General features: G+C 38.9%; 20 protein-coding genes and 2 long non-coding RNA genes across 68 annotated transcripts; 12 read left to right on the forward strand and 10 right to left on the reverse strand.

The window, feature by feature from the left end:
* Positions 1-6,550: 6,550 nt before the first annotated feature.
* TRIP12 (thyroid hormone receptor interactor 12) lies at positions 6,551-86,151 on the reverse strand. Of its 14 annotated transcripts, none has more exons than XM_037407009.1 (43): positions 86,024-86,132; positions 59,544-59,690; positions 50,738-50,863; positions 49,128-49,789; positions 48,990-49,049; positions 41,368-41,473; positions 39,953-40,089; positions 38,959-39,042; positions 37,487-37,582; positions 36,349-36,497; positions 35,975-36,010; positions 35,786-35,881; positions 35,268-35,360; positions 34,971-35,132; positions 33,819-33,887; positions 33,522-33,687; positions 32,719-32,836; positions 32,427-32,583; positions 31,959-32,112; positions 31,201-31,429; positions 30,346-30,464; positions 29,564-29,771; positions 28,347-28,447; positions 28,052-28,226; positions 27,505-27,646; positions 26,371-26,562; positions 25,541-25,692; positions 23,523-23,695; positions 23,016-23,089; positions 22,709-22,908; positions 21,725-21,852; positions 21,278-21,429; positions 20,701-20,843; positions 19,276-19,432; positions 18,034-18,132; positions 17,368-17,482; positions 16,936-17,090; positions 16,271-16,435; positions 14,911-15,075; positions 11,226-11,339; positions 9,349-9,443; positions 9,023-9,126; positions 6,551-7,968 (listed from the first exon to the last, which is right to left on the reverse strand). In XM_037407009.1, exons 2-43 carry the CDS (start codon positions 59,639-59,641, stop codon positions 7,772-7,774), a joined length of 6,123 nt encoding a protein of 2,040 aa, XP_037262906.1. In that variant the 5' UTR covers positions 59,642-59,690; positions 86,024-86,132; the 3' UTR covers positions 6,551-7,771. The 14 variants fall into 14 exon arrangements, with proteins under 14 accessions (XP_037262906.1, XP_037262900.1, XP_037262905.1 ...); XM_037407003.1 differs by adding an exon at positions 62,644-62,702 and having other exon boundaries at positions 48,990-49,789; positions 86,024-86,088; XM_037407008.1 differs by having other exon boundaries at positions 23,523-23,680; positions 48,990-49,789.
* Positions 86,152-86,314: 163 nt separating this feature from the next.
* Positions 86,315-101,792, forward strand: LOC119156742. The gene is made up of 3 exons (XR_005107272.1): positions 86,315-87,017; positions 94,729-94,795; positions 101,686-101,792. It is a non-coding gene; the product is annotated as an uncharacterized LOC119156742 (long non-coding RNA).
* Positions 101,793-102,465: 673 nt separating this feature from the next.
* Positions 102,466-113,662, forward strand: FBXO36 (F-box protein 36). Its single transcript, XM_037407266.1, has 4 exons — positions 102,466-102,513; positions 102,661-102,750; positions 107,651-107,881; positions 111,744-113,662. The coding sequence occupies exons 1-4, from the start codon at positions 102,466-102,468 to the stop codon at positions 111,900-111,902; spliced, it is 528 nt and encodes a 175-aa protein (XP_037263163.1). The 3' UTR covers positions 111,903-113,662.
* A 580-nt stretch (positions 113,663-114,242) lies between these two features.
* Positions 114,243-126,855, reverse strand: SLC16A14 (solute carrier family 16 member 14). The gene is given in 6 exon segments (XM_037407016.1): positions 114,243-115,713; positions 116,899-116,930; positions 116,932-117,892; positions 121,955-122,098; positions 122,950-123,226; positions 123,517-126,855. Coding segments are annotated over 5 exon segments (1,548 nt in total). The 5' UTR covers positions 123,212-123,226; positions 123,517-126,855; the 3' UTR covers positions 114,243-115,564.
* Positions 126,856-161,880: 35,025 nt separating this feature from the next.
* Positions 161,881-186,298, forward strand: ZBTB38 (zinc finger and BTB domain containing 38). 8 transcript variants are annotated; one of them, XM_037406492.1, is made up of 4 exons: positions 161,881-161,991; positions 166,444-166,553; positions 176,380-176,436; positions 180,395-186,294. In XM_037406492.1, the coding sequence occupies exon 4, from the start codon at positions 180,395-180,397 to the stop codon at positions 183,971-183,973; it is 3,579 nt and encodes a 1,192-aa protein (XP_037262389.1). In that variant the 5' UTR covers positions 161,881-161,991; positions 166,444-166,553; positions 176,380-176,436; the 3' UTR covers positions 183,974-186,294. The 8 variants fall into 8 exon arrangements, with proteins under 8 accessions (XP_037262389.1, XP_037262388.1, XP_037262392.1 ...); XM_037406489.1 differs by lacking the exons at positions 161,881-161,991; positions 166,444-166,553 and adding exons at positions 174,170-174,204; positions 179,928-180,174; XM_037406491.1 differs by lacking the exon at positions 176,380-176,436.
* Positions 186,299-189,102: 2,804 nt separating this feature from the next.
* Positions 189,103-240,364, forward strand: RASA2 (RAS p21 protein activator 2). Of its 3 annotated transcripts, none has more exons than XM_037406837.1 (24): positions 189,103-189,235; positions 195,774-195,879; positions 201,343-201,446; positions 202,470-202,564; positions 209,019-209,095; positions 217,665-217,748; positions 219,590-219,662; positions 220,892-220,968; positions 221,981-222,079; positions 224,243-224,399; positions 225,567-225,715; positions 227,034-227,148; positions 227,586-227,675; positions 228,279-228,402; positions 229,794-229,900; positions 231,185-231,271; positions 231,353-231,430; positions 231,878-231,951; positions 233,103-233,209; positions 233,475-233,557; positions 234,440-234,648; positions 235,853-235,956; positions 236,553-236,742; positions 237,916-239,094. In XM_037406837.1, exons 1-24 carry the CDS (start codon positions 189,175-189,177, stop codon positions 237,944-237,946), a joined length of 2,481 nt encoding a protein of 826 aa, XP_037262734.1. In that variant the 5' UTR covers positions 189,103-189,174; the 3' UTR covers positions 237,947-239,094. The 3 variants fall into 3 exon arrangements, with proteins under 3 accessions (XP_037262734.1, XP_037262735.1, XP_037262736.1); XM_037406838.1 differs by having other exon boundaries at positions 227,601-227,675; XM_037406839.1 differs by lacking the exon at positions 236,553-236,742 and having other exon boundaries at positions 237,916-240,364.
* LOC119156681 lies at positions 238,464-243,104 on the reverse strand. Its single transcript, XR_005107262.1, has 2 exons — positions 242,723-243,104; positions 238,464-242,029 (listed from the first exon to the last, which is right to left on the reverse strand). It is a non-coding gene; the product is annotated as an uncharacterized LOC119156681 (long non-coding RNA).
* Positions 243,105-252,105: 9,001 nt separating this feature from the next.
* Positions 252,106-258,383, forward strand: RNF7 (ring finger protein 7). 2 transcript variants are annotated; one of them, XM_037406783.1, is made up of 3 exons: positions 252,106-252,344; positions 255,573-255,620; positions 257,089-257,145. In XM_037406783.1, the coding sequence occupies exons 1-3, from the start codon at positions 252,174-252,176 to the stop codon at positions 257,143-257,145; spliced, it is 276 nt and encodes a 91-aa protein (XP_037262680.1). In that variant the 5' UTR covers positions 252,106-252,173. The 2 variants fall into 2 exon arrangements, with proteins under 2 accessions (XP_037262680.1, XP_037262679.1); XM_037406782.1 differs by having other exon boundaries at positions 252,134-252,351; positions 257,089-258,383.
* Positions 258,384-258,506: 123 nt separating this feature from the next.
* Positions 258,507-291,786, forward strand: GRK7 (G protein-coupled receptor kinase 7). Its single transcript, XM_037406781.1, has 4 exons — positions 258,507-262,375; positions 263,135-263,572; positions 277,309-277,580; positions 281,848-291,786. The coding sequence occupies exons 1-4, from the start codon at positions 261,773-261,775 to the stop codon at positions 282,188-282,190; spliced, it is 1,656 nt and encodes a 551-aa protein (XP_037262678.1). The 5' UTR covers positions 258,507-261,772; the 3' UTR covers positions 282,191-291,786.
* A 12,175-nt stretch (positions 291,787-303,961) lies between these two features.
* Positions 303,962-331,276, forward strand: ATP1B3 (ATPase Na+/K+ transporting subunit beta 3). Of its 2 annotated transcripts, XM_037406727.1 has the most exons (8): positions 303,962-304,264; positions 312,972-313,100; positions 317,657-317,764; positions 319,320-319,507; positions 320,222-320,272; positions 320,857-320,883; positions 325,545-325,631; positions 328,948-331,276. In XM_037406727.1, exons 1-8 carry the CDS (start codon positions 304,156-304,158, stop codon positions 329,116-329,118), a joined length of 870 nt encoding a protein of 289 aa, XP_037262624.1. In that variant the 5' UTR covers positions 303,962-304,155; the 3' UTR covers positions 329,119-331,276. The 2 variants fall into 2 exon arrangements, with proteins under 2 accessions (XP_037262624.1, XP_037262625.1); XM_037406728.1 differs by lacking the exon at positions 320,857-320,883 and having other exon boundaries at positions 303,963-304,264.
* Positions 331,277-343,765: 12,489 nt separating this feature from the next.
* TFDP2 (transcription factor Dp-2) lies at positions 343,766-406,945 on the reverse strand. 4 transcript variants are annotated; one of them, XM_037406574.1, is made up of 13 exons: positions 406,874-406,945; positions 394,450-394,543; positions 387,873-387,939; positions 373,119-373,222; positions 369,340-369,461; positions 366,416-366,463; positions 364,934-365,096; positions 364,256-364,402; positions 361,790-361,858; positions 360,020-360,171; positions 355,503-355,669; positions 351,513-351,618; positions 343,766-350,589 (listed from the first exon to the last, which is right to left on the reverse strand). In XM_037406574.1, exons 2-13 carry the CDS (start codon positions 394,462-394,464, stop codon positions 350,406-350,408), a joined length of 1,344 nt encoding a protein of 447 aa, XP_037262471.1. In that variant the 5' UTR covers positions 394,465-394,543; positions 406,874-406,945; the 3' UTR covers positions 343,766-350,405. The 4 variants fall into 4 exon arrangements, with proteins under 4 accessions (XP_037262471.1, XP_037262470.1, XP_037262472.1 ...); XM_037406573.1 differs by lacking the exon at positions 406,874-406,945 and adding an exon at positions 406,536-406,803; XM_037406575.1 differs by lacking the exon at positions 406,874-406,945 and adding an exon at positions 406,536-406,802 and having other exon boundaries at positions 364,256-364,399.
* A 1,441-nt stretch (positions 406,946-408,386) lies between these two features.
* On the reverse strand, positions 408,387-436,357 carry GK5 (glycerol kinase 5). Of its 2 annotated transcripts, XM_037406092.1 has the most exons (17): positions 436,157-436,357; positions 435,069-435,162; positions 431,958-432,033; positions 431,437-431,530; positions 430,639-430,770; positions 428,992-429,067; positions 428,258-428,319; positions 428,093-428,166; positions 427,701-427,761; positions 426,455-426,581; positions 423,388-423,492; positions 420,780-420,865; positions 418,601-418,704; positions 417,191-417,250; positions 414,281-414,414; positions 412,852-412,984; positions 408,387-411,859 (listed from the first exon to the last, which is right to left on the reverse strand). In XM_037406092.1, coding segments are annotated over exons 1-17 (1,551 nt in total). In that variant the 5' UTR covers positions 436,289-436,357; the 3' UTR covers positions 408,387-411,858. The 2 variants fall into 2 exon arrangements, with proteins under 2 accessions (XP_037261989.1, XP_037261988.1); XM_037406091.1 differs by lacking the exon at positions 408,387-411,859 and having other exon boundaries at positions 412,245-412,984.
* A 6,345-nt stretch (positions 436,358-442,702) lies between these two features.
* On the reverse strand, positions 442,703-478,295 carry XRN1 (5'-3' exoribonuclease 1). 4 transcript variants are annotated; one of them, XM_037406089.1, is made up of 43 exons: positions 478,150-478,293; positions 474,944-475,176; positions 473,508-473,605; positions 473,031-473,140; positions 472,826-472,936; positions 472,501-472,583; positions 470,171-470,258; positions 469,900-470,068; positions 469,617-469,684; positions 468,510-468,644; positions 467,091-467,154; positions 466,195-466,300; positions 465,737-465,826; positions 465,430-465,586; positions 464,963-465,082; positions 463,773-463,942; positions 462,847-462,967; positions 462,650-462,748; positions 461,262-461,365; positions 460,614-460,745; positions 459,720-459,882; positions 459,147-459,260; positions 458,558-458,656; positions 458,279-458,394; positions 457,851-457,997; positions 457,398-457,487; positions 456,295-456,430; positions 455,502-455,555; positions 454,703-454,835; positions 453,498-453,567; positions 452,149-452,374; positions 451,399-451,500; positions 450,600-450,695; positions 450,248-450,362; positions 449,648-449,712; positions 449,136-449,246; positions 448,647-448,772; positions 448,170-448,326; positions 447,674-447,852; positions 447,343-447,456; positions 447,141-447,264; positions 445,983-446,134; positions 442,703-445,782 (listed from the first exon to the last, which is right to left on the reverse strand). In XM_037406089.1, exons 1-43 carry the CDS (start codon positions 478,222-478,224, stop codon positions 445,492-445,494), a joined length of 5,313 nt encoding a protein of 1,770 aa, XP_037261986.1. In that variant the 5' UTR covers positions 478,225-478,293; the 3' UTR covers positions 442,703-445,491. The 4 variants fall into 4 exon arrangements, with proteins under 4 accessions (XP_037261986.1, XP_037261985.1, XP_037261984.1 ...); XM_037406088.1 differs by having other exon boundaries at positions 448,647-448,769; positions 455,502-455,558; XM_037406087.1 differs by having other exon boundaries at positions 455,502-455,558.
* Positions 478,296-479,431: 1,136 nt separating this feature from the next.
* ATR (ATR serine/threonine kinase) lies at positions 479,432-522,111 on the reverse strand. 2 transcript variants are annotated; one of them, XM_037406599.1, is made up of 47 exons: positions 522,004-522,111; positions 520,989-521,080; positions 519,884-520,027; positions 518,426-519,315; positions 517,229-517,416; positions 515,796-515,990; positions 515,349-515,575; positions 514,370-514,522; positions 514,031-514,229; positions 513,178-513,437; positions 512,597-512,787; positions 512,390-512,490; positions 511,906-512,077; positions 511,098-511,265; positions 510,020-510,214; positions 509,480-509,665; positions 508,925-509,017; positions 506,752-506,882; positions 506,412-506,555; positions 505,105-505,198; positions 503,960-504,085; positions 502,236-502,442; positions 501,913-502,026; positions 500,877-500,992; positions 499,846-499,966; positions 498,791-498,928; positions 497,466-497,673; positions 496,818-496,996; positions 495,742-495,906; positions 494,501-494,592; positions 493,822-493,913; positions 493,241-493,418; positions 491,823-491,999; positions 491,288-491,447; positions 490,577-490,756; positions 489,054-489,196; positions 488,553-488,650; positions 487,200-487,432; positions 486,294-486,428; positions 485,515-485,715; positions 485,061-485,204; positions 484,201-484,351; positions 483,154-483,310; positions 482,865-483,018; positions 481,757-481,908; positions 481,397-481,502; positions 479,432-480,043 (listed from the first exon to the last, which is right to left on the reverse strand). In XM_037406599.1, exons 1-47 carry the CDS (start codon positions 522,060-522,062, stop codon positions 479,870-479,872), a joined length of 7,983 nt encoding a protein of 2,660 aa, XP_037262496.1. In that variant the 5' UTR covers positions 522,063-522,111; the 3' UTR covers positions 479,432-479,869. The 2 variants fall into 2 exon arrangements, with proteins under 2 accessions (XP_037262496.1, XP_037262497.1); XM_037406600.1 differs by lacking the exons at positions 518,426-519,315; positions 519,884-520,027; positions 520,989-521,080; positions 522,004-522,111 and having other exon boundaries at positions 517,219-517,309.
* A 62-nt stretch (positions 522,112-522,173) lies between these two features.
* PLS1 (plastin 1) lies at positions 522,174-570,683 on the forward strand. 7 transcript variants are annotated; one of them, XM_037406601.1, is made up of 18 exons: positions 530,264-530,411; positions 543,312-543,371; positions 546,116-546,221; positions 549,556-549,719; positions 550,970-551,099; positions 552,798-552,930; positions 553,846-553,927; positions 555,253-555,418; positions 555,514-555,656; positions 557,063-557,158; positions 558,668-558,863; positions 560,567-560,587; positions 563,941-564,019; positions 565,186-565,300; positions 566,055-566,188; positions 566,971-567,094; positions 569,160-569,284; positions 569,737-570,683. In XM_037406601.1, exons 3-18 carry the CDS (start codon positions 546,152-546,154, stop codon positions 569,870-569,872), a joined length of 1,914 nt encoding a protein of 637 aa, XP_037262498.1. In that variant the 5' UTR covers positions 530,264-530,411; positions 543,312-543,371; positions 546,116-546,151; the 3' UTR covers positions 569,873-570,683. The 7 variants fall into 7 exon arrangements, with proteins under 7 accessions (XP_037262500.1, XP_037262504.1, XP_037262503.1 ...); XM_037406603.1 differs by lacking the exons at positions 530,264-530,411; positions 543,312-543,371 and adding an exon at positions 522,174-522,308; XM_037406607.1 differs by lacking the exons at positions 530,264-530,411; positions 543,312-543,371 and adding an exon at positions 522,942-522,964.
* A 478-nt stretch (positions 570,684-571,161) lies between these two features.
* TRPC1 (transient receptor potential cation channel subfamily C member 1) lies at positions 571,162-594,962 on the forward strand. 3 transcript variants are annotated; one of them, XM_037407057.1, is made up of 14 exons: positions 571,163-571,494; positions 573,181-573,335; positions 574,516-574,617; positions 575,472-575,674; positions 577,053-577,184; positions 578,452-578,647; positions 580,300-580,636; positions 584,499-584,638; positions 586,707-586,850; positions 590,938-591,113; positions 591,272-591,473; positions 592,007-592,201; positions 593,032-593,300; positions 594,033-594,962. In XM_037407057.1, the coding sequence occupies exons 1-13, from the start codon at positions 571,359-571,361 to the stop codon at positions 593,257-593,259; spliced, it is 2,346 nt and encodes a 781-aa protein (XP_037262954.1). In that variant the 5' UTR covers positions 571,163-571,358; the 3' UTR covers positions 593,260-593,300; positions 594,033-594,962. The 3 variants fall into 3 exon arrangements, 2 of the variants coding, with proteins under 2 accessions (XP_037262954.1, XP_037262953.1); XR_005107281.1 differs by lacking the exon at positions 594,033-594,962 and having other exon boundaries at positions 571,162-571,494; positions 592,138-592,201; positions 593,032-593,065; XM_037407056.1 differs by having other exon boundaries at positions 593,032-594,962.
* A 2,814-nt stretch (positions 594,963-597,776) lies between these two features.
* PCOLCE2 (procollagen C-endopeptidase enhancer 2) lies at positions 597,777-624,075 on the reverse strand. Its single transcript, XM_037407307.1, has 9 exons — positions 623,852-624,075; positions 622,883-622,991; positions 614,997-615,252; positions 613,278-613,402; positions 610,034-610,170; positions 605,081-605,235; positions 602,214-602,297; positions 600,015-600,182; positions 597,777-598,395 (listed from the first exon to the last, which is right to left on the reverse strand). The coding sequence occupies exons 1-9, from the start codon at positions 623,935-623,937 to the stop codon at positions 598,259-598,261; spliced, it is 1,257 nt and encodes a 418-aa protein (XP_037263204.1). The 5' UTR covers positions 623,938-624,075; the 3' UTR covers positions 597,777-598,258.
* A 23,028-nt stretch (positions 624,076-647,103) lies between these two features.
* PAQR9 (progestin and adipoQ receptor family member 9) lies at positions 647,104-656,265 on the reverse strand. Its single transcript, XM_037407329.1, has one exon. It carries the CDS (start codon positions 654,722-654,724, stop codon positions 653,483-653,485), a length of 1,242 nt encoding a protein of 413 aa, XP_037263226.1. The 5' UTR covers positions 654,725-656,265; the 3' UTR covers positions 647,104-653,482.
* A 9,604-nt stretch (positions 656,266-665,869) lies between these two features.
* Positions 665,870-711,932, forward strand: LOC119156531 (U2 snRNP associated SURP domain containing). 5 transcript variants are annotated; one of them, XM_037406342.1, is made up of 28 exons: positions 665,870-665,983; positions 673,759-673,806; positions 676,688-676,786; positions 677,893-678,007; positions 678,309-678,442; positions 679,571-679,612; positions 680,391-680,458; positions 682,380-682,474; positions 682,559-682,594; positions 682,702-682,784; positions 683,227-683,392; positions 684,305-684,516; positions 685,456-685,499; positions 688,563-688,667; positions 689,896-689,962; positions 690,051-690,214; positions 691,306-691,468; positions 691,952-692,031; positions 693,085-693,172; positions 694,467-694,589; positions 696,020-696,176; positions 696,559-696,654; positions 697,241-697,307; positions 698,299-698,461; positions 706,549-706,659; positions 709,081-709,199; positions 709,989-710,165; positions 711,413-711,932. In XM_037406342.1, exons 1-28 carry the CDS (start codon positions 665,939-665,941, stop codon positions 711,549-711,551), a joined length of 3,006 nt encoding a protein of 1,001 aa, XP_037262239.1. In that variant the 5' UTR covers positions 665,870-665,938; the 3' UTR covers positions 711,552-711,932. The 5 variants fall into 5 exon arrangements, with proteins under 5 accessions (XP_037262239.1, XP_037262235.1, XP_037262236.1 ...); XM_037406338.1 differs by lacking the exon at positions 679,571-679,612; XM_037406339.1 differs by lacking the exon at positions 679,571-679,612 and having other exon boundaries at positions 682,559-682,591.
* A 13,463-nt stretch (positions 711,933-725,395) lies between these two features.
* Positions 725,396-728,123, forward strand: CHST2 (carbohydrate sulfotransferase 2). The gene has a single exon (XM_037407405.1). The coding sequence runs from the start codon at positions 725,522-725,524 to the stop codon at positions 726,812-726,814; it is 1,293 nt and encodes a 430-aa protein (XP_037263302.1). The 5' UTR covers positions 725,396-725,521; the 3' UTR covers positions 726,815-728,123.
* Positions 728,124-778,497: 50,374 nt separating this feature from the next.
* Positions 778,498-989,923, reverse strand: SLC9A9 (solute carrier family 9 member A9). 3 transcript variants are annotated; one of them, XM_037406813.1, is made up of 16 exons: positions 989,812-989,923; positions 981,102-981,304; positions 977,058-977,135; positions 976,368-976,444; positions 942,495-942,610; positions 934,185-934,290; positions 907,301-907,439; positions 906,381-906,486; positions 896,082-896,170; positions 875,969-876,082; positions 874,062-874,173; positions 868,170-868,323; positions 839,219-839,267; positions 833,707-833,786; positions 781,805-781,910; positions 778,498-781,292 (listed from the first exon to the last, which is right to left on the reverse strand). In XM_037406813.1, exons 2-16 carry the CDS (start codon positions 981,294-981,296, stop codon positions 781,089-781,091), a joined length of 1,725 nt encoding a protein of 574 aa, XP_037262710.1. In that variant the 5' UTR covers positions 981,297-981,304; positions 989,812-989,923; the 3' UTR covers positions 778,498-781,088. The 3 variants fall into 3 exon arrangements, with proteins under 3 accessions (XP_037262710.1, XP_037262709.1, XP_037262711.1); XM_037406812.1 differs by having other exon boundaries at positions 989,556-989,923; XM_037406814.1 differs by lacking the exon at positions 989,812-989,923 and adding an exon at positions 982,241-982,340.
* Positions 989,924-1,021,428: 31,505 nt separating this feature from the next.
* DIPK2A (divergent protein kinase domain 2A) lies at positions 1,021,429-1,044,697 on the forward strand. The gene is made up of 3 exons (XM_037407388.1): positions 1,021,429-1,022,283; positions 1,037,491-1,037,794; positions 1,040,488-1,044,697. Exons 1-3 carry the CDS (start codon positions 1,021,630-1,021,632, stop codon positions 1,040,817-1,040,819), a joined length of 1,290 nt encoding a protein of 429 aa, XP_037263285.1. The 5' UTR covers positions 1,021,429-1,021,629; the 3' UTR covers positions 1,040,820-1,044,697.
* The last annotated feature ends 108,736 nt before the right edge of the window (positions 1,044,698-1,153,433 follow it).

Consider the following 1,153,433-nt stretch of genomic DNA (forward strand, 5'->3'; position numbering starts at 1 on the left):
CCAGCACAGAAGAATAACACCTTTAAATCATTACTATGAAGGTAGCAGCTGAACACATTTGAGTGCAAGATTACTGAAAAATAAGCTGCAAAAGGAGAAAGACAGGAAAACAAGAATGAGGGACAGTAATTGTAACATATAACATATGTAGCAACAAGGATAACAAGATGAGAGTAATGTATAACTACATAAAGTTGGCACTGTACAGTCTCCCCCTATTTTATTAGTAATACTGCTTCCACATTCAAGCTGAAGGATTAGTTGTAAAGCTGTCCACTCTGCCTGCCTAATGCAACTGCTCTCATCCATCACTTACACCCTTACTTTTGAAAGGGGTATCACATCTATGAGATCAGCGCTGCTAGAGAAAAGGCAGGTAGCTGCTGAGTTAGTGTCAGCTTTGTTAGGTCAGGAAGTACGTATGTTCCTCCTATAACGTGCTGCCTATCCAGCTCTACCTCCCATCATTCTTTTTCCACTGGCATTCCTCAGACAAGTGTTTTTCTATGAAACTACATTAACAAATATTGCTTGGTTAATCAATAAATACCTGTAACCAACTAATAGATGCATAAACTGAAATCTTCCTAGATCTCAACTAGTTAATAACTTCTCGCTACACTTTTTTCTGTTTATGCTGTTATGGACATACAGGATCTAGACCAGCTCAAAACCAGGCATCCCACAGCTCTCAAAAACAACACCAAATTTCACTGGCAGCTGGAATGTACAATGGTCTCAGAAAAATGGGCATCCGATATTAAATGGCATCTTATCCTCTGTTCCCCTGTCTGTATTCCCTTGCCCATATGTTTCACGGGATCAAGTCCAAATTAATCTGTTCATAAACTGCACAGTGAGCTTTTGGTAGAAAATGTACTTTGTAGGTACATATTACTAAAAATTTGCAAGAACACAGTACAGCAGAAGGTTAGTTACATAACACGATCATAAATATCTTGAGCATCATCGTGGACATGACCATGACCGCTGCTGTGGTCGCTCACCTCTCTGTACTCATTTTTCAAATTCCACATATGGGAAGGGAGTAGAACTTTTTCCTGTCTTTCACATTTCACATTCCTGATTCTACCTAATTTTCTCATTTTTAGAGCACTTTCAGGATGTTATTTTTGACTAATACCTGTAAGAACTGCTCTTTCTAGAAAATCCTGTACATTGAATTTTGGCATCTCTCCACAACTCCTGTCAAAACATGTTAGCTACTTACTCTGGAAGAAATTGGATATGACCAGCTACATGCTAGGACACAGAAATATAACAGCTTCTGAACCCAGGTAAATGCCACTTGAGCCAACATTAAAAACAGAAATAAGATGCCAGAAAGACTTTTTAATGTTGAAATCCTTTTAAGAAAAGTAGAATTAATTTAGGCTTATAATTTTCAGTCCTCTGGAGATTACTCATAATCTGCAGCTGCAAAGACCCATGTCATTTCCATTAATTTTATAGGAAAATTTAGAAAACCTTTCTCTCTACATATGAATTTCTCCCATTGAACTTAATTAAATTGATAGGACTGATGTAGCACAAAACAGCACAAGAATATTTAAGATTGGTACCAACTTTTTTGGTTCTCTATTATCAGAAGATGCCTGCACGCAGTTTTCATTTTAAATTCTAAAGATGCCTAATTTTAGAATTGCAACATGTTTTAGTACAACAAACAGATTTAATACAGTTGGGTCTTGAAAAACCCAGGGAGACTGCACAATCTGTCCTCTGGGATCCGAGGCAAAGGGAAATAACCCCTTCTCCCGACCTGCCAGCTGCGCTCCCGTCGATGCAGCACGCGCCGGCCGGGCACAGCGCAGACCCTGCCCAGCACAGCTGCGCTCCGGCCACCTGCTCCCTGTACCTCTGCCTTGGGGTCCAGCAGCAGCAGCTGATACCACCAGCTGTAAGCTGGGCATTACCCATCTTAGAACTCAGTGTTCATAAAGGTGGAATAATTTGGTGTTTGATAAACGTTTTAAAGAGGCTTTTCCCCCCTATTTTGAATAGCATTTATGCTTTTAGTGCCCCACAACAAGGCTTGCTCTTTTGCATACCAAAGAAATATCAAACAACTGTAGGAAACCTTTCTGAATTATTAGTAACATCAATACTTTCAGTAAATTCAGCATGCCAAGCTACAGACTGAAGACATAAAGATTAAATACAGCCACTTGCTTGAGAAGCATAGCACAGACTATGGGAAACACTGGCTTCAGGAAGAAAATAAGTCAGGTAAGAAATTGTCATTGTTTAGCCAGTGTCTTACCAGTTTCAATACGTAGAAGTAATAACATGTGAAAAAAAGGTTGGAAGAGGCTGGGAAATGAAGTGCCACCTCCTAGACTGTCTATTCCTGGGTCTCTGGAGGAGGAACAGCAGACCTGCAGCCAGGCCAGGTCTGTGTTTAGCCTAGAATATCTTGGAGAGCAGCTAAAGGAAGAGTAAAGCCACGTACATGGTGTTTGCCCTGAATACTCCATTTCCCATCATTTGTAACTCAGGGGCCTCTGAAAACAGACTGAGTTCCACTAAATTCTGTTTTTACTCCTATAACCCATTTCATCAACGCACTACTAAGCACCAGTCAAGGTTGCCGTCTTCCCTGAAAGCACAGGTTTTACTTTACCAAGGATCTATGAAACAGACCCTGCTCCCACCAGAAACAATTATCCTAAGCACTGTCAACATTAACCTCATCCACCACATGAAACAGCCACCAAGAGGCCATGGGAATAAAAGGGAACCAAAGAATGGGAGGACAGGCAGAGCAATGAAGCAGGAGTCCGTGTGTAGCTCCCAAGTTAAATCCACAAAAACACTGTTGAATTTGCCACAATTTCTACTGCCAATTTGTTGTAGTTTTCCACACTAGGACAGAAGTCTTAAAATTCCCATGTTCCCTTCCTGTAGGATCCCACCACCCAGGGTGTTAAAAGCAGGCAGCAGCCAAGAGCACTCCAAGGACAGTTCATGAAATCTCACCATCTTTCCTCTCTACCTTTCTCTCAGTTGTGTATTTGGGGAAATAGTTTGAGGAATAGCTGTTGAGATGGGATAAATGCATTTTTTTTTTAAGCATCAACCTACCTTGGCTTTCAGTATACATGTATTGCATTTAAGCTTACCTTTACAAAGGAAAGCTGCTCCTTCCACCTCTTCCTGCTGTCAGACAACAGGGCAAGGCGGCTGCCGTCCCACAATTTTTCCCCCCCGAGCTTATTTACCACTGTCTTTAATGGGGTCTCAGCAAAAGCCACAGCCCAGCAGTACAGAGGGGCAAAACAGGACAGGGACAGACAAGGCTAAAGAAAGAAAAAAAACCCCAAACACAAACCCACAAAAAAACCACCACCTAAAAAAAACCCACAACACACATTACCTTACCCCAACACACTGCTTACAACTTGACCTGGAGCTGTCCCCTTAACTACAGGACGGTGTCCTAGAGTCTGGAATTCCACGCACACCCCTTATTTGCGTGTGTGGCAGGGGGAGTGCGTGTGGTGTGGGTCCCTTTTCCCTCCTTGAACCAGGTTTCCAGAAGCCGCTGCCACACCAGATCTAGAGCTATCAGGAACTTCAGCGCCTTGAAAATACTGGCCGCATCTTCACCGTTTCCCCTCCCTTCATGTTCCCCTGTTTACGGTTCAGGATTTCATGCCTCCCCAGACACATGCAGCAAAGGAAGAGACCCCAGACCTGTCCCTCCTCCAGCTCCAAAGCAGGTTGATGTCCCAGCAATACATGCACACTCCAGCCCCAGGAGACAAGGACACAGCATTCCTCCAAAGGCATCTTCTACCCCAGTGCACTGAAGCAGTTATTCCTGGAACCATTCGCTATTAGTCACTGGCAGTACAACGATGAAATTTCTTTCCTATCTCCTGTGTAAACATGCATTAATGTCCTGGTAAAGTGTGTGTGACTGTGGAGCTTACGCTGGGGCACTGGGGTGGGGTAATAACTACTCCTCATAGGGCAACCAGCTGTACTAATCTGAGAAAAGCTACTACAAACATGATGCCTTGTGAGAGACAGAGCAAGCTGGGAGTACACAGCTGTGAAATTCCTGCCAGATCACAAGAAGAGATCATTCAGCACCGAGGTTATCCAGTTCAAGCTGTCAAGAAACTAGGAAAGTAAAGTATCAGACGGGACAAGCCCTGAAAAGGCTCAGCTACCGCTAGGATTTTGCCCCCCTTCCAAACTTTTCATTCCAATCCATCTCAGAATCTTTTTCTCTGTTCTGCGAACAGCTTTACCTATAGAAAAGCATTTTAGCTTGGGGGAGGCACGTTCACGTTACAAACGAGGCATTTCTATCCCCAAAGTCAGGCAGACTTCCAAGCTCCTGTTAGAAAGCCCTCTGCGGAGGTACAGCTTCCCAGGTGATGGGAGCTGGCACTGCTCGTTGGAAGCCAGGCTGCCGAACGCAGGTGGGGAGGGCCCAGACACCCCGCCGGTGGCACAGCAACCTCCAGCAGTGGCCAGAAAAAGGGCACAAGTGATGCAGGCACCTGGAACGGCATCAGTGCCCGCCCTCTGCTGAGGAGGTGGGTGCCAGAGGTCAGCGCAGTTAGGGAAAGGAGAGAGAGAGAAAAAAACCAAAAATAAAACACACGGCGGGGGTGGAGGGGCAAGGAAGAATCTAGGCGAGTCAATGATGCAAGCACTCAGCATGTGAAAATTTGAATATCATGAGTTTGGCAACGGGCACGAGGATTTTACACATACTTGGAATTCATTCTTGTACATCTTCCTACGGAATACAAAGTAAAGCAGCACTACAACTGACTGATTCGTGTCAAATGTGATACTGCTTAAGTGTTCCCCTACACAAGTCTTCTGTGTAACACAAACACCTACACAAAATAATAATAATAATAATAATAAAAAAATCACTGCAACAAGTTCAGTAGCAGCTATCAGTGCTCAAATAGCACTTTTTTCCATGAATGATTTTTTGCTGCTCTCATTAATCTAGGACACGAAACTCATCCAACAGAGTAAGTAAAGGCTGGTGTTCCCTAAAATCAGTTGATTGTACCATGTTAAAAAAAAAGCGCCTCTATTTTCAGAAATAGGACTTATTGTACCTTTTATTATACCTTCTAAGGGCATACAAAACAGTTCAGTACTAAGATGACTACACGTTCTTATGAGGGCTCAACAGGCACCTGCACACACCCATGATTGATTTTAGCAAGCTTTTTCCCTTAAACCAAAATTCCTGAAAAGAAGGAATTCTTATCTTACCCCACCCTTCCACTTGTTCTCAACTACTCTTAGATACTACATCTTCGTTTGTAGGGAAGTATTGCAGTCACGCAAACTGTGACTCTTCAATTTATTCTTACAGTTTGCTATCTTAACTTATTAAGCCAGACTAGCTCTTCTAGGACACTAAAAGCTGCCCTTGATAGGAAAGAAGAAGAAGAAGAAAAAAAAAAAAAAAAAGCGCATCACCTGAAAGGGTTTCATTCACTTTAAGCCAACTGCATCCTCAGTCTGTGCTGAAAATGACAGACAGCACAACAAAAATCATCACCACAGGTACCTGGTTTTTCCTTCCTTTTTAAATAGTCAACCAACAACTTATTTTCCCACTGAAACAGTTACACAATGGCTATACATCAAATTTGAAAGCTCCTCAAAATTTCAAAGTTGATGAAAGCCAGATTCTAGAGGGAGACAACATGGGTAAAAAAATATCAATACACGTGATATTTTAATACAAAATATTAGCTTTTTTCTTTTTTTTTTACACAAGTCAGTTTTTTTTAAAATATAGAACCTTAAAAAATGAACAAATTGCTATCCACACACTATAAACACTTTGTTGTGCTCAGTTTGATCAAGTTATCAGAACAATTTAAACACCAGTCCATAGTTTAAACACTGCCTTGAAGTTTTATGAAAACTATGCCGCACTGTGCACTACCTTTATTATATGTACAGTGTGAAGCACCTTCTTTCAGTTTTAATACGACAGTAGAAACTGTTCAGTTATCAGGTTCTTTGTGCAAGGATTTCACATTCTACTCATGCTCATCGACAGATTTGCATTACATTTCAGTGGCACTGGTATGAGCAACCACATGTAATTCTGTTAATGTTCACTGGAAGAATGTCCATTACAAATTCTGGAAGTACAAGTTCTTCAGCTAGATAAAAGAAAATTTGTTAGTTAGGGGAAATACTAGCCTGATTAGCCAGAATTTAACAATGTCTAAGCACTGAAATGAATTTTGATTTCTCAAAGTTGAATAAAAGTAATTAACTATCACATTTTCATAGAGATTAACTATGTAGCAGGTACATCTGAGGAATATTTGTAATTGCCCATTTTTTGAACCCATAGAAAGGAAAAAATTTCCCTCTGAGTTGGAGGTCTTAAAAGGTCTTGTTTTAGTAGTAAATCATCCACAAGTTGCAGGCTGTTAGCCAAGTAGATTTAGGACGATTTACTTGCATTAGAATAATTTACACAATTGAACTTTATGCATACAGTACAAAACTATGAACAAAAAGGTGAAGCAAACTTTTTTATTTATATTCAGGTAAAAACATTAACCTGATGAAGTAAATTATTGCAGATTTGAGAAATCAGCACATAAAACAGTTGGACAGAGCATTGCTTACAGGTGCTTTATCTGTGTCGAAAGACAAAGGCTGAACTGTTTGTTCCAAGCTAGTGCTGGGGAGAAAAAAAAAAAAAAAAAAAGAAAAAAAAAGAAAAAAACAAAGAAAAAGCTACAAAAGTAACCAGGAACTTAGATCAGGAACAAGAAAACTGTTTACTCAAACAGGGAATGAAACAACTAATTTTCCTTTTAAAAAACTTTACATCAATTCAAAATGCTCTGGCCTTACCACAATACACACTGGCCAGCCCAAGCTGTGGACTTCAACTACGTAAAAGAAATAATTCTTTCTAGCCTCTAGTAAGAGGCTTTTGCTGCCTGAATCACTGTGTAAACAGCTCTAGAGCGTTGACTGGTAAAGACTGTCGCCATTATATCCTACCACTACAGTAAAACTATGCTATAAGAAAGGTTCTACCTAGTTACAAAGGCTGAATTATATTGACAATATATATTTGATTTCAGTAAAATTTAAATTATCTTAATCAGAGAAAGAGGCACGGAGCAGATAAATGCCCGTGCTAACCAAAACATAACAATTGTTGAATGTTGCACACAAAAAGAACCAAGTGAATTGCACATCAGACGATACATGAGGATGGGTAAAATTAGAGGCAGGTGAGGGTACACAGAACTAGTCTACTAAACTAGATTCATCAAATACATGGTGTAATTTAATTTCTGTACTTTAATTTCTGTACTTATGTACAAAAGTTGTCTTTGGAGGAAAAACTTCAGACTTAGCTAGATGGATACACACAGCCCAGTATTAAACTGCACAGCGACATTTATTGTTCCAGCCTGGAAAAACATCCCTTTTTAAATTTCACACAGCAAAGCAAGTTAAAAACTTCACTCATCAAATAAATGATAATTTAAACAAGAACTTGCTAAAGAAACCTTGTCACAACAACTTTTAGGGCCTGATCACTTTAAGTCCATAGGGGCCTTTAATGAATATCAACCAAGTGTCTTTGTTTATAATCTGCAAGCCGTTATTCTACAACAAGAAGGCGTAACACGTTTCCTTGACTCAGGTGATATATTTAGAAAAGAATCAAGAGTTTCTCTTTTGCTGTAACAGGCAGACATTGCATTTTTCATTGTGATCAGGAAAGATGGAATGACTGCTGCCCTTCTCTCGCAGCTATCAAGAGTTTTTCACGCATTATCTCAATAGTTGAATAGTCCGGCAATTTGAGATAGTTCACACAAGTCATTACTGAGGGTAAGAAATCATCTGGATTCTCTGTCGACTCAAATGTCTTGCGTACAATTGTCAAGGGAGGATTCAAACTTCGAAAGCCTGTAAATGAGAAACAGCATTCAGAATCAGGTTGTTCGCCCTGAAAACCCACAGTTAATACTGTAGACATCCAACAGTGACAGAATCGTGTATCTCGCAACTTTTAAAAATGGAGATTAAGAAGTCTGTTTAGAATATGGCTTAATAAGGCCATGTAGCAAGGTAAAAACTACTTAAAATCCTGTCTGTAGATTAGTTTTCCAAGATGAGTTAGAAAAAAAAAGAAATAAGCTAGACACATCTACTTCTAATTCTGTTCTCTGCATGTATAAAAAGCATTATGGTTGTAATAGTTTTGGTTTGGTTTTTTTTTAAGAGTTTGTTTGTTACATGCACATTTTCTAAGATTCTCAGAAATAATCTATGACCGTGGTACCTAGTTTTTTTACTTCAGCTAAGGTTTTTACACTCCTAACCCTAATCCTGTCTGCATCACCTCTCCACAAAAAAACTCTAAGTTTTTTAAATTTTTTTTTAATCAACTCTTTCCCCCAAACCCCAAAGAACAGAAGTAACAGAACAGATGCATAAATTCTGGTTTTACTAGCAAAGCATTCAGCTGAGAACACAGGAAAATGTTTATCGCTATGCTAGTATTGTCTCCTTTCCAGACAGGAGATTATTGTTTTCAGGTAGCAATGTATCATGCTGTTGTTGTCATAACTTAATGCACTTCTAGCCAAGGAATAATAACTTAATGCACTTCTAGCCAAGGAATAAAGTATTACAGGTTTTCAGGGTGATTCCCGCCCCCCCCCCCCCTTTTTTTTTTTTTTTTAAAGTTTTGAACTACTTTTCGCCTTCCAATAGGTTATCTGGTAACATAAATTAAACCTGAAAAGAAAAGAGTCAACTGAATGAAGCATCATGAGATCAACACAAAACTTACGAGAATTCTACTTGAAGACTACCCCACCACTTCTGAAACTAATAACATCAAACAACCTCTAAAATACAAAGTATTTTTTTCCTATACTGAAATAATCCACTTATTCTGAAAAAGCAGAAATAACACTGACTTCATATACAGCAATATGTAATGAACAAAACCTACCTCCTACAGGCAGTCTGGGGCTACCCGTCACAAACTGAAGAAACAGTCTTTGCTGCTCACTATCAAAGCTACTGAGAATTTCAAAGAGATACTTCACTGCTCGACTAAGGAGGGAAAAAAGCAAACTTTCATTTTGTTTATAGTTAAAATAATTGCATCAGTTTCACATTCAGTGCAGTATGAATATTTTCAAATTAGTTTCATATACTGTTATTCAAGCTACAGTTACATTCATTATATATATCAAAAAATAAAATTACATTCAAGATTAAATACATATTTTTCTAGTGCTAGTATTTATTTCTTAAACACCACCACCGTATTACCTGTCATGTGTATAACCGTGATCTGGCCTGCAACATTCCATTAAAGTCTTTGCATCCCAAGTGTCTGTTTTACTGCCGCACAACAGCTGCTCCAACTATAAAGTTAAAAAATAAGGAAGTAAGTTTTCCCCTTTGTAACCTGAGGCAGAACAAGTACTGTCCATCCTGACTACTGTTACAGCGTTCTACTTTCTGGAAAGGTTTGCTGCAAAACAGTCTCAGTCACCCCAAATAATCCTCCCAAATTCTTTGACTGCAATAGCTTCATCGCAGTGACAGCCTCATCTGCTGAATCTCCTTTGCACACAATTCACTACCACATGAGAAGCTGAACACAGCTCTAGAGACAGTCCTAACAAGCAATTTACACTGGAGAACCAAAAGTGCCTTAACTTTTTGGAAATCTCAGCATTTTAAAGAAATCTAGGGAAATGGGAAGAATAAAGTGTTTACACTTGCTTTTTAGAGTTCTGAGCTCTTCTTATAAAGGGAGAAAAAATAATCATTAGACAAAGATGGATCTGTCAAATAGCAGTTTTGTACTTAAATTCTTTTGCCTGTTACTTCTATGCATTCGGGCAAGCAGAGATGACAGGCTACAGCCAAAACACTGAGCACTTCTAAGGGCATCCTTCTATGCTACAGAAGAAGCTGTAAAGCCCCATTTCAATAAAACTGTAATTTTGACACACCTAGCTGTTCTGTTCATGAGCAAAAGAATTTTACCAGCTCTTTATAATAGTTTACAAAAGGTTTGTAAAAAGGTTCAAATGGCTGGATAGCTATCAGCAATGGAACATGAGATCACACACATGTATTCCACCACGGGAAAGGTATAGGATCTCTCTCACTACCTCTATGATTTAATTTTGATCAAGTGTATTAATAGATTAGCAATAGACTAGTGTCTGTATTTTCAAGTTCCCAAGCAGAAGTAGGCATCAAACCATGCCAAACAACAACAGGACAGAAGAACAGCATCACGTATGCCACAAAACAGAGAAGAATGGGTAAAACACCAGAGAAACTAGAATAATCTGCCATTTTTACTAGCCTTAAATTCATTGCCAAAAAAAAAGGTAGTGATACTTTTAAAAAGCAGCACCAACAGAGGCACAAAGAAGAATCACTATGAGCAGTTACAGATCTCAGCTTTAAGAGACTCATATCACAAAGCGTCAAGAACAAGGGAGTGACACAATGGCTTGGCTAACATACTCCTTCAGAGCATGCTTAACATTTTTTCATGAAGTTAAAGGTATAAGTTTATGAAGGTAAACAAATCCCTTCAAGGTACAGTCTTCAAATAAACTTCCTAAAGGTAGAGTAATAAAACGTTCTCTCTTCTAGTCCAGACAACCATAATTGTGTCTCAATTCAGCCCACTTAAAAATGTAAGAATTTTACAAGGAAATTGATATAGTGGGTGGCGAGAACAAGACCAACTATCCTTATTCTTCACCCCTCTACCTGAATTTCCTCTTACTGTCTAAAGCTTCATTAAAGAACTAAAATGTTTTTTTAATAGACTGTCCAGGTAGCATCCATGTCTGTGTCTATAGCTACTATGAGGTACTGCAATACAAGGAATTAAAGTATCCATACCAATAGAGAGCCTACATATATAAATTTAAGGACTACCCAGAAAAGCTGGATACACTGAGTCTTAAAGAAAACTGAGCTGTTCATGATAAAAGCATCAAATAACCACCGAACACAGAAAACTAAGTATGCAATTTAAAGGACATCAAGTTTTACTAACATGCATCAGACACGTAATGTAATCAGACCGTCACAAATGCACTGCACCCAGTTCAGACTATCCACACATACAGATACAAGGTTATAAAAGAATCGGCAAAAACACGTTTACCAACCTCCTCAGGATAGAAGTACTGAAGATGACTGAGGGGGAAGACTGATTCAAATCCATCTCTGAATGAGTCAAACTGTCTGGCAACACCTTCATTTAGTGCCCAGAATATAACCAACTGCAGGGAGGGAGGAGGAGAAAAAAAAAAAAAAAAGTCATTTGAACAAAAGAAGCATGGAATGATCGCTACTGTACAAAAGCCTACAGCTGCAGAAAAAACCTGCAGAAGCCTAGCCCTATGGTCACTGTAGTTGTGGCAGTGTTTGAACTTTGATTCATGGAGCTGCTCCATCCACAGCCTTGCCTCACCCTGCCTTAATTCATAAGCTCATACTGCTGCATGTGTGTAAAGTGCAGTCCTGCTGCAATGCAACAGACAGCATTTGTTGGGGTTCCTTTACAATTCTGTCACGTAGCCTGTCATTGCAAATTGAACCCCAAATGACTTTTGCCAAACAACCCCATATTTAGACCACTAAGCATGCAACTCATGCAGAATTTAAACATAATGGCCTTTATTTTTGATATAACAAGGTTAATATGTGCAATTCAGAATAGCTGGTTAAACTGAATCTATTTAACAAAATATTTTAAAACAAATTAAACATTTATTAGGTGTTTTTAGAAGCCTAACACAGGTGTTCTCTGTGTATATGGATATCCATTTAAAATTCAGCAACTGAAACAGAAATCCTTAGGGCATCACAGGCAGTATTATATTACTTTCCCCATGGAAATATATAGGTCCTTTTTCTAATACATTGTTACAAAAAGTAACTTTAGTGGTTTTGCTATATTTAAAAGCTTATTAGAAGGATATATGGGAAAGAGAAATGGCATCATTTCATGTTACTGGGATTTGGTTAGGAATCATAAGGCAAACAACAGTAAGACAGTAAGCCTTTAGTGTCTGGTGGGTTTTTTTGTTTTGATTTTGTATCTGCAGTTACTCCCTCAGGACTAAACTCACCTTTCAAAGTGGGCAGCACATACTGGAAGAACGATCACCAGGGGGAAGGAAAAGGACATGACACAAGCAAGACCAAGTTTCTTTTAAATCTCCTGCAGCCAGTATTTCTCCACTAAATTAAAAAATATATTATACATGGCATATTGCATGCCAAGTTCAGATTCTTTTGTCAGTTAGTGCCACTGATGATTACACTTGCCTTGGATATCCCTCAGCTCTAGCAGGAAATGAAGGCTGGCTGTAGAAGATACATTGTCAACACACAGCTACTAGCTTTTAGATGTGTTAAAAGCTCTGACCTGGAATGCTGAGAAAAGCTTAGAGACATCTATGGATGCATCTGAAAATGATTAAAAACCTCATCGATACTGCTGGACTCCTGAACTAAATATTTAACCCTTTCCCAATAATTGAAGAGTTACTTGTTCCAGAAAGCTCTCAGATATGAAAGTCTATTAGGATCTGTTGATAAGCTTTCCGATAAAGGAGTTAGGCATTGAATTTAAGGTAAGATACCCCTACCTTCACACATCAGGCTGTAATACTGAAGAGGAAGCTAGTGAACATCAGCAGCACAGAAGGCTGTTCTGTAACGCAGAATACTCTATGGCTATCCTAGCAGCAGCGTTGCTTATTTAGAATTGTGATTACTTTTTACGACCAGGAGTGTGTGGCAAAATAAGCTGCACTGTATTCCTGTGGATTCAAAAAGGAGATCAAATTGCTAGGCAAAAAAACGGAATTTTTTGTCCACAGATTTAGAACAAGCAAGCTGGCCTCCTTTTTCACAGTACAGGGGAGAAGGGGGCAGGGAGAAAGAATGAAGTCTTTCACTATACTGGTAGCTGAAATGGTTCTACTTTCTGATAAAGATAGCTCCTGTGGGAACCATCCGTGGCAGGGGCGGGGGGTGTGGGGTGAGTGGAATGACTGCAGTAGAGGCATGAATAGTAACAGCAGGATATTCAAGCTTTATAAACTACTCTTAATGGTAATCCACACACAACATTTTAATGAAAATGACATTTTCAAAAGCAGAGCAGCCGACCCACAGGGAACTGTACAGGCTAGCTGATAAATACACTGTTTCTAAAGTGCAATTCATCATACTTGTGATACAGAGGACACTAATTTTCTTTCTGGAATCTCTTCTATTTCCTTGACATCAAGTTTGTAATGCTAATCACTGAGATATAGTTTAAAGTCTCCTCTATAAGGCAGGAATATAAAGACAAGGATAGAAAAATTGCATCGTTGCCCTTTCAAGAAAATAGTCCCAAAAGTTGTTTAGAAAGACGCAGAGAGCAAGCTTTCTGTAGTGATCTGCTGCTCCTTTACCATGCCAGAGGCTTGCAACAGGACAACTAGAGGACATTTGAGATGCCCATAAGCCTTTCTCAGTGTATCAGATACCCGATACGTTACCCACATGAAAAAAAATGTGACTGCAAGCTGTATGAAAATCAGACTTGAAAGCAACCTTGCTCAGCTTCCCTCAATAAACAGAGGCTGCAAATACTGTTTCTGATGAATGATGGTTGTTGGCACAGCCCTTCTGTAAGTCTGCAAACATCTTTATATCCAAATACCTTCAACTGTGCAAGTGATATTTACTAGCAGAATTTGCTTTCAACAAAGATACAAGAACTAAATATGTGCACAAGAACCGATTGGAAGATGATTCTGGAAGATGAACAGCAACTGCTCAATATTCGGTTGTAACGATTAGAGTTACTTGCAAAGTTCTCAGTTGATATCCAAGAGCTTATATGCCCCTTACTGAATCATTCCTACCAAAACATCAGATATATTTCTCATCAGCATTTGAAAATCTTAACAGTCCTCACAGTGTCATTGGCAGCAGACTAGCCTGTCAGAAAATTTATTATTCAGGAGCTGGAATAATGACTTCTTCCATGATGCAATCAGTCATTCTTACCTCCATCCTACTCGTGAGTTTATGGGATAATATTGCATTCTTCCTGCCTTTCCTTATGTCTTCCAGACTGTTTTTAACAATTTCGCCTTAACACTTCCTTATACAGAAACAGTTTCCTACCTTTGCTCAGCAGTATTAACCTTCTGTTTTGCTAGGTTTTATGTCCCTTCTGACATAGGAATAAATCAATATGCAGTTGTACTTTCAACTTATTATTGCACTTGTTTTGTTTTCTGTTCCTTACCTTATTTTGTAATGGTTGAGGTGGGTTGCTTGTGTGTCTTTGTGTGATCAGTTGCTTTTTGGTTTTGAGAAACACTACTGTTCTAATCTTAACTCACAACTGAACTGATGTTTTCTTAATTCTGACTGAAAAAAATTTCACTATTACTATAACAGTTCACAGGCCACTGAAGTGTGGATAGCAGGTGCTAAATCAGTGTTGCAAACAAATTAATTATCATACCTCAATGTGGAAACTTGTTAAAAGGATTCTAAAAGTCCACAGCTCAAATTACTGCACTTACTACATATTTATCCAAAAAACCCCATACTTCTGATGACTTTATCAACTATAAACCAGACTTCTTTACTGTAAAATTTTCAAGTCAGGTGTGCTGACTAGATTGTCTTTCTGTAGTGATAAACTAGTGCAGAAGAGAAGCAATCAGTAGGAAAATTACTACTGTGCCCAGTTGACTAGAATGAACTGAAATACAGATGGAAACAAGCTCCTTGGGAGCAAGAATAGAGAAAGTTTTAGTCTTTGCTTTTACGTACTCTGAGATACTCCTCTAAGTTGTGGATGGTGACCGGTATATCTTTTCCACCTTTTTTCAGTTCTATATTAGGAAACCCAGGAAGTGTGAAGTCCAGCCCTAGGTCTTCCACTGAGCAGCCATTCATAGTCAGAGCCTCCAATGCATACTGTAGACTTTCTTTGGTCTAAAAAAATTTTAAGTAAAAACCAGTGAGAACAATTCGTTCACATTAACTTATCCAAAAGTCATGACTTCTAAAGTAGTTTTGACTAAGTAAACATTTCTATAATAATATTACTATTAATACTGTTACAGTACTCCTTGCTTTCTTTCTGTATTTTTCATACATAACAGTAAACCAAGCAAACCAAATAAACTATCTTAATGATAAACTTGACAGATCATAACACTACACTTTTTTTCTAGTCATTTCAGAATTGCTTTAACTTCTTGCACAATATTTGTTTAGGAAAATACTACTGCAAGAGAAGGGTATGTGTAATATGCTAAGGCTCTTAGGCTATGTTTTTTCCTTAGAATAGTTAATGGCATACATATTTGGCATGCATACTGACATTTTTCAGCTTTCATCCACCAGGTTTCAGGTTTTTCAAACTCTTGTTGGGAAATTAAAAGCGGTGATCAAGGAGAGAGAGTGAGACAGTGAGGTGAAGAGGAACAAAGGCCCACAGGCTTGCAATAATTTCACTAGTAACAAAGCAGATGTATTAAGAGTATAAATTAGGTTATTACCACCTACCATCTATTAACATTGGATGCTAGAAAGAGCATGCATGCCAGAGACCTTTTATCACTACTCTGCAAGTGAATAACCTTGAAAAATTAAGACTCTTCTGTATCTATACAAGAACCTGTATGCTCACATATGAAGCCAGTTTACACCAGTTCAGCATAAAGCTCTTCAGTGTCAGAGGAAAAAAACGTACAAAAAGGCACTTCTAAGAAAACCTGAAGATTTGACTAAACCAACTAATAAAACAACCTAAACTTTTTGAATGCTCAAAAATCAAGGATAGAATTTTTTTCTCCAATAGTAAAGTTGGTTAGGTTTTTTTTTTCCAAAGCGAACCAAAACCAGAAGTTACCTTAGGCAAACACCTGGCAGTTTTAGCCATTTCTAGCCCGTGTTTAATCCCACAGAAGAATCCCATAATAAATTTCTACTGTTACGAGTCTCATCACAAATACCATGTTACAATTGCCACTGATTTTAAAACTACCCCTTTTATTAGAAAGAAGTAATCACCACTATTACCATCAGTATTAAGCACTACCATACACTCTCAAATTATGGCTAGTTCATAAAATCCAAACGTGTGTGAAGATGCACTCTTCCATTCTTAGGGTTACTTTCCCACCTGTGTTTTGTCCTGTTCAAGTCTTTTCTTTTGTCTTACAATATCTTCAAGATGATATATTGATTTGGCTACTACTGGATCAATACTGAACAAATCATGTGATGTTAAGGAAGTTTCCTGTCGTAGCATCCACTTATAAAAAGGAAGTCCAAGAGGAAGGTCCACCTGGAAATCAAGATATTTAGTACTCAACTATCTTCCAAAACTTTTGTACCTTTCACTGTTTTCTCTCTTACATTAGATCTAGAATATTATTTACTAAATCATAGCTCTGGCACATGCCAAAATACCATGTCTTGAGTGGTTTTACCCGAGAAAACACAACTGACTGCCTAGTGCACATACATTAGAGCAATCAGCAACTTCGCAACTGGAATAAGCAGCCCACAATGATCTTGAAAAAAGATCAGAGAGATTGCAACACATGGCAGGCAATAGCTTTTCCCTTCTTCACTATGGTCACAAAAGCCATTGTAAAGATCTTTAACATACACTGCCCTCTTCCCCCCCTCAAAAGTTCAGCTGCATCCCTCTCCCCCCTCCCCCCGAATTGCTAGAATAGAAACTAATTCCATGCAACTCTTGATGCTATTTTTTTTCCCTCAGAGTCAGAGCCAGAAGTTAAATTTAACCCTTCAGATTCACATTATCCATTTCATTCTCACCAGTCTAAAATCCATGATTGCCTTGGCCATTAGTTTTCCCAGAAAGCGGAACTTCATTTTAACTTTTGCAATGTGAGCTGGCTTGGCTGTTCTACCAAAAGGAAGTGCAAAAAGGCCTTGAAGGTTATGGATGTACTTGGTACCTTCCTGGCTTCCTGTTGAGGAAGAAAGAAAAAAACCCGCGTTTGTTCAATACATGCACTGCTTAGTTGCTTTCAAACTTGCATCTGGAATGACACTATCAGATAACCATAACATAAAGCTTCTTACAGAATTAAAGAAACCCACAAAGACAACCACACACTATCACAAGGCATGTATCACTAACCACAAACCGTGGTGCTCCTTCAAAGCCATTCACGTAATTAAAGTCAACTTAAAATCGATTCAATATTAGAACAATATTGATAGTTTAGGTAGCAAAACGTTTACCTTTTGGATTGGCTAAAGTCACTTCTTCTCCCCTCCAAAGGCCTAAGTCTGCTCTCTGTAGTTCCTGAGATACAAGTGCATAGAACTCTAGCGTGGGGCCTAGACCTGTGCCAACCTTCAGGGGGAGGGAGGGCGTGGGGAGAAGAGGGGGAACGAGATAAATGAATGAATAAATAAATAAATAGTCGATTAGGTCAGTTCAAATATCAAAATCTTTACTTAACCTGAGAAATATAATGCAACATTGGGTATAAAGACAACTTGCAAAAAAGAAAGCATCCAGAGAACCTAACTATGCCAACATTTACAACACAACTGAGACAGCTTGGAAAGACCACATATCAGAGGGAATAATAGCAGAATGAAAGTATTAGCCACCTAATGATTATATTATAGAGGAAATACACACAGCTGTTTGTTTAGAGTTAGAAAAAGTGTGCTGTGCAGAATAAGACTGATTATGAAATTTAGTAGGTCAGAAAAGTTTTTCCTAGCAACCAGAAATCACAACCAAGTTGATTAGGGATAATTAATAGATAAAATTTGTGGCTCCAGCAATGGGAAGGACCAAGAATCTGACCGAGTCACTCGAGAAAAGCTGTAGATTTTTTTTGTATTAATCTTCAGTAAAAAGGGGTTAAATTAGACTGCATTGATATTACTTACTTCATTCTCATACTGGATTTCCAACATGGCTCTTGAACTGCCTAGATCCTGCATCACAGATTCTGCCTGTTTCAACAGCTCATCTCTGTTCACAGTGCGCTACACATTAGAGAAGTTTTAAGTAGTGAAATTATGTCTGTAAGTCACAGCTCCCAAGGCAGTTACAACAGGAAAAATATTAGTTATGCAATTTTTTCCACCCCATGCTAATAGTTCCACAGTTCAACAACTTGTAAGCTTATACTTTGATAAAATAATTCTTGCTTCTATATGAAAACTGACTAGAATTAAAGTGTTTGATATAAAATGAAAAACCAATGCCTTACATTTCTATAACTACTAGGTACTACTCTTGCCAAGAAACTGGCAGTAGGACTATAACATAGCAGAGAAGTGTTGTCATGTGGCATTACATACCTTGACCTAATATGTGGAGAAGAAAAACACAGAAGAAAGATGCCAAAAATCCACCAACCTAAAGGAGTAATCTTATACCCTGCCTCTGGGGATTCTCTAGCAGGGAAAGTGGAAGGTTTCAAAAAACAAAAGAAACATACAACCAAAAAAACCCAAACCACACCAAAAAAACTACAACAGCACTGGGATCTCTACATGCTAGAAGCTATATTCTAGTTAAACTAGATTCTCATGTGTCATCTTTTTTGCCCCCAGAGGTATTCAAGACCATATAGCAGATCTACACTATACAGTTAAGAAAACATCTCTGTAGACTCAATGCAGACACCCAAGACTCTCTCAATTTAAAGCAGTCACAGCTTAGTTTTATCATGTTGTGGTAGGAGGTTTAACAGCCTCCCAGAACACAAGGCAATTTTTTTGTTTACTCGGGTAACACTTACAAGTCTAAATCCTATTGCTTGAAATCTTTTTAAATTCTACATAAAACAGAACAGATGCCTACAAGCTAATATATTGAGAGTATCACTAATGCAACCATTCTTGAAGTATAGTTGCACAAACTGGGTAAAGACTTCCAACTCAAAATTAAGCAGGATGTGAGAAAGCAGCGTGGCATGCTCTAGCCCCTGGTGCCACCTCCTGGCACACACTGTGCTTGCTACTCAGCAGCTTTTAAATGAGTCACAACAAACCTCCCCTTACATCAGTATATACTATCAAAACCTGAAGTTTTACAAGCAAGTCTTGCTCACAATGATATTCTTAAAAACAATCTAAAACCAAACAGATCACTCATTCTGTTTTGAAACAAGATATACCTACTTTTTTCCTGTCCAGTCGTGGTGCCACTCTGCTATCCTGAGAATCCGATTGATTGATTTCTGGATTGGTATCCAGTAGTCTTTGCATGGCTCGATCACGATCAAAAGCAGTTACATAAAACAGCATTTGACGGGTATCAAATGGAAAGAAAAATGGGCTGTAAAGAGTATTGGATTAGTTAGATGGGTTCCAACTAGCATCTATGACTATAGTTCAGTTATCCTTTGTTGTGTTTTAATATGCCTGAAATCAATGCTTTATTAAAACGCTGTGGTGAAAGCAGCCTCCAAAGGAAGCCTTCCAGAACACACTTTAGTCACAATGCTTACGAGCAAGAGTTTAGAGCTAGAATATAAGAAGGAACCACGCAAAAATTTCAGAAACTTCTAACTCTTCCAGAAAAACAACTCAAAATACTTAAATGCCTTGGCTAATCAAAGTTTATATCAGAAGATCAATATTCTTTTACTTGCTCACACTTGTTTCACAATTACTAAATCCAACTCGCATCAAAGATTTTTAAGAAGGTGGTACAAGATCCCATACAGGGGGAGATGAGAACCTGCCTACAGCAGCATCAGCATTCTACATTCCACTATTTTCAAAAAACACTTTAAATATCTATGAAGGCTACCAGAGAAACTTCTTATTGTAATTTATCAGTTCTACTATTCTTAAAGGCATGTGTACATTAACAGTGTAGTCCTCCACTGACATTTAAGTGAAAAGTCAGTTTTACGGAACAAACTGCTACACGTTTGTATTAAGAATACACATTCATGCTCATCATTTGTTATTGGGAACATTTATACAGAAATTTAGAGATCTTATTTTAAAAACAGTTTCTCTAGAGTACACATTTCCAGTCAATTGTCACCAATATTGCTTCAGTCAACATGCTTCAAAAACTCAAGAATGCCAACTCTCATTTCTCACCTTTCAAATGCAAGAATTCTACAGTTTATACACTGCAGTCAGATACTACAAAGTACCATGAATATAGCTATATAAAAATTTATAATATTTTATCACAACGATAAAAAAATATTTTCCTTTATACCACATTGCTTAATGGCATTTTTGTCATACCACTACATTTATCTTGGCATGTTCAGTTTAACAGCAGAAAAAAATATGACCTGAATAATCAAGTACTACTACTTCAATGAGAAAACTTCAAATTGTTCAGAAACTCCTGTGATAACTGGTCCAAACTTTGCAGCTAGTCTATCCCTCCATGTTTGGTTTAAACTGTGCAATACAGGTGTAAGCATTCATCCAAGTCTACTATGTAACTCCAGAAGATTTTGGACTGAATTTTACTCTCCCCCAGCACTTTCAAAAGCCTTGTAACATATGATGCACCTGGGCTGCCCAGTCCAAGGCCTACTGAACTCAAAAGACTATGTTGAATGTCATTCATACCATGTTTTTCCAAGTTCTGTCAGCCAAGTTGGTATGTTTCCCGTCATAATTACCAAAGGATCCTGAAGCTGCCTGTTTGCTTTTGCTGTCAGTTTACTGTTGATAAACTCTGAGGTTGGAATTATCTCCTTGCAGATTGCATTCTGTAATGAATGAAAACAATGTACTTTTAGTTAAAGAAATGCTGGAAGAAATACTAAAGCCCTTTGTGCTTACAATTTACTTATCATAAAAGAAAAAAAACTTTTCATTGCCACTTTGATCATACAGAGTCTAAGCTGTGAAAGACCAAGTAGATTCTTACTACAGGACTAATGTTGCTCTTTGAACTTGAGGAAGGAAAAAGCACGGAAAAAATGTTTAACACACTAGGGAGAAAACATGATTGACTAAGAATTTATAGCCTTCATCTTACCAGAAGTTAGATTAATAGATAGGGAAAGATGAAAGATTATAGTATTTCATTATTCTGTCTTGGTGAGGGGTGGCCAGCTGAGGAAGGAGGCTGTTCTAAGGTGTTTCAGGACAGAGTTGTCTGTCTTTAGTACAAAAGTGACTTTAAAAGTGCTCTACTCACGTCATATAAGTAATACCAGTATCGACTGATAGCATGTAAAACTCTCAAAAGAAGAATAACATCTAATGAGGGATCTTCAAATGTTATGTTCTCAGGTGGAGTAGATATGAGGTAAACTTCTAGAGGATTTAATACCGAAGGGCATACACCATCTAGCAGAAAAAAAGAGTACTTTATCAAAACAAATCAATCTGAAGTCTTCCCGAAATTTAATTATTAGGAGCCTAAGTAACATTAATCACAGCGTTCACTTAACCACAACAGTTCAGTTAGACAATGCATTAAATACCTGATTTTTAGTTTAAATGTCCTACACCCAAATGTATGCTTACTTTTCTTATACAATGCTTGCTTTAAAAGAAACACTATGGTGTCTCTAAACACTTTTCCTCCCCAACCTTTCAGAAATTTCACAGATCTAGCACATTAGCAAGGAAACACACTCACCGTGCCACAATTCATCATGCTTTTTAGAATTTCTAGGGGAAGTTTTCGTGGGAGCAGTTTGTGCTCTTCCTCTTTTACCACCAACACAGTCCTTATTACCATCTTCATCCTCCCGCACAGGTTTGTACCTAAAAAGCAATTAAAAATTAGAAACATGTTTGTGAAATACTAACTTACATGAAAACAAAAGCAGTTATGTAAAGTGTTAGTTCCTTGATTACCAGAATGTTACTTGAATGACAGTTAAAAGCAGAAACACAATACATTTGGATATGATCCAGCCTTTGAAGCTAGGCCCTCAGAAGCAAAGTATGTCATGGAGAAGAAAAAATGGGGACCCTCCAGCTCCACGAACTGGAAGAAGAGAAGCAGCAAGTATAGAAACACAAAAACACCCCAAAAAGCACAGACTTGATTTGATTGGTTTGGGTTTGTGGTTTTGGGGGGTTGTTGGCTTTTTTTTGCTTTTCAATAACATGTTGAAATATTTTAGAAAAAAAATCCACTGCTGAAAGTTAAAATTTTTGGCACAATCATAGGTCAATACTGCTCCTTGCGAAGTATGGCCAGAGAATATATGTACCTGCACAGCAACCAGCTATGAAAACCAGTGTGAAGTTGACCGTTATTTGTAGATTGTAGACATGTTCTCTATTATTCACGGTTAGTTACCTAACACTAAGCACGTTTTCTCTCCAGCTAGCAGGTATCATTTAAGATTCCACATTTCCTGTTCATCAGCTTTGCTCATAAGCTAGAAAGAACAACAGTAGCTAACACATAAATCTTAGTTAAGAATTAATTATCTCAAGCACATCAGAAAGTTTAAAGCTTCACAGATTTTGGGGGGGGATGACACACAACAATGCCCCACACCTATAATCAGATTTTCTTTATGTATATACACCTAGGAAGCTGGAGAAGTTATCCCCAACTTCTCTAGGAAGCTGGAGAAGTTATCCCCAACTTCTCTAGCCAACTTACCAAATGGTATGCGTTTTTGTCCAAATCCCAGCTCTTCCTAATGGGTTGCTTTCGTCATCTGTAGACTCCCTCTCCTCCTCAGCTTGCAAACTGTACTGCCTAACTGCCTGATACACAGTCATATTGTATGGCAGCAAGTGATCACCAATGTAAAATTGCAGTCTGTGTCTCACATTCCCTGAATTTAAGAATTGAGCAGCCTGAACAAAACACACACACATACACACATTAGGAAACTTGTTGCTAGCTTTTCTTTAAGCCTCCCCCCACACTGTTCCCTCCCCTTCCCCCCAGAACAACAGCTTACCAAAGATTCATCTATTTCTTCATCTGACCCATCATCGTCACTATCCTCATCATCTTCTCTAACTCTTCCATAGCCTGATGCAAGAGAGGAGAAACACATCCTCATTTGTCTTTACATGAAAAGTAGCAATGCTTTTGTACTCTGAATTTTATCAATTCCACTGTTCAAAACAGTTCCAAAATATATCAGTTAAATAAATGTAAGGTTCAGACATGTTAGAACAGGATTTCAGTATCACCATCTGGCATCAAAAATGCCAAGTTACAGCCAATCTAACAGTCAACTAGATTATACTTCTGTTAGTATTTAGATTGCACTGTTTACAACAGGATAAAGTTTGTCCCAGAAATGGACAGATTGTCTGCAGCCTTAGTCTCCTCCCCTGGGAGCAAGATACATTTATAAATACCTCCGGTTGTCTTCAGTGTAATTCTCACAGGTTTTTACTGACAGTAGTGGCTATCCCAAGCAGCAAAACACACGTGACTGTACAATATATATACATACCTCTAACTACAAGGTATCTTTCAATGGCTTGTACCAAAGCCAGAGGATCAATCTTCACAGGTCCACCTTTCCACTGTTTCACATTAGCACAGTCTGGATGTCTTTGTAGTTGGCATTTTAACTGATGCGTATTGAAGAATTTTAAAGCTTGGGATCCTCTGTTAAGAGAAAAACTCAAAATAATTTGTGAAAAAAGTTGCTACACAAAGAATCTAATAACTATAACTGCATTTTAAAAATGCATTTAAATAGACTTATACATGCATTTACAAATTCACTTGTCCAAAATATTATTTCTTAGTCTATTTCTCTAAAAATAAGCTATTAAGGCTTGGATGAACAGATTAAACATTTTATTCTACAAGAACACCAGAACCCAACTTAAGACAAAATCTGATTTCCAATGGAAGCCATGTGGATTAGTTGGTCTGACTACAACATGGCCTATACCGACCACCTTTGAGATCTGAATTTGTTCAGTGGTCAGCTAATACCACATGAGATTCAGAGCTGTGTTTACATGCAGTGCAATAAGAATCAAAATAAGGACTGGAAAATGCAAGTATTGATTCATATGTTTAATAAGGACCTAAAGAGAGAACCTGAAAGCACCCTTGTTTTTTCTTGTCAGGTATAGTTTATATACATATTCCATTTCACCCAAACTACCAATACTCAAGCTAGCTGTTCTTATACACAAACGTGTTATCTTGGGCTACTGTTTCCAGGTGCTAGTGAAAGACTACCAAATCTTAATGCCTAAAAATCCTCATTGACATAATCCACAGTAAGACTAGCAGTCAAACAATGCTACAATAGTCCAACTTCCCATGTTTAACTTCATCAAAAATAGCAGTTTTTCTTCTATGATTAACAGCTTTATAACTTTTGCAGTTATCTCACTTTTTACAGAAATAGTGCATGTTCAGAAACGTTGTAAGATTACAGAGCACATACCATTTGCAAAAACCAGTATCAAGAGAATTAATTCATTCGAGTACACATAGCTGTGTATTGCATTCATTCCCATGAATTCTACCAGTTTCACAATAAAACAAGTACTGAATTTTAATGTAAATTAGATGAATGCTATAGTCTGAGGCTCTGATACATCTACTGTAATGGATTTTGTCACAATTAGGAACAACAACAAAAAAAAATCCATGCCACCTTAGTACCCAATAGACAAAAGACTTGGCATTTCAAACTTTAAATAATAGTTTTCAAAAATTAATTTTCAATGCTCCTCCCCTCCCGATTTCTACATAGTCACAAGAATATGTCTGTAATCAAACTGAGCTTTTAGCCAGCACCAAAAAACACTTTCAAAATTTACACACAACTTAAGCCTGAAATAAACTTACTAAATGCTATATAATGAATGAAAAACAGTGTTGACTTATTAAAGTACAGAAAAGAAATTGTAGAAATAGGTCTTGAATCACTCAAATTTGTTACTCAAAATGCAAAAAACAAGTTGGATTCCATATTTAATCTATCTTAAGATGCAAGGCAGGCCAACAGTTATTTGTTGATAGCCATGGAACTATGTTGATAGCCAACAGTCATCACTCAATCCATCACCATCCTAAAGACCAGAACATATCTGAGTAACAGAGTTTAGCGCTGCGATACAGACTCTCAGCAGTTTAGTTACTTCACTGGAAAGGTATCAGTGTCTCAGCAATTAATATGTAATTTCTTTCCACTGTTTGTTACATAGGGACGAGGAAGACATCAGAATTTTCAAAGCTTAAGTTTAGAGATATTATTTAAAATTACACATCCACCTCCAATCTAAGTGAGAGAAGTTTCCTAAGTAAGAAAAGTTTCAAGATGGTAAGCAAACATTTAGTTAAATATTCAATCTTGCACTGAATAAAAAAGCCAACTGTGTAACTGTTTTCTTCTTTAACAGGGTCAGAAGTTTCTATTACCTCTTGGAACTTCTAGCATTGAAACAAGTTTTGGAAAACAAAAGCTTCCAACAAAACTGTTACCTGAGCATTAATCCTTACCTGCTCCCTGTTCCATTTCCACTTGGGAAGTCATGCACTTTAACAGGGAATTGTTCCATCTGACTGAGGCAATTGTTCATTTTATGGACCAATGCCAACAAAGGTGCATTTTCTAATGGCTCTAATCTTCCAAGGGGTTCTTCTCCAGGAAGCTGAAACATATTCCAATCTTTTAGTTATGTGTTTGGATGAATCCATCTTTAACAATTTATACCACGAGTTGTTAAACAAACAAAACAAAAAAAGGAAATTAAAGTAGCATCAGTATCAAGATGACTAAATGACACATAACAAGTTTATGAAAGACCTGTTTCAAAGAATGCAAATTTCTCTCATGGTTTCACATGAATAGCATTACAGATTTTCAGCATTCACCCTTAACAAAGCTTCCATGAGGCTTATTGCTATCTACCTTCTTCTCTTCCACTTTGAATTTCTTCTTTTAAATGCAAGACGATCTAGTTTCTTGCCGTATTTAGGATTAAAGAGAGCAAAAGGAGCAAGTGATAGGCTTACTATACAAACTCTTTCCATATCAACTTTGTAAAAACCAGGAACAACTTTTAAGTTGTTCAAGACTGACAGCTGGCTATTTTGAATTCTTTTCCACTGTTCTGTGGAATTTTCTGTAATTACAAGGTATTCTAAAACGTGTGACCTGTAAAGACATAGAACCATGTGAAAGTTAGCGTTACAGCTTAGGCATAAACAAAACATTCCTTTCATACTCCATCTTTAAGTCAAGGTCATTCCTGAACATCTCAGTCAGGTAAGTACAGTTTGAGAGAAAGACAGCTAAGAATGACAAAACAGTAAAAAAGAAAACTTACTGGAGAAGAAAAAAATACATGAAGAAATCTTTTCAATCTGATATCCCTGCTTACAGCATCTTTCTCACTTTTAGATGTCAAATAAAGCAGCAGTTGTTTAACAAACCCACTATGCTGGATTTCAAATGAGGAGACGTCAGATTCCGAGACAATGCTACGGATTTCTACAAGGCACTCTGTTCCACCATCCACCTGAAAAAAATGTAGGTAGTGTTTTACCACCCAGGTATTAAGGGCTTAAGAAATACTATTTTTCCTCCTACTGTGTGGAACAGCTCTAAACAGAGAGGAAAAGAGCGTGGAGTGTATATTAATTCAATACAAGCAGTGACAGGGCAAATAACGTGAGGGTAAGCAATTTCTCTATGCAAGAGGAGCCATTATGGGCAACATCTATATTTTCCCCATTTTAAGAGAAAAGCAAGATCCCATTTCTACCCCATGCAATGTAAAGATGAGCTCCAAACAGAAGTTTTTAATTAGAAAAACCCAAACCCAAAACAATCACACCACAATTCAGCTTGGCATACATTTTACACATCATCTGTGTGGGAGAGAGGAGGAAGGAAAGTTTCATATTTTAATGATTGCTTAGATCAAAGCACAGAATGTAACTTGGCTGTTTAGCTACTTTAGAAGTTACAGGTTTAGACTACCTATCAAGGATCACAACTGAGATGGAAGGCTCCAGTTCTTGAGATACTAGTAGGTACGGCCCAACCTGCATTTCTTCTATCTCCCTTGCCCTCCCCTTCACGCCCCAAGTTCTTATCACAAGCTGTGTTCCTCTTGAGGTATTAAGTCAGCCCCTAACACTTCACCACAGAATTTTTAAATTTGAAATAAAATGCTGTGTAAGTGACATATTGCTAGGAATCAAGAATACCATTCTTAAAACTAGTCATTTATCATAAGCGATGAGTATCAGAACTTATACGCTATTACTAAAAAAACAAAGTCCTTAGCAAACCATTCCAAGTTAAGAAACATCGTATCATCATTTAAGTTAACAAAAACTATACTTAAAATATTGGCCATACTGTCTAAACCAGTCAGCTTTCCTCTAGCTCCCTCCTAAATAATTCTACTGCTTCCGTTCCCACACCCACTCCAAGGAAGTCTGCCACGTCTAACCTGGAGGTTGAGTTGTTCAGTTGCAGTGCAAAGTCTCTGTAATACGTTTAGTGCAGGATTGCTTCCATCCATGTTTTCAGAACTAAAATAACGTTCTACAAATTTATGGGCTTGCTCCTTAATCCAGCCCTTAATTTTTTCTCTGTAAGGAAGCACGCAAAAGTCATTCAGCCACACTTAGCAAACACATACTCCAATATTACAAGTAAACACAGAGTACCTTTTTCCCCACGTTTAACAGCAGTCACAGACAAAAACCCTTCCCCTCTTACTCCAGCACAGTAAAGGTCTTATTCTCTACAGATCACTTCTTGCACCATTTTTCTAAATTCTCGTATTTTTCCCCGGTATGCTACTTTTAAACTATTAAGAGGTTACTTTCTCTACCTTAATTTCTTGATTCATCTCCCAGAGTTATTTTAATAGTGGTTAAACTCAAACTTCTTTGATAGCAGTTACTTAATCACCTGATGGCTGCTTATAAGAAAGTAGCTGCACCTCAAAGCCAACACCGTGTTACAAGTATTTTCATTTTGCATGTGTGTACCTGTTATTGGAAATGGTATCCTTGGAAGCAGCCCTTGCAAGACCACTGACTCCTGCTGTTCGTGCTGGTTCAATATTATTACTGTTGGACTGTGTGCTTAATCTTCCCCACGTTTTAGGATTTAAACTTGCCAAGAAAGAAGATTTAGGAGATTGAGTAGTTGTAGGGCTTTTAGCTGCAGGAAGCAAAGAAAAAATAATCAACAAGCTTATTACAGCTAGTACTTTTGACGGCTTATAAGCTTACTTTTACATTTAAAAGGAGATAAGAATATCATATTTTAATACTTATTTACCTTGATTGTCTACTTTGTCATCATCTCTTGGAGGAGAGTATTTTGGTCTCCTTGGCCCTCGTTTTGGCAGTCTTTTCCTCTTTAGAACATCACTCAGTCGCCTGTCCAAATTTAAAAATAAAACAACATGTTTCCATCCGCTATATTCACACGCATTCCCATCCCTCAGTTCAAGATGCATCTGCTAGCTATATGCACAAGGATTAGAAAAAGGTTCGCTCCCACAACAAGGAGGGCACAAGGGAAGAACGAGGTCTGGGAGAAGCGGTGTCAACTCTGTTTTAATTGGGAGGACAAAGTGACAAAAGGGCATCCAGCAGGAAGAGGTTTTGCTTGCTGTCACCTTTCTACTATGGGCTGCCAAATACAGCCAGAAGTGGCACTAAAGAAGAGTTTCACAATTTTCATGTTTTTATTTGTGTAACCATCTGGTTATTCATTTATTTGAATACACTTAAAAGGAAAACTACACAATTTTCCACTGAACACCACATATAATTCTCTAACACACACCACAAGATACTAGACATCTGACTTGCCTCCCCTACTAAAGCCTAGAAAACACTTTTTAAACAATTCATGGAGTTTCTACTCATCAAGCCCTACAATTCCCAAGTTCACATATTTCAGTTCTGGTTCAAAGTGAGTTTCCTCACTATGCCGATATATCAAGTTAAACTTTTCAGCTGTATTTTTAAGGTACACTGTACAACACTAAAATAATTCATTCCTACAAGAAATTAATTCCACAAGTGTTCAAAATGGTTGCATTTCATAACTTAAGGTTGACTTTTTTTCCTCCAGTCTCCAGCATAAAGGAACCATGCACCACAGCTATCATTTCTCTGAAAGAATTACTCTGTCCTCAAGAGTTACATGAGACTACATCTGTTGCTCCTGACATTCTCCAGTATCTTCCCAAGCAGCACATTGTTCCATATCATTACATCATAACCATCAGGTCACTAGTATTATTGTTGGGTTTGGGGTTTTTTTTAAACATTTCATATAAACGAATCAAAACTACCCATCAATAGCTTCAACACAGCTCCATTTTAGTTCCTTAAAAGAAAACACGACAGCAAAAACATAGATGATACTGTAGCAGCCCATATCAGTCAAACCTTGAAGAGGAAAAGGAAGAAAACAATATTGAACACAAACAAAAACAAGGCAACTCCAACAGACTGTTTCTTCACAACAAAAAGTGCACTTACCCCTGTGGGCTCAAATCCAAAGAATCCTCCCGGCTGTGCTGTAAGCTGGGAGAGCCCAAATCCGCAGCTGCATTACTAGCAGCAGTGGCTGTTCCAGTACTTATTGTCGTAGTGGTACCCAGCGTTCCTGACCCATTAGTGCATACTTTTGGCGGGCTTGTTAACAAAGCTTCAGACTCTGCTAAGTTTTTTACCTGGTGCATCACCCCTTTGCAAAAGAAGAAATCTTTATTTAGCAGGTTGGTTTGGTTTTGGCAGGCAGCAGGGACAAAGGTGCTCAAAAAGGTACAAGTCACCTACTCAAACCTCTGTTTTGATTATGGCAGCATTGACTCACCCCACCCACCAAAACAAAGTTTTAAAAGCAGTTTAATCCTTTCTTCAAAAAGTTAACCTACGTAGTTTAAAAATCCCCAGTGGATTAGAACAAAGTCTTCCTGCCAAAATCAGTTTTGTCCAGTAAGACTACTCATGTAATTTCAGCAAACCACCTTCAACCTAAACATAAGTTCCCTAACATCTAGTAAGTCTGTACAAATTTGTTTTGGATTCAGAAAAAAAACAGCTTGTATCCTCCAGAGTTTTGGTCATCTCCTCCCTAGTCGTATGAGGATAGTGTTCATATGGATTTGCCTTTCTTATTCAACAACAGTATTAACCTTTTAGGGCTTGAGGGGAATGAAGCAGGGGGCAAAGGATATAGATTCTACACTCACACACTTATAAAATAGCTAATAAAGAGGTGAAGGGGGGGGGGGGGGGAAGAACAATGCAAGATTTACCTTCTCTTCTGAAGTAAACACTAAAAATGTCAGGTAACTTTTGCATTAAAATCTCTGCCATCTGCAGGGCTCCAACCACTATCTTAAGGTCTTGACTTGACAGCATGGAGGCAATATGACTAAAACAAATAATTTATTAGAATTAGGTTAGGTTTGTCTTCTCATTTTTCACTTCTTAAAAGAAAAAAAATCAAGCCAGATCATCTTGCATACATAGTGCTGGAGACCGAAAGCAAACAAATTTCATTGTGCTTTTGTAAATGCTATAAATAAAAGGACTGAAAAAGTCCTCTTCCCACCTGAATAACTTCTATCACGTTTTAACACTCAGCATAAATGCAAAAAGAGAGTTTTCTTCCTTTAAAGAACATGGTGTTGTGGACCTTGGTACTGCCTTTAAAAAAACTAGTCAATTTATTTTCTAATTGCATTCTTTCCTCTAGATCCCTTTAGGTTTATGGCATAATATATAAGAAAGGTTTCACGAACAGAACTACGAATAGAACTTACCAGTTGAATGCCATGAGTGTCTGTTATCGTTCACATTGTATTACCTCAGAAGTCATCTTGCCCTCAGAAAATTTTATAGGCAAGTTTTAGAAATCAGGATAACAGTAAGCATTGATATTAGACATCACTAGTACACACAGCCATATCCATAATCTAAGTTTCTAACAAGAATGCCTAGAATTGGGGCCTACGGCATAATGTAAGATGTAAAAAATTCCTGAAGAACTGGAAAATAAATAAGAATTTAAAAGTACAATTTCCCCCAAAAAAGAAGATTAAAAAATATTCACAAGCTTGAGTTGTAAGCTCAATATCAGTTTCATTCACAACAGTCAAACAACCCACCTTGAAACAGCATGGTTTTTCAGCACATCCTTCAGAAGTTCAGCATCAGCAAAATAAATTATCCTAAGAATTGCTCTAAGGCACTTGTGTCTAACAGCAGGTCCAGCTGAAGAACTATATACTTCATAAAGAACACCAAACAATGTTTTGATAAAGGATTTTGCCAGTTCTGGGTCCTCTTTCATCAGTTGTGCTCGAGCATCATCCTTCTTCAATTCTGAATGTCCACCTGTGAAAAATTGTGCAACAAATCACTGCATAGTTCTCCACCTCCCTGCTCTGATTTATTTCAGCTTTAACAAAAGAAAGTAATTATCTCTCTTCAAGAGCTAAACTAAGAACCAGAAGTCAAACTGATGGCAAGAATGTAGGTACAAATCCTGCTCTTTCAAGAAGTCAAATCTTTTCTTCAGTTTCCTTATATACTTCTGTATGATAGTAAGAAGTCCTGACAGTCTTCATTAAATAGAAGAGCTGTATTAACAAAACCATTTCAGCAAGTCCCAATTCAGAAACAACCCCAGCTCCTCCCCGATTTTATGCGTTTTCAGTTCCCAGAAGAGAGTTTACATATAAAGAAGAATACATTTCAACAGTTTGAGTTTTGCTGTAAAGCTGTCTTCATTCACATCAGTCAGGGTAGTTTGATGTTCCACAAAAGCCATAAGAAATATATTAGCCAAGTAGCAAACTGCTGCATAACCTAGCGCAAGCTGGCTATAGCTAGACACACCAAGTGTCTCCTAAGCTGTACTTACTAGTGTTTGTATTGGCTAAAGGGTTTGGTTTTCGCTGAATGGCACGTGCTGTTCCAGTATCCTCATTTATTTGCTGCATAGAGTTAAAATCAATAGTATAGACACGCCCAAGTGTAGACAGGCTGATCTCATCCTCACCAACCTGATGAGCTGCCTAAAAGCAAGGAAGAGATTAAGGTGAGGGAATCCCTAAAACACAGGAAGCTATATGAAAGGTGACGAGACTGGTAAAACAGCAGGAAGAATAATGACTGACAGAAATACAGTAAGAACAGAGATTAAGCAGGTCACCCATTACTGAACACCAAACCAGTGCAATATCACAGCAGGAGGTTTGAAGAAACTCATGTGTTTCTTACTCAGAAAGAACAAGGCTGATATTTTCAAAGCCAAAAAGAAAGCACACAATTCCCCATACAACCATGCATATTTAAAAAACATCACCACAGAGATGTGTGTAATTACTACCTCTATGATTCGACTATCAATCCTGTTATAGGGATGCCAGAGACCCCTGTCATCCCGCCACTGCCATATTGCACCATCTGTATTTTGCGCATTTCCTTTCTTTAGCATAGTGTCAACAGCAAAGATTCCCTCTTTTGGCAGGCAAGGCATCAGTTCACTGTAAAAAACATCAAAACAGTATTTCACTTAAGTATACAATAAAGTCCATCAAGCTGAAAACTGCCTTCGTTTCACAGAAGGTAGGGATTTTAACCTACCAGCCAGACTCACAACCTCCGGCTGCATAACGTACCAGATAAGAGAAGTAAGCTCATAAAGTTCTTGAGGACTTCGCGGAACTAGGTCAATTTGTTCTTGACAACTCCCATTTGAGGCTCCACAAAGGAGGAAGTGAAGTGTTTCTGCAATATCTATAGAAATTATTATTCATGAGATTGCCTATATCAGAATATGGACTCCATTTTGTATTGGACACTACGTAGTAGAGCCACTGCCCAAAGCGACTGCCCAACAGACAGTACACAGTAAGACAGAAGACATCTCTTTGAAAGTTCTAAGAAATGTTTCCGCTGTCAGGTCTGGGGTTTAAGGGACATCTAGAGGGGAAATTTCACTCAATATACAGGCCACAGAAGAAAATGGTAAAATTGACAAGTCAAAAATGACAAAATGAGAAAAAGAAAACTAGCAAGGACTAAGACAGCTACACAGCAGTTACTTTTCTTAATGTCTTCCCTTAGAAGTACTTAAATCACATTTCCCCCACCTGGTAAATGCTACAAAAAGAATTCTTCAACTTGTGTTCGAATGAGAGTAACTTGTGCAGCTAATACAGACTCAAAATTAGGCAAGCACTCCAGTGACAACAGCTAGAGATAGGAAAAGGGAGAAACAACCCTCAGGGGAAAAAAAAACCAAAACAAAACCACCTTTCAAAAAAAGATTGACTAAGCTTTGTAACCCAGGGGAAGCATAGTAACAGAGAGAAAAATAAGACCACCACAATATTTGTATAATCAAGGGCACAGAGTTCCATATTGACTGTAGGCATTAACTTAAATAGGACCCCCAGAATACGAAAATGTAAGAACTCACTTTGCTTCATAAGCTGGACTGCAAGTGTAGGGCAATTGGAGCACATTAAGGAAAACATGCGCACCACCATGATGAACATTCCTGAGCTCAGGATAGGAGGCGTCACTACCAACAGTTGCTGGATATTTGTTAACAAGTCCTTGGAAGCAACCTGCTGGAGCAAGTTCTTCAGGAGAGAACAGCAAAATTGAAAGTGTTAGTCTTTGAAAGATCAGCCATAAGCAGAAACTGAGGGAGGGAAGAAGGAAACAAAAATCCAGCCCCCAAAAGGAATGAAACAAAACACCACACCCTTACCTCCTCATGCTGGAAGTTGTCCACTAACCGTGCGAAACAGAGACAAGTGCTTTCAACAGACTTTTTGTCCTATAATAAAAAAAGTATTTATTTGAATTAAAATATTTTAACTTGCATTAGGTTATTCTGTCATTTTGAGACACTCAATTTCTCCAAAAAGGCCAGATGAATCATATTTCACGGAATATTACAAGTCTGAATTTTAAATTTGTTTATACAGTCTAAACTGACCTCCTGATAAGGCTGTGCTCCTGCATATTCCCTGAGAAACATCCCACACTTACAATACAAATAACTTGAGGGACCTTTAGAGACAAATAAACAGATTTATAATATCCTTTTTGGAATCTACAAGGAGGAAACAAAAGGCAAGAGAGCCACAAATGCCAAAGCAACAGGAGATACAGATAATACGCAGGAGCGAAGGTTACCATTCTACAGACTACAAGCAGCCTGATTTTTTCATGCAGTGCAGGTAAGACAGTAAATCCCAAAACACCAAGACAGTAAAGACGTCCCTAAAAATAGCTCTAGTTAAAAGTTCATTGAAACACTCAAAAAAAGTTCAACTGAACATAATAAAACACTTTTACTGTAAGGGTGGTTGAACACTAAGCGGTTGCCTGAAAAGCTTAGAGTCTCCATCCTTAGAGATATTTTAGGGGCAAGGAAGTACATACAGCAGGAATCAGCTGGACATGATCCTGGGCAATCTGCTCTAGTAGACCTTGCTTAAGCAAGGTATTAGGGCTAGACAACTGAGGTCTCTTCCAACCTCAACTGTTCTAATTAAGAGCTAACTCAAGTTTGGGGTTTTTTTGCCAGAAAAATTCCACTTCAAGATTTCTTGAAATCTTACTTTTGTGGGCCATAGCTTCTCTTCAGAGAGCAGGAGTCAGTACTTGTCCCTACTACAACTAAGAATGGTGCTTCCTATTTCCAAATCATCATCTAAAGCTGACATTTGACTTCTGTAAAGCTGCCTCCAAGATTCAAGTAGTCTCTCAGCAAAAAGATGTAGGTGAAATGAAGAATAGCACAAGAATACAGAAAAACATTACCTGGAACCTTCCATTTAGTTGCATTTGTTAAGGAACAAAATAATGTCTCCAGGTCAAAATGAAAACTTTCCATTTTATAATAGCTTCTTACCTGATGGGTTAACCTTTGTGTAAGCAGTGGCAAAGAGTCTGCCACAAAGTGAAACTCATCAGGTGTTATACTCTGGCAGCAGTTGGCAGCAATAGCTAGGGCATTCCTCTGTGCATTTATACTGAAGAATTCCAGATACAGCAAACAGTCTGCCAACCCACCCTATAATAAAATGAACAAACATTTTCACTCTCAGTACTGCCAAAACCATAGGAACTTGCTTTCTTATTTCATCTTCATAGAAGAGCACCAAGGTGTAGAACTAGTAGAGGTAAAACTGCTTTCTTTTTTACTTACTGCCTGCAGAATAGCTTTACTATGCCTGCGTGATAACATCTCCAAGGCTGTAAGCGCTTGCTCTGCCACATCGATGCACTGAATCACTTGCAGCTACAAGAAGACAAGAAAGCTTGTAAATCAATTTCTAAACCAGTTTGTAAAAATAATCATCCTCATTAACACTTGGACAGTTAACCTGTACCGAGATACATATGCTAATGCATCTATACCGCTCGCTGTAATCAAGCTAGCCAGTTTAGAGGCTAGATCAGCTTATAGCTACTCCAAGAGTTAACGGTTTGTATAATTACACAGTATCCTTGCAACACCGATCAGACAAAAAGTTCTCAGTGAATCAGATAGTGCTTTTCAGTAAGGGGTAAACAGAGTGAACACGTCTTTAAAAGCTTATCAAGCATTATGTATTACCTTGTAAGCTATGAAAAGAAGCCATTATCTTAATGGTATATCCTGAAGTTAAAACAAAAGATAAAATCCCCTCAGATTAGTTGAACACTGTTTTTATTTCATTTTACCTTTTCCAAGAAGACAGGAATTGCATCTACCACTACAGCAGATGATCTGGGAAGTGCTTCCATCATATATGTTAAGGCCCGACACGCATGGTTCATCTATTAAATATACAGATATTTGGTTTTAAGTTCAGATGATACATTTTATTATTTAAAAAAAAAAAAAATCTTAAAACATTACAAATCACTTACAATGTCAAAGTTGTGCTCCATCTGCAGCAGCGTTATCTGTTTTTTTAAAAAGAGTATTGTTAGTTCAGTAAAAATTATCTAGATATCAGCATAAAAAGGGGCACAAATCAGTATGGTAGCTTTTGACTCAGGACTTTGAATTTTAGTAAAAGTTTCAAAAAAGCCACTACCTATTCTTGAGCTATTCATTAATAGGACTATCAAAATTTAGCAAAACATGCCCTCAAAACCAAATAATGAGATGTATAGATAAATTCACATACACACATATGTATCACTAAGAACATATAATATAAATAAAGAATATGTAATTTGAACAAGATATTGAGAGAAATATTATATCCTCCAATAGAAATACGAGATTTAATCTTTACCAAAGCTGGTACAACACTCTTGACCGGAAATCCTCCTAATGTTTCTTCATTTCCCATGACCAACAGCTGGCACATCTCAATCACCGCCTGTAGTTGCTGACTTTCATCAGTGGCTTGGAGACCTTGCAAAAGCTGTTGGGCTTTAGAACCTAGATATCCAGAAAAAAAGATTAGGAAAAATAATGTTAGAAAACTTAAGTGTTCAAGGGAACTGTTATGCTATACTTCTGCCAGAGTGGAAGACCAGAGATAGTTTGTTTTCCTCTGTAATTGTAGTTTCACTTCCTTTCCCTGTCACAAAAAGGGGGCAGGGGGAATAGAAAAGGGAGTCCAAATCTCACTCATCTGTCTTTCCAGTGCAGACTGGTCAGCACAGGGAGTCCACCACACTGCTCACCATAGCCATCATGCCAACCTGCAGCAGGTGTCAAGAACCCACACCACTCCACCTTTACAAAGCAAAGGACTTTTCAACACACCCCCTGGATAACATAGCACATGGGTGTATCCGTAAGACCCATCCTCTTCTTGGCAGGCAGTGTAACAGGCTGCCTCTGGCTTTCCTGGGAAGCCAAACAGACTTGGACTAGAAGGTATGCATCTTATCCAGCTGCTTAACGCAGACATGGTGGAGTAAGACTAAGGACCCATGTTCTCACTGACACACTGTCTGAAGGAAATTACTTCTTTCTGAAACCTAAGACGCTTTTGAAACTATAAACAACATACTTAGAACTGACATCTACTGACAGTTTTAAAGCTACCTTAAGCATTTGTTTAAAGCTAGCAAAAAAACCCAAGGGGATTGAAGAGGCCTTTTGTTAAGCAGCCCATCATGCAAAAGAAAAAGATAAGGAAGGGGTAAAAAGGCAAGAACCCTCCCTTCCCCACCTAGACAGGAATGCCCCAAAAAAGGAAAAAGAAAAGAAATATGGCTAAAGCAAATTTCTCTTCCTTACAGGAAGACAAGCAAATCAATATCGTTGACCAGTGGTCTAGCACTATCATGACATACAAGTCTCCAACATGTAAAATATTAAACTATGAAGCTAATACAAATATTAGAATTCACTAGTGGCTGAATTCTGCTAGTCTGGAAGTGGAAAGAATTAAGTCAAATTAGACAAACTTTGCTTACTAGCTCCACTTCCAATTGTCCTGTGGAAGAGCTGCGACATCCGAGGACCAAGAGGGCCAAACAGGTGAGGAGGAAGACCCCTAGCCTCTAATAGAGCTAAAAGCAAACAGAGGATAACAGCCATTGTCAAAGCTTCTACGTATATTTTTAAAAGCTTAAATTCCATGATGCTATAAGACTACTAGAATTTTGATACTTTAAGAAAGAAGGGTTAGGATTAGATGACTGCAGCTACCTCAGTTTCTAAAAAAACACCAAAAAGATGACCTTTAGGGAACAAATAACTCATTTTTGTATGCATTAGAGCATTAAGGTCCTTTAAGAAGTCACCCACTGAGTTTCCAGAGATATACTTCACAGAAGAAATCTGGTCTACTAAATTGTTATAATTCTAGATTTAGAGTAGCTGATATACCAGCCCATAATTTCAAACCTGAACTCAAACTACATAGAACAGGTTAAGCTTATCTTCACATTTTATGGGAACTGAATGGCAGTATTAATCTAAAAAAAACACACTAAAAAAAAGGTTCACAGCTTTATTTGCTGATGAGCATGAAAGGGAAGAACGCTGCTAGATATTAGGGTGGGATTTTAGCTTTGTTTTTAAATACTTCTCAGTTACTTAATCTAGCTTAAGTGGGTGATTCTGAGCTTTACTGTAGCAACCATGACTACTGCAGATTAATAGTTATAGTTAATCGTAAAAATCAGTTTAGCTCAATATTCCTAATGCATACCTATGCTTACTGAGGACTATAAACAAGTGAACCGGTAGTGACACAGCACTCATTTCCACATTAAATATCCAGATTAAATGAAACCTGTCATTTGCAAAAGAGATCTTTATCTCAGAATTCCTTGCGACATAGTGGCAGAATCATTAAAACAGTTGCAGGGCATGCAAACTGAGTTTATACCCGCCTGTACTCTCAGGTTTTTTAAAACCTGAATCCTTTAGCCCAAGCACAAAAGCAAGCATTTTAAGAACATTTAGATTTTTTCTTTGGTCAAAGCTTAGAGCAAACATGGGTATCAGTGACAAGCACAAAAAAAAAAATGTTATCCAGAAGCAGGCAGAGTAACAGTAGTGCTAACCTGGCCTGTCAACTGAAAACATTCTTGCAGAGATTTATTTTCATATTTGAGCTTACACATTTAATAGGACTGACTTCTCTGTTCTGTCCCCCCAACTCCTCCTGAAAAATCATCAACAGTAGTGTATTATACACCATGTAAATGAGTAAGGACACTACGCCAGCCACTCCAGACACTACTTCCAAATTCTTGCATCTTTAGGGAATTAAGGCTTGTAACTCTGTACTTCAGAACTACTGTAAGCAAAGCAACACGTTCACATAGAGAGAAACAAAAATACAGCCTTCCCACTGCACATAATACAGAATTTGGGTAGATATGGCTATTTATAGGCTGCAAACAAAAAAAGGTAAATTAATAAAAAACTTTTATACCTTGTAGTCTTCCCATCTCAGAATCATCTGACTCACTTTCTCCAGAGGTTGTCATACCTACAGCCCCAGCAACAGAACTAGAAGCTAAAGAAATAAGGTAGAGATTAAAGCAAGTTACAGTGCCTTAAAGCTACAAAATTTGCACTAATTCTATCATTAAGGCGAAAGCATCCACCATCAGAAGAGTGCCCTGCATTTAACACTACCACCATCATACTACTGTACAATTGTAATTTTAAATATACCAGCCTACGGGGGGGGGCGTGGTGGGGAATACAGCTAGATGAGCTAATTATCTTTCAGAAAAGTTTACCTGTATCCTTAGGTAAATTTATATTTCTCTTAATTGAGTGTCATGCTGCATTTAGTTTCTCTAAATTTTGACTTTTTGTACTAGCTAGCTTTAAGGAGAGAACTTCTGACTTTTTCTACAATCCAGCATAATAGCTGGAAAGCTCCTCTGAACTCACTCCTGATTATGACCAGATGTAAAATGAAGTACCATTTAACAGAATTGTGCAAGTAAGAATATTTGTTACAAATTTCTCCAGTACAGACATGCTTGCAATTTCAAGAAAACTTGTATAATATTTATGAGTAGCTACAAAAAAGAGCTTTTACAGGTAAATGCATGGTTCTGTATTCTGAACAGTTTGGTGTCTCTTCAGTTGGCAGTACAGTAATTTACGTAGCATCAGATATAGCTGCTTTAAAAAAAGAAAGAGGTAGATGCCCGAAAACTAAAGTCTGGTTTATTGGACATGGTTTGGAGACTACAAAAAAAAAAAAAAAGCGTAACTGAAGCATGTACCAGATATCCAGAAGACCAGATTCAAGAGTAAATGTCCCTCTCAAAAGTCTTCCAGAATTATTTACCAGCTGTACCAGCTTCAACAATTTCTCCCCAGAACTCATCTATTTAATTATTTTTAAATGCAGAGAAGTTTATATCAGCAACTACACTAAAAATGCTTCAGCTGGATTTTCTTCTTACCTGCAGCTCCCTGGGGTGCCTCATCTGTACGTGCAGCTGAAGAATTAACTCCATCCTGGTTGTTGTCAGGATCAGCCATCTTCTCCTGTCGGCGAGCTTCAGCTGCTCCTCTTTTACCCAGGCCAGAGCCTCGCCGACTAAAGATTCAAAAAACAAAGTTTCAGATCTCAGGAACTAAGACAGGAGATCTATGGATGTGAGACTACCTAAAACCACATAGCATTTATGTGGATCATGACCATAAAATTGTGCCATCTAACAGATGTGTGTGAGAATCCACCTTCACAAAATTATCCAACTCCTCTTTACCCTTCAGGCCCTGCACTATGGTAGCCATTTGTTTATACTAATGCATTACACAGTTAGGTTCTTACATTATACCCTTCAAGACAAAGCAGTCTACTAAAATATAACAGTAAAAATGAGCACAATTAAAGTAACTGTTAGTTACAAGTCACATACACATTGGAGAATTCAATGGCAGAGTAACTATCTAGTAAGTTCTAAACTACTGGAAGCAAAGAGAACTCTGATGTTCAACTTGGGTTTCAGTGCCGGAACAAGTCTGAGAGCACAAATTGCTTTGAATTTGCTTTTTTAAACACTACTGTCATCACCACTACAAACACATATGCTTACAATGTAAACAGTCAAATTCAAATGCACACTTGACGACAGAATAGAATAGACTTCAGAAGCTTTTTTTTTTTTTCCCCCTCATGGAAGAGGGTACAGTTGTACTGGAACTACTAAAGTAGTTTAGGCATAAGAAAAAAAATAAAGCTTGTTAAGGTGTCACAAGTCTAGCTTCAGAATATACGCAACTACAAAAATATACAAAAATTTTTTGCATCACAAGACATTTACTCTCCTCTCCCACTTAATCTACCAGCTGTTTAGAATTATTAATTCAGGACTAGTTCTCCCCTGCATTAGAACATAAATTAACTTCTTCAATATTTGCAGTATTGTTCAGATGCAGCTGCTGACCAGCTGAGTCAGCTTAACAATGTACACTATTAAAACAGACTCCTGTGTGGTACTTAATTTTCAAAACAGTAATCTATTTTATTTTTCATGATGACAGTAGTTCAGCACATGCTCTCGTTGTGTTTAGTGGTTGTTTTTTAAAATCACCACCTCCCTAAGGAAAGAATTACTTAAACTTGTGATATAGGCTTTGTATGCATCTTCCCCTTCACCCCCACAGCTGAGGGACTTATTGAAGGTCTGACAGTGACACATTCTATGCGCTGTCCATAACAGTGGTGTGTAGAGTAACCCAGCAGGCCTGAAAAGCTGCAGCTAATTCTACAATAGCTAAGTAAGAGACAGACAAGCTCAGGTTTTATGTATGGAAGCAACATTCATGTCAACCACAGCAGTAATCTCGTTTCATTATCTTAATGTTTTACCTGGTGCTAGCACAGGAGCCCGTGGTCTTTTGCCGTGTGCTCCGCCGCAAACTGGGGAGCTCAGCAGGTGGTGATTCACTGCGCTTCTTCGTAGATTTTCTTAGACCTACATAATATTTTAAGAATCGTGAGGAAATCAGTTTTTAAATACACAGCAGTTCTACAAAGAAATGAAACTTCTACATACAGGAAACTTCTGTGTAGAAGAACATAAGAACCACAATAAGCCCACATTAGCTTCTAGTTACCTTAGACTAATTGCTATACTACTAAGAGAAATGCTCAGGTATTTACTTTTACTCATTATTTTGAAACAAGTAATATTAAACTTGAAGTTGTTACCTAGACACCTTTTCCTAACCTACACACTACAGTTACAGAAAAGCTTCCAAGTCTCTCACGCTAAACAGATAACACCTTACAGGATACAAGTTTATTATTTCCACTTATTTATGTTCAAACCACTTTTTTTAAAAAAAAAAAAAAAAAGATGACACTTCAGCTTTAGACAAAGAGAAAAGGAGAAATTACATTGTGGGGAGAGCAGTGGTGGTGGCATCTGTTCCCCCCCAGTAAATCTGTGCAGCATAAACTTAATCTTTTTCACTAGCTAAATCATAATTTTCAGTCAGTTTTATTCACATTAGTGTGGCTTAAGAATAACTACCTTAAATCAAAACCATGCGCCCCTCCAGGAATCAAACACTGCCAGTGTTGAGATCTGTGATGTGTATTATTTGTGCTCCTATTTCAACTACAGCTCTTCAACCCCTCTCACTGTCAAAAGGGCTTTCTTGAGGCAAGGAACCAAGCATATCTTCACAGCTTTGGAAAAGGAGTTCACATTTTTAATTTAGAAGCATTTGCACTGTTGGGAGGCTGACCCAACTGATATTAACTTGCTCTAGGCCACGAAGCCATTGTTCTGATAACACATCTCACTGCAGAACCAGGTAAACCTTAAACACACAAAACCCCCATGCAATACAACATACTCTGATAATAAGCACGGTTATTATCAAGCTGAAATATCCTATAATAACAGCTTCCAAACCAGAAGGCTGATAGTTAAGGTCAAAAATTAAAAATCCTCATCAGACCCAGCTCAACATTTCAGTCCCCCCATCTCTATAATAAATAAAGGAGAACCCCATAACATTCATTTTAGAGATACTATTACTAGAACAGATGTAAATAAATTTGAAAAGATGGTAATATTGGACCACTGCTCCCCCTTCTGGCAACAAAGCAGAAATAAAAAGATAGCAAAGTGCTATGTTTTTTGAGCACACTACCTATCAAACTGGCTCCTGTCTATTTCCTTAATCCTAAAACGTTTCAGGAATGCTGCCTTGTGGTACTGAGGGATGACATGTTCACTACGGAGCTTCTGACTGCGTATTTAACAGGAAAGGAAAAGTGATCTGAAAAACTATTACTGACCTGGTCTATAGTCCTTTCAAACACTATGCTAGACACAACACCACAATGCTGTGTGCAGTTGAATTCCCTGGAGATAAAGGTTAACCTGATATTTAGGTATTAGCACACACCTGATTTACTAACTCAAGAAATCTGGCAACCTTGGGAAAACAACAAGGTTTTGTACTTAATAGGCACCAAGCACTAAACCAAAGCCGGCCAGTCACCTGAAGCTTCAGATGGTCTGTATATACAGAACAAAATATGTAACTTTCTCAAATATTAAAAAAAAATATAATATTTTTACTACACACGCTTTCAAACCCAAAATTTAAGTTGCTATGACAAAAATACATGATGACTCGAATCCTATTTATATCCATAAGACATGGGGTGGGGGGAGTATGTTATAGATATGTAAGAGAAAACCAGTTTGAAACAGTTGTAGCAGGACCCCATGCCATAGCTACGTAAGCCTTTAAGCTGTAGAAGCGCACAGATACAAAACTACCCCTCGTAGCTGGTTATATTTTACAACAGAAAATGCATGCTTTAACTAGCACTAGGTATAGCACTGCATTACTCCACGAGTAAAACACGATTACCACTCTGAGTTCATATTATGTATACTGAAAAGCACGCTACTCAGTACGGTACCTGTAACAGTATGGTGAAGTTCTAAATGAGATGTGCTTTTGCTTTACCTTTACATCAGGGGTCCTCAAACTACGGCCCGTGGGCCGGATACGGCCTCCCAGGGTCCTCAATCCAGCCCCCGGTATTTACAGACACCCCCCGCTGGGGGTTTGGGGGGGGGGGGGGGGGGGGGGGGGGGGGGGGAGGGGAACCAAACAGCCGCAGATGACTGCCTGCCACTTCATCCGCGCGCCGGCCCCCTGGTTAAACAGTTTGAGGACCCCTGCTTTAGATAAATAAGTTAGTCACCCTGTTACAGTAGTAATTCAGTGGAAAAATTTAAAAATACATTTTAATTCTTTATGTCAGCATGCCACTTACTACTTCAAATCTGTGGGTACTGATTTTCAAGTAGTCAGACCTAAATATTAAGTAACTTGTTATCAGCTTAATAACAGACTATCAATGACACACCACACATCCACTCTAAGTGAAGTAAGGTTGACTGGATTTATATCAAAAAAGGATTTCTTCTAAGGGCAAAGGTTTCACAAAACAGCAGAGCTAGCTTAACAGCTTACTCTTGTTTAACAGTTTGGTACACTCATCTCTCATTGCTCCCAAACCGATTCCTAGATGCACAGAGCGCACACCACATATACACCTTCTCGTTCCATTTGTATTCTGCCAGTTCGGTGAGCTGAGCTTGCTTAACAAGGGTCAGATGAGCAGAGACACCAGGAAGCAGTAGGGCAATGAAGCTGTGAAATAGGTTGTCCTTTTCCGTAAGAGTCATTAAATTAGCCAACCACCTCTTTAAACTGAATTACCTCAATAAGAGGGTTTTAGAAAATAGGAAGAGTTACCCAGTTACTGCTTGGTGGATGAGTTGTACGTTACATCACAGCCTGAGCACCCAGAAGAGTTGAGCTCATTTTCTCCCGCTGCTCAGGAATAATGTTCTCCTTGTCAGCTCTTACTGCATGTTTCTCTTCCCGAGTCTTTACTTCTCTACCTCTGATGTATCTACAAGGGCACATACATGAACCTAAAACCTCAGGACTGCCAATTTCTTCAGCGTTGGACTGAACTTTCATCCTTTCATTCACATTGTCACCAAAATTTCATCCTCCATTAACACATTGCCAACGTGCACTCCTGCCTGAGTCAGTCCTGTATCTATAGGGGTTGCAGGAGGCTAACAGCCCCCAGCCTTCGCTGGCAAAGAGGGCAAAACCCACATTCAGAGAGATGCCCTGTGACTGCCTGACGAAGGACAACACCAGTCACACTGCCATAGATAGCAAGGGCTTTCAGAATTGGTTTGACATTCATCTCCAGAAGCTGTTTATTCAACATTATTTCTGTAATACACAGAACTATCAAGAGATCTGTTTCAAAGAGCTAGTAAGACTTATGAACAGAGATGGACTTTTAATAAACCAGAAGAAAGTTATCTTTAAGCAGTTCATATTCAGTAACTGCATAAGCTTCAGAATTAGAGCACAGGCATAGGTTTCCTTATGGCAAACTGATCTGTTGCTGATGCCATGACATCATCCTATTTGCATGCCAAACACTCATGTTAATGACTCAGAAGGAAAACAGACCCAAACAGGCTAAACCTGAAACAGCATAGCCTAACAGAAATCAAACAAAACAAACAAAAAAATCTTAAGAACATCTTCACATTTAAGTGTGTTTTCTGGTCAGCATTTTTTTAAAAAAGCATTTTTTGTTGCATGAAAGAAACAAGTCCTGAATGCAGCTGTACTGCATTCACTTGAAGTCTGAGTGTATTCCCCAAGCCAAAACAAAATCAGTCAAACTTTTACAGTCCGTAACCTGAAAAGCCCTTATTTTGCAGTTCAGAAAGATAATCAGTAGAGATTTACTTGTTCAAACTGCAAGTTTAGACTCCAGATTGGCTCCTGTGTTGGGCTGCTCTCCTCCTCATGCAATAAAGATGGGGTGAAAATAGTTGTGGCAAGGGAAAACTAGACAGCCTCCTGTTGCTCTAATACTCCACTATTCCCCTCCCTCAGTACCAACCCAGATGTTCCCAGCTCTATTATAGCCCCACAGAGCCCATCACTGCAATTAAACCTTCTCCAAACCAGTCACCTTATTGCCTCAATCCTAAACCCACAATTCTTAAGGCTCTAACAACCATCACAGAGACAGTACTGTCACCCACAACCCCAAATAAACTGTTCCAGAGCTATTTTCAGATTCTTTTCTTCCTCACTTCTGCCAAATCCCTTGAAGCCAAGAGTCATACATCATTCAGGCTCTTGTGTTCACCTTCATGTGGCTTTCTAGTATATCCCAATAACCTCTCCAGCTCTGCCCACTGCCACCCCCAGGGTCTTAAACTATTAGGTAGAGACTTCTCAGTCAGGGACAGCTGTGCTAAGTTACCCTGCCTTCATCGCTGTCCTAGTCATCACTGCCAGCTTCTTCCTACTTAAGGGCCACAAGACACCACACACAAAGGACAGTAAAGATCTCCATAACAACAGAGACACAATTAAGCTTGGTTTTATACTGTTACATAATCAGTGAGATGACCCAATTTGCAACATTGTAAAAAAGCCCCTACAAAATATAGGGCTTGAAAGGGATGTCAAAATAGTCAAATCAAGAGAGCAAAACATGGAACTTGCTTTTTTTCCCCTGTCAAAAAATATTCAGCTACAAAAAGAGAGATGAAAAACTTTAGTCTAGCCTGTTTTTGCTCTTCCAACAAGTTCTACGGCTGTTACTCAGTGATATCACTGCTCAATTACAGATTGCTGTACAGCTGAAAACCTTGGAAGTCACCTCGGCTGCATTTAACACCTATTAATTATCCAGTGAGGACCAGACAAGAAACCTCAGGGTTTTGCCCTCCAATAGGTGAAAGTTTTCTGCAATGATGGCAACCACTTCTCTCCTCATTCTCTTCAGTAGACTAAGACAGCTCAGCTCTTCTGGCTTTTCTTTAAAGACCACAACTACTAATAATTCTTTTGTACTTCCTGAAATGCAATACCCCACAGTGAACAGCACTGCATTTATACAGACATGACTGACCATGTACTAGCAAGAATAATCTCCCCTCTCTTCCCACTTTTCTTCCTAGAACCACTCACACACATCATCTTTCCTGCAATTTTTGCAGCTCCTTGAAGAGCTATGCTTGCAGCTTTGTTTTTGGTTTATCTGCCTCTACTTCTATAAGCCCCATTTCAAACATCTGTTTGATATTATGCTCCTATGCAAGCCTACCAAGTTTTAGCTTTCACTTTCTACACAGGATTACTATGACTTCTAAGGACACGTTTCCAGGCAGAGAGCTATACACCTCTCAATAATTTAGATCACTTTGCCTTACTGCTTTAGAAAGCTCTAGGATGTTAGTATCCATGTGAAAAAATCATCTATTCCTGCTTCCTTATCCTCTAAGGGTACTAGCGTGCTACAGAAAATTAATTTGAACTTAACCATTCTTCCTTAAAAACCTACACTGGAGGTTTATTTTCTTACTGCTTTCTTGACACCTCTCAACATTATCCAAAATGTGTATTTTGTTAAAGTATTTGTCCCAACATTTGAGTTACTGAAGCTGTATGACAGACTTTTCCTCTAAGAGCTCTACACTAATAGTTACCGTTGATTCCAAGATCACTTCAATCTGTTGTCAAAGAGCTCTAATGCACTATTTTTCAAACAGTGAGACTATTTGAAAATAACACAGTTTAACACTTCTATTCTAGGTTGAGTTCTTACTTTAAGTGGTATTCAGTATAGCAATGATATTCAATATAATAACCATTGGAATAAGTTTTGATGCAATCTACAGTAAAATGAAGAGGAATCAGATGTTTCAGACTTCTAGCATCACCTGTTACTACTTTTCTTTCCCCCTCAAACTGGGACACCATCTAGAGAAAGTAACTTCTGAGTCTAGAAGCATTCCTCACCATGCTTTGTGTCCCCTACTGGTGACATTTTATACATATACACACAAGCCTTATAGTCCATACCAACTTGGTTTTGTGACATACACTTGAATGTCTTAGTTCAACTTCAGTTTATCTTTTTGCAAGAGATCACTTTCAAGTCATGACAGAGCTAAAGCCAGTCAAGCTAGCTTTCTCAGGACATTCTTTGTGGAGACAGTTTAGGCTCATCTTCTCAATGCTGTTTTTCAAGTCATTCTCCACACACTCCCTTTACATTGTGCTATCCCACCCTTTCCCTTCTCAGTACTTGCTGAAATTTTGTCACTTGCCAGTAACTTGCTGCCTTCACTCTCTTGATAGAGTTAATTCTTTCTCCTCCCTGTTGATTGTCCTCATTGCTGAAAAGTTGCCTGTGACAGACTTAGCTAAGAACTTGTGGGTGGGTCAGTCCCATTCTTGCCCGATTCCTATGCACTTCCCTCTCATTCCACTCTGTGGATTCAGAGTTTTGACTCTGGAATTCATCACCCATGAAGTCTTGAACCATGGAGCAGGTAGAGAAAAGCTTGCTACAAAAATGTAACTCCTCTCCCCTTCCCCAATGCTACTCTTCCTCAATTAGGTTAGGGCATTCCAGAATCAGTACTCCAGACACACAAGTTATCCAAAACAAGCCTGTTAGGTCAATTAAATCTACACATAAATTGCTTATACAGGAAGACAACCAGTTGCTCTTGTTTATTTCACATATTTCCTGCATTAGTATGAGCTATAGACATGCCCCATTTGGGACAGGCTACTTGCGACCATACACAGAGAAAGGAACAACAGTAAGCAAGCTTAAGAATCCAACTTCTTAAATCAAGTTTTAAAGAATACATGTTATAAGCATGTTATATAGTACACAAAGGCAGCATAACACATTTAAAAAAAAAAAACCACTTTGTTCAAAGCAACAGAGCCACAAAGGTATCTGCACACTGGCAAGCAGGTGCTCTGCTTGGAGACAGCCTGTATTTCTTAGTGACAATTTCCAAGAACAGAGCCTGCTATTCAAATTCAGTGGCAGAGAGGACATGTTTTGTAAGAACAAAAAGATAAAGTGACTAACATCTGAGGCACTAGGTACACTAGGTTTAAAAGATTACTGGTTTTGAAGTAGTATCAGAGAAGATATTCTCACAGTAAGGAAAAATGAGGTAAGCGGGCTTGAAACGAGAAATCACATTATCTACTTGTTTTCAATCATTTAACATCCCCACTTCAGGACAGATAGCTTAAGTAAAAGAGGAAAAACAGAAATCTGACAGGAAGAACAATCAAGAGTTTTATAGCATACATGTTCCCATCACAACACTCAACTATTTTGCATATTTTTTTAATATTGATTTACAAGACAGAAGCAAATTAAACTTATAGAACACTGACTGTATTGAAGTAATTTGCTTTAGCTGTAAATAATTTCAGTCACTCCTTTACTTAAAAGCTCAGCAGAACACACTAAAAGTAAATTTCTTTAGGAAGATCACAAGAAGATCACTAAAAACGATAGAAATTTTTGTTTAGAAGACTATTTTAAAACATACATGCTTATTCTTCCACAAAAATAGGACTTACTTGCTAGCTTAGCCTGTAGTCCTGAAGGTCCAGGTTTTGATGTCTCCGACTTGGAAGAGCCTGGTAGAGACAGTTTTGTTTTAGGGAGACTGACTTTTGGGCTGAATCGAGCAGCCCAATCAAACTTTGAAGAGCCACCTGTTTTACTCTGTTCTTTGTCCCTGCTGCTCCTTCTTGGGCTGGGGCTGGATGCAGAACGGGAACGTCTAGCCTTATTCTGGTCCTTTCCTTGTTTCACTCTGGCACCCTGAGGAACAGCAGAAGCAGCAGAGGCAACAGCAGAAGAGGAGGAAGATGTGGAAGCTGAAGAAGAAGAATCAGTGATGGTGCTACACCCAGCTTTGGCTGAGGTCACTGATTTTGAAGCCAGCTTGGAGAGTTTTGCTGACTTCTCCTCAGCGCCAGTTGATTCAACTGCTGAACCACTCTTTATACAAGACAGATTTTCTGTCCTTTTCCTTTTCAGACTTCGGGAGCTACCAGCAGCTCCACCCTTTCTGGTGTGAGCCTTGCTTGTTGATGGCAATTGTGTGGACTTCTGCTGTTCTTGGTCTAAATGTCTTCTTTTAGATTTAGTATGTGGCTTCTTAGTTTCCAAGGAACTTTCAGTGTGTTGAAGTGCTTTGGGTCTTTTAGCAGAGCTAGGAGAATCGGTCCTCCTGTAATCTGAACTAGCACTGCGTTTAACTCCTCGAGAATTGTCTTTCTTAGGCACTTGCCCCGTTTTTTCCTTTTCTGAAGTATTGACTGTCTCTGGATCTTCTTGTTGTGGTATTAAAACAGTAGATGAACTACAGCCTCTGTAGAAGTAAGCAAGAACAGTGTTAATGTTGAACTCTAGAAACCTCACAGTTGCAATAGTTTTGCAAAATAAATGTCAGCGTTCTCTAATAATAAAGGAAACATCAGGTAAGATTATTATTGTTGATTATTAAGTTTACATTGAAACAAGAAAAAAATGCCTGTATGAGAACAGTCATGGCAAATCTTCGCTAGCATGAAAATTAGAACAAATTGCACAGTGCTCTGCTTTTTTTAATGAGGAAGATATGAGGTAACTTGGGTAGATTTTACTATCTGATTTTTTTTAATAGGTACGTCGAACTGATAAAAAAAAGGAAAAAACTCCAAGCCTTGAAGCTATCATCTGAATGTTTGAGAATCTAAGTCCCACAAGAGCGTAAAGAGTGTTCAGTCATGCATAACTAGTCATAACTGGATTCTAGTTAAGGAAGACTCTTAATGAAAAGGTAGTTTCACCATCTTGAAATCGATGGCAATTAATCACACACAAAAATGGCAAAATCCCCTTCTACATGATAGAAAACTGTTCCAGTGCATGTATAGCAGAAGTACACAAAAGGCAGTCAAAGCGCGACCAAGATTACTACCCTGAACACAGGCATACTTTAGATTATTAAATGTTTCAATTCATACTGGACATTGCTCAGAACTCCTTGGGCAATCTTCCCCCCACATGAAGTAGGAAGAGGAGAAAGACTGTGCAAGTTTTCCAGTACTAGTTACGCAGAAATCATTTCCTCCCCATCACTGATGTAATGCTCTTAGTTGGTAAATTATAAAAAGAAACAAAAATAGAACGTGAAACACTGAAACCTATCCACTGAATGCAATACCTGGATTAGTTAAAAATCTATCAGTCATACATTTCATAAGCACTCTGTATAACTATACACAGTTGTGAAGCTCATAACACTGGTTAACATATGAATATGAAGTGCAATTACCTTTTAGAAAAGTGTCCCTTGGACTGTTCAGAAGTAGTATTAGACTGCACTTTGGGTGTCTTTGAAATGGATTTTCTACTCTCAGGAGGGCTATGTGCCTTATGTTTTGCCTGCCCAAAATGTGACCTGTCAGCAGAAAGTCAAAACAGAAAGCTATCAGGATTCCAAGACACATACAAACCCGCAGGTGGAACTATTATTTGCTTTTTGGACCATTTATAAATAGTAGTTTATAGCTTCAGATTTTTACATATCAACACCTAACATCAAAGCGACATTTCAAAAGAATCACCTGGTACAGTTACAAATCACTACCATTTTAACTGCGTTGTAAAGCACATGATTATTTAGTAGTTTTAGATGTATACAACATTCTCACATCTGAGCTGTGCAGATAAAATTCAATTTTTTCTGTTGTGCAGTTACAGAATTATTCACTTAAACATTAAGGTAGCACAGTAAGGCACAAGATTAGAGCACCTGTCAAAGATGTCTTCTCATAAACAGATACATACTCATCAACCTCAAGATTTCATGTGTTAAGACTTTATCCAGCTACAAGTTTTTAAAAGTTTGTCTCTTGGCTCTTGAGTTTAACAAAATCAATTGCTCAGAATAGGAATGCAACCAGCTCGACTCAGTAGGAAAACTCAACCCCGCCAGTTATTTTCTGACTGCAGATCCACCAATTCAAAGGACTGGGAGCCGTTTGGTAACAGCTGAAGTAAGAGGAATGAAGAAATGCACGCTAGCAAGGAAGGCAGCCAGATGAGACAGAAAACCTGTGATGTCAGAAAAAGACACACAGAGAAAGAGTTTCACATCAAGAAGCCACAACAGATCTTCCAAGCAGCTTTCAGCTACATGCAAAAAAATTGTATTGTATGCAAAGAACTGTATTGTATTAACTCTGACTTTAGGGCAAAGATCATACTATACCATAGATAAAATTTAAGTCTTAAGTTATATCTTTATATATTCCACACCTATCTTCAAAACCAATCAGAATTATCATCTGCAAGACTCAGGGACAGCTCATCAGCAGTTAAAACAGCATAGTATAAATAACTGCCGAGGCAAGAGACATCTTATTTGTACTTCCCTGGATAAAACACAGTTTTGACTCAGCTGCCACCAGGAAAACTCTACTGCTCATATACTTCCTACACTGAAACCCCAAGCACCGCTAACTTTAATGAGGCTTCAAACTAGCCTAGTATCAGTGCTGGAAGAAGCAACGTTTCAGAGTTAAACAACTGCTGAGTACATGCTTATACTATTAACCTAGGCTATCTAGTTCTTTGAGTTGAGCTATGCAAACATCTTTGAATCATATAGGGGAAGGGGAGAAATGTAACTTCAGATTTCAGTGTCCTGATCCAACCCATGACCCAAAACACCAAAATGTTTAGGCCAAAAGAGTAAGTGGAAGAGGAAGAAGAGTTCCACAAGCTTTCAAACAGCTTCTTCCAATCAAATGCCAGAAATCCAGTACCAAAGGCAGACCTAAGCCTGCTATTGACCAGGGAGTTTCACCATCCTCTTAATGATTTCAACATGAACTTTAACATAACCCTTAGTACCAAAAAAAAAAAAAAAAACCACCACCAAAAAAACCCACACCTAACCACCTAAGTGACAACCACATGATTATCTGCCTACAGAGGCTAAGTGGTAAAACTTCTGTAACATGACTGTTTTTCTTGAAAACTTTCCTTCCTCTGTTTATTCCCCGCCCCCCCCCCCCCAAGTATTCTCATTTAATCAGTTTTTCAAACTGATGAATGGACCTAGACAGCACAGATGCAAAACTTCCTGTGACTCACCTAAGAGCATAATAGTCTGAAAATATCAGATTAACAGCATCTTCTCCATACTCCAGTAATCTGTTTTTATTTCTCATACTAGAAGAAATCATTTTTGCTATCAAAAGCAAGTGAAATAAAATAGTTAGATCTTTAGCTCACAATAGCAGATCCATCAAGGTAAACTTGGGAATAGTTTCACCTAATCTTGAGTGTTTAGATTTTCCTTCTCCCAACAAAAGATTAAGGCGTGTAATTTAATTTTCCCCTTGAAATGTTTTTATTATGGGAGGAACAGGAGTTATTACATAATTTACACTTGGCATGAATCTCATTTTTTATGTAAGCTAACTGATCAGGGTTCATTTATTCTAAATATATTTTAAAAGGCTATTTTACCTTAAAATTTTTGGTTTGCTTCAATCAGAACTGGATTTAACCTAGTGCTTTAAGTATTCACAGAACACAAACCATTGGAGATCTTTTCAACTAAAATATAACTAAAGCAATATATCAAAACATCAAGTACTTAAATCTTCCACTGAAGAGTTTCCACCTGTTCCAGGCGTCTCCACTTTCACCTTTAAACCCTTCAGGTTCTTAGAAATTTTACAAACATGATTTCATACCAACAGCCGATTTATATGGACCAATAGAGCTACAATCATAGCCTGGGGATCGTGAATACTGTATCGTGCAGACTATTTGCACTTGCTTTATTTTCTTTATCCATCTAACTATCAGTAGAAATAACACTCATAGCCAGAGCAGAAAGGTTACACTAGAAACATGAGGAGTTCAAATGACAAAGATTTTTTTTATTGTTCTAAAGACCTACACTGTGCTCTCACTTTTCATTGAGTTTAATCATTCACCTTGTATGCGTTGCAAAGAAGAGGTACACAATAGCAACTGTACATGTAGTAGCATGTCAGTTAAAAACATGACATTAAATCCCTTTCTCTAAGGTCTGTATGATAGCAAGCAGATTGACAATTTGGAGAGACTGCAGGATTGAGTTAAGACAACTTTAGCCATACACCAACTAACAAGTATCATTGTCCCAATTTATGTTAAGGTTGTCACAGCTTGTTTAAGGTCTCGTTAAAAGTTAACTTACATACAAAGGTAGTTAGAATAGTCTGAGCTAGAAACAAAAGCGCAATGCTTGCAGAAGTGCGTGCTATGAAAGGTACATAGGCAGCTGGAAGATTAACTTTTGTTAAAGGTTGTAAGGTACCAGTACTTTTGACCATAATTCAAGGCCTTTAATTCATAACTTACCCAGTTACATGCTCTTTATTCTTTTCCATTAATGTATCCTTCATTCAGAAGCCTCATTTAAACAAATATTCCAGCAACAAGTATTTTGAGAGGCTAAGCTCCTCATTAATGATGAAAAATAAGTTAATTTTTTATGAGCTTCTGTTCATCCATTTCCATTCACAAGGGCAAATCAAGGAAGACTGAGCCTTGCTGCACCTGCAAGTGTTTTGGCGTTTTTGTTTGGGTTTTGGGGTTTGTTTTTTTTTTTTTTTTTGCTTGTTTCTGGTCCATCCGCACCCCCAACTTAAAGACAGTTTCATGACTTGCTCCAAAGCTTCACTCAACTGGACAAAACTGTCTGCTGATATGCATTTCAATTCACAAGCAGACACTCAATTCAGAGTAACACAGAGAAGTTGACAAGTGACCCACCATTTAGTTTGCAGTGTTTATATAAAAACAATCTCATGGAAACTGCCAGCCCTTAGCCTTCCTTAGCAAAACCGTAATAAAAAAACAACTTGAACCTGTCCTCAAAGAGTTACTCTGTACATATTAAAAAAAAATACCTTTTGAAGTTAGTTAATAGACAAAATTTCACCTACAGTCATGTCCATCAGCAGCTAAAAGTGAGGTGTTAAATGCTTCCAAAGATGAAGTCTACAAAACTAAACAAACACCCTTTTACTTCTGTCAAAAGTGAGATAAATAAAAGCAAAAGCACAGATTAAATAAACCATGTAAGGAAAACCTACTGTCTCTCCTCAGAAATACTCCATCTTCTCCACAGATTCAAACATTAAGTGTAGTTTTTACACAAGTCTCAGGTAAGATATTAACAGTTACTATATCAAGACTGGTCCAAAACCAAACGTTTTTGGCCTACTTCTTGTTCAGGAGTAAGGTAACTGACAAAAGCATTCTTCTTGCTTTAGTATTTGAAAAAGGTCAGTCCAAAGTGTTTTGCAGATTCTGTTTATACCAATGCCCTCTATATAGGCAGCTAACAAGGATCTATTATTTCTCATTTAGCCTTCCACCTCAAATGCAAAAGAACACATACATATTATATTCTGAAAACTTCACAATTTTTATGAAGTATCATACTTTCACATAGAACTGCAACACCACAGCATTTATGTCAAATTGATATCCTGCTTAAATACTGCTGTTTCTAAAGATTTCAGAAGAGTGACAATCAGCAGATTGAAGTGGTCCCATGTACTAGAATACTTACTTGTTTTAACTCTTTTTTTAATGGCATGAGATAATAGAGGTGCTTATTTTTCAATTACTCCATACCAACATTCTGAAACTGCCCATAACTGAAAGGAACAGTCAACTGCACCACTTTCAGAAAAGATCTTGTTGTGTGTCTCTCAATATCACTTCCAAATTGCTCCCATTCAAAGTAAATACTATGGCATCACTGGGAACTTAAGCCACAAGGGCACAATTCTTCAATACACAATGGTTACAATATAGATACAGTCAAGAAAGTGACAGTAAATACCTTCTACCCCCCACCCCTCCTGCCCCCCAACTCAGATTAATGCATCTGCTTCCCACTCATCTTTGGTTTACTGCTACAAAAGGAAGCTTTAGTACCATAATTGCTTCCTACAAACCTACAAAGAGTCACCCTTTAGTGGAAAGTGCTGCAAGAGATAGTTCAGAGAAGGTTCATGCTGTACACTTAGGAAGGTGCCATCCTATCAGTAACTCTAAATTAGGAGGATAACACTGAATACTTTTCAATTTGGTAGTAAAACCAGTAAGAATGATAATATCCACAAGAGCAGAGTCATCCAAAGCACAGAGTTCTTTCAACATCACTACTGATGATAGAAAATGGACATATTAGTCCAACTTCACCAAGGCCAGTTTGGTTATGTGCATACATGGAGAGCAAAAACAGTTCACCAGTTTACAAATCTGTTTTCAAACACACACCTCACTTCTTTTAAAGAAAGCCACATATCATAGATGCTAAGTTTACTTCCAATTTGTGCTACAACAATCTTTCTACACTGCCTGTGAGCCTAGCATCAGTTTGCTTTTTAAAAAAAGGCAACTGTAAAAATCAAACACTCAAATGTCCTATGAGGTTACTGTGTTGAGTGTAAAATTGCTAGTAAAACTCCAGCAGAAAACACTCTCTCATTTCAACTCATTTCCCCCACTCATTTCAACTACAAGTACAGATGTTATTAGATTGGTATCAAATAAGCCCAGTCTAGAGGAAAACAGGTTTGCATTGCTTCCAGGTTAATTTCCAAAGTCTTCATGCAAGTGACTGGTAGCCACTGAGCAAGCTAACTTGATAAGTTAACAAAAGGCCTTTAAGCTGCAAAGAGGTCAAAGACTATAGAAGGACATGCATTAGCATTTCAGCTTAGAAGTGATGTCACTCTCCAGCCTCTCTCCTTTTTAACGCCTTCCTCAGCTGAAGTCTATTGCAGTGTTCACTCCAGTCAGAGGGTAAGAGACAAAGTTAAGGCTGTTACCATTTGGCTATACAACCACTCACATTAGATTTGTGGACTTCACATTAAAGCCTAAAATCATGGTACGAGTGACAATCTGCACAAACTGCAAACTTTTGTTGCTTAACTTGTATTTTGAAAATGCATGCACCTTAGCCACAAGACAGCTTTAAGAAAAAAGCTGTTGCATTTCCACCATTTAGAAAGCTATTTATATAAAGCAGAAATATAACCAAGTACACAAGTTCAGACAGCATCAAAACTTGTCCTTGCTCGAAGGGTTATGATTGCGTATCTATGACCAAAGTGAAGTAACCTTCCCCAACACTTTAGTAGGTGTGGCCCTTAAGTTTGCTTATAAACTTTGTGGCTTATTTTAGGCATGAGGCAACAACCCTTTACAGACTCACATTACTGCTTAACTCCCTCTACAATACTAGTTTTTTGGAGCAAGGGGGGCAGAGGGGAAATTTTCCTCTGTGTGTATGTGTATTTTTGGGGGTTGTTTTTTAATTAAAAAGTGGATTTAGAAGCAGGTGAATAACATCTCATTGTCTGCACAATGACATCAACAAGTAGTACAAATCAACAAAAGAAAATCTGTAAAGCAAGCTAGTTGCCATTACCATCTCTATACACTTCTATGATTTCTACCCCAAAGCAGGCCAGATTAAAACCACAAGTGACCAGGATGCATGAACTGCTCTCCTAGAGCACAACTTCCAGTTTAGTTTCATCCAAAACAATTCCAATTTAATCACTCCAAGATTATTCCATGATGTTAGCCAAAGCACAGCAGGTGAGGATAACAGGCTTGCTTCAAAAGAACATTCCAAACAAACTAAAATACTAACATAGATGCATCTTAAGTTCACAGTTATTTGCACAACATGAGCATATCATTGAAACGGGTCTTTCTACAGTTAGTTCATTCTACTTAAATGATTTCACAGCTGAAATGGAAGCGTTTCACTTTACAGATGACAAATGCAAGAAAAAATGACTGAAAATGTTCGTGTCTCAGGTGCCCCCAAGAAAACTTATGTAGGAAGAGGTGTGTTGGGGTAGGGGAAGAAGTTGTTCACTGGTTTGGGGTTGGTTGGCTGTTTTTAGATACAGCAGCTAAAGCAGCATGTATCACCAGAGTACAGCAAGGCATAATGAAGAGGGTATATCAAGCTGTGATCTCTAGATATGTCTATGTGCTGTTCAGCAGCAGAATTATAACACAATATCCCCCTGCATACTAGACGCATAGAAGGATGTGACCTGATGCTTATGTCTAAAGACAGGCAACCAGAGAGTAAGTGACTGTTACCTGAGTGCCTGTCTACCTCCATTTAATTTAGAAAAAATTTCAAGGACTCTATAGATGTCTTATATCATTCCTTGTACAATAGCCATTTCTGCTCAGCAGCTTACTGAAGAGGAGATACAGAAGACAGCAGAAGAAACTGAAATCATTATAAATTTTATATTAACCACCATGCTTTATCCAGGTCTTTTTATACACTTTGCCAACCAAACATGCTTCTTCAAAGATGGAAAGGTAGGGGAGACCACATTTTCAAGGAAGACTTTAAGCTTCCATCCTCGTTACTAAGCAAAGAGCTTTGGCTCCAATAAAGGTCTAACATAGCTCAAGAGTGCAGTACAGTCTTGCTCCTGAAAGTCTGATGGACACAGATTTGGTGAGGAGTGGAAGAGGTGCAGACATCTTAAGACAAGTTGCATCTTAAATCACTGTGTGATAGCATAAGTAGCAGATCACAATACACCAAAACACCAGATGAGTAACTTTCTCACAAGAGAACAGTGCTACCCCTAAAATTCTTCAATTTGTCTGACTTGCTGTAGAGGTTCTGTCTTGCATTCTGCTATAAAATCTGAATAAACAGTAGATATCTGAAGAAGAACCCCCCACACCATGCCCAAATAACTTGCTTCTAATTATTTATTCTAGGCAGAGGGTTATTCACCCCAGGCCAAATTCAGTGTAAAGAAAAGAGTTGGTAGGGCAATATCTAACCTCAACATCCATTCAGATATAGAGGTAACATGGAACAGACAGAATGGAATGAAAGGTTCACTGTGCCTCAGTTAAACAGGTATTCTCCAAAGCAATTCTAGCTTGCAAAATAATCAGCTACATAACACAGCAACTTTCCTCTCTCTATGCTACAGCAGAAGCCCAGGACAGAAACCTTGTGTTTATCATCTGGTTTTCCATTTGTACAGTAGACCAGTTCAGAAAAAAGTGAAGCTGTGTTTTGCAGACTGAATTATTCCCCACAAGGTTCCTTAGAAGAACAGCTGTTCTCCTTCATCTATTCAACAGTGATCTTGTTCTCAGTCAGACTTTGTACTAGTAAGAAATACACCTTGTCTTCATTATATGTTATGGCCTGATTTCTTCACAGTAACAAACTTTTTTGTTTTAAAATATTGCAGGTCAGTGGCACAATACTCTTATACCAAAAAACCCAAGGCCAAGATACATACATTAAAATGACTGCACCAGAAACACCTGAAGAAGTAGAATACAGACAGATGCTGCCTACTATAATACTATAACCTTTCTTCACTAGACTAATATTTTAACAAAATTCAAGGGAGACTTATCCATACAGGCTACACTCAGATGAAGACTCTTAATTCCTTAAAGGACATTGCATTAATTATACAGTCAGCATCCAGATATAAGTTTCAAGGATCTTCTTTGTTCTGCATTGTAGAGCCAACCACTTACAGAACAAATACAACCTGGCCCACTTGTTCACTCAAAGTACAAGTATATTAAAGGATGGCAAGCCTTTTTTTCTTAAATTATTCAAATGTGCACAGGATTAATATGCAGCACCAGGCAACACAGAGGTGCCAGTTACTCAGACTTCTGTGACAGGGCACAGATACTCCCAAATTTCACATACCAGAGTGTCCCTGTCCCATTCCCCCACATAGTTTTGTTACCCAGAAAGGAAGAGGGGGAATGAATTCGAAACTACCTGTTACTTGTGAAATACAGCTCAGTTATGCTTTTTCCCCATAAAGCTACTACTGCTATGCTGAACATGCATGATAGCCAGTTATCCATGTTTTCATCCCATGCAATAACAGTACAGATAGCATTTCAGGGGCAAAAACATTTCACTAAGTTTCAGTGCTTGGACTGCAGGGTGGAAGACTTCAATTAAATCACATCCATTTTGCTTTTATATATTAGAACACAGTCATAAATAACAGTCATACCTTCCTCCTACTGCGTCGTCTTGTGGCTGGGCCCCAGCAGTGTTCCTCTGTGAACGTCGCAGTGACCCCCCTGGATTGTTATTAGGCCGGTTGGACATTGGCACCTCTCTCCTGAAGGGACATACCCTTTCTAGACACTATCATTCACTGAAAGAAAAGAGAGATACAGTTGTAGGACACGTGACATGAAGACTCACAGCCATGCCTGAAGAGGCATGTGCAAAACACAAAAAACTTAAGACAAAAACCTTTAGGCAATTTTTAGTTACGACATACAGGCCAAGATTCTTCTCAAGAGCATTTAGATCCTTGATACAGAGCAACCACTTTTCTGTATATATAGCATACAGATGACCTATTGAACTAGATGACCTTTAAAAGGTCTGTTCCAACCCAAATTATTCTATGATGACATGCTTCTTTTCTGGCACGTGTCTATTTTAAGGAGACAAAGACAAATGCGGTTTAGGAGAACCTGTATTTGTCAACATTAAGACAAAGCACACTGACTAGGAAAACTCAATGCTTGACAGAGCAATAGTATTCCAGTATTTTAACTCATTGTGGGAGATGACAATGACAGTTTCAGGAATAATCAGCAGTATCCACAAGATTACAGACGTAAACTACCGTGCTTGTAAAACAGCTGCTTTGTCTAGTCAGATTTATGCAACTGTCATTTGTGTAAAGAAAGACACACAGTAATTCCGGAAAAGAGATCTAGCTATAATGAGCAAGACCTTCTTACTCATGAGAGCTTAATTAGCAGGAAAAGGTATCTGAGACAGAAGAATTAATGAGTGTACAGAATTATTTTAAAAAATAATCAATTATGACTTTGTATTACTACTTTTGGAATTGCTTTGTGACTGCTACAGGTCTATATGTATTATTTTGGTAGTTATTTATGGAAGACTACCATAACACCCAGCTGCAGTCCCCAGAAACAGAGATATTTCAAGAACAAGCCTCACTTCACTGAGAAGCTAAGGTAACTTTCATATCCTGTGCTAAATTGGTATTTCTATATAGACAGCATAGCAACAGGACCACAACTAGCAAATCCAGTTTTACTGTTTCTGATTGTGTGGAATCTGGTAAAAAAGGTATTTGCAGGTGAAAAGAGTCATAAGAAGGAAAAAAAAAAACCAGGTTTAAGAACACAATAGTCTATATGCTGACTCAGTACCTATTATATCTATAGCACAGTAAGCAAGAAGTCTGCCAGGGAAAAGTTTAAAACGTTTCAGCTACAGATAACTGGAGGCATTTGAATTTGAACTGAGCCTTAGTTAAATAACTCTCAAGATCTGGCATTGTCAGTAAAGCCAGACAACACTTGACTATGATAGACTATTCCTCTGAAAGAGCCTATAGAAGTGAACAGAAGTGAATAGGAAAAAAATAATCCTAAATTATTCCATTTTACTGTCAGGCCATAAGAAACCAGGCACATAAATCTGTATTACGCAAACATTACTTCACATACCTAGTACAATACCAAAAGGAACACATATAAATGATCAAGACACCTGCACAGCGCAAGAAATAAGTGATCAGGACTTTGCTAGCTCAGACTCAATCTCGTTATACTGTAATGATACAACCTAGTACTAAAAGCTCCTGGTTAGCATGCCAGAAATATTTAAGATAAGCTGTGGATGCCCCATCCCTGGAAGTGTTCAAGGCCAGGTTGGATAGGGCTTTGAGCAACCTGGTCTAGTGGAAGGTGTCCCTGCCCATGGAAGGCTGATTGGCGCTAGATGATCTTTAAGGTCCTTTCCAACCACTGCAGGATAAGCTTCAGGAATCAAACAAGAATACAAGTCAGGCAGAAGAATTGCTCCTCAAGCTAATTCCCCATATCACAAGAGCCAAAAAGCATCTTTCTAAAGTTCTTTGTGTTCTTTCCACTAAGAGGTTCAACACAGCCGCAGACAGAAAAAGCGGAAAGTCAGATAAATTAGCAAACCATTAAGAATTTGAAAGAATGTAAGAGTATAAAATACACCATCCCACAAACTACAGTTCTTTAATGAACCTCATAGCTAGAAGCCTTGATGACTGGGAAGTTGAGATACCTGTAAACCCTACTTCTCAGAAACTGAGAAACTCCTTCTCTTACCTTAACTCCTTAATCATAGCAAATATTCCCACTAACAGGAAGGTTTAAAGCTTTTAAATAATACAGAACACCTCCAGTCTACAATTTCATATACTAATACTTTATAACAATCTACATACTTTACAGTGGAACAAAAAAAGCCTGCTATAGCTGGAAATTATGCCAGCTTGCTGTACAGCCAGATTAGTCAGGTTTAGGAGAGCATAAGTGCTAGCATTCTCTTCAGAGTACACCGCAGATACGAGACAACAAGCCTAGCATTAACCAGGCTGAAAGCTGGCCAGGGCTCCAGCGCTACCTAGAGGGTCTTGCTGAAGTTAATCACAGGCACTGTCAAATGCCATCATGCATTCTCTCTTCATCTCTTTGTATTCAAACACAAAATGAAAAAACCACCTCTTCATAAACATCAGCAAGGAGGCACCTTTTGTGCCTTTTCTTAAAGGAGGGAGCAGTGTTACCTCCTGTACAAAGGTCTGCTGAGGCTGAAATTGGGTATCAACATCAAACTGTCATTCATACCACGAAATGGTTGCCATAGATCTATTACATCGCCTTGCACTGGCTGCAAGAAGAACACACACTCACCCCAGAGTTCTGCTAGGTCAGCTGAAGAAAACTTCATGCAGGCAGTCCTGGTGCTGTCTAGGGAAACTTTAATGTTCATCTGTCTGGGTCAGCCAGCCACTTTAAGTAGGCTATGCTTAGAAGCTATGCAGATAGTGTGTTGTCATACACATGACATTTTCAGCTGCATAGAAGTATGAAATGGCAGCTGTTTTATTCTGCAAGGCATCTGCCAAGTCAAGATGATGTCCAGAGCTAACATAACTGCATTTCTTATTGTGTAGTGTGTTACCATATGATTTCCAGTTTGCCTTTAAATATAATGCTGCTTCATGATTCAGCTACAGCCTTTAACGTCAAAACATTAAGTCTCACTGCAAGCATATGAAGCCACAGAATACCACGTACCCAGTTAGTCCAGTAGGGAAGGGAACTTTTCAGTGGGTCACAATGGTGTCTTCCACATGCTAGAACAAGAAGAGACTCCCGAGGTTCCCAGGTCTGAACTGTTCTCATTCAGACTTGTCACTCCATCTGTAAGACTCACTCCCAGCACCTAGCTTATTCATCTCCCTCTTTACATACCTACCTTCAAAGGAGATATGCAACCTGATAGATCGACTGAATACACCAGTGCAGTCCTGTTACAATTGAGGAAGTTGTCTTAAAATATATCAAGCATTCTCCACACACACAATAAGAAAAAGCTACAACTATACATCAGACCTCCACGCTGCAGTTGACAGGATTTGCAATTTGTGAACTTCTAGCATAAAATTTTCTGTAAACAAACCATTTTAATTAGTGTTTCACAATTCCATATTCCTACCTGTAACGATGTCAAAGCACTGGCCTGCAGATGCTTCCCTCATAAGCAGACTCTTTAGATTGAGGATGAATTCTAAAAATCGGTATTTCAAATAAACCCACAAGGTATCTTCTGAGAAGATCTAGCAGCACTGGCATCTAATGGTTATTATCTAGCATAGTATTCTTGAGTTGTAGTAAATGCCGTTTGATTACCATTAACAGCCATCTTTGTTACAGTATAGGAAGGCAACTAGAATTTCAGTAGACCTAACATACCTATTAGAAAACTACAGCTAACGTATAGCCAGCATATTACTTGGAGAGGTTCCACAGGAACACAAGATAAAAAAGCCACCTGTTAACACGCAGTGAAGCCTTTACCTTTCTTCTCATAGAGAAGCCAACAGGAAGTAACTGACACTTCTCCACGTCTTTGAAGCAGAGGACACGGACAGCTATAGAACAAGCCTGTGCTGTCTTTTAACTTAACACCCAAAACCACTCCCTGAAGGATATTGGGAACGGTGACGTAGCCTATTGCGATGTAGGCCACAGAGAGGAAAGAGAATGAGTAAAATGAAGCACTTAAACAGGCTCTAGGGCCACTAACAGCATAACAAGGCAAACTGGTAACAACCCCTGTAAAAAATGGAATTTAACCCCTTTCCTTCCACAAGAAATAGGCTTTGTCTACTTAGATGAGCTCTAGAACTTGTTTAAGGTGTTTGTTTTGGTTCCTGGGGTTTTTGTTCGGGGTTTTTTTGGTGTTTTAGGTTTTATGCAATAGTATTGCTAGTGCAAGATTTTTTCAGGCTCTTTAAGTCCTAACTCCTAAATATTTAAGGATATGACTAGCACTTCTGTCTATAATACTCCATTAAAATACCTGTTATCTGCTGGTCAGCATACTTTCTTCTTTTGTACCTTGGCCACAAAAAACCCCCAGTGCCTTACTTGATGCTGCTGCACCAAATCTCAAAATCGCAAAGACTTACTGCCCTGAAGTCAGTATTAGGCGAAAGGGGGGCACAAAGTAAAAGACAGGAGGATGTTTATATGCCTTCTAAGTTCAGAACATTTTCTTCTAGCAAGCTGCCCATCCTGCCATCCAGAATCCAGTGTTCAGCATACTTCTCAGATAATGTTACGTCTAATATTCCAGATTTTTATTCCTTCAACATAGATAACATTAATTTACTTCATCAGCTGTATCTAACAAGTCTAGCCAGTTAAGGTAGTAGCAACATTCTAAATATATAAGCATACAATGCATTTAAGAGTTGAGACTAACTGCAATTCAACTGAAGAACTTAATGCAAATGGTTTAACAGCAGAATTGGTTTGGACCTCTTTCCTTCATTTTAAACTGATCTCATAGCTGCACCTCATTTTTGCTTGCTGCTCAAAAGGTTCTCATCATTTACCCACAAACATGCACGCCTGTTTTCTTCCCTTGCAAGCACTCATTCAATTACTTGTACTACTTCACCAGTTGACTCAGAAATTAGTTAAGATAACTTTTTAGTCTTTCTTTAGTCTTGACTTGCTTTCAACAGTCTTGTGCAGCAGATTTTAACACAATATTCTTCCTCACTGTACTCAAAATTCAATGGTTATCCACTCTGCTCAGTTCTTTTTCCACTGCAGTCCTCACCTCCAAACATAAATTTCACGTCAAAGCTCCATGCAGGCAGAAGGTTGTATTCTCAGTTTAGCAGCATCTTGTGCCTTCTGCTTGTAGAAGTAGTTCATAGAATAATTCAGGGAGTGGGTACAACAACATCCTGAAGATTTCCTAGAAAATTTTTCAGTGACATCTCAATAGTCTCATCATCCCTCCCTTCCTCCTGACAGGGAATTTCTATACACAAACAGGGGAAAAAAAAGATATTGTCCCTTGAACTGCAAGGTGCTGTAAGATACAAAAAGGTGTATCAATTGCAGCTGCATTCACGCAAATCCTGGGTTATTCAGCTGCATGAAAGCATTGAGCCTTAAGGAACAACAAAGCTTGCTCTTCCTATGTTGGAAGAATAAAAGCAACACTGCTTATCTGCTTCCATTTCTACCTTCTCCCCGTAAACAGCCATAAGATGTCTACATGGTTTAAAGATGCTAGAGTACACTAAAGCTTACCTGCTGCACTGCATCTGATGATGTAAGAGTCACGTGATTACTTTTATCAGATTAACTTCCTTTGATGCAAAAAAGCACACAAAATCAGTGAATTATACATTAGGCCGGACTGTATTATTTTTTATTCTCCCTTTCCAATACTAAAGAAAAAACCTACACACAGAAATACATGCACAGACATACAAACTAGAACAAATTCAGTACACAGGAAGAAAATCTTCACGACAAACAATATTATACAGCCTTCTAGTACTGTAATATTACCTGAATGCTGGGAAGACAGACAAGTAGGTATCAAGGCAGTTTCTTTGTAAAACAAGCATGTTGGGTGTTAAGGAAACAGTTTTCTGCACCTCTTCTAGTACAAAATTGCTACAAAGTGAAAGAGCTGCATCACTTTAATCAGTTCTCTTGGAAGCAATTAAAACATACTGACAGCAAGACAAGCAAAGTTTAACAGCATATAGAGCAAACTCCTCTTCAAACCACAGGGCTCAGCTGGAGTACAAGAGTTAAGTTTGAAACATTCTAAAAGTCCTGGCTGGAAAGGATCTCTCAAGATACCTGGTCCAACCTCCTGTTTAAAGTAGGACCTTAGATTATACTAGAGATCTCTCATTCTGCTGAGAAGTGACAGTTTCCAACCATGATGATAAAATATATTCCAAGCTCTGAGCAAAAGCAGAAAGGCAAAAGGTGAATCACGAGATTTCCCCTGAAGACAGCGGGGGGGGGGGGAGGGGAAGACAGACATAATCACAAATTAAGATATCAAACCATCATGACAAATACAGAAGCATGGAGATATCACTAACAGACTATATATATATATATATATGAAAAACAGTATTTTCAGCAGAAGCATTTGATAAGAACCCATGCAACAGATGTCAGTTTAAGTAACACAAGATCTCAGATCTGTGTAGATGCACAGGTGTGCAAAGACACACTTCCCATCCCCCCAAGGACAACCTCTCAGCCTGTTGCTCACTGCAATCGCATATAGCTCAGAAAACATTCCCTCCCCTTCAGTTCCTCAAAAACATAATCCAGTAACCCAGACTATGAGGAGGAAGTAAAATGGGCATGTAAACTACAAATATCACAGCAGTCCAGTCACCAAAGACATTATAGACTTAGGACTAACTCATGTCTGTTTTTACACTGGGTAACTTTATACAATACATAAGCTGTTAGCCAGCAACAGATCTTTTCAAACTGCTGACAAAAAAAAAAAAGAAGCTTCAGCACAATATTCTTCCTAGATTCACTTATAATGGACTAGTTCTTTTTAATTCAGCTACTCTGTAATCATTAGCGGAAGGACTTCTTAACCATTCCTAAAAATACCCCATATATTAAAAGAGGTATGGCTACAGCAGAAAACTTCTCAAACACCAGTAGGCCATAAATATACTCAAGCTATGGAATCCACTGGGGGGGGGGGGGAGTAAAGGAGCCAGAGCTACACCTTATTCCACTGACTTTACAACAAACAGCCATCAGAAGACTTTCCCTTAAACAGTCTTTCAAGAGCCTAGACCTTGCCTAGCCTTCTAGCCGATAGTGGCAATGAAGCTCACCTTCACAGAATCAGCAAAATAAGTGGCTAGGAACTGGAAAGGATATACCACCAGGTTAGAATTCTCTAGGCTGCATCTATGCATACATGCCGTAATGACCTACAAGGACTGGGAAAAGTCTTGGCACGGAAGAGGAAGGGAGAGGAGATAAGAATACCTTCATTTGTGATCTCATGGTTCAGAATTACACAGAACTACACTGCTAACTGGCAGTTACAATATTCATTGCCTCAGACTGAAGATTTACAGGTTCCCACAGGAGGTAAGAACACTGAAAATTACTCTCAAAAGGTGCACAACACTTCTCACTAGAGGAATGCTCAGGCTGTTAGGGCTGTGTGATCCAACAGGTTACATATGCCATGTACCCAAGCCAACAGAGTAGCACTGTATCTACTGGCTACTGTCTGGTGAAAGTACTGGAAGGTATCTGTGCAAAAGATACCATAGCTTGATAATACATAGTCTGGGGAACTCAGAAGTATTGTCGAAGAGGAAAAAAAAAAAAAATTCTATATACATGCTATCACATGCTCCAGTGTTAAGAATAGTTTTGTGACACAGGGAAGATCTTCCGAGTTGCAGAAGCTGAATGGCCTCTCATGCTTCAAAGCAGGTCAGTTGAATTTGAAGTCTGAGACTGTAGAGACCTTTCACTGGGCCTGATACAAGAAAGCAAACTGAAGATATATTCAGTGACCTGGAAGAAGCTTAAAACCTTGTTCCATAAAGATTACTGAGACCCAGCACCCATCACATCACTGGTTTAGGAGAGCAGTGGATTTGCCTATACACCACAGCCAGAACTCTAGTGAGTCCTTTTGGGCTGTGGAAAAGTAAAACAAATAGCAAACAGAGCACTACCCAAAACTGTAGCACAGGTACTGTTAGCAGATGGCTTTACAACTGATGAATAGTCAGTTGTAACTGTGCCTCACAAGAATTTAAATAGCTCAAGAACCAAGAGAAACCTATGGATGGAGGGAAGGGCCACAAGTTAACTAAAAAAAAAAAAAAAGCACCTGCAGAAGTTAACAGAACATTCTTGTTCAGCTGGACAATTTAAAGGAACAAAAAAAATGCTGCTCATGTTCTATTCTGTATATGGTTGTACGGGATACAAAGGTAAGTTCAGGTGTATCAGATTATTTGTACAACTAGTCTACCTAGCTCATGGCACCTTTCCATGTCACCACTTTTAACACGTCTAAACTAGCTCAGTAAGTTTTCCATCAGTGTACGGTTTGACTTGAATTCATTAACAAAGGGAATGCTCTCTCAGTGGCAGAATGCCAGGACTCAACACTTCAAGAAAATATTTTCATGTTTACAACACCTGTAATTTCTCTGTTCTTAGTGTTCTATTTTAAGTTCTGTTGCTTAAGTCGGTCAATTTTGCAGTAGTTAATTTTTTTCTGAAAAAAATATGAAGATTACCAAAAAGCATAAGAACCCAGAAACTTCTGACTCTACCTGTATTCAGTAAAAGATTAGTCTTATCTGGATAGGTACAAGTCAGCCAGCAACAGCTCAGCTTAAGAAGCCTAGAGATATTTAAGCCATCTCAATAACATGAAACATTTGTTATAACACACAGGGAACAGGCACATATAAACATAGCAAACATTAGCTGCAAAGCACCGAAGCAGTTTTTGTCTCTGTTGACAGATCTCTTTCCCTTTCAGCACAGCAATGGGGAAAAAAGGGAAGAAGTGAGCAATAGGTACGTTCAAAGTTTTTTCTTCTGTACACTTGTGTCACAGAGCAAAATGTCTCTGCCAAATTGGATCCTATAGCAAGAGACTGACTTTACTTCTACGGGAACTTTAAAATTACTGCTACTTACTGACAAGCTGCTAGACAGAGAAGTTTATACACTATGAGACTCTCAGTATGCAATTCTGCTACCTGGTGCTAATACAACCGTGGTTCCAACTCGTTAGCAGCCATGGAAATACTACTCAATTTTCTTTTTTTTTTTTAAATTAAACAAAAGCAACCAGTATCTCTTCAAGGGAAAAGAAGAATTCCAGCTGCCAAATTCTGACCAAAGCTCTGCTATTTGTACCCAGAGTGAATTGATGTCAATTCTTTGTTTCCAACAGACTTACAACAACAAAAAAAATAAATCACATGCAACAGAAGCAAAACCTCATCTGTCCTTCATTTTCAGCTTCCCTAGAAACCCTTACTTAGTAGGAGCCAAAATTCACTATCTGTGCAGTGACTTAAGCTTTCACTAACATTTTTTTTTTAAAAAAAGCCACATGCTGCCTGGCAAGCATGAGGGAGAACATTCTCTTCAGAAGAGGAGAATGAATTTGAATTAGGAGTTTTTACCTTCTGTGAGACCACACGAACAAAGGCACAGAATCCTTCATGAAGTACAAATCTGTGACACTGCCAAAAATGAAGACAAGCTAGCAGATAGGTGGTCAAGTTAAGACCAAGTAAACAGGTGCAGCAAAGTTGGGGCAGGGGGCATTTATTACCAGTGAAGAAAAAAGTCAATTGAGAGATTAGTGCAAATTTCAGTTTAGAAGCCTGATTTTATTGTCATGAAAGTGAACCAAAAAGTACCCAAAATCATGACCCACTCCTAAGTCTGTCCTGCCCAGTGCTTAACATTCAGCTGCCTTCGAGCTGCATAGCTCCATTTACTTCAACATTATGAGTCTGAATGCAGAACCTACTGCTACAACACCAAGCCTCTTCCCGATTCTAACCTTACGGACCAGACTGTACTTTATTTGTAGTCTGCCATTCACCTGCATCTGGCACGTGCAGCCCTTAAGTAAAATCAAGAGCAATAGCACAAGACAAATACTGATACGGTACATACCCATGTCCTACCTGCAGAGCCTGTTAGACAATACATGCCCCAAGCTGCAGCATGGCAGGTTGCCTAAGCCCTGCCAAGTTCCTAATCAACTTTTACAAAGGTGTCTTAAATTACAGAGACCTGGTAAGCTCAACAGCTAGCAAAACATGATTTGACCACCCAAAGTCTAAATTAGCATAAGATGATCTCTGCAGTCTTCTAGACAACTAGGAGGGAGGCAGAAAGAAAAAAAAAAAAAACCAACAAAAAAAAAGGCCTTTAATTAGCCAGTAGAATGAAGAAATTCAGAAACTGGATCTTACAGAAGTTACTGCTAGAAGAACCACAAAAAACAGTTGACTTGTACCTGCAGACCAGACAAGTGCCACAGATAAACCCAAGATTATAGGCTTAAGTGCAGATCTACCTTGAAAACAAGGTAAAGAGGGAGGAGACTGGATCTTCATTTTGTTAATATTCAGCCTGAAACTAGGTTACATACAGAAATGCCAAAAGTTGAGAAGCCTGTTCATTCATACTAGTATGTCTTAAAGAGAAACACTTCAAAGATAAAACCAAAAATTAAAAAAAAGTTTCCAGGGGAAGGGGAGTACTCACCTGTTTTCTATTTAACTAGAATGGGTCTCAAGTCTTTGTATCTTCAAAATATCTTTTTGAGTTTTGGATAAATCAGGAGGATCTTGGGAGTTTTCCTTTTGTTTTTCTAATAACTGGATTTTAGCACTGACTCAAGCTGATGTCTGTTGAGACATCTCAAGCAGATGATGGTACCCTCCTGAACCAAGACTTCTAAAAAAAATGCTGCACCAAAAAGGTCATAGGCCTGATGTATAGCAAGATTCCTATGCCACATGATATAATCTAGGAAGTGGTTTAATTGTAGTTGTTGAGGAAGAAATCCAATTAAAACAGGTTAAGTTTCCGGCTTCCTCAGCACTGGAACTGCATATGGATCCTTAGCTATCACAAGGATACTGCAATGACAAATGCATTAAAACACATGTAAAGTTTCTAAACTAGGTAGGGCTCGAACCAATGACATCTTGGAATGATATGTCACACATGCATATTCTCGACCAAAACAAAATAATTTATACATCAACATACTTTGCAGTGATGTAATTAAAAGTAAACTCAATATACATACCAGATCACTGACACAGGCACAAAGACATTTACCTTGTATGAGAATCATGACCATGACAGAAACAGAAGAGAAGTTCTGTTCTGTGTAAAGCTGAACAAAAGGAAGTCACTCCCAAAGAAACACCTGTTAAACACTAAGGATTAAGCTGTCTTTAAGCTGATCCTATCACTGATAGGATCAGGACTTTACAGTGCTCAGAGCTATTCTTTCATGGTAAAGAACATAAAATATTAGCTTCCACAACTGCATTTTTGGAAGGTTCCAACCTTTACAGTCATAGAACAAGTTGTCAAAAGCCAGAGTACCAAGCTTTATTAAAGAATTACTCAGCTTTATGGCACACTTCCTTGATGAGACTGTCTATTCCACTCTGCACATACGCACTTTTTTAGTGTTATTAGTTATTAGACGAACAAAACAAGTTTGTGGAATGAAGCATCATACATGGGCATCACAGAGTATGGGAAGAGCAAATGAGCGTCCCAAGAACCTGAATACAGAGGGTTAAGATGCTGAACTTGAGCAAATCTAAATATTGATCAAATGTAAATATTAGAGCTCCTTCAAATACTTTTTAGCAGGATGTCAAACTCAGCCTTAAAATTAAGCTAGACAACAACTCACCATCATCAAACCTTAATACCAACCAAAAAAGCCTACTACAAAGTTCCTCTCTTCCTTCCCATATGTGCAAGTACCACCAGCCCATTTTTTCTGCTTTACCTCACCAATAACTTTTACCTCCTCTCTCCTAGGCTACCCACACACTTTCCATGCAGAAGCAACAATGATGCCTGTATTTCATAGTTCACTAAACTAACAAGCTGACACTAATAAGTTATTTTTCCTCAGGGTCATAGCATAGTCAGGTGGTTCATGCCAAAGACTGAATTCCTTGCCGATAGTCAATTGCTTCAGAGTCAGAAGAAAGACTACTTCCTAGAAACGAGATTTTCCAATAGATGCTACCTAAATCTGTTCAATGCTTTTTGTTACCTCCCAGCTAAACTGCTGCTCTCTGATGTACTGAAAGGATTCACAACCTAAGAATAATACAGAACACGTGTCAGAAGAATACAAATCTTCTCTACAGCTCTGATATAATAAGCAGAGCTGTAAGCCTTCCACAGGTTGACTTTAGCACCAAAACTATCATTTAAGAAGTAGATATTACAATAGCTGATTTGATAAGTCTTTGCTCTTGCAATTTGCTCTGTGACCCAGTCAGACCACTCAAGAGTTGCCTCCCATACACGTGACCTTTAATCCTACACTAACACTTAACTATGCCTTATGAGCAAAACTACAACTTACCACCCCTGAACACCACGTATTGATCCTGGCCTTGCTTAGGACTGGAAGATAACATGGTGAGGAAGAGAAAAAAGGAAAACAGTGTTTCTTTTAAGTATTTTGTGTGTACATCAACAATAGAATACTTTGGAGCAAACCTATGCATCCATCTTGCCATGCTCCTGAGAGACATTTTTGCAAACATGAAAATAATCCCATTCCATGAAGATGATACTGAATTGGAAGCAGACTTTACTTAACTCCTACGCAAGATGTATTGCCTTTTTGTTTTGGGTTTGGGTTTTTTTTTATCTTTAAAAAAGTATCCATGAGACACTCATATAGCTTCAGAACTATTCCGCATGTCATCCTCTTTACTATTTATTTTAAGTCATTTAGTAAAACACACTAGTAAGGGAGACAAGACAAACTGAGATTTCACTGGAGAGGGCAGCTTCATCACAACGCAAGACAGAATAACTCTCTTTGGAGCACTTGAATAAAAAGCACACAGGGAATGGAGTGGCTTCAGATTAAAGAAGGAATATGAAATAGGCAGGCTTATGAAGGAAGAAGGAAAATACCTGTAGGCCCAGAAGTGAGCACAGTTTCTTCCTTTCCTCCCCTCTACACATTATCTTATCAAATGCAAAATTTAGTTATTTCATAAAGGCTGCAGCCTTTCTTAATCCTACATCTGTTTTGCTAATCAAAGATACTCAGCTAGGAGCATGCACATCCCCATGCCAAATATAATTAATGAGCAATGAAGTGTTCTAGTAATCACAGTATCTTTACTACGTCTACTTTCCCACTTCAGATCTTTGAAGCAAATCTTTTCTCCCAAAAATTATTTCCTAGCACCTCCAATCCCCATTAGCTACCATGCCAAATTACTACTACTAACTTTGGGTCCTTCTTCTATGCCTTTCAAACTTCGCTTGTATGTTTCTTTGTACTTAAAGGCTCCCCTGGCAGAACAGTTTTGGGACACAGATACTGTATACTGCAGTTTGAAGACAGCTTGATCTGTCATCCAGCACAAACTTCTCCCACAGAACTGAAAGTTAATGAAGACACTGCTCACCAAACTTGCGGTATCTATTAATAAACACTTTCAGCTATTTCCTATTAAATACCTATTTTGACTAATTACAGAGTGGAGGGTATAAAGCTTCTAACACTGAATATTCAAAACAGCGGTCTGGTGTTGTCATTTCAAATATCAATAACAGCATATGCTATTAGCATATACTAGTATGACTATTTATTACATTAAATAGCTAAATGATAAGAACCTGACAGTTTCAGGGGTGCTTTTTTTATTTTCTGGAAAAACATTTCAGATGTGGTATAGTAGTGTGTGTTTTATAATGGATACTTCTCTAATTAATTAAAATGACAGCATAAACATTCTGTACATATTCAAGTATGACAGACATTCTGGGCTCACCACTTTTTTTTTTTTAGTAACTCCATTAACTAAGCTTAATGGTGATTACACTTCCTTACACTCTTCATAAAAGATTTAACTTGCTACCAAAATGACAGTACAGTCTAAGGAGAAAAAAATCTAAACAAGCCAGACTTTAGGGCATTAACGCTACCGGCTTTTCAGCTGACCTCCACTATATCTTACAAAGAGTACAACAGTACTGAAGGAAGTAAAAACCCAACTACGTTTCCCAGGAGATGACCGTACTCAGTAGGATGTCTAAGTAAATTAGAAAGGAAAGTCAGTTCCTCCGATACAAAACCTAAGTGAAAGTCATGTGTACTTCATAGGAATTATTTTCCAACTGCTACATATTTATCCAAAGTTCCTACCTTAGAGTACATTATTTCAAACCCCTTTGTTTACACAATTACCTCAGAAAGTACAGGGATAGAGTACCACTATTAGTTTCGGTCTAATGCCTGTGCAGACCAGTTCTGTATTTGAATTCAGCACAAACTTCAGAAACTGATAAAAAAATAATCTGTAAAGTTTATATAGATTATTTAAAACTTGACACTTCCAACTATCACCATCACCAGTAAAAGTTTTTGAATTCTGCTGAAGCAACCTGAAATTACATCAGCTTCTCCTTTACTCTCCCACCACAAACACTACTCCAGTCTATGCAGGTATAAAAAACAAAGCAGCTTAGACTACATCCAACCACAAATGTGTATTTTAAAATTAGTTGATAACTGGGCCACCAACCTTCCCAGCAATGCAGCAAAAACCCCCAAGAGTAGGTGCAAATTTAGTTTGTTGCCATAACCTCGAATACTATTACATAGTAACAAACTACCTTGATTTAAGTAAACTTCAGACTTTGTCACAGGTCTGGACTTGCCTTAGTCACTTTCCACTTCTGATATCGTCAACAGAAAGACCAAATCCTTCTGAAGTAGGTTTTTTTAATGAGTTGGATAATATAAAGCAAAGATATGCTCACTTATGTCTCATAGAAGCTATTGAGAACCAGAAGTACAGTAGTTTGCATCTTCTCTATTTGTCTCACACTGTGATCTCTGAGGAGCATTCATGAGTCGATGGGTACAAAACTCTGGGTCCTTTATTTCATTGCCTCAGCTGTTCAAAGCTTAAGTATTGCAAGTTAACATCTTTAGACCACCTTCCCTTAAGGTAACTAAACTCAGCAGTACCTGTGGGAGCAACTGCCTTTCACGGTATACCTATAACATTGATGACAATTCAGCTAGATTTAATGGTATAAAAGCTGAACACTTAGACACAATTCTGCATATTGGGTTTTTTCTTCCTGTTAGCCTTTAGCTGCCAACTAGATATTTTAGGGTAAAAGTCAGCCATTTAAAGTACTTCAATCTGAAGTGATCCAAAAAAAACACAGTAAGGAAGAATTGTCACTTCGCTTAAAAAAACCCACAACTAAACACTAAAATGCTATTTAAAAAGAGATCCCATTAGCATTCACAGTATTTCCAGGAACAGGCCCTTCTCCCTTCCTGAGAAACTAAGATTTAAGACTGGTTCTTCCAAATACTTTTCACGACAGCCTACCTTCCTCCACTGTGTCAGTAGTGCCATGAAGTTATATTTGTTTACTCTATGAACATATATAGATAGATCGATACCCGCACTGAATCAGAGTTTAGCAAAAGAGTACAAGTACTCTTTGATGAGGACTATTAAACTAGAGCTTTCCACCCCTGTCAGTTTCAAACACACACAGAAGAGCAAGAATATTTTGGATTAAGTACTTTATCTTTTAGATATAGCTGGATTCAAGATATTCATGGTTTTGTTAATGTGCAGTCAGAGGCCCACACTGGAAAACAAAAAAGTTTAAAGTGACAGCTTCTGTAAGCTATGGGTGCTTAAACACTTATACGACTTGAAAACAGGCAATAACCTTAAACTTGTGATGGAATTAAATCTTGAAACCCTGATTTCAGTAATGACAGGACACCAGTAAATTCCAGAAGTGAAAGATCTTTTGATGGCAGAACTCAGGACTCTTGCTACTATTTCCAGGCTTACAGAAGAGAGGTCCTTCATTATTATATTTCTGTTTTCTTAAATCCCTAACCATTTAAACAACCAATTGCTGTTAAGTAGCATCCAAATAGAACACATCATCATATGACTTCAGCAGAAAGCATTTGTAATGATGAGCAGACTATTACCCATAAAAGGAAACTATGAAATAAGATGAAAGCTGTATTATTGTTACAGCCTTGCTTATTTCAGCATAACTACCCAGGTGATATGATTATCTAAAGCCAGAGCTGTTCTCCAAACTATCAAGACTTAAAAGCTCCATTTCATCTCCTCCTCCCCTCCCTCAAAATAGTAAGTATGTGTCAAAAGTACAAAACAGTAAAATATTCTAATGAGAAATTCTGCAATGATACGAATATGAAGTACAAAACCACCAAGCAGCACAGAGATCCTGTATCTCAGTACTAAAAACAAGAACTTTTGCTATAAGCCAAGCCCTTGTCAGTTGACATGAGCATTAGTGACTATATGTTACAGTTACTTACATAGCGATAACTGGAAAAGAATGGAGAGGAGGGGGGGTATGAAAGATGAACCAATGCTTAAGTATATATACTATTACAGAGTAACTGAGAATTCTCCAGTGCTTTTGTACAAAAGAAGTATTTATCTGGAATACTCTATCCCATCACAGCTGGCCTTGGTCAAGAGAGATGAATTCCAGTTGAAAGAAAAGTACTCTTACAGAAGGCGACTAATAAAGCCAGTATTATTTAGCCTGGCAACAGAAAGGTTATAAATGCTTTCTGTAAGTGCAAAGGGTAAAACACCAGGAGAAAAAAATTATTTAAGATGAGAAGACAGCACTGATGCAGTTAGCAGGCAAAACTGTTATGAGAAACTTGCAGGTTGGAAATTAGATGATCCTACATTTCAAGAAATGACATTCTGAAAGGATCTCCTAGGAGGGCTGAAGAATTAAAAAAGCAAGTATGAAAAAAAACCAAAACAAAACACACAGACACACCTGCTTTTTAGATGGCTGCAAATTAAGAGATTTAAGTGATATACCAACAATATTAGCAGATTACACTTCTAGCATTATGAGGTCTCTTACTAAGATTATTCCTAGACATTAGTACTTCATTCTCCTTACCAAAAACTGACAAATAACAAGTTCTGTTGTTCTACTAGGCCAACCAACAGAGACAAGATGCTCATGTTGCTCAGGACTGAGACACTCTGCTACAAAAAGTATTTTAAAGGCTCAGTTCCTAGCAAAGGCCACCCCCACTTTGACTTTGTTGCTAAGGCCATAACTAGAACACCATTCTTGCTATCCTAACACCCACACCTCAGAACGCAGAAGTCAGAGAAGACACTGCAAAGAAGCAAACCTATATTATCTACAGTTTGTGACGTTTTTCTTGTCCTGTCCAATGGTACCTACCACTGAAACTCTGGAAAGAAAACTTGTCCCCACACCTTCAGCTGGAAAGGGTTTGGGGGGGGAAGGCAGAAGATAGCTCTCCAAAGCAAGTTCTTGCAGTAAGCAGCAAGTCCTAGGATTTAAAAATAAAAAACCACAAACCAAACACCACACTTTTGGATAGGGTTATTCTATGCAGAGGTTGTTTACCCAATTTGATCCTTCTACTGCTGTGTCACTCTGTGCCCATATGTTCATGTTTGATATCTCCCAATGTGTGTGCAGGGAGGTAGGGGTGTTGGAAATATGCCAGAGTTATCACAATCAGAAAACCAAATGAGCTACTCAATTTTTTTAGAAAGATCTCCACCCAGAACTAGCAGGCAAAAACCCAGGAACACTATGCAAGTACAACATAGATATTTTGTAACTGAGTTGTTAACAACATTCAAGACAACTTCAATCTCAGAAGGGGTTACAGAACAGAGAAAGTTCTGTACTGATTTAACTCTGTTGCTAGATCCATTACCCATATCACCTGCTATATAGCTTGATTTGCCATCTTACTGAGCTGTCTTTCCAAATAGCCTAACATAATTTTGTTTAAGCAAAACAATATTGCAAATCTAAAAATCTGCAAGGAAGAAACAATTTCTTAGTTGAAGGGGAACAGCTTTTAGATAAAAATATATTAAGCAATTTTGTTATGCACAGCAACCTACTTGGCTTACTTTTGATTAAGTTTTTAGAATGCTCTACCACCACTAAAACAAGATCAGAATTACTTGCATTAATAGTACAGGTGAGATCTAATAGGGTTTCCAGTAACTTCAAGTGGCCACAAAACTGCAACAATACAGCAGATACCACAACAGAAACAATGCTAGTTTAGAACAGTCAGACCGCTAAGAACAAGTTGAGGGAGTTGACCAGGTGTTTCTGGTGACAATACAGCTGTTGCCAGCAGGAAACATAGCTAGAATTCAAGTGTAAGATCTCAGTCTAATAGAAACTCAGGCTTCATCTGAACAAAATACATGAAATAAAGACGTTTGAAAAATAGGTGATACAACTACAATGATTTTACGCATTGACTTAAGTTACCCAATACCAGTCTACTTTATTTAGAACTACAAGAATTTTAACAGCCTGTGGCTAAGTCTGCGACAGAGGAAAAAGCCTAATACACCAAGAGAATACACTTTACTCCAGACAGCTTCTGGAAGCAATAAAGTACAGCAACAAGTGTGTTCATTGCATTGTTTTGAAAATGACAGATTGAGATTACTTTGCCTGTCACTTCAGTGGAGCATCACAGGCAACTTTACATTTATTTTAAGTGTGCTCTCAAAATTAACTGATTACTACATTTGCACTTAACTTTCCAAATATACAGTAGTTCTCAGGTTCTAGCTTACTTGACTTCATCTGCATACAGCACAGTTAAATCAAAATCTTCAGTGCCCATTCTGTTCCAACTCCACTTTGGTTTTGGCAGTATGTCAAGAACCCCTAAGCTATTAAAAAAAAAAAAAAGAAAAAACTCCCATCCTTACTACTGTGACTATAGTGCTCAAGTATTTAAACATTAATGGAAGGCATTTAAGCAGTACCATTCCTTCACACACTAAATTCCACAAAAATCATCTTTCCTCTTCACAGTTAACCTGAAGAGAGCCACTCTCTCCACAAAGTATTTAAATGTATTTTTTTAAAAAAAGAGCATTTCTCTTAACAGTGCTTCTTCCAATTCTAGTTACAAAGGGATGATAATAGTTTTCAGCTGGACTCCCTCTGTCAAGGCTCTAGTATGAAACATGGCTACATTCAGTTGCAAGTCTACAAACACTTGAGGTAAATGAGAAATAGGGAATATGCAACAGAACTATATCAACTTCAAATTTATTCTATGACAACTTTTAAGAAAGGATCTTTGCCATCTTATTTTTGGCAAAGAAATACATTTGTTCTTCTGTCCAGCTTTTCATAACTGAGTAACAGAATGAAACTAACTTATTTAATCCATAATCTTAGGGTATAATGCAGGTCTTCATTGTTACTACCAGTGTTTTACTGTAGAAAGCTATCTGCTAAATAAATCAGGCAGAATGCTACCAGAGTTAGGATATGGCAGCACACACAGTCATTACATAAACATGAAAAACATTGTGGAATACAATGTAGCAGATCTTCAAAGCACAACTTTTAACACTTGGAATCCTGGCTTAAAGTTTGCCAAAGTTATGTAGCTTCTATCACTTGCTTTAAATGAGATTCAATTGAAATGCGGTTTTCTCCAGAAATTTTCTGATTAACTTCAAATCAAATTGCATTTTTACGTACACCAATGGTATTCCTGCCCCTTCAATTACATCCATTCATTTATTTTGATTACTGGTATTACTTAAAGATCTGAAACCTAGCTATGCAGCTTCTTCTCAGGTACTATCATATCATGCTTATACACGCAGACTATGACTGCGTGTCCTTGTTCAAGTTAGCTGTTTCCCACCTTCCCCTCATCCCTTTACCATGGATGAGTTCATCAAGCTATTATACCTGAAACAAGTTTTAAAGAGCAATTACAGTTCCCAGTCAGTAATTTGATTGTAACAGAGTATATCCTCAAAATAGAGAGGAAGAGAACATTTGCTCTCTAAGGAAGGCAGAGTTCCAAGTTTGTATTTCAGTATACAGCCTATTAATATGCACCTTAAGTTACTTTGTTCATTAGTTCCCTTTAAATGCATAGCCACATCTCACCTGTGATCAGAAGGTTCAGTTACATTGCACACACCTTCCAGGAAGGGACACTCTCTATACTGAATAGGATAATTACATAAGGGATTTGACATTGGAAGACACAGAACATTATTAACATGGATAAGATGCCATCTTCCAGCCCTGATGCTAACCATGTCTTACAATATTATCTTGTCCAAAAATAGGCATCTACCACAGGTTCATACTCCACAAAGATACATGATGTAAAGACAGCTTCTCCTCATTAACTCCAGGAGTTAAATAAGCACCTAATCATTATACCAGCATCAAAGACATTTAATGCAAGTGCCTTGATTGTTGCGGGGGGGGGGGGGGGGGGGGGGGGGGGGAGGGTATATGTGTGCATGTGTTTTCCCTTGTGTTTGGGGTGTGGGGGGAGGCAGGCATGGGGGATGTTGAATTCCATCACTAGCGTTACTATGCCTTGTTTACATCTTCCCTTTTTTGATGCCTCAACTCATTTATATTGCTCCTGAAAACTTCCTGGTTTCAACTTAGAAGATAGTACCTAAATATATTTTTGATGTCCACATTTATTTACCTGTACTTCTGCTTTTACATCTAAGCAGTCTTGGACCAAGAGAGGAGGTACAGAACAGGCTTAAAGCACATAAAATCCCACAGTACAGAAAAAGAGATCATTTCTCCTACTCGTAATAGATCAGATAAACCATAACAAGCTGATCACAAAGCAAGTAAGACAGAAGTTAGACATGGAGAAAGATTAGGGAGAAAATGGCACACACATTTCCTAAAAGCAAAGACAGCATGAGACTAGACCTAGTTACCTTGGAGCATAGATCTGTACTAGGTGACCTATGAAGGCTTGTCCCAGGCCTGTTTTTCCTAATGGTTTTACCTTTAGGAACTACCTCTAAAAATCCAATTAAAAATTCTTCATTATAGTTACTGCTCTGCATTAATAACAATTGATACTAACCATGCTTTAAACACACAATAATAGTCAGCCACAGATCTGAAGGAGATGCATATCACTGGTATTGACTCTAATGCCCGTCTCATTACATCACACAGACTTCTGAAAGTTTAATACCTTTGTCCCCAAATAACACATGTACATGAGAAAAAAAATGTTTGTGTTCTTTCATTTCCACCTTTACAGAAGTCTAGCAAGTAGATGCCCTTTACACTAAGTTTGCTTATTTGAATGTTATGGAACAAATAAAAAAAAAGTTGTCAGTAACAAGTTACTTTGCAAGCAGAATAAACGTGAAATATACTTCACCTTTCACATCTTAAAAAAGCAGTCACCATCTTCAAGAAGTACCAGGGACCTCAGCTTCCATTTTGAAATACCAAATTGCTCCCTATAACTCCAGGTTCACATTCCAGGAGATGACTCAGACCCTTCCATACCTTTTCAGAAGGTCAAATCTTTGCAGTTCAGCATGCACACTTCATTGTGGACACCATCACAAAGCAGACCAATCCATTCAGAAAACACGGAGAAACTGTGTTTTCCCCCCTTCTCTATGAGACAGCATTGTACTGTTACACATAGAATCCTTCTGGTTTCCTCTCTACATATACCTCTGTAGGTTGTTTGGGGTTTTTTTTCCCCTTTCTTACTACTCAAGAAGATGGAGTTACTTCATCAGTACAGTTTATTTATACAAGAGTAGATAAAGTCAAGTGGTGAGAAGGGCCAAGTGACCTCCACAGGTCCTCTCCAAACTGGCTTACTATGAATCATGACAAGAGAGGCTTTTTCGGAGCAACTGAAGGCAACTATGGCTTGAACAGCATTGCTAGTACTTCTCATGCATCTTTAATATTGAAGTTCAGTATTAGATCACCATGATTAACTTTGATATAGGCCTAACCTTTCCAATGTTTCCTATATAAAAGTCTTCACTTCAAAAGCTGACTATCTATTGCTCTTATACCTGGCAGTTTTCTGCCATATTTCTACTGAGCATGTTCATGAGTCAAGGAAGACTGACAACAGTCAGTACATTGCAAGACAAGCCTTATTATAGACAGTGAGCGTAAACAGATTGGTTATATGTGCTCGAACCCTGGCTGCCAGACAGAATTGAAGAAGAATATGACTGCATATTTACACAGTTAGATTCTACCAACTTGATGAGAAAAATTTTATCACGTGGTAGGATTAGGAGAACAATTGCTCCTCAAAACTAATCTTTGCACTAAAGTAACCATCACTGCTATCTGAAATTTCGCATGCAGTGAAGAAGTTAGTTGATTTAGCACCATCTTTCACACTGACTGTACACTTGATACCATGTGTAGCTAGGAATTTTACTTACAGAAGATGGCAGAATTCATGTTTTCAAGTTAATCACTTTGTTTAAAAAAAGACATCCTGAAACAAGCAGCTACATACAAGCATTTTTGTCATGATCACCAGTGACAAGTCTGAAAACAATTCTGCTCCTTGAGAAACAAGTTATTTCGTGCAAATTGAAAAATTATCAGGAGAAAAAAAGAAACAGTTAATGATACTTTGTTTTGCAGTTACCAACCTCATGTCCTGAATAACTTAGCTACAAAAATGTTCAACAAGAAGTTGCTTCATATACCGCCATAAATCTATGGTACTATGTATAGATTAAAATATTAAGAGCAAAGTAAAAGTATTACTTTTTCAGAAAAATAAACCCACTGACCCAAAGGTAATCTGTTACCCTACAAAAAAAATTCAGATGTACTACTGCCTTCAGAAGGAGCACTGAATAGGGCAGCAACAGCTTGGTGAAAAGTTTCCACTATTAAGAGTGTCACAGAGTCCACGAAGTGCTTTAAAGACAACGTTACTATTTGACAGGTAATGGACAGGACAGAGATCATCCAACAGGCCAGTGGGAGATCCCACAAACTTTCAAGGTTCAGTTTTTCATAATGTGATAGTACACCATGTTGTGCAACTTTAGGATTTGATTATTCTTTGTCACAATAATTTAGTCTGTGTGACAGAGGACAAACCCGTGATCAGAAGTGTTCTACATGATGCTTACTAATTAGCTTGTTGGAAAATACAGCATGGCCTATAAATCTAAGATTAACACAGATAGTTCTGAGATGCACTTACACTGCAAATTAAGTACAAACACATAGGTTAGTAAAACAATAACCTTTCTACTCGTGCTTTAGCTTCACTGCTTAGAAACAAAAGTAATTTAGTCAGGTTGTCTTCCTGGATTGTCTCAAAGTAAATAACTGTACTTATCAGTGATGTAATGACCCACACAGAAATAATGTCATGAATGAAGACTTGACAAAAAGTCAGCTGCATTACATTTTGCTAAACTGCTGCAGAAGGAATACAGTGTCTTTGTTGCCTATAGGTTTGAGCCTCAAATTTAGGAATTATTTTATGAACACAAGTTTTCATTACAATTTTTTTTCCTGTAATACTTACTTTCCAGGTTTGAGGACAAACAGTCAAAATGTAATATAAAAAGAATAATTAAAAAAAATGAATTTGTGCATGATTCCCCATTGAGAATGGTAATTCTGAATACTCGTTTACAGGGAAGATACAGGTTGTTTCCCTAATGGTCACTTTAGCCTAAAGAACTTTTGCAAGACATCAAAAGAAGCCATTTTCATAAGCCTCTTACTCAACAGGTCAGCACTCCTATTGAGGTAGATCTGCTATATTAATAAGTAGTAATGTCACACTGTGGATGACCTACAATTTTTCTACTAACAGCTGAGACCTGTTTAGGCTGCTACCTTTGTAACTATCTGGAGATTGAAGAAACATTCAGACTTAAAAATTGTCAATTCAAGCTTACTACTCTCAATTTTTCAGAAAGACCCTAGGAGTGAGGGGCAGGGGGGGAAGAAATCAGGTTACCCATATTTCTAACACAACAACAGGATACACCAAACAATAAAAACTAAAAATACCCTTCCATTTTAAGATCAAAAACAGTGTATATACAGATCCAAGCCATTCACCATCAGCTACATTTTACAACTATTGCACATTAAAAACATGTAAGTTACTGAAAACTTGAAGTATTATTTACAGTATTTACTCACCAGAACACTGCTTTTAAACTTCTTAGTTCAAATCTAATATTAATTGTTAAAATATTAGCTGCAAAAACTGAAACACTATTTTTTTCATAAATACATTTTATCCCTATCAATATTTAATAAACAGGTTACCAAACAATAGAACACTACACAGGTATTTTTCAAGTATTGCTTTTATGTTCATTATGCAACTTTTTATATATGTAAAAAATATTTTAAAAAACTTTAAGCTAAATGAAAAACTTAAAAACCTCACAATTCTGTTTCAGCAGAAATCAAATACCAAAAAACACTGATATACAATTAAAAAGTCTAGTCTTGGGGGTGGGAGAGAAGAGAGAGAGAAGTGGGGAGAAAATAATAAACTGGAGATAAACGGAAGTAATCACAGCAATGCTTACCAGCTTTTAAAGTCCTACAATGAAAGTATATCCACAACAAGAGTTCCCATCATAAAAACCTGTAAAATTAACTTAAGCGCTTGGAATTCCTCTTCTTTCTCTTTATGAAAAATGTACTTCATATTTGTCAGGCAGCAACTACTCAACCCCTCTTTCTGACAGCCTTTAAAGCACCAGGAAAAGCTCAATATTCATAATACACATAACACAAACTGTGGAAGTTTTCCTGTTTGAGTAAAGTTTTGTGTTACAGTGTGGATCAATATTATTTCTGCTGAACAAGGCAGGAAAAAAAAAAACTTGAACAGCCTTTTGAAAAAAAACTATTTCAAATTAAAATTATTATTAGATTGCTACACATAATAAAACCACCCTGAAAACAAACTGCACACACTCTAAAAACGTTCCCAAGTTGCATGCCAGACTTACAGAATAAATTTAGGCCAGTACCAAGCACTCATTTCTTCCCCGTGTGTAAATGCGACACAATCGGGCCTCACATGCAGGCCTCTCTCTCCAATACAGGCAGGACCTTTGTTCAATACGTCGATGTTTTTCCCCCAAAGCCCTTGACATAACTTTCCATTCTTTCCCCTATTATTTTCCGGTTCACAGTCTAGACTTTCGGACTCCCGTTCTGTGAAAACCCCTGGCTGTCGAGAAAGCCAGTGCACTAGGAAGGCCGGGGGGGGGGGGGGGGGGGGGGGGGGGGGGGGGGAAGGGGGAACAATAAAAAAGTTGAACAGCAGGAAGATGGGCCTACAGGTCTGGCGAAAGCCCCGGTATCAGTTTGTTTCCCAGCCCCAGATAAGCGGAGCAGGACCCAGGAGGTGGCTGGCGTCAGTGCTACCAGCACCTCAAAACTTCTCCCACTCCCCAGCCCCCCCAGCCCGCTGGGGAAGGAGGAAGCGCCAGGCAGGAAAGGCAGAACCCAGCGTTTGATCAGCCTCCAAGTACGACGCATTATGCAAGCAAACGCGAGGACCAGGCAACTTGCTTCTTGACTGAAAGCAACAAAAACATCAGCTCTAAAACATTAACTGCGAAAATAACCCCTTCTTGTGGCTAGCCAGCACTGAAACTCCGACCCTACAGGCGCCTCCATTCTCTTGCCACCTTCTTCCTCCCCCCCAAAGGCTTGTGAAAGATGGACGTCGGCCGATTATTTAGCATTTTTATCGAGCCGGGCAGGGGGGAAGGCAAGAGGAATTGCTATTTTTTCCTTTAAGATATTCGATAGCTCCTTCAAGGGAAGAAAAAAAGAAAAGAAAAAAAAAAAAAAAAGCAGAGCCATTGGGGAAAAGAGGGCCAGCCGGAGCGGGGGAGGGAGAAGACGGGGAAGGGCATACAAATCGGTACGGCAGTGTCAACACTGACACTGCCCTTTTGTATCAGCAGCTCCACAGGGCCCGGAGCGGGGAGGCCGCGCTCCCCCCACACGCCGGGCGGCCCGGGCGAGGCGAAGCCGCGGGCAGCAGCTCTGCTCGACGCCGGGGGGAGAGGGGATGTCCCTAGAGCGGGCTCCAGTGACTGCCTGGCCATTTTGTCAGCTCCGTTTCCACCCCTTCCCTTCCTCAACGAAGAACCCCCTCCTCTCGCCCCATTACACACCTCCGGCCCCCCGCCACACACACACTCACCAGCGCGGCGTCGTGTCGTCCCCACCTCCCCAATCCGCAACAATGCTCCGGGATGGCGCTGCTCCCCTCCCCCGGGCCGCCGGGAAGGGCAGCTCGGCTAATGCCGGGGATGACACAACAGGCCCGGCCACCCGACCCGGAGGCTACCGAGGGGCCCAACGCTACAGCGCCCCGCGCCCGCCTCCTCGGCGCCCCCTAAAAGAGCGGAGAGGCCCCGAGTACCTAGTTTGTCCCGATGCGGCCTCCGCAGACGCTCCGTGCCTCCCCTCCTCCCGGCAGCAGCCGCCTCTCTTCCCTTCAATTATCAGCTGAAGCCGCAGCACCGAGCAGCGCCTCGTCCGCCGCCTCCGCCGCCGAACCCTTTCCAGCGGCGTGAGGGGGAGGCTGTGGGACTACTTTCTCCCGTCTCCGGGGCTCTGCCGGGGCCTGCGCGACCCCTGGGCCGACGGGCGGCCCCTGTCTCGGCTGCCGCCCCCCACGCAGACCCCGCTGCGTTGCTATGCTCGCCCCGCTCCTTGCATTCGGCGGGGTCGTCGCTGGGCGGTCAGTATCCCTCCGCCGGGGTCGTCACCCCTGGGTCCGCACGACTGTCTCCCCTCGGGTGAGGGCGGGGGGCGCGGGAGGGGGGCGGATCCGGCGGGGGAGCGGGGCTTTGCCGGCGGCGGGGGCGAGGACCCTGCCCGGCCACCGCGTTACTACCGGCCCTGCTCCTTTAAGAGAGGGCTGGGCTCCCGGTGACCCCGCGTGATGTCCGCCTCTTCCTGGTTGCCATGGATGCCGCCTTCCAGCGTCCCAAAATGGCGTCACCGCTGCGGGCGAACGCGTTCGAGACGCGCGGGCAGGCCCCGGCCGCCAGCCAGGCCCTCCGCCGCTGCCCGGCGGGAGCTGGGTGCCGGGCCGCCCGCCGGCGGGGAGCGGCCTCTGCCCTGCCGTTCCCCTCCCCTCGCTTCACGGCCGTCGCTCCTCCTTCTGCCCAGAAGGGAAGGTGGCTGCGGCCTGCGCCCGGCTCCTGAAGCGGCAGTGGCTTCAGCGAGGGCCCGTTTGCGGGCAGGAGCTGGTGAGGAACGGAGGGGCTTGCAGCGCCGGGCTGGGGAAGAGCGAGGGTCTCCTGCTAACGCCGCCGGGTAGCGACCCGGGGGGCGCCGCCGGCAAGTGCTGCTGGCATGGCCTCCTGAGGGCTGGGAGCGCCTTGCTGCCGCCGTGAGACGTGGTGGCGGTAAGTAGCTGGCAGCAGGTAAGGGTTTGCCGCCGGAAAGGATGATTTCCTAGGGAAGGCGTGCAGGACGAGGAGCCCTGTAGGTGGGAGGTTCCCTCTGCCTGGAGTAGCCCAGGCCTGTGGGAAGGGGCTCTGGGTGAGGGCCAGAGGAAGCGGGGAAAAGCAGATCCTGCAAAATAGGGAGTTAGTAGCCTTGCGCAGAAGTATGTACCCACCTGTGGCTTCGTAACCTTAAAACAATCTTAAGTGTACTCTTAGAAACGCCTCACAAATAAATGAGACACTAACATGTAGAGTAAATAACAAATCTTTAAGTAACATCGCAATATTTCCCCTAAGGAAAGATAAGTTTAGCTGCACTCTCAGAGTAACTAGACCTGGGAGGGCAGGGAGGAGCAATAGTCTTGCGTCTCATTCCAGGAAAATAGTACACTTACCCATCTGGGAATGGGAAGACTGTGTATATTTTCCATATGGTACCTGAAGATGTTTAGGTCTCCTTGCCTTATGGCTGTGTATGTAACTGGTTTTCTGATCACAGAAATAAGCAATGCTAAATATCCTGGCAGATATTTTTTGGATTTTTTTTAAAATATGCTGCAAAATGTGCTATATGAATGTGTTTCAGAATAATCTAATAGTAATCGTTGATGAGGAATATTTGATAGTAAACAAATGCAATCCAGCAAACTTCATTATGAGTCTGTAAGGTTATGAAATAAAAATGCAAGTCTTCTATAATTGTTGTTTCATTTTGACCAGGTTGACTTTGTATGTACAAGAGATGAATATAAATGCTTGTCTCAGGCAGGACATAGTGATTTAGAACTTGTGAAGCTTCAAAAAATTTTCTGAGGAAGTTTTTTTAATGTCTCACTGAATCAAAAAACAACGTATTTTGAAACTAGGAGGAAGGTTTTGTTTTATTTTCCCAAAGTAAACCAAAATAGTGAATATGTATTCTTCCAGGTATGAGGGAATTGTCACCTTTGTAACTGAGAAATTACTGGGAAGGGGAGGCGACAAACTGCAGTTCAGCTGCAATTCCAAATTATCTGTATTCTGTATGTTATATGCTGCTTGTTTTGGTGTCTCAGCTGCCTAGATTTTCTTCTTAAGTTACCATTGTCTTTAGCTGTTTCAGAAGGGGGTCTTGTTTCACTTTCCTAAAGAAAAATTAAAATAAGGTACAACTGACAAGGCAACTTCAGGGAGCTTTGCCACTGAAATTGAGGGTAATTACAGTGCTGCACAATAGCTGGGAAATACGTGTTTTCTGTAGCTTGTAATGGGCCTGTCCCATTGACCTCATGAGAACCGTTATCAGTGGTGTGTCTGTTCATAGAATATGTAATTGAATGTTATGGATTTTTTAACCATTCTTTTTTGCACTCATAATAAATATAAGATGTTCCTAATTATTATTATCTTCAGTTTTTTGGTTCTCAGATTGGTTTTCTGTCAAACACTTCAGATACCTATTTTCGGTTTTGTTTTCAGCTGCCCAAATATATCCTTAAAACAAACTAAAGTCAGTTAACATAAACTGTGCAAAAAGCTATGTAACTGTCAGTGGAAGTAAGTTGAAATCATTTTGTAAATGTTTATTTTACAAAAGCATTACCAGCAACTTAGTGTTATTGAAAAAGAATGGGTTTGGATTATTTGAAAAAATTTGGTTTGGTTTTATGGCAGTAATATCAATTGAGTATAATGCAATGAACATATGTATTTGAATATATCACTATATCCTCTGAGGCTGGTGAGGGCATCCAGCAAAACTTCCCAATTCAATCACATTTGAATTCACTATTGCTGAAAACAAGTAACCTCACATCAGTAATCTCTGTGTTTTTAACTGCTGTACACATAAAACTTCTGGATGCTACTTAGCCTTTCTGCAGGCTATGAAGTCTCCCAAAGAGATCTGTGTCAGAAACAGTAATTGAAGGTATATGCATCACCGGTGTGCCATGTTATGTATCGTGTAAGCCATACTGTGTTAACATCTAGGAAGCCTAATTGGTTGGGTTTTTTTTGGTTTTTTGCATTCCAAGTATGCTATTTTGCAGTCTCGTAATAAATAATAATAGTTTCCTGAAAGACCTTACAGTCTAAGCCCCCAACCTTGCACAGTTACATGAATGCTGACATTTGGTACTTTGAATAGTCCCATTCTTTGAAGTCAGTGGTTTTGAAACAGTTCATTGTTTTTCTTTAAAAACAAAAAGGGAGTTTGTGGCTGCATGGTGGATTGGTATGAAGGTTTCCATATTTCTGTGAGTGTTGTCCTACTTTGAATGATCTCTGTGGGCTTTACATGAGCAGTAAATTAAACTCCTTCAGGATTAAGTTATTGATTTATCAGGCATGTTTTGCACAGCTCCAGAGCATGTGGTCATGGCCAGGATTTCCAGGTATCAGCTGACTATCAAGTCAAAAAATACAGGTGGTCTTCAGAATGTGTTAGGGCAAAAAATTTACTTGGACAAGAAGGCCATATCTGGGGGAAAAAGCAAGTCTGTGGCAGCAGGCCTTGTGTTCATGTGAAGTGTCTGTGATGCTTGTTTAGACTTTTCCCCTCATTCTAGGGAACTGACATTTTTCTTCCATCACACAATCTGATATGTTAGGGATGTTCTCCAGAAGGATTTTTTGAATTCTGCTCCTGCCTCAAGGTCAGTACAGGAAGCCCAAACTATTGTATATTGTACAACTAAAAATAAATGAACTGGAATTGCTGTAAATTAAAAGAAAGGACTTCTCTGAGGGCGAAGTTAACCATACGCGAAGAAGTTTGCTGAAGCTAAGTGTAGGACAATAGTCAAATAAAGAGGACAAGACAGACAAAAAGAGTACCTAGAGTGTGATACCGCAAGGGCATACACCCTCAGCTGTAAGCATGTGAATTATTTTATTACTGCAAAAATGAATTGGAAAACATTTATTTATTACTTTCAATATTGTCAGTTGTAATAATAGCAAGGTGTACTTCAGCATGCTTGTTTATATTTAACTAAAATCTAGAGAAGCTAGGACACCTGTAAAAATGAAAGGAGGGCCTGCTGGCAGCAAACAGATATTAGAAGCAGAGGCTGCTTTGAACTTTTCTAACTGATCAAATGCAACAGTAGTTGGGGGGAAAAAAAATGGCTAGAAATGCACCCACTTACAGATGTATTTGTGTCCGAAATGTGACAAGGAGACCCTGATAGTAACTCTCCATTTTGCAGCAAACAACAGCTTCCGTCCCAGGTTCAATTTCAATTACATTTCAAAATTAAAGCCATTACTCAGGACTTTATAAACAAAGGTATTGACTATCCAATAGCAAGCATGTGCTTTTATTGAGAAGTTAGGAAGGGAAGATTACTAATTAGTTTCTGCATAAGCTACTTCAAGGAGAAAGCCTGAGATGAAGGGGAGAGGCTTGTGACTCACTGCAAATCTAAAAGTAAACTGTATAGGAGTACCGATGCATAAGTGAGTATTCACAGAATACGGTACAACCAGTTGGATTGTGTAGAAGCAGAGATCATTTTAACCATCAATGAAAAGAAATTTTTTTTCAAGTAGCTATTTTAAGGCTGCAATCATAAATTTACAAATACAGGGAAACTATCCCACATTTCCCCTGTGTGGGCATCTACCAGTCTCACTGCAGAAATACAAGGCTGAAAGAGATGACTTCAGGTCATCAAGTCCTAGTCCCTGCTGTTTCATCCAGCCACATAATAGATCTTCATGGCATAAATGGGACTTGATGTGTTTCAAAGTGGTGAGGCTTCTTTTGCCCTGCTACTTCCACACAAAATAACTGCTCCAGATTGTCATTTCTCTGAAGGTTAGAAATATAGTTATACAGAATAATTTACAGCTTACTTTGTGTGTGGATATCTTGTAGCTTCAATACTGCCCTCATGTGTAGGTAACAATGTTAAATATGTGTGTATATAAATTGCTATATGTATTTAATGAACACGCCCTCTTTATGGGGTTTGTTTTGGTTTTGTTAGTCTCCACTTCTGAAACAGACTCTCTACTTCCAGGTCACTTCAGCATCTTTTTGCTGCATTTTTTCCAATTAAAACTTTTTTTTTTTCATAGTAAGTCTTACAAGTGCTATGTGCAAAGGCATTTTTACTTCCCTGTGTCATATGGAAAATTCTGTGTGATTTAGATTTTAGGATTGTATTTAACTTTCTCTACCAAAATCACATTGGTGACTCTTGATCATCCTTTAATCAGTTGTTATTCCAACGTCTTTCTCCTCTGCCAACTTTCAGTTTATAACCTTTTTGTTTATGGCAGAAATTATTTCTAAATAAATGACTTTGCCATTTGTACTTTTCAATTTCTTCCTCCCCCAGCCTCCAGGAATGCTTTGACTTGTTATGAAGGAGAAGTTGGTGTACATGTCAGGATAAACATGCTAAATAGTACACATTTTATGGCCAAGTATGTTTTTCTAGGATCCTAGAATTGATGGGAACAGTGGATAGGTTTTGTTTTCTGTAAGTGCATGTAATATTACATACAATGGGCATCTTTTGTGTCTCTGGACTGACATCATGGATGGCAACTTGTTTAACCTATGCCTCTCCACCTACCTTTCACTGTATGTGTTTTTCAATCACTCTTTAAATGCCAAATTACTGTTTGACATGACAGTTATAATTTGGTAATGTTTGTCACAAACAACAATAGGCGTTATCTGTTTGTACAAACAATAAATCATTTGGCTTTCCACATTAAACATAAGATGACTTGAGATAGCCACACAAATAACCTTTCAAAATAAAATTTCTTATGAATTGTCTAACAGATGATAAGTACAGGTTCTGAAAAGTGCAAGACGAGAATCCAGATGGTGGGGTAGTGTGGAAAAGGTCAGTTGCTCATTTTGGTCAAACAAGGAATATAGACCCCACCACCACCACCACCTCCCCACAAAACAGGCTGATACTTAATCTGCTTATAGGACAGGCTGATGGCTAGAAAGATGAGGCTGGTAACAAAAGAAACATAATGTGAAAATGATCCATTCAACATGTAATTAATACTAGCATCTGTCACCATTTAATGAATGCTGCACTAATCAGAGGATTTTGTCATGTTAGTAAAATGTTTTGCTACTTACCCATAAAAGATAGGCATCATATGTATATAAAACTAAGATCGTTCTGTGCAGTATTCCACTGGATGTATAACAGTCAGGATAACCAAATTTTATCGGGCATGTAACTGCAGAATAGCATGTTTGGTCAGATATCAGCAACTGGATTCTCTAACATTTATACAGGACATCTAGGTGAGCAAATAGTGTACGTAATTAGGCAAACAGTTCTGATGACTGTTCTTGTTCTTTAACCGTCATTGCTCCTATTTTTTAGTGTCCACTTGTACATCTTCAATCAGTTTCTGATTAAATCAATATATTCAGAGCACAGTATGTTATTTTGGATACTGAGAACTACAGTATTTTCTTGAAAGATCCTGTAACTAATTTATTTTCATTTAAAAGGTAAAGTTGTGTTCTGGCTTTTTTTAGTTGTAAGTAAAAATTCTGAAGCTACAGCACTCAAATCTTTAAAAACATTTTTTTAAAAAATCCCTTTGCAATAAACAACTTGATTCCATGTCAGATCTCTATATAAACCCTAAATTTAAAAAAAAATAATCCTTAGCATTTTCAATATAATTTCAATTTTAGGAGACGTTAACAAGTGATTGTTTTAATGGTTGTGGGCTGGTTGGTTTTCAGTTTTGAGTGCCTTTCAGACTCTATTGACACCTGCAAGGATTGTTCCTCCATTTTAAAAAAACGGTATTATAAAGTTAACCAAGTGTTGCCTTTGTATCTCGGGCTTGTTTTTAAGTCTTAATGACGACACTTGATATATAACCTATTTGATTGACAGAAGATGCCATTTGAAGTGCTTAAGCCAGATGGAGGGGGGAAATTAACAGATGTTATTATAGTAATTAAGCTGAAATTATTTTCATGTTATACAGATTTTTTTGCAAGGTAAGTCTGATTTTAAGTAAAGATTTGTGGGAGATGAGCCTTTTCAAAGTCGTACGATCTCTTTTGCGTTTGAAACTTGAAGAGTGATATACCAGTTACTGCGTAGCTGGACCAATTCTATTCAAGTCTCTGTGACATTTCAAATGGAGAATTAAATTCTTAACAAAAATAGTGCAGAAATTTCTCTAAAGGGGGGTTGAAAAAATGATAGTTTTGTTATGACCTATTTGTGTAGAGGACTGTAATTGCATAAAACTAGCAAATTTCTGTTTTTGTCTTAAATTACTATAATTTCAAGCATAGTTTGATGACTTCAAGAGAAGGAAGCCATTTTGTTCCAGCTCAGGAAGTACTCTGTTATGCTGAAAAAGTGTCTTTCCAAAATAATTGAAGGCTTCCATGGTAATGGTATCAAGCAGTATTAAGCAATTATTATCAGGAGAATATTTTTTAAGCCTAAAATACATAGAGAAATCTCCTTTGCTTTTTTGCTGTCTCTAATCCAGATACCTCAGTAAGGGGTAGAGCTGCTTGGAAAATGGAAAGAGTTTCTCTGGGGAAATAATGCTGTATTGGAAATCATGGATATTGTTGTCAGGTGTTTCTGTCCAAGGCTAAAATATGTTGGTTTGGTAATGTCACGATGTTGTGTTATTGCTTGGGTGCCTGATAGTATCTCACTTCCATAATGCACCACCTCTGCATTTATGCAGTTGCTAGATCTTATCTGTAAGTGTTGGGGAAAGATTCGGGAATTCTTTGGTCATGCTGCAATATTGAACATGTAATCCAGCACAAGAACCAAACTGACCGGAAAATGTGGACTTTTAACAACTGAAATGCAATTTGTGATGTGTCATTAGTAGCAATGTTGGCGTTTCAGGACTTTATTGGTGGGTCGAGGTTTCTTTGCAGAAGGCATCACGTACAGCAATATAAGTGGTGAGGGTTTTTCTTCCCAAAATACGCAATTCTCTTGTTTTTTGGGTGGTTGGATTTTTTTTTTTCCCCCACGAACATTACTAAATGCTTAACCCTGTGAAACATTCATTTGTAAATTGGAAATTAGAGATATAACTGATACTGGGTTCTTAAGTGGTTATTACTTGTGAAGTTCAGTTGTTTGTGAGCCTACAATAATTCAATGCTGTCATGTAGGCTTATAAAATTCCTATCTCAATAGTGGTTGAGCTGTTATCTGAAGATGCATTGGAATATTCTTATATCAATTACAATTAAGATATGTTGAAGATAATAATTTTGGTTAGTTCTCTGTTACGATTATTTGCTGGTTTGGTTTTCTGTATCACTGGTAGCCTAGAGAGGAATTTTTTTCTTTTGTCTAGGCTGTTTTATGTCCACTTAAAATTAGTCTTTAATGTACAGACAGCAGCATTACACTGAATTGCAAAGTTTATTTTATTTTAAGGTTTTTTATTATTAGTTTTATGCATGGCTTTAATATTTGTGGCTTTCTTCAAAGGTATCACACTCAGTCTAGTTCTACCTGCCAAGAATGATTTTCAGGTCATGAAAGTGTAATAGTTTCTCAATGTAAGCAATCACCACTACCTTCTGCTTAATTAAGTAAATGTTTCCTGCTTTTGCTGACTGTTGTTTACATGTTCAATGCTTATCTTTCAGAGAAAGATTTAGTTATATTCTCAATTTGCCTTACTTTAGGTAGTACATCCCTTATCCTGTGGCTTTGTGTCTTGGGAAACCTCAGGAGTAACTCTACTTACCAAAGGTAAGTTTGTATTCTTACCTGTTGTCTTGTTTCCATTCTTCCTGCTTCAAGTTAGGAAAATAATTATTTCTTCTTTTCTATTGCCTTTATTAACCAAAAGCAACTTTCCTTATTTCATTTTCCACATACACAGCAGCGTTCTTCGTGAAGATAGGACAGGTTTAGGTGTACCATATATTTATACTTTGTTCATTTATCAAAAATCAATTAAATGTACTCAGTAATGTGTTGAAGGAACATCAAGAAGAGTAGAAGGCAAAGCTAGAAAAGAATCGGAATTTTTATCTTAAGCTGTGCTATATAAGACTATGAAACGTCTTATCTAAAGATGCACTGGTGTAATTCAAAATTTGTTTTTAAACAAACTTGCTAAAGCCAGTCTAAACTGCTCTATGGATATCGTAAAGATTTACTTTGGTTTGATTGGGTATCAACTAAATAGATCTGTGTTAAACTGAAATAAGTCTAAATTGAACCGAAGTAAAAGTGCCTACAGGTTTTGGATGGGCTTCACTAAATTAGATTAAAATCGTGCACTGGATGCAAGCAGTGTATATGTCATTTGTTGGATGAAATCTGAATTAGACAAATTATCTGGAGAGGTGTAGTAACTAGGAGAAAGAACAGTAGTGCACAGTAAAATGATCAAAATAATTTGTCAAAAAAGGCAAAATGATATTGCAGATGCAGAAACCTGGGAGAGTGTCTGAAGCTAGAGTTCAAAACACAGTAAGATGATAGTGAACAATAGAGTCAAAGGAATGACAACAGATGGGGATTGCAGGCAAGAGAAGCATAGCTGGAAAGCATTGAAGAGCATGTAGATACTTGTGACAGAAAATGCAGTGTATGTTTTTAATATACATGCACATCAAACTAACATGACAACTGATAATGACAGGATAGATTTCAGCATTCGCTAAATTGGTGCTACAGCTGGATTGTGCCGTTGTTCCCTCCTATGCAGTTTATAATGAGACTGAAATCTACAGATAACAAGTGTTAAGTTTAGTGTAAAACAAGTAATTAAAATTGGACTGGACAAAACTAGTGTTTGAAGAAACAAAAAGAAAAAAATAACTTTTTTAGAGAGCATGTTACCTGTAGTACTGAGCTGATAACTGATAGGGAAAAAGGGCATACTTGTTAGAACCGCTTTTTCTAAAAACTGGAGACATGGGTAGGAATCAAATACACCAGAATGCCTGCACAATGTGATGGATTCTTCAGTTTTCCAGTCATTTGAGCAAGTAGAATTAAAGCTGTAAATAGACAGTCAGGGAATTCTGAAAAACATTGAGAATGTTAGTCTGTTCTTAAAAAGTGTGATGAGATTTTAGAGGCTAGCACAAGAGATGTTTCTCAGAATTTAGAGTAAGAGATGTCAGTGCTGAAAGTGAGCTGACCACATACGAATATAGGGAAACAGTTTTAACAGATATTAAACTGGTTGCAGGTATATGCAAATCAGGATCATAAGTATCCAAGAAAGGAGCAGCAGGGTGATTGAACTAAGACTTCTTATGTAATAAAAAGGATTGCCAGCTATATGTGCATACCCTGCTAAAGGAGATGATTACCTAGAAAAGGTTTTTCCTTTTCTACTGTACTTCAGAACTTCTTATACACATAGCAGGAAGTCTGTTCTGTTGTTTGGGGTTTTTTTTTACTCTAACGAAGGAAAACAAACAACTAAAACAAAATAAAAAACCCAAACAAACCAACAAACAGAAGAAATTGAAATCATAAACTAGACCTGAAATTGTAACAAGGAGACCTTGAAACTGAAGTAAGGAAGACAAAACAAAAAGAAATGGTTTCAAATGAAACCTGTCAGTATCTTGCCCATCTAGAAAGGAATGTTATGCCTTGCACTTCTAGCATCCTTTGTTCTGTTAAATAGTGGGATAATCTCTTTGTGGTGGTCTTATCTAAGTCTGCTTGTTTAATCGCATTAATAAATGACAAGTATCATGCTCATAATTGAAGACTCTGATCCTCAAGAGTAATTTTTTATTCCCTCTGATAGCGTTGCTTTGCCCTCAGCACATACCCCTGCTCCCTTCTGCTTTTTCTCTCTTCTGCTCTTGTATTGTTTCCTCTGAGCTGTGTGCACAAGCCTGTATAAAGGTAGTTGTTAGCCTCCAAAGCACCTGTGCTGTATGCATCTGTGATAAAGATCTTTAGCTTTGGGGGTTTTTTGCTTATTTTCTTGCCTTTTTTTATTTATGTTCCCCCACACCGCCCCTGCCCCACAAGCTCTGGAAAAAACAATTAGGAAAGATACTAGTATAGGAATAAACTAAGTATGTAAATGAGAGGAAGAAAGAGACTGTGGCAAGGCAGCAGATTGCTTGCTCGAACATAACTACTGCATTCCCCAAAGGAAAAGAAAATTATTTTTTCCAATCTTTTTATTCCATCTTCCTTCTGTATTTTACTAAAGTGTTTTTCAGTTACTTTAAGTGGAAGCCTTTGGTAGTTGTGCACACAGAGCTAATACATTAGCTTAAGTGTGTTGATGTTTCTGAGTATGAGTGAAGTGAGGGAAAAATTAACAGCTTCATAGTTGCTACATATGAAATTTTGGAATTGTGACTTTTTTTTTTCTCTTTGTCCATGCACTTCAAATACTTGTAAATAGCAGCCCACAAAACAGTTCGCATTGACACCAAGTCATCTTTCTTTCCATACACCATTGTCTTTACAGTTGTACCCTACTGCAGTCACAGTTTTGGTTTTGTTTGCTCACTAAACTGTTTTCTTTTCTTGCTCTTAATAGTAAAAAGTTTTTTCTCCAAAAAAACCTGAAGCAGATGTAGGGCAGGGAAGTATGTGGGATTGCATGATGACTGTTGTGATCCTGAGAGCAGTCTTTATGACCTTTACACGCTATTGTCCAAAATCTCAACCTGATGGTTTGAGGGAACATTGGTGGTTTTGCTTGTAGAACAGTTTCTTTAGCACAGCATATTAGGTTTTGCACTTGAGACTTTTTGGTACGTCTGAACTGGACATCCCCTAGAAAGACTGAAAAATGGACTTTGTCTAATAAACACCAGCAACCTTAATTTTTTTTTTCTCATGAATGCACATGAGAAGGAAACTACTGTCCTGTGCAGATGTCATTATATCAGTGTTGACAAAATAGTCATTTGTAGAACTCCCTGTACTATAGCAAACGCAAACATAGAATTTTGTAGCAATTGCCAAATGAAGCATGGGTGTTGTAAGCCCTACTTGAAATTAAAAAAAAAAAAAAAAAAAAGGTAATAATTTGTCAGAAGAGCAAAAGGCATCTAATTTCACAGACATAACAGGCAGCAACTAGTACCTATTTGATGTCATACCATGCATGCCTGAAAAGTGGAATGGCATCAGTGGATGGGTTTAGTTTAATTTCAGTTTGGTGAACTCTTGGATTGTTGCACCCAGGTGTGGGTTTTTTTGTTCCTACTCCTAGGAAGTTTTCCTTCAAAGACTTCCAGAAACCCTAAATAAATGAAGACTTGATTAACTGCAGCCTGTGTACAGGCTATTTTGCCTTCTTATCCGATGGAGCAGGTCAAAACCTGCCAGCAACTTTGAGGTACACAAGTATTATTTCTCATATACCCCGACCCCCCTGAAACCAGTGGAGTTCATTCTGCCTGGCTGCTTTTGCTAGTGAACACTGTTCACATTCTTGCATATTAGCCAAATCGAGACTCTCAAAATAACCTCCTTTGGCCAATCATAGCAAAGTAACAGCTTTAATTGCAAATGTTAAAAATCAAGCAGAAAAATAAAGGCTTTATTTAACAAAAAAAAAAAAGGTAATGTAATCACAACAATCAACTTTCTCCAAGACTGTAGGAAATGTATTATATATTGTAGTAGTTACAAAATAGTTTGTGAAGTTTATAGTTAAGACCACTGGATATTTGTTAAAGAAACCAGTTGCAATGGAAGTAACACAGTTGGTTTGTTATGTTCTGCAAGCTGTAAAGGCTAGAGAGGCACTATTATTTTCTAGATCTTTCCAGATAAACATGCAGCTCTGCAGTTTGTACATGTTGTACCTTAACAGCATTATGTGACTATTCCTCACTGCCTTGAGATTTACTCTAAAAGTGATTTAAGTGAAATAATGGTGAACTGTGAAGATGGTCGTTTTACCAGATAAACTAGTCTTCTCTTTAAATTGCTGCTAACTTAGAACTACTTTTCTTGTGCAAATGTTAACATATATGCTTACATACACTTGCATCTATTTGATTACTATCTAAAACTTTAGAGTGCTGATTTTTTTTTTTTTTTAATAGAAACCTGTTATAAAAGGCAGGAGGCACAAGTATATACAAGTAACGGTACTGGTACTCCCTAATTAGTCATAGGACAGGTGGGACATTGGCCCTGAGTAGCTGGTCAGAAAGTAAAAGAATATTTAAGAAGTGACTGTATAGCAGCAATAAAAGCTTGCCTGCTCACTTAGCCTAGCACAGTTGGAGACTTATTTTATTTGGTGAACGTATTATGCCTTTCAATTGATGTAGCATAATTAAAAGGGAAAGTGGTCTGGCTGGTTAGGTTGTTTAACTTACTGTATTTTATGACTTCGGTTACAACTGTTTTCACAGAAATATCCATTGGGAAAAGCAGAGTTAAATATTTCTGTATTGATTTACTCTTCTTAATAGTGTCCTTCTACCTGTCTCGCACAGTATTGTTTTTTGTCTGAACATCTTACAAGACTCACCAGTATGTCCTTTAAAACGTAATTCATTTTTTTAAACTCTGTAATACCAGAATGTCAGGTGTAAGGTAAGGAGATGGACCTAAAGCCACAATGTGTTATAAAAAGTCTTCTATTTTGTTTTACATTTTTCAAAGGAACTAAATATTTACCAGATATGAGTCTTAGTTGCTTTCGGGATAGTACCGGTGAAGTTGTGTGTTGTGGAGCTAATAATTTAGTACAAACAGTATTTTTTTTTTATTTTAGATAAAGTGTTTTGATAAATATTTTAACAGTAGTTGTGGAGCATTTTGTCTTCTATTAAGCTATTCATATTTATGATCTTAAAGCCTATTATAAAATTAAGCTGTCTTTCTGTTGTTGCTTGAAGATGTGCCTATTCAATAGCAGTAAATGACTACAACTGCTTTTCAGCTCTGACGTTTATTACAGCAACCCAAAAATCTCCAAAGTAAGGCATACTTAAAAACATACATTACGGAGTTCGTTTGGGTTTTGTTTTTTAAATCTCACTCTTGCTTGGCAAAGGGAAGCTGGAAATAACTTCTACTTGATGGATGGTGAATTCTTTTTACACTCTAGGTCAAGCTAAATGCTGTGAGGTAATGATGGTGTACAGTAGGCCACCCGTTCTCATCCTCTGCTGGCTCTTTTCCATGTTCTTATGTTTACAAAGGGCTGAAATAGCTAGCTGAGCATTTACCTTATATCCATACATATTACAGAAGTATGATTGGGCAAATGTTTGGATTTTCAGGTAAGTGTCCTCACGTGACTATACTTGACAAAAAGCTCCATATGACATGATAATGAGGCTCTGAAAAATCAAGTAGTAGGCCACAAAAGAGAAAACTCAGTGTTCGCAGACCAAGATGCTGATGGAATTTCATAAAACTGGCAAAAGATGCCTCTCTGATTGGGGCTTGGGTCCTGCTACAAAAATCTTACTGCAAGTAATGGATATGAAAGAGCTTCTTAATTTTTGCAAGATTTTTGTGTAGCCATCATGAAGTAACTTAAATGTGAGAGTGACTGCCACTTCCCTTTGTGCAGAGGCAGTGGGGAAATTATTAGGAAAAATGTTACTATGTAACTGTGCCAAGATCATGGTATGAATATTGGGTAATATTTGTTATATGTCGTATCTGGAACTACTGATTTTTGTTAACTGTTTCACATCATGTTGTGAAATACCTGTATGTTGTTTGTTATGCTGTATGAAGGCACAGTGGGAATATTTATTTAAACAAAGGATATCTTTTCATTGCCAGGAATCTAACTGGTTTTGGAGGCAGTAGGGACAAAAGGAGACTTAACATGTTCTTCAGTTCCACAAGATCTGCATTCTTGCTTTTAAGTTAATCATAACATGCCATTAGTAGCCTTACATGAAACAATTGCCCATGTGTGGTGTTTTTGGGGGTTTTTTTCAGTTCTTTTGCAAATACCTGTGCATTGTTGGTGCTACTTGGTTCCATAGTTTAGATATAATGCATGGTTGCCTCTTCATGGTGAAAAGTGAGTAAAATTTTAAAGTACCTATTTTGCATTTTTTTTTTTGAAGTGACCTAGAAGCCTAAACTTCATCCACTTGCAAAGTGATCATAGCTCTGTCTAAGTCTAAAGATTTCTATTGTCCTATTCAAAATTTCCTTTATTACTTATGCAGTCAAAGCTGTAGTGTGGATGGATGTAGCTGCAACTGCATGAAAAACTTTACTATAGTATCAGCTTCTCAATTATATGTGGCTATGTTAGAATAAGAGTAGAAAAAGCTATGACTGAAGGAGTGCTTTTTAATAAGTAAAATTACGTCTACACCAACAGGGACTTGGAACAGCAAGGAAGCAGGTAAGCTGGCAGTTTTCATGGCTTGGAAATTGAAGTTAAGTTTACAAACTCTTAGGAAACATTAGCTGATGCTGCTTCAAGCTGATAGCTTCAAGCGATCAGTTAAGGATATTTAGGTATACAGATCATAGCTTTAAAAACATCTTCATTATCTCCTTGAAGATTTTGCAGTAATGCTGGTATTTATTCCAGTTTTATTTTGTAAAGGTTTATTTGAGGGTGTATGTTTTGTATACACGTGTGTGTGTGCTTATAAATGTACACCTCGCTAATATTGTCATTTGTCTGTTTTATCGCTCAGGAATCCACCCATACTGTAACAACGTAAAATCCTCACTGTTCTCAGTGAAATGGAAGGAAGTAAACCGGATTAATATTAGTAAGATTACAAGATATTTTTTTTTAACCTTGCCTACAACAGCAACCGAATCCTGCTTTTGGCGCGGAGTGTGATCTTTGCTAACAGCTTGTGTGAAAGAAGAGACATGATCACGACTTTCCTCTGCTGTAGACCCAGCTGTGACAGCAACAAAACAAAAGATAAGCTGACACACTGTTCAAGAATATATGTAAGGTTTTAAGAGAACTCTGGGAAAATTACTGATAGCCAGGGCCACTTGTTTTCCATCATTTCGTAGCTACATCATTTACTATTCGTATTAATCTTTTGTCTCAGTTGTGTGCTTTGTAACGCAGGCTTTCTTTTCTTTTTCTAACTCTAAAAATGTGAATAGAATGTGTACTTCTGGAGAGCTTTTTCCAGAGTTTTCAGACAGCCTAAATGCTGAGCTTTGAACTGTCCTATTTTGATTTTAACAAAATGTTAAAATGACAGTTTAACTTCTAATACTGACCCTTTTGAATGCCTGAGTAGTTAAATGGGTATTTCTACCTAACCAGGTAATTTAATGCCTGATGAATTGTGTTTCTGCAAGTAAATGAAAAACAAAAAGAGCATGTTTATAGTTTTGCAAGTTGAGATGTCATTAAATATGTTTTAATTTTTACGAACAATTTGCACGCATGGGTTGGGAGCAATTTCTTTGTATGTAGAAACATTTCACACTTGTCTAGGTGCATTATGGGACGTTTATTGTCCTTTGAAGCATGTTGTAGGGCTGCTGGTAAGGTAACTGTGGTTTATCTCTTACGATAACTTTGTTTTGGGAATGTAGCAATATTTACACAACTGGAGTCCTGAATCTTAGCAATGTATTTATCTCATGGTACTTGATATTAATTTCTTCTTCCTTTTTTTCTTCTTCTTCAACAGTAGGTAATTTTCAGGTGGTGGAAAATCTCACTCAGGAATGAATTTCATGAATTGAGACCTGGAAAAATTAAAGAATCCCAGGAGGATTTTTTTGGATGATTAATCTCTTCATAGTAAGTTTGACAATAATAATAGCAAATTTGCTGTGGATATAATGGAATAATCTAGAAATATTGATCTGCAATAACTTCCATGAAGGATGTGATTGCTTTGGCTAACAGGCTTTTTCATATTAATTTATTAATATAAAATAATGTATGGATACTGGAAAAACAAAAGAGACATGACAGTAAAGATAAATACAGGATAAATCCCAGCAACATTGATAGTTTCATTATGAGACAATGACAGAGGTATTGGCAACAAAAATTGGCCAGAAAGCAACAGTTTCATTGCTAATAACTCAGTCCTTATAATGCTCTGTGCCAGCACATTTGTTTTTCCAGCCATGTCATGAGCCACCTGGATTCCTAATCTGATTTAACATAAGTGACACGAAGTGCAACAGGTACTCAGGATTATACAAGTGCAACATGACTTTAGGAGCACACCGCCAGAGAAAGAAAGGCAGTCCAACCTGTTCCTGATAGAGAGGCCACTGAGAACATCTGAAATAATTACGCTTTTTGCCAAAGTTCCATGGGACTACGTGTCCCATGTAGTTATTGCTCTGCATCTACTTGGTTCTCAGTAATGGATTAATTTTAAGAGATGTCATGGCTCACAGAGGAAACAGTCTCCTAAAATACTAAGCCCAAGACACATTAATTCAGCAACTGCAGCAAATAGCTGAAGCCTGAGCTATGACCTGGTCTGAAAATGGAGAACTTTGTAACTACACCTTCAGGGACTGGATTGAGATCTGAGGCTTTTGTAGCCCAAGAGACTAAGTAGCACTCAAACACCTTATGTTGGTGAGATTTATTTTTTTTAATAAGCTGCTCTTGTGTTCTGATAATGTACGGACATAAAAAAAAATCAGTTACAGATGTGACTTCATCTTTATCCTATTTTTATGTTGAGTTTGAAAGATATAATTTCCAAATGACGTTCTGCTTTCCTTATCAACACCGTTTAGTAGAAATCATCTTATTTTACATCTAGGCTGAGGATGACTGCTTTCCCAAGAAGTATATGAATCTCTGGTGCTAGGGGAGACGGTAAAACCTTGCTCAAGAGAATATACCTGTTTTCAAGAGTAAATTTTAGTGTATCTTCATTTAGGGTCTGAAATAAGACCAACATGCATTTCCTGTGCTTTGCTTTTTAAAATCCAACATTTCCTACAGCGCAATGAAGAAATTTGTAGCACTCGTGAGTTAATGGGGTCTGCATTTCTATGTTTAGGTTTGTGTTTCTGATCCACCTTGTAACTTTTGCAAGTGACCCATTTCAAGTGAGTTTGATTGAAATTAGGCAGCTGGGTAGGGAGACTGCAAGTGGCTGCTCTTAGTCCTCCATTGATGGAAAGACTGCACACTGAGCTCAAATGACTGGATATATGCACAAACCATGGAAAAACGTTAAATTGGCACTCAAATTGGTAACAAAACAAATCTTGAATTCCAACTTGCTTTGACTAGAAAGGGAATGAATGTATCATGAACCAATAGAAAATGGACTGCCTGTTTGATTTGGCTCTAGTGCTCAAGGAGTCTTTAAATGTGCTTTTTTTGCAATAGGTGTTTTATAATTGCTCCATTAGTTGAGGCAAAGAGTTGCACCACGCTTCAATTTGACAAAATTAGTTATCAATTTTTATAAACGTTAGCTTTCAAAGAATTAGTCTGCTATACTTTTTTTGCCAAGAATTACATAGAATTTATAGCTGAATTTTAGCAGTAGGTTTTAGTGGGTTTATTTTCAAATTTTAATTTTTTTAATTTACCTCCTAAATGTGGATTTCATATGTGAATATATTTTGGTGAGGATTTCAGCTTGGTTTTTTTCTTCATTGCTTATACTGTAAGATTTTCCTGTGACATTTGGTATTAATATCATGTCACAATAAAACATCCATTTTATATTAGTTGGGTAGATTCATATAGTTAAATTATTGTTAATGTGCAGTTTTCTACTGTAATCCTGGGTGTTTTCAGTAATTTACAGGTAAGATATGACTGACTTTTCTTGAAAAGTGTTATTGGTGGTTCGGAGGTTTCCTATCCCATAGGAAGTATTGAAAGCCACAGTTGCCGTTCTTTCCTAACATTTAGTAATTTCATCCTTCTTTAAAATGATCTTTAAAATCTTACATGGGTTTTTCCCTCTGTGTTTTAGTAAAATTTTAATACAAAATTATTTTATTTTCAGAAAAAACGCTAAGTATTATGAATATAATTTACTATGTTTGTGAGAAATTGTATTGTAATATTGATGATATTTCTGTCTAGAGCTCTTGCTGTTCCACACAATCAGATGTTTTTAGACCTCCTTCTCACCTCCTGTTAAGGGGAGCTTTGCTGCTGTTCTCCTAAGTATTCACAGATTATTTGTTTGTTCCATAATTCTCCATAGATATATATACTGGAACAATATTGTAGCTATCCTTACTGATTTTTTTGCCAAATGAGGGTTCAAGTAAAACACTCCTCACTAGACCCATGGTTTTCTGCTAAATATTTGGTACACTCCTACCAGCAAAATGTTTATCTGTTGTGAAGTGTTCCTGTTGTTATCTCCTATTTCTCATTCCTAAGATTTTGCATGTTTTCACATGGTTGGAGATTTTTGGAGAAAAATTGTTAAAAAAAAAAAAAAAGTGCTTATATTATTTCTGATGGGCATAGGAAGAATAGTCCCCCTGTAAATGAAACTTTTTATCAATATCCCACACAGGCATTTGGCTCATCCAATAGAAAACTGAAGAAGTAAACACTTTATAATAAACATTAACATTTTAGTAAATTTATATTAACTACTGTACAGCTGTAAGCATCTGCGTTTGTTCTGAAATCTTTTCTCTTTGGACAGTCTTTTCATAATCTCAGTAGAGCCAAGAGGGAGGAGTAAGATTTTTGTCTATGGCTAGATTTTCATTATGGTTTTGCAAAGATGGAAAATTAATTGATGATAGCATAGGGCAAGAGAAGAGAGTTCCACTTACATTTTTGGATGAGTGAACAAATAGAACAAGGCATCAAGCAGTATCCAGCACTCATAGGATGAAAATTTCACAGAAAATCTGAAGTTCCATGTACTTTCACAATTTCAATAGCTGCAGACACATTTATAAAGCAAGATAAATACAGCCAAGTTTGTTTGTTTGTTGGTTTTGTTGTTGTTTTTTTTTAACTAGCCAAACCAGGTCACATGCTTTCTAGAAATAAATAATTTTCATGAAAAACTGAGTGAGCAGCAGATACTCATGTGGTAGCCTGCTTAATCATTCAACATGTAATAGATACACACTATAAACATTGTCATTCCTAGTATCCAAAGATTTGGATCATTCTTATGTATCAGCTTGAATTAGATCAACTGGACAATTTTTAGTTGAGTGTGTAGATCATTTTTGTACTTGCATAAGGAGTTTGAGGAAAATTGCTGACTATATAGGACTGCTTGGAAAGCAAAAAAGCAGATGAGAACCAACAGCCAACTGTGCTTGCAATACAACATAGCAACAGAAAAGAAAGCTTGAACAGTATTGGGCCATCTACTGAAAGACATGAAGGAAGTTAAGGTGATAGCTTCCTTCTACATAACTACCTTAGGAATATATATTGAACAAAAAGAGAACAAAAAAAGTCTTAACATCTTAACAGTGAAATCTTGTAACTTGGAAAGCTTTTTCAAATGTATTCACATAAGCTTGAAATAATACAAAATATTTTGGGAGGGAAATTGCTGCATCAAAATTGGATGCACTTACTGTCTATAGTCAGTATAGTTTCAACTTCCATCATTCTGTTTCCCTCTCCTTTTATGACTTGAACATACATGAGAAGATAGACTTCAGTTGGTTAAAAAAAAACAAACCAAAACATCCCCGAAACAACAACAAAAACTACTGTGGATGCATTAGAATAATTTAATAATGCGAAAAAATAGTAATTGAGCTTTAAATTTAAATTTTGATCCCTGTGTCTCTGTATGAAAAGAAAAAAAAAAGTCATCCTTTACAAATCTGGATGACTGCATTCATGTCATCAGATCTTAAGAAACAACATGCAGCTCCAAAATTTATCACTAATTCATTGGAAGTCTAGCAAATTGAATCCAGGATCCTGTTTTATAATGAACTAGTACTTGAATAAAAGCAATTTGATAAAGTAGATAAATGATCTGAAGAAACAGTGTTAAATTCAAAAGGCAAACAAGTTTGATACTGAAGCAGAAATAACTGACTCTGTGAATGCAAGATGGGGAGTAGCTCACTAAGCAGCAGATCTATAGAAAAAGAATTTGGCGTTGGATCACAGAGTGAGTCAAAAATGTCCTGTCACTCTAGAAGGTAACTGTCTTCAGTTTCATTTTAGTTGTTTAGGTGTAACCTACCTAAGATACCAAGCAGAACTGCAAGGACTCTTAATGTGAGAGCCATCATTATTTCCCCCAAATGATACAACTGAAGTACTTTTTTCGGTTGTTTTACTAACCTTCTCCTGAGTAAATAGCACAGTCTTTATGTGAACAAAAACATGTATGGAGAAAAGCAGACAAAACGGATCTGGACAAGTTTCAGTTTAGCGGTGCAGCTGTTTTAATGTTCCTCAGCCAAGACAGGAGTATTCTGTATACTAGACAATTTATACTTTTTTTTAACTAAAGCCTTGTTTTACTGCACAGGCTTCCTTGATGTCACTAGCAACATTAAAGATTATTTGAAATACTACATCTTACTAATGTTTAATATAAGTTAGATGTTATTTTCTCTAGAAAATACTAAAAGAACACAACTGATGTTTCTGATATTTTTTTAAGATGTATCTGAATAACATGAGATTATTGGGAAGAAATTTCAGGCTTTTAAAATCTGTTGTCCCTTGGGTTTGGTTGTTGGGTGGTTGGTTTTTTTTTTGTTGTTGGTTTGGTCTTTTTTATCACAGTTCAGATTGCTATAGTGTTTGGTGCCAAAGTTCTGGAACATGTCCTCAATCTGTGCCGAGGTAACTATGACTTCCTGAAACAGCTTCCTGTCCCATTGCTCCTGTACATCATTTCCTTTCTGGAGCTTGAAGATACTGCCAGGCTTTCTCAAGTTTCACGCAGGTTTGAAACGGTAATAATAATTTAAAAAAAAAAAAAAATTTGTAAATTATTTTTAAATTGTTAGCTTTGCTGTGCATCATGTTGGGTTTCAGTCAACTCAACATAATCATCAATCTGTCTGCTTTTCTTAAAGTTTGAGACAATAAATTAATAATCTATATACAATCTGAATGGCTGGAATAAAAACTAAATCTTAGAAAGGCTGTTAAGCTGTACTTATCGTGCAAACTTTTGTTTCATATAATAAACACAATGATGCAGATAATTCCATTGTAATCCATGGTTGGGTGCTATGCACTACTGCCAGGGTTAAGTATTTGAAATGTAAAGCCTATGCTCTGCATTATGATTTATATTATTGCAGTGTCTAGAAACTTCAACGGCGGACAAGGATGCCCTTATGCTAGGCTCATTAACAAACAAAAAATCATTGCCATTCCTAGGAGGCTTACTTTTCAAGTCTTCAACAAAAGACAGGAGTGCAAGGAAAGAGATTTTTTTCTTCAAGATTTTTGTAGGCCTTGCAGCAAGGAACTTTAAGAAACACAGAAGAAGAAAGAGATGACATTATTCTTGCTTGCTTGGAAGCTCTTTCCAGCTGTCAGGAAAGTATGGGAAATAGTATGAATGTGTTGAATTTAAAGACTGAAAAACGGAAGTTGCCACTGTTGCCTGGTGTCAGCTAAGGGTAGCCTCACATGCTGAGTGAGGGGTAACAAATAGGGAAGGAGACCTGGAAGTCCCAGGAGAATGAGGGCCAATCTGTTGGTACAGAAAGAGTAGTCACAGGGTAACGTAGGCTGTGTTGGAAAAGCCTTTGAGAGGTCATCTTCCAACTTCCTGGTCTGTGCAGGGTCAGTTAATTGGAGGGATGGGAAGATAATAGGTTCAGAGTTGTAATCTAGGAAGCTTATTTTTGTGGGTCTGAATACCTCAAAATTACATTTTCTGTTTGAGTCACAGCCTGAGAAAAGGCTGCTGCAGTAACTTGGGTGGCAGGGGGAAAAGGGGTTTAGCTCACGAAAAATAGGAAGAGAAGCATATTAAAGAGAAAGTAACTTGATTCTTATCCTTAGGGGTGCTGTAGGAGCCTAGAATGAAGCCTGTCAAGTTATGGCTTGTAAGATTACTGAAAATATAAGCAGTGGTGAGACCTTAGGAGGAAGATAAAAACAGCTTTAGTCATCTTGAGCCTGATGTGACAGCTAGATACCCTCAGACAGACTTCGGAGAGATAGATTAACCTTTCAGTTTGGAGAACAGGACATGTCTCTGGTACAGAGTACATCTCCAGATTGTGTAAGGAAGAGATTACTCACAGGGTTTCTATTATTTTGAGGCTATATGGCCCAAGATTTCAAGGAAAGTTCTGTGGAAGACTGCTGACCGTGCAAGAGGACATGGCTATACTGCTGTTCCTGTGGTGTGCCTACAAAGACATTATAGATGCTTTACCAAGAGTGAGTTCAAGAGAGCCCAAGAAATAGGAGAATTGCAAAGAAAGCACAGGAGAATATGGTGAGATAGGAAAATAAAGCATGTCATGAATTTAGAGATGAAGGGCAGATGGAAGTAGATAAGCTTGCCGAGTTCTGGGCTTTATTTCAGTCTGAAGATAAAACAGTTGCTATTGTGACTGGGAAACAACAGTAGAAGATGAGAGAATAAAAGCAACTAAAGGAGGGGAAGAGAACTGGTAGAAGCAAGGTCAGGAAATTATTTATTAGTATATTTGGAATCTATCTGTCACTTGCAGAATGTGAGTGGAGTAGGATGAGCTACTGAGGAGGGCAGTAAACTTTTCATTAGTTTAACACAAAGCCTTGGATATTCTTGGATTTAAGGAAATTCTAGAAAGAATTGAGTTGCATAATAATAAAGGTAAGATTCTGGCACAACCTGTTACAACTAGTAATGCTGTGATCTCTTTCTGTCATTTCAGCAGTACTTTTAAGGAATTAGAAATTTCCCCAAACACTACGGATTTTCATTTCCAGACTAATTTATGTTTAGGCTGGAATGCTGCTGTCTGTGGAATTTTAAAATAGCATATTCAGATTTCCAAATAGGGAGAAATAGAACAGGCTCTGCACTCAGGACTGAAAAGTAGAGTGTGAAAGGCTCTGTATGTCCGATGCAATGCATCCTCGCAGGCTGAACTAGGCAAGTATCTTCATTTTGTACCCAAAGCGTGGCATTTCTCTGTAGTTCTGAGCATAAATCCTGCTCTCCAGAACATGCAGATGCTTCCAATATGAGTTTCAAAGTATTTTAGATTTTCACTAGGTGCTATTTTGAAGTATTGTAAAGAAGCTCCACTGGGGACACCACCTTTCGAGCACAGCGTGAGTTTCCCCAATACTTTTTCAGCAAACTGCTGGATTGCGATGTCTCCCAGCACCAGCTCAGGCTAGGGTGCGTGTAGTTTACTTTGCACACGTAGGTTTTGCACAAACGGGCGCAGCTGGAGCCGCCGAAGCGCCGCTGGCGGGGCCGCTGCCGGCAGGGGGAGGCAGGAGCCCGGCTGCCGGCCCCGCTCCCGGCCGCGATTCGGAAGCCATTGGCACGGAAAGAAACCGAATAGTGACAGTTACTATCTGTCTTCTTTCTGGGTTTTGGATTTTTTTATGGAACACTGTCTCCGGAAATGCAAACGTATGATGCGAAAAACCAGTCTCCACCATTTTTAACTTAATGGTGTCCATTTTTCATAGGAACCGAATGGTGAGAGGCAGAGCACAAGCAGAATACTAAAGAAAACTAAAAATGCATATTTTCATTTCAGGATTTCTACAGCAATTTTGTCCCAATAATCCCTGCTTTTTTTTTTTTTCTTTTCTAAAATATGCTAGCATGTTGTGTGTGCCTGCAGTATTTACTCTCACAATTCAAGAACAACAAAAATAGGACTGCACATGCCCTCATACAGCTTTGCTGCACTCGGTGTATTAAATACTTTAAGGTATCCAGCTATATCAGCAGTGTGTGACAGGAGTTACACCAGGACTTTTGCTTTTCTATTTCTGTTACTACTGTGACAAATGTACCAGCCACTTGCACTGGAATAATCTAGTACAACTCCACTTAGGTCCCTGCAATTACAAACCTAGAAAAGCGGAACCTTTGGGGGGAAGAATCAGTGTTACTGCACTCTGGTGTAACTTGCAGTGAATGGCCAGATAATATACAATGACACCAAGTATGTTCTTAACTGATTTCTTTTCTTGTGGTGGTTCTGTCATTAATAAATAATTTTTTTTCTTCCTGTTTATAATGCAGTATTTGCACCTGATTCTGTTTATGGAGTCTTTCTGAAAGAGAAGCATCTCCTGAGAAATGGGCTTAATCCTTACAGTGCTTCTGAAACCTTCCTAAAATTGTATTTCTGATGTAAGTCCAAAGGCAATTTTCTGCTTTTACTTACCTTAAAAACAGATTTGTATTTGTGATGCATTTTCTACATCCTGACAAGTTCTTTGGCGTAATCTTACACAGTGTCATTGATTTCAGTGGGGCTGTATGAGTCGCATAGCAAGAGAGTATGTGGCATTACAGCTGCTTTTAGTGCAGCAGAAAGGCATTTGATATCATACCAAAAGAAGCTTCTCCAATTTTTCACAGAACATGTGATACCTTGCAGTGGCAACACTGGGCAAAACTTCTGTTTATGTCGTTGTGAGTTTTAACTAATATTGCATTTTTCGAGATAGGTGGGCAGCTTGCGCTGCAAGTGACCTTCATTCAAGGCGTCTGTGTTGTCTAAATACATTTTGTGTAGTAAAATAATCAGCAATGAGTAAGCCAAATTATGATTTTAAGCCTCTAGTTTCTTTTACAACTAGATATGTGACAGTCATGTCCTATGACAAAATATTGTGGAGAACTTGTGTGACACAACTACACCTGAAATGAAAGAACTTGCACAGGAAATGGGCTGGAAACAATTTTTTTTTTTTTTTCACAAACAGACTAGGTACAGCTGCAGCTCCAAAGGAGGACACAGAAACGAGATCCTCAGAACAAAAAACTAACTGAATAAAGATGCATTTTTCATTGAAGCGGTTGTTGTAGTTTTCAGGTCAGACATAGGGACTTTTCTTCTTTTCTTCTTTACTACGGAAAGCAAATTATTTTAAGGATTGAAAGAGGAAAAACAAAGTGTGTCTTACTAGGAGCAGCATGTAAATAACACAATGTTAATATATTGGGCATCCTGAAATTCTCTTATATTCAGCATAGTTACTAGCAATAGAAGAGGTTGTGGCTTCTTTGTACGTCTTCGTTCTGACTTTGCTTTGTATACATGCTATACATGCTCCATGTCTTATATCTGATGCTGTGGCGTTGTCATTTTTACCTATATAGAAAACCATCTATTATTTCTTACTACAAAATTTGCTGATGAATGCTGAGGTTCTTGCTGTCCACCACGGTAAACTTGCAGTGTTTATGTAGCTGGTTCCAGAGTTTGATGTGTGTTACAATATTTAAAATAATCTAAACTTCAAGCAAATAATAATGTTGTCACCAGGAAGAAACTTCTTTGGTGACTGAGGGTGTGGATCAAATGATCATCCTTGTCTTCAACAATCCATCAAAATCATGTTTGAGGCAGAATGGTATATGGGCACAATTTCTCCTTGATGTTGCTGATGTTTTGAAACAAACCGATTTCCATTGTTTGAGTTGTATATTTGACTATCTTATGAGACTGTAACAATGGTTACTGAAGTGTTGTAAGATGAAGGCAGTTCTTACTGACATGACTGAGTTGCTCCAACAATAAACTTCAGTGATTAAGAGGCCAAATATTATTACTCTGAAAGTACCAGTTGATTAATACATCATATGCCATTGACTAGCCTTAAGACCCGAGTATTAAAAGCAGTGATTGCAGTTTGGATATAATAGTGTATTATTTGAAAAGTGTGTTAGGTTTGCAATTTTTTTAACGTGCCAAGTGTTAAACTTGAATTTTATAAACTGAGTAAAAACTATTAATACAGGGTTCTTATATCATTCTGTTTTAAGAATTAAAATACTGCCTTATAAAGAAAATGTTTGCTAATTGAGATCAAGAATATTTTGTTCTACAACTATATACTAATATTCTTGAAGCATTTGGTGATTGTAGATCTTTAGATAGAATAAACACTTAAGTATATTCTGCCCTCTTTGTAACTTTCCTTTTAGGACCTTTTAGGACAAATACAGATTTCATGATGTGCATAAAATACTGTATTCATAATATTTCTGTTCTGTGTAGTTAAACACTATAAAATGTAATTTTGCTTTAGAGACATGATTTTAAGAACTACAGTATGTGAGCAGAGCTAGTAACAGACCCTCTTTTCTCATATCTGTCAGTCTACCACCAATTAATTTTTTTCTTAGCTTGTGCTCTCAGAATAGATTTAGGCAGTTTCAGATTAGGAAACTAGAACCCATGCTAGCCAATATGGACTCAGTGAATATTAATTTAAAATCATAATTCAACTCAATTTTGTCAGCCCACCATTCCTTCTCCTCGATCAACCATGTACCTGTCCCTTCTGTTACAAGAAGTAAGCACAATCGTTTTGAAGGAGAACCTTCATTTTTAAGCTTGAAAAAAATGAACTTAATTTGTAAATGAACAGAAAGTGAAATGTTGGGTAATGTACGTTTATTCCCATCATATGGCCCAGTAAGGACTTCTATAGAAAGACATATTGCAGATAAGTGAACAACATATTATTCATTAATGTACAAATAAAGTTGATTTTAAAAAAAAGAACAAGTAAAGGATATATATCTTTCAAAAAGAAAAAAAGGAAATTGAGGGAAATCATCCTTTCAAGATATATATATATATGTTTCACCAATAAAAGACAGCTCAGTTAAAATAAGCTAGCAGCAGCACTCACACTAAAAAGACGTTAAACCTGTAACAAAAGAACTGATGTGAAAGTGTAGTTTACATGAACGTTTTCTCCAAAACAAAAGCTGATTTTAAGAAATTACTGACTGCATGTTCACACCGTGTGTTGCAGTTCCCTGCCACCTCAGTTGTTTTAATATGAATTTTAAAAGCCATACATAACTATCCTATATGAATGAAATAATCTAAATCTTAAAGTAGTTTGGGGTTTTCTTAAGGTTTTCTTTTTTAACTTGGCTTATTTCAGTGATCTATTTTAAAGTATGTTGCTGCCAACAGTTGTAGAAGTGCGAAACTAAGAAGCTGGTGAATTGCATTATAGAACACTAAGAGTTGCAGTTCAGAACTTTTTTTTAACCAACCCTGCGGCTATAAAAAATATCTGTATAATGATATCATTGCATGCTGAACTGTTTCCCAGTATTTACTCAATATAACTGAATAGTATTAATTTTTTTTAAAGAATTTCAGCAGCCTGTATCAGTATTAAACTAAGAACCTGATCCGTCATGACAAAACTTTCATAAAGCTAGCAGGAAAAAACCTATAGTGACTTTTATTTGATAGGAAAATTACCATCAGACTTGCCTTTCAAGGCTGAAAAAGTTATGTCTTGTATACCATACAAAACATTCTGCATTGATTACCAGGCACTTAGCATTGTTTAAGAAAATTTATTTGAATATTTTGAATGGTCTTTAGTTCTTCCATGCTCTGAATTATCTAATTCTCTAGTGAATAAGTATCTCAAATGTGACCAGTCTTAAATAGTCCATGGCGTACATTATAAGCAGCAACACGACTGCTCATTATGTGACAGTTTTTATTACTAAATTAAGTGTAACAAGATGTACTGTGCTGTAGTCCAGTTCTTTCTAAAACTCTATTTGGCCAATTTTCTAATTGGCCAACTCATTTCTTTAGTACTGTTTACTTGACAAACAAGTCCTATGCAGGGAGTCAATGGCAATGTTACAAAGTTCTACAATACCTCTAATCAGGTGAAGCAGCCAGAAGCTTCAGACCATTTCTGGAAACATTTTCCAGCCTGTGAATAACAGTATTATTTTCCGTATGTTGCCTGTTTCTGGTTTTATGTTAGTCTTACTTCAGGTGCATTCAGTGTCACAGCATTTGTAATGTTAGCCTATGTATTGAGGATGGCTGCCTTATGCAGTTGATACTTTTAAAAAATAAACTAAAAAAATCCTTTATGTAGAGAGTAGTTTCAGAAAAATCTTAGAACTTTTCTTTAGTTTTGCATCACAGAAATAGTTATTTTAATACACTGAATTAATCAAATTATTGTACTAGCATCTCAACAGTACAATCATTTTAGCATACTCAGTAACTAACCTTTTTTCAGACCAAATACATAGTAGGAAGGCCTTTTATAAATCATTCGTATACTGATCAAATTCTCTTGTAGAACTAGTATAAATCTGGAACAACTGCACTGCAGTCAATGGAGTTTCACCAATGGGTAGTGGTGACAAGTTAGAAGAGAAGCAAGGATAAAGGCTCCTAGCATTATTCCAATTCTAAAAGACTAGCAGGGTGCTTTTAATTGCTGCATTTGTTAGTTCTAAAGTAAAAGATCTTCACTCATTTTAAAAGCGTATTTCTAATAATTTATTAGCATTTTGGAGCATAATTGCTTTTCACTTAAGTACAGCTCAGTGTGGTTGGTTCCATAAGAAAAACAGCTTCATACTGTCATACAATAGAAACATGAAAAAAAAAAAATCTGTAAAAAAATTTCTGGAATTTGTTCTATCCTTGTGCTTCTTCCGTAGATTTTTCACTTGGTTGTTTCTTTTGAATACAAGGTTGTATAAGTAAAAATAATATTCCCACCATGTACAGTAAGCCAGATATGTAAAAAGAAAAATCGTATTTCTGTGTGATGTCATAGATCCAACCTGCAAAATAAGGACAAAACATGTTTGTTACAAAGGTTGACAACAAGGTGCATTGCATGGGAAAATATGAAAAATGCTGCACATTTCTCCCGTGACATTTCAGTCAAATCCATAGATGTTTTGTGGAAAAAAAAAAAAAAAAAAAAGGTGGTGACTGTCTCCTCCTCTGGATGCTACAAATGGAAATTTATTAACAAAATCTCTTGTTCATTCACCAAAACCAGTGCAAAACCTGTCCCCTCATTTAAGTATTATGGAAGTCTTAAAATGGGACTCTAGCTATGTGCCATCCTCAGAAGCCAAGCAACTTTCTCTCTAAAACTGTACATTTTTCAAACAAGTTATCATAGGTCTGGCTTTAAAACAGACATTTTGAAATCCCAAACCAATTAGTTCTTCCACCCTACTATTTGTAAAATGCCCGATACTGCAGGCTAGTTCAAATGCTGTGTCTTTTGCAAGCAAACACATTCTCAGTAGCTTTCTCGAAGAGCCTCATATTGATAAAAGCCTTTCCAAGAGATATAATCTCAGTTCTGCAGTGACTCTCATTCCAACCTTAATTCCTTTGCAAAAATACATTAAAGTTACTCCAGAAAGGTTTGAGAACGCAAAATAGCAAAATTCCCTCATGGTATGCTGGTTGCATTGCAATGTAACCTCAAGATCTGTACCCTTTTTTACATCAACTAATTGCATCCTGTTTGCTTTGTTACTAATGACCCAAATACAAAGACATATTCAGCACCGACTGAGAGGTGCTAAAAGAATATATGGTGCTGCTTTTCAAAGGGTACTGAATAAGCTTTCTTATAAATCCTGTTGGCTCACTCAATAGTGTGCATATACTACACAAAACACATAAAAATAGGTTAAACCCTTCTCATTTTAAAAAAGCGTATGATTGTATTTTAAGGAAACATACCATTCGAAAGATAGATTGTAATAGCTTTGGCATTCTTTGCAAGGATTGTAATTTGTAGTGTGTGAATAGTGAGCTGGTACCCAGTGGATGTGATCTATAAATTGTAAATCGATTAATGTGAAGCTGGATGTTATGGTCCATTCTGGAGCAGCTGTAATTTTGTTACTTACACATGCTTATAACGTAAGAAAGCATAATAATATAACAAGTCACACAGTTTTTATACAAACATCTGTTGGTTAGCAATTTGAACTTTTTACCTGCAAAGGGTGGTCCAAACAATGCAGATATCCGTGGCACAAATGATGATGCCATAGGCATTTGCAAGGTGTTTAGTTCCAACCAAATCTTCAGTCACAACAGGCATTAGAGAAAAATAGCCACTAGAAAATCCTATTAGAGCACAAACCACAGCCAGGCTAATGTATGTTTGCATTAGTGGCAAAGTAAGAATGCAGGTGACCAGCGTAAAGTTAGCCATGAGGAAGACATTCCACGTGCTGATGCACGGGAGATCAGAAATGATTCCAAGGATCACTTTACCAAAAATATGAACAATGGCTATAATGGATGTCAAAGGAAATACATTGTTCTGACTAGATAAGTTATACTGCTTGACTATTTCTGGAAGATGAATAAAGGGAATGACAAAGCTGCTATAGGCAAACAAAGCCCAAATTATAAAGGCCACAAATACTCTATTGGTAAACAGTGATGCAGCTCCAAAGTAGCTGGAGTACCATATTGCAAAGCCCTTCCTGACTGTAACCGTCAGCTGGCTCACTGTCTTAAGAATGCGCAGTCCATACATACTCCTTCCACTTCCAGATTTACCTCCAATTTCTATGTGCTGAACACTGTCAAGCACTTCTTCATTTGTTGCCTCTTCTTTTTTTTCTGGTTCTTCACTGAGGACTCCATTGGATTTTATAGTCTCTGCAGAACGGGACAGAGCTTTTGCCTGATTATCTTCACTGTTACTTCTCACACCATATTTTTCGCTAACCATGTCTTTGGGAGAGAGTGGTCTCATAAGCGCCCCACAGACACAAAGGTTCAGAGAGATGGCACCCTGGATGAACATGGCATTCCTCCACCCAAATTCGATGCAGAGGTACTTCAGTAAGGCAGTCATTAGGAAGGCTCCAAACCCTGTTCCCGTGGTACTGAGTCCTTGCGCAAGTGCTCTTCTCTTCTGAAAATACTGCCCTACCATGACCACCGCAGGCAGATAAACCATGCCACTTCCAGCGCCTATGAAAACAAAAACCGAAATCAATCTGCACATTTGCCAACAACATAAAAAGTGTGAAAAACATATCAGTTTTATCCCTAACTTTTGCATGAGCATAATGGTAAAACTGAGAATAAATATTTAATTCTCATGTTAGGTTTCATTTCTGTCTTGCAGTATTTTCCAAAATTTGCAATCCTCATTCCTGTGAGAATACAATACTGCTGTTTAACTGCTGGGAAAACTGAAATACATGGAAGATAAAACCTTTATCTCAGTTTAGCATGGTACTGCTGGAAAGTCCCAAACATCCCATGATAAATCAGTGACAGCTAATATGAGGACAAACATAAAACAAACTCTGTTTTGAAATATCTGCATTTATAATACTTGCATCTGATTGTATCAGTGACCAGAAATTGCTTAGTGGGCATATCTTATTGCTTTTGGCTGAGTTCACCAGCAACACGTTTCAGGAGTCAGCACAGGGTAGGTTAGCTGGGTGGTGGGACCTTGGGTGGCTTCCAGGTTTCTCTTTGGGCACTCCAGGGAAGTCCAGGGAGGGCCACACAGTAGCTGCACAGGCATATTCTTAAAGAGGAACATCTCTATAGTTCTGTAGAAAATCCCTCAGCTGTAGTTAAACCCCAGGGTATTAATGGTACCTGTTTCAAGCAGAAAGCGTTAAGACTTGTGCAAACACACCATTAAAGGTAACAGTTGCCCATTTTTTCTCACAACGAATTCCTGACAGAGGGGATTTGGACTGGAAGAGGTGTATCCAGAAGATGCTTCAAAATTCACTGTGATTGTACTTTAGAAAAGCGTTTGGGGCTTAAGTTTTCCTAAATAGCTGATAACACAGCCGTATGCAGGTGCAGCACGATCTAGCTACAGCTAGACCAGAGAAAGAGTAGTTCTTCCAGCAAAGCCTGAAAAAAGCACCTCAGCACCACGGCAGTGTAGTGGTCAGAACCGACCTGTTTTGTCTGTTAGAAATATTTATTTCTTTGCTACACAAATACCTGACCAGGTTTTTATTTTGCACAAGGTCTCCCTCCCCAGCGGCAGCCACAAACACCAAGGCCATCTCTCGGCCCCCCAGCCGACCGCCTGCCTCAGCCCAGCCTGCCTCGCCGCTGTGAGGGAGCAGCCCACGCTCCCGCTTGCATGAAGTGCTCACGGCCCCCGCCTGCGCATCCCAAGAAATAAAGAAGTTTTCTGTATTTTAGCTTATCTTCTCATTCTGCGGAATTAACACAGAAGGTAGTTAACTCGTGAAAGGCACAGCACCTTCACAGGCACGTCAGGGCCACAGGCCTCTCCACTCCTTTCCCTCACAGAGCCGTCACCCCCGCAGCCAGGCCCGCAGGGACTCCAGCAGCTACAGGCGCCCACCCCAGGGCTCCCCTGGCCAGGTGAGTGGGGAGAAGGGTCCCCTGCCTTGCCATGGCTGCTGCAGGGTGCAGAGCTTGCACAGCTGGGCCTGAGCTGTCCCCCAGGAGGTGAGGGGACAAGGCTGCAGGGAGCTGGGGCAGGGGAACCATGCTGAGGCGGGGCGCACGTTGGGGATGGGAGCTGAGGCGGCGGGGTGGCCACGGCCAGGGGCAAGGTGGGGATCCTGGGGACATCCCATGTGAGGGCATCTGACACGGCAGTCACTCACGGGGAGCCCCGGAGCCATATGTGAGCCCACAAGCACTGTGTGCAGGCTCACAGGTGGTCACAGCAGGAGGTGGCCGCTGTTAAGTGAACATCTAGCAGCCATGAGAACATGAAAACAACTTCCCTGAGGTGATGGTGAGTGAGGTGACCATGAGCGAGGGGATGGGAGTGGACAGGGACTGAAATGATGGGTGAGTGAGAAGATCAGGAGTGTGGGGTTGGCGAGCAAGGGGATGGCGGGCAAGGGGATGGGGAATGGAGTCTCATGGAGATGGAAAAAACATCTCAGGCATCGCTACACTGGTTTTCTGACCAGAATTACTCTGGCAACATCTCACTTCTCCACCTCATGCAGAAATCTGCCTCAGATTTTTTTCTGAAAATGTGGTTTTCACCCCTCTTTAAATTCTCTGTATAATCTCTGCCTTTTTGTCTGGTATTTTGTGTATGTTCTTTTCTGAAAAGCAGCAAGGGCTGAGAGAGTGTGGGGATTCCTGTCTGCTTGATTATATTTAATATATATATATGGAACAGAAATTCCAAAAAAGACAGAACCCTGCCTGTAATTATTGTTTTTGTTCAGGAATTTACAACATTACTGAAATCTGTGGTATGGTGGTACAAAGAGCCATCACAGTGATCCTTGCTTTTCAGTGATCAATGTTTTTCCACACAGAGAGCTAGAAAAAAACATCATGTACAGAAATTCTGCAGATTTCTATGAAACTCTGTGAAAGAATAGTTTGAGGGAATGGAGGGTACTGAAGCTATTATTAGTATTGCAAACAATTCATTTTTTTCGTAATGCTTCTGTCACCTATAACAGATACCATGCTTCATTTGCAAACATAACTGGCCTTGTTATCCGTGGACTGAATAATATTTCAAAGCCCCTTGAATTGCTCAGTGTTGCTCATAATAATTAAAGGCCAAATTTCGTATTTCTTACTTGGATCGCTTGAACATTTGTTTCATATCTATTAACAGTATCTCTTTCCAGAAACGAACAGTGAATAAATTGAAGTAGTGCTTTAAGTAGAGAATACTGGGTTCTTCTACATAACTTTCTTGAAGTAACTAATTTTTTTCACAAAGAAGCCACATTTTGCTAGAAACTGAGCATTCAGGCACAAGGGATCTGTTGGTTTTCAAGAAAGATGCCTGAACACCCATGCCTTTTCATATTTTGATCGGGCCCTTACACATGTCAAAATGCTTTCTAGAGACCTAATTCCAATAAAAATGAGAATATATTACTTCTTTCAGTGATTTTGATTGTAAAAAAATGTGGCAAAAATAGTTGCTATTTATTAGTGGTTGTTGCTGTAATCTGAATATCCTTCATTAGAAACTGAAATATATATGAAATACAGCTACGTGCATGGTCCTAACTGAGGCTAGGATCGAGTTAATTTTCTTCATAGTAGCTCATGTGTGCTGTGTTTTAGACCTGTGACCCGAACACCGCTGATAACACAGGCATGTTTTAGCTGCTTCTAGACAGTGCTTGCACAGCATCAAGGCCTCTTCTGTTTCTCACATGGCCCAGCCAGTGAGTTGGCTGGGGGTGCAGAAGAAGCTGAGAGGGGATACAGTGTGACAGGTGACCCCAACTGACCAAAGGGACATCCCATACCGTATGATGTCATGCTCAGCAATAAAACTGGGGGAAAGAAGGAGGAAGGGAAGACATTCAGAGCTGTGGCATTTGTCTTCTCAAGTAACGGTTACACATGATGAAGCCCTGCTTTACTGAAAATGGCTAAACATCTGCCTGCCCATGGGAAATAGCAAATTAATTCCTTATTTTGCTTTGCTTGTGCATGCAGCTTTTGCTTTACCTATTTAACTGTTTTTATCTCACTTTTACCTTTCTGATTCTCTCCCCCATGACACTGCAGGACAGTAAGAAAGCAGCTGTGTGTGGCTTAGCTACCTACCACTAGCAACTCCCAACACCCTTTAAAATGGGTTTTGAAGCAGTACATAGTTATCATAATCTGGTATTTTATTAATATGGAGCAACTCCTGTAGAGAACACTTACTGTTTCTTCCTGCGTTAGAGAGGAGTTAGCTAGATATATAATTCAACAGTGTTTCGACGTCTTTAAATTCCACTGTTAAAGTTTGGATTACACTAATTCTTCCAATTAAAAATGTCCTCTAATACATTCACCTGGGAGAAACTGATAAAAATACCATCTTCAACATGGCAGATTTACATGACAACAGAAGTTATTGGGCCCAATCCACTGAGTAAATAAATAAGTATTCTCAAAAGGTAACAGGCTGCAAAGAGTGTGTAAGAGAAGCTGGAATAACTTTACAGTCTAACTTCCCTCTTTACTCACCCAGATAACCTTCAAAGCAATCAAAAGTAACTGAAAAAAACTTTCAAACCTTAGTACAGCTCTTACCAGCTGTCACTCCAAATGTAAGGAAGAGGTAGTGCACATTGGAGGCATAGGCACTCAGTATCCAACCTAGGGCATTCATTATCCCTCCAATCATAGCTGTCTTGCGGCACCCACACATGCTGATGAATAAACCAATGAAAGGACCTGTTAAAATATATGAAAAAAATGATGAAATTATTCATTTAATTCTCTGTACTCTTTAATAGTTATTCACATGAAGAGTCTTAACATTTTAAACAAAACGTTAAACGTCAGGCTACTCATGCTATTCAGTTTATTTTCCCTATTACTGCTCAAAATTGTGGAAAGAAAAATTCAACCAGCTGACCAAATACCAGCAGAACCTAAAATCAAGGTTTCCCCACAAAGAAGGGATAGTTTAAAAAAAGAAACTGAAACCGTTATTCCCAATATCAATGATGTGTGTGGGCAAGCCTTTTTCACAAGTAACGAGAAAGCAAACATTTTATTTTGTTTTCAGTGGAGTATTTTAGGCAGACCTAAACACAACTTCTTCAATCTTAATTTAGGGAGAGATACATACACATATACACATATACACACAAACATACCCCTCCAGATATTATTTTGGGTTGATCCAAACACAACTTAAAAAATAATTTTTTGTTCAGCTGCCAAACTGAAATATAAACTGTCTAAATTCAACATTTTCTCCTCCCAGATAGAGTACGGGGAGGACCACAAGCTTCACAGATCATGTGTTTTCTTAATTCTAGTGAGACCTTGAAGTCACAGTCATCCTTTCCTGCTCATGCTGTCTCCTGGAGTAATTGTCTTCTCTATCATCTTCCCTGTTGTTCCCTCTCTCCCTCTAACTTGTAAAATATGTCCTTGTGACCTTAAAAAGGCAACTCAGGAGAACTTGGGCAGCCCTGCTAATAAAATGGAAAACTGTAAGAAAATACTTGAGGGATGAATGGCAAACATATTCTAAAAATCTATGTAGTTTTGAAATAAATTATGCTGGAACATACCAACAATAAGTGTAATGCCCATGCTGAGGGAGCTAACCCATGCTGTTAAGCCACGACTTTGATTAAACTCTTCAAGCCATTCCATGTTGAGTATTCCAAGGGCCATCTGGGACCCCATGATAAGTATGTGCACAAGGAAAGAGGAAAGTACAATCATCCAAGCCCATCCTCCATCGATGTTTGGATTAGGCTTAATTGGCTTACTTCCAACTTTTGAGTCATCTCCAAAATCATATCCAATATCTTCTCGACTAGCATACATTTTCTCCACAGTATTCTGAAACAAATGCAGTAAATACCTTCAAAATACATAAAGAATGATCAGATTTTGTAGTTTGGTTATAGTGAACAGCATAAATCACTACCATATTTCACCACTGTGGTTTAGTGCAGTTGTAAAGTGCATACTGGGGTTTCATTGTGCAAATGTAAAATGCTTAGAAAAATTTCTTTGTGTACCTTAATATCATGGCTGTCTGTGCAGGGGTATTTACAGGTTGACAGTAGGCTGCATTATTTCCATTACTGTACACTTTAACTTACTTTTAGGTGGCTGAGAGCACTTACTCTTCATGGGTTCACTGTGGTCACAAAAAAAAGACTGGTCTCTCTCTGTATATTCCTTGTCTGTATCACCTTCTGCTGTCCCAGTAAGATTACGTGCCTTTGTTTTCAAGTTGATAAAGCTTGGAATAAAAAAAGGAAATCCTGAAGAGGCAGGTAGATGAAGTTACCATATCCTTTCAGAGGAAACCAGTTTTGGATATATTTTTTCCTTAGCAGTGGAAGAAAAAGAGTGAAGACAGAGAAAGATAAAGATTTAAGGTTCTTGGTTTTCAAAATGCTTTGCTTACACAAATTACAACAAGGGGATTGTTACTACCTCTCTGGCAAGCTTTTTATTACAGTGAACTTGACAAACAGTTTGCTATTATGTTTTCAGTCTCCATACTATTAATCTATACAATCCTACTAAAACCAAAGAATTCTTCCAAACTAATGTCAATGCCTATCAGAATCAAACCGAGTGGCAGAGTTACGTGCATAGGTATACGCAGGATCAGGACATAATAGCTTAATTTGATTGCTGCGATTTTTTCTATTGTTACTCTAAGTGAAGATTGCAACACAATGTGAAAATAACTTTAAAGCCATTTTTAATTGATTAACAGGCAAGGTGCAGAACCCAGTCTTCCCTCCATCTGATTTCTGCTGCAACATATTGAAATGTTACCCAACGGTGGAGCACCACATAGGTTTCCATGGAGACTAGAAATGTAATGATACAAATTACCAGAGATGGTAATTTTTTGTCTTCTTTTCTTCTCCAGAAAATAAAAAGAGCCATCAGCTTCACAACAATCAAAGGAAAGAAGAATTTTATCAAAAATTGTTTTAAAAAGCTCCTTATGTATTCTGTGAGCCCTCAGAAGGTGTGCCTCAGGGCTAGCTCCTCACTACTGAAAACTGGCAGTGAATGCAGAATATAGTATCAAGTTTGTCATAGATGGATACCCTTTATGGACCCAGTTGTCATAGCCCTAACTTGGCCATTGAAGGCACTGGTGACACAGTGAGGAAGAACAAGAACTGCGCACTAATACTTGCCACACAAGCAGGTAAACTGGGACCAGCTGATGAGTCCACACCTGGGTGCCAGTGGGAACATATACTGAAATGACTTACTGGCTTTTTCTTTGCCAGTCAAGAGGCAGAGAGAAAAGGGGATTATGCTTAGAGGTCTTTCTAGAGGTCCTGCAGGGTGTTTGAGGCAGGAGGGGTAGCAGGGGAACAAGTCAGAGCCAGGCGGTGGTGCAGACTTTTTTTCTGAACTTAAGAGGACAGCCTGGGACAGCCTTAGTTAAAATTACACTTTGCTCTTGCTCTGCAGAAGGTAGGTCTTAAAGATGGCATCTCAGCTCTTTCCTATTAATGTACCTGGAGCTAGATCCCCCACTGATGTAGTTTATGTGACTACTGAGGATTCAGCCCACTCACAAGCGAGAAAAATACTAAATGCATGAATGTAATAAAGATAATGAATAATCATGCTAATGGGAAATAATGAGAAGCAGCAGAATGAAGAAAAATTGCAAGCTGCTAAACATGCTCTGTATAAGATTAGTGAAAATGTATGATGGCTATTACAGTACATCTTAGATAATGGAATAAAAAATTATGTAACTGAAGATTCAGAGTCAGGATTAAATGTGGAGCCTCACCTTTCTCTTTCATGCTCTTGACTGGCTTTGTGTCCACCTGAATACTGATACTGGATGCAACACTTTTCTTTGGACAGGAAATAGATACGTCTTTTATATATTTAAAATTATTTAAAGCAAAAATAGTTGACATTGAGAAGCAAAGGTATGATGCTCATCTTTGCAATCTTACTGACAGAATGGGCTTAGACTTGAATAGGTACAAGTTAGTGTCGTGCTGGCATCAACCCCCACAAATCTTCAGAAAATGTATATATTTTCCCTTTGAACTGGATTCTTGCACATTATTACTTTTATACCATTAACTTTCCACTAACGTCACAAGTTCAGAGTGAACACACTCAAAAGCAGGGAAGGTAATCTCCAATGACTGCACAAACTCTCAGGCTCCAGATAGAGCAAGGGCCTTGCTGTCTGGATCCTCTCCCCGCTATTGCCTCATCACCCCGTGGCGTATCGCACCCATATCGCACCCAGGAGAAATGCACTTACCTGCCCTCAGCCTTCTTCCCACCCCACAGCACTGCCCAGAACACTATCGCGGACAGCAGAGAAGCCCAAGGGGCTAGAGAAACTGCAATGACAATGATGGCAGCTCATTTGTGAAGCCAGCCGTGTTTCCCCAACGAGCAAGGTAGTGAAAACCCACTCAGTGCCGGCGTTTGAATAAAGCCCCTCACAAGGGAATGCATTTAAAAGCAGGAGAATCTGGATTCTTGTTTGGCCAGCTGGAGAAGGACTAGATTTTTTTCAGAAAATCTTTTAATATTGCATGCACACACAGTATGCAGAGCTCTTAGAAAACTGGCCCAGACGTTAGTGCCCACAAAGGTGCTGAGCTTTTCTGAAAACCTGACTCATGAGCTATTTTAGGGACAAATGCAGGTGCTGTAGTAAGACCAAAGCTAGCAGCCAAACACCCAAGTTCCCTGTGCCATCAGTGGAGATATGGCTCTCTAGCTTGCAGTTGAACTGGATCATCAAAAAACATCTGATCTTAATATAAAAAATTCATATCATTAATAATTTACAGACACTTGGGTAAATCAGGTACTGTAGATCAGTACCTGACTGCCTCAGTGTTAACAAGTATAGAGCAAAATCATACTTTAAAGGCACTTCCAATCAGTAACGCGTAAATGCATTATAAATAGTAATAAGTTTTGCTTCACAGTATTCCCAGTAGACGTGCCACATATAATTGTCTTTTGAAGACATACAGAAATGAAAAATATTGTTAAAAGCATAGTTTATTTGGGGTCTCTTAAGTTTTGGTAGTCTTAAGCCGCTCAGCACTTCAGTTGTCAGTGACTTCACTGGAGATGTGGGTACCAGCCCCTCCTGCAGCCCAGAGCCACAGCGCCTAACTGTGCATCCCCAGCAAGGAAAAGAAAACCAGGGAAATTCAACTTTTACAGCGCAACTCCAAGGGTCACAAGCCTGCCTGCAGCCGGCGGCAGTTCCACCGCCAGGCTCCGGGTGCTGCCCTTGGGCCCCGCGGGAGCCCCGCTCCGACCCCCGCCCGAGCCGGCCGGCAGCAGGCGCGGGGGTGAGCGTTCCCCTCCCCTCGGTGCCGAGCCGCTTGCACCGGGCGCCGTGCCTACAACCTGCCGTAGGTTGCAGGCTGCTACAGGAGCCGCCCGAAGGCAGGGGATGCACTCCCGCCGCACCACCACCAACAAATTTGGGAGCTTTGCGCGTTGCGCCTCCCCCAGCACCGAGGTTAAGCGCACCTATGCGACGCGCCGCTGGGGCGGGGACGGCTGCCACCCCCCGCGCCCCGGACCGCCGCCGGGGCAGCGCTCGCCGCGGCGCAGGGCCGGGGGCCGGGGCTCGGGGCTCCGGCCCCGGGGCTCTGGCGCAGCCGCCCCCTGCCCGCAGGGGCTGCGGCGGCGGCGGGGCCGGGCGGCGGGGCGGCGTTGGGGGCCGGCGCGGCTGCAGGCGCCGCCCGCCCGGCGGAGCACAAAGGATGACCGCTAGTTACCCCGCCGCTGCGGCGGCGCCCCCCGCCCGCAGCCGCACGGAGAGGCCCGGCCGCCCACGGGCAGCCCCGCCACCCCCGGGCAGCCCCGCGGCCGCGCCGCACGGCACCGGCCCGGGCCGCCTCTGCTGCAGGCGGGCGGCTGCTGCGCGCTGCCCTGCCCTGCCCTGCCCGCACCGCTGCCGCTGCCGCTGCCGGTGCCGTGCGGCGGCTCCCGGCTCCTCCGAGCTACTCACCGCAGCGGGCGCCGCCGCTCATGCCCGCCGCGGCACCGAGCCCCCGCCGTCAGCCCAGCCCGCGGCGTCGCTCCGCGCCCCGAGAGCTGCCGCAGGCTCCGGTGCCCACCTGCGCCCGGCCCCGCTCAGCCTCGCCCCGGCTCGCCGCCCCGGGGCTTATTTTCTGCAGGAGTGCGGCAGCGGTGTCGGGCCCCTGGCCCCCCAGGCAGCTCGTCTTCTGCACCGCCTTGTCGCCATTCCCTGCGATTTCAAATCTCCACGCTCTTTCATTCCTGCGATACCGGCTGATTCTGGTTTGGCGGAGGAGATTGGCAATCCTCTCACATGCACACTCTTGTGGCTGAATGAAGTTTATTGCTGCACAGGTTATCGCCGGAAATTCACATCTGGGAGAGCTGGAGGATATAATCCAATAAAACCAGCCGGCATCAAGATTTTAATGGTCGTTGCATTATGTTTACTTCAGGGGGGCTGGCTGAGTTCACGTAGCCAAGCCACCCTGAGAATGAAGTTTGAAAGCTTCATTGTGTAGTAACTTACTGGTGCAATAAATGAGCTTCAAAAACATGCCTCCCTTAGCAGAAGAAATGAGTTGCAGAAATACACTTTTTCAAAGCAGTATCCAGACCTGGGTTGCATCTTTATGAATAATCTGACATTAATGAGATGCATTCTGCACCGCATCGCTTTGACTATTTGCAGTGGATTTACTTACCCAGGCTAAAGTGATGGCACGCCACTGTACACTTTGATCATCCGAGAATGCTGGTGTCCTACAGCAGCGCACCGAGTCGCGTAAATACAGGCCGTTCAAGAAGATGTAAGAAGTAGACTGAAAGAAAATGAAATGAGAGACCAACAGGAATGTTTTAATGGTGTTATATACACTGCCTGTGTGCATAACATGGTGGTTCAGAATCTGTTGAAGGGGAATTGGTTTGGGGGTTTTAGAAACACATATTTGGGGGGTTTAATATTTTTTAATACATTTTATTTGACCATACTTTCAGGCTTATGTGCTGTTTACACATGCAGATCTCATATATTTTTTCATAGAAGTTTAATGTTCTGTTCCTTTATATATCTAGCACATCAAATATATTGATATGAAACACTTTTATCTGGTTTTGGTGCAAGAGTGTGGGAGACTGGGCTATTGCTATGGCTTCAGCCTTTACATAAATCTTTGCCATGGTTTAACCCCAGCTAGCAACTAAGTACCATGCAGCCACTGGGATGGGGAGAATTGGGGAAAACAGCAGGCTGAGATAAGAACAGTTTAATAACTGAACTACTAATACTAATACTAATACCAATGATGATGATGTAATGTAAAGGGAGACAATAAAAAAGCAAGAGAGAAAATGAACCCAAGAAAGACAGGTGATGCACAATACAATCACTCACCACCTGCTGGCCGATGTCCAGTCAGTCCCTGGCAGCGATCGGTGGCCTCAGCCAACGCCCCCCCCCTCCAGTTTGTATACTGGGCATGGCATTCTATGGTATGGAATATCCTTTTGGCTAGTTTGAGCCAGCTGTCCTGGTTATGCTCTGTCCTGGCTTCTTGTGCACTTCCTTGTTGGCAGAGCATGGGAAACTGCGAAGTCCTTGACTTAGGGTAAGCACTACTTGGCAACAACTAAAACATCAGTGTGTTATCAACATTATTCTCATACTAAATCCAAAACCACAGCACTGTACCAGCTACTAGGAAGAAAATTAGCTGTATCCCAGCCAAAACCAGGACAATCTTGTAATTGCATTGTAGTCTCAAGATTGGATTCATTTACTTCTTCATAAAACCAGATCTCCGGTTTTAAGAGATCATGGTTTTGCACTGCAGATGTGTGTCATTCTGAAGTACACGTGTTCCCCGATTACTTTGTGTTTTACAATACCTTGCTCAACATTGTGTGGGCATTCATATCCCAGATTTTAACTTCAGCGTTAGCTTTTTGGCTGGAGTCTGGTTTCTTAAAAGGCTTAATGCTAGGGACTTGACACTTGAAATCTGGTGATTATTGGCTAGTGTTATTACCCAAGTTTGAGACACGTACATTTTGATTTGTGAATCATCTAACATGCTAGCGTACTTTCATACTTTATTACACCTACCGCAGAAGCAGATCTACTGGGATTGTGGGGTGACCAGTCACAAAAATATTTGTTTGACTGGCTGTTAACCCATGCTCCCTCTAGCATCGAGACGCCAACTGTGTGCTTAAATCCTTGTGCTAACAGAGATTCTGTTTTTACAGTCTGATGTGATGGAGAGTTCACTTAGCTGTGTCATACTGCTTCAGCAGTTCTGGTTCATATGTCATTGTGGTTCTGGACTGAAATCTTGGATTTATGCTGTCTTTGGGAAGATGAGTATGCATGGGTCTAATTGAATTTTAATCATTAAATTGTGCAGGTCTAGCAGCAAGGGTATAAGTGGTGTCCAGTAAGGAAAAAAGTCCATTTTTTTAGAATGGGAAGGACAATTCAGTGGTATCAGAAAAAGTTGGATGCTTTTACCAAAGATGCCTAAGGTGCTTGATCCAGTAAAATAAAGTGTAAACAAAGTCTGACAGACCCTGGTCCCTTAGAAATCATAACTGTATAAAATGGTTGGATGGCAAGCAGTCCATTTAGTTGTCCGTTAACCATGATGGCAATTATTAGTCGTAATATAACTGAAAGGGAAAGAGGAACAGAGGGAGGGAGAGAGGGAGGAAAACTGGAGTAGAAGGAATTGGTAATTCAATTTTGTTTACTATCTGGGGACCGCTAGGTTGCCCTAGACTTATACAGTCATAGAAGTGGTGGTTGGAAGGGATCTCTGGAGTCCACCCAGTCCAGCCTTCCACTGGAAGCAGGACTGTGACCTGTGGTATTTCAGGTCAGCCACGACTTTGCCTAACCTGCCCTTGAAAGCCTTCAAGGATAAAGACTCGATAGCCTTTCTGGGCAGTACGCTCCCGTGCAGCACCACCCATGCACAATCACAGCAAACCAAAACAGGACACGTTACCCCAGGTGCGGACTCACTAGTACTGAACAAGGACGGATAATAATTTCTGTTCATCATGTGTCGGTGCTGCCTTCCTAATGTAGCTCAGTCTGTGGTTCACTTTATTCACCATGAAAACACCCTGTTGGTTCATATTCAGCTTAGTGTCCACTGTGACAGCCACATGCTTTTCAGCTGGGCTGCTGCTCCAGCAGCCTGCACTGGTGCCTGGCACTGTCCAACCCCATGTGCATGACTTTGTACTCCTTGTTAAACTTCATGAGGTTTCTGTTGAGCCAATTTTTAAGTTTCTCAAAGTCCTCTCAACTGTGGCTCCACTATTGAGTTTGAGAACCACCCCTTCTAAGTTATTGTTGTCTGAAAATCTTCTGCAGGTGCATCCTGTGTCATCATCCAAGTTACAATGAAAGTAATGAACAATACTAGCCCCAGTATTGACCCCAGAGTGTTCTGATTGCACTGGCCACCAACTAAACATTGACCTATTGATTATTACCCTTCAAGCCCAGCAATCCATCCAGTTTCAATGCATCTAGCAGTTCATTCATGAAGACCATACTCCTCAGATTTTTCCTCCGCTTGGCTTTAGCCACTTGCTTAATGCCCATCACTCAAAATGGCAGCTGTGCTGGAGAGCTTACAGACTGCTCAGCCTCCTGAAAATGTGTATCGATGAAAATATGAAGTGCTGATTTAGCTTCCCAGCACTTTTCCTCTACTATTGCTGCAGTGCTGATTACTGCCCTCCCTAAAGCTCTCATTAAGTCGCCACTCTACTTCCCATGAACTGGTAGTACTGCAGTGATTGATAAGGAAATAAAGATTTGAAGCAACAGCTTGGTTGCTGCCACGTCAAGATACAGAACAGAAAAAGCATCTTGCTCCCGGTTTTGTTTGATCCCTGAACTATTAATCGGTGCAAAGTATCACCAAATAACCTGGTCAATTCTTGCTACACAGGTATTGCTAAAAAGAAAGATAATTTATGGTATTTAAAGGTTTCTCCTCCTCTTTCTTTCAGTAAACTCTTCGGGTTACTGAAGAATTCTCTATATTTAGAAGGGCATGTTACATTGGTTCTGAGTTAAAAAAAGGAAAAAAGGAAAACAAGCCAAACTTAATATTTTAATTTGGCATAAAGATTGTACAGTAGTACAGCTTTCGTATGGCACCATAAAAGCTTGTGGTTCCTCTTCATTCTGGCAACTCCAGACTGCCAAACAGAAATAATGCCTATTTTTCAGGTTTTTCCCACTGCCTTTCTGAAGAGAATCCTTGGTATCTTTGGTGGATTTACCACAAAACGACATCCTCACAGAATACTCCAAGCAAGTACGAACATTTTCAGCAATTCCCCCACCTCCTCCCCTGGTAGTCTTATCCAAATGGGAAAGAATGAATGAACTTGCTGTTTTCCAATTTCACCCAATTGGAATTGGGTGTCCACATGTGACTGAGGACAGTCCATGGGAATGGAATTCGAAAGTGGAAGAAAAAGCAACATGTTTGTCATTGCTGACATGGACTTTTCCATTTGGACAATAACTACTTGTCTTTTCTCTTTCTTCCCTCTCCAAGAGCTGATGCATTGTCACAGCTACAGATATGGGAGGGATTGGGAAGTCCTTTCCACATTTTGTAGATCCTTCAGGGACATCATGTCCAAAAACCTATTATGCTGTGTATCCTGTGAGAGTTGTGAAGGTTTCCTGGAGGCTAAAAGGACAAAAGAATGGTCCTCAGCAGATGGGGATGCTGAAGAGTTTAACAATCCTGCCTCAGAGTGCTGTGGCACCGTGCCTTGTCAAGATTCACGTTAGAGATTCCTCCAGCAAACCTGAATATCTGCACGAGGGGCTGGGGCCAGGTTCTTCCTGCGACTTCCAGGGGGAAGATGAGTGGGAAAAGGCCATTGAGCTGGAGCAGAAACCTAGAGAGCTGCCAGGTACATTGGATAGGCAGGGGTATGTACAGAGCTTCTGCTTCGGAACTGAACGGCTGCCACCCACATACTTTTAAGTCTTTCAGGGTCAGCAGCAGCAGCAAACCTGGGGTTCCAGGTTGTAGATGAAGAAGCCAATGGGAAAATGGACAATCTGCGACTCCTTATAGTTACTTCCTTGCTTCAGAAAGTCACAGCACAGGAGAAATGGCACTTGCTCACAAAACAAAGGAAGATGTGACAAACCAGTCCCTTTTGGCAGCATTATTTAATTTCAGCCTTGTACATTAGCAATCCGAGTTGCATATTGAGAGGGTAAACTACCTTATCAAAAAAAGGGCCATTGTAACACTAAGGTGTTTTGCCCATGGTGGTAGCTTGCTTTTCTGGTTTAAAACGTGTGAGCGTAAGGGTGTGGTTGCAGCTGGTTAAACACCAGAAGTACCGTACTAGGAGAAAGAACCGAGGGGCCTTCTGACGGGACTCACGGTTGTGCTAAAGTCACTTCCTCAGGGTCAGACCTGTGCGGGTAAGGAATCTCGGAGCATTCCGTGAGAAGTGTGTTACTTGCTCATGGGTTGCATCTGTTGCAAATATACCAAGTTACCTGCAAATGCCAGTAAGGTCAAATTAGCACTCAACTAGTTAATATAAATCACAACTATTGATTTCAGTGGCACCAGGGTTTAGTCCTTCGGTCTGTGACATTCAAATCACGGTATTAATCTGTGTGTAGTATCATTTTAAATTTTCACCCTTGAAATATTTTACCCCCGGTGGGTACGAAGTAAATGTTTTCCCAATGTCTTGTCTAAACCAATACATTTGTTTTTACAGCAGATTAAGCTTAGTGTTTTAAATATATTGGTAGCTTTACTCTGTAATTTGCTTTATGCTTGTCTTGACAGGCACTTAGGTTAAAAAATCTGATCTGGAAACATTTTGAAAATATTATATAAAACAATATTTGTGCTTGTAAACTTTTGAGTTTGTCTGAGATGGATTTGAACTGTGTGAGTTTCTTTTCCATTTCTCTTTCCATTCTCTGTAGCACCACTGCCAAAATATTGCATTTTTTAATAAACAGTTCATGAAATATCATAGCTTTTATGAAATACTAACATTAAAATGTTAATAACTTGATGTGTATAAAATTCCAAAGCAGTATGTTTTCAGAAAAGGTATTTTTTTAAACACGACAACTGCAATAATATGATTCCTGAGAACAGAGCAAGTAAACAATGATTAGAGACGGGAGAAGAGACATACGCTGTCCTCCACTGGAATGAGAGCTGTAAATATTTTAGCCGAGTTACAGCAGATAAGTTATTCAGTTCACAGCTAAATTACATTGTGCAATTAGTGGGTCAAATCTCCTAAAGTCATCCACATCAGTACTCAACCCAGGTATTACCAGACTGCAGGCAGCTGCCAGGGTATTTGCACTGTGCCTGGACTTGGCTGCTGCCGCTCTCCCCGAAGCTGCACGGGCCATTTTGGAGAGCCAGAGTGTGGCTGATCTGCACTAAGCCAACAAAACCCAGAGATCCTGCGACAGAGATCACTGTGAGAGTTCAGCCAGAACTGTTTGTACAAAAGCTGACATTGCGTGTCCAAGATGCGGTCCACCTGTCCTTCCTTCCTTCTCAGTAGCTGTTCTGATGTCACTTGGTGGTTTTGTTGACATTTTTTTCAGTCTCTATGTAGCACTCATAGTTTCAGTGACCACAGTTTTCCCTAAACAGAGATAGGGGAAAGGAATGTAATCCTTAAACTACCATTTTTCAGTCTTTATTAAACTGCCCCAGCTTCTTCAGAATATTTAAATAAGTATAAAAAGCAGTGCAGAAGAGAAATATATTTATGTTTCTTCTATTTGTGAGCATTTTGCAACCTTCAAAATGAAATTAAAAACTTATATTAAGGCCTGGGTTATGTTTCCTTGTGAAATTTTCATTCTTGAGCAGCAAACAGGGCTTCCTTGGACAGCAGTAAGAGCACTAAACAACTGTTACCTTGTGCTCAGTTTGTCCATATTAGTATATAGAGAAATATTTGCAGCTTTTCAAGGTCAGTTACACTTTCAGTGCTACATTATCGCTATGCTCATCTACATACGAACCCCTCCCACAACGTTTCTTCTTGCCCTTTCTGCAGTGCATTTCTCCAGTGAGCTCTAGATGAAGCCAGCATTTCAACCTTTGATTACATGCCATCCATGGTAGCCCTACAGGTAGTGGGCATCCTGTGCCCACTTTCCAAAAGACATTACATGCATCAGAAACTTGGTCTTGTTCAGTAGTGTCTAAAGCCAGACCAAGTGATTCAGGCTTTGGTGGGCCCGAGCAGGTCCCACGTGCCATGTGGGGCGCAGAGATCAGTAGTGGTGCTTGTTTTCTTACCATATGACAAACTGTAAACCAGCAGGACGGAGAGCCTGTAGTACTAAAAGTGCTCGATCATTTGTGTGGGTATGGTGGTCTAGATCACGAGGGGGTTTAGATGGAAAGGAAACATCCACAAATTCCGAGCAGCTCCTGTCAAATGGTCTTTGGGGCGGTAAGGCTTCTCTGAGCTTCTGAGATAGAGGGTGCCCTGTTATGTGGAAGGAATTACGATATGATTTCTACGCAAGGGTGAAAACCATGCAGCACCTGTAAGAACGCTTCCCATTCAATACAGGATAGAAAGTACAATATAAGTAATTTTGTTTCATTGTCACATTTGTAACTGTTTTTCAGTATTCCTATTTCTGCTACTTTTGTTGTTTATTTTAGGGGTATTTTTTTAATATGTTAACATCCATGTTTAAAAAAAATCAATGTTGTGTAGTAAATAGAAGTAAAAATAAAATTAATTGAACCGTGGTTGCCCATTCATATGAAATTAAATTATTTGTGTTCATTGTGCAGTCCTAATGAGTGTAGAAAGTAACCTAGCAGCAATGAAATTTTAGATTTCAGGGCTTTAGTATTTTGGAAATTACTTCGTGTTTGGCAATATAATGGACTAAATTGTTCTTTTTTTTTTCTTCCAAATGTGACATTATTGCTTTAAATGATGTAGCATGAAATTGTTTTCAGAATCTGCCTAGCAACAAAAGATGCTCTCTCTCCCTCTAGTGGAGGATAATAAAATAGTTTTCTTTCCATTTTTGCGTGCGTAAACCATCAAATAACAGTGTCAGAGGTTGAGACCGTTACTGAACAAGTAATACATCATAATTTCTGTTTAATGTCTGACGTAAATTTTATATGACTAGGAGTTTAATAAGATACATTTTCATATTAATATTTTACTGCAATTGTACCGTTTTTAAAGTGACCCTTGATGATACAAATTGTAAAATATTTATGTGTGTAAATACTGACAGATATACAGACATGTTTTAAAATAACAATAAGGACCCAGCAGCTAAGATTAAAAATAACTTCAATCTCAAAAGGAAAATACAGCGTGCTTAATGTTGAGCATAGGAGCAGCTTGCATGTTGGCATTTGCCATATTGGTCCTCAGTTTAGAAAGCGTGTGCCTAAATGTTAAACTTTTTATTTTAATCCAAATGTTGTAAGCATTTGTGGTGTTCACCTGAAGAGAAGGAGGAGGCTGCTACAATACTCAGATGCAGCGTGTGTCCATCTCTTTTTCAAAATTAGATGTTACAATCTACTGGTTTAGTTGGATCTCCTAATAAACAAATTTTTAAAGAACAGCATAAACATCTTTCAAGCACATAGTATTCATCGTAAGTGCAAACTGCTTCTGTAGGTAATGATTTACAGGACTAAATCCATAATTAGGGTAGTAGAAAATACTTCTTATGTATTACTGATTAAACAAGATGTGTGTATAAATACTCCACTTCTAATTCCCAAAATAAAACAAGACAATTGTTTCTTGGCTAGATTCCTGTAAGTGGTTTCAGTGGAGAGTTTGTTTTCTTATTCAGCTGCTGAGATTCTTTTTAGCATATTTTCCTATTTTGTGTTTTTATTATCTCACTTTCTCTGTTAGAACTTTTCTTTCCCTTCCTTGTTGCCACACAAAACTTCATACAGGTGGGTGGAGAAGCTGTCGGTCCAAGGGAATCTGGAAGAGGATGTGCATGTAGGTAACTTCAGCCTTCAGCTTTTAGGGAGACGGGCTTTCTCCACCTGCAAGTCACTACCTTGCACTGAGGGTTTCACTGTGAGCATTTTGGTTCAAACTAAATTTTGAGTTTGTGTATTTGTTGTTCTCACCAAGTCACCAAAGGGTAGCAGAGCTACTTAAGATGAAGTGTTCGGTGACAGTTCTGGTTTGCCACTGTCTCACTCAAGCACCAGCAGAAGCTGGACCTCTTAGCAAGGAGGGAAGGCTTTCATTTTCTTGTGCAGGGGAGTGACCCCAAGGGCTGCGGTGCGGTGAGTCACTTGAGTTGTAATTGCTTTAAGTAGCCCAGAAACCGAAGGAGTGGGGTGAAACAGGGCACTAAGACATGACACAGAAGAGACGGTGGAATGCTTTTCAGAAATGCCAGTATGGCCTCCTGGCTATCTGTGCTTGAAAATCTCCTCCAGCGTGAAGAAGAGAGCTAACGGGGGGACAGAGGGATGCAAGAGACAGTTCTTCTGTGGCTGCGGCAGCAGCTCTGCAATTCCATTGCCGACAGAGAGAGGCTGGTGCCAACGCATCCCAGGCTCTAGGATTTGACAAACTATTTACGGCTTGGTTAGTTTGTGCAGTGTTTTAGGGAGGGTGACAGAGAACAAAAAACAGAGGAGCTAAGTGTGAAAGGGACATCTGTGTGCTCACTGTCCGTATTATCAAACGGGGGGAGAGAAGGAACAGATTGCTGGCCAGGAGAACGTAGCATGTCGTCACACGCACCAGCCTGGATTTGTTGGTTATGCTTTCCCAGATGCTGTATTCCTTTCCCTTTAGTGCTAATAAAGATAATTATTTGAGGGGTGGGGGAGACAGCATGTCGGCACGTGGGGCATTCAGAGTTAGTTGTTAACTTGTCCCTGGTTTCAAAGCGGAGCCTGGGGCTGCGGTGGTCGGCAGGTGCCGAAGGCCCTGGCAGATGTTTGGAGATGCCCTTTCTGCTGCTGCAACAGCTACAGCTGAAGTGGCAGCAAACACAAAACATGAAAAAGAAAGAAAAGAAAAACTATTAAATGTTGTCTAATTTACATCAGTTGGTCACCTGAGGAGTTGCATTAATAAGGAGTGCAAATACGGTTTTAATGCAACATTATTTTTTATGTATTAAGAAAGGAAATGACTGTTTATTAATTTTATATTAATTATTAATTATAAAAATTTAAATAACCTTTATAAGCTTCATTTTGGACGCATTTTTTGTTCATGGTCGAAATGGTTTTCCATGCAGTTAATGCATTCCTAACTCTGAGGTGATGCTGATTTCATCCGGTTAGTCTTTCCAGGTGCACTGTCTTTATCGCAGCCCCCTTCTCAGGACTGCCTTCCAAAAGGCACGCGCTGCGTTCAGCCCATTGCATCGCTGAATACCCCGCATACCCTGGCAGCTCCCCGCGCAACAAAAAAAAAGAAGGTTTTAAATTCATTTCTGAACAGAAATGCGATGAGACTGTAACGAGGAGCTGTCATTAGTATGAACGAGGCTTCCTGGAATGAACAGGCCCCACAGCAGCGCCCCGTCCCTGAGAAGCACACGGCTCCTGCCCCGCTTCCTCTGCCCCCGCGCCGCTGCCCCGCGGGTGGGCGCCCCCCGCCGCTCCCCGCCGCCGCCAGGGGGCGCTGTGCCCGTCCCGCTGCGGCACTGCGGGGCGGGCGGTGCCGCACGGCCGGGTCGCTGCGGGGCTTCCCGTGGCGCTGCCATCTTCCGTGGCGGTAGAACCGGCGCATCTTCAGCCTGGTGTTGCCAGGGCTCGGGGCAGCAGCTCGCTGGGGGGGTGACAGGCGGCTGTGGCGTACCAGGCGCTTCGGGGGGGGTCGGGAATAATGGCACTTACATCCGCGCAGGGACCGCGGGTCACGCTGCAGGCAGGCACCTTACGGTTTCTGAACGCGCTGAACTCTTCGGTAACGGCATGCTGGTTTTTATTGCTAGCCAAAATCCATCTGAAAACATTGCCACTTCAAATGTAGCACATCAGACCAACAATATATTTTAATTCCTACATTGATTTACTTATGCTGTTGCCAATTCATTGCAGCGTTGGTAGGCGATGTAAGGCCGTTGTAGGAGGAGGGTTATGTTTCAACAAATAATTAGTCTATATTCTTGGAATTTTAGAAAAGTTTGTTGCACTCAATAACAGCTGCTTGGTGAGTATCTTCAGTATGCACAGTTTAATGTGCTGTGCAGATCGTTATAAACATCGTATTGTTTCACAAACAATGCATTGATGTCACAGAGTGGCCGAGAGACACACTCAGCAGACTGCTAAGAAGACTGGAATAATGATCTCGTCCTCTGATCCCATTTTGATGACTCTTTGACCCAAAAAGCGGGTAGTGCTTCATAGATGGGTACAGCCGATTGTCCTGGGCCTCCAAGGGCATCACAAATGGTGTGCAGTCAATTTCAGAATCCCTGGTGTTCACATCAGGCTCAGAAAGCTATCCATGGTTTCAGTGTTTATTGAAATAACATCTGATGTCCGTTAGAAAAGGAGGGTTCCTTGCTGCCAGATGCAGCATCCTGAGAGTATATAGTACAGAAAGTATACGGCTGACCTTTGTGTCAAAGTTAAATTACCCTGGTCTTTCTCCTTGCAGTTCTTCTGGGGACACAGAGAAGCTTCTGGGCCTCACCACTGATCTCACCCTTACTTTTTGAGAAAAAAATGCTGTGGACTAACTAGTAAGACTACTAAATGATGTCTTCCTTTTCCATGGTTACAGAAGTCTTACAAAACTGAATCTAATCTTCCTCGGTCAGCAGCCAACTGCAAACCTTCCTTGCCTTCTGCAGAGTTAGCATCGAGTCCCTTGGCCTGATTCTGCCAGAGCGCGCCAGGCAGTTTTAGGTGACTGTTCTCACAGTATCATTTGTCAGAGCCAGGTGTGGACTTACACAGGATCAGAAGGGGGAACAGCCATCGCCCGATGGCCAAGTCATGGTTTCACTCCCAGGGAAAGAAAACGGTTACTAAATCTTCCAAATGTTAAATTATTTTAACTAATTCCACCCTCAGTTTCATTCACCATTTATTTAAGTCCATTTATAAACAGAGGGGGGAAAAAAGGCCTACCCATTGATAAAAAATGTTTTCTGAAATATTTTATTTATAGTAAATAATGGAATAAATTGGAAAGAAGCCTGAGTTCTGTAAATGTGTATACTGACTATGAAAATTGCTGGGAAGTCTTTAGCTGGAGTCGCGTGAAAGACACAGGTTTCATCCCTGCCTGTTACACAGGACCAAGTCCGTGACAAGCTAACCCGTACGGCACTCATCCTGCAATGCACACATCTGGTGCCTAAATGATACAGAGTATTTATATGCTTTTTTTTTTCTTTATGTTTAGAGAGCTAGATTTGCATTTCAAGTTTTAGGTCTCTTGTTTTGGGGGGTTATTAGTTTTTTAGCATTTTAGAAGTCTTACCATACACCTGCTTAGTTCCTTCTGAACTTCAGGCCTCTTTAAGACGTTTCAAGTGTGACACCTGAAAACTGACATGCCTTGATAGCAGAGCAGTGTGTTGTGTTGTTAAATGTGTCTTGGTTTATGCGTTTCTCCATGCAGTTAATAACAACTTCACTTACAGTTTGCCGGAGTGGCCTGCAGCTGCGCCACTGAAATCCGTGGGTGTTTTTTAGCTTTGACACCAGCATGAGCCTGGCTGTGCTCTAACCTAGAGGCTATGCAGCTGGTTTTTACCGTACTTGGCTGGCTATGATAACATCGCATGAGTCAGAACAATGAGGAGGCAGAAGCAAAGCTAAAATTGAAGCTTTGAGGATCTGACTCATTCAGTTTCTGGCACAAGGAGGTGCAAACTGCACTTGCTGAGCTCGCAGTGCACCTAGCAAACCTCAGCCGCAGCGCACCCCAAACGCACTGTGCTGTGGAAAGGCCTGCTCGCTGCCTCGGCGTATACCCATCGCACGTGCGCCTTGTTGCTTCTCATTGCTAATTTAATGTTGCTAGCGGCTTCTTGTAGGATGTTAGCTGAAAGAAGGCTTTGTGTTGTTGCAGTTCTCTTTACGGTTTTGCAGTCTTTGCTCACTGTTGCCCAGAGGACAGCTTGGAGTAACAGTATCCCGATAATCTTCAGCTGGACGATAACTTGACAGATGTAGGGCCCCCATCCTCTCTGCCCTTACCTTTTGATATTGATAGGTGGAATACTCATAATGGCTGTACTACTCGTTGTGGTAATAAGCAGCATATTGCCTAGCAGGTTTTTTTCCTCAGAAATAGCAATCAACCTGCTTCTCAGATGTGCTCCGTCTGTTCCATCAACCAGAATAATGTTATGACCCCAATTCCATATAATTATATCCAAAAAGAGCCCAAAGCTGGCAAGTGCACTGGCATCTTGCTGAAAGCGTGCTGCAGCCCCTTTCAAGTCACAAGCCCTGTCTGAGAAATACCAACAAAACATAGTGCGTTGTAGTAATGTAAGTCAGAGTCAGCATATACTTACGTGCATGGAGGTAGCCACAAGGTAAGCTCAGCGTGAGGAACCAGCAAAAGGAAATCCTGTCTGCAAATCTGTGGCGGCTAGGGCAAAGGAGGAGCTTTCAAGGGCAAGTCAGAGAAGACGGCAGACATGTTTTACTCAGTGCCCTTGTCATTACGCAAAATATTCTGGTGCAGATACCGCTGCTTGCTGCTGTTTTCTACATTGGACACTTGCAGCTGGTAGAGAACATGAACAAAGCAAGGCATGCTCCAGCTAACTTTTCAGGACTTTCGTAGACGTGCACTTTGGGGGAAAGGCTATTGTCATTCCAAAGCTTGGAACCAAAATTTGGATCAAAACTATGGAGGGTTTGTTGTTATTTCCAGTGCCTTTTAAAACACCCTGAGTTGCCTAACACATCTCTATGGGCCTGTCAGATATGATGGGGCTGTCAGGATGAGGAGTGGTTGAAAGGTGAGACACCCTGTAGCTGCCTGTTTTTGTGTAGGCGAAGTCCCCTCTGGACTGCCAGCAGGCAGTGTGGGGTCAGGGCTGTCACAGCTGCTGCCCCTGCTGAAAGGGGACCTCCTCATCACGTAGCAGCGCCACTGCCTGCAGGAAGGATCGCTTGGTGTCCTCAGGTGTGGACACTTCGCCATGAGAACCGGCTAAGCAGTTAGTGAATACTGTTTCCTGCACGTCAGATAGGCCTGCCCTTCTTGAGAGGGTGGAGTGCCCTTCTGTTGAGAGCATATTCTTTTTGATTTGCTTTACCAGACCACTTCAGCAGCTAAATATATAGGTGTTAGAAATCTTTTTATTTCTACAGCGACCAAACATCACTTTCAGATTTTCAGTTATTCAGATTATGAAAAATTTGCAAGCACGTTTAGTCAAAATTAGTATGGAGTTTTGAAAGTCAATAGACATAGCGATTATAAAAGATAGTATAAAATAGGTTAGAGGGGTAATCTCATTTTAATTTCCTTTAAAACTTTCCTAACATATTTATCAGTGTAATGCCCATTAGTGGTGCCTGGAATAATACAACTAACATGTATCATGGTTTTATTATTTTGCTTAAGTCCCAAAAATGGAAGAGCTTTACTTCTATAGATAATCTAATTAAAAACTCCAAATGAAATCTGTGATGCTTTTAAAATGAAGCTTTAGCTTCATGTATAAACATTGCTGATGCACAAACATGTTTCATTTCCTATCAAATTCAGTGTTAATGCTTTTTAAGCTTTTGTAATATTGGAAAATCTGCAAGATGAAGACTTTTATTCTATACCAGGAAACTCCTTCAACTATGGCAGAGGGCTACAGAAAATTTCCTAGAAAAAGAGAAATATTCCTAGAATATCTTAGAAAGGTATCGGTGTGGCGTTGAGTGATATGCTACCTAGACCTTACAAGATGTTCCGGAACTGTTGTGGTGAAGCCTGTGAAATGTTAGAGAAACTGCTAAATTAATCTGTTTCTCAGTGTCTGCCAGGATGATCCTAATGCTGCTCTTGGGTTAGTTTTGGTAGTTGAATAGTCTACTAAATGAGGACAGTTCAAACGTGGCTTAAAACTTCAGCATCTCAAAAATCCTCTTTCCTCAGTGGGACAAGTGAAACCTGTGGAGCTTTGTTTCAGTATTTCTTTACCCTCACGTAATTATGATTAAGCTAATATAGTCCCACTAGTGTAAAGCCAGTCCGATCTAAATAAGAGCCATAGACAGTGATTTCCTTTGTGACAGATGCAAACAAAATCTTCTTTCCATCCCAGTGCCTCAACTCTCCAGTTTCCAGTTAAAATCCCAGGGAAACTCTGATATGCTGTGTCAAAGGCTCTGCCATCCCAGATCGTGCATTTAATCTTGCATTTTTTAAACAACAAAAAAAAAAACACCCCGCTTTTGCAAAGAGTGACATATTTATGATAGGTGAAAATACTCTATGGCCATATGGGTAGTATAAGAACATGTAGCATGTGGAAGTTTTCTCCCTTTTACCCTTCTGATTCTCTCCCCCATCCCACTGGGGGGAAGCGAGGAAGTGGCTGTGTGGGGCTTAGTTGCTGGCTGGGGCTGAACCACGACAGTTATTTATGCACATATAAAGTTGACTTTCTAGGGCCCCTGGCAACCACAGGAGATGGTGGTTTAATTTTAGTGTGTCTATTCTGCATATTCTAGCAAAAACAATAGCAGTTTTCTGCTTATGTAATGCATACTTTCAATGAGTTCATCCTTCTATGCAATAAATGGAAGACAGAGTGCCTACTGTGTGTATAGATGTATTTATATATAGTTACGGCTGAAGTAGCTAAACGCTCCACTTGCTAAACAGATTATACTAGGAGCCCAGAAGGCTGATTTGTGACAATGCAGGGCATTTTAAAAATAGCTCCAGATGCCAGTATTGACACTGTTGAACTGAAGCCGTACAACTGCCCAGAGCCCCAGCAAGAACAGGAGGTGGCCGGTGTGGAGTCGTTTGAAGCTTTGGAGCCATAACTCTGAAGTGATGCATTGGTCTTAACAGGCTAACAGGAAGGCATGGCTCTGCTCCCTCTGAGGGAAGCAGGAATCACTGGCCACTGCTTTCCCTTTTGCTTAATAAAAGAAAAAATGTTAATGTTTTCTCTTTTTGTAAAAAGCAAGTACACATGCAAAGTCTGTCTGATACGTTCCTCAAAATAAACTTCCTACACTCTGTGTTTTCCTAAAAAGTTTTTGCAGCACGTGTAGATTGTTTTAAAGCATGTTTGTCCCTTCTCCCCGTGCTCAAATGCTGCATCTATCTGTGGAGACTGTGTCACTTCCTTGAACCAAGCAGACTCGGTAAGGAGATGCTGGCTATGCCCCATCCATACGCTGTCTGTATGCAGAAGTATTCTTGAAGAAGGTAATTGTAGGTGAATTACGTAAAATCTAGCTATACAGTTTGGTCAAGTCAGAGACTGTAGGGCTTACTGTTACCTAACAGCCAACCACAGCCTGGTCTTTGTTGTAGTAAAAATTAGGCCGCTGTGATCTCAGAAGCAGCCGTATTGGCGTGGAAACCTGCTGGTCTGTAGCAAGCCTGTGGCTAGCAGTTGAGCAACAACTAGCCATGAAAAAAATGAAAGACTGCATCAAAGTCATTGCATGGCTTTTGAAAACAGGACTTACGCTCTGAAATTACCTAACTGCTTTGGAAATGCTTAAACTGTAGTCTTTGTGTACGCACATACTTTCTTAACTGATGGTCACACGGAAAAAGCTGAGACTACTTAGATAATTTACAGTATCCTCCTTCCATCTGAACTATCTTTTTTTGAGATTGTCACTGTTTTCAAGTACTCAGCCTTTCAGTAATGCATACTTTGGTTAAATGTATGGAGCACCTATTAAAGATGCTTGAAAAAGCCACAAAATAAAGTCCAAGTTATCTCAAGGAAACCCAGCATTTAAGATTGCATTTAAAAGAGACTGCATTTAAATAAAATTAATTAAGAAAATATTAGAGGTTGGGGAGGCACTGAAATATCAGAAATAGAGGACACTGAGACAGCTAAACTTCAGTGGAGGATGCACGCTTACAACAGAATAGTTTCAAAGACTTTGTGCATGTAACATTTATATTTATGTATTTGTAATATGTGGGGCTTTTTTCACTTGGTAAGTAAAGCCAATTGCTAGTGACAATTGGCAAAGCCAACTTGTCTTTAAATGGAAAATAATATCCTGCTGACTAAAGTTTTATCTCAAATACTGTTCAGAACTGTCATCTATTTGGATATTTGAAAGCAAATACTCAGAGCAGATTATGTCATTCTAAGTGCCAGATAGGTACTATCATGAATGTACCTTATTTTTCTAGTAAATCTTGTACTGGTGAAACATTCTAGAGTCATGGTTTTGGTGGCTGAAATACTTTAGCCATTTTGGTTATTGTGTTGCAAGTTTATTTCCCTTCACTACCCATCTGCCAATTGAGGGACCATCAAAAAAGCTCAGTGAGGAGCTTATTCTCTTTGTTCCTTGCTTTGCCTTGTGAAATAGCGTCAAATGAACCAATTTAGCTATCAAAAATGGTGCTTTTTATGATTAGGGTACTTTTAATTTCCATACTCTCTATATTCATCTTTCTGCTAAATGGCCATCAAAAGGAGACAGTTAAGGATGTGCTTTACAGGTCCTGGTGTGATATTCTTCCAACCATGAAAACCAATATATTACGTGTAAAGCTTACAGTAAAATCCGCTAACAAATGTGTGCAGAAAAGCTCTCTTACTGTGAATAGCTGTTAATTGTGACTGTGGTTGTGGGGAATCAAGCTCACTGTACAAATTATGATACCTTTGGGGTTTTTGTTGTGTGGGTTTTTTGTTTTTTTTTACAGGACCTGGGAGATGGCTTTAAAGATCATGAACCATGCTCAGTAATTCATCAAAAGGAAAATGCTCAGTACCACTACATATTGAAAAAATAGTAAAAAACACCCCTCCATACAGTTGATTTCATTTTTGTTACTAGGTTCCTAATACCAAAGATAGTTTCAAAATGCTTTCAAAGGAAGAAAGAAATTCAGTATTTCCTCCTACACTATCATCTCCTGGGTTGTTCCCTCTTCTGTGCTCTTGGTGCTGTTATACAGCTCAAGTACTTGATGTGAGAACTCCATAATTTGCAATCAGGATAATCTTTGGAGTACAAGGAGCAAGTGGTAGAAGAACTGTAGAAGAATGAAGGCAGTGGGTTAATTAACATTGATAATATGCAGTTGTGGGCTTGCTTCAGGGCCGGTGGGTTGATTGATGTGAACGATGTGCAGCTGTAGCTTGTTCCCCCTAAGTAGTTAAATAGCACTGACGGTGGGAGAGGTGGTTGGTTGGGGAGCAGTGTGCATTGGCCTGGTGAGGATAAAGAAATGGCACAGACAGTGCTAACCTGGTATGGGGTGGTAAAAGCCTTGTTGCAGCCAGCTAGATTTAACAGTGCTGCAGCAAAGAGCTTTTACTTTGATGGCACTTAACTAGTGGCTTACTGTGTGTGCTGGCCTTTGTGATGTTGGCCGCTGGTGCACAGCAAGTCATCATTTGTGCTTGGATTGTAACAAATGTTAAAGCTATTTCCCTGTTACTAATAGAAGGCATAAAAGAAAGACCAGAAGATATTTTCAAACAGAACCTCCTTGGCCAACTGTGCTTGGAGCTACTTCTGTCAGAACAGCTGGAATTATTTCAATTGTAGTTCTTGTAATCATTGTTGTAATTAGCTGTTGCCTCTTCTGCAGAGAAGGTAAACAGGCTGGCCATTTAAATAGCTCAAACAAAAAGGCCAGAAAAACTATCATTATTCATGGACTGCAAATGAGTTTACATCTTTTGCTACTTCTGATAACAGCTGTTGGAAGACACCTTGATAATACTATTCTACATTTATCAGACTTTCCTGTTTTGCTGTTTGCACTATGCCTTCAACCCGTGGTTTATGGTTAGTGAGAGAAAAAGCTGCAAACCGAGCTATTCAACAGGCAAGGGCTTGGTGCACTTAGCACATGGCTAACAGTAATCACATAGTAGCTATTTACTGAGTTAGGTGACTGATCCTAGGTGTAAAACTGTAGCTCTTCTACCTTCTAAGAAAGTACAATCATCAGCACTGTAAAACAAAGAAAGACTTGGATACTCCTGCACAAAGTATTTTTATGGCACTGGCTGGAACTTAAAGGAAGTCACAAAATGTTTGACTAGAACAATTTGAATATCCTCAATATTATGGCCACACTATATGAAGCTTACTGTGAAACAAGATCAAGCAGAAGACCGAGTATCAGTTGGCGTGTGAAAATACTACAGGTTTGCTAAAGGAGATCTAAACCCGGGATTATTTTGAAAGAACTAAAAGCCTGCTTTCACTGGGCTATAGTGAGAGTGATGATTATAGAGAATACAGTGGAATCCAGCTGCTGGTAACTATTGTTAGACAGGAAAATAAAAGCAATTAAGAAAGCTGGGATCGCAGCCTTTCCAAATGCAAAATCAACTTCCAGAATCAAATATCAGAATTGTTTTTAATATTTGACAATATGTACACTATTTTGTCTTTAGTCATTATATTTAGAAGAATTAAATATTTTAAGATTTTAATCAACTATCTTTTTTGTGAATTTGTCCCGTTTACTGTTGAATTCTGAAATATTTAACAATAAGGAATATGCATCCTTTTTATTTATTTACTGTTTTAAAGCAATTAGTTGATTTAACAAGTCTGATACATTGTTCTTGCAGGACCTCTGAAGCTGCTGTACTTGAGGGAAGGACATGCCTATTTTTTACCTCTTGCTTCTGCACATTGACTGTATCCCCTGAAAAGTATAGAGATTGCCTTGTGGAGTAAGGTAAAGCTAGTAAAATTTTGGGGGTTTTATTGTTAGAGATGCTATCTAGACATAGAAATTTGAAAAACTAGACTTATTTTTTGTTGAAAATTTTTCTGGCATTGCCAACCACTAGAGACCCATTTATGAGCACGTACACCTGAAAATGAATTGTCAGCTTTCAAATGACTATAAAGCTAAAAGAAAGTGGATCTGGTGTTCACTTGCCTTTTAACGTTTAACCTTTTAGGGTATGCTTGCTTTTACCTTTGATATACACCTGTGAAACTAAAATTACTTAAACAAATTTTAAAATAAAAGCTAATATTCCTCCTAAAAATAGGATTCCAGAATCCTATCCCATTATGCTGGGAAGAGGAAAAAAAAGTTATGCTGTACTTCAGGCTAAAATTTCAGTAACTGCTGCATTACTGCATGATTCACTACATATTTATAAGCTTAACTTGTGACATTTAAATCTGAAAGCAGTGGCCTTGTGTATGTGATCTTTCTTTTGCAGATCTAACAAGCAGATGAAAAAGAGAAGACGACAGCTGCTTATTTAGCAGTGAGTTTAGATGAACCAATGAGGTTCTCCACAGAAACCTAAAGTACAAAAAAAAAAAAAAAAAAAGGAAGTAGGAGCCCAACCTCTTGCCAATTTCTTCCGTGATCAGGCAGCAGATAAACTGTTTTCAGCTTGGCATTTATTTCAGCTTAATATCATCATAAGTACGGCACAATTTGCGTAAGAACTGAAAACTAAAGCCAGCTGATAATGAGCTCTACTTGGCCACTTGGGACGAGCCCTGAATTTAAGGTATGATGAGGAAACAAGTTTCCTGCCTCAGTGTAGCGTAAAAAGAGAAAATGCTATCCAGATAATGACTTGGGGGGGGGGGGGGGGGGGGCGGGGAAATGGCCTGAGATGAGTGTGTAAGCTGAGCCCTGCTTGGAGGCTAGTGCAGCCTGGTGCCGCTCACTAGTGCTCTGGCACAGCCACCCCACGGGGCCATGGGCTGCGCTGCTCTGTGGAGCCTTCAGACTCCCGTGGGTCTGCACTTTCCCCAGTGCTTGTTTAAACCTGGAGTTCAGTGAAGGAAACGTCACAGGATGTCAGAAACAACATGGGAACTCTGAAGCATACATTCATACCTATTAACCGTGTCTTCCAGAGAGGTACACATTTCAGCATCACTGGAATGCTATGGGAAAAGATGAAAACAAACTATATTATGATACCATAGGTCTATATTAGCAATGGAAGTTAAAAATCTTGTCGGATAAATACTAGAAAATAAAACAACAAAGATGTGGGGTTTAATTACTTGTGTTCTTTTTTACCGTGAGTAAACTGAAATCCTGCTGGTTTTATTGTTTCATCCTGTTATGCACAGTGTTAAGACAGGAGAGGAAAGAGAAGGTGAGAAGAGTCCTGCTACAGGGAGGTGGGGAAAGTCCAAGCCGATAGATGGAAAAAAGTGCTGTCTGAAGACTGGAGTAATACAGTATGAAGCACTCTGTTCTGAGTATCACTTAACTGCATTGCAAATAAAGTACCAGATTTAGTATAACCGCAGATTGAAACCTGAATAGTGGTGGAAACTCTCATCTCTACAGAATTTTGGTAACACAAGTAGAGTAATGGAGGGGGTCTCTCTTCAGAGTGTCACGTTCACAAGCGCTTGTTGCCCTGGCAAAGAGTCTTTTATGTCCTAAATACCATGAAGCAGTTCTCAGTTTTCCCTTTCTATGGTTTCTTTGGGGTTATAGCCATAGGGACAGATGGTCTTAAGATCAGTCACCAGTGCAGATTTATGGTGGCTGTTATAACCGTAGTAATTTCAGTATCTTTTAAAGGCAGAGTTTACAGTTAAATTAAATCCCAGTTGATAAATGTTTAGGTAATGTCAGATTTTTTGCCTATTTAATCATTAGTAAGGTGATTATAGACCACAATCTAAGGCAGCCACAGACCCTTTCAAAAAATATGCTTGGCAAGTTAAATTTAACAAGATGCTAAACATTCCAGGAGCATCAAATCCTTTTTTCCGATAGAGCTTCTCCTAATGAAAGTAAGGGGTAATGCCAGTGGAATTTTTGTCAAGCAGGCGAAAGCTAATGAGGGATGTAACTAATTTCTGACTTTCCCTTTATCCCATATGAGAGCTCTGAAATTTCTGCTTTTGCTTTGTGGTGGTTTTATGCTTCTGCTATTTTATCCCTGCTCTTCCCCTGCATCTGTCTGGACGTCTGTCCATTTTATAGCAGCAGAGAAGCTCAGAGAGCGGAAGCAGCCATCCCGCTTTCCCGCGGTGAGCGACTGCAGGCTCGACATGGCTGACAGCTATAGACCACGTAGGAAGAACAGGCTGTGACCGATTGTCCTCGTTCTGATCCTTTTCCCTTCAGCGGGTTATGGTAGTTATTGCTGCCTATGATATTCACATCTTCTCCATTGTAATGGAGAGGATATCTTCTGCTGATTTATACAGAAGATGTCAGAGTGATCCAGAACCCAGTCTGTCGATGGGTTACCCTTTTGGAGAATGTAGCTGGAAACACCTTGGAGTGCACCTTTGAGCTTGCCTTCACTACAAATACTCTACTGTCCTGTAGAGGTTTTTAACAGTAGTGCCAGGAAGTGCGCTCAGAGTGGTTTTGCCCACATGCAGAGCTAACTTAGGAGATTTAGATGCTGATTGAAAACAGTCCTTGGGTCTAAATAGGGTGGAGGCTAGACAGCAGTTTAATAGACCAGCAAATATGTTTTCCGCAGGAGCTGACATTTGCTGGCAGTAACTGCAGTCATGGAATTGGTCTTCCAAATTATAGATATTTCAGGGAAAAGCATGTTTTTATATATATATTTACTTTTTAGTGTTTCAACTCTGAAACAAAGCTGGCATCATGTATATCATGAGTATTCTTTCTGTGTCTTCAAATCAAAAGGTGATAGGTTTTGGTGATACATCTCATGCTCTGCATTCACAAGCACAGTGAGCAGTGAGGTCTTTGACAGCAAAGCAGTGTGTTTTTTCAGTGCATTTTTCATTGATAACAGAGATCCTGGCAATCAAGTTACGCCCATACAGGTATATGTTCAGCCTGGCTTCCTAGACCTAGAGCTTCAGTAGCACTTATAGTAGGACCATATTGACTTCACTGAATTTGCAGTGATGTAACAGATTGAAATTCAGCTTGAGAAAGAAGGAAATAGATTCTCACTGAGTAAAGAGAAGTTGAACTTAAATGATTTTACAAAACAGATTCACTCGCAGCGTTAGATGTTTCCAACCAAACTGGTTAGCACATTGTTGGCAAAAGATTTTGTGAGCATGTTTTGCTTGGATTGTTCTGCTTTGTCAGTGTGGTTTGGAACACAAAGGCTATTGTGTAAAAAAACATGAATGTTAATTTGCATTCCATTGCTGGATTATTACACAGGGTGTGGAAAGAAAAACCAAGCTCTGATTTAAAAAAAAAACCGAAACATTGTTTCCTTTTCCCTTTCTTCTTCCTCGTGCCTGGTTCTCCTTTAATGTTTCTTCTCCAGACTATGCTCTTTGAGACAATGAGTGTCCTCTAGCATTTTTAGGCAAATGTAAGTACATCTGCAGCTGTGTCTGTACAATAGCATAGCATGTTCCAGTTGGAAGGGACCTACAACAGTCATCTAGTCCAGCTGCCTGTAGATCATCCAGCAGACTACATAAATTGAAACATAAACTTAATTTATAGAATCTATTCTATAATGATGCCTGTGAGCAGTGACACTTGCAATATACCTGCTCTGAAATTAGGAGGTAATTGCAGTATGAAAATCCATATCCGAGCTATTCCAGAAAACTCTGGGTGTAGTTTCAGAAGTGGCATAGACCCTGCTCTGACCACATAGCCACCACATCTGCCACCATCCACTGCTTCTCAATGCCAAGCCACATGCTCCAGCTGCCTCCATAGCCCTGGTTCTAGTGTCCATACAGCAGTGTGGTGAGATGGATAAGCTCACTAATATAACCAGAAATAACCTCAGCAAAAGAAGGTGAGTTTTTGGTTGAAGCAAGCTGGTCTGACTCAACATGTGGCTTCACAAGCACTAAAGCTAGCATAAGGAGGGTGGGAGGCACAGGACACGGGAAAGAGTAAGGACTGCAAGGACCCAGGAGGCACTAATAAGCCTTTACTGGTCTCACCTACGGCCTTCCCCCGCCCTCTGACCATGGGCCCAGGAGCTGTATTTAGGCTCAGGTGTACATACTCCTGCTACAGCTATACCTGTGCCTGCCTATAAGACCTGGGTGGTTGTGAACTGTCAGACCTGTGGACTGACCTCCCAGCCTGAACTGGCTCTCCTGTTGCTATGGTTCTGCCCGGTGATCGTAAGGCTGGGCCTCATCCTGGCTGGTAGACTGGCCTCCTAGCTGGATCCCAGCCCTGCTTGGGCACCACAGACCTGCCTGGCAGTGACAGGGCTGTGCCTGACCCTGACCTGCAGACTGACTTCTCAGCCTGACCTTGGATCTGCCTCATTGCTGTGAACTGGCCTGATGACCTGCTTTGACCCTGGCTGCTACCCCGAGCCTGCGCTGCTCCCTTATTTTAGGCCAATAGGTGCCTGGCGAGACTTCTTCTCTGCATGTTGTGACAGATCTCCCTGTCCCCTGTGGAGCAGCCAGCCCTGGCTGCCTGTGGTGATGCATCACCACCTCCCCTGGGCCACTCCACCACCTCAGGAATCCCCGCTGGGCCTTGGCCTCTGTGCAATGAGCTGGGCAGCTGAGCATCCCTTGACTGTACCAGCAGCTCCTGCGTGGCTGAGGTGGGGAACGGCACCGACGGTACCAGAAACATCCCTTATCTGAATCATAACATCCCCTGACAGCCTTGGAACACTCCTTATCTGAACCTGAGTGGTATGGTACCACTGGCACTGGAATTCTGAAAATTCCAGTAATTACTGACTGGGATTGTGGCCAGGATGGAAATTCACTGTTGACTAAAGCCAGTCATCCCCGATCCTATAAACAACAGTCCTAAGTGAAGCCCTTGTGAGCTCTGCTGTGAGCAGCATCTCCCTCGGAGCAGGATGCCTCCCACAGCTCGCAGCCTCCCCAGGTTGCCAAGTTTGGAGGAGCATCACTCCTGGAAAGCTGGCACCGGAGCCTGGACTGACACCCACACTCCTCGAGGCTCAGCCCGTTGCCCATTGAGAAATGCCAAGGCATCAGATGTGAATGTTTCACTGAACACAAGGGAGGCTCTTTTAACAGGTATGCTTTTATATGTCTATATGCATATATAGATCTGTGTCTTTGTGCATGTGTGTGGGAATTGATTTAGGTACCACATAACAAGTGTAGAATGAATGTGACCATCTCAGGTCCGTAATTCAGTTACTGTTGTGATTGTATTAAGTCCTATTGATCCATTTGTACAGGATAAATTAGTCATCGACTAATTTTTGCTGCTAAAATCCCATGATCAGCCTTAAACTGTGGATAAACTGTAGACATCCTTCAGATCTAAAGTGTTGGCCAAGTCTGAGAGTAGGACTGGATTTGGCTGCACCTAAACTCTACGCAGCGTTTAGCAAGCAAGGGGCTCCACTCTGAGCCTCGTGACTTGACGGAAGGGTCTCTCTTACCCTGTTATGCCTTTAGTCTCTGTGCAAATCATTGCAGCTTAATTTTGATTCTTCTTTGTGTGATTAATCTATGTAGTAAGTAATAGAGTGAACCTTGGCATCAGAGTTTGTGAAGTCATACTCCCACAAATTCATATTGAAGCTATTTTGCTAATACTGTTGATGGTGATTCTTTAAGTGGCGTAAACCACTCACTTGTGACACTTCTCCCTGACAAGGACCTGGCACTGGTAGCAGTGTGGTCTCTGACTGGCTCCTACCAGTCTAAACTAATTACAAGACTGTGTTAAGAGGTGGAAGTAACAATGAAGATGATGTTAGTTCTTCCAGGAGCTGCTTCCCAAAAGAAGCATTCCTGCTTCTTGCCCAACCACAGGTACTTGTTCCCACCCCTCTTCCTTGTGCCAGCAGTTGTGTGTGCAGCAAGGCAGTGAACCAGAACAAACCAAAGTAATGAAGGTGGCTTTTGAAGAAAACAAGGCATGGATTTTACTTGGGGCAGGAACAAGTACCCTATATCAAGAAGAGTGACTGACACAGCTTCAGCCACAAGTGTTTGTGGAAGTCTGGCTGAAAGATCGCCAAGGTAGGGGGTTTACTGTGATCACACCAGGTCTGTCTGGGATCCGGGGAATCTGCTTGGATGCAGCCACGATGTCTGCTTCTTTAATGTCATAAATAACACGATTAAGACAGATGATTGATTCAGGCCTAATGACCATGATTTAAAATACCCTCCACTTTTAGACTGGCACCTGAGTAAAGCAACACAACCAGTAAGAAGTTCTTGGTGCTTACAACCCATCCTGCAAAGGTCCAGTGAGAACTACAAAAAAGAACAAATGAAAGAAACTTAGCCTGCTGTTAGTCCACAGCAATGCTATTTCCTTATCTGGTGAGCATTTCCTCAGAGTAGTTATATCATGGTTTTGGAAGCCTTTCATAATGTTCATATCTGACATCCCACTTCCACTTGTCTAACAACAATTCTTCTTCGTTTGGATAACCCACTTGTGCACATGGTTCTGAGTTCTGTTCCTGAACAGAACTGTTCACTTAACCTCTCTCTGTCTTTTTCTCTTTCCATCCATAAAATTAACATAATAATGCTAATTTGTCACAGGCTATAGTTAGGCTCAATTAATGTTTGTAATGATCTCTGAGATTGTTGGATAAAACATGCTGTAAAAGTGTATTATTATTGTTAATAGAGCCTTTTGTACAACTGTACAACTCTTAAAGCACTACCATTGCTCACTAGCTTTAGTCCTAAAAATTCCCTGACATTAAGGACTTAATGGGATATAACTTTCTGTTAGTGTGTCCATTTCTTTTCTTGACTCGTTCATACCATCAGAACAGTTTCAGTTCTGAAACGTGGAAGAGCTGCAGGGTTTGTGCGAAGAGAAATGATGTGATTTCAAAAGTGATCTAGAACTGAAAGCTCTTTAAAGAGGGCCTCATTTACATTGACCTCAGTCCTGGCTGAACGGGTTCAGACTTTAGAGAGCTGCGATCTGTAGAACAGCTTTCTTAATATGAGGTACCTCTCTCTTTGGGAATATAAATAGTCCTTAACCGTGGAAATGACGGCAGTGTAAGAGAGTGGTAGTAGACAAATCTCAATCTATACCATTGAAGGAAAAGATCAGTGGTCTGGGGTTCATAGTTAATGGGTTTTGGTTACATATGCCAGGTTAACAGTCGGAAGACGAAGGCTTAGAACTCCCCTCCTACTTGTCAGGAGCAGAAGAACAGCAAAGGAACAAGCGTCACAGCTGGACTGGTTGGGAGAAATGGTTTGAGCAGATCTGCTGGCCTCAAAGAGCAGCCTACACTCAAGCTGAGCTTGAGCAAGCAAGCTTGAAAGGGAATTTTTGTTGCTTTGGTTTTACATTTGTTAGACTGTTTGGAGCTGTGAGACAGTCATCTATACACATGGCTTTTAGGAAGTGAGATTTCCCTGTCCTAGTATGTAACATTTGATTTTATCAAATGCTAAACAGTTTTCTTGGAACTTCCAAAATATTACCTCTTCTGCTGACATACTTCAGCTTCCCACCCCTGCTTGTTCTGGTACTTTTATTATTCAAAATAAATTCCTTACTATTTTAAGTAACAAGAAATGTGTGTTATTTTCACTCTGTCTGTTCTTCAAAATAGCTGAACAGTCCCTACTCAAACTTTGTGGAAAAAAAATCAATAATTGAGAGCGGCCATGTCCACAAAACTGAACCTGCTTAAAGTCATAGGTTTCAAAAGTTATTTTAATCAGGAGTTTATAAAAGGAAATTTTCTGCTGATTTGAAGATGTAAAATGGCTGAAATTGCTTTTGCAATGAATAGATTTTATGTTGACTGTTCTGAGAAACTTCCTTTTTTTCAATCTAATTCTTATTGCCCTCCTGTCTACTGTCGACTGTCTAGTATTAATGAGAATGATTTGGCTAAAACGTCTGTACCTCTCGCCAGGGTTTTATAAGACTAAGCGAAGCCTCTTTCCATATCTAATCTTTGGGTCTGTTACTCTCTAAATAAAAAGTCTGCCCCTTAAAACGGGAGGAAAAGAAACAGGTGATGTGAACATGGAAGTGCTGATCAACACAAGGGAAGCACAGGAAAAATGTAGATATGGGTGTCAAGGAAATTGTGCCATTTAGCACAGAGAAAACTAAAATGGGTAAGGGAGTAAAAATACAATACCTAAATTCACTAATCACATAAATTAGCCAGGAGTGATAGGATACAGAAACTTGAAACCTTTAGCATAGTGTCTGGCAGCAGTTAGAAAGCAAATAGGGCCTTAGGAGGTACAATTAGAGGGAGAGACCATGCTCATCAGTAATTAAAGCACTATTCAGAGAAAAAGCAAGACAAAGCCACTTGCTATTGCTAACTAATTTGAGTGTCATGTTACACAGAAAATACGGAAATACAACCTGTAAAGGTGAGTGCAAATATCTATAAAGGCATCAGTGTCTTCAGATTCTATGGATAGATTTACAGTTCTTAAAGAAATTCTCTTTGCCATTTGTTTACAGTGAATCCCAGGTGTTCTAATCGTTAAAGATTTTATAGTTTATAGAATACTAGACTGTAAGTGGCTGTTAGAAGTATTTCACAGAAAAAAGCACGTACAGCACCTCAATATATCTTAATACATGACTTGTCTGTGATCAGTTTAGGTAAGCCCATGCTTTTCCATAATGCTGATTCATAACGCTGATACAATGCTGTGTATTTTGTAGAATACTGGTATTTGCCTTTTATTACAGGAATGGCCTTTAAAAGCTGCTCCGCTTTTAATTCAGTAGCGCTGAAAAGCATCCCCATCTAGCAGGAACAGCAGGAGTTTGAACTTGCATCTCAGGCCACTTAAATATGATTTTTGATGGCCTGTTTATGTGAGTGTGGCAATTAAGAATGAAGGCGTGTAAATCATGTATAGGAATAACTAAGAACAATGGTTTTATGTCTCAGCAAATAATGGAAGAATTTGTTTAGCCACACAGAGACACAGAAGGAATTGTGGCAAAGCTTAGGGAAACTATCAGCCCTCAGCTGATTTAGTCTGTCTCCTTGGGGCAACTTGAGCTACATGTGTACACAAATGGAAGTCCAGGGCATGTTAGCTGGGTTAGGTATGAAAGTACTTTGGGTCTAGAAAGGCAAGCTGTTTAGGTTCTATCATCAGTCCATTTCCTCCTTTCCCTCCACCTTGTTTTCTACAGCCCAACAACAACTTGTTGAGGCTTCCATACTGCAAAAAGTATCTTCTAAGTCTTTTAGTAAGCAGTAGGATTTTGGATAGAAGGCGTCTGACAGGCAAATTCATTGCTAGCCTGAATGTCTGGGTATTCAGATGCTTTCCTGTATGTGAGTGTTAAGTCAGAGAATTTAGTTCATGATCAAGGGTGTGTTCTTTCTTTTCCAAAAAACCTAATTTTAAACTGAATATTCATCAACAATATGTTTTTTTTGCAATGGCACATGTGGAATGAACAGACAAATATAATTGATGCAGCTAAATTCAGAGGCTGAAACAGTCATTCCAAGAGCAGGTTTGTTGAAAGGCTGTAGCCGATTCTGGTATGCACTTTTGGAAACACCCACCCTGGATTCCCAGCTGTGCTTCATGTCCCCTTGTCATTGCTTTGCAGGGGTGGTATCACAGAACAGTTGACTACAGTTTCTTGAGGGCTGGGATTGATTCTATCCTTTGTTTTCTGTACGTTGCTTGTTTATTTGACAAACAATTAAAAAACCTCAAACCACTACGTACCGAGGTGGGAATGAACCCAAGTGTACGTATGTCTGTTCATTCATTTACATATTATTAAGCATATCTCCCACATCCAGTGTGTCCTCTATAGCTAGAGGGTCAATTTATTCACTTGGTCTAGCTTGGGCCTGCGCTGAATAAAGACGGAAGTGAGCTGATGCATATAAAACTGAAAGTGTTTGCACTTTGTTCTCAAAGTCTGCTAGTCCTCTTCCAGATATTTACTGCTACAAGGCCAGTCGTTGGCAGAGTTCCCAGTCTACCAGACTGCCCCCGTGTATTTCCTTCTTAGGATGACATGGCAATATTTTCAGCAGTACAGTTTTAGGGCCTTTATGTGAATCTTTCTTTCCACACCCTATCACCCTTTGCTTCTGCTCTTCAAATGATCCGTTTGGAGGACTAGGACTTTGCCTCTAAAGAAACCATATACCACAAGGTGGAGGCTGCAATACAAAGTGACGCCGGGATTCCTCATTCCTCACCAGTTTTGATAAGCTATAGTATGTGGAGGAGAGATTAGATGTTGCCCTCGAGTGGTGATAAATAGAGGAAGAGGAAGCATGTTTACAAGTAGGAAGCTTGAAAGTGGGAAAGGTTAGAGCACAAATGGCCTGTGAGATCCAGAGAGGATACCTGAAATAGCCTCACTTTAAGCTGATTGAATAAAGAACTGACACAAGCTCATGGGCTGAGATAGTCCTGACCCAGCAGGGGCAGGAATTCTGAAGTCAAGAATCAAGAGAGCCACTGCCTGGGGCCTACAACAGTTTTGGTTCAAATCAGATTACAGCTTAAACCCCAAGTTTCTGACTGAGAAATAACATATGATAGGAATACATCTCTACCATGAAAATTTGGGCCTACTTTGTGCAACCTACAAGGGCATTTTTAAAAAATTTTCTTACCGTGCCACGTGTCGTGCAGCTGTAGAAGGGCTTAGAATCTGTTTTCTGAACTGAAATTACGTCGAGTCTGAAGTAAAATCCTCGCAACTCTATGCCTGGAAAATTATAACTAAGCACTGAAAATGGCCCATTAAAGCAGGAGGTATGCATGAAGATTTAGGCAAGCTTACTCCCCTGTTCACTGCGAGGTGTTTATTCCTCTACTGTGTTCACTGCCAGCAGGCTTTTAGTATTTCCTAAACCCCAAACACCTTGCTGTGTCTCTCCCAGAATAGTACTTCCCTTGGAAAATGAGAATGCTGACCTCAAGAATGCAGGAACAGATACATTTGTTGCGAGCCTCCGCTGAAATCTGTCTTTTGCTGAAAATCATTGTCTTTAAAGAAACCTTTGGCTCTGAAATTGTAGTATCATGCTTCCTCATAAACCTAACAGACTGCTATTTCTTGAAATCTGTAGGAGCTTTGCCATGGTTTTAAACAGGGCATTAGTATCTTGATATATACATTTGCCTAAGAGATGAATGTTAAAAATCCCTCCCAATTAATCTGCATTTAACATTCTTGATGTAAAGTTGATATACGGTGGCGTGTTTATAATCAGACAGCTCTTAGTTTTAAAAGCTCAAAACAAACCAAAAAAATCCAAATACAGCGTTGCTAAAATTCTAACTTATTTTGTAATCGTGTATTGCAGTAGCAGTTGTTTTTGCTGGTCTGGTCTGCCTTTCTGCTGGCTGGGATCCCTTTCTGTGTGACAGATGTGCTATTTATGGAAGGGGATTCTGAATATTTTAAAGCACTGACTTGTTAGGATCATCTCATTCCCAGCCTTTAAGAACGAAAGGGAACAAAATGCCAAATAACTTCCCAAATAAAAACCTCAATTTTTACAAAAAATAGATACCTATTTAATCATTAAAAAAGGAAGAAGAGGCAAAAAAGCAAAATTTGATTGGTCTGTTTTTCAGATTAAGTGAATACGTACATACAGCAGTCTAGCTGTTGCTGTGCAACATTTTCTGATTTAACACAATACTTGGCATTAGTTTTCACTTTTAAAAACAGGTGCTCTTTTAGAAAAAAAATCATAGGGTACACAGGTTCCTGGAGAAAGAATATGTGGCTGAAAATTTGGCTGCTTTCTTTCTCAGTTGTATTGACAGGTTGAATGAAAGATAGCGCTTCTCTGTACAAATCTGGCCTCACAAGGATCTATTTATTTCAGCAGTTGACCAGAAACCTATTCACTTATAGATATGGTAAACAGTATTTACCTAAAGAAATCTTTCATTGAAATATTTTCAGAGCTAACAGGTTAATTTTCTGAATTCTATTCATGAGTTGGGTATCAGCTTGCGGTATTTTCAGGTAGAGAGATAGGAAGCTGTGAGAAGTGACTGAAAGAGCGTGTGGGATCCTGCTCTCTAAACAGGTAGATCTTACGGTTTGTTTTACCTCACCTGATGTTTTAGCCTTCTGGGAAGGTAATTCAGGTTATACTAAACTGTGGCATAGTTCTTTCATTCTCCCTTTGGAGACACAGTGACAACGAAAATAAAATCAGTTTTGCTTATTAGGCATTTTTAAAAAGATCAGATTAGCAGTTTTTAATGCTTTTTTCTCTGTATATTTTTCATTATATATGCAAAATATTTTATTGCCTTTTGAAGTTTTCCAGAAAATAAGCCTTTTTTACCATTTATAAAAATTTAATTCCCCCAATTACTCTTGCAGTCTCAGCAGAGGGTGATACCAATTTAATGTATGCGGCTGAACAATGTGCATGCTATTAATCTCAGAAGGTAACAGAAAGATGTTAAGTAGGTGATGTGAAATTTTTAATTATTATTATTATTTTTGCAGCTGTGGTTTAATATTTCAAAATGATTTTTTTCTTAACGATGACAGCACTTTAGTATCTGCATTGACCTCCATGATGTCAGAATGTCATTGTGCAACCGTAGCTAAGAAAAGCCTCCGAGAAAAAAAAACAAAGGAGCTTTGCATCTTCCAATAACATGAGATGTGCATATACAGTACGTAGCATTTTGGAATTCATACTGTGGTAGTGAGTTGTTGCTTTCAGTTTGATTAGACAATCATTGTTTCGTTTTCCTTGCTTTGACAGTGAGTATGCTTGTACGCTGCTTAAGTCTTCTTAGTGCTATCTAGGTCAGTATACTTAGGATAGCTTTTATGTTCTGTAAGTCTGACAGATACTGTGCTCGACAGAGATCAGCACCAAATTTTCTTCTATTTATTATATCTGAGGATAGAAAAGTATCTTATAATTAATCAGAATTGTATACCACATAGCACCTACTGTTTCTGCATTGCAGATATATTTAGCTCTAACACTGCTTGTGGTTAACAGGGTGTAGCGTAGACACAGACAGCTGATCATGCAGTCAGACCCTGTGCTCGTGTGGTTTGTCAATACTGCTCAGGATTTTGATGGACTGTAAAAGAGAGAAACCAGAAAGGAAAGAAAAAGAAATGTTTTCTTTGTATGAACATTAGACCTTTAGTTATGCTATTTTTGATATCATTTTCTTTTTATTTTGTTTTTTGATTCTGAGACTTAAAAATTAGGGAAGCACAGCAAATGCATCCAGGATTTAATACGTGCGACGTGAAATCTTTCTGCATCAAGAGGATGTTACTGTAGTCAACCCAGCGTTTCTCCAATAAGCAAGAAGATTGTTTTGTTTCCTCGGCAGGCGGACTCAGCCATTGCACAGGCAGATTTTGATAAGAGTTTGAAATGCTACTACTGTATCATTGTAGAATTTGGAGTTTGCTAACAGTGTTAGTGACGGGAGCTCATCTTGCATCACCAGTTGATGACAATTTTCTTTGTTCCCTCCCACCCAGTTGAACCAAGACTCTGTAGCTGATACGCAATGTCACTTACAACATTAATCAGATACTGCATTTAAGGTGAGCTGTCCCTTGCCTCCTCCCTTACCAGAGCTGTGCTGCAGTATGTATCTTACTCCTGCAAGCTTAAAATGGCAGGCAGGATTAACGTTGCTTGTGCTGTGTGCATGCTGTGTATTGAATTCATTATACTGTGCCTAGTATCTCAAATGTGAGTATGTAAATGGTCTGTGTGCCATGTCATGCAGTAGTGAAGACTGGTTTGTGCTTCATTACAGGCTTAGATATTTGAGCATCACCTTAAGAATTCTTTTTTCATTTGCAATGTGGTGAGCTGTTAGCTTGTCATCACATTCAAACTACATTATTAGCCCTTGGAAAGGGGGGGGAAAAAAAAAAGCAAACTGTGCTTCCAGATGGTGTCACCCTTTTTCTTCTTGCGTTTACTGTAGTTTAAATAATGTATATTGTATTGTTAATTAATGTGAATATCGAATTAAAGCACTTGAAACTTACATATTTATTATGCAGGTAGGAGGCACGTCGAATCTATTTTTAACTCTTACGCAGTCCACGTTGTGCAATGGGCTTTGGTTGTCGAGTTTATATTTTCAGCTGTGATATCAATAGGCTGATTTTCAGTAAATGTGACAAGTGGCCTTTGCAGTGGTCAGCTTCAAGCTTTGAACCCTCTGAGGAGGAGAAAAAAAAAACAACTACCTTGTGTTGCAGTTTCGGAAAACCTTGGATGAGGACGTTTTTTTTTTCCCCACTCCTGCTTTCCCTATTGATAAACTCGGTTCTCCTGATCACGGTCTATTCAAGCTGCTTCCCATCTGATTTTTGACAACTGCTTCTAAAATATTATCAAGAAGACCAAGAATAGAACTTATCTCCATCGCTTTACATAAAAATGGCTGGGTGCATTGCCATGCTAACACTGCTCTAAGTGGTACATGCAGGTAGGTTGAGATTTGCATGTTTTACTGATTTCTTGGTCAGTGTTGCAAGAACATGAAATGGGCTTTGGAATGTAGCATTCAGTTTAAAAAATGTATTCAACTGTTCATGGAAGCAACCTAATATTAAGTTGTCGGTTTCACATATTGGCAAGACAATTTTTCTTATCTGTTTTTTAAAAATCTGATGTGAAAGTAGAGCAATCATGTCTGTTAAAATAATCATATGTACTAAGGGCGTGGCAACGCTTATGCAACAAAAGAATTTTTGAAAACCCTATTGATTCAATTACATTTTAAAGCTGACTACAAGCATTACTAAGCTTGCAGTTAAAATGCAAAAATAAAAATTGAGGTAGATAAGAAAAATGAAAAATACTTAAATTCTGTAGTAAGCGGGTTTGCGTTTTGTGCGAAATCTTAAATAAAGATTAATATGCTTTAAGGCTTGTATTTTCAGTATTAGCTACAAACATAAACCTGCAGTATTTCTTTTTATTTTGAGGTAGAAGGACTTTAAAGAGAGAGATTGCTATAGATGGCCCTACCAGCTTAAATTGAGTATCATTTCACTGGAGTGTGTTTTACTTCACACAAAAAAGGTTATGAAATAAAAACTTAACAGCATTAGGTACAAAACCCTGAATTTGAGTATTAAGAATGAAAAGAATTATGAGTATTGTATTACTTACACCAACTTTTGTAATATATTTGTTTCAGATTAATACTGGGCCAGAACCAGTTTCCTTGGCAACCAAATCCTTTTAAAAGGTGCACTGGTAGAGATGTAGAAAGATGTTATTCTCTTTAATAGCAATATCACAGTGCAAATGGAAATTCTGCAGTTGTTTCCTTTCAGTTCTAAACTAGAATCTGATCTCATTTTATGTTTCCATGCGGCTATCATTTCTTAAACGATGCCATGTTTACAAAGCTGTACACAACAAAAAACTGTTTTATCCCTGTTTAGCACTGGTTGTTTCCAGAAACATACCCCGGGTTCTTTTTTTAATTTAGCCTAGTCTTGCACGTAGGTCAAGGTTTGTACTGTGTGTATATAAAGTGGTAGTTACATTATCACAGTATAAAAGTATCACTGAAATATTTAGCAGCTGAGAAATGCAGAGAATCAGAAGTATTTTTAAACCTTCTTTCACCTTTGCTGAATTCAGCCACAGTAATGCTAATAAACCTTTCTTTAAATAGCGGACCCATGCTGAAGGTCAGGTAAGGAACTGTGTTTAAGCATACTGGAAAAGAACTTCTGTCAGATCTTAAACAAGCCTTTACAAAAGAAGCTCACTTGTGGTCTGCGGCAATTTGCAAACCTTACAGATTCTATAAAATTTAAGTACTCTAATTCCTTATTTCTCTCTTTAGCTAACATTTTTAACAGCATCAATAAAGTCAAATCTTACGTGTACCACAAGTAACTGCTTACACAGAGTCAGATATTACTAAATGTCTCCACTGAGCTTATAACGTAGTGTATCTCCTTCTGAAACTCCTTTGTACACGACTCGAGAAATTCTCACTACTGCAATGAGACTTTTGCAGCAGGGTAGCCATTTTCCTTTCATGTCCTTGAATTTAAAATGACTAAGTATATTTCGTGTGGATGAGGATCCAGCACTGAAAATTAATGCAGAGGAGGTATTTAGAAGCACAGCCAATTATCAATAATAGCCTTGACACTGTCAGTAACATCAAACTAATTCTCATTTATTTCTAAATATGTCAGTTCAGTGCATACCAAATAAACAGAGTATAACTGTTCAGGAATATGACGTGTCATCTGTCTTGATAGGCCTATGCTTAATAATGATAATACAACCATTTGATTCATAATTATGAGATTAATTTGATGCAGTGCAGTATTCCCCTGTTCCACCTAAAGAAGCAGAACTGAAAACGTAATAAACAGCATCTCTCAAGTGACATATTAATGTTTGCATTTTTTTCTAATTTGATTTATCTCCAGTAGCTTGCTTCTGATTATTTTCCTGTCTGAAATGTTAATATGGAGTGCGCCATTACATGCAGCTATCGAAATTGCATTTCTTTGTTTATTTCTTCTGTGGTTATTTTTAAAGGAAGTTGCTGAGCAAACACTATGTAGAAGCAATCTATTTATTGCTGCTGCTATTTATCTTTAGAAAAAATGGGGCACTTAGCGATAAACTGTTTTTATTACGCCTTTGTGTTCAAATGTACCCACTCAAGGCATTAAAAAAAAAAAAGAGTGGAGCTGCGTTACATGAGCATGCTTTGCTATGGTTGTTTTAAATCCATTTGCAAATTTTCTCTTTTGTTAGGGGGTGCAAGTCCTCTTGTAATTAATATGACTGAACTCAAGTGCTTTCATGAGTCTGGAAAAACTGACTGGCAGCCTGTGAACAGTAATTTCTTCTAGCTAAAGAAACTGATTTATTTATTAAGGAGGAGTCGAGTAATTAGCAAACTGTTTCCAGTTTTACTATGATACGTGGGTTTTAATGTGTTTTAACGGTAGTTCTATGTAGCTAATGCAGAGTGTCAGAATGTCATAGCCAGAGGTACCACAAGAAATCTCGTGTAAACTTCATCCGTTTTATTCCCCTTGGCTAAGGGGGCTAATGGGGGCACACAGGAGCAGGTGCAGTTTTTCACACCTCCAGCACAGCCTGCAAATGTTATTGTTAGGGGAGCTTGGGGGTTTGTTTTTTTTTTTTAATCAGTTTTATAACAGAAGTCTGATTTTTGATACCGAGTCCTCCCTTTTATAACAGAAATGTGTTCTTTCATACATGCAAATTCCATTTTTACCTAACAGAAGATCCACACAAAGCATCAGTAAAAGTGAAATCAAACTAAAAATCATTCATTCAGACAGCATCCTACTTTTCCATGACCTTTCTGAATATGGTTTCTTCTGCCTCTAAATTTCATTTTGATTTGAAACTGCAGCTCTCTCAGTGTGAAACTACCTGTGTTCAGATAACATTTGTCAGACCATTAGACAGACTCTGGTAGTAGAGACCTTTTGGGGCATCTAGTGCCTATTGTACTTTCTCACGTGAATTGCTTTATTATGTTTTAAAAGGGCTTTATTATGTATAATATTACATTTGAATTCTAGTATTAACAAATGTGGGAGTTCTTTAGCTTTGATACGATCTTTTTACCACCGGATTCCTTTAAATGTGATGTTTAAGCTTCCCATTCACCATAGTATTTCACAATCATTTGTGAATACAACTTTATTGGTATTTTAAGTAACACCAATTTTATTTCATTTTGGCCTTTTTTATGCACAGATGTGAGCTATAGAATACTTATTCAAATCAATATATACTAAAAAAATACTCAGTTAAAACAAAAAAAAATAGCTCACTTTCTTACCTTTTAAAGCCAAAGAAATGGATCCTGTATACTGGTATTTATAAAAGTATATAGTGTATTTGCAAATGGAAGATGGATCTATGTATTCTTAATTGCTGCTATATAAATGCCAATCAGCTGAGTCATAAGGCTTTATCCATAAGATTTTGCAGTTGGTCTATGGAACAATTTAATTTTGTTTAATATCTTTAAAACAAAGGCCTATTCTGAATATTTTTTACACTATTACATGATAACCTTATTAGGATGTTTGATACATAATAACATAAAATCAGGATGTTTGACAACGATGAATATCATTTAAGCAGAGAGATACAGGAAATGTATTCCAGAGAACAAGAGTCACTATCACTGATACTGTGATAATATTTGTGACAAAAGAAACCAAAAGAAAAGTGGCAAAATGAAAAAAGGAAAAAGAAAAGGCCTTTTGAAAGACTACAAAAACACATGGAGGCTTTTAAGATAAAGAATAACTTGTAATTGGTTTCAGCAGTTTAGGTGGAGTCAAGGGAGTTGACTAGTAATGATGATTGTTTCTCCCTGTACCATATTTGTTTTCTAAACTGGCAAACTGTGAAGCTAATCTTAAAATACACTTGTTTTCCACTGAGTTTACCTTGTGAAACTCAGGACGAGACTGAAGAAGCTGTGAAGGTTCTGCTATCTGATGTCTTATTAGGTAAATATTTGAGGAATAATTTGGATATAGTTGAGATGAGGGAAGGGAAGTAGAGCCAAGGGTTGTTTTTAGTTTAATTTTTCCAGTGACCCCAATGAAAAATTATTTTAAACCTGAAAACATCCTTACATTTCTGTCTAGGATGTATTATGAAATATCATGTCCAGTTTGCACTACACAGGCTAAACCATAATAAAACAATGCAGGCAGAAGCAGTATTCAACAGTTCGGTTAACCATACTGGTTTATTGCTGGTGTGTTGTAAGCCTCCCAGAAGTAGATTTGGAGTCCTATAGCAGTCTGGGAAAAAATCTGATGAATTATACGATGTGTATGGAAAACAGTACTTGTCTAATAATTTAGTCATTAAATTTGGATTTTCCCCTTTGCAGGCTGATACACAGTAGCCACAGAGTTCACAAAATTACTGAGATGGTTTTGCCGAAAATACCTGTCGATACCACTTTTAAAAGGCTCTAACAGAAGGACAACCTGATTTTAGGTGGGTAAGTTTATGGGGTGATTATAGCAAGCTGAAATCTCTTTAAAACTCACATAGAAACAGTGCTAAAATATTTAACACTTTAAAGCCACTGCACTACTTTTCAGTTAACCTTTTTTTTAGTTCTACCTTTTTAATAGTAATTTAAGAGTTGTTCTTGTTATGGTGCTGCATTGCTCTATTCTCATGTCAATATTGTTGGATTTTTCCAGCTCCCACTGGGTTTTTATTGCCATAGAGGTTGGACAAACAAAATCAGGCAGAATAGGTCTTTGAAACAGGTTGTTATAGCCTTCAGTGATCTGTACAAACCGTACATATTGGCAGGCAAGCAAACCCCCCTGAGCTTGCCAGAATGTTAACTCTGGATCCCAGTCACTAGTGTTCGTTACAAATCTGTGCCATACAGTAAAGGTAAAGGAACTCCCTTAGTGCCAATGCCCATTTCTAACATTGTTGTTTTGATTAAGCATAGTTCATCCAATCTCTGCCTTTATCTATGATTGTAATCAGGGGTAGCAAAAAACCTCTTGCATTGCGAACGGCAAAAAAGCAGTCTGTAAATTCAAGTATAGTACTGTGATAAATAATCAGGATATTTCAAAATAAAAGTTTCACGTTTTGCATTGCTTTTTTCAAATATTACCAATTTCCTTTTTTCTTACTGTGAATGTGCAATAATCATCATGGCTAAAAATGTCTGGTATCTGTGCTTTAGATTTGAGATATGTATGTTATTGAAGGAAAGAATCAGTGAAAACCTGATTAATTAATTTTGAACGTGGTTGTATCATAGCGTATAATTTGCATTATAAAAAGGGAGTACTTGCATTGATTTCAGTGGCACTATTCGCACAAATTTCTGTAGGAAACAGTTTGTTGCATCACAGTCACTAATGCTGTGGTATCTCTAAGTCGAAATAAGTAATTAAGGCTACCAGGCAGAATGTAAGATAAGGAATCAAATGTAAAAAACAAAACAAAACTGAAACTAAAAATCCCTCTTCAATTCCTAGAATATCTCAAAATGTTTTCTGTACTTAAGTTTACTTTTAACACACTATGTTGCGTGATGTAGGAAAAGGTAATAGATTTTCAGAGACAATAAGATGCCATTGGTAGATTAAAGTATTCAGCGGAATGTTAAAATTAAATTCAGGTTACCTGGACTTAAGAAGCAATGCACTACAAAACCTAAGTTGTCCCTATTTCAAGTAAATTGTCATAGAACGTTTACTCGGTGTATTTTAGGTAGAATACTGGGCCATAACCTGTTTCCTTGGTAACCACATACGAATAAAAGGTACATTAGCAAAGCTGCAGATGTGTGTCAGTGAATGCTTATTAAGCCGCCCAATGCATTTACATATCATGTGCTCACAATAATGCATGCATCTTAAAAATCACCATATAAAAAGATTTCTCGGCATAGCCCAATGTGGATTCTTAATACTCCAAGGTTTTAACCTAAGAACCTCATGTTTTCAATGGAAATATCTCTTGTGGTTTGGGTTTTTTTCTTTTTTTTTACTGCGCTTTAAATTGCACTTGCAGTAACTGGACAAAATTGGCATGGTAGGCTTGGTCTGCAATATTGAAACCTTTTTCCAGGATTCTGAATACTTAATAGCACTGCCTTAAGACAGCAAAATATGGGTGGAATGTTTACGGTGTCTTTTGGAAATGCTCAGGTGTTCTAAATTTGAATCTTGTACTAGTATTCAGAAGCAAGTATGATTATGCTGTTTTACACAGCGACAAACTAAAGCCACTAAATAAAAATGAAACTGGTGTTGCTTGTAGCACTCTCATTCTATCCAGTGTATCCAGGCAAGGAGGTACGACCAAGTGTCATCTTCTAACAGTCAACAACAGGAAAAGGGGTGTGTGCGTGGGAGCTGTAGAAGTAGTCAAAATGGCAGTTGTTCATGACTTTGAGAATATGATGTGGATGTAGCATTTAGGCACTACTCACGCTTCCTGTGTAAATATCTGTATAGTACTATTTTGGCTTATAATCTGTATTTAAAAGAAGCTCAAGTATATAAGATCAGTTTTAACAAATCTGTTTACTGTCTTCAGCAAGTTTACATACAGGATATTTTTGGCCTTTCTTCTTAAAGTATTCCTTTCTACATCAAATGAAAAGTGTATACAACCCTTCAGGTTAACTGTTGTACCAAGATGATATGTCTTTAAGAATAAGTCTAAAATGCTGGTCATTAAAAGACAGGAGAAATGGAAATCTGCAATTTCTGATCTTAAATTTAGTTGGGGTAATCTGAGAAGTTGTTTATGTGACCAGTAGCCTAATTAAAAATCCCTTGAAATCAATGAAAAGATTCCCATTGACTTTTTTGGAGTGTGCAATAAGAGAGAAGGCTTCATACATTAATAATGAGGTTTAGCAAGTAATGATTATCTTGCCAATGTTAAACATTTCCATAACTCTCAAGAGTCAAGTGTACCAGAATCTAGTATTAATTCCAGATAGTTTGAACACTATCACATGAATCTTTTCATGATCCTGAACCATAAACAATGCTGCTGTATACCATCATCTGCTACAATACTATTAAGACTTTTGAGGAGATAAGGGTTTGAGAAACTGGGGAGATGCAAGTCAACCATTATTATTACTGTTATTATTATTTCATTATTATTTTTTGCTCCCCATCTAAGCTGAACTCACTGTCAGGCTAGGATTTGCGCCTGGGGCAATTCACATTGGTAGCAGAGCATGCAGCACAAACCAGAGCTGGAGCCATCAAGATTTTCTTTTTACTGCCAGCTGATACCTGCTTCTGCCAGAGTCCTCCTCCTCCTCCATTGCATAAGCAGAGGCCCTGCTATAGCTTTTAAGTTGGAAATGTGCAGCAGGATGGAAGAGGAGGAGTAGGGCTTGGGCTGGGACACTTACATCAGCACAAAATAAAGCGTAAGAATATTTAAGAGCATACAGCCAAAGTTACTGAGTGTCTAATAAGTTATTGTAATAAATGGCCACACTAAAGTGATGGTTCACAGTAATAGCTATCACTTGCGCATTGGTTTTGGCATGCTAAAGTTGACCAATATAACAGCAAAACCATAAATATATATTGCAATATTTTAAGGAATATTGGAGATCAGTGGTGGCCAGCTAACAGCTTGAAGACCAATTTTAGCTTTCAAAATGGCTATGCCCAGCCATAGAGCAGACCAACTACGTCAGGTGTTTCCAGGCGAAGGGGTTTACCTCTAACTTTTTTTTTATTTGCTACATCAGCTGTAGTAAAGGACAAGAATGGCTGCATTGACCGGGCCCCCAGCATGCCTGACTGAGAATAACAGTGGCCCCTGAGCACGCAGCTTGGCTGCTCCTCTTGTGCATGTTGGTTCAGATATTTAAAGGATGTTTCCTCTGAAAACTGGAAAATGAAAGGCTGAGTTTGACTCCTTTTATTTTGTCTTTTTCATAACTAAATGGGCAACAGACTACCACACAGTAATTGTCCAAAATGAACAAAAATTGTTTAACTTGCTACTTCTCAAATATATAAATTACTACATTTGACAAGTCAACAACAGAAAAAATGTCTGTTGTTGTCACTCTGTCTGTAAACACAGCTTCATGATTGCAATTGATCTGTGCTAGCTAAGGACTGTGCTATGTCCCAGAAGTGTAGGAGGCTAGAAAGTGGCTTGTCAGCAGCACATTAAAAAAATGAAAGACTTAAATGGAAAATAATACTGAGATTGTTCAGAGGTAGCAAGATGTAAAGTCAGCTGATTCTTTGTAGCAGTACAATAGGCGTTTACATTTTGTGCGAAAGAAGAATTTAGATTTATGTCAAGTTATTGTTGCTTCATTTTCTTTTTTAGACTGGTGGAGAGACAAAGGTATAGTTATACCTTTAAAAATTGGTTGTATATGTTCTGTTAGTGTTAATGGAACTCAGACTAGGCCACGCCTAAACTGGAGGAAGGCAGTATCTTACAGAAAGAGTTTCTTTGGTGCACATGCACCACTCGCACAGTTTGAGAGCCAGATTTGAGTTCTGCCAGGCTCCTCTCCTCTCAGCCAGACTTGCAGGTGCAGGCAGCTGCAGGTCTCCATAACTGTGCTCCTCCCTTCCTCTCCCTCCATTTGATGCTCAAGCCAGGTTGCACAAAGGAATTCTTTCCCTTGCTCACGTAAGAGAGAAGAGAGTGAAGCCTCTTTGGGCTTCTGGGTCCTTCTTGTACCCACTTCTGAGTGCAGTGCTGGTCTGCCTTAGGGGTGAAGAGGAGCTGTGTTTTCCACCTCAGCAGCATCACTGTCTGCTTTGACCTCGGCAGTGAGAGCAATGAAGAAGAAAGGCCATCCAAGTGTTTTTGTCATGGATAGGCTGGCAGGCTCTAGGCACTGAGAAGGAAACCAGTCAAGCCCTGGCCAAAATGCTGTCACTCATGAGGAATTTGCAAGAGCTGGTAATGCTATATATGTTGTTTCCTGCTGTTGTTTAAAAACTGAAACTGCTTGACTAGAGAGGAACATTGGAACATTTTTTTTTCCCTAGGCAGTTTGAAATACCCTTAAGGAAAGAAAACCACATGCCATGAGTTGCAGAAGTGAGATTATCAGACTTCAGCAAAGCAACTAAACACTACCATTTCAGTAACCTCAGAACTGTTTTATACATTTTAAAAAAGTAAAAGTTTGCTGACAAATTTATCTATATTTGCAATTTTACCATGTAAGAAATATAAACGACTTGGACTTCTATTTAAAAATTACATAATATTTGTGTGATGTTACATGCAATCATTTATATATTTAATGGGAATTGATACACATACACTAGCTACACAGAAGATTGCTGTTTTTAATGTATGTAATTTGTATTGTGGCTTATACCCTGAAATCAGGACTGCAGATGCAGATAACACTTGTCCGACTGCCCACAAATATCAGCGTAGTCTGTTCACATAGGTGGGACTGCAGCACCAGATCCTCCATTTTCTTTGCATGCAGTCAGTTTTACACAGAACGTTATAATAAGAATGTACAATCTTGGGTGCAGCCAAGGTGGCCTTATGAAGAATTTCTTACTCTGAAGAATATTTTTAATACACAAGGAGCTGATGGGACTCTGTGTGTGTGTGTGTGTGTGTGTGTGTATATATATATATATGGAAATTAGTACCTTCAATTACAGTACTAGTCACAGAAAAGGTGATTCTTTTTTCAGTGGATGAGCTGAAGTTGCTTTAGAAAACACCCTATCAATTAAAAAAAAAAAAAAAAGAGGAAGAAAGAAAGAGTCCATTTTCTCCAAATTGTAATATCTATAGACAATGTAGTAGACTGCCAGAGCCTCAAATGGCCAAGTACAAATAAATAAATGTCTCTAAATTGGGGGTATCCTCTATACAAATGATGGTTATGCCTCTGATTTTCAAAACAATTTAAAATAATCAGTTTTAATTAAGATTTAGGGGGAATTCATAACCTACTGTTCTTTAAATTTTTTTCACATTATCTAAAAATAGGCTTTATTTATTGTTCAGTAGCGCGTTTCTTTCTTTTAAAGGATTACAACAGGTTTAATTTAATTCCTACTACTGTATTGTTACTGACAACACATTTGTCACAAATATTTCCTATGGCACCTGTGTCAGACATCTTCATTAATACATATTAATAAGTATATATGCACCTAAAATAGTAATAAAGAAACAAAAGTAAATCAGCAATAGACAAAGTCCAAGATTAAAAGTAACCTACATGTGAGTATGAAACTTTGCTTCTCAGTTATGTAGGCTGAGATAAAAAAGAAGGTTGTGAAAACTTTGGCATGCGCTTTGCTTTTGCAATCAATACTGCTGTGTTCTTCAACTGTTTGCTCCATCTCCCATAGCTGTTGGTAAACAGCTACTGATAAGAACAGCTCAGTTTGCCATGAGATGAAAGAAACCATGTTTTGGTAGCAGGGAGCCCTAAGCTAAAAAGATAATAATTGCTTGAGTATGTGAACTTAATTTATAATTCCAGTGATATAGAAGCAGTAATTAAGCTCTCCACTGAGCTGTTCAGTATTTCCAAGATGATCTTTTTATACGGATTGTGTAAAATGGTGAAAGAAGAGGGATGTATAGATCAGCCACTGAAATGATGACAATTACCTGACAAGAACAGATTTCTTCCTGTATCTTTTAAACGACCAAGAAAGCATACGACAGTTCCAAGACAGAATGTTGGAAAATAAGACCTGCCCTCCTTGTAACAGGTTGTCTATCTTATATTGAAATCAAACCGTTCCCTCAGAGGATAAGCATTATTTATCATGAAGGGGCTCCAGCAAAGTTCTAACTTCCAGGCCCATACAGGGGTGACCATGATGAAATAGTTCATTTCTGGATTTTTTTATTTTTGTCTAAAATGAATCAGTCCCTGCTACTCAGTGGTTCTAATGCATAGGCTTAAGATTTGAAAACATAGTTAACGGCCCAGTAAAATGTTATACACAATAGCTTGTTAAACATAAACACAGGTTAGCCTCGGGCAAAATTATTATTTTCAAGCAAGCTTTATGAGAAAAGCAAATTGTCCATTTTTCTAACAATGTTTTCTACCTGTCTCAAAGATCAGGTTTTCTCTAAGCTTCATGATTCCAAGTACTGGGAAAACAGGTTTTGCTGACTACTTAGTAAGAGGCAGAGGGAGGGAGGGAGAGAATATGTAGGAAGACTACCAAATATATTGGAGCGTCTGGCTACATGAAATCGAGCTACTTCTTTATCTAGGTAAGCATTTGTTAGTGCTTCATAAGCACTAATGGTATTGCTGCACTTGTTTCCTGAGGCAGTGAATAATCTGAAGAAATCAAAATTCGAGACTAAGACTAGTGCTTAAAACAAATATCCTCACAATTGTGTTTCTATATATGCTTAAAAAAAAAAGATAACTAATCTAATTAGATAAGGAAAGTAAGGTAAATGTGGGTATACTTCAGCAACCAAATTAATTTAGTTTGGACTTCCCCCCCCCCCCAAGGAAGTATAATCTCTCCCTTTTATTGGGAAGTTGCAGAAGTTATGCAGAGCTATTTCTAAATGCTTTCCCTTTCTTCTGGTGAGAAGGGCTTTGAAGGAGAGAGTAAGGCAGTCAGAATCCTTTGTTAGGCTTAAGAGGAATTCTAAACGGTTTGGCCAAAACGGCATCGATGGCCATGGAGCAAGGGGCTGGATATAGGGGAACGCGGGATTTCCTCATCTTCCTAAATTTACAGTCCTTGCATGTAAACAGCTTGGCCGATACGCTAAATATCCCAGCTGGCTGGGTTAATTAAGCGCAAAGCATTTGCTATAAAATAAACACACGGAGAATAACGTAGCACTTCGTAAACGAAGCAGGGAAGCCGGGGCGCCGGAATCGGCCTGCCCCTGACAAGCCACGGGCAAATCCGGCTGCGAGGGATTATCGAGGCAAAATGGCGGCCGCGCCGTCCGCCCGCCGTCAGCGGGCCGCGCGCTGCCGCGGGGCTGCCGGGTCCCGCGGGCCGCGCGCCGCCGGGAAGATGGCACCTGTCACGTCCGCCCGCGTCCCCAGCGCGCCGTCCCGCTGAACTGCTGCCGCCGGCCGCCTCCCTGCTAGCGAGAACGCCACAGGCATGGTTTAAACCGCCAGGTAGCTCAAGACCAGTGAGTTGTTCTACGTGCGAGCGTAACGTTGCGTAAGCGTTTGTGTTACTGCCGAGAAGTCATTTTGCAGGGTGGCGGGCATGGCTGCCTCGGTTGCAGGCTCGCTCTCGCCCAGCGCACGGGTTTCACCCATAAACAGGAAGCGTCTTCGAGGGGTTATCGGCAGCTGACGGGGTGCCATGCCTTTGATGTCTGGCGCAGCCCCGTGCTCAGACAGACGGGCGTGCTGTCGCTAACGTGCCGCATGGGGAGCTTAGATTTTATGCGGGATTACGGGGCGCTCGCGTTGGGGCTCTGCGGCAGCCGCCGCCCGCCTTGCCTGCAGCCGCAACAGCTGCGTGCCGCCCGGGGCTGCGGGGAGGGGACGGGGCTGCCAGCGCGCGCGTCCAGCCCCCCCGTGTGGGCGAAGGGCGGCGGCGCCCTCCCGCTCCCGCGGCCCTCCCGCTCCCGCGGCCCGGCGGCTGCCGTCCCGCTGCCGCGGCCCTCCCGCTCCTGCTGCCGCTGCCCTCCCGTTCCCGCTGCCCTCCCGCGCCTCTCCCGCTCCTGCGGCCCGGCAGCAGTACCCACAGCCGGCGCTCCCACAGCGGGTGGAGGCCAAAGGCTGAAATTTGGGGTATCAGAATCGGACATCCAGCGAGGAATGGGCATTTGGGTGGGTGGGTTGGTTGGTTGGTTTGTTGGGGGGGATTAGAATTATTTTTAGGGCCAGACCAGCTAGAGTGCCCTGTGACAGAGAGACAGGACTCGCTCTGGTTTTCCAGACGAGAAACACAGCTTAATAAAAAGCATAAGCCTACTCTGAGCGCTGCTACGGTTTTAAAGTTGTTTTCCATGCGATGGGAAAGGATCGTAGGAGGCGTAAGGTAGGAAGGGAGAGGAAGAGTTAGGGATGCTAACGGAGGGGGGGGGGGGGAAGTATTACAAGGCTGACAGGCAGCTTCGTCCGCCGCCCTCAGAGACCTGCTAATGCAAACATCCCATCCTTGCGCCAAATCCCGGCCCCCTCCAGCTGTCCAGATGAAAAGTTAGAGGAAACGGTGTGAGGCTGAAAGTATTTGAAGTCTTAAACACCTATGAAGGCTATAACAAATCTGCATTAACAGGGAAGGACACAAGCAGCAGGAGTCTAAAAGAGAAAAAAATACAAATGTGCTTGTAGAAATAACGTGTAGTTATGTAGACTGGAGCACTAACCTACATGCTACTGCAAGCTACTAAACATCATTAGACATCATTAAAACTTCCCTGTGTGCCTGAGGTTGCAAGGAGACTGAAGGGGGACCCTGGTCGAGGCAGCTGCGCGTGGCCATACTGCACAGGTGGGACTGGTGAAGTGATTCCGTGAAAAACTGAGCCACTATCATAAAGGTGATGATCAGGCAGTAGGCTTCCAGGTGGCCAAGGATCAGGATAGTAGAGCTGGAGGCAGCAAGGTATGCGTGTTCTTGGTTTTGTTTGGGTTTTGTTTTGTGTGTTTGCGACGCCTAGCTCTGTTTCTGCTTTAGAACAGATCAGTGTCCTTCAGGGGAGTTAGATACAGATGAATGTTCCTTCTCAGTCACGGAAACAGGCCAAAACCAAAACAGGGGTAGCCTTCAAAGTATGTTAACGGACCAGAATGAAACAATATAAGAAAATTATGGAGTGAAACATGTTTCCATAGTGTCATGTTGGTAAGTACCAGGAAACATACGCATCTTTAAAATTGCGGTAGAAATGCGTGGAATAAGAAAACAGAGGGAGAACTGTTCTACAGTTTATCAAGTATCTAGCTGTTTTTTATTTTGCCTGGCGACTAGCAATTGTCCCTGATGTGTGTGGGTTTGGGGTTTTTTTTTGTTTATGCCACTAGCTTGTCTTTCAAATTTAGGCAACCCAAGTGGAATGAAAGAGTCTGTTCTCATGTGTAATGGGGAACACTTGTCTGACAGTGGATTTCAAAATTTTAGCAAAAGTTAAAAACGGTATTCCTAGGTTGCAACAGTTCTTTCTGGTAGTAAAAAAAAAGTTGTGTTTATTATATTTGGTATTCATCGGCCAGTAAAACTTGTTGTGATCTCTTTGCTTACTTCAAAGTAATATTAACATTAAAATGTGATCTCTTTGCTTACTTCAAAGTAATATTAATGTAAAAATTAACAGTAGCTTCTTCCCTCTGCAGTGTCCACGTAGAGCTGATTGCTATAATACTTATCATTAGCAGTGTCACCTGTGAGGCGTAAGTAGTCAAACTTGTGTTAGGATGTATCGATCTCTGATCTTTCCATTAACTTTTAATATTACTTTTTTTCACTTGCAACTGTTGAGGCGCTATTCTGTTGATGTCAGAAAAGGTAACATTATAGTTTAATTAACCTACACTTAAGTTTCAGATGAATATTTAAATCTTATTTCTCAAAGTGATTTAACAACTTTTAGTAGCTGGTTAAGTCTGTTACAGTTTTTGCAGGAAATCTGCAAATAGTAACTCCCAATCAGAAATTCTGCTGTTCAGAAGTTATATTTATCTATGGGGGCAACAAAGACTGTTAAGACTATTAAGTTATACTACCTACTCATATTCCTAAGAAATTATTTATGTATGGATAGAGATCAATATAGTCAAATTAGTACACGTATTTGTGTCAAAAAGGATGGTTTAGTAGGCTGAAGAGTTTTGTTGACCTTCAGTAGGTCAAATGGTATTTACATATGTTTTGGGCAACATTTATAAATAATACTAGAATTTCTTCCATAATTCTATAATGAAAATCATACAGAAAAATAGTAACATTCCAAATGGACTTTCCAGTGTTTTTAATTGAAAATTTTTAATAATGCTACTAATACATTAATACATCAAAGTTTGATCTCTGTGTATCGGTCTCAGTAGAGCTCCCTTGGAAGAGCAGGTTTTCCTTTTGCAAATGGACAGTAAATGAAACTGCAAATGGAATGTAAAATATTCCTAAAATATTCCATGTAGGTATGTGCTAGGTAGAGCATTCTGATAAGCCATGTATGTATGTGCTAGGTAGAGCATTCTGATTTTATAGCATTCAAGACATGTTTTTCACAAATGCAAGAAGCAAGACAGCTAAAATAAAAGGCAGTAGAGAATTGATTACACACATGAGTAAATGGACTATTTGAGGAATGCATAGGCTGAGACAAAGAAGCAAAGTGTGTTAACTCTGAAAATCAATTTGTTCGGGAATTTTTCTGTATAACTTTCCAATGAGATATATAGCAGAGGGTTTAGCTGACAGGAAAAAAAAAAAAGTCCAAATAGCAAATTATAGTTTCCTCTGTCTTTACACAAGGAACCAATTTAGTGTTCTGCTAACATACCAAAATACCCAGGACTACAAAAACTGGCAGTCTACATACATGCAAGTAGAAATTGAAAATACTCACTTTTCTCCTTAGGAGGATAAATTTTGAAATAACTAGTTAAATAAAAAGACTACTACTAAAAACACTTGGGTTTGTGGGCCTTGCTTATAAATGCCTCTTAGTGTAGAAGTAGCAGTCTGATACATTTAGCAAACAGTATGTCAGATGATGGGCCTGTGAACTAAAACCAGCTGTCTCCAATAAACAGAACAAAACCAAACAGAAAAAACACAGGCAAGTTCCTATGGGGCAGTTCACTGGGAGGTAGTTGACATAATTTATTTCCTATACTCGGGAAATAACTCCATCAATAGCTCCTGTTGTGAAATGTTTTTGATGTCTAACAGTTGGTTTCTAATACCGTATCACATGAGCAAGTCAGATGCAATCTCAGACATTGTCAATGAGAAAAAAGAATCAATTATGGGCTAGTGGCTGCTTGCTTGAAGAAAAGTGTTCTTGTCAGTTTGTAGCATATCAAGTCTTCTAATGAAAGAATACTATCTACAATTATATATGGGGTTTCAGATACCGAACCAGAGCAGATAACCATACCTTACTATTGTGAATTTCAGGTTATCATTCTAAATGAATAAGTATCTCTTATTTTAAGCTGAATAAGTGTAATAAATAACCACATGATTAAACTATGATTTTAAGATTTAAAGGCACAAAACAATGCATCCAAATTTACAGCTGCAGTGAGTGACCAGATAATAAAAAATTAAATACATGCCTACATTTCTGTCACAGTTATACTGATGAATTAATTTCTTGACATCTGTGGCATATATAAGCATCAGAGGTATTTTTTGTGAATCACAATTTTGTGTTTTCTGAATTCTGTGCATTGAAAATGCTCAGCCATTAAACTGTATTAGTATTAGAGGCTTTGGCCTTTTGCATAGACAATACCTTCCTCATAGAAACAGTGGCCATGCTGCAAGGTACAAATTTTATTTCCAAATTTCATCTATAATGTACCAGATTTATGATCTTTTTCATAGTACTTTGTGTTTATCTTCACAGTAACGTTATTTTTATTTTTATAAATTGATTTGCAGTGAAGTAGCTGCTGGATTTTTGATGAAGCATCCAAAGTGTAACTAGATAAGCTAGAGCAAGGGTGTATGTCCCATATTACTTAGGTTGTGATAAAGACCCCGTTTTCAAGAAAGGATTCTGAATAGCTCAGGTGAGAAAGCCACTGTGTTCTAAACAGCTATTTCTGTTTGCTGAATATGGGTCAAACCTTTATTTCACCATTTGGATCAAACCCCTCTTAATAAATATATTGGCATTTTTAATGTAAACTATTTGAGGGTAAAGGTCATTATAAAAATTTTCAACATTAATGTTTGTTTGGAGCAGTAGATGGAATGTTTAGGAGGTATCACTAACTTGTAGTGCTACAGTGTGGTACTATTTTAATCTATCTTACAAAATATCTGTGGCTGGTAATTTTCTTTAATAAGCATTTTGATTCCACAAGTTGAAAGAAAAAGGTCTTTAATAAATATGCAGGTTTTTCTTTTACAGTGGTGTGATTGGTAAGTGCCAGTAGGACAACTATTTCTTCATGACTTGAAATCAGAAATGGGCAGTAGTAGTTGAAAACACTGCTCAGAGATGGAAAAAAAAAAAAAGAAACAGACGTCATTATATGGTACAGATAGGAATTTGAACAAAAAGAAAAAAATCACCTGGTTAAGTTGGAGATTTTCTCCAGGTACATACTGTCGAATTAATCCATTTTTTCAATCCACTTTCATATTTTGCATCTTTTAATGCAATTAAATAAAACCAATATATTAATACAGTAACAGCCTGTCTCATCTAAACATTTTTGTTAGCATTAAACCTCATTATTATAAATTGGCAGTTATTTAATGTTACTTACTATTGCAATTATGTCTTATTATTTGGTAGAAATTAAGAACACACTATCATATTACAAACTGCAAACATGTTAAATCTAAACCATAGCTGAAGAAAAACCATTCTATTACTCGTTTTATGCATTGAATTTTTAAATTCAGTTACAAATTTTCAGTCATTTTAAAGTGTAAACTCTTAAATAAAATGTAATCACTACTTAAAAAGTAACATTCTGTTAACGTAAACCGTGTTAGATGTACTATGCTATTGTTTACAAATTTGCGTTTATTTTGCATTAATTTGTTTATAATGCCTTATCCTGTAACTGGAAGTTTATTGCATGGGATCTCTGATCCTGTTTTAGCTATCAGCTTAATAAGGGGATCAAATGCAGTTGTGTTGTGAAGTCGTTGTCTGACAAACTGCCCCTGAAAACAAAGTCCTCAATATCCACAGAACCACAGCAATTCAGCCTTCCCCATCTTGTCTACCAAATACCTCAACCACAGGCTGGGGGAATTCCCTCAAGGGTTCTGTGAATCATTCAGTGTGAACCTGAGCAGATGCACCCACTGGCACAACAGAAAGCTGGCGGCTGCGATCCCCAAGGAAAGACACAGGGTGGGTGACAGACCCACGTGGGGACAGAGAAGATCCTCTGCCTCCTGCTGAGGAGCTACAGGTGTTCCTGCATCCTTGATTTGTACGTACATAGATTACCTTCAGCATTGTTGGCACAACTTAACCCAAGATGACTTCAATTGAAATACTAGGACAAAATTGTACTCATTCTTAAAAATTGAAAGTTAATAAATTAAGGATATATATAAAATAAATATAGAACTAAAACTGATCTGTTACTGAACTGGGTGAAAAATGCCTTCTAAATATATTTACATTCCTTTTCTTTTTTCTTCTTATAGATGACAGTCATGTCCCATTCAAAGGATCTCAAAGACGACTTCCACAGTGACACTGTACTTTCCATTTTAAATGAACAGCGCATTCGGGGTATTTTATGTGATGTCACCATAATTGTGGAAGATACCAAATTTAAAGCCCACAGTAATGTGCTGGCAGCTTCAAGTCTTTACTTCAAAAACATTTTTTGGAGTCGTACTATTTGTATTTCAGGCCATGTACTGGAGTTAGATGATCTCAAAGCTGAAGTGTTTACAGAAATACTGAATTACATCTACAGTTCCACAGTAGTTGTTAAGAGGCAGGAGACTGTAACGGACCTTGCAGCAGCAGGGAAAAAACTGGGAATATCATTTCTAGAAGATCTTACAGATATTAATTTTTCAAGTTCCCCCTGCCCCTATGCATACTGTATTAATGAAAAAGGGACTGTCAAAGAGGAAAAACATGAAAAGAGACATGAAGACTCCGCTGTGACAAATGGACCACGAATTACAAATGCATTCTCGATTTTTGAAACTGAAAACAGTTTATTTTCTCCACTTGATTTGAGGGCGAGCTTTAAAAAGGTGTCTGAGACAATACAAGCTCCCAGCATCAGCCTTGACAGAAGTGAGGTTTGCAAAGATGCTGAGCCAGCCAGTACGCTGGCTGAACACTCCTATGCTGTTTCTTCTGGGGGAGATACTTTCCAAGGAACACCTTTTCTTGAACAGGACAGCAGCCCTTCATACAAGATGGCTGAAGACCACTATGAAAATCTTCAAGCCACACCACTCATTCACCCAGGAAAACAAGTAAGTAATACTCCTAAAACAGCCTTTAAGCCCCAGAGTACTGGTTTGGCTATAGCAAAAGTACCAGCCTCTACAGCGACCACTACAGAAGCCCCACATGAAGCAGTTACTGATCAGGCAAATACTTCTTTTCCAAAACCTCAAAATAAAGCAGGAGACTTGCATTTATCCAGAGAAGAGGACAACAGTTCTGCTAATGCCTCTGGATCTGTGGCAACTGTTGTTCCACCTGTTTACAACTGTAACTGTTGTGCAAAATCATTCAGTGACAGGGCGTTACTTAGTACTCATCTCCAGCTCCATTCAGAGCGTCAGGAAACTTTCATATGTAAATACTGCAGCAAACAATTTGCAAATCTAAATATACTGGAAAGTCATGAACAGGTCTGTGTGAGACCAAGTAGCTTATCGGTTCACAATGGAAATGAACAAAATTTTGCAGATAACTATACTGCTACAGAAGGAAGGAATGGAAGTTCATACACAAACGCAGAGCCTCTGTTGTCTGAAAACAGCATCACTGATTATTCTAATGCAAACTGCACTTTACCAGAAACAGATCATTTGGTTAAAGTCGTTGATGGGCAGATACTATACACTTGCATCGTTTGCAAGCGTAGTTATGTAACATTATCTAGCCTTCGAAGACATGCAAATGTGCATTCATGGAGAAGAACGTATCCTTGTCACTACTGCAATAAAGTATTTGCATTAGCTGAGTATCGCACCAGACATGAGATCTGGCACACTGGAGAAAGACGGTATCAGTGCATTTTCTGTCTGGAGACTTTTATGACTTACTATATACTAAAAAATCATCAGAAGTCTTTCCATGCAATTGACCATCGTCTCTCAGTAAATAAAAAAACAGCCAATGGAGGCTTAAAACCAAGTATGTACCCATACAAACTTTATCGACTTTTACCTATGAAATGCAGGCGACTACCTTATAAGTCCTACCGAAATTCTTCATACGAAAGTGTTCAAACAGGTAGCCAGGTTAATGAAACTGCTTCTACTAACTGTTTCGTTCAGAGTTCTCTTAGCTCTGAGCTACCACCACTGAATTTTCAACGTAATATAATAGCAAATGACAGAACTCTAGCCTTGGATACATCTGCATGTAACGATACAGCATCTTCCACAAATACTCAGAATTCTTCCTCTTGGGGAGTAGGTATCTTAAATTCTGACCTGCAAAGAGACTTTTTTACAGCTGAAAAAAGAGTTTCTACTGCTGCAAATGACTCTGGTTCTCAGGAGTGTGATTCCTCAGTTGCGTCTTTATCGAATGTGAATGAAAATTCAACCTCTGTCATCAGTTACAGCAGTTCTGCACCCTCTGTTATAATGCACAGTAGCAGAGTTTCATCGGTAATAATGCACGGTAAAACAGTCACTTCTGTAGAAAACAATAAGACAGAATCTTCAAATAATCTACCTAGTCAGTCTGTAAGTGATGATTGTAAATACGGGTCAGATAATAACGGAAAGTGCATTACAAAGTCAAAACCTGTTAAAGAGAAAAAGAAAACACTGCTGTACAACAGAGCAGAAGCAACTGAGGATATGCAGCATGTCACAGGATCTGGAGGTTCATCTAGCAAAACAACAAATACCGTCCAAGAATCGAGTAAAACTGAAACATACATTGCAAAGCCTGCCTTACCTGGAACATCTACTGATAGCAATGTTGCACCTCTTTGTCAAATAACTGTAAAAATTGGTAATGAGGCTATTGTAAAAAGACACATATTGGGATCTAAGCTGTTTTGTAAAAGGGGGCGAAAATCTAAACATGAGTCCAAACAGGACAATCTAATTGAGGAATCAGAAATGGAGGTAAAAGAAAGAAGCCCATCTAGGCTCTATAGTTCAGAATGCCTGGAACTGACAGAAATGTGCGATGATGTAAGTGACCAGGACTCCAGTGATAAACCCTGGAGACCCTATTATAATTACAAACCAAAAAAGAAATCCAAACAGCTAAGAAAAATGAAAAAGACCAAATGGAGGAAAAAGCATGGAAGCAAGAACACCATTATGGAAAGCCACAACACATGCAGTCGAGAATATGCGCTCAGAAATACCCCTGAGGAAAAAGTGATTGGTCAAGAAGAGAATGCAGAAATGCCCAGTCTTCATTGTGAGCTCTGTGAAAGAGATCAGTCTTCCACTGCAGAAATTCAAGAACATGTACACTGGCATGTAGCAACTTCAAAGCCTTACATTTGTGAATTATGCCAAAAACAATTTCAAAGTCCATCCACTTTAAAAATGCATATGAGGTGTCACACTGGGGAAAAGCCCTACACTTGCAAAACCTGTGGTAAATGTTTTTCAGTTCCTGGAAATCTACAGAAACATGAACGTATTCACCTGGGTGTTAAAGACTTTGTCTGCCAGTACTGTAATAAGGCATTCACTTTAAATGAAACGCTCAAAATACATGAAAGAATTCATACTGGAGAAAAACGCTACCACTGTCAGTTCTGCTTTCAGAGCTTCTTGTATCTTTCTACCAAAAGGAACCACGAGCAAAGGCATGTACGTGAGCACAATGGAAAAGGATACGCTTGCTTTCAATGCCCCAAAATTTGCAAGACAGCAGCAGCTCTGGGAATGCACCAGAAGAAACATCTATTCAAAAGTCCTGGTTCACAAGACAGAAAAGAACAGTTTTGCAGTGAAAGCACTAAACTTTTGGAAAATCCACATTTCCTTGGCTCAGAAGGAAGTGAAGTAAAAAATATACAAAATGTAACTCCAGAAGTTATACTGTGAGTGACAGTTGTGTAAAAGAAGAAAAATCCAAAACTATATGTTGGAGAAAATACAGATGCATTGAATGGGGAAATGTCTCCACTGAAATTAGTATCATTTGCTGAGATCAACTGTCTTCACCTAAACATGTGTCAATATATGCAAAACAAAACAAAAAAAAAAAAAAAAAAGGAAAAATAACAAGAAAACTAGTATTTGCAATAATACAAACTTTATTGAAAGACCCAAAATACTTTTGCCACAATAGACTTCTAACATACTGAGAGGGAGAAAGAAAAAAAATAATATGACCAACCCAAACCCTTCTACTTAGCATTACAGGAAACTAGTCACTGAACTATTTTATAGTGCTGTTTTTGAGTCAGAATTGTTCTAGGCAAAATAAATATGTAGGTTCGCAGTGTACTCTGTAGAAGGAATATTTGCTGCAGAAACCATATATTGCATTCTTTCACAAAAAATAATGTGTTTATAAACAAAGTGTAATCTAGTGTATTCAAAAGTGAAGATGGGAAATGTTTCATGAACTTGGGTATGCTGAAGTACAGTTGAGTTCTGGTGTGCTTTTCTGTAACTCAACATTTACAAAACATATTCAGGAGTTTAAACCCCTCTTTCCTTTCCATGTTCAGTTTTGTAGTTACCATAATAACCGTTAAGTCTGAGTGCTTGTGTGGAAAGTATTCCAGATTTATGGTATCTCTGAGACATTTAATAAAGATTCAGTGGAACTCACAGTAGCCAGTCTTCCAAACTGCATAAATCCCAATGTCAATGGCCTGGTAGAGCTATTCAGGTGCATTTGTCTAAAAAAAAATGTTTCTCAGCAAACATCCTAGCTTAAAGAAATCCTGTATATAAATGTCCACTTCCTGCTGGGTCTGCAAATCCTGTCTTTTAGAAATACAATTCTTCTTAGAAGAAGAAGAGGAGATTATTAGGTAGTCTTCCTCCTCATCCTGGAATAATCCCTGGACAGCAAATGACAGAGCAACTCCCCATAAATACTTTGATTTTGGGGAGTAAGTAAATACTCCGATTGTTGCTTCTGTATGTATCCCTGAGGCAATCCCTATGTATAAACAGGGGTAGGGCCGGTTTTGGGGGTTCCCCGTCATTCCCATGCCTTAAACACATCTAACCTTCATATGGCCCTTCATGAGTGATCCCCCTAACCATGCCAGCGTCTGGACCCAGGCAAGCTGTGTCGCAGCGTAGTGCGTATGTGCCCAGCATAGTGGGCCCATAGCAGAGAGGTGCCTGGAACAGGTTGCTGGAGGAAGGAGTGTTGGCCTTTCTGCCTCCCTCATCCTGCCACGCTGAAGGGTTACGGTGAGCCTTATGGCTTCACAGTTAGCTAAGATTTGGGAGAATAGGCTTCTGAAAGACATCGCCAAAATACTACACTTATTTTGTGAGAATATGATTAATTTTAACTGAGATTCAGCGATCTTTAAAAAGTCAAAAGAGGTGGTATGTCTACAAGTTGAAATTTGTATCATAGGGCTCTGTTGTACTGTCTCTGCATTTCCAATTAGTCATGTTTGTTCATCTCTGTGAAGCGTTAAAAAAATCAAGTCAGGACAAAGGTCAGTGATCCTCAACTTCATTCTATGGGCATATATGGTACACAGTTTGTTTACTTACTTCGTCTTGAATATTTTAAAAGAAACTATAGCTTGGGTACAATAAAAATACAATTGAAATGTTAATGCAGTATTGATTGAAGTAATAATATAGTCCACTTACTTATTCTATCATTGGTGAATGCTATGAACCCCTTGAGAAATTTTGGTTTCATGGCAGCTTTGGTTCCATTTAAGTAAGGTTAACAGAGGAATAAGCAGGAAAGTACAATGATGTTTCAAAGAAAGTACACAAAGATATCTTATAAGTGGACTTGTATGATGATAATTATAGACCAAAGCAAATAAGGTAGAATATTTATAAATATAAAGATAATTTTACAAGTATTTTATATAACTGTATAGTTCATAAGAAAAATATTGATAGCTTGTGTTAGGTTTGGGGGGGTTTGTATATTTTGATAAAAACACAATGACTTTGTAACTCTGTATATTCTTTACAGTTTATAGCAAAGCAGTTTTAAGATGGCAATGTCATGTTTATAGTTCAATTGTGGCACTTTTACTACAAGTAACACGTTGCAGTAATGAGTCAAGTATTAATGACCAAATTAGAATTAAAGTAAGTGTAAGAGAAGGTAAATACTATACGTTGTCAAAGACTGTAATTTGCTACATAATCGCATCTGTATTTTTGTTCAGAAAAAAATATTAAATGCAGATGTTAAGGATTGATAAAGAGTCTAATTTTATTTTTAGAAAGAGTGATTATAACTCTGTTTTTGCTTAATTAAAATAACATCTTCCTATTTTTCTGTAAGTCTCTCCATTTTTTAAGTTACATTAATACTTACATAATCTGTAAGATCCACAGATACGTATCTTCTAATAATTACTTCGTTAGAAGATTAAGCAACACTGTTACCAAACGTTCCCTTCGTTAAGGTCAAAACAGTGAATCAAGAACACGCCACAGCTCAAGGGAAGTGATGGTATCTCCTGGCATTGTACTATCAAGGGTGAATGCAATGCTGAGGTGAACAGACTCTGCCTGCTCAGTATTTTAAAGGACTTGGAAAGCAGGTGAACTGCATTTAATAACTTCAAACATCTTAAACGTGTTTTCATGAGGACTTGAAACTTTAAAAATTCTTTTATTTTCCATTCTGCTAGTAACCTTGCAGTATAGATAGCGTATTTTACACACCGTACTTCAAATTTTTTGGGACTACTGTCAAGAAACATACTTAAGAATGCAAACATTTAATTGCATAAGGAAATAGCAAGATACATACAAAATAGAAGATTACACATATTCAGAGTACTTCCCCCTTCAGCTAGGTGTCACTAGTCTGTAACTCGCATTAAAAATTAAATTTAGGCTAAATTGTGCAGGTCATTTTGGGATGGGCCTAAAGTAAGATGTTTAACTAAGCAAAAAAATCTAAATGTTTACTACACATAACAAATAGATCTGTCTATATTTCAGATGCTAATTAAAATATCATCCCAGAGTTTATCATCTTCACTTCTATTTGTTCTGAAATTCCTTAATATAGCAATTATCACTGACAATTCCACACCTTGGCTGACATAAAAGGTTATCTCACAAGAGCAAAGATCCTCTCACATCCTCATTGTAAAACGAAGAAATCTTTCCCCTAAGTTTGTAATTTAGCACATTAGTGTTGTCTTAATTGTGCCCTTTGCTGAACAGACCTACTTGTCACACGGGTGCTCCTAAAATGTAACTTTAAGAGAGGCGAAAAATTAATATTATGCAATTGTTCTGAATATAGTATGTTAGATTAAAATAAGGAAGTTGTTTTAAAAAAATGGAGTGTTAGGAATCGGACAACAGTAAAACTCAAAAGTTGCCTTGATGTCAATGGGAGGTCTATGCTTCGAAGGAAGTTGATGCTAAGTTAAACAGTAAACTCCAACTATAATCATAACTTTTGAGAGTATGGAAGAACTAGTCACATGATCTAACTTTTACAGTGTTGCAACCCATGATTTAAGCACACATCTCTGCCTGGGTTAGCCTTGGTTCACCAGCCACTACTGGTCAGACAGGGCAGCCAACCTAGACAGCCAACTGCAGATAATCAAATCCTCAATTCGTACTGTAGAGGAATCTCTCATTCCTAACAGGTTAAAATTCATCTTATGCAAACACGTGTCTTTGTGCAGATTTGGGGTTTGCATGCATACAAACGCACCCGTTACTGTGTGATGAAGCAGCTTACTCCGCACCACCCCCTTTAAACACGTATACCTGTCCTCCCCCAACCACGATGTGGAGCATGGGGATGAGGAAGGAGCCTCACGCTGTCGAAGGAGCAGCAGGGGAGAAGCTGGATGCAGGGAGAGCCACCAAGGAATGAGGCACAGCGGTGTCTGTCTGTCAGATTGTATGGCTTGATGCCGTATTATAATAATAATGGCAAGATTTGTGCAGAAATAAAAAATGGTCAGAGTACCACAGGGGAGGACTTCAGTTACAAGACAGATGACAGATGCTGGCCTGAATCTTTCCAAGCTTCCCTTCGCTTTATCAGAAGAAGAGGGCTTTCTAGGCATAAAGTGAAGAATTCTAGTCCTTTACTGCCTTCTACAACTGCTCTAGCCCGCTGAACCACCTCAGTTTTAGGATATGTCAGTCGCTGAAGGCTTCCACCAGACTGTCTGGAGGCCGGGGCGCCCGGAGCAGGCGGTGGGCACGCCACATGGCAGGGTACATTCCGCAGGCCTAAGACAGACACCCACCACCCATGCAGGGCTGGGGTGACCTCTGGGTGTAAGCACGACCCCAGAGAGTTTCGCGTTAGGATGTGTATCTTCAAGAAGTACTGGTGTGAACCATGTGAACCAAGCAAAGGTGCTTGGATTCGTGCTGCAGGCGGGCAGGGCTGCTGCTGCGCCAGCACCTTCTCTGCAGCGAGGCGGGCATGGCTCCCTGGGGCTGGCAGGCAGCACTACACCTGCTGCTTCAGGCCGCGCCGGGAACTCGGCCATCTCCTGGCCATCTCCTGCTCGTTTTATGGCACCTCTTATGTGGCCCCACAGGCAAACGGCAACAAGCGACAGCAGAGAGCATTCACCAGAAGCCATCGCGTGCTTTTCACAGGGACGGGGTTCGGCACACCGGGGATCAAAGCAACCGGCCTCGTCACTCGCTTCAGCCCTGTAACGCGAGGAGTCTGAACGTGGCCAACAGCGGCGTTTAACGCGCCTGGCAGCCAGAGCCCCGCGGCCCCCGTAAGAGGCACACAGATGCACAGCGCACTCAGGGCGGGCTGCGGCCGAGGCCACCGGGCACCCGCGGGGCGCAGGCGGAACTCCGCGACCCCCTGGCCCCGGGCCCGCCGGGCCTGGCCTGCCGCTGCCGGCCGCCGCACAGGGGCGGGCCCGCCGTGCAAGGGCCTGCTGGGAGGCGGCCCCAGCGCGCATGCGCCCCGCCGCCCCCCGCCCCGCTTTGGTCTGTGGTGCCCCCCGAGGGCGGCGGCCAGCGAGGGCGGAGCGGTGGCGCGGGGTGGCTGGCGGGCGTGTGGCGGGGCCGGGCCGCGCCGCTCCCTTCCCCCCGCGGCGCGCTGCACTGCGCAGGCGGCGGCGATGGCGGCCGGGGACGGCGGCGACGAGGTGCGGGTGCTGCAGAACCTCCGAGGGAAGATCTGTAAGTGCGGCGCAGCGGGCCGCGGTGGGGGCTGGGCCGAACTGGGCGACCGGGCCGGGTCCGCCGCGCTCAGGTGCCCGCTCCTGTCCCGGCTCCGCGGCACGGGCCGCCGCCGCTCCCTTTCCTTCCCCGGGGCGGGCGGGCGCTGGCGCGGCGGCCGCTGAGGCGGAGCGGCGGGGCTGAGGCGGCAGCAGCAGCTTCTCACGGCGGTGCCCCGCGGGCCGGGCCGGCAGAGCCCCGTGGGGGCGCGGGCCGCGCTGCGGCGGCGCCGGGAAGGGGCTTTGTGGCGGGCGCGGGCAGCACGTGTTGGCGGGGCCGGGGGCTGCGCGGGGCCGCCGGGCAGCGGCCGTTGCTCCGAGGGTTTCCTTGAGTCAGCGGGCGAGCAGAAATGCGTGTGTGTCCCGTTCCCCCCCCCGGCCCTCGGGCATCGCAGTCTGTTTGTCAGGCAGCAATTGCGAAATTATTGGTGTGCAGGAAGTCGGTGGTAGAGGGCCGTTCTGGAAACGGTCATTAATGTTCTGTTTCTTTGTGTGTAGCGTGTGTGCGAGTGAGGGGGAGGCAGGGAGTGAGGCCGGTGACTTTATTTTGGTCGTTAGGAAGTGCTGACTAAAAATACCTCTGTATTCGGTAACGTGGGAAACCAGAGGATGAGCTGGGGAGGAGGGGCCGGGAAGGAAGGCAGAGTGCGGTGGGGCTCGGGAGGGCTTCAAAGCGAGTGGGAGAAACAGGATGCGCGGCGGCTTCCTGGAGGGGTATCAAAACACATTCATACAATTCAGATGCAACCCGTTTATTTCCTTTCTCACGCAGTTGATCGGCTTCTTTGAGAATGGAGGGAGAGAAGTTGAGTTGCACGTGGTGGCGGGATGGAGAAACGGTTGTGAAAATCTTTTGAGGGCTTAGGTTTGGTGGAGGGATGGAGTCGTGTTTACTTAAATATGATCATGCAGCGTAGACCTGGATACGTCTTGAGTAAATAGAAGACTAGGTCACCAAAATAGGAAACTGCATGAAGTGTAGCTGGAGGTACTGTCGCTCCAGTGTGTTAGCGATAGTGATTGCCTGTTGGGTAGACGAGGCTGAACACGCACTTACGTTGTTAGCAATTATCACAGGAATAACACGTCAGCTTGTCTTTAAAAAAGAATACCGTTAGTTTTAGAGCTAAGACATTAGTTACTGAAGCTGACTTATTGACACCATTCTGCTTCCTCTACTTTGTTCATAAGGTTTTTCTCAACACTGGACAACCACAGCATTCAAGGAGTTTTATGGTTTTTAATACTTGAACCTGACAAATGTTTTCCATTAGGCATTAAATAAAAAAATCAAAATGTCTTGAGACTTATGTTGAAACTAGTTTTATCGTCCTATTTAGATGTTCTGGATTGAGCCTGCAGTTGTATCCTATCTTTGAATGTTCAATTACTTGGCAAAAGTGATAGTAAGCTGATGACTATGACCTGCTTCCTAGGGAATACATAAAAAGCTGATTGTCAAAGGTGGACCTGTAAGAACTGTAGGAGACCATTTGGAAAATTAGTGGAAGTAATAGCTGTAATAAAGGATGTGTCTTGAAACCTGCTTGTTTCTTCAAATAAAACAGGGGTGTAAAACAAACAAACAAAACCACTGTGTAAAACAAACAAAACCAAAACAAACAAAAAACCCCAGGTATGAGTTACATGCGCTGTGGGAGTTAGCGAACCCTCTAATCCCTAGATGCTCTTTTGGCTTCTTTGCACAGCAAATATTGTTTTATTTTTGCTTGCTAGTATGTTACTGATGGGTTTTCGGGGAAACCCCTCTGAAGGAACAATAATAAACAAATGTAATAATGTAATTCCTCTTGATCTGGAGGGATTAGCAGTAGCAGACCTCATTTTGGAAAGTTCATGTTCTGTAACAAGGCCTTGTATTCCACGCCTAAGAAACACGTTACATTTCTTCTGTGCCTAAGCTTTGTTGGCATTTAAACTACTACAAGACTTGACACTGACTCATTTTGTGTTGCGTGAGGGAGCATGGTAGTTGTAATGAGGTAATGTCAGTTCTGTGTCATTCTTCATGTCTAGAAAACACCATCTGCACTGTTAGTTGTATTGTTTTACAATACACAAGTAGATGGTAAAATCTAAAGTTAGTGATGTTATACAAATCATCACGACAGACTTAGAATTGAGGCACATACTTAAAGGTGGCTTAAGTAACTATTACATACTAGCAGTGAAAAAACAGAGTAGGACCACATTTGCAGTTCCTGGTATTCTCTGTTTTGTTAGTATACCAACGTTTTCAGTTTCCTGCCTCCGGTTTTCAAGTTAAGAGGCAAGATGAACTGGTCTTACCAGTTCAAGACCCTGTAATGGTGTTTGAAAATGTGGTATTACACTTCAGCAGGTTTCCATCAGAAATCCGCTGAATATCTTTTAAGCTTTGTGACAACTCTTTTATATTGGTGGCTCTTTCATGTGTCATAGTGATGACAAAAGCACTTTACAAAGGTGCATGGATATCATGTCATTTTAGGCATATCATAGCGTAGTGTTTTAAGCTGTATAACTAGCTTCTGTTTTCATTTTATGACATATAGTAGTACCTTTTTAGGTCATAAGTGATTTTAGTTGCTTTGATTTTGGTGTGTTTACTGAAATCTGTCTTAGTGGAGCACTTGGAAAATGTCTCTGTCGTCTCCCAGAGCTTATTTGACAAAATTCAGGATGCATTATTTTTCAAACTTCTTGCACTTAGTTGTTAACACTGTGTGGTTGTCTTGGATTCTGCTGCACTCCTGGAGTGTATTTAATTGTTGCTATATAATATGTTTAGTTCTATGAAGCGCATACTTTGCAGTTGTGTGCATAAGCGTCTTCTAAAAATTTCTTTGTTCCAGGTCCCTGTCAGAGGATGTATGCTAATTGCACACTTTAACTAGACAGAGGATGGTGTGAATAGCATTTATCTATCCCACCTCCTGCTTTTGCTTAGTTTCTGATGCACTGTTAACAGTGAACGAGCTGTAACTTGATGTTTGCAGGTAGTGTCTAAATTTAACAAATGATGTGCAGGCAAGGGAGTTTGACAGAACTTTTGAATTCGGTAGGTTGCTCCATTGCTCATAACATTAATGTGAAGAGTGAATTTTTAAGTGTTGTACACCTGATTTCCTGTTGCTTTGAGTCTTTATTAGCATTGCAGCTTTTCGCTTTTGTTTAGGTTTGAGCTAATCATACTTTGAAGTGAGGTTTTACTAGGTATTTATATAGAGATCCTAAATAATATTTTCTAAATATTTTAAAATTCAAAGTGTTTTTTTTTTAAAAAAACAAAATAGTATTACTTCTTGCTGTTTTCCCAAAGTAGCTAAGTGGCAATAAAGTCAGTTAATTTAAAAGTCAAGTAACTAATAGCAATTGTGAACTTTCATCTTTTCAAGATAAAAAGGCTGATGTTTATTATTTTAGTGATGCATTTCATGGCTTCCGTATTGAATTAGGCTACAAAAATGTGTCTTGTGAAAATAATTTCTGGTTCATGTTAGTCCATTGACTAAAACTGGTATATTCATATGGTCAATACAAAATAAAAAAGTGTGTTATTGCTGCTGTTTAATCACATGCACGCTTCACCATTTGAACTGCAAGTTTAAGTATTGTACTGTGTAGTTTTAATGACAGCCTCTGTGAAGAGGCTTGAAAGGCAGTTCCCCAGTTAAATCTAGAATTGGTTTAATTTCTCTCTTCTCCCCAGAATGATTTTTCTTGATGTTTCTGACTAACCATTCGTGCTACCTACACTTTCTCAACAAATCCTTGGAGGACACTGGTGTACATTTCTTCAGTATGCTTCTGTGACTTCTTAAGTTTTTTCCTATGCGTCCTTTGAACAGTGAAAGATGTGCAGTCTTCAGAACTCAGAGCTGCGCACTTGATGAATGCACTTAAAATCTTAACATTGAAGCAGATACCCGGTGGTGTTGTTCATACCTGAGTTTTATGTAATCGTTATAGCCTTCGGTTTTTGAGGAAAAAAGTAAGACTTAATGGAATCAATCAAAGACTTGTGCTCTCACTGCCCTACCCCACCACACACACCACCCCTCCCCCTTAAAGAAAATAAGCTTCTTGGAGGAGCTGGACCACTATATGGCCAAAAAATCTCCCACAATCACACATATAAAGAGGTGTTTGAAAAGATGTGAAATCTCACGCTCTGTACTTCACCTGACAAGTACTCCGAGGTTATTTTTAACTCGGAACTGAGAATCATCCCCCTTGCCTCCAAAAAACCCTCAATATACTTGCCTGTGCCTTAAAGCTAAACTTGGGCTACAAAATAAAGGTTATCTCACTCAAAATTTCTATTTCTTACATTCCCTTGGATAGAAAGTTAGTATTTAATGAAAGGCTGCAGTACAGTAGACATAACAGTTGTGAATTACGTAGAAATACTTAAATTTTACTTTTAAGAAAACATGAAATTATAATAAATGTAACTTCTTTTAAAAGTCCACTGTACGTTACATTTACAGTGCTGATTAAGTATTTTTTATGCAAAAATAGCATGGTGAAGCTAGAGTATTAACAAAAAAAATCTTATCAGGTCAATTGACACAAAGTTCATGCTTATTAATTACAAAATATGGTATCAGAAGCTCTGGATATTGCTAGCCTCATGAATTTATTTTAGTATTTTCTTTCATATGTTTTAATAAAATAGTTGCTTTTTTCTTTAAGGTTCAGTCATTGATGTTTTCCTTAGTTGTTCTTAAGGATGATTTTGAGTTTAGTCTCTTTTTGGAGTCTAGTGGCATTAAAAACTGGTTCTGTTCATGTCTCTCAATCAGTCAACATTAACTGTGGTGTTTAAAAATAATATGTGTACTTCCTCCTCTCCCACACCCAAGTTGATGAAAAGCTCATTGATGCTTCTGAGAGCACAAGCTGTAACTGCGGAAGTTAGTTAAGTGTCTGTTCACGCTTTCTATCAGTATACATATCCCTGACTTGGAAAACATCACACACGAAGTTCAGTCTCTGTTAAAATGGCATGTTTGCTGCTCAGATACAGTTGTGGTAGCCTTTCCAATGCTGGGCCTGAATTCTTTTAACTTCCAAGACTGTTATAGTCTATTTAACGCACGCACACACACACACACACAAAAGTGCAGGGAGAGAAAAAAAAAAAATTCTGATTTTAAGTCTTTAACAGTATAGACCATAAAGGTTACTCCACCGTGCTTCATATCTGCAGTTTTAAAAAATAAATATATGTATGACACTTCAAATCTGATTTCAAGCTGTGGTCTTCGCAAGTGGAGGTGATATGTTATTCAGACGTGATAAATAATTAAAACTCAATACTTTCATGTAGTTTTCATCCTATTACTTTTTAAAATTTTTTATATGAAGTCTAGATAATGTTGATTCCACATTTTATTGGGAGAGGTATTTCTGGTAGCAGGTGAGGATGAAGGCTGCTGTAAAAGGTCCTGGGTAAGACCTAATGCAGAATACAATTCTGGTTGCCTGTGTTGAAGATAATTAAATTGGAACAGGGACAGAAGCTACTTGCTGATTCAGAGCCTCTCACACTAGAGTAAAGCTTGTCTTGTTTCTTTCAGCAGAATAAAAGGTGAAAAGGGTCTGTTTGTTGTCTTCAAAGACATTCAGAGGGGAAGGAAACATCCAGGAGGAAATAACTGTTAAAGCTAAAGGATAGTGTTGCTATAAATAAATACAGGTCTGTTGCACTCAGGTTTTGGAAGAGTTTTCCAATTTGAGCATTGGGAACTGATTTTAGCTGTAGCTACTTAAAAGTACCCATTTCCAAAAAGGGCTGCCTGATGTCCAGTGTGTGTTACTGCAGTAGCCTAGACAGAATACCCAGCAAATCTTGGTATTCCTGTGGTGTCAATCATCCTGTCTCATCAGAAACTTCCTTTTCTACTTGTTCTTAGCCATGTTGCGTTTAGTCAGTAGGTTTTTTTCCCCTTTCTACTAGACCAGACAGTTAGGAAAAAATGAACAGTACTCACAGCTGAACCTTTGAAAATACATCAGTCAAAATCAGCTGTTCATAGTGGAAAATTAAATAAAGATTTGATGGGTAAGTTCATACTGATCAGTTTCATTTAGCCATAATATTTGTGGAGAAAATACCAAATGAGCTCAACCAGATCGTGTCTTGATCTTATGACCTAATGCTGTATCAACTCAGGCTGTAAGCTGCTCAGATTTAGCAGGCTGCCCAGGGTCAAGCCCGAGGTGAGACCTCTCAAGGGAAAGTGCAGGTGCTGCAGGAAGTGGTGTGGTGAGTCAGGGTGCTGTCCTCTTCCCATCGACTCGCATTCTGGGTGAAGCTGGATGTGGCAATTCCTGTACACTGTTGGATCTTAGGAATTGAAAATGAGTATGTAAATGCATGCAAACTGAATGGAAAAGTAAATTTTGGACGCAGATTAAAATGTAAAATTCTTGTGCCTAATGTTTTGTGGGTTTTTCAACCTTAGTATTTACAGTCATTTTTTTGTTCACAGATGATGCCAAACACTTAGTACCCAACAAAATGAGAGACTTTTTCTGTACCATAAACTTGGACCAAGAAGAAGTTTTTCGTACACAGGTAGTTGAAAAATCTTTAAGGTAAGCTTAATTTTTAAATAGAGATGATAAGCAAGACTGCCTCAGTTCAGAAGAAAAACAAGATATGTATCAATGTGCACGTGCTTTTGCTTGTACCTCTTTAAAATGAGAGCTGGCTTGTGGCAACTGCTCAGAAGCATTACAGCAATGTGTAAATTGTGAGAGTAGTTGAAAGAAGACAACATTGAGTCTTGTGAGTAATACGGTGCTTTTAAAACAGAGCATGCTAAAACATATTTCACTATTACTTTATTCTGTTCCATTGGGCAGCATAACATTCTTTTCCTTGCCAGGTTGTTATCAAGGGAAAGAAATCTGCTTGATGCTTGCTCTCCATGTCATTTTCTACTTCTGACATGCAATTGGTCTGTACTGGTAGAATTCTGCTTTGAGTGTTTTGCAAAACCTGTATCCAGAATGAGAGAACCGGAACTTTTCCATGTGTAAGAGCTTTGTGTGCTGTGGGTTGTCCCCCTGAATAGGCCTCATTCTCTTCTGAAATTCTTGTTTTGGGAACTAGAACCAGTACTCACAGAGAATGGCTTGCAGCCATCCTGGAGTGACACTTAGCTGTAGATTCTGCTACTGTGTCAGAGCATTAAAAACAATCAAAAAAGTCATGATAACATAGCTGCAGGAGTCTTAGGTGCTTTGATGTCTCAAAACTCTTATAGAGTTCACTTGATAACCCATACTGAGGCATCCTTGCAGCTGCATTGTTCAGAATATCAGTGACAGTTTCAGTTAGCTGGAGGAGATGTTAAACATTTCTCTGAAAACTCAGAAAGCTTGTTCAAGCTCCTGAAAGTTTTCTTAAATCTTGTTGTTTCCAGTTTTATTGCTAGTATGTGTTTTTTGAGCTGTCTCTTTAGATGTATCCAGGTGAGGAACAGTATGCTGCTCATATGGCAGATATAAACAGGGAATTTAACTTTCTCAAAACCTTGTTTTAAAGCTCTCTTATGCTTCTGCATGAAAAGCAAATACTGCATACATGCAATCAGGAACAAATATTTTGCCCATACTCCTGATCTGTAACTGCTGTAGTCAGAGCCAGGAATTTTTCAGAATTTAACTGACTGCAGTTGAGATGCATTACCGAAACAGACTCAACTCAGTAATCCTTCAGGGAAGAATATTATGATAAAGCAGAAACTTAAAATTTCCCCTTCAAATAGACAGTAATTTGATGGGTATAAGGGAACGCAGCATATATTTTAAAAGGAAAGATTTTACTGTCTGTTTTTGGACATGTTAATAACTGAAACCCTAAAAGTTCCTACTATGCTTAGAAACAAGACCTGTTACATTTAATCTTTATGCAGACATTATGACTATGTTCTGTTTAAGAATAGTTAAATTTTTATACTTAATTCACCTGATAATAAAAGAAATATTAATTGAATAGTAGAATGTTTGATAAAATGAATTTCCTGAAGTCCATCAACATTTTTTCAAATGGTACTGAAGTTTTACCTGAAACTTGATTAAATGAAAACAATGCCACTAGTACTTTACAGAGAAAAGGAAGAAAAATCGTGCTATAACAAAACTGATATTGGGGTGGGGCGTGTCCTTGAGTAACACAAACCTCCCCTTGAATTGAGAATTTTTCAGGTGATAGGAAATAAATCTTTCTAAGTTGAAAACATTTTATTAGGCGTTAAAAATCAGTGTTCTGAATCACTCTTTGCCCATAGGTGCCTTTATGTCTCCGACTGTATAGGAAACTCTTAATCTTCTGAATTACGGCTGTGTGAAGTCAGATTCACAGCATGAGTAGGATTCCATACAAACTGATGAAATGTAATAAGTCGTCCTCTATTAGCAGCAACCAGAATTGGATGCTTACACTTGATTACTAGTGTGTATGCAGTTACAAATGCTGACACTTGTTCCGGAAACTTAATTATACCATCTTGCTGCTTATTACTGTGTTACACTAGAATACTGTGCTAACCTAGAGGACTGGAAGGGAAGATGAAAGCTCTGATCTCTTGTTAGTCTGGAAGCTTTATAAATTGCTTTCCAGTAAGGTGTAGTACAGTATAATTCTAACATAAATACAACTTCAAATTTAATTGTTTTTTTTTTTTTAAATTATTTGCTTGCTGTTTCTTACAAATGTAATTCACAGTCTGATTTTGTCATTGTATTCTGGGTTGCAAACATACACTAGCTGTAATGTAAATAGTATTTTACATTTACAAGTATCCACTCGTTAAAGGAAGTAATTATCACTAGAATTAAAATGATCTTTGACTACAGTGACTGAAAACTAATGAAGAAATGTATTTCTAAAATGTGGCAATAGATTTGGGCTTCCACTAGCACTGGGACTGTTGTTTGAGTGCAGATGTAAAGCAAATGATTCTCAAAGTTAGTAAAACATGAATTAATGCTGAAGTGAAAGAAGGGTATTTTGACTAATGACTCAGGAAATAGTTCCTGACATGGTGTGGGATTTCTGTGGGTTCTGAAGAAAGAAATTTTTTTTCCCTTGGAAAGTTTAAAGAACATCTATCAGCTTCCTCAAGTATCTATGGTCAAATATGAGGAATTGGGGAAGGGAGGGGTTGTGGCATGTGTATGCTGCATTTTTTTAAATTTAAATGAAGTTTCTTTTTTCAAATAGAACTTTTTTTGAATGTAAGGTTATAGCAAAAAATAATACTTTTGTTGATGTAACTGTTGCTTTTATCAAATGACAGATCTAGGGGCATTGGTCAGTTTCCATCATAGAACTGCCAGTTTAATGTAACAAAGAAGGGAAGAGCAAAGGAGTATGTCACATACTTAAATTACATCTTCTGTATTACTGTAATCCAGTTCTTCCTGTATGGCAGTCTGGTCTTCCCTTGAATTAGCACGATCTTCTAATTTTGTATCCATCACAGTCTTTAAAGTTCTTGCATCAAAGTCACAAATGAAAGTACTAAACTGACTGAATCCTTGAAGAACAGGTTGAGTAAGTTCTCAATTTTAATTATTCCTCTTTGCTATAACATATTATACCCCTTCAGCCAGTTCTGTGTCCACCTAAGAATTTAAGAATTTTGTTAATAATCCTTTGTATTTGCCTTAGATTTTCTCTGTGCCTCATAATTTGCTAAAGAATAAGCATTTATTAATTCATAAGGCAGTGGTGTTAACCTAGGTGAGGAAAAATGTATCAACAGGAATAAAACAGCACCTTCTATTTATGCTCATACTATTGACCTGCTCGCTCTTGCCAAATCTGAGACTTCAGTAATGTTGAGGTCTAAATAATGACTGTTGGTGGCTGATTATTCTTTTGAGGTAGTGGGATATACCTGTGAAGTTTCCTTTCTTTAGCTGTAGGATATGGCTGCCAAATAGGTTTTTGGAAGTCTATGCTAATAGATTCCATCCCAGGCTAATTGTCTGATTATGACTGGATGCATGGAGTACTATAGATTCAGCAAGAACAGGGACTTGACACTTAGTGGCACGCAGTGGTTGATGTATGTTGTAGTCTAGTGCTCCTCTTAAGATGTCCAACTGAAGCTGAGTTAACAGACTTTGCCTCGATACCAGTGCCAGCTTGTTCGCCCACTGTTAGCTCTTTCTGCTGTAATATCTCTTTTGTACTGGTGCAACTATTGTATGTATAGCTGTCACGGGAACCATATCACTGAATTGACCTAAGTTTAAAATAAGCCTGTGTTTCATCTTTTTTTGGTCTGAGTTACTGTGTCAGTCCAATTAAAATGAGCAGCACCTACGGTAGTAAGGACATTTAGGCAGCTTAGGGCTGCATTGCTGCTAAAGGTAGTTCTCATGAATTTATACCTTTAGCAGTGGTGCTGACAAGAAGGACCTAGCCCTCAAAATCAAAGCCAGATTTGTTGGCTTTGAAATTAGGGAAAAAAAAAAAAAATTAAAAAGTGGGGAGCTGAAAACCCACAAGCAAATTTTTCAAATGAGAATTCTTGTATTATTTCTCGGTGTCGTGCAGAGGCTAATACTGATTTGTCTACTTTGAAGCCTGTGGTACAAGGTCTGTGTTTGAACGAAAGGAACATTTTCACTGGTGAAGTTACTCAATGGGTTCCTGCAGTTAAAGCTCTTGTTTTTAAAAATCAATTCTAGAAATTTGGAACACCAGATTTTTCACCTCTGTTCTTTCCCACTTTTTAAGTTAGCCATCAGATCTTTCACTTTTTAGCTTATTTAAAGAGCTATTGATCCTTCAGCATTTGGTGGTTTTTTTGTAATTATTTTGGAGGGAAGAGGGTAGGGGATGACACCCTATTCTTCCTGGTATCTTTTTAGGTAGGTAGTGGTATGAACTGATTGTTCCAAATATAAGCATATTTGTGTTAGTTTGATAAAGTATTGTGACCATAGAGTGTCAGGTACTTAACTGGGATGCACACAGGCACCTCTCAGAAACACCCCCTGCTTTGTTTCTGAGTTTGGTAGTTTGTCTGTAGAAAGAAGTAGAGGCTAGAATCAGTTTCATGAAGCTAAACACTTTTCCCTGGTGATGTTAATACATTGTAATTGAAAGTATTTTAAGTCTTTAAGAATCCAGTAGTTACAAAATAGCATGGAGGTTTTCTTGGTGGATACGCTTGATTTTCAGAATTTACAACTTGCAGCGACACACATAATGCTGTGGTTTTGTTCCGTCTTTTGAAATCCAGCCTTCTGACTACCGGCTATGATTGCATCAGTAAGTACTCATTAAGTTTAATGAAAGTATAAAGTTCCTTGAGTGAAGATACCAACCAACACATTGTGTGAACCATGTCTAACACAGAGGAGCCCGGAGTCTTTTTTTACATGGTGGGCTGTGCCAATGGCGGTTAAGTAGGGTGAACTGTAAACATTATATTGGACTTGATGAGATGGAGAAATGTGGAGGCCATTTCAGTATGTGGGATAATGTGCATATTTGACGTTAACATTTCTCTCACTGTTCTGTTTTATAGTTGCTAATACTTACGGTTTCTTTCTACAGGTCTGAATCTTTGAGCATCAAATTTGACATGGAAGTTAGCTAAACAAATATCAGTTAGTGAAGTAATTAATAAATTGTATTTTAATATAATTTAATCTTGTACTGAATGAAAAAAGAAAACCATAAAACTTGTGTCTCAGGAAGTCATATGGGGTGGTTAGAGAATCAGCTAGGAAAATTTCAAAACAGAAAAATAGAGTTGAAATTGTAGAGGAGACAGCACTTCCTGTGTGTGTACTCTGATATTTTTTTTTCCTTTTTTTGAACATATGCAAGGCATTCTCATGAAGTTTTAACTTGCAGTGTTGTTGTATGTTCCTGTAATGAAATGGTTGTGGATGGCTTTGATGATAGACAAGTGTAATGCTAAAGGCCACGACCTGGGACTGCAGTAAAAATGTAGTATTTCAATGTTTGTCTTACATAAAAATTACATAAAGCATTTTTCTGTCTTAACTGTCAGTCTTTCTTTTCAGCCCTTATTTTGGGGAAGAGTTTTACTTTGAGATTCCCAGAACATTCCAGTGGCTGTCCTTCTACATTTATGATAAAAGTGTGTTACAAAAAGATCTGCGTATAGGTAAGTTCTGGGTTACTGTCTACATCTGGCATAACATTTGGTTATTTCCAGTATCCTTCTCTGTAATATTGAGGATACAGTTATTACAGTGATGCGTTTTTCAAAATGCAGTATACAGTGCACTTAAACTAAATGTTCCTTTAAATTCTGAGAAGCAGGATTTTGTTTCCTTGCTTTATTCTATTATACTAAAATGTGTTTATTTTTTAGACTAATAGGACATTTTATAGTCTTATAATTATAATCTTCGTACATTTTTTTAATTTCTGTTTGATTTTTCTCTGCTTCTGTTCTACTGGAATATTTGAATAATTGTTACTACCTGTAGGTCTGTCAAGAATTTTGTGGAATAATTCCACAGTAACTGCAACGGTGGAATAATTCTTGACAGTATAGATTACATTTTTGTCTCGGTGCAACCTGTTACTTGTAAAGCATTTTGTAGCAATTTATGTAGCTTAGGTGAAAAATTACAGGAAGTGGATTTCCCGTGCACCCCCCCCCACCCCCCATTAATAATGGCTCTATTGTAGCTGCTACTTGGATATAGTTGTTGTAAAGCTCTAACAGTCAGCCTGCTGTGGAAGAAGCCTTCACATGACTAGAATTGAGGAAGGAAATAATTTGCACCAGGATGCCAGATAATTTGGTATAACAGCAACTTTCCAAACAGCAGTGAGACGAGTAAAAGGCACCTACCTTCAGTTCCCTATTTAAACCTTCTTCAACACCATCACTGTTCTCTCAAATCTTTATTATGTTATTTCCAACCACAAGTGTGTTCTTTATTTTACCTAATCTTGTTTTTAGGATATCCAAGTTAACACATTGTCATTAACTTAATTTGGCTTTATATGAACTATTTTTCTGCTTTACTCATGCTTAATGTGCTTTGTTTCCATAAGCTTTTCATATAGCATCATAAAAGTTTAAACAAAAATCAAACTTCAAATCTATTTAAATATTTGTCCTATTCAGATGAAAGTTATATTTATGCTTATTTCTCCCTGCCCCCTCCCCCAGGAAAGGTGTCAATCAAAAAAGAAGATTTATGCAACTACACAGGAAAAGAGAACTGGTTTATGCTTCAACCTGTCGATTCTAATTCAGAGGTTCAGGTAACTATTAAATAGCAAATTTGCATTTTTAAATTAAATATAGATAAGTGTGTGTAATAGTAGAAGTTTACACTGAACTGTAGCAGATGGAGGTTAGCGTTGTCTAAGTCTTGTGAGACAGCTGAGTCTTTCAGCTTGATTAGAGAATAATGCATATTCTATGCCTCTAAACTAGCTGTATTGTTTCTGATGATACTTAAAACTAGCAGAAGACTTAAAGCAACTGTTACAGAAATACCTTAACGGTGGTTTAGTGTCTAAAATCTTTGCAAGGGGAGCTATGTACTTGAGAGGTGAACGATTTAGGAAACTACTGAATAATTTTTATTTTTTTGAGTCGGTTTTGGTATATCTGAGAGAACTGATTATATGGCATGAAATGGTTCAAGTCTCCAAAACTAGAGGTACTTGTGCTGTGCTCATTTATCTTATTTTGAAATACTTTCTGCATTCAGTATCAAAGAACTTGCACTTCAGAGTTGTATTTTGGACTGTGGTTCAAGTTCTTCTGACAGGATTGTTATAGTAATACATAAAGATGAGGTGGCTGTAGAAGTTCTAGCAAATCTTTTTTTGGTTTGAGAAAAAACAGAACAGTCTTCTTGAGAATCTCTTAGCCTTGTTACTGTGATAAACAATTTATTAGGTTTTAATAGTTTTTTTCAGATTTGCCTGAGGGCAAAATTCTTGGACTTGGCAGTGTTTGTGTTTTTCTAGTAACCTGGAAATCCCTCTGGGTAGGGAGAATCCTGTATATTTTTACAAGAGGTGAATGTGCACAGAATTCCCAAAAAAAGTCACAGTATGTTCCAGGATTAATCATCTATGAGCTGTAAGTTTAGCCTGCAGCTGTTGGTTATATAGGAGGACCTGTGGTTGCTTTACATGAAGACAGATTTTCAAAACATCTGAATACCACTTTCTCTGTACCTGTTGGAAATTGGTCCTCATTCAGTTAGGATGGAATATAATAGAATAGTTCAGTTGCAAAGGACCCACAGATCATCTCTAGTCTATCTGCAAGTTGTCTCATTCTTCTGATTCTTTCATCTAATCACTCTAAATATTCTGGAAAGTCCTTTCCAGATAGAAACTGAAATGCAGTTTCTGCTTTGACTTAAATACTGTCATGCTTGCTACATATTTTTTTTCTCCGTCATAAAAATGTATTGAATAAAAGATTAATTTTTGTCATGATACTACCCGAGTAAGTATGAAAACTCAATTAAAATGTTCCATTAATAGCATTAAACAATTCCTTACATATTGGTAATGAACCCTTACTGATACTTTTCCATGGCTGGGACATCTATAAAACACTCTGTTGCATGATGCTTCTTTTAAAGGATGACCTTTTCTGCTAAGGTGTGTGCTCCTCATGTTAATCTTTGCTTGAGTTAGGGCGTTTGGGTAGGTTTCTCCTCTGTCCTGTGTCCTTTTTCCATGAAACTTGCAGAGCAGAACTGAGACCAGTTCCCCTCTGCCAGATTTGGCTGTAATCTTGTTGGTTTGGATGTGGCATACCATACTGAAATGTATTCCTAGGAGATTCCAAAGGTTCTTGTTGGGACATGGCTGAAAATAGCAGGCTTTCACATGGTATATGTGCAGAAAAAGTGCACAAAGGTTTATAAAGCTGGGTAATGGTTTTTTGGGGAAAAAATTGCTCTCGGATATGCTCTTCTGTGTGACACTGTACATGTGGTTGACATTTTTTTTCCTCTAGTTCCCTCAGTGTGAGTGGTTTCTAGAACTTACAATGGATACAAGGCAATAAAATGGCTTAGAAGTATTTTGCAATCCTTGGCTATATGTGGGACATGTTGCAGTTTGCATGGTTGGGGTTTTTTCGAGGTGGATTTTTTTTTTTTCTTAAATCTTCATTTGTTTCAAGAAAATGGTAGTTTCTTTGTACTAGTCATCTATTTTTCATACAGGCTAACTTTGGTATAATGAGCAACCTGTATATCCAGGTACATTAGCGGTGGAGGTGCATATTGTGTATTGTGGTATACAGCTTGTAGATGTACAAAATCCATACAAAGTCATAAGTGCTTTGGCACTAACTGTCATTGTCTTTACTAATAAGCATTTTTTTCTTTACAATTCATCAGTTCTTATAGCCTGTAGGGGAAATTCTCAGCTCTACCTTTGTAGGACAAATTAAAGTATTACTGGAAGACATTTGAGTTCATCAGTAAATTTGGTAGTTCCTAGAGGGCCTTAAAAGTCCATTAAATGTAACATTTTTGTCTTTTGTGGAATTACCAAGAATTATACTTGCCAGTTCCTACAAACCAAAACTGAACTGGGGCAGTGGGGAAATAAACAGAAAAGTCATTTTTTTAAAACCACCTTACTTTAATAAATTTAGGACTTCTCTAGGGTCACAATCCACTGCTCATACAGAAGCTGTAGACCAGTCATTTTTGGTTCTGATTCTATGGCTCTCTACAAACAGGTAACCTGAAGTGGAGGTGATTAAAAGTTAGGCAGAGTAAAAGCAGCATGTGCTTGAGTTAATGTGAATGAAAGAAGGGTGATGGATATTTTCTTTCAAGTGTATATGGGAGGAGAGTGGCCTCTCCCCAGCCACTGACAGTGTGTTTAAAAAAAACAAAACAAACAAACAACAAAACAACAACAACCAAAAAAACCAAACCAAACCCCAAAACTTTGGTTTTTGGAAAGCATTTGCTTTATGTTTAGATCTTAGCTGGGTTTTTTGTTTTGCTGCTGGTTACAATATTATGAATGGATAATAATTTTGTTTCTTAAAACTTTTCCCTTTCTCCTGTAGTTCTTGAAAAGCGTACAGGAATGTGGGAATACTAAGCAAATATATATGAAGTAGCATTTGAAGAGTTGAGTGGAACAGACCATGTTTAACTGCAGCTGGTGCGAGCTTGTTACATTTATGTAGAAAAATCTTCACATTTTCTAGAATACAGATAGCCTCAGCATGCTAGTAAAATTGTTAGGATTGCTTGCCTCCCCCCTTTTTCTTTCTTCTTAAATCTTCACTTACGTGGTTTGAAACAAGGTCATAATTGTTAAATGTGTCCTTGATCTTTGTTATTTGTAGCAAGAAACATTTTGTAGTGTCCTGATCTATGCTTGTGAAATACATTGATAAAGTCAAAAACTTTTACACACAAGGTTTTTGACAGTAACTTTAACACTCACTGTTCCCTTCCTTAAAATTGATAGGATTTATCATTGAAATAATGTACTCCTAATAGATTTTCCAGATATTCATGTAGAGTGTACAAATTCAGAAAAAAATGGAGATGGAGCCTCAAGCCACCTTGTAGATTCTTAGTGGCTCAGATCTCCAACCCTAGGAAAGAAGAAAGGTCTAGGTAAAGTAAACCTCACAGCATTATTGGAATTGAATGCATATACCATGGAACTGTTGGCCATCCCATAGTGATATGAGCTCAGTCTGGTAGGCAGTAAGACGTAGTACGCTTCAGAAATATGATGCATGTTTGCTCTAATGTAGAATGGGAAAGCTGGAAAAAAGCTGATGGATGCTGATAGAACCTGTATCTGTTATGTAGAGACTTTCTTTGTAGTAAGCACGCAATTAACAATTCAGGTGGTGGGAATATTTTGTAAATTTGGGGAGTATTGCAGAGTTTTACTTTCCATATGCTGCAAGGACTTCAGTTTACCAAAGATGGTTCTGAGTGGATAACCTGGGTTATTTTGGTGTTTTGGTTAAAGTTCTCTAACTTTGGCTTAGGTTTTTTTTCCTTCTACTTAGATGTTAACATAGTGTGTATTGCATAAAGATGATTCTTACAAATCCAATAGTTCAGTTGCAACATTTGTTGCAATGAGTTAGGGGAAGTGGAAGGAAGAGGGCAGAGTTCAAGAGAAATACTTTAATCTAGAGTTTCTGATGTTGGGAGAGGAGCTGGAAAATAGCTGTTAGCATTTCTAGCTCTGTTTAAACCCCACCACCACCCTCAATACCTTCCTCAAGTGTAGGCTATGCTTCAGATGAAAGAATACTCGAATTTAAAGGAGAGAAGTTTTTATGAAGAAAACTGTCAAAAGTAACTTTGTGGTACAATTAGTAGTGTGATTCTGGTGAGCACAGTATATGAGCACCTGTTGGCATAAGTATTTATAAGACAGTTGCAAGCCCAGTTTCCACTTAAGAGCTTTACTAAACTAGAAAACTTGCATTTATTATAAGTACTTGTAACATTTCATTGTGTAGAAAAGATTAAAATATTGGAGCTGTGAGTTATACAGTGTTAAAATGCAGACCAGTTCTTAAAAACAAAACTAACTAAATTGTTTCTGTAGTTCAGAAGTTTAGGTTGGCGATTTGGATGCTCTTGTTTTGGCTCCTCTGTTACTATGTGAATCTTCACCATGTGATCAACCGCTCCATCTTCCTCTATTCAGTTACCTGAAAATTGTTAATCCATTTGTAAATTGGTTAAAATGGTACCTACCTGCCTTTGAACAAACCTGAGATCTACAGATGAAAAGTCTGTTCATATGAAGTGTGTTGCTTGCTTATTCTATAAGAATGGCTGATTTCTCTTCATGTTTTGAACTAAAACCAATCTCTAAAACCGCATTTAAAACCTGGTTGCACATAATGTCAAAAGCTCTGATATAGATCTGTGGATCAGCCACTTCAGGCAACCATTGCACTGCTCTCAACAAACAAAACAACAAAAATGTACCCAAAACTCTCCATACATGCCAGGGAAGTACTTTCTTAGAGTCATGTTACTGTAGCCATCATGATGCTGAGTTTTGAACAAACTACATCTACAGATACTTCCCAGGAGCAGTAGATTTGTTGTTTTACTCCTACTGATCAGTGTTGAACACATGATGTATGTTTGGTTTTGGGATTTTTTTTTAAAGCAAAAGGAAGATGTTTAGGCCATTCACAAGATCTGCCTCCTACAACTAGTTAAGTGAGCTATTACAAATAGATATTACTAAGATGGTTGTTTCATTTGTCACTCAAAAACTGCCTTGTAAGGCTCTGGGCTTGCTTCTCAGTATTCTGTTTTTATCCTGTAAATCTATTTATGTAATTGAGTTTCTCTGCTTGACAAATATTTTCTTAATGTACCTGCGTTTCAATCCATGTGGTAAGTTAGCAAAACACTTGGCAGGCATCCCGAAGTAGTTACATTTAAAACTTCCTTATAGAAGAACTTCATTTCTCCTCCCATGTGACGTACAGAGAGAGAAACACAGCCCTTGCCCCAGGGGATTTACAATAAAAACATTTCAGTTTTATGTCAAAACATAAGTGCTGTAGAAATGTGTGCAAGGTCAGCTAAGGGTTTAACTTCCATTTTAGTATTGTACAGCAAAACTGCAGTTCAGATTGCAGCTTGCTTTCTTTGCCACACTTAAAAATTCTCTTCCAGGTCCCTTCCCAAAGAATCATAACTGTGGACAAACCAGTGTCATCTGATGTTCCATTTTTCAAATGGACAGATTCCAAGAATACTAAGAACGTGGTTTAGAGGCAAGACACTGTCAGTGCGTGGATATCTTAGAGGCGAAAGCCAGCATGAATAGTCAGGCATTGAAAGGAGTAGCAGTGTTGTTTAGGCACTAGATGTTTGGAGTGAGGTGGTTGTACCAAATTTTGGTCCTCCCAAGAAAGTTGCATGTCATGGTTTGGAGCTTCTGGAGCCTTTTATTGTGAGAGTTAAGTAGGTTGGCTCTTGCTGAGTTCTGAAGTTAATCCACACTTTGCCATCATTTATGGATTTTTTTTCTTAACACATCTTACCATGTCAGAAAAAGACAAGGAGGAAGCCCGGTTTGGCAGATATTGCCACCTTTTCAGGTTGTGTTTACTGTTCCAACAGTATACGGGCAGACACTCGTGAGGTAGTTGGAAGCTGTACTGGGATGCATAATATATTGCTAAGTCATCTTCAGTGTGGTGTGATGGACAGGATTTCACAGTGGGATATTAAATGTTGCTGGTTAGGCTACTGCATACTATTCTACTTCTCTAAATATGCCAAACTGCCTTCAGAGTCCCAGGTAATTTTAGAACTTTCTCCTGAAATGCTCATAAATTCATTGTCTGTTTCTTCAAGGTTTTGTCCCATGCTTAGGACAAAAATGCTGAGAGGGACTTTTGCTCTTGGTACTTCCTCATTCTGAAAAGAATATTTTTTATGTGTGTGTTAAATCTGTGGAGACTTAACCAATTCATGTGCTGTCTGCAGTTGAGGATCATGGTTCTCTCTTAACATTTTTTCTGGAAGTTCAAATGCATTCATCCTACTGTAATTGCAAGATACGTGCTTTAGATATTTGGTTGAAGTGGATATATTGGAATTACCTTAAATAGCTTCTAATTTTAAACTATATTGTTGTTCTAATTGCTACTTCTAAAGTAAAGGCTTTTAAAAATGTTTTTTTCTCTTTTTTTTTTTCTTTTTTCCAGGGAAAAGTTCACCTTGAATTAAAACTGAACGAACTGATAACAGATAATGGGTCTGTGTGCCAGCAACTAGTAGTACAGTAAGAAATTACATTAATCCTTGAATCCTTGAATACTTAGTTGTTTGTTAGACCATTAAGTAATTTGTCTCTCAATACGAAATGTCTGCACATCCTGGTACCAATAATATTTTTTGGTTTTATATGACTTTCCTTGGGGCCTGCCTTGCTGAGGGTATGGCTTGGGGAACTCTGCAGAAGTTTTTCACAACTGCTTATCTCTGCTCCCAAAGCAGTCACTTTTATTAGGACTCAGCATGGCTATCTGGTATCATTAGTTCAGTGTCTTGTAATTCCATTTGAGTTGGGTCTGGTGAGGAACCTAGGAAAGCTCACTGCAGCCTGACAGCCACAAACTTGCAGTACTGCTGAGACTGACAGAATTGAGTTGCTGGTGGGTGTTGGAAATGGTGTGAAACTTTTTCAGTAATAATATTTTGGTTTGGTATATGAAAATCCACTTCTAGTTTTGCTTCAGAATTACTTTCTCATGGTTAACCATGATAAGGACTGTTTATAGAAAAACAAAGTTCAGGGGTTGCTGTTCTGAAGCAGCATAACTGCCACATTTCAGTAAAACTTCTTAGCAGCAACTTAATGAATTTTTATTACCGAGACAGTTTTGACTCCAAAGTATAAAGACATTACAGTATGTCAAATAGCCTCATAGAAAGAGTAAGTGTTTACTATATGTTAATTAAAACCCAACAAATTTCACCAATGTTAAAGAAAAAGCACAGCATGAGGCATGTTGGAAGATACTAACCAGTTTGTACCGTTGTGTTGTTGCTCTTAGAGCTGTGTTTAATAATATCCCTATGTGATGGCTTTGGGAGTCTGAGCGTACAGGTTACATGCATTAGTCACAGAAGACCAAAGTTCAATATGTATTGGTAGTTATGTTTCTTTTTATTCCTTACTAAGCAATGCATTTAAGGCCAGAAATTGAGAAGAAGCTAATGCAAAAAGAGATACACAAAAATGTTTTGACTCTCTCAAAAAGTTTGTCTGATAAGGACATACTAGAAGATATGGGTCTTCCTAGAAACTAATCCTATCCTTTGGAAGAAGCCCAACAGCCTTTCATGTTACCTGTCTCTGGGAGACTGTTTGCTTTCATTGAAGAGACCAGTAGAAACCAGTGACTTACAGAGACTCACTCAGTGAGATTGATGGCATTCTCTTGTGACTTCTTTACATTCTCAACATGAGTAAGTTTCAGGAGAACAAGCCAGCCTTACTGCAGTTTTTTAATTGTAGTGCTTCAGAAAGAAGTAAAGATTTTTCTGCGCTTGTCTCTTAATGGGTTATGGGATAGGAAACGTGAAGAAAAGGGTACAGACAAGGGGGTTATAAAGACTAAGAGAAAATTAAGATTAAAACCTCAAAGGGTAGTAAGTCTTTGTTTTGCTTTTCAGCATTGTTCATGAACATATTTGAGTGAGGGTTTTTTGTGCTGTTTGGGTTGATTTTTAACTTCTCTGAGAATTTAGCATGAAAGAATGGGTTGTATTGTGAAACTGAGGGGAGGAAATGGTGTGTGGTCTTCCGTTTGTCTTGGCGACTTCATGTTCAGCTCAGCCTCAGGGAGGAGGGGGAGACCATTACAATCTGTCGATTTTGCTAATGTGATTTTCATTATGAAGTTTATAATACATTCTTAGTCGGCTATCTAACCACGGTGAGTAGTTTAGTTGGAACAAGACCTGGTAAAATAATCTCTTTGCTTTTTTGTTACTTGATATGAAAAGGGAAGCTAGTTCTGTGATAGAACTAAGCCAGTGAAACCGGTAATGGTTTAGTGGCTATTGTAGGTTGATAGTTCAGGTAAGATAGGAAAACTTGCTGTACATCAATGTATATTTATAACTTAAAGATAATTCTGAATGTGTTGCTGTTGGTATAGTGGATGGCAGCTTGGTTAATTGGGGGTCTGGCTGCTCTTACTTTTCCATTCCTCCTGCAGTGCAAGGCAGAACTAGAATAGCTTTTTCCCTGTGGACTATTCACCGCCAAAAGCTGGCTGGAACTTTATGACTTTGTTTTTTATTTCCACCTTAACTTTCTGATACATGTCATTTTTTAAAATACTTTATATATCCATGCACTTTAGTGTGAGTTAATTTTTTTTTATTTTTAAAACGTGTTCGGATTTTTCATATGATGAAGAAAGGTTGCTTTAGAAAGTTAACTGTTGCAGATGGCAGTTTTGAGTAGGAAGTGGTTTACTCACTGTGCGCTCTCTTAGGATCTCTGTGACGGAGATAAATGATCAAAAGGAAGCCAGGGTTCTCGCGTGGTTGCTGTACTTACCCACTCACTGACATGTGGGCGAGCTTTGTGTGTTAAACACTGCCGTATTACATCAATGCTTTGGTCTTCATCTGAGATTATGAAATGCACTGGAGTTCCTTAAACTAAAAATGTTTAGTAGTATTTTATCACACATGCTGATAGACCTATATTAATTGGTTAAATATATTTCTGGATGTACATGTGAGTATAAGAACTGGGAAATCTCACTGGATAATTACAGAAATGGATGTAAGGGCATTTTTGAGACCCCTTTGATCTTAAATCATGAGGAACTTATAGAAAATTTATGTGAGGTCCTTTAATAGAAAATGTAAACTCTTTGAAAGTCTTTTTTTGTAAATTTCTAAGGACGATTAGCAAGTGATGCACTTACTGCTGTGTTTTATCAGTCGCCAGGCCCTGAGCAGTCATCGTATTATTAGTAACTCCTCTAACAAAGCTGAAAAATAGGAAGTAGCAGAGCTGTGATTGAGTAAAAAAAGACAAAGAGTGGGCATATATGTACATTTCTGTCCCTGCCTCTTGAACCAAAACTGAAAGTGCTGGCTAAAGGAAAAAAGTGTGGAAAAATTAATTCTTAAAATACAGGCTACGATAACGAGCTGTAGTTTGCTTCATGCCCAAATTAATGGTGTCTCAAAGTAACGAGACAGGGAAGCTTCTAAACTTTTGCCAGTTAAATTTTTTGTAGAGTAAGAGAATTCTAGATCCTTGTGTTGCATTCTGTGCATAAGTTCTACAAAGATGAAAAATAATAGCTATAATGTCCACAACACAAGATTAAAAATAATGTTAGGCACACAACAGCAAGTAGTTCAAGGGCTGTGATTCTGAGCATTATCTGGAGTCCCCCGTTACCTTTTTGTTTGTGGCTGAACCAAAGCAATAGGATTAGACTTGACTAGGGGATGGATTCATATTATTTTGGTTTTGTAGACATGGTTGTAGAAGCATTTTTTTTGCTAGTCTTCTAAATAGGTTTTATGATGAGGATTGATTTGAAAACTGAAGGCAAATCCAATAGGAAGCAATTTTTGTAAGTTAAGGGTTGGGACGATAGAGAGCTGATGATGGTGTTAGCCTCTTACAGCTGATGTGGGAGAGAGGAAGGCGTCATTTCTCATGCGGGTACACATAGTAAAACCAACTTTTCCAAACAAGAAGTTGTTGGGAAAAGAACACAGGATTTTTTTTAATTATTTTTTTTTTTAGAAGGAGAAGTGTTGTTGCATGTGACAACAGGACAGTCAGTTGTTGTATAATGAAACCAGGAGTGTTTCTTTTTGTCCTCTATTCCCCTGCTCGTCCCCTTCTGGATTTGTTTTTAATAATTTTTATTTATTTCAATGTTATTAGGGCTGTGTTCCCCAAGTTTATGCAAGGGAAGTGAGCTTGGTGAAGGATAAATAGTAATATATTGCAAACTTTGTATCAGCAAAGCTTTGGACAACAGTAAAAAAAAAAAACAACAAAAAAAACCCCCAAAAACCCCAAACCAACCCTCACTTTTTAAAAACTGGAGGTTTCCTTCTTTTGCTCAAGTCAACAAAACATGGTCATGTACAAGATACACCACAACTGACTGATCTGGTGTTATTTGATGGGGGGGGGGGTGGTGGGGGGGGGTGGTGGCTAATTGTCTTAAGGTGGGACTTTCTGAAGCCAGCTAGGGCTTTCAGTTTTTATAGAGTTGTAAAAACATGATACTAAATTTTTTTTTTCCCTGGAGAAAGTAAAATTAAGGCTTGTAATTGCTTCTCTTATATCAATGAAGCCCTTACACCTTTTTTGAAATACAAGCGTAAAGTTAAGCTTCCTTTGGTGAAGGGCTATCTTGGAGATCACTTACAGTGGGCTAAGCCCTGATTTTTGCATTAATTAGAAACGTGCTGTTACATTTCATGCAGATATGCTCACAGACCATTTCTGAATTAAAATTTTGTTTTGTCTTCAGTACTAGCTGTTTCCTGTTCTGAAATGAACATGTGTGAATGAGGAGGGGAAAAAGATAATGCAATAGATTAACTGCTGACTCAATGTGGGCTCTTTTTTTTTGTTTGTTTTTGTTTTTTTTTTTAAAAAAACCCACAATGGCATGTATAATAGCACATTTCAAAAATACATGGTTGCAGTTCTTTTTTCTGGGAGTCTGTAAAAACAAGTTTGCGTGACCGTTGTTTGCATGTTTGCTGCTGATGAAACAGATACTTGAATGGTTTCTTGCCAAATTAGGCTACTGGGTGGTAGTACTTGCCTTCTCTGTATTTAACATGACTTCATCTCTGAAGTAAACACTTTTACGTATTTAGAATGTGAATACTTGAAAGTACAGAAGTGGCTTATTACAGCTAGATTTTGCTTTTTTCCCCTCTTTTCTATATAAATTATACACTGTACTGTCTTAGATTGACCTGACAGTTTGTTACTGTCCTGTTGATACTTTATCTGCTTGTATGAAGTAGTTCCAAAGAACGTAATTTTTATGAAGTGTACCAATCCTGATGGCTGCGGCTGTTTATTTAGTTTCTGCACTTGGAGGACATTCAGTTGATTTGAATTGTGGCGGTAGAGTCCCTCAGTCATTGAGGGGGTTTATTGTGGGCTATATCTTTTTAAGGATTTATTCCCATCTTATTAACTGAATATGTGCCAGTTGTATCTGAAAGGCTCATATTTCCTGTGTGAAACTCCTCTTGCAGAACAAACTACAGATGTGAAACAAGAGTTAATGTAAACTGAAAGATCTCTTACACTGTACATCTACTGCTTAGACTTTATGTAAAGATGTAGTAGTTTAAAATGTGAAATAAAAGGCTTTTAAGTTCCCGCCAGCTTCAAACTCTATTTATTTATGCCTTTTTAATGAAAATTACTCGTGCTAGCCTAGAGAGGTGAAACCAGATGTCAAAGTTGAAATGTTTACCATATGGTGGAAATCTATTTTGACAACCCAAATTAATATGAATATATGCTTAGTGTTGTTTTCTGGGTTTTTTGACTGGTCAAAGTGTTGGTGGCCAGTGTTTGTTTTTTCCTGTTGTAGAAGGTTGCAGTCCTAGCACTTTGCCTGATCCTTAGGGAAAGGGAAGTATTCCTGTGAGACTTGCTAGCAGGTAAACTTGTTGGGGTTGTGCTTTTCCACTTCCGTGAAGTCAACTCTAATGGAGCCAATTCAAACATCTTCAAAAAATTTTGAATGTGTTTACTAGAGACTATTTGTTTAGTACCTTAAAACTGCCTGCAGTAATTCAGTCTTGGGTATTCAGTCCCTGGGGAGTAACAATCCAGTTTGATAGCACTGAGTTGATTTAATGGCTTCCTGCCCTTAATGGCTACTTGCCTTGCATGGCCTTTGGAGCTTGTGAGGTGATCTGCCTGACTAGGCTAGTGCAGGTTGCCAAACTGACTGAAAACTGGCTCAAAACCTAAATAGTTTTCTGTAAGGTTACAAATAGAATCACCATAGGTGATAGATGCAAGGCAGGAGCGTAAGAGGAGGAGGAGGATCCACCATTTTGGTGCAGTTCAGTTGATTCATCTGTGCTGCCAAATAATGTCTAAAGCAGACTCCAGGCAGTAACTGGAGAGTTAAGGAATAGTTATGACTGGCAAGCTTAGAGTGAGAGATGGAAAGGGAGGAGGTGAGATAAATTTGGAACAAATTCTTGAGTCGTCTGGGTCTGAAAAGGAAAGATTTGGGACTTTCAGGAGTTGATGGTCAGGGGCACTCTGGTGTATTGTTTGCTTTTTTGAGATGTTGGAACAGGGTAGGCTGGCTGAGCTAGGTACACCTTACGTGCTGACAACAGGACGGGGACTTGGGCAGGAGATGAAAAGGGAATTCTGGAGCTGCCTACACAGGGAGGCCGAGTGGTGCATGAAATAAGCTTGAAGTGACAGATATGTCTGATGAATCCAGAGATTCTAGTGCTCCTGCAGGGCTGTTTAGTTGTCAGTAAAATGTTTTTCAACTTTAAGGAAATCACAAACAAGCCTTCCTTTTGGTTTGTGTACCTTTTGGTCAAGCTGGGAAAAGATGGGGGAGGCCAGAACAAGCTGTTTCTGTAACCAGAACTAGGGCATTGTGATGAGTTTTTGTTGTGGTGGTAATATACATTTTCCTGAAGGATCGTTATGTCAAGTATGCAGGTTATTCATACAGTGATCAGGAAAGGGGTGAGAAACTTTGTATATATGGAGAGGAACTACTTTCTGTAGGACTTGGATCTGTTTGCTGGAGAAATCCAGGAGCTTGGTGAGCTTGATACAGGCTGTAGGAAGAGGAATTGTGTTGTTCTTTGCAGAATAGTTGAATTATATGCAGATAAGTTTAACTGGATCCATGTGCTACAAATTTTCTATGAGATTCAAGCTGAGGCTAACCTACAGGTACACTCAAGTCACACCTGACACCAAAAACCTCGGAGCTGCAAAGACACTGTTAAGTGCTACAAAATGCCTGATACTCTGACAGAATCAGATTCTAGCTGTCTCAAGTCAGATACCCCAGAATGACTGAAAAGTCTAGACAGTTTAATTTTGTCACCACTCTGTCACGTGTGTGTTGGAGGAGGAATCAATTAATGCTTATGAAACAACTGAATGTTTCAAGGACCCATTTAAAGGGTGGGTTTGAAATCACTGTAAAGCTCATTGTGATTCAAAAATTATTGAAATGCTGAAGGCCACGTGTTTGAAAACGGGAAGAAAAATAACAAATGATTGTGCAGTGGTTCAGCACTAAATGTTCCCTGAACTGGCTAAGACAAAGGGACTTTTCGGGGGGGAAATACCATCTGGTTTATAATTGAGCATACTCCAAGGAGGGTGGAGTTCTGAGCAGCACAGGAGTGTTACTGTCTGTTGTTTTCCTGCTTGTGTTTGAGTTTGCAACTCCTGTTATTCTTTAACATTTTTTTTCTACTGTACAGAAAGCATTTGCTTAACAACAATGTGTAGCTACTGTTGCTGCTATGTGACACAATCTGTGCAACCTAATATTCCACATTATAGTATTAGAACATTTACTTGATTATTTATGTGAACTTAGAGCAGAAAAGTGTATTTTCTCCTTAAGTTATGGAGGTTTTGGATTTTATTCAAACTGCCTAATTATAGCAACGAAAACTTACGTGCATTAATTTAGTTAAATTCCTGTGATAGGTTATTTAAAAGTAGATTATTTTAAAGAACGGGAATATAAGATTTGAATCTCATTTGTGTCTTATGAAAATTTGTAATCTGCTGAATGTTTCTGGAATTAATAAATACTACAGTGTGCATAGCCACATCAGAGCATAATTTTGCTAGAAAGTTTAGTTCGTGCTGTAAATTTACAAACTGTTTTGCTTTACTTTTATGTATTTCTAGTTAATGCTCATATGTGGGCAGCGTCTGAAGGTTAGTCAGCTTGCTGAGCCAGCTCTGTTCCTAGTAGTGTTGCTGCAGCAGTGATTCAGAAAGATTCGGAAAAGGTCCAGAAAACGTGCCTGCCCCCATGATCATTATTTCCTAACCAGCCTGTCCCTTTTGCATCAGGATTGGTGAACAGTGTGCCTATATACCTGTTAAACACCACCTTACAACTTACTGTAGGAATTATGGAAGAAAACAGTATTTTTAAAAGGGCTGTTTAACCCTGATTGTGCACTGTTGTGAAAAAAGAAGTTTGAAAATAAACTTTAAACACAACTTCCAAGGTAAACTGATGCTAGGACTATATGCTAAGAGGTTTGGATGCTTATTTTAAATAATATTTCAGGATATGACTTTGCTTTTCTCAGCCTACTCAACTCAGAATGTAGTTTAGCCAAAACAAAATATTTGAGCCCATTTTAACGCCTTCCAAATGTAGTTGCTGCCATGTGGATGAGGCCAAATAGCTTTTTGTGGGCCTTGAGAAATCAAATTTATAAGTTAATGAAGTCTGCAGTTTATCGTAACATGGCAGGTCATTCTGCTCTTACAAAATAAGATTTTACTGTGTGTGTGTGATACTGGAATATCTTTTATTGAAGCACTTCCAAGAATTTTGTTCTCGCTGAGCCCCCCAGGTCTGGCTGTATGCTTGACTACTACCTTGTATACCATCCAGAGATCTGTAGTTATGATCTAGTTCATGTACATATACTATGTTGGATCAATATATATATCAGTGTGTAATACAGCAGGACTTAAAGAAACTTTTAAAAAAGAAAGGATGGTTTGGGGGTTATTTTTTTTTAAAGCCAAAGATAATTGCTTCACTGATCTACTGATTGTCTTTTCTTCGTAGCATAAAGGAATGCCATGGGTTGCCTCTTATAAATGGACAGAATTGTGATCCTTATGCAACAGTGTCTCTTGTGGGGCCTTCCAGGTAACATTTTAGTATGAAATTAATTAATTCAAAATACTGTGATCTTAAACTGGAAAAGTCAGTCATAGGTTTTAAGCAAAATCTTTAGAATAATCTTAAAATGCTTTCTGTGCACATCGTATCTTTCATTGTTCCTGTACTCTCCCCTTCCTTAACATACTTTCAAGATTGTGAAGGTGTTTGGTCTGTCTGAACGACCTGCACTAGTCAAGAACCACTTGTCACTCAGTTCTTTCTTTGTTCTCAGGTTTTGTGCTGGACTCTTGATACCTGCACTGCACTTCCTGTTCATTTTTGTAAAATTCCCACATGGGATGATACAGTCAATTGCTCACTCGCCTTCCTCTGTTCCATGTTTTTATTAATGCATAAGCTTCATTACACTAAATATTCAGCAGTTGGGAGGAAGCAAGAGGGTAGAGGCTCTGGTGAAACCATTCTAGTGCCAGCACCTTCAGGATGCTACATTCAAAGTCCACACAGTTTAAATACCTCATTTTTTGGATCAGTAATCCCGAGTAAATGTTGGGATTTTTCATTTAGGAAAAACTCTATATGCCACACATTCACTGTCTGCAGGGTCCTGCCCAACAGCGTCTAAAGCAAGCTAGGTTTCAGTTGTTTATTTTTTGCAACAACAAACCGAAGCCCGTCTGCTTTCTCTGGTACTGAAGAATTGTCACTGTGAGCATAGTACCAGAATGTCTTCTAGCAAACTTGCATGTTTTAAAGACCTCAGAATTATTGTCCCTGAGTAAGCTCTGAGTGAATGGGGCATTTTTTCATTCTTGGTAATACATGATCACATTTTTTTAGGTTTGTGTTGCACTTTCTGGTGGGTGTTTTTTGTTTTGTTTTGATGGGTTGGAATTTTTGAAGAGGACTAGGGGGATTTGGCCATTATATCTAGAAGTCATGGTGCTGATTGCCAAAGAAGGTAAATTGAGATATAATTTCTGTTTCAGATCTGTAATACAGATGGAACTGGGTGAATGTTGGTCTGACAAAATATCAGCCCTGTTATTATGGGAATATATGTGCAAATCTGACCGAAGTTCCTGGTTAAGACTTTCCGATCTTATGCGTGTGGCTCATGTGCCATGACTGGAATATTTATATGGCCAGTGCCTGAAAAACAGTTAGTTGATGTCTAGGACACTTTTTCTTCTCCCTCATCTCTTTTCCCCCCATGTCTTATGTTTGTTTCTTTTAGAAAGTGTTTCTATAGCCCGTAATTAACTAAATAAGACTGTATTCTTTTATAAAATGGGAAAAATTTATAAAAATAAAAACAAATTATCTATATAAAACACAAGGGAGTGGGGAGCAATTGTTTTGTTTGACCCTATGCTGTTTAGCATCTAGTAGTAGCAGCGATTGTTTCCAAAGAAAATATTCAGTGGCTTGGTGTAAGCCTCTGTCTATAACAAAGTAGTGGGTACTTGCCCAACAAAAGAGGGTGGGAAAAGTTGAACAAGGTGAGGAAAACTCTGCTTGTAAATTGCAAGCAGTGGTAAAGAAATTGTCACAGACTTACTTTTGAAATGCTTTAGAAATTGTTGATAAGTTTTACTTGATATGAGTAAGTTATACTCGTTTGTGAAATGAAGTAGAAACTTTGAGCTGGACAGATGCGTGACTACCTTGGAATTTTAACTCGTCAAACCATTTTGTGAAGATGAACTTATTTTATTTGAAAATTTTCTTCATTGCTCAAATTGGTCTCTAAAATGACAAAAAATGTTTTAACTTAAATGCATGGGTCCTTCTTGACAATAGAATGTCTTTATAATTGTGTGTTTTAAGTTGTCTATGGTAAAAATTTTACCACATTGGAACAGGAATGACCAAAAGAAGACCAAAGTAAAGAAGAAAACAAGCAATCCGCAGTTTAACGAAAAATTTTATTTTGAGGTAACTTTTTGTGTAGTATTCTGCCTGTTAATCTATTTTATGCAACCCTTCAAATATTTTTAAGCAAGCTGCATAGCAGTACCTAACATAGAAAGCTCTTTTCAAGCAAATTGAAGAGCTTTTACTAGCCTCTCAAATGTAAGTGAATGATGTACTTAGATTAATGGGGGCGGCCAGACAATAGCATTCTCCTTCACAAGCATGTATGTGAAGGTAATTTGTTATCTTAAATCATTTTATATAGCATCTGTTGCCATCAGGAGTTCTGAGGGAATTGTAACATACCCTATGGAATTAGATTTAAATATTTTCCTGAACATTGAGCTAACAGCCACCCACCCCACCCCCCAGCTTATTTCTTTAATAAAACAATGTAGTGATAATACCCAGTAAAGGCTAATATTATTATTTTAAAAAGTTAACTTCTTTCGTTATTTAGGATTTTATTTCAGTTCTGCATGAGTTACCCTACAATAACCATATTACAAGTTTGAATTTTCATCTGTTATTTGCAAGTAAGCATACTATACTGTTCAGCTGAGAGCTGGAATTAGTCTATTACATGTGTCTCAAGTGTATTATAATTTTCTGTGTTTATACAGACCCTGGTCCTGTTGCGGGACTTCAGTGAGAAACTGTTCTATACTTAACGTTTAGAGTATCAACATATGGCATGAGTTTCAGTTGACCTGCTCAAGATACTGAGTGTAGTTTCTTAGGAAATAAAGATACTAGGATAAAAAATGTGATCCAAACTGCTCTGGTAACTTTGAGTTATGATTTATTGGAGTTAAACTGAGAATGCAGTCAGTCAAGAAATGAGGAAAATTTAAATAAGAGGTTATAATTGTGGTATAATTAGCGAAAGAAGAGTGGACTTCTTGTTTCCTTAAATATCTCAGAACTAACTTTAATGTTTTCTTGGGGCTCATGCTGAAACCAAATAAATTCTTGTCACTTTCATGTCATACTTCTTGTTTTTTGGTGTTTTTTTTGTAATAGATCTACACTGTAATTCCCTTAGATACTAGCTAGCCCTCATCGGGCTCCACCACGAACCCTTCTTGACCCATTTTTCACCTGCTTTCTGTCAAAGGGCAGTTTGGTGATCTGAACATTTTCCCTTTTAAAAGGAATAGTAATTATTTATCAGTACTAAAGAGGCAGGGTTTTCTTTGTCTTTTGACATCCATAATACAGCAGTAAAAAGTGTGTTAATTTATTTGCAGGTAACCAGGTCCAGCAGTTATACCAAGAAGTCCCAGTTTCAGGTGGAAGAAGAAGATATTGAGAAACTGGAAGTCAGGTAAGTGATGTAGGCTAGAATGTAATTTTATTTTATCATTAATAAACCATAACAGTTTATGATCAAGGCAATAAAAAAAGTTTTATTTTAGTGTAACTCTAGAGAACTACTGATAAGACTCGTAGAAAAGATCCTTCTAACATATAAAATGACTCAAATCTTTAGTGTGTTTCTTACTGAAGATGAGACTTTTTCTTTTAAGTAAATAGTGGTAGAGTGTATCTAGCAGCTTAAACTTGTTTCCTGTGCCTGTGAATGAAGAGATAAGAGGACCTCACATCAATATATATTAGTTTGGGCACAATATTAATAATAGAAAGACAAAAACTCTTGAAGGCTAGCGTGTGTTTCTTAATAGGCATAAGAAAAAGAATGTAGTGGTAAGTTTAAATAACTGTTATAGGAATATCTAAATTAGAATTGTGTATATATTTAGGAAAATAGTCATGCCCCAACAAATCTAGTATTTTATTTTTTTTTGTTCTTCTTAACAACTGCTGTCTGTCAGAAATGTCAGAGGTAAGAAGTAAGAGAAAAAAACCAAGGTGCATGTCTAGAGTCTGTGATCCCTTCTGAGGTTGTAAGCATATGAGCTGCTGTTTTGAAAAACAAGCGCATGTGTTGGTGTGACATTGCAGTGTGTGCCAAATTCTAGCAATTAGATAGGTATATGTAAATATATTGGTTTAAAAGGTCAGTTGAATTACCTGAGAGGAAATGTGCACAGTTCTGTGGGTGGAGACTGCTCAGAATACATATGTTGCCAATAGCACTTTTATTTACTGATGCAAGGTCTGCAAGTCTAACTTTCACTGTTCGTTTCTTTATCTGTTCTTTATGGGTTAATAAGCCACTTGTTTTATTCTTCTTGATTTAATTAGAATGGAGTGAGATTTCTAACATTTTCTGCCTGCATGCATGTGGATTAGTGCTGTAAGGCAGTTATTGTTAACTTGAAGATTTTTATTTCTCTCTGGGAGGAAAGAAAAATAAGCAATTCTCTTATTTTCAGGGTTGACCTATGGAATAATGGAAACCTGGTACAAGACATCTTTCTAGGAGAAATTAAAGTTCCTGTGAAGGTGTTAAGAAATGAATCATTTCAAGCATGGTGAGAATGGTGGCTCAGTGAATTTGCTTCTATCTTGCAGATCTTCTCTTGCAAAAGATATGTTTTAGTCTATCTGTTAAAATATGTCTTCCTGTTCTAGTCTAGGTAAAATGTCTTTCTATAAAGTTTCCCTGCTCAATAAATTAACCTTGCCAGAGGGTACGTTTAGCTCTTTTCTTCCCCCAGTCTGCCCACTCACACGGAATAGTTCATGTGTGCAAGGGGGAAGCGCAGGGAGTGAAGGAAGACTGACTGTGACTCTTAAAGCCAGCTTGCTGGGTTATAGTGATCTGTGTATGCTTTTCAGCCTAACAGGTAAACCTGGAACTCCTCAGAATTGCACCACTTGTAATTAAATTCCTAAGTCAGACTTCCAGAATGACTGGTGAAGAGTTTATTTAAAAGTAATCATTAAATACGGCCTGCCCCCCCCCCCGCCCCAGGGAGTTTCAGAAAGTATCCTCTGAAACCAGCCCAATGTTATTTCAGGAGAGCAGGCACAGAAGTTTAGAAGTCCCTTCATACCTTACTCTTCCAACTTCAGGAAAGACTGACCTCTGCTTGAAGTGTAACAGCAACCTCCATTCTGAAGTTCTTGCAAGCAGGAGCCAGTCCCTAGCTCCTTTTCTGTCCCAGATGCTTAGCGGCAGAAAGTGATGAGTACAACAGATTCGAATGCCTCAAAGTGTGTAGAATGTTCTGCTTTTAGTGAACCTTTCAGTACAGAGAAAAGAATGAACAAATATTTCACATACCCATGTAGAAAACACACAGGAAGGAAGTGGGTAAATAGGAACTAAATGGAACACAGGTCTTGGCCAGGAGCCATTATGGCTGCGTGCCACATACTCACTACCTCAGGCTCCAGGTGCTTGGAAGTGTTTTAAGCTGAACTCTGATTCTTAGTCTTAGTGTTTGAATGTGATCCTAAACATAAGAAATGTTTATGTCAGTTTTCTTTTACATGGTGCATTGCAGGCACAGGCTTGCTCTGCCAGTGCTGTGAACTGATCAAAAGCTATATGACCATGTCAATATAACAACATGCCTCTGTTAACAGCTTCAAAGAGAAAGGGTAGATTAACATGGACTCATTACCAGTGTATTGTGTTCATAGAGCTTTTTGAATTGACCTGACTCCTGTCTAGTTCACTTGAAGCACCGATAGACAGATTTGTGTCTGCTAATACACTTCGTAGGCATACCTTGTATTGAACATCTTCATATCCAATTATGATCTGCTTATCAAAGACAGTTCTGTGATAAGAAATAACTAATTTTTTTTATACCGTTACTAATTTACAGAAAATGTTTTTGAATACAGCTGAAGTACAGCAGGTAAAAGAGTATCACTAGTATTAAATATTGGGAAAATAAACAGAAGAGTCATGCTGTTAAGCAGAGGGTCTTGTAAATCAGTTTTACTATATATTAGCACGCCAGCCTGGGCAATGCATCTGATAATTAAAAAAAAAAGTCTGATCTTCCGATTGTAGAAGTAAAAATATATATGCGTGTAAAAGAATATTTGAAAATATGATTTCATTTGTTGGGCAAATGTTGAAACTATGCTGTGACACTACTTAAAAGCTTCTAAAATTTTTGTAGGGCTGCGCCTCCTGTTGGAATACAGTTGAACTACAGCAAAAGCCATTGAATTGTTTAATCTATTTTGTATTGAGAGTAGGAAAAAAGCACATTTTTTTTTTCTCACTTAATCTTTTTTTGTTTTTTCCTCATGAATGCAGCCTGTTAAGATTATATAGTTTTACTGGCTTCAGACTAGACCATTTGAATTGATAATGCTAGCTGTTCCATCTGCAACGTCCAACACCCTAAATATAACTTCGGTGAAAAATGAGAAGGTTGAACATAATTTCTAACTTTCCGCTCTCCCAGTTGAGATACAAGAAGTATATCCTATTTCACTGTTCAGAAAGATATGAGGAAATAAATACATGTTTCATTATGTGCTGAAGATGCATCAAATGCTGCTCCTTTTTTTACTTTACTCTCAAGTTTTTTAATATGACTTTTATTGTCAGTTTTCAGACTCGGTTTCTGAATACTGAAGTAATTAAATGCCATACTTTACTTTATTGTAGAATTAGTCAAGTTAAAGAAATGTCATTTAAAACTTTTTAATTGCCCTGTTGCTTTCAGGTACTTACTTCAACCAAGAGAAAATGGAAACAAATCTTCTAAAAGTGATGATTTGGGATCACTTAGATTAAATATCTGTTATACTGAAGACTGTGTGCTTCCATCTGAATACTACACTTCCCTAAGAAACTTGCTGCTAAAATCATCAGATGTTCAGGTACTTCAGTTGAAAATATCTTTTAAAATTAAAACTTAGTGAATTATGCAATTATGTATAAAACAGTATGAATTATGCATAATTCAGAGAATTTTTGTTGTTCCATTGTGCAAATTACTTCTGTCACAGCCAGATGAGCAGCCTGTAGAAAGCATTTACTTCTGCTCCAAACTACCAAGATTTTCTTCTTACTTTAGAAAAACCAGCAGAGATAGTGTGCTGTGTGACTGGAAGAGATAAACTTTCTTCTCGTTGGTTGCCCCAGCTGCTATTGGCCCCCTGAGTATAGTGGTTTTCAGGGGACATTGATCCATTATTGGCCATGAAGGGGCAGATAATCACCTTTACCAAAAATAGTTGCTTCAGAATTGATTTCTAATTCAGCTTCTTCTGAATTGCTTCTGTCTTCCCCAGTGTGTTAATCAACGTGTCTGGATTTCTCACCTGGACATGGTGACAAAGAGGGAAGTGTTGTAGATGGCTACTGTAACCTTGAGATGGGAATCAGATTCTAGTAACCAGGTTTTGTATTCCTAGGTCTTTTATAGCCTTTCTTCGGTGTTGGTGAAGTACCGGCACAGGAGAAGAAGAGTGAAGAGGAAGCAGATTGTGACTAAAATTTTTCCTAGCCCATATTCAGATACTACTTCACTGGAAGTCGGGAAGACCTGACTGTGTAGCTAGTGGCAGTCAGCGGCTGTCTTTGTCACTTAAATGAAATAATATTGTCAGTTGTTTTTTTTTTTAATTGGAATTTCCAGCTGTAGAATGGCAACCAACAGAAGTGTGAGAACTGTGTTTTAATGTGCTCTGATTAAATTTCTGAAGTCCTATAAAGATATACGACACTATAGTACAGCAATTGCTTTACTGCCTCTTCCTGGGATATGTGACGAAGCCATAGTGTAGCCCTTTAGGGAGAATGAGAAGCGTGAGTAGATGCTGAGTTTGATTCTCAAATGTCAAGTACAGAGTAGATAGTAGCAATTTTCAGTTAAGTATTTCTGTAGAACAGAAACTTTCAGTTGCCATATTATACAGCAGATATTGAAACTTTCTTCTAAGAAGCTGTATCTGTAGTCTTGTTAGATTTGATCTGTCCTTTACCAAATACATGTAGAACATTTAACTGCTTCGCTGATGATTTCATGTTCTGCTTTCTTACAGCCGATTTCTGCATCTGCTGCCTACATACTGAGTGAAGTTTGTCGAGACAAGTATGATGCTGTTCTGCCTCTTGTACGATTGTTGCTACACCACCATAAGCTAGTTCCATTTGTTGCTGCAGTGGCAGAACTAGATCTGAAGGACACACAGTATGTATTTCATGTTTAGTGATGTCATGCCTTTTAAAATTACTCTAAGAGTTTCGAAGGGCTTCATGATACAATATTAATAAGTGAACATGTTGATTTCTTTCATTATGTAAAACTGACTAAATACATTAATCTTTTAATGCTAGTTCATAAAAACATTCATTAAAATCATATTGAAGCTGGGAGTCAGAGTTAGTGATTGTGTGCTATTTGATAAATTTTCTTATAGCTAGTATACAGCTAAACATAAGAAGCTAGCAGTCTAGAGTTGTGTCTAAGAACATAGTTTTTGTTTCAAAATGTCATAATTTGGCCACGCTTAAAATTTTACTGGTCATTAGATGGGTACTTAATGTTTTTAAAATTCTTGAGAATCTTAGCCTGTTTACTTTAGTATGTGACTTAAATGAGGGGTACTCTTTTCCTGCAAAGATGCCTTGTAAGTATGTGTCCTCCTGCATGCCTTGAAAGTAGCAAGCACAGGAGCTTTTCCAAGTAGCAGCTTATGGCCTGTGAATTTGTAGCCCTGTGGTTAGGAGAAAAATGAAGTAGACCTGAGTAGTGGCCACTGAGGTGCCGAGTCATGTCCTGTGGAGATGTGGAAGGGATTTTGTCACCACAGAGTAGTTCATTTCAAAGCTGACCTACTCGAGATTTAAATAAGTTGAGACAGTTTAATTGTGTAGAAAGAGGTGACGCATGGAAAATAATTCTCTAAACTGTGTTTTAGTACACACATTCCTTTCCATTATAATTGAACTGTAACAAAGAAAGATTAAACTAAATCTCTTTGATTAGAAAGGTTTACTTTGCATAGCTGGCTCTCAGTTTTCTTCAACAGCTATAATGAATTAAAAGCATAACCCTAGATTAAATATGTTTTGGTCAAACTGAGTTTATCAATATAGTGTAGCAGCATGCTATTTATTGTAGCTCTAAGATATTTTTTTTCACCCAGACTGCTGGAGGAAGAATTGTATATTGGTGAGTTACAAGGTTTCATTATTTTGGAATTTCCCAAATTGTTGTTTCTCACATTCAGCACTGGATTATAACTTCCTTTGTCTAAAATTTCTTAGGCTTTTCCGTATGGTTTTATGTTCCTCGTTTTGGTAATAGCTGTAATAATATTCTTGTTTATTCTCTTTCTGTTCCTGAGTAGTGCTTTTGTAAGCTGGGTATCTAGGTTCTGGAATTCCTCACTGAAACATGTGAAAAAAATAGTTATTTAAAGACAAGATAAAGTATTAATCGGGTTCTGTAACTGAGCTTCTTTTTTTTTCCCCCTGTTCAAATAAAATAAATTGTTTTATTACAGAGAAGCAAACACAGTCTTCAGAGGCAACTCGTTAGCAACTCGCTGTGTAGATGAAATGATGAAAATAGTGGGGAAGCACTACCTAAAGGTTACTTTGAAACCGGTTATTGATGAGGTAGGATATCCTACTTGAAACTCTTTCAGGGCAGTTAGCCGCTGGAGCATCCAGTCTCTTTGATAGCCATTCTTCTTAAAGCTTCTTTTGTGGTAGTGATCGGTCGGGTGGGGGAATTCTAGAGGAAAGTTAAACTGAGCAATAATTCATGAAGTTCAGTGGAAGGAGCTGCTTTTTGTTATTTTTGTTTCAGATGCTTGAAAATAAGCAGTCAATGATAGTTGCTCCAGCCTGTAACACATCGCAGAATTTATCAGCATGATGCTTGAAGTAATTGCTGCATATAAAAAGTCACACACAAAAGTGACTATGACTACTGCGTGCTGTTATGGATAGTTAGAACCTATTTTGAGTTTTTACTGCTATATCTAGGACAGAATCTGGTTTTAAATAGGTGCATTTCCATGATTTCTGTCCGAAAAATTGAACTCCTGTAGTTTTGTTTGTTTCAGATATGCGAGTCTCCTAAACCCTGTGAAATAGATCCCATTAAATTACGAGAAGGGGATAACGTAGACATTAATATGGTGAGTTTCCTAATTTGTTTTTCCTAATTTAAACTTTAACAATCTGATACAAAAACATTTTAAAAAGCAACTCTGTATAGTGGAAAATAAGTGGTAGCAGTATAATCGTCTGATTCTTGAGTAAGCACAGAACTTGCATTTTCTTATCCCTGGTTATGAACGCATCAAAGGAAAAGTCCAGTGGAAAGTGTGACAGGGAGGACAAGCTGAACAGGATTAGTCTTCCTTACCAATTTGTTGGGTGTTGTGATTCCTGATGTTTTGTACTTCGCATCTAATGAAGGACGTAATTAGGACTGCTTTAACACTTTTGATTGAAGTTTTGCTTGCTGCCTGCCTGTTAAGAGGATGACATTTAAGGCAATAGTTGCGGCAACAAACTGAATTAACATTCACTAGGTGTGCATGGGAAGTGCTCCTTACTTATAACATGTTGTTGTCAAATATTATTAGGCTTTTCAAATATGCACTGTACTAAAATATATAATTGAATAGTCAGGCAATGTTCTGATAAAAGCAATTGTACTGTTACGTTTATGTTCAGAAAAAAACATAAATGCAAATGTTAATGGTCTGAAAAAATACCTTTTTTCATAATTGCAGGAAAATCTACGCTATTATGTAGACAAAGTATTCCGTGAAATTGTGCGGTCAAGTATAAGTTGCCCTACCCTAATGTGTGATGTTTTTTATTCTTTGAGGCATCTGGCTGCCAAACGATTTCCACGTAAGTGTTCTCTAAAATCTTCTGAAAATGGTGTTCAGAGTGGTACTTGCCTTCTACAGTTAACTTATGGGGATTGTTAAAATTCTTGCCTTGTCCAAAGCTGTGCCCTGAACCTTCTCACCTTGACAATCGGGTATTTGTTTTTTCTGCCAGTCTGTAAGCCAGAGTAAAGCCCTATGGTCAATCAGCAGGAGCTATGTGTTTTCTGATAAAAAAATGTAGCAGGTCAGAAACACTGCAAGATAGCAGCAAATAAGAAGTTGCTAATAAAAGTATGAGACAACAAAAGAAAAGCACAAGTAATACAGAAGAGATTTAGTTGATATACATGTAAAATTTGGAAGAGCTTATCTGTTGATTGCTTCTAAAGGAGCAAGATGTAGTCTTGAAAATAAATTCAGTACTTATATCTTAACTACAGGAACTGCAACTGTTGACTATTACCAGCACATTCATAACATATGTGAAGTTAGCTTTACTACTATAACTTTACTACTTATGGATAGTTTTGAGGAGGGTGGATAATGTAAAATATTTAGTACATTTGTAATATGACCAATATTAGAACAATTTAATTGTTTCAGAATGGTTTGAATATAGGAATAATGTGGTAGATCGGAAATACTCTTATACAACAGTCAGTTAAAATCTGAAATGTTGTGTTAATAGGCTATAAATGAAGAATATCCTTCTCATAATCTGGAGCCTTTCTCTGATCCATGTTTGTCACTGGAACTGATGCCATAAAGTCATCTAATTTAGACAGTCCTTTCAGAATAGCTAACTTCCCAGACAGGTCAGATTGAAGTAGTCAGTCAGAATAAGAATGTGATCGCATTATATTTCCCAGTATAAAGTTGTAAATATCTGCAAAATAGTAAATGAGAAAGTCCTCATGACAATTATGTATCAACATGGGTTTATGATGCAACTCAGAATTGGAGTTGGTTGTTCATATGTATTGACTAAGTTTGTTGTGCAGCATTAATGTATTTGAGTTGATCGGTGTTTAGCTTTATGGGTAAATAAACCAAATAGCCCTAGTGTTTCAAGGCAACTGCTAGAGTATTTTCTCTTTTGGGTCAATGTATATACAGCTGTACCTAATCAACACTCTGTATGTAAATGTATGCAATATTCTCATCATTCCTAATAGTGGAGCTGATGAGCCAGTTTTACAAGAACAACTTATTTTCAGAGGAAGAAACCCTCCATTATAAGTAGAACACTTCTTACTGCGGTCACCTTGCTCATTTCATGCACTTCATTGGTTTCTCTATTCTGTTTTAAAATACATGTCTCCTTAAGAAGATAACATCAGAGGATTTTTATGTCTTCATTGTTTCCTGTTAAGTTCAGTGCATGTTACATTTCATGGTTTCTCTCTGCAGATGACCCTCATGTGCAGTATTCTGCAGTGAGCAGCTTTGTGTTTCTTCGTTTCTTTGCTGTAGCCGTAGTCTCACCTCATACTTTTCATTTACGACCTCACCATCCAGTAAGTTTCGTGAAGCTTTGTTCTGGTTTATTCATGACAGTCAGATCTGTTTATCTGGGAAGGTGTAAATTACTTTCAGTGGGTCTGTCACTGGGAAATAAGATTACTAAATGTCTCTTAAGTCGAGTTTTCAATTTTATACCTCACCAGAGGAACTAAGGCATTTGCAGTTCTTTAAGCATCAGATTTTTCAGTCTCTAGGAGGGTGAGGTGTTCTCAGATGATGTAAAAGAGCTATTGATATTAAAGACACTCTGCCTTTTTTTTTTTTTTTGGAATGTGCTGCTTGCTTTGGACAGTGACATGGGGTTCTTGGGAAGGCGTATGCCTGAACTGCGTTTGTTTTTTACACCGTGGAAGTTAAATATCCAGATGTCACTTTTACTACTTAAAAAGTATTTTGATTTGTGTCTTAAATGAGGGATGTAGAGTTATCCAGTACTTGGTCTGTGTATTTCTGGACTCAGCTAGTTGCAGCGGGTTGCCTAATGTTCTGTTCTCAAATTGCCAAGTAGATATTCATTACAAAACCCAAACTTTAAAGACAGGGATATGAAGAAAAAAACCCTGTAATATTTTCATGTAACATTTGTATGAAATCTTCTGCTCCAGAAGTGTATCTTTGTTAGCTTATTTAATCTACTTAATATTTGTTGTGCTTTCAAAAGAAACAAATGTACTTACTCAGATTAATTCCTTTTACCTTATCCAGTTTGTCCAGTGAAAAGATTGCAGGATTTTATCACTTGAGGGTTAAACGTTTCAACGGGAACAGCAAGGCCCCTTTCTGTGGCTGTATTTATAACTGTGTACAATGCAACCAGTGACGTAGCAAACAAATCAAGAAAAAACCTTAAAGACCAAGTTTTAAGTTCAGTTTGTATTATGAAAATGTCTACCGTTTGTCCAGCAGTAGTACATAGTGGTAAGCGTTAAGTTTTGAATAGTGCAAAAGCATTAGATGTGTAGTAATAATTTCAGGATTTGAGGAGTTTGAGATGTTTTACAGGTAAAGTATTTTTCTAAGTACTAGTACGAAATTCGAGTGGTAGTGAGTAAAATACTAAACACTGTGCAATAGCTTATAAAATATATTTACAAAGCACAAGTAAAGATAGAGGACAAAACTGCATATACATCTCTTCACATGAAGAAAAGGAATGAAAATGTCAGATTTATTGCTACATTGTGATTTTTGTGACACTTTAATTTTTAAATCAAAGTTTTACTTAAAAATGTGTGTGCGTGGAGAAAGTAACCTCTGAATTTTTTTCTTTATTTTAGGATGCACAGACTTCTAGAACATTAACTCTTATATCAAAAGCCATCCAGACTTTGGGGAGTTGGGGAAGTTTGACCAAAAGCAAACTTGTAAGGCTACTAAAATTCTTACTCATTTCATAGATAACATTCTTTGAAAGTTTATTTATTTTAATATACCTTTTCTTGCAGTCAAGTTTCAAGGAGACGTTTATGTGTGAGTTTTTCAAAACATTTCAAGAAGAAAAATTTACTGAATCTGTTAAAAAGGTACGTTTCAACTAGATTATTTTTTCTTTTATGGTTGGTGTATTTGATAAGTCTTAATTATTAGAAGGTTGTGTTGTTGCTCAGTTTTCTACTAGAGAGAAAAACAAAAATGGTAGTCCACTTGAGGTGTTTTTAAAAAAATATTCACAAAAAATCTACACAAGTTATACATAGTGGACTAAGCTAATCTGTATTTTTTTAAAATGTAATTTTTTTGAAACAGACTACATTAAATCTGCAATTTCAGAACTAATTAAAGAAATCTTCTGTGGCTTATGGATATACCTTGCTACAGTGTTCCGAGTCCTTCCAATATATTTTAATTTCATCTGTTGCATAAAGTAACTGTTCTGTTCCAGGAAAAACTATACATGTATATTTTCAAAATAGCTTTTGGTTGTTCCGTGTTTCTGAATGGTATATATTCCCTGTGTATTTTTCCCTAAGTTCCTAGATGATGTTTCATCTACTGAAAGCAAAGAGCCCAGTGGTCTGAGTGAGCCAGTACATCTGAAAGAAGGGTAAATACATCTTGAATCTGTGTTGTCCAAAACGGAACAGTCTTCACTGTTTTCTCGTTAATGCTCAGTAAAATGTTAGTCATACTGTAGAAATTACGGTATCTGTAACTTGTGATAAAGCTTTCTTAGTTTGCAGAATTAGTTTAAACCCGCAGCTGTAAAGTTTTGTAACTCGTTGAAGTACTTCGGAAAAGATACTTAAAAGCAGCTTAAAACTTATTAAAGCCTGCCTCCATTTCTGTTACAATTCAGTGTGTGCTCTGTGATGGTTTATTCAGAATTCTGAAAGTGTGTTTAAAAAAGAATGTATTAATTCAATCTAGAATTCCCTTGCATGCTGTTGAAGCCCAGCCAGCTAAATCTTCTGCCTTTGAACTAGAAGCAAATTACCCTGGAGTTGGAATACTTAACAGTAAATAATAAAATGCTTTTACAAAAATAGAGGTGAAAATCACTTTAAGAAATGAACTGTTGTTTTATGTTGATCAAGGGTACCTGATGAATTAATTCAAACAATATGTATGGGGGGAAAAATACTTGTGTTTATCTGAGCAGGTTCATAGCAAATAAAGATAATTCTGTGAAACAAGCATCCAATTTCAAACAAGGAAGAAATGTACCTCTTGTTAAAATACTGAACAGAACAGAAATGGAGGAGGCAACTGTAGTGGATCAACACTTAAAAGTGTACTGAATACAGTTTCTATCTACCCTTGTATTGAGTCATGTTCAACATGATTTCATTTATGTTCAGTTTATGATCCAGATGAGGCCAAGTACATTCACATATAGAAAGTAGCAGGGAGGAGAGAATCTTGTAGTTGGATGCACCTTACTCCCTTTAGGGAAACTTTGGAGTTGTAGGTCTGAGTACGTATGTACTCACTCCAAATTTACTGCCACAAACAAGAGTCTAGATTGTATATTTTTCAAACTCCTTTCCTGTTTATGGAACGCTGTACATGATCAGCATATTGGGAGGAAATCCTGAGGATCTATTTTGAACAACTAGTAGATTATTTTTTTTGTAATCTACAACGAAGTAGGTTTTTATGCTGCTGCATGATGAATAATGTGCTATCTCAATAAACGGGTTTGGAAGCTCTTCAGAAAACTAATGGTTGTACTGTTATTTGATTTTGTCTTTACAGAGAAATGTATAAAAGAGCTCAGGGAAGGACTCGGATTGGTAAAAAGAATTTCAAGAAGCGGTGGTTCTGTTTAACAACTAGAGAATTCACCTACCACAAACAGCAAGGTAGAGTTTATTTATTTTACAGTTAATTTTATTTTCTCAGTATTTTCTAAGTATTTGCATCTGATTTGCACTTTTTAAAATGCATATATACTGAAGTATATATGTTACAGTTACCTTTGCCCTGATTACAAAACACTTCTGATTCATGTATTTTCTCAATTAAAAAAATGCACATTTTGAGAACTTAACCTACAGTACCAGTGCAATGAGGTGATAAAACAATTTCTTAAAAATCAATTCACGCATCTGTTGACAATTTTTTTAGATAAAGAACCAATTTTCACTATTCCAATCAAAAACATCCTTGCAGTTGAGAAACTTGATGAGAGCTCCTTCAACAAGAAAAATGTGAGTCAAATGATAGTTTATATGTAATTCTTGATGTGTTATTTAAATAAAGGATTATAATTAGCTTATAGAGTTACTGTAACCCTATTACTAAACACTTCAGCAAAAAATCTTCTTTGGATCAGGAATAAAAAGCTGTATACAGTATTTTCAAGTAGTCTGAACATGGAACTTAACCTGGAGATTTTGATGCCTGCACCAACTTTTCTGACTGAGGATATGACTTCTGCCCCGACCCCATTTCCAAATTACTACTGTGACCTTATTACAAAGCACTTTTATGTAAGGTATTGGAAGTATGTATTATATTATACTCTACTAAAAATGTAATATTATCAAACTTAGATTTAATCCTCTTGATGAGAACTTCCTACAATACCTTAATCAGCTGAGACAGTTGTCTGCTTACAGCCTCATTCTGGACTGGTAGCACATCAGTGTTTCTGTTGTTTTTTAATGCAGAATTCTGAGGCAGTGATAAAAATACAGCTGTTACTTAGGCTGACGATGGCTAAAGGGAGTCTTCTGGGAATCTTCTGTTACTTTCAGGGTATGAAGGATAAAGTCTGAGGTCAACAGTTAAAGATATGTGAATGAAGAGAACAGAAAATGCATCATGTTCTATTTCTTAAAGGATTCTATTTTGGACGAGGAAATGGTGTAGGTGGAACAAGGGAGTTGTTTTTGTTTTCTGGGATTTTTTTCCTCCTAAATAGGGCTGTCTAGTAAAATGAAAGAGGTGAATAGTCTTCAGAAGTCTTCCTTTCTCCTAATTTGGCTTTTCAAAGTCCAGGCGATTCAACAATCTATTTTGACATATTCAAAGTTGCTCAATAACTGGAATTTTTAACTAAACAGAATAATGTTGTGTTCCTTCTACAGATGTTTCAAGTACTACATGGAGAAAAACCGCTCTACATCCAAGCAAATAACTGTGTAGAAGCTAGTGAGTGGATAGAAGCTCTTTGCCGGGTAACAAGATGCAACCAGAAGAGGCTTAGTTTTTACCATCCTTCTGCTTTTCTGAATGGAAACTGGCTTTGCTGCAAGGCTACAACAGAGAACACTGTGGGCTGTGCTCGTTGCACCGCGTAAGTTGCTTCTCAAATGAAAATAGATATGTTTTGTAGGACAAATAATGTATGATTCCCTATAGAACTTGAAAATCAAAGGCAAGGCTTTTCTTGTCTTTTAACATTAGCAAGTTAAGCTACTAAAAACAGGACTTATTAATAAGGCCCAAAGTACTGGATTTTACTAAATCTGTTTGTCAGGCAGAAGGTAACAGATTCAGCATGTAAACTGGAAATACTGAATGGTTGATTTCTTTCCAGGCAGAACAATAGATTTAATAGCTTAAGTTTATTCATTTGCTGTGCTGAATGGAGAAATATGACATGCCTAGGTCATCTATATGAAATAATTGAAATACCTTGCTGCAGAGGGCTCAGCCTGGAAGTTGGTCTCTTTCCTTAATTACACTGCTTTGTTTTATACAGTTGCTGTTTTTATTTTAGCCTCACATCTTTTAAAAGTGTACTAAGAAAATTAGCTAAATAATCTTGGATGTAGATTATGACAAATCATTTGAGTTTTATACATATGTCAGGAAAATTAGTAACTTCTTGTAATGCATTAATGCCTTTCTTTAAGCTGCTGATTTCTGAAAACAAGTGCTCTGATATTTTTAAAAATAAATTAAACCTGTTCTAGATAGGCTGTGTAAATTACAGCCTAAAGATCTCACTCCTCTAAAGTTCATTATAAGTCCTACAAGATAACTTTCTGAAAATACATATACTTCTTCCATGTTCCTCAGTTTATTCTTATGTTAGGTTTCTCAACAGTTCAAAAGATTCCCATCACTAAATAACTTTTGGTTTTGTTTTTCTGATTTTTTTTAACTGTTCTGGTTTAGGAATATATCTTCTCCTTCTATTCTGGTTACCTTTCAAATATAGCAGATTTTAAAATAAGTATTTAACTGTCATTTAATAAAAATTCCCAATGGAATTTATTATTCAGTATGTCCAGAGAAGAAATATTTCAAAAATATCAAAGTAAGGTTAAAAGCGCTATTTAGTATTGCTGTGCTCGCTGCCCTCAAAGCTGTATATACCTGTTTCTTTAGAACATTTGTCATGGATGCTGTTTTGTGTAGCAATTGTGAAGCTGTCTGTGAATGATAGACATTAAAAAGCTGCTAAGTACACTGCAACAGAATCAGTTTTTACTTGTTTTCAAACCTTTCAGGAATGACTCCCATTGACTACCATCTCTTTTTTCACCTTCTAGAGACGTTCCTGCTGATACTCAAATTGAGATAGATGGAGACAGAGAGACAGAAAGAATTTACTCACTTTTCACTATCAACATGTCTAAACTACAGAAGTTGGAAGGTACTCAATATAATTCTTCTGCATTATTATTTGATACTCTTCAGCTTTAATCCTTTAGGCCCATAACATCAGTTTGGTGTCTTAGCAAGTAATCTGAAAATAATAGAGAATAGAGACACAGAATATATTTTTGTCATTCTGGTGCTCTGGTATCAAACATTCTTCACTTATTTTTTTACAGCAGACATCAGGCATGCACATTTTTCTAATTGAATTTGCATATATGATTTATCTTTAGTAGTCTACACCAAGACAGTAACTGTAGCCAGTTGCTCTTCTGTCGTTGTCCTTTTCCTGAGTATGGATGGAGTGGATTCTGTTTAATATGGTTGAGTTGCAAGAAAGCACTGATCTTCTGTTCATGTGAACTGGAGAGGGCTGGATGCTCAAGATGCTGAACACAGCCTCCAGAGAATAAGTCACAGAACTGTAAATACACGTAGCTGATAGTGTCTCCTGCTTTTGTGTTAACCCATGTTATGATAACCTAGAGTAACTTCACATTCCAGAATTTCAGAATCATCATTTACCTAAGAGTTAGATCTGTTTGTTAATTACTGAAATTCTAATTGGGATAATTGTGATAATTTTTGTAGAGGCTTGCGGAAGTATAGCAGTGTATCAAGGTCCACGGAAAGAACCAGATGATTATTCTAACTTCACAATTGAAGATTCTGTAGCAACTTTTCATACACTGAAACAGATAATAGATATAGTAGAAAAGCTGAATGAATCGCATGAAAAGTACCGAAAGAAGAGATCATCTAGTGCTAAATATGGTAGTGAGTAAGTATCCTACGTACTTTTGTCATACATAAATGTGTATTTTTAAAAAATAAATCACAGAAAAAGGCCAGGCTTGTTGAGGTGAAGATCATTAAGCTAAAGGTGGATTTAGACAACAGAAAGACATGGAGAACACAACGTACATCGTTTGTAACAATGAAGCCTTTTACCAGTAGTTAGAAGATACAAGTTCCTCTGGTGCGGGATTCATCTGTGTTCCTGTTGAGATTCCCATAAGTGGGTGCAATGACTGTCGTTTCCTTGCAACTTAACTTCTGATGTGCACACAAAATTTATCCCTGCCTGTCTGCCTTCTAATTTTTTTCAAAATCTCAAATTTCAGTTGAGAAGTAATTCAAATATCATGCGGGATAAAACACCGCAGAAACATCTTTCATGCAGTGTATTTACTGTTTGTAATTCACTTGCGTACTCAATGATAAATACTTTTCCGGTGAAGTTAAAGCCTGTTCCTTGGAGTACGTTGTTGTTCCAGAGCAGATTCTTAGTTCTTTTCAATACTGGCTGATACCTATGGAACACCACTAGCAAGTTTTCTGATTTCTTAGCATAAATAAGGCTTGATAGATCAGGGAAAAAAAAAAATTCTCAAACCCTGATTTGGTTTGCCTAGTTTAGTGTTTAACTCAAATTGGCAAATGGCAAGATTTATGCAGGAGAAATTAAATGGGTGATCTTCTAGTTAGCATTTGAAATATAGACAAATCTATTTGTTACATGTAGTAAACATTTAGATTTTTTTGCTTAGTTAAACATCTTACTTTAGGCCCATCACAAAATGACCTGCACAATTTAGCCTAAATTTAATTTTTAATGCGAGTTACAGACTAGTGACACCTAGCTGAAGGGGGAAGTACTCTGAATATGTGTAATCTTCTATTTTGTATGTATCTTGCTATTTCCTTATGCAATTAAATGTTTGCGTTCTTAAGTATGTTTCTTGACAGTAGTCCCAAAAAATTTGAAGTACGGTGTGTAAGATACGCTATCTATACTGCAAGGTTACTAGCAGAATGGAAAATAAAAGAATTTTTAAAGTTTTGGGTCCTTATGCAAAAAATAGTTTTGCATAGTAAATTAAAATTGTGTGATGAGAACTAGAAAGCAAATGTGAACCTTAAATATTTACATACAATATTTTATTTTTTCCAGAGAAAATCCAATTGTTGGAAAAGTTTCCTAACCCAAACAAACTGGCACACTTGGATGAAAAAAGAAACTGGAAATGTTCTGGATGTTTTGGGTTTCTATGTTGTTTCTGGATGTTTATTGTTTTTTTGAAAATTAGTTATATGCATTTTTACAAAGTATTTAAGAATGAACATAAATGCTAGTTGTGTTGACAATCTATTTAATATTTAATAGAAAAATACAGACTTGGAAATCTGGTCTTAAGGTTTATTCTCGTTTTGCTAAAGAACTTGGAAGTACAAGGTTCTTGAAGTAGCAGGTGTGAATAAATCTAAATGTTGTTTTGCCATTGTTGTCTTATTGGAAAGAACTTTGTAAACAAATAAGCTTTTTAATGGAAGAAAATCCACACAGCATTTGTTGGTTGGATTACATCTCTCAGTACATACACTGCAAACTTGCATGAGTTTACTATGAGTGCCTGCCCTGCTGATACAGATCTTGAAATAGCAATCCCAAGATACTATGACATGGAAAAGATCTGAAGCTTCACACTCAATTAATTTGACTTTTTTTTTTCCTTGTGTTAGGTGTTGTCAGGACTTGATTTATCTACAGCTGAAGTCTTATGAAATCATGCAGTATGCTGCAATTAATTTGGACAGGAGATATCAGTTTTAGTTATGTTTTTAAGTACTAAAGAAGAGATCAGGGAACTTATGTTGTACCTCTTGTTTACATTTGGGGTGAGTAATATATGGAGTGACATTAGACCACTATCTATTTTCTTTAGGATTTTTTAAGGTACATATTTTTTCTTAATCTAAAAAGAAATGCAGGGTAGCAACATTCTTTTTAAATAAGTTTGCCTACAGATAGAAAAATTTAAATGTGAACAGATTGTGGTTAAGTACTGATTAATATACATCATCCCATGTATGATTTTTTTCTTTTTTTATAAAAAAAAAAAAGAAACCTAGGTCCAGCTCACCTTTTGACTACAAATCTAATAAATAATCTCTATTATAATCACTCAAAGCACTTTAGATATCTGGACTATCCCAGATTATTTTTAGATACTTTGTAGTATCTGCTTGTTATGATCAGTTGAATGATCAACATTGTTTTGTCTTTAAGCAATGCTTCAGTGAATATTTTTATATGTTTAGTTATATGGATTCGTATTTGCCACTTAACACAATTTTAAACTGGCATTCTTGACTTCAGTAAGATTAATTTTTGCTCACTTCATCTGAGAAGTTAAGTTTATGCTGAAAGAACATAATGTATATAACCAGGAAGAAGCAAAGGTATTACTGTGGCAACTTTGCTTCATCAGTATTAAATACAATGGTACTCCTTGGAATACTATTTTTAATAATAACTTTATGTGGTACTTTTATTTTTGAAGCATTTGCTATGAGGTCTTCGTTGTTTTGTTGGATGCTTTTTGTGGGTGCGGGGTTTTTTTGGTTCTGGTGGGTTTTGTTTGTTTTGGTTTTTTACAATCATGATTTGGCCAAACTAATTAGGAATGTAACTTACAAATTGAATAGAAATCCATAATGCTTGAAGCTGTAAGCTGTTTAAATTACTATATACTTACTATACTGTTGTAGGGAGGCTTTTTGTAACAGAAGCAAGTTGGCAAGACAGGACTGAAATCTCTATTGGAGTGAATGTAACGTCTTAGAATAATTATTTGGTTTTAATAGCAGACAAACAATTTCAGAATATTTGTGATTCCATACTAGTATCTGCGATGTCACAATCATTGAATCACCTCAACCATTTTTGCCTTTTCCTTTTTTACACATTTGATGTATTCTGAGGGACTTCTGTTTGCCAACAGTTGAAGTTGGGGGTGGGGGAGGGACTATGGTAATGCCAAAAAATATGTTTTGCCAAGGTAAACTGGGTCTGATTAATAGCCATTAATAAAAAGTTGCCATTAAACCAAGTTGAATGTGGTTGAGTGTCAAAGTTAGGTTTTGCTGTATATGGATTAACCTTGTGGCGAAGTGTCTGTTCCTTGGAGCCATTTTTCTGTTGTTTTCAAAGTCAAATTTATAAAAAATGTATACTCTTGCAACATTTTTTTTAAAAAATATGCACTTTTTTGCTTTGGTACTGGAATATCTAGGAAAAAAACAAAGGCCATTGAATATCTGTGACCATTATGATTTGATTTTTCATTTTATAATGTTTTAAAATGCAGTAGATGTTCTAGAATTTAATTAGGTACAAGTAGGATAATTAATAAATTTGCCTTCATTTTGATTAGTCTAGAAAGATGATGTTATTCAGTAATAGTTCTGTTAGGATTGTAAATTATCATTAGTTTTGATTTGTATTATGATGATGTATTGTTGAATGTATTTTTATTTAAATTTTATTTTCTTATCAAGACATTAAAATGTTTTGTAACATTGCTTGAGAATAACTCACAAATAAATTACAACAAACTTGAGATTTGCTGTGTTGTGAGGCCTGGCTTTTTTTAAATGGTAGCATTTATCTGAAGACTGAATGTAGGGGTTGACGTACAGGAGTTGGGTATAAAGAGATTAATCTAGTTGACAGGAGAAAACCCCAAAATTAAGTTAAGTGATCTCGTGTGGCCACCTACAGCATTGTTGCATTCTAACTAAGATTGGTGTTTGGAGAGAGAAGTGATAGTTAATCATCTAGCAAAACAGTGTGCATAGAAGCTTTAGTAATTTGACTTTTTTTTTAAATGTTTGCAACGACTAGTCTGATGTATTGAAGCATATCTAATACTATGTTAGTGTTGTGTGACTAATCTTTTTCTTGCTTAGTGATTTGTCTTTCATTACCTATCCTGTGTACCAGTATCAGCTATGTGATTTGTCAGATCTATTTAAAATATATTACCTTAAAAAAAAAAAAAAAATTGTCTTTACTTTTCTCAATCTTGCTTTTTATGTAACCTGGTCACTTTTTTTGCTACTTGCTCTCCTTGATTTAGTGGGAGAGCTTATGGGCCAGTGCTTATGGGCCTTTTTTGTAAGATACTTTTTTACAAATGTGTTTTTAATCTCTTGAGATTTTTGTTTCCTTGTACAGAGAGCTGTCCTGTTGTCCTTAATTGCTGGTATGGAAGCTCCTGTTAGGAGTTCCAGTGCAGCCTTACATCCATTATGGAATTAATTCTGATTAATTCAGAGGTAAGCTGTATTAAGGCCCAGTCTGAGTGGTCACTACATACATTTGCAGAAAGCAGAGGAAGTTCAAGATGAAATGCGAAGTATAGGAGGAATTTTTTCTGTGGACATGAAATATTTTCTTTAACAATTCTGTGATGATTATAGCGGAGTGATTATTCTTTTCACTGCTAATATGCTACTTTCTCTAACTGTTCCATTAAGATGAGTTTTCTCTAAACCATGAAAAGGGCATTCCCATTTAAGATCTGTATCTTCTGTGCTGATGACACTTTCAGGTTCTGGACTAGGCTAGCAATCATAGGTGCATAAGGCCTCGGTAGCTAGAAGGTTCTTCCTAGGACTCTGGATTCCTTGAAAATCAGTGAGATGTAGAGAAACTGCTGGTTTCTCACACAGTTCCCTACATCATTGTCCCCCATCATACAGGCAGGTAACTGGCAAGGAAATGCATACTTCCAGCATGTATATATAGGTGAGCATATATACTTATTTTCATATTGTCTTAACTATAGACTATATATACAATAAACATAATGAATAATATATGGGAAACTAAGTGTTTACAAGGCATTATCTTTAATTTCTGTTCATTTGTATGTATTTCAAAGTACAAAGTTTGCCACATTTACTCAGATGTGGCAAGGACAGTTTCAGTATTGTTTTTAAAAGAGCGTGCACGTGGAATAAAAATGAGGCCAATAAGCAACAGCTCACACTAACAAATAAGAGCAACATTCAGTAGAATAGACAAATACATGCAATTTAATTTTGGTTCTTACAAGTAGTTACAGAAGCATGTGTAACCAAGGTTTGTATCATTTATGCAGTTTAAATAAACTAGAAATCCTTTTAACAGCGGTAAGGATACTATATCAGTGTTACAGTGTTCAGTTGTGACGAGACTGCTGCTGGAATACTTTGCTGAATCTCAGGAGCAACATAGGCAGCTGTTTGGAAAAGAAAAAAATGCAGAGTTTGAGAGTAGAGCTATACAGATCAGGAATATGACTGTAATTTAGCTAAATTACTTAAAATATTGAAGTTGTAAAAGTCACTAAATCAGGGACAAAAATTTGATAATCAGTTGCTCTACAATCAGAATAAGGTTTTAAAAAATACAGTGGCTGCAGTGTTCGGGAAATGCATACGCTTTGTAAGAATTTTTTTTAAATAAAAGTGATTAGACAACCTTTAGAAGCTGAGTTGCTTCTAAAATATTCTTTACATTAATAAATGTTTATGGAAAATAACAAAACTGATGCATATATAAATCTTATTTAATACAATGTTCCATAAAGTTGTATGACCAAGCCTTTTTAACTGAGGTCATAATTTTTTTGGTATAACTGCTTTTGCCAATGCTGTGGCAGTTTTATATAAAGTCTAGTTAACAGTTTAACAAAAAAAAGATATAATATTTATTCTCATTTTAGAAACATCTGTTGTGTGATTGTTTTTTTAAAAAAATCCAATCAGACAACTTAGTTTGCTTTAAGGGGTTGTGATGTTGTTCCCCATTTTTATCCTGTATTTTTGGTCATTCTTCCTACACAGGGAAAAAAGCTGAAAGAATCATAGAACAGCTAAAGTAAACCTACTGTATGGCTTGCATTCAAGACTTATAGATAAAAATCTCTTACCTGGTGCCTCTGAAATAATGATTCCAGAAGATTTCGGCTCTGGTTTCTCAGAAAATGCAAGATAGCCCAGGCTGTACTCCAGGTTGGTGTTTCAGTGACAAACTCCACTGTGTCAGGGAGCAGAAAGAGAAGATGATGTCTTGAGGGATGAGTGTGTGTGTGTATGTATGTGTGTATATATATATATATATATATATAAAACAACAGAAGGCTTCAAAGCCAGCCAGGCTTGTGTTCGCACAGTGTTTTCCTCCTCAATCAGCATGCAGGAACTGTGCCTCCTGAAGGGTTACTTTGGTAGCCGGCTAAGAAGCTTAGGGGTGGGAGCTCCACAGGGTTTAACACCGCCTGCTCAGCCTAGTCTGCTCAGCCTTTGCTTTTCCTGGACATCATGACATTGTTACTAGGTGATATAGAAACAAGCCTTCATCAGATGGCAAAAAGGAGGTGACAGAGATAGAAATAGTAAGAGGGAAACTACCCCCCCCCCCCCCCCAAAAAAAAAAAAAAAAGTTATCTACAGTAATGCTTAGACCTGAAATTTATCTTGCATCTTTCATCCATAGACCTTTAAAGTACTTAATGAAAAAAGGGCAAGTATATACAATTCAGACTTTTTTTTTTTTCCATGCTGGGGGATGTCAAGGTGCTATGTATTGTATAGCAATGCAAATTTTAAGAAGTCCAAGAGAAAGGAGCACTCCCCCTGTAGTTTCTGTAACTAAAAAGTATTTAAGTGGTGCCAGATGCAGGCAAAATGCATTGTCTAATATTTGGTCATTTTAATCATGTAGAATCATGCTCCAGAGGGTGACAGTGTGAGCTGAGAGGATCGTGCAAGCCTTTTCTCAATCTGATAATGATGCAGTATAGCTTATAACTTACCTCACAAATTGTATTTAGTCCTGTACCTTTCCATCTCTCACCTTTTCTCCTAATCTTGCTAATTTACCCTAGTATAAATTAGACCAAACGTGTTACAGATTACCTGATTGATTTTACAAGTATCTTAAAATTGAAACAGAAATAATCCTAGTCCTAGATGTGAGATTTTAAATAAAGTATCAAGCTGTACAAATGAAAAAAATCGAGGATGAGTTCCAGTACTGCTGGAAGAGTTCCATAAAAGATCTAATTTTTTTAAACACAAAACATACAATGACTTCTGTAACAGCCAAAATAATTCTCCTAGCTTCTTCCTGAGCAGTTGATTCAGATTCCTGTCAAGAATATTCCCCTGTCACACCATTCTGTTATGGTACGACATTCACGTGGCTTTGGTTTTTGGCTTTTTTAATTATTTGTGTATGTATTCAAATCATATATGTGTATATTCTGGTACTGCCTTAGCCAAAATCTAAAAGTAGGAAGGTGGGTCAAAGTCAAAAAATGTGTTGAGTGATATGGTACACAGGATATAATGTCTGCAAGTGTGAATGATGAGAGGATAAATTTCACACATGCAATACCTTCCAGTGATTTAGACATGTGATAAAGGGAGTTTCCATAAGACAAGTTTCTGTGTGGCATCTTTTGCTGGTGTTTTTGGGGGAGGGTGTGTGGGGACGTTTGGGGTTTTTGTGGGGATTGTTGTGGGGGTCTTTTTTGGATTGGAGGGCAGAATTTGCTAACAGTGGCTTATGGGGTCTATCATGATACTAGGCAGAATCCAGGTATTTATTGGTGGGATGTCAAAAATATTAAGGCAAACTGCACTACCTCATGGATCTATAGGAAGTGTCAATATTTCAAAAGGGGGGGGTATGCTGCCTCATAACAACAAAACAATGTAACTTGGTTTTCAGTTTTCAGTTCAGAATGCAGTTTCATTCTTAAACAGCTAATCTCAGTTAAAATACGCGTAATTTTGTCTTCACAGTTAATTTTTAAAAAATTAATAAATGGAATATGAGACAAGCTTCTGACTTGAAAATCCACACTGTCCAGGGACAATGGTAATAGCTGAGATTTACTCCAGAGTAGAACAACTGGCAAGCAAGAACCTAGTATAGAATTTGATAAAGTAGTCTGGGGTTTTTGTGTCACTGGCTTTAAATCTGTGCTTCAGAAGGAATGGTGTGTAAGCTGGGGTGTTGTATGAGGAATGAAGAAGTCCCAAGGGTTTAGACTTGTAGCATCTCGGCAGAGTCAGGACCTACTTAGTCTCTTGTGAGACAGGGCTTGCCCATTAAAGCAGAGAGGTTTCCATGCAAAAGTGATCAATAGTGGGGTTTTTTTCTAAAGCCTCTTTAAGGATTTCCCTTCTATATATTAGGTGTCATGAGGTCCATTTGTTTTGCTTAATGCACGATGCATTTAAGAATCTGAATTACTGGTACTTTTCTGACTTTGAACTCACTTCTGGAGTTTCAAGTTCATGCCAAATCACATATCGATGTGGCAACATAGGGAATATGGTAGGGATGTACATTTAGTTAAACTGCATTTGCTACTCTGGGTAGCAATACATTTATGTGATTCCCCACCTCCCCTTCCAGTCTCCCTTCCAGTGGCATCCTCTCAGTGTAAAAGTGGTATGCAATTTATTCCACAAATGCAGTTGTTTCCCAAATTCATATTTTGGTTTCTCTTTTGGTTTCTGGATGCCTGCTTCATGCTTTTCTTTCACAGAAACTGTATATAGTAACACTGAAGTCTATTTTCTGTTTTGGCAATTGCATCAGGCAGCTTCAGTAAAACCTTAAGAACTACTAGAGTAGTTTTGTCACGGGGGATAGCTAGTGTGCTGATACAGTGCTAATTTCCTGGGCTGTCTTCCGTTATTGCAGCTCCACTGTCTGCCCTTGTCAAGGTCTCTGCTATAACCACGATGGTATTAGTAGCCCTGGCCATTAATATCCCTGTTTCGCATATTCATGCTGGTAAAACAGCAGAGAGGTATACGTAGAGTTTAAGGTATAGTTTTGGCACAGAACTATACTTTAATTCTTTTCTTTGGCAGATGAATTGACACAGTACTTAAGACTCAAGTCTATTGACAGAACAAACAGTTAAGTGTGGTAATACAATCCTGCACGTGCATTAGCTGGCCAAGATACACACGTACTTACATAACTGTTCTTTGCATTATCATAAAATTGACGTTTCCATAACAGTTCTGTTATTAGTAAAAATAATATTCTATTCTGTTTCAGAGTAAGCAAGCTGTGGAAAAAACAACAAAAATCTCTTAAATTGTAAGAGGAAGGAAGAAAGGAAAAAAAGAACAAAAGTCAGGTCATTTCCAGATACCTCCATTTTCAAAAGATTTGTGGAAATCTATGAAAGGCATTGCACATGCTTCCAAACTACTGTCTGTGCAATATTCAGAGTTTGAAAAGGTACATAGAGAATGAAGATGTTTTTATAAGGTGAAGATGAATCTGTATATTTATTTGAAATGGGATTAGGAGTGTGAAAAGAAAACTCTGATGGCAATGGTGTAAGTTGGGTGTCAAATACTTGAAGCTTTGAATGCATATTATTTGACATGAAGGCAATCAGAATCCAGAGTCAGTCCTTGATGAATTACACTACATCCTTACTATGAAACTATTGCAGAAATTTAATTTATTATAAATTGTGTAATATAAAAAAATATTCCAAATTTGGATACCTACTATTATATACATCCCTATTTGCAGTTGCCAAACAAGTTTGATTTTTTCCCATTCCATAGCACGCAGTTGGCTGAGAAGCTATAATCCTAGCTGAGCAATCACTTGATGGGCTGAAAGGAGCTTGGTTCAAGTTCCTATATTTAGATACTCAAATTGGAACATTTTCGGTAAAGTCTGAATGAGATAAGCAAATGCAGTCTTCCCCTGCCCATTCGGAAATAATTAGGTTTTTATTTACAGTTAAAAAGTGTCAAAGTACATAGGGAAAGCTCACTGAAAGAGCTGTAATACTTTATGCCACTCTCCCACATGTGACCTCCTTAATGTCATTGTGTGGCTGTAGGGGACACGTGTTCTAGAGTGCCAGGACAATACTTCTCGAAAACAGCTTGAAATTTTTTATACAGCTCTTTAGGTGATAAAATAGTCATTCGTTTGGAAACTGTGATTTGATTTTCTATAAAGCAATATGGACAGACTTAAAGGTACCTGTATCATCTTTGCTCTACAACTTACACTGCTAATGTAAGTTCTGGCATTGCACTGTAAAAATGCAGGTTTTATTTTTAGGAGTAGAAAGACAAAGCAAGCCAAGGGTATACCAAATCAAAAGTTACCTTCTTTCTTTTTTGAAAAACCTAGTTTTCAAAACGCCTCTTTCATCCAAATACTGAAAACAGTGTTTGACATAAGCATTCTCTCTTCTGTCAAAGAATACCCCAGTCTTTTGGAATAAATTCAGAACTGCATCTCATTTGAACTGACATGCTTTGCAAAGGAGCTGGTTATGCCTGATGGCCTCTTTCATGAGGAGAGGAGGAGGGGAGGCTAAAAGAAGGGATTGTAATTTTTTTAATGACCATGTTTGATATTTTACTGACTTATTTCAATCCACAGGCATCCAGAGCAGTTCCTATATACTTGAGCCCCTTGTTTTGCTGCCCATCTCCCAGCTGTGCAGGAAAAACTGCTTTACAGCATCATGAAGCAAATAAGTTCAAGTAACAGTTACAGGTTAAAATTATCATTGCTAAATTATTGAAATGTGTGTTTTATAATTTGCATTTGCAAAGTGTACAGCAAATGTGTGACATCACCCAAACTTTTGACAAAGTTTTGACCAAACAAAATTTTGACATCACCCAAACTTAATTATAGTAATAGTTTGCTCTTATGAGCTCTTAGAACTGAAAAGGAGAATTGCATCGTTTCCATCTAATCCCTGCTAAGAAAAATTGGAGGTAACAAGGCAAATTGTGTAAATGTTTTTTTTAGTTACTACAACAGGCTTTTTTTTAATCTCTGGAGGCATAAATTAAATGTGCTTGAATTTCAGAATTTTTTTACTTCAGGAACAGATATATTCAAAATTTAAACATCCATGCAAAAGGTATAAGAATACAGTGTATTATCAAAGGAAAATTATGCATACATTTTCTTTTCAAGTTTTATGAAAACAGTTTTAATTTTAAACTGTTGTGGATTATACCTAGTCCCAGTAATTTAGATTCAGATGTGCCATGACGGCTTAAAAAAAAAAAAAGAGAGAGAGAGAAAAGACTATGATGAGTTACGAATAACTGAATTTTCAAGGTTAATGACAAATTTATGCCTAGAAAGTAGTTACTTCAACTTTGTATCACTGATCTTTTCAAATTTTCTCTGACAGCTGTTGAGAACCTGTTGAGAGGGGCCCATTGGTAAGATACATACTTAGGTAAAACAAGCAATTTTGCATCTAAATCTTTTAATTTCAGTTTTGTTTTATTGTAATGTGTCTGACTGGGAGACAGAGTAATCAGGGGGTTTTAGTGTGTGTGCTGTAGTCCATGTTACCATCACACGCTGCTATATTACCATAATGATTGCAGTAGCTTGAGTATCAGACCAGCTACATATGGTAGGTTTTCTGAGTTTATACATCTCTTGCTTCTGGCTAAACCAGAGATTCAGCGACATGAAAATAGCAGTTGTTCTTTCCATGGTGGGCTTGTGCCAGTTTCGGAATTGGACAGTGTGGATTGAGAGAAGTGTGTATCAGCTTGAGGTAAGCACAGAAGGTTTTATTCACATGTTGTTTAATAGTGTTACCAAGTAAATGATAGGTCCTTCTGAACAGATAGTTGATTAATGTAGAAACAGAAGATCTTTAGTATTGATATGATTGAACTATTTTTACTTCAGTATCAAAGGCCAAATTTTTGTGGCCAAGGTGCACAGCATGTAAGCCATTGCCACAATGTGTGATTTACTCTGTCAGCAGTCCTGGGAAATGTGGAGAGTTGGAATTCCAGGAGGATTTAGTCATCCTCTCCCCTTAGTGAGGGCAGTCTAGTCCATTCAGGTGAAGCTGTGATTCGCAGCTGGAGAAATTTGCACTGAACTGCTCGTTAATACTCTGTATTTAGAGAACATCCTTCATGAGTTTAACCACAGATGGCAACGAAGTTCTGTGCAGCTGCTTACTCCCCCTGCCCAGGTGGGATGGGGAGGAGAATCAGGAAAAGATAAAACTCATGGGTTGAGCTAAAAATAATGTAATAAATGAAATAAAGTAAAATAGAATAAAAATAACAATTCTAAGGAAAAAGGAAGAGAAAGGGTATTAAAACTCGGGGGGGTGGGGGGGTGGGCACACGCAGGGGGGATGGGACCTAACAAAAAACAAGTGATGCATGATACAATTGCTTGCCATCTGCTGACCAGTACCCAGCCAGTCCCTGAGCAGCAATCAGTGGCCCCCAGCCAACTCCCCCCTTTTTATGTACAGAGCCTGACATGCTATGGTACAGAATATCCCTTTGGCTACTTTGGGTCAGCTGTCCTGGCTGTGCTCCCTCCCAGATTCTTGTGTGCCTCCTCACTGGTAGAGCATGGGAAATTGAAAAGTCCTTGATTTTAGAGTAAGCATTACTTAGCAACAACTAAAACATCAGTGTGTTATCAACATTGTTCTCATACTAAATCCAAAACACAGCACTGTACCAGCTACTAAGAAAATTAACTCTATCCCAGCTGAAAGTAGGACAATAAGGAATGTCAATTTGGCACCAACTAGGTGTCCTGTTTAAACATAAAAAATGCTTTAAAAATACATAAATGCACTCTTAATCTTGCACAAAATCTTCCCTGGTTTTAAAAGTGCGATTACATATGAAAAGTTTTTATTTGTCTTCACACTTTGTATTACTCCATAGCACTTTCAAAGCTGGATGGTGGCACTGTGTACTCGTTTGCTATGCTAACAATAATTGGTTCAGAGATGATACACAGTCCACAGGATGACTTGGAGCTGCTTTCCTTCTCAGCAACTTGAATTCTGTTGCCTGCTATACTAGGCAAGCAGAAAATAAGTTTGTTTGGAGCATCAAACCAGCGTGAGTTTTAACATTGTTTATAATCAGCGTAACTGAAGGTAAGGAACTTTATTTAGAGTGCTACAAATAAAGATTCTCTAGTTCTCCAATAAGAAAATCTTGGATTGATCAGGGATCACAACATTCAAGTTATCCAAAAATGCTTTTTCCCCAATTAATTTTAAAATTCACATTATTTTTGTGCATATTCCTTTCTTGTTGTTAGCATCTAAGAGCTAAATTACACAGAGATAAATTATAGTTCTTTCTTTTATAAGAAAAACTACATTTCTGGATGGAATGGTATTTTGAATGGCAAAAGGGGATTAAGAAATGAAATTTCTGTCTCTGCCTGTCATTTCCTTTAAAATACCTCTTTTTTTTTTTTTACTCTGTACTCTTATTTATGATATTCTTACACATCACTGTTCCTGTGCCTTTATAATCATATGTAACCCAGCTGTGACAACCAGCAGCAACTGTTACTGCAGGAGAGTTGGCAAAACAAGTTAATATTTTGAGACCTCAAGTCAGCAGCATTTCTGCTGAGCACAGATACTATCTTTTTAAAATGGTAGTGGGAGAAACAATTTTTCAAGTGAGTAAGCAGTGACTCAGTCTAGTTTTTAAAGCTTAGCATCACAGTCTGACGTAGATCCAGAACTGGACCGGTACTAGTATAGAACAGTGAAAATAAGTACTCTGGTTCTAATAGTGGGTTAATAAATAGAGAATCCACTGATTTTTCTACAGTACAGGTGGGAGCTGGCTCACACTTCAGATCTTGCCTCAACCAGCAATATAAATGTGATTGGCGTCATCTGGCTTTGCAAGCTAATGGTGTAAGTTCAGCCCAACCACCAAAACCCAATCTGGACATACTGAGACTTTTGCAGTGTGGTCAGAGACTTGATAAATCACAAAGAACTAATCAAAAACTAAAAGGTTGTGTGTATGCATGCACAAGGGTCAGATTCAGGGCTAGAGGAGACTTTTGCCTTCAGCTTTTTGCTTTGTGGATAAGCTAAGGTGAGCCAGTATGGTCCCTGCATGTCTGTAACGTCTTTTTGTTGATCCTTCCTGTTCGAGGTATTTGATGGGATATGTTCATGTTTTGGGGTATACCTCCGTAGAAATGTCCTAGGCTATGTACAAAAAAAAGTGATGTTTATGTATCTAAAGCTGGCAGGAAAATGGTTTGTTGGGCCCGATCGGGTGCTCTGAATGTAGTTGATGAATTAGGCAGTGTGATAGGAGAGCTTTTGTGTAGCTGAAATACTGGTAAGTCATGAGAAAAGGAAAAGAAAGGTGGACTCTTTCTAACTTGCGTTCTTACTACTTCAGTTAATTTGTTTGTCCTAACTTTAAATAGAACATTGTCTCTTTGAAGTTTAATTTGTACATGAACATCAACATAATTTAAAGTTTTTACACATTTACAAATAAAATATATTTCTAAATAAAAATTTTTAAAAAAATAAAATTAAAAATAATTTACCTTAAATTAGGCTTAAAGAGACGGCACTGTCTTGGAAAAGTCAATTTTGCATACTTTTTGGGGGGTAAAGATAAGAAAAGAAAAGCAAGTTTCTATTATTTTTTAATATAATGATGTACATTAATTAGCTTTGTTCTTATCCACACATTGAAGCTCCATTTTTTTAAGATGTATGTAGTTGTATAGGTAAATATTTTAATACAGCCACTTCACAAATTGCCGTTTAGCAAATTTTTAGTTCCCTAGTGCTTCACAACATCTATTTTCTGCTGACTTTTTTTTTTTTGTCTCCTTGCAAATTCAAGCTGATAGTCTCCATTTATTTGGCAATTTATCCCACTCAGACAAAGCTGCCCTATTTAACTGACCATTTCCATGAAGGATGACTGCTCTCTTAACAGGACTTGGCTTTCAGATACTGGAGACTGAGAACTTTGACTGCAAGGTATTTGTGGTATTTTCAGAAGGAGGAATTCAAGAGGCATTTTTCTGGTGTGTACACAGTGAAATACAGGAACAATGAAAAACAAAAATAACAGGGATTGAACGCTGAGGAATGTCCCAAGTTCATGTCGGTGGATAACGCTGCTGCTGGCGGCCCGGGGGGCGGGGGGCGGCCGGGGGAGCGGCTCAGCGGGTGGCGCAGCGGCGGGGCCCGGCCCGGCTGCCGCCGCCGGCTGACCCGGTGGCCCGGGTCTCGGGGCCCCGGGCAGAGCTGCTGGTGTGCCGCCGTGCGCGGGGCCGCTGCTCCCCCAGTGGCAGCTGGGGGGCAGGGGCTGGCTGCCGCCCTCTGCGGCCCCTTCCCCGGGGCGTGTGTGCCGCCTCACTGCCGAAGCGATGAGGTACCGCGACGGCGGGCGGGCCCCACCGCCGGCTCCCCGCGCCCCCTGCGGCCTGCCGCGGGGCCGGGCCAGGCCTACTGCCGGCGCCGGGTGGCGCTGCCGCCCCGCCAGGCGCCGCCTCCCCGCCCCTCCGCCATGGCCGATGTGGAGGACGGGGACGAGCCGGGCGCCCCCCACTCGCACACGGGCTCCGCGGGCTCCAAGGCGGGCGCCCCCGACAAGATGTTCTCGCTGAAGAAGTGGAACGCGGTGGCCATGTGGAGCTGGGATGTGGAGTGCGACACCTGCGCCATTTGCCGTGTGCAGGTCATGGGTAAGCGCCGGCCGCCAGGCCCCGGCCGCCACCGGCCGCCATGGCCGCCGCCCGCGCCGCAGGGCAGGGGGCGCCGGCGCTGCAGCGACTCGCGGGCCGGAGGTGGCCGCCGCGCCCTCCCCTCGCACGGCGGGCGGGGAGGGAGACGCGGTTTCCGGCGGGAGGGGGCTGCCCCCGCCGCGCCGCCTCTTCCTTCTCCGCGCCTTCTCCTCAGGAGCAGGAGGAGGGGGGCCCTGCGGCCCTGGGCGAGCCTGGGCCTGGGCCGTGGGGCTGCACGCACCTGCCGGGGGAGCGGCTCCCCTGGCCGGCCCCGGGCAGCCCCCCTGCGCCACCCCCGCCGGGGCCAGGGCCGCGGCGCTCGTCGGGCGGCCGGGCCTGTGGCAGGGCCCGGAGGCGGGCAGCGGGCCCCGCGGCCCCGGTAACGGCGGCGGCTGCTTGGTGGAGCCCGTTTCTCGGCGGCTGGCAGGCTCCGCAAGCAGGGCCTTGCTGCTGAACCGGCCCGAGTGCTAGATGTGTTGCAGCTGTTGTGGGGGTCAGGGGTTCTCTTGATTTTGTTTTTTAGTTTTTTATTTGTGTTTTTGGTTTTTTGTGTTGTTTTTTTATAGCAGTTGGGGACGTATATAAAAATTCTTTTTCCAAATCGGTTAATCCAGAGTGTCTTTAACACTTGTCCAAGCCTTCTAATTACTGTTGCAGTTTAACACACATGAACGTACTTAAAAATCTATGGAAAAGGGGTTAGTTTACCTGGGTTTTAACTCTGGAGATTGAAAGCAGCCTCAGCGTGTACTGTGATTACTGTTTTCTGATATCTTTTACAAATGTGATATTTGTTTTGGGTCTTTGAAAATTCCTTAAACTCTACTGTGTACCTATACCCAATTTTTACTATTGTGCTGAGTCACCCTAGGCATTAGACCTCTCAGTTGGGCTTGGTACAGTCTGGCAGCACAAATGACCCAAGATTCCTGCCGCAGCACCTTGCTTGTGTAGGTCCAGGCACCGTGATACTGCAAATCCAGTCGGGTTTTGGCTTAACAGAAAGGAGACACAATGCTGTCATCTCTGGCGTGTTTTTACTGAGAATGTTCTGTGGAACAGAAAAGGTAAAGGGATGTACTAGAAGAAAAAGACGTGCAGCCCAGACTGAAGCAGTGGGAGATTCACCATTTGCATAAGCATGTTTTGAGGATTGTCTGCTTTTATATGGTGAATGGACACCACCCTAGAAGTATGAAATTGGCTTTATCTACCATGTAAGCCATAATTTTAAGAATATATTTCCCTGTTCACAGGCTAGCCTGTTAACAGGGCACTATAAAAAAAAAAAACCAACAACCAGTCTTAAATGAACAAAATCTTACCCAGAGCTTTTACAAAAGTATATAAAAGAAAGAAGTTAACTTCTCATTTTTCATAACTAGACCCAGGGAGTACTTTTCATCTAAAACTAGCAGAAGAATCTGGTAACTGTTTTTTGAGAGCAAACCACGTTGTTAGAATGTGAAACTTGATCATTACTGACTTGAGTTTAGCAATTTCTTGTTGACCCTGCCAAGACCTGCTCTGGCTCCTGTAGAGCCACTGCGTCGGCAGTAACCTTTGGTGGGAGGCTGTGCCAGACTTAAACTGGCACTTGTTGAAAGTTTGCTTGATTTTTGCAAGGGAGGGAAGCGTTACCTGGCTTAATTTTCTACTGGTTTAACTCCTTGAACCAATGTGGTCTTCAAGGATCACAGAGGTACAAGGGAAAGAAGCAGAAATGCAGACGTTGGCTGGGAAGGGCAGGACTGCAGCCATACTGACTTAATTTGCTTAACATCCCGGACTGACATCTTTAGGGTTATGATGCAGGAGTGGGGATCGCTTACCTTGGTATGGCCGCAGTGATTTCTATCCTTGGCACTTTGTGTTGTTTCTCTGTAACTGCAAATCTAGGGCTGGGGTAGGAAAGCTGCCTTAAGAGTGGCTGCTGGTCTGCCCCAGCTTACTGCCCTGCCTGTTGAGTGATCCTGGATCAGTTTACTTTGATGTACCATGATACAAGCTGAAGAGTTTGCCTGAATCTTCCCTGCAGCTTGGCCCTTAAGTGGTGCGGAGATAGAAATTATAGGAACAGACAACAGGAAACTTCATTGACGTGTCTTACTTCAATCTCAGTGAGGAAGATACTGTTTCAGTTTCTGTCCTCTTTTGGCTTTTATTACCTGAGAAAATGAGGAATGTCTGGGCAGATGAATCCAAGTACTGGCCGTATCCGGCAAAGAAGGCAAAAATAATCAAATCTAAATTCCTGTAGCATACTATGTTTCTGTTTTCTAGAAAATAATTGTCCAACTAGTGACATGTAGGCCAGGTCCTACCCGTGGGTCACTTTTGTTTAAACTATTACCTTTTCTTTGGAGGAGATAAAGATGTGTTTGCTTCCATAATAGTTGAACACTGTTGTGCATGCTATTTGCACATACGTCTACGGCAGCCCATGTGGGGGCAAAGAAAAAAAGGCATTTTTCCACTGTACGTGTGTGGCGTGGTACTAAGCCAGGAAGTTGTCACTTCTCTTTGGAAGTCCTGAACCTGCCATCCAGTCCTATAGCCACAGACTGGAGTGCATACAGATGATAAATATGTTTATTAATTTACATTATCAAATTGACCAATATGTTTACATCTGTATGTGACACATGAAAATTACATGCAGGTACTTAGTAAGGAAAACTACTATATAAAAAAGTAGAAGGGGCTGGGTGTTGTGGCGAGAGATGTACAGCCTAAAAAAATCAAAGTTGTGAATGATTTCCTTAAAAGGAGATGCTGACATCTGAAAAACAAAGTCCTGTAATTAGGGTTTGGCGTTGTGCTGGCTCTGGTCTTAATATGCCTGAGTGCCTTGGCACAAATCTGCTGGTTGTAATATCTACAAAATAGAGAAGGCTTTTTTTCAGGAGAAGTTATGAAAATACCAAAGCAATGGAAAGTAAACAACACTTGTAGGACAGTTTATAGTCCTTCTGATCTCTTTCAGATATATATTTTATTATCATGTGCACGGTGTTAAAATTTAGATGATGTTATTTCATGTTAAGGGCTGAACTAGACATCAAAACTTGGTATTTCTACCTTTGCAAATTGGTTTTAGAGTTTATATTTTCCTCTGACAAACCTGTTCTTAAGATGGAATCCTGAGAATCAAATTGGGTCTTGTTCTTGTTTACTTTTAGATGCCTGTCTTAGATGTCAAGCTGAAAACAAACAAGAAGATTGTGTTGGTATGTAGTGATTTCATTCGCTTGTTTTTCAGTTGAAACTTCTCTCAGTAGGGTGCATTTTAAAGCTTAAGGGAACACTGATTTTTATTAATGTTCGAAAGTCAACTGGTGTTTCATTCTACATTGGGTCATCTTTTTACATTAGTAATAATTTATGCTTTATTTTTGAGTACTAATAAAATTAGTTTCCCCTTCAGACATCCTGTAGAACAAAACGGTTTCAAATTTGCAGTTAAAACATATGCAGCTAAGAGGTTTAAGTTTCTCTCACTCTGAGCATAGTTGAGGAGAACATGATGTACACTTTTGAAGTGGGTAGGAAAAGGCTGCCTTTTTTTTTTTCCCCCCCCTTCCAAGATGCATGCCAGATGACACAATGGTAATACCGATAAAAATCCTCTGTTCTGAAATAAATGTATCTGGGTTAGACAGTGGTATTTTTCCCACTCTTAATTCAGACATAATGGAAGCAATTGCTTGTTTATTAACTTTTCATTTGAAAAAGTGGAATCACTTGAGTTTGCAATAATGCTGTTTAAACATAAACATATTTTCAGTTGCCTACTAATGTACGTAAAAGCAAATCTTAACTTAATTCTGATATATTTAAATTTGAAATAGTAAAAATTGACTGAAAGATTTTGCTTTAAACCTTTAACAACTTTTAAACCAGCTTTTCCATGCCCTTGTTCTTTTTGTTTTGAAGTTTGTCTCAAACTTAATCCACTCTTGGTTTTGATGATTGTTTTAATTGGAACAGGAATTTCTTGTTCCAGGTGTCTTAAGTGGCTTGTTAAGTGTCCTGTTTTAAGATAATGAGAGAAAAAAAACCACATTAATTTACATCACCCTTGTATTCCAAAAAGGAAAGTGTGCACTAGTAAGGGAATGAAAGCAAAGTAAATAACACTGTTCAGGAGTAGATGGGTAACAGCTAGCGCTTTTTGTTGTGTTGAAAAAAGCATAGCCTATGAATAACTTGTGGTCTAAGATCATGTTTTGAAGCTATATACTGTGTCAAATGTGCCTCCTTGATACCATATATTTAGGTTTAAACATTGTATTTCAGATGGTAATTTGGTGATGTGCCTTTTGTGTGATAGTAGTACATTGGTTGTATTTTGGGACTGGGGAAGGTGAAGTGAAGAACTTAAATAGTTGCACTTACTTCCTGGACAGAAATGATAAATGTGTTTGTACATTCACAAAACTGTGTCACTTTATACAAGAAGGTGTGAATATATGCTTTTCTGTTTCTGTAATGGGAAGTATGTACAAGGATTAATGATAGGACTGTCATCAGAATGACCATAATAATCCAATCTCAGTGGATAAATCAACGATGACCCACTTTTGTCTCTAAAGCTTGCAGTGGTTATAAACATCTGAGAATGATAGTTTGGACCTTGCTGTAGGTGTTGGTTGGGCAGCTGAGTGTGACTGGAACATGTTCTTTCTTCTCTTTCAGTGGTTTGGGGAGAATGCAATCATTCGTTCCACAATTGCTGCATGTCCTTGTGGGTGAAACAGAATAATCGCTGTCCCCTCTGCCAGCAGGACTGGGTAGTCCAGAGAATAGGCAAATAAAAACACTGGAAGATAATTTTTAAATTTTTTTTCTGTTGAACTTGTTGAAATAGTGTGTGTCTTACGACATTTGCTCATACAGAAGAATGGAATGTCAATCACGGCATGATTTACTTAGCTTATCTTCTACAAGATCAGTGTGGTTTTGTTGTATGCTCTTTGCTGTAGGAGAAGGCAATGGTCCGTCTTATTGTAGATTATTTCCACAACTGAAAAAAGAGACTAACTACACTAACAAATTTATCTGTTACGATTTGAGTGTTAACTGTATCAGAGCATAGAAATGTGATGGTGCAGATTAAACCCTAAATATAGTTTATTTAATTTGAAAGGGCAGCCTTACCTGTAAGTCTGATACCCTGAATAGGTTACTGTCAGGATAAAGAAATTGTTCATTTTAAGTAACATTGTATGCAAAAACACAGTTGGTGAGTTTCTTAGTAAGTGTTCTGTTTTTTGATCTAAAATGAGTAGTGTGTAAAGCATATGCCATGTGCTTTTTCCATCACACTCTACTAAACATTTCTGTTAGGTTTTCTTTATGACAGTAGAAAATTTTGTTTTGTTGTATCTCTGTCTGTTGCTGTATTATATCCTATGCATTATTTCTGCAACCATAGTATTAAAATTTAACCACATTAATATCTTTTTTATTTATATTTTTCTTGAAGACCGGGAAAACGTGTATTTTTAATCAAGAGACTTTTTGTACAAAGACACGTGTTTGGTATTAGTTAACTAGAGACATAAACAATCTCATTGGTTAGCTGACAAATATAGAAAGCAAACAAAACTGATAATTTAAATATCCTGAGGAAAGTTGGTACTGATTAGCTCTAGGGAAAACTGTTAAATTGTGATTTAATGAAAAATCACTTAATAGAAATTTCTTTACCATCATTTTATTGGTTAGAATGTTTTGGAAGTGAAAGAAAGCATTGTTTTATTTTTGTGGAAAACGGTGATATATAATTTTTTTTATATGAATCATGATTTTTTTCTTATGAATATTTAAGTGCTTGTCTCTGACACTGTCTTTTCCCTAAATATCCATAGTAATTACTGTTAATCTGAACATATGCTGTGGTTTTTTTTTAATATATGTAATAGGTTGAATTACTGCTTTGTAACAAATTCAGGCTTAATAAAATGGTTAATAAACCTGGGTGAAATTGAGGCAATGTTATGTGCATATCATTGTTTACTTCAAAGTTACCTTGAATTTTTAAGACTAATGTGTTTCTCAGCAGATGTATTTCTATCCTGTTTAAGTATATTTTAAAAGGTTTATCTTCACTGTATAAAGTAGTTCCAATGGCAGTCTTAGTGTCATCAAGCATACATGCAGAGTTTACTGTGTGTTTGGTTTGTTTTTTTTTTTTAATACTTGTAATCTTGTTTTTAAAATGTTTTGGGCTTTTTAAATATAGCTTTTGTCTCATTATACAGCGAGATAAAAAAAAATCCTCTGTGTCATTGTTATGGTTTATCACATCAGTTGTTGTTATCCCAGATGATGTCTGTCTTAACCAGTTCTATATTTGTTTTCAATTTTAATGGTAGTAATGGAGTGCCCATTGCGTGTTGTGGAGTAGTTCTGTTTGTGTAAAGGGATTCTTTCTAAAATGATTGCAAAAGAAAATGTGGTTGGATGTGGAAACAATTTTTAGCTGTCAAAGTTAAACTATATCTTATCCACAGTCTATTTTCTCTGCCAGAATTTGGTCCCAGGTTCCACTTTCTAACCTAATTCCATCTAGTCCCATCAGAGCACTTCTCTCTTCATTTTGCTTTTGCTTTGTAGGTGAATATGGAATGTACTAAAGTGATTTGCACCCTGCTTTCAGTTCATGTCACATGCATGACAAGTGTAGCTGAGAATCACATTTGTGCAAGTTTTCCAAAGTGTTGACTCAAACAGGTGTTAACATAGATGAGGTATTAGGAAGGTTAATGTTGAAATTGAAGTAGCTGATATCTGCATATATCTATTTGTGTAAGTATCTTGTTGACCAGTAATTAGAGGTTTGCCTAGAATAGAAGGTAATGAATTTTAAGTCCCGCATATTTTCTCTGTGATTTAGAAGATATAAGCCTAAGTCCCAGTATTTCTATGAGCTCTACACCAGAGGATTTTCTTCTGTTCCAAATCATACCCAGATACTCCATTAGCATAATTCTTAATAAGTACCCATTTTTAGTCCTCCATTTGTTCACCTCTTGTACATGCAAAATAAATCAGTTTTGTTTCTCACCCAAACGTACTGTTTTATGAGGAGGTAACACTAACTTAAATAGCCATTATCGACTAATAGTCGATAATGCCGATCTGCTTTTCTCCACTGTTAAATAAATGATGGGTAGATGTGGATAATTCAGCAAATCTAGCTAGAGTCTTCCCTCAGAAGACTGGGGTAATGAGTATGTGTCCAAAGATCATATTGTTTCACTTTGCTTTTTATGAAGTTATATTCCTTTAGAGAAAGTTTATGTTCCGTAGAAATCGGGAAGGATTCTAATTAACAGAGCAGAATGATTTCTTTGGAGCTGTGGATGTGTCTTTCTTAAGCAGATACCATAAACATCAGGTGTTTTCTTGATTTGCTTAGACGTTAATAGATCAATAGCTGGTGTAAGTTTGAGTTCGCGCTTAGGTCCCAACTCACAGCTGTTCATATTGCAGTTGTTTTGAGCTGTGGTGGCATTCTTGCTAAATGTAAGAAAGACCCTGCTGAATTTTAGGATGTGAAATCAAAGATTTTATTACCTGCTTTTTTGCCTTTCTATACCCAGGATGATATAGGAAAATGTTGCTGTGGGCACCGTTTTCAGGAAAGCCACCGGCAGGATTCCACTCTTCTTCCTTAGACTTTTTTCAGTTTTGCTTGCTGTGCTGACTGCGTTATTTAGCAGTTTATGTAACCTTCTCCTGCCCCACGCTTGCATTCCCCTGGCAGAATTAGCAAACGTACCAAGTAAGACTTTGAGATACTCCGCTTTAGCATACACTGCGTTCTCATGTACGTGTAGTAATTTGCAATGGATGACCCTCTCAATCACAGCTAGAAAAACATTCATGTCTTAGTGTGATTTTGTAGAGTATAAGCATGAGTTATATGTCAAACGGGTTCAGTGCAGACAGGATTATGCATGTAAAAACAAAATGCAACATAGTAGTAGAGTGACAAAAAGCAGCCAAGAAGGGCTTAGCGCTTAATTGTAGGAAGTCTGAGGTACCTGTTGTTACTCCTGTTGTTTGTGATTCAGCTCTTCAGCTTGCTTTAAGAGTGAAAAAAGACAAAAGGAAACTTGACCTTGACCTTAGAGTACAGCTTGACCCCATTGCTACTGGAAGAATTGTGGAACCACTTTTCCCATTCCCGTAATACCTTCCTTATATTGAAAGAAAGTTTTAGCGGCCAAATCACATGACACCTCAACAGAAGGGAGCTTAGCCTAGTAAGTGCCACACATGATTTTTATTCTTTTGTGGAAAACATGAGGCACAGGCTTCCTGGTAGGCAGCCAGGGAGTCAAGTCAGGTGGAATTTGCCTTCACTTAATTATAATCGGCTTTGTCCCTTTGTTGATGACACCTGAGCCATACGCTGTGCCCACCTTTTCATCCTGCCACTTACTGTTATAAAGCTCAGTAGGAAAAATAAACTGAGGCCACAATAACATATGGAAGTGTCTTGGCAGGATTTAGCCGGTCACTTGAAGTGGTTTTCCTTTATCTCTGGGTAGGAGATGAAGTCAGAACTACATGTTGTTTCGTATATAGGGATCATTATTTTTAGCCCAGCAGCAGGTCTTAGCCTCTGCATGTAATCTGCTCAGACAGAGCCACATAAGGCATCAAAGTTTGCATGGGGTGTCTGTGGAGCTCAGATACATTGATGCTGAGTATAACTTGAGTTTTAGAAGGATGGATGCTCAACATAATGAATTGTGTGGTAATTTAAAGCTCAATGTCTCATGTTTGTCGCTGTCAACTTCTGTTTCAGGTGCGGCAGATTTGTGATAGCATCTGGTTTTATAAAGAGCTTCTAACTTAATTAATTCTTACTACCTTGGTGTTCTCTGTGTTAAGTGAGGGAGAATCAAAGCTGTTGTAGTAACTGTGGCCAGAGTGCCACTGAGTTTAGAGTGTGCATGTATTGCAGACAGGAATCTCTGCGTGTTCTCAGCAGCTGGGGACAGTGCATATGGAGGCAATCTCGGCGCATTTAAAGTTTACCAGGGCCCATTCTGAAACACCAGCTGAACTGCATGCATTTGGTGCTGCCGGTGAGAAGGGCTGCCTAGCATGTCATCCCTCAGCTATACATAGCAAACTCAAAGCTCCTTACAGAGAAACCTCTTACCAGTCACTTTCCACAAATGGTGCATATACCTAAAGGTACTTAGTGAAAATCCTTGAGAGGTATTTAATGCAAAAGCAGTTAGTCTCTCTGGTGTTTTGCAGAAGCCTACACACACACCACTAGCACCTACACCATAGCACTTGGACCAGTTACTCCCTTTTCCTCAACCAGGCTCTGCCACCCCAAGAGCTTGCCAAGATGTGTGACATGGGGGGCCTTGACAACCTCATTGCCAACACAGCCTATCTGCAGGCAAGGAAGAGTGGAGATGGAGACACCAAGGAGATGCAAAAGAGACGTAAAAGCCTCTCGCTGCCCAAGATTGAACAATGCAGTGAGGTTAGACAGTCCCTTGTTGTTGATTATGATAGCATCTGTGAGCAGCAGCCCATTGGCAAGAAATTCTTCAGAGACTTCTTAGAGACAGTGCCAGAACATTTGGTAGCTAGGGACTTCCTGGATGAGGTGTCAAACTGGGAATTGGCAGAGGACAATGTCAAGAGCAGTACCATGGAGAATATAGTCACCAATTTTCTTAAGGCAGGTTCCAAAAACTACCTGGCTTTCATGAGCTCTGACTTGGCCAACAAATGCCAGGCAGCTACTGCAAACGACTACGAGAATGTCATGCAGCTGGCCAAGGAGGAAACCAAACTCTTCCTTAAAGGCAAGCCCTTCCAAGACTTCCAGACCAGCCCCTTCTATGACAAATTCCTCCAATGGAAAGTTTTTGAGAAGCAGCCGGTAACTGAGAAATACTTCTATGAGTTCCGAGTGCTGGGCAAAGGCGGCTTTGGAGAGGTAAGAGCTGTACGTTTAAGGGTGTGGGTTGTTCCTTCCCTTTCAAGACCAGCAGGTGGATTTGTAAAGAGGAACCTGGCAATGGCTTTAGAAAAGTTTTGCAAGACTTGGTCCTTCAGATTGTACATTTGCCAGAAATGTGGCTGGGTTTCTTACCCATACTGTGAAACAGGCTCCAGATGCCTGTTGGTGAAGAGCTACTCAGAATTTTTATGTTCTGTATCTATGCCATTAAAAATGCAGGCTGCTTTACAAAAGCTTGCATAACTGTCCATGTAGTTAATTATTAGTCTGCTCCTTGGCACCATCTTAGCCTGTGTTAGCTCACACACTCCCAGATAATTCTTAGGTGCAGTTTAGGGAATAGCACAGATAAGGATTTGTTCCCAAAAGATGAGTAAGGCTTCCTTTTTTTGAGATGGAAGAGAGTTTAGCTATACAGATGAAAGCTGCGTATGCCGCTTACTGTCATGGTCAGGAAGTGGGTCCTTGTAAATTTTTTTTGCTAATGCATGTCTACTAATGGTATCCTCAAGAACTTTGCGTAAGGCCCACCGTATTCTGGTCCAGAGCAGAACAGATCATACGCTTGTTTTTTCCTTATTTTTTCTGCTAATATTCTCTGCTACGAAATTTGCAGCAGTGGCTACTAACAGGCATCTGTGATTCCCCAGTTTCTGCCTATTACTGCCCTTGGTATTCCAGTCTGTATGTGTAAAATTCCTTCATTACCTTTCCTCATGCATCTTGCTTCCCTAGGTTTGTGCCATCCAGGTGAAAAATACTGGCAAGATGTATGCCTGCAAGAAACTGGATAAGAAAAGGTTGAAAAAGAAAGGTGGAGAGAAGATGGCACTACTGGAGAAAGAGATCCTGGAGAAGGTCAACAGCCCTTTCATAGTTACACTAGCTTATGCCTATGAGAGCAAAAGCCATCTGTGTCTTGTCATGAGCCTCATGAATGGAGGGGATCTGAAGTATCACATCTACAATGTGGGAGAAAGAGGTTTGGAAATTAACAGGGTCATCTATTACTCAGCTCAGATCACCTGTGGGATTCTGCACCTCCATTCCATCAAGATTGTGTACCGGGACATGAAACCCGAAAATGTCCTCCTGGATGATAACGGTAATTGCAGACTGTCTGATCTTGGACTGGCAGTGGAAGTCAAAGAAGGGAAAAGCATCACTCAGCGGGTGAGTACAAATTCATTGAACATGGGCAGTGGGAAGGGAAGCTGTTCTATTTCTAATGCATGATGAGTCCAAGACTTAATTCCCGGGGATTTGCTCTTTGCTAAAGACCTTATGTGGTCACTTCATTTTAAGAGACAGGTGGTAAGAAGATTTGGTTAATGAACTCTAGATGCTATATGTCATAAAATAACTTCTCTTACACAGAAACAGTAGAATCGACTTGACCAGTTGTTTTGCTTTAAGATAAACTCATGAACAATTATTTTAGAGAGGTTAACAGAGATGCCTTGTGCCTAGGAGTAATAGTGCATAGTCAGGGGGTTTAAACAATTACTTGGTTTTTTTAATGAGCAGCAGTCAACTGTATGACTCGTTTTGTATTCTGGTTTTGCTCCTGGAAGACTACAAATTTCTTCCAGATCACTCTTTAAGTGATGTTACTGATTTTACTGCAGGTGTTTGTTGTACTGCATAATAAACGGTTGCCCACATTCCTGTCCCCACAAATTAATTCCTGAAAAAAGTAGCAGACTTGATGTCAGCTTGCAAATGTACATGCCTGTGTGCATGTGTAGGAAGAAAGAGATGGATTACCAACTGTTTTTTTACTGTGTGAAATAGACTGCAGCACTTCAGCTGTGCTTGTGGTCATCACAAACTAATGCAAATTTGTAATAACGTCATGAGGTTTACACAAGAAAGATGTATTCAGGTAGCTTAACTATGGAAAAAGTGTGGTTTTCCCAAGGTGTCTGGAGCTTAAAGATGTATATAGAGAGTGAATTTGTCTGAAATACACTAAGAGTATGGAGAAAAGGAAGCAACGTTATAAACAGCTCTAACTGCCTTATGTTAAACTTCCCAAGTCTTTCAAATTACTTTGTAGAAATGCAGTACAGTAGAGGGGACCTGCTAGTAACCTTTTGTGTCATGCTTGAAGTACATGTCTTTTGATGTTATTTAATACAGTAATTTGTAGTTTGAAGGTTACGTTTTTTCCTGGCCATCTAAAACATTTCTATTGTGAGTGGGTTTAGTTCTCAGCGAAAGAAAATATGGAAAGTGTTGTATTTTTAGATAGGAAATAACTTTAAAATGAGACTGCAGTGTGTTTTAGATGTGAAAATACAGTTTCTTGGAAAGCTAAGGCAGATATTTAAATAGAACTTTATATGAAATGGGAATGTTGTTTTGTTTGTGAAGATGACATTTTGATCAGTGAATCCAAAGCTATAAACCTTATTGTGCTTTTGAGAGTTATAGGTGCATACAGTTACTATGATCAGAAAAAATAATTTTGTCCAAGGGCGGTTTTTCCTACTTGTAATATGTGGGGTTTGGCAGAAGGAAAAAAAAACCACCCCGAAATGGAAGAGTGTATTTAGAAATGTGTAACCACTTCTGTTGGTATTAGGGTAGAAACTCAAAGCAGCAGAGGGCAAGGCGGTTGTTCCTCACTCGCTGTAACAGTCATCAAGTTATTATAATGATTTTTCTTCTGTTGTTCTCTGTTTTTAGAAGCACTATTTGCCATTGTATGAGTGCTTTGATTAGAGCAAAAACTGCAATGAATAATATACAACGTGATTGTAGTGTTAGAAGGAATTTCTGTTAGAGGCAGTTTTATTCATACAGGAAATGGAAATAGGAGAAGGAAGAAAAATTATTTTTTCTTTTTAATTTTCTGTATTGTAACTATGAGGGAGGTAAATGAAGAGTAATTCCCGGTATTATTTTGCGTTTTTATAAACTAACCCTATTTGAGTCATTTGACGGCTACTACTAAAAAACATGTAAGAGCTAGATATTACTGTTACTTACAGTAATGTCATACACAGGAAGACCTAAAAACACCTTTACAAAATGTGTTTAATTAAGTTTCAGCATGGATTCCTGTAATAAAATAAAAATGGTGCTGTTAAATTAATTTTTGTTTACTAATTAAAGTAACATTGTGACTTCAAATTAGCAGAATTTTTATATCACAGCATGCATTTTGAGTATGACTAGCAAACTGCTACCGCTTTAAATAAAAAAAACAAAAAACCAACCTTGAGAAAACATATTCTTACAGGTTTGAGGTTTATTCACCCCAAAAAGATGTATGGCTCCAAGACAGATCTATTAAATAAAATTTAATCAGTTGCAGCATTTTGTGGACACAGTTTTATAAGGGCAATTTCATAAGCTAAAGCAGAAAATATATTCCTTGAGGCCAAATCTCTATTGTACCGTGCATCTGAGTGAAGTGCCTAACATCATAAAGCTGTTTCTAGATTTTGGATGATGGTCTGAACTGACAATTTAAGGCTTACGATCTTCAGGCACTAATTATAGGGAGAATATAAAAGCTTTCCATTTCAATTTATTTATCCATTTGCAAAGAATCCTTCTGTTTTGGTGGGTGTTGTGGTATGTTCAACTTTGTATCTCCAGTAGTTCTGACTTTAAAGCCTTTGTAACCTCGTAATCCTCTTTTATGACCTGGCTCTTCTATATCGTACTTAAAATATTGTTCTATTGCACTATCAGAATAATGCCTAATTTTGCTTTAATCATATTCATAAGTCATTCTGCTGCCTGAAAGTAATTAACCAATATCTGTAGTACCAGATGAAACCATGGTTTAGCTGTCTGGTACACTTAATGGTCACCTATTTCATCTGGTCTTACATGTATTATGAAGAATTAAGATAGTTAATTTGTTAAATGTAAGGCAGAGAAATAATTTTTTAAATTGCATCTATTATGGTCTTTCTGTAAGTTGATATATTAAAAAAGGTGGATTTTTTCTGCTGTCAAATGAAAGTTTGTGGGCTTGAGTTGTTTGATCTTCCATTTTATTCCTTGTTTTTCAGTTTAGATATATCAGTAGCAGCAACTGTTGAAATTTCTTTTTTTCTGAAATACTGTTTCAGAGGGAAAAAGTAATACGGTGTTCTGGGTTGTGTTTTAACAGTTTACTCACACTGAACAGATTTCTACAGTGAAAGCTATTCTTATAGTCAGTAAAACTGCTTTTATTATGAGATTGTTCATCCTGAGTATGGAGATACTGGTTTAGTCTCATACTCTTAAATGAAGAAGCGGAATGGTGCTTTTTTTAAAATACAGTGCTTTCTTTCAAATTGTTTTCTGCAGGTGTGAAATAAATAGATGCTAAAGGTAAAGTAAAATAATTAAAGATTTTTTTCAACAACTGTCTAAAAATCTTTCTCAATGATTTCGGTTTTTCTTCCTGAGTGCTGATCTTTTCATGATCAATCTAGTTCTTCAGGTGTTAAGTGGATCTTCCTTGTGAATAAGCAAAATAAAACAGAAAACTCTTCCTTTATATATCAGGAGGAGCCAAGAAAACAACTGTGGAGTAGACATCTGATCTTAGCTGCTTAAAAAATGTTTGTCTCCATGTGTTTGACTGTAGCTGTGCTGCTATGAAAATGCCTCTTAATACATCATAGACAGTCAAAAAAAAGCTGCAGTTTTCTGCCTTGTATTTGTGTCTTTTTTTTGCTATATATTATGAAGTAGAAACAGCGTGTGATGACTTCCATTGTTATTTATACAGAGTTGAACAGCATATAATATATGGATTTATCTGTGGATTTATTTCGTCAAAGATTGCTAAAAATACAGTCTTGAGATGCATTCTGAAAGTTTTGTAAACTCCTCCTAGTGTCCAAGCTATTAAAGATAAATCTGTTCTGCTTTCGAAGCACCAAAAAAATCCTAAACTCTCATGTATGAATAAATGCACATCACCCATACATCAGCTGGACGATCCATAAATCCGTTTTGTAAATCTTGTTAGGTGATGAGGTTATCACAGGGCAGAAATGATAAGCTAGTTAATGAGTTCCTGTTTTAGACATCTTCCAAGTTTTCACTGAAGATTTCTATGAAACTGTTTCTGTACTGTTTACCAGCCAAAGATTATTTTCATTGTGGATGGAAAGATTTTTTGAATTTTAGATGGGTGACTTTAATGTTGCCTTCTTATAGAATAATGTGTTTATGCTGCAGAAAAAGCATGCTGCAGCTGATTACTTAATACATAAAGTAATTGAAGAAGTAGTTGTGGTATCCTTTAGGTATTATCATTACATGTGCTGCTTTTGAGAAATATTTGTGTGCTTTATACCAATTGTTTGTAACTATTATAAATAAAAATACCCTACTCTCAGAAACAGTGTTCTTTATAAAGATCTAGAAAGAGTTGGATACTCAGCCTTAGTTTTCTCCCTTTCTTTTTAATTGCTGAAGCAGTGAGTAGAAACACCTGGCTTTCAGTGTGAATGTTATTTTGAACACATATAGGCAGTTGTAAGTAATTGGTACAGTAATAATTATGGAGTTTAGAAAACTTGTAATTTCACTAAGGTGTGCTGATTTGTCTTTGTGAAGTGCTAGCTAGCTTTAGAATAGAGAAATCACCCCAAAAAATGTTAAATGCACAAGTCTGAATAATAACAGTCTTGGAAACAAAAGTAGATGGCAATTGAAACGTCCTTAGAGTGTATTTTTTCTCCATGAAACAAACATGGGTGATATGGGGTCGTCTTATGATACATACATGCACCTGTGCAATCTACCTAGAAATGTGTGTAGGCACACTTACCCGGGCAGAGTTCTTACTGACGGCACTGGAAACAAATCAAGTCCTTTCCAGTGATAATTACTCAGGACTTCAGGAAACAGCATTATGACTTTTTGTACAAACGTGCTTGTAGCATCTGTTCTGATGTGTTGATCATACCACGCATAAACTAGATCGTATCTTAAAATTATGCCCTTTTAAATGTTGATAGTCCCTTTATCTTGTAGAGTTAAATAGGCAACAAGGAGAAAGTAAGAGCCTGCAAAGACAGCTTTTGCATAGGCAAAATGTTTCGTCTAGTTACGTACCCACTTGATTGATTCTGGAGCTAGTTCTTTTTACGTGTGACAGGAATGAGGAGCCTCCATCCCAAGTTTCTCCACTTGGAGATCATAATTTTTCTTGATGCCTCTGCAACTTTTTCTCTTACAGCTTCTATGTGAGTCAAATGTTCCTGCCCTCATCCAAAAGAGTAATACTACTTAATTTCCTGAGAATGGTTGTGAGAAAAGTGAGCATGTTCTTCTGCTTAGTACGCTCATATCCTCTACATATCAACATACAGGGAACTTAATTCTCTTTTTCCACAAGTCAGTATGTATTGGCTATTTATTTTGGGAAGAACTTTCTGCCCTTGCAGGGTATGGCTTTTGTGCAAAGCAACTAAACAGTCAATTGCTTTTGTGCAGATGCATGCGAGCCAGAGAGCTTAAATATTGACATAATAACTGTGAAAATGAAGACAAACATATTTTTGTAGTATTTATAAAAATGCATTCATATCTTCAGAGGTTTCAAGCTTCTTCACAGTCTTCCTGTGCTATGTTTTATATATTTGAAGGACATCATAATATTTTGATAAGAAAAACATGTTTTGGTTAAAATCTTACTCAAAATGTCCTTTTGCCCTCCTGTATGTTTGTTTATTGTAAGATTCTATTTCTTAGGAAAACAGAAGGAAACCTATTTAGATGTTCCTGAAACTTGCAGTTAAATTTCAAGGCGGTTGAGAAGCTGGAGGAGGGTTTAGACTTGTGAAATAAAAAATAACTCAGCAAGCTATTCTGCAGTTGACCTTTGGTCATTATCACATGGCATTCTTATTGGATAATATTCTGTAAAAATGTGTTCTTCCTTTGCACTTTGAAAAATGACAGCCCTTCATTTGCTCAGGATTAGAGTGACTTGCTGCTATTTTACAGTTTCAAAACCACCGTTCTGCTTATGCATTATGGTATGTAAAACAGATTATATTTTACTACTAGACCTCTGTTCTTAAAAATTTTGATAATCATAGTTGTTATGAAGTGTGTTATCATGACAGGTATTTAAGATTTTTTTAATCTCTGAAACATACTTTACAGAATCCAATTTACCCACTGTGAATGCCATGATCATGAGAGTGAAGGGAGCAAAAAGTATTTTTGTGGGATCATTTTGCCTCCTGCAGTTTTGGAGATGGCAGAAAGGATACTGTAGTCATCTAAAATTATGAGAATGCAATGTGTCCCATGACATACTTTTCCTACACAGGGCATGCCACCCAGGAAATACATTTTTCTGTCTGGGAAAAGACATTGGAGCTCTTTGAGCATCAGGTCTCTTTGCATGACTTTTAACTTTGTTCTTTATTCAATTTAATCTGACGATTAATAAACACTATAGCATGCTGTATAAAAAAAGCAAGAGGTAGGATTCCTTATCAAGCTCCTAGAGCTGGTAGAAAGCTTACTTAAGCTGTTCGAACAAAAAAAATTGCTAAGTGCTAAATACTACTGTTTAGTCCCTTCGTCTTTTGAGGCTTGTTATTTATCATACAAAATAACATACATTTTGGAATTACCTATTTGGTAAATCATCTAATAAGGTACTTGTTGGTTCAGCACTGTCAAAGATGTTTTTATTTTATTAAGTAAGAAATGCAGCATTTGGCTGACAATGTAATTCTTTGAATTGTTGATTTCACAGCTTTGAAGTGGTATTGCAGGAACTGTAAACTGTGGGATGGTAAGGAATGCAGTACTTCTGTTCTTATGAGACCACATGGGACAATCTACTTACTGTGATGAGTAGTTTCAGTTAAAATATGTGGAATTGGATCTTAATACAACGTGTAGTTAAGCTGCAGGAACCTTTTGAAAAAGATCTTGTAGGGCCTAAAAACTTCTCTAGGTTTGGGGGAGAGCAGACAGTTGATGGAAGACAACTTTGTTCAGAGAAACCATTTCTGTCTCTGGAAGCTCTTGAACTGCAAACAGTTGGAGTCTAGGAAGGTATTAGAGAAGTATCAATGTACGCGCCGGCTTCTTACAGTTTTTGCTATGCATCCATTTTTTGGCCAATTTACAGACAGTAAACTGGCCATAATGGGCCCTTGGTCTGATGCAGCCAGTACCCATCTCCCTGGATTTACATGTAAAAACTGTAGCTCCAACCTTAGTCACAATCCTGAAATCACGTGGATTTCAGTGACAGACAGTAACCATCCAGGCCTTGTTATTCACACTGCTTAACCTACAGGGCAGCACCTACACCGGAGGGCCCGTACCTTTCTCAGGGCACCTTGCAGTCCTGTTCCTTCGGTTGCACTGGCACTGAACATCGGATTTCTCGTTGAAGTCCCCTTTGTGAGAAAGCCACCTGCACATGGTGCTATGACACTGTGTTTGCATTCATTATAAAGAGCTTCGTAAAATATATACACAGCTAAGTAGATGGAGGATTTTCTCCCTTGGTGTAATGTTCATAGAATGTTCTGTGATCATTAAATAATATAACCATAAACATCTCCGAAGTATTATTATTCCCACATTATAGATGGGAAACGGTCAGGAGAAATTTAAAGGGGAATTAAAGGGAAATTCATACTACAGGAAGACCGGAGAACCCCGATAATCCCTGATTTCTAGTTGTGTGGTTATGAGTCTGTACCAAGAGTTCTGCTCGTCCTGTATGCTCCATTCCTATGATGTCTGATTGCTTCATTGTCTATGGACGCATACTTCTTCTGATGACACTTTACCAAGGTGGGGATGTTGGCAAGTTCTATTTCCAGTAGGGATCTGAGGTAAAGATAGTGATTTTATGCATGGTTACACAGGAGGAAAGCGGGGAGATGCTTCAGAGTCCAAAGTTAAAATTGGTACCTGGTTACTGGACTGTCTGTCCTTCCTCAAACCATTTGTCCCTTGGATTTTTATATAGTGTGAATCTAAACTGAAAAACATGCTGTAACTGTGTCAATTTCTCTTCCTAAGTGTGAGCACAGAGGCGGCCTGCCCTTACTGTCACAGAAATGGCTTTCTGTTCAATTTTTGCAACTTCCTTGATTTCAGTGAATACTGATGGCCAAGCTTAAAGGAGTAAAAACTGATGGTAGATGTTTTTACTATTCCAGTTAGTGACTTTGAAACCAGAGGCAATTTTGTTTCTTTTTTTCTAATATAGCTGAAATTTGTGTTTTCCCTTTTGTGGTTTTATTTGTGTTGGTGGTTTTATGGGCTTCTTTCAGGCAGAAAGCTTTTCCTGTTACAATTATGTCCCTATGTGAAAATGAAAAAAACTTTGGTCTTGAATTTTGTGTAAGCATGTGGGATTCAGTAGCTCGTAAGCTCCTGTACAGTCTTTCTGATTATCTTTTACTGGTACTTTGAACAGTCCTTTTTGTGTTCTTCTGAATCAGTAGCCCATCAGTACATGACGGGCCATCCCATCATAAGGTCCTTCCCTTTGCGAAGCATTAACAGTATGCCAAAAGTCTTTGTTCTGTGGAGCCTTATCAAGAGCGCCTTTTGTCCTAATTAGATTTGATTTTGTCTTTGAAAAGAGAGTCGCTTGTTCGTATGATTCACTGGCTTCTTGTTACAGTATGAACGTGTGGTGAGAAAGTGTGGAGGAACTGCAATTCTGTGAGACTCATTTAAATTACGCTCCACAGTGGCTCTTGGGAGAAAAATGAAGATTGTAAAGTGAGTGACAGAGGCAGATCAGTTGTTCTTCTCTACATCTAGGGCCCGTTAGCTCGTGTGCAGAGAAGAGTTTTCTGTGGTCTGTTCCTGCATTCCTGCAGGGTCTATTAAGGCCATTGCTGAAGGATCGGAGGAACAGCTGGACGAGAGAACAAAGCAAGCAGTGGCACCCCTTGGAGGAAGGAAGAACCGAGCCCCAGGAAACAGCTGATGGAGCTAAACTCAGCTTGTTTTTTTTCCTCTGTTCAACAGTTCTTGTGCCATGGCAAACAAAAGATAGACATTCTGATTTGCTTTACTGTTTAGTTTGTGATATCAATTGAGTTTGTTTTGCAGAGATCTGTGGGAAAAGGTAGAGAGATCTAAATCCTGTTTCTCCTCATTTGTCTGTTTCTGTGCTGATGAAAGCTCCAGAGTTTTCTGTTTCTTTCTCCCCTGCATCTGCTAGAAGCTGGGATAATGGCAGTGTTCAAGGGACTTCCCCCTCCTCGGGACAGCCATCTGAATAGGATGTATGGGTGTAACACTGTGGGCCTCACTCTGCTTGCAGCTGTGGTGTGCCAAGTACCCGTTGACTGTACTGGGAACTGAGCGCACTTAGTGCTTCTCAGGATCACATCTTGTATTATTGAAAGATTATAATTGTATGACCTTTTAAAAATTTATGCAGGATCACATTTCACAAAAGAAATGCTTGTATCCTTCCAGATGAGTCAGTTCTACTATGTCCTGTCAAACCACACTCAAACCAACAATTCCACTTTACGGAACTTCTTCCCTAATGCATCCAAGGACAACATTTGGTCATTACATTTTAGAGCATTATTGAAAAATTGTGGTTTGGGTTGTTCTCAAAATAGAGACATTAAGGGACAAGTAGATCTGTTGCCCCTTTTCAAAAGCAAGTAAATTAAAATTTAACTGACTGAAATTTAATGACTTTGTATATTTCAAACAGCATATTGAAGTAAGGCATCCTGCACATCATTGCAAAACTCAGTATTAGATGGAGAGCAGGCAAAAGATTGCTAGTGTTGCACTTAACTACACTTCAAAAAATTGTGTCCCTCTGCAGTGGCATATGATTTCTGCCTTCTGTGAAGAGGAATGTTAACATTATTTGGCTCCTTTGTGATGTCCCATTAGACGCTTCCAGGTCAGTGAAGGAGTAATTCCATGTCTTTATCTGTATCTATAATATCACTTGAGCAGTCAATACATGTTCAAATGGTTCTTGGTCCTATCAGGAACCCTACAGAAAAAAAGAAAATCATGTGCTTGGTCTTAGTCTCAGTCAAAACCCAATGCATGTCCTAGTAGTGTAGACTTGACAACAATGGAATTAAACTTCGTGAGTGTGTGTGGTTTTCTATTTGCCCTGTTTCCATTAAAAGAGTGAAATTTATTAATGTAAAATAAGATCTAGTAAGCAGAAGTGATTTTCAGTTAATACAGAACTTCTGAATTTACTTGTGTTGAATGAAAACAGCTACAAAATCATACAAACTTAATTATTATTTTTTTTTGTGATAGACATACTAGTAACCCATACTTGGAGGTATCCATTCTGAGGCATGGTTGGATAATTCTAACAATTAAATATTCAATACTAGCCCATGGAAAACAGACCCCATCTCAAAAATAATGCATTTATCTTTTTTTGTGGTATCTTAATTCCTTTGCTTTCTATCTTTTATTTTTCCTTTTCATATTTTACGGTGTATTTACTCACTCCTTGGCCTGCTGAGAGTAACTTAACTCATTATTCTGATTCACTTCTGCTGTGGGACTCACTGGATACATTTCCCACCTAATACGCTATTTTTTTGGCAGCTCAAATCTCACTACGGCTAGTGAGAGTTGTACAGTTTAAAAATCCCTTCACTAACCTTCTGTTTTACCTGCTTAAATAAACCTCTCCTGAGTCATTGAGGCTGCCTTTCATGTTGCCACAGGGTCTCTTTTCCTTGCAAGATGATCTGATATTTGACGTCTTGTTCCCCATAATGATTACTGCAGGGATGATGGGTTTTAGCTTTGCTGTAATGCCATCTACTCCCCAAAGACAGAATTAAATCTTCATTTGAAAGATGTATGTTCTTCTAGTACCAGAGGCTGAATAATTCCTTTTTTTGTGTTCCCTAATACAGCAAACACTTATGGCTTGACGTCTTCCTTCCAAATGAGTTTGCCAAAGCTGCACATACGTAGAAATAGGCTGAAGAGACTAGAATTTAAACTCTTTTCTCCCTTTCTTCAAATTCCTGTTTTATTAAAGGTTGCAGAGATTTATGTGTTTCTTCCCTGTGCTCATTCGTGTTTCTTCACCCTTAAACATCACTGCTGACTACTTGTGAATTGTGTTTATTTCTGATATGAAATGGTCAAGTTTAAGTCTTGTTTTGAGTCTTGGGTGTTTTTACATTTCTGCTTCTCAGCCTGTTGTTCATTATGAACCGTAGGAAATCTTCAGTATTGGGAGAGATTTATTTTAAGATCAGATTCATGTTTTGATGAAATTCCATGAGAAAAGTGTCTGTCATGAAATTCTGAATTGGAATGGTTTGGCCTATCAGAAGAACAATATATGTTTCTAGACTTCTCTCAGATTGAGCTGGAACAGCTTGATAACAGCTCAAAAGATTTCAGTGCTGCTGATTTAGAATTTTGAAGTTAAGTTCTTATTTGCATTAACTCCATCCAGAGTCTTTCACTTCAGTCTGAAGGGAAGCTGTTGTCAGTCCTCCTCTATTTTCTGTTAAGTTGTGGTCCTGCAGTCTTTTTGGTCTGCGATTATGGTCTTGCTTTCTCTGTTCTTGAGAAACATGGGTACCAGGTGTGACTTACTGAAGGTTATGTGGAAGATGCACATGGAAGAGGCTGAAGTTACTTGGCAACTATTTCTTTTGAAAAAACAGTTATGGAAGAAAGAACACAGGTGGAAGGAAAGTCATGCAGTCTGAAAGAAGCTGCTTTGGAACACATTTATGATCACAGAATTCTGACTTTTCCATGTCAGATTTATTAAGTTCCTGTATGATGATGCTAAGTTGCAGCAAAGTAATTCTTATCAGAAGGACTGTACTCTGCTGTCAGGGTACATTTTGATGATGATATGACTCATCAGTTCTTCAAGGCATTAGTGCCCCAGCCTTATCTCACTAAAAATAAGAATGTTTATTGCTTCCCAGAAGGAAGAAAGAAAGAAAAAGACAAAAAATATTCCAAAAGCCTGTTTAGTGTCTGTGATCACTAACCTGCAGTGAGCTCTGTGTGCTGCCTTTTGTACCAGACTTGCTTTACTGCTCTCAACTCTCACTCTCCCTTCCAGGTTTTATATCTTCTGAGGCCAGATGGATCTGGGTTCTATGGTCTGTATTTGTGCACTTGTCCCTCTTTCTGAATAGAGCAGTAATTGTGTATAAAAATGTAATACTGTCAGGGTATCTGTCAACATTAACTTTTACTTAGAGAAATTCAATGCAAACAGTACAAATTACCTGTGGAGTGATGTCAGCTGCTTCATTTATGTTTTTCAACCAAGTGGAGGATTTTGCCTAAAAGTAAAAAAACAAACAAACAAAAAAAAAAAAACCAAACAAAAAACCAACAAAACCACCAAAAAAAAAAAACAAACCCCAAACAAAAAACTACAAAGAGAGAAAATAAACGGGATTTCTTTCTCTGTCTATTAGGCTTATGTTGTAATGGATGCTAAGATATTCCCTCTTGCACACGTTGTTTACAGTAGTGTATGTAGTGGCATGAGTTTATAAGGAGAGCTGACTCAGAAAAAGATGTGCCTAAAGTTGCAAAAATTTGAGGGGTTATCCAAACCCCATAAAGTAAAATTCATCTGTTGAGCGGTGGTTCTTACAAATATAATTTGCCCAAATGAGCTTTAGCTTTAGTTACCTTTTTCTAACCGTTTTGCTTTGGAGTGAATCTCTGTCCCGACTTGTGTTCCAGTAGCAGTCGTAATGACCATCTTGAATAACCTTTAGTGGGATTTTGTACAAACATGCTTTTTCTTTTTACATTGTAATACTACTAATACATCAGTCCCAGCATTTTGAGACTATATAAAAGAGGTTCAAGGAACTTCTGACGTAGTTAGCACTTAGCTGAATCTGGTAAATATATAAAAGATACAGCATGAGATGCAGCAGGCAATGTTGGGTCAGCTGAGGGAATGCTGCTTCAGTTGACATCTCGCATCCTCAGGCGTGCGGCAGTGCAGCAGAAAGCGCAGGGAGAGGCTGCCCTCCCAGGTGAACCGGCTCCTGAGAGAGCGAGAGGCAGCAGGAGCTAATCTGAACGCTGAGCAGTCGGTCCCCCAAGGGGAACGGGCCAGGCCTGGCCTGGGAAGGAAGCAGGCGGATTCCTCTCTCTGAGTGGTCCCTTCTTCTCTTGGAGAAGCGTCCATTAGCGCCGTATACTGTACGATGCTATGCTGTCTATTGTAGTAGTCTTTATTCAGAGAGCTTTTTTCAGTTAGGAAGTAAGAACTCGTTCTTTCACCTGAATGCGTGGAATTTACTAATTATAATTTTTGTGAGTTTACTTTCTTAAAATGGTTTTAAGAGTTTTTCTTGGCGCTTGATGGTAGTACTTCCTTCCAGAAACCAACAGGGACTGTGGGCAAGACCCTTCTCTTGTGGCTCAGCTCCCAGCTTGCTGAGTTTTCTCGTTGACAGCAGACCCCTGTGTTGAACCAGTTATAACCACTGAACAGGGAGGGAATTGGTGATTGTTTGTCTGATTTTTGTCTTTTTTAAAAAATCTTTTCAAAATGATTGCTAGTTGTGTTTCCAGGACAAAGCTAACACTATCTTCAACAGGGGAAAAAAAATGGGAAAATATGGAAGAAGAGAGCAAGCTAAACATTAATTGAAAAAGAAACCACTTTTAGGTAGAAATTGCACAGAAATTTCAACTTTGAAAAGCATATTTAAGACACTTTTCCCTTATGCTGTTTAAAGACAGATACAGTCCATGTGCTAAACCCAAGTTTTACCTCAGTTTCTAGATAAAATACCAATTGTATGGAGTTTCACAGAATATATCAATTGTATTACTAATATTTTGGAAGAATTATAGACAAGCCTGTTAAATTGTATGCATTTCATTTCTGACGTTCTGTAGTAAATCTGTCTGTATGTTTGCAATAGGCTGGGACAAATGGTTACATGGCTCCGGAAATCCTGAAGGATGAAGAGTACGGCTATCCTGTGGACTGGTTTGCAATGGGGTGTAGTATTTATGAGATGATTGCTGGGCGAACGCCATTCAAGGATTTCAAAGAAAAGGTCGGTAAAGATGAGGTTAAAAGAAGAACTCTGGAAGACGAGGTGAAATTTGAACATGCCAACTTTACAGAGGAAACGAAAGATATTTGCCGACTGTTTTTGGCTAAGAAACCAGAGAATCGTTTAGGAAGCAGGTATGTCTTATTTCTCAAATGCAGCAAAAGCCAGGTTAAAGCTGCAAACAATATCATTATTTTAAATATTACACAAAATGAGGTTAGATCTTCACTTTCCACAGAGTACTGAATTTTCCCTTTCACTTCTAGGAAGAGAGAGGTGGAAAGTTTTGAAGATAATGTAGAAATAAGGAATTTTGTTGCAGTACTGTGATTGTCCATCCTCACCCCAGACTACTCACAGGAGTTCCCTTCTTGGCGTTGTGTGAGGTTAGACTCCATATAGTTTTGGGAGAAAGGAGCAGCCCATTTCTCATGCATTTTCTTTCCTAAAGGTAAAGGATGTTCAAGCAGATACCTGTGTCTATGCTAATGCAGACTGAATGCAGAATCTTAGGCTGTATCACTTACTGGAATGATGTGGGCAAAAATCCAGATCTGCAATGTGGCTTCTCTTCCCTGCAGATATCTAACTTGCAAGGCTGCGTCATTGGCTTCTTCCTGAAGAGACCTTAACCCCTCTGTTTTACTCAAGTGCTTTAACAAAATGTTGTAGAGGTTCTGGTCTTCCAGGGGGAGAAAAGGGAAGAAAAGAATACTGGGCACAAATTCTTATGAAGCAAAACATTTTGTGGTACTTACGAGGTGGCTTTGGGTTGACGAAGACTGACGGATGTGTCCCTGACTTAGCAATTTCAAGTAGCTGTTCAATAAGAAGAAAAATGGAAAGCTAGATATTGTAATATTTAACTTGTGATATCTCTGATATGTGTGTGTATATATAAAATCATTTAGTGCGTTTCTAATGAGGCAGATTGGGGATATACATATGTAATATAGACAAAATAAAAGAAACAGAATTAAAATGTAAAAAATGAATAGGAAACACATAGTACCTGTCTTTAGAATACACTATGATTTGAATCACCAATGAATACAATCATATTGATGTATCATATATCATATGAGGTGCTTTTCCAATCTAAAGGTGGAATAGACACAGGGATTAAATGAAAATGCACAGATAGTCTTCTAAAATTGTATTTCATAACAACACGGAACAGTTTTGCAAAATATTAGTCACACATTTGCCTGAAAGAATTAACCTCAGTGAAAGGTAATACATCATTAATATACATATTCTTATTATTCCAGTGCTAAATGAAGACAACTAGTCTTTGTGCTTGATGAGTTTTCCCAACAACTGTGCAAGGCTGCAGGAAAAAAAAAATGGTATTTTCAACAGTGCATAGAGTATGTTTGATACAAAATCTGTATTATTTTTAATACATTTAAAAAGCTTATTTTAAAAACAAATTTAATAACAAACATTTAGAGCATTCTAATCTACAAGACATCATGCTTTGCAGATGTTTAGTCTTCCAGCATTTTGTGAAATAAACAAAATTCAGAGTAGGGGAAAATGAAATTTAAATATTCTGAGTGGTCAGGTTCATTCAGCAAGTATGAAGCAAAACCAGCAACAGACTTGACTTTACTGTAACCACATTCCCTTTGCCAAGGGAATAATTTACAATCATTCTGTCTGCTTACTGTTACATTATTTCTTAGCAATGGGAGAGATGTACACAGAAAGGTAATTGCACAGATTATTTTTCATTTTCTGCTATTTAAGATATTCTTTCTCTTTACATGCCATACTTAGAAGAGGAGAATGATAGGATGTGTACCTTGCCTGGGCACAATACAAAATAAAAGCCTACATGTACGTCTTAAACAGGGCGATACTATTCAGGACAGCTCATCCTTACGTAAAGATTAGCGCTGTAATTCTACAAAGGACAACAAGACCTTGGGTTATCTATATAAGTGCCTGTTGCATAAGTTAAAGCTGCTCAAGGACACCTTTACTTTGTACACCTGCCCTTTTAAAATGCTCTTTTGTTGAAGACTCAATGTCACTGGCTAACTCAGGAAGGATGTAACCCTTGTTTTCAACTCAAGCTTTTTGGGATTGACATCTGAAATCCCAAATCTGTAAAGTGATATTTTTTTTTTTTTTAATTTTTTAAATGGAGAAATACAAAATTGACAGAGTTCAGATGACTTCTTTTGCTCTTTCTATTTAGGTTATGTAAATGTGCAGTTCACACAGGAGGAGCTCAAGTTCATCTCCAGCTAGTTGGAAGATGCCTCAGTTGGTTCCAGTAGATGGCGTTCCTGTAGCTTTATGTCTTTAAACTTTTTATGGTTTTGGTGATGTCAGAAAATACATGAGGAGAAGAAACACTGCAGCAATCCATTCTGGACCTTCACCAGCTTCTAGTGTTTTTTGGTTTATATTACAAAAAGGAAAAGCAAAATGAAGTGAAATTTTTGTGAGTGCAGTAGGACTGTTGGCATCCTGGAACACAAGTTAATTTGAACAGCAACTCAAATGTACTTCAAACTAGCAGTGAATGTAAATGAATCACATCAGGCTCAAGGGCTGCTCAAGTACTTGGTTATCACTAACTAGTTAAGTTAGGAGATGATTTTGCAAGATTATGTATATGCAGAGGTCATGATCCCTGTTGGCTTAATCTGTGCACTCATAATTGTATTCATATGGCTTTTTTCAATTGGAAATGTATTTTTTTCATTGCCCATGCCCAAATGGCAGCATCTATCATTATTCAGGATGTGATTTAGCACCCTGGTCACGGTGATGTACAGTGGTTAGTGGCTGGTGGCGACCTGCTCAGAAGAACAGGCAGCAGAGATGCAAAATGAAGATTTTTCTAACAAGGGAGCTGAAAAGGGCAGCTGGTAGTTTCATCTTGGGTGTGCCAGATAGCACCATGGCAGGCTGGAAGCATGGCAGGACAGTGTTGGAGGAACTGTCAGTAGGGGCGAGCTGGAAGAGCCTGTTCCACATAGATGGTTTAAGGTCTTAAAAAATGAAGATTTTTCTATAGTCACACAAATCTGCTTCTATATGGTACTTCTACAGATTGGCAAAGATAAAAGAGACTCGTCAAAGGTTTGCATTACATTTGGTTCGTAGAATATGGTTTAGAAATACGTAAGGACTTGCCCTTTGCCCAGTATATGATGTAAGAAAGTTGGAAAAGAAAAAAAGAACATGTTAGCAAGTACTGTTTTCTGAGGCCAAGAAACAGACAAATTTGGTTTTCCTGTGTTACCATTTTCAAAACCAGTGCATCCAAAAATATATCTAAAAAACAAAACAACCCTCACCAAAGTGTAGAAAACACAGTAATCCTCCCTGTTCCTCCTTTCACTAGAATTCGGAACCCAAACTTGGCATGCCTTGATGCTAGGGGTGCAGTTCAAAAGCAGTGGTCCTTGGTTGTGCTTTAACAAGCATGTGTTTGAGGCTTGGACTATTCTGATCATTAGAATATCCTAGGAGGCTCTCTATGGGTCTGCAATGAAACAATTCACTGTTTCTTTTACAGCAAAAGTTCTCCCTGAGGTCTGCAGTTGGTTTTGATAATGTGTACTTAAAATACGTAGTTACAATTATTTTAGACCTTTCTGGATTTTATTATTGGGTTTTAATATTAGTAAAGGATTGTGTTTGTGACAGTGGCACACATACTTTTACTAATGTCATAATCTGTGCATCTCTTGCTTAAAATCTTTGTTCATTTATAAGAGGAGTTAATTTGAACAGACTCACTAAAACTGGGAGTGTTTATTAGAGTGACATAACTGAGTTTTATGAAGTAAATGCATAACTGCTTTGAATTAAGATAAACCCAAGAAGAAATGTCATGTCACCGGTTTCCCGTTCAGACTCTTGTTCCTCAGTCAGTCCCTAGGTGTATTAACCCAGTGTACCGCAATCTAGAGTTTAATAAACTCGAGACTTTCTTAGAACTTTAGACATTCTTACCCTCTTTAATATAGAGCCAACCACTGGACTTTCATTGTCGGAGAGTAAGTCTGATACTCCCCGTCCCCATCCTGCTGTGTCTTCTGTTCTGGTTAAGGTGTATCTTTGGCTATGGTATCTCAGCCCGCTGCCAGAAGCGGCACTGCAGCTCTTGCATGGCACCTTGCCCGGATTGATTTACCCTGAGAGGCAGCGTAATGAATAATGGGATCAGGATGTTTTCTGTTTCTCAGCTTCTATTGTGCAATGCAGCATTCTTTGATTATGGGGGGGAAAAAAAAAAAAAAGGAGTTATGTTGCATGAGATCTAGCTATCTGTCATCTCCTTACTTTAAAATACGGTCACGTACACAACACAGACACACCTGTATCAATCTGAGAGCAAAACATTGTACTGACAAACAAACCTTTGCTTTATTGCAGAAATGCAGATGATGACCCAAGAAAACATAATTTCTTCAAAACAATCAATTTCCACAGGCTAGAGGCAAACCTTATTGACCCTCCATTTGTGCCAGATCCGTCAGTTGTCTATGCCAAAGATGTTGCAGACATTGCTGACTTCTCTGAAGTACGAGGAATTGAGTTTGACGACAAAGATAAGAAGTTCTTCAAAAAGTTTGCGACGGGTGCTGTCCCTATAGCCTGGCAGGAAGAAATTATTGAAACAGGACTGTTTGAAGAACTGAATGATCCTAACAGAGTAGAGTCCAGGGGTTATGCAAATGGAGGTGAAGCTAAGTCAGGAGTTTGTTTGTTGTTGTAAATACCACATCATTAACAAAAGGAGTAGAAAGCACTCAGAACTTTCCATATTCTGACACTTTCAGAAACTCAGTGCATCTCTTTAAGGAGAACCAATCAGTGTAATATGACGTTGACAGGCTATGTAGGACCACCAGCTGTATAGACTATGTTATTTTCCTTTGCTCTGACAAAGGAAACGATTTTTTTGTTTTATTTGAGATATATCAAGATGAAGAACCATATATCTCTAACAAACTTAGAATGATAGAAATGCTGTAATACCAAAAGCAGTAATAGAGTGAAGAGGCAACACCTTTTGAAAATGACTGACTACCATTTTGAATACAATGATTTGTTGGTTTTCTTCCTATTTGCTTGTTGTTTCTACTAACATTTCCTCTTTGTTCTACAGTTTTCAGGAAAGATTTTTAATTTTCAAGTAATATTCTCAATTAGGCAGTGCAGATCATATACCATGTCAAACTTGGAATCTTACCAGTTAGCCAGTCTGTTGTTCTCTTAATTTCTGTTAGTTTCTGGATGGTATGATTGTCATCTGTTCAAATTGTCATAAAATGTAAAAGAAGGCTCTGCATATCGCTAGGAAATAGGACTGACAGGTTCAAACTGTTTTTAAAGTTAATTTTAACTGAGTGAAGAATTGCACCAATTTAACTGAATAAAGCATTTATTTATTAAGTGTATACTTTTAAGTGGTATTACCATATGCAAAGAAAATGTGTTTATAATTAAATACAGGTTCTTTATTACAATCAATTATAAATTTTTATCGGGTTTCCTGATAATTTTTCTGTATTTTGGTGATAAATTAAGCTGCAAATAGACCAATTTGTAACTGACTTTTTACAAGACATTTATTTCAGTGCAACATAGATTTTAATTCAGTAGTTGCAAAAATGCATTATACTACTAAGTGCTGCAATGATGGAAAGGTAATATGTGCACGTTGGCACTGTCTTCAAACGTTCATTGGTTATCATGTAAATTTTTGTGTTTTATTTTTCAATTTTATGAAAACCTAAATTGAATTATTTGGAAACATTTCTGCAAGTACTTGCTACTGCTTAAATATGTTACTGATGAGATGCACTGTGCTGATTTTCTATGTAAGAAAATAGGTGGTAGTTGTTGGCTACAACTTTCAAAACTGATTCTGCCTGCTGTTTACTGTCATCTGTCTGTCCATAATTTCCATTGACTCAAGTGGAAATTGAAACTGCTCTATTGCTTGGAGTCCTGGAGGCTGCTAATACTTCATTTCCTATTTTTCGTAGAGCAAACCTTCTACTGAACTGAAAGACTTCTTTTATCTAGACACTGGGATTGAATTTGCACATCTGTTTTAAAAGAGGAAAACGAATAGATACGATGTCTTCTATAGTCAGGTCTGTCATGCAACACATAGCTTTAGTATTTATTTATAATCTTAATACCTTGTCCCAAAATTAAAAATCTGTAGTTTGAAATACTCTTAAGTGATTTAGTCACAGCTAAGTAATACATTGGTAGTACATTGTGTTGTTCTACATAGAAAAATAATTGTTCCTTTTTTTCCTTTTAAATTTGCTTTTCCAGTGCTTTATATACTTAATTTTCAAGTGAAAATTTTGAAGAACAGCGTTAGTTAGGATTAGTGGATAATTCTGTTCATGAATTATGAGCATATAATTGGCTGCCTTTTGAGGCGAGACTTTCTGTCTCTGGTTCAAAACATTATAAGCTGAATTCTGACTTGGGCTTTTATTGAGAAGGATGATCCTGAAAGACTGGGAAAAGCAGAGGAGGTTGAGAGGAGAGTCGTGTGGTTCTGGCACAGATTTAGGAGAATGCTTCTACTGCTGACATCCAGTGATTGTATTTCTCATTGCTCCCATCTGTATAAAGCTCTCACAGAGTGGTCTAATATATTTGTAATATATTTAGAATATATTAGGCTAATAGATTTAAGAAACTCAGACAGAAAACTTTACTATGTATGTGCTAAAACAACAACAAACACAGAAAACCACCGTCCCCCACCTCTCTTACTACAGCTGTGAGAAACCTGTTGGTGCTAGTGGCGTCAAACTTTTATCCTGAATTGGTACACCTCAAATTCATAGAAATGCCATTTCACAAATCCTCCTCCAAGGCATAAAGCAGTACTCTGAAATGATTGTAGGTTTTCTTGTGCATAACTCATTTTTCAGGATATCCATGTTCCCATATGGAAAGAGGTTATGTATAGGAAGGACCAGGATTTAATGTCGTGTTAGAATTGTATATCCCCTGTGATACCAGGTGTTACAAATCTGGGTCTTTCAACATGTATTACAATACTGAGATCTGTGAATTCATGACTTGACGCATGCATAACATCAGGTTATATAGTTTTAGAAATGTTACAATGTCAATAAATCCCAGCAGGATGTGTATCAGCGAGATACTGTAATGTTAAGTGGTCCATGAATCATTCAAAGAAGCACATCACGAAGTCTGATAATGCACAGTTTGGCACAGTGTATGACAGAGAAGAATGTGTTTGAAATGATTCTTTCTAATTTTCTAAAATTCTCTATTTCAGAATGTGGACAACTGTTTGCACTATGGTAAAGCAGAGCAAAGATTATTTCTGTTAGCATTTTCAGTGTGTATTTTAAAAATTTCATTTTCTTTTAAGGATTCCGGGAAATGCTTCATTCTTTTCTTCCTGTCACTGTAAAGTTCCTTGTTACACTTTCAGGAACAAAGTTATTTTAACATCCTGCTTCACCTTAACAAAACAGAGCCAGTGATCCTAAAAGATTTACGTGTTTGATGGATTATTTTACTGCAGACAGTGGTGCTTCTTATGTGAGTAAACTTGAATGTATATGCAAGTGTGCAAGATCAGGTCCCGGGGCAAGTGTATTGACCAAGTCATTGTGTGTTTAGGATAGAAAATGAGGGGTGAAGTTGTAGGAGGAAAATAACCTTGTGGTTGTGGGACACTTAAGTTCTTGTGGCAAAAGAAAATTACGTAATATGAGACTGCTGTTTTTTTCTTCTAGCTGTCTCTCTTTTTCCTCCTTTGCCAGCTTTGTGGCGTCTCACTTGCCTGCCTCTTTTTCAGGCAGATAAGGTGCATGCAAGTTTTAATCTAATCTATAAAAGTAAATTGTGAACTCTGTTGCATTAAATGCCATCTGTGAAAGGGTACTGAGTGCCCTGGCCACTCTGCAGTGATTGTACTTACAGCCCTGTCTTTCCTGTCCTCTTTGACTTAGTACTGCTGTTAGAACTACTTGATAATTTTAATGGAAGAAGGCTGAAATCTGAGTATTTGTAATGGCTTGAAATCTGTTCTTATAAGAGCATCATTTAAAGTATCCTGGACAACACTGAAGAAAGGCTGCTGGCACTGAGGAGGGTATAAAAGGAAAAGCTTTCAGTTGTATCTCAAGACCAAATTTTCTTTGACACCGTCCCTTTTACCCTTACCCCACCAATTTCACTGAGCACAAAGAGACAAAAGGTTTAGTTTTAATCGAATGAAATCATTGTTCACAGAGATTATTTATCAGTGGCAATAAAACTCTAGCTGTGTACCTCCAGCTGCATCATGGCAAAGGTTCATTTAGTCAACAAGCACCTTGTGTGGCAGCAAGTAGTTATCTCTATTCCAGAATGTAATAGATTTAGTAATTGGAACCTGTGTGCAACTTCCAGGCTATCCAAGTAGCATCTGTATTAGGGAAGGCAACTTTACGTGAAGTTAAGAGCCTCTTAGCAAACAGAATACTCGAGACAGTCATTTCTTCAACTATAACAAATGTCAATACAGAAAGCAAAATGGAACTAAAGTGAGATCTCTAGTTAGACCAGATGGCCTGTAATTGTGCGATGTAGCTATAAAGTGATGCATGGTTTTATATACTTTTAATATCAGCGTTGTTTGTTGGAAAGAAAGTGCCCGTAATACTGTATTTAAAATATTGTTGCTTTTACAGCTTTTAATGATATATATGTAACATTTTTCCAATCTGAATATTCACATCTATGATTAAGATAAGTATGCTCGTGTCACTTACCTTAGAAAGTATAAATTGCTACTTTTACACCAGGGACAGAAGCCTTCAGCTTAGGTGGACCTCCAGCCAGATTCAAGGAAGGGAACAGGCTTCCTAGAGAGGTGGTCGATGCCCCAAGCCTGTCAAGTGTTGAAGAGGCATTTGGACAGTGCCCTTAATAATTGCCTTTAACTTCTGGTCAGCCCTGAAATGGTCAGGCAGTTGGACTAGGTAACCGTAATAGGTCCCTTCCAACTGAAATATGCTATCACTTGATTTCTAATACCAAAATATTTAAATTCCTTTAACCTATTTAGGCAGTAATGAATTGTAAAAAAATATTTTAATTATGCACAGTGTTTTTTCTCTGTAACAGCATTTAAATTAAGATCTTAGCAACTATGGCTCATAGCACTACAGAAGCGCTGAAAATCTTACCAGTTCTGGGACTTCTGCTAAAAGCAAAGCATACGTTTTTCCCAAGTGATAAACACATGAGTTTTGAAATCTATGGATAGCAGAAATTGCTGGCTTCTTTTATAGTATGAAACCTGTCACTTGGAATGTTATGGGTAAAGGTCAGCTGTGGTCACTGTGGCCCAGGGAAGCATTGCAGTATGATAGCCTTAGGGAGCTTTGTAGACACACTAGGGGATGCATGGACAGAAAGTGAAAACAAACTCAATTAAGCATATAACTATATAACTAGGCATTGCATTATTACAGCAAGTAATTCTAAGTAGAGTAGTTAATTTTAAAATTAAAACTAGACCGAAAGTTTAATGTTTATTAGGAAATTATTGTTTGGTTTTGTGGATTTTTTATTTTCATTTATATAAGTCTGAACCTAAGCAGAGCTAGTATAAAATTCCTACCAGGAAGCCCTCTGCATCTGCAAAAGCGTGAATAAGTACTCAGTGTTCATAAGGGAGTAGAAGTCTTTCAGGCATCTCTTGCCTGGAAAAGAGGAAGAGCAAGAACTTAGGGGCTGTCACTGTGTCTCTTACAATGTAGTAACTACATCCATGGGAAAATAGATCTTGGTGACATCTGTAGCTGGTGACGCCATTCACACCAATCTCTCGAGTTAATTTCTTTGTGTTACATAGTGTATTGTTCTTACATTTATCCCACATCTGTACCTTCTCCTGGCACCTCCAGAAGGCTGGCACAGTTCTGGATGAAGCCGCTTAAACTTTCAGGGAAACTTAATTCTGTAGCTTGGACAGACGAAAGGTGCCGTACAGAATAGCTGTCGACACCATTTCAGTCAAGTGTTACTCCAAGTGGTGAAAGACTTTGAGGGGGAGAAACATGGGAAAAAACTGTGAGTTTGTTAGAAAGGGCTTCTGGCTATATTCTATTCCTTTTCCTTTGACAACTTTGGGGCAGCTGCAGTGGCTTATTCCTCCCTTTCCTGTTGACAAGTGCAAGTACAATCTGTTTAGCAGTTATTTTATCCTGTTTATGCTCTTTATCCATGCTTTTCAGTGTCTGAGCTTTGTTAGTATGCCAGTTGCTTCCTAGTGTTTTGTTCTCTGATTAAGGTACACCGATGTGGTGTTACTGCAATATTTGGTAGAATGACTAATGAAGAAAAAATGTTCGCTTTTTTCCTGTATGCAAGCATCACTTGAAGCTAAACATAACTAATTAATTTTGGCATGTGTTTTATCAGAGTCCTTTACCAAACCTACATGTTGGCCTCTGTGATTCAACCAAGTTGTTCTGACAGTTACATTTTACAGAGTGGAAAGATACAGCAAGGCTGAATGACACACCATATACATGTCCTTGTGATGGGAGTTCCTCATCATGAATGTTTCTGTGATTCATGTTTTTATAAAGAATGCCAAAGGGATGACTATGGATGTATCAGTTGTCATAACTTGTAGTTCAGTTAACAATAGTGGGGTAAGTGTTTAAGAAAACAGCTATTGTAGAGGAATGTTCGGTCCTGTTTGCTTTGCAAGACTTCGTGCAAGCATGACATGGGATGTGCTAGACAGGTCTCGTGACTTTTCAGTCACTGGGGTAAAAGGTCTATTGCAAGTAAGAAGAGATTAGTTAATCCTGTCTGCAAACGTTCCTCCTGTAATACATACTGTTGTGACTGAACACCTTTTCAACAGGGGTGAAAGCTTCCTTTTAACTGCTAGTCTGCAGTGCTTCGTTACGTGTCGGTCCACAGAAATACATTGGTGGAACTACAAAGAGATAAATTGTTCTGATATCCTGGACTTCTTGGGAGGGTGTAGAGCGCTCCTGCCTTAGTGGTTGCTTCTGAGAGCTTGAGCCTGCTTCTGACGACACCAGTGTACAAGTCAGAAGTGACTTTAGTCATATGAAAGCGGAGAAAAAGGCACGTTGCATGATTCACTGAGTCAGTTCAGTCAAACTGTTAGGAACTGCTTCTCTAGATCAAACGACAGTGAAGCTGTTTCTTGATAGAAAGGGATGATCGGAGTGTGGAACCAGTGAGATAATGTCTGCCAAACAGGGAGACCCCTAAAGCATTCCTGCCTGTGCACTTCCTTGTGTGAGGGAATTAAATTAATAGTAAGAAGTACGGATAATTTTTGTAATTAGCAGTAAGAATAACATCATGTTCATAAAGAAAAACAGCTAGTACCAATTACCAATTTAGCCTGTTCCTCTGTAGTTTACGAGAGAGAGATGCCTGATTTACAAACAAGCCCAAGAAAATTGTGATCCTATTCCCAAAACATAACACCAACAGGATATCACGAACAACAGGAGGAAACTCTCTGTTGAACTTGTGCAGAAGGACAGTTGACAGAATAGTAATCTCAAATGTGGTATCTGTCTTGTAAATCTGTTTTATTCTACTCTAATTATGCAGGAACTATGAAGCTGATTTGAAAACATTAGGCAAAGAAATTTGATGAATACAGACAGGAAATTTTTCTTTTTGTTCTTTTCAAGGTATCTGTTTCCTCCCTTCCTCCACACTGACTTCTATGCCATCCCCCATGAAGACCTGATATATCAATGCATTTCGGCAAACAGATAAAAAGACTATTTTTGACCACAAAACTACGATGAAGTTGGTAAAAACAGAGCTACCTTGAAATGTAATGAGATGTCAGCAATTAACTGGTGTCCAAAAAGATGAAAAATATGAAATCAACATATATTGAAAATTAGGCTGTAGTTTAAGGAATATTTTTTAAAGGGAAGATATAATTACTGTACATGTCTGTAAATAAACTGGTGCAAGCTATTTTAATCAGCATCCACACAGAAATAAGTATTCATCCTAATACTAAGCAAGATTTAAGGAGACCAGTTTAAATATCTTGTTGCCCAGAGTGAAGGCAAAGACTTAATTCTGGATATTTTATTAAGATGGCTAAGCTGTGCTGCCAGCACTATGTTGTGCAAGTATGTAAACTTTTGCTTTCCCACGCTAACGTACTGAAAGTGAGAAATAATAGTGCTGAAATCTGGAACCTGGCATCAAACTAATGAGCTGTCAGAGCATGCTTGCGTAAAAACATTAAAGTTTAAGATATTGCATTAGAAAGGATGAACTCTCTGAGAGGCTGTGAAAAGGTTGTGTAATGATGAGATATTTATACATCTATTGGTGCTCACATCTGGTTTTATTTAATAGTAAAAGCAGCAGTATTCTCAGTGCTTTTTTAAGCAATATGGGCAGCTGTTTTCTATATCTGTATTGCACAACTGCGTCTTTTCATCCTATGTGGAGGAAGAAATGAGAAAATGTGCTGTCTACTAAACGGCAAGGGTACTTTGTATGCTGCTTAAAGTAATTAAAAATGATACCTTGTCTGATACAACCTAAGAATCACTAGTTTCTTGTGCTTTCATCTTGGTATACTACATTGCATGATGAGACTTCCTCTCTGTGAAAACAAGCAGTGGGTAGATGTTCAAATACTGGTTTTCCTGAATTCCCCCCGAAGGTGATTTTTCTCATTTCTGCAGCTCACATTTTTTGCTTTGTTTGCCATCTTTCAGTGTGTCTCAATGCTAAATCAAAATGTTATATTCTTTTTGATGTGAACGAAAACGTGGTGACAGTTGCCGGATGAAAAGTTCTGTAATTCATTAATTCACGATCCTAATCCAAGATCTGCTACCCATGAGAACTAAAACTGAGTATGTACTGTGATCCTCGGTCCTTCTAAAGACTGTTACGTTACACTGGTTCCAGGCAGGGGAAGGAATAAAGAAATGGATAATCTCCTCAGAACTTTCCGTATGCCTTGTACAGAGAATAGTGGATCAAGTGTTTTAAACAAAGGAAGGAAGGAAACTTTGATTTCTTGCCAAGAGATTGAAACCTCCCGATCTCTTACCAAGCTGGTTTGTTTTGCTGCCAACACTTTCCTCACCTTAAATAGCTCCTTTTCATCTGCAGAGCTAACAGCAGTGAGGGGAACAGGCTCCACAGATGGCCATGCTGTAAGAATCTGCTCTAGGTAATGTAAGGACTGATTCGCATGGAGATCCAGATATGGACCGGAAAACATACGCGGTTCCAGGTGTGTGGTGTCCTCAGATGACAGATTCCTAACCAAATCTTACTTATTTTCTCAAAGTACATGAAAGTTGCTGGCTTTGGGAATGTTGATTTCCTGCTGCACATAAGTTATTTAACTGCCTTTGCTATCGATTAAAGTGTGACCCTGATTTTCAGGATTCCATATATTACGGGGGCTTTTTAAATGTTGAGATTTACCAAATTTAAGAAATTGAACTCCTTTTGAAGTGAACCAAATGCATCAGTTCTGAAACTTGGCCTTCCTCAAAACTGGTGAGTTATGATGCAGTTTACACCATATCCTTAATATTTATAGTAGTGATTTCAGAGCACTCCCTAAGCAGATGTAGAGCACAAGTTCTCAGGTATTTTACATAATCTTTTGCATAATCTTTTTTTCGGTGAGAAGGAAAAGATGAAGATTATTTTTTGAAGTCTGAAGTCAAAGGCTGGCCATGGGTACCATACAACAAGGTCTTTAGTTTTATTATGCTAATAAACCCAAGAGCAGGCGTGTGATGACATTATCTTCTGTGTAACAATAGAGCATAAATCCGGTGCATCCCTTCAGCTTTTTGTCCCAATCATATTTATGCAGGGCTAATTAGTTGAGGGATTAATCAGCTACAGGTATCTTTTTAGTCCTTAGTTTAGAATTAAAATAGAAGGGAAGTTTTTAATTTGAGAAAATGAGAAGTTAAAACAATAATGGCAATTACTGCTTTTGCAGGAAGGAAGTTGTAATTAGCGAGCTGTATTAGCAAGTATCTTCCAGGTTTTGTCTGCATATATACAGGGATAATTTGTTATTCTGAAAGCCATGGAACAGCCACTGCGCCAGACTGTAAACCGTTGTTCTGAAATGACTGTGCTCTTGACAATATCTGAAAAATAAACATTTTAAAATCAGTTTAAGACAGGATATACAGGGCTTTAAATCTTCATTTTAATCAGGAATGGCAGCAAATGCATTAATTGTGTTTTGTTCCTGCAATCTTCCGGTAAGGTAAAAAAATAGACTCATTCTGTAAAAGCTATTATTTTAAATGAACAATGATGATTTTTTCTTTTTTTACAATAGCGAGAAAGGAAATGCTGTCTGAATCTTTTTTTTTTTTTTTTTTCCTTGCAAATACCTTCTGATTTATAGTAAACCAAGTGAACAATCCTCTGTTCATTTGTTTTCTCCTTTATCTAGCTAGGAGACTCCAATTAATGCTTCTACCAGCAGAACTGATAAATAAGAGCATGCAGCAGTCGGGTTTCAGATTTTGATATGTATCTTTAGGTCACCTAGATGATAAAATATTTAGACTCTTTTGAAGAAATTAATTTATTTTCCAACAGCCTACAACCATCAAGTTAGAACTACACTGTCTAACTTACCCATGCATATTAAGCTAACTGCAGTGAAGTTCAGTGTATTCATCTCCAGAGGGATGGTATACCTACCAATTTCTCAGTTGCTCAATGTATAATTTAAAGATTACCGCATAGCCCTCAGTATAGTTTTCTGCTTCTACTGAAAACAGAAATGGTTTTGTCAATTTAAAGGCCTTTTTATTTCATTAAATCAGCAAAGCAATGAGGAGGGAGACACAGAAGGAGACACTTGAACAGCTTGAGAGCATAGTAAATGTGCTCAGTGGAACTCAATTAAGAAATCTTTATTACAAGAGACTCTTTGGTCACAGATGCTTATTTAAATCTAAGTGATACCCTAAGGATTTTTTAAGGCTATTCTGCTGCCTCACTTTCAGACAGAAATTTATTTTATGCTTAATGTCAACCCTTTTTGGAGCAGGGAAGAGTTTTAACAAAAGAGAAGTTAGAAAAAAATATTTTTAACTATATGGTAGGAAATGTCTTCAGGATTGTGCATACCCTTATGAAGAAACACAATTCCTCTTTTCTTTTTCATGGCAACAGCCATGAGCCCTAGTGAAAGAGTACTTCAGATTTCCAGATGCCAGAAGGATTTACTCTGAGAGATGTTCAAAACAAGAAGTGCACTGACTTGACTTAAACTGCACACAAACTTAGAAAAGTGAATAATATGAATGAAGGAATTTTTAATTAATAGGAACCTTAATCAGCTAATTGTCTCTAGAAACTGATTTACTATGTATGATTTGATCCGAAAGAAGTAGAAATATTTGGTGAAAAGCAGAGTATGTGTGTCACAATGGGATTTTGTCTTTGCTGAGATTACAGAAACCAAGTTAGAAAGTAAGAGACACTAATATTTTTTTTTCAGAGTTTACAAATCTAGCAGTAAAACCAGGGAAAGTTTCTGTATGATTAACAACGGAGATCCCATTTGACTATTCAAGACATCCGTTGTTGGGAATTTATCTCCTGGGTTTAGGTTTTAAATGAGCCTTGCTGCATTTCTCCTGCTGCTAAACTGTTGAAGAGCAACTCAAATAACAGGACGTGCTAAAACAGAAAAGAAGAAACTGCAGCTTAAGAATTATGGCTACATTAATTCCAGGAATTAAATTTACTCTTGTCAGGAATGTATATCATAATACATCTTGTGTGTGTTGTTTTTAGCTGAATGTTGCATTTACATATTCATATAGGTAATTTTCATACAATGTATCATATATGGTTATTTATCACTTTTAACTGACAGACCTCTGAGTCACCAAAGGCTTTAAAGTAGACTGAGTCTTTTTCTAAAGTGAACATGCTGAAAGAAACCAAAAGCCTCCTGTCTCTAAAGTGAGATGGTGTTAGCACACCAAACTGCAAACGAGAGATCTTCACAGAGACAGCTGAGGCTTGGTAATGGAGTCTGATTCAAAAGCTTGCCAATAACCTCCTGCCCAGCACCTCACAGGATCAATCCCTCTGCTCGAGTTTTGCCTTCCATTGGGCAACTTTCAGCAGCCTCCCTATCTGTACATAATGTACACAGCTCCCCATTGGGTTCCTGTAGAAACACCCTTATTTCTGGGTCTGGTTCAGAGCCCTTTCCTTGCTGCAGGCAAACCCTTCTGTTAGTTCGGGCTTTCCTGCCTGCTGTTCCCGGCTTGCTGTGCCTGTGGCTGCCCTGCTTGCCCTCTGCTCCAGAGATGCTCGTCCAGGCAGCTCCCCTCTCAGAAGGCTGCAGCCAGAATAAGGGAAAGGGGAGCCTACCGCTCTGCTCTCTATACCATCTAGAAAATATATACCTGTAGAATCTCAGCATAAGCCAGAACCAAGTTAGTAAAAGAAATCCGATCTTTGTCCCATCACTAACTCTTCAGTGTTGTTTTTTCACCTGCATATTAATCACAGGATAAGAAATCTGCCCCAAATGTAATTAAAATGGAAAGGCAATGACGGTAACAATGGAATGCTCACAGCTTTGTAAATAAATGCAGTGCAGGAAATTCAAATTGATTTTTTTTTTAAAGATACAAGCCATTTCAAAGTTAACAGCTGAGGAGTGCAAATGAGGTTTTGTGTTTCCACTATAGAAATGGCACTAATGGCAAAACACCGATTCCCCTAAGTCCAGAATTTCTTAGTCTGTGTTCAAGAACAATGTTTAACAGTAATTACTGACAGTTCCTTATGCCGCATGAACAATTCCTCCTCCCATCTAAATAGAGTTTCCAATATGTGGCTTATTTGTCTCCCAGTTTACTTAAGGGTATGTATATAAGATGAACTGGATTTGTATCTTGGTAATTTAAATTCTTAGTCATTAAGTGAAGAGGCCTAATTTAATATAACAATATGAAATTAAGCTTCCTTCTAAGGTTTTAGAATACTGAACGCATATTTACAAGGCACATATTACGGCTGCCCTGCCTAGACTTCACTGAGGGTACTGATGTAATGACTTAGGATACTAATAAATAATCTGCTCTTGTTGAGATCATCTCAACCACTTGACAACTATGGACAGGGAGGGAACAGATATAGTTGTGTTTCATGGGTAAACTTAAGGCAGATGTTTAACTACTACACCAGGAAGCACTAATTTGAACACTGTTTTGGGCAATATAGAATGGATTTGAGAAATCTGCCATATAGAATACATTGTGTTAAGAATATGAATTCATTACGTGCTGTCCTGCAAAACAACCTGTGCAAGTAACCATTTCTCTCCAGTCACTTCAGTGTTTTAAATGTGATTAACTCTCTGTGTTTCTGCTATAGTTACACAGGGCAACACCAGTCATTCCTCTCAAGTATCGGTTAATAACCTTTAAGAACCTTGTTAAGAACCTTCTTCTATGTGCCAAATTTCAGTGCTCCAACTTGACATGCAGCGCAAGGATAGTAACTTTATAGTGGCCTTAACGCTATAGGTGTGTTCAATGCAGTGACCAACTATGTATGCTCAGTATTTGTTTAAAAGCTAAGAAAGCAGCACTAGTCTTCGTAGCACATATGAAGTAGGATTCCATCATGAGCTTCATAAATCATCTTCCACACAGGGAAACTGCACTGTGACTGCTACTGCCAGAAATCACAGTGTATTTGCTCTTTAGGATGACTGTAAGTACTTTTTTTTTATTCGTATTATGGACTTATTAAAAAAAAATCAATTTCTGTAGTTCCAAATTTGTTAACAAGTAGATCTCTTAGATATAATCAATATGTCTTCGGACTGAATGTTAGAATGTGCAATTATGTTTGCACAAATCTACACAGATAGGCTTTTATTATAAATGATTTCCTCCTCCTTCTCTTAGCAAATGATTTCTCATCAGTCTTCATTTTTTATTTATTTGCTATTATAACAACAAAGTACTCACAATTACAACAGCAGAGAACTGTGATAAAAAGGATATAGAACACCAGTCTATTTTTTAATACTCAGGGTTTTTTGTAGTTTTAAGATTTTATTTTCTGATAGGCTCTGTGATTTTGACAGGGCAGATTGCATTTTGACAGGGTTTTCTTTTGGTTTTTTGTGGACTAAATCTTGCTTCTCCTATTCAAGTGCTTCCATTCCTGTATGGGAATTATCCCATTCCTGTACAGGTATTATCCCCCCTGTGCAGGGGAACAGCTTGGGGAGAAGACACAGCGGTTTTACTTAGTACATGAGCACTTCAGTGTGGATATTTGTTGTTTTTATCTGCAGTATGAATCAGAAAAAAACTTCCTCTGAGCTGCTATGTATTTAAAAATGTGTATTTTACCATCATCTGGTAGTAAGCACTTTTTGTTGCCCTTGAAGTGTAGAGAGGTCGGTTAAATGTACTGGTTTAAGAACGGTTTTCCTTCAAAGGATTGCATCCGGCAGTAGGAGGTAAAATGAACATTTTTAGATTGTATTATGATGAGGGAGCAATGGAAAGGGAGGCGTGTTGAATGTGCTTGTTCACATGTGAGAAAAATTTAGAAAATACAATTTAAAAATAATTAAAACCCTTTATAGGTGGCACTTAAGGGAAAATCCAGTAGCATTTACTGGGAATTAAACCTGCAGGAGTCTGCAGAATCAGAAGAAATGGGCATATGGGCCCTATGTAGCTCTGATCCTCTTTAATATTATTCCTATATTATTAACTTATAAGGCTGTGTTATAGACTACAAGTGTATCTACTGCTCTTTCAAATCCTCAGATAGTTAAAAATCAACAAAAATCAGTTGCAAAGAGGTTATAATTTTGTTTAAAAGTATTCAATAATTTGAGGTAAGGGTAATCTAATCTTACAAAAAATGCTGTGAAAACGTCAGACCAAAAATAAAGTAACAGTGGAATTACCACACTTTCAGACTAGAAAAAAATGCTGACTGTCATTTTCCATTTTATTCTACATTTTCAAAAGTTCTTTTTTACCAACTTCCTCTTTCAAAGTCGTATAAATAAACAGATTGACTGCATAACATAAAAAGTTGACGCTATTCAGTTGTAGGCCTTGTGACTTTGTGTGGGCATTCCACAATCATACTTACTAGAGGGATACTCCCTACGAATGAATTGATCAAGAACAGACGGATGTAAGACTTCACTGAAAAAATGCTGAGCATCTTCAGTATCATTCGTGGTTGGAGATGAAGGTGTTTATCCTTTTAGATCTGGCTCTCCCAGAGTGGCAGAAATATTCACAAAGAGTTAGTAGAGCCTCAGATGAATGTAATAGTCGAGCTGTTCCTGCACCAGCTGATTAAATATTTTTACAGCTTCAGTTTGGTGTCACCATCACTAAGGTGTATGTAACACACAATTTGAATTAGGAAGTAAAATGAAACATACCCAGAACAAGTAGGTTATGATCTATTTATTAACGGTTAAAGGAGAACTACATGGCAATGGTTTATATAATACAGTGAACTTTCTGCTAAACAGTCCATAAAAGCAAGCTTGCTGTATTTTTTCTTTTTTTTAGCTAATGTATGCTCAGAAGGACTAATAATAGGCCTTCTGAGTCACAAGCATTCATTAAGCAAGCCACCAGAGTTTTAAAAACATAACAGTTCAGATCTAGTCTGTTTGAAGTGAACAGTAAATTAATGCTTTAGAAAACAGTATCTCTTTTAAAAACACCATGATAATATGCTTCTAAATATTTAAGATCCTTTATTCTATGCAAAAACAACATGTTAATTTCTGGATTAGCAAAAATGTCTTTCAAGACCGAATTCGAACCCATCTTCTAGGTTTTGAAAGACATTTGGAATGCTTGACTCCCTCACAACGGTCCCAAGGGAAAATGTGTTAATCTCACCCGTGTTTGTTTACTGAAGAAGGCACAGTTCAGGCACAGCATTTGGTTTTCAACGAAGAGCTGCTTTTTACTTTAGTTATCCAGCTGGCTTGAGATGGGTACAATTAAATCAAATGATTTGTTTAAAATCACTAAGGGAATCAGTGACTTGACCGGGAGAAGTTGGACTGGGAAAACTGAAAATACTAGTTCCCATCACGGAACAATTTCTCAGTAGCATTTAAGTAAATTAGAGGGGCAACCTATTGTATTTCACAGTTGTCTGCACAAGCTACCAGCACTGTATGGACTAAATTTACATCAGTGGGGAAACGTCGATGCAGAGGAAAACTGAATGGAAAAAAAATGAACACTTTCATGTGAGAGAGATCGAAACAGACATGCCAGGCAAAGAACAGGAAAATCTAAATGAAAATTTGTCTTCCAAAACTTTATGGTTTTGTAGGTATCACTTTTAGGGGAAGAATTTGGCTGTATCATGAGTCTTTCTTGCTTCTCTTTAGTCATTTATTAGCCAACATACATGAACTTTAATTCTATGATTTTTCTAATTTCCACGTGTTCAAATTCCTTTCTCTCCCTTTTTTTTTTAATTATCTTTTCCTTCCCTCCTTTTTTAACAGCCTAGAGACGTGTCAGTAAGATCATAAGACAGTCATGTTGGTATGATACCACTGCTTTTATTAAAAAGATTAGATTACTAGAAGAGCCTTTTGCCTGTTGCATGCACTGATTACTGGTAAGAGTAAGAAGTTATCATCTTCTGTGATAACAGAAGGCAGTGACATATGCACATTGGCTCATAATTGGCATCACAAAATTTGATGGTAAAGGAACAGTGAAATTTTGCATTTTCTAATGTAGTAGCAGGGGCAGGACATGGTGCTCCAGCAACAGCAGAGACTCCTGCAATTTCTTTCTACCCTGTTCTTCCTTCCAAACCCCACCTCACTTCTCCAGGCCTTACATTCCCTCCAACATCAATTTTTCAACCGTTTTCTGTCTCCATAGACTCTTCATTTCAGCCTCAGTCTCCTGGCTTAGCCAGCGCTGGCTTTCTCCTTGGCTTGCTGCCCAGGTCCCCTGCTGAACTCAGGATGTGGTTCTGCCAATCTAATTGCTGCTACTGAAAGAGGTAGTCCCATTCCTCCTGCTGCCTGCCCTGGTCTCCCTTGTGAGCCGAGTCAGGAAACTAAACTGGTATGATCCATTTTCTTTCAGTTCAGCTCTCTGAATCAGGTCATCATGGGGTAAAATGAACACCAATGCTAAAAGTCCCAACGAGGCTTGGAAGGGACAGTGGAACAGGGAGAGGAGGGACCATCTCTTTCAGTAGCATTTCACAATTAAGTGTGAGTTTCATCATTAAACTTCATCTTCCTTTTTTAGTTCCTCTTCCTAATGGCTTCCCACGTGCCCCTGCCCCAGAGTTACCCACCAGCTAATGCCAGGTGTCTTGCCTGGATCCTTTTTCCGTCTCAGTCCTTGTACTTCACTAGTCTCTTGCAGACAGACTTTGTCAGTAACAGTGCCAGTGGTTCCTCGCTCAGCTACTGTTTACAAAGTGTTAGCTCAAAATGGGAGAAAAGCATTTCAGCAATTAAGGCAGATACCTTATTTTTATAAAGTCTTCTAAAACAAGCTTTAATTAAGAAGCTCTTTCACTTGTCTATGAAAATGATCTGAAACTTAACTCTGACTGCATGTGTTATAAAATGGATAAAACCCCTGATAGCTGTGAAGTTGAAATTCCTACAAATTGAGCTTTCCTCACTTCAAGCCCTTTGTATGAAAAATAAGCAGGGAAATAGTTTTCAGCAATTAGTTAGAGGCTCTTTTTCCTACTGTAAACAAATGCTGAATATCTGCACAAAAGTCTCCTCTGCGTAATGCAAGTCAACTCCCATTGACTTAACAGGAGTTGTCGTGCTATATATGAGAGCAGAATCTTGTCTCTGTGAATAAAGGAGTTTTTTCAGGAGTGAGGGGGCTCTGCACAATGAATGCATTTTTACCAGCCCTTTCTGATTCATTGGCAAACTACCAAACACAAGAACTGTTTCTGTAGTCTTTCTACTCTCACAATGACAGACATTTTCTTTTTCATTTTTAGTGGGAAGTCTTTTGTATTTTATTTTTTTTCTCATGAAAATGTGTGTCTTATGTTTCTTGGTATTTTGTACAATGAAGTAGAAAGTTTTTCTCAGTCATAATATTTTTGAAGTTGGTCCTTCCTGAGTTTATCAGGCATGTTCTAATTCCAGTTTAAAACTTAGCTCAGGATAAAGAAGCAGATTGAGTCTAACTTACGCATACATCTCTTGCCATTCAAAAGCTGCTTTGAAACTAGCCTGGGCAGAGCCCTGCGGAAGCTGCAGCACCCCAGGGAGCTACCCAAGTGGTGCCTAAGTTGTGTCTTGCTGTGGTCCACCCTAACCCAAACTAGAACAGAAGGGGGTGGCTTTCTGGTTTTCAGGAATCCTCCAGTGGGCCCAAGTGAAATTCCCTTTAGGAACTGAAAAGAAATTTAGCTTGTGCTAAGGAACTGCTCTCTGTAGAGTTTCCGTACTGTAAATTACAGCAATCTTGCTTCCTATCCTATTGTACTTTTTTCCCCAGGGTTCGGCATGACAGTTATAAAAAAGAACTTAGCAGGTGTCTTTATACAACTAATATTTTAAAGTGTGGCATTTTTTGTGTTGTATGGTTTACGTTTTTATCACCGTAATACGTTATTTTATTGGTAATGCGTCAAGGTGGTTTTCTCCCTGTTGTGCTTTGGAAAACATGTATCACCAATTACACCATTACAAAGCTCAGCCATGCAGATAAAACCGCCTTTCCAGAGAAACAGGACGTTGTGAACTGAGGACCATTGCTAGTGCTGGATGGTCTGTGAGGTGGTAAGCCCAAACCTGACAGTCGTCTGACATCCATATTCAAAACTGCCAGTGTCACTCGTCCATGTCTCTCTGTGGAACCGACTCAATTATTTCAGTAACCATCTGACCGAACATGGCCAAAATCCCTGTGGACAGCAGAGACAATTGGTCTGGCTTTCTGGATGGTGTCTGCAAGCAGAGAATACTGCTTCTGACCTAGAATGTTGCATTGCAATGTTATTTGACGGGAAGTGAAGTCCTGCTGCCTATCTGCACACAACCGGATTTCTTCCAAAACTGAATTAAAACCTGTCTTTAAAAAGCATATCTAATCTCATGTTTAAAACCCAAGGAAAGGTGCACCTGCTATCTCTCCCAATATAAACTACGTAAATATTTAATTGCCCTCACAGTCAGGAAATGTCAACACTAGGTTTGTCTAGCTACAGTTCCCAGCAAATGAATACCATTGCCTTTGTCAGCAAGGCTGAAAAGGTCATACTATCAAGATCTCTTTTCTGTATTTAAGTACCTATTCAAAGTAATCCAGCTTTCTTGTCATTTTTTTTTTCTTTCTTTCAGAAGCTCAATAAGCTGAAATGTGGAAGCTTCGTATTGTAAGTTAGCTTGTCCTTCAGCTCCCTGGATCGTTTTCCAGTACTCTTTGAACTATCACTAATATTTCCATTTTCCTGTTAATGTAAATGTCAGAAGCAGGTGCAGGGTAGGGGTTTTTTTGTAGCATTTTGTCGCCACTGTGTGCACAGAGATCTTTCTAGAAGACAAGTTTTTATGGCCTCTAGGTTACATTGGTTCTTTTTGCCAGTCTTACTTGTGCTTTGCTGAACAAATGAACATACTGATCTTTCTGTCTTTTCTAAACATTGTCACCAAAGTCTTTATACAACCACCTAGACTGCAAATGCAGAATACTTTCAGCTTAGGAATCGGCATCACATCAACTCATTGACATCTTGCCACTGACAATTACATTTTGAAATGTCAGCAAGCCAGTTTTTAGTCCAGTTATTTCTGTGCAAATCAGGTATTTTGAATCAAAATATCTTGTGGCACTGAATCAATAGCTTGGAGAAATCCAAGTTTAAAATGAAATTGCAATGAGTTTTATCAGCTGAATGTTTAATTACTTAAAAAAACGAAGATGTTTGCTCCTACTCATCAGGCCCCTGAGTGCACTAATAGGCCTTAATTACCCTGACCAGTTTGAGTTCACCATCACCCGCCGTGGTCGTGGAGCCCTGTTTCACGTGGCCCGGCATGGCCGGAGGTGTGCTGCTCTGCAGCCCCGGCTGTGCCTGCCCCTGGCCATGGGCCCTGCCAGTCTGGACCCTGGCTCCAGGGCTGGTGTCCAGGCCTGGGCACGTCTGCCCTCTGCTGCTGCCGTGTCCTGCCCTGTTCCCCATCCCTGCGGGGTGCCCCATATCCCCGGCCCCCAGGGAGCCACTGGCCTGCACCCCGATGCAGTAACGTGGGTGAGGAAGGGATGCAGGCTGTTGCAGCTAATCGTATGGCTGGTCATGCTGTCACCATTCATTACTTTTCATTAACTGCAATATTGATGGACCTTTCCATTATCTTACCTGGGATTGGTGTCTAGCTAATGGGCTTGTATGTCCATGAGTCAAAATATTTACCCTCCTGCAGCTCAGAAACAGTTTGAGTTTTCAGTGGGGATGAGGATCCACTGCTCCATCCAAGTCAGGCTGGGCTGCATGAGACTGCTGATTTTAAAAATGAGTGTAATAGTTATCTTAGTCAAACTGCACCTCTGAACTCACTGGAGCAGGGCACAAAGATTCCTATGTTTTATGATGAGCAGGCTGAAGAGTTTCAGTGCTTGCTGGATAATACTAGTTCCTCATAGACTTTGGTTTACATTTCTTGAATATATTTTTTAATGAATATATTTAAACATTGACATTTCATTGAATAATGTAGGACACGGCCATTCTGTGGAAGCAAGAAGCAATCTTTTTTTTAAATCTGTATTAACTCCCCCAGTCTTTGCATCTAGTCAACTTTAATGTTATTGGATCAATACGGTGCCCCATCCAAAAAGATGGCTATGGGCACATTTTGCTGACATGTTATTCCTTAAGAGTGTGTGGTACCTGCTTGTATAAACTGGGAAAAATAATTCGGCAAAGCAGTTGTCAGAATGGAATGACATTCAGTCTTTTGCTTGGTGACATTTAGAAGAAAAAAGAAAAATGGAGACGGCTTATTTTTGGCCTGAAATGGAATATATTAGCTGATCAATGTGACACAGAGATTTAGTGAGTGATGTTATTTTCTGCTGTTGTTTTACAGCAAATACAGTGATTTAGATGATGTACTGTAACAGAAGAAGAGAGACTAATGGAATCAGACATTCAGGAGGCAAATAGGTTTATTCTATTTTATACTTCATATTTACTGCTTTCTGGCATCGATAATACTGATAAAAAAAGATTTAAATTAACCATGCTGATAAATACTTAATTCCTCTTCTAAGACATCTTTTACATTAAGACACAGCCTGTCTTAGCTTTTTCACTTGGGTTTGACATCTGGCTTATTATTTTAAGAACTGCTCCGCTGTAGTAACTTTCCTGTTATACTGGCGTTTTGCAAAGTGCCCAATGAAGGGATCATTATTGACACTAGCTGAGCAATACAAAGCCATGAGAATGGTAGAGCCGCCCCACCGGCCTGAGCACCGTGGCTGGTGGCGTGCCGGGGTGCTGCTGCTCCGCTTGGTGTCGGGGGAAGAGGGAATGAAGGGGTAAGCTCCTGATCCACGCCGGCGAGTAAATGGAGCCTGTTCCTCTGCTGTCAGCCGAGAGATGGAGAATGAGAATTTTTTTTTTTTCTTTTCTTTTTTGGTGCTCTTGTTATTTTGACCTTTAGGAGCGTGATGGCAAATGAGTCTTTGAGGTCTTACGTTCTTAGAAGTCATGTTATTAATACAGCCCGTCCGTAGGTCTGTAACGTACACGTGCGTTCAGCAGGACTGCAGGGTGCTGGCACGGTTAGGTGCGGGGTGCTCCGAGCGGCAGTCACACTTGCCCACCGTTCTCTCTTCCCCCGTTTCTCCAATGCGGTTGCGCTGCAGTAGCGGGTCCCGCGGCGCGGCCCCTCCCGTTTCCCCCCCCCCCCCCCCCCCCCCCCCCCTCCAGCGATGTCAAACCCCCGCCGGCGCCGCCAACTAATGGGTTGCGGAGCCGGGGCGGGGGGAGCGGGGTCGTTTCGGCGCCGGGAGGCTGCCCCGGGGCTGGGCGCGCAGCTACGCCCCGGCGGGCGGCTGAGGGGAGACCCCGGCGGGAGGCGGGCGGCGGGGCCGCAGGTAGCCGCGCTCAGCGCCGCGGCACAGCTCAGCGTGTATGTGTGTGTGTCTCTCCGGTGACGGCGATACCGGCGGCAGCCGCCCCGGTGCGCCTCAGTAACGGCGCCGAGGCGCCAGAGCCAACCCCACCCCCCCCCGCCCGCGGCGGGGAGCGGGACCGGCCCCAACCGCCGCAGCGGGCGCGAGGCCGGGCCGCGTGCCGCCGCGCCCCCGGACCTCCGCGTCGCAGGCGCGGTGCCGCTGGCCGCCAGGGGGCGTGCGCGCGGCGGGCCGCGATTGGCTGGCGCGGGCGGAACGGTGCCGCGGCGAGTCCCGCCTCGGCGCGGAGGTGGGGAGGGAGAGGGAAGGTCCCTGCGTGACTGGGCCCCCGCCCGCTCTCCCGCCGGGCGCCGCGGCGGCAGTTACTTAGCGCTTGGGAGCGGGCGCTCGCTGCGGCTTTCTCTGCCTGGGAGGCTCGGCCGCCGGGGTGCGCGACGCAGCCGCTTCTCGCTTCGCCATGACCAAGGAAACGAAGAAGCCCTTCCGCCAGAGCATGGCCGAGTGGCGGCAGTTCGTCTACAACCCCAACAGCGGCGAGTTCCTGGGGCGCACGGCGAAGAGCTGGGGTAAGGGCTGCCGCGGGCCTGGGCTGGGGGGGGGGGGGGGGGGGCCGGTGAGGCGCCCCGGGAGCGGCGGGGGGGGGCCCTGGCGGGGGCGCGGGACCGCGGCTGCCAGGTGAGGCGGCCCGCGAGGCCGCGGCGCGCGCGCCCCGGTAACCGTTACAACCGCCGCCGGGCTAAAAATAGCGCCGGCCGTGACGGCGGGGCGTGGGGGCGCCTCCCGGGGCAGGTGGGGGTCGGGGGAGGAAGAGGAGTTTCTGGGAGCGCGTCCCGAGCTGACTCACTCTCCCGCCTCAGTACGCAAATGCAGCAGAGCGGGCCCGCAGGCTCCTCCTCCGCCCGGTCCGCGGGGGGGCGGCGGGGGGGCTCCGGGGGCCGCCGCCGTGCGGCTCTGACGGGCCGCCGAGGTGTGGGGCCGCCCCCGCACCCCGCGCCCATCGCCCCCCGTCGGTGGCAGCCTCGTGCGTATCGGTGCAGCTCTGTATCCCGTCCGCTTCGTGCCCCCCCCCCCGCTCCCCAGCACCGCAGGAAACCCAGAATGAATGAGCGCCCGTTGCCTTTGTACTTCTAGACGGTAGCTGCGGATCAGAGGGGGAAAGCAAAAAAACCAACCCAAAACCCACCAAAAAAACAAGCCAAACCAAAAGTTTACGAGCCCCGGTTCCAGATGGCCCACAAAAGAACGATTGCTGTGTGCCGTTGTGCGTCATTGTGCTAAATTTATTCCAGCGTAAGGCTTCCGGGCCCTTTATTTTTCTTACGCGAAGCTTTTAAATGAGAGCTCTCAAGTCAAGCTTGTGAAGGCAGTGTTTGTTTTCCTGTTTTCAGGTAGTCTTCCCATTGCTTTCCTCTGAGCTGGAAACCATGCTATCATAATCTCGTTGCTTCCAATAAAAATATTTGGATTTTCTCAGTATGTTTTCTCATATTAAACAGTTGTATAAATGCTTAATATTAGGATGTTTCTTCAGTCCTCACGGGACATATTTATTGACTTCAGAAAACGCCGTGTCTCCTCCCAAAACTTGGATGTAGTTGGGATACTTAATAGTTGTGCTTACAAAACCAACAAGAATCTCAGCATGGCGTGAAGGAACAGGCCAATACATCCTTGGCCTTGACACAATCTCAATGAATACTAATGTTGAAATACTGAGGAGGAGCCTTAAGCAGACCATGCATGGGGTGCACTTTCTTCGCGGTGCCAATGTCTCCTGTCTATCAAGAGAGGGCCCTAGCACTGACATGAGTTCTCCTCCATTCAGATGGAAATAAGAGCTTGCGAGCTGCTCTGCCAGTTGAATAGCAAAGGAGAGGAAATTTCCACTATGCTGTCGTCTAGTGATCTTTTCTGTACGGGCAGGTTTCCTCAAGTGTGTGGGCTGGGTGGATGGGTGTGTGGATTGCAGAAATCTGTGTCGTGAATCTGACGAGCGCAAGGACTGTGGGCACGTTAGAAATAGCTTGTAACTTTTTTTAAAAAGTGAAGTTGAAACAACCTTCTGGGTTTAAAGCTATCTAGTAGAAGTCACAATGTTACTAGTCTGTGCTAGTCCAAGGCCAATAGATAACACTCGAAATTGATAGGACTTAAGTTGGTAATAGAGTTTCCACGGCCAGCTCCCTTGATAAAAGATGTTTTTCCATATTGAGAAGGTATGTGTAGGCTTAGATAGTAGTTTGAGTAATTTTACTTACTGTAATAAGTTTTCTTAAATGGTTTGGGTGATTGGTATCTGGTTAATGCTATGTACCTTTTCCTTAGCCTGGACATTAAAGAAGTGACTTGTTCAGCAACACTATAAATTGTCAGTGTATTATTGTCCCCACATTTATTTGTCCTGGTATTTTGTGATTAACATATTGTGCTTATTATATGTATAAAGTAAACGATAGTCTTTGACTATTCTGGGAGGTGATGTGTGGCTTTCTGTTTGGTTTTTATTTTTTAATTGCAGAACACTAATTGAGTGGCTCTGTTGGCATAGAAGAATATGCGAGGTTTGGTCCCACTTCTGCCCTGGCCAAACTGATGCGAGCTTAGAGCAGTCTCACTGACTGTTGTTCCTTTTCTATTGCCAGCCTACCCTCTGAAAGGCAGGGAGGTAGGAGAGGAGGGCTCTGGTTGCCAGTCGGCTGGGCTGTGGTGTCTCCAGGGGCAGCATTATAAGAATTCAGTTGGCTCTGATTCTTCTGTGCATATTTCTCTTGTCTCAAAACAATTTCCTCACAGAAATAAGACAGAAGCAATGGAGAAACTGTTAAATAATTTTCACAGTATTTTGCCCTAGCATTTTGCCCTAGTCTAACACAGTCCTGGGGGCTCATGAAAATTAACCGCAAGGCAGTGATTCTCTGTGAATCTGAGTGCTATGGCACTGGAGTACTCATCTTTCTCTGCCATTTCTACACCAGGATTTGTTGAAAATATCAAACACATGCAGCTCCTATACTAATTTGTCATGTAACAGAGGTATGTTGCCTTTTAGAGTTTGGTAAAGAGTTTGCCTTTTACAGTTTGGTAAAAAACCTGTTTCTTGCTGTTAAAAATGAGAGATTTTTACTGTACTTTTTACAGACTTGAGGGATGATTCAGTTTGAATCTTTCACAAAGCAGTATCCAAATCTAACCAAAAAAACGCCTACCAAAACGCTCATATTTTTATTATCTGCTATAATCATTTGTCATATTGAAGAGACAGAAAATACTGGTAAGAACTGTTGATGACATGAGTGGGTGGTGTTCTCAGCAACAAAGTATAGAGGGTGCTGAGAGTCCTTGTGGAGATGATGGGAAGGGGAGGATTGGTGCTGGGGTTCCACATGGGGTTTAGTCAGGTAGGGCAAAGAAAGGAGAACTTGGAAAACTGCCATGTGGGGCCTTCCTTGTAAGTAAAATGAAGATTAGCATCTGGCTCTGCCTGTAATGGCAAGGTGCTGTGCCTGCCTAGAGTCATAGCAAGAACAGAGTGAGGTCATCATGAAAGTATTGTAATGGGACGCTAACTGCACGATCAAATGTGCATGTAATCTGACAACATGGACGGTAAACTCTTTTTACGTGAGGTGACAGAAAAATTGGGGGGGGGGAAGGCAATACAGAGTCTAGCAATAGTTGGTTTATGGTCACACTAGGTGCCATGTTAAGCCTGTTTAAGCCTTGCTGTAAAGTTAGTTGTGTCAAGGAGTTCAGGGTAGAGGTGGCATTGTCTTGAAGTACATAGAAATTCAGAGATACTGAATATTCTTTTGAATGCTTAGCTGTATCCTTCAGTGCACAAATATGTGCTTGAAAATAAAATAAAACAACACATCAAACAAAACCCCACAAAAGACCCCACCAGCAAAACTAAACACCTTCTTTTTAGGAAAGCTTACCACCACGACAGTGGATGTACAGTCTTGTCAGTCACTGTAACAGAAGGTCCAGTTTTGCTTCTGTTTTGTCTTCACTGAGTTCTTGCTGGGACATAAGGTGCTGTCAAAGTTTTAACTGTTTTTCTGACTTGGTTCTTCTGTGTTGTTTATAAGTTAAGTTTATTGAGCAGTGTTTTGTTGTGATATAGATTTCTTCACAGGTAGTGTACTATTAGTTACATTCTGGCATCGCTGTCTGCCACTGCAGTAGGAGCGCTTACGCGTCCAGGTTGTGAATTGGAGAGAGACACAGTGCTCTCTCTTTCTGTTGTGACAGATGGACAGTTCATGGAAAAATTCCTGCACAGCCAGGAATATGACTGCAGTCAAAATCTTACTAAACTTTTCCATGATACTGCCTATCATAAGAAATTAATATTTGAGAAATCAGGAGAATATTTTATTTTCCATGACACCAATTGCTCTGAAGAATGAAGGCTTGCCTTCTCTTGTTGCACATGTCAGTAAGCTGTGGTGGTACAGTGAGGGTATTGTGGGAGCTTGGGGGATTTTTGTGTTGTAAATGCTTAATCATGACATCAAGCACTGGCTTTTGTGATTTCTTTGCAAGTGTTGCACTTGACAGTTTTTATTCTCCTGAAGTGTTTAGCCATGTTGTATGTGGAGCCCTGTCTTACTGTGAAATAAAGTCTTAACACAGGACCAAAGTTTTATTTCTTCCTGAAGTCTTCCTTGCCTCTTTCCTCCTCTCACTCCTCCCACCAGCCTCAAAATTTGGAAAACAGTAATTCTCAGGTGTGTAGGGAATAAAGTTGAAACATGATTAGTGACTATCTAATATGTATAGTTGCATTAGTTTAAGGCAAGGAAATCCACCATCTGCAGGTGGACCAAAAGCCCTTCTTAATGTTGCTGGCATTGGTGGTAGCTACTAGTAACATAACTTTGGGTATTTAAATCCCACTAGTTAAAAGATACTGAAGCATGATCATGCATGTGGTAGGATTAATGCAGCATGGGATCCATCAAACCATGAAGGCAGCATTTCATTTTCATTCTTGCAAGTAGCGTTGAATAGTTTCTTCCATGTCAGTTGCGAGTGCGAGAGTGTTTATATTGGTATCTGTATATACCTACCTATGTATTACATATAGGTAGATCTGCCAGTCTGGTTTATGCCAGATTGACATGCTTTTTGTCACTTTTACCATGTAAAGTTTGTATTCATCAAGGAAATGATGGCCAGGTATGTGATATCTTGCATTTACTGGAATAAGAAATTCTAATTTTCATAGTGGAGAAGTGTTTTGATCCCTGCAAATGAACTCCAACTAGCGATGGCTCCAACATGTTGGTTCCAAAGTAGCAGTTTTCCAGATTTGACTGTTGCCTATCCATGTGGTTAGGGTATGAAGGGTTTTTGTTACTGTGATGCCTGAAAAAAAAGAAAAAGAAAAAAACCCACCAGAACAACCACCACCACCACCACAAAAAAACCCAAACCCAAACAGAAACAAACCAAAAAAACCCACCAAAAAAAATCCAACAAACCAACTAGGTAAATTGTAATGCAGAATTTTGGTTATGACAGTTTTTCGTGTGTGATTGTTTTAGTATCAAAGACTGAGAGACTCGAAGGGTTTGGTGTAGCAAGATGTTCTGCAACAATTAAATTGAGTTGTATGTTAGATGTGGTAGCTGTACTTTCCTTGGAGTAAATGTGGAGGATAGCTTGCTTCTGTTACTTGGGTACATCTTGTTTCCTGACAAGAAATCCGGTGTTATGTGAAGTTATTTTGGCAGAGCTTCTTGACAGGTTATGGCTTGTTCAATGTGATTAGCTTAGGATAATTAATGCTAATAGGCTCACAAAGAGAAGCTTACTCAGTTTGGAGCTGTTGGAAGTTGCAGAGGGGTTTTTTGTTCTTTGGTTTTTTTTCCTTTTTAATGTGGCAAAGTAGCATAAATGGGGCAGTTCAGTGGTCAGTGTTCTGCAATGCATTTACATGCTATATTAAAATAAAGATTTAGAGGAATCTGTGTGTGTGTGTGCACATGCTTTCCTGGACTGGGGGAGGTTAGTGGGATTTTAGGGCTTCTGAATAGAAACTGTCTGGCCTTGTTACTGCTGCAGCCCTGGTAGTTATGACGTTCCTGGGGGGGACAAGGACTCTGTGAACAGTGACTGTTCACACTGCAGTCTTACCACGGAGTCAATCAGTGTTGTAGACATTGGGATCCTTCTCATTTTCCCCAGTATTGATGTTCCCTCTGTGGGCACGAGGGCTACCCAGTAGCAGTTCTACTCCGCTGCAGCTCTTGGCAGGGGAGGAGGACCCCAGCAGCCCCCTTCCCTGCTGGAGTAGAGAGGCTGGGTGGGTGGCTAGGTACCATTGCCTCAAGGGAGCCTGAGGTAGCAAAGAGAGCTGCAGCAGGCTTGGGTCCGTTCTTCAGGGTGCTTCAAAATGAGGTCCAAGACCAGTATTCAGGTGTCACGGTATTGGCCCAAAGCGGTGCTATGGGCCGTGTCTCCTTAGAAGTGCATGCCCATCAGCAGTAAACAAGTGGGCAGGGATTTTTTTAAAATTTGTATTTTACCTGGTGAAGTTAGACATCATCTATTGGAAATAAAAATACATGTACGTTCTGAAATAGCTCTGTGAAAAAGATTTCCCTGCCTTCCTTGCTTTTGTGCTAATTGCCACAGAAGGTGCTTGTCTTGTCTTACACGTCAAACTTTTTTTCTGTTGCATTGGAACTGGTTGATGAATGTCTTGGTCAGTTGATGGAAAGTATACTTAGAGTTTAGAATTGTCTGATGAGAGTGTATTCAATAATTTATTAACTTGTAGGGATCAAAATGAGAGCTGACCAAAGGTTTTGTAAGGCTGTTTGTTTTTGTGCGTGATACCCAAAATACATAGGCTGTTAATCAGAAGATCATTGTTCTGTTTTGGATCCAGTTAAAGCAGTTGTAAGCTTATAGATAAAGCAGATTGCTGGTATGCCAAATACAGATGCAACTTCTGTAATAGCTTTTGTTGATTAGGACTTTTACTGTTTGTTTTTATTACTACTGTTTGCTTTTCAGCTTCTAAATAGCCTTAGAAATAGTTTATAATAGCTGTCTAGCTGTCTTGTTTGTTACAGAGTTTGTTCTTGTGTTCACGTATTTTGCTACTTCTATATATTGCATTGTATTTTACATCTCAGTGGTTCCCACATGTATTTTAAACAACTGGTCACTTCAGATTATTGCAGATTAAGAAGTAACTTTCTCAACATGTGAAATTGAAAACTAAAACCAAACCAAAATCCACTAACATTCAGCTGGTTGCTTTAGAGAGCTTGTGTTATGGTAAAGATAATTTGGGAACCACCTCATTATTTTAATATATGTACACTGAGTTCTTTCAGGAGAATTAAATAGAATATTTGCATCTTCAGCAGTCATGGATTACTGGGGGCTGTAGCACACTAGGAAATATTTCAGTGCAAAATGCAGGCATAGTTTTCTGGGACAGGAGCCAGGGGTTAGGCTTCCTTCTGTCATCTTCCAGCACATATCCCTGGAGTACAGTCATTTTTGCTTTTAATTTTTTCTTTTCTGTGGAAGGGTGAAAAATACAGCACTTGATTCTCTCGTATAAGCGAGTGTCAGTGGTAGAATATTGCATAACTGTTTTGATGTGATTTTCTTGACCTGAGTTATACCTCTTTGGCTTCCTGATGGCAGCCTTATAGGTAGAATATTTTATAAAAATTGAATCTGTGTTATCCTTTGGTTGTGTTTTTGAATTAGTATGGTTTTGGTACCTGTGCAAGCATTTGTATTCTTCAATATATGTATAACTCCCATTGTTTTTGACAGTTGTCTGTGCACATGTCCTTCAGTCTTAAGTGTTCAGTTTAAAAACAGGATAACATGCTCTTTTTATAGGTTAGTTTTGTATACTCAATTAATTTAAAAAAAAATCTGTTTAATCTAAATGTCTTTTAGTAAGTCTTCCATCCATGTAGTTTATATGTTTCATCTTTAGTTGGGAACTGTCTTAGGTAAACAAGATTTTAAAAAATAATCTAATGGTAATCATGAGTACATGTTCTCAGAACTTCTGGAAACAAACCCAAGGAAATGTAGCAAACAGTATGCTGTTTTTTTTTTTTTTCTTTAATGAGAGACATTAACATGGGTCCATCAGGGTCAAAAACCAAATAATGCAAGAATACAAAATGTTGTTTGAAAACTTAGTTACTAAAATAATCGAGCTGCCCCACATTTTAAAAGGCTTTGATATTGGGTTTATGCATGTGAGAAAAAGGGCAGAAGGTTCTTTGAAAATCTCTGCAGCTGATCTGAGTCCTTATCTCTAAAGTAAGATAGTAACTTTGGTCTGGCTGTTACCTTGTCTTTGCAGTAAAGGACTGATCTGTGTATCCAGAGTGGACGTCTATGCATGCACAAGGAAAAAAAGAGGGGGGGGGGGAATACAAACACTTAATCATAGCAAGTTTTCAAGCTCTTTCCCTAAGTAGTGTTCTCACTCAGAGACTTGTTGCAGCTAAGTGATGGAGAGGTGCCGTGGTGCTGTTTCGTCAGGTTTTGAGGAGCTCTTCGTTAAGCAACTGTCAAGTTGAAGCTAGTAATGTCTGTGTAATTGGTGAATTCCAGGAACGTTGTGGAGTCCCAGAGGTAGATTGATAAAGCAGGTGGATGTGTTGGGTGAAGGCTTGTGATAAGTTTGAATAGAAGGCTTGGGTTTTTTTCAAAAATATGCAGCAGAAAGCATTTTCACCTGAAGTCTCTTGTAACAGGACGTATGTGTGAATGAATGCTCTGTGTGGAGCTCTCTCAAATATCAACTACGTTATTAAAGCACCAATCCCTACCTGTTCTGGATCCAGTGTAACAATTTTATCTTTTCACTCAGTTCTTTCATCTTCCCTACAACCCCTTTCCAGATAGAGAAATATGATTCCCTTAAACTATTTTTTTTCTAATGGACTGCTTCATCAGCTTTATCAGCTTTCCTGTGTAGCTCAAGAGTGGTTTTTAATGCTTTTCTCTTAAAAATGAAGACGCTAAGAAACCCTGTAAACTTTAAGAGCCAGAAAGTATAAAGAAAATAGTTTTGCACGCATTATTCTTCACTATGCAATACATATGTATTCTAGAGGCATATTGATTTATAACTACAATTGGGAGTGGCAAGGGACTGGGGACACACGCGTGACCAAAACCCGATGTTGTATTGCTTATTTCCCATTTTGATTTTCAAAATAGGTAATGGAATTAGCTGAAATGAAAATAGTAATTTTAGTTTTTTCTTTACAGGTTTGATCTTACTATTCTATCTGGTATTTTATGGCTTCCTAGCAGCACTCTTCACATTCACAATGTGGGTTATGCTTCAGACACTGAGCAGTGATATACCAAAATATCGTGACCGGATTTCTAGTCCAGGTAAGTGTATTTATTTTTTCATAAGCCTTTGTCTGGTTTAACAGCTAAGTTTCATTTGAGAGTTTGTTTGAAGTCTGAACTGCCTATGGGAAACTGTGATTATTATTAAATTACTTACAGATTTCAAAGATAAAACTTGCTGTGAGGCAAATTATATATGTTTATAACATAAATTCAGTCAGTAGCTTTTTGTGTGTATGTGCTAACTTTTGCTGGTTTTTTTCTCTAAGCTCTTCTCAGTTGAATTTGTTACATATGTAGACTGCCATTTTACCTGCACATCCACACAGTGTGCAGTTGTAAAGCGGGATTTTAATTTAATCAAATTGCTTTAAAGATACTATAAACCAGTTCTCTTGGATAAGATGGAAGGCCAGCTGTGATTACTATTTGATATGTTGAAGAAAGTACAGGAAGGCTGTACTATGGGGGTGATCTGCTCGAGAGTGTGTAAGGGCTGTGATAGGAAGGCATCTCCAGAGTTTTCATTATAGAATTAGATAGCTTTCAACTGACATGGAGTGTCTGTGGATTTCGGGGGTTGTTGACCTATTATTTAGGGATCTGCTGAAGAGAGTGTGTCCTGTTTTATGGTGAAGCTAAGTGCACACTACGTGTAGCTGCCACGTAAGCTGAAAGCGGTGTCCTGTTTCCTGGGACTACTGCTTCCTTTGTGTACATGCCCATCCAGCCCCACTTCGGGGTTCATGGAGCTATAAGTGACAGAAAAAAACCCCTGAAAACCCTGGTACAAATAAAGTCAATAATAAGATGGTTGTCTTTTTTTTTCTCCAGCCCCCACCCCTTTTTTTTTCCTCTACTTTTTTTACTTTTTTTTTTTATTTATTTTATAAGTTAGTTTTTGCTATTTACTCTTTCTGGAGAACGTGTATTTGATTTGTATATGCATGTATATAAATTATTGGGCCACCTGAAAATTTGATATCTCCAATTTTATAATTTTGCTTAGAAACAAAATTTATGTCTAAAACACAACAAAACTAAACGTCTATGCAATATGAATAGTTTGGTAGAAGGTAGATGACATAATTTTTTAAAATACCTTTTCCTTTTTTTGGACTCTAAACTCTTAAAATTAACCAGCATCTTGCAGCTTCTTCAACACTTGTGATGATACAGTAACCTTTGTGAGAGCAAGTTGCAGTTGGGCCGGTGTGATAAATGTGTCTGGATTCTGAACAGAATTAGTTTTGATGTGGTGTTCAGGCCTTCTCCAACAAGCGTCCTCTTCTTATAAGGGATTATTGAGGTTTTGTACTGTTTTTTCAAGCTAAGAATGGGCTAAATGCTGGAAATAATAATAATAATCATTAAAAAAGACCTCCTTAGTTTAAAAAAGAAAAAAGGGGGGAAAAAAAGATTAAAAAAAAGAGAAGGTGGACTAGTTGACTATTTTTCCCCATCTCCTTTGTGGTAGTCAGAACCTTGGTAGTGGACGGAGGCTGTGGGGAGCTGTGATTGGACTTGAGTGACTTTTTTTTCTCATGCCTCTTGCAGTTTAGGGTATTAATTTTCCTTTGTTTTGAAATAAGTCATAAGGGACGTTTGTTTGAAAAAGTATGTATGCCACAATTAGTTTTTAATTTAAGAATTTCTTTAACATTTCTGAATTAATTTTTTTATTAATGATGTTTTAATTACTCATAAGTTAATAAAATTGCTTATTTCTGTTTTAATATTTCTCTTTAACTCTGTCATTTTTCACTTGCAGTGAAACATGTCATGTTCCTGGCTGTAAAACTTTAAATTATAAAAAAAAATTCTACACACAAAACCTGGATGGCGTAGGTCAAAGGTTTTACTCTTGTGTTTAACATACTTGGAAATCTCACAGTTGATTTATTTTGTAATTGATATTTGACTTGCATTGTACACTGGGATATAATAGTATCAATCAAATCCAGATGATTTAAAAAACTTTTTTTTTAAATCCCTCTTGGAATTGTAGGATAATGTAATCTCTGTTACAGTCCTAGATGTGATCCTGTGTGGAGGCTGCTAATTCTGTTCTAGAAGAGCCCAAATCCTGCATCTCTCTCAGTCCTTGCATCAGTCCTTCAAATAGCTTTTTCTGTAGAGCTTACACCAGTAGTCTCAAGGCAGACTGTGATCTGCTGGAATTGGAGCAGTCCTTTCCTCTTAGGGTTGTTTTTTTTTAATTTCCCCTGAAGCCGTGAATCTCTTTAAATTACTGTTTCATTCATTGGTGAGCAGTTTTGTTACATTGTCGTATTCACTTTGAAAAACAGCATCCAAGTCCTTCATTTACAGTATAATTCTATAGAGAATTACAATCTCTTGTCCCCCCAAACCCCTTAGTGTGTAAAACCCCTTTGGTGATATTTCAGCCCTGTTACTAATTATCTTGTGTTTTGTTGAATCCCAGTTCAATGTGGAGGCCAGAAGATGACTGTAATGGTGCACAGTAATTTGCAGTCAAAAATGGTATTTGTAGTTTTATATGGATTGTCAGTCATTAAGGCATTTTGCTGTGGCTTGTCTGGAAATAATTTAACTGCTGCTAATGCAGAAAGGAGGATTTATGATTTATTGGAAATTCTACAAAAAGGGTAGAGTAAAAAACCATTAAATAATATTTGGGTTTTTTTAGAATCTAAAAGGTGTTTGTGATAAATCTCTAGTATCTATCTTTATTATTTCCCAATTTAAAGTATTTCTAATAATTTCTGCCTCCAGCTGAAAAGCTTGGTCATTTCTATAAGTGAAACCTTATAGACCTGGGCTGCTTAATTGCACTTTATAAATGCTTTCCAAAAGCTTACTGTGATTGATTAACTACAGTAATGTATTTAGAATCCAACATTAAGACAGCTTATCTGACTTGATCTTCTCACTGTAGTCTTATGTTATTAAATGTTTATTTTATATAAAGAAGATCTGTTTGGTTGTTTGTTTTTTTTTTTTTAGGAGAATGAGTTTTGTTTTCTGGCTTAAATTTTATTCATTTGGAAATGTAGTTTTAATTGGTTTTGCCGAAGGATAGGAAACTACATGCTATCCTAAGCTGATACAATTAGTTGCTGCTGTAATTGCAACTTCTTCCCTGATGCCAAATTTGACATTGATAGAACCATTTTAATAGTCTGACTTAGAAGAAAACTGATCTGATAAAAAATAGGTGGTTGTTTTTTTGTCGTTGTTTGAGGTTTTTTTTCTTTTGTGGAACTGCAATGTCAGTTCTCAGCTATACTTGAAGAGACAGATGCATGGACACTCGTCTGTTAATCACGACGGCAGGGTTTTTATCCGTTCAGATTATTTACATTAAATAAGAGTTACTGTAAGGTAGTGTGAGGTCAATAAATATTGAATAAAGCAGTCAATTGTACACCCCTTTTTGAACAGATTTAATCTCTTCTGCTGTGTCTGGTGGTGTAGTGCTATTTCATCTGCTACTGAAGCTGTGATGAATAATATTAGCGTTAGGTATGCGTGTTAGTGACAGCTCCTGGTGGTAAGGAGCTGTATGTATTGGCAGAGAGTGTGCCTTTTGCTTTCACCTGCTGCAAAAAAACCCTTAAGATTTAACCCTGTACCTCTCTTTGCCCGTATCCTGGGAAGAAGGACTCTTCACCTCTCTCAAGGGCCCAAACTCCATGTCACTGTCTGCCTTTTTCATCCTTCAACACAAAGCTGGACTTCAGCATTCGGTAATCTGTGTCCTTGTGTCTCCTGCCGATCCTGGCTCCCTGGCTGTAGACTGTTCCCGTTCCGCTGTCCTCAGCCAGCAGCTGCACGGAGAAGCCCACCGTAGGCCCCCACTGCAGTGGTGGGGGAGCCCCGGGTGCCACTGTCCCCTGCTAGCAGCCTGGGAGGCAGCGCGAGAGCGTTGGTAGTGACCACAGCCTGACTAAGGCATGCCCCCTTCGAGTGGCGCGTGTGCAGTGATTTCATAAAGCGTCTTGTATTCTCCGTGAAACAGACGACATCTAAACTTTCTGTTTGAGGAGAAAGGGGAAGGGACTAACAACTAACTTGGCTTGTCTGTTTCGATTGGGAAATCTTTCAAGCCATCTTTGTGCATTATAAAGTTTTTAAAAATACTTTGTTTCTTGTGGGTTTCTATGAGATTAATATAATCATAGCTTCACTCTGTATTGCCTAAAGCTCTGAAGCATCGCTTTAACTGGAGGTTTTCTGGGTGTGGTTTTGGGTATCCTTTCAATTTTTTTTAAGTTTAATTTGCTGAATATGGGAAGTGGGAAGTGAATCAGTAAAACTCTTTGATTGAAAGTGATTAAGTTGCTGATTTTGCTACTTCTAATCACTTGGGTTTGGTTTGTGAATTGCTGTTGTACATTGGACTGAATTTAAGTATAAATTCATGTAATGTTGATTTTGATAACTGGCTTTAAACACAAACTACCTTGCAGTACTGTGGAATATTAGGGGTAACATCGATGTTTCTTTACAGATAGGTATTTTCCAATTTATGGATGTGATTTTTGAGTAGGTTAGAGTGGTGTAGGGAAGAGAAATTGTTTAGTTCTTTACTTGCGCTTTTTCTTTTTAAGGACTTATGATTTCACCAAAGCCAGACACTGCACTGGAATTTTACTTTAACAAGAGTGACGGCCAGTCATATTCAGAGTATGTTTCTACGCTTAGAAAATTCCTTGAATGTACGTAAGTTATTTACAACTGCCCAAGTAATTCAGGAGTCTTACTGTTGAGTACATTAGTTTCCTTTTTCGCTTGTAGTTACCAACTGCTAATGAAGACTGATTCAAGTTCAGGCTTACTCTAAACATGTGTTGTTAAAGTATATAATTTACAGAAGAAGTTAGATATCAGTACCTATATTTGACAGGGAGCCTGAGCAAGAGGAATAGTGGAGTACATAAAGGAGAGTTTTGGATCCTAGTCCGGTATTTTGGTGACATGGTTGTTTAAATACTACCAGATGCAGAAATGACATTGCCAAAAGAATTTAGTGTGAAATTACATAGGTCATGTGTTTGGAGGCAAAGTTTATCAAGGCTTAACTGATCTGACTTCATCTAAATGGCTTGGTAATTGAGTGAGAATCCTTTAGAACTTGAGTGTTTGTCTGCTTAGAAAATGAGGCACACAAAGATTAAATTAACTGCAGTTTATTCATTTTCACCCTGATACGCAGTATTTACAGGCAGAAATATGAAAGCATTGAATTTAGAACATGGAGAAAAGGTAACAGGACAAGACTGAAGGATGGCAAAATCACTAGTTTAAGTCACACATTGTTGTATATACGTGCCTGTATGTACACTTAAACTAGTAATACAGAAATCAATGTTGAGTATCGCTAAGTTTAACCCCCAGAAAGCGGTAAGTCAGAATCAAGGACGTGCTGTAAGATCTCACTTGTGTCCATGAGTTGCTTTGTTAGCTAACACAAGCTATACTTGAATCTATCTGGATTCGTAGTTTTGGTGCCTACCAAAAGCTTCTATAGGTAGGTTTTTCTTTCAGAGCTCTGCCAAGGGTTCCCGGGAGGAATGCTGCATTCCATGATTAGCTGCCTCTCCTGCAGTTCAGTGGGTTTTGGACTCTAGCATTGAGGATGAACTTTCCCTTTTTCCATTTTACTTTGTTTATGCTTAGCTGGGGACAGGGTGTAAGGGAGGGGAACAAAGCCACAAGACATGTTAAATGTGAATAGGTGAGTGTTTGTGACAATGTGAACTGTGTACTTGTGAAGCAACTTGGCATGTTAGTGTAACATCAGCTACGCTACCTCATGTAAATGTAGAGGCAATTTAATATTAGTCACTGAAATACTGGAGGTTTTCCTGTGCATTTATAAAAGAAACATGTGCAGAGGGAAAACTAGTTCAGTTGCCACGTAAAAATTTGGTTGTTTATCTATTAATTCATTATTAGTTTAGAATCCATGCTTGGTTTAGAATTAGTTTATGTACAGAAATTAATGAATTTGTGATTATTGATACGATTTGAAAAGCAGGATAGCATTGTTTGTTTTGTAATACTCTTTATTCTGTCAGGTACAGTGCCACTTCTTGGTAGGCTTTGAAAGTGTTTGTTAAGATGGATATAAGAGACATAGGGCTCTGCAAATAGTCTTTTGAGAAAACTCCTAGACAAGTAACAACTATAAAATGTTTATATAGGCTTCTGCAGTTTTTGGCTACTTGCATGCTTTATACCATTGATTTACAAGCTATTTCTGTTTTATAGCTTATGATGATTCAAAGCAATCCCAAAACATAAACTGTACGCCAGGAAGGATTTTTGATCAGAATGATGTTGCTGTTAAAAAGGCATGTCGATTTAACCTCTCTGAGCTTGGACAATGCTCTGGAAAGGAAGATAAGACTTTTGGCTATTCTAAAGGAACTCCCTGTGTGCTTGTGAAAATGAACAGAGTAAGTGTCTACTTGTTTTTTAGTTCTTCATGTAAGTGCTCCAACTACCACTGTTCAAAAAATGATTGTAGAAAAGGACTAAAATACATGTTCAGCTTGTTTCTCAAGATGTTAGCATTTCTGGAATAGCGTAACTTGCTGAAACATCTAGCAATTCATGTGTTTCAGAGAGTACAATGAAGTGAGCTTTTTGAGCATTCTAATACTTACAAGTATTGGCTTTGATTACTTGCATCAAAATATCTTAAACCCCTTGGTTTTGTGCTTCCTGCTCTCTGTAATGTATTCTAAACCACTGTGCAGGTAAAGTGTGTTCTACCTCATGTCTGTGCTCTGGAAATGTAATTAGACTGTAATGCATTCTGTAACTCCTGAACTGTATAAGGTGATGAAAACTTTACTGAGTAAGTATTTGACTTTTCAGTGACGTTATACTTTACCTGAACTGCTAGCTGGTTTGAGCCATTCATGTTACATGCTGAATGTAAAATAAGGAAATAGTCCTTTCTGTGGCCGCTGTAACTTGGAGCTTTAACTGAACCATGCTTTAAATCTTAGTCCTAGTCTAAAATTTTGCTTCATATGAAATGACACTAGATGGATTTGGTCCTTGTATGAACCCTGTCATGTTAAGTGGGGGAAAAGTTCAAATTCAGTCTGTAAAACAGGAGAGGGGGAGAAAGTCTATAAATATTTTAACTTTCTCTCCTTTAGATAATTGGATTAAAGCCTGAAGGAGAACCACGTATACACTGTACATCTAAGGTCAGTTCTGAATGTAAGAAATAAGTGTGGTTAATTTTTCTTGTGATTAGGATGAGAAGTGAAGTAATATACTGTGTCAAAACATTTATTTCACTCTTCCTTTCTTGTTAGACTTTGTACTTTTTTCTTGTTTTCATCTTACTCTATGTCTAGTTTAGTTTCAGTGTCTTTAATTTCTTCAGTGTACTTAGAGAAACACTTTTTTTTAATGTTCTTTCATCCTTAGATCTATTTGAGCTACCTGACATGCTTTAGAGTTGAGGGAAATGCATACATGTTAGTTGTGGTCTTATTTATTTTACTTATTTATTGTGAGTTGTGTTTTTGTTTTCCCATTTCATAACCTATATTTTCATTTTTTTTTCTCCATGCTGCAAGTGCACCTTTAGGCAATTTTATAAATGATGGGTAAGACACAGTGTGGAAACTAATACTGCTGTTCAAGTAAAAGTTGCCTTTAAATCAAGTATAAACTACTTAAAATAGTGGCTAATCTATGCATATTTGTTGTGTAACAGTGGATTTACACACAATGTTTTGTAGCAATTGTAATAATTTTCTTGGCTTCTGCATATTTTTCCTAGACTGCTTGGGGAGCAGTGAAAGCCTTGGTAAGTTAGTAGCTTGAGCAAGGGAGTCATGGCTTTTAGCTTGAGGTGCCTGATAAAAATGTAGGCTGGGAAATTTCAGCAATTAATGAGACAAGTATTCCTGCCTTCATCCTAGATACCTGTGATAGGCATACATTTTAATACTTGTTTTTTGTGGAGTCTTTGAAAGTTTTATCTTTCCATGATAGTCTGTTGCAAGTAAAGGTGATTCCTTCTCTTATTTGAGACTCATTCTTTGTGTCCGTTCTTAAAAAACATTGTTCTTTTGGAGGAATTATTTGTTTATTTAGAAGAAAGCAATTAAATTCCTTCTACTTTTACTAGTACTTTTCTTTGACTTCTCTACTTTATCGTTTTTTGTAATGTGGTATCCCAAACTGGACAGAAGTTTGCCTCTAGCTGAGGTATTGTTAATGACAGAATTTTTCCCTCTGTCATCACACTGGAAGTAATAATGTCTCTCAGGGTGAATTTGCCATTTGTAGTACACTGAGTCTTTACTTTAATCATTCTACTATTTAGATCTTTCTTTTGGTTATTTCCCAGTCTGTATTTGTAGATGTGCTTTCTTGAAGTTCAGTGCTTTGAATTTCATGTTGCTGTTTTTGGGCTTCTCTCTGTAATTTTTCTTGGTCATTTTAATGCGATCCAGTTCTCTGAAGTATTTTGAACTACTTACAGCTTGGTGCCATCAACGAATGCACTTTTACATCTCACAAGTCTTTCTTGAAAACACTAAATAAAGTCCAGGACAGTCCATTTCCACCTGAAGTTCCTTGTGATGTGTCAAGAACTAATGTTCAAATGATTTATAAAATATTGATGGTAGCCCTGTTTTATGATTATTATATTTCTTCAGCTTTCTTATGTGGATGCTGCATGAGACGATGATAAAAACGATGCTAAGCAAATCATAGATGATGCTTTTTCTTACTCTCTTAGCTGATTTCATTAGCGAAAGAGCAAGTTTAATAACAACTTGTTAATCATGGTACACTTCTTTTTTTTGCTATATTTTTTACCCTTTGAGATACTTGCAAATAAATTGTATTGTGTGCTATGGTACGTATTTTCTTGTGTTCGCTTTCTTTAATTATGAAGTAATGCTTTTACCGTATCCAGTTAGAATGTCTCTGATCTATGCAAGTGTGGTGTTTTTAAATTCTAAGATTATTAATCTTATTAGTTCTTTAGTGACTACCAGGGAAGATACTTCTCAGGCTTTTTCAATTTGCATCTGTTTTATCTTATTCTCACTTTAACTCATCGCAATTTACCTGCTTATGAAAGCTTAAGTATTGGTTACAATTCAGCCTTCTCTGTAGACCACATAGAAAGCTGCATCAACAACTTTCATTTTCTCCTTTGCCTATGCTTCATTTTTACAGAGGTCCTTCTTTCTGCCATGCCCCTTGCTTATTGAAACCCTAAGCTTCAGGGATTACGCTGTTCTTCACATCAGCTTATGAGGCCTTGTTTCCAGTTCCAGTTTTATTTCTGTGAGTCTTTAGGGTAGGAGTGCTGTGTGATGGTCTCTTCCTCTTATGTAGTGGGTAAGGTGAATGCTTACCTCAAAATAATACCTTGTGGCTCGTCTGGATCTTATTGGTGCAAGAATGTGAATTGTGACCCTCTTGATTGATGGTCAGTGAGATGAGTCTCATCAATGAGATGGAGTTTCATTGACTCCATCCTGCAGAGATGGAAAAGGATAGCCAATAGGGTTTTGTGCATTTTTGAAAATGAATTTATAATTGCATTCTGTATGCCACTGTATCTGAATGTTCCCTAAATGCTGGCTCATAACAGAAGCTGAAGTGCAGTGGTCATCTGTACTTCTCTATTGTTTCTCTTATTCAGGATGTTCACCTAGTCCTTAAGTAACCGATGCACTCTGTTGCGGTGTGTTGGGGTAACCGATGCACTCTGTTGCGGTGTGTTGGGTGTTGGGTTTTTATTTCCTTCCTTGTTGCTGTCAGCAAATGTGGATTAAAAGAATTTCAGGGTGTACTCCCAAGTTTAATCCAGATGACACGCATTTCTGAAAATAAACCCCGTTCTGGGTATTAGCTTAATAGAAACATATTTGTGCAGTTCATAGCGCAAATGCAATTTACTAGTGATTTTAAATTTATTTTAATATCTGAGTGACAAAGATGGATTAATTGAGCAGACTGGAAATCCTACTATCACGTTCTTTTTGAGAAGACTTTTTTTCAACCTGTAGATTTGTTGTTTATGAATTTTTCTTTCCCCTTCATCTGTGTTTTTAAGTATTTCTTGTTCTTTATAGTTAGTTTTACATATATTGAGAGCAGTTTGTCCAAGTGTCTGCCCAGACTTAACACAATCTGACTTTTGAATGGATTATTTTTTTTTTTTTAATGAAGGGGCCAGATCTCTCAAATACAAAATAAGGTTAACAGCTTCTGTCAGCGCATCCTGCCAGTCTTTGCCACCTGAAACATCATTTGTGTTCTTCAAGCATTCTCCTGTGAGACAGTTCTTCTTTTTCTCCCTGCATTTTTCCTATGGTATCTTGACTTTGCATTCAGTATCACTTTCTAGTTTACAAGACTGAAGAATGGCAGAATGAATGACACTGTGCCTTGCTGTTGTCAGCATACTCAGCATCTGAGTTACCTTGCTTTTTTTTTGACAGAAATCTTAGATATTTTACAGTTTCTACTAATGGATATTGCTCTTTATCTTGTGCAATGATACCCTTTGTTCTTCTCAAATGGTTACAGACCATTCTTGCCCAAGTTCTTTCCTTGGGTCATTGTACATTATTTTAACATCTGCAAAACTATTCTTTCTAAGACGCAGTCTTAATAAACACCCAGTAAGTGAGGTGGAAGTCTATCCGTACAGGTAACTGGTCTGACTCTTAGATTTGCTGACTGCCTGCAGTTCTTTTGTGGAAATTGTAAATGGTAAGCAGAAAAAGTGACATTCATTAATGGACTGTTTCTTGAAGCTTTTCAGCAAATGCAGCTTGTTTAGCAGTTGGTTTTGTTTTTTTAAAATTGTGTAGAGGTATTAATTAGGATTAAATGATTAAGAGAACCCCAAACCCCACAGCAGTTGCATGAGACACGCAGTTGCATGTCCCAGAACCTCTTGCTATTGCATAGATAGCCTAACGCATATATATTTATGACTGCATGCGTGCCTTATGTTGAGCTGCTCCAGAAAGCTCTACTCCTATTTATCTTTCTTATGTTACTCTGTATTCTGACTTTTTTAACCATTATTTCAGGAATGTATTTGAAAAGTGGGTATTTTCAGCTGCATGAGCTTTAAATAAAATAATGGTGAAAAGCAACACATTTCTACTTAGTAATTATATTTCCTAGCTTAAGGTCCAAAATACTTGATAAATATGTATTGAGGAATTGCAAAGGGACGAGAATGTGGCCATATCCTAAACAACATGCTGTATGTTCTTTTGAGGAGGTGAGGAGAAGGTATTCTTAAGCTGTAGTTTTACTCTCTACTGTTTTTTGATCTTTTTGTTCCTCTTTTGCTTAGTTCTATTACTGCACTCCTCTTCTGAACTGTGTAGTGTATCCTTTTAAAATTGCAGCTGTTGTATATGGTAGTGTAGAAAAAAACAATGAAAGTTACTAACACACTTTGAACTTGTGAATTACACGGAACAAGCAGCGATGTTCCCAAGATACATTTAGCAGTGGGGTTGGGTGTGTGTTTTAGTGGCATTTCCCTTTATCACGGAAATGTGCTTACCTTATTATAGAAAGTCGCATTAGATGTGGGCATTTCCTAGTGGTTTGAACTTGCGGTAGTTTGACATCCTGCCAGCACACACAGTCCTGAGGAATATTGTATACAGGGAGTTGTGTCTGTGTACGGCTGTGCTGATAGCCTGTCTGGGACAGCTCAATCATATATTCCTATTTTGTATATCTTACAGATTGGGTGGCTCCTAGTCAGAAATTAGGCAGCAACTTTGTAGGTAGCTGCTTCTTATTACAAGATTTCGGATTATGAGGGACAGTCTAGTGATAAGGCATGTTTGTTCCTCTAAGGTGGTGCTGACACACAGAAACTCTAGTAACCACCATTTTAAACCTGGGTTTCCTTTTAGGTCGCCTGTATTCCAAGGCCGGCTGAACAAATGTTAGGAATAGTACACCACTGCAGGGAGTGGGCTGTGGTTCTTTGTGAAGGGTTGTAGTGTTCCAGATTTGATAGGCTTAAAAGCCTGGCTTTAAACAGAAATTCATCTTTAACTTAAATATGGATGTGCTCTTGCTTCACCAAAATATACAGGCTTGCTTGTAAACACGTGGGATTTTACCATATATATGGTGGGCTTTTTGATTGTTGTTAAATTATTCATTGCAGTGAATATCCTCTTCTCCCCTTCCCTTTTCATAAGGGAAACATGAAGGCAAGCTGTCTTGACTTGATTACTAATTTAAATACTACTGTTAATAATCCTTACTGTAGCAGATGTGTGCAGCATGTAACTGCCAAAAAAAAAATCTATTTTGGAAGTTATTCTAAGAGTTTGTGGCTCAGTTGCCTTTTTTTAGGGAGCTTGCACTTTATCATTGGGTTGTAATTCTAATTTTCTATTCATTTTTATGTAAGCAGATGCTAACTTTTAATTCTGTTGCTATCTCCAATCACAGGAGGAAGGCATGGTTGAGATAAATTATTTTCCTCCTGAAGGCTTGATTGACTTAATGTACTTTCCATACTATGGGAAAAGCTTACATGTAAGTATGCCTTAATGATGGTCTTAATTTTGTAAATGTCTTGTTTGTGTTTACATTTACTACTACTAATATCAGATTGATTCTGAGGTTTGAACTTTGTAATGAGGTACTCGTAAGGAATATTAGATAGGCAGAAATTGTACAGTGCTTGATGGGGTTACAGAGATGCTTTAGCAGACATAAGGAAATAAACTGGGCATTGTCCTAATGAGGAAGAGGCTGTATGCTGGCAGTGTTAAAGGCATCTGATGCTTTTTGGTCACTGATATCTTTTGGAATCTTTTTGAATTAAGAGAAAGGCAGGAGAAGTAGACTGGTTCTTTCGATTGCAATACAGTTTCTGATAGTTGATCCCTGGGGTTTCTGTATAGGATATTAAGTTTATAATTCAGTGTGGTATTGCTGATTATATTTCTTTGTGGCTCTGTGCACATGTTTTCTATTTGCTCTGTTCTATGAAGAAGCACTTCAAGGTAGCAGATAGATTGATTTTATTTTTTTTAAATTTTCTTATCTGTTTTTCTATGCTTGCTCCATTTATCCTCATTATATTGTGACATAAATGTTATTTACTTAATTGAAGAATGTTTATGTTTTAAAACATCCTGAAAGCTCACTACTTTATGGACACAGAATACATAGAGTTAAAATTCCAATTTATTTTCAAACTTGAATTTAGTTATTTTTTATTTTCTTGCACCAACTTGTGATAACAACATATAGAAAACCCATACCTTCTATCTAATACGAAATTATATTGCCTCTAATTGACAGTTATTTAGTCTAATAAACATCTTCACTGTTCACCATTTAAGATAAAAGTACTTTTTAAACATAAATCTATTAGATCCATAATATACCACAGTAGTGTTTGAATTTTCCTGAAGTTATTTTTGTACTAAATTATTCCTTTATCAATTATTTTTCCAGCATACTCTATATTTACTTGCAGCAGTTCACATAACCTTTTTTTATCCTCACATGGCTTTTCCTAATGAGGAAGGACTTAGTTTTTCTTCAGCATTTGCTTTCATGTTACAGCATCAATAGACCTTGAATTGTCAGGAGGTAGTTTGTACCAAAGATGGGATGAAGAATTTTCCTAACAAAATCCCTGTCTTGCCACTGTAATGATGCACAAGGAAAGATCATGAGAGTAATGAAATCAGGCAAAACTCAATGCTATTCCTTGTTTGACTTAGGTGCTTAAGAAAAACCTTTAATTTTTGAAAAATATTTATTTTTTTATTTTAGTTTTTGGTTCAATGTCCTATCATGTTCACTTTATCATGTGGGATAGGGGCTGTGGTTTGAGGGATTCTTGCTTATGTGAGGCTCATTTCTCATAAGATGAGTGTATCTGAAAAAGGCAGTAAGAAGAATTGTAAAGAGGTTGGGGTATTTGACTAGGACTCAAGACTGGATTGATTTCTTGGCTATACAACAGAATTTTTATATTATATCAGTGTGGAATTGTTGAATTACTTTATTCTGTAAAGGAGTTAAGAGGATTCAACTAATCTTGTTGCTCTTGTGCTAAGGTAGGAGCTATAAATACTAACATTTACAGTTTTGTGCTCCAAGATAGTTATTTGCCTTTTGCTACTCAGCCCAAATCACCTTAGGGGATGTTGTACCTTTTTCAGATGATCTGTAGTGTTTAATGAGGATGCTGGTTCTCTTCTCTCCTCCCCCCAAATTTTACGTTGAGTAAAAGTCCATTCCAGAATTGTCTGTCTTCAGAATAATTTGTGTACCTATTTGAAAAATCTTGGCAATGAGAAGTCTTCTGTGAGGAAACACAGGAATTTTATTTCCAATTTTTAGAAAACTCGGCTAGCATTTAAAGTGTGGTATCACCTTTAGAACCAGAGAATTTTTCAGGGTGCCTTGCCTAGCTGCATTTTCCCCTCGCAGTTTGAGGTTTATAGGAGCACAGGAGAATTTCTGATCTAGTAAAATCGCCATCCAAGGAAAGCAGTTACTTCAATCTACTTCTTACTGGTACTTCATAATTAAAATTTTAGCACATCAGTTTCCATGCCATCCTTCTTAGTAATTGAGAGTTTAAGTATTCTGTAGTGCTTTCTTGGGTAGAGAAGTAGAGAAGATAGCTTAAAGATAACAAAAATGTGTCAGGGAGTCTCAAGTTAATGGAGGGGGGGAATCTAACACAAAATTAAACTTGTGTAATACTGTAGTGTTGTATTTAGTCCACTGGCTTATATGAATTTTTATTGAGAAAATAAATAATTTTGCTTAGCAGTCAGCATTGTTGACTGAAAAATATAAATAAATTATGGAATTTAATTTATGAATATTGGATGAAATGCTGCTTTAACAGTGTGTGATGAAAAAAGTTTGTACTTAATTCACAGTCACTTTACAAGAGAATTCAAGTTGTCCTAATTGAATTGAACTTGAGAAACAATATTGGGTTGACAAAAAATATAAATGAATTCTGCATTCAATCTTAAATTTTTATTTTAATTATAGGGAATGGAGTCAAGGATTGTAATTGTTCCACCAAATATGATTGACCAGGATACTATGAGAATGTGCAAGGAAAGATTTCTGTGTAAAGCTATCAAACAGATAACACATTTTAGAATGGATTGTTGCCAAACAAGTAAATGAGATAGATAGTTTGGAAGGGAAGCTAGTTTACCAGTTTTTGTAAAGTCAGGCTTTTGGCGAAAAAACACAACTGTGCTAAAATAGTTCTATAGCAGATTAAAAAAATAAACCCAAACCCAAAACCAGTAGAGGAGACAATGGAATGGATAGGAAGGCAGACTATAATTTCAGAGGCTGTTTCAGGTAGAGGTTTGTAGAAAAATTGGACCCAGGTGTAATACTGTAGTGTCACATTTAGTCCACTGGCTTACATGAATTTTTACCAAGAAAATTAATAATTTTGCTTAATCGGCAGTCAGCAGTGTTGACCAAAAAATATAAATAAATTATAGAAATTACTTTATGAATATTGGATGAAATGCTGCTTTAACAGTGTGTGATGAAAAAGTTTCTACTTAATTCACAGGCGCTTTACAAGAGAATTCAAGTTGTCATAATTGAATTGGATTGAAGATACTGTCTGTGATATAAATTGTTGAATGTATTAGTTAAGAAATAGTATGAAGAGTGTATACCAGACTATCAAACTTGGGAAAAAAAAGTCTTGAGTCAGATTGGGCTTTGAAAAGCTGGGTTCTTAATTAGCTTTTTACTTAACTGTTCTGACAGATTAAATGTTAATTTAAATGCTAACTTACTCTGGTCTCTCAAATATTTTCCCCATCTTTCTGTTTACTAGGCTCACTATTTACAGCCTCTAGTGGCTGTTCAACTAGCAATTAACTCCAACAGTACCAAAGAAGAAATAGCAATTGAGTGTAAGATCCTGGGCTCACCTAATTTAAAAAATGAAGATGACCGTGACAAGTTTCTGGGACGAATTGCCTTCAAAGTTCAGATGACTGAATAGCTGGAGTAAAAAATTCTCCACAAAGTAAACGTTGTGTTGTCTGTTTTGTATCAGCTGGACATGCCATTCTAGGATATCAGACCACCTTGGAGAATGTTAAAGGTGGTTTATGGCGTTCAGGGTAGCATAATAATATGCTTCCAAAATCCTATGTTTAAAATCCCTCAAAATAAATGCCTATCCTGCTTCTGCCTGCCCCATTGGAACAGTGTACAGACTATAGTTATGTCATAGGGACCTGTAAATAGCTGTTTTCAAACACGTAATAATGGTGACCTTTGTCCTGTTCTAAAATGTGGTTTTATCCCCCAAGTGAGTGTCTCAAGCTTAATGTGCTGTGCTATGTAAATATTGTATTGATTTAACACTGGTTTAACTGTCATATCTCAATGCTGACACAGTTATAGGGATAAATAATAAATGGTACCTGATTGACATAGTGACTTTTTTGTAAGAGTAAACACCTCCAACGTAAATTGTGTGTATGGGAGCGGGTGGGTGGATGGCTGGTTGTGTGAAGATGCCTGAAATTGTAGACTGGGTGGCATGGGAGAATTGAAATGGATTTTAAGAGTCGGTATGGATTTCTGAAAGTAAGTGCTCAACTAGTACTTTCTTGTGCTTGTCACTGTGCAAGTATTGTGTACATGTAATACTTGGTATAGAGTTTGGTATTCTAGCTGAGGAATTGAATCTGTGTTGTTAATCGCTTGCGATATGTGGAGCACAAATAAAATCTATACAATATTTTAAAACTTTTTAGTTCAGAAATATCAATATAGAACAATTTAAATTGTTTAGGGTCCTGGTAACAGTTGTACGACAGAGCTGCTTGAAAAAATGGCCTCACTGTTGTGGGAATAGACTTTCATTTTCCAATTAAAAAAATCCCTGAAGAACCTCTGTTTAAAAAAAAAGAAAAACCAGAAAGGATTGTCTGGATTAAACATTCCTGTTTAATTTATACACTCTGTTTCGTTGCATCATTTTAACATGTTTCATCTCTTCGTCTTCTCTTTCATCTTGGATTTTCTTTGTATTTCCTCATCATCCGTTTAGAAAACTGGTGTCATCAACTGCTTTATAGAAGTATCCTAATGACTTGGAGTGGATTACTTGCAGCTGAACTTAAAATCCATTTTGAGTTAAGTTCCTCAAATGACTGCAAGCAGACTGGTTTATTTGAGACTGCTCCTCACATTAAACCAAGTTGACCCATTATATTGGGTCATAAGTTCTGCAGTTGTGCTGACATGGGGTTTATATTACTCATCCCCAGGGTATTTGTTTGTTTTGGTCGTGGTGGTTTTTGAGCACATGGGCCACATTCTGATGTCTTCTCAATATTGAAGACCACAGCAAATCAAGATTTGTGTAAATACCCATGTGTTCTGCTAATTAGGTCTAAATTTGTTACATAACATGTTTTTACACCCAATTCTTACAGTGGTTTTTAATATTTTGTTTAAATAAATCAGATGAATGATTACTAAAACTCAAGATTCAGTCTTAATGCCCTGCTTTGAAAATGTTTGAGGCCAGTCTAAGCCACATCAGTGCAAAACCTTTTTAACTAACACCTGTGCAAGGTTACACTGGTGCACAGTTGGAGGAAGCTGCTCTTAATGGGAGTTGAACCGTGTCTTGAACCTCATTAAAAATAGATTTATACTGATCTGATAGAATTCAGCATGCTTTTTTGTTGTCTCCAAAAGAAAAATTGTTGTTCCTACAATATGCAGTGGGTACTTCTGTAATAATAGCATGCATTAATACCGAATAAGAATGTTCTTTCAAAGTATTTAATTACTAATATTTTAAATCATGCACTTTTAGAGTTGGGATACCTGAGTTCTTGAAGATATGACTAATTGCTTCTCTGTATATTAATACTGCCTGAAAGTATTTTAATGGTCATGAGGGAACTTAAAAGTGTAGATGTTGCATCTGAAAATGAAAAGGACTAGCTTAATGTAAAAAAAATTCATATTTGTGTTCACTTAGGAATGGTAAGAAGTTCTGGAGAAACAGTTTTCAAATGAGCTGATTTTTGCAACAATTTATCTTTCGACTTATCTATATAGACAAAGCATGAAATGGCAACTCCTCACCAGCACTTTTCAGACAGGTAGAACTCAATAAACTCCTGTTCTCCTTAGAGTTTGTAGAAGTGTTTTGTTTTGTTTTTAATTAATGACATAATGACATAAAGATTATCAGTTTGGGGGTGGGGGAGAAAGAAATAACTTTTGAAAGGGTTCAGCTATCAAAAGTAGCATGTATTGTGTATGTAGGTAATGAGTCTAGTGTTAAACTATTTAATTACACTGAACTATTTCCTAATTTTTATTTCTGTATTGTAACAATTTGAGTAAGTAAATGAATCAGCAGTTTTTTATAAGCAGGTGTATTGACTGTTAGGACATGATAAAATTTTCTTAATGTGGAATTTACAATAAAGGTTCCCTGGACTTAATTTTAAATTATGCTTAAAGATTTAAATTTATGACCTTGTTACCAGAAACCTAGAATGTTTAACTTTTATATATTTTTTTGTATATATAATTATTGTAAGTAAATAGTTATGTCTTCAAGTCTGGAACCAAGGACTTTTAAACATTGTGGAATTGCCAGTTGCAGGTGCTGTTCCATACCGCTGTGAAAACCTACTTATGTCTAGTTCTGTTGAGGTACCTTCTCTTTGCCATGCGCCACTCCTCCTGCCACCCAACAAATTACACACACACACAGGGTTAGAGGGGAAGCTGAAGAGAAGATTGTTAAGAGACGAAATTAGCTGAAGGTTTTATTTACATTGATCATGCAGTAGCTAAGATGGTTCCTTGAAGACAGATCACTGACCTGCACTTTCTTCCTGCTGGGGATGATGCTGCTTCTAGGACACTAGTATTGAACACAAAGACAGTCTTTCCTTTTGTACAGATATGTCTTCTGTAGTAGTTCCCAAACAGTAGAGAGAAAAAGAAAAAATCTCAATGCAAATGAAGAGTAGAAGGAAGTGTTGTAGACTAGAGGAGCTGTGAATCAGTATAGAAATACAAACAAGAGTTGGGGTATGTGTGGGTTTTTTAATCACCTGCACCCTGCCTCTCGGGGGGAGATTTGGAAAGGAAAAATACATTTCTCTGCGCCAAGCCCTGCTAACTGATTTCCTACAACATTTTAAGTGCGGTCTTTTTGGGAACCTGGTGCTGAACCTGGATTTCCCCTATTTCAGGACTTTTTCTACCTCTCTCTGAAGCTTATTCATCATCACTTTTGAATGACATGAGCTTTAAGCTGAATGTGAAGTTTTGCATACTTAAACGTTCAGAGAGTACACTTTGGTCATCTTACAAAATGAAATGTCTCATGATGGAGAAAAACATCTTAATTGTTTTAAGGTTTAACTGGAAAATGCTAGATTTAGATACTAAGGGTATGTTGGCAGCTCCAAGTATGAATTTCCGAGCCTCAGAATGCTTGAAGCTTCAATTTTAAGTTTATTTTTTGCAATTATTTAGAGCTTTGACTTCCCTGCTATTGAAACATTCATCTTCTTGCTAGCTAGGCAACTTGTTAAATCACATCAGCATTCATGCTAAATCTAGTGTCAAATTATTGAAGCCTTTTAATGAGTTTGTGTTAATGCTTGTAGTCAGTATGCCTGAAAACTAGTACTTTTTATAGAAGAAATTTCGTTAAAAGATCTTTCATGATAGATGGTATTAATTTAGACAGATGATCTTTTTTGGCATTGTATTAATAGGTTATTCAAGGCATAAATGTGTTCAGAAGCTGCGGTTCAGTTTTGTCCATAGGTCAGATCTAGCTCTGTACCTGTTGACAGTAGAAGAAACTTCACCCACAGCAGGCAGAACTCTGGCTTCCCTTTGCTGCAAGCTGTTTGCAAATTTGGAAATGGTCAAAGGCCATTGTACTTGCTCATGTTCATTGTGCTGAACACTGGGGGAATATAATAATTTTATTTAGTTCAGGCCACTTTGTGCATCAGTTCTGAGTTGTTTTTCTGGTTTGGTACTTATTTTTTTCCTTTTCTTTTAGGGAAGAATAAATAATGCCTGTGGGGGTTTCCTGCCGGTTCGTTTTGGAAGAATACCCCTTCTGCATTGGAAGCTTTGCTTGTATTAGCTATGCTGGGGGTATAAATACTTGAAGTAACGTTTAACCTCAGCTGTTTCACATCATGAATCTTTGTCCTGATGCTTGTTTGGTTACAGGTGTTGGGCTACACACCAAAAATGTGACTCCTTTTACGAAGTTACCTGACTATGAAGTCAGTGGTGCTGTAGGGAGAGATTCCATCATAGAGATCTGCCTTTACAGTAGTCTTAGTTGCTCTTCAATTAAAATACATATAGTAACTGCCATTGTCTTGTTAGAAGAAGCATTTTAATACAAAAGATCAGAATAAGTTCCTCTGTGGGGTACTTTCTACAGTTTTTCTTCCTGTCTAAATGGGAGGGAAGAAAATCAGAGAAAGGCTGAGCTAAAAATTCAGGTTATTGCAGTTTGAAGCCCGTTAATTTGGTGACTGTTTCTTAACATAAAATCGGTGCAACATGAGGGTTATCGGAAGCTTGCATGTCACTGTGTAGTTTGTTTAGCTCAAATAGCTCTCATAATTCATGACTAAAAGTAAGACTCTTTTTGTCTCTTTAAATCTCAGGCAAGCACCTAAAGAAGCCAATAAAGGAAATTTCAAAGTTATGTTCACTAGCATGTACTTAAATCTTTTTGTGCGGTGCAGCTCTGAACAGTGAGTATTGCATGGAGCTGTGGAAGCCGTGCTTCATTTTGATTTTTCGTTAACTGAAGGGAATTGCTAACAGTTTAATCTGGATTTGGCAACAATTCCTTAAAAGGGCTGATAGGTATCAATGTATTTGAAAAAAAGTTACAATCCCGTATTTTATTTTAGAAAGTATACTTAGCTGTGTATATTATGTGTTAGGATTACAACCTTTTGAATTTGCTTTAGAGTTGTATGGAATAAAAATGTGTCCTTCCAGTACCCAAATGTCACATGACTTGTGAGCATATTAATGCTGTTTCTTACTTTTCTAACCGAAGAGAGCCCCTACAGTGATAACTCTTCCAGGGTTTATTTTCCCTAACAAGGTGCCTCAAACCTGCTGTGGCTGTAGATCCTAACTTCAGAAACTGCCACTTCACTCCTAATTACTGGTGGGACAGATGCACACTTAACACTTTAAATATTTTAATGGCTACTAGGACCACGTTGTCTGAACATTTTAAGTGCTCTTGTGAATGAGAAGAAGCATAATGCATCAGGGCTTGGGTGAGTTTTAGTGTAACGAATAGTTTTTGGTTAACTCCTGACTTGGTTTTGCCTTTTAAGTTTAGGGAGAGATTAGCATAGAATTAGCACAGCATCTGTAATTCTGTAAGTTCCTCTCTAAATTTGTTTGGGTTTAGAAATGGCTTCATTTAAACGCTACTTAGAAGTGGTAGTAGATCTCAGCCCGATTTGTTTAAATGTTAGTTTAAAACAAACCCAGAGGTAAGGTTACAAATCTTGATCTACTCATAAGAAAAGTTGCATGAGTGGCTCTGCCTTTTTTGGAGGTGGCAGGTGTAGTAGCAGCTCATTATTTTGTCCTGTTGTTCCCCTACCAAATCCCTAAGCAGACTGACTGCTCAGTAGTTGATTGAACTGTTCACTTAAGGCCACCTGTAGCCACAGGTGTAAAGTTGGGAGGGTTCTGAGACTTCTTCCCTGGTCCCCTGCTCTGAGCAGTTCAAGTGACTAAAGCCCAGCGCAGTGAGCCATAGAGTACAGGGAAGTTCAGCTGCTAAAGAAAGTGAAATGGGATTCTTGATCTGAATCCGATTCTAGACTTTGTAAGAGAACAAAAGAAAAATAAATCAACCTCTGAAAAAGTAAAGCTGAATTCAGATAAATTTCTCCAGGTGGTTGGGAGTGTCTTAAGTTACTTCACTTGATGTTTTATATATATATATGTCTTTTCAGCAGATGGTGCATGGATATGCATTGTGTGCCACGAGCAAGTACTGTCTCCAAGGCCAGCTCTACGGCTGGGACTGGAGGAGTTTGCACTCATGTTGACAAGACTTGCCTGTTCGTTGTAGTGCAGTTCTGTCTTCAGGCTTACAACCCTTGTGCTACGGAAGAGAAAGGAAGTTGTCTTGGCAGGAGGATGTATGTTCCGAAAGAGGGGAAACGTGCCTGTAGGTAGTTCCCTCGGTCTAGACTGATAGCTCTGTACGCTTGCGGATTAAGGAGACATTTTTTCCCAAAGGTAACACAATAGCTGTTAAGAAAAGGGAGGATGTCATGTGGACTGGTTGGAAGTTGGGGGCATGTCAGCCGTGGGACGGGGAAGGTTTGTAATGTTTCTGTGGATCGTATTGTAATTTCCTGGTTGGATATAAGGAAGCTTCTTTGAAGCTGTTAAGAGGTTGTTGGGAAGGTCTCAAGTGAATTATATGCAAACCAACAGCGTTACGGCTAGGAGAAAAATCTGAGGTAAAATATAATCTTTTCATTTGTTGGTTTGTTTGTTTTCTTTTTTAGAGAGCTATATGATTACATATTAGGCCTTTTAGTAGCCTTTTTGTGTAATGTACCACGCAGTTTGGAAAATGATAGAGAAAAAAAAAGAGATTAAATTTAGAAAAACTGGTGACACTTACAGGATGAAAGGAATATATTTTCCCAGTGTAAATTCCAGCTAGGAGAGAATATATCTAGACTTCTATCACTTAAATTTCACATGAAAGATGAGAGTGAAGCTGGTAGGCGTAGAAAGGTTTGCATTGAGGTTCAAGGTGATGCATTAACTTACAAGTAAATTCTGAAACACCTCATGATTTTATTATCTTAAAGGATACAAACCCAGAACACAGTAAAGAAAAACCTTCACTACATAAAACTCCTTAAATGTGACAGAGAAGTAGCATCCTCACTTAAAGCCAGGGCATTTCAGACAAGAAGTACAAGATCGCTCATTAGGGGCACTGTAGTAGTGAGGTACAAATTGTACTGGAATGGCAGGGCAAGAGTGGTAACTGTGTTAAAGAAACAATGTAAAATTGTTGTCGGTGAATAATACTGGATGTAGTTAGGACTTAATTATTTTGTAGGCATGGGAAAAGTGCTATAGGGTTAAATTAATAATCACTTACCAAGATTTTACAGTATCATGCACATGATATTTTAATGTCAAAATCACATCTGAGTATAGATTTTCAAGGTGAGAGAGCGTTATTCCATTAATGCAGGATATGGAATGACCAAAGAAGATACAGGACGCGATAAAACCACTAGGTCAGAATAGGGAGTTGCTCTGAGCACTGACGTGTACTGGTACACAAGTCAGATGATGGTGTGTATTGCGTTTGCTTCAGTCATGCTTAAAACTTTCCTGATGTCTTAATCACAGAATCAGGGGAGGACAAGAAAAACCCAACAAAGACTTTCCAGGATTGTTCTGCAAAAAGAGTGCTTTGTAGATCTTGAACTCTTAATACAGTTTGTGGTGACAAGTGGCTGCGGGTGCACTCAAATAACTGTGGTCAGTGACCTTAAACAGATTACAAAATCAAAATACACACACTGTAGAATGTGTCTTGTAACTTTTAAAATCACTACACCAGAGTCCTGTTTCTCATGTGGGAGAAGGAAGATGAAGGGATAAGTCATCCCAGTTTTTTCTTGCTGCTTCCCCTCCTGTTCAAAGATAAGTTATGATTAACGGTGGGAATGCTGATATTGGCTGCCTTTCCTTCAGTAGCTGTGTTGAGCTCCCCAGCTTTTCACATTTGGTAGTGGAACAGCAGGTGATAGAAGAGTATCAAAGATCCTCTTCTGTAAGACCTTTAGTTCCTCAGAGACCTTCTGTTTATTGCTAGAGTTTGGGAGGATGTTTGGCAGACAGCTTTCTTTTCCAACGTAGCCATCTGGTGGGGCAAAAGGAAAGACCTATGTATCGCTAACCCTGTAGTATTATTATAACACACACAAGCCCCGATTCGAGGTGTTCTGCAGGAAACTGCAGCCTAGAAAGGTTGAGAAAGAGCACACAGGTCAGTGTATGTGTACCGGTTTACTGATTTTTGACCGTTTGACCTCTTTGAAATAATGTGTACAGTCTGCAGCTGAAAATAGTAGGTATGATGATTGATCTGAATGCTCCTAATGGTTTGAAAAATACGTTGAAAATTAAAGTCTGATTTTCTTTGTCACCTGTATTTTAGGGGATCAATGTAGTTGTCTAAAGACTTGCTTCCTGCTGCAGTGTAACACAGTCAAGCAGAAAGCTGCTGCAGTGGATCTCGTGTTTCCAAGTGCCTCAGTGCGTTAAAGTAGGTCAGAAATTGCATAAGATGCCATTACTGGAAACTGCTGTAGGCTGACTTGCATATGAAAACTCAGCAGTGCAACTAGCAAATGCACTCTGACAAACAGAAATGCAGCCATGACTTAAAACATGACAAGAGGGCTCTCTGAAATCTCCCTAGGACATGAATAGCTGTTGGAATCGTGAGATGTCTTTGCCCCTTGAGTCCATGTTCCTGGTATCTGCTGAGCCAGAGTCGACTGCCTGGCTTGTCAGAGGTTTCACATTGTTCTTGTCTGCAGGGAGCTCAGGCACAAGGCTTCTTAACTCGTTCTGGATCGCTAAAGATTTATTCCGTATTTTCCTGCTTACCAAGCTCCTTTTAAGAACAAGCATATGTAGCACAGTGAAAACAGTTCTTAAGAATCTTTAATAGCTTTTCCACTGACTGAACAGTTGCTGGTGATTAATAATGACCAGTGGGAGTTTATGGAGGTAGGTGCAAAAGTCTTTGGAGTTTCTGCATGCAGGAGCAGCCACAGCAGTTCGGTTGAACACTAACGTGCCCTGTGGAGGCTTGTGTTTTCTCTCTTCTGAAGCACTTTTCATAGCTTCAGCACAGAGGGGGAATATATGCCTAGGTAGCCAATTTATGTAGTATTTTTACTTCTTTGTAGAGTTACAAAAGCATGTAAATGGAGAAGGAAAAAAATAATTCTGGAAATGTGTAGTGTTGTCTTTGAAAGCTTGTAGGTGTGCGTTCTTTTTCTGGCATGTGTGAATCCAGTACCCATGAAACAAGACTCACTTGGTTAGCAATGCCTGTTTGCCCACTCCGTTTCTGTGCTCTTGTACTTCTTCACTGCATTGGGCAGCATTGAGAACAACGTATGGGCCACTTACCTTCTGATTTCGTATCTTTTAAAAGAGTGTGGCCGCTGGTAAGGGCAGTCTTCTGTATTTTTTTTTTTTTGTCTTCTTGCTTACTGGTATTGTCTTATAATCTTTTTCTAATGCAAGTTTAACTAGTTGAATACAAACAAGAAAAACCCTCCCAGTTTGAGGGGTTATATCCGTTAGCAATCAGAATGGGATGTATCTGGATACAGTTATCTTTTAGTGCAGTGTATTTGTTTTAACTGTGAATAGTTTATTAGTCATAAAATACACCAGCTGATGGATGCATTTTTCCGAAGGTGAAACTGGGCGGTACTCTATGGAATGAATTAGTGAGACCTGTGTCTGAGTCTGGCAAGAATTCTTCGGACTCTGCAGTTACTGTTACCATGCCAATCGCACATCTGTATTTAAATGGGTAGATGGCCCAATACCAGCACCTCAGGAACACACAATCGTACAGTTACATGGGCTGGAAGAGTCCTCAGTTAATGTCCAAACTTAATCAGGTCTCTGCCAGTGCGAAAGCTCCTGCCCCTCCTGTGCTGTTCAAGGGCCAACGGGTACTGACTGGTCTGATGAACGCTCTGACACAGTTGACTCGGTCATTGGCGGTGGACCCCAGACAGGATTCAGCCTTAATGTCAGTCTTCATATATTGCCCGGTGTCGGAAATCTGTAGGTGGGAGCTTGGCAGAGCGCCAATGCAGTCTGTAAGCCTAGAATGTTTCCAAGTCGGCTTTAGTCATGATAATGAGATGATGAGAAGATATCGAAGGAGACGGTGGTTTGAAAGTAGTGACAGCCGTAAAAATCCTGGGCTTTCCCTGGGCTTGGGTCGGAGCGGCTGGCCAGGCCGCCGCCAGCCAGGAGCTCTTGTCTCCATCTCACACAGAATGACCGTGTTAGCAGTGGGCATAGCGGCTGCTTGTACGATTTGGGTGACAATAATAATTACTGTGTAATGGTAATGTGAAAATGTTATCTTAGTGTTATGATGATGATAATTTTAAAAAGATAAGGTCTTCCTCAAAGGGTGTTTTAACAACCCCTGGATCTTTTTCCCCTCTTGGAGATTTTGTCTGCAGATTCCGCAGGGCTGTTTGTACATATATTTTTTTAACTTTCCACATACTTAAAATAGTTTTCACCTTCAGAGATTTGCCGCCCGTTAGATCTAAGTGTTTAGCTGTATCACCCCCCCAGTTAATCCCACGCAGATGTCACGGGCCCCCTGTGCGCTCCCCGGCGGGGTTGTGCCCGTGTCGGTGCCTGCGCTGGGGCGCGGACCTTCCTTCCCCGCGGAGAGGCCGCTTTTGTGGGAGCAGCTCCCCGCGTTCCGCACGTCCCGCCTGGCGCGGCGTGACCCCCGGGGCAGCCCCCGGCCCTGCTGCGGGGCTCTCCGAGGGAGGGGGCGTCATTAAAGCACCTCTCAGAAGCGGCGGGGGCTCGGCCGCTGTTTCCGCGCTATTTAATAGAGACAGAACCCTCCGGTTCGCAGCCGTGCGCTGCCGGCCGCGGCCTGCGCGATTTTCCTCCCGCGGAAGCCCGGGACCAGCGCGGGGGAGGGCGCCCTGCGGCGGTCCGTGCTTGCGCGCGGGGGGCTCCGGCGGGCGGGGCCCCTCCGGTTTGCCCGGGCCGAGCTCACGTTTGCAGCCCCCGGCCGGCTGCGGGGGGCCGCGCTCCTGGGGCCCGGGGGCACGCGGCAGCCCCCGCCCGCGCGCGTCGAGGCCAGCCAAACCGGACGGACGGCGGCGGCCGCGGAGCTGCGAGGGGCCGGGCCCGCGGGGGGGGCGGGGCGGTGCTCCGCGCGCAGCGGCCGTTATCCCCCGGGGCGGGGGCGAGGGGCCGCCCGAGCTGCTGCTGGCGCCTCCCCGCGGGATGGGCGGCGGCCCCGCAGGTACCGGGGGCGGCCGGTGGAGGGAGCGGGGCCGGGCGGCGCGGCCCGACAGGCCGGAGCCCGCGTGTCGCTGGGGGGGCCGGGGGGCGGCCGGGCCGTGTCCTGCGCCCTGCGGCGGCCGGCGGTGCGAAGCCGCGCCTGGGCCCGCGGGGAGGCGGCGTGAGGCGGCGGCGCGCGCGGGCTCCCTCAGCACGGGGGGCTTCGCGCCGGGGCTGTGAGGGGGCGGCCGCGGCGCTGGGCCCCGGCCCCGCAGTTCCCAGCTCCCCGCGACTCCTGCTCCCGTGCTGCCGGTGCTGGCACGGGAACGGAGCGGGGAGAGGCACGTAGGGGAACGTGGCAAATGCAGGATGTGTCCTGAGCGGAGCGAGGGGAGTAACAGCTGCTCTGGTCGCCAGCTGCCGTTCCGCAGCAGTAGACTAGAGCACGAGAACTGCCTCTTAGCGAAATACAGGAATGTGCAAGCACCGCTTTTCCTAACGCTTAACTGAGGTGCGGCCTTATGCTGGCAACTGTGGAAGCTCCACTTCCCCCCTCCCCATCCCCCCTTATAAATAAATCCCCCCTTTGGCACAGAGCAGTCTGGGGGTGCAGCCCGTGAGCCGTCTGTGGCGGGTCCGCACCCCACGCACCTTGCAGGAACTTGCTCTGGCCCGTGCCCTCAACCTGGCCCTATTACTGAGCGCTCGGAACGTTGTTCTGCTTCATTCTGGAAAGCCAGAGGCTTAAATTGTACACAGGTGAATGCTGGGATGTTTTCCCATTGTCCGTGTAGTTTACTCGTTTTATATGATGTCTTTTAACTCCCAAGTGTGCCCAGAAATTTATGCCCTTGTGGCACTTATTAAAAATAACCATCTTGTTTATATCAGCAGCTGCTGAAAAAATGTAGTCTGCTGCTTTTCATGTAATATGGTGTTAAACAGGATTTTTGTTATTTAGTATTTGAAAAATAAGTTAAAATGAAAAACAATTTGAAAAATTGTGATAGATTATTTAAATGTAATATTTGTGTATCGTCATTGCTGCGTAACATGGACTTTAATGCCCAGAGGATGAAAACTTGAGTTTGCACAGGTCACTTGAACCAAAGAAGTGTTGGTTTCATGCATTGTAAAACAATGGTGCTGAGGTAATTTTGCCATTTTGAAACTATGCCGAAAGAACTGGAACCCTTCTGCTTGCCAGTACTTCTTCCTTTTGATGCCGTCCTGTTGCTGCAGGCCTGTGCCTCGCCTCCTGCCCAGCTAAGCCTGGGACGGTGGTTTTCAGGTACAGTTGGTGGATCTGTGGGTTCTCTGAGGGACTGGTGAGGGATTCTCGAAACGTAACAGCATCAAGCCTGCACTCGGTTGTCTAGGTGGCAGCTGTAAGACCCAGCAGGCAGGAATGCAAATCCTTCAACAACTAGTGCTTTTTTTCAGTATCTGAGACTTGTTTTAACTGTTGTGACGGATGAAAAGTGCTGTTTATCCTGTGAAATATGTAGGAACTGTTTCTTGTGTTTTGTTACCCTTTAACAGTGGTTTCAGCAAGGAGACGATCCCAATGACACAGGTTTTTGAGCCTTTTAAATGATTGCAGTAGGAGCAATGGGATAGAAATTCGGTATTAAGTAGGACCCCAAGAGCAAAGATGTGTTGTTCTTCAGGCAGGCTGAGGCACGGGCGTGCTGCAGTGAAGCTGAACCGTGTTCAGGAACAACCTACACGAATCACACGCAGTCAGTGACATTACTCGTGACAGTGGGCTTCCACAATGAAGTATTGTTCACGTTTATCTCCTATCCTACACTTGGGGTCAAGACAGAGTTTGATGAATAATAAACCTACACAAATTTGGTGGTTTTCTTTTTCTGGTTTCCCTGAATGTTTTGAGGTCTTTTTACTTTCTGACAGAATGTGTGTAATTCAGCAAAATACAATTTTAAAGACTATTTTTGTTAACCATGGAAAAGATTTGTTGTTTTCTTAATGTTTCTGTTGTTATTGTAACTTCAGTGCTGCAGCAGTTACCATTGCTTGATTCCTCCTCCTAAAAAAACCTACAGATTTCTGTGAAGAAAACCATAAAACAGTTTGTATGGTGCTACCTTATTGGACAGTGAAAGAAATTCTAACCAAAAGCATTTTTGAAAGAGCTATTTGCAGACTTCTTCATTCTTAGGGAACCATGCCGAGTGCTTCTTTCTTAGAAGAAAAAGCATGAAAGGGCTTTTATGCTCTAACATTTTCTCAATCTTTACATTGGGCTCGGGGGGGGGGGGGGGGGAAGGATCCCCAGGTGAAAATGCAGCACAAAAAAATAAAGTACCTTACAACAAACACCTGCCCTTTTAGATTCTTTAGAGGAGAGTATTCCAGCCAGCTTCATCATTAGTTTAATGTTCCACATTCCTTCTGGTAGCAACTTATGTAGCACTGATACAAAAGGAGATACAGATATTTTTTTATTATTTTTTGATATAAGTGATATCTTTATTAGCAAGATAGACTGTACCCTTTCTTCAGTTGTTTCTTGCCCATAAAAACCACGTAAGAAGGGGTTTCAGCTAGTTATTTGGGGTGAACTGGAGTCTGCCAAACTTAATTCATAAAAATGCCTTCCCAAATATGTCAATGCATTTTAAGTGAAAGGGGTCTGTGCCAGAGTTTCTAGTTACTGCACACAAATGAATTTACAGTTTTGAAAGTCTTTTCCTGTTGTCTTTTAACCTTTTTTCAGCTGGTTTGAGATGAAAGATACAGTCTCATGTCTTCTGTGCAGGCTGGAAAAAACAAGCACTGTGAAATTACTTGGTGTTTTTGTATTTGGTGGAGTTGGAAAACCAACACCGATGATGAAGAGGCACTGTATTTAATGCTCCTCAAATTATTATTTGGATTCTTGCTGACAAAATACAGGGAACGGGGCTGGAAGGATGTATGTTCAGAGCTTATGGATGCTTGAAGGGTGTCCCAGGATTAGAGGATGAGACAATGAGGGTAGCACAGAGAGTACTGGAGTGCAGGATGCTGAGGGGAGCACTGTGAGTTCCTTCCTCACAGAGCTGATGTTGGATAGAAAGACCTGACGCATTTGAGAAGACAATGAGAAAGCCGGTGTGAAAGATGTTCAATTTCATGTGGAAATTGATTAACTGTTTCTGAGGGCTCCTCTTAGGTATAGATTGGGGTTGTGTCTTGAGGAGATACCAACGACGATATTCCTAAACCTTTTGTGAGTTACTTTGTCAAAATGTAACAATTTCAGGAATCCAGCATCTTTCCCTGGGCAATGACAAAGTTTCTCTGAATGGTAAACTAACCAATGAGACCACAATTGCTAGATGTTTATATGTATTTTGAAAACACCAAAGGATGCAATATTTCCTGGACGTGAAATTGTAAAGTAGGGCAGTTCCTTTTTTTTTTTTTTTTTTTTGTTCTTAAATGAGGTACACATACTGCCAACATTAACCTTGAGCAACATTTTTCCACAATGTTTTTCTCAAAAACAAGCCCAATCCTGTTGACTTGAAATTCTTTTATTGAGTTTGTCTACAGATAAGCTTTACGTTCCTGTTCACAGACAACTAGGTATTTTTCTCTGAAGCATACAGACAGTTTTCACTTCAGTCAGACTTGCCTGCTGCCCACCCCCATTTTGCAATGTACAATTCCCACTTGCAGCATTTTCAGTAAACATGAGATCGAGTATACAGAAATAGCTTCTTCTATAAAATTTCCATTACAAAAATAACAAGTTTTTATTTACAAAGTGTTTGCTACTAAAAGTAATATTTCCTATTGGTTCAAATATACTATTTGCTAATGCCAGTGTTCCTATTAGGAAAGTAAAACTTTGTATATGCATTTTTCTTTATATCTTTGTCAGTGTTTAAAGCACATATACTACTGCCACATTCTTTTTTACACTACTCCTAGCCACGTACAATGTGGTAGTAGAAATTAACACTATTTGACAACAAAAAAATCAGCTTAATAGCAGTCTTTCTGCAAAAATAAAACTTTAGTTTATAATTTAAAGGTATTTGGAAAAAAAAGTATGGAGCATTCAAAAATACGCAGCAAATTGTTTAAAAGATGAATGGGCAGCTTGGACTTTCTTGAAGATGCAGGAGTTTAGCACAAGAAATGGGAGAAAAAATTCTGCTAGAGTGTGGCAAAAAATGTCACACGCGATCTACTGTATGTTGGGGGGGGGGGGAAGAGTGAAACAAGTGGATTAATTAATTAAAACTTCAAATCCTATATAGCCAGCATCCTCATAAATTGGATTTGTCAGTGCCCTCCTTTCAGTTCAGCATTGAAAGAGGTCATAAAATAGCTTTTGTCCATGACTGGCCTCATTCTTAATTTAAGAAAAACAAAAAAAGAAAAGTCCTATTTAATTGAAAAATTGATGGTCTTTCAAGTGCTTTCTGCACTTTAAACAAAAAGGAAGTGTCTCTGCAACTTCCTTCCATGCAGAATCTAGTGGATACTGAGAAGTGCTCCTGTAGCAGGGGGACAGATGGACCTGCCTTTTTTATCGTACACGGCATGTTGCGGTGACCGCGTGCCACTGGCCAATGCGTGCATCGGCATCACCCACTTGCCCAGGGACTGATCTATTGCCAGATCGTCTGGGCAGCGCCAACAGACGTGTACTGCTGTACAAACTCTGCCTGTACTTGCTGGCTAGTTACTTCTCATGTGATGTCGGCTATGCAAACACAAAGGTTGGTGCCTTGCTCCTGGGGCATGATTTGCAGCCAAGGACCCGAGGAACGAGCTAGTTCTTACAGGTTTGTCCAAAGTAGGATTAATTTTTTCATAGTAGGTGCTTGTCAGATACAGTGTCATAACATATGCATGTACTTCTCTGAAGTATTTTTCATATATACAGCCTGGCTTTAAAGACAAGGGAATGTGCCCGAAATTTGTGTGATGGGTTGTGATTCAGCTGGTGTTTTCCTAGGAAAATTCAGGGAGATCCACTTAATTCCTGCGTTAGTGCAACCAAATCTACTAAAGAGGTTTAGTGCTTGAACGAGCCGCTACAGTGACTTGGAAGGATGGTAATAGTTAGCAGAGGGAATGAACTGTGAGTAATGTTTGTTGTGGGGATTTTTTTGGCAATATACCTGGGTCTAGGGGAGAGCAGTTGCTTACACAGCCTCTTAAAAAAACTCACCAGACTAAATTCTGACAGCTAAACATGAAAGAGAGAATCTGATTTGGGAACCTGGTTAAGTCTAAGGAATGAGTGTTTCAGGAAGTCTCATGGTATCAGGATTTGGTTATGTGGATACTTGTCAGCAGAAAATTAAGTATTTAGAGCTGTTAACATGCTTGCAAGGGTAGGTGTAATAATCAGAAATTACGAGTGATTTATATGAGTATTACTTCCTGAATTCTGACCTATTTCTAGAAGTGATATATTTTAAAAAACAAAACCTCAATAAACAGAGCAAGAGTCCTTAGCATCTTCCTTGTTCTTCTATAGTGCTGCACGAGGCACCGTTCCCAGGGCTGAGATGCCTTCAGCTGTAAAAGTAACCGAGGCCTTGGAGTAAGTGAACGGCAGCATTTCTGTAATTAAGCTTGTAGTAAGCAGAAGGATGTCACCTCAAAGTATGACTGTTATTACTGATTTTTTTTAAATCAAAAAATGTGAAAAGCTCATATAGTCTTTCCCCAGCTTCATTATACCTGGTTATTTAAATTAGTTATTCATGAGTAACTGAGAGACTCTTGTAATGAAAAGATACAAATTTAGGTGGGTCATAACTTGTTTTGGTTTGTTTACTATATACTATACCCTGTGGTTACTAGGGTTTTTTTTTAAATGAATCCAAAATCCAAACATCTTTAACTTACTAAAAGAAAAGTCTTCTCAATAAACTGTGTGGATTATTTTCAGCTGAAAATAGCTTATTAATGATAAAAATTAGTATTGCCCAGTGTTCAAATGTGATTAAGTTTCAGTCATACTCTTGAATAAAAATGGTGACTGTGGTCAGAATAAAGAGCACTTGACATTTAAAACCTTAACTACTGAATTCTAAATTTAAGCATCATTTTATGTATGAACTTGAGGGTTTTGTTTTTCTTAAACAAATTTTAATAGTTTCTTTTTTTATTAGGCCTTTTTATATAATGTCACTGCAGGTTGACTTAGTTGACCAGCACAAGTCCTTCTGTGGGTATCCTGTATACTCAGCAATTTCCAGCTGCTCAAAAGGATTAGGAGTTATTTGCAAGCCGTAGTTCAAAAAACTAAACAAAAGCCTTAAACAAAATGGAAGTTATCTACAGCTGTGGCTTGTACAAGGTTTAATGAAGTTAGTTAAAATCACACCTTCGGTTAAACTGGTATTATTTACTTTAGTCTACTTAAGTATACACACCTTCTTAGATTAGGTGCATTGTTGCCATTAGTTCCAGTGTTGAAATGAGGAGACTGGCACGCTTTAATACAGTTTTAAAAACCCAAGTCCACAAACATTAGGACAGATTTCTACGCAATAGAAAAATGCTGTCTCCCACTCATATTTGTCTATCTAGTCTGCGATGCTGACAAATTTTTCTAAGTCAAATTTAGATTTCTGAAGCACCATAAAGTAAGTCCAGAAATAAAGCTGTTTACTGCAGTATATATAAAGGCATTTACACACAGCACTATATTGCTTGCAGCCAAGTGCCTTCTGAATGTATAACCAAGAAACAGTGTTCCAAGACACATCACTTATCTTAAATAGACTTTGTGTGAAAGTTCAAACATTAACTTTGTCTTACAAGAGATCCCATCTAGTACCAGTTGCTACTTGTTTCGTATCGACGAATGTCAAGGGTATTGCACGAGACAGGAGAGGATGATGGTAACTGAATGGAAAATGGGAAAACCAGTCTTGCTAACGACCATTTTATTTTGGAAAATAATCTGCTGCTGGCTTTCAGAGGGAGGGAAGGCCAGGCCTGCATGTTGGAGCAACTGAGCGCAAGTACTGCCATTAGCTTACTGGGAGCTGTGCGGTTGCTTAATATTCCTAAACTTATTACTCAGAATTGCTCAGAGCTCAGTTCAGATGCAACAGCTGCATTTTGTGAGGTCATGCATTTACCTGTTTTGTTGCAGGGGAGTGTGGGAGTCTGGTTTTTTTAAATGTCAGCTAAGATCAACAAAAATGATTGAAGGGCTTGCCTGAGACCATACATGGGTGACTATGGCTGGAGAAGGCCCAAACTTCTCCTGGTTCCCAGACATTACTGTAACCGCAAGACCGCAGTGCTGTAGTTGAACTTCATCCTCAACTGGAACTGGGCACAAAGAATCCTAAGGAAAGAATTTCCTTTTGAAGTCTCTTCTAAATGTTCTAACTTGTTTTGTATTCAACTAGTTTGGGAAAATTAACTTTTAAAGTCTCGGTTCAACTGTCCAAATAAATGTTATGTGCTTCTAGGGCTGGGGTTTGGTTTTTGTTTTTTTTTTTTTTTTTAAAGTCTGTATCTTGAAGTTTGCCAGGAAGCAAGTAGCTGTGCAGTCTGCTGCTTTGAAGGGTACGGACATCAACGGAAGGAAGATATCACTGAAGATCTTCCTCCTGTAAAGCAGAAAGCACAGTGACTGCTAATAAAATACATTCCATTTCTAGGCAGGAAGCCTTTTTTTGCCAGGTTCTTATATTTCAAAGTGCTCCTCCTTAGGAACTGTTTCGCGTTCTCCTGGTTTTTCTTTTTATGCATGTCTTGAGTGGGAAATGTGAAGAAAGTGCAAAGTTAAATGTGCTCCTAATGTATTGGGGGGGAAGGGAATAACTACTTCAGGAAACGTTTCCATCTTTAATAAGACTTCCTTAGGATCCTGCATAGAAGATTAGGTATCTTTGATCTGTCCTCTCCAGAGAAAGCAGACTGACAGGACAGTTTCTGAAAAAAAACAATGGGTTTTTAAGAATAAAAGCAATCATCTGTTTATTTGAAATGTCATTCACGAAGCTGACAATTCCATAGTAATAAGCCTGGACTAGCTGTTACCTTATTTCAAAAGTGAGCATCTGCAATCAAGTGCATTGATTCTCTCAGTGAGAATATTATGTGTATGTGTAAAGCTTTTCTTCATATAGAGGTAGTGTTACAGATTTGGTTGAAGTGAGGTGGTGTAAATCCCTCAAGTTTGCTGTTGCCTGTGAGCCATGAGCACAGGACAGCCTTAACAGTCTTGCCAGAGGGTGAGTGACATGGTAGGCATGTAAGAATTACTTTCATTTCTGCATTTGCAGCTCATTTGTTGCCAGACAGCTCAACTTGCTCAGTCAAGAGCTATATATAAATAACAGTGCTGCCCTAACTGTACCTCAAATGCAGGACTTCAAACTGTACCTATGAGAAGCTTCTTATCTAGATGCTTTAATTTTTAATGCAAACATGCAGGTGTGCTTGTATGCTCCTCGCAGTTTTACCTGTCCTGGGCGTAGCTAGTCACGTGCTAACCAACTAACTCCTGTACAACAGCCAGGCAGCTTTTCAGCTGGAGCCTCAGTTTATCTCACTGGCTCAGGCTTGGCGATTTTGGATGTTGTTGGCTTGACAGCAGGTTTGGCTGTAAAAGATCATGTGGACATGCCCCACGCTGTGCTAGGGTAATGGTCACAGAGTCAAGGGACACAGTCTGCTGCCACCGCTCAAGCGAGTAACAGTACGACAAGCTGCCTAACCTCGTAACTAAATAACAGAGCCAACGTCACTGAGCTCTGACAGCTAATACACTGGTACTTAGAAAGAGGTCAACTATTTACATACAGTATAAAAACTAAAAAGAAGTAACACTATTTAAAACTGGATTTATCTAATTAAAAATAGTTGACTTCAAAACTAGTTGAAATACTGGATGTTAGGACACCATGGGGAGCATGTCTACAGTGTTTTTTGCTCTGTTACGCAGGTTTTTTTTAAAAAGGTCTTTGTGATTGAGTGTGATGTTAAGTACAGAACACGGAGCCTCCTGTTGCAAGTCAGATTTAACAGTTCAAATGGGATCCATGTCGAGTAACTTCAGCTAAAAATTAAGTGGTTTGACACTACTGTTTTCAAAGGTGCATTAAGGTGAGTGCAACAGAAGTAAGTTAGCCTGTCATAATCCAAGCTGACTAGAATGCAAAACACGAAGTGATGTATTGTTGAAATTTAATTTCTTTTCCTAAGAACCTCAACGTACGACTTTAAAAGTTACGTGACCTGCCCACCCTGAATTTGAAAACACTGCCTTGAAAACATGCTGCCTGAGATCTTCAACACAGAGGCCTTTTTTAAAAAAACACAGCAGATGCTGTAAAATCAAAGGGATTATAAAGTAATGGAGAAGCTATACTGGATACACTGTAATCTAGAAATACTATTTTAAAATTTTTTTTCCTTGAAAAAAGCTGGTGCAGAGAATACTGCTGTTTTTATCCTGACTGTTTAATAATGGCTAAGAATAATCACTTATTTATAATAAATTAGGTCTGCAGTATAAATGAACATATGAACCTTTCAAAAGAGACATACTAATGTTACTTTTAGAGTATCTAAAGTGGATTTAAACTGTTTCAAGATTCATTTAATCACTTGCAATTTATATTAACTTTAAGAATCTTCTATACAGCAAGTTGAACAGAAAAAAGAAAACATTCTAACAGCCCCTTTTCCCCAGAACAATTTTCATATAAGATAGTTTTAAATAGCTATTTTAGCGCATTTGCATGTGCTCTCTTTCCCCCTTTTTGTAAAGGTAGCACAGCCAAAAGACAATGCAAGAAGTGGCATTTGTTGACTGACTGTTTTCTTCTCCATCTGGTAAAGATAAGGGGAAGACAGAGACTTGAGACAGAATGTCCCAAGATAGAAGATGTGAACTTGATGTTTACTTTGCCAAATCTCCAGGGACTTTGTTCTTTTCCTTGGTTATAGCTGATAAAACCCACTTCACTGTGTGTCTGCATGACACTCTGTGTTCAGTTACAAAACATTTTCAATTTCAGCTGTGGATGAATTTGTTTTGGAGCATTCATTCTGCTTCACTGAACACAGTGCAAACCAAGGCAAGAAACTTCGTAAAATTCAAACAGGAGCTCCCATTAAGAATATCTGAGCAGCATTTGTATACTCTGTTTTCTACTGTCCTTATTCTGGGGAGGAAGAATCCTCGTCTTCATCCTCTTCATCTTCATCATTGAATGAGCATGGAGTTTCTCCTCGTGATTCAGAGTAGCGTGATGTTGCACTGCTGGACTCCTGACTGCTAGGGGCAAGAAACTGCCCGGTTGCTAAGGCCACTTCAGCATCCAAACACAACCCTGGATTCTCACTATCAAAACAACAGAAATGTTCAAGTTTAGAGGATTTTTCATAAAGTTTTAAGCTTTTTTTTTTGCTTCAGCTTTTCTTTTAGTTAAAGAAATGCTACCGACAAGGAAAAAACCAAAAGCTTTAAATTAAATACAGCTAATAATTACGAAAACTGCTAAAATACTGGGAAGTCACATAGAAAACACTATTGGGTGGCTTTTTTTTTTTTTTCATAACCAACTAGCAGAATTGTTCAAACCGAAGAAAGCTTAAACAAGAATAAATCCATCACAGTTTTGTCAATATACAGACATGTTTGCAATATGAAATTAGGCTATTAAATGCCATGAGGAAGAACCTGTTCCAGAATAATCCCTCTGTCCATTTTTTAAGGTACAGGTAACCTGCAAGGAAAGTATGGTTGTTGAGGTGGTTTTTTGGGTTGGGCTTTTGTTGTGGTGGTTGAGGTTTTTTGGGTTTTGTTTGTTTGGGTTTTAATTCAAAATTGTCTTAGACTGTATGGACTAAACTTTCATGAGAGCTTAAGCAGTAGCACATTCAGACCAAACATTCTTTTGCGTTCTTCAGAAGTATTATCAGGCTTTTTTTCACATGTAATTACCTCCTTAAATTCCTGCCTGGGCATGGACTGTAAGGTTAATCAGGAAAACTCTGTTCTTATAATAAGGGCTTGAAAGTGATTCTATCATTTTGAAACATAGATACAAAATAGCTAGTATGCTCAAAATTCAAAGCATGTTGATTTGACCTTTCAAGTATAATCATCAAGGAAGACAGAGTAAAGAGATTTTTTCACAATCAAAAATCAACCGTAACAGAAAACATCTCATTTCCTGCATGTAAACGATATGAAAGTGAGGTTACTGAAAGTACCACAAGCATATATTGCTTGTCTCTGAATAAAAAAAGTATTTTATTTACCTTGATTTAGCATCAGAAGTGCCTCCTGCTACTTCTAAATGTGAAACTGCTTGTGCTGAACTTGAAAGTAACCCTTGGTTTATCCATGAAAATCCTGCAGACATATCTAGAAGAAAGCATAATTGTATTTATGATGGTTATGTGAATTTCTTCTTCCTTTTGCAATCTTAAAACTTTGCATTCTCTTTGCAGTTAGGATCCCTTGGTTTAGTTTAGAAGAGAAGGTAACAGTAGCTTAAGTTGATTTTATACTGTAGATGTGTCCTGTTCAGTCAAGATGAAATTTTATATATATACACACACACATATATAACCCAGTGTTTGTGGATGCCCTCAAACCTTGCACTCCCTCACACTCGGAACTGTGGTTATTTCTATGAAACTTTTCCCTCTGAAGAGATTTCACACTGCAGATTATTTTCTGTGTCTAACCAAACCTCTGCTCTGCACAGCACAATGGCAGTAAAACGGGATTGTACTGTTCATATTTTATCTAGCATTGTTCTCTAGCAGCAGGTAAAAGGAATAACCAGGCGCGTGTGTTACATATGCTTTCTCATTTGTCCTTCTGTATTCTTGTTAAGCTTTGGCTCCTGGAGATGTGGCAGTACTGCGTAGCACAGGGACTGTTTTAAGCAGGCTGTCACAGCCACCACAGACATAGGCTCACCATCCGCTGGGATCCACAAGCTACCTTTTGTGCTGTGGAGATCTGTTAGCAGCAAGGTATATAAATGGCATGTTGCAAAGCAAGGCTGGCAAGGTTGACGTTCCTGCCAGCAGTCTTTGGAACATGACAGAAAACATGAATAAATGGCAGCTTCGGGGTGATCTATGAGGATAGAATAGGCGAGAATAGCTACGTATGGACATAGCTGGACGGCTTTCATTAAGATTGCCCTAAATGCAGGCTTCTTTCTGCAGAGAACGTGTTCTGACAGTCCCTTCTTGTCTTTGCACAAGGAGGCCAAACATTTGGAATGACTGCATCGTATTTAGGCTAATAAAGTGGATTAGGGATGTATCACAGTGTTGTTTCCTGGTCCTTTGAAAGGGTATACCTGTATGTACATGCTTAATATTCCAGAAGAATAACAAGTGACTGCTAGTAGTCTGGTGTTCTATTAACATTTTGGGATAACATGTTGCTAGTTAGCTTTTCTTCTTGAAGAGCAATGGGAGGTAAAGTACAGCGTTTACACATGAGGCAGAAGGAAGGTTCACAGATGCATATCCCTGCCTTGTACTTTCATTGCCTTAGATTTCAAAATTCTCTTCTCCAGTTGGGCTCTGAGGAGCAAGGAAAAAGAGGAAGTTAGTGAAAGATGAGTTTAAGAAGCCATTTCCTATCTGGAAAGGACTATCAAAATAGAAGTCTGCCTACAGTTAAAAAAGACTTACTACTGCTAGCAGAGTAGATAAATTACTAATAGCTACGCTTACGAACCAGGGAAAGCATCTTGGAAAAACCTTCCCGAGGTGGTACAGCTCAGCATAAGCGTGGCATCCTTACTCTGAACTAGGCATATCGTGCAGCAGATAAACTTGGTAGAATCTGTAATTTACCTGAGAAGGCTGTAAGGGGAATACCCTCAATAACCTTCAGTAGTTAATGCAAATTAAAAGTGCTGCCTAGGATTACTGTTGCTAGCTGAACAAGCTCATTCATTCAGTGGGTATTTGTGTATCTCCGGTTCCAATTCCAGCCCGGGCTTGTCATACAGGTAGATAGCAGAGCACTTCTTCATGCAGGGAAGAAAAAAGTGTAATCTAGAGGTCCTAAACCACACCATTTTCTCTGCCCAGTGTTTCACTGGGGTGCATACAGGTGGGATGTTGTTAGAACAACTATTAGTGCCTCAGAACTTCTGTTGCCTTCTTTTTTTATCTGTAGTCTTATTTCTAGGAGTCAGGATGCCACTGACGAAGGCAGGACTTGGTTTTTTGTTAATGGCCTGTAGTATGTGCATGGTTTAAAAGGCACAGGATATTACTTTGGATGTGGTTCTACAAAGGTTCACGCTTGTCTCGGTCTGGGGTTTTTTTGCGTTTTTGTCAGTTCTAGATTTCTTCCAGTGAACTGGTTTAGACTTGGATTCTTCCAACTGCTCCTCCAGTTCTATTAGCAAGCATTACAGTACAAGCTATTGTTAGCATTTGGAAGTCAGTAAGCATCTGAAAAAAAATAAGATGAGCAGGCTAAGGTCAAACTAACATTGTGTGGGAAATGACTGACTTAAGACATATGAGAACAGGACTGGTTTCTACAGCAGTTGAGTCCGTGGAGTCAGCTAGTGTGGGAAAACTTTAATCTTGATGGTAATAAACTTACTCGGTGAATAAGTAAGAGACCTTGATTTGCTTTTCTTGTATAGTGGTAATTGAAGCCAATGTATTTAAAAGTGCCATCACAAGGGGTATGGCAGTAACCATGAATTCTAGAAACCAGTGATGAGCCTTCCATTTCACTACTCTTGCAGCGCAAGAAATAATGTCTAAAGCCTGCCAAGGTTAAAATGGGAAGTTATGCTTCACCAAAAACACATCATCAGACAAATGCTGGCTTCTCAAGTACTGTGCAAAACATTTAAATCTGTTTCCCTTATTTGTCAGTTACTGCTATTAGAAACCCCTACTATGCAATTCATACTCTTAATTACACGACAGAAATACAGTTTAAGTAGCAAGCAGATAAAAGAAACCTTTAAAATGAATGTACATACTCCAGTAAAAACACTTCTGGATTCTTTTTTTTCAGAGGCTGAAACAGCTGAACATAACCCATGTCTGAAGAGTACATTACTTCAGTGCAAATTCTAGACAGGTTTCTGGCTGCTGGTCTGCTCCTAGGGCAGTAACCTTAATCACAACATTCTTTAAGAATATGCTATCTCAGAATCTGTTGTTTCCCGTTTCATTTCTTTGAAACAGAGTACTGCTTGTTTCTCACTTGTGGAGGAACATCACAGTGGTTTTGCCTTTAATGTTTCAAACCCCCCCCCCCCACCAGCAGTACACTGGCATGACTGATTTTTTCAAAACTAAAATGAACTACTAATCACTAGTCTAAACATGTAGTTTTATTGCTTAATCATTAAAAGCTGGTGTTAAATAGCGTAATGACACAGGGGTTTTTGCAAATGTAAAGCAACCCTATTCTCTGAAGATAAATTAATGCAGGTTTAAAATGAAATAAAAATTTTAGTTTGCTCCTCGATACATAGGAGCAGTTAAGCTGAGCACTGCAACATTATTAAAGGATGCAGGTTCTGTTCCTTTGCCCACTTTACATTGGTGGTAAATCATGTGATAAATAATTTTTAGTTGAATACCTGCAAGGAACAAATCAAGTCCCTCAAGCAACTTGAAAAAATGCTGGGCTAAGTTTAAGCTTTAGGTAGAGCAAGAAGAATGCAGTCTGACAAGAACTAGAAGGAAGTGACTACAAATTTTAGCAGCTCCTAGTCCAGTGATGCAACACTGAAGGAGTTCTTGGTTTGAGCCTATTTAAGTGTGACCTGTCCAAACAGTCTGACTAGGGGAGGAAAACTCTTGGAAGCCTCTTGCATTAGAGAACCTCAGTTCTCAGACGGCGCTTGCTGGCCTGCGGGTCACATACACATTACACTCAAACAGTTCAAGATGCTCTTTCTTTCCTTTTTCTCATCAATCTGAGGACTGCTGCCTTCTTCCAGTTTGCTCCTCCATATATCCACAGTTCTTGGTGTCAATTTAGTTATTTAAGGAATAATTTCTTTGTAACGCAGCTCGCTTGAAGTTTGTTGTTATGAATGTGTGAATTAAGTTTACAGGACAGCTATGATAAACCTTCCAAATTTAACTGTAAAACAACTGGTTTATGTACCAAAATAACTAGCTACCATAAAACTTCAAATGTTACATACCTGTGTAGGTTAATATCATTACATTTGCTTCAGTTAACTAATGTTACGAATTTGATCGGAAACAGTATTTAAACATCTAACTTACCTGTAATGTAGCTTTCTAAAGCTTTTGGCACCAGTGATTTTGCAGTTCTTAGGTCCTCAGCTGAGCATTTGCCTGCCTCAAGCCCAAACGACATTCCCATTCTCCTCAGCACCTCACTGTCATCATGAATCTCAAAAGTGTTATCAAAATTAAAGAGGTATTCAAATCTGCATGTAAAAAAAAGAGAGATGGTTTTGAAAAGTGCACAGCTATGCTTTTTTTGCCTATTCTCCCTTGGGTGTTTTTTTTGGTGGGCACTAAGGTGGGTGTCTAGATTCTTAATTATCTGTAAGGGTCCTTAAGGGGAAAAAAGTGCAACAAATTCTTTTTCGCTTTTGTTTAAAATGGCACTTTCTCAATTAAAGTAGCTTTACCACTACAGGGAGAAAGCCTAAAATTTTCTCTTCATTAAACAGATTCAAAGGGGAAGAGGGAGGCCTTATGAAACATCAACCTTCCCTTGTACTAAATCCAATACTTTTAAAGGTCACCTGCAGCCCTGTCACCAAAACTATTTTGGTTTTGCTTCTTTTACATTTCACTTTCTATTCTAATGTGCAACACTCCTCCTGTGAACTGACCTATTTACCTTGGTATAATTTTGCTTTTTTGGATGCATTTGGATGCAGCTAGCAAAGCAGTCTGTTCAGTCCTGTATATTCACAACCTGCCATTTCTGCTGCAGGACTCTCAAAATGTTTTTCATTGCATATAGAAATAGCGATATAAGCTTAAGATAACTTTTAGAAAAGCCTGGGCATCTAGACTAGCCTTATGCTATGACCGCAGGCTATTAAAAGCCTGGACAGCACTGACAAGGCTAGTTCCCAGTACCTCATTTTCTGCAGACAAAACCTTTATCCATGGAAAAACAACCCATCCAGGAGAGAGGATCTTTAAAAGATAACTCAGTGGTGGGTCTTCCGTTAGCTCTCCAAGCTCCTGTCACATGTGGATTTTCTTGACAGTTTTTTCTTTTTAACATTCATTTTCTTATACCTGGATCCAGTGAGTTTGGAGAAGTCACGTCTTTTGTGCCTGTACACAAGATTTTAATCTAGTAATCTTACATGCTTTGTACTAGGTGTAACTGTCAGTTCCAGGCATAATTTCTTTTGTGACTCATACGGTATTACTTGTAAACCCTACTGTTTATGCACCGATATTTATTTAAGCATAACTGCATTAAAAGGCAAAAAACCCAGATGTGCTGCTATACCTTTAATTGGTACAATTACGTTCCTGCTACCTAGACTGGTGCAGCTAAAGTCACACAAACAGGGGATGGGAGACCAGTGTCATACCAAGTTACTACAAGCAAGCTGTGTAGTAACTAAGTAATAACTGAATTCAGTTTTTATGATACAGGATTAAAGGCTGTGTTTATTGATAGCTCTGTATTTCTCCTCCCATGTGTTGTGGTCAGATACTGGAAGTTAGAAAGGAGGGTAACTCCTTTCCCCCCCCAGCAAGTTTCCAAACAAAGAAACTTACGGTAGTATTTCTCCAGTGTAGCTTCTAGCAACCTGCAGCCTCTGACATAGGAAGTCCTTCTGCCTTTGCTGTTAGTATCCATTTGAGGATTTTTTTTTTCAGGGACTTGGCATGACCCTTTTGAACTTAGGTGAACTTTGGGCATGAATAACATCAAACACTTAAGATTTGTGCAGACTAACTTGTTAGAAAAACACATTCTTTTAGTCTAAAACCTGTCACTTGGTACCTTCTCTTAATGTCTCCTAATTTTAACTTTAATAAGCAACCGTGTACAGCTGTTCTCTACACACACTCCACATCATCCATAATTTTACAGACACCTGTGAATCCAGTGTCCCCTTTTCTAGGGCGAAGAGTGTCTGTTCCTTCGGCGAAAGCCTTTTCATAGCTTCATTTGTTCTGGCTGCCCTCCTGTCTCTCCTGGTTATGCTACACTTCTTCCAAGAACAAGAGATACAAAAGCACTATGCACATCTAGGTTTACATTCTATTCCTTACTGTTTTCCTAAATAATTCTCAGCATGCTTCTGGCTGTTACTGAGAAGTCAACTTTTGTTCTCACAGAAGGATCTACTGGGCTGCCACCTCATATTCAGTGCTAAAAGCTCGGTCCAGAACCCAATACCGTGTGTGCAGAGTTTAGGTACAGTTCCTGGTCCTTTCCCATGGTAGGTGCAAATCTGATCAACAATGAATTTAACCTGGATTTCCTACTCTTGCAGGCAATTCTTTTTCTAAGGGTACAAGAGCCTACCTCCTACACATTTTCTCTATTTCACATTTTGCTGTCTCCAATGGCGGCAAAATCTTCTGCATCTCCTACTAGAACAGAGATGTTCTAAATTTCCAAGTTTCTGATACATCTGTTGTGTCTGAATGCTTGTTGAAAACTAGGTATTCTGGTTCCTTTTTTTCTTTTTCCTAAGACCTACGGCATTTCTATAGAAGCAGCATATACACAAAATACATTTTTCCTGTCCATTTAAACAGTGGGCCTTACTTGTCCAGGTGCCTGATCTTTTCAACATAATTTTTAACTTCGTCCTTTTTATCTGAAGACTGTGCTTTTCTCTACTGCAGCTTCAGAAATGTCATTCCCAATGTGCTGCTTGGCACCCACCTGTCTTCTCAAACTCTAAACAAAACTTCCCAATAACCTTTGTTTTATGTGTCAGAAATTTCATTCTGTTTTGGCTAGATGAAGCCTGGTTTTGCATAGGAGAAAATTTAGAAGACACAAACTTATGTTGCTCATGATGCTAAAACCCCCCTATATGTATCATTTTTCCAAGCAATTATTTTCTTTTAGAAAATCCTGTGTAAATACAGTTTTGAGTAGCTAATGCTGCAAGCTTATCTGTTCACTGGACTTTCTAACATCGCCTGCTGTTTCATCATAAATACCAACCAACCAATGCTTTATATAAATGTTATTTGGGAAAAGAAAGAAAAATGGAAGCCTTTAAACAGGGGGTTGTAACTGAGGTTGAAGCCCAGTGAAGGGCAGGCACTCAGTGACCAGTACCGTCATTCTGGGTTCGGCAGCACAGATACTCTCGAATAAACTACAGAATCTGGATTCTCCAAACTGAGTGACCACTTTCGCCAACTGCCTTATTTAGCAGATCCATGTAGCAGTGGTTTAAACACTGGCAGCTTCTGGCACTGTTTATCTACATACTGCTGTTGCCATTAATCAGTCGAACAAATAATAACCCCAGTGGAAAGCCTGTTTAATTTGGGTTGTCACTTAATCATCTCCAGATGACAGTAATATTGAAGCTGGGGTAAATAAACTTGAGAGTCAACAGCTTGAATAATTCTGGTGTGCTCATTTTTAGTAGTAGCGTTTTCTTACAGTTTGGGATTGTAGAAGTGTGTTATACTTCTCCAGCTCCCAAATGCCAGATTAATCTGACAACTTCAAAGCGACAATTCTAAAGTTTCAGTATGAAATCGTTCAACTTTTTAATGACGTCAAACCTAAATACAGAGCGCTGCTTAGAAGTGCAGTAAGAACTGTATAGTATGCCTATAAAATAAGGGTGTAGTTAAGCTAAATTAATATTGATCCTCAAATTCCCAACTTGCTAAACTACAGTGCTGAGGGGAGTATTCAAAAAGTTTTGTCACAGAATGTACTGGACTTCAGTCCAATTTTCCACAAAAATTCTACTTTTCATAGTATTGGGTTTTTGCATGTTGGTGCTTAGGTTGCTAGAGACTGTCTATTTTTGCTGCACTTTATCTGACTTTAAGTTCAATACAGGATTTGCATACCACAGAGTGAGATCTGTAATACACAGTATTAAAGCAAAGCCAGCTATTTTCAGCTAATAAACTAGTTGTGATCTGAGTAACAGTTACCATAACAGTACCTCATACCTTCAGCCATACTTTCACAAGATGAAGAGCATAAGCACCCAGAAGTACGCAAGTGGAAGATTTTCAGATTAATGTAAGATTGCAACTGTAGCAGTCTGCTTACAAACACAGTATTTCAAATCTCTATATAATTTCAGGTTTTTCCTTTAGATCTAGGTGCAACCTTTTTGCTATTAAAAGACACTTTCAAAGTTGTTGTTATCACCTTTAGGCTGTTATCTCCATGTTACATGGATCACCTTGTGTTTCTAACTAAATACATTTACGGCATACTAGGAATAACAATTCAGCAGCACTGCCACATGGCTTCATTAACAGCTAGCACGTAGTTTCATTCATACAGTTATTTCTCCTGTGCAGTGAATGCGCTTTGAAATGTCAGTCTGAAGTGCCGTTTACAACAGTGAAAGTCAGCCTGTTTTAACTAGCGGTTGTAAAGCAATACTGAAAAATTTATTCCTATTACTACTGCGGTTGCATTAAACATTAAAAATAACCCCAAAACACCCCCCTGAAATGACAGTAGCAAACTTAAACACACAATTACTTTTAGTAAACTAGAAAAACTTCTCTCATTTGTTCAAAGAAAAATTCCAGTCCACAAATACAACAGAATTCTAAAAATTGACACTCACTTATCACTTGATATGCTGCAGTCTATAACTGTTCTTTTGCTAGTGTTGACTATTAAGAAAGGCAGCTGTATTGTTGAGTTCAAAGCTGGAGGGCCTTGATTTTGTTGTTCATTTTGCTGATTTCTTTGTACCAAGTTTTTGAACGCTATTTGCTGTAGAAAGAAAGAAAAAATGGTCACTGCTGATAGAAGAGCAGGCATCAGTGTTTCCTGGAAGTGGAACTTCATAGCTCTTTTTTACCAACTCTCAATACCTCCAGTAATTTTCTGTCAAAAGGTAAGTTGTGGCTCAGCTTCCTCTTTGCACTAGTGAAGTTTACCAGGAATGGAAGTTACACAAATATCCCAATGGCTACGCGCACCCCCCCGGCCCAATCCCTGGAGGAGAAACAAGGAGCCATAAGGCTTGGTGGAGAATGGTTCCCTGTTCCTTTTGAAAAGACAATGCAGTAAGAGGTCTCCTCTATTATTTTATATGCATAATTACCTCAGACTAGGAGCTAGTTACACTGAAACAAAAGTTAACATGATCTATATTTCTATGATCTATATTCTCTTCCACTTCTCATCCATCACCCTCCTCTTTCTCTCAAAACAGTCAGTTTTGAAATTCTCCTCTACAAGTTTTTTAACAGGTGCCATTTGTGACACCACTCGCTCTCTACTGAATTCTTACCTCTGACCGCATATGTATGAAAATACGTGCTTTTAGGAAATGTTATTTGAGGGACTGGAAGTCAGTGTACTTACCCACTTTGAGGCACTACTTATTCTACTTAAGGGGGAGACAGACAGACAGAATCCCAAAGGACTGGTAAACCATTTGACAATGAACATAATCAAGAAAATAATGGCAGTTGTAGATAGTAAGGGAGTGCAACTGTGTCATTTTCAGTTAGGAGAGCCTGAGTTGCCTCATTGTCACCAGGATAATTTCATGTTACTTTTAGAGGAGCTGCTAGTTTATTAGGTTAGACAGATAGAATCAAAATTGTGCCCTCAGTAGGGGAACAGGTTTTGCTGATAAAAAAGGAGAAGCATCAGATTTACAAGTTTCAGTGCATAACTAATTACAAGAAAACTGTATCAAAATAGCTGCACTGAGAAAAAACCACAGCCTTTTATTGCCTAAAACCTTGCAAAAAAGATTGATTGCATTTAAATTGCTGAAAGTCTGCAGAGACCAAAACACTTAAAAGTGCTTCTAACTGTATTTAAAAAATGTTACTTTGCAGAAATACATTTCAAATGCATCTTTGCTTATAATCAAAGCCAAAACTCAAGGCATCTCCAAGATGCATGTCAGAATGCAAAAGTGTTGGATTTGCCAGCCTTCCACTCTTAAGATCCAGAAATGTCTGTCTCCCCCAAAACAATTCTGTACACATTGATCAGTGGTAAATTCCATAGCTTAGAATCAAAGAGAAATTTTCTGTTAAGAACTACTCAGAGAAGGCAACTCTGGGGGACTTAAGAGTCAACAGGGGGGACTAGGGAGTTGTTCAAATTCCTACTAACGTTACACAAAGCTTCAGCAGAATGCTTACAAAAGCTTGTGGCACACAGGTGCAGCACCACGCTGTTTTACAGTAGGTAAAAATGAACCACAAAGTGAGGGTAAGAGGTCTCCCTACTAGAATGCTGAAAGGTCACAAGCATGAAGCTTTTCTCCCTAGTGTATCAGAGCTGCTAAATCAATCTAGAAAGGACTTCAGAAGTTCCAACATGTTAGATTTGCACTTGATAATATAGCAAAAAAAATTAAATATACCTGCAGCAGCAGTTCTTGTAGTTGGGCTCGCTTCTGTTTTATCCTTTCAATCCGCCTTTGTTTTTCTATCTAAAAATATAAATGTAAATGCATTTACTTAGTTACCTTGTCTGTTCCACTGTACCAAACCAAACAGGTTTTAGAGCTACATCAGTGTGCTAGCACCGCGCCAAAAATCCATGCTATCTTTGTAAATGGTGGCAAAACTATGGCATGCTAAGTAAATTGCAAAAGTCTTTTCAGCCCTACCCATCTGCTGTTTATTTTTTTCTTTTTCAAAGAGACTAATCGCATAGTCCCAAGAGTTTCTCCGTAAAACAGGTCTGACAAACTGTAATTTCTTTCTTTGTCAACAACTTTAACTCCAGTAAAGAATCAATTATTACAAGGGACCACATATTTCCCCACCTATTCCTCCTCTTTTGTACTGTGCACTGAGTGTCGATCAGCACCAAACAAAACACTTGAGGGGGCGCTTTGGGTTTCAGGGCTTTTTTTCCCCTCCCACCCTCCACTCTTTTGGAATTGTGCATGTCCCTTCCACTGTTCTCCCAGCTGCAAGCTACTAGATGTAAATGTGCAGAGACTGAGCTCAGGATCATCACCTGCATCTTTCCAGTGACCTTCACTTTTTGTTTGGGCTGCTCATTTGAGACTTGATCAAGATTTCATCAATAAAGGTAACATTTTCTGCGTGAGCACAGAATCCATTTCTCGCAACAGTTCTGTTAATGCCAGTGTATGGGACAAAGCTATCTTCAACCTAAATACGCAGTGTTTCGGACAGCAGTAGTACTGGATGTCCACTGATGCTGCAGATACAACCAGTGGTATCTTAAATAGTGCTCTGGGGCAAAAGACTGAAGAATGGATGAAAAAAAGAGAATGAAGAATTGGACAGTAGTCATCATGTTTAAAGGGTGGTTTTCCTCATCATCTTACTGGTGCCAGCACTGTATCACTGCTCCCAAAAATCTTAAACTCTTAATTCACTTTTTCTAACTATTGAAACTAAATGATGCAGTCTTTTAAAACTTAGCTGGCCTGATCCCCCTCAATTTTATTTACAATGTTGCTTTGTGGTGGTTCCCAGCTGCCACTTTTAATGTTTACAGTTCTTCCTTCAGACCACCATAGATGACTTTCTTTGCTGGGACAAATACATAACTCTTAAACCAAAGAAACAGTACAGATACAATTTAGAGATGGTTTCTATATAATAAGCTTTTTTGTACTGGTAATCTTATTACAGATCTACACTGTAAAAAGGGTTGGCACTTTATACAGCTTTAAAAGCAAAATTAATTCTGATTTTCTCACCATGAAAATGCAGCTTTATTTTCTATTATGTCATAGGAAGCAACATTTTAAGAAAATATGCCTGGCTTCCATTTTGCACATATGTAATGAGAGACTGAAACAGTGAATAGCACATTGTCATTGTAGATGACACAATGAGATTCAAGTTCTATACTAGCAATTCCTACAGTAACCTATACTGAAGATAATGCATTCATATTAACACATGTAAAATGTAGATTTATCCTTTTTTGTTTTTTTTTTAGAAAGAATCCTGAGGTATAATGATTGAGTATATGCATACTCCTAGGGTGGATGTACTTTCCAAGCTGCTGTAACAGACAAGGACAGTAAAAGCTTTTTTCTTACCACATCTAGAAAGACAACTGATATAAATGAACTTGCACAAAAAAAAAAAAAAAAAAAATCTTTCTCTGCTGGAGAGGCACCTCACCCACCTTTTAAGATATTTAATGTCACAAGTATCACAAATGTAATACCTATTAAGATGGATTTACAGAAAGTCATTACAGCACTCTGCAGCAAATACAGTAACTTGTGCTTTTTATTTATAGAGCATTTGGCCTGAAGGACAAGCAACATTTTGTGCATATGAATTTCAGCATCCCAGCAAGAACATGGTAACTCTTAGCCTGCTGGAAAAATAATGGAAATAACCAATAAGTAAAACTTCGGGTTTTTTTCCCCTGTCAGTTCATAGCTAGTATTTGATATCCTAGCAGGAATCATTTTTCAATTTAATTTCCTCTGAATGGCATTTCCAAGTACAGACATGAATAGAAAATTGGGTCTCCTTTTAAATGTACAGCATTTTATAAGCCTAACTGCACTATAAATACTTTTGACTTTCTTCTAGTTAATTCAGGCTACTACAGACTTTAATCTTACAACTAATCCCCGATTTGATTAATGTCCATTTTTGCAAGGTAAACAGGTTTTTTTTATACTTCATGTAATGTATACTAAATAAGCATACATAAACATATCCCTTCAGTTTATTCAAGCAGAAAAATTTGTATTGTCATAGTGTGCACAAATGAAAACCAATCAGGTTCAAACTGAGGAAAAAAAACCCTTTTGTAAAGTATACAGCTCCATCATCACAACCTGTGAACTAGAGAGAATTTCCCATCTACCTCACCTTACCTCTAGATTCTGACATTCCTGAGCTGAGTTTGTAGGAAGGCCGATCCATCTGATTTCCTTCTTCTCCTTTGAAATTATGTTCATTGCCATCAGGACATTAAGGGCATCATAAACTCTCCGTCTAATATTTTTCTGATCATAAGCCTGCTAAGAAAACAATGCAGCATTAATAGTAACAAAAGAATAAAAAAAGGAAAAAAAGACTGACACATCCTTCATAGATACACAGAAGATAAGAAGCCGACACGGCGGTTTGGGTCAGGGTGATAGTAAAACCTGATGCCTTCAGCTGTGCTACTGCTCAGATACCACAGGAGCGTGTTTGGTTACAAACAGAAGCTTCGGGGCCGCTTGAAGTTTTTGTGCAGCAAATTCCCATCACAAGTCTGTTACAGTTGAAAAGCCTGACAAGACCACAAGATCTACATACAAGAGTAGCCTTTTTTAAAGGTAATTCTTTTGGCAGACTTCTCTATTTTGTTTGTAATTTAAATGGGAGTTCAATTTTTCATTTTCATTCTCTATTTTTAAATTTCAGAGGGTGTCTTTATAGTTGGGAAGTAGTTAAGTAAGTGAGAAGTACAGAGTGTGGCAGGACAGTGCAGAAACAGAAGGGACAGAATTCCACGATTGACAATTTTGTAATGGTATAACAAATTTCAACACATATTTGCTTACCGAGTCTGTAGCTAGGTGGCTGTTAGAATTTGTGAATTCTGACACCAGCTCATCAGCGACTTCGTTGTATGAAGTTGTTCCTTTACGCTGAACTTTCTCACATACTTTCATTGAAAAATGCCTCAGACCCTTCCCATTTTTATCTCCTTTTTTGCTTCTCTTACTGGAAAAAGAAAAGTAATTATTTGAATACATTGAATGTTAATGAGCTACTTTGTTACACAGCAAAAGGTCTACCTTTACGCAACAGGAATCAGGATTCATGACATTATGTGCTATCTGAATGAAAAATAAGAACTGTTCTGCTTTTTCGAATCATTTTGTTTCTTAGAAGTTAGCTACTAAGTACAGTGGAGCCCTTTCCCCTTTTCTCAGCCATTTCAACACTGATAGTATTTGAACACATGCTGCTGTGCAGATGCTTAAAAAACTCGATTTGTAATTCCTCTCTAGGTAGTTTCACAAAAGAGCAACAGAAAAAAGGGAGAAAACCTCACAGGGTGTTGGTGTGCCCAAAAGCCACATTTACAGAACTTTCACGTTTGTGCTTAAAAGAGAAAGGCTCAGACATCCCTATTTACAATACAGCAGAAGATACCTTGATTCTCCTAACGACCAAGTTTAATATCTGTGCCATCATTGTTAAGATTGAGATACAAGAATCTCTTTTGTAGCGAGTAAGTACACATTCATTAGTTTTTATGGTGTCAAATTAATAACTGGCAACTATCAGGGTTATTTTCTACTCACTGTCTTCCTCCAGAAAAGGAAGAGCTTAAGTAATGGTAATGGAAAAAACAGGAGCGATTGGTTTTATGACACAAGCTAGATTTGGATACCTATTTCAACAGAAGCCTTTAAAAAGCTCACCTGTGTTGCTTTTTTTTTTAATTACAGTTTTACAAGTTGGTTTGATAATACGTTTCAGGGAGATCTACTATTTTACAGACAAAGGCCTAGTTCTGTCAACAGTAGCAAGCTAAGAAAAACATTAAAATACAAATTTTGATTTTCAAATTCAAAATTTTGAATGTATTTAAAGAAAACAGAAGGACAGAAGAAAAGAAGGAATGGAAAGAAACACACCAGAAGATTTTAAAACGCTCCATAACACTCCTAATCCATACACAGATATTCAATTTGAGTAACTCCCGAGAGGTAAACAAATAAAACCACCTTGAGTGCATTCAAAGAAGTTTCTGAGGCACAGGAAAAGATCAAATGTTTACAAGTATTTGTTACATTGAAAACTAGAACAATCCTACTTCTGAAATGTGTCTGTTTTTCACAACTCAGTGTATCATCTGTAACAGCAAATGTATTTATCAGGAAGCAATAAAGGAGAGTGTAAAGGGATAAAATATGTGGAGGAATGAAAACTGCTGAAAGCGGGAACTGGACACCCATCTCTCTAAAGGGCAGATCTGAAGTAGAAGAACAGGTATAACTGTATACATAAAATGTATGTTCATTAATACTTACCTTTCTGAAAAATCCGATTCTATGAATTCTCGAGTCCGCTTCCTGTCCCTGAGAAAAGATAATTCAGTCTTAAGATGAAAATAACACTATATTTAGACGGATTAAATCCATGTATTTGGGGCCTACCTGGGTACTCATGTTTGGTGTTACGTGTTTACTGAAAGGGGAAAACAGCACACTCAGAGCCTGACAAAACTTGAGAGAAGGTGGTTAGGATTTTGCAGGTTGTCTGAGCTCACTGCCAGACACATTCTATTCCCAATTTTACCCACGCTTTGCCCGTATGATTTTAAGGAAGTCACTTCATCTGGATCTATAGGAAGTGCTGATGTGACTAGATAACCAACTCCATCAAGAAGGAAGAAGCTGGGCTCCTTTGAAAATTCCTATTTAAAATTCCTCCATGTGGAAGAAAAATGCCTTTGAACAGTGCATGAGCTATATCCTGTATTTTCAGGACACTGTTGTGGTATCTCTAAACACAAACCAAGGTAAAAACCTGAACACGCTCACATTGGAGCTGCTGCATACAGAGCTAAGAGAGATACTCTGAAGCAGCCGATGTGAATTTTGCACAGGAGTATCAGTTACCTTCCCTGTCGGCTTCCTTACCGTTCTGTTTTATCAGCTACAGCGAGCTGACTGCAGAAGTTGCATTGCAAACTTGTCTTTTATTCCTGCGGCTGAATCAATGCACACTGCTTGAGAACTATCGGTAGATTACTTCACGTTGTTACCCTGCAGTTGCAAAACCAGGGCTCACAGCAGCTACTTACGCAGCCAAAAACCGGACAGTGTTATGAAGAGAGCTGAACAAAGATGATGGATTTGAAGATCCGTGCCCTGACGGCCTGCATAATTTGGTTATGTGATCCAGAACCCACCAGCAGAGATCTTCCGCGGCAGCAACAGTGGGACAGTTCTCTTTGACAATCCCTGTCCGTGGTCCTCAACCACTCACACTGAGTGACAGGGTCTGAGCGCAGCTGGGGTGGGGGCTGCGGCTCTCCTGGGACAACGGGGACCTGGAACGGCAGTGGAGAGCCGTCCCCTGGTCCGTAAGCCAAGCTGCTGGAGGTTGGATAGAGCCCTGAGAATGAAAGTGCTCATCTCATTGGATTTTGGAAGCAATGTGGAATCTGAAGAGGAGTAAACAATGCGTAAAGCAAGGAGTCTGGACTCGCAGGCCTCTGGAACTGCCTTCAGCCAGAGCTCGCCACTTCGGTTCGGCAATACCACAGACTTCCTCACCTCTGTTCTTCAGATGAAAATATGACCTACGGTATGGAATTCTGCAGGGATCAAAACTGATCGGCTGGTATGGAGAACATCTTGCTGCTTTTTATGGGTGAAACAATATTGGGCCCATTGGAAACAGTGTGTCTAGATTTTGACAGTATACAAACAAGGATGGCGCTTCTCCTTGGTGGTGCTGGTTGCACTGCTAGTAGGCGTCTCTGGGGATCTTCATCGCTGGGTTTGGATGAAGCTTAGGAAAGCTAACAGGAATTGATTTTCTAGTTTAGCAAGCTGTGAGGAGACATTATAGCTTTTCCCTTCTCTGAGTACTGAAAGAATTTCTGACTGACCTCCACATTTCATAAAATTTGCAGAAACAGATTAATCTTTGACAACTCCTTTTCCACATAAAATCAGAACTAGGTGGATCCAAAAGGTATTTTAGGAAATAAACACATGCAACAAAATCAAGTTTAAAAACTGCTCAGCTGGGCATGCAGTTTATAAGATTCTGTGGTGGGAATATGGTGACTGGGAAGTGCAAGCCTATGGTGGTCTTTGCTTACAGCACAGAATGTAGAAAGTCAAGGTACAAACATTATACTGGAGCATCTCCTTTATGAGGAAAGGCTGAGAGAGCTGTGCCTGTTTAGCCTGGAGAAGAGAAGACTGAGAGGCGATCTTACAAATACCTTCAGGGCCAGTGTCAAGAGGCTGGGGCCGGGCTCTTTTCATTGGTGCCCAGCAACAAGACAAGGGGCAACGGGCACAAACTGCCACACAGGAAGTGCCACCTGAATCTGAGGCAGAACTTCATTACCTTGAGGGTGACAGAGCACTGGAACAGGCTGCCCAGAGAGGCTGTGGGGTCTCCTTCTCTGGAGACATTCAAAACCTGCCTGGACATGATGCTGTGCAACCTGCTGTAGGGGAACCTGCTCTAGCAGGGGGCTGGACTATATCATCTCCAAAGGTCCCTTCCAACCCTGACCATTCCATGATCCCTGCTAGTTCCTAGATGCTCCACTTTCCCATATCTATATCTGAAAAGGTACTATTGACATTCATCACTGATTAGAAAAATTAACCTAGATGCAGAAATAAATTACTTTTTAACTTTCAGAGGCAAAGCACTACATCTGTCTCGAGACAGATAAGCTCAGCAGTACTGATATTTTTTAAAAATACCATGAAATACCATAAAGGTCAGCTCTCCTTATAAGACAGAAAGATATTCATGTTACTGTGGAGTACCTCAGAACCCCATGAAAACTTGTTGCTGATGTAAAATTGTAATAAAAATACATTTGTTCTTAAATACTTCTTGTCTCTCCCCCTGTTGGTACCCCACTGATATGCTCAATAGCAAAGCTACTTGGATATTCCATGATTTATGAAAAAAATAAAGACTTGTTTTAACAGGACTCATGAACTTGTGACTCTCCATTTTCACAAAGAAACAGAAACTGCAATAAAATAAAATTTAAGCAGTGAAGTGACGAGTATTTGTACTTCCATGTTCACACACTCCAGACATGAAAAGTGCACAACAGGCTGAAGAGCATACTGCTTTTAGTTGTGCAAGAACTAGAAGCCATAAGCCAACACAGAGATACAACAGCATAAATAAAGGAAAAGATCAGAACAGATCATCAAACACCTCTAAAATAAAACAAGTATCTTACCCTGGGACCCAGCCAGAAGCTTCTGTTATGTGTGTCTGCGTGACCATTGTTGGAGCTGGGTTATACGGACTCCCAATCAGAACACTCCCTGAATTGGTCAGTCTTTGCGATGTGCTTATGATCTATGCAATTTAGAAATAAACCACACATCTCTCTTAGGAAAACAGAGGTTACCACAGCCCCAAATTCATACTAAGCACGGTGCTAAGAACCCCCCCCCAATAATTCTGTACCAGATGCAAGCTGCAGTCAGAAAAGAGAGACATCATCAGAAGATCCTCATACATGAATTATTACAATGCTGTTAAGGTTTTTACTAATTGTAATGTATTACCATATTATTCATATGGAAAAGAACCAGACAAATGGAAATAATTACTAGGCAGGGCAGACAGGATCTGTACCTATATATCTCTAATCGTTTCTTCAAGCGTACATCTAGGCAATTTCTTGATCACTGCGATCCATAAAGCCTCCTTTCCAATGGATCTGTCTCTTGTAATTGTCTGTCTTTGGTACCAAAGACAATATGAGCTGCAGGCAAAGTATTCCCTGGAGTTTCTAGCATTTACAAGATCTCAAGGAATTGCATTCTGGCAAGCTAACAATACAACACTGTACCTGTGGAATTAAATGTAAAGTCTGTACAGTACAGACAGAATTTACATTTATTCAGACCTGATGGAATTGTGTGTACAATGGTTGTTAGTGTAACACTAAGACACTTGGTCTCAACTTTCAAATCACATCTAAGTTCATTCGTTAAAGCAGGTCACCAGAAGAATTTAGATAGTATTTAAAAATGAAACAGTATTAATTAGATAATCTTTAAAATAAAACACATGTTAAATTATTTTTATACCACTATGGTAAAGTTCATATCAAAGCTGCTTGGACAATGATTTTTACTCATATACCTTACTTTTTTAAACTTAATTTCACTTTACTCCATTTCTTAGTGACATTTTGAGAACCAGCTGTACTGAACTTTGTAGTTTCCTTTATGACTTAGCTTATGCAACATGAAAGTATATGGCAGACACTTTGGTATCCATCAATGTTATTTGAACAAGTTGAAAAAAAATGGGTATCTGAAGAATTTCCCATTTCCTTAGCTCACTGAGCACTACTTCACCTCCCTCCTGACACCACATTATGATTACATATATGTATGTTTTGTCTTACAGAAATAAATTTATCTTACTTGGTTTTTTAAGTGGATAGCTTGACAGACACATGTGAAAACAGAAATTTAGGGAAACCAAAACTCAGGAACAAGTTAAACAACTACTGGTTGGTACTGGAGAACAAAAGATCCCCAGCTGGCTGCTTTACAGGCTGCATGCAGACACAGGAAAGGGACCAACTTTTATCACCTTCCTACTACCTCAGATTACAGTCAGAAACGTTTTGTGATAGAACGATCAATTTTTAAAAGCTTGCTTAAGTTCAGCACCGGTGTAACACCAGTATGTAAGTCAGAATCAGTAATGCAGCATTTCAATTAAACATCGATCCCACCCAGTAACTTTTTTTAACAATTTCTTGCAACACTATAAATAACGTCTATTCACAGTAAGCATATGGTTCTGCCAGCACACGGCAGACATGTGCCAGAGAGACAAGATTTTAACTCTTTTGCATAGGAGACGTGTTTCACCCTCTCCGACGTTCCACACTGCTCTACTGACGTCTTGTAAACCACAGACCAAACACGTCATAAAGAGTGGGTTACGCCCAATCTCCTCCTAACCTGCTTTTGACAACCGCTGTACTAAACCGAGGTGGCAAAATCCCTTTGTGTGCGTCCCGCCCTGCCACGGGCCAGCAGCAGGCAGCTCTCCCAGTTTGAGGGGCATTTCCAGGCAGTAGCTGCACAAGCACAACCCCCCACCACCTACAGCCTGTCTTTAAAGCTGAAAGTTCTTGGATACAATGCACAGATGTCAGGAGTGTACAAAGCACTGTTATCTCTGTGTCGGTTTCAAATGTACTGTTGCTTTCACCAAAAGTATGACAGTGTATTTTCAGAGGACTAATTCCATCTAAGCAGCAAACATTTTTCCAGTCTGCCTGAAGCAATCACATAAATTCACTGCATAGCATAAAACAGAAGAAGAAAGTATCATCCTACTTTAGCAAATAGAGCGCCTTGTTAAATGAACGTGTTAAATCCACGTAACATCAATAATACTTATGCCATTAAATTTACACCTATGAACTGAATCTAAAGAAGCCATAACAAACACCAGTACGCAAGAATCCAGCCCGCAACCTAACTGCACTGTCTGCACAGCTGCACCCCAAGGCATGCAGACCCATGGTCACCATTCAGCCAACAGCCCGCTCCAGTGGTCCCAGGGCTGTGTGCCGGCTGGAAGGGCCTGGAGCAGCCACGGGGGACAGGGGTTAGATAAAGCCAACACCCCCTCACAGCAGCAGGATCTTGCTAACGCAGGTGAGATGCCAAACGCTAACATTCCCACCGTCACCAACTTGGGAACACTCTCTTTTATACAGTCTGGCACACAACACAGCCATACACTGGATGTCTTAGGAGGCCTGTTTTAATGGCTGTTTAATAAGAAAATGTTTTCTGAATATAGACCTGTCCTTGCAAAGCAGCCAAATAAAATAATTAAAAATAATTAAATAATTTAAAAATGAAGACCCCCCAAAAAAGTGTCTCACACCACCCTGTAAGCTTTTGTAACTTCTACGTGCTGTAGAACCTAAACCATGACTAGAGTTCATTTAAACCAAAAGCAGGGCCTTGAGAAGTCACTTGTAAGAATAGGAACTGCATTACCTGACTGCTTACTGCTTTCCCCTGTTCTTGGCTATTATTTATTGCACTAAAAATACATCTTTTGTAGTAGAACTATTCCAGTGAAATGCTACAGGGCACATGCTCTAGCCACACCTGCATCAGCACCGGTGCACTGAGGAGGACCATTCCCCCGTGGGCAGCCCACAGCTAATACTTCAGACCAAGAGCTCGACAGTGGGGAGTGCAGCTCGGGGGGCCTGGCTGCAACGCTTGTGCCTACCGGCCCAACTGGGATAAAAGCCACTGAAGAACGGTAGTAACTGCTGATGTGAAAAAGACCCAGCACAACTATTTATGAAACACATCACAAGGTTCTCAAACTCAGCCTAAGTGCTTGGCAAGTAGGCATCACATCACTAGAAACAGTTCACAGCTTTGCATTTAGTTTGGCCACCAGAAAACTGAGAATTTTTCTCAAAACCAGATCGAAATCCCTGGAACAGCAATATACGCTCACATACAGTTATCACTGACAGGAAGCATTTTTTTTTTAAAGAAGCATAGTTTCAACGACTTACTTCTCTAGCCACACATCTGAGACATTTACTGTTCGGCAATGCTGGAGATGTACTGGTGAGAACGACTCAAATTATTCAAAGAGTATCGATAACATCCTTAATGAATTTTCTTTCTTAATACACTTTTTGAGTAATAGTTAAAATATCAGCTGGTAAAGCTGTTTCCATTCAAAGCCAGGAAGATGGGTATCCCCTAAGGTCACATACAAGATGGTCGTTAAGAGTGGCAGTTCTGGCACGCCAAGCCTGCTGTACACACACCATCCCCTTTCCATCCAGGTGGGGCATTTCAGCAGCCTTCACAGCTGAGGCAGGAAGCAGCAAGTTCCTAGTACTGTTCACATCTTTGTTTTTCACTTTTCTGTATTACAGCAACAGGAAGTCACCCAGCCAGTTACACAAGTTAGCATTGCTGGAGTTGCAAAACTTACCATTTGGGGTCCAACATTCACATTGATTGGTCCTAAGGTTTTTGGCAAAATCTTGGTTGGGGAGTTGGTGCTGGAAACTGGTAATGTGATTATTGAAATATTACCTAAAATGAGAGATAAAAAGACATTTATAAAGTTTTAGATTACTTCTTTACTAACCTATGAACAACATTTCAGTAAATTTTCACATAATTTTAACATTTTGGAATCAGGTTAGCTTTTTTGCCTCATATACTACAAACACACCCTCACATAACAGCCTCCAAACCTTTTAGCAGATGTCACAAGGACACCTCACAAAACTACCCCTTCACCACCTTACCTTTAAAATTATGTGCTAGTATTTTATGTCCAGAAACAGTTTCTTCTTGCGTAAGACAAAGAGCACACAGCCTGCGTTACCTCAGCATTAAAAGTTAGTGAGTATACTTCTAGAAAGAAGGCAGCATACAAATCCTATTTATCATCATAAGCACACATACAAAATACGTATCCATATATCTTCATAGCCATTCCTCATCTGAATATATTCTACAAAGTATATTCATCTGCAGTATTCTATACACATCAGTGAAGTAAGCCTATCACAGGCCATCACTGTGCAGATGGAGTAAATAACACCTTTACAACTTACCTGAAGTAACAGTGCAGGCAGCTGGACGTCAAGATAAAGCCAACCATGCCATCTCTAACCCGGTGTGTTCTTATCCCAAGATATTTATCATCTTTGTGATCCTGGACTGCCTACAGGTCTAACTCATCCGGGCTTCACACAGAGGAACACAGCTCTGTGCTGAGAGCCTTGCACATACTGCTGTTCCTCCTTTATTCTAAATCGTATCTTGTAATCTCAATTATTCAGACTTAATGTCTTAATCAAAACTGTCATGCAGCACTAGCATTAGCCCATGAGTGTTCGAACTGTTGTGCACAAGCCACTCAAAGCAGTGATCACATTTATCTATGGACACTGGCAGCAGCAGCTCTTGTCTCTATGACAGTCTCAAGGCAAGAGAGCTGGCACTTGGTCAAACACCTCCCCCCATTCTCATGCACAGCCTTACTCAACATGGGCAATGACAGCGGTGGGTCTGGAGGCAGAATGAAATACAAGAAAGAGCTGCCACTGCCTTGTGAGCAAGAGTCAGCTTGGGTCTAGCTGGGGTCACGAGCTGTAAGGACAAAGATCGGCTCCTGAAAAGCTACTTAACGCTCTCTGGCACTAGCAGACAAACTGAAGGCATCTGAGGTGACAGGTTCCTTCAGAACAGTGCAGACACCAGCACTCACCGCTACCCTGCCCTGCCCTCCTTCCATGGGAGCTGGCTAACATTCAGCTCAGCCCACACGGTCCCAGGGTGACTCAGTGGCGTTGCGGATACCTCTGTTCCCTGGTCTTTTCTCATATAACCTGTTCTCCTCCACTGCCCACTCTTCTTGCTTGGTCCTGAACCATGTTTCTGGTTTGGGGTTTTTTTCTTAATTTTAGTATACCTCTGATCTGCCATGAGGCAACTGGAAAATTATAAACTCAACAGTGTAACTTCTCTGTATTATGAAGCAGAGGCAACACATTCGAGATAAAAAGGATCTTCTGTACCTACAGCACAGAAGTAGAAAAAGATGTAGACATGCACAAAGTCTTACCTTTATAAAAAAATGAACAGAGATATGAGAAATATTTACAATTTGAGACAAGGATGTTCTAATGTTCTGTGTAAATTCCTTTGGCATCAGGAGCAACTTACTATTAATTTTACAAAAGGCAAATCTGTACATGAGAACATCTTCAAAAGTATCTTGCTTCTCTATTCAGTAGAGTAATTCACTAATGACTAGTCATCAGTCACCTAACTAATCTAGAAAAACCACCCAACAAACCACTTATAAACCCCACACACTCACAGGCCCATCCCCACAGTAAATCCTTACTGTTACAAAACACTTTCTGTGAGGTAAGAGCCAGAGTGCACAAGACAACAGTAATTCATGGTTTACGTACACTGTGTTCCCATTCTGAGCTCAAAATAGTTCTCTGAACGGGCCAGTTACTTGTCAATTTTACTTCTGCTACAGGATTTTGCCCAGGATTTGCTAAACTGTGCTAGCATATTCCATGAAAACCTAGCCTGCCCTCTCACTGCAGGCTGTGGTCATCAGTGACATGCCTGTCACTTCCCAGTACTGCCGCAGAAATTTTCCTCTTTGCTGCTGCAGCTGAAACTTTTGACCCCTTTTTCTCCAAGACCAGCTCTCATGCTATTTCTCCTTGTCCTTTTTCTTACCAGCAAAAAGAGATAAATTACTTCTCTGGCGTCGACAATGTACAGTCCCATGGCAAAGTGCAGTAGAAGTCTGAAATGCCAGCATTTGGTTTACAGTTCTCTTTCCGTAGGGCTACACCACAGAGCGTCTCCAGCAACACTTCCTGGCCTGCAAGAGGCACTGTAACATCATGTTCCACAATGTAAGACTGACGCGTGTCAGACTTACTGTGCCCTTACAAGCAGCACTGCTGGTGTACAGTCAAATGTACGCGTCCCACAGCAACTGCTGCGCACACTGTAATCGATGTGCACTGGCAACAGTTTTTAACATATGCATGTGTGTACCTCCCCCTGCACACGCATGCAGACTCTTGAAAACTGTAGCTTAAAAATACACTACCCATGGCCAAAGCCACACACAACCACCAGATTTACTTTAGCATTCCTGGAAAAAACACTAAGTAAGAGCTACTGCTGCACCATGTCTTCATTTACAAGACTACCTAGATAAATGTATACAGTCACCATTAGGACAACTTCAGTAAATACAAGAATTGTTCAGATTACTTGACTCGGTTGTAAAAAAAAAGTCACCTACATATGACATATATTTAAGTCTTTTTGGTTAGAGTTACTGTCAGTAAGGAAGATCCTCGTGTTCTAATCCCTACACAAATCCCCCATTTGGCAGCAGCAGTGTCAAAATGATCTTAAGAGCTAATCAAGTTTTCCAAGAGATGTTTCTCTGCCCTTGTCCTTTCTCTTGAATTTCTTTATGGGTAATAAATGTGTAAATGCATAGACTCTTAAACACAGATAGGATAGAAAGGGACCAGTTTCTTTTTATGAGTGAGGTCTCTCTCATCCACCACAGACAGAAGGAAAAAGCAACTACATTTTTCACAGTAAGAGGTCATTCTGTGTGTTTAACAACAGCTGAAAAAATGGTAAACAAAGTTTTTTTCACTTCTGAATAGAACACTCCCTTCCTCCTCTTCTTTTTTTTTTTTTTATTTCAAAAATAGTGTCATAGTCCAGACACTCATGTGACCTCAACTGCTCCAAATATTTAATGGTGAAAACACCACCTTCCCATCTCTCTTCACAGCAAACACGATAGTTGGTTCAATTAACTGCTCCAAAAAACTAATGCATTTGCATTGCAAGTAAGTTCACATCAGCACCCAACCTGAAGAGACAGATTTTGCAGTCAGTACCGCCAGCATCACTACTCTTCTCTAAACAAAAAGAAATCCCAATTCCAAGAGCATCCTGCCCTGCCCGCAGCCCTCACAAGGCAGCAGGCCAGGGTTTTGGCATACAGCTGCCACTGGAAGACCTGGAGCTGGCCAGGACCTGTCCCAGCACAGTAAAAACATCACTATGAAATGGAAATTGCCCACCCAAGTACAACCAGCTCAGAAAGCAGGCACCTGCTTGCTAAGATGACTACCTGTATCTTACACCAAATTTTTGAGATTAGTGCACCTTTGTTTGCTGAAGAACTGGTGATTTCTAAAGTTTTGAAGGCAAGGTACTATTACAAAACAGCAAGCATCAACAGGAACAATCTCTTCAAGTCTTATTTATAGAACAGCATAGAAAAAGTAGGAGGAAGTACATGTCACAGTATGTAGATCATTTAAAAATACTCATCAGACAAAAAAATATTGAACGATTTTTGTATTCAACTTGAAGCAGAAATATAACCAAACTAATCGTATACACTTTATCACATAGCAATTATAAAGATTTTAAACATGATCAAAATCCAAATAAATGCCAAGTCTTAATAATGTCCACCATTTGGGGACAAAAAAGATTACACTGATTTATGTTCCACTGAAAACAGCAGTGCATACAGCGGTAAGCTGAACACAGTAAGACCCATCAGCCTCCTAGTCACGGTAACCCTACTGCATGGATCAAAAAGGTCAGCAACGATGGATCAAACTAGAATGATTTGTATAATAATACTAAATTCTTACATACTGTTTCTCAGCAGTACTTTCAAAGCACAAAGGAGGTCAGCGTCATTATTCCCATTTTACCTATGGAAAATTGAGCACATGGGAAAGAAATCCACTTAAAACTCTCATAGAGAGGCTTTAACTGCAATATAACACCACTACAAACCGGGCATGCTTGTCACCGATGCAAATTCAAAGTAAAAATCTGCCAATGGGCATAGACGTTTCTCTTAGAACAAAAGCACTTCTACATAAACTATTTTTCCATCCTTCAGTCACCACTACTCTTGTTTCTCATGGAAAAAAACCAGTGTTGCTGTTCTTTTATATTTAGAAAAACATGATCATTACATAACTATTACTCTTCCCAGTGTTTGCAAAATAGTTTTACTTGCACACATAAACAAAAATTCAGTTTAAATGATCTTCAGCTTCAAGCAGTCACAGAACAGTTACTCATGTTTATGTACATGTATGCTCACAGGCACACACTAACTAACCATCTCACAAGACTAACTTTAAACCGTTATGTGGCATCCTAAATAGCTTAACTTCACACAAACGTGGAACTCCTATACAAATACGAAGCTAAAAAGGTTTTAGCGATTTTTTCCCTGTATAACTAAATCTGTTAAGTCTGCAGCTTAGTTGCAAAGATAATCAGAAACAACATCGTCCAGAGAATCCACAGAATCTACCACAGCCAGTTTGAAGGAAAGCATAGCTGATGGGGAGCACAGACCAATGCACTAGGGTCACACACAATGCATGTATCAACAACAACAACAACAAATCATCTTTGGATTTTTAGGCAAAACACCAGGGCAATGTTGGTGATTTGGATTTCATATTCAGAGCTCTGAAACGGCACAAAAACCCAGTTCAGATTTGTGAAATACTGGAAGTCCATTAGGATATTTTGCAATAACATGTGTGAAGTTTCTTTAGGGTCCTCTATTACACTAAAACATAAATTGATCTTCAGGATCAGGACACAGTATTACAAAAGCATATAGAAAAACTGAATTATTAACACGCTATTAGTATAAGCATGTTTTCTTGGTACACTTCATTTAATTGCACAAACTTACTATATTATAAACCTAACTTTTAAAACTTCCATAGCCTGTAGAAGCACATACATATCTAGAAATACATGAAATCAAAGAGATCTGTGGGAAAAAAGAAAACCAAAATGGGGCAGACTATGTTTCAGTGTACGTCAGGCTTACACTGACCAATATATTTTCAGACTTCTGTCCATTTGGGACAACTTTAGAGCAGTTACGTGAATCTCAAAGTACCAAGCGCAGGCCCACTGATAAGCCATTCTGTTGTCTTGGTCATTTTAGCAGATCTCTTCAAGCACACAATGAACTCCCAATGCTCTTCAGGCACACCACCCCCTGGTCAGATATTCAGCACACTGCCACTAGCATTTGTTTATGCAAACCTCATCCCAAGTGCTGACTCCTGCCTGCAAGCGAGCACAGCCATGGCCATGGCTATGGCTATGCGGTGAACTTGCCTTCTTTTCCTTTGGCAAGGGGGAACAACGGGTGGGTTTTGGCTGAATCTGTTCCCGAGTCCATTGAACTGCTCAGACACCTACGCAGCGACACTAGCACAAAGAAAAGGAAAATGTTTAAAAGCAGCTGTGAGGTGACCACATCTGACTCAACTGGCATTGTTGCCAGAGATGTCTGTTAAAGCAAGCAAAAGATTATATCACAAGGAAAGGCAGAAAATGGTAAATACGTTAATTAGAAGAAAAAAGAAAGAAAAAATAGAGACAGACGCCTGCCTTACTGCTTCCATTACAGTAACGTAGGCATATGGCAGTCCTGTGCATTGAAAAGTTTCTGAAACGTCAGCCATATAAAGACTTAGTAATAAGTTAGGTGCTGCATAAAAAAAATATGTATTGGAACAAAGTTCATTGTGAAGTTGTATTAAAAGTTAAGATTCCCACCCAAAGCAATCTGGATTGCAATTTGGTCTGAGTAAGGGAGCCTCCCTCACAGAGCCTGTCGCAAGACTGGTGGTCTAGAGCTGGACTCCCACTTCCCTCCACAGCAATAGAGAGACCACCACGAAAATTCATAGTTTTAAGAATATAGTAACAAAAAAGTTTTAACCGAGGACAGTAAAATTCACCAAAACTACTGTGTTAGTCCACATTACACATCTTAAGATGAGAATCAAGTATGTCACCCATAGTCAATCAACTGGTAACTGTTGCTTCCTTCTTCGACACCTGATTAACTAGTAACTGTCAACTCACTGTTAATAGACAAAGGTGGATCAGTACCCAGTGTCTTCACTGAGATACAGACACACTATCTTGTTTAGGAGGCAAACAGAATGGTTAACCTGTGAAATATATTAATTTTTTATGTGCAAGAATATTCCCCATGAAAGAGAACAAAATATAGTTTCAGTAACTTTTGTAATTTTTTTTTTTTTTTACAGGCACTTACAAATTCTGAGTTCTTTGAATTTTCAGGTCATTATCTACTGAAAATTAAGCTTGTGCTGCCAGGTGACTTCTCTCTGTATTTAATTGACCTGATTTACTTTTGGGAATATCTCTTACTTGCAGATCATGTATGCAAAGTACTTTTAAAATAAGCTAGAAGCATGCCTAAACAAGACTTTGGAAACTGTATAACTGAAAATGCAACCTATCAAATGCAAGTTAGTCCTTCCTAGACTTTCTTCCTTTTATATCAAATGTATCACCTCTTAATTCCTATCAGCAGCTGTGAGTTTTGAACAAAACTACCTTGTTGCAGGAGGCATTTTTTTTCAGAAATAAATTGTCATTGGGAGTTTTGCGGCTCAGAGTCTGGTAAGAACTTTTTTTTTCCCAAAACCAAGCCTCCCTGGTAATTTCTACCGATTTTGCCGTTGGTTTTATTTTAACTGTAGTAACTCTAACCAATGCTCAACTTCTGAAGTTTATGAAAAACATGAACTCATATCCAACACCACCCCTTCCCAACCTAAACCACTCTTGGCAAAACATGTACTTAACAAGCGAAGTTCCAAGAATCCGCAGACAGAATCACAGAATGGTTGGGAGGGACCTCCAGATGCCATCTTGTCCAAACCTCTGCTCAAGCAGGGTCAGCCAGAGCAGCCTGCCCAGGACCATGTCCAGACAGCTTCTGAGGATCTCCATGGCTGGAGACTTGACCCGCTCTCTGGGCAACCTGTGCCAGTGGCCTGTCACCCTCACAATAAAAAAAGCGTTTCCTGAAGTTCAGAGAAAACCTCCTGTGTTTCCATTTGTGCCCATGTCTGGTCCTGTCACTAGGCACCACTGAACAGACCCTGGCTCCAGCCTCTATGTACCCTCCCTTCAGGTATTTACGTACACTGCCAAGTTCCTCCCTGAGCCTTCTCTTCTCCAGCATACAGTCCCAGCTCTCTCAGCCTTTCCTCATATGAGGGATGTTCCAGTCCCTTCATGATATTAATGGCCCTTGGCTGGACTCTAGTATGTCTGCATCTCCCTTTCACTGGGGAGCCCCATAACTGGACCCAGTACTCCAGGAGTGACCTCACCAGGGCTCATGGAAGGGAAGGGTCATCTCCCTTGACCTGCTATCAACACTCACAGAATGGTCAGGGTTGGAAGGAACCTCTAGAGATCATCCAAGTCCAACCTCCTGCTACAGTAGGCTGCACAGCATCACATCCACGTAGGTTTTGACTGTCTCCAGAGGAGACGCCACAACCTCTCTGGGCAGCCTGTCCCAGTGCTCCATCACCCTCGAAGAAGTTATTCCTCATATTCAGAAGGAACTTCCTGTGTGGCAGTTTGTGCCTGTTGCCCCTTGTTTTATCACTGGCCACTACTGAAAAGAGCCTGGCCCCATCCTCTTGACATTTAGTCTTTCAGATATTTATACGTATTGATATATATGTATATATCATTATGTGTAGATACATACGCTCTCAGTCTTCCCCAGGCTATACATTCCCAGCTCTCTCAGCCTCTCCTCACACGGGAGATGCTCCAGTCCCCTCACCATCTTCGTAGCCCTCTGCCAGACCCTCTCCAGTAGCTCCCTGTCTCCCCTGACCTGGGCAGCCCAGCACTGGGCGCAGCACTCCAGATGTGCCTCACCAGGGCAGAGCAGAGGGGGGATCACCTCCCTCCACCTGCTGGCCATGGCCCTCCCAGCGCACCCCAGGGTCCTACTGGCCACCTTGGCCACACGGGCACGCTGCTGGCCCATGGGCACCTTGCTGCCCACCAGCACTCCCAGGTCCTTCCCCGCAGAGCTGCCCCCCAGCAGGTCAGCCCCAGTGCTGGTGCGTGGGGCTGCTCCTCCCCAGGGGCAGGACCCTACACTTGCCTTTGCTGAACTTCGCCAGGTTCCTCTCCGCCCAACCCTCTGGCCTGCCCAGGTCTGGCTGAATGGCAGCGCGGCCTCCCGGTGCACCAGCCACTCCTCCCAGTTCCGCACCACCCCCAGACTGGCTGAGGGTGCCCCTGCCCCTCCACCCAGGCCGCTGATGGATGAGCTGCACAGGGCTGGACCCAGCACTGACCCTGGGGAACACCGTGAGCTACAGGCCTCCAGCTGGCCCCTGCGCCGCTGGTCACAGCCCTCTGAGCTCCGCCATCCCGCCCGTTCTCAGCCCACCTCGCTGCCCGCTCGCCTGACCCACACCGCCTGCGCTCACCTGGGAGGGTGTTACGGGAGACAGCGGCAAAAGCCTGGCTGAGAGGTCAGGGTAGGCACCATCCACTGCCCTCCCCTCATCTACCCAGCCAGTCATTCCATCCTAGAAGGCCACTGGACTGGGCAGGCGTGGTTTCCCCTTGGTGAATCCATGTTGACTACTCCCGATAACCTTCTTTTCTTCTACATGCTTCAAGATGACCTCCAGAATGAGCTGTTCCATCACCTTCCCAGGGATGGAAGTGAGACTGACCGGCCTCTAGTTTTCTGGGTCTTCTTTCCTGCCCTTTGTGAACACTAGAGTGACACTGGCTATCCTCCAGTCCCCAGGCACCTCTCCTGTCCTCCATGACCTTCCAAAGATGATGGAGAGTGGCCTAGCGATAACGCCTACCAGCTCTCTCAGCACTCAAGGGTGCATCCCATCGCGGCCCACTCCTCCCCACGCAGCCAGGACACAGTTAGCCTTGCCCCCTGGCCAGGGCTCGTCGCTGGCTCACCATCGGTTTGCTCCCCACCAGCACCCCGGTCCCTTCCCACACAACTGCCGTCCAGCCGGTCGGCCCCAGCCTGCGCTGGTGCAGGGGCCGTTCCCTGCCGCGATGAATGTCTCTCTCCAGCCTGTCGAGGTTCCACGGAGGGCAGCGCACGCCTCTGCTGCGCCACACACCCGGCACCTCAGGAGCGCGCTTCCCCGTAACAACGCCCAGTGCAGGCCGCGGCTCGGCTTCTGCGCGCCCCTCCCGGCCTCAGGCGGCGGGGACCCCCGCGGCAGCGCCTCTTCAGAGCGAGGACACCGCCGCCCGCCGCGAGGGGCCACCGCGTCGCGTTTACAGCCGGCAAGCCAGCGAGCGGGCACGGGCAGCGCGGGGGCCGGCCGGGCCGCCTCTGCCGCCGCGCGGGCGATGGCGGCCCGACCAGGCGGGAGCAATGGCGCGCCCAGCCCGCCCCGCGGAGCCCCCGGGCCGCCCCTCTCCCTCGCGCGGGCGCGGCCATTCCCGCGGCGTTCCCCAATTCCGCCGGGAGGGGTTGGAAATGCACTTCCCCAGGCGGCGTCTCGGGCCCGGAACGCCCCTGTCCCGAGGGGGCAAAGCGAAGCCCAGCGCCCGCAGCAGCCAGCGCGGCCCCTGCTCGGGCCGGGGGGGCGCGGTGCTGGGCCGCCGGGGCAGCAGCTGCAGCGGGGGGCTGCCCCCCGCCCCGCCGTGCCCCCCGCCCCGCCGTGCCCCCCGCCCCGCCGTGCCCCCCGCCCCGCCGTGCCCCCCGCCCCGCCGTGCCCCCCGCCCCGCCGTGCCCCCCGCCCCGGGCGGCCGGCAGGGTGGGCAGCCCCGCCTCTGCCCCAGCCCAGCACACTTCACCTTCTTCGGCGCGACCGCACAGGTAGAGCAGGTTTTTTAAATCTGCAGTTGCTTTCACATTTGGAGTTCTGGTGTTTCGTTCAAAGGCATGTCCAGGACAGGCTGTCCCTTTACCTGTCCCTGCAGAACGTAACTAATTAACTCATTTCAGGTGTGTGGAATTAAGAGCGCTCACCTGATGGTACCACATCTCAACTGGATTTACAGCAGCTTCTTTGACTGCTAAAATGATTTTGCAAGAAATATCCGAGGCAAACCTTGACGTTGTTACAGGGCTTCATACCTGCAGCTCCAACACTCAGCAGATCAGGTAGCCCTGGGACTACTCTTTAAACCAGGATGGAGCCCTCAAAGCCATGGGCATCCATGTGCACGCACAGAGGGCAGGTGAGGTGGCTTTATGGGACAAGTGACCAAGTGGTAACACAGATATGCCCTCTGCTTGGAATCAGTGGGAAAAGATTTGCTTTTCTATTTTTATATTATGTACCAACAGGATTACAAAACTGCGTTTAACTTACTGACTAGGAATGTCTCCCAAACAGATTAAATTTTAAATTCTTCTGGTTACACATGCAACTTTTCAACATAAACTCTACAGTATGTCTGAATTAATTCACTCACAGCTTGAAACAATGATCCCAAACCCACAAATGAACTGTCACTATCCAGCTCATTCATAAACCTAATTATACCTGTTTAAGAACTAACTTGAACTATTATACTTAATAATTTTTAATAGAATGGGCCAACTCCACAAAGACATCTAGGATTTTGCCTAAATAACGGAGTATCTTAGTTGTTGTCAATTAACTGTATTAGACACCAAAGTTCTGCCTACACCCCGGAGCATGTCAATCTTGTTAGCATGAAGCATACCAGCAGTTTCTCCCAACAGGCACAATCCATGATAAAACACTAGATAAAACACTAGAAGAACACCTAACACGAATGCACAGATCTCTCCCCAAGGCTAAGAAGAGCAACAATCATCTCTGTGCTCCAGAACACGAGACGAAGCACGCCTTCTGCACTCAGTAACCCAAGTGCGTTCGTTCACTAAAGAGTGAGAACCAGGGCCATTTTTTTTTCTGTCTGGGAGAACTAAAAGGCAGGTCTCCTACAGGAATAGTTTTAAATCACTAGTCTGCCAGGTACTTTCAGATATGGAAAGCACAGTCAACCCAGTTTGCCACAGCTGAACAATTTTGCCTGTAACAAGAAGAATCTACTATGTCAAAGACTGAGTGAAAATGACTTTTTCTGAAAGGAGACATCCAGACTGTGCTGTGTGAACTACTTAAAATACTTTACCCCATGACTGTCCTTGCAACAAGTGGTCCCTGGCATTAGGGGAGTACCCTGGCCATCAGTCAAAAGCCATCCGCATGTGGCATTGCCTCTCAGATCCAATGAATATTCGTTTCAAGCAGAGCGAAAAAGCTCCAATTGGAGATCCTTGAGCCAAAAGAGCCTGTTGCCTATGAGTTAAAGGCAACAAATGTAGGTAAGTAAACTGTTGAACAGGAATTGCTGACTAACCAAAGTGAACAACCTTCTGAGTTAATGCTCTGCTGAACACTGTGGTATTTCTTCTAGGCACACCCAGAAAGAAATATTTAGTTCCCTTCAGAATTAAGCAGTAAGTCTTTTTATGAGGGTTAAAAATTTGGATGTATGTGCTTTGATTCTGCAGTCATCACATCTAAAACATCCAATTCCTTAGTAAATCTGTATTGCATTTAGATATGCTGGGTACCAGAAATGCTTCTTTTCCCCAGACATCTATACAAGGAAAAAAAAATAATACTGAAAGTACTCCAAAGAGCCTGAATCAAAAAAAGCTACAGCAAGAAGACCAAAAGACCACAGTATTCACTAATAGGCACAGGAAACAAGCAAGTAGTAAGAAAACTGAATCCCCAAATAAACCAAACAAACTGTCAACCTATTTAGGAACAGTAATTCAGGATTTAAAAATCAGCAGAAGTGAGACAACAGTACTTAGAAGACTTAGAAATTAGACTGAGATACCTAAGCAGTCTGTGAGCATTAACTTCTCCTGTAGCAAAGTAAATCTGGAAAAATATCCAGGAGATTGTGCATGGATACTACAGGTCATGGTTGGAAAGATAAATGAAGCCTGATCAAACACACACTGGAACAGCAGCAACACAGTAACTGCTTCAGATGGTTCAGGGGAAAAACTCAGGGAGAAAAGAGATTTTGAAAGTTAAGCCTGTGAACAAAAAAAAGCAGAGAAAGCAATTTTAGAGCACAAGGGTCAAGTGATTAGCTGTTTTGATGACACATTTTTAATGTGAAAAAGCCAGGAGATTTCCCCTACATAACTATCTAGTGGTGCTAATACTACAGAATGAGATGCAGCTGTACATACGAGTACAGAAACAGCAACAGCTGATTTGCTAGGTGTTTCAAGACATTCTCCTGCAGTTTGAAACAGCATCCTCAAAGACCCAGGCTGCAGCGCTACTGTTACTAGGCAAAGTGGCAAAGCGGCAAAGCAATGGGTTTATCAAGAACAGTCCACCATTTTTCAGATTTAAACCCAGTAAAACCAGGATTACACAATAGATTTCACAGTATAAGGAAAAATCAAAGTTCATTAAAAAAAAGTAGACAAAATTTTCAAGGCATTTGCTGTGTGCTCATGGCTCAGCGCTGGAATCCAAAGTGTTCCTTCAATGCAATACTGGTACTAGATTAGTATGTTTGTGCTACAGGCAAATAACAAATAAACACACACCATAAATAATCTTTTTAGAAAAAACTCCAAATGCTGCAATGTTTCTAAACAAAATTTTCTAGTACTTGAAATCTGATACTTTCAAAAAGATTCTTATTTGAGCAAATGGCCTCTCTCTTTTGCTCTTGAACGTACCATAAATCCATCATACTTCATTCTAAGAACGCTGCAAAGACACATTATGAGCACACCTGGACATATAGCAATAAATTTAATTTAGTTTTACTCTAGCAAATGAGTTAACTTAAATAATGGATAAAACAATAAAACCTGTATTCATTAGGAAGCTCACAAAGCCCTGTTAGGAGATGGTGGGTCTGAATGCCTGTCTGGAGTTTCCTTCCCCTTCCTTAGCTTCATGGGTTCAACAGTGGACATGCCAGAAGTAATACTTCAGATTGAAAGTAAGGGACAGCTTAGATACTGGCATGCAAGTTTTTCCAGCTTTTACGGAATATTTGATTCTCCAAGAAGAAAAAGCCAGCACAAAAAAGATGTTATATCTGAACAGATGTCAGTGATTTTTAAGTACACCTCAAGGTTAAAAAAATATAAATCATTAGAGCATAACATTTAAAAAATATAGAAGAATGGAGGTAAATAATACATCCATCATCCCAGAAGCAAACTCTACTAACAACTGGGATAAGGATCATGTGATATTACTACTAACAGCAGTGTCCTATAGTTTATACAGTTACTCAATTTAGTTATTCTCTGAAGAATCAATTGCTTTCTCACAGAATGATTTTCAAATGTTGTACTTACTTTAGTCTTTTTCCATAGTATCATGACAATAATTACAAAATAAAGGCATACAACACAAAGGGCAATTATCTCAGCAGTGCACCACAAATTAATTCTCAAAGACCTAAACCCAGTCTGTAAAGTTCTGCATAGTTTAGAAAACTAGAAAGATACTGTAGCTCTAGCCTTTTCCTGTTTAGACTTTTATTTTTTCAGACTCTTAAGTCTGATGCACCTAAAATGCTGTGATGAGTCAAAAATCATTCTTGCAGCTTCTATATGCATTTGTTTATTGCAGTCGATAACAGCAAGCCAGTATTTACTTAGAAAGCTTGATTGAAGCATTTCCTGACTTGAAAATTCTCAAAGTTTCTAACATTGGTAAGGGGTTGCTGTTTTGTTTTATTGGAATCCTATAGCTGGTTCTGACTGCCAACACACTGTTTTAGAGTCAGAAGTGATTAATCTAGAAATGCTTAAGATGCAACAGGATAGGGCAAAATATAATTACTACTGTAAATTGTACAGAATGCTCATAAAAGTACCACAAGATACCACCAACCCTGAAGTCATGCTTAACCTTCTCTCCCATTTGGACTACAACAGAGTCTGAGAACTTCATGGGGGAGGTAGAAATCAGAAAATTCACCACATCATTCACCATCAAGGAAAGAAAAAAAAAGGGCTTATTTTATCCTCTAATATTTTTACTACACCCTCTGAAAACCTGAAGATCTTCCAATCTTTGTTACTGACACTTGCATGCCAATAATAAAATTACCACCAGTGTGGATGTATGAAACACATTTCAGACATTTAAATTCTGAGTCTCCCAAAACTGAACAGACCATATGCAGTGAAATCAGCAATACTACTAATTTAGTAAACGTAAGAGAGAAATAAGTCTTAATGTACGCTTCTTTTCTATGTATACAAATAGAATTCTCTTACCTTTTGTTGGACTCTGGTTCTGATCTATAAATCCTTTCAAGTCTCCATTTGTGGAAGTCACACCAACCTGAACAAAACATTTTTGCAGTCTTAAAATACGAGAAACCTTTCTATGTTTTTTAGCATGCAACTAACAGTATTACAAAATTAATGTGTTCTACATTTCTGAAACATCATAATCCTACAGACAGTAGTCTAACAAGAGCATGAGATAGAAAGCAGAGGATCCAAGACATTTACTATGTATATATGAAGACAAACTGCAATTTTACCTAAGTTCTTACCTAAAAAAGCCCCTAAATATTCTGATACTGTACTATACATGACTCAAGCAGCACATTCTGATTATTATGGTGTAGGTCACTGTCCCCTCCAAGTCAAACAGGGCAACTGCCACCAACAACACAGCAGAAATCTGCCTGATTTCCAGTATTCTCAGTACAAAGCTGCAGTCTACAGGTCTGAGGAGATGTGACTATTGATGCATTATAAATACATTCCCTAGTCTTCAGAGATGAACTGATTTACCCTGAGGGTAAGTTACCAGAGGCATGGAGAATGGTGCATCTCAGAGTTTGGCATGTACACAAAGCATAGAAAGGTGGAGTTTGTATAGAAAAATGCAAGATCGCTGTTCTTGGATGAGAGAGGAAAGAGATGGAAAGTCCCTCAAATCCCAGCTAATAAGGGATGGGCCCAGCAACAACAAGTATTGGTAAGGCACTCTGCAGTTTCAGAGCGTTATGCTTGCACCACCTTAGTAACCTCTGTTGAACAAAGCATTTTGTTTTGCTTCCAAGACAGAAGCTGTGATAAGCACCGAAGGATTGAGCTCTGTTTGGAACAGTAGGCAATTAAACTAAATACCTCAAAATCTCTTTCTGAAATATTATAAAATTTGAGTACTTCTGTAAATAATTGGGACAAAGGGCTCAGGTATTCAAGTTAAGAAAAAACAATCATACAGTCAAAGATCAAATATTTGCTGTATTTTACAGATGTATGTAGTAATAATAGAACATACGCTAGGGCCACCTGTATCATTTTAATCATATCACATTAGAAAATAATTTAATTGCAGGCAAATTAAACAGTAGTAACATAACACTAAAATAAACTACACAAGAGCAACAAATACCTACTACAAGCATTCAATTGCACAGTCCCACTAGATAACTTGTATTTGGTAAGTAATTTTGAAGAGGAAAATCTGCATACAGCACTGTGATACACACCTTTGAAACTACTTCTGTTAAGACTTTTTTCACCATCAGGAACAACATACAAACATTAACTGTTGTTGTATTACATAAAATACTGCCTAAATGAGCTAAGTCCTGCTTCTGTAAACAAGCTCTTAGGGATGCTCATAGGTCATCAATTAATCTCAAATGTTGCCTATATCAGACTTGCTCTTTCCTGTCACATGCAACTACAGGGTCACATACTATTTCTAATGGGCAATCAAGTGCTTTGGTTGTTGCAGACTATGGTATCACCAGAAGCTGCTTTTAAAACGGCAAGGATCTCATTTTTTCCTCTCCATTTTCCCTCTTGTCTCCCACCAGGTAGCAGCGGTGCAGAGGCAATGAAGCAGGGCTGGTAAGGACATGGCCTGGATGTGAGTACAGGGAAGAGGAGGAAGACATGAGAACAAACACAAAACGTTTCCTATCACTATGGAAAACAGCAGCATTCTAGTGTGCTTTCTCCCGGTGCTTGGCCAGCCAGGAGAGCTCTTGTGGGAAGAGGTCACTGTGCTTCCTTCTGCAGAAAACGCATTCTTAAGATCTTTAAAACAGAGGTTTGGAAAGGTTACTAATTTGCATAGCATATAGCACCTGAAAGGGCCTTACGACTGCCAAGCCAAGATGAAAAGCCTTTTTGCATCATACTACTGCTGCCTTTGCACAGTAACAGTATCAGCTTCTCCCTAGGACCCCTGTTTTTGCAAGAAATAGAACACCATAAATAGGAGAAAATTTTAATTCAGAGAAGGAACAGGGGAGCCACAGGGGTAAATATCAAGTGTAAGATACAAGGGCCTTAACTCATTCCAAGAGAAAAGATAAGAATTAAAATTCCTATGAACATCTTCAAAGAGAGCACTGCAGTTTGTTCACAACTGAACTTTCAGCTCTGGATTTACAACTGTATGTTTCCCTATTGATTCATATCGGTGCTTCAGTTAAAACACTGAAGATGATACACATGCATTGTCAGACCAAGACGACTCTCCACCTATTATGAAAATTCAAACACTTACATTTAATTCTCTGGAAGATGTAGATAATTTAACTGGTTCAATACCTAAGAAAATGCAACTAAGTACTTGAGATGTTTTTTGTTGCATCTTGCACTTCAGCGATCCAAATGATAAAAAAATTACAGCAGAACTTTAGTTTGCACAGAAATACATATTTTCATTATGATGGTCCTAGTAACACATTTATAAAGACCATCCAATGAACAGGAGCCCTTCTCTCAGTTTTATAATCTTTGTATCTAAGTTTAGAAGAGCTTGAAAACAAACTTTAATTTCATGAGACCTGAAATGAGAAGTGTGGCAGATCTAAAGGAATTTCTCTTATGAAAGAATTATCTACCTAAGCCCTCAGACAAAACAAAGCGTGATGCAATATTATAATACTGCAGCAGAACAAGAACTTTATAGCATTCCACTTCAACGTCAGACAGGTCCCAGGCCAGGTGTTATCTGTATGTCACATAGTCACAGAGCAACTGTACCACCTACTGCTTTTGGGAATCTTGTCATTTCACTACTCCTAAGCTGAAACCAGCAAACAATCCCATGCATACACAGGTATCATTTATTACTTTTTGTACAGCTCATGTGGTATTTCTGCTTTACAACACTGCCCCTGAGTGTTTGGATTACCGGGCAGAGCAGGAGCAGAACTCCTGCTTCTGTCCATCTGCAGCAAGACGAATCCAGCCATGAAGCAAGCACTTGACAGGCATCCGCATTGTTAAATACTTCCATCAAGTCCTAGTAGGTGAAGGGGTTTCCAAATGGGGCAAGGGGAAAGAAAAAAAGATTCACAACCAGGCTCTTGGATGGGGCAGACTGTCACGAGCTGCCCTTGTAGATTTATCAGCCTTCTTCACTGCTTGACATACTGTTCAAGTAGCAGAACTCTGCCTGCAATCCTTTTCTTCCCTTACAGAAACCAACTTTCCCATTAACCTGAAAAGTTTTTATTCTCTCTGCCCTAGAATTAATCCAGATTATAGCATGCAGAAGTTGTAAATAGGTAGTGAATCCATTAACTGGCTGTTTTCTTATACCTGTAAGCCCTAACAGACTCATTTGTAGACATACTGTAGTAGTATCACTTACAGAAGGAACTCATATAGGACCTAAAAAGGGCTTGCATCACAAACTACAAGAAACCTGCATGGGCTGTCAGTGCAGAACAGCTAATGTCCTTTACATTGTTTTTGAAGCATGTCCTGTATAAGACAGGTTTTGAGGCTTGTTTAAGACCCTCTTGACCAACTTCAGCAGTTAAACTCATTCATTTTCTTCCACAGTGACATGTGAAAGAAGAACTAGTATAGCCATTTAACTAACCTTACCTATGATAAGGCAACCACCCTCTGAGAGGCAGCAACAAGTAACTTTACAAGCACATGTATATAAATTCAGATCAGACAACCAACCTAACAGTCTCCAAATAATCTGCTGCAGTCATATTATTTATTTTATCCTAAAAATAAAACTCTGAATATTTGCTGATCCCCCCCCCCCCCCCTTCTCAATACTGTCTTGGTGTCTTGCCTTCTTACCTGAAGGATGGATAGGAATGGAAGTACAAAACAGGCAAGAAAAACACATGATATAAGGAAAGAATGAAATAACCCATTATTACAGGGTGATTTAAATTACATCTAGGTACAATGTATATGGTAAGCACATAAATATCTCATCTCAAAGAGAATCCGTAACTTTTATTTAACATTTTATTATTCACAGCTGCTTTCATTGGTTTTCTAAGCAAGGTCAAATTTCCCATAATCAGTGTTCCACAAACAGATACCAGAAGCGTCCTACGTTTAGAGCAGGTCAGCAGTGAGCCCAGCCCTGGTAATTCTCCCATCATGTACTCAAAAAGTTAGCAAGGAAAAACAATGATGGGGAATGTTACTCATCTCACATACACATTCAGTCTAGGGAAACATTTTGCTATGTGCTTGAACCGCAAGCTTCCTTGGAGACAAGGTTGCTCATCATAGCTTATGCATGTGAGATGCAAAGACATTTTAGCCTAAGCTCACTGCACTTTGTTCTTGCGATGCATTAGGAGCACAAACATCCCCAGACTACTGTGTCCCAGTTGAGGGATAGTGATTTCAGAACATGGAGGTGATAGCTTCCTGATGGGTACAAGTTTGATGAAAGGTAAGTGCCCTTTAAGAGTTTTCCAGATGTCTAAATTCCAGTACTTTAAAGTTCCCTTTCCTTGATGCCTCAATGGAAAGAAAAAAAAAGTGAAGTAGAGAAACTCACTCCCTCAACTCACTCCGCAGACCATCGAAATATTTCAGACAGTGTAACAGACAAACACTAACCTTACACGTGAAACAGGTTTCAGGCTACAGAAACCCACAGATGTACTTTAAACTCTAGAACTCTCCAAATTCAGCAGCATTCTTAGGCCTTCTAACAGCAACTGCAAACACTAGGGCTGACACTACTGGTCTGAGTGTGCAATTCTGAGTAACTAAGATTGGGAAATCCTGAAGAAGTGCTACAAATTAGTACAGAAAGTATATGACCATCCTTGTTTTTACAAGGGTTAATATTGTTTATTTGTATAAACAAATAAAGATTTGTTATTTATTTTGCAAATCTGCTGAAAAGGTATACTTAAACATGAAAACTGAGTTCTACTTCCATCTGTACCACAGTAACTGATTTTCTGTAAATAAACCCAGAAACATTAACTAAGTAACTAAGTTTGCATAGTTTAATATGCAAAATTTCAAAGCATACATACCAATAAAATATTTACTCTATAAAATAACTACAGCGTTGCATTAAAGCCAACAACAAAAACATATTTTTGTATTCAGCACAAGAGCATGTTGCTCAGACAACGTCCTGTATCTGTCCTCAAAGGTTTTCAAACCCCAAAGCCCTGAGCAGCCCTAACAAAGCAGGGAGCAACTGGGCTCTGAATCCAAGTGTCAAAAAGCCTTATGCAAAGCACCAGAGTAGATGGCCTCTTGAGATGCCTTCCAACGTATGTCACTCTATGACCTTATCACATAACACTCCATGGATTTTACTGGCATTGGTATTTATCTTTTGACTGCATTGAACAAAAGGTCAAAACCACAAATGATTTGGATTTCTGCAGCTATTCCACATACATCAGTAGAATTACTTATTTATACTACAGTTGAATACGGCCTATGAAATAAGTAAGTCAAGGGCTTTGCATACACACATCAATTTATTTTCTGGTGTGGTCAGCTTGAATCAAACAGATCTAAGACATCTGAAAGCCTTACCTGGAACTACACACCAAATAAAACTATTAATAAAGCCCACAAAAAAGACCATTCTGAGACTTGAGAATTAATTTAACCGAACTATGCCCTTGGCATGAATCTAACCAAAAATGCACAAAAGCTTTTGCAGTTACTTAACAGAGAGCCACCCTAGGGCTATCTGCACTTTTCCTGTGGGGTACTTCCTGAGCTGTGTTGGTTCCTAAACCTGTCCAGATTTAATTAGACTGCAGGATGCCCTATCAAAGGCAGTCAACAAGTAAACTGCCTGGGGCCTGAAGTCATATTCACCTCACTGACCACCAAGCTTAATCAGAACTGTTCTCCACACAAATTGTGTACCTCAGGAAGCACAGATATTTAGGCAGAAAAGTAAGGTCAGAACGTTAGACATTTCATAAGCTTCCTCAGAAATCACAATAGGGGAGTCAAATATAGAGCCTCTAGACACCACATTAGAGGCTTGTTAACGCGGCAAAGAAACAGGAAGGCCCTCAGTCTTCCAGAAACTGAAAGTGCACCAACATTAGTAAAAAAATATGCCACCTTTACATTCTTTCTTGAGTTTTGAGACTTAGACTCAGTAGAAGGATTTTCCCCCGGTCAAAGGTGAGATGCTTCAAAAAAATGAGAAGCTCTCTGATAAATTTGGAGTAATGTTATAGGAATCATAGAATATGTCAAAGACTATCTCAAGTTGGAAGGGACCCATAAGGATCAGTAACAAAACAGCATAAAGCATTTCCCCAGTTATCAACCTGATCTACAGCTGAGGAAACTCCACATCCTTAAAGAGCTTCTAACCAGTTTACATTTATCAAAATACTGCAGAAGATTATGGGGTATGCATTTGTGGTATACAAAAATAAGACAAGATTTTTTGAATTTGAAAGTCTGTGTGTTTGATTTCTTGTACAGACAAATACAAGAAATCAAACACAAAGACCTTCAAATTCTGAAAGCTAGAAGTGACTGGCAGCACGCCAATATATATACATATATGTAAAAAAAGTAATACATGTTGTAGAACTGTACTTACATTTTTTGCCGTCATGTCAGACAGTATTGCTTTATATTCCGTAAAACCATAAGATATGCCTTTTCATCTTCACAGAATCTTTAAAATGAACATCCTGTAAGAAAATTAATAAAATATCTTAGTATAAATACATTTTCAGTTACCTCTCAAGCTGAAGCTCTGCATCTCCAGAGGACAGGTTTTTTCTTTTACACTTTTTGATAAAATCAATCAGCACAGTAGTCAGGTCCTGCACAGATACTAGAAATGTACACTGCCTGTAACAGGCAGAGTAATCTTATAGATAAAGGCCCAATTTACACAGAGGCCTAACTACATTAACGTGCTAGCAAAGTACGTCATACCATTACTAAAATCTTGTAATTAAAACCATGCAATCATTTGCATCTAATGCAGACTGACTCTGAAAACTGGAAGTGAATTAATTCTCTCCATCGTGTCTCTTTAGGCTCCAACAACAGAGAAAGCTTCTAATTGCATCACTGCAGACATCCAAAGATTCTGATAAAAAGTAGGAAATACTATGAAATATATATACACAGCAAATATTAAGTACTTCTAGGAAACATCCAAGAAAAAACATTCCCGTTCAAACTCATCTTTTTAGTATTTTCAGGCTTTTTTATTAAACCTATGTAATTAGAATTATCATATTAGAATTCCAGGAAGAGACAAACATTTTGGTATACTGAAAGTACTTGAAGTGACTTGTTCTTTCAATCAAAGCTTCCAAAAGTCTTACAGAAAACGGAACAAAACAAGTTACAATGTTAACAAAAAAACCCCCGAAACCGAAACAAGTCAATGCTGGGAGCACAAACCAATTTAAAGATAGAATTAACTTGACAAAGGGTTTAAGTACTTCAAAAGTACTTTGTAAGTACTACTTGCTGTTAAAAAAATGGGACTACAAAAGACATCTGAATTGCACTTGGATGTATAAGAAAGGAAGACCTGTTCGCACTTTCAAGTGTGGAATCAATTCAGTCAGATCTTTTGAAAGATCTTTTGAAAGATGCCTAAACTAGTTACCAAATATAAGTCATGACCACTTACAGCAGAACTCACTAGCTAAAAACGCAGGGTGCAATTTATGCTCTTTCCTCTGGTTTTTAACCTACAGAAGGTCTAAGAAATGCCAGTGTCTCCACCTCCCTCCTAGAAAAGCGCCAGAAACCGTTTCAGTAGTGTGCATAGCTAACGGGGAACTCTACCATCACTGCATTAGTGATTTTGGACAATCCAGAAGAATTTTAAATTCTAGGATGTTTCTGTAGATTTCTGGGTTTATTCAGTCATCATATCAATTAAACTGTTATTAGAGTTAGTGGTAAACATTTTGTTCAACTTAGAGGTGTTCTCCATTTCCTGTTGAATGAGTTGTATTTCTCTTCCTTAATGCCCCTATTTATTGCAACCATAATTAAGCAGTTACTCCAGCATATGAACACCACACAATTCTGTCTACTAAGACACTCTCCCACGAAAACTCTAAGTTTTAGTTTCACAATAAAACATCCAAGAAAATAATAAACTTTTTCCTCTGCTTTCTGAGAGCGCATTACAGAGATATATGTATTCACACCCTGGGGAAAGGGACTACTGGCTCTGCGTAGCAATCCTGAAACTTGAAGAGCCACAGAAAAGCCATAAACCTACAGTGGTCACAGCAAAGACCAAATACTGAATCCTTGCATTGCATCTGAAAATTCTGATTTATGTGCCTTATCTTTTTCTACCTTCCTCCTCTTTCCACACAAGCTCTTCAAATACATCATCTGGAGCTCTGGCCAAAATTCATTATGCAGTTTGACCTCCCCCTCTTGCTTTAAGAGGCTTTACAAGTAATTTACTCAAATAAAACACAGTTAAGAATACATTTGCTAACCAGTTTTAACCTGTTTACAGATAAGCAAACTAGTTTCATCTTCAACAAGTTATTTGCTGTCAAGCTTAGTGATCCAGAAGGTATTGTCCATAAACTATTACAGTCCTTTGCCACAATGCTCTTCAGCCAGTAGGAACAGTTGGTTTTCTTCCAGCTTTATGAACACATTTTGTCAAGCTCAAGAAGCCAGACTTTGTGACCCCACCATCTGCCACGACCTCTTGTCAGGTTCAGACAAAAGAACCTACACAGATGGCCTCAAAATGGAGGTTCTCTTCATTCCTAATTGCTGTTTGACAGCTTGCACCACACAGATAGAGAAACGTAACACTCAACCTTTTTGTTCTTTAGCTGGTTTCTACTGAAATGAGGCTGCATAAAGACAGGTTCAGAGCCCAAAGTACATAAAACACAGAGATTGCTTTATTTGAACTAAGGTTGTCCCTTCATAACCTAAGCCTTGGTTTATAAACCACTCCCATAATTTTGCTTTTTGGTCAGATACTGCACAGTACAGTGAATCAACTGAACTGTCCAACTTTGTAAACGTTTGAGTTAAAAGTTTCTAGAACATATGTTGTCTAATCACTTATACCAATAACATTAAAAATCCAGTCTGGCATTAAATGGCATTAAATTTACAAAAGCCCAGATAATAAAGCTCTAGTTACAACAAAACAGTACAAGAGTGTTTACATGTACCTATTCCTGTTGCAAGTTAAAAGCCAGATCTATTCTGAATTTCAGTGATACTGAAGCTGAATCCCAGCACAAGAAACAATGCAAAACAGTAAGCAGTTATCTGCAGAAAAATATCATATTCTTTCCTAGGTTTATTTTCCATGGTACAAAATCTTATTTTTAAATTATCCCTTTTAAGATATACATACTGGCTAAAACCTAACAGCAGAAAAGCCCTGTACCATAACTGTCAATTTTCTGTCCCTGAAAATTAAGTTTTACCAAACTTATCCTGGTTTTCTTTAGCTTTCTCCAGTTCTTATCAGTACTTCACACAGACCAGCATCACACAAAGATTCTCTCCAGTCCCAGAGGCCACTTCCACTTCTCAACAGAAAGTGCCATTTGTGTAAGTATTACATCAGTGTTAAACAACTACAAATTAAGACAACTATTGGACAGTTACCTAAATTGTTATGATGAAAAGTCTTCATGGAACACAGAAGATGATGTAGGTGTTTTAGTATACCAGAATGATCTTTGTCATCACCAAGGAGTTTTTTCAGTTACTTGATCAAGAGTATTGCAAAGTGAAAATTATTCAGAGTAACTGGGTCAGTTAAGAGGAAAGAAAGTGTCACCAGTTTCAAAAAAAAAAAAAGTAATGCCAGCCTTTCTACTAGAAATTAGTTTATATTCTTCACACCCCTCTCTATATTACTAACCTTCAAGCTATGGTACTGCAAGGCTCATTTCAGAAGACAGCAGTAACAAAATGATTCCTTATTAATCAGTACAAGCTCAGTTTTAAACCACTAATTTATGCACAGCACCTACATGGATCAGACCATGTGTTACACATATGTTGCTTCACTCTGTCTCAGTTTTCAGACCAGGAAAATTTCAAAATTACAAAGTACTTATCAGAAATCCACCTGCTCCCAGGAAGTGTCTCCCCATCTTATTCCTACAAAACATTTCAATATCCAACTCCCTTTTGAAGCGACTGAGATTAAAAACGGTCAAATTTAGTGAAAATATCTGTGTGTACTAGCCAAATTAATGTATTGGCACCCCGAGAAACAAAAATACAACTTTGTTACCAGATTTCTGCAATTTAAATTACAGATTTTGCATCTCTATAAGAAGATGCCATTGATTTGTCAACTTTTTTCCCGAGTCTTCTTCAGATGACTTAAGTCCCAGTTTTATCCTTTATTTACGTACACAACAAATAAACTTGGCCTACAAACTGCAAAAGGCAGGAATATCCATGTCCATATAACATCCAGCTTGTCATTTAATGTAGAACTTCAAAAAGCCAACCAAGGGGTGTATTCAACAAGCTGCATACACAGAATGGGAAATAAGTCACCATCTTCAGTTATCACACAGATAATTTTTATTATTACAAGACCAGATTATCAAATATCAAATTTTTATTTTGAAAATAGTATTAGAAAGTAGCTCTTAGGAAAATCGGAAAGGAACTCCCACCATGATGTGTTTGATGAAGGTCTTGTAGGTACTAAACTTATTTTTCCAGTTTTTACTGTAAGCCACTGGATGCCTTCAACAAAGCCCTTGTATATAACAGACAAGGTAATTAGAGAGACTGACCAAAGGAAATCTAAGTGACTTGACTGCTAAATTATATGAGGAGTTTTTAACAAAATAAAATAACTTAAGAGTAGTGAGTTTAAAAGCTTCATTGTTTAATCATTTTTATGTGACTTAAGAGACTGCAACCTACGAATCCAAAATACAGAAGTTTTCACTACTACCTGACACGAAAACAAAGTAAGCATGACCACTTTAAACCAAGATGCAAATGGAAGATACAACAACTGAAACCTAATTTGAAAGTGAGGTTCTCATCTTGTAGTTTGGGGAAACCAGGTGACAGAAGAAATCTGAAGGAACAGAACCAAGTAAGTACCTGCAATTGACCAGGTTCTCCCAAGTTATGTGACTGAGCAAAATGCCAATGTGTGATCAGAACAAATTAACCGACACCTCCTGACAACAGCAGTTATCATGACTCAGATTTACACAGCACAAAAAACCTGGAAGACTAGACAAGGCCTACATGTAAGTTCAATTGGTATAAACTGTAGCACTTAACTAATAACTCACATGTACTGTGGTTTGATAAAAGCATGTAAGGGGAAATGCCCCTTTAAGAACCTCTTGCTGTATATATTGAGGCAACAAACTAATAAGATCCCCTACAATACTCTCAGACTTGATCCCAAATGCTACATCCCCGTTAATCCCACTGCCTGTGATATTTATTCTCACTGTTGTAGATATTATAACATGACTAGCAAAAGCACTGTTGATGGAGGCTACTGAATATCTTGAACCCCAGGGATGAAAACAGGTCTGAGTGGATGTACAAGTGACAAGAACACACAACACAAGAACAAAATCCAAAGCTGTAATCAAACTCTCCCCTAGATGAAAATGCCTGAAGTCTCCATGCACTTAACAGCACCGTTGAGCCTCAAGTTCTGCTGCTTGTGCAGTCCTGACAGTGCCGAGACCCAAATCCCATCAATCCGGAACTAGGTATTCCTTCCCTCAAGGGACTCAGTTTGTTAGGCATGCTCTTAGGCATGCCCGATGTCATGTAAATACTAGTGGTAAACCATGTGTGTAAGAATAGAAGCAGCACTCATGGCTTATTTCACAACCAACAAGGTGAAGCATGTCCCTTACTGCTCAAATAAGGAGGATGTTACATTAAACATGTGGAATAATCTCAGGTAGCTGAACCTCTGAAAGCTCATTTTAATTCCCCAAACTAGTCTACTGTCATTCAAGATAAAAGTTCATACGGCTTAACATCAGAACAGCGGATAACATCCATGCAGCCCTTAAAGTAAGATGATCTAAAATTTTTGAGTTTTATAGACATTTTTATCAGCACAGATATGCACAGATACATTTGGAATTAACAGAAATTTAGCTGCCATTCTTTTAAGTAGACAACCTATTGTGTAAGCTCACCTTTTGCTCTCTAACTAGGTTTCTAGCCCAGGGTTTTTTCCATAGCCAACTACTACACAGGGCACAACATTTGGGAATCTACTGCTTCCATGGGAAAAGGCACGTACAACTTCTTTTCAGAGTAAAGAGCACGCTGTGTTTTTACAAACATATTTTTTGCCTGAAGAAGTTTCCTGTTAGTAATGGATTGACATTTGAAAAAAATTTAGTGATCCATATGAATGACTACAATATCTTGCTAAGACAGTCTTTGTGCATTGCCAATAATAGATTAGCTCCTCTTTCAATTACGCTCAGTTGAAAAAATCTTTTTTGACTACTGAGACGTCAAACAAGCTTCTTGCTATCACCAGCTTGCATACTGCATGATGTATCAGAGAATGCTCTAGATATTAATCTGGTCTTGTAATGAGTTTTAATTTTGAGATTTTAAAATTTCCGGAGTTATCAGTACTTTGATAAACACATGGAACAGTTCAACCACCCTGCTGAGATACACTTTTGTCTACACCCTGCAGCTGAAAGCATCTTAACATCCAGTGAACTGAAGATAATTTTACATTTGCATTTAATTAAAAATCACCAAGTTATATAGGGATAAAGAACTTGATGATGGAGACTTAGTTACTATTTCGTACATTCTCCTTGTAATTTGCTAGAAGCTTTGTTCTAGTTTAAAGCCATAATTAACTCTACTTTTGCATGGATTGAAGATTATGACACTGTTCACTGAAGGGTAAAGGTTACAAAAAATTTAATGCTTTTTTAGTTATAATTAAATTCAAAGGCAAAAGGGAATTTTTCTAGTGATGCACAAGCTCTCAAATACTGATTATAGCACGCAAAATTATCTAAAGGATACAGTTCCATGAAACAAATTGCACTGATGCAAGATCCTATCCCTGCTATCATTACTAAAAGGGTTTTCTCACTTTGCCCTACTTGTTCTGCTTCACATTCCTTCCCCATGCTATGTGCTTTCAACAGCTCCCATTTCTACCTGACTACCTCAATGAACCAATTTAGTTCTAAAATTGTCAGAATAGCAACAATGGGGCTGAAAGGGGGAAGAAGAAAGTTTTCCATATGCTGCAACCCACTGGAAGTTCAGATGACCATCTAGGCCTGTGCACAGGACAGGACTAACCCTTTGCACTTAGCAAACTGCTCAGCTCAGTCTGGTTTGCAGAACCATCATGACTCTTTCCAAAAAAAAAGCATTTATGATCTCCTGAAAATTTACTTAAGGATTGAAATGTGACAATAGATTGGATATGGTTTGTTTGTATGAAGACTACTCCATGCTTTTTAAGAGTTCACTGGAGTCTGTGCATGCTTCAAAAACCCATTAGGAAGAAGAGGGATGTTATGTCTTCAGATCATAGTTTTTCCAATTTCTTATACAGCAAGAAGCAGGATGAATAACTTGCTTTTGACGGACAGAAGATGCCTGCTGTTACATAGAATCAATACACAGCTTGAAATTTTACCAGTTGTATATACAAAGTTATTAAATTTTTTAAAAAAAATCTAAATGTATTTACAATTATGTTATATTTTAAATAAACTGAAGCTTACGACAATCAGATTGCACATTTAAGAGAACAGAAATATATTTTTTAAGCTGCTCAAGTCTCAAGGTCAAGTCTATAATGAAAGGAAAAGTTACCTCTTTCCTTACAATAAATGGAGAGCCCATGTACACAAAGGGTTTTTATTTCACTCTGGGGACATAAACTCACTTTCACTTTCAGTTCCTAATCTCATTCATAATTATTGGTTATTTTACCACCATAATTTCTATTAAAGGTCAATTACTGTTATTCTGGTAATTACAGCTATTGGTCAGATAGGAAAGGTTTAATACTTGGATGACCATTATGACTCACAAGTGACTTTTAATATATTAATGGCCTGGAATTCACAAGCTTTAATGAACAAATACTGATACATTTGCTTTAAGACTTTAATTCCCACAAATATCATTATAATAGCTGCTACCAAGTTGAAGAATTCATCTATGCAACTTCACTAAAAGTTCATAGCCTGAAAAACAGGGCATACTTGTAGCAACCTGCCAGCTTCATTCTGAACATATGACTTTATTCTTGTGACTTTTTTTACACTTACATCTTGGGCTGAAATTCCCAGTAACAAAACAGTGAACAAAAATGGTCATTTACTCATGCAGAACACATCTAACATACCATGAAGAAACAAACTATGAGTTCCTACCAAAGCAACCTTTTCATGCACCTTCCCAGATGATATAGTCACCCAAACAGAGGTTAGTAGTAAGGGCCTCTGTGGAACAAAAGAACTAAAGAGATCGTAAGACAGAATTCAATCATTTGCTATTCCCACCCAAACTGAGGCAAATCTGGCAGCAACAGGAACCTGATGAAACAGGAGAAACCTGACTTACCAAACAGCAGAACATGCCCTAACTTTAACAGGGAAAAAAAATAATCAAGCTGCAAGACCAGAATTACATTCACAAATGGACTTCAGTCTACAGAAGTTAACAAAAACGTTTGGGACACAGGCACCCCGTTCACTGTTAGGACAACAGCTATCTAGGAACAGGAGAAGCAGCATAATCTCAACTACCATCACTGCTTCCTCTTACCACTGTTCTGTAAAATTTCACTGACTGCAATGATGTAAAACCAGTCAAAAGAAAAGGAACATCATCTTTATAAAATGGATTATTTCTAGAAGCTGTTAAGCAACAGCACGTTTAGAAGCTTTGTGAAAAACTTGCCTGTTAGTGTCTATCAAATATCCTAAAGACTGTAAACCAGGAAGATCACAGTGCCATGGGGACCCTGGATATTGCCTTCAAAGATACCTCTAAAGGAGCCCCCTCTGCAATTCATGCTTAACTGATCTGTGAAGTTAACAGTATCAAGTTGTCTTCTACCTCTCTTTTAAACATTATCACGAAGTCAGAAATAATGAAATTGCATCAACACCTGAATTGCTGCAGCTCACAACCAAGGGTACTAACAAAACCAATGCTTATCTTTTTCCAGCTTAGTTTCAGTCTCTATTGTGACAGCCAATACTAATGTGAGCTATCTAAAGCATTATTTTATCACCAAGTTAGTGCTGCAAAAACCTAAAAATTTCTATAGGTTTCAGTAACAACAAGTATTATCAAAATGCTACTATTCAGTAGGCTTTGGATTCTGCAGGCTGTGTTCTGAAAGGCAAAGAACTTCAACAGTAGTATGTAAATAGTCAGATCTAGCAGTTATTTCAAATAACATCCCTTTTCATTTAATTACTATTCTGTATTTCACTAGAAATATGACATTCTAGAAAGCTATGTTTTTGTTACAGATCCTACTAACACATATATTAGTACACACATTATTAGCTTATATTACAATATATAGTAGTCTTCCAAACTGAATTATCATAGGCATACAGTTTGATTTGCTTAGACTGGTTTTTTAAATGCTATTAATATTGGAAAGTATGAAACTTGAACAGTCTGTAAAGACCTTTATTGGAAACTGTGCTCAGGAAATCAGACAAAGTAGCAAAAAAGTTCCGTTAATGAAACTGTAACAGTAAGATCACTTACTACTGTGTCACCTTTTTGCGAAAGAGCTATAGTCTACAAATCAAGTGACAAGGAGGGGAAAAGAATTGGTATCAGTTCAACACTGGATGCTACAAACACCACATAAACAATCAGACCAGGAAGTTGTTAAAAAACTGTCACTCCCTACCACACCTGCACCTTTTTACATATTTCCTAGCCTATGCTTAGTTTTTCAGATCCTTCGACAGGCGTTTATACTATCAGCTCTGAGCCAGTATACATACTGTTACCACACCAAGATATCTCGACTTTTTCCAATGAATACCTAAAATTTTGTGATAAACCTGTCTGACTCCAGTGGCTTCTTGGCTTTGCATGCGAGAAATCCACAAGTGTATTTCCTTGCACGAGACTAGACAGTTTATTTTCCCTGTTTCAAGATTCACTGTTGATTCATTATTAGTCATGCCCTGTGAATGTGATTGGGAAGATAGAAGAGAAATTCTTAATCATTTCACCAAGAAGTATGTAGAAAGAGAGAACAATTTAAGAAATTGTCGTTTAATAAAGACAACCCTAAGAACCCTATTTTTAGGTAGTACATCAGAAAAAATGCAATTCCAAGAACTGACTTAGACTAGCTCTAACTAAAGAACTCATTCTACTCCACATTAGGATGCACAAGTTTAAAATATTACTGTCTATATAGTATAGGCTGTAGCTTCCGCCTCCTAACCGTATCAGGTCACTATTCTATTGCTTTTAGAGATTTGCACTAAACTTGCCTGTAGGCAGTGAAGAGTTCTGCACACTTAAACCAAATAACACCATAAATTCTTGAAGGGGATGGAAAGATGGAATTTTGCTTCCTCTTTTTTTGCGCTGTGAGGGTGCTCACAACTGTCCAGGAAGCATGTGCAGATGCACTAGAGGCCCCTACAATAGCGCAGAGCATATATGAGAGCAGACAAAGATAAAAAAAAAAGTCTTCTATAGTATTGACATCCCTTGCAAAACACCACTGTGCCCTTTGCCCATCTGATTTCTTTGGCCTATCCCCTTTACACTGGATAGCTGCTGTCAAGATGCTGTATTGAAAACTGCACCTTATCACTTTGTAAAGTGAGGTTGCCAGCCAGAACCCTCTGCAGCAATAAAGAGCACTCCTATCAGGAGTGTATGTTTTCTGTGAAGTTAATTACATCAATATAGCTCAAGTCAAATGGCTTGGTTTTGTTGTGTTATAAAAGTGATTTCTGTACAAACGGGAAGTGGTTATAGGAAAGTCCAGTAATTTCACAGTGAAATAAGATCACTCTTAAATTCATCCATGACACAAACTTGCTAATATTTAATAATTTTCAGTTTTTTCCTAGTATACGACTACATCATTTGACCTATTACTCCTTCCTCTTCTACAGGCATGAGACTCACTTCACAAGAAAGTTTTCAAAGGATAATAATTTATCCTTTTTTACTTTTATGACCACCCCACCTGCCAAGCCTTGTCTTATCTATAATGCAAATTTTTCCTTACTTTTTCATGTTTCTTCAAAGTGCTGTTTGTAGCACCCTATATGCTATTTTGCACAGAAGTTCCTGAAATTCAGTACTTCACTATGTACAAAACATCTCTGCATACACATAGCATTGGCACAAATAAGGGCTGTTAAGTACCATGCTGCATTTGTTCTGTAACACTGATCATCTGTCAAAGAGCCTTTGCCCCATGGGTACAAGTCATACATTTTTTTGTATGAGGATATAATACAATCAAATGAAGTAAAGTTAATTCGGGAAGGGTAAAGAAATGGAGAAAAATTTATTCACTTATCTTTCAGTTTATACTAGAACAACATTATTTTTTAACCAAATGTTATATCAGGTTACAAGTATTTACATCACACAACCTCCAAAGTTTTGCTTTGTCTTCTTGTCAGCCTAATTAAACTACATCAGTGACAGCAGTTGAAAAGAAAATAATCTATCAGCTGCTGGAAGTATTAGTGAAGAGTCACGAAAATAATTGACTTCCAAATTATGAAAACTGACCAAGTAAAAAACTTTAATTTTTAGACCGTATGTTAAATCAGATCAATTTAAACTATTCACTTTCTCTGCCAATTCAAAAATTTACAGAGAAAATAAACATAAAGTCCTTTCTACAGAGGACAACAGCATAAGCTCTCTGCTAGACAGCTCAGCATCACCCCTTCACTCGGGGAGGGAGCACGCTCTCTGATGTGGTTTTCCTCCACATTTCAAGGAAGTTTGCTTATTCCGTATTTTCCTCCTATTGTTTGTACTCCGACTCCCAAAGCCGGTATTTGTATTTGGCCGTCAGGCCCTTTGCGGCTGAGACTCGAGGCAGGCCTGGAACTCAAAGGGCGCAGGAAGAGGCGTTAAGTTTTGCTGTTGCTGCCGCCGGAGCAGCCCTCTCGGGGCGACAGCCGCCAGGCACAACCACCACGCTGCGGAGTTCAGGCCGTACCCCGCGCGGCCGCGGCCCCGGCCGGCCCCTCCTCGACCCGCCCCGCGCCCGGCGGGGGCCGCCCAGGCCGCCAGCCCCCTGCCCCACCGCGGCAGCCGGCCGGGGCCGCCCCGCCGCCGGGCCGGGCCCGCCGCCCTCAGTGCGCTCCCCACAATGGAGGCGCGGGCGGCCCGGCAGCGCCGCTGTCACCCGCCGGCCGGGCCCGCCGCCGCCCGCAGGTGTCAGGCACCGGCTCGCGCCCCTCCCGGGACGCAGCCGCCGCCCGCCGCCACCTCCCCCGCGTGCGGCACGGCCAGGGCGGGGGGCGGCCGCGGGACCGAGCCGCCAGCCGGAGGGGAGAGGGGGTGGGGGGCGGCCGTTAGGCGTCGCGGGAAGCGGCGTCCCCCCCCGCCGGGAAGAAAGACGCTGCCCTCCCTCACAGCCTGCGTCGTCCCCCCCCCCCGCCCCGGCTCCCCGCTTACCCGCAGGCCCGGCAGCGGCGAGGGAGGAGGCGGAGGGAAGGCGGTGGCGCGGGCCGGGCCTAGGCAGCGGCGCTGAGGCGACGAAACGGCGGCGGCCCCTCACCGGCGGCCGCGGCAGGGAGCCAGCCGCTCCGCCCGGCCCCGCGCGCCGACGACGCCTCTCGGGCGGGCCGGCGCCGCGCACCCACCGCTCGCGAGGAGGCCCCGGGGACGGGAGCCCACCAGGGCCAGGCCGCGAGCCCCGGCGCGTGGCAGCGCGAGCGCTCGCAGCGCCTCCAGCCCGGCCGCCGCGCGCTCCCCCCCCCCCCGACCCCCCCCCCGCGCCCGGCCCCACTCGCCGCCTCGCTCCGCCGCCGCGCCGCGCGCTGCCCCGGTCCTTCTCCCCCGCACAAGCTTGGCGGCGTCTGGCAACCGGGTGCGCCCATTGGCCGCCGCACCGCGTGAGGTCAGGCGGCCTCCCCGCGCTATTGGCTCGATCCCGTGTGTGTACACACGCCGCCCGCCAATCCGCGGGGCGACGGGCAGGGGGCGGGGCGGAAGGGCGTGGCCGGCCGGGACCGACGGCCACCGCCTCCCCAGGCAGCCCCCGGTCGGGCCGCTCTGGGGCGGGGGCCGCCGACAGCCCCAGCCGCCCTCCGCTACCGGCGCGGCCCGCCGGGGGCACCTAGCGACGCCCGTATTGTGTTCACACAGACGGAACGGCGTGGCGCGAGGTGCAGGCCCGGTCGAGCCCTCCCGCGGGGAGCTGGCGCTACCGTGCTCGGGGCCGCGGGGTCCGCCCGCCTCAGGTGACGGAGCGCGGTCGCGCCGCTGGCGGGGGCGGCGCTCGGGGAGCCTGGGGCACGGTGGGCGTTCGGTAACGGGCCGTGCGGCGGCTCCGCAGTTTCTTCGCTGGGAAACAAAGGCGCTCTGGCTAACAAAGGGACAGGGTACCGGCGCGCTGGCCCCCCGCCTCTGCCCCCGCCGGGAGGGTCGGGCCCCGGGGAACCGAGCCCAAGCTCTGCGCGTAGCGCCCACGATCAGAGCTGGAGGAAGTATTTGCTTTCAGCGTTTCCTTTTGTAAAAATTGATTTCAACAAGGCAGGATGAAGTATTCTTACAGAGAGAGCACGAACAGAAAACACGCCAGGGAGTTAAAACCCAAAAAAGATCGGCACTAGTTCCATTCAAAGCAAGCTTTCTTACAGTCTTCCTCCTACAGAGCCAGGCACACGGCCAAGGCACACAGCAACCCCTTTTTCAGATTTCTGTAACACAAATTCACCTTAACGCTGCTGAGCAAGAGGAGCAAAGCGAGGTTCATGTGGATGCAGGAACAGACGCTGGTGTGGAAACCTCTAGACCGTGCACAGAGCAGACCAAACATATGAAACTTGTGTTTTTCTTGCTTAAAAAAACATTAATTGCTGTAGAAAGACATATTTGATCCTATCCCCTTTACTAAAAAGGGAAGAAACGTCAAACAGCTGTTCAGCCTGTAAAAGAGAATTCTGAAACGAAGGAGCAAGGAGAACACTGGCAAGCAAGAACTGTTTACTTCAGAGGGATAGTTCATGAACTGAAAATCCAGCATGTGCACAGGAATCTGCTGACTTTGTGCTTTTAGTTTCTTTTCATCCTCTATAAAATACCTTCATCACATGCAACAAGACCTTTATCAACATTCGCAGTGTTGTGCAAGATAACTTCATGGAAGCATTAAAAAAAATGCAACCTGTTGTGTATTTCTCTTGGAGACCCCTGTAACAGGTACAACCACAACAGCTAACATGAAGGAGACCGAAGCATGCCCTGACACAAGCGCAGAAGGCACGCGCTGCCTTAGAAAAGGAAGCAAAACGGAAGCAAACCAGGTTGGCTGGTTTATTGCACTATTCAGTAAGTTACCAGAGCTACACAAATACCTGAACTCAAATCCAGCTGTGATAAAGACACTTACACTTCAAATACCTCTTTGTAGTTCATTGGTTTGTTTACTTTTCTGTAAGAAAATACTGATGGACTGAAGTCAGATACTGTAACTGATGAGGAACATGAAAAATAGGCATTTTAACCATTAAGGAGAGAAACAGGAGCTAGATCATTGCTGTAGTTTGTTTGCTTTCAACAGCCAACTGCAGAAAGACATGACTATACATTTACACTAGTGAGTCTGAAGCTGCTGAAATAACGATCAGTTTGCATGAAGAGCAAGTATGCTACTGTTGTAACATTCTAAACCAAAACACAGTCTTTCAGAACACAAATCCCAAACTTTCTCCCAGAATGAGGGCTGCATTGAAACACATGTTGGAATAGTTTGTTTTAGGCACGCTAAGGCATGGGTTTAAGGCTACTTACAGTAAAACCTGCACTGTGGGAAATTCTCCTGTCTCCAGAAACGGCCAGTGGTCTCCTACCATGCTCCCCCTGGCTGGCCAGATCCCTTTCAGATGCCCCACCTTCCCCTTTCACAATGCAGTAGTTCTCAACACTTGCTAGTTTCATTGCTTTCTTGCCAGCCTGCAACCCTTGCTGTGACAACGTATACAAACACCCACCCAAAACAGCTCCCCCTGCTTCTTTTCTCCCGCTGAACTTGCCCTCCCTATAAAAACTGCTGCCCAACTTCAGGGCCAGAGCACTACTGTCTTTCCTTACTCAGCCTGCCATACTGAGATACCTGTTTGAAGAGGGGATCACTGTTGTACTTGTTGGCTTGGCATTAAGAGCACAAAACCCCCTCAATTCTGTGGCCCACTGACTGGCACAAAATGGTTCTTACCTTTTCTCCCAAGGCTGCTGTTCAACTGGTAAGCCTCACTACTGTGCCCTGATCAAGAAAACAGTGGCGCTAGTTGAAGGATCTTGCTACAGAGATTATGCCAAAAAGAAGCTAACAGGCTGGAACAGGAACTCAGTACTTGCCTTTTTTTACTTTCTTCCAACAGGAAAGTAAGTATAAATGTGCTTGCAAAAAACCAGATAAGAGCAACAGAATTAATTTTACATAACATTAGCTGTTACACAAGAGAAGAAAACACCACTTAAAAGAAAATGGTACTCAAAAATCTTGGCAAAGTTCATTACTGTAAGATTTTAAACAGAGCCAACACGACTCTCTTCTTAGTTATGTAAGAAAACTCCTACGACGTCTGCTCAGCATTTTTCAGCTATCTGGTAACTATTTTACCTGCCCTTTCTCTTAACACACAGTAATTAATCCAATAGTAGTGCGATCCCTCCAACATTAGAGGGATTTTTTTATGCCATGTAGTCCCCCTCATATATAATAGGACTGTATGTTGTTATGTATGATCAAACTGCCAAACTGGGATGAAATTATCTGCCATCAGCACCATGTGTACCTGTGAAAACAGGATGCCCAAGGATAATCAACTCATCTCAACTGAATTTCCAATCTTCACATGCCTGATGAGGTGCATTACTACCCAATCCTAAGTAAAACATTCACAGTATCAACATGGTGTCTCTCTTAAAAGATAAAACTACAAGCTAGTTATTATTTACAATGTTTGTATGATCTTTACTATCAAACTCAGCTGATAGCAAAGGTAAAATTCATATGTACTTTTCAAACTGATGAAAACAACTCCTGAGGTAAAAATCTAAATATTTTAAATAAAAGTTAGTATGACTGAGTTTCTATAATGGTCTTAATGCCCTTCTGTACAGCAAAAACTGAGACAGCAAAGTAGCTGTAAAAGCGTAACTAATTGCTTAAAACTCATTTCAAATCCATTATCAATTAACAGGTACCACTTAAAGATAATCAGCATATTAAAAATTTCCTGTGAAGATAAAAATCAATTTTTGTTGTAACAGACAAGCAAAAGAGGCTTAATGATCAGTAACCAAATTTCTTCAAGCTGTCTATTAGTCTGTTCCGTCTTTGGGCAACTAAACATCACAAGCTGTGGCAGATGCTGTAACCTCTGAGGGCTGCACCATCTTGGTAGGGTTAGACACCCCGTTTGCTGCAGAGCCTTCCTCACTACTTCGAACCTCTCCACGGAGAACTCACAACTCTGCAGATCATTTGAAAGGCTCAGGTGGTCAATATAGTAAGGCCTTGTTGGCGTTCTTAATTTGCAGTGAGGTTTGTCTCCTGTAGATTTGAGGCTAGTGACAGTAAAACGGGTGAATTTTCTGCTTACAATTAAACAGTAACAACAGTAAACAGTTATGTAGAATAGGTCCTCCAGGACACTAGAGCAAGAGGACTATGTAATGTCTTGTGTATCTTCTATCTTTCTAGCTGTGCTACGGCTGGGATGAAGACCACCGCCACGCACAGGTGCCGTGCAAGGTGCGTGGCTAGCTGAGATACCTTCAGTGAAGGGATCCGAGCAGAATCAGATTCAGTTGCCATTAAAGCTCCATCTAGGTACACTGTGGGAGCCCTAATCAAACCCAACAAAATCACAAAACTATTAAGTGAATGTAAGTCAAGAAGCCTTCATAAAGAGGGTAATAGGTGGACATTATCCCTAGGCAGACCCTGATGAAACTAAACTCCTTCAGTGAGAACAAAGTGTAGAATACCAGTGACCGAGTCACAAACTTCTGCCCAAAATGCCAGGCTGGAACCCTGTTTGGCCGGGCTAGGAGAACCTTCTTGCCAATGAGCACTTTCTTTGGTTGCGAGGTTGGGATGACAAGAGAAAATCACAATCTGAACACAGATGTTGATGCAAAGCAAGGGTTCCAGATATCCTGTAAATACATGTTCTTACCTTACAGCAGGAGGAGGAGTGGAGGGAATTTCATCAATAAACTTTTAAGAGTCTTAGCACCTGGACAGCCATATATTATGGTCCAAAACAAACCAGCCAAACCAAAGTATCTATAAAGCTGTCAACCATATAGGTCATGTAGTCTGCTGTTATTACTAGAAATCAGCACACAGAACTGTTTCTGGACTTCAGGATTCCTGTCAAGGTAGGTTCAGGAGAGAACGGTCTCTGCAACTTGAAGGATACCCAGAGGGAAAAAACAAAAGAAAGTGCCAAGATGTAGCACATGTTGAAGGTCAGAAAGTAACAGAAGAACAAGAAAAATGGTATGACAAGCTAAGGCTGACAGGCAAATCAGATCTAGTCTGAATACCACCACTAGTGTAGATGCTCCAACTCATGGCTGAGTTCACAGATGACTGTGAAAGGAACTAAGGCAATGCTGTATGATTTGAACTTCCATGTTTCAGCACAAGAAGTGGTGAATGATAGTTCCTTGGTCCTCTTCAATAATGTTAAATATAAAAATTTCTTGTCTCCAGTGTGTGTGTGTAACACAATCACTCACAGCTTGAATTTGTCATTACTCTGAAATGAAAATATTTAATCGTTTCACATTTTTGAAACTGATTTACACGTACTCCTGAGAAAATCATTATAATTTAACATTAGTGATAAACAAATACATAAAAATTATAATTAAATGTGTTTTAAAAATATCAAGTAATTCATAGCTTCAAAAATAGCTTTTTGACCCCTTTCAGCTCATAATAATTGGATTTAACAATGGGCTTGAAATACTAATGTTAAGGATTTTTACAAGTTAGGCAGCATACCTGTAACTACTTCTAATGTATTTGTATTAGCCATGCCAGATAATACAGCTTTTGGTCTTTATAAAATTTTAAAAAAATTGAGTTACAAGCTAGATAGGAATCATCAGCTGCAAAAATCCAGGATTTTTTTTTTTTTAAATGGAATACTGAAAGCCTATTTGCTTTTGTATTTCATTATAATTTAGTGCACAAAAACATTATTACAGAGCTGGGTCAAATGCTTCCTTAAAAAGTCAATCAAAAGGCAGTAAGAGGCTACTAATAAGAAAGTATCTTTGTACACAATCAAGTTCATCACAACCCATCTCTGAACAATCATTTTATGTTTCTTAGAAATGCCTAGGGAAGTATATGTGCCTTTTACCCTTTCTTAATGATTAACATACCAAAGATTGTAAAGATCCAAAGGGAGACAAGTTCCTCAGTAGAAAACCCATCAGAGGAAAAAACTCTCCATCTCTATCTAGTACAGGGTAGGATTCAAGCAGCTGGGCCACCCAAAGGAGGTCACTGAAGGGACACAAATGCTGCAGCTGGACTACAGCTGTCATAGGGATGATAGGAAGGTTCGTTATGGTGCAGCAAATAATCTAGCAGCAGGGGGGTAACTGAAGTACCGTATAACTTCACATATATTCCATCACAAATTTCATTTACTGTTTTTACTGTCCTGTTAATGTCAAGATCTTATAAATATGAATTAAAACATTTTAATTCTTCTGTAATTAAAATGCCAATTTCTACCAGTGTAGGGAGCGTTTCATTGCTTGTAGCCAGGTATCCATAGCAGGTCTGTATTCCTCAGAGTCCTTCTGGGGCTCAAAAACTGCTTCTATTTGCCTTAGCTTCTTTAGTTGTTCTTTGTCAGTCCAAAATCCTACAAACAGAAAGTTCATTCTCAAGCTGAACTGCAAATATGTTATTTTTGGGTTTTTTTAATCTATTTCCAAGAGATCCAAAACAGAAACACAGTAAGAAATCATGACAGCTTTTCTTTACTCAACCAACAACTTTCTCAGAGGGAAGCATATTTTTAACATTGTGAAAATCCTTTCCAACAGCATCCACTTGCTTGGAATCCTGACAACAGCACATCTGCTTAACTGGGACGATTTCCAAGGAACAGATCTGCTACACTGAAGTTCCCTTAGGTTTCATCCACACTGTGCTTTCGGCTGCAGGTCCCTCTCAGTGAAGAAGGGCCACAGAAACCAACACTTACCACTTATTTCTTTCTTAGTCTTAAAAATCGCATAAACAGCAGAAAACACCTCGTGTTACACACTCAGATTGATTCAGTAACATAAATTATTCTTGTCTGTCAAGGGCTGCAGCTTTCTTACAGTTTTAATTGCCGAATGAGTCTTACCTGAGCATATAGTTTTTATCTTTCAGTTGTGTTATTTACATATCAAAGCAGTTAACGGAAATACATTTTGTAGGTGCATATTAAGCAAAACCATTGACAGTTTGTTGCTTTAAGTCTGGTTAATTATATAAAACAGTTCTGTGTGAGAGCTGGATTATTTTTTTTCCTGATAATAATTTATTTTGTACTTCCATTGTGTTTATTTCTGTGAAAACCTTAAAGACTCGGTTCACAGATGACAGGACACAGCTTCAGTAGGAATGACAGGGCTGCACGTAAGCACAGCAGCTTCCTTGTCAGGTGATCCATCCCCACCAAGCACCACTCCTGCCAGCTGGAATAAGGGACTGGACGCAGAGTGTTCAGGTCAAGAAAGAGGGAGGCAGCAATGATGGGGTCCACCCTCTTTTTCTCCAGTAGTATATCCTTCTAAATATAAATGAACCTTACAAACGTATATGCAGATATTTTTCACATTAAACTCATTGTCACTATTCATTTATGTAAAACTTAACAACCATACAAATACTCGGTAAACTGGGACATGGTGTTAGAAATACACATTAGGTCCATGATTTGGCTTCTTTGGTCCACCAAATACAAACACATGGGTACAAAGCACTACACAGAGAAACACAAACACTACTCACCCTGGATTCCCACAAAAATGGCTAAAGTAATCCTTTGAGGATTTTTTACAATTATTTGAAGTTATGCCCTTTTTTGTCTGATTTTCTTACCCCTCTGTATTTACAAACGTGCATTAGGAAGGAAAAATCAAAACCCTTTTAAATGTATACATACCTGAAGCAAGACCTGCTAGAAAAGCTGCACCAAGACTAGACATGTCTGCATTTGCAGGTTTTTCTATTTTCTTATTAATTAAATCTGAAGTCATCTGCATGACAAAACTATTATTACTGACACCTCCATCAGCTCTACAGGGAGAGGGGAAGAAGTAAAAAAAAAAAAAACAAACATGTTTAGTTCAAATGCTTATTGCCAACATTTCAGATAACTTCTGGGGTTTCACACCTATGCATAAATCTTCCTATCACTCATGCACAAATGCAAAAAAAACCCCAAAACCCAACAGTACCTATAAACCAGGGAGGAATGCTAGACAGGAACACAGGAAAGACACATTATCAAAAGCTTTGCAAGCTCTGTCTTCTAAAACTATCCATAATCCTGGTTGAAACGTTAGGGTTCATAACAGAACCTTTACATAGTTATCACCACAACATAACAACAGTCAAAATCATTACATTAAACCCTTTCAAGTGTTCTCAGATCTGGAAAGGTACTTTTTTCATTACTACCAAATCTTTGTAGTAGTCAGCTAAAATGCCTTCACAGTTGCTTCTTTTTATGAGAAGAGAATGAGGCTTCCATCTATTTTCCCAATTGCATCATGTCAAAGACCCTTTTAATGAAGAAACTAGAACTTATTGATGCTACTCTCTAATCATCTGAGAGCAATTACTAGTGGTACAAAGTAATCACTCTTGCAAATAAAAGATAGCTATAACAAAAAGTAATCTTTGCATTCCCATAGATTGGTTCGTTATGCTGTTGGACTCCAATACCAGCCAGGTAGGGAGCTGTTCTATCAAATGTGGTGCAGTTAAGACATCTACTGTTTATTACTATAGAAAGTGTTTGGCAATAGAACTTAACAGTTGCTTAGAAATCTTCAAATATGCCAGCTGAAATCTGTTACATGTGATACCTCAGAAAACTTTTACATAAATGTTTTGGCTGTTTCTGAGACTACAACCAGGAGACACTGCCTGACTAGTGATGTTACAGGGCTTTGCTTGTTTGCACATACAGTTAAGCTGGGTTACCACCTCTACACTATGGCATAAAAACCTTTAACTGGCACCGTCACTTTCTTAATGCTGGTGACATGCATTTTCCTTCTTCTATAAAAATAAGACATCCATTTGATTCAAGTTATAAAGAGAAAACTTCCAAATAGCTTTACATTTAGCTAAATCTTGCTGCTAGATACTTTGAAGATTCAATCTGTACAGTACACCTTCTAGCTCAAAAGTTCCGACGTGCCGTTTGACTGGGGATGTGCTATTTCACAGAACAAGTAGATAGGTGAGATTCCAGGACTCCAGGGACCACCAGCATCATCCTCATAAAGGCTGCCACAGACTTCTACAACATAGGACGTGAGGACTAAAACTGAGGACCCCTTCTCTGTGCTTTCCTTGATAGCGTTGAGACAAGCAAAGATAAGTAATAGGAATGTAGAGGACTAATGAAAAGGATGACTTTGCAAGAGCTTGTAGGAGTCAGACTGGGAAGAAACAAGGGATACAGGACAACAGCTAAAAAGGGAATGAACACATTTACGGGACAAAAGAAACAACAAAAAAAATCAAAAAGGTAATGGATAGGTGTTAATGATGTGGGGACAAAAGGATGGGAGAACAGTTTATAACCCTACTGAAAAACCTGTTCAGTGTTATCTCATTATCTTCTAATGCTTAATCCACAAGTTGAATTGCTGCTGATTGTAGTTAATGGCTACAGTCAGTATCTGAAACAGCACATTTATGCTACTGAATAAAACAGAACATGATCATACAATTTAAAGTTTACATTACAGTGTAAATGGGATCAGCGCGCCCTATGTAGTACTTCCACACCTCCCATTTTTCAGTTCACATTCTTAATATTCTCAAATTTTGGATGCAATTTTCTACCTAAAAAAGCTTCCCAAGGAATAAAAAGTTGCAGTACTTTTCATCAATTCGTTCTCATTAACACCCCAAGCCTGGCTGTTCCTTCATCTTTGCCTGCTCTGTCCCAGTACGATGGAGACAGAAACTTTTACCTCCCCCACTTTGTACTTCCACTACTCAAAGGTCTGATTTCTCAGCTGTCTGTACGCCTGCCAGTCTATGCTCCCTTTGCATGTGCATCAGGAAAAAAGCCGCAAGGGGACAGGAACGCTCGCCTCTCTGTTCTTGACCGTGGTATCACGATGACCCCTGGCTGCCAGAAGGAGAAATTTTGGAGAGCTTCCTCAGCGTGAGGGCTGCAGGCTCCAAGACAACTGACTGGGGTGTGCCCACCGACCTGTGCCATGTCGTTTTCCAGCAATGCATAATTCAGGTCAATTTTTCCAAGACGTTGTGAAAAGCATATTCTACGGATCACTGTTACCTGGCTACATCTGATTTGCTTCTTCAAAGATTGAAGCAAACCCAATGTCTTAACAATTGATGTCTAAAAATATTCTCCCTCTTTCCCTCATGAATAGATCTCATGAACTGATGTCCTCAAAAAGCATTCAGACTGTGGGAGGCTGAGCACCGAAAATTTCAGCATGAAAGAATGGTATTAAAGGGTAAACGGACCTTTGCTATTTTCTTGCAGAAACAGAATGTATTGCTACATGCACTTTAGTGCTACTTGAAATCATGAATTTGCCTTGTTATTTTTTTTAACTTCAAATTATTAGAGCAATTCATTACTCACCTACTGATCACCAATGTCAATAGCTCCATTAAGAACCAGCCTTTGTAGGGGAAGACTCTACTGCCACTTAAGTTACATTCAACGTTTGACTTGTTAATCATCTATTTCTCAGCAGCAGAATTTTTACAGTAAGATAGAATACATAATACAAGTTCACACCTGTTTAAAATCAAACTACCCATAGATGAAATTTGAAAGTCACACAGAACTTACCGAATAGTTTGAAGAGGAATGCGTACCTTCTTCACAATGATATCATAAAGCTGTTTGTTTCTTTAAAAAAATATTTAGTTGAATTAAGCATTATATATTCCATAAAGTGTTTCCAGTATCTACATAGTCAGAAAATAAAATACAAGGCAAAAAGTGCCTCAGTTGTGTCAGAACTGCTGCAATAGCCAACAAGTTTCCAGAATGCATAGATTAAAAAAAAAAAAAAAAGGGGGGGGGGGGGGGGCGAAGACTGACACCATCATTGTTATACATCATTACAAAGGCACAAGTATGGCTAATTCACAGCCCATTCCACAGCAAGTCACTGTAGAAGGCATATTTTTCCCACCTGAAATTGCTGATAGGTTTCTACAAACAAGATGCAATTGTTGATGTAACAAGTGGTTTAGAGTGAGGAAAGTAGGTCTCCAGTGTTAATACGTGTTTATCTAACTGTTCTTTAAAGCGAACATCTGAAGGCTGTGGGTTTGACATGGGAGAAAATCTAAACACAAAGGATCTCTACCCTTTTCTAGTTAGGTATTTTGAAGAGATGAGATTCTTAACATCCCTGTTTCCAAGAGACCTGTGCATCAGTTCAGGAATTACTGCATGTCACATTCCTCTTACAGTGCAGAAAAAAACCCCCCACATTAGAAACAGCTGCAGCAATGCAGAATGTTAACCTTCCTCCAGACATCCTTTCGGCTGCTTTGCTGGAGGTTATTACGCCCAAAGCAAAGGTGGTGCCTTGCTAGAAAGGATCGTACCCGTGCTCCCTAACCGGCCACAGTGCAGGTGAGCCAGGCTCAAGCCATATTCAAGTTCAGTTCAAGGCACGCTATTGGGTTTGCAAGGCAGAACCCATGTGTTCTGCAACGAGCTTCTGACGTGCTATCATCAGTCACTAGAAGGTATCTTTACCCTTGACAGATCTGCAAGCTGTTGTCCATTCAAATCTTTAAAGATGCTGAAGATGCCTATTACTGCATTTTATTAAACACCAAAATTTCGAACTTTAGCCAAAAACCTAATATAAATCTTCCAGCTTCAGGAATATTTTAAACACAACTGGAATGAGCTATAACTGACAAAACACTGTCAGGAGAATAAGGACAAACTTTAAACAGAAAATATTTTTAGAACAAGCAGAACACAATATAATTTAAGAATCTCTCTATGGTTACTTAACGACATAAACTCTGAACTAATAAATATACAGGGATTTATTTCTAAAGCGTTAAAGAAAAAAAAAAGGAAGCAGCTAAAATTCCTTTTCAGTGTATGAGTAATGGATTACTATGATTAATATTTTACAAACTGCAGAAGTTCACATATCCATTTAACACTGCTGATCAAAATAAAAGCAAGCATAAGAAAATATAAACAAGATAATAAAGCAAACAGTACCTGAAAGCTACAGATTCCAATATAGCTCGTACAAGATGGTTTCTGGTAGTAGAAGGTTTCAGCCCCATGAAAGAGGCACATAAATATGGGTCATTCACAGAAACCTGCAGGAAGGATTTCACCATGAGTTCAGTGAATTGTATTTGAAGGCTTTTGAGAAAGAAGTCAAATAGTAAGAAAAAAAAAATAACTTACGAAAATTACAGGCAGCATAGTGAAAGAAGAAAATTGAAAACAACACGTAAGAGGTATATAGTGTTATTTTAGCTAACTCAGTGAACAGTTTAAATAGTTTCTTTCAACAGAAAAAGGTTTAAAGTGACTTCTTCCAAATTTGATATGGTAAACAGCACTAATCTGTACGACCTCTTTAAAATACTTATAGTGTCCAGGACAGGGCACACTGATACTGCTGTTCCCTAGCAAGATTTCACATATACACTATTTTTTTTTTAAAAAAAACCACCACACTCCTCAACTGCTAAAAGATGAACTGACTTTTTAAAGTAACACTGAAAAAGATGGTAACACTTTTTCTTAGTTTATACTACAGCTTGTTACCAGCGGCACTGATAAGAATCCAACTAAAATTCTAATGATCACCAAGTTGTTTTTTGTTTGGGGTTTTTTGGGTTTGGTTTTTTTTTTTTTTTTTTTTTCTTCATGAGAACTAAAGGACTGATCTTCTCTCCACCCCTCTGATGAACTTTACACCACAAAGTATTAGTTTGCTGGGCTGTACCTGGTTTGGGACAATACTAAATCTTATTTTCACTGTAGATGGTACTTTTTAAATTGAAACAATCCTTTCCAGTTGTTTCATGCTAAATATCAGTTATGACAACACTTACCAGAAGTTTGAATTTCACGCTAATAAAATATATACATACATATTTATAAAGTAAGTTAAGAAAATGCTATAATATATTAAGAAAAAAAATATGTATGGACAGGTATACATAGCCAAAAGGAAAACTAGCATTTTGCGTAAGCTCCTAACTAGAAGAAACTTCTGCATTAAAGTAAAAGAAAAGAAAAAGAGACAGAATGGGTGTTTACCAAGAAGCTAGCTGGGATTCATTCCTTCTGGAGACAGTGTCAAGAAAGCAAGGGGGGGAAAACCCGCAAAGCAAACCAAAAAAGATCAAATAAAAAAAAAGTTCTACCAACATCTCTAGAACTTGAATATTAATTAAACTGAAGGTTCAAAAAAGATTCAGACTAACGTTTGCCTACCTCAGGATTCCTGTCTGCAAATACTGGAATTTGGCATGACTCAATGCTTGCTTATTCATAGCACAATTACTCACAGTAAATGCTAAATGGAAGCATCTTAGCGTAATCAAGCTCTATATCCCTAAAACCAACTCTAATGATTAGGGTGGCTGTTTGAGAGAAGGTACTAGGCTACCTGTCGAAGAAATAAATTTTTACTTTGCGTTGTTACATTAACATACAGGACTTAAAGGTAAGGTTAAAGATGTTAAGTTTCTTTAGAAAAACACACTAGTCTTAGGAATGATCACACTGAGTATGGTAGACCAATGAAGATCCAGAAAATAAGAACTTTTAGAAACACACAGAGAGATGGGCTGGTATACATTCAAACCAATGAATTAGTAAAACTTTCAAGAGAAAAGCGTACCACACTCAGTTTGATCTTTCCCAGAAGTGTTTATATATCTTTGCTTTTCCTAAGCTGGAACTTGCTATCTTGCTCATATTTAAGTACGTTCAAATATTCTGGTGAATTGCAACCTACATCTTTAAAAGAGGCAGAATAAAATTAATTACCTTAGAACGCTGCTTAGAAATACTGTCTCACTGAAGGCTCTGTGTAAGGCAGAAAAGCTATGTGATTGATTTCTGTCTCTGCAGGCACTGAGGTACTATTAGCAAGTCATTTAGCTTATCTGACCCCCAGGTCTCCACTTGCAAAATGGAAGTAATTTCCCTGTTTTGTAGGGGTTTTTGCCATGGGGGGGTGGTGTTTAAACACTCTGATATGACAATGATCTTCATACCTTGTGGTGAGGGACAGATAGTGAGAACCTGAGTAGTACAGAATAAATACTGTGATAAAATGTAAATTCCTACATTTTAACATGTAAAAGTTGAATTTTTAACCGGGTTATTAAACCCCACATATTTTTAATTATATAATGAATAGTAATTTTACCTGAAAACCTGGAACAAAACAAACGCCTTGGGAATCAACAATACTCTGTGCCATTTTTGCTGTTTCATCTACATTGGTGAAAAGACCTGTAAAGACGCACAAGTCATACGCTTTTATTATTTACTTCAATTTCTTCATATATTACTAAGATAGAAAAAAACAGAGTGAAGACTATTTCCTTTTGTAGTATTCTCAAACAACATGTTCTAAGGGAAATGATCACGTGCATCAGTCATATTTAAAAAACCAAGCCCTACTCAGATGAAGATTAAACTCAAAAGGATCCTCTCATAGCTGTTACGCTATAGCCTTTTCACCTTCACATCTGTAAGAGGTCATTAGTTTTCCAAATAGACATAAATGGGAATTGAGAATGCTAACAAGGGCACCCTAAGTATGCTAAAACCCTAGATTTGCAAAAATAAACCATGGGTTTTTTCCCAAAAAAGATGTCACTATCAGCCCAAGCACTGAAGCACTAGACAAAGTCCTTAATATCCATCATATTTTATCTGCACCCTTAATATTTTTAGAAGTGACCAACTCAGAAATAAGGTAGGTCCGAATATTGCCTCCTTGATAGACACTACTTTTATTCTCTGTTTAGCCAGATGTCTCCTTTCACAACTTACACACATCCCTCCTTAGCTTGTTCTTCACCCACACATACTAACACCTATCTTCTGTAGTTTTAACTAATAATGTCCTTATGTGGCCACATAACATGGTTTTCTCCTGTAAACGAGCACTAAAGGTTTTTCTTGTCTAAAAAGTAAATTCCCCTATCAAAGATAAATTAGGTTAAACTCAATTTATCTTTGAAAAACCCATCTTGGTAACTCACCAGGAGTTTCAGTTTACCTTTGTAACCTTCATAAATTTGTTTGAAAGCTTTAGATTCTACCGTGCCCAGACTAACAAGTTGAAATCACGTCTTTTCCTCTTTGTTGTATTTGCTATTATTGAACTATATATGGTACCTCTGTGCCACAACATAAAATGAAAAAATTAAGATTGACTTCACCTTGAAATTCCACATACTACTTTTTCAGAGTTCTTAGAAGTGATCTGATCCCACTAAACTAAGTTTGGCTTGCTGCAGAAATCCCTATTTACAAACCTTTACCACTATTATATGTCTCATCATCATCCATGTTGAGCCACACCACCCTGAGGCCATTAACTTGCCCTGTGTTTTGGCCCCATTCCTTCTGTAGAGCAAAAGTTTTACCCTTCTCTTTATTCATAAAGCTGATAACAGTTCCTGAAATCTGCTTCCCTGCAATCGTATTTCCAGAAAATAAAGGTCCTACTTGGAGAGTTCAAAGCAGCGTGCCTATTTTTTTATCTCCCTTTTGCCTGTGGTAATCACTGTATGTCACATCCATTTCACTACTGGCTAGCTAAAATTCCTTTATACTCTTGCTCTGCATATACCAATAATACCTATTTTAACTATGGATATGTTCCATATGGATAAGTATCCATTTTAAGTATGGAATTTGAAGCAGCAAGCTTATATATGTACCACCGATACGTTCATCTGCAGCACTGAACTGTGTGTTGAATTGAGTAATTTCCTCAAGAGAGGCTCAGTCAAATGTTGAATGATGAAGACCTGAGGACCAGTCTGAGTCATTCCTTAAGGGCACACACCTGAGCACATGCGCGCCAGAAGTTGACAGCTTTAAAAAAATGTAGGATTTTGCGGAGAGCTACGCTTCAGGAAAACCTTTCCCAGTTAACCCAAAGTCTGAGACACTAATTCCTTTTTTGCATCCTAGTAAAGGTGTACTAATTTTCTAAGTAAACCAAGTAAATAATTAGAACACTCAGAACAGTTGTCCTGTAAACATCCTGTAAACAATCCTGTAAAAATCCTGTAAACAAGTGGTTTTGAACATCAACTACTATAGAGCTAGCATTCTTCTTAGTCTTTTATTAAACTAGAAAGCAAATCTTTTCATTACATCGTAGTCACACCCCAAAGACATTACTTTGTGTGAAGCAACATACACAATACTGTTTATTTTTAAAAATGAAGTCCTTCACCTGTTACTAATTCTGAGATGCACAGCTGGAGGTCTTTCAAAAGCATTACAGTTTGGGGAATACTGCATTCACAGTCATGCTACCTAGACATAACAGGTAGCCAATTTCTGTGCTTCCCCTCAACTAAAAATTCAAGTCCAAACACCCTAAACCAGCACACATAGGACTTTTAGCCAGGTCTCCTTTATACCATTTCTACCCAAGTCTGGATAGCAGCTTGAAGAAACAAAGGAAGGCATCAGGAAGTTCATCATGCCCAAGGGAAACCAAGCAAGCAGCAGAACGTTTCAGGAAAATAAAAGCCTACACAGGCAGGAGGATCTCCAAGGCAGAGTCTGAAGATGAGATGATTTGCACAAACCAAACTCCCTGCAGTAAACAAACGCAGCAGAGAAGCTACTAATGAGACCATACATTTTCCACCGTCCTAAAGATACAGGCTAGTTTTTCAATTATGGATAATAAACGTAAGCCCAGTAACATAATTATAACCCCATAAACCAGTTTCTTAAGTAGTAGTATATTTTACTTTCTATAAAATTAAAGAACTACTTACTTATATCCTGAGCCCATTTTATGGCAGTGCCAATGTCTGACATACAGCCTTCAGTTAAGTAAACAACTTCTTCCCCAATCTTCCAACCAATCAGTGGATACAGACCTTAATTATTTTCCAGGAAACAAAACAGAACACCTAGTTAAATTGAATGTTTCCAGAAAAACACGTGCAAGCATTCCACACGATAAACCCAACTAAAAAAATGTAAATAGTTTTTATGCAATTCCTTTGAAGATTTCAAGTTAAAAAAAATATCACTGATAGAGGTTAAATGTATTGTTTAAAAATTAGCGATGGGATTACAAGACTCGAACTGTTTGTTAAACCAAAATGTTAACACACACACACAAAAAATCACTATCAAATGACAAAAAAAGTTAAAGAGCTATCTGCACTTTTTTTATATATAAGAGATTGTATATACTTAAAAATGTATCAATGTTTTCCTATTTGTTTTAAATCCACGTTATTTTCTTCAATGGTTTCTAAAAGTCAGAATTTACTTCTGCAAAACATAAAACATGAAGACCAGGCTTTCAGATGGGAAGCACAAACACTGAACCACACATAATACACCAAAAAACCAAAGCAACACAAACTTGTAAGGTAGAGCTTATTCTAAAGTGATAGACTTCTTTTATTCCTTTTTCAGTCTGCATTGCTTCCTCACGTAGAAAGCAAAAAAGACAAGTTCCACAATTTGCCCATCCTTGTCCCCAACAAAGGCTACTGCCAGTTAACTATAGCATTTTAGCTGTATGTTTGCCTAATATAAACAACAAAAGAAACACCCAAAGTCATTAAAAATACCTGGTGTCATACTTTGTCTATAACTACAGAGGATTAGCACTTCTATGGTCTATGTGGTGGGATCTGCAGGAAGTCATGATTTCCACCAAATAGCTTCAGCTTTGCAGTGACTTGAAAAAAAAATTCAATTACTTCGAATTATTTTTTTCCTTTTCTCTCAGAAGGCAGACAGAAATACATAAGGCAAACACTGTTAGTTTATTTGAAAACACAGCACAACACACTTTCAAAGAGCTGTCTGCTTGAAGGTACTATTACATTAGAAGCAAACAGCCAATAATGAGGATAAACCTGACAATTTGTTCTCCCCTTTGCTCCCCCACGGATATGTTGAAACCTTAACAAAAAAGAGAGAGACATACTACTTAAAACTGTCAGGGTAAACAGAAAGACCTTCTCGTTTGGTATCTGAGTAAGAACACAGCACAAAAGTCCTGCAGAGTACTGCCTTTAATGCTAAAGCAAGAAGTTATCTAGCTTAAAACTTAAGTTATCTAGCTGAACGGTAAATGTTCTCCAGGACTGCAGGTGGACAAATGTTTTTTCAGGTCACCTGATATGAACCTAAGCATTCAGCAGCCGCTGCAATAACAACTTCACCCAACCCAAGCATGGTAAGCATTGAAGAAAGCACCCAGACTTCACGGGACTCTGTTCAGGACTCAGAGATCATGAGTAATAAATGCAACAAAGATAAACGAGTCCCAATAATTAAAGGGCCAGAAAAGCATCAGAAGGATCTAGGGATTCTCTCTGCTTTCTCAAGGTGACTTTGCTGATATACAAGCGCGCCTCGCAGAATCATTTCCAGTTTGCTTGCCTGTGGTCCCAAAGAGTGTCACGGTAGTACCAGTGCAATCACCGAGACTTGGTTAGTGTTGGAGGCACGCTGGTGCTTACAATGGAAAACACTCAGCAGCACCTCTTAAGATGGAAATTTGTATATGTCTCTTGAAAGGAAGAAGTGATATGTGTATCTCTAGATCATTAGTGCAGGTCTCCCTCACAGTCTTTATTTTCTAGCAAGGGTGAAGCTGCAAAGAAGTAAGACCAAACAATTCCTTGAGCCAAAACTCCTAACGAAGAACAGCTAATTAGGGACAGAGAAGCCCATCAGCTGGCCTTCTTAAAGATGCTCACACCAGACTCTCTAGTAGTATAAGATAATCTACCTCTAGGGAATGGATCAACATGACATTTGGCACGACCAGTTACTATGAACTACCAGACTGCTAGAGAGACAGATTTTCAATCTGTATGACATGCTTCCATCGTTGAATTGTCGTAAGTGCTGTTCTTGAAGGAAATATTTTTTTTTCAACTGTCATATATAGCAACTAAATGTAGACCAGAAAATAGAACAGCAGCTAAAGAACAGCTTGCACAAGGATGGTGTAGGGATTCATCTTGCAGTCTTAAATACGTATGTGAACTTTAGACATTGAACATGTTACATTTCATGCCCAGGGCACTGAGAAAGCTAGGTACCTAACTTGTCCTACTAACCATATCACATGACAGCCAAAGAACATAGGGAAAATCATAAAAATATATAAAATAATAAAAGTTTCACAGCCCTGCTTTAAGATTTCAACTCCCATCATATCACAATAGCCAAATACTTTCTTAAAAGAAAACAAAATGGAAGAACCTTATAGCATGTTTTTGCTATTACATTTCTACAGACTACATTCAACGATTTCCTAAGTAGAGGTATCATCACAGCGACATCATTAATTAGCTTAAAAAGCATTTGCATTCACAGGGAATTCAATGTCTATGCTATTCAGTTCTGACACATCTCATGTATTTGCCAAGGTCCTTCCAGGCTTTAGCTTGTAAAAAAAAAAAAAAAAGCTGCTGTCCTCCTCCCCAGCACCACCCCTCCCATTTGGAATTGTAGGCTTCCCGAAATTAGAAACTTTTTAAAAAGATGACAGACAGACCGACAGAGAGAGACTGCGCAGGCAAATTTACTTCAGTATTATCTGTTGCTTCCTTGACAAACAGCCATTTAAGGCAAACTACCAAGCTTGAGAGCCCAAAAATGGTCAGAACGACAATGTTTTAAACCCTAGAAGCATTTCTTAATAAAAATTTCCACAGTATTCTGTTCTGAAAATGCTTTCAAGCTTTTTTTCTACAGCTCAAAACAGAAAGAAAAACATAGCCCTGTTTTATTCCTTTTTGTACCCTCATCATTAACAGCCATCAAGTAATGTGAAAGTTTAAAATGAAAATTTCACTGTCTTACCCCTCCGTGACGCACAGAGATGCTCTCCAGTATTCACATTCCAGAAACCACCTGTTCCCATGGTCAGTTTAACATCTCCAGGGTGAAAGCAGCATTCCCCAAACATAGCTGACTGCTGATCAGCTACCTGCCATACCAACAAAAACAATACAAGTTAGCTACAAACTACCAACCTATGCTGCTGAATTTTAAAATATCACTGCAAACACTTCAGCATACTGAATACATATTATCACTCAAAAGAACTGAGCATTAAGAGAGGACACTCATACAATTTTCCTAGAGTATTTGCAGTCCATTCCAACAGTCAGATTTATTGCTAGAATCCAGTTGCACCAGATTCGGACACAACATGAACACCTGTAGTATTGCTTGAGACACGGAAAAATATGTTATGGAAACAAATGAAATATTTTAGTTTGTTATTTGATAAGGATAAATGGGGCATTTGCAATCCCGGGGAGCAGAACAGAGCAGCTTGGCTTGAATTCCTCTTCCCCCATACAGAAAGTTGAAGTTTTGAGGTCTCACCTTCCTTTTTCCCTGCTATACCTCCTGTACCAAATTGTTCCATGCTCAATTTTTCAACAACGACTAAAAATAAATGGCAAATAACACATTCTTGCCTCAGGAGTTAGGATTTGGGTAAGAAAACCCCACTATTTTTGTAAAGTGATGACTTGTAGAAAAATTTGCTTGAATTAAGCTAAACGGAAAAAATGTTGCCCAGCTAACATGAATTTTTCCTGCTATTTTTGAAAAATTGTAGACTCAATTTATCTGAAAATTTACTGAGGTGAGAACATTTTATTTGCCATTTATTTTTAGTGGAAAAAAAAAAGAAATAAAAGGTACTCAAGTGGATCTATTAACAAATACTCTTACATTTGTGTAGGGTCTTACTGAAGTCAAACCAGAAGGGACCCCATTGCACAACGTCATACAGAACAACTGATTTTAAGCCAGCCATATACAAATTACCAGAGCATAACCCAGCTCAGTTAAGTCCTATACTCAGTGCTTAATCTTTTGGTCATCTAACCTTAATGAATCTCAACCTCCAGAAATCCCTTCCCATTCCTTTCTCCTCCTTTCCCCATAAGGTTATAAACCGAGTTGTTCCGAGAAAAATTCAACAAGCAATTATTTCAACCAGCAAAAATTCAGCAAAAAATTAAATCAAAGCTAGATATAAAGAATATAGGTACAAATACACAGATTTAAGTATGAAAACATTTTTACTCACCACTGCCATTATTGGAATAGGTACCCCAAAAATTTCAGAGTCAGTTGATCCGAAGTTGAAGCTTAAAACACACGTTATGGAGAAACGTCACAACACTAAACTGACCTTTTGTTAAAATGAAATTTACATATATAAGGCCTGGGTGCGCATCAGATATGAAAGCTAATGCTACCAGTTTATTTTAAAGAAATCATTAAAACTACCACTTTAAGAAATATTCATAGTAAAAATAAAGTTTTTCATGTAGTGTTAAAAAAAGTACATCTGCATATAAAAATACTTCCTTTTTTTTGTATATCCATATATTACTTTGACCATGCAGATAATACGGTATTTTTCTAAAGGCAATTAATTTAACAGTTATAATCTTTTGAATATGCCTTCCTACTTACCTTGTGTCTTTCACTGGTGGAAAAACAGACATTGGAATGGAAAGTAAATTACACAAAGCTGGGTTCCAGCATTTCTGAAATAATATGAAAAAAAAGAGTAAAAATGTCAGCAACTCTCTCAGAAGCACGATGAATAGCAACAACATTTTTTGGAACAGCACATACCGTAAAGGGTTCAAAAATGCCTGTAGCGCTGGCATTTGAGTAATCCGTAGCATATACAGAACCTGCCATTAAAAAACAGTAACAACAGAGTAAGATTTAGGTATCTGTTTAAGAGTAATTTTAAACATACTTTTTCATTAAACATTTCAGTGGCTCCCATGAAATATAAACCGAGTGTCTATAGGCAAAGTCATAATGATACAATAAGCACACAAACTTTACCTGCTGCTCACTATAACACATATACACTCATTGCCTTATTTTACCCTCATGAAACTGGCCAGAAGAGAGCTGGGACTTTTGACAACACATACCACACCGACTGCATCACTGTCTATAATCTATCCACCTGCTCCGGCATTAGCCCTCAGGGCAGAAGCTTTTCATTCTTGCACGTTTGTAACAATTCTTTGGGTTTTTTGCTTCCATAGTACTTCAATCAAGGCCAACTAGTTCCGGTAGTCCTCTTCAGATCTTAAATGCTGAAAAGGTTGATTACACTGAATAATTATTTCCTTTTCTGGCTATCCTTCCAGACAGGCCCAAAGGAAAATTAATTCAGAATTTATTTTTTTAAAACGGTAAATATATTACAATATTCATCAATTACAAAAAAAAGCACAAATTGTCAAAAAAGTATTTGAATTCTAGGATATATCAATGAGAGTTATGGACATCATTACTTAGATGCCAGTATGCTTTATTAATATTTAAGAGGAAATGTTAACATTCACCTTTAGTTAATCTATACAGTAACCACGTGTCAACTGTTCCAAAGCAGCAGTTATTTTTTTTGGCAGCTTCTTCAGCCTGGGAACAAATAGACATACAAAAAATGGTATTTACAACTGGCTACAATAAAGACAAACATACTTCCTGATTCCTTTTCTCATTTTCTTCATGGTTAATGAAAAAGTCCCCAGGAATTAAATCTCTGATTGCAAATTTTTCTTCTGAAAAGGGCAAGTTGATTACGTAAGTGATATTACCCTACAGTTCATGCTCCTAACAGAGAATAAGCGCCATTTCTTACAGTTGCTGCTAAGGAAAGTAAAGCAATCAGTCTTCTACTGCAGCAGCAGCAGCACCTTAAGATGAGAAACTATGGCCACAACTATAACAGTGATGAAGGAGCGGTAAATAAAGAAAATAAGGTCGTGCATAAAACATGAAAATAAAAAATTAACAGAAATAGAAGAAATAAGTGTATTTTAGAGTATGTCCCTGACAACAATAGAAACAGAGCCATTGTTTTCTGGTTTATGATGTCTGTAAAGAATTCAAAATGTTATTTTCCTTGGGATCTTTTTCCCCTTTAAAATGGGGTTTTTAAAATTAGGTTTCATCTAATTTCTAACTGACAATGTGTACAACTACAGAACTCATTAAAAGAACATACAAACTAACTCAATCAAAACTTGACTGAATGCATTTTGCTCTGTAATTAAGAATTAATTGCATTAATGAATTTTTGACCTTGGTTTGGCAGTCACACATCTTAAGTATCTGCCTGACAAAACACAGGAGAACATTCGTCTCACACTGAAAACGCAGCAGCTGCATAACTTTCAGTTCTATAATCCTCCAAATTCACACCTCACGTTTTCAACAGGTCCAACCAAATCATGCCAGCAAAAAAATTATACTTGACCTTCTCAACAGTTAGTTTGGTGACAGAAAATACCAGACCAAACTCAAAAGATTTCAGGGTTTCTTTACAGAGTAGAAAATGGATGATAACCATTTTCTTCACAAATAAGTTGAAAATTCAACACAGGAAGTAAGATGACTGAAGTTATAAATACTATAGGAAGAATCAAGGAAAACGTTTAGGATTAGAGCAAAGAATACAGCAACAAATAGCTCTGGGCTCGTAAATCCATTAGATTATTCCAGCACAATTTATTTTATGTGTATTTTCCAATTTACACTACAACAAAAAGCAAAATAAACTGCAGTGTCTACAGTTTTACAAATAACATCATACTGACAGTCAGACACTGGAAAAATGCAGACTGAAAAGGTAAGAGTGCCAGCTGAAAATTAATACAATCATAATGCAAAACTAGCATGCAAACAACTTCAAAACAAAGTACAATTGTTAATTGTCTAATTATATCAAGCAAAATAAGGCAATTTGACTATGTTTCTCAAGCACAAAGAAAACTTTTTACTACTACACACTCCCAGAATCAGAGGAAAAACTTGCATAAACATGAATAGATATTTAGGTAGACAGGCTTTGAACATCAACACAGATAAAAGTCTGAGGAAAAGAATAAGCAAGACAAAACTGAAGAGGTAACAACCAACCTATGTCACCAGCCATTACTATATTACTACGACTTAAGCAAGCTATTATGTTTGCCTGTCTGGCTTACCTCATGTATGTTTTTAAAAACCCATGACAACTTCATAGAAGTTTGTTGTGTTGAAAAAGTAAGAAAACTTGGTGCCAAATATCGATCATTCCCAGTCAAGAAATGAAGCACTGTAAAAATAACATGGATTACCTGTTTCAAAAGAAAACAATTACTTAATTTTTAATCTCTCCCTTTAAAGGTTTCTGATCAATTACCTTTGCAGATGAAAGATGCCGACATGAGATTAGATTCAGAAAGCTAAAATTCTGTTAGCGAATCCTTACATAGGATTTCAACAGATCGCTTTCCCATGACAAATACCACAGGAAAGAGCAGCTGCACTAAGCAAGTCTTGACTGACTTCTGCTGCCACACTGCTCTGTATTACAGAGACAGGTCACCTAAGTGAGCACAATGCATCACGTGGGTGACAGCACTACATACTGTTATTTCAGTGAAAGATCTCCTACAGTAGACAGGCTCAATCATGTTTTAACAGATAAACCAAAATTTAATCATTAATAATGTTTTCATTCACAAAAGAAATCAGTGGAAACCCCAAGAATTCAACTTCATTTTGTGAGCATGCTAGTTAGTTTCCACTTACAGGAAAATTCATTTCAATTTTTCCACTTAGAGCAAATCCTTCTCTTCTAAAGGTATGAAGCACAAGCCATGAGCAGCATAAAATGTACCTTCTACAGATAATCTAAGCAAAGAGTACATTAAAAACCCACAACAAACAAAAACCCCAAAACACTGCCAACCAAGAACTACCTACTTCCAAAAGCAGTATCTGGCTTAGCACAGTTTTACCTTCAGCAGAAGGGACTTGTTCCAGGAATTCACAAGTTCAGCACTTCTTAAGTCTTGCCAACTTATGAAATTATGGAAAGGTTTCCCTGTCCTCCTGAAAAAAACAGGATTTGAACATTCCTATTTAAAACTACAGAACATACACTACTCAAAAAATTCAACGTCATGCACCATTTCCAGTCAGGACACTTAGGACTAGGTTTATTCCTAAAATAAGTGCATATCTTCCTGGTGGATTTCAGGAATTCATCATAGGCACACAGATATTTTGAGTGTGAGGCTTCTCATCAGAACTAAAAATACGTATGTATTCATCCCTTCTATTAAGAAACAAACAAAAAGGACACACACTTACAAACCATTCTGAATGGTAAGGTGTGGCTGTGCAAACACAAGAGAACATGAGTGACCGACATTTGCTGCTTTCAGGTTGTGACTTGACTGGGTTCAACATTTCTACAGTTTCCTTCTATCCAGCCTATGAACACAAATTCATTTTAAACAATACACAATATACATACTTGTGCCATGTAATGAAAGTTGCTCTCTGCGTTGAGATGCCAAGACCAGCAATTTGCCTCATGTGAGCTCCCGCATCTAAAACCCAAAAACAAATCATACAAAATAAAAAGCATTTATCTGAAGAAACAAACAAAAACACTTCTCCAATGTAACTATAAAACCTATGGAATACTCCGGAAATTAATAGTTTAAAAGAAAATAAATCTCTACAGGCTGCCCATCTAAATGGCTAGAACAATGAAATATTTAGAGAACTCTCAGTCAGACAACTGATTCCGATGCAGGTAAATAAACCTGTGTATTTTATAAAAGCAGCTGTGGCACACTGAGCCTTTCCACCTTCTGAAAGGCCTCTTGATACTTTATTTGAACAGTCCCAGAGACATGCAGGCAGGTTATATGTGCCTATATATAATCAATTAAAATGTGCATTTCACATGGATGAGTGCGACAGAAGAAGTACCTTTACAAACTTATGGAAAGAAATTCCATAAAGAAACAAAACTACATTGATTCTGTAAGCAGCAGAAAGATTAATGTCAATATGCCATGATATTTTTATATCACTTTGATAATGAGGTGTCTCACCTTAAATAGCCCTTAAATAATCTTTCAAAATTCAGAACAAATTTGCTTAAACCATGTGCCACTGAATGCAACAAAGCTTGTTTAGAAGTATAAAAAGGTACATTTGGGTATGTATACATCAATTTTGTTGTTAAACCTACCTTCAAATAACTGTTAACAGAACATTTTTTCTAGTACATGTAACTGTAAATAATTAAATATGTTCACAGCTATTTTCAAAGCAGCTCTGGTCAGCTTCCGCAGTACCTCCATGCATACCTCCAGAAGCAAAATGATGTGGAAGAACAATATATTAAGAAATTCCACTTAAATTACAGACTACCTATTTTATCCAAAGTACTGTTACTCTGAGGAGCTCTCAATCCCACTACTGGAACAGATCACAGGTTAAGTATGTCCTGCTCATACATGTTCTTATGTTAACTTTCATGTGCGAAGTTACTCATTTGTGTAACCATATAATGGAGACTCTACAACTGACAGCCTTTGAGTGACAATTACAGAAGCGGTTTTACGGGCATGTCTTGCTCTGCCAGCCTCCACACGGGCTTTGGTGACTTCCCTCACACTGGTCCTTGCATTCATTAAGGCAGCGGTATCAAGGCCTTCAATCAGCTGCAAATTAAATGAGTGGTTTCACAAGGCTACCTGCTCCAACTGCCTGCACATGTGCTGCTGCTAGCAGGAGTGTACGGGAGGAGGACCTCTGAGTGGGTGGCTCAGGAACAGCAGTATTTCATTTTCAGTGGCAGCTGGGTCCAAACCAAAGGCAGAGCCACACCAATACTACCACAGCTTGCTATGGATTAGTGGCATGTACTACCCCTCCCCATCTCCACCTGCATGCTCCCACCACCTTCCTTTTGTCAACTATCGTGCTCTCCAGACCCCTACATGAAGTAGAGACAGATCCCCTTAAAGAGAAGACAAACATGGGTATTTTTCCAGCTAAGCTGCCTCCTGGAAGGGTTGAACCAGTACCAGGGTGAGAGAGAGGGGTGGGACCACGCAGCCAGAAGCAGTTTCCACCTTTTGGGAGTAATGAACTACATCAGCTCATCCACCCGCACATGGAATCACGTGTTTTAGCTCTGCAAGCACTGTCAACTGAAGCGCTCCTATGCCTTCTTCCTGCTTCCAGTCAGTCATTCCTGCCCTGGTACCACACTCTCTCTTGTGCTGGCACAAACATTGGTGAGGCTCTGCTGGCGTAGACAACTGCACAGTGATCCCACTTAGGAAACGGCTCTGGATTTGAAACAACCCTGTAAAAAGGAGGGCGAGACTCCTCCTTTTGACAGCAGTGTAAGGTTATGCTCACTTACATTACACAACCACTTCAAAACTACTCACTAGGAGTGCCTACAGCTCGGCCACCAGAAAAGCTTCCCCTTTTAAAAATAGCTGAAAAATACTGTTTCCCGATTTGCCCCACAGAATGGGCGTGAAGGAGGCCAGTAAGGACTTCAGGTTCTTGTGACAGAAGAGCTGTGGCTGCTGAGAAAACAGACAAGAGCCCAAAATAATCAGCTGCAGCATACACCTGGTAAAATGGTTACTTTTCCCGTTCCCTAGGCTGCCTTCCAAAGGGAGAGACAAGCAGTTTTGCCTTGAGCCAGAACACTACTTGGAGGCCAAACTCCAATCGGGGCTGAACAGGAGGAACTTTAGGCACTGAATGAAAGGGTATGATGCACACACATGTGACAAGCAGGCTGAGGCACTGTGAGAAGGCGAGCTGGGGTACAGTTGACAGGTCCACAGCATCAGCGTGGCACAGAAGGAGATACGTGCGGGATTGCAGAATGCTGGAGCTGGTGTGGTGGGAAAGCTGTGGGAGTTGCAGAGAGTAAGCGCACAGTAAGAGTGGCATCCAAAAACGGGGGGGGGGGGGGGGGAAGAAAAACCCATCAGAAGTTTGACAGAAGAGAGAGTGGTGCATTATTTAGTGCATAGAGTACTAAAAAATTTTAGGTTAAAGTACAAATAAAAAAGCACAATAACACAGAAATTGCATAGGAAGAACTGTTTGTAGTTTGAACAGGAAAAGTAGGAATAGCAGGTTACGATCGAGAGAGCACAACTACACAACATCCTGCTTTCACTCTCTTGTCCGCACATTGACACAGGCTGGGCAGTTGCGGAACAATGGGGAATCAGAAGAAGAAACAAGCTCACCCTCTGTTTGCACACAGAGGCATCTGGAGGAAGGAACAAAGATGCCAGGGAGGAATACGTATACAGAACGCTGGAGCAGCAAGGTGCTGTCACTGACATGTAAACAGAGTATGCACACTGCCTCTGGTCCTGCTTCAATCCTAACCTAGCCCCACTACAAGGAAAAAAAGTATTTTAAGCTTCCTATTCTACATAACAATTGAACAGGCCTTAAAGCATGTTGTGGACCTGTACCCAGTGATGAATTTTAAGTACTTTTTAAAAATAAATAATTTTATTATCTAGTTAACTTAATTTACTAACTTTGAAAAATAATTAACTTCTCAAACTTTATAAACAATTACCTTGTACAGCCTCTTTTATCACACCAACAAACTGACTCCACAGCACTTCAGGATCTAATTCAACCCGACCAGGACAAGGATAAAGCGATTCCACCTGTTCACAGAAGACACACAGTGGATTTGCAACCCTTAGTTCACAGAAAGTGGCAACCTCATGAAAGTTTGCATCAATACATTTGGGTTTGGGTTTTTTTTTTTTTTCTCTTTTCTTAATTTTCTGAATCTACTGCAAGAGGAGAAAGAACCGGGTTTGGCACCGTTAAAGCACGGCTAAATCTGGTGTGCGATCTCCAGACCCCCTCCTCCAGGAATAACGCTGCCCAAACCCCCAGGAACCGGCGAGCCCATACACCCCTTCTAAGGCTGCAAACTGGAAACCCGGTTTCGCGGAGAACCTTCTGGCTCTGCGGCTGGCCTGGGACGTCAATGCCTCCATGACGGTGGCCAGGAGCTGCCCGCCGGGGGGGTGGGGAGCAGCCCCGGCGCCACCGAGCACATCCCCGCCCGCCCCTGCGACTCCCTCCTGCTCCTCCCGCTTCCCCTCGCCGCGATCTTGTCATTGCGATAGGCGGCAACGGAACAGCGGATACCGGCGACGTGCTCGATCCCCAGAGCGCGGGCCGTGCCAACCCAACGCAGCCGGTAATTCCCGTTCCCAAGCGAACACCCTCGTAATTAGCACCGTTACGTAACGGCCAGCGCGCGCTGGCACCGCCGCCCGGCCGCAGCGGAGCGGTCGGTAGGCGGGAGGGGGCGCCGCGAGCGCACCGGTGGCATCCCCGCGGGGCTCCCGGCCGGGCTGGGGGTCCCCTTACCCCCGCGCCGGTCCGAGGGCCCCGGGGAACCGTCCCCACCCGGCCCGACGGGCAAAGCCCAGCGGGGTGCGCGCCCGCCGCCGCCCCCACGCCCCGCCTGGGCGCCCCGGGCCCCCGCGCTGCCCGAGGGACGCGGAGCCGCGGGCTACAGCGCCCGCCTCCGGCACCGCCCGCCCCGGGCTCGCCTCAGGCGAGTCTCGCCGCTCCCACGGGGGAGGGCGGCCCGCTGAGGAGGAGGAGAGAGGGCGCGACGCCGTCCCGCCGCGGATTCACCTTCCTGCAGCTGGAGCCTCTGACCGCGGCCGCCCGGTCATAGACGTGGCACTTCACCACCGTGCTGCCCACATCCACCCCCAGCACGTACCGCGCCGGGGCGGCGCCGCTCTCCGGCTGCCCGCACGGCATCGCCGGCCGCGGCCCGGCCCGCAACGACCGCCGAGTGCGGCCGGGCGGCCGCCGCCCGCCAGAAATCCGCCGCCCCGCCGCGGGGCGGGCGCCCGGCCGGCCTATGGGCGCGGGCAGCGGCGGCGGCGGGGCGGCAGGTGGCGGAGGGCGGGCCCGGGGGCGGGCTCGGCAGGGCCGCGGCCGGGGGGCGGCGCGGGAGCGACGGGCCGGGCTCTGGCCCAGCTGCCGCCTCTGGCGGGGCCGGCCGCACCTGCGCGCCCGCTCCGGCCCGGCGGCCACGGCGCCTTCCCAGCACACGAACCGACTGCGAGGCTTCCCTGCTTCGTGCCGGTGCTACCGACGGCAGCTGCCCCGCACCGACCGGGTGAGCCGGCGGCGGGCGTGTGGCCCTGGCACAGCAGGTGTGATCGTGCAAAGCCGTCATCGGCTGCAGCCGTCCGCCCGCAGCAAGCCCCTGTGCCACCGCCCGCCTTCACGTGTGTGCAGCTCGTGTTGGGACAGAGACAGGGGCTGCCCGCCGACAGGGTGGTGGTGGCTTTTAAACAGGAACAACCAGAAATACTCTCGGTTAAGCAGCAAGTTTCAGGGTGCTCAACCCCAAAACAGCAGCACTAGAGTTTAGCTTTAACCGCAATTGAATTAGAAAAATGAGTCAATTAGCTTAACTCGTTTAATCACAGCAGGAAAAAAGCAAACCCAGAAAATACATAAAAAATATTTTCCCCTTGCACTTGTTTGGCCCGATACAAAAAGGTGCACAATGAACGACAAAAGGATATTCTATGGGATAACAGTCGTTTGTTACTGGATCTTTAAACCAGGAATATTAACAACAGTGAAAGGCACATTAGGGAGACCACCTCACCCAGGCAGTTGCAGAGGTCTTGGGGATCTGAAGGCATATGAAAGAGAAAGCCAAGGAAGGGCTGCTTCACCTCTCCTCCCTAATGAACAAGTAATTAAAAAGTCATCATAACTTTGACTTCTATATTCTCTTTGACTATAACTTGACAAGCTGTAATCTCTCGACATACAGCTAATAGATGGTATCAAGTACTTCATTTCTGATTTAGACAGTTTCTTTTTTTTTCCAAACTAATTTAATTATTCTGTTGGTTTTGGTAAATAATTATTTAGAACTCCTGAAGAAAGTTCCCTAAAAAGATTCAACATGTGTAACTGGTATAAAAGGCTGAAACCTCTCCAAACATTCAAAAACTAGGAAGCATTAAGTAACATTGGGAAAACTCATCTAGACATCCTTCATGTTTTTACAGTATCAACACAAGTGGGGCCTATCTCACTGCAGGATGAAACAAAACTTCAAGAAGAAAACAGAGGTGCACATTAGTTTTTTTTTCTTTTACAAGCTCTTAATGTAACAAATAAATACCCCTCCGATTCACTGTATGGCATGGAAGTGACCATAGGTCGATTTCTTCATGCAAATCTTAAACACTGTTTAATATGTTAAGGAGAACTTCAATGCATCTGGAAGAGGAACACCATATATATACGTTGGAAAAAAAGACAACATGAACCAACTTGCAGAGCTGCAGTCCATATGTAATCTCAGTTATATAGGATGTATTAGAATTACTCAATTTATAAGAGGCTTATGAAATACAAGTTTTATCATTGTTCTGTTTGCAACACGAAAAAAAACCCAAAGCAATAAAGGAGGAGACAGGTTTTCAGACATGCATAGCTTGTCCATACATGACTTATTTGGCATTAGTTTATATTATTTTTTCATAAATAATATCATTCCCACACACTCTTTGTCTATCCAAAACCTCTATCACCCTCAGGAAAAATCTTATCACCAACATAAGTAAAAGCCCCGCGTTGATCTTACACAGACAAGAAACATTCAGTTTGAAGTGAAGATGTGTGGACGTCCGTCTCTTACACTGCACTGCAATTCTGAGAACAAGCCTGCATAACCTCTACCACCGCCCTAGTGCTCCTGTTTGAGCGAGAGCGTGCAGGTGCCATTCCACTGTTCAGAAGGCAAGGAATTCACACACCTGGGGTCACATACCTATCACCGAAGCAGCTGTGTCCCGTACTTCTGCATCTTTTCTGCTGAAATCCTCACTTTCTTTGGTGTCTGGAAAATATGACTGGACTTACCTTTTACTGGAATTACCAAACCAAATGAAGGAGTGGAGGCACTCCAGGGACCTGTCCAGTGCTGTAGCAAAGGAAAGAGTTATTAAGTAAAACCAACCAAAAGGCAGAACATCAGGGATGAGATCCTCCATTGCTGACAGCGATGGCAAAACCCCTGCCATGAGTAATTTATATTGACTATCTGTAAGCAATGCCATCATGCTCAGCATGTTTCAGTCAGCAACAAGTACATTTTAGAGGATGATGCCAAGCAAGAGGGATTTTTGCCTCAGTTACACAGGTTAAAACAGGCCTTGAGAGATGGGAGTGCTACAGATCCAGCAGACCTAATTTCTAGAAAGAAAACACGATGCTGACATTTTCTAGGACTATTTATGTCCAAATCACTGGTTAAACTGTATTTTGAATAGGTAACTTATTTTTCCTTTTAAATAAAGGTGTTCTCAGGTGCATTTCTGTTGTGCGACTGATCCATAGGAGACTCTTCTGCTCACCCCAGGCTTTCACTATGAATCAGACCTGTTACTAGCAGTGCTTACACGATTCTAGTTACTGGAATCTGGGAGAGCAAGACCCAAAACGTGTAATGCATGATTTTGTCTTTAACTCCCTTTCCTTAGCAGTATTTTGTCAAGATGCATCTACCCTTCTACCGCCTCATCAAACTCTTGTTTACCATTATACCCACCTCCTTAGCTCTGCTATTTTAACAAATTTTAATATTACGAAAGCACTGGCCTCAGGGACCTTACTCAGCTTACATTTAAATAAGAACGAACCCACTAATTCCTATTGCTCCATTGATTGGTGCAGCCCCCAACCATCTTTCATTAAGCCTTGCCTGGAAACTTAATGTGACAGCCCAAAATGAAAGCAATGACCTTTTGGCAAGTTTTGCTGCAATAATTTACCATATGACCATTCTCAGCAGCTCCTCCTGTACTCCTGCCAGAATTTACCACTCTCCTTGAAGCCAACCGACAGAACCACATACAATGACATCAGTTAATCTAGCATGTTAGCTTCGTAGGCGATTTGAGTTCTAGGCAACGATGGGATGTTTCACAAGCGGTTCCACTCTTGCTAAATCATCCCGCCCTCACACTGCGAACTGTTGTACCAACACAGCTGTTCTGGTGGCTCCACGGCGAACTACCAGGCTGAAAAATAACACGGGGGAAAGAGTTTCAATCAGATTAATTCCTTGATATGGTTCATAATGCGGCAATACAGTTTGGCACGAGCCAGTGGGAACAAAAAAGAGACTGGTTAAGCCGGCACACCAAAACTGTGCCCACATACATGAGGTTTTGCATTGTGCCTGAGGCACAATGTGCCCTTCTGCCAGCTCTGCAACAGAAGTAACCTTAGACAGAGAATGAGGTAGACATTAGGACAATTGAGTTTTAAGCTAAGAATTTATCTACCAAAGCAAGTGAAGTGAAAACTGGTGTGCTTATTCTGCTACTGTTTCACTATTTGTCCATGCTTTTAACCCATCCTAAGTAATATCTATATTTGGAGAAGTGCAATGTGTATATATAAGTTCTCCCTCATTCTCTGGATGCCACGCACGGAATTATGATGTGGACTAAAATTGACAGAACTAGCTTTGAGAAAATAAGGAGACTGAGTCCTATATCTGTATATAAATATATGTGTGTGCGTATACACGTGATGAATAGTCATTTGTACCTAGAAAATCCAGGGCTGAACAGCTCTCTAAAAGAACATTGGTTTCAAAGTCTGGAAATTCACAGGAATAAAATCTAAAACTAAAGAGAGGAAAATGGCCATTGATGAAGCTTAAGTAGAAGAAGAAGAGAATGGATATACTAGAGGCTAAAGGGAATAAAAAGCACTTAACTATTGTTTCACTAAGATCTAGCCACTTAAAAAGTAAATTAAAAAATAAAAAGAATTAAAAAAGAAAGCAAGGGGAAGGAAAAGGGAAATATTTAAACACAGAAAAAACTAAAAGAATGAACCATCTCAATATGGGCTCATTAAACTCAGAGATTCCAGCAGCCTACACTGCTCTCCATCTACCCTACTGATTTACATTTCATTGACTGACAAAGCATTTCAACTGTTTAAAAAAAACACGTACTGGAAGAAACATCAGGAGGCTAATAGTAAACATCATAATCTATCCCCAAATAGTGCTAAATCTAAAACATGCATAGGTTACTCTGAAATAGATCACTTTCAGTGGAATCACAGTTCTTGCTTCACACCATACCCTCAACGCCCTCAAAGTTGCTGCCTTTGAATTTTGTTGCTGCTGTTAATTGCAAAGACATTACATTTTGGCTTTTGATTGCCAGCCTTGGCCTTTCTTGCAATTCCACAAAATACAGGACTAAATGTGATTATAGACTTTCATACAGCAATGCTGATGCAGTAACAATGACCAAGTTTTACCAGAAAAATGATAAGGTTGATGAAAAATGCTTTCTTTCTCCTTTAAAATAACAGGAATCAGCTTTACTGTTCACACTTAATGGCACTGTGACTCCTTCTGTTCTCTTTGATTTATATTCTCTTTCAAAGGAGAAATGAAACTGGAAATTTTTAATTTACAGAAAAATAAGAGTAAACACCCCACCAAAAATTGGCAGCAATAAGGAACTACTGTTGGAACCATGAATTCTTTTGTTAATAAACAACAGCTACTTACCTCATGATATTCGATTCTTCGTAATATTTATCAATTACAGTCTCAAAATTCACGGATCCTCATGCACCTGAATTTGGATTCTTTTGGACGAGTGTGTATTCAGACTGCCCTTATGCCCTTGGTGTCACTGTGTCCCCTTTCCAGAGGTAGAAAGAGAAGAACATAACTGTCTCTCAGTAGTAAGGAAGGCTGATTACGGAATACATATGGAGATCACATCTCAAATAAAAAAAAAATTTAAATCCCTTACTGTAATTAACTATTGCTTCTTTGGGATTCCTCACTCTCAGGGGTCATCTATATAGTAGTTCAAATGAACAAAATTGAACAGAAGTCACTTAATTTTTGAATGGGAGTATCCATGTGAGATTTATTATGCGCAACCTGATATATTTTGAAGTTATCCCTTTACTTTGTTTTAATTTTCTTTAGTGCTATATATTGAGATGGGAAAAGTAACAAGGCAGAACTTGCCATGCAGGATATCTGCAGTACTTAAAAAGTCCGTTGGCTAATATTTTGAAGAAAGCTTAAGAAATGCAAGATTATATCTTCCTGTATATACTGACCAGACTGTTGTATACAAAATATTGTTACACAAAGTTGTAGCAGCTGGTCATGTTAAGAGTGCACTCCATCCTTTATGCTAGTTGCTTTAAACAAGCTAATAATCAACAAGAAAGAAAGTAGTATCTTTCTATATGAATAGCTGGTGCTGCTGTTAGCAAAAGACAGATCCTAACGAAGTTCAGAACACACAAGCGAAGACAGTAATAATTAACTGGCTTGTCTACAGTGTTGATTACAGTTTAAAAAGGAACAACAGAGTTTTAACATAATCTTAGAGATAACTGGTCAAAAAGAACAAAACTCAGCACATAGTATATACACAATATAAAGGTGAAGAAGTTTGCTCTCTCTAAAATAAGAGTAAAGTCTAGTAACATTAATTTGGCAATTCTGAACTTTAAAAACCTGCTATTATTGGGGATAAGGAAGTCTAAGTATGAAACATAACTTGCCATTTCTCTCTTAAAGAAACTCAAACCCATTGCCCTGGTTTTAGTGCAGCCTGTCACTATGCTGCAATCAGAAGCCTTGTTACAAATGAGGTAACTACTCTTACTCTACTTGAGCAAAAATCCCAGCACCGTGTTTTGCTCTAGCTGCAGAAAAATGGTGTCAAATATTTCCAGGTACCCATGGCTCCTCCTGTTTTTCAGCTGGTTTTGCACCGTGTTAAGAAGCACCAGGACTGAACTTGCTGGAAAGCAATCTTACTGAGAAGCAATCTTACTAAATTTTCTATAGTTTTGGTGGGTTTTTATTATTATTATTGTAATGGGTGACAGAGGCCAAAGAAATTTTGCAAGATTGGTATCTAGTTAAATGCTTTTTAACACCCTTTTAAACAAACTTCTTATCTTTAACTTAGTAGTAGTTGAAAGGCATCAAGAAACAGCTCAGAGGTGGGCAGTTGCTGCTTCTGAGAATCACAGGAACTGAGCTTCATGAGATCTGATTTATATCTTAAAATTTTGGTTTGGAGCATACAGAAGTTTCCATAGAATATTTGGAAATAAAACAGTGAAAATAAGTAATGTTTCTTGTTTCAATATTTAATCCAAGCAGACACAGACACAATTTATAAAATTATTCTATTGCATTAGATTTTTATATAGCATTTAACTTTTATGAATGTTTTCCTTCAGTGTATCATATATTCATATTTTAAAATATCTTTGCACAGTCCTTTGTGCAACTACATGCTAAAAATCTGCAAATGCACACTTAACACTAAACAGCACAAAAAATACATTCTGTATCCATTCATATGCAAATTTAAAACATTTCACTTGGCAGATAAACAATGAAAAGTTATTTTTAAAAAAATCAGAAACTACAAAAATGCGCACATAAAAGTCTTCCCTTTTGGATTTTTAGTAAAATACTGCTCTGTATAAGATCTAATGAAAAACTCCAGTGCTTACAAAATACTTTATATCTATGAGAAAAACAAATGCTTAAATTTATATCTGTATGAATTAAACATAATCACCTTGTTAAAATATAAAACTGAAATCACAGGGGACATAGCATAGGTCAATGCAGATGTCACATCTACCAGGACATGTAAAACTGTAATTAACTGGGCACCAGGCAGTCAGTATCATAGAATATATAAACTAAAAACCCGGGACTAACACAATATGCAGCAGCTACAGAATAAAGTGTTTAACCAGCTATATATCTAGCAATTCTACTTGAAGAGGGAGAGGAAGCCTTAGGCTGAAGTAATTAATAATAAAAATTGCTGTGTTGACTGGTGTTAAAAGTATAGTGTCCTTCATACCTTGTTTTTAAAAATCTGCATACATTGGCTATCCAGATATGTCAAAATTCTGTGATGCACGAATCAAATGTAGTCTCATCTCCATCACAGGAATTTCTAAACTAATTTTTTCTGATGATCAGATAATTCATCTAGGATTATGGGGAACTAGCATCTGTCTCTTGTAACTAAATTTCACATAAACACTTCTAAAATACTGGCAGGTCAGCATCAAGTCAGTTTTGTGTTACTAATGACAATAAATCACCAAAAAAGTACAACTTTTCCCTTCACAGAATATGGCTTCAAACCCTCTTGAGACCAGATGGCTATAAAGAGAACAACGTCAATGTATATTAAGACTGCATATAAACTATTTTACAAGGTTTGTGATGCTAAGTAAATTGAAATAGAATTTCTTAACCTTGTTTTTACCTCTGTGACTCTTTTTATAGGGTTTGCTACTATTCTATGAATACTGCTGAGGCAACAACTGTTTTGGATACATCAATAGGAAAAAATGCTGTAACATAGTGACAATGTGAAACTTGGTACTACACCAAGAAATGGAGGCAAAGAACAAGGTAGGGGAACTGAAAAAAGGCCTACAGACTTGCAGATCCAATGTGAAACCTCGTGTTAGAGGCAACAGAATGAATCACTAAAGTATGCTTTATTACTAAGCTTCCTGGGCCTTAGAGGAAAAATATTTTTTCCGGAACAAATTAGAATAAAGAAGAAAAATGAAAGCTAATCAATGTCAGTAAACAGTACCAACAGAAGCTTCAAATTTTCTCTTAGACTGAAGATTTCATGTTAAGAATGGTACGTGTGGGTTCAAAATAGTTACAGGGACCTTTCAGCCACCTTCTTTTTCCTAAATGAACTAAGAATGATGGAGTTACTTCTTTTACAATATAGCTCCCTCCTAAAATACAAGTCAACCTTTTGTCTCTATATTCTTATGGAACCAACAGTAACAGTTTCTGATAATTCAATTTTGCTGCACATAACTTCTATCACCAAACTAAAAAGTAAATATTAAAAGTCACTAGCAATAAAAAATAATCTACCATAGAGAATGTTTCAGGGTGCAAACTACTACTAGAGGGAGAAATGGACTCTAAGTAAACATAACTTTGACAAGCATACTACACAAATAGATATCTTTAAACTCTGGCCATTTTTATAATTTAGAAAAAAATAATCAGAATGTCACTAGCATTTTAGGAGGCTATGCAGATCCATAGCAGATATCGATGTTATTTTATCATCAGAAAACAATAAATTTAGAATGCTGCTAGATAAAAAAATTTAAACTTAAAGTACCAAAGAGGTCTTTACTTTGCAATTATTATTTTTTTTTAATTAAATACATTCTATAAATTAATCTCCTGGAACAGATTCTGCATCAGCAACCTCTTTTTGCCACTCTAATACTAGAGATACAATAATACCTACATATTGAAAGTTGTAAAGTTGCTGCCCTCTGGTATAAAATCTAGCAGTTCATAATTAAAGTGAATTTGGCAGTTCCACTGTAGTTAGGTTTTACTCATGCTGATTCAACTCAGGCCCTGGAGAGTCAACAAAAAAGCTGCGTGTAAATTATTTTTCCTTTCTGTCTTACTACACTATTTAAAAATAAGCTAGAATAACAAAATGTCATACTAAGCAACATTAGATGCCCAACTTATTACTGCTCCATATCCCTCCCAAAAAGCACGGCAATTCTGAGTTAAGGTTGCCACTGTTATTGCTGCTTACCCAGTATAGTCTGTAAGCCACTGTTTAGAAACCTAGGCACAATGGATGGCATGGTAATCTTAACTCAGCATTTCCTGGCTTTTGCTAGTTTAAGTCAAAATAATTAAGTTTTAACATAATTTTTATAGTTTTCACAACCACCTGAAAATCACAGCAAATAAGATGTATTTCATTGCATACTATACTTAAAGTGGCTGGTCTTTTTAATAGAGCTTTCTGATTTTTTTAAATGATAGAACACAACAGTGGGGGGAAGAGTTAAAGATAAAATACACCTAGCTGCCATATTTATTCTGAAGATTTTGGTGCGCCAAAATTGACAGCCAGCTTTCTTGGCTTTCGCTTGCTGGAAGTGTTTGGTGTTGATTTGTTATGAGGAACGGTTGGAGTAGCCACATTGTCTTGAAATGAAACTGTGGATTGAGCAGCTGGAGGAGGTTTTAAAGGAGCTGAAGAACTATCTTGCTGAATGTGGTCAGAAGACACTGGCTGTTCATTCTTTAGTGGTGCAGCTTGAGGGGAACTCTGAAACTCCTTGAGCTCAAAGTTTTTCTTGTTAGCAGCCCTTTTTTTAGTTACCTTTAAATTAAATAAATATTATTTAACAGAATGCATTCTCAAAAAACTGCAAATATTCCACTTTTAGAAAACATGCACACAATTTTTTACAATAATTTTCTAATACTAAATAGTGCTTCACAGTGGGGATGTTGTTGCATTGATCATGTAGGCACATTTTTTACAAAAATAAAGTATTAAGACAAACCTGCCAATCTTACCTGCAGAGGTATAAACTGGTGGTGAGAACCAACTGGTATAGTTCCTGCAAGAGACACACTTCCTGGATAGGACCCAGGATAGTAATGTTTAGGCACTGGAGTTCCCCAGGACACTGGACCAAACATGTGAGATGATGGAGGCATTATATTAGCTGTGAAAATAAGTAACTTTTAGTTCTCTTTCCTCAAAAAGAAGATACCAACTCCCCAGGACCCCAAAAGTACCCCAACTACATTTGCCTGCATGTTGTTTCTCTTTCCAGTAAAGCTTCATATTCTTCCTGGTTTATTTTAATAGATAAGTATTTATTATCTAAAAAATCCCAAATAGTTCTGCTTTTACAGAACTATACCTAGAAAACAGCACAGCTAAGAGCACCAGGTCACGGCATCTGCATTTCAGAGTGCACATAACTTGGGATCTTTGCACCCATAGCTGAGTGAATCGTGTTAGTAGAAGGTTGCAAGTTTAGGTCACATCCTTTTGAAACAAATCAACAATACAGAAACCCTGGGGAAAGAGAGGTAGCAGCTGCTGTATAGGTTAGTAGGATGCTACAATGGTGCTGGCTCATTGATTAGTAGCTCTGAACGTGAGCTTTAGTAGAATACAAAATTGACAGGGCCCAGAACCGCCACCAAGATTTTTAGCAATTTTTTGGGAGGGTTCCTTAATGTGCTAATGTTTGGGAGTGTAGAACAGGATTGTGATGCATCACTTCAGTGAAAGTTGGTTATAAACAAACACACACGCTAACGCATGGATAAGCATTAACTATACAGGGTGGGGAAAAAAAGAAATCCATGCAGAAAATCAAGAAAAAGATTTCTTATGAATTCTGGACTGGAACTATCAGCTTTGATCTAATTATTATTGTTTTGAAGGCGAAAGAACCCCAACACAAAAAACCAACGATGAATGGACAAATATATTACTGAGGAAAAGAAATAAATTGAGAAAGACATGATTGTCTGAAATGAATTAATTTGCATATCGATGAGAAGAGATTCATGAACTGCTTTCAAAGCAGTTCAGACAAACCTACATACATGAAGACCAAAAATGGCTTTCTGGAAGGCATGCATTTTCATATAAAGAACTATTACAATTACAGGTATCATGAAAACGTCTGAAACATGTACTAGTCAACCACTTACCAGGGGGTTGTGCAAATACTGGAGGAATAGATCCAGGCGGTACAGGAACTCCCAGTGGCTGGTAATTTGGAAACACTGGTGGAGGCGGAGGTGGAGGCGCAGGGAAGTTTACTCCTACAGAACTCTATGAAGGAGGAAAGGAGGATTACAAGCATGCAATGCAACAGAGACAAAGATTTTAAAACATTCTTTATATCCTCACCAAACGCTGTAAAGCAAAAAGTGCAGCTTTCTCCTTTGCTTCAGCTTCAGAATGACACTGTGGTCCGTGAACCAACAAGCCATTTGATAGTTTTATGTGACAAACTGTCATGGTCTAGAAAAATGAGATAAGATTTTTGAGGGAATTTGTACTGCTGACAAACTGAGAGATAGAAACAGAGGATTTGTTTGTTTGTTTTGGAGGAAAGAAACCAAAACAAAAGGAGATAAGGTTTATTTTTAGATGGATCTCAGTGTTCAGTCCAAATGTTTAATATAGGACAATTGAAACAAAGTTGAGAACTTGAACTATTTGCAGAAAAAGCTTTTACCTGTGGTGTTTTTAGGAAAGAGAAATCTGGTTGTGACATTCCAACAAGAGAACAAATACGAGAAAGTTCAGAAACAGTAGACAGTGCAGGCTGTGGACAAGCAAAAGGGTGACCTCCAGTTTCCAGTGCTGGGGTGTTCTGAGGGCCTCCAGTGCCATGATGCTTGTTCATATAAGCAGCTGACAGAAGAAAAAAAAAAAAAAAAGAAAAAGATAAAAAAAAGTGGTATCACAAACATTTCCTGCACTGAAAGGATAGCAACTTTGTTATTAGCAGAAAAAAAACATATTTGATTTTTTCTAGCATTTTCATATCTGATAAACAAAAACCAGAAGACTACATATAGAGATTTTTAGATCTGAGTAAAGAAGTAGAACTGAAAAAGATGGACATCTTATTACTATATTTTGAAAAAATCAGTACTCTACAGTTAGCCATGTTCTAAAATGTCACTACAAGATAAAGCTCTGAATGATGAGCCGATGTCTAAACATACCCATTTTTTTTGTTTGTCTATACTGCGAGGCAGCTCCATGGCAATCCTGTCTACTAGGGAGAGCAGGAACATCATTAACTTGGGATTTCAGTTCATTCTTTGTTTCCGGATCAGAGCCATCTATCTTCAAAATCTCTTTAAGCATCTGAGTTCCTTTCTTTAAAAATAAAATAAACCATTCAGGGCCATGATGGCATTCAGATAACACTACCTTCTTATTTAACTCTAAATATCACAATCGGTAACAAAATCTCAATTTTTGTTTTCCTATCAGTTACATTCTATCAAAGCACAGATAACAGTATCTTAGCACGAACAAATGTGTTTTATAATTTTCTTTTAGAGCAGCGAATTAAAAGCTCATCAATATGTTTAAAAAGACAGTATGAGTTTTCATGGAGTTTCTTTAAATAGAAGCATTGATGCTAAGATAGCAGATGCTAAACTGCAATGTAATGATTCCTGCAGTATACAGACCATAGCAAATGACTGTGGTGACAGATGTTCTTCATTTGTAGCTCTTGCTTCCTTGGAATAAGTCTGTGCTTCGTTTTCTTTGGAAATTTTCAAAGAAGCTAGAAGGCTTTCAAGTTCATTGTCCTTCTTAAAACAAATTAAAAAGAAGTACATCAACTTAGTATATTGCAAGCAGATGCAAGAGAAAGAGTATATTAGTTTGAGATTAATTTTATGATCATTCAGTATTTTTTTCATCTTAGCTTGGGCAGATCACAGTCATGTTTTCTCAGAGTGTGAGCTGATACCCAGAGACTACAAGTTTTGCATACAAAACAGGTGCAAGGATTGACTAACAGAGAACTGATTTAAAGAATGATCAAGGTTATACAGGTTTGTCTTGTATCTGTTAAAAATTTGCACACAAGCAATCAGGAATAATTGGAACAAAATGGACTGGAAATGTAAGTTAGTCAAAGAGCACAAGAAAATCAACTATGTAGATCCTACCTTTCCGCCTGTACAGGGACCATCCACTGCAGCCTTCTGAATTGCAGGCACGTTGGGACTTACATTCCGCTTCAAAAGTTTGACATTGTACTTATTCACACCTGCAAAATTCTGAAATAAACTGCAGCATTTATTATTGAATACTAATACTCCACTACTCATTATAACACAATCGTATTAGAAATGCATCTGCAAATAGCTTTCACAAGCTAATATTCTTAGAGGATTTCAGCTTACTGAAAACCTAGCATTTGTGTTTTCTCATTGCAGCATAGCTTTTAGAGTCTGAGAGAAATGAGAAAACCATTTGGTATCATCATTATACATATTACACACTTTCTCTAATTTTCTGTCTATAAAATCTCTAGACAAAAAAGAAATATCCAAAATAAAATTTACCTAGTAAAAGAATCAACTATGATGCCAGTTAAAGAGAAATCTGTAGAATGATGAATCAGATAATAGTAACATAAAAAGAAAACAATACATTTACTCAGTGCAGAAGAAATTACCTGTTTGTTTGATATTTTATTATGTGGCTGACTTTCACCTCTTGTAACTTTGGAATCTTCTTTAACTACAAAAGAATGTATTCTTTTGAAATGCTCTTAAAAACTGTAATAATAATCAATGTTCAAAAAGAAATTATTAACTCCATACAAATACACAGAGCTGCATTGATGTGAATGGTTGCATCAAATGTCTAACTCATACGTTTTAAGTAATTTGGTGTATCCTTTTCTTCTAGGATAAAGTAAAATTAAGCATATGCAATAATATATCTCTTTTTATATGCTGCAGTTATGATCGTAAGCAAATTTTCAAAGCCAAGTTGTGGTTTTTTTTTTTTTTGTTTTGTTTTTATACCAGATGGGTGGGAAGTCAACATAATGCAGAACAGGTTGATTAAAAGGTTCAGGATTAAGTGTGGAATAACCCAATATGCACAGCAGGTACATTATTTGACAATACCAAGTGCAATGCAGTGTTGTGTACATGAGTATAACAAACTATTTTCTGTTGATAACTACAAAAAGCTCAACAGGCATTTCAATTAAGATTGGATAAAGCAAGTAGTTCTCCTAAACAAAGTTTCTAATTATAGTACTTACATTTTTTATATGGCTCCTGTTTTCTTTGCTGACCTTTAAAGCTGCTGTCGTTGAATTCTGGCTTATAGAACTGATTGCCAGTTCCTAGTTTGATTTCCTGAGGTAGAACTGCACCCTAGGATTTCAAACATCAAACCTTAATCAGAAAACTATGTATCTATCATTTACATAGTAGTCCCATATGATTATCACCTCTTTCCAGAGCTACGCATACCCTGTGTAACAACAATTTCATCCAGAGGATTTATTTGTAACATTAACTAGAAAGTTTTCTGATTCAATGAACTGACATATAAAATTATGTACCTTCATATTCTGAACCCAGGGATCTGTTTAAAGTTCACATACTAACCTTCTCATGCATGTTTTGCTGAATGTGGTGAGACTTCCCAGAACCCTGCAATGATTGCCATATGCTGCAGAATTCATCATCTTGCTTACTCTGTGCCTGAAAAAATAAGAACACCCCCAACAAACTCAGCAACTATAAACTCAACTTTTGAAAAGCTAATCATATACAAACATATTGTGAAAATTTTAAGGTCCAAGTTTAACTAAGTGCTCATACAGAAATTGTCATACTGACACTAGAGGAACTTGCAGGTATTTAATTTATGAAATAGGCTATTGTGGTGGGTTGTATTTATATAAACAACTCTTCCTAAGAATCACCTTTAAATGGAAACGAGCTTAGTTTGTTTTGAGATTGTTTTTGTTATTAACCGAAGTTATGAACATAGGAAAGATCACCAAGTAAAACTAAACTCAGATATTAATTCAAAATGGGTTCAAAAGCATGCTCTCATACCGGTAGCATTCTTAAATTTTGTTATTAAAGCCTTATTTTGAAAGGCCTTATCAATCAGACTCAACTGCTTCATAACATTACAGGTATGGTATGACAGAACTGAAGCCCAGCTATGTAGAAAACACTTTTGAAAAACTAGGATCTAAACAAGGATAACACAGGATATTATGCTCATTCAAGAGCTGGGACAAGTTCTGCTCCAGTCTGTATACTGACGAAAACATTTGATGTGCTAAAACAAAGCTACCTATTAACCATAAGACAAGGACACCCACTCTAAACAGGGGACCAAAATAAATACTGACATATTTAGGTCCAATACTAAATGAATCTGAACACTCACTTTATTTTTCTGATTGCCACTCAGAAATGATCCTTTCTGGGGTGAGTTAGAGTTGCCCTGATTTTCAGCCCTGAGATTGTAATGCTGTCTTCCATTCAGTTGCTAAATCATTGAGAGAGAGAGAAAAAAAAAAAAATCAGAAATGTTTCATTGACTTAAATTTTCTTTTGGAAAGATGTTTTTCTTGTATAGACTTAAAAAACAGGAGAAAATTCTTCTCAAACACACTTATAGGAACATGGAATTATCAATTAAGCTGATTTTCTTTAAAGAAGTCACTTACTAAAAAATAAAAGTTTTATCAAACCAATAAGAACTCCAGTTCCTCTGTAATTTTTCATCTTTTACTGTATTCTCAAAGTAAATCATAAGCAAGATTGACAAGGAAATCATGTCTTCTCTTTCTGAGCATGGACAAACTTGGCCTACAGGAAGCATTACTAGGAGCAGAGCTTTAAGGAAATAACTGCATCTCTGCCCAAACAAACTATTTGTTGACACCAAATGTGGTGTTACTGCTCCGAACTAAGTATTTGTCTCTTAGAAACACAACTGGAGCTACTCAAAGCAAAACAACTGTCAATAAGAAACTTGTGGTCCCTTTCATTATTAGATTCATTAATTTCTTCAAAATAAGGACTACCCTACTTCTAATATACTGGCATAAAAATTAAATTTTGTTTGTACCGATGAACATAACCATGGTCATAAGGGAAAAATGTTTTTGTACAAATGAAAGAAAAGTCTTACTTGAGTAGGAACAAAAAGGGAGCGAGGAGAATGGTTGAGGCCTCCCAGATGATCTTTTTGTGAGCATACAGATGACAGATCAGATGCATATGAATTGCAGTTATTCACAGCTGGCTGAGGTTTAACTATGGCCATCAGTTTTTGATTTCCCATTTCTGACCGACTACCATGGGACAGGTTAATTAAGGCACTTGATGGCAGACGATAACCTCTGGCAGGTGAGCACCTTAAGAAAAGCAAATTACATCATTTTCATGTAGTTTAATTGTTGGACATTTCAATATATTTGATTTAACAACACTGGTGCCTCTATGCCGGAAGAACAGCAGAGACTAAAAACTGTATCCAATATTGAAATCTAGTACCGCTACACACAGTGTTAATCCCATTGTGCTCCCCTTTGACCTCCAGCTGTCAAAACCAGAAAACAACAGTAACTACTATTACTCTGAGTTTATACTGTACCTTTCAGTGCTGAGCTCAAAGAAATTTTAAAGTTAAGTGAACTGTTCTAGCATGATTCTGTAGTAATTATTTCTGTAAAAAAATGATGAACCAGGAAACAATATTTTTTCTTTTTCTGAGATGAAAACTGATGCCAGTAGCAGAATTATAAATTGAAGTTAAACAACATTTAGTTTTATATCTTACGATTCTGAATACAGAAGATTAACTGTTTTACAGGACATGCAAGGGATAGGATAGTGTTATGCTTGCCGAATGCAGGGAATAGGTAAGATTCCCCTCTAATTTCTGCCATAAAAAACTTAATTTATCTAAGAACAGTAAAATGAAGCCTGATGAGTAAATGTGTGCACTTCAAAGTTTATCTGCTTACTTAAAATACAGAAGTTATCACACTTGTTAGAACAAAAGCATTAACCATGCCTCCACCTCCTGAAGAACAGTTTAGGTTTTAATGGTGATTAGAATTTAGTGCCTAAGTATCAATTATTGATAGTTCAGAGTCCCTCCTTCAGAGGAACAGATGATTATGGACTATTTTTTAATCTATATGTTGAAGCCATGCTGATAATAACTGGTTTTCTACATACTTTAGAAAGAAAATTGGGTTCTAGTGCCTTATGCTGGTTTGTATTCGGTTTCTACAAATCAGAAGCTTCTAAATACTCAAAAAAGCCTAGAAGAGCTCTTCCAAAATATAACAAGCTTCATAAAAGTTATCCCTACTCAAAGAGAAAAAGAAACATAAAAGAAACAAAATCTGACCAATACTGTTGAGAAACAAAGTTTTATAAAGAGGAGTTAAACATACTCAAACCAAAGACAAAAACTTCATGCCATCTATACCAGTAGTATGAAATGACTATGAAACGCTCTGCACAAACCTTATGGTTAGGCCTCCAAGGAATTCTTCATCAAACAAAACTTCGAAGAGTACATCTGTTTCTCTAGTGGCTAGAGAAAACAAAGTAAAATGTCATCCTACATATGTAACAGCTATTTGATCTGAATTATGTAAATATCTAATTAGTTATGCAATAAATAATGAAAAGACCCAAAATAACTCACTAGCAACAAAACCTCCCTTATTCCCTAAATGAATAATTTCATTAACAGCAATTCAGAAATGCTTCTCCAAGTCATACATGGCTGCCCTTTTAGATACACTCCCAACAGAAACATACCATGCATAACAACTTACAGACCTGCGCAGGTTAACGGAACTGCAATATATAGCAGTATGTCACAGTTGTCAGAAACTGCCAGAGAAGAGATGCAAGCCATCTTTACATTCAGGCAGTCTGCAACAGACAGCTTTAACATTACCTTCTTGCATAACGATAAACTAATACTCCTTTTAAATTATACTAGTGTATAATCGTTACGGAGAAAAGAATACCTCTCTAAAGAGCTGCATTCATGCCTACTCTATTCAAAATTCTGTTGGATGCAAACTGAATGAGAAAGCAACTACTTCAATGCCAGGTAAGGAAACAATTTCTGTTACTAGATCTCAAACTGCTACACCCAATGTGATTCAGTAAATCCTTCTGTTTACCTGAAATAGATTAATGGATAATCTTCCTGTCAAAGAAGGTATAAATCCATGCGATTTAACAAAAATGGAGTATCACAGAGTAAAAACTACATTTCAGATAAAATAATTTCAGACAAATTGTGTTTGATAAAACTTTATGTTCAATGTAAATATTAAGCCTAATACTTTTTTTATCTGTACTTCTCTTAACTTTGCCCCTATCTTTCCATAACTTCATTTTGTTCTTTTTGTGCAGCCTGTGTTCTCCCTCATTGACCTCTCTGCCCTCTTCATATTAAGAAGGAATAAAGGGTAACTGATTTCTTAGTCAAAGTACAGCTATGTAACACAAGAAATTAAAACAGGATACCTGTAGGTTTAATTGAAAACAGTAGACGTCATTAGTGACTTATTTAGTTACATGTGCTTTATAGGTGTGCAGTTTCTGTGCATTCACAACCATTATACAAAACACTTTTCTGCAGCCTGCTTTCACATCACTAGCCAGGCTGTTATATAGCTACGATGCTAAAATTATGAGGAAAATATTACCTCCTTTAATTCCTATAATGGTACCTCGAAGACCAACTGGAACAGAAAAGTTCTCTCTCACATTGACAACACGGTCAAACAGCCTATACTCTGCATCTCGATCTGGAACAACCCCATTCTGTTGTTCTAATGGCTGACAATAACCAAAACATAGTGTTAATGTTAACTAAAAAATAGGGAATACAGCAAAATGCATTTATAACAGTATCTGAAACACATTATAAAGCAAACTTTTGGGGGGATAAAAGGGGAGAGGGGCTGGGAATTGTTTAAGAACATAGAATCTTCCCTCCCCAGACACAAAGCACGCTTTCACTTTTTTTTTTTTCTTGCAACTCTCACTTACTGCTTCTGCCTGAGAAAGAGCAATGCTGTACATGATCCATGGCAGACCAAGAGGATCAATTCAGACAAAATAAATCCTCCTGCCTGTATCAGTAACATGGGTATCTGTGAAATACCACGCAAGATAAGCAGCGGGTCCTATGTCAAGAACTGGACAAAAAGCAAAACAAGGAAGAAGAGACATATTCTATTTTGCCTTCATTACACAGCCAATAAGAATTGTAGAAGCATGAAGGACAGAAGGCAGGAAAAAAATGAATGTCAGTATAATACATAACAGAGTTTGTAGTTAGTAGAAATTATCTCCTTTTAGAAAGACTACTGCGCTCTAACTGGTTTTCTAGAAGGCATTATAAAGCTTTTTCTTCCATTAATACTGTATAAAATTCCCCTCTCTGAAAGCTGGTAAGCTTAGGTAAAAGAAGTATGATCTGGATATTTTCACACCACTTACTCTGTACAGCAAATGGGGTTTCACAGTCACTCGCACCTTCTTGTTGCTCTTTCTCTGCTGAAGGAAAGGAACAAAGTCATTACAAACATGTAGAAACCAACACTAGATTTTAGGTACAACAAAACACCTGAAAAGATAATATAGAATTCTTCTGGTTTTTTTTAGATAAAGGTATACAGCTTTCATGAAGCCTTTAGGATGACGAAGTCCAGTTTTTAACATGTGACAGATTTCTTACCAAAGCTTTTGCATTGTTTGGCTAATTCCAGAACTCACAACAATTTTATTAACATGTCCCTGCAAGTAAAGTCAAAGAAATCAGCTTATTATTTCATGTGGCTTTGCCTTTAGCTTTTGCTTTAGTAATTTCCTTGGCTCTTTTTTTGATCTGTGGCTTTCAGAAATAAACTTTGTAATTTTCCTCAGACCAAACAGAAACTACAAGGGAAGAACATCTAGTTCTGCACTTAGAAACCGCACTTCAGTAGTTCAGAATATATACTGACACCTCACCTGTTCCTTTCTGAAATGGCCAAGAGACAGAGTTCAGAGAATTGCCTAATGCTGCTGAATTATCTGAAAAAGTGAGTCAATTAAAAAGATTAATAATGAGCTCTCCTGAATTTCTGGGACAATTCGTGTTAGAAATTCACATCTTGCATTACATTCTGTATTTTTTTTCTTTGGAATGACAAGTACTCTTCAATTATTTTATTCTAATTAAAGAACCTGAAAACTAATGGGCAGCTACTTTTTGCTTCACCCCTGCTCACAGTGATGTCAAGCTGCATACCTTGCATTTCTCTATTTCTTCTTCAATTTTCTCAACAATGGCTGCATCCAAAATTTGCAAGTCACAAGATGAGCGAGACAAAGCAGACACAGGATGTGCTTTTAACCAGGCAACAATTTCTTGAACTTTCTCAGCTCTAAATAAAAACCAACAAGAATAAAAGTTTAACTGCATAAACTAAGAATTTTACCACATTTCCTGATTTAATCAATCAAGTATTATGATACAGGCACAATGCTTGTATACATTCATAAAGTAACAGAATTTAAGAGTTCTGTATTTACAATAGGGGTTAAAAAAAATAACCGAATCATGCAATACTGTTTCAAAACTGTAACTTTGAAGTTTTGTCTCAGAAAAAAAGATATTTAAAAATTATTCAGTAAATTACGTTTGCATCCAACCAACTAACCATGTCAGGTTTTATTTAAAGGTTCTGTGACCAGCTGTTTCTCACAACACAGAAAGAACTTCAGGGCATGCCTCACTGGTAAAATGGAGCACAAACCTGAGATTCTTGTAATAAAAACTGTCCCACAATGGTATATCCACCTGGTAAGAGTCCTGTGGAGTGCAGCATCATTTGAGTGCAACTAGCTAATAACAAAAGCTTTTTTAATATTACTATGCTCTATCTGGAACCAAGGTTGCTCCTTGTCTCCCATGAAACTGACTGAATGTACACCAAAAATAAGCAAAATATTTAAAATTCTGCACATTATTTTTCAAATTCAAAGTGATCTTAAACAATTAAAATAATTGTTGCTTATTTTCCAAAAATGATTTTTTGGTGACTTTGTGACTATACATAACTAAGCTTACTGAAGGTTACTTTAAAAGCAAGAATTAATGAAGTAGCCATTGAAATTAGATTTCTCATTTCATGGACCTGAGATAGGAGTCTGACAGAGACTTGGACTCCACAACTTGTAACATAACAACATTGTGATAATTTCTTCAGAGTCATCACTGAATAACCATGCTGCTCAAGGACCAGCAAGGTTTGTTACATAGCAGACACTCCACGATCACCACCGATTCCACAGTGTTGCCAGTCTTTATGCTGGGGAGGTGACACACAACAAAGGAGAATGATGGCTTACCCATTCTCATCCTCTCCAGGCCAAATGTCATCTTCATAGAAGATATCTTCCTGGCTATTCTTGGCTATATAATTAAATAGTTCAGGGACCCTAAAAAATTAATTAAGTGGAAGACAAATTTAGTTTCATATCAGCATAGACCACAAAAAAGCCTCATCAAAACAAACCCTGACAAGCTTCAAAATTTCTGTAGCCCAGATGGATTATTTTTTACTTTAGTGTCATACTGTTCATTTAGCAACAGTAAGCTGCTGACATTATTACTCTATCCCAAAATATGCTTCTCCTTGAAAGGAGAGACTGTTGGAAGGAGAATATTGGCATAAAAGAAATTCCATCAAGCTATCTCCAAAAGCAAACTCATCAGTTCTTAGAAGATCTGTCTCCAGAGGGCCAACTCCAAAGTGGATACGAAGCTGGATAATTTGGATGAAGTTCATATCCAATATTTACCTTTCTAAATACTCAGCAAGCAGTTGTTCTACTGCAGAAGAATACATCCATTCATTTCCAACTTTCTTAGTATAGCCAGGAACTTCTTCGTTTTTCTTATTGAACTTCAGGTTTAGCCCCACATTTGCTTTGTGATCTCCATGAGGACTGGAAATCAGAAAAAGTTTATCCACAGACTTTAACCACAGAAAATTCACTGTGATGTTTACTTGTCAGCATTGTGTCAGCTCTAAATATCACAGGATGTAAGCTGTGCTACAGTAGCTGTCCACATGTATGTCCATACCTCATTGCAAAGGAGGATAGGGCTTCATATCACAAAACAGTTGTTATATACTTGATAAGAACAGCACTTAAACATAGCAGAAATAGAGTTTTATTGGAATTTAGAAGCTTTTCTACAGTCAAAGTTCACAAAAAGAACTTACTTTTTCTTTGATCCTCTTCCAATAAAGATACTCCCGGTAAATCTGGACACAAGATATCCACTTACTCCAAGACGGCTGGCCAAAATATATGCAGGATTGTATTTCACAGAGTATTTCTTTAAAATAAACAAACAAAATGTATTGGCAATTCCCAAAGGATAAGTATTTTTATACAAAGGGCAAAAAAATGATATGGAAGCATCCCTTAAAGACATTTACCATTGCAAAATATATTTGACACATGCTTTAAGCTTTTATTAGAAAACCAGAAGCACTTACATGCTGGTTCTGTATTAAAGGATCAAGCTGGGGTTCACAAGGAATATTGAAAACTACACGAATTCTACCTTCTGTGATCACATCACGTGAATCTTGAACCTTGGAGAGAAACACAACACATGAAAAACGTTATTTAAAACTAGCAGTCTTTGGACTTTAGACCGCCTAGTCTACCAACAATTTTGGTGCAGTAGGCACAGAGATGCATTGGGATTCACCATCTTGCCTTGACCTGCACACTGCTTCCTCACAACGGCAATCAAACAGCATTAGATCAAAGGAATCCATGACTGAATATAGTCCAAAACGGAAATTCTATGTGTTGCAAATTATCCCAAATAATTCATAACAATAATCCTGCATTCAAGCTATGCTACATTTTTCCTGTTATTCCAGCAACAGGGATAAGGGAAGCAGAAGAATCCCCTCCTCCTCTGACTAAACCATCAGGGAATCTTCAATTTTAAATTTTAGCTAGCAAATGACCACTACTGCCACACAACATCTTAGATTATTTTAGGCTTGCAAATAAAGAAAACTGGGGGGGGGGGGGCGGGGCGCGGGGGGGGCGGGAATTATTTGAACTAACTTCTCCCATGCAGCCGTAATACGGAGATCCCAGCATAAAGGCTGCACTTCCAGGAGGAAATAAGTCATCCAAAGTTCTGATGTTTGAAAAACGAGAGTCAAAGGCTTTGATATCCTATATGAAAAAGACAAGTTTGATAACGTTAAGTATCATTCAGTTCCAGTAGAGTAATTTAAAAGTTCATATAAATAGACACTTATTCTAAACACTGAGTCTGAAATAATTCAAAGGCAAAAAAGTTAATGCTAGATTACAAATGCTGTTGCACAAGCAACTATACTACCTCACAGAGCATTCACTACTGTACCTTAGGCAAAACATCATCAGTAAAAACATGACAAAAACCATTTTTTCAGTAAGATCTCCGAACTGTGCAACAGGGTTCCAAATTTTGTGACAAAATACTTACCTAAGCATGTAATGTTTTTTATACAATAAATTGCATGAATTTAAGATGTTTATTTTTGTTCATTCTGTTGTTTTAAAGGAGCATACACCCTTTCTTCTGTGCACCCCTCCACACCAACAGAGTAAGGAGCTATGTGCAAGAAGATACTGAACTTGTCTATTTACCTTGACAACTGTTTGGTAAACAAAAGGAAGAACTTGTTTTGACCACTGCTTCTCCAAATAAACTTCTCCATTTTGGCGTAGCTGATATCTATTACCAGTGAGTAACTGAGCATACACTACTATTGATGTTTCATGGATAATTATTCCTTTTCTTCTCTGGTAGCTGAATACAAAGCAGAACATTAAGTTTGATTACAATAAACTAAACTGAACCGAGAGGCTGGAATGAATTTCTTGACATGAATCAAAATAAATAAACAATACTCTTAACAAACGGATTCTAACAGCATGCTTCCTGTTTTATAAAAAATACCCAGAATATATGGATTGACCAATTGCTTATCCATTGTTGCACAGTCATCATTATATAGTGAAGTGAGTTGATTTAAACACATTTTACCTTTACAGTGGGAAGGGTTAGGAATAATGAAGGCAGTTAACTCAAACGACAAATAATAAAATGGCAGGCTACTCTAACTCAGTTGTGTTCCACTGGGCACCCACATTCTAGAAGAGCAAAAGATGTATTCGAATTTAAGAAAGCTAAGCTATCGCAGTTGTAACTCGATACTGTATGACTCCATTCTATATACTTCCCGCAACTGAATATTTAAGACCAGAACAGAAAATCAAGTGGGAAAGTAAATAACAAAACTCATTCATTTGAGAATTCTTTTGTAACAGCATCTAACTTTAAATACCTAGGGACTAACTTCATATATTCCGAAATTTCAACATAAGTTCTTTTATGTTGTTTTTTTGAATTCCAGCGTTCATTAACATTTATCAAGTATTCAGCAGCTATTCTCTACTATTTAGGCTTGTAATAACGCAACAAAACATAGCTAAGTTATAACATGCAAAGTTAACACCTTAATTTTCAAAATTACTCACTGCTCTGAAATGCCTTGAACTTCTTTTAACCACATGCTTTGCTCCTTATCTCCAACATATGCCACTTTAGTTGGAGGCACTGCATTTCCCATGTAAAGCCTCTGTGTGCCATGTGGTTCTTCCAAATAAAACCTTGAGAATATTACGACAGGTATGAATTTAACCAAATAAGATTAATCTAGACATAACCAATTGTGAACAAAACTTGAAATAGTCAGAAATTACTTGCTAAGGACAAGGAAAACTTGCAGCATCATTTTATGTACCCCTTCCACAACAGGCCACGCGGCTTATTTTTTATTAAAAATACCAGTGGATGTGCTGATAGGAAGAGTGTTTAGAAATGTTCTCTTTTACATTATTCGGTGTGGATTTCTGTGCATGCATTTTTCCCTCAAAGCTGAGAAAGAGCTCTCCCAGACTTCTACATCTATAGCAAAATATTGAAGGAGTAGACGTCTACAGAGATAACCAAACCTCAGAAGAACGTTAAGAAAGGGTTCTTCCACCAAGCAGCCTTTGATATATGTGGACTAATCTGCTGTTAGCAAGTATTACACTAAAACCAAAACTTCTGTACAGCCTAAGGAATTTAATATTAATGAAACACTACAGACAACAAACAACTGTCTATGAAACATCTCTTACTTAGTTTCTCCATCTGACACAGCAACAACTCTGGCTTCTTCAAGGTGTGGCCAGTTAACAAAAACACGCTTTCCAAGTATCAAACTGGCAACATTTTCTACTATCTGAAAAAAAACCAGAAGTTACTAATTCTTTAACATATTAGAGATATTTTTAAAGTATTTTCAAACTGGTTTTGCAATGAAAAATACTCCAGTTGAAGAACAGGTTTTCTTGCAGAATAAAAAGCTCATTTTAGCTTATTAGATTGTATTTTGATACCTATTACAATCTCTGATTGGCAATGGAGAAACAAGAAAATCCTGTCTTGTTGTTTTCCTCCTTTCTCATTTCCTGGTTTTATTTATTTAAGTCTGAAACTTTTTTCTTTTTCTGGATTTGTGTTTTGCTACCTGATATTTTTGATTATGAAAGAGTGGCCTTTTAAAGGATTTAGAAAAAAAATGATTCTTAATGTCTCTACATAACTCCTTCCTCTAATTCCTCTAACAAACAGTCTCATTTAAGTGGAAGGTGTTAAGTTTGCTTTGTTAATGAAAAGGGACTGATTAAAAAAGTGTCTTTATACTCAGCTACACAAGAGACAAGGGGCTCTGGTCTGGAGACTCTGCTTCCTCCCATTTATACTTTTTCCAACTATTAATTAGTCCGGAGTGAGTCTCACCGACTCGTTACCCAAGAACATCTGATGGCTACTACAGAGAAATGCCAGAAACTCTGCTAAGGAGACAATATTTAATATTCTGAAATCAGTACAAATTTAAATCTTCCAGCAGATTTCCAAAATTCTAGACTTTTCCCCACAGAAATTTAGCATTTTAATCCTAACAAACTTTTATTTTTTACTACTGACCCCAACAAAAGCTTTCAGTGTGAACAAATATCATAGATGTGTTCCGTTAAGGGATTTGGATGTTTTCAAAATATATACTGGGAATACTTCCACTTAATGGTCTCAAATTTGAGCTGAAAGGTAAGAAGTCTAGATTTCTTACTCCAGCAACAAATTCTATAGCCTTGAGCATACAGCTGTATTTCACCTTCCTTTCTTTTCATCAAATTTTAACAACTTACACATTAACCTCATTTTGAAATCAAGCATTACTAGTTAAAAGTTTTAAAATATCTAAAAATATTATTTGAAATTAACTATTCAATATATTTAACGATTCTTTTTTAAGATATACTTGGGTGTCAAAAATTTTGAAAAACTTTTTCAGTACTACTCTAGAAATGTTTGTCTCCTACAATACACTATAAAGAAGATACAAATAATGAACATTTAAAATCTGACTATATAATGAATTCAGTCTTTTTATGACAAGGTTTTTTTCTCTGTTTTTTCTGCTGTTTTGCTGGTGTTTTTTTGTTAGGAGCTGAATGTTTACCTGCTCGTTTGAGTTCTCATCAGCTATGATTTCCAACATCATGTTCTCTCCATGGCTGCTTTGCTGAAACACCTGTACACCACTTTTTCTAAGGTAGAACTGGGCAAAAAACAAAACAGCACGTAAAACTCACTTGAACTCTTACATAGTTATCTGTTAAATACAATTGAAAATGTCAGAAGAAAGATATCTTTTACCTTATGTTTAATGTGCTTTAAAGTAGGAAATCCACAAAAATATAATGCACTCTTGTTGATTTTAGTTATCTTATTGTGGGTTATTTCTACATGCCAAGCATCCAAAGGTATTGTTTTATGTCTAAAAAACAAGTTGCACAACAGTTGCTCATACAGGTTGACCTTCAGCTCTAGAAACATTACTCATTCAAACACGCATTAATTGACAAAGCCTCTGAATTTCCTGTAAGGTGGCAATTTATTTAAGCTGCTTGGAATCTATACAAAGGACTATGAAAACCCCATGCTATTGCTGCAAAGAGACTACTAATTAAGAAAAAGACAAAACTTCAAACCATGGTATGTCCCAATCTCCCTATTTTAATTCACTGTTATTGCCAAATTCTAAACTAGCAATGGTTCCATAAAGAATCATTCATTCCACCACTATTCATTCTTCAGTGAGGCCAATCCTGCAACAGGCATTGCTCCTCTGTGTTGCTTTGGCTACTATTAAGGTTATGTTTCCATTTAATCTTGAAACCTCAGTCTGTGTTAAAAGCTGGCTACTTTCAGTGAGAGGAGAGAGAAAAACACATTTGTGTGCAACTCTCTGCACTGGATCCAAATGCCTGCATTTTTTTTTACAAAAGGTCTGGAATTAGTGTGCTGATAGATCATCACTATTATCAGATAGCTGTACCAGTCTTTCATCCTCCATGTCACACAAAGTTTAGTAATTCTATACAGCGTTCATGCCACTTAACATTAGTTCCATCTGTCCTGAAAAGTAACATTTGAAGAAAAGGGACAAATACTTCTACTGTGCCATCCACAGCAGGTAAAATCTACTTCAACTTATTGGCATATACAGGCTTTCATTAAAATGCTAATAGAAGTATTCCGACTACTTTTAGTCTACTCTAAAACAGTTATGCCTGTGGTACCTTGTATGACATCTTTCTATTGCGGGGAATTTCTCTGGCCATGGTGACATGTACTGGAACTCTGCATCTTTGTCATACCAGTACATCAAGCAAGCACTGTGAGTATTTCTTCGTTTCTCCTCTTCTTTTAGGCACTTATTACAGGATTCCATGGCCTGCAGCAGTCGTTTCTAAATTTTAGAGAAATTAGTGTATGTGAAACCGGCAACAAAAATTAGCATGGAGATGTCTATACTGGGAAAGTGGATACCTGCATTTTTCTGGTTAATGTTTTAACTTTTCTAATTGCAGCCTCACCCTTCCTCATGTTGCAGCTCTCTGACAAAAATAGGACAATTACAATGGAATTGTTCTGGAGAATAAAGATTCTATTTTTGCAAATATGTTCCCAAAGGCTAGTCATATTTTGCCTTTTACATTTAATATATAAAGAAATACAAAAAATATTTTAGATGTTATCATAAAATTCTGCAAAATAACTATTGAAAAGGCTTCAAAACTTTATGGGTCATTCAAGTAGCAACTCTTGTCTTTTGTAGAAGACTAAGTCCTGTCAACTCTCACTGCAAGCTATGGAAACAATTGATAGGCACACACCACCACCTGTATGTATCATAACATCTAATCTGCACTCTTGTTTTCATCCACTCTTTGATGTGCTCAAACTTAATCTGATAAAAGATATTGCAACAACATATATAATACTGTTATCCCATATGCAAAAGGAAAATGTTACTATTTTATTCCTCTTGGTTAATGTTTTACTGTTTGATTTGTACTTAGTTTTCTATCCATTACTGGTGTTCATACAGAGATTTTCTGTAAAAAGACAGGTTTTTTTTCCAAGTATTTCTTTTAGCTTACTCACAGACTTCTGTATTTTTATGCATATAAAAGAATAGAATTTTTTTCTCAAAGAATCTGAGCAGTATTTGAATAGCTGATTAAAAACATGAACAAACAACAAAAAGTCCACATCCCTTATTTAAGACTTCTGTCACGTGCAGCTAAGTTTGCTTGTGGTAACTTCATCTAGCCTCTTACTCTCTAGACAGCAAATGTCTACATTTTTTGTGGTCTTATCAAGTTTAATTTAAACTTCCATTTAATTGCATGCCTAACTGCTGATTAAGAAGTTTAGCAGATTTGTTATATAGTTTTTATAGACAGCACATGTTGAAAGAATTTACCTCATCAATAAACGGGATTAATACTACAGCTTCCCATTCTTGCTGTTTTCCATTCAGGTCAGTTTTAAAATCCGGTGGATAATATTCTATAATAGGAGAGTCTTGACTAATCATCAAATGCTAGAAAAATACAATAGATGAATTAAACAGTATCAGAGAAAATTTAGCACTAATTTTAGGAAGAGATAGAGGAAGGCTGGTATTAAAACCAATTCAAGCCTGAAGAGGAATTCAACATTTATCATTTAACTACCCTAGTCTGCAGTTGCTTAGCAATGCAGAATTTTTTATTTATTATTAACTTTACAATGTACTAAGACTAATAAGAAGTATTTAACCATGCACCTAAAATGTAGAGGCAGACTATAATTAAGTGGACATGCAAAAGTATCAAAGAAGGAGTTACTAGCTGTCTGCTTTATTTCGAAGTAAGCTATAGATAAATGCAATTTAATTCTAAATCCTACCTGGTAGCATTTAGGCAGCAGATCTTTGCTAGCTGCTGGAAGTACAGCAAGAAGCTGTTCAAATGGCATGAAAGGTTTTCCCAGTTCAAATTTGATTTTGAGTTCGCTGATGTTGCGAATATCTGACAGATAAGGTGCATAATGATAAGGATAATACCTGCAGGAAAAAAACTTCTTAAGTTACCCGATTATAGCACAGCAGTGTTCACATGTCAGAAACAAAGACAACTACAGTAAATGTTCCCAGCATACAAGATGAAATATCACTCAATCTTTAAGCAATTTCTCATTTGACAATTTTTCTTACCAGCTCCATGATTGAACTCCATGGTAATAATAATGCAAAATCCATTGTATTGCCTGGACGTAACATTCAGCTTGATCAGCCAAGAAGTCACTTAAAAGAAAACGGAAATATACTTACTAGTTTTTCTCATTTCCACGGGTATATAAAAACTACTTAGCCCCTTGTACATAGGGATGAAGACAGAGCATTTTGGGAAGCTAGTAAGACCATGGTTTTCTAGATTCATTTAATACTAATGGCTATTTTCTTTCTGTTCAGCAAATACTTGTTACAGAAAACTTGACTTGTAGCTCTTCTTGCATTAGTCAAAAGCATCACCACTGCAGGACACTGCCACGTGTTCTCTGCTACAGTGGATGAATATTCTGCCTTGTATTCGAAATCGGCAATGACTTGTCTTTGGTGTTTAAAAAGAAAATTAACAAAAGAAAAAAAGAAAGAAAAAAGCATACACTTACTCAGAAACTACTTCTACACCCATTTTAGTCATGTAGTATGTTCTTTTGTATTGCCTAAACTCAGTTTCAAACAGATCATCATCTTCTGGTTCATCTTCCAACACAGCTGAAGAGGAGTCATGAAAAAAGATAAATAAAAGGATTAACATTCACTTCTCTACTGCAATAAGGTTTGAGGACATTCAGTTTTGACATAATGCCTTAACTTTATTCCTCAATTCACAGTTATAGGTGCTCATACCTTCACTGTGCTGAAAGTAACATGAAACACTCAAACAGAATCTTTACCCTAAGAGAATCTGGAACCTTTTTTCTCCTTTAAAGATAGGCAATGCATTTTGTAGCCCAATTACAAGAGCAGAGAAGAGAATATAAACCATGAGAAAATAATTTAAGAAAGCATTACATTTCAAAATTTAGTCTTTTTTCAGCAACATCATCTTATATCGTAGAGTAATATTGATATATTTTTTTCCATTCAATTTCAAAACATGAGCAGAAGACATTTCCTACAAGTGGAATTATTTGAAAAACATAATCAACACAACCTGAAACCCCAAAGCCATATAAAAATCTGTTCATTTGTCCCCACCTATACAACAAAATACGTAGGCATACAATTATCAAAAACCTAATGTTATTGAAGATTTGCTAAGGCATTCCTTTAATTCATCATGGAAATACTAGTCCGGTAAGGAGCACTGCAAAAGCTTTAGCCCCGTTCCCTCTAACCATACGCCAGTGATGTGCAGTTCCATTTCCTGATAGCTGACTACGTAACTCTTTAATTTAGATGACTCTCATCTCTGACACAAAATTCTTACAGATCCTCCAAATCTATACACAAATTAAAAAGTTTTTTGTTATATGTATATAGAAAAGTTATTTGCACTTACTTTTGGGAGTCACTTCACCTTCGTTTTTTTCTAAAACAGCCAAACATATAGAATTTTCCTGACCCTATTAAGTGAATATTTGAGATAAAGTAAAAATTAAGGTTAATATGCACATACCTCATTCACAACCATATAATCTACAACTCAAAATGCTATAATCAAGATGTACAAATATTATTATTTTTTAGTATAAACCCCACTATACTTCCTTCTCTTAAAATCATTTTCCGTAGGCAATTACATCAGACAAAAAGACAGATCAAACAAAGGAGCAGTCTCAAATAAAACCTTAGCTACCTTTAAAAAAACCCTGAATATTTGTTTTCCAAAACACAACTATTTCCAGAACTGTGCAGTACACACATAAGCATTTTTACCTACATCATGCATTGTGCTACAGCACCAGTACACTGTCAGATTATTCATCAGTAATTTCTTAAGAGTTCAAATTATTTTTGTGGGGAAGTAAAGATACGAGAAATTGCAGTTTCGAGTCAAACAAGCCAAACACGCACTTCATTCTCACACTACACTGTCTTCTGCGTACAGCACTGAGTAGCTTTCAATAAGGAGAATCACTAAGTCAGCTCTCTTCCCCTGTAAGTGAGATACACAAGCTCCTGACTGTTGCTGCCATTCACAGGATCACTCACGATGGCTACCTAACACTACACAGCTGCTCCAAACTTGTGTGGCAAATAAGAGAACAACCACAAATAGAGCATATCTTATTAAAGGAAGAGCTAGTATCTTGCTCTTACAAACCACAAACTGTACTAAGGAACAGAGTAACGATCTACAGTGACAGGTTAAACGTGAAGGAATTTCTTGCTGCTATTCTATGCTCTGCGGAAGGCATATATTGAAGTGGAGGTGGTGGTAGGGAACATGACAGTGGGGCAGCATCAGGATACAGAGAAAGGTGCTCTTCCTTATTAATTAGTTATATGTAGAGAACTGCAAGTTTAATAACAAATCTAAGATAGCTCACACCAATGAAATTACTGTTTATCTGTTCATTGTCAAATAGTCGGCCAATACCAAGACATACATGAATGATCTACCAGAGTACCTGAAATACAGAAAGTTTCCAGCAGGCTATGTGCTGGAAGTAAAGCATAGCCAGCTTGACTCTAACTCTCCCAGAACTAAGTTTTGCTGCTGTTGACCAACAGATAAGTTGACATTGAGTTACGGATTTACAAGATTCCAAAAATCATGAAAACCTGACTTTGACTTAGCCATTTCACCACTCAACCACCAATGCAATACAATACAGGCAGTTACATTTTACTATCTTCCCTGATCTCAGAAAATCTCACCACAGAGGTTTATGTCATTTAATTTGTCTAAGGTGAGATTATTGATTTGCAAAAAGTAACATTTTCATTTCCAAAATTGTGCATGTAGAATACTAACCTTTTGTTTCTTTTGTTTATTTTTTCTGGCTTCCTCTGCTGCAATACCAGCTGCCTCGTTGAGGTATTTATTGCCTACTTTACTTTCAAACCATTTTAGGTCTACAAAGACTTCACTGAAGTGTTCACGATCAAACTGTGCAGAAAGATTAAAGTTTAGAAATATCTGAGGGATGCCAAATTTACAGTGCTAAATTAACAATGTCTTTTTGTATGTGCGTTAGATTACATCTAGAGTTATTCATACATAAACATTTTGTCCTAGAGCTACAAATAAACTCATAAATTAAAGTTAAAAAAATCTTTTTTCTTAGCAATGCATAACATATACCCACGCCATAATTTGTTTTCTTTCAGTTTCCACACTTCACTATCAACTCTAGAAATAACAGATGTATATAGAATATAGTCTGGTATCACACACACATTACTTTCATAGTTCTACCCAAGTAACAGAAGACAAGGCTGAAGCAGGGACAGCAGATTAACTTCCTCATTCCAAGTTCAGCAGAAGACAGACCTTTCAATTTCTATATGGCCTATACCTTTTCTCATGTCTAGGATGGATTACTGCAGTGGCACTTGACAGAACTGCCTCCTGCATGCCAGTTAGTTCACAAAGGATGCTGATGCCTGCCTCTGAGAGATGCTAATGCTTCGTTCCACTTAACTAGTGATCTTCATGAAAAACCTGCAAAAAATATTGCTCTCCAAGATCTTCAGACATAGCTTACCCCACAAGAAACTGACCAGCAGGGGAAGTGAAGAATATTGCTGCCTGCAGCACACTTTCCCCAGTACTGCTGCTCATTATTCAATGAGCATCGAGGACCATGATTCTACTGAGCAGTCCTCATTGACTTAAGTACTAAAAGATGCTGGCTAAAGCACAGGTCAAACATTTCAATCTTTTATGTTATGATAAGATCAGACAACAACTGATCTAAATTCATCAGTTAAGTAATAAAACAGCTGATTGAACCACTTGTAAAACACAGTTATTTAACAGCCCATTAAAACTAAAGCATGGTTTATTTTAGGGCACTATATTGAGGTTATATTCAACAAACTATATCATTCTATACAGTACAATTTTGAAGGTACTTACATCTGACAATCTTGCGAGATATTTCTCAAAGCGTTTTAAATTCAGATGCCCATTTTCATTAATGTAACCTATTGGGAAAATAAAGTATGTTTTCCAAATTAACAATTTAACCATTTTAAAATTTCAATCTAAATGCCCCACAGGTAATAGAATGTAATCTTGCTAGCTGTCTGAAGAAAGTGTAATAAATGCTAAACATTCTAACATGGCTAAAAGGGTCAATAAATATTAACGCAGGAATGTTAACGTTTCTAATTTCCACAACTGAACTTAGTGTTCTTACCTCCCAGTTCCGGCAAGATAGCCATGTATGTTCTATAAAGTAGCGGCAGTGCATCATGATTAATGTGTAAATGAGGTAGATGAGGAATAAAATCATTTCCTACAAGGAAACCCATTAAGATCCAATCATCTATTATCCTTTCAATATCATATTCAAAGGAAATCTTATCCTGGAGGTGGGAAGAGAAAAACACAGGAGTATAATTTTTATTATCATGTTTGTATAAACAGACTTCACACATTTTTTAAATCACAGATCCATTAGAACTTACTTTTACTGGTGAAAATTCATAATCAATGTATTCTCTCATCAATGACAAGTGCAGTAAATGAAACGTTGTTTCCTCTGGTGCACATGCTCTATAAATTATTCAAAACAATAAGTTAATTATTTATAAAAACACTTTTAACATGAATATTTAATAATTTGAAGGTTACCTAAAACCAAATAATCTTACTAGGATTGTATCTTTGCAGAAGAAATAGCAAAATAGCATACAAACATGTCTTTGAATCTATTTTAGGATTCATCTGGTTCAAGTCTATAAAGTTTTGCAGTAGTCTTCTGATGTTTCTGTGTCATATGGAAAACAGCTAACTTAGAGAAAGCAGGGCATCTTTGTGGAGTTCCATGTTGCATTAACTATTTCCTAAGTAATTATCCCATTGTCCAAAAAAAGGGACCACTTAACCTAATGCTGCACCAAATCCAACAAATTTTAAGGTATTTTAGAACTAGTCTGGGTACACAGAGAGTACACAGATTCATGTCTAAATGGGCTGGGTTACATTTGCAGTCATTTAAAATGCTTCATGTAAAAAAAAAGAATATGCTCAAATTGAAAATATGCTCCATATGTATTATCTAGTGGCTTCAGCACAGCACACAAAAAAAAGACAAACCTACTGTTTGCTTATGGCATAGATTAGTCAACATATATTACGCATTCTTTTCCTTTCTTCACTAAAATTACTTAATACCTAAGCCAACATTCGGCCAAAATCAGTTAATACCTACACCGAAAGATTAATGAGCTAAAGACTGATATATTTTAAATTCTTCATAAAGGACTATTTCACCTTGTGCATACCATAGCTAGCTGGGACCACCTCCAATGACAAACCAGCATAAACACCTGTGTATTCACAAATACACAGTAGATTCTGGCAAAAATCCTCTGAGGTAGATGTGTGTGATACACAAGCTTATATGAAGACTACTAAGACGAACTCTGAGCTACATTGGGCTGCACAGAACTTCAGACCCAATTCTGTCACTTTCTAAATGTAATTTTCGTATTGGTATTAAAAAACTTTGGCAAATCCAGATTATGCTCTAAGACTCTAGAGACATTTTGCCCCTTATTCTTCATTGCACTGGACTTGAAAATCCTGGTAAAACAAATCATCTCTCTCAGTCAAGAAATTGCTGACAGTTATTAACTTGGACGCATTTTTAGAATCTTCAAATTTGCAACTGTAAGTACTCATAAAGTGACAATATTGACAGAAGGCAATTCCTGTAGCTTCCAGAAGTAAATTCCTGTAATAAGCAGCATTATCCAGAAATCATAACAGGAACCAAATACAGAACAATGCTGGGGGGGGGGAGTAAATAATGACACCTTGCCTTTTGATTTCATACTATATTTAATTAGCTCCTCAAAAAGTCATCACACTTTTATTTTATATTATTTTACTTTTTAAAAGGGAAAGCTGACATTTTTCTTTTCCTTAGTCTCTTATAAACGTTGCAATGTCACATACCAACACTATTAATAGAATGAGCATTAATGAAGTTGACTGTGGAAGACCGTGAAAATAACACTTATTTCTGATGTTTATCACATTGCCCTTGGCAACAAAAAGTTGTTTATTAGCAAAAAATGATGCACTTATCTAAACATTTATATGACTTATCACTGTATTATCAAAAACCCTTTTTGTATCAGAAAAGTCTATTTCTATCTCTTCCACCTTCTCCCTTTATCCACCAAATACATGCTTAAGGTCCTTCACAGAAGGAACCTAGCCACAGTAACAGTTATAAAATTAATTTGTCTATTACTTCAGAATAGCTCCACGTACCTACACAGTTCTGAACAAATTATCTTGTCCTAACTGATTACAGCCCACAAGTTAGCTCCTTCAAATGGGCAAATACAGAATAGGAGCATCCAGTCAGTCACTTTAAGAGAGTTTATTTTAGTAATTATCTTAGTAAATTTACTTATATCCACAAAACATCAGAGAAATAAATACATTTTTAAAAGTCAGTATCTGCATAAAACAACTATGGAGACAATGACAGTATAGCCTGGGCTGCTCCATTCATAAAACGAAGAAAGAACACCACACCAGTGCTCTACGGATTGTTTTTTTTTATAAGCTGTCCTGACAGCATACATTTTCTTCTATAAACTAATTCATATGCACAATTTAACAAGTTGATTTCTCGAATTTAATGGATTTTCTAACACTCAAAGAAACTAAGACTATTAATTCAGTATGCAATCAATAAAAAACCCTGTTTCAGTCACCCAGTATCTTTTGGATTTTATTTCATCATATATAAAATAAGAGTAAAGTTAAATCAGTTCACCTTTGAGATTTTTTACCACCAAATCTGACTTCTTCTCTTAAGAGCGCAAAGTGTGCCTCATGACTTGTTAATCCCAGCATAATCTATTACAAAGAGATATTAGAAAGGTCTTACTTCATTATCTTTTTTTTAAACCGTTACTAAAGATTCGAGCAGTATCAAGAAATTTTGCTTTTCTGTTTCATTACAAATTCAAAAGCTTGCAGTAATGCAAAACTATGTGCTTGCTTAATAACATTTTAGAACCCTATGTGCTTAGGAAGACATCAAAAGACATACACACTTTATAAACTTCTGTTGTTTGTATTATTTTAATTGCACATACCAAGTCAGCATCTAAGCCATAGAGACAGTGTCTTGTGTTTGGATCGTGATGGGGCTTTGCTTTCTCTGATCTGATAAACTCCATAATTTTATGCTCACCTTCCCCTGGAGTCTGCAGACAAACGAAAAAATCCCAAATTAATCAGTAAGTACTTTTCTATAAAATATAAATGTATTTAAAATAAATTATTAATAAATACAATGACCTCATGGCCTGATAAGTAGACTGTTACTCCTTGCCAGGATTTGTCTGTGGAAATCTTCATATTTACAAAATATTTAAGATGCTCATGCAATCTAGCCATGAATTCAGTTCCTGGAAATAGAAATCCATGTTAAACACAAAGCTTTTCTCTAGTTATTCAAAATTCCATGTACATACCAAAGTATTAATGAAAAAACTCAATAAAAAAATTCTACAAGAAATGAAGGGGACAGCTGTTGGTTTTTTTCCTAAGAGGTTTCATTTTTTCCATAGCAATCTAAAAATTATTTAGAATGAAGCAATATTACAACCCTGCTACAAGTTATTAAGACTTCTGTTCTCAACTTGTGTGAGCCTTTATCAATTCTGTCCTTTTTTTAAAAAAAAAAAAGCCTTAAAATAGGAAAATAGTACCAAAATACAGATGCAAAACCATAAATCTAAATACTTAAATTTAATGCTTAACAAATTGTCTTACCTGGTGTAATACAGTTGGAGTCAAATCTGGCTTCTGTAGGGAGAGTTTCTCCCTTTTCTAATGCCTTTCTTATTTTGTCCTCTGCCTCTTTTGCTGATCTAAAAGAAAACAGAGTTAGAGAGGGAGCAGACAAAGAATCATCATATTCAAATGTTAATATCCTAAGTAAAGCTTTACTGAAAAAAATACAAATAAATTGATTTTTTACAAAGTGTTTCAGAAGAAAAAAAAAGGGGTTGAGGGGAAGAGAAATTTAACTCCTGAATAGAGTTTGAAACTTGTTTGTGATACAACTCGAACGCTTAAAAATAGCTTCCCCCTGCCCCTCAGTAATGATGATAATGTCATAACCCAGATACAGTTAATATTTAGATTACCAAGATGATCATTCAATGTCTGATCACAATGAAAGCAAATTAATGTTGAAACATCAGGAATACTCAGGATCTAAACATCTGAAAATGCACCTCAGAATAATGGTAATGTAGTTAAACAAAGCCGCAAGTTTGGAATACCACAGAGACAGGAGAGGTGAACAAACAATTAGCACTAGTAAGAAAGAAAGAAACATCGTCCTAGCCTTTCTTGGCCAAGGATTTTATAAACACTTTGAACCAGAGAAAGAGAAGCCACCAAGGTCTTAGATTTTTGTCCTCCTCTCAATTCCATTCCAGTTTTCCCTTTCTTAATCTCTTCCTCCTCTCAACCTTTTTTCCTTAAAAAAAACCCCACAAAACCAACCAAAACAGAATAAACCAAAACCCACCAAAAAACCTCAGTAGCTTCAAAACATCTTCTCTTGTCCCTTTCCCCCAGTTTGTTTCTGTCACATTTCACTCACCATCCCTGTACTGCCTGACTACTGGCGTTCTTTCCTCACAGCAGTCTTCAAAGAAGCTTCCACATCTCCCAAAACATTAATGTAATTCTTAACACTATGAAATCTACTTGCAGCTCTGTATTTGAGCTAGCTTGCTAACTGGTATCAAATGGAAACCAGAGTTTCATTAGAAACTTAAATTCTTCTGCGACTGTCAAAGAAAATTCTACAATAGTTACCAAAAAAGGTGTATCTATAATTGGCATTCACAAATACCAAAGACTCTCACAGGTTATGAAACCATCAGAGACATCTGTAAGAGCTCCACTTGCAGATCTATTTCACAGCAAATTTCACAGGAAAAAAGCTCCCCCCATCCCCAAGTCCTGCATACACAGAGAAAAATTTAAGTAGCAAGCAAACTTTCCTTTTTGGAATCCTGATTTTAAGTATTAAACTTTTACAGGTACTTACCCTCATTTAACTAAAAATTAAAGCTACTGTCAAAGGCACGACCACTCATAATATATTTTACTTTCACGGCATACATTTAAGGAAACGTGGTTTTTTAAGGAGTTTACTATCCTAAAGACAGAGCAAGTACAAATATTCTCACCGAAAACGTCTCCCACGCTGCTGATTCATTTTTGCTCTTGGAGCCACTCCATCAACTGCCATGAAGAAAACCTTCCTTGGTTTAATAATGCGAAACAGTACTTCCAAATAGTGAAAAATATCAGCAAAAATCTTATCTTCTGAGATTCTGAAGTGTACATCATCATCATTTGGATGTGAACACTGATGTATAATGCCATTCATGTCCAGATATAAGTTGTCAAATTCTGGAATCTACAAAAGCCACAGTTAGTACCCACTCAGTGATGGCAGCTGAAGCAACGCAATCCTTGCCCAAGGTGTGACTGGGCATAACGAACTCTGGAAACAAGCTGAGGTGGGAAGACCTCCTTGGAACTTACTGCACGCCAATGGGCTAAGAATATCTTGACTGGTTACAGGTTTGTCTGCACTTGCAATCCATTATGATGATTTTCCTAGTGAAGAAAGTCAGCTGAACAGATTCCTATCCTATTTCTGACTGTTTCCAGTACCTCAGGACTTCCGTCCCCTGGGCTCAGCCAATCTTCTACATTTGTATAAGGGAAAAGCAAATAAAAATCATGTTTTTCAGGATTTTTTTAATATCTCCACACATTTCACTGATTCAGTCCTGCATAGCCGTACTATAGACAACAAGATCTACAAAACTGAGTACAGTATGCAGTTTCCAACAGCCCTTCAAGAGCAAAGCCAGCTGAAGAAGCTTTAGGGCTCTCCCCCTGTTAACCAGCTCCTACCATGACCACTGCATGCTGCTTGTTTCTCTGTGCTAAGAGCCACCTGTGAGTTGAGAGTGGCAATTATCACCAAAAGCAGTAGAGTTACCAGTAATATCATTTTATTTCCCATGCTTTCTAAACGTAGTTGTTTTGTTTAGCTATCTGTTCTTCTAACAGCCTTATCTGTAGCATTCCAACTTCCTTTAAAAGAAAAAAACCTCCCCCCAATGTACACAAGCAACATATAGAGCACACTGTTAAAGGTATGAAGCAAAGGGGCCATTATCTAGCTTTTTGTTACCAAAACCCACCAAACATACACAAAAGCCACATATCTATTCTTTAATCTGCCAACATGACCATTCATAAAAATCCTACCAGCATTATAGCTGGAAAAAGGCTCTGCTAACTTTTTATCATTTCCTGTACTATTGCTACTGACATATCTTTACATAATTTTGAAAGGCATGTTATTTGAATTGTATTTATCATCCCAGATGCAAGAAAAACATAACACTGTTTCAGAAAGAGGAATGATGAAGAGAAGAAACAAGAGGCAGAATTGGGAAGCATCTCCAGTCACCTGCAATAACTAGTCTTCTACTATGCATAATGATCTTCAGTACAGCTAAATTCAGTAACCAAACTGCTCTCAACATACTCAAACACATCATCCACACAGGCACCACTTTTAGTTAAGAAGAGAACAAGGCATTGCACAGGCAGCATTCCAAAGACGCGAAAACTTAAGCTTTTATATGGAAGTAGCTTATATATGGAAAACATATGGCCTTTCAAGAAACACAGCTATAACACAAATTCAAAATAATGATGTGTTTTACATAGAAATTGCCTTTTGTTCTGGGCAGTTTTTTCTGTAATAGCAAACAAGAATCCTAATCCAAATGCTAGTACATGTCAGTCTGTATATTCAAGAGGTCTGGCAGAGGAAAGGAAGAATGAGAATACATGCAACTGCTGAGGCTTAACATAACAGATAACAATCTAGACATTTCCCTCTTCTATACAGAGTATCCTTGTAAACTAACAACATCACCTAGTTTTCTGACAGACTAACTACAGAGTAACATTAGCATACTTAAGGTTATGTTTTTTGGTTTTCTGAAGCATTCCATCTGCCTCCTCCCGCACACATCACGGGTACTACCCCCTGCTGCTATCCCCCCCCCCCCCCCCCGCCGGGTTAGAGCAGACACATGCTGACTCCTCTGTTGCTGCGGTGCAGTTCTTCAGACGTCTAAAGCTACCACCAATTTCAGCGAGCTGCCCAGGCTTTTAACAAAAGAGCTGAAAAGCCAGCATACGCTGCTGCCACCTTGCTACACAGACCACATCAGACAACGTACCGAAATTCAACAAACCATAAGCAAAAACCTAAGTTTTCAAAACTGCTCTGAAACCAGAAAGGTAGGTCAAACATCCACGTTTGGAATCACTGGAGCAGGGCACCTCAGATACATTGATACAACTATTTAATCTTTTCAAATGTTATCTGTTTAGGATAAACGTGTTAACACTCAAACAGGTCTTCAATCATCACCCAACTTGCCTAAGAACTTCCTTTCCCAGACTATAAAGCCACATCCATAACGACAGTTGTTAATGAAAAGTTAAGAGCTTGTACTTACCAGGTACCAAACGCAATTTCCCTGAAAACAAGACTGTTTTGCCTGACTGCTAAAGCAGTATTTGTGCCTTTCCTTTTCCAGGCTTTAACACACTCCTCGGTTTACTACTAATACAAACCGTCCGACGCAAGCGACAACAAGGAAACGCAGCAGGGCTGTAAAACCTGTCCCTCGCCATTACCGTGCCACGGGCCCCAGCAGCTGTACCTTTCCCGAGCCCGGTGAGGGGGAAGCCCCCACCGCTGCTGCCCGGGGCGAGGGGGGTGGGGGTGGGGGTGGGGGGTGGCGAGGGGGGGGGGTGGCGAGGGGCCGCCGAGGGCGCAGGGCCAGTGGCAGGCGGGCAACCAAAACCGAAAGGAGGAAGCCCAGTGGCGGGCCACCACCACGGCAGGGAAACGCTCGGGCTGGGCGCTTTCCCTCGTGGTTCGGCTCGGGGGCTTCTGAAAACGCTGCCTGCACGTAAGGAGGAGCGGGCATACCTGCGCCGCTGAGCCCAGCCGCGGCCGCCCGGCACCGCCGCGCACTAACGGCAGCCTCGGCTCGGCCGCTCAGGCTCGCAGGGGCTCCGCAGCCTCGGCCACTTCCCAGCGGCTGCACACCGCCATCCCGCGACTTTCGGTCGCTCCGAACGGCGGGGCTCGCCGAGGGGCAGCCGGAGGCACCGCCGCCCGCCCCGCGTCGACACGTCCCTCAGCGAGCCAGCCCCGGCCCCGAGTCAGCCCCCCGGGCCCGCTCCCCCGCCCCGCCGAGGGGCCAGCCCGGACCCTCCCTGCTCCGTCCCGGCGCGGAGCGGGGCCGGGGCCTCGGCAGGCAGCGGCGCTCCGCTCCCAGCTTACCTGATGCTCCTTCAGCACCTGGCTGAGGCAGGGGTACCGCTCCGAAATCCACCGGTAGAACTTGGGGACCCCCATGGCCACCGCTCCCGCCGCCCTCACAGCCCCGCCGGACCCAAACAACCGCGGGCCGCGCTCCGCCCTCCTTCCGGCGCGCCGTACTGACAGCCGGGCCGCCCGCGCCATAGAGCGCCGCGCAGAGCGCCCCGCGCCGACCATAGAGAGCGGCGGGCAGGGCAGAGCGGCGCGGAGCGCGGGAAGCGTCGCCCCTGCGGCCCACACAGGGACCCCCACGGCGGGCGGCGGCGCCAGGGCCTGTGACAGCGGCCAGCAGCTCCCTTGGCGGTACCAGGTGCAACAGTTCCTGCGAGGTTCCATTCGCTCGGTAGTGTAACAGTTATGGTAAAGCCTGTGAGGGGTAGCATAACCCCAGCAGTCACACATCACAACAGAAAAGATCACAGGAGGTTGCAAAGATCAGACGTAGAAAAATCTTCACATTCATGAGGCACTACCAACACTTTTAGATGACCCACCAGTTCCCCAAAGAAACAAAACCGACTGTAACTAGTTGTAAACCCATTGCTTAAATTCACTCTCCAACACCACTGGAGCTCAGCTGAATTGTGTCTCATGACACAGCATCACAGCAATGAACATCTAATAGCATGGTTTGTCTTTCAGAATAGCAGAAAAAGTACTGGATAAAAATTGTAATTATACCCTGCTCTAAAAGTATAATTTTTCCTTATCTCCCTCCTCAGTTCCCTACAACTTGGGTGTACAGAGAAGCAACCATCAGGGTCAGTCAGTCAGTGTAGGTCAGGCCCCCTCCTGGCCACTCAAAACACTTTTTCTTAAGTGGAATCAATTTCAGATACGAATTGACTAGAATGGAAAAACAGTATAGCCATGCTTTTTACAAGGGAGGGAAGAGGGAGCCTGTCTGGACCTCCCAGGAGCCTCAATCTATGTTTAAGTCACAGAGACTATACCCTGCCTGCTGCACTGGTGTCACAGCCCCACTGACAGGGTCTTCTGACTCACAGCTTTGTGTCATTTCCTTCAGGAGCGTTTCTTGGCACCGCAGGCAAGGGCTAAGGAAACAGTTTCAGAACACTAACACTTCATCAGCTTCTTCATGGTAAGATTAAGATCCCAAATGCTTTTCTAGACATAGCCAGACCATATGGAAGAAAGTCAAAGGAAATCAAAATTAAATGTCTACTGCTGCTAGACAGCCCTTCTGAACTGCAATTAGAAAAAAGTTGTAAGAACCACTTCACATGATATCAGTATAAAACTTTAATGTTGTCAGATTTTGTCATCTACAAATCAGCTGAATGAGAAAAATCTTTCAAAAACATACAGTACTTCATAGAGTACATTCTTTCAACATGAAAAAATTTCATATGGTCAGAGTAAGAAACTTGCAGAGACTTGCACAGTCTAATTTTTAAGCAGTGGTTACGTATTGTCTTCTGTTTGTATACAAAACTTAAGCAGTAACACCTCACAGATCCGCAAGTGTACATATAACATACCCGCATATTTGTATACTTGCATATTTGTGTAATTTTACATAGATTTCGGATTGATCATAAGACTGTTCTGCTGCTCACTATCAGAAATTAACAGAAGCAACCAGTTATCACTGATTAATACCTTGTCAAGAATATTATAGCTACATCACTTGTGAATGATATTCCAAGGTGAACAGATTTCACATATATGGAGCCCAGCCCATATACATCTGGCAGAGCAGATTGTCATCACTTGCTTCTTGAATGAGGTAATGAACATGCCCTTCAATAGATAAGGGTAGTCCTTTTATCCTGTTTCTAGTCTTAATGACACCTTGCAGCCGTTGTTCTATATCAAGGACATGGGTTTTGGCCTGTAAACAAAGAAAAAAAAATACTGCTACTAATCCTGAACTTCCACTTCTTAAAATAAAAAAGTATTTATTAGGATCAGTTTGAAACCTGTATGCTAATTTAATAGAAAACAAAAGTGTCTACACCAGTGACTTTGAAAATAAAGGATACTCACTTTTTAAAATAATTCATTACAATACATAAATTATTGGTCAAGTTATAACATTTGCCTTACATTTTTACAGGTAAAATTTACCAGAAGACTGAAAAAGCTATGCAAATGTATTTGAAAGCATTAGAATGCTTTATTTCATACAATTACTTTCAAATAAATGGAAAATTTTCCCACCCTTATTCTCATAGTTCTGGATAAAATTAAAGAAAGTATCTAGTCTGGAAAATTTAGGCCAAAATTATAAGCAACTAAAAATGAAGATGAGTAACTCAAAATGAGCTGGTTTAAGGCCCACTTGAGTAGCTAGTTCTACCAGTTACACATTTTCTTTTAAAGCTTAAGCATAACATTGGCACCTACCCAGAAAATACAGTTAATATATGCAGCTATGTGGGTGGTCCTGTAACTATAAGAAAGGTTATGTAGACACAGCCTGGTTAGTAGTTGTTTGAAGACCAGGAGATTTTCTGTGCTCTAATAGCTCAGTTCAGTTCTTTGTTGTAATATAGCCTCAGTACTGTAGTTTGTCCTTAACTTAGTTGGCATGTTTACCAGTGCTCCTTAAGTTTTATCTGCTATTACACATATTTATTTTCACTAAATATTCCTTTTAAAGCAAAAAGAGACAAGTCAGATTTTCTGCAAAGGGCAAAGAGAATAAATATTATAGCTTGTACAAGCTGTATTTTGGATGAACAATATCGTGTTTATCAGCAGCTACAAAAGAAACAGTACATATGAAATCCTGATTTTAATCAAGTATTCCTTGACGTGTAACCAGGCATGTATTTATTCAGTAATAAGCATCCACTCATAAAAAGCACAAAAATATGCGTGGCAAGAACTCCAGATGTTACCATCACTATAAATGTGGAGGACTGTGCAACAGTCAGAGTGAGAGGTAGCAAAAGCCTTGCCTATTCTACTGCTTCTGTTGATGTTTTCCTTGATTTAGTAACACTAAATTACAGGCTGTATTTTGTTGCGTGCTTTAATAGATAAATTCCACTTTCCATCAATAAAATAGTCTCTTTATGGATAAAAGTTATGAACACAGAGATAATCAAGAAGAAATAACCAGAAGAATTTTTAAATTAAAGAAAAAACAAGACCATTAAGATTTCAGTTAGGAAATATTGAACTTGCAACCATAATGGACATTTGACATTTGGATACTTTATATACGTTTTAAACTAACCTTTTCATTGACAATTTCTCCAGTTTCGTTCACCTGTGCTTTTGTATTCCCTTTAACAGGTTTACTCCATTCCACAAGAGGATCGTGGATAAAAGTCTTTAAGACACTAAGTAAATAAAAAATAAAAAAAGGATAAGATACATATAATACATTTAAATTTCAAAGCAAGGGCACTGATGGGAGTCTAAAGTTAGCAGTGAGTATTTATCATCTCTGTTTATATTTAACTGCATGCCACAGTAAGACTGAGCTGCATAACAGGCATATGCTGGGACTGGCATATTCACCAGCAGTTACTGTTTAAGATGTTTAGACTACAGACAGCTTTTGCAGAGTTTGTAACAAACCCAGTTGCCATACCTCATTAGAGGCTCCCTTTGATCACGCATAAGCCTCATTGTGACTTCACAAGCTCTTCGGAAGAGACCTTCTGTTCCCATTGGACCCATTCCATTAACCATGTTGTGAGTGAGACGAAAAGGAACGATTTCCGGAACTTCAAAAGTTTCTCCCTTTACATTGATAAAAAAAGGGTATGCCCCAAGCATTTTAAGCATTATTAAAATAAAGGGTAACTTCTGCCTTGTTTTTAGTGGTTTTCCCCTATCTTCGCCAGTGGCAGTTTCCTAGCTGACAAGAGATATTTGCTCAGATCACAGCCCTCCTCAGCCGTTAAAGGGAAGTTACAGTGAAAAAGGATACCAATGTCCAAAGAACATCTTATTCCCTGTTTTAATACAATAATACAGGGTATAAAAATTCGCTGTATATAAATTGCTGCTCTGTAGTCTCATGCAAAATGCTAACTTTTCTTTTATAATATGCAAATTAGCTTAAAAACAATTGTATCTTTTAATTACAGGTTATGTAGGAGAATTCATATTTACTGAAAATAAAGCAGAAGAAATAAACTAACTATATCTCTACCTCACTTATTTGAATTAACAAGGGCACATGTCCCACACCAAAAGCATCTTTCAACAGAAACACCAAAACTCCAAATCCCACCCTGACCACAATTTCTGCTATTTTAACAGAACCATTGGAAATTTTGTGCCGAATTTGTATGAGAGGAAAGAAAACACTCACAAAACTCTTCACAGCAGCAGAATTCTCAATATAGCAATTACAGCTTGCTTTGAAGGGTGCTAGTAAAGACAGAGGAGTCACAAAATACAAACACTTTAAAATGTGGGCTATTTCAGTGTATCCATATGAGCTCATCTGATAGTGGCTAAATCAAAAAGCTGGCTTTCATTAATGCAGTACACAGGACAATTGCATACTCTTCAAATATCCCAGACTGTGTGTTGGGTATAAATAAGAGACAAATGAGAGAGACAACACAACAGATATATTAACATAAAAAAAAAAAAAAAAAAAGGTGGGAAAACCCCCAAACAGTAGACATTTGTAATTTACATGCATGTAAAAATAAACAGCAAGCACAGCAAGTGGCATTTCTCACCTTATTAAAAAGGCAGTTGAAATCCACATGCACACATTCACCCGTCAAAGAATCAAACAGGATATTTTCACCATGACGGTCTCCTAGACCAAGTATGTAACCTACCATTGACATAACTGCAACAGAACGACAATAGGCTGACCTACTGTTGTACCTGTGGAAATAAGAATCAGATATGCATGTCTGAAGTCACATCCTTGGGTTACTTGTCCTTTTCAGTAGTACCATTAATGTTTAGTGAAATACACAAAGAAGATATCCTTGAGCTAGCCCAATCCCAGTTACTCACCATGAAGTAGGATCAGGAAACGTTCTAAGAAACCATTCATGAAAGACAGGAGGATGACGAGGCAGAAGGACTTCCTTGAACATTTTCAGCTTTTCAGACAAAGGCGCTGACTTTGGAAGCATATGCTGACGCAGTTCTTTTCCAGTCATATAGATACCTGTAATACACCTCAATTAAGTAAAAGAAATCCCCAAATAAAGCCTTGTAAGTACTATTACAATATAATATTTTAGAGAAGATAAAACGTCTCCATAAAGTTGAAATAAATGAACAAATGGAAAATAACCCATAGAACACGGTGGTGAGGTACTGGAAAGTAAATTAAAAAAATCATAATGTTAAAAGAAGACCTGGAAACAACCCACCAGTTTTACTGGTTGCCATGGGGTGGAGTCAGAGGAACACACAAACACAAAAAACTCCAACAAACCCACAACACCCTCATAAAGCCATTCATTATATTCAGTTGAGATATTTCAAGTTCCAAACTCCTTGATGTCTGCATACATACAGATAACGTGTTAAATTTCCCCTCCAAATTTTACCGCACTAACCAGGAAGTTGCTTTGTTAACAAGAAGTCAAAAATCTCATCTTTTCCCTCTAAAATTGCTGTACCCTCAACCTTGAGTCAATGCTAAATTATCTCTGTTATCTCACACAAATGTAACAGAAATGAAAAACAACAGATCAAATCTAAAGAAAAAGTCCATACTCTTCTATTTTTCACTGCTGCACATACATTCCCATGCTGCTGGCACCACTGCTGAAATGATTTGCATCATTGCATAAAAGAATACATTAAAATGATTGTGTTATCAGTTCTCTTAAGGACCTTGTTTATTGCAAGCACCAATTTTCTTCCATTTAAAAGTATAAGTCTACCACACATCTGAATAATAATATCTTGCATATAATTAAAAACACACATGAATGCATCGCTAGAATTTAGTCTGATCCTTGCTGTTGGTCTCATTTACTAATTAATATAAAAGCTCTTTAAAAAAAATAAAATGAAGTATCACTATAGTCTAATATATTTATTTACCTTTCTCCTTATAAAGTTTTATCAGGATATTTCTAAAACCAGCAGTATTGTTCACCCATTCAATTATGCCACATTCATCATTTAATGGAATAACTGCATAGGTTCGAATATGGAGCTCTCGCCTACGTGATTCCGCATCTTTTCTTAAGCACTATTCACAAAAGAAAAATTAGATTAACAGATAACATGGACATGATCAAAATATATCAATAAAATTAACCATTCTATGTATATCTTTTTCCAATGACATAATCTAGAATTTAAAATTCTAAGCCTTGCCGTCCACACTATTAATGCTGTCAAAAGGTCAAATGCAAGCAAAATGTGCACCTGTTCTCCAAATTAAATTAAAAAAAGAGAATTACACAATAAAGTCTAACTGCATAACTTGTGCATGGCTTAAATCCTTAAAACCATTATTTGAAATAAGTTGTTTAGTATTTCAGAGATGCCATCATTTGCTTTAACCTCATAGAAAACATGGTACCTTAACCTTGAGCATATTGCCAAGAAGCAAAACACAACTAAAATAGGTATAGCAACACTTATAGTATGAAAAGATAAATTTACCTATTTCTCATTAAAAATATTAGAAAATCCTGAATAAGAAATATGAAGCATGACAGCAGAATGTTTGCAGTTATTTACTGTAAATAATCTTTCCTGTATATTTTTTCTGGAATAAGCAATCCCTTATTATCAATTGCTACTGATTTCTGCCGAAATAAGGTATTTTGCAAGTTTACTTCCCTTCCAGTAAGCTTTATCTCAAGGTAAGTTGGTTGTGGCTTTTTGTTCAATATTCAGCATTTTATTCTGCTCAATAAACATAATGCAACTGATTGTCTAACTCATCAAACCTTATTAATAAGGGAGTTGAATTCCATGAGCCGACAGTCTTTTCTTAGATCGTCTTTTGGCTTACACATCATAATGTAAGATTTCCCATCTGAACCTTTTAAGGTGATCTTTTTTGGCTTTTGAAGTGAGGCAAGAATTTCCACCTAAGGAAAAAATGAAATTCTTTATTAACACATGTATCAGGTCATACAAAACAAAGTGTCTAACTGTAATAAACCACTGCAACCAATCACATTAGCACTTCCATGGTGTTACACCACGTTAACCACAGGCCATATCTTCATCTAAATACCAAGAGGGCATATCTGTCTCAGGTTGTCATGACAGAAGCCACTCAAGTTTCCACGAAAGTAATTACAAAGTCCACTCCTCCATTTCTAGGGAACCAAAATATATTTGCAGCTACATTTGTTGAACATGAAGATTAAAATGAGGTGCCAGCCAGAGGCTTACCGCATCGTCAAAGCCTGCAATGTAGGCCCACCGTCCAGGAAAAGGTTCATGGTTAGTATGTGTACCAGGAGTTGAAGGAAGAGTTGGTATCATTACAGATTGTAAGGGAATGAGAATTTCACTAAATGTCTGCTCTTCCACTAATCTCTTAAGTGCTCTGAAATGAATATTCATACTTAATGTTGAGCTGTTTCCATCAACCTTGAAAAGAAATATTCAAAATTTAACAATAAACACTCAAAATATTACTGTTTTTACTACTCATATCAACTAACAAATAGAATAGAGTAACAAATGCTTATAGTAAGAAGAAAAATGGCTAATTACATATCAAATTAAATGGGAGTGGTCAAAAGTAAATATATCTGGCCATTATGGCACATGAATTTTTCACTCTGAATGTAAATACAGAATAATGAAATATTTATTTTTACCTTTATTATCAAGTGCATTTGTTCATGAAAACACAACCAGCCTATTTTTACATTAAAACTCTGTGAAAGTTACTGGCCAAGAATCATACATGAAAGCACCGAATAATGTAAAGCCCATGCACTGTGAAATGTACCATTAGGTACTGAAATATTTTAAAGTGTGCTCAATGTCTAGCTATTTTCTACTCTTCTGAATATTTTTATTAAGTAAAAAGTAAAATCTTTTACAAGTTAAGATGCAATGATGTAATGAATTGGCTAATGAAAGCTATCAGAAGAAGCTTTTTCTATAACATTTCTGAATAATCCTATTACATGCATTAATTGGTTTATGTTTTTAATTACCGGTTTGTTGCATAGTTCTAACAGCCTATCTGTAAGGCGTGTTGCATCTCCAATAAATTTTCCTAAAGATTCCTTCATGTGGATGGCTTTGTTTAGAATTTCCTTGCATCTATTGACACGCATAGGGTAAGAAGACTGAAAAAAGAGCAAAGTTAACATTTATTAAAACAACAGTCAAATCCATTAAAGAATCCAAACACCCACACCCTCCCAGTAATTTATATACTCTACTATCTACTATATTAATATACTCTAGTATCTACTATCTGGAGAAGGAAGTTCTCCAACCAAAATTTGGGACCTGAACAAGTACTCAAGTGGTACGGTTGGGGTGTGTGTCTGTGTGTGGGGGTATTATCTTTACGAAACCATTCTTGGGAGTCCCACAACATAAAAGCCAATATTCAAGAATATGCTAGTGATCTGAATGTTATTTCACCAGCCTTAAAGAAATAGTATGCACGATGCTTTCTAATTTGCTTTGGAACAACCCTACTACCAGTTAAGTATTAGGACTAAGTGGTACGTCTATCTCATTTTAATGAAGGCATAGAGTTGATTATAAAACTGGAAGTACTTTTACAATATTAAAACCAACAAAATCTGTTGTCCATAGCCACCCAATTCATTTGTTTTTCAAATTTCCTTTCCTAATACATCATGCAAATCAGGACGCATGTTAGCAACCTAATTTGAAACATTTTAACTGTAATATCTGAACTTTAGATTACAATAAAATCTTTTGCAGTGACAACATTGATACCCTGTTCCACAACACTGTATCACAGCAATGGAAACTCTCCATTCCTTATCATCTTTAAGTAAAATAGGGTATAGTGACATTTCTCTCTGATGAAAATAGTTTTACAAACGTAATAACAGGTGTAGCTATACTTATCAAGATACCTTGGACACAGCAGTCATCATCCACATTGCTTGCTGTGGATAGGCTAAAAATACTTTAGCAACAATCACCATCAGAACTGCGAAGACTTCATCATGAGAATGGCAGATTCGGGAGATTAACTGAGAAAAAGCTGTCAGAAACTGGTAGGGTGCCAGGTGATTTGTGTGCTCTGTAATCACCTTATTTATTTTAGATAAATCATTTTTCATTTGAACACGTTCTGAACGACTAGCTGAAAAACACAAGAGGACAAGATTATGCTCCCTTTTTTCCCCCATCTGAAATGCAATTTAAATCACAGCCACACAAACATATTTTGTTGGTAATTTTCATAAGCAAAAAAAAACCCCACCAAAGGCAGCAAAAGAAAAGCTCCTACTGTAACGTTCTTTTTAACGTAATATACAATGACAATACATATGCTATTTAACTAATCAGAATAACAGGAAATAAGCACAGACAACAGGGACATATACAGACAATATCAGAAAAGCTCTCCTTACACCTTCAAAATAAAACATTATCATTCCTCCAAAATGATGCAATGGCATAGAACAAAACAAAAACACTCCATGTATTTCTCTGGTAAAAGAACTCCAATGATCTTTAGTGGAGCGAAAATAAAGAAAACCTTTACAAGGGATGAAACTAGCACATCTGCTCCTATCTCCATGCCTGCCCCTGAGGGCCCAGCATGAGCTGCACATCGACAACACAAAAAGCAGCATCTCATGTGCCTGCAGCTAAATTCAGTTGACCTAAGTGTACAGAACCAGGTCAAGATCAAGAAGCCACAACTATCTGCTTCACTCTAGACATGCAGGCAATGTTTGCAATTCTCATTTGTACAGAAGTATCTCCCACCCAAAATGCATCTATGATAGTAGTTTCAAATGCCTTGATGCTGCCTACAGGATTCCTGCCCCCACCCCCCCATTTAAATTTCAGCAAAATTCTTTCATCAACTGGAAGCAAGACACTGGAAAAAAGCCTCAAAGCCTAACACCTTACCGTAGCAGGTGCATACAAAACCACTACTCATTACTCATGAAGCATTTTAGGAGAGGTGACTGGTGACATTAAGGATTTTCCCTAAACCTGTTCATTGACTTAAACTACCTGAGAAGCAATGTTATCTCATTATGTATTTTTAAAAAAGGGTTAATTAAAATAATTAATAATCCCTTGCATATTAACATCCTGTAATTTAAAATAATAGCAGTATTTTCTTGTTTCCATATAACCACAGGCAATAAAGCTAAACAAAGAACTGTAAGTATACTTCACCGCTCTTTCTATCATATACTCAAAAGTATGGCACAGGAAGTATGTACTAGAAAAAAAAGTTCTACCTTTATCACATTCATATGCTTTTGCTCCAAAGTCCAGCCATAAAGATAGCATTCTTGGCATTGACTGATAGATGAATTGGTTTCCATACTGCAGAGACCTGTGATTACATGTTGAAATGACAGCATGTTAATGATATACATTAGAAACACTACAAATTTTACATCCTAAATTCTTTCACATTCCATTCTGGACTTTAGAAATTTATGTTCATGATTTTAATCCATCTGTAACAGCTAAAGCTTACTAAACAAAGCTTTGTTTTTAGTAATCAAAACTGCAGATAAAATAATTGTCTTGCACAAAACAGAAAATTGCTTAGCCAGAAGTAAAATTAATTAGGTATGAAAACAAAAAGGAAGCATGCAGTATTTTGTTTGACATGACTGCAGAAAAATTCGAGTCAGTTTGAATTGTTGAAAGACAATACATTCCTATAAATTTTTTTCAGTATAATAGTCAACCTTCTATAGAACCTAAGCAAAGTTCCCCCAGGGTCTAACCTCCCAAAATGATGAACTATGTATCTAATCAAATCTCCTTGTTTTTCCATCTTGTTGTCAGTTACCATTGGCATTAATTTATCATAGTATTTAGCAAGATAAAAATGTCCATCTTCCCATTCTGGCAAGAAAACCGTAACATCCTGCAACAAAATCAAGAAGAGATAATTACTTTTGAAAGGATGCTAAATTTAAAATTAAAAAACCCAACCCAATAATAATATAAAAAAGTATTAAGAAACAAGAATCTTGTATTAGTTACCTCTGTGCAAAGTACACGCAAAAAAGTATTAATTGTAACTTTGTAACTCAAAAAATTATAATTTTGCCCCAAGAAAAATGCCTGTACAAACTAAAAGTCTGTTCTTAAAATACCTTTTGGATTTAGAGACAGCAAGATAATTCACAACAGGATTACAGAGAATCCATAGTTTCTTTAAAAATTTCAGATATTACTGTTTCTTTAAAAATATTATAATCAAGTTCCTGATCAACTCTATACTGGGTTCTCACAGTTTTTTGAAAAATGGAAGTGCAGGCTGTCAGTAGTTGGACTCAATTTTAAAGGTCTTTTCCAACCTACATGATTCTATGATTTTATGTTTTTCACATTCCTGTTTTCCTTCTAAATCACGTGGTTTAAAAGAAAACCAAAATGAAACAAAAATTTGTGACACCTATTAGAAAAGAAATAACACAGCAAGTAGAACATCCATTCTCTAATAACACTGGCTTGTTTCCAGCACCAATATTTAGAGAGTAGAGAATTCTAAGCATTAGTATTTTAATATAATCCTCCAAAATTTCATTAGTTTCCATTATTTAAACCTTCATTTGATTTGATACAACTGTTAAAATTTTTCTCTAAATGACTGTTACATAAGTATTTTAATTAGTAGGACAGCAGTAACTATTAACAGTATCAAATGTCAGAACCTGGATAGGAGGCATACTACTTCTAAGGAAGCATAAAGCACTGCATCAACTACACATTTAGTAGGCAATATTAATCAATGCCAAACAGTATTTCACTGGTGTAGTAAGATGAAACAGTGTAGCAGTGTGTTGTTGAAGAAACACACACCATCTGCCCCTTTTCCTAGTTCAACAGAGACTGCAAGTTACAAGTCACCACCAGAGAGAGAAGTAACCCTGAAGAGTAGTACAATGTGTCATCACCTTATTTCAGTATGCACACACTTTATCGAGGTATTCTAATTTGTGCATGCACAAGAAAAAAGCCATGCTCCTGTAATTTGTTTTTTTTACTTTAAAAGAGCTATATTAGGTATTCTTAGTTCCCACTGTTAGGAACTGTAGACGTTCCTGCATTGATGTGTTATATTAAAGCTAATCCAGATAGTTAAATCTTTACAAAAAACCTACTTCCCTCCTACACACTGATACACCATTTAATTCCGCTGATGTTATCCTTGATTGACACCATTAGAAGCATAATAATAGCTTACTTAAGGTACATATTATTATTCAAAACTGCTGTCTTGTTAACACTAGTATATTACCTTATACTTTTTCATAACTGCATTGCTTTCAAAGTTAGCAGTTTCTTCCATAAATCTACCCACTAGCAGCATTGCCCGACCATGGATGAGCTGAGTTTTGCTACTGCACGGTGCTTTATTTTCTGGGAAACATAACTCAACTCCCTTTTGGAGAACAATGAGTGCCTCATGAACCTCACCCTAAGGGAAAGAGGAAAACATTTTATACATTCAATAAGACAGATGTAGAACGTCAATCTTATAGTTGTTATTAAGGCAAAGCTATGTCCCTCGGCGTGTTCTAGATCATTTTGGCTCTGGTAACTGAATATTACTGACATCAAGTGATTCTTATATTCCTTTGTTATCTCAGCACTGTTGTCCTTTTAGGTTTACCACAATAATTGCTCCCATGTTTGCTGCCTACCCCTATTAAAAGTACACAAATTAAGGAAAAGATAATTTAAATTTGCCTGGGCTGCTTTGACAGAGGCAGGTAACCCACTAGTTTTATACATAGCTGCCAGGAGAGTTAATAGATACAGTAAAGGGCTGACTAGCAGCTGGAAGTAAAAAATTCCCATTGCTCAACTGCAACCAGAATGTGTTGATAGTGCCAGCTAACATATTTTGGATTATGCATACTGATTCTGTGCCTTTTTTACCTGAAGAAAACTGAAAAGATTATTTTCTTGCAGGTAAGAAAGTAAATTCCATCTTTATTTTCTTTACCTTGGACCAGAGCCACTTTGCTCTTTCTATGTAAAGTTCTGAGAGTGTAGATTCCCCAGCATTCAGAAGAGCATTATATGCAGTCTGGTGATGACCGGCTTTTCTTGCAACTCTAGCACTTTGGAGCCAACACTGACCAACAAGCTCACTGTAATCCTGGCTGCAGAGATATTTTGGCAGAAAACGAAAAATTTCAGTGATGAATGCTACTGTACAATCTGAAGTAAATATCACAAGTTGAAGCACAGAATTTCTCAATAAGCTATATACTACATAGAAATAATTTAAAATTATTAGTAATACATCTGTTTCACCTTTTCTCCGTGTAGGCCTAGAAACAAATACTCTTTCCCCCTGATTATGCCTTCCTCCCCACCACCATGGACACCACTTTTTCCCTTCTATTTTGAACGCATGTAACATTGGAGAAGATTGCTACAACACAAATTTTCCAAGTTTTATCTTCTAACACACATAAGGAAAACTACAATATTACTAAGAACACAACACAGGCAAGAAATAGTCATGTTCTCACCTTTTACTGAGACTAAGCAAAGCCCTTCTCAGTGCTAAAATGGGTTCTTTTGCTCTGTAAGAGTTTTGGGTCATTTCAATACGAGCACACCAATTCAGGGAATCTCTACCATGGTCACCATCTGGTTGCTGAAACACTGGTCCAATACTATGTTCCAACTCACACAGCATATGCAACCTGTATTAGAAAAACAAAGGCAAAAAAAATCATTGAAACTTGTTTGCTGTTTGAGATTTATGCAAGTTTTATAAAAAAAAAAATTGCCACTCTCTTTCTAAAAGCTGGCCATGTGAGTAACTTCAAAGAGTAAGATTTCTTTTAAAAGCAAAAAAGCAGCAAAACCAGACACACAAAATCAAGGATTTTTGAACTGATTTAGTCATTTTCTCACTTTTCCTTTGCCAAGCTGCTGAACACAGAGACAATGAATATCACTTGGAGAGAAAGTCAACCTTTAGAAACATTTCTATCCATTCCTTTTAGCAATAAATCCTCAAAAATTCAGGTATTTTCAACAAGTACCATTTTAGAGGTAAAATACTATCTGTTACTTAAACACCTCCTTTACAATAAAAGTGATTGCATTTACTTAAAAATACCATTACTATTAGCTGTCACTGTAAAGCTGCAAAGCTGAGAGCTTGTAAACACTTGTGTTCTCATTGGCAGTGTCAAAGTGTACTAAGTATGTCTAACGGAAAAAGTGTCTTCTGAGTAGCCCAGACCAACAGCTAAATCAAACTTATTTTGAAACACTGCTTTCTCAATACTCAAACTCCATTTCCTAAATGAAACCACACTGCAAAAATTACCAACCATATTATAGGATTATTAAGTAATTAAGAAATATATATTTCAACTGTCTAATTTCATGCAATATCTTGCCATAAGGATGCATTTACAGTGCAGAGGAAGCATTCAGCTTTTAACATTAAAAAAACGCTAATCACTTTTTAGTCTACTACAGCCAACTTCAAAATTTATTAAAAAAGGTAAAACTACTGAGAGGGATGGGGTTTGTATTCTCACTGCTCTTTACTGATTAAAGTGGGGAGTGCTTTTAGGCCACCATACAGATTGAAAGCATGCTCTTAACAGAGTTACTGGCCTGTATGTACTGCTTTAAGCACGGAATTAAATCACTGATTTTTTATTACCTGGTATTTATATAAACTTGCTTGCTGATTCTGAAAGACTATACCCAACAGTTCCACTGTAAATATTTTTCATGGGTGACAAATGTAAATTCCCAATTTATCAAAGGTTTCCAACTGGGCGAGTATTAAAAAAAGAGGTGACAGAAAATGCACATGAGTACCATTTATTGTGGAAATGGAAAATTCCTGCTGCTGCATACGTAATTATGTGATTTCTGTAAATCCATTTCTTGAAAACAGAAAATCAGAAAAATTAGAAACCTGATAATGTGTTCATATCCTCGCTGATAGGATCCTCTTTCAAAGCTCGCTGCTGAAAGGGGTACAATCTGTTCTGCTCGAACAACCTTGAGAGTTTCATAAAAAGCTGCTTCATTTTTCTTCTTGGCTGATAATAATAGATGTCCTAGTCTGACACTCCAAGTAGTGGATTTCACATCTTTGGGGAGAACAAAAGCCTCTCAAAATCTGTTTCTTTAAGCAGCTTAATCAGAACACGCAAATTTGTCTTAACATATGACTGGAAAAATAAGTTTCTCAGAACTGACTGATTTAATTTTAGAAATACTGTATAATTCCACGCCACGAGGCACCCTCTTCAAACCAACCCAGAAGAAATTTGCCCTTATGCTCAGTTAAAAATTTCTGCGTAAAGGCTATATGGTTTACAATCAAATACATTTACAAAGTCTAGAAGACTGTCAGAACCAACCCCCCTGCCAGCAGAACCCAAGACTAAAAAATTACAGTAGCTGCCTCTTGATTCAAGATTATTAGACTAAAACATGTATTTGTTCAGAAATGCAAGGAAGTATTCATATTTTGATATCACGACAACTTACCTGAAGCCAAATAATTTTCCAGTAAATCCCATCTTGACAGTTTCCAGGCTGCTTCTACTCTGTAAGTGTTCAGTTCAGAAATCCATTCAGACCTATTAGAAGAAAATGAAGGCAATAAAAGTGCATGCTAAACTCAATTTTTTTTCCTTTCCCCCTCAGTATGTTAGTCCTACATCATATTATCAAATTTTATTTGTAAAAAAGTTCTCTTACTTAAGAAGATGCAAGGTAAGCTTGCTTCTAATAAAATTCAATAAAACCAAAGGGTATGCACTGATAACACATAATAGCTGTACAACATGATGCCACAGATGCAATTTCCAAGTGTATTTAACTTCTAGGGTACATTTTAAAAACTACCATCTTTCAGTTCATTTACCCTACTAGGCTACAGAATAGCTATGGAACCAATAGCATCCAAGACACGAATAAAGTTTCTATTTAACAAATTAAAGCACATATCAACAGTGCACACAGTACAGAAAGGAAGTACTAACATTTCTGGAAGACTAGAAATAAAAATTTTCTAGACAAAGCCCTTATTTTCTAGCTTCACACTGCTAGGTATGCTCGATAGCATCAAATGCTTAATAATGCATTAAAATGGTCAGTGAGACACAGGTATAACACATGAGCTTCGTATTACTCAAATAAACATTGTATTAGATGCTTACAGTACCTGTTTGCAAGCACTCCATTGACCTGAGTAATCACAGTAGATAACTGGCCAAGGCCTAACATGGACTTCACTACACCATGATAATGAATAATCTAGAAATAGAAGGGGAAAAAAAAACAAACTACCATATGAAGAAAACCACCCACAATACATTGATGAAATTCATGGTAGTCTGAAGGAAGAAATATGTCCGTTCGGAGGCTTCTTATAATATGAAAAAGCATAACTAATTGCACCATAATCTAAATGAATATTCAAAATTAAAGGTCTATGACTACCAAAAATCACCACTGGCTGTTTTTGAAATGTACCTCACCACAAATATAGTTTGACAGTGATTTATTAAAACCCCAATCAGAGTGTGAATATTTAAAGAAATGAGCAACAACTAGAAGAAAAAAATCACAGGAAGGAAAAAAACCCAAACCTCACAGCAATTTCACTCTTCATGAAAGCATTTTCAAACTCTGGGAATGAAGCAGGGCCATCAAAACACTCTGTTATACCATACCTGTTATCAGCTGCGCTAGATAACCTCTGCCTCATAGGGAAGTGTAAGAAACCATAGGGATATCCTAGCCTAGGAAAGTTTTTACCAGCTTCCATTAGAAGAGTATTTTAAATATAGAATGGGTAATACATGTCTTCAGCTTCCTTTTTGCGCTTGTCATCACATGCCTGTATTCATTTTGGCATATGGAAAGCATGACAGTTTTCCAGTACTGTTTAGTTTTGCAGTACCTTATGTTTATGTTCCAAATAAAGGAAAGGAAAGGGGAACAGAAGACAAATAATTTTAACTTTTCTCTAATCAATTTCCAACTGCTTTTATATTATGAAGATTTTCTCTGGAAGTCAACAATCAAAAGCAGTCAGAATTACTTTGAATAAAACCTGTGGCAACCTGCTTTAATAATTCTCTTGCCATGTACCACTACTGATTGATATTTAAGCAATCCAATTCCAGGCCTTTCCAGGCAAACGCTGAACTTTAAATGGTAAGCTGTCCCAGCAAAAACATCTAACTGTTAATCCAAGCCTGCCAATTACAGTATAAATCTCTTATTGGGTTTGTTTCAGTTCATAAGACACTTCCAATAGCAATAATTATCCAGCAACTGCCACAGCAAACTCTTATGATCCCATTTTACTTAAATATTCTAAAGAAGTATTTTTGGCTTAATCTTGTGTTAGTTAAGAAGGATAAAAAAAATTAATAGAAGAATTTATCTTGTATTTACCTGATCAGGTTCCAGTTGGATAGCCCTATCATAGCAGGCTGTTGCATCTCTTAACAAGCCAATACTTTCATGTTCAAGGATTTGTTCTTTGAGAGATGGTTCTGCTTTCCGAATTGCACTCACCCCAGCTACTCCATCTGGCTCATGCATAGCAGCATACAATTTCTTTATTCAAACAGAATTGGAGATGTACATTAAAAACAACTCTAAGACAACAAGAAGATATTTTACATAATGTGCTTAGAATCACACATCATCTTGAAAAGGGAGAACAAACTACTCTGTAGGACTTCTTGGCATTAAAATTTCATGGAAAATGACAATTTTGCTGGGCTACTTTCAGAGTTGAGCCCTACTTTTGCTTAGCATACTGTAACACTCATGTTCTCCTACTACAGAAAGAATAAAGAATAACACATCTAGTTACCTGAAACCATCTGTGTAAAGTGCAAAATAAATATCCTGTTATTACGTGATAAAGCTATATAATGTGAAGCTGCATTTTACATAAGGTAGAAAAGGAATATACTAAGTTTTCCCAATGTGAAATTCACTGTGGAATCTAAACCATAAGTAACAACAAACAGGCTCATCCCACAGGTTAAAATACTTCTTGAAAATAATTTAAATCATTTTCAACACCCTTAGCATTAGCTCTTTCTCTGCTTTAGAATAAGCCACTCAGCTTTTCTTCAAATGTGTTTTGGCTTTTTTTTTGGTTGTTGCTGGTTTTGTTTGTTATTATAGCTGGCTATGTTTTCTCTGACAAAGGGCACAAAATTAACTAAAAGCAATAAACGCTATGCTTTCAACAAAACCACATTTAACTGTTTTCAAAGTTTCACAATCTTTTATTACACACTAAAAAGCTACTACTTTTTCATATAAGAAACATGCCAAGCAAGGGGGAAGAACTAAACATTGCTTAAAGACAGATGACAGAACACTTGTATCCAATAGCAAGAGCTTAATTACATCTTTTCTTCTTCCCATCCCAGAGAATCTGACAAAGCTTTATTCATCAATGTCTATTTTCTTTTTAAAATTCAACAAACAAAACCCAAAAGGAACTTAACCTGAAGAAATCCAAGATGCTCCTGAATATTTTGTTTCTTCTCTGTGATAAATGATTCAAAGTGCATCACAGCCCTTGTGTAAGCCTTAGAACGAAAGGAAGCCACAGCTAGTGTATCCTGAGGTATGAGGTCTAGAAACCGTGTCACATTTTGGTATTCTCCATAGTCCTCACTTGATGCTATAGAGAAAAGACATTTTTGAAAAGCCTGTCCACTGAAGTTTCATTTATAAGAATGACCTTATGCAGCAGAAGTCAGTTAATTATTCTACAATTTGTGAGATAATCTGATTAATTTAAGATCCCATTTTTCTCTTCTGTCAACAATAATTTATTTAAAACAATCCTGGTGAACAGCCTACACCTTACAAGACAGCATAGACTATGTTAAACTGAATGTTTAGAAAACTACCAAGAAATTAATGTGGTTTTTTTGTTCGTTTAAAATCTGTACTTCTTACAATAGGCATTCAAAATAATGAATTTGGGGTGGGAGGGCGTGGAACTCACAATACCACGGTAAGAAATCATACAGCAGATTAACATTATTTGAATATTGCCTTCTTAAATGGTCATAATATGAAGTAGCAAATTTAAACAGTTTTTGAAGAATGTAAATGCCACTTTATATAAAATAAGCATCACTCACTTTTTAAATCACCTCTGTCTTTGCTAGACTTGCCAGTGTTTTTCTCAGCAATAACGATTTGAAACTTATGTCTAGCCCACTGAGTGAGATGATCAAGCATGGAGAACACTGTCTGTGTGCTCAGCTGACTTAAATCAGATGCACTGTCTTCAAGTCTCCTGGTAGACTGGTCATTATGTTTCAGAACAGCCATAATCTCCACATAAACCTACACAAACAATATGACAAACCACAGAACTGCCATATAGACGTCAAAATCATAGGAAACAGCAATGAACAAAAAAAAAATCAAGCTAAAACCCTAGATATTTTAATTGTATATTTTAATAATTTTGGGGTGCTTTGAAAGCTGTTTGTCCCACAGTCTTAAGAGGAAGAAATGGCTAACAAAGCAGCAGTTGTTGTCACTAAATTCCATGCAGGGAGAAAGCCTTTGAAAAGCAAACCCTGGGATTCAGAATAACCATCACAATTACTGGAATTTTAGGTTTCAAGACACAATGAATGCTACTGCACTTCTGCTGTAATACAATACCTCAAAGTTTGATAAGAGTCAAGTTATTTACTGGCTACTGGATCACAGATCTACTTTTTTATATGTAAGTAAATACCAGGCTAAAAGACCTGCTTGCTGTTTGTTAATAAACATAATATGAATTAACATACATAACAGATGCTTATTGTGGATGTACTCGTTCACACAAGAAAAATCATCACACACCTCTACACACCCAGAATGTTTAAACTCTGGTATCTTGGCTGTGAAATTTCAAATTAATAGAAAGTAAATCATATTTTTCAGTCTCTAACTTCTGCCAAAGCAAACTGAAGGAAAGCAGACTGGATGATTCTTTTCTCTCCTATCCTTGATTTGCTACAAAATTTCTATGAATCCTGCTGTGCATCAATCTGGTAGCTAAATATTTTTTCCATTTAAGTTTTAAGTGTATGCAAGGGGGAGAAAAAAATATGGGTCTGAATTCTTGAAGGTATAAAAGTTCAATTTATTCCTTGTTGCACTCTGTTCCTCTTTGTACTACCCCAGCTCTTGATGTTATTGCAGTCATAATTAACTGCATAATATCTCGTCCTAGGCCCTACTGAAGAAACAGATGGCAATCCACAGAAAAGCAGTTCAACACAATTTTGTATGAATTTATTCAAAGCCCTGCCAGAAAATTTATGTTATGAATCCAGGAAAGGAGTTTAACTTCTCTACAATTTGTTCATATAGGTCTACTGTAACTCTGCAGAGCTGAGCAGCTCTTACAAAGAACAGCTCCTGAACATTCCTATGAAGAACAATACCATCTCAAACATCTCACCTCTTGTTGATCCTCTTGACTGCATCCCAACAAAACATAGACAAGGATGTGCGGAAGCAGATAAAGTGTCACTTTATAGTCGTTCTTCATCATAATACTGCAGCAATCGAAAACTTTTCTGGCAAGATCATGCCGCACCTATAGAAAAATATTATTTCCATGAAAAGCATCATTACATCATTAGAAAAATGCAAATGCCTCAACAATTAATAGGCTTCTTTTTGTTGACAAATACAAATTCTATTCCATCAAATAATTTTAAGATACTTCTCTCCTACAGAAGATTTAATCAGACTTAAACCTGCAACAGGGATGCCAGATGACAGCTGCTACTACTTGTATCAATTGCTGATACATGTAAGACAGAAAGACAACCTAGCTTTGTTTACATGTTCCACTTCTCCATGTTTTCTACATCACTGTGAGCTTGTACTAGCCACAGAAAAATGCTTAAGTTAAGGCCAAGAGTTTACAACTGCACTCAGCCCTTAAAAGCTTGCAAAAACTAGGAAATTTTGAAGATGTTCAACTCTTCTGTCTGAAAAAGAAAGAGGACGGTGTAGCTACTGAGGTATTTTGATTAAATTTACTTAAAGTGGTTGACTTAGAAGTAAAATTTTCAGTGGTTCACTTATATGTTGGAAAGAGAAAAGGAAAGGAAGAATAAGACAAGTACTTTTTATGTGTTGGGACTGTGGAGCTATAAGAAAGCAAAAGAAACCTTTCAGAAACTGAGAAGGCAAATTTGACATTTTCCAGAAGCATTTCAGCTACTTCCCATGAGCCTTTGTCGGTGCCTTCAGCTATACAAGAGTCTCTGGAAAAGGGCAAGCTTCCTAGACTTTTGGCTTTGACAGTGTCTGTGAAGCCCAGTCAAGAAGCAACAATGTTGGGGAAGGGAAGGTGCATGGTTACCTTGATGATGCAAGCAGGTATGTGCTTTAACAGGCCTATAGCAAACAGGCATATTCCCCCATCCACCCCTGACTTTCAGAAACCAAAATGTGGTTTAAGTGTTGTATAAACCAATACAGAAAGCAACTTTATTCTCTTACCTTTGTTATAAGATAACCTGCCCAAGTTGCGGACCATTCTGCAAAATTATCCCCTAATTTGCTTAAGTAAATTGGCTTCTTCATCTTAGACCAATTTACAGACTTTTGATAACTCTTGTACCTGTAATTTTAAAATAGCCATTTAATAATACTATCTTTTTAATTTAACATAATGAAAAACAACAGCACATTGTTAATTATGAAGTTACCTAACTGGAATCTTATTAAGCTTCATCTTCTGAATCTTTTACAAAAGCATTAAGAAAATACTTTCAGTAGCCAAAAGCTTTTATTCTAAAGCTTCTTAAAACAAAACGTGAAATACAAACAACATAACACATTACAAGGATTTTTAAGTATACTTCGAAGTGCTGTTCAAATCAGTTTTCAGAAATTAAATTTGATAAATATTTGAGTATTATGTTCTAGACAGGAAAACCCTAGAACATAAATGGCAGTCAAGAAATGCCAAAAAGTTTGTCTTCCAAAAAGGTAAAACTTATCAAAGATAAGCATGGCTGTCTTCACGAGGAAACAGAAACATTGCTAATTATTTCAAATTAAGGTGCATATATCATTCTAAGTTTTGTTCACATTATTTTTATCATTAATCCAACAAAATGAAAAGACAAATTAAACCCCAGTTGAGTTCCTCTCCTACTTCTTTCTATAAAGGGTAACAAGTAAAGGGGCATTAATGGATTTGAGTACAAACTCAAATTCTAGTGAGAATTTGTACAGAGGAAACAAAAGCTTCAAAACGTTGCGTAAGACAATGCTCTAGGGACAAACAGGCAGATGTGGGCAAAGTTTGAGCTCAGTGTTTTGCTTGATTTACAGAGAATCATATTCAAGGAAGTGCTAATTCAGCTTTACATAGAAAGAACTTATTTGAATTTTGTATATACACACATCACTCTTCACAGAAGAGGACCATTCACAAACCCAAGTTACGATATTGCTAGCCTAGTGGAAAAAAAGAAAAGTTTTTAAAGCTGTTATAAAAAGAAATTGCTTAAGTTGATATATACCGTGTATTTAAGTGAGGTTCCAAGATCTCCTGCACATGCTCAGGAAACCTCCTCCAAAGCCTGGAGCCTGGGCAGTCAGAGTGTGTCTCTCTACAGTCATAAATAGACAGTAACTCCTGAAAACGCATGGTTTACATGACCAAGTTAGCACTGAAAATATTTCATGACCACAGCAGTAATGAAAACTGGCGTACATACAGAAGCAATGAGACAGAAGTTACAGAATGCTTAATTCAGAAATTATAACTGCAAAAATTTAATCCAATACTGTTAATCCCCTATTACTAGGCAGTGCTGATTTCAACTAACTATTGATTCTCTAGATTCTCCAAGCTGGTGTTTGGACCATGTTATCTCTTATTCTTCACACCTGCCAATAAACAAGGACTAGAAGTTAGTTTGATTCCTCCTTATGCATAAGCTAATGAAATCTTCTTATTCCACTGACTACAAGGGGCCCCTTATTTTCTCTTGGAGCAAAGAATTCTCCTGAAGTTTTCACAAAGATATTGAGTAACAACAAAAATCCAAGAAAAAACCCAAACACCAAAAAACCAATGACCAAATCAGTTTGGAGTTGCCAAACCACTGAAAAGAATAGTAGGCTCCCTTTCAGTTACTTCTTATAAGCATAAGCATAATAATCCTCTTAGGACTATTTACTGCTTTTCATTTCTGCCTATGGAACCTGCACCATTTCTAAGAAAGCATCAGGATTCCTACATGAATCACTATGTTTGGACTGTTAGTTACCTCTGAAACATCAGATCTCTCCTAAAATATCATGACACAAAAGCAAACAAATCTTCTTTTATTTGACAATTCCCCAGAATTCTAAGTGAGCACTAAAGAGTTTAAAAAATAAAAAAATCACTACTCTGAATAACCTTCTACCTTGCAATTTAAAGCTCTACAAGAAAAGTTTCAAATACTTAAACACGTACTTTGAAATGTACTTTTATATTGCATAATTCTAAGTTCAGTGTGATAGGAAATCATTTGTGAAGAAAAAATAGGATCTAACCACATATCTTACCTGAATTGCATATGCTGCAGAATCCTGAGCCCGAACATTATCAGCATAAGCAAGGAACGCTCTGGTCAGTTCCATTAATAATCCATAGGCAAAATTTGGATCCTCCACACCAGCCTCCATCACAAACAGAATGCCAGTGTTATTAAAACAGAGTAATCGCTCCGTCTTTAATCTATGAATAACACTTTGAAGCCTAACTCTAAACTGGTTTATGTAAGAAAGCAAGTGTAGATTCCCACAGCCTAAAATTGAGGTTCCCTACTCCCCAAGTACTTTTAAAAACCCCTTAATGCTAAGCACAATACTACAGCAATACTTCTTACCACAAACGTAAAATGCTTTCCTTGAGTTTCGCTTGTTGAGAAGTCGAGCCTGCCAGGATCTATGGCTCCCAGTTCACCTAAACATTCTCCACAAAGTAGTCGGGCTTGAGAATTTGCATCCTGGCAGCCGATAAGAAGTACAGTTACCAACTGGGAGATGACTGGCTCCACAGTTTCGCTGTCTGTTACATACTTTATCAATTTTTCCTAGGAGGTTGAAAAATAAAGATGAGTTTACTATAAACTCATGGTTGTAGAATAACAGTCTCAGATATTTTTCATCTGTAACTCACTCTTTAACTCTGTATTTCATTTACCCTTGACTTTAGGTTAGCGAGTCAAATACTGTCAATTTGTAACTATAGCCCATTGCCATATTATTGCTCACGATCCTAGGAAGAACTAAACAAATGAGTAAGAATGAGGGAATTGGAAGTCAATTAATAATGCTGTCATGGCAAATACTGTATTTCATTACCATGCACCTCTCTACTAACTTTATTTTCCTTCCTTGTCTTACCAAGAAAAACCTCTCTTCTACATCATCTTTTTCACTTATCTGTGACTTTTCTTCATGTGTTCTGATACTTCCTCTCAATTTCTTTCATGCAGCTGTTGTCATACCTTCCGAGTTTGCTGCCATTTGTATCTTTATTATCTCCTTTTTGTGGGCCATTTCTTCACTCTCAAGTCCTACAAAGCCCAGGGTTTCAAGTCCTTTGATCAATGCCCATCATTTTAACTGGATGACCCTTCATTTTGGCCCAGCTTTTATTCTCCAGTTCCACATTTAGTCCAAACACAGAAAAAAATTTCTCTTAATAATGTGATGAAGTTTGCAATCGTTACGTTTAATGAAAACTGAAACCACAGCAAACATAACAGAGCAAATAGTTTTACAAGCTGTGGAACTAATTAAGTTTGATTTGCCTCAATTATTTTTATGGACTTCTAAGAAAGACATGGCAAGATTTTGCTGACCTGAGCTGCAAGAATTACTCATTGGCCAGGAATATACATACATAACGATTGTTTGTTCTTAAGCTAGGATTTTTTTAAATTTCTGACTGAAAAGAGTGTCCCACAATTGTATAGCTATTAAGGGCATAGATTTGTTTATTGATTTATTTATTAAATTAAGTCACATACACCTCTCTGGGCATATAAACACACAGATTTGTGAAGCAGTATCTTCAACTTACATATGGCTATAAAAGTTATTTTAGTATAATCAATTAATTCAAATTATTGAGGGTATAAGGCAAAGACGGAAGAGGAAAAAAATATTAAAGGTGTGAGGTGGTCACACACATCTTAATTCTTTCAGATATTACACTCACACACACAAAAAAGCAGCCTTTAATGTATTAGTCTCCTGATGCAAAAGCCATACATGTTCTAACAGAGAACAAGCCCACACAATAGATTGCTGAAATGGACTTCTTAAGACATATCTTTCCTCAGAGTTGAAGAAAAGATAAGAAATGTTGATTCAGCAAGGCTAGTGGTACATCCCACAGATTTGGAGGATTTGAGAGTCCTCTCGCAAGGAGACATGATGAAAAAGAACCCCTACTCCCCATTACATTAAGAAACAGCTAGCTTAATAATTTGAGGAGAATACCACAGTTCATGTTAATATCCAGTAACAGTGATGATTTTTATATTGTTGGTCCAGATGTGACTGATTTATTTTTATTTCTACTGAAGGCAGTTTTCTATACCTGATTTCTATATAATGTTTCTTTCAGGTTGGTAAGTGCATGAATACGAACATCCACGTTCTCATGCTGAATAGCCCTCATAGACAGCTGCAGTGTTGTCTGCAAGTCGGTGCTTTTGGAGGATTCCTGAACAAGACGTGACATTAGAAGTTCAAGTTAAGCATAACAAGAACACAGCTAAGCAACATCTCAACACAAGTGAGAACAAGCACAAACAACTACCTTTCTGCCTACATTCTCACCTACATCCATAGACCACAGACTCATTGTTTCTTAAAATGTTTTCTTCAAAAAGTGGCTATATTTACACCTCTGTGCAAGTATAATGATTGCATAAACAAAAGTAATTAAATCAGAATAAGCTGTTTAGAGTACCTCATTATCTGAAAATCAAATTAATTTTTACTTTTGTTACCTCACTCCCACTACATAATTGCTACTTCCCATCTATTACCTAACCATTCTGACAGCAAGCAAAAGAAATAGACCACGGAGTGTTGCAGCACAATCAAACTAGTCGGCTGCAACAAGGCTTTACTATTGGTCAGATTCTACTGACTGTGCTGTATCTCCCTCCTCCAGAGATCAGACCATACTGCTCCTCCTCCATCTGACCCCCTCTCCCACCATCCTCAGGGCTACTTAACCACTTAGCAGGAACGAGCTACAGCTGCACATTGCCCATGTCAATCAACCCACTGCCTTGGAGGCAAGGCCACAGCTGCATGTTATCAATGCTGATCAACCCACTGCCTTCATTCCTCTACAACAGAGTACTCCTGAAAATAGACAAATTTTGTTAGCTTTAAAGAGAATATGGAAGGGGGATCAAATTAAAATAGTTTCTCTTGTAACACAATCATTGCCATAGCTTATACTGCTGATTTTCATAATATCTTTAGTCTGAAAAAGTTGAAAAGTGTTTAAGAGATGCTACATAAACAAGCATGTTGAACATGAGCGTATTTCACTCCTAAAGAAAAATCAGAACCTGCTTCAAAGTATTCCTGCAATACACAAATTCTGTTTTGTTGTGGAAGCAGAGAAGTACTATTTCCACTTAACAGTAAACTACACATTTTCTTCATCTGTCATTAATTCATTTGACACATTAAAAATAAAAAAATAAATAAAAGCAGCTGTACCTTTCTGTATTCCTGAAGGACGACCTGAATTTCTTTTAATTCCGGAAGGTCAGGCAGAAAATATATTTCATGTAAAAAGTCTCGCACTGCATCCCTAATAGTTAGCAAAAAAAACATTGCAAAGAACATAGCAAACATTAGTTGGATCGGGAAAACCTTAAAAACCCATCAACAGAAAGCAATGAAATGTAATGACAGGAACAACAAAGGCTTGAAAAACAAAAAAGTAAATTCCATGGATTTTTATCTAAGTATAAATATTAAACAATTTGTTTCTCTTGTTACTTGACTAAGCCACAGGTATTCCTCCTCTACGCTTTAAATTACTTTCTCTTCCAAAGACAGTTCTTTCCAAAGGTTTCAAAGTTGCCATTCATCTCTACCAGGACTGGCTGCTCTTATTTTGGACACTGGCCAAAGGGTGAGCATAATCCTATTTGATGTGAATCCTGTTCCAGTTTTCCTCATAAGAAAAGGAAACACAACCAAAAAAAAGAATTCTGTGTTCCTAACATGAAGGAATCTCTTTCAGTTTTGCTGATATGGGCTTCTACAAGAGCCTTATTACTCCTGCTGTCGCCTTTTATTTTGAATACTGTTGGCATGATAGAGTGCAAGAAAAATGACAACCCAACAAAAGTAATCAAGATAAAAACTATCATCATTCCTAAAAAAAAAAACCCAAATCATAATTTTAAGCTAAAAAAAAATAAAATAAAAAGAATTAAGGCTCAACACTGTTGTGAAAAAGTGTCACAAAAATTTAAGTCTTTTGCATTAGACTGGTTTTATTTTCAGTTGGTGCAAGCACTTGTGAGGAGGCTGTATGAAATCTTACTCAACATTAAATTCTGTGCACTTAAGTATAACTAATTATTGAAGGAAACAAATAAGTAACTAATTTCCTATTTCCAATCCTGTACACTTCTCTCTAGCTTACAGTAAACGTTAACAATCATTGTTATCCTCGCTGTGTGCCCTGTAGAGGGAAGTCTGCTTCTGTACCAGCACAAAACAACACGGAATCAGAAAACCTGGCAAGGATCAGTGTCTGAACGAGTTGTAAGTTGGCCATATCATCATGTATTTTTAAAGGACAAAATAAAAACACCTTTTCAGATGAGGCTATTATTTGTAAAAGTTCACAATCTCATTGTAATTTAGAGAAGTGGGACTTTTATAGAACACACACAATTTTGCAGAAAAACAATTTTTCTCATCTCAGTGCTGGACAACTTTAATTAAGCATCATCCCCATTTGTATTGCAGAATTTAATCAACATAACTGTAAATATTTTGTACGGTACCTGTTCTCAACTATGAGAAAGTAAAATACTGCTGTAGTTTCCCTTGGCTGGATATGTATTAGGGGCAATAACACTACTATCACATGACTAAGCAAGGAGCCAAGGTATGAATGGTCCAGACTTCGAACAAAACAATCCCAGGCTCTAAACAAGAAAAGACAACAAAACAACAGTAATCAATGATGTTTTTCTCTGCATAAAGATGTTTTAGGTGAGTCATTTAGGTGAGAAGCATTTTAAAGTTACTTCAGCTCTATGGTTTAGATTACTGTCTAGAACAAAACAAAACAGTGTATTCAAGGACACAAATGGCATGTCACTGGGCACACTATCAGTTCACCTGCAACACAGTTCTGGAAAGTCGTCCTTGTATCTTAGAGCTGTTCGCAGCGTAGTCATCATCTTCACTCTTACTGAACTGATGTGTTTGGGACCCATGAGCTTCATTAAAGACATAAGACTGTTCAAGGCCTAGACATAGAGAAATTCATTTTAGTGTATTAAGAGACTCAGTAAAACATAGACAAGCCATATTTTCTAATAAAACCAGGCTACCTCAGTGTCGTGATTTAGCCCCAGCTGATAAAGTACCATGCAGCCACTCACTCACCCCTTGCCACAGGGATGGCAAGGAGAATCAGGAGGGAATGTAAAGTCAAGTCTTGAAATAAGAACAAATTAACAACTGAAATAAAACAAGTAATAATGATAACAACTACTATTATGAAAAGGAGGGAGAAGGGGAGAGAAGCAAAATCCAAAGCGAAGGGAGAAAAGAAGACAAGAGATGCACAGTACAGTTGCTCACCACCCACTGACTGATGCCCAGCCACTCCCTGAGCTGCAGTTCGCCGGCCCCAGCCAACTCCTCCTGTTTATATACTGAGCAGCATGTTCTAAGGTGTGGGATATCCCTTTGGCTAGTTCAGGCCAGCTGTCCTGTCTGTGTCCCCTCCCAATTTCCTATTCCTCTCCAGCCTCCTCCCCAGCAAGGCCTGAGAAACTGAAAAGTCCTTGATTTAATATAAACATTACCTAGCAACAACTAAGAACATTTATCAACACTATTCTCACACCAAATCCAGAACAGAGCACTGCAACAGCTACTAAGAAGAAAATTAACTTTATCTCAGCTTAAACCAGGACAGTTGGCTTAAGAAACCATACTCTATAAGACATCAAATGCGGTCTGATGTTTCAATAAACAATTGGGAGGTTAGAGAAGAGAATGAAAGGGACTCTGTACTGACAGTGTTGTAACAAAAAGTTGTTATTTAGGCTGTTGATAGATTGATGAGGAGTAACACCAAAGGATACCATTAGTTATAGAATCCCGTTATAGGATAATTGACTATATGTCCAAAGTTTTAGAAGCTGAAAAGAGTGGGGTTTGGAAATACAGAGAAAACAAACATGTTTAAAAAAAAACCACAACAAAACACCAACAACAGAATTGACATACAACTTCTGGCAGAAGTGATAGGTAAGCTTCATGGAACAGGTAATAGCTCAGTTGTCAATGAGACTGAAGAAGGACAGAAGAGAAATACTGAGACACAGAAAAATCAGGAGATATTTCAGCCACAGTAACACTGTACCAAATAAGGTAGTACAACATCCAGCATAACAAATCAGTAACAGAGAAAGAAACTTGAGCTTAAGGAAAGGTCATGGAAGGGGAAACTCACCAAGAACAAAAAAAGCAAGAAAAGGTAGAAACAACACCAAGTGCAGCAGAAGAAATACTATACAAATGAAGAAATGCAGAAAGCATAAAAATAAGAGGCTATGAAAACGAGATCATTCCAATGTGAATATCTGAGAAGCAAAAAGCTTGAAGGAACACCAGACAAAATGTAGTCTGTCAATGTAAAGGTTATATATATTCTACCATTGAAAAATTCCCTACAGAAATCTGCACTGCCTCTGTGAGGTGGCTAAAAGGCCTGTCTTGTGGTTAAAAAAAAACTGTCTCAGCAAAGCAGAATTTTCAGACTCTGTCTCAAGTTGTGAGCTTCAATTTCTCTAAATGGTCTCTACTGTAAAACTCAAAGGAGCTGTTTTGTGAGAAGCAAAACAAATAAAGCTGTTTCTCTTGGATTTGCATGTTTTTTTTCTTTAGCTTTGCCCTTTGGTGCCCTTGTAACTGTTCCCTGCAGTAACTCCAGTTTTCTCCAGATTCCCTCATCCTACACTTCATTTCTTTCACACATATAAAACACACACATGGATTCCTCCTCTATAATTACTGATTGACTGACTTGTTAGATGTACCATGTCTAACTAACTGAAATATATAACTACCTGAAATGAAACATGAAAGAAACAAAATAAAATTTTGAGCTTACACAGAAGTCCTACCCACAGTGAGACCAGCAGTTTTCAAGCATCGCATCAGAGCCTTAGTACCTTTGAGACTTCAATGACAACTGCACAATCACATAAATAAGTCTGGAGTATTAAAGTAGCCCTTAATTTTGAATATTAAGACAAAGATAATCAAGTTTATGCACCATTTTTTTGTCCTCAATGCCAACACTGGAACTCAGTAACTGCATGTTAAAAAATGCCAAGATACCAAGCAATTTAGGTTGCAGATAATCAGCCTGTGGAGGAAAAAGAAAAAAAAAAAGAAAAGTAAAAACTCCAAGCAATCTTACTATTAACATATTCCTAAGCTATAAGAAATTACAAAGCAACTATGAAATGCTAATTCGGAAAGACAAATGAGAAGAATCCCAAATACATACACTGCTCCTTATGAAGTATCAGCACTAATGAAAGACATTCCTATTAGACTATAGGGTTTTTGCTTTGGTAGGGTTTTGGCATTTGTGCGTCTTCTTTGTTTGTTTGTTTGTAGTGGGTTTTTTGTTTTGGTTTTTTATGCATATTGGGTATGTAACTCCGTTACAGGAACACGTAATATGAAATGCCAGCCTTTCCTCCACTTCGTTTTCCCCACCAAATAAGTGATGTTCAGAGAATACCAAATTGTCTTCACTCTCAGACTGGAGAAAAAAAATATCACTGAACAGAACTGAACATGAATATTTTTATGTCCTTACCATTTGTTCAGGTGATGTTATTTCTCTAGGTCCCTGATAAGGATCATCATGAGATGCAAATGTAGCCAATATTGACAAACCATTGAAGACTTGTTGATAGTGCTCTCCTATACGCAGCAATAATTCATTATGCAGCCCCTGGTAGTCCTGTCTAAGCAAGCTGCCCAGTTCTATTTCGGTCTCATTCTATAATCAAATAGCAAACAGAAACCAAGTCTTCATTTCATCATAATGAAACTAGCACGCTGAGAAACAGAAGGCATTTGACTCTGGTTGATTTACCATAGAAATCAAAGAAAGCTTCTAGTCAGCTCAGTGTTAGATAAACAAATTTTTTAGTTTTAAAGTTCACAAAATATCTTACAACAGTTCTTCAGAGCCAACAGAACAGATTATGAATGACAAGAACAACAAAACTTCTGCATACACAATTTCCCCACCTATACTTTGCAATATCTTAACTTTAATAAAGCAGAAAGCCTGCTATACATTAATTGTTGCTCCTAATCTGCACATATAATAGAGCAAATGCCAATTTACCTTAAGGTAATGAAGCGCCCTCTCAAGCTCATCCTTGGAGCAGGAACAGACCAAATGAGAGAAGATGTATTTGAAGTTATTGATTAAAATCTCTCTTCGGTTTACATTCAGCTGTTTTGCTATGGTCCGAATAAGTGTGGAGGCTGCAGGACTAGCCTTGGCTGCAAGGTCTGGAAGCAAAACTTGTAGGGTCCGCTGGTAAATTAAGAACAACACAATAGAAAAAACAGGCAAACAAAAAAACCCTCCCAAACCCCAGGGTTTGGCTTTGTTCCATTTCTGTCAGTACAACATTACACATCTCTGGTCATACGTATGACCACAGGTATGAATAAAGAACAACTTTAAGATGGAAATACCCAGGAAAAATGCAGATAAAATAAATTACTTAAGGAGGTGCTTCACCTAATCCATACTGAGAAGCATGCAAACAAAAGTGGGCTAGCATTTTTTCTGTCTATACAGATTCTCCACAGAAAGAGATCTTGAGAAAAAAAAACCAAAACCCTACAAAAAATCCGCAACACAAAAAAACCAGACCCAGACTCAACACCACTCCCCCAACCTACCAGTCAACTAGAACACAGCTTACTTAATGGTTGTGCACTTCCCATCTACCAACAAGCAAAATGTGAGTATGAATAAGAAGCTACTTAGGCTTCAAGACTGACAGATATCTAACCAGATCAGGAAGAGATCTATCCACCGAACAATAGCTTTCTTCATTTGAAGCAAGAAAGTACACACCATGCACAAAATCACACCTTACAGATAATTCCTCCAAGGGCACTACATCATTAATATCAATATGCGCTATGAACACTCCAGGCCTTAGTTACTTCATCATGTCATACATGAATTAGCACTGTGGCCGCTGCTGTAACTCCTTGATAAAACTGTCCCTCTGCATTTGAGCTCCCAGTTGCAGCAATCCCAGAGTATTCTATACTATAACAAAGAGCAACTAGAGAAAAGATTCAGTTTCATGACATTCACTGAAAATTTGTGGACTAAAATAGAAATCCACAAGCATGCAAACACGCACACAGTCAAAAGTAAAACGGACTGACCAACTTACTGAGAGAAAGCGATTTAGATCTGGAAAATCAAATACACTGGCGATCTCAGATAACATGTCCAGAGCCATTTCTCTTTGGTGAGCAGCTGTTTGATTCTGTAGCTCATTACCCTGGCATGGAGCACTTAATACTGCCATCTGGCTGGAGTGCAGGGATTCTACTAGAAACTAAGCATGAAGAAATATGTACTTAGTATTACTTTCCCCTTTTTCATTCCCTAAAAATAAACACAAAGTTTTGCTCCTCATTCTATGCATCTGTTTTTCCTTCTCATTCGTTGCATAGATTTATGATTATTACTTTGCAACAGAACTGGATTATCATTTACTTAATAACCACATTTAATTTCACAACCCTGGATTCAGACATTGCATTATTAAAAAAGTATTCAAAATTAGAAAAGTTTGCTTTTGATAATTTTCTTCTAACCGGAGCTCCTGTCCTTAGATAAAGGGTGTAAGAGAAAAACCAAATCAATCACATCAGTCTTATGCCTGTGGTACATTGACTTCAATTCCAATTTAAAATCATAGCTTCTTGTGGCAAAGGTTCCATACAATGCAAGAAACTATATATAGAGTTCCTTTATTTCAGAATAACAGCATCTAGGGAATAAGAGAGAAAAGCAATACTGTTGAGGGGAGCAGATCATGAAAAAGTCAAAGACTTCCCATCCTTCCTGAATGTTTGTGGGTTGTGGGTTTTTTAAATCATCTCTTTCTTGTCCAATGAGATTTCACCTTGTAAAATACTGTAATTTTAACATCATTTTCAAAACACACAAAAAGAACCATCAACTCTTTTTACCTGACAGATAGGCTTCTTGTACTGACTGAAAAATGCTTGCAGTTTTATGGACTTTGCTGCTGCCAGGGATCGAATTTCTGTGTATGCTGCTCCAGCCACAGAAGCTGACTTGGACAACAAACAGTGTAACAAATGCAAGAGGGCAAATGGTACCAAATCTCCTTTTGATGCCCTTACAAAATAAGCAGAAGAAAAAGAATTACAAAGGAGAAAAGAATCACTGCATTAATAACACTACTTCAGAATATACGATACCATAATGCAAAATGACTCATCATTCTATTTGCATGGCTTATCTATTCCTATGACAGGGCAAAAGAAAATGAAGAATGTTCCATACGAATCAACAGCATGGAACAGTTGCAAAGGTCTCTGGACCACGGCTGACCTTGAAATAAGTAATTTACTCACATTTACACCTGAACAAAAGGTTACTTTGCATCACAAACTGACATTGCAATTTTCACTGTACTAACAAAAATACCTTCCAATATCTCCTGTTGTGAGAATCAAGGTATCTTTAAGCTCATTATTTCTTGATATTTTGGCATTTGTATAGGCTTCTTTCATTCTTGAAACTAACAGCTGGAACATAGGAAAAAAAACCAAAAAAAATTTAGAGCATTTGACATTAGTGAAAAAAACCCATAGTTAAGTTAGGAAAAACAACAGAAAACAAGTAAAAACTCACCTCTTTTATGAATCCTTCTTCAGAGTCTAAGGATTCTAGTATGTTCTTTATGCACTCACTGAAAGCCACTCTGACAGCTTTGTCTGGATCTTCCATTAGATTTAATAAAGACCCAACAAGAACCTTCACACTGGACTCATCAGTGTTAAAATCCAGATGTTTGCAAAGATGAGGTATATTATCTATAAATGCTGGGTGGCGAGGAAAGGAAAAAGTATTTTTAATGTTTTGTAAAAATCTATTGAAGTGCACAAAACAGTGATGCAAGTAAGCCATAAAGCACACTGTATTTTTTGTTAATCGGAAGAGTAAGTATTGTCAAACCAGGCACACTATTTAAGATTCACATTTTATCAAGTATTATGTTTCTATATATAGCCATAGAACAAAATTGAGCCATGGTAGTTTAAAAATAATATTAATGACTACTCCAAAGATAAGCGGTGATATCAACAGAAATACAACACTTCAAGCACCATTATAGCTATTAAAAAAAGAAAAAGAGGAATGCAGAAAAGTATAGTAGCAGTGACTTAGTACCTCACATAGAAGTGCAAAATGTTAAAGGTAAAGTCACCCACCTAACTTTACTGAACTGGATACTTTGCTATCGAGGAGAGTAAGAAATGGCTTGAAAACACGGGCTTGCACGGAACAAGTTGTTTCATGAGTAGGAGTCACAGTAAGGCTACTACATAAAATACCAGAAGTAACATCCTTAATAGCAGAGTCCACTAAGGAAGGTCGTACACTGAACGTGCCAGAAAGACAGCAAGACAATTTCCCAACTATAGTAGCACAAGCCTCCTTGACTAGCTCAGACTTATCCTTAATTTGATTTCTGAAATGGAAACAAAACCAAAACCATTTTAATAGATCATTTACCTAGAAATCTGTATTTCTACATTGCCTGAATTCTCTATACCAGAAGTACTATTAGGACAATTTAAGGATCCACCTGACTAAATTAAATTCTCTTTTTTTCTTTCCAGATTACCCTCAAGTTCTATTAAATGTCTGAAGAAGCACTGAGCACAGTGAGTCTGTCATATTAAAGAAACTGAAGACCAGACACAATAGGACAGAACACACCAAGCTGTATATTACAGAAGGCAGGGAAATTGGAAAGATTTTAAGAGATATACAGACAAGTCTCACGTATATTTAACAAAGATATCACCTTTCCCCTCCTTCATTCAAATTGGGGTCTTCAACTAGCCAAGTAATTTGCATACTGACATGGGAAGTGAACACTATTCCATCATACAGACATCATCACTTACACCTATCCTGTTGATATCTTACAATTTCTGAAATTGAGAGCTAGCAAATTCTGGATGAAATAGAAATAAATATTTATTTTTGCACTTATACATTTCATATTTGTTATTTTTTCTTCTTGCACAGAGACAGAAAAGCAGCATTAATACATACAAAAGAGCTTCAGGAATCACGCTGCAGGACTGCACACTTGGTGGGTGAAGCAGGAGAGAGAATCCTTTAATGCAAGTAGCCCGAATTACTTCATGGGGACTTTGTAGTGCCCAATGGTAAATGGATTTTCTCCAATCCAGACAGATGTTTTTTGGGAAGAGAGACAGAAGGAGCACACAGTGTGACTGAGTTTGGGGTGCTAAAGAGAAAAACCAAAATTAAGCAAATAGTTATTTGATCTAAACTTTTAATATCACCATAAGAGGAAAAAGAAAATAATTTTACTTTAGAAGAACCATTCCAGAGAAACATTAGGGTTATATATTTTAAAATACTTACAGAAACACTGTGCAGTTTTTTGACTCAAAATTAGAGGATCGAACCCAAAAGCAGATGACTTAAGAAAAGAATCATCAGGATGGCTGTAAATCCAGGGCAGAGACAGCAATCCACATAAGTTACCAAGAATCTCATCACTTAGTGGAATTTTCACTAGAAGTGAAAAAAAATAAAGCAACAAACCCCCCTGATACTTGTCCAACTCTGTATAGTTTATAAAACAGGTGCACATTTTATGTTCTTAATTTGTTACAAAATGTTATTTTTTTCTATCAACATAGATTAGTATCACTGTTCCCACATGTTGATATCCTACATTTTAGACATATAATATATGACGTAGTGCCACATCAAAATAATCTAAAAATTTAATTAAACAGTTGACAACATTTCATACATGAGCAGCAGAATGAATACAACTTTGGGATCTCAGGATTTGTACAAATACTCTCAGGTGGACTTTGGGATGGGTAGTAAGCTGAACTCATAATGCTTTAGTCTTAGTAGAGTCTGTCCTCCATCATACTAGCTACTTTTAAAAAAAACATGCAAGTACTTAATATTTTTGGTACACTTCCTATGTGCCACATTTGCTGAAGCTGGTCAGAAGCCTTGAAATCTTTTAGTGAAACTGAGATAGTAAAGCATGCTGCCTCTGTGTATTTTAAGAAGAAAGCTGCTAAAAGTTCCTTCTTTCTTAGGCATATTAACTATCCCTATGTAGTCCCTTGTTTGGATAAAAATCTACAGAAGTACAGGCAAACACTAGTAAAATACATTCAAAAAGGAATGCAAAAGAAGCTCTCTGAACAGAGAGGAGCACTCTTTGTTTTTTAGTGTGACTTTTTTTGTACAGGAATTGGAGTTCCAGCACAAGATCTGTAATTTGAGTACCTCTTCCACAACAGACTAATTTAGTCAGATGCATTCCTAATTTAAAAATCCAATAAAAGACATGCTAGTTTAAAGGATTTCTCACCTTGTGCATACAGTAAAGCATCAAAGATTTTCACTATTCTGTCAATCACTTGTTCTAGGTTCATAGTCTGCGTAGCAGCCTCTAACAGGTTTATACAGGTTTTCAATACTCTTGTGATAAAATCAGAGGAAATCCATATGAACTGTATATTCACCACTGAATCCGAGGAGCTCGGAGTATTCTTACATGTGTCAGCGTTACATGGATGAGTTACTTTATGACCTATACTGTTAAAATAGAAACCACATGATCAATGCAACAGACTATAAAAATCTAATACTGTATTGTTTGTAAGCAAAGTTATTATGAAAATGTGGTTCTTCGAAGCATACAGGACTTATCCAATACTTGTCCTGATACACGGACAAGCACTGAAGTAATCTACAGAAATTATAGTAACAGTTCCAAGAAACTATTGGTCTCACAGTTTCACCTTGGTACCTTTACCTGGTAGAATTTGTTGGGGGAGAAAAATGAACTATGCACAAAGCAGCTAGTCGCAGGATTACAGCGATCCCTTCTATGGTCTGAAGAACATCCTCTGTCAGAATTTCCTTCTCAAGGGTAAGTATTAAGGATGCAGCTTTCTTTGTGATGGCATTCCACAGAGCACTCTTCAATTTCATGTTTACAGGACTAAGTCTGTAAATTAACCATATTAATTGTTTTCCAATACATACTTTTCCAGAAAAGATAAACCATCATAGCAAAACCAGAGCTAATCCATGTGGGATACAAGATTAGGAAAATACCAAACGAAGCTTTAGCTTAAATATGCTCTTTGGGAGAACAAGATACTAACTCAAGTGAAGTATGATGCAAATCAGACATCTGAAAGGCTATAAAGGCTATAAACACTACAATCCCAGGGTGGTTCCTGATGACTATAAAAAGGCAAACGTTACACCCATTTTCAAGGAAGGCAAAAAAGAGGATTCAAGGAACTATAAGCCTGCCAGACTAACATCAGTCCCCGAGAACGTTACGGAAAGTCTTCCTTGAACTCATTTCTAGCTACATAAAGGACAAGAAGGTGGCGAGGAACAGCCAGCAGGTATTTACCAAGGGCAAATCATGCCAGACCTAACTGGATTCCTTTCTACTATGAGACAGATAGCTCTGTGGAGAAAAGGAGAGCTGCTTATTTCGAGGACCTCAAATGGCCGGAAAACTAGGCTGACAAGAGCCTCATGAAGGTCAATAAAGACGTGTCCTGCAATTGGCACAAAACCCCCCCTGTGCAACAGAACAGGCAGAGGGCTGCCTGACCTTTGGAGAAAATGAGCTGGGGGACTTCTGTTAAACTTAAATATAAAAGCAGTGTGACCTTGTTGCAAAGAAGGTCAACTACATACTAGGCTGAATTATCAAGAGTGAAGGCTGATCATGAGCCCACATGTGGCGCACAGCATGCTGGAGCCAGTTTCGACTGCCCAAATGCAAGAAAGAGATCAACATTCTGGAACAAGTCCAAGATAATGATGGAGCTGAAGCACAGCACAAGCAGCGGCCAAAAACTGGCTTCGTTCATCTGAGAACAACCTGACTTAACTAGACCTGCTTTAAACATGTCCAAAGCATCAGCGCAGCCACATACATGATTCTGTCATTCAGTACATATTCTCTCAGTTTTCTATGTGTAAAAATTAGAACAATTTGCATCGAATGTATTAAAAAATAGTCTCTAATTAAAGTTTGGCTTAAAAATCATCTCTAGATTATGAACCTTCAAAATATAATTTAGATCTTCTCCCAGAAGATCTTTCAATCTGGTTCTTATGAAGTAATTGCTTCAAAAAAGTTGTCATTTCCTATTATTCACTAGCCAAATTACTATAAAGGTAGTTACTCAGTAAGTGTTATACATTACTGGGTCATACGTTACTGGTGTTGGTGATTTCTTGGGATGCTTTGATGCTATGCTTAGTCGTCGTCTTTTCTCTGGAACTTCATCGCTGCTGCTGCTCCATCCATCAGTATCAGATGTATCTAGCTGGTTCTGATGAAGCTCCTGAAAGATTTCTTCCGTTTGTGTTTTTAATGCTGTATAAAGTGGACTCACTAGGTACTGGGATGGACAAACAACAGAGGTACCATGATGTATGTTATGCCTTACTTCTCAAAGACATGTTGTTTCTGACTTAAAATATGAAATCTCAAATTATAGTAACAAAGTTCTTAAAAATCTTTCAGTTTGAAAACTTCAATTACAAGACAAAAACTCTCATAAGCAATGAAGTTTCCTGTGTTCCTATCAGACAGAATGCAGCTTGTACAGCTGTACTCCAGTTATTGCCATATCTTGCTACCAAAGCCATCAAAACAGACACGCTAAGTTTAAGAGACAATAAATATGATATGCACATGGCTGTATAGGGTAAAGGGCAATACTCAGCATATCAACACCTCATTGTACTTTTAAATGAAAAAGTAGATTTAGATTGGACATTAGGAAGAATTTTTTTTTTTTTTTTTTTTTTTTTTTTTTTTACGATGAGGGTGGTGACACACTGGAACAGGTTGCCCAGAGAGGTGGCAGATACCCCATCTCTGGAAACATTCAAGGTCAGGTTGGATGGGACTCTGAGCAACCTGATCTAATTGAAGTTGTCCCTGTTCATTGCAGGTGGGGTGGATCAATGACCTTTAAAGGACCCTTCCAGCCAAAACTATTCTATGATTCCATTTTATTTCAAAATTTCTGTGTGCCTGTACCGAACAAATACAACAAAATGAATATGGTTAGAAAGAGCAGCTCAGATGAAGTGAAATTACTTGTAAAGTTGACCTTGAATGAGTGTACTCTGTGCCTTACCCCCACTTTATACTATGATTACAGACAGACCCTTACGCTTCTCAATAGTTCAATACATCTAAAAAACCATAGGGTCCAGCTACAACCAACTAATGAAAGAATTCAGACCTGTACAAATATGTGAAACAGTTGAGAAACCAGGAGTATCAATCTAATTATGCAACTAAAAATGGTATTTCCTAGATTTTCTTCCTTGCACAGAGGTAGATTTTTATACATGGATCTATGCACGTAACAAATAGAGTTTTTAAAATTAACCTACCTCTTGTTCTTCCTGAGTTCCAAGCACATTCACAAAAATTCCACATATGGTACTGACATAGACTCTTCTTACTTGTAAGGCAGATTCATAGCCAACTGGAACAAACTCCAGAAAATATTGCAGTATATGGCAAAAAGCAGCTTTCAGCTTTTCACACTGAAGACACCTAAACACATCGTCTTCAAACAATGCACAGAGCTTTTCTAGTAGCATATTCAAGTAGACAGGTTCAAAATTTTTGTAAGAATCAGCTTCAAAAGGCAATAATGTCCTCACCAACAGTAAGAGTGGTTCTCCAAAGAGTTCCAATTCATCAGTATTCATTTCAACTGCTGACTGTAGAATTCCAAAGAAGACTGTGAAGAAAACACTGGCCAGCTGTTCTGGTGGTCCTCCTAAATGAATTAATTTTACTAAAAACTTCACTGACAAAGTTTTAACTTTTGGACTGCCATACTCTAACAGCGAGCAGCCTATTCCCCACAGAATAGTATCTTGTCTTACAAAAAACACATCTGCAACAATATCTGTCAGAATAGACATTAATATAACTTCCAAACATTCTACATTGGGCATGCCCATCAGCTGTAGTGGTACCAATCTTAAATATCCCACATCGTCACTCACACTGCTTGAAAATCTCTTTACAGTCACTGGCCAGACCAGTCCATCTCCCCAGGGATGGTTTTGTACATCTCTTTCATGCAAGAAGATTAAGTCTTGGAAAAGCTGTAGCAAGTCTTTTGTTAGTACTTCAAAAATGGAACAACTCTTAATCTTGAACAGAAAAAGTAAAGAGCAAATGACATCACAAATGTTTTTGTGCAATGTGTTGCAGTTCGGAGTTGCAGCAATTCGGAGAAGCCTTGTTATGATCCAGTTACTGAATTCTAGGACAATAAAAAAGAAAGAGCAAACCCAAAACTATTAAGATAAAAAAAAAACACCAAAACCTCCTGTTAATGAGCACCTCCTTGAGCACAGGTTGCTCATTAGTAAAACAAAAGAGGACTCCTTGAGATACTGCATGTAGGCTCAGTAAACAGAGCCTTCACTGAGACTTTTCTTCAGCTATTCTTATTAAAAAAGAGGAAAAGGGGAGAGGGGGGGATGCACACGGGGCAGGGTGAGGTGGAAGACAAACATTTTACATAGCATAGTTCCAGTCATTTGCCTCTGCCAAAAAAACCCTCAGGCAATGAGTATGCATACAGGATATCTCATCAGTGTGAACTGGACAATATCACTAAGTAATGGTGATGAATAAAGTCAAACTCTTTCCTCATAAATTTCAGTTATCACAAGTACAAATCAATTCACTGTATTAAAAGCCTATCATAATATTCATAAATAAATGCTGAATTTAAGAATCTGCCTTTTTCCCATTTTTGTTCTTTTGCATGATTCCATTGTCAGAAAATGTAAAACCTGAACAAAAATCAAGCTTCAACAACTCACCAATGCAACTGCATTCAGTTTCCTCCTGATTTCCATCCACATTTACAAACATAAGTGGGGAAGATTTCATGATATGTTGAATAAAATCAAGCAACATTACAGAACTTGGCTGCGAATCTGACTTCTTAATCAGTTCCAAAGCAACTTGAAAAAAAAAGGAGACACATTTCTGAATTAGCATTGCCATAAATAAACTTCACAAACTTTGCTCGCACCTAAAGAGAAAGAAGAATTTTTTTTACATAAAATACTATGATATGGTATTAAACCTGTATAATTATCAATTGAGTGCGCTTTATTAATCCATTAGGATGATTTTGTGCATACCATAAACCCTCTGTGTAATGCCAAACTGTATGAAGAAAACTACTAAGTACTCAACTTGAATAATATTAGCACTACACGCGTTAATGTTTAATTAGTATTATATCCAACTGTTTGATGAGTGAAGACTAGCAAATAGTTGACATTTTAATTTTTTAGTCACACAATTTTACCTAGGTTTATGAACTCGGTAGAAAAAAACTTCTAAGAATTGTTCTAAATCTCCAAGAAACAGAAGTTTTTAAATGGTAAGTTCAGCTTACTGAATCAGAAAGTTGAGAAAAATACTAAACATATTTAGTGCTACTCTATCACTCCACTGAAACAGGTATCTAAATCACATAAGATTCATCCACATTCCAACAGTTAGTTAGCACAAGAAGGAAACTCTCTTGGATTCAGATGGTAATTAACCAGAAAAGTTACATGGTTATGATAAAATACAACACATGTGCAAAGGCAGTATTTAAAGCAGATAAGCTTTTTGTTTTTATTTTTATAGACTCCATTTCAGCACTATAAGAGAATTAAGAGTAACATGGGTATGGTATTTAAATTGATCAATTCAACCATGCACCGCATTTCCACCCTTTTTTTTGTCGATTTAACTTCCTATCATGATAGAAAACACTTCACCACAGAAGTTATTAAAAACTAAGTTATAAATGGTATTGTATTCAACTACTAAATCTCTATTGAAATAAGTTTTAGCACTTTTTATGGCAGGAATTGCTTAAAGCATAAAGTAGATAATTTTAAAAGCTAGGGATATAATACTTACCAACATTTACATCTGTAAGAATTCTGTCAATGAACTGGCAGAGTATTTGTCTTGGTTTCTGTACAACCGTATTGTATTCTGCTGGAGTAGCACTAAAATAAAAAGTACATTATTTTGATATTATCCATTTTAAATTATAAAATAATTATTTGAAGTTATCTCAACAACAGAGTGTTAAACACCGATTTTTTTTTTCTTCCAGAAGTCTTCAAAAATAAATACAACTCGATTTCGTGTTTTAGGGACCAGTGTATTGCCTGTGCCTCTTTCTCCTTACTCTTCAGAAATACAGTTCTGTGCAACATCATTTCATTTGGTTATACAATTATGTTTGATCTATATTAAATCCACATCTGGCAGACTAAGGGATTTAGCCACATGCTACTACCAAGCAATAAACCAGCGTTGGTGCAGGAAAAAAATAAAATTATGAACCGGTTTCACTTTTGGAATTAATCAAGATTATTCAACTACTCGCTATCAATACCCTGGGTAAGAAGTGTCAAGAGGAACTGCTTAGGTGGCTAAGGTGATAGCTAGCTCCCATCAGGTCAAACAACATACAGTTGTACTTCCATACCAGCTAGCTGCCTGTCACAAAACAAAGCCGCAGTCTTGACGCTGCCATTAAAACCTTAGAGCCAAATATTATCAAGGTCGTTTAATTATGAGTGAAACCACATCAGAAACACAAATTCCCAGGACGCTGGGCACTATACAGGCCTACACACAGGCTCTACCTGCACCACCCAGGAGGGAATGAGGGAGGGAGGGAAGGAGGGAGGGAGGGAAGGAGGGAAGGACGAAGCCCCCCGGGTGGGAGCATCCTGGACAGATGTCGGGGGGCCGCGACCGGGATGAGGGGAGGGCGCAGGCCCAACCCCGGGAGACCGCGCACAGCGCTGGGGAACGAACCTACTTTTCTACCTCCCCACGCCACACGCTAATACCAAGACCGGGCGCGATTTCCCCCCCCTCCCCCCGTCTGACAAGGCAACAGCTGAGTCCGTCCTACCTGGCCAGCTCCCGCAGCGCCGGGATCATGGAGGCCATCTCCAGGCCCTGCTCGGCCATGGCTCCCGCTTTGAAACGGGCCGCGCGCAGCTGAGGCGGGAGCGGCGTGACGGCGTCCGGCAGGACCCAAAACTCCTCCCTCGGCGACCGGGCGCTGCGCGCCCTCGCTGCCGCTGCTGGAGTTTAACCGCTTCGTCGCCAGACAAGAGAGCGGTCACGGCCGCTGAGCGCTCGCCGTCCAATGGTTTCGTACGGGGACTTCGCTGCCCCAGCAGGGCTGTCCGCCGCCGTGCAGTGCACAGACAGGTAACCGAGCAGGGGCCGAGCGCACCCTGTTTCCCAGCACAGGCGCTGCGGGGCTGCCGGGAGCGCCAGACGGAGCCCGGCCACGACGGGATCCTCGGCGGAGCACGGGCTGCAACTTCAAGGGACTCGCAGCGCATTGCGCGGGAGGGAGGCGCCGCAGTTGCGAGGACGGCTTACAGCGAGGGGGGAGCGACCGCGGCCTGAGGGGCGACAAAGGAAAAACCTCGGTGCTGGCTGAGAAACTCCCGGTGGAGCGCTCGCTGCAGCTCACCGCCGGCCCGGGCGCCCCCTTCCCCGCAGGGCGCCCCCTTCCCCGCAGGGCGCCCCCTTCCCCGCAGGGCGCCCCCTTCCCCGCAGGGCGCCCCCTTCCCCGCAGGGCGCCCCCTTCCCCGCAGGGCGCCCCCTTCCCCGCAGGGCGCCCCCTTCCCCGCAGGGCGCCCCCTTCCCCGCAGGGCGCCCCCTTCCCCGCAGGGCGCCCAAGCGCAGCCCCGAGCTTGGCGCCCTCCGCCTCTGCCAGGTGTGACAGGAGCCCGCGGGCCCGCGGCTCGGCCGCCCCGCCATTGGCCGCCGCCCCTCCGCTCGCCCCGCCCTGCCGGCAGCAGGTGGCGGCGGGCCCCGGCGAACGGCGCGGCACTGCGGGCGGCGGCGGCGGGCAGGTAGGCAGGCAGCTCCCGGTGGGGCCCCTCTGCTGGGCCCGGGGTGGGGCGAGCTCGGGTCGCGTAGCTGGCGGGACGGCGCCCACCGGTTCGGCGCCTCTTCCCTGTAGGTAGCGGTGAGGAGTGTACTTAGTATTTCGGTTATTGTTGCGGGTTGGTTTTATGCATTTAGCGGATACTGATTTCTTTTCGCCTTCCTCTGACGGAGCGAGCGCGTTTAAATGCATGCAGTATGGAGAGCGTTGGGGACGGCCCGAAAGGGCGGCCCGGGTGCCTTACGGTGCATGGGGGCCCCGCAGCCGCTGGCGCTGTGCGGCGGTGGGCCTGGCCGTACCGGCGAGCGGCGCTGTGACCCGCGGCGGGGGCCCGGCCTGCGCGGGCGGCCGGTGGGTCCTGCGGGTGGGGAGGGGTGGGACAGGGGCCCTCCGGGTGGGGAGCGGTGGGATGCGGGGTTTGTGTGCGGATGGGGAGAGCGGGGAGAGCGTGCGGCGGGAAAATGAAGCCTGAGCTTTGCTTTTCTGCCCGGGAGTAATAGCTCGTTCTGCATTTGTTTGTGAACTTCGTCTTAGCGTTGTTCCTGGGCTGAAAGAAAACCCTCTTGGAGGATTCCCGTTCTCCTCTGATTCTGTTCCCCGTTTCCACTGTGCCAGGGCTGTGTCTTTTGGGTGCAAAACTGCCCACGGAGCAGGTGTGTGTCTGTATTTCAGTTACTGACCCATTTCAGATGGATCCTTTTGGGAAACCTGTTACTTACTTTTTATTTGTAGAGGGTTATTTATTCCTGTGAAATACGTGTTTGTTTTAATGCGTATGTTGAAAATTGTGCTGACACTTCAGAGGTATTCCAGGTCTTTCCCATGTTAGCAACTACAAGAAACTTTACAAAGCATATCTGGGTTTTATCTTTGTTTTTCCCCACATCGTGCAATGTTCTCTACTAGCTGATTTCATAAAATACTGTATTTCAAGCCTCATTCCTAGAGGGAAAGCAGAAACCATGTAGCTTTTGTGTTTTGTTAACTAGAACTTTAAAGGTCCAAGAAGACCAAGTATTGTCTGGGTTTTGTTATTGGTGCTATAGTGTTATTTTGAACACAAAATTTTCTACACAAATTGTATTAAAAAAAAAAAGTGAAAACAACGTTCTGGGTGTAAACTTCCAAGCCGTAGAAAAAGATCGCGCTAAGAAAGGTTTAAATTGTACTGCTTGCTACTCAGATGTTAAGATTTCTGTGTTATCCCTGGTAAGAAAGATAGCAAGTTACTCGTTGGGATTTTAGGAAATACCATAAATTCATTGACTCGTTGGGTGATTTTTTTATTTTTTTTTTGGTGCTGGTGAAGCATAAGTGGGGCACACAAAGTGCTTAGCAGGGGGAAAAAAAAAGGCTTTTGTCTGGTAGTCTTGAGTAAACAGTGAGATCATATTGGTATAGGCATTGTAGAAGTGCTTTCATTTGTCATAGGTAGAATGCTATATAAATTTGTGGTGCAGTTTCTTTAAGCATTTACCAAGTATGCAATTTAGGCTTTTTTGTAATAAGTATTCATTAGCAATTCACTAAAGAGCGATCTCCTGCTCCCCATTCTTCACTGAGAGTCAAGTTAGGAGGCTTATTTTCCTCTCTGGTTGCAAAGCCCCATCTACTGCCTTCTGGCCATATCATCGAGTGCTTCCTGCTACCCATGGTCTTATAAGACTCAGTATAAGACTGCCTATAACAACTTCATTGTCCTGTGAGGGTGTAAGAATTCTTCTAGATGCTTCCCATAAGAACATTTTTATGGGCATTCACAAAACCTAGCACGCCCCAAACTGTCCAAAAAAACCACCAGCTCAAACACCTGACTTTGTTCCTTGCTTTTCTTAAACACACATTAAGTAGCTCAACGAACTCTTGATTCATCTCCTTGCTTCTTCCTTATCCTGTTATTTTATACTTTTATGTCTCTTGACCCTCAGGAGGAGGAGCAGGTATATTATCATCAGCTGGAGAGAGTGACTAATTATTTATGAAAATAGTGTGCCTTCAGATGTTCTGTATTTTCTGTTCCAGTACAGCATTCAGATTACTTAGGTGAGCAGAGCTCACAGCTTGCAGGATTCGGGGGTCTGGGGTGGGGGGGAATTCATGCAGATAGGTAGAGCTGAGTATCACATCCAGTGTATGTGGCGCAACCAAGATTTCTGCTGAAGCTGATGTTACTATATTCTCCACCCATGCCTGGGCTGTCCTCTTGCTGTGTTGTTGCATGACTCTTCGACACTGAGACCTCTGTGTTTTTTGGCTTTCATTCTTTACCACACACCTCTGCATTCCGTGTACTTATTTTAAGACACTCAGTGATTTTGCCTTGGATCAGTAGGTCCCAGAGCACAAGAGCATGCTGTTTGTACTTTTATTCCCTCTGTTTAATTCTGAGGTAGAATTACTGTTCTTGGGGCTCATCCACTCTCTGGATGTATGTGGATGTTCCCCCATGTGGTTAGTGCAGTTGCAGTTAAATCTCAGCTGTCTCTTGCAGGTGGATACAGGTGGTTAAACTAAGACGTTTAAATGCACGTGTGTGATGATGCCTTATGAACTGTGAAGACAAGAATGTTGTACAAGCTGATATTGTGATCAGAGGAAATGCAGCCATGATGGTGCATGAAGGTTCTCTGAACTGTACCAAATAGTTTCGTGTAATATCAAGGTGTGCTTGTGGCTGATAGTTTGCATGGTTGCTGTCATAACATCTGATGATCTGGCATGATTACTTGAAGACTATAATTTCTGTATATAGTCATGAAAGCAGTTGTCAGCATAGTTGCCTGACCTTTGAACGCATTGCATTGTTCCTGCACACCATAAAAATGCATATTCCAGCATCCTCTGTGTTTCTGTGCTTGTGTTGCTTTCAACTTGGCTGGTGTGAATGGGCACAAATAAAAATTATATCTCACCCTGAATATTGGTTTGATGTTTTAAAAAAAAGGTTACAAATTGAAGCGGTAAACAGTGGCAAGGACAACAGACAAGAAGTGTTTAAAAACAGGATATGTAAATCCAACTAGTAAACAAAAAATAACAGGTAAAAGAGGGGAAAAAATGAGGAAAGAAAATATGTAATATTAAGATCTGCTCCTCTTACGTCTTTTATTTCTACAATTTCTAAGACAAGTCTTAGTCCTGCAAGCGTGTGTCCATGTTTTTTTTATGTGAATGAACCTGCTTATATACTTAAGGCCATTTGATGATGTAAAATCAAACATTTGAGTTATTTGGAGGGATAGCATGTTAGATTGTACATTCTTTTGGAACCTGGTCTTATTATTTATATAGCAGCAATGACTATGTTTTGCTTATCTCCAACTACTGCTATTAAAAATAGTTGCTTTTATATCTATATCTTCTGATTACTTGTTTCTTGTTTTCCAGTATTTCCATAAAAGTATTATTGTTGAGGCTCGTAGCTGTGGAGGAAACTTGCAGAAATGTAATTACTACCAGGATCAATATTGTAACATCAAGACTTCTTGAGTTGATAATTTTGGGGTGAGAGTTTAGGTGCCTGGAATCTAGTTCCTGAAGGCAAAATTTGCGGTATTTTAAACCTGATTAAAAAAACCTCAAAAACAAACAAAACAACAAAAAACAGAACTAAAGAATGTAACTGTCTTAATTTCATGGGAGAACTTTTTCCATGCTTTAATTGGTTCTGGGAATTACTTTTTTTAAAAAAACCCAACCATTTGTAGCAAGTGATGCTTAAATATCCCTCCATCCCTTAATAAACTCTACTAGTCTGCTAGGAGAAAATTGCACAGTGTCTTAATTAAAATTTCATTTGAACTACACTTGAGAATTCTGGCTGCTAAAATTACATAGGTTCTTTTTTTATTAAAATATTTCTTGAGTATCTGAATAATGTACTAGCTACAGTTTTCATAGTGGAAAATTGTTCTTTTCTGAAAGACTTAATGTGAGGAGAAATAGTTTTCCATCTGGTTCTGTATTCCATACTTGTTAAGTCTAGGATAGAGTTTACGCATGGGAATATTGATAAAAGTTCTGCTATATGTCAGCTCTCCCCATTGCATAGCTTACTGTAGAAATCAACGCAGTGGAGGAGGGAGAAAGGGGATTGATGTTTTTTTGTCCTCTTAACCTCTCTTTTTAGAAGTCAAATAAATTAAACCTGCATATATTGGAACAGCATTTGTTACCTTTTGAGGAGCCTGTGTTCCTTGGTGAGCATTTTGCCAGTACTTGGGGCATTCACTACTGTGTGAGGATTGTGTCAATGGAACAGACATCACTTGAACAGCATGTAATGTGGAAATACCCAGACTAAGAAGATTGCACCCTTATGCTTAACATTTCATCTGAAGTCTGTGTAACGTTTAGTTGCCACCCTTCTTGTTGCAGTACTTAAATATTTTCATAACATTCACTTGATGTGTGAAATACATCACCATGGTGACTGTTGCCATAAAAACTCCAACAATCAGTAGTTTGATGTAAATGGATTAAATAAATGTAGAACAGGAGTACTGGGAAGTAGAAGGATCTGATCCTAGCAAACAATTATTACTGGAGAAGGTTAGGCTGTACTGAGCCACACAGTAAGGAAACAACAAGTTGTAAATGTACCTCTGGGAGAAGGTACTGAGCTGAGCAACTACAAATGCTTTTCAGTCTAAAACCTAGGTTTCAGGATCTTCTGTGTAAGATGTTGTCTCACTAGCTTATTTCAGCCTTGACATTCACTGAGCAAACGGTTGACTAGTAGTCGTGTTGTGATACGCAATGGGATATTAACAGCGACAACAGTGGCTGGCATGAGTCACATCAATATGGATCAGGAGTTCCAGGTTACTGATAGAACCCGTTCTATGTTACGGACATGTAATCTGACTTGATTAAGAGGTTTTTAAGCATCGCTGCTGCTACACCTTTAAAAAAGGCTGAAATGAAACAGTAAGGGTGACTTCTCTATTCTACAGTGTATTATGTTTGTAATAAAATTACTTATTACATTATTTCCGCTTTGATTCAGCTGGTCCATGCAGGAAATAAATGTCAGTCATGACCTTGTTATATACATAATTATTTGTTTAGGTATGTCTAAATGTAAATTACTTGATGAAATTCTAGGTTGGTTTTTTTTCTGTGTGGAGCTGTGTATTTTGTTGATGCTATAACATACTGGTGTCCAAGGAGAATAAAGTACATCACAATAGTTCATTAGTGAGACTGGTATTGCTAAGCCTTAGAAATAAATTATGCATAAAGCAGTTTGTGTGCTTCTATATGCATTCTTCTAGTGGGCAAAGATTATCAACCCACTTTCAGGGCACTTTTGCAGATGTTTCCTTAATAATAATAGGCGCTAGCAAAAGGGAAAAAAGAAGCTGGATCCAGTATTATCCACTTTAATTCGCTTAGTGTATTCATCCTTTCATCTTGTTAATAATCATTGGTAGAATGGACTGATTAAAAACATTGACATGTAGAAAAGCTGAAATACTAGACTGTATGTTATCAGCAACATTATATTTATTTGAATGCTCATTTAAAGGATTTGGCACAGTGTGAGCTTCAGGAGCTAGCTCTGCTTGTTTCTTTTCAAACCAGCTGTTCTGTGATAGGTTTTTCTTTTCCAAAATTTTTATAGTTTGGAATGTTTTTCTCTTGCAAATTTATTAAGATCCTCTTTTAGCTCCATGTCTCCTTTTCTTCCATTTTGTTTCCACATGTCCTACCATTTCTCTTTGTGCTAGTTTATCCCCTTATGACCAAGGGAAACTGGATTCTGTTCTTTCATATCGTAAAGGTAGGTCAGTATGAAGTAGTATGAAATACTTTTCTGTTGAGCTTAGTGTTTTACTTCTGTGATGTTTCTAGTCCTTCCGAGCTTGATTTTTAGAGTCAGGAGATACTGAATTGAAACCAATATGGATTTTGACAGCCATATAGCTGTCGTCAGAACTTGACTCTGATTGTAAATATTTTTTCCCTCCCCTCCCACCTTAGGTAACATGCTGTATTAGGTGAGAAAACAATTCATAACTGAATATAAATATATATTCTGCTTTATTTGTCATCACCTGTATCAGCCACTTAATTGTATGGGGCAGAATATTTTTCACATCCCACATCAGTGAAATGTTATAGCACATAAATTCAAATCTTATAGATAGTTCCATTGATCCTAAAAGAGTTACCATGTACTTGAGTTCTGTCCACAGATAACTACTTCAGTAGTTCAAGGCCTCTTGGACAAATTCTTCCAAAAGCTTCGATCTTGTTCATCTTAATCATTGATATTTATGTCTTTGATCTTTCCAAAGGGATTTCATTATTCTGATTTTACTATATGTCTCCAGATATGTATTGCTAAACGTACAGAGCATATATATTTTCCATGTATTGTGGGAGCTCTGTAGTGTTTTGAATAAAGTAAAATATAACTTTGTCAGCATTAACTAAAATGTACATGTGGATATGCCATTGCAAAGTGGAGGTTTCCACTGTGTATATGGGAATTACTCCAGCTTTTTTTTTTTAGTCATTCTAATGAAATTAAGCTTGGCAAAATTTCATTTGCCTCTTGCACTTTGGTAATGCTCTGTGTGTCAGGGTAAGTGAGCCTTTGCATAAAGATGGTATTGAAAGGGAATGTACTCTTTATTTTATTTTTTTTTTTAAAAGAAAATTTAAAAAATACGTGCAATTAAAATCACACTCCCCAAAATTTCCAAAATCTTTGAGACCATCCATTCTGCCTGAAACTCCAACCTCCTGGTTGGCTTCTTTGGCAAGGGCAAAGTGGTTTGGTCATGTCCTACCAAAGCTGCTCCCAAGAGAAGCTTGACAGCAACATGAATGTTTCTCATGCCAGAGCAAATCCCTACTTGTGGTGCTCTGTGTTAGGTTTGCTTTCATAAGTTGGCTTGCACCCTAAAATGGCAGCCCTGCTGCTGTGGTGAAAGATGGCTACTGGGTCAGCCATGCTGGGCTTTTTTTAATAAAGTTCTGATAGACTGACTGCCTTGGGTGAAGTAGAAATTATTAAATTATCTATGGTAATAAAATCATATATTTCTGTTGCATTCCAAAACTAATGCATGCTTTTCCTCCTGAAATGTTTTTTGTGGCTGTTAATCTATAGGACAAACTCTTTTGTCATATAGTTTATTCAGTCTGCTTTTTACTAAGTAAATTAAGATTGAGGCATTTGATCTCAATAGGATTAATCCATATCTGTCCTGCTCAACCAAATAAGCCTATGTTGGATGAGTAATTAGATTCTACTATAGACTCTGCGCTACCAGAGAAGTGCTTTGTTATGCTGTCACTTCAGTTGTACTGCTTTCAGCTGGACTCCTCAACCAGAGGGAAATAGACCAGTAACAACAGTGGGAAAGCTGCTCTCTCATATTTGAATGGAAATATGGAAGGTAAGCATAGTGTTGGCTTGCTCATTATAGTAATAGCACAATAAATATTTCTGTGCCATGTTTAGAAATTTTAAAATAGGGATTTAAATGTAGATACTTGTTTAACACTCAAGAGTGTTACTTTTAGAGAGTTGCATAAAGTGACAGCTGTTGGTTTTTGTGAAGGTCAGTGGGAGGAGGATGAGCCTCTTAGTGCGGACTTGTAGCTAACTTAAAATCCAAAATGTCTGCTTATTTAGTTAAAATACTAAGTGAAGTAAAACACATATCTTGTAAGATCTTGGGAGACATGTTTTGCCCTTGTAAAAGAGCTGATTCATCTGAGACTTGGTCATAGTCATTTTATCATCAGAGGCAGTTTCCAGCTACATATTTCATTTCCTGAACATTTAGAAATCTACTTTCAAAGTCCTAATAAGTGTTATGACTTACAAACAGTATAAGAAATACTAATATTTCACTTCGAAAGTATCACAGTACGGAAAGCCTTTGGACAGTTATCTGGCAATTTTGGAAAGACTGTAGCATTTACTGCAGGCTTTGAGAGCAAACAATTGTCACGTTAGTGTGGGACATTTTAAAATTAGTAACACAAAGCAAATGTAAATACATATTAAATGTAGAATACTCAGAATTCATGTTTAACTAAGCAGACAGACTCCTTACGAACGTCATCTGCATGACCAGCTTACAGGTTTTCCTGTGTAGTGAGTATTCTGTGCTATAGTTACTAGGCTGTAGATAACTGTATAAGCATATCCTTCTCACTTTATGGGACTTCAGGTCATTAATTGTAAAGCAACAAGTATTTTTTTTTAAACTGTCAGTTTTAGGTTTACAAAATAGTGCTAGGCTAGTAACAGTCCTCTTAAGAGGAATGTTTTCATGATACTTGAAAAAAGGAAACAAAATTCCTAGTTAATAAAATCATGCACACCTTTATGCATTGTTTTGCAGCACATGAATAAAATGTTAGATATTTATTGTTTTAGTAGAAGTGCCTAGCTATGTTTTATATTTACTCTTTTTTAAGTCATGATTTATTTTTTTCATGATTAGAACTTAAAATTTAAATGCTTAGGGATGTCTGCTCATGTCAGCTCAAACTATTAAAAAAAAATCAATTTGTCTAAACCCAAGATTTTTATAAATTTCATTTCTAATTTTGATTTCTGAAGTTTGTAAGAAAGATGGTAAATTTTTCACCTAAGCATCAGGAACAACTTCATATTCTTAAATGAAAGCTATCTCCTAATTATATGAATCATAAGGCTAAGTTTTTTAATAATTTAGTTACAAAAAATTTGCTCAGAGACTTCTCTCTTTTCCCTCTTCCAAATATGATTAGAAGTGACAGTTGGCAACAACTGTAGCTGTGTTTTTCTGGTCTAATTAAGAGCTGCAGTACCACCAAATGAACTTCATTTGTGCCCCAGATAGTCTTCTAGTTTAGAAGAGTAACACTCTATTTAGTTGTAGTTGCTCAGTTTTACTAACATGCTGCTTTTATCCTCAGTACTTCAGCAAACATAGCTCCTTAAGGCTGTGAGCTGGCAAATGGGTGGCATTTATGCATCTGTGGACTCTGCAGAGACTGGATGGTTTTGAAATGCTGCCAGTTGCTGTTGCCGCACTGTAGAAGACCCTCCTTTTCCCTCTAGTTTGACCAATGAAAATAGGAAACCAAAAATAACTGATGAATTTTCCATGACAGAAAATCCTGGCTTGCTTGTAGTATACTAGCTGATCAGTCTAATCTTCTAATAATCTTTTGAACCATGTAGAGTTGAACGAGGAATTAACAGGTGACAAAAGGCCACACTGTCTTCTGATAACTAAGGAAAACAGAAAAATACTCTGGCAACATACATCTATTTGGTACCATCTAGTAATTGCATTTAGCTAGAATATGAAGAATATGTGGGTGTAAACTGAATTGCTGAGGGGAGGAGAATGAATGTGCTTTTCTACCATTACTCTTGATGATCTTCACAGGATTAACTTCTGGGGTGACCTTAAAACTAAGTTCATTAGTAAGAGTTAGCCTGTGGCGCTCTGCTGGAGTTCCAGTATTTGTAGCAAGCTGAAGTTTCCTACTTCAGACTACCAGTGAGGAGGCACAGGGAAAGAAAAAAAGGAGTAGTTTTCTGGAGTGTTACAGCTGTGCCTGTTTTAAGATCTTCCTCCTCTCCTGCTTCTTGGGCTGTTCGGTCGCATAGCTTTGTTATTTAAGTTACAGGCTAACTAAATGTTATTTTCACACTTGGACATGAGAAAAAATTGTTCATAATATTCCAGTTGGGTTAAGAAAAAGATACCTTTCTGAAGTTGAGTGCCATAGAAGGATAAGTTCCTTAGCAAAGAACACTGAGTACAGTATGTCCTACCTCATAAGTGGCACCAAATCTGGAAGAAATAGGTTTGGGACAAAACCTGGTAGTCTTGCAAAAGATACTGTAGAAGTATCAGTGATGTAACAGATTGAACAGTTGAAGGTGAGTATGCTTTGATGGTAGGAGATGCAGTGCAATATCCATCAAACTGAAAAACTATGAAGTTTGTTATGTGAAATGGTGATTTGCCAATAGCAGCAGCAGGATTTTGGCTGTGAAACTGGTAATAATTGCTGTGCTAGAAGTGGGTGGATGGTGAAAAGCTGTGCTCTTTGTTGTATTTTGATGTTTCTGGTTACTTTTTTGTTTCCTTACTATAAATACTGAGGTGAAGATAACATTGCAACTACTTGAGTTCAATAATGCTGTCACTTTTAGAAATGTATTATTTAAATTGTAGTTTAGAGGCAGACCAGAAGATGGTGACTTCCACAGTATCATCAGGTCTTATAATTTCACTGAGCTTTCCATGAAAATTGAAGATGCTTTCAAAAGTCACAGTTTGTGGAGTTGAGAAATTATGTGAGCATCTGTTTAATTTTAAAACAAGTTTCTAGTCCTTCCAATTAGAGAAAATCTTGAGAAGTTAATTTGAGAATAATGTGAAGTATCTGGAAACGGAAGGCAGATGTCATTCCATATGAGTAATTTTAAAACCCTTTGACTTTTTTTTTTTAGTTAGCGTGTGACGTGATTATGTTTTGAAGAGTTGGGGTTATAACTATTGCTTCTGGTTAGCTTTTCTGTTTAGTAATTAACCAGCAGTGCTATAGTTTAATAAGGAAGTAAAAGAATAATTAAAGCATAACCTCCAAGATTAAACTTACTTGTATAGTACTGGGATACTCATAAAGCCCCTCTGACAAATGAGGGTCCTGTCAACACATCACGAGCTCTGAGCATGATTTTTGCTGGTACAGACAAAATTCTTGTTGATGCAAATATTTTAAGAAGAATTTCAGGATTTGTTTCCTGATTAAGATATATAACAGATAATATTTATATGGTAATTTCCTGCAAAAATAATGCAGTTTTGTTTGTCACTGTAGTTGCATGCTAACAAAAGCTGTACGTGCATAAACCTGGACAGAGAGAGAAAGAGATTAAGTATCATTTGCTGGTGTGTCTTTAAACTCACTCCCTTTTGCTGTTGTAAACTTGATATGTAATGTCAGCCTAGGCACAAAAGAATGACTTGGCGATGGAGTGCCTGAATGAGCTTGCTTTTATTAGTGTAGCCTTTCCATTTATATTTTAGTGTGGTTTGCTTTAATGAAATGTCAAAGAGAAACAGGGTTTGGACTTAATATTCTATTCTTTAGAGCAGTGGCTGGTAATCAAATGGCATTTATGACAAACTATTTCCTAGTTTCTCATATTTTCTGTATATTAATGATAGACTTTCCATCTACCATGCATTTGCATGGTAAAACTACTATGATGCTTTGACCTTAGTAGGCATTCATCTTGCTGCAATTTCTGGGTTTGGCATCCTGGGCTATGGTGGCTGTGGTGTTGATTCAACCTGTATTTTTTACTTGCTTTTGGTGGCACCATCCAAGGTGTGACCTTCCAATGCTAATTGAATAGCACGATCCTCAGCAACTCTGGCCTTTCAGACACAGAGTATTTGCCTGGTCACCGAGCGGACACGTGCAGAAGTGATAAGCAAGCAAAGACATTCATATGGGTCATGGTGGTGGATGTGGGGACAAGGGCAGCCCTGTCGAGTAGGAAGAACAGAAGAGGTGCTTGACAGGGGCTTGCGGGAGCTCTCCAGGAAGGAGGGTCTAGCACATTTGTGTACAGGGAAGCCAAATGACTAGTCAGCATGGGACATAGGCTTCAGTATAATAAATTTGATTTGAGGAGAGTATCAAATGATCTGTCCAGAGGGCAAATTACATTGCTGGTAAGAGGAGATAAGAAGAGCTCATATAAAATGAAGCAGTATAGGAAGTTGACTGAACTTGTTGAAAGACAAATCTGGTTTCTGTTCAAGGCTCAGTCAAATGCTTCCTGGACCAGTGTGAATACTGTCGTCTTTATGCTTGTAAATAAATCTCTTCCACCAAGTCACCTTAATCTGTCCTGAGCACCATCCTAACTTTAATACCTTGCTAATTAATTTGAATGTAGCTCTGCAATCATGGATTACTGGAATACAGATATTGCCACATGTAAAATGGAAATCAAAACAGTACCTGTAAATGTTTAATTTATATTCAAAACCCCAACTTCAGATTCTTGGATAAAAAGATGAGATGACAGAGTTGCTTTACTTCTGTTACCATTATTATTTTGAGTTATAGCGGATAGGCTCGGCAATGTTCCTGAGCTAACATTAGTGCTTAACGTGAATACATTTTTTTATTGCAAGTACATATGACTTTAATTTTCTGCTTCTGCAGACCTGATTGTGACTATGTTATGCATGTGAAGCATGGAGGTAAATATGGGTGTCTCGAGTGTAAGCCACACAGCTCTCGGAAATGGGCTGCAAGTTTCATGATTTTTATACCGGGACTTGTGAATTTTTCTTGTGAGCACTGGTTTTAACTGTATCAGCAAAAGGTAAAAAATATTCTAGACTCTGGATGGTAATGGTGGAAACCAAAGCAACACTAAAATGATTTATATTAGGAAGGTTAGCGCCACATCCACAAAGATCACGTGTATTGCAATCCTAGTGGTTTCTACAAATAAGTTTTTTAACAGGCTAGAGGAGACGTGCGTTCTAGGGTTTGCTCAAGAAAGGGAAGGTCTTCTGCGTGATCTCGTGTCTCCCAAGCGAATTGCCTAGTTCTGGTTTTCCTGCCACTGTTTTTGTCTATTCTTTCCTGTCCTCATGTATCTTTAACAGCATGCAGATTTTATTGCTGGAGGCAAAAGTTTCTTATTGTAAAATCAACATGTTAGTGAGTGTGTCTATGACTTTCCCTGTGTTTCATAGTTCCTGAGCTATGGAACTGAGACCTTGAGAAACCTTTCTGTTCACACTAACACTTGGAATTCCTATAGCAGCACTAAACAGAGCTGCTTCTATCTCTCTTGGAAGGAATATCATTGCAGTTGCATTGTACTTGAGTTATTTGTTTCTTGAGCTGTGACTAGTGTATTTATGCATGATTACTAGAGATGTTGAAAATCCACAAATTCAGCTGACTGCAGTTGAAATTACAGGAATAAAACTGAAAAAACTTGTCCTTGATAGCTCTGGTACCTTTGCTGTGATAATATCTGATAATGTGCATTGTGAGCCTCTGGACGATGTTCTCTACCTGAATGCTAAAGTAACTAATCTCCTTTAAACCAACTGTAAGGCTTGATTAGTGTGTTTCAGAGCTGAATTGCTATAGGTTGGTAGACTTCCTAGTTTCTGAAATCATCCAGGCATTTAAACTTGTGTACCTTGAGCTCTGTCTGCAAGCGCTTTGCTTGCCAAGTAGTAGGCAGGCTCAGACCTCTTTAAAGGGCATAATAGGACCATCCTTTTCTACTGCAGATTGTAGCAAATCTGTTCTTGTTTATTCTGTTTCATTTCCATAAGAACATAAGCTGCTTTTATTTGCAAAGAGTTATGAAAACACTTTTCAGTGGAGATAGCCTGTTATTAGCGGGTAGTTGGTATGTTTGACAAACATGAACATGTTTATGCTTTTTGTATACTTCTTCCTGATTAGATATGTATTATGTTGAGGAATGAAACAAATATTTCAAGTATGTGAAATCAATCATGAAAGATGTTGAGATGGCATAAAAGGTAATTAAGATTTATGGTTTGAGTGTATTTTAAATTCTTACTGTGCTTTCATTTTCCTTATGTGTCTGCACTTCTCAGCATAGCTTGGATAACGTATGCGTGCTGTTATTGAACTTTCACCAAGGCAAAGGTTGTGCCCAATAGAACCAAGAGCAAGTGCCACTTTACCACATTCACCGTATCCAACCTTTACTTTGGATTAGAGTTCTGTATGGAAACTTTATTTTTGTGTCCCTTAATTTATTGCTTATTATGGCACAACTCTTTAGTATTTGATATTGTATACTTTGATTCTATACTCCCTAATTTACTGGAAAGCTAATATATTATATTTAAATTATATAAAATATGCAGATAGTTTGGAATACTTACTCTTGAAGTTTTTGTCAAGTAAAACATAAAACCCATCTCAAAAGTGGGATGACTTTGCTTCAGATTTAGTACACTGTTTTTTGCAGACGATCTGATTTTGTATTCTGATAAACAAACAAAAGTAAGTGTTCTCTTACCAAGTGATCTATGAGAGAAATCTTGTTTCTGTATTTACAATACTGATTTGTCTGATATTCTCAAGTCCTAAAGAAAAGCTCCTTGTTGCATGGAAGCAGCTTTGTGCATATTTTTTTTCATCTGGAAATGGTTTGGTAACAGGTAGGGAGTCCAGGACACACCATATTGCAGAAATACACACATTTAACTTCCTTGCTGTGTTACCTGCAAAAATGATCTAACAACTACTAGTGTGTTATGAATGACTGTATCTATAAACATCAGAAAATACAGTTAGAAGGCATTAACTCATGCACACAGTTCTGCAGGGCGTAGTGGTCTTGACTTGTATTGCCTCAGCATCCCCATTTCACAGAGAATGTCACTGTTTCAGATATACTGTGGATGATGTGCTCAGTAATACCAGGGCTTGAGGTATTCAAGCAAATGAGATTAGGAGTAGTGGCCTGTAATCTGTTGTGGGACTTGGAAGACTGGAGTTCACTTACCAGCTTTCCCCTTCGTCTTTGGAACCGGAGGGGAAAGTGCTGTGCCTTGTCTTAGCAGCTGCAAGGAACAATTACAGAGGCAAATTCTTGCATACTACCTGCTATTCTAGACTATAGCATGCATAGTGCAAATGAAATGGAAGTGTACAGTCTCAAATAATCCTTAACACAACAAATTCAAGCAGGAGTTTTATGAGTCTAATAATTCAGGAAACATATGGGTTAATGCTGTATAAACAGGCGTTGCTTTGCGTGTGGATATGGGGTACACAGATTTCATGCTCCTGTTGTAGAATGGGATAAAACGCAAGCAGCCCTGTGCTGGAGGCAGGTGAAACCTGTAGAACTCCTAGAAAAATAAGTAATTAACCAAACCAGATCATGTCACACATGGTCTGAGATAACCAGGTTGGGCAAATTCAACCTGAAGTGTTGGTGTAGCTAAACTGTAAACAGGTTAGGTTAGTAGAATGTTTCAAGAAAGGTACTTCCATGAACTCTGCACACAGTAGCATTTTTTTCAAAATTACCTTCCTAGAAGTGGTCCTTCTGGCATAGGTAAGGTTTCCATTGATGTTTTTTATTTGGAGTGCTGAATGCAACAGTACAAAGCACCAGCAGTCTGAAATGCTCTTGAATGATGCATGTGAAGGAAACTGTGAAACTGATACTGTTGATGAATTTGCATGGCTGTTCTGTGTGCTGGGAAGCCAAAGGAAGCTGGAGGCATTTTGTTTGCTTGTAAAGGTATCTTTCTAAAGTAAGCATGTATCTGCCTTATAATGGAATTGCTTTTCATTCTGACTTCAGCCTCATGAAATTAGTCTGTACTTGTATCATAGCAAATGAAGTCAGATCAGGCCCGCTACCAGTCTAACAGTTAGGTATCTCAGCTTTTTTTTTTACTGTTTATTCTTGAGTCGCTCATTTTTATCTTAAAGGCATAGTGGGAAATGTTGATTTTATTATTCACCAGAGTTACTGTACTAACTTGAATAAGTTCCCATAGAGAGTGAACAATTAACTTCAATGTAAATCTTCTGGTCCTCCGTACATGAGATGCGTATTTCATGGGCACAAAATTTATCACACTGGCTGATTTCATAGTCTTCCTTTAGCAAAGATCAGTGCATACAGTTTTGGAAGAAGTTTAAAAGAAAAAAAACACAACCACCACCGCCAATTCCCCCCCCCCCCCAAAAAAAAAAAAAACCAAACCCAACCAAAAACAAAAAACAAAAAATAAAAAAATTCCTGGTTCACTGTGTAATGCTGTACATAGAAGACTGAGGAAAAATCCATGCATTATCAGTTTATACGTTGAAGCATAACATTTCTTCATTGTTATCCTCTAACTTCTAGTAATTAAATAATTTTGATGGTCATAGATATATCCAGCCACATTTATAACCTGAGGCTGAGAAACATACTCTCTGCCTCTTTCAGATAGTAAAGCTTCAGGCTGACTGTATGATACTTAACAGAGTAGTTTGAAGTGAAAGTTCTTTAATAACTGTACCAGATACCATAATTACACCCTGACTTTTCTTCAAAAAATTGGCAATGTGCTTCAGCAGTTGCAGTATCTTTTTTTATATATACAGGTGTATGTATTTGTATAGCTAATTACTTTGACCTTATGGTGCTCTCCTGTTTTAAAGGTTTACAAGCATCCTCTTTGCTGCATTAGGAATGTATCTATTTTTGAATCTCCTTTCTGTGTAAGACCCAGTGCTCATCATTCTACAGGTGTACTTGATGCTTCCTATGTTTAGAGGACTCGCTGCACCTGGAATACTGTATTCAGTTTTGGTCCGTGCTCTACAAAAAAGATGAGGACAGGCTGGAGAGGGTCCAGAGAAGGGCCACAAATGTGATCACAGGTCTGGGAAGCCTGCTGTTTGAGGGGAGGCTGAGACAACTGGGTTTGTTCAGCCTTGACAAAAGGCGGCTCAGAGGTGACTTTATCACCATATTTTAGTATTTAAAGTGTGGCTGCAAAGAAGGTGGAGACTCCCTTTTCACAAAGAGTCACATGGAAAAGACAAGGGCTAAGGGGTACAAGTTACTTGTGGGGAGATTCCAGTTGGACACCGGGAAAATTGTTCATGATGAGAACCATCAGCCATGGAATTAATTTTCCTAGGGAAGTGGTGGATTCCCCAGCATTAGACACTTTGAAGATTTGGCTGAACAGGGTGCTGGGCCATCTTGTGTGGGCTGTGCTTTTGCCAAGAAAGGTGGGATTAGGTGATCCTTGAGGTCCTTGCCAACCTGGTATTCTATGACTGTATTCTGCAATAAAGACTTATTTCTCTTTGGATAACATGAAATGTGTTTCTCTCCTATTAATGTCTCCTGCAGCTTTTTCACTGATATGGGAAAGAGAAGCCATCCTTCCATATCCTATACCAGTGTAAACAATAATAATACAAAAATTATAAAGTCACTGAACCCTATTGATGGTTCATTTTGTCATTAAAAACAGTATGATCAATAGGTACTCTCCAGTAAGGTAAAAAAAAAGTTTGTCCCCTGCTGTTTCATTACAGACCATCAGCAAAACACCTAAAATCATTTGTCCTTTCATATTGCTAAAGGATTGATTTAGTTGGCCCCTAATCATCTTTGTATTTGGGGGTCCAGATTAATCTTGGCGTAAGTAGTAAAATGATCTTTCAGTGTAAGCTGGGGGGGGCGAGGAACAAACCAAAAAAACAGAACAAACAAAAAACTTGGGCAGCTTTATCTTCAAAAGAGATCAGAAACCTCTGTGCACTCTCTGTGTGTATTTATATAAAGCTAAGGTTCTGTATATCAATGGCAGTTAATCCCATTGCTCAAATTTTTGTTATATGTAAGTCTTTTCACCAATGTTTAATTAGCATTTTCTCAGTTAAAATACAGCCGCATTTTCTCTTCTCTGCTTACTGAAGGGAACATCTGATGGATATCCTTATTTTAATGTTCCTCTTGCATGTCTTATACCTTATAATGCAATTTTTTTCTTGCTGAGATGGGATAAAATTGGTCTGGTGAGAGTTTAAAAGAGACTAGCAGTGCATGAAAATTACCCCCTTCCCACCACGTTGGCTTAAAGAAACCCAGATAAACTGGTACAGAAATGCTACATGTTAACTATGGGGTTTGTGGGGTGTTTTCGCGTTAAAATCTATAGCTGTTTGAGTTAAAATCCAGTAAGAGAAGCATTACTTTTGTGTTTTGTAATTGTAGATACAGTTGTACATATTAGTAACTAGCTGGTTATTGACATAAAGCACAGATTTTATTTGCAAATTATGCTAGCTTTGTTAGTCATTAGAATCAACAGATTTAAGGATGATGCAGCAATAGAGTGGTATTTGCACCAGGGACAGAGGAGGTGTGTCACACAAAAAGAAAAGCAACAAAAGAAAATAAGCTCTTGAGTCAGCATTTGTAATATCCATTGTTATTGCAGAAGCAGCTGCTCATGGAAACAAGGCAAATAGAATTTGAAATGAAGAGCTGGAGAAGAAATTGCCAATTGCCTGTAGTGATGGGGCCTGATTGCTAATTAACTGCTCTGTTTTTTTCTGACAGCTTTGATAACAGGTCAAAAAAGTGGCAGGCACTGCAGTTTGGCCTACTTGATCTACTCACAGGGGTTGCTCAGACACAGATAGTCCTCCACAGGCAAAGGAATACCATGATGGTATCGACAAAACTTTGTATTTGTATTAATGTTGGATGTGGAACATTTCCAGGAGACTCCAGTGAATTGTCTTTAGATAAAAACAGCCTCCCAGGCATAGAAGGCAGGCTAGGGATAGATAAATATTGTCAGTTCATGTTAAGCATATTGGCAAGGACTGAAAAGAGGATCCCAGGGCGCTATCTCGGCATAAAACCAGTGTTTGTACCTACCCTGTCCTGGGGCAGCAGGAGGTGGTTTAATGTAAGCATAGACTACAGAAAATATAAGTGTCATATGAATACTACCAGGGTACAGAGCAATGTGTTCTCTGTAAATGAATGTATCTTTCAGCAGGTAGTCATAGTTCAAATAGATGTGTACCTTTGGAGGCTTAGTGTTAAGTCTTGTCAGAATTGCCTGTTGACTGAGTCATCTTGGGTGGTAAACCTGCATGTGCAAGGTATTTATTAGCTTAGGTAAAAGGTTCCTGTTTCTATATTGAAATTGTCTGAAATATCTAGCTAAGGCGTTGTCTCTGCTCAAACTGGATCTCTGTTGAATGCCAGAACCATGATTGCAGCACTTCTGCTGTTTAAATGACCAGCTAATTTACCCTGTAATTATATAATAGGGTATTTAAGACTGTTGCTTTAGAACAGAGGTATTAGCTTTATTTATCTGCTTCATTCAGGAACAGATGTTTCTACTGTGTTGCTGAAATAATCAACATCTTTGGAAGTCAAAGATTGCTGTTTTCCGAAATAGAATATGATGGAAAATGTAAATTATGAATCATGAAAAGGGAGGAGTGAAGCAGAAATTGCTTTTGATAAAATCTGACTCATGGTAATGGTAAATAGTTAAAAAATTAACAGTATGACAGAAGTGGGTGTTGTCTCTTGCACCTGCATGGCTAAATATTTCAGTCATGCTTTGATGTGCTGTCTCTGTATTTCGGAGTACTGTCTTCAGGGATTTTGCAGCTTCAGGCTCCTTTAAATTTCCTTAGTAACATGTGTTTAAATGTGGGTTTTTTCCCAAAAAATATTTTCCACATTTGTTAATCAATTTATTTTTAATTGCCACATCAGGTTTCAAATCAAGGTACTTGCACTTCCAGAAATGTCTGTGTGTAATTTTATCTGACTAAGTATTTTAAATGTTGGCTTTTTTCCTTTTGAGTATGAAGACTGGTACATGCTGCTAGTAAGCTTAGCAAAATGGATAAGTAGGATTTTAGTACTTAAATAAGATCGAGTGACATGAAGGAAAAAGACTTAACTTGCCACCCACACTCAAAGCCATATCCTGTGTGACCCACAGAACAGTCCCAGTGAAAAGACGGAAAATACTAACCCAAGTGAAGTAGACAAGATCTTGTTAAAATAACCCACTGTTGTTTAAGAACTCTTTTTATATAGTGTCATGGAAGAAAAGTAAACTACTGCCGTAAAAGAAGCAGAAATCGTATTTGCTGAGATGAGAATTGGTCACGTAGTACACAACTCGTTTTTTCTCTCTTACACAGCAGTATGAGTGTAGGCAAATAAATGCTTATTCTGCTGATAGAGCCCAAATCAAAGTTTTTAGTTTGATACTTTGAGACAGTAGTCGCATATTCTTGTGACAAAAATTTTCTTGTACTTTCTTGAATTGTTTGGCAATACGGTTGCTACCTCAGAAGGCTTCACCACCTCTCATGTTAGTTGTTTTCCTTAAAACCCCAACCTTTGGTTGAAGTTTTACATGAGAATCGTAATTTTCAAGTCATTTTTTGGAGCAAATATCTCCCTCTGATGGTTTTAGATAAGCACAAACTTAAAAACATAAACCCTAAAGAATTAATAAAAAACAAGAGAAAAATTAAAACTGAAAAAAACTGTTCGTTAAAACAAAGTCATGGTATTTTTATATTATTTTCAACAAATAGTTGTTTTGCTTATTTAAAAAAATATTTGGATAAAGGTTGGGAGCTACTCATTGCTAACTCATGAGCATCGCTCATGTCATGGTGCGTACAGGTTTAGCTACATTAGGATACCTCATTCATCATTTCTTTCTTTGCTCCAGACACCTTTCCAGCACTTCCTGCAGACTATTTTTTCATTACAAACAGATCAAGAATTCTTAGTGAGTACTTCATAGTATAGGATAGTTTATTTTCTCCCATACAGAGTTCTCTTACCAGCAGTAAAAACAGCAGCTAAAAGATTGTCACATTGCTTCTTGTATTGGAAAATCAAGGGTAAAACTTATTCTTTTATGGAAATGCTGTTGAGGGAATCAAAATCATCCTATTGAAAACTGCCTAACAATCTAAACATGTGCATAGTTACAGTTAAGAAAGATCTCTAAAAAGCTTTTTCATTTACTAACTCTTACTTGTATGGAATAGGAATATAAATAAGTGTAACATTCTGGGTTCAACAAAAGGCAAAATAATATGAGGAGGAATGCCGTAATGCGTAGCTTTGAATTGGTAATTTGAGTAAAACTGTCAGTTGCGGTATCCTGATCAGGTTCTAATTTCTGGCTACCTGAATCTCCATCCAGCGACATGCTTTCCAACATGGTATACAAATATGTTGATTAACTATGTTTCTTAACGTTTTAATAATTGCAAATCTATTTTAACCCAAATGTATTTTTTTCTTTGTTTTGGAATTTTATGACAAGTTGTATCATGTCTCCTTTTTTTCCTGAAAGATACTGTGTAAATATGAGGACGTAAGAGTGCTGACAGCTTTAGGCATTGGGTACGGTGGGAATCCCTGCTTTCTGTGTAACTGGAGGTAGCTATAGAAGGAAGAAAGGCTGACCCTCTGCTCTTCAGTCTCCAAGCAAGGAGGGGCAACCTGTGAATGCCATGCAAACCAACAGGTTGTGCTGTACTACTTCGGTCTCCTTTCATAGGTAGGCAGGGAGAGCCAGTTTGTGATGAACAAGCATTGTACACATTTGCAGAATATGTCAGGCTTTGACAGCACTAATGCAGACGTGTGATACCTTTCTTGGAGGAATAATCCCCAGCAGTGATGTCACAGTTTACAATTCTGAAATCAGGAGACACTTCAGTGGTTAATGTAGTAAGGGAATGTTATACCTGTCTGTGGCTGACCACGGGTAATTTATTTTGTATTAAAACAGTTTTCACAGAAAAGTAAGTATAACTTGCATCAGTGGTATTGCAGCACTCCTTCATAAACCTCTAGGAAATCTGTCTGACTTCTTGGCGTGATCCCCAAGCAAACTGCAGCTGATGTAGTGCCATGCTGCCTCTTCTCTCATGTGCTGGTGACCTGTGAGATTGCTTGCTTTGTGGTTTTTCCTCATTGTCAGATTATCAGGGATTGAAAGAAAACAAACACAACTAGAATGGGGAAAAAATAATTTCCTAAAAAAGTTCAGACTGATGTTTGATCTCCTTTATTCCAAATCGAAACATCATCCCGTTATTAGTGTCTTACAGCAGACCTTGGAGGGATCCTGTTGTTGCAGGCACTGTACAACCATCTAGTTATGAGGCACCAGGAAAGTTTGTAACTTGGTTAGTCAGGACGTACAAAGGTGGGAACAAAGGTACAGCCTTGCCCAAGGGCATCCAGCAGGTCCATGGAAAAAACAGTTGCTGAATTCAGGTTTCCCCATCCAGTGTCTCATCCAGTGGGCAACAGTTCAGTTCTGTTGATATGCATGATTTTTAGGGGAGAAGCAACTGAATATAGCAGATCTGAATGCAGTTATTTATGAGTAAATTATCTGGCCATTGTAAGAATATTTTTCATGCTCTAAAGCAAAAACACTAAATCAGAAGGGAAAACATACCCAACTCTGGGACAACTTTGATGAAAATACTTATGTAAGGTAGATTTTTGGCTCCTAAACTAAAAGCAAAGACAAAACTTTTCCTTTATGGTAGGTGCAGTACCACCTGGAGCAGGTCTTGCTCTCTACAGCCAAGTGCTGCTTGGAGCTCTAGCACGGGCAGGCGGGTGCTGCCGTACGTGTACTGTGTGTGCACCAGTGGGACGTGGGAAATGGCAAATGCAAATACAAGCTTGTGTACAAATACAATTGTGTGTGACTATTAACAACTTGCACTTACTAACAAGGGCCTGAATCATTCTGTTGTAGTAAAACTCTGATGAGAGGAAATCTGCAAGGATCTCTCCTGCAGGTTTATCAAACCCTTGCGAAGGTGTCTTCTGTTTTGTTTCGCTTTTTTTTATGGTGTTGGGTAAAGCAAGCGGATTCACATTGAGATTCCAATCTCAGTGCTCAGTAAAAGCCTTTATTCAGCTCTTTGACAGTGTCAGGAGAAAACAGGCTTGTCCAAAGAGTGGAGTAAAGGTCGGGAGGTGGTAACTTCTGCAACAGCTGTGGAAAGGCCAGTCAGCATTCACCCACTGTCTGTAAGCTGGTGCTTGGAAGTGTCCCACTGAGGTTTACTCCTGTGCAAGTGTTGGAGGGCTCACTGCTTTGCAGGGCTAGATCCTAGCACTGACCACTAATCAGCACTGATACCACATTGCACTTAAAAATTAATGCTTCTAAAAATTGTGGAAATGTAAGGCGGTGATTTTAATGTTGGAAAACCACTCAAGCAGCTGAGGTAGTTTGTTGGTCAGTGCATATTCTATGCAAATGAAAACCTCAAGTGTATGAAATCAGGTGCTGCTATTGTGAATTCTCAGTCACTGTTAGAGTGAAAAGAATTGCTAGGTGTTTGATGTACTTTTAGTTTGTGTGTGTTTGAGTGTGCCAGGCCTGGAAATGTCATTTAGGTCTGGTACCTTGCATTGAAAAGATCAGTAACTTGTATTAGTATGTGCTTGGAATGAAAGCCTTATATAGCTCCTGTTTGTTGTAACTAGGTATAAGCAACTGAGGACACTTCTTGCTATCCAAAGATGGAAAACAACATAACTACTATATCTCGTGAAGAGCTTGAAGAACTAAGAGAAGCATTCAGTAAAATAGGTATGTGTTAAATAAGAAAATAATAAGGACGCCATTAATGTTGCAAAACCATGTAGGATTTGTGGAATAGATATTTATGAATCACTTTTTGACAAAGCTGTGTTTTCCTTCTATGTTGCCAGTAATATCTAAGAAAATAAGAATGTTTATATAAAACCCCTTATTTTCACTGAAAGTATGTGTATTTATACATTTCTTTCAACATCAGCATTGATGTTGAATTTAGATTGATCGGGAAGATAAATTTTCTTGCTGGACAGTTGCATTATTTCTGCCACTGTAATTCAGTGTTTTGAACTCCTTAAATCTGAAAAAAAATGATTAAACTTCATTTGTTAAATATATTTTCATGTTACGATTACTGATACTTTGTTTTTGTTTTACTTGCATGCTTTGGTGAACCAGTAATTTCTCCTCTTGTTTATTGGATCAGATTTTACATTTTAAGTAAGCTAAACTTGGAGAATTTTTTTGGTCTTGCTTCTGTAACTAGCAGATGTTAATAATTAACTGTATAGTTTTGTGTGCTTGACGGGATGTTTGCAGAATAATCAGAGTGTGAACAGAAAGAGTGAGAAATTATATAGCAACTAACCCCTATTTCCAGATTGCAATACTGTTGTGGATGTTAAAGTTCACGTCTGCTTTCTTATTTGCTGCGGTTCTGAGGGGGTGATGTGTAACTGCAGCTCAGCAAATCAAATGAACATATTTGTAATCATAATGTGGGAACAGGGTCTATAGCCAAGAAGTTTTAAATATTGGGAGTCTCTAGCTTGGTAAAGAGACTACTGGGAAGCTGTATGTCAGAGATCTTTAAGACTGAGTAGTACAGAAAAGGTGAAGAGGGAAATGCTGTTTCTGTCAATACAAATATCATGTGATGCCCAGTAGAGAGTCGGAAAGCCTAAAATAAAATAACAAGTAACTTTTCTAAATGACAAATAATAAAACTATGAACCTGTTGACTTGGGATGCTTGTTGAGACCAAAATGAGTAGATATGCTAAAGGAATAAGAAACATCCATGGAAGGTGGTAGTTCATGAGTTGCTATTAAACAGTCATCCTGACATAGTCTGTAGCTTAAGAAGTCTATAGCCTGCAAGAGCTGGAAAGACAGACCGGAGAACTAGAGCACGGTGTACATGTATCAAGCTACTGGGAGGTGTTAGGATACTCACTGGTATTATCTGACAGCATTTCTGTTCATTTGGGTTTCATCATCTGCGTTTCTCCTTTTTCTCTCTTTCCTTCCTGCATGTTTTCGCATTTCTGCTCTAAGAATCCTCTACTGCTCCCACTCACTGAAAAGCATTTTCTTCCTTGTTGTATTATGCTTTCTCTAAAACATAAACATTAAGCATAATTAGCTTTTCTCTTTTTTCATTTTTACATTTCCCATATCTGTATGCAAAAATTGCTTGCAGCTATATTGGTAAACTGAGAGAAAAGGCGTGTATTTACTCTCTGCTTGTCATCATGGAACCTTACCCTCAGTGAAAGATGAACCTAGAGAAATAAAAGAGCTGGTAATCTGAGTGAGCTTCTGAGCATGTCCTCTGCTCCTGTTATGTGTGTTCTTACATGTCTGCAAGCCAGACAGTGGATAGATTAATACATACACTGACATAAAGTTTGTCTGTGTAGTGATTTGTGGATTGTTGGTAAGATCAAAACCACAAAAAACCCCCTATTTTTAACAGGCGTGTTTAACCTTTTGTCAGTGGTAAATGTAGCCTTCTTACGAAGCTGTACAGAAGCTACATAGTAGTATGGATTACAGGGAAATTAATTATGGCTAGAGATGAAAGCATGTTTCTCTGCTTGCTCTTCTGTGATGTGATGCATATTCATCCAGTCTGGTGTTACTGGCTGAGTTCTGATACTAGAGGCAATGTGAGGAGAGGTCTTTTGACTAGTAAACGAAACAAAATGGGAGCACCTTGACAAGTCAGTAAAGTGGCCACAGCATCTTGCTTCTGTTTCTGACTTGTGTTACTTCTGATGTTCTCTTAAATTACTTATCTTAGATGCATCATTTGTAGAACTGGAAAAATTCATATTTTTTCAAGAACTTTTAATATGATTATGAGACTGAAAATTGTTGTCAAACTGAAAGTACTAGTGTTAAATGGGCATTATATCCAGCACTAGTTATGCTGGATATGATTTCTTGTATTTGAGTTTCATCTATATTTTGTAGGAGCTACAGCTTTTCTGCTTTTTAGAAGTAGTTCTCTCCATTGCATAGACATTGCACTCTAGGTACAGGTAAGGCTATTTTAATGGACATTTGCAAATTCTGCTTGTATAGATGTGTATACATACTTATGGAAGTATGCATAGATATAAAAAAAATCAGGAACAGTTAATGTGTTTGATTCATTTATGCATCACACTGGATAAAAACATACCATACGTTTGTAAAAGGATGCTTTATCGTGCTAAGACAATAACTCAAGACAGCTTTCTGGATACAGATTGGCCTAAGGTGGAAGTACAAAGGATATTTTTATGATTTCTTCTACGCTGCTGCATTATTAATCATGTGTAACACAAATTATATGATTTTTAAAATTTATTTTTATGTGAGGCAGCCATTCTTTCCACGATTGTGGATTTATACCATTCTGTTTTTGAAAAAAAGTGCTTTGGTACTTGGCTGTACATGGACATTCTTGACATGTGACCTTGGGAGCCAAGTGTAAGCAAAGGTGGCAGTACAAATTGCTCCCAACAGAGCTAGTTAATAGATTAAGGAAGGTCACCTTTAATAAACAGATATAGATCATCCCAGATTTATTCTTCACAGGGAAGCCTAACCACATCAAAAGTTTTGAAGAACAGAAAATGTGTTTCAGATATTAGGATTAGAAACAAAACGCAGATTCAGGCAGAGTTCTTGTGTGAGTAGGTTGTCTTGTGTAAGTGTGCTCTTATAATAACTTGCATCAGATTTGAGTTTACTGATTGCAAATGGTATAACATCAACATTAAGACTGTAATAATTGATCTCCTCTTCACTGGCGAAATTTGTTGGGAGTCTTAAAAAAAGCTTGAACTTTGCTATTTACAAATTTGTAATCTTGTTTATAGCTGTGCTGTGGGATTATAAGGTAGTTCATGAGAAAATATATAACAAGATGGCACAGATCCTAGGCAGTTGTGCCGGTGCCTGTAATCCACAAGTATTCCTTCATGCTTACTTACCTATGTCAGAAGAAGAAATACTTGTCTCCTAGAACTGTATTTCTTATGCTTCATTTATTCTTAACAGCTACTGTACTTAGTTTTTTACGTAGTATAAAAACATTTTGTGCCTTCATTTTACAGATATCGACAACAGTGGGTATGTCAGTGACTATGAGCTTCAAGACCTGTTTAAAGAAGCAAGTCTACCCTTGCCTGGTTACAAAGTCCGGGAGATAGTAGAAAAAATCATTGCAGTGACAGATAGCAACAAGGACGGGAGAATCAACTTTGAAGAATTTGTCTCTGTAAGACATTCTCTTTGGATGTTTCTCTACTGTCTGGTATCTGTTGATAGCTAGGATAGAAAAGTGAATTAAGTGGTACAACTAAGTATTGTTTTGGTACAAATAACTATTTTGAGAATGGGAAAGCTTTCTGTGACAATTTACAATATCCTATAGAATTATTTTCCAGTCTTGATTTTTCACTCTCCCACTTAAGTAAATCTCATTTGGGTAGCATGTGAGAGCAGAGTAGTTTCTATCAGTCTTACTTATTATTACCTCGAAGATGAGGGGATGGACTACATATTTTAGAAACTGTTGTGTCAGCCTTTGCCCTAACAAAGGAGTAGATAACTAGATACCAGCCTGTAAATTCTCTTAGTGATAAACTATTGCTTGCACTGCTATGCTTAATCTCTATACTAAAGGCTTTTTACTGGGAGTAAGGTACAGTTTTTCACTTCTAGTGAACAAATATGAAAGGTTTAGACTTTTTTTAATGTGGATCACTTGCTAGTGTGCTTTATTTAAGAGAAACAAAAACTTTTCAGGCTGTTGGTTTGTATGTGTGTTTGGGGATGATTAGTTTTAGCTTTGGATTTAGAGTACTGCTAATTGCAGTAGGCTGCTTGTTGAACTAGTTATTGATCTTTCTTTCCAAGAGTCTAATTTGAAATAGTTCATAGATGAGATGCAAATATTTATATCCAGGTCATAAAATGTATCTGTTGTTTGTATTTCATGGTCAGTTTTGAGACCTCTACAGTATTTGGGCAAATCTAGGACATACCGGTATATCCAATGTGTTTTACATTGCAGGCAGATGGAAAATGATACCGGCGTGCTTAAGGGCACGTATAACTGTCACATAGTGACCTTTTACTGTAGTGCATATGATGAAGTAGAAGAAATAGTCAATGGTTATTGAAAATGTATGTGTCTGTTGTCTTCAGTTTACCAAAATATCTGTAGAAAAATTGCAGATTGTTGAATGCTTACTTCTTTAGATAACATGACTTAATAAAGGTAGCACTAGAGGTATTCACCAAGAAATAATATATTAGGTAACTAGTATGCAAGTTTGATGAAGGGATTTAAACTAGTTTTACCCATACAATTAATTTTTTTCCAGAAAATAAGTCAGTGTAAATACTAAAGAAAGGCAATCGGATTAACTACTGACTCTAGAGCAATTACATGAGTTAATGCTTAGCTATTTGAAGGTATGATCGATGAAAAAATGCTCTTTTTTTTTTTTTTTTTTATTCCAGATAATTCAGGAATTGAAAAGCAAAGATGTGAGCAAATCTTTCCGAAAATCAATAAACAAAAAGCAGGGTATTACAGCAATTGGAGGAACATCAGCAATATCTAGTGAGGGGACACAGCACTCTTATTCAGGTAAGACATAATTAAACACGAGTAGATTTTGCGTGGAGAAAGACTTTAAATTAGCACTACAGATGAATTAAAAAACAATTGGAAAACGTTGCTGTTGAAAGCAAAGTAACACAGAGAAAGCATGTGGAGATGGACAAAGGTAAGTGTGGATGGTAATTTATTAATACGTAGGCTGTGCAGTTGCTAATGTCATGCTGCACTCAGAGGTAAGTTAGACATCTTTGTGAGAGCGAAAAATGAAAACAAGCATTGACAGCATGTGGTGGGGCATGGAGGGAATAAGTGGCCCTTTTGGCGTACTTCTAGAAATGTTAGTGAAGTTTTTTGGCTTCATTGCATGCTAACATACTCTTATCCCTATATTCGGATAAAAACAAGTCCCCGTTTTCATTTCCACAGTGTGACATGAAATGAAAAAACCCAAACATACAAAACAAACCCAACCAAACCATCCTTTCTGAAAGGAAGGAACTCCTCAGCTGTGCATGTGCCATTACAGAATTGTTCACTCCCATACGACTTTTGCATAGCCTATCTCATACTTCAGAAGTTGCTTTCGTATTGGATCTGTCTCTTTTTACCTCCCCTTGCTGCGTGTCATTTCAGTTGGTAATTGTACCTAATTACATTGCAGCTCCTAGTCAGGATATTAACCACCTTCCAGGATCATATTACAATAAGCGATAGTCAACTTCTGATTGACTTGAATCTGGCATTTGCTGTGGTTGCAGAAGTGTGTTAATATTTTATATGTGAGGAAGATTCACTTCAGTTAGCTAAAGGCGGCGATAACCTCTCTCTCCCGGTATAATCCTTACAGCACCAGCTGCACTCGGTAAATCTCCACGGCAGGGGATATATTCCATTTCAAGGGATGCCTGTAGGGGAACACCTTTAGAGCTAATTGTTTAAACTCCCTTTCATTTTTGATGGAGAGAAACTGAACCCAATAGAGGGCAATTCATCTGCCCTGGCCCTGTAAACTGTCTGGTTTATGATGAGATGAAGTGTGCACTAAAATTTCACATTTCTTCCCACTGACAATGAAAGACGTGTAATGAGTCAGTTGTAGGTACCCCTCTTGTATACTTCTTGAGGTAAGTGAGGTGAATAATACCTGTACTGTCTTGGAATTTGGATACTGATACTTGATTGACTGTCATCATAATAAGCATTCTTAGATGCTTAATAACAAATTCTGTACTAAATAAGAGAGAGAATTTCAAACTGTATTTAAAAGAGTATTAAATTTTAGGTTTCTCAAAGTGATCCAGATGATAGTCTCAAAAATACTGCCAGTCTCTGAAGTCCTAATAGAAGGCAAAATAAAACGCTACGTTTTAAACCAAGGGTGTGTAGATTGAGATGTTGCATATTTCAGATCAGATTTCCCTCTTTTCGTTGTAAATGCTGAGAAACTGAATTCCAAGTCAGCCATGGTGACACCTTCTCCATGTTACTATGATTTTTACGTTGTCCTTCAGAAAATCGCCAGATATTTAGAGGGTGCAGTAGGAGAAAGATCAACCTGTACTTGCTATTTTTGTGTTCTTTCCCACCAGTCTGGTTATTTCTGTAACTGACCCATGTGAAACTAAGGGGTTTTGCTGTGGATGAACCTTTTTGACCCAAGTTGGATGTTTTGTAGTACATGTTCATGGAAATAATAGATTGTTTTAATGCTGTTTTTCTTTTCAGAGGAAGAAAAAGTTGCTTTTGTTAATTGGATAAATAAAGCTCTACAAGATGACCCAGACTGTAAGCACCTCCTACCTATGAACCCATCAGATGCCAGTCTTTTTAAATCCCTTGCAGATGGCATCCTTCTTTGGTGAGTTTAGGGCTATGAGAAAGAAAAGAAGTTAATCTCAAAGGTTAAATGCTGATCACAGTGACGAGAACTGGGAAACTTTAACAGGCTTTAACATCAAGGTTCCACTCCTAAATATTTCAACCCATGTGTAAGATGGGGAAGACTTGTTTTCCCATAGAAATGTGGTTTTGAGCAATTTTTTGATGTGACTCTGTGCATGTATTAGGGAAGTGGGTTTCCACTTCAAACACATAATTATACTTGGCAGATATGTGCAGGCTGTTTATAAAGGAGATACTTACACAGTTCGTGTATCCATTAGATGAAAAAATCAGTAAACTGCTATTTCAGATATTTTAAAGTTACTAAATCATAGGATGGGAGGAACAGAAATCTAAATTAAATCTGTGGCAAAACAGAGAGCGTATAGTAGGTCTCTTAACTTCAGTCTGCTGTAACTTTCTAGTTGAGTAGACTAATAGTACTTATTAATCCACCATGGTAACAAAGGATTAGCGTAGTAGTATTGATGTGAATTAGTCTTCGAGATCCTTGTAGATTCAAGATACTATAGTAAATGCAGTGCAGAAATATACTGCTTATATTACAAAGATTTTCACTTGACATTATTTAAGTGACCTTAGTTTACACTTTTTTTAATCTTCTCAAGTACTTTTTTGACAGCGCAGACATGCTGTGTCACTTAAATATAAAACCCAGTTGCTCAGGTTTCTTAAATACGTATTTTTGGGGGGTTTCTGGATGAATGTGCACTTATTTGACAGGGAGAAGAGATTTAGTGGATGAGGTGGTCTTTATTATGTTTTTTTAATCTTTTCAGAAATACAGCTAGTTTAAAGTATTAGGAGTTTATAATCAAATATATTTTCTGAGTAATGGAAGTTTGAATAAACTCTGACTTTTCTTCCTCAGCAAAATGATCAACTTCTCACAACCAGATACAATTGATGAAAGGGCTATTAATAAGAAGAAACTCACTCCTTTCACTATTTCTGTAAGTACTTCACAGATAGGAACTTGCCATAAATGATTAAGTGAAGTATTTTTCTATAGCTTTGTTTTAATGACAGTTCTCCTGGTGGAGAAAAAAAAAAAAAAAGTCCAACGTATGAAAATATGTCAAAGCACGAAATTGTATTTTCTAATAAACTTTGCTGAATTCTTCTGTTTCTTAGATGATTTACATGATAACTTGTCTTTTTCATGATTTCCTTAGTTCCCTATTTGCTCTTCTTGTTCTGCTTTACTAAGTATCTGGAGGAAATAACTTTAGGCTTTGGAGTGGATGGTCAGGTTGTATTTTAGCAATGCAGAAAGTGTCTGCATGGCTGTATACTGTAAGGTAGGATGATACATATATAAAATAGTGGAGAGTAGCTTGGATGTAAGATGAGGAGTTCTATTTTTAAATGTGTATGAATTAATGAAAATATTAGAGAGAAGCAGTTTTGGTGTAAGAAAACAAGTCTGGAAGAGGAAAGTAGATCCCTAAGTTACTAGCCTGATGAGAAAAAACAAAAACCAAACCACCTGATTAAAAACCTTGGTTAAATGGCAGACTTCATTTCAGGCTGTGACATTAAAATGTGAAGAGTTAAAACATACTATGTTCTAAATCCTGCAAGTGTGTCATGTAAATTCTACTTATTTAAAGAAGATGTGTCAGCAAAGATGATACTACATGTGTTCATGTTGTCTCTGTAGATAGTTAAAATACAACGCAAGAAAATACTAATGCTTACACGAGCTGCCAGGTTTGGTTGGTTAGGTTTTTTTGATGATTCATCTGTGACAATCACTAGCTTTACTTACAGTGTCAGGATGCTGAATTGCCATTATTTTCTTATGCTGTCTGTTCAATTACAGTTTAACGGTTGCTTGAATAATTGTGTCAGCCTGTATAAGATCCAAGATGGGATGACAATGATGTCAGTAGCTTCCTGCACAGGCAGAACTCCATATGAGCATGTTTTTCCACAGGAACAAGCCCCTGATATTTTGAGGATTACTGCTTAATTTGTGTGTGTGATACTTATGAATTACAAAACATGTTTTCGTTAGAGTATTCCTCAATGATCTAAGCTGCAGAAGGTGGTCCACAATGTTTTGCTGGGTCCACGTTAAACAGTGTCAATAATGTTTTCCATTAAATTTTTGTAAGATATATGGCGGTCCACAAAAAAATCTCCAGAGTGCATTTTTCCATTAGGAACTAATGCATTATTTCTTATAACTTCTGAAACTTACAAAATTTAGTATGAACAACTTTACCAAGAATTAAAACCTCATAAATTTGTTAAACAATGGTATTCCAAACAGGAAAACCTAAACCTGGCTCTGAACTCTGCATCTGCCATTGGCTGTACGGTTGTCAATATTGGATCACAAGATTTGCAAGAAGGAAGACCACACTTGGTGTTAGGACTCTTGTGGCAGATCATTAAAGTTGGTCTTTTTGCTGATATTGAAATCTCCAGAAATGAAGGTAAGTAGAATGCCAGGTATATCAATATCAGCAATTTGGAATTAATGGAGACCACAATAGCAGTGATTTTGGCTTTCTTTCAAACTTTCTTTTAGCTCTTATCACCTTGCTAAATGAAGGGGAAGAACTAGATCAGTTAATGAAGCTTTCCCCAGAAGAGCTTTTGCTACGCTGGGTGAACTACCATCTGGCCAATGCACGGTGGCAGAAAATCAGTAACTTCAGCCAAGACATTAAGGTATGTAGTTACTTGCGCTGGTAATTGAACATAATGGTATTTAAACACAGGGTCCTTAGAAATAAATGAGTTTCATCAGAAGTATTTAGGAAAATAGTAGTCATCTGCTTTTTCTAGCTATAGGTTCATCCTGTGTTTTTCAACACACAGAGCATTATTTTAATATCTTATATCCTACTCAGTGCTCGTGCCATGTATTACGATGTCACAGAACAAAGGAAACGTTTCCAACAAGCTCATATTCATGGAAGTTCTGATGTTCTCAGATTTTTATTAGAGTTGTTTAGGACAATTTGGACTACCTTATTATTTACCTTTTTTCTGCCTGTCCTTCCCTGCTCCTGGGTCTGCAGCAACCTCTCTTTTCTTTCCTTTGTTGTTTTAAAGGAGGAGTGTGTGGCTTTACGTCCCCTCCCGGTGCATATTTGCTAATAGTGATTGCCCTTCATACCTAGCATTCTACAGAAGAGCAGGAAACCTCTTGAGGAAAGAACTGTTATTCAGGTGGCTGTCTGGAGTAGCTAGTGCTTCTTCATCCACGCAGAGAGCAGCCCCCCTCAATCACTGTGCTTTGCTGGTGTGCCTGTTTACTGACAAGGGGACTGAAACGCAAACTGGTCCCTCGGGGCGGGTGTCAGACATGCATAATTCTTCCCTCTTCTTCAGTTGTTCTGCATAAGGTATGCAGAGTACTGTAATAAGTCCAGTTGAAGAGAGAAAACCCCAACTTCTTAAAACTAAAAGCAAAGGAGGAAGATTCCCTAAGGTAGTAAGAAACCCATGTCATTAATGGCTAGTTGTATCTTTTCAAATGCCATCAAAAAGGCTATTATTGAAGCAAACCTTTAACTAGGGTTTTACATGAAAACTGCTACTGTGGTAAAAATACTACATGCTATTTAAGAGAAGTATTAATCTAAAACTAGCAGGGTTTTATTTTATTTTCCTGGTGTCTTAGCGGTGAAAAACCCAGTACCATACTGGAAACTGCATCAAATAAATATTTTTTTTGTCACTATGGATTGATCCTAAAAGTGCCACTTTGCTCTCCATTTTGAACTCCAATTGCCTCATTGATTAAGAAAGAGAATTTTTTATAAAACAGTCTGTTTGAAAATGATAGTGAAGAAATAAAATACCAACACTAAAAATAAAGTCCATATTGAGATTGGGTTTTGTGGGTAACTTAAATAAATTTGCCTTAAATATTTTAATTACACCCATCTAGTTCATATCCAGCAGAATAAATTTAACTAACATCATCCAGAATAATTAGCAGACATTCCTTTTCTCTGCAAGTAAAAAATATTTAGACTTTTGTGTTGGACTATAAGAGCAATAAATGGCTATGAAAGGCTACATACTTGCTTTTTCTTTAAAAAAAAATAATATACTGCTTGTTTTAGGATTCAAGAGCATACTACCATCTGTTAAATCAGATTGCACCCAAAGGAGATGGCCTTGATGAATCGCCCATTAAAGTTGACTTTTCAGGATTTCATGTAAGTATCCAGAAATGTAAAAATGGACTGGAATTTTCAGAGATCTCTATGTACAAGGCTGTCCCAGAATCCTCTTTTGTTTTGTAAAACATACAAAAGCTCAGTCAGGTTGCTCAATGTCACAAAAGCTTAGATGAATAAAAACACAAGTAAAGTTCCAGAGTGCTGCTGGAACTGAATTTGCGTCCTGCAGTGTAAAATTTGGAGCTGTGTTTTACTTGGAGTAGTCTCTAACTGGTTTCTATTTTCACTTTGGTCCTCTAAGATGAGCGTTGCAACATCCTGCTCAGGTCTGCCCTTCTGCGATTCAGACAAGGAAAATAGTAGACTTCGCAAACCTTGTGATCCTTCCTCAAACCAAATAGCATTCCAAAATAACATGTAAGCCCTTCCAATAACCAGAAGGAAAGCTAAGTTTGGCATCCATCAACCTTTAAGCTGTAAAAGGATAGAGGGTCTAAAAGCAGCCTAGGTATATGTGAAAACCCTTTTTTTTTTCTAAGCTCCTACATAATGCTTATTGGAAGGATTATTCTGAGAATGCATTTGATACTGAGCTGCCTGCCTGAGATAGAGATTTCTATATGTATCAGTCAGAATCTTAAATAGAATCTTGTTATTCATTATAGTATTGAAAACCCATATGCAAAATTGTTTGCTTACAAGCTTTTGTTCTCTCAAACTCCGTGAGGAGAGATCTGTTGTGTTTGTTTGCTTTTGTTTTGGGGTTGGGGGGATGGGGGTGGGAAGGATAGTAGTTACTTTTTTCTATGTAATTTCCTACAGTTCCTATGATAATGTTCTATAATGGGTTATAAAACAGTATCAATAACATGTAACAACTTGTTTTAGAGCAAGTTTCTGGTTGAGTGTAGCAACACTGAATTACTGACTGTTATTCGATTATAATAGTAATTAAATTACTAACTCTTTTCCCTATAAATAGTAATTATTATTGTTGTGATGATGAGAGGCAAAAAGTATACACCACATAGTTTTCAACGCTGGTTTATTCTATGTAGATTAATAAAGACAAAACAAAATAACACATAGGTTACCAACTTAAGATGATTCAGAGACAAAAATATTAAAAGGAAATCCCGTTCTGAAGCATTCATATTCGTGCTGAGGGTTTTGGGCATCATCTGGAGGGTTTTAGGCATCATCTGTCATTACTATGTTTGAGAATGTCAGTTTAAAGCAGTGATGGTGAACCCTGGGCACATGTAGCAGAATATGCAGTGTGGGAATCAACAGCCTGGAAACAGAAATAAAACCACTGCATGTCTGGCTGCTACTGCTGTTGCAGGGATTCATGAGGAATGCTGCACTGGCAGCCATGGAAAGAAAGTGGAAGGAAGACGGGAGTTACGGGCTGTAACAGCTAGCTCAAACATTTGGGGAATGAGGGGGGGATTAACATGGGTCACTTAAAGATTTTTCCAAACTGAAGATTTAGTAAAGAGTGGAAACATGTTAGTATTTGTTACAATTTTTTTTTTCTTTTAGGATAAAAATGACTTGAGGAGAGCTGAATACATGCTCCAACAGGCAGATAAATTGGGCTGCAGAGAGTTCGTAACTCCAGCTGATGTGGTTGCAGGCAACCCTAAACTCAATTTGGCTTTTGTTGCAAATCTCTTTAACACATATCCAGCCCTACACAAGCCTGACAATTCATCTTACGATCTCAATTTATTAGAAGGTACTCAACTTACTAAGCATACAGGAGGCGAGAATATTAGTGATTTCTATTTCAGTATTCCTTTTAGGCTGTGATAGAGTATCCCTGTGTGATAGTGCATGTGTTAACACAAAGCTTTCTCACTAGCTTTCAATATAAGCCTTAAGTAGAAGTCCCTCTTACTGTGAATATTGTTCACTTGTGTTAGCCTGAGCAAAGGCTATTCTTGAATAACCTTCTATCATTCCATTCATTTGCAGGAGCAAAAACTCTTCTCTTACTCCCATTCTAGTTTCCTGTGCTTCTTTCCATACAGTTTATATTTTAGCTGATGCACAAATTCTAGCTTTCCCTAATTTGCAATGCTATACTATGCAGCTTTAATAGTCTTTTAAAGTACTTTTCACATATTGTGCTTATAAGATATGTGTGTGTATGTGTATTAGTTTGTTGCTTTTTAAAACAGGAAACATTAAACAAAAAGGCTTTTGTATCACCAATCTATATAAATCTATTGCATCAGCAGCCTATATAGATCCTAGCATATCAGCAAGTTTGGATTTTAACTGTACATTTCAGATCCTTAAAGTTAGAGATAAAGGAATAATTGGCAGCAATCTTTGGCTGTCACCCTTTCTGTGGACCAGCTAATCTAGGATAATGAAATGGCTCCTGCCACAGTGTATTTCACAGTTGTTCACTGATCTCAAAGGAATGGTGAGAATCAGGGGTGCCGCACTCGGGGAAAATTCATCAGCTATGTTTACACGTTCCTCTGCACTGCCTACTCCTGCCTTCCTCTTACTGTTCCTATCAGGTTTCCTTTCCATCTAGGTGAGTCCATCTTCCTTTGCTCCTCTTTTTTCATAATTTGTCTGCTCTGCTGCATCCCTGTGTCACAAATCTTGTATCCCTCAGACCGCTCCTGTTTCAGGCTTCCTGCTCTTCTAGCTTTAGCTGGGTGCCAGCTGTGGTAGAGGTATCGGAGCACAGGAGGTAGTCTTCCCTTCCCAGCTGTGATATCCCTAGTCACTGAAATCCCTGCTCTCCAAGACAAAAGACTGACGGAAAGGCCTGTTCTTCCTCTGCTGTAATTTTGTTAGAAATACATGCTCTTAGATACACATACAGGAGCTGTGTGGAGGTGAAATATGTTCGTTTCAGTTTCCCTGTTCTGAACATGAAGTTGCAGGTGTGATTCAAAATACTGAAAAATCGGTCAAATTTAGAAGAGTTTTCATTGGCATGGCAAAAACAGATTAACTACTTTCTGAACTTGCCTAAAATAGTTAGATGAGGTCAAAGTTTCAGCTAAAACAGTTTGTAAAAAGATATGATCACCTAAATGCTAGATCACAATTTTGTAGCGATAAATACTGGCCAAACTTAACTTACTGTTTATGGTATATATTTTTAGAAATGGATAATCATGCCAATGTTATCTGTTCAAAGGCAAGTAGATGACTCTCCTTTGCCCCCAAATAATAACTCCTGTGGTGTCATGTAAACCATCAAAATAGTTATTTCAGCCAAAAGACAATGTTGATAAGTGTTTTTCTGCTAACTTGTTTTATATTTTCCATTAAAATTCTGTGGTTTTACTGATGTTTTCTCAATATAGTGATATAAAATACATTAATTTCTTTATAGTTTCATCATAGATTGTCTGTTGATATCTGACTCATAATTTATAATGCTTTCCTATTTTGCTTCATGAAATGCAGATTTGACCCCTCCTAATGTAGGTACTGTATTTAGTACTTTTCTGTATTCCATGAAAGTATTTATTCTGCAATTTTTTTTTTCTAGTGTTTTAATCATCTCTGTCCTTTTCTGGTTGATTTTTGCATTGTTCTTGTATTTTTCTATTGCTTTAATATGCCATCATAAGTAAAAGAAGAAAAAACCCACAGACTCACAGGGTCTAACAAGATGCATATAAAATGGGGGCAGGACTTGCAGTAAGTCAAATCCATACAGTTCTTTCTTTGGGTTTAACCAGTAAGGGCTTTCCATGAACCAAGATGTAAACCTCTAGGCATGTGTGGGTGAGTGGGACTTTCTGAAAGTCTTAACTTTCCTGCATACATTCAGTCTTTTCAGTGACAGTTCCATCCAAAGAGTATGATGAGGCTGTTCTCTTTGGTTTAAGACAGCAAACACTGTGTGTAAATAGATACCTGCTCTGATAATACTTAACAAGTCTGGTGATGTGCCCTTGTATGCAGAGAGCGTATCCCTCAGGCACACTGACCCAGCAAAATGAACATTTGATATTATGTGGGGGATGGAGGCGGGAGTCCTGACCTCAGTCGATGCACAACCTTTAAGTGACTCTGGCTCCGAGGAACCTCTTGCTTCTGGGGAAGGCAGCAAAGTTTGTACTCTAAGTCACGTAGAAAGCTGAGGTCTTGGGGGGAGGAAGAGGAAGGACTTGTGTCCACTTAGGTTTCCTCCAGTGTAGATGTCCTCTGCTGCTGTTGCTTAGTCCACAGGTAGCCTTCAAGGTTGACTACTCCCACTCAGGCCAGCAGAACTAGGTGTAAATTGCATCTTGAGCTCTATTGTCTTCCAGAGAATAGTATGTATCTGGAGCGCTTTGGATTCTTGATCCCATCCCTGTGGCTACTTCCCACTCAGTTCCACAGTATAATCTCAAAGAAAGAGATGGCAATAAATATAAAGGATACTACCAAATTTGCTCCTCTCTCTTTTGTGTAGCTCTGCCCCCTTTCTGCAGTTTTCCAATGATTTTGGCTATCTGCTGCACCACTCAGCAGAAGATATGCTCCTGATAGGATCACAAGGTATATTTTGAATAAAAGAATAGAGAGAAAAAATTGGTCAGTTCTCAGCCATCTGGAAAACTTATGAATGCTTATGTGTTGCATGATAAAGGGATTTGTTTGAGTGGCATATTAAATATAGTATGCTGGGTTGAGTTCCTGGATTCCCTCTTTCCAAAAGGGTGCTGCCCAGTTTGCATGCTCTTGCTCCTGCTTGGCTACTTTGGGTTCTTTCAACAAGATTGAGCATGCATTTTAAAATTGTCAGTCTGAGTGCGGTTGCTGAGTATATGTCTCTGTAGCTGTACTTTGTTTAGTAAAATGTTCCTTAATCTTGTTACCTACCATATTTGCAATGGACAAGTGTTCCTGAAAGCACACTGCAGTTAGTGTTGTAGATACTGCAAACTCACTCAAAGCTCAGTAAGCCTAAAAACTTCAAAAAAGAAAAAAAGCAGAAAGGACTTGCTTCAAAATACTATAACCTCTTAAGTTACTCTTCATAAATTTAAATTATATATCATGCTTGTATTTTGATTGTATCTCTGTGTGGAAAAAATGACATTTTTAACTTTGTGATAAAATACGATTCTTTGTCTTTTAAACTTTCTTGTGGGAAGAAATATGTGAAACAAAGTTGACTGCCTGAAGACATTGCAGAATAGTATTTTTCTCTGTTTCAGCATGTGTTCATCAGTGACTCTTTGGTAGTTTTTTCAAGTAAATCTTTGGAACAAATACTAGGTTGATTTGCATATGAAAGACCATAACTTATAACAAGAATATATCAGTAGAATGACCATCATCTATTTCATAATAATTTGAAAGTAACTGGTAAGCTGGCCAAAACTTTTAAAATAAAAATTATTCTGTTGGAAAATGTCAATTACAGATGAAATTTCTGAATTTAATTTTCTCATGAATATTTTTTGAAGTCCAGAGATTTTTATATAAAAGGGGAGGAGACCCAGCTTCAAATTGTAACCCCGATCTAAAAATTGATGTTATGACATCGGTCTGTTTCATGGAAAAACAGTATTAAAGAGGATTTCTCTTTATTCTACAGATAAATACATGTTTATGTAGTAGCTTTATTTTGCAAAAACATTTATTGTTATCTAGTCAATGTAGAGCTTCACTACTAAATGAGACTTTTCATGCTACATAAACCTCATTAGACAAACTCAGTACCATTATCCTCTAAGGAAGGAACAAATGAAGGAAACAAGTCTTACACATATTTTTATGTGTTTCAGTCCTGAGAAATCTGTTCTTCTGTTGTTTGGGGAGGTTTTCTCCCTCCTCCATGTCCTTTCTGTTTTCTTAACTGTGGATGATCAGCCCAGGGGAACAAAGTGATGAGGTTACATATTCAGGCTAAATATTTTCTTAAATGGTCTTATTTGATGTAAGAGAGAACAGCTTATGCAGTACTGATACACATGCAATTGGCCACAGATACATTGTTAAAATTTAGGCAATGTGTATAGAAAATTAATGTATTATTGCAAACTGTAGCTTTATAGAGAAAGACCGTTAGTTCAGGACTCCTGATTACATGAACTATATAACACAATCTATGTCAGGAAGGTGAAGGGTGGTTTGGGCCTTTTTTTTTTTTTTTTTTTAAATTTCCTACTGAATTTTCTGCATTTCTAATAAGCAGAGCTGCTAGTTAAAACTGCAAGAATAACTAGCCCCCTTGGCAGTATAAATAGCTTCATAAATTTAACCAATGCAATACTGCCTTGCTAAGTCTCCAGTGTTTAAAAACTGAAAAGAGGAGGTCTGTTGCTTTGGGCAGTACCTTCACAAGTTAATACTGCGAACTTGTGTGGAGAGAAGTGGAGCTGTAGTTTTGGGAGTCTGATGCAATTTCAATAACTTTGCCAGTACTAACTTTTATTAAAAATACACCTTTTTAAATGGATTTAAAGATACTGTTGAATATAATTTCCACAGATTTTTGTTTTCGGAAATTATTCTTGATCATCACAGTTTTCTCCATGATTTATAATAATTATCTAGAATATAACCAACTAACTCCTTATTTCTGTATTTTAATAAATTGCATTTACACAGAAAATCTAGTCTAATAGTACTCCCTGTAGTGTCTCTGGCCTTGTGCCCGGTACTGAGGGACTCTGAATTTCATAGGATTGCTTCACCTTAATAGCCAGTAGGGACTGCTACTGGGGAAAGGATGAACTCATTGGAGGGCGTGGGGGGGAAGGGGTATGAAAACCATTTAAATGCTGCTTGCGAAAGTGTTTTCTTCAATAACTTATATAGAATTACATTTGTCACCATAGGAGAAACTAAGGAAGAAAGAACTTTCAGAAACTGGATGAATTCACTGGGGGTGAGCCCATACGTTAATCATTTATACAGGTAAGGTTGTTTTCCTTTTGTTTAGGGGTTTTTTTTTGGTTAAAAAAAAATTATTTCCCTTCAATGACAGGGGAAGAAAGACGAAAAGAAAAATGGGAAGTTGTACTTCTACTAGAATTGTGATTTCCAGGTTTCTACACAGTGTGATAGGAACTTCAAAACTGGTCTGTAGAGTTTCATTAAGTGTTGTCTGACTGATGTTCTACTTACGATCTAGAAATACTAGAAAACTTGAAAAGTTTTTATGTTCTCCCCTCACTCACTTGAACTTTGAATTACGTTTTTTAAAAAGTTAATTGTTGTTTATAATGCATGTTGGTTTTTTTTCTCATGACAGATGACTGCAAACCTTTTAAAACAGTCATATAACTCTAAACTAATGAGATGATAACTGTTTGCTGAGTAGACTGTAAGAATCTACGTAGTGTGGTATTCCCTTAAAACAAAGGGCTTTCTAGCATGCTTTTATATGCTTCTGATACACTTCCAAATTTGCTAGCAGTTGATTCAAATCCTATTAATAGAAGATGGGATATAGGGAGCAAGTGGGAACATCTGCTTGCATGTATACTTGCTGTTAGGGTTGCATTGTTTCTGTTTTCTGACCTCTATAAAGTGATACCCTCTGTAGATAGCTTAATGTGGAGAATTTCATTTGGCAAGTAGCTGGAGGGGATCATCAAGAATGCAGTTAATAATGGGAAGTAATGCTTTTCCTAATATTGTTTTTTTCACAAGTATATTTGTTTTGATTATTCTTCAGCAAGGTACATCGGTAGATGCAGATAAAGCATGAGTAGTTAACATTTTGGGAAGTCCTGAAGAAACTAAAATGAGAGCAATAAATAAAAACTTTTTAGTTAGATATTTTATCTATGCCTACCCTATGAAAGCAATTATTTAAAGTTGGTAAAACCAGTGGCTGTGCTTACTTCACTGAGAATTATGAAAATAATGAAATTAAATGTACAATTTAGTGTAAATAATCACAGAAATCAAGCAATAGGATATAGGCCAGTTTCTCCATAGAACAACACAAATTTTTAATTATGTGACTAGGATTTTTCAGCAACTTGAGAGACTTCTCAAAGTGTAATTAAGTACTTAACAATTTTGTTGTGAATATGAGCTGTTGTACTTAAAAACATTGTTTTACTCTGGTTTAGTGACCTCTCTGATGCTTTAATAATTTTCCAATTGTATGATATGACTCGTGTACCGGTTGAGTGGAACCATGTGAACAAACCTCCTTATCCATTACTTGGTAGTAATATGAAAAAGGTGAGTAGATACTCTAATACAGTCCACTTCCGCTGTCTCGTATTGCGCTGTTCGTAGTAATCTGGGTTGTCTAGATTTGCATGCTACTGAGACAGTCCTAGCCAGAAAAAAAAAAAAAAAAAAAAAAGGTGGGTGGCAAATATCTTCCAGATATTATCTCAAGGAATAAATAGCAGTTATAGCATGTATCACTCGTAGTTTCTAAATGCGGACACCTTTTGGCAGTATTTAATTCAGGATCTAATTAGGGTATATAAGCAAAAGCTTCAGGCCTGACACAGCTGACATTGCCTGATACTCTTACATTGGGAGCTGTTTCCTCACAGAGCAGTTTTATGTGCAGCTAGGAGAATTAGTGCAGTACTTGCAGAATCCAAGCTCTCAGTTTTGTGATCTTTCTGAAGCTAGAAATGTAAAGGCAAAAAAATTACTGTCTAAGAACAATAAGTTTAATTTATTTTTCCAAATTCAGTTTTGATGGAAGTATGTAATAATTCACTGACTTCAGTGGAAATGAACTTGGTTTTCTCTAGGGTGAAAAAAGATTATCATTGGAATATTGCATATTTGCATTTATAGCAAAATCTATTATTTTAATCACAGTGTAGAAAGGCTAGAAGTCTTTCTCTCTAGCTCCAGATTTCATCATAGGTAAAAGTAAGCCAAAGTAATTCAAAATACACATAGATTAAGAGGTCTGTATTACAGAAATATTAAGGTGTCTTCATTATTTGCACACTACATTTACTTTTAGATTGAGAATTGCAATTATGCGGTAGAACTTGGGAAGGCAAAAGCCAAATTCTCACTGGTTGGTATTGCTGGACACGATCTAAACGAGGGTAATCCAACTCTGACTTTGGCTTTGGTATGGCAGCTGATGAGAAGGTAAGTTAGGCACAGTATATGATAGATGTGTGTATATATATCTATCTGTGCACACTCGTGTATTTCTGTGTCTCTGTATATTAAGGTAAATTAAAGCTAGTGTTCAGCTCACCCGGAAAGTACTTGAGCTATCTCTAAATATCCCTCTTCTCCAAGATAAACTTGTATACATTTTTTTGTAGTTTTACATACTGTGTAGCGATTGAAACCACGATAGTGTGTATGTGTACAAATCTATTTAGAGACAATTAAACACCTATATACTAAAAACTGTGATTAAAATTATAAATCCTGCATCAAGTAAAATGAGCGTAAGTTAATTCATGCTGATCCCATGGATCTTTCCATGAGTAGAAAGTAATTTAAATATTTGTGAAATCAAAAAAGATAGATAAATAGGAAGAGGTGATTTATGTTACAGAAGTTTAAAACGAGAAGTTTTTAGGCCATCACAGCTATAATAATGTAACTATCATAAAATCAAAATCTTGCTAGTGCATTGGGCAGGAAAATAATATATTATAAATTGGTTTCATTAAAAAGTGTTTTATATATTTTCCACAAGTCAATTTCTTACACTGACCTCAAAACACTCAATGCTTCTTGTTTCTCAGACTGTTGTGATTCAGTTTTCAAGGTGACTTGGATGGCAGGCAGGCATTTAAGCTTGGTGGTGTTGCTGTGTTGAAGTAATATTTTACTTGTGCTTGTAGCTTAATACTGTTAACAGGGTCAAGTTCTACCACACACTTTAACTCAGGCTCTTACTGTCTTTATTAAAGGTATACTTTGAATGTACTGTCAGACCTTGGAGAAGGGGAAAAAGTAAATGATGAAATTATTATTAAGTGGGTAAATCAGACACTTACAAAAGCAAATAAGAAAACTTCAATTACAAGTTTCAAGGTAATCAAATTTACTTACTTCATTCCATATATAATTGGATCTGGGGGTTTTTAACCTGAGCTGTTTACAGTTTGGCTTTAACAGTGGCACTTCCATCAACTAGCATAATTGTATAAGAAAATACTTCTGACAGTCTGAATCATCAAAGGTATTTTACAAGTCTATTATTAAGAAACAAAAAGAAATTATCATTGCTGCTGTAAGGTACAAAACACCACCCCCACCCCCAATGAAACTCTTAAAAAAAATAAAAAAGGCTAAACTTTTGAAGGGGCTCCTGTCTGAAGTTACCAGTGTTTAGGCATGTCATGTCATATATCTCCCATATTTTTTGATATAGGCACTCTCATACTTGTACAAACATGTACAAGACCAATTTTGGAAGTACTGGGGGGGGCGGGGGGGGGGGAGTTGGAAGGAGAAGAATCACCATTTCTAGTAACAGCTGCTCAAAAAGAGGTACTTGGCATGACAGAGCCAGGAGAGGAAGCCCAAGTTAACCAGCAACATCTCATGTCTTCATTGGCACTGCTGATGTGCAGCAGACCTGTACAAAGCAGTTTTTCCCATTCAGCAAATACGAACAAATTGATAAAGGATCATATGTAAGTCAGGTGTGTCATGCTGTGTGAATTTCATTCTTTAGAAATGGTAGATCAGTAGTTGTACTTGCATGCAAACACAATGTTCTTGTACACAATGTATACCCTGAAACAGGTTAGGTCTGTGGTTCACAAGAGGAACGTAAGCACCTAGGAAGTTAAATGTTTGAGAGCTCACTGTGTTATGATACTGAATTAGGTAAGCATTAGGCAAATAGTAATATCAAATAACTTTATAGAACAAAATATTTCATTTCTACTCTAGTGGGTGACTTAAGCTTTCATCTTCTTAAAAGGGATTGCTGCTTCTCTTATTTCTACATAAAATGTAATAATGGTGATATGAGCAAGTTGGAAGTATGAAGAGAATCTGTCCCAGCATCTTGCTTTTGGTATGCCTGTGGTTTTGGGGGTGCATCGGTTGTGTTTTTAATTCAACTGATGGTAGACCAATGAAGATAAGGAGCTACTGACGTAAAGTGCCATTATTCAGTATACCTTCACTACTGATTTTTTATAACATTCACGTATACGTTGTCACAATCTGAATTTTTCTATTTTGGGGTTACTGCAGCAAGCAGATTCTGTAGCAGAGCAAGCAGAGGTCCCTCGTATTTATAGTGGGCTATGAAAGCGAACTTCTGTGGAATTGCCATTAGTTCGAACTATAAAAATGACACAGGTGTGGGGTTTGGATTATGCCCATGGGGAGATACTCTGTGCACTCAATGTCTTCAAGAAGATTTACTATTTTTAAATGTATAATTAATGTGGAGGCTCTATGTTTCTTCAGTGAGTTAGAAATCAGTTCTGACCTGGTGGTGAAGGCAGCCACGTGACGTGGTGTGTGCTGAGCCCTGCAGGAACAGAGCCAGCCTCACTGGCACTCTGCTGACTGTTGGTTTGACACGATCAGCTCTTTATTTGCCCTAGCAATTGGGAAGAAATGATTGCAGCAACAGCACTCGCTGGTTTAAGCATTGAAGAAATTCTTGTGTATTAAATACAAAACAAAGACTGCTCATACTAGCTCAGAATACCATCTGAGTTGAAAAATTGTGAGCCATAAACTACTGCAGAAAATAGTTCAATTACAAGAAAAGGAGAAAAATAAAAGTAGTTGGAGAATGTAAATAGCTTTTAGTTGTCTTGAAAGCTTGGTCCTTGGACTTCCTTGAAAGTTCCCATCCTTCATCAGGGAAGGAGGGAGTTTCTTTCCATAAATACATTTAAACCATTTGTGTAATAATAAGGTTCACACTCAGTGTTGATATTATTTTGATTGTGGAAAAGAGTATTAGACCTCATAAAGGTGCGTGGGGGGGTAACCCTCATCAATTAAGTAACAAAACACTGCTGTCTTTCAATAGGTATGTAAGATGTGCTGTAGGGTTTTTTGCATTGTGAAGACAGAATAATCAAAGTAAATTCTTTATACTAATCTTTTGAGTCTTCTCTTTTAGGACAGATCGATTAGCACTAGTTTACCTGTCCTAGATTTAATAGATGCTATTGCGCCAAAAGCAGTTCGTCCAGAAATGGTCAAGAGAGAAGATCTTTCTTATGAAGACAAATTGAATAATGCTAAGTAAGTTTTAAATGAATGCCTTGTATTTTCCTGAAGTGCAGGAAATTCATTAATGATGGTGTAATTAATAATTTACTGATTTGTTGAGAGATTACAGTAATATTAGTTGATTTGTTTCAAATAGAATATATTATAAATTATAATATTCTGGAGCTATTTTCTAGCATATTTAAAATATGAACTCAAATTCATGGCTGGTATGGCCTACTACCACTGTATTGCAGTTGGTTTATTGATAGCCTACTGTAACCTATATTGTTTTTGCCAAAAATGCTTTGATAACTAGTAGCAAAACATCTGTCAATTCAATTGCTACTACATGCTTTATTCACAATAACATCCATTTTCTTGTAGAGCGTATCTTGCTATTAAAATCTGTTGTTGGTGGTGAATCTTGGCACACTAGTAGAGGCAAAGACAGTAACAGTATTTATTTTCTCTTCTTTTCCAAGGTATGCCATTTCAGTTGCTCGAAAAATCGGTGCTCGTATATACGCTCTCCCAGATGATCTGGTTGAAGTGAAGCCAAAAATGGTGATGACAGTGTTTGCATGTCTGATGGGAAGAGGACTGAACAAAATAAAATAATGAGGACATACATCGTAACTCTCTGCCATGTTAAGCACGATGAATGCCTCGCAGTTTACAGAGTTCTGAAGCTTAGTGTAAAATGAGAAAATTTGTTTGCACAAATATACTTACTAAGTTTTAATAATGTGTTTAGTTAAAATTTTATTCAATTTCATAATACATCAATTATTTACGGGTAATATTGTTTTCAGAACATGCTTGTTACCTAATTAACATCACAGATTTGTATTGCTTTAAAAAAACCACACTCCCTATTAATCAAGCCTCACATGTATTAAGTTTCCATAGCATTGTAAGTATCTGCATCATTATTTCAGGACCTTTTGTGAAACATTGCTTGATTTAGTGGATGTTACTTTTGTGTAGTCATAAAAGTCTCAAGGTGCATTCCAGTCCTATTACGTTACTCCTGACTGCTCAGAAGTTCTCATCCTTGCCTTATTCTTTGAGCGTTTAACTCCTGTTGAAGCCAATGAGTCTTGTCATTGATTTTAATCACAGCAAATGAAGGCCTATGATAACACCAGGAAACTAATGGATAGATAAAGCTGATGAAACTTTTTTGTGAGAATAATCTTTAAATATATGCAGTAGTACTGTTCTGTTACCAAGCAGGAACTTTTTATGGTCTATGTATTAAGAAAAAATAGGAAATAGTAAGCTGAAACATAATTGTGTCACTGTAGCTCTGCTTATGTGTTAGCTTTTGCAGTTGGACTAAGCATCTGATTATTTTTTTAATTTTTCATAAAATACTGTATAAGAAGCCAATAAAGAGCTGGCTAGTCCAGTTTGGGGTTTCACATTATTATGTGTTGCATTTCCCTGTAGATCACTCCTTTTGATTTTCCTGAAGCGTCTGTCATGTGTGTAGGGTTTTTTTTATCTAGAAGGACTAGTGCAGTGTCTGGAGAAGCTGAAGCTCGTAATTATTTTCTGATTAATTTCAAAGTAAGTATTTGTACACCTTCCTCCGCAGCCGTAAATTTTCACCAAACATGCTGCAGCTGGACATTGAATAAGGTGGTTACCCGCAGCCGAACACCCAAGAAAGGAAGAAAACTAAATAAAAATGCAAGAGGGCTGGGGGGAGCTAAAGTATCAAGCTGCTGCTGTCTCTCAGCTCCCCGGGCGGGGGCCCGCGCACCCCTCCTCACTGCCCCCGGGGCAGCGGCACCCCTGCACGGCGCCGGCCCCGGCCCCGCTGCCACCGGCCGGGAAAGGGGGGTTCGGGCGGCGGCCGCGCCGGGCCCCCCCGGGCCGCTCCTCCCCGCCCGCCTCCCGCTGCCCCTCGCAGGGGGGGCCGCCGCCATTGGAGCCTGCGCAGTGCGGCGGGGAGCGGCCGCCCTCCGCCCTGCCCTGCCCGCGGGGCTGACCGCGCCCGGGGTTGTCGCCCCGCTCCCACCGGGGTGGCAGCGGGCACCGGGGGTCGCGCCGCGCCACCGCCCCGGCCGCGCTCTGATGGGCCTGGCGGAGCGGCGCCATGGCCGCCTTGTACCAGAGCGCGGACCCGTCCGCCTCGGCCTCGCCGAACAAGCTGCTGGCGCTGAAGGACGTGCGGCAGGTGAAGGAGGAGACCACCCTGGACGAGAAGCTTTTCCTGCTGGCCTGCGACAAAGGTACCGGCCCCGCTGCCCGCCGCGGCGAGCGGAGGCCTCGGCCGCTGCCTCTGAGGGCCTAAGCCCGGCCCCGGCGGTCAGGGCCAGGGCTGGGGGCGAATCCTGCCGGTGCCCGTGTCTCGCACGGGGAGGGGGCGGCGGGGCCTGTCTGCTCCCCGCTGCTGCTGAGGGGGACCGCGGCACCTGGCCTCGCCTCAGCGCCCGGCTGTCCCCAGGGCCGGGGGGCACCGGGGGGTGGGGGGCGGTGGGCCAGCGCCTCCCGTGTTCGTGGGGGAGCTCGGTTTGTGTCAGTCCGTGAGGCATTTGCTGCGTTCGCTGTTAGAGACCGTGGGGATGTGGTTGTTGTAAAATTAGGGCTTACCTGGGCATCCCTGGACTGAGTGAGGCAGGTTTCCTGTGTGTTGCACCCATGGTGGTGGATTGGAGGAGTTTTTCCTTTCTAAAATATGCAACTTCAAGCGTATATTTAGTTACCCGTGAGTAGAAACATAGTTTTAAATTGATCTTAAATCTCTGAAATGTTGGAGTCCAAGGAAAGCTTTTAATCATGTGCTGACTGGTTGTGTGTACATTAGGGCATAAGTGTGGTTGCAGGAGCTGGTGTGTTTATGTGCAGAGCTGGCTGCTGGCTGGGTGTTTAGGTTGGTTCACAGCCATAGGAGTGTTTCTGTGGTGACGTTAGCCAGCGGGCTTGGGACATTTGCTCTCGTGCTCGGTGTGCTGGGATGGATTGCTGTTAGGCAGCTGGGCTGCTGGTGGAGTCTGGCCTGAAGATGAGACTGAGCCACAGCTTTTCTCTGTAAGCATAGAGGCTCAGGAAGATAAAAGGATGCACAACAAAAAATGTAAAAAAAATAAGAATAAAATTGCCTGTGTAACAGCTGGTTTAGCGCTCTTTCAGATTGCAGTGTTTTACTGTATGTAGTATTCTACGTATACTTCTGTAAGTATTCTATACGTATACTTCTGTAAGTATTCTATACGTATACTTCTGTAAGTATTCTGTGTTAAGGTTTGTCTTTGTTACGGTCTTCTATGGCAAGAAGAATCAACAGAGTAACACTGAACGGGGCAGTGTGGTGTGTACTTTAGTCAAATAGGAAAGTACAGCTTATGTACATTTTGCTGTAGTGAGCTTTACTTGCTCATTCAGCTTGCTGGCTTGAATTTTATAACATTGCAGCATCATATTACATCTGCTTTGATAAAATATATGCTAAAGTTGGAGTGGTACAAAGACTTAATGTGGTTTCTGCTCAAGGAAGATGCAAACCTGTTAGTAGCAATGTAGAGAGGGTTCACTGGGACTATGGCTCTTCAGAACAAAAGAAGCCTTCTCTCATGCAGTTGATACTGCCTGTGTCTCACAGGTTACGTATGAGCTATTGCCCATTTTTTTAAAAGTACCTGTGCTTCTGTATGTTCGTTTTTAGGACTGGAACCAACAGGGTGGATTAAAGTACATGTTTTAGTGCTTTCCTGAAAGAGATCTCCTGAAATATATTTAGTTTCCTCTCCAATGAGAGAATGGTTATCTACTTGGACTTCTTAATTGTCTGGCGTATTCCATGGCTGTTGTCAGCTATGGAATGTTGTCTTGTTTGATGGTAGCTGGTACTGAGAATGTTCACATGATTTTACTGCGTTATGATAATAATAAGTGACATTCACATGTTACTTGTGCAGGTGACTATTACATGGTTAAGAAACTCTTGGAAGAAAACAGCTCGGGTGAAATGAACATAAATTGTGTGGATGTGCTTGGACGAAATGCTGTTACCATAACCATTGAAAATGAAAATTTGGACATACTACAACTTCTTTTGGATTATGGCTGCCAGGTACACAACACAAGTTAGTGAAAATTTTCAGTGTAGTCACTGGTCTGTGTGTTCTACTCTTGATATATCTTCTCTGTTAATCTGTCTTTATAGGCAGTTCAGTTCTTTTTCTATTTAGTAATTGTGAAGGTTTTCTTCTCACTATTATACTTTTCTAGTGGGATGTTATTGGCATGGCAATTGTTTAAGTAACATTTTTAATGTTATTAACAACTAAAATAAAGTTCAGTCTGTTATTCCTGTTGTAGGGATTATATATTATCTTCAAGCAAAATAAACTGTATAGTCTAAGTGCATCATGCAGAGAATCTTTGATTGTGGAATGTAGTAACTTCTAAAATAGTGGCACAGTTAGAAAAATGCATTATGTTAGGAGATTTTAAGTTATAGTAAGCATGCATTTCTGCAGTGCTTTCTTGTTAAACAAGATGTGTGCTTGATGACAGAGGCAGTTTCATACCAACAATGTATACCAAAACTTCCTTAACTATCTGCTGCTGCTGGGATAGTTTTAGCCATGATAGCTTAGGTATGTAAGACAGGAAAAAGTAGTGTATTTTGTCAGGTGATTTGATACTGGACAGGAAAAAAACCCCAAGCTTTCCCCTCCCCTGGATCTTCTTTTTAGTGGCAATAATAAAAGTTGTGTCTTTTATTTTTCAAGTAAAAATTTGAATTTTCTAAAGTGAATTGGAAAGAATATCAACTGTAGGGGAAATGAAAAGCTACTTATCTCAATGTAAAAGAAGTTTCAGAAGTAGTTACCAGCCCAGAAAAAAGCGTGTGTTCCTAGTTTTACCACAGAACTACAGATACGGGGCTGAAGTGTCCCATATGCCCGAGTTGTTATGCATGCTTGCTTTTTACGTTTTTAATAACCTGGTAAATTGTCTCTTAGAACTTGATCTTTGCAAGTATCATGAATCATCTTTGCTGGAAGGTAATTTCTGTAACTGGTCCTTCTGCTGTTCTGCGATGAAACAAATTGTCAGTAAGGCTATGCTAATTTCTGGAATGACAAGCTGGATTTGTATCCTGATCATATACATAGTGATAATGCAGAACATCGTTTTAGTAGTTCAAAAATACATTTTATAAAAATGCAGTTTGACTTCAGATGGACCCTTTATGCTGTTTAAGTTACTGCTGCTTTCTTATATGACTTGTTTTCTTTCCTTAGTCATCAGATGCACTTCTGGTGGCTATTGACTCGGAAGTAGTGGGAGCTGTCGACATTCTACTTAATCACCGACCAAAAAGATCATCCAGACCAACCATTGTAGTTGAGTGGTGTTATTCTTTGCTCTTTGGTTGTGGAGTGGGGGCTATTGCATTCTGGGTAACTGTAGTGTTTAAAACTGTGTTCTTAAATGAAATTCTGCATCTCAAAAGTGATAGAATCTGGATATTAGGCATTTTTTTTATAGCCTCTTTTGTCTTATAGGATAGCCTGTGTTACTTTGCTTTTCCACCTAAAGAATCCAGTGGCTTTATACCTGCCGAATATTAACAGATGCCTAGTTAGTCCAGAAGAGGAAAAAAAAAAAAGGTTATAAATCTTTTCTGGTAGTCTGTTTCCAAGGTAATAAGCAGCCTTGATCTATAAAGGGTATATTAATGTATTGAAGCTTTGTAGATATTTTTTTTTTTTTTTTGAGCAAATCATAAACATCAGACCTTCACCTGGAAATTAATCAGCTGAAACTTACCTTGGCAATGCTTAAGTATCAAAGAACTTTTAAAAGATCACAAGTAGAGGTAGAGGGAGGGAAGGAATTGTATAAACACTGTGGTACGATTGGGATATTTTTTCAGTGTTTAGATAGTGAATAGACTCATAATAATTTTTCTCTAAGTAGAGCAAAATATGCTTTTTAATATCATGCATGTATTTTGGAGAAGGTGTGCACTGTATGTCAGGTTTTCTACGTAAACAAACCAGAAGCATTTCTCTGTCCATTTTTCGTTTTCCAGTATTTATCTGAGGTGATTGCGTGTCAGGACAAATATTTTCCTATGGTTTATTACATGAAAATAAGGAAATATTTTGCTGAACTGTCAAAAAAACCCTTACATGTAAACACTGTAGTAGAACTGTACGTAATAAATTTAGCTACTTGCTACATTTTATTTCAGAAATTAATGGAACGCATTCAGAACCCAGAGTACTCAACGACTATGGATGTGGCACCTGTCATTTTAGCTGCGCATCGTAACAACTATGAAATTCTCACCATGCTGTTAAAGCAAGATATATCCTTACCCAAACCTCATGCTGTAGGCTGTGAATGCACCCTGTGTACTGCAAAGAACAAAAAAGATAGTCTACGACATTCTAGGTAAGACTAGAATTCTAGTTAACCATTCAGACAATAATAAAAAAAAATCACGTCTTCATTCTCTGATATTTCCTTTTTATCTTCAAGGTGAGGTATATGAGCGGATTTTTTTAATATACTGTAGCCTTTATTGTGAGAAATGGTAGTTCTTGGAGATGGGCGGTGCCTGAGGGAGGCAGTGGCTTTTTTTATTTATTTTGGTTTTATACTCTTAGTCACTGTACACTTTAAGCTAAGTGCCTTTTCATTTCTACCAGTTGTGTCACAAACATTCTAGCTATCTTTGGCTTGGGAGCGTAGGAGCTATGCAAATAAAATTTTTCTTAACTTAGTTAATAGTTGGGGTTTTTTGAGCTAGAATGAGGAGGTGGATAATTTTGTGTCCTGTTTCTGGAAGTGTTTGTGTGGCATGGGTTCATAAGTACAAACTAAAGATTTCTTCTTTTCTTGTGTATTTTTGAAAGTAGAAAGCTTTTTAATAAAGGTTTAAATGAGGAGAGGGTTTTACCAATCTTAACAATATTTTGTGTGGTTAACTTGACACCATATTTGAGGGTGGAATACAATTTAGCATATGAGAGTGGGGTGAAAAATCACAAGAGATCAAAGACTGTAAGCATACTGCGATTACAATATATAATTAGTTATTACATAATTACTCCAGCATGTATCCAAATTGCTAAAACACAATGGAAATGAAAGGATAATTGTTACTGATATTCAGCTACTACAGGCCACATTCTGGTGTCCATCCTGATAGCCCATGTCTAGTGTGAGAAAAGGTGTCAGGGTATCCCAAGCAAACAAATAGAAACATTTGAGATAACAGCTCTTAATTAAACTAGAATGGATAACAGCCTTTGTTCTGGCATTCAGAAGTCACTAGTTTTGCAAGAGGAGAACACCCTTGCAGATGCTTTTCCTGAATTTATTTTTTTTTGTATTGCACATTAAAGCTTCCCACTGTTTTAAATTTGGTTTGCTAAACCAGAAGATTTCCTTAAATGGTTTACTTCTGTCTCTTTATTTTTCACTTGAAGAGCCTTAAGAACTACTATGTAACACTTAAAATGTCATAGTTTTACCAACACTGTTATCTTGACTAATGGCCTCTGCTGATGTAACAGTTGGAGTAATGAAGAAAACAAGAGGGAACCAGTTTGGCTAATTTTTGATACTTGGAATAATAGGGATTCTAAGGATGTGAAGGACAGTATATTCCATGACATGTCATATTTGATGCTTGTAGTGTCTGATTTTGAGAAACCCAAATGTTTTGTCTTTCAGCTGTTTTATGCAAACTTTTGGAATAGGTTCTGATTTGAAACTACTGATAAAATAAACCATCTTCATTTTCCTTGCTGTTCTTTTGGCACAGGTTTCGTCTTGACATTTATCGGTGTTTGGCCAGTCCTGCTTTAATAATGTTGACAGAGGAGGATCCGATCCTGCGAGCCTTTGAACTTAGTGCAGACTTGAAAGAACTCAGCCTTGTTGAGGTTGAATTCAGGTAGGAATTGAAAACACAAACCAATTTTAATACTGTATGAATTTACATGTATAGAAATGTGTATGCATTAGAAAAGGTTTATTCTTAATTATTTGTAGTTGGACTGTTTAAACTGATAATAAGATACAATAAGAAGTTATATAATATAATCTATGTCTCATTAGTAGTCGTTTGGACAGTTTAATTGTCTTAAATCCTTTTAAGTGTAGTCAGTTGCATGTGTATAGTTGCACCAGCAGTTCAAATTTCAGCTCTACTTTGGAAAAATAAACAGAAATTATACTAAATGCTGACTTATTTCAAGATCACACACCTATTGATCATACCAATATCTCATTAGAACTATGCACTTTTTTTTCCCCCTGACATCAGGGTAGAAGTATGCAACACCTTGTTTATGTTGACCTGACTCACTCATGTTAGGGTTTGTTTTGGGTGTTGTTTTTTTTTTATTGTAAGACTTTGAACAGCGTGTGTGTGTATATGTGTAGATATATATATGAAATATGCATGAGCATAGATTTCAGGCTGAAAATGCCCTATTCAGTGAACAAATGCTCAGTATAATTTTGTGCTTAAACTATGATGGTTTCTACCACTTTGAAATTATACAGCACAAAAGCTTTCTGAGAGCATGAAAGGAAATGTTTGTATGGGGTAAAATTCTACTTTGCTAAACAAGGTGAATTTTCTGTTTTTATAGCTAATTGTCTTTCTTACAAGTTCAACTGTTGCATTTTCGTGATACAGCTTGGCACTAAAATGGACTGTGTGCCAGGTAAAACAAGCAAATAATGTGGTTTCTTTTCTGGATTTTTTTTTATATTAATAGTATTCAGTGAATAAACTTCAATTTTCAGATTACAGGAATAAAGCAAAACCCAAAACAACTTCCCTTCCAAGTGGAAAGTCTAAATGATGACTTAGCAGTGTCATGTTTTGTGACGAGTACGCTTTCTCATCTCCTGGAAATAATTCTTAAGGTTTAACTTTTTATATGGAACTCATAAGATCAGAATTTGTATACTGTAAGTCTGTTTCTCAGTTTTTCTCTGTCTAGCGAACTGAAGCGTAATTGTGACGTTACATGAGAAACCTACTCAGAGTTGTCTTCAGAATGCTTGGACCTTGACATATGACTGTTGTGTGTCTTTTTTTTTAATTTGTCTTAGCATCACATAGAATCCTGAGCAAAAATGGACAGTCAATAAATTAACGGAAAATATGTGAGCAGTGTTGTAGTGTGAACTGTTTCTGTGTCTTTCAGAAATGATTACGAGGAGCTAGCTCAACAATGCAAAACCTTTGCTAAAGATTTGCTTGCACAAGCACGGAATTCACGGGAGCTGGAAGTTATTCTGAATCACACGTCTAGTGATGAACATGTAGACAAGCGAGGATTGTTGGAAGAGAGGATGAACCTAAGCCGCTTAAAACTTGCAATCAAGTATAATCAAAAAGAGGTTTGTCTTTGTGGTAATTTGATAGACTTTCCTTATCATATTTTGCTAGTAATTAATTTAATCTGTTGTTCTGCCTCTAGACATAAAAGTGGAAATAAATTTGCAGGAGTTACAGAAGAGATTCCCTGCATGTGAAACAGGGAAATGATATTGCAAGATACCGAGTGTTTCTTCAGTATTTATTCTTCAGTATTTATTGTGGAGAAGAATGTAGTATTTTCTATATTATAGTAAGACTGCTGCTCTTTTATGAACAGCTCTGGTAGTGGTAATTATTTGTTCAGATTCTCATTGGATCTTTGCCTAGGGAAACATGGATCCTTAGGTACAGTACATGGTTTGTCATCCTCTCACTTGTTATTAGCTGTTCAGCTTTGGCGCAGGCTTTGTGCTGTTCAGTAATTACATTAGACCTATGCTGGTGTAAACTGAATAGTGCCTCAGTTCCAGAGTAGCAGCGCCTTCTTATGCCATCAGTCTGGAAGTTATTTCATGCAGTAGGTTGTTGTTGTCTTTATTCCTTGACAAATTACAACTCTAGTTTTGCTGTGCTAGAAGGCAAATGGGTATTTGTGGGATTCTAGTACAAGGACTGCGGACAGAGAGAATGCATTCCTTTCCATGCAAAATCCATTTTCACTTAGCGTTTGCAGAAGGCATTATAATTCTGTCTGTTCTACATATCTAGGCTTAAACTGTTCGTGACACTGTTAAAATACATAGTGTTTAAATGTTGTAAGCCCTATTATGGAATGTCCTAGAACCAGCATTACACATTTCTGGTATGCATTGAACAAGCATACTGACATATTTCAGATGTTGTTCTGGTTTTGACCATAGCTTGTTTTTACCACAGTGGCTGGAGAGTAACAATGTTTGTTGCGTGGTATGGGGAAAGTTTACTATAGAGACGGGTTTTTTGTGATGGTTTCTAAAATGTGATGATAATATCAAGGTTATTTACGTTGATATTTTTAAAATAAATGACAAACCATCCTCCAGTGAAATACATTATTTTGTAACTCCGTGCAAATAAGCACCTGAAATTTCAAACAATATTTGCATATTCTACATAACATTCAGGCCAAAATTATCTTCTTTTTGAGGGACTGATACAACATAGCTTACTCTGATGTAAAATTAACCCTGCTGAATAGAGCCATAATGATTTTAAGAACTGATACGTATAAAACTGTGGCCGCTTTAGTCCTCATCTTACAAGGTGTTGTGTTTTACAGTGTAGATAGTATTTTTCAGTAACAGTATTTTATTCTTCAGATGAGATTGCTATATTTTATAATAAAAAAACAGTGAAGGTGTCTGAAGTATGATGTTTTTTGTGTGCTGTATTTCTAAATAATTAGAAATCAAAACTATTTCTTAACCTGAAAACCATTAAAAGTCTAGTATGTATAATTTATTTTAAGTTTCTGGCTTTAGAAGGAAGTGAAAGTAATGGATGTTTATAATCATAGCGAACCCATAGCATTTTTGTTCTCTTATAATTATTTCAACTTAGTATTGTTACCTTTTCGTGTTCATTGGTAACTACACATAGTTTGAAAATGAATTTTAATCATATAAATCAGTATCCTGTATTAAGAAACCTGAGGCTGATTTCTTGTTCATTTCTTTTTTTTCCCTTCCCCCAGTTTGTTGCTCAGTCTAACTGCCAGCAGTTCCTGAACACTGTATGGTTTGGACAGATGGCAGGCTATCGACGCAAGCACACGTGCAAGAAAATTTTGACTGTTTTGACAGTTGGCATTTTCTGGCCAGTTCTGTCCCTGTGTTACTTGTTAGCCCCTAAATCTCGAGTAGGTCGAATAATTCACACTCCTTTTATGAAGTTCATTATTCATGGAGCTTCATATTTCACATTTCTGTTGTTACTTAATTTGTACTCCCTTGTCTACAATGAGAATAAGAAGAATACAATGGGACCAGCCCTTGAGAGAATAGACTATCTTCTGATAATATGGTTAATCGGTAGGTATGATTTGAGTAGATTGGATGACAATTGCTGATGTTGATGGAACAATAATGATTTGTACTACCTTCTTATGAAATCATTATTATGTTATTTATTGCTTGACCAAAGTTTGCTCTTTGGAGGGTAGTATTACAGGAAAAAAATAAAACCACCCAAACACGTTTTGAGGAAAGGATGTAAAGTGTTACAACAAGCTCTAGGTATCACAGAAAGTGATGTATCAGAAACAGAACGTTGTAGAATCTAACACAAGAGGAATGTGATTTTTTCTTCAGATGGACTGGTAGCATTCACAGTGATGCAAGTGAGATTCAGTTGTGCAATAGTAAGTTAATGTAAAAGCTGTTTATCTTCCTGGACATTTTTAAGATTCTGATCTTAAGAAGGCAAAGCAAGTGTGTGTTCTTCAGCTGAATAGTTTTGTAACAGATAAGAGCCTGTCATCAACTCTTTCTACTTGCTGCTAGGAATAATTGAGGAATTAGTTGAGGAATAAAATTAATTCGGACATCGCTTTAGATTTTTTCCAAATTTTTCATTAATAGGTAGTATTATTTAGTATGTAAGTGGTTTAATCACTGTGAGTCAAACTTGTTTGTTTGGGTTTTTTTTGTCAGCCAGCAATCCACAGATCTTTTTAATTTCTTCCAGCTCTCTTTTACAGGAAAAGTTTGGACAATGCTTTTAGATACATGGTTTAACTTTTAGGTTGCCCTGTGTGGAGTCAGTAGTTGGACTTGATGATCTGTGTTGGGTTCCTTCCAACTCAGGGTATTCCCTGATTCTGTGAACTCTGTAAAAAAGTGATAGAAATTATCTGAGCTGCTTCGTTACCTGTGTGTCTGTGTATGGACTTATGCTAGAATCGGAATATTGCTAGTAAAATTCTTGTTTCTCTGAAAGCCTAGCTACGATCTTTATGTAATCATATAGTGCATACAATGCACAAATACTTTTAATGTAAGTTAAGTATATTTTTTCTGCCTTCTAAGTAGCTGGAGTAACCATGCAGTGACATAAAATCAATTCCTGTACTGTTTTTATTTTTATTGATATGCTCTAACTTGATAGAACAGGATTCTGTGCAATTTTGTTGGACTAATCCAACTTCAAAGAGTTGTGAAAATTTAGGGTTCTGCAAAAATGTCTTTTCTGGTTGTAAACATGAAATTTTTGTAGCATTCAGCGAAGGGAGAGGACTTTGAATATATATATACAGCATTGCCAGTTTAGTGGTACATCAACACTAAGTAACAACTCAGTCTTTCATAACAAATTATGTAATGCTTGATTTGAAAAGTAATTTATAATACAATTTGGACTTGTTGCAGAGTTGGCATATTGTTTAAAGAAAAAAGTGTATATTGTGCATGTTTATGTATGCATATGTATGCATGCATACTCCATATTAGTCTCATAAATTGGTGTGCATTTACTTCATCCTTGTTTTAAAACACAGAAACAAACATTGTTTTCCCATATTATAATTTTTTGTATGTAATTTTCATCGATTATCATACCTGTGCCTGAAAGGATGCGTGTTAGTTCTGGTTGGTGCAGTAGAGGGAGCACAGGTATAATTTTTGTTGAGTACTCGTGATTTTTTTTTTTTTTTTTTTTTTTTTTGGCTTGGAAATTCATAAAACCTTTCAACATCTTTAGGGTTGGTTGGTGCATGTTTGTTTTTACATTACAATTTGGTAGATAAATTAATGGAAAGTTATACCTTAATGTAAGGTAATTATGTATTATTTGGTTGACTGGACTTGTAAAAAGCAACAATACAGTTGAAAATGCCACATTTTTTCCCTGAGTAGTTGTGGGTGGTTTATTTGTTACTTTAGGATGGTTGTTTTTTTTAATGGTGATTCCTTTTATTGTTGAGCTATATTTAAACTATTAAGTAGTCATGCAGATTTTGGAAATACTGAGTACCCCACACACAAACAAATGCAGGTCTTTAAAAGAAACTTGAAAATGTCAAATGTAGAGTACAAATCAGTGTTACAGACTCCTCCTTTGTTTTGAGATCAAATATCTGATTTTAGGAGTTCTTTTGTTCCATCAACTCTAATGTAGGGCAGAAAGTGTGTCATTAGGTGGGCTTGGAAATTTTATGAAAGGTTATAGAAACACTTTATTTTCTTCATGTAGTATTTTAACATACAGATTTCAGATAGGATTGAAAAATGACTTATAAGTAATATAAATATTTAAAACCAGGTTACTTTTCATATTATTGAATTTAAGATTTTTTTAAAATGGTAATTGTATTTATAGCTTAAATGCGTGTTTTACAGTGACATATTGTACTGTTTCCTTCCAATTATCCGGTATGTTGATAAAGAATGTATTTAGAAAATGTGTGACAAAATCAACTGGATTAAAAAGAACCAAGGAACAGGATTTACCTACATTTATGGTCTTCCATAGTCCCATTAAAATACATTCTAAAATCAATGTCAAAATGCCCATAGCAGAATTTCTGAGACTTAGCAGCAGGTTTTGTGTTCTGCTAGATTAACTTCCAAAATCATGAATACAGGAATTATTTTTTCTAAATTATTAAGCATAAATCATACAAGTATCTGCCCCAGAAAAATAAAGCAACAGAACTCAGATTCTTGTATGTGTGTAAACAACGTCAGTTATAGCATCTTTGACTTTTTCAGTTCCATTTACTGAATCTGTAATACTTAGTAAAAGATACATGGTGATCTTATGGAGGGGCACAGAGGTTCTAGTTTAGAAATATTTTCTTTATAACCAGTAAGAAGACAAATACATGTAAGTCTTTTAACAAACTGTGCATAGCACACTTTTTATTTATTATGCCTTCTAACATTGCTGTAAAGCTGACTGAACAAATAGTCACGCATAAGTATCTGATTTTCTTTTTTCTTCCCATTCACTGGATCTTCCTCTTCCTGTGCCAAAGTTTTAAAGGAGTTGCAAAGTCCTAAAGCTGAACCAAGTCTTATCAGTTTTTAGCTACCATTTATACACATGCTCCTTTTCTTCTTGTCCTGAATATAGTAGCATACATCTTAAGTACTCAAAAAAAAAAAAACAACCACCACCTAAATAACTGATTATTCATGGAAATCAAAGGTGCCATTATATTTCATCTAACGATCCTTTCAAGTTTTATAAAAATGTAAAGTCTGTAACAGCCATTCGGTTAGTAAAATTCTTAGCCAGATGTGTTTTTCCGTACAGCCAGACATGGTTAACAATGGTAAAATTCAGTTGGCTATAAAGATCCTGAATAATTAAATGTATGTTGCTCTACGTTACACTTCAGATTTTTGCAATCTTAAGTCATGGTCTCTTTCTCTGCTAATGTTCAATATCAGTTAGGGTAGGAAAAGTTTCTGCTTCTTGGGTCATTTCATATACAGTTACTAAGCTCATTGTTCTTAAAAACCATCTTGTAATACCTACACACTTCCAAAAATATTTCATATAGCAATGTAATGCTTTCTGTAGTGCTTTTGGAAAAAGGTGAATCTTTTCATTTAGAAAAAGCATTTGTATTCTAGCCCTCTACCTTTATTTAAATTTGACCTTTTCCTGTCCAGTTTTCCTCCTGTTCATTTCCTCTCATGCCCTTTTTTGTCAGAGAATATGTTTCTCAGTTGGAAAGTAGGCTTGAAAAGGTTAAACATCTTGTTGCCTTATAACTAATGCTTGTAATCCAGTGCAGTGCTTTTAGTAAATTTACTTGATTACTTTTTTCTCTTTGCTAAAGACGAAGTCAGTTCGTTTACAAAAGCCAGTCAAAAGTACTTTGGTTGTAAAAGAGTACTTTGTTCAGTGCAATGGCTTGACTTCCCTGGCTTGTATTTTTCCCTGCAGGAATGGTGTGGTCAGATGTTAAGAGACTGTGGTATGATGGTTTAGAAGACTTTTTAGAAGAATCACGTAATCAGCTTAGCTTTGTCATGAATTCCCTGTACTTGGCAACTTTTGCCCTCAAAGTCGTTGCCCATAACAAGGTGAGCACCTGTCTTCATAAATCCAAAGCACTGACTGAGCAAATGTAATTTTAATACATTGCTGCAAAATATGTGAAGATATGTGTAGTATGTTAGTAGTAGTATGTTGTAGTTAAGTGTGTACTACACTAGTAATAGCCTACTATGTGGATACAGTGTGGGCTTCTGAGATAAATGTTCTATGTGGTATATGCTGTGTAGTTGTCACGATCTCTGGGCTTGTTCTTGGGCTTGAAAGAGAAGTTCATGAGAGAAATGGGAGTTAGAAGACATTCCAAGACATGTCCAGTTAATCAGGGACTCCGAACAGAGCTACCGTCTTCTTGTAGGAACTGGCTGGTCTTTCAGTTGGCTTGATTTTCATTTGGGGAAATCTCCTTATATAGCTCATCTGATCTGGCATTTGAGCTCGCCTGGTTCCATAGATCAGGATTATGCAGAAAGCTAATAGTAATCTCTGTGTTTAGATTGCTTAATGCTTTTTTTGTTACAGAAAGTTTTATTTAGCTTTTGATTACATATGTTCAGATGGCTCAAGTGGTTGTGGGGATGTTTTTAGTTGTTCTTTGGTTGGTTGGATTTTTTTGATTTGATGTTTTTGGGGGGTGGGTTTTTTTTTTTTGGTAGGAAGGAAAAAGCCCCAAGACCATAGAGGAGCTTTGTTTTTTCTCTGTGAAAAGCCATCTGGATTTGATTGAAGATAGAAGTTTTGAAAATTATCATTCCCATTCTGTTGCACATGTTGTTAGCCACCCATCATATGGCAAGCTGCCAGACCAATTGAATATGAAAATTTTAGCAAAATTCAAGCCAGTGCTGTAGCACCATTAATTTGTATTGCAAACTGTGAGTTGACAGCTGTCTGTCAGTTGGAGGGGAAATAAACTGGTTCAGTTCTTCCCAACTTGGTCTTTGGCTCATTTCCCTATCCCTTCATTGATTCAGAGGCTGGTGATCATTTGGAAAGGAAAACTACTTTTCTTGGAGAAATTAGAGAATACCGTGGTTGGGCTGCCTTCCCAACCACAGCCATTTGCTTTGCAACCAGCAATTCCTTAGCTGAGATAAGGGCCCTTTGCTGCTAATTTAAGTTGTAGCCTTTTTGAAGACGCAGGACTCCTGTCCTCTGTAACAGGCACATGACGGCTTTTTTCACCACTTTGACATGGCAAAATTTATTTTTAGAGTTCATAAATTGTTTAGAAAACCAAATAAAAAGGTTTGGTTTACATCTTGCATCCGTATTACAGTCATTGAAGCAGTAAGAAAGGAAGGAGGAGTCTTTGTGGCAGAAAGATTGGTGTGCAGGCAATGGCAGTGTGTTTCTTGCCACCTTTGTGCAGCATGCTTTCAGGCAAGTTACTTTAAAACAGCTTAGAGTTCCTTAGTTTTTGAACGTCTGAGACAGGAGAAGCTGGTAATACAAATGCTGAGTATTTTCAGCCAGGCTGAAGGTTAGGGATCTGTGGATATTCTGTGAATAGTTGAATGGTACGTAGTGGATATACTTTAAGTGTGTGTTTACACCAACAGTTTCCTTGTGACTTCCATTCTCAGTAGTCATTCATAAAATCCACTGAAGGAACCGCAGGTCCTAAGTCTTTCTAAAATCTTTCTAAAACTGGTTAAGACCAGCTGTCACCACATTGCCAGGTGCATGTGTACTTCAGTTTTCTTTGCAGCATTTTAATGTTGTTTTTGACTGAGGCCTATTTACACTAAACAATGCATATGTTTATGAAGTACAGGAGTCTGTTTCAACAAACCCTGCAAAAAAGAGTAGAAAGGAAAGCAGTACAGAAGAATAAATGGTTTGCTGAGCAAGTGAGTGACAGAGTTAGGTGCTGAATTTAAACCATTTGATTTCTGGCTCCCTTTGGAAGGGCTTTTAAAATGCCTTTGTCTGAAAAGAGTGAGATAGATACCTGAAAGAGGTAAGCCATGTATGAATTGTGTTAATTTCTTTTATGCTGTTGCCTGTTTTGGAGGCAGAAGTAGGGAGTGGTGCATGGGTGCATTTCTGTATTTATAATGTCAGTTATTTCAGTTTGTCCTTTTTATATTGCAGTTTCATGATTATGCTGAAAGGAAGGACTGGGATGCATTCCACCCTACCCTAGTGGCAGAAGGTCTTTTTGCTTTTGCTAATGTTCTTAGTTATCTGCGTCTCTTCTTCATGTACACAACCAGCTCTATTCTGGGACCACTCCAGGTGAATATTGTTGCTGCTTGAGAAAATATTAAACTTGATCTTAATTTGCTATGAAGAGTTCTGTTGAAAAGAGAAAAAGGAATTCAATTAAGAAAGTTATAAAGAATAAAGTACAAAGAAGTTATATTGCATTGAAGTTTGGTTTTTTACTCTCTCATGTAACACATGATTTAGATAGTAAAAGGTAAGAAAAAGAATGGAAGACCTAGTGTAGTTCACTTTCTTAAAATATTTTTTTCTGTGATAAATATATACTTTCTTTTCATCTGTGGTTAGCATCACATACTGCGTGAGTGTCTGGTTTGAAAACCATAAGGATCATTTTTTTTCCAGTAAAGTTCTAGGTAAATGATCATCCTAACATCTTATCTCTAAAAGATAGATGAATGAGGTGTGTAGCAAGGAAGAGTAATCAAAAGCCTTTCTGGTTTACCACTGTGATCTCACTGAAGTTGCGTATTGAGTTGAACTGTGCAAATTGCTTTGGTCTGAAAAATGCAAATATCTCAAGAGTATTGAAATAGTTATCTGTTTATAGCCAGTTATAAGAAGAGAGAATGTTTCTTCTTACCTGTAATTTGCTGAAGCCTTCCAGTGAATAATAATGACATAAAAAAAACCCAAAACCCAACCATATTTTAATTATGTAATACATTTAATTCAGTTGTCCGGAGATGGTGTGGGGAAGCATTAATAGTCTTGTGTTGTGATGCTAGAATAGTAGAGACCGCAACAGTTTCTAAGGTAAATTTAAATTTTTCATTTGAAGTTGGAATTTTGCCTGGTTTTATGCAAAGATTTAGTTTTCTTATTCTGATTTGAGAGCAGACATGGAGTTTCCTACTGAGCTTATGGCATGTACTGTTTTTTCATTAGTTGGTTTCTTTTTTTAAGCACCGGCCTTGTCATCTTAGTCTTGGTGCTATTCATCATGATAAAATTCAGATAAACTGGGAGCAATATGATACTAAACAGATAAAAAAATCAGATAAACCTGAGGGTGCAATATGACATTACACAGAAGGTCTAGTACCTTTGGGGATAGGGGAGGGAACCTGGACTATTATTAAAACGTCATGTTTAGGATGCAATTACCTCCCTCAATCCTTTTTAGATTAAAAGGAGGAAGAAAGCTTCCTTCTACAAAATATGATGAGTGTCAACTCTTACTCCACTAGCAACGTTTTTTTACTTCTGTGGTTTTTCTGTTCAGCTAGAGTCCTCGGCACTGATTGATTTAGTTACTGTGCCAGTGAAGAACCTTTATTTACAAACTAAACCACCTGTTATTAAAAGCATAGCTTACTGACAAAAGCTTTGTATAGCTATACTTCCAGCTTCTCTGGCCTTGCTTTCTGGGAAATTCATGGTGACAAATCAGATCAGACAAATCACTGCTTTCTTGTACTGATGATTCCCCCCTCCCATTTATTTATTTATTTTTAACTCTGATAGGATTTAGTTAATACAGCTGCTTGTCATCATCACTGGATTTGCAAGTGTCTGTTGAATAAAAAGATGCTCGGAATAAATAGGGTAGTCATCCAGTGATTATACTGATGGAATTTGTCTTAATAGGTCAGATCAATGCTTTGTCCTCCCTTCTAGTGAACAGGACTAGTTTTAGAGTGTAGTGGCAAGAGGATGGTCTGAAAGGATTGTGCAAGAAAAGTTACTACTATTAGACATAAATGCAGACTAAATTTGGGAGCAGCATTTTTTTTTTTAACTCTTCCTCTGCAACTAGAGCTATACTGAAGGAGCTTCTGAAAGAAATAATTTTGGCTCAGATCATTAGAGTATCATATCAAGGCTTTAGGATATAGCTGAAAACCTCCAGCTTGAAGGTTCAGCTCATTTTAATGAGTTACAGTGCTTGATCATGCTGCACAAATAACTATATTTAAGAATGTTTTTGTCTCATACACAATAGTCCTTCTTTGAAAAGAAAAGTAATCACTTGTTAAATGGGTCTTTTTAAAATCATCGTAAAAAGTCCTTTAAAAAGAATGTTCATAGTTCTTGTAACCAGTTTAGTATTAATGAAAGATGCTCGTTTCTCCTCTCAGGGTTTTGTTTTACTTCTTAACCTTTTCTCTCTAGCTGTGACTATGTTGCTGTTAATTATTTTTATATTTTTTTCTTTTATGCATTTATAAATGGAAATGTACTTGCATAGTTTGAAAAAATACTAGACTTGATGTTGCAGTAAGTGTTAGGCTTGTTATACAAATTGATTGAACGCTGAAGTCTCTCCACATTTTAAAGAGATTCACTGTTTAATGTGCATATTTATTTATGTACTAGATCCTTCACAAGTTTTTTATTAGGAGGCTATGTTACGAAATTTTCCAAGTAAATAAAAACAGTCAACAGTCACCCCATTCAGTTGCACACTGAAGCTTATGTTATTACTGTTGGCCGGTACAGCTTGTGTAACAACTCTTACAGTATTTTCTGAAAGTAGGTCACAAAGTTCAAATGGTGGTGATCAAATATTGCATGGATACCCAACAGGGGCAGGGGGAGGCTGCTGCTATGTTCATTTGGCTATCAAGAGTTATTTTTAAGCATTTTGTTACTTTACTTAGGATTAATAAAACCTATTTTAATACAGATTTGTAAGTTGGCTGTTTGTAGTGGGGTTTTATTATCAACAGGAGATATAATAATATTCCCCTAGGTTAGATCATTAGATTTCAAATGCTTAGAAAGGAATAGCTTGACTATATGAAGAAAGCAACTGGTATTTGGGCTGTGTTACTACACTGTATTCCAAACAAAATAGTTTTGGGTGGTTTGCACTTTTTGTGCATTCCTGTTTTCATCTTGTCTGCAATCATGTGTCAGTTAAAGGGTAAATGTTTTGTTGTTGGGTGGTTTGTGTGGGTTTTTTTCTTTCTTTAAGGGGTTAAATGTGATGAAGCAGTCTGATGGGTATTAGAATCATCCTCTGACCAGCTGATTATAGTTACTGCATAGCTCTGTGCCTACAGTTGCAGATTCTTCATGGCTGTGGCAAACTGTTCAAAGAACCGGAGAATGTCTGCTGTGCAACAGGGGTACTCAGTGGGTGTCCAGCAGCATGGAAGGGAGCAGGAGCTGGTGCTTCATCTCCCAGTAAACTTGTACTTGCAAAACCTGACCAGTGATACAGTTCTGGACTCTGATTTGGTGCAGACTGTGATTCATACAGGAGGAGAAAGCACTTTCCCCACACTGGTTTATATAGAGAATTACCTGACCCCGTTTCATGTATTTGCTTTCTTGATAATAATATATTGTTCTCTGAAGAAGTTTGTAGGAAGAGTAATTTAAATTGTGAACAGTTCATGCTGGATCTTTGTAAAAATTTACGCTAATGACAAAAGCAAGTCAAGGTCTTCCCTGTGTTGGAAAAATGCACAACCATAACTTTTTTTTAAAAAAAAAAAAATAAAAAAATGCGGTATTTGTACTGTTGGAAACTTCTGTATAGGGTATTTCAAAATGGAAACTAATGATCTGAATTTAGTGTCATGTCTTCTATACTTTACACCCCAATTTGTGCTTACACACCTACACATTATGTATATTTAAAATCTTGCATAAAATATACAGTGAATTAATTCTGTATTCTGCAGATGGACTTTGGTATACTGCTTTTTGATTACTGATGAATTATGATTCCAAAAGTTTTGATTAATTCAGTGTCCCTATTAAGTGTTTCATTAACTTTCTATGATGGTATTTATGTTCAAATGCATTTCATTTACTGCTTTTATCTATTGACTTCTGAGACCCTTATTACTGTTGGTATTGCAGATAAAGACTAGGGTGTACATACTGTTGCTTATGGTATAATTGAGGGATATGAACTTACTAGGTGATGTTTGAACTACTTAAATTTTCTCTTTAACATTTAGAACTTTTCACTGAAAAGTGGTTTTGTTTGGATTGTGAAGTTTGTTTAGCATCTTAAATTTAAGTTAAACTTTTAAAATGTGAATAGATTTTTTTTGGTGGTGGTGACTAGAGGCTGAAGGAGAGAATACAAACAAAAAGAACTACATGTTTTACTAAAATTGGAAATAAATCTATTTCACAGATTTCAATGGGTCAGATGCTACAAGATTTTGGAAAATTTCTGGGCATGTTTCTTCTTGTCTTGTTCTCATTCACGATTGGATTGACACAACTTTATGATAAAGGATTCACTGTAAATGAAGAAAAGGACTGTGCGGGTATTTTCTGTGAGCAACAGAGCAATGACACATTCCATTCGTGAGTTTGCTACCTATGAAATAGCTGTATTGTTCTAGCCCTTAATCCCTAGTAATTAAACAGAACTGGAATTTTTCACTGAAGGTGAATTTACATTAAATAAATTCAGTTTTGGTGTTTGCTTTACCTAACCAGATTATTTTTTCTTGTTTTTCTAGGTTTATTGGCACATGTTTTGCTCTGTTCTGGTATATATTCTCCCTGGCACATGTAGCTATCTTCGTCACACGTTTTAGCTATGGTGAAGAGTTACAGTCTTTTGTTGGTGCTGTTATTGTTGGCACCTACAATGTGGTGGTTGTGATAGTATTAACTAAACTCCTTGTGGCAATGCTTCATAAAAGTTTCCAGCTGATAGCAGTAAGTGGTTTCTGATTAATTACCAATAATTGCTAGCTGTATCCTTGGATTTCATACAGATTTCTTCCTACGATGTCTAGACTAATCCATAGACCTCTGTGAATGAGCTCTGTCTCTGAGCTTGCAAGGGGCATCTCTTTCCTTCAAATACAAACTTTTTATTTACTTTGATCCAAATAAAATGGGTACTTCACATGTTGAACATGTGCAAGACATTGGCCCTCTGGGAATTATAGACTTTTTTGATACAGTGACTGTTCAAGTCAAGATGCTATTCTTGATACGGTGTAGTATTTGGCCATTTGATAGGGGGTTTATACCTTCATAGCAAAATTTTGTATTTACACCAGTGTATATAGTGAATTGAAGATACATGTTTTTATTTTAATTACTTAATATTTGTATATTGAATTTATTAAAATACTTGTAATCAGAGTTTAATAACTGTCAGTTTTTCAGGTGTGAGAAAATAAAACAAAATAGCCTGTTAATATTTTTGCTTCTCATCTTTGTTAATGTTTCTGATGCTTTAGAATCATGAAGATAAGGAATGGAAGTTTGCTCGTGCCAAGCTTTGGCTTAGCTACTTTGATGACAAATGCACGCTACCTCCACCTTTCAATGTTATTCCCTCTCCCAAGACTATCTGTTATCTTTTCAACAGTCTCAGTAAATGGATCTGCTCTCATACATCAAGCGGCAAAGTGAAACGTCAGAACAGCCTAAAGGTAAGAAATGAGTGTGAAAGCTGTAGGCTCTGAAGCTGGAAAGGTGCTGGTTGCTAGAATGAATCAGAAAACTGCTACATGAAGCTGCCTGTCATATGGTGAGTGCTGCTAAGATAAATAGGAACTACAGAATAATGTGTGTTGCATCCAAAATATAAATAAAATAGGTTACCTGTTTCTACTTCACTAAGATTCTATTAACTTTCAGTTTGGGGAATTTCAGCCCCCCTCCCTCCAACCCCCAATTCCCCCAGAAAAAATTGAGTGATTGAAAATTCATAGAAACCTTAAGGAAGTATGTGCTAATCTCAGAAATGGTGAGGTTAGAGTATTCTTTGGGGAAGGTAATTGGTTTTAAACATACTACAGAAGTGTCAAAATAAATAACCAAAAAGTGTCACTGAAGCCTCTCACTGTTGGCGGGACGGATTTTTTTTAATTCTTGTTGAGTAAATGTTTTTATTGTACCCTGTAATTTTGCATACTAATTTTGCATCTTCTTTCTGACAAAAAGAGCATTAAATAAACTAAATTCAAAGACTTTATGGAATGTGCAATGAGAAGCATTCAGGATTACGGAACTCTTAATTGCTTATAGTACAATTACTAAGCCAGGTAGATTAAAAATGTTCAATTTTGTTCGTACAACAGATCATAATTCAGTTTAAATTCTGCTGGCAGTTTACATGCATTGTATATTTGTGCACATCAGGATGTAGCTATAAAATAGTTTTGTTGTTTTATTCCTACTTATTCTCTGTATAATTGTATACAGGCTTTAGAGCTCAAAAATCACTTCTCCATAGTAAATGTGTGATGTTTGTTTAAAGGAATGGAGAAATCTGAAACAAAAGAGAGATGAAAATTATCAAAAGGTGATGTGTTGCTTAGTCCATCGTTACTTGACTTCCATGAGACAGAAGATGCAAAGCACGGATCAGGCAACTGTGGAAAACCTAAATGAACTGCGGCAAGACTTGTCAAAATTCCGAAATGAAATGAGAGACCTGCTTGGCTTTCGAACTTCTAAATACGCTATGTTTTATCCAAGAAACTAAGGCCTAACTTTTAGACAAAACGTGTCTACTTCTAGATACCTGTAAGTGAAAGTTGTTGACCTAATTCTGTTGCCAGACCAAATAGAAAAGATTATTGCACAAAAATACATTTGAAAATGTGTTTGCATGAGTCGCAGCTAGATGTGGAAGTGGTGGAAATAAATGCAAAAACAGATGTAGTAATTTTCTTAAGCACTTAATCTTTGTGTGTATATAACATTTGTATATAGAATTTTTTTAATGTTCCTCAGACTGTGGCTGTCAGGTGTCAGAGCTTCATAACTAGCACAATGTGTTGATTTCTTCTATTTTTGCTGTTTGTTCCTTTTTGATACTTGTTTTTCAAGTTGTGGGAGAAGATAGGCTTTTTAAAACAAAAATCCAGCCTATGTTTATTTTTAATAGAAAAGTCAGATACAGAATAATAGAAAATTTCCAGCATAGTTGGAAATTATGTTTGACTGTAGGTTACAGTGCATGCAAAGACTGTGTGGCTCTGAAAGAGGCAGTTCTAGTGCCAAGTTTTGTATGTTAACATTGACTGTATACTAACATTTATAGAATATAGAAAGTCACATCATCGAGACTCTTCCCTTTTGTGGGAACACTAAAATTTTGAAATCAAAATAGACCAACCATTTTTTGAACGTTGTGGTCGTACGTAAGACAATCAATTCCCGCTTCTATTTTTCAGCGGTGCTTCAAAAGTACATTTTAGTATACATGTTAAGATTGGGAACTAACCTGTGCACTTTTAATGTTTAATGTCTTAGGTTTTTAAATCTGGATGATTCATTATTTGAAATACTAAAACCTGTGATTTAACAAAAATGATGTGGAGCACCTGAGTGCTGTTGTTTGTAATGCTGAACAATTCCTGTGAAAAACTGTACACTTCTTTCTGTGAGTACATACGTTGAATCTGATCACTGGACAGATGTCGTTTAGAAGGGCCTGCTTTAGACAGGTTTTACATACCTACTTTTAAACTTGGCTTTCTTTTTTTTTTCCTTTTTTTACCACAGTTGCTGCCAAGCTGAATTTTTTTTGTATGTGTCAGGAATACTGTTTTGTGAAAACATGTGTTTTGACATTGCTTACAATGGACGGTAAGGGCTTTGTGGATTTTCTGTGCTAGAGGGTCCTATTTGGCTTTATATGCTTATATATAATTCAAGTTAACAAATTGTAATTGAGAAATGTGATTCCTGTATTTTTAATTAAAGAATAAGTATATTTATGACAGCTAAAGGATTGATTGACAATTTTACTGTTATGATGGTGCTCTTCTACAATGGTCTTACGGCCAGAAGGCGCAGGTAGCCATGTGGTCTTTGACTACAGTTGATTTTGGGAGGTTGATGGAGTGGAGGCTTACATGAATGTTTACTTTTTTGAAGGAATTCTTATAAAGCTCTTTCTTGTAAAGGTAATATATTTTCTGTACTATGAAATTATATATACTGAACTAGGGTTTAATACTCTGCTTCCAGAAGTCTTGTAGTATAGAGGGATTCTGGTAAGTGTTGGCTTTTCATGTGAATATGAAGCCAACCTCATGTTCAAAGCAAAGAGGATCCTTGAATTTTGTATTTGGACTCAGATCTCATTTTTCAATAAGACACCAACATAAAAACTGTGTACTGTGTATGTTACTTATATCCAAGAAAGGAAACAGACAAATAAAAGCTCTTTGAAAAATATGGTTGTATTAATATTAGTCGTATTTGAAACACAATATATCAGGTACCCCACTGAAAGTAATTTCTTTGTCATGTTAAGATAGTAAGTTTAAGGAAGGTTGTTAATGTGTTACTAGCTTTTTTTCCTTGTGGACCCCATCTTGTTAAGTTTTAAGTTCATTCAAATAGTTTCATGCTGTGCCATGAAGTGATACCTGAGCTAGTTCCAAACAAGCTAGATTGGATTCTAGATGCGCTATGAGCTGCTTGGCACTCATGCTGATTAGTTCTTCTGGGAAGCTGGGTGTGTTGCTAATGTAGCTGTTTCTAACAGCTTTTGATATGTTAAGCAGAGTCTCTAGGAGCCATTTCGGTCATTGTCACATGGCACTGTGTTCTACTACAGTGTAGACATGTCCTTAGAAAGAGTTGTCTTACTTCAAGGCGCTTTGGGGAGGGGGGGTGGGGGTGGATTGGAACTGGGGGTTCCAGAGTTTTTATTTGTTCCTGAAATCCATACCTGTAAAGTGATAGATACCAGAGAGGCTGGTTCTCTGTAGTACCTTAGTTGAACGACAGTTTGCATCTCTGCCTTGTTTGAAAGCTGTTGCAGTCCTTCCCATCTACTTCACTACTAATCAATAGATTGCTTTGTACTATTTAGTCAATCTTGTCTTATAATTTATATTTTTTCTAGTTTCGTGTATTAAACATGCTTTTGCTTTATCATTTGGCAACTTAATACTGGCTGCTCCAGTAGTAGTCTGCAAATGTTGGGGCTCCAAGATCTCCCTTATGTACTCACAGAACAGTTCTGGACATGTGCAGAGATAAAATTTTAGGTGTCTGTGATACTTCTTTAAGATGGGATGTCAAAAAAAACCACCAAAGTTTGGAGAAGTTGCAGTTTACTTCATATAGGATTCAGAATTTCTTTGCGCAATTGTTAGTGCAAGTCATGAAAGGACTTAAGTGGGTTTTTTGAGACCACTGAAAAATGTTCCTTTCATGTTAATGTCTGTTTTGTCTTGGAGCTAATTTTGCCTCGATGAATGAAAAATCAAGATGGAAATTTTCATTCTGCTTCCATTTGCAGCAGAAGGGTCAAAACCATTCATTACTGAAAGTCAACTTACTTTTATGCTCTTGCTAAGCTATAGTTTTGATTATTATTTCAGTTGAAATTATTTCAGAAATTGTACTATGGTTAGATAATTCTGATTCTGTTTGGTTGCAGATTGGATTTTAAATGTCTGAAGTTTACAGTCACTACGTCTGCTCTTAAAAAATTGTTACCTGTGTTTTGTAACCAATTCTTATTTAAGAAAACTGGTTTCTCTTACAGAGAAAACGGCTCAGTGTTTCTTTTAATTCCTAGCTCCTGTTCCTTGTTGCAGGGCTACTGCTGTCAGTGCTTTGATTTGGAAAGAAACTGGTCTAAAAGGAGCATTGAGAAGAGCAGGCAGGAGCTTTTTCCTTACTTACCATTCAGGAGATGAGGAGCAGGCTGCCAGACTCTTCTTGCCTCACTGAAAAAAGCCGCATGACAGATGGTCATGTCATCATAAATAAAAATAGATTATTGTACTTCCAGACAGTTCTGAGCATGGTTTCCGTGTTGCTGAGAAATGCAGAGAGCGCCATGTATAAAACACCTTTATCAGCATAGGAGTCAACACTGGAAAATTAAAATTACAATATAAAAATTCCAAAATTACAAAACAACAGCTACTTTGCAAACAGACTTTGCTGTCAGTTCTGCAGAGAAGCGCTGTTGGCTTTAGGCAGTACGGCAGAGCCCTGGCCATCTGTACAGCGTGGTTACGGCACGGAGCTGTTTGATGCAAGCTGCCAGCACAGCCTCTTTGTACCTTTGTGCCTCCCTCCGGCTCTTTGTCTCCTGCCTAGCTACCCGTTAAGTCTTCCCAGCAGACGCGGCTGTGCTGCTGAGTTGCACTGTGGCGGGACTGCTTGGCATTATGTACCAGAATCAATAATGGGAGAAGAAGGGTAACCCACATTCCGCTATGAAATAAGCAGTGAGTGTCTTCCAGTAGGGACTGTGTATTTCATTACAGTTTCCTGCCCATGGTTACAGATTATCCAAAGAACTCTGGTATGGTATTTAGATATGAGGAAAAGAAGTACTTAAAGGGATATTCTATTCTGTTCCATCCATGTCATTTTTATTAGTATTTGAGTTTTACCCAGTTTTGAAAGCATGTATTTCATATCTGCTTTCGACCAAAAAGTTCTTCAACTTCTCAGTATTAATCTTTACTTCTAATCTGCTTCTATTCCTCCATCTTTGGTTATGGCCTTTCAGTCTGAGAGTAGCAAGTGACTGTATACAACAGACAGATCTGACAAAGATGTCTTAACATTGTAACACTGTCTAACTGCTTCCAGTCTGTTCCTTCCCCTATTCTCAGAACAACTACTTGTTCAACCTTTTGCTTATAGGAATGAAATAAATTAGACATGCTACTATTTACAGTACTGGTGCCAGACTGAGCATTGCTGTATTGTCCGTCCTTTCACAGCAGAGACAAAAATCTAAATGCTTTGCACATGTACTTTACTGCTGCTAAATTCCTACCTTCCCCCTCCCTGATTACCTTATGAAACTTAATAGTGACATCTACTAACTAGATTACAGTCATCAGTAAAGCGTGGTGCTTTTTTACAGTTGTCTAATCCTTTGAGGAGTAAATCCAGTTCCTGTTCAAATCAGCGATTCACTGATTTCAGTGGAAGGAAAATACGACACTTAATCAGCAAGGCACTGTAGTGTCAGTCATGTTACGCAAGACCAAAACCATCAAAAGCCAGCAGATGATCAAAAAAGAGTTTTTATGTTTAGCCTGCCCCACTTTACACATAATGAGTAAGTAGTGTATGATTTAATCTTAAAATATTTTATTAAGCGCAGATAATAATGCAGAAATCCATGTAATAAAACAACTTTAGAGGACAAGCTAAGTCAAAATGAGTTACTATAAATATTGAACTTAGAATTCTTATTTTACATACACAACTTCTTTAAAAAATGGACAATTATAAATTAACAGCTTCCAAGTAATTGGAATTTGGTATGTTTGAGATCAGATGGCTGTGCTGCAAATCTTCGGCTTTAAGACTTAGGAGGATCTGTTCTCCTCTGTAATGGGCACCACTTGGTGCCAGGGTGTGCGTAGGTGGACGGGAGGGAGGAAGGGGTGAGCGTGGTCTTAGTGTTGACAGTCAGTTGCATTTTCATGACTTATACTAAGTGAAAATTAATTTTCAAGAGAGATGATAGAATGCAGCTGCAGAGTTTAGTTTTGACATGTTTTGTTTTTCAAGGCATTTAGGATCTTTGAGTTCTTAGTCTTAAAACTCATGACAAAGCTGTTGGGAAAGACTTTGCCTCTACCGTCTTCTTCTACCTGGCCCATGATGATGTAGTTTAAACCTACAGAGGAGAAGATGAGATTAAAAAACAGAAATCCAGGATGTGATTTGGCAAGTATATCTCTGTATCTGTGGTGTCTGTTCATTTGCACTGTTACCAATGCCTTCTAATATTTTTTTCTTCTTACCTTAACCATATACTTCCTTACCCATCTTTGCCATGCTTGTTATGCAATAGAATACAGTTATATAAAAATAAAGTGTATATATATAGCTAAATATCTACTACATAATTAAATATATCGGAGATACTCATTAAATGTAGACTGTCAAATGAGTCTGGAAGGCATTAGTAATGCATTATAAACACTGGATAATGTAGCTACTAACACCCAAAGCAGAATGTGACTCATTCATTTTGAATATTTTCTCATTTGCTCAGTTTGTAGGGTTATGCACTTACGGATAATGCACTTCTTAAGTTTTTTCATTCCCTTTTCCTCCTCCAAAGACATAAACATTTTTAGATAAATACAAAGGCAGTCAGGCAAGCAAGGGGAACTTAATGTGTGATAAGCCCTGGCTTTAGAGAAATCGGATGGATTTGTGTATTTATGGCTTAGAAGGGTTAGGGGGTTTTGAGGCCTTAGGCTGGAAGGACTGATATTAGAGGGGTATAAGCAGAAAAGTTTAGATATTAAGTAATGGCTATTGAATAATTCATGGTGATCTAGGATGAGAAACAGAAATATGTGGTTTGGAGCCAGCGGTCTGCTTAAAAGGAGGCCATTTGTTCCACCAAGGATATTACTATGTCTCCGAGACAGGTCTTGTTTCCAGAGAACTAAAGGTAAAAGCAAAAACTAGTTTCTGACAAGGATTTTTCACTTTGGTACTGCCCACTTGAATTAATATGCTTAAATACCAGTAGTATCCTGAGTGTTATCAGGGTTTTTTTGATGCTTAGTAAATTATTTTGACTCTTTTCCTGCTGTGGTTCCATCTATGTTCTCCTGTTCTAGCCATTTATTCAAGAAGCAGAGCTGAAAACTTTTACTTAGTTACTACAATGAAAAATGGTCTCAGTGTTTCTTATACCATCATATATGTAGCACTTGTTACGTTTAACTGACAATTATTTTGGTTGAGCTCTGTATAATACTGTTTAAGATAGCTATAGAAATACTGGCTGTTTGCAGATACAGAGTGGACTTAATATTACTAGTATTTCTAAAGTAAAGATGTAAATACATACAGGAGAGAAGCAACAGGGAAACGTGTTGATTTTTGTTGTTTGCTCTGACATGCTGCTCTTCTAGTTGTTTTTCCCTTCTAAATAACTGTGTATCGAAACTGGCTCCAAATTACATACACGTAAAACCAAAATCGAACGGAGCATCATTTGAGAGAACCAAATCAGATTTTAATTTATATGATGTTGTTTAAAAAAAATATTATTTTTCAAACTCCTTTGATCTAAGTGAGTGTAATCCTTTATAAGTAAAACTGAAAAATGCACTATAGACCTGGATAATTATCCTAAATTGATTATGATACTAGTTGTTCATTATAGAAACAATTACTGTAATTGTATTGATTTTTGTGGTCCTATTTCAAATAGCGGTTTTCAAAACTATTGTCTTTTATAAACACACAAAGCAGTTACTTTTGTGTACTTACCTCTTCTGATGAGAGGACACTGCTTGCATACTACAGTAATCTTGGCACTCATGCTCTTGCCGGCTTGCTGAATTGCTAGATTTCCCTCCTTATATACATTAATGATGGATACTGTTGCATGCAGACTGCCAGCCCGCGTTATTGCTGTGATTACTGTTCCCGTTATTACTAGAAGAAAAGACATCCGATAAATTTGCTGCATTCTTATTATTAAGACATAAATTCTGAGGCATCATAAAAACTGAGGAAGTACATCGGTCCATAACCAGGAAACAATACTGGAAATAGTTACTAAAAATGTGGGTATCACCTGAAATAGGTAACTCACTGCTGACAGATTTTGGTGGCACCAAATACAAAACTGTTCTAGAATGTATCATTCTCTCGTAAGCCCAGTTCTAGGTTTTGGTAATTTCAATTGAACAGTACAGTTTGATGCTGCTTTTGATGACTAATTTTAAAAAAGTGGAGAAGTTAAATTGAAAACATTCTAGCCAAAAGCTGAACTCCCAGCTCTAAGACCCTCTTAAATGAGTAGCAGGGCATAGTTAATGGCCTGGGAGCTAAATTTTGATAAATCCGAGGCGTGATGCTGATACAAATTTGCTGATTTCAGCTAAATGTAGACTACAGATTTAGACCATCATATCTCCCAAAGACCCCTCCGCATGAAAATAAAAATACCGTATTTCTTTTTTTCCTAGGATGACTAGATTAAGTTGTAGGTCATCTTTATTTATCAAAAGAGAATTATAAATAGTACAATTTTTTTTTCTTTTCAGATCACCTTTTGTAGATCAGCTGTTCTCTCGTAGGATCAATTAGATCTTGAGTTATCAAGTATGTGCAGCCAGATTTGTTTTACAAATCTGCATAACCCACATTTTGGGTGGGTGTCTGTAAATTTGCACATTACTTTCCTTTAATCCAGAGCTTTTAATTAAATAGGAATGTTCACGTTCAATCAAAAGAGAACTGGACGTTTGCTGGATATGGCAGTTATATTTCTAGAAACAATAAAAATGAAATGCATGACAGAAAGGAAATAGCTCTTATTTTCTAAATTCATCAGGTCAGCAAATAAACTTAGAATAAATCATACTCTACAAACAGCACACTTTCTGTTCTTACCTTATGATATGCTTGCATTCACAGTAGCATATCATATATTTTTGCTCTTACTCCTGCCACAGAAAAGACTGAAAAATTTCAAGTATTTGACAAATGGTGAGAGAGGAGAATGTGATTTATTACCCTGATGCTAGTGGAAAAAGAACAAGTTTTATATAGTGTCATCAACCACAAGAGCTGAGGTGTAGTCTGGAAGAGGAAACTATTTTATTTTCATTTTTTTCTCCATGCTGCTTTTGGTCTTGGGCCAGCCTATACCAGTTGCAAATTAAAACAGGCTGGTGATCAAGAGTGGTAAAGGGTTGTGCTACAGCAACTCCATTTTGCTTCAGGGTACAGCCACAGCCCTCAACTGGTTTCCTAGCAAAGTGATCCAAAGCTGCCCCCACATTCCTGAAACAGCAGATTTCCTCAGATCTCATGGGATTAGCTATAAAGTTAGAGTTAGGTTAAAAAAAAAAAAAAAAAAAAAGTAGAGGGGTGGTTGTCCCATCAAATTTTCATGCATGTTGCAGGGGATTTAAAAAGTGTCCAGTATTACTACAGGAAAATACTCCTGAGACATAAGAGAATAAATCAGCAGTGACAATGCCATCCAAATATACAGCACACACCATTTTTCCTGAGTGATTTGTGTCTGTGTAGAGAAGCCACTGCGTGTAAGCTTCCATGCCTTCCAGTTTCTTTTAAAAATATTTTGGAAGTCTATAAGCTGAATTGTGGAACAGTCAGCAGGTACAGCATAAAATGTGTCTCAGCTGGTTACAGAAAACGAGATGACAATACAGTAACTGAATCAATTCTCTCCTGTAGGAGGTTGTCTAATGGCACTGCTTTTCAGATTGAGAAAGTATGTTTGTTTCAGACATAAGCGCAGTCCCTATTTTGGAGTATCTCCAAGAATGTACTGAGTGAAACACAGATACCAATGTCAGATACACACTGTGGTTTAAGAATATAGCCTATACGTTAACGAGAACTCAGAACTACGTCTGGTAAAATTCCTATGAGTCTTAAAAACACAGTGCCAAGTGAATAATGAAAAAGAAACAAACTCTGCTTCCTTACCGAAGTTACTTGAACAATAATTGCTTTCGAGAGTCCCACTCCTCTTACACTTCTGCTGGCACAGGGCAACTGTAGGTTTCACAACTTTTTGAAGAGCAAAAAGTAAATTGAAATTGAAATGAGATATTTGATACAAGTGCAAAGCAGTATGTTTAAACAAAAGAAGAAAGAAGAAGAATCCTGATGTATCCATTAACTAGATCCGGTATTGCAAGGGACAACCACCACAATAACTCTTTGCTGTCGCCTCCAGTCATCATCTTTTCACGTGTCTCAGCTACGTATCTGTTCTAGTGACCTTATAGAATGGGATGTTAGTGAAAACTTACATTTGACTGCAGTGTGATCTTAAAAATGTAACTTCTTGTTGCCTGTTGTCATACAGCCCTAGTAGTACACCTGAAGTATAAAAACGTTACATTGCAGTAGCACTTCCGAGGGAGGGGGTGGCCTGTTCCCTGAAATTACTGTGATGGAGGACAGCAGAGTTCAAATTCCTGACTTTTTCCCCTAAAGTTTTCACATAGCTTTATGACACATAGTACTGTAGAGTTTTTACGGATGACATTTTGTAACACAACTTAATGTTTGAATTATCTGTTTAATATTAGGGATTGGCATTTCCTTTCTGAAATGGAATGCTTTGTTTATAAACAAGTTAATACACTTTGTATTTTTTTTCCTCCTTGGGTGGATGTTAATAGTCTCTGTTGGGATGCAGTTTTTTAGGGCTTTTATGTCCTTTTCAAATTTGTTTGGAATCAGTCAATGACATCATAATTTCGGGAAACACGGAGCAGAGACGGACAGATTAAAAAAAACCCAAACCTCTACATAACCCTAAGTTCCAAGGAAAGCTAGATTAGTTATGAAGAATATCTTTGCAGTTTTTAACTTTCTTTACAATGGAGCGTTTTGCAGAAGTCTTATTCAGCCTATACTTTCTGACAAAGACCTCCTGACTAATTTTCCTATCAGGAATTTTTACTACTTTTTAATTGAATGAATTGATTCTTTTTACAATTTTCCAAGTTTCTGAGATTGAACTGAATGGCATTAAAATTACTTTGTCTTCAGTGTTATACCCATGACTGTTAGAAGATCTGCATACTCATTGTTTTGCCTTTCTAATCCAAAGTTTAAAAATTGGACCCTGTATTTTTCATTGATTTCGGATTATTTGGTTTTTGTGTTTTTTGTTTCAGTCCTCACATGATAGGTATTCAGTGAGGCTCTTTAGAAGGTTATATGCCTCCCACAAGGAAAATTGTGCTGAAGGGCAAGTTACTATGTGTATGGAGGCATAACTAGTCATATCCTACGTGATGTAGCCTTGGTCCTACAGTCAGATCTACACGCTCATGGGAATGGAACTCCCACCACCATCACTTCTGCTGCCTTGATGTGTCTTCAGGGTTCTTTCCTACCGGGGTGTATTTCTAAAATTATTTTTAATTATATGCTGAGTTGCTTTTTATAAAGTGAGTTCTGTGTAGAATACAACGTAGAAATAATACACTATATTCAACTCTTAGAACTGTAAATGATAATTTTTCAAATTACAGTTAGCGCTTGGCAGGGTGCCATGACATTTAATTAGTTTTCCCGTCTCACAGTGTCAGTTGCTAGGTCGGGCGAGTACCTCCTATCTCAGTGCTGCATGGAGCACAACAATAACTAAGAATTTAATGTTCTTTGAGTCTTTCCATTCAGTGTCCATAGCAGGAATATAAGAAATGTAGCAGGTAGATGAGTCACAGGTGCATGCCAGTATGGTAGCTGCCAAAATTGTATTGAAGTGCCCTAATTTTTCTAAATTTAAAAGTGGGATTAAAAGAAAATAATCTTGTTTGGTCGTTAAGAAGTGCTTTATAGTGAAGAGCTGAATTATTTATTATTAGAGTAGCAGTTACATCAGAATGATTTACAGGTCATGATTTCATTTTTCTAATGTTTATTTTCACCCATTTAAAATACCTTTCATTAGCAGTATTTAAGCACCACAGCTTCTTGGTTTCCTGCTGACAGGCCATTGCTGTCCTGACTTTTGATGTGTTTTGAGTACAGATCAGGTTATGTGTTGCAAAAAATCATAAATAATTTGGTTTTTTGCTATAACTGTATCTTAAATCTCTCACATTCAGGTTATAGAAATTGTAAAAATTTATCTGTTCGGTGTCTCAATAATTAAGTAGTTTTGGCACACCTTCAGAGAAATTCTCCTCTGATCTTTTGTATATGCTGACTCGTCATAAATATAAAAGAACACTTATTTTTAGTGTGACACGTTTATTTATAAGTTCCAATCCAAGAATTTTTAAAAATAAAAATAATTCTAGGACAAGTGTCATGTCGATAGGATGCTGACAATCTGAAGAGGACTCGGGTGGCTTCCATACCAATTTCACTTGATCTTAGTAACGATGTGATGGAAGATTTGGTCAGATTTTTTACATATCAGCTTGTGTAGAAGAGAGAGTTCCTTTACATAAAACTATTTCCTGAAATACTCAGAACTTCTTATACAAAAGAATTCTGCTTATCCCATTCTTCTATGGAATTTGCTAGTTAAGTGTCAAAAAATTGAGAAAAGGCAGGAAAATTCTCTCAGCTAAGTGAGTTACTGTTACACTGAACTCTTCCCTGAATAATTTCCTTTTAATAATCTTAAGTAGATTCTCCCTTGAGTATATCAAGATTCTCCCTTGACTATATTAATTTTAATTCATTCCCTTAACATTTGAAATGCTAACAAACCATAAAACTGTAATTTTTAATATGCTTTCTATTACGTTTTCCTGTAACGTTCTACTTGTCCTGGAATGTTTTATTTTTCTAAGAAATAAAATAAAACCTGTAAAACTTACTTGAGGTAGCAGAGACTGTTGTGGTAGTAGGCAGAACTGTAGTTGTGGGTAACTTTTTTGGTCTAAACTTATAATGGCCAATAAAACCATCAGCTGTTAAGCTTAAATCAGATAAAAACTGAACAAGCAACTCATTTCTCTCAGACAGAATAGGCCTGAAATAGAAAAACAAAATATTTCCACTGTTTCAAATGTCAAAGCCTAAAAGCATTAATAGCATTCTTCTTACAAAAGAAAAAAAGAGGAAAAAAGAAAAAAAGGCACTTTATTTACTGGTCTGAATGTGGTACCTGCCCCCAGGCTAACACTGACATACATGTTACTTTGCTGGCACGTCAGACGCTGGCATTTTGAGTGTGGCTCTCATTCTGATGGATCATCTAAACCTCTGATTCCTGAAGGCTATGTCAATACGAGTGTCTTTAAATTCTTTTGTGTGACTGCATTGCAGACTTTTAATTCCATGGAACGGAAGGGTCTAGATTAACACAGTGGGAAAATACCTTGAAGAAATGGGATGTAGCAGAGATAAGTGAATGTTGGGGGTTTTGAATTTGGTTTTGTTTAATGACAAACATCCTATGCATTTGGAAAGCCTTAAGAAGACTAATTTAGCGTTGGATTCTGTAATTCTTAAGAATCACTGAATGCCTTGGGTTATTTCTGTGGCTCGGGTTTTGTCAATGATTGGATATTCATTACCATGGCCTCGAAGAACAAATGGAGTTATTTCCTTAGGATTTGAAATACCACAAGCAAGCACTGTTCAGTATATTAGTTTTCAGTTCATATGCTGCACGATACTTTCTGTGCCCCCAGCTGCCTGGGGATGTGGATGTAGTACGATGAGACTTCATTCAAGACCTCTACTAGAGACAAGCATGTGGAACACGCGCCTGGCTAAAGCAGCACTGCTCTCGTTCTTCTGTGCTTTCCACAGACCTCCTCTCGATATTCATTAATAATGAGTAACACAAAGTCTTCAAGCAAAACCACAGTTTTTGGAAAGAGGAAATAAAATAAGTACAGGGGCAAAAGAATCTTGGTCAGGAGAGAGGAAAAGAGTGTTTTTAAGATGTAGTTCTACTAAAATGGCTGCGGTGTTTCTTCCCAGCAAGCGTGGGCAGAGTTCAGGAGCGGAAAGGCTTCAAAACACTCAAATCAGGCCTTTGAACTCAAAACTTGTGATCACCTCCCAGTGTTTCGGCAGGTGTTTCAGAAATGGGTTTACTCTGATGGCTGAGGCTGACACAACCGAAGGAAGTGCCTGGTGGTCTGGGGCGCTGTGCATTGCAGGTGCCGCGGTCAGCGGCGGGCTGGGCACGGGGCGGGCTGGGCAGGGGGCAGGCGGCCACCAGCAGCTGCCCCAGGCCTTGGTCCGGGTCCTGAGCGCCAGGGCTGCAACACCGAGGCTGAAAAATCCGGCCTAGTCTGTGTGTCCTGCCTTTTGGAAAAAAGGCTTTTTGTCTGAGAGGCAGGGTTGGTTTTTTTTGGAGTAATCACTTCTCCTAATCGATTGTGATCGTTACGTACGCCATTCACTCATGTATCACAGTAACTGCATTTGGGGGTCAGGTGTGTGGTTACAGGGTGCCCTTGTTGGTCTGCTGCTGGGTCGGAATTCATCTCGGCAACCACCAGATGAGTTCAAGGTACACGCTTTACTCATGCTTCTGATGTAGATACCGTTTCTGTGACAGAATGCCACATTACGTTATCTGTATCTGCTGGTTCACGACTAACCTTTCATAATTACTGTGTCAGACACGCAAGTAATCCTCTTTACAGAAGGCTTGCTTCACAATTCAGTTTACACGCCGTGATTTCTGGTTCTTTTACAACACTGATCTTGTCCTTACTGTTTTTCTGAACCCAGCTTATAAATTATGATTAGAATTCTGCAGAGCTAGTGGAAAGTCCCCGAGAGCCAGGCTTTCCTCCTTTCACTGGGTTTAGAACCTGCCTATATACAATTCTGCAAGGGTGAGTGACTGTGTTCAAGCTCTGTGTTGGATCTCTGGTTAGCAAGCAGTGCTATCCTAAAATTGGCTTTCAGGACACTTCTAACATCTGTAATAGGAAATCTCATCTCTAAGCTATGTGGCCTGGGTCTGAGCCCAGTCTTCTGCCCTTATTTGACCATGGCACAAAGTCTGTACTGAAACGTCTATATTCTGAAGCTCACTAGGGTTTGGCAGGCCAATTACTGCTTTGATGTGCTGTGGGGATAGATGCTGAGCCACAGCTGAGAGGTGCTTTAGGAAGCTGCTCCTGGCTGCCTCTCAGGATCTAACCAGCACTTTTTCCTTTTGCACTGCCGTCAGCCAAGACCAGATTCCCAGCAGTGCAAAACACACTTGCAAGGCTGGGCAAGGTTCCAGCTGGGAAGAGGCAGCTGAGTCCCAGGGACTGGTGGCCACCAGCCTCACCTGTAAGGGGTGGTGTTCACTGCTGTCTTCTGAGAACCAAGGGAGGGACAAGATGGTGTGGAGTTCATTCCTCACCTCAGCTGGAAGAGGTCTGAAATGTCACAGCTTACACAGAGCAAGTCAAACTAGACTCTAATCGTGCTTCTGGCTTAAATTCTGTTCAATTAGGAAGCAAGTCCGTTTGCTCCGGCGCTTTGGATCCAACTTGCACACAGTCAGACGCCCATGGCAGGAACTGAAGGTATGTGCATGGGACATCACTAGTTAAGTGTTTCCAATATGAGGCTCTGTTAGGTTTGGGGGGGGGGGGGGCGGTTACAGTAGCTTGAAGGTAAATGCCTTACTGTTCTTCAGTAACAGTTGAGTCATAAGGGATGGATCTGCAAAGTCACCATGAGGTTCTCATGCTATGCTCATCAGTGGAATACCTGTCTACCTGGTGATCAAGTGCGAAGTAATGAAGTAATGTAATTAACACCTGTCACCTGCTGGTTGGGTTTTTTTATTCTGTCTACAAAAAGAGGAGTGTTTGCAACAGAATTCCTTTTGGGAGGGAATTTTTACCTCAGATGATGGTGATTTGTTATCTAATATATACAGATGCTCACAACGTTCAGCTCAAGGAAATACATCACCCATTCGGAGACCTGCTCAGTCCCTCTGCAGTCATTCCAAGTGCCACAGCACTGCAAGGCAACAATTAATCTTAGTTTCCAGGTAAAGCTCTAAACTATTAAGTACGAAGTCACTGTGCTACAAATACACACATGAGGCAAAAATGGAAAAATCCTAAATGTCACTTGGCAAAGAGGTGGAAGTGAATGACCAAGGTTTCTAACCCATCTCCTTGTCTTGAGACTCAGCACTAACTCTGCTTTATAAAACCTCCCTCTATCTCACAGCCTTTGGGTTGGAGGCAATATGGGAAGATGGTTTGCTAGTGAAGTTTTTCCTGAAAACAAGGAGGTAATTATGTATGTAGCTACAGCTAGAATTCAGCCTCTGGCATCATTTTAGTGGCCTGAATTACCTAGCAGTTAAAGAACAATCTTACCCGTAAGACTCTCTGTTATCAGTATCTTTTTATAGAGCAGCTTTCTTAACTTTACTACAAGAAGAGGGGCCTGAAAAGAAATGAATGTAAGCGTGAAAATTTCAAATTGGAAAAAAAAAAAAAAGGGGAAAGAAAAAAGAAAAGTGTAACTCAAGACCAAAAGCCTAAGATGGCTAAAGGAAACTGAAGTACTGAAGTTAATGTATTTCAGGTGCAGCCCTACCCTTGGTTAAATTCTTGCTGGATTTCTAATAAATTTCCATAGACCTAAGCTTACTCTAGCACTGTCATGCTATTGCATAACTGCATGGAGAACAAAAAATCTTTAACAAGACTCTAAAAAGAGTCCTACTGAGTAACTGCCTCCCCTCTACTCTCCTGAGGGTATACTACATAACCTTAAAAAACCCAACCAAACAAAAACCACAAAAGCAACCCACAGTACATCTCCGTCCAGTGAGCAATGCTTAGAAAGGCAGAGGTGTGCACCTCCTTCCCCTGTGCCACAGGCAGCTGCTCTTGGAATCCAACTAGCTGCCACTTCTGAGATATGTTCACACACCTCTACCTTTGGTGATTTGGGTTTTTTTCTTTAATGGCTTGTATTTCTTGGAACAACTTGCATTCTCTTCATCTTCTAAAGCTACTCGGCTTTAAGAAGCATGATGGAAGTGGAACAATGGGAAAGGAGAGCTGAAAATTACTAGCCTCACCCAAAAAACTTTACAGGTTTTTTTGAGAATAATTATGATCCACTATCGCTAGACCCAATTATATAGTTACAGGGCCATTTGCTGGGTTGGGGGTGGGAAGCTTGGGGGCACAGGTTGTTTTTTGGGCGATAGGTGAGTTGTGGGTTGGAGCAGAAGGTGTTGAGTGGGTTTGGGAGCAGCAGTTTGATAGCAAAGCTGGTGAAAGCCTGCTGTGCTACATAGCACGCTCAGGAAAGCCGTCTGTGCCATGAGAGAGCGTGCCTTGGCACAGGTGGAAGGGATGGTGAGCAGCGACGCGAGGAGCAGCCAGAGACCCAGCAGAAGGGAGCGGCTGGGGGGGACACGAGTCAGATCAAGTGAGTAACGAGCCAAGGGGCTAGAGAGGTCAGCTGGATCTTTGTACTTCAGTACCTACAATCAAAACATACATCCTAAGGGATATTGGTGCTCAGCTGCCATTAATACTGGTATTGTCCCAATATCAATAGCATTAGTACTGCTGTTAGTAGGCAGCGCTCTAATGAGGCTTGAGGGACAGGGCAGAACATGGGTTGCAGCCAGGGCTAGTTATGGAGGGAGAGAGAAAAGAGAAAACCTAGGGAGAGGAAAGATACTAAGCAACTGCTAGAAGGTCAAGTGAAGGTAGAAAATGTCATATTTATAAAAAGAATTACAATCTTTCAGAAGCCTAGTACAAAACTGTTGGCCAAATGACACATGACGAGAGTGAACTTCATGATTCAAGAAAGTTACTTACGCTGGTGGGCTGTCTCCGCAGTACTTCCCAATTCTTTTAGCATCATTGATTTCTCCACCATTAAACACTGCAACATAGTCATATCTGCAGTAGTTGTCTCTCTCCACATCAAACTTCTCAAATTTTAACTCTATGAGCTGCAGGAGAAGTGTAAATAACCGATTAAGGTTTTGATACGCAGATTTTATTAGTGCTTCTTGTTGTAAGTGGCCTCTTTATATGAAGTACCAATTGATTTTTCTTTTTATAAAGGAAAAGTCCTTAATCCACTTAATTGTGGAGTAAAGTATTTCAATCTGCGTGACTTCTCTCCAACAAATGGTTCAACATATGACTCCAATATTCTATAAAACATTTTTTCTTCTCAAAGATAAGCACGTAACTTCTGATAAAGATATTTTTATGAGTGAACGAAAATGTGATAGTAAGGGTTAGGTGTTATATTGCTTTTACAATAACTGTAACAAATCTTAACCATATAAAAGGGACTTTTAATTGTCATTGTAGCATACAAGGATATGCTAAGGAAAAAGCAAGGGCAAAACTGGTAAGAGCCATTTCACTGACTTTGTTAAGAGCAGGGTTCGACTCACTGTGGTTGCCAGTGCTGTGTTTACTTGATGCAGAAATAAAAAGGTCAAAACCAAAAATATCGATAGAAAGAAAATCAGTAAATAGTAAGATTAAAACCAGGAGAAAGTAAGTGGTTAAAGGAATTGTGTTTCCATACACAATTTCCAGAAAAGTTTGGGCTTTACAAGTCACAAGTAAGAACCAGTATAACTCTAGTATTTCCAGTACTGATGCAATTAATTCCAATATCACTTGTATTTGTGGACTTTTCTACTTAAGAAAGAAAAAGAACGGACAAGAAAACAGAAATGCAATTTACTACTCTGAAACAAAGTCCTGTAGTATGATTTTGTCAGTTGTGTGTAGCAAGGAAGGAAAATGCCGCGTAACTGCACAACTGGAACAGAGGTACTGTATGCCCTCAGGCTGCTGCTTTATATGAAGCACAACAGTATTTAAATCACCTTCCCATAAATAGTATGAGTTGAAGCTTGATTGACAACACTGAATTGTGTTGATTGTAGATATGCAGGATTTCTCTTTAAACACGTTCTCAAACAAAGATGGTATTAAAACTTCTAGGACTGTGCAAAGAAAAAGGAGTCATTCATACACTGCGTACACTTTATTTGATTTGCTGGCAGAGTGAAACTGATCTTGTTCTATATTCATAGTAATGATAGCCTGTTATCACCTGATGTCTGAGTTTTGGCTGGATATTCTTTTGCACTGTTCAGATGTATAAGACATCATTTTGTTTCCCATAAAGTATGAGTAACCTAGGGGGACTGGGTTTCAGAGATGAGTAAGAGGCTTGTTTCCAAAATCTTTTCATCATGATGAAAACATGTACTTTAAATGGAAGTATTCATCTGAGTAATATGCTTGTGATCAAAAAAGATGGTATAGAAAGAAGTAACACAACTGTGAGCAGAAATGCTAAATTTGTCCATAGCCAGCAAAACAGCAGGCCATAATATTGCCTTTACTGTTGTTCATAAGTGCACTTTGCACTAATAACAAAGTATTTAATGATAGAATAGAAGCTCTACACCATCATGAGACGCTCCTCCATCTTCTGTGATAAATTAAGCAGTTATTGATTTGTATTAGAAGCAAGAGTGCCTTGTTTTATCGCTCACTGCTTGTGAAAGGGAAGCAGAGAGAGCGGCACCTAAACTTTGACAGATGGAGGAGTGAACAGCTTTTTATGTGCACATGAAGCGAGATGCTCATTCACTGCCTCCTCAAAAATGGCTTTTGTCACTGTCAAAGTTCTGTCTTGTTTGCATGCAAACAACCACTATTGCAGTACATGAAAAGCACATATTCAGAAACTTGTGGACTTACGGAACTGGATCTTCAAAAGGCACAGGATATAATGCTCTCATTTTTATGCTTATATAGCTGTTCTTAAGTCTGCTCTACAAGCTTAGGAAAAGTTTTTAGGCTTATCTAGAGATATTTGGAAAGAACCAAAGTAATCTGCAGTTTACAGATAAGGTGTTCAAATTCACTGCCTATCTATAGGATTGTTAAATGACCTGTATCTAGCAAGCAAGGAATGTGGATTAAAGAGGAGTACAGGAAAGACTAAGCTGACATGCTGCTTTAGTTCAAGGGAGAAAATACCTTGGTAAATGGAAAAATATGAAAGATCTGAAGAATATATTTATCTGGGCCGGCTTTTTTTATTTGGAGGATTATGGTCATGAGCAGAAGATTAAGAGGAAAGTTGTCTTTACATGTAGAGGAATTTAAAAAGCTGGATGTGGTTAAGAAAAGCAACCTACCAAACATGCCTGGTGACCAAAACATTCCATCATTGTAGACTTCCCGCCGAGGTACAGAGCAGATGGCTCAGCAACAACCAGAAAATGTGAAGCTCGGATTAAGGTTAGCCCTACAGCGTAGGGGACATGTTTGTGTTTGCCATGCATGGCCAATGGTGGTCAATGAGACCTCCTGGTCTGCTGTCACCTCTTCAAGTCTTAATGAAGTGACAACATATGCTCTGACAGCATGTGGCTAATCAAGCAAGCATGCTGAGATAGAGTCTTCAAAATATGAAATAAAACAAACTTTATGAAATGTACATTGAAAATCCCTGTGCAGGACACATCCAAAGACATTCCCTGTACTATAAGCAGAATAAAATAATTTCCACTTTTAATCAATTCTATCAGCTCTGCCCAAGTACCTCAACAACAAACTGTAGCAACACCAAAAAATGCTACAAATGTTGTTAGACTGAAACCTGGCATCAGTCATCATGTTTGGTCCTGAGATGATCACCTGCCCAAACTTAATTTGCATGACGTTTTGTTAATTAACAAAATCATCTTCAAAACACAAATCTGGTTTAAAAGCCTCACCAGTCACAGATGCTTTAAAAAGTTTAGTTTAGGGGAAGGTATCCATGCACAGCAGAGGACACACAATGTTGAGAAGGCACAGAAGTTACCAGCGTGCATCAGGCAGTCCGTGACAGGAAGGCGGGTGTCACCGGAGCACAGCCGTGCCTGCGCTCCCTGCACGTACCCAGCGCCACGTTTCAGCCAGATCCCAATTTTATTGTTTCAGTGCGACGCAGCAGCGTGTGGTGCGAACAGGCTGTTGGTGAGACCTCAGTCCCTGCGGGCAACGGGAGCTGGGCTGCGCCAGTTCTTACCTGGTTCTTCGGGGCGACGATGTGCCAGGAGCAGGTGACTCCTGCAGGGTAGTCTCGCTCCGGCCAGTTGGGCGTTTGGAAGGACCCAGACGGCTTCTCCAGTCGTCCCCCACAGTACTGATCCCCTGCAAGGACAGTGCACCATGCTGACCGAGTACAGCAGGGACAGGCCACCCATGTAACGCACTTGTTCTGCTGCAGGGCCCTCGGCACGGGAGACCCTGCCAGCTCAGCTGCCTCAGCCACAGCCCCACCACAGGACACGGCCAACCCTTCAGCTCAGCCGGTGGCACCTCCGGGAAATGGGTTTAATAAAGGGCAGGGAATGCCGGAGGAGGAGCCGTAGGTGCTGGAGCTGCCATCGCCATCAGGGAGCTGTGCTGGGGCTGACAGGCATTCCTGAAGAAACTGCAGCCAGCAGAGAACCCATGACAGAAGAGAGATTTTTTTTCCTTCATATCTCCTCCTCCCAGTCCCAAATTCCAAAGCTACATCAGGTATGTAATCCTTGTTTATAGCGTGACTACAAACCTTCTTTATTAACTCTATCACTTTACAGTTAATACATCTTTCCAGAAGTGATCAACAGAGGGATACAACTGGAAGGACTAATAAATTACTTACTCATCACCTGCACTGCATCTGCCCAACAACCTGTCTAGCCTGGTACCATGCTAACAGCAAAAGCCTTGAAAATGGCACTCAGCAGGGTGACCCCACCTCCCTGTCACCTCCCAGCCTCTCGCAGTTCACAGCTTTCCCAAGCACAAGGTAATAATTTTGTTTAATAATACCTAACAATTTTTTATTTTATATGTTTTCCTGATTGTTTTTACACCGGTGTAGAAACTGACAGTCCATGACTTCCCCTGGCACAGCATTCCACTGTGTAACAGCTCACTGAGAACACTCACCCTCTCCTTCCCTTTATAGCCACTTGCTCATCTGGTTTTTTTATTAGAAGAGACCGTGACCCTGGTCCCCATTCACTTTTTCCATACTGGTCATGACTTCAGAGCCTTCTCCTACACTTCCCTTGAGCTTCTCTTTTCCAGCATGAAAAGGTCTGTGCTGTGCAGCTGGTCTGGTCTATGTGTAGATGATGTTCTGTAACTCTACCATACTTGCTGTCTCTGCTTCAGATAGTGTTATTATACCCTGTTCTGAGGTGGGAACATCAGAATGGCACACAGTATCCAACACGTAGGTGCATTATAGATTTATAGTGGCATAATTTGTTGTTGTTGTTGTTTGGCCTTTATTACCTCTTAAAAAAATAAATTTATGTTTCTTTTTTGATACCTATTGAGCACTGGATTGATGCTCAACATTTGTTTTCATAAATTACCTATTTTAAACCTAAGATCTCATTCCTAAGTGGTAATAGTTAATTCGGAGCCCATTGCACTGTACATACAAGTTGGGGGGGTTTCCCCTTATTTGCAGCATTTATCTGTATTGAATTTCAACCGCCATTTTATTGACTATCCATTATCAGAACTGCTGCTAGATGCAGTTCTTCCACAACTCTTGCAATAGTTAGCCCTCCTCTTTACTACTTTGATTAACTACGACGGCTAAACAGTTATACTTCGCTATTTGCTAAGCAAGATAATGACTACAGTGAACAGCACAATCCCTACTATCTCTGGCATTTAAACAATTCCATCAAGTTGTACAGTTATATTTGTCTTCAGCATACACGTAATTGTTAATTACCTCTTTCATGTGGTTCTGCTGCAGAAAACTTTGCAATGAATCCACTTCCAGCAGTATTAGCATCCGAAGTCATCTGCACCAACATTTTATTGCTGTTGGATACAAGAGCACCTGGTTTGACAGTGCCACAGAACCTGCCGATGCGCTGACCATTGGCATGACCGTTGTATATATCCACAAAATCATATCGGCACAAGTTGTCACTTTCCAGGTCTAAATATCTAAAAGAAAGAACCACTACTTTTCCTTCTGGGACCTGGAGAGAGAGAGAGAGAGAGAGAGAGGCAGGGGGAGGGAGAGATTTATCTTGAAGTATGACCGCCACCACGTATCTATCTGATCCCACTATTTGCATGAGTATTTTCATATCCTTCACTTTTTGCCAGTTAAGCTCTTTTTGTCAACTATACTGCAGGCAGAGTGGTTTTTAAAATCATATTGGACCAATGACAAAAACAAAGCTCTGGCCGTCTGTGTTGCCATTAGCTTCCTCCTGATCTACAGTATCGCCTAGCCAGGTGTGTATAGTTGATTATATACCATCGCCACCCAGTTCAGCTTGGCATGTTTCTCTTACTTTCTGCTCAAAGTATGCCATCAACCATGCAGCTCCCTGTCACCGAGTAAGGTGAGGAGGATGAGATGAATATGGGTTAAAAAAATAAAATCAAACAGAACAAGCAATTTACGATTTTGAGCGAATGCAATGGCCTATCTTATCTTGCTGATTTGTGTCATAAAGTTTCATAGTTTGAAGGATTTTTTTAATCTACTGACACATGACTTGCATTTATAAATAAAATCAAAAACTTTAAGGCTAATGCTCTATGACCCTGATATTTAGTTATTGGGGTAAGTATGTTTAGCTTGAAGTCTGCAGGGGAAGATTTATATTTGGATGTAAAACTATAAACAGAGAATTCAAAAGAACCATTAGTGGGTGTCCTCAGTACAGAAAAGAGCTCTGTTTTCAGAAACGTCTGAGGAAACATAAGACAGGACAAATCTTCTTACATGTCTGCATCTGCGGACATTGCAAAACAGGCAGGAGTACTGACAAGGGTGTAAATTAAGAGAGCATAATGGTTTACAAGGAGGAGAACATTTCCCGGGATAGGGTTGCAAGCTTTTATGAGAATAAGCAGCATACGGAGAAGTGACGACTATTCTAACAAAGCGCTCAGTGCTATGTAAAAGGACAGGAAGAAAGGGAGCGGTATTTTAGAGCATAGAGGGACCCTAGACAGGCAGAGTGTAATTATCTGTGTTCAATTCATAGCCCAGTAGAGTGATTACCTATTAAAATAATTGTAGCTGTTCTGCTTTACTGAGATACTGCTATTTGCTGCTTTAAATATGTAACACACACTTAATGTATCTGCACCAAGTCCATGTTTAAGCTACTTTAAGAGTACACGATTTTTTTTTCTTCCTAAGTGACTCATTTTAAAATGCTAGTTTAGATAATTGTCACACAGTGTTTTCATGTTGTGAGTTTCAACAGTTCAAAATGCCTTTTCAGGTATAGATGGAATGACCACTTAATCCACAAAAGATACTACCACAGGCAGCAGCTCTAGATGTAGTGAAAAATGAGCTGTAGAGACGTTAAGGTTACTCATCTGTGTGGCTGCTTTTACGTCCAGTGCTGATACTGATGCTGCAGCAGGACAGACCTCTGCATCAGCTGTTTTCAGGGGCCCGCTGGCTGCCCACCCCCACTGCAGCTCCTGTTGCTCCTGTCAGACTATTTTCCTTCAGGTTCAAAGTTCTCTCAAAAACGCATTCAGTTCCCCTGGGTGGATGTACGTCACTACCGCTGCTACATCAGAACCACAAAACTCACCTAATCTTACCCAGAAATTCCAAAGCACAGTGACTGTGTTCTAGAAAACTTTAAAGCCAGATTTTATGTTTAAAACTGACACGACTGAAGTAAGCAAGCCCTGTAGCTGGTGTCAGAAAACAACCCACTTGGACATCTATTCTGTGAAAGCAGTATGACTCCTTGAATCGCTGCTCTCGTAACTACATCTCTTACCATTGCATTTACTTGTCTTCTGGTCTGAATCCCTAAAAAGCATTAAGACATGGTCATTTTAATGGAAAAAAGAGCTAAAAGGAACTTGGTATTCCTGTCAGAAGACCTGAATGTTATTTATGGTTATGCTACAAACTCTATGTGACCAGAGAAATCAGTTTAAAAATGCTGGCTGTAAGGCTAGTCAGATAAAGTCAGATTTAGGCAGTTACATTAAAGCAGCCTTTTTTCCAGAAGTATGTATGTAAAATCACATATGCTTTTTTGGGGTAGAACAGTCGTCATTCATAACTTTGTACAGCTGGTACAACAGGATCCAAATGAGGTGACCTTTAAATGTTATCATGTTTTAAAACAGACCGAGCTGTTATGCCTACCATCAAGATTGTCCAACATTTTCCACTACAGTGTCTTGCAGCTTTGCTACAACTTATTAATCTTTAAGAATTTCCCCCTTTTCCTTCCCTTGTTTCTGGAAGCTGAGCAGAAGTTGCTCTATCGTGTTAGATGAAAGAGTTATGTTAGCGCTTAGGAGATTTTTCCCTACTTTCTTAGCCTGAATTGCCTCTTTGCAGACACCTACTCCCTCCCAGGGTTTGAAGAAGGACGCTGAAATGTGAGAGGTGGCTGGTTCTGGGATAAGAAAAGGTCTCTTTGCTGTCCTTGTAGAAATGGATTGAGACTTAGCCGAGGGGTTATCCCTCAGCAGTGCTGATGGGTGCCCAGTGACAGCTCAGCCCCGTGAGCGCATCCAGCCAGCGCTGCCCTGCTCAGCCTGGCCTCCGGGCACTGGGTCCTACCCCCAGGCGCCCTGTGCTCCCACCAGGTGGGACTGGCCCGCACTCTGGAGGGAGAGGATGCTGGCAGAGCAGCCAGCTCCACGCTGCCAGCCAACCCTCACCTAAGGCTCGTGTGTTCCGTGTCATGGTCGAAGTAGTTCTGTGCAGTGTTGTATGCCTCCTTCTCCTCTCTCCACCACTGACTACGTTATACTATACTACAGCACATCATCTAATTACATTTCCTTACAGTTTTTAATCTCTATAGCTTCTGTTCGCTCGGTCTACCTGCTTTTGGTCAAGACTGTTCCCCAGTTTCTAAGTTTTGTTTCATGGGTTTGTAAGAAAACGTGCAGGAAAAACTTAGTCACGTGGTCACGAACATCTAACAAGGAGCATAGTCCAGATTTTAGTTGTCAGAATCATCCTTGCTTGCATTTCGCTGAATTTGGGGAGGCAAGTCATTTACAGAAATGCATGGGCCCGTAATCTCAGTCACTACTTACTGCTTTACTTTAGAAAATAATGTCATTGCTTATTAAAATAATATTTGTCATTATTCACAAAAATAACAAATGTCTTCCAGCACGATAAATCAATTAAAAGTTTGTGGTCTGACCGGGTGACATTCAGGAGTGCAGAGGACGGTGGTTCCACATTCTGGCAGCAGCCACTCCAGTCTGCAGCCACTCCCGAGGAACCCTGCCCTAAATACAGCCTCTTTGCAAAACAATGCTTTGCTTTCATTTGTACCATTTCCCTTTTTGAAATGTTGAAAACTAATGTGCTAAAATCCGCCAATGTTTATCCTAGGACATTTAAAATGTTGTTCCATGAAAAACAGGGGAGAAAGCAAAGGGCAGTGTGACTCAGTATTGTTTACTTTGAGCCACGCTGGAGCCTGATACAGTTAAGATGATGGGATACCTCAGAGGAAGAATTGGACGGAATTGCAGCCTTTATATATTTAAAAAAGAAAAAAAAAAAAAAGAGGGAGGAATCAAGGGAAGAATATGTGATGCTTCCCCTGCAGGGTGTGCCTTATTTTTCCGCTTTATCTATCCAGCTGGAATCTTTCAATGACAGAGGCACACTTCGGGTGAGTAACCCGTACTTGTCCTCTGAATCCCTTCTTATTTCAACTCTATTAACTTCTTTAGGATCAGAAATTATGATGCTAAACTCATGTGAAGGATGTCTCACTCCAGTTGAAGGCTAAAGGAAAATTGCACTCCCTGAATTTTTAGGGTTTTTTTCCAGAGCATAATTCCCTAAAATCATCCCTGTAGATTATTAACCTCTTCAAAAGGGCATGATTGTTTTATATATACAATCCACTACAAAATAAGGTCCCTAGATATTTTTTTTTGTTATTATTCATTGCAGGTATTTCATATAATGGTAATCAAAATTCACTTAAATTTAAAGTAGTTAAGATGTTTTTCTGTCGTTGTTCTGACTGAATGCAAAGCCCTTGTCATCGTTGTGCCTCTTAGGTCCTGGGGAGGATTCCCAAACTGTCATGCTTTTCAGAATTACTTGGTTCAGATTATTTGTTTCGAAAATAATCTTTTGAGTAGGGAAAAAAAACCTTAAATGCCAACGTTTTGAAAAAATATTTTTGCCTAATTTTTAAACCTATGTTGTATATGGGTTTAATGTATTTTGGTGTGTAAAATGCTGATTGGTATGTTTTGCCATAGCAGTCCTAGCTAGATTTGAAAAACACAGCAGCTACCTGCAAGCCAAATGTTATTTCTCTCTACTGAGAATGAATGTGAAAGTTATTTGGAGTTACATCCTGGGAAGAACCACAGTTCCTGCCTAGTCGCTTTTTCCCTAGCTCCATCCTCTCCTGTCACAAAGGGACAATTTTTTTAAAAAATCAGGGTTAGCTTGCTCTCCCTGACAAAGGCACTAGATTCTGTTCACCTATTTCTTTTCTGGCAATACAACCATGTGTAAAGATCTGTTCTCTACCAGGATACAGGGAAATGAATGCTTAAAACGCAGAGAAAATGATTTAAAGTATTTTGCTCCCCCAGGACAGATCCCCAACTCCCCTGATAAGTAAATTTTTCAAACCTTGCTTATTGTCAGCAAACCTGCTGGAACACAGCTCCTGAACGTATAAAAATATAACCTGACATAACTCTGACAGTCTTCAGTATTACCGTTGCACATAAAGTTGTTAAGAGTTTTATGGGAACTATACAATCTGCCAGAAAAACACAGGACAGCAGTCCAGACTCTTGGACTATGTAACACATTTATGTGAGGTGATGGCCAAGAAGGATTACAGAGTATTAAAATAAATGCATATGACACATTTTAGATAAAACTATATACATTACTATAGGAAAGGAAATAGCTGTACAAGTGACTTCTTAGCAAAGCTAGCTAAAAGCTGCTGGGTAGTCTGCCAAGGTTGTAATATAACCACAAGCATGTGCTGAACACTTCTTAGAGCTCTTAGAATAGAGAAGCTGTTTTCTTTAGCCAGCTGAAAAAGTCCCAGTCTCTTGAAATAACAGAACCATAACTGAGTTAGAGAGACTCTTCTAGCTGTAGCAAACCCGTTGGAAAGATTTCAGCTGATACAGATAAAGCAACGTAGCATTCAGGTAATTACCCATAACGGTTTCTAAACCTGTTTTCTTCTAAAGAACAAATCAGCTGTCACCCTGCCTCTCTGTGGACTTCTTCTATAGATGATGAGACCCTGCAGTTGAGAAAACAACAGCTTCATGCTTCTCATGACCTATTCCAGTCTTGCAGACTTGAACGATCCTGCATTAGGCAGGGTGTTTTTGGGAAGGTGTTCACAGCCCTTGGCTAAAACGGACAGGCAAAAATTCTTAGTCACCTTCTCAGATCAGCTGCTGAATGAGGAAGCCTAACAGTAGCTACAGCATGTTTCTTCACGGCAGTGTAACTGGCTTTCTTACCTGGTGCTATTGCAAGCTATTCTGAGCCTCAGCAGCATCTAGTGAAAGGATTTTGTTGTTTGAGTTCAAGCTAGCCAGACCCTCGAGGGTGCACCACTTTCCCTCAGTTTGCTAAATCATCCTCTTTTTAAAGGTGCAAGCTTAGTCTTCCAAGTTTTGTAGCCCTTGCCTTCCCTACATCCTTCCTGCGCATCCAGAAGCCAGTGTTCTACACAGTTGATGGGGAAAAAAAAAATCAGCTTGGCTTAGTGCACAGTTTTGTCTAAGGGGTTAAATGGGTGGAGGCACAAGAAAGCCTGGACTGTTGAGGTTGTGCAGCCTTCTCTGGCTTTGGGTGAGCTACAGGCAATAGGTGTGCAGCAGCTGAAAAGCAGGAGTAAATGGCAGCACAGCAGAAAAATGGGAGTCAGGATGGTGATGAAATGCCAGAAGCCATCGAGTGCCTCCCATGGTCAGTAAAGCCTGAGCGCAGACACAGCTCTGCTGTAATGCTTCTCACAGCACCCGGGCTAACCCGCACACTCGCACCTTGTTGGCAACAGCCATGCTAAGTCTGCAATGAAACCGCTCTGTATGGACTGTTCAAATACAATCAATTGTTCTCCCTCTGCCCCCAATATATGATGAAGGGCAGATCCATACAATGCTTAGTAAATGCTTCTTCAGTGCTGCCTCCATTTGTAATCCAAATTTTTTAATAGCAAAAACTTTATGCTGTTATAATCAAAATTATTACTTCCCTCCAGATTAAACTGTGAACTTATGAAGATCTCATACTGAGGTATACTGGTAAATAACTTTGGACATTTTTTTCCCTTTTATTTAAGGCACGTTTGCATGATTCCAAATGCAATTTGCATCTGCTCTTCAGCCTGTAAGGTGGACCACGCCAACTGCTGTCATCTCAGCCCTCGAGAGCACGAAGCCAGTTTGTTTATGAGCACACGCTGCACTGCGCATCATGCTCTTCTGGACAACATCAGGTTAAAGGTAACTTCTACCTTGGCTCTAATAATCATGCAACATAAAGGTGCAGAAAGCAGCTGTTGCAGCTTCACTGGTATCTTTCAGATAAAATGATTAAAATTACATCACTTGTTGGGTAGGAGTGATTTCAGCCGAGCGCTGTAAACAGATCAATGTCTCCTGCTTTGCGTCAGCATCTCTATAGTAGCAGGAGACCATTATCCTGTGACATCCTATTCTACTGCCGACACCTAGCCTGTAATGCTGTCTTTGAAGTTGTCTTTAGTGATCCCGGCAACACATGGACTAGTTTAACTTATTTTTACGCTTTCTTACACTACTTTTTTTCTGTAAAGCTCATATTCCAGGCCTGAATGTCACAGGAGTTCTTAGTGAACTTTGCCTAAAAACCAGAGAGGAAATTTGGTGGGTAGTTTTGGAGGGCTTAATTTGTATAGATGTGAGGAAAAGTAATCGTTCAATCAAATCCCTTTCTTTGAGCCTGCGGATAAGGACACATCCAGCACTGGAGTGTTTAGTCCTCGTTTAATGGCATTTGCTGTCCATGAATACCATGTCTCTGCCCTACAGTTTCATTTCAGCATCAAAATATCAATCGTACCACATGCTTTCCCATGGTCATTTATAAATGTAACAACGCTGTCCTGTTACTTCGTCAGCTTGCTATGTGACACACTGCAGATGCCCTGGCTGGCACAACACTGCTATTAGTGCACTACAAGCAAACATGCCTGAATTTACTGGTTTTGTTTGAAATTTTTTCTATGTCTTCTTGCCAATGAATTTTGCTTTTCCTCATCTACACCTCAAAGCTTTGCTTTAATCCATTTGATCTAACAAACTATTGCTTTCCGCAGTGACAGGAAGGGTAGATGTTTGCTTTCAAGAGGGTTAGTTTAAAACAGTTACAGGTGTATCCATGGAAGTCAATGAAAATTTGCTTCTGACTCCAGGCAAGGTCAGTTCTAGTTTCAGCCACTGTTACCATATTACAGGAACCCCAAAAAGCTCTGGATAGCTGAGCTGCTCTGAGTTACTGAGTTTGTTATTGCACACATATTATCCTCTATAAAACAACAGATAGCTCTTCATTGTCTTCAGCACTGATTTTGTGATATTAAAAATTCTTACTGTGATTTTCCAAGTACATTTGCTGTTTGGAGGGTAGACTCCAGGGAATCCTTCACTCCCAATAAACCCTGACTCTCCAGATACAACTCCTCCACATGTAAATGTAGGCCTGAGAATAATAGGAAAAATAGTGCTTAATTTTTAAATATATTTCATTTATTCTTTGTATAATAGTAAAGCAGCACAGACTGTCTTATACTTCAAAACACAGCTTAAATACTTAAAAAGATTGCTAACTTTAAACATGTTTCATTACTTACATAATCTCAGTATGGCCATGAATGGGCAAGTTTAACATGCGAACTTTGGCGCAGAGAAAATTACCTACTTGGATCTTAATTCTGGGTTTACACAGACTGTTACCCTTCCCTCCTTTTTTTCACCCACAAGACTGAAAGTGTGATGGTGTGCTGCATCATTGCAAATTGCTATTATAACGGGGAAATAATTATTAACAAGTCATTAGCAATGGCTTCTTATAGTCTATATAACTAGTTAAAATCGCACAGCAATAAGAATAACTTTTAATTCCTTTCTGTTCCGCTCTGAAATGCTTTCAATTCGGATCTTTTGATCACGTTTTACTTACTTACTTAATCAAGACTTACTACACAGCCTGGCTTTGGGAGTTTTCCACCCGCAGGCCGGCAGCTTGTCCCGCCTCCCGGTGCCGCCGGCGGGGGCGCTGGGGGCCGGAGGGGCCGGGTCCCGGTCCTGGTCCCGGTCCCCGTCCCTGCCCCGGGACCCGCGGGCAGCCCCGCGACACCCCTGCGCGGAGCCACCGCGCTGCTGTCGGGGACGCGAGGGCGGGCGAGTGCCCCGCGGCGCCTTCGGCCCCGGGGCGGTGCTGCTGCACGGTAGGGGCGGCGCGGCGCGCTGGGCTCTGCGGGGCTGCCCCGGGCCCTCCCCCGGCACAGCGGGCAGCAGGACCCCGCGCTGCTGCGGGGGGGCGCGGAGCGGGCGCGGTACCTGTGCGGCGGGGCCGCGGGGCGCGCCGCCAGAAGCAGCGGCGGCAGCAGCAGCAGCAGCAGCGGCCGCGGGGCGGCGGGCGGCATCTCCGGGCGGCGGCGGCGGCTGGCGCAGGGCTGGGACCGCGGAGCCGCTCCTCCGGCTGCCGCCTGCTCCTCCCGTGTGCGGCGGGGCCGGGGGAGGAGGCAAAGGCTCCCGCGGCCCTCCGCCCCCGGGGCAGGGCAGGGCCGGGCCGGGCCGCCCTCCCTCCGTGGGGCGCGGCGCTGCCGGCTGCCCCTTCCCCCGGGGGCCTTGCCCCGGCGGTGCCCGGTGCCTCCCGGGGCGGGCGGGGGGCGGTGCGGCACCCGGGGCGCGCCCCCGGCAGCGCGCCCTTTGCGCGGGTAGGGGCGGAGGAGCGCGCGGCCCCGGCGCCTGTCCTCAGGTGGCTCAGCGCGGGTGGCTGTCCCGGGCGTCAATGAACTCAGTGTCACCGTTTGTGCAACCCTGCGCGGCTCCGCCGGCGCTTGACAAACAGTCACGCGGCTTTAAAATTTCTTCTTTATTTAAATTCTAAAGTAAACTTAAAAGGCGTCGTTTTGTTTACCAGTCGGTAATCTTGACCCATTTAGTAGCCCTTTCGCTCCGGCCGTGAAAGCTACTCTGTGAGGGGCTGTGGCAGAGCGAACAGTAATGAACTCAATACTTGTGTGTCTGTAGGATTCGGGCCAAAGTTGTTTGACTGAGAGAAGAAGTGAAAAATTAAGTCGGTATTCTTACTGAACGCAAGAAAACTTGGCATGTAAAAAAATGTGTTTACCGAAACCACGTTCTTACTGCTGTTGAATGATGACATGCGGATTATCATGTCAATAAATGATAATTTGTCTTTTGAGGATTGTTTTAAGAACAGCCTGTCCCTCTTTGTGCTCTCAGTGCCACTTCCCATACACAGCTCCTGCAGAAGGTGCTAAGTCTGTAGGCAAGTGTTCAGGCACGGCAAACTGAAGCAAAGACTGGAGGAACTAAACAAATTCTGCTGTGTGCGAGGCAGAATATAAACCTGTGATCTTACTTTTAGCTTATTTATTAAGCACCTAACCTTTATATCCTTGCGAAATACAAAGAAGGTCGGTCTTGCTCCCAGGGCTGCAAAGAAGTGTTGTGGATTAGAGAGGGTGCTCTAAGGGTTAAGCAGAAAGAGGACGCTGCAGTGTAGCAGATGTAATACCTGTCCTCGCCTTTCCATAGTGCTGGGTGAAGAAAGAAGTAAAATAACCTGCATCCTGGATCCATGCTTGCTGAATTTCCACGAGGATGGATCCAGGTTATTCTACTTCTGCATGTGTGTCGGCAGCCAGGCAGGAGGGCCTGGCCTGCAGCCCTGGGGCGGGGGGCAGCCCTGCAGCCCCCGGTGGGGCTGGAGGAAGGGGCGATGGGCACCCAGGCGCGGCATGTTGAAGGATTGGGGCAGGGAGCCCAGCCCACAAAACAGGGGCTGTGGAAACAAGAGAAGGTCATAACGTGGTCAGAGCAGAGATAATATTTGCAGCTGTGTTTTGAACTGGTTTGAAGTGACAGAAATGGGAAATAAGGCTAAAAAGGAAGACATGTACATCTATGACCATCAGGGTGATGGTTAGCAGCCAAAAGTTTAACCATTACAGCTAGCTATACTGGTTTTAGCCATGAAGGTAATGTAATGTTAATAGAAATTGCTGGATGTGGAAGTCAATGTATACGACAGAGAGCTGTGTAGTCCTTGCACGACAGACACTTGTTCCCTGATCTCCTCTCTGTCAACGTTTTTGAAGTCTGGAGAAGACCCACTTTTTAAAAACAACGAAGTATTTCAGGCCTTATGTCCACTGAAGAGCTGGCCGCCGTGCAAAGCCACCAACAAAGGCTGTTAGTTCCCATGGATTACATGTTCAAGGACTCTTTTACATGTGGTCGTCGCAGACTTTTAACCTTTTCCTAAGATAGTTTTAAACTTCTGAACAGCTAATGTGATAACAGGTTTTGCATTACCACCCAAGAGTATCTACAGATCTGTGCAGCAAAGGCACCATTTAGGCCTGATGAGAAAATTGAGGCAGAGAAAGCCCCTCGCACCCGCACCCAGCACGTGCAGCCAGGCTCCTGCACCTTTGCCTTATCGGGAACAACAGCAGCAGCACTCGTTGGCATTGCCTATCTGGAAGCACACCCTAAATTACAGAGTACAAACAAGGCACTCAATATAAATTGAACGGTATTTATCAAATGCAAATGATGTTGCTAGAGAGAATAATTCACCCATGAACGAAACTAGGGACATCTGGCTGCTTTCCACTGACAGCTGGAGAAGGGAACAGAAAAATAAAAGACCAGTAAGTAGTTACCCATAACTAAACGTGTTAGCGTTGACATTCATCTTAAGCTAAATTAATATCTGTTAAGAACACAGAAATGGGAGGGACCTTTCTTCTTCACCAAGCCTGGTCCCCTGCTGTAACAGGGAACCAAATGAAATAAACCCTTTCACAAATTGATGATGCTTCATTTTTTAAGTCAGGAAGCTGCTCAGTCAGCATCTGTTAGGGTCCCTGTCTTTGCAGGATAAAACCATGAAATGCTCAGTTAGGAACTGTATGTGGGAAATAGATATAAATTAAGCTATAAAGGTTTTAAGCTCAAAACCAAAAGACGGTGGATTTAGTGTCTCATGCAATCTTAATTATGCCACCTTGTGTATGCATTCTTTGCATAAATGATGCATAGGTTATGTGACAAAAATAGTATAGAGTTGCATAAGCAAAAGGTCTGTATTAATGTGTACAGAAAACTGTCTAACTTTTGACAGTTGACTTTGCAACACAACTTTCTTTTCTAATGTAGTTTCTTTTTGAAGGTAGAACAAAACCTGTTTTCTGTTACCTGTGCCTCCGAGGCATGGCATCTACAGGGTTGGAATGATGAATCATTAGTGGTAAACTATTTAACATTTAGACTACAGAACTAGTGCCATAGTAATTATAAAAAATGCCCGCTGTCCTAGGGTGGCATTGCCTCCTGCAGTGGTCTGGCAGAAATGCCCAGCCTGAGTGACCCCTCCTTTCCCATCAGCTGCTGGACTAAGCTAGTGCTGCTGGTGTCCCAGGGCTGAGTGCATACTCCTGTCGTTCATTGAGAAGGGTGTTTTGTACGCACAGCTAACGAGAGACTAATTTCCTAATGAGTGTCTGCCAAGTGTGACCTGGTCTGCCTGAAAATTAGACCACTGCTGAAGTGGAAAAGGGAAACCTCTACCTGAAATGTAACCCCGTGTGGCAGTCTGTCACTGAGATCTTTGAAAAGACGGTGTAAATGATGGTGCAAATTGAGTGGAGGTGGTCCTGCTTTTCCATGTGTCCCTCCATGCATCCCTGTGACAATTAAAAATGAATTTATTAACTTATATTTATACATTTATATTTTAATTTGTATTTTTATTTATATATTTTATATATATTTTTAATTTATAAATGTATATTTATTAATGAATTAATAATAAAATAAGAATGGCCTGCTGATCTGGCTGAAAATGAACTCCTTCCCTAAAAGCTTAGTTTCTTAATCTTTATGCTCCAGCTTTCAGGCTTCTCACCAAAACTTCTTTTCTTCTGTGGAGAGTCATCTGTACAAAATCCATTGTGCCATGACAAAAAGGTGTAAGACCTCTTAGTGCTCTCTCAGTGTTTCTGCACAAGTCCTGTTCAGCAGACACTGTGAAATTATTTGAATTCAAATTCATGTAAATGCTACCAACAGCAGCCCTTTATTTCATTTGAATCATAGAATCATAGAATGGTTCAGGTTGGAAAATACTTTTAAAGGTCATCTAGTCCACCCCCACTGCAATAAGCAGGGACATCTTCAACTAGATCAGGTTGCTCAGAGCCCCATCCAACCTGACCTTGAATGTTTCCAAGGATGGGACAGCCACCACCCCTCAGGGCAACCTGTTCTGGTGTGTCACCACCCTTGTTTTTAAAAAAATATCTTCCTTATATCTAGTCTGAATCTATACTCTTTTGATTTGAAACCATTACTCCTTGTCCTGTCCCTACAGGCCCTATTAAAAAGCCTGTTCCCGTCTTTCTTGGAAGTCCCCTTTAAGTATTGAAAGGCTGCAGTAAGGTCCCTCTGGAGTCTTCTCCAGGCCAAACAAACCCAGCTCTTTCAGTGCAGTCTGAGGTGCCAAAACCTTGATATTTTCATTTCCAGAAGAACTTTAGTATTTCCTGGAATTGCAAGTTGTCTCTTTTCAGAATAGCACTGGACAACATGCGATAGAGGGGACGTATCCCTATTTTCCTGATAATCCTGACACCTAAAATTACTCTTATAATGTATGCCCAGGTTCCTAGATTTCCAAATTTGCTTTGGTCTGTAAGCCACGGATTTATCCGTGTTATGCCTTTAATTGGATCTGCTACTTTATAGAAATAAAAAACCACACAAGAGTTGTCACTTAAAAACTTGCATAGCCTCCACCCTTCCCGCGGCTGGAATTCCCACTCTTCTCATTTTTTATATGTCAAGCTTCACTCTCAGTTCATTTATCAAATGACAATGTCATTTTTGGCTTTATATTAAAAAAATGGCTGTGGTGAGTCATAGACACCCCCCTCCCTTGCTTTCTTTTGATACTGAGATACCAAGTACAAATGCAGTATCAACAGTATTCCCACACCTTCTGAAGGATTTAGGAACTTCTTAGGAACTGAGCTTGCATTCCGTAATTAACGTTTTTTTGTCTCTTTGCTGGCTTTACCTCAGGTAATAACATATTGAATACAGTTGCAAAACTTCATAATTCATGTTATCATTTAGCAGAGAGACCAGATGTGATGCATTAATCATAAAAGTGGTACAATTTTTCAATACAGCTTTTCTAAATTACCTTCTGGTCTTTCTGTTTGTCAGTTTGGGCAATTCTATCATCAGTTTCTACTTCCCTCTTCTCTTTGTAGGAATACAAGCTGGTATCCAATTATTCTTTTTTAAAAATGTTTTGCCCCCTGTTGTTCAAAGTCAATTGCTTATTTGCCAGCATAAGAAAATATTAAGGAGGATGGTGCTGATTTATAGTTAGTTGAATTGGTTTTCATCATAATAAAAAAAGATGAATTGGATGACTACTTCTAAATTGCAAATATTCCTGTAACCAAAGAGATCTAATAATTACTAACCAGAGTCTCTGCTATCAAGCAGGATGCTTGAAACATTCATAATGTTGTGAACAAATACTCCATCACAGTACAAGCCTCCTAAAGGATTCTTTCAACATTTCCAACACAGCATCCTAGGGTCCATTAACCAAGAGTGTGCACTTACGATGACCGTATCACACAGCAGGTGGAGAAATTGCTAAAGTACTGATCAGACAAATGGATTCTAAAATATATTTCTAAGCAAGAGCCATCTCCCTAATAGCGCATTTTAAACACGTCAGTCCAAGGAGAATATTCAGTACATAAAAGGAACAGGAACATAAAGCATGGAGTAGAAGACCATAAAATCCAAAAGGCAGAACCCTGAATTGCCTGCAGGTACCTGTGACTCAGGCAGTCTCATGGCCAAATTTTGCAGCAGCAGAGAGAGAGGAGCAAAGCACTTCAGCCCCTGCAGGGCAGCTTCTAACCCCGGTACGGGGCAGGACAGCGTCAGGTGTCAGTAAATGCTATTCTTATCTAGAGAGGTGAAAAAGCAAAGACAGATCAGCTACCCAACCAGTCATTATCCCAGCCTCAATGTAATCTAAATCAGCAAGTGCTCAAGTAGATAATATTATTATGAAATAAAATTCTAAATCATGTTCCTTTTGCTTTGGCAGATGCGGGAGAGAAACTTGAGACCGTTAATTATGCTTGTGCTCGGGGAAGGAAATGCAAGAGGGGTTATAAAATTATGTCACTAAAATGGAAAAAACTGGCTTTCTGTTTCTGGATACAAGATAGAACTACTTTTATGAGGAATACATAAAAACTAACATCCTTGGGTCCATTGTCCTCATATGAAGACAAGACTAGCTCACGTCTGTATATGAATAAATTTCTGGAGACTTAGAGCAAAGTCTGTTTCATAGACTGAGGAATGAAAAGAGCTGGTATTTTGAACAGTCTACAGCACAATAGCATCCTCTCGCCTCCAAAAGCACCACCACCACCAGAGATTTTTAAGCTCAGCTCTGACCTGAATGAAGAAAGTGAGTGAGAGTCTGGAGTCATGGCTGTGTTACGTGACACGCTGGGTGGTGCTAACAAACTGGTGGTGATCACAGCCATCTTCTCCTGAAGCTGGCTGCAAGCAACACCGGAGGCGTAAAGTAAAGCCACGTGTGAATCCACTCAGAAGTTATGACTGTGCAGTGAGAGACTGTGTCAGGTGCTGTGCACGTGCAGAAGCAGAGAAAGAAGAGTCGGAGAAGGCATCAAGCGTGCTCCAAAAAAGTCTCTTTCAGGCTTAGAGTGGGGCTTTTGGGAAGAATGCTGTCAAAAGGAAAACTGGAACCATGAGCAAAGAAGCTCCCGATTTTTTTGCGTGTGCTTTAATTCTCTTGTGTTCAAGGAAGAGAAATTTTTATATCATATGCAAATAAGTAGGTTTGTATTAAGGCACCCAGCTTCAGTGTCTTTTTTTTTTTCTATCTTCTGAATGCTGCAGTTGAAAAATAAAGATCTTTTTTAAAGAACATCAGATGTGTTATGCTGTCATACTGCTATTGCGCAGGTGATACCTGGGACCTGAGTCTCATGGTGCAGTTTCACATATTATAATTAGTTTGCTGTTACTGGCAACGCAGACTGGAAATCAGAACTAAGCCCCATGAGAAACTATTTCATGCCAATGTTCTCATTGCTTTTCCTGAATTTCCCTTGACTACTCTTAGGTATAAGGCTATACATAAAGAGGAGTACAGTTTGATCTTATTTATTTACTGCAAATGTTCTTAGGAAGAAAAGCATTGTGCATGTCCTTAGGAAGAAAAGTTTTAGTTCAGCCAACTAAAATACTGTTTTCCTACTTTTACTGATAAGAAAATTCTCTGCCTGCTTCCAAAATACCATAAACTGTATGGGAAGGGGACAATGAAGAACGATCTCTTTACAAAATGTGCACATGATACGATAGCCTGCGCAACAAGGGATGGGAGAATACAAGGAAATTGCCATCAGACTTAATCATTCCTGCACTTGTTTTCTTGACTTGAATAGGAGGCCCTAACTTAACTGAGCAGCTCGACAGCTACATCTGAATGACAAAATGTGGAAGCCTACATCTGAGGGACCTCCTTCCTCAAAGATGAAAATCCAGAACAGGGAAAATACCCTGTCTTTGACAGGCAGATTAAGTCGAGAGAGCTGAAGTGTTTGGGAGGGAACGTCTTGACGCAGCCATTCTCTGCCAGGTACAACATCATATTGATGATGCACTGGATTCCTCCTGTTGTTTATGCTGTGCTCTCTGTTGTCCTTATTCAGTCTTTGGAGCACAGAGTCCTTGGCAAGAAGGAGGGTATTGCACCAGTGATGTGGGTTAGGGCTGTTCCTGTGCAACAATAAATTGCACCAGGGCTGGGCAGTTCTGACTAGGGGAATTACAGGCCTCTTCCCATCGGAGTACAGGAGTCGTGGAATGCAAACTTGGGGCCAGATTATTTCACTGGTGGCTGGAACTCAGCTATCTGCCATGTGCATTACAATGGTACATTTACTTTTTCTAAATGCTGAATTACTGCCCTGGGAGATGCACACATGCATTCCGAGCCAGAATTTGGGCTTTAGCCTATTATTATGTTTTTTAAACACATCTGGGATCTATTATGTTGCTGGGTAATGATTTTCACAGAATCATCATTACTTAATATGTAAAGAAATGTCATTGTCAGTATCAGTCTCAGCATGGTATTGCAGAGCAACACATCTGAACACTAGACAAGTGCTTCTTGCTATGGGCAAAATAACTGTAGGTCATTAAAATGCTAAAGTATCATGGCCAAAAGTTGTAAAAAGTGGTTGGGACCTATATGGAAATTTGAGGAGCCAAGTCCAGAGACTTCCCAAAAGTAGCAGTTTTGTTTACAAAATGTATTCAAAAGTAACCTAAGCACTGGAAGAGCATTAGAGAAACAGCATTATAGACTGAAATCATACTTGGTATAAATATGAAAACATACTTGGTATACAAATGCTTCAGTGTTTTTAGTGTTCTATGGAAACAATTGCATGAAACTTCTATACAGTTTTAACTCAGCAACAGTCCTTTAGGACTTTAGGACTCCAAAGTGCAGGGCCAGAATCACGCAGCAGTTTATCCTTTTTTGTATTCCAGGAGTTACTTGTTTTAATCTTTTCAAGAGCCTCAGACTATTTTGGTTTTAACAGTCTCTGAGGAAATTTCCCATATCCACCAACAAAAATAAAGGCCAGACTGAGTCAGTAATATTAATATTGTCATTTAGTTTCAGTGCTCCTAAACTAGACTGAACATCAGTTTGGAGGTGGACAGTTGAGCACAGGCAACTATCAGACAAAAAGTCTTTTATGCTTAAATGCTTCAGCTCACTTATTGAAAGGGTACTTGGAGAGGAGAAAAGTCATTCCAGATTCTAAGCCTGGTCTTTGGGCTCATTCTTGAGATTACAGTCAAGTTTCTTTTTAATCCTTGCAGGAAAGGAACCGAGAATGCCTGCCTCTGCCACAGAACATCTTCTGGAAGATGTGCAGCAGCTTTGAATAAGGAATCAGAGAATTTGCAGTGATGGGTATTTATTTAAATTTCTGTTGTTACCTGCTCTGCAGTTGGAGAGCTGTACTGCTGTAACTCCTTCCACTTCAAAAAATTTATGCCTGGCTTTCAGTGTGTATGAAAGACTAATCAGGCTCTTGTGCTCCTGTTTTATGTATGCCATCATTCTTTAAGAGGTGCAGTACTTTGCCTGAGGTATGCTGAGCCAGCATTCCCTTATATTTCCAGATGTACTGCAGTGCACTGATAATTATTCTGCACAATGTCAAATAGTAAGGAATTCTTTGCTGTAAATAGGTACAGATGCAGATATGTGATGCTAGGTATATAGATTCTTGAAAGGGAATGAGAGGAACAGTTTTATACAGAATCTGAGTTATAAGTGCAACCCATAGATCGTGATTATTATACTGTCTATCCAGCACATCTCTGTATTAAATTTTCCAGCTAAGTTTTCAAAGCTCTTGTTCTTAGGCTCTTAAATTCTGCTGACACCTCTCCCTGCCTTGACACCACCCTAAATACACCTAAAATGTTTGCTGGCCTGTCTCTTGGTTATCACCCTCTCACGGCTACAGCTTTTACCCAGGTGAAAGTGTGCTTCTATGGATTCCTCAATAATTTTCTGGTATTATTAACCCCAGAGTCTCTTCTTAAGTACCATTACTCAATTATCTGCTTTAAATGTAGGTGAAATTCAAATACATCTAATTAAACTAAGTGGATTCTATGTGCAGTGTTATCTTCCGAAGCACTACTATGTCTCTGACCTGCCCTGGATTGTTATTGTATGAATTTATAGCTGTAATATCACTTCTGTATTTTCTGTAATGCCACAAAAGACCCTAGCATACATTCTCAGCCAAGCTATAATGCAAGACTTATACCCAAAAGGTTATTGCTGTAAAAAAATAAGCAGAGGTCTGATCCAAACACAAGGTTTTTTGGACAGGACTTTTGCTCATACTGCACCCTCGTTGTGTTCAAAGCTTATTTGGACAATTTGACTGCATTTCAGAATTCTTAAGATACTTCTATTAATTTGAGACTCAGGGGTTAAATTTGCCATTCAAATTTGAATAGTTTAGTAGTCCATTTCAACTCCTAATCCCAATTTGTCTGTTTTGGTTTAGTTTGGTGTTGGAACTACCCTCAGAATATTAATCTGTTAAACCATGGGCCATATTAAAGACACACACATCCCTAGAAGGGATGAAGTCAGTCTAAATACCATCAACATGTGAATGTCAGCTCAATAGTTATTGGAAGCACGGGTGTACAAAACACAACTGAAAACAGAAAACCTGTATTGTTTGTTAAAAATGAGTTGTTGAGTTTTGTGGGAAAAAACACCCCAAACAACAATAATCAAAACACAGACAGACAAAAGCAATCAGCAAACTCAAACACTTGAATCTGGGATAAAGCAGTCTCTTTTTTGGACTTTTTATATCTAGCTTTCAAGTCCAGAAAAGAGAGTTGTAGAACTGTCAAACCCAACAGATCTTAGCCATGTGTCCCAGGTTGGGCTGGCTATCAGATAACAGCTTACTGAACTGTTGCAAGGGAAGAGTTACTGTTAAAAATAATTCCTACGAAGCTCTCAGTATCTGTGGGAATAGGTGGAAGCAGCTGTTATGATCACCACCTAAACCAGCAAGAGGGCATTGGAGTAACTTTGCTTTTGCGTATTTCTTCAGTGGATCGATTGAATGTTTTGCAATTGATGGAAGTGAAGTTTTTCCAGGCTGTGAATTCCCCAGTTGCCCTGTCTTTCACAGGAGCCCTTCACTCTATGACAACAGGTACAATTCACAGTTTTTAAAGCAGAAAGCAAGGATTACCTGCCTGAACTCTGATTAGACTAAGATAGAAGGCATAGGGTTTGTGGAGCCCATGCTGGTAAGCAGGATATTACTTGGAAAGACTTTCTAAGTTAGTTTGGGCTAATAATTGACTGAATACTTGGACAGGAAAGAAAATCTCAATACTCATGAGTCAAATGATTTTTTCTTATTTCTTCAAATGATTTTTTCTTATTTCTAAATGAAATTAAGTCCCCAAACTCAGTTTCACTTGGTACAAACTATTCCATTTAATGCTAAAGATGTATTTTTATGTAAGCGCTTGTTGTAAATGCTTGTCAAAATAATGACACAGATTGATGTGTAAATCCCAGAGAGAAAGAAAAGGACATATTAATGTTCCCAAAGAAGTCAGTGCACGCCTCACAAAATCTAAGTCTTATTCCTACTTGTGTTTGAGAGGAACTTTCCTCTCCTCTCCTCTCCACCCTGCGCCACTCCCAATTCAGGTTAGGTTTCTGCCTCACAGCGGTGACCTGACCACCAGCCCCTTTGACTGGAACAGTCCCACTTTGTAAAATATACTTAAATATTCATGGAGCCAGCTGGTGAGAGAAAAAACAATGCTCTAGTTTGGTGGTTGGGTAACCCTCCTGGGGAGGGTGGAGGTGTTAGTCCCAGTCCCAGCGAATGTGTAATTATTTATACAAAGTAGAACAGTGTCAATAGGAGAAGTGACAAGTCCTGTCCCCCAAAAAATTTCCCCGCAGGAATGAAGAAGGCTAAAGAAACAATAATGCATTCGCCAGAAATCTGCCAGGTATAGTTAACAACAGTTTAAACAAACTCTTAAAATAATTTACAGATTATTCCTGAAATAGCTAAGCTTTTGGATGAATAGAAGTTCTTCCACATCTCTGAGACAGGCCTTGTTCCTCATATTAAGTGAACAGACCTTTCATCCTCCAAAGCAAAACAGCTCTTAAAATAGAAATCATTCGGAACATATTTTAAGATCTTAAGCATCTCATAACATCGTACTTCTATCCTTGCTCCTATTGGCATCGATGGAAGGCAAAACAGTATTTATATGTCCCACAAGCAGATCTGTCTCTTGGAGAATGCTGCTCTATAATGGTTTGTGTCTGACAGGAATTAAGAACTCTTGAGACCTGCCTGCCAGTTGAATAGTCACAGCTGTATGGAGCCCTGGCAGTAACGTTTTTGCAGCGTGATTGCCAAAGACATCGAGCAAGACGAGGTTCTTAGGCACAGATGAGTTTTCATTGCACCAACTAAAAAGACAGACAATGTTTCAGGCAACAAATTCTTATTCAGTGTTGAGATGGAAGGAGCAAGCTTTAAGCTACATGCAGGCTGGGGAGAACTACTCTCAAGTTATCACCATGTGTGAACTGGACAATGTGACACACCTTTCTAATGTTTGCTTACAGTTCATACGTGTTAGCATTAGAGTACTCACAGAAAGTATAGATAGTTCCAGTGCGTTGCTGTGATTTTTTTCCACGTACAGGTTTTGCTACAGTGTGAAGCTTAGGAAGACATTTTGCAGGTAGACACTTACCTGTTGCTGACACAAAACCGGTATCCTGCTGATGACTGACTTGTGTGTAATGTGGCCCCTACGTCAACATTCTCCTGATGGCTGATCTACAACAGCAAGTAGATATATGATGGGATAAAAGAGCAGGGAAAGAATGAAATCTGGACCAAAAGATGAATATGTGAAGCAACACTTAGTAGGAGGTTGCTATACTGATAAGGTTTGCACCTCAAGAAGGTAGGTCCCTGTGACACCTCTTGCACCACTGCGTGCGTGGAACCTGGTCCTGAATAACTGCTGGGAAGGCCTGGGGTTCCTAGCAGTGGGACTCTCCTGAAGTCAGGCACCAGGTCCACCAGCCTGGCTTTTGTGGGAGTAGTGCTGCAGCTGCTAGCAGGTAGGTGAGAAGGGAACACAGGCATTGCTTCTCAGTTTGGGCCCAGGAAATATCTCGTGCAGAGGTTTCAGAGGAGCAGTAGCAAGCCAGGATGGGAAGGATGCTGACAGCTCCTTGCCGCTCGCAGCAAACAGGAGCGCTGTGTCCAGAGCTGGTGGAACCGCCACCTCCGAGTGCCGCAGCCCAAAGCCCAGGGACTTTGTTGCTGGCACCTTGTTCATCACCCTGCCTTTCATCTCCCTCAGATCTGTGCTGGCTTCCGGTTGGGCTGTGGGGTGCCTTGTGCTGGTTCTGCACAGCTGGGTACTGGGTGCAGGCAGTGGAGGGCTTACAGCATGGGTGCCATCTCCGGTGCCCCTCTCCCCGCTGCACGAGTGGATCATTGCCAAAAGCGTTTGGAGGCCTGTGGTGAGTGACGTTTGGCTGCGTGGTAAATTCACCCTGGGCAAAGAAAGGCACTGTTACTGCAGTGGGCTGTTCGAGCGTGACTGAAGCTACTTAAGGCATCAAAGAAAGGAACTTGAAGTAGGAGCTTTTCTCAGGGCTTACAAGCAATGGGTTTCACCTTATATATCTGACCTACAGACCCCTGTGCCTAGCCTGACAAAAAAATGACATCAGGAATTAGAAATTCACCACCTCTGACTTTAAGAAGGGAGTAGAAAACAACTGAGAGGTTTAAAGCTTTAGTCACCAAAACCAGAGCTGTCTGAAAATTGTTTTTAAAGCTCAGCTGTAAACAGTGTAATAATTCATATTACAGTAACCGTAGAGTCACATCCCTTTTGTTAGTCATATGTTTTGCCAATAAAACGGCTTCCATAAAACCAAAAAAAAAATCATAGTGTGGAAGGTCTTGCAGGGGACTGTATTATTAAAGCACAGTATTGTCTGACATCTGGAAAGAAATTCTTGACTGCAGAACAATACATAACCTTTAACCTTCAAAAATATATTTTAAGATAAAAGATTTTCAAAGAAAATTTTGACGGAAAGCTGCTGTAAAAGCAGAGAAGTCTCTGTCTTGAAACTTGGGAGATGGAAGGGACATGGCAGATTTCTGCATCTATATGTCTTATGCAAAAACTATGAAAGAACAAGCAGCTGTCAGCAAGATGTAAGAATCCACCAAGTGATATTGTGATGAATACTTAAAAGTTAAGGAGTTAAATATTACATAGGCTCTGGCAGACGGAAGGAGAATGCCTGAGCAGCGATAACTGCATTGAGCCTGGTATATGTAGCTGGTGTAACAGGTGAGCAAGTGAAAATTGGTGCAGAATCTGTATTAAGATTTAGACAAAAGGAGATAATGTGGTGGAAATGTATCAACCAGGAAAAACAGCTTGGAGAGTATAGCAGTGTGTCTATCCAGATTCTGAGCTAAAGTTGGACAAAACTTAAGGTTATTAAGTTAAAACGTGTTAATACTTCCAAAGCCATAGCAAGGAAATGCAAAATTACCAAATCTGCTGGCATCTTTCCTGTGTGGGGCAGGTCAGCATCTCAGGCCCTTTTCTTTAGGAAGAAATCTCAAATTCTGTCAGAGAGAGACTGCGGCAATTGCAGTGGTCATAAAACTAGATGCTAACACATTTTTGCAGCACCACATTCCTATTGAAATTCAGTGTGAAACTGGCACACAACTCTAACTGGTGTTTTTTGAATACACTCCAATGCCTCTCCACTATCTTACTAAATTCCTTGAGGCAGGGGCACACAACCCGGTGTTACAGGGAAGAAATGGGAGGTACAACTGTACACATATATTCTGAATATAGTATATTTTACTTCTGCAGTTTGGAATGTGGGAACAATTAATTGCAGACCTTACAGTATGTACAGAAATGCTGTGAGCAAGTGCTGCAGATGCGTGTATTTTTGGAGGAAGCAGCATTTCCGTGTTCCTCCCATCGCTCTGCTGTGTGCACCATAGCACCTTCCACAAAAGCCAGCCCAGCCTGGGTGTTGGGCTAAGGGGATGAGGGCAGCTGGCCTTGGGAAATCAGTGCAGGGAGCCACTGCCCAGCTGAGGTTAAGTCATCCTTCAGTGCTCGCAGGAAACAAACTCCTCTCCTGGGCCAGGTCTCTGATGCGCAGGGGGTGCAGGTGTAGAACCCTCTGCAGTTCTGTGTGTTTGGATTGTAGCTGCTTGTCTTTGGGTTTCTGGTCTGGGTTTTCAACCATGGCTTCCTAACTCTGTCCCACTCTGCTCCTGACTGTGGCCAGTGGCTATGGGATGCTGGTCTTATTAACCTGTCTCGTTCTTTCAGCTTGCGGTCCTGGTGGTAAAGGATCTAAGGCTGGGATGGTGAGGCTGCACAGCAGAAAGCATGAGGCTGGGATCCTTTGGGAGCTGTGGCTGTGCGGCTGCAGGATATAGGGGGATGAAGATACGGTGTGCAGCTCGGAGAGCCATGAAGCCTGGTACTTCTGCATCAGTATTTCTTTCTTCCCATAAGTGGTGTCACACGAATTCTGTGTAGGCTTAAGATAACTTTTCAGATGAGCATTGGTGAGAAGACTGCACTGTAATGCCAGCTGGACCAGAGAATTAGTCTGCAGTGTTACCCGCAGTAGTCAAGGCTGAGCAACAGTTTAAAACTATTTTATTTTGTTAGCAGCTAGTCCCAAAGCAACTTTGAGCACTTCTGAGACTTGTTCTCTGCATGGAAGTCATTTAAGGTAATGTGGGAAATTTCAAGAAAATTCTTTGACTTAAGGGATAATGAGGGGAAAGTTATATTTCCCTTTTACATTCCTATTTATTTGGTTATGTTCCCATCATAAAAGAAAACATTTTTGAATGCATAATTATAAATGAGGTCTGAAATTTGAGCCTTAGCATCGACATACCCGGCAGATGGTTGTCCTGCCTGCCTGTAAAGGGCCTTATGAAAACCCCCAAGTTCATTGCATGCTGTGGTAGTTTTTGTAAGAGAAATTGTAAATATTTCACTGAAACTCACTTTGCTCAATCATCTAGAAGAGTGTTTTAGGTGAGAAAACTCCCCAACATGTGAAACCTTTCCGTTCTTACCACGTCGCTAGAAGGAGTCACTGTTCACTGCATTAAGTCACTGTTCACTGCGTTAGCTATAATCTAATAAGACTCTTCCTGTGGCAGATCCAGGGCTGGAATATCTGGACAGATTGTGGTGGTGGTTCTGTTATTAGCAGCCTGTTATGTTTGACACTGAGCACAAAAGACGGGGCTTGTACTGCAGAACATTCCTCACACTCTTAGTTGAGAGTAAAACCCTGCAGTTGTCACCAGAAAATATGGTCAGGCCTCTGGGTTCTCGTTGACCAGACTTGCAAGTCAGTCAGTCATGCTGAGATATGCAAAATCTGTTGACAAAGAAATGATGACTGATACCCTAAGAACAAAATCTGATGAGACAAACAATAAATCTTGTTTTTACTGAAGCGAATTCTTCAGAGCCGAGTTTCGCTCTCTCGGTTGTGTGTAGACTTAGTTTATATAGTGTGTCTGAAACATCCAGAAAAAGATAGACTGTGTGAGGAAATAAGTGCATGTAGTTTCCAATGGTACATCAGAATAAATTGATCATGATGTTACTACTGGATTTAATGGTATGTACAGGCACGACTGCGTGTTGCCGCATTTTGACCATACCTCCGGTAGGATGTACAGTAATTGACTCTTCTTTAGTGCTAATGCAACCCATGGGTGTAGGACAGGAAAAGGAGACTATCGAAAGGCCACAGGTAGGTAAGCAGTCAGTTGTATGTCCTGTCCATGTGACAGCAGTACGCGTAGCTACACAATGTTAACAAGACTCAGGCAGGGCATTGGTATGGCACTGGCAGAGGGAGAAGTGCCCTGCATACAGCACGGACAGTCTCACCCTCTGCTCCACCTTTCCTTCTCTTGGAGAACTTCCACCCACATTTGAGGTAGCTGTCAGAGCTCAGCTTGCCCCAAAGGAGTCAGAACTAAAGAAATATGGCTTCAGACTTCAAAATTTGTAAACAGAAGGTGATGAGAACGTGAAGTTGGGTTAGAAAGTGTGAAGAAATAAACAGCTGGGGAAAGGAAGAAAATGGCATAGTAAAGAAATTCAGAAACACTTTGATGAGATGCTGGATCAGCATCCATGCAGTGAGGCACGATCTTGCCGGCAGAAGATGCAGGGGCCACTGGGCAGCTTGCACTGGAGCTTGTACTGTACAACGTCCCCATGTGTCAGTGTTAAATGAGAAAGGAGTGGACCAGGCTCGCTCTTATCACAGCTTTGAGAAGGGCTGTGGAGATCGTCTGACAGCCTCAGGGCAGCTCTGGCTGGTGCCTGTGCCGGGAACAGGCTTATTTGAAGGATGAACAGCAGGCAGGAAAGCACGGCTGTGGCTGTCTCAGAGGTGCCCTGTGACCTTTGGCGGCAGGTTGTGAGTGAAGTGTGGCTGGACAAAATGCATCGGATCTCCCCAGGAGAGCCTAAAGGCCGTGGCAGGCCATGGGCCGGTATCTGTGCCTGTCCCTGGGCAGGAGGGGCGAGCGTCGGCTCTGCCTCACGAGCAGCACGGCTAGCCCAGCAGCTCCTGCTCAAGTGGGAAACTGAGCAGGGGACAACATGTATACTCTGCAGCTGCAGGAGGGGGAAGACGCTAGCTAACTAGCCAGCAGGGACTGAATCATAGCGCTGTTAAAGTACTTTAACTGATATTTCAGTGATAGAGCCAGAAAGAGGACTGCAGTATTTCAGGAACTTTTTAATGCTTTAGGTGTCGAAAGCTGTAGCATGAAATATATGTGCTTTGTTTGACGTTAGCCAGGAGTGTGGCAGGCAGGTGGGTGGGTAAGTGGGTGGGTAGGTAGGTAGGTAGGTGGGTAGGTAGGTCAGTAGGTGGGTAGGTAGGTAGGTGGGTAGGTAGGTAGGTGGGTAGGTGGGTAGGTAGGTAGGTGGGTAGGTAGGTCAGTAGGTGGGTAGGTAGGTAGGTGGGTAGGTAGGTCAGTAGGTGGGTAGGTAGGTAGGTGGGTAGGTAGGTGGGTAGGTAGGTGGGTAGGTAGGTAGGTGGGTAGGTAGGTCAGTAGGTGGGTAGGTAGGTAGGTGGGTAGGTAGGTCAGTAGGTGGGTAGGTAGGTAGGTGGGTAGGTAGGTCGGTAGGTGGGTAGGTAGGTGGGTAGGTGGGTAGGTAGGTAGGTCAGTGTGTAGGTAGGTAGGTAGGTGGATAGCTAGGTAGGTGGATAGGTAGGTAGGTAGGTAGGTAGGTGGGTAGGTAGATAGGCAGGCGGTACTGACATGGACCAGCCTGAAAGCTGAGCAGCGGAATACAGAAGCCGTTCACATCCCATGGGGGATGGTTGGCTGTGGCAGGGTAGACATGGCATCATGCCAGCCAGGTGTGAGCCTTGTGGCTAACTCAGGCTTTACCAGGGCCCGTCCCACTCACGCTTGGCCCCGAATTTGTCCTGAGAAATCCTCAAAGAACGTTCTGGGCCAGGAAGGAGCTATTTCTGAACTGATGACTTTCAAAAGCTCGACCTTGCAGCCTTCCAGGTACTGGAGGATGAAATCTGGCATAAGGTGATACTTTCAGAAAAAATTTTGACCTATTGCCTGTTTTGTTCCTTTGCTTGTTTAACACACATTGGTTTTAAACTGGTGCGTAAGTCTAATAGGTACATTAGTCTGTATCTTCTGTGGTATGTATGTGGTATAGGAAATAGAACAAATGAACTTATTTTAGTCAATATGTTTAAATGAAAAGTCAACATGGCAAGACACATACTCTTGCTCTGGCTGACTCACGCTCAGTTTAAGTTCCAGAAATGCCTAAGAGGGCAGCGTCATCCCCTCCAAAACAATTTTTCTTTTCAGATGGGATTATATCAGTAAGCAGCTGCCTCTAAGGCATTCTTTTTGCCAGACCATCAGGCTGTCTGTGCCAGCTTCTCCCTTAAAGCGTTATATGGATGTGGCGTCCCTTCCAAATAAGCCCCGGGAGCAGTGGAGGTGCCCAGGGAGGGCAGCCACAGAGGGCAGCGCTTTCTGCAACATCCAGGCGGAACAGGGCAGTGGGCAGCGGTGCCTGGTGACTGCTCCTCTGCTCCCATCTGTGCGCTGCAGATGAGAAATGCAGCAGCTAGCTACCATGGAAAAAATGTGTCCTTGCTGGAGCCATACAGCTTCTCACCGGCCTTGCTGGAGAGACATCCCTGTGCCCCGGGAGCGGTCTGCGCGCTCCTCCTGGCGGCTCCGCTGCCGAGCCTCCGGCCTGGCTGCCAGGCCAGCCCGCCAGACCCACCACCGTGCCGGCTGCCTTCCAGAAAGCACTGCAGCCAGTTTGTTTTAAAATAGACACTGTGCTACGCTACACTTTGTTTGATCTTCACACATGCTACTATGCTACTGTTCAGGTCTGTGCATTGACTGGGGCAGATAAGAAAAAAATCTGAATTAGCTGACATTTTTCAATAAATGTGAATAATTTTTATTTCTATTTCAGAGTGGTGAAATATGAGTATTCAATCAAACTCTGAGATTTCAGAGCACGAATGGCTGAGTTTGAAAATCGAGGTTTGTTTTCTTAAAGCTGAATAAGACTGAACCTTGTCTAGAAAACTCCTGCTGGTTGACCTTGGTGTCCTCCACAGGTCTGCTGGGCACAGACTAACGCTGCAGAACTTTCTGCTGAACAGAATCTCTTTATTCTGAGGTTCACTTGGCACAGCAGGCAGGCAGGGCTGTAATTGCCCGGTTCTCAGGCTGCTTGGACACATGTGTTAGGGGGCAACCCCAGTGGGATCATCAGGGGCTATGTGCCGCATAATGCTAGTGCAGCATAGGGATGTGCTATGCCACTCTGCATTCCTGTTGCATCCTTGTGCCAGTACTGGAGCGATGTGATTAGGGAATAGTAGGGTCAGACGGCTTTTTAGCAGCCAGAATTATTCTCCAGCCTGTTTGTGCCTTCCAGGCAAAATGCAAAGGGAAGAGAATTGAGTCTGGTGCTTGTTGGTGAATTTAGCTCATGAATCGCTCATGAAGGGAACCTCACTACCACTAATCTATTATGGCACACTTGAGAAGTTTTCACCTGAGAGACTTCATTTACCATCGTGTTTGTTGCAGATTCTTTCATTCATGAGGTACTGGCTGACTGAAATGGCTTTTAAAAGAGAGAGTGCTTAACGTTGAGTAATAAGCTGGAAGTCACTCATGTCTGGGACATACCTGACAGTTCTGCCCTGACACTGAAGCTAGAAATCATGACACTTCCAGAGCCTGAAAATCATAAATAACTGTTAGCTCTGTGTGTATGTTTGGCTAATGAGTAACATTCCTTGGGGTTATTTAAAAGCATCAATAAACCGCATTTGACCCTGCTAGGTGAACATCCAGTGCTTTCCACAGAAGACCTGCACTCTGAGACGCAACTGCTGTAAAGGTGAGATGGCCACATTCACTTGTGGGTCTTCAGTAACTGCTTGGAGAACATTACTTTGACTTTCAGAAGAGAAAACAGTGATTACATCACTTGGTAATATTTGTAAGTCCGTAAGTTCATTTGCTTTGTGCAAATCTATGTGACAAGTCTGCCAGCAGTCAAAATCAACAAATCTTTTCAACTCTCTGATATTAATTTTTGCCTTTTTTTTTCCCTCTAATAAGGAAGACTTCTAAAATGTCTTGTTGGCAACAGATGGAGACCTCAACCAAAGTACGTAGGGCACTACCAACATTTTTATAAATGTTGCTGCCTGAAAACATTTACCATGTAAGTAATTCAGCCTTATGTCTGAATACAGGAATATACTCATCACAGCTTAACTGTAATGGAGGTATGTGCTGTTTTCCATTAATTATATCAATTCACTACATCTTTTGGATTACCAGTCATCTCAGTAGAAGCAGATCCTAACATGCACTGGCTGTATACTCCCTCTGAGGTGTTAGGGCTGCTGAGTGCGGAGTTAGCCATTATGTGATCTTAATTATACAACCTGAATATTGCACTTGAGCAGGCTTTTCACCCTTGTATACTCTCAATTCCCCATGTTTCACTGAAATAAGTTATTTTTTGTTGTCCAGAGTGCACCTGAACTTTAAAATAAAGGATATGGCGTGCTTCTGTTGGAGTGGAATACTTATAGTTTGAAGGAACATGCTCTATTGCTGGGGACAAAGGCAGTCTGCACAGAATATTTGGCTTCTGCGTTTAATCTTTGAGTCTATAAGACACAGAAGAAAACATTCTTTTTAACTGGGTTGGCCAGTGAATGTATTTTATAGTTCTCAGTGAGTCTGATTACTGTTCCAGACTCGTTTGCTCCAAGCTATGGTTTTCTACCAGACCACAAGGAACGATGTTTTGTTATTGTAATTGCTACAGTTGGAAAATCTGTAGTTTTATTTCACGACTAAGTTGGTGCATTTCTAGCTTTTACATATGTATTTTCCTCTTTGTTTCATATCAAAATCTTTCAGACAATGGTCTGAAAGGAGAATGCTTTAAAGGACTAAGGCAGAGGAGGGAATGTGAGTCTTGGGTGTCAGAGGGTAGGACACTGCCTTCCGGCTGAATGGCAGAATTTGCTGTGCCAAACTCTTGCTGGCAGCATTTCCCTGGCACTGTCTGCTCATTAGAGCTCTGCATCTATAGCACGCTTCAACACGAGGAAAAGTTCACCCCCGTGAATGAACAAAGATAAACATATATTCCCATTAAAGTTAAGTATGTGCTTATGAGCTTTGCTAAATTTGGGATGAGAGAATGCCTGTGTGTACAAAGGTATCAGAGAAACTGTCCCAGGGACCTGTTTACCTTTTGCTCATTCCTCAGGTTATTTCTGAGGGCTTCAGATATTGCTGTTTGTTATCCACCCCACTGGCATTTCACAGTTGTCTTTCCAAGTGCTGCTAAAAAGCAAAGCTGAGATTTTGAGACACTACTGTGTGTCAGTGATTGAATTCCACAGCCTCAGAATTGTGGATGCAGAAAGCCCAGCATATAAAGAGGGAAAACCCAAGGTTTTTCTTCTTGTACAAGTGGCATTGCCCAGTTCCCAAGGACAACAGAGGAGACTGACAGAGAATAGAAGTTTCCTAGCAAACAGAGGATAATAGATGAGAAGTATGCTTAACACCAAAACTGAAGGAAAACTATATTTCCGTGTTTCATCAGTCAGGAGGGACACAAAAGTATTAGATCTTGTGGGCAGGAGATACTCGAATTAGAGAACTCTATAAAATGGTTTATTCTCCAGAAAGATTCTGCTATATTGCTGTTGTCATTCTCCTGTAAAGCATATATCATATACCCAAAGGCTGTGCTCCCTGGCAGAAAAAATATTTATAGCTCCCCACTAACAGAAGTGTACTGCCGCTCTTGATAAGAAATCTGCCCTGTAATAGCGGGCTTTCTGATGCAGAAGAGAGCATCTGTAGTGTCTGCCCCAGAGGCTCTCATTACCGAAACCAACATTTAGCCTTAGCATTAATACTGATTTGCTTTTCATTTTTACCAGCTTTTTAATTTTTAATGAGTCTCATCTCCACTCACAGATTCTACTAACCATACATTATCCTATGATGAGAGAATAAAATCTGAAGGTTAAAACTGTGTATCGGGTGTCCCTTTGTTCCTCCACAAATACACTGTCCTGACTTTTAGGGCCATTTGTCAGTGAAGTGATGTCATGGTAACAAAATGCAGATTGCCTTCGGATTTCTAGTTGGTTATCAGAACAACTGTGGAGCCATTGCAGCTGAAGGCTGAGGTACTGACCTCAATAAATTACCTGTCCTAGCAGTGAGACTTGCTGCTTTCCATTCTGCTCTGCATTTTGCCATCCTCACTGGCTCCATCAGTTTTGTGAGGTTTTCCTCCAGCGTGTTCATGCCCAGCAGTCAGATCCAGCACCTACTGATAATGTTATGAAAGACCTTAAATGTTAACAGCAGGATGCAGTCTTTTGAAGCATCTGTTTGTGAGGTGGCAATGGATGTTTTTGCTGGGCTCATTGGATACTTGAAGTCATCACCATATTTCAAATAGGATGTACAAACTCTGCAAATAAGACCTCTCGAGAATTTTAGAACTTTTGAAGAAATTCTACAGGCCTCAACAAGAAGATCCTGCAGTTTTCCATTGTATTCAGCCTTGTAATAGTATTGGTGGTGCATGCAGTTTTGTTGGGATACATCATGTCCTGCTGATTTTACACAGAAAAGGCCTAAAGCAGATACTTGATGTAATTGCACTTCATTGAGTGCTTTTTGGTCCCTGACTTGGACTGAAAACATTATTCTGCCACTTGGAACATTCCTAGTCTGCCAAATAGGGAGACTTTGATGCCAAACAGACCTCTTCATTTTGCAGTCAATATTTTGTTTTGAGTCTTGACATAGCTGTTGCTACCAATTTCCTGATTTTTCATTGAGCACTGTAGGCAGTACACTGATCTTCTTATACATATTAATGAATTTTAATATAATAGGGATGCCTATCATTAATTAGCATAGATATTGGAGAACTAAAAAGGCAATGATGCTATTTTATTGCTTTAAAACATAAAAGGCAATAAAAAGGCAACATCACTGTTGCTGTGGTGTAGTGCTTTCAGAAATACTAACACCACCATACAAGAATCGGAAGTTCCTGTACTTATGCCAACATCTGTGTTTGACGATAACTACATTCAACACACTCCTAATCCTACAGGTGTCACAGTAATTTGTATTAAGAAATGAAAAAACTTTATAAACGCATTTCTGCAAAAATGTACTCAGAATCAACTTTATTTATAGCTCACACCTTTTTTTGCTAAAAATGCATAGTCATTACATATACAGTAGTCAGCATCCAAAAGTGTACAAAGAGTAAATTTTCAAACCTTCCCAACAGAACCAAACAAAATTCACACGTTTTGTTCATTGCATGCACAGACCCTTAAGTGTGATACCTCTTACTAAAGCGTGCTTGAATCTCTAGCAGACAGAATTGACTTGCTATAAACTGTTTCTCCATACTATTAACCCCCAGCTACAACCACAAATCCTAAGGCGTTCACATGAAACAACGAAGCCCTACTTCAGAATCCTCCATGTTCTGAGTATGGCCCAGGAAGCAATTGTCCTGAAAGCGGAAGTCTGCTGGTGGCGTTTCCTTTGAGCAAAAGCCTGCTTCCTTCGTCTTGGTCATTAATTTCTTACTGAATTCAGTGGAATGAAGCAGCATCTGTCTAAGCAAGTTGTGAAAATAATTTAACTTTATTCCACACCCAGCTCCAAGACACTAAAGGTCTTGAATGGCAGTCTGTGTCTTTCAGTGCATGTGACACTCCCTCAGCATCTTGCATCTCATCTGAGGAGAAGAGGGTAAAGTCTCAGCTGTAACTTGGGTGTTGGTTATGTAGCCCTGACTTACAGGTGTCTAACAGAAGCTAGGAATATACTTGGATAAGGCGAATTTCTAATGGTAAAGGCTTTGCCTTAATGAATCGCTCAAGCCCTTTGATGTCTTTGTCGTCTTTTGGGTTTTGTCTCCACTACTGCTACCAGTTAGAAAAGCTCTTAAAAACATTGTCCTCTACTCAGTGGTGCTCTTTCTATCAGTCCTTCCAGGAGAAGGGCAGAGTGGGCTAGCAGGATGATTAGTCAGGGCTCCACGGCAAAGGAGGAGTACACATCTGTGATAAGAAGATCCAAGTTCAGATTTCATTCAAGAATGGGATTGGCTCCATGTTGTTGAACTTGGGGAATGGGAGGGGAAAAGAGAAAGTTGTTTGTCTGATCAATATAATTTTGTGTTCCCAAATGATTACACATCTAAAAGCTTTGTTTGTTTAAGGTATTTTTAATTTTTACTCTGATACACAGTAGATTGAAGCAGGTTGAAATTCCCAATGTCAATTAATAGGTAATCATAGTCTTACAGACACTGATGGGAAATCCTGCTCCACTGGTTCACGGTAACTGGAATATAACCTGCGCCTAACTGAACAACGAGGCCTCATGTCAGCATTACAGTGCCCCTCGGTACAAGTTACCAGTGAGAATATATGAAGAGTATTTAACTCATGTATGTTTCCTCCTTACTCCTGACCCTTAAGCATTTAGTCAGCCCATTTACTACTGCTTAGGTCTTGATTGGTCTCCACCTGAAGCCAGTGGAAATTTTGCCATCAGCTCCAAAGGACACAGGATGTGAACCTCCTAGGAGTATGGCAATGTTGAGGGTTTGTCCCGAGAGTTCATGGTCTAGAAACATTCATGTTCCTCTCCCTGTGAGATAAGAAGCTACGCAAAAATGTAACATTCTCTCTGCCGGAGTTCAGTAATATTTCTTCTTAGCACCTAGGAGGGTCTTTGCATTTTTAAGTGCTTTACAAACATTAGCTAGTCTTCAGCACAACCCTGCGAGGTAGGTAAGGTATATTCTCCCCATCTTACAGATGTGGAAACTGAGACACAGAGGGTCAGATTCAACCCTGGTACAATTCCAGTGTTTTATGTGAATTAAATTCATTCAAAATGAATACAGTTTAAACAACTTGCCCTAGATTACAGAACAGGTAGTGGCAAAGCAGGGACAAGAACCCAGGAGTGCCTGACTCCTCAACTTGTTACCGGTCATTTTTACTCTCATAGGCAATGAAAAACAGTATAATCTGGGCGATTACTACAGGTATGATTTGCTTCTGTAAGGCATGTGGATGGTAATCATCTGAGTTTAGTGCAACAATACTTTATGAATGCGCTGCCTCAGAGATTTTACTTAAACATGAAGTAAAACTTTCATACTGTCATTTTCTGCAGGTGCACTGTTGACAAAAACCCAACATAGTAGCTGGATTCAGCAAATAAATAATAAGCGCAACACTTGGACAACTAAGCAAAACTACCATTTTAGCAAAAACCAACGTGTTTCTACTTTTAACTGCTAAATTTCTACAAGTGCAGCATGCAAATGAAACCTTTCCCTTTGTTTCCAGACTGCAGACTCCAGTCCTGCTAACGAAGCAGCTCAGAACTGCACAGATATCCTGGGTAGTGACATTCAAATGAATACACTGCAGAAGAAGAAATAGCGTGTTGCCACAGAATACGAGATAATTACAACAGACCAGGTATATCAATCTTGCACGCAGATGAGCTTGAAGCTTACGGGTTATTTGGAAGTGCTCAGAAGCTAGGCTTATTGAATATATGCCAGTGTGTGGACTGCAGTTCTAGGCACGTGCTGATTGCAAGGGGGGTGTCTTTGCCACCAACACTCTGGGAACTGGCCCCATCAACAGTCAGTTCACGTTGGCACAGGTGCGTCAGTCTGACAGTCAGTGTTGGCCAAAGACAGAAAGACACATAGACATTTTCAGGCCATACCCTTGTGCTCCCGTCCTCACCTCATCCCCCGTCCCCACACAGATTCTGCCACAAAAGGCCTGAAAAGCCTTTTTGGTTTTAAAGATGAGTTGTGGAGTCCACAGAGTAGACCTTATTGCAGGTACCTAAGCAATAAAAATATTATGACAGGTACTTATACAAAAAAGTTCATTTTCTAGGATGTCCTTATGCACCTAGTCTGCAGGTTGGACCTCCTGTCTGAGCTCTGGACATGCTTATGGACGTTCAGCCATGTGTGCTTTCATACCAAAAAGAGATCCTGCTCCCTTACAAGTCACACAAATGCTGACATTCACTTCTACATGAGCAAATTCAAGCACTATAATTATAGATAACTTGTTCCACTGTTAACCTCTTTAACTCAGTTTTGTTCCGTCTATATTTACAGAGACTGGCTACTGGACATGGCAAATGGAGCAATTCTCTGCATACATGTCCTTTACTGAATAAACACAGACACTCAGGTAGTGTTTCCCTAGATATTCTCCACACTTAATGTAACTTTTTAATTTGTAGCTACATTTTAAACAGACAAATGAACAAACATACATTAATTATAACTCTTAAAACCTAATCATATCTCCCTGTACCCATTCACTCCTAATTCATACAGCCTGCTTACAGTGGCTCAGACAGCCGTACTTGCAACCAGGATTTACAAATAATTCCACGAAGTGCTCAGGCCCATACATGTGCCTCAATATTTTGCCAACAAAAACCTTTAAATGAAGCATTATTTTTAATATCGGAGCCAGGTACCAAGTCTGCAGTGTGACTGGGGCTCACAGGCAACTCCTACAACAGCAGTAAGATTCCAGTAAAATTGCAGCTGGTTGCAATCCAACCTTTATACTGTTATCTGCCGTTGAGATATATATAGACGACCCTGTGTGGCCTAACTGCAAATATCAAATGTATTTTTACAAGTTAGCAACAGCCTTTTTTGACATTGCCTCTTGAGATGTCCTCTACATCGTGACTGACAAGCACAAATTCATTATACAGTATGCTTTAAAAGCCTTTTTCTTACATTTGGCTTTTACTGTTGCTTGTTTCTGAGCTGTCTTCTTGTGCTGAAATTTGCTGTCCCCAGCCTGATTTCTTTCTTAGTTTTTAATTGCTGGTTGGACATGCTAGTGGCATCTCCCAGGCAAACCCTTTCTACATAATTAGTTTTGAAACTTGGATGAGTCATTGTGCTCTAACTACTATGCCTCTATTATTTTAACTTGAATGCAGCACATTTCAAAGATTTTGGCCTCTTTTTGCAGTTGTGGAAATTCATGGGATGACATCGTTGAAGGTCTTAATCTGTTTGCTTTCTATTGTGAGTTTCCAGGTTTTTTTACAATATAAAGCACGTTTCAAAGCATGACAGTGTGGTGAACCAGCCTCCTCTCCCAGTGGTACAGATCATTTTCTGCTTTATTGGCGGCTGAATAAAGCAATGCCGTATTTATGACAAAACTAAATGAAAATATGTAAAATTAAAAATACATCATGTAGTTTTCATTTTCTTTTAATGCAGGTAGGCAAATAAAAACAGAATGTAGACAGCCACACAGGGCCATGCTGGTTTTTATGGCCCACCAGTGATAACTCAAGAGGCCACAGTCTGGGAACTGCTGTTTCAGAAAATTCTAGCTGATCTTTTTAGAAGACCACATGTGACCCTACCACAAATTATACACTAGCAGAATTGTGGCAAAGAATACATACTTTTGTTAGGCCATTCTCATCATTCACTGAGAATTTAAAAGATCCAAACCATTACAGTTAAAATGGGTTGAGATAAAAGATAAAATGAAGTGGGTATAATTTTCTTTTAGCTTATCAGCTTTCATAGGGAAATTTTCACAAAGCTGACATCGGTACAGGACATATCAATTCTTGGTTTCTCTGATGATTCTGACCCATATTAAGGATCTGACCCCATAATTACTAGCTATAGTCCTTCCTATATTCCTATTGTAAACAAAGGGGGCTTTGTTTACAGAAGACTATGGGACTAGACTCAAAACATTTTCTTGGGGTTCGGGTGCCATTTCCAGGAAAATGGGGAAGACTTGAAGACTTGGGCAGAAATGTTTCCACAAAAGGGGCACAGAGGCTGAGTTAAAGAGCTACTATACTGTTGCGCAGTATGACACCAGTGTTTCCTAAGGAAGTACCACCGTTCCTTTTGCGAATGGGGTATACAAGCAGTTCCTCACCTGAACGTCAAGTTGTAAACCCCTTGTGTAATATTATTGCATACTTGTTACTCCTGTCAGACAGAACCAAAATGCATCTGTTTAAAATCTGCACATAGTTTACAAAAATGTCTCTTTATATAGAGAGAGTAAGTTCAATCTACAGTCAGCTGTTTGTCGTGTGTCAAGGATAATACCTGGGTTGCCATGAAAAGATACTGCTTTGGAAAGTATCTCATAATTTTTCCCTTTGAACTCCGGCAAAGCTTCTGAAAGAGGATGTCAAAATCCCCAGCTGCAGCCACAACTAATCAAAATAGGAAAAGATGGGGAATGATGAGAAAGTGCTAGCATCCAGTATTTGTAGAACCGGATTTTAGGTCCTGCTCAGATTCAGCGGTACCTTGTTCTGCAACTATTTTAGGATGGTAAATCTGACAGTATGCTCTAATTAAAGAGCAGAAGAAACCAGTTCCATGTAATTCTTCAAAAGATCCAGAATAAGATCTCATGCATCAGTTACTCTCTTTATATCCACAGAACTCCCACTGAGCTTGGCAGGGGCTTATAGAAAGTCTGGCATCTGACTTTGACTCTAAAGGGCTGATTTGGGGGTGATTTTCCCGGGCAGATAAAGGGGCCCCTTAGCAACCCCCTTAACACAACAGATGTTCCTGACGTGCTGGGGGAAGAGCCACGCCATTATGCAGTGCCCTTCTTCTCCCCCCACTCCAAACTAGTTTGACCCCTTTCTGGTTCAGCTATTTTACATATCCCTCTATTTTATTTCAGTATCCGAATGGCTACACCAGCCTCTCACTGTCTGTCTAATTAAAGCCTCTCCTTCAACTAGTAATTCTGTAATAATTCACAGCTGGTTTTCCTCTCTGTTAAATCTATTGTTCCCTGGCTGAAAAGGCTGCAAGACCTTAGAAACTATAGATAGCTATTGATTTGTTTGTATTTAAAATCCAGTATGTGGCTGCAAAGGCCTGTTACAGTATCACAGAGGAGATAAATGTCAGTGCATAATCTGCTAGGAAATTTCACATAGGAGTTGATTAAAAGTCTATGAGTAATCATTGCACAAGTGTCTTCAGGTGTATATATATATACACACATATATATGTAGCTAACAAATATATAGCTAGATATATAAATATATGTATGTATATACACAGCTAGTTTAAACCTAATTGTTACAAAATTAGTAAGTGGCATTCACAGTTCATGCATTCTTCCTAGTAGCAGAGCTAAATTATTTCAGCTTATACTCTAAGCAGCAACATACCAGTAAGCGTTTGCTTGCTTCCCCTGGTAACCTAGTAGTTTAAAGAGCATGAGCAGTTCCGCCATGGTCATTTTCTCTGGCAACCACCCGCGAAAGGGACCTGGCTCTTCCATAGGTGCGTTTCTCCCAGGTTTCACAGCATCTTCAGGACACGGTGGGGCCGATCTGAGGGTCACCAGTCTGAAGGTCGCTGGGCCAAGGCTCTCCAGCCGAAGGGTTGCCGGTACAGCAGTTGCCATCTTGAGGGTCGCCAGCCCGGCTAGTCCTGCTTGCAGAGGTCTGCGACCTTGAGGAACCTCCTGACGACCACGGCCAGGCAAAGCGTCAGGAGCAGCATATACCCCACAGTGCCCAGGTAGGTGGGGGCGGCCAGGGGTGCCTTGAGGAACTCGGCCAGCCCATCCTCCACGTAATGCACCTGGTCGTAGATGCTGAGGAAGGTGAAGATATGGAAGAGCTGGTGGCTGTGCCCCACGATGTCGAAGAGCCCCGGCTGGATCCGCTCGGGGATTTTGCTGACGTTGAAGAAGGCAGCCACCAGCAGCCAGAAGTAGCGCCGGTAGAAGTAGACGAAGAGCGTGGGGTTGCGGGTGCGGAGGTCAAAGAGAAGGCTCTCCAGCATGATGGGGCAGGCCATGCTCAGCGGCATAGCAAAGACGAAGGTGCGCACGGCAAAGGGGTAGGCGCAGCAGGCGGCACGGCTGCGGCAGCAGGCGGCCGTGCAGCCCACGGCCAGCGCCAGGGCCACCGGCAGCACCAGGGCACGGTAGGCCGCGATGGGCAGGCTGCAGTCCAGCTGCCAGCCCAGCCGCTGCTGCACATAGCGGCTCATGGCACCGGCATCCAGCAGGCTCAGCCCTGGCAGCAGGTAGTAGGAGTAGGCCACGGTGCTGGCGAAGCCGTAGTAGCTGATGGAGGCATAGTCCAGGTAGAAGAAGGTGGCACGGAGGCGCGGGGAGAGGCAGCTGAAGAGGTGGGCCGTGCAGCTCATAGCGAAGGTGAGCAGCACCCCCGAGGCGTAGCACCAGAGGGGCAGCAGGGCCGGGTGGTGGAAGGGCACGTCCCCGGCGCCCCGCAGCAGCAGCAGTTGCCCGAAGCGGCTGAGGAAGAGCAGCAGCGGGATGAAGTGGGTCCAGAAGTTGAGGGTCTCGTTGGTGGGCTGCAGCACCGAGGCCAGGCACTCCTGTGCCGAGCAGTGCAGCCGCCGGTAGCCCGAGAGGATGAAGCACTCCACGAAGTCCTCGGGCACCTCGTCCCACCGCAGCAGGGCGGCAGGGCGAGGAGGCGGCGCCGCCTCCTCCTTGTCCCCCTCGCCGGCCGGCATGCTGCTGGCCCCGCCGGCCCCGGGCCCCCCGGCCGCCCCCGGCCCGCCGCCCGCCGCCGCGCCCCGCCGCCGCCGCCGCCCGGGCGAGGCAGAGCCGCTGCTCCCGCAGCCGCCGGCGGAGGAGCCGCGGTGGCTCTGCGCCTCGCCGCCGCCGCCGCCCCCGGCAGCATCACTCATTGCAGCAGGGGCAGTGGCGGCACCGCCGCGGCTCCTCCCGCCCCGCCGCCCGGCATCGCGGTAACTGGAAACCGGCGGCGCATCCAGCGCTCCCCGGCAGCGGGGAGAGGCGCCCCCGCCGCCCCGGGTAGGGTTTCCCGCGGAGGGAGGCGCCGGACACCGGAGCCCACGTTAATGATTGATGCGGCCGCAGCGCAGGGGGGCCGGGCCCGGGGGAGCCCCGCGGCCGCCCCGGCCGAGCCTCCGCGCAAGGCGGCGTGCGGCCCTCGGGGCCCCTCCGCGCCGGCAGCGCGCCCGGGGCAGCGGGCACCGGCACCCGCGGGACGGAGCCCTCCCACGGGGGCGCCTCGGCGCACCGAGCACAAAGCGGGGGGGCGGCGCGGCGGGGGGCAGAAGCCCCGAGGGAGGCGGGGCGAGCCCGCGGGGTCGGGAGATGCCCCGCCGGCGGGACAGGCCTGGGAAGTGGCCCCGGCAGGGGACATCTGGCACCTGGGGGCACGTCTGCCGCGTGTGCTTCGGTGGGGCCGCCGGAGACATGGTTTCTGTGGTGATATTATCCCGTGCCGGGAAGGCAGGCGTTTTCCCGGGCCGAGCGCTGCCGGCCGGGCCGCCCTTGCGAGCGGGGGCTGCCCCCTCCGCAGCTCGGCGCTCCCGGCGGGGCGGGGGCCGCGGTCACGGGCGGGCAGCCCTGCGCTGCGCTGATCCGCAGGCAAATCCCGCGTTTATCGGCGGTGCGTTATGCAAGCAGCACAGTTACATAATCAGAATATAAAAATACAGGGGAAAGCACTGTACAGGTGTCACGGAACCTTAATGTGCCTGCAGTAAATCGCGGGCAGCATGGAAAGGTGAGTAACGGTGCCGGTGCAGGTGGAAGCCCGAGTGAGGGATCGCTCTCCGCTGCCTCAGTGTTTCCTTTTGGTTTGTTTTCAGATGGCCTTAAACACCGCGTCGCACTAGGTTTTCAAAGGTGATACTCATGTATATATGGTCATACGGTATACGAGCCGAGGTCCGGTGTAATGAGGACATTCTGCCCAAAGATTTTCATAAAAATCTTCTATTCAATAGTGAGTTGTGACAACGTGAAAGATCTTCTGAACAAGGAGAAAATGAGAAACAGGTTTAAAAAAATTGGCACAAAAAAAGAGTAGTAAAAATATGTTGCTGAAAGCGATTTTCAATGCATTTTTCATTAAAGTACTGATTTTATGGAACCGTCAAAAGTAGGGCAGACTGGTGACACTGCTTACAGCCTTTATAAAAAATTACACAGGGGTCCTGCTGGGAAAATAAACACGACTGAACAGTGCTGAAAAGCCAAGGGGAGGAGTAAAACTTTCAACTTAAACAAAATAATTCAACTGAAAGAGACTTACTGATGATCCTAAAGGTCTTTTCCAACCTAAACAGCTCCATTCTATGATATTTTTAGGTAGCGGGCCTGATGTGCTCTGATGCTAATGCATGTTAGAGGGGGCGCCTGGTGGCGTGCAGGGACACACCAGCCGGACACTCCTGGAGGAGTGACAGAGAGGGCTCTGCCTGCAGCGAGCCTCAGCTGCACCCGGAGCCAGCAGGGCCCGCTCAGTGGGCTCTGCAGCGCGGGGGTTAGGGAGGGAAAAGGCTCAGCCTTGGGTGGAGGTCGGGCTTCTCGTGGACAGGCTCCCTCTGCACCAGAGAGACCACCCTGAAGAAGAGACAGGCCAGATGCTGGGCCGTTTGCTGCATTACCATATACGTGCCCGGTGGTGAGGGGGCTGTAAGCTAGAAGATACCTCCTTCCCTGCCCTGCTCCCACCACACACCACACCACCACACCACACAGGCAGGCACTCCCAGCAGCGCTCTGGGGATCGTTTATCCCAGTCCGTAAGTGATACTTTCATTGACAGTGGTGAGTGCCATTGCAGGCCCTAAGGAAGAGGACCAAAGTGACTGTGATCTTCAGCCTCCCTCACCAAGGTTAGATAAGGAGAGGTGGCTGGCTGGGAGCAATCTGGTTTTAGACCTGCACTGAAGAGCCTGTTGGAAAGCCACCAGCAGCTGTTGCAACAGATGGTGTCTAAAGAACAACAGCATCCACCGCTGATTGGGAACTGTTGGCCTTGCAGTGGCAGCAGGGCTCGTTTGACACGTTCTGGCTTTCCTGCCAACCTCCAGACTTTCAGGGATGTGGGAGGCATTCAGCCCTCTTGCCTCAGGGAGTACCAGGGTATCACCTGGCTTCCTGGGAGAGACACCCACTGTGTTTTTATGGGGGACAGCCCTGGCTGGGAGGAGCAGGTGGGATCTACTTGAGGTTCAAGACTGACACAGTTTTGGTGGCCCTGTCTGAGTATTGGTGGAGATCACCGCTAACAGTGCAGAGAAGATAAATGTCTGGAAATTTCTCCCTACTACTGATGACTTCTTGTAGTATTTTAAGATGTCTTAACATTTCAGGGGATGGGGGCTTACTGCAAAGCTGAGAATCACTTGAGAGACTTGCACATACCCGCTCCTCTGGAGGAAGCACAGGCCCATGGTAGCTATCTACTTTTGTTTGCTTTGTCCCTGGTGGGTTTACCTGTTAACACTGTCCTACAGATAAATACTAGCAGCGTAAAATAAATACACATCTTCTTTTCTTTGCCTCTGTGTGGGGACTCAGCTTTCACTTGTCCCAAGTGCTCTGCTGATCTCACACACATAACCTGGGTCTCCACACCTGGCCAGAAAGTGCCAGGGAGATCTCTGAGCTTCTAAAGATCACAGTTCACATCATTGCCAGGCGACAGCAATGTAGCTTGAGAGGCCACATTAATGAAACTCGTTACTAATGATCTGGTTCTTCTGCTTTTTTCCAAGGCTGCCTCCTTACAGGGGAGAATGGTCTCTGAGGATAGATTGGGCTTTCCTAAAGGCAACTGCATACATCTTACATTGGGTTAATTATTCTGCCCCCAAGCCAGCTGTGGAGTAGCGTACTGGGAACCTTACAGTTTAAAGCACTTACAACCTCAAAATAGCCTCTTATTCATATGTAGTTCATCGAGTATTACATGACATAGTATTACATGACTATTATGTGGTAGGCCAGGGAAAATCAGGGCATTTGGAGGTCACAGAGAGGAGTCCACGTAATGTAGTGCGTGAAGAGGCCTCTGCATTTCTCTAACCAGAGTCTATATTTAGACGGGCATGGTCAGCATATACCAGGGTTTCTTCCAGCATGTGTAAAATTTTCTGCAGGCTTTCTCTCCAAATAACCTTTGAGAAGGCTCTTAAAACACTGATGAAGACACTGCCTAATGAGGTAAGTAATGGAAGATAATGTTAATGAGTGCTGGCTGAAGACTCAAAGAAAAAGATGTGCTAAAACACCAAATGTGAGTTTGTTTCTGTTATACTTGTGTTTTATTGGTTGTTGAAGTCCTTTCACAAGGTATCATTTTGCCTGAAATATCCAAAGCCCTATTAAGGTATTCTGAATTACTTCACCCCTCCCCAATGAAATTATGCCTTTTGGTTAAGAAAAAAAAAAAAGAGCAAGCCAATTTCATCTTTTACACTCTAATATACTCAGCACACTAGGGAAGAAGCTGTACTTACCCCTCTTATTAGAATCATAGAATGGTATGGTTTGGATTGGAAGGGACCTTAAAGATCATCTAGTTCCAACCCCCTGCCATGGGCAGGGACACCTCCCACTAGACCAGGCTGCTCAAAGCCCCGTCCAGCCTGGCCTTGGGCACTGCCAGGGATGGGGCACCCACAGCTGCTCTGGGCAACCTGTGCCAGTGCCTCACCACCCTCACAGGAAAGAATTTCTTCCTAATATCTGATCTAAATCTACCCTCTATGATCCATTGCCTTTCTGAGTGAGTAAAGACATTAACTTAAATCTACCACTGGTGAACAAGTCCTCTGGTGAACAAGCAATGGTGGCGTCTGGAAGATTTAAGATGCTTTTGAAGATAATACCCTCAGCCTCGCCCAATTCAACCCACTCACACTGGCAAACATCAATCTTAGGAGCTCTTGCTTGACATAATCCTTTACCATACAACTCTGACTCTCCCATTTCTTTTTACTTTCTATATTTTCACCTTCAAGACAGATTTCACTGATTTCTTTCTTAATCAGAAGTTTTGTCTGAGTGAAAACATTTAACTTCTCTGTTTGCTCTGGATTTCTATCCTTGCTCACTAAAATCTGTTTAGTAAATCTGATTCTGTTCTGACATCTACGGAACCCCACTGACCTCACATGAGTGAGGGTAGAATTTGGCTTTTTATTTAAAAAACGAGTAGGTGTTAAAGAAAGAGAGGCTTTGGCCTCATCTAACTTTGTTTAATGTAGCTCACACTTGCAGTTTCTGTGGGAGAACATCTTAAGAGATACACAGACATACAAACATGGTTCTTTTTGTTCTATGTGATTTTTGTTTTTAATCCTTTCCCAAGTGTGCATCAATTTTGTGAAAACAATGTCTTTGTAGGTAACATTCTACTGCAGAGATTACCATGTTTTGTAATAATTGAGTAGGCACAGTGCTTTGATCTAATACTGAAGACATTAACTTGCCTTTAGAGATCCTACCCCACTATCTTTTTCAGATTGGATAAACAGGAATCCTGGCATCATTTTATCCTTCTTGAGTAGGGATAATTATACTTTATAAATATAATTCCTTAATAGATAAAGAAAATTGAAAGTGATACTTGTATTTTAAAGCCTCACTTGGAAGTGAGAAAAGCTAGATATGGTAAAGGGAATAACAATAACTGACAACATCATGGTTGGATAGCAATGTTCATTTTAACCTCTCTTTCACCAGGAGCTAGCTTCTGATTTTCTGCCCTCTTTACCTTCAAGTTGAATATTTTCAGGTTTGTGCTCTCTTCATGCTTTAAAAACCAGCAATAAAAGCAATCTGAAATAATCTTAAAAGACTCTAAACATAGCAAACTGGGAGAAAACACTTCACATTTTAAGAACATTTCTCTGAATGTTTGGTTGTTGTCTTCTTTAAGTTCTTGTTTTTGAAAGATTAGGGGTAGAACTTGTGTTTTTCTGTACAGCAGCAAATCTGAACTTAAGTATTGCAGTGAAAATAGTTTCACTGTGATGAAGAATAGCATACTGGGTGTATGCATATTTCATACATGTCTTCCATGGTCAGAATCCACCACCGTGTCACCCACCAGGGGCTTTACAGCAAGAGCAAAGTAAAACTTGTCCTTTGCAAGGGTTGCAGGACTGAACCCCCACTTACAAAATGCATGGCTAAGAAATTGTTCTGGTTTTATGTGCTAAGCGAGAGTGTTTGTTCCAGAGTGCAAATTGCTACTTGCTGTTAGCTGGAAGCAGGGACTCTTGGTATGGACAAAGGAAAGATTGGCATTGCACTCATCTTGAACTTCCATGCTTTTGAACAGCTGATAAATTTGCACATCTGCATTCTAGCCACGCAGGCTAATTCTCTCAGACAAGAAGCTGCAGGAGAACTTTTGAAATTAAGCCTTCATTTGATACTCGCACTAATGCCTGGGAAATACACCACAAATTACTGACCTTTCTCAGCTAGACAGCACAAGTCAGATGTTGCCCCTGTGACTGGTCTGTATAATGGGCCTCAGCGCATGAGGAGTCCCAGGGGGAGAAACGCAAGTTCCCTGATAAGACACATGTCCCAGGAAAGCTGCAGGGTCCTAGAAGAGAAAGCAGCTGCTGAACGGCAGGACTAGAGCAGGACCTGCAGTTGAGAGAAGGTAGGGCACCAGCACCAATGGTGGAACAACAAAGAGATGGCTCCAGCCAGGAGTCAGAGAGCAGACAGGGCAGTAGCAACAAGTCCAGGCAGCTGGGAACCTCGAAGCCACATTGCCCTCCAGCCACCCTTTCTGGCTCTTTTTTTGTTATTATGGGGGTCCCTCAATTCAGCCCAGGCTACCTGTGCTCCAGCTGTGTGTGCTGCCAGCCTCTCACCTCGCCTCTGCCCTGCTCTCCTGCACTGCACTCCCACAGCTTCCTAGCAACCCAGCAGAACACAGGGGAGCGTGCATCTACCTATTTTGAGAATCCTTGCCTAGCAGTTTTCAGTCTCAGGGGTGGGAGGAGATGGGGGTAGAATAAGGGAAAAGAAGCTGGAAGATTTCATCCTAAGCAATGGGGAACAGCACACAGAGCCTGTGGCTTTAGGGATCTGTGAGCCACTACTGAGGGCATGAAATGACTCCCAGAGTCAGAAACCTGTACGCTCAGCAGCCACACGTCTTTCTATTCCTGATCTGCCCGCCTTGCGCTCTCAAAGCATGCTTCCTTTGCTACAGGGAAGAGAACTTCCACAACACTTTAAATCCTTCCTCTCCCCTCCCCTCACACCCACCTTTGCAAAAAGACTGCAGCAGTTCAGCTGTGCCCTGGCCTGGGGTAAAAGCAAGGGAGAGAACTCCTCTGAAAGTGGGGGAAAAAACCAGCCAGAAGGACAAGGGTAATGCACTACAGCATGTGGTTTACTTAATGTAGCTTATTGTTAATTATTTATGATAATTCATGATTTTCCCTAGTATATTGCCTAATGCTATCTGTCACTGTAACAACAGTTAATAAACGACTCCCAGGTCTGCGTGCAACCAGGCCTACTACGTTATAATGAAAAATGTCTAATATTTCCTTTTTAATATTATTATTAGCCTATCCTTTCCAGCATTAATTCTCCATAGATTTCTGCACCTCGCTGCTTCCTTTCCATCCCTCTCTCCTCCCTCCCTTCCCCATTAAGCCCAAGACACTGACATATGTTGTAATTCACTAACTGTACACAAGTGCTACTGTATTATTGCAATGTGTTATAAATAGCACAGATTCTGGAGTACAGTTCATTCTGAAAAATTATCTTTAGAGACGACCTTTGAAACTCTAAGTATATCTTTCCTGTTTTTTCACAGCGTGCTCTCAATCGTGATGCTCTTAATTTGGTGCAGTTTATTAATTAAAAAAGAGCATAGAGGCTGAGCAGTAAGCAGAGGATTTAAACAATGAGGTGGATAATTAAAAAGGATTAATGAGGTGGATTAAATAAAGGGATTGAGGCCAAATAGAGCACAAATTTTCTAAACCTCAGTGGCTCCAAAACTATAGCATCCAAGGGCGCGTTCCTCTTTCCAGCTAGATGTTTGTTTTTTATCTAGAAGTGTCAGTGTTTCTTTTGTGCCATGTTTATTAATGCAGTCCCAGGAGATCGAAGCAGCACCTAGTGCCTCCCTCTGCGGCCCTAAGTGCCCCTTCTATCAGGTGCAAGTTCCCCAGCTGGCCTGCTTCCAACTCATTCCTGCACTTGTTTCCACTACCATGTTAAAAAAATCCCAAAGCAGGTCATGGGTGACACTAATTCGGTGCCTCTGCAAGGTGGTGAAGTGGTTCTCAAGAAAACTGAGAAAGTCAGGGAAAGAGAAAGACAACTTGGATTCTGAAGCTGTAACATCCCGCCTAATCCACCTCCAAAGCTCCTTGGCCAACACCATTCCTTCCTGTGGAAGGGCTCCTCTACAGGCAAATCTGGAGCTCAAAAAATCCCCAAAAGACTGATGGAACTGTCCCCAAATCCTGCTACCAAGGGGTGAGTTTCATTTCTACCTCCTTCCCTCCAAGCCCGCAGTGATCCCACTTCAAGCCTGTGCAGAGCCCTGGGGTACCCTGCAGACATGAGCACCGTCCTCCCGAGCCAGAGGCGAGGCCCTGGGCACGTGGCTGCAGCGATGGCTGCACGGATGGCAAAGGCTTGTTGTAAATGCCTATTGCTGAAGGGAGCTCAATGAACACCTGGTATCTCTTGATTCTTAGCTGCTAATCCATGACCAGAAATGTTTTGCGTGTTGTTTTGCAGGTGGTGAGGGAGGCCTGCAGCACCAGGAGAAACATGTCCCGGTTTCTGCCGCACGGCCTTCTCTGCCCGCCTCACTTGTTTCTTAGCTGCAGCGGCACTATCTGGTCAACTGCTTATTTGGTTGCAGCGTGAAGCAATTTGCATCTGCAGAACGATTATTATTAACCCGTTTTATTTTGCTGGCTTTCCTGTGACTGAGGCTGTAGGAACCGGGTAGCGGAGCACCTTACCCGGACGGGGCGGGCGGGCCCTGCCCCCTGCCGGAGCGTGCGCACAGCGCGGCGGGCGGCCCCGGCCGGCTGCCCTCGGCACCCCCAGCCTCTCCTCGGCTCTCGCCGGCTCCCCGCGGCTCCTCCCCAGCTGCCCCCCGCTCCTCTCGTTTTCCCTAGGCTCTCCCCAGCACCCCTCGGCACCCTTCAGCTTCCCCCAGCTCCCTTCGGCAGCCTCCGGCTTCCCTTAGCACCCCGCGGCTCCCCTCGGCTTCCTTCAGCTCCCCGCGTCTGCCCCCCGCTCCCCTCGGCTCCCCCCAGCTCCCTGCGGCACTCCGCGGCTCCTCCCAGCGCCCCCCAGCTCCCCGTGGCTCCCTCCAGCTCCCCTTGGCTCCCCTCAGCACCCTATGGCTCCCCTTGGCTGCCCCCAGCTCCGCTTGGCACCCCTCGGCTGCCTTGGACACCCTTCAGCTCCCCGTGGCTCCCCCCAGCACCCCGTGGCTTCCTCCAGCTGCCCCCAGCTCCCTGTGGCTGCCCATGACTCCCCCCGGCTCCCCTCGGCTGCCCCCAGCTCCCCTCGGCTGCCCTCAGCTCCCCCCAGCTCCCTGCAGCTTCCCCCAGCTCCCCTCAGCACCCTCCGGCTCCCCGCAGCTGTCCCCAGCTCCCCTTGGCACCCTTCAGCTGCCCCCTAGTTCTCCTCAGCTGCCCCCAGCTCCCTTCAGCTCCCCTCGGCTTCCCCCAGTTCCCCTTGCCTCCTCTCGGCTTCTCCCAGCTCCCCTTGGCTCCCTTCAGCTCCCCATGTCTGCTCTCGGCACCCTTCAGCTCCCCTCAGCTTCCTCCAGCTCCCCCCGGCTTCTCCCAACTCCCCTCAGCTCCCTTCAGCTCCCCAAGGCTGCCCTCAGCTCCCCTCGGCACCCCCCAGCTCCCCGTGGCTGCCCCCAGCTCCCCCCAGCTCCCCTCAGTACGCCCCAGCTCCCCTCGGTACGCCCCAGCTCCCCATGGCTGCCCTCAGCTCCCCTCGGCACCCCCCAGCTCCCCTCGGCACCCCCCAGCTCCCCGTGGCTGCACCCAGCTCCCCCCAGCTCCCCTCGGCACCCCCCAGCTCCCCGTGGCTGCACCCAGCTCCCCTCGGCACCCCCCAGCTCCCCGTGGCTGCCCCCAGCTCCCCCCAGCTCCCCTCGGCACCCCCCAGCTCCCCGTGGCTGCACCCAGCTCCCCCCAGCTCCCCTCGGCACCCCCCAGCTCCCCGTGGCTGCCCCCAGCTCCCCCCAGCTCCCCTTGGTACGCCCCAGCTCCCCTCAGCTGCCCCGGCTCCCCTCAGCTCCCCGCCGTCCCTGCAGAGCGCTCCTCACAGGAGGAGCAAGAAGCGCTGGTAGTTTTCCCTTTCATCTGCGCTGCTGGCCTTGCGTATTGACCCGCTTTTTTTCCTGGTGTTGAGGGAGCACTTCTCCCTCAGCTCCCGAGTGAGCGTTCGCTTTCATATTGCTGTGGTGTTCCCACCACTCACTAGCCGACGCATCGGGCCTGTCGGGATCTATGCGATGGCCAGCGTCGCCTGCGCTCTGGCAGTCGCAGTGAAGACTCGCTGCTGAACCTTCACCCTAGAGACTGGCACTGGCAGAGCAACACGCTCTGGCCAGGCCGTCCCCTCAGGCAGCTGCGTGCACACCTGCAGCAGGCGAGGTTTCCCAAGGGTTTTGCCCTCCTCTAAACTTCCAGTCCCCTGCAGTTGCCCATGCCCTCACGCTCCCCTTTTGCCTCATCTGGAAGCTCCCACTTCATCCCCCGCTGACAAATGTGGTTATTAGCGTAGGCCCTGCTCCCTCCCGCTGCTCACAGAGCAGTAGGTGGAGGGAGTTGGTGGATTTAAAGCCTTCATTCATTTCTCTGTATCTACTGTCTTTTCTTTAAGCATTATCTCAGCCCCAGCATCTCCCACGTGATGCTGAAAATCTACAAAAGCAGGAGAACGCAAGTCTCATGACAGAAGTTACGTGACCTCTTGCTATAATCTCTAGTTAAGCTACGCTGAATAAAGTTGCAGCGGTGGTGGGCTGTCAACCCAATAATGGAGGATTTGTTGCGCTATCCTTTCCACTGTTTATTCCTAGGCTTTTCTTGATCTGATGTAATATTTTGATGTTCTTCAACACAGCATTCTCCCTATTTCGCTTTGCTAGATGTTCAGGGGCGAGCTCTGCCTCCAAACTGTGTGACCACGCGCCACTGGGTGTCCAGGGCCGTGGATCAGCGGATGAGGAGAGCTGAGCAGTAGCCAAAGCACAGGGTGCTGCAGCTGCCCAGCTCACTGCCCGTCCTGCCCAGCCTCACCCCGGCTGAGGCCTTCCCGCCTCGAGCACAGGTTGGGCCCTCGGGGTGCACCAGGAGCGCTCCGGGCACTTCCACATCGCAGGGCACCCGGGGACCCCATGGGCCTTCCCTGCGCCCTTCAGCAGTCCTGTTGCTGCCCTACTTATTCCACCTCTGCCTGCATGAAGAGGCTAATTAGTGGCCGGCCCGAGTTGTTCCCAGCTGGCACCGGCAAACTGTAGGAAAAGATCCGGTAATTCAAAAAGGCCCCGTGTGATTCTACAGCGCCGTGTGAGCCGACGCCCGCCCGGTCCGCGGCGCTCCGGCCGGGCGGGTCGGGGCTTCGCGGCCGAGCGCCGGCTCCTGGCGTCAGGGTTCCTCCCGCGGGTCCGCCTGTCCTCGCACGGGCCGGAGAGCTGCCGGTGCCCCCCGGCGCGCCACGCCGGTGCCCGGCCCATGCCTGCGCTCTGCCCCGGCACCGCGGGATGTCGGGCGAGCGCGGCCTCCCGCCGCGGGCTGCCTGCCCCCGCCTGCCTCACCGCAGCTGGTAGCTAGGCAGATTTGGGTGGCCTAGCGACCCCGCGCGGGTTTTCCTTTGCTCGTGTGAGAGCAAGAGGCTCCGCACAGACACGCACTCCGCCGGGGACGAAGGGCCGCACACCAACCGCACACCGCACATCGCGCGGGGACGGGAGGCGCCCCGCCCCGGCGGAGGCCGCCCCATCGGCGGCTCGGCCATCAACTTCCCGCCCTCCGCTCGCGGGCTCGGTGGGATCGACGCTCGCTTCCTCACCGCCAGGGCTGAGCGAGGGGAGAGGCAAGATGGCGGACAAGGCGCCCAGCGGCTCGCAGAAAGCCAGTGGGAAGGTGAGGCCGTTCCGCGGGGCGGCCCGCGGCCCGCCGGCCCGTTCCGCCGCCTGAGGGCATGGCCGCCGCTCGCTGGCGCGGCAGCGGTGCCCGGGAGTGGCGGTGCGACGAGGCGCGGGCGGCGCGGCCTGCTCCGTCCCTGCTCTGTGCCCGGGGTGACTGCGGGCCCCGGGAGGGGGTGGGGAGGCGGGAAGGGGGCGGTGCGGCGGGCCCGGGCCTCTCGCGGGGCATCCCCGCTCCCCAGGACCACCGTGGGCACGTTTCCACCGCAGGCTGGCAGCAGCGGCCTCCTCGCGTCCCCGTTCCCCCGGCGGAGGAGTGCGGGGAGGTTGGCGCGGGGCCCGGCGGAGCGCGCTGTAACCGCGGGCGCGGGGCGGCCTCCTCTGACCGGCGTATCCCCGCTTTCGGGTGCGGACAGCTGGTTAATGGTCGGGTCTTACCCCTGGCCGTGTACGTGTTTAATTTCGGTCGTGGTGGGAGACCTGATCCCACCATGGGCCGAAGCTCACGTGGGCTTAGTGTCCAACTTGCGAATGTGACGGAAAGCGACCATTTGAGATGCAAGTGTGTTCTTTCGATTTACCAGTGAAATTACAAATTTCACAAGATCACCGTGGCGTTCCCTGCTCTTTTGATTGTGCCTTCTCTACTTCCTGTAATTTCGGTCTGTTGGATTTGCAGACCACAAGTCCAAGGTAGTGCGGAGTTCCGGCAAACTTGTCCAGAGCAGTGCGCTGGAGCCAGCGCCTGGCTGGCTGCGGGCAGGAGCAGCACAGAGCCGCCTGCTCCCTGAGCGCCTCTCCTGCCAGGGGAGGTGAGGGTGAGCCGGTTTGAGGGACGATCTGGCAGCTAATGGTATGAGAATCGGCGATTAGCGACACTCCCTTTCACTCACCTTGTTGCAGGTTTTAGGACAGAAGTATATAAATCTTCTGGTTTTTGGTGTGGGGTTTTGTTTTTTTTGGGGGGGTGGGGTGGAGGGGTTGTTTAGGGGTGAGTGTGTAAATCGGTCAAGGGAGAAGCCGTATTTTGTCTCAGGAATTGCCAGTGCTACATAGATTAATAGTTTTTACCCGTTTTTGTATTCAGCTAAAACAGAGTTTTTTTGGTTTGGGTGGTTTTTTTTTTTTTGGTTTTTTTTTTAGCTGCTAGGAAACTAGCTGGAATGTAGTTACCAAGAGCCTTTGCATGTTTACCCAGTTGGTGTTATTAGAGTAGGAGAGTTTTATTTTAGTTTCCCTTTTATGATCTATTCCAAATATTGCCAGGAAACGTTTCACTGGATCTTGCCTTTGGCTTGGAACTGCAAGTAAGAGCTGGACAGAAAACCTTACTACTTAAAGTAGGTCTTAATTTATGGAGAATGGCTTCCAGGGAATAAGACGTCCTGGGATTTCAAGTATAATTAGATACAGAATAATAATTTAAATATTGATTACTGCAACTGATAACATGGTACACAAAACCAACCCAGATGTGATCCCTTTCTTTTCACAGTTGCATCATAGACTTTTTTTGGTTTGTCATTTACTATTTCTGTACTGATAATATTGTTTTTTTTTAATATACAGTAATACTTCATTTATAAGAATTCTTTTCAGTCCTAGATCTTAGTTCTGCAGAGCTATGTGCAGACACTTAACTCTCCTTAGTAAGTCATCCATCCCATTGAAGTCAGTGGGGCTACTAGAGAATGTAAAATCAAACGTTCATTCATCTGTCGAGGCCTGTTGCTGAAGTCCTTTATCCTGCCATCTTCATGCAGTTTTCCCTTGCCCCTCAGTTTCCTCTTACTCTAGATGTATATGCTGTGTTTCCAGTAGTCTTTTCCCTGTGCTTTATATTTTAGATCTTTCTTGTTTTGTATTGTTGCTATTATTTTATGTGCCAGAGAAAATAGTGATAGTATGTACCTGGATCCATGAGAATGGTTTTGGTGGAAAAAGATTAAAACGATGATACGCTTAGCTCTTGGGATTTATTTCTGTTAACTTCAGCTTTCTTTGGGGGAATGGGGTGTATGTGGTGTCTTTTTGTGTGTGTGTGTGTGTGATTTCATGAATGTTTGCAATATGTATATCCATAGAAATGCTTTCCAGATGTTTGCAGAAAGAAATATGACACAATGGTACTGAAATTAGTAATATTCTAATTTTTGTAATTAATTTATTCATGCAAGGATAAAAATTTGTGGGTTTAGTTCAGCCTGCATGAAAATGTTTATGATTTAACAATCTAAGCAAATAACCATTTTGCTCAATTTCTTAAAGTAATTATTTGTCAAACATTTTTATTTTTTTAAATACATCTAAAAAATTAAATAATTAAATGTTGAAGTTTTAGACTCAATTTCTTTTGGTGCATTGTGTTTGCAAGTTACAAGAGTAATTGTACTTGCAAAACAAATATGTCTCATAGACTCCATAGGATATGTTTCAGACAGTTCCAAGATGTGCCGTTGCTGGCTTCTAGCCTACCTCCTGGGGAAGACACAGTGACATTTTGTTTTCTGTGTTCTGTGAAAAGCTGTGGCATAGTGGTTGAAGGCTTTAACACTTAGAGTAAGATACGGTTTCTCCCCTTCAGAATGGGTGGTGTCTGTTCTTCAGTCTTAGTGTCCAAGTACTGATTTTGAAGGTCTAGCCAGTTAACTTTGTTTTATAGTGTAAAATCAAGCTTACTTCAGCTAGGCATTGCCTGTTCGATTCACTGTTTGAAAACCATCGCTGGAGACAGTCTGGGTCTAGGAGCACCCCTTGCTTGTGTCGCTGTGGTGGTAGCTGCTTTTTATGGTTCTGTCAGCTTCTAAATAAGTTGGAGAGGCTCCAATGTGAAATGTGTTGCAAAAGCATCATCTATTCCTTTGTCACTTTGAGATTAGGATAGCAAGATACGTGCTTGAGGCTTCCAGAAGTCTAAACAGTAAAGAGTGACAAAATTAAGGGAGAGAAAGTAGAGACTGCACAGGAGATCAGTGTAGGGTATGGTTCTGAAATGGCAGATACTGTTTATGTTCAGTTATTATCTTGATGTAATGAAATCTTAGTTGCTCAATGACTCTTCTATTTTTGTATTGTATCTTCTGAAAGTAGTGACTATATTGCATGTCTGCTGCTCTTTACATATAATGCTGTATAAATTGGGTACCATGTGGCAGAAGAGATTATCTACTTGGACCAAGCTGTGGGTTTCCCTTTGTCATTCTAAAAAAATGTTTTAACAACATTCCTTAATTTTAAATGCTTTTCTCAGGCTTTTGAGTAAGTTATGTGTTCATTAAATGTTGAAGGACGGTAACTACTTGCTTGTGAATGGGCAGCTTTCCTTGGTAGGTTGAAGTGTATGAAGAGTGGCAACATAAATCTGTACGTGTGGTGAATTATAGTTGTATGTAGCATTTGCAGAATGGTGAAGCTCATGATCTTAACTTTCCCTGTTGTTGGTCAGCTGGTGTCCAGAGGCAGGAGAGGCGTGTGTTCCTGTTAATGGAAGCTTAAAGGAGCTCTCTTCCTTATTTCCCCTCTAGCAGTAGAAAGTTAAATGTTGGCAGTTCCTGTTCGTCTGAGTTTAAGGTTGTAAAGGAATAGCATTCCTTGCAAGTACTTTGGAGAGAACTGTTTTCCATTTACTTTTGAGTCTGCAAGTGATGTCTAATTAAATAGTGAATAATATAAATATGCACTATGCCAGTAAATTTAAAGAGTAAATAGATTAGCTATAAAATAATTTGCAGGTGTTTGCAAGCATTTGTTTTTTTTAGAAGTTTGATAGAGAAAGGGAGAATAAAAAAGACAAGCTGGCTGGAAACCTCCTTGCTTTTCTTGGACTTTAACTTCTTGGTTTAAGCAGTGATTCCATTTGCTTTTCCTTGGTATCAGTGCTGACACAAACCAGTCCCAGCTTTAGCTACTTTTCTGAACATTGTCATGTTTAGTTGATTTGGCATGATCTTTTTTTTGGGGGGGAGGGGCCTGCTATGAACTGAAAGCTGGTTTGGCTGAGCCTCCCCTAACTGTCTTTTCTAGGTAGTCCATTAGATCGGGAAAAGTTATCTAATTCAGTGTGACCAGCTGCCCAGTATGGGGGCACAGTCAATGGAAGGTGTTGAAATAGGGCTGCAGTGTCTTACACCAGAGTTTCTCATAAATACTTTACCATGAAGCCGTTAGTTTCTGCAGCAGCAGGGCTTTTATTTATGTTTTAAGTTGTAGCCATTACAGTTGTAAAAATATTCAGCATTTGGAAGGCCAAGGATTGTCTCCTGGGTTTTATTGGCAGCTGTTGTGCTTTTGTTTGTTGTTCTACTATATGGCATCAGTATTAATTTAAAAAAAAGTTTGCTTATTATAGACAGCATATTTTAAATATTTGTGAAATAATATGATCATGCCAGTTTTACTGAGAGATTGTTAAATTTGGAGAAACTATTAAGAGCTGGACTTGTGGGCACTTGCACTGCTGGCAGAAAGATTTGAGGGAACAGTTGTCTCTTCTCTGTTTTCTTTGGAAGCTGTCATGAAGCTGGAATAAAATTTAAACATCAGGATCTGAGGGAGGGCTCTCTGCTTTGGCTTTCTTATAGGAATTTGTTATAAATCTTATTTGTATGGTCCTTTGAAGGTTTTTTGAGGTTTTTTGTTTTTTTGTTTCTTTTGAAGGTCGAGTAAACTTGGCTAGACTCAGTAATGGAACTTTGAGCAACCTGACCTCCAAGACTGTGGTTTGTCAGGGCCGTATTTTACTGGAATGCCATTTCAGCAGCCTGGATTGCTACTTCAGTTATGTTGGCACTACTCTTTGAGGGACCTGTGCAGTTAAAAGTGATTCAGATGGAAAATAGTATGGTTTAGGAAAAAAAAATAAGAAAAAAATAGGTTTCGTGCAGAGTGGTAGAGGCAGTGAATTGGGATTAAGAAGACATTTGTACATTGTTTATGCTGGCAATGACTGAAAGATGGACTCATCGCACTTTTTTTTTCTGTCAGCGTTTTGAATATGAAGGAGCTATCCTCACATCTCAGACATTGTTAGGTGCAGGACAGAGCTTTGGGTATGTATGTTTCAACAGTTAGTTCAGTTGAGCTAATAAAACATGATGAGAAGAGGAAAAAAGAATCATGTTCCAGGTTTCTACACAGGTGGGCAACATCTGAAATGCTCCTCTCTGTGAATGTTAGAAAGGCACTGTGATTCTGCTGAGTCAACTTGGCTGGTATACCTCATAAGGAAACAAAATGGACCCTTTGTCCAAGTGATAGGTGGATGCAAAGTGCAGTGCTGTGAGAATTAGCTTTGTTAATAACTGCTATTTAGAAACTGGCGGATAGCAATGCATAATTTTGTCAAGATCACTTAATCCTGTGCTTTGTCGGTACAGTTGCTTGGATGGTCAGAGGCAGTAGCAAAGGGATGAACTAAATTTATACATGAGAAGAGAAGACCTTAAAAATAAAAACTGTTTAAGGAGGACAATAATGTGGCTCTGCAGAGCAGCTAGTTGCTGTGGGATAGGGTTGGTCTAAAAGCTAAAACTGCTTTTAGAAGATTTTAGAGTGCACCTTAGAAATTCTGTTTCTTGGCTTATGTTCAGGGTGGCTTGCTCCACAGTGCCATGGTCCCTGTTGATGGGTTGGGGAGCACCCCTGCGCTTCTAGCTCAGCAACTTACAGACTTTTTTCATCACTGGCCTGCTTTTCCTGCTGTTAGTCTGCAGAATCTTTGTGTGCTACCATATATCTAAAGCCTTTCCAACGAGTTTCATCTGCTCTGTTGCTGGAGAAACAGATTTAGTGTCTTGTTACTTTTTTTTTTTAATGTTTTTCCTCAGGATATTGTGTTAAGTGTCATTGTACTGAGCATTGGTACTGTTTGTTACTGTGTGGTGCCTTGTTTGTTGTCCTCCCTGTAGAAGCAGCTTTGGCACCCATCCCTGTTAGAAAGTGTCACTTTCCTAAACTTCTATAAATGAAACGGATGTAGAGAATTGAGAAGTGGTCTTTTCATCTTCCTGTTGCCGAACAGCCTCCTTCCCCCAAGCCGTGCTAGGTCTTGGACTCTGTCAGTACAGTAAGGCAGATGGCGTTGTATTAGTCCACCTTTAAGATTTATCTGTTTAACTGCAGGTCTGAAACTTTCTTTTTTTTATTTTATTTTTTTAACGGTGGCATTGTAACTGATGTATTGGTTGCCCCAGGGTGGTAACTGGCAGCAGGAAGAATGCTGTTTTCAAGCTCCAAAATTCTTTTGCACAGTGTCTTTATTGTATCTGTGTGATGTTATGCTATACATCTGTAAACTCTCTGGGGAAGGACACATTTCCTTAAGCTGCATTTTTACAGTGTGTAGAACTGTGGATAACTGTTCTGTGGATAAAGGTTACTGATAGGCAGTTGTGAATCACGAAAAAATCCAGCACCAAATACAGAGGAAAAGTTTGCAGGAAGTAGTATTAGCAGAAGATGCTTGTGTGATACTTGCCTTCACATGTAGTTTAAGTTTAATGAACTGCTACTGGTACATGTGAACTAAACCTTTTATTAGCCTCTGTGCAAAGTTACGCCTTGTGAATAATGTATAGTTTTTCAGGTAAGTGGGTTTGGGAGGTCCTTGAGAGTAAGACAATCTGTTTATTTTGTTTGGGTTTTTTCCCCCCCCTTTCTCTTTCTGGAAAAAACTCCAAACATATTCCTAGGAGCCTTTTGCTTCTCCTTTTTTAAGGGTTGTACCTTTGTGACTCTCTTTACCTTTGTGGATTTATTCTGGTTCTTGAAGTGCTGTCTGCCATTTTTTCTAATTTGATTTGACTGTAAAACATGGGAATATACTTATGCAAAGACAAATGTCTTTATCTTAGTTGATGAAAAAGCATGATGCAAAATGAAAATGAGGTCTAGTAAATTATCTTCTAGAGTAGCGTTTGGTGCTTGTCCGTTTTGGAAGACTGGAGGTGGAACACCATATATTACTGTTCCTGGTAGAAACTGTAAATTCCTGGTAATAAGAACTGCTAATATTCTGTAATTAATGAACATATTTTAGCTAATGAAAAGGTTTTATTTTGTTGTAAATTTCAATTTAGATTATGAATTGTGCATCAGGCAGCAATGTCTTAATAGTAGATGTCATGTCAGTGAGGTTTTCTGAAATCTGGGCATTATGTAATTTAAAAATATGTTGGAGTGTTCTCCATCACTGAAACTGATTTAAAAATCTTACTTTAAAAGCAGCCTATGCAAATTTTGTATATACACTGGTTTATGTGTTTAAGTTCAATTCCAGTTTAAAGTAATAATGTTAATGTGTACATACAAATTGGACTTGGTGTTCTTAAGGTGGCCAGCTTCCATCGATGCACGACATACTAAGAACAGTTCTGCAAATGATTTTGTAGTGAGGCAAATACAATCAAACACTCTGTGTAACCTTTTAACAGCCTTTCATGACAACTCTTGCAGATTTGTTGTAACAAACCTAATTTTTTTTCCTTGCAGTGGTGGTAGTGGCATGTTTATAAAATCCAGCTGTGGAAATTTAATGTTTTTAATGGTAGCAAGAGCAGTCTATCTTTAATCCCTTTTTTGCCCTATATTGACATTTTTTTATGTTGTGACCCTGTTCAGATGCATCATTAAAATACATCACATGCATCTTTGTTCTTGTGTATTTGGACATTGAAGTTGAAATGAAAATTGCATTTGAAGAACTGACTGAAAAAACCAAAGGTTGTTTGTCTGTTTGTTTTTCTGTGCCTCACATCCACTTCATTCTCTCTTCAGGTCAGGGTGCCAGATGCAGTACACACCACTGGATCTGCTGATACACATGTAAGTCCAAAATATTTTAAAACAAAATAAAACCCAACCCCAAACAAAAAAATCCAACCAGTCCCACAAACTCAAAATAGGCCTGTTCTCTAAAGAAAACTACTTGCTGCAGGCAGACTCTGGTGCATTGGGTATCTAATCTGTAGGTGTTTGAAATGAACCATTGATTTTCATGTCTAAAAATATTCTTGAAACTTTCAAACAGCCACTAGTGTAGGAAGTTCTGCTGCATGATATTGCATTCATAACAGAACAGAACGAAGCTGTAAGGACTCTACGTGTTTATTCTTATACGGAGGAATAGTTCAACATACAAGGTGATTAATCATAGGAGCCACTGTGTATTATGGTATAGTACGTCTTTTTGTATACAGTTGGCTTCTCAAAAATAAGATAGTGTGGCCCTGATTTCATCTTATTTTTTCTTCCTAATAGAATATACTTAAAGCAAAAGGTAAGAATAAATACCTAGTCTTCCCCCTGCTGTGTGGAGGGCAAAGAGACCTTTGCTTGGTCATGTGGTTGGTGTGTTGCTTGAAGGCTTACCTATTTCTGAGCTAAAATGAAAACAGGCAGCAGGAGCCAAACCAAGTGTTAGTATCAGACAGTTCATTCTGTGGTTTGGATTTTCCTCAAGATTTCAAATTGATTTTGTATGTGAAAAAGTCAATTACCAGCTGTTAAATTGCTTATAAGATAACATTATTCAAGTTGTGACAGCAGAAACTTTTCATAAAGTAGGTGCTTTTGACTGATTTGCTTTACTTGCTACAATTTGAAAAATTACTGTTAAATCTGTTCTGAGTATTTTGTGTTGTTGATGGAACAGGGATTTCAGTACTTTGTGCCTTCTTGTAGTCAATGCAGTGTTATGTTTAATGGGAGTTTGCTTTCATACAGTGGTTTGATTACTCATCTAGAAGTGGTTTTCTCTTTGCTTCCATCATTTGCTTTACCCTTTTCACTGTGTTATTTTCCAGTTTTTTAAAGGAGGAAGGCCTTCAAGTTTTGTATAGTTCTGTTAGGAATTCTGTGAAGCTGCATATGGTTAATGTTACAATTGCCTACTAGAATGTAACTAGCAGCCATAAACTAGTTCAATTCTATTAACTTAATACTGCTCCAGCAACTTTGAAGGTGGCATTTTGTTTGTTTTTCTTCCTGAGACCCTTTCTAAACTGAAGAGATCTTAGTGCCAGAACTCTTGTAGCTGCAGGTATCCTGTAACATTACTGGGAGAGATCAATTTTTGATGACAGGATAAGCCTTGGGTAGGGGTGTGGTATTTGTTTTGTCTGCATTGCTGTGCCATAGCAATATGCCCCTGTTTTGCCAAGGGTTGTATAGGGTTTGTCATAGTGAAATGTAAGCTGTCTTTCAGACAAGAGGAAAATTGGATTTTATTAACTTTAAAAACACACAGATGCATTAAAAGCTCCTGATAAACCTGTCATAGCAGCTTTGCGTTGACAAACGTAGTGCCATGTAAACCAGATAACTCTGCAGACAACACTGCAGTAATTTGTAACATATAGGTTTCTTTTTTAATGAAGAAGTAGGGAACATTTTTCAAAGAAATATGAGCTCTTTTGGTCATATGCTTGGCACAGATCTAAGAGGTGTTTGTGATACTAAACAAGGATTATAAACTGAAAATATTTCAAACCATTGTTTTTCACAGTGCTTTTTCATATGTAAAGAATTCTGAATAGGAAGCTGATACTAGAAGTAAAACTTTACAAAGAAAATTATTTCAGAGGAAACTGATTTTGCAGTTGGCATCTGATTTATTTTTTTTTAATAATACAACAGTTCACCTTATTTCTCTTGATGTTTAATTAAATTGAACTGATTTTTCTGTAAAGAACTGTCATTGCAGAAGTGGTAGTTTTAAGCATCACTGTGTAAGGGCATCAAAAATATTTTGAAGGTAAAGGCTAATAGCTTATGTTTTGCTTTTCTGAGTATTTTTTTTCTTGTTCTTGTGCTGATTTTTTTAAGCTAGGAGTTTCCAGAGAAGTTTCTTATCTTTTCTCTCCTTTCCTTCACATTGCCCATGTCTTTTGAACATGGTCTTAATGCTGTTGTCTTTCCTCTCAATGCTTTACCATCTGTTAACTACCTAAGTAGAATCTTAAGAATTCTCCTTTCATACACTCCAGAAATAACTGTTTTGTGGAATTCTTCCTTCATCAGGGTTTCAAGAAGGGAGGAGTGGAGTTAAATTACCTGAAATAGAAAGAGGAGCTTTCTATTTTTTCTAAAATGTAGGAGCTAAATGTGAGATCTTTAGTTTTATTTAGCTGGTAGATGAAAACCTCAAGAATGTGTTTTCTTCTGTGTGCAAAAATATTACACTTAACCTTGAAGTACAGATGAAATTTAGCATCCCTTTTGTTTGTCAGTTATACCTTGTGCAAGTGTTCTTTTGAGCAAAACAGTCAGAAAAGCTTCAAGAACTATTGGTTTTGTTGTTTGTGTTTTTTGGGGTCGTGTCCCATCTCCCCCCCCCCCCCCAGTAATTGCAGTGATCAAAAAGGAACTGTAGTGCAAAGCATGTATTTCCAAAGGTTTAGAAACTGTGTTGTGTAGTGATAAAATCTCCAAGCTCTTACAGGAAGTACCCTTCAGATTTCAGCTGTGTTTGAATGGTGTATTAAAAGCTTTCTCATTAAATGAAGGATGATTTGTTTTTAAAAAAAACCGTAGATTTGAATTTTTTGGTTGCATTAGATAATGGCAAGTTCAGAGAGAGCCTTATATTTTGTTTAGGTTAAGTGCTTCAAGTAGGAAGTTTTTCATCTAGACTAAGGTGAAGAGTAACATTGTTGTAATTGTTTTGTAAACAGTTTTAATGTTTGTTTTCTTACTCCTTTTGCAGCCTCTAATGGAAAGCAAACTTAAAGCATTCAGTATTGGCAAAATGAGTGCTGCCAAAAGGACTCTGAGCAAGAAGGAGCAAGAAGAATTAAAAAAGAAGGTAATGGTAGACAATGAAAACTTTACTTTGTATGTAGAGCTGAAGTAAGTTTGATTTTAGATTAGACAGCTTTACCACAACAGTTCTTTGTTTTGATAATTGTAGCTTTCCGAGGATGAAAGTGAACTGTATTTTACATGTTTAATTTGTTCGGGGCATTAAGAGAGAGGGAGAGAGGCTTGCTTCTTTCCTTCTATGTGAGAAATCAAGTTCTCTGGCTTCCTGAAATACTGAATTACAACAATCCATTGATTGTTGCATTGTTCAAATTGAGGACAGCTGTCACCTTAGGTTATTTTCTGTTCTTTGTTTGCTCTCTATCATTGGATTTCAGTTAATTAGAAAGAGTACCTGTCGTCCATGAAATGGTTTCAGTATGCATCCTTGTTATTCTGTAGAACATATTTTTGTCTGATGACTTCATTTGAATTTAATAAAAACATTAAAATTTGACACTGAATTTTAGGATCATGAGAAGTGGTCCAGGTTTTAGGAAATATGTAGCTTATGGTTGGTAAGGTGGAAGTTTTGGAAATTTTGGGCTTTGAACTCTACACGCACAACTCTTACTACATTTCAGTGGGCTATCTCCTGCTAGGTTGTTGCAAGTACTAGCCTAAGGAAACAGTACTGCTAAATTTAGCGTCTGGCTCAAATTTATTAAGTCATTGAATTAACTTCTTCATTGGGAAATACCTACAGGTGATCCTGTTGTTAATTTCCTTCAGTCACATGGGTTGATTGTAATGGGTAAGATGGAATACGTACTTTTCTCTGATAGTTAGGTCAGCCAAGCTCCAGTCTCATAATGCTGGTTTTTCATATGATCTTTTCTGTTTGCCATCTTCTGAATGTTAAATTGCCATATAAATGCTTGTAAATGAACAGTCATATTTAAGCATACGGGCCTTATTTTCTTCATTGTGTTGTGTTCTTCCCACATTTCTCAGAAATTTGAATTCTTATCTAAAATTGAATGCAGTTGATGCAGTTTGTAGCAGGAACTCTAGAAAATAAAAAGGAATGTCACATAGCTAATTTAAGAATAACTGTCTATTGAAAGTTGTTCTGTGATGATAGTAAATAGATTAACATTTGCTGTGTAGGAGGATGAGAAGGCTGCTGCAGAAATTTATGAAGAATTCCTTGCTGCCTTTGAAGGAAGTGATGGTAATAAAGTGAAAACGTTTGTAAGAGGAGGAATCGTTAACGCATCTAAAGGTATATGAATCATTTTTTGGGGGTAGTGCATCATTTGGCTTTGAGTAAATATGAAGATCATGTGGCATGATTTGTCTTTTAAACTTCAGAGGAAAAAATGCTTTGTTTTTAAAATTCCTAATCTTTGTTCTTTTTCTTCATATTAAAACATGTTAAATGACAAGAAGTTTGTATTATCTTCTTTTTAAATGAAACAATGTACTGAATTGAATGAACGAGACTAAAGAACAGCATTCTTTCTAATAAAGTGTTGTGCAGCATTATTTAATACAATTTGTTTTTAATTTGCCTTTAATTTCAGAGGAGCATGAAACAGATGAAAAACGGGGTAAAATCTATAAGCCTTCATCGCGATTTTCAGATCAAAAAAATCAACCAAGCCAACCGTCTAATGAGAAGCCTCCATCCCTCTTAATGATAGAAACCAAAAAACCTGTAAGTTTCTTATTTGAATATTAATCCCACACTTAGGAAGCATTTAGAAGTGCTTAGAAAAAGGTCTGTGTGATCTTGCAGAGTAGTTTTATCAGCTTTTATCGCATAATAAAAAAAGGTGGAAATTTTCATTTGCTTAGTCCCATAGCAAATAACAAGAGGATGAAATGCAGAGGTCCAGTAGCCCTGTATGCGGTATGATGTACCTAGTACCGCACTTTGATTTGGCTGCTGTATGTTTTTACGGTGTTCATGCTAATTGAGGTGGACTTCTCATGAATACAGATTTAGTGACCATTGCAACATAATAGTATCTCCAGTCCCTAGAATTTGTGACGTTTTAGAAGCAATTCTTCTTGCTGCCATCTGGTTTTAGGTTTTTATAACTTAATAATAAAAAAATACCTTTGCATTGATCCAAATTCTTCTTGGTGAGGATTTTTTTTGTGATGGTATTTGAGAAGTCCCTTTAGCTCTGTGAGTTGAAACAAATAAGCTACAGAACTTGCACATTTTTGAAACTGAACACCTTGTTTTTATTTATTTTGACTTCTGCGTGGTTTGATACTCTTCTTTCTGTTTTTTTTGTTGTTAAAACTGAGATTTCATCATAAAAAGTAATGGAAATATTATGAACAAATTTAGTCTTCAAGTTAAAGTGATAGTTACATATGATTACTGTTACTATTGTGTATGTGTAATGTGTAATTAATGTCTTGGGCATCATAAAAGGTCTTTCAATAGAGCTTACTACAATTTTTAAGCTAAGCGAAACATGATACTGCCTGTTAAGGTGGGAGATGAGATGTAATGTGATAATCATGGGTAATCCTATCCTAGCCTCCCTTCAGCTTTAAACAAACCTCAGATTTAGACTAGTGGGATAGTATTGAATGGCAGTTTTGATTTTCATTGTATGTAAAGCTCTATAGTTACAGAAATTAATTGTAGCATTTTTTATTATGCTGAGTTCTGTTTTGTCATATGCAAGTGTTTATACTGTAAGAATATTACTGCTTTTCAAATTTGTCATAAATACTTATCAAGTAATGCAATCAGTTTACTCACTTGCCCTGTCCAATGGTGATTGAAGATAATGAGGTAAAAATGATTTTATTTATTTGGCAGACCCTCCCCAAAAACAAAAACAAACAAACAACTTTGCCTGGGGTGAGTAGGAAGTCCAGTTTTTCCAAAGCTGTAGTGTGTAACACAATAAATATTTTGTATGTCTGCCTATTGGAAACGTTTTCATTTAAATTTGGTTATATAAAAGCAATGTTGTTGAAGATAACAGTTCACATGAGTTAGTTAAGGTACATATATTACAGTAAAAAAAGTAGTATTACGATATCCATATTCTTTGTCATTCAAGAGTGTATTTTCTGAGGATCTTGAACTATTTAGAGTAACTGTTTCTTCAGACCTGTATTTATATGTGAAAGAGAGCAAGACAGGGAAATTCTTTTCACATAGAATGTTTGTCTGTGGATAAAATAATTGAATATATATATATGTAAAATAATTTACATATATATGTGCACACATGAATTTAGAGCATGACAGTTTGCTAGGGGTGTAGTCAGGTTCCAGGTTTCTAAGTGGAACAAACTGACAAAATACATCACAGATATTTTAAATGTGTATGTTGTTGAGAGAGTGTTTGATCACACATGCTACACTGTAATAATGAGACAAAGTTTAGTTTAAGCTATCTTTAATTTTGTATTTTCTAGCTTTGTGTTTGATAGCCCTCAGTCTTAATGTTTTCAAGTCTGTTTTCTTTTGGTTTCGTTTCGGTTTTTTTTTTTCCCCCTCCTGTAGTTTACTTGGTTTGAACGCTACGGGTAAAAATGCATGGAAATTATCTTAAACTTTGTTATATACATATTTTTATTTTTGTTCATTTTATCTGCTGAAATGTTGGCTGATATATCTTTAATTTTAGCCTTTGAAGAAAGGGGAGAAGGAAAAGAAAAAGAGTAATTTGGAACTTTTTAAAGAAGAATTAAAGCAGTAAGTTTGCCTAGTTTTTACTGCAAATAAAGATGCGAGGTTTTTACTTTGTTGTTACAGGCAATATTTAGGATTATTCTTGCTAAGCTGTTTCCCAAAACAGGCTGTTATTTTGTTTTTTCCTGAAATGTTTGTGGAGTTGTATTAACTTAACAATGACAATGATGATTAAACAGAGTTTGAACTCATGCTGGTAGATGCTTGGTATAGGTGTCTGTGATTTGTTTGGATAATCAGTTCCCATCTAATTAGTTCTTTGATATTTCATGATAGTCCTGCCCTTTCTTATGCTGGTTGGTGATAGGAAATGTTTACCACTATCATTAAGAGTACTTCTGTTTTGAAATCAGGCATCGACAGGAGGCTATAAAATTACCAAAAAACAAACCAAAGAAGCCCAGTATGATGGCTGGCTTAAATATGTTTCTGTTGAAATGAATGGATTTCTTTGCGTTTCAGACGTGTTTGATTGTGACCTTTGAAAGAGTTTGGTATTGCCTTCCAAAGCAGAAGAAAATCCAGAGCAATTAACCAAAAAAATTACATGTAAATGCATAAAGTGTTTCAGAGATCCCAGTTAAGTGAATGACTGGCTTCCAAAGCTACCAGAGATGGTTTTTGGATCAGTTAGGTGTGAATAGAAGCTTTGATGATTGAATCAACCAGCCATCTGAACCAGGATAAAAAATGGAAACCTAGGTTTGTTTCTTTGACAGCTGCTGTCAATATGATCCTTACAAGTGGAACTTGGGATGCAGTTCTGTTACAAATTTGCAAGTGTGAGCCTGTAAATGAGAACACTTGTTAACATGGTCTCATGCCTCATTAAAGTTAGTGAAGATACAGCAAGACAAGTAGGTACTGTCGTGAATGAGGGTGTTCAGGTTTTGGGTGTTGCCCTTTCTCTTGATGGGGATATAGCAAACGGATTGGTAGCAAATTGAAATGTGTGCCAGACTCTGGAGGAATAAGAAGCTTTTTCAGTGTCTTTAAAACTGTACCCAGAGGAGTCGTCGTATGAATTTGAGCTTGTATTAGTGCAGAACTAAAACTTTAATTACAAGTTTGGAGACGTACCTCAGCTTGCATAATTTTAAAACTAAGCCGAGTAATGCTTCAAAAAGATTCTGAATGTGTAATAAAACAGAAAGAGCAGCACATGTATTGAGTGTAACAGAGTACCATATATTTGTCCTGATGTTAAGAGATGGAAAACAAAATAATCTGTATGCATTAGAAAACAATAGGTACTGCATTATAAGTCCATAAATGGCTCCTGCGAGTAGTGTCTGAACTTCACTGCTCTCAGTTCATTAGTTGATGTAAATGGATTGACAGCCTTGTATTCCTGATACACTATATTTTCGTACCAGGGTTTAAGGGCAGACTACAAGGAACCAAATAGTTACTTATGTGAGTACTATCCTCAGAGGTGTAAACTGAGACCAGATCCTGTATGTTCTAGAATAGTCATATGGGGGTGTCTGTCACCCTACAAGGTGACAAGCCTACGTGAATAAGGCTTGGAAAAGGTAGGAGGAGAAATAGACACTAAGGAGTTAGTTGCATCTTTAAAAGTCATTTGAATGGTCGATGGATCTCTGGCAATTGGACGTGGAATTTGGGTCACTTTTTCAGAGCACAGGTCTTATTTCTGGTCTTGTAAACTGCTTCTCAAACTAAGTAAATTTTGTTTGAGATTAAAACAACCTGACAATATGAATGAGGAAGCATGCAGCTGGAATAATTCTGGAAGATATAGTCCAGTTGATTAAACAGAAATCAAACATACTGACAACTTGAAATTTTTGACAAGCCCATTGTTTAGTATTAAAAATTCTTATAATTATGAAGTTAATAGAAGATCTTAGAATGAAAATCTCAAAATGGTATTGTTACTTAAGTTAAACTTGCTTTGTAGAATACAAGAGGAACGTGATGAAAGACATAAAACAAAAGGTAGATTGAGTCGTTTTGAACCACCCCAGTCAGATTCAGATGGCCAGCGTCGTTCAAGTAAGTAGATGGTTTTTGTTAATGTGTGTCTGGGCTATGAAATTTGTAGACTAAATTACATGTATTTTTCTTCTCTTTATTCAGTGGATGCTCCTTCAAGAAGAAACAGATCATCTGGTGGTAATACAGTTTCTTTTCTCATTCAGTATAGTATTGTTACTTAAATGCATAGCAAGTGTTATGACTTCTTTTTTTTTCTTTTTCTTTTTTTTCCTCCATTATTGTAGTGCTGGATGATTACGCACCAGGGTCACATGATGTTGGAGATCCAAGCACAACAAATTTGTATCTTGGAAACATCAATCCTCAAGTAAGATTGTAGCCAAGGAGTGCTGTGTTGGCATGTTGGGGTCCGCACAATTTTTTTTTCTAGTGGCAGGTTTCCCCCCTTTTTGTTTTAAACCCGTATACAAGGTACAGTTGGTGACTGTAGAGGCAGTATTCATTTGAAAAATACTCTGTATGTGGTGCTGCAAAAGTTAAGGTTTAGACTGTCAGTTACTAGATGTAAAACTGCTCAGTTAAAATTACTTTTCCCTGGATATCTTTGTGCAAGGTGGGTCATATCTCAAAAATCTGAGTGTGCTGAGTTTTAAATACAGTTTTTTTAATTACCCCCCAACCCTGCAAAAACAGTATCAATGAAATGTTGTTTTTAAAGAACCTCAGAAAAATCAAAATCTTGAAACTTGGACAATGATTGTCTTAGAAACGCAGTAGAAAGATGCAAATTTTTACCTTTTCTCCTGTAGATGAATGAAGAGATGTTATGTCAAGAATTTGGACGCTTTGGACCATTAGCTAGTGTTAAAATTATGTGGCCAAGAACTGATGAAGAAAGAGCAAGAGAAAGAAATTGTGGCTTTGTTGCCTTTATGAACAGGAGAGATGCTGAAAGAGCGTTGAAGAATTTAAATGGTAAACAGATTTCTTGGCTTGGAGTTGTAATCACCTTTGTAGGAATATTGAGAAGTAACTGTAAATATATCGTCAAGTTGTTTTATCAGACTAATGATAGGTATGCTGTAACTCCAGTACTGGATACCACGCTGGTAGTGATTTTAGTTTACACTGACTGTTTACTGGCAGCTGAATGTTTCCAAATTATAGCATACAGAAGGGCTGGAATATTGATGGCTTTTGCTGTGGGTAAAAATGTAACATTTCTGGCTGTTTTGAACATGTCAGTGGGAGGTAATTTTGCATATGGATTATATCTTGTCTATCTTGTTTTTGGTGGGGGGGAGGGGGGGGAAGCAGCTAGTCCTTACAGTGCACAGAACCTGAAAATCAAAAATCAGCATCCTAGACAAAAAGAATAAAAAGACAAGGATTCCCTTGCATAGCTTACTGAAAATGATCCTTTACTAGAACCGTTAGTAAATAGGCTTACACTGTGTAAGGGTTCTAACTAGTTACTACATCTGGTTTTGAATAACATAATTTGAAATTTGTTACTGTGAACACAATGTTTTGAAGAATTGTAGTGCTGAAATAATACAATTAAAAATTACTGTCTTCGTTCTGATGTGCTGAATATCAAATTTAAAAAGTCATCATCGTCCCCCCAAATCAAGTAGTTGTGTACTATAGTCTCCTTAAATGTATGTTGGGTGGAGATTAATAAAATATTTAATGTAACAGGTTTTCATTTGCACATGATGTATGTGTCACATAGGTGTGATACACTAATCGACAATGTAAAAAGTAAACCATGGCAGGCAAAACCTAAATGCTGCACTTAACTTGCAGAAATCTTGAGCAAGGCAGAACCAATTTATGACATAATGGTATTTTTGTTTTGGTTTTATTTTACTTTCCGTTTTTCAGGCAAGATGATTATGTCGTTTGAAATGAAGCTAGGTTGGGGCAAAGCCGTACCTATACCACCACATCCAATATACATTCCACCTTCTATGATGGAGCATACCCTCCCGCCGCCTCCGTCTGGACTGCCTTTTAATGCCCAGCCTAGGGAGCGATTGAAGAATCCTAATGCTCCAATGTTACCACCACCAAAAAACAAGGAAGATTTCGAGAAGGTAACTTACAGTACCCTGGGCCATATCTCATTTTTAAATACTACATCTGTGACAGTATTTCAGTGGCTTCGTAGATTTGCATTGTTCACGCTGACTTTGGCGGCCCTTAGTGTGCACACTCACTGGCTCCCTGCTGTAGCCCAAGGGAACCTACTTAATTCCTGAAACTGTTTCATGTCCATGTTAGGGTACAGTATATTGGGGTTTCATTTATTTTAGTCCTCCTTTAAATCTGGCTATCATTTTCCCCCTCCAGGCTCCCTGGATTTTTTTCTCCTACGTCCCCCCATTTTGTTGGCTGCCAAATTGCAGTATCTAAATTGTTTTCTTTATTAAAAATACTACGTTTTAATTTGGGTAGTATTATTTTTGCAGTAGAGGAGTTGATGTATTTTGTGTAGAAGGTAATTAATCTGGACGTTGAGTAAGTATTTTATGCTACTTATGGAGTCAGTTTTCAAACTTTTTCTGGAATATTAGCTGATAAAGGGGTAAGTATCTTGTAATCACAAACCAACTTTATTTACATTTGTAAGAATTTGTTGATTCTTTGAATGACACTTAAATGTTAGGGCTGTTTTTTGTAAGACTTGGGAATAAAGTAATACCAATGTGATCCAAGTCAAATAGTTTAGAATCTTTTTCATAAACTTAAGAACTCCTTTCTTAATTATATTCAGTGTAGTTCCTTTGCAGTGCCTCAATGTGCATTCTGACAGGAATGTTCTGATACTTTGCAATTAGTGAACCTTTATGGTTCACTGACACAACCATTTGCGTTTTGTGTAATTGCTTAGTTATAACTTCACAGCAGTGATTGCCTGCAAAACTTGTGATAGATGTGTAGTATTTTCATTGCATATGTATATTTTTTGCTTGTTACTTGTTAACAATACTCACATATTCTATGTTTATTATCTGATGTGACTTCATATACAGACTCTGTCGCAAGCCATAGTCAAAGTGGTTATCCCAACAGAAAGGTACATGTTTTTCTTTATTATTACTGATCTAAATATAGACAATTTCCCCTTCGGAATTTTAAAGAAAAATGGTGATGTTGAGGAAAAGGTAATGGCTTGACTGAGCAATGGTTCTTTCATGACACTGGAGAGAAATGTGTGTGTGTTACAGTCTTATTATTCTCGTCTTTACTTTTTTTTAGTGAGGATTGATTTAAGTAATTATCTTTTGCATTTAATTTGAGCACTAGAAATAGTTGCAGGATAATTTTGTGAGTGAACAGTAGGGTGAAATAGCTTGTCTTAAGAGATGCTGTAGAAGTCCTGACACAAACCTTTGAGGGGGTTCTTTTTTCTTTCCTTTATTTTGTGTGTTTTGTTTTGACTTATATAATTTGTGACCAGTTCAGTTAAAAATCAGTTTTTATTTCTGCTTTCTTTTTAAATGTGCAACAGTTAATAATTCTGGTCACTCAAAAAGGTAGTTCTCTGTTGCAAGGGTACTTTTCCATTTTGGTCCCCATCAGTGCTCCTACCTTCTTCACACTAGTGTAGGTATACTCTTGCTCAGTTAAGCTAGAACCTTTTCCCAAACATAGGAACACAACACTGTTTTAAAAGTAAATAAGCACAAAAGATTACCAAATTCTCTTTGACATTGGCCTTGGTGAGCAACACCAGCTGAACTGTCTGCGGCAGCGGGGGACCAGGAAAACATCATGGGATGGATTGGGAAAGTATACAGTTTTTGACCAGACATTGGTACGATCGGCTCCAATAAATGTGGTTTTATTATAACTGAAAAGCTTTTTTTGTTGGCCAACTTAAGCTAAATGACATTTTAAAATAATGCACTTAAGACTATCATCTTTTTTACTACACTGTTTTAATTGTCACAAAGTCCCTTTTTTCTTTTTTTTTTTTTTTTTTGCGTGTGTGGGGGGGGAAAGAAAGATTTGTGAAGCTAGTTATAGTAGTATATTAACGTATCTGTCAATAGATGCTCAAATGCACTAGTATTTTTGTTGAAATTTTAGGACAGTACAATTTTTGTTGGGTAGAGACATGAATGTTTAAGGGTGACCTGGATGAGTCTTGATTTGAGAACCATATTGAGTAGTAGAACAAATACATGTAAAAACTGCACAGTGCTTACAGGGTATTTAGCTTTCAGAGAAAGGTGTGTTTCCATTTTATTTACTGTAGCATTTTGAAAGCTCATATGATAAGAAAAGCTCATGGTAATTGAATTATATTTGAAAACATCACATCATGCAGAAATTTTTCTCCTTTGTGTGGAAATACTCAATATTGGATTTAACATCTCTTACTATATATAGACAATCAAAGTTTTTCTGAGAAGTTAACTTTCAAGTAGTCATGTCTTACATACAAAATGCATGTGATACCCTCTTTCAGATATGGGATGTACTGAATCTTTTTTCATACATCTGAGGTCTTGCCAAAGCAGATGTTCTTGTTCAGGCATAATCTGCTTTTATGCAACTTCATTGTTCTCAATGAAGGAAAAATTAGATGAAAACTGGTGCCGTGGTTCTGCAGGAAGCCAGAAATGATCGCACTGAACTTGCCTTAAAATAAATGCATATTGTAATAGCTCAGGGGCTTGAAAGCTAATTGTAAATCTTTTTCTTACTGATGTTTTCAAATACAGTTCATATAACAAGAACAGTCTTGCTATTTAGACTTCCAGAATGTTGCTTTAAATAAAATGGCTACAGGATTGTTGAGACCATGTTGTCTTTACAATATTTCTGGGATTATAAAAAGCAAACAGACAGGAAAATTGAGCTGGTAGTTGTTTGGTTTTTTTGTGTAGTGTTTGAGGCAAATGTAGATTTAATGCTAGCTGGTATAAAACAGAACATTTGCTAAGTTTGCAGATAGCAGGGGCAGGTTTTTATTACTATGTTTTTAAGTTGAAATTTTTTTATCTAGTGCATTACATCATCTGTGGCAAAACTTTGAATACTCATGGTAGAAAACGATTACCTCGTTACTAAGAAGTAGTAGAAAATTCTGCCGTTTTTCAATGGAACAATTTTTGAATTTTAATTAAAACATTGCTAAAAGGAAGTCTAATGATACATGCAAAGAAACTATCCATTTGTTAAATCTAAGAAAATAAATTGAAAAATGTAAAAATCTGTGCTTTTTTTTTTTGTTTGCATCACATTCAAAGGACACATGCTGTGAAGCTTTTGATATATGTAGGTAATCTATATTTGAAAATTCAGGATCCTGTTTCCAAAAATTGCCAAAAGGTTGGAAACTGATGATCACTATTCTTTATAAAGTTTACATGACTGTCAGCTCTTAGCGTGCTTACAGGTGGCTCTGCATTTTCAGATGAGTGCTGAGTCAAACGAATACAGATTTTTATTTTTTTTAATTGTCATTTGTTCACTTGAGTGTATGAGGGAGGAAACGTTGGATGGTATGACACGAAATGATGGACAGGTTTGTTCTATACCAGTAGTTGAGTCTTGACCAAAGACACATTATCTAAATTTAATAAAACCATTGCCCTGTTTGGCATCAAGAAGGCTATTTGCTTTTTCTTTCATACTTGAATAGTTTGAAAGCTGAATGCAGTTTGTATCGAATATTCAAAAATATGGGTGTTTAATTTTGAGTGTAATATTCAGCCACTAAGTCCTTCGTAGAACTTCAGCTAACATTGGTCTGAGTTCTAGGCAATTTAGATGAGAGCTTAGTTTTTAATAGTTAGTTGTACTTTGGTCTTCAGTTGCCTATTTTTATGCATAAGGACTTTTAAGCTTCTGCTAAGTGAGAGATGGTTGTAGGTTAAGCCGTGGAAATTCAGGAAAGAGGTCTCCTCTTAAATTCGTACTCCACCGTTTCTAGGCATGTTTATATTTTAGAATGCCCATGTCTATGATGCAAGGCTATAATATGTTCCATGTTACCTTATCTTCTATGCAGTTTTCTTAACAATACAGCAAAATAATCTCCTGCACAGTTGTAGTATCTTAGGTGGAGTGTAGTTTTATATAGTGTTAGGTCTGAATCAATTTTTCTTTAACTGTGTTGTTGTTGTAGGAATTTGCTCGCTTTGATACATCGCATGATAGAGTTTGTGGTACGGGAAGGGCCTATGTTTGAAGCCATGATCATGAACAGAGAAATCAACAATCCAATGTTCAGGTGCTTATTACGTTGCTTCAGTTTGAAACAGCACTAAATATTTTCACTGTTGCTAATATTTTTTGTTTCTGAAATACTAGTAAGAGTTAGTTTTACTGTTTCTATTTCTAGATGCAGACTTTTTTATAAATCGTACAAATGTTTATGCTGTCTTTTTATGAAGAATATACTTTTATTCCAGTTATTACTAATGTGCGCATATAAGTAAATACTACATACACACTATAAAATACATTTGTATGTACATAAAATATATATAATAAATACATTTTTCATTTAATGCCTACTTTTCTGAGGGATTCAAAGTCATCAGTGGAAGCAGTAGCATACGTTTTTTAAAAAAAACAACAAAAAATTATCTTCAAAACAGACAGAGGAACTCAATTTAATTAAGTCCAGTCTTCTCAGAACCTAATTTTTAACTTTTAGCAAGAGCTGGGAGTCATTTTTCTTTGATGTCAATACAAATAGGATTAAACTTGAGCTGACATAGTGAAGTTGTCAGAATTTCTAGTTCTTGTCATTAATGGAAAAAAAAAAAGGATCAATTTCCAAATTTCTTGTGAAATGCAGTCTCTGAAAAACTTTTTCAGGGAAATATGAAGTGATCTTTACAAAGAATTTTTATTTGCAGTAAGGTTGAAGTGCTTCATATATGGTTTTTATATGCAAATTGAGAAAATATGCAGGTCAAAATACCCTAGCCATAAAAGCACGCTGCCATTTTGGTTGGTTTGGGTTTTTTTTCCCTGCCTTCCCTAATCTTGTCGGTGTTGAGACAGACAATTTACTGGTAGAACATTTCAAGTCATTTGGTATTCAATCTGAGCAACTGAACTGCCTAACTGAGTTCCTGCACCACTTGTGCTGAGGTTGCAGTTGCTCCTGTAGTTACTCTTTGCACTGATGATTTTTCTGCTGTACTGTGGGGCTGCACAGTCGTTCTTTCTGACCCTGTTCATTCTGCTTTCAACTTCTAAGAAATACTGTGCCTCTGTGGAATTCTGCACTCTGCTTTGCAGATTCCATATGTATGTGCATGGAGCAGTTGCACTTGTTCTGCACAGATGCACTGTGGGTGTACATGACTTCAGCTATCTTAAATTCACTGGTAGCTGAGGTGGGATTCTGAACAGGGTTTGGTTATTTTTTTTTTTTTTGTTAGTTCCTTTGAATTTGCTTCAGTTAAGTAATTTGTAATAGGTTTTATGTCTACTTTTTGGTTTAGGTTTTTATTTGAAAACCAGACTCCAGCCCACGTATATTACAGATGGAAGCTTTACTCAATTCTTCAGGCAAGTAGAATCATAGAGACAATTCGTAACTTCAAGCATAATGAAATTAAAGAACACCAAAATAAAAATACTTCTTTTTTTTTTGTAGGGAGATGCTCCAACCAAGTGGAGGACAGAAGATTTCCGTATGTTCAAAAACGGATCATTTTGGAGGCCACCACCTTTGAATCCATACTTGCATGGGATGTCAGAAGAGCAAGAAACAGAAGCGTTTGTGGAGGAACCGAACAAGAAGGGTGCACTTAAGGAAGAGTATGAACACCCATCACTTTATAGTGCTGTTTTAACTGCTAACCTGTTTGTGTTTTTCCTGTTTTGTTTTTGTAGGTATAATGTGCTATCCCTAAGATGTTGCCATGCTTATCGTAGTATTACTAGAAACTCTCTTAACCTAAGTGCTTTTCAGTTAGTCTCTTTTGATTATACTTGTTGCTGAATGCATCTTGGATGTGGTTAGATTTGTCATCATTGAACAATGAGTCCTTTCAATCCAGTTACTGTTAACCCTTTGTTTGGAGGGGATTGGGAAGATGAGAGTTCGTCTACATTTTTCTGTTCCTGTGTGTTGGTGGGACTATAAAGCACCTTTGTCAATATTGCTATGATCTCATGAACTAAACAGTTATTATAATCTTAAACTTATTGATGCTGTTCATGAGACATTAAAACAGAGCAGTTTTTAATAAGCAGGAAGAGACAGATCATCGGAGTGCTTTGCTGTGAGTTGTAAGCGTAGTGGAAACATATCCATGATTTTCTTAATTTTGCTATCCAGCTGTGTCCTTAGCATGTGGAATTTTTCGTGTTTTATTCTTTTCGTCATAGTTATGAAACTAATGATAGTCACGGAGGTTTTAAGACATAATTTATTTCTTATGTCGTCTTTTTGAAAGGATCAAAAAGATACGATTTTCAGAGTGTTCTCTGTATGTGGAGGTCAGGGAAAACCTGAAATAATCGCTTTTAGTAGCTTTATGAATCTAATGCTTTCCACAGCAGACATCACTTGCACACTCTACTTGTATCCCTTTTGATTTAGACTTAAATTGAATTCATAATGAGAATTACTTTATTAGATACTGATGTGCTGCATTAGGTACTTCTCACTTGTTTTTCCTTGATTTCTGTATGTAGTCAAGACCTGAGTGGGAATTTTTTGCACTTTATTTATGTAATGTGGATGCATATGGTCATCAGTCACTGAAAAAATGTAAGCAACAGAATATAAAATATTAATAAATTGCTTTTGTCATAAAGATGGAAAAATAAGACATTGTTAAATGGAAATTCACCAAAGTACTGTTAATTTTATATTGAAAGTATTAATATTTCTGATATTTCAGACAGAGGGACAAATTAGAGGAAATTCTGCGTGGATTAACACCTCGGAAAAATGATATTGGTGATGCAATGGTTTTCTGTCTAAATAATGCAGAAGCTGCTGAAGAAATTGTAGACTGCATTACAGAATCATTGTCCATTCTGAAGACTCCTCTTCCGAAGAAGGTGTGGAGATTTTGTATTCTGGGGGAAGAGCTCACTTAACAGCATGTGCCTCTCATTTACAAGCATTATTTCCTAAGTTTCAGATAGCACTGAGGTTTTGTATTAAAATGTGGGCTTGAATTTAAGTATGCTTTTTTCCTGTAGAATTTTGTTATATATTTTTATTCTTTTTCAACTTGCTTGTAAATGAAGCTCTGCCTTCTTGCAAAGTTGAAAACAGCAGAATAGTCTGTTCAAACAAGGAAATAAAAATTGGAATGCCATGATTTTTGTAATACTATATAGTGTCACATTGCAGTGGTAGTAACCTGTAGCATAACAGAGGGCTAATTGGCTCTTAGCATGTTTATTAACAATATGGCTACGTACACTTAGTTGTAATTCAATACTTCTAGGTACTTGTATTCTTTCTGGAAAAATGCATATGTTTTCTGGGTAATTAAAACTCTAGAGTTATCTTAATGTGAATGTGCTTTATTGTAGATTGCAAGATTATATCTAGTGTCAGACGTGTTATACAACTCTTCGGCTAAAGTTGCCAATGCTTCCTACTATAGAAAATTGTAAGTATAATATTTTAGTTGATGATGAATAAAAGAAAAAGAATATTCTGATTTCAGTTTTGTACATCACTGGTTAAATGTGGTTGTAGCGAAAGTCACACTTTTCTATGAGGCTGCTGTTACCACACTGGTGATACTTACATATCTTTGCCTGAAAATGTGTAAGATGCAGCATGTTGGTGCATAGTATTGCTTTGTAATGCAAAAAGTGTATATGCCCTATGCAAGGGAATGCTGGCATGGAACCTCACAGAGGTGAGAATAACTTGTGCCTCTTTACAGAAAGACAGTTTGTAGATAATATTCAAGGTATGGTATAGCAAATAACCCATGTGAAATAGTTAATTTTTGAAATTTTCTTTTTTTTTAGTTAAAAGCTGTTTTTTAATTCTCCATGAACTTTGGAGAACTTATAATGGGATTATTTTATTTCTAAGGTGTTGAGCAGAATTTAGGAAGAGTGTCTCAAGGGAGAGGACCTTTGTCCTTTTTAGATACTTGCTTGTGTCTGCTGCCTGGAGTCTTTCTGATACTGCAGTAGCTTGATGGGGAATATTCAGCGTGTTACAAAACTCTAGTGATTGCAAATGTTTGTTGTTGCAGTGTGTCTTTGCTGTGCTGGTTCATTTTTTGCACATTGAGAGAAGTTCAAGGGTAGCTAGGCAGCTGTTACTGTGCTTTCACTGAGCACCTGATTGAGTAAATCAGAACAGAAACGTAACTAAGATTTTTTTAAAATATACAAATTGAATTTTGAGACCATTCTTTCATTGTGTATAAGGTTGTAAAACTCCTTTTATCCTCCTCCAATCTTTCTAGGCTGTATAAAGAGACTGCAGCAGATGTGAAGATCTCCCTTCACAGTTCTGTTGTTGTCCAAGGTGATCTAATATATAGCAATCATATTTGCTTTATAGTTCAGTTCATGGCTACTATAGGGATCAGAACCTTGTGCTTTTGAGTCCTGTGTCCCAGGTATTTTCGTGAATTATATATGTCCAGAAAGCATGTATTACAAAGTTTAACTAAAGAAATGTGTATGTTTAATTCTAGTTTTGAAACAAAATTATGTCAGATATTCTCTGATCTCAATGCTACTTACCGTACAATACAAGGCCATTTACAGTCTGAAAATTTCAAGGTATGTATTTCATTGTTACTTACATGACATAGAAGTCAAATAAATAGATGCTCCTGCACAAGAGATTGCATACTGTGATAGGTGGCTTAGACCTCAAGCTTTTTAACTAAGTTGTTTTAAAAAAAAAATAAAAAATGAAATTTAAGTTTTCTGTCTTGCAGAGATAGCCGTGAAATTGAGGAAGAAAACTAGCATCCAACAGTTGAAGTGTACTGGTAGATGTGTAGTTGTGGAGTTGAGAGGGTATCTGTGTAGTACTTGGAACTGCAAACAAGACCTTCTAGCTTTTTGATTATTGTTGGACCACCTATATTTTAGTTTCAAAAATAAATCTGGGCTGCTCAGCGTGGAAGGAAATTGCTGGACATAACAGCACAAAGTTACTTTTTAACATTTTTGTGATAGCTAGGCTTTTTTTTTTGAGATTTGATAAACAGTCTGACCATAAGTAGTTGAAAGTGATCTTTGAGATAAAGTACTCTGCTTCTCCCCATTCTCATTGCCGGCGTAGCTTTTCCTTATCCTGTTTTAAAGATGTGTCAACAGTTCTTTTGTTTTGTTTTGTCCTTTTTTTTCTTTCTAATCAGAATCTTTAAATTCAAAGCTTACAGTGTAGCTAGTTTTTCTGTGTTAAGGTCTTTATTCCGGTTGTCCTACCTTCTCTGCATCCAGTTGCTCTGGATTAAGAATTAATTTCAGTTATCTGCTATTTTAGACCTGTTTATTAAGTTGTATAGTGAAGACAGGCAGTAGATTTTACTTTTTTTTTAATAATACCTACATCTCTAGCTACGTTTAATGTGTCAAGTTTGTGCTGAAGCCCATCATTTCAAATATACTTCACTTCTACAAACAAATGTAAGTAGGAACATGATTTCAGTTCAGTAGTATGAATAAGCCAGCGTTAAATTTTAGTTATTTTACTTTACAAAAGGAAAGGTATTTTCTGTTACATTTAGTAGAGGCACTTGCTTGGAACATCTAGGCAGAATGAAATTTACTATTGGGCTAGGAACTGTGAACAGCTGAAATTGAAAATGTAACAGGAACTTAAAGGAAAAAGGAAATGGAAGTGAGACTTCTATTTATTTATTTATTTATTTAAAGAAAGTAGTTCCTATCTGTTTTTTTGTTCAATTACTAGTCTTGCCCAGCATAGTATAATTGTAATATTCTCCAGTATGGGACTACTTAAGAGTAGCTGTCTATAGTAGTAGTTGTCTGTGGTGTATTTCCGATCACTTAACATTTCTTAATACAAATTTATTAACATTTCTTTTTCTATTACTTCTAGCAACGGGTAATGACATGCTTCCGAGCATGGGAAGACTGGGCAATCTATCCAGAACCATTTCTGATCAAACTACAGAATATTTTCTTGGGGCTTGTAAATATCATGGAAGATAAAGAAACGGAGGTAAGTGACCTTGGTAGTGATGCTAGTAGATAGTAAGGAAAAATGTATAAATATAAAATAGGGCTTGCAAGGATTATTTTGATACCTATGTTGAGGTGAATAAACAGAATTTGCATCTGAAAATACCTTACAATACTGTATTTAAGTTTAAATACAATACTGTATTTAAGAGCAAGGATTCCAAAGAAAGTAAGTTTTAATTTGCTTGTGTGTTTGTTGCTTATAGATTAGGTGCTGTGGTGGAGTTCAATTGTAAAACCATTTCAGGGCAGACTAGTGCAGAATGACAGGTATTTCCTTTATATTGGAAATACTGTAGTATCTCTCTGTGAATTTTGAGTTAGAATTTCAGGCATTAGTTTTAATTGCTGACAGTTCTAAATAGCTAGGCATCTGGCTACCTGAATCATCCACTTTCTTTTGGTTTGAGTGTCACACTTGGATGTAATAGAGCCACACGAGCTTTCTTAGTTTGAGAGGAAGATTGTGATAGATCATTTACACTGGTGATATTCTACTTTGATCTTTGCTGTGTTGTGTTAGAGCAGTAAGTTGATAACTTTCTAGTTATGCTACAGCATCTCTCCCTCTCCCCCTCTCTGTCTCTCTCTCTTTCTCACCCCCCCACCCCTTTTGAACAGGATATGTAGTGAGGTTCAGTTGTTGCTTAGTGATGTGTATAAATTATTATTCAGTATTTTGAAGCTCTAGGCTTAAAATTTATGGAATACCATTAGCACTGTGTGAATGTGTTCTGATATGTTTACAGTTGCATATAAATATTTTTTAAGAGAATCAAAACAGTAGACGCTAATAAGTGGATGTATGTTCAGGATAAGTTCATTGGTAACTCTGTGGCAGCATGCCTTTCAGAGCGATGGGAGGGAGACCTACAGTATCATTGGAAGGTTTGCTTCCTTCCCTTCGCAGTAGGGTGGGATGAACATGCATGTATGAAGGACAGTGCCGGTACCTAACAAGTTAGAATATGTAGGTGTATTTATCACTTAGGTGTGTTCCTTAAATTTGTGTTCCTGCTAAATAGTTGATTTTTGTCAGTTGTTCAGATTACTGGTGGTTAGGGAATTTTTCGTATGTAGTAAGTATGATTTATCAGACTGTGGCTCATTTCAAGCTAAACCTCAGCTTAATAGCTCTTCTTTTGAATATGGGTAATGCAAAGCTTCCAATACATTGTGGACAAATACCATGTTCTTGCTTGTGATGATTTTTATAGGAGGATATTGTTGTATTTTTCCTTTGCAATAAGCAACTGTACTTAGTAGCAAAAATTTGTAAAGTTGAGATTTTCTGGGGGTTTGGGTATTTTTAAAGCTACTCCTTTAAAAAGAAATGAATCAATAGTTGGAGAAGTAAAGAAAAGCAATGTAGATTAGTTCTAGAAATAATTAACTATTATTTGCTCTCAGGAGGTACCAGATGATCTTGATGGTGCTCCCATTGAGGAAGAACTTGACGGTGCTCCACTGGAAGATGTGGATGGAATTCCTATTGATGCTGCTCCTATTGATGATCTGGATGGAGTCCCAATTAAATCGCTGGATGATGACCTTGATGGAGTACCTTGTATGAAGTGTTTAAACTTTACTTGCAATTTGAATCTTCAATTTTTGATGACCTTTTTTTTTTCCCCCCAAATAGTTTTTACAAGTACAGCCAAGAATTGACATGTCATGTAGTTTTGTAAAATGTTGAATTGGCTATTTTCAGTCTGTTCTAGGAAGAATGAGTTTAAGAACTGCTTTTAGATTGTAATTGCTACAGAGACGCAGCAGGTGTTTTCTGATGATATGCATATCAGGTTCCAAATCCTAATTTCTTTTCTTTGCAAATATTAAAGTGGTATAATAAGATTTATTATTTAAATCTGATTGTTATGTTAGGGTTTCCCCATTTGAAATTTTGTAGAACTTTGGAAATTATTTTTCTATGTCTCTTTCCCTAACAGTGGATACGGCTGAAGACTCAAAAAAGAATGAGCCGATATTTAAAGTTGCCCCTTCGAAGTGGGAGGCAGTGGATGAATCAGAATTGGAAGCTCAAGGTTAGTTTTCAAAGTACATATTAAACTAAGACACTTTCCTAAGTGACCTGAAAGCTTAACGTCACTTACCTATCTCATGATTATTTTCTAACTGGTCTGTTTTGAAGTGCTAATATAATTTCTTCAGTTATACAGTAGGATTTTTCCAATTGTAACTTCTTTTATTGGTTTTTAACCTTAGTGAATTTTGTAGTTCCTTTTGTTTTTGTTATTCTACTTCAGTAACCTACCAACCTTTAAAAATAATTTCCAGTTTATTAAGGATAAATATTGAAAAAAAATCTGGGTATGTGGTTGGCAGTCTTCCCAAATTTTTGTTTGGAAGATGAGATTTTGCAAACTGACAAATACTTGTCTGCTATTGAAGGATTTATTCGAACATGATATGCAGGGTAAATGAATAGTTCTGTAAATAGTAAATATTCTGATGATGTATAGTTCTGAGTATTTCTGTGAAACAGAAAGTCTGTATTAAGTGCTAGATGCTGGTAAAATTTATCACATTTTTATTATGTTTACAAATATTAATTTTCAGATTAAGTGATAGGTTTTTCTGTTGTTAAAATTATTTTACTGTCTCTTCTAGCTGTTACTACTTCTAAGTGGGAACTTTTTGACCAACATGAAGAATCGGAGGAGGAGGAAATTCAAAAGTAAATACTTTTTCATTCTGATGAAAACATGTTCAACTAAAGTTGGGTGTCTGTGGAACTCCCTTTAAAATATATATGTATTATAAGAGCAGAACAAAAATGAAATTTTGAAAGTAGGAAAATAAGAAATTGGAGAGAAATCAGGATTTTAGTGTGGCATTGCTTTCGGCCCCCGTAATGGTTTTCTAACACAATATATTAAACCTTTTAGTAGAGTTGTTAACAATTGATGTACATTGATGCTGATTTGATAACTTTATGTCAAACAGTAGGAACTAAGGTAGTAGTATTTTACAGTTTGGAAAGGTTGATGTCAGGTATGCATGAATGTATCTAAACCCTCTGCCTTTTGCTTTTGAGATAAACGCAGTGAATAATGTTTTGATGTATATGTTTCTTTGGATGCTGATAGACTTCATGCTGTCTGCTGTTTTTGAGCAGTCTTTTACTTTGTTCTTTAGGCAATTGAGAACATCTATTAGTAATGCTTTAAATATCTTACTACATTGTATGTAGTCCTGCAGCACTCTAGTGGCCAGTCTGGGAATATAATTTTGTGTATCTGCCATGTATCAGGTTTGTTTCCAAAAAACAATAGTGTAATTATTTTTTTTTCTTTTATAAAACTTAGTGTATCTGAAAAGCGTGATTACAGCACTTAAAGAGATTTTGTTGAGGTAGCAGACTTGTATTGTAGCTGAGTTAAATACTGATTTTGTGACTAAATTTCAAATGTTCTTCTGCATTCTACATGAAGAGTGTAAATTATAGGAGTAAGAAAAAAATAACTAATTAAATGAAAATATTAGACATATATCTCTTGCAGACGGAGACTTTTGTAGCTGCAGACTTTTAAATAACGTAATCAACTAACAGATTGCAAAACTGGTAACTAATAGAAACTTAGTAGGAGAGATGGCAAATAACAGATAATAGTCTTAAATAAATTTGTATATATATATCTCCATTACTTCTTATGTTTTCTTTATAGTCAAGAAGAAGAAAGTGAGGATGAGGAAGACACTCAGAGTTCTAAGTCAGAAGAGCAACACATGTATTCCAATCCTATTAAAGAAGAAATGCCTGAATCTAAGTCATCAGTCAAATATTCAGAAATGAGTGAAGAAAAGCGTGCCAAACTCCGAGAGATAGAGGTCAGCATGTGATGTTTTGTGCCACCCTTCTGTACCTTTCAATCCTGTTCCCCACCTCCCCTCCCGCCTTGAGGTCTGTACATATAATTGGGAGTTATTTTTACTGAAATAATTTTAGTCCTATTATATAGTGGTGGGGTTGTTTTAGTGCAGTGTATTGTTATAAAGGTATATTTGTTTACAGCCTTGCCTTGCCTTGTTTTGGCTTCCAAAATACTTCAGGGAAAAAATGAAATATTGAGTCAGGGGATATTGCATGTTGAGAATTACTCTTCTTTTTCAGTGTCCTTTTTTAGTACCACTGTTAGCCTTGGATTGCTTGGGTTCCTGTAGACTGTTCTCCTCTTGGCAAATACGAGTGGCTTTTGGATGTGGCCTTAGTCCTATGTTTTTCTTGTTCTCTCCATCACTTGCCTTGAAATGTCTGTATTTTCTTCCATTTAAAAATTACTCTTTTCCCTGTGTCAGCCATCAAACAAAGAAGTAGATGCAACTAAACGCAGGTGGTCCTGGAAGTGGGGCGTTTTAATTGAAGACCTACATGCAGTTTATAGGGCTCATTTCTTCTTTTATCCTTTCTCCAAGTATAGCTGTTAAAGTTGATGAGCGCATTCTCAGGTTTTCCTGCTGGCTTCTGAGCCTGTGATTGACTGAGAAGGGAACTGAAATTTAGCATGAGCTTTGTCTAGCAGTGAAGCCTTTCTGTCATATAGTGCCGTCCAGAAACAGGTTTAAAATTGCATGTGACTTTCCAGCTTTTATTCAGTATTAAAACCCACTGAAACTGAAATTCTTGTGCCTTAGTTCAGTGCTTTAAAATTATATTAAAAAGCTGCTAAACTACTTGTTGCAGTTGTAACTTCTCCAAGTGACACGTTACAATCTGGGTAATATTTTGAAGTTGGAATTGTGGCTGCCTACCTATTCATGCTATAATGTACTAGTTAGTTAAAACCAGACATTAGCAAAACTCCATAATACTCTTGTAAGATGTACAAGCAATAATATTTTAAAATGCCACAGTTTTTTTTCCCAAATATGCTTCTGTTTAGTAATTCAGATTATTAAAACTAATGGACTACAACTAAGCCCTTAGAAACATCTTGCTTTGCATATCAGTTTGAAAGTTCATGACACACAGCTGAAGTGAATAAATTCTGAATTTGAGAAAAGATAAATGGTATTTATGCCTGACTTGACTCATGGGGGCAGTAGTTCTGTATAAAATGCATGATGTTAGACTAATGAAAGTACAAATGAAACTAGTTTTCATTTTGCTGTAATAATGGTTGTAGCAGTTATGGAAAGGGCTCCTTTCAGATTGAGTATCTGTTTTATAGATGTTGCCCTGGCCGCTGCAGAGGCAGATTAGGAAGTGATTTACTTTAACCGTTGTCAAATTTTATCCTGCATAAGTGTGTTAAGTTCTTTCGTCAATGTACCCTGTCTGTTGTAACAGTTTTATGTGGTAGATATTTGAGGTTTTCAAGTGCATGTTGCCAAGTTTATTCTTTGTGGTAAGTAAATTACCATCTCAGTTTCGGACTTCTGGAACTATCAGAAAAGGATTTAATTTTTTTCATTTTCAGAAGATTTCAGACACGATGTAGAAGTACTTAAGTTTTAAAATTTCTCCTCAAGTTTGTCAATGACAGGAAAGTGTTCCCTGTACTACTTCAAAGCATTTACATTTCAAAGTTTCTTAGTGTGTACCTAGTCCCTCCCAAAGAACATATCCATTATTAAATTTGAGGAGATGAACCGAAGGGAAAAAAACCCTACAATTACCAGCTTTAACAATTACGCCATCTAATACACGCTGTTAAAAATGTCATGTAAAATCTTTGGCAAAAAAACCCAGTAAAGTCTGATTCTCCAGCAGTTTACACAGTGACTATTAGGGAAGATGAAACATGTTTTTTCATGCATTTTTTTTGAAATTCTTGAATAGAAACAACAATTCTTTTTCTTGAGACAATTAGTAAATTAAGTTTGTCAGCTGGGAGGGGAAGGTGCAGTAGGGAACAAGCTTTAGTCGTAGCCATCAGGCTGGTGTCATCAAAGAAGGCAATCATTGACATCAACAAAAAAAAACCAAAATCAGTTTGTCACCGCCCATACCTCTGTTAACCTTCCTGAAGTGTGGATTAGAACTTAGAACTAGAACTCTGCAATTCTAGAACTTGGCATGAGCAGAGGCTTTTTTGTAACACTGAACAACAGTGATTTTTTCACTGTTTTTTTGAAGTGTGGAAAGACTGGTGCTTTGCTTTACGTTATAACTCGAATTTCAGAATGGTCTTCATGGTGCTGTGCACGTGTGTGTCTCTTTCCCCACCCCAGGGACCTCTAAAAGGAAGGTGTATTCCTCTTTGTAGACTTCAGTGCTGTGAAGTGTTAGAAACATGGGAATTCTACAGTGTTTAAATTGTTCATTAAGCTTGTTTCCTCAAAGCGTACAAAAACTCACAGACACAACTAAGCAGCATTGTCCTCCTTGGACCTTCCTCTAAGGTGTTTCTGTCTCCATCTTGCTGCGCAAGATGTTATAATCCTACTCCAAAAAAGCACAGTGCAGGCTTCATCTGCAGCAGGAGGCAGGCTCTTCACAAATCCAGATGTATCAGGGCTTCCAAAAAGGGTCAAACGAGATTGTTCCCTTTTAGAGGCTGCCTTTACTCACCTTTGTGTTAGCCACCTGACACCTCAAAGTAGTGTTTGATTGCTTAATCAGAGGTAGAAGAATAATGGTTTTCAGTCTTCCTGTTCAGCCTTCCTGCTACATACCACTGGGCTCCAGGAGATGCAGGGCTGGATTCTCTTACGCTGTCCTGTGTTTGTGTTCTGTCAGAACCCCCTGCCCAGTGCATAGATGGAGATATTTTTTTTTATTTTTTTCCCCAAAAATGTGTCTTGATATTTGAGGTGCAAATTATTTTTCCACTGAGAGCCAAATAACCTTCTTGTGCATGTCACAAAGGGAAGGAGGTGACTCTCCTTGCTTTCTTTGTACAAATTGCGCTACCAGACAGAATCAGAGTTCCTTTAGTGTAGCATTTAGTATCCAAGAGGGAATGACTGGAGTGCAAGGTAAGAGTAGATGTAGCATAGGCCACAAGAGCGGATTGTATCCAAGACCTGTCCTGGATTTCAAGGGCCCTGTATAACTCTGTCAAAACAGCGAAGTTCCATACAGTTTCCACTGTTTCTTTCTCTGGATTACGGTGCTTAGTACGCAAAATGTTCACTTCTGTGTACTTGTTCATCAAGTTATAGGAGCTATCTGAGGCTTGTAATCATCACTAAAACAATATAACCCTTTGGTCTTTACTGTCTGCGGAGGTTTCTGTACCTGGCTCGTGTGAGGCCACTGCAAAATGGCAAAAAGATGGCCATTAAATATCTTACTCATTGTGGCTTAGTAATAACAGATGAAACAAATTGGCTCTTGCTTGACCGATAATTTCATTAGTTATAGCAGTTCTTCCATGGAAGGTAGTGTTAATTCAGAAGATTCTGGTCTTCGAATCTACTTATGTTTTACACGAAGACAACAGCAAGGAGTTGCTTAGCTCCAAGACACGTGGCATTCTGTGAGTGGGATTGAGTGTGCCAGAGGTCTGTTACGGCTGAAATGGTATTTCACATGTGTGCATAAGTATCGCTGTCATCTATTGTTGATAATATATTGTATCATATATTAATATTGTAAATATTGTAGGTGCAGAAATTCCACTGCTCATAGACTTGCTGGAAAACTCAGCCTTTCAAAGAAATATTTTGCTCTGCTTCTGGCAAAGTCTAGGACTTATTGCAGCTATTGTTGGGGCAAGTCTGTTTTAAGGAAAAACAAAACACTTTGGTCTGTTTGGATGTCTATCCAAGATTATCTAGACTGTAATCAGTGTAGATTTGAGTGCAGTTATGTATTGAGCAGAAATTCTTGTATTTCATCAAGCATCTGGTGATTAACTTCCTAGTTAGTCCTAGTATGTAGTATGCAGCTAATTTACCTCAAATACGTGGCCAGGCTCAAACACAACTTAAGTTCTGAGGCCCTGTAATGTGGAATAACCTCTTGTGAAAAAGCCTTTTGTCATCCTGAAAACTGCTGTTGTGGACACAGCATCAGCAGAAGATCAGAGAACCAAGGACGGTTTTTGAAAATAGATTTGTTTTAAGCAAGGGAGGCAACCCACAGCCACCTGTTTGTGTCAGAGTGCAAAAAGCTACAGGTAGGGCTTCAGTTGGTGTCGGTCTGTGGTTTCCCTGAACCATGGCAGCAAGATGGTACCCTTTTCCGTAACTTGCTGGCTTACTGCTGGCTAGTCTGTAATCAAGGCCTCAACTTCTAGAAGAGGCTGAATGTTTTAAACTCTTGTCAAAGGGGGAAAATGTCATGATGAGAACCAGTAGACAAGAGGCATGTTGTGGAGGTGTATATCTTGAACTTGAGAGATACCTCTTCATGGCTAGTGAGAAACATGATCCCTGTGCTGGAGCATTTAGTGGAGATTGCTGGCAGGAACTCCAGTGATACTTGACACTTCTGCAGGGCAGTCTCTGAAAACCTCTAAACTCTCTGCTGTGGAGGACTGCTGTGTCTAAGAAATTAGTATTACAAAGGTTTGGCACGGGGTTTTGAAAAATTTTCCCCTTCCATATTACCAAGCGTATTACTGACTCCAGAGATGGTGTAGATAAAGTCAATGTGTCTGCTCCTGAGGATGGGCAGGTGTAATAGTTTTTGTCTGTTGGACGAGAATAGTTAAAGAATAACCAGTTCGATGGGAATGTTTTGGTTCTTTCTAAGTGCATGTTTACAAAGTGGAATACTTAGGAAATTTATTGATCAGATGCCTAAGCGGATTTCAGCCCAAGTTTTAAGGATCTTTCTCCTGGAGATGGTGGTATCTGGAACTGTGTGATAGGAATATAAGCATCATGTACTCTACATTAAAAGATCCATAAGTGTTCAGGGCAGCCAATATGCTATGAACAGTGAAACAGTGAAGGGAGATAATGAAACATGTAAGTTTATATAGTAGTTCTGAGCAGCAGAATTCTTCAGAGAATTCTTTTCTGGACTTTGGGACCCAAGTAATTCCTTCTCTTTTAAAATCTAGTTCCTGTGGTGGTGTGTTAGAGCAGATAGCAAAAGCTGCTATATATGAAGCTGTGGGATGTGTTGATCTGATCTAATCTAATTGTTCACCTCTGCTGAAAGGGAATATCCTGATCCTACCTGTGAGCTCTGGCACTTGCTTTCTTCCCCTGAGCCAATACATCTCTTTGCAACTGGGGAAAAAAATTGAAGGTGGGGGTTGGGCTTCTGCTGGATTAGTGAGCTGATCTGGCTTATGAAAGGCTCAGCCAAGTACTGCAGCTGCTTGCAAGGGCAGGGTGGAGGAAGAACCCTTTGGCTGGCGTACAGGAGTGGAGGAGGAAGGTGGAAGAGAATGATCTTTCTGTAGTGAGCTGTTGATAACATCTCAGCAGTTTGTAACACCTAGTCTCCTTTTCCAGAGGATGTACTAGAGCTGATTTCCTCTACCCACAGCATCTTTCTAAAAGGAGTCAGTTAACATGGGTTCAAGGGCAGATACAGTGGGTATGTAGAAGAGAGATTCATTGATGATTCATGTGTAAGACCACAGCTGTCTCAGGAAGCTGTACAATCTTGACATAGTTGGGAGTTTGAGCAGGTGTTCAGTCGGTGGTTGTTGTGGAGGCTTTTCCTGTTTTTCCTCTCTTCCCCTAGGCACCTTCTAATGACCACTCAGCACCCCATCCACCCCACCCCAGTTACTGAAGAAGTTGCATTCACAGTTGCTGTTGGCATTTTCAATTTCACACCAGCAGTGGGCTGCAGTTCAGCGTTTCTTGCATCCAGATTACTTGATTAAATAGAGTAAAGCCTGTTGATTGGATTCCTAGTTTTCCTTCATTTTGGGTTATACATTGGGCTATAGACTTGAGCTTCCTTGCTTTCAAAATATGGTTAAACAGAGAGTGTGTCACAGGTTTGTTGACTAAAAATGCAAAGAAATAAAAGTCTTGTAATGAGGGGGTGTTGTTTTGTGCTGGCTTTTTTGTTTGGGTGTTGGTTTTTTTTAATTATCTGGGTGATTTAGTTGGAAAATAAAGCAGAAGTTTTATGGGCATGTTTATACCATGACAATCCCAGAGGCCTTCTGGATCAGCTAAGCCTCCTCTGTACTCCTTTTCAGTACTGAATGTGCTGAACAACTAACGGCCTTGGAGTTTACATGGTGGTAGAGAATGCAATATTGGCTTCTTACCAGAACAGGTGGTACTGGGTGACATGGAATATATGGTTCCAAGAGGTGTTCATGCTTTTGAAACTTAACGCATTTTGAAGTGGGGAGGGGGGGAAGAAGAAAAAATGCTTTTGTGGAAGGTGGAGTGGTATGTGACAAATGACAATGTCAGGTTTCCATTGGCTGCTGACTGTTTAGTTGGCTGAATTGTAAGCAAAAAGGTAAACTGCTCAATGGTTGGTAGAGCATACACTGTAATTGAGGGAGGTAGGCCGTACATTTGTCAGAAATTTGCCATGGTACAAGATAGCAATGCCCTTTTTCCTTTCTCTCCACACCTCTCCCCTTTTTTTTTTTTCTTCCCCAAAACATATTGTTCCATCATGTTTGACACTAAACTGAAAAATGTGTTGTTGACATAAGCTCTGTAACTGAAGGGGAAGGGAATCCTGTTCAAAGTAGTGGTATCCTTGCTTGGGTTTTGTGTTTCTTAATGTATTTGTTCTTGTGATTGGCTTGTTTTTGTTATGCCTTTCCTTTCTGCGTAGTCAGTAATTAGAGGGGCTGATTAGAATATATGCTATCTTCGTAACTGATCTGGCCTGCTGCTTTTGAGAGGGAAGGAAAAAAACCTCTAGGTTTTGATTTTTGTGCCTACTTCATATTAGGGAATTGAGGACCTGGAGAATAAGAATCCTTTCAGATAATCAAAATGGACACAGTTGCAGTCTCTTTTCCTTTGTGTGCTTTCAGTGTGGAAGAGTTAAATATTTCTAAAGAGAAAAATATTTTGTGTTTGCTAAAAATGAAACCTCAAGCACTGGAAAAATCTACTCATATATGTATGACTGTGCAGGTCGTTATTGAAACAGGAAATACAGGAGGCTCAGAGCTTAAACATTTGGAAGAGGGCTGACAAATACAACATGACTTACTACTAAGCTCACTGCTCCCCCCCAAAAAAACCCCCAAAAACCAAAAAAACTTCCTCATCCAAAAAAAATTGAAGGATGGTTTGTAAAAGGCCACGTCAGTAAGAATAGGGAATTGACAAATGATAAGAGATGTAAGTGAAGTTTAATGATGTGAATCAACTTGGAGAAAGGTTTTAGTGTATCTAGATGGGGAAAAAAAATTTCACATGGAAAAATTCTGACATTTGCTTAACTTTGTGACTCAGTTGAGGATATTATTGTAGTAAATTTAGCATTACATTTAGCAGCACTAGTGAACTGAATTTTGTTGCTAAGCTTGATAGCACATGGAAGAGTATTATGTTAGTAAAACCCACTTATTTCAAATCAACCACACTGTGCAAACAGCCCTGAAGAGGAGATGCATTTGGTTTAGGTCCTAATTATGTCAGTCATTTGATTTTAATATTTAGGGTTAAATGGAAAAAAGGCCGTTTCTGAAGGAAAATGGAGTAGACAAGAGAAGTTGAAACAATATATTAAGTAAGACATCTGCAATAAATGATTTCATTTTGAAAGAAAAAAAACCCAGATAAGAAATACTACAGTGCAGTGTTCTAATAATGGGAACAGAATTTAGTACAACAACAGAAAAAAATCCCTTTATTTTTAGTTCTTATTATGTCTGTAAACAACTGCAGGTGCCTGCAGATGAGTGTGTGGTTTTGCTGCCTTGATCCAGTTTAAATAAAGTTAGTATCTTTTTGTGCACAAACTTGTATAGAAAGAATGAAGAACACAGATTATAAATCATGGAAATTTCATTTTCAGCCACCTGCCTAACTGCATAATAGTGAGCCCAATAACCTAATGGTCAGTATTATTTTCACAGCTTAAGGTGATGAAGTTTCAGGATGAGTTAGAGTCTGGGAAAAGACCCAAGAAACCAGGCCAGAGTTTTCAGGAACAGGTTGAACACTATAGAGACAAGCTGCTCCAGAGGGTAAGAAACGTTCTTTATGTTTGGCTCTGATTCTGTGATAGGCTTTTATTGAGTTCATCAAATGTAAGGTGGCATTAAGTATAACAACACATGGTTCTCGTTAAAATTCTGCTGTGATGTCAAACTGCATGTCTTAAGTCCAGGTGCTTTCTGCAGAGTAGATACAATCTCTTTTTAATCAAAATGATGTAGTATTTCACACTGTACAGATGGGTATCATTAGAATGTATTGAAACCTTAGAGGTCACTTCTGGATCTGCTACATAAAGCAAACTGCTAGGTGTGGGAAAGGAAAGGGAGAGCTGTCAATTGAAGATGGTCATCAGGCTTTTCATTTTGCTTTTAGTAATTGATCACTTGTGCTAAAGGCTTCCAAAAGAAGAGAAAGAATAGTATTAAGCAGTATATGTGCTTCTGATTCTCCAGCGTCTAAGATTTCCTGGATAATTCCAGCTCATACTGCACCCAAAAGTGAATAATTCTGTACCATTGCCATTTTTAGTAGTCCCCTCTGGACTATGAAGTCAGAGCAGCATTAAAAATTAGCAGCATATATGTGATGTCATGTGATCTTGAATCTTTGAAACATAATGAAAGAACATTTAACATGTTTGGACAGTGCATTTAGTGAGAGAGAGTAAGTGGCAGTCACTTCTTTAATCTGATTTCACAGCCTGACAGATTAATGATGAAATTAGGTGCCCATGCAGGTTCATGGAAGGTAAATGCAAATAGGCAGTTTTCACCAGGTGTTTGTCTGTCACTTGTTCTTTGCTTTACTTGGTGCTCAATATCTGATGAATTCACTAAAGTAGGTTTGCACAGTACCTTGAAGAAAGAGACTTGGAAAAATTAAGCAAGCTGATCCCTGAAGGAAATGTACACATTTAGAGGTTGATGTTAGCAGTTAAATACTTGTAATATTTTAAATGTAGTTGTATCCTAAAACTTCCCACTTCCTCAGTGTTTTCTGTAACTGGAGAAAGAAGTGATTTGTATGTAAGTGCAGAAAGTGTAGTGAGACAGTAGCTTAAAAAACCAGAAATCATAATCCTCATAACTCTGTTAGCTGCCTTGTGTTGAACTAGTTCAACCAGCTTGCAATATTTTAGATGTGTAATAATTGTCTCATTTTCAATGATGAAGGTAATATTTAGTTAAGAAGTATTTAATGATAATAAACCCATTGTTAGTGAATAACTTCATTTTTTGCTTTAATGACATAATAAAGTTAGTTTGTGTAGTAATAATGTAATACTGGTTCTGATTGCATTTCCCATGAACTCAGTGATTAGCGTTGTTTTTTGTCCAATTTACTATAGAACAAGCCTTCCAAGAGTACATTTCCTGGTAGTATTGTATGTTGCTAAGAGAATAGGAACTTTACAGCTGTATGTAAAATACTGTTTATTTCTATTTATCAAGAGAAAATAACTAATTAGTTATGCTATCAAATAAGCTAGGCACATTTTAAGAGCCCATTGATTTTAGTGGAATCTAATAGTTTGCAGTAGTAGGTATAATGATAAGAGACATTTTAAAATGTTACTGGTAAGTCTTCCATGTAAAGAAAATGTGAGACTGAATTAGTATAGCTGTCCTAGTATTTCCTGCACTTGTGTTATCTCCCCTCCCTCCCTTCCCTGTACCCCCTCTTTTCTTTCATTTAGCTAAATCACCCCTTCTTTATCATCTTTACGGGGTATGCAGAGGTTACCAGTTTTCGCTATGGAAGGAATTTTTTTTAATGCCAGTGCTGAAGGAAGCACATCTCTTGATCTCTGTGTTCAGACTTGCTGATGGTTTAGGTTTCTTTGTATATAGTTAATTTTCTAACTATTTGACAGATAAATGAGGGGTGCTCAGGGTGTAAATTTTCTTTAAAAATGGTCCTGTTAGTATATAGAAATGGACCATATTTGTGGGTTTTTTTGACATGGTAGATGTTATTGCAGAATCTTGTTTTTATTTTTGTTTTGTCTTTAAATGTCTTGTAGTTTGGAGATTATCTCAATTTTCAGTCTGGATTAATGAAGATGAATGCACGTGATTTAAGTAGAAAGGGGGTCCTGGTTTTCTTTCATGTATAGTTTAGTTTAGAAAATCTATTACAGCTGTAATAGTTCCCTGAAATTTGTAAAATTGAAGACTTAATTTCCAATTAAATACTCAGACTCTCACATAGGGTGACATTTTTATGTTTTTTTCAGTGTTTGTGTTCCAACAAATATTTCTGTTGTGTACAGAGAAGTAGTAAAGATTTGAAGAGCCAGTATGGTGTGACCATTAGTTCCTTCTGAGATTGTGCTGTGTTGTTTCAGTGCTCAGTGCTTTTATGCTCTTTGTCATTAGCTTGATAGTCTATACTTTAACTAATCAGTCACACCTCGCCTGAATTCATGAATGCTTCTGATAATTTAGGAAAAAGAAAAAGAGTTGGAAAGAGAACGGGACAGAGACAAAAAGGACAAGGAAAAATCTGATTCCAGGTCCAAAGATAAGAAGGAAAAGGAGGAATGTACCCCAACGAGAAAAGAGAGGTATAGTTTTCCTTGGAGTAAAATGGATGGGAAGAAAAATCTCACAGATACTATCTTTGTTGAAATTACATTATGTCATGTATTATTTACAAAAAAAACCCAACCACAAAACAAAACAAAAAACCAAAACCACTTGAAGCACTCTTTGGATATTAAAACATCCTCCAAAATTTTAAAGGCATTGTCATTTTCATCCTGCGTCAAGTGACTTACCCTTTTGCATAGAACCCCCTTTTGGCTCATTTATGCCCTGAGGAAAGATGGTAAAATAATTGTTGAAAACAGGATATATTTAACTCTCTTTTAGCAGTAAATTGAGTGCAGTGTATTAGAAAACTATACTGGTCATACCACAAACCATTTGTGGCGGTTTAAATGTTATTCATCTCATGGTGAAAATCCTTCAAAACAGCTAGTTTTAAGGTAGTTGATCGTATGCTGTCATCTTCTAATACTCGTATAGCCCAACTGTTCCGTGGTGTTAAGTGTAGATAGGGTAAAATGCCTTGCTTTTCAGGAAACTGTGACAGAATGTTTTTACACTGCTGTAAACAAAAGATGAGTCACAGATCTTAATTTTTTTTTCAACCAGAAGAAATCTGGTGCACATGTTGGGCTTGATGTATTATTATTAAAGTAATAAAAAGCCTACTACTTTTTAATTACTTAAAAGGATCTAACATTACATGGCAAAAGAAAATAACTACAGAATGGAATCAATTTCCTTAATATACATTTTCACTGCTCTGTGTGTGTATGTACATAACTGTATTTGCTTTCTTTACAAAGGAAAAGACGACACAGTGCTTCACCTAGTCCGTCTCGCAGCAGTGGCAGTAGACGAGCAAAATCTCCATCACCAAAATCAGAACGCTCAGAGCGCTCTGAACGGTCTCACAAAGAGAGTTCACGTTCTCGGTCATCACATAAAGATTCTCCCAGAGATGTCAGTAAAAAAGCCAAAAGGTAAACTGGTATCTTGTCTATTTCAGGTTGTGGGGAAGTTGAATATAGGTGTGGTTTGGTTGGGTTTTTTTGTTTGTGTGTTTTTTAGCAGAGCACACTTGATACACAAGTATTTTCTGTCATAATGGACTATACTGCATGTTCCTGCTTAGTATCCTGGGACACTGCTGTCTGAAAGGTATACAGCCTCCTGCCTTCATAGCGCAGGGCTTTTCATTTCTGTGTTCTTGTTTACCTGTTTACGGACAACTTTGCTTTAAACCCAAGTGCTTTGCTGCTTTATTAGCCTTTTATTCTCAAAGGACAAATCTTCTGTAGGTGATAGAACTTCTCGAATTATAGTGAGTGTGCAGTCTTTCCCTGGTTTGCTTACATGAAGCTCCTCTCCCATGTTTGTTTTTTAATGAAAAAAGAAAAAATCTAGATTAGATACTCTTCATGGGTTTTTGTTTCCGAAGTAGGGTTTCCTAATATCCAGACTGACACAAATATTTGTCTCTAGGTAATGTTAAACTTGGGGTGAGATTTCATTATTGTATTGATGCTTTTGTAGTTCAAAACTTGAAAGTTCAATTTCCACTTCTAGAGCTGTAGGTATCTTACTAACACAAGATTCCTCAGCCATGCCTTTCAGGAAAGCATAGTACATATTTACAGTAATCTGATTCTTGTGCTGAACTTAGGAATTTAAATAAAAGTAGAAAAGTATTTGAGTTTTTTTTTAATATGATGGTCATTCAATTTAGACTATAACCCACATGTAATACACTTATCTGATAGATTACAGTAAGTTTATTCAGTGTCTGTTCTTTTTCTGTGGAGTTACATCAGAAGCTGAACATGTTTGATGAAAGCCAGAAGTACTTCAGCATAACGCAATTCAATGTAACTTTTCATTTCTGTTTTCTTCTATATGGATATAAGCTGCTATTAATACAAGAGCCAAGGTGGTAAGGCATATGTGGAAGGTTGTGAATTCCTTATGTTGGTTTAAGAAGGATTTGAGTTGTTGTTATTTTTCTTGTGGGTTCTAAGCATGGAAGTTAAGCCCAAATTCCATTAAAAAAACTTAAAATGCAAAAATTGCCTTTTCCTCAAAAGCAAGATACCATTCTGTTACTTCCCCATATTAAGGTGTTTTCTACCTTGTTTAGCTCAATAAATGAATGCCAAATAACTACAGAAAAAGTTGGTATTAGAAGTTAGAATTTGATGTAAAACTTTTGGTTTTGTTTTTTTTTTTGCAGGTCGCCATCTGGCTCCAGGACACCCAAAAGATCAAGAAGATCACGATCCAGATCCCCTAAAAAGTCAGGGAAAAAATCAAGGTCTCAGTCCCGTTCTCCTCACAGATCTCACAAGAAGTCAAAGAAAAGCAAACACTGACAATGTTAATATTTTTTATGATGCTGTCACTTACTGGAAATGCGGTTTTGTTTTTGTGCCTGAACAGTCTGTTAAAAAACAAAAAAGCATTCCTGATTTTTTTTTTTTTTTGTGAATGCACGTGTATACTCATGAATATTGGCATCTGTAGACCTGTCATTGTTTTATATTGTACAAAATATCTTCATTGTGACTGTTTCCCAAAAGAAACATTTTTGTGTTTAGAAGTTTCATCAGAAATGTGTGTAACTGATCTGCTGGCAGTAGTGATATTTTGTTTTAGAATGTTGTGACATAGCAGAAATAACTCAAAATGTTCCCCCTTTTTGTAGCTTTGACAATTTGAATTAGATTTCAAATAAAATCTGAACAGAAAATTAAGACGTTGTTTTATTGCCCCACTGGTGATACAGATCTCTAAAGGAATTCATAGTTTGTTTGGAAGTACTGTGTATTTCAGACATACTATGGTGCTTAGGTCTTTCAGTATAGTGGTAGCTGTTCCTGTTGTCACTAGTTTGACTATCCACGTAAAGGCACCTTGTGAGTCCGGTGGATGGGTTTTCTTTCCTGCCGTGGTGTTTTACTGTAAGAACAGTTGAGCAGTCTGGTCCCTGCCATGGTAAGCTTTACAAGTAAATCTGTGCTTTGTATTTCTCCATTTTAATTGCAGGAAATTTGTGACACCGGAGTAATGTTTTTGTTCATTTTTTAAAAAGGGCCTCTGCAGAGATGCATAATATGTATGTGTATATATCATATACATATGATGCATAAGTAACAAGCCATATTTATGGCATGCATGGGGAACAATAAAGACGGCAAGCCTGAGGCTCTGACTTCTTCATTAAGTATAGGTACAGTAATTGCAACCTACAGGACGCTATTGTTTTCTAAAACCGATTTTTACTCCAAAAGGACAGCTTTTACATTGTTTTACTGAATTTATTCCTCTGTTGTGGAAATTCTTCAAAACAGGAAAAAATTAAAAAATTTATTACATATTTTATTTATTAATATTTTGGAATGAAGAGGCTGTGTTTAACTTTTTTTTAATGTTAGGTTTTCCCTTCTCCAAACCTGTTCTGTGTGTTAGGCATTGATGTGACTTTAAATCGCTTCACCTTGGTCTCTTACCATGCAACCTTTCTGTGGGTGGGAGTGGGGGAGGGATAAGAAATGGGGAGGGTTCAATGTTTATACTTGGAGGTGTGGGGAGATTGTAATAAAAACATAAAATTAAAAGGGATCTGGCTTCCTGTGAACTGTTTCCAAAAGCAAAAGCTGTACAGGCACAGAGTGCTGGATGATGGCGTGGTATTACTCTACAGGTTTTACGTTGTTAGAATTTTGTAAATGTGCCGGCGGAAAATCTTATGTTGTACATGTATATATAGCCTAAGAGGCAACACTTACAGAAGCAGGAGTTAAAAGGTCTTTTGAAAAACATGCATATTTAATTTTTTTAAAAATATATTTTCTTCTGTCTTTTTTTTTTTGTTCCTGATGGGAGACTTTGTTATAAGATTATATAAATTGTTGCAAATGTGAGAATTAAGTGGAGAATTCTCTTTGCCAGTGAGGACTGACAGATGATCTGGAATACTGAAAACACAGAGAATGCATGTGCACTGTAAAGACTTTCTTAGAATGAGTATTGGATAGATGCATAGATAATGAGAAAAGAATACACGTTATATCTGTTTACATTATAAAGAATCTGTTTAGAAATATGCAGAGTTCATTTTTTATATTTTTTTCTCCCTGTAGCACAAGGTGTTTTCGATGTACAGATTTTGGTAGCTTAAACTATTAGAAACTAATTTATGTTTTTCTTAAATTCTGTGTAACCACACCTGGCACAGTCTAGGTAAGGTTTTCTAGAGCAAAAAGTACATACTAAAACATGTTGGGGACACGGAGAATTGTAACTTTACAATAGGAAGATCACTTCAGATCTGATTAACTTACTCAAAATTACTACTTTTATCTTGTAGCTGTTTATAAATGTAAGAGTGATAAATGTCAGTGTTCTTGGTAAGGTGAGACTAAAGATAGTTCGCCACAGGAATATTCTATCTGCAGAATCAATTGTGTATTTCATTTAATAGCTAAAAATCCTCAGGGTAGAAAATCACTTAGCATTACAGGTTAGCCATGCTCTTCAAGAATTAATTCTGATTTCAGCTTTTATAAAATTCTTATCGGTGATTATAAGAGGCTCAAGCCAAGCTAGAGTGCTAGCGGAGCACACCCATTAGACTTTATTTTGTAACAGCTTTATTATGCAATACCTTTTTTCAGGACCTTTATTCTCTAAATACCATTCTCATACCTCTTGTTCTTTGCTTCATATCTTGGGCTTTAGAAAAGCTGTTTTGTACCTAATAATAGTCTTTTAAGAGCGATTAAGAATCTATATCCTTAACTGGATGCCTGGGGTTTTTTCCTGTTGAAAAGAACATATTTTGATCCTACTTACTCTTTTTTTTCCCCTCCTCTTATAAATAGTTTTGATTATAGCTTGGATTTCTGCAAAGAAAAGTTGGGAGGGGACAGCATCTGGCAGCAAATCTTTTACAAAAGATGCAAGTTAATATTGAAGACTGAAAATAAGGTTGCGTGTGAAATTTGTTTTTCCTTAGGTCATGTTGCAGTGACAAGGTATAGTTGCAGTGTGCCATTAGTGTGTGACTTGCATTGCTGCAGCTTTTTTGGGTGAAATGGTAAACATTACCCCGTTAATGTAGGATAAGGGTAATTTAAATATTGATCCTGGGATTCAGGAAGTAGCATTCAGATGAATCCTTGTAGAAGGAAAAAGCTGCAGCCTGAAGAGGTGTGGTCCACGTTCCCGAATGGTTTTTGTGTTTGTGCGGGAAGAGGGAGCCCACTGCCCTCTGACACCCCACGGTCAGTGAGCATCCCCCCTTCCTTTGGGAGGGGGGGAGGCGTGAGTGGGTGAGGGGCTTATCTGCCCTCTCCTGCCCTGCCTTGGGGGTGATGGCAGAGGTAAATAGTCATGCTTTAGGTTTATCCGAAATCCGAAGCAGAGAAACTAAGTGTAGCCTGCTCTGGCTGAGTTCTGGTGGGGCTGAGTAACCCCCCTGCAGCCTGAAGCAGCAGCTGCCGGGGCCCGTCTCGGTGTGGGGTCACGTTAGGAGTGGAATGTGTGTGGTATATTCCCGGGAATGTACCTGAGACTGTCGTGCTGAGGTTTTGGTGAAGCCTACCCAGCGCTCCATAGGGCATTCCGATATTTATGTGAAGGCTGCCTACACACACAGTTGTGAGTTCATCTTTTTTTTTTTTCTTTTTTTTTCTTTTTTTTTTTTTTTCTGAACCAGTCCTGACCTCTGTGAGTGTCTCTCTAAGGCTTGATCAGTCTCTTGCTCTGAGCAGGTGGGCCCTGTCTCAGTGGAGAAAAGCCATGTGGTTGCATCGTTTCCTTCCAACAATTAAAGTATTTCCTTACCAGTGTTACAGAAGTGTTTATATTTGAGCTGCCTTTTTCAAATCCTGTGACTTCCCTTGACTTCTCTGTACAGCCAGCTGCATATTCGTGTTGTAGTACTATTTGAGGAAGAGTTGGTTTCTGAAAGTCAATGTCAGGTTATTATTTGGGTACTAGGCACCTTGTGTTCCCCGCACTACCCCGCCCCCGCCTCCCCCATGGGGGTTTTGGCAGTGTAAGAATAAACTGCTTATGAACGAGGGTAACAAATTATGTTTTCCAAAGGATATATTTAGAATCGCAACTATTGCTAACCTGAGTTCATCTGTCCCAGTGACACCGAATGTGCTCCTGCTTTCTGCATTTACAAATCAGCTCTACCTAAGCGCATGTGAACCTGCCGAAGCTGCTGGGTTATTGTATTCATTGTGCTTTTCCGCGTGTAAAACTGCCTCTGTGCTTTTTCAGTTGCGAGCTTGTGATTATCCCCACCATTGGGAGAGCTTTCAAATTTGTACTGGTTTTATTTAATAAATTTCACAGGCAGATTTTGGAGCAGAAACTGTGTAATAATTGTATCAGACCTCGGCTCTGCCTGAGACGTTCAAGTTACGGAGCACTAAAATAGGAAACCCAGTTTTGTTTGTCCTTGGGGAGGTTTTGGGGATCAGCTGGTGTTTGAGGTGTGACTTTGGCAGGTTGGAAAGAAAATAGCGCTGCCCCTGACCTGTACCTGTAAGGGGAAGGTGTCTTGAGGAGTTCTTGTAACATGCCTTAAAAACTAAAATACTGTGGTGAAGAAAGATCGGTCAAAAATGGCACATGTGTTCTGAACATCTTCTGATCCCTTCTGGAAGCTTGCTGGTGGGTTTTTCCTCCATGGGCATTTACAGTCCTTTGGTGGGATTAACGCTTTTAAATACAGCAGTGCTTCTGATCTTTGTCTGTTCTGCAGATGGATTAGGGAAAGCCGGAACTTTGTATCTAGGTTTAGGTTGCTGGCTTGCTCGCTCTTTCACACGTAGCTGCTGGATGAATTTGTGGCGAGATGTTTGCAACTGTTGTGGGGCTGCACTGAATACCTGCATGAGGACACATACATTTGGCTGCACTGAGGTGAAGGTAGTTTTGTAGGATATTTGAATTACTGCCTTTTTAGTAAAGATTGGACTGATATGCATATTTTTTTTAAAAAAAAAAACCTCTGTGGATTTTTGGGGCAGTTACAAAGGTCCAACAAGAGAAGTGAATTCTCTACAGATGAAGACAGCAGCAGTGCAATAATCTAGGTGAGAATTTTACAGTTCTCTTCAAGTCCACTAACTATTCACTATCATGAGATTTATCAAATTACAAAACTGGTAGTAGCAGTCAAACCCTGAATGCTATTTCAGAGTTTACTTTTCTGCATAAGGCTGTTGAGTTCATAAGCTTAATTTTTATTTAAGCAGCTCAGAGTAGTATTTGAAAATTTCTTTTTGTTCTCACTGCTGCATGAGCTATTGCAAGACTCTTCAGAATACTGCCGGTTCATGCCGCCGCTGTAACTGCTGCCGCTCAGGTTGTAAGCCACTCTTGCAAGAATCATAACTAAAATGCGAATTCAATTTTGTCCATGTATATTTTTCCCATGCAGGATGCAGAAGTCTTAAGCAAATGCATACTATTTTTTTCTTCCACCTGCTTCTGTTGGCACAGTCAGTTTTCATGGGTAAACTGGTCCGTTTGTCACTTCTGATCTCTAATCTTGTTGCAGGGATGTTTTACCTTGTAACTCCGTCCTACGCTGGAAAGTTTTCTGTTTGTGGTTATTTGAAGAGGAAATGGTAGTTTCATGTGCTTAACTTGCTTTTGATTTTTTGTGTTTTACGTAGAAATTTTTCCAAATGACATGGCGACAATAAAATTGATGGTTTGTTGATATCCAGAAACGGTTTTATCTTTAACCTGGAAAAGAGCGATGTTCGTGCGAGTTATGCTGAGGGCAGTTCCTTGGCCTCACCAGCTATTCTGCTGGTTGATGTTGATTCTTCTTCCTGTGTTGAACTAATTGCTGCTGCTGTTCTACTGTCAACAATGACCTCTGTGCTTCTCAGAAACTCATTAACAAGGCATGGGCTGCTCGCTGTGTAGCTGCTCGTATAATCCTCTCTTGAACAAAGAAAACCTCGCATTAGGAACTACTGCTCAGATACTGAGATGATGAGCAGCTTTCCAATACTTCACATGGTTTGCAGGCATGTCAGATGAAGGGAGCGGACCCATGCCATGCTGCAGTGTGAGGCTGTGTGTCCGGCTGGGCCAGTGTCACAGCTCGCTGCTGCTGTGGGGTGTGGGTCCTGTTCTTGCCTTCCCTGTGCCTCCTGTTCGCTTGTGGGTTTGGGTTTTTTTTTTTCTTCCTTTCTGCTGCCTTTTTTGCCCTGTGAGTGGCCATTTCAATTATTAAGGGAAAATACTTTTTTGTGTGTGCTTGTTTTCACTTGGTTGACTTTCTCCTGGCTTAGTGTTGAATTGGCTCAGTGCAGGGAGCAGGGACGGACAGCAGGATGGTCCTTGGTTTTGGTAACGGCTCACTTGTAACATGCAGCGCCATCCACAGTATGTTCATTTGGAGCATGTGTTTTGACAAGGTGGGCCAAATCGATGCTGTACTCCGCATCCCGCTTGATTCCGCTCTGGTCACGGACGCTTTTGCTTTCCCACCCCCAGCTCTAGCACTTGTTTGACCACTTTCCATGTGGAAAGGTAAGATGAGCCCAGGGTAGGCAGGTTTATGTGATGAGATGCATGGGAGGAAGGAAAGGCAGAGCTGGGGCCATCTCTCTTGGCAGCAGTGAGCGGTTACGCTGGCTGTGCCTCTCTCCATCTCCCCTTTTCTCCAGTGATGCTTGAACCCATCAGTCAAATCTGAGAGGAGCAAATGCCTCCAAGATGATTTAGTTTCTGCAAGATCTGTGAAAGACCAAAAAGAGGAAAGACACCTCAGGTGCTCCCGCAAGATGGGAAAGGCTGGAATACGAACTCATGGTGTTGTTAGAGCCCAGAACGTTCATTTGGGAGAGATTACGAGTCCCAATTAGCAACAATCTTCACTGGGAGCTCACAGTTAAGAAACACAGTATGTTGTGATATCCCTGGACCTACTTGCTCTATTTTTTATTTTTACTCTGGCGTGGACTGGAAAGCTTTCTGTAGCTGCTTGCCTTTAAATAAAGACCATCAGCTTTACTCTTCAAACATTGTTAGAGGTCGCCTCTAGGCAAGTGTGGAATCTGTTTCCTGGTTTGGCTTCTTGGGCTTCTGAGGCTGGACCTAGGTCTGAGACTTGAGTCATTAGAACGTATGTATGGTAAGTGTGCCTTTAGACAGGTGAGTGTGGAGAAAGGGTGAGCGTAAGGTCTGTGTGATAGATCTTAGAAATCTTTCATGAAAAGACTTCGCCTAGCAGAATAAGTTAATTCTGTATGACAGACTGTTCTGGGTAAAAAATTTAGCTGGCATTGGAAGAGGGTGGAATTCATGCTTGCAGTTTGGGTTTATGGAATCAGGGAATTAGCCTGTGCTCAGGATTCAACTTCCAAGGTCATTACCAGCAATCAAGATCATCACCAAAGTCATCATTGGAGGTGGAAACCAGTTTTCATCCTTTTAGCCATGCTAAAAAGGTATCCCTTTGATGTGTCAGGAATGACTGAGCCAGATGTTTTCACCTGTATCTGTACTGTGAGAGGTAGCACTGAGCTGTTGCAAACAGAGAAGCTCAGAGACTGGAGATGAAACCTTCAGAGTTTATGGTATGGAGGTTTTTATTACAGCTGATGCTGGTCATTTTCATTATAAAATCTGCATCTCTTGGGCTGTTGGTGACTTATTTGTTCCCTGGCATTTGAGTTTCTTCCCTGCACTATGGGAAGAGAACTGTCTGCTGATTAACTGAATGGAGCATATTGCCTTGGGCAAACTGTGTAGATGAAGTGGCTATAAAATTTAAGACATTAAACTGGAATTGAATTCTGGCCATTGTGTGAACTGAGGGGCTGTGGATTATTGTCTTCTGTTTTTACAGAGGACAACTATACTAGATCATTAAAAAAAGACAAGTTTACAATAAAGCTTAATTTCTAGGCAGTTAAGTTTCACCTCAGCCTGTCAGAAGTACTCGCTGTGATATGGAGTAGAAATTTGATAATGTTATGGAGTCCCTTTTTCTCAAATCTGAGTTAAGAGTGAATGATTTATTCACTCACTTGAGTTTTCAGGAGATGCAATGGATTAATTTCACGATCTTTCCTACACATTTATAGCATGTTGCATCTTAGTTACGTGAGAACCACTGAATTCTCACACTCTCTTGTCCTAAGCACTGGATTTGAATTTTAAGACAAGGACTGGGGGCTCTCTTCCCTGGGACTTATGTTTGTCCAATCTGTAGTCAAATGAGGACCAGCTGTTTTGCTCCATCATCTGAATGCTTAGATCCAGGGGAATGCTGTGGCACGGGTTCTGCTGCCTGCTGTCCTCGGGGAGGCCCCCAGCACCCTGCAGCGCAGCAGGAGGTGTCCCCGGTGCGGGGATGCTCACCAGGGGAAGAGGTGCACTGACCAGCTGAAGAGATTTAGGGGTTCCTGGGTACTGCAAACCGTGGGGGTGGAGAGTGCTAAGACATTAGTTAACCCAGGGTTGTGGTTTTGGTTGTAGGGAGTTCAGAGGTAGCCTGATGTGTGTGGCTGAGGTTCCTCTTACGTCTGACCTGCTAAAGGTTTTGGAAGCTCTTGTGAAACAGCATGTTGCCTGTGATTTTAAGGTACGTGGTTATAAAAGTAGTATGTCTTTAATTTCCTTTAGAACATAAACCAGTTACGCAACAGCTGAGAAAAGATTTCTAATTTTAATAAAAGCCAAATAGAGACTTAACTACACCACAATGTCCTCAGGACGTTCATAAAGTTCTGGAATTCCTTCAGCTGCACAAGCAGGAATGCATAAATATTTATTGAAATTAACTTTATTGAAAATGTCACCTGTGTAACTGCGGGTGAATATAAAGGAGAAACTGGGGGTGGGCAGGGGAACAGCTTCTAACAGATAGGTTGTCCACTTTGGTATATATTTCTGGTTTATGACTAGCTGGTTTAATTTCGGTCCGTGCTGGCTGCTTCAGCAGCACAGCTTCTGCACGCGTAGTTCAGAAGGAACATCCAAGAGAAAATGAGTACTTCAGAAGGGAGATTGCTGCACCTGTGGCTTAATTGAATGGCTGCTGCATGAGACTGTGGATAAGCTGTTAGGAGTTACGCATGGTACTAAAAGGAAGGGTGAAAAATATGACCATCTGCAATTCTAAATGCTGCTGTGCAGGTTTTTCTCACCCATCTCTCGTAGTGATGCCAGAAAACAGTCTTAAATAAATTCATAGATCTCCCAAGTTTGAGCAGCTACTCAATTTTATATAAATTTTATTCACATTTTGTGATCTATAACTTGCGTTTATTTTTAAGAATCTCACTTTTGAGCAGTGTTTGAGGAACTTGACATCTATATTTATCCTGAATAGAGTAGGCTAGATACAGGAGGTTGTAGTCAACACCCAGAATTTATCACATGCTAGGTGTGTAACAGCATAAACCTCCATCTTTCATCCTAAAATAAGTTGTTTTAAAAGATAACGTCATGCTGAAGTTTGACTTCAGGAAAAACTTCTGCACCTTCTGCCCACTCCATCCCTGCGAACACAAGAGAGGCAAGTCTTAAAACATAAAAAAAACAAGCTGGGAAGCCTTCCAGTAAGGATGAAACCTTTTGCGGCCCCATTGCTTAAACAAAGGGATGTTAGAGGGGGAAATCTTGGAGGGTTCTGGCTGGGGCAGTATCACTTTGGGGGTGGGGGGTCAGGGTGGAAAGAAATAATTCAGCTAGTCAGGATTTGGGTTGTTTAAGTGTTACATGTAGAAATCATAACTATGTTTACTAAATATAAAATATTTAACTAACATAAAATATTTAAGCATAAAGTGCAAAAAAAAAAAAAAAAAGAGGGTTTTTTTCCTCATAGTTTAAACTGGGGAATTCTAATCACAGATTAGAAATCTAATTACTTACCCCTCACTTTATACACTGCTTGCTGCAGAGTTTGAGGTAAGTATAGCCACAGTATTTTGTTCAAGCCATGACTGGGCTGTAGTGTGTAACTACCTGCACAGGAAAAGATGCGTTCTTTTCTGCTCGATTAAAGTGAATAAGATGTAATGTTTAAAAGTGAAGCTGGCCTAGAAGTAAGTGTTGGTGGGGTTGAATTTTATTTCTTAATGGTGAATTTTACTTCTCGAGGAAAGTTTTATTATTTGACATAAATGATCTAGTATACTGAAACTAATGAGCCTAAATTAGACTGTCACAGAGAGGGTGGAAAATGTTCACTGAAGTAGCTGAACAAATCTGTGAAGGGCTGTATCTGTTCAGCTGCAGAATGTTCCTCTTTCACACACTTACCGTTTTTATTCTTATCACTTAGGTTTTTATTCTTTTGGGTCTGCACATAGGCAAGACAGTAAGACCATGCAACGCCTGAACCACCTGCTGAGGTACCCTCTACCCACGCTCCCAACGAGGTTTGAGAGACTAAGCAAAACACTTTAGAAATGGTTTGAAAAGATATAAAGTAACACTTGCTCTATGGTGCTGATTTTAATTCAGTTTTCAATTGGCTACAGTAGTGTTTAAGCCCATGATTAAAATCAAGCTAATACTTAAGTATTTCACAGACCTGGGGCTCTCCTTCATGGTAGTTTTTTGAAGTCTGGGGGCAGCTGTAAAAATCACAGAGGTAGCTCTGCAAGTGGGATAAGTTATCGGAGTCCTCTGGTGAGGATGTTGTCCCCTGGAGTTGTTATAAAACCCTGCCCCATCAGATTCTTTTATTTATTTTTTTTTTTAAATTGATGATTGCACTTCTCTTCAGTGCAAAAACAGAGAGAAGTTCCTAACTGCCAGCTGCCCGACGCTCATTTTTGTTAGCACTTGGAAAGAGATGATTGATTCATTGGTACAGTCTCTGTACATTTTTACAAATCTGTCTTTTAAACTTGTGGGTGGGTGGGTGAGCTTTTCAGCTACTTGTGAGAATTAAAATTACTGTTACAGTCCATTGCTTTGGTCGTGCACGCTGCCATGCCTTACCCAATGCCGATACCTGGGCCAGCCTGCAGCACAGCCAACTCGCTGCCGCAGCTCTTGGTGATTACTGTTGTCTGCTTGCTTGCCTGCAGTTACTCCCAAAGATCAGCAAATACTTTAAATCCTTGACTGTAGAAGAAAAAGCAACACTGAGTCCCTTGAAGGAGAGTTCTTTGTATACGATGACCATGGCCTGATAAAGCTGAGGCACACTGCTTCAACAGATCTGGAGTAAGTGATCTGTTTTTTTGCCATCTATGTTTGTAGTCGTTTGTATCAAATGTGTAGATGATTTAAAAAAAACCCCAAACAATAAACCAAAACTTGGTGTGAATTGCGAGTTGGCTGCATAAATCTTTTCCATATCAACTTACTGAATATTCATTGTTACTAAGTCGCTTAAAGTGATTACTTGTCTACCAGGTCTGAAACTTGTTCCGGGAGGATCGAATGTTGCAGCTGCACTGAACCTGATTGATTTCAGTTTGGTTCTGCATGGGTGCTTGAGTCCACCTGCATAGAAGAAATACATATATAACTCCAGTTCTAAAAAAATAAGATTCCATTTTGCAGCGTGTATGTCGAATTAAAGAGCCTGCTTGGACCCATGTTCTCCTAGGTAGAGGTGGGGCAGGATAATGAAGGTAGTGTTACTGTCAGTACCCGTACGCGCACTGACTGAGAGAGGCGGAACTGCTGTGTAACAGCAGGGAAGGTGCAGAATCCAATTAAAGCTTTTAATGTTTGGGTTTGCTGATGGGTTTTGCCATTTCAAATGTTATACTTGCAGTTCATGTTTGCCTATCTTTGTTACTTGGTAAATTTTAAATTGTAAGAACTGGAGATGGCTTTGTAGGTTTTTTACAAAATTTCATACCTGTCTTCAGCCAAGTGAGATGGAAAGAAGGGATTAAGTTGAACTTCATGGTATTTTAATGATTTTTTTCACTGCTGTGGATTGGTTTTGCTCCCTGTAGTCTCTGTCGTTTATTGCATTAGCGCTGCAGTACAATGTTGGTGGGGGATACTGTTTTATGAACTATGGTGTCTCAGTGTTGCTGAAGTTGTTCATCATTTAATACAGCCTAATTGATGCTACTACAAACCATTCCAAAATAATAAACCCCCCCCACATTTCTGCTTTACCTGGGTGAAGGTCACTTCGTCTTTAGTGAGCGTGTAAAGCCAAAGAAATACTTGATCCGTAGCTTGTAAGAGGGATATAAGCAGAAGTCCTTTTCTATGTGAAGAACTCAAGGTTTAGGACTGAAGAATAAAAGAACTGAAAGAGTTTCATGCTGCGAGGTGGTTCAGAGGTATACCCTTTTTCATTATATACTATGTTTCAAAAGTTACCAGTCAGTTATTTTAAGCTCATCAGGTTTAAACTTTCCCTTTGTTTTGCCAGCTAGATAAAAATTATTTTTACAGAACATGGCTTTAAATGCTTCCTCTGGAGCACTGTAGGTAAAACATTACTTCCCCCTTCCCCCTCCCTGATGAAATATGGACTTCTCTAAAATATTTAGTGGTTGTTTTAATTCTGCTATTGACCAGTTGCTTCTATGTGAAAAGTCCCAGAAACGGTTTAGTACTGCCACCAGAGCCACTGGCAGCTGGTTTAACGATTCCCCTGACTTGTCCCATGTGGTTTGATGGCTGCATCTCGCCTGGGCCCGCGGGGTGTGGGTGGCAGTGGTGTCTCGGGCTGGGGTTTCTCCCCGCTCCCCTTGCTGCCACTCAGCCCTGCACAGCTCTGTGGCTCGGAGGAGCAGGCGGGGAGGTGTGGAGCCCTCCTGCTATGGATGTTACCCTTCGCTTTGGGGCTGGAAGGGGCTTACAAGCTTTGCTGAAGAGGCAGCTTGGCTGTTAATATCCCTCTACAGAACCTGGGAGGAGTACAGAAGGCTTTTTGATAAGTGATACAACGATTGCTTTACACATTTTGCTCCTTTCCCCTACTTACTGTATTCTCCTCTTCCCCCTTTGTTAAATAGTGCTACCGGAGAAGATGCACACCACCAGGTGCATTTGTGCTTTATCTGCTCTGTGAGTGTACAGGCGCGTGCTCCAGAGCCGGATCCGTGCCACTGGTGTCAGTGTCAGCCGCTGTGGAGGGATGGGCCGGTGCCTGAGCCAGGTGCAGCCCTCCTGCAGCTCCAACTGTCACCGGCCCTGGAGGTGGCTGTAGGTATCCTGCGGGCGGTGGGAAAGGCTACGGCGACGTGAAAGCTGCCGGCTACAGAAAGCGAGGGATGGGAGAGAGTCACCCGATGTTTGTCACTCATCATCACCCCCTGCCTGCTCTGATCTCCCGCGGGAGCAGGGGGGAACCTCGGGGAGAGTACCTTGGCACAGCGGGGCCTCCGGGCATTGCCCCACGCCCCGCAACCGGCCCCCGCACCGCACTCGCTGCTTGTGACACCGTGACACCGTCCCGGGCCCTGCCCGCCGCAGGGCGGCTGCGGGGGCTGTGCGGTGCGGCGGTACGCGGAGCGAGGGCAGGCGCGTGTGCGCCGCAGCGCCAGCAGGTCCCGGCCGGGGCGTTTGGTGGTTTTATTAATGTTTTCGGAGAAGTTACCCGAGGGCCTTCCGAGAAACCTGCGCTCCGGCCTCTTGCGGGCTTCCCCGGCTGTCACCGGCCGCGGCTGTCACCTGCCCCGGAGGCAAGGGCAGGGCTGACCCTCTCCCCCCCCCCCTTCCAAGCGAACTTGTGCCGCACACCGGCGCGCCGGGGCCGGGTACCGTAACCGCCCGGCCGCTACCGGGCGGGGAGGGCCGCACGCTGCCTCATGGGCGCCGCCGCCGCGGGGCGCACCGGGCCCGGCCGGGCACTGCGGCGGGCGCGGGACGGCGGCGAGAGCGACGGCGGCGGCCGCCAATGGGGGGCGCGGGGCGGGGCGCCGCCATTTCGGGATGCGCCGCGGCGGCGGCTCCGTGCGCGGCGGAGGCGGCCGGGGCTCGCCCTGCTGCGGCGCGGGGCGGGGGCGCCATGCGCGCTGGGTCCCGCCCCCGCCCGCTGCTCCCGCCCCCGCGGCCGCGCTGCGGGGAGGAGCGGAGCGCGGCACCGCCTCGCCCCGGCGGCCGCCGTGAGCTGGGCTGCGGCGGCGCCCGCGGCCGCTCGGCGATGGCGGCGCGGAGGAAGCGCGGCTGGCCGCGCGGCTGCTAAGTAGGGCAGCGGCGGGGCGGGGGCGGCGGCGGGGCCGTCGCGGCGGCTGCGCCATGCGGGCCGGGCGCGGGGGGCCGGCCGGGAGACGGCGCCGGGGGCGGCGCGCCCTGCTGCCCGCCGCGGGCCCCGGGGCGCCGGGGCGCTGAGCAACAGTTGGCCCCGCCGCCGCCCAGCATGAAAGTGTGCCGGCGGAAGGCGCTGGCGCTGTGCTTGGGCTACGCGCTCCTGCTGCTCCTGGCCGCCCTCAACCTGCTGGAGTACAAGTGGCGGCGGGAGCCGCGGCACTGCGGGGAGCCCCCGGCCGCCCCCCGCCACCGGCCCCCGCCGCCCCCGCCGCCGCCGGCCGGCAGCCGCGCTCCGGCGGGCGCCCGGCGGCAGCTGGTCTATGTCTTCACCACCTGGCGCTCGGGGTCGTCCTTCTTCGGGGAGCTCTTCAACCAGAACCCCGAGGTCTTCTTCCTCTACGAGCCGGTGTGGCACGTCTGGCAGAAGCTGTACCCCGGGGACGCCGTCTCGCTGCAAGGGGCGGCCCGCGACATGCTGAGCTCCCTGTACCGCTGCGACCTCTCCGTCTTCCAGCTCTACAGCACGGCGGGGGCCGGCAAGAACCTCACCACGCTGGGCATCTTCGGGGCAGCCACCAACAAGGTCATCTGCTCCTCGCCCCTCTGCCCGGCCTACCGCAAGGAGGTGGTGGGCATGGTGGACGACCGGGTGTGCAAGAAGTGTCCCCCGCAGCGCCTCAGCCGCTTCCAGGAGGAATGCCACAAGTACCGCACGCTGGTCATCAAGGGTGTCCGCGTCTTCGACCTGGCGGTCCTTGCCCCTCTCATGCGGGACCCGACCCTGGACCTTAAGGTCATCCACCTGGTGCGGGACCCCCGGGCTGTTGCCAGCTCCCGCATCAAGTCCCGGCACGGCCTCATCCGGGAGAGCCTGCAGGTGGTGAGGAGCCGGGACCCCCGCATCCACCGCATGCCCTTCCTTGATGCCGGCCACAAGCTGAGCGGGAAGAAGGAGGGGGGGGGCGGCTCGGACTACCATGCCCTGGGTGCCATGGAGGTCATCTGCAGCAGCATGGCCAAGACCCTGCAGACTGCTCTGCACCCCCCTGACTGGCTTCAGGGCAACTACATGGCTGTGCGCTATGAGGACCTGGTGGTCGAGCCCATCAAGACCCTGCGGCAGGTGTATGGCTTCGTCAACCTGGCGGTCAGCCCGGAGATGGAGAAGTTTGCCCTCAACATGACCAGTGGCCCCGGCTACTCTTCCAAGCCCTTCGTGGTGTCGGCCAGGAACGCCACCCAGGCGCTGAGCGCCTGGAGGACTGCGCTCAGCTTCCAGCAGATCAAGCAGGTCGAGGAGTACTGCCACCAGCCCATGGCCCTGCTGGGCTACGAGAGGGTCGGCAGCCCCGAAGAGGTGAAGGACCTCAGCAGAACGTTGCTCAGGAAGCCGCGGCTGTGATGGGGCAGTGGGTGCCCGCCGACCGCCCTCACAGGCGGCTGAGCCCCGCCGGGAGAGGAGCCGTACGGCTGGCTTGAGTGAGGGAGGGAGCTGGGAAAAGCAACCTGGTTTCCGATCTCCTCCAAAGACTGCTGAAGGGTAACATACAGTAATGTAACGATTTCTTTCTTTCTATTTCCCTCCCCTTGCCCCTTGCATTGGGTTAGATGCGATTAAAAAAAAAATAATCAATAAAATGGAACTGAAAATGTGTGTTAAGCCCCTTTTCCCTTCTCTAAAATGCTAGGCAGTGATTCTGTACCAAAATCTTGTTTGTGGAGTTCTTGTGGGTTTGAAGATGGTAACAAAAAGTCTTGCACAATTCCTAACACGTCTTTATCTCCCTTAGTGCGGAGGGGTCGCCCTTGGAAAGCGTAATGCCGAAAATCAGACTTTGTATGAAAGCGAATGTTCAGACATGATAGTAATAAAAACCCCCACAATAAATGATATTCATTTTTATAATTACCTCAGTTGTTTGGGAATTACAGTCTTGCGTATGTACAGCTTGAGGGGATGCTTGCTTAAAATAGCAGCGTGGACTTTTTAAAGGGTATGGGTGGAGGGCTGGAGTGCAACATTTGCCGTGTTCAAAGATTAGGAGCTGCTATCGCAGAAACAAGTACAGATCTCACAAATGTAGTGCAGGTTTTACGGCTATGTTAAAGCAGGTTTCTATTTAACTATTGTCTCTTCTGTTGTATTTAAAAAGTCTTTCAAGTGCCACTGTATTAGTGTCCTGAGAGTTTTAAAATGTTTGCCATCACAGCAGTATTTATTTTTGTCTTGACATGTATGTCCAGGAGACACTAACAAATAGAAGTGGATCTACATCGTGACAAGAAGTGCAGGATTAAAAAAGACATTTATCATACTGGAAACATTAGCATGTATGAAAATGAAAATAAAGTTATATATATTATATATATTATATAGTGCTAACAATACATAAGATATGTAAGATATTTCTTGACGTTGGTTGGTAACAGGCATAACAGGGAAGCTTAGAAAAAAGCATAAAATGATTTATTTTTCCCCTTTGTCTAAGTGTCTGAGGGTATATTTATGTACGAGGAGGGAGGAAACGTACAGCTGTGTGTTCGTAGCTATAATGGAGCTTTTACAGAGTCAACCTAGCGTTTGATTTCAGAGCGCTGGCTAGATACTCATTTCTTGTGAATTGTCATTGCTCTACAATGGAGCCAGATGGTGGTCTGGCTCTTTCTTGAGAGCCTGGCCTAGAGACTTTGTCCCATTGTTAAAACTTGATTAAAAAAAAAAAAAAAGAAAGAAAAAAAAAAGATTTTACTACTACTGCTTTTATAATTTCCTTGAAAAAGTCCCAGTTTATTAAAGGTTAAATGGTGTGTTGCATATTAGAAGTGCAGGCACCTCAAGTAGTTTTTAATCTTGGTGGTCTCCGATGCTCTTTGAAGGCTCATTTTGGAACTTGAGTTTTTAAACAAAAGTGGTTTTGCCAAACTGTTCTCTTGGGAGACTATAGACTTTTCTACAGGAAGTACATTTTACATTGCCTATTTGAGTGTTGTGCCTTCAGAAAATATGAAGAGTATGCGTAGGAAAAAGGAAATTGATTTGTGAAAATGAATTTATATAAACAGGATGCTGATAAGTGTGTGTGTGTGTGTATGTGTGAAAATTTTAGTGATGTGTAATATGTCTATTTCTTGTATTAGTACTTTTAAGTTAAACAGGTGATAACTGGCTACTAAGCTATTTGAGTTCTTGATGAAATTTTGACATTAGATGTTGAACTTACCCTGAAAAGGAAACACATTTAATAAACTAGTTAAAAGATTATTGCATAAGGTTGCCTATACACTTGCTGAATGACTACATTACACATGTCCGTTCCCTCCGTTCATCTTCACTATCAGTACAAATATCATAAATAGTACCTATTGATGGGAGATCTTATAATTGACCTATTAGGACATATTCCCATATTCCAGATAGCAGTGCTAAAAACGGGAGGGGTAGTTTGGTATTTAAAATACAGATGAAGGTGGAATGAGGTGTTTTGTGTTGTCACTGTACGTATTCTGATGCAGTGCTGAGTGTATTTCAGATACCTGGGTTTGGGCTGTACCTGTGGGGTTTTTTTTCCCTTTTTTTTTTTTTTTTTTTTATGCCAGTGTGTCCTGGGGCAGTACTTGAAAATGTGATCTCATAGAGCATGTTGCTTGCTTTTTATCCGTCCGCTGCTTTATGAAGCACCCCTGCTGCCCGCTGCACGGTCCCGTCTGTCTCCTCGTAACAGCTGTGTGTGTGTTTGCCCATGGTGCTGTCGGCAGGGCGAGTGGGCTGGGGAGCTGCAGAGCCTCTCTGCAGAGCGGGGTGCTGCGAGGGGCAGTGAGCCCAGCTTCCCCTCGGGGCTGGGGCACTGCGCCGCAATTTTGCCTCCCACTGTCTTAAGTCTGAAACTTTGCTGTCGTTTCTAAATGGGGCTTTCTCATGACAGCCTGTTACAGCACAAGCTCTTTTGATTTTGAGGGCTGAAGCACTGTCATGTGTGTGTGCAGAATTCCTTGGTCTCTGCTGGGAAAGTTTACTGGGTGAGTGAAGTGAACAGGAATTAATTGCTTCTGTGGGTGTGAAATAGATGAGCCTGATTGACTTAGCTTCCAAAAATCTCCTTTGGATTCTAATGATACTAAAAAGCTCATCTCGTTCTTCAGAGAGCACTTACTGCTTTTCTAATAGTGGTGCATTGCAAGCATCTGCTTCACTTTACTGATACGAAGAATGGTGTGCCAGTAGAGTTACAGCATCTGAATCTGGTCCATAATTTGAGCTCCACCTACTACATTGCAGCAAGGAATTACCCAACATACTGTACAATTGTACCTGGGCAGGTTTTGGTGAACAGAAGTAGTAATGCAAAGCTCATTTTGTGAAAATGAAGGACTGCAATTTTGTTGGGGTAAAGCTTCAGGACAATGAATGGGACTCTGTAAATTGCTGGCAGGCTAAGCCCTACATTTAGTGATGCTCCATTAAAAAAATAAGTATGTGAACAAGTGGCAGTTAAAAGAGGCCATTCTTAGTCCTTTATTCTATTCAGAAAAGAAGATTAGAGGAATTAAAAAAAGCCAAACGTAGTTAAAAAAAATGAAAAAGTTTTAAATGTGGGAACTTGCAGAGAAAAATAGGATATCAGAAACATTATGAACAAAGAAGAGGGACATCTAGCTGTGGCTGGAATACTTAAATAATGCTTGACTCTCATGCTTAAAAATAGTGCCTAGGTTTGCTTTCTGTCTGATTTAATAATTACACTGTGCTTCTTCAACTGAAGTTAATGCTTGTATTAGTGAAGAATCAATAGCATACACAAGGTACAGGCTGAACTAAGTTGCACTGAACCGGGAAGGAGACTGTTCTGAAGACTTGACATGTTGTTTCGATGGAGGAGAAAGGCCGGTGTGCAACTACGTGGTGTTTGCTGCTGTGAACAAAACCAGAAAATTGTGTGAGTATTGTAAATGGTAAGGATCACTTAGTGCATGAAAACACAGGAAAACCCTCTGTCCTCCACTGAATAAACTTAAAACACAAGACGTAAAAGTGCGCAAGTTGCTGCAGCTAACCTAAATGCTGACAATGAAAAAAATGGTTAGATAGAGTATCTTTCGGTCTTTCTAACAAAAGGAGGAAGTTCTTCATTTTTCTGATCACTTTGTAATTTGTCAGGTGTTAAGCTTCATGCCCGGCTGGGAAGAGGAACATAACTGACTTAATTGAAAACCACAAACCTTGTTTTTCAGTTACAATTTGAACTCTGGTCTCTGGAGATGAAATGTTGGTTATAATAAATTCTGAAACAAGTGTTTTTCATCCTATAGGCCGTGACGAGAAGAGTGGGATTATTCTTTATTTCCCCCTTCATTTCTAGTTGCTGTGGTGTGTTTTAAGTGCCCTTCAAAGTGAAGGGTGTTTAACATGCGGTTTTCCACACTGCGTGTGTCTAAGGGGTGGCCTTAGAGCCTGTGTTTCGGTTTTGGTCCTGTGCATCCCTTTAAGTGCAGGCACGGGTCTCTTTGGAGCGGTGAATGCCAATTGTGTCAACTCGTGTGGGGCTGCTTTAAGTGAACAGACTGAACGTCAGACAAATGCTGCCTATGTTAGTTACTTAATCAAACAGATCAAAAATGTTCTTATTCTAGTGCCCTTTCAATTAAGGGTGTTGTACCAGGATAAATATTACTCTGATGGAGTTATGCATATGAATAAAGCAAGCAGATTTAATTTGGAGGCCCTTAAATGAGCGTGAGACTGCTTGCCACTGACGTATCCGACTTCGATGGTCAGTGCTTTCTGCTAGTTATCCTGGCAGTCATTGGATGTGGTTTACATTTTGTAGGAGAGCTCCTGAGCAAGATCTTATGAGAATGTGCACATGTTCTAAAATAAAAAAAAATACATTGAATAACTTTTCAGCAATATTCATTATATAGCACACATTTAAAGTAATAAATAAGGCTTGTCTGGTTTATTTGGATTCACTGGTATCAAATGAGTTCTGTTAATGTGTTTAAATAAAAGCTCTTGGCTGTCAAGACATCCATGATTCTTCACAGAAGTTAGCAATTCTGCAAAGAAAATGCATAGATTCTGTACAACACAGACTGTTTTGACTTTGCAAGTTGGAAAATTTCGTTGTATTTATTTTTTTTGAGGCTTGGAGTTCCCTGCATCATGAGATCATGAAAGGATCACAAGAATGGGTCTGTATTATTGAGTGTTTAGTGTTTGGATCAATGCAAATCCCATGAGAATCAGTGTGAAACATAAGGTGTCTTCACTTGATGCAAGAAGAGCCGATGTTCCTCGGACACATCGATACCATAAAAACTATGAAAAGAAATAATTCATAATATAAATGGCATTGCAAATAGGAGAACTAGGATTAAAGAATCATATGCTTCTGCAGTGAGACACAAAGCTGTAAAATACATGTAAAAATACATGCCATGTTCCTTCGCAGAAGAAAATTTTGTTTTTAAGGGACACCTTTACACTCACTGATGTGGGTGAGATCCCTGGTGTCCACTCTGGTGTCTGATACAGGAGTATGCTTGTTACAAACAGGGTGGTGAGAAGGGAATTGAGGTTGAGCAGTACCACCTCTTTGTTCCTATCAGCTATCAGAGAAGTTGGTGAGTAGCCAGGAGAGTCTGCAGGTCTTTTAGTATGAGGTACCACAAACTTGTGTCTGGATATACTGGCATTGTTCTGATGGGGTTTGAATGAAAACAGGACTTTCCTGCTGAAAAACAAGATGAAAATCAGGCTGGAGGAACTCCCCAAATGAAAAATGATTAATACAGCAGTCTGAACAAGGAAGGTTGGTAGCTGCTGCTGAGCAACCCGTTTCTAATGACGCTGGTGGAAGCTGAAGTTGCTAACTGGAAGGGGCCCTACAGCTGCAGCTTTAAGGACTCTGAAGATGCTAGTAAGCTTTAAGTGGGGTTTTCAGGAATACTTTCATGTGTCATTTTCATTTGAATGGGAATATTGTGTAGGAGTTGGTGGGAGTTACATTTCAGGGTGCCTCTGAAAATCATGGCCTCATAAATTCATTTTGGAAGGAGTCTCAGGAGATTTCTGGTCCAGCTTCCTACTCAAAGCAGGGTCAGCTTATGAGATCAAACTAGGTTGCTCCACTCTTTATCCTGGAGGGTCTTGGAAACTTCCAAAGACAGAGACTGCACAGTCTCCCTGAACAACCTGTTGCAGTGCTTGACAGTCCTCATGGTGAACCATGATGCTTCTGCAAAACTGGCCGCAAATCACTGATTATGTTACGTAAATTTATTGTTCCTTAATTTTGTGTTTTGCCTATGCCTGTGGATATGGGTCATGTCCTTATTTCCCCTTAAATGCAATAGATGTTGGCTGCAGCTCAGCTGTTGCGAAGGGTCAGCAGCAAAATGGCTAATGAATAGCGATCTCAGTGAAAAAACGCAGATTTACAATTAGAATGCTGCATCCTGCAATGTCCCTTGTTTACCCAGGAGTGATAAAGTAGAGAGCAGAGGGAAAAGAAATTCACTTAGAAGAAAGGAAAGGAATACAATGCGGAGTCTATTGCAAGTTGCTTTTTCTCTGCTATAGGAAGAAAGAAATACTGTTAAGGAAAAGTGAAAGAAACAAATGATACCACACAGCAAGGTCAGGAGAGGAGGAGTAAAGGCATTTGCATGTTAAAAGCAGAGAGGATAGAAACCTGAAGGATATAAGATAAAATGTGCTGATGCTGTGTGCTGTAACCATTTGTGATTAATCATGATGTGCAGAAAGAATTCCTCACTTCTAACACAGTTTTAGATTCAATGGTTTTACTCGTAATTTAATATTAATTTCAAACAGGAGTCATTTTCTTAATTATTTGGATGCTTTTGGTGTTCCAGTTTGTTTTGGGTATAGATGGAAATATAAGAGCTGACCTTTTGTCTAAATATTCCTTTCTTCAGACCTGTACGCATAAATTCTCAAGAAGCCCCCTAGTCTGCTGAATTCTTGGTACCACCTTATTTTACATCTGCCAGATGGTTCCTTCTCCCACCAGTCAGGATTATCAGTAATTATCTGTTTCAAGCCATGTGCATGTATCATAACAGTTTATCATGGGAGACGTAAAATGGAAAAGGGACCTATTTAGTGTTTATATAACTTCCAGAATCACTTCTGGTGGCTTTCAGTATTTGCTTATTTGCAACTGATGGCTTGTGTGGATGCTTGCTGTACCATTCTGGGTTCAGCCCTTCAGATCTCACATTATTCAGTTGATATATTAAAATCAGACATCTTACACACTCAGTGAGCAGTGTTCTTAAGTGTACTAACTTAGTTGGTCAAGTGGTGACCTGTTTTGTTCTTCAGGGCACCTTTATATCTTCTTGCCCTCTCTTCTCTGAAGCAACAAGTGATAGGACAAGAGGAAATGGCCTCAGATTGCACCAGGGGAGTTTTAGATTGGATATTGGGAAAGATTTCTTCACCAAAAGGGTTGTCAAGTGCTGAAAAAGGCTGCCCGGGGAAGTGGTTGAATCACCACTGCTGGAGGTATCCAAAAGACGTGTAGATGTGGCACTTAGGGACATGGTTTAATGGTGGACTTGGCAGCATTAAGTTTACAGTGGGACTTGATCATCCTAAAGGTCTTTTCCAACCTAAATGATCCAGCAGCTACGTCGGACCCTGCCAATGCCATACTGGGGTGGTTGGAGACATTTGGGGTCCTTCAACCCATGAAGCAGTGAAAAAGGTCTGGCTGCCAGAGCAGAGCTCGGGGTTGCAGCATGCTGACCTCTATGGCTTTACATGCTTTTTACCTGCTTTGCTGGCTATAGCTCCAGCTCCAAGCATCAGAGCTAGCTGTGGTAAAAAGTACCTGTTTCAAAGTGGGTTTGGTACAATGTTGAAGAGTAAGCGGTGGGAAACAGTTATTTGCACTTTTCTGCTCCAGTACAGGAGTGAGCACAAACAGCCAGCACTGACTATAACGCTTTGATTTTGTAAGAATTTAACATCTGGTCTCTAATTGCATATTCTTTCATGCTGAGCAGAGATAAAAACATACAGTAGGAAAGTGTAATGTTGCGGCTACTGCCCAGAGGGTACCTGCTGCATTGTTGTAACCCAAGAGAGCTCACTGCAGGGCACAACTCATGCAAGCGTGAGCCCCCTCTGTGTTATTTTGCTTTAAATAGAAAGTGCCTTATCTGACGCCACACCAGAGGCCTAACCACCGAGTTTCATAAGGCAGTGCTCGGCAGGTGCTAATTGGGAATGCTGACACCTGATGTAGAATGGGGACACCTGAAAGCAGTTGAGGAGATGAGCTGCTAAACCCCTTCACTTCCCAGAAAGGTAACCATTTCTTGGGAAAATGGGATACAAGCAGAAGCCTTCCCTGTCCTCCCAGGTTGCATGGGGCTAGGCTGCTCTCCACCTTTTACCTGTGTTGGTGCCTGTGTCCTGCTGGGCACGGGGCCCTCAGGTGCCTGTTGTTCCTGGGCTGGCCCTGTGGCTCGGGGCAGCCCCGTGGGCGCAGCTGGCTGAGGCGGGGTGGGGTGGGCTTTGTGCCTTTTGTGGGGTTGGGGGTTGTTGTGTGGAGTAGTGTGGGTTTGCTTGAGGCCTCTCTGAAGGGAAGGACTGATACAGCCCCTGGGTGCCTATGGTTGCTTTGCTGTAGCCCCAGAGCTGCTGCAAGTCTGTAGGATGAAGACTGAGCAAAAAGCACTTTGCAGTTCTGAGGCCTTGCCATGCCCAGGTTAATGGAGAGAGGTGGTGAGGCCACCGTGCTCAGGCGTGCTGTAGGAGGTGTGCTTTAGTGTAAAGAGTTGACAAAGTGCATTGAAGAGTGTCAGCTGGGACCAAGGAGGCTCTTGAGTGCAGTGAAGCAAGAAATGAGACTCAGGAGTGACGCGGGTGGCTGTGTGCCGTGCAGAAGATGTGGCTGTGCGAGGAGCAGCTCCTGGGGTCCCTCAGGGCTGGTGGAGGTGAGCTGCTGGGGGAGGGCGGGCAGGGCTGGGGGCAGCCACTGTTTTGGCGGGGTTTGTGGGTGAAGGTGGTGTGTGTTTGGGAGTGCGTCTGCCAAACTGTGCTGAGGAGATGAGTGCCACCGGTCTGCTCGACCTGGTGGCAGCAGGGCTCTGGGAATGTTGTTTTGGGCTGGTAATTGGAGGGGCTGAGGCTTGAAGGAAATTTGTCTGGGGAGTTGTTAAAAAAGAATTAATATGGCACAAAACCATAGTCATGGGGGCTCCAGAGGGGGAAGGAGATGTGTGGGGAAGGGCTGTGCCGGCTGGGAGCCCAGGGTGGCTGAGCTGTGCTGTGAGGCTGAGCTGGTTGCCTGGCCATGGGAGGCCGCTGGCAGGTGGCCGAGCGGTTGCTGCGGCTGGGGGAACCCCAGCTGTGTCTTAAGGAACAGCTCGGAGGCTGTGAGGGGCCCCTTTGGAGCGCCAGGGCCCCTGGGCTGTTGGCTGCAGCCAAATGGCAGGAGGGTGTTGTTCATCCAGGGTGTCATGGTGCGGGGCTCAGGCCCCACGGGTGCTCTGCTGCTGGGAGGGTGTTTGGCTCCTGTCAGTGCTGTAGCACACTGGCTCACTGCTGTGGGCTGCCCAGTACCAGGGCCATGCTCTCCTGCTGGGCTCTGCGCGCCTGAGCCTGCTTACGCCCACCTCTTTGGGGATGTGCAACAGCTCAGGTAAATCTCCTGCAGGTAGGGAGAGGCTTTGGAGTCGATTGCTCCTCACACACATATGTACGGACAGAAAAATCTGTATGCGTTCCCTTGCTGTTTTTAAGTCTTGTTGGGGCTCAATGTGGAGTCCTTTGGAGTATCTAGTGGCAGTCCCATCCTGTGCCTGGAGTTGCAGATGAATTGCAGAAAGTGTCTATGTCTCTGCCTTCTTTTTCTCCCTGAAATAGCCATGGCTGCCCTGACCTCTCAACCCTCTCGCACAGGTGAGCTCTTGTCTCCTCACTTCTGTCTCATTCAGAACCTGTAGGTGATCAGGCTCCCTGTTGCTTAATTAGTCCTTTCATAATGAATAATTTGGGTAAGTGCTTTTCTCTGAGTGGAAACCAGCCATTTATCTTTGTTACTCCTATCTGAATAAAGAATTATTCTGTAATTTAATGCTTCACAATTGCTGGCTTTAGCTGTGGCAGAGCCTGTAAACTGTACTTAGATTTCTTAAATTGTATCAAGAAATTGATTGGACTTTTTCCTCACTGTAGGCTTCAGACCTTGGTACAGTGTCTAGTAATAGCTCCTCATATTCTTTTAAGTGTCTCCATAGGAGGTGTTGAGAAAATGTGTGTGCATGGGCTCACAGCTGAAGTCCTGTTGACTGCTCTGACCACCATGAATGTGTGTCCCTATAATCTAGAACTCCTGGCTAAAACAATAAATTGGGCATTAATTATTCTCACATGTAAACCTTGGATTTTCTTAGCTTAAGTGCACAGGCAACATGTAACAGCTTGCTGGGTAGCTGCTGAATTTATCCCTGTGGGAAGGTGATATGGAAAAAATGAAGAATCTAAACATAATTTTGGAGAAAGATGAGCTAACTACACAGGCAGATGATGCATTTAAAATGGTTTGTGTTTTTTAAAAAAAGTCCCTTGTAACTATTTGGTTAGTACTTCTGTTCTATAATTAAAGACAATTATCTCAAGTGTTCCCAGCAGTTCTTCTGCATAGGGTTACTGAAGCTAAATCAAGATGGCCAATCTTATTTCTTCTTGACTCATTTGTAAAGGGCTCAGAGGAGAGTGAGTGGCTCCCTAACGCTGTCCTTGGAGGCTGTTGGTGTCTGGGCACTCTGCTTTAATGTTATGCAGGTGGGCTTGGAGGGAATAAAAGGGTATCCCATGATATCCAGGTGGTGAATAAGCTTCCTGTACCCACACTGGATATGAGAGAGTACATCAGTGTTCTGTGGTACAAGGCTGTGCTGGGTGCTCTCAGAATTGATGAACAAGTCAGGCAATGAGGAGATGGTAACATGTCTGTCAGAACAGACAACGTTATTGTCTAAAAGGTTATTCGATATATGGTTATTCTAATGTGAATAGTAAATACCTCATTATACAAAGCTATTACTCTTTCTAACTTGGCTCTCTGGTACTTCAGCAAAAGCAATGTATTTTTTGCGTTTATTGGACTGCAATAATGACAAAAATGCAGCATATCCTTCTGTATGTGTGGAACACTTTATTTTTCCAGGCCACTGGATACATCATTGAAGCAGATCTACTTCCTTCCGTTGTCCCTGTACTTAGCCATAAAATCTTGTTAATTCTTCTAGTGATGGTGTGACCTGAGAGAAGTACCTCAGGACTCATGTGTGACATATCTTCCTAACATGAGTGATGTTTCTCTGCAGAGAGGCTGTGGTGAGGGTGGAAGAGGTCAGAAGAGGTCGTGTTGCTCCTAGATAACCCTAGGGATTTGTGACAACACCAGGTGGTGGCAGGTAGGACCTAGAGCAGGCAAGAGCCGCCTACAGGCATTATGCGTGGCAGGGAGCCTGTGTCCAAGAGCTCTTGACTTCTCTCCTACTGGCCTGAGAATAAAGGGTTTTGAGCCGACAGCGAAGAGACAGAAACCATAAAAATACAATTAATTACTTAAGAACATATTTTCAGAAGGTCTTTAAAAATGGCCCGGCAATGTTGCTAGGTGGGTATACACTTGCATTCCGACTATCCAGGCCTAGCCTATCTGGTAAACATGTACAGGGGCAGGAGTTGTGGTACAAGAGATTGTTCAGTGGTTGGAGGAACAGGGGATAGTTAAGCACAGGAGACAATTTAGCTTCTTGATTTACCATACTCTCAATTTAAAATCTATGCTTAGTGAAAAATATTATTGCATTAAGATTAGAATATGGTCTTAACTCATAGACATTTAATTTTCACGTAGCCCCCTCTTAAGTAAGAAGAGTAACTCTATTTAAGGTACTTTAGAAAGGGAGGAAGCCTTTTCTGTGCTGATTTAAGGCATTAGGGAACAAGTGGTGCATGAGCAGGCCACACAAAAGACATTGTGTCAGAGGAATGGAAATGAAGATCACTTTCGCTTATATGCATAATGGCAAGAGCTTATCAGGCAGCAGAATCAAATAAATTTCTGAAGGCTAGGGCTGGAAGTTAAGGTACGGGCAGGACTGAGTTTGGATTTACAGCAGAGGCTAGGTAAAGAGGTGCAAATAAGCTTGTTGTGTAGGTGTCCCTTGTTTTAATGAAACATCTTGCATAGTAACAACCTTCCTCCCTTCTGTTAAGCTGAGCAGTCTTTGAAGTATATCCTTCCCCTCCCTAAAGTGGAAATGAAATTCCTTATGATTGCTTTCAGGTGTATTTGAATTCCAACTTAGCCTTGTCTTCCTTCTTGGGTTTGGCTTGCTTGCCCCTGTAAGTTGTATGCTTTGATCTGCAGGCTAGTATGGAGCAGTATGTACCCCTGCACTTGCACCAGTCTGGAACTGTGCCACATCCTGGCAACACATCTCTGGTGGGCAATTGTTTCAATCTCTTTCATGTAGAGTTTTACAGCAATCACTGCCCATGTAGTAAGGGGTAGTGTTTACAAGTTTCCCTGTAATGGAGCTTTTGAGGCCTGAGGAACGCTTCTGGTCCTAGCAGGAATTTAATGTGATCTCATGGCCTGAAATGAGGCTGTTTTACATGAAAGTAAGGAGAGATTTTTGCCTTTTATTTCCAGCAATATTTTAATTATTTTTTTCTTTTTAGAAAAGCAGTTAGGTTCCCAAACACTTCTATGATTTCCAAGGTGGTGTAGGAATTGGTGTTGCTGATCTGGCACTCTTCCTTTCTTACCTGCTGCTTCATCGTGATTTCCCAGTAGTGACATCTGTTGTCAGAAAGTCAATGCAGTGAATTTGGGAAGAGCTACAACTGCTTGGGAAGTGGATACATCAAGCTAAACAGTTGATCTATCAAGTTCGCTTGTGATGTTTGTTTCAGTAATGAACTGCAGTCTGTGATCCAGTTAAGCGATGGCCTTGGCAGCTACCTCAGTACTAGCTCGAGCTGGCTCTGCTAGTAGATGCGAGAAAAAACCTCTTCAGACAACAGAGAAAATACTTGTGCAGCAGTCCCTGAGGGAAAACCGGGAAGTCAGGCTTGGACAGGGGAAACGCAGCCCTGTCCTTGTTCCCTCTGTACCCTTTTGACAGTTTGTGTGGCTGGGACTGGGTTTTGGTATCAGAATATGCTTACTGAAGTGTTACCCCGAGGGGCCATGTCTCTTCACTGTTAGAAAAACTTGAAAAGAGTCTTTAGTATGCAGATTGAGTGAAATGACTAAAAAGGATACTTCCATTATTACCGTGAATCAGGATTCAGATTTGATTGTGTATTATATTCTTAAATATATTCAGCACAAAATGCCTTGCGTTTCAGTATGTGAAATGATAGGTAGGGCATCAGCTGTAATGGGCCGTGAACTGACTCATTAGACAATGCATCTGATTTTTACTGAGTGCATCTATTTCCGTGGCAAGCTTACTTCTGATGGGAAGCAGAAATGTTCAGTAGGTAGTATAATAAAATCAGCTGGTTATTTGATGGGGCTGAGAAATGAATGGCCTCTTTAGTTCAGTGAAGGAAGAAATATTTCTGAATGAAGCTCATCAGATTCATAACTATGCCAAATCCAAGACTAGCTAGCTGGCTGGGAATCTTTCTCTGAAAAGCATTACTGGATTTTCTAGAAAACTCCCAATGTGCTGGCTGTGAACCTCAGATACAGTACCTTGTTTCAGTACAAAGGTGATGATCAATCAAATGTGTTAGAGTGCATTTAAAAATAAATTAATTAAAAAAGCTAATTTAAAAAGCTCTTTAAGATTAACAAGTTTCCACAGGAAAAGCTCTCCTCTCCGGGATCAGTTTTCCACAGGTACGTTCCAAAGGTAACGTTCTTCAGCAGAAGGTTCTTGAAGTCATAACTTTAGAATGGTGAGTGTTTAAGGTAGATACCTATTAATAGGTTATATTAATATACATTAATTGGTTTCCTCTCCTTTTAAAAAAATCATGTAACTTGAATCTGGTCATGTGCAAACCTTTAAATCAAATTTTTTCCTATGAATAATGAAAGTCAAACATTGCCTAATCATTTCCCTTCTAAGAGAAGCACTGTCTTATGGGTTCTCTGGCTTAGATATTTCTAGCATGAGCACTTTCCAAAAAGGGTAGTACTTCTTTCACATTGACTTGAATTTGCAGGGTTTGAAGTAGCTGTGTGATAGCTCTACACCCTTCACTCCAGTGTTACAGACAACTAAGGTTAGCTGGATAGTTTTGGAAGAGAATAAGGGAAAGGAAAATTGAGATTATGGAATGCAACTGTGGCATAAAGCTGTTTCTGGCCAACTGTGAGGTACTAAATGTCTATGGCAGCCTAATGAACAGTGCAAGACCAAATTTCTGTGAAATCAAATGATATTTAATGCATCTTGAGTGCCAGCTACAGGAACACATGTTGTCTTCTAAGAATCGGCAGCCATCTGCTCAGTTCATGCTCTTTGTTTGTGTGACACACCACCCCCACTGAAAGCATTTGGTGACAGAGAGCAAATGAGTTGCATAGTCAGATATGTAGATCAGCTTCAAGACAGGGAAGCACAGTATAGTGTTATGCCAGCGCTTTGCGGACAACAGTGTCTGTGCATAATGTACCCTCATCAGTATGTGGGGCATATGTTGTGTTTCTGGATGCTGAACCAGCAACACAGTTGTCTGTCCATCTCTTTAAATCTTCCATGATTATAACTCACATCATAATCACTCATTGGTGTAAGTGAGAGGGAGGGTGCAATAAACTTGTATAATTTGTTTTTTACTTATTGTCAGGCTCTCCCAATTGTAAATAACATGAATTAAACCATGTCAGTAATCTAGTCAATGTGCACTAAATCAAATCTAACATATGTTTCAGAATTAGGCTACAGAGAAAATAAAAATGCATTATTTGAATAGCTTATAACACACATACTGAGCATAACAGTTCTTTTGCGTACTGGAAAGCATGAAAAGCAATGTTAACTTTTAGTTCAATATATTAATTTTTAATTTTGTATGGTTTTGTCTTCTAAATCTAGTAGTAAGGATAGCAGTGTTTCAGGTGATGCAATTTTTGGTTTTGTCTCTAGATTTAGTCTGTATCTGTTTTGAGGCTTGACTCTGCTGCTTTTTGTACCACAAGATTTCTAGACAAAGTTACCTGAGCGTCAGTAACTTTTTCTTCTTTATTTGTAAAACCCGATGACATAAGATGACTTCATACACTCTTGGGATTGTTTTGCATCCACAATATATATATGGCATGAGTAAAAGTGACTATATTTGAAAATTATACACAGGCTTTTATTCAACAATGTGAATAATTATTATTTAAGTAATACCTGTCATTCTGAGAGTATCTGAAGCTATCGAGGTATCTCAGTGGGGCAGCACTCCTCTCTCTGCAGAACTTAAGAAATTGTCAGTGACTTCCTTAACTAGAAAGATTGTTTTGAACACCACCTAGATAAAATCTGCTGATGTACCACATATGAAAATCTTCAGGCACCATTTCATTCATGATATCTGACTTGCAATGGACTAGGTACCCTGTCACCTACTGTCGCAAGCTGACTTCTTTGTAATAGGCCCATGAGATACTTAATATCTGTTCAGAGCAGATATATAATTAAGGCTTTTTTTTTTTTTTCTTGAAATACTCTTTTAAATCTGGATGAGGAGAAGAATTTCTGAGTTCAATTTGTCTCCAGAAGGCTCAAGTATTTTTAGTTATTGAAATCTTTTAGTCATCTCCATTTTTATCGGAAAAGAACAATATATGCCTAGGTGTTTAAATAGGACTTGTGCTACTGAATTCTGCTCTTAAGTAATAACTATGCAGCTGGCTTGACTTCTGGAAACACCCTTTACAACAATTCATCACACAAGTAGTGTGCAATGTATGAATATATGGACCATATAGCAGTAGCTTATTAAGTACTGCTTAATCTATGTGTATCTGGCCATGTTTAAGTCTTTTGGCTGTAATAATAAAAGGAGGTCTTAAGTCAGTAAATACAGCCTTTCTGATTTTAGACATTTGAAAGTCTAAAAGTTAGAAACAAATTAGTTTTTAGGACAGAAATGTAAATGAGTGTGTTAAAGCAGAGCATAAAGCTTTCGCAGTGTGTGACATGGGTGCTCTGGAGAGTTAGTGTTCACTGCCTTCCTACAGGACATACCTCATCTGCAGTATCCCCCAGAATAACCTGTCAGCCCTCTTGTGATGGACATTATGCAGAGTTTGGTTTCTCATTGCACAGAGGTACTTGGAAGGGGGGAGAGGAGGAAGGGCCTGAGTTTTTGGTTCCACCACTGTAAATAAGAAATAAATTGGATGCAAGGACCATTTGTGGTCCTTGGGCCCTGTGATTTGATGCTGTGGGATGATGCTGTGTTGTGACTAATGCCTTTTCCCACTTTAATGTTACTGAAGTCAATGGCAAAACTGCGTTTATGTTGAAGAGCACAAATCAAGATCCAGAGTAAGTGACAGAAGCAGATGACAAACAGTAATGAAAGCAATTGGGAAAGAACAGCCCTATCAAAGGGTATATTCAGAGTTGATTTAGAGTGGTAAGTAGAGATCATTCAGTATCTGACTCACAAGATAAAGGCAACAGCCATTGAAGGCACATCCATTGTGCATGGAGGGAAAGTCTCTTAATATACTTTAAGGGGGGGGAAAGTACTTTAATTCCAGATGGTGGTTATGCAAATGACTTTTTAATTGGTAAGCAGGAATATTTCCCTTTGCCCACATTAATTTTTTGAGATTAAATTTCTGCTTGTGCAAACAGTGTCCACAGGCTGGTACACAGCAGTGGACATCTGTGCTTTTTCAAATTATTAGCACTAGATTAGTAATTCTGGCTAAAACTTTTGAGTACTGAGCACTAGCTTCCAATACCTGATTTCACTTGATCCATATTAGGATTGGGTACTGTCCTTTCTGTGGCCCGTTTTTCTCTATCAATTTTGAGTCTGTCTTTCCCTGCAGCATCCTTTCTCTTCCTGGGAAAGCTCTGCCAGATTTGCTGCTTTTTGGGGTTTCTTGTCCCTGGCAACGGGCTGCCTGAGAGTCAGAGAGCAGCAAAGCAACCAGTGCTTGTGTACTGGGCGGTTGCATTGCCTGGTAGGTTAGAGATGAGCTGTTCTAGGACTTGCTCTGAATGTGGCCTTGCCTTAATGTAATACCTAACACTGTTCTGGCCACATGCAGTGACTGTTGTCTGTTTGCTTCTGAGAATGTGTGCTTGTGGATGAGTTATTGGTGTAGCCACAGAACTGGGCTGCAAGCATGGAGGAGAATAAAGCTGGGATGTGAGCAAATTCGCTATTTACTTTCAGTCTTTTGTTGTTGGCTCACTTAGGATCTAAGGCAAGTAGTGAGTTCAAGCTGCTGCCTTCATTGGTGTGGTGATACTGTGTTCAAGGAGCATAATAGGAAGATGCTGGAAGTGTGACACTGTTAAGTAACATGATTAGCATCTCTAGCATGGACATTCATCCTCTGCTTGACTTACAGGGATGAACGGCCAGAATCCAAACTGCTCTTCTGTGACAGTATTGTGCAGGGGGAGTTCAAACTTTCTGAATAGCTACTTTTAGCTTGTTTGGCCAAATGAATCAAACAGTTAAATTAGAAATGATGCCGAGATCCCTGATACGGTCCCCAGTATTTATATCCATCCAGTTTGCGAGCTGCCTGGGCACTGATCTCTGCAGCACTGAATTAGCAAGAAAGTTAGGTTAAGAGTTGTATGAAGAAAATGAAGTTGTAGCATGGACAGTTAAAGAGGAAACTTCTCTTTAAATATCTAAGCAGTAAAGAAACTGACATCAGAAAGCTAGAGATCTCAGCCAGACGCCGAGATCAATTTGCAACCCAGTTTACCACTAGCACAGATCTTGGATTTGTTTACTCAAAACCAGTGGTTTTAAACCTTGTCTGTGGATCCCAAAATATTTTTTCAGTGGAGGTATGGACCTCTGACTGGTAAATTTATTGCTACTGACTATGTCTAAAATGCAGGACCTTAGTTTCTTCTGCTGGAGTTCTCAGAAACAGCCTCTGGAACTTGAGGGTTTACTAATTAGTGGATTACTCTAAATTAGGAAAATTGCTGACTTGCAAGAGAACTTTGTAGAAATAGGCAGAGATGTAAATTTAATTTCTGGCTGCTGGTTCATTAGAAGAAACTACCCTGTATCTTAGGGAGAAAAAGGGTAAAGCAGGTAAATTGCACTGTGGTGCAGAGAGCAGCTCTAATGTTCCTAAGGTACTCGGCTGTTGTGGGTTACATGTATTGCAGCAGAGACTTGCATGTGTTTCCTGAAACCCTGTTGTTTTCTTCCAGCACTCCTCCCTATAGCAGAAAAATGGTGTGTGAAATCCTGCCTCAGCAGGAGGTGGGAACTGGAATCCTGCAGCGAAGACTGCAGTGGTGTCAGGATCTTGCTCTGTGAAGCTCTTCTTTGTCACCTAAGAAACAGTGATGCTGCTAAGCTGAAGGGGTTGGTATAATTCCTGGGTCAGGTTATTCCAATGAGCTCAGCAGTGGTGCATTCAGAAGGAAATTGGGTTATATGGATGCTTTGCGGGGATGTGAAGCTTTCGGTAGCCTGCTTGATATGTAGTCTCGTCATGAAATTTTTGAAATCGTGCAGTATTTTGCACCCGTGTCATATGGCTTCCTAGGGGATGCAGAAACATACTGTGGATAGAAGTACATGACATGACACTTGGTCACGTCTGAAGCTACAGTTCATGGCCTCTGCAGTAACCCTACATTTCTCTCAACTCCAGCTGTTCTTCCCCTCTGCTTGTCTGTGGCTCCCAGCCCCACTAGCTGTATTGATACGATTGTTGTGGTGTTGTGCGATGAGCTAGATCAGTGAGTGGGGGAACTGGGTTAAAAATAACTGGCTTTTAACCTAGATTATGTCACACAATCTTGTGAGCATCAACCACATGGCAAACAGACGGGTATGTGCGCCTCAGAGGTGTGGGTGTAGGGAGGAAGGGATTAAGTGCCTTGGGTGGCAAAGGCAGGGGTGGCAACCTGTCAAGCAGGCTTGACGCTAAACTCTGTACTGTGAAATGAGACGTTAAGGTGCTGCACACATTGTGGACTGCTATAGTACTGAGTTCAGGTCCCCTGCATCATGCATGCAGCGTGGGTGGTGTAGCACTTAAGGTGAGGGTGGCTGGCCCTGAAACAGGGCTATGTAGCACTCGGGTTATGTGTGAAGGTATGTAACTGCTCCACAGTGGAGTGGCCATGAAGGACTGTGCAGGACAGATGGTGCTCCAGCAGGCTGGGTAGGGAGGTACCACCACTAACCCTTGGAAATGGTAGGGCTGAGCCGTGCCTTGCCTTCCTGCCTCTCCTGGGAGCTGTGTTAGGTGTGCACACTGAGCAGCTGCAATTTTTATTCCCAGGGATACTGAGCAGTGTTTACAGCCTGTATTTGAGATAGCCAGGCTGTTGGAGCACCCGTGGAGGTAGTAAGGAGATGCAGACTAATTCCTTTTTGGTTGTAGGTTTTCCTAGCCATCAGTCTACTTAGACTTTGGAGGGGTACTGTCCTGGCCTTCTGTATTTCAGATCTAGCTCTTGGAGCTGGGATGAGGCTGAGAAAAGAATGCATTAATTGTGACACTAGGGGAAGGGTGGGTGGGCGGGCAAGAGATTTTGGTTTTGTAGCCTACAAATAAGGGCATTCAGATTGAAGTGGTCATTGGCTCCTGCTTCAAGGACTGTGTTAGGCACTCAGTAAAATGTAATTATCCTCCCAGGACTGAAACAGCTACATCTTCCAGATTTCTTTTCCTGAAGGTGTGTTTTGCTCCAGCATCTGTAACTCAAAGCAGTGTTTGCCTGGTGCTCTGCAGCTTGTAAGTGGCTAATGGATCATGGGGAAGCTGGCAAGGCAGGCTAATAAAAGGTTTTTCTGTGATAATGGTTGAAATTGGAAGTCATCTGCAACAGGGCTTCAGACTGAGCTAAATGCAAGAAAAATTAAGGTACCAATCTTTTATTTGGAGCATTTAGTCCTGGGATTTGTGGGCACAATCACATAACTGGACACAGATGCAGCTGAAACTAATGACATGTACAGCTTTGCAGAGTGTCGTAGGATGAAGCAGTTGTAAAATATTTCTACAAGACCCAGATTTAAAAGATGGAATATTTAATATTTGGCAAATAATGTGTGGCGGTAATCTATTTCCTGTGTAAAGGTAGTCCATACATTATTGAAAACTGATGTGAGAAACCAGCCTACAGATGCTGTGTTTGGAAAGATCTTAAATTGTGCTTTAATACTGCAGAAATCTGTCGGCTTTTAGCCTTCCTGGCTTTTGACCTTTTGTGAGTTATATTTAGCTGCTTCTATTTGTTCAGATTTTAAAAATGCAATGTTAAAATCAAATGCAAAAGTTCAGCTCTGTTCAGAGGCACGTATAAGAAATAATGGCTGTTTTCCAGAATTATTTAGCATGTGTCTACACAGTGCAGTGTTTAACAAGGTAGGTCCCAGAAACAGCAGAACTGCATTAACACTGTGTTCTGCCTCTGCAAACATATCCTCCTTCTCAGCAGAGCTAATTGGCCTAAATAGAAGGCTGCAATGATGTGTTTATACTGTTTCTAGTATTGGGAGGTCTAACTAAATTTTTCAATATAAACTTACCCATATTTTCTTTGAGTGTCTCTTAAATTATTTTTCCCGTCTGCAGTATCTCATTCTTTCTATTACTGGTATCTTCTTCACTTTCTCCAGTTGACAAGTTTTAACACAAGCTGGAAAGGATGTTTGTGGGTAATGCCAGCAGGAACAATGCTTGTCTTGAAAGTCTCTCTAGACTCTTTAAACTATTGGAATAAATTAATGCACTATGTATCAGTGATGATTTTTATTTTTTTAAAGGGTACTTTGTAAATGTGATTACTCAGCCTTGTTTTTATAGCTCAAGAGCTTCTGTGCTTTTAAAATAGCCGTACTTAAGCTTTAGTTTTGCATAGCTATTCTGGTAAGATTGCAAGATGCTGCAGTTCACATCTTGGTGTGTTGTTCTTTTTTTTTTTTTTTTTTAATGCTTCTGAAGACGCTAGCATGATGATATATCTAAGTCTTACCATAGCTGATTTGAGCCTTATGTATAGAAAACTTTACTCTGAAAACTCTTCTGTATTCCTCCTGGAGAGAAGAAAACCATGCAAATTTTTAATGAAGATGAGGTATTTCCTTGTTGTGAAACAGTTTGGTAGACTCTGTAGCCTAATTTATGTACAATGTTTAGTGATATTATTTGTGACTCTATTTGTTCTTCTTGTGCTGCCTGTAACTAGGAATACTCACCTGTAAAATCAATTGTCTTTCCCACAGAGTACTGCAGCTTACCCAGGTTTTGTATTTTAAGTGATTAATGCTCCTTTTCAAGATAGGTCTGTTGCTGCTGGCTTTTTGTAGAAGCTCATTTCATTCACGAATCTGCTTCTATACACTCAGTTTGTCTGCCTTGGCTTATTTCTTCTCAGATGCAGATCCCATAACCCAACCCTGTTGCAGTTGTCACACCTGTGCTCAGAACAAGGCTGGGACAGTTTTGCGTTGGGGTGCATTGCACTGCTCTCTTCTTTCTTGTCCAACCTACCAAAAGACACAAAACTGAGGGGCTGTCCTGGGACTCTGGCACAGTATATCCCAGAGCGGTTAGTGTCTGTTGCCAAGTATGAGGTGCAATATTGTGGTGATTTTGGTTCATCTCAGGCTTGTGTTTATTGAAAGTAACTACAGGCTGAGGCTATTTACTGATGTCTTTCAAGTAAGATGCTGATTACTGCTGATACCAGCTCTGGAAAGAATCCATCCTTACAGTTGATGTCCTTGTTTTCAGTGTCAAAGAGGAATCATGTGGCAGTGTCTGCTAAAATTGTCCCACTTTAATGTTCCCTATTTCATATTCCTGAGACACTTAAGTATTTAGGGCTGTGAACCTGTCATTTCTCTGGAGTCCTGAATTAACTATAAAAGGATTTGAATATATTAGTTATTGAAACCTAGCGGAGACTATTGTTAATGGAGACTTATCTAGCTGTCCATGTTTCCTTGCTTTCATTGTCCTTGCTTTTCTTCTTCATGCCTTCTTATTGAAGACATAGCAGTGATCTTTCTTAGTGATCTGTAGCTGCTTGCTCTGGTTTCATGCATGTTATTGATATTTTTTTTTTTTCTTATCTGTGCCTGCCTCAGAAGAGGTAACTTGCATTGCTATTTCTGTTGCCACCAGATTTAAGACAACTCCTGACTGAATTAGTCTATACCTATGGTATTCTGTCTGGTTTATGGCTGTCCCTCTAATCTACAGACTTGGCTGACAAGTTTGCTTCCTGGTAAGACAGACTTGTTACTGATGGTTGTCTGTTGACAGAGGTCTGTTATCTTTGCTGGCTGTTTTCTCACTGACAACAATGTCCTTCCTTGCTTCCAAAACTCATTACCATTTTTTTTTACATTGAGTGTTCTTGAAAGGCTGATATTTATTTATTTGATTTATTCTTTCAATTTACATGAAACTGTGGTAGCTTCAATTAACAGGCATCCACCTGTGCTTTCAGCACCCTGATGGTAATTAAAATTAAGCATCTCTGCATTGTCTAAAGCAATACATAGAAGTCTTGTGGTTGAACCCCAGCTGGCAAGTAAGCACTTGCCTGTCACCACCCCTCCACCCCCAGTGAGATGGGGAGTGAATCAGAAGGGTAAAAGTGAGAGGACTAGTGGGTTGAGACAAAAACAGCTCAATAGGTAAACCAAAAGCTGCAAACACAAGCAAAGCAAAACAAGGAATTCGTTCACCACTTCCCATTGGCAGGCAGATGTTCAGCCATCGCCAGGAAAGCAGGGATCCATCATGTGGAACAGTTACTTGGGAGAACAAACACCATAATGCTGAATGTCCCATCCCTTTCTTCTTTCCCCAGCTTATACCCAGCATGATGCCACATGGTATGGAATGTTCCCCTGACCAGACAGCGGTCTGTTGCCCCAACTATGTCCCTCCCCAACCTCCTGTGCCCCTCCAGTCCTCTCACTGGCAGGGCCTGAGAAACTGAAAAGTCATCCACACAATATAAACACCACCCAGCAACAACAAAAGACATCAATGTGCCATCAACATCATTCTCAGACCAAACCCAAAACATAGCACTATGCCAGCCACTAAAAAGAAAACCAACTCTATCTCAGCAGAAACCAGGACAAGAAGAAAATTTTTTTAAAACATTTCTGGAAATGTCTAGGTGTAGGGATTCCCTCTCCTGCTGGCTGGCTTTAGTTTGGTGTTGGAGTGCAGTCATTGCTGTAAATTAAGCATGTATTTTAACAGGTCTGCCTGCTGCTTCTCTTCAAAGCTTAGTGTTGTGGTGGTTTGTTTTTTTGTGGGCTTGGTTGTGTGTGTGGTTTTTTTTTTGTGGTTTTTTTTTTTTTTTTTTTTACAATAGCAGTACTTCACAATACATACTGCAGTTCACACCCCCCTGCCTGAGGCTGAGAAATCCATGTGCTCCAGTGAAATGGCAAGCAAATGGGAAAGCAAAATACAGAGTAAAAGTTTTGAGCTAGTTTGTCCAACAGGCTGTCATGTTAAAGATTGGTAGCCTCCAGCAAGCTATCAGTGTGAAGAGGTCTGTTTCTGGAGCTTGTAGGTTCAAGCCTGCAGCACAACTTCAGTATCAGTGGTACGTGATTCCTTACGCATTTGGACAGTTGACCCCAGGATGGAAATGATTAACCTGCCAAACAGCTGTTTTCCTCCTGTTCAGTGTCTCCGGTTCTAATGGCCTTTGTCTAATCATGAAAAGGAAATGCTTTTCATTAGTTTACTCTCCCTCTCTCATTTCACTCTCACCCCAAAAGTCAGAAAGTGCTTTTCAGAAACTATTATTAAATATATTATAAACTTTCCTATGTTGCCAGCTTGCTGCATCAGTATTAGCTCGTTTGACAGAACCTTCTTACCTTTGTACCAGGAGACCTCTTGGCAATGAAGTAGTTCAAAGATGATGGGCTTGTTAGTATGGTGTAGAGCGTAATTACATCATGTCAGATGCATGTTGCCTACATGAGATGTGTTTTAAAGTAAGTGTAATCTCAAGTGAAAGTTTAGTCCGCTTCAATCATGTAGAGGACAGGCTGCAGTACAGAAAGCTGGAGGAGTAACTTCAGGACACTGGTAACCTGTATGTAAAACTGTTGCCTTTGCCTTGAGGCTGGTTTAGTTCACCTGGGAACTGTATAACCAACTTGTATTGCGACATTGTAGACACCACAAAATAAGCAGTCTAGTATTGCTTAATGGTGAATTTTTATGTTGAAGGTACCTGTACTGGTGAATTACTGATAAAGGTAATAGCAGTTACGCTGACAAGTGGATCCCAAGGATTGGGTTTTCCTGTACTGTAGGTTATTTGGATCTATTTTGAGTTTTTCAGCTATTAGTTTTTCCTTGTCTTTAACACCTGTTACCAGACAATGTCATAACCCAGGTGCCCTCAAGATTATTCACACTAAAGCTTTCTTCTGACGTTCTTGGAACAGTGTGCCTGTTACATCTCGCATCCATTAGAGTTTCTGTTGTCAGAGATTTTGGGAGCAGCAAGAGAGGAGACTGGGTACGTGTGTGCATTAAGTAACTGAGATATGAGCATGCTTCTGAGTTCTTATTGTTTTGAAAGAATTATTTAACATGGTGAAAATGTTTCTGTTGATATTCCTTTAAGTGGGAGCATAGGTTTTAAACAAAGTGTACCTCAAAATTTGTTAAGGACAAATACTTTGAAGATGCTTTGATAGGTGTGTCACAAGAAGGATGATAATACAATCTTAGAAATTTTCTTGGTTACCGTTAAAACCCATTATCCTTCTGACTTGAAGACCTGGCATCCTGTAGTCATTGATTTTCATATTTAAAGTATAGAATGGGTAATACTTACACAGCAGTACTGGTAGATCTTGCATCCTGCAGTTATTTGGATCTAAGATACACAATTTATAGGTTGAAATGATGTATTTTGTTGGAATGGCTGATGCAGTTGGAGAAAGTGAGAAAGATTTTGGGTACAAGGTCCCCACGCTAGGCTCGACAAAACTAGTGCAGACTTCAGGTTAAGGACATTAGGTGAAGAGCTTTTGCACTTGGCCTAACCTCCCTGTATTAATCGGCTGAATAATTTTAGAGAAATGTACAGGCAATTGTAGGTGTGTAAAAGTTTGGGATTTTTTTCTGTAAAACTACTCACGTGACTGTTTGAAGAGCTGCAAATGTATTTTGAAGGCAGGCGTAATTGCTGGAAAAAACCTTCAGGTGAATGGATTTTCAGCTTGCTTTTTTTAGGACCATAGGCTGCTTTGAGGATAAGACTGCTTCAGGATAGTTCAATAAAAAGAATTTGTTTGCCAAAACTGGGATTCACTGTGAAATAGTCCATGTTTAATTTGCCATAGCTCAGAGGGCTCTTGAAGAGACCTTTATGTTTTATACCTTCTGGGAAAATTCCTTTGCAGCCAAATCTAAGCCTGTGAATAACAGCAGGATAAGCACAGCAAGTCATAATCCCACATTAAATTGTCAGTCATAGTCATTTTTTTGGGTTTTTTTTTTTTGGTTTTTTTTTGTACAATGAATTAAGCTGTGGAGCTGTTGGAACATGGGGCTGATTCTAAAGCGGGGAGCATTTAGTTGTAAAATAGTATGTATGGTGGGTGTAAGTCTTGGTCTGATCTGTTAATCCTACTCACAAGAAGAGAATCTGGAGACAGAAATCACTTGTTTCAGCATGTGCTTGGAGGGCCTGCTCATTATCAGGGGCTTCTGCCTTTGTAGTTATTTCCTCGCCGCTCAAGTGAAAACTTTTCTTTTAAGTAAATGCAGTCTAACATGAAGGCTGATAACACCAGAGCTAGAAGTTTAAAAAAAATAAAAATCACCATGTTATGTTGATTTAAGCTAGTTGAATATTGACATCAGAACCATATCTGGTTTGGTGTCCTGTGTGAGCCCATTTAAAAGCATGAGATGAGATATGCTCAAGTGTTTTAGACCAATGCAATCTAAAAATAAATGGCAAACTCTATTATTTTAATCTGGAAACAGTATTTTAAAAAAAAACTCAACAAAACACAGTAACCTGATACCAATGTTACAGTGATAATTAATGCAAACAATCAATTGGTGCTAGATGAAATAGACATGACTGGAGAATGGAATATTCTCCAGTCTAAACCTAGCCTTATGGATATTTCAGCGCATATGTGATGAGGAGGCTGATGCAGCCTCTGCAGCAGCCGTATGAGAGTTCCCTTTGGGGAATTCCTTTTGAGCTGGATCAGACCCTTTGCAAATCTTCCTGTGCAGGACTGCCTGTTCCAGCAGCCCTGTTTCTGGAGGCTCCTGGGAACACAAACCTGACATCCAATATATCTGAACTCTGGAATCCAGACCCAGTCACTCAAAACCATAAAATTGTTAGCAATAAGTTATGAACCCAGTGTGGAGTGTCACAGGGGAATCTCTGTATTTGAATTTCTGCTTTGCATCTGTGCAAATATGTAAGCCAAGAGGAAGGCAGCCTAGAAGGATAAGTGGAGAGAAGATGGGTAAGGGGAAGGAAAGTGTGGAAGCAACATCAACAAAGGGAAGAGGCTGAGGACTGCAGTATTAATAGAAAGGGAGCTACTGACTCACCATGAAGTCTTGTGAACAACAGACCTTTACTGCATGTACGCTGTTGTAGTTTACAGTTCACTGATACTCTCTCTTCCTTCTCTTTTCCTCCTTTCTCTCGATGAAGACTGCTCATGACTGGCTAAGGTTTAATTCTTCACTTTGTGGCTCATCCTGGATCATTTTAAGGTCCTGCATGAAAGCAGATATTGTGCTGCTGGGTTGAATGAACTTGCATTATTCTGGATGAATTTTTAAATCCAATTTATTATTTTTGAGATCATAAGTCTGTCTTCCCTTTTGGTAGAATAAAGATGTTTGGATAAGGATAGTGTGATTTATTATGCCAATAAATTATTGATGGCAGGTAACTAAAGAAATAGTGTGGGTTTTTTCTGCCATTTGGGGTTTAAAACACAAGAGTTGTAAATACGGTCTCTTTATGATACAAAAAGCACTTTTCCCAGGTTGGTTACAACAAAGAATATAGATGTAAAAATATTCCCCAGACTATTAAGTCTTGGATGTGTTTCTTTGCAGACTACGTGGGCACCATTAGTACCATTTGTCATTTACATAGTCAACCACGGGAAAGGAGAATGCAACGCAGGAAGAAAACTGACAATCCTGTCCTTTGATGTTGTTAAGAGACTCTTGGTGTTGTGCTTCAGTATAGTATCTATCAGTCCTACCTCCTGCAACCCTACAGTCTTCTCTGCCTCAGAGAAGACCTGGCTTCATGGCCACTGTTAAAAGCACTGGGATTAACGGTGTGGGAACAAGGGGAAAGAGGTTTCTGCAAGACATGTCGAAGTACTTAATACCACAACCCAGTATCACATGTTCCTTTCTCACTTTCATTGTTCATTCAAGCTTTTAAATGTGATGAAGGGCATGTCTCTTTGCTTTATGTAATTGAATTAGGTGGTGACATTAAAACTGCCATACAGCAAAGCTGGCAAAAGTTATTGCTTACAATAACAGAGCCTGGGCACTGTGCACAGCTCAACATCCTTTCCTGAAAAGAAAACCCACTCTTGAACCAGAGAAAGTGAGCTGAATTAAAAAAAAAATGTTACCTTTTATTCCTTGCTGGACCCTCTGAGATGGCTCCCAATCCAATTCACTCTGCAGAACAATGGAGCCATTGTCTCCAGGCTGGCAGCAGTCATTTGCACAGCTTGCCTCAATGAATATTTTGTCAGAACGTTTTCTGCTTTGCCAATCTATGCTACCCCTGCCCCCCCTAACTTGGAGCTAATTAGTAATGCATAACCAGGGGAAGTGTTGCTTTTCTTTTCCTCTCCTTGAAAGAACAATTTGACCTGCTAGCAGATAACTTTTGGCACTATGAGAAGAACAGGCCGCAAAAATGTTTTTCTTACGGTAAAGATGCAGCAGGAAGAACAGTGTATTCTGGAGATTCTCTTGGGATTAGTTATATGTTGAACATGAAATATACAAAGGAAAATAGTTACTTAACTTACTACTTATATTTCTCAGAACTTGCTTTCCCCCCCTCTCCTTACTGTGTTATGTTAAAATTTGATATAATTATTATAGCTCTACCATAAAACCAATGGTTCACAAGGCCGTGCTTTGTCGCACCCACCATGTGTTTAGTTTATTATCTAAAGTTTCTCCTCTCTGCTTTCCTTTCTCTGCCACCCACACCCCGACACCCCTGCTAATTCTTTTGTGGAGGCTGCGGCTGTCTGAGCCCTTTTAGATGAGCTCTGAGAAAAGCGTTGTGAGCAATGCGGTGGCCTCCTTTGGGCTGTGTCTCTTCTGGAGATGGTAAAACGTAAATTAGCTCTGTTTGTACAACCCGAGATTCATTCCTGTTTTATAGCTAAGAATGGCTCAACTAAAAATCTAATTTACAACATAGTCTGGGGGAAACACTAATTATACACCAGGGAGGAGGAAAGTGGTGAAGGGGGGAACAGCAACAAGCCCAAACAACATAAAAACAAATGTATGCTGTGAAAAGCCGCAGGAACTGAAGCAAGCAATATAATAATTTATTAAAAACTGTGCAACTGTATAGGCTTTTCCTTTCCTTGAAGGAAGAGAATCACTGTACATTAATGCTGCCCTGAACAAAGCCTTTTAATCTTCTGGGGATGATTTTGTATTCAGTGGTATTAAAATAATTCTAATTCATATTAAAATGAAGGCTCTCCTGAAATCACCTACAGATACTGTTGTCCCTAATTTCTGATAACTTATTCTTCACATACTGCTTTTCATCACTGGGCATTGTGTTCTGTTGTCAACCGTATCCTTTTATTCAGGGGAAGTCTGGCTGCTGTCTCATGCCAGCATAATTCAGTAAGGTTACTCTTGAGTTTTGTCAGCATAAGTGACAGAAGTCATGTTTGTTTCCTTTCTTAAAAACTATAGTTTTTGGTGTTAACTACTGCTGATAATACAATGGATAGAGAAGACACTCCTGTACACTTGATGTAGAACCTCTCATAATTGTTCCTTGGCTATTGGAGTTCTTGGTTCTTTGGAATCTGATTATTTGTGAAATATGGCACTTAAATAGAAGAATGAATTCTGTAACCTGTAGAAGACCTCATCAAATTAGGTGGAACTGAACATGTACGAGTTGGAGGGTTTTGTTGCTGGCTGTGAACTCTAGAGCAGGTTGATGGAAAAGACCTGTGTTACCGTCTAGTTCTTAGCATAATTAAGTTTCACATACATGATCCTAATCTCTCTCCATGAATGCAGAAATTCTATTAACTTCACTATTTCAATTTAGCATGATTTCTTGAGTAAAGGTTTATAAGACTTACGAAAAGTTCTACTGAAATAGCTGTTTGTTTGAACACAACAAAACATGATGATACACCTACTGTAGAAAATATTTCCCTGAAAGTGGTTCTGAGTTTGTTTTTGCAAATAAATCTTTCTTCAACTCACCTGAAAGGCAGTGTCAAAATGTGCTTGACTGTTTCAAGTTTGATCTTGATAGGATCAAACTTTAGCTGTATATGATTGTGAATAATCAGAAAAAATTAGGAGGCTGAAAAATCATGGAATTAAGAGGAAGGGATGAGCACAGAGTGACTGAGAATGGGACGCTTGTATTACTGACAGAAATAATATTGACACAAGGGATTTCTTTTAAAGAACTACATAGGGTGTACATTGCTTTGATGGCTTTCTTTAAAATTATAACTTTCTGTGTAAAGCTTGCTGTGTGGCATCTGAGAAGGTTGAACATAAGTCAGTGCATGCTCTGAAGGGCTGGAACTCTTTACGGATCATGTTTTGGGCAGAAACCATGTTTGGCTTCTGCCCAGGCTCTGCCAGTAAGGGAATGTGTAGGGAGGATCTTGTAATTATGATCTGATGAATAGACTGACCGTTCACCCAAAATCTTTTTCAAGTGGCAGACATTCTCCCTCCTGTAAAATGTATCAAATAATTTCTTTTGCACCTATTACATCTTATTCAAGAGAATCAATGTGTGTTAAGTAGTTCTGTATATGAATTCTTCCATCTGCTAGTACATTTTTTTCGTGGTAGAATACGTGGAGACAGAAATTGTTTAAGGTCACATAAGACACAGCAGTCAACTCTGATTTACCTGTGTCTTTTAATTTCTAAGTATGACTTTAAATTATGCATAACATTAAAGAATTTCTGCCCAGCGAATACCCACTTGTGTGAGGCACTGTACTTTCAGGTGAGGTTCTTCAGTACCTTTATCGTTAATATCAGCATTTGTGGGAGGCTTTTGAGCAGTTTCATGGGAATGTATATAGTCTTGCAAGACTGCATGTTTATAAGGAAGAATGCAAAAGTCTTCCAGTAGTTTTCAGGCTCAGTTATTCAATTATCTCCTGTTCTTCCAGTCCAAGTGATCAACTGTGACATTAGCATCATGAAGTTGTGGCAATGTGTCCAGTGTCAGCAGTTCCACTTCTCTGAGGAAAAGCCAGATGTAGACTAAGGGACTAGTAGGAGTATGCCTTCACTGCAATCCAAGGCAGAACTGATCCGTGTGAAGCCTCAAGGGTGACAGCTGTGGTAAAGCTCCCCTTTGAAATCAGCTGCTCTTTGGGGGCATGATCTGAGCTACTGAGTGCACACTTGGAATCCTGAATTGGCTTCTGCAGGCCTTGATGAATACCGGGAATCTGCAGTCTCAGTCCTATGGATAACAGAGCTGTCTAGCTCAAAGCTAGTTTGTTTTCTTATGTACTGCAGATACACTTCTTGACTGCATTGCAGATAAACTGTGTATATAAACTTGATTTATGTAGGTACATGTTTACTCACCCTGAAACAGACAAACACAAAGACAGTATATACAGCATTATCCTTACTGTACAAAATCTTCTAATGGCAATAAGCTGATTTCCAGGGAAGAGCTGTGCCTTATTTGCCTCAAGCTAATAACACTTTCCAACTGTTAGTAGGATATCTCTGAGTTTTGACACCAACTTGCATCATCTTGAAGATGAGTACATGCTTATGCACTGCAAAAAATCATTAAGGAAGCTGTCTGTGACTTGCCCTTCTTTGTGTTGTATGATATCAATGTAGTGTCTGTGTTTCTCACGCTGGTTAGTGTTGGGTGAGCTAGACTTAACTCAGGTAATAAGTAAAAATTGGAGAGCATGGTGTATGCCCAAGTTGTCAGTGACCTTAGATTTTTAAAAAGGCTTCCTTTGCTATGGCTGCCTTTAGTTCTTTGAGGGTGTAAGTGCAATATCTATTTATTTTCAATGAAGTGTTCAAGTATGTGAAGCTAGTAATATGCAGAGTGCCATAAACAATCTGTAACAAAAAGAACTGCTATGTGCACTCCCGGCAACCATGGGGGAAAAAAATAGCAATTTAGCTGAACGTTCAGAGCAAATAATCTTGGGCCTTTTCCTGTCTCTTTGAAGTTTCTGTGAGCATGCTGCAGAGCCAGACTTTAGGTTCAACATTGCTCTAATTAGTGACTGAGAAAAGAAGGTGTGTTTGTGTGTCAGCTGGAAAAACGTGCCTTCAAGGACTCAGCTCTGTTGATCTTGGATCTGATTTCAAATTGGCTGACTTGCAAAACAGCCCTTTAAACATAGAAACTGCTTCAGAATGACTGCTGTCAAAACAGTAGAACAAATAAACAAAGTAATATATATCTAACCTTATAGCGTATGCAAAAAGCAACTCTAGGAGCAGCACGGTTGACTTATAAATGATGTGCCATAGGCATCCAACTGTGTAGATGTGAGGCTTCTTCCACTAGAAGTGCATGGGCATCCCTTTGTTTGCTGAGGCATTGTCTAAACTCAAACATACAGTATTTTCTTGGGAATGGAACTGCATTTTACATGCTCTAGTTCTAGGCTTCAGCAAACATTCTGGAAGAAATGCAGTTGGCTGCTATATATGTAGGAACAATCTCACTTTTTTCAAACAGGGTCATGTGGCATAGAGATGGGAGAGGTAATGCTTGTCCCCAGGAAATGGTGAGACTTCTGTAGGGTGGCCTCCTAAGCTGCCCTATGCAATTTCATCTGCTGTTCCAGCAATACATCCAATTTGTTCAAATGCATCTATACGATTATGAGATGATTCAGACTTGAAGACTCTTTTAATCTACTACTGTTTTAGGCCTAGCTTTTGCAAAAAAGTAGTTTTACAGTTACAAAGAGTCTGTAGGTTCAGAGAGAGCAGAGGAGTGGTTTATAGACTGATGCTAGCAAGAGCTGCTTAAAAACTGGAACTTTGGTATAAAAAAAAAGAAAAATTGAGAGGCAAAGCCACCACTGTTTAGTGGTGTCTGCGCATGTATACTTCAACAAAATGGGAAATAAGGCAATGCTTGCTTTAGTGGCAACTGATGCTTTTTTTCTCCTTTGGCATGAAGCAAAATATTTTTTTTATTATTATTTCACACACACACAGACACTACCACCACCACCCCCCCCCAACAGATTCTTAGAAATTATTTCAGACAAGTTGAAGGCTCATTTTGAAAATGTAAAACCAAAAAATCTTGGTATTTCCCAGGAGAATAACTTAATCTGACAATGTCAAAATTAAGTATTTAAACCTCTTTGAGAATCCCCATCTGCACTTCTGTTTAAAACCTGTTTGCTGAATTTGACGTGGATTTGTGAACATTTTTGTTCCCTCAGAACTCTATTTTTCCAAGTTCAATGGATGGAGAGCAAATCCTGTATTACGTCTTGTTATTTGACTGTAGGCAAATAGTACTCTCAATGTCTCCAGTGTTCATGAGGGGACACTGTGCAGACTTGAGTATTTAGTTATTCTTTTGTGTAACAAAGCAAGCTCAGGCCTTGGACAAAAGCAGACCCTGTGGATTAGGTCTGCAGGGTTTCATGAAGCTGCACGTAGTCTTTGGAAGCAACAAAGCTGGAGCAGCAGTCTGGCTGATGCTGCAAAACAGAGCTGTTATTGAGAGCAGTTCTGCATCTGTGAGTTATATGCTGCAAATTGCTATTGCCAAGCCTGATCTTCTCAGAGTATATGCATACATGTCAACAAATTAGAGCAGGAGTACAAGTAGCCTGGCACTCTTGGCTTGCTTTACTCCCAAAGAAATGACCCACCCTCACAGTCTAAATTTCTCTTGGCTGCAGAGAAGCAGGACATGAGTTTAATATTCTGGATAATAAACAGAATACTGAATTAAAATTGGGATGATGAACCAGACAGGGAATCATTTGTGCTGCTCTGCTTGTCTCTTTTTGGGCTTTTTGCCTAGCTGGCCAGCACCCAGGGAGCGCCAGGAGACCAGCGACTGAGGGAAACTGGTTGGGAATTAAGTCCTGCTTCCCATTCCTGATGATGAGAGGCACTTGCTGAGTGCAGCAGGGGAGTTGATGGTCTGTCTAAGGAAAGCAGCTTGCCAGGGCTCCAGAGGGAATGGCAGCTGCTCAGGGAGGAGGAGCAAAGCATTGGGACGCAGTGGCACATAAGGCCAAGCCTGCAGCTGTAACAGAAAATGTTATTTTAGAAATACCGAGCTGATTCAAATAACAGCCTGGCTGAACAACATCAGTGTGTAACACCGCAATGATGAAGGCACTAAGAGACACCTGCTTGAAGCACCGGGGTGGTTGGAGGTCAGCAACTAAGGAAGCAAAATGGAGCAGCCCGAAGAGAAGTTCTCAGACTTGATCAGAGACCCTGTGGGAAGGGCAGGACTAGGGCAGCATTGGGTGCTTACACGAGAGAAGACGGGTGGGCATCAGGCAGAGGAGATTGCTCTGTGGGAATGTGGGAACACTGCAGCAGTGTAGTGCTGCGTGTGAGGTTGTCACAGGGCATTCTAGATGTGTGTCATGGTAGATAAGTCCACAAGGAAAAGACTGGGCAAATGAAAAGGGGTGGAAAAAGTCATGAAGGCTGCTCATGTCTAATATGAAATACTCTACAGTGAAAAGGGAGGAATGGAGCATGGAGGGGAAAATTGGAATATTCCAGCTTAATAGGCAAAAGGTATTTGGAGGCTGAAAGTCTTGCGATCAAAAAGTAAGCTTGTAGGAGCTGCTTCTACTACAAATGACCCTGACAACCACTAAAGGTATAACTGCATTCCTCTGCGCCTTACGTTTCTTCTATTTTTAGGATGGGGACACTAACAATCTTCAATCTAATGTTGTGTGTGTACCTGTTATTTGTGTGTGGGAAGGCCCAGAGACCCCAGTCAGGATCTGAGTCTTGTTACACCGAGTGCTGTAAACTGCAGAAGAGCCCAGACAGCTTTAAAATAATTAATCTGCGATTTAAGTGTATTTATGTATCACTGTAGGGAAGCTGTTTGAGTTCTAGCAATATGTTATAGCTTAAAAAGGAGGACATAGGTGGGAAGTGAAGAATAACTGTGAAATGGCAAGAATCAAATAAATTAAGCTCACAGAATAGTAGTTCTTAGTCATAGACAGAAAATAGTGGGAACAGATTTCCCAATATCTGACAGAACTGAGAATAGAGTATTTCTTCTTTCCTGACCTTTCACTGCAGATAAAGATTAAAAATAAATAGGACTTGGGATACTTAGGAGAAAGGGGCAGAGAATTAAAATGGATTATGCTGCTCTTGCTGCGAGAATAAAGGTGATCATAACTTCTTAGTCTGTGACTTCTGTTGCTAGATAAGGTGTGTACTGTTAATTTTGTGATTTGGAATCAAAGTATTAAAAGGATTATTCAGTATTCTGCATGCATTCAGCTGGCCCGAATGTGGTGTGTGTTGGGTGTTTTGTGTGGTTTTTTTTGTTTTTAATAAATGAACAGTGTAGGCAGAGTGCATTCAATCCCAATCTGGTTAGAAGGAGGGTTGTTAAATGGGAAGTGGCTTATTGATCACTGTTTTCGCAAGCTGCGATAGCTTACCTTTATCATTTTAAGAGATTCTTGTTTTGCCCTTTCACTTAGTGCAAGGTTGTGGAAGAATTGATTCAGCATTTGGTAGAATTTGCAGTTAAAGGGATGGAAAACATGTGTGAGGAAGTAAAATGGTTGGGGTGTTTGTTTTTACTTCTTCCCCCTGCTCTCCACCCCCACCCCCCCAAATGATTAGTTGCTGTATTTGCAAGGAAAATTAATAACCAGATTGTCAATCTAAGAATTTCTGCTTGATCAGAGGCTCAGCTGGATCCAGCAGTTCTTCCTCTAGCAGATGCCAAAGACAGAATGGAGTTCTGCTTTTACCTACACTCTCCCTTCCCCCCTTCACTAAGACAGCAGCAAATCCACGTTGCATGCTTTTGTCAAAAATGTAATACAGCATTTAGGGTGCAGTGCATGGTTATTCTTTATTCTTAGTTATTTTTAATCCTTTTTAAGACTCTTGTCCAACATGTGACATGGTTTTAAAGTTATAAACCGATGCGATTTGGCTGTCTGAAAACATAACTTTACATATTTGATTTTTCTTTTAAAAACACACCACACCACAAACCAACACCCAAAAAACAGTGCAGTGCTCTTGTATGCAAAGATGCTGTGTTGGGATGGTGGATGCTAATTTGCAGTCGACATCACCTGCTTCATAATACAGTGGCTCTTTCTCTATGGGGAGCAGAGAGGTGCTGATGCAATTTGAGGGATGTCAAAGCTAGTGGGTATTTTCACGCAGTACGGGCAGTGGTTTGGCTTTTGGGTTGGGAGTGTGGTAGCGGCAGCCCTGTGACAACAGCTCTGTTTGACACTTCTGCCATGACAAAGTTCCCTAGCAACTGCAGCTGGCAAGCGGGGTGTGCTTGCAGGGATGCTGTTGTCCTGCCTCAAAATGCTGCCCTTTGCACACTGCAGAGGGCTGGGGGAGGAAAGTGGCCTGACTCCAACCCGGACTGTGTGCCCGAACAACTGGATAGCAGCTGCCATGCAGATGGCAGGCACACTGAAAAACTGCTTCTGTGTGCCTGGGTTTTCAGAGCTACAGTGCTCTCTAGGATAAAATTGTGACAGGTATTAGCCAGTGTTTATGATGGGTATTGTCCAGAATATATCATACTGCTTAAAGATTTCTATCAGACACACTATTCTTAGTACTGGGGACAGGAATAAAAGATGAACTGTGTAGATTTCTTTCCTATTTCTTTATGAAGAGGAGTTTGTGACTTATTCTAATCTGTCATACAGCAGCTGTAAAAAGACAACCAGTCCCCTGCAGTCCTAGCATCTAAGATCCTTTTACTTTAAGGAAACACTGTAAAGAACAAGCCATTCTTAACCTTATTTCCATAATGAAAATAGAGAGAAATCTAATGAAATCTTTTGTGATTAGCAATGTTCAGGCACTGAAGGTTCTCCGCAAATAGTAGCGCAAACAGTTTGGTGCAACCTCATCAGATAAGAGATTGTTCCTTGCTCTTTCTTAGGGAATGTTTTTTGTTAACAAGCCCTATTTGCAGTGTGCAAAGAGTTAATTATATCTTGTGTTTAATGAGTTCTTCGTTTGTGAGAATTCCTCTGGCTGTTGATGTATTTCATAGGCAAACCCTTTGCTGTTATCCCTGGCTTGCTGAAAGACTGCAATTGCTTTATCTTTGTGGGTGCTGGTAGTGAAACTGAGGGGTGGATGATAAGAATGGAAATTTCCTGAGAAAATTGTGTTATAGAACACATGCTGTGCAACTTCCATGTGAAGGTTCTTAATTTTTGTAACCCTGCTCTTTACAGCAGTCCAGTTCAGAAAAAATAATTGTGTATAATGAGGGCTACCTTTGCCACGGAGCCATATTCAGAGGAAAAGTAGGAAAAGGAGGAGGTGGCAATTCCCCTACAGCTAGTAAAAAATGAAGACACATGATTATTTCTTCAGTATGTACGGGAACTGGCCATCATATTTATGAGAAAAGACAAGCTTATTAGTATTGCAGTAACCTATGGTCCATACAAGTATTACTTCATCTTGCTAACTATGCTTTGAGGTGTGGAGAAGGCTTAATATGTTTCTTGTCATGCCTACCTAATTGTACCACTAATAAGAATTGGTGTTTGAGAACTACTGGCTTTCATACCTCGGTGAGAGCTGGGGGTGGCCAGCAGTGGACAGGATGGAACCTTTTGTCTCTTGCTGATGCAAATTTGGAGTAAAAATCCACACATATGCTGGCATGGTTATGGTGAAAGAGAGGAGTCTGTACCCCTATGTTTATTTTTTAAAAAAAACAGAGATACTGGCTATTGCAGTGGAAGTCTGCATGTGTAAATGATAATGAATCAGGAAGTGAACGGAGAAGAATGTGTCAGGGAAGCAGTCAGGAAATGGCAGTTAATACCAGCTGAAAAGAAAATGGTTTGTGTACAGCACTTGGAGCAAGGGATGAAAAGGAGAGGAGCAACATGGTTAATAGGGCTTCTCTCATCATATTTAATTTTTTGATGGGGATGAAAGCCTGAAAATAAGTGGGAGGCAGCAGACTTTCTTGTCTAATCCCCAAGCACTTTCCCCTTTTCCAGTGTAACTAGGGGAACCTGGCATTAGTCATTACTACAGGTGATTGGGGAGCAGGAGGGATATATGCCTGAGAAGTGAAGGGTTTAGAAATCAGTCACAATTTATCTAATCACAGCCACCGAACTGACTTTAATTTGAGAGCATTTGGTGTGTTGTTGGCAAGCTTTCAATCTACTGTAAACAGAGGCACCAAACTAATGAAAATACTTGCCAAACCCCTTACCTCCTACACGAAAACATTAAAAAGATAAGTGGTAAAGATGTGTCTGATGCTGAATGACTACTGGCAGGGGCAGGAGAGCATCTATTGATCTGCTTCACATAGGCATGTCTATAACTCGGATGACTGTGTTAAGGTGAAATAGCAGGTACAGAGAAGTGGTTTGATATTGGGAGAGAAGGAATCTGCTTCTAATAACTATACACATGGGCAAAGCAGCTTTTAAAGCAAATCAAAGTGAAGAGTTTGGTCCAAATTCAACTCTGCTACAACTCCACCGAGGGCAGTAGAGTTACACCAAGGATGGATTTGTCTTTCAGACCTTCACAAAGGGGATGTTATTGAGGCTGGTGAAATGAATTGACAATATAGTGGGTCTCAGGAGGGGATATTCAGAGCAGTAAAAGCCCTGGCCTTTTTTGCCAGGCAGGTACTGCAGATGGAGCAAAGGGCTCTGTGTTCCCCACAGTGCCACAGGGAGGTATCTTTCTTTTTTGTGAAATGGAAAGGCAGTGATGAGAGAGATAGATGGCAGCCTACCTGCCTATAGGAGTAGTCATTAAAATGAGGAGAAATAATCAGCCCTTTGTCTGGAGGTGTGGAAACAGCCAGCAGCCTTGCTGAACAAATGAAAATGTTCAGTCAGGTTATGTGCATCTCTTCACTGGGGCAGGGAAGGGAAGCAGTTGGAAAGACTGTGCAAAGCTCATATGGTAGTGCTGTTCTGTTTTATTTACAGTTCATAACGCTTTCAATTCTTAGTTCTTTGGCAACAGCTAAAGCTAAGCAGTACTCGGCTTCTCCTGACTTGATCCTGTAGTACTATGAGGTCAGGGGACACTATGCTGTCTATCATTTAGATCACCAGGAATCATGATTTCCTGGTTAGTTGTGACAGAAAAGGTGCCTGTCCCTCTTTCTGAAAAAATGTCAGAAGTGTATTCATGCAGAGGGTCAGCTTCAGCAACAAAAATGTAGGTCGTTCTGAATGAGATTTATGTCCATTGCTTTATCCAAGCCTGTGAACATGTAATGGCTGAAAGTACCACTTCCCTACTTAAAATTTCACTTTTAAAGTGGAAGTAGAGAGAGAGGCATTCTTTGGTTTATGCTCCAGTCTGTTTCCTAGCTTAGGTGAACTTGGCTAAGTCCATTTCAAAAAGCAGGAAAAGTAAACTAATTTTCTGTGAGAACATTGAAGTCTTCAGGGTTTTGAAGGCTATAAATGCCAAGAAGAAAGAAGCTTCATTTTCATGACAATGAACAATACGCTGGGAACAACAGACTGAAAATAAGGGAATAAAGATTTAGGCTTTTATGTCATGAAGCTGTTTTTAAGTGGAGCCTATGTGCCATTGGCACATTTTGAGGAAGAGGCAGAGCAAGCCAGCAACTGGCTCTTTTAAAAGCGGGAAAGCTGAAATGCTGAGCTGTGTAGCCACTGGTCTTGGCAGTAGCTGGGGGATAGCATGAAGGTCCGAGATCTGCACTTTCAGTGATACTGAAGATGTTTTCTTTATGTGCTTTGTGCTCAGTGCTGGTATGCATGGCAGAGACTTGAGTCATTACTGTGCTTCCCAGCATGAGCAATGTAGTGCTTTCCAAGCTATGGATATATGTAGGCATCTGTGGCTTCAGGTTTAAGAAACAGCCTGAAAAGCTACTGACTAGCTGTGAAATAATTAATTTTGATTTTTAATGTTAGTATATTCCCCTCTGACACTGGAAAGCTGAAGTAGCTAGAGGATATCTGGAGTCTTAGACTAGTGATGAGGTACCTTGCCTTGTGGTAGAAACAAGGCTACAGAGATAAGGGAAGTAGTCAAAACCACAGTTGCAATAGGAGACCCAAACTGTGATTCCCAACACATTCAAATTGGGGTAGAGACTATTTAGGGCTTGATTCCTGGGGTAGGGACTTGCTCCTCCCAGGACTGGTAGCACAGGGCCTGTTCTGCTCAAAGCGTGACTGTCATCTTGTGCACAGAATTTTTGCAAGGGGAATAACAAGCAGCCCCTGATGCAGTCTGCTCCTCACAGATGGGTCAGCTTTTATTTGCAATGTTCAGTCTCAGCTCGCTGCTAGTCCTAATGTAAACCCACCATAATGCCTATCTGTCTGAAGACAGACTCCACACCCCGTCTGCAGCTTGTCACACAACAGGGGCAAACCAACACAGTTTTGCTGGAGTAAATGGGGCCCCTCAGTTTCCTAATGGTTGCTGATTTGCACATTACTGCTTCTGGCAAACACAATTTGATGCTTCGTTGAAGTAAGACTAGATTAATTCAAGTTGTGCACTTTCATTAATTTTTTTGAGTGCAGTGAGGGGATAGAAGGGGATTAAAAAACCCACACAAAACCAAAAAGCAAACCAAACCCCCAGCAGTGGATAGTATCCCATTCAAGAGGCCATTCAAGACGATTAGTGACCTGCTCCTCATCACCCCCCACCCCGTCCCCCACCTTGCTGAAGGCCAGGAAACAGAGCAGGAATGCACTAAACTGCATGTTCTCAGTAATAACAGTTCAGTGGGCAAGAAAATATCAGTGAATAAACCCTACCTCGGAAATGTTCTCCTTTTAACTGCTCTTACTAAATTCTCAGCTGTGTAACAACAGTGCCTTGAAGTCCCTTGTCCTCCTACTCCTTGGGGTACTGACTTTGGGTTCATCTTCTGGTTCAGCAAAAAAAGTGACTCCAAAGGCTCCCTTCCAGCTTTGATTCCCTGTACTGCAGCATGATTGGGTTCAGCTAAGGGTAGGCACAGCCTTCCCCGTGGCTGGGTTGCTTGGCAGCACTGGCAAGACTAGATGAATGCACATTGGCATGTGGCTGGGATGTCTGTCATGGTAAACTTCCTATTTCCAAAATAAGGGGAAGAGGAGACTCCGTTTATTCACCTGCCCACCAGATGCAAGGGGAGGTGGTGCTTTAAGGCGAAAGGCAGACAGGCTATTTTTGAGGGTATCCCCTTTAAGTTCAAAGATCAATGGAATTATTTGATACTTGCCTTCTGAGTTTTGAAATTCCTGAAGTCCAAGTGGTCCCCATCCTTCAAAATAAAAAAGTGTGTTTTGTTTCTTTTTTTTTTTTTTAAAAAAAAAGCAAACCAACTTCCTAGTCAGAAGGATATATTCTCTCAGATAAGCCAATAGTCCTGGCAGTGTGTTAGAGAAATTGGCTGCACTGTCTCTCTGTTCAGTTCCTTGGGTTGCTGTAAAACCTACTTGAATTCAAGCCACTGATGCAAGACGGGGAAAAACACCACCACAAAAAGGGAAGCATTTACAAGGCAATTGCCACTGCATGTGGCAAGTCCCTTTCTTAGCACAAGAACAGTCTGCTGCGACTATCTTCTCAGTTAGGATAAAGCTTTTTTTGCACATATTGATAAATCTGCAGCTGGACTTGTGCACAGATCAAGATTTAAGCAGGTAGATCTGAAATTAAGATTGCACTGGGTCCCTATAACCTTCCCCTTTCCGAAGGTGAAGCATACCCACTTTGCCTGCATCTGAGAAACGGGCTTATTAAAACAGATGTGTCACAGGCCTGTTGTGAACATTGCCAGCAACATCTGTCTCGTCAACACTGGAAATAAAGGTGGGAGAAGGCTGCCTAGGTCCTGGGTGGCCCAGCTCTGGTGGCAGATGGGTGAACTTCCCACTGCTGGCATGCTGGGCAGGCAGAGCTGCAGTCTGCAAGTGCTACAGCTCTTTCTCCTTCTCTGGTACTCAGGACCCAGTGCTGGTGGGAACCTCCTCTCGAAGTGTTAGAAATGCCTGTGTTAGTTCCTTTTGCCTCCCTGAAACTCAATGCCATTTCAAGCTTTAACATTTCTTCATTGCTGTACTACATCTAAAATGGAAAAAAAATGCATAAAAGTGGGAAATTGATGTTTCTCAGTTATTTTACCCTCTTAGCTTTCTCTTGAGTAATAACAGATCTAGATTTTCAAACCACTGTTTGGTTTGAAACTAAACTTTTAGTTTGGAAATATTATCAAATTGAAGACCAAGGAAAAAAATCTTGGAAGGAAATTAAAGTGTTTTCTTCTAAAAGTAGAAGTCCGGATTTTATACCAGCAGCAGTGATTTTACTTGGGACAGGATTCATATACTTTGTCTCTTCAAAAAAGGTTTTTTTCCTTTCTGTAAGAATTTCCTTATTATATGCATTCCCTTTCCCTGGGACTTTTCTTAAACAAAGCACCAAACCAAAAAAAAAAACCAACCAACCCCAAAACCCAGCTTTGCAAACCCAGGGAAACTGCAGAGTTCTCCCAAATGTATGATTCCTATTGCACAGGTTTCATTTTGACATAGAGATGTGATGCTTGAAAACGTCTCCATTTTCTCTGTAAAGGGATAAAATCAATGTGTTTCCAAATAGACAGCTTATATGAATGACTATTTTATTTTTAACAGAAGTCTGCCAGCTATGTGCAGCTGGGTGTTTAATTCATACTGAAAATTTATGCAAGAAATTTCTCTTATTGTATTCACAATTTTTTTTTTTAACATAATCTTAATTTCAGGCTTAACTCCACTTTAACAGATGCTTTTGCCCATGAATATTATTAATAGACAGTTGTCCTTCCTTTAACTAGTGTGAGTTTCCTGGCTTTGTCGTCATGTTCCCATTTAAACCTCTGGGGGTTTTGGGGCCTTGTCATGGAAAAAGATTATTGTTGTGGGATGGAGTTTATTTGGGTGAAGCCGACAGGGAGCCAGAAAAGAGAGGAAGTGAGCTGGTTTGAGAGCGCTGGAGTTCATGTGATAAATGACATTCTTTACTACCCTGTCACTGCTGGAGCAGAGAGATACTTCTCCTTTCTTATCTGGGAAGCCCTGTGCATGTCCTATGTCCCCGGCGGGGCTGTTGGCTGTAGCAGTTGGGCTCTGGGACTGGAAGGAGCCTAGAAAGACTCTTAAGCAGGTTCTATAATGCTAACCCTGGGGGTTGGGGAAGAAAATCCTTGTATATGAAATCTTTTCCCTCTTCTGAACTCAAATGAAAATGTGAAACTTCTTAGGAGGACCTGAACCACTATTGTTTCATAATTTTAATCTAAAATTTAGTTTTGAATTTGGGTATAGTTTACAATGTCAAATAATATTCCTCTATGTTAATATTTAATCCAGCAAGGATATAAATGTGCAAAACTTTAACCAAAACAGAGCAGCAATCAAAATGATTAATGTTGGCTTGTGTTCCGTGGAGCTTTTAGTGAAATCAGTGCAGTATTGTGCAGTGGTTTTTTTTGTTTTTTTTTTAAATGTAAAGGTGCTTTTTCTAAGGCAAAACAACTGAGCAGTGGTTTTGATCAGTTCTATAGCAAGTGCCCTGCAACAATGAGAGCTAATTTAACTACGCTTGAGTTGCGATGAATTCTGTAGTTTATGGAACAGTAAAGGTTAAGACTGTCCAAGGGGAAATGAAGTAACAAGGTGCAGAAAATGGACCATCAATGCATGTCAGACCAGAAGACTGACTTGTTCCTGTAAACTCTTGCACTGGCTTTACCAGTTGTCTGCATTTTTGAGACAAGGAAGAATGTTTTGTATTTAGAGGAGAACAAAAGGACATGACTGATTTTGAGGGCACGAGGGTTTATGGATACCTTCAAAGGGGTGATGCTTGCTGACCTTCACCTTCTTGCATGTATAGCGTTTTTCAAAGATTTTGAGGCATATCTGCCCCTTCTGAAGGGGGCAAGAGGGAGAGTGGGCCAGTGCAGGAGGACAGTTTGCCATCTGCAGGGAAGCATCAGCATAACACTGTGACAGGCGCTGGGGATAAGTGCTGGGAATAGTCAAATTGTTTCTCCAGTCCTCGGTGGTGGTGGCTTCTTGTCAAACCAGTTTACCTTGGAGGAAACTATGGAAATAGAAGCCTCTGCGGGAGGAGAGTGGGAAGGATGTGTTTCTTGTCTGCCTGGGATGGCTGTTGTCCGTGCAGGTGTGGGCAGGGTCTGATCAGGCTCCTGCACCCTTGGGAGCTGGTGTGGACTAGGTCATCCTTTGGAGAGGCCTTCACAGAAGCCTGCTCTAGGGAAGCTCCAATGCTTTATCCCCCCAGCACAGTTACAGGCAACTGGTGCCTATAATGTCTGGGAAACTAGGGTAGAGTTTGCGGTATGATTTGTCAGGTAGGTGGAAATAGGCCAAAAAATCAGGAGCTGTACTTTCAGAGAGGTAGTTATTCATGTGTTTTCTTCATGCAGCTATGGCTTGAAACAGTTTAAATTATATCATAGCTGTAGTTTAACTTGCCAGTTATTTGGTGATATTAATTTCTAGATAATACAAAACCTTGTTGTAAGGGCTGTGAAAAGGTAGGTGATGTGTTAGTGAAGTTGGCCAGTTAATCTTTCATTAGAAAATCTTATAAGCCTTCTTAGTTTCAGAAGGTTTGGGCCTCCATTTAATACTGCAGAGCTGCATGATGGCAAATTCACGTAAACCAGAGAATTATTTCACTATGGTGCAAAATTAAAGCATTAGAGCTTCAATCCTCAATTTATGCCTGAAGGAGAGAAACCTCATAGATCTTATGAACAGTTTTCCCTGTATGTAGTATATCCCAATATAAATTGCAGAGCTCATCTGTGTTTGTAGATGCTTGTGGAGAATATTCTGTTCATGCTTTCAGAATTTGGAGGAACAGATGGTGAAAGCTTTGTCTAAAAAAGCTGTGTCCCAACTAGGGCTTTCAACATGAGTAAATCCTGGATATTAAAACCATAAAGAATCCAAGAGCTTCAGGCATTGCTTAACTCTAACAACCACATCTCTAGCCTTGCACTACCACGTCCTGAAGCGGCATTTTTCTGTACAGGAAATTTCTGAGAATCTCCATCAGCTAAGGCTGTTATGTGCACGAGACCAAATAGCACAGAAGGCATATGCTGGAGCAGCCATGGAAAAATAAGCTGCAACACATGCTGGGCTTTCACGCGAATCCTGGCTTTCCTTAGAAGTCATGCAGACTGCTCCACATGGCCTTGGCTGAGAGGCTGAACAAAAGATGAGGTCAGCACTCCTCAGGCTTGCCCAGGTCTTAGCCTGGTTCTTAAGCCTTAACTTAAAACAAACAAAAAAAGGGGGGTGGGGGGAAGGAAAAAGAGGGAGACACTCCCACTAAATCCAACAACTGTGGCCTGAAGGGGGTCACTTCTGTTTAACTCTCTGAATTATTCCTTATGCAGTAACAGTCACACTGCAATGGAATAGTTTTGTTCTTGGAGCAGGGAGCTTATTGTGCTGGTCAGAGTAAGGTGCATTTCATGCTGCACTTCTGTCTTGCAAGCCCCACTGGGAACAGTGGGTGTGTTGACACTTCCTATGGGCTAATTTCAGCGCGACTTTAAGGCTGCAATAGGTTTCAGTGTGAGTTGCTGGGTATTCATCACTTCTAAAAACTGGATTATTTAATAATGAGCCTGTGAATTTTAGGAGCTGAAATTTAGGCTCTCTCTCAAAAATCATATTAGGGTTTAACATGAAGCAAACCTTTGGACAACCTTGGACTTCTAAAAAAACCCAAACAAACGAATGACATTAGCGAAGATAAACTGGGAGCTGTTATAAGCTGCTCCAACCTATCCTCGATCAGTTTCCTGTAGGAAATGAAGGGGAAAGTGGTGAAGGGGAGGCTGTGTGCTGCTGACAGCATCTGGATCATTCCTGCCCCAATCATCAAGGCTGCAGCAGCATGATTGCAGACTGTTTGCTGGCTCAGGTCACCCACTTAGTATGGTGGTTAGTGCAGCAGATTGAGGGATACCAAAATAACCTTCTAAGGAACGAGACTTCATTGATAAATCTAGAAATCATCTGGAAAGCCTTAAGGACAGAACTGATTATTGTAGTGGTCTTCCTTACTCTCATTGCACACTGTTGAAAATTCTTTTAAGAAAAGCACCTAATAAAAGTCTTTGAGGTCATTCAGATAATACTCATGATATGTTAATTTCTACATCTTTCAAAGAGACACATTAAATTGGTGAGTAGTGGCTATTTCTAAGAGCACCAGTGGATCTGTGTCTGTTTTTCTTTAATAAACCTTGTTAACCAGGGTTTAAGTGGTTTCAGAAAATGGTGCCAAGTGTCTGTGGAATAAACCAAGTTCTTCTCAGACTTTTGATTAAGGTGGGACACAAAACCAACTTAAAGTATATTATTATTGCTTTGTTCATGCAGATACATTTGGATTGTATATTAATGGAATGGACTATGTCACCGTTTGTTCACTGTGGATCTTGCATGAGCATAAAGAAATATTCCAAATGACTTTATAGTTGTATGTACAGAAGGCAAAAACTTCTGTAAAATGGCTATAAGTTTTATTCCTTGGGAAGTTTAGCTGCAAACAATGCTCCTTAAGTGGTGTGCGGGGTTTTTTTTATTTTATTTAAGTGAAAGTTAATTGTTGGCAAAGGTGGCTTACAGTTATCCTCCAAGGGCATCTGAAAGTACAGTAACTAAGCATCAGGGAATCTGCATCTGTGTTCCTGCTTGTATACTGAAGTCTTCTTCCAGTGCTTTAAAACTTCAGTTTAGGAATAGACCATTGCATTCTCCAATGAACCAGGTCAGTGCGAAGCCCTGCCTCATGCTGGCATATGGGGGAAGGTGGGGGGTGGGGATGCTCGCGCAGAGCGGGGAGGATGTTTGTTCTGAGCCAGATTTAGGAAGTCTGAGCATCCATGGCATATTCTCCATTACTGGTGTCTAGGCCTGTAAATATCAGGCTCTCAGTGTTTGCAGACAGATCTTTGTATTAAACAAAAAGGTTAAACAGGAGTGTGTGTGTAGCTTTTTTTATTTTTTTTTTTGCATAGGCCTTGATGGTTCATTCAGCAGAAACTAGAGTACTTGTCTCAAGTGCCCACTTCACATTAGCTTCTATCAGAAAATGTGCTTCAGTCATTTCTCAAATCAACACCAGCAGCAGGGCTCTCTGAGTACCAGGAGGCAAACGTGCCCAGACCATGAAACAGTAAGAGCACAACACCACTCTCCCTACTCTGCCAGCCAGCCGGAAACCTCTGCTTGGTTTGTTGCAGATAGATGTGAGCTCCCCTATGGTGAGAGAGCCTTCCCTCCAGGAGCTGCCCCAGGCTGTGGGAGTATGCACAACGGGGAGAAGGCAGCGGTTTGGATTTAGGGTGTGTATATCGGTGCTACTCAGTTATTTTCTGTGTGCTGGCACCCCCCAGCAGTGCATGTAAGTTAGTGTGCCCTAGCTTTTGGAGACTAAACTGCATCATCCTTACTACAGAGAATGTGCAGACAGATTACTCATATGACATTGCTGACTGGTTCCGAAACTGTGTTCATGTCTCCCTCCCTGAGAATGGTTTCTGTAGCCTTGCTTAAGGGTTTTTGCTCTTGTTGGTTCCTGTAGTAAAAATATGAGTGCTTGCTCTTAACTTCACTAGCCATACTGAAGTGCCTAAAGGATATTGCCATGTGTTTGACCCACCTGTCTTCGGGTGTGAGCTCTACTTTGGGTGCAAGTTATATAGTTCATGCACTCTTGCATCATATTGGCTTCTTTTTTGAAGAACTATTAAAGTTGTTGGCTGTGGATGTTGTGTGGAGGAGGATAAGGACTTCATCAAATTTTGCTAGGCCAAGGGGTGGGGGAAGTAAAGTTCCATCTTAAAGGTCAACCAGGGAAGGTGAAAGAAAACTTGGTGAAAGAAATGAATAGCTGGTGAAGGAGGTAGAGATGAAATTAGGAAGGCTGAAGAACTTATATCTTCAGTTGTTTTTCCACACTTCTGCAAATATCAGGCTTGTGTTGCTTTTATTGCTTTGCTAACAGTGCTGTTGAAGGATTAGCCTTTCACCTGGGGTCCTTTTTCTTCATTTTCTTTAAATTTGGTCAACCTTCAGCTAGCAGTGGTGGTTCCCTTTAGGTCTGTGGAAAGTCCAAGTTTTTACATTTTACAGTGCGGTAGTAGTGTCAGGGATACAGCTCTAGCAAAGTTTTTAGAAGTGTGCTTCAAGCTAATTCTGTTTCTCACTACTGGCAAATACTTAATTTGGGTTTTAGTCTGCAGTTGCTATGAATATCTTTCTAATCTTTTTCAATTTGAATATCTTTGGCACTGATTCTCCCCCCCCCCGTTCCCCCTTTCCTCCTTTGATCATTCATGTATTCATTTCCTTTTCTCTCTTCTATATTTTCATTTCCAGTCAGGCATGTATTCTAAAGTACTGGGTTATATTTAGAAGGTACTGTACCTCTGGAATAAGAGATCTCACTATGCTTATGGGATATTATCCTATTTCGACTTGCTTATGTATACCTTGTCCTAGGACTGCATAATGTCTAATATCATGGCATAAGGTTATTACTTTCAGTGTTTAGGACTCTCTAGTTTCAAATCCTTATTGAATAAAGTACCAGTATTTTCTTTATGTCCATCTGCCTTTGCTGTAGCACACCAGAAGCAGCCAGCTATGTGGTAAAGAATGATGTAGAACTGTAGCTGGAAAACACTCCTGGGTGTTCCCTACTGTTGCTGGCACCACAATTTCCAGCCCTGCCTCAGAAGGATGATGTTAATTTTGACTTGCTTGGATTTGGGATACTCTGAGGCCTGAAACAATACTTGTTCTTCCATACCTCGGATTTGATTTTTGTAGGGGAATGATGTTGACCAGTGACTGAATTAATTAGGTGGGGAAAATGTTGCCTCTGCTCTGACACTAGCGATAAAAGATTTATTTGAGCCGAATCATTCCTGTAACACATCATGCAGCAGATCTTGTGCAGCACTCACTGTCTCCTCTGGTGTGCAAGAGGGAAGACTGTCCAGAGCCGGGGTGGGCTGGTGTGGGAGGAAGTCAGTGTGGTGGTTAACAGTGGGATAGCTGGCAGGGTGTAATTAGAAACATGAGTACTGTGGTTTTTTTCTGTGGGCTTCCATGGAAGTATGAGACTATCTTGGCTGGTGGCTTTTTTAGCAGTGTAGCTGCAGTGTGCCCGTGCTGATGGTGCCAAGGGGCTGTTGGGAACAGAGCCAAAGTCGGAGGTGGGAGACTTGACACACCTTAAGTTAACTGTAGGAAAGTCCTTGTGCTTTTCATATGGGAAAGACAAGTATGAGCCATTGATTTGCAGCATGGAGGTGACAGATACTTTCTTCTGCTTTTTGAAGACTTTGTTTGTGCTTCTTAACACATGCCAGAGTGTCCAGTAGATTGTTTTAGATCTGGAAATGTGATTTGCACGCTAGGCTGTTGGTGGGGGTATTCACTTGTCTGTTGTCTGTTGTTGCACTAGGCACATTCCTTCAATCATTTGAAAGAGACAAATAAAGACAAGTACTACATTGGCTGACAAAGCTTTCTTTCGTACTGCTCAGAAACTTGCACACCAGTATGTGATCATGATGTAAAAAAAAAAAAGCCCACAAAAACCAAACAAGCCAGTATTCAAGGAAAAACATATTCAAATGTTTAACTCTCCTGAACAGTAATATCTACCATGAAAACTAATAATTGAGCTAAAGGAAGCAGGGGGATTTCATGATCTGAAAACTGACTGGTATTGGGACTAAGGCTGTGGAAATCTGGATCAGCTGGAGAATTTTCAAGTTCTGAAAGACTGTTTATAAAATAAAAATGTTGTCAAGTCTTTTACAGTTCACTGAACAGAACTCATGTCTGTTGGGATTATATTGCCAGAGATGAGCTTGCTTGTGTTACTTAAAATGCTCAGAACTGGTTTGCTTTAAGATGTTGAAAAGGGCTATTTTCTATTTTGCTGGAAGGAATAGGGGAAAAAGAACTTTGTTTTTAGAAAGAGTAGTTTCCAATCTCTGAATCAAGTATTTAAGATACGTTGTTCTCTGAAGTCCATAATTAATATTTGTATCCCAAGAATTCTCAGTTCTTGTGGAAAAAAGAATTCTGAAAGCACATGTGCAATGCTCACGTGCATCTAAGATACTAAAGTATATCACTGTGTTCATGTTGTACCCAAACGTACACAGCAAACAGGATGTTACAGGCTCAGTATTACTTGATGGCTGATAGCAAAATACAGAACAGCTTTCAAAAGGAAGGAAAGACCTATTGTGCATACTATCCTCAGCTCAGCAAGGCATGTAAGTTGCTAGGTGGAAAGGGTATGAACTGCTCTCACAGCTTCAATGCAATTAGTTTAACAGCTTAAGTAATGCACAGGGTTAATCAGTTCACCGATGATAGCATTGATGTGGTTACTATGGAAAAGTTTGAGCTTTTAGTGCAGCAATATAAATGTCTGCTTCCAATGGGCCCTGCTTTCAGTGGGGTTACTAAATGCTGCACTTCTCTGTCAAAGTTAACAAAAAACATGATATTTCTAGAACCATAGAGTCATTTAGGTTGGTAAAGATCTTTAAGATCATCAGGTCCAACCGTTAACCCAGGACTGCCATGTCCATCACCAACCCATGTCCCTATGCACCACATCTACATGTCTTTTGAACATCTCCAAGGATGGTGACTCCGCCACTTCCCTGGGCAGCCTGTTCCAATGCTTGAACACCCTTTCAGTGAAGACATTTTTCTTAATATCCAATGTAAACTTCCCTTGGTGTAACTTGAGGCCACTTCCTCTTGTCCTGTTGGTTCTTATCTGGGAGAAGAGACCTACAACCTCCTTTAAGGTAGCTGTAGAGCACAGTAATGTCCCCCCAAGCCTCCTCTTCCCCAGGCTAAGTAACCCCAGTTCCCTCAGCGGCTCCTAATAAGACTTGTGCTCTGGACCCTTCATCAGCTTTGCCCTTCTTTGGACACGTATTAGAAAAAAGAACTCCAGAGATCAATCCCCACTGTTTGCAGCTGTAATAGATCTTGGGTGGCGTCTGGTGGCAGATGGGGCCAGCTGCCATCTCTGTCCCACTGCCTGGACAGACTCTAGGTGTGCTGGCAGGGTCTGGGGGTGTGTCTGCGCTCCCCATGCTCAGCAGAGTCTCCAGTGCTGGGAACCTCTAGGGCTCTGCAGCTGCTGCTGCTCCTACTGTTGCTGTGGCCCTGCATGAGCATGGAAGCGGTCATGATTATGATGGGCCACTCTGTCATGGTCATCCTCTACCTGCAGGTGACAGATGGCCATGATAGGCCCCTGGCAGAGTGGGCGGGTGACAGTGACTTTAGTGCAGCCCAGAGCTGGATGCAAGCGTGGCAGAATGCATGCCATCACAGATCCAGTGGGGCCTTTGAGGGCACCCAAGCAGATGGGGCAGGTGTCTCCCCACGAGGAGATCCTGGCAGCTCCCAGCACTGCTGGCTCATGCCTGGAGGCCTCCGTAGCTGCTGCTGGAACTTGTTGTCCTGTCAGCCCCTGGTGGCACTTGATGTCTGGTCTGCTGCTGGTAGAGGTTGATGGCTGCCACTGGTGGGACTCTGTTGGTCCTTGGCTGCTGGCAGGTCACAACATCTGGTATGTTGTGGCAGGACTGGATGGCTCAGGTGCTGCCCATGGGACTTGATATCTCATGTGCTACTGGAAGTATGTGATGCTGGCATGTGTTGTTGCCCACTGCAAGAGACGTCATGGTGATATCATGGGGCTCTTTAATGTTGCTACAGTGTCTTTTTGGACTGGCTCTGCTGTGTAGCCAGGATTCATTTTGCTGCTTCCAACCTTTAGGTAAATGTTCTCTGCAGTTCAGTATGAAATTTCAGTTATTACTGTGATATTGCAGGTTTCCATCTTTCCTAACACTTTGGCCTTCATCCTGAGTTTGCAGTAACTACGTTTTGACAATATATTTTACATTTCATTTTCCAAGCGGTGTTTTATTAGATTAACTCAGATAGGAAGGATAGCTTCACATTTATCACAAGTGACGTGTATGTTCAGTCAAACATTGTGTGATATTGAGTAGCTCAAATCTCCAGCGTATGAACTGTAAATTAACATTAAAGGCCTCTCTTAACATCCATTACCCTGTTTAAACACTCATGCAGAATTACTAGTTGATGGTAATTTCTCCTCGAATACAAATATATCATCTATTCTAATATTGTTTTAACTCTTTTGATCTGCTTGTCATGAAAAGAACATCTTCAAATTAAGAAATGGCAAGGCAGAATAGTGTAACATAATTGAGAATTTTATTGCCAAGTAGAAATTTCAGGTTTGCTTGCAGCTGGGTTTACTGATTTTCCTAAAAGCGAGTGACACTTTGGTTGCCAAGCGTGGTCTTGGAGGATAAGTACTCATCCTGTGAGGACTGCTGCTTAGCATAAAAAATCTGACCTGTGAAGTATGCACACTTCTGCTGCAAGGGATGACTTTCTTTACTAAGTAAAGTAGTCCTTTAAGGCATCCAGGTAGAACAGTGTGAGGAGTATTCACTACAGACTTTTTTTTTTTTTTTTGATAAACAGAGAATTTCAGAGCCCAGAGCTCTCAATTTATCACGCTGCACAACTTTGAGAAATTTGGACAGGCATAATAAATAAATTGGTAAAACCCCTGTAGAGTATGCTGCAGGATGCATTTGAGTAGAATCTAAGCAGAATCATTGGTGAAGAGCCTGTCATTTCCAGTTCATGTAGCAGTTGTGGAAAAACAGCTTTGCATCTTCATAATACTGCAGCAGTTTATTGATTTGCACTATAATCTAAGGACTGGGATATGTGCTTCCCAAGGAGCTTAAGAAGCCGGGTGACATGCACTCAATACTTCTGAAGATTGAAATCAGAAACTCTGTGTACTGAAAGCTGGACTGTGTTAGCACCCATCTATGATAATATCTTCCCACTGTGGTGCCACACATTCACCTTACTGCAGTGTGTCTCTCTGTACCTGCTTATCCTGCCTCCTGTTATCCGTGCTGTCTCCCACCGTATGCTGTGGGGTGCACAGGACTAGGCCATGAAACTTGACCTCCCTATTCATTCTCCATCCTCTCTTGCAACCTGCTGCACATCTTTTTCCCACCTCATGCAGCTAAACAAGGCAAAGCAGGGAGCTGGGAATTCATTAGTTCTCCTCGGAACTTGTTATCGTGCCTGAATATTACTTGTTTTAAACCACATGGGGATTAAGATCCTTTGAAGTTCCTTGATTAGTGTTTAGGGGAAAATAAAATGCCCGTTTAAGCTTCTGATCTTTCATAAAAGCATATAGAATGCCAGTGTTCAAATTTGTTTAAAACAGCTGTTCTAGAATCACATTTAACCAGAAATTAATTAGCCTGGAAGAGAATGACTAAAACTTGATTATATTAAGTTTCTATTTCAGTTTCCATCTGTGGTGAAATCAAGACCTATTCAGCTTTATGATCATTCATGGAGATAGCGTGATTTTTTTTATTCTTTAGAGATCAAAAAATTCTTGTTTGCTTATTGTCTTTGTGTATTAAGAATCACCTGATTTAAAAATGCCTCATGGTTTTAACTTTCTTAGTAGGAACACTGTCATGCACAGTTAGTTGAAACTTCTGCAGTAAGAAAAGGCACATGCTCTAACAACAGAAGCCTGGCTCTATCCCTGTATTCGCCCTACTTAGCTGATATGCGCAAAAGCTGATATGCTTGATAATATGAAATGCTTGATAATAGTATATGGCAGCTAGATGTATGTATGGTTGATCAGTTGTTTATCCAGTTACTGTGTTTATGCAGGCAAAATTAACATTTCATACCTAAGCTCTCCTCTTGTTTTTTATATCTAATCACCACTGTCCTCATCACTAGTATGATACTGAGTGCCCAGTATAATTAGATGGACAAATTTATCCTTGGAGCAGCCAGTCTTAAGATATAGCAACTTTGCAGAAGTATTTGATTAGAAATTACTCACTTTCCTTGAACAACAAAAAAAATGAAACAGTAGACTTCTTAAAGCATACATCCAGAAGAATCTTGCAAAACAACAAAACTTTTCCTAGCATGTAAGCTCTGTGTGCTGCAAAGCTGTAACAAAACCTTGTGGAGTAATTGTTATTTAAATAGTGGTTGTGCCTATTCAGTGCAGCCATAAAAGCAGGTCTGTTGCTGGTTTCATAGACTTCAGTGTCTCCTATCAACATTCAGTTTGGGGCAGCCTGGGGTAACCCTGTATGGACTAAGCTATAAGGTGCATGTAGAAAGCAAGCGTTAAGCTGGTTGTCGGGAAAAGTCTATACTGTGAGCACAAAGGAGCTTGATCTATCAAGACTGAGGTGCTGCACTGCATGTTTTAAGTATTTTTAGATCATGCTCAGAAAAAATCTTTTGCTTATTCCTTAGTTGTAATAGCTACTGGAGCAGTAGTGATCCGTTCAGGACCAGCTGCGTAAGAAGTGATGTCATCATGTGAGCATGAATGTATTAGCAAACTATTTCTCTCCATTCTAGCTGACTAAAGACTATAAGCAACATTCAAAGGCCTGCAGACATGTGAGGAGTGTGGTACAGTCAAGTACCATTGAGACAACATGTGATTGTAATGGCTTTACAGTGGGCTGACAGTGCCACATCTTTTTATTAAAAACTGCTGCAGTCAGAAAACCTGCATATTGTTGGTGAGCTCTTTCCTGGGGGGAGAAGGCATTTAGTTGGTAAAATCTAAGTTTTCTTTGATTTTTGTGCTTAGTAGGTATTTTAGAGTCATGCTCACGTAAGAGTATCTTTTGTTTCTTTGTCTTAGTCTTATTTCTTGTGATTAACTTTAAGCTGTTCATGCCAATGAATTAATCTAGGGTTGACCTGCGATGTGTTTAAACTGGAGTTTGTACCCTCCTAATCCTAGGTCTCCTTCATTAATATCTTCCTTGCCTGTAGCCTGGGTGGAGCCTGTTCTGTCCTGTGCTGGCACTGGTATGTGAGCAGATGTTTCATAGTTTTCAGTCAATTCATCGTTATTTATGATATAATCTGTGTCGTCATCCTTCAGTTGATCCTGTATTCAAACAAAGAAAAAAATCAGAGGAAGGGAAGGGGGGACTGGTGAGGAGGATTTTTGTTAAAGCTTAAACTAAGAACAAGTCTGACACAATTCCACTTTCATTTTATTTCCTTATTTGCTTATTTTTTTCAGGTTTTAATTTAACATGTTGATTAAAGCAAATAGCTGCTTACCATGTTCTGCTCTCAAGCAGAGTTGAGAAACATAACCTACCCTTCAGATCTTTATGGTAACTTCACTGCTTAAATATCACTGATGGGTAGCCAGTACTTTCAGCATCTGGCTGAATTATTTAGAAAATGTCATTCATATTTGAAGCTCACAGTATTAGTAGCCATTCTTGGAAAGGTACTGCTGCACCTTCTGGGACATTTTCTCCACAACCCTGAAGAAACTGTGTAGTCCTTAGCCTTAGCTTCTGAAAAGGGACTTTACCTAAGTGTTTCATTGAGTATGGCAGGTTTTGGGTTAAAACTTAAATACAATTAACCAAGTGAGGTACTTACGCCATATGCACTGGGGCTGGTCAGAATCCTGGCAACAGGATGACACCATTCAGGTAATGTTGTTGTGAGAGGTGGACCAGTGTGGGTTAAGATAGGTTTCAGGTATCTGTGAATTTTGTTAAAGAATATTGCTCATGCAGACATTGACACTAAAATGCTTCTATTAAATGAAGAAATTCCATTTTAAAGCATAAGGGAATCATCTAGGTGGAAACATAAAAAAAATCCCATCTCTTTACCCACGTGTTACTGTATACATTCACCTGTCTTCAGCCTTGTCTAGCATTTTTCGGGAATAACAAAAACCCAAACTCCCACCCCAAACAAAACCCCAAACACTTAATGCTCAAAGTCTGTCTTGAAGAGTACCAGAATGGCTGAAGGGGATGTGTCCTGGGATGCCTCAATACAGTAGGAGCTGGAAGAGAGGAAATGTCTACTAGGTTATCCTGTTTACTATTCTTATCGACTGTTTGCTGTAAGTGTGATCTCTTATGCAATTTTAACAGGAAACAATTTAAGATGCAATTACATCAGCTACATAACTTACTGTTATGTAAGAACAGTAGTGAATGTTTTCTTAAACATGTATATTCAGCCTTTTGTAAAATCAGTGCATTTCTTCAATAGACAAAGTACATTTAATCAAATTTCATCAAGCATTAAGTTTCTTCATCACTGGGAGTGTATGTAAGTTTTTTCCCTGTAATACTTTATTTTCAGCATTCAAGGTATTTGTTTTGCACTTCATACATAATTTTGTATAAAGGAGCATTGATGTAAGTAAGTTAGGAACAGGCTTTATGCTATTGTCTTGCACCTGTCTTTCCAATCTTTTCATGCAGAAGTGCTCTATTGAGAAAAAAGAAAAACCTGCTCATCTTGAGCAATTATATCCTCCTTGTATCTGTCAATAACTGCTCTCCCATGAGTCCCTCAAGTTGGCTTATCTTCTTTGCTACTTTTACTCGCAAAGTAATTTTCAGTGCTCTCTGGGAAGCAGGTCTGTCAGCTATTTTTGCTGCCAGGGAAAATTTGCTTTATTGATTGGCGTCCCACTTTCTCTCCCCTGCTCCTGTCTTTTGCTTTGCTTGCGCTCTCTCCCTCGCTCTTTGCCTTCTTACAGAAGAAAGGAACAAGTATAAAACAGAGTAGTGATTTGAGCTCTGCAGCAATATTGTAGAAATACTGAGTGAGTAACAGTGGGTCTTAAACCTAACTATTCCAGTGTCTCCTTTCCTTTCTTTATTGGTTGTTTATGGTATCACTGCTTTAAACACAAAGTTCAAATTCAGTATTCTGAAGAAACTTACGTAAAACATCCTAACCTTGGTTACAGATTGAAAGGCTAAATAACTTTACAGTCTCATATACTACAGCCATGAAGTTGTTCTATAGTGTTTGGATGTCTGAGATCAAATTGTGTAGAGAAACTTTACCTCCTCTTGCTTTTTTAAGAGTAAAGTGAAACGAAACAATGCTTTTCTGATGTGCTCCTGACCTTATTTGGAAACTCCAAAGTGCCAAGCAGTTAAGAACTACTATTAAAAACCAATGTTTGAAAGCTGTCAATTAGAGTTGTTTTCAGCACTTCAGAAACACCTAATTAAAAGGTCAAAAATGGAAGTAGGAGCCTAATTCTAGTGTTTTAATCTTTGAAAATATTGGCTTTGACAAATGACTTGAATTTTTTTGAACTAAATTGTCAGACCTAGCATGAAAAATACAGGCTTGTAATGGAAGTTGCATTTGATTATGCTGAGTTCTGTCTGCTCTGTTGTTTTGTTTTCTTTCAGTATAAGAAACTGAAGATTAATATTATTCTAAATTTCCTCCTTAATCTGATGATCTCCGAGCTAGGCCTTACTTCTAAGCAGCCTTATAACTTTATAATGAGCTTTTATATCTCTGAGTAAAATTTGAGTTCAGTTTTCCTCCCATGTTTGCAGCAAGGCCAGCATCGCATCTGATAACAATAAGCGGTACATGCTGAAATGGGCAATCTACTCTGCTGCTACAGTAGTCTTTAGTCTTTTGAGTCACTACCACTTTTAGCATCGAGTCTTGTCTGGTGCATTTAACTGGTTGCTCTGTGTGTACACTGATGTTCTTAAGTAGAGTGGTTGCTTCATTTTGGGATGCAACAGATCCTCTAATTCCTCTCCCTTTTGCATTTGCTCTAATATGTTCATTGTGTATCACCCATGCTTCTGTTTTGAAGCCTTTTGAGATGCAGTTTAAAGTGAAGACTATTTTCTGGTGCTTGTCATGAGGCTTCTGATACTGTAATAAATTATCTCTTTGTTCTTTAACTATTATTATTTGACCCACTAAAGGAACTTAAATTGCACTGGCCTATTTTTTCTTGTTTTAATAACCTATGCCATAAATGTTTCCTCTTTATTGTTGACACAGTTGCTTTATAGTATTACAGACATAATCACATTGTTCAGTGTAGCATGAAAGAGGAATTCTAATCCATGTGCAGTGCTGGCATTTCAAAAGTATATCACACAGGGGTCCATAGCACTTTAGGCCTGGCAAGAAGTCTTATGCTTTAGCTGTTCTGGTTGCATCTCCATGGAGAAATCACTAGGGCTGCTTTAAAAATCGGAAGAAACTAAGTGTAAAGCTCTTAGCACAACTCTGAAATTACTGTTGAACCAAACTCATGCCTGCCTAATTCAGGGATAGGGAAAAGCTAGCAGGAAAACTTTGTATTGATCAACCCACTTCTAGATTTGCACTTCAGCCCTCCGTGGGGAGAACAGTTCACCTGCATGCCTCAGATTCTACACGATACAACATACTCTGTTAAAGAACATTATTGATATTGTGAAGGTGGTAATTTCTAAATTGGCAAACTGAATTCAGGATGCCTGTGTATGCATATGCATAGAATTTTAATTCGTACACAGTGCTGGCACATGAACGTGCCTTAATCATAATCAAATACCAGTTTTTCCATTGATTCATACATCTCCAGGCTTCCACTGTCAGTTCACGTGCCCAGAAATGTTTACCCTGGTTCCCTTTGTTGCTATTTGAACATCCCCTTGCCCAGGCAGTTCCAGTCTTCCCTCGCCACTAGCCAGGCACTATTCCCTCCCTCCCTGTCTCGGTGACAGCAGACTTGACATATAAATCTGTTTACTCCTTCCTGGTTCAGCCTCTGTCTCTTCTGAGTTTGACTGGTATGATGTCCTCTTCGGTGCTGCGCAGCAATCGGCACAGAAGGCAGATGCCACTGCAGACAAGCCAGTGGGCAAGTGTCTGAGCAGTGTAGCCTAAAGCTGAACCACAGGCAGGTGGTTTGCTGAGGCTGATGAGGCTGAGCAATTCAAATAGGGTTTTCACAGTGTGATCTAGTTTAGGCTGGCGTTTCAAATAAATGGCAAAAAGCATTTCCAGGGTGGAATATGAGGCCTTTGCTGTAAGTACACTGCACTTAAAAACTATCACACGATGATTTAGCAGGAAAAGAACCATGAATTTGTGTGTATTTTATTTTTCCCCCAAAACATTATGCCTGAAACATCTATTATGGAAATTTTCCTCCTACAATATAGCTACTGTTTCACAAAAATACAGGTAACCTGAACCAGACTTCTTAAGTGAGAAGTCTCCAGTAATCTTGATGAGAAACAGTACTGCCAGTAGCCATATTGCAGAATAATTAAGATTTCCATTATGCAGAAAAATCTGTGATTTCAGAATAATTTTTGCATGGTATCAGGATGAAAAATCAGAATCTTAAAATTTCTGTTCTTTCAGCCAGTAAGTGTCAAATGACCATATTTTGGACAGAATGTATCAATTTAACAAATTTTGAGAATGTTGGTAGAATGTACCTATATCTTTTTGTCAATATAGTGTTATTGTGTTCAAATAGGGGAAAATAATTATGTGGTTGCTTTCACTCGGACTTAAAGGAGGTTTACTTTTTTCTTTAGTTTGAGTCCTAGTCCAACTATGGCTTTGCTGAAAGGCATAATAGTGAGAGAAGAATAACTTGCAGGTTGGGGGTGTGGGTTGCGGAACCAACCACACAACAACAAACCCCAAAACAAACAGCCAACCCTCCCCCACCCTCTCTCCAGCAGAAGTTGTGGCCCCAGTTTAGAAATATGTATTGCACCTCTGCTTCAGCTCTGTGAAGCCCTGCGTTTGGCCCAGAAGGTGGTTTGCCTTCTGCCTCATTGCAGAATGGGGGCTCTGTAATTCAAGTTAATCCCATCCTCCCGAAAGGCAAATATGCTCGCACTATAATATTTCCTATTATAAAGCTCCTTTGTACAGGAATTCTCAAGATAGTAGTCAAAATTACGTATAGTGATTTGTTCGGAGACCGTTTTTCTGTCTCAAACTGTGCTATAAATACACATTTGTTAAAAGTATGTTGTTTAATATTCTATTGCTAGGTGCTATACTTCTGCTGTAGGCATAAGTCCCTAGAGGTAAATGTCACCACTCCCAGAATCCATCCTTTGCACAATGTTAGTAAGATTTCTTGAGGTTTGCAGTCTTTTATTTTAAAGCGTCCCTTTCATGAATATTTTTATTGAAGTCTGAGTTTGTAAATTACTTATGTCAGGAGTTGCATACCACTTTTGTACTTATGAAGAAACATACGTAAGAAAGGTATCAAAAAGAAAAGTTGTCACTGTTCAATCTATTTTCTGTAGTAAGGACAAAAGATGTTTTGTTCCTTGGTAAGGTGTTTTGCGCGTGTGTGTGTTGGTGGTTTTTTTTTTTTTTTTGGAGAACACGATTTTGCTATTAGCTATGTGATAACCTAAAGAGCAAATATTTCCATCTTGGTAGTGTTTGAGTGGGAGCGGTCAAACCGTGAAACATGAATCTGGCTAAATTCTGCACGTGGCTGACTCCTGCTAACAGCTGAGCTGAGATTATTTGGCTACTTTATCGTACAGCCTGTGCGCATGACTGGGCTGGTGAGGCGCAGAGACATCTCCAGGTCTTTAGTGCATGCACAGCAGATTAAAATGACCCAAAGGAGAGGATTTTATAGAGGGCTGTCTCCTCCTGCAAAAAAGGATGATGTTTTCTCATGTACTGTGGAATTTTCTTCAGAGGATAAGGAGTTATCAGTGTAGGCTGGTTGAGAAGTGCAGGGTATGGTTATATTAGATTTAATTGTTAGAATAACAGATATGTTTTTGAAAAGCCCATGAGATCTACAGTGACTTGACATGTAAAGATAGCTTTCTTCAGAGTGCAGATTAGGTTGAGAAGGAGTTACTAAATCTGATATAAATGATATTTCAACGTATAGCTGTTACTAATAAAGTCTGCTCTAGTTCTTTGTGACTTTTTCTTCTCTTTTTATGGAGTAGTTTAAAAAAACAGATCCCACTACTGTTGTAACTTAAAATACTAAATAACTGAGTATAAACGGAATCATACTGTAGTCCTGTAAAGTCAAATGATCAAGTCTCTATTTATTTTAAAGATTCATTCTGTCTTACTCATGTCTGAGAGCAGGGGGGGTGGATGAAAATCAGTGGGAACAAAAACTAGTTCAATGCATCCTTAAGGAAAGTCTGACTCTCAAATTCTAGAACCAGACGTAGTGTCAGACCCAAAGAATTAACTTTAGTTTTTATGCAGAACATGGCTAAAAATTTACTGCTTTCAATTTTGAAACTGGAAGCATTGCAGAGATGAGGGCAAAATGGAGGGAATTAATAGAATTGTTCTTAGTCAGGTGTTTTTATGTGTAAGTAGCTGCAGACTGAGAAGTGGCTGTTCTCTAGTATGCACTGAGTAAAATGTCTGGGATATTTGTAGATCATGGGCTTATAGTCATGAGCTTGCTGGAGTGCAGAGGAAAATTGAAACATCTTACTCAAGTTATTTGAAGCCTGTTATATCCTAAACATAACATCTCTGTGCAAAGAAAAAATCTGAGACATAAATGGAAACCTGCTTATATAATTGAGCGGGTAATGTAGCTCCTTTGGAAAATAGAAGGGGTAGGGCACACAAAAAGTTAGAAGAATACTCAAGTAAGGTTTGAAACAAATATATGAACAGGCGCTAATGTTAGACAAATTAACATTAGAAAGATCTTTGGAAGATGAAGACTGTGAGGCAGCTAAAGAGAAGACCAAAAAAACCTCCCTGACATCAGTTGTATAACAACATGGAAATGACCCTCCACCTAACAAACCCTGCTCCTCCCCAAACAACAACTAAAAAAACAAGAGAGATGCCTAAGTCAACTACACACACAACGAAGATATAAGACTGTGTTGTGTTAGTGACATCAGCATTGATGACATGCATTGACTTTTCTCAAAAATGTCTGATGCAAAGTTGATATCATTGATAGGATTCATTTCCCCTATGTTCACCTATCTTCAGACACCTTATAGTAGGGTATCTGAATGAAATCTAATCTACCAGTCTTCCTTTTTCATCAGTAAAGAGAAATAGCCAAATCCCAGGGCAGTTAGTCTCATCCTGCAATGCTGGAGTTAATTGGGATGAATTGAAACCAGGATGAGTTTATTTCCCTTTATTGACTATAAGAGTCTGAACAACAAGATTAAACTTAGTTAGCTAATAATCAAGTATTTAAAGTTTGGTGAAATTAATCTCACTTCAGGATGTAAGGGAATGGAAGCCCTGAGGCAAAATACAAGAAAGCAAACGTGACATCCTCCATACCAAGGAAATTATGAGTGTATGAAAGGCATCCTATTTCATAAATAGGAAATACTATATTAAATGCATCTAGAAGAAAAGAAGATAAAAATAATATAAACTTCTGTGTACTGAGTATGGCATCAAAGCCAGCAGCAGATTCAAAAACTTTAAAATCATTAAGCTTGTGAAAACCTGAATGACTATGGAATAAAAATAAATAAATAAATAAAATCACCCCTGAGAAAACTTAAGAGATTTCCTGGCGCATTTGAAGGAATAGAAAATCTTTCAAGATACTGCAAAACTGGTCTACCTGTGGATTTGCAATAGGGTTTCTTTTCCTGTAGAAAAGGAACTTCTGCATACGGGCTATCTTTAGCATGATTACAAAACTGGAGACACCGTTGGCATGAGTAAGCTAAATAATTGCATTGGAAAGGATGAACAGTAGTGTGACCTGGTTGCGCATAGACCCTTAAGGCCTTAAGACTCTGATGCCAGCTGCCTCAGATGACATCACTTTCAAGCTCTTCACATGAAGTGCATTCATTGTATAAAATGCTTCAGCCTTGGTACTGGCAGAGAGAACAAATATAGAAAAGCAAGCAAGTTAGCTGGGATTTCTGCACTGCGTAGAAGATTATTTCATGAGGATGTCCTTGGCATCACCATATGCCTGAGAAGTACTCCAGAGAATAGATGTGTAAAGAATGAGGACTGGCAGCGGTTACATGCTTTGCTAATGACAGTCTAACACCAGTGGCACCGCAAATCTAATCATTTGCAAGATACAGGGAAAGTAAACCTTGAAGATTAAACACGGTGAAGTACAAGTACAAATTGGTTTTGATCAAATGAATTACTTCAATCAAATCCTAGAGGAAGAAAGAAAAAGTATGACTGAAATAAAGTGAAAGCTATAAAGCTTTTAAAAACCTCTCATCAATAGATTCTATCAGGTACAACGGACTCACACCTACTAAGACAGGTACTGAGGACAGCAATGGTTGTAGTGTCTTTGTCCTGGGAGAGGAGAACTTGGGGACCAGGAGGGTGGTGGAAGGTGTGGGTAGCAAAAGACTAATGTGAACAAGACTTTCCAGACAAGATGGGTATCATTCTGTTCAAACTAAAATACTACAGTGAAAGCAAGGCAATAAAATGGCTCCTAGAACCTTGTAAGCAGCAGCTGGAGTAATATTCTTGCTATGGTCCTCTGGTGACATGGATTGAGGGCTAAAGCCAGTGTGCCAAAATTATACTCAAACAGGAAAAAAATGATTTGGCATTTTTTCAGGAAGCTGGATTGGATATTTTATCATTACGTAGATATAGCTGCACAATAACAGTTAAAGTAGTTCACAGATCTGTGGAGAGTTTTTTTGGCAAATCTCCAGCTCCTGAATTGCCAAGATTCAGAGGATGGTCTAGCAGTTATAAAGGTATGACTTGAAAGGGAAATATGATCCCCTATGAAAAAAATCCTGTAACGACCTTTTCTTGCACAATTCTGTTGAAGGATGAGCTATGAATGAGGAAAAATGTGTCTTATATTCTGATGCTTGCTTGAGTTCAGAAAGATGCGAACAAAACCAGAGAAACAAAAGTGATAATTCACTGTATCTTTTAGAGGAAAAAAATGGTCAGTATAATAATAATAACAGAATCTTTTCTTCTCTATTAGAACACTGGAATAAGTAAATAAGGAGGTGGGTGTCATGCCAGAAGGGAAAAGAACAGTAGCTCCAAAGAATGAATATTCTGAATGTTTTTTGAGGACTGGTTGGTACTGTAGTGAAGATATACCAGAGAGCTATTCTCTTGGTCCAGTATGAGTGTAAAAATAGAACTATGATCAGGGATGTGTGTATCCCTATAGAACACAAAAGCAAGGTACCAAGGTTACTCGTGCTGGGTCAAGCCCACAACGAAGCTGACAGCAACAGGATAACCTGAAATGTATTAATGAAAACGTTACTGGTTTCTCACGACTGTACAAATAAACATACTTGTTCCAGAAATGGAAGTAGACTCAAAACCTGTGTGACAAGATCAGGATGTGGTTTAGCACTTTCGTGGATGAGTATTTTACTGGCCAGTTAGGTAATGAGTAAGAGGTGCTGGGAGTGACTTAGAAAAAGCAGTCTTTTAATCTCCCTATGCTGAGCTGCTGAGGGCAGGATAGCCTTTGCAAAGCTTTGTTAATAGAAAGCTTGTTTAGTTTAATATATCCTCTGAGAATCTCTACTCCTGTGAGCAGATCGGTCCAAAGATTGCCTTCAGATTCTCTAGCAGCTTTTTACAATATGTAACCCATGTTATATGCACGGTTAGCTAGCTGGATGAAGTTGGAAGTCTCTAACAGGTTTGTGAAAAAAGCCCATTGAGAAGTAGTGGGCTCAGTGCTGAGGAAGGAAAGACATTCTTATCGCGCAGGAATAGGGGCCACTGTATCCAAAGTAAGTAGCCTTCTGGCAAGCCAGACTTTTGCTTTTGTGAAGATATTTTAAAACTGAGAAAGACTGACTAGAAAACCCTTATGATATAACGTTCCCTAAGAGGTATGCAAATTTCAGTGCAAAGAACAATTAAGGGTAATGAATTATGGCAGATATCCCAGCAAAACCCAAAACAACCCCCAAAAATTTACTGAATAAGAATAATAGCGGCTTTTATACTGCTAGGAGTGAAAGAAATGTGAGGCATTTATCTTAATATTACAGTTTAAAATTCTAGATAGGTAAACCAGGATATTTTTTTTAGTAACAGCGGCAGATTAAAATCACAGTACAGAAGATACATATTAAGAGATCATCAAACGCCCTTTGGTCAGCAGAGAAGCTTATCAAATATAAAACAGAAATATGAGGAAGTAGCACTAGATTTCCAGCTGGCATAGTTAATCTCGCTGCTCCTATCACCATACTGTCTGGAGCAGGGTAACCAAACTTCATATCTGTCTTTGCACGAAAGGCTTTCCTGCAAGCCTATGAATGTTAGAGAAAAATATGTTGAGTAAGGAAAGTGTGCTGTGATGGAGGAAACGTGAGACACATGGGTCAGGGGGTGTGTGGGGTAGGAACAAGATTTTTTGCAAATGTGGCAAGTGACTTGTAATTGTTTGGTCAGAGATATAGTTGGGCAAAGGTGAAAAAATAAGATTGCTTTGCCAGAGTGAAGATTTGAAGGGGATATGATTTTGCAAAGCTATGGTATTCCAGATGAGAAGCTGCAATGAGAATTTTTAAGCTTTTCTTCTGCTTTGCTACATATTTAAAGGAACATGGGAACTTAATGAAATTAAAGGGCACTCACTTTCAGGCAAACAGGAAGATGTATGATTTACAGCACATATTCAAGGTGTAGCAATCACTGCCTGAAGAAATCACAGAGCATGTGACAAAGGGAAGAGTGATCTGATAGCCTAACACAATTACAGCTGTGCAAGCCAAGGCAACATGGGTGCCAGACCTTATGCCTCTGGGATGGGTGAGGGAATTTCCCCACTTCTTTGTGTACAACCCACAAGATACAATTGGAGGGTTTTATTTCTTCTGTCTACTGCTGGAACATCAGCATGATGGTAAATAATGGATCTGCCACAGTACAGGGAAATCTGTGCCCTTGTAGTGTCATTGCTGTGTTTGGCCGAAGTATAAAATGCTTTTGTAACTCCTTAATGGATTGTTTTGAGATGTTATTAGGGATGTTGCATATCCTAGTCAGGCACCAGTTTCAGAGAGGTTAAGCCAGTCTCTTAAAGCTTGCCTACCTCATGTCTGACACTTCATTATGTTTCCAGTGAAAGATTCTGGAAATGGATTATGAAAGATATTTTTGTTTTAATTTGGCACCATTCCCTTCTATTTATTGGTGCAATACACAGCACACATGTATCAATGCTGGCACTGACCCAATACAGACAATAACAGAGGTGGGGAAAAGTACAGTGCAGCATGAATGAACATGAGGTTTTCTCATTCTCAGTGTTCCATCAGAGACAGAGAGGTCAGCTGTTGGGGTTTCGGTCACGAGTTGCTCATAATATAAAAGCTGGCTATACTGTGAGTGAGCAAGTGTAGCTGTTCTGTGGATGTGATTTGGTTAAGAAACACATTCTTTGAGATCACTGCTTTCCTTTTCCTTTCCCATCTCTGACAACTCCTGCATTTAACTCCTAATCCAGATCTGATTTCAGAGCTCTTTGCCCCTCAGATTTCACTCTAATGGCTTGTTTCCTCCAAATACCTGCGTGTTTTAATTGATTTAGCACTGGATTTGTATTCAAAAGCCTACCTCTGTGTGAACTTATGTTCAGTTTATTTCCTTTTTACCCAGCTATATTTCCCCACATAAAACTGATGTAGTCACTTGCTTATCCCCCCGCCCCCTCCTTTTTCTTTTTTTTTTTTTTTTTTTTTTTTATGTATGGCCCATCTGATTCAATGACCTTTTAAATTACTGCTTGGCTGTTGATGACAGCTTGGTTTGACAGCATTTGTATAGCTAAGCCCATTGATCTGTTTTACCCCTGTGAGAGAGCATAAGAAGGAATTTGGTCACTTGACTCTCTCAAGTTTTTCCAAAGTACTGTTGCATGCAGAAGGGACCTGTTTCCAGCAGCGCAGTTAACTCCCTCCAGCATGTTTACATAGCTCTGCAATCTGCTGTGGAAGGGAGGCAAAGCATGGTGCTTTCCTTTCTGGGGCTTCAGCTTTCAGGATTTATGTTAGTGGCCTTGCTTGCTTTGGTTTCCAGGAATGCTTATGTCTAAGACCTGGTAGATATCAAAATGACTTCTAAACATGTGAGAGGAGCATGGATAGCCTGGCCCTATAAATAGCTGATCTCCTGCAATGGTATGGTTAAAGCTAATTTGGTAACAACCAGAGCACTCTAGTGTAGAGGACAGAAGATCAAGCAAAGAACTAGAATCTTGTCTGAACCTGTGTTTTTCAAAGTGTGAAAGGGCTTTGAGCAGCAGCAGGTATGACATGTCTCCTGCTTTCTGTGTGAGCTAAGGCAATGGATCAGACTCAGTGTGCAAACTGCAAGAGCTCTGCAATACATTTGGAAGTGAAAATTGGAATACAATTATAGGCTAGTTTGATTTGCCCTTTCAGCTGGGGTGGTGTCAGTTATGTGGTCTAAGGACTGAATTGTTCATGATAAACTATAATAAACTCTTGTCTAGAGTTTCACCATTAAGACTCCCAAGGCAAGGCGTTCCCTGGCATGTCAACCAGTGAGTGCGGTAGCACAGTCCTCCAAGCTCCCGTGAGGAGGTACGGACTGCTGCCACAGGCACCTCAATTAGCAAGACATCCCAGTACTGTAGTATGGACTACTACACCTAGATTTCTGTCTTGTTAATTAATAACCCCAATTGAAGGCTACCTGTTATTTATTAGGAGGGCAATAACCTGTAATATTTTTTTTTTTAAGTCAAAATCCATGATGGTACCTTAAAAACCAAAACAAACCTAAAACAAACACTGCCACCCCCCCACCAGTCTCCCCCCAAAAACTTTAGAAAGTATGGAAACTTAAAACATAGTGCTAAGCTCACTGGGTATCTTTGCAGCGGTAGTCATATTTTTGAGTACTTAATGAATTTTATGTAATGCTGCAGTATAGAAATGGCTGTCACCAAGATACTCTCTTAAAAAATACCGAGCTTGCACTGCTGTGCCAGGAAATGAGCTGCCTGAAAGATTAAAGTCAAATTCTTCTAGGAAAAAAAAAAGAAATAGGGAAGAGGGTAAAATAAATGTTTTGTTTCTGTCTAAATTAGAAATTGTTACTATTTTACAGTAGATGTTTAAAATAATTTCTTGAACATTTAAATAACTAGACATCTTCAGTGTTTATCGTGGAATTGGGGGACTAAGTATTAAATTGGCTTAATATTGCAAACTGTCAAAAACTATTAAGAAAAAAAAAGCTCAGCATTAGTGAATCATGTCATTTAAAACCATATAATGTAATTTATAAGAGTAAGCTCTTGTTTTCTGATGTTTGATACTAAAAACCTTCTCCAACCTCTAATATAGTCCTTGGAGATAGACTATTTTAGGCTGTATTTGGACCTTTTTTCCTTTGGCTTTCCAGGAAGAAAACTGTAACACAGTGACAATAACATCTATTTAACCTACATATAAGGATGCTGAGAATGCTCTAATAGAAAATAGATCTTGTCAGACAAATCTAATTTTATCCTTGGATGAAATTACAAGTTTGAAAAAACATGCATGCATTTAATAAGTTTTGTTAAGGCATTTGGAATGGCATTATGATAAAAAAATTATCTCTCTGCAGTATCAATAAGACATGCATTAAGTTGGCTAAGAATTGGCTGGTTGATAAACCTGAAATAGTAATTGCCCATGGAGAACTGCCATGAACTGGGTGGGTGTTTCAGTGCAGGTTTTAGAGGGGTCAATAGAAAATTTGATATTCAATAATTTCACCATTATGAAGTTGCTGATGATAAAACACGTGGATGATGCAGACTGAATCTCAGTAAGGACAGAGCAGTCATGTCGACATACATTGACTGCCTGGTAAGCTGTTCTCATTGAATTATATTGCCTCTAATTGTGTTTCTGAAAACAAATAAGCAAGGAGGTCCAAACGTCTCTGCAGTGCTTGTGGGTTGTAGTGCCCAGACTTTTCATGAGCTCTGAGGAAAACAATGGCTGCAGCCAGTGAGTGGAGAATGAAACTAGAGTGTCAATGCTTTTGAATTAGATGCTAGTGAGACCCGTACTGGAATGCCATGCCTAATGTGTTGGTTCATGTTTTAAAGTGGTTTTCACGAAGCTGGGAAGGACGTAAGAAAGAAAGAACCCCCTCATTCTCCCCCCCAAAACACTAAAAGTAAAGGAAAAGGTAAAATGGTGACTTAATGAACTCTTTAAGTACCTTTTAATGAAAAAATACAGGATACAGGATTGTATATTTTAAAAAATAAATCAATACAGGCAATAAGCTAGATCTATGCTAAAAGACACAAAACATGTAATAGCATCTAACCAGTGGAAGATATTCCTAAGGGTAGTAATGAACTGTCCATTGCTGATCTTTTCTGAACAGGAAGGGATATCTCACTGATACCCGGTATCCTTTAGCTCACACAAGTTTCTGAACTCAATATAGGATTAAATTTAAGTCTGATGTCCAGGAGCTCAGACTTGGTAATGTAAAAGGCCCTGTACAGCCTAAAATTTAAGCTTTGTGAATTTAATTAGTAAGCACCTTAGAAGCCCTCTGACACTAGGAAAGTCATAGAAGTGCTCACTCAAGTCAATTCCCTCTGGAAAGATAGTTGCCTTAGTATCTGAGAAATAGTTAATCTTTAAGCATTTTTTTTTTAAAAATTATTTTAATTTCTTATGTGCCTAGTTGTCCCAGGTTGTCTATGTGACTACACTTGCTAAACTTTATCTTTCTAGTTACTTAGCTCTGCTTCATTTAGCTGGCTAATATTCTGTGGAAGCATATAGTCTAAGCTCCTCTTAATTCTCTACCGGTGGAGTAAGTATTTAATTATCTTTGTGTGTGAACCTGTAGTTCTTCAATGAGTTTTACAATACTGTAGTGGCTTTGTACTCAATTATAATCATTAGCTTCGAGTTTGCCAACAACAGACTGCAGAGGACACGTAACTCATTGAGCAACTTGAGGAAATTGCTGTGTGCAAGGTATGTAGATTTAAAGTAATTTTTTTAAACTCCCATCTCTGACATATATGAATACAATTACTGTATTCATAATGTAAAAATACATTACAAGTAATGGACTATTCTCTCTTATTCTGGAAAAAATACCTCCAAATCACATCTAAGATCTCATGGAACTTGACACCAGCTCAAAGATTTGTCTGTCTCTACAGAACTATTATTAGCATGCTGTGGCAAGGCATTGGTGGTGTACAGGGAAAATCCAGCCAGGACATTATTAGTGATGGACAGCTTTCCCAGGGTCATGTGTTTATTTTGCTACAGGTGTCACCCACAATAGGTGTCCCAGGCAATAGGTAACTTCAGTACTGTCACAGAAGCTGACTTAAAGCTGTGTTAACTAGACTCAATCTCCATGGACATTGTGGTGGCAAATGTCTATGACTGAACAGTAGTAAAATTACTCTTAGTTTTGTGTGTGGCCCTATATCACTCTAGACAGCCGGGACCATCCTTTCCCCATGCTCTGTTTGTCTTCACTCCCATGCTATCCAGTTCCCATCCTAGAGTTTTGTACAGCTTCTGCTCCTCCTGGAGAAGGACTGCTTTTCCCTCCTTTCCACGTGGCCAGTGAGGCTACTTCCTTTGCTTCCCAAAGAGCCAGAGCAAACTTGTGCGTGTGATTGGTTGGGGGTGTTTAGACCTAGGAAAACAGCAGGAAAGAAGGAAGCTGTGTTGGGGCAGGGTGTTCCCAGTGTCTCTGCCTGTGACAATTTCTCTCCCAGGGACAGATGCTCATCTTCTGGGGAGTTGGTGAGATACAAGAGAGATATCAGGTTTCTGGAAACCATACCTAGTTAGCTCCTTATCCAGAAGGCTTATTAGTGTGGTAGTAGCTGATAGCTAGTGTGTAATGATTTGTGGGTATCGGTATCAGTATCATGAAAGACTTAAATGAGGTTGCCTCTCCTTAGTTTCACTTCAGCAACCCAAAGGAACACGCTGAGGGGACAACTTCCTTTCATCCATTTTGGTCGTTGGTATTGCCGCGATCTAGGTGAGGGATTATGACACTTTACTAAAAAATATTGATTTTTTTTTTTCCCCTCTATAGCTAATAATTTTCTTCCAGAGCACCACTGGACCAGCTCCCTTTGCTATTTCTAGCATACATGCCTCTAGACTGCAAACAAGAGCTCTGCCTGCCCCTGCCTAAATTATGTTTTTCTGTATCTGAGCGTGATGGTGGGTGTTATTCTGGATTCTGTCACAGTAGTTCTTGACTATTGCACACCCAGGAAAGCTCTTTTTGATCAGAGTAAGGGACTCAAACTAAAATTTCTGCCAGATGTTTAATTAACACTTATAATAGAAAGATTTTCATCTGAAAAATGAAAGATATTTGAGTTTAGCCACCTGACACTTCACTTAAAAGTCAGAATTTACCAAGGGCATTTTCATTCAGTTGAAAGCTGCTTTTTTTGTTGAGAAGAGTTTTTAGGGAAAATACTTGACCAGCACAGTTAAGGCCCAACTATGTATATAAATACAGCTTTGTCAGACCTAGGGTAGTAGTCAGACACAGAGGATTGGAAGTATTTTGGGTTGAGGATGGCTAGGTAAGTCTGACCTCAGTACTAAGCAAAGTCTTTGAACACCTTTTGAAGGAAAAGGGTAATCCAAGGACATGAAGTTACATGGAAAATTGGATAAAATGTAATGTGTTCCTAACAAAAGCAGATTGTGTCAGACTAGACCAGTATCTGTCTCTGATAAGATAACTGATTTGCTCAACAAGGTTGACGTAATAGAACAAATATATGTAAAACATATAAGGTATATTGTATCATGGGAAAATATTAGTCGAAAGAGACAGAAGGGAGTAGTATGCATTAAAAGATCGATAAGAAATTTATTTCCCATTTAACCAGCTTAGGTCATCTTACAAAGGGCGTTTAAGAATGGCGAGAGGCTGAATGGGTTGTACCTCAGGCCCTAGTCTTGGGAACAGTCCTGTTACACATAAGTGAGGTGGAAGCAGGAAGTAGTGTCCATAAGCAGATTTCATAAACGGGTACAAAACAAAACTAGAATAGTGTCACCAATACCGAGGGAGGGTTAGGTTATTCTAGCAAAAATATAATCTTGAGGACAGCAGTAATAGAAAGAGAAGAAATATAAAATATAGCTAAGGATCTAGTGACTAGCAAAATGAGAATGCACAGCAAAGCATTATTGTTTAATAAATCTGACTCCTTAGCTGGCGAGTCCTTATTTTTGTATAACCAATAACATCACCTAATAATGCAAGGAGAGCTGCTTAGTAGTTACAGTGCAAAAGCAGCATGGCTTTGAGTGTCAGTAACAGATGCAATTTGCTCAAGAATTGCATAGATAAATTACTTAAGCACAAGGAGACTTGTCATACCTCAAGAACAACTTTTCAGGATGTGTCTTTTAATTTATAGATTTGGTTATGCAAAGAAGTCATTTGAATAATATGGACTTCCATTTTTTTGCAACCCTGTGGATATGTGTGCAAATATATTCACAAATTCTCTTCTTTTCAGTGGGGGCTATCAAGCATTACAGCGGGGAAATGGAATTAATTTGATCCATTAGGCTTGTGACATTTATTTTTAAAAGTAAAAGCAGGTAAAAATATGTCAGTCTGAAAGCATTTGATAACGATGTTTTCCTATGTTTCAAGTTTGATTCTTGCTTAACTGTTTGGCTTTAATCTTATTTTATTTATACAAGTTTGCCAAGTGTCTAGTTAATAGCTGCTCTTTGCATACTTTACACTAGGAGCTATACTCACAAGGTGTAATCATACTTTACACTTCTGTCAGGAACTGGTTTTCACCATTTCACAAATATTACTTGAACTTTACAAAAAGTATACTGTCTTCTGAGTTCAGGAGATGAGAACCATAGTTCAATTTGCCTTGTAAATGCATTTTTCAGTTTACCATTCTGTAAAACAGGATTACTGATGTGGTATTTGACCTACTTGACAGGTATGTTGTAATCCTATTCTGTTTCTGAGAATTTATTAACGCTGCTCTCTCTGGTTCTGATTTAAAGTACCTTCAAAATATCTTTAGAAAGGGTTACTGTTTGAAAAGCAGAGGGGTTTGTGTCTGTAGCTCAAACTCTCTAGATAAGTAGACAGATTTTTAAAAGAACATGAGAGTTCAGGTGTTGTGGCCTATAATGTTAATGATTTTTAATTCACACTGATTGTCCAACAAATTGTGTGGTGTGGTTTTTTTTTTTTGTAAGGGGCTGTTTTAAAACCTTGGTTTTACTTATTTTTGAGACTAAAAGAGACTTGAAACTGGAAGAAATGCACATCAAAAGGAATTAAAATAGGGTGACATATAAAAATCATTGGAATGACTTAGTTCCAGTTTGAGTGCCAAGTTTTTAATATCATCAGTTATGCTGATTTCCAATGTAGACAGAAGTAAAAGAAGGCAGGTAGTGTAACATTTTGGCAGTCTTAATCTGAGACATCATTTGAAATGAAAATGTGTTTAGATGACATTCATATGTCGAGTATAATGATGTGTCTTTCTGTGGCAATGCCTTCAACCTAAATAAACATGAAATTTACTCTTACTCATCTCACTTACCTCTTTAAATTCACTTTACTCATCTGACTTTTGCAATCATGGGTCTCAAATAACTTAATCTTAAACCAATCTATTAGGAAGATGATTAAGAAGTGCCAGTAACATTTTCAGGGATTTTAATCGAAATTACAAGTAAGTTATCTGATTGGATCCTTTTCATGAAGTGGAACTCTGACAGCAAATGAAGCTGTGTGTCATGATATGATTTTTTTTGTCATTTAAAAAAAGTCCCCCCTTTTGAACTGTGTGGCCTCGTGTATATGTTCGTGTGATTGTATAAAAGAAATGGAACAATACCAGAGGTCTGAAATTAGCAGTAGTCATAGGTACCTGATAGGAAAGAAATTGTACTGCAGTTTGAACTTCCGTTTGTCATCATTATTTACTTCAGCTTCCTTATTGTAAGGTCTTAAACCTGCTTGTTCTTAAGTGATATAAATGGTACTTGGATACCTACACTATTTTAATGTTTCATCCTGTTTTGGCAACAGGTTATGTATACAGACTGAGGAATGGTATTTGATACACAGTCTGTCTTGGAATTAGGAACGAATTAGTCTGAGCTTTTCGTAAAAGCTAGACATCTTTATTTGAATCTTTTGGTCTGTTTGCAAATGTCTGTGTTGCATTTTGTTTCCTAGTGTTTGTGTTCATGTGCTTATGCAGTGGACAAAAAGCATCTTTCATATGCCTTGTAGTATTTAAAAGTGAGAGTGGTTAGCCAGACGTTCAACATATAATACAGCATCATGCATACTCTAAAACTTATCCTTCTGAACTGTCTTGTTGTTTATGATTTTTGCTTTTTTCTGTAAGAATAGATCCACAGTATGTGGAGTTCACAGGCTTTCACAATTTTTTTAATGGATCATGGAAGTTTCATTAATTTTATTTAATGTGGGTTTATATATATATCACCTAGGTTTTATGCAGCAATTTTCTTCTAAATGTCTGAATTTTCCTGATCAGTATTCCTTGTAGGGTGGTGTATGAGATACTTTCTTGGACCTATTAGGATTCTGAGACTTCTCAACTTTTGTTAATTCATTTGTGTCCTAAGGAACAAAGTCCTGAGTTGATATAAAATACTTTATTTGATTCTTCATCCTCGTTACTTTCCCAGTCCTGAATTCATGCAAGTTTAAGTTAGTGGTATTATTGCAGATGAATAGACACAAATCAGTACACACAGTGTATGAAACCGTCATCTAAACATATTTTCTTTTCAGATTTTTGCTAGGAAGGTAATGAATATAATACTGGAATGATACTAGAAACTATGGGAATTAACTATTGTATGGAACTATTGAAGGCAGCTATTGGGCTAGTATGACCCAGTGCTAATACTATGGGACGTGATGTTATTTTGGTGTTATGTGGTAAATAGTTTGGTGAACTCGCATGATTTCCAAGGTGACAGGTCTGCAACAGTAAAAAGAAAACTCAATCTGATTTTTATATGGTTCACAAGGCAGTGAAGTGTGTTGGAAAGTGTATGCCACAAGAAGTGGTCTGCATTTTTCCTAGTTTTCTTTCTGACTTTGTGATGCTTGACATGCCACTTAACTTTACCTCTTCCCTTTTCTTGTCTCTGATATTATCGTCTCGTCAAGCACTTTGAAATCTATTGGTAAAAATGTGTCACATAATTCATGGGTATCCTTTTTGAAAGGTATTTGTGGAGGAGCTCAAGGACTGAACTGGTCAGGGGGAACTTGCAGCCAAACACTCTTGTTCGTAGTCAGAGCTGAGCATAGGAAGGTGGTGGTGTACTGTAATAATGTAGGGCTGTCTCTTGCTGTGTTTGAATATCACTATATAAATGTTATGATCTATATAATTCCTTCCTTGATTTTTTTTTTTTTTTAATTTTTGGTTATTTCTTACATAGTATCAGGCTGATTTGTCGCTTATAGTAAAGCATTCTGACAATGTGAGAAAGGTGCCTGAGAAGTGCACGTTTCTACTCCTGTCACTCTGGGACACTGAAGTATTCTGTGAACCTTGTCAGGTGAGCAAACTGAAAGGAGCCTGTGACACAGAAGTGGAAGGAATTTAAGACACAGAAAGGTTTAGTAGTGGAGCCCTCTTTTTGACCTCACAGTTTTGACAAAGAGACTCTTACAACATTATCTTATCTTGAGAGACAAGCAGAAAGCTTTTTTCTGAAAGAAAAGATGACAACAGATTATCTTTTATGGCTGCAGCAACATTGTTTGAATGGGTGAATCAGGATCCTGTGTTTGTTTAAGGATGAGACAGAACTTTGAGCAGACCTAGCATCGTTTTGAGATGCTGTGTGTCAGGTAGTTTTATTTGCCTGCACCTCAGTTCCATCACTGAGAAAATAGAGACACCTCATTCAGTTGTTAGCCATACCCTGCTGAACTACCTCAAGTTCTGCTCCTAATATCAACGCACAGAAAATACTCTTCAGTTTACTGAGGGAGTTAAGGCTGGCAGGTCCCAACTCCCAGGTAGTATTTGTGCCCCTGCTGCATGAATTCATTCTGTTTTACTTTACACTGCGTGTTCTTTACCTGCAGAGTTTGACTTGCAGTTAAGTCTAGCAGAAGGTCCCTGTGTGTGTATGTGGGATAGCATTATGGCATGGCCTAACAAAGGTAGGAAAATCCAAATACACGCTACCAGTACTGATATTATTTTGATTTTCCTATTGGCAGTAGACAGGCTAGGCGTTGTGTTGTAATATAAATAGTATGTGGTATAAAACACTTCATGATCAAATGAAAGATTATTTCAAGGAAATGAAGTATCTACACAATGTTCAAAAATGACGTCTGTAGTACTCCTTACAAGTGCTAGTAACTCTTCCCGGTATTCCTGTGGTAATAGGAAAGGAGCTATATTACTTGAACTCACAAACATTTCCATTTTGCAAGGTTTTGGTGTGTTTTTGTGGTTTTTTTCACTCCAGTAACTAAGGGATGATTATTTTAGGAAAGATTTGTGATTTGCTTTCCTCTCTCCTCCAGTTCTGGACTTTCCCTAATGATCTTTGTCACTCAGATGCCGAGATAAACTGCTGTACGTGTCTTATACCATAAAAATTAATTGGGGCTTAGAGGGACTGGGAGGTCAGGTAGTAATAAGGGATGAGGAATAATGTTACTGAATTATTTTTGCATTTGGGTGTCTGTCAGGCAAGCTACGTGGAGGGGTTGGGGGAGGAGGCTTGCCAACTTGGTTGTCATCTTACACTCACTCCTCATGTTTCGATGGAGAATCAGGAGGTGAGCAAAGTCCTGCAATGGGAAGGTAGACAGAAGGAGGACTAGCACGTGTGCATTGATCACTGAAACATGAACAAAAGAGGTTTGAGGAGAAAAAATGGGTTTTCTGGAAACCATTAGTTTGTATCATGGTACACACTGCATACACAAAGGGCTGAATGACAATAGTAAAGATTTTTTCTAACTTTTGAAGCTGTAAAATAAATATTGAAACATATTGAAAACTAAAGCTGCAGTTTTAAAATAAGAGCAAAGCATTTTGGTGTGCTGCTGTTACCAAGAGTGAGATCCTTCTAAGGGGTTGTGAACTTATCCACTAGATTTCAGACTTGGTGATGATTAGTCATGCTAAATCCTAGGAATGTTCATGTACATAGTCTGTCCTCCCCCTTTTTTTTTTCCTGTTCCTTTTGGACTTTGCTGTTTCCCCAGATTTTCTGATTGACCTAATTTTCACAATTTGCCCCACCCCATCATTCTTCTCTCACTGAAGACTGAGTTGTTCTTCTGCTCTGTTTGTCAGCATCCTAGCTCACATATTACCTACCTCTTAAATTTTCCAGGAAATGTGTTCTTTATTTTGTGTTGCCCCTCAGACTTCAATTGAGTTTTCTTAGGAAAATACCTTGGCTGTTAAGTTTCTTAAAATATTTTCTTAAAACTGCTGCTGTTATGTCACAGACATCCATCTCCACCACACTATCTTCAAAATCAAACAAATTATACTCCTAAATACTCCAGTAAAATGCAATCGTTGTTAATTACCAGTGTTTCAATACCCCAATCTATTCTGCTATTGTATACTGTCTGAAAATTTCATTCTATATCCTTCTCCAGCTCTATATCCATATGGTGTTATCATGCAGGTGGCTGTGCTGTAGGGTATGCGGGAGCTCTATTTGGATTCTGTGCAGTGTCAAGCACAGTGCAGCCTCCAGTTTGTTACTGAAGGTTCTGAGAACAAACAGTATAGAAATAACAAATATAAACACATGATTTTGCATTTATATTGTGCAGGAGTTTTCTGTAACAATGTTTATATGCACCCTCTCCTTCACACCTCACCTCCAAATTTTAGGTATAAAATGAGATTTAAAATTAAGCTGGTGCTTGTTCATATGATTTTACATTGTTCAGTTAAAGATCAAAATTGAAACTAGAAAAGAAATCAAACTCTAAGAAATAATAAAGAAACAATATGTTTTTATTGCTTTTCGTTTCATTGTCTTTCACCTTGTTCTTACTCAGTGCCCTTTTACCCAATGTAGGAGTGATTTCTTCAAAATTAGTTTCCCTTTGGCTTTTGGGCTTTAACGCACTGATTTTCTTCCTACTACTGAATATTATCTGATCCTGAAACAGGCTACAATAAATAATAGAATGTTCCTGTCAATCACAGCTGCTTATCTGAGTTTTATTGGGGCTGAAGCTGAAAGTCCCTTAATAGTGTGTTGTTGGAGCTTAGGTATTTCCTCACAAGGGCCGGACCAAATTGCATTCCCCTCCTCCTTTCCCGTCTACATGCATCATGTCCATGACCAGATGCAGTGGTTATAAACTCATGCAAAGCATTGAGGTGAATCTCTGTGCGCATTTCACCTTGTGAACTGAGAGGGGTGCAGTAGCAGGAAGGAGGTGTTAGCTGAGATGGGGAACTAGCCGAGTTCATCAGCTATTCTCAAGCACCGCACAATGCTTGGTGCAGCAGCTGCTGAAAGGTGAAGCTATTGCTGCCCTGTAATACGTGATAGAAGATTCTGACCCAATGTGCACAGCCTCTTCTAGGTTTGCAGGATATGGCTTGCTTCCCTTCTACCTGTCCAACTCCCAGGAGGTGTTAGAATAATGTAATGTTCAGATATCTGTCCCCAAATGATCAACTGTTGTTAATAATTCATTATTTTGATTATCAGCAAGGCTTGTGTTTACAAGGCCGCCATAAATCATGAACAACATCTAATGAAAATCATACTGGCAAAGAACAAAAGAAAGCATAAAGGTTTTATAAAGAGATGAGAAGAAATTAATTTGTAGAAAAGAAACTAAAACAAAAAAATGCAGTTGTGAAGTATTAAAGAAACTCAACACTAAACCCCACCATTTTTCTCATAATCTATATGACAGCTGAGTAAAGGCAGTATTCATTTTTTATTTAATGTGTGTTTGTGCATAGTGTAATATTAACTTTAATTTCTGTCCAACTGAAGTCTTAATTTCTGCTTCTTTAGAGAATTCATAAAACAAAGATAAAACATCTTTTTTGCAAGTTGTTTCATGTACCTTCTGTTGTATATTTGATAGAAGCAGATTGTATCATACTTTGTGGAAAAATTGGTTTAAAATGATGAAACCTAACACAAGGCAAAGCAGTCATATGACTTTTAGCACAGCGCAGTTGGTGTTTAGGAAGTCTCAGGGAGTTAGCAAAAAGGTGGGATTCAAAAAATTAATTGGGGGGAAATAGTCTGCCTCGGACAGATTTGTCAGAATCCCTTCCCTGTTTGCATTTCTGAGTAAGCAAAATATCTTGAGGGAAAAATAAGTAACCAAAGAACCTCTGTGTTAATGTGGTAACACATTGGCACAGCTGAGTGCAGTACTTTCTCATGAGAGACTTGTAGGCTGTGCTGGATGCACCTGAGAGGTGCCTAGCAAGTCTTAGCAACTGTCTGTCTTGGTCCAGAGACAGAAGATGGTTATTGATAAACACCTGTCTCACAGCCTCTGCAAAGGGAGAATACCTTGATGTTACAGGTAGAGTTCGCTCTATTCAATCATTTGGAGCACTGATATTTATGGCTTTTTAAATAATTTTAAAAAATGGAATAAAATCCTTCCTTATTTGCAGCCAATGTGACCAAATGTCACCTAGTTTCAGAAGACTTTCAAAACATTCTCAGTCTGGGTAATTAAACTTCATTTATACAATTAAAGGATTAATGAAGTAGCTTTGCTTACAGACATGGAAAAATTGCAAAAATATTACTGAAAACACAAGAATTTTTGATATGAAAGACTTAATATGATGTCATAGGAAACAGTTTGCGAAACAGGTGTAGTAAATTGTCCAGTTTGTTTCAAAAATAAACTTTTGGAGTCCTGTTCATGTTAGTTTTTGATGAAGGCATATCATGCTGATAGGTATTCGAATACACAGAATCCCTGTTAGCCTGTGTGTAAGTGTGCACAGATGAATCTATTCTCACTGGGAGCCAGTGTAAAACAGATGCTACCTTTGAAAAATTGATTTGTTAGTAAAGTTTATTTATTCTGATAGTCTTGTTAAATTTTGGCATCTTTCCAAAGTATTACTAGAATTCTCAGACTTTTTGCGGTGCCTTGCTACTTAATTTGTTAGCTTAGGACAGACACACTTATATTCAGAGCTGTACCACTGAAACTTAAATCGGGTAATTCAGTCATAAATTCGGTATGTTGACTGTCTATTATACTAAAGGTGTCCACTCAAGGTTTTGCACCACTTTGTCAGTTTTAAGATGCCACCATTGAGTCAGTGTGACTTTGAATAAAGATTGGGTGTATGTTCTCCAACCTGTTAAACTGGGTAATGCTGAGAACAGGGGAAGAGATATTTTTCCCATAAGTAACACCAGTAGACCAGCAGTCACATAAAACAAACTGCCAGCTGAAAATAGTTAACAAGGTTATGCAGCGCAGTCCTCAGCGATGGATGGCTTCCCTTTTCTTTTATCCTGTCTAGCCAGTGTGACTGGGCAGGACTTCCTGTCCTGAAACAGGAATATTCTGTGCCACTGCCTGGGCTGGAAACATTGCTTTGGAGAACAGAAAAGGAAGTAACTAATTTTTGTAATCAGCTGTAAACCAAGTGTGGTGGTATTTACATTACTTTTTTTTTTTTTTTTAAAAAAAAAGCTAATGAAGATTTACATGTAGTTATGATATAACTGTATTATAATAGGTTGAAGGATTAATTTCTATAGCTCTTGCTGATAATCTGTCTTCTCACCAAGCCTCCTGGCACTACTCATTTGTGTATGTGTGCCATGTAGTGTGACACCTACATCTGCTGAGGTACCGTATAGTCCTCATCAAAACTGTTTCTGAAACAGGTTCTTTGGGGTACTTTGGTCTTGTAACACTCAGCACTGTGCTGTATAATTCCAGGATCCCAAAGTGCCTACTGGAATCCTGAGGCTTGGGGTCTATAATAACAAGACATAGGCATGAAGAGACTTTAGAGTCCAGGTGAGTGAGAATCCCTGAAGCTGTGGAGCAATAAGATGCCAAGGGATGGTGGGAAGCAGAAGCACCTCTCTCTGCCTAGCGCTCTGCTCTGGCAAGCGCTCCCTTCAGTGGATCTCTATCTCTTAGGATCTTAAACTAGAATCTGATGTTAGACATAATCTATGAAAATAATGCCTCTTCCCCATAGCTCCAGATACCTAATGTCCCGGGGGCTAAAGCACATCCAAAAGAGTCTGTTCAGATTTAATCTGCCCGATCCAGAGTTGCAAGCTGAACCACAGCCAGGACTATGTGGCATTCTGTGGTGGATCTCTGTCTCATCCAGTAGTATTAGTATTGGTAGTGGTAGCACTATCAGTAGTAGCAGTATTATTTCTATTAATCCATTTGGACATGGCCTTGAGCCTCAGTTTTCCCCACATGAGGCACCAACAGGTTTTAGAGTCTGTTCTTCTCTCTGCTTCATGGAGTATTTAAATACTTAGACAAGATAAAGTAGCTGTAATGGGAGAAACAGAGAGTGCCTGAATCAGTCTCCAGAATTTTTTAAAAAGTGAGGTTTCACTCTCTAACATAAACGTGGTTCTTTATACCTTATGTAGCCAGTGAGCTCTGCTGGGACAGGGAAAAGGTGTGCTCAAATGCTCTTGCCATTCTCTGAGTATGCCTAAGGAGTAGGAGCAGACTGGCAACGTGGGCAGTTTTGCAAGTCATGCTCTAAGACGACAGGAACAGTTATATGTAAGCTGCATGCATCTGGGGCAGAAATTTAGCTACCACAAAATGTTGGTGCTTCTGGGGATAGTTCACAAATTGAGTATAATACCTGCCACTTAGGTTAATAAGCATCAGTATGTGTAAAAGCTTGGAAGCTTCTAAATTGTTTTGGACACATTTTTTTTGGAGTTATAGGACTCTCTGGTATGCTGCTGCTCATGCCCTTGTACCTTTAGCTGAGTATGCCAAACATCTGCCCTTGAATTAAATGGATTTGTTCCTTTTGGGTTTATCCTATAAATTATGCTGTAACTATATGAGACAGGATTAGAGCCCTAAATATATCAGGAGCATAATATGTATTTTATTTTAGCTCAGCACTGCAACCATTTGAGAAAATTATTTACATAGAAAACCACAATAATAGAAGTAACTTTTGTAAGATATCTATGCAAATCAAGACTGCATATATTAAAAAGCAACAAGTAATTGATATCCTTGTGTGACAGACCAAAGAGGAAGTGGAAAAGTGAGAAATATTGTACTAAATCTGAAAATTACTGTTAGAGTTAGGAAGTCTGTTTAGGACATCTGCCTGTGAAGTGCAAGAATGATTTATGGAATTTCATTTACACTAGTTAGCCAAGACTACTATTTACTGTGAAAAATGCCAGCTGTTCTTTAGCTTTAGGTTGGTCGTCTTTGCTGTCAAATGCAGCACAGTCCAGTGCTGAGATGGGCTGCTTTCTGCAGGCTTAGATGCTTATCCTGAAGATTATTGTCTAGTCACGCTAAGGATTTCCTGTACTGAAAAAAGCCAGGTGTGTGGGGCATGGTATTTTAAGAAAAGGTGTTTACAGCAAACACATACAGAAAAGAAACATAGTTAAATGAGCATTTTGGAGAAAAATTAGACTAACACTAGGCTTTGCCCATGTTACAAAGTTCTGCTTTATTTTTGTGTAGTCTTAATGTTACTTTAAAACACTAGGCAAAATAATTAAGCTTTACTTGGTATCTCATTAAAGAGGTGGAATAGTGCTCTGCCGGTTGATCAAAAAAAAAAAAGTCAGATGTACCTGTCCTCCCAAAATGTTCATGCTCTATTAAGTCTTCTTGGACCATTCCTTCACCAACTAAATGTTTGCTGCCTCTGCTCGGGACTGTGCTCCCCAGTAGCCAGGGCTATGGGAAGACTATCATCTTAAGTGGAGAAAAGCTAGAAAGGAGACAGCTGGTAGCATGCAAGACTTTAAATGGGAAAGCAGAGAGAAGGGGGGCAGGGAGGACTCTGCAACTGGGTCATTTCCTTCCTTGGTTTCTCTGTTACACTTAAATTTGTCTAATATTCCTCATTTCACTGCTGAATTGCAGTAAGGCAACTTATGTGTATTGTCAGGTCACCACTTTAGTCAGTCACAGATAAAACAAACATCCTGTCATCTCAAGTGAACGTCCTCCCCACTATCTTTTGACTTCTTATAGCTTCTGTTCCAGGTATTTTTCTCTTCCCCCATGACTCACTTTTTAATATACAGGTAATAACACATCTCCCCCCCCCCCCCCCCCCCCCCCCCCCCCCCTTCAGAATGACATTCAAAATTTCTGCATTTAGTATACTACATTGTAACTCAGCATCAGTAACAGCTGTCTTACTGTTTTTTCACTTTTCTTTATATCTAAACCTGTAAATACTTTAAAAATAACTATTTGACCTCTGTGATTACTAAGCCTGAAAATGGATTTTGATATTTTTGCTCTATGCTCTTCTTTGTCAACTGAACATTATGATTGAATTAGATTTGTGGATTACATTGCAGATGTCTCATATAGTACTGAGTACAGGTTTTTTCTTTTGTGGATTAGTTGTAACTTACTTTAGTTTTTAAAAAAGAAATAACTGATGGCAGTGCTTGAACTCTGCCCAAAGAACAGTAGGAAACATTAAAGTTTCTACTCCTGAACCTAAACATGCTCCTTAGTTGTGACCTGAAACATGTTTACTCATCTACTGCTCAGCTGAAAGCACACTCTCCATTCAGAAAAAAATTCCTTAGTTTTGTTCAACAGCTACTACAGTATGATTAAAGCACAGAGATCTATTTTATTTTTCTTTCTAGCTTGGATATATTATCAGGCATTAGATTTAATATTAGGGACTGAATAGTCTGTGTATTAGCCAGGGTAAAAAAAAATTATCTATTATTATGGATTTATTGTGTAATTTGATGGTATTTGTGACACATTCTGGCTCTCCTGCGAGGAACACTTAAATACTTCTACTTGGTAGGGAGATAAATTAGTATAGTAGTTTACCTACATCTTCATTAAAAATTGTGTTTTTAAAATGAAAATGATTGCTTGATATTTCATGTGGAATGATACTACTTATTGATCCTCTGTTCTGAAGTTAATGAGATGTGTATCTTTCACACCTATCAAAGTAACATAAGCTCATTCCTCTGTATATGGCAGATACTACTGCAGCTACAGACATGCCCATCACAGTATGGTGTAAGGACACAGTGTCCTTAAGCTTAGAAAAACAAGCTTGTCTACAGGATAGTCATATTAATCTGGTTGGTAAATGTTACTAGATCATTGTATTATTTACATAGATAATAGACGCTATTATCTCCACACAATTATGACAAATAAAAAGGCAGATGAGGAAGACTTTACCCTGAGATTCTCATTGTGATCTTTGAAATGCAGAGCCCCACAAGAAACTTCAAGATAAGAGAACTAAATTTAGTCTATGATAGAGATACCTGAAGGTCGCACATTACAGGTATATCACCCTACTGGTAAATGTAGTTTTTTGAGACAAGATTCAAAGATAGCAAAATAGAGAAAGTATCATAAAATGCAGATTAAAAGGAGCAAAACATAGGGCTGTGCCTTGCTCTTTAAATTTTTTTCTACATCTAGGGATGCTAGTTAAGAACAGGGCTTGAATCTGTTCAGTTAAGCTTCGAAGCTTCAATATGGCAGCTTGATATGTGAGATAAAGCAGATTCTCAAAGAGCAGCATTCAGCATAAGTGTCAATCTGCTTAGAAAAATTGTCAACTAGTAAAGACAAAATACTTCATGTTTTGTATCTGAACAATGCAAGGAGATGCATTTTACTCCCGTTTTTACCACCTGTAGTACCTTAGGACTATTTTCCCCAAATTAGATTACTGCAAATGTAAATAATATCACCTGATAAGAGCTGAAGTGAAAGAAATGCATGGCACCTCTTACGTATAACCATATGTGCTCATCTGGTTTTTCCAAGAATAGTTAAGGTTGACACTCCAGCTGCAGAAACCAGTGAATCATTTCCCTCAGAAAATACATACATCAGTTTTTCTCCCTTACAGGGACTGAAGAGTGAGAAGAAAAACATCATAATAATCCATGGAAAGGAAAAAAAGTCTAATGTGAATTTTCAAACAATAAATCAGTTACATCAATTTTGGGGAATCTATAATTTTTTTATTTTAAGGTGTTTCTTTGCATAATATGAAAATGTGTTTTGTATTTGTGGTGGACAAGAAAATAAGAATATATATCTTTCAAAGCTGGCAAGTATGTGCATTTTGCAAAGGACAGATGCTATTAGATTTCTTCCCAGTAGGAAGTCCTTTAAAACAATCAGGCTTCTGCATACAAGTAGGTCAAGGAAGACTTCTTCCAAAATGTGTACTTTTTAGCTGCAAGTAGGAAACTATTCCTAATTTTCATGTCCAAAAGGCCATATTAAACCTGACCTTGAGCTTCTGTACACTTTTGCTTGACCTCTATTTAGAATCTTTTCTACTAGTAAACTGCCTCTTGTTGTCACTTAAAATATATTTCACTGTCAATATTAGTCAGTATTCAAAGCGAAAAGCTTTCAATTCAGCATGCAGAGGTACCGCAGAATCCTGACTTCACCGATGCCAGTGGAAATGTTTCCACCTGTTCTTATGGTACCAAGATTTTCTTCCACCTACTTTATTATATCAATTGCTTTCATTATTTTTTCTCTCTCTTTTTTTTGTTTTTTTTCTTCTGCCTGGATTACAAAAAAAGCATTTTTTTGACAGAGCAGCATATGTGTTTGTATATATAGAAGCATTCAGTTCTGCATTTATGCAATGACAATTACATTTGTGTAACTGGTGTTTTCATCACTCCTCTTTAAAGAAATGGTAGGGGCTTTTTCTTCAATTACATAACATCTGCATGAAAGCAGAATTCTCAGACATGCTTCTTGTTATTTCTTTTAAACATCAACCTACTTTTTTTGTAGCAAGAACTGCCTGCAGACAGCATGCTGATAGCACAAGAAATGCTCATGAACCAATTTTGTGGCTTGCTTCTCTGGTGACACCAAACCTAATGAGAGAGTTTTCATAAGAGCTGGAGTAATAGCGAAATGGGGATCTATCAAGTTAGATAGATCCTGCTTTCTTCCTTTCTGTTATTTTTAAAGGTTCTAGTTTTTCTTTCCAGTCTGTCTACCATAAAAAAAACCCCAAACATTTTTCCTGTCCCTTGGCAAGTACTGTTATACCAACAACTTGTGAAAAGAAAAAAATTTCTCAAAGTGTGAATCATCTTTGAAGTTACAGGCACAATTACCGCATCTGTAGAAATGGACATCTGGGTCAGCAATTGGTACCTTAACTACTGTGTATTGTGGTTTATTCAGCTGCAAAAAGGAAACAGTAATATTTATATCATAGACGATTTTGAAGGAATAAATTGTAAGCTTCTTTGAGACCTGTGCTGACAGGCTCAACAGATATATGCATTACCATGAAGTTTGGTTTGAAAATTGGGCTAAAAAAGTGCCCAAATCTATTGTATGTATTAAATGGATGTGTTAAAATGGATGGAAAAACTCCCCTTGACTTCAGTAGTGCTGATCATGGCCCATGCAACTTCTTTGAAGTTACACAGTGAAACTGTTGTGAACCTGGGAACAGAAGCCCAAGATCATTTAACTTGCAAACCTCTGTGCCATGCTCAAACAGGTGATAAAGTAGGGGCTTCCCATAAGATACTACTTAAACTTCAGTTTGTTTTTTTAATTCAGCAGTTCTTAAATATTTTGTATATTTTCTGAAAACTGCCTCCTAAAATTAGAGCTATTTTTAAGGGGAAAAAACCCAAACAAACCACCAACACTGCCACCCAACAAAATTTGTGCAACATATTTGGTTTTTATGTCCAAGCAGTATTAATAAAATTAAGACACGTAGAAGCAGCATGAAAAAAATCTTGCACATTGTTTTGACATGTGCATCTCATGGAAGGATTGCTAATTGGTAAAAATGCCAATCATTACAGAACACGATTCGTTCTCAGGAGTGGATGATATCTACGGATGCTACATGGCATAGAATCAATAGTGTAGGAACCAGTTGTAACCAATATTTAAAGTATTTGGGAGAAATCTCAGTCTTCAAACTAGGTCTTCAACAGAAAGAATTGCAATTTTACACTATTGTAAGCACGGAAAAAGGAGAAGTTGTTTTTAGGGGAACACTGGAATAAAGAAAAATAAGAAATTGCTGAAGGTGGAAAAAATAATTGTATCTATATCTTTAATTTTGGTAAAAATTAAAAATAGTGCCTCACTTAATACTCACGGAGTGGTGCTGGAGAATGAACACTGACAGTTACCATAGGAGTGATCTGGTCTGAGCACTGTGCGTGCTCAGTTGTTTCCTTATAGCTAGGGTAGATGGGTTTTACTGAAGCCTTGCACTGGGGGGAGGGGTGGTGCTGCCTCCGGGGACACATAGCCACAGGGCATAGCTGCTGGGGTTTCTCTAGCTGCATGTGCAGTGCTGAGAGGATGGGAAAGGGAGTAGGTGAGCTGTACATCTATTCTGCCCCTTTCTTCCTAGACGCTTCCCTTAATGTTCCTCTGTGCCCTCAGCAGTGAAAGATCTTACTATGCATCTTCTAAAAATCATGTAGGCTTTTGCTCATTCTTGCCTCCCAAGACTGAAGACATCCCTTACCTCAATATCTGAAAAGCTGTCAACTCTGTGAGCCAGGCTGTTGGTTTGTTTACGAAATGCCAAAGTTCATTCTTCTGACTTGTCACTTATCCTCTAGGTTCAATGTTACACTTAGCGCTGCTGTCAGAGGCACGACTGCATGCTCCTCCTGCTAGCCCTTACATTAGCTGGCTTGGGCTCTGGTGGCCACGCAACAGCAGGAGCAGCATGGCTTAGTGTGGGCCAATTGTTAGGGAATTCTTACTCAGGTGTGTTCCAGAACAGGTGTTGCACTGCTAGAAGCAAACAGGCAAGAGTTGTCATAGTCATTAATCACATTCAATAAGATAAAGGACATGTGTTCATCTGTCAGGAATAAAGAGCAAGTTTCACTTACAGAACATTATCAAATGCTTATGAAAATCGGACAATAGGTTTCCATTCACAGAAGGTTATCAATTTGCCTTCTCTAGTGACAGCTGGTATTGTAGCTTACAACTTCTGAAGCAGTGGCTGTGCTTCAGAAGTGAGTATCTAAGTGAAGAATGAGAAACCTTGAGAGACTTGCACTTGAATTGTGAACAACATCTTTTAAAAGTCTCCTAACAACGTATAAGCTATTAAATGTGTTGCAGCAATGAAGTGCTGATTAGGACATGGAGGACAGCCTGGTGCTTTTGTCGGGGGGGCGTGGGGTGGGGTCGGGGAAGACAAAGATTTCAGCTACTTCAGAGTTTCATAGATTACCAAGAGGCAACTTTGTTAATGGAGCAGTGGGCAGCACTTCTCCTGCCGTATCAAAACAACCATTGCAAAGAAAGGTGTTTTATTGCTTGCTATGGAGACTTCTCCAGGTACTGGAGGAAATACCATGGCAGGCTTCTCTGAATCACAAGTTTGCTGGCTTGTGCTTTTCAGGCTTAAGGTGAAGAGTTACATCTAAATATGTGATGCTGTATTTCTCCCCTTATAAATCAGTTCAAAACATGCCAATTGGTTCTTGCAGGAAGATCAGGGATAAACCCAATGGTGGTAGACTGTGTAATTATGGAAATTGCCTTACCACAGTAAAGGGATGGGTTTTAAATGTCTTGGGTTAGAGTTCTGTTATATATAGCTTAACTAATATTTATGGAAAGAGTTGTACTTGGTTTTTGTGTGTATCTGATGTTATTTAACACACAATCATATACGGAGTTTAAAAATACAGATTGCATTATGTGTGTATGTATGGTAAAATCTGCATGTAGCTCTTAAAACCAGTCATGAGGCATCTCTAAAGCCTGTTGAAAACACCATGCTACTGGTTTGACTAAGAAAATAGATGATTCCAATGAAAGCAACAGATCTATGGAATTAATACCTGTGGATTCATGGAGAACTTTCACAGATTGGAGGTCATCAAAATACTATCTCTTCTATGCAGGTGGTATTATTAAATAATGATTGACATGCAATAATTTAGATAAATCAGAAAAACCCTGTAGGATGATCAAAAGAAAAGGATCTTACTTTTTAACCACTCTATTAAAGAAGCATGACGTGTTTATCAAAGTTTTAACTCTTCAGGTTTTATTAGACTCCCTTCAGATTTCTCAGAGAAAAATTACTGCCCATAGACAATAGTTGAAAAAGTCTTACGGAGGCTGAAAACATAAGATGTGGTATCAAGTAGTTGTGTTGCAACCTCGGTCTGTTTTAGCAGCAATTTATTAATTAACTGATGGTCAGATATTCCAGGCCCAAAGGATTCTGAAAAGATGATGGGTTTTACAAGTATGCCCTTGGAGGACTAGTATTTATTGGAAGCCTGCTACAACTACAGGATGTTAGACAAGTGCTTATAGATGACAGAATGGCAGCTCAAAACCATATACTTACAGCAAAGCAGCAAAGGTTTTTTTGTTTTTTTTTTTGTCTGCAGATATAGGGGATCTGAAAGGCCTAGAACTTTGTGCCTCTTTGACTTTTCTGACCTTTGGTGTGTGTCATAATTTTTTTTTCTTCTTTTCTTGTCTGTTCCCAGTAAAGCCTCATTTCAATGTCCAAATTCCTTTACAGCTACTGTGATTGACCAGAGTTTCATCATGTGGTGAGCATTTAATCTCCCTTCACAGATTTACTACAGCTTTCCCTTGTTCTGCTGTGTATGCTACAAGTACATCTTACCAAATAGCGAGATATTTTCTGATTTTTCTGTTTCTATACTACTTTTTTCATGCCACCAATAAAAATGTTATCTCACAATGTCAAAGGCATTCTGTAAGATTGAGGGGTGTGCACATCCTTGCTGAAATGTCCACAAAGAAACCTAGATCTTATGAGATAGCAAAACAAATGATCAAGTTCCCATCTGATCTTTTGCTGCTTTTTTTTTTTCTGCATTCAGCTAAACAGGTCTTCTGTCCCAAATGCAACAGCATATTGAGAAGAACGTCTTAGCAGTAACCATAGTCTTTGTTTTGAAGAAAACCAAAACCTGAAACAAAGTAACCCACCCAACATCTAAACGTAGGATTTAGAGAAAAGCCCCTGTTATCAAAAAGCAATGAGGAAAATTCATATTTTTAACACGAAAACATCAGGGTCTATTGCAAATTTCAGCTTGAGCTGAGCTACAGATTTAAGGGCATTTCAGAATCAGGTGAAGATGAAAGAGAAAAAAATAAGTAGGGCAACTACATAATCACAACTGGATACTGACATAAGTGGAGCAAGAACTGGAGAACTGAAGTGATGCAGTGCTTCAGTGAGGATGCAAGAGCTTGAAAGGAAAACCTACATACTAACTCCTTAACAGTTACTAACTCAAAACCCCTGTGCAGAGCAACACTGAAGAATTTCGATGAAACTGTAGTGCTGGTAGTAACATATGGTGATTAAAGTTGAAGATGCATTAGATCATTAGGGAAGAAAGATACATTTTCAGCAAATGTCTTGGAAAGAATTTGGTCATCCAGTGAAAAGGCTAGTGCCTTGAAATACCACTAACCAGTCTCTTAAAACTGAAGGAAATTTTAAACACATTAAAGTGTGTGTATTTTGGCTACATACTCAGCCTCATTAGATGATTAATTTTAAATCAATCAGTGTGAGGAAATAACCATGCCAAAGAGAAATATTAAATATATTCCTTAACAGGAAAGCAAACCAGTCCCCTCAGCATCTGAGAGAACTGGAAGAGGTTAACTTAAATTCTGTAAATGCCAGGATGGGAAGGATAAAAGAAGTGAAATGATGGTTAATGATTTTTTCAAAGCTTGATCTATCATTCATGGCTTCTATGTAGATCTCCAAATCATGATCAGCTGTTTATCTCCAAATGACTAATGTCCTCTTCCTTTGGATATTGCAATAGGAAGACTGTAGAATTAAGTTACTGCTGTAAGGTGGCTGTGCTCATTTCGTGTGGTTAATATATCACCTTGTCTTTGTATTGTCACATTGGCTGGCTTTGGCTTGTAATTTGCAGGGTTGAGTTTGAAGCTGTAACTGTCCTCAGCTTTCTAACTGCTGTAAATTAGCATGGTCTGGCATTTCAGAAAGAAAGTGTTGGGTCATATACTCTTTTTAAAATACCATCATATCTGTGAATACAGCAAATGTAATTGAACCAATACAGCTTTAAAAGTAGATTGCCTCCCCCCCCCCATATATGTCAGTAATTTGCCTTAGATTTTTGTTTTGGTATATTATTTAATGTAGGAATCTGTAGGGAGTACTGAAGCTGAGGGAAGTTTTTACTTGTTTTCGCATGGATTATATATGTTTTACATGCACACTGATGAAATGTCTCTCTCCTTAATATATGTGTAATCCCCTTGTATTGTCTGCTCTCTATTCTGCTTGTCCCTACAATTAATAAAGAATATATGTATATTTGGTTAAATACCTAGCACATGCTGATGAGGGCATCTAACGTTGTGTAGCTCTTGGGTTACAGGTCTTGCAGATGGTCCTTCCACTGTATAAAGACATGTGAAGGTTGTACCCCTACTTTGCATGAGAATGTAGGGAAGGATGGTAGTGTATGCTGGGTGCCCTGATGCTTTCAGATCCCTTGTGTTTAACTGTGTTTACTCTGGCTTTCACAGCAGACAGTTGAAAAGCATCTCAGCCTTCAGTAGGAATGGGCTGCACACACCATTCTTAGTCATTTCAGTGACAAAAGAGCTTGTTTCTATGATTTCTATTGTGTCTTCGGGCAAAAGGAATTAGGAGTAGTTTTTTTCAGCACCTGCATGAGAAGGACAAGCAAGATCTTGCATACCAGACAGCTTGGGTATCTACCCTGTCACTTGTCAGTACCAGCACTGGCTACCTGTTACTTTGGCTATTGTTCGCAGTTAGTGATGGTTATTGATAAACGCCGAGGGGTATGCTGGAACAAGCACCCTTCAAGACTGGCTTTTCTTGCCTGGTACCACCATTACATCAGCCTTCACAACCCACTGAAACAACAGGAAGGAGTCACCAAGGAAATTTCTGCCTTTAGTTACAGCAGTGCTAATGCAGAATAACTGACTCCATCTGTGCTGGTTTTAGCACTTGGAGCAAGAGCCTAAGGTGTGTCAGGAGTCATATCAATTCCATTCATTCTAGGGGGATTATCTTGAGTTTACTTTTTCATTGGGTTGTTGTTTTATTGACACTAATGCAAAGTGGCAGCGAATGCATGTGCTATTTTGGCATGTAATTCGTCTATATACTTTTCCTGTATGCTATTTTCACAACAGTTTGTGTATCTATAGTTTAAAAATAAAACACAAAATAAGCAGCATAAACACAGAACAAAGAAGTAACATCTATGCTCAGATAATGCAACTTTTATAAATATAACTAATGCATAGTCTAAGGAGATTAGCTGAAATTCTGTACAGAATCATCATACCCCTGACCTTGAAGCTCTCTATCATTTACTGTGAAATTTGTTGCTAGAAGATTTTCTCTCTTTTGCTTCAGTTTCCCTGAAATGTTCATTCTAGCAGCGGTCATCGAAACTGCAGGTATTAAGATGTAGGGTATGGAAATATAAGAATCTAATCTGACTGTGCGTGATAGATCATTGCTCTTTATAATTAGTTTTGAGCATTGTTTGACACATAGTTTTGCACACAGCAGCGCTAAAATGTTCATTGCTGAGGAGCTTACACCCACCACTGTAAGCAACTAGAATCCAAACCGATGATAATAATTGTTCATACATCAGAAGGAGGAAAGAATGCAAGAAAAGTCATTTCTCTCCTAAAGCAGCCTGTCTCCTTGACTCTGTCAGGAGAAGGAACACATACCTTAGGAAATCAGTCTTCTCTTGTTAATTCCAGCTGAAATGTCTCAAAAATGTTTCTTGCAAGTGTTTTGACAGAAAGTACAGAGAAGTATAAGAGGCCTATTCCTCTGGTACTTCAGCTGGAACTAACACAGGAAGACTTTTAAAAAAGAATATAGTCAGGGGGCTCCACAGTCAAAATGGGAATTCATGCATTAATATCCAAGTTAAAGTAGAAGTTCTACATCTGAAAAACTACAACTGAAACAATAAAAAGCAGGAAAACCCTGCTGTAAAATAGAAGCTTCTTATAGATCAGAAATACTTAACAAGTGGAAATAAGGACTTAGTCATAAGGATTTAGTTCTGTTTTCCAGTGTCCAAAAGAAAAAGGGCGCTCTCAGGCTGGTGCTGACAGCATATAGGCTTTATGAGAGGAAGTCAGGAGGAGCCCCATGCACATCAAATGCAAAGCAAATAAGCATTTTAATTCAATCTGTCAAAATTAATTAGAAACAAGATTAAAACCCCCTCACAATCAGGTGAAGCATTAGCTTGTTAATGTTAATTCCTGTTCTGTTATTGTTTGTGATAAACTGAGTCATAGTTATTTGCTTTGCAGCTGATGAACTGCTCTACAGAATCTGAATTTTCTTTTTATTTACCTCTGAAAGCTTGAGCAGAAAATAACTGTCTGTAGTGAAAAGCTCATAGCCTATCTCCGTAGCTGTGGGGAGGGAGGTTTTAGGGGTAAGGTCTTGTTGAGACTTTTGCTGCAGGAACTCCCCTCCCCACTCTAGGGAACTGCACACCTTTCAGGGAAGGGCTGTAGGAGTGGGTCCCAGGTGTACCCTTTGAGGAACTCCTGAGAAAGCATTTGTGATGCATTTGCCCTGAGCTTCCAACCTGATCTGGTCCATGTCTATTTGCTACAGCTTCCTAGCTGTATTTCATAACATACCTACTTGGTCTTTCCTGCTGTGTGCATTCCAGAGATAGTAGCTCTGGCTTGGCACTGCTCTCATGTGCAGTGTAGCTTTCACATTGCATTTACCTTTCCCATGGAGGTAAGGCAAACATATGTCTGCTTGCTAGTGAGTGCGTAGCCATTTTTGCTTATTGGCATTGACTGGACGTGCTGCTGTGCATGAAATCGCACCCCAAACTTTCTTTGTGTCTTGGGTCAGGTTTCATCTGACCAGTTCGGTAGGGGTAATACTGTAAACCCCACTATGTGATGAGGGGGTGTTGTGCACCCTAACTACTATGTATCTGGTCTGAGTGCGGTGAGGTTTGGTCCCAGAGAGGTTTATTTTGATCACACATATCTAATTTTAGGAAAAAATTGTGAATCATTATTGGAATAGGTGACAAATTATTGTTCTGTGCTGTACAAAGGGTGGATTCGTAGACAGAGGAAGACTGAGAAAGCAATCCGAGACATAATGCTCGTTCTGTAGTTGTACCCATAATGTAAGCACCCATGTACTTGTGCTTGAAAAATAGGATCTAGCTCTTTTATGTGCAAAAGTAAAAATGCTGCCATTAATACATGGCTGTCTTGTTGAATCTGTGGCAACAGAGCCTAAAGCAAAAACATAGAGATGTAGAGGTATTTATTACTATATAAGAAGTTGAAATAAAAATGTAATTTTCAGCTGTCCTTTATGTTCTTGGAAATGTTGGTGAAGATGCATAGTCCAATAAAATGAACAGGGTTGGCATTTTAGACTGAGAATAAACCACAAGTTACCTGCATTATTAGCCATAAATTTACCTAGGTTCCTAATTGTATCCCTGTGCATGCTAAGAAACCAACCTGGGCTGGGAAGCGAGGCATCAGAGGTAGACAACTTAGTATCGCTGTATTTTGGGAGAGGGTTGTGGAGATATTTCATTTCTGCCTTATTTCCTAGAGTGACATGATAAGTTAGGTGTCCTTGCGCCATCCTTAACTCATGGAGACAGCAGTGAACTCAACCAAAAAATCTCAGCTGCCAGGTGAGCTACTGGCCATTTTTTACATAATAGGTTAGGTGTTAAAGCACTGATCTGGGAAATGAAAGATCAGGATTTTTTGTTCCTTTTAGCCCCAAGAGGGTTTGAATCAACTGCTCCTATTTCCTAAAAGAATATCCTAGCAGGTGAGATACAGACCAGCCTGTGTTGAGGCCACGCTTTCTCTATTGAATATTGCTGCTGAGGCTGCACCGTTGGGTGCCTGAGAATGGAAGTGGGGGAAATGAACGTTGAAAAAATATTGTATTCAATATAGACCACATATATATGTATACATACATATTTTTCATATTTTAAATTTCTTTATATTTTAATATTTAAGTTATTAAATGTTAAAACATTAAGGTGTGAATTGAGTATCACAGATAACTAAACTTAAAAATTGTATCTTTCTATTGCCTCTTTAAATTTGTGTAGCAACCTGTGGAACAATCAGATCCAGAGTTGCTTTATCTGAATTTTCATAGATCATTAAGAAATAGCATTTTCTGCATAGCACAAAGTGTAAGTCTCTAGTTTAGCTAGAAGGACTAAGCCCTGAAGACCAACCACGTCTTACTCACTCCAGTTCCTACTGATACTGGCCATGATATGAAATATCAATAGCAGTTTAACTATGTCTTAGTGGACTGTGTATATGTATTTTCTGCATCTGAGTTTTAATTAAATGTGAATGAACCTGATATGCAGTCATTTGTGCAGCAACTGTAATCATATTTTATGCATCTGAAACTTTTGGATGCCTGCAGAAAAGCACTTTATGGGCACTTGCGTTATTGCATATTTCATTATAATGTAATTCTATATTAGATATTCTATTTATGCAGAATCCAAAAATAGTTTGTGCTGTGTAGCAATGCAAATTTGAGTGAATAATCCACAAATAATTTCAAAGCCTTAACCATTTGTGACATGCACTATTCTATATCTTTAATGAGGACTCAACCGTTGAATAAATCATACTGGGCTTTTTAAGAGTAAAAACCATTTTGTGCTTACCCATTAAAGAACGGTGTATCGCTTCTTATCTTAATCACATTGAAAATATTATGGCTTATCATTGCTGTTCAAAATTCCTTAAACTGGTTTTAGATATTCTGTTGACAGTTAAAGTGTAAATCAGATCGCTGTGCTCCCCTTTCCCACCTGACAGCTGATCACTGGAGAGTAAGAAAGCATAAGCAGTTTCATGACCGAGGCTACGTAGGATAGTGCAATAACTGAGGAAAAATCCACTTCTCCATGCTTTCTTATTCCCTCCATTCTACACTGATTTTAGCTGGAGTCCTTTATTTTGTACCAATTTGGGGAAACAGTGGACGTGAATGTAGGGATGCTTTGTTTTACCTGGTGTAACTGAGACTGTTAAGACATTGAAGCCAAAGACATGTCTAATAAAGGCCTGAAGGTTTTACGCATTAGTAGTTTCTCTTGTACTGGTATAAACTACAACGCAACAGACTACACTTCAGTTAATGTTGTTACACTGGTATAACAATTGCAGTTCAAGTAATCTCTGAGTTTCGATCACAGGTCCTTAGTGGTGTACCAAACACAAAGTGAAACAAGGAAGGAACAACTTGAACTACTTATAGACATTGCAAAGTTAGGGCTTTCTATTCTTTAAAATAGGTAGTACCAAGCAGAAGTTTGGCTCATAAGAATATAATGAAAATCTACTGTTTAAAATGTCAAGATTACGGTCAGTGTCAGTGGGATATTTTATGAAATTCTCTATTTCAAACAGTGTAGAGAAATCCTTCATTTTTCAGCTGGTTTTCCCTACTGCATCCAAAATTAAAATACTTTACGTGCCTTAATGTGGCAGAGAATCAGTTCAGAAAGTCACCAGGTTGCTTTTTAGCAGATAGAATAAAACACCCCCTATAAATTTCTAATGAACAGATAGCAAAACACCTAAAGTCCATCAGCACTGGCTAGAAACTTTATAGAATCTGAGTCAGATTTTACTTTTCATAGCACAACTGTGTTCTCAGTACATAATTGCACAGAGACAAAAAAACCCCCACCAAAACCAAAATCCTGTAAGAACTGTACGCATAAATAATATATCCTTTGCAATAATTTTTAAAAAAATATTTAACCCATTAAAACTTTTTTCATGGGGTATAATAGCACAGGTTAAAAATGATGAAAATAATCAGATCAAAAATACTCATTGCATTCCTTCATGTAATTAAGTATGCATTTGCCAGTCTTCTATGACAATACTTGCTTTTTGAAATAGCAGCTCCAGGACATTGAACCCACAAAATTTTGGTATTATTTTCATGATCTTTTAGGTAAACTATATACATTTTGTCAAAGTTATTATTTTACAATATATCATTACGCCTGTTCTCTGCACAAATATATGATCAGCTGTGGCTAAGTCACACAGAAAGCATCCCAAAATGTTCTGTGCTGCCACCCGTTCCTCTACTCTTCACTTTTAGGAATGTCTCCTTTTCCTAAAAGTAAAGGAACAAAGTTCATAAAAATAATTGTGCTGTCCCATTCTGTCACAGACCAAACCCTCTGAGTCACAACATCTTTTTGTGTCCATCTGTTGCTAAAAATAGAGAATAACAGGTTTTATGGTTGTGGTGCTGGTATCAGTGGTGGAACTGGTGCCGTGATTGGAAACTGTGGCTCATTATCTGTATGTCAAACTGGATTCTGTTCATGGCAACTAGATGCATACTGATAGTTCTAAAAATACCAAAATTTCTTCAGTTTCTAGGCCTGTAAGAGATTATATAAATCTGAATGCTGTGTTTACTATGAGTAACTAAGTATATCACACTGTGCAAAGAAGGTCAGGATGGTAAGTTCTGTCAAAGAGCCTTCACTGAGAAGCCCACAAACATGTTCAGCTAGAAGGAATGATGCTACCTTTACAGGAAAAAAACCCCAAGAAACAAATTTACCTCTGCTAGGATGACTTGAGTACACAGAAATCAAGAGGTTCCTGAGTTCTAGGTCTATATTTATAAAAAATCAAAGGCCAAACCCTTGATTTTTGCAAGTGTTGTACTGCTTTTTTTTTTTTTTTTTTTTTAGGCATCTAAACTAAGAGACTGTGTTCCGATGGCCACTGTAATCTGACTTCCCACTGTCCTTGAAGCTTTTAGTATAGTGCAAGATGAACGGCTGCCTTTGTCTCCCCTGTTAGAGGATGCAAAAGTGTCTCCCAAACAATAGTTAAAGTGAGCTCGTAAGATGTGATGATCTGCTGCAATACCTCATGCAAACTTGTAGTCAGTCCTAAATCAGCATTTTCATTCTTCTGATTTATCCTCTCCACCTTCCCTTAGCATCCCCTGAGAAGTGCTGAATTAAGAACTGGTACTGATGTTGGTTGATTCATAATATATTTGAATGCATGATGATGCACGTGTTCTAGTGTATTAGGCACCTATTTCAAGATCAGAAAATAGAAAATGGCTCTTGAGTTTCTCTGCTGCCAAAAATTGAATTATTTTGAATCACTGATTGCCAGAGTTCTCTTAAAACTAGAGGCAAACAATTTTTTTTCCTTGCACGTTTGCCTCAGCCTTATTGGTGGTGCTGTGTTAGGGTGTGCTGAAGTAGTTTAGCTCAGAACTGTTACAGCCAACACAAACCAAGGATACCAACAGTGCTTTTTATGGAGCAACCACCTAGATGGAAGAATGCCAATATACAGACTAAGCTTCTAAATAAGACCTGTATTGAGGGCCTCATCCATGCCCACTGAAGGCACTGGAACATGTCAGTGACTTCAAGGGTTTTGCATCCTGATGATACTAGCTTTCTGTAGAAGAGTTCAATTCAAGAATACTTTCTAATGGAAAATCAGTGTGCCCTTTGGCTTTCCTGGTAATAACCTTAATCATGCTGCATTCCTTTAGTCTCACAGCTTTTACAGGAATACCACTGTAATTTAACATTAAAAACAGACCCTTACTTAGGAAGTATTTCCAATTTCTTGCTTAGATGATGTTGTAATTAGCAATATCTTGCTGTGACAATTGCTGCTGTAAAAGTGCCATTTATAGATGGTGCTACATATGCTGCATGCAAGTCCAAGCACTCTGATACCTGCTAAGTGGCTGGAAAGGCGATGGTGAAAGAAATACATGCAGAAGAACATTTAAAAACACTTTAGGTGTAATGTAAAGTAACTTTTTGCACATACAGGGCTGTAAATGAAATAATAAGTGAATTGAAAGAAGGTTTTAAGTTATGCTTGATTAAATCTGTGTAATAAACTTCCAGTACTCTGATATCATACTTAGGTCTCCTGGGTGCTGTTAGGTATTGTCAGCCAACAAACTATAATTTCATGCTTGACTGGACTAATACAAGCCTAGGCTTCTTTGTATATTCAGACTACAATATGCTATAATAATAAAGATTGTCAAATGGAATAATAATTAATACTTATTAGTAAAATCAGACACTAAGATGACTTCATCTGTAATTTGCTGGGTTCAGTAAACTATGAATCCCCATTTACTTCACTACACTTTTTAGATCAACTCCTTCAAGCTCTGCATTTGATTTGACAAGTGCTGTAACAGACAGCTATGCAGGTAGAAGCAAGCTGCAGAACTGGAAAATGCTTTTTACACGTAGCAGTTTTTCTAGTTGTGTCTTTTGTCTGTGCTGGAGCATTTGGCTCTTGGTCAATAGCTATTAATATAGCACCTCTGTATAAAATGTACCTGTAAGAGGAATCCTCTATACTTAGCTCTGTTTCAGTAGTTTATGTGCCAAATTTCTCTTATACTGAAGTGTAAATCTTGATGCTGTTTTATTTTAACATGCTACAGCTGTATATGGCAGTGTCATACAAGTGAAAACAGTTCTGTAAGCTGGATTGCCTGCCTGAAGCCTTGGTTGGGCAGTGCTATGTGCTCTTGGTGGAACTTGTAAACTTCTACTGGTCTGCTGAATAGCTTCAGAAATGGCCCTGGGTATATTTGGGATGAATGGCTCGGATATTTCTGCTCTCGGGTGTAGTGCAATGGTTCCTCAGGTCAGAGGGACTGACCACTCATCCACAGGCAGGGATGAAGCATGTAGTGGCACTTTGCAGCTAAAGAGGCTTTAGTGGTAGCTGCTAAAATATACTGAAGAAATCAGTTATAGCTAGTCAAAGTTTTTCAGTTATCTCTGTGTCTAAAGTGTGGGTTTGCTGAAATAAAAAAAAGTCCTTTTTACTGGCATTGCAGACAGAAGCTTTACCTGTTTCCTGCTCTCTCCATCTTTACTCCTCTGGCTTGTAAACCATGAGGAAGGCACATCGCACTAGCAGCCTCTGCTGAGAGCCCCACAAAAGCCAGATTTCTTAGGACTCCAGTTCCACTTCTCTACTTTTTTGTCGACTTTCTGACCTACTTGGTGGGCTGATAGACTCCTATGCAGATAATGAGTCTCAGAAACTTTTCAGAAATATAAAAAAATAAAAAAAATTGACTTTAAAAATAAGCTTTGGAGTTGTTTTGTACTGGAAAAATTAAAATGTTATATTTATTCTATGAATAATTTTATTCTTACATTTTAGAACTGCTTGTGGGATAAGGATTGTAGTTTATAGCGATTACAGATTTTAATGCATTTTAATATATTTTTATATGAAAGTGATATAGTTGCGTAAAGACCCGTGCGTTTACACTGGGCCACTGGGGTCTGTGAAACAGTCTTTGTATCCAGTGGTGGACCTTATTATCAGAACTGAGAGACCGCTTGAACAGCACAAACGAAAGGGATGCTATCTCAAATAAAGCTAGGATGTTAAATGGAAAATCTGTTGGTTCTACACAGAGTTCTCTAGAATACGCTGTAGGCTGGGTTTTGCCTTAGAGCCATGCAAACTCCTAGAAAAATCAATGACCATTCAGTGCAAAGAACAAAAAATAGAACTTGGCCCAGCATGTCTCCGATGGATGACAACACAGGTTCGGTAACAGCTTACAACACTCTTTTTACTTTACTGTGAATCTCTTTTCACATTAAAGCACTTCCCTTTCTCAGATTGCAACATAATGACATGCTCTCCTCCACTGGCCCCATGCCTGCACTGTTTAACCATTATTTGAACACTGATATTTTATTTTTTCTTAAATCCCACAAAGTTTCCCCTGTATGTATTTCTTCCTTTAGAGGCAGAAGCACTGACAGACTACTATTAAGGATTTAAAGAAATCAAAAAAATTGATATAATGGTTTTTCTACAGCAAAGTAAAAACTTTGGCAAAAACGTCCTCTTCCAGAATGATTTAGTTTCTGTATTATTTTCTATAACTTTTTAGAGATAAAATGAGGCTATGAAAAAGAATCTGATCTTTCTATTGTCTTCCCTTGTCAGTTCCTTTTCTCCATAACTTCTTTTTTTTTTTTTTTTTTTCCCTTTTTGTTTTAAACGTGTACATAGACTTTTTTGCAGTGTAGTGAACCTTAGTGCCAGGATGAAAAAAACTAAGTAGTAAAAACTTCAAACTTTGTCTCTTTTTGGTTATATTTTGTGGAACCAAAATTCCTGCATCTCCCTTTTTCCTTCAAAACTGTGGTGGAGAAAGAGTGGGTTCAAAGATTTATTTTTGCAATAAAATATCAAGAAAACTATTACTGATAATCTTTATGTATGTGTCTATGCAATGGAAGGGTGAAAGGGATCATGTCAAATCTTGTAATGGAACCAGAGATTTTTCATTTAAGACTGTATTTAACTTTGCTTTCATACTTGTTATTTAACTCATGTTTAGTAATTTTTTCTTGTAAAAAATACATGGACATGATTGAGATTTTCAATGACTTTACGTGAGAGAAACTTTACAAATGAGAATGATTTTACTTGCATATTCAGTGTGGAATTGTTTAAGAGTTATTTATCCAGGTTTCTGTGAATGGAGGACAAACCGAGGTCACTTATTATTCTGGTTAATCATTAGCCATGTTTATTTATTAGGTTAATTTGCAGAGTTTCAACAATCTTGTGTCCTTGGAAAGGGTCAGGAAATAGCACCAAATCAGATATACTGATTATCTGTGCTGTAAAAAGAACAATGAGTTTTTTCTAGATCATGTACTTGGAAATGTATTGTTGGAGTGAGTTTTGAACCAAGTTCAGGCAATTGTTGCTATAGATAAAATACCTTCTAGGGACTCTGTGCTACTCAAGTTTGCAGTGTTTGAGAAAGCCTTACGATAGTCTGCTGCTCTTGTGTCATGTTCATGTTATGATATCCACTTGAAAGCACAACTCTTAGTAAGTGAATTAATCTCAGCTTTTCTTATGGTCTGCTTGTGACACTGCAAAACTGATTATCGTGCTCTATTGGCATATCTATGCTATAACGTCTACCTTTCGTGCTAGCCAGTTCTACATTACTGTTTGTGTGGTACCTGAATTTGCTTACATTGCATTATCTGATGCATCTTTGATTCGTAATTAGACTGTAGTCTCTCAGAGATAAGACTGTCTTTTCTCTGTCTGAAAACTGTCTAGCAAAATGAGGTTCTGGTCCAAAACTAGGACACTGTGAGCTACTTTGCTGTTGTCACTGGGGTGATAAAGAATACCAAATCAGAATATTAGCAACTAAGAAACTCAGTTATCCAGCAGGTAAAAGAAAATGGTGTGCACGTGCATGCTTACAGCCTCTTGTCTTTTCCTTCTAAAGATGTCTGTTTCTGATATGAGAGTGGCAAGTCATCCTTTAAGGAAAATTCAGCTGAAGACCATAAAACGCTGCATTTTTTCTTTGATTGTCAGTTCACCCTGAAATGCACTTTTGGGTTTAGTAGCTTTTCCATTTTTTCACAGGTATAGAATAGTACTTATCTTACTTCATAAGCAGCCATTATGTCTGTTTTATCCACATACAAAGCACCGGAGAAATAAAATGATAGGTGCCCTGATAAGTTAAGGAGGATAAACTTTTGAAGTCTACAAATAATACAGTTCCTTTTAGCTGATTGATTTCAGGTAAGTGCAAAGGACACATACAACCCCTTTTTAAACTGAAAGGAATGCATCTGAATGATGGGTAACTGCAGTTCAAGTAGAAACACTTTAGAAGTTGCTTTATGGAGAATTGGTGCTCTCTGTCCCAGACTCCTGCTTCTATTCTGTGTAACTGAATGTTAGTTTTTCAGATTGAAAAGAAATCTGTAAAGAAGGAGAGAGCTTTCCTCCTACTCTATTCATAGCAGCATGTATGTGAGCTGCTTGAAAAGCAAACCTCTGTGCAAGTGAGAGCTACGTTGCTAGTTGGTAGCTTGGAGCAGTGTCAAGGATGCAGTAGGTCTGTCATTGTGATATTTGTATTACCCATACTAGCCAGCTAACAACAATCATTGTATCTCTTTCTCCTTCTCACCCCTTGTATATGCCATCATATATACAGCATTAGTGCTCTGGTCATGTTGTTTAATCTTGGAGGACCACATCACATGCAATCTCATCCTCACCCCATTGCCAGAAAAAAACCCCATGTTAGTTTTGGCTGCAGATGGGCCCAAGGTCTGTCTTGCAATTTAATACATACCTAAATAGTCAAAGAAACTTACTGTGCATTTGAAGTCTTTGTCCCTCTTCCTTCCCTTCTTTCTTCTATGGTAATCTTGCACACATTTTCCTGTTGCGCAGTAACTACTCTTTTTTTCTCAGTGCAAGTTTCAGTGTGTACTATTGAAGTACATATCCTGCAGTATCATGTAGGCTTCTCTTTATGAAGGTGGTGAGCATTTATGGATGGAAACATCTTAGCACTTACATTATGCTCTCTTTTTTTCATCTTCAGTTATTTTTGCACTTTTGTGTGAGTGCAGCAATCCCAAATCCCTCATTCTCCTTTCATTATAGAGCATGAGAAGCCAGGAGAACAGTGTAGTCATCTTTCTGACTAATGCTACAGAGCAGCCAGTAAGAGCAAAAATGCCCCACATGAGGAAGCAAAACTATATGAATACAGAGAAAGAAGCGTTAGTGGACAAAAAGCTTTGTGTAAGATCATATTAAACCAGAAAAAAACTGCAGGAGTTTAGTCTAAAGTAGCTGGAAAAACTGGTGAAGATTGTTTGCAAGACACTTATTGATTTTACCTTCATTTTTAGTGGTAGATTGTAACTGGGATTACTGGCCTGTGTAGAGGAGGAATTCTAACTCTGGTCAGGTGCACAGTGTCTTGGGACTAAGCAGGCAAAAACCAGTGATATTTGCTGGAGTAAGAAAGTAAAGATATTTGGGACTGAGAAGAGTTAGAAGCAAATTGCTACTACCTGGGAGCAAAGTTACAATTTTATTGTGGGATGCTCTGGAATGGGACAACTTTGCTCACCGTTTGTTTGAGCTCTGCCTTTATATACACAGGATGAAATGTCCACGTACTTATTTGTTAGCTAAACTGGGCTATATCTGTCTTGAAAAAAGTCACGCAATATAAAGCCATGTACATAGTACTGGATTATAGATCTTGGGTTTTTTTTCCCTGATAAGTTCTTGAAATACCTTTGTTTATTCTCTTACTTTTCCACTAGCCTTAAGTAGAATATTACAGCTTCAAACGGTAATGCATTGTAAGCTGTAAAAACAAAAGTAGCTGGAAAAAATTCACTGGAATTTACCCGCTGTCAGATACCAAGTATCTTATATTGCATTTTCCTTATTTAAATTATTGAGATGAAAATCCAAGAGGATACCTTTAAGTACTGAAACGATCTGTTCTTTGGTTTTTTTATTCTAAAATTAATATTTCTTAGTCTAGATTTTAGAGAATGATATGTTTTTCTTAGGTGTCAATACCTGATTCAAAGACTTTTGCTTAAAAAACCCAGCCCTTTTTGAACCTAGCTGGCTCCAGATCAGGCTGCTACTGTTTCTGTCAGAATAAAAATACAATTTGATTCCCAAACGGGATTTCAGGTTTTTTTGTATAGTTCTACCCTAGTGTGGCACATTGCCATTGCCTAAGACTACTGAACTAAGTGGATATCATTCACAGGGACAGCAAGGATCAGCACAACTTTTTGATTTCCTCATTGGTATTTCCTCCCTCTTGCTTTTCCCTTGTGACATAAATAGGCGTAAGAGATGTTGTTGCCAGAAGAGTGGGTAGGTTTGTGTTAATGCCTAAGAACAAATGTCAATCTAGAAATGTCAGTCTTGTATGCTTTCGAAGTATATAACCAGATTATTATTTTGCTCTATCTTTTCTTTGAAAACTTTATCGTAATCTTCTATGCAATCTTGTATTGGGCATAAATACTGTGCTACATGACAATTTCTTGCTCCAAATTTAGCAGCACAGCTTTGTAACGTTATGCAGGAATAAAGCAAAAGAGAGTTTGGGTGGATAATTTCTCTCTCCCTGAAAAGAATGTCTTTCAGAAATAGACATACCAAAGAAATGCTCAGAGCTGTGAGTCACAGCATTACTGGGTTGAACCATTATTCTATGCAGGTGTCTGGGCATACATTTTTAGGATTAGTAAAATGTGGAAGTATTATTTTTAATAAAAATATATTTTTAGGATAATGGCAGGGCTGTAATCTCTGAAAATCTGAATTCTAAAGAAGATTGACTTGACTGGAAGATATGAATATGTTTGTTATTTTAAGAATATTTTTTAGAAAACACTGAAAATATTTTCTTGAAATGCAAAGACAGAAACCAGGCTTTCTAGGATTAAAGCATCAGACACCCATATTCAAGATCACTACTAAACAGATAACCTCCAAGAAATAGTGCTTCTGGTGCCTTCTACAGTTCTTTCTTTTGCACGTACTGTTGTCTTTTTCATATTGATTTCTCTTTCTCTTCTGTCTCTGTCCCTTGTTTTCTAGCTCTATCCTAGTTGCTGTTTTCATGTCGTCTTTTTTTTTTTAACTCATGCCTTTGTCCTGTTCTTGCCTACCAAGATTCTGTGCTTTCTTTTTTTTTTTTTTTTCCCCCCCTCTTTGGAGCAATTCCCACCCCCCTACCCCTCCATTCATATTTTCTTTCCTATAAGAAGAAATTTTTAGTTTCTAAGATATAGCACAACCACCATAGGCTATTCCTTCTGAAAAGGAAGTGGGGCCTGGGTGGAAGTTTAAGCCAGTTATGCTGGTACTCGGCATTAATATTTAAACATATTTTCCCCCTTTTATATAGCATTCACCTACTATTTCCAATTATTCTGGGAAAATTATCTTAGGGAAACATTTTAATGCTAAGTGCTTTTTGGTATTTAAAACTGCTCTGGTAGATTAATTTAGGGCAATACATTCATTTTTAACAAAAAAATGGTTTTTTCATCAAAAGTCTCTTTGAAGGATAACTTCACTTGAACTCCCTAAGGAAGCTGTATTCCCAAAGAGTTATATTTTATCAGGTGAAATATTTCGTCCTAGCTTGCTACAGCTGGCATCAAAAAAACATACATGTAGCCTAAACATTAATCTCTGCTCAGTAGTGCAGGGTAGTGGACCAGTAGATGTGCTGTTGAATAATGGAGATGGCCAGTAGAGCTGTCCCTGTTCAGCTCCTGTGCCAGCACGCATGGAAGTCAGACAGGCTTCTCTTGTATGCATCGTGCATCTCTGGTAAAGGCTTAAGGCATGATTGTTATTGTGGGATCTCGCTGATAGCTATGCAAAGGCTTTTCAAAGTCAGTCTAAAATGATAATAAATTAGGATGGTAGCTTTTACTGTCTTTGCACAGGCACTACTGACAACACATCTGTCTGTTTGTTCTGCCTTGGCTTTGGGAGGATGTTCTTTTTAAGAATATTTTAAAAAAATAACTTGAAATATTTTCGTGAAATGCAAGAGACATGGAAACCAGACTTTCTAGAATAAAGCATCAGACACCCATATTCAAGATCTCTTCCATATGTGCCTCAGTAGGAATGTGAATAGAAGCACAAAGGCTGGGGAATCTGGGGAATAGGAAGTTCGAGCTCCAGGGAAGTCCTGGGAACTATATCTCCACAATGGGTGCATCTTTCTCTGTTTCTAAGAGGTGTGGGTAAACCAGGGTTGTCTTATCTTTACTTTTGCTTGGGTAGTTACTGCTTTCTGAATATGTGGGCAGGCAGCAGCCACTGGGCTGCCTCAGTCTCAAACCTCCTGGTTTCCCAAATGCAGAATTTACATGTTACCTGATTAATAAGTGGATAAGTTCTATTCTGGAATTTAAAAAGGTTAGAATTGAAATCTATTGTCTATATACTCTTGTAGAGCACAGCTTAGCTTGTTCTTACTCAATCAGAATGTACTACCACTGCACTGCCCAGCTTCTCTAGACATTCTGTTTCTTTGAACTTTAAATTCTAATCCTTACTCAAACATGTTTAAAATAAATTACACTTTTGTTTTGTAAAGTAAAATAATTTTTGAATTCTTAAGTATTTTCAAGGTGCCAGTTGTAATGCAACCATCGTCTATGGCTTATAACAGAAAAGGATACTTGTGGTCAAAGCCATACCATATTCTGACCAGCCATGCACTCTCAGCTTTGGTAGTATTTTTGTCCAAGTTAGATGCACTCTGCAAAATAAATGAATGAAATGAAAAGCATTTTTATAACATAAATAAAACATGGAGTTCTGATATTAAAAATACATGTCAGACTGAATTACAATTAACTGCACTTTTTAATTTAAAAAGCTTCTTTGGTGCACAAATGTCATCTCTGTGAATCAGTTCAGGAGTAAATTGGCTCTTATAGCACATTTCTCATTGCTCTGTACTCATTGGAAGAGTGCAGCATTGACTTTTATTAATGATTCCAATTTTATTAAGCAGCTGAGAAGCATTTTATTCTGAGATCAATAAAGCGGTATTTCGATTTAATTGCCATTGCGGGATTTCTTCAGTTTACTCCTACAAGATCAAATGCTATTTGTGTATGTCTAACAGAATGTCGCTCCCAAAGGGATTGTGATATTCTAAAATTATGACACTGCTTTTCTTTCTGTGGTTCTTTCCGAGGGGAGAGGAACACAACTTGTGTGAACAAGACTCAAAATATGCTGCTTTTCATTCTGCCAGACAGTTCTGAGGTGTGCTGCACAGGTAGATAGGTGGACTGTCCTTTTACTCAGGGTCATAATTTGGAATTGTACAGGTGACTGTTTCTAATGTATTAAGGCAGCTAGTTTGGTCATACTTTAGGCATCACATCAGTACTAGCAGAAGAATTAGTGGCAGGATGGAATTAGGGATGGGATTGCTAGTTCTCCAAGGTTACTTCATTATTGTTTGTGTTTTGTTGCAAGTTAGATTATTTTTTAATGGGAATATTTTTCTTCATGCAATTTTAAACAAATTTAATTATTACAAATGTAATCTCTTATTATATATTAACATACAAATAAATAGGCTGATGATAATAATGTCAATGGTCTGCTCCTCAAAACTGTAAGGTCTAGTTCCAAGCCAGCCTGTACGTGGGAACTTTTACATTGATTTCACTGAGTTTTGAATAAGGTTATATGGAGACAGAAACGATATTGTAGCTGTTACAATTTTGCTAATGTCAAAGGTGGTCACAGTGAACTTACAAATGCACCAAAGAGACCAAATATTATTCTTGGGATCTGTTTCCCTGTAACGGAATTGAGTACTTTAGTAACTCCCTCTAGTAACTGGGGAGGCTGGAGTTGAGGAAGATGGCACTAATCTCTGAGCAGCAGAACACTCTTGTAAGCCCTGAATATCTAATAGTGCCTTTTGGCAAAATAGATACAGACTGGGAAAAGGGTTGAAACATTTAAGCAGTAAGCATGATGGCAGGTAAGGTCTGTGTTAGGTCAGCACAAAAAGAACACTGAAAAAAAGAGTGTGAAGGACTAGGGTGGACAGGGATAGAGATGAGAAAGAGAAGGACAGGCATGGAAATTGTGGAGTGAAATGCAGCAAGCAGCCAATGAGTGCAATGCAGAGGAAGGCTAGTCAAAAGCACAGAGAGCTCTGTAAATGGCCTGTGTCTTTCATTTGACTACTGATGTTTCAACAAGTCATAGTGTTGTTAGTTAACTCCTCTTTCCAAAAGATTCCTCATATTGGAACATGAATTTTTCCTGTACAAAGTAGTGGACAAAGTCTGCATGAGAGTATAATCCTGCTGGTCCTGATCTGGACCTGCTTTTATTTCTTGCATTAATGTTTGTTGCTGCCTTGCTCAGCACCTGCTCTGGTGGCATGTAACTTCTGGCTTGTTTGAGTTCTGCGAGTTTGACATGTTTTGCCTTCTTCCTTTTGTATATGAAATCTGTGTCTCGTTAGGTGCTTTTGCATTAATGGGAATCTGGGTAGTTATCTGTAGGGCAGCTCCTGCGTAAACAGTACAGTCAAGGGACAGCAGGAGATGCAGGTGTGAATGGTTTTGGGCTATAGCAGATCCTTGGATCCTATGATCTTAAACCCTATCTTTTTACTTTCCCTACAGTTCAGAGAGGTAGAAGTAGGGGGAGGCATTCCACTGCGTCTTCGGGACAACAATTTTCTCTCTGGGAAGTGAGAATGTCAGTGTTTCTCACGTTTGTCTTGGGAATTACCCATATGGAGATTATTCTCATTAGTACTTCCAATAAATTCACCAACCAACTGGCAGATGTAACTGATGGGGAAAGTATAAATAATTTCCTCATTATACTAATAAAGACATAGGGATGGTTAAATAAACTATGAACGTTAGTTTGACAGAGATGATATTGATAGGTGTTTTGCATGCTATTTAGTTTTCTCCTGAGATCAATACTAAATCTACAATATTTTCCCCAAATGCTTGTAGAGAATATATTCTTACAGTCTTGGTAGAGATTAACCTAGCAGAATTTCTGAGATACATAAATCATCTGAAGAAAATATGTTATTGACTTCTTTTTTTTTTTTTTAATGAGAAATTAGTTAAAAAGCCCACTGCCGTAAAAGGTTTTGCCTTTAACAGATCAACTTTGTAGCTCTGTTCCGTGGTTATTTATCCTGCATTCTGTTTATCAGAGTTAGTTTTTGATATTTATACATGAATGTATGTGATATGCACCAAACTGTTTTTGCTTGTTTTTATATATTTTCTATGAAATAATATATTAACTGTAGTATGCATTTATGCAATTAAATTTTGAAAATGGAGTTATGACAGTCCAGTAAATAAATGGATATGAATATTGGGCCATTATTTCTTCTGTTTATGTTTATATTGTGATATTGATATGATGATAAACATATTTAAGGAAAGACAAAGCAGAACTGACACAAAAACTGGGATGCTTTTGATGGGTGAGGTCACAGTATAGTGAAGTCCAGATGTTAGTTATACATTAAAAGGCTCTACGTTTTTGCTAGGGAAGGAGCCCTGGATTCCAGGTCTTACAACTTCAGCTGGAATTTTCTTCTAGCTGGTTGCCAAAATTACTGGTTGAGCCAGTCCAGAATAGAGCATAATCAGAAGTCCAGAAACAACTGTGTACATGGAAGTCTTGACTAAATATAATTCCTTGAAAGAAGAGAAAATTTAATTTGTGGAAGGGAAAGGAAGGAAAGAAGGGAGATCAAGATGAAGTATGAAAGGAAAAGGGTTATGCAGACATGTAACTGCTATCCCTCTGACACAGTACTCATGAGGTAGAAGGTGTTTTAAGGCTTTTTCTGCCCCCCAAAAATCCAGGACAGGTTACAGATATGGATTGAGAGGCTCCCACAGCAAGGTACCCTACGTCCTGGTAGTTCGAGTGGTTGCAGAGGAGATAAATTCCAGCCTCTGCAGCAGACCTTGTGGCTTCCATTCTCTGGCTGAGAAGGGAGGAGTCTAGCAGTTTATTTTCTGCTAATTTTACTGTCCTTTAAACATCCTATTCCTGACAAAATATTCAGGTTTTATTTCTGGTACAGTGTCCCTGAAGGTCCAATTAACAGCACTGAGATTTGACATGTGGTTTAAAGTTCAGCTGGGAGAGAGCTTGAACTGGGAGAGGGAGATGCTGGCACTTGATATGCTATTTGTTCAGGGATATATGCAAGAAAAACAACTGTTTTGGCTGTGAAGACACACTAACATAGGAATAAAATGTAAACTAAACAAACCCATCACATTTAGAAATAAAAGAAATAAAGGGAAAGAAAAGAGACAACAAAGGGAAAGAGGAGGCATTAGGCAGATGAAAGAGGAAATGAAAAGAAATAACCTGGCATAAATTGAATAACTGCCGTAGGTACTAAGTTAAAACCAAGAGAGCTACAGAGAATGCGGAAAAGGTTTGAATTAGTAAAAGACTGAGTTGTCAAATACAGAAAAATTAGACAGATGAAAATACAATACCACAGCAGGGGTGGTGGTGGTGGGGTGGGGAGAAGGAGAAGAATAATCTGAGCAGCAAACCTATCTTCTAATGTAAAATTCTACTACTATAAGTAGTGCCAATTTGGGACACAATAGAGCATGGAAAGTGTTATATTTGTTTACGCCTTCTGTGTTGTATTGCTGAGTTTTGCCAAACGAGATAGGTGTTAATTCACAGGGCACAGCTGGGACACTGGATATATTATTGCTATTCATAAACATGATTATTTTTGTTTTTAATCAAAGGAGAAAATTAGATGCCTATTAACTTCTGAAGAAATTGGGTTTTCACAAAACATACATATAGTCAATTTTATACTGTATTCAGCCTTCTCTGATCTTTGATGTTTCATGAATACTGCAAAGTAAAAAATTTCTGAAATGATATATCTTTAAAATCCAATCAAGAATAGATTAAGATTAAGGTTCTGTGTCCAGGCCTTGGTCAGAGGCACTGCAGGAATTCCTACCAAGATGCTTAGGAGAGTGGTATTAGTGATTAGTCCCCTCAGACTCACAATAAATCAGTATCTTGGCCTGATGCAATAGGGTGTTATGCTAGGCCTGTTAATAGTGACTGTTAATAGTGACTGAAGATATGATCAGTTATGAATAATATTTTTTCCTTTTTTCCAAATAAACATTAGGACAGTTAGACACCTGAATTCCATTCAGTTTCAGTGAAAATGGAGACCCTAAATGCCTTGATATGTCCAAATGTGTAAAAGCTAAGAATACTCAGTATGTAAGATATATTAAATTTCTGCCTAATGTATTTTCAAGTGAATAGAGTATCTTATTCATGTCTTCCCTTAACTTATTTTTTATATTTATATTGCTGCTGGGTGATTTCAATTTCAGTTCCAGTTGTGCAGTCTGAGAGGATGCATGGGATGGTATTATTATTAAATAGGAACACACTTAGTATTAGGCACTTTTTGCTTTGGCAACTTGTCAGCTGTAGTGTTGCTTCTCCCTAGTTGTACTGCTCTTACCACACTGAAGCAGATGTTATATCTCTGTATTGACTTTCTGTAGATTTCTACTGTTGCAGGCAGTGCTGTATTTGAAACTGCCATACATGTATGACAAAAGAGGGAAGGTGGCAGATGAACAGCTGCAGCTTGTTAAATAGCCGCCTTTAAAGTTTTCAAGTTCACAATGTACTTAGGTTTTCATGTGAAAAATAACTAAAAAATATTTGCAGAAACCTGACTTACTAGAATTGAACACAACACATTCTCCTTTTGTATTCCAGGGCATTAAACATTGTTCTGAGTTGTCTCATTTCCATAAATGCAGCATTTGGAAGGTGATAAATTTTTGGATTTATGAAGGCAATACTCCTATTCATTTGTTTATTAGACTTTTCAGGATATTTTTGCACTTACAATTTTCTTCAAAACTCAATAATATTTTTAGTTACAAAATTTTCATGAGTGCATACATATTGGAAACAAAAAATCTTATCTTTGTACCTTATACAATAAAGATCCTTTGCAGCACCTTCTTATTTTCAACCTGCCAGCCTGCCTGTTATAAGCATTTTCAGCTATAACACTATTTTTGATAAACATGATCTGCCAATAATTGAACGTTTTTTAATTCAGCATGTATGTCTAAAATCCTGACATACCTGGCTTGCAGCTTCTACTTTCAGATCTTCATCTGGATCTACACCAACTCTGAAAAAAAAAAAAGGAAACAAAAAAGGCAAAAAGCAAAGACATATGGTAACGAACTGGTACATATTAGAGAGCTCTGAGGGTAGAAGTGTTTCCCTTGTGCCACTCTTTCCTGCTAGGTGAGAGGAAAGCAAATTTGCTGGGAAGCAAATCAGAGGGGAGAGGAGATTGCAGTGGGTGATATGCAAGATGATGCAAACCTGGGGGGTCATTTTACTAATATGGACAGGAAGAAAATAAAATTGGTTGTTAAAAGTGGTGGAAGAATTGATGTATTTTGAATATGGCTGATAGAAATGAGGAGATATGCAACTGATAAATGTTATGAGTTGAATGACTGAGGCTTGTGCTGATGTTCACACCAAGAAAGGAAGGAGAACAGTAAAGGATGATGAATAATGAGCCTTCTTATCACTGGAACCTGAAGCCCACAGCTAGGGGACCAATAGCACCTGAATGCTTCACAAGCCTCTGCTATAGCATCATGCCTACCAAGCTAATACAGAATTTAACGATGCAAAGAAAATGTACTTTTTCACTAGATATTCATTTAAGGCCACTTTACTGTTCTTCTGGCAGTCTTCCATGAGTATATTTTTGCTTTTGGTAAGAAAGCATCAAAACAGATTTCAGATTCATATTTAATATTAATAGTTACATACCTCAGCATTCTTTCCTGTAAAATATTATCCATACACTGTTATTCAGTCAGATACAGTGACAGGAACTGTATGCAGAGTGGATGTTTTTTATATGTAAATACTGAATGGAAGAGAAAATGTTTGTTTCTATCATAGCTCTTAAGCTTCAACAAATCTGAGTCCTTCAGGCATAAATATTTCTGCCTTTTTATTAAAAATAATGATCCTAGTGCTGACTCAACAAGGAGACAGAATGAATAGCTGTTTCTTTTCCTCTTTGTCCTGTTCTTAAAATTGCTAGAAAAATCTTCTGATGGTGCTAACATATTCATTAGTTTGGAGTAAAGCAAGTTAGGTATTTTCAATTTCATTAAAATGGAAACATTTACTGGGAAAAGAAAAAGAAACATTACACAGAGGTTTAACCGCGTATCTGACATTGGATTTGCTATTGACATGTATGTAATGGTGGTGTCTGGGGCCTTATCTATGCTCAGCATTGTAAAACTAAGCGGTGTGAGACAGCCCTGTAGTGCAGTGTGCAGTGTAAGTACAGTAGGATATGAAGGCTGAAACAATGGCACAAATGTAGGTGTGATGGTCCCAAACTCATAAAATGGGACAGAATCAGAAAAAGAATCCCAGTCTCCTCAATGTAATTACATGCCCTGTTTATTAGACTATGCTTGTTAGCTAACTCTGTACACTAACACCACTACTTGGCCAATACAGAAAAATACCAGCAGTACAATAGTTAAGGGTCTGCACAGTTTTGGAAATAAAAAAAATAAATACAAATAATTTATGCATGATAGGTGCAGCTGAAAGGCAAAGATACATCACAGACTTCCCCCCACACTCTTCTCCTTAATGAGCTTGACTTGACCTCAAAGAATTAGTCTCCTGGGACAGAAGTAATTTAGCCTTCATGTAGTTCTGAACTGGGGTTGAGAAACTGCCAGTTCTGACTGATTGTGTGTGTTGGAGTTGTGATGTGCTTATTACAGAATAAGCTAAGACAACAGAAAATGTTTCACCCGGAACTAAAAGGACTGCAATGGTACATGTGAACAAGGGTAGGCAATGGGGCCAAGAGGAACCTGAGTTTCTGCTTGTGATATTTCAGTAACAGTGATATAACTATGAACTAATCACACTGACAACAGCAATCCACCAGCATAGAAAAAAAATCTGGATTTACAGAGTTTTGCAGAATTCATGGTATGCTTAAGCTTCTCTGCATGTATAATTTCAAATCCGTATATTTAAAGATAGCTACCTGTTTTGCCTTGTTTATTCTGTACACAATAGTATATAGCATATATGAAGATACAGAAAATCTTAACAGGAGTACTATTACATTTACAGCCAGAAAAAACCAGCAGTAAATCTCTAATGAAATCACGCTTCTGTTTTAGATTTTTCATACAAGAAAAAGAAAATAAGGCTTCTATGCCACATGGATGCCACATAACTGCATCTGATGCTTTCCTTTGGTCTGGTCTCTGCTCTTGTTTAAAACACTGGGTCAGATGCCATTGCTGTTTTTCTCATGCAGTATTATTTCGCTACTACAAATTAGTGTGGATAGCACAATCTTGCCTATCGATTTAAAGTCCATTGGGAAAAATACCAGATCAATCTTTGCATTCTATGGGAAAATTTTTTTAATGCATTAAAATAGCAATACATTTTTGTAATAATTTGAACATTAGCAATTTTATTAAGTATGCATTAAGCAGACTCAGTTCAGTCAGTCCTGAAATTGAGGCTAATAATTTCATATCCAAACATAGGCTTGGGAGCCTAACATCAGGCACCTAGCATTGAAAATCAGAGTCTTCTATAATTAACTCTAATATACTTGACATGAACTAGAATGCTATTTTTAAATTGCAAATGTTGAAAAAACAAAGTATTACAAATTATATGAGGCAGTCAAGACAACTGAAATAAAGCACAGTTATGCACTTCGTTTCCCTCCTTGACTTCCTCAAATGACCTGCTAGATCTAATGCTATTGCCACTAGAATTTGCAAACTTGAAATTTGTATAAATTACTTGAAGGCTTCTAAGAAATACTCTTGTTAATATTTGTATAAACTTTTTCCCCTTCTTAACCTTCTCAGCTTTCAATTTCTGTGAGTAAATGTAATGGATGGTCAGAAAAGTATTTTCTTAGTAAGTTTTTTCTCCTTTCTTGCTGTCAACTTTTGTCTCTTTTCTTCCACTACCTTGTTTTACTTCTTGCAGTCTCCTGTCCTTCCATCCTGCTTTCCTGGTTGCTTTCCATTCCTTGTTTGTTTCTTCTTGGCTCCTCTAAATATTGTATGCTTTTATTTCTGCCTTTCTATTTGTGCATCTCTTTATTCTATACATTAAACACGTAGGATGACTTCTCTTCCATAAAAGCAAAGGCAGTGATTTTTAATCAGATCTATATTGCAGTAGAGTTTATCTACTCTATGTATTTAGATAGGTTTTAGTAACGTCTTAGATTAAAATTCCCTAGATACGAAGGAATTAAAAATCCTGAAAGCTGCTCTATGATGTTCTTTCTTTTTTTTGGATTTTTTTTTGGGGTGGTGATAGGTGATGTTTGGGTTTTTTGGGTTTTTTTAATAACGGCTGGATCAAAACCTGGCTTCAGAGATTGTTCAAAGTTGCTGTATTCAAAATCTGGAGGTGAAGCTTGTGACTTCAGCCAGTCTCTAGCAATTAGGCCTAAGTATTGCTAGAAACTGTGCATTAGTCTGCAGAAGTACCCTTTACAGCTGACTGTATTTAAATCCCTGTGTGCTATCAAGTGCATCATTTTTTTTTTTTTTTAGCAACAGTCGGAATGCATTTGGTAATAAGAGGAGGAATTTGTCACTGAATACAAAGCAGTTGATAACATCTTTTCTTATGTGGTTTGAAATGAAAATGGATGGAAAGCTAAATCGCAAATTGTCAGGGGAACCGGTAGTAAGAAATACAAAACCTCTCCATAGGAATACAGAGTAGTAAATCACTATTCAGGCATTGCAAACTTTTAATTCCTTCAATTCAAATCACCACAATGAAAACACTGTTGGATAAAATCTCTGCTTTCTACAGTGAAGCTACAGAAAAATCATATAGACTCATGCCTTCATGAGGATCTAGGCATGGAGAGCAGAACTTTTGGTGTCTGTACTTACAAGTGTGATTCTCAGCCCTCCGTTGATTTAAGTGCCAAGAAATCTGTAAATAGAGACATTTCTCTGAAAACTGAATTCTAATTACTGAAATTCTGCTTCTGGGCCTGTATAGGCTTTCTGTATTTGCAGAACCGAGCCTGGCTCGTTCCTTGCAGTCCCATCTAGTCTAGTTTGCACCAATCGTGTACTCATGCTGGTTAGCTGTGCTCCAGATGAGGCAGCCAGGACTGCTTTTATATGAAAACATGTCCTAAGAGAATGTAGTTGATACCTTCCCCTTTTTATTTAATGACTGATGAATTAGAGTGTCCTGCAAAGAACTGCGAAGCCTGGTTTCATCAGTCACCTCAGACTGAGGTGACTGCACACTACCACTCGTGAGTGCCATAAATACTGGCCTGAGAATGATATGGGTAGTGGCACTAACCACTGTTCTGCTGCTATTGTCCTGTTGTACCAAACATCTTTCAACTTCAAGCACTAATGAGGCCACAAGAAACGGTTGTTCATATGTGTATTATTTAATGCAACTAATGATGTAATGAAGAATACATCAGGTTTAGAAAAGTTTACAAGAGAAATGTCTTCTAATGCGAATAAGTCTTCCCTGCTCTAAGTGTATGATGGAATGTGATATTACAGAGCTGTCAGATAAGGGTCTGAATTAGCCATGCCTTTTCTGCTTCCTTCTCTGGATCAGTGGGGAAACAAAGGCAATTCAAGAGCTGAAAAGTTTGGCTGCTTTTTCTTTTTCTGGCCTCATGCTATAAAATGAGAATAATAATGCTTCCTCCATGCCATTGCTCATCTGTTTGGCGCATTTAGCTTGTAACTGCACATTCTTCATTACATTTGTATAAAATCTAGCTTAGCAGAACTATGATTTTTAGAGCCCTAGGACTGCTCCTGTAAAATAATTAGTGACAATATTAGTTTTTTTGATTGTGAAAGATTTTACTGGAAGAACTCATCTTCTCAGTGCCATTGCCTCAGCCTGCCACTGGCTGTCTCATTGTAACTAAAACAGCCTTTAAGCCTCAGCTTGTATCTCAAAAACTGCACATACCAGGAAAGGTTTTTTTGAGTAAGTGATTTATAGCCCATTTTCAAAGATGGCCATTAAACAGCATTTGCAACAGGAGTCTTGAATATTTTTGCATGAATAAATCTGAAGCTTGTAGCTATCCATCACCAGCGTATTACATTCAGTACAGAATTATTAACGGTAAAGACTAGAAACATGAGTAAAATCCAAAAAAGTCTGTTTCTTCATCTATAATATATCTTTACAATCGAAATTAAAAAAACTTCAGGATAAATAATGATTGCTCAGGCCATTATTCTTGTCTGTGAAGCAGTAAGTGTGATGTGTATTCCTAACAAACTGACACCTAAAATCAGCCTTTGCTTCTAGATTGCTGTATTGCTGCTACATATTATATTGCTGTGGACTGATGCTGTCAAAAACATCTGCTTTTGTTATAGTATGATATTTTGATTGACACAAATCTCATGGAGAATTATGGCATGAGTATAGATATTCAAAGTTCAGTTCAAGCTGATTTTGTTAATAAATGAAAACAGTTTTGTTTAAGGCAGGAATAATCACTTCTGTCTCACAGCAGAAAGAACAAATCAGTTTAATTTCATGCTGAAAAGGGCTAAAATAAATTATCAGGTAAATGATGCTTCCGAAATGGCTATGACAGCAGTTTGTCATGTGGCTAATGGTTTCTATCTTATACACATAACATACTGAAATAGGATGAAAAGTATAATTTTAAACCTGTAGAATCACGAGAATAAGAGATGTGTGCCATAGTTTGACTTTTGAACTTACAATGAACTTGATCTTTAGATACCTGGTATTGATTCTCTATTCTGTTAATCCTGTTTTATCTTGATATTGGGGTGGGGCAGGGCTAAAACAGTTTGGTCACTTTGAAGTAACAAGGTACATCTGTATGGGTGAACAGAATATCGGGCATCTTACAATCATAACAGCATGGCACTCCAGCTCAGGAGTTCTGAGCAGCAGTGATTTACATCCCTATAAAGCTTCTGGCACATGCAGTAGATTATGAATGTCATTATGCTATGTGAATATACTTGTAGTCAGGAATCAGGCCCCTTGCTTAAAAATAAGAACCAAAGTCAACTAAAAGGAGGTCATTTAACTTATGTGGAATTTTTAGAAATGATCATTTGTAGTGGTATCAGAGCATGTGAATAGAATTGGAATAAAATCAGTGTGAAGGTTGGCTGCAAGTTTTGTGTGGTAACAATGTAAGAATTGAGACTTGCTTTCAGATTTAAGGAAAGATCATTACAGCAGATTCTTAGTCTATAATAAGAGGTGTTGTACTGTTCATTGTGACGCTCAGGCTTGTTACACCGAAGATTACCAAATCTACCTGGATGCGAAATGCAAGTTGTGTTGTTTATGCCCACAGACTCAGTAGTTACATGAATTACATTCAGTTCCATGCCAAACTGAAAAAATAGCAGCTACTGCCTCTGCCAAACCTGCCCTGCACACTTACTTTGCCCTAATGGCATACTACTTATAGCTAAGCAGATCTAACTCGCAGCACATTGCTACAAGTCAGTTCAGGACTTTTTCGTATTCAGGCAGTGGGCTACGTGTGATTCCCATTTTAATGCTTGATTCTGAAAAATGTAGGGCAAGGCCATTTTACATTCATGTGTACATGTGTGCAATCTTTAGGGATCCAAACTCACAGTTGCTTCTTGCATCTGATACTAAATGAGTGCATGAGAAATTTGATTTCTCTCCTTTCTCTAGACCTGTTTTCTTGGACTTCACAGGAATTGCCAAATTAAATATCTTCAATGTGTGGCTAATAGACAAACTAGTGAAATCCACAGACCCTTGGCAGCAATGTTAAACATCCACTCAGGACTCAGCTGATCAGCACTAAGCTTGCTTCTTTTCGGTACTGATGTTTCTTCTGTGAAACACTCCCTCTTCCCCCTTCATTTTTTGTTTTCCCTTTATTTTAGGTTTTCTTACATATGTTTATAGTCATACGTTGTTCCTGTATCTTTCATTGCACCATGGTATGTAATTCAGCTATCACCTTCTACCTTGCAGTTTATTGCTCTGCTTTGCCAAGTAACGATTCACTTGCATGTTTTATTTTTCTACTCCTGCCTTAGGGAGAAGAAAAGTCTTTCATAAAATGGTATTTTTAGTGGTCCAAACTTAAATTAATAAACCTTTTGTTCTAATGTATATGGAAAACTCCACTACTCTTTCCCCTTTTTTATATTCTTATCTGAAAAACAAGTATCTTGTACGCAACTCTTTTTTTCTAGGAATCTGGCAATGTTCAGATCCTTCCAGCAGTTTGGCAAAGCTTTGCTCTATTCTCTGTTCCTTAGTAAGGACTGGATTGTGTGTTGTGCTTGTGCGTCAGCTGTTCCCCTCCCCTGCCCTAAAAGAGCAGGTTTTTTTCATCCTTCCTTTTTCTAAAATGCTCCCTATGGTTTTTGTGCAGACTCCGAATTGCGGTGCGAGGGGCGGTTTCCGCAAGGTGCTCTGCACGAGCCCAACCACTCCCATTCCAGCCAAAGGCACTGGTGTCACTGACTTTAAAAGGAGCACAGTTAAACCAGCTGTGCGTGTTTCCAAAGAGCCTTTCCTTAATACTTTTGCCATCTCTCAGCATTCCTGAGCTATACGGGGATGTGATGGTCATCTTAATTTTCCACTTATCATTGTACTGCATGACTCATCCAATGTATATTTCACTAACAGATCAACTGGTGAATGGCACTTCCTGGTACTGCTGTCATTTGCTGTTTTCTTAGTGAAAGAAATAGCTAGCTTCATGGAGCTCTTTTACATAAAACCTGAGATCTATAGAGTAAGGTAAGCGCTTTACTGCCTGCTTTTCAAGCATTTAAATTCTGTCTCTAAATTCCCTCTTACTTTGCAAAGCAAGAAGAGCAGAAAGTCCAGAACAGTGTGATAAGATTACATGGCGGTAGTTAGTTAATATTCACGGCCCTTCTCAGTTACTCTCTTTACTTATTGAACAAGTATGTGATTACTTGTAGGCAATCAGACATAGATTTACGGGCAAAGCGTGGGAAAGCTTGAAAGGACTGTAATCCTCCTAAATTTTCATTTTCCATCTCAGCTACAGAAAAAAACACGAACCCTCAGCAAATCTGAAATGTGGGATAACTCTATTGCTACCAGAAGCCTCCTAAAATGAAACTCTTACACTATAGTAGAATCTTTAATACTAAAATATTACAAAATTATAAAAAATTTGGTTTGTTCTACATTGAAAAAAATCTGTTCGGATTCAGTTCAATCCAGGCATCTTTGGAGAAATGTGGCTCCAAGGTCACATCACTCAAAAATACGACATTGTGATTAGAGAAACTGAAAAATAATAAAACATGAAAAATAACGTAATTTGAATAACTAAAACTGCAAGAGAAGCTTAGACATAAGGAATGTGCATGATAGTAGCTGGGATATACAGTGCAGTTACCACTTTCTCAGTATGGCTGCATTTTTCTATTTAGTTCTCACCTGAGTTTTATGTCTCTGATGAGGGGTGGGACTTGTAGAATAACAGGATTCCTTGATATCACATTATAGCTTTGGTGCAGCATTGACTTAGAAGAAAGGATGGGATTTAGTACCTCTTTTGGTAATAATAAGGTTATTTCTTTTGAGTGCCAACCCAGTAAATCCCAACTAAGTTGAGCTTTTGAAATATTACTGGATCACAGCATGGACTGGAAAGGTTGTCATGAGATGACTGTGATACCTTCCATCCAAACTCTTTACACTGTAACTGTTTTGGAAAGGGAAAAAAAAAAAAAGCATATAGAGGGAAGGAGCTAATGGTGATGGCAGGTGCTTTTTGTTTGCTTTAACTGAAGACACTGCAAAATGGAGAGGTACAGATACATAAATGCATCTCTGTATCATCCTTTCAGTAAGAGGCAGTACACCAAACACAATATTGATCAGTCTCCACATGCTTTAAAAAATTCAGTATTATTACCATACCCCTCTCTATACTATGACAAAGTCTGTAGATCAAATGCTCAGTACGTAATTCTGAAACTGTATTAATAAACACCACCCTCTGCCCCCCCCCCCCCCGGAAAATTATTAAAAATACATTTTCAGTTAATGCAGAAAGACAGAAATGGCACTGCGTTACAAGAAGTATAATTTTTTGCACATAGCCAATGTCCTAATTGCTACTTTCATGAACTCTATGGAGATTAATACAGCTTTCAGGAAAAAAAAATATAATCAGGAATTAGGCTATTTTGCTGGCATCTTTCTTAGACTACTAATGAGCTTTGCCAGCCAGGAAAAATGAGAACTGATTTTACAAAAGATCTGCATGAGGAAAAGAAACTGCGCTCAGATGTATTTTGACAATTTCCTACAGATGAGGCTAGTTAATTCCTGGCTCAGAAATAATAGTTCCCTCCAGTGAATTGTGTCAATGATTTTTAGAGCAGTAAAGTGTTTGTCCTCTGAATCACTTTAGGTGCCTGTTCCTTTATTTTCCTTGAACATACACAGCACAGCTTTGGAAAGAAGCCCAGGCCATTGTAGATGGCTTGCATTATTGCTAATGTGATTAATCCAAAGTAAAACATTAAATGCTCCTGAGGCATCAGTCTAAATAATGAGATGACCAACTCTGAGTTCCCTGGGCTCGCAACATGGAGAAAAACATATCTTTATCTTTCTCATCAACATTTGAAATGTATCATATAAAGCTGGTACTGGGAGCAATTCTGTGCACAGCCGTTGGAAGAGAAGAGTAATGCTGGTCAAGCTAAATGTACGCTGTGACCAAAACACACTGAGTAAATGCTACCAGCTTTGCTGCTGGGAACTGGTGACAAGGTAGCTTGCATGCAAGCTGTCACTGATCTTTCCATTTAGGCTGCGCTTTTCACAAGCAGTTTGTAAATCAGCTGCATTGCTTAAAGTCATATTTAATTCCCCGTTTGAAATATGTTCACATAAGTTCTGTCTGAAATACTCAGAACACCAGGAAATGATAGTAAGGACTTCTATGGATTGATTGACCCAAGGCTGTATAAAACATGTATATGGTATATTGGAATATATACCTTCAAAGATCTGCTGTACAATTGTTTTATCAAAGGGTAAATCAAAAAGATGTTTCTGAATTCTTGAAATGGTTTTAACCATTGAACACAATGGCCTTTAGAGTTGAGTCACTACATTCGTAAGCAGATACATTGCAATTAGTAATCTGAATAAGCATTGGAAAGATTTTTTCATGTTTCCTCATCTAGAAATAAATATTGTAGGACAGCGAGTGCCCGGTCCACTGTAACTTAGTCATATAAATATAGAAAAAAAATCTGCTATGAAACTTAATATTGCTTTTATTTTAGTTATCTATTTTCAGATCAGATGCATATTCACTATATTTTGCCAGCTCTGGGCATTCACCTTCTTTTTACATCTGAAATTACAAATCAAGCTTTGTAAAGGGAGAATCCAGGGAGAAGTCCCAGTCTGGAGTGAAATGTTTGGTACTAAAATGGAAGAGTTTTGCCTAAGTTTTCATTATCTGATGTGTGCAGAACACTTTTTTGTTTTAATATTTCAGCTTTCAGTTTTAATGGCAGCGAAACACCTCTGCACATTCATGTCAAAACACTCTAAAACCACTTTAAATACAGCAGGATAAACAGTAGTGCCATTTCTGAAGACTGTTCTAAAACACTGCTTAATGGAAAATTTAACTTTTCATTTCTTTTACAACAGTTTGCTTCTCAACATCAAAGAATTAAAAAATGACTCAAAAAGACACCAACTTTATTAGTTTTGTTACTCTACCAAAAAACCCCACCCTACATGGATTATATGCTCCTGATACAGTAAATATCAAAGCGTAATGGTCTTTTTGACAGAGAATGGTTATATGGAAATGCTGGAAAAGTATGCTCCCCTTCATCATCTAATGTTCATCTCATTCCATGTTGTTTTTAATTCATGAATATTTTTATTTCACTATAATCTTGGTCTGATAATTGTACTGTTTAGTTTAGACAGTATAGATCTCAGTTCATTTAAAATTTGCTTTTGCAATATAACCCTTCCTTCAGACACATAGCTATCGTTACCAGTTTTAGGCAATATATTTAGATCTCATGTGGCTGTTTCAAATAATATTTAGGCTGTTCATGTAAAAACGTCACATCTCAAAAACAGATACTGATCTGTAGTTGCACTGTTTACAATGCTAGACGATGCAAAAACTATTAATTATATAAATGTGCGTGTGTGCATGCTCACAGACACCCTCTAACTCGTCGTACTACAGAAGTTCCAGAGGGAAAATTTATTTTCTAGTGTAGTTGGCAAACTTGGACCAGATGCCATCACAATAGTGTAAGTTCTGCTATTCACGCAGTGATCATGGAGCAGTATATAGCTTTGACAGAATGTTACAGTTGTTTTTTTTTTCTTTTCAGTTTGCAGGAGAGTTTTACCTGCACAACAACAGCAACAAAGATAGATACTTCTACCTTAGTTGCTGCATTTGTCCAGAACTATAGGAACTGTTCTTATTTCACAGTATGTAAAGTCCCTTTCCAGAGTTCAGAAAATACACTAAATACAAATGTTATGCTTGGTTTTTTTACTCTCGAATTTAGTAGTCGCGCATTTTTAAATATGCATGATGTGGTAATAGATTTACTCATTTGAAGAGAATAAGAGCTCAAGTGGAATGTAAATGATCCAGAAACCCAGGTCTAGCACTTTAACATTGGTGAAATTCAACTTATATACATACATTTGCATTATGTTACATATTCAGAAGAATTTAGGAAATATTAGGCACTTATTTTGCATTTGTGATTATTCTGGGAAGGCAAAGGTTTCAAATATCAGTGCTAGCTTGCCCCTTTTGTGTCAGGAACTCAACCGTGGCTATAAACCTCTTGGTTCTGCTAATTCAATCCACCTCAAGTAAAAAATTTTCTAATCTTTTTTTTTTTGGCAATGAACCAAATTGGGAATCTTTTCTGGTTTGCTGAGGGCTCTCTCCTAGACATGTCCCGTTTTGAGATTTTTATGCTGCCTGCACCAGTCTTCGCAAGCCTTTTATGAGCACCTAGGAAGAGCGTTAATTACCCCCTTGTTGAATAGTGTGTATTAACTGTGACACTGTAGTTAAGGCTGATAAAACAGTTTCTTTTTAATTAATGTAATTAATTAAAGCTTTTATCTTTTGTAAGAGTATTTGGAGATCATCAAAGCTTCTTTGGGGGGGGGTAATAGTAATTTTTTTCTTCTTCTCCTTATAATCATATACAGCTTGAACATAAAGAGGATGAGATAGGGACTGTACTATAAAGATCCATAGTTTTATTTATGCTTCTTGTGTTGTTTTACAGTGTGTTGGAAGGTTTTTACTGCATCATGGTAAGAAACAGACTCCATTCCCAGTGTGTTTTTTGCTTTCATGTAAAAATAAACTACTGTACGTAGCAGCTATGAGCCAATACCTGAATTCAAGCAGTGATGACAACGAAAGCAATAGCTTGCACAAGATAATGCAGAGGCAAAGTGAGAAAGCAGAGTGAGAAATTGCCTCAATCAGGGATCCCCAAAGCATATTATACTTCTGCCTACAGGCCAAGAAAATAAATGAATGTTATTATGACAGCTTGCACCAGCTGAGGATCTGTCCCCATTTATTCATTGCCACTCAGCTTCCCTGGGGCTCTAAGTAATTCTCTGTGGCTAGTGGCTTCAGGCATATGTGAAAGTTCTGTCAGTGTATTTGTAAATATGCAATGCTTTGACACTGGCTTCAGGTTCCTACCTTACTGAATGGAGCAAGAAAACCTTATAGCTGGAAGGCGAGCCTAATGCTTAAAATTCTACATAGAATCATGGACTTGTTTAGGTTAGAAAGACATTTGAGGACACTGAGTCCAACTGTTAACCAACCACTGCCAAGATCACCGCTAAACCATGTCCCTAACTGCCACGTCTACATGCCTTTTTAAATACCCGCTGTAATGATGACTCCATGACCTCCCTGGACAGCCTGTTCCAGCACTTGATAACCCTTCCAGTGAAGAAATTTTTCCTAATATCCAGTTTAAACCTCCCCTGTCACAACCCGAGGCCATTTTCTCTTGTTCTATTGCTTGTTTATTTGGGATGAGAGACCGACCCCCACCTGCCTACAGCACCTGTCAGGTAGGTGTAGAGAGCAACAAGGTCCCCCCTGAGCCCCCTCCTCTCCAGACAACCCCCCCCCCCCCCCAGTTCCCTCAGCCGCTCCCCATCAGACTTGTGCTCCAGCCCCTTCCCCATCCCCGCTGCCCGTCTCTGGACACGCTCCAGCCCCTCTACGTCCCTCCTGCAGCGAGGGGCCCAGAACTGAACCCAGCATTCGAGGTGCGGCCTCACCAGTGCCCAGTGCAGGGGGACAGTCACTGCCCTGGTCCCGCTGGCCACACTGTTTCGGATACAAGCCAGGATGCTGTTGGCCTTCTTGGCCACCTGGGCACTCTGCTGGCTCATGCCCAGCCAGCTGTCACCCAGCACCCCGGGCCCTTTCCCACCAGGCACTTCCCAGCCGCTCTGCCCCAGCCTGTAGCGCTGTGTGGGGCTGGTGTGACCCCAGCGCAGGACCCGGCACTGAGCCTTGTTGGACCTCATACAGTTGGCCTCAGCCCATGGATCCAGCCTGCCCAGATCCCTCTGCAGAGCCTGCCTGCCCTCCAGCAGATCAATATGCTTGACCGACTTGGTGTTGCCTGCAAACCTACTGGGGGTGCACTTGATCCTCTTTTCCAAATCATTGACAAAGATACTAAACAGAACTGGCCCCAGTACTGAGCCCTGGGGACACCACTTGTGACCAGCCACCAGCTGGATGTGACTCCATTCACCACCACTCTTTGGCCTCAGCCACCCAGCCAGATTTTTACCCAGCAAAGGGTACACCCATCCAAGCCATGAGCAGCCAGTTTCTCCAGTAGAATGCTGTGGGAGATGGCATCAGAAGCTTTACTAAGGTCCAGGTAGACAACATCCACAGCCTTTCCCTCACCCACTAGGTGATGGGTTTGTCAAGCAGGACTTGCCTTTCATAAATCACTGCTGGCTAGGCCTGATCCCCTGGTTGTCCTGCAGGTCCCATCTGATGGTACTCAGGGTGATCTGCCCCATAACCTTCACCAGCACTGAGGTCAGGCTGGCAGGGCTGTAGTTCCCCAGATCCTCCTTCCTGCCCTTCTTTAGATGCCCTGCACCCTAATGAATTGGTAAATACTGTGAGACAGTACATCTTGAAGCTAAAGGAGTTGTCTTGTTTGAGGTATAACATTGGGATCCAGAGAGTATGTATGCAAGAGCTGAGCTGTAAACCATTAAAGCTGTTCGTTTTTTTAAAAAAAACCTATGTAATGTAACTTTTCCTGTTGTTGAGAGAGAACACTTATTGACAAAATCATCAATGAATTAAGCTTTTTAAAAAGGATTTTGTGCAGTTTTTTGTTAGGATGATTGCTGACATTCTGTTTAGCTTAGTACAGCTCAGTGTGTGGTAGAGAATACCCCAGGGAGCTTGCTATCTGAAAGACAAAACTGGGAAGGCAAGAGACACTGTGAAACTCAGAAAAGATTGATTTTACATTTTAAATGTATCACCGCTCCTTTCCAGAACATGCATGTTCTTTCTCTTATGTAACAGACATTGGAGTATATGCAATAACCTGGACTGAAAGCTGTGACATTTGCTTAATCTAAATTGGAGAATTTATCACTTGTTTATAATTCAGATTTCCATGTGGTAGTAAAATGGCAGACAGCCGTTATGACTTAGATTTCAAAGGGATAGGGTAATACAAAGAAATGCTCTGATAGAGAGTTCAATAATTCAATACAATGTTTCTTTTTCTAGTATTGTGCTGAGCATAAATAAGAAAGGATGGAGGCTGCAGACTGCCTTTTGGGATTAAGTTGGGTGAATGGATGATTTTATTACTTATCAATGTAAAAGCATTAAAACGGTATTTCTGAAGATGTGAAAGAAGGAAATAAAGCCACTCTTGGTCAGTAAACAAAGAGATGGCAATTGAATTGGAATTGGCAACTCATTTTACAGGCTGAGTTTTCTTAATACTTACAGAATTGGTGAAACATAAAGCCATGCCCAAGCATTAGTTTCAAAAGGAACATAAGCACTAAGGAGCTCAGATGATGCCCATTTAAAATGGGAGCTAGTCACACAAAGCCTGAGATCTTCAGATCAATAAAGGACAGTCAGGTTGATGGATAATCATGTAGTCCTACTGATTTCAGGAGGGACAAATAATGATTTTTGGTCTTTTTTTAAAAGCTTGATCTGGAGTAAATTCAAATATATGTATATGTAAGGGCCACTAGGTCAGAAAGCATGTGAACAATCATTCTTCTGTAGACTACCGAGTAGGGTACTGGAAGACCTGGATTCTGATCTTATGCTTTTATTCTTATGCATTCTTATGCAAATCTTATGCAGATTACTGTATTGTAGTTGATGACTCATTTTACATGAAACAGAAACACTTTATTTGGACAGGACCTAAAACCTGTTTAGCGAACACATTAACTACTAGTCTACTGAATAATTTTGTCTTGTTTTCTGGTTCAGTTAAGTAAAATTATTTTCTGACTTCTCTGCTTTCCTCATCTCATGGATACATATGCATACGTGTGCAGAACTGGTGAAGTTTGGCCTGGAGTTTCTCTGGAAAGGTGGAAGAAATATTTATGAATTGAATGAAGCAGAGGAAGCAAACCATCTAGTCCATGCCACTAGTTGGTGCAGCAAGCAGGACGGACAACAGGGTCTCTTTTGCTGTGTCTAAAATGAAAATAGAGGCTGTGACAGCATTCGTAGGATTTCCTTTGGCTGGAGATTAGAAAAGCTCAGGGGCTGGTCAAGACTCAAGAGTTTCAGGCAGACTACCCGAACCTATATTGTGATTTCTGACCAGGCTTAATGCCTGCAGATAAGGGAATAGCAAAGGCAACTGGGACGTTTCAAGGTCAGAGCATACAAGACCTTGTCTGCTTGTAAGATTAGATCAGGGGTTTTAGGATTAGCATGGATTTTTAGGATTCCTGTTTGGGGTATTTTAAATAAATAGCACTTTTATGTATAAACTTTTATACAAACAGTTGTCCTGTATATCTGTTTACATAGAACATATCTTGCATTTATAAACCTAGAATTTTATGTACAGTTTCAAGATTCCTTTATATGGTTTTTTATCATTATGTAACAAAATGCTGTCTCTTTGAAGTAAAAAATGCAGAAACTGATGTATTTTTAAGTGCTTTGAAATCCAAGTACTTCTTGCTGAGATAAGAGGTAATTTTCTCATTTAAATCTCATAGATGTACTGACGAGCAAATCACTGTTGGGCTGTTTCTGCACTGATAATTCTCTACAAAAAGCCTGTATTATAGTGTAATTAGCTGTTTACTAAATGCTAAATGCCCATACTGCTCTACAGAGCCTAGGTTATTTAATATCTGCCTTAATTAACCTTTCACATTCAACTAATTCTGGAACAATTTGATAGGTTTGTTATCAAGGGTGCCAGAGTTTTCCTTCCACTCTACATTTTAAAAAAGAACAGAAAGTTCAGAATTTCAGGGGCAGTTTCAGGAAAGTTGAAAGTTTCATGAAAATTGAAGTCACACAGTTCTCTTCTGTCATTAAGTTCCTCTGCAAGCCCAGATATACCCAGTTATACCAACACATGCTTTTATTAATTTCAATTTACAAGAATATTTACATCACAGTCCATATACTGTACAAGACCATTAAGGCCTAATTCACTTCCCAGTTAGCACCTTTTTTCTTTCTGGAAGACAAAAGATACGTTTTACTCCCCCCGCACTTCATGTATAGTTAAAAAATGGAATTAAATGTTCTTGCACTATGTGAAATATTTGATAGCAGAAAGGAAAACCACAGGAAAGTTTTAAAAAAACAGAAAGGCTGAGAAATTTTGTTTTTTGCAGACTGAAATGATATTTTCAGTCATGATGAAAACTTTCATCCCTTCAAAATGAAACATTAATTTCATATTTTCTTGCTGAAGAGATTCCAATATTCTTTGTCAAGCAACTGTGAGAAGAATGAACATATAGGCTTTGGAAATTAAATAAACTAACAAATGTGAAGAACATATTAATTTCATACTCTTCTATTTTTTGGGCCAACTGACAGTATTACACAGTTCTCAAAGCAGGAAAGTTAAGTGAGTTTCCAGAGCAATTATTTTGCAAAAAGCAACAGTATCTGATCAATAACACAGAGAGTTAAGAGTTATCTTGATCAATACCTACAAAGTAGGGGTAGAAGGTTCATCTCAGCAAATGTGATCATTATTTTTTCTAGAGCCAGGATTTCATATGACATTTATCTCAAACTTTTAAAGGCTCAGATTGTTTTTCTCTACTTTCTACTTACCCTCAAAGACCACAGTTTTGGCATATGCTTGAAGTCAACTGGTTTTATGCTGGCACAAATTTAATTTTGGAGGCCTAGTTAGAGATAGATGTCCAAATTAATTTGGCATGTTTTGGTAGAAAGAAATAAAGCACTAGTTTTGTTCTAAAATCCCAGGTAATCAAGATGTTCCCTAGCAGTATTTCCAGATGGGTTGGTTTGATTCCTTATTTGTAGTCTGAACAACTACATCATGTTGGCTGCTGCATAGCAGCTACCCTTTGCATGATACAGAGGCACGTTTTAATGGAAGAAAAAAGTGATTGCGTGAAATGGAAGGAAATGAACAGTATTTTAAAAGATAAGAAAACAAATATTTTAATTGACAGAAATCTGGCTGCATGGATTCTATTTCTTGCTATAGGTTTATTTATAATTTTCTGGAAATATGTATTAGTTATTCTGGGGGTTTGGCATGTTTAAAAATTATCCTGTCGTTTATTCCTAGTAAACTGAAAGGCATGAATCTTTCTTATTGCTGTGTAATTTTCCCTCTCTCCTGTACCAAGTATTCTAGCAATAAAAGTGTATCTTTCATGTCTTCCTTCCTTTTCTCTTTTCAATAGCCATGCGGAGCTAGAAATACAAGGTATGTGAGGTGGGATTTAGCTGTCTGCTGTTAGGAGACTGTGCCCAAAATTAGACCCCTTTGGCCGATAAAGACCAATAGAGGTCACAGCAAGAGTCAGGTACATGTCATGCACAAGTCACAGTTGCAATCCAAAATCTTCCATTCAACAGCTGCCCAGCACTGCCTTTCACAGTCAGAAAGCCCAAGTCCTCTGTATTTTGGTCTTTTATTTTGTTATCAAGCATGAATATTTATAAACCTTGTTTAGTATCATTCAGGCAAAATGCTACGTTGAATAACTCTGAAAGATCAAATGCACACCTTATCTTAGCAGAAAAGTACCTTGCAAATAAATGACAGGCATTTCGGGAGATCACTGAGATTCATTACCTGGATGATTTCTCATTTTGAGATAGAAATGAAAGGAAATTATCCAATTTCTCTTTTTATAATAACAGCCAATACATTTAATGTCCAGTTTCATACTGCTGCTTGATTTATAGCATTTACCAGGCTAATCATGCTCTAGCTACTATAATAAAAGCAGCTATTATATTAACCCTTTCAGTGTGGGTGTGCCCCAAGAAGTGTTTTCTTTGCTCACAGGTAGTTTCATGTGTGATGCTGAACATCTCAGGGTTTGAAACAGAATGCATTTCCCTAGTATGTCTTTTGTGAGGAGCACCAGACCATTTCTTACTTCTTGTAGATACTACATATGCAGTATAGGTATACACACCCACAAATCCAGAACTGGTGGCCAATACCACCGGGCAAAGGGCAAGTACCACATCTAGCGATATTTCTGTATAAAAAAGATCTTTAACAAGGATCTAAACCAATATTTTAGTCTGTGCTACTATGGGAGATCAAAGGGAATGAAGTGATAAACCAGAATCTGATCTTATTGCTTTCTGTGACCTATGTCACAAGTAATCAATAGATTACTGTGCAAATTACTCAAATACTTAATCACAATGATCTCTAATGTGCTTGACCAAATTTGAAAATGCTGATAGTTATTTATAGTGGTTAAATGTCTTATAGCTGAAGCTAAAACTCTGCCTCGTCCTCTGCCTTTCTGGATCACTTGTTACCTGTCTACTAGTGGACCGAGTGACTGACAGCCATGCAGTTCCCTAAGTCAACCCTAACGTACTATTTTTCTGTTGTACCTGGAGTACTGTGGGAGCAAGGATGGAGTTTATCAGCAGAACTGTGTGTCTTGAAGATAACGCTCCTCTGATAATCATGGGACAGTGTTTTCTTTGAGCTGTTGTTTCAGACTGTCCATGAGCTCACACAAAAGCTTCCCTGTTAGTTTAGTTTCTTTTGAATAATTTTCAAGGTGTTCTTTGCAACTGCGAGACTTACCTTTTAAACAGCAATGTAGATTTTGTGACTTAAGAGTCTGCGCATAAATCAGTAATATCCTAATGCTGGGGGGAGCCTGGGGAGTCAGCAATGTCTCATGTATATGCAATTAGTGTTTGTTAGTGCAGGAACATTCAAACTATCGTTGGTATAAAAGATGCTAGGCAAAATGCTGTCCTTTAGATGTTCACAGGTGCTGATAGCTGGCCAACTAAGGACAGTAGTAATTTAAAGATAACTGCGGTGTTAGTTGTTAGACTTGTTACATGAAATTACAGGTGTTTCTGCATTTCAGAGGGTTTTGTTAAAATTTAAAAGATTTTACAGGCAAAGACAGCATGATCTCTGTTGAATATGTGTCTGGGTTAAAAGGAACTTAGTGACCTGAAGAGGTCTGGCTGAAATTGGCTCCCAACAGGAGTGTTTATTGCAGGATGATTTAAAATACTTACTGTACTATGGCTAAAGAGGAATATGACCCTGGAAACAGAGCAGCTTTGTTTATTGGAGCTATTTCTGTTACTGAGAGGGAATACCAGTTAGACTGATTATGAGTATTCTAAAAACAAAATAATAAACAGGACAGAGTGCACAGTAATATAACAGTGCTTAAAAATATACTGCCTTTAATTGAACTGTTTGTCTTTATGTTGTGGTCACTTGCAAATTACACTTGATGATATACTTAGGCTGATGTTTCATTTTCAATAGTAAATCAACAGATCCTTCACTTTCACTAAACTGTTTTCCAGGACTCTAGAGGAAATATGACCCAAAGGAACACAGTTGTAGAAGAGAGATTGCGCCAAGGCCAAAACAAAACGTTTAATTAAATCTCCTTTTCTAAACTGACTCTCTTTCCTCTTGACAAATGGTGAAAGGAAAAGGTGTTCAAAGGAACACAACTGAAACAAGAAGGTTCATAATAATTTATAAGTACTGAATTATGGATCATCTGAAGATATGAACACATGCTTTTAGCTGTTACATTCTGAGCAGCTCAAGGACTAGCTATGTTTCAGGAGGGATAATCCTTGTGCGCCGATGTGAGGGTGAAAAAAGAGAACTAAGATGCCTTTACTCCTTACTCTGTAAGGAGATGTAATATCTCATGCTCTTCTCTATGTGCAGAACAGAATGCAGCAATGGAGTACAGTATTCTGATGAGGCTTTTCTATACCAGTGAAGAGGATCGCTCTTCCTCACCTCAGCTGACTGCAGCCTCTTTGCCTAGATCAGCTGTCAGGACACCATTCTTTCCAGTGCCAGTCACATCTCACCCCAGTAAGATTAGGGAAGGCATTGCTCCACTTAGCATTACGTGAAACTGTCTAAATTAAACTTGTCTAAGTGACTTAGGAGCTTCACCTCTGTTAAATTTCAGTGTGCTTGAAGTTTCTAAGCTGTTCCTGACTATAGGACTTTGCAATACAGTGTAGAACATATGTTTAAGACTTACTATTATTTGTTTTACAGTTTGGGAATTTATAGGAAATAGTTATTTTATCACTCTGAAGGTTTTAATACAGTTAGAAGAGTCTTAAGATTCTCACTACTTGTATTTACAGTAACAGTGTCTCAGGAGCTGAGGGGGCTCAGTCGCCTGCTGGGAAGGAATAAAAGTACAGTTTGCTCATAAAGCTCTGGGGCAGGAGGTTGTCAAGCATCTGCAAATGCTTTCAAGTCAGTTGAAGGCCAAGACCTATGTGACCTCTGCCTCAGTTTGCTGTGTTTGACCATCTTAAAGCTCCAAAGACAGGTGCTGCCTGTCCTTTGCCCATGCAGCACACTATTGCAGGTTGTGCCCCTCCTCAGTATGTGAAAGGCTTCTTCCTCTTTATTGGGTAAAGGTGCAGAACCCCAATCTGGATAGTGATGGAAGAAGCCTTATATGAAAGGAATCTCCTGTCAAGTTAAAGGGGAGCAGTTTCTGGTAATGGCTTGATCACTGAGTACAGGGTTGAGTAATACAGAATTCCAGCCTTGTGTATACTGCACAGCAGATGCTGCAAATCGAGGCTGATATGAAAATCATGAGTTTTAACATTGCTGATGTCTTTTCTAGGTCGCTTTTAAGCCAGTTTGCTATTGGCCAAAGACTTCTGTTTAGCAAACACTGGCATCAAGCATGGTAACAACATGAGTCCAGTTATATCACCACCTCTCCCATCAATCCCACTCATACTGATTTCTACAAATCTAGTCTTGAAGAAGATAATTTTCTTTTATAACTGATTTGATAAAGGAGAGTTAATAAAGATATCCAGATGCTACAACCATATAACGGCAAATCAGAATGTAACTGTGGCAGAACTCAGAAACAGGTACATTTTTAGTAAGAAAGACTTGTGTGTCATTATAAAAAAAGGAAGAAAATATCAATCTTTATAACTGGAAAAAATACAGTCATGTAGGCAACACTATCCACCTCGTCTAAACCAATCTGTTACTCCTTTGATTTAAAATGCATTCTTCTTTGCTCTTATGCTGTAGATAAGGAAGGTTCCTACTCAGCACCTCCTGTTCTGGAGCCCTGAGGCTCAGTCGTATTTTTACCACCATTTCAGCCTTTGAGATTTCTTACCACAACAGCTTTCTAAATGAGGCAGAACTCTTTCCAAAGCCCACAATATTATTGTGGCTTTTTTTTTTTATTTTTAATTTGAAAGACCTCTTCTGGGAAGCAGAAAGAACAACTTTGGAAGCTTAAAGTACAGACCAGATCTGATCAAAGCTTCTTACTTGGCAGTTGGTGGGAGCTGCCACTGTGGCATTGCAAACTGTCCTTGTGCAGCATCTCCTTGAACACAGCTGAGCACAGGGAATACTACTATAGCATTTGGGAATAAAGAAAAGAATGTTTTTGTTACTGGAACTGCAGCAATATGATACTGGCTAAGGTCATGTTGTTAAGTTGCTCTAATCATAAAGTTTTGTCTTTCAGCAGTCTATAACCAGTTGATAAAGGGCTGGTATAAACACAGATTAACTCTACCAACCAATTCGCTTTTTTATAGACAGTCATGGTCACAGCATTTAGCCCCACTGCCCACCCACATCCCTGATGTGATATTCTGGTAAACATACGCACCACCTTTGTCTTTAATATTGCAGTAATGGATTAAAGTGTTGGGTACTGAATGAACCAAAATCTTGATTTCTTGAAAGAACAGCTTGTCCATGAAACATCTTTATTGTAAAGGGATATACTAGCATACTCAATGACGTCGAACTCTGCTGGCTTATGACTTTTGGGTGCTGATGTCTGCTGAATGGTCATTTCCTATTGTGTTCAGTGAATTTGCAATAGGTGAGAATTTAGGAGTCAGGAGTGTTTTGACCTTCCAAATTTACACTGTAATGCTGAATAATGTTATAATTTCATGTTTCAGATGTGATATATTCAAATGTTTTGGATACAGTCCTATGATGTTTCTTCCTTTTTCATTTAGAAAACAATGCTGTAGCCATACCACAAGGAAACCCCCACAAAAGAATCCAGTCTGTTTATGTTTTATGGTGGAACTTACAAAAGTGGAGCAACAAAAATCAGAATAAAACTGTGTAAAAAGTTTTTTAAAAAATTTACTTTGCCAAAATAGCAATGTAACATATTGCATAACAGTTGGTAATAAGTCCTCCAGTAGGTGTTTCTGTAACTTTCAGCCTGAGTTTTTACATTCTGTCAGTGTTATTCAATGCAGATTTATTGTCAAAATAGATACAGGTAGACCCCTATAGGGAGTATGTATTTGAGTTGGTTGAATGATTCGGTCTATGAAGAATAAATAGAAGGACCCTTGAGACAACTCTTTTTACTTTAGCGGCTTCATATCAATGATACAGTTATGTCTATATGTAATCTGGAAATGATTTTTCCTTTCAGTCATTACTGTAGATCTGGACTGGGCTGGGGGGTTACTGCATGCTTGACTCTTGCAAATGGCAGATTTTGGTTTTGTTTGTGCTGATAACAATATTGCTCCCAGTTTACCTGCACTCTACTCCTAGCCAGCCAGCACCATTTCCCATACACAACAGAAAAGAGTCTCCAGAGCAATGATATCCTATTTGCTTATGTACTTGTTTCAAAGAGATCTAAGGACTCTTAATTTGTAGGACATAAATCCTGTTCTCTTCCTGTTTCACACATTAGATTGGTTTTCCAGTTACGTTTTTTTACACTTGACTCATTTCTATGTGTTGTGTTCTCAGAGATTACTGACTTTGTTAAGTTCGGCTGTTTTTACGCTAGTGTAGTGTGAGTGAATGACCAGCTGCTGTTCACCATCAGAGACCTGGCTCCAGCAATGCAAAGAAAGTTTTGGAACTGTATAACCTTGACATTTTTAGGTTTAGTTTTGCCTGGATGGGCAAAGAGAAATATCTGTCTGTAGTTATAAAGATGGAATCTGAACAGTGAAAAAAATAAGCAAAGCTCTGGGAAATCTCCGGAGGTGAATCTGAAGGTTTGGGTCAATTAGAAATTAGGGAAAGCAATAGCTGAATTTTAGAAGAATAATTTGTTTTGATTATTTTAATTTCCTAGGTTGGTGTTTTCTCATAGAAAAGTGCAATGAAGAAATGCTCTTGCTGAGAATCTAAGTTTGGACAGCCTTGGTCATCCCCAGAAAAAGTGGTACACCAGGCATCTGGCATTAGTATTTAGAGAAAGTTAGAGGTCTGGAAGTGAAGTTTTATGTGAACTAGAGCTGGCATCTTTTTAAGGGCAGCCAGGCACATAGATATAGCCAGTTTCTAAAGTACATATCAAAGGCAATGGTCAGATAGGCACAGTATTCAAAGTTACTATTCGATGCTGCTTAGTGTTTATTTAGGATATGGAATAAAAATCTCATTATTCACTGAAGAACTGTTGCAAAGAGATGTACAAAGAGTCTGGAAATCCCCTGACAAACATTTATAAAGGAGGTGATGATAAACACGCAGGACCTAATACCTAGCATAGGACATGTTTTATTAATAGCTTTGTATTTTTGCTCTGCCTGTCAGGAGAATCCTTTATCCCCAAACTTCTCATTGCAGTTTTACTGTAATATGTAGCTCTCTATTTTTAATCAGAGTTTGGGGAATGAAGGGAGATATATATCCAAAAGTATTAGCAGGTAATACTCAACATCTCTGAAGGCACATTTGTTGCATACTTCAGTTTGACTGTGAACTGATGCTTAAATGGCTATCTTTGTTTAACTGTTGATGTATCGTGATATTATTCTCATACGTGGATGCAGACTTACTAATTGTCTGCCAAGAGCAGTATATTGTAGTCCTTTCTCATGGGGAGTAAAGGCAATTTTTTCTAGTTATAGGTCTCAGATAAGCCAAAAGACAACGTATTATTTAGGAACATGGTACAACAAATTCTGCTCTCAGAATGCCAGCTGATAACACTGTTATGGACTGCGCATATGACACTTTGCTCAGAAATATGTTACTGTGCCAAAGAACTGGGAACATCTAAATAGGACCTGATTTTCCAAAAGGGAACACTCAATACTTCCCAAAATGCAGAGCTTCAGGTATCTAAAACAGGAGACGGTTAAAATAAGACATTTCTGAAAATGTATGTCTCATTCTTTTAAAACAAAGTTAAAAATATTCAGACTTTTTCAAGAATTTTAAGACTCATTTTGAAGGTTACTCTGTATAGGTAAATATACTAGTAAAATAATGAGAATAATTGGCATGGATTTCTTTTAAAATTGTATTTTGACGTATAGACACATGCAGACATAAATTCTTCCATTAGAAGGTCACATTTACGAGGCTTTAAGAGCCTTTCTTGGATTCAAGCTATAGTTTAAGTAGGAGCATATGTTTTGATGTAATTTCTTTGTTAAATGAAGGGACCTAGAACTGTGAACATTAATAAACATTAATAAACTTGGGTGAACTCCTGGGATCTATTTAAGCTTCCTTTTATAAGCTGGCCTCTGCAACCTTGTGAGAGAGTTGAGTGATATTGCTGCATTGAATGGGAGATGGAAATGGGGCCTTTTCAATAGCACATGGTTAGTTTTGATAATACATCTTATTGTTTGTTTTGGCAACAGTTTGCAAGGGTTGTATAAGCCATACATATTACTGAAATAAATCAGTTGGTAGTTATCTATGAGGACACATCTTCATCTTTTCTCTAAAAATAGTGACATATTATATTTACATTAAATTGAATTTTAAATGACAAAAAAGAAGATCTGATGCTGTTGCTGTGAGGAAAGATGGAAGATCATGAAAATTCCAGTTATGGGAAAAAAGATTGACTTTTCAGAAAACTATTACTGTTATTATTTTTAAATTGTCATTGTTCTACCCTCATACTCTGTTGATATATGAGGCAGTGTAAATTATGGAGAGTGCAATAAATCATTGAAACATAGTATAATATGTAGACGGCAATATACAACAAGGTGGCTGTACAGATCTTGAACGCTGTCTTTTACCTTAACTAACACTGTAATGCATTATGGTAAATGGTAAATATATTAGTGTTAGTTATTGGTGATTTATGTTATTTTTACATATCTTCAACTTAATGGATGGTAGATGTATTTACGTTTTAAAACCAAAATGTGAATAAGTTGGTTTGTAACATACACACTCAAGTACTTATCTCTAGGATAAGGCTGACTTGATCAACCCTGAGAAGCTGATTGTTGCATATCCTGAACTACCGATAGGAACTGTGGCGTATTCCATGTTAGCTAGAATGGGCACAAATTAAAAAACATGTGAATAAGATTCAATTAATCCAAGTAGTATCAGAAATAACATGTTCCTCTCTGTCATCCTTTTTAATGCCTCCTCTTCAATTAAATAATTACCTGCTAGATACTCATATTATGATGAAATAGTAAATTGGCAAAAAAGCACGCTCAGCTTTAGACTGTTATTTGCTTGAACCACTGTATTTTTGACCATTCCTGTCTCCTGAGAAGGTTTACCTATACAGCAACTTGTAGCATATGTAGGGAAACGCAGTGTGGTCACTGTGACCTTAACACAGCCGTTCATATATTTTCCATTTCCTGTAAGTACTTAATTTTTATAAGGTGAATAACTTTATTTCTACTTGTTTAGATTAACTGATCTAGCACTGTGCTTTGGAGTGAACAGCAGTGGTAAATCTGGCTCCTTAAATCACTGGGAATCACACAGAAGTGATTTCAAACTGCCCTGGGATGGTGCCTGATGTAAGTTCACACCAACTGAACACTTCGGGGGTAGTCTGAGACTAGTCTCCTCTGCTGTACTTACAGACATAGTTGCAGCATTTCACTGGCTTCATCCCTTTGTTCTGTAATGGGTGACATCCTAACCCATTCCAATGAATCTCTTTGCAGACAACCATACAAACTCATAGAACACTTTCTCTTGGCTTTGTGAGGAGAACCCTCCAAACTAGCATGAAAAATGCAATCTCTTCCTTCTAGTTTTATATATAAAAATAGTGGGGATAGATGCATCTCAAAATTGCCATTGGCACAGGTGCAGGCATACTGGGGCTAGTACACCAAGCAAGGTGGTGTTGGAGCAGCCCCATAACTCCCGCAGCAAACCCAGGTTTGCTAGAATCCATACAAGTATCAACTGGCATGAACTACCACCACCTTTAAATACAAATACGTAGCAAGTGTACTTAAGACTAAGATGACAAATGCTGGTAGCTAAGGACAAAATTCCATGTTGAGGTGTAATAAATTATAAAGACAATTAAATATTTTCAGTAGAAACAGAAATCAGAGTCTCAAGATAGACCTGTTTAATTACAAATGTATTTAAAGTATTATCTTAGTTTGACCACACTCATAATTTATGAAGCTGTATGTTCTGATGTCAAGAAATTAAGTGGGAATTGCGAACCCAATAGCTTTATAGTAAGAAAATCTATATCCCAGTTACAAAATGAAATTATTTGATTGGTAAATCTGCCTGGCAGACCTGCTGGGATTCAGAGGAGATACTCAAAGTGATGAGCATTTCAGACCAATAATGACTGTCTACTTTCAGCATCTTTGGCAAAATCTATTGTACAGGTGGGTAAAGAAAGAAGCACCTGCTTGCATTAAAAGGTATAAATATGAGTCAGCCCCTCACCTGTGCTCTTGTGGGTCTTCCTACCTCTGGGTAGTACTAAGTAGCAGAAGAAATACCATTGCATCCAATTAAATTGCTTGTGTTGCTGAAAGCACTTGACAATGTTCCTTTAAAAATTACCTAGACCAGGCCAGGTATCTAGTGACCTAAGTCCTTAGGCTAGACACGTGACTGCTGCCCAACCCCTTTTTCCCTTACTATATACTTAAAATTATTCCTTAATCTCCTATTATAGTAATACAAATGGATTTGGTACACAAGATGTAATAATAACCCTTCTCACCCGCATTTCTGTTGCTGTATAGAGCATCTCTATTGCTGACTGACAGTGAAAAAGTGGCAAATCTCAGAAAGATGGCTGATAGCGGCAGAGTATATCCAAACTGTAATGAACTTGACTGACATTATGGAATGTAAGAGAGATGTCATGAAAAAGAATCAAACTGTCATAAAAATAGAATCCCTCCACATTGCATATGGATTTCCTGCATTTTATGTTTATACAGTACACTTGTATGCTAGTCCTTATTTTGCCTGCAAGCTTTTATCTGTGCTCTTTGTTGAAGATTCAATTTAGTTATCTTCAGCAGTTATTTTATAGCAACTGTCTGTCATGAAGGCTTGTTAATCAGATATAATTTTGTAAACAAGGAAAGTATATGCTGTATATAGAATAAATGATTAGGAATTGTGAATTGCAAGCCTATCTTGATACTCAGGTTTTCTTTGGAGACCTTATGAACTGTGGCAGTGAGATCTAAATGGATTATGAGGTAGCCAGAACTCAGTAATGGCATTACACTCTTATTGCTAAAAGCAAGGTTTCAAAAAAGCACTCTTGGCAGGACACTACATTTAAATTAGATGCTCTTTATTTCAGCTTTCTATTTCCCTCTCTTTTCTCATTTAACCTCCCTTGTCATTCATTGCTTTTTGTGAATACAAGTGACTACAAAGTAATTTAAAAAATAATATAGTGAAGAGGCTTATATAAAATGATGCATAATAAATTAATGGCTGAATGATACACCAGTGCAGGTAGGTTTTTCTAGTATATTCACATTATAATCAGAAATACATTATTTATGACATGTTTGTGTAATAAATACACATTTTTAGATGAGGGCAAAATCTGCTTTTACAGCTCTTTCTTCAACAGCGAGAAGGACACTAACATTTATTCATAGTGTTTAAAAGGAACAGTAGTGAAACAAACTCTTAGGAAATAAGGATGGGTCTGACCTAGGTCCAGACTTGGGAAGAACCTGTTCCTTGTGGTCTGGAGCCTCTACCAGGTAGCCAAATACTTCCTTTGTGCTTGTGAAATTCCATTAAAAAGCATATAAATAAGCCTTAGAAAGCTGCAGGAATTTAGTGATTGATCTGTAGTGATTGCATTCTATTTTGTTAGTTATTATTTTAAAGAGAATACTAACCTGATTTGAAGCCATGTAAGCATTGGTGTTGTGCCCCCACCAAATACCCAGACTGTGAAAAATACGATCAGCAGTGCTGTTGTAAACATCATTTGTTTGGGCTGGGACTTTGTGTCTCGAATAGCCAATGCGAATGCTATTGCACCACGTAAACCTGGAAAAAAAAGGACAATGATGAACTTAATGTGATGGAGAAACAGAATTTTAGTCTTTTCCACCCGGACCCAATTCCAAGGGCAGAGGAAGTTTTCAGACCATGGCCATACTTATAAAATGCTGAATTGTGCTAATTGAAAGGATGGTGTTTAATGCATTGTGAGCAACTTTGCAGCAGTGGACAACGAAACTACTCTCATATTCACATAATATTTACACGTTTGTTTTACATCCACTGTATTCTCTGTCTTGAATAATTGCAAATTAAATAGTAATCTGGACTTTATGATTCTCAAAACAAAAATTTATTCCTTGTGTTGTTTTACTGACTTCAGTAGGACTACTCATGAAATTAGGTGCAAGTGAGAACAAGGGTTGGTATTAAAACCTGTACCCATATAGGCTACCTATTTCTTGCTTGAAAAAATAGAAAAATTCTTTCAAATGCCTTTAAAATCTTTCAATGTGATAAGACCAGTCAAAAATAACCATGACTTAAAACCAATGGATAGTTTTTAAAAGATGAGTTTAAGTATCTGAAAAGGGGGATGTAAAATAATGTAAATTTAGACACTGGCACAGGTTGCTCAGAGCAGCTGTGGGTGGATTCCCCAGCCCTGGCAGTGCTCCAGGCCAGGCTGGACAGGGCTTTGAGCAACCTGGTCTAGTGGAAGATGTCCCTGCCCATGGCAGGGCGTTGGAACTAAATGATCTTTAAGGTTCCTTGCAACCCAAACCATTCTATAATTCTATGATTTTCAGCTCTTGGTGTGCTTGAAAAATTATAATAGTTGTAAAATTATACACCTACAGAGACTGAATAAACAAAAACTTACAAATATGGAGAAAACAGCTAACTGTGAGTTTAAAAAAGCCCCACAGGTAGTAATAAGCTAACTAAATAGGTCTTCATAGAGTGACACTTTTAAAAAAAGAGGGGAGAAATAGCCTGCTAGTGTCTCCAGCCCTCTGAATGCATAGTACAAATAATATTCTGTATTTTCCAATGCTTTTTATTTATAAATTTAAATTTAATTCATTGTTTTCTTAAAAAAAAATTCCACAAAATAAGTGTAGAGAGCAAAGCCATTACATGTATGCAATACACGCTGAATCCAAAAAGTACTTTGCAAGTACAGAGATGCTAAATATAATAATTAAACCTCTTGTAAGGCACTGATGGTCTATACAGAATCATTTAATCAACTGCTAAATGCAGCTATTTTTGGAGTAGAACTTCAAACTTCTTTAAGATTATATAGCTAGAATATGAATTTTTTGGTATAGAAAATGGACAGTTTATCTAGAGAACAACACAAAGCCATTTCTGCAAGGAAGTACCGGACTGTAGTTACACTAGCTGAAAATGGTCAGTGGCAGCAGGTTTAAAATCTCTGTTTTTATGAAAATAATACCGCAGTCGACAAGTGGGCTTGTCCTTGACTTTGCTTTTATGTAAGAGACATCTCTAAGGATGTACATGCTTTACTGCTTTCTTATGGAAAAAAACTATCAGCTCATTTTAAACAGGTATCTGAGGAGTGAATGAATCACTATTGAAATGGTCTTTTTCCAGTGGTTATAGTGGTAATGCTAGATGACTAGCCCAGATTAAATGCTTAAATTACTGGTGGCTGCATTCTTGTGGAAAACAATGCTGCTTTCCACAACCAAATCATAATGGTACATGCAATATTAAATCTAGAACATCTCTTTTGGTAAGACAGAATATAAAAAAAAAAGTTAATTAATATGTCATTAAGACTCTACTTCTTGAGTGGTGGACTGGGTATTTCTTCAGCTTAGAGAAACAGTGAGTGTCTTCATTGCATTTTTCATTTATAAAAGGCTCAACGTGGTCTGTAAGAGCTAATTCAGTTTCAACTAAACCCATGTCTAAAGTAAAATAAATATTCAAGCAAAACATTTGCTTCCGACTAAAGCAGTGGGAAGCAGATGAATATAACCTGAAATGTACACTCAATAAGAAGCAAGGAACACTATTGCATATATCAAAATACATTCCAGGCAACAACAAAACAAAGGAAATTTTAAGAGCTTCAGAAAATGGTAAGATGCTGAAACAAACTGAAGATAAGGCAGGTTAGGTTTTCTGTGATACCTCAGGGAAAAATACTAACAAAACACAATGGAATTATTGGCTCCAATGGACATTGATACTTCAGCGACACCTGGGTGAGAGTGGCGTGGTGGAAGGAAAATGGTCTGATGCACTGCTAACAGAGATCCTCTCCCCTCATCTTTCAGAGATGCCACACTGACAGCAGCTCCAGATCTGTGCTGTGATCTATTGATCCTTTGGGCTCTATCACAGATTTTCTGCCAGATTTTTCTGCTAGCTGTGCCAGCCATTAGGGACTCATCTTTAAGAGATATTCTTTAATGTGTCAAGGCCTCCAAAGAAAAGCACTTCCAGGGTTAAACTTCCGAGACCCACAGAACAGAACAGGTGTGTCCTATTGGGCTGTTCTCCATCCTTTGCTCATACTCCACAAACACAGATCTCTGAACCCATCCCTCTGAAGAGCCTTTGAGGGCAGTAGTGTTTGTGGATAGCATGGAGAGAATCAGCCAGGAAAGGAGACATTCTGTATGTAGATCTGGTGTTTTGGTTTCAACTGTAGTTCTCTGCTCTTTTCTTCCTTGCTTTCTTCTCTCTTTAGCAGATTTGGTTTTGTATCTGTTTCCTTGGAAAAGTTCACTTTGACACTTCCCACCACCATGTATGTACGAGTGTGCAGATGTAAATGCCTGCACAACAGCTGCCTGTACACAGGCATTCTTTCTCATTTTTCTTCTGCATTTATGTTCCACCCTTTCAGACTCTACTGCTACTGTAATGCCTAATATTAAGAGCAACCACCCCTGTAGCCCTCTGTCCCACAAGCCTCTCGCTGATTTACATGGTGTAGAGAAGAAGCACAGTAAAACGTAAATAAAGATATTGTAAGAAGAGTGGAAGATGCAGTACTGTATCTGTTAAATAGTCCCCTCCTGGTCATGTGGCAGTGATGCCCAAATATCAGATTTGTTATTGCCGTTAATAAGTCTATCTGGATCCATTTAGTTTCCTTCCCTTTTAAGTTTACTGCCATTTAAAGGCATTATAACAGGGTCTGAACTGAAAGGAGGCATTTTGCATTTAGCGTAGACCACTAGTGTACAGTGATAGCTCCCTTACAATTTAAGTCCTTGAAATACTTGTTTTTCACATGAGCAGAGGCTGCTGGCCTGCTCCGTTTTAGCTGATGTTGAACTTGATTTGAGAAGCTCAGGCTTATTTATACGAAGAGTAATTTAGTTTTGATTTACAATAGAATATTATCAGCAATCATGATTAAACGTAGTTGTAAAAGTGAATTTATCCTCTGTAATGTGTTGTTAGCGTGGCAGAAGCAGATGAAGAATGTAATAAATCAATATGCTACATAATCCACTTCCAAGTCTAACTCTTTTACCTTTACTAAAGTATATTAATACTCCTCAGAAAGTATAATTTAATGACTTCAGTAGATTTCTTTGCAGAGAAAGGTATACTCAAATTCTAATTTACAATGTACTTGCCTGACCTTAATTGCTTTTTTCAGACTTTGAAATTCATGGTGATTATGGCAGTAAAACTCAGTAAAGCAAGCAGTAAATGTTTGGTACATCTGGTAATGATATGACGGAAAACAAAACTAACTCAAAATTAATTGTTCATTGTGTTCACACATCATGAGTGTGTGATGCTGCAGTGAATGAAGCCCAGTTTAACCTCTGTGATTGACTAGAACCTGATGCTATATCAGAATATTGCTGCTGATCTCGTGTAGGCAAAAAGCACCTTCCTCCAAATGCAAATTCAATGCCTTGTTTCCTCATATCAGAAATATGTTTCTCTTGTGGCAGTTATTGCCTTTGTTTATCACTATATACAGTATGATCAGTTTATAGTAAGTAAGAATGCTACTAGTAAATAAGCACAAATCTTAGTGCATATTAATAAGTACAATTACACAGAAAATCCATGTATCTGAAGTGTTCTGTGAAGTGTGAAGATGCTGGCATTGTAAGAGGCAGTCAGTCTTTATTGCTCTACTTGCAGATGATGCCATTTACTTTTTTTAAGGTTGTAAAGACATTTTTCTCCACAAAATACAGTGTTTCTTCGAATACAGTTAAATTACTTTTCTGAGCATTTTAACATTTACATTTTACAAGTTTTCAATACTACTATTTTCAGTTCTCAGCTGCCAGATTGTACTGGAAAGCTAACGTGTGAGTGTGAGTTCTCACATTCAGTTGTTGGCTGCAGGCTACTTTCTGCTCCTAGTTCTGTGCAGAAGAAACTTGCCTGGAGAGAAAATGAGGACAGAAGTGTTGAAGGATAAGATATATTTTAGAAGATTTTTTAATTCTATACTTTATCTGATGAAATATGAAAGCAAAAATGGAACCCAAACCCCAGATAATTAGTGATATGAAGCTATTTTTCATGCCGTTGTTTAGTTGACCACCTGCTAGCTAGAGTGATCTACATATGCATCTTAACAGCTAACGATTGTAGGTGAGTAGGCGGTCTGAAAGCCGGTTCCTAATGGATATATGTCATCATCTCTCACTACAGTCTAGCTGGTATTAACTGACATTTTCAGTGGCAGCTTTTAGCAGAAGGATTGAATGGATATAGAAATGAACTGCTGTGTTGCTCTCTAGGGAGATGGAATTACACAGGCATAAATGAGGCACCCTGATGTGGAGTACTGATGAGGGAGCTTGAAGTGTGGTGCATTGTATTTTACATGTTATCTGGCTAAATAGATCAGTGTACATCAAGGCTGTCAATCAAAAACTTTTCTCCATAAAAATTTGCAATAGGTTTCTGTAGAAAAAGTAGGAAAATTAAGAAAAAAAAAAAAAGTGTTGACTTTCTAATTATAGAAAATTATTTCATAAAAGGCATTGGGGGATCTGTGTTTCTGTCTCTTACTGAAAAAGTGTTCTTAGTTTATAAGTGAGTTTTTCCTAACTAGCACCAGAAAGACAAGTAGAAGTATTTCTAGCTTGTGCAAGTCCAAAAATACAGAACCCAGCTGAGATCTTAACAGTTCAGGGGATGATGTACAAATCGGAGTAGAACAGGGCTCCCTCTTCTGGATTTTTTTTTTCTTTTAACATTTTAAAATTAACCAGAGTTAAAACTAATAAAATCTGAATTTGGAAAATGAAGTAGTCAAAAATCAGGCTGGAATATATATAAAAATGTCTGTGGTATGGAGGTCTCCTATTTTCACGTTTCAAACTAAAACTGATCCTGAAGTAAAGCAACAGCCAAAGATAGTGTCTGATTTGAGTATCGGTACTAACACCTTCAAAGTTGGGTATCTATTTGCTGGTATGTAAAACATGCTGTCAGGTATACTACAGGCACCTCTAAACCAACACAACATACGAACATGATATTCCCAAACTATGGAAGTGTAGACAGATGTGGGACAATGGGTTGAAAGACTGGCTTCCTGGGTGGTAGGTTTCCAGAACGTTAATTAAAATAGGCCCAGAGCACAGTGAAGTTGATGATAATACATTAATTTGCTTCAGTAGCTTTGAAGAGACTACCTTGAGTTTGAAGGTAATGACTTCTTTGTGATAGATGTGGCTTTTTCTCGTGATAGATGAATATCTTTGTCAATTGTTAAATATGGACAGAAAAAATATCAAGATAGCACTTACCTGAAAACATCATCATGTGCTGAAAGTTCCTGGGAATCTTTTGTTTTCGACCCAAATTCAAAAGGAATGAAAGTGGGTATATGTTGCAAGCTCTTGCTACAAAAACTGCCACCTAGAAGGTTAGATGCTAAGGAAAATGGTGGAGGAACTACTGACATAACCGGTTATCTTAAAGCCAATATTTCTCCAAAGTTATTTTAAAAGAGTAATTAAAATGAATATGAGATTACTTCATATTTTACATGTCAGATCCTTCTGGTTCCAATTTCATTATAAAACTGTGCAGTGACAGAGATTGTCTTCCCCAGACCTCCTGGTTTTATGTTCATCGTTACACATCCCACTTTAATCACTCTGCTTTTACTCATCATATTTGTATCACACGTGGCTTCATCTTCAGCCCTTCAGTAAAATGCCCACCATCAATTGCAGAGATGGCATTATCTCCTTGAGCAGCAATTTGCAAAGAATAAATGCACTTTTGGACATGATTATTACTTTCCTATTTCCTGACAATTCATATTGTCTATATCCAGCACACTTTGCTTTTTTTTTTTTTTTTTTTTTCTTCTTTCCCTTTTTCTATGGAGATTTTTTGAAAGGAGTTCTTTATTACTTCTCTGTGGAACGATCACAAAAGTTGCCTTAATTAGAAACATGAGGCTATTTCAGATTAAAAAAAAAAAAAAAAAAGAGCTCCTTATACATGCTTTTAGCAGGTTCCACCCTCCCCTTGTCTTGTGACTCTTAGGACTCAATTACAGCACTCTTAGTCTGACACATGCTGTGGACTGTAGAACAGATGAAGTACTCGAGTGGCAACATCTGTATGCATCATATCTGCTGGGCCAAGAGCTGCTTAATGCTCCTATGGACATAGGACAAGATGCATTAGCAGTGGTTACTTCTCATGCTCTGTGCTCAGCTGTCCAGTGCAACCCTGTTCAAGTCTGTTGGCTCTTAGTGAGAAGAAACAATAAAGCCAGGTCCCTGCAGTGCTCTACAGCACCGTCCCCATCTGGGGTGCTGAGCGCTGCTCCCATGTTCAACTGCCTTCCCACGTGAGGAGTGCAGGACACAGGATTGTACTTGCCTCGTGGTGGTGGGGTGCAACCCAACCTGCAGCCAAGGGAGGAGCGGTGAAGTTGTTATTATTCCTTTGGAAATTACATGAAAAAATTACTGCCAGTAAACAGTAGGATTCCAACTTTCAAAGCTGTTAGATTTCATCAGGAGGCGATAAGCAAAGGGCTGCTGCTCTGAGCCAAAAAACCCATTGTGGAAATTATCAGCGTGAAAAGAATCTATGCCACTGTACAAGAAAGTAACAGATTTTTTGAGAAACCATGGCAGAATTAAAGACACAGACTCTTTTTCTTACCAGTCTCTTAGGCCCATGATGTTGTAAATAAATTCACATACACTAGAGATATCAAATACAAAGAATGAAAAAATTCAGCAAGGCAGAACTGTTTGTGTTTTAAGGACTTAATCATTTAAGTAGCTTTGGGGAAATTCTGCTTATGGCACACATCTGCCTGGAAGTGGCTTTGTGGATCTGCACTGGCTCTGGACAGGCAAAAAGATTTTGTGTGCCTGTACCTGTCCCCACAGATGTGTCCCACTACACATCCCGATTTCCCACCCTGCTTGTAAACCAGTGGTAAAAGTTACCCAGCTGGTTTAAAGCTGTTTGCCTTGTAGCAGATCTTTTAAACAGCAGCTATCAAAAGCCCATGTACTTACATGCATTGAGCTAGTTATTGAGATATATGTAATAAAGACGATTGCCTCTGGACTTGACAAAGAATTGATTTAGGATTTAAGGAACCGAGTGATTTTCTTGTTATTTTTTCCCACATTGAGCACGCATGTACATAGACATAGTTCTTTAAAGCAAAGGATACAAATGCACCAAATATGAAGAGAGGACTGAAGATATGATTTTGAAATGTGAATAGTGCGAGTCCCATGTAACAGAAGATAACATTCTCAGCCAAAAAATTCATGAACTCGAACAACTTAAACAAGAGAGAAAGAACATAATTATGACTCATGTCTGTAACTAACTATTGTTTATCACCAGGTTCTCTTGGAATACAGAACTGTTCACATGAAAGGAACACAAATCACACCTTTCGTAAGGGTGGATTTTAAAACCATCTAATTTTCTATACATTATATGCGGTGTCTTTCAGCTTTAAAATTCATAGTTGCTTGCATATTTTTCTCTGATTTGTGTATGAAAACTTGATATGGACAACTGAATAAAATACATAAACAGCAAGTAAGTTATACAAGCTCCAGTGCAAACTGAAGGGAAGCTGAGGGAATTTAACTTCATGTTTACACAGGTGAGCCTGGGAAACTCACCTCCTGGGAAAATCTGTGCTCCAGATTACACAGGTGATTATGCGTAATACTGGATGGGGTACGGGTGCACCAATGCCAAGAGAGAAAAAAAATAATTTCCTAAATGGACTTTTAAGAACCTGTGCCTTTAAAATATAACATGATCTTTTTTATTACCACAAATATTATCCTGCAGATGAAGACTTTTATTACACTGTATGGACATCAATATCAATTACTCATTTCAAACCAAACTATTTAAAATATCATTTAAACGTATTATAAAATGAGCTTAAAATACATGATTACGGTAGGATTTCTTCTGTGAAAAAACAAGCAAAGCCAAAATATCCGTCTGCCTTGAGGGGATGTTCTTGATTGCATTTTCAGCTGATTATATAAAAACTAATAAAAGAAATTTTCATATCCACATCTGGAAAAAATAAATCATTGCTGCCAAATAACTAGAGAGGAGAGAAAAAGAGGTCTTTTCACTTCTGAAAGTAACTTTTGGGCTCCAGAGGCTACACTAACAAATCCTGATGCAGAACTGGGGCCGAAGTTTGTCAATCTGTCTACAGCCAGTCATACATCATTATCCTGAATGTTACTGTGGAGATACTTTATTCATCCTCAATGGGCTTATGTATTTTTTGTAACATGTTTGTGTTTCTAAAAATAAATATCCAATAACAGTCACTAAGATCTAACAAAGGAAAAATGAGACTTGTCAGAATCATTATTTAAAAGAAATTTCAGAGGCAAAATGGTATAAAACCCAGTAGTATACGGGAAGATATTTCGGACCCATGGCAGCACCATCAGTTATCCCGAGCGCACGTCCCATAGCCCCCGTTTTGTGCTGCAATGCTGAACAACATGAAAACAAACACAAGAAATATTTGCAAGTTAGTAGACTTAAACTATTTAACTTAAATTTAAATGAGAGAAACCAATTGTCAGAAAACCTCTAAGTATGGAATCTTGCGACCCACAGAAATTATTATGGTAAATCTTTCAATTTTGGGAGCAAACATTATCCCACTTCTTCATGGGAATATCTGACGCATTTTTCTGATTCTTTAAACAATGTATCAGGAGCGTTGTGACAGGACCTACATATATATGTATATAGAGATATATATATGTGTATACGTAAAAAATCTTTTGATGGAAGGGTACTGCTATGAGGAGCCACAACTCCAGACTTTAGTTGTTGGGGTAAGATAAAGGTGCTCCAGAGGTTTTAAGGCTGGATGATACTTCACTCTTCATTTAAGGAATCTCATTCAAGACTTAGAGAAATGTAAAGTAGATCTACTATTACTGCATTTTAGAAACACAGTTTCTGAAACTGATTTTCCAAACTTATTGATGACATACTTTTTTTTTGAAGGAAAACAGATTTTGCTATTTCATTGCTTTTGCTGTGTATTCCTTCTCAATAATCTTCAGCAGTAAATTAAGGATTTTACTCTTGCCTGAAGTGCTTTCATGACATTACTGCTTTTAAACTTCTCACCCCTTGTCTCCAGCAACCTGGTTGAGATGCAAATGTACTACTTATTTCTTGTAAATTCAGTTTAGTGCATATTTTACATTTCCCTGTAACTTTACCTCTTTTTCTGGCTATGTGCATCCTGTTTTCTTCCTACTTCAATGCAGCTTCAAACCTCCAGAATAATTTCACTAAGTGATTCTTAAAGAGAAAATCCCTAATTCTTGACTGTGGTTCCAATCGACGTGAACAATATATACTTAATTCACTCACTGTGCCAATGTTTTCTGTGCAACCAGCATAAGCCTATTAGTTTTTTTAGCCTATAGTTACAGTGTATGTAGCAGTTAGCCATGTCATCTAAGTCAGGTACGTGCAACACTGATGACATGGCTATCTGTTGCAGTACTTGAATCATATTGCTGGATGTTAACTTTTTGTTTGCAAAAGCAAATACAATTCAAATAGTATTTTTTTCCCTCTGTGAATTTTGGCGCTGAACTATGCTGCTTCCCCCCTCTGCCCCTTATCTCTACTTTTTTTGTATTTTGATCTTCCACTACCAGAGCACTGCCTACCTGCTAGAAGATTAAATCCAGATTAGTTTCCTTCCTTTGCATACCAAAAATCCAGGTGCTATTTCAATAGCTAATTTAGAGTAAGCTTCTTCCTATTCCAGACACAGCCACAATATGGTCTCTTATGAAAGATTCTTAGAATGGTAGAACTAGCTCATTCTAGTTAGCCTCATTCGATCTTCTGTATTCACCATATAGTTTGCTCTCTCTTTTAAAAAGTATATAACTCACACAACACATTTATTCATGGAGTGCGACCTATTCTAAATTCTCACCCTGAGCTGACAACAAAATATTAAAAAATGTCAACTGCTTCAGAACTAGCTATTGTTATAAAAGAAGTGATATCTGAATGCTTTTGCCGGGAACATGATGCTTGTAGATATAACACAAAATTTATCCACTGTCCTCTAGACTTCACTTTTATTCCTGTATTCAGCATAGTATTATTTTCAGTTTGGTTTTTTTTTAACTTCTGTGTTTTGTTCAACAGTAATACAGAGCCCTTGGAGATACATTAAGCACTCAACTGTCAGCGTTGTGCAATAGAAATCCGATCAGAACAAAACAAGTTATTCTAAAAAGAGATTTTCTGAAAACCATGTTAAGAAACAGCTTCCATAGAAGCATTTCCCCAAATTGTCATGCCTTTCACACAAACATTTCTGTCATTATTTTAAAGATAGGATGTCGAGACCTTTTGATGAGAAGCAGAGGAATAGGAGGAATAAGTTTTTATCCGGAATGTATAATTTCCTGGGACACCGAAGAAGTTCCAAGAAGAGCTGCATCACCACACAGGTTAGCCTCTGAAAAACATCCTTTTTTTGTCTCAGTGGCCATAAGCCAGGTCTATGCTATGCTATGGTCCATGGTCTGCTTAAATGCTACTCAAAAATTTTCCTTGTTTTGAAGGTACTTGCAGGTGGGATTACTTGCATTAAAAAAAAAAAGGAAAACAGGATTAGAATACTAGATATTGAGTCATTGGAAGTATTTTGTCTATAACTATAAATTCCCTTCCCTTGCCTCCTGCACAGATGACTAACTGCTTTCCATTCTAAATGAAATTGGCATTAAAATGCTCACATGCTGCATTTAGTTTCCCTAAGGGTACCAGCGAGTTATGCTAGCAACCATGTAAATACACATATAGTAATAATACATGTTTTCTGTGTAAAATGAAAAAACCTCATTTGTAATATACCATTTTCACTTCTCCACGAAGTCTATAAGCCTGCTTATAGCTTTAAAGTAAGAGTTACAACAAATCACCAGTGTCAACACATTACAGAGCAGAGTATTAATTCCAAAAACACTGGTTCAGAACCAATTCAGGCACTTGGTTTAGGTGTTTAGCTCAGTGAGTCACTGAAACTGGGTGTATTTGCCTTGCTTTGGTTACTTTCTCTGTAAAAAGTGGATATTGCAAAAGATTTATATTAAAAATGTCTATTAAAATGGACATAACATTTATATTTTTAAAAATACATCATTCACCAAATACGCTTAGTTTTTGTATTATCGTCAGCCACTGTACGTATTAAGAGGGACTGCAAAAAATCAGTTTTCTGTTGGAACACCCTTCCAGGAAGAACTGCTTGCAGTTCAGTTCTCACTGGCAGAGGAAGGATTCAGTCCAGGTTAGCTACACCTTAAGACTTGCTGTAATCACTAAGTTTGTCTTACACTGATGTTCTATTTTAACTTAAGTGAAAATTTTTATGTGATATGAAAACTGTATTAGTTTTATCTTTTGAGTGAGATAAGAAAGCACCTTCTTTCTTCTCTTCCTTCCTTCCCTCCACCCCCACAGTTAAATTCAAGCCAATTAGACAAGCTATGCTACAATGGGTTTTGCAACTTGATCCATTTTATAGAACTATTTAAATTTTCACTGAGTGTTAGAGAGATTATCTAGGTAATTAATTAGTGCACCTGGAAGATGGGACGTGCTGAATTCCAATCTCAGGTGCAATAAAAATAGAATTCTTTAAAGGAGAGCATTAAAAGCACAAAATGAACATATTCTGTGCCACACTCCCCTTGTGATTGGGGAGATGGAAAGTGCAAGATTTCTCAAATCCTAATACTTTAAACAGTATATTTCATCTCAAGGGAATAAAGTTAGTATGAGAGTACTGAGTAAGAGCAGAATTACAAACATAATTCTTTCATCTCAAGGGAATAATGTTAGTATGAGGGTATTAGGTAAAAGCCAAATTACATCCACAACTTATTTCCAGCAAAATTCAGTGGATTTTATTCACTGATAGCAACATTATATTTTTTCACTCGATTTAATACCTGCGGAAGGAATGTCATCCACCTCTTGCAGGAACCTGCAAGCCTTCTCTAGTTGCATTGATTTTGCTAGCAACGTGGAGGAATGTCACCTGTCTAGGGGTTACACCTCACAGGGATATATTCTTGCATGACATCGAAACAGAGAGAGTTTCTCGACAGTCCAACAGCAGCTAGCAAGCTAGCATGTAAAATTGATTATACTTTTTAAGAGAGATTTGAAGGTGACGGAGAGCTATTAAAATCCCAAGCAGTCAATGCTAACTGATGGTTATAAAATGTATTATATTTGAATAATGCTATTTAATTAGAACACAGCTATCAAAAATGTTCCATGAAGTCAAGGATATTGATAAATCAATAGCTGATGAAAATTGCTTTTTCCTAACTATTTTGAATTAAAATGCCGTGAGAATTCAGACTACCATAATCTTTCTGAGATTGTAGAAGCCTTTATTGTAGCCTAATTGCTTTATGTAATCTTTCTCTTTTGATTAGAGGTTTCAAAATCAGAAAAAGAAGGCTTGAATTTGAACCTCTTGCCTAAAATCCTTCATACAGCTATAATGAATCTTCACAGCATAGTGATATAATGCTCATTTCTAGAATAACATGCTTAGATGAAAGAAACATCAAAAGCAACTCAAATTCATGATAGAATATAAACTTGTTTATGGTACTAATTTCGATATCCAAGCATATTTGACTGTAAACTTACAAACACACCAGCAGAGAGAGTTTCTTACAAGATCTTTTATGTCCTGGGGCAAAATTCTGGCCTTTTTTATCAGTAGGCTTTGCTGCTGAATTAAATCAATTTTACCCCAACAGATTTATGGAAGGCACACAATAGCTTTCTATTTCCCTATAGAGCTAGGAGGTTTAAAAGATTCATAAGGCCTGAGGAAGAACAGAAATAAAGAAAATAGCAGCACCAAGGGAGAGGAAAGGCCAGCACTGTTTTGCATTTACACAGTATAGATTATTCTTCCCGGCATAATCTACACACCACCACTAAAGTTCAGTTTGGGACAAGCTGGATAAACTACTGGCACAGGACAGACTTCTGACTAGCAACAGTAAAGAAAAAAATGTTGATCCCAGACATCAAGGCAAATCCTTTCTGTTATTAAAAATGCCATAGGTCTTGAATGGCTTTGCTGGACAAAAGAAGCTTAAACTAATTTTTTTAAAAATTAGGCAGCTAAATTAGAATCTTTTCCTTGTTCTAAACTACTTGCAACAATGAAAATCAGAAAATGAATTAAAAGGTAAACTGCTCAGAACTTCTAAAAAGGTTTGACCTCGGGTTGAATGGAAGCTTAGTTTGGTGTCTATTTACAGTGAATCTGTCAACATCATTAATTACAGGATTCACATTAACCCTCAGAAAGAACTTTGTTATTTAATTTTATCAATTAATTGACAATTAAGTGACTGTCAAAATCTGTCTCAATATACTCATATGTGTAAGGTATGGAGAGCAGCAGAAACTTTGATGTGCACTTGTGGTAGTATAGCCAGATTCAGAGCCTCAGGAGAATTTATATGCTGCCTTCAATAGACTTTGCATCTAACTGTAGACAAATTAATTATTCTATCATTAGTCTTGCTAAGTTGCCTCAGAAAGGGGATTTCTGGAAATTTTGGTGGCTTTTTTTTCTTTTTTCAAACATGGTTTGTAAGAGGGGGAACCTAGTTAGATTACTATCTTCCCTTCCTGCAGCAGCCAGCTTTTACTATTATACATCAAGCATTAATTTGCACCAAAAAATAACTCAAGAATGACACCTTAACAGAAGGTATTGCCAAAACAGGCAGGATGATGCTGTTGCTCCTACAGCTTGTCATCTAAGTTATTTTTTGGTTCACAAACTAGAAACAACCATTTTTAAAGTGCTTAATTTATCTTCATTCCTGCACTGAAATGTTACAGGCATAAAGGATAGAGGAATCAGCAGTGCTCTGTTGTATCAAGATAACGTGCTCAGGGATTACTGCAGATAAAGCTCTCTACGTTTACTTTAGCTGTACTGTATCATTCCATAAGTATTATTTAATAACTATTTTGTAAGTATTATGACCCATTCTGAACAACTTGAAAGATACCTTCTCGGAAGGCATCTCTGGGGCAGTAAAACACCAGTCAGGTGGAAGCAAGGACATTATGCGCTGACGGTTAAGAGTATATGGAACAATGGTTAAAAAAATGAGTAAAAGAGAGAAACAATTTGTGGCTTTGCCAAAGCCCATTTCAGCTGACAAAGGAGACTAAATGCTTTAAAACATGACTGTTCTCCTTCTGGTCAAAGAAAAATAGTAATATCATCAATGTAATCTAGTTGTCTTTAAAACTGCAATGGACTAATAATCTTTTGTGTTTCTTCGTTTATGTTAAAATTAGAGGAACTGCTGATGATTTTTCAAAAGTAACCCACAAAATCAATATCATCTTCCTCTTTTCACTCCCCTTCAAGTGTTTTTTTTTTTTTTTTCTTTTCTGTGACTTGCTATCACAGTCCTAACCTCAAGGGATCAATTTAATTTCTAAGGAGGACAAATGCAATTTATTTGGTTTCAATTTGCTGAGAGGAAATATTCTGTAATGTTAATTCTTCAAGTGAATTCATAGAAACAGTTTCCTTCCTTGCCAAGTTTTGCATATTGGAAAGAAATTCAGTTACTCTTTGACATATTAGGAACTAGTAACCACTATGAAGGCCTTTAACCTAGCAGGAAGGACAAAGAAAGGAGTCTCATGAAGTCTGTGGTGTCTTTTCTTCATGCTTTCCATCAAGAATCAAGACTGCAAAAAATTATCTCATGCTATAAAATTTCCATTTCACTGCAAATCCAACATACTACAGGACAAATACTTGCTCTCTGTGCACCTGTTCTATAGCACCTTCTCTCTACCCATATTGATGCTTCCATATGGTCCAAAAATGGTAGCCTTGGCAGTCCTGTGTTAACAGTTGGACTTGTTGATCTTTAAAGTCTTTTCCAACCTAAATGATTCTATAATTCCATGAAACCCTTTACAGTCTGGGAATCTACTTCTGTGGAAAAATGCTGTAGAACCGTAAATCAGGAAAGACCCCATTTTACCTTAATTCAGAAAACAGTAGCAGTACTTGCATGCGTCTTTCTGATGACTTGCCATTTTGTTTTATTCAGTGTCTAATGTAAGATAAAAGACTGTTTGCTAAATGACTTTACTTTCTGTGCCACAGTTATTTGTTCAGGGGGTTCCACATATATACTGTTTTAAGTGTTTATAGAGGCTGGAGGGGAAGGGACACAAGACCTTACCTCTTTCTAACCTAAGTAGAGCATTCTTCCCTTCTGAGAACTGTTCTTGCTCTAACTGGTGTTGAATAGCATGAGATCCTCATGATACTAAGCTCCATTTATTATTCTTCAAGACCTATTACGGATGACCCAGCTTTCAACTACATTACCTTGGCAGAACGCTACCCTACAGTTATATTTGGTAGTGGTATTTGCAGTTACTCTGCAGATTCTAGTACCAGTTTCTGAAGCAGGATATTGGATTAGTAGGTCCACTGATCTGCTTTTATATGTTTAGGGTGTGAATTTGAGGAATTCTTTTGTTTCATTTCTAAGATAATCTTTAAACAGCTTCCCTGCCCCTTGATGCAGGCTACTATTCAAGAACTGATGATGCATTTGAACAAAAAGACCGAGAAATGTGAATATATGTTTTTGTCTGTCACGTTTTTTTATTCAGTATTAGAGTACATGACTCTTCTCATCTAACTGTCTTCTACACTTAAAGATGTAATCTAAAGTGCAGACTGTATGGAGATGAGATGAGACAGAATGTGAGGGGGATTTGCTTGAACATTAAGTGTGAAGGGTCCCGTTTCTTAAATACAGAAAATGTCAGAGACTTGCTGGTGGGGTAGTTTTTGAAAATAATACAAAGAACCATATTGTGGATAAAGCACAAAAAAGCTGTCATCAAATACAAGTTACCTTCCAAGTGGCTGCAACCTTGGTACTTCCACTGTGAGTAAATAATTGCCTGTGGTAAAGGGCTGTATAACACCCTGCACTTGTAGCTGTGAAATACATCCCAAAATTGCAGATGAAGGATAATTGGAGAGAATGAACTCAGAGGAAATGATCAGTGCTGTTTATATGTGCTTTTAACATAGCACAGAACATATGTATTTGACTGCGTACACTAATAGTATGTGTAAAGGCAAATGAAGAGGAATACGTAGTATTAAGCACAAACAGGACAAAGAATAATATCAAAACTGCAAAATCTACAGCAGTTGGATGTTGTTAGGGTGCAAAGACTGAAAAGTGGAATCTTTCCCTCAAAGTAAGTATATATATATCCGGTCAGCCTATGGCTGTTTGAATTTAAATGATAGTTTCGTAATAATTTTAATGGGGTAGATTTACATCTGGCTATAATGTGACTTTGGCTGAAACCAACAGAATAGAAGCTGTTGGAGAAAGTATTGTAAAGATTTCCAGTGTTTTCAGGTCCACTAAATTACTAGTGGTCTCCTTGGTGATATTTTACTAACCCCACAAAAATCCTAAACTAAGATACACCTTCAATTGTGCTTAAATCTGAGAGCTCAGGCCACATTCTTATGTAAAATTAAGTATCTGTGGTGAAAAGATAAACTAGTCCTTCTTTCTTGACCTTAAAACTAATTCCTGATAAGAACCTGTAGGAAAGCAGAAGGTGAGTGGACTAGGGAAGTATTTGGCACCTCATATACAGCTTAATGTTTTTTCAAGAAAAGTATTAGTCACTACATCAATGTGTGCTTCTGAGGGTGCTGAATGTCTAGAATTCTCAAATACTCAGAACTCCTCAAATTCACTGGAGACAAATGGTGGTCAAAACCCCCCTAAACTGGTGTGACTGAAGCAGAATTAGAAGTCAAAAGCTTAAAATAGATGCCTAAACTTGCATGTTTTTGTCATTATTTTAGGTGAATTAAAGTAGATGGGTACCAAAACATGTGGAAAGACAGGGCACTGTTTCAAATCCTAGTCATGATTTAGACATTTAATCTGAAAGATTTTGACAAAGGGCTTTTTAGCCCTTAATTATTTCCACAGACGGCACCATGAGAAAGAGATGAGCTATATTCAGCTGTTTAGTATTTCTTGCACTGTGCTACCACTTTGTACAAATGTTTCTTTTGAAGGTAGCAAATCCATTAATCGTGTAATGGAAACACAGCTGTGCAGTCACTAAAAAGATGGGGTGCTGACAAGTGCTTTAGACTATTTAGTGCCTTATTTACATGTATTTTTTTTTCTTGCAGCTTATTGTGTGAGAATTTTAGTGTTAGCTACATAGTCCTAACAAGTTTTGACCAAGGCTTTTGTGCAGTTTTTTAGCTGATATGACATTTTGCAAATGACATAGAGAATTGTGAGGGATCAGCAGTCATGCAAGAATCATATAAGTTAAAAAGGAGAGATATATAAGACATATTTCAGATTGCAAGAATGATTCTTTGTCAATAGCAATTTGGTAATGTCAGAAATCATGCAATGGCTCAGATTCCTTAAGGTGTCCCATTGCCCCAAGATTCTTTGGGCAGGACAAAAACGTTACTGTTTGGAGGGGAAGCAGAGGCCTCCAAACATCAGTACAGCTGCTAGCTCCCAAACCACACAGACCTTTTTCAGTGAGGTCAATGCACATCTGTGACAAAACACGAGATGCTCTATAAAGATTTTAATGTAATCTATCTAGCCATACAAGAAAAACTACCTTGATTTTTTTTACCAAACACATTGTCCCCACAGTAAGAGCAATTATGAACATACTGACATATACTCATACAAGTGTAAGGCAACACAAGGTTATAGCAAAGGAATGTATTAATAATACTCTCAGCATTAAAAGCTGGGTAAACCTATGTGCTTAATAATTTTACTGCATTCCAATTTAGCCGTATAATTTACTATGTTTAGAAATACAAAGCAGATGATGATTTCTAGAGGTTCATTCCATAATTGGAGGATTTATTGATAAATCCTGTACTAAAATAACCTAACACAATGTGAAGTGTTAGTGTTTCAAACAAAGTTAGAGAAAACTGTTACCATTAGGATATAACTATATTTTAAGAAAGAATCTGAATGTTGTTACTTATATTATTATTACATATGATATGAGCCATTTATATATGAAACGAGCCTCTTCATTTATAGCATAGGCCAGATCTCATTAAAGTCAAAAGGCTTTCACTTATCGCATAAAACTCTATTAAATTAGTTTACCTGTATGAAAAATGAAGGAAGGCTTAAATGAAGAATCCTACCTTTTTTTTTTTCTTTTTTTTTTCTGTGTCACAAATTCTCAGATGAGAGTTGTGTCTGAGTATGTTTAAGGGAATATTGTAACTGTCAGCTTTCACAAAATGCAAAACTGAGTAAGATATAATTTAAACTAAAGGTAACCATATATACTTTGTGATGTTAAACTGCACTCTGCTCTGTTCAGCACTACAAATTGATGATGCAAGAATATGTTCCAGCCCAGGATTAGATTGATTTTGGTTTGCTTTTTCTCCCTTTGCATTCCACAGTTGCAGTGATGAGGAGGGTGACAATATTTAGGAAGGGACTTGATTTGACAGCCTACATACTTAGAGGAGATTCTCTTTGCAAAACTAGATGTGTTTTACAGAGGTGGAGTGCAAGGTTGGATATTTGCATGGATGCAGATTTAAAAACTAGGTATAAGTGCTAAATCCCCACAGTAAGGAGAAACGTTTCAGAGGTTGCTCCTCAAACCTCTTGTGAGGAGATCAAGAGAGACACCATAACATGACCTGCATAGCTATATAAACCAGCTTTTTGATTCTGCAGTAGCTCATATAGTCCCATGCAGTCTGGTTCCACTGCACAGATGAAGACATATGAGAGTCTTATTTGTGATTCAGGGCACCTTTCGAAGAAGTTACAGCATGTGTCTCAGTTTGGAATTTCATTACATATTTCTCCATATGCCAATGAGATTTTGGCCTATAGGTTTTAATTCCAATTGGTATATGTTAGCTAACTGCAGGCATCTGCTACTGTGCTGTAAAGAGTAAACTATAACCTTAACAATCACAGAACTTTATTAATATTTAAAGAAAATGTTTAATGTTTAAACAGATTGTAAAAACTTTAATGAAGCCATTTGCAAACTAGTTTGCATATGGCATTATGCTCCTTAGCCTACCAGCATAAAAAATTACATCATTTTTCAACAAGACGAGCTTCTCTGTAGAAATACTGCTTTCACTACAGTTCTGGGTTTCTTCAGGGTATGAATTACATTTAAGCATGTATATGTTCCAGTTCTTATGCTTAAGCAAAATGAAAGAAGGTTGTTTTCCTTTGGTTTTCAACATAAGTTTTCTTTCTCATAGGTCAAAAATTGTATTTTTATTCACGGTGTGTGTGTGTGTGCATGTGTAAGGTACTCGAATGTGGTACTCCTTACAAAATGCTGATGACAAAGGGAAATATGTGATGGGAACTAATGAGGCCAGAGTAAATCTGCACATTCTCAGTTAAGGAATCACTAAAGCAAGTATGCAAAAACAGAAGAAAAAAGGAAACTAAAGAACGAACCATAGAACTGACTATTCTAATGTGATTTCTGTATATGGACACCCAATATTTTCAATATTATGGACAAGATAGCAGCTAGTTTATGATATGTATCATAAATTATGCAGCTAATTACTGATATACCATAGTTATAAAGTCTACTGTTATCAGTTTACTTGTAGCAATGTTTCCTAGCTGTTTATCATCCATCACGTAGCTCACAGCTAAAAGAGAGGAAACAATTACAGCATTTCCACATAAATTTAAGGGGAGCTGCACGTAAAGAGACTGCAGATTGACATTCTTTTAGCATGGTTCAGTAATCAGGAACATCAGTCAGATAATGAGGGATTTTGTTAAGAAATTTAGATTGGAAGACATGGTAGTATAATTCCTTTTGCAGAAATCAAGATTTTCTTGTGTTGTTATGATTCTTCTTGTTAAACCCATACAGTAAGCAGCTTTAGCTTTCTTTATAGCATTATACTGTTCTACAGGGTTCCATAAGATCTTACGGTACATCTGGTCAAACAATACATCTGGCATGTTTCCAATCTTTGGCTTTTTCTGCTAAACACAGAAAATAGCTGTGTAGAGAACTGGAATTCATTGTATGCTTCCTGTCAATTACAATCCATTTTAAAGGTAATAATTATTACAAGCACTACGCATGTGGTGCATATTCAATTAGAGATAAGAAGGCAATTTATAAATGAGGGCAGCCTGTTTGTAACAGACCCAGTGGCTCTGTAGAGATGTATTGAGTTAGCAAGCTCCGATGGTCCAGCTCAGGAATACATGGCTTAGCCGCAATGCCTGTGACACAGCTGGAGCTCGTTAGTGCCTCAGGAGGGAAAACTGGAAGTTATGAGGGAAAGCACAGGACAAGAATGAGCGGTTGCTTCTCTTCAGGGTACTTGAGCTAGAGCTATAATGATAGCTCACATATAGAGATGTGAGCTTTTGGACTTTTAGAAGGGCCTAAGACTATGACTTCTGTTGTTTTCCACATAAGTTAGGTGTCTTAAAGTTAACAGGAATTTCAACCTACAATTTTGGGTATCTACTCCTAACAGCTATATAGTAATGCAACATAAACCATTCTTTTTTTTTAAACTCTGTGCACACAACCTTTTTAGGTCTGTATCATTTTCGTGTCAGAAAGAAAAGGAACAGGGACATCTCTGAGGCCTCCCCAATCATTTTGAATAGCTGCAAAATGAAGGTTTTGCTATAGGCCTTGTCTAAAAAAAGAAATAATTAAAAATATCTGGGTAAAATAGAGGAAAATAAAGGCAAAATTTTTCCCTAATGTAACTCATTTCCTAAGTATTCAGTTTAAGCAAAACTGACTAAAACAAGGGCAAAACTATACTAACAGTAGTTTGATACAAATACATCTTCCCAAGTGCTATTTTATTTTCTTATTCTTGTTAGTAGAAGTAGCTGCTGCTTCAGACCTCTCTATTGACTGTGGCAAGTTGGTCACCTGGACTCTTCTCAGCAGCACTGCCTGGACTCCAGTCTTTATCGCTTTTGAGTCTAAACTTGCAGGGGTTCAAGGAGGCTGGAAATTAGGCTTTTATTGCTCAGTTGCAGAAAAGGAGCCATGAGACAGAAAGAGACAGTGCCTGTCACAGCTAACTTTTATGCTTCCACTTAAATGGAAGAAAGTACTTCATGCATGCAACCTGTTTATTGCCAGTTAGGAATTTGGACTTTATTGGATCCTTTAGATAAGAACCTCCTGTATACTGAAGAGTGCCAGACCTGAGTGCCATGCATTAGTTAAAAAGAATTTCCAGTTCACCCTCAGACAGAGTATTAGCCAACAAATATGTTATATCAGACAGCCGATGGTGCTGTATAGCTCAGAAGATAATGAAAAAACATTATAGTATGAAATTTTCCTGCAGGCACTGAGATTGTGGTGTGCTGGGAAAACAGATTCCTTCTGCACAGCACATATGTAAAGACTGATTAGGATCCGGTACTGATGGTAATCTTGTTTGAAAGATAACTTTCTTTTCTCTCAGTCTTTCTTTCTGCCAATCATTTATGTGGAAACACCTGACCTCTTGCAGTGCCTCATTTTTCCTAAGTAGAGTTCCTGAACAAATCACAACCGCATCTGCCAATTAGGCTGCTCATTTCAAAAGGATGAGAATTATGTTTTGTGGTGGTTGCTGCCTTGCTAATTACCAAGGACATTTTCCCATAAGTAGGGTTTTCCTCAGGCTAGAAATACTCTCATAATTTTTAAAAGTCAAGAGACTGAATTGTAAGAGACATTATATCCTGACATTTGGGTGGCCTTTTCTTCCTAGAAGTGTAAACTAATTATCTATAAATGATCTAATGTCTGATAACAGCAAATAGTAGGCGTTAGCCAGAGATAAATTAGTATAGGCTGTGTGCTTTAGAAGTAAGCACAGCTCTAATTATTTGGTCTCTCAAACACTCATACAGATAGCAGGACCAAAGCCACGGGGCACACACAAGTCCTGTGTGACTGTGGGGGATTTAAGGTTACTACACCCATTTCATTCTGTGCTGTTGCTTCCTATGATTTTAGAGGGCCGCTTCTCCCAAATATAATATGGGTGCTAGGTATCTGGGGTGGGACCCCTTGTAAACAGATTGACATGGTTTTGGCAGTAGTAGTACATAGCCATCTCTACTCAGCCACTCCCCTTCTCGTACAGAAAGATACAAACAGTAGCTGCAGTTCCTGGTGTGTGCTTTATCAACAAATTTAGGAGAAATCATTCTACTACTGGACCAGAATTTGCCCTGCATTATGTCTTTTCTTATGAGAAGATAGCTGATGGAAGAATCCTGTAAGATAGTCATATCATCTAGAGAAAGGGGATTTGTTGTTTCATTTCTGAGTGTAGGTCTGCTTGTAACTTGTTTGCAAGATATTTAGGCCAGCAGAAAAGCACCAGAATGACTAGATCACAGTGATGGTGCTTCATTTGGATTGAGTGAGCCACAAACTGACTTCAGCTGCCTCTTTTAGTCCTACAATGGTCTTTTTACTAAACATTCTCCGATGCTGTTCAGGAACCACTCCTTTGATTCATTGATTCTTTCCCCCCCCATCCACCCCCCCCCCTTCAGTAGATTTCGACATCTCCATTGCCATACTTTGTAAGTTACAGTCTCCTGTTCTGATTTGCTTCAGAAGCGAGTCTAAAATTTATGATGGAACAGCATCAAGTCTAAAGTACATAGCGAGGCTATTCATTATTGAATACCTTCATCATTGAATATTCATCATTGACATACCAATGTCAAGAAACTGTAATGATTTGATTTACGGTTTTTAAGGATTTAAAAAATATATTGAATAACTATTTTGTCAGCCTGTTTCAAATAATATGATTAATTAGCATTAAATTAATATGCTTATAAACACAACTGTTTTATACCAAACAGTCTTTGTAATACAGCTCAATTTATGTTCCAGCAATCAGATGATTGATCCCTAGCGTGTTTCCTTGTTGGAAAATATATAGCCATATTACAAATGAGTTACGCAAGTTTTGAAATCTTGATGTATTTTCAAAGGGTTTCCAGGAGATATTAGCTGCTCTTCTGCAAAGTTACAACCTTTAATAAGCAAAGATAATCATGTCTGCTTTATAGCATGGAGATTAAAATTTGAAACAATCATTACTATGTCCACCAGTAAGCAAAGACCAGACTGAACTTTCAGGCCTTCAGTGTAAGTTCATTTGCTCAAGCATTCCCAGGAAGACTTCATGCTTTGGTAAAGTTACCCAGAAATTGTACAGCACTGAGTTGTCTTGTTTTACTTTTACCCCATTCTCAAGCTTGTGTAAAACCTTGGAGGTGAAGGGCCACTGAAATCTTAATGTGGCATCTTGTGTGTACTGCATGCCCAATGCACCTGAACAATCAGGCCAGAGACTTTTGTCTATAAGGCAGGTGTTCCCTAATGGGTTTGCTATCGGATCAGCAAAAAATTGTGAGTAACTGTTTAACTTGTAATGTGGTTAGAAAGGCTATTACACCTAATTTGAGAAAGCAACCTTCACAAGCTTGTTAGACACAATGATTTCAGAGGTGACTGTGTAGACAAGGTTAGACTGGTGGAATGAATGGAGACAGGTGGGACAATATGAGACATACCCCCTTGCTGGCTGGACATGCTTTCTTGTGCCTTCTAGTAATTCCCTGGCTCTACTTCCGTAGGAGATGTGTTTTAGAATTCTGTTTGTGGAATTTGTAACCTGTGGGCACTGTATTTTGTTTGAAAGAAGAACTCTCCATACCCTTGCACACTTAACCAAAGAGTGGTATTGCAGTGTTCCCTGGTCTCTTCATTGTGGCTGTTCCCTGGAGTTAAAGGAACATAACCAGAAAATTATATAACTCATAAGTATGCTGGATAACATTTATAGCTGTTAGAGAAAGTGAGAAGCCTCTCTTAATACTCCACCGCTATTAAACTGTGCTGGTCTTAGCTTGGCATTTGAGTGAAACTGATAGAGGGAAGAGAGAAAAAAATAGTGAGGAATGCCTTCTTTTCCTGCAGAACACCCAGTACTGTCTGTACATCCCTCTCTGGAGCTGACCTGTAGAGATTTACAGCCTGTCTGCTTTCAACAAACCAGTAATCTGTTTATCTAGCAGCACCCTGCGCAGCCACTGACTGGTAGCTGAGCAAATCACCCCAACCCAACTGTACATCTGAAGAAGCTAATGTAAAATCTGAACTACAGCGTCCCAAGGTTTAGAAGTAACTTGTTTGCCTGCAGCATAACGTGAGGTTATACTAGCAGCTGTAAATAATTCTAGAGAAAGCTGCGCAGAATCAAATAGCCTTCGATCAGGTCCTAGCAGTTTCATCTTCTCCTTCACTGAAGATATATTGAGTAAATTAAACTTGAAATATATGAAAGTCAGGGGCACTCTGTTTGACCTAACCTTATTGCTACGAATGGCAGTGTCAATTTTAATGTTAAAATCACTATGACCATAGTTAGGTCAATGATGATGGCTTAAAAATATTGCCATAAAACATCATTCATGTTAAAAACAAACAATAAAAAACTCAGAGAATGTTTAAAAATACCTAGTGAGAACTGGGATAAATGGATTGAATGAAATCTCTCGAAAGCCTGCCTTTTCACTAAATCTTTGTTTTCTTACTTTTCTTATGACAGTGTTAAAATAATCCATTGTTTTTGACAAGATTTGTGTTACATTATAGTTTCAGATTCTGTAAGTTTCGGATGCTTAAAGTCTAATATTAATCTTTCATGGAATGTTAAACAGTGATTGACTGGGTAATAAAGGATACAGGCAGACTGATATCATGGCATCTTTTACCAGGCATTCTTAACAGAGGTTCTTAAATTCTCATTTAAGAGCTGTAGATAAGTTTTCATGTTATATCACTATCTGAAGAAAATAATACTGGGGTTTTTTTCCTTATCTATTTTTTTTTTTAGAGCAAATGATGAGTTATTATGAGAAATGCAGAACTTGGCATCATGGCTAGAAATACCGCCTCTATCACTGTATACTGAATTTTACCATCAAGCTATGAAATTTTAACAGCCAGTAAAAAATATAAAGAAAATTATGCAAAGCAGTAGAGAAAAAGCATTTGTTTAAAACCAGCTAACACAATTTCACAATCTGACTTACAGTTTTGAATCTAATTTCCATGGGTTTTTTTAGCTTTAGCTTCAGCCTTAACTCACTGTTTTGTCAGTGTGCATTACAGTTCACCAGTCCTTATTGAAAGATCTGTCATATTGTAACAAAAGAGAGAGACTGCTTTGGAATAATTCTATAAATGAACTGAAAAGCCCTTGACTTGGCCAGTAATGAGTAATAAAAATGACTTAGATTGGGAGAGAAGCCATCTGTCTGAGTAGCAACATTCATTTAAAATGCACTGAAGTCATAGATATTAGGAGAATGCCGAGTGTGTGGCTTAGTAAATTTGCTTGAAGAGAGTTCTTGGAGGGAGAGAAAGAAAGAGGCAGTGCAGATTTCACTAAAAAACCTGCATATGAAAGGGTAATATTTGGATTAGAAAATAAATTAGAAGAATTCAAAGGAATTTAACAGCAATTTTTGAACCTTCTTGTAAGGGAGGCTGAGGATTAAGAGCCTATGGGGGAAGAGAAAAACAGAATAGAAGGGGTGCGTAAATGCTCACAGCTCCATATAGAAACACATAATCCCTTTTCTGTGTGTTCAAGGGTAGATTCAGTTTATTTTCATTATTTTGTTTTGCACTGTTGAATGAGAGGGAATAAAAGAGTAAACATGAACAAAACTAGTATGCATTTAAACTATATGTTAATTAATTCTCTAGCCTAAAAGGTTAATAATTAAAAATACCGTGACCTGCCTTTTTCTCTTTGTCTCTCTGAGGCTATGCATCACTTGCATATCATGCAGACCCTTGAAAAAGCCTTGTCTTCAAACTTTTAACAGTTATATGCAATGGTAGTAATGGCATATGCGATTCAGTATTTCTGCAAAGTAGAAGCAATTCTATAGTAGATATAAATGTTATTCCCTTATGATACAGTTATCAGAAAGGTTTTCTTCTCGGCTGGAATACTTTTTGAAAGCATCAGCCTCTGCTGGTAGGAAGAAATGTAGTTGAGAAGACTTAACCTGTTCAGTAGCTAACACTTTATTCTGGAAGGACTGACCAGAAACTTTTTTGTAATTTAAAATCTGCGAGAGTCTGACAGTTGAACTGAAACTGGCCAGCATCTTTTCTATCAAACTGTTTTTGATAGAAAATTGGATTTTTTTGATTAAATTGAGATGTGCAATAGCTATGAAATTTTCTACATAAAATTTCCAGTCCTTAAAATAGAGGAATTGCTGAAAAAGGTACCAGATTGCATCATGAAAATTATAGCCTCTGACCATATGTTTCCATTTTATTCTAGGAGACAGATTTTCTATGACTTGGGGTTCTTGGGACATAAGAGTCAACATGAAAAGGGAAGAAAACTATTTAAATGACTTCTCACAGGATCTAGGTAGTGGCTAGGTCGTTTAAAATTACTTCTTGTGCTGAAAAGTATTTTGAACATTGCAATGCCATGTATCTAGTACTGAGAACATCCCCAAGTTTTAAAAAATGGTTACAATTGCACAATTCACCTGTTCAAACAAAAAACAGATGACCAATTTTCTTTTGTCTCTAAATAACACAATGGAAAAAAAAAATCACTACCTTTCTAATTATGTCAGATTTTAAACAAGCCAGAAATTAAACAATGTTATTGCTCAAGTCTGTGGGCCAGACTGCAGTTTATACAGCCCCTTTGCAAAAGTCCACATGGATCCAATCTCTCAGACCACTTCTCTGTTTGCCAGAGCTCTTTGATTTCCTTAACTTTGTAGCATTTTTGTATGGATGCTAACATAGACTATTATTTCCTTGCCTTTCATCTCCTTGACTGACATGTCAGGGACCTTGGGAAGAACAGATTCCTGTATTTTTTGCTTATCCAGAGAACTTACTGTTTTCCTGACAAAATCTCTAGTCTTTCCCCTAATGAAGACACAAGCCTCTTTTGCATTAATGAAATCACATCGAGCTATATTCCACTACCTCTATTCCTTACACCAGCTGAAGACACAAAGTCAGTTATTTTCATGTCCTACCTGTTTAGTTCTCATTTTGGACTCTGGTGACAGATTGTTGTAGGTATAATGGGCTTGCGTGACTCCACAGAAAAGGACTGCAACAATACCTGAAATTCAAAGAAAAACCAGAGTTAGCTGTTTCTATTTTCTTACTTAGGTTTTTCAAGGGGCTGCATAAAAAAGCTAGTTAGAGGGAGAACATCATTTTATAAGAAAAGAACTTTAAGATACGTTTCATATACTTTTATTTCAAACAAACTAGAATTTTTTTCTTTGCTAAAAATCATGTAGGTCTTGAATCTTCTACCTGGTTCATCATGCATTCATAGCTTTTCCACTGTTGTTTATTTGGCCCAAAACCCGTAGAAAATTTGTTTGAGTTAATACATGGTAGCATCTGACCATAAATCTGACTGTCAATCAGGCAAGGCTAACGTAATTGCAATATGAAGGGCTTCAGACTTTGAAAATTTTGGCAGAGACTGAATAGGAAAGGTAAAAATAATTTTATTACATTTAAATAGTTTGAGAGCACTTAGTACTGAATGACAGCAAAAGGGGAAAGTCATATCAGCCTGTGCCTGATTATTAGCCTTATCGTAAGCTGTGTGTAACAATGTGCAAGCTGGACAACAACACGTTGCTTAAAGGTGATGCTCTGGCAGGTGCAAGCTGTGTTGCCCAGAATGACTGGGTCAGTGACTGTAGCCATGTGGCAGTAATTATACTTCCCAGCTTGTGGAAGGTCTTGAGAAGCAGAGCAGCAGGCTTGTCAGGAATAATAAATTTTGTGTTATAGTGATATTTCTTATTTTTGAATACTTCCTCCCTGGCTCTGGTCCTAACTCACCAGAATCATTGAATAACGACACTGTAATGTAGTATTAAACTTAAAGTAGCTGATAAGATTATAACTGCAATCTCCTGTCAGCTCTCACACAGATAAAGCAGAAGGAACACACACAGGGAGAAAATGGGCAACCAAAAATAAGTGTCTACCAGCAACCAAATGTAAATGCCCATGGAGGAAGAAAGCTCTGTGCTTTTCTTAAACTTGGGGCATGTCTACATAGATAATTATTTACACAACAGCTCAGGGCTTGTTCGTGTCCATTCCGATCACAGTTTTCCTGGAAACCTCCACACGCATTTTCTGAAGCATGTGGAGCATGCAAGTTCTTCTTGGTTTCTAGATCCAGAGCACATGAACAACTGGTTTTGCCCACAGCCAGCCTGCAGCGTGATCCCTGCATGCCTGTGATCTCTGGGGTCACATACAGGCAGTTTTCCACCATTCTCCCCACAGTGCTTTAGCTCTTGTGCCTTTCAGCCCTTCTACTCACTGTCTTCCTGTCTAAGAGCTACAACATGCCATAATTAGCATTTTAGTTTCTCATGGGCTACTCTGCAAATTGTTAGGTAATTTTTAGCTTGTAGGCTGCTCACGTGTGCTGAAATAACACCATGATGTATCCAAGGAAATACACTGAGGCCACAAAGCAAGCAAAAAGATACCTGTCTAGGTTTAGGCAATATCTATCCTTGCAATGTGGCTGTGCAGCAGCTTTCTAGGCATTTATTGGGTTAAACTAGCATGAACTGAAACATATAAACCAATTCTACTGGAAGCAAAGAGCACAAAGTAGAATTGTGAAAATAATCTCAGCCTGTGCCTTCAGTCCTGGACTAGAAACTGGACAAGGCTTCCTCCGTCTTCTCCAGGATGGTGGTGACCCTCTGGAATTTTACAAAGGCCAGCAAGAAGAGGCAAGAAGGGGGCAGAATCTACAGTGCTGCAGGCTTTAGCACAGCAAACCCAATATAAAACAGTCTGCTAGTTCAAAAGGATTAATAGAAGGCGGCCAGACTTCAGTCACAGGAAAAATTGGTTGATAATGCACTGAACAACTGTCAGGTGCAAGCTCTGGTGCCTTGATGGGTTCTTTAACAGGCCTATCCAGACCTCTAAATGCTTGAATTTTAGCTGCAAGAGGGCCCTGGAGGCAGGTGAATTATCCTCCTCCCCTAAAGCATGGGATAGAAAAGGAAACAAGGTGAAGTAAAAATTTAGACAATGCTGAAACTTTCATTTGAGGGAGCGTGTGTGTGGGAGCAGCACATTGCTACATACCAGTTAGTGCAATTATTACCTTACCATGTCTGTCTCAAGTTTCTGACTCTCCTTGGACTGCTAACTGAACATACTGCCCAACAAAATCCAACTTTCTTTACTTGCGAGACCCTCTTGTTTCTGGGAAGAACTGAGGCCTGGCATTAATATGCCTTTGATGGAAGAAAAAAGTATGGAGTAAAACATTCTGAGAAGAATTCAGCACAAGGGATAACTGCCATCAGAAAGAAAATGTGAAAGCAAATCTTTTTTCCTCTCAAACCACTGTGGACATTTTCTTTGCTTCTGGGTTCTCTTTATGTTGTAAATTTACCTATACTACTTCTACAGAGCATGGTCTCTGTAGCCAAGAGAAATTCCACTGAGCTTTTACTGCCATGTCTGTTTTTTTAATATTTATTTTCTTATGTCTGTTTTGATATTTATTTCTTTCTAACTACAGTAAGACTTTATTCACAGTAAATAATGTGGGGAGTAGTGAGACTGTCACTGCCTAAATACATTGCAGGAAGTAACTGATCTCTTAAATGCATCTAAGTCTTTTTTTCTCAGTAACTATTTGTGCAGAACTGATCTGGGGCCTTTAAAAATTCTCAGAGCATTTGCAATGGGATGTTCAAACAACGAAATTTCAGTTAAAAAAATGTAGTAAATCAGTAACGTTGCTAAATATCACTAGCTCCAGGGTCAGGAACAGATATGGAGATAAGAGTTTCTGATTCACTTTCTTCTACATGAATCATCATCATGCCAAGTCTTACATTTGTAAAATTGACTATTAAATTCAACTATAATTATAAAATGGTTTTTGACTGCTAAGAAACTGTTAATTATGGGTAGTGAGAGAACTGAGAGTGACATGAGGAATAAAATGGCCTAAATCTGATTTTACAATAGGAATAAATGATCTGAACCATGCAATTACGCGAGCGGAGAAGCCAGATACCCTGTTTCCAGGGAAGACTGGGGGAATGCAGTAGAATATTTCAATTGCTACTACTGGAGTTTTAATATGTACCAGCCATTCCTCTCACAATGAATGGTTCATTAAAAGGCTTGGAGAAAATTGTTTGTAATACATTTCCATAAAAATGGTTCCTTAAGAGTAATGACCAATTACATGTTAATCCAACTACAAAGGAAAGAAAGGTACCTAAAGAGGCAAACAGAATTTTTTAGTTAGAAGGAAAAAGAAATCTGGATTTCTTTGTAAGACTATTAAAGCTGGATTTTGAAGTTAGCAGAGTAGCAAATACTGTATGAACTGTGTACGGTACATGAATTAGGTTGTTAAAGTTTTGCAGGCTCTCTTTCACAGAGAAGCAGGTAAGACCAAATGTGATAATACTGGAATTGTAAACAGAAAGTATTTATTAGGTACAGGGCAGGCAGATAAAGTCAGATGGACATTTTACCCATCCTTAGCGCTCAGAGCTTGAATTTCCAGATGTTGGAGACATCAGCTCACTTGTTTTGTGCCATTACATTGTTTCATTTGTAAGTGGAAAATTTAACAATTACAAGATGCTTAGTACTGCAGTTGCTGAAAAAAATGCTAACCTGAAGTAAACAGTTAAAGTTTTGAGTTGAAATGTGTGATTGGTTTTTAAGTGCAATACAGCTGCTTGTGTTTCTTAACAAAGTTACTGAGGTTTTTCACATAATATAAAAAATGAGAAACCTAAGTAAAATATTTATAGTTACTAGTAAACTTTGAGCTGCAGCTCAACCTCTTTGAAGAGGTTTTATTAGATTTTTTTTCTTCTTATATAACAGAGAAACAGTAATAACTTATTAGCTGTTAATAAAATTAGATAACTTATTCTTACATTAGTTTTGCTGAACGCTTGTAGTTGAAATTTTTGTTAGGACAAAAGCTAGTAATATCAAAAAATAATATAGGATAAAGGAGTAACATGACTTTAAAGTATTTGGCTGATGGTGTGAACATTAACGTGATAGTGTGAGCATTAATTTATAAGTGTTAATCTAAGAATGATTCCTATATTGTCACTGAAAGACAAAAATCCTTTGTTACATAATTTCACAAATAGGCAAAATTGTACCCTTGCTTTTAAATATCTGGTGCTAAAAGAAAAACTTGAAAAAATTCTGTGCTTTGTCAGAGAAGGGCAACATGCACAGTGTGCTCTTAATGCAAACCTGGAAGTGACTGGCCCCAATTTAAACTTCAGAATTTGCAAATCTGAGAGAATGAAACTGACATTATATCTCTAGCTGTCAGGTCTTTTACTGATAAAAAACCCCAAACCTCTACTTCCTGGGGAAACAAAGAAGTAGATAAAACGTATAGCTTCATTTGAAAAGATCTGTAAGTAAACTGACTAGGTTTCATCCCAACTTTGAGCATTCCAGAGCTTCAGGGATGCCTCTCTAAACGTGCACTACATACTGCAAATCCCACAGGAAAACAAGCAATGGGGACTGGTCTTTCATCAAAGGCAGGGAAATGTATAGAAAAGAGAACAATGAGGACTGGGTAATAGAGAAATTATTTAACTAAGATAATGTTTACTTTGGAGCCCTGTTTATGTCAGAATATCTCCACAGCACCTACTAGGCACATCCCAGTGTGGACTGAATATGTGAGTGGGGGGAAATGAGGCACTGTCTTCTGCATTGGATTGTTGCAGTAATAAGGCTATAAAACCAGAAACAACAAATTCCCTACTCAGTCTGCTTTCACTGAGGGGATGAAGTGTGACTAACCATTTTCTTGATACTAAAGCAAAGATTTAAGGCTTTTTTCACTAGACCTATACCAATGCAGAACCAAAGCTGGTGCTTTGTTCATGGAGCTTTCGTCTCTGGGGTTGTCTGAGGTTGATTTTATGTTGAAGTGACAGAAAACAACAAAAGGCAGAGCTGAGGGAATATTTTAGGTCCTTGTTTGAGGACTGATCATTGATATTGCACCTGGCTACTTCAAGTGAGACCTGAGCTTCAGTGTTGTACTTTTGTAACCCAAATGAATTGCTGAATCTAATTTAGATTTGAACTCTATGGTGACACATAACAGGTTTTATTCCAGGCATGCTAAAGAGTGCTTAAGCTGTTTACCTTGAATCTGTTCACTAGCAATAAGACTCTACTATCCTTATTTTATGCAACCGATTGTTGGTCTCAGCCTGATGCCATGCTAGAATATCTACTTTTCTCTAAAAAACAGTCACCTTTGTCTTTTTCCCTTACTGTCTTAAAAGGTTGTACCTACAACAGGACCTAAACTAGCCAGCCCAAGCACTGACTCAAGTGTGTGCTTGGTCTGGTCATGCGATGTTGATGAAAGGGTGAATGGGATAACTGAAACTGCATGGAGTATTGGATCTAGCTTATATGTCACCAAAGTATGTCTAGAGCTTCCTCTTAAAGTACAGAACCCACCTGACATTCCTCATCTTAGAATACCACTTAGATCATCCAGAGCCATCTCTAAATCCTACAGACAAGTAATGGATTAGTAATTTGTAGCAAACTAGCCCAATTGTCATCTGTCTCTGCACAGCAGTGCAAATGCCGCTTTATCCATGAAGAGCCTGCTTCCCTAAGTAGACCCAAATTGCATCCTTTCCTCCCAGGAGTGGCAGAACTAGAGCTTAAGGGAGTTGAGGTCTCTCTCCTTTTGACCTAGAAGCCAAGGTATCCCTTCTCCCTCATTACTGGGAGGAGTCTGCCTACTTCTCTGTATGGCACAGCGTGGTACATTACTTATGAAAAAGGAAAGAAACCCACAAAGTTTAGTATTTAAAGCCCAGAATAACTTCATTTTATAGAATAGCGTCAGCTCAGTGAACTAAAGCCAATCAGGTACCGACCTACATTGTGTTCACACTGCTCAGAACTACAGGCAGAAATGTTTTGGTAGATTCCTTCTGAGAGTGATACCAGAAGAACTGGTCACAACATTTTTAAAAAGCAATGAGGTAGATGATGGATCCAAGACTGATTACAGCAAACAGATAGGAACAGTGAACAGCCATGAGATTAAATGCACGTTGTCAGCAGCACTAAAGGAAAAGGAAGTCGGTGTCATTTGTTCTTGCTATGTCCTAAATAATATGCTACCTAAATAAAGGTAGCACAAAACTACTCCAGTGAGAGACTGGGTCTTTGGACTTGTCCTGGGTACATCAGTCATAATAAGTTATTTATTTTTGGAGGAAAAGCTTTCTCACTAGGTAGACTGTGCTGTCCTGTCGGTCATCCTGTGAGCCCATGAATAAACAGGCAGGTGTCAGACATATCACAAAATGTTCAGACAAGAATTGCTGAAGGTAAGGAAGCAGCAGTAATTTGTTATTACAAGCTTTTTCCTTTATAATGATCAGAAAACAGTAATTTTGGGCTGGGGTCTGAAAAAACAGTAAAGGGACAAAGATGGTTTCCAACATTTTTTCCTTCAAGATCTATTGTCTTTCTTAGCTTCACAGCACAGGTCTTTGGCATGTAAAAAACAGAGGTGGTTTGCCATAATTTTGATGCTTTTACACTGGTAAATTCCATATGAAGTCTGCATTAGTTGAATACATACATGCAAATAAATTCACATACATATATTTAAGTGCATTTTTGCAGGTGTATTTATCTCTTTTTATTTGAGTATCTGCTTCGTTTGAACAGCTGTAGATAGAGAAGGTCTAACAGAGGTGAACATTAAATGCCCATGTACATAATGGAATCTCACAGGCTAATGACTAAGTGATCATTTAAAAATTAGTAGATTTCATTAACTATAAAGCAAGAGAACAAGCAATTAATAAATGCAAGATGTATTTTCCTCATTTATTTTGATGACTGTTTAAATTATTTACATTTTTTTTTCATAGCCTACCAGTAAATACTCTGTAATGAAGTTTGCAAATGAAAGCAACTATATCAACACTGACCTTTTAGTACTCTGTTATTACAGCTTTGCTCAGCGGTCAGGAATGATATACTTTAAGGCAAATCAAAAAGTGCACAAATTAGATTCTATGTATAAGAATCAATTTATCATGCATATGTCACAGCTTGATGATATAGCTATAAGATTAATAACTATAACATTAATTTATGATTTACAGTTATCAGTATAACAATAATTCTGTAGTCATCCCAGATTTTTATTTTGATTACATCCATATTTCAACCAGGGTCAGGCCCATATATTATGTTATGTATCATGGGATATCTTGAGGTAGAGGAATAAAATGTTGTCCTGTACTGGTCTTCTTTTACATTTTATTTTAAAAATCTGCAGGCTAAACAAGTGAGCTCTACCACCTACTATACCTACACAAAAACAGTATAGCCCATTATTTGTAAATTATGATATACTTCAATATTAGACTTCAAAAGGCTCATAGTGATTGAAGAACTAATGTGGAAAGCATTATAAAAATAAAATTATTTTGCAATTACGTTACTTAATAGCTACAGGGACATACTGATGTCTAGTGTTAATCCTTTCAGGTTCATTTAGAAGGAATGAACATAGGAAACACAATATCCAAGGAAAATAAAAGTGAACATAGGCATAAATGTACAATGAATCAAATTAATTTTTGAAGCAAGTGTACTGAAGTCAAAGACTTTAAACTAGGAATTTAGTTCACTGAATGGAGTGGTCCAGCAGTGCCACTGCATGGTTATGATGCTCTCTTAATTTTAATGATTACTTTGGAGGGTAGAAATACTTGAGTGTAAAACGAGATGATGTATTCATTAAGACAGAAAAATGGTGAATCAAGTAAACTGGAAAAGACTGGAAATGATAGAGTATGGATTAAGATCTGAGTGTGTTCTGAAGGATGACTGGATTTTCCCTGGGCTCCTCGTGCCTTCTGCAACAGGTGCTTTATACATAACATACCTCTGTGGGAGACTGCACAGAATAACTGCATTTTACATAGATTTCCTTAGCACAGGTATGAGAAATTGGAGCCACCTCTGAAATCTACACCTCAAAAGAATCTAAGTCAGTTGAAAATCTCTTAACCAATACAGTAATTCTGCTGAACTGAAAGTGCAAATTAATATTTTGAAAGGAGGGGACTTAGAGCTATTTCAGAGCCTGAGGGAAGATGAAAGCAACATCAAAACTGGTTAAACCAGACAACAAAAATATCCACTCTGAAGTGTAATGTTAGCACAGTACTCTAATAAAGTCAATGCGTTTACAAAATCCAGCTTCGAATTTCTGAAGGTACAAGGAAGGCTCCATGAATTTTTTCCACTCTAACAGCTTCTGAAAAAAGCCTTTTACAGAAACTAAATGACAAAGAATCAACTGATAAAACTTCCAAGATTAAACTTTTCCTCCTCACAACAGTGTGATTAAACAATTTCCACCTAAAACTCAGAACGCACTCAAGAAAAAAATGCTAGTGATGGACTAAAAGGGCTTGATATGTTTTCCTTGGAATTTGTGTGTTGGCAGAGCAATTGTCTTTTATTTGACTATATCCGTTCATTTATTATAGGAAATAGCTAAATTTCCCAACAATTTTCTATTTTTCTCCTTTAAATTGGAAGTTTATTTTGGTTCCATTATCTTTGTCTGGCTCTCCCTCTGTCTATTTAAAATTCTTTATCAAGACTACTGTAAAAGCCATCTGTGGTGTTCAATATTTGAGTCTTTTATTCTGATATTTTATATATTGCAAAAAAAAGAGAAATGAAACACTCTTCAGAGTGACTACCAGGAGTGACTATGCTGTCTCTCATCACATTTTGAGTATGCAAAAAAAGACATATGCCAATTATATTTTGTCTGGACATATACGGTCTGTTTCTATGCCAAAGAAATGGAAATTACCTTTGGTGCAGCACCTGAGGCTCTGAAAGGTATTAATGTTTCCCTTGCGAATCATCTCTTTGAGTATAATGTGTAAGTTATCAATTGTGCATCTGTTGAAACAGCATCCTTGTTCTCAGCAAGGAAACAGTCTTGCCTTGGAAGTCACTGGATTAGGAAACCAGCATCTCCAGTAGGAGGCAAGTGATTAACAGTCATCCTTCTTTTCTTCCATTTTTATGTAGTAATCATGACACATTTTCAAGAACTTGTTGTGGCTTAACCCCAGCTGGCAATTAAGCCCCACACAGCTGTTTGCTCGCTCCCGTCGCAGTGTGATGGGGAAGAGAATTGGGAGAGTAAAAGTGAGAAAACTTGTGGGCTGAGATAAAAGTTCAATAGCTAAAGGAAAAGCCTCACACCCAAGCAAAGCAAACCAAGAAATTCACTCACCACTTCCCATGGGCAGGCAGGTGTTCAGCCATCGCCAGGGAAGCAGGGCTCCATCACACATAACGGTTACTTGGGAAGACAAATGCTTCACTCTGAAATTCCCTCCCGTTTCCATCATCTTTCCTCAGTTCATATGCTACGCATGACGCTGTGTGGTCTGGAATATCCCTGTGGTCAGCTGTCCCAGCTGTGTCCCCTCCCAACTCCTTGGGCACCCCCATCCTGCTTGCTCATGGGGTGGGTGGGGTGCGGAGCAGAAAAGCCCTTGGCTCTGTGTGACCACTGCTCGGCAGTAGCTAAAACATCTTCATCAACCCTGTTTTCAGCATGGATCCAAAACATAGCCCCATACTAGCTACTGTGAAGAAAATTAACTCTATCCCAGCCAGAACCAGCACAAGGCTGTTAAGACACAAACCAAACTTCTATTCCAGCTGGTATCTGGTTGCCAAAGGTGTTTATATAGGTGCACTGAACAATTTTGTTTAAAAATCCAGAGGTGGCTGCAACCCACTAGCAACATTGAGGATGACCCTGTCCTCTGTTTAGTCATTGATAGCTGGGAAAAAGGAGGAGGGCCCAGGACATGCAGGGCACGCAGTCTCTTGACAGTCACATGGCAACGTATGCTTGCTTCCTTATACTTACCGTCATCTTTGGTCCTATAGCTGGGCAGAAAATAGTGGGACTTATCGGGATGGGTCAATGTAGGGAAGGTAAGGAAAAAAGACTGAGGACTTTAGCCTGATCTAGTAAGTCTTTCAAAGAACTATTCAATGTCTTTACAGATTTGCTCCTAAAGAGGAAACCATCTTCAATATAGGCACCTGCTTTTAGAACCTTTATATATGATGTCATGCCCAAAACAAACATGCCATTTTCCTATACTAGAGACACATGATAAAACTGCTTTTATTCAATAAAATGGAACACTTACCTGTAAGACCAGCAGCTTCTGCTGATAAGAAGGCACTCCAGGACAGTAGGAAAAACAGACCTGTCTCCAACATAGGAAACTCGCAGATCTTTGTAAATTTTGTCAAGTGCTACAAGATTACTAAGGAAAAATAAAGCCCCAACTGTTTTTTAAGCTAAAACTGCTTCCAACCTGATAAAGGATGAAAGAAAACTCTCTCATCATCCGCATCTATACAACCTGAATTCAGGAAAAAATGCACAGCCTTTAACAATCTCAAACAAAGAGGAAAAACCAGCATAGGGTTTAAATGAGTAAATTCTACAAGTCTGCTATTTCAAGAACTCTTCTGGTTTTGAACTAATGCCTAATTGGTTGTGTTTGGTATTCTTCTCCCAGAAAAAAGGGAAAAGTTATTTTGTCCAGTTTTGTAAAAAAAATGGCATTTGTTTACATATGCATCAGTGCCAGAAAGATGAAAACTGCTGCTCTTTCTAGTATTTTCCATGAAGAACTGTAAAACACAAGAAAAATGCAGAGCAACAGATACACCTTTTATTTCTAGTTTAGGCAAACTGACTTGATTTATAGTCTAGTGTTTGCCTTGTACTTTTGTATAATTGCTGCTAGTCTGTAGTTCATAAATAAGTTGTAGTTCATAATTTCATGTTTTAACTCAATACTTCATAATGCTTTTCTAAAAATATAATTATTTAAAAATAGTAAAATAAAACCCACAGTCTTGCCTAGTGTTAAAAAGAAATTTGTGTATTAAGTTCTTTGTGGATTCTGATAAGTGAAATTTCCTGTCAGTTTAGGATTTGATTCTGCAAAATTTTGAATTAACAGTGAAAAGGTTCAGGCACAAACTAAAAATGGTCAGTCTCAGATATCACTAATATATATAGATTTTCTCTCTGAAAACAAACCATAAAGGATATTAAAGCTGTCACAACAGCATAAGAGGATCCCATGGCAAATGATCCAGCAAAGATCCCCAGGAAATTTCCCACTGACTGGAAGAAAGCAGCAGTGTCAAATGCATTAGGATTCTCCTTAGGACTGTAAATGGATATAGAGCTGAAAAGAAAACAAAGGGATGGGGGAGAGGAAAAGAGAAAGGAATAATGAATTCAATTACATTGTTACAATTTTGAAATCAATAATTGAAAACGGACATTTATAGGGACTCAAAATGCAAAACAAGCCTTATCAGGGCTGACAGTAGATGGGAGAGCAAAGCAGATGGAGACTGGAGTGGAATGATTTATTTTCAAGGTATCACACTGGAAATCAATAGTCTGCTGCCAGTCAGTAAACATTTTTATACTAGAAGTGCCATAAAGAATATTGTTTCCAGGCCAACTAAACATTAAAAGGTGGTAGGTGTATAAGAAAACTGCAGGGAAGATAGATAACTTTGAATTATTTATTGGCCGTATGTCTTCAGAGCAGTTATAAATTCACAAATATTCTTGATAAAAAGTGCAGTTTTATGGCTGAGGCTCAAATGGGTGACACAAATCACAGCAGCTACCAAATCTGCAGCAGCAATCTTGTCATAAACCACCTAGTAGTTCCCTTCTTGGTGTAACTCTTCATAATAGAGCTGAAACCGTATCAAGAGCTCAACAAATAGGAAATCTTGTGGACAGAACAAATGTTGTTCCACAGAAAGAAACTGCTGCAGTTGTCAAAGGTCATCTGTATCTAAACCCTGAGTACAGCCATCAAGAGTACGTTTGGGTGGGAAATGATGCTGCCAAAGGGAAGGCTGTGCACTAGAGCACTATTGAGAGTTTCAGGGTTGTTATTTGCCACTAATCAGTTATTGCTCAGAATGCTACTGACACCAAGCATACATGCCTTTTTTCTTGTTGAAACATAAAATTTAATAGGTACAAAATAGCTCAAAGCATCCCAAAGGAATTCAGTAACATCTTAGATCTTTGTGGTTCTGTTGCTTTCAGTACTGTAGGTCAGTTATGTTCATTGTTAAGAAAATGTACTGAGCTTGGCATTGGGTCCCAGAAAACAGCTTTGATTGCTGGAAAATGATTGGTATTTTAAGTATTAAAAATTTAGAATGTGTGAAGTGTTTTGAATATTTTAAGTTCTTGTAGATTAAGAATGTGATCCCTGCAGTCTGATGTCTTCCATCTGGAGATGAGGCTTAGAGATGAAGCTCTGTATGGAGGGTTTTCTAAACAGTTGCATTCATTTAGGAGTCTCCAAATAAAATGAAGTCACGTAAAAGAGATCTCATGCTGTAAAAAAGGTACAAGGACTCTAAAGGCATATGGTGGAGCACCAGTAAATGTGAGTGGTGACTACTTATCCACTGCAACAGAAATCACTAAACAGCAAAGTCTGATATCCCCAGTTATGCTGATTAGCGCCACTACAAAACCAGTGAGATGATTTGTAGTGGAAAATGCTATTAATATAAGCAAGTACACTTTTTTTTTTTCTTGAGGAAATGCTAATCAAGAACATGTTGCTATCTAACTTTTCAGTCCTCTTTCAACTGTGACTCTCTTAGATCCGGGGTTCAGTTATAATTCTTTGCTTCTCTTGCCTTCAGATGATTCTTGAAATGTGTTTCATTTCTGGTCTACTCAAAATGTATTGTTTTAGACCACATATGAAATAAAGAACTATATTAAGCCATAGATACATTATCTAAACTGATGGAGTAGTTCTACCAAAGGAAATCCTATCAGCTGTGATACTGTATGTTTATAGTCTAATTTACTAAGTGTATTTTGCATACTTAGGGAGGGCTTCAGTTCAGTTAGGTATTTAAAGCTGAAACTATTTAGTAGTATAACTGGAACTGTTAGATCTAAAACTTTTAAGTGTGTCTTGACAGCAAAGCAGCCACTTGGTTCTCTGATAATTTGTCCCAAATAAGTATAGAGAGGCTGCAGCTGTTGTTCTGTATTGCTCAGTGAGCTATAAATCACGAAATGATCTTTTGTGCCACTGGTGCTGCTGTTGCAGGCATTGAGTGGTGAATTCAGAGAGGTCAGCCTGACTACATTCTAAAACCAAGGAAAATTTTTCTACTGTATTGATGGGCTCTGCCCACAGAAGGGATGCTTAGTAATAAAAAGTAAACAAAAAAAATCTTGACATGGAGTAAAAGTTTAGTAGTCAAATGTAAGATATAGCCTTTAACTGACTTTTTATTAAATATGTTAACCTTAAGGTAAGAAAAGTTGACTTTGTTAAGACCAGTTAGGGTTCCAATTTATCCTTCAATTTATCAACAGCTTTCAGGTGTGAGGGAAACTAGAAGAAAGCATCCTGTTCTTAATGTGGTTATTTGAGGAACAAATATGGAGTGACTCATTCTCACTGGGAAATCTTTCTACTCAGTATGCCCCCCAAACCCCATGATTTTTTAAAAGCACCAACATATGCTCATTATACTAACTGTGGTTTCTGGTCTAAATCTTTCCAGAACTCAGGTTTCCCTGCAGCTCAAAGTGTATTAAGTTCTATTTTTAATTTTGCATTATTCTGTACTAGAGCTATTATTTCTTTTCTTTGAATATGTTTCTTCTTTAACACTTTCACCTCTTTCAAGCATTTAAAATACATACTAATTTACCCGATGATTTTTCTATATAAGCTGTATTTCAGCAGAACAGAATTTCTTCTTGTTTATTCCAGTACTTCCTGCCAAGCTAATTATTTGACCTAAAAACAAATTGCAAACTTTAACACTGGAGACAACCATAGTTAAATGTACAGTGTCTCTACTCTTCCTTTTCCTCAGAGAGTAATTCAGGAAACATGCTGGTATAACTTGCCATTTCTGCTATTTGCTTCCTGTGCCTGATACAAAAGGGGTCGATAGCAGTTCATTATCAAGCAGTGTGTGAGAGTTTGGTAGTAAATCTGAATCTGTATTTAGTTTTCAAATATTAGAGGCTTTGTAATTATTGAAGCAGTATAAGAAAAAGATGGGTTTGTTTCCATAAATTTGTATCAGAGGTGGATTACGCAAATCCTGATAATAAATGCAGTAGAAAACTGTTTTCAGAGATTGATAAATGAACAGAACTAAGGCAAAGATATGCTTTATCTGCCACCCATAATAAGATAGAGTGGAAGGACAGGCATAAAAGATTTTTGTTGGGTCCTCGCTGGATGCTTGATAGACATACCTTGCAAACACCTGCCCCAGTCCCTACTATCCATCTGTATCCAAGTTTGGTAACCTCTGCCTCTCCTGCAGGTTCGAGTTAAGAATAATACTCAGCTTTCTTGGTGGTTCTTATAAGGATTAGCCAGTGGTTTCTATATTAGAAAATTATTTAACAGATCCCTTTTTCTTTCCAGTCCTTCTGTGCCTCCTTGACCAACTAAAAAACAACAGGGTCAAGTGCTTTTACAGCTTTCAGAATGGAAATATAGGCAATATTTATTTATACAATAAATTGCAAGTTAGGATTGTAACTTTTGCTTGAAACAGAAAGGAGGATTTACAGTTTGTTGCGGTTTTACCACACTCATCATTCCGCTTCTTCCCTCCCCTCATCTGTTAAGATTATTTTGGGATGAAAGCTCAGCATGATGAAGAATGTTTCTTTCTATGGGCTTATATAGGGATATAATACTAAAGGTTTCCATGACAAGCAGAACTCCTATTGCAATGGAAAGCATAAAGTCACATTTCCAGTTCCGTCTTGAGTGATTACTTTTTACATCTTCAGTTATTCTCAAGGAAAATCTCATTGATTCCTAAGATCTTTTTCTTCCTGTAAATTTTCCCAGCCTGTGAATATAGCACAATGTATTTTCCATTTAATAAAAAAAATTGAAAGCATTTAGGATTAGAGCAAAGATTTTTCAGTAAGTAATGGAAGTGTTTTCAGGAAAACCTGTAGGTGAGGTTAAATCTTGTATCCCTCCTTTCATTCCTGTCAAGGCCTAAAGTGCCGAGGGCTAGTGTGGCAGCATCAAATAAAGAGATGTTAATCAGCTGTAACTAGCAGAACAGCACAAAGATTCTTGGTTTTGGTACAAGCCAAAGTGATGCAACACATGTAATGGAAGAATTTTAGAAAAAGGCAATATGCAGAAGGAAAATGTGTGCAAACAGCAGAAAATTTCTAATAGAACAATGTGGAATCAATTATTAGAAAGAATCAGGAAACAAACTGTTTAATTCCTTTCTTCCTCCTTCTATTTGACCGCATGGAAACAAACACTTTATTATGTTTGGAGAGGAAGATTTATTTCCACTTGCTAAGTCAAAGGGCTTCCTTTTGCCCAGTGGCAGCCTCCCTATTTGCTGTACTACCACGCGCCACAATAGTACTACACAGAAGAGCATCAGGAACAATCTAAAGAAAAAAAAACAACCAACCCTGAAAATACTGGAAGGTCAGATATTCCTTAAAATACCTTCATTGAATGAAGTGGGATCTCCCTCAGGTGATAAATAATTATAGAACTACATGGTGATGTCATCAGCTGCTAATTAAGAAAAGTAAAACAGGCCACAGAAAAAAATATATATTCTAGAGTTCAATGTTTAAAAGGAAAAGAAGGTTATTTTTTCCTGACGTTATATAGGAAAAGGTAGGTCAGTCTACTGTGTTAGAAAACTTGGAGCTTTCAGAGAATTGAACTGAACAATTTCACAACTTTTTAACTATATAGTTTTCCTAAAAGTGTTGGAAGAATGCTGAAAAGCCAGGACACTAATTTTCCCCCACTGTAAGCGTTTGAACTAGAAGCTAGACATGAAAGCGCGTGCGTAGCACCACCTACACCTTCTCTTGGCAAGTTTTAGGTTGGTAAAGCCTTCCAAGCTTCCTCATAAAATAGCTCCTCACACAGTAGGAGTAAGTAGATGAACTATAAAAATGAAAACAAATGAGATAAGATTGGGATGTGAGCATGCTAAGCCAAGAAAAGCACATAGGAGGTAGAGAAGTTTTGCAGTCAGTTAAGGGAGAGCAAAGGAAGGACGCACTGCTGCAGGAAAGCTTTAGGGCTAGTAAAAGCAGCCAACTGTAACAACAGTTTGAGGCAAATATATAGAGGTCCTCTAGATGAACATTTCCCACAACAAAGAAACTTACTGTATTTTTTCAGGTGTGTTTGCAACAGGGATCAGTAAGTAACACAACTGCACAGAAGGTGCATTAAAAGAACATAGACAAGTCTTCTGTACATCCTTCTGTATAAAGAAATCTGTCTCCCTGGAATTTGTTCCTGACAACATTTACAAATGTTTAGAGAATTAAGGCTCCAGAAACATGGATTTCACAGAAATATGCATACTAAGCTTTCCATTTATATGTGTATAAGAACTGCAGAAATAAAAAAAGTTATTGGTGGCTGACTGACTCTTCAAGTGGCTAGCATCTGAACCCTTGTTTTTCTGGGTGTCCAAAACCTTATTCTCTTTGGCAATACATTACATCATGGTTTTTATTCCACTCACAAACCAGTTTCAGCACACTGCTAGTAGTGCTATTGGTTTTAATTCTAGATAAAAGGTCTAGCAGTTATTTTAGAAACTATCTTCTAGCGGGGATTACACTCTGTTCCTTTTTCTGTGTGTCAGAGAATGTTTACTTCTCTCCTTTCTGTCTTTATTTTGTTTCTTTCTAGGCATTCCCAGACTTTATAAACTATTGTAGGACATTTTATTTTGATTACTTTAAACCAAACTAACACTTACTGTTGTCGTAAATAAGGTTTTTACTGTTTATGGAAACCTTTCTCAAACCGGATTTGTTACCGGTTCCAAAGTAGCTAGCTGATGGCAGATGTCAAAGCACCAGCCATGCTGAAAAGGTGAAAGTGTTGCAGACTTTATGGAAAATGTAAGTTTTCCCATTTATGAGGAAAAGCAGTATTTGCATGAAAATAAAAATGAGGCTCTCTGCTAGATTTTCCAATTAACATAAAGTATCATAGGCTATTTCTACTGATAGACTCAGGCTCCTTTTCAGGTGACACAAAGCATTCGCAGACGTGACATAACTCAATCGCTTGCTACGTTTGTCAGCGGTGTTACAAAGCAGCTGCAGAGTTTGAGTGGCTGTGCCCCTTAACTTGGGCACTCAGAAATCAGTTTAGCTTCTCAGGAGTAATTTTTGGCAGCTAATGATAAATATTTTCTACAATGGTGACATTTTCAGTTTTCTTCTGTGTTCAGGCCTGAGCTGACAGACAGCAGCCGCCTGCAGTACAGTCAGAGAAAATCATGAGTACTTTGTGTTGTTCCAGGTAGACTTTCCCTAATGCAGATTTTAGTTCTCATCTACCCTCAAACATCAGGGACTGCAAAAAATCTGTCATTTTCCCTCCTTCTCTGCCTCCCTAGCCATTACCCTTAGGATACCTGCTCTACCTCCTTAGGGAGCCTTGGAAATCATCTCTTTGTCATGGTGATCCCATTCTTGCCCTGAAAATTGCACCACTTTCACCTTTAAAGGGCCTGGTAGCTCACCCATCTCAACGGGGTTGAACCCAATATGCTCATGCCCAGAAAGAAGCCTCTGCAAGCCCCTCCTGACAGGAGGTGCTGGGAACACCCTCTCCCTCTGATCCCTGTCAGAACTCCATCACTATGGGCCTGTAGTCACTACAGACACATAGAAAGGAGATGTGAGATGATAGTTTTGACAGTGAGTAATGACCTAACAGGCCTGCAGGCTGAACAATTCAGACTCTGAAGTCATATCTGATCTGGTGTGGAGCTTCTCTGCCCCTGTGCATCTGAGAAATGGTATGTGCTGTCCTTATGTATCTGTGCAAGTATCTTAACTTTTCATTACCTCATTCTAGGCAAATACTACCCTATTTTTATCTTTGACAGAAAGAAATTCTGATGAACAGCAACCCAGACTTTAAAATTCTTTGTAAAAGAAAACTAAGGCTTTAATAGTAAAATATGCTCACATTTATCTGAGGCTTGGTACAGGAATGTTTCGTTCTTAAATGACTGCTATTGCTTTTAGATGTCTAATTTCCATAAATCTATTTGAAAATATCACAGTCATTTTCCAGTGACAGCTCTTTTTCCAAAAAACCTGTCCTATATCTTTGAGAGGAATGAAGCACATCAGCAGAAAACAGATGGCTGATAGTGGGTCTGTGACAGCACGTGCTGCATTCTGCATTATGCTATTACCAGTGTCTGACTGTCCTTATGAGCTGATCATATCAAAAGGCGCATAATTTACAGATTTCTGTGCTTGCAACTATGATACTTTCTCATTCGGATATCAGAACTGTAATCCAACTCAGCTTTTAATTTCCATTCACTTCAAATGTTGCATAAAGAGAAATGGCATGTGTATATAGAACAGCTTGAAGTCTGTCTTCCCAGTTAGGGACCATTAAGTGGCTTCATCAGCTGTGAGGAGGTACATAGTGCAAAGAATGTAGAAATAAAGAATCAACCAGCAAGGAACATATTTGTCTGTCTGTCTGTTTATCTATCTAAATATATATAAGTAAACTATTATTGTATTAATGCAAAGAGCTTGATTTCTCCTCTGCCTTGCAGTCTCTAGAATCACTTATGCCTATGCAAAATAGAACAGTACTGTAAAAAATACGCAGTTTCTCTGCCTAGAAAACTTGACTGTAAAAGTTACAAACCAGTGATATATCAATCCTCTTGAGTTAGCAAGAAACAATGAACTAGGAAAAAATTCTCCAATCTGTATGTTGAGGAAAAAATAAATAAATTTATATATGTTATTTGAACCAATCTGCTGCATCATGCTAATTATATAACTCAGGCAGAGCATATCTTGTGAATAATAGTACCCCATTACTTTGTGAAGGCATCTTTCAGGTACCCAAGAAATGCAATAATCCCCAAGATAAGTCTCAGCTAGAACTGTTTCCTGAACAAAAAGCAAATGGTAAAAACCAAAAAGAGAACCTAAAATTTAAATGTACATATATTATGCCATTAAGGGAATTAGATGTGCTGTATGTGTGAGCCTGGACTATCTTTTTGTGTCCCTACTTGTGATACATGAGTTGAGAGCTATCTTTCATTCCCAGCTCTCACACTTCTAGACCTAATAATTTGAACTTATACAATGATCTAATGATTTCTATTTCTGTAATAATACAACAGTTTGCAGCCCTTATTTGTTTTGTGTATGGATAGATCTTTATCTCCTGTCATCTTTACATTCTTCTTCTTCATTATAGCATTCTTCATCTTTGTATTATCCTTCAATATTTTTTTTCTGTGAGCCATTAGCCTCCAAAGTAACTCAGAGTAGAGTAATATTTATCAGAAACATTTACACAACGTTCCATTTATGTGACAGTTCTTACCATTAGTCCAGGGTGATGAGACCTTGGAATAAGGATTTTCAATGAAAATGAAATATTTCTTTTGAAAGACAAAAATGGAATTAATGTGTAATTGCAAGTGTTCTATGAGCACAGGGAAAATAGTTTATTGTGCTCTTGGAGGTCTAATTCCATCCACAGCTCAGGTTTATTTGTACAAGACTGGCAAAATGTGATACTATGGGACTTAATTTACTCTACACACACAGAGTGCAAAGAGTAAAACATCAAAGCACGCTAACAAGATGCTGACTGATGTGTTCATAAGAAGTAGGGAAGGTGATTACTGGAAGGATGGGTAATCTTAATTAAGCCCCACTTTCATACTAAAATTATTGGTATAACTCCAGGATGAGATAATGAAGCCTTTCAACTACCCATGCCTTTTACAGTGACTGCACTCTTGCAAATAAATGTGACGTTTATCTATGTCAGTTGAATTCTACCTCCCTGTTGATAAAACGGTGTAGCCTGATGGTTGCCTGCATTGAGTGATACACGTTAGAACGCTGCAGCAGATCACTGCTAAATGACTATGATTTACTGTAATTCAGCTTGAGCATTCTAGATGAGAAACTGCCTCAAACTATCATTAGGATGATGAGTATCTGAAGTAACTCTACTGATTCAATGTGGTTGTTCCAGATTTACACTGGTGTTACATAAAAAGTAGGATACGACCTGAACACTTTAAGGAAAATTTCAAGGAGCTTGGTTAGTCATGAAAAAGCCTTTACCCTTATGGCCAACTAGTAAAGATTAAGCAGAAACGGTTTGCATGTAACATTTATTGAATCATAATTTTCTCAGAATCACACAGCCTGTGATTTTGCTCAGGAGAAGCTTAAGACTGAAAGAACAGAAAATAATGTATCTGTTATGCCAGGCAGTACTGCCCTCACACAGGGTTTGATTTATCCTCATAATGCTGTAGCAGAACTCTCTACACCTGTCTGCAGTGTGAAACACTGAGGAATGAACAGCAGCCTTTCCTTTGTAGTAATAGCTAGTCCTCATCCTTCATAAATGCGTAGTCCTACTTACGTCACCCTCCTCTGGGGTTTACATCACCTTCTCCTGGAGAGTTAGATGGTTAAACAGTATGACAGTATGCTATAATCTTCTCTGAAATCCCCTTGAATGAATCTGAATGAAGTGGTGAAGGGGCGATATCAGGTTGTTTAGCTGATTGATGAAAGAGCATATACAGCAGGTTCTTATTTAATATGCAAAGAGCTTTTTTCTTCTGTGGCCTCTGCTTATGAAGATCCTGAGACGGATGTGTTCAAAGGTGGTGCGTCCGGTTTCTGTTTACAGACAGCATCCCAAATTCACAGGAGGCCTTTCTGTAGACAGCTCGATAATCCCAGTGACAGCGTGAGGAAGCTCTAAGTGCCTGGTCCTCCTCACCCTGAAGAAAATGAATAGCCTGCTCTTCCACAGCTTCTCTCCTTTTTGTCAGGAAAACGGGAAAGAACCACATTCGTACTCCCGGTCTGCCAAGCCTCAAGTGTTCCATGTAACTGCCTTGCCTTAAGCGTAGCAGAGGCTGCACAGCTTACCTGTGAGTGTCGGAGAGGCAGGGCAGAACGGGGAGCAGGCTGCTGGTCATAGGCTACAAAGAATTCAAAGCCACTAAGTGAAGGAGCAGGAGCAACTGAAAAGAAACTATATCTTTGTGATTTCTACCAGATCTCAATCTCTTAAAAATATAATGCATGAACCACATGCTTTCTTAATTTTTTCTCAGGCACAACAGAAGTAGTTTAGGTTTTTTCTTCTGTTTTTCCCTTATGTTAGCTCCCTGAAATAATCTGTCCGTGACACAAAAGTTAATGAAGCTTGACTGAATGATAATCTTTGTTCAGAACAAACCTAGAGTTTAGTAAGTAGTCAATGAAGTATGGGTACTCTTTGTCTGTTAGATCGGTAAGCTACTGTTTGTGTTTAAAATACTATATCGTAGGCAGAGCTAGGTCACTGCTAGACAATGCAGGTAGTCGCTGGAGTAGATGGATAGTCTGTTGCCAATACTAAAGTGCTGTGCCAAATTTCTGGCCTGTCAACAGCCTAGGGCTTTTTCACTTCCAGAATGTTTCCTGTAAGAGATTACAAAAGGAGCCTCCAGTCTCTCTTTACACAACATCAACACCTTTAGAAACTTGTGAACAGAGCAGTGCACTGAGGGGCTTGATGCTGAATGCAGCTGATGAAGAAAAACTACGTTAAATCCCATAAAAATTAGAGCGAAAGAAGTCTGCAAGTCTATATAAAGGTTTTTTTTTTCTGTTTAAGTGCTCTCCCTCACTCCTGCCTAAGAGTCTTTAATGTGCGATAAATAGGAAGAAATGTGATCCTTGGTATGTGTCCACAACATGGTATGTGGTCCCTGTACAGTCTGTACTTGCAAAACATATTTTATCATAGTCAGAAAGGCTTTAAATGAGAAAATGCTTTTAAATTTTATGTACATTTTCAACATCTGGAGTACAGTTTGTTCGTTTTCTACCCAGATTCTTGTGGAGATTTAAAAAACAAATGCTCTGAGATATATTGGACACATGCAAGCAAAATGGGCCATATGATTTCTAACATACCTGGCCCATACACTGGATGACACTACCTGAATCCTGACTTGGATCAACATGACCCTGAGGTCAATGAAAAACTTCCCTCTTTATCCACATTTTATTAAGGAAAATAATATGCTATTATCTCAGGTAACAGTACATTGCAAGTGATATGAAGCAAAATCTTAAAGGAAGGATGGTTCATTTTAGACTATTTTGTGTTAGCATTGCAAACTGCCTATGATTTTTTCCTTTGTATTAGATGTTAGCACTTTTCAAGGATGGGTCACATACTTCCTCCCCCCCCAGTGAAGGTGCACCCAGTGTACTCAGTTTGCTGTCTGTGCTTCACTTGAGAACATAGGTAGTATGGGAATGAGATTTTCAGATCTTGGTACCCCTATAATTTTTTTCATGTGCCCACCAAACATGATAATTTTTGCCTCTTGTTAATCTGGATTTGAGATGAACCAGTAATCTAAAGAAGAAAATCTTTTTAATCTCTTGAGCTATCCAATCCCACCTACATTTCATTATTGAAAATATTTTCTATGTTTTCCTTTTAAAAACCAGAAAGGCTAGGGAAAAATGAGTCTGGCATTGTCTGAATGAAATACTATCCTGAAAACAGAGCTTCTCTCACAAATATTAGTTCCACTTCTATTGCTTTATAATAAATGGTTGCAGCTGTTGCCATGGCAATTTTCATTTTTAAAAATGTATCCAAGTGAAGACAAGAAATGCAGCTGTTATCATGAGAAAGTCTAAAATAAATCCAGATGTAAATTTTATGCTCTAGTGTTGGCAGTAATAACGTCAGAAACAAAACATATTACATGTTTTATCTTCTTGATATACTGGAGCTGAGGATGGGGATTTAGGGATATTCTGAATTGTAGGTCTCTGTTCCTGATCCAAATATAGCAAATGAACAGAAAAAAATTTCACCTTAGGGAAAGGCACTTCACTTGCTGGAAAAGCTGGTCAGCCTTGCATAGAGAATGGCAGTAATATTCCTGTAGGAACAAGGTAGGTCTGAAGCTCTCCTCCTTTACCTTTCTGGTAATACACTAATTTATTATTATTATTTTTTTTTTACAGTTTAGAAAAATCTAAGCCATGATACAAATTTTAAAATTGCAATCTTTTTTTGTTGCTTGTTGCCTTATCACTCTGTAGCCTGAAGTTCTTTAAAATCACTGCTGTACTTTTAACGTTAGACACAGAACATTAAAACAAAATTACTGGGCAGTGCTCTACAAAGGTGTAATTCAACAAGTAACGACACATGTACTAATAGTCATCTGCTGGAAAAATGCATGGTGTTGGAAGGTATAGTCCATTTAAACCACTTTATATAAAAAAAATATTTAAAGAGACAATTTCTGATAAGGTGATAGAGGAATAGCTCTGAACTTTTAAAAGTAAAAAAAAAAAAAAAAAAGCTTGGAGTTGTATCTCTAGTAAATGCTGGGTGAAAAGCAATTGCCCAAAGCATGAACAAGAGAGGTCTTTAGGACAGACTGTGTAGCCTGACAGAGTGTGGGGGCTTGGTCAGGGTGGCAGATGGGTTGAAAGGTGGCTTTGCATCCATCTTGTACCTTTTCTCCTTGCCTAGGAACTGCAAAAGACTACTTTGGCTGAAGTCATTCCAAACTGTAGCTGGCTATCCACAGCCTCAATGGTTCATTTCAGCAGCTTGCGGCTGCTGAGAACAGAGATGTAGCTGCTGAACCTTATGGAAATTGTTTTGCTCAAGCATTAAGTAAGGGGTGATTGTGACACCTGCAAATACCCTTTACTCTGGAGGATTACTCAAGTTCACCCGTGATAAAACCAAACAAAGAGGAGGAATCATCAGTTAGGCAGTGAAGTTTATGTAGACAGAATTTCAGTCCCAAACTCTAAGGCAATCACAATGGTAAAAGTTCTTCTTATCCTTCAAGATTATAGCAAGAAAAGAAATACTAGAACACACATATTCCTTATTTTTCTGACTTCTATCTTCAGGGAAATTTTTCTCAAAACTCTTGGTACAGTCTTTGTTTCCCTATCCCTGGTATAGGAGTTTCAAATGATAAGCCAGCTGTAAGCAGTGATACATAAACACATACCAGTCTTGAAGAATGATCTAAAAGCTAACTAGACTATCAAAGATAATCAGGTTAATAAAATCCTACCATCACCCACTACCCCAGTTTCCTAAATACACTGCAAATCACTTAATCAAAGAGTCCTTATACCAAATATGTTGGATGGGAGTATTTGCTTTGATAAGAATGAATTATTCATAAGTACATATGCTAAGGGGTTTGGACCTATAACTGGCAGCTGCTTGTGAAGTATTCCTCAATGGTAAGATTAAAAGAACGAAGTAAGATCTCTTTTTGTTTAAAATTAAGGCATCTGCTATTACCTGTGGCCTAGATCCAATGCACTGGGGAAAATCTCACAGAAATGACAGGCAGCCAAACAAACAATTTTTCCTTCTGGATTTGTGAAGACTCCACTGATTTATGGATAATCATTTAGTATAACACACTAATTTCCACCGCTTAGCTTGAAAATAGATACTTTCCCTAGACAGGCAGTTCCATGAGGCTTAAACACAGCTACTAATAAAATGAAAATAATTCTGACCAGCTTCATTACCCTCATAATTACTGAACTGAAGGAGCCTTGCCTCACAAACTTGCATTCTTCTCCCTCTAACAATGTGCGATGAAGACACTCTCCTAGCTATGAGCCAAGTCCTGCTAAGTGTAGAAATAGAAGGAAAGCCGTGAGCATCCTAAAATGATAGTTTAGAAATACCTTTAACATTACTCTGTAGGAATAAAAATACTGTAATAAAGATGTATGCGGTTAAATGGTCCAGGAGGCTGAAATATTTTCTTCAGGAATATTTTCATCTGGCTATAACCCTTCCCCAGTATGTCTGAGGCAGAGAACAGCAGCCTGTTAGGCGCTCTATTATTCTCATCTCTCTTACTATAGTTTCTGGCTGTGCTTGCTATAGATCAGTAGAACAATGTAGAAAGGAAGAACCCTTTCATTTCTTTTAAGTGAGTATAAATATGCAATGAATGGTGATAGGAAATGAAAATGCTGGATGTTTACAAATTATTTTACTATGTGAGATTTTGTAGTGGAGAAACTACTAAGGGAAAATTGCACATATCAGTTTATTCAATGTATTGTTTGGATGCTATTTGGTTGAAAGTTTTAATTGTATTTAAATCTTCTTTTCCAAAATCCAAATTGTAATGTCATTAGGTCTCCCCAGAAATGTACTGAAATTTCATTATGAATCCACATAACTTACACATACGCATATTACATTCAGAATATGTAGATTATTATAATTAGCAATTATTTAGGGAACATCAAAGTACCAAACATATTAAGAGAAAACTGATAACAAGACTGGCTTTTTTTCTTTGGTACAATGGTCTTTACAGGAAATATTCATAAATCCCATTTCCCTAAACACAGCAGAAATGAACAGGCTTTGCCGCGCTGCCCTCTCTCAGGGTCATTTGCACAACTGCTGCCTGAGTCTCTCCCGTCTTTCAGTCTAGCTCACACCTGCAGCATGCCAGGCAAAGCTCTCGTTTTATTTGGCTGTTGTTTTTTCATGGTTCATGAACCTGCCACAATGACACCATTTAGATTACATTCCCATGTTGCATTTGCACTTTTCATGAAGACTTTTTCTTTGTTTTAAAATCTAGCCATTTTGCAGAACAATATAGAGAGAATACATTTGTGCTTATCTTGGACAGAAACCTTACAACCACATAATTACAAAGCTTTCTCACTGTACCGCTTTGAAATTCAGACAAGTCACTTCTAAGGGGAGGAAAGAGGAAATTACCCATCTGTTACTCATGCTTCTTTCACCCTTGTGAAAATGTGCCAAAATGGAGCAATGTTTTAAGGTTTCTGAAATGTTTAGTTGGCAAATCTCAGCTGAGATCTGATAAAATTCATTACCTAAAAATTTTCTAAGATTTCATTTGTATTAAGCGTGTGCCATCTAAACTTCAATATACTATTTTTCTGTAATTGCTGCTCCTCAAACTCTACCATCTACTGTTTCACCAGCCTTAAGAACTGACCACCAGCATCTCTCTCTCGTCCTCATCATCTCCTTTGCTTGTCACAATGTAAGAAGTAGGATAACAAAGAGGTGTGTGTATCAGAAATAAATACAGGGTATCTCTTGGCTTTAGGGAATGGAGGAGATTGGGTTAAGAGTTTAGTCCTAGCTTATCTTTAGAAAGAATTTCTTTCCATCTCAGATAGGAGAGCAAAGGACTGATGACTGCAGCAGAAGTGGCGGAGTAGGTCATGCAGTTCAGGGGAATGGGCAGAGCGAGATAGAGGTGGTGAGCCTTGTCTATTGAAAAGGTAAAGGAGAGAGAAGGAATAGGATTGACACCAAAACAAAAGCAGGTGGAAACAATGAGAGAGCAGACCTCTATAATCATTGGAATTTATTCTAAGAATAGAAAATTGCTGAGTCTCACCATTTAAGTAGCTCTCAAATGCAGTCTCTCCTCCTGCTGTGCCCAGCACTCAAGGAAAGCAGCTGCATGCTACTGTTATCAATTATTCTCTTTGCTCAAGTGACCAAAGTACATTCTGAAAATTAAAGTTCCTAATCCAAAAGGTGAAACATGCATACTGAACTAAGGTCTTGGCTATGGAGAGAGGGAGATTTCTGGGTATGAAAAAATAAAACTAAAAATTATGTTTGATTAAAATGTTTACAGAAGGTGCCTCTCAGCTCCTCTTCCATAAGGCATGAAAATCTTGGGGCATTATGTAACTTTTGAGTATTTATAACCTTTGCATTATTTTGATGTGCTCTATAGATGATTCCCCATCCACACAGAAGTATGTATGTACACATGTGTACATGCAAAAGAATTTCATGTAGAGTTATGTCAGTTCACTCTAACAGACTCAGTAGATTAAGGATTTGAGTCTTAAAAGATCAAGGCTTGCAGTGGGAACCAGTTTACCTGACATTGCTGTCAAAGAAAAAAAAACACAACCAAACACAAAAAAATCCAGGACTTAGAGCAGGTCAGAACAATGAAATTAGAATTAAACTATATAAATAGCCCATAGCTTCTGGAGGATTCACAGAGGGATCACTAGAGATTTTTTTCTTTTCTAGTGCTCCTGGGTAGCCACGGGAAATACACAGTCCATGCTCCCACAGTGTGAACAGGTTCTTCTTTCTTGTAATCACAACCTGATCTCCAAAGAATAAGATAATTTTGATGGGAGTTTATCCTATTGTAACAAAACCTCTGTCTCTTTGAGATAGCTGCACTCTTCAATACTGCATTTCTGGAAGGATTTGAATGGTGGATAGGTAGGTATTGGTGAAATGAAATAGCAAGCTCTCCCTCACCTTTCTGATGCGTACTCCTGTCTTCCCTGCCAAGAAGACTTGAAAAATATGTTGATCTACTGCAAGTATCAGACCGGCTCTTACGTACGGTATCTCATCCAGAGAGGATGAAATGAGTTTTCTTTTGGAACACTCCAAGGGAACTAGCATCAATACATTCATTTTAAACTAAAAGGGAGTTGTCTCTGTAAGTAGAATTAGATTCTGTATGTAATTATCTTGCTTTCAGAAAATCTGTCTTATTCACTAGAGGAAGGTTATTTGGATAAGAAAAAACATCTGGAAGAGCTCAAAACGCAAGCTGACGCGTATCAGGGTGTACTTCAGTTCTGAAGAGTTTCCAATAAAGATCTTTGAAATGAGGAAGCTTTGATGCCAATTTGGTCATTTGTATGGAAAATGTAGCTAAATAATTGCCTCTTAGATGTGATTTGCAAGCACTGCAAGCAGCATTCTTAATTCTGAGCTTGCATTTCGAATTTTTAAATGTTATGAGTTTGTTTGTGTATAAGTGGACAGAAATACCTGCAGCTAGTCTGATTTGATTGGGTATGACAAGTACAGACATTCCCAGATGATTTGAGCTAAGCTACATTTTCATACATCCCTGAGGGCAATCTCCATAACAGTACTCACTGAAATGTATTCTAGCTTAGCAGACTGTAACTGAGGGCTGCCCATGCAAATAAATTGCATAAACAAAACAGAGCCAATTAGATAACTGTGGTGGGCTGACCATGGCTGGACACCAGGTGCCCACCAAACTGCTCTATCACTCCCCTCCTTGGCAGGACCAGTGCAGGGTAGAGAAAATAAGATAGGAAAAAAACTTGTGGGTTAAGATAAAGGCAGTTTAATAAAGCAAAAGCTGGGCGTGAAAGCTAAGAAAAACAAAAGATGTTATTCTCTACTTCCCATCAGTAGGTGATGTCCAGCTACTTCCTGGGAAGTGGGGCTTCAGCACGTGTAGCGGTTGCTCTGGAAGACAAATGTCATAATAACAAATGCCCTCACTCCTGCTTTCTCTTGGCTTTTGTTACTGAGCAGATGTCATCTGGTATGGAATATCCCCTTGGTCAAGACCCAGTACAGTAACATATCTAGAAAGACCTTTAGCATGTATTAACTAGAAGCCAAATAGAATTTTAATGTGGAGCTGATATTGGAAAAAGGGATATGAAATATTAAAGAGTGAAAAAAAACCTTATTGATGAGAATTACCTTCTGAAAACATTCTGTTCCAAGTCTCCATTTCCATACTGAAATTCCAGCTATAACAAGCGTTACAGAAATTCCATAGCATTTTCCCCCTTGATTTAAATGCAACACTGGTCTGTTACAGTAAGGTTCACGGAGGAAAAAGAAAGAAAGCTTTATTAAGCAAGAATACCATCATTTTATGTGGGATTTTCTCTGTTTTGGGAAAGAAGCTCTTTTAAAGTTCCTGCTAATAGCAAGTTTGGTTAGTTTCCCAGTGCTCACATCTCCTGTTCCAGATGGTCAGTGATGTGAAACTTTAATTATCATCAAGAAAATAAGCTGGGACTAAACCCTTCCTCAAAGGTAAAAAGAGCAGATGGACAACCATAATTTCATTATTATAGAAATAATACATGAAAAGGATTCCTCATCCACCTTTAAAATCAGTCACTCACTTGTTGCACAATTAACTCCTTGCTCTATAAATTTGCAGGTTACTCTGACTGGTTAAATGGCTGCTTGGTACATAATCCTTGCTAACAATATTTGGAATAGTAGCCAAATTCATCTTGGCTAAGGGGAACCAGTAAGTTAACTGTTTGGGCTGAGCTTCCATCCAGCATTTTGTTTTCCTTCAGGTTTTCAAGTAATTCTATTTTATTTCCCTCCATGGTGTTACAGTCATCCCTCCTCATGACTCTTTGTGAGAATAAAATCACAGATAGTATTTATCTGGAATAAGGCAATGGCTGACTCCGGAGATTCAGTTAGTCGTTTGTCCAGATCTGTAGTTCACAGACACTGAATTCCCTAATTTTTTGTCAAGGATTCAAAGTCTTGCAAGTCAGTACCATGGAGAAACTCTTCCTATGCCTGTTTTAGGTCTTTGATTTGCATGTTCTAGGTTAGGCTTTGCAAAGGCAATCACCCATCTAAGCCTGCCACTGCTCAAACTGAGCTCACAGAAGCCTCAGTTCCTCCAGTTCTGCCAAATTAATTTACGTAACGGCAGCTACGAAGAAAGGGTCTGGGGGCAACCCCGTGTTTCTGGCAGAATCTCATTCCTTTTCTGAGCTCAGATTCATTACCTGATTGCAGTGCGTCACTCTTTAGAACTGGCTGTCCTAATTCCTATACTTTTCACAGTTTCATTACAGTTCAGGAGCACATTTTGATGTGCTACTCTAAGGATTTCAAACATAGATATTCCTAACAAAGCAACATAAAACTGCAAAATTGCACCAGAGAAAAATAATCAGGTTTTCCTCTGTATCCCTATGATTAAAAAAGCTTTTTTCCCCTCTAAAGAGTCCTAGGTAGCTACAGGTTTATGCATCACTGTCATGATCTGTATTTAGACAGTATGCCTTTTATTTGTTTCTCAACGTCTTGTCTTTTCTCACCCTTTCTTCTTTTTTCTAGCCATACCTTCACAATCTCTATTTGTTGCTTTCACCAGTTCAATTTCCTACTTTCTGTTTCATCTCCTTTCACCATTTCTTCCCACTCTTAGAAATCTATATGCCACCTATTTTCTTTAAGCAGGAAAATGTTGTATGTGTTAATCCTTTTTACCTTTTTGTCATGTCTGATGTCACAGGTGCTTCTGTTTCCCTCTTTTCTTTCTTCCTTGGTTAGAAACGTGTCCCTGTGCACACTTTGTACAGTAATTGGCAAGGAATGAGGCTTATACACTTCTGAAAATAAAGTACCTAGGCTGAAGAGTTTTATGTGTAGGTATACTAAAGCTATTAACTGCGTGTGCATAAGGGCCCACTTATGAATACAAGTGGTTTTTTACACTATTACTTATGCACTAATATGCCTAGAACGTGTGAATAACATCTTGTCTGCACTCAGATACATGATAGAAATGGAACTTAAATGAGTTTCTCTTTCACTCCAGTGGCAGAAATAGTATGGTAAAAGACACAAGGAATTGCATCAATACATGGTTTAAAAAATGGTTAAAAATACAAGGTAAATAGAGAAATAAACATTCTTTTTTAATATGTGGTGACACAATACTGAAGCAATCATATTTTTTGCTATTTGCTAACAGTGCCTAACAGATCTCAGCAGGAGGTGTGGGATACAGGCTGGCAGACTTCGTGATGTTCTTAGACTGAATGAACTCCCAGTTACCTACAGATGAGGAGAAAACTGAAACAAAGCATTGGCTGATAGAGAAATCTTTGTTTCCTAATTGATTACACGATACAAAAGGTTTTGAGATAGTACATATGGAAGTTCATGATGTCACTTTTAAGGCCACTTTCTGACTGTAGCTGCGGTTTAAGGGAAAAACATGATGTGAGAACGTTCGGCTGTCTTTCCTCTGCAACATTTGTTATTCAATGGGCTTAGGGATCAAAGTGTGATAAAACCTGTACAGAATAATGCTCCAAAAACGGAAGGGCAAAGGATCCAAATTAGAGACAGTCCATGACAAAAGAAGAAAGCTTAAAATAATCATAAAGTGAGCCTCACATCCACTGAGATATGCATTAAGGAGACACCCATCATAGCTTTCAAAGCCAGTATTATTTCCTGCACATCCTAGCTCCCAGCTTCATTATTCAGCAACATAGTTATAGTATCTTTTCATGTCCTTTATAGAACTGCTGTTTTTAATATAAAATACACTAGGAATCTGAATTAGAAATTGGGAAAAGTAGGAAAGCAACATTTGCAGGATAAGGGATAGTTACTTCACCAGGCCAAAGACCGAGTGAAACAGACTGAACATTTGTATCTATATTTGGTGTTTGTCAAACATCTGTTTCTTCAGTCTCTGATTACATTTTCCTCCTGAGTAAACTACCTTCAAGTTCAATGACATAATAACAGAATTAAAACGACAGAAGTAATAAAAATACAGGTGAACAAATAATCTAAACCAGAAAGATTTAAAGGTTCTTATTAATTTTCTCTTTGAGGTCCATTTGACCAAAAGAGCTTCTTATATTTTGAAGAGATCTAAACAGAACTAAAATTAGTAATATCATGACTGGACCTATCAGTAAGAATCACCAGCGTGACAGAAGGAATTCTCTTGACTTCCTAGGACAGTTATAGAGATCACTGCCTGAGAAATGTCAACCTTAGAGCCTGTTCAGCACAAACTGAGCTGAAATCTGGCTTCTGAGTTATTTCCCCTGGAAATGGATATTGTTTTTCAATAAATTTGTCTCAGTTCCCTTTGCTGCGTTATTTTAGAAAGCCCCATATAAGCCTCCAGGAGAATTGCTACCAAGTAAGAATGGTTGGAGCATGATATTAACTTGTGTAAGGTACTACTAGACTAGAATGAAAGTCTTTTTTGAGCAGTGAAGAGTTATGGTATGACATGTGTTGGTACATGTACATCCTGGAAATAGTTAAAAGGAGCCGTGAAGCTACTTTTACAAGAGATTTCTTCACTGGGTATAGCAAAGCTGACCATCACCTTTATCAACTTGCCCTGCCCATTTTCCCCTCAAAACTATGCCCTGGTATCACAAACACATTGAATAATTAGAGTTCCTCCTTTATACTTTATCCTACTGTAGCAGATAAGCTGTTTATGCTGAACAGGGAAAGACAAAACCAAGATGAAATGGGCAATATCCAAACTATTTATCATACATTTCAAGCCTTTTAAACTATTAAAAAGGTGTCTGGATTTTATGGACAGTTAATTTATCAAACACAGATATGGTGTCTTGAAATATATGTATTATTAGAGAAAATATTCTCCAGGAACTTTGGAAAATTGAATTTCTTTATCAGGGTAAACTGCTTGGTAAATCTTTGAACCAATCATAGAAGCTTATTATGTAGAAGGGGGTTGCAGTACCCTTCTACCAGCACAGATTTTTTTTTGGAAAAAAAAGGAATGTTACCTATTTATTCCAGAACATCTTATCTGGCCAACATAGGATCACTGAATTCCTGACACATTATTGCATCTGTGAGCATCAGCAGAAACACGCACCTCACCAACAAATACTGTTCTTATCAGCAAGGGGTCATACAACAACAGGATCTGTTACCTCCAGTTCTTATCTAGCTCTATGAATTTAGGCTTTCAGGGCTGGTCCTAGACTTTTGCAAAGGGAGCTTTACAGCCTGACTAATTTTTACTAATAGGCATGAATGAACTTTGTGGAATGTATACAACCAATAGATACTTTACAAAAGAGGCAGGGTATCCATTTCAAAACAGTCCAGGTTGGTTTTTTTTTTTTACTTTCCTTTTCTCCTTTTTCTGAATCTCAAAGGTTATCATCTCTTCCTTTACATACCATTTAAGGTACTTTATAATGGCAAGCCAAACTTCACAAGAGAACTATGCTTGCAGTATTACTTTCCTCTCTGTCCAGAAATATCTACACTTCTAAGCCTTCCAGGGCAGTCAGCATTTTGACATGGGAGGTCTTAATTTCATACGTCAGCTAGTTTCTGTGTTCTCTGCCTTCACTGCTGTGTGATCCTCAACCACAATTTTTATCTCCAGTATTTTCACTTCATTCATGTATCAAACAGTTCTTGATTGCATATAACAGAGCTAGTAAATCCATTCCTTGCCACATGTCACAGCGTCACACATCCTGTGTCCCCTGGCTGCCACTCACTTTTTTTGACTGCTGGTGAAAGACAGTGCCATATGGTGATGTTCCTGATGCCCATGTGTCTTCCACGCTCTCGCTTCTTCGAGGAAGGGGATGAAACTCATCAGGCCCACTGAGCAATGGTACAGAGCCAGCAGAGAAATAGTCATGTTTTTCACATAATGATGATACAAACATTTCTGATATTTGCTACAATGGAAACCTTTCTTGTGTAATGTTCTCTTAGGTAATTTGTTAGCAGGGAACACGTATTCATTACTGCTTTCTACATCCTGCACTCAGCATGAGAAAGATTAAATAGCTCTGCTAAATATACTCTCTCAATGCTAATGACCTGTTCAGCTACTTTTCAGTCACATCTCAAGCTATTCAATTTTTTTTCTACAACTTCTTCCACACTTTCTTCATTAAATTTCTCTGCAAATGTGCAAAACCTCTTGGCAGACCAAGTCTAAACCTATAGTGTGTGCATTCAAAATATATGTGGATGTTTTCTTCAACAAGTAATATATTGTATGAAGACAGAACAATGAAAAAGGAATGAAATAAGAAAGTGAAATAAGAGGTTAAACATCTTTGCTCAGGACTATCCATAAGTTATTAATTTTCAGCCAGATTCTACAGTCTTCTTAACGCATAACTCCAACTGAAGTTACTAAGATGTTTCTCAGTTTTGATCTTTAGAATGTGGTCCGCATCTGGTAAGTGCTTAAGTACACAGACAGGTCATTGTATTGTCTTGTCTGTAAAGTACTACTTATAAACCTAAGCAATGATAAACATTCCTGGGTCCAAAATCTGTGAATGAAAATAGATCACCTTCAATGCTGCATCCTATAGCATGAATGCCTGTGCATATCTGAAGCTGAACAAACTGCTGCTTTATGATGTTCAGAGAACTGGCTGGCAGAAGGTTAAATTTATAGCTACAAGAACAGCTTTATGTGTGCTGGAACATTTGTAAGCTAGATTTTCTTGTTAATACCTTTGCAAAAACGCTGAAGTTGAAAACCCAGAAGTTAGAGGATACAAACAGGGAGTAAAAAAAGCTACCATCTGGAATCTTTTATGGAAACATTCACTACATCATAGACCAACCCCCAAGAAAGCAAAAGAAATAATTTTATGCAGTATATATTATGATACAGCTATTCAACAAACATCATCTTAAATTATATTCTTTCATTCCGAAAGCCACAGAATACACTCAGGTAAACTCCTTGGTGATGAAGTACAATGTATCTGAAGAACTGAGAATAATTTTTTTTCTTAAAAATTGTAATAAAAATTTGATTGAGAAGATCTTTTTGTAAGAGTTTGCCATAACTTGGTGTCTAAATTTAAATTCTAAATAATGAAACAATCTCTAATCGTGAAGAATATAAGGATATTTAAACACACTCAGAAGATCAAATATCTTACTTTTCCTACCTATGTTTTATTTGTTTTAATTTAGCATATATAAAATAGTCCTACAGATAACAGTTAAGCTGTAAAAAGACACTGAAAGCGTGCCGAGTAAGTGCCAAAAGTGTGCCAAAAAAGACACAGGTGCCAAGTCAATTTCCTGGAAAACAAAGCATATAGGAAATATTTGTGGCACAATTAGTCATATAGGTTTTTCTGGATAAAAGCAGATGTGATGTGTGTAGTCATGTAATATGTATTGTCTTGTAGGGCTCTGTTGTTTTTTTTTTTAAATATCTTGATACCTTGATATAAAACAGGATCAAAAATTACTCATTTTGAATATTTAAATCCTCATTTTCTTCCAAAATGTTTCTTTTCTATGAGAATTCTCATAGACTTTTTATTAAAAGGAGGCTTTTGAGCTAGAAATGAGAAGCCGTAAACAACTCTGCAAGTTACTTATATAGGAGAAACCCCTTGTTACACCCCCAATACCCTTGCTTATAGTGGCCCCTGTATAGATGAGCTCTCCCAGGTGCACAGCAGCTTGTCAGCCTTTCTGCAGCCACTGCTGTCAATGTGATTCACAGTGATCCCTTCTGCCAGGATTATCTTAAAATAGCACAGTATAAATGAAATCTTGCAATTACCACAAACACCCAGGTGTTTGGTATGGCAAGATGGCCTATAGGAGAGTTGCTAATTTGGCCTGGAGAACTTGTGTGCTTGACCAGTATTTTCTGAGGGCAGCTGGCCACAGCATCTGTAACACACACAGCTCGTGTGACTTACTAAATCCATATGAAAAATGTAGGGGTAGCCGGTCCTGCTGCTGTCCTTAAACTAAACACCAGCACAGGAAAAATGGAGGTTGGAGGGAGAAGCTGAAGGAAAAGAGAGCTATCAATATAAAGCCTTGCTGGCAGCCAGCCATGCTACCTTCACCTTGCCAAATGGCCACAGCCAGCCGTAAGAGCCTTCCCTCTTTCATCTTCCTCTCTTTCCCCCAGCGAGTCACTCCTGCAGATGTTAACTTGGTTATGCTGTTACACTGTGTATTCCCTTACTCTGTTTTCTGTTTACTATTACGTAGCGTACAAAATGACTTATTAATGCTTTTCCAGATTGGTAAACATTATTCTCACACCTTTTAAAATAGTCCTCTATTACTGTAATTACGAACATGCTGTGTTTGCACCATCCTGAAAAGTGGTATGTGTTACAGAGAAAAAAACTAGCCGTTCTTTTGCAGTGACAGAAAAATAATATTCTTCATTTAAACTCAGGCTGTTTTAGTGGGGTGTTAATGCACTGAAGCTGACATTATTAACAGGTATATCTTTACTTAAAAGGCTACAGGAAGGAAGGTCATGTTAGGTTGCAGAAATGTATTTGTGAAGAAGCTGATTATTTAAGCCAGAAATGAATGAAATGTAGAACTGATTATGCCACCTATTCCCTTCAGTCTCTACATATGACTAAATATATTAGAAAAAACAAAGTGTCAGTCACACTGCAAATACAGAAAAATACTACCAGTTTTCCAGTGACAAGAGATTCTATAACAAAGAAGAGCTGCAATGTCCCATGTCTAGTGAAGAGAACACGTGAAGGAGATAGCCAACATTTGCATCAGGCACCTTTTCTATAGATTTCTGTATCTGTATGCAGGCTGAGGGTCATAACCTTGAATACTAGGAAGAGTAGAAGTTAGGCACTTGTGAGTCACGTACTATCCGATAGCATTTTTCTTTCTAGATTTGCTTTGCAGTTGAGTTGTACCTTTGGAGAGATCCACATGCTTTGACATTACAGTGATTGAAAACTAGAGACACTTGAAATATTCTGAGTTTCCTTGAGCTGCTTGTAGCCTAACTGTTCCACAGTCTACAGGAACCTTGCACTAACAGCTGAAGAGAGTCTTAATGAGCTATAAATGTCTAGGCCTTTATTAAACAAAGACAAGTGAGAGAGAAAAAAATCTCAGACTTTTTGTCACCTACATGCTTCTTTCCAATTCTAACAGCTGCTTTAATGCTTTCCTATCTGTTCTCTCTACTGAGGCTTCTATTCTTTCCTTAGTTTTCCTTTTGCACATTTTATTATCTGATGTACTAAATGCTCTCCTAAGTGACACATTCCAACCACAGTCACTGAATGTGACAGCTGTGCTGTATCTATTCATTAAATGCTGTGCTCAGACACTTGACAGCGTTTGAAAATACTACTCTTGCTCTAAGAACAATGTAAGGAGTTTAGTGTAGGTGAATGTAACTACACTTGATAATTGGAAAATGTCAAATTAAATAGGAATACTATTTTTTTTGTATCGTGAAACATTTTTTTTTGTTGTTGTTGTTTCCCCCCCTCCCCCCAGTTTAGTTATTATAAGTTTCTCCATGGACTTTCAGACAAAATATAAAGCTTATTTTTCAATGATGGAAACTCTGTAACAGTCTGTTTTTCTGAAGGGTAGGATAAAACCTAGTTTGAGTAACTGTATTTTAAGGAGAAAAAGTGGCACTGAATTGAGGCTTCCTGTGAAGCATCTTCAAGCATCCAGGAAAAATGAATTTCATTTTGCAGAGTACTTTTAAGATTATCTGAAAGGATTATTTGTATTTCTAGAAAAGCTCCTGGAAGCCTGTAATACATGCAGAGTGGAGTTAACTTGATATCCTGTTAATCATGTACTTAGCATCTGTGTTTTTAGGACAGAACATACTTGTGTGATTTTGGCCCGTCATTTGTGATCTGTTTGAGGATTCCTGAGAATAAAAAAGCTATATATAAATTTAAGATAATATTATCAGCTGAAGTTCTGTCAGATTCAATAGGCAGAAGTAGATAAACTGAACTACTGTGTACCACTTTGTGGTTTTAATCTTGGAAAATAATAGAACACAAAACATTAAAAGGAACCTATCTGCAATTTTATAGTTGCCCTATGTTCTAGGTGCTCATTCAGCATTATTTCTTCAAGATATCTTTAGATAGGAGAATAAATCCTATTAAATTAAATTTACATATTTTACTGTACTGCTTTCTAGGTTGAAGAAAATGAACTAAAATTGCATTCTGGATACATGGTTACCATTAACAATATTGGAATTCTGGTGTTTAACAAACCAAAACCAACTCCTGAATTGCATCTCTGCAATGAAATCTTCAAAACTGTATCAGTGAGAATTATACCAGGAATTAAATCTTGTAATTATCTCACCAAGTAACAAACGGAGGTGGGCGTACTTACCATGTCAGCACGATAGCCACAGCATCGTTTAGGACACTCTCTCCAAACAGGAGTGTGTACAAATCTGTATCCACATGCAGTTCATGGAAAATAGCAAGGACTGTCACTGTATGGAGGCAAAGCAAAGTAAGGCTGTTATTTTCATATTCCTCTGGTGGTTCAAGATATAAAGCAGTATTAGAATATGGGTTTGAGAAGTACAGTCCTGTTTATTGCCTGAGTGGATAACAGTAAGTTAAAAGGGATCAGCTGAAGTATAGAAGATCCTTAAATCCAGCAAGTCTTTGAGTTTTGGTGCTTCAGCTGAATTAGGAAGAAACTTTCCCTCTCACACAGAGAATCATGCATAAATGAAAATCTCACAGCATACTTTACTGTGCATAAAGGACTGTGGTCTTGTGACCAAGAAGAAATAAGGGTGCTGAAAAGACTTGGGTTTTGCCATATGCTTTGTGTGCGATGAGAGTACCGGTTTACCTGTTTTCAGAAGGATATAATGATGTAATGCTTACCCATTACATATGCTCACTGAGGAACATGCATAGTAACCCTATACCCTGTCCCACCAGCAGCACAGCCTCTCTCACCTCAAGTGTAGCATATCTGTAGTCATGAAATGCTCTCATCCAGATCCGGATATCTGATACTTTTGATCCATTTTAAGGTTCCTTCAGCATATCATTAAGTCCCTTCCTTCTCCCTGAGTTATATGCTATGCTTGATTTTTAGCTTACCAGTGCAATAGGAAAAAAATAGTGTGTGTTGAATTTAAATTGAACTTAGGCAAATCATTTAGACACACACGCTCGAGGGCATTTAGACACTTGGCTCGTATTCAGGTAATTAAGTCCTGTAGATATTAAAGGATGCTGTAGTTGTTTCATGCCTCAGTTTCCTTACCTGTAAGCAGGGGATTACAGTCCTTCCCAAGATATACCTAGCACTTCATAATCTCCAAGCACAGAAGGCTTCCTCTGTTCTATGTTGATATTATTATTCTCTCTCTGCATGGACAAAACAGAGCTTTCTCTTTTCAAACAAAACTTAATGTAAAGGACCCAATTATTTGCATGGTTAAAAATCACATGGTAACTTACTGCTTCACTGGTGCTCATTCTAGTACATAATTGTGCAATTGACTCAATCCTCATAGCCCAGGAATCCCAAAGATTAGGAGTGCCTCTGGGATGCCATGTTAACACCTGACATTTCAGAAATTAAAATTATATCGTTTTACATTGAGATGGCTGTTGATAATTCATATAAAAACATGCATGGACAGATGATTATGCTTTGTCTTAATAACATTTCTTGGAACTTTGAAATCATTACTGGTAAGATTTTCTAAATGGCACTTAAATATCTGTGTAATCTAAAAATCAGTTTAAAACCCAGAATAGATTATCAGTTCTCCTGTGAGATTTTATGTCAGAATGATCTCTGTGGATGTTCTATCTTTGAAGAATTTTGGAAGTGTTATTTCATATAAGACATTTTAGGAGATGTGTGTAGCTGAACATTTGCTGATATCGCTATATTTAAATTAGCTAGTTATATTTAACTATGCTGGTAACCTCGCCCACCTACTCCCAGTGCAGTTATATTTTAATCTAGGAAAAGAGTTCTTTCCCCAGAACAGCTCAAAGATGTAGGAAGAAATTTTATTGGCAAAAGATATTTTCTTGGTTCACCAATACCTATATTCAGGTTTTTGCTTGATTAGCAGTGCTGCCTTAATGTGCTAAATGAAGACCCAATTTAGTCTCGCATTCTTTGATGTCACTGGTGTAACAACAGCCTTGTTTTCTAAAACTATTTGCCATTTCCAGCTTTTGCTTATTAGTTAATTAGTCTGGGCTCACATTAACAGTCCCTGTGATAATGAAAGAAGGAAAAGAAAATAGTAATCAGTCCAACATACTGTGGGTATGTATGTGTAGCAGGCCAAGCCAATTAGACAGATGCCTACACATTCTTCTCCTTCCTCTTGCCTCCTAAGAAAACAGCTTTCTTTTCTTGCTTCCTCTCCCAGCTCTACCCCAAAAATCTGACTTAAAAGACTTCAAATGAAAGCAAAATAACAAAGCAAGCAACACAGGAATGAATCAATTGCCTCTTTGGGAGAAACTCCCCAGTTCACCCAGTTCTCAGAAAGTACCTTCCATTTCAAATGTTTCTCCCATTCCCACTGGGGGTTATTGGATCTTCCTTACAGCATTGCCTGTCCCTGAACAAAGAATTCTGGTCTCTGCTCTGTCCTTATGTTTGTCTGGCCCCAGCAGCCTCCAGCCGTACCACTGCTGACAGATACTTATCTGATGTGTTTTTAAAGAACTGAAGTGATGTTGGTTCCACAAATCCCAAGGGAGACTAATTTGCTCTTCAGTATTCAAATAATTTATAAATGCAGTTATTCCTGAATGTCTAAACTTGATCTCCCCTCCTGTTCTTCAAGTCTGTAGTTTCCATTCCTAGCCTAACGAGGCACACATAATTTGTCATGTTTATTCCTTTTCTTTCCAGCAACATTTTGCCTATTCAAAGACTCATTTCAGACACCTCCTCCCTAAAGTGACTCACTTCTTTCAGTCTCCTCCTTTCAGTAATGTTTTCTAGCCCTCTAATCACTTCTAATCAGCCCATATCTTTCCTGAAATACAGTGCCCAAAATGAGATCCAAGTACTGTAGTTGACAGGTGCTGTCAAGAAATAGCGCAAAAAGTTGCTGTAGAACATGTTAATAAATCCTGTTTTCCTTTTTTCTTTTTTTTGCTATGTATTGGTACTGATGACATTTTCAGGTTGTAAATGTGAAAAACTTCTCAGCAGTAAATGATCATTTCTTACTCTCTATCTATGAAGTTGATTATTTCTAAGTGTAGCATTTATCCTTGTTGATTTTAGGTCACTGCAAGAATCATATTGAGTTCTAATTGTGTCCTTCAGAGTGTTTGCTATCTCCTCTGAGGATAGTATTATACATTAAAGATGCATTCTCTATTGCATTAGCCAATTCATTAATGAAAATGTTAAACAGTATCTGCCTAAGAACAGACAAGTAATCTTTAGCACAAGCACTCCATCTGAGTTCAGTAAAATATTTTCACCTTGTTTTACCTACCACCGTCTAGTCATTTCCTCAAGATCACATTTGCCTTTGTTAATTATGAGAATCTATGGATATAGTTCATTCAGAATAGGCATAATAAAAGGGATGTGATACTCTACTATGGAAGAAAGTTCATTTTAACTGATCTCTGGATAGAATAATACTCTATAAATAGTTATCATTGTCCAAAGTAGTCACATCATGTTTTGTCTGATGGGTGACTTTAAAACTCAAGGGAATTATTTTAAAAATTCAATATTTGCTATCATATACCACAGTAACACATCTAATCTGTGAAAACTTTCATATCTAAGTAAAGATCATAGATACTGCATTGCAATAAGTACGGCCTTTCTGGCTTTCGGAAGGCAATTTTGAGGAACATTGTGATAACTACTCAGAGAATTGTATAATTCATTATATACAATATGTATTATAAAAATACAAAACTACTTTTCAATTGAGAGCATCTCTTCACCTCTTACTTCAACCTAAGCATATGTGGACAGAGGTAGAGATAGGTAAAGAACTAGGTGACTGTAAGGACAGGTAGTTGGGGGACAGCAAACAAACGTCTTTTGTGGCAGTAGAAAACTGACAGAAATAGAAATAACATGTATCAGAGTTCCTGATTTAGAAAAAGTTGTCAACTTCATTAAAAATGTCAGTGATGGAAAGCATGAAATAGTGAAATATCTAAGAATTTCACAGTACTTGTGCCAACAGAAGTCTGATTCACTTCTTCCTTGACTTCATGGCCTGAGGTAACATCTGTTAGATGCTGAATCTAGCATTATTTCAGTTGTACCCAAGTCAGAACAAGTGTCTGTGGAGCTGGTTTTTCAAAAGTATCTGCTGACATATGTAGAAACAAATTGACTTGTTATTAATTCCTGTAAAAAGTATGTATAACTAAAATATCAGCAAACTACAACAGTCTCTAAGTTAACTGTATTCAATACTTCTTTGCTGTTATGTTTGAAAACAGTAACAAAGATCAGAAAATAAATGAGGCCATTATATAAGGTACTGGTACTATTGTCCCTCAGTCTTCTGACTAGAACTATTAATGTCTTTCATAGCTTACAGGCCTAAATTCTTTTAGGAGGGCAGTATCAAATGGGAAGAAAGTAAGATGAGAGAAATCTTGCTTATATTTTCTATCCGTCTTTCTCTAAAAGTAACAATTCAAATTTTAATTATAGTCTCCTTTCCCTACTAATCAGTCACACCACTCACAGATTAGTTCAGTGGTAAGAAGAAAGCATAAGAACATTTCAACTAAACCCACATTTATAAACAGTCTTCTATAGTCTGTGTATAAAAAGTATTACCTTGCTGCATTTATAAATTATGCTTCTTAATGCAAAGTCCTTTGATTTTATTAGAAACAGAAACTGCTCTTTCTGATAAACATCCAATTTCATCAATAACAGCAGCAGTGCAACTCACAGGCCCGGCTCAGGTTTAACCATAGTAACTTCAAATAGAGAAAAGGCTTGTGAGTATCAGGCTGACCAAAGGCAAGGGAGTTCACATAGCTCAGGAACAGCTGTGCTTCAGCAAACCTTGTGAAGGTGAATCTGTTTTCTATGCTTGAAATGTCAAAAGGTAAAAAAAAAAAAAGTGCTAAAGATACATGAGATGGCTTTGGATTAGAAGGTCATCCCACAGAACGTGTTAATAACAGCTAAGCCAAACTGCCAAAGCTGTATTTTTCAGTTATTTTTTGGTGGCTAAGGCAGAGGTCGAATCTTTTATTTCATGTGCTGGTTTTGTTCTGTCATTCACCTGATTCCTTTACAACCACTGGTACCCTGAAGCTGCCTATTGCTGGGGCTTATTGCTGTGTCTACCTTTAGACCACAGAGAACAGTTGGTGTCAGAAGATCCTTATCCGTGCTCACATGTGGGGCAGTTCCATTTTGCAGCTCTCTTGTGCTCAGGGACTGAGAGCCTGGGGCTCCACTCACCTCACCAGCACCTTTTCCACAGCCTCTTTGCTGCCCTTGATGAATGACACATACCAGAACACAGGGAGGAACTGCCTGATCCCCTTTGATGAGGTCACACCAAAAAACCTCCCATCAGGTTATATCAGAAATCACAATACTGGCACAAGGGAACTTTTTCAGCAGCGAAAAGTGAAATCTGTGTTGGTTTACACAGATGAAATAACAAGAAGAGATGATTTCTCCAACTACATGATAAATGATAGCTATTGATCAGAGTAAAGAAGAATATAAATACTGGTCTGATGCTAGAATAATAGACAAATACTGGTCTGACTCTTTAAGTCAAAGACTAATGAAGGGAGAATTTGGGAATTTTAGCATTCTGTTTCTTAGAAATTAGATGTCTCACCTGGAGTCTTGAAATAAGAAACTTTTTCTGCTGAAAATGAGAAATTATTGGAAGGAGATATTTTCTGTAAAATGAATTATTCACTTGAAAGTAACCTTGTTATGTCCCTGAAGTTTCTACATTTTCTTTCTAGAGATATAAGAGATTTTTGAGGCATCTCTAAGTATCACAGATGTTTAGGGAACACAGTCTATAATGCAAAACACACTCCCAAGTATATCCAGTCATAAATTAATTTCTGAATCTTAGTTCAAGTGCTAGTTTTCTGTATAAGGGAACCCACAGCATATAAGAGCAATTCTTCTAAACTAATGTTATGGGAAAATTTCTATATTAAAGATCTTCAAATACCCTTCAAAACAAAAACCTACAGAGTGCTATGACATTATTTCCTCCTTCCTAACAATATTAGTAACTTTTAGCTGGCGTACATTTGTTTACTGCCCTGGTAGTAAAATTCTTCATTTAACATGTAAACATCTACCAGTCATCTTTACTATTACAAATAAGGAAATCAATCAAAACTGCTTCCGTCAAGTCAACAGATCAGTTTTCAACATCTTTTGAGACTTAATTGCTTTCCACAGCCAAGGGAAATTAAATATTTTTTTAAATGAGTTTATAATCATACACAGTGAAGAATTAAATGAAAAATCAGGTAGTGAATCTGACAGGAGTTTATTATATCATCTTAGGACAGTAATGTATTATTTTATTCTACTGCTATAACACTAACAACATTTTATCAGAGATTTCTTTTTATAAAAAAAGCTAGATATCACTTATAAATCATTAGACTGATTATTTTATGCCCTAGTTTGTATCAGCCCTCTGGGGCACAATATTTTAACTGATTTTGGAATTCCAATGAACTCTTTACATGGCTTGAGGTTATAATTCACTACCAATCCTACAACACAATGAAATATTTTCAGCAATGTCTACCATTTAATTAAGCAAAGATTTAATTCAAAATTCTCTAAGTTATTGAGGGACTGATATTTACAGATATCATTAGTAAAAACATGAAATAGCTTGGAATATTGTGAATAGATAACAGAGGGAGCAAGACTAAACATTAAAATACTCTTGGATATGCACAGACACTCTGAGCAGAAGAATAATTTAAACCAGTACTAACCAATGATAGTTTGTCACACTAAATGTAGTTTTCTCAACTGTAGTGTTAGCTTTTTAAGCCTATTTAAAAATCTGGGAAAAATAATCCTTGTCACTTATTCCTTCCATTGTAAGAGGAGCTTCATGGTTTTTTTCCCCCTCATGATCGTTCCAGATTAATCAGTGGTGATTTAATAATACTATAATCAAAATCAGTGCCTTCGTCTTACAAATGTCTTCTCGTAAGTCAACATGTTCATTTGTAAAACTAAATAGTATTGTACTGGAAAGTGGGAAAATAAACTTAGCCAACTGCAAAACTCTATTCATAGCAGAATCAAGAAATATACTTGGAAGCTGTAAGCAACCTTTTATTCCATAAGCAATTTATTTTCCTGGGTTTTCTTTGTGCTTCTAATTTCTATGTTTTTCACTTGCTCTGAAGACAGGCTCCAATCGTGCTGAATCTTATTAAAGTAGTTGGATGATTTTATAAGTGGCAGCATATTGGATGCTTGGATTAATTTGAGAATAACAATTTGATGCAGCTTTTACAGCAATCTTGCAACAGCTGGCTTTGTGTAAATAAATATTTTAAAGCCATCAGAATGATAAATCACAAGCTCAGTCTTTTGTTAAACATTGAAGGTTTATTTAAAGAATAGAAGAAATTTGTAGAACAGTGTTGCTTTTTGTCATTTCTTTTAATAGCCATGAATTTGAAAGATTTATTCATAAGTTTCTCAGAGAAGCTTCTCAAGGGTAGTTAACACTAATGCAGCATGTCATGTGCATCACAAAATGCTTTCTGTTCCACCTCCTGGAACAGCTCAACTGAAAATTTTGCAAAAACCTGATGTACCCTTGCAGACTTTGTACTTTGTCTCTCTGTAGGTAAAATATAAAACAACCCCCTTTTTTCACCTCCTCCTTCACTATTGTCCCACAGATGCAAAAAGCAATACTTCCCTTTTAATACCAGAGTACTCTTAATTATCCTTTTCAATGTAACAAAGCCTGGACATATCTATGAAACCTAGGCTGACTTTGAGGTTAGACCTGTTTGATTTAAGAGGCTGGACTAGAGGACCTCCCGAAGTCCCTTTAAATCTAAATGATTCTGTAATTCTGTGATTCCAAAATTCACTGAGTCTGTTTCCCAGACTTGGCTAATTACTGTAACTTTAGGCTTTAAATCTTACATCTGCAAACTCAAGTTAACCTGTTGGTATGTATGTATGTATCTTTTTAGAATTATATCATCATGAAATGCTGCATTCCAATTGTAAACTGATGCTTTATAAACAGTATTTATAGGGCCAAATATGAAAGCTACATTCTCCGTATCTTTCATTGGGTTAGATCACACGTGAATGCAATATCTAAATGATTAACCATAAGGCTGCAGTGTTACCGCAGTTCTCGTATCTGCCATGAACATGTGGGGGCCCTGAAGACTGGAAAACGTTTTTCCAGTCTCCCCAGCAACTTTATTTATAAAGTTTGTGAGCAAAGCATAGATAAACCAGTTACTCAAACACAAGGGATGTCTGCTGGAGCCAATCTGATGGGTGACTATCAGAATATCAGACATGTAACAGCTATGAGAATAAAAAAGTCAAGAACAGAGACTTTGAACATTTCTGTGGCACAAGTAGTTGTTATATTCTTGTTTACTCTTCTGACTTTTGGAAAAGCAATTTATTTTAAAGGGTTACCTGGATCTGTGGCAGACATCAGCGATCCAAAAAATAAACAGTCAGTGAAGTGGAATTCCCATCCTTTTAACTGGCCAATGCGTACCATGGCCTTCACAAACCCATACATTATCAACCTGTCAGAGGAAAGATAAGACAGGCATTCAGGCAGAGTATATAACACTTATGCTTAATTTACAGTATTAAGAAGGTTCTTATTCTCTTCAGCTTCTTTTAAATAAATGTATCATGTGAATACTGAACATAACCTGCTATGACATAAAAATTCTATTTCCTATTCAAACTGTTCAAGTATTGTGTTAAAGCATCCTACACAATTCCAAAGCAAAGACTTTTCTGAATAATTGTCATCTGCTGGTAGCAGAGGACAATGCTTTTAGCTGTTTATTTTTCAAAAAGAAAGATCATGTAAGCTTATGAAGACATTATTAAGACCAATTTGTCTAACGTAGAACACTTACACAAAGGCATTTCTACTATCAGCTCTGTGGCTTTCTCTAATAATTCTAAATGAATGTTTTATTCTATCATCTTTTAAATGTTAGCTGTATTCAAAGTTCCAGATAAAGTCTCCAAACAAGACAGATATTTTAACAACTCGCAATGGCAGTGAGGCAACAGTGTCACACTTCAAAATTCACTACCTCTCTGGTTTCACAGGGAAGGTTAACATTGGTTAATATAACTAGGTAATGCTATCTGAGATTTAACTAGGTAATGCTATATGAGATGTGTAATCTAAAAAGAATCTTGAAATATCTTGAAAAAAGGAATTCACTTGTTGTCAGAATCTGTAGTTTATTTTTTTAATTTTTTGAACATTTTCAATCTGGTTGATAAAAAACCCAATTGCATTCAATACATTTTTCATAAACACAAATTAAGAACTGTGCTCTTCTAACTACAGAATTAAGAAAACTCATTTAAACAGAGCTACATCCATTCACATACTTCACTACATTTTGCCCTCAGCTATACTCTGAAGATGTTTCTGAAGTCACATAAGTACAGAAGATGAGTGACAGATAAAATGCTACTAAACAAACAGCCTGAGAGTTAATTACAAATTGTTTTCACATATTTTACCAAGCTGTAGATTTTCTGAAGTATAGTAACCTTATTACATTAAGAGGGAAGCAGATAGGTCACCACAGAATTTCCCAATGATCCTAAATATTTGTGTATGTATTTACATAAGCTGCCTAGCAAACAGTTAGTCACCAATTGTTCTAAAATAATTCATCCAGCTGTGGGTCTCCTTGATTGCTGAGCTCACTTTCTCTCCATTCCCAAAGAATAATGATTCAAGACCCTGCAGTTAAGTTAGTCTTTTTATCCCCAGCACACACACACCTGCTTTAAGGAGTGAGTCCTTCAAAAACTGCTGCTGTGCTGCTGCTATCCTGATTCGCAATCGTCTCCAAAGTTGAGTGTAATGGAAGTGAATATATGCATGCCTTTTAGAAATCAGTGCCCAAACCTGCTTACGGTTTTGACCAGAGATACTCTTCTGACTCAGTTAAAAATATTTAAAAATATTATGTAAAATCAAGTTTTGACTACCTGGCAAATTTAGTCATGTTAATTCTTTAAATACCCGGCATAGACATCATCCTGGTCTTTAGCACTGTTTCTTATACATTACTAAATATATTCAGTATATTTCAGTATGTATGTACAAAGTTGCAGATGAACTAGACAGAATTGGATTCAGGTCTTTCACTGACATAGGTGGTCTAAGTTTGCCATAAAGTTTAGTAGTACAGTAGAAGACTTACAGAACCTGGTCTTAGTTCACACACCATCCAATTCTTGGCTGCACTGAAAAGGGAAATAAAACTGAAGATTGGACTAAACAATAGTGCTGATTTAATCACTGAGATTAAGATCCAGCAGAGAAAAGAGAACAGCAAACTCAGAATATTATGTTGTGGGTTTTTTTAAATTCATGCACTACTTAATACTTTTTGGTAATGCTAAAAGGGCAAAGGTCCAATTTTTCAAACATAAACCCAACTAAGTGCAAACGTAGATTTGGATTATGTGAGAAACTGCAAGCTTAAATAAACTATGAGGATCTGTACTTGTACCTCCTCCATCTAATACATACAAAAACATGTACAGAAATAATTTCCTATTGTAAATTAATATTTTAAACACACTGATTTATCTTTTCTTTAAAAGCTGTGTATTTTAAATGAAGTTAATAGATTAAAGTGATCATTAATCACCATTTATCAATGATTTCTTACTAGACACAGCCATACAAAATGCAAACCCTCCTTCACTTTAAATAACTTTACAATAACTTGAAAACAGAAGTAATCTCAAAATTTGGTTTCTTATCATCTTCCCCAAACTACACAAAAAGTTAATCTAGAGGCTGTTTTGAAAACTGGAAACCAAAGGGCAGTTCTGAACTGGAGTAAGTTCTCTGATGTTTGTAAAATTAACAGAACCATGGCAGTTTATACCAGCTGAGAGTTTTCTCTCAGGAAAAAAAAAAAATTAAATTCATTGTAATACAGGATATACTCACAATCCACTAAAAAAATGGGAATTTAACTTATTGAATTTCTCTAGATATACACAAGCTCTGTCATGTGTTTAGTATTTTTTAAATTTACCTTTTAAATGAAGTTGCTTTTGTTATCCCATACATATCAGATAATGTTCTCAGTTTCACACAATAGTGTGAATAGATTCTCTAAGAGAGATCCCAATTCCAAATCACAGGAGCTACTCTGCATTTTAAAATGCAGACTGGTGAACTTGAGATAGACTAGTATTCCAGCCTGTAATTTTTTATCCTTCAAAAATGTCACTCTGGCTTTATCATTTTCTTCAGTGACAGAGATTATTTAGGTGACACAGTCTAATATCTAGTCAAATTTAGACAATAAAGCAATATATCTATAAGAAATTTTAATAAAAACTTTTTTTAGAGTACTAATTGATGATGTAGTGCAACTTTTCTACTACATATTGAAAAGTTGGATTGCAGCAGGATACCCGAGCTCCTGACAACAGTGTTATTAAACATCATCCAGTACTGCTCAACACAAGTGCTCTTAATGGGAATCTAGTGGGGAAAGCATACCTCAGTGACAGCAGAACATTAATCTCAAGGAAACACCCTGCACTGATACCCCTATTACTATTATAAACTAGATTTGGAAAAAAATAGTCTTACTGATTTTTAGAGCTGCTGTCATTTCATTTGATATATCTAGGTTATTTTTAGCAAGTTTATACCCAGCAAGTTTCAGCAAATCTGATTGCTGTATTCATCTTTGACAATCCATTTAATATATATGTTAAAAAAATATTAAAATATCTGTTAAAAAGCTGTAAATAAGTCAGTGTCAGTGACTCTGATTTTCCTCCAGAATGTTCCTGTCCCACTGGAATGCACTCCCAAGCCAGCGCTCCCTGTTGACACAGAGTAGGCTATTGACACAAATCAAATTAACATTAGGAGCTCTGAATCTGTTTATAGGATGGTACTTCTATCTTTCTGATCGTGAAACGATTTTTTTTTACTTTTTAATTTTTTACTAATCTAGAATGCTAAAGTTTATTTTTTATTCTTCTAGAATATCAGAACTGAGATCTTCAAGGCTGCATAAAGGAAATAGAAGCTGAGTTACAAATCAGTGTAACCCTAATTTCCAATGTGGCTTTGAAAATCTTAACTTTAAAACACCATAAATTAATTTTATTTCATATACTTTTTTAAATCTTCCTTTTAATCTACATTGTAAGTTCTTTGGGAAAGTGGTTGCCCCTTAAACTTTATCTCTGTGTGCTATGTGATACTTCTCTGATAATAAACTTCATAAAATAATTGCTACTTTCTATATATATATGGATTTTGTGTTTATACTGCAAAGTGCATCATTGAGAATACTGTATTAGCCACTTGAGATAGAGTTCTTCTGTTTACCCAAAATGAAGTAGCAAGTAGTATTTTGTGGAACAAAAAGAATGAGGCACAGATCTATGAAAGGACTTAGATAGGAGACTTCTACTTATGTTGAAAATCTGAATCCTTAGAGCTGGTTCTTTAGAAGCCTTACCACACTTAATTTTCATCCATAAAGCCTCTTACATCCTAACAGGTCTTTCTGGGGGGGCTTGTCCAGCACTATGTAATGCATGTACTGATTGTTTAAAGATCCTTCGGGATTCACAAACTAGGGAATGACCTCTCTGGCCAGTGAGGTCGATTAGAGAGATGCTGAGACCTGGCCCTCACAAAACCCCAAGCTGAATGAAAAAGAGGTGGTTCCAGTTTGCAGTCCGCTTTCACTCAACTCTATTAGAGCAAGACAGGTGAGCCTCAGATTCAAAACCTGCTTCACCTCGTTCCCCTTCATCCTTCCTAGATAAGAGACATCTAGGTTCCCAACGCCTAGGAGCTGCTCCACCTTGCTCATCATTAGCCATTATTCATTAAACTAAACTGTTGGGACGTTCATGAATCTGAAAGTGTGATGAGGTATCCACCTCATCCTGGGTGATGGGAATCTGAGCTAGAGCCTACACTTTGAAGTCTAATTCTTTTCCCCTGTGTTCCTCTAGCTTTGCATAGGTAACTTGAAGCTGTGTGTTGTGCTAGGTGGCAGTGTCCCAAACCATGTCTTTTTTTTGCATCTAGGAACATACGACTGTTCAAGGAGCTACATACAATCAGTCCAGAGCAAAGAGCTGACTTGGGTTTGTCCCGTCTCCTTATCAGCTTCTTACTGTTATGAATAAATATGCAAATCCAGCAATTTATTTCTGTGATCAGAAACATTATTTAGAAAGAGGTGGCAAGTAAATTGATCAGTAAAAAACAGTCACGGAAGACTTCTCAGTTGGACTTGGTGGTGGTTCAGTGCTGCAAATAATATTTGTAAATAACTGATATGGTCATGGATTTGGAACATAAATGAAGTAATACAACAGAAGAATAAAATTCAGATTAGCTTTGCTGCAGAAGAGCTGACATTTTCTACACCCAAATTTATTATTTTTGAAAATGTGGGGAGGAGCTCATGAAGCTAGAGCGAGTGTTTTGCCACTTCAACAGGAAAAGGAAAAAACAGTAATGTAATGAAACACAGGGGAATTAAGAATTCTCCAGATTATGCAAGTCTGGCACTTCAAAAGTGCCTCATCTCTAAAAAATGTTACATACAATGTCATTACACAGCAGAAGAGACACTATATAAATATTTGATTTGCCGAAGTAAGATTAATCTTCTGGGAAACAGCCTTAACTACCATAATTTCCAATTAGACACATAAAATCTCAGTACAACGATGCAAAATAAACTTCAGACTGACAAAAAATCAAAATAAATAATACACTGAGCAACCAGAACAAAAACTCTGCAAGGCTTTAATGATTCTCAGCAGTGGGTTGTCCTCACAATTTTGAAGCTGGACTGAATTAAAGCTTGCCTGTGTGAAAAAAAGGAAGATTCTCCATATGTAAATTGTCCAGGTTTTTTACTACCATAGTTCTGCTGCTACTAACCTTTTATTGCCATGCATTGAGAAAAGGAGTTTGGAAAGCACGTTGTCTGGCTGGGTAATGCTGCAAGTTTCTAGTGAATTTATTTATCAAGCTCCTCTCTAGGAAAGCTACTCTGGGATTGGGACATTCTTGAGCTACCTGCTGTTCAAATGTAGAGGGAAAAAATGAGCCCTCTCCTAAGGACTTTAATAAGTAATTACTACACAAGAAACTATATAAAAGCTTGGGGAAAAGCTTTAGATGCAGCTCAACCAAAGCTTATTTTTTTGCAAGAGTTTCCTTTATCAACAGCTGGTTTTAAGAAGGAATCAAAAAAGAGATAGTGAAATTGCTTTGGGGTTTTTGGGGAATCTCTTGTCAGAAAGTTCTAAATAATAAAGCTTCCAACCAGTATACTGCTAGCAGGAGAGAGATAATTTGTAGTTTTGAAACAAGCAGGCTATGTCTGATGCAGAATAGAATGGGGAGGCTGGAGGAAAGATGCAAAGAAAGAAGATGTTGAGGGAGAGGGACTGGGAGAATGATGTTAACAGAAGCATTATGAATAGCTGTAAATGGAATCAGACCACATCTGTGTAGGAGAAAGATACTGGAGTCACCAGGACAGGAAAGGTGAAAGCCTGGCAAGGGTTTTAGCCATATAGGTGGATGAGAAAGGCCATATAAGAAACGTGTCAGTAAGCAGCATACCTGACATCTAAACACATAACAAAGGGCCTGTACTGTACCTAAATACAGCTGGTAAAAAACTAATCCAAGGTACCAGCATTTCTGAGAATGTAAGACAACATGGTGTCCAAGGGAACTGTTGAGAGGGGCTGTATACACGTGAACAGTGAACAAAGGAGGGGCATGATGACAATGACAAGCAGGCTACCTTTGCATAAAGTAGCTTAGGTACGTGTGAGATGAGACAAATACAACTCGAAATAAATCCTACAAATCTCTCATGGTAAAAAATATGCCCGAATGGGGGGTTTGGTGGGAAAAATACTGCTGAGCTTTGCTTCCTCAAAAATCCTAGCCAAATCTTTGGCTTGCAGAAACTGTCATCACAGCACCTATCCCTCTGCATCAGAGCAAACAGAAAAAATTATGGCAATAAATACATATTGGCAGGTTGGTTTATAAGATGCTGCTTCTTTGATAAGTAACTGCATCCTCACATGCAAGCTATTGGGAAAACCTATCAGTTCTAAAAGAATTGACTCAATTTAAAGCTGTAGGGGACATAATTAGAATGCAACAGAAACTGCTAAATGCTGTGCACAATACACATACTATATCTTCAATACAGACAGCCCCATCTGCCTGATGATTTTATCAGCAGTCGTATTTTCTTCAGCTTTGCTATTCATTGCATAACCACTGCTGAATCACACTGCTAAGGGTCTTTATTGTGTTAAAGGTTTAAAAAGCATGATTCCAGATTTAAAGTGTTTGTGCAGTTACGCTATGTAGCATGAACAAGACTTGTAATTTAAATCTTTCTTGCCAAATATGTTTTCTAATCTGCAGAGAATTTTCCATCTCATATTCTAACTCCCTGAAGAATCTTACTCTATCTAGACATGATTATCTTGTAGCCTGGAGCCAGTTGAACATAGCTACAGATCGTAATCGCGCAAGCAAAAGATGAAAAAAACCTGAGTAGCTTTTCTTTCTTTTCACAAGGAATAGCAATATTAATAGTCCAACAATAGGAAAAGTAGATAATTTTATTCTTGCATGTGTATGAAGTAACACAGTGATTGAGCGATCAGTATCACAACAGTAAAAGTCACTAGAATTTAAAATGTGTGCTGTAAAACATAAATAGTACAGCTGAAAATGAAATACTCATTCCTTTATTCTGATCTTTGTATTTCTACCATGCCAATATATTCCTGTAACTTTTTGTATACAGTGGAATGCTGTACATCAAATGTTTTGGCTACAGTAATTCATTATTTCAAAGTGCTCTATGTAATGTTATAGTCTTCTTTTTGTCATCTTTTAAATCACTAGAAAGGGGATTATTATGGGTTTTTCTTTAATAAATCATTTGCTAACTAATCAAAGCAAAAGGAAACCCTCAGTGAAGTGTCTCAGGTAACAATAAACCAATAATAAATTTACCTTAAGTTATTCTGTATAAATCGCAAAAGAAGAAAACCCCTTTGGCTATAGAAATAACTGGAAGAACAGAAAAGAAACTGACTTTACAAATCTGCTGCATACCCTAGTTACCTGAGGCACAGCGACTATTCAACAGCTGAGTATAAGAACTATACACTTAGCTTTAGCACCTATAGATCTGACAACAGTTCCAAGTAAGCACAGCTGTGCTCCTGGCAGGACATTAGGTGATGAAAGAAGTGCTTTTTCTTAGCATTTCCCAATGACCAATGGAAGAGATCTACCACCAAGATTTTTTAGTAGCCACAGATTATTTTCTGTTTGCTTCTTAAATCAGAAGTTTTGATGGGAGGCCTAACAGGGAGGAACACACCTTGAACCTCAGAGATAAGATACATGTGGGTATGAGTAAAAGAGGCTGCATTTCAGTAACCACGGTACTGCAGGTAGCTTAGGTCTTTAGGTATTCCTGTGGTATTGAACTTTTGGGAAAGTAATGGTGGTTCAAAGTTATTTAAACAATCAAGCAAACATACTGAATGTGGATGAAAAAAAAAATAAATTATCCAGCCCAGGTTTCTATATCAGTCAATTTGTGGGTCACTGGTAACAGAAAAAGAGAGCTGACACAGGCTTCAAAATATTTATCTTAGGTTCTACAACCCATCTTTCTCGGTGCAGGACCTAAGCAAGAGACTGTCCTTACGCTGAAACTGGGGAAGATCAATGGAAACACATACAAACATACCCAGTCATGGGTGTCAGCAGCGTGCCTGTATGCAAGGCAGTAGCAGGGGCCTGTGCTCACCTGCCAACTCTGCATCACTGAAAGCAAGCTCAGAGGTTGCTGTGTTTGCTATCTCTGCGCCCTTTGCTGTATCTCTACCCACCTGCAAGGCTGACATGCCCCAGGAAGCCCAGTCCTTCGGCTTTAGGAAAGACCAGCCACATTTGTGTTTGATTTCTTTAGGACTGGTTTGAAGGAGACTATGCAGAATGCCTGAGTGGTTGGAAAGCCTGAACGTCTCAGCCTTTGCTTACTTAAAAACAGCCTCCTATGGAGTTGTGCTCAAGAAAGTAAAGAATTGCTACCTGTCAGCATGAATTATAGTTTGGTTAGTCTTCTGTAGTACATTTGACCATAGAAAATATCTATTGAGATATAAAGATGCTTTTCTTTAAAATTGAAAAAAACCATTTTGCCCAGGTTCAAAATGTCAAGGTGCAATTGTAGATTTTGCTAAGTAATGCTAACAATGTAGCAAAAGAAAGTGAGTGGAAAAAAAGGGAGTAAGATGTAGACCTATGTGAGCTGAATATTTAGTTAAGGTCACCAAATGTAGCTGGAAACTGTCAATAAATGGCATTTCATGTTTGTTTTTTTTTAAAGCAAACATCTTTTTTCAGACTGACTTTTAAATAGCCCTTACTGTACCACAGTTTTACATTTTGCACCAAAGGCATACAAACCAATTCACAACCACACAATATCATTTAATGCATGTTTAATATTCCTCTAATGAGTATAACACAGCTTCAGGATCCCTGCATTCCCAAGCTCTGCTTAAATCAGAGCCATTATGCAGTATATATATAAAACCTTGAACCTTTTTGCAAAGAAAAAGCTACACTCGATCTTTGAGTGATGACTAAAATCTCATAATTACTTGGGCAAATGAGCCATGAAACACAGTCAGCTCTACTGTGCCCAAATCTTAGTTCCCCTGAATATTTTATTGTACCACAAAGATTTAAACATTGCATCAAGACTTACTTTACTCAGTATTCTTAATTGGGAGAACCTCCAATAGATAATGAATAATTGACAATCTTACACACATATTTTGAGACAGATATCCTTATGGCAGTAAAAATAAAATCTAAAAAAATCAGACAGAGATATAAGATTTTCCAGATAAAATAATGGTAAATTATTTTAGAAATGCCTAAATCACCATTGTACAGAAGGTGGTGGAATTCTAAGTAAAATATTAGCACCATTAAGAGACTTCCATATGAAAAGAGAAGGACTGAAAATACCTAGTTTACAGAGGGAAAATAAGACTGACAGTATTACCTATAGGAATTAAAAACATTGGAACTAAATGCCAACAATCCTGAGTTCCTGGATTACACAACTGTTGTCACATACTGAACTAAAACATGAAGTCAGTCAGGGTGTCAGTTAAATCAGATTCAATAATTGATTGACTAATTGATTCAGTCAGCAATGAATTCAGTTCACCAATGAGTTATTTCAATCATTATAATTATTGTAGCAATCATAACTTGCAAGGTTCCTTCTTTACCTATAAGATGTCAATATGCTGAAAAATTTAGTCTGGTGAAAACATTCAAGAGTTTTGTAAGTTCAAACCAACCTGTTACAGCCAATTATTAAATTGTCTTCTACAAAAGAAGCTCCTTTCTAGCTCTCAGCTAAGTGGGTGCTTTGTATTCTGAAATACGAAAACCCCTAATCCCATCTCATTATCAATATAAATGTCTGACTTTGTTAGAGACTCTGCTAAATCCATGGCTTTAACAACATCTGATAGCATTAAGTATCGCAGATTAGCTACAGACCAAGAACAAAAGTTTGTATCTTTTTTTTTCACCTTTGAATCTTCAAAAGTGCTGACCTTTAATATCATTGAGCATCACCTCATTATTATATTGACAGAGGGATAACCGAGGATCATTTTGTCTTTTCAACCTCAAGAACATTCCCTGTGTCAAAAAAACTTTTATATGAGTTTTCTTCAGAACTCCATGTAACAGCAAAATTCTACTTTCAGAAATAGGTTTCAGGACGGTTGAGAATGTTAGTATCAAAGACCTGTCTAGGTAAAGTCGTCCAGCCTCATGGACCTGTATCCTGGTTTGGCTGGGACAGAGTTAATTTTCTTCTTACTAGCTGGGACGATGCTGTGTGTTTTGGATGTATTATGAGAATAATGTTGATAACACACTTATGTTTTTAATTGTTGCTAAATAGTGTTTACATTAAGTCAAGGACTTCTTAGCTTCTCAGGTCCTGCCAGCAAGAAGGCTGGAGGGGCATAGGAAATTGGGAGGGGACACAGCTGGGACAGCTGACCCCAGCTGACCACAGGGATATTCCAGACCATAGGATGTCACGCTTAGCGTATGAAATGGGGGAAGAAGAAGGAAAGGGAAGAATGTTTGGAGTTATGGCATTTGTCGTCCCAAGTCAGTTATACATGATGGAGCCCTGCTTCCCTGGCAATGGCTGAGCACCTGCCTGCCAATGGGAAGTGGTGAGTGAATTCTTTGGTTTGCTTTGCTTGGGTGTGAGGCTTTTGCTTTAGCTATTGGACTGTCTTTGTCTCAGCCCACAAGTTTTCTCACTTTTACTCTTCTGATTCTCTTCCCCATCACACCGCGAGAGGAGTGAGCGAGCAGCTGTGTGGGGCTTAGCTGCCGGCTGGCGTTAAACCATGGCAACCTGAATGGTTAAAATGAAAAAAAAAAAAAAAAGTTTGATTCAGCAGAAATTCAGAAGAAAAGTATTTTGTGTGAAGAAAGTGAGAACCAATAACGTTTTGAACTTCTTCTCCAAGTACAAAAACATAGCTAGGTACTAGCCTGCTGTCAGTCTATGTGGAAAACAGACTCATGCTTCTGGTTAGTATTCATGCTGAACTAATTCATGAATAATTCAGATATTCTCTGAATTTCAGAATGAACCCCCTTCCCCAAGATTCTGAAACAGTAATATTTTTAAATATTAATTTAAATTACATTTAAATACAGTGTAAATACTATATTGTAGAGATAAAAAATGAAAATATTTTCATGTAATATTTCCCATCAAAATACATAAACCCCATGATCTTATTTGCAAGGACCCGTTATAGTAAGTTTTTACTGGAGCACCTTATGTTCCCTTTAAATGAGCTTGTATTACCATTAAAAGATAATTACGTTCAGTTTGTGATTTCAGAATAATGTAAATTAGATTAGAGAATAACCTGCTGTAAAATGGGGCATGAAATGAACTACAGAGAAACATGTTTGAAACCATTTTAGCATTTTTATTGTATTAGCTCAATCTAATAGTGATACAAGTGCTCAAGAACAATGAAAACAGAAATTTATACCCATACCATAAGTGGAGATTATCAAGCTGGACATTTAATTTATAGTGCAGTTTAGAAATGCAAGATATATTGTTTGATGAAGCAGTTGAAAGGGTTTAGGACAGATAAGGACTTTGCTAAGGCTTTAAGTGTTTTCCGGTATCTACTCAGGCTTGGTTCAACCTCCCATAGAAATAAGGGACCTTGAAGAATATCAGCCCCGAGTTTCATGTTTCTTAGTTATGATTACCTCTTGGGATGTGATTCATTCTTGTACCAGATTTTCTTCCTTAGTAATTTAAATCCAAAAATTACACCTCTGAAAGTCTGAGAATCTCTTTAAGTGTGTAGACAGGAAAAGAAAGCCACCCAACTTTTAACATTGTTTGGCATTTTTTGTTTTAAGCAGTATCCTTGCTATAGGAAACAAGAATAGAGGAAATTACAAGATTTTTTTTGTCCAGGCTAGCTCCTGTTTCCAGGGGTATAAGAGTATTAATGCATAATGATGTTCATTGGTCAAGTGAAAACTGTGAGGTTTTTTTTCTTGGAAAAAAAATTAAAAAATTAACTGAATGACAGGCATACAGATAGATCTAATGTGACACGAAACTAGTGTGATAAACTTTCAGAAAGAGGAACCTTCTAGGTCAGTAAATAATTTCTCAGGGTGAAAGTATCCATCCTGATATGATTCAGAGTGAGTCAGCAGGACATGAGCTAAAAATTCTGATTTAACTTGTGGCAAACATGTTATCTTCTGCTTATACTGCTATACTTAATTGGTGTGCTGGATAGAAATGTTCTTTTAATACAGTAAATATAGCAGCAGAGTCCCAAAGAAGCCCACTATTTTGCTACTGTACTTCTACTTTAAAACACTCTTATTTAACAGGTTTGTGGCTTCTGAAGTTGTAATAATAAAAAAATTTATAAGCTTCGGTGTCTTATAAAGAAGCTGACTCTGCAGTTATGAGTCTTAGTGTTATGAGAGTTCTATCATCCCCAACCTCATTATGTTATTGTATCATACAGTTTACATTGTTCAGTAGGTACACACATATTTTAATCAGATCCTTCAAACAGTAATGTTGGTTCTGCTTCATAGAACACAGCTGTTTCTTCATTGTAGTTTTGTTATTTTTTATATCAAAATGTATCAAATATGCATCTGTTAAGACAGTTCTTTAATTATGGCTAAATATGATAATGACAATATTGTGCTGAAGATTTGGCCTTTTTCTCTCTGATGCCATAAAATTCCTAAAGAGAGCTTAGTTAGCTACCATACTGGAGGAGCACTGGGAATGGGAGAAGAGTGAATACTGGGCAACTAGATGGAAATAAGATGACTTGTGTTTCTGCATTCACTGTCCATTCCAGTCCCTGCTCCTCAGGGAGTGGTTTATGCCAGTGACTGGCCTGAAGGAAGGTCCCAAAAACTTCTGCCAGATTGGTTGCCAAAAATGTCTACCTTCAGCCTCAAGAGGACTTCAAATTAATTTGCTCCAGCCTTTTCCCAGACAATCCCTTGGGGCAAAGACTAACAATAACCAAAAGCATTAGGCACCTTAGGCAACTGCTCTTTGTGGAGAGTGTGAAGGATGGGATTAGAGAAGTCACTCCCTAATCCTCTACTGCAATTGACAAGTTCAGGGTAATGAATGACAATGCAAATGCAAACGTCCACGCTACCAAGGATATACTAGCTATTCAGAGGGCATGCTGCTTTTTGTCAGATATGGACCGTGCCAGAGTGATCTGTAGACTTCTGCCTTATCCCTTTCCAGGAATATGAGAATATTAATTCACAACGATGTTCATTGGTCAAGTGAAATGTGGAGTAACTGCATGAGTAACTGGATTTACATTGTTACTGAGCATGACTGTCGGTCCCTGACACCACCCTGAACATGTTTTGTATATTTTATTGATCTTTGAGTATTTAAAGAGCTTGGAGAAGAGTCCCCTTTTCTTTGCTAGGCATGAACAATTCTGCCAGATGAATCGTATAAACATTTGACTATCAGTAAACCAAATCCATGTGATACAATGCTTTAGAAGCTACAGAGTTTGCTAACATAAATTAACTGATAGTAAAAAGGAGGAAAGTAAACTCAACTTCCCCTGTAAGAACAAACTGATTATTTTATTGCAAGTTACACTTTTTGGTTTTGTTGTTTTTCACCAAGTCTATGACAACTGGTTGAACGACTTCTTCCCTTTACATGGTATATTAGAGCTCCTTCAGTTGAACCAAGGGCTGTCAAGGAGCAAGCAGAGCTGAGACTTAGAAATAATGAATGATCTGTCCTCACTTCTAGTATGTCCATGGCTCACACAAGCAGTCTGCCAGTCTGCCAGTTCTGTGCTGTTCCAGCCACCTCCTTTTCCTATAGGGATCTTTAACCTGGCCAGGTTACAACACTTTTGTGCTGGGTGATGGAAACAAAGAGGCCGTGTCAAACCCAAAACTGCATTCTAAGCTTAAACTGACCTTAAATGTCCAGGTTTGTGAAGGCAGAATGACATAGCGTTTGGTAGAAAAGCAGGTGCAACTTACTGAGATTCAGGATGAATTTTTAAATATGTGTCAGTTATGTTTGCATCATAATGTAGCAGTCTTATAACAGCGTTTATTACTCCAATAGAGCATGTAGAACAGAGAATGAGAAATAAAGCCTACAATCAAAACTGTAGGGAAAGTCTGGGTGGAAAGTATGCAATGTAATTATTATGGCTAAAGCTAGTAAGGACATTGGGGCAAATTCCTGCAAAAATGTGCAATGGGGTCTTTATACATGCATTGTTCCAAGTTCTACAGTTCTTATAGAAGCACAGTTACCCTTGCACGTTATGCTGAGCAGTATTCTATTAGAGGTGAAAGAATACTTACTGAACCACTGACACTGCTATATTACATTTCATACACACCAGCATTGTCTTCAAAAATTCTCACCACAGCCCACTACTGATGTGGGCCAGGATATAGATGGAGTTAAGTGGCTATGTAGTAATGCACTGCAATCAGACACAGATTTGACAAGAGGCTGGAAAATATTTTTCCAGCAATAGAACTGATTAGACATTCACAGCTAGAGCTGAAGCACTGTAGAAATGCAAATAGATTTGTTCTCTATAATGGCAGCAATTACTGCTTTGCTTCATCCTATAGATGGATCAAAGCAGACAGAAAAGGACTGACATTTCTGCACACTAGAATTGCTCCTTCATTATTTCCATGCTCCCAGGTTTTTATTGGACAAAGTACCCAAGAATGCACTACAGAGTAGCCTTTTAGGGATGGAATAATGAGCTGTATGGTCTAATAGCTCTTTTCTTGCTCTAATTTCTGTGCCTCTATGATCTACTCCTTCATTTCATCACTTCAAAGATCAGAGAAAGATTATATTCCTAAATGAGCAGGACAGGAGAACATTCTCTTCTTAGCAGGACACTGATATAAATTAATTGATATTATATCACTGAGAATTGCCTACTATGAACTATGGTAAATTTTGGGTTTGATATTATATAGCAGCTCTAGCCAAATTTTTATAACTTCCCCTGTGTTTGATGGTGCCAATGCCAGCTGGCTCCAAGACCGACCCGCTGCTGGCCAAGCCCAAGCCCAAGCCCATCAGTGATGGTGGGTGGTGTCCCTGGGACAATGTATTTAAGAAAGGGGAAAAAAGCCTGCACAACTGCAGCCAGAGAGAGGAGTGAGAATACGAGGGAGAAACAGCTCTGCAGACCCCGAGGTCAGGGCAGAAGGAGGCAGGAGGGGCTCCAGGCACCAGAGCAGAGATTCCCCTGCAGCCCATGGTGAAGACCATGGTGAGGCAGGCTGTGCCCTCAGCCCATGGGGGTTAACCGTGGAGCAACATCCACCTGCAGGCCACAGAGGACCCCATGCTGGAGCAGGGGCATGCCCAAAGGAAGCTGTGACTCCATGGGCAGCCCATACTGGAGCAGGGTCCTGGCAGGACCTGCGGCCCCATGGAGAGAGAAGCCCAGGCAGGAGCAGGTTTTCTGGCGTGACTTGTGGCCCCACAGGGGACCCAGGCTGGAGCAGTCTGTTCCTGAAGGACGGCATCCCATGGCAGGGACCCATGCTGGGGCACTTTGTGAGGAACTGCAGCCCATGGGAAGGACTCATGTTGGAGAAGTTAATGGAGGACTGTCTCCTGTGGGAGGGACCCACGCTGGAGCAGGGGAAGAGTGTGAGGAGCCTCCCCCTGAGGGGGAAGGGGCAGCAGAAACAACGTGTGATGGACTGACAGCAACCCCCATTCCTCATCTCCCTGCACCACTGCAGGGGAGGGGGGAGAGAAATTGGGAGTAAAGTTAAGCCTGATAAGAAGGGAGGGGTGGGGGGAAGCTGTTTTTAAGATTTGAGGTTGTGTTTCTCATTATCCTACTCTGATTTGGTTGGTAATAAATTAAACTAACTTCCCCAAGCGGAGCCTGTTTTGCCCATGAGGGTGATGGGTGGGTGATCGCTCCCTGTCCTGATCTCGACCCACCAGCCCATCATAGAATTTTCTCTCCCCTGTCCAGCTGTGGAGGGCAGTGACAGAGTGGCTTTGGTGGCACCTGGCATCCTGCCCACCACAGACACAGTTTTACAGAGTATCTATTTAGAATTCACTGTAAGCGGTAAATCACAGAAATCTATTTTATTTTATTTTTCATCTCTTATGGACAGTTGATTACTCAAAATGCTTGCCAGTAGCAGTTTGTACCATAGGTTGACCACAGTTTGTGAGATACTGTTCATATCTCATCAGAGAAGTCTTTCTTGAATCAGGTCAGGCCTCTACACATGGGGAAATTTTTTGATACTACTCACAAAAGCAAAATGTGCGTCAGAAATAAGTGAACATTAATTGCTTTAGGCTGCCTGTTGGTATCGCTCCAAGCAATGAAGTTAGTAAGTATTTCTGGAATTCTTGACAAAACTTTAAAAATTGGCCTTAGGACCTCTTCTTCCTTCAGTTTGGAGTTCATGTTATGTTAACTACATATTATACTTTTTGTCTTACATTTCAGTTTTTCATACACATGCACACAGCCTTCTTTTTTTCATAGCGATTTCTCCTGTAAAATAATTCCTGGCCTATGTTTTGGAGCATTGAAAGGGTTAGAGACATTACAGAAGTACTCACACTCACCAAACACCTACTGAAGCCACCAGATGTTTGGGCTGTATAAGGAAATAATGATGACAATGTTTTTTCTAGTAACTGAACATACAGTAAAAACCAAACAGAACATTAGAGACAGACAGAAGAGTGCAGCAGAGCTGTCTGCAGTTAAGCAATAGCACTAGCAACAAGAGATCAGGGAATAAATCTTGATCCCACATGATAGAGGAGGAAGCCTCAAGATAGGAAAGGGATGCCAGATGCCAGCTGAGGCACAGGGTGCCGGGGAGCTGCGGAGCCACCTGTGAGCTGGGCTGTGCCACCCTCTGCTGCCCACTGCCCGCCCCGGCAGCACTCAGTCATTTACCGAGTTCAAGTCTTATTTGAAGCAAATTGTGTTTTCTGGGGCACCTAACTACAAAAGTGGGTATCACTCTCTTCCAGCGGCCTTTTACTTTGCAAAGCGTTGCCTGAGCGTCATTCTGGGTACAAACCCAGAAAGGCAGCTGCACTAAGTATAAATTTGGTACATTTTGTTTGCCACGTCTTTTTCAAATACTTCAGCTGACTGCAGTCGGGATGAGACACAGCATCAAAAGGACAGGCAGGATTCTGCACCAAAGCTTCTGGCCCAGAAGCCAATCTATCGCTACCATGCAGCACATGACTTTGACCTGGCCTAAGGAGTCCCCTAGGTTGGATTGTTCCCAGTTTTCCTGCTCTTCCCCAGCCTGTTGCAGCTTGAGCCTGAAGAATACCTGAGCCTAGTTTGTCCTAGAAAGACTGTTTGTACCTGCTTTTGATGATTGAAAATATTTTCAATCTCAAATTAATTTTAGTGAGCGTTAGAACTTCTAAAGGATAAAACACAGATCTAGGAGCTCCATTTACATTCACTGACGCTTGAATATGTTCAGTGGCATAGAAAGCAGAACTGCCTGCAACACCTTGCCAGGAGAAAAAGCACAGATGAAAGGAGGAATCAGGGCACTAAGGATTTTACATTTCCATTGCACTTTGATGTTCAGTTCTCACTCCCCTCCCTACCCGAAGCAAGCTAACACCACCCTGTGTGACTACATGCTTCTAAATGGTGGATTCTGCCTCCAGGCACTCTCCTCCTAGTCTTCCTTGCTACATTTGAAAGATCATCTGCCTCCCCAGCATCTGTTCATGAGTGATGACGATCAATGCTAAAGGAAGAGAAAGGGCATCCCAATGGCAATTTTATCAACTGGAATTCATGCACGAGGCTTTCAAAACGGCCTAGCAAACGGAAATTAAGAATCGGTTAGACTATAATGGTCAACTAGATCAAAGAAGTGAGAGAAAGAGAGGAAAGTAACTCGGACAACTTTTTAGAGGCAGAAAGCCCTGCAGAAAAGGAAGTATGAAGGCACAAGTATCTCAGCACAGCATCTTGGCACTGCACTGTTCCACATTCCCTTGAGACCAGGGCTTATATGGTATCACTATGGAAAGAAGAGAGCATTCAAGCAGGGATATTGGCTGAATAACACAGCAGTGCTTCCATCCCCAACATGTTACAAAAACACCAAAAGATAAATAATAAGTCCTCAGACAAGATTTTTGTGGAATGATGTAGTTTGTATTCTTTGGATTGTTGAGCTTTGAGTTTGCAGTTGGATCATGTTTTCCAGTTTTTCTTCATAATGAGGCATTAAAAATAATTCAGGGTGAGGTTTTTGAACAACAAGAACATCCCCAAGTGTGGCATTTTAATTAAAGTATCAAAGATAATAAGGTTTGCCAATAAAACCAGATTTGATAACACAGAGGTGTGGCACACCTCTGAAATGTGTTGCCTGGCTTCAGCCATCTGTCCTGGCTGTTACCAAAGGTTTTTGTCCTTGTGACACAATGGGCTTAGTTGTTGTTGAAAAGAGATACATAGGCAGAGTTTGAATAATTAATTCTTTCAAAGCAGAAGCCACCCAGAGGCCAGTACCTAATGAACAGATGAAGAACATAGAGGAGAAATAGTTCCGAACAGTGCAGCTATAGATGCCTCGTTTATAGCCCGTGACAAGCTAACCTCATGGTTGTTAAAGGGATTATAGAGGACTGTATGAAAACTTTATTTGTAAAATGTTTGTGGTGATTGGTAAAAACATGAGGTATGAAATGTTACAAAGAAAAAAAAAGGGGGGAATTGTAGAGGAATGAAGCTGTGTTGATTATCATTGATAATATACAGCTGTGGGGTCTTCAGGGGCGGCGGGTTGGCTGATGTAGACAGGGTGCAGCTGTGGCTGGTTCTGTGAAGGGGTTGGGCAGCCGAGGAAGAAGGAGAGAGATGAAGAAGCAAGAGAAGAGAGAGCAGGTCCTGGATGAGGTGGGATGAGGAGAAGGCAGCAGAGGGACAGGTATGAGGAGTGTGTTGGTATGAGGTGGTAAAAGACCTTGTTGCAGCTTGATAGTTTGGAGGCTGCTGCGACACATGGTGTGGCATTTTTTTTCTCCTCAGCGGAGGAGCCCTTTGCTGAGGCTCTTTAATCAGGGGTAATATTATCCAAGAAGCTTTGTGGAATTGTTTGTCCTTCATAAAGCTTTATTGGGCAATTACTGGGAAATGTGTTAAAACTGCTTCCAATGTGCTCTACTGATGTGGAAGCAGCCTGGCTGGATTCTCCACAGCTTTCCCAGGTCAACCTAAGGAAAGAACAGCCTGGTTTAAATAATCTGTGAGAAAAAATGGAATTTGTCCTTATTGAACGTTTTTACCTTTACAACCTAATGGTTGTTTGTCTCTCCCGTGCACTGAAAGCCTATGAACTGACAATTCACCCAGAGAATGAGGGTGAATACTCTGAAGGAATGAAGTCTGAATAGCTTATGAACCTTAGGTGACTATTGCCTGGTGTTCTGTTAGGCTGTGTTTTCTCCTGGCCAGACCCTAACAGGCATAGACATGTATTTAAGCACTACAGATTTTACTAACAGGCACCTGTTCTCAGAGTAAACACTGAAACCAAAGGTACCCTTCCTTCACCACAAGCTTTGATCACCAGTTGATGACACCCTCCTTACCGCTCTAATAGCACAAATAACAGGTTTGCTATCCTGGCTATGTTATTCATTTTTTTTTTTTTTTTTTTTTTTTTAATCCTTGCTCAATCACTCCACCAGCAGGGGAAAAGTCTTGCTGCCAGCTTAGCTCCTAGACACAGTTAAGAGGTAATAATACTTCTTCAGCACATGCACCACATATACTTCCATCCAGGCTGGGGTGTGAAGGACACATGAAAGAGCACTTGTGGACACTTATGGCAGACAATTCCTAATTATATAAAATTCTTTTATTAGTGGAGTACATGAACAGGACCACCTACTACCTGTCTGATAATAACTGGTATTGCCCTGTAATGTTAATGCATTGCAGCTCAGTATGTCATTGATAGGTTAATCTATTCTTTCATTTAAAAAAATATAAAAGTAATTCTTGTTGTATATAAGATGCATATAGAACATCCACACCACCAAAGAGACAGTTTTGCAGGAAGAGGAAGTTACTTTATGTGTCTCGGCCCACTGGGAAAATATGACAAGATTTATGTGCTTACAATTATCATTACCTCTTAATTTTTGGCAGATTTAAGTACTACCTTCTCTTCCACTTTATTTTTAAGTGAGTTGTGTGCTCGTGAATGTGCCGGTTTGATAGCCCCAAAGACACAGAGCATCTGTTTGCCTATAAAGGAAATATATTTACAACATTCACTTCCACAAACTGCTCCCGAAAGAGCGCTTCAGTCACACACTTGAGGGGCTAACAAGAGGATCAGTAATGTAAAACCCCCGTCATCTTGCCAAGATTACTAATGAGGCTGCAATTTGCCAGCAAGAGGTTGCAACTGTAATGGGTTTTGCAGCCTATTCCCTTTACTAGAAGGGCACTGTAGCAACTAGTTCAGGCTTCTGACTTGCTTCCAGTGCTGCAAGTGTTCCCGTAACTAATGGAATTTTGTTAGCATGTCCTTAAAATCATTGTGTCCTGATTCCCGTAACTAAGTCCATGCTTAAAAAGAAGTGAAAAAAACTAAGTGAAAACATTTTAAAATTGGGGTGATTATTAACGACCTGACATTTAGGCATCATGGACAGCAGTTTTAGCTAGATGAGCCCCTCCTACCCATGACATCTCTAGTTTTCTAATAGCAGTTCCTCGCTATTGTTTCATGGCTGTGTTATTCAGAACCCTCGGGTAGGTCAGCGTTGGAAGAGTGACGTGTCAAGGGCGATGCTTGTTTGGTAGCTTGTAGTACAGCCTTACAACCCATGCTCAAACTTGGAGAAAAGAGAAGCGAGTGTCCTGGCTCCCGCAGGCTTTGGGAGCTGTTCCCGTCAGGCAGTGAGCGGGAAAGCTGGCACGGGCGCTTCTCCTCTGGAACGGGCACGCTGCCCCAGACAGGCCCACCATGTGCATAGGTGCCACCAGCCTGGAGAAGAGCTCTCAACAGAAACCAGGCACTTGAAAAAAAGTTTTGTTTGAGATAAAATGAGATTTTCTTTCCCTCCTTAACATTTTCCTTCGATCATCTAAAAACTAACACAGAATCTGCCTTTAGACCAGCTTGGCATTTCTCCGACCCGCTTTCCCCGCTCAGCCGTGTACAGGAGCTCACGGGGAGCGCCGGGGAAAGCCGGGCTGGGAGGCCTGCCCGGGCCTCTCCCGCATCCTGCTGCCTGCGCCCCGGGACGCGGGGGCGTCCAGGCGGCGCTGCGAGGCTCCTCCCGGCCCTGGGAACCGGCGCCCCGCCACAGGGGCGCGGCGACCCGCGACGGGCCCGGCGGGAGCAGGGGGCGGCTGGCCCCGCGTTCCCTGCGGGCCGCCCCCAGCAGAACGGCGCGTCCGGCAGCCGCTCTCCGCCCTCGCACCCTCCCGGCGGGGCGCGGAGCGGGGCCTGGCCGGCACTGGCGGAGCGCGGCCGCCACCTGCTGGCCGCTGCCGAGCCCTGCCGCCCCGCCGCCCCGCCCCGCGGGCCCGGTGTGCCGCTGTGAGACTTGTGAGCAAACACTCCCCGGGCGGCCCGGCCCTGCCCTGCACGAAGTGTGCGTTATTTTCTTGTTTTCTCACTGCAGCACTGGATGCTATCGTTAAATACTTCTGTTTGCTGTTTCTGTCATTGTCTATTTGTATTTTAAGTAGTTAAGGCGTGTTTTTCCTCCTCCTCTCTGATGCATATGGAAAGAAACGCCCATGACCTGTATCGTTAACAGAGAAAAGAGCTCACACACAGCCCCGCAAACACCCCGCAAAGCTGAGCAGCGACATGGCACCGTTCAGCCCTGGCGCTGAAGGCCTGACTCTGGCTCAGACACACACGTTCCCTCTGGCTGCAGCAGAGGGAAGATGCCAAAATGGGATCGTGCTTTGGCCAGGGAACCAGATCCTGAATCACCCAGCCACCTCTGTACGGCACCCGGCCCTGGCAGGGCGCTCCGATGCTGGCCTCACCGAGGCTGTTCTCTCTTCCATGGTACATGAATTTTTCAGCCACCTGAATGGTGATGGCAAAACACTGCTGTTGAGATGCTCCCAGTCACACAGCAAGTGGCGTGCCACAGCCTGGCGACGGGCAGGGCATGGGGCTGCGGAGTTGTCTCCCAACAGTCACATCCCTTAACTTATCAGCAAGTGCATTTTTCCAAACCTAAAGTGAGAGCCATATTCTGCTTCCTAGAAATCAAGCCAAAATTACAAGGTATTTGAATACTAGATGAGGACGTCTATGTAGTAGACAGGTTAGACAGGTAATGATGTCATGCTGTAGCATAAATTGTGGATTTCTGGGTGGGCCAGATAAGATAGCACTGATAGGATGATTATTGAAAGCTTAAATCTTAAAACTTAAAAGATAAATTAAGTTGCTCACCAAGGAAGAACTTGTGTGTAGAAAACCCACCCACCCTCCTGCTGGGTTCAAAAAGTAATGAACACTGGTTTGAAATCTCACTGGCACTTGGTTACTAATGCTATTCCTCAGACACGGATACCAAGGTGCATTCAAAACTTGACCAGACAAAGCTCAGAGTAACCTGCTCAAACTTTTGAAGTTAGCCTTGTTTTTCATCAGGGGATTGCACCCGAGGTCAGCTCCACCCTCAATTATTCGTTGACTGTGACAGAAGAGGGCTGAAGAGCAATCTCACTCAGAACATTGTTTGAAGGGAGAGAAACTGGAATCAGTTGTATTCAAATCCCGATGAACAATGGAGGGCAACTGCATAAACTAGATGATGTGATTTGCAAGAGGACTGAACAACATCAGATAGCTTCTGCCGCTTTCCTAATTTCGTTTTATGATACTTACGTTCCATGGAGATTGCATAAACACACACTCCTCCCCTCCCCAAATCAAAGAAATGAAGATCATTCTCAGGGAACACACCTAATGTTTTCATGTGTGGTCTCACTTGGATTGAATCAGATAGGCAAACAGAACTCTGAAAATAATCCCTGTTCCTCAGCAAAATTAGTCTTTCCTTATTTTCACGGCTGAGTGGGTTGTAAGTATGGGTGAAAGGAAGGTGAACAATTCAAAAAAGTATTTTGTTTTTCATTTTCAGTCAGAGTAATAGCAATCCTCTCATGCAACGTAAGCGGGCTACAAAAAGGCATTGGTGGTGCAGTATCTAGGCCAATCGGTGTGCCTATATATGACCTTACATTCTTGTTGCGGTTTCACTATTAGTCATTGTCTTTTTACAGATCAGGTTGGTTTTGTTTTTTTTACCAGTGACATCATCGTGCTCAAAATTTTCTACGTGCACATCAATATCACATAACAGATAAAAGCACCCATGCTCCCAATAAAGGAGAGGTCAAAAAGGAGTGGAGGTTGTGGTCTTTTAACATTTTAATTTTAGTTGCTGCTGAGCTTCAGAGAGGGTGATTAGCTGGGGAGAGGTGATGGTGCAAAGAGCAAGCAAATGCCCACTGAGTGTATTACAGAAATGAAAGTGTTTTTTCCTTTTTAAGGTATGGAGCTGGCTGGGAACAGAGGGTACTTAGCATTTTAAGAGCCATCTTCATGCATAAAGTCCTTGCTGCAGCAGGAAGTGAAACGATCCTAGTAATTTTTCTTCAGTAAGACTTCTTAATTGCAGACTCCATATTTAAAAAAAAGGAGGAAGAAAAAAATCCTTGGAAGCTAAATGTTGGGTATGGAATGATGGGGACCAAGATATCAAAAGAATCAAAAGAAAAAGTGGTAGAAAAGTTGAAAGTACAAAATGGTTGAATGGAATGGACTAGGTGCAGAATATGTTCTGCTGTAATGTATGTTATTTATAGCATCACAGAACTGTAGACTAACTTAGGTTGGAAGGGAACACAGGACATGTCTAGTTCAAATTCCTACTCAAAGCAGGGTCAGCTATGAGATCAGACCAAAGTGCTCAGGGCTTTAGCCACTTATGTCTTGAAAACCTCCAAGGATGGAGGTTGCCTAGCATCTTCTGGACAACCTGTTCCAATGCTTGAGTGTCCTCATGGTGAGAAAGTTTTTGCTTTTATCAAGTCAGACCTTTCTTAAATTATGATTTACATCTGTCAATTTTTCCTCCCACCGTGCTCTGCTGTGAAGAGCCTGGCTTTGTCTTCCTAATAACCTCCGCTCAAAGCCTCTCTTCTCTGGGCTAAACAAGCTCAGTTTCTCCAGTTTCTTACATAGTAAATGTCCCAGCTCCTGTCCATCTTGGCCACCCGCTGAACTTGCTGCCGTTTATCAATGTAGTTAAATGTATGGAGTACAGAGTCAAACGTAATGGAGTTCTTCTCAGACAGAAAGTATTCAGAGGAGAACCAAGACAAGAGAAACACCTTAGATGGTTCATGGTCATCTTAATACTCGGAAACAACCAGGAGCTGAAGAAAATATTTAAATATCTATCTATCACTGTGCAGAACCTGACTATCTGATCAGACCAGCTTTTGTAGATTCTGTCTCCACTGAGCGTAGCATATATCCTAGAGCCACCATGAAAGCTGGTGTGTTTACGAAACATTTCAGCCTAATAGCAGTTGTGCTCCATAAAAGTTTTATCAGGTGCAAGCGTCCTATTTGATCAACTAGCTCAGAAGAGGGTTATGTACGATGGTGGTGAGCGAGTGAACAAAGCATCCTCTCAGTTGGTGTATTATGAAATTTTCAAGGTAACAGGTAGGAGGTCTGCGTCACACTCTCCCTTTCTGCCCTACGTCAAGCACACCAATGAACTACTGCCTGTACACTTCCAAAGGCTGATCAGCATTTTATCTGTCTAACAGTAAATTGGTCAGTTTGGGGAGACTGAAGATTGCAGGCAGCTCAATGCTACTGAAGTAGAATAGGATTTTCCTTCTCTCTTTCAAATTTCTGTTACACCTTTCACCCTGAAGCAGCTCAACGCACACTGCAACCAATTCACAAATTCCTGTGTACATGACAGAGCTCATGTCATTGCCCAGCTTGATTCAGAAGGAAGTGTGGCATGGCTCATTACCTAGCAAAGCCATACAGTTATGTATGGCCTGAAGCAACGCATAGCATCGGCTGAAGTAGAGGTATCTTCCTCAGTCATATGCTTTGTATGAAGCTTTCTCATGCAGTGTGCAAGAGTATCCATTGTATGGAAAAAGAACAACTACAGCAGAGTCAGTATACCTCCTTCTTCTGCTTTCAACTCCTCTGTAGTCTTTAATTGTTCTGGGAACTACGTACTCCTAAGAATGGCAGTGGTCTGTCAGGATACAGGGCCAGAAGGGATGCATGTTTTCCATTTCACCAGCTCTGTAAAGACATTTTGCCTGGAAGTTAACATAGACTGTGCGAGTAGTCTTGCAAACTTGAGACTTCCAAATGATGCTGCAGCCAAGGAAGCTGGGTTGCACAGGTGCGTGGGTGGTTTGTAGCCAGAGAAATAGGGGACGGCAGTCTTTGGAGACCACATTGGGTGTCAATTCTTAAAGGATCCGTGAAGATTGGGAAGGAAGACATTAACAGATCTATCCAAAAGTGTTCCTTCCTGAAGTAAAAACTTCAACTTCTAAGGCAACTGGAAAGAAACTTTGTAAAAAAAACCCCAAAACAAACAAAAAAACCCAAACAAACTCTTCCTTCCAGTGTAGGGTTTCTTCTTGGAAAATATCTGAACTTGAGTGGTTTGCCTATTTTGCAACAAATGTCATTTGTGTGTTTTTAAGAAGAGCGTGTGGATTAACATTTTTTGCTGGATTCCTGGAGAACCTACTGGATATCAAATACCAAATTAAACATCCTTTTGATTTTACATGAGTTTCCTGGTATTCCAGGTTCTTTGCTTCTGCATTCCCACACCTTTGGTGTTTCCTATAATACAATTCTTTCAATATCCTTAGTATGCTGAGGGGTTCTTCTGGAAGAGACAAATAATTACACCCTGCTGTTCACCACATCTGTTTATGAGAAGAAAAACTGTGTTTTCTGCATGATCAACTCTGCTGCAGTAAACAATGTCAGATGTTTATTGTGAAATAGCTACAAACTCTGACTTAACTTGCAGCAAGACGTACTTGAATGCATCAAAGTACTCTTGGAAGAGCTTTCAGCTCTGTGTGGGTGTTAGTGGTCTGGGAAACACTATTTTATATCAGTGTCTTGATTTAACTCAGCTTGTTATCCGTAGGTTGACAAGTCATGCAAATTACAGGCTTTTTTTACTACTTTATAACTTTTAGGACTCGCTGGGAGTTATAGCTGTGAGAAATCTTCTTCCCTTTTTTACTCTCTTTGCAAAATTCCTATACCCAGATACCATAGCGGATGTGTATTTTCAAGCTTCTCTAAACTCATACTATACTAACCCATTTTGGATTCACCAAATATCTTTAAACAAAAGTGATGAGCAGGAACTTCCTCTTGCAACTGTAGCTGTGAGTTGCAGTTTGCAAATTCACAGACTGCAACAGAATTATTTTAGATTTGGACTGACCAAAGAATTAAAGCTACTGCACTGGGCCACTGAGCAGCGCATTAACAACTAAACACACCAATTCTTTTCCTTCTGGGGCTCAGTGTTAGGTTGCCGCCTTTGGAGATCTCTGGAAAGACTTAACTTGATTTTTCAGCTAAATCCTGCCTGTTTCTTGACTTTCCTCAAGTCAATGCAAAAATGGTGCAATACTGCCTCATGACTGAAAGAAAATGCCTGCATTCACTCCAAGATGGGGCATGAAAGCAGCCAAAAAACCAAAACAGGATACCAATACAGGAACTATACTCTTACAAAACCTAAACTACATTCAAATGAATGTCTGCTTACTAGTTTTGTCTTTATTTCCAGTCATAGGCTGAATATCTGGCTTCAAAACATTAATAGAAATTATTAAAGCAAGACAGGTGATGTTTGGGGTTTTTATCACTGAGGAGGGTAAATGGTCTATGTATAATTCTTCCCTTTTTCTTCCTCAGTTAATCTTTAAAGCACCAGCCCCCTCTCACCAGTTTCTGTTTGTCCCAAAACCAAAGCTTTTATTCTTGCCTTCGCGGAGGTTAGATATTTGCCATTTACAGGCGGTGTGTGGAGGAAAGGTGGACCTGGAGGGGGTTTTTGCATCTTTTGGTGGGAACATGCAGTTTAGAAAACAATATTTTAGTTAGAAAAAAAAAAAAATTGCTACTTTCCTTGTACATGAATTAATTTTGAATTGATACAAAAATGTTTATCTGGGAAAGCAAGAGCTTAGTTGGTGTAGCAGCAGATAATCCTTGTAAAGGTATTTGCTTAGTTTATGGAGAGCTCTGTAACAGAGAGAAGACTTTTTTTCTGTTACCCTTAACCTGGCCCCATTTTTCCTTGCAGAAACTGTTTCCCAAACCCAGCAGAATCCCACAGCACTGTACAGCAGATTCAAGCCAATTAACATTTGGTTTTGCTCTGCTGAAGCACACAGCTACAAGTTTCCAAGTTGTTAAATCTGTCCATAGGCCTCAGATGAGAAAGAATAGTCAGATTATAAACTCGATACTGTTTCGTATCAGCAGACCCCATTTGTGTATTGTATTCAGCTTCAATCAGAAGGTAATATAGAACACACCTATACCCTAACTAAACATCCACCCAGCATTTGCCAAACTTCTGAAATATTTGGGGTGTGTGTGTGATGTGTGTGATGATAAAAACCCCGCACCCCAGAGCCATGCAGTGCTCAGTAAACGGAACTATTGCCTGCTGAACCTCTCAGGCATGCACTGCTGCGTGCTTAATGAGAGACGGAACCTGTAACCTGTGTTTACTGAGAATATGTCAGTGTATCAGTATATCAATAGTCCTGTCTCATGTTCCCATAAGAGCACAGCAAGCTACTTCTTGTTGAAGAGGCAGCTGTAAAATAAGCTAACTTCTCAGGAGGAAATGAATATACCACACACGCCAAAAAAGGTCACACTTTTGTTTTGAAAGACTGTTTTCTACTAAAGATGATTAATCATAAATAGTCTGTTTAAATGGTATGCTAGTGGGAGGGATTTGTCTCCTAACCTTCAGAAGTACATTTGGATGGATATACTGATGAGACAACTAAATCTTTGTCTGTATAGTTATGTCAGGGTGCAACATACCCAGTTAAACTGTGTAAAGGCAAGTGGAACATTTCTTTCTACTGCTGCTTTTTAGCAACACTTATTTCAGCCCATCCCTTCCTCCTTTAGGAGGCACAAAGAGGGGCTTTTACAAGTGTGCAGTTAAGGGTGAAGAAAAAAACATTTTCACATGATGATAGAATCTCGATACCACAGACATTTGAATGGATAAGGTCTACTTTCATAGCAAGGTTGTGATGGAAAGCCCAACCTCACGCCTTTTGTTTTCTCAAAAATATCTGAAGTGGTATTTGCTATTTCTTGATATTTCTTTCCTTCTCTCTTACAAATTTATATTTATTTATGTGTATGGCTGTGTATAGAAACAAAAAAATAATTCTGGTTTTCAAACAAAACCATTTAAGATCTAGTTTTTGAAAGAAAGAATTTAGAAAATATTATATCATAATCTCAGGTTTTAGTGAGCATATGCAATAAGCATTTGAATATTCATTTGTAGAATGGTGAGGAATGGCAAGGGAAAGCATTCTTGACTGCCTGTGAGAATCAAGTATGACGAATTATTCCTCACACTTTAATTTAAATGTCAGAAGAGACTTCTTTGTCCAAACTTAGTCACTGCAGTTATACAAAGATGCACAAAAGAAATATTTTGACTCTGTGTGGTTTCTTTTAACTAGAAGTTCACTTTTAAGCATGATTACCATGAAACAGTCTCATATGCTTATTCTAAAGCAAGCATCCATGCTCTCACAGGCTTGTATGGGAATTAATCAGGCCAAACTAACCAGCTTTGGCTCTAGTTGGAATATGGAGACATCCTATTTCTCCAGCCAGAGAAGGCTATGCAAACTGAGTAGCTAGTATAAACACCTACATCTTTCCCCTTAAAACAGTGATGATCTTGGAATGACTCTTTCTAACACCAGCATTATCAGCTGTTTGTATTTCGTAACTTCACTGTCTTGAAACTACAATTTGTCTATTTTTTCTGACCCAGATGCTTTTTTTTGTTTTAGCTTTATTCAAGCAAAATTCTCACTGCAGCCACAAAGACAGATCAAACTTGGCCTGAGTTGTGTGCAAATACGTTTGCTATTTGAGCTGCACACTCAGAGTGCTTTGAATTCCAGAAAAATCAGGTCTTGCCAAATGTACCAGGCAGGCTGGAAAAATATGAGTAAGTGAGTACAAACATGCTGCGTTCTGAATATCTAAAATGTGGTTTTGGCATTGCAATTTGCAAGAACCCAAGTGAAACCAAATAAAAAATCACAGATAAGGCCAACTTTATGATGTCAGTGCTCCTATGCATAGGCATCTTGGTGCTGGCTGGCACTGAGAATGCTGATCTATGAAGTCAAGATGTTTCAAGGGGGAGTGTGTGTTTGTGTGTGTGTCAATGCAAATCTTTCTACCCCCTCTGCCATTCAGTACTTCACATGTTGCTCTGATAGGCTGTTACCATAGTGTCGAGTTTTTTCCAAATACTTGAGCACTCTTCCATTATCAAAATTGACAATATCTATCATAGGCATCAATTCTGGAAGATGCATCCCATCAGATAGCATATAATCTTCCAGATAGCAAAATAAAATCTGAGGGAAGAGAACACTATTCCTTGCAGAAGCTGAAGTTTGGCCCTTCTCCCTGCTTCTTCTAAAAGATAAAAAAAGAAAAAACAAAACAGTGTGGATGTTCATTTAATTTTTCAGCAGCCTAGTTTTCATGGGCTCACCAAGTAGCATCAGCTCAGTACTGCTTCAGCTTACAGTCAGTCATCAGCACATAGCTAATATCCAGATACATATTGCAAAGATGGAATTACCCTGTGCAAAGGTCATGCAGGAGCATGGCTGGCTACATAGCTGTGTGCAGAAACCCCCTGGAGTCCTGGAGGATAGCAAGTTGAGCATGAGTCAGAAGTGGACTTCATAACTGCACCTATGAAGGCTAACTGCAAACCACATCACATTCGTAGAAGTGCAGTGAGCAAGCAGTTAGTCTCTTCTTGGCACTTGTGAGGTGGCATCTAGAATAATGTGTTCAGTTTTGGACCCCCAGTATGAGAAAGACTGATAGGAGACAGTCCAGGAGAGAGCCACCAAGATAATTAGGGAGCTGATAGGCATGATGTATGAGAAGAGACAAAGAGCTGAGCTTGGAGAAAAGCAGCTTCGCTTTCTCCTGTAACTAGGAGGGGAGGTAACTGCCATCTTCAGCTAATTGGTGGCTATTAGAGATGAGGCCACCTTCAGAGGGGTGCACAGTGAAAGGATGGGAGGCAAAGGTTACAAGGTAAAAGCAAGGAAAATTTCAGTTGGATATACAGAAAAAGAATCTTTGTAGTGAGGGTGGTTAAGACTAGAACAGGCTTCCCAGTGAGAATTTTCGTTCTTGGAGATATTCAAAACTCATCTGGATGGGGCCCCAAGCAACCGGATTTAAATTTGAAGCCATTCACATATTTATTAGGAAGTTGGACTGCAGATGTCCAGTCAACGTTTCCAACCTAGATTATTCTCTAAGTCTGTGAAACTCAAGTAGTCTGCTACAGCAAGAGGCTGCCCACCTGTATCAGGGAAGGCTGCTGAAAGATCTCTATGATTTTCCCTAGGAGTAAAGAGCTGTCCCACTGATCATCCACACTGTTCTTCAGGGGACAGGAAGCTGGAACCACGGGCAGAGAAAAGACCGGTTGAGAGTCCGGATCTTACGTGATCTTACATCATGCAGACCCAGTCAGCAGGCTGTTGTTCACCATGAAGGGACAACTTCAGGAATTTTTCAAAGTGAATATGGCTTGGAGTGGGGGATGTTCTCCTTTCCCTCATGGGACCTCTCTGCATGGATCATGGATCCTTGCTGGTCAGACTTGGTGCGAAGGGCATCATTTGGCCTAGCTGGGAGAGCTTGGGAATTGCTGTAACTTGCTGGAGTGGCTGAGGACAGGATTACAGCTAGCATGGGCAGGCGTTTCTTACAGCGACATTCAGCTGAAAGCGATTACATTTCAGCACTGCCTTAACTAAGAAAAAACAATCCCTCTTACCCCTCCTTCCCCTGCCCTCAGTGGGAATATCTGATTATCGCCTTTTCAGTCAAATTCCACACAGTTCCTCTTTCCTGATGCCAGAAGACAGCCTTTCACACAAAAGCAAAGATTTACAAAGAGGAGACAGGCACCATTATATCAGTTTGTTCCATGGCAACTTCGCGCTCTTAAGAGCTTGCAACAATACAAATGATGTTCCTGTTCTTTATTGACAATGTTTCCCAGCTGTTTCTGGTTTACAAAGAGAAGCCTCGTCCTTCTTCGTTATAGGCTGTACCCTGTCCCTACAGCAAACCCCACAGGAGGAGTTCACGATGGGGCACTTCGTAGTTCACTCAGGCAGAAAGAGCACAGCCCCAGATGAGAGGCTGCAGATACAGCCTATGCCTGTCTATGTTGATGTACATGTATATGTGTTGTGCATATATAATAAAAAGTAAGCACAATGCTTAATCCTACCTATGCACAAAATAGCTGTCTACAGCAACGCAGTCCAGAAGTAACTCAGGGTTCTGTCCTTTCTTTTGTAACAACAACTATAGCTCTTCATCCCTTCTCTCTTAGGACAAGTTTTCCTTTTAGGACTTAATTTCAATTTTCTTGGTAAAGTTTTTGTATCATCTTTCTTCTTCATGCATTCATTATCTCAGTCTTATCCTGACATATACATTATGCAAACACGCTCCACGTTCGTGGAAGCCCTATTCTGAATATATTACTGCCTTCTCTGCAGTGATTTCAGTGGGGGTTGTGGGTTTCTATGGAAAACAGCACAAGTCCCCGTGCTGCTCAGTGTTTACTCCTCTTCCTTAGGGTTTCCTTTGGATCCTTATCCCTGACTACGGGCTTGAACTCTGAACTGCTAGTAGGCTTTGTTCCTAGTAGGAACTTTCTGTAGTAGATTCTATCTGCATTTATTCTGTTTTAGATAAAATAACATGAATATAAGAATGAAAGTATTTGGAATTTAGGCTAAACTCAGTGTGTTTCTTCTAACAAGCTTATCAAAGCTGCTCTGATGTTTTCCATTTACAAAGGCAATGACACATGTTAGAGCTCATAAACCAAATGCATGTGTAAGAGCATCACTGGGCTGGAAAGCCCTACTGCTTTTCTGCAGTCTCACAGAGCTATGAGCAATTGGTTTACAGGAGAGAAATGTCTAAATGTGTTGTGGTTTAACCTCAGCCTGTAATTAAGTACCACGCAGCTGCTTCCTCACTTCCCCCTCACCCACAGGGGTGGGGAGAAGCATTGGAAAGGAATGTAAAACTTGACGGTTGAGATAAGAACAATTTAATAATTGAAATAATAATAAAAAAGAACAATAATAATAATAATAACAGTTATAATGAAAAGGAGGGAGAAGGGGACAGGAATGAAATCTGAAGGCAAGGGAGAAAAGAAAACTAGTGATGCATGATGCAGCTGCTCACTGCCCACTGACCGATGCCCAGCCGGTCCCCCAGAAATGACTGGCAGCCCCAGCTAACACCGCCCCAGTTCATAGACCGAGCATGATGTCCCATGGTATGAACACCTCTTTGGCCAGTTCATGTCAGCTTTCCTGGTTGTGTCCCCTCCCAATTTCCCGTGCCCCTCCAGCCCTCCCGCTGGCAAGGCCTGAGAAACCAGAAAGTCCCCAACCATGCTGTTCCCACACCAAATCCAAAACACAGCACTGCACTAGCCACCAAGGAGAAAATTTATCCCAGCTGAAGCCAGGACTCTACGACAAGTGAAAGGATGCACAAGAAGAGTTCTGCTTTTTTCCCTTCCTGTTTTTCTGCAGAAGCCATTGAGTCATTCCCAGGCTAAATTCACACATCGTTCCAGATTGAGGCTTTTTATGTAACCTTCAAATAAAAGTTTCACTTAGCCTTTGAAATTACTCCAGTTATTTTACATATATGCTACTAGGTATCTGTTCTTCCCCCTTTTGAGATTTGAAGGCCTTCCTTTTCTATTATACATCTGCTCTCCTGTTGAAGGAATTCTAGTTAGAAGCATGGAATTTCATTCAAGAGAATGGTTCTGTGTCTCAGGACAGGTGGTTAAAGCTACAGGGTTGTAGAAAACAGTTCATGCTTACATCAGTCACAGACCAGAAATCAAGGACACAATTTCCTGTATGCCCTGGACAGTTCTCACTACCCAATAATTTTGCCTTTTCCACCTCAGCATTCCCCGATAAGGAATTACTTTATCTGTTACACAAGTTGTGAAGTGTATTGACCATGCAGGATCTACAATTCTTTTTAAAGTTTAGTTTTTAGCTGAAAAAAATACCAAGCACTAATAATGACTTGAGCAATAATAGCAGAAGGCATTAACTTACCCTATGACAATGCAGGAGATGGCAGTTCCCAAAAAGGCGTAGGTTAAAATTGATCCTAAGTTACGAAAAAAATGTCTCTGGGGAGGCAAGTTTGAAAAGAAGTGCTTTGTGATATAGTCAATGAAAGAACATTCAGACCAAGTTGAAACACTGTACCTAGAAGTGCCATTTTTGTTACAACCTGTACCTCAAATATAAGATGAAACAACATAGTCTACTTCAGTTATTTTGGAAAATACAATTTCAGATGATTAATTTTTGGCCTGCTGGAATGCCATCAAAATTCTCCCTTTTATGTATGTGGCCAAATGGTTCAGGATCATAACAGAAGTTCACATTGAAAGTATCTGATGCAAAGACTGCTGTAATCCCATCCCTTGAATAACGTCCTGATTGTGCACTATACAAACCACAGGTAGGCTGCTGCCTACGTGCAGTGTCACCAGATTTGAAGTGGTCTCTTCTAAAAACAGGAATGCCCAAGTGTTATTAACTGCGCGATCAAATCTTTGCACAGATGCAGAAAGGGAGCAGAATGAGGTCCATGCATCTTTCATTTTCTTCCATTCCTGTCAAGTTCTTCCCATGCAATATAATTGTTAACCAACTCTGCTCTGTCACTGGCCTGTTGGATCTACAAAGTAGCAATCACATTCAGCCACTTTTGTAATACAAGAAAGAGACTCATACCTTTTTTAAACTATATCCAGCATGAAATATAATGGGTGGCAACAAAATATTGAAGAAGATGGAAGGATCAAATGTCATCTGCCGGAAAGGAAAAAAGAGAGAGTAAGGACAAATAATCATTTAATTGGATAGAATAGACTTTGATTGTAACTTCTTATCAGGATTAATCTCTGGATCAGCTTCAATGTCTGCAGGCCAGAATGTTACTCAGCTGTTTTCTTACAAGTATCAGTGTGTAGCTCCTTACTGCTTATATATATCTAGAATAGTACTTGAAAAACATTCCTTACAGAAGGAAATCAGCTATGCACTGCTTTACGGGGAACACATACAAGCAGTATTCCCTGTGATAGCATCTGCACTACCAGACATCCAACTTGACAGTCCCATGGATTAATTCCTGGATCAGTCATGGACTTCTTGTTCAGTTTCAGGGAAGACACATCATCAGTGCTGAGCTTCAGTTCCCCACATACAGAATGGTGATAAAAGAAAAGGCCTGCACTACCAAAACCAGCGTAATGTTTCCTTTGAAGTATATCTATTTAGGCACAGTCAGAGCTTGCTAATCTTGCTTACTTCACCTGAGTTAACCCCAAAGTGATCAAAAATATATTTTATATCACATTTTCAGCAGGCAAGGAACATTGCATATGGCTAGGTAATGTAGCTCAGATGCGACATAACTCATTAAACTACAATTGTACTATCAGCTCTGCTAACCTGCCAGCATAGCTTTTTACTGTCTTAAAGTTTCTCAGTAAATCTGCTGACTGCTTCACTAGCTTCATTTCTGTTGTAACACATCTTGTAAAGTATAATTGGTCCAGTCCAGGCAATCCATTTTGGCCTGACTGCAACAAAACAAGCTCTAGATTCTCCACAATAACTAGCTATTTCTGCATCCTATGAAAATGTAAGTTTTGCAAAGCACAAGTTGTCCTTTTTGGCAGAAGGACTGCCTACACAGACATAACATTCACAAATGGCATAAGCCTTTTCTTCCAGATTTCAATCTGAGGGTTTTGTGATGGCCTTAATTATTAGCAGCTTGACTAATTTACCAGTAACATCCTCAGTTCCTTGCTTTTTTTTCTATTTCTATATGTGCTGACACCATAAGCCATATTGGCATGGCAATGAAGCTGTAATTTTCTTCTGGTGATGTCTGTCTCTGTGTTACTGAAGATGCAACGTACCCCTTGTGTCACAAAATCTGAGAGGCACCGACGCTGTCCTGTTGCCTACTTGTCTTGTATCTGTTTTATTGGCAAAGGGGTTTCCTTGTATCCTCAGTAAACTAAGAAGTAGATTCAGCAATTCTCTGAAGATTAGCTGGATTTTCTGCAAAGACATCGCTGAAGTGCTCTTTGCTTTCAGAACTGATGGTATGCTACTGGGTTAGTCCCCCTGTGGTTCCTGTTCCAAGCCACCGGCTGGCACAGCAGCAGACACCACTTCATCCTCTGTCAGGCAGTTTGTTACACTCAAATGCCTGTGCAATGTCAGCCCTGTTTATGCAAAACACACATTTTTATTTCTACAACAGCCAGAAACAGTTTATAAAGTACCCATTATTTTTTTTAAAGTAATGCTAGAATGAGGATGATGTTAGACAAGGGATAAAGTTCTTATTCCAGCTGTTGTCGGTACACTGTTCATATTTGCTTTCAAATTCAGGCACGGAGAGAGACCAAGGACAATGTTCAGTCACTGCAATTCATTACAAACCTCCAGTAAAATAGAATCCTGTTTAAAACCACAGCATTGCTGGAGAAAAAGAAAATTAATAAGCCTGTGTACTGTTTACTGCTCTGTCAGCAGCCTATATTATACCAATCCTTTTAAAAGAGACAGGGTGTAATTAATGCAAAAGCTTGCAGCTCTTTTGTTGAGATAAAGTGATATTTTAAGGCTACAGTGTTCTAGATTAATTATTTAGCTTCAGAAGAGTAAGACTGACCTACAAAATTACTTCTGTCTTCTTACTAACACATAGCTTGATTTGATAAACAGGAAGCGAGAGCTCAGCCTTTCTTTCCATTCTGCTTACTTTGAATTATAAAGTTGAAAAAAACTAGTTGGCAAATAATATGCCAGCAAATTCAGTTGTGTTGGTAACTTCATTGAAAACATGGTAGAATAAGGATTTTCTTCACTTATGAACTAACAGCCTCAACTGTTAATTTTGGAATTAATTCAACAAATACATTAAAACATTTTTTCCATAGACATTAAAAATCCTGACTGCATGTTTTATTTTTTAAAACCGTGTTCTAAAGTATACACATTTGTAAGTCATGGCACAGCCTATTCTTTCTGATAAATGCACTTAGTAAACTCTTATACTGAGGTCAAGTGAATTATAGTTGCACAAAAACCAGAGCATGGTCTGATGCTGTTTTCTGGTTTTTATGTTAGTCCTTTTGCCAGTCAGGAAGACTGCCAGGCATTGTTATTGTCTCCTAAATACTGTTGAATTCCTCCCTCTTTCCTCTTTTAAAAAAAAATAAATTCTTTTTAAGAGGATATTTGCCAAATAATTTTAAAGGAAAAAGGAGTGAAAATCCCAGACAGACTGAGGCCTCTCCAGCAATATTGAGAAATGCACAATTCACAGTCGAGACTCTTATGAATCTTCCAGCAAAGTGAGACTATAGAAGAAAGATTGGGCAATCCCTGTAAGGGCAACAGAATCTTCTGTGGGAGTTAGTGCTCCTTTCTCATACACAAGTCAGCTTTAGAGTACCAAGTTTGATGAAGATGTTCAAATGTAATGGATTAGTACATATGTCTTGGAAACTCAACACACACTTTGCCTAAGACGAACCTCTTGCGGCCAACTAGCAGGAAAAAGGATGAAGATTCAGCAAAATCGGACTGGTCTGACTGCCACAGTATTTTCCTGTCTCCACCCACCACAGCTCTAACAGTCCTTGACAGCCCAGTTCTTTCTGAGAACAGCAAGGATCTGGCAGTAATAATAGGCACACAATGGTGTGTCAGCAAGGAATTTGAGCAGATGGTTAAATCCTAGTTCTGCTGAGTTCCCCAGCGTACATTCTAACATAACTTAAAAGGTTTTATAATGATAACCACTATAATACACAGGAACATGTATTACTGTGCTAGATACGCAAAAATACTTGAGAAAAAGCAAAATACTATATTGCGATACTGTCAAAAAGGACTGGCAAAGGCTTAGAAGCTACATGTGTATATGTGATGTCTGAGCATAAAATCCAGGTTTCAGAAAGTCCCTCTGCATTCATGAGTTCTTTAAATTGCTGCTCTTTTTTAAGTAAGTGAATGTTACAGAAGTAAATATTGCAAGAGTGGGGAAAGACTATACTAATGTAAAATATTTTAATTGTTATACACTGGAAAACAGAAAAGGCCATGACATTGTATAAGACTGAACTTCCCCCTACACTTCCCTTTTTGCATCCAGCCTGAATTGCCGCAATGCTGTCTGCCAAGCTTGGGATCAGCCAGTGAAAGCCCTGCGGTAGTGAGTGAATGTATGAGAACATTGTAACACAAAATTTTAAGTGTTATAACCCCCCCCCCCCCCCCCCCCCCCCCCGCACACACACGCACATCTGTGGAAGATTACATATATACAAGTTTATATTTTGTAACATGTCGTTACCTCTGCTGCACACAAGAGGTAAACCTCCCTTGCATTATGCTGCCAGAGCAAGTCACTTTTAAAACAGAGAACAAGTAAAGTTATCAGTGCGGCTTCTAAGGTTTTGGTGGTGATGAGTCCGAGGTAACAGCTGAATCAGCAAGTGAACTCGGTGTCTGCAGGATGTGGGATTGTCATCTAAAAGAGTTCAGGCAGCTATAGCCAGACGTATGCTATGTGATGGTCAGGCTTCTACCACACCTCGCTTCCTTTCCTGTTCTCTTCTCACCCTAAATTCAGAATAGCCTCTCTCTCTCTCTGTCACATTTTAGCTTGAAATGTTTTCCACTCTCAAGGGTGTAAATAAAAGAAATATCTTACACAGTTCAGAGCAAAAACAACATAGGTTTTACCTTTTGAAGCATTGCATTGCCCTGGTGGCCATTGACATTGTGGTGGCTGATCTCTCCTTTGTATTGATATTCATAGACCTGATTAGTTATATTAATAAGTAAAGTGGATGGCCCAGATTTCAGCTTTTCACATTCATAAACAGTTCCGCTTTCAACATCTGATGCTTTTGTCGTGTATCGTATAATTAATCCCATTACAAGGCCTGGAGAACAAAAGAACAAAAACAAACAACAAAACTAAGGAGATTCAGGTACTTTTTAGTATCTGATGCTACACAATTACAGTTTTGAACAAAAATGAACTCTATTAAAGCTAGGACGCCATGTTCTCAGTATTTCCACCTTCACAGAGGTACACCTACCTCACTCAACACTTCACAGATGACCATAAAGTATGGTCATCATAATTTCATTGGAATACAGATGTTGGTTTGACATATGCTCAGTTGTACTCCTATTTTTGTGATCTGGTTGCTGGAATCATTCTAGTTTAGTTATTAACTGAGTTGCTCACTCACTGCATTTTCAACAGAGGTTTGGAGAAGGGGGCTGCCTGCATAATTAATGTGTTGTACTGAGCATATGAAAATCAGCTGTGCTTTTGGAGATTTTACACCATTCATAGGGGAAAAACTCCGACACTATCCTCAGGCACATTTTGCTTTCTGTAGAACACTATTTTTGAGACTGTATAAACATGGGAAAATAAAAGCAGGAAGAAGGAAAGGAAGATTAAGAATGGGACTAATTGATTTGATTATCTATAATTTAGGACTTTTATCTAAGACAGACATTTTGTCTTCCTTTACAGTCAACACAGAGGAAAAGGTACTTCTGCAATTGTCCTCTGGAGGATCTGTGTCTTTCTGTTGGCTCTAGTGGGAGCTTGCAAGAATACTTCAGGGGGGGTGACCAGTATTTAGCCAGATAACATTACTGAGATTATTTTCACCCTCAGAAACTTGGATTTGGTTTCAAATTTAATTTCCATGCTTCTTTTATGTCCTATGTGCTTTAAGTCCCATCTATATGATGCACAGCTTTACAGTTACTAATTATGAACACATTCATAAAATGCTAAGACTACTCAGATTAAATATTGATGGAAGACATCTACATATCTAGACAGATATACTTACGGATGAAAGATAAGAAAGAAATTAAATTGCAGGAAATAGCTGATAAGGATCTGAAAAATATGAAGTTTAAGTTTTATCCAATAATCAGATGCCATGGTGATAAAAGTGATCATAAATACCTAGGGAGATAAATAGGATGTCTTTATTATTGCTGCATTTTTCTGTAACTGAGACTCTCTGAACAGCAGATTTCTAGTTCATGTAAGGCAAGTTTGTTGCTTCCTGGACTGATGCTACAACAGAGTAACAGCTCTATTGCTTGTTTAGTATGCATATGCATTTATGCTTGTTTTTTATATATTGTTTAATATGGTTGTTTTCTTTAAATGGTAGAGGATTTTGATAAGCACTAGAGAATCCCAAGGCCACTTTCTTAAGTTATACAGCATTTGTGCGACAAATCAGATAATAAACCTAGCTGTAGTAAAAGACAGAATTCCTCAAAATTTTAGGAGAAAGCATGTATGGGAAAGGGGAAGCAAGCAATGAATGTGCTACTGTGAAATATGACTTCTACAGTGGTCAGCCCCAGATGTCTGAAATGATGTCTCAGAACCCAGGAAAACATTCACTAGTTAAAACTATCAGGGTTTTCATCTTATTTTTATTCAATTTCCTCTAGAAGAACGACATATTTCATTTTCAAATTAAATTTAAAATACATTAAAAATTCAACTTCATTTGATGCCTGGGCAAGACCTGATGTTTTCTTCTCATTCTCTGGAATAAAAAACTTTCAGTTTTTCTGTTACCATATTTATTCCTGTCACTCAGTGTTTTAAAATATAGCCTCTCTTGCACTTCTGTTACCAGACTTTATCAGCTCAGGTAACAGAAATATTTTGCAGATGTCCAGCAATGCCTGTGCAAGGACACTGGTAGAAAAAGACTCTTCAAAAACAGGAATATTTGGCAACACAGTTCACTAGAGTCAGTATCAGATCACAAGATGGGAATAGGTTTTGTGTAGTCAAGAGAAAGAAGTGTTTGGTTAGACGAATGTGCTGTTACAACCTGTTCACCTATCCCATCATCTCCTCTTTCACTTCCTATTTCTTTCCTTCTGAATTCTCTCTGCCTGCTGACCGAATTTCCCTGTATGTCCCTCATTATCTTTCCCAGACATGATTCTTCTGTGCTTGCCCAACTTCTTGTCTTGCTCTGTTTCCTGGTCTCTAATATTTACCTGCTTGTTTATAGCATCTGTCATATTAACCTGCCTTTTTCTGAATAGTTGTACTTAGGTCTTCACATTATGTCTTCCAGAATTATGTAGGACAGTAATCTTGTTTTCTAATAGCCTCGTTTCTGTTATACTGGCAACACTGAGCATCATGCTCATTTGTACAAGTAACAGTCTTGCTGCATACAGAAGACAAGACTTTAAGGAAACAGCACTATTTTTAACTGAGAGCTCAAAAATCATGAATAAAGAGCGAAAACCATATAGTTTAAATCTGACTATTCAGAGTTCTTCTTCCGATTTATTTTTTAGCTTTTGAAGTTTGACTGTTTACATGGCTTGTGCACTTAATAACTTTCAGAATGGCAACATGGAACTGCTCAAGGGAGACCAGTGGAAAGCAGTTGACATTGCCTTTACCGTCTCTGTTGTACAGCCAGGTGGATACTGTGTCCTACAATACCGAGATTCCTAGTATGTGTGTTATATTGGCTAATTTAGCATATACTTTGAACTAAACTCTGTTTGATTGTTTTACAAATCAAAATGAATGTTCTCAATTACAGTAATGCAATTGCACTGAACGATTCAAAAGAAAATTATTTCAACCTGTAGTGTCAAATTTAGACTAGAAGTAGAGGACTGTTCTTATTCTGTATTCTGAGAAGATACGTTATCCTCAGCTGTAGTCTCAAACTGCCTCTGTAGGAATTTTCTGGAGTAGAAACAAATGCAAATATTGTAGATCCTGGTCCTGCAAGACAGCCTTTGAGTATAAATTAATCCATTTGCAGAAAAGGAATATTTAAAAAATGTGATCACAGTAGCTGTAGAGAAATAAAGATCAATGGTGACTGAGATTTATGACTGGAATTCAAGTTTGCCTTTTGAGTTTTCTTCTACTAGCTTTAGATCTTATCCTCTGATGGAGTTCCAATCTGAGTAATGTACAGAGCCACACAAATAATGAAATTATATTAAAAGAACAAGGAAATTGTGAGGGTATCCAACAGCATACACATATTGGAGAAATTCCATTATATTCCAATATAAAAATATAATATAACGTTAATTACATATATTGTATAATATTTTATATATATATATATATATAATATATATTCCAATACAATTCTAATTGGGTATCAATGGGGCTTGGAGGTCCTTGTAGCTCTTAAGGAAATTCTGTATTGTGTTAAATTTTAACAAAATGTGGACTGGATACATAATGATGGGTTGATTCATAATATTCTCAAATCTCTATGGAAGGTTCAAAGACAATTGCTACTGCTGCATTGTATTGCAAGAGTCAATATAGGTGATGGGATCTTACCCTTCCTTCAGTAATAATAAATGTGCCAAAGACCCTATATAAACCCCCCAGTGAATTAAAAATCTGGGAAGAGTGTATTTAATATTTTAGTAGGTGTATCATTTATGGAATGTGCTTTCTGCTTTAAATCATTATATAACATTTCTTTCATGACAGAATTTGGGAATGTAGATCATATTCTAATGGAAATAATTAATTTTTAAATAGGTGCATAATGTACTCTCCTTTCTACTATTTTCCCTTCCAAACTGAAATCGTGCTTTTGTAATGTATCTTCTGAAACATTCTTCATAGTTCATTTAAATATTCTTTATCAGCCTACTATAAAATGTCAGCTTCTGCCCTGATCATGGTTTTCCTACTTTTTCCCCTGAATCCTGACAATCTTTCATCACTGCGGATGTTGTAGTCAGGAGGCCAATGAAGTGCTCTGTTTCACTGAGGGCTAGAGACGCCGGTTTCTGGGACTTGCTACATCCATTGCTGCCTTTGAGAATTAGGGATAGCCAGAACACACAATCAGAAGGGAACTACAGTTGTTTCACGCAAGAGACATAATGGATTTAGGAGGTGTAAAAATCATATTGCCTAATCATTAGACACCTCCACCAAAGCTGAACCGAGAACTCTGACGGTGCCTCACTTCCAAACAGCGCTGCATGGGATGCTCAGAGAAGGCTGTGGGAGGGCTCCTGTGAGCCGGCTTTCCCACTGCTGAGGGGAGCTGAACCACTGGAAGGAAGGAGAGCAAAAAGGACTGGTGGACCTTCCAGTTCCCTCAAATTTTCAGTAAGCTTCTCCAACCACTACAACACAGAGCCATTTCTTGTGGGTGCTACAGTGATCATGTTCTGTCTTTCATTCCTTTTGCATTTTCCCTCCAGTGTGACCATCCAACCCCACAGAGCACCACTCTGAAGGCAGGCACATCTTCAAGCAGCCTTACCTCCGCCCCAATGGGTACCACACGTTCCCTAGGGGTAAGAACTATTCAAGCTGAGATCAATTTCAACTGAAGTTACTAATTAACCCAGCAGATAAAAGGCACAGATTACCCTGGTGAGTTGTTGCTGGGAGGTTTTTTTGTTTAGGTTTTTTTTTTCCTAAAGTTTAATTCTGGCTGCCTACCTGCAGGAGTGCTTTAGCCTGTTAATCAGAGGTAACTGGTAGCATCTCTGTGTAGCCCTGATACCTAAATCCTGAGGAGGGTGAGAAATTTGGGTACTTACACTCAGTTTTTCATTGTGCTAGCTCTTGGCTATTCCCCCCCAGCTTATGTATTATGTGGGGAATTTGCCATCTAAGGTTTTATGACCGAGGTATTTAAAGATACTAGGCCCTGTAGGAGCTGGCTAATAGGCACTTAAGTCTTTTATTGTCTAGTTGTCCATTGCTGAGTACTAAGAGGCCAGCTTCTGGGGTCTGGTGCTAAAAGAGAGGCCACCTACTCCTATCTGAGAAAAGTGCTGTTCAGTTTTCATCACTGCTTGTGTAAATAATCTACCACACTGATTTTGACTATGCTGTTGTATAGAAAACTGTGCTGATAATGCATATAAAAATGCTCTTCCATTTCTGGGTGGCACGAAGTTACTTTTTCATATCCACCTGCCTCCCTGATATACAGAGATCAGGAATTAAGTTGAGTTTACTATTTGGGGTCTGTTTGTCAAACCAAGCTACAGTGTGTAGAGAAACTTTTCCTCTGAGATACTGGAAAGCAAAGGAAGGAAGGAATAAACAGGTAAGTCTGTATTCTTCATTGTTTGTGAGTGATTTTTTCAGTTTGGTGTCAAAACAAAACATTTGGAGTGCTTAAATAATTTCAAGCTAAGTACCTTGAAATGAGTGTATATACGTACACATAACTATTTTTTTTGTGTGTGTGAAATAATGTTGAATTCCTGTTATGCTAAATGCCTTGGGTTTTATCTTTGCAACTGCAGAAAATTTTTTAATTTAACTATAGGTATATTTGGTGTTGAACCATTGCTTTAATTTAAAAAAAAATACATCTCAGTTTTTGAAGTTTCTAAATGGATGGTTTTCCAGCATGGGCTTTATTTGGCTGGAACTGTTCAGCCTAAAAGTGCATTTTCTTGCAAAGCTTAGGCAAAAAAACCCAAACCAAACCCACAACCCCAAAAAACAAAAAACAAAACCAACCAAAACAAATGACCAAAAAACCCCACCAAAATATCCCTTTCATTTGTTCTATACTTTAAATAGAACTTTGTATCAGGTTGTTCCTAGTGCTTAGTTTGTGGCTGATCAGCACTTTGCAGTAACTGCAAAACTTCTTCCTGTTTTTGTATTTCTGTGTTGTGGTTTTTTTCCCTGGTCTTCCTCTTATTTCACTTTATCCTTTCCAGCACTATACCCCTAATGGCATGCTGTCTTTGATAAGGAATACAGACCCATCTATCATACCATGGCTGCAGTCTGCAAATAAGTGGCCTTGTTCTTCTATCACTCTAACAAATAGCTTGATGAGCTGGAGTAAAGCAAACTGTAGGGCAGAGACATCTGGTTTGTACAAAATGGGTACAAACCAGAATTGTTCTGATAATGAAGGCAAAAAATAAGAGGGCAGGATTTAGCTCACAGTCAGTGCCTGGTGCCATGAAGATTTTCTCCTGAAGTTGCTGCGTGTTGATCTGACACTTCTATCGTGACCTCTGAAATTCCACTTTCTTTTCATTATTGCTATTCCACAATGCTAAAGATACCTAAACCCATATCCAAAATTTCTAAGGATTGAAAGGGCATAATCAGCTTCTTAGGTCCTATGAATAAACTTTTTTTCTGTGTTTGAAGGTTGCCATAAATAATGCAAGACTAAATAGACAGTTTGTTTCCAATCATGAGGAATGTTTCCTTTGTTCATGAACATTTTTAATAATTCAAAATCTCTGTCCTGCTGGAGCACTCGTCTCTTAACTGATCAAAATAATATCATGACCTGCTTACCCCTATGATGTGCAGATAATGTTGTAGGCCAGCAGCAAAACAGAACCAAAAACCAGATAAAACTAATTAAATACTGGTTTGTTTGTGCAATGTTGTATTTCCCCAGATTTAATTTCTATTTTGATAGGCTTTTGTCTAAATCTTCAGCAAATGTTGTCAGTTGCACATGGGAAATGGCACAATTGCATAAAGAAAGCTACTATAGAAGAGTCACCCATGTAATCCATGTAATTAGAAAAACATTGCCATAATTTAAAAGTTGATCATAATTAATATATTGCCGTTTCATTGCTAATAGAAATGCAATAAGCAAACGTATTCTCCATGATGCTGTGTAGCTTGTACCCTGTAAAACAAACAAAAATCAGTGAAAGCCATTGCATTTAACTAAGTATCGTGTGATGTGTATTTCAGTCTCAACTGACTCAGTTGAAGTGTGTTTTCTATGTGCAACAGATTTCAGGATTGGAAAAAGGGCATGTTACCAAATAAATACTATTTCACAACTTTAAAATACATGCGAGGCTGGTGAGAATTAAGAGATCCCACAGACCCAGGTGTTAAGGGTTCAGTGACTGGCTTAATACAAGTGTTTCTTGTTTACCTGCTTTCCTTCTAAGTATCAAGTCACTTGTGAAGATAGTAAGTGAGCCAAGATGATGAAATAGCCTGTGTTCTTGAAATTTCATACAGTTACTTTAATAAAATAGTCTGAAAGGGACACAAGGAACACTGTGATCTTCAGCTGCAGTCCTGTGAAACTGAGATAATTTTAAAATAGTTGATATGGAAAGAGCAAATGAAGACTTTTATCTCAAAATGTAGGAGTCGGTTGCCTTTTCTGTTGCAGACTTGCAGCTGAACCTCCATAGAGATTTTTGCATGCAGGGTGCCATGATAAACAAATATTCTTCAGAATATGCAATCTTAACATAACCGGTTTGGGGTATTACACTGCTAGGACATGCGATGTGCACAGAATGAATATGAATCAAAACAGGCTGGCCTTTAGCTGGCTGCTGACAGCTGTTTATTTGTATCTTCCATTTTGATAGCGTTACCCTCCTATGTGTGTTTTATGGTAACAAAGTGGCAGTTGCATACTTCTCTCAAAGTGAAACAACAGTAAGAGAGAATGACAGAGAAATCATTGTACGTGTAAGTGTATACCACTACACCACATACACATACAGTGTATGTACCACTACACTAGTGAGCACTTCTTATAGCGGACAATGCAGAAAGTTGTACATGAAAGTGATACACGATATTGCAAAACTTCATAAAAGAAGATTAGAGCTACACAGGCAAACTGAAATTACAGTATGATGACAGCATTCAGGGAAGACTTGAGAAGCATTCTTCAAAGTGTGTTCCTCAAGGGCACAAAAGAAAAATCTCAAGATCTTTTAAACTAGACAACATGGCTGTATCCACAAGGTTCCTTAGTCTAACACCTTTGAATTTTAAACAAAACAAGCATGGGGAAAAAAGCAAATGAAATAGTCTCTTTCACTGAGGACACATCATTCTTTTGAAAACTGTAAATTTCTTAACTCCTAACATCTCATACAGTGGCTGTCTGCCCACAGAGGAGCATAACATGCACATCGTGAGGATAACCAGCCCAAGACAGTTGCTCCTTTAACCAGTCAGCCTCTAGCTACTTCACGAGAGATACTGTTAATGTTATTTTACCTGCACAGTTATGGAGCTGATGACGTTTTGTTCAGCACATTTTCTGAGCTTTGTCAGCACTTGATCGCAAGTGCCTGATCATAAATATGTGACTAGTCCCATGTTAAGATGGCACTGGAATTTATACTCACCATAAAGCATAGCTCCTCCAGTTTCATGCAGAAAGCGGAATCGATGGTTTTTGAACAACCAAATAGTTAATATTGTAAGGATGAGAAGAAAGTTAAAGACTAGCAGCTCCACAGCTCCCTGATGATAAAACTGATCTTCATCTTTCACTGATATATATTTCATCAACTTCTCCATTTCATTCCCTTTATGGAAAATGTGTGCAAAATAAAAGAAGGAAAAAAAAATAATCACAGGAAGGAAAGTATTATCTATCACCTTTGGTACAAAGAGCCCAGATACTACAGAAATTCACAGCAAGCACATCTGTTTCGTTTGCAGGCTCCTAGCGAAGTGCCCCAGCTCCAGCTCAGCTGGGTTCCCGTTACAGCTTCCTGCTTCCCTCTTAAAGCTGCCCCGTCGCATTTCTAACGTGGCGGTTGCCTTGCTGGACCAGGCTCGCTCCAGCTGCAGATGCACAGATCACGTCCAAGGCTCAGGCTCTGCTGACCTCCAAAATTCTGTTGTAAATGGGTCTGTGTTCGTAACGTTTGTTCCTGTAGTTTACAGCATAAGCTAAATCCTAAAAAAATTATTTTTCGTCTTGATAGTTTAGATGGAAAAAAAATACATGAAAAGAATGGCATGTCAATCTTTGTGACATTTGGGGAGTTTAGAAACCTTTTCCTCTTTCTCATTTTTAAATGTAAGCAACACAGAATAAAGGTGGCACTTTGGTGCAAAGATGGAAGAATAAAACAAAACAATTAATAAGGACTTCAAGATTCAGGCCTTGAACTTGTATTGATTCTGCAGGAAGACTGAGAGATGTCTGTAAAAGCAAAGGTCCAGTTACCTAGAATTAAAAGCACTTAAAAATTCCTATCAGAGTAAAATGCAGTGGAATTTAATTTCCATAATTTCTGCTGTTTTTCTGTTTTCATTTCCATTACTCATTTAAGCCAGGAAAAAGGTAGAAATTGTCTTACTATTTAAAGCTAATACTCATGGAGACTTTTCTGTCTGAGCTCAAGACTACAATACGTGTTTTGTACTAGAGAATTACAAATAAACTCTCATCTTCATCAGGAAAAAAAAGCTTCTCACTAAAACCCAACAATCTTTTCATTATTTTTGGTCAAAATATCATACATTTTATTTTATTTTGGGCCAGACTAATTTGTACAGAATCCATTCCAAATCGAGTATTTGTCAAAGGTGAATAACCTAGAAACACCTAGATAACCACTCAGTAATTTCAGGGCTGTAGCTCAGGAGTGTTCCTGAGGAGGCACTGCTGCTTCCATCTAGTGTTTAAAAATAATTTTTGCTTGGTAAACAATCAATTCTTTCCTCTTTGTAAACTAATTTAATTACATTTTACAGGGGTTTATTTTTTTATTTCACTTTGTATAAAAACCAATTTCCTTCTAGTTCTTTTTAGTCAATACTTTTTCTTTGCTTACCCGATTTTTTTTTTTTTTTCATTCTCTATCACTGGCTATACTGTCTCACTACCTTCTCTCCTTTGTGTTTCCATGATTTTCTCTTTCTTTTTGTAATTTTACCTGATAGTTTGCGAACGTAGTCAGGATTATTTAAGTCAAAACTGTATTTCTGAACTGATTATCAGTGGAGTCTCTATGAGATGAAAAGTTGGCAAAAACCAGCTGACACTTCCAAAATTAACAAACCATGCAACTCAATTTCAAGTAAGGATAAAACTTTGAAGATAACCTGTACTTTATTTGAGAATTATTCACTATGTTTTGAATGACAAAATAATGTATAAGGGAATTAGGTGTAGTAATTTCGTTATACAGCTGACGCAACTCTTTAAAATGTTAGTCATATAGCCAAGGCTTATAACCTTTATAAAGGATATAAAATAAAAATGAAGACTTGATTTGGATATCATAGTCACAGTTTAGAAATGACAGTGACCTTAACATTGTGAGACTGATCATCCATCTCCAGTGTGGAAGTATCAAAAGCAAACCAAAAATAATTTGAAAATAACCACATTTAGTAACTATCACAATGAAAACCAAATACTTATTTATTATGAAAGCCAGAGCTTTTTGCTACTCTTATAAATTAGGTAATTTGCAGGCACTTATAATAAAATCAATGGAAAAAAAGCACAAAACAGTGAAAGGAGGTCATATGATACTGAGAATCTTGGTGATTAGACTATTCACCTCAGATTTGGGAGACCAGGTTCAATTCCTTTTTCTGTCTGAATTTATGTGAACCCATATTTCTCACCAGACAATAAGGAGTTCCTCAGTCTTACTGCTAAAGCAGCTGCTACATGAAATATTTGAGTGTTAATTCCCCAAAGCTGTATTTCCCTTTTTTGCAAAATAGGGTTATAATTCTGCCCTATCTCACAAGATAATCTGATGCACATTTATGAAACAATCACATGCTATTGCAATTTGCACCATGCCAGAGTTTAAATGGAAACAAATTCTTTTAGATTTAGCATCAGATTTGGATAATAAATAATATTTTGATGTATTAACCCATAACAGGAGGTGGAAATGATGGAAAATTCTGAGTTTTGTTCTCTGTATCCAATCATTTTCATATTGGTTCTATCAGTTATGTTAAGAAAACACCAGTATGTGATAATAGGATCATAGGAATAAAAGGTATTTTGCTTAGGAGCAAAGGGGAAAGAATTTAGATTGCATAAACAATTTGAGTTCTTTATTTCCCAGTCTTTTGCACTCTTTCTTTTAATATGAACTATTATAGTGTATTGAGTATCCTGAGAAAAATATTAAGAAGAATATACTAACTATCACATACAGTACAAATTTCCGGAAAGGTAATATATTAGTGGGCAAAGAGTAGTACAGTTTCCCTGGCCTTGATTCCCCAGTAAAGAATTTGACATAGATCTTTTAAGTGTGGAGTTCTTTTCATGGTTTTTTTTTGTTTGTTTGTTATTTTTTAAAAAAAGTATTATTATTATTATTGTTGTTTGCTTGTTTACATGGAAAAGTATAATTCATGGGGAAAATACCAAACCCCTAACTTATGTGGTCATTTGATAACCAAAGACTGGACTATTTTCTGGCGGAGTTTTCTAAGAAATGGTCACACTGTGAAAATACATAAATTGTGTAGTGGTTGCGTCATGCTTTTGTGTGTGAAACTGTTCTAGAAAGAACTAGGTCGTCGTCAGAGAGAATGGTATGTTTTGCATTTGGTTGTGGTTTTTTAGTTAGTTGAGTTTTGGGGTTTTGTGTTTTTTGGTTTGGTTTTTGTTTTTTTTTTTAAGAAGTGCTGAAGGCATTTTCAGACTTCTTTTACGTAAGAACTGTGTCAGTCAAAAAACATCATTGTCCTCAGGAATGAGAATTTGGACATTAGTAATCCTTCAGGCATCACAAAACCTTGCCCTTGTTGGGAAAATGCTGCGGGGTTAATGTTTCTTTGACTGGTTGTATTTGTTCTTTTTGAACTAAAAATCATGTTTGTCCCAAGATTTACTTTTTTGGTAGGCTATAAGTTTCACAACTTAAGGGCTTCAAAAAAGACTACCTGAAAAGTAAGACCAAGTGTCCCAGCACTACAAACTTTCCAGTACGCGCTTAACTTAAGTCAGTTAAGTCACTGATTTGGTCATCACTTGCTGAATAGGCTTTGGACTTAATACATTAATCTAGACTCGTACCAAACTTGTGCTACTGATAGTTAAAAGGGTGTGTTTCATTAATGTTCGCATAATAAAAAGATGCTTATACTGCAAGAGATTCTTGCTGTAACGGATGATGGATAAATTATGCATTTCCTCACTTTAACTACTTCCATGTTCTGGGTTTCATAAAACTTAATTATTTTAGTAGAAAAAACCCACACCTGTACAGAAAATCAGTAAATATTTCAATGCAGCCTTTGAGGATATATAACTATAGTTTTGGACCCTGGGACCAAACCTCTATTTTCTTTAAACTATTAGAATACCTGTGACAGCCACAAAAAGGTTGGGAGCAATGATGTGAATCAGATTTTTACTTCTTGCAGGTAATGTCTTTAAACATTACGCTAAACGGTTCTGTTCCTACATACACTCTGGAGTTTGCCAATTGATTATTTTATTTTTTTAAATGCTTTCTTTCATGCACAGAAGCACAGTACTAGACACTGGGAAAATGGTTTAAACAGTTTTCTGTGAGCTCAATTAAAGTTTTAGGCTTGCAGGTGTTGGGTTTGGGACTTAATTTCTGCCAAAGACTCAGCACAGCTCCTTTTATCATTTTGGGAGATATGGTTCTAAATAGCATTCATCATGTTACAGGATTGGGCTTTTAGGTATTTCTTTCCTCTCAGAGATGCAAGAGAATTTAAAATCAGCTTTCCAGACACAGCAACCCATCATAGTTACTGCTTATGAGAAATCCAGAAATTACATCCAAAACTGTTGGTTTTCTTTGTATTCTCAAACACTGTATGAATTCTTTACAGAGCCGCGTATACTTGTCTAATCTTATAATTGTATCCTTGTCTGCCACTGGCACAAATAGAATTTTTAATTTGCACGTCCATTATGCCAAAGAATTGCTTTCTTTTTGTTTAAAGATAAATCATGATTATTTGAAAGTAATCTTCCAAAAAAAAAAAGATACAATCGACTTTAACTCCATGGGTTTTTTTTTTGTTGTTGTTTTTTTTCCCCTTTTAACAGTCTATTTTTCCAAATAGCTTTTTTTTTGTCAATGTTTTTCATCTTCCATTCCATCTGGTGCATAGAGCATTCTCTGTGAATTTCAACCAACATGTAAGTTTCCTGATTCCTGGGCAAAGGTATTTCTCCAAATTAGGAGGGTGGTGAGGCACTGGCACAGGCAGCCCAGAGCAGCTGTGGGTGCCCCAGCCCTGGCAGTGCCCAAGGCCAGGCTGGATGGGGCTTGGAGCAGCCTGGTCCAGTGGAAGGTGTCCCTGCCCATGGCAGGGGGTGGGAGCTAGGTGATACTTCAGGTTCCTTCCAATCCAAACCATTCTATGATTAAGGTGTTTTTTTCTTTCTAAATTAAATTCAGAAATGTGGATTCATTTGATCTTGATGAAAGATTTATCATAGATATTTATTTTCCAGGCACTGTGTCTTAATGATTTTAACCAAATTCTGTTCCCCTCCAACCAAAACAGTTCAGAATTCTTGGTGTATATTTGCACTGTGCTGTTCTAAAGAAATTAGTGCAAATTTGCATCAGTGGACCTCTTTTCCACATGCTGTTAGTCTTATATTTTTGGGAAAGAAGATAAAATATGCTCATGAGTGAACTATTGCCACTACTAATGTTTGTGAAGCTTCTAAAGAATTGGTTATTTAAAATGGCCATGCCGAAGTAGTGTAAACTTACTCGTAGGCAGATCGTGGAAGAAATTGTTGTGCAGTGTTAGCAAGTAGAAAGCTGATGTCGTAGGCTTTTTCTAGGGACTAATATAGACTGAAACATGCAAATACTTTTCATCAGGTGATTTGTGCTAATCATCTGGGCTTGAAGAGAATAATATTTTTTTTTAAAATACAGATAAAACTCTGTGTATATAACTGAAAAACGTCATGTCTCACCACATAGTTCTTTCCTATTTGAAAATATGTTTGACAAGTAACCATTTCTCTTTCTAATCTTTCTAATTTAATGTCGTCATTCATTCACTGTGAAGAAGTGCTACAAAACAAGAGGTAGCGTGTTTTTTGCATGCTTTTTTTCTTTCTACAAAACACAGGATACTTGTTTTTAGCTATCTGCCGCAATTTATCTGCATCTTTAAAATACCATTGACTTATCTTGGTTCCTTACAGATAGTACAATGCTTTCTCATTTTAGGATTACAAATAGCAATGTTTACATAATTTACAAGGCTTGTAAGGAATTCATTAATATTTGTAAGTGGTCTGAGGTCATTGAGTGAAAATTGCTATCTGAGAAAAAGGTAATCTTAGTATCAGCTTTTGGAATACACTTAGTTATTCAAGTGTCCTTTACAAAGAGCAACTGGTGCTTATTTCTTATTCCTCTGTATCAGATAAGGCATTTGAAAAATATCGTAATCACTGAGAACATAGAGAAGTAAAATTTTCATATCTGAGTTTTAAGTTACTAATATTTTCTAAGTGGGCCAGATGTTCAGCTGCAGCAATCCATGTGAGAGTTCACACCGATTATTGTGATTTATATGTGATAATAATATTCACATATTATTGGTATACACTATCTGAAATATGTAAAAAAAATATGAAGATATGATGATTAAGGCAAGCTAACTATCTGATGCAATGTGCTTGCAAGTTGGTATTTTATGCATATGTTACTGGGGGAAACATATTGGAACTAACTGGTACAGGATCTTAAGAACACTTTTTGCTTTTAATAATCTGCTGACGTTTTGGCATCTATAGGCTACTCAGAAGGATGCCCCAAATGCTCAAGGTCATATATGAAGAATAACTAATGTGAAACCTGTATATAATAAAAAGCCTCTATTAAAGGTTTCAATCCAGTTAGTATTGTTCTCTTTATGCCATAATTTTTTTTAGAAATATAGGTACCCAGAACAAGATACCTCTTGTGCTAAGGTAAACAAAAATGCCTCTCCGGTGTTTCTTGAGGAATGTTTTGCTAAGTACAGTTCTGGAAAAAAAGATGAGTCTGTATAGATGAAAAGCAACTCCACCAAAAAAGTAGAGCTATCTATGAAAAATACAGAGAAACACAGTATGGCCTCAGAAAACTTTATCAGTGTTTGAAGTAAGACTCACTTGAAAAATTGTTGGTAATGTAACCAGATGATCTGTGTGATTCTTTCTGTGCTCAGGTCTTTCCACATTCTTATACGTAACCTCATTTTCAGTGGTATTCAGGCTCTTCATCGGTTTCCCACCCTAACTGAAATAACTTCTCTCCAAGTTTCAGTTTGCAGGTCAGATAGAACAGCAATGTTTTGCGGCAGCTGCGTTGTATTTGCGATATTGATAACAGATGATAAATTAAGAGGGAAGGGATCTGGATAAAATAAAAAGTTACATTTTGGCTTTCAGAACAGGCTGCCAGGTGAATGAATAAAGTTTTCACAGAGAAGATATTTTGACCATTATTTAACAGGCCAAAGACAGAGCCAAAAAAAAGTTAAGTTTCTGTTGGAAGGTAGTATGTCAAGTAATTCTCATAATACTGTGCTCTTACTACAAATATTTGCTTCATCTCCCTTGGCATGCCATTTTTATGAAAAAGAGGTAGTAGTCTTGCTTATTTTCTATGTTCACTTTATTAACCGTACTTCATGAATTGCACAGAACAATAATCCCTTCCTCCCTTAGCTTGGCAGATGTAGAAGTCTGCTCTTACAGAAACTATCAAGATTGAACAGAAAGGAGTCTTGTAAATCAGTAGAGAGATTCTCATCTTGGAAAATACAAAGTCAGAAAAGGAGCACCATGTAAAAATTGTAATTAATTCTAGTAATTATAGTTAGTCGGAATTCCAAGCAAAGAGACAATGCTTCAGCAATACTGGCAATTATGCAAGCATAGGAAAAATACAGCCAAAACTAAAAACAAACATGGAAAACAAGTGCATCTGTATATGTAAATAAAAAACCAACTCTGAAACCGGGAAATCAAATGTGTTGCCAATGCACAGACAACAAATATTCTGTCACAGCTTGCTTGCCTAAAATCCCCAGACAGACTGGAACAGGATTAGTGGGATCACAACTGGTTATCCTTCTCTAATCCATTCCAGCCAAGAAGATCTGCCTTGCTAGCTCCTGTTCTGATACACAGCTGCCTATGAAACACTGTGCTCTAAGGCCACTTAAGGCCACTAAGCCCACGCTGGTGGGCCAAGTGTCAGTTTATAACTGCCAGGCCTCAACGTATTTGAAATCTGTTCTTCTGCTTAGAAGAGCCTTCCTATTAAATAAGTTTATTTTCTGGTTGCTGTTGATTTGTCTTCTCTTTTTTTTTCCTTTTTTTTTTTTTTTTTCCTGAGGTCAGACTATGCTTTTACTATTGCTTATTTGGTATTGCTGGTGTTCTGACAGAGCCTCTAGTGACAGAAATAAGTCTACATAATCTATACATTGAATATGTTACAGCTATTGCTCTTGCTGAGAAATAGTTTTAAAAAGCAAAGACTTCCCCCCACCCCCCCCTCCTTAGTTCAGACCCTGTTTTACTGTCTAATCAAAATACAATACTAATTATAAGTATACATTGAGTTGAGTGGAATTAGACTTTTAATCTCTCAAGAGAGTTGTGATATTTCTGCTCACGCGCCGCTGTCTCCAGGTGTTGGATCAACACAGCAAAGCCTTTTCTCCCTTTTGGGCACCAGTGAACTCAATGCACCTTGCAATGTAATGACCAGCTCAACACTGCAATCATCGTGCTGGAACCAGCCTTTACAGAACAACTTCAGTTAAGAGCACTGAAATGCCCATGTGCATTTTTCTCTCTGAGAAGAGAGAAATGCCAACACTTCTGGAGAAATTAAAGCTCTGAAAGAGTGAGCAGTTTGCTCCTATGAGTTATCAAAGTACGGTTGACCTGCTCTGTTTTAGACAGTTTTAGCTGATGGGTTCAGAACAAAGATGAATTCTTATGAAATTATGAGAAACTGATACTACCTATTTATCTAGTTTAAATTAATCCACGTTGTTAAATGTCAGGGTCACGAAGGCGAGATTTCTAGGTTTACTTCTGTGGGTTTAATGTTCAGTTTCAGCTTGAATTGCTGCCCTCCAGTATTTTTTTTTTAACTTCAAAGATGCCAATTGTAAAGGTAAGTTTTAAATTATAGTTTCCTGGTGGGAGACTACTATGGGGAGCTAAAAAAGGGAAAGGGGTTCACTATGAGCTGTAGTGTTCATCCACTGAAATCTCAGCACACATAAAGGTTGATTTGCTGCTTATCTCCGGCAGCCCAGTTTTGGAAGGACTGTAGCACACTGGCTCATGTTCACCTTGTGGAACCATGGACTTGCGCATATCCACTGGTTTAAGGTCAGTTGCCTATGAAGCAGGTAATGCAGCAGTCCCACAGGCTCTGCTGCAGGCTGGGAGGTGTGAAGGCAAATCTTACCAGTAAAAAATGAGGCAAAAACGTCTTTGAATACCTTTATCTTTGCTTTGTCCTTTGTCACTAGTTTCTCTGCCCCACTGAGCCATGGGTCTACATTTTCAGTAGCTACTTTTGCTGTCAGTATACTCACAGAAGCGCTTTTTTTCTTATGTCCCTAGCAAGTTTCAACTCCGACTGTTTTAAAAATTTCTCTGTGTGCTCAGGCAATGTCTCTGTATTCCTCCTGGGCTGCCTGTTCCTGCTTCCACCTTCTTTGTGCACCTTTTTCCCATTTCAGCTCAGCCGGATATTATTTCATTATCCACACTGGCCTTCTGCCATGCTTGCTTGACTTTCTGCATGTTGGGAGGCTCTTATGCTTTGAGGATGCTATCTTTGAAGATCAGTCAGCTTTCCTGGGCTGTTGACAGTAATAATGCCTCACCCTTCCATATGAACAGTGATCTCACACCACTGATTCAAGTGTCTTGGGTATACAGGAATACAGAAATACAGCTGAATTCATGATTGCCATACCATAGCAGCAAACACAAAACCCCTAAAAGCTGCCTGACAAAGTCTATTGCTACAGTGCTTCTTGGTATTCTCAGGTACGTTGTTCAACAGTATGTCATTTGGTGACTTCTGTTTCAGATAAAAATTATATTACATTGTACTGTGTTGTAACAAAATGCTGCTAAGGGAAAAATTTCAACTGACTTGATGTGGACTATTCTTTTTGATGCATCAAATCTGAAAGTACATTCCACTAGAGGGAGGTCTTTACACATGAAATGAAAATCTGACTTTTGCCAGCACTGGATCTTGTATCAATTCTTCAAGTTAGACAAGAGTTTACGTAAGAAACCTATTGTAATGCATCGGTATTCTGCACAGAACCCCGTTTGGAATATATAATTAGTTTTGTGACTTCGTTTTCAGAGGAAGCATGCTGGGTCAACCGAATTATTTTTAGCCTGTGAACATGAATATTTTGGCTAACTCCTCATTAAATTAAACATCTCACCCAAATTTGTATCTCCCTGAGGTCAGTAGGAATCTGAATAGGCCAAAATTATTATTCATGGGTTCTGCCAATATCACTAAACTACTTTTTGATGAGGGCTTATGTTTATATATGCTGGCCTTACTTATGTGACAATAAACCTGCTATCTTCATACCTGTGAGCCTAAAGCCATATTTTACTGAAATGGCCTATAATGAGCGATACTGTTTTCATCTCCATCAGTACCCAAAGAGCAGCTGTTCCATATTTCATTTGAACACTGTTTAAAAACTTGTCAATAAGAAACATCAGGAACAGTTAACCATCATTTCTACATAATTGCACTGTGGTATCAGCAGCAGCATCAAGAACACAGGTTGTGTCCTTCCTCTGTACTGAAGAGAAATAGGGTGGTGTTTGTAAAGAAATGTGTAGGCACAAGAAGTGCAGGTAGGTGCTTTTGAAAATGCTGGTGGACTTAAACTCCTATTGCAGACAAGGTTTAGCCCTGCTTCTCTCATGTAGTAACTAATCTTTAGAAGAATTAAGTCCAAAACATAACTAATTTAGACCTGGGAATGTCTGCCTGGAGTGCCGTATTGCTTCCCCTGCCGAAGGGAAAGCCTGAACAGCTCCCTCTCTCCAGCCTGGCCCTTGGCCTCTGCTCTTTCTTCCTTTGCCATTGTCAGCGTAGGTTCGGGACAATTCTCCCTCTTCACTATAAGCCATGTTTACCCTTATGTTGCTTTTTGTTCCAACCTTCTTGTTCACAGACCTCTCTTCTTCCAGCTGACAGTTTTCAAACATTTTTCTCTTGTTCTCTGGAAACTCTAGTTGCTATAGAGACACCTGATGATTACAGAGATAGTGACTACCTTTGTTAGAACCTCGGTTGCTATAGCAATGACTGTTGGCTATGGGTTCAATGAAATCTGCTATGTGGTTCGTGCCCTTTTACACAGCAATATAGCTTGTAAAAGCTTCTTTTAATTGTTATACTCAGTAATGAGACTGTGAGCCAAAATCTGTTCTAATTGAAGTCAGTGGGAGTTTTGGCATTAACTTCAGTGAGACCACAGCTTGGTCCTAAACTCCCATGTGCATAATAACGAAAGGAATCTACTTCCAGCGCAGCAGCAAACAGATTATGGTTTCATTCAGTTAGTAACATCTGAACCCAGTAACAAAACTTGGGTGTCTGTGATGGTATTTTAATAAAGACTGACTTAAATCATAATATTTTTTTGATATTATAGAAACAGTTAATTATCAGATGAGAAATATAATGTTCCTTGTGGGATATGTGTGTGTGTGTATTCTTTTAAAGAGAGGAATTGCAAAACAAAAATGTAATCTTTAAAATTCTTAGATCATTTGTTTTTCTTCAAGGAGGAATGTTTCCCTATTGTTGCTTTGTGGAAATAGTGACAAGAGAGCAAACATTTTCAAGGAAATATCTTCGCATTACAGAAGGGGTATCCCTACTGAAAAGACAGATATAATGCTGTTCTTCCAAAGGCCATTATTTCTTGGCAGTCTCCCTGAATTATTTTTTGACACCATGGGAATGACCTCTGAAGAATGTCTTAAAGGCGACTTTGCCTTTGAGCTATTTCTGTTCTATTTAAGGTAACCTGGAGATAGCTTTAAAGCTGTGGGAATCCAACTGAAGTATGAGTTGAGATTGGAAAGCGCTGTATTTGATGTGTGCTTCTACTTACGTTTGTTTTGTTAGGTTATACCCAAATTATCATATATTGTAACTGTTGTAGTCACTAGTTCCTTCATCTGGTGGCCTTCTCAGGAACTCATCACTGTTCTGTTTATCCACTGTTTTTTTGTGAAGCTATATGGAAATCTGCTATGAGTTTTTGTCATAGAAATTCTTCCCCTTGTTCCCCTCAATAAGGTCTAAGTTACAGGTAAGATTATCAAATGCCTAATTTTTAGCATGCTTAGAATAAAAACTGACATGCCCACTTCAACAGCTGCTGCAAAATTAAAAAGCTCAGAAATCCTCTTACAGACTTCTACCATGCATATTTTGTATGAAAATCTGCTCATTTTAAGCAGTCAAGAACAGATGAAAGAAAATAACAAAAGTATCTGAAGTAACTGCCATAGGTCTCTTACTAAATTCTAGGCCAAACTGATCACAGTGTTTTCATTTGCTAAGGGAAAAATATGGAATGGAGAAACATTGCCACTATGACAGAGACTGAAGTCTTTAGTAAATCACACCTTGTATCAGCACACACTTTGTATAGATTTCTACTATAGCCACTCCCCACGTACTGTCGGATACAAGCAGAACACTGGGACTGCCTGTGTACTCCCATGCTTTCCATCTGCTTACTGCACTGTAGCGTTTGTTTGGACCCAGGCCAAGACTGAGGGAATTCAGGGTCACTTATCTTTCCTTTCCCTTCACATAATTTCCTCAAAATCTGGCATTTCTTGCTGCAGCAGTCATTCCTGTTTTTCTTTCTTCTGCTCTCCAAAGATGAGCTATGGAAGACTCCTAAAATAAATAATGAAAAAAATCCTCAGTTACAAACTATGCTCTCATCTGGTGATCAAAGTCCATATTAAGCATTTCTCTCTTTTTCCTTTTTTTTTTTTAATACCAGTGTGTTGGGCAAACTGGCTTTTCTTGCTATTTATGTGTGCTAGGCTTTCTGTGACTAGAGGCTCATGAATTGTTAACAACAGCCTATTATGAATTCTGTGCAATTATCTTTTGGAATTTCTGATTGATTTAGAGTCATAAAATCAAGAATGAAAGAAAAATTGAGGTTTGAAGGGGCTTCCAGTGGTCATCTTGTCCAAAGTGTAAACCAGCCTAGATTAGGCTCCATATTGCTCAATGCCTTGCTGTCCTTTGGGTTGTTTTTTTTTCTGGGTCTTTAACTTGCAGGTAGAGAGGAGAGGAAGCAAACAAGTACTGCATTCAAATTAAGTTAACAGTTTGAAGAAGTTATATACACAAAACCCATTTACAATGCAGAGCTGAAATTCAAAAGTTATACACAAATTCCATTGTACTCAAAGCACCATATGAGGATTCCTACATTTTCATTCCTCTGTCAGTCTGGTCATGAAATAACATTAGAACTCTTGGTTTTGTTGCTGAAATTACGCTTTTGTAGTAATTACATGAAAATTTCCCACCAATCTGTTATGGGAGACACAGGAGACTGAAATACTGAAAATTTCAAGGACCACTAATTTTGGTGAGGTTTTCTGCTTTGCAGGAAAAAGCTTTATGAATTGTGTATTGACTATCTGCTCTACTTCTGAGGCATGTGAGGAATTTTGTCCTGTCTTCTAACATGCATACACAATGTATTTTGGATTATTCACATATTCTTCTTGGATGCCTAGTGCATTCCTGTATGATTTATGGAAAAGCTATATTATGATATTTGAAAGAGATATATTATTTTCCATATTCTTCTAGTAAGGATACACTACCTGAAATGAGCAAACAAATTAAAATAATTAAAGCTATGTCTGTTGATATCTGAGGGAGAACAGATACTAACTCTCTGCTTGAAGATGTCCTTTCCATCCATTTCCCATGTTAAAAGTTACAATAGTTCTCTGGCACTGGTAGGGTGAGAAGCTATAGGAGATCACCATCCAGTTTACTACAGGCTTGGAACAAAGCTAGATTTGTGTGTCTTCAAATCACACATGTTGTTCTGCTAAGTGCTCCTTAAATGCTTAACTGATTAACAAGTTCACTTCCAGGACACTGAAACTTCTGTGGACGTTTATGTCTCTCACAGCTTAGGTGCTTCTTTGGAAAAACAATGTTAACTTCTCCACATCCTTAAAAGTAAACCAAAATGATTTTAGGATAAATTTGCTAAGTATTCCAGATAGAAAGTGGTATGAAGTTACTCAAGCCAAGCCAGCACTTGTGGTATTGCTGCTTTGTTCTCAGACTTGCTGTTAAGTGTTCTTTATCTTCCTTGTCTTGCCCCCTCTTGCCCGTCTTCTTCCGTCTCCATTGGGTGTAGATCTGGAGAAACAGTTGTTCTTTATAGCAAAAAGAAGGAAAGAGGGTGTTGAACTTAGATTTATGTATTGCTGCTTGGCTTGTCTCCTCTCTCTGGAGCACAGCTGGAATTCTTCCATCAAACTTGTTCTCTCCACCATGTCTGACAGTCCAAACCTCGCAACACTCTACCTGGTGAGTACAGCCCTCCAGGTGTACAGAAGATAGCAGGGTAGGTCCTCACCTACAGAATCAAGATACTCTAAAATGAGAAGAGCAATAAATAAGGTATTATTACATTAATGTCTCACAGCCGTCCTTTGCTTGTTTTTAGTAGCAGCAAACCCCAGAATTTTTGTGCTTCCTCATATTCTGTAACTCCAAAGTGGAGTGAATTGAACTGGTCTTGGATAAAAGAAAAAGTTGCAGCTTCCTGACTAGCTGGATTTTACTGGATTTAGGGACACGACAGTCAAAGATTCAGCACTTCTCTTGTTGTTGCTTCCATCTTTTTCCTACCTTCTAAATGTATACAGAAATAGCCTTTGAATGCAGCTCGCCATACATTCCACACAAAAAAAAAACCAAACAGGGTCTTTTGGGGCTGTTATAATGGGAACATCAAATGTTAACTCTACCTGGCAAACATTTTTCATGATGTAACGTGCAGGCTCGAAGGTTCTCTTTGTGACTCTGAACAACTCTGCCAGCCAAGCACAGGCTATTTATTTAGAGTATTTGTTACCTCTGGTTTTCAATATTGTTGGTGAGCAAAAGGTCAGTTATTAGCTCTGAAAATAATTTCTTGGGTTACATTTAATTGCAAATTAAAATTATTATTTTAATTAATAAAATAATTAAATACTAATTATTTTGTAGGGGTTTTAAAAGAAGTAAACCTGAAAATACTATTATCTGGCTTTGTAAGTTGTTCTGTTATCTAGGAATTCTGCATGTCAGACATAACATTGAATACTTGGAATGTGGATATTGTAATGTTTTATAATGACAGGTATTTGTCTTGTCTTAAGATGGCAGAGGAGAAGTGAGAGTGTATGTTAGTATTCTGATAATACAATGGGTTGCATTTTCCTAAGGAAAATTCAGATTTCAGTCTCCTCTCAACCCCCCCCATAGAAATCAGTTCCATGGAATTTAATAATTTACATCTCACATGAGAGCTAGATGTTTTAGAAAAAAAGGCAGAAAAAAAAATGTAATACATTTTTTAAAGTTACTAATATATGTCATTCTGCATATCCCCAAAATTGAGTGTTTTACACTGAGAAATACCTTTTACTGCAGTACTTTTTTTTTTTTTTTTAAAAGTGGGTCATATAACTTTTTATGTGATATTTCCAGAGATATATGCATTTTAAAAGATATAAAAGCACATCTTAAAATGAATTGCAGTTGTACTAGGCAAATAGAAGAATATTTGCATATCAAATGGGAATTGGCAAATTTGTATGTCCTTTCTTAGTATTTTTAGAATGTCTATTAAAATGATAATTTTGTAAAGGAAAATAGTACACTTTTTGATATTGAAAGAACCCTATTGAGATAATCCTCAAATGCTCATTTGAAATGGATGGGAGGCACCACAAGAATAACTAGCCAGATATACAATGTGTTTTAAATAGAACTTTTGCTCTGGATTCAAATCTAGAGTTAGCCTGATTAGTTGTCTGCTCAGCCATAAATTATTGTAATTCTGCTTCGGCTTGGCTTTTTCCTTCTGTGCAGTCTAAACCTAATACAGACACATTTGTTTTGCAGTTCATAAAGGTAATAGTGCCATAAACCCAAGCAATTTGCTACTTATTATTTATGTTCTGCCACTCTGCCTGGATTCATTATGAAAATAAATTCAATTTCACATTTTTACATATGAATTTAGACACTGCAAGCCTCCACTTCTGAAAATACTAGCTAAAATTCTTAAAAAGAGTATATGCTTTGTCCTAAGGAAGCATAGAAATTACTTTAAATTGTCCAAACATCTTCATGTAAGCAGAGATAACATTTTCAAAAGTACTGTAAATAATGGATTTTGTTTCCAGGATTTGTGACAGTAAGAAGTTCCTAGCAATGCCATTCTTTGAGCTTCTGTTGCAAAGGAAATGGAAGTACATACAGTGTTACTTAATGGGGGAAAAAAAGATTTCTTAAATAATACTAAAAATTATTGGGTTTTGTAAATAGGAATTTTTTCCCCCTTCCACTCCTTTTCACATGATCTGCTCAGCACAAGCAAATAAAGGCTCCTTTTCTTAAACCGAAACCAACCAACCAAAACCCAACAAAAACCAGTCAGTGATTAAGAAATCTTGAATGCAAGTGTTAAAGGGTTTCTGAAATTAAACTATTTTTGAACAAGTCACCATGTATTTTTCCATCTTGCTGCTCTTGGGACACTGAACAACTGTTACAGCCCATGGTAGTACATCTACAAAGAAATGAGGAACTGACCCCATCCCTCTTTCATGAAGAGGTAGAAACCATTTCATACAGGGCATCATTTGTCTTATAAGAAAACTCACGTAGGAACAACAGGCAAACTCATCTAACATGTAGAATCAAAGAAAAACTCTGAGCCCTCAATACAGAGGCTAGTGTTGAGAGGGAAATGCAGAAGTCAGCGTCATTAAATGAAGGAATCCTGTAAATTGAGGAAAAACACTGTCCCAAAGCACGAAGGTGTTGGGATGCCCCTTCTCAAAACCTCTTGGTTTTGTTTTTTTTGTTTTGTTTCCTCTTTAAACCTAGCATGACTGTCTTAGAGGCTATGAAGCTTTCCTTTTCAGAAATAAGTCTGTTTGGCATGACAGAGTGAAAATTGATAAGAAAAAATGTAGAATTGATGAAGTTACTTTTTCTAAAGCCCAGATCTGAGATGGAATATCTGAATTCCTTGCCTTACTTTGCCATGCACATCTTGTAGGGAATTTATCTCATTATGGGATTTAATTTACTCATGTTTCTGAATAATTCTGGGATCCCTAAGTAGTTACTCTACAAGTGTTCAGTAGCGTTACTATGAATTGTCAAGTAATTCAGGAATTTTCCTAAAGGAACACATCCAGCTATATAGGGGCTTAATACTTTGATGCCACCACACACAATCCTTTATTTGGATATGTTATTGAAAAAAAGCTGCCAACAGCTATACAGAAGATACATCTTTTCTTTCAACTCTGCCCTCCATTTCAGTCCCTTTTATAGAAAACTGATGTCTCTTTGTTCCCTGTGCACTAAACTATGGAGTGGCACTCATGGGCCTCCATTATGAAGTTACTTCCACAGCGCGCAGGTTTCCATGGGAGAATGGCATTTCTAAAACTGCAGAATCACAGAAAGCTGGAATCTTGCCAGTCATGCAGCCTAAACAGTAAAAGATTACAGTGGCATACCGAAAAATATCTGTTCAGATATGGTACTTGTCACTGAGCAAAACGATGACATACGTTTGGAATCTTCTGGGAAATTAGAAAATCCTGTGCTATAATCAAGGCTTTGGGTGATGTTTTTATTTGTACTGTAAATCTGCAGTAACAATTGCCTTTGCTTCAGTTTAAGACAGAGTAGGTAATAGCTTTCTTTAATTTTTCAGAAGTGTTTTGTACTCCTACAGTTGAACCGTAGGAGTACAAAATTATGGTTGTTAAATGCAACTGTACAGAATTGTTTTATGTACCTCTACAGCGTGAAATGTATATTGACTCCACTGAACAACACCATATCATAAATAGGTTGAAGGAGAGCCTTCTGTTAACTTGAACACTGAATAGTATACTGAGGCGGATGAAATCAATATTGTGAAGTGCCATATGTAAATGAGTGTGGGAAAAAATGTGATGGAATCTTTGTGTTAAAAATGTGATTTTCAAAACTGCAGACCTGGCTATTCAACTTATCTGAACACATGGTGCTCCTACTATAAACTCTGCAGTCTTTTTTCCCTTATAGCACTAATGTCTAGGAAACAAGATTTCCATCAGTAACGGCAGCATTTAGCCAGACCTTTAAAAATTTCATTGAAAGAGAAAAACTGTCACAGTGAGTTGGTTTACTGTCCTGTCCCTGCTGGAGTCCGAAGGTTGATTTCTGAGTTGGGTCACAAATGAAAGAGTAATTTTATACCAGTCACCATCTGTGCAGCATCACAACATTACCACACATTCTAGCATCATTCAGAATGCTATGAAATCAAAGTTACAAAGGCACGCATCCTTGCCTCAGTAGTGAGATGTACTGATAGTGCTGCTTGGGAACACTTAAGTAGCACTACTGCATGATGTTTCATTCTGTTACTGCTTCACTTATTAAAAGCAGGTTCTCATCTCTCTTGCATCCAAGGAGATAAGATCACAATTTGGCCCTGTAACAGTGAAATAACTCATTTGCTACCTAATGTGTTATTCCTTTAAGAACCAATATACCAACCAGTCACAGATACAATTCCCTGCTTCTTGTTTTAATCCTGCTACACTTTCAAATGTACTTCTAATCGTGGAGAATTTTTCTGCATGGAAATATAATTACATCTTGAAGTTGGGACCATGAAACGTTTGCATCTGGCAACAGTGATTTTGATACCTACAGATAGATTGCATTAAGCTAACTTTGCTACTGAAAACTGACAGGGCTTACAATTATGCCATCACTAGATCTGCAAAAGCCGAGCAGGGAAGCAGCATTTGTAAGACTGCTTTGTGCCAGATGGCACACCATGTCAGAAAAATCTATTTGAGCCCTTGTGTTCTTGCATTATAACCAGCAGATTGTCAGCTGGAGTAAAGTACCAAAAGCATGTAATTTAACTGACCTTGTCTCTATAGGAATTGATTCAGAATTGGAGGATGAAACTATTGATGTTTTGACTTGGTGAGGCCATTTCCTTTTTTCTTCTCTCTCTCACACAAGATGTATCAGTGATTGATGATGACTGCTGCAAAACTTGCTCTGAAATGTGAATGATTCGTAAACTTGAAAGACATGCCATTTTAATGAAATAACACTATAATACTGCTTCTCAGTCCTATGGCCTCAGATACCTGGACGTATGTTCTCTGGATTGCAAATTACAAAATACAGCTTTCTTCATTTTCATGGTTACATGATAGAAATAACATATTTTCAGATTGTGATCTTGAAGTCAGACTTGAGACATAATATCAAGCTGCTCTGTAATTGATCTGCAAACTTCCCTGGATAAACCAGTCTGAAGACCCGAAGCACGTTGTCTTCTAACAAAGCGTGGCCACTAAGCACCAGCCTTTCAGTTGCCTTCAGGTTCTGTCATTAACTGTCAGTCAATTACAAAACATCTGGTAGTGCACTCATGGAGGAACTGTTTGAAAACCCTCATGACTGGGTAGGTAGGAAGGAAAAAAAGCAGCTTGCTCGCTCTCCACCAGCACATCTTCCTTGGGTCCATGCTCTTTGTCACTTTATCTCGTAACAGGGAAAGATGCTCAGACCGTCCATTACTGTCATGGCTGCACCCTGGTTCTGAGTTCTGACAGCCCTACCTTGGGTTCAGCAAAAGTTTACTGAACCCAAGATATTTAAAATTAAATAATTCAGAATTGATGAACTAATGTTTTCTATGTAACCAGTGACATATTACAGTCTTTTATGGAACCCAGTTAAAAAACCATAGGGTCATCAGTCAAACCAGTCACTAATCTTTGTTCCTGTGAACTACTACTTTTCAACCAAAACCAGTGAAAATAAATAAAAAGTGCTACTTTAGTTGTATCCCTTTGTTTCTTCCAGTACTTTAATTTAAAAAAAAAAAAACAACAAACAGCCAGACTGTTGCTTTCCAGGAAATATGGGGCACCTTTTTATTTTTTTTTAACTCGCTATTCATGACTAGAATAACACTGCAAACATTTTTAAACTGCCTTTGAGCCTGGCAAATGTTCAAGGCTAATGCAACTCATAAAATCAAACTGGAGGTATAGCCATGTCCTCAACAGGAGGCAGGTAAACAGAAAAAATCCAACCTTAAACTGGTATTTTTCTGAGTGCTTTATGGTACAAACAAGTAGTATTTATTAGGATAGAAACTTCAAAATGTATATTACTGGCAGTGCTGTCTTCATCATTGTCCAAATGTTTCACCTCATCAAGACATTTTACTTTCATTTTTATTTTAGTAAGCAGTTAGACAATAAGTGAATAGTGGCTTGTTAAAATACATTTGTTTGTTTCAGGTCTCTAGACATTTTCCAGTTAATAAAAGTCTAGATCATGCAGTGAATTAATGAGTGGGAAAAAAGAAACCCACCTCCACCTCTGCACATTGTTATCCTGCAGGCAAAGCCAGGCTGAAGGATATTAATGTCAACTAGCTTTGGGTTAAGATTATACTTTCTAGTTGTAATATTAAAACTGTAGTAAGTAAAACTGGAGTTTTGATCATGGTGCGCTTGCATGCCAGACCTGTATTTGAACACAGGTGATTACATTTTGCTCACTGTCATAGTACTAAGGCGATTAATAGATATAATGCCAAAATTCCGTGTACATTTTACTTTGCCTTTTTTTACTACTGTCTAATTTATGTTCCCAAACTCATATTTTAAGTCATTAATTTTTCTGTCTGTTGTATTCCTAATCCTTTAGTTCCCATTTACTATAAGTGAATTAAAATGAAATCAGTTTTTTCTTTTTCATTCTGTCTGTGGCTATTTTTTTATTTAGATCTGTGTTGTGATTAGTGAATCTAAGCTTACTCATTTCTCTTGTTCTTCCCACTATGACAAGTCTACAATTTGATCCATATGCCAGATTTTCCAGTTTTAGACTACTGTTTGTTTCTATAAAAGTACATCTTAACACTTGCTTATTTTGAATATGCTACTGTATCTATTCTATCCAAGAATAAACTATGCCCATGTAGCACTTTTGGCATCCATTTAAAAAATATTTCTAGCTACACAAACCAAAACTGAGTGTTGCTTCTGTAGACAAATGCATGTTGAAAGGCATAAATGTACTGTGGGCCACCATAACAACACTTACCAAAGGAAAAGGTCATTTCTAGTATCACTGAATTTCAAACCTGGCTGAAATCTTGTGTTGGGATTCTACACACACTTTAAAGATGTTAATCTCTCCAGCTTTTCTTGATCGTTGCAGCTGTTAACACTGGTTGTATATTTTTGCTCCCTACTTTTTAAAGACACAGATTCAACACTTTCCTTCTTTTCGACAGTTTTGCCTGTTAACTTTCTGAGACAAGAGAATTTTAATTAGTTGTTAACAGATGAATCAGTGGACTTTAATTACCAAGTGGTTAAACCCATTTCTCTCTTAATGATTTTTCTGATTATTTTTTATGATATTTTACTCATTTTTTTTTTTTTACTAGTGGGTGTTTTGGTTGTCTTTTTAATTCTCTGCTCCCTATTAATTTTTATCTTACTTGGGTCTGTAGCCCCCTTACTAAGCACGGAGGCAATACTTTTTTCACTTAGTTGTGCTTCTTATAATAAAACCCCCATGCTTCTAGGGCAAACCCAATTTGCTGTGGCTGTGATCTACATAAACAACAGTGGACATAACTAACTTTGCTGAAAGTCTAGGGCATGGATTAACTACGATACCTCTTATTCTAGTAATCGTTGCTATGAGCTCTGCAAGCTTGTAGGCCTTGTTATAGTGCTCATCTGCAAAGCAGGGTAAGCACTGCATGCTTTTCCATATGCAAAACTGTTGGCTGAAGCAAAAACTAGCTAGAACTGGCTTTTGGGTTATGCCAACTAGACAGTAATTTGTTCTTTATTTCTCAACAAAGCTTCAGTAGTGCTAAGCAGGTGACTATATATCAAATCAGTTTTTCTACTGGTAGTATATCTAATAATGTAACATTAGAAAATGGATTGCATTTCCATGAGCTTCATAGTTTCCTAGACCAGAAAGGATTACTAAATCAACCAGTCTGGTGTCTTACATATTGAATTTCAGCCAGTTACCCCTTTATTAAGCTAAATCCATTGCTCAGTCAACCAACAGTTTATTCTGTAACTCTGAACAGGAAAAATCACAGCATCACTGAATAATTTAGGTTGCAAGGGATGTCCAAAGATCATCTGGTTCATTTCCCTGAGGAAATTATGTCCAGCTTGGGCTGCCTTCAGCTGATTTCACAAGGCCCCAGCCCTGCCTTTCTAGGCTTGTTGTCAACTTTTTAGAAGACCTTGGGACAGCAGTGGTGTGGCTCTGTGGCACTTCACAGGTGCATGGGAACCAACTATGCGTCCATGCCCAGAGCTGATGCCCCCTCTGAACCAACAGTCATGGGTTACAGTTGGTAGGTGCTGATTGTGACACTGCATTCCGCCTCTCAGCAAGGCTTTTTCCAGGCTTCTAGAACAGCCTGCAACAGCGAAAGACAATTCTGCTTTGAAGACATTTTCATTGGTTTATTGAATTTTTAAGAATCCTCAGTGATTACTTGACTAAGGAGAAAGAAAATAAAAAAACCTGCCTGCATAAGCAAAAGTCAAATTGTTCTAGAAAATTATTTCCTTGCTGGAGATAAGTTTCTCCTTTGTTAGACAAATTAGAGAGATTTGTTCCTAAACTAAACCAACCCCTTTCACTGGACAACCTGGAACTTTGAAATGACAATTTTTCAAAATTCCATATCTTCTGGTGTTGTTCATCACTCTCCAGGTTGTCTCTCTATGTGTTCTCTTTCATATAGGAATAATGAAACTAGTTTGGTTTTATCCGCTATTGTAAGATGCATAAGCCTCATTTCACCCTCTTGGGCTTTTCTCCATTCTGTAAAAATCAAAGCTTTATATAACACTTAGCATTACAGCAGAAGAAAATCTCTCAACAGTCCTTAGTAGTCCTGTTCTCACTGAGTCAGCGAGCCTTCCACACCTCTCAAAAACCTCTCTACTGTTTTTTGCTTTAACATATACTTTCTTGATGCTCTCATTTGTCAGACACAATTGTGTCGAAAATGAGTGGTTCTTTTATCATTCACACTTGGACCCGTAAGGAATTCATACTGGTGCACCTGGAATACTGCAGTAGTTCTGACAGCAAGTGAGATGTGTGACTTCTGACCTAAGCAGGAGAAAAGAAGGTGGGAAGAGTCCCTTCAGGACAAAAAGCATCCTTAGTTACACAGGGGCAAGTAGTCACTAGTGGATCGTGGTAACCACTTTCAATGTTTAATCCTTTTTTAGAAAACCTAATTTTGACTGCAACATTTTTCTAATTTAAAAGCCAATTTCAGATCTTCACTTCCTTAGCAAAAATTCGTAAAATAGTGCAGTCCCTTGATTATAGTTATTTACAATAGAGTTTGTGGTGTATCACAGAAGCCCTAGTTAAAGACACAGTTATATTGGTAGCCCTGTTAAAACCATTTGAAGACAAAAAGATAAGTGGTAACTTTTTTCACCTTGAAGACTTGGGGGTTTTATTATTTTCATAAACATCTTGAGATTTAAGAGATTCCTTTAGTTAAATCTTCATTTAGAAAATTAATTAAAAAAAACCCAAACAAACAAACCCTTGCTGGGCCAAGCTCTCAGACTTTTTAATTCAGCAGACTTCGAAGGAAGAAGGTCTTTGTGTTGTTGTGGCTGTATTTACTAAGGGCACCAGTACAGGGAATGCTTCATACTGCTTTTTAGCTCTTGACTCTCAAAGTGGAATCTAAAATCCTTTGTTAGGGCCTATACAATGCACACAGGGTGACAGAGAAGTAGCTTTGACTGATAGATGCAATACATCTGGTAGATGTGTCCCTCATCCCATTGAACTAATCTATTTACGTGACATTGGCAAAGGATTGTTTACTGTTGTTTTTAATTCTGAAGGGACTAAAGTTTGTAAGAGGTGCTCACTCCTGAACACAGCAGAACTTTAAGCACATAGGTATTTTTCCTAGCAAAATGTATTTCCACGGTTAGATGGCACTGGAATATTTTAATATTTTGAGACAATACGGCTTGAATTTACCTACCAATTCCTACCTGTGATCTAACCTTAATTTTTAAATGTATTAATTGCAACACAGTATGTTCTGTCTTTATTCTTTGTATTTTACTCTCCTTACTAGAACTTAATTCCCATTATCATAGTTTAATTTAGTTTTATATCTCTCATTACTAGCATTCTTATTAGCCGTCATAATCAGTTCTAGCACATACTTTGTATGGCAATAAAATTTATTTAATTTCTCTTTTCCTTTTGGATAGTTATTAATCTGTCAGGTGGAGCTTTAAGATTGTTTGGCAAATATAGCATATTCAAAATATTTAGTTTCCTCAAAAATTTCTGTATTGGGTTTATGTGGCACGGTTTTGGTAGTGGGGGTGGAGGGGGGTGGCGTGGGTGCAGGAGTGATATGAACACAACTTAAGCTATATTCATAACGGAATAGAAAAAACTCAACTGTCGATTTAAAAAGTAGCGTCCTTTGTGGCAGCAATTTCTAAAACAAGTTCTATGTTTCATTACTGTGATACTTTCAGAGTCAACAGCTTTTCTTTGTTTCTTCCAGTATGACTTACTTTTAATGAGCTCAGTGATTTCATATTATGTTCCCTACTCTTGAAAGTTAGCAAAATGCAGTTAAGAGAACTTCCACAACCTTTAGAAAATTCATCCCAGTGGCAGGAAACTTTCAATTAGGTTTAAAAAACATGTCTATAAATGGACATGAAAGCAAGTGTTTAAGTCCTTCAGCTTATGCTGAAGATCAAGCATTTAAAACCACAGTGGTTTATAAACAGAATAATAATGGGCCTACTGTCAAACAGTTGGTCTGCCAACAACTTTCAAATATTTGCATTTGTTTCATGTCTGAAAATCAAAGATAGTAAGACTAAATACCTTATTATTGTTTTATATGTTGAAAAATAACGCTGTTTAAAGGGTATGGACATTTAAGGACAAGCCTGCTGGGCCAAAACAAATATCTGTGCAGGCCAATATCCTGTCATTAACTGCATCCATGAAGTGGATGCCTAGGAAGCACTAGGAGTAGACTGGACATACACTTTTGTGTAATACTTTTGCAGACTTTTTTGCACCCGAGCAATCCTTTTTGGCTCAGGGGCTTCCAAAGTCAAATATAGTTTCTGTGTACTCACTTAGCCTCAATACACTTCTCTTCTGTGAACCTGCCCGCTCTTCCTTAGGACCAATATAAACTCCAAGTGCCTGCAGTGCCCTTTGGCAAGGAGCTCCACACCACTATTACCCATTGCAGTACTTGTTTTATTGCTGTGAAACAGGATCCCACTAGCTTAATTTGTGCGGGTTTTAATTGGTTCTTTTAGTTATTGCAGTAAAAAGGCTGACAAATATCTGAGATGTATCCAGCCTTTCCATTACACTCACCATCTTGTACTTTTATCACATCCCTCCATGATATCTTTTTCTCAGACTGAACAGTCCTAGTGTACTTAATTGTTCCTAGTAATGAAGTTATAATTTTTATCATCCCTCAGCCATTCCCTGAATCTTTTCCAGTCCTAGTTTACATTTTTTGATATGGCAGATAACAGGACCAACATGGTGAACCCTAACACAAGATTTTAACTCTTTTGAACCTTTTCTCTGCCGAGTAATACTCCTGTAAGTAACACTAGATATTTCAATCTGATTACAAATTCTTTTAATCTTTCTGTGTTATATTTCCCTCATATTTAAAGCAGGGATAACATAAAATACTCCTCCCGCAAGACTGTTAAGAAGATTAATAGGATTATTTTACTCTTACTGACATAAGGAACCCATACTTCCTCTGCCTGCTGGACCAAGAGACACACTGTTCAGCGAGTCTAAATGGCATAGCAGAATGGCATAGCTTAGATCTAAAGACATCTCTGAAAATGTAGAATAGAGTACAGTGTAGAACTGGAGGACAACTGACTGGATTTTAGTTCTTAGAGCATGGGACATGAACCAAAAATAAAAGGGGGGGATTTGGGGAATGGGCGGGGAAGGCCTACTGGAACAGAAGCCCCAATTATATTTTCCTCCTGGAAAGACTGGCAAGGGAGGAAAACTTCTTTGTAACTATTGATTATAACTACTGTAAAAATTGATAAGTATTGATAATAAAGACATTTTCTGAAACTGAATTACTGGAAAATCTTCTCATCTTTTGACTTTGACAAAACAGTATGGAAGGGACTTCATTGTGTTACCCTTTGGGCAGTAATTTCTCATGGCACAAAAATCACATTAAAGGTAAGGTTTCAGCCAATCTTCAAGAACTCTAACACTGAAACTGAAAGACTAAATGAATCTTAACTCAGAGATTGGCTTCATTTGACATTAGATGTGTAGGTTTTGAAACGCTGATGCCTCTTTCCGGGTTGAACACATTAAAATTGAATGAAGAGACATTGTCCTCTAACATATTTGTGCAATTGTAATGAAAAGCAAGCAGCTGCTGTTGTGGATCACAGTTACCATAGCAATGCATTCCCATAGTCACTTATTCATTTATCATAATAGTGGCTTTCGTAAAGAAGAATGCAAAAGTTGCCAATCGAGTTCATGTGTTTTCCTGTATTACAGATTTTCAATGCTTACAATAATATAACTTTATTCACAGATGGACAGTCACCACTGAAGGAACATGATGAAGTAAATTTAGAGAATTGGCTTTTAGTCCCTTTCTTCCAGTATGAATTATTACTTGTAAAGAATCCTTTGAAATCAGTAACATCAGACTCAGGACAACTCAGGTCCAAGCCAATGCCCAATGAATGATCTCCTGTTAAATTTGGTGCAGTCTTATCAGGTTCATGCTTATATAAAATAATACAAGAAAAAGAATGACTTTCAAGGGCTCGCAATCTCCATGCCATGAAAATTCTAATTACTACAAAATAAAACTTGCAGAGTGATCATTTAGCAGCATATAGGAAAAAAACCTCTCCCCGCAGACAAACCTGAAAATCCACATTAAGCAGTGATACATGTAAATGAACAGTTGTATCAAATACTATATGTAAGTGCTACTTACATATAGAACTGGTTAAACAAAATCAAGCTACTCATAAAGGTAGCAAAAGTCTGCACTGAAAGCAAAGATCTTATGTAATTATGACAAAAAATTATTGTGTAATGTTTGAAGATGAAATCACTGTTTTGAGAGATTTCAAAATTTCCATGAGAATGAAATGAAATAGCCTTCACACAATAACATAAGCACTGTCTGTCACCTTATTTTTACATCAATATAAACAACATACTGCATGAGATCAGAATAAAAATAGATGTTGACCTTAAAGGACAAAAATATTGACCATTCTTAATCTATACTTGAAGATGCAAGGAAAAAGAAAGAATTTAAAAATACTTTTGCAGCTTTTGAAGTTCAAGTTCAGTGCTATTACCAGCAAATGTGCATATCATGATGATAAAGCACATTTGCTAGGATGTTGATTCAGCAAAATAACTTGCAACATTGTTCAGCTGTTCAAAGCATGTAATACTTGGATAGCAATTAAAAGCAAGGAGACATTGTGGAAAAACGCCAAATTACTCAAGGCAAAAATTCTACAGAGCTAGTACTTCTGTGTTGTGCTGCAGCATGTACATGTCATGTGCATGAAATTAAATTTAATTAAAAATCTGATCATTATTTAACCTTCTTGCTTTTTTTTTTTTTTCCATTTTTACTTGCGCTCTAAGCAGGAATTAGTATGGTGTATAGACATTCAAACCACCAATTTACTGCAAAAGTTTATTGGTTAAAGAAGGACACCGCCTCCCACTTTTCATATGACAGATTAACCAAAACCACCTTTTAGGTGTTATTTGTCCAGAACCACAATACTGATTTCATTTTGCCATACAGTAAGTGGTACAACATAGTAAAATAGATTTTGAATCTGCAGAAAGTAGAACACAGAACAGAGGTTATGCGACCTGTCCTCAGACAACTGCAGACAGTGTCCCTCCCTCTTGGTCTTTCAGACCGCTGGAATAGATAGTTGGCTGGATACATAATTTACAAAGCCCAGTCATATATTCACATTCAGATATGTTCTTTTCTGCCAAAAGACCCAATCTGAAAGATGTCTAAGGATACTGAATGTTTGTCCCATTCTGCGGATATACCCCAACATAAAAAGGCAAAATACTGAGAGATCTCCAGCATGCCCACTGCAGCCATTGCTGCGGCACAGGCTTCTCAGCTATGTGTATGCAGTCAGTGTGATGCATGTGAACAGAAGTATGTAAACTCTTGATTATAAAGGTGCAGAACTTGCAACAACTCTTCCTTGCACATCGTTCAGACTTGCCTGGTTAAAGTGACACTGTTCCCTATTTTGAAAGTGGCAAGGTGATTCTTGACTGAATGTGGGAATGAGTCTCTAGACTACTGAAAACAAAAACCCAAACCAAACTAAAAAGGATACTCCAGACTATTTTGCAGTGTCTGCAAGGCTTTTGAGATAGTTGTCATTTTGGACAGCTGCTCATTCTGTAGTTTGAAATAAAAGAGCTCAGAGTGAAGTGCCTTAGTAAGCCAGGGTCTGCTATCAGACTTCTACACAGAGATGCTGGATTCTCTTTTCATTCTAAACTGTTTAAATTCTAGGTGGCTGTTTGCTTTCTCATTACGGAGAGAAAAGGCCTGGATCTATTCAAGTTTTCTTTCAAATCAATATACTACATAATTTAATGTTGTGTAAGATGTCTCTGTAGCCACAGTCTGTGATTTTCATGAAGCCTCTTGATGTCTCTGAAAACAGTGGGAATATACTACGTTCATTTCTATTAAAGGTCTATGCATAACTCCAGCACAACATTGTTATGTGAGATGTAAAAAATCCATATATGGAGGCAGCAATAATAGGTAGCTGCTAGAATGACACTTCATAACATACAGCAAACTGAGACGCTGTTGTTGAGCTACTGCACAGAAGCCTTTTGTAGCTAAACTAACCTGCTATACATCAGAGAACTTCATGCACTCCACTGATGGTCTGTATTCTCACTCCAGTCACTGGAATCTTTGATGAATTACATTGTCATATATAATAGAGTCTTCACAGGAAAACTACTGTAGTTTATTTTGAAGCTTACTCAGAAGGTAGCTACTCTAGAAAACCAGGAATTGCATGTGCTATATATAGTGCATTATCTCGTTTATTTTGCATTCCCCTGTACCTTGAAATACATTTCCCTTTTCCCTTGAAATGGATCATTCTCAAATCATGCTTTTTAAGAGTTAGAACATATATCTGCTATTCTCACAGAATTAACCATTTTTTACTCAATTCCACTCCCTCCTTTGCTTTTACCTACCAATCGGCCTCAACTTTTTTTTTTTTCACTTTACAGTCTTCCAGATGGAATCAGCTGCATCTTCCTTTCAGTCTCTTTTGTTCCTTTAAGCAAAATTTGCAAATCTGTGAAACCAAATTACAGCCACATTGTATACAAAGGCAGCCTCAACCTTCCTTTATCGCTCAGAAACCCCCAGTGTCTCCAATGAATACCAATGAAACCAGAAATAGCAACTTTTGTGTAACTCAGAACAAGTTTTCTGCTCTGTTTAGAAACAGCAGATTTATTTGTTTATGGATTTGGAACATTGAATGCTTTAAGAATGCTACATTCTTGTTGGACAAGCCTATTAGTTAAACTATTTAAAATAGTCCTTGTACTTTAAAATGATGTTTTCATCTAGTAAAGATTAAAATATTTTGTTCATGTTCAGAAGGATCGGGCTGTTTCCCTATAAATGAACAAGCCAGAAAGCTTGAGAAAAAAACAATGCAGAAAATAAATGTTAATTCAATATATTTGTTTATATTTGGATTTGTTAGTGACTTAATAAGTTACAGACTAAGTAGATGAAAAAACACTACCAGCATGTAAAGAAGACCAAACATGTTTGGCTAGTGAGTTTGGAGTTTACATCCAGCAAAAAAAATCACCTGATCTTTCAGGATCTGTTGTTATTATTTGACATGTGTCATTAAGTAGTGAAGACCTAAGGAAGACGATTTCTTTTTTATGTGTATATATATTTATTTTCTAACAGATCCAGTGGTTTGTTGACTAGAACTTGCTGATTGGATGATTGACCCTACAAACAGCATTTAACAAGGCATGTGAAAGGGAGTATGGTTCATACTCAATATACACCAAGTGGTGCAAGTTCACTGTACACATTCAACAGTGACAAAATCTCAGTATGATGGATTCGTTAAAACGTTTTTTATACATATGTCAAAACATAGTACATTGGGAGATAAGTACATGCTAATGTAAAAAGACAAATATATTTCCAATGTTCTAGATACTAAGCACTTAAATTTATGTATCATGTGAATGAAATAACTGGAAATTATCTGGTCTGCTGTGCTTCTTCCCCCAACGACCATATATCCGTCCTGCACTTTTGAGACGAAAGAGGCAAGGTGAACGTTGTCTTTTAACTTCAGAAAGCACAGGCTCACTTGAAGAAAAGCAATATTGGAAGAGATTAATATTTTTATTTCTTCTTCTTAATCTCTTTTACCCTGTTCTGTGTTGAAATAATAGTTCTTAACCTGTGGCCAGTAACACTGACACCTGAGGGAAGATGCGAAGGCTGCCTGCACAGCACCCTACACGCCTCGTTCCGCTGACAGATGGCAACACCGTGTAGGTTCTTCCCTGCACCTTGGGCACGGGCTGGACGCATTTCAAGGGCTCAGGTGTGCTGGCCCCTTGGTGGCAACACCAAGACACTATAAACACAGGAACAGCCTCTCGCCAGCGCTGGGATTTGACAGAAGCCCCGTCCCGCGGCGCCGCTGGTGCAGCTGGGTTTACTGTCCCAGCTCTGCGAACTACATAGTTGTGTGAGGTGCTTTGCACGAACGTCACTTCGGCGCGCCCTTCCCGATGGAAGGCACCGGGCAGCGGGCACGAAAGACGGAGCCCCAGCACCCGCCCCCGCCCGCCAGCCAGGCGGGCCGGCCCCGCACGGGCCGTGCCTGCCCCGAGGGGGAGAGGCCGGGTCCCGCCGCGACCGGGCGCCCGCCGGCTGCGCCGGAGCCGCGGTGCCGCCGCGATGCGTGTCGGCGAGCGGCCGCTTAGTGGCGGGGCTGAGCCGCGCTGGAGCCGGTACCGCCGTGCCAGACGACAACGGCGGGACCGCGGCGGCCACCCTTCAGGGCGGGCGGGGGGACGGCGCGTCCCCGCCGTCGTGTGAGGCACGGGCAGCGAGGGGCCGTGGAAACGGCGGGGGCAGCGACAAGGCCCGATCCCGCCGGCCGCGTTACCACCGCTGGCCCGGGCCGGCCTTCGGCGGGCCGCTCCCCGCCGGCAGCTACCGAGCGCTCCCGGCCTCGGAGCACACAACATGGCGGCGGCGCCCGCCGACCCCGCCGACCCCTGCCCGGGCAGCGCAAAAGGGCGACGAGGGCCGGGGGTGGGAATGCCGCGCGCCCCCGCCGGCGCCCCGCCTCCTGCCCCGCCCCTCCTGCAGCGCGCGCGCACGGCCCGCCCCCGGCCCCGCCCTCCCCGCTTCCACCCCGCGCGCGTGGCAGCCCCGCCCTCCGGCTCCGAGGGGGGCGGGCCGCACGCGGACCGCGCCGCGTCACGTGCAGCCAACCGCCGCGGCCGGCGCCGCTCGCGCGAGGCCCCTCCCCGGGTGGGCGGGGGCAGCGGCGGGGGGAGGAGGCCGCCCCGGCGGGGGGGCGGGCGGCTCGCGCCCACCTCCGCGGCGGCGGGAGCGGCGGCGGGAGCGGCAGCGACGGCGGCGGCGCCCCTCCCCCGGGGGCGGGGCCGCCCGGGCCGGCGGGCTGCTGGCGCCTCCCCCCGTCCCCTCCCCTCCCCCTCCCCGCCGTCCCCTCAGTAACTTGGCCGCCTTTTATCGGGCGAGCGGCGAGGCGGAGAGTTTATTGGTGCCGGAGCTGCGGCGCGGCCGGGGCGGGGAGCGAGCGCGGCGGAGGGCGGGGGGGCCCGGCCGGGCCCCGGTCCGGTCCGGTGCGGGACGATGCTGCGGCTGGTGTCGCTGAAGTTGGGGCGGCTGTACCGCTACGTGAAGCTGGCGGTGCTGGGCAGCCTGGCGGCGGCGCTGGTGCTGAACACGCACTCGCTGCTGGCCTCGCTGCAGCGCAACGAGCTGTCGGAGCGGCGCTTCCTGCAGCTCAATAAGTGCCCGGCCTGCTGGGGCACCAGCTGGTGCCGCAAGTTCCTCAACGGGCAGCTGCGGCTGGAGAGCTGGGGCCGCCTGCGCCTCTTCGACTTCTTCAACGTCAAGAACGTCTACTTCGCGCGCTACGGGGAGCCCCGCGAGGGCAGCCGCCGCGTCGTCCTCAAGCGGCTGGGCTCCGCGCAGGAGCTGGCCGACATCGACACCAAGATCTGCCGCCGCGCCACCGGCAGGGGCCGCTGCGACCTCCTGCAGGCCCTGCACGCCACCGAGTTCGCCAGCCTCAACGGCGACGTGCGGCTCCTCACCCCCGACGCCGTGGAGGGCTGGTCGGACCTGGTGCACTGCCCCTCGCAGCGCCTGCTCGACCGCCTGGTCCGCCGATACGCCGAGACCAAGGACTCGGGCAGCTTCCTGCTGCGCAACCTGAAGGACTCGGAGCGCATGCAGCTGCTCATCACCCTCGCCTTCAACCCCGAGCCGCTGGTGCTGCAGGTAAGCGCGCCCGGCGGCCCGGCCCCGCCTGCTCTCCTTGGTGCTGCACTGCCCCCGCCGCTCGGCTGGCCCCGGCCCCGGCTGCCGGCCCCGTCCCGCCCGAGCCCCGCCGCCCCCCGCCCCGCCGGGGCCGGGGTCCCCTTGGCCGCCGTGCCGGGCGCGGGGGAGAGCGGCGCGGGGGGGTCGGACGGCGGCGAAACGCCGGGGGCCGCCCCTCGCTCTTTGCCCTGACAGACCCTGCGTGCCGCGGGGCCGGCAGCCGAGCGGTTCGCCCGTTCCCGCGCTGGGCGGGGGCGTTTCTGTGTCTCGCTCACTCTCGGTCTTTCGTTCTTCCTCGACGACTTTGTGTGTTTCCCTGCTTTGCATCCTCCCCGGTGCTGCCGTGCCCCAAGGCTTTTCACTCGCTCTCCATCCTTCCTGCCTTTCCCATCTAGGCGGGGACCTTGCTTGTCTGTTCGGCGGCGAGTTCTGGAAGCACGGTGGGGTGGCACGCAGTTAGGCAGATGCTTTCTGGTGCATTTATGCCTTTTTTACAGTTAAGTGTCAGGCTTTAATCCTATGGCGTCTCCAACAGTACATATATTCCTAGGTAGCAGTGGGAGTCGGTGATTAGTTTCTTAGGTTCTCATTTAACAAGCAGGGGGTAAGAGACTTTACCATAACGCTGTTGTGCTTTCCTTGTCAAAATCTGACTCGTGTGCTGTCATGTTCTCCTGTGCAGTAAAGACAATTTTTGGCTTCCTGTTGATAAAAATTAGAAACGGGCATTTCATGGCCTGAAAAGAAAGCGACAAATGAATGGTATTCACTTTTCAGCGGTTACGTGTTTTATATCCTTTAGCAAGGGGGACTGGTTATGTGCGCAGACCAGAAATTTGTGCTTTAAGATGTTATGTAAGTTTTAAAGTGAAAAATTTGTAGGAAACTCTTTCATTCCGTGGCACCGCTCGGTTGCTTCTGTTGCATATCTACTTATATGTGGAGCTTTGCATTTCAGCTCCTACCCCTATATGCTTGGAGGGCACTCCAAGTATGTCTTTAGTGTCCAAGTTTGGGCTCAGAATTGTTTCATCTAACTACTGAACTGTCCTTGCCTTTATCCAGTGTATGACAAAAAGAATATTTGCAAATATGTTTCAAAGCATCGCTGTTATTACTGTTATAAACGTCTGCTGTTTCTGTAGTGAGAGGTCAAGAAATACCTAATGCTCAAAAAGCAGTGCTGCAGGCTTTACCCTGCAGCAAATTCACCTACTGATTAATTTCTAGAAAATGCCTTTATGAACTCTACTTAATTAAAAATATTTTTTTGGGTAGTATACCTTCTGCCCTTCAGTCTCTCCATGTACAGCTCTTGGGTTTTGTTTTCAAAGTAAGTTTCCCCTTTGCTTCTCAGCAGACCCAGGGTGCTGTATGTGTCTCTCATTTTGCCATAAAGTTGCTCTTGAGCACAGTGAAAAAGGAAACTCCACTTAAGTAAGAAAATCAAATCTGCTTTGCTTTCCTAAGTATATTTGGAAATTCTTTTGAGAATCAATTTGTTTTGGCTGCATTTCATGCCACTCAACAGTTTTGGTTTTGAACGCTGGTTCCAACATACTAAGCATAGACCTACATGGCCAGAAAACAGCTCTGTATGTTTCTTCATAATTTGCAGGGTGAATTTATTGTGTTACAGACAAAGGGTACGGCACAGCTGCACCATTTACTGTTGCGGGGTGGATCAAAGGCAGCGGGCAGCGCTGATTTAAGAGCCTTGATTTCTGTCAGCTTCTTGATAAGCTGTGGATGAGCCCTGAGGCTGTCAAGCAAATCTGTTGAAGAGATGAAAATCTTTGGATGTGAACTTAACAAAGGACTTTGCTCACCATTTATCCTAGCGAAGGTGCAGCTGAGAGCAGAGCAGGTCAAACTGGAGGGAAGTGAGGCAGCCTTTACCAGTCCAGAGTGTGGCAAGGTTGTCTGTCACCTCTTAACAGATGAAAAGTGTTTTGCAGAGTCTTGTAAATTTTGATGAATAGACATATGCTGGAAAATATTTCTGGGGAACTTCAAGCCAGCTTTGTGTGCTGAAACACTCTTAATGTATTCTCCAGAAGAGTATTCATCAACTTTGGTAATGGGTACTGGAGGTTTGAATACCTTCCTTTAGTTGGGAATGAAATACCTTAAATATATGAATCTGAACAAACACTTCTCGTTTGCATAACGTCATGTACCACTCCATTCTCAGCCTCTACCCAAGAAACACATAAGGAACGGATAAATTCTGTGTTATGCAGCTATTGCAACAGCAAGATGCACGGCACACTTTATGAGGGTTAAAGTTACTTTACAGAAGTGAAAACTGACTGCTGAGAAGTTTGCTTGTATTTGTAAATAAGAAACATTAAACATCTTATGGTATAGTTTCTGTGGTGTTGGTGAGAGCAAATATTGGCATAGGAATGAGACTCGTAGGCTGATTTCTAAAAATCAACTGCTTCCAACAAAGGAAACATGCATGACATCATGAAGGATCAGATTTTGATTTTAAATAAATAATCGGTGCATTTAACTGGTGCTATTTGTCACCAGAAGGCACAAGGAAAAGTATTGCCAGTTTTTGTCTTGAGCTTTTCATGAAACGCTATTGTGACTGTTTAAAACACTGTCACAAATACAGTTTTGGTTCAGAAGTGGACATGACTTCTAAACTCTTGGTGTCCATTGCATTAAAGTTTTGTTTAATTAAGTTACAGGAGCAGCCACGTGTAAATAGGCACTGAATTTTAAGCCTGATTTTTAATTTATAATAGAAAAATTGTGAGTCATCTACTAGAGCTAGTTACCTGTGGATTATAAAATGTTTTATCAGAGATTGGGATTAGCTTGAAGCCGATTTGGAGTATGGATTATTCCTGAAGTGGTGTTGCTTACCAAATGCGTATTGTCACAACTGACTTAGAGCTTTTGCTCTAGGAAGTTTTCAGGTGGGGCTTTGACGCATAGCATGATGTACTTCAGTTACAAGTCTCTGAACAGTAGTAAACCAGTACAGTTTTGTATAGATTGCTTACTGTAATCCTAGCTCAATATTTATATTTTTTATAGCTTTCTTGTTATTATTCTTTATCCACATTTGTTAAACAGTTGCATAGGTGTACTCAGTGAAGAATTCAGCCCCTTTTGCCATTTTACCTCATGAAGCAAATGGAAGGACAGCTACATTATTATTTGGTACAGTTTACATCTTTTCTGGGTACTAAAATATTAAGAAAGAATTATTTCACCTGAAGTGTAAATGTTTAAGATTTAACTTCTCATAGGTTTGGGGTTTTTCCTTCCTTTTTCTAATAGTCCTTTTCTAAAAAGTATTTGCCTTTATTGCAGAAAAGTAAGTTGTGATCTGTAACCAAAATTTGCTACATCTAAACCAATATTTTTATATAAACATGAACAGCTTATTCGGACAAAAGCAACAACAAAACTTGCTGATGTTCCCTTCAACTCTCTTAATGGAAAACAGAGTATTTTAAATGGGAATCACCTGGAGGATAGGATCTGTGCATGGCATCTAATTCATATTTGAATATGATGACTTTGTATGTCAAATACTTGCAAAGATAGGTTGGCAAAAGCGGCCTTTTGAAGAAATAGCAATACTTTAACAATAAATGGGATTACAGACTGAGTGCAGTGTGAATATTTACTTCTTCCAGACCTCTTAGAACCAGCATGGATGTAAGTAAATTTATCCTCACCCTATGACTTTTAATAAATTGCTCACCTTCTAGTTTGTCTTTTAAAAAATACTGTAGTGGAGAAGCTTTCTCCATTTTGTTTAACCATGATGTGCACTCAAATAAGGATGTTACTCAACTTGATGAAGTAATGTGATTAATTTTTATCTTCACTGGCAAGTAGAAACATAAACTTACTGTTACAGAACCAAAAATGTTTTCTGCTTATCGTTCATTTCCATAAAGGATGAGATTGTTCAGTCTTTGGCTCTTACACAGATTCTTCTTCTCCCCCCCCGGCCCCCCAATTCCTAACAAGATTTTTTTTCTGAAACCAAGGCAATTAAACAGAAGGATTTGGGGAAGCAGTTAAGCTTTCTCTAGACTTACCTGTTATTTTCCATAGAGCTCCTGCACTGATCTCTGTCAGCCTTCAGATTTCCTGTTTTGAGCCACTGTGGCTATCTCTTAACAGTTTTTGAGCTGCTGTCCTTGTGCCACCGTAGCTGCCATGCCATGAGCCATGGTATGCAACCACGCATTGTCCAACACATGAAGGCCTGTGGCAAAGTTTGAAGTTCTATACTTAAACACCTCCCCCCCACCCCAAAAACAAGAACACAAGAACACCCCAAAACCAGGGCAAAGTGGAGAATTCCTTGTTATGAGAGTTGGGGAAACTACAGTATAACTCACTAGTGCTGAAATAAGAAATTGTTTCTAGGTTAAAAAAATGTGTTTTTCAGTAAAGGAGTTGTATTTCTCCTAATATCTTATGGTTAACTGAAAAGACAGTTTACGTCTGTCTTGATGAAACTGAAACGCAGGTTCTATAAATGGTTGTGGCAAAAGTGCATCTAGAGCTGGTCTTGCAGTACTCAGTCTTGCCTTTGTGCTGGCTGTGGTATTGCTGTACAGTACTGCCAGATGCACTATTAAAATGACAATGCATTTGCTTTGTTTTCAAAGTGCCGTGCTTTAACCCCAGCTGGCAGCTGAGCCCTGCACAGCTGCTTGCTCTCTCCCCTCACAGTGGGATGGGGGAGAGAATCAGAAGAGTCAATGCGAGAAAACTCGTGGGTTGAGATAAAAACAGTTCAATAAAATAAAAGTAAATGGTAAAGCAAAATCTGCGTGCACAAGCAAAACAAAACAAGGAATTCATTCACCACTTCCAGGTTCCAGGCAGGCAGGTGTTGCCAGGAAAGCAGGGCTCCACCACGTCTAACAGCTACCTGGGGAGACAAACGCCATCACTTTGAACGTCCCCCCACTTCCTTCTCCTTCCCCCAGCTTTATATGCTGAGCATGACATCGTATGGTATGGAATATCCCTGTGGTCAGGTGGTGTCAGCCTTCCCAGCTCTGTCCCGTCCCAGACTCCTTGGGCACCCCCAGCATGAGGGCTGGCTGGGCAGTATGAAAGGCAGAAAAGGCCTTGACTCTGTTTAAGCACTACTCAGCAATAACAAAAACATCCCTGTGTAATCAACACTGTTTTCAGCACAAATCCAAAACATAGATCCATACTAGCTACTATGGAAAAAAATTAATTCAGTCTCTGTCAAAACTTAGCACACAAAGTAAACCTGAAGTTTCCAGACAAACTTTGCTATTAAAATAAAAGTAAATAAAATGCTTGCAAGTAATGTGTTGGGTTTTTCTTAAACTATAGAAGGTGTCTGTGAATTACATCTAGACTGCATTAATGCCACTTTGTCTTGAGCCATAGCTTTTAACAACCTGTTTAAAATAGAGAGTCTTCAAAGAATGATGTTGAGCGTTTGTATCTTGTATGTAAATTACAAGTCTCAAAGGCTTCTGTTTCTAACTCTAAGAAAAATTCCAATACCTATGTGGAAAACAGCAGTATTTCTGCATTTTTTAATAGAACGTGTAAATCATTGCCCATCCCTCAGATACGTATTTAGCTTTCAAAATACTTAAGATTAATGGCTTCTTCTCACAATTTCTGATCATTGCTATACCTTCTAGGGGAAAAAAAGCCTCAAACCAACAGCTGTATCTCTATTCCTAGTATAATTACTCTGCGTGAACAGTCTGCTGCCACATAACCTAAAATTCTGGTTTCTCTTCATGTTACCATTACATTTTCTGTTTTGGTTTTGTTATGCGAAGAACAATCATTGACATCTGGTAAACGTATATTAAACATTAACTGTGATGTGTGTGAAACAATTCCTTGTGCTGAATTCACTCAAAGTAGCAATTTAGCCACATGTTTTACAGAATTATTTTGCTGATCCATATATAACTCAGTAAGAAGTAAATGGGCAAATTTTCTTGCCTGGGATTTCTCTTTTCTTTTTTTTTATCATACAGACTGTTCTAGTCATAGGTTATTTTCTGTAGTTCTATTATAAATACACTAGTAGAATACCATCTAGATTTAATACTTTGTGCCTTTTAAACTTTCCTCATTACTCAGTTTGGTGTTCCTGATACATAAATTCCTATGCTAAATACCAAGCAGTAGATTTAAGGCAGTTATTTGCACTGCCTGGTATGTCCTCTAGTGGACTTCTATTATTGAAGTCCTGGCTTATACAGATACTGGCATTTTGACATATTGAGTAGTATTTAGTGGGTAGTATTTTAAAATGTTGAATATTTTCCTCTGATCTTTAGGAAAAAGTTAAAACTTAGGTTGAGATCAATTGTTACTAGTCATGTTATCTGCAGTTGCTTTGAAGCTTTTTGGTTTTCTGCAATTTCATATATTAATTAATTTTAAAGATGCACTGTAGTCTGCTGCAGACAATTATAGAACATGACTACCTGACAGTCCGTGTCGTCCCCCCCCTTTACTCCCTTGCAGTTGGATTATTTTTTTGTTTGAAAGCTATTTTTTCTTTCTGCAGTAAACATAGACTAGGCATAACAAATGTTTCAACAAGTGCTACTCTATGAATACATTGATTTTGATTTTTATTTTCAGGTCTTTTCTTAAAATTCTTTCTTGCAGAAATCAGTTCTCTGACGCCTGTAGAAAAGATAATTCAGAAAGCAAAGGATTTAAATTTTAGGTTTTAAAAGTGAGGCTTTAGTCTTTCTTGATTCCTGTTTTGCATACTTCTAAGTATTGTGGAGAAAGATTAATTTGCTGTCTGCCCCTGAATTTCCATTGTGTACATTTTTAAAAAGAAATGAACAATTTTTGTTTTTTTTAATTAGAATTGAGTGGCCTCGTGTTACAAGAATATTCCACTAACTTAATTGTATTGAAAACTGAAGAACTACTCTTTGCAGTAGCATATGAGTATACGTATTAGGCCAGAACTGGCTTGTACTTGTCATGTTACCGTATTTAATTATGTTCCTTTAAATGATCAAAACTATTTTCATCATTCCTTCTGGTGAAACTTTCCTAAAGTGAAGACGTAAAAGTAAAGTATAAAGAAAGTTTTGGAATACTTTAGAAATGCTTGAAGAAGTTATTGTGGGGTATGTGTTATGATGAATGACTATATTAATGTAGAGGCTCCTGAGAAATCACTAAACAGACTTAAACAGAAACCCTCCTGATAAATTGTAACTCCTAGCAGTTTTCAGTAATGCAAAAAAGGTGCGTTACCCCACTTTCCAAGCCTTGAAATACCAATGTTGTCCATTTGCTTTGGTATGTCTGATGTAGAGGGAGATCTATGTTTTACTTCCCTGAATTAAGTAATTGAGGCTTTGTTTTAGTCTTTTCAATTTTGCAAGTGAACTTTCAGAAATAAGACTAGGCCATCTCTGCTAGAACTTCTTCATAGTGGTATATTCTAGACTCATAACTGATGGGAAGTACATAGTCATCATTTTCATCTGTTGCAAATTTAACCTGAACAAACTTCTATGACATACAAGCTAATTTGAACAGGTACCAACCAATGTGGCATTAAATTTTCTGTACTATGGTTATTGCATTTAGTCATTATTCATTAATTTGTTTGGAGAAATGACATACCTCTGCTAACATTGTGAAATACAAGTTTTACAGTTCAACTTAATCATTGAGCAACGTGTAATTCTAAGTATTTAGAGTTGTCTGCCTATTTTTGTTCTATAATGTGTCAAGTGAACCTGCTACCTCTTGTTGGTGTTAATTTTATGTGGTGACTGATAGAAATGTAATAAAACTGAACAAAAGTCAACTAAATGAAAGAATCATAGTTTCAATGGGGATACTAATATTTGGAATGAAATCCAGTCTTCCCTGTGTGTGTAGGCTATATATATATATGTATATGCCTAACTTCTGTGGGAGTTTCAGTTGAATGTCAAATGATTTGGCATATAGTTAAGAATGAAATTGTTTTCATTATAGTCACTAGCATTCACAAATACATTTGAATACGTATCTTCTAGAACGCAGGTCCATTCCTGACAAAAGAAGGCATCTGCGTTCAGGCTGTGCTTTTTAACCTTCTTTGATCTGAAAAGTTTCATAGTAAAATGTGACCTCTAGCTCTTTGTGGTTTTAGAGCTTTACCTATTTGCCTTGGTGACTAACACAAGTGCTACTTCTGTTTACACTGCAGAATCAACAGTACTCTGTGAAAGAGAACTAGGTTTTTTCCTTTTGAGGAAGAGCATATTATAAATGATACTTCCCGTGCCAGTTTGTGCCGGGGCAAACACAGTTCAGTAGGATGGTTTTAGTGAAGGCATCACAAAGAATGTAATTTTGCCATGAAGGTCCTCAGGGTCATAAGTAGTAGGAAGATAGGTCCTCACTCTGGTTTGCATTTTTTAATTATTATTATTTTTTCATCATATTTAAGGTGTAGCTCTTTGTTTGGGTTTCTCTGGTTTTTGGTGGTTGTTTTTAGTTTTTTTTTTTTTTTTAGATGGAACTCACTTCATACAAAAATTGGTAGTGACATGTAGCATCTTGTAGAGTAGGTGTGAAAATGAGAAGTATTTTTTAATGGTATAGGAAACAGTAGCTCAAATATGTCAGCTGTTTCTTAAACTTCTGGCTTTTTTATTTTACTTGATTATTAGGATGAATTATATGCTTGATTATGATAAACTAATATTCTTTTAAGTGTTTAATTAAAAGGGGATTTGTGTTATTGCAGACTACAATAGGCTTTATCAGCTTCAAGCTGGTGAGTCTTCACTGCGTGGTCTAATTCAGAGCTCTGAACATTCAAAACCAGTGGCAGACTTGTATATCCATCCTCTCGTGTTTAGACAGATGGAAGTGAGGAAGACAAATGCACTGATAGGGTGTTTTATGCTTCAAGGAAATGATAAATTCACCCTATTAATTCTCAATATTCTGAAATTATAGTGTATTTTTTTTTAAAGACATAAATGAAAGTATTATTCTTTCAGGAACAAAATGTCCTTTGTCCCTTTGATGGTGTTTGTTCAGGTTTTTAAGCCTTGCTTAGAGAGGTATTCTGTAGCTACACTGATTAGGGCAACTAAAAATTTTTTTTGATGTATGTGTCTCTGGGAATGGAGGTAGCAGAATTTTTTGTCATATTTACTGGTTTCCATCCTTCCGTTAGAAGATTATACATATTTCTCTGTGAATAGAGAAAGGTAACGACTTTAATGAGGGAAAACTTACTAAGCTACCTCTTTGTAGTTTGTCATATGCACTACTATATTTTAAAACAGTTTTAAAAGCTTAATTGTCTGTGGTTTCCATGGATTTGCGTGTATATTCGCAGACAAAATGTGAGTGGGTGCATCAGAATTGCAGATTCTTTTGTCAGATAGCTGATTCTGGTTTTGAGCAAGGGCTTGGTTTTTATCAAAGTTGTCTAATACACATTTTTAAGTCTCCAAATAGCGTATTCAAGTACAAAATTATCTTATGAAATATTTATGCTACAAATAATTTGATAATTAAAAACTAAAATAATATAAAGCCTTTCTCCACAGAAATCTGAAATTTTTGGCAGCTACCCGCTAAGATTTTTGTTTCTAAATGCACCTTGTTCATGGAAGACATGTTTAATGACTGTACAAATTTGTTTTCATGTCTTACTGGCTTTCAAAATTTGAATACATGGAGAAAAAAAATCCTCAAGTTAGCTGCAGTTTCATCTAGAAAGATGCTTTCAGAATAGAATAGTGCAAAAAGTTACAAATCTCTGCTTGCAAAGACAACAGATCTGCACTTTAATTAATATTCGTCAAATTCACTGAGTGAATATAAAACTCCTGAATGAGGCACTTGTACATATTTTTACCCCCTTCTTCAGCTACCGACTTGGGTAACGAAGTGTAGATGTGGCTGTTACATGCCAGTTGGAAGGGAGCCAAAACAGAGATGTTGTTTGTACATGTGCAGATGTTGGCAGGATTCCCTGCACTGCTGTTGTCAAAGGATCTTTTTATTTCCACAGAGTTCTAAATATATCTGTGTTACAGTATGGCATGCAGATATTTTACTAGTAATGTCTGGGATGTTCACTTCTTAATAAACCAAACTGCCCCTAGAATTTCTTGTGTGAAATGAAATTCAGTGTACGTGGCGCAGGAAGCGTGATGGATATGTTTTGAAGATCAGTGTACCATTGTGACTAACGCTGTACTTTCAAAATCAGTGTAATCCCATTACATAAACCCCTGCTGCTGCTGGAAAGGAAGGGTCCTCTTAGCTTCTCTCCTGTCTTATGCACGTGGCTGTTCAGGCCTTCTCCCTTCCTTTTGTCAGTACTAGCATGATGTGGTGATGTGATGAGCTGGATCAGGCCACTGATGCAGCTGCACACCAGCCCAGCAAGTCCCAGGTGCATTGCCTTCCTAATGACATGAAAGAGGGAATTGAAATGAGTGTGCTTGATGGCTTGGGAGGGATGGACACCTTCACTTCCAATGGTAGCATGGCTTTTGCCAGGTTCAGCTGTTTTGGTTGAATTTGTACTTGGAAAGGGAGGCAAGACATAAACAGAGCAGGACTGGAATATTGGGAAGGAGAGGGGTGGAAAAGGAAGGAGTGGGGTGGTCCAAAGTCATAATTACCTAAATATTTCACCATCATTGCTGTAGCAATTGAATATGTTGCAGTGAGTGCTGACAAAATGCAGCATTATGAAAATGTTGCACAGTTAGTCAAATCAGTTAAACTTGTGTTTAGCAGAAAATTTTCTCCAATTTAAGATACAAATTTGACTTTATGAGATATGGATAAGGTAGTCTTGAATAATGGGTACTGGACTGATAGGTACACACATTCTGACTTCCCCAGTACTAAGCTGTATGGATTTTTCCCGATGGATACCAGTAGGCGGTATTTTGAATTTTCCTGTATGCCCACTGGTACCACTCACTGGAATGAAAAATTTCTGCTTGCCCGGAGTTCTCTGGAGGTTATGCCTTAGCACCAACTCCTGCTTGCTTCTTCTGAGTGAAGTTGCATGTTCCTTTGTAAATAAGTCATTTAATTGGATGGACAACAGCCACTTGCTTATTGGTTTGTTCCAATACTGATCCAGAACGGAATACAGGAAAGATAACTGTGCAGGAAATCTCATTTAGTGGCCTTTATTGATGCCACAGGCATGAATTTTCATTATATTTGTCTGTTTGTAAAATAAGTAAGGAACACTGAATTAGCACACACTTCATTTGTTGGAAGATTATTTTGCTTGCAAAATAAGCAAAAAAAACCCAGAAAAAAAAAAAAAAAGCCAGCTTCTTAACTGTGGAATGTATCTTGCCCTGAACTAGTGGATATTTGCCTGTACTTACCACCTTCATAAACTGCCCTGAAGCCTACAGATTAAAAAAACCTGAAGACTGCTTAAAGTCATCCTTATTGCATAATAGATTCAGTTAGAGAGAGAGATTTAGTTCTGCTCAGTTATATAGTTTCACAGCTTGAAAATGTCATACTGGTCTCAAAACCATCCTATTAGTTCTGTATCATCCTCTGGATTTTTCACGACCAGATTTGCCTATGTGAGTAGATGGGTAAACAAAATAGAGTAAAAGTCCAGACACTTAGGCACCCCAAAAACTTTGAACTTATTCTGTTATTAATATGGGTCTGATGTCCTTTTGACCAACCAAGAAAGGTTCCTTGCAGTGGTAAACATAGTTATGTCCTTTAAAATTGTCTTCTATGCTTGCTATGTTAGAAGTTAGCTTAATGGCTTTTGCTGTTAAATGGCAAACTATGTCAACAATATATATATTTTAATTTCTTCACATGTGCTATATAGGCAAGATTTGCTGTGTAGAAACTTTGAAGAGTCCTTGAAAATTCCAGAGGACATCTTGATCCAGAGTAGTCTGGGATGGATGCTCAGCTTGCAGGAGGATCCTATTATCGAGCAGTGTTAACACATAAATGAATGGATATTTTTACTGTCTCCAAATTACATTTAAAATATGAAATAGTTTTAAAACTATAGATGAACAAATTGAAGTGTTTTTAAGCATTCCAAGCAAGGGCTGCTGGAAGCTAGGTACAAGTTAACCTGGTACTTGGCCTTCATTTTACATATGGGCTCAATTAGGGCCTCCATAACATTTATTAAATGTGTTAATCATATGAAACAAAAAGTGTTTTAATGACCATTAAGCCATGCCCTTTCAACAAAAGCCACTTAAACGTGAAAGTGGGCATTTTTCAATTGTGCAAACTAGAAAGCTCATCTTCTTGATGAGAGTAGCTAGATAAGTTTAAACAGTGTGTCATAACATCATAAGGCTTGTATTCAGAATGGGAATCTTAAAATGGTAACCTTGCATGCTCTGATGCTACCTTCTGTTAAGTATTTTATGGTTTTGGTAATAATACTTGCCTTAAGCTTTTCTGTTCTTACAATTATAAAAATAAAAATTCAGTAAAGGCTGCTCTTGCGCTGGAGAACTTCAGGTTCTCCCCTGCCATGTGATCAGAAGTACTCTGATGCCTTCTATTTGACGGGTATATATATTTGGAATAAGACATATAAACAGTCCTTACTTGACATGAAAACAGGGAAGGGCTCTGAGTAACTTTGCATAGAAGTTGGCAAGGTCTGTGCTTCCAGAGCAGAAACTTCGATCCCAAATCTTCTCTCTCTGAAAGGCCTTTAGAAGAAGGATGGCAATGAGCATGCTGTAGGAAGGTGAACTGGTTTGCTGGGCTGGAAACTCTCCGAAGTGAGAGCCACGTGGAGTGTTAGAGTGACCTTCTCCAACATCAGGGGCATAGAAATAAAAACAGATGCCCAAATCTTTTCTTCACCTTCTTTTCTGGGGAGTGGAGGGAGCACTGTGTGGACCCAATCATAACTGTTCCTTTTCCCCAGTCACCTCTGTATAGTTTTGCACTTCTTCAGACAATGATTCAGAATGGGTGAGAAAGGAATTGTAGCTGCCTATGAATTGCTGGGAGAAGTTGCACAATGGGAGTAGTTGTGTTTCCCAGAGGCTTTGATGTGCTTTAGCAAACCTTTTCATTAGTAGCATTTGTACTTAAAAGTTCTGTAGCAAAGACTCCAGTTTTGTAGTGAAATAGTAGATTGAGACAATCTCTCCACAGGATTTTGTTTCGTATCTCCTGAAACCTGCAGCTATTGTGAAATTCTAAAAATTCCATATAACCAAGAGAAACTATTGTTGCACTGCCAAGCAAGTGTTCCTGTTTAGCTTTTACTTCCTTTGTGTTTACCAGCAGCATCTTTTAAAAGACAGAGAAGACAACTATAAGAATTTTCCTCTTGTATATTGCTAGAGCTTTCATTGATCCAATGACCTTTTGGTTCAGAGGCCAGTTACTAGTCTTTTTAATGAAACTTGGTTCCTGACATGGCAGCATGCTTATGCAGAAAACAACTAGTGAAATATGCAAGCCAGTTCTGTGAGTAAAGATTGGAGTGCATGTGGGTGATTTATATTATTTTATTGGCTATTGTGATCTTAGCAATTCTATTTTTGTTTTGTTTTTTTTTCCACACAACTTTTTTAATTCTGAATTTGAATTGTGAATTGAATATAGTTGTAACTTTGCTGTTTGCATTTCAAGAATAAGTATTAATTCTTTGGAGTAGATGTGGCTTGCAATTCCCCGTGTATACAGGGCTTCTAGGGTTTCTGGCCAACATCGGTATTCTAACTTTGCCTTAGCATCAGCTGATGCCTAGTGTTTAAAATGATCAAAACTTCATCATCAAAGGAAGCACAGACGTGGGTGAAATCAAGGATTGTTGTAGGGGAGGTGTGGGTTCTAAGGCTATGGTGATTGGGTGTGTAAGCACTGTAGCTTTTCTAATTTTTTTAAAGTGGGATACATCCACAGATGGGTGAGTGCTGGGCATCTCTTTCCTAACTGGTCTTTTAGTTCAGATCTGTCCTATACAATGTGTTTCCTTCCAGTGTCTCTTTTCTCAATTTACCATAAATGTTTTCTGCTGCCACGGATTCCAGGAGGTATAAAGCTTCCATTCAGACTGAAACCCACCATGCTGTTCAGCCCAAGGGTGGTAAAACCTTTGCGACACAGCAAGGTAGTGCACAAGGAAGGAGCATGTGCACACAGTGTTATCTCCTAATTGTCAAAACTAGTGTACATCTTATTCTGAAAGAGTGCTAACTTGTATGCATTTGGGGCTTCTTCATTTAATATTTTAATGCTTTCTTCCTGATGCATAGTATGGAGGATAACTTTTAAATACTTGTCTGTTTATATTGAAGTTTTAGGGCACATTCAGCACACCTGAAGTAGGAAAAATATGCTGGTGAGCTGTTTTTTTTGTTGGTTTTGGGTTTTCTTTTTAATTGGTTGTAGTATGTTATTACTATCAAGTCTTTTATGTTAACTTCCAAGAAAACTAGTACTGGAGACAGATTTTACTTTTGATAAAAATGTTACGTGGCTGTGTGTAATAACACACAGGGTATGTATGTAGCAATTAATCAAGGGGTATATTGCTAAGGAGTATTATAGCATAAGAAACCCTAAACTTTCTTTTATACCCTAATCTGTTTTGTAGTTCTTTCTGTGAGAGATCTTCAAGTGAGAAGATACTCAAAGGTATACAGCCAACTGGGAAGAATGAGAAGGGGGTTATTGGAGAGAAGGAGGTGTCACCTTTTAAAGCTTTTTCCTTCGGGTTATTAAAAGAATTGGTTTTAATTGATATCAGATGCAAAATTATCTTGATGGGAAATATACTTGCGTTAGTGCAATAGATGTGTATAAAACTGCAACAGAAAAAACATAGCTTGTAGAATTGTGCCTGCGTATGTAAATATGTGTGTATATATAGTATATGGAAAGCTAGATATGGGTTGTATGTATTTCAGGTCCTCCAACTCCTTACCCTTTAGTACTCCAGCAGGGCCTCTTGCTCACGTAAATATATTTTGTGGGGTTTTTTTTCTTTCCCTTCAAAACCTAGAAGGATCTGGAAATGTAGTGTTGATGGGTATTTACAGACGCCTCTTCTAAATCTTATTGAACAGCCTTTTGAAATCAAAGCTGTTTTGTATTGATGAAAATTTTTTAAAATCTTTTCATATACAGAGTTTTCCATCTGATGAGGGTTGGCCATTCGCAAAGTACTTAGGAGCATGCGGAAGAATGGTGGCCGTCAATTATGTTGGAGAAGAGCTGTGGAGTTACTTCAATGCACCGTGGGAGAAACGAGTGGATCTGGCCTGGCAATTAATGGAAATAGCTGAGCAGCTGACAAATAATGACTTTGAATTTGCACTCTACCTCCTTGATGTCAGCTTTGACAACTTTGCAGTTGGACCGAGAGATGGGAAAGTTATCATTGTAGATGCAGAAAACGTTCTGGTTGCAGACAAAAGGTTAATCAGACAGAGTAAGTGTCGTCTTTTTCTCCCCTCATCCCACATCTCTTGCTTCTTTCTCTGCAAGCACAATATTTGAAGTATTTATACTTGGTAAATACCCATTTTGTTGGCTTTACAACTAGACTACTAATTAACAAACTAATTAGCTTTCTTCTGCAATTAGACTACTAATTAACTTGACCGATTTGTCAATTTTATAGAGGGTTGAGGTTGCCTGAACTTGATTTACATGCACTTTTAATCTTTGTAGTCCTGCTTAAATGGAGAGGTGAGGGCAGGAGGAGACTGTTGGGACATGGGATGCATTTGTGTGGATGGATGGACAGATAGATGGTCTGGCTGACTGTCTTCTGTACCTTAACTAAAAAAGGGAGGTTCCTTTCGTCTTTTCCAGATATCTGTAAGGATGGAAGTCTTGACTTTCTATTTTCTGTGAATGACAAGACAGTCTTACTGCCCTCTTTGCCTTATTTACATATCCTGCCTCTGGTTTGCTTGTTCAGGTTGGTGCTCTGTAATAATGGGACTGAAAGAATGGGTAATTTTAGTGCTGTTTCCAAATGGATATAGTGACAATTTGTTCATCTTCCTGTCAACTGTAAAAGCTCAAAGCAGTGCCAGCAGGAAAGATGTTCGTCAAAGTTGCATGCCGTGGGTTTATATTCCATTTGAGCTTACAAGGAAAACTTTACAGACCTAAGGGCTAGAAACATTGAAGACAAAACCCTAGATTCTGCAGAAGCCTATGGCAATAGGCCAAGTGATTCCAGTTTGCTTTGGGTGAATCTTTTTTTTTTTTTTAAGATCTGCAAATAGACTTCATATGTTGTTCTGCCAAATTAACTTTAAGACTATATTTTCTATCCACACACTTTTCTACAAGGAAATATGTTTTATGGGTTTTTTATTGGTGGTGTGGTTTTTTTTTTTTGGGGGGGGGTGTTTGTTTTTTTTTTTTCCTATTAGATTTATTATATGTTCTCAAGTATCTTAGATTAAAATTATCTGATCCTACCAAGAAAACCTTTTAATGTATTGGATATCCAGTAAATTTACTTTAGTACCTATGGGCCACACAGATAAACTTTCTCTTTATTTTATTTTTTTTTCTTTTTCCACTCTCTTAAAGTAATACTACTTTGACTTCTCAAGCATGTCTGAATTGCTCAGGCACAAAGATGACCAAATGCGTTCTGAAAAACTTGATACGTACATGGAGTAGGATCATGTAGCTTGTTGCAGAAGCTGAATGCTGAAAGTAGTGTCATGCTTGCATCTGTTGTCTATAGTTATCAGACTGGTTTGGATCTAATTGGGATTTTGCTGCATGAATTACAATCTAACAATTAGTCAAGAACATGGAAAACAAATGAGGGCACAAGAAAGTTCCCAGTCTTTTTATAAACTTGCTATTCAATACTGATTTAATTAATCTTCTAGAAAGTTTCATTAAACAGTCTTTGTCCAGTGTGATTTAAATGCCTGTTTAGATATTTGAATATGTACCTTCTGCCCAACTGCACTGTATGGTAATATCTATTTGTACTTTGCGTGGGATTTCATATTTGAGTTTGCTGAAGTCCATCTTCCCCATTCTCATTTGTTGCTGGCTTCTTTTCCGTTTTGAGTTTGCTGTTTGTTGTACAATTTTTGCATCACTTATTTATAGTCTTAGCAGTCATCCTTCAGTATGCTTTTTTTTTGTAGACTGGCTTATAGTGCACCATAAATGTGTAGACCAATAGTCAGCTCAGAGACCAGCAACCACAGATAAATCTTTATTTGTGCATCACATTACTAAAAGAGATCAGCACGACTATGAGACTCCATGACAAGGACCTCTTCTTCAATCTGCCAGTAATCTAGATACTTATGATGAAAGTTTTCTAACAAAAAGTAAGAACTCAGGAGATTTCACACTTAGTAACTTCTTATGTATTATTATTGTATAAGGTATTTTCTGTAAATCAGGTTTTAAGTTAAAGAAAGCTTTGTGGCAAGGCTGCTAGTTACACCTTCAAATTTTGATAACTTCAAACCTACGTGTAGAGTGTTTATACATGTACATAAATGCCACTAGTTTTTTTGAATTTTTTTCTTTCTTCAGAGATTATATGTAATTTATCTTTTTTTTTATATGCACTTCTTAATTACTACCACATCTAAAGTAAGAAGTTTGAAAAGAATGTTTCAGAAGTTTATGGTAATTACTTCGCAATGGTTTTTTTGGTCTTTGGTGGACCACTTGCCAGCGTTAGTTCCCAGGGCAACTGGAGAAACAAATCTGTGTTGCTAAAATAATGTTGCTTGTTTATTTTTCTCTCAACTTCAGCTGTGGATCATTCTCTGGTACTTGTGTTTGCTACATTTTTTCCTCTGTGTCTGTGTGTGAATGTAGATTTCATGTATTGAGTGTGCTGGTTTTTCTGCTTCCCTCTCTTTGCTATCTATTTTACCCTGTTTCTTTCTTTCCCTTATTTTTTGTACTGCCAGGATCATTTCAGCAGAAGGGTGTATCAAACTGCCAGATGCAATCTTAGACTAGAATGTTTAAGAGTTCAGCTAAACAAAGTTCGTTTATAGTTCACGTATTACCAGTTTGCTGTGTACTGAGCTTCTGATTGTATTCAGACACACATACACTCTTTCCTTCTCTTTCTCACTTTTTTTTTTTTTTTTCCTGTGTCCTTGTATTTCACAGATAAACCCGAGAACTGGGATGTATGGTATGAAAGCAAATTTGATGACTGTGATAAAGAAGCTTGTCTGTCGTTCTCAAAAGAGATTCTTTGTGCTCGTGTCACTGTGGACCACAATTATTATGCTGTTTGTCAGAACCTTTTATCAAGACATGCCACATGGCGTGGCACTTCTGGAGGACTACTTCATGACCCCCCAGCTGAAATTGCCAAAGACGGCCGACTTGAGGCCTTGCTGGATGAGTGTGCCAACCCAAAGAAGCGATATGGTAGATTCCAAGCTGCAAAAGAACTGCGTGAATACCTTGCACAGTTGAGTAACAATGTGAGGTAGTCCACAGAGAAATTTTTTTTTGCAACACTGGCTAAAACACTATTGCAAAGACAATTAGAAAATGAAGTTTTGAACTTAAATACTAAAAAGAGAAAATAAAAAAAAACCAAACTAGTTTATCAATTTTCTAAATACCATAAAAATACAATTTTATGGTGTTATAAGGTTTCTTTGCAAACAGACAAGGTACTTACTGAATTAAAACTTGAGCTACTATTGACTCTCCTCTCTAACTATTTAAAAGGGAGTAGGTCAAAAAAGACTGTGATAGCTTAATTGACAGCGTGTGTGTCAAAGGGTACTTTACATAAAACTGCATTAGTTTCACAGTTTTTTGAAGCTGATGTTCTTACTTGGAAAGTCAAGTTAGACTGATGGCCTGTTTTAAAGGCCTTTTTCCTGACATCATTGTCTCATTTTTGTGTTTGTTTAAACACCTTGAAGTGGCATTTACATCCAGTTAAATCTAGCTGTCTTCATTCTTTCAGATTTAACAGGCTTTCACATTGTTGTGGTGCAGTACATTCCTTCTGTGAGTGCAGGATTCCTATGTTTACTGTCTAATTTTAGGGGGTTTTACACTGTATTTTACTATGCTTACACATTGTGCATTTTTTTTTAAGATCATCATAAATTCATATGTCACTTGAACTAACATTCACTCGATGTCTTTTGTAGTTTTGCCATTGGAAATATCACTTAATGTAATTACTGTACAAAACTTTTATCCATCATGCCAGTATATACACGTAACTGTTTAGCAGGAAATCATGGTATGAGCAAACTCTTATTTTTAATGAGATAATTAGAGAATTGGAGAGACACTACAATAAAAAGATTTCTATTAATTTGAATTGGGGATAGAGGCTTGACTAAAAATAAAAGTTCACTAGTCCAGTGTAGTTAAGCATAAACCAAAGAAAATGGTTCTGTTTATTAGTTTCTAAACAAATAGTAAAGAAAAAAAGCTATACCGTAGAGAAGTTAATAATGCTCAAAATTCAATTTTAGTGGTCCTTGGTTACTGTTCGAAGAACTTTTAAAACTATGTGCTTATACTAGAAGAAACCCCTAATTTTACTAATAAAGTCTAGCAAGTTAGCAGTTTGTTTTGCACCATTCCCAATTCTGTTGAATTCAAGCGTAATGGAGGTTACTGACTAGTCATCTTTAGGTTTACTAGCTAAATTAAGCTGTATTCACTCTAGACACCTTTTCTTGAATAAGTCTGACTGTTCCCAGTGCAGTTAAAATTGATTTGTTGAGGTATGTGTAAATCTGGAATTGTTCTCATAAATTACAGTTTTTATAAAAACCTCAGTTACTGGACAAGAACTCACTTAAAAGTTTGATCCTACCACCTGCGTGCCCGCGCCCCCCCCCCCCCCCCCCCCCCCTTTTTTTGTTTTTAACACTGCTGTAATGCTTCGTTTTCCTGAAGTCTTATTCATAAACAGATACTCTTAGGGAATGTACGCATATTACTTCTTGTAACAATAATGAAGGAAACTAGTATTTCTTAAATGCGTGTATAAAACAGTATTTCCTATGAGCTAAAAATAATTCTGAACAAGGTAGTGAGTGTGTGCTACTTTGCTCTTGAAAGTTAGAATGCCTCATACAGCATCAGAAGGCTGATGGAAGCTGTTGCTTTACCAAATTGCTGCAAATGCAAGGTCAGGAAAACAGCAAACTCACTGGCTGGCCCTTCTTTCTCAAATCTCAGAAAGTGGAGCCATATAAAGATGCAGAGTGCTCTTTGGTTTCTTAGGTGACTATATTAAGGATATTTTTGAATTTGAAATTCGCACTTCAAGTCATCTTTACTTATGTAGCCCTAATTTGCTCCTAATCCTTTGTCTCATTTTCTGGAACTGGGATGCCCAAGGCAGCTTTTAATTTTCATTTCTCCCTTTCCCCCCTTTCCCTCATTTGAAAATGGTTTTACATGATTGCTCTGGCACAAGCTGTCAGAGAAGGTTCATGTTATTTTTCATCATAAAATCCACTTATTTGAAGAAAATAGACTAGCCCTCAGACTAAATAACACTATGCTACCATAAAAGCCTTGACTTATCACTAAAGTTGATTTTTAGACATTTACCACATTTCCCAGTGAGCGAGTGGAGTATGATTGTTAAAGTTGTAAAAGAAACAAACACTGCCAGTTCTGGTTACTACTCAAGGCAGTGCTGTAACTGCCAGAATGTCCTTCCTATCAGATTTTGTTTGGGTTTAGTTCCCTCAGAAATAAATTACTAAAGCCAATTATAACAGGAATTTGGAACTTTAAAAAAACAACACACAAACCAATACAGGGAAAACGTTGTGGAGAGCAATAAATCTTGTTCCGTTTGCACCTATCAGATATTTATTGTACAATAACAATTTATATTTTTAGTCATTGCCCATTATTATTGATGAACACGGTGAAATATTTTTGAATGAGATGTTTGGGGTTTGTATGTGCGTTACGATTGTCCTTTTGTACTGTAAGTTACTGTTTGATTGGAATATTTTATCAAAACTGTCTCCCTGTGCCTTTATATTACAAGAAAGTTGTTTCTGCAACTTCTAATGATATTAATAAAGAATACTTTAAGAACCTCATCTCAGACATTCATTTTCAGATCCGTAAGTCTCTTCAGATTGACTTAGTCTGGGATGTATTAAAAAATACATAGAACTAGTTTTTGTTGTGTTCCAGAATGCACTATTGTCAAAAGTGACATATAGGAACTTTTTTTTCCCCCTCATTCTTTCTAGTAGACTGATCAAAAGTATGAATGACCGGTGAGGAATCTTTCTGTTTTGGAGACTTGCTTTCTTAAAAACTTGATCAAGCCATATCTTTCTGTTCTATTAACTGAAAGAAAATGTTTTTGAGTTAAGCAAGTTGATATCTTCTTTCTTTATTGTTTGAGAAACTTAGTTTTCCTTGTATTTGATCATTTATATTGCTAGTACCACTGTGTCTTCGGTACAATATTCTAGCAGTTAATGTAACTTAAATACATAATGACTTTTGATGTTTCGCTTTTACTCTGTTTTTTTCAGCGACCAATTGCATTTGAAACTAAGCCCTGCAGTTGTTCTCAAGTATATATTCCCTTCTGACTTTCTGAGCTCAAAACCACTTGGATTTTTTTATTTTTTTTTAGTCGCACTGCACTTACATGTCCAGGAACTGCAGACATGCAGATTGAAACTTGTAAACTTTCCAGTCAAGATAGTTAGGATCTTAAGAGAAAAACAGCATGAATAACTGCTGCATTTTTTGTTTCAACAGTTTGCAGAATGCAGCATAGCCTGATCCTGGTTGCCTTGAACTTCAGGACACGGGGTATCTGGTACTTTCTTGCCAGGTACATTTTCATTGTGAGATATGCTTCAAGTATGTTAAACTTTGTATGCTACTTGGATTTAGCAGAAAGATTAGATTAAATGCAATATTCTTTACCTTTATTAAAGTGGAGACCTTGGCTACCTTAAAAGGCACTAAAATGTTTTGGTTCTCCATAGTCTAATATTTCTGTCAAACCAGCAGTGGTGGTTTCATGGATTCCTGTTTTCCCATGTGACATGTCTGAATCCAGTACTAACTTCTAAGCTCTTTTATTTGTTATCTGTGTTGTTTGAAACCTGTGATTTGGAGTTCAAGATAGATTGGAGTGTGAGACCTCTGTAAAATGCACGTCCAGTGCGTATCAGAAAAATGTTCTCTTTGGGAGATCTATTTCTCAATTTGAAGATCTGGTATGCAGCCTGGTTAAACAGCTTTTGAAGTTCCTTATGGTTTCTTTGTATCTCGGTCTTCCCATGCCTTTAAAAATCCAGTCATTTTTTATTTTATCAAATAAAAACTCGATTGGTCTTGATTTCACCTGCTTTTTTTGATTGAAGTTGCATTATACAGACTGCTAATTTATTTGATAGCCTTCATATGACTAGTACACTCATTATTAGTGTCACTGTTATGTCACCTTGGATGTGTGCCAGTGGTTCTCTTTTCCTGTTTCCTTACTTCCAGATCATGGTCAAAGATGTATAACAAGTTTAAATAGACCATTACCTCATTCTCCTTTAATGAACGAGAATGTTTTAAAGAAATTTTTCCTATGGTGATTTGTCATTTTTTTTAACATGACTCTCTAGATCTGACAAGTATTGGTTTGCCTTGGGTACTTCTAAGCATCACATTCCATTTTATGTTTCATACTGAGTTTTACGAACATGTTTTACTGTTCTTCCAGGCAAAAGCCTTTTGGTAGTCTGACTTTACTGTACACTACATTAACGAGCTTTTGCTAGATGCAGAAAGGCCCTGTGGCTGCTCGCTGTTTTTGTAGAGTGTGCATATGATGTCAGGACAATGAAGACTCTGTAGGTTTGGCAGCTGATGAGTCTGTTGTTGCTGTGCTGGTAGTATGGGAATATACCTGCTCTGTGTGGTTGAAAAGCTAGACAAATCTCAGGAGTGTTATTAATGAACATTTGCCACAAATACTGACTTGCGTGTTCAGGTTAGAGCACGAAAGGTTCTGACATCTAAGGCTGGTTTTTCTATTTGGTGGGTTAACTCCAGTGTTCTGAGAACAGCAGTGTGGAAGCAGAATGTACTTCAAAGCAAAATAGACTTTATTGTACAGCTTGTGTTCAGGTAGAAAGAAGAGCATTTTTGGAGGGGTGGTGGTTTCAGGTAGAAAGAAGAGCATTTTTGGAGGGGTGGTGGTTTCAGGTAGCTTATTAGTCAATTTCAACACGCATCTTTCTATTCTGAACATAATTCTTTTGCATATGCTTAACTTGTACTACAGATTCTAGCTTTTGGTATTATTAAAGGGGGCTTAGTGTGGCCATTTAGTGTGCGCTTCATGTAACCATAGATTCCCAAATAGATGCCCTGTATCTTTTTAAAAGAATGAGATTTTCAAAATTTAGTGGTTCTTTATTTTGTGCTTTTTTTCCTCCAAAATTAGTTCTGAAACTCAAAAACTGAGCAGCTGATTTAATTGCTGCCAACCATTAATGAAGTTTTAATTTTGACTTTAAAGTTCTCATCTTCTTTGGTTGTTCAGGCTGGAGTAGGAATATCTGGTTTTCTCTAAAATCTAGCAGTTCTCAGTGTGCAGCTGTCACCTGGACCTTAATAAATATCTTTTCCATACAAGAAAACTTAGTTTTCTTATTTTGTGGGGATTTTTTGGCAGTTTCATATATTAAAACTTTTCTTACTGTTGCGAATTGCAGTTTCACTGTGGGAAGAAGGGCGTACGTCCGTGTAGTGAGAGCACAAAGAAATAATGATCCAAATTCTGAGAAGTAAAAAACTGGGAATATTTTGAACTTGCTGACTTCAGTGCCTCACAGTAGAAAATAAGTATACCAATAATGGGCCTGATTATTTCACTTCTTATAGCATATCAAGAGCAGTTTTAGTTGTTTATTTGGATAGACTCATTGTAGAAACTGTATGTTGAGAAGGTTCAGCTTAACATGCTCATGTTTGCTTTCCTAAGGGTAAATTTAGAGCTCTGGCAGAAAGTAGATCCAGTGTCAACAGCTTCTAAGAATGACTCTCTTTAAGGGAGCTCTTCCTTTATCAACAGCCAGCATGCTCAGTGAATGTGGAGAAACTTTGAACAGTAAATGCACAAAGTTACAAAAATATGCCAAAGCATACTTCGGGTTTTAGTTTCTTGAAATTCTTCTACTTGTTATCTGGTTCTAATATGGAGCATTAATCAATACAATTTTTTTAAAAAAATAGGTTTATTTTTATATTTGTTTACTGTTTTATAAAAACTGTATGTGTGAACGCCTGACTTGCTTTTTTTCAGTCTGGCAGCTGTTGCTTAATTTGTTTTAGAGGAAGATGATACTTGACAAAGGATGGAAAAACATGTTTCTTTCTCAGGCTACAGTTTTAATATTCTTTGACTTACATGCTGTCGGTTGTGTTTGTTTTTGTAGGTGGTGATGTTTTGTTTAAAAACTTCTTAGTTTACAAAGGAGGAGAACTTCACAGGGAAGATGAAAACAATTTAATAGCTATTGCTTCAGCTGTTCACCTTCCAGTCCTTCTCAGCTGTACACAGTGCTACAATTCTTCCCAGTCTTTTTGGCAGATACTGTCAGCTAATCCATTACAATTTTTTCTAATTACTTGGAATACTGCAGGTTTTTTTCTGAAGACATTCAACGAAACTTTATATTACAGTTTTTGTTAACGTCTTTGTTCGAAGGGGTGGTATTTTGTCTCTACCAAAAAGTAAAATTATGTGTACCTATGATATTCAATGATGTTTCCCTTTCTTCTCTTTATATCCTGTTTATTTGTGCTATACTACAAAAGTATGGACCAGTGTCTAGTTTTATACAGCATATACTTGCTACGATGAACATCTGCCCTGTAACCAAATGCATACGTTATCAGAAAACTTTTTTATCAGTTTTGTAGACATTCTTTGCTTCTGGATACAGCTGTTCGAATTTGTAAAAGTTTATCATGTATATGACTGTATTAGCCAGATACCATAACAGCAAGTACAATAGGGAGAAAACAAAACCGTAGGAGGTCTGTGTCCCCTGCCTGTGGCCATTCTTTCCCTAGTGCTGTCTTCTGCTATGTCTGCCAGTACAGGGTTATGTCTCTGCTACCCAGCAGTTCGGTGCGCTAGGAGCTGCTCAGCAGACTGCAGCGTTGGTGCCAGAGCCTCTACATCTTCGCTGTGTACATGCCTGAGATTTTGCTTCAGCCTAAATTGAGACTTGTCTTCTGAAATGAACATCTTCAGAATGTTTATGCTCAATTAGCAGTTTGAACTTGTATGTATCTGTTAGGGCTTGGAAGACATTTGGTGTGCACATGGATAAGAGCTTCTGTCTTAGTTTTCTCAGCAGGGAGCCTGATTTGTGTGCATCAGCACTGCTCTGCATCCAAACCAGCACCTGGAATTGGGAAGATGATTGAGAGATCGACTTCAAGTCTGCCTCACTTCTCGGAAAGAAAATGTTAATGTAAACCCAGACTATAATAGCTAAATGTGTTCTTCATTAGATGGAATGAGGACCCAAATGTCATATTACAATTCTATCTGTTTACACAAATTTTACTTATATAAATCTATAAAAATGAAATTTGTCTATGTCTACACACATACATGTACATTTAGCATAAGCTGCTTTTGCAAAATTCTGATTGGACTCTCAAGTCCTAGACTGAGACTGATGTTTTACTTAATGGAAGCATTTTACTTGTGAAAAGCCTGATAACCTCATTTCTCTGCCTTGTTGTCTTTAAGGAACTTTGATCAACACATCTGATATCCTAAGTACCTGAAAAATTATCTTATACTCAGGTTAATCTGTAACCAGCTATTATTTGGAACACACAAATGATCTTCCTATTCTTATTTTAAGTCATTGTTAAGTAAGTTTTTTGATTTCTAATGTGGTAACAGTTTACATGCCACTGTTGTATTTATATTTGTGCCTTACTGATAAGGAACTGTGATTTCTGATTGTTTTGATAGTTGTGAAGGTGTTTATGTGGTCTCCCTTTGGAATACTAGTCTTGCAGACTTTCAGACCTCATGTCTGTAATGTAAGAGAAGGATTGCAACTCTGACTTTCAGATGTCCAGTGGTCCTCAGCAGAGCCCCTTGTAGGAATTCTAAAACACACCCACGAGGACCCCATCTCTTGTAATTCACTATATGCAGAATTGAGGCAGGCTGTTTGTTTTTATGCCTGGATTTTAGAGGCGTGAGAATATTCCTGTGTGTTGGAGCAACCGTAACCTCCCTCTCTCTTAAGGCTAAAACCTCACGAAAAGGAGAAAATATATTCTTGTAGATGATTTTTTGTTATATGTTTTTTTTTGTTCTGCATTATTCCATACTTGTCTGGAGTTTATCTGATTGCACTTCATGAGATGTATTTAATTATGCTGTCTTAATATGTTAAAATCTTGCAAAGTAACTTTTTAGAAATTGGTGCTTTTTAAAGTAGAATTTTGTACTTTTAATGTGATGTATTTCCCTAAATAAGCAGTAATTGCAAACACTTTTGCCAAGTGTAACCACATTTTAATGACTGGTTTTAGACACTTTTTTCTGTATTTGGGGTAGCAATCTATTTTGTACATTGAACTTTGACTGCCCACCAAAAACATCACTAGTACCAGACCTGGCTATACCCAGGAGGTGCTCTTTTTCCTGTCTTAGCACGGAAATTGATGTGTGGTATGAATGGAATTGTGGTTATGCTTGTCCTTTCCTAGTTAGAGTAATACTTGTCCTTGGTCTCTAGCACTGCTCTTTTGTTAGTAGATTATCAGAACTTCTCTATTATGCAAACAGATAAACAAACAAAAATGTTACATTGCTTAGATACCATTACCTTAGTCACAATATGAGGTGTATTTGTGTGAATTGAAAGTACCTGGGGCTGCAAGCAATAGCTGCGTTAGAAGTTTCCATAGATGCGTTGTCATCAATCTTGATTTTAGCAAATATTAAAATATCACAGACATTCCTATGCTAGCTGATTTGGAGAGATATCAGTTCATCAGCCTTCAAACTGCAACCTAGCACGAAATTAGAAATAGTGGTTTGAAGAGTGAAACAAAGAATGGCATCACTGCACAGAAGAAGGAAGCACAACTTGGGTAAGTAAAGCGTCATAAATTATGTTGGAATTTACCCAGTATACAGCTCTTCTCACTGAGAAAGAGAAATGCTGTGACTGGGATTTCTGTCTCAGCACTGCAGGAGGTCATGGCACTGTAACATGCCCTTGGCTCAGCAGCAGAGAAGCCTTTGCCACCGGTGCTCCTATGGACTTCCTCGCTAGTCTGGATTTATGGCTATTCCTGTGAGATGCCAAAGCCCCATCCATACTGGAGTTTGTATCTAAGCAATGAGCCATTCTGTCGATTAATCTGCTGTTGCTGTATAGCAAATTACTTGGCCATGTTTTAGCTGTGACAAGTGGGTTTCTGTTAGTGTTTGCATAGCTCACACCACAGACCGTGTAAGCTACCACGGCGTGTCAGACTGGCATTGTGATCATGACGTGCAGACAGGTTGAGCATCAGAGAAAGGAAAGAAAAGAAATGTATGCACTGTACAAATGGAAAATCTCTGTTCTTTTGTGATTGAGAAAACATAGAGCAGATCTTTTATACGTGTGGGATGAAATAATTAACAAAAAATAATAACTTTGTTAAGAAGGACATGGTTTTCATGCTTGAGATTTTTAAAAATGCATAAAAATTATTCACAAATTGTTAAAACTTCTCTGTTTTTGTTAAGCCTATGTTAGGTACAGAATAGTGTTTAACGGATTGCAAGTAAAATTTTTGTGGCTTAGACACATCGATTCAGGTGTGCTCTTTTAGTACTGCTTGTACTGTTGCGTATTGCTGTATGCTGTAAGCAATGTACTGCATTATACCTTTTTACAGAGTTTGTTTAAAAAAAAAAAAAAAAGGGCTGTTTGTTGGGAACCCATTTAGCGTGGTCCTGAGCAATAACATATATATGTGCAAGTATCTAAGAAAGTCACCAAGGTAAAACATAGCAGTTTCTTAGTGATTCCTCACTGTTTTGAGCTTGCAGGACTCTTCTGGTTATCCTATTACAGGATCCTGCTTCAGGAGACTTGTATGACCTGTGCCATCTTCTGTGACAATGTCTTTTTTTTTTTTTTTTTTTTTTTTTCTTTTTGCTTCAGTCCTCTTTGAAAATGTGATATATAGACATGTCAGTTTCTATAAAAATGATACCTGAATTCCAACTTGCATCTCCGACTATGTAAGCTACTACAAGTGTAAAAGTGCCATTCAGATTCAGTGATCTCTAACCTGAACTAAAGAGGTGAGTTAAAACACTGGGTAAAGTGCTCCGTAATTGTGGTGCAATGGTATATTTGGATTACCTGGTAGTTCCCAGCAAAGTTAATGGTTCACGGCCAGGTACCTGAACGCTTGGATGGCTAATGAACCGCAGGCGTGGTTGAAACACGTACTGGCAGTGCTCCACTTAATATTAATAGTGGACTTCTGAGTCAAGGAAGATAACTTTCAAGTTAAAGATGTACTGTTTTGACTTCAAGACCATCCCTAACAAGTTTTCAGATTTCTAGTGGTTGAAGAGTTCTTCCAGCAAGAGACAGACATTGATATTTTTTTTTTTTCAATTAATTTTTCTTAATTTTTAAGTCTGCATCTTGAAAAATGAGGTACCTGTAAGTAAGGAGTTCAGGTGATGGAAATGTAACCTTATATGGTCATTTGTGCCATTAGTTTTTAAAGCATCTTTTTTTAAAGCTTTTTTTTAAAAGCTAACTCAGACCGCCGTATTGCTTATATTCCTTTGGAGTCCACATTGTGGACAATTGAATTTAAATCACCAGGTGCTCTAGTTCATAGTATTTCACGATAATTTTAAACACAGATTTAAGATTTAAAGCATGCTTTTGGTCTCACTTGAACATCATTTGATTTACCTTTTTATGATTTTAGAAGCGAGCATAGTGTATCTAAGCAGCTCTAAATTGTGCTTTTGATGAACAAAAATGAAGTGTTAAGAGAACATTTGGTTTTAAAGAGAACAAAAGAAAGTGTATCTCTTCCTCCCACTTAATATTCTCTAAGAAAGCCTCTGATGAAAATATATAAATGACACAGCATCTCAGTTTTTTCTTTTGTCATTTTTTTGTTTTAGAGAATATATAAAAATCCTGCCTGATACTTGGAAATAGAGAAGGATTGAAAAGGGAACTGTACATGCCTGAATACTGGTACAAGCACAGTGGGGACACCGAGAGCAGCTCTGACCAGGATTGTGCCACTTGCAGTTTCTGCGTGCCTAAAGTCTAGAGCCTCAGATATTTTCGAAATTTGTAACACAGCAACTTTTAATCAGACATCAGTGAGTTGCTCACAGGACAGAAGTGCCTTCTGCAGAAGTACTTTGCCTTGCTAATGATGTCCCTTTCAAAGCGCAGAGAAAAGAGCATCAGAAACCATTTTGTGTCTGCTTACGTCTGGTGGTCTTACATATTTGAAATTTTTATTTTCTGTTACCATTGCCCATCTTCTGCTCCAGGGAAGGTGAAACTTTCAGAATATGTGTACAATCAATTCTAGGCTATTTCTTAACCTTACATTGGGTTTGGAAAGGTAAAGGAGGGAACCTTTGTTACTGTTCAGATACCAGATCAGTCATGGAGTGGACAGGAAGACTTGGGCTCTATAAAAACTGCAATTAAATCAATTACCTACGACAATGTCTTCATAATCTTACTGATATTTCAGACATATTCATAATTCATAGTCTTCCAGGTAAAGAGGTTTTTCCTATTATGTAAATGTTATTAAAAAGCAATATTAAAATTTAATATTTGCCAATTGTGGGATGAAATGTCAAGGCATGTGGGAAACTACTCTGTGGCTATAGACGTGACTGGAAGGTGTGTGAAAAAATGAGACTTGACTGTCTGCTAAAGGCATCTGGGAGATTTACATATCTGTAAAAGACCTTTTAGTAATTTATAATCACCACGATATGGTGAGATTAAGAGTCTTTTGATGTAACACAAGAGTGTGTTAGCGTATCTATTAAAGAACTCATTCTTGCTGTAGTTTCAAATTGATATTGAAGACATTTCTCGAGTAATGTGTCCTTTTACAGTTTTGTGGTGGATTCCTTATAGACAGTGTGTGTGGGGAAGGTGCTGCACAGTCCAAATGTGGTGCCCTCTTAAATCCACCCATTTCTGTGATGTGTTCTGTCTATAAAAATGCTGGGGGTAAGTTGAAAATGGTATTAATAGTATGGCAAATTGTTTCTGAGTGCATATGGTGATTTAGGAAGTATTGCAATAAGCTGAACATAGTTGCTTGTGGGTTGATTGAAAATATACCATAGCAGTGGGGTAAGTCAAACCCACTTCACATGCATTGCAGGGAGAGTGAACCATGTTTAAAAAAAACCCCACAGACTGGAAAGTCATCCAGAGAGAAGAGATTACTTTTAGAAGAGCTTTTGTTCCCAGTGAGCTCCACATGGTAATTTGCATCTGGTATACGATGATATCACCGTACTGAATTGCAGGAAGAGCAGATATTGGGGGGGTGGGGGCTGGGGGTGAGGCAGGGTCTGTTTTTTCCATTTATTTGTGCTCAATATTTAGCAAAAAGAAAAGAAATATAATTAGAATACCATGAACCAGGGTAAGAGTTGTTTCTTCCAAGGAAGAAACAATGAGGGGAGGATGTCTGCTGAAATAGTGCCTTAATCCAGGCAGCTGAGAGATGTCCACGGAAGGAAATCTGTTCAGCTGCCCATAATCGCCCTGAGTTCCAGGTAGATGTTGATCTTTTGTTCCACTGATTTCCTTTTGGTAACTGTTTGCTGCTTTGCAATCAAGAGCCAGAATAAATGTGACTTATGCTTTTCCTTACCTAGTGACAGAGTCTAAGGCAGAGTGTTGGTGGACACTGGTTGCTCTTCAGGGAACAAAAAATGTTAGTGCAGCAGCATGCAGGTAGAGGCAGAGTGCTTCACCTCCACATTGATTCCGAGTTCAAAGGGCTTGGGATATATTATTTCCTAGTTCAGTTTAATGCAAAGTAGTAGCTTGCAAAAGGAAGCCTGCGGGGGCAGCTCTTAACCAGTGTGCCTTTGTCAGGTTCCAGTTAAAGAGAAAACCAGTGTTTAACTCTGGGAACAGCCACGTATCGTGGAGATTCCTTTGCAATTACTGTGAGTCCAGTTTCTAGGGAACTTTCTTTCACCAATGTCTGACTGTCTTAGCAGTGGATGGAATAAAAAGGGATACCAAGCAGGAATTCAAATTGGCTGAAATGTATGGTCAGATGATTCTCCTACAAGAGAACCACTTAACGGAGTATCCAGATCCTAACTTTCCAGTTCAAAGATCTATGTTATTTGATGTTGTATGTATTTAATTGAGGCCTATTCTTCTTTAGCCTTTTGATAAGGCCTCTATGCTCTTGCTAGTTGTCTTATTTGCAGGAAACTCTAAGTAGCCATTGTTTGTAGCACTTTGACAAACCATGGAGGAAAACAAGATAATAGTCTACCAATGCCTTACGACTTTTGTGATTTTGAATAGATGTCCAAGGAGTCATAAATCTTTGAAGTAATTTGGTGTCTTAAGAAAAATGCATTCAAGGGCATCAAAGGTAGGCAGTAATTCTAAAATTTATATATTTTATATATTGAGTACAATTTGGGGGTCGAAATATTCACAGGTACCCTCATTCATCTGGTTTGCACATATGCAGTTTTTTTCCTAGTATGTGTGGGAATGTTTTAATACTTACAGACCACACTTTCAAAGCTGAGTGTAGAGAATGGTAGCATTTCTCTTACTTGTTGAATATGCTAAAATCCAGTAATATTTAACTACTTTGGTAGTGTAAGTTCTAGACTATATGCTTTTAATTGCCAACTTGTTTTCCTAGTGAAAAAAAGATAGAATAAAATAATGGGTTGTGTTAATTGCCAGTTAAAATGGTATATCAGGCTGTGGCAAACCTCTCACTTCCTCCTGTTTGCTGTGCATAAGGTCTCTATTGCAGTAATACCATGTGATACAGGATCTTCTCGTTACAGTTAACAATGTACAACGGTAAGATTTCTGTAAAAAATGAGGTTTTGTTATCACTTTGGTTTTCAGTGGAACAAAACAATGCCTGGAGAAATTAGAAAGGAAGGAAGAAAAGCATCTGCTGTAGTTGAGCATTGATGTGGGCATGGATCCTTGAAAGTTCTTGGAGAGATCTCTCAGAGGAAGTATGGAATTCACTCCATGACCTGCGAGTCTGCCCTGTCCCAGAGAAGTCCTTCCTCCAGAAGTCCTTGGAAGACAATGCTTTGTTTTGACGAGGCATAGTCCAGAAAAGCAGGGGAAGGGTTCTGTGACTCTTCTACCAAAAATACAGTAAACATACCTGGTTCCTGTCTCCTTTCCCCTAGGCAGCACTTTTGTTTTGCTGCTAACATGCACCACAAAGAGCAGGATGGGTTCCCATGGCTTAACCAGAGGCAGATGCATCTGTCACACAATTATCCCTATTGAAAAGATATCTGCAATCTGGGTTTTCCATGAATAATGTTTGAGTACTGAAACAACACTGTGAAGGCATACAGTGTGTCAAGGTTTGTGGCAGTCTTAAAATTAAAGGCCTGAATTTCCCTTACGGTTGCGCTACCAGTAGTGCAGTACGTTGCCAGAGACTTTACCAGTTTTTGAAGACTGATATTTGTAGGGAGCTGTTTCAGAAAAGGGAATATTGATTGCTGCTGCACTGAGATCATAAATTGGAGATGTGTATAACGTTTAAGTGCTAAGGTTGTATTTTATTATTGTTATTAAAGAATGGACCCATACATCAAAGCAAAGCTTGGACTTGTTTATGGTGCAGTTAGAAATCTTTGTATGACAAACATAGTAGCATTAATAATTATATCATTATTAGTAGAAGCAATTTATATTATGGTAATATTTAGGCACTGCAAGGACTGTCCATTAAAGATCTCTGTAAAACAGAGAAGCAAGGAAACAGTCTTGACCCAAAGAATAAAAATTTAGGCATTAGTCTACAACTAGACGGATCCACTAGATGGATGGCAAAAGGTGTGGGAGGATGTAACAGGAAAACAAACCTGGTCAGCACTGGAAGCCGCTGTTGTAGTTCCCCATCCTAACTGTTACCATTTTGTACTGTCCATAGGCATCGTGGCAGTGGGGAAGTAGGGAATCTTTTACCACTTTACAATTCAGCAAGGAAAGGGCAAGGTTCCAGCTGTGAAGGACACAGAAGAAATCACTGCGGTTGGGGTACAACGTGGATTTTAAGTAGACTCTTCTAGGCCAAGTCTTTCCCTGACATGATCTCATGAGCATTACTGAAACTGTTTAAGCCTGCGAAGCAATCCTTTTCGGTAAGCAAAGGGCTGTATTTGGGGCGTTAAACTGTGGCTGGACTGTGAAAATCTCACAGAGGAGGGAACATCTAAGGTTTGTACTACAACATCTACATACTTATTTGTAAAGCATGCAACAGGAAGCATTTGCAAGCCTGGTAGGAGAGGAGTAATGATCTTCCAGCCTGTTTCCTTTGCACATACTGGGTTTCATGGAAGGAAAACACGGGTACATGGGCTCAGAAGATTCAGGAGTCCTCAGAAGTGGGCTTGAAAATACCTTGCAGTTTGTTGTAGAAAGAAGTGGAGAAGAGAGGCTGAGAGGTGGCAAAAACCTGGTTAATCCTTAAATGTAAATGAAAAATCTGGGCTACAGTTGTGATTTTCAGGAAATACGTATTGCTGTGTCAGATTCTCTAGGATTTTATACACTGAAAAGATTTACGCCTTTCCCACATTTCTCATATGTTACATGTACAAATTTTTCTTCTTAGTTTTTCTTCAGCTTCTAGATCTAGATTTACAGTACTGTGAAGTGAATGCATTTACACGCCATACCATAATATGATATTTGCCTGTACAGAGTTTCATAATGCAAACCTCCGTGGAAAAAGGTATCTGAAGAGTTCCAGCACAGTGACTATTCCTTCTTCTGTCTTGGAAAGAAGAGAAAGATTTCTTTGTGCTCTTGCTTCTGTTTACTCCAGTGCTTTCCTGTCAGCTTGAAAGGGTCAGAACAAGTCTGTCCTAATAGAACTGGTTTTGGAAGATTACGATTTAAACACTGTACTCTTCCCTATACCACAATGCTGCATGGATTCAGCAAAGCACTTAAACACACGCTTTAAATTGAAGTTTAAGTGAAGTTACACAGAATCAAGTTTACATTTGTGTTCATTTAAAAATGCTTTTGAGGGCTGTTAAGTACATGCATCCTTTCAGGAAACCTCTATTAGACACCAGAGGAAACTGATTACATCTAGATTTGATGTAACCTTAATATGCACTGGGATTGCTGTCCATTAGTTGTTGGTTTTAATGGTTAGAATAGAAAATTAAGAACAAATGAAATATTTAGGAAAATATTCCTATGACTATGTCAAGCTGATCATGCAACTAAACCTGTTTGATAACAGTGAAAAGAATATGCTTTGTAAATTTTAGAGTCTGTATATGTTTCATTTTTCAGCTGTTGAATAGCAAGTGTAGAAGCTGGTAGTTCCATTTAATTTTGCTTCTCTGCTAACTGAAGTCTATAATTGGACAAACATGCAAAAAAACCCCGGTGATCTCCAGCTTTCTCTTACAGCTGGAGCAACATTTGAGTGAAGGAGGGCAGCAAACTGAGTAGACTGATTTAATCAAAGACAACCTTTTCACATGTGTCTAGTACTTTTTCAGTTGGGAAAGAACTTATGTATCTATCAAATGTACTTGCAAAGGAGGAGAGCAGCTCCTTAGTAGGCGGTGTGGTGCAGTTTTTCCTTGGTTTACAAAAGGGATACAGACAGTTTTACCGCTTCAAATTTTTGAAACTGTCTTTTGAGTAACTATTTTAAAGTGATAACCTTAGTGAAACGAGAACTTGTTTTAACTTGGCATAATAACAGGAATTTTTTTAAAGTATTGCTTCATTGAGAGGGAGTTTGACTATCACCTCTTAAGTGCCTAAGTTCTTACACTCTGGGCATTCTATATATAATGGAGAGGCTCTTTCAGACAGTGATTTAAAACCTACTTCTGGAAATGTTAATTTTATAATATTAAAAAGGAAATAAAAAAGGAAAATATAATAGCCAGGAAATTCTGCTAAAGAAACAGACAAAGCAAAATGCCTGTGCATGGATATCAAATTTATTGGCATGGATTTTCTAACACAAGGCATATATGAATGTGGGACTCATTTAATATTTTCCAAAAGAGATTAAAAAGTTAAGAAGTAAAAGTGATTGTTCTAGTAGTGTGTGCATAGGAGAGCTGGTTAAAATTGTAAAAGGTGCTTCTTCAGTATTTTGAACTTCAAAGATGAATGTTTCCTGAAATGTCACACTTCCATTACATATGGCTCATAACCTTTAAATGTGGTTACACTGAAACAAAGTGTATTTCAGGTTCAACACATTAATCCTCGATGAGAGATGTGCAGAGCTGTCATTTCCACCGAGAGCATTCATATATGGTCACTGGGGTTTCCATGGGTCTATTCCGCAGAGACACTTTGCCTTTTAGCAGATGAACACAGATTTTTTTTCTTAGCAAAACTAAGAAAAATCTGTCCTCAAAGCAAAGCAGCTCTATACAATCTGTAGTGCTACCTTCTTGTTTCTGGAAAACTTTCAAGAGCTAAGAAACCCATTTTCACACTGCTGCCATAACACTGTGCTTTTTTGTTGCATTTTTTTAAAACCATTTCTAGTAAACAGTGTCGATGATACTGCATGTGATCACCCAAGTGCCATCTGGAACAATCAGTCTTTCCACCTGACTATTTAAAAATGAGGCGATTAAGCCAATAATGCTGGATAATATATGGCTCCAGTGTTTTCTGTTTTGGTTTGCAAATTAATTCGTAATATGTGCTAGCCTGTGTACCCCCAACTGAATTCACTATTTCGGAAAAGTGGCTGTTCTGATTAGTTGATTATTTATTTGCCAAACATTATATGTGCAATGGGTCATTAAGTAACGTGGCACTGAAGCTGTATTGTTTTGGGGGGATAGAAGCACTTCCAGAAATGTTTTTGAAAGAACAAAGGCAAATTGTTCAGAGGTGGAAAGTCAATGGTGGTTGGTTCCCTCTGCCCCTGTGACTTACTCCATAAATTATGATAGAAAGTAATTTCTGAGGGAGGAAGGAAGTTGAATGCAGAAACATCTGTGTCAAATGTCTGGTAACTTCAGCCCCTGAGCAGTAAAGTCTCATAGTATCGAACAGGTCCAGGCTAGTGACTGGTGGGATGGGGGAGAGTATAGGAAGAGCAAAAGCAAGAAAACTCCTGGGTCGACATAAAGACATTTTAATAAGCAAAGGAAGATGCTCAGTGATGCAAAGGAAGTCATTTGCCACCTCCAGCCACCTTGTCCAGACAAGCCCCTGCTTCTTCCTCTGCTGTCAGCTTTGGTGCTGAGCACGGTGCTGGGTGGGACGGGGTGGGCCGTGCCTGTGGCCAGGCCTGGCCATGCCCCCCCCAGCCTCCTGCCCACCCCTGACCTCCTCCTGGTGGGACACAGTGGGAAACGGAGATGGCTTTGCCGGGGTGCAAGCAGTGTTCAGTCATAGCCAGAACACTAGTGTGGAATCAGTCCTGGTTTAGTCACAAATCCAGACCTCAGCACCATACGGGCAGCTATGAAAAGTTAACCCAGTCCCGGCCAAAGCCAGTACAAAAATCATCCAGGTGAAACTGGGAGACTGCTGTTACAAGGGAAAATACATGAGGACAGTATTTCATTTCAAGTGTTTATTTCGACAATTTATGCTTAGTTTAAGTCTCTTGGATTTTGGGCATAATGTTGTCTTGTTAGGAGGGATGACAAAGTGATCTCCTACGACTACTGGTTTACTGAACGTGACCTAATTGTAGTGAGGTGAATGGGAAATATTTTCTGACAGGCTGAGAAAAACTCTGCGGGAAAGAGCTGTGCGAGGTTGTCTTAACCCTGGCAGGAGGGGGTGAATGGAAGTTAACTCTTGAGAGACTGCTCCAGGCACTTGGATAATTGGATGATAGGAGCTATGCTGGAACCCAGACGGAATAAATCAGACATGTTTGAAGTCATTAAAAAGACTAAACCCACTTCAGAGCAGCAGCATGATTTTGGGTACAGTTTCTTTGGAGAGTCCTGCTGTGAGTGAGCTTGTCTCTTAAAGACAGATAAACTAGTGCCCACAGTACTTTTCTCAAATGGATTTGAGTTTTTAGCAGCTTGATTTCTATGGGGAGAGTTTTATGATTACTTATTACCTCAGCAACCCCACATAACTCTGCTTCTTTTTTGAACACGAGGTTCCATGGCTGCACGGTTTAGTATTTATTTCAAATTGCTTGAAATATGCAAGTAAACAGTGGTGGAGAATGTAATCCTGTACTTTGAGTCCCACAGATGATACACATTTCCTACTAGTTGCATGAGAATAAAAATGCTGGCAAATGGCCCCACAGACCTGGAAGCTGGACCAAGAGAACAATGAAAAGCAGCAGCTGTGCTGGGGTGTGTTTGCTGCCAGGTCTGTGTTGTTGCAGGATGTAACGCAATAGAGGAGCTGCAGGAGCAGAGCGTAAGTGCATTTCAAGAAAAGTTGCTTGATTTTCTGGCCTCTGTTGTTTATCAGCTAAAGCTGAAAAACCTGTAATAGCCCAAAAGAATTATAGTCTTAGTCTTAAGATCTCGAAATCTCTCATTTTAGAAGCTTTTCAACTGATTTTGTTGAAGAGTGTGGCCTGGGAGAAATAATATAATACATAAGTGATAACGTCATTTGGGGGAGAGAAATATAGAGAAATTGGTTGTAAGTGCCCCCCTCTCCTTTTTTAAAAAAAGAATACAGAGTTCATAATACCTAGACTTTTAACCTGTAAAGTTGCTATTGTCATAAACATCGCTAATATGGCAGGTTTTTTCTTCTGATTTTATAATAATGGTATAGATACAAAGATAGAAACCAAGTGCACAGAATAACTGCACAGTCTGCAAAGAATTTTGGTCATTGTTACTATTTTGAAAAACAAAAGCTGGAACTGCTAGAAAAACAAATGTTCAGTGCAAATTCTAACAAAAGTGTGTTTAATTTATCGATTATGGACAATTTAAAGCATATATTTGCATACATTAAACCATATACATATATTTTACTGCACTTCTAGAACCTATTGTATTGTATTATAATTTTATTGTGCTAGTTTGATTTCAGCATCAAAAAGCTTTGGTTTTGACTGTTACACATGTAAAGGATATTAAATTGAAATGGTAGTTTAAAAATTGATTCTGATAATTTCAAATACGGATACAGAAAAAGCAAGGCTGGAAGACATGGTAAATACATAATTTTGAAAGCATTTTATTATGACCCACAGCATTTTCTCTTTTTCAAATGTTTTTCACATGGTATTCACAGACTGGAAAGTATATTTTATTTTCTTTAGCTAAGAGAAACAGATTTTTTTCTTGAGGTATTAAGTGAATTAAACTTGTTGGCTATGGACTTTGTTGTACCATAAGCCCCCAGAGGATGTTGATTTCCCCTGCTTTCCATCCCACTGTGGGATGAGGACAGCAGTGCTGCAGTTAGGAAAGAAGAATGCTGACTAGTCAAATCGTTGCTGACAAGCAAAAATCTTTAATGCTGGAATTCTACTAATCTTCCCCCTTGGGATGCACTAATTTGGGTCTCTCTTTTCTACAAACGCAAGTTGACAAGAAACCTTGAGGAGTACAATTAAATATGAAGCCACAGCTCCTTCTTCAGAATTCCCGAAATCAGCCAAAGGATTAAAACCTATCTTGACAGGCAGCGTGGCTGTGTAAGCGTTGCCTTCACCCCTCCACAGGTCTCCTTCCTGAACCACCTACTGCCACTCAAACCTTGTTCCCTCTGTGATTTTTTTTTTTTTTTAATTATTCCCCCCGCGCCCCGCCCCCCTCCCCAAGTCTTTAAGTCTTTGCCAGGTCTGAAGCCAGGTGCAATAGCTCGCTCTTTTAAAAAATCAAACCAAATCTTCTCCCACAAAGTGCTGATTGAAGATACGATAGCTGAGTATTATGTTTGGTGGATGGTTTACATTTTTTGTGAGTTTTAGATGTTTTATGGCATCTAAGGAATAAAACGTGATCCTGTGTTACTTTAGTGAACTGACTTAAAATGTATCCTTTTAGCCTCATGAAGAGATATAAAGCTCAGTGTGTTTTATAAACTGGACATTATTTCTATTTAAACAGAATGAAAGCTCTAATATTTTAGCTAGCATTCAGAACAAGATTTTGTCTTTTCTTGTGTTTTACTCTGATTTGTTTCTTACCATAGATCTGTAAATACTTTTTTGTTCTGAATGGGAAAGTTGTTTCTGTTAATGTGTGAGAATATATTTGCCTCCTCTAGTGTCTAAAATGAGTTCTTCTTTATCCTGTATGGGAAGTATTACAACCTCGCCTCTGCAAAAAGCGCATTCCGTAAGAAGTTAATAACAGTAGGAAATTAAGCTGAGAAGCAGGTGCCAAATAACCTAACTGCACTTTTCACAGTTATGAGTAATCTGTACTTCTCTTTCCTAATGCCTTGACTAAAAAGGCTTATTTAATGTGTGTGCTTCAAACTCTAATATAGTGCTTCATTTCCCTCATAATTTCTGATGCTGGGAGCTAAAATAATGTTTTTCTGGGCCTTAGCACATTGCTTGATCTTGCAAAGTCTATTTCATGGTCTGCTAGATCCTAATGGAGATTGTTGGTAATGAGATAACATTTATTTATATAAAAGTAAATTTACTGCCAACTGCCTAAAACTTACAAGCAATTGAAGTAACAGGTTGTTTTAAGTTTTTAGTTTATTTTATCAGTATGTAAGAAAATATACAGAGGTCACAATTTCAATTCCCTGAAAAAACACCAAAGTACTATATGTTTATATGTCATGGAATCAAGACATATTGTCCTTGCAAACTTTTAAATGAGGTTGTATATTAATGTCTCTGTTGGAGATGCATTTATGTTTGGAGCTTCTGCTTCCCAAGCTATTAAAATCATTTGGCAATAAATGTTACACCTCATTCGGTAAAATCAGATCTTATGTGCATCTGTTAATGTAATCAACCTTAAAGATTAACCATATGCAAAAAGATGGGGAACTTCTACAGAGGCTCTTGACAGGCTTTGAGAATGACCTTGATGTTAGCTGTGTTAATAGCATTTCTAACAGAGAATCTGCAGTAGGCTTTTTGCCTAGAGCCACGTTGTAAATTATTGCTGCATTGGAGATTACAGTCTTAATTGTTCGAGGGAAGTGGGGGGGGGGGGGGGGGGGCAGGAATTACTATTCTAAATTCCCAAGTGGATCTACAGTACGTCAGTGAAGGCCAAACTTGAAAAGTCTAGCATGACAATATAGATGCTGTACAAACCAAAGACAATTTAAAGATTATTCTTCCCCCAAAAAGCTCATTGTGCAGTGTACACCATTTACACGTGTTCTTTTGGTATGCACATGGAGCTCCATTTTCAAATGGTGGCAATGTGGATGACCCATTTCAGATGTTTTGAGGATGTTTGGTTTGGATGTTGCCAGTTTTTGGGTGTTGAGTGGTTTCCAGTCTGAGAGATTTCTGATTTGGGATCATCAAAATCACATTCCTTTTACAAATATGAAACAAGTTATAAACAAGTAGGTATCAAAAAATCTTTACATCAGCCATGTATACATTTATAGAAAGTGTGTGTGTGTGGGGGGGAAAGAGTATATTGGGAAAGATCTGTTGTTCACGCAAGGTTAGTAATTGGATTATACATTGATTTTAAGTTCAATACTGTATCTATAGAACAGCGTGATAATGTAACGAGTTCAAAGGTTTTGTGAGTTCAGATCTGAAATAGCAAAGCCATGGCTTCATTTTGTAGGTTGTATCAAATCTGTGCTAATAATTCTTTAGGTGATGGCACATTATGTGTGCACCAACTACTTTTAAAGGGGTAGAGACTCTTAAAAATCTGTTAGCTCTGTTTTATTAAAACGAGAGTGCAGGAGACGGTGATGATTAAGATTTCAAGTGTAGTGGCCTCCAGCTAAAGGGAACAGTGTTGCACCTAACTTTCAGAAACATTTCCAAGTTGTCTAAAATAATAACGTCTTCACTTTTTTTTTTTTTTTTTTAGATTCAGGTTCTTAAGGCTTTCTGAGGCTATGAAGTTGGCAGTCTACTGCACAGGAAGGTTTACTGAGAGATTTAAGTTTTATAATCAAAGCATATTAGATGGCTTAAAATACATGTGTTAGCTTAAAATACATGTGTTACCTTTTCAAGTGAATTTATACAATGCAGAAAATAGTGTTTTTAACAGGTTGCAAGAGAAAGTTTATAACAGTAAGATGATGGAACAAAAAATGGCAAGCTTTGCCAGCATTATGGGAGGTGAGATTTTAGGTTTTGTGGTGGTATGCTTTATCTTGTTCTTTGCAAATTGTGTTAGGTTGAAATTATACAATTTCAGGTTTGTTTGGTTTGTTTTTTTTTTTATTTTCCTGGAGAGAGCATTTATTGGGGTGGTTTTTTCCCCCCCCTCCTTGGTTAGTTAAGAGAGAGAGTAATTGTGCTTTCGTTTATACCAATGTGAATCTGGTGTAACTAAACTGCATTCATATGCAATTAGTCCAGAACGAGATGGGGCAGAAAAACAAACCCTAGCTATAATATTCATTGGTGAGCAGGATGGAGATGAGACTTCAAAGAAGGAGATTTTAATACATGTTCAAATACTTATATTACTTTATTACTTTAATACTTCTATTAAATTCAGGTTTATGTTTCAGGAAAAGATTTAAAATAGAGGTTCAGGATATAAGTTTAAGAGAAAAAATCCCCTTTGATTTGCTCATAAGCTACTGGGGGAGATACCTTTTGCTCTCTCCCTGCCTTTGTGGCCATGAAAAGCCAACCTAACACTCAAGAAAGTTTCCAGAGAGCAGCTGAGCCTGCAGGTTCAACTGTTCACTGCTGGACTGCATTCAGCATTGTATTCCTGCTGTCGTCCTCATTTAGGCAAACCTGCGGTTGTTTGGTCAGCCAGATTATGCAGTTGAACTGAAAACTCATGAGAAAAAACAAGGTTTTCAGCCCCAGGGTTTCAGAATGAGCTCCATGAACCGGTTCACTTGACAGTTACATTCTAGTTCATGCTCCATCACTGGGGAAATAGACAGCAGGGGCTGGGTGGGACTGGGGTAGGACACAGGTCCTGCACTCCTGGAGCCAGCCTGGGTGAGCACAGATAGTTAGCTAGGAGTTATACTTCGGTCTTTTCTGGCCAGTTAGTTCAATGCTATCTGTGATTGAGGAGAAGATAGTCATTCCTAAAATAAGTAGCAGTGTGTGCCTCTGTGCCCAGAATGGCTGTCTGCCTGTCCTGGGATGGCAGGGTGGGTCTTGAAACAACATGTGGTTGGCACTCTGCCTTTTCCCCAGAATGGCTTCTTCCAGTGGGGATAGGATTTTACCCGGCATCAGGAAAAACACAATTAAAGCTGCAAATCAGCTAAGTAGGTCACTTTTCTTGAATGTAGGTTAATGCCAGAGCAGATTTATTTTGTGTTATTTTGTGGTTTTCTTCTGAATTTATAATAGGACCAGAACTATCTGTTCCCAGGCACTTCAATCACCCAAATAAAAGCACGGAAAACTGATGAATAAACACTATAATCAGTGCAGAAAGAAAACATCCAGTGATCAGCAAATACCTAATTCAGTAACTATGCAGAGCCAATGATTAATAATAATACCACTACATCTGTGGCATGGTTGCCCTTCAGCATTTTGAAAACACAATACCAAAAAAACTCACAGCACATCCTCAGGGTCAGACAACTGGCTATTTCAAGTTAATAAGGCAGGAACAGAGTAAAAGTGCTGAAATAGCTTCTTATTTTTTGAGAGTAGGGCTGGCCTTAGGGCATTAGCTGATTTCAGCTGCCACATTGCATTTGGGGGCCAGAGGCAATCTCTCAGCTAGGCAGGTAGCAGATCTGAACAGGACTTAAGTCAAAAATTGCACATTGGAAAACTGCAGGCCACCCCTACATTCTATGAAACACCCGCTGAATGTGTTCATGGTCACTTGCTCTACTTGGAATTTACATAAATTCCCTCTGAATTGCTGTTTTGTCCTATTTCATTCTGAAGATGAATGTATGCTCTGTCTTAAGGCTTGTAGCAAGCTGACCAAACACTAACTGAGGAACACAATGTGGACAGAAGTTAATAAGTAATATGAAGAAGAGATGTCGCTGTGCTTACTAAAAATGTGCATGACAAACTAAGCATATGGGATCATCATTAGAGGAAGTACCATGTATACTGTCTAAGAGGTGTGGCGGTACCGCTGACATCATGGAATTGTTTCAGCTATAGCATTTCCTGAGCTGAAACCTGGCCTAGCATTATAACAGCCAAGGCTCCCATCCATGCTTGTGGTTTTCGGAACAATAAATGACATTTCAGATGTTGAGTTTGCTTTTCAGCAGAACCGTCATCACCACGATAGCCAGCTCCAAATAGCAATCACAAACAGTATGAGCAGAGACTGCACAGACACGATCTTGTATACCGAAAGGCGAGTACTTCCCGGAGGTTAGTTGTGAGGCACTGCACTCGAATATCACCCAGCACCCCAGTGTGGATCTAGGGTACTACACAGACATCAAATTATTGAATTTCCAGCTTCAGCTGGATAAATTAGTCTGTACTTTCTGTGGAAGGTTGCTATCTATTATTAAATGATTCTTGTATTCAACGTCTGAAGCACCGCTTTGCAGAAATACAGCTTTACAGTAACAGGCAAACTAACTCCTGTACAAGCTATAAAACTATTCTTAATTTTCCTGGATGAAAGGTGTTATAAAAATGTAAATGATTAACCATTTCTCAACATATATCTAGAATATTTTTTGGTATTTTAAGCAAGTGGCTTAAATATTTAGAGTGTAAAATTAATAGGTCAGATCATACTGAAATGTTAGTTAACAGTTCTAGAAACAAAGATGATGCTGCATTGTTTAAAACGTTAAGTATATATTATATATCTGAAACAGGTGCTTTTCAAAGTAACATAAATTCGTATTTTAATTGAAATGGGAGAAAAAGAACTTCATCTGAAAAGATTATGTTCTTGTATGCAGTACTTTGACCATTATACCTTTTACTGAAATGCTGCATAATTCAAGATTTTGGTAAAAAGAAATACGGTATATTTTTAATAGTTTAAGCTTAGGTTGGCTTTAGAGCTCAGAAAACACATGAGCACTGAGAGGCAGATGGAATTACAGAACTGTATTGGAATAGAGTTAGTATGGTAAAATATTAATAAGAATGATTTTAATCTACTGTGCATTGCCAAGAACTGTTAGCTTGAGAGAAAGCTGTCACAAAAATGTGATGTAGTATAAGTGATAGTTGGAACTGAGAATGTTAAACAAAATCCTATGCAAAGCAGAACTGAAATGACAGTTCTACAATGGTCTGTATGTGTGTGAAACCCAAATTGAAGGTTATGGATGAAATTCAAAACAACAGATCTGGGACTGGTGTAATTATTGTGCTGAGCTACTACCGTAAACTCTTCATTCAGCTGAGCTTGCCAGGGTACAACATATAATGAAGTTTAGATGCTCTTACTTAATTTAAAGCTGCATGCTCATATAGGTCAATTCCTCTTGGCAATGCTGTCAGGTCTTGAATCTTGAAAGGGAGCAGCAGGCTTTAGGAAGGCGAGGTGTTAGATGTGAGTAACTTCAGTGGATCCTGATGGATTTAGAAGTGTAGAAAGAAGGTAGAATGATACTGTGTCTCATTATTCATGGGGATCTGAGCAGATGAGGTATGCATGACCCTCAGCTGTGTAGAGAAATTTGAATGAGTGTGCATCTGAGGTCAGCTCCTGACCAAGATGCAGCTGGGCAAGATGTCCCTCCATTGCTACTTAGATTCAGTGCTCTGCTATAATTCCCTAACACACCTAGCATGGATTTGAAAGTGTTTAATAAGCTGGGGGTATTTTGGCCTTATATGATTCTTCTGTTATTAAACCTTGACAGACACTGGGTTAAACTCTACTGTGTTCCATTCCACTGTCTCCACTACCAACTTATACATTTGTTTTATGATAATTCCTGGATTTGTCAACTGATTTTGAGGCCTTCCCACACAAAAGACCGCGATTCTGTCCAGATACTCTGTAGCTTGCAGAGTTGGGCTGTGCTTTAATGATATAATTCCAATATAGTACTCTTAGTACTGAAAAATTGCTAAGGGCATATGGCAAAAATGGTGACCCTGTATAAAGCCCTTTGTGGGTTCTGAAAAGTTTTTAAATTTATTGACAATTTAACTTTGTACCAGCCCATTTACGCTGAACAGGTATTATTTGTCTTTTGTAGCCAGAGTAATGTTCCATAAAAGTGTAAGCCAGCCTGAATTTCAGAATTTCTGCTTTGGGTAACATGAAAAATGCAACTGTATGAATCCAGGTTTAGATCCACACACTTCTGCATAATGACAATGCCTGTGAGAAAGCACTTCCAGCGCTGTGTACATCAAGGACTGTAAACAACACTGCAAACAATGGATATGCTGGAAGCTCAAATTCCTGTCTTATGACTTCATTACAATAATTTGACATAAAATTATGACATAATTTTCTAAGAAACTATTGCTTGCCCTGCAAGTAATATAGAAAATGACAGAACTAAGTTTAAAGAGTTTTGAGGCAAAAACACCAAAATAGTGATGGAGAAGAAACGAAGATGTTTAGGAATAGTTGGAAAAGCACTTTGCAAGGGTCACTGGTACATTTTGGTTTAAAAATAATTTGCTCTTTTTGAGCACAATGAGGAATGGAGCTGTGATTGGTGTTTAAGATCTCAGTTTTCTTTTGAAAATTGTATAGCTGCAGCTGGATGGGAATTGGGTCACTTTGTGTGTCTGTGTGCTTTTAAATGATAGATGGGAAAACAATTTGGTCTGTTAATTTTTAGGCCATTATGAAATACTGATGCTTATGGCAGACAGTAATTTCTATAGTCATTCTATTTTCCTTCAGTACTAATTGAATTATGCTATAAAACGTACACCTTGAATAAGTGGTCCTATTCTAGCTGCCCTTGTCACACTTTCTTCTCTGGTATAATTTAGCAATGTAGCCTAGATGCGATAGCAAGGCTTCTTCTATTTTTTCTCTGTTTCAAGGAGAAGTGTGAATATCCTCCAAAATGTGACTAAGTGGGATTCCCATGCAGAAAAGCTGAGAGGCCTGGTTACATCCATTTTATTTGGAGAAAGAAATACTCTTGGCAAATAAAATAAGTCTTCCTAAAGTAAGATCTTGGAAAACAAGACACAGCAAGTTGTTAGACCTCATGTTTGGCTACAGTAATGTAAAAGAACTCTACAGGGCAGCAGAAGTTCAGATATTGCTGCCTTTGGCTCCTCCTAATTGCTGAATCCCCTTATGTTCATCAGAATTTGCTAGTAGTGAGAATTTCCCAGGTTTGATAGAAATAACCAGAAACCTGAAGTGAAGGGTGAGAAGACTGTAACATGGAGTTGTTGTAATGACTAATGAAATCAGAATGAAGGCTGAATGACATTGATGCCTGTATGAAAAACACTAGTGGGTCAAAATCTGAGCACTACTGTACCCTAGGAAATTGCAGTTATATTTAGGAGAAAGAAAAAAGAAAAAAAAAAAAAGTGCCTGAAACCTGCCTGTCAAGTTGCATTTCTCTTACTTATGTTTACTCTTCCACTGTTGTCTCTTCAGCTTTTCCTTTTTAATGTGTTCCCTTCTGAACCGTGACAAGATAGGCAATATTGTTATGTTGATGCAGAAGGTTAGAATAAGAAATTTTAAAAAAAATATTATATGAAAATCGTTGTCAATGCAACTTTTCTGGTGTTCTAGACATTTAGTTAAAGCAGGTTACCTCATAAAATAAATGAAAATTGCCTCATAATTTAATTTACCAGTTTACCCTCTGGGCCACAGCACCAGTATTCTGTAACTGTTCCTTTTCTTGTTTCCCATGACTTCTCTTTCACACTTCAACGCTTTCATGAAAGAAAAATCAGCAATGCTCTTCTGCACATTAGGGGTTGTCCTGGTTGTCCTGCACATGCCTCTTTGGTGACACATGTCAGTCTTTTGGTTTTGGCGATCCCTATTGTTTCAGCAATCTGCTTCTAAATAAAATACTTGGATAAAAATCTTGGATATAAAAAGCAAAATACTAATGCAACAGAGGATACGATATGGGGCTGCCAAATGAATCAGTGGATTTGGTAAAAATTACTTTGTGCCACTGCCTGCTCATGTGGCCAACTTAGTTTTAGGAAAAGACATCTATTCCCAGTGGCATTCAAGCACGTATTTCAGTGCTTTCCTGAGTCAGTTTCAGTGATCTGTTTTTTAAATTATACTAATTTATATAAATTACTCACACATGGATTTGGAGCGTAAGTCACCTTTTTGAGACGTTAACCTTTTAAAATAAATAAGTCTAAACCCCAGAGGGAGGAAACCCACATTCCTTTTCTACATTTTAGACACAGGATTCTACTGCAGCCAAGCCTTCCTTTTCCAACAAAAACCGCTGCGGTAACTTCAAGTATACTTATATTTTGTTTTTCTCTAATATGATCTTGGTGATTTGGAGAACTTGAAATTCATGCTCCTCAGCTCATTGAAAAACTTTATAGGTATTACTTGTGGTGGAATGGCTCAGGCCTGCAGGCCAGGAGACTGAACAAATCTCTATTGCCTCTTGTAGGTGAAAGAAATGTACTTTCACATCAGACTTTTTCTCTAGGATGGAAATGGATTTGAAATCAAAATGACATTCTTGGACATTTATTCCCTTGGAACAGGTTCTTGAGGCTATCTTTGCTTGTCTGAGTAATGAACTGTGAGTTGCACGAGTCATAAGCACAACCGTAAGTGTCTCAGTGGGGAGGTTTGGGATTAATCACACGCTTACAATTGAACAGGTGTTTACTTGCTTTGCAGTGTTCCCAGTCAAGGATCATCCCATCACATACTTGCCTTTTATGCTAAAAAATGACTACAAACCAGTCCTGCTTCTCTGACTGACTTTTCCCAGTTAGCCAAAATGAATACTTTAAAATCTGTATCAACATAATGAATCTCATTCTCATGTAATGCAGCCTTTTTTTAGAAAACTGTAGTCATATGTCTTTTCTTACTCAAGGCTGATGATTCTGCAAGTATAGACAAGACAAATGTGCGTCATTCTCTCTGGGATTCTGTGCATTCCTTATTTCTCACAGCTCCTTTTAGGATGGACATTCATTTAATCAGAGCAGTTCTGCCAGTCATACTTAGTCATTCTTGGAAACGTAACCTTGGTTAGTAATTAATTATGCTCTGAATTTGTTAATGAATTCACATCTTAATATATATTCCTCTTTTATATCACATACTGTACCTACACCCCAGTGAAACATAAATGATTGTCTTTAGTAGGCTGATATTCATGGCATGCTTGAAAAGATGGCTGAATTCTTGAAGCTGTGGTCCTGTAAGGTTAAGGATCCCTAACAGCTCCTGGACTAATGGCAGTTTATGCCTGATAGAACTGCTCAGCAGCTTATAACATTGATGCTTTCTATGCTTTTTATCATCAAATCCCTGCATATTGCATAAGGTAAATATTATTCTCATTTTTCAGAAGAGCAAACTGAAGAACAGCAGCAATGGCACTTGCAACAGGGCACAGGGACTAGGGTAGCACCTTTCTGGCTGTCTCAAGCCAGGAAGTCACACTTCAGTCCTTGTTCCCCCTTTATTTGGTGGAGGAATTCACTGTGCTAACTGATGCATTGGTGCAGAAGAAGCACCACTAAAACTGTCCTTGTTTTCTGCCCACCATCCCACCAAGCAGCCTGGCTGGAGCTGCTTTCCTTCTAACTGCAAGCAGACTGCAGCCTTCACAGGAGAGTTAATGCCTTTTTATTCTTCTGTGGGAGTTTATCTCGGTTTCCAACCTATGAATATAAACATTAGTTTGGAAAATGAAAGATTTTCTTATTGATAAGCCATGAAATTAAATTCTCCTTTGATCTTTGCTGGAAATGATGATACACATATGTTTCTCTGTTCAGGCAAAATAGAAGATTAGTTGCATTAAATATCTAGAAAATAAAATGAAAGCCATGACCATTTTCCTAGGGAATAATGGTGTCATGTTATGCTTTATCAGTATAATTTATCTATGCATTGTGTAGAAAATAGATCCTTTTAAAGGCTATTGTGAAGAATAACTAAATAGAGGAAAAGTGCCACTATGAAAAATAATTAACAGAGTTTTTTGTCAGTTGTGGCCAGATCCAAAACCTGTGAAAGTCAATGAAGTGCCTTACACTGATTTAAGCTGGCTTTCATATCGCTCCATATAATCATGAGTATGCTGCATGAAGGCTGTTTTATTGTTTTTATCTACTGTGTCGTATACTAAGTAAAATATTCAGAAGTTAGAGCAAGAATCAAAGAAGCCTATAAACCAAGTCTCACTATCACTTGTGACTTAATGCCAGATTTTGAATACATTTAGATACCTGAAGTTCAGCTGAAGAACTTACTGAGCTTTTCAAAATCATGCAAGTGCTTTCCTGCATGATCAAAAGGACTGCAGGTTTGTGCATTGAAAGCTGGCTGTACACTCAAAATTGGCCTCCCAGATAACTGCCCATTTGATTTTAAAAAGGATAATTAATCATTAAGACACTGAGGTGCCTTTGCAAATGCTACCCAGAAAAATAATATGCAAACTGGGACCCCTGTCTCAGCTGTGAGTGGTCAGCAATGATTCTGGAATATATGGCTATAAAGTAATATGACTTATAAATCATCCAAAACAGAAATTGTTTTTTCTATTTTGTGAAATGCAGTTATTATGCTGAATAAATAATGTTTTAAGAAAAAGAAAAAATATTTTAAAAGGCCTTGGAAAAAGACTGCAAAAGCATATTAACAAGAAACACGTTAGTTCATGATAGAATAGAGAACTTGCTAGCTGATACATGATGCAGAGTAATTTGGTTTTCTTCACAATAGATTTGACTCGTGATACTGATGGTAATGGAAACATATCTATGAAGTCAGTGCAACTTAGAAGTTGTGTAAATCAAAATTTTAACTTGTCTCAGAAAATGTCCTGGGAAAAGTCTACATAAGTCTAAGTAAGAAGCAAGCAAAAAAGAGAATGTTGCTTGTACATCTGGGGTGGCTTGTGAAGATTTCTAGAAGTGCTTTGTTGGCTGAAAGCTGAAAATTTGGAATTTGTGAAGCCAGAGTATATAATACAGTACTACCGTTTGTGGAAACTATTTGGGTGTTATCAGATATTCCCAAAAGGCTCCTGGGCATAAAGTTTAAAGTCAGATAGTGAGTCAATGTAAAAGCAATTTAATGTTTAAAACTGTGGAATGAGGAACAAAAGCTGTCACATGGCCAAGACAAATGCAGCTCCCTTTTGGTAGTTATTTTCAGGCATATTTCAGGACTTCTGTGTACTGTCTTCAACGCATAATTTATGAGATGCAGTTTAATTGTCTTTATCTTCCATTGTGGACCTATGCAACTAAAAGATCTTTGCTTTCAGGCAGTGTGTGGAATTTACTACAGTCAAATTAATGACTTGGGCAACATTAGAGACTCCACAGCATTAAAATGCTTTGCATATCAAGAACACTCTATTATTAGTCAGCACAGTTTGTATTTAAGCTTTCTGAAATTACTTTATTCTCAGGAGTAACTGTTTTATAATGGAAGCATGATTTTTCAGTAAGCAGTCATGCCTGTGTGCACCTAGCAAACCTAGCATAAATAATGCTATGTAGCTTACAAAGACGATGCACACATACAATGTCAGACATATGGTGAAGATATGAAGTTATGTACTCTCTTTTTATTGTACTCGGACATTTCTGCAAGTACAGTTGTTCACAGCAAAACTTCATCAATGAGACAGAGGCTCTCTTGTCACCATCTCAAATGTATAATCTTAAAAAGAAACAGGCACTAGGAACAGTATAGAAACCCCCCAGCTACCCACAAATGGCAGCTTGTCTACTTGAAAGGCTAGTTAAAAGGCTTGAATTCTGTACGGAGTCTTGATGTTACCTGTTAGCATTCATCAACAATAACTGTGTGTAAGTACAGCATAGTTACTGAGAAAGTACATACAAATTATCTCTGCCAGGGACGACTAGTCATTAGACCTCAGAGGTAAGGAACAGAACTAATTTTATGCTGATTTATCTTTTTATCTTTTTTCTTTCCTTTGAGGAAGGGAAAATGAGAGAAGACCACATTCAGTAAATGTGAAACTAAATATGCAGTGTCTGTTAGCTGTATAAAAGCAACCAGCTCTAGTCCCATGCTGTCAAATGTACATAATATGTTTTACTGTTGTCAGTATAAACAACTACCTGGCCAAGTTCATTAAAAACAGGTTTAAAGGCTCACATAAACCTGTTTCTCATGTGCAGAATCTTAAATGAATCTTAAAAAGGTTCCTGCTGAAATCTTGATCGTTTATTTCTTAGCAGCTGAACAGCTGTTGACTGATGGCTGCTGAAATTCTGTGACGAACAGTAAATATCTTGGATTAAGAACTGGCTAAAAAATTACAAGGTATGAGGAAAAACAAAGAGCCAAGTATTTATTAATATCAAAGGAAATGGTGCAGAGTGCCCAGAGATAGCTGTGGATGTTGCCAGAGTCCCATATAGCTATCAGTAACCTCTGTGGGCTTTTCTACTTGAGGGGTGGTAAAGAGGTTGAAGTTACCTATACTTTGAGAGCATTTTGGCTGGGAAAACTCAAAGGTTTTACTCCCACCAAATCTGAGCACCAAATCTGTAATTTAAATCTGTAAATTAATCTGAGATGTATCTGATTTTCATTCATAACCAAGCAACAGAAATGCAAGTGACTTGACTTTGTTGTATCCATTATCCATGAGGAAACTGAGAAGGGCCAGTCTTACAGAAAGTTATCTTGCAAACTATGGAGATGGACTTGTAATAAAACATGGTGATCTCCACAGTCTCTTATATGGCCTCGGCCAGAGGATGTAGCTCCTCTGATGCACAGCTTTCCTACCTAGGGCACATAACATAATATTTATGTTTAGCAGGGGCTGACAGTACTGCTGCTTGTGGCTGCACTGCAGTTATCTTTAGACTTTGTGGCAGAAATGACCTACCTAATATCCTAAAAATCCTTTCCTTAAGGGTAGGTTAGACCTGGATGTCTCTGAAATAAAATAATCAGGTGTATTATCTAATTCTGTGGGCAGCTGAAGGGAGTAAATTTGTACCTTCCAAAATGTTCTTCTTTATGTACACTGATCTATGTTGACAGGAACCACTGAAAGCTACAATGTGATGCAGTTACTGCTTAACTGTGTGAATTAACATCACAAAATGCTTTAGAACAGCAAGTGAAATACTTAAAATTTTAGAGGAAATGCTTACTTCAAGTATAATGTACTTAGAGACTTAGCTAAACTTTGGTTTTTCATTGTGCAAAATGCTCTAAAGTCTTTAATAACTTCAAAGGTTGAGGACTTCAGTTTTACAGTAGCAAAATGCTGACTGAGCCTTTCCTCAGGACGAGTTCAAAAGCAAGAGCATAACTTGCTTTGATCAGAGACATCTTCTTAATTATATTATGGTTCTAGTGAAGTCTGCATTGCCTTGATAACTGCAACTGGCAAATTTTACCCTTCCGTTCCTCCATCGTACTCTACAAAATAATCACTTTCCACATATAACTCAGGAGTTAATAAATTATCTCCTACATTGCATGGCCTTGCCTCTGATTTCTGATTTGAAGATCAAGGTTTTCAGTATATTGGTGGAAAGCCTTCCATCTCTACACATTCTGGCAGAAAACAGGAAAGAAAACAGCCCTTCCTAAGTGTTGTGTGCCTGGGTCAACCACTTCAAATTTCTGAAACCTGTAAGTTAGAACATATTTTTCATTTAATAATGTTTAATTTAAAAAATAACAACTATGCTCAAGTCTAGCATGTCATGGCCATATTCACCAGCAGCCAATGAATTACATCTACATGAGAAGGGAGAAAGTGAAGCACGCTGAGAACAAACCTGCTATTATGCAACTTAATACCCCTTACTGGGACTACATACCTGCCAAGGGGCTGTGTGCTTCTATAATCCTTAAAAAACTCATAAATTTCTCCATCTTTTATGATTGTGGGTTAAGCAGAAAGAGATGCTGGTGATCTATTGCTCTCTTTCTTACTACAGGTCTTCTGTACATGAGACTGAACACAACAAAAGGCTTCAGAAAGATTGGATTGGGCCCAACTCCTGCCAGTTGTGCCAGAGGAAAAAGGATGCAAAGTGCCACAGATCCTCATGTAAATAACAAAGGTCCAATAATTTGCGTGTATTAGCACATGGCTGTCTGCAGTGTGATCTGTACTGATGATAATTGCCTGAACTGTCCACATGGAACCTTGTCACTATCTTTCCTGCCCTAGCCTGTTACTGTGTTTCTACCTATCTTGTCTCTAGGCCGTTTCCCCTACTTGTTTTCTTTCCTTTTCTTCTCTATCTATTTTATTTTCTGTTTTCTTCAGTCTTTTGTTACTATACTGTTTTTTCCTTCTACCTGTTGCTGTCAGTTCTTTCTAACTTGTGGTCTTTCCCAATTCTTCCCCACTCTTTTCTTCTGAAATATGTAGCTCACAATTTTCTTCAGTGCCAAAGCTAGGAAAATGTAGGAGGAGTTTCTGTTTTCGTGTTTCTTGAGCATGGTGTTAAATTACTCATTACAATTGTGCAATTACAGGAAAAAAAAGTCTCTTTAGTTGAGGCTAGAAATTGAGTACTCAAAGCATTTTACTGTCAGGCTGTACCAAAAGCCTCAACAGTTCACATGGGAACTGAAGTTTTGGAAGCTTATACCTTAAGAAATTTGTAAGGACTTGCACACCATGACACTGCAGTGATGCCAGATTTCAATTTCTTACTCTCTAGCTTGAAGGTGTTTAAAATTTTAAATGAAATCACCTTTTTTTTTTTTTTTTTGAATGGTATATCATTATTCACTTGCATCTTTCTTGAAATTGGCTCATCTGATAAAGCTGATACTTTCCAAAATCTTTCAGCTTGAGGCAAGCACCCAGCAGCACAGGAAATTCCTAGGAATTGTCAACACTGCTGAAGTTATAAACAGCTAAAAATAGGTCTTATCGTGGAAGGCTTTGAATATGCTAACTGTAAGACATACTGTCAGCTCCATGTGTAAGAGACAGAAGAGAAAGCTTGGCTTTCTTTAGAGATACGTCGGCAAAAGTCTGCTCATCTCCTGAGGCAGTTCACATGCACACTGTTTCTAGGCATGCTTCCAAACAGAGTGGAGTAAATGTTACTCCATGAGCCAGGACAGGATTGAAAAACTTGCTCTGTAGCCCTTGCACTCTCAGAGTAGTAAGCAAATATGGTAGGGTGAGACTGTGGTTTATACCCTTTTTACAGATCCCAGAGATTACTGTCTCTCTAGCTGCTCATTGCCACCTTTTTTTGCAGTTCATAATCTCTGTTGATTTGCCAATGGCAGGTACAAGTGATGGGCTAGATCAGCTGGCTCACTGATATATCAAATATGAAGGCAAAAAACCCACCAAACCAAAAACCACAACCAGTCAAAGAGCTGATTGGTTGGTTTTGTTTTTCTGGAAGGACACTAGCATAGTTACTGTACTTTGGTGTAAAGGCCAATTTACTACTAATTTGCTTTTCAGAATTTATTCTCACGGAAATGTTAACATTACTCAGTTCAACTTCAAGTGCTGATAGATTAAGCACTACAGTGTTCTTAACCTCAGCTCTCCAGCACCTAATCAATATGAGCCAATGGTTTTCTGATTAGCTCTAAATTGATTTACTTTAATCTAAGTGTAATGTTTCTCCCTAGTAACAGTAATCCCCGAGGAATGCCATGGCTTCCTTGATGATAGATGACATAATAATCTTCATTACCTTCTTTTTTGTTGTTTTTTTGTGGCATGGCTACAGTTCACAAGTAGTCTATGAGCTGTTTCTCTATGAAGAACATGCCTTACTGCTTTACTTTGAACTTAGTGGATTCATCATTAAGATTAGTTAATTAACTTTTAAAAGTTTTTATGTAGATACCTGTAATTTTTACTTTTGTGGCATGAACAGTTTTCCTTTTTTATTATTCATGATCTGAATAAAAGTAGTTTTCAGAAAGAGATGAGTATGGTGTGTCGTCATGGACAGGGGATGACTGCATAAGAGTGTATTTTTGCCTTCTAGAAGTAGGTGTCTTGAGAAAAAAAAAGTATCTCAAGCCTAATTGAAACCTAGTAATGTCTGTAAAGGTGTCAGTGACTCAATAAGACTTCATTTTGTCATTGAGTTTTATCAGCTGTGCTCTCCTTATCTATAAAAGACTTTCTCTGATGCCTGTTGGCCCTGTAAACATCACCTAAGATCTGAAAGCCAAGGTGAGGTAGACACTTTCCTTTTCAACCTTACTGCTGTTAGTAAAGCTAAATTATGCCATCATTTAATTTTTTCTTTTGTCCCCATTTATTTCTTTCTTAAAAGACATCTTTGGATAAACTTGTCCAAATCTATTAGTTTTCAGCAGGATTTGCATAGGTGTAACCAAGGACAGTCTGGGCTGCAGCAGTTTATACTACTGCAGGTGACAGCACATAAAATGCATAATCAACGCATGACCCAAACATCTGTGTTTTATGACTCATTTTCAGTATCAGAAAATGATATGCATGTCACTGCTTCAATACAATTGAATAGGTTCAATAAACAAATGTAATAATAAATATTCATTCACTGTAACCAGAAAGATTCTTTTCCTCTTCTAGATCAATTCTCTGCCGGTAGAAGACTGCTATATACTGACTTTGGCATTTTGGCCAGTCCAGGTTTAACTTCTCTAAGTAACAAGGCATCTGTTGTTGCTATTTAAAGATTATTTCATTTTAATAGCTTCTATTAGGGGTAATTTACAGCTTCCCTGTTATTTAACTTTATATTAGCTAAACCTGTTCATGTCACAGGGAGTGATAAACTAAAGAAACTTTGTTTTCTGTTCTCAGATCAAATTGCTGTTAAAGCACAGCAGTTTGGTGTCCCTGGATGCTTACAGGAATAAAACTTCTTTAAGAAGTATGGAACTGTATTTGGCTATGTTTCATTTTCTTTAATCCCATTCAGCATATCCACTTAAAACACATCTTGCTGAGAAAATTACCTTTGATCCAAGACTGGCTTAGCAACTTTCAGAACCGCCTAATTGGGCAGCTTGAAACGTGTTTTGAGTTAAACCCAAGTGATGCAATTGTGCTATGGGTGCTGAATTCATACCTGGGAAATAATGACTATTTCAAGTACAGTTACCATTCAGGGGCTGCAGATACTGATGGGAGAAGGTGGTAATTTGTTCTTGCAGAATCAGCTGTGCTAAAGAAGGAGGTTAACACTTTGTGACTGTGGCAGCTGTGCAGATGATCTCTGTGAGAGGAGGTTTAAATTCTGCCTCCCTGGTTGTGAAGCCCTTCCAGGGATGGCTGCCTGGAGAGAGGGTGTTTCTGTCTTGCTTAGCTTCTACTTCTCTTTAGTTGTTTAAGAATAAGGCTAGATAAATCAGATCGTGGAGCTGCAAGTAAGACTGAGAATGATTTTGCCTTTTGCTGTTGTGAGAGGTGATACCTCTCACATATTTATTATGTTAATATTTTGGAGTGAAATCCCTGGAGGTACTATGACCTGGTATAGAGCACTGGTAGTGTGTGGGTCTGGGCCTCCCCAGCTTTGCTGGGGTTTGCCAGTTGGTGTCTGCCTGAGCCCCTCTCCCGCTCACCTAAGGTTCACCCAAGCAACAGGCAACTATATTTGTCACTGTCTTCTCTCTGTAGTTTTACCTAGCTGAGCCATCCTGACAGCAACTTAAAGGTTGCTTAAACCTTGGCAGAGATAGCTAATGGAGTTACCCAAGGGACTAACTGGTTTTGTCTGTGCTGTGCGCTACTTTTAGCTTTTCCTGGCCTTGGCACAGGGAAATGTTGTGGGAGTGTTCTGCCACTGCAACTTTCTTGGTCCGTCTACAGCGAGGGTGAGCTCAAGCTTAACCCTAGAGTTGAGGTGAATCTTATTACTAAGATCTACATTAATCTCTGTGACAAGTGTGCTGTATAGCTCAGTGGGTTTCTACTGGATCCAAATGAATTCTTTTTTTGTATGGACAGTAATCTGCTTTAAATATAGCAAACACCTACACAGCACATGAAGAGACAAGCAGGAACTTATGCCAGCATGCTTCAGCTATATATTAGTAGGATAGTTTTTACAAAAAAGCTAGCTCAGCAAATAGGAAAGAAATGCTGTTTTCTCAATCCTGTACTGGATCTGTCTACCCTTAATATATATATAAAAGGTTTCATAAGTAATAAATCAGGAGCCAGTAAATTCTATGATGGCAGAAAGCCAGTCAATCATTTCTAATCATTGCATTATGCTTGACAATATCTTTAGAAACTGCTTCTATTATGATGAGGATGAAGGGGAAACTTCCTAGCACAGTATCTACCAGCTGCTGTGCTTTTAGAGGTTTGATAAGATGATACTAGGTTTGAAAGATAAACATCTGATTTATGCAGTTTTTTTGGTTTTGGGGTTTTTTTTGTGTTTGTTTGTTGTTTTTTTTAATGGAACAAGTAAATCTGACAAACATGGTAGCGGGTTTGAGAGTGATTTGGGAACAAAGCATGTGGTAGAAAACCATTTGTTAAGCTTCACAGAAGCAGAAAATCAATTTGCCTCCTACAAGGGTGGTTGTTATCTCTGGTGTGCATACTTACTGCCAGTGTCAGTCCATCATTTCTGTGGCCTCTTGGTTAAAGATATTATCTTTAATGTAATTTAGGTCATTTTCCCAAATGATCTAAAGTCAATTACTATTTAAAATATACACTAAATGCAGTTCTGGTTTATGTTAAAGAAGATTGATCTTATTCTACTATTATGAAGGGTCTACCAGTAAGCATATTTTATGGACTATAGAGAGGAACAAAGCTCAGTAAATCCAAAAGGCGTATGTTCCCTTTGTCTTAACTCTCTACTTCTCCCACCAGCTACTTTCTTGCAGTGACCCACCCCTTTGGAATAATATCCTTCTTAACATATGCCAAGTCTCCTCTTTCTTCTTCAAAAACAATCTGAAAACCCATCAGCACCGCAAATGTTTCAAGCCTTAATAGCAGTACACCTTTCCTAAAATCATTGTGTCATTAGGCTTCTGGTGCTATGCCTAAGGTTATGTATGTAATTTTACCTTTAGTAAAATGGTGTAAAAAATTCTTTTTGTAGCACAGTGTGAAAAAGGATAATTTCCCTTCCCACTGAAATGAGGTGACTTCAAGGAATAGATGACAACAACTATTAAATAGAGCTCAGCATTACTGAAAATCTGTAGATCAGATCAACATTAAACTGGGAAAGAGGCTTAAACAGATACAGTAAAATTTCAAAAGCTTGGACTTGACTAGCAAATGGGTGAACATTCCTGTTATTTGGATAAATAGCATTGGATTTTAACCAAAGAAGTCTAAATGTAAAGACAGGTGAAATTCTAGTGGTTTTGCAGCTAAATGGCTTTATTCTTAACTGCTTTACTATGGCCATGGTCTCATATAGCTATTAAATACCATTGAGCTTAGGGGGTGGGGGAAAGGTGCTTCAAACTGACTGTTCATATGTGATTTATAGAAGGAAACAGTGGGTTCAGCTGCAGGACTGGAGCCTTTATGACTTGAGTTCTCCAGCAGCAAATTCCTATCTGGTTTTCCTTCCCAAGAGCTGATCTTGGCTGGTTCTACTTGTGATGCCGGGGCCTTGCTTGTATGTTGGTTGTTGAACTGAATGGAGACATTGGGTATGGAACTATTTAGATGTTAAACTATGAAATATAAGGAAAACTCTGTAAAAAGGGCTTTTTTAAATCTATATTCAGGGATTGTGTACTATTATATGAGACTGAGGTTAAATCGTAGTGCCATATGAATATAGAATTTTTAATATGAAAGGAGAAAAAAACAAATTTATCGTGACAATTTTACTGGAATATTTATTACTAAGTTGGAAAAAGAGGTAACTACATTCTGCCTTGCTTTTGCCTATCCATCTTACTGAAATGAGCTGCAAATTTTGCTATTAATCCACCTCCTCTTCAAGAATATGCCTAATTAAGCTTACAGGAATCCCATGGGATGGTTTACTGGAGAACACAATACCCCTGCTTCGTTTCAGGATTCAGGTTTGTTTTGTGTCAGATACCAGGTTTGTGGCTTGCTTTAGGTAAATACGGAATTGAAGCAGGAAATCAGGAAATGGCTGTCCCGCATATCAAACTGACTTAAAAAATACAACAAAATAAATGTGTTTAAATACTTTGGTGATTAACCCTCTTTATAATTTGTGACAGCTTAATCTCACAAGATGATTGTGCAATGACTTTACTTATTTCTAGATTAGCAAGTTTACCCTGAAGACACATCACTTAAAATTTGCATTAAGAGCTGAGTCAGCAGCTGCTGAGCTTGAAAGGCAGAGTGAACAGTTCAGCATATTTTTATCAACACAAACAAACTGCTTGAAGAAACATCATGAACTTCTCAAAATTATTTATTTGTCCAAATCAATTAGCCCTTTTTGTCTTGCTCTTTCCTCTGTCACACATCCTGACATAGATTAGTGGTTGGGGAGACAGGCACCGTGTGCTAGCTCTGTGTTTCTGCTGCACTGGTATGGCTCCATACCAGTGAGGGGTGCTCCTTGACATCATTCCAAAAAAAAAAAAAATGCCAGTAGTTTTATAAATAGATTCTGGAGATTTCTGGTGAGTTTTCCAGTACTAATTTTGACTTCTCAGAATCTGGTAACTCAATGGCTGAGAAAGAAAAATGAGTATTGCAATAAATCCTTGGTCGAGGATGTATTTGTGTAAAACTGTGTGGTTCGTGAATCCATTTGATTGTCAGTCACCTCCAGGAACAATGATTTTTAAAACGAGGCGGCTAACTCTTTATGCAGTGTTGTCTATCTTCAGCTTTTTGGCCTATCCCTAAGGGGTATCACTTGTTTTCTCTGCACCACTACTTTGCACTACACTGGGGCCAACACTTACTAGAAGAGTGTTTCTAAAAAACACAGCATAGGACCACTTTCTCATTCTATCTGTTAAATTCGCTTTTCACACCCTTCTCCTTTACTTGTCTTTGTTTCTGGTGTGTGTCCCTGGCCTCCTGCCATGCCACCTCTCCTTGCCCTGCTGAGTGAGGGCCCGAGCTGTGGTGACGTCATGTTGCTCTTCCCCTAGAAAAGCCTAATTCCAGGCACAGATACAGGCAGATATTGTGGTGAAAAGCATTGCAGGAAAACACAGAAAACTGCTAAAAGCAAGCGTCTAAGACAATCACTGACCAAGTTAACAGGAGTGTTGAGGTGTGTCTCCGTGGCCCAGCCCAGCCCAGTGGCAGCAGGGCTGCCACCAGCCTGAGGTGGCTTCTGAGGGAAGAAGCAGGGGGCGGGATGGTCTGGGGATGGCGGGAAGGGAGAGTCAAAGCAAGTGTCCCCGCTGGTGTTTGGCAACACTTTCGCACTTGTCTGTCTCATCCGGAGAGCTGTGTGCCTCAGGGATGGGGGTCATGCGCTGCCTTCCGTTGCACTGTTGTTTAAGATGGCTGTTGCTGTGGAAACTGCCTGCCAGCCTGCGACTAAACCGGCTGCCTGTGACATGTCTCACGGTGAGCAAAGCGTGATCTGGCAGCGTGACTCCCCAGGGGACATGTGCTGCGAGTAGGTGTGAGGCCTGGGATGGAGGGCTCATCTCCTGAGCAGGGTCCTTCTTGTCACCGCCATGACAGCCTCAACAGCGTGCCATGGCTGAGGAGGAAATCTGGAGGCCCTGGGGAGGGCAATGGGCTGAACTCCTTCGAGCGTGCTGACGGGGAAGCTGGCAGTGTAAATTTATCTTGGCTCTCTTTCTGGAGATGTCCTTTAGATAGATTTTTTTTTTTTAATTATTTTTTTGAAGTGTACAGAATACACACGTTGTGTGGGTGAAAGCAGCACCAAAATCCGTACCTCGCTACCCAGGCCCCCGCAGGCACGCCTGGGGCTGGTGGCCCAAGCACAGCCATGGCAGCCCTGGGACAGCGCACCAACTGCCTTAGTACCCCACTGGTTTGACTATTCTTTCCTTAAAAATGTTAAGGGTTTTTTATTGATTTTTTGCCTACCATCTTGCTAAAAAAAAAAAAAAATAAATTAATTCTAAAGCAACATACTGAAAGCCATGCAAAAGCGTATGGCAAAGTGGTGCTTTAGTTTTAAGCTCATGAATGCTTCATCATCTGTGTATTCAGTGTACAGCTTGGTTACTTAAGCAGCTGTCAGAAAACAAAAATACTCTGGAGAGCAATATATTCTTCAGGCATCAGTTCAGATTATATAGGTAATTTAAACTTAATCCTTCAATGCTTTAATAAGCGTCACGTTTTTCACATATTGACACAATATGAAGTGAAACCTTCTGAGTGAAACCAAGATGCCTTTTATTGTTAATTTCAAGTGAGAGTAGTAGTTTGTTTTGCTATCATGTAAAACCTTAGTATATCTAACTGTTTTGTTCCCTGGTCATGTATAAATGTGGTGTCTCTAGTATGGATTTTGTTTCTGAACTTGTGTCTCTAGTTTATTTTTTTTTTTGATACCAAAACATACAGTAAGATGACTTACATTACATTAAATTACTGTTTGTTCCAGGTAAAACTGTTAGAGACACAGTTTGGATGTGACTGCACGACCTAAAATGTTAGGAATACTATTGAGTAAAACTGTATGATTCCACCAGGCAAAATAAAAAAAGAATAAAAGAGAGTTAATTATTTTTTTGCCTGAATGATACTGCTGGGATCACCAGAGAGATAATACTTTTTATTACTTTGTCTTAACTCCAGCCACCTTATTTTCCTTCTGTTTTGATTGTGGGTGCTGGTTTGCAAACAAGACACCTGTGTATGTCAGTAATCTATCCAGACTCTAGTATTAGGTTTTTGTTGCTTTTTCCTTAGGGCAATCTTGAACAGAATTTGTCCAAAGGATATTGACAATAGCAATAAAATTCTTTCTGCTGTTGAAAAATGTCATAGAGTTCTGAGCAGCCAAAACACACATGGCAGTCTTGGAAATCAAGTAAAACAATGCTGGCATAGCTGAAGCTTTCTTTCTTATTGCAGGCTGATAATCCTGTCTATACATTTTAGGAGGAATCTTACTGCCTGACCCGTATCGTGGGAAGATTTCACAGATAGCTCCAGTGTCATGCCCGCTAGCTAAAACAATCGTTGATCTCTAATCTTCAGTTTTTGATTTGAAGACATGTGGAAGCCTGCCATTATCTTGGTAAACTGTTATAAAGGTTAATTACACATTATTTTACTGGAAATTCTGTTTCATTTTCTGGTCTGAAATTTGTGGCAAGAGAGCAGATTCCTGTAGAAAGCATGGTCCAGTGGGAACATTCTTCAGGCCAGAGTTCATTATGTTAATGCCTTTCGTTAGAGGTGAAGTCAAGCAGGAGACCTGTGAGAGGTGCGCAGTAGGTAATGTGAATCTGACGAGGAGGGCCACAAGAAGCTGAGAGGGCCACAGAAGACTGGAGGCGAGGGGGGAGAGTAAGAGGCTAGATTCAGGATGAGCCCTCTTTAGGATTTTTCTCCATTTTTAATTTGATTTGAATATGTATGGTGCACTTTGCAGAAACTCATTTGATCAAGAAACCTAACACAGAGTCTAAGACTGTAGCTCTGTGAACTCTCCTGTTCAGGCTAGCAGTGCAGTTCTGAACAGCTTGAATACTGCATGAGCTAGAAGGTGGTTTGAATTGACAGTTGTGGTGATAATCTTTTAGCAACTTTCTGCAGTTTGATAGGACATAACCTTCTCTGCTAAATGACACATTATGCTGTTCACAAATAGACTGGAAAAAGAGTTCCTAGCAAACAGAAATAAGAAACTACAGCTAAGAAATTAAGCCTATTGTATTCAGTCCAGTAACTTGGAAATCACTCTGAAACTGCAACCCTCATTTCAGATGGTGCCAGAGTTATAGTAGCTGAGTAACGCTGCGCAATCACTTTGCCTGCGCAGGCCAGACATAGGCTGAATGCCTTAGGGGGCCACTGAGGGGGGACATCACCTTCAACAGGTTGACACGTAGTGCCTGTCTTTCCTGCTGTGAGTGGTCTGCCAAAGGCTCTGGTCTTTGTTGCTTGTTGTGCAGGGCAGTATCAACTTGCTGAGGAGCAGCTATTCATCCTGGTAGCCAGAGTGTCTTGTGCTGAACAGGAGCCTGCAGTAGCAGCTGACTCATGGAATTGTCCAAACAAAGGTTGCCTTTATCTACATGGCCAGTGTTAAAGAGGTTCCCTCTCTTGCACTCCCCATCCTATATGATTGCCACTGCAGTATATACAAGTACTTGTGTATTTCTTCTACATTGTTGCATAGGTGAGAGAGTGAGCACAGTATAAGTCTGACGATGGTTCTGACAGTGATGTAACTCTGGTGAGAAAATTCTAAGCTAACATCATTGCTTAGTTGCAGACTTTGAAACGTAGACTAGACCTAAACATTGTACTTATAAAGGGGAGTAGATTTAAAGGCTCTGCTCAGGTTCATTCAAAATGGTTTTAAAATATCTTTTGGTTTTTGCACAAAGATTGTTTTATTGTTTTCAACACTGAAATATGGATGCTGTGCAAAAGAAAGCATGGGTTTTGGAAAAAGTTAATTTGCTGTTATGTACTGTTTGCTTTGAAACTTAACTAGGAATGTGGTCAAGAGTGTAAAGCTCTTCCATGGAGACTGCAAGCCTGCTGATGCGTACCCCATGTTTGATGGGCACCCAGAAGTTATTTGCTCAATAGTTAGAAAAAGACATTCTTTTAGAAAATATTTGCATTTAAGCAAACAATTCTGCTGCTTGGAGCATGCACCATCTCATATTTGCCACACATCATGTGATGAGATACCTTCTGCTCTGTTTGTGGTGTTGTAAAACAATTCCCTCTCTGGAGTGGTAGTTACTTTGTAGTGGTTTAGAAGACTGTGCAATGGTTGTTAAGGCCTTGGGCATCCAAATTTAGAAACACTTCCTGACGGTGGGTTTCATAGTCTACGATTATTTTTGGCTTTAAAAAGAAATCACTAAATCCCGTGAAAACAACCTGTTAAGGCATGGAAAATTTGAGGCAAACTTTAAAACAGAAGGGAAAATGCCTTCTGGCATTTTACTGTATAACAGCTCCTATTCAGTTTGCATGCAGTTGCAACTCTTGTTGACTCTAACAGGAGCTGGATTTATTTGTATGTCAGGACTTCTGTAGTTCAATAGTTTCAAAGATATTAAAGCATATGAAACAATCATATGTATTTTGAACTTATGTGCGGTTTGAAAACTTATTTCTTTCATAGTGCTGCATTTGTATCCAGAAGATTTAAACTTTCAAAAAATGCAATTTACAGTCTAGAGATAAGCTTCTGTTTTCCTACTATCTGTTTAAATAAATACTACTGCTCATTCTCTTGTGAATATATGGTTTGGGTTTCTATAAAAGAAAAATGTCTAGCCTCATTAGGTGGATACTGAGGTTGTTAGCATTTTGAAACTTAAGTCTGAACAAGCACAAACATATAGCTACAAGGTGCAGGTGCTTGTGCCATTGCATTTTTTATGTGGAAGGTTTCTGAATCTTAAGGTCATATACTAAAATTTTTCCATGTCCCAATGGAAAACTCATTTCTTCCACATATTGTAGAATGGTTTGGGTTGGAAGGGACCTTTAAAGGTCATCTAGTCCACCCTTGCTGCAATGAACAGGGACATATATCTTCAACAAGATTAGATTGCTCAGAGCCCTGTCCAACCTGACCTTGAATGCTTTCAAGGATGGGGCATCTACCACCCCTCTGGACAATCTGTTCCAGTGTGTAACCACTGTTGTCATAAAAAAGTCTTCCTTATATCTAGTCTGAATCTACACTCTCTTGGTTTAAAACCATTACGCCTTGTCCTATCACAATAGCCCCTACTAAATCATGTCTTTTGCACAGCTTGACAGGTATTGGGCCAGACATTTATTAGTGTAAGTAATGTTGCATTCTAAAATCTAGAAGAGCTATTGGTTTTAACCCAGAAAGGAATTGGCTTTTAGTTTCTGGCGGTCTTCTCACATTTTATTGGGACAAAGAACACAAAACCAAAACCTGGAGGTCTACAACTTTCTCCAGCTTTTCAGAGTACAAGTGAAAGGACAGAATTTTCTTCCAGGTGCTAAAGTTGAAAGTAAAGGTGTGTACCTCATTTTGAATGTCCTTCAAATCATGTGTTTATCAAATGTATTGGGTGAAACTCTATAGACAGGCGTTACGCAAGTGACTATGTTTTGTGGAAACCAGTGTGGAGATGGAAGTAATCCATCTTTAAATACAGAACATATGTTACTTTCAAAACATCTGTTGTTAAGATATAGAAGCAATGCTGGTCTCCTTCATTTCAAAGTCTAGAGAGGTTAATTGTTGCAAAGAGTGCTGTAGTGCAATGTACTTCAACCTGTGATCTCTAATCTGACTGAACTGCAAGTGATCACAGAGGCGTCAAAATATTATCTGTGAAATGTTTGCCAAAAACCGAAGTGCTGACAGGTTTAGCTGAATCTGACTCCCGGTGATTGTTAGCACTTGCTGGCAACAACAGCTACAAATTGCTAGAAATTGCCAGTAAGTAATTTTAACACTAAAATTACTGTGAACCAAACATGTTCTGTTTGGCTCGGTGATAAATACAGTACTGGTCATGTTTCCAATGAAGAATGGGGACCACAAATCTTCTATGGCAATCCAAAGCAACTAGAGTTGTCCCTCCCTCCGCTCCCCCTCCCTCTCTCCCTTTCCCTTCTCCAGTTTTGAGGTTTCAACATAACTGTCCTAAACAGAAAACTAATTACTTTCTCATGTATTTGAGAATGCCTTTAGTTTCCCATTTGTTGAGGTATCTTACTGGTACAAGAATGGGCAATGGCAATTTTAAATATGGTCAGCGGTTTTAACTGAAAGAGATATGCTGTAACTCTACCACCTTTTCAAACCAATAGAAAACTAGCAATGAGCGAGGGGAAAAAAATAGGAATATGTATCAGACGAACTGCCTTAGACACATATAGTTTCAGACATTACATTCCATCTCTGGAAATAAAACCAGTCTCTTTCTGTTCAGAGTTCGATATAAAGGTTATAGCAGAATACAGTATTTTTTGCATGAATTTTACTAGTAACATATTACAATGAATTTTTCTCTTGTATATAGCTTTCTAGATACTGCATTTAACACCGCTCTTAAAGCAGTCCTTGTCTTTGCTGTGTTCCTTCTTCACTCTTGATTGTGCTTGAATTCTGTGGTATTACAGACAGTTCTACCTTCAGTGATTTGTAGCTGCTATAAGGGAAAGTACTTCATCCTTTGTTCAGTACAACTATAACACATAGGATACGTTTTTGTCTGTGTACAGTTCCTTGATACCTTAACTGCATTGTGCCTGGACTTTCACAAGAATTTTATGAAAATACAGAATATGTCATAATTTTTATAAAGTAGATTTGTATATATCCACATTGTTCTCCCTCTTTGCCCTGCTGGGTACCCATCCCCTGTCATGATCCTCTTCCAACTTCTTCTCGTGTTTCTTTCAGTTTTACCCCTCTTACAAATCCTTATTGTAGTAGCAGTGCCTCTGGCAATATTTCTCCTGTTGCCTTGCTTTAATAACATCACAACTTCCCTGGAGCGCAGTCTTGCAATGCTGACTTGTGACTAGCTCAGCGTATCAAGGTCACTCAGCCATCCTGCCTATTCCCTTTCCTCCTTGGGGAGATGCAGCATTGTCGAGGGCTGGAAATCTGCTACTCTGATTGCAATTTCTGACCCAAACAGACATGCTTTAAGATCAGTCCGTTCTACACGTCACCTACACTGATATATTTTGTAGGCATTGTTTAGGGGCTGGCTCCCAAAGTTGTGTAGTCATCTAGAGGAAAGAAGACCCTGTTACAGTGCTGAATGGTTTAGTAATTGGAGTTCTTTACTCCAGAAGTTCTTCACAGGTCATGAGAACCATCAATAATATAAATTTGCTTCATTTAAGCACTGTTTTATCAGTGATTTTAGGCCTACATGGACTGCTTTTGTAACAGGATTAAGAGTTCTAACTCTTGTAGGAAGGAATTTGATTTCTGGAATGGAAACTGAAATTCCGTTACATAATGCCACTTTTTTTTTTTTTTTAAACGGGTGTTAAATGGACAAAGATATATGTTAAATTAATGCTTTTGTGTTTATGTGTGTGAAAGATATTTATACTGTATGCTTTTGCCTTTTCATTCAAAAACTAGCGCTGTAGTCAATCCAGCAAGCATTTAAACACTGCCTAATGTTAAAAGTGCATGTAACTAGTTGAGATCAGCAAGGACTATCTTGAGTTGAAATGCTTTTCTGGATTTCATCCAGAGGGGCAGGCTGTGGGCAGTGTTAAACTCCTGATATATTTCTAAGAGGTAAAAATGCCTCAGTTGCCCTGATGTAATTACACCCCTCCACACCCCCCATTTTGTCAAGCCTTGTCATCTGTAAGTGTGGGATATGGCATTGTATGATCGTAGTATGCTCCTTGCAATTATTTAACTCTTGTGGATGGGACGAGATTTTTAGAAATTGCTAAAGGGTTTTTATTGCAGATCTTCCACTGGAAGCCAGTTATTCAAAACTGCAGATACTCTTATAAAGTTGACAAAATCATTTGACCGCACTGATGATTAATTTATCAAGGGCTTAAAGGCATTAAACCAGTGACCTGGTAAAAATCATTGGTGTCAGATAAAGGGGTGCCTATGTTAACGTTAAGAGCTGAAGCCTTTTAACAGCTTTAGATGAAAAGCGTGTGTTGAAAGAATGGTAAAAATGACAGTGTTCAGAGAACAGGGTAGCCAAAGTAATTTGCAAAGAGAAATAGTGTGATGTTTTTGCATACGGATTTTCATTGTTGCATGTAGTAATCTAGGGCCACAGCAGCAATGAGAGATGAAAGCTGGAGGAAAATTCCCAAGCTAGTTTTTTTCTTTAAAAAAAATTATTTTTTTCTATATTATTAAATTCTTGGGTAATAGGAAACCCATCTGACATTTCTACATCCTTGCATTCGTCTGAAGCCTTATTTAAGCTATTCCCAGCACAAACTGTCTGTCTGAGAACTGTACATTTTAGTACAGGGGTCTCATTCTGTAATCTATGCATGTTCTCTAAGACTATTTGGTGCTTTGATATTGCTGGTTGTCTCCTGGCTCATATCTGTTCATAACATATTCATGTAAAGAATTTCTATAAACTCTTCACTGTTTGGTCTAGATAGTACTATTAATAAAGTCCTTCTGATTCTTGATTAAGTAGAAACGGGGCTTTTGTATGTTAAATTCTGCAATTCAAAAGACATTAAGGGAACGTACAAGCTAATCTCTTTTGCTAAACAGTCAAAGAAACTAAAAATTGTGCAAATGTCTGCCTCAATATGTCAGCATGACTTCTCAAATACTTTGGCATGCAATATTCTGAACTGACTTTTTGAGGAAAGAAGGTAGTCAACTTGCATTTATTTACAGATTGACTGTGTCATGGACTATACCAGATAGGGTCTGTCAGGGTTATTTGCTCACAGGCAGCACTGTATCAATGTGACAGTACTGCTCCAGATGTTAAGGTTAATATTATCAAGATTTGCAGACCTGTGCACCACAGGAAGAACCACCCCCAGTTCGCAACACTACCTATTCCGAATGGTTTGCATGTGATTTTTCTCCCCTCCAATGACCATATCTGGTAATTTTCTCTATATTTGAAGACTGTGACTGTCATAACACTACTTCTTCCTTTGCATTTTAAATAGCCTGGAATAATGTAAGGTTTAGCCAGTAATTACTACTATATTAGACATCTTGTCTGCTCCAAGGAAAGTTCACGCCAATTAGATTTTAATGATTATATGTAAAATTAAAACCACTAGTCTACATTTAGAAAATGCCTACTGTGATAAGTTTATTATTGCAAGCAGGTAAGAAATAGCAATTCATATTTGTGATGGTTTAAATAACGACATCATTTGCCTGAACCTGTGTCCAATTTTTACTGTTTGAGAGTGCTGTAATAGAATTGGGCAACCCATGCAATAAATAATAGAGGCAATTATTGTGGTGCTACAGTTAATGAATGACCTCGCTGACAGAAACCATCATTACAATTAAACATAGTGATGTTGTTGTTCTGTGTGTTTGTTTTTTTAAACTGTTTCCCCTTCAAACAAAAAGAAGTCTTTGGTTTAAGGAAGGAATTGATCATCAAACTGCAGCTGGATTGTAAATGAAATAGCACAACTCCTTTACCTACAAATATCACTGCTGGCTTATTTAATTAGCAGACAATGTGCATCTGCTGATGTCTTCTCTCAAGTATTTTTAGCTGGCACTTGGCCAGCAAATCTGGAGTTTACTTGCTAACAATCTTTCTTGGGGCACTGAAGATACAGACCCAGGAGTTATTTCTCAATGGTAGTAAAGGCTTAGTCACTTCTCTCTGTCCTGTCTTCTCAGTTCTTACCATGTTTTAAGCAGAGTAGTTTGGTGAACAAGAGTGAAGAACTCATTTGAGCTAAAAAGAACCACTTATTTCCTTGCTAGGAGGAAGGTTGTGTTATTTCAAAATGCTCTGTAATGAAAGGATAGTTTTACTTAAATATACATGTGTTACAGTAGATAATTTTGCATTACCTTCCTATGAAGAGTCAGTCCACTGACACTGCCTAGATCGAAATACAGGGCAGATTTAGCTCATTTTTTTATTTGTTCACTTATTTAAAACATCCTAACCATCCTGTCCCCAAAAAATTGTAGAAGTGAGAAGCAGAACTCTGAAGAAATATTAATAGTACAGAGTATAGAAGAATAATTGAATAATTTTTTTAAACACCAGTATTCCAGCGTTGTGTTTAGTTCACTGGATCAAAGATAAATAGAAGCATTACAGAAATGGGAATTTTCGAGGAAAATGTTTCTTTTTTGATTGTGCTTGAGTGAAACAGCCTTTTCTAAACTCTTCGATATATATTCTTGTATATAAGATGTGCCTTTAATGTTTCAAAATGAGTTTATTTAGAAACATAAATTTATAAAATCTAAATTTTTATATTGAATAAGGATACTGTAGTTGGCACAGATAAGAGGGGTTTTTGAGACAGTTTTTGCCCATGAAATGCTGAAACTGACTTTCTAACCTCATTCAGAATATGACTTTTTTGTTGTGTAACTTTATGTACTGGTAAAGTTATTCTTGTTGTTAAGGTTGAGCAAAGTAAAAGTGTAACCAGATGCATTAATTAATGAAAGGAGGAAAAATATTTTAAAATTACACCTTTGTTATTAAAATAAAAGCTGGTGACTTTTTTTAAACCCAGGAGTCCTTTAAATCAAATCCCCATTGTGTAAGTTCTGTCCTATACTATCCTAGTAAAAGATTGTCCTGCTTATTAAGTGACAGGCTGTCTTACTAGACAATAATCTGCCATCTGTGTGTTGTCTCTACATGAGGTTTTGTGTAATATACTCTTCCAGAGAACACTGCTTGGAGCTTGGGTTGCAGTTTACCATGGTAATCCTTCAGAGGAACCTACTGCCAAGAGGTTATGTGGTTAAGTTTTTTAAAAAACCTAAATATTTTGAAATGTTCACGTTTGTCACTGACGTGCTGAACAAGTAATATACTAGGTTTAGTTTTAGAGGGAAAAAATGTCATTCCGTATTCCTCCTTTAATGATATAATAAATGTGTGGCAATCATAATTCATTCAAAATCTCTTCTAAACACCTGGTTAAATTTGACTCTCATCTTTCTTTCTTTTTTTTTTTTTTTCTTCTTTCCTTCACCTATAATTCAAGGTGAGCTTTAAAAACTTCTGTCAGTCTGCATCTAAAGTACAATCTGAAGAACAAGAGGCGAGGAATGATTCCCACAGTTATACTAGAGCCTTTGTAGGCCCTAAAAAAGAAATAAACCAGGAGAAACAACCACATAAGACACAAGTTTTCTATAAAAATTGCTGTGTAAACATTTTTCTAAGATCCTAAATTAGCCAAGTACTGATTGTTCTTTAACATATTGTGTAGTTAAATATTTTTTTCCCTTGAACCATCTTTTTATATTGCTATAATAGTAATGCATCTTTTGAAGAGAAATGCATTCACATTTATTAATGGTAGTTGTCACAGAAAACTTTCACTGAGATACCACCCTCGTCATAGAGTAAATCTGGAATAGAACATTATAGAAGGGATTTTATGTTACATGTATCTGGGTTTGCTTTGTTGTTTCCCTTCAGCCATCTGTTATAAACAGTTTAAAGTGAATTCAAAGAATTCCATCCCCATATTCTTAAATTAATATTTTCAGTGTATATTTTAGTTTCTTACAGCTTTAGAAGTTCTACTAGTTTTTTTTTTATTACCTTATTCCTGTGGTTCTGCACAATTTATTGCACAGAAGTGCACATTGATGTCAGGCCTTATGACTTGTAACTCCAGAGTTTTAGTTTTAGAGCCTCCTTAAATGAGGCACCAGATGCACAAGTAAGGTAATCCTGTTACCCAGAGAGCCCCTGGGATTCTTCCTCTGCCTTTTACACACCACCACCTCTGCGTTAATGGTTTAGATTCAATTTGTTCAGATTGAAGCTGAGCACACGGAGTCAATTTTTATTTGCCTTGAGGGTTTTGTTAAAAATGTGGCGGAAATTATTTAACAATTAGGGCACACTGAATTAAGGTTGCAACATTTATTTCATTTAAAAGAAAAGTTCCAGTGGCATTAGACAAGAAATGTCAATAAAACATTGAATCACTTGTGCAAATAACATAGCTGCTTTTAACTATGGCGGTAAAATTCCAATAACTTGAAGGACAATTTTAATATATTATAGAATATATTAATTGTATTAAAGCTTACTTGAGAGAGTAGTTCAGTAATAGGGTACCTTCATCTACAATACTACTTTCATTTACTCCTCTTCACCTCACTCAGGACACATGCTTCTGTAAAATCACCTACATTACTGTGGCAAGGCTGACTTTACTGTAAGCCTGTCTGTTGTGGTGGTAGGAGCCATTTTTTGGTCAGAGGACTGGACAGGATCATGGATATAAGGAGTAATTTTCCAGCTTGGCTTCTGTATTTCACTATGGACATGCACAGGAGACACCGTTATGGGTTGCTGAAAACGGAGCACTTCTGCAAATGTGGATGCTTAGCTTACATGAGTAAGTGGTAGCTGAGCTTTTCAGAATTTGACCTTTGGAGTCTGCCATCTTCCTGATTCTACAGATAAGCAACACTTTCAACATTTCTCTCTGGACCTCCTCCATGTTGGTGGTGACCTCCTCCAAGGCAGGCCTGTCTCTTGCTACTTTTCTGCTAATATGCTCTGAATATGGCAGTATCTTTGATCCCAAGTGGTGCCCCTAGTCAGTGTCTTAGTGCAAATAATATATGGTAAAGCTCACTGACAGCAGAATGCTGGGCTCAAAATACTTCCTGTCTTGCATCGCTGAAGTGCATTTTTAGGTTATTCCTGGATTACATTTGCCTTGAAAGTAGAACATTGTTACTTCAAGAATATGTGCTTTGTATAATTTTTAATGGGAAAATGACTGAGATACAGGGGGTTGTTGGGTGTAGCATTTCCAGTTTCTCCTTTCACTGAACCATTGTCTAAACTTAGCAATTACTTTAAATAGCACTTGGTTGCAATCTCTTCCTGTGTCTCTCTTTTTGTTTTATTTTTCTTTTTTCTTCCCAAGACAATAAAAACATATTGATGTACTTGGCTTCTTGGAGAACTGAATGATTTGTGAAAAATTCTTGCAATTTATGACAGCCACCTGCTCTCTTGGTCATAGATTAATAACACCTGACCAAGCATGAAACCATGCTGAGGCCATCTGCCTTTCCCCATACTGGGGTGCATTGCGGTGTTGTCTTATTAACTCCACAGCACAGCATCCCATTCAGAACCATGTTATCAGTTCTGTGCAACCCAGCTCATTTGAGAGAACGTGGGATCTGTTCACACAGGACCTTGGCAAAAAAGGTTTTTATCTGGACTTCTTTTGCTATAGTGCTGCAAAGTCTTCTGTGTGCACATTTTTAAGAGGGTTTATTGTTAGTTAACATTCCATAGAGATTTATATTGAACCTCTTTGAATGAACTGCAGGGAAGCTGCCTGGGTCTGTCTGACCATCTCTTGCCAGACTGCCTCTGTTCTTGCTTAATTCTGCAAAGTGCTAAATTATGTTTTCAACTTTAAGTACAAAAGTGGTCCTATTGAAATAAGTACTAGGATTGTACAAAACTAATCACTAAATTATTTTTTTATTGTTATTAAAAAAAAAAAAGGAAGAAAAATCTTTCTTGGAGCCCAGTTCCACTAAGATACCTGTAAGAAGCAAACGGTTGGTGGCTTATATCCACACAGAAGATATTGCTTAAAATAGTAATGTTAATTAGTACCTGTAGCAGCCATCAGCCTGTACTGTACTTATACAATACCCAGCTATATAATTAAATGATCTTATTTTCAGTTTGTTCCTTTCTTATTCCACAATTATTTGTTCAGCTTTTCCAATTCAGTATGTGAAGCTTGACACCTGCATTTGCATTGCAGTCAACCAAGGCTTGAGCTTTACCCTACAGGTAGATCAGCATGTGCAGAACAGCTTATAACATTCCTCCAAAAGTGTAATCTCCTTGGACTAAAAGCTCCCACCAAAGTACCTTGTTTGTTCCTAGACCAGCTCTTGACTGTGATCTTACATGCTATAACAATGCTAATGAAAGATAGAAGCTCTGTGTTCTGTAGCGCTATTCCAAATCTGGTAGAAAACAAGCAGACAGATCAACTAGTTTGCAGGAGCTATTATAAATAATGAAGGATGTAAGTAAAAGTCAGATTCTGTGGACATTAAAGTTGAACTATAATGTTGAAAGAACACATCTACTGTTTTGAAATGAAGTAGATGCCTGCCCTTTATCAGAAGACTAATACCTCTATTTTTTCCCTCATGTCAATACTGAAATTCCTCTTTGATGAAAAGAAATATTTTAAATGAAAACACAAATTATGGTAATTTAGTGGGAGTTAGAAGGACAAATGCTAAAGTTTTATTATCTGTCCAGTAGAGTTTGTGGATACTAGAGGGACCACGAAGGGCTTTGCTAGCCTTTTCCATTGTGCACCTCAGCTTTTCAAATTGTAGCAGTTGGGAACTTAATGCTCAGACTTCTGGATAAATGAACATCTGCACACAAGCACTGTATGTGGTTGTATCCCATGTTGACTACTTATGTCAAAAGAATTTCCTGCTGTTCTTTAAATGCTAGGAAGGGAGAAAAATATTTAGGGGGGAGAAAATGAAATATTTTGCTTAACTTAAAATAGTTGCTTGACTTTTTCATTTGTGGAAACAAAATTAGAAAGCCCTCATATTCCTCTGCAACAAACCTTTTGTTTCGCTTCACTTCTGATCAGAAAAGAAAACTGTTGTTCATTTTACTGGTTTTTTTTCTGAGATAGACTCCAAATTAATAGTATGACAGTAGCATAGCTGAAGTGCCTATATAAGAGGAAAAGGTAGTAAAGAAGTCTTGGTGGCTTATTCATATGTCTACTCATATTTACATTTGTTACATAGCTGCTTTTGTAGTCAGTGGAGAAAAGTGGTGATGCACTTATAGGGAACTTCATTTGGGAGAAAAGAAGGTGATTGAAAGAAAAGAAATGCACTTACAAATAGTATGATTTTAAGTTCCATTTTAGACATGTGCCATTGCTCAATTTAGAATGTGATATATAAAAAAAAAAATTTTCACTACATCCTAAGCAAGCATTTAAAAAATTGCAAAATGTAATTATTTTGATGATTGATTTCATTTAATTATAAAAAATAAATTGATTTCTTGTAAGGTTTATATTATGCAGTGTATATTTATGCGTTGATAAGTACTTTTGTGATATTTAGTCCCATTCTATGTGATAGCTTTTCAAAATACATGAGTCATTCTGAAATGTTTATGTTCTAGAAAGACAGGAATTGCTCTTCCTTTGGAAAAGAATCAGAAGAGAACATTGCTCAGTTTGTGAAGGTAAGAATGATCTCATCCAGTGTAATCTGTCAACATAGTTTTCAAATCCAGGGAATTCGTTCCTATTCAACAATGGAAGTGAGAAATGTGTGGAAATGATTTTGCTGTTACCCACTGTCTGCTGTCTCCTCATGAGTGTGCCCTTCACCTTCCCAGGCTGGGATCTCATTTCACCACCAAAGAAAGGCAGCAACTTGGTTCAGTGTGATGGCAGTTTTGATAGACTTGTGGTCTTTCCATCTGGCCTTTATTTGGAAAATACTCTACAACTTTGACTTGCTAACTATATAGATTATCTATTATGCCTGGGTTTTAGTTATTGTGGTTTACTGAAATCAAGGCTTTTAAATTAGAAAACCATACTTGATGAAAGCAGTTATATAAAGGAACCCATGCAAATGTCAAGTCTGCTCTGCTTAGAGGCTTGTATTTAACAAATAGGCTCTAGTGTGTTGACATTTCAGTCTAGGATCTCACTGGCTACCCTTGGGTAGGTCTGCAGGCATCTACACACTTTCTGCATATCCCCCAAACATATAGTCTGTCAGATCCATTGGACTTCAAATCTTGGTCTGTCTTCTTGGCCCACATTTTTTAATCACTGCAAACTCGCTACACATCTTTAGCCTCTAGTCTACTTTTGAACCAATACTGCTTTGCAGTCTTTTCCCTGTGTAAAGGAGCTGGTTTTGCAACTAGGTGAAGAACTTGTATTCTTTTACTTTAAAGTTAATGCTCTTCCAGTCTAATTTCTTATGCTTTCTTGTTCCTGAACTGTAGTCAGTTGACAATTCTCTGTACAGTTTTCCATTGCAAGGTTTTTCTACACAGAAAGAAACTCTTTGTTTTGCAACATTTTCCACAGAGCTCTGTCATCCCCTAAAACTGTCTCAGTGCTGACCAATGTTGTTATACATATATTGTGATTTTTGTTTTGCTGTCACTACCCATGGCCTTTTCAAGGATGTTGTTGTTTGTGTAACCAGACTTTAAGCATTAATTTGGCACTGTTACCTATTGTGCTTCTACTCACAATGTGTTAAGGTGACACAAAAATAGATGTGCATAATAATAAAGGGATAGTTCATCTAAAGTTTGATTTAAAGAATGCTTTAATTACTGTAGTTGGTGTAGAATTAATGTAAGAATTAAATGTTTGAAAGAATGAAAGATAGATGCTTACTCTAGAAAGTATGTGGTGTTGAAATGATACTTGGATCAATTAACAAATATTATATAATCTCAGCCTCAGGGTCAGAATCTGCTACTCCTAATAACACTGTTTATGAGCTGCCTTTAGGAAACTGTAGAATGAAGTACTTATTCATTGTAAGGAAGAATTGCAGAGTGTTTCCCCAAGATAGTAAATGTAACCTAGAATTGCACATGTATTAACCTGACATACGCTTATATTGTTTTAGGGAAATAATTTATTTTGCAGTTTATAGGTGGATGAGAAGGCCAGCAAAGCACTCAATAGACTATCTGCCATTTTCTGAATGGTTGTCAATAATTATGTCTCTCTTTTGAAATGATCTACAAGTAATTCAAATTGATGGAATGTGAGATGTGCCAAATGATTTGGCAAAATATCAGGTATCTCCAAAAATGGCAGTTCCTGCTGACCTGCTACATAAAATGACATAATGTGGTGTGACTGACACTGCACAACATTAAGCAGCATGTAGGAAATTGGAAAATACAGTGTTTTCAAGGCCAAGGTAGTGAGGAAAAATACATTTTTGATGGATGTCTACTTAAAAAGAAATCTTGTTGTTTGTGAAATGTCTTTTTGGTCTAGTATTGGAGGACAGAGAATGGATTTTATGTCTGGATATTAGCCTTGGCTCTGATCAGCTAAAAGATGCTGTTGAAGATATTGGGAAGGGTAGTAAATTATAGGGTAAACAGTTTGATCTTTATAAGGTTTCTTTTATTCTAGATAGAGGGATAAGGAAGTGAAATTTCCCTTAATATACTGAATCAAAAGCTTAAAGAAAAGCGTAATGATATTAGCTATTATCAGAGACTGGGATTCTCTTCTGGATTCAGAATTGCATGCTTTAAATTCAGACAATAAGTTTCAAGCAATGAGATTTAAATATCATTTCTCTCACTTGTTACTGATTTGCCCCATACACTGATCTAATGGACATGAACCAAGCTGCACTCAGACCAAGGGGACAAAGGGTGACGATCTGGTCTACATAGAGATGCATGTGCTGACTCTAAACTGAAGAGGATTTACCAGTTATGAATAGGCAAAAGCTCACTGTGAAAGCAGGCTGATGGAGATGCTTTACCAGCTTGCCAAAATGCTTATGCAGTCAGCTTAAACTTTTAAGACTAATAGCCTTGTCGTACAAGGATCTAAAATGATTGATTGATTCATATACTACTGCTAATGTAACTTCTGTTTCTAATAACTTTGGGTTTTCAGTAGTGCAAACAAAAGCATTTTTTTGGTGTGGTAGGTTTTTTTGTATTTTTTATTTTTGTTGGAGCAAAACCCTAAGCAAGTTACAAGTAGTACAGGAGGAATTCAGGAAGCATCAGCTCAGAAACAGTCATGATTGTTGCCTTTGCTACACCTGTTTGAGGGCTATAGTAATTTACAAATCAGTGATATTTCACTGCTGATTCAGCTTCTCTTCTTGTCCCATAGAACAACAGCTGTCATGGTAACCCCTTTATTTCTATAAACTAAAACTTTCAAACCACTTTACAAAAATCTGGTGCTGTCAAAGATGGTAAGATCAAAGTCCCACTGAACTTTTTTTTTTTTTTTTTCATATTTTGTGAGTTGTTTTGATGCACAGAAGCATGTTGGGTTTTTTTGTGGAGAATATAAGGAGGCTAAATAAACAGGGAAAAGGAATCATCTCTCTTATTATCAGCGGTCTGAAATAGAATGCTAATACTTGATGAAAGTTCATTAGTATCATGATTTACGTGTTTGCTCTCCACCTTTACTTCCACTTTTTTCAACACTGTTTTCCTCTGCAATTTGCTCTTAAACTTGCGAATATCCACAGCTATTCCCATCTTTTGTCATTGGCCCAGATTTATCCAGGAAGTTTCTTACAATTAGGCTGTTTTACTAGCATGCCACTTTTAATTAATTATGATTCCTCCTTTGCTACCCATACTTTCCTCTTAGTGGTTCCATGACTATGTTTCTGTGTAGGCATTATAACTTTTAAAATGGCAAATATAGATTTTTTTTCCTGTTACTTTTTTTTTTTTTTGCACAATTTGTGTTTTTTTAAGCTTTTGTTTTTGTGTCAGTTGATGTTGAGCTGGCTGAAGTTATTTATGTTTTAGGATGAATAAGCAGTTAGATTCTAATGGTGGAATGGGGGTCAGACCAAATTAAGCTTTTGGTCATGCTCACATGGGATAATTTTGTAACTCAAGCAATGTAAGTGGACCCACATTTTGAGGGTTATTTTTAGATTAATTGGGAACCTTACTTGGTTTGTTTTTTTGTTTTTGTTTTTGTTTTTTTTTTAGCTTGTGTTTGTAAATGTAGCTGCAGTGGAATTTTCTGTTTGATAGCAGAGACAGCCATGTTAGGAAGCTGCTTGCTAGACCACCAGAGAATTCACTCATCAGGTTTTCTGTCCTGTCTACATGGTTTCAAGTGTCATAAGTGCCGGAAAGAATGTCAGCTCCATCTAAGTTTGTAAGAACGACAAAGTACTGTAAAACCTTTTATTTCCTGACGTAAGTAAATGCAAAAGTTCAATTTAGTCCGTAGTCCATAGCTTCATTAAGTCATTAAGTGGAAAGGCAACAGTTCTGGGCTGCACTATTCTAGATGGGGCATACAGGTAGCAAAAAGCTGCATTTGATGTCTCGTTTTCAGTACTTTCCTACTGGGGATGTGGGCAAGAATTCCCATCATCGTGGTGGTGTCTCTATTGATGCTGCTTTTCACTGTCTTGAAGGAAGAACTAGAATAATAATTTCCTCACCTCAGTATTACTGTGGGGCAGGGTCATTAATATGGAAAACCTTCATTTAGGTATAGTACGGACCCTTCCTACTCATTCATTCAGCAACCTGGTAAAGATGTATGTAGGCTATGTGCATCCTAGCATGGCACTAGCAGATACTGGAAATGTTATGAATGCAGATGAAGTATGAAATGCATGAAGTATGATAATGTCCGCTTACAAAAACTAAGGTAATCATAGATATAAGCAAAACTAATTTATTTTTCAATTTGGTCAACACAGAATTTACTACTTTTTATTGTTCAGGCTGGGACAACAGTCAGGTTAATTTTCTTTCTTTTCAGTTTTCATTAGTCCACAGTAATGATGGATTCATGCCAAACAATAAACAGTGTTATTCCCAATTACTTTTGGTGTTGAGGTTTTTTTTCATTCTTACACTAATATAAACAGTGAAAATAATTTTAGTTTTAATTTTTGTTCATGCTTAGTGATCTTGGCCAGCCAAAGCCTTATGTCCCTTTTAATTCTAAATCAAGGACTGGGCTCAGTCATGCCTGTGAAAACTTGTCAGCTTTCCAACCATTCATCTTCACAGCCAAGGAATAAGAAAAATGTCTGCAGCTGAATGCTGCTCCTCCCCCAGATTGTTTTTGCCTCCTGTTTTACAAAACTATCCTTTTGCAACACACTTGGGCTGTGACGTAGTGATAACTCCAGTGAGGCTTTCTCAGTTTTAAGGCCTTATTGCCTATTATATTGTTCTTGCCTCAAGAGCTGTTCTAATTATATATAGAGAACTGTCTTTTCATAAAAATAAACATAAAGTATGCATAAACTTTCATAAGGAAAAAACAAGCTTTTGTCACTCACTATTAATTTCCACTGTAAACTTTATAAAGGGATTCATGGTTTTGACTTTACACAGTTAGATTCTTTTAATAGTTATATTTCTGTTTTTCCCATTCATAGCAATGGATATGAAATGGTCATGCTCAAATGCCAAAATAGTCATTGCCATAGACATTGGTTTATAGATGTTGCAGGATTTGTTGTTTGAATGATATTTCAATTTCCTTAAGAGTTCAAGGAATACTTTAGGTAGCAGTCTTTATTAAAGAAAAGGAATAAATGGAAAAATTAAATTGCCATTGAATGCCTGTGGAAGAACAGGCATCTTTAAACAATGTATTATTTTAGCTACGATGTAGAAGTACATTCTTTCCAGCTGGGAAGAATGTTAATGATGCCAATTACCCACTTTGTAGCAATGAATGAAGAAGGCTGGAATGCAGGATTCTTCATCTGATGATGTGACTGCATGAGCAATGTTCAAATAACTTTCAGTAAGATCCTAATATATAGGGCTGATTTTCAAGCAATGCAATTCATTCCCCTTCGTTCTGTCTTTCAAATGAAAGTGTTAGAAGGTCAGATAGTATATCTGTTGGTAAGGGGAGGGGAGGAATCCATAAATGATGAGCATTCCCTTAAGCGATATGGCAAGTAGCATGATGAAATAGTGGCGGTAAGGATATTCTGCAGAAGTATTTCTTTGTGGTATTGGCAATGGTGCTTGCTCTTTGTAGCAGGACTGTGTAAGAAGTTCCCAGCAATGGGGAGGGGGGGCAGTGCACGCTTCTCCCCCAGGTGACCAAGAGTCTCTGGGCTGGAGGGGTCACTGTGGCAGTCCCTGAACTCTTCAAAGGCTGCAGTGTTGGTATTGCTGATGTAGCCTCTGAAGTGCACATCTTTATCCCTCTGCAACCTATTCTTTGGTAAGGTGGATAAATCAAACAGCAGCTAGGAGACTGCAAAGCTTAATGCCCTCCCAAGAATAAGTTAACTGCTCTTGAGACTTCTTACATGTAGAAAATCTCTGCTGAATGGCACAAAAGTTTTGCTTCTGGAAACTGGTGAAGCTCAATTGCATTAAAATACTTTATTATATAAAATACTTAAATTAATGACTTTAAACTTAAAATATACCTGTGTTCCACATGAGGTTGTAGACTCTTTTGTAGTCACCTGCTTGCTGAGAGGGAAGTACAAACCCTCTGACTGCAGAAAGTGTCAGAGGATTGGGGAAAGGCATCAACAGCAGAAACCGGTTTCCATGTGGGATGAACAGTTTGAGAGGAGCTTGAACACAAGAAGTAGAGGAGGGAAGTAATGTATGTCTCACTGCTATGTGGTGGTTATGCACACAGCACCACATTTCAAATTTAGGAAGAGTATGTTAGCGTGGGCTGCACTGACCAAATTAAAAACAGAAACCGTAGAAATGTACTGTAAAACTTGTGCTTGATTAAGCATTGTCTCTTATTCCCCAGCCTGCTGACTGCCAGGATGTGTTACAAATTGAGCTCTTGAAAACTCCCATACATTGTTACTCTGCTGAAAACCTCCCTGACAAATTCTTCCCCCAGTGAACATTCTCTAGCAAATTCCAGTAATGCTCTGGGTATTTGTGTGTTGTGTAAACTTGTCTCAACCCCTGAACTCTGATGTTTCAAATTTCGGCTGAACATGTGTGACAGGCCAGGACTGTGGCTCATGAAACCAGCTGTTCTGTGCTAACATTGCAGCTGTGCTAGCCCACCAAGCACTGTCCCTCATTCCTTTTGATACAGAAAATGTTTATTCATGTACTCTAGTCTTGAAGTGGCAGTGTTCTTGATGGACACGTGATACTTTTCCTTGCTTGCATTCCCATGTTTTGTAGAGGAATGAAGGCAGGTTAACTGACACTGATAATATACAGCTGTGGGCTGTCTTCAGGGGAGGTGGGTTGGCTGACGTGGCTAATGTGCAGCTGTGGCTGGTTCCTGCTAAGTAGTTAAATAGCTCTAAGGGGTATGGAAGAGGAGCACTGGGGGAAGAGAGACCTGGAAGAAGCAGGACAGAGCATCCTGGTTGTAGGAGACAAGGAAAGGCAAGAAGCAGGGTGGACTGGACTGAAGAGGATGAAGAAACAGCACAGACAGTAGATGAACTTTTGAAACCTTGTGGGGGATCAATGGCTGTGCCGGGGCAAGGTGTGGGAGCTACTTATTGAAGTTAACCTGGTATGTGGTGGTAAAAAGCCTTATTGCAGCCAGCTGGTTTTGCTAGTGCAGTGACAATGTTTGTTAGAAAAGTATGACAGAATTCAGACAAATAGTTCGATAATAAAAACCATTCTCTTCACAGCAAAGCAGAAGTGTTACTTTTCTGTCTACAGCTGGTCAAATGATTCCAGTTTCACAATATTTTTTTCAAATAGGAAGTTTCTATTATTGGCATAGCTTTGCTGACAGAGACAGTTGTCTAGGGTAGGAAATGTCTTAAAATAATGTCTGACTTCTCTGTTTAAAATCTAGCAGAGTCCATGCTTATTATTTAAATTTAATAACTAGAGGTACTAAGTTGTATTTGTACATCATAACACAATTAAGTCAATTATTTAGATTTCCTTCTACTCTTGATAAGTTCTGTTCTTCTGCAGATCAACTTCTTTCTTATTCTAGCTCATGACTCAGCTGTATTTCCACAGATTGCATCTGGTGTGCATACTCCCCCCACCTCCTGGAGCGAAGAATATTTATAAAGAAAGATCACTTTTCGAAGTACATTTTTAGTTCAATTGCTTTGAATTCTGGGCTTTAATTGGCATGGCCAAACTCAAGTTCATAGCATCCAAGCACACAGCAGTGACTCAGTCTTAGTGTAGATTGCACATACCAAATCTGACACATCTAGCTGCTCTTTAATATGCCAATTATTAAACTACCATATGCTGCCTTTTGCTAGTATAATACTCATACTGCCCTCTCAGTTTAATTATGCTGCTTCTTATTTATTCTTATTAGAGATGACCATCTCTTTTCTACCCTGTGCATAAGTGTATTTTTTTGCATGGAGGCAGGCGGTGAGGCAGGCCCATCCTCTTGGTGGTAATCTATAAATACTTGAGGAACACTTTGTGCTTTTTTTTATTTTTATCCAAAGTCGGATATTTTTGTCCTTTTTTTTTTTTTTTTTAATGGGCAGTCTTGGGGATGAAAACTGTTACAAGTTTAGGAAGAAGTGTCATTGTAGTTTCTAGCTCTGTTTCCTCTGAGATCTTCATTTTACAGTACACGCTATCTGTAGACAAAAAAATAGAAACCAAACCGCAGCCTTGTAGAGATCAAGTATTTTCTGATGCACATGCTGTTGGTAGTCTGATTTGTGTGCTGCATGTTTTCTTAGAGCTTCAGATGCCTATTAAGGTCAAGTGAAGTGTGGGGGTGGGAAGAGGAAGGAAAAAGCTGTACTGATGATGTTTCAACTTTCCTTCATGTTGATGAATGGAGAATAGAAACTTGACAGCAGGGTACAATGGTGGAAGTAGAAAATAATGCTAAGAGGATTTCAGTACTAGTATAAAAGAGGGAAACAAACCATAATGAAGTTCTCGTGCCACTGTATAACAGTAGTTAACATTGACCTGTTGGAAAGGTGTGAGGATCTAATAAGTTCAGAATCCTGACTTGCATTTGGAGTAGAGAATAGTCAAGTGATAGTGTGATTTCTCTCCTTACTGCTTGCAAATAGTTCCCTTCCATGCCTTATATATTCACTTTCTTTTCCGCAAGCAACTTCTGCGTTCCTTGAAGTCTCTGCCTGATGTGGCTGACAGTTTTCTGTAGAAATGCTTAAAGTCACACTGCTTATTTAATATTTGCAAATGTGTAGCATGAATCTATGAAGTTTTCTGCTTTAAAATACAAGTCTCCCTTGAAAGTTTTCATGAGTATAGATAGAATGCATTTGAAAGCTTTTACCAGATCGATTACCTCTTTCTTTGTCCATTTAATGGCAACTTTAAAAAATAATATGCTATCACATCTTTATTATCCTTTAGTGCTGAGGACAGTGAGCAAAATAATAATTTTAAGCCTCAGTAGGTTAATGGAGTTAGGCATGCCACTATACATTATAAAAGCAATCAAAAGTGTTTTTAATGAGCTTCAGTTAAGTGCAAATCCCAGCTTTATACAGCTCAAACTAGATAAAGCTTTAAAACAGGACATGTCTTACAGCTTTGGAAACCCACCAGAGGAAATTTCATCTTCTGTCACCAAACACAGGCAGTTTGACTGTACCAGTGAGCCTAAGGCTTGTGTAGAGAAGATAGACATTGAGTGCAGAGCGATATTTGCAGACATATTTTAGTTGGCCAGCTTCTTTATTCTCTCTCTCTCTTTGCCATGGCTGAAAACTGTGGCTGAAAGAATAAATAGACTAAACTCTAGGGCTGTTTTGTCTTGTTACAAGTTGGATTATGTGAGACACTATGGGCACTGTTTAATAGTAATGACAATAGGATTTTTTCTAGAATACTCATAATACTGTAAGAAAAGTCCTGCTGTTTTAAGTTGTGACACGTTCCTGAATAGGCTCCTGTTGCTTTTGATTGCTTTACATCAGGTCCCATTTTTCTCTCTTAGGATAGTTATCTCATAAGTGATTGTCTAGGAATAGCACTGCTCATGTGTCTCCACAATATTTAATGTATTACTCCTGCACTGCAGCTACCACAGTGCTGTCGTATATAACTTATTGCTGAGGTCTGTGGGAGAAGTACCCAGTTCCTGTGGTGCTTTGGTAGCTAAAGATTCTGAAGTTCTAATCTCGTGACTTCCCCAGGGTAATGCATTTGGACCTATTTATAATCAAAGCTAGGCTCATGCCCTAACACACTAGATTATTTTTCATACTTCAGGATGAGGCATCTCTCTGTTTTTTCTAAACTTTGTCACTGGACTTGATGATGTCTATACCTTGCCAGTTTGCCCTTCCCTATGAAGGTCTTGTAATGATCCAGCTTCTGTTTTCCAATCTTTCTAACTCTTATTCCCTCTGTGGAGAAAGAAAGAGGTTACTGCTTACTGAAATAAAATGCCCTATCTAGTGGCAAGCAATCAAGCCTGTGGGAGAATGTATCATCATTGGGTAAATATTATTTGATGCTGCTTGCCTCTGCTTTTAAGTCATTAATCCTGCCTATTCGTTCTGCGTGTGTTGTTTCAGAATAATTTTCTGACTAATTTCATGTGGTTTGATTCTAACTTTGTAATTATAGCATTGCAGCTGCATGCAGATGTGGTGATGGTTGAATTGTTATTCTCCTGTAATTGGGGTGATAAAGTCACTTTCTTTCAAAGCTCTTTTCTGAGATGGTTATAACTTTCTGAATAACTTATTTTTCCTGAAAATTGGTATTACTTGCATTCCACAAAATGAGATTTAAAAATGAATTCTGTCAAATCTTTTATGATATTTAGGATTTCCGGGCTGTGAAAATTTGTGCATTGAGAAAACGAACAAGAAGCTGTCTTTATACTTCACTAAGTTCATCACTTTTATAACAGTTCAAATTTTACATGCATATAATAGATTTGTTTTGATGTTCAAATTTCATGTGACCGGTACAAAGGAAGATGTATGGGTTTAAAGCTTAGGTTTGGACCATGAGGTCTGGAGCTCAGCAGATTTAAAATGGCTTCAAGTGAGAATCTTTCTTAATAGAACTGAGGGCTGATATTAGTGGGAAATAGTGTGCTCTTCCTATTTACCCAAATGTGAAATCCAGTAGAATTCACTAGCATCTCATTCTGTACATAACTGGTGACTTAATTCTCTGTGGTGGCTACATGATAGAAAAGATGGCTTTTCTGCGTATTTAATTTCTGATTCAGTTTGGTTGAACACATTTGCTTGTCAATCAGATCCCTGAGAAATTTTCAGATCTTACTGTTTACAGTGTTACACTCTTTTCTGAAGATGCTCGTGATCTGTTACCCACACTCTTGCTAATTGCACTCTCTGCTTGCTTTTTTTTTCCCCTCTCCTCTCTCAAATGCCAGCTAGTCTTTCTCTCAGTTTTTCCAGTTAATTAACTTAATTAGGTTAAATCATGGTCTTGGAGGCTGTGATACTGAGGAACCTTTTCTTGGCAGTTCTTTTTCTCTTGAGCGGTTCCTGTGCTTGTTCTTCCTGCTTCCCACCACTTGTTTTCACTGCTGCAGTATGCTGTAACCAGATTCATGTAAGTCAAAGAATCTCTCCTGCCTTTTAAAAAATCCCAAGCAATTCAATGTTCAGGTTCACAGGACAGCTCCAGAAATGGTTACGTTGGCGCAACTAGAAGGTGACAGCAACCAGGTGAGTGGACAGGAACTCAAGGCTAATAACAGGGAAAGGGGAAAGTCCTAGGCTAGCTACCATTGCTGGTAAAAAGGTCCTTCTATATTTGAGATCCATTGCTATTTTGTCAGAAATTCTGAAGGGAGGCATCCCATAGCTTGGTGCTTTTCTACAAGGTTTCAGTGGGTTTTATGCTAAAAGATGTATGTGTTGTCCCCTTCCCCCCAAAAAAATAAACCAAAAAAACAAACACCAAAACAAAACAAAAACCCTCAAAGCAAACCCAAACCTAAACCAACCACAAAAAAACCCCAACACAAAACAAAAAACTAACCCTGAACAAACAACAAAAACCCCACAACCTAAAAGAAAAAAATCTTGCTTTACAGACTTTGCAGCACTTGACTCCATTGCTTTGTTTAGAACCATGTTGTAGTGTGAGTGGAACTGCCTTAAATATTACCACTGAATTGCACTTTGACTTGCTGGCTGTCATTCAGTACACTCACAAACGTTTCCATTGGTGCCACTGGGGAATCATTATGGCCCGTGGTGATACTTTTGTTCACGTGGCTGCACAGTGTACAAGTGCAAGTTAAACTCTTTAATGCATGGCACAGCTGCGGGGATGATGAGACGATAGAAAGGAACTGCTCAAACTGACACTGCCGCTGGAAGAATTGCTCATAGAACTACACCGGTACTTGTTTCTTGCTGAAGGTACTTGGCCTCCCCAGTAACTCTTTTTTTCAGTTCTTTCAAATGAATAGCTGCATATAATGCTTAATTTTTAAATAACAAAATTTATCACACTTGACAGTTTGACTTGATCTTGGAGCTGATCTGTCTTTGAGTTTTGCTAGTATAATAGTTCTATTTGGGAGCATGGGTATGACTTAGTCTCCATTCCTCACCTGGATAATAACCCTAGCACATATAGCTGCTGCAGTCGGTACTTTAGTGTATGCTGAAGTATACCAACAGCCTTTTGAGACCTCTGTGTTTTATTTAGAGGCTTGTATAAGCTATTCTAATAAGGGTTGATGAAAGACACCCTTCCTTGAAAGCAGCTGTGGGAAACTTTAAGGAAATCAATGGGAGCTATCACACACTAGAAAAGCACAGGTAACATAGGTAGCAAGTTTTCTTGAGGGTTTGTTTGGTGGTGATACATCTTTCTGTAAAGCACAGCAGTGCAGTCAGTGAAAATGAGACAAAAGAGTTTGGCATTGAAGACTTGAACAAAACTTTATGCCTACATTTCTCTCCCAGCGCTGGCTTCTGCAAGTTTATTGCAGTCTCTGTAAATCCCTACAATATGGGTGGAATTGTAGTTAAAAACCATATTGCTTAACAACAAGATTACAGTGGTATTTACCCTCATTACCTGGGCCCTGTTAATGTTGCTGGGTCACCAAGTCATCAGTGCATTTGATTATACTGTGCTGAGATTAATTACACTGTTGTACAGAGCGATTGGAGGCTATAAAAGGGAGCTGTTTCTTAGAGCTACTCTGTTTGTACACACACCCCCAAGTGCAGAAGGGCTTTTTATATTAGCTTTATGATGCTCTGGATGAGCAAGGGTATGTGCTTGTCTGCAGATGCAAAGCCACAAATCTGATACATACACAGATCTGATGTTTCATGATGGGTTGGGTGGGGCAGTGTGTGGTTGGTTCCCCCCCCCCCCCTTTCACTTCTCTAATATTAACAGTGGTCACTAGCTTTGCAAAAATTAAACATCCATTCTAGAGAGCAAATTAGAAACCTAAATTCTGCCAGCTTTTAAACCCTTAAGTACTTTATCTGTGGTCTTCATATATATACAGTTTTGTCTGAAATGATGTCTTTGTCACATAATTATTCTTTTAAAAATAAAAGCTAAATATGGAATAGTTGTTGGGGAATTTTCTTTGTAATTCCTCTCCTCCTTTGCCATATGGTTAACATCTTTCTATCCATAACTGTGGCCTTGCCATAATTGAAAGATTCCTCTGATGTCCTTGCACTTGCATGTGTTTTCTACCAAGGCTGAATTAAACTTTGTGTTTTGTGATTCGTGTGCTCTTTGGGAGAAAAAAAAATTAAAGGACTTGAACCAGTGAACTACAGTAGATTTAGCAATGAGAGGTTAAGACATTATTTTCTCCTGCTGCCTGCCCATCCCATCGGCTAAGGTTACAGCCAGAACAAAGCTGGCAGCACGGAACATGTCTCCAGGCAAAGCACCCGCTTGCCCTGGCATCCTTTGCTGACAGTTTGTGTGAATGTGCCAAACTGACTGACAGTGGCCAAGACGCACATGCGTGTGATGTGATGGGGCAGTAACTCTCGGCAGAGGAGCTGAAGACAGTAATATCTGCAACTACCTCAGTATCTTCTGATTTTATCTTTGGAAATTCCATCTCTGTTTGCTTTAACATCACTTCTTTCACCCTTCCCTTGAAAATAGGGTGCAACGAAGTCTCTGACAGTGAAAACAATCTTCAGTCTTCATATTTTTACAAGACAAAATGGTGTCCAGTATTTCTAATTAGAATTATTACTAAAAGAATTAGTTTGCAATTGCCTTTTCTGAAATTAAGAATTTAGTGTAATTTTTATGTATTTTTTTCTTTATCAGTGACAGTGATAAAGATTTTTTCTGTTTTCTCCTTATAAAAAAACCCTCATTCTTTTCCTGTTTGTGAGGCCTTATTTAAAGTCATTCTTATTCACATCTTATTGTGAATGTCATGCTTTATTTTCACTGGATGTGTTTTGAAAGGTTTCTCAGTCTTCCCAATAAACATCTTTGCTCCTGTTCTTGAAGCATTTTTTCTTTCTCATCTGTATCTTTGCTTTATATGCACTGACATCCTAATCCTGCCAGATCAGTGTTGTAATTTTGCTCTTGCAGAGCGTTCACGTACTAATGGCTTCATAGCAATGGAACTAAGGAGCTGGCACCTTGCAGTACAGACCTGCAGAATGAGGACTTACTACTTCTGATATGTACAGAACTAAGCAAGTTGCTCCTGTCAAGGGATATGTAAGAGTAGTGGTGGTTTTTAACTATGGTAACTAGTAATGGATTGGTCCTTTAAAACCTAATAGTTTGCCCTGTTATGTAGTATCATGCTTATACTGGCAAATCGTCCTGCAGCAAATCTCAAGTCTGCTCACCCCAACTGGACTTTTGTTTCTGTCCTCCATTCCCATTTCTGCTGCCTTGCAGTCAGCTATAGGCTGCAGATTACATGTACGTTCTCTATAGACAAGGTGATGGTGTATGAAATTTTTAAAATACTTTAATTCTAAAACGTGTGTGAGTTTTATCACACTTTAATCGCTCCAGCCATATTTATATTCAATGAATGTTGAGATTTTGGTACAGGATTGTCCAATCTTGATCCTAGCAATGTAATTGTACTTTGTCTATATTACTAGTGTTGCTCAAGGTAGTTCTAGAAGATATCACCAAATCAGTGTGCATGTTCTCTTTCTTTTTTCTTCTTTTTTTTTTTTTTTTTCTCTCTTTATTCTGCACGCCTGGCTTATGTGTGCAGGAAATGACATTACTGATCGGTATATAAGATGGTGGTACTTGTTTATTAGATCAACACATTTTTTCACCATTCAAAGAATTTCATTGAATCCATTTGTAAAAAGGATGACCTATAAATAATAGAGGACAGAGTCTTCAAGTATATTTTTACTGAAAATTTTCACATTCTGTATAATAGAAATAATACATTGCACTTAACACAAATACTTCATTCCAAATCATTTGACACATTCATTGTGCAACTATGGACAAACATATGTGTGCAAGTATTATTTAATACATCATAATTTCTTTTGTTCACGGACTTCGAGATCAGAATTACAAATGTTTCTTCCTATGGCTAATCACTTCAATCCACATAATCTAATTTATGTATCTGAGTATGAATTTAGCACTCTAGTATCAAGCATATGCTTTTGACTGTACTGATCTTTAGCATTCTTATTTTAATACAGAATTTATCCTTTTGCTACTTCTCAGTTTGGCTCATTTCAAAAAATGGTTGCACACTGTTTCATGCTAAAAAATCTTTTTCTTCATTTTCTACTGAGACCAAATGAACATTGTCATGTGAAAGTGTGGCTTTCTTTTTACCCATGGCATTAGGTAGAAAGAAGCCAAATTCTATGTTAATATTATTTTGTTCAGCTTTAAGTAGTTTTCCACTCTTTGCACTCAGCAGAATAAACCAGACCCATCTGACCCAGAGCCAAGAATAACAGTAATTTCTCCTCTTTCCTTTCCCTTCTCTTCCTTCTTCTCTCACAGAAAGAAAAAAAAAAATAATACTTTTTTTCATTATTTGGTGAAACCAAACAAGTTAAGGCCCTGCATCAAATATTTTTTGAAGCCTTTAACATTTCTCAAGTATGATAACATATTTTGAGTTGATTATGTGACAAATAGTTTACTTATGTTATGCTTGTGAAAATTTCCATTGCCTATATCAGTGGTTAGAAATGCTGCCAGAATGCATGAGTAATCACAAGAACAGCCATCGGTCTTCAGATTAAGTCAATATTTGCTTGTGTTTCAAGTTGTGGATATGTTGGGGTTTTTTTGTGGCGGTGTAAAACAAAGTGTTGATAAATGGTATAAAGACATCTTTATCTGGGACATAATAGTAGCTAAGGCGATGTTAGAAGCACTACGTTATAATTGTGCATGAGAACTATGCTTCTTACTCGGTTTCTTCTAAAACATGCCACCAAATTAAGTGTGGATTTACATTATTTCTACTTTGACAGTTAATGTTAGTGGACTTTCAAAGGGTTTAAAGAGAAAAATAAAATCTCCAAAAATGCCTATGTGTTAATATAAGAACAAAAATCTGCTATTCTAGCTTAATAAATGTAGCCAGAAAATTTTTCTGGTGATGTTTCAGATCCTTTATTTATTGTTTTCTCCTTATTTTTGCATTAGAAGCACAATCAGAAAACGTGGTGGGGTGCAGCAAAGGAAAAGCTGTTGAGGCATGCTTACATTCTAGCTTATGGTCTTCTAGGTTTCAGTTTTGGGGTGATTTGAGGGAAAATGTGAGACTGGAAAGTTCCTTTGCTCCATGTTTATTCCTGTTTCTTGCAAGAAGAAAAAAGTAGGACTTTTCAATATTTTAATTGTACATTGAAGTAATAAAGGGGGGGTAGGGGGGGTGAAAAACTAATGGTATATACTGCAACACGAATTTGCATACATGTGAGATCTCTGGCATATGAACAGCAGCTTTCACAGCCATCTGTTCTTTTGTTGGGGTTGCAGTAACATGCATCAGTTCCAAATATTCACTGATGTGGGCTAAACATGTTTAATAAGCACCTATTGAAAACATAGGTTGTAGGAAGCAAATCCTGCATTGTTTCTAGACAATTCTTGATGGTTGTTGTGGTATAGATCCAGTCAACTAGCTTTTGTCCATGCTCTTTTGTTTTCTTTAGGTACATTGTGGCTGTTCAGATATGTTTATCTGCTGGTTCTGGCATATTCAGAGATCACAGAGTCTTATGGCTGTGAGAGGAGAAACTCCACTGTAGCTGAGGGTCAAGAGCTCTGCCCTTTTAGGGGTGAAAATTCTAGGGGGAGAGGAAAGGATGACAACCTGATGTGGTCTGTCTTTACAAAGGAAAAATGGGTTTGGAGAAGCACACAATCCAAGTATCTCAACCTCAACGTCTAAAACTGCCGTGGTATCTAATAGCTGACTTGGACTCTCTAGCCTTTAAACTAGGAGTCTATACTTGTCTCATCCAACTGCCAGTCAGCTGTATGGCAAAAGGGGTTATGACAACAAACATGTGGATGTAACGTTGAAATGATGCACTCTGGATCACTTCAGATAAAATCCATGTGTTTTTTTTGTTTTTTTTTTTTGTTCCTATAAATTAATATTAGGAAAGGATTCAGCCTAGATCCTTTGCTATTGAATTTTCTTAAGTTGGTCTTGTTGTTCTCCCACCCTGCCACCACCCCCTCAAACTTCCTGTTGAATTTCTCATTCTAGAAATGTAAAATATTCAGGCAGACAACCTAAACTGAATGCTACTTACTGAGGGAGTACTGACTTATTTTCTCTGCAGATCTTTAGGCTAACACAGGAATGGGAAGTAAAGTAATAATTCTATATTTAGTTGGTGTTACTAACTTTCTCCCAATTCCTGATTTTCAGTAGTTACAGATTTCAGAGTATCTGTCTGTAACTGGATGTGTCAGAACTTGTATGTGTGAAAACTAAAGTAGAAATATTTTTAACCAAAATCATTCCTAAATTATCATAGTTGGTGAATGAATAAGCATTTACTTAGCCATTACAATTTTTCCAATGACATGTGAGCTGGAGAGAACTATGACCAGTCTGTGACTCAGTGAACAAGATCTGGCGACTGCAAGTGTTTAAATGTATGAAGTGTCTAAAGTATAGCAACAAGAACGAATTGCAAAACTAAAGGAAAGAATGCTTTAGAGCCGAAGAATTTCAGGCTTAAATTGCTACTGCGCTTAGGTTTATAAATTTCTAAATACAGTATTTTCTTCTAAATCTCCTATCATTATTTCCTTAAAGACACTTAATCTAAGGAATATAAAGTATTAATCGAGGGCTGAATGTCCATTTAAGACAGATCTGAAGAGGGTATAAACATACTTGGCATACTTGCAGACACATCGTCAATATATGGCACCGTAAGACATGGGAAGCTCCTTATCAAAACACATGGCATGATGGAAATGTGTTTCATACTAAAACCAACACCTATGAAAGGACTAATAAATACATGATTGAATGAGATTTTTTTTTGCCGTAGAGCCTTGTGTAGCTGCTGAAATCACGTACGTGGTAAAGTCCAAACTGTTTTGATTCTTTGTGCTCTTCAGGATTCAGTTTCCATATCAAAATAATACTGTGCCAATCCAGTTAAAACACAAATGAATTTATCCCATTTCTGGGATTATGAAGGTAAACAGTTTGATATAGCTTGGACAAAAGTGCAGGTCATGATTACTTTTGATGAGAGTGACTTTATCTCCGTGTCCTTTTTTCTAGGGGTCCATCAGAGTGGAAAGTAATTTTTGGACTAAGAACTGAAGTTCACAGACTTAATGTTGAATAATTAATTCAAACTATCATAACTAAACTCAGTTATTCAGTAGCTGAATAAGCGTATCCCGTGTGGTAAAGATATTCACACAAATGCATCGGAAGAAGTTTTTAATTTATTATAGGGTGTCATTGTAGACTTGATGTCCTCATTCAGCTGACCAGACCACAGGGGAGTCCTTGTTGTTGCCTAACTCTTCAGAAAATCAAGGAAAACATAAATAACTGGAGTTGTTGCATTGGCAGCTGTTGTGGTTTAACCCTGGCTGGCCACTAAGCCCCACACTGCCACTTGCTTGCTCCCCTCCAGCGGGATGGGGGAGAGAATCAGAAGTGTAAAAGTTAGGAAACTCATGGGTTGAGATAAGGGCAGTTTAATAGCTAAAGCAAAAGCTGTGTGTGCACGCAAAGCAAACCAAGGAATTCATTCACCACTTCCCATCGTCAGGCAGGTGTTCAGCCATCACCAGGAAAGCAGGGGCTCCATCATACGTAATGGTTACTTAGGAAGACTAATGCAATCACTCCAAACATCTCTCTCCTTTCATCTTCTTCCCCTGGCTTTATATGTTGAGCATGATATCAGATAGCATGGAACATCCCACTGGCCAGTTTGGATCAGCTGTCCTCGCTCTTATTTCTTATGGTCCTCCAGCCCTGTTGCTGGCAGGGCCTGAGAAGCTAAAAAGTCCTTGACTTGGGATAAACACTGTTTAGCAACATCCAAAAACATCAATGTGTTGTGAATGTTATTCTCAGCCTAAATCCAAATGATAGCACTGTACCAGCTACTAAGAAGAAAACTAACTCCATCCCAGCTGAAACTAGGACAGCAGCTCATTCCAGTTAATGAGAGGTTAAAAAAGAAAGCTGGTGCTCTTGAAGCCTGCCTGAAGTATTTGGAATAGACTGGCAAATCCAGAGATGATTGACTAGTCTTTGAATGGGAGTTGGAAGGGTAAATCTTTACAATAATTATTTTCAGTTTTAATATAGATGACATCTAGTTACATAAAAAAATTACATATATGTGGCTAATTTGTAGTTAATCATGAAGAAAGCCAAAGTCACGCTGACGAACAAGCAGCCATACATGCACAATTTAAGTCTGTAGGTCATGACAGCTGGAGATTTTAGGCTTGGGAATTAATCTGATTTTATGTTCTTATTTACATATCTAATGAATATGCATGATGATTTGCATATATGACATGATCCCTAACATCAGGTCTTAGCCTAACAACGTATTTCCTCAGCAAGAAGCCAAATGACTGTGCTTTAATCTTACAAATGCTGGAATCCAATGCACTACAATTAGATATGATCTCTGTACTGTGAGTAACTGGAGGAAAATGACCCTGCCACCTTTAAGTCAGCAAAAGCTGTTTGTAATTTTTTGGAATGACTTCCTTCCCATAGAGATAATATTGAAGGTTATCACTCCTACGTATCTTAGATCAATGCTTTGCCTTGGGTTGCTGGACGTCCTTCTCCTGGATTCTCTGTAGCTCAATTCAGATAAAACTGAATTCAGCAATTCTCTAGATGGGTTCGTGTTAGCTCCCTTTGGGAAAAGGCTGAGTCACTCCCAACAGCTGTCATGTTATGGAGCTTCCTGTAGAGTGGTGCCAAATCTTGAGATTTTCAGTTTGTTCCGATTTTTGGCTGAACGCTCAAATTCATTCAGTTATGAAGTTGTGATTTCAGTTTTCATTTAAAACTAAAAGCAACTTTTAATACATATAGAAATATAGAAATCTGAAACTGAAACAGTACAAGCTAAGCTCTACAATGTTCTAAATTTTTTAAAGATCAAAAAAAAATCAAAAACAAATCCCCCCCCCCCCCAAAAAAAAAAAAAACAAACCCCAAAACCAACCAAAACCCAAAACCCCCAAACAGTTAAAGAAAAATAGTAGTGTTTTTGTATAGGAGAATTTCTCTGTTCGCCCCTCAAGTTCTACAACCCTCTGATTTCAGAGGCCAGTGTGGGCAGATTTTAGAAGGGGCACCCTGTGTCTGGGACTGACAGTGGCAGGACTGAGTGGAGGAGTGAAGCAGGGCTGTTCTGAGATGGGATAAGATGAGAGGTGATGATCGTAATAATAACTGTGGGGACTGCTGGAGCAACTGGGATGCACAATAGACTTCTCGATGTCTGTATGAGATTTACGGTTTGGGAATACTGAAGTGGCTGTACCCCTCTATTTTTCCCTTACCTCCTTTTCCCAAAACATCTCTTTGGTTTTCATCAGTCAACATGGCATTTCCTCATTTTTCAGAATCTATTATAACTCAAAAATTCAGTCCTCCTGCTTCAATCTATTCTCAATACATATTGGTTTACTTGGGCTTCTACTGTTCTTCCCACTTGGTGTTTGACTGCAGTCTTTAGGCTGGAATTTTTTTGCAAAAGTGAAGCCCACCTTCTGCTCCAGTAGGTTTTAAGGGAAGGTGGATAGACATGAACATACCACAGACGTTCCGGGACTCAGAAAAGAGTACGTGCAGAGTTAAAAATGGTTAATATAATAGAATTATTCCAACCAATTCAGGACTTGTGTTGCATTTTCATGCTGTTCAGTTTTGCCTGAGGTAAAAGGCCAAGCAGTGGCTGCTACCCTGCTTCTAGAAAGGCAAGCAGTAGGAGGAGTTGGAAAGGAAAAGCACATGGTTTAAATGATGAGAAGTTTAAATGAAAATAAAGACTGTTTCTTGGTAACAGAGTTATCTTATCTGACACAGGAAGAAATGTACAACTCAAAAGACTGACATGCAAAATGTTCAATACTTATATTGTTTGGCTGCAGTTGTGCTTCAGAAGGTTGTTTTTAAGGGTTTTTTTGTTTCTTTTTCTCTATTTGTTTTCTTTTTGTTCATTGTGTTGAGGAAGTCTGGAATGCTACTGTTTTCTGTTAGGTAACCAACAGCTGCTTAGGGCTGGTTTCCTTGGCTTTTCTAATGAGATTATTGTTTTGTTAGATCTTTTAGTCCTTGTAGAGTTCACAAGAGGTGAATTTTCATTGTTACAATTTCTTTAGGAGCTCTATGCATGACTTAGGATTCTACTTTTTCAGGCATAATAACCATGGAGAAAAAGCACAGTTGCTATGTCCCCCTCCTACCCACCTCCATTATCAATGTCTCACTGGACTGAAACATTTTGCATAGAAATAATACTTCCCCCCTCCTGCCCATTAGAACTCTGGTTGTAGTTCTAGTAATTTCTAGGATTGATTGTTACAGCCCTTCTGTGCACAGGAGAGTTCATACACGCTCCTGGCATGACTCTGTAACAGAAGCTGCTGTTTCTGTGTTGGGTATTATTCAGCTGGTTTAGTTAAGTACTTACTGTTGGATGCTCCGTGTTTGACAGATCACACCCCAATATTAAGGTCCAGTTTGGGGTTTTGGTGTGGTCTGCTATTGTGTGTTCCCCTCACCCCCATTCCCTCTTTGTTGGAAAGTGCTGTACAGCTTCTGGCTTTACTCAGTCACTGACAGCAATGGAGAGATGAAGCTTTCTCAGAGCCAGCAGAATGATGGGTAGAAGCCAGATGCTACTTACTGGAGCTGTATTTGCTGTAAAAATATATTTGGGTCCCTTTCAGATCTGCCTCTTATTTATTTGCAACCTCATCCAATGACCAAATCAAAAGAAACCCTCCACGCTCTGGAGGACTGGACCTGAACTTAGTAAAATTTGGCCAGAAGAATGTTATTTTTGAACCTGCTGCAAGTTTTAGGATTCTGGCATATGTTAACATCTCAAGTTTATTTTAATATTTTAATGAACCACAACAATGTAAAAACACCCATAATTAGTGGCTAACAATAGGAAATAAATCTTTATTTTTGTCAGGTATGTTCCGAGTGAAAATCAAATATTCTTCATATCCTATTGAGACATTTAATAATAAAATGTTTCCTAGGTATGCCTCTCTGAGTCCTTATTTAACGTTCTGATCCAGCTTCTGAGGGTCCAGCTATAAAGGGGAAAAATAGAAATGCATGATGCTTGCAGTATTTTATTTTCTTCATTATCTAAGGTACTGAACGGTCTTCTTTCAGAAGAATTGGTAATAGTGTTTCAGCAGTCTAGCCTTCTTTGAGAAACTAGTGAAAGTTTGTGGATGGGATCGTGCCTGCTTCCCATGGCAGCAGACTGCCTTAATGGTCACATTATACTTCAGAAGAAGATTGATACAATTTTTTAAAGGTAGAGTATTCTGCTTGGCTGAATAGACCCACCTAGTGACACTTGTAATTTAAGTAATGGGATTGTCTGGTACCTCGTTATAGACCTTTTGTACTGAAATATGGTGGAAAGTGCAGCAAATGACATTTTTACAAGCAGCATATGAAATAACATAGGCATCACTGAATATAACAATTTTCTAGAATGCTTGAAAATTGGACTAAATGCACTGTCTATACGGAGGACAGATACTAAGTCTCGTTGCAAGGGGCAATGTCAGAATAGTCTGAGAGTGATGGGATCTAAACTGACAGATGTACTGAAAGATATAATATACTTATTGTTTAATCATGTGGATTGAGTGGAAGATGGAAACATTGAGAATAAGAAGCTTATAGCAAGAGCTACTGCTTAATCTGAGCAATAGCCTCTGAGGCTTCTTAATCTACTAGGGGAATTGTATAGATGCAGTAAGTCTGACAAGACAAATAGAAGAATGAATAATCTTGTAAGTCAGTGAAATTCTAGATTTTAATTTCTGCTGTCCTTCAAGGGATTTGGAAAAGGGAAACAGAGAGGAAGGCAAAAAAATGTGCCCTACATTAGTTCTGTTCATGATTTAGGAAACAAAGAAATGAGTCTAAGATGCTGTGGTTTTTTTTTTTCTTTTGGAAGCAAATTCATTGCAGACTTGGAATCCCCAGCTTTGACTGAGGAGTCAAGATGGCTGTGCTGCTGATTGACCTAGCGTGTGGTTAAATACTGCCACAGTGTCAAAAAGCCTCAGATAGGTCTGAGAAAAACACGTGGTAAATAACTGTCCCTGTCCCACAGGTCTTGTGGTTTAAAAGTTTGCAAGAAATTAAAGGAAGTAAAGGTCTGCCTGAGGGGTATATAACTGCTGCCCACAATCATGTGTTGGGTAGGCAGTATGTCAGTAGCTCAGTTTTAATCAATGGGAACGATGTGGGATGGGTGGGAGTGGAATTAGAAAAAAGCAGTAGGTCTTAACATGTCCATCTTAATACTTGAAAAATGTAATCACACTTATGAAGCTGTGCTTTTCAACAAGCATGCTTGTGTGGGAGTATATCAATGTCATACGTGTGGCCACAGAAGGCAAGGTAATGCAAATGAATGCCAGTAATCTACTGGTAGTTAGAGGACCACAGATAATGTTTCCCCCTATGTACTGCAAAAATACACTGCTTATTGCAACATGTGTTTGGAGAACCATAAATTAGTATCATTTTTCCAAGCTAAAGAAACATAAAAGTTATTTAGCATATTTATTATTACTAGCATAAGTCATTAACGTTGGAAGTTTGTGTAATGTAAACAGACTGCTTTGCCTGACCTGTCTGTCGTGCCAGTTGTTGAACAGCACATTAACTTGAACAATTGCAGCAACTTTTAAATGTCCTATGAAACATCTAAATTACATCAGTAGGAAAGGTATTTTAGGAAATTTAATTAGATACCAAAGCATGCAGGTGCTTGTAATTTAATTGCTCAAAACGGATGGATTGTTAAACATTTCATAATTTTATTTTTGTTCATCTTTTGCTTAATGCACACTGATTCCATGAATGCCAAGCAGTGGAACTTTTAGCAGAAATGTTAATAAACATTACAATAGACAGTTAAAAACTATAAACATTTACAAATCTTCTAAAGTCTGTAGTAGATATATGATGCAATAATTTAAATTCTTCTGTACTTTATTATAAATATCTTAAGAAAACTTTCTATCCCTTCCAACTACAGCAGATCTTGTCAAATAAAGTAATGCCTTATGTGGGTTTCTGCAGTGTTAAAGGCTGTTGTCAGCCATAAGAATTCAAAATAAATCATCAGCTTAAAAAAATAAAATATCACTTTTACTACCCTTTCTTTGCTCTCTTGCTCCCTTAGAGTTCAACATGTGTTACACTTAGTTGATTTCAGCTTTAACTTAGTTTTTGGTTTTAATTCCTGTCTCTCCTATGTTCTTCTCTTCTCAGTTCCTCATCTCCTTGTCACCTCTCAATTACTCTGTGTCTCTACATTTTTCTGAAATCCTAACCAAAAAAGCCTGGATTAGAGCTTTAGAGACTCTGGGGGCAGTGGTGAATCAGAAGCATGACTATTGTCATGAGGAGCTACAGAAACTTGGGAAGCAACATCCTTCTGTGGTGTTATGCCTGTTGAAAGAGATGGCCAGAAATCATCTTTGTGATTACAGTAAACATTCATAAGAGTTGGCAATTTAAGATAATCTTTCTCTCTCCTAGATGTCTTCCCTGCTTGTAAAGTGAGGACCTTGGAGTTTTTATTCTGAACATGTGTTTTCCAGACTATCCGCTTCCCTACCAAGAATAACTTCAGGACTTGTTCTTTAAACAACAAAACTAAAATATGTTTAATTAAAGCTCATAGGACTAACGATTTAATCTCCCCTTTCCTCTCCTCCCTATTATCACAAAGAGTGCTGGAATGTCTTCCCCAGCAGGGCTAATGCTAGTTTCTGTCAGTCCACTTACTGCTGTTCTAACTTGCCTGAATTCGGTGCTTTCAGTACAGACCTATTAGCCCTGCCAGGGGGTATCCCAGGAATATGCAGAAAGCAACAGAACAGGAATATTGCTGTATTTCACAGTTAAGTGTATTAAAGCTCATTTCATCCTGAGACAAATTGTTCTGATCGCAATGCTTGGAGTCTTTTTTATAGCATGAAAGTGTTTCTCTGTTGAGGGATGAGAGGAAGATTGTATTAATGAAAAGATAGTTCCAACAATGTTAGTTAGCTACCCAAGCTGTTTGAAGGCCTTTCAATATATTTTTCAGTAACCGTTTAATTTCATAAGTCACACATCTCAGTGCAATTGGTGACACTGGAGTTAGTGTGTCTGGATGGCTCTGTGGGTGTTCATGCTTGGCCAGATTCTCAATAAACATTTACAGTTCCTTTAAAAAAAACCCCACATATTTTCTGTAAGTGTCAGCATGATATCCAAGGGTTTCACGCTGATCGCAAGCTCTCTAGTTTCCTCCTCCCTCCCAAAAATCCCATAATGTTCCATTGAATTTGTTTGGCCAAACATAACTTTAAAAAAATGCTAGAGGAAAAGTTTGCAGTTTGAAAAACATGCTACAGATAAAAAAAAAAAAAAAGCAGATGGCATAACTAAAATTATTTGTTCTCTTTTTTTTTTTAAATTTGGTAATGTCTGTTTAAAATTACAAGTATAATGAACTAATAAGGAAGGATTAACAAATAACTACCTATATTTCTACATTGTTTTGTTATCTATATGAAACTCATTAAAATACACAAAATATACATATTTTAGGATAAATGAGATAAAGGAACAATAGCCGATTTTTAAAAAAACTGATTCAATTATCTGGATACAAGATACTGAATAATTATCTATGCAAGCACTAATTAATGATAAAAATAATTATCTGGATTTTCAGTGTTTTCATTGTTTATATAGCTAATTCAAAAATATCATAAAATCAATGGGATTATAATAATTTAAAACAGGCTTTGAACCTTTAATCATGTAGGTTTTTAACTGCTTATCTGCAAGTAGTGGGAGTAATCAATATATTGCAGGTAAGTCTTTGGTTTATAGTATGAGCAGAGCCAAGATTTATAGATTTATATGTAAAAACATTATATACAAATAATTAAATATAAAATGGTTTTATTTCAATATATTATTGTTCTTCCAAAAGGAAAGTAGATAGAGTATATGGAAAGGCAGACGTCTTTCCTGAGCCATCTATACACTTTTGCAAGGATCCCAAGTTACTTCTGTAACTGTTTTGTATAGATGGGCATGATAACATTTCATTGTTAAGGAATGTTTCCCACACTTATCTTGGGGCCCTTCCCTAGAATACTGTGAATCAGAAATTGGAAACCCTTTATTTTCTTCAAGTCGTCACTGTATTCATATGACTCCCCACCAAAAAAAAACCCAAAAACCCCACAACACAAAACCAAACAATGAACAATAAATAAATACTTGCCAGTTTTTATTCTGATATGAGAAAACTATGAATTTCTATCCAAATACTGATGCAGTGTAGAGTCATCTCTATCAGCTGTGCAAGAACTTTACAGTTGGAAATTGCACCTGTTATTCTGTTTCCTCTGCATTTGTGGAAAAAAATCGTTGATCAAATGACTGTTTTCATTGAAAACTGTACAGCTTACAGCTGGGAAGCTTGATCTTTCTTGTCACTGTTGAATTTTTATATCTTTGTGCCTCTCAGAGTGGAATTGTTTAGCTTAAAAACTCAGGTGTTTTTTGGTTTGGTTTTGTTTTGGTGGGATGTTTTGGGGTTTTTTGTGTTTTGTTTGGGGTTTTGTTTATTTTTTTGGGGTGTGTGTGTGTGTGTTTGGTTTTTTTTTAAGGCTTGAATTGTTGAGGAAGGTATGGTGATAACACTGCTGTGGAAAAGACCGGTTCAAAACTGTATAATTAAAGCCTTGAAAAATATTTTTAAAAAGGTCCTAAAACAAGTATGTTGTGTTATGTTTAAACCCAAATAAGTATCCATCAGTGGAATCTACACTGTACACTTCATAAACACAAAGTCTTGAGGTGGGGAAATTGGCAAAGAACCATAGTTTCCTTAAATCACAGAGAATTATATAACTGAAGATTCAGTTCACGTGTAACTTAAATAAAAATAGTGGAATATTTCCTATGTATAGGAAGCTGGTATTTTGAAGAAGGGAGGTGAAGAGGGCCTTGTCAGTAGATAAGATTTGATAATCACTAAGCAAAATGCATGTAATCACCTCCCAGGAACTGTTATTCCTTTTACTTAGTGCCCCTAATCAGGTTTTCTGGTTCAGTGACTGAGTGTAAAGGTTGTTAAAGCCATTGTAAAATAATGAGAAATAGAGTTAAAGCAGATTTGTAGTGATTTGTAATACCTGGTTTTGCAATTAATGTACTATTTTCTATTTATGATCACAAACACACTACCTTCTGTAATATTGATTGGCATGTAGCAAATTTAATCTATTTACCTAATCTTCTTAATATGTCTCTGCATTAAATGAGGGGCAAAACAGCTGAATGTAAGAAAGTAAATCAAAGCAGCCGTCTGCTTCCATTTGTGACTCTGTAGAATTCTAGACTACGAGGGGTATTTCACTGGTGGACAACTTATTTCATAAGGCAGTCTAAGGCTTTATGAGAGAAAATCTCTTGTTCATTAGGAAAGAGCTTTAAAAAAATATTGTCATAAATAAATCCCTGGAAATCACCCGTTGGAGTAAGATGAATTATGTTTTACATCATAGTTAAATCTAAGATATTTCATTATGTTTTTTATATTCTTACTGAAGATTTATAACAGCCATTAACCTAACATGCTGCAGTTCTATGAAGATGCATCCTTCTGAAAGAAAAAGGGTTATTTTCGGAGTCAGTTTAATGCAAATTTTTCACTCTATGCATGGACACATATACATGTGCACAGGCACATACTCAAGGCTTTTATAATTAATTGTGCTCTAGTCATGTCCCAGGTTATATTCCTTACTGGGCAGTTAAGCTGATAAAATTGTTCTTAAGATGTTTCTAGCTAAGACACTTCTAGCAGATTAAAATGAATAAGCAGAATGAACACCCATTTTAATGTATAAAGAAGACTTTATTCAGCAGGCATCTCCTGCAGCGACCTTGGAAGACTTCTACTCAATGAATTTTAACAAATGTAGTTACAGAGGGTATTTGTTAGCATCACTATATCATTTATCCTAAGGTCATGATTGATGGGAGTTCTCATATGTTTAGAAGTGTCAGAGCAAAAGAAAGAGCATGTGGCTTTGTACTCTAATTATTTCAAATTAGGAAAATAAACATGAATAATCTGAGAAAAGTACCAGTATCAAGAGAAATCTAGAAGATAAAAATTCAGTATTTATTATGGGATCATCTGTGTGTTTTTAGCCAATGATCAGAACAAAAGCGTGTTCCAAAACGACAACTGGGGTAAGATTTTTCCCTTGAAGAGGCACAAAGGTTTCCAGAATGCCTTGGGAGCAGAGGGATTTGTGAACACTAGCACTTCAGGACTGACTTAAGATTTACCAAGCTGCTTTTTTTTTATTTTGTGAAGAAAGTGTGGGGGTTTTTGTGGAACTTCAGAGTGGGCACAGACTGTATGATGTATTTTGCATTTTTAACAAAGAAACATGCAATTTGTACCAAATGATTGGTACTGTCTTGAAGAGGGCCTGTTACTTTCCCCTTCCTTCCCCAGCTGGTGCGTTAGTCTGAGGCTGGGTTTTTTAGCCTGTAATAATCGACTTAAGTAGTCTTTTTTCGTTTCATGTAATTCCTAATGGAGGCACATGTGTTAGTTATGTTTGGGAAAAGGTAATACTTCACAGAAAGAGATCTACTTTTTCCAAAGGTAGCTAAGAAACATTTGAGTGCTGATGTGCAGCAGTGTCCTATACCTGAAATATCCTAGTCTGTAAAGTTGGTCAAACATGTCTAATTCATTATTATCAAGGACAATACAAAATCCGTTTGGAAAGATCTCAAATAAAGAAAAGGTTCTATAGAAGTCATCTTCATTTCCTCTGAAAATTATACTGTTAAGATCTATTTATGTAAGATTGAAGATCAGAAAGCTTGACAGCTGAAGCTAATCACATTGGTAAAATTTCATTTAGAAACTGCAGCTGAAAACTGGGTTCAATGAGTAGTTCGTCAGAACTGAGACAGCTGTGATAACAATAAGTTTCAGTTTTATGTTGTTTATGACTTTCACCTCAGAACAGACATGAAAAAGAAGGTCAGGATCCGCTAAGTGGTCAGTAAGGAATATTTTTGAGTCTAGAGCTGTACAAGAATTGTGAACTTTAAAATACTGATGGTTTATAATTGGGGAAGGAAATTCTGAAAAGAAGGATGATAGAAAGATGTGACCTGTGCTGCTTCCATTTCTTTTTCCAGCTGACCAATCTCAGAAACTTTAGGAAGGTTATTTCAAGCTTGAGTAAGAGATCTATTAATATCTCAATTGAGCAGAACTATGCTGCTGTAGAAGCTATACCTGTAGTCTGCATTGGCACATCTAAAGTATAGTGATCAGTAAAAGCTGACTGGCTGATAGTTCTGTCCTGAAATCCATGCCACCTTACATCTTTACTGTTATTGAGAAGGAGTCCAGGTCAAAGATATCTTGCCTATGTCAGTCTGCGCTTTCCTAAGGCGATGCAGCTATACTAAAAAGACTGAGGGAGGAAGAGGAGAAAAAACCTTCACATTTAGAAATGCTGCATAGAGGTTTTTAGGTAGGAAAGAATCTCTGTGTTTCTGTCAGTGCTGCTTAATCCTGGGAGAGGAGCAGGTACTTCTTGGATAGCGTTAGATTTACTGTGTTAACTTCTTTCTCTGGGACTTCCAAAAAGAAGGGCATGGTACATGTTTCTCTGACACAGGGCTGTAGAAGGGAGTGTTTTCTGTGCTTTTCAAAGACATTAAAATGCACCCAACCACTTTTAAATCTACAGTGTTTCTGTCTACTTTTAGTCAGTGGCATAATATCCCCTGGCTGACTTACTGCTGCTAGGAAAATGTATGTGTGTCATTCAGTGAAGCACTTGGAGCAATTGCTTGTTTTATCTGGATTTTGTGGTGCTCTCTGGTCAGAATGTAGGTGCAAGAACAAGAAAATTGATGATAGGTGAGCAGGGATTTTTAATGCATTCTGAGGTTAAGCAGATGAATAGCTGTGTCTGGAAAAGCTGGTGTCTATGCCCAGAACATTGTGCATCATAAAAAGAAGGTCATCCTACTTAGCAGGTTTTCCATTTACTTAGAGATCTCCCCCTGTCCCACTGCCATGCTAGCAAAAATTAACACAACCTCTTTCACTCTCTTGAGACCAATCAGATGGCCTCCAATCATTCTGTTTCCCCTTGAAACTACTTTCAGAATTTGCTTGAGGGGAGAGGACAGTCAGAAAGCAGGAGTAATACAATTTTTTTTAAAAAAAGATGCATTTCAGAATTTAAATGAAAATAAACCATTCTGGAGAAGTCCAGTAAAATTTACTTTCTCAGTAAAACTGAGACCTTTGGTTAGCTGCTTTAGATTTGGGGTTATTTCTACCTATATAGCGCTCTAACATTTATATTTATTCACTTTAAATTGCATGTATTTTTTTAGTTTTCTAATCCTTTTACTGCAATTTATACTCCTTAAGGTGAAAAAAAAAAAAAAGGTATCATCCTGGATAAATAATTTTCCTAACTGGAGAGCTAGAAAAATGCCTCTAAATTCTGCTTATTGGTGTTTGCTCAGATTAGATTACAAACAAGAACAGAAATTCAGCTAATGTAAACTTGGTTTAACTTCATTGACTGATGTAGTGTGCCAGCCTGACTTATTCCAGCAGAGAAGATACTCACTTCAGTGGATCGTACTGCTTAATAGTACCTGTTATATGTACTGAAACCTGTGTGTCATTCTCAGGAGTTTTATTCTTGAGGCTAAATTTTACTGTTCTCCAAAAAGATTTGAAAATCACTCCAGCTTGTAACAGCTGTGTCAACTGCAGTGAATTTAAAAGTGTTATAATCATATCGTCATCCAAAGAGACAAAGTTTGTCAGGACCAGCTTCCAGGACCAAGATGTTTCTTAGACCATCTGATATAACCAGGAAAACAATAGAGAAGCTTTTGGGCATGTAAGCCCTTCTTGACCCCTCAAATATTATTAACAAAGGCACATCACCTTTTAGCTCTGACAGAGGTGCTCCAATGGTTGTCTAATTTTCCTGTATTTTATCAGTAGGCCTACTAAAAGAAACCGTTTCTCCTTCAAAATCTTGCCTTATTTGTGTCTGTGGACCAACACAGATGCTACAACTCTGTAACCTTCATCCAGGTCACTAATGAAGCTATTGGATGTCTCTGAGCAGACATGTATTGAAGCTACTTGGTTTAAGTTTCATTTTAATAATGAACCATTAATAACCACACCTTAAATCTGCTTCCCCAACATATATGCATCTGCCTTTATAGAATTTATCTCAACATGTATTCCAAGTTACTTACGAGACTGTCATGAAAGGTATTCTCAAAACTCACTGTACCGAATATGTACATTTACTGCTTTTCCACAGATTCTGTTACCAAGCTTTTTGTTTCTGACAAATCAGTAGTAACTGTTATTTCTGTTGTTTACTACAGGTAGAATATTGTATGTTTTCTGCATATAGATCTTTTGTAGCTTCTTTGTCTTAAACTTTAAATTTTGGCAACAATACTCCATAAATGGTGTCATTCTCAGCTCTTACAAATTATCATAGGTTTGCTGAAATAGGTGGAGAATGTCAGTTTTCACCTGCAGAAGATCCAGCTCCAAATTACTGAGAGTAGTGATCCTGTGACTTCTACCCTTCAGACTCCTCTTGAGATTCCTGGGGAGTCAAGTATGAGATACCAGATGAGCAGGTGTAGAACCTGCAATGGGAAGGGGTACCACATTAAATGAAAAACAAATATGGTAATGAACTCTGTAACTTCAGTTGGTATTTCATGCAATGCTTCTTCCCCTAACAAAGAGATTATTTGGCTAAAATTTCATTTTCTTAGGACTATTCGTATTCAAATTTTCAACACTAAGTAAAAATACGGAAACTCCTCCTTTCTGTCTCTGTGATACAAACTTGCCACCTTGACTCAGAGAACTCAATTCCTATTGTAGGGTCCATATTATGCTGCAAATTTCAGTATTTTGCATCAGAGATCAGCTTTACAGAAAGGTCTTTCCAAAGTAAAAATTATTGGAAAAACCTAGAACTGAGATACAACATTTTGTGGAGAGATGTGAAGAGCAAGAGAAGTTATTTCAGTTCAACTTCTGTTAGAAATTCTCTGACAGTTATGTGGAAGTCAGACTTCTAACAGCACCGGTGTCAAATTCTTTGCCTTATTGGTTGATGGTATCAGCCATATGGCATTATGAATATATCAGTTTCTACTGCCACCTCCTCTTCAGCAATACAATCTAAATTTAAATTTTTGACTTCAGAGTAATACAGGAAAAAACCCATAACAGTAATTTAGACCCCAGTTGTTTGTGGAGAACCTAGTTGTCCTATAGTCACGGTATTAAGCAAACATTTTTCAGAAGTGTACGTAATTTATCTTTTAAATGAATGAAACTTGGTGATGTTGCTGGGAATCTAGAACATTTTTTACTTTGGGAATTCTTTCATCTCTTAGCTTCAAATATCGTATAAGCCACACTTTTAAAATCCATGTGTAATGTTTTTTGTTAATGTGATAGAAAAAAGTGACCAAGGAGCCAGTACTTGAAGAAACTGGGAAATTTTGAAACATTGCATGAAAAATACAGCACTCTGCAATGCTTTTCTGTTTAAGCATGGTTACTCTATTCTAATGTCTAATAATTTATTCTACATGGTGGCAAAAGCCTTCACACAACTGGAAAAATCTGAGCTGCTTTGCTTGGTAGATCTGTAGCTGCAGAACATATTTAAATGCTACCCTAGGTTTGGTATGTTCCTCAAATAGCATATTGTAACTACAGCTGAGGCAGACTTGACATATGAAGTACCTGATAGCAATTTAATTCTACCTAGTATAACAATGAAGCACTGCAAGAAATGCTATCTGGAAAGACCACTGGGATTCATCTCTTTTTTCTTATTCTGGTGGAAATAGGAAATAACTCTGCTCTTTACTACAGCCAACGGAAAGAAGCCAGTGTGAAATAAATTTGTATCAGAATATATTTCTTTGAATATAAATCTGAATTTTTTAAAGGGACCCAAAGAAAAGCAAGAAATCCAGCACAGGGTTTGTAGGAGGAAACACCTTTTGTATGTTAAAAGACTTTTTGTTGACTGTGTGTAGTTTACATAGCCTGACAAATTGCATGATGGGAGGGAAATAGAAAAGTGTGTATGATCTGTAAGTATATAATCAAAGAGGAAAGAGAAGATCCCCATAGTAAGGGCAGGCTGTGAGTTCCATAGCCATACTAGTGAGTGACAGTTGGCTACTCAAGTATGTGATCCTAGTGTGGCAAAAATATAGGAATGTTGTATAAGTAATTATCTATTTACCCCTAGATTTGAGATTGGGTTGTATGCAGCTTTTACTCTAGGAAAATAATTCTCATACCTGTAAAAGAATATATTCATAGCACACACCACTACATGTGACATGAAATACAGCTTTGTAACATCTGTGAATAGCCTTGTTCTTCTGAAGATGCCTGACATTGCGATTAACTTACAGCACAGTGTATTTATCCATTCACTGAAATGTACCAGGTAATTTGAGGCAAAATTAGTGTCAGCTTGAACCCGTACAGAAATGCTTTTATTCCAAAAGACTATAGAAGTTCTCAAGTGTAAATAATTATCTGGTGGTATTTTAGGTTAGCAAGAGTTGTGTATTTGCTGCTCTCTGAATTAATAGGCATAATTTTGTATAATTTTCTTTGAGGTTTAGTGAATGTATTTTAGCTTTCAGAACTTAGTCCATTCTGGCTTTTAGTTCTCCTCTTTTCTGACCTAGGAAAAAATACGAAGTTGGTCTGGAAAATACTTAAGTATTTGCTCAGAGGTTGCAAAAAAAGGGACATAAGCATGATCAGAAAGGGAATTATTTCCCTTCATTGTGATCCTCTTTCTTCGCACACTAACCTAGAAGAGTTTCCTGGTGGGGTCTCTCCAACCCCCCACCCCACCATGACTGACTATTTGCTAATACCTCCCTGCAGCTGATTAGCTTGAATAACATGTTGTATTTACACTTTTCTGAAGTAAAGTTTTCAAAAAGCTGACATGAGCATACACAATACCCCTTACACCCATGAGATAGGTGTTATCAAGAAAAACTAACCAAACTTTCGGTGGGCTGGAAACAAACACATATATGAACATATAGAAGGTAAGTTTGAAGTCGGTGGTGCAGTGAAGGAGAGGAAGGATTTTACGCAAGTTAATTTTAGTCCGTGGAATCTAGCTCCCCCCCCCAGTCTTCTGTTGATGATGATGATGGCAGACACACTTTCAAGAAAGCATAATCTGAATTTTAACTATACTCAAGAGGATCCTGTCTTTCTATCCACTGAGTATATAGAAAACATATGGCTGTTAACGTCCTTGGATTAAAGTAGGACTTTGTAAAAACTGCTGTGCTGCTCCTTCCATTTTAGGAAACATAAGTAGCACTCTATTCTGTGATATGACATCAAGCAAAAGCTTAGATGTATAGATAAAACATATGGGGCTGCTTATCTCTTTGGACATCTTATGAAGAGTCTGGAGCTGGTTGTCAGGATCTGGTATCATTTGTGCAGAAAAATAAATTAATTATAGTTTTTTCTTCCCCTTCTCTCTGGTAGCTAGAAAATGCTGTCTTCATGTTTTATAGACACACTTTGTTTTCAGTGATAACTAAGTACCCAGAACCTAAATTAACATTTTTTAATTTGTGTAGACAAATCAAAATCAGTGTTGTATTAAATAATTTTTCCTACATGTCTGGATTAAGATTACCCTATCTCACAGAGCTCCATGTATAGAGCTGCACTTCATGTACTACTATTTGTAGCATCTTCATAGGATTGTAACACTGGGTATATAGTCAACAGAAAATTGAAATTACACCAACATTTTTTAGAATCTAATGTTTTAAATACACAATCATTAGAAATACATTGAATAACTGAAATAATTTGAATTAATGTGTAAATATGAAAAAATAACCATCCTTATTTTCCATAAAAACTTTACATGTCACTGGGCAGGGGTGAGATTGCACAAGCATTTGTTGATGAGGCATGGCATAAGTACATCTATCTGTGTGTTTGCCACTTATTTATATCTTTTTTCTCAGCATGTGTTGACCTTGATTTTGTAGACCTTTCCCAAATGACCCATACCCATAAAAGCCATAATTTAGGCCCGTCTTCATCAATGGATTGTCTGTTATCTAAGTTGGCATTGTAATTTTAACCCAAACACGCAGCTGTCACCTGAGCTGGTCACAGTTTATTTAAGCATTTTCGTATATGTGGGAAATAATAGGATCCCATCTGTACTACAATAGTCAACTGTGTTGCAGGGAACAATAATGTTCTAATTAGCTTCCTGGGTTAATTATAACTGTGGTAATGATGAAACTCAAGGGAGTCTGGGGGGCATGACTGGGATTGTTAGTGTGACATAGCAAGCTTTTCTTCCAGAAAGCGGTTTGATGCCACATGGTCATTTCACACAGACAACTCAGCAGCCATCAAAAGATGTAACCTCTTAAGGTCAAAACCTCCTATATCTATATAACAATCCCTCAGCCAGGTCTCAAGGAACTACTGTGTTCTGAACGGGTGTCAGAAATAGAGCTGTCTTATACCTGCAACAGGTCTCTTAACACTTCAGCACAAATGTTTCTCTATCTTAGGAAAGCCTCGGTCAGTATTAAGAGAACTGGAATTGAGGCTTTCTAGGGTTATTTAGATGGAATATCTTCATATGTTCTGTTGTTTGCATGGCTGGTGTTCTCTGTCCCTCCCCTGCAAGCCTACCTTCAAATGTAATTCATATCCCTTTCAGTCATCTTTCCTCACTGGCAATAAAAGAACCCTAAGGTCTGGACAAATATATTTCACTGTTTGAACATTAAAAGCAGCTGAACAAGCTGTCTGTTCATATAAATGTGAAGAGCCGTCTCTTCTGTCAGTATTGCTGTGTCCTAAACTTGTAGGGCTGGATTTTACTCCTGGCTATAGGGGCTGAAGTCAAGTGTGTCAAAAATAGGAATCGTGGGCTGAGTGACCAGGTGTGTGTTGTGGTGGCAATCACAGTTGGCAGTGTTGCATTGCTGACACTGAATGATGTGTAGACATTCACTAGTAAAATAACTTGCTGCTCTGTGAATGTTTTTAGTATATTTTCCTATATTTTGCCTGGCTATGTGCTCCATGGCCTGTTTCAAAGAGCTTTAGCACAGTATGGAAGATTGAGCTTCCTTTTTCCACTAGAGTAACAATGGCTGGTGGATGGGGTAGTGAGAAGGGAATACAAAAGGAAAGCTTCAGTAGTCTTGTCTACAGATCATTTGTGTAAGAATTTCCCCTCAAATGAAGTGCAGATCTGTGCTCATAAAGAACCATACATTAATTTTATCATTAATTTGATTAGAGTAAAAATTGTAGGACTTGACCATAAGAACTGGTATTGGTAACTTACAAATTAGCAAAGTGAAGTAATTCATTCTCTTTACTCTTGATTAATATATTGTCATGCATGTAGCAGCTTGTTTCTAATTCTTTTAGGATTACACTGATTTCTCTAGAGACTTGACAATGAGTAGAAATAAAGCTAGCCCGGGCAGGTTGCAATTTGCCTCCCACATCAGTGTAACAGCTGTGGCAAAGATGTGAACTCCTAGGACGCTTACCTTGGAGAAGGCAGTTGTCTACCGCACACTTCTAATGAGCTGGGCTGGGGGTTGAGGGCATCTTAAAATTGTGACTTCACTTTCTGCCACCTCCCCCTTTCTGGAAGTTTGTTTGCATGATGCTCAGTGTCTGGCAATATCAGCCTTAAAAGTGACCATGGAAACCTGGCAGGAGATGGTCTCCAAACCTTGAGTTTCCATGGTAGGCTGCATACTCTAAGAGACTGTCTGTGCACTAACCCGAGCTGGCATGCTTGCTGTTACACAAACAAATGCAGCCAGGGTTTGTCTTCTTCCTCCAGATTTGCCTTCAATACTAAACAAACTGAAGATGAAGAAAAACATGCAAGCTTATTGCAGTGAAGCAGAAGTCTAAACTTTTGCTATGGAAATGGAAACAGTTATGACAGGGAAAATTAAAACATGGGTTTAGAGCAAATGACACCAAATCTCTCTCTCTCTCTCTCTCTCTATTATGATACATTGCAGCTGTGAAGACAGTGAGGCAGCTAAGAACTTCATTCTTTCAGTGAACTTTGAAAATACTTTTAAGGCTGCTTTGGGAATGAGAGATAACTAGAAATCCAGTTCTTTTCTCCTTATGCACAGGTTAATAGCTGTTACAGATTTTTCTTTCTCCTTTTCTTTGAAAACAGATCTTCTGTCTTTATCCACTGCTAGTCTTAACTAACTCTTTTTTCCATAAAATGAAAAACTTTTGCTCTGCAGATTCATCATTAAGTTGTATCTCTGTTGCTTAGTAACTATCATATACCCTCCTGCCTGAATGCCTCCCAAAGTGGCCACAAAGCTCCATAAAACATAAGAAACGTTCATTGTGTGTGCCTCTTCACAAATTCATTATTTCTTCCTTGTAGTCACCAGCTTAATATTAGATCAAACTTGAAATTTAGAAAAAGTACGTAAATATCTATGATGAAAAACAAGAAAGAATTTGAAAAATGGAGGATGTTGCAAATAGTTAACAAAACATGGCTGTGGGAGGAGGAATAGACAACATAAATACATCAGTCTGGGGCATAGCAAGATAAACTCGAGGAGAACCAAATTGTTAATGAGACCAAACAGAAATTTACTTGAACTTTGTGTGAACTATCCTAATTAGCATGCTAAAAGATCCACCCTCGAGGAAAGAAAGTTCCCCTCCCCACAGAACTTTCACAGTGAAAAAAAAGATACTGTACCTCTAAATGGAGACAAGGCTCATAAGAACCAATGAGAATTAAGTGTGACTAAAGGTATTTGTAAGCAATTGTTCAAAGTGTAGAAAAGGTTTTACTATGTGTTTAGAGGTTTGCTGGCTTTGTGGATTTACCACCTAGCACCCATGTCCGCGCAGACATGCGATAAATGGTATCTTGGCTTTGCACCCTGGGTGCACCAACGCTCCCTTTGGAGACAACAGCCTCACGCTCAGCTTTCATGGGTGCTGCATGTAATTTACTCCAGGCAGACTCAGTATCAGAGTGCATTACTCGAACTAATCTCACCTTTTCTTTTAGGAGTTCCTGGGGCCAAAAATCCAGAATTTTCTGTTGAGGCATGAAACACAACGGTGCTTCTGTTGTGGTTAGTTCCACCCCCCCCACCCCCCCACACCCCCCCCCCCCAGTCTTGCACAGCCTGCAGTAGAAGAACATGCTAACAGTTACATTAATAAAATGTAGCCATAACTGGAATATGTGGTAGAGGAATAGTAAATTCCTGATAGTCTATATTCTCAGCTTAGGTTAATGGCTAACTAAATATACTGCTTACCCTTCTCTTACCTACAATTTCTGTCTCAAGATGACAGCATTTTCTGTTGAAGCACTGCATACTTGTCACTTTTGGAGGTAGAAGTGATGTAGCAGCCGGTTAAGAACATCTTATTAGCTGTAGACTTGGGGTAGCAACAGTTTGGGGAAAGACAGTATACCGTAGAATTTTCTATTTATTTTTGTAAAGATATTTTGGATATGCAAACAGAGAGCTCTTGATACTTTGAAAATTGACGTGCAGGGCTAGCAGGAGAGGAAGGAAAATAGAAACTAAGCATAAAAATATTTTCAAGAATCATGAGCTAATTTGATCTAAGTTTTTTCTTGCTGATATTCCCTGTAAAGTTTTGTTAATCTGTGTTAAAAATTGTCTTTTTCCAACTGCTTTACTTAATGAAGGGTTTCACTGCTTTTCTGGGCTGTGTTGGGAAACTGTCGAGCCTTTGACAAGGAACAAGAAACCAGCTGCTTGGAATATTCTTCAAAGGGCAAACACCTGCTGCTGGAGAGCTTGTCAAATCTATGCTGCCCACAAAGCTCAGAACAGAACCAAGCAGGATGCTGGAGGTAAGACTGTGAAATTAAGTATAGTACCTTTTTTTTAAAATTTTTTTTATTCTCCTAGGAAAAGGACTCATCAGATCAACATGTGGTTGGGAATTTAATCCATGTTTCCTGGATCTAGTCTAGTGACTAGTCCACAGACTACAAGTAGTTACCTGGTAAAACAGTTAAAGACTTTAGATAAATCATTAAAATAATCTCCAGAATTGTCACTTTAGGATCAAGTTTCAGAGTTCTTGTCCACACTAATACTTACTGTTTTGTTTTGCTGTGATTAGAATCAAACGAGTGTGTAATTTGGTAATGTGAAATTAAATTTATTCCTGTTCTAAGTAATTAAGGTTTTCAGCACTAATACCTGACAAGTTGGAACCATGCTGAGATCAAAAAAAGAGGGTGGAAAACCAGCAAACTAATGACTGAAATTTTACTGGTTGGATAGAGACAGACATGGTGTATGAACCTGTAAAATCCTATGATTCAATTGAGGCTTGTGACTCTTGTTTAATCTGCTGCCATAGCCGCCCTTGCTGTAAACAGACATTCAACCCCTTGTCTTGTTAGGTGTTTGTTCTGATCTTTCTTCTCTGTTCCTGCTCTTAAGATTTTTTTAATTCTCTCCACCCTTTGGGGTCACTAGCATTCATGTTCCCAGGGGACTGCAAAGAAAACATTACTGTTCTGAAGAACACAGTCTAGATGAAATTATAGCTTTTCCCTGCCCTGATGTCCATTAGGAAATGCATATGGCATACTGCTGTACTATGGTTTAAAGTCCCAGCACCAGGATGTAGAGCAAAAAGCAGGTGCCTGGAATCCTTCACATGCTGCATATGAACTTCCTGCGTGCACAGGCTGAGTTTTTGAGTGCCTGAACCATTCTGTTATTGAAAATAATTTTCATTCCTGGTTGCAGAGAAAAAGAGACTAAAGAAAAAAATGAACTGTTCAATGTTTGATACACATTTAGTGCAGGTTTCTTTTATGTGGCTCAGGAGTCCAAAAAACCTGACTATTCCAAAGAGAATGAGCTTGAAATTTGAGTGTAAATTTAATCTATATTTAATGTAGATGTTTTTTCTGAATTTTTGTTTCCGGTCATAAACTGGACTAGTTTTTGGCAGTCTGCATAGGTTCCTCTTGGTATTACCACAAAGAAGAGAGATCAATGCAACACGCTGCAGCCTGTTTGCTACTAATCTTGTGCAAAAGAGGCCATATGAACTGCTGATTAGCTACACATAATTTTAATATTCTTTTTAACAGCACAACACATTAATAATGAGGAAAACAAAACTTCATGGCCTCAGTGATGCTGAATTTCTGTTACCAATAAGCATACCCTCAAGCCATAGAAATTTTGTCACAGAGTTCTCAACACCACAAGCATTATCTGCGTCTTTCCTATATTTACAGAAAATCCCCAGTAGAAGTTCTTTTTCGTATTTCACATAAGTTCAATGATCTCATATTGTCTTTAAAGGATAATTACTTAGGAAAGAATGGGTTCGGTGTGGTTTTTTGGGTTTTTTTTTTGTACTGTGTGGTGGTTTTTTTTCTTCTCTCCTGTCTATACCTCTGCCCTACTTTCCATTTGCTCCAACTTTAGGTTGCTTCTTAATGAAAACTTTGGTCAAAGTGTCAGGAAGCCATGAGCTTAGGCTGAACAACAATGTAGCACAAGAATTGAATATTTATATAATTCTGCTTTAATTTGGTAGACTTCTGGTAGAAAATAGTACTTTAAATTCAGAGCCGAGAACTACTGCACCAACTTGAAGAATGAGTATATGTATTAAAGTACTTTAAATAAAAAGCTTGAAATTATGCTTCCAAGGAAAAAAAAATATCATCCCACTTGAAACAATGTTTTTGAATAGCCTTAATATCAGGGGTCAGCTGCAGAAGTTTCCATAACTCTCCTGCAAGAGTAAATGTTAATGATGATTTATGAGTTGATGTTTGTATGACACATACACCGGAGTTTCAATAGATTTAACAGTCTTGCTACAAAGTGTTTACCTTCTTACTGTGCAGTCACTGAAGATTTACCATGTTTAAGTGATGTAGGAGTAACAGTCTGAAGAACTGAAGTAACCCATAGTACAAAGTTGAAAACTTGGCTCTTGTGAATGGCAATTAAATATTTTTAAGTACTCAGGCTAGAGCGCTGAAATTTTATTACTTTTCACTGCTCCAACTTTGGTGTGGATATTATCATGTGGTTACAGTTTTCTCTTAACTGGATCAAGAGATTTTAAAACTTATCTGGCTTGTGTATGTCTACCTCACTTACAAGCCTAGTTTTTTCTACCCTGCTACATCTCACTGAATTTTAAAGTAATAGCATGTGGTTTTCAAACTTTTTTCCTGCCTTTCTGAGTATTATGCAGCTGAAGAGGTAGCTGTTAGCACAGGGGTGGCTGCAGAAAACAAGCAGTTCTAGCAATCAAAAGACTGTGGATGTATTGCTGTGTTCCTTCCAGTATTTTCATTTTAAACTACATAAGACTGTGTCTGAGAAGGTGTGGCAAGCAGACCACATCTATTTAGTTTAGTTTCTCAATTCAACGTGTTTAAAGCTAGGACAAGCAATTTTATCATTCACTTGCAAAGACCTGAATACAGCTGTCAGAAGACACACATTTTCCCCTAAAAATGTGTTAATGTCTGTTTAAATAAGGTATCTATCTGCTTGCATGCTGTGTTTATTGTATCAGTGTCAGAAACACAGTGATTAGAATTCCCATTTGGTAGGACTATTTCATATTGCTCTCAGTTCAGGCAATTTCTGGTTCAACTTAGATCAATGTTCATGTGTCATTCATCATCAACTTTTGCAAACAAGGACAAGTCTGCAGCAAGGGACTTTTACAAACAATTATTCTTCTTCTGTGTAAAGAAGGCTACACTCAGTGCTTAGAGATGCATGGGAATACTGAATTGTGACATGAGATCTAAATTTGTTAGGGTCACGCTCTTTCTCTTTTTTGTTAATATCAGTGAAACTGCTAGTACTTTTTGCATTGTGAGGTAATGCTTAGCTTAAGTGCAAGTCATTTTTGGACTCAAATTATTGAGTTTGGGTAAAGGAAGATCTGTAATATGTCTACTTTTTTAGGCTCTTGCCCTGGGTAAGATGAGGAAGAAAAAAGTTCAGTAATTGATATGCCCCCAAACACAAATGCAAGAGATATATTTAATTTTTTTAAAAATATCTTTGTCTTTGGACTTCAATGCTTGAGTGGATTTGGTGGATTAGACTTTATTTGGTTTTGTCCACGTTTTTGGTAGCTTCCAGAAGCCATGTCTTTGCCTGTTTGAGCTCACAGGGCGTTTACACCAAGGTCTCTTGCCAATGTTGGTGATCTGATAAGTCTTTACTGCTACCAATAAAATAATCATTAAAGATTTTAGTAGAGCAAAGATGCTCTTTCAATGTTTAACTGTTGCTTTTGTGAGTATACAGCTTCAGGATGACAGTATCATGTCAGCTCAAGGACAATTATATCTGTAAAGGTTTGGCCAGCTTTTCATAATTCCCAGTTTGACAACAAACTACAAATTAGGTTTTCATTCTGAAGTGAGTCTCTGTTTACTGTAGAGTCAACAGTCCAAGGCAACAAGGAAGATACTAACACTTAAAATTTGATGTGAAATCCAAGATAAGTGTTCTGCAGAACATAGATGACACTGACTCGTTTGTTTGTTTTTATCTTTGGGCTGGAGGGTGGAATTTGCAGTCTGAGTGGGCTGCCAGCACTCAGGGATAGATGCAACTAGATTGCAGGGTGTATCTGTGCTGCCAGGAAGCTTAGGACTCCTTTATTCCCCTTGGACAATGGAAATCGGTAATGCTGTAGCATTCTTTGTTTAAAGCCAAAAGCGAATACATCGCTGGACAGCTTTTGGCAGCTAGACACTGGCAAACAGAGTGGAGTCTGAGGTCTGGAATATATTTAGTAGCATTTAAAGGAGTGAATCCATTCAGACTGAAGGCAATTTTTTAATAAGGCTTATAGGTATGAGGCATAGGCTAAAGGCTTTTCCATTTCCCATTTGACAGCCTCAGAAGATACTGGAAACAAAACAAAGGTATTGTCAGGGGAACACCAGATATTGAAAATTAGTAATTATCAGTTAGTGCTTAAGTTGTGGCTTCCAGTTCCATGTACCACACAGTAGGAGTGTGCATGTGTTATCAATGCATTTCTTTTCTAAACTCTTTTTACATTTTTGGGCTGTAACCTGCAGTTCAAATGAAGATACTGCTATGTTTCAGGCCAGCCAAGGCTGGAGAGTTCAGAGTTCTCCCTCCTGTGAACACTGTTAAGTTTGTATTCTGCCCGACACAGTACACCATCTTCAGTGGGAAACCAGCTAGTGACCTTCAATGGGATCAGAATTAAAACTTTTGAGGAAAAACTTCTGCTTTGCTGTTCAAAAATAACAAAAAGAATCTTAAGAAAATAAAGTTTGTGCTTCATGGTACTAACTGAAAGGTTTTTTAGAATTTACATGCAGAACTGTTTTGCTATGGTTGGTATGCAAATTTCTGTGCATCTTGTTTGTGTGCAGCTATTCAAGAGTTTGAGAGATCCATAGCTATTTCCCCAAGTTTTCTGTGAGAAAAAGCAAGCCAACTGTGTATGAACTTTTTATAAAAAGTGGTTTGCATGAAGTGAGTTAGAGTACTCTGGTACTGATTAACTGAAGAATCCCATATTTGAAGTGTCTCTAGTGCATTCCATAGAAATTAGACTCTGATTCTTCAGTTTTTAATAAATAAAAAAGCATGCTACTTATTTAAGCATTTACAACAACAAAAAAAAAAAAGAAAGACAACACATTTAGAATATTAACACCTAATTTGCTGCATTCTAGTAAAAAGCTTTGCCATCTATCCTCTGGGACCTGATCTCATGAGAATGTTGAGCACTGATTATGTGTTTTGGGTTTTCTAAAACTTTTACCTAAGGAGCCAAGCCTCCTGCAATTAGTCTTACCGAAATATTGTCTCTTTTTTTTTTCATAGAAATGTATATACACTTTATAAATAAACCAAGAATGAATTTTAAATTAAGCTCAATTTAAATAGAAGGATTCTTTGATTTTAAAACAAATTCCAATGGGATGCTCCAGAAAGAGCAAAATAGGACTATTGAGTGGCAGTGTAATACATGTGTTACCGTGGCTTTCAGACACTGGAAAATAATGTTTTTTACTATTTCCACCCACAGATGTTGGCTTTCCCAACTCTGCAGCTAGTGAGGATGTTTATATTTTTGAATTTTTTTTTTCTGCTGATCATGAGATTTGAACATTTTCATGCAAAAATATTTTTTTTCAGCTGAAAGTCATGAAAGACATTCAATATAACTGCAAAGTAGAGTTTCTACATGATTTAAAACATTTTATATTGAAGAAAAAAGATAAATTAATTTCTGTAATATAATAATTAATTCCTATTCTAGAAAAGTGGTATGGTTAAGGGAGAGAAAAAATATATGGTGGGTTAAGGGAAGAAGGGGGCAAGCAGAGGGTTAACAGATTCCTCCTTTCCCCACCCCACCCCCCCCCACCCCCCTCCTTATACTGTGGTTGAAGTGAGCTACTTTTCAGGAAAGTGGCGTTAACCATGATCTGCATCTATCTGGCCATTGGTTTGGAGTAATATGCAGGTGCATTGCTATTAACAGGATTTTTACCACAGAACAAAATAGGTCAAAAGTTTTACCCAATACATCAAAATGCCTTTTGATGTATCTTCTGGGACAGCAAGCAGACACCTTAAACTTTGAGAACACAGTATAAATTTCCACCAATTTACAGGACTCTAAAGGACCTCAATGGATTTATGTGTTTTTAATTACCACTGTATGAATATATGCAAAAATGGCAAATGAATATTGGATGAACTCAATCATTAGGGTATTCATGGAATACAAATGACTGCAAAGTCTGTAGCTCTGAAGTTTAAACAAATACTAGAGGATATTTATGTAAAGCAATTTTTGGACTCGTTTTATGCATTCCCATATAACTTGTTTTTGATTCATGCAAATCTTTTTCACTTTATTACTATATTTTGTGGTTTTTTTCTGTGTAATTCAAACTAACATAAGTTAATATAACTAAGTTATTAATGTACTAAATACTAATATAACTAATATAACTTAATGCAATATTCAGTATTAAAAGTAATATTAACTTTGTAGGATAATTCAGGTTGCAAGAAGCTCAGTCCAATATTCAGCTCAAAACAGGATGAGCTCTGATGTCAACCTTTTACTACTAGCATAGTTATAGGAGCTCTTCTTTTTGCTCTTGGTGATTAAATCTCAGCTTTAGCTGAGTTTCTACCTTTCCTGACACAATCCCACATGCTTGGACAATGTTACAAAATTATCTCTTTGTACCACAAGAAAAAATTGTAGAAATTTAAATAAAAAATTGTAAAATGTCTATAGAATTAACTGAGCAATCTAGAGACTGAATAGAGTGGAAAAAATGTTATGAACACTACACAACAGTAGAATTCCATTTCTTCTCCACTTCTTTTAGTCCTCAGTTTGTATTTTCTGCACTTGATCCTGCAAGATTCTGAGCTTTATGACCTAGTTTCAGTAAAACATTATTTCATTCATGTGAGTAGACTATAAAAGTACAATAAGATTTTCCCCATGTTTCAATTTTATGCCTACCTGGTTTCCTGGATCATATATTCTGCTTACAATTTGCATGATGAACTTCTAATTTTGTATTTGCATGATAGCTAGTCAATGTTTGGTTTTGATGCAACTTTTCTTTTACTTTTGCATACCTCTGGTGATTTAGATGAGGCAGCAAATTTTGTCAGAACTGAAAACTCAAATTTGTACCTCCTGGCCAGGTGCAGCTTAGCAACCTATACCTCCTCTCTTCTGTGTGAAATGCTGGTGTTCAGCCTTGTTTGTGGGGGTCCAGAAAATCTGGCATCAAGGCCAAAGCGTAGAAAAAAGTCCTTAATATGTTATTGCTCTCTATGTACCTTATCCTTCTCACCCTTCTAATACCTCTTAAACTAAAGTAAGGCAATCTATTCTTTACAGTGGTCGGTTACTGCAAAAGGAGAAAGCTGACTAGAAAAGGAGCTGAAAGTATGGAGAAATTGTGCTGGGAGCAATTCTGCAGCAGCTATTATTAGTCGCTTGCACTTGCTTGTTTGTCCTGTTTGTTCATTTTCAGGGTAGGGTTTTTTGGCTTTTTTTTAGCATTCAGTTCTATTTCTTTAGGGTACATCCAGTGTCCCCACTTGCAAACCTGATAATGATATTATTTATTATGTGAAATTAGGGTTATTTTTTATTTCAGAAGTTTACAGTTCATCCAGTTGTATGTAATCACTCTAGTTCATTCTTGGCAAGATTGTGTGACTTTTTCTTTACAAGCATTTAGGGCTCTTCAGGTGTTATGCAAACTGGGTTTTGGTGGGTTTTTTAGAAGCTTTATAGTATTCTGTTCTTACAAATTAGACTGAGTTAACATTCTTTCTGGCACCTGTGACACTTGAAACCGTGCTGACTGGACAGAAAACCTGATTGAGGGAGCTCTCTGGTGGGGTCTGACAAGCAGCTTCCTAACACGATTATCTGCTTACAGTCAAAGAGAACTGCACTGCTGCTCCATAGTTCCATCTGTTGTTGTTTTTTATTTCTTGGTTGGTTGTTTGTATTTTTTTCTCTCTTTTAAAGTCAGGGGAGGGTATCTTTCAAAACCTGCTTGGCTCAATGACCAGTGTAACACAAGCTCACAACATGGTTTGTGCAGGTATCTTGAAGATAACTCCATGATCCTGCTATGATATATGTCTGGGCAGGGCAGGTATGTCTCATTTTTCAGACATAAACAAAGTTGACTCATCATATCTTAATATCTAAGTGTCAGAAATAAAAATATCCAGCCCTAATCAGCATTAGGATGATTACATAGAAGGTCCGATTTGAGTTTGAGAACCTATTTTGAATTTGAAGGACAGAAAATTGTAGATATCTATTTTTTTCCTATGTTAGCTAAAGGAAGATGATCTTTGCTATTCATTTGATCATGAAATAAATTGCTGATAAATAATATAACATTTTATTTAAGATGTTTCAATCTGGATTTCAAATAAATGCTCTGTTCTTTAGCTTCTTTTGGTGACTCTTGAATTGATACTTATGTTGTAACAGGATATACATATTTATGCATATGTATAATGAGTTCAGACAGACGAGGGGACAGATGCTTCCTTCAGCCAGTGTCTCATTATGCACGTACTTGCTACTGACAAGGTTACTTTAAGTAAGTTTGCTTTAGAATTTTAATCTTCAGCTTTACTACTACTTTAACTCTTTGAGTTTAATTCCAGATATTTTTATATTACATGAATCCAGTGCTACACCTTCTCAAGGGGTTGAGTGTTTTTTAATTCTGCTCCTATTTAAATCTGTAAAATCCTGATAATCAAGCATATAAACAAAGTTCTGCTAAATATTCTATTTAGTAAATACCTAAACTTTACACATTCTGCAGTTACTGCAGTAATGGAGAATCAAGTTTTGCTCAGCTTTCAGGTACAATTTATTTGAAATATCTTTGTGCTAAAGAAGAATGCTATTCATCCCTTACTGAAGTGCTTAAAACCCTGAGAGTCTGACACTTGAGCCAGTCTTCCCAGGCTGGTGGCAATTTTTTAGTTTTTCAATCTATGGTGTGAGTAAGTTTTCCTCACAGCAGACAGGGTCTCTGCTAGAAACTCCTCCATACACCTGTGTTTATCAAGTGGTTCTGAGGTGGTGGATCGAGCTCCCTAATGCTGCAGCGCAGGTGTGCCTGGGGTGAAGAGATTTTAACATGTGCCTGCCTATGCTGCAGCAACCGAGTGTTGTTACACTGTTGCTTTATGGTATCATCTGTATTGGGGGAACCTAAGGTAGATACAAGACTTACATAGCACAGAGTATTTCACCTCAGTGTTCAACTTTTGGGGTTGCAGTCAGTGTTCTTTACTAAAATCAGGATCTGCTCCAGTGTCCTGTTTTCTTTTGGAGCATTGCTCACTTGTGATGTGTCACAGAAATCACTTAACAAAATAGCACAGATCCCCAAGGTAATGTCTGAGCTAGGCCTGCTTTCACTCATCGGGTTTTCTCTTTGCCTAGCTGCCAAACCTTTGTTAAACTTCATGGTTAACAATTTTTTGTTGTGCAGTCTTTAAAGTGCATCATTCCTCCAGCCTTTTTAAGATCTTCACAAATTTGTATAAATGTGAACATCTGAATGATCAACAGCTCAATTCTGACACATTTCATATACAAGCATTCAGCCCTAGTGTTACTGTAAAATTTCTTACAAAAACTCTTCAATACAACAAATATTGGTTATTTTTCCTTTTTTTTTATTATTATTATTATGTTGCTACCACTGGTAACTGCTTTCAACTTGTCTTCGCCTTTGGTGGCTTATAATAACTGATTAAATGCTTTTTGAGAGATTTAAGGATTTCCAATGACTTTGACTTTACTGTTGTGTTCCTTTTTACTTACGTGCTACATTAGTAGTTTTCAGCCTGTGTTCCCACAGCTGTTACCTACCTATCTGGGGTGTTATGGAGACTGGCCACAGGCTGTCAGGCCTGATGTAGCAGGAGCAACCGGCATTTCCTATACATCTAAAGGTCTGGAGAAGAAATGCCTGAGTCCATGTGAACACTCACAGCAGTCAGGAGAGAGTGGGAAGGACATGTATGAAAAGGAGATAGCAAACCTTACCTGGAAGTCACATTAGCTCTTTACTCTTCCATAGGCAGTCAGGTAATCATTTTTCATTAACAGCAACATAAACCGAATAAATTAAGCACTCCTGCAAGTAGGAGATGAGAACATGCTGTTCCCTGACTAATTTTGAGGTGTTTCTGATTTGCTGCTTCTTTGGGGTCTGCCAGAAGTCAAAGTAGTTGAGCAGCTGGCCCATGAAACAGGTGAAGCACATTTGACAGCTTTACATGAGAAGACAGTAACTTCAGTGCTGCAGGTATAGTATGGGGAGCGGTCCCTGTGGCCTGAGGAATTCAGCTGTGTGTCTCCATGCACACTCTCTGTAAATTTTTTGTGGTTCAGACATGTACATTTCCTCCTTTCTGCACCAAGGCCAGAGTTTAGGCCTTTGTGTTCATACAGTTTTTTTCTGATATGTTTGTCTATGCTTGCGTGGTCAGAAGAGTTCCAGTTTGTCAACCTGATGCTAGATGTAGCAAGGTGGCAGAAATCTGAGAATGCTAACATACAAAGAAATATGTATTATGCATGTGTCTTGGTGTAAAGAATGAGAAACGATGATTACTTTTGACAGGGTAGGTTGAACAGCACCACCCTTCTGCATTACATTTTGCATTTGAAATGTTAATTACAGGTTACTAGTTTACTGAAAATGTAAAGGGTATGTGCACCTAAAATGTAGGTCATACTGCTACATACGAAAACCTCTGCCCTTACAGCTGAAGATATGCCAGGCATTCTCTCTAGGGGCAGCAAAGACAGGGTACACTTGACCTGATCTACATAGTTCACTGGATCTAACATCTGTGTTATGATACCAGAGTTCAGATGCTTCATTTCTTACTTTATTTTGTCATTTCATTGCTGCCAAAAGAGTATAGCAACTGAGTGTGAAATAAACCAATGTCTGCATACGCCAGTGAATTTTTTGCAAGTGCATCTGTTAGACGGTGGTTTTGTTTTGTGTTTTGTTTTTTTTTTTTTTTTGATGGTTATTCAAGAGTCATTCAGCAGCTAGAAGGAATAACTTCTTAAATATTTAATGTCTCTGAACCACTCTGAGACTAAAATAATCCTCTTTCTTCAGCTTTGGTTTAACATAATGGATTATGAAAGGAGGCCAATGATTATATGACCTTTTGAGACTCAAAGTCAGACCTAAATCAAGTATGTCAGCAAACAATGAAAGACTTGATAAAAATCATGCCGACAAAAATGTAATAGGAATACAATATATACAGAAATAAAATATAGAGTACATGACAATTTCAGTGTTCATAAGATAAAATATAGCTTAATAGTAGATAAATGAATATAGAGTGCTCTATATTATTTAACCATAAGGGTTATTTTGTTATCCTTGGTCAGCAGCAGTAGCACTGTATTTTGTGAATGTATCTGCTGAAACTGGATAGATTAACTATTCCTGGCATGAAATGCTACTCAGTGGGACTGCAACCACCTGAATGCTGTACTTCCTGACCAAGGATCAGCAAATTTCAGAGAAGTGCAGAGTTTACTTAAAGTTTGGGAAGACCTCTGATATTTTGGAAGATGGTTTGAATCAATAAGTCCCTGACAGTCTTCAGCAAACGTTCTTATCTGTAAGAAAAAGAGTGGAAAACAAACAAAAAACCTATCCTTCGCAATTTGCTCCTCGATGCCTACCAGAAATGAGTTCTTTTTTTTAAGCTGGGTTCCAGACTCTGGAGAAGCAGAATGACAGGGTTTGCCAGAACTAGTCCAATGTCACTATGAATTGTACTGTACTAGGCTGATCATTTGGTTGCACTTGTGCAAGTATCAAAGCAAATGGAATTTTGCACCCACAGCTAGAGCCAGTGAAAACATTGTGGCTTCCATCCAGATGCACTACAGCCTGCTGAAATATGTCCAACTCTGATACAAAATAAAGCAACCCTAACAGCCTGAGAAGAGTCATTCCAGTCCCCAGTCTCATGTCTAGATTCCAATTTACTCTCATATGTTCTCAGACTTGGTTTCATGTAAGGCTGAGGTTTATTTCCCTGACAGGCGTATCAAGTGGATGCTGGACACTTGTCCTGAAGTTTTTTTTTTTCTTTTCTTTTCCTTCAAGAATTGAACAGTAGCCACAATATTGCATATCTGAGCTATCTTCATGTGAGTGTAAATCTAGTTTCATCCAGCTGTTAACAACTCTGTTGAATTTGTCTTTGTTGAGTATTATTTGATGAACTGAGGATTTGCAGACTAGTATTCTATACATTATTTTTCTACTCAAGGATGCGAAAAATTTTAGGTAATTTCTTTACTCATCTCGTTAGCCACTGTAATTAGAGGTGCTGAGCAAAAGATGATAAATTGTCCTTCTGTCAGGCCTGAGCAACAGCAACATAATGGACCTTCCCCTTCTGCAGTAAGAACTAGGCAACAAAGGTAAATTTACAATTAAAAAATCCCAAACTAAATCCCCATCTAACTTCTGTTAAAGTGACATTTGAAATAATCCCCAGTTAAGCCATAATAATGCTTTTGATATTTTTTTTTTTTTTTTGCCTTGTAGTAGAATACACTCAGCTGATTCTTCACCATGTGCTGCTGGTGTTGCAACATAGTATAAAACCCACATCTTTCCTTAACTCTTCCATTCACCATTCCTGCAGGGCCAAATTTTCCTCATGTTATATGGCTTCAATGAACTTCTGTCACCTTTAACATGAGAAAAATGAGCCTGTGGCATGGAAATTTTGATGTCTGATTTTAATTTAGTTTTTGATTGGTACTGCTTTGATAATTCATGTTTTAAAATGACAGATGATGTTGCAGTTAAGTAGTACCAAAATAAAAACTACTCTGAGATTTCAACAGTTAACTTGCATCTGTGGTGGAAGTGACAGCAGGTGATGTTCACGAATCATACCTTAGTTCCCTCAGACAGTGAACAAGCACTCTTCAACTGAACAATTAGCTGCAGATAATAAAGCCTCTATTTCCTTTCAAGCACTTAAATTTCCTTTTGATTAAATAATTCCATGTTTAAGTGATGTTCACAGGTAGGATGCGCTTATGTAAACTCCCTTGATTAGAACAGCATCCTGAGGAATTTATCACTACATAATTTTTTTTTTAGCTTCAGTGTGTTCTGGCAAAGTAAATCTTGTTAAATACTCTGCACATCTATCCACCAAACTCACACTGGCTTTAGCATAAACTTTTAGCTTTAGAGCAGTGCTTCAAGTTTACAAGCTGCTAATTGTTCTGGAGTGCAGCTGCCTGAGTTAGATTATCAGTTGTAATTTATTACTTGCATTACGATAGGACGTGGGAGCACCAGTGGCCCATAATGCTATGTCCTCTGTGAGGAGACCTGGAGAGCTCCTAGAGACCTTTCCACCAGAAGCCAACTACCAGACACAGATTAACCTAGGTGGGCACAGAGCAACAGGGGTGCAAAACAATCAACATTAAGGCAGATTATCAAATCACACATCAAAACAATTGAGATGAGAATGATCTCGATTATGTAAATCAGGTTGGATTTTGAGGTGTTTTGCATGGTCTCAGCAAAGGACAACAAGATGCTACTGGAAGTAAGACTACTGCCTGGGTAACACTGTGGATAGTATGCCTTTATTTTAAATTGGGCTCAGGTGTGTGTAAATATGCCTGAAAAATTTCCATTTGCACCAACCAGTATTTCAAAGAGGAGATTTACCAAATCTGGGAACAATACAAAAGATGTATTTTAATTGAATTTCTGAACTGGTAGACCAGTATGTCAACAATACTGCAATTCTTAAAAGTAAAGTAAGAGAGGCTATAATCTATCTATATTTTTTCTGGATGGTTGTAGTTTCTCTGAGGATATTTTATGGTTTTTTATATAGCATATTTATAAATTGTAGCATATACAAGCACATAAAGGTAGATTGCAAAATTTTTATTTGGTCATTACTCGCACAGGACTCCCACAGAAGTCTGAGAACTGTGTGTTTGTTTAAAAGTAGAGGGCATACCCATCTAAGTCGTCTACATTTATTTCATACACCACACATTGAAAAAACACACTGAAAACCAAGAAATACTTATCTAGGTTTAAATTCTAAACTTCAGAAAACTGAGGAAATGCACAATAAAAAATACGCTGGTAATGTGAGCTCTTCTGTGCGAGTGGGAGTCAATCCTCATGCAGTGCCCCTCTACTTCTCCTCCTGGGTTATAAAGTAGCAGAGCCAGACACCAGTGCTTTCGTCCTCTTGCCAAGGCCCTTCAGGAAGGGGAAGTAGGAAAGCACCACATCTCTTCATAAAGTATGACCGAGTAACCGGATCTCATTAAGTTTTCAAAGTAAGCCACCATCAAGTTTGTATCCCACTTTAGTACGGAAAGAACAAACCCTAGCAAAATGGCAGGGGAGTGGTCTCTTCCCTCTAGCTATCCTGTGGTATATAGAAATAAGAGATTACTGTATAAATTGGTCTTTAATTTCAGTTAATAAGGAAAGCCTGCACCTGCATACCTAGCATGCTCTTGGGCAACACTGTGAGACTCAAGAAGTTCTATCAACCGTGAGCCAGACTGCTCTGTGTGTGTGTGTATTTTCTTTTTTTTTTTCCTTTTCATGGTAGTGCCTAAATACATTTATGCCTTTCCTTAGATACGTCCAAAACTCTTGATTGGAAACAGAGCTATACTGCTTGGGAGCCCAAACTAAGCTACAAATTAAATCAAAAGCAGTGCCAGTCATCTGCTGTGTTCTAACAAACTTGGGTTTAATTTATAGCAGGAAAATACGTGTGTTGCTGCTGTTGGGGTTTTTTTGTCCAAATGCATTTTTTGTGTGTGTTTTGCTTAGCTGAAGCAGGTAATAAGTTTTTCCAGCTGTGGTTACACAGATGGCTGGAGATACCTCTACTGTGTAAAGCAAATAGGGAGGGGAAACCTGGTTTTGTCCGTAGAAGCATGTGAGGGGCAGAAACAAGACCTAGCCATCATCTACTTCAGAGCAAAATAAATGCACCAGTAAGTCTTGCTGTTTGGGGAAATAATTAAAAGCTTAATTGATTACTTGTGATTGGTTTTAAGGAATAGCCTTTAAAGGTAACTGATCCTGTTTCTGTAAAATAATAAAATATACGTACATACATTAAGTCAGTGCTCACCTGCTTTGCAATCTCATTGCAAAAGCAGTTCTAGAATTTATATATCTGACCTTGCTCACAGGAAAATAGTGTTACCCCTCACACTACATTGTTTCCATGATGCTGCTTTTTAAATGACCACCTATGACAGCATCTGTACTGTAATGGAGATTATAGGTCTAAACCACACTAGTTTTCAGAAACCTTAGGAAAATGAATTTCTGTTCTCATGCACTTCTCCAGTTTCTTTATGATGTTCAATTTAGGTGCAAAACAGAGTTGTACAAGAATGCTGAAAACTCATCAGCCTTTCTTCCTGATGAAAGCTGTTCCTTGCCAACTGAGCAAGTGGAGATTCCTCACAGCTGTATAAGGCAGGCTCAAGCTCCTTTTTTAAACTGGTCTCATGTCATTCACTAAGAGCCAGATGACTGAGCAGAGTGGTGCAAACTGTGCGTGGTTAGTTTTTCTTCCTCTTGAGTTCCTACCCTTGAGTATGGTGGTTTTTTTGAGTGGTAATGGTGAAGCCTGGGGAAGATGAATCCTAGTGAAGAAGGAAGGCTCAAACAGGAGGCGTCTAAATTAGGCTCCTCTTGTTCTCTTTTCTTTTTTCCCTCTTTACCAGTGCTCTGAATGTAAGTAAAGGTTGAACACATGACAGTGTTACAAGGACATTACGGGGGCAGAGGAGAAATGGGTTTCTCATCAGTGCAGTTAACTGCATAACTCTCAAGAAGCTAACAGCCTGATTCTGTATGTCTTTCAGTCAGTCAGAAATTTCCTGTGGCTGATATTTAACTGGAGTGTTGACTGGAGGAAGAAATAAAAAGGTCTTGTGCTATGTAAAGAAACAGCACTTTTGTTGTACTTACCTACAGAACTTGTGTGTTATCTTCTGTTTTCCTCGCTCTTGAAGAGATATTTTCCCCCTTTATATACAAAGATAAATTATCAAACTTGCTGTTTCCTTTGGGGGAAATATATCCTTCTGCTTGTGTCTGTATGTGTGCGCAAGTGTTTTCTTGAATACATACAGAGGTAATGGAGTCAATGGCTGCAATTGTGTGTGATCAAAATTAAGCAGATCCTAATTGCTACATGATTATTAAAAAACGATGTGAACTTCACTTTTCATTTTTATATCTGATTTGGTATATGTTAAATGTTAGTAATCACAGGAGATTATCTATTAAATATATGTGTATAGACAGGAGGCATTAATTCAGTACCTATTAAACTCACGTGCTATGGCATAATTCCAGGAATGACTTTACAACACTGAGAAGCTGCAGTTCCTGT

This window comes from Falco rusticolus, chromosome 13 (genome assembly GCF_015220075.1).
Source record: "Falco rusticolus isolate bFalRus1 chromosome 13, bFalRus1.pri, whole genome shotgun sequence".
Classification (NCBI taxonomy): Eukaryota; Metazoa; Chordata; class Aves; order Falconiformes; family Falconidae; genus Falco; species Falco rusticolus.

Excerpts from the sequence above, each read along its gene's own strand:
- CHST2 (XM_037407405.1), top strand. The coding sequence starts at position 725,522 with ATGAAAGTGTGCCGGCGGAAGGCGCTGGCGCTGTGCTTGGGCTACGCG.
- LOC119156531 (XM_037406342.1), top strand. The coding sequence starts at position 665,939 with ATGGCGGACAAGGCGCCCAGCGGCTCGCAGAAAGCCAGTGGGAAG. Across the intron at positions 682,475-682,558 it reads AGATGGCCAGCGTCGTTCAA|TGGATGCTCCTTCAAGAAGA; the intron begins GTAAGTAGATGG and ends CTCTTTATTCAG. Across the intron at positions 709,200-709,988 it reads ACCCCAACGAGAAAAGAGAG|GAAAAGACGACACAGTGCTT; the intron begins GTATAGTTTTCC and ends TTCTTTACAAAG.
- FBXO36 (XM_037407266.1), top strand. The coding sequence starts at position 102,466 with ATGGGACGTTTATTGTCCTTTGAAGCATGTTGTAGGGCTGCTGGTAAG. Across the intron at positions 102,751-107,650 it reads AATCCCAGGAGGATTTTTTT|TTTGGTTGTTGGGTGGTTGG; the intron begins GGATGATTAATC and ends TTGTCCCTTGGG. Across the intron at positions 107,882-111,743 it reads TTTCACGCAGGTTTGAAACG|ATTGTGGAGAACTTGTGTGA; the intron begins GTAATAATAATT and ends CTATGACAAAAT.
- PLS1 (XM_037406603.1), top strand. The coding sequence starts at position 546,152 with ATGGAAAACAACATAACTACTATATCTCGTGAAGAGCTTGAAGAACTA. Across the intron at positions 567,095-569,159 it reads CTTCAATTACAAGTTTCAAG|GACAGATCGATTAGCACTAG; the intron begins GTAATCAAATTT and ends CTTCTCTTTTAG. Across the intron at positions 569,285-569,736 it reads GACAAATTGAATAATGCTAA|GTATGCCATTTCAGTTGCTC; the intron begins GTAAGTTTTAAA and ends TTCTTTTCCAAG.
- SLC9A9 (XM_037406812.1), bottom strand. The coding sequence starts at position 989,730 with ATGGAGAAGTTGATGAAATATATATCAGTGAAAGATGAAGATCAGTTT. Across the intron at positions 896,171-906,380 it reads AGAAGCTGCTGGTCTTACAG|GTATTGTTGCAGTCCTTTTC; the intron begins GTAAGTGTTCCA and ends TTTGAATTTCAG. Across the intron at positions 833,787-839,218 it reads AAGTAGAAGCTGCAAGCCAG|AGTGCATCTAACTTGGACAA; the intron begins GTATGTCAGGAT and ends TTTATTTTGCAG.
- TRPC1 (XM_037407056.1), top strand. The coding sequence starts at position 571,359 with ATGGCCGCCTTGTACCAGAGCGCGGACCCGTCCGCCTCGGCCTCGCCG. Across the intron at positions 571,495-573,180 it reads CCTGCTGGCCTGCGACAAAG|GTGACTATTACATGGTTAAG; the intron begins GTACCGGCCCCG and ends TTACTTGTGCAG. Across the intron at positions 577,185-578,451 it reads CTTGTTGAGGTTGAATTCAG|AAATGATTACGAGGAGCTAG; the intron begins GTAGGAATTGAA and ends TGTGTCTTTCAG.
- RNF7 (XM_037406782.1), top strand. The coding sequence starts at position 252,174 with ATGGCCGATGTGGAGGACGGGGACGAGCCGGGCGCCCCCCACTCGCAC. Across the intron at positions 252,352-255,572 it reads TTGCCGTGTGCAGGTCATGG|ATGCCTGTCTTAGATGTCAA; the intron begins GTAAGCGCCGGC and ends GTTTACTTTTAG. Across the intron at positions 255,621-257,088 it reads CAAACAAGAAGATTGTGTTG|TGGTTTGGGGAGAATGCAAT; the intron begins GTATGTAGTGAT and ends CTTCTCTTTCAG.
- ATR (XM_037406599.1), bottom strand. The coding sequence starts at position 522,062 with ATGGCCGAGCAGGGCCTGGAGATGGCCTCCATGATCCCGGCGCTGCGG. Across the intron at positions 498,929-499,845 it reads CAGGTTATCTTATAACAAAG|GTGCGGCATGATCTTGCCAG; the intron begins GTAAGAGAATAA and ends ATTTTTCTATAG. Across the intron at positions 483,019-483,153 it reads TTTCCTGATCCTACTTCATG|GTACAACAGTAGGTCAGCCT; the intron begins GTGAGTAACTGG and ends TTATTTCCACAG.
- TFDP2 (XM_037406574.1), bottom strand. Across the intron at positions 360,172-361,789 it reads TACAAGAACTGCTGCTGCAG|CAAATAGCGTTCAAAAACTT; the intron begins GTATATTTAATT and ends TTCTTTCTACAG. Across the intron at positions 350,590-351,512 it reads ACTTCTGATGCTAAATCAAG|TGAGAATCCAGGGTTGTGTT; the intron begins GTAAATAAAATA and ends TTGTTTTGATAG.
- XRN1 (XM_037406087.1), bottom strand. The coding sequence starts at position 478,224 with ATGGGGGTCCCCAAGTTCTACCGGTGGATTTCGGAGCGGTACCCCTGC. Across the intron at positions 457,998-458,278 it reads GGAAGAGGATCAAAGAAAAA|TCCTCATGGAGATCACAAAG; the intron begins GTAAGTTCTTTT and ends TCTGATTTCCAG. Across the intron at positions 447,853-448,169 it reads TAGACAAACAAAAAAAATGG|CTGCTTATATGAACAAGCAT; the intron begins GTATGTTTAGAC and ends TTCTTCTGTCAG.
- RASA2 (XM_037406837.1), top strand. The coding sequence starts at position 189,175 with ATGGCGGCCGGGGACGGCGGCGACGAGGTGCGGGTGCTGCAGAACCTC. Across the intron at positions 228,403-229,793 it reads GGCTGCCAAACGATTTCCAC|ATGACCCTCATGTGCAGTAT; the intron begins GTAAGTGTTCTC and ends TTCTCTCTGCAG. Across the intron at positions 235,957-236,552 it reads TAAACTACAGAAGTTGGAAG|AGGCTTGCGGAAGTATAGCA; the intron begins GTACTCAATATA and ends TAATTTTTGTAG.
- TRIP12 (XM_037407001.1), bottom strand. The coding sequence starts at position 59,641 with ATGTCCAACCGGCCTAATAACAATCCAGGGGGGTCACTGCGACGTTCA. Across the intron at positions 32,584-32,718 it reads GAGCTTACTTCTCTTATCTG|TGAACTGATGCCTTGCCTGC; the intron begins GTACGTTATGCA and ends TGTTTTTTACAG. Across the intron at positions 15,076-16,270 it reads TTGAACAGGACAAAACACAG|ACCAAAGAAAGTCTACAGTA; the intron begins GTGGGAAAGTAA and ends AAATTTTTTTAG.
- PAQR9 (XM_037407329.1), bottom strand. The coding sequence starts at position 654,724 with ATGAGTGATGCTGCCGGGGGCGGCGGCGGCGGCGAGGCGCAGAGCCAC.
- DIPK2A (XM_037407388.1), top strand. The coding sequence starts at position 1,021,630 with ATGCTGCGGCTGGTGTCGCTGAAGTTGGGGCGGCTGTACCGCTACGTG. Across the intron at positions 1,022,284-1,037,490 it reads CCGAGCCGCTGGTGCTGCAG|AGTTTTCCATCTGATGAGGG; the intron begins GTAAGCGCGCCC and ends TTTCATATACAG. Across the intron at positions 1,037,795-1,040,487 it reads CAAAAGGTTAATCAGACAGA|ATAAACCCGAGAACTGGGAT; the intron begins GTAAGTGTCGTC and ends TGTATTTCACAG.
- GK5 (XM_037406091.1), bottom strand. The coding sequence starts at position 436,288 with ATGCCGTGCGGGCAGCCGGAGAGCGGCGCCGCCCCGGCGCGGTACGTG. Across the intron at positions 430,771-431,436 it reads ACAAGTCCCTTCTGCTGAAG|GTAATCCATGTTATTTTTAC; the intron begins GTAAAACTGTGC and ends CTTTTGAAACAG. Across the intron at positions 420,866-423,387 it reads AAAATGGGCTCAGGATATAA|GTCTTTTCACCAATGTAGAT; the intron begins GTAAGTAGTTCT and ends GCGTCTTTACAG.
- ATP1B3 (XM_037406727.1), top strand. The coding sequence starts at position 304,156 with ATGACCAAGGAAACGAAGAAGCCCTTCCGCCAGAGCATGGCCGAGTGG. Across the intron at positions 320,273-320,856 it reads GTATACACTGTACATCTAAG|ACTGCTTGGGGAGCAGTGAA; the intron begins GTCAGTTCTGAA and ends TATTTTTCCTAG. Across the intron at positions 320,884-325,544 it reads GGGGAGCAGTGAAAGCCTTG|GAGGAAGGCATGGTTGAGAT; the intron begins GTAAGTTAGTAG and ends CTCCAATCACAG.
- GRK7 (XM_037406781.1), top strand. The coding sequence starts at position 261,773 with ATGTGTGACATGGGGGGCCTTGACAACCTCATTGCCAACACAGCCTAT. Across the intron at positions 262,376-263,134 it reads GCAAAGGCGGCTTTGGAGAG|GTTTGTGCCATCCAGGTGAA; the intron begins GTAAGAGCTGTA and ends TTGCTTCCCTAG. Across the intron at positions 263,573-277,308 it reads GGAAAAGCATCACTCAGCGG|GCTGGGACAAATGGTTACAT; the intron begins GTGAGTACAAAT and ends TGTTTGCAATAG.
- PCOLCE2 (XM_037407307.1), bottom strand. The coding sequence starts at position 623,937 with ATGCCGCCCGCCGCCCCGCGGCCGCTGCTGCTGCTGCTGCTGCCGCCG. Across the intron at positions 610,171-613,277 it reads TCGTCGCCCCGAAGAACCAG|CTCATAGAGTTAAAATTTGA; the intron begins GTAAGAACTGGC and ends CTTCTCCTGCAG. Across the intron at positions 598,396-600,014 it reads GTGTCCTCTCATCAGAAGAG|GTTTAAACTACATCATCATG; the intron begins GTAAGTACACAA and ends TCTCCTCTGTAG.